We start from the raw sequence: 1,153,433 nt of genomic DNA on the forward strand, positions 1-1,153,433 counted from the left end.
ATGGAAATTACTCTAGCTGAAATAACTAGAACAGGATTAAGTATGGGAGAGTCTTCGGTGATTGATGAAGAAATAAATAGTATGGCAGTGATTGGGAGTCAGCCAAATGAAAGCACAAGAGATCTAGAAGAAACAAGGTCGTGAGAGTGAGGGAGTAAGTAAAAGAGCATTGAGAAATGAAACTGGGAGAGTCATGCTGAATAGCATAGAAAATGAGGAGGTGAGTGACTCTTGTTTGGACTTGAAGTTATGAGTGGTGATTCCATGATCAAGGGTATGGAGAGCAGTATGCCTGAGGAGTGCTTGGCTGGTGGTACAATAGAGAGAGTGGCTTTAGCAATAAAGAGAGGGCATGATGAAGAAAATATGATAGTTATGGTGGGTACAAATGACCTCTCAGGTCATTTGTACCCACCATAAATTGGGTAGCCACCATAAATGGTAGTATAAATCGGGTAGCAAAAGATTTAAGAACATTGTTAGATATCGTGAAGAAAAGTATCAATGGGAGGATAGTGTGTATGCTCCCTCGTTTTGACAATTATGAGTTAAGTAGACGAGCGATGATAACGAATGATATGACTGCAAGAATGTGCAAAAAAAAGAGGTCTGGAATTTGTTGATGTCTGGAGTATGTTTGAAGGAAAAAGACAGCTGTATGCAAGAGATGGGTTGCATCTGAACATAGAAGGTCATAAGCAATTGAAGAAGTTACTGTTTTCTGAACAAGTTGAAGTAATTGGGCAGGGAAACTAAAATTGAAAAGGTTGAGTATAAGAAGGAGAAACATAAACAGTGATTGTATAATTGTTGATCTTTATTTGCAGAATAGAGGGGATATTAGTAGAACATATATCAGTTTTAAAGCTGGTACAAGAACTAAAGGGAATCTACAATTTTTGTATACAAATGCAAGAAGCACTCGAAATAAGAGGGAAGAATTTTTGGCTTTAATCAGTGCAATCTCACCAAAAGTTGTAGGCATTAGTGAAACTTGGCTGTCAGCAGAAGATGTGGTCGCTGGAATTGAACGTGATGGATAAAGTATTTTCAGGGAGGATAGAGAAGATAAAACGGGGGGGAGGGGAGTACTGCTGCTGATGATAGCCGATGAGTTGCAGCCAAAGAAAGTAGTATATCAAGATGATAGACATGTGAATGATAGTACATTTGAGGCAGTTGTGTTGATCACTATGTGAAATAGTGATCAACACAACCCAATATACAGTTGGTTGCTGCTATAGGGCGTATGGGGCGGGGAGATACTGAATTCATGCATCAGCAAATTAGTGCAGTGAGTGCAGGGTTAGTGATTATTATAGGGGATTTTAATTATGGTGATATCAATTGGAAGGAGGAAATATCACGTGGCAAAGAATTCATACATCTTCTACGAGATAATTACTTGAAACAGCACATAACTGAAGGGACACGTGGTGTGAGAGTGTTGGACCTGGTCGTTGGTTCAGAGGATATATGCATAAGTAAGGTGTCCTCGTTACCTTCAATTGGTGAGAGCGATCATGTGGAGTCAACTTGGGAGGTTGCAAAATTTGTGGATTTCTCTCTTAAGAAGGGGAATATATGGAACTACAGGTTAGGCAATTATAACAAGCTTTCGAAGCTTACATCAGTCCCATGGCAGAACATATTGCAAGGGAAAGATGTTAGCATTGCATGGGATAAAATCAGCGGGTATTCTGAGGAAAGCAATATCAGATTGTGTCCCCATGGTTAGGAAGATAAACAAGGTAGGCGTTAGATGGATGAGTAGTAGTAGTATCAAGCTTGATCTGCAAAAAAGAAAATGTTATGCAGAATTTACAAGGAGAAAGGCGATCAGTACACCCATGAGCAGTACAAGGCTCAAGCTAGGAAGGTTACCCGCATAGTAAGAAAAGCTAAATCAGATTATGAGAAGAATTTAGCCAAGGAGATCAAGGGTAATCCCAAAGAGTTCTTCCACTATGTGGCAAGTGAAAGGAAGAATGACTTTGGAAGGATAACCTTAGTGGGTGCTGATGGTATCGAGGTGACAAATTAAATCCAATTCAGATGTAATAGTACAGTTACCGAGTGATAACTTTTCAAAAGTTTATCACCCCAGTGAGAATATCTCTGTACCTGTAGCAATAACTAATGTGAGAATTGAAGTTAAGAAATCAGAGGTACTTAGTATATTGCAAAATTTAAATGCAAACACTGCTGTAGGTTTAGATGGAATATCAGCTCGGGTGTTGCGTGAATGTGCAAAGAAATTGTCAACGCCTCCTGCTTGGTTATTTAACTTAAGTTTGAACTCTGGTATGATCCCTAGGGAGTGGAAGGAAGGCAAAGTAGTTCCTTAGCATAAAGGTGGCTCTAAAACTGCAGTAGTTAATTACAGACCAATCACCATCTCGGGAGTGGTGTTATAAGTACTGGAAAAGTTGGTTAAAGACAAAATTCAAGAATGGGTGGATCAGGATATGATACTCTATAGGGGACAATGTGGTTTTGTTAAAGGTTGATCCTGCCTTAGCAATTTATTAGCTTTTTATAATAGAATGACATCTGAGTTGGAGAAAGGAAATAGCTACACAGTGGTACTTCTGGACTTTGCTAAGGCTTTTGTCAGGATACCCCCATGTAATACTGTCGCGCAAATTGGAGCAGATTGGGATGGATAGGAGAATGGCTTGGGGAGAGATACCAGAAGGTGGTGTATGGAGGAGCAGAGTCCAGGATGAGGCAGGTGACCAGTGGTGTGCCTCAGGGCTCTGTGCTTGGGCCATTGTTGTTTAATTTGTGCATTAAACAACAATGGCCCAAGCATTTTAAACGATATAGAAAATGGCTTAAAGGGAGATATTCAGTTGTTTGCTGATGATGCAAAGTTGGGTAGCACAATAAAAAATCAAGCTGATGTTGAGAGTTTGCAGGATGATTTAAATAAGCTTGTAAAATGGGCAAAAGGAAATAGATGTCAGTTCAATGTGGAAAAGTGTAAAGTTATGCATTTTGGGATTAAAAGATTACCAACTGTGTACTACATTGATGGAACAGTACTCCAAGAGATTGATGAGGCTAGGGACTTAGGGGCGTTAGTCGAGAGGGAGATGAAGTTCAGGGGACATATTGCTAAGGTGTCCAAGATTGCGCATAGGATTACTTGGGGTTATTGAGGTTGAAATTCAGTTGTTACAGTTTTTATTATTATTATTATTTATTATTAACATCTGACCTCTGTGGAGTCAGAGACTCATCATGGGAGGTACATAATATTGCACAAATGCTCATCTGGCCATGCCTTAAAATGATTCAATGTGTCTACATTCACAACACACTCACACACTCAGGCAATGCATTCCGCTCATCAATCACCCTCCATGCAAAGAACCCGCTCCTCACTTCTCTGCTCACACCCTCTTTATACAGTTTCCAGCAATGGCCCCATGTTTTATCCCCCCCCTCTCATTCTATAAAAAAATCACTTCCATGTTAACCTGATAACAATTCCTGACTAGCTCATAATGTTTCAATCATATCACCCCCCCCCTTCCTCCTATTCACGAGGCTTTGCAATTTATACTCTCTTAATCTGTCCCGTACTCCAAATTCCAAAGACCACTGACAACCTTTTGTGAATCTTCTCTGGACCCTTTCCAACATATCCTTGTCATGAAAACCCAGTGACCAGATCTATGCACAATAAGGGGCCTGATGAAGGCCTTATACAATGGCATGATAACCTCTTTATTTCTGCATGTCACAGTCCTCCACATCATTGCCATTATCCGATGTGATGTCTTTATAACATGAGCAATGATGTGGCCCCTGAATTTCAGGTCCTTGTCCACCACCACTCCCAGATCTCTCATTTCCTCTCCTTAAAAGTTTACCCACCAAGTGTATACTCTGCATCCCATCATTGCTTACCAAATTTCAAAATCTCACACTTTGCAACATTGAATCGAAGTTCCACTTATCTGCCGATTTATGCAATCTATTTAAGTCCTCCTTCAAAGCCAAAATATCTGCTTGACTCTGCATTCTCTTCCCAATTTTGCATCATCTGCAAACAGCTGTATATCACTAGTTAAATTCATCCTGATATCATTAATATACAAATTAAACAACAATGGTCCCAAAACTAACCCCTGCAGTACACTACTAGTGCCCTTCCTCTTATAGGTTTTATTAACTTGATAACATTATGAGAACTTAAAATGGAAAAATATTAACACTTATATGCTATTTTGTGATTTCCCGTTTTTATAATTGCAATCTAGCTTATATGAAGTAAAGATGTGATTATTGCACCTAAAGGAGCTGTAACTATTAAAGAAAAAAAAAATTGAATAGGTACCGAATACCCATATAAGAGACAATAACCAAACACAGTACTCTATTCATATTATATTACAATATTTATATGGTTTGAAGATAAATATTTAAGTCTGCAGTGGTAAGGTGTTGTAAGAATTTGTATATGTGTGTGCGTGTATATTATTTCATTTTTATTTTTTAACGCCAGCAGGTGAAACCCTCAACTTCGATTATTAAAAATTTATAAAGTACTCGCATTATTAAGAATTGGAATCATGACACTTTCTACAATGTTAATTACATTACACTACTGTGTAATGTTCTGACATACGCTGAGCGACAACTACAAAATATGTTCACATTCACTAAATAAATAATACAGTGAATTTAGTGAAAATTAACTGGGTATCAAAGTCACACCTGTTTCTACTGCTGGCAATTGCGATACAGTCCCATACGAAAACCAAGTATATAAAAATACACTCAAAACTGCAATTATTGCAGACTTTACATTAACATTTATTATCATTCAAAATGCATAACTATTCACCATTTACGAGAATATGATCCTATATCTATCTAAAAGTACCGCCACTCCTGTGCCGTAGTAAAAAGGTGGCAGTATGTGTGGTTTTGTGTATACTCTTCTTTAAATCAAAAACATGTTTCCTCCGCGCTGTGCAATTTCTATAGCTGTGATTGTAAATTATTATTATTATTATATAACACTTCCAGGCAGTCCAAAGACTCATCGAGGGAGAGTGTGCCAACAGCATCGAACGAGTGAAACCCTTCCAACTACTAACCACGCTTAAGCTTGCTTAACTTTGCCGAGCCATTAGTAGCAGAGGTTCTACCAATCAACCAACCTTATTTACCTTCGGTGAGATACTTCTCTGAAGAGACGTGTGCATATTATTGTTTACAGTATTTCTGGGTGTGTTTGGTGTAGCATTGGATTGTATAAGTATGGAATCGTTATCGTTAAGCTTAATATCGCTATCTCGGACTATTGCATAATGGATTTGCATTAGGCACATGCTGTTGTTGATTAGTTTTTACGAGAAGCTATGAATATGGAATTGCAGTTGTTTTTAAAACTGAATAATCATCAGACCAATATGTTAAGTACAACATGAAATCCGCGATGAATCTCTTGACCATGGAGGTTTAATGATAATAATAATAAAAGATGTGCTTTCTAATGAAGCGCATCTGATGTTGCTTTTGCATTTGAAGGATTAAAGTTTAAAAGCTCATACAATAGTGCTAGCCACATGTAATCCACTTTTTCGCACTTTATTTCTGGAAAATACATGTAAGCATCCTATATCAGATATCAGAATAGTAATAGAATATCAAGTTCCTGGAAAAAGAGGAATGGGTAGATCATCAATGAGATGGGTGGATGGTGTGTGTGTGTGTGTGTGTGTGTGTGTGTGTGTGTGTGTGTGTGTGTGTGTGTGTGTGTGTGTGTGTGTGTGTGTGTGTGTGTGGAGTGACTGATCTTCAGAGAGTTGAAGCCTCCAGAAAAGCATACAACAGGATTAGATGGCGAGGACTGGTGGATGCCCAATGAACAGATGATGATGATGATTTTGTATCGCAGTGAAGTCAGTGTATCCCAAATGATCAGTTGCCAGAACTTCTCAAAATAATTGCTGAAACGCTTAAGGCGAACGGTCTTGCACAAGTGAATGCCGTTAATTGGAAGGACTGCAGGTGTGATGATATTTCGTCCCAAGTAAATAAATCAAATTCACCACTCACTAAAGAAGTTATTAACGATGTGATTGAAAATATCAGTTGGGTAAGACAAATGATTTCCTTCGCATCTTCAGGCTGCTGGTATTCTGCTTTTGCATGAATCGTCGGTTTTAGAGGAACTTGGTTGCCTTCATTGCCGTGTGCTCTTTTATCATATGCTATAGTTGTGAAGAGCCTACGTTTAGTAGTTTAAAATTTCAGGTGGGAATCCTCAAAGTTGAGAGATTTTATTCAAAAGTTGTTGCTCAAGGATAGTTAAAAGGCATCCCTCTATGTAAAAGTATAGGAAAAGTTATCACTATATGACCATTCACATATTCTGATATCCATTCCTTTAACAGGTCTTCAGAGAGCGAATTGCACCAGTTTGACAACCCAACCAAGAAGATGGCAAAAATTTGAAATTCTACAGATGACTGAAAACTTTACAACTCCAATCTTGAGCAAATGAGACTGTGGACGCTTGCATTCTCTGCACTAGGCCGCCCGAAGATTAACTTCAGATTAAGCCTACTCGCCAAGTAGAGGAACTTTTTCTAAGCCTATCTTCGACGGTTTCCAGGTTAGTCGATCTCTGGCATGGGCATGTGGGGTTTTCTCCCAGAAATCAGGCTTTTCGCAACGTAAACTCAACAAAATCGACCGTAGAACCTACATTATTTTTGACAATAATATATCCTGTTAAATGTAATCTCCATCCAGTTTTAATGGTGCTAATTTAGAGAGTTTACGAGCCCTTGTTAAAGATTTAGGATCCACTGCTTCCCTCTCAACACTACTGGTGATCCCTTGGTGCATTGTGCTGGACACTCATCACAACAGCTGCACTCCTACCAGGAGGAAATAAACGCAACAGGAAATAGAAAATTTAATAAAACGTAGAAGTAGACCTCTAAAACAAACGATTATCTTTTGATTAGTGGTAACAGAATCAGAGACACTGAACTCACTGTCTTAAAAAAGTGTCATAGCATCTAACAAGAAAAGCAATCAATTTGATTGGAGAAGAGTCTTAGTATCAGGATTACTGAGACAACATCAAGCAATTCGAAGGATTTTAATGAATGTGCACAAAGTTCACCTAATCAACTAAGTGACAGTATATCTCTGTTTTTTTTCCTTCCATCAGTACTCAAGGAGAGTGTATTAAAAAAATGTTAATTATTATTATTATGTGTCACCTCCAAAAAGTCTAAAACTCATAGAAGGAGGACACCTACTCTACAACTCTCTGTCTCCACCATTCAATCCACCAAGACAGCAAACTGCATCATCTACACCAACACCATCTACTGCCCACCTCCACCTCCACCACCACTAGTATTTTCAAGACAATCACAAACATCCATGCCCAAGGTGGGATTCGAACCCACAGCCTTTTGACTGGAGAGTGGATACAGTAACCCCTCAGCCAACCAGGTCAGTGAGATGTTCTGTCTGTATGATATATGCCTCTGGTTTTCAAAAATGTGGTATGAAATAAAGGAAGATATGTACATACAGAATGTTTCAAATTGAAGTACTCTTATTTAAAGCCAATGTAGGGTGAACCAGAAGACAAAATACTCCCAAACATGTGGAGGGATTTTCAGAATATTAAAAAAAAAAAATCGTCGATTTGACAAAACAAGCAGTTTGACAACCCAACCAGGAAGATGGCAAAAATTTGAAATTCTACAGATGACTGAAAACTTTGCAACTGCAATCTTGAGTAAATGAGACTGTGGACGCTTGCATTCTCTGCACTAGGCCGCCCGAAGATTAACTTCAGTTTAAGCCTAGTCGCCAAGTAGAGGAACTTTTTCTAAGCCTATCTTCGACGGTTTCCAGGTTAGTCGATCTCTGGCATGGGCATGTGGTGTTTTCTCCCAGAAAATCAGGTTTTTCGCAAACAAAATCGAACGTAAAACCTACATTATTTTTGACAATAATATATTCTGTTAAATGTAAGTACTTCTAGGTACCAAGAGATAGCAGTACTTGTTTGCCATCTCTTCATTAGTAGCTGCCTATAATTAATGGTAGTTTTGGACTAGTTCACTGTTCAATTTCCACTGGTAGCCAATCTTTGATTGGCTACCAATGGAAATTGAACTGCCCACTCACTTTCCAAAAGCTAGATAGAGTTAAAACGGCTAGCCTACTACCTGTAAGGGAATAAATCGGGTTAGCTTATTATTATTATTATTATTATTAATATTATTATTATTATTATTATATGAGAGGGCGCTGTGTAGGCATACGTGTGTGTGTGTGTGTGTGTGTGTGTGTGTGTGTGTGTGTGTGTGTGTGTGTGTGTGTGTGTGTGTGTGTGTGTGTGTGTGTGTGTGTGTGTGTGTGTGTGTGTGTGTGTGTGTGTGTGTGTGTGTGTGTGTGTGTGTGTGTGTGTGTGTGTGTGTGTGTGTGTGTGTGTGTGTGTGTGTGTGTGTGTGTGTGTGTGTGTGTGTGTGTGTGTGTGTGTGTGTGTGTGTGTGTGTGTGCGCGCGCGCGCGCGCGCGCGAGCGAGCGCGAATTTCTCAATCATAGATTTCGTAGCTTCCCAACACAGGAAAAAATAATATAATAAATAATAACCAACTGGTGTCATCCTCAGATAAGTTTACATATAAGCTTCGAGGATGAAAGCAGAGAAAAATTAGTTCTCATCCAAGATGTATCACCAAGTGCATGTAATGTAGGTATCACATGTAAACCAAAGTATTTAATGTATGTATTATATGTAAACAAATGTATATAAAGTAAGTATTATATATAATCAAATGTATATGTAACTGTAACAAAAGTATGCAATATAGAGTGATTATATCCATTGATATTGTATATATAGAGTGTAAAATTGCAAAGAAACATCAGTAATAATCATCATTATGAATATAATAATAATATATGTTGTAAACAGTTATTGTTATTATTATTTAAAAAAAAAAACTTTAAGTACGAGAAAGTATTTGTTATGCATAATTGTCTTAATATAATGTATGTAATTTATCTGAGAAATAATTAAAAAAATTATAAACTAACGCCTTTTTATTCCCTTATAGGGTGTAGGTGAGGCATTAAACTCTATCTAGCTTTTGGAGACTGAATGGGCAATTAAATCTCCACTGGAGATTTAACTGCCAATCAGAGATAGCTGGCACATATCTATCACTAATTATAGGCAGAGACCGACAACCAGGTGCTGTCATCTTTTGGTACCTGACCTTAGCAGGAAATGTTACTGTCTGAAATAATGTGGGTTCTAGGGTTGATTTTCTTGAGTTTCTGGGATGAAAAACCCAAGAGTCCGGGAAGAAAAATAACGCTTGCCCATGCCAGAGATCGACTATCTTGGGAACCAGTCGAAGAAAGGCTAAGAAAAAGTTACTCAGGTCAGCAACTAGACTCGAACTATAAATCTATCTTCGTGCGGTTTAGCGTAGAGGATGCAGGTGCCACTCCACTTCCACTGAGCTACACAAGTCGTCTTCTTCTTGTTGTTATTATTATTATTATTTAATATAATAACAAGAAGATTGATTTAATTAAACTGTCATTAAATTTAAGATAATTTAATAACAATTTATTAAATAAAAAATAAATCAGCTAACGCCTTTTATTCCCTAATAGGGAGTAGGCAAGGCCTTTATACACTATCTAGCTTTTGGAAGCTGAGTGGGCAGTTCAATCTCCATCGGAAGCCAATCAGAGATAGCTGGCCTATGTCTCTCACTAATTACAGCAGCCACCGATGAAGAGGCTGGCAAACAAGTGCTGCCATCTCTTGGTACCTAACCCTAACAAGATATGTTACTGTCTGAAATAATGTGGGTACTACGGTCGATTTTCTTGAGTTTACGGGACGAAAAACCCGAGTTTCCGAGAGGAAAAATCAGCTTGCCTGTGCCAGAGATCGACTAACTCGGGAACCGGTCGAAGATAGGCTTAGAAAAAGTTTCTCCAGTCAGCGACTAGACAAGAACTTAGGTCTAACTTCGACCGGCCAAGCACAGAGGATGCTTGATGAATTGATCAAACAAATACAATTCAGATTGTATTTGTTTGATCAATTCATAATCAATTCGACTATTTAAAGAACTTGATTTTCTTTTGCGATATGTGCACATCGCTCGTATATGATCAGTAGAATGATCGTGATGATATAAGGTTCGTGTTATATTTCCCCAGTCATCAAAACCCTTCATTATTTGACTTAGAAAACAATTTACAAACAAAGCAGTAAATTGCTTTGATGGTTTCTGAAAAAAATAGCCACTTTCGTTTCTCCTTTGTTCCATTCGCCTTTTTACAGTAAAAATGTGACATATTTACATTTCTGACATATATTCTATTGCGTTCTGTGTATTTTTCTTTTTTTTTTAATTTTCGATTTTACCAACATTCTGGGCATATTTATTAAAATATGCTCGATAAACTGTTCATTAATAGTAAGTGGCCGCACTGCTATATCGGTAGGATAAGAGATAGCTTGCTTGCTGGTAAGTACAGACTCCGATTGAAAATTTTCTTCAGAATCCTCTTGATTTGTTTCATTTACTTCTTTCTCTCCTTCTATCTTTTCCACATCATTTTAATGTTCTTCATTTTCACTTTTATCTCCTCCTGATAATGAAAGGTTGGTCGTTTGGTAGATCCTCTGCTACTAATGACTCACAAAACGTTAAGCAAGTTTGAGTTAGTAGTTGGAAGAGGTTTGAATCGTTCGATGCTGTTGGCACATTCTCCCTCGATGAGTCTTTGCCCTGGAGGTGTCACATAATAATAATAATAAAATTCCGAGAACTGTGAAGTACAACTTTAGTTCTACGAAATTCTTCATTTTCAGAACGCAAGAAAGACAAAATTGCCCCCTTTTGACTATTTAGCTGTTTTCATTTTCTCTAAGTCGTTTTCTTTTACTAGCTCTGGATTCAAATTTTCTTGGCATAATTATGTGTATTAATCTATCAAAAGCGAAATAAATATTTATTAAATCCAAAATAAACATATAAATAAAATAAACAATTCCGTTAAAAGCTTAAAAAATACAAAAATAGAAACAGTAGTATCTTGGTTTTGTTAAAATAAACGAGTAATAGTAAAAAAAAAAAATCAGCTAACGCCTTTTTATTCCCGTATACGGGGAGTAGGCGAGGCCATTTAGCCCTATCTAACTTTTGGAACCTGAGTGGCCAGTTCAATCTCCACTGGTACCAATCAGAGATAGATGGCCCAAGGCTATCCCTAATTAAGCGGTACTCAGTGAAGAGAGACGGCTCAAATGTGCCGCCATCTCGTGTTCCCTAACCCTAACACAATATATTTAATGTCTGAAATAATGTGGGTTCTACGGTCGATTTTCTTGAGTTTACGGGACGAAAAACCCGAGTTTCCGGGAGGAAAAACCTGCTTGCCCGTGCCAGAGATCGACTAACTCGGGAACCGGTCGAAAAAAGGCTTAGAAAAATTTCCTCTAGTCGCCGACTAGACTCGAAACCAAGTCTTCCTTCGTGCGGCCAAGCGCCGTGGTTGGCAGACACCACATCCACTGAGCCACACAGGCTCTCACAGGTAATAGTAAAATAAGAATAATAATTAATTGAATAATATATTCTTACCGACTGCGACAACTACTTTAACCATATACATATAATTAGGTATATACACTTGTATATAGTACTGCTTTACAAGTACTGTGCTAGCCAAATAACGGTAACAAACTACTGTATAAGTTTAATTACCGTTTTTTGGAATTTCCTTTACTGTTCTACAATATTTGACCCTTTTTGGTGCACAATTTATTTAGTGTGTCTCTTCCCAAAAATATAAACGAATTTCACATGTATACAATAAATATTAATATTAAAAAAATCTTGGTAATATTAAACTAGCAACCTTGTAAGTCATTTTACATAAATAAATGACTAACTTATATTGATGGATTATAAATAATTATGCAACTTCTACGATATTTCATATTTAATATTAAATTTTCTAAATAGTTTAAAATCTTTTAATGTAATTCTAAATATATATATTATTTACACTTTTAAATATTCCATGTAACTGAATCATAATTAATTTAAAGAAAGATGTAATTAAAATATTTCTGTGAAAGATTTCAATTGCAGTGTTGATTATTGATTTTGAGAACATTGATTTTGTTTCACAAACTTCGTTGACAAGCATCATAGTTGCTACAAAAATTCTGAATACCAAAAAAATATTAAAAGGTATGGTAATAATTCATTATAAAGATAAAAGTTTAAAAAAAAAAAAAGAATTTAAATGCCATCAAATTAAGGTAAAAATTGGAACTTCATGAACTGTAAAGTTCAGATATTCTCACTAAAAATAAAAATTTTGAATTTACGTAATAAAAATCATAGCAAAAATCATCATATTTATGGAATTACAACATTTATTACAAGATTTATTCAAGTGTCCAGCTTTTATTTTTTTAAGTTGCAGTAATAAGCATAATAATTCCAGCTTTAGTTAAAACAAAGAGGCAAAAAATAGTAATGATAACTTGCTTTTTACTTGACATTTTACCCTAAAATGACTAGAATCTTGATGCACAAAAAATGAACTGAAAAATTAATTTAATTTATAAATAATAATAAACTTGAAATTCAAATACTCTATTTATGTGATATAGAAACTGCTCTTACCCAACTAATTAATACAAATAGCAGCAGCACATAGAAAAACCTCTGTTGTCTCTGGAACGTGTTTCAAAATGATCGCAAAAACTTTCTTTTAACTCAAAAACCTATTTACTTCTTTACAATTTCCACTTATTAAACTTCTAGTATACTTACAAAGAGGATAGCTAACTCTCTATTAAGTTACTTTTACAAACTGTATATCAACATCAAATATGCCAATAGATTCTCTTAATGACACTTCTTATTACTGTTAATCTAAATATTAATTGTCCAAGTAAAACACATTATAAGAGGAATTGTACAAAGGTATATAACTTACAAAAGCTCTGTATTGCACATTAAGTCAAAGGTTTTGCACAAAAAGTTCTAAGGCAATTCTCTCATCTCAGATCTTGAGCTTTCTTCAGGAAATCTGGCTTTAGAAATATCTCATTGGGAAAATAGCGGACTGTGAAGTGTGCCCTGTAGTACTCATATACAGCTCCGGCAAAAAGTTATTCTCCCACGGCGAAGAGAAAAACTTCCAAGCCGAGGTGCTTCGGGTAATTTGTCTCGCCAAAAATGCCTGGACGACTGCCTCCTCTTTCTACCACCTCCACTAACTCGAATTGCCAGCTTTTTTCTAGCGATTGGAACATCTCCTTTCGGCAACTCGAAGCCTTCTCTTAAGACTGGAACCGGAAGCTCCTCTCTGGCAATGGGAAGCCCTCTCTCTCTCTCTAGCGACTTCTGGATCCAGGAAGCCCTATACACTTGGCTCTGTCCCCTTTTATTATGAGACCTTCTCTGAGACCTCGCACGAAGTTTGTAACCGTCGAAGAATTCGGCATGATTCTTTCATCTTAAGTTTAAAGTTCGGCCCACTCTTTGTTATCTTTTGTGCCTTCTTTTGACTGTAAGTTGCTGACCATCGGAAAGTTGTTTGAACCTTTCTGACTGACATTGGAGGTGTTTATGTGCAGAGCTTGTAAGCCTTTCTCATACACACAAAATTTAATAAACAACCTTTCAAATGCTGCCATGTAGGTCTATTACATATAGCTCCAGCGAAAAACATTGCCTTTGTTTTTAACACTCTAACATATTCTTATTAAAGAAGTATATACAGTTAATTTCCAAAGAGCTATTTACAAAAATATCTAATACAAAATATACAGAGACAAACAAGGTTATTTTTTACAACATTCTTATGGGACTTGACCTAAGTAAAAAATCGATGTAATGTGCTTTGGAATATTTAAGCTACAATCGAGTTTTTACAAAATTGATAAGAACAATAGTCTAAAAGTTGGTCGATTGGTAGAGCCTCTGCTACTAATGGCTCAGTTAAGTAAGTTTGAGCGCGGTTAGTAGTTGGAAGGTATCAATCGTTCGATGCTGTTGGCACACTCTCCCTCGATGAGTCTTTGGACTCCCTGGAGGTGTCAAATAATAATAATAATAAAAGTCCAGGTAGTCCAGCGAAAACCATCTGTGACAAAATGAAACTAGTTCATTTATTTAAAAACACAAAAATACAAATATATTAAGTATATCTTTATAGAGTTCATAATTAAAAGGACTCTAATATTATTAATAATAATAATAGATTTCTACAGATGTGTCTCATCTTCTTTTGGTATCAAAATTATCAAGTTATTCTGAAGCATTAGGAATTTTGCTATTTTATTATTATGCCACTAATATTTCTTCAAATGCGGCACTAGTTATGTTGAATATATCTGTTCGCAAATATACTCGAAATCCCTTTGACCTAATAAAAAGGCAGAATGCTGATGAAACTTCTTCAGCATATCTGTTACAATGAAATAAACTCCCCCCCCCCCGCCGTTAACGGATTATTGTAGTTATGTGCACATTTCTTGGATTGACCCTTTTTTGCTGCACAATTTACTTATTGCGTCTCTTCCCAAATAAAAACGAATTTCACATGTGCGAAAATAAATAATCAAAATGTCTGTTTGCTTTGGAAATATTATGTCAAATATGTATATTTTTTAAATAACATTTATTGAAATAAATATGACATTTTGCTTCCTTTCCTTGCAAAATAAGATTATATGGGTCGCACATTTCAATTTCAGGAACGATTTTTTTATTATTTTTGTTTTTATGAACAACAAATGGTGTTAAACTGCTTTACTTGGAGTTTTCGATTGTGAGTCTTTTTAATTTATATCCAATGGTATTTTATCAGAGATTCTATGCCTTTGTCTTTTGATTAAAACTGCAACAGTACAATTACTTTGGAAAAATAACGAATTCAAATAAAAAGAAAGTGTGTGTGGTGATAATGTTGGGAGGAGGGAGTTAGCCATTAGAGGCGAATTAATTCTGTTATAAAAATTTTGGAAATAAAATTTCATTTTGATGCATGAACCTACACATGTTTCAAATGATAAACTATAGTGAAAATATCGCTACTTCAAAACTGCCGCATAATATCGAAATTAGTCTAAAATATGTACATAACAGTTGACTTCATAACTGCCATTTATTTTGATTTGTAGTGAGTGATTAAGGGGGAAAACCAAGAAAGTTGAAATGCAAAAACCTACAGATTACCTTATAAAAATTATGCATTACATGATAATGATTCAAGATTTACGTATGATAACTAACCTTCTAACTAAGATTATGAATAAAATAGGAAACTCAATTTGGAACAGATGGAGGCTGTATTCATTTTTAGATTCGGATTTTCATGAATTTATAAAATAATTGTTTGACAAAAATAATTATCTTCAATTAAGTTCTTGGAGAATTTTAAAATGTACTGGCGATTAAAATAATTAGCAAAAAAATTGATAGTGACATTGATCTTCCATAGTGATACAATATGAAGTGAAGAAAGTATGAACGAATTTCTTATTTTGTGCTGACATTAAAAACTATAATTATACGATAAAAACAAGCAGCAAAATGAATATAACTCATTGATATTTAGTCTAATATAACTTAGATTCTGGTTACCGAGCAAACGGCAGGCAACTGAGCATAGCTACTACATATGCCAAGTAATCTACTTAAGTGTTCTTTTCAGCATGAAGGACTATGGCCCCTTCTAATGGACATGACGATTAAACTACACTTCTTATCCATGCTCTTTCAGCAGATGGACAGAATATTATCCAGGTTTGCTGGACGTGTATATATGTCCAGCAAAAAAATGGTACGCACTTAGATACATGAATTTTGTGGAATACAGAGTTCCTGTTAGTTTTATATTCTATGGAAAGAACAATGTATTTCAAATGGAAGCTAGAAGCCTCACAAATTTTTCAGCAGCCTCTATTTTTTATATTATGAATTTAATATTAAAAATAAGTAATTTATTTTGCAACTATAACTATGCTGTTTTTTATTGTTCTTTGTAAGGAGGAAGTTTTAAAATGAGGCCCCCCATCTTGTGCCTCATGGTAAATGAGGCAGGCTCTGAGTATACTGTATGGTGTGACTAGACACTGATAGCCTGCAGAACCACACCAACCGGAGGGTGCAAGAGGTGCACGGCACCCGGGCAGCATTTTATGTAGCTAATATCTAATTTGGATTATACAATGCAGTATTAGGGGTGGCCGATAAAAGCTTGCACCTGGGCAGCAAATACCCTTGGCATGCCCCTGATAGCCTGCTCTTCGACGTTAGTACTTGAAGGAAATCGCATAACCTAGTGGGAATGGCCTCTGCAATGTTGGCAGATGTGATATCAGACTGACAGTCATTAATTAGGTAGCAGTTCTCAAGGCCTTGGAGAAGTTGACTGTTGATAACCTCCATTATTTTAGACAAAACTGGTGTGAGAACAATAGGTCAGCATCTTGATTGTAAACATTTATCTGGTTTTTGGGAATTCGATGTATATCAGCATTCTTCAATGCTGTAGGATAGATGCTGAGTATATTTTAGTGAATATATGATAAATAACAGGTGTTCGTTCAGGAGCACATCTCTTGAGCACAATGGATGGGATTTCATCAGAACTGACTACCTTTGTGGTATCCAAATCATTCCAGATTCTTGTAATGTCTTCCTGGAAATGGTGGCCTTGTAAGTCTTTAGTTGTTACAATGCTACCAATAGGGTGAGAAAGAGGAGGTAGCCCAGATGGACAACAGTTGCTCCTAACAAGTTTGGCAAAGGACGAGATAGCACAACTCCCAGCAGCACAAGCATCAAGTTGTCTACATTTATCCATGTTGAATTTAAAATTTGTCCTTTTAATGGTGGTTATACAAGCGTTGTGAGCAAAAGCTGTGAAGAAAGCTAGTGTTTTGATCTCAAACCATTTGTGAAAGGCTGTTTGCTTTTCATGAACAGCACTGACACAATTCTTGGAGAACCATGGTTTAGTTATATGTTGGGAAATTTGAGCAGAATGAGGAGTGAAAGTGTCCATTCCAATATGGATTCTTTCTGTAACAAGGTCAAGACAAGTATCCAGATCTGAAGAACGTAAACAGTATAGTCTGGCCATGGAAAGATAGATAAAAATTCACATAAGTCCTCCCACTTGGCATTGTTGTGATAAAGCATGAGGTTGTGAATATCTGTAGTAAGGATGTTCTGCCAGGGATGAGACTTGGATGATATAATGGTCTGAATTACCGAGAGGAGCACTCATCTTAACAGGGTGCCTGGAAGGAGAACTAATCAAAAAGAGGTCCAGAGTGAAGTGGATGAGTGAAGAGGATTGTCGAGAATTCTTCTGGTAGGAAGTTAAATGATCTGGATTTAGTCATTGCTTACAGCAAAATATCTGCCTCTCTTCTTTCTAGCTTGGTCAGTGTAATTCGAAAAGGCAACTATTAGAATTGTGGACATTGAAATCACCAAGAAGGATGAATTCACCATTTGAAAATTTTGAATGAATGAAATTGAGCTTTTACGATAGGAAGTCAAAGAGGAAAGAATGATTTTCAAAATTGGGATAATGGTAGAGGAAGCAGTTAAATGAAATAAAAGGTGACAAAGAAATTTTAACCCACAGGTCAAAAAGGTAAGAATCTAAGTCGAACATCCTTTTGCAGAATACACAGATGCAAAAGCACTTCCTTTTTGGCAGAGGGAGTCATGTAAACTATAATTATTAAATTAAAAGTTCTCTAAGTTTTCCACTTATGCTTTGCCCAAATTAGTCTTAGTGGAGTGAAACAATACTGAGAAAGGATTAAAAATAGTGTGTAAATCTTCCAGTATTTCATTTGTCACTGAGACATTGCCAGGGAGTAAAAATGACATGTGACACACAAGATTGATCCTTTAGAATCACAAAAGCCACATAAAACTAAGTGAAACATACTGATGAAAGACTCCTAACTAGGTGGGGGTGCCTTCTGTAGGCAGGATGTTAATCATGCTACCAGCCATGTTACCATAGATGTGAAGTGCATATTAAAATTGTAATACTATTGACTTTACATTGAAATATATGATGGATACGAAGCGTATGAGGATGTGTATTTGATCCATAATGGCCGGTAAGGTGGTTAACTGGGATCTCTAAGTATTAATGTTTCCAATATTTTGCAAAGTTTAATCCAACCATATTTATTCAAATTAAGCTGTTTCATTACACACCCACCTTTTTGGGTGTGTGTAACGCTATGCATTATGGAATATTCAGGTAATGGATGTGAAATCATTAGCCTCTACATACAAAGCAGTCCAGTCGTGAAGAGTGGGCAGCTCAATCTCCACTGGTGGATATTGAACTGATCACTTATGAGATAAAGGAATAAAAAGGTGTTAGCTGATTTATTTTATTTTTTATATGGTATCTCTTCTTGGTCTGATTCCTACTGATGACATTTGATAATGTTCTTTGGGTTTACTTGCTTCCTGGGGAGTAGAGAGGCTCAGCTTGGGGCAAGTCTTTGCCTGTGATTGAGATTAGTCACTACTGAGTTTCCTGTTATGGAGTCATACAGTTCAGGAGTGATGAGTGTTTAGGATCACTCAGGGAGATTTAGAATGATCTTGTAGATCACTTCGAGTACTTGAAGAAGTATCCTTGAGCTTTAACATACCTCAATAAAGGTTGAAACCAGTCTGGGTAGTGGCCGTTCCCATAATGCCTAGCATTAGATGCATCTGAAAGGATGTGTGTATTGCATTATGAGATACTAAGGCCAAGGATGTGAAATCATTAGCCTCTATATACAAGTAGCCCAGTTGTGAAGATACTTCATGTGCAAACTTTGTATGTTTGCATTTGGATAAAGGATTATACTAAGAATATAATTCCTTGGCTTCTTTAAAGCTAGAGTAGAAGATTTTGGCATAGCTGGGGGGGGGGAGCGCCCGTCTGCACCCCCACCCCCCAGCTATGCCACTGTAATTTTTATAAGGGTCAATTAATGACATCCAGAATGGGACGTTATAACACATTTTTTTTATTTGTGGATTTTTGGTAGCCCATATACCGTATTTTTCGGAAGATAAGACGCACCCCAAATTTATGAGACGATTTTTAGAAAAAAATTTTTTATTATATAAAGATATTTACAAATTCTTACTTAAATTTTATTTATTGTTACAATAATTTGCATTAGCAATATTCAATTCATCTTCACTCTCGGTACTATCACTGGTCTCGTTAATGTCACCGTTTGTATCATCTGAACTATTGTTATCACTCTCTTCAAAGACTCCGTCATCTTCGGTACCATCCATCACATTACTTATCCCGCATTTCTTAAATGACTTTATAATCATCTCTTCTTTCACAGCTTCCCATGAATTTTTCACCCAGGTACATACTTCTGAAATTGTTGGCCGTTTCATACATCCTGTTGCTGTAACATCGTGATTTGGCTTTGCCATCCATTTCCCACTCTTCCCGCATAAAACTTTTGAATGGTTTATTAATAGATCCATCCAAGGGTTGTAATTGACTTGCAAGGCCTCCAAGAATGACAGCTAATTCTGTATTCGTTTCTTTTAGAAGCTTCTTGGTTGATTGTTTTATGCGCTCTGAATGGTCCCACACTAACATCACAGGCTTTTTAAACAACGCACATGGACGTTTTGTCCATATCTTTTGTACCCATAATTTCATTCCTGTCGTCCATCCAGCCTTTATCTTGAACGTGCCTTTTCAATCTACTGTCCGATTTGAAGGAACATCAAAAGTTAGAGGTACTTCATCCATGTTCGCATGGATGAAGTACCTCTTTGAGCTAAACTTTGAGGTTAAGCTCAAAGTTAAATTTCCTTCTCACTGATATGGCAAATCTATGGAATTCTATAATTTTAGCTTCATAGTCAGCCGGCAATTTTTGGGCTAGAGTGGTTTTTGTATGCATGCATAACCCGTGTCTTTTCATAAATCTAAAGTACCAAGACAGTGCTCTGGTAAAATCTAAAATTCCATTAGCAGTTGCCCATCGTTTCGCTTCAAAAATTATCATTTTCGTAGAAACAAATATTCCCATGTTTCGATGATTTGTTACCTAATTCTGGCCATTTTTCTAGGTGCGAATGGAATGTTTTATTGTGTTTACACAGCAGTTTTAATTGTTCCTCTTATTTTCTCCACTTGCAAACCATTTTTTCTGTTGGTGGTGGACCAAAATGTCTTTCTGCTGCTCTGTTTCCATATTGTTTTGCATAATTTGTTACATTTAATTTATAACTCATGTTATACGAAAGTCTTTTTTGTTTTACACTCATTTTTTCTAATTTTAAGATAAAAATTTTAATGACTTATAAAAAATAATTCAAATGAACTGTACAAAAGCACATATGTTTACACACTAATGACTATTGACGCTCTAAATCGGTGATTCACCCGCATGCAGCGAGATAATTTAGGTACCTACCTTCAGTGGCATATTTACTAATTTTATTAAAATATTGCACCAGTAATTGAACTTTGCTAACAGCTTCAGTTCAGTGTAAAGATTCATATTTTAATGTTACCTTCGGATCATAAGATGCACCACAATTTTAAGTAGATTTTTCTATGTAAAAAGGTGCGTCTTTTTCCAAAAAATAAGGTATCTGTTTTTTGGGGGGCGGATAGTTATACAGTTTTAGTTTATTGATGACATCTACAGGCCAAGAGGTGACCTTTTTAAGGAGCCCATGAAATGTTATCTGTGTATTGGTGGGATCATAGTCTAAAGGAAGGTAGGTCGAGCAATCTCTAAGTAACAAGGCAAACTTATCTACGTAATCTTTTTGGTTTAAAACTACAGTGGCATTCACCTTATCCAATTTGGTAATTGCTATTCCATTATAGTTTTTAATTTCTTGTAGAAATTCATATTCTTTCCTTGAGTGATTGCTTTTTGATGGTTTTGCATGAGTGAGTATACTGCCTACATCCAGTCTAATGTGTTGTTGGAAATATGGGTAAGAAGGCTGAGGATATTTCATTCTACTTGGATCATAATTTCTTCTGCAGGAATTTTCTTAGGTACTAGTATGTAGTTGTGGCCACTAGCACGTGCACTAATTGCTTCCATCCAGTTCAGGATGAAGGATGATAGGTTTACAACATTGTTTTTTTTAATGGTTGTTCAGGCTCAAAATCTGAGTTTTTTTTATTAGATAATCAAACTTTTTTGACTTGCCAACATCTTATTTTTTGAAACTGTTTGTCTGCTGAACATTCAAGATATTAGAAAGGATTGTTCAAAGGTCAATGTTCAGCATGGTGGTGAGCTCCTCTTTTAATGCACAAATAGCTTCATTTGTGTCAGCAAGGAGAACGCAAGTAGTGGCAATCTGTTCCCATTAAAGAGTGAAGTTAGGCATCTGTATATGTGGAGAGCCTTTGGTAAAGTAAATCTGTCTTTCAATTTAAATAATTCAGGATGACATTATTGTTATCTGCTATTTTCTTGATTACACAAATAATGAATCCCCAATATAACATCAGAAAATTCCAAAAATCCATTATTTGCAGTTAATTACAATTAACAATAACAGATAACTGTACAGTGTTTATTCAGTGTAGATTTTAATGCAGACTGAGCCGAATGCACTTTGTCTTAAAGCTGATATGAAATTCAAACAACAACAACAACAACAAAAAAACAGCCAGGTCAGTTGGCTGAGTGGTTAATGTATTTGTTCTCTCACCAACAAAATCCTACCACGAGTATGGATATTTGTATCATCTTTAGGTAGATGAACTTTCTCACCCAGTGTGAGACCTCTGACTTGCTTATTGGAGGCCTAAAGTAACTTGAAAAGTTCATCTGCAGATTAATCATTAGACACTGCATGTTCAAAGGAGAGAACTAAACAGTACAACTTACTCTAACCTATCAAGTTGGCTCAATTTTATTCAAAGTACTAATTTTATATATTAAAAATAAAAAATTTAAAAATTTATATCTTGTAAAGTTCAAAAAATTATTTTAAATAAATCAAAATATGAATATTTTGCACAACTACATCCTTTGCAATTTTTTACTGCTTTGTAAACAGAGATAATGTTACAAGTCTGCTATACGAACTAGTTGTTTTCCAATATTTTTCCCTTTCATCATGTTAATAAATGCTAATGGTGCATTTACCAGATTTTCCTCAAAAGTTTCATAGACCTGAAAAAAGATAAATTAAAACATCTGTTGTATAACAATGTTATAAAAATATCTAATATATAAGAATTTTTTAAACCTTAAAGTATACTAAAAACCTCAGTTATAATATGGTAATATTAATAAGGAAGAGTAATGAGTGCAGACAATGAATCTGAGCAAGTGACAAGCAATGTGAAAGTGTGGGAAAGTAAGAAAGGAGATTGAAGTGATATGAATGAACAAGTGGGTAACATGAGTGTAGAAAATGAGAGCACAAGTGTGCAAGACAAAAACAGAGAAAAATGTGGAGAGACTTAGGATGGAGAGAGGAACACAGTGTGAGAAAGACAGATGCTCCAAGAGGATGTGAATGTGCGTGTAGACAAAAACGAATGGGGGATGACCTGGGATGTAGAGAAACAATTGGATTTGAAGAAGGTTCTGGGACAAGTAAGGAGAAAAAGAAATGGCTCAAGGAAAGTATGGAGAAGTCACATCTAATAAGTGGTATCAGTGAAACTTGTTAGAGATCCAGGAATGAGCTGTTATTTGTATATGAATGTTAGAAGTATCACAAACAAGGGAAATGAAATGGTTCCACTGATTGAGTTTGTTCATCCAAAAATTGTTGGAACAAGTGAGACATGGTTGGATAAGGATGACATCCTGAAAGGAATAGAGATGGAAGGGTATGATGTATTTTGTGAAGACAGAAATGGCAAAAAGGTGAAGTGCTATTGGTGAGAGAAAAAGAGTTATGTCCATACACGGTAGAGATGCAAGAGGGAAATAGTGGTAATGGTTTTCAGGCAGTTATGGTGTAAAATAGAGATGAATAGAATGAAATACAGGAAAATCTTGCATAACACGGATTCAATATGTGCGATAATCAAAGCGAGTGAGTGAAATGATACCATTTCCCACTTTAAGCAAGTGATTAATCATTTAATGCCAATTTTTTACGTTATGGGAAATTTTTTGTTGGCAATCTGCAGCGAGCGGTGGCACTTTTCAATGTAGCAGCCAGTGGGCAGTGGTAGTGCAGCAGGCGGTGGCCGGCGACACTCAGCAGTAGACTCAAAGCTATCATCACAAGAGCACGTGCAATCTCTGTTCTCTTGCTCAATCACTTTTCCTTCATGTTTTAATTTAGATACTTATAAGGCTTTATTATATTCAATCTCTGATTGGAAAAGAGAAAGACTGATAAAGAAAGCTGCAGTAATAAAGGAATCATGTGGCAGAAGATCTTACCTCAATGTGCAAATGATTTCATTGGTTTTAATAACCCAGCTGATAACATTATTAAAGAAATCAGTACAATTGGAAAAGAACTTGGATTTAATGAACTGGATAATGATGTGAGAAACTTGCTCAATTCCCATTCAAAACAGTTAAGCAAGAATGATCTCTTTCAACCAGAAGAACAGAGCGCATATAAAGAAGAAGAAGAAGCAGAAGGAGAAAAGAATGTTATGACTAAGAAGCTAACTGCAATAGAACCTGAGCTAGTTTTCAATCACATTGACCATGCTAAGGAAATTTTGTTCGATGCTGATCCTGATATGGAATGAAGCTTCGAAGTCCACCAAAATCTTGACAAAGCGATCAACAGCTATCACAAATTGCATGACAAGATGAAAAAGTCAAGCACTATTCAAGCATCTTAATTTTTTTTTTTGTAAAAAAATCAATTGCTTAGATATTAAATAAAAATTTAAGCAATCGATTTTTATTAACTTTGATGATTTTATCCTCTAATATAGATTATACACACACGCACACACAGATATATATTTTATTTTTTTCAAATTTACGCTAACTGATGGATGGATTGTAATTATTCCTATTGTTTATTGTATTCGCTTAACGTGCATTAATTGATGGATTAATTAATCACGTTAACGAGGTTTTCCTATACTTTGTTGGATATTGCTGTAGATCTGATAATGTCGAGGGTAGTGACCAGGAAATGTATAAGCGAATGAAAAAAGAGTGATCATTATGGGTGATTTTAATTATGGCAATTATAGATTGGGATGAGAAGATAGCAACTGTAAGTAAAGAAAATGAGTTTCTCGAGTTTTTGAGGGACAAGTACTTCAGACAGTATGTAATAGAGGTCACATGAGAATTGAGGGTCTTGGATTTGATCATCTTATTAGAGGATGTTATTAGAAATGAGATGTCAAGTCTCTTTCCAGCTGGAAAGAGACTTGACATCTGGTGAGAGTGACCATGAAGTGATTACTTGGGTGGTTGTCAGCTGTTTGAGGACTTCTGTGAGGAAAGGATATGTGTAGAAATACAAGGCTGGTGATTATGAGAAGGTGGGAAGACAGCTTGGAGCTTTAGCATGGAATAAGGATTTGGGTGGAAAGAAGATCAATGCTGCTTAGATGATATTCAAGAACTATCTAGTAGAAGATGTCTAAATGTATTCTAATTGTCAGAAGATTATATAAGGTTAGGGAATACAGGCATTATGAGGCAACATAAGAGGAGTGGTAATAATCAATTCCATGAAGAATACAAAGAACAGGTGACTCAGTTGGTAAGGGTAATAAAGTTCAGTATGGGCAGCAGTTAGCTAATGAAGCCAAAAAAAAATCCTATGGAGTTCTTTTGATATGCAGCCAGCAAAAATAAGAATGATTATGGTAGGATGGTAGTGACTGGAGAAAATGGTACAAGGAGAATATAGTTGAGATATTTAATGAGCATTTCATAAAAGTCTTTCATCCTTGTGAATGTGACATCATGGAGAGATTGAGAGCAGTGGATGATGATAAGGAGAGACTGATTGTGGGTGAAGAAGAGGTATATGTGGAATTAAGCAAACTTGATGTTAATAAGCTGTGTGACTTGATGATATATCACTGCATATTTTGAAGCAATGTGCCAATGGAGTTAACATCTGCCTTGACGTATTTGTTTAATATGAGTCTGCACTGATTCAAGTTCCAAAGGAATGGGATGAAGACAAGATTGTATTGCTTCATGAAGGAGATGACAGAATTTAAACATCAAATTATAGGCCAATCTGTGTGTCAGGTGTTGTGGTTAAAGTGTTGAAAAGACTTGAGAATCAGGATCCAGAATTCAGTTGACAACAATTATAATAATAATAATAATTATTATTATTATTATTCACGCCTCCATGGAGTCAAAAGACTCATCGTGGGAGGTCCTTCCTAAGAAACACAAAGTCTATCAAGACTCATTGAGGGGAGGGCCCCCCCCCGAGAAATACAGTCTATCATACCACTCCTTAAACTCATCTTTGATAAATGGCACAGATTTGCTAAAGGGAGAGGTCATATTTTAGTAATCTACTTACTTATTACAATAAGGTGATATCAACATTGATTGTGAGAGAAGGATACGCAGTAGTATACTTAGACTTTGTAAAGGCCTTTTGATAGATTACTGCATAATAAGTTGATAGTCAAACTAGAGTGGATGAGGCTGGATATTAGACTAGTGCATTGGATTGAAGATTAGCTGTCTGAGAGATATCAACATGATGTGTATGGGAAAGCAATATTCCAGAAGAGGGAAGTCACTAGTCATGTGCCTCTGGAGTCTATTTTAGGGAAATTGCTATTTAACCTGTATTAATGATATTGGGGAAGATTTGGATGGGGATATTCAGTTGTTTGAAGATGATGCAAAGTTGGGACAAAGTATGTGGAGTATTGCAGTTATGTTGTGGTCTTACAAGAAGACTCAAATAGACTGAGTGAATGGGCATGGGAGTGGGAATACCAGTTCAATGTTGCAAAATGCAAGGTTTTAAAATTTGGGAAACAAAGATGGAGTGTAGAATTTACTCTAAGTGGAGATACAGTATATTGTTGGGCATGGAGGAAATAAGAGATTTTGGTGGATAAGGATCTGAAATTTAGAAGACATATTGCCAAAATTGTGAGGACAATACAACAAATTCTGGGAATGATACAGAGGAAACTGACTTGTAGAAGTAAGGAGATTCTGGTTCCTTTTGTATAAAAATCTGATTAGGATAGATATGGACTACTCTAAAGACATTTGGTCATCTGGTTTTCAAAAGGATGAAGAGATGTTAGAGAGTCATGAGGCAAATGACCAAAATAGTTTCTGATCTCTGGAATGTTGAATATAAAGAAAGGTTGAGACGATGCAATTTGCAGTCTAGTGGGTAGGAGGAATGGGGTGATATGATAGAGACACACAAGTTAGTAAGGGGTTGTTATAGGATTAACATTGAAGAGGTTTATCAAAAAATGGTGGGAGACTGGAGGAGAACACGAGGTCATCCTTGTAAGATGTATATGGAGAGTGTGAGCAAGGGAGTGAAAAGCAGGTTTTTTGCATGGAGAATTTAGAATGATTGGAATGCATTGCCTGAGAGAGTGGTGTCTGCAGAGAATTTGAATGTGTTTAAGTGTATGATGAACTATGTGTATGACAAAGGGGACCTCTGAAATGTCTCCATGGGGTTTTAGGATAATAATATAACATACTTTCAATTGCAGAACTTTCTGTGAATAAAAAAATCTCATTTGAAATTATTATTATTGTTTTCTTATTCCATCAGATCAGACAGGCATTGTTGAATAATTTGAAAAACAAGATGCCATGAGATGGCATGAGTGAACCGAGATTGGACAACTGTAACTGCAAATGACTCAATGCAATTAAGTCATTTGTAGTTATAGTCATATGCTGATGTGCGTGGGGTATCATAATGGTCAAAAGAACTTGCACTTGTATTTGTAGGATGGATTACACTTAATTAATTTGGCATTAAGTAATTGAAGAAAGGGTTGGGTGAATATATTTGGATACACTGAATTGATCAAAGACATCTGATATGTCAGAGGGGATCAAATGAGAGCTTTCGATGCATGCATTAAAGTGAGAGAGGGACAGTATGGAAGATAATGAGAAGAAAATTCTTTTCTGATGAGGAGAGGAGAGTGGCGAATGCAGTGAGGAGGGGATGGGGAATCAACTTGAGCTGATTAATCATTCTGGTGGGAAATTATCGTGCATGTACACCATCAGGAATAATGAAGAGTTCTTAGCACAATATTAGACAAACATCAAAGAGTAGTGAATGGTGGAATCAAAGCAAACAAGGGTGACTAGCAGAGTGCCTCAGGGCTCTGTACTTGGGCCATGCCTCTTTCGTATTTGACTCATTCAAGTTTTATATTAATGATATAGGGAAAGATTTAAGGGGAGATATTCAGTTGTTAGCTGATAATGAAAAACTGGGATGGAGCAAGATAACCTACAGGATGATTTAAATAAATTGGCAGTATGGGCAAAGGACAATAGTTATGAATTTAATGTTGCAAAATAATGTAATATACTTCCGAATGAAAAACTTATACTTTTTATCATATTGATAGTACTGGATTACATGAAATTTATAAGGCTAGAGATCTGGGGGTGATGGTGGGGAGTTATGAAGTTCAGAGGACGTATTGCAAAAGTTGGCAAAATAGTTCAATGGATTACGTGGATGCTGAAGAACACATGGACAAGTAAAAATATGAAGGTCATTATCCTCTTTATAAGGATACGATTTGGCCACATCTTTCCTACTGTGCACAAATATGGTCACTTGGGTTTCTTGGGGGATCAGATAGGTGGTGAAGAGGATTCAGAGATGAGTGACCAAGCTGGTGAAAGCTCTGCAGAAAGCTCCCTCTGAAGATAAAATGAAGGTGTATGAGTTGCAGACTTTAGTTAACAGTCAAGATAGAAAGTTACTAAAGGGATTATAATAAATTTAGTTTAATTCTTTATCCAAGTGTGAGCAAACAAAGTTTGTACCTGAAAGTATCTTCTGGACCGAGGAAAGGTAGTGCAACACCAGCATAACATTTTACATATCCGCAAGGAGATGTGTTTTGCATTATGGGAGATACTGAGATAGGAGTGATGATAGCTTGATCCATCTTTGCTCCGAGTTGCCTGGTGTTGCACTACCTTTCCACAGTCCTGAAGATATTTTCAGGTGCAAACTTTGTTTGCTCACACTTGGATAAAGGATTAAATTAAATTTATTATAGTCTAACCAAGTGCAAAATAAACTTTCAGCAATTACTAAAGGGATTCTATAAGATTGTCACAAAAGAAAATTTTCAATACGTGGCAAATAGGAAAAGAACAAGGGTCATCCCTGGAAGTTGTGTAAAAATGTGAAGATTAGGTATTTTGCTTGCTCAGAGGTAAATGAATGGAATGGATTGCTAGAGGTAGCTGGCAATCCATACCGCTCCTTAAACGCATACCCTGATGTCACATGAATTTAAGGTGAGGTATGATTGGTATTGGATGAATAATGGTTGGTATAAGTCTCCTGTGATGAGTCTTTCGATTCCATGGAGAAACCTGTATTATAATAATAATAATAATATTACTACTTGCCCTGGAAAAATTTAATGACATTTGTGAGACCTGGCTAACAGAATAATCTTATGGGAATTGAATGCAATGAGTATGGTGTATTCAGGAGAGACAGGTAAGATAATAAGGATGAAGGAGTATTGCTTTGATTTTCAGAAATCTGCAAACCTAATTTTCCCCTAAGACCTATAGTAGATGCCACCAATGCACCTTGCTACAAATTATCCAAACAGCTAGCTAACTCTTTGACCCACCTCACTGGTCTTACCACATCCTATGTAAAAAACTCTACCCACTTTAAAAACTTAATTGAAAATCGTACTTTAAATAATACAGACATATTGGTCAGCTTTGACATCATCTCACTGTTTACCAATATTCCCCTAATTGACACCTTAACACTCTTAAAGAACGTTTTTCCTTCTGATATCTTAGATCTCTTTTCCTTTGTCATCAACCCTGGTTATTTTTCTTGGAACAAAATCTACAAACAGATAGAGGGAACTGCCATGGGTTCCCCCCTCTCACCCCCTCCTGCCAATTTTTACATGGAAAATTTTGAAAAACTAGCCATAGACTCTTCCCCTCTAAAACCTTCTATCTGGCTAAGATACGTAGACGATGTAGTCTCTATTTGGCCTCATGGCCAGACACATTAGATTACTTCCTCAGTCACCTCAATAGTCTAAATCCAAGAATCCAGTTTACGATAGAAAAGGAAAATAACAATAGTTTACCCTTCCTAGATAACTTAGTAACACGCCTTCCTAATGGTAGCCTTTCTTTCTCTATATATAGAAAACCTACTCACACAGGCAGATACACTCACAAACTCTCCCACCACCACCCCTCTCAGCAATATGGCATTATTAAAACTCTAACCAGTAGAGCCCATAATCTTTGTTCCAGTGAAACTGCTCTTTCAACAGAACTCAAACACATACACAACACTTTCCTTTCCAATGGCTACAGTGACTACAGAATTAAAAAAGCAATTGAGTCCTTTCCCATTCCCCAACCATCTCTTCAGAAGGACTTCAGAAATGTCATCACCATACCTTACATCCATGGTACATCAGAAAAAATAGCCAGATCATTAAAAAAGTACAACCTCCATATAGCTTTTAAGCTCTACCGTAAACTTGCTACCTTTATCTGTTCCACCAAAGACCAGCTCCCTCCTCCTTCAGTGCCTGGAGTATATAGAGTTTCCTTGTTCCTGTAAACTGGCTTACTTTGGACAGACAGGTAGATCAGCATCCATCCGGTTAGAAGAACACAAGTCATACATCTGCAATCACGATTATGGTCAATCTGGTCTTGCAGACCATGTTTTGGATACAATTCACAGGGTTTCCTGGAAAAAAAAAAAAAATATACTCTACCATAGTAAATTCAAAAAAGAAAGACTGTTCGTTGAATCTGCTTCTGCACTCTGGAATCAACCTAATTTAAACAAATATGGTTGCATTAAACTTCCAGAAATTTGGGAAACATTAATTATCAGAGATCCCTCTTTACATCAGCCACCTGCAAATGCCCATAGAGGGCACACCACCTACATAGGACTTTAGTTTCACTCACTAGTGTATTGTATTTGTGTGGGTGTGTGTTGTTACAAAAAGTTTTTGTAATCCCTGACGATGTCTCTGTGACAGAGACGAAATATTGGAAGTATTAAAATTAGTTTTAATCCTTTCTCAGTGCTGTTAATAGTCCATTAAACCCCCAACATGAACCAATATCACCATGTTGCCACCAATTTGTGAGAGTGATCATATGGGTGGAGACAGAATTGTAGAGTAGGTGCCCTCCCTCGATGAGTCTTTGAACTTCCTGGAGGTGTCACATAATATATGATGTCTTTTAGACATTACAAGAGATCCAAGTTTGCAACTTTATTCCTTCATGAAAAGCTAACTTCAAACACAATTTGCTTAATACAGTCTTTTGCCTTTTATTCTGATGAGTACTATCACATGACCACCCCCCCCTTGCATGCAAATCGAAATTTGAATGCGCATCACTTTCCACTTGAAATCATCAGTTATACAAATTGCCAAATGCTGATTCATCTGAATTTGCGATTGTAATTTTCAGAAATAATGCTCTTCCTTAGGTTTTGGACATCGTTTTACTTATACATTAGTGTGTTTATCAGTCCGTGAAGAAAAAATTTCATGCGTTTTATACATGATACAAGACCATTTATCATTATTCTTATTTTATTAATGACTATTTTATGTTACATTTTGGTATCTAGCACTTATATGTATTGAATCACTTTTATGGAAAAAATCAATTTCTTTTCTTCATAAGCAAACATTGAAAACATTCAGTATCATAAAAAATTGCAATTTAAAAATAAAAACAAAAAGAAGTGTGGTATGCATGTATATCTACATCGGTGCATTATTTGAATTCTGATTAGCTTCAAAACGGTGCCAGATAGACAAGGGCAATGATGTCATACAACATTGCAGCAATTCAGTAAACGATAAAAAAACATTTAGGTTAGAAACAATATAAAGAAATATTTTGAGAAATGAATTCTTATTTCTCAACTTTTCTAATTTTAATATCTGCTATTAATTGTCAAATTCTGCATGTTCTATTCACTGCAGGGGTGGCTCGTGCATAGGCACTGCAGCATCCCCAATTTTTCTTGATATATAAATATATTTATTAATTTATTTATATTTGCTTGTAATATTTAATTTTATCATCAACAATCCTATACAATTCTCTTATTTTTTATAAAAAATATAAAAATCCATATTGTAGCACTTAGGAGGGCGAAGGAAGCTAGCAGCACGGTGTTTACCACAGTATCATATTGCTACACGTGCAAGCATATGCACGTCATAGTGAAATGCGAGCTATTAGCGTAATGCGACACTGTTCGTCGAGCAGTTCCACTGTTGTTTATATGCAGTTTGCGCCAATAGTAGAGTGTTCGTAGTGCTTATCATGTTCTCTGTCTCTTTAAATATTTGGACATTACAATTAAATGTCCAAATATTTAAAGATCCATTCAAAGTGAATGGATTTTATTTTTAAGTAATTTTGAATTATACTAAACTATAATTTTATCGATAATAAACAATATTTTTTCATGAAACAAAACAAGAAGAATATATTTTATTTAAAAGTAATTTTGAATTATACCAAACGGTATAATTTTATCAATAATAAACAATATTTTTTCATGTTTAATTTTTTTAAAAATTTTTACCATAATTTTGATATTTTATCCAAACACGTATACACTGTACTTACAGTGTGTATGTATATTTCGAAAGTTGCAGCACCCCCACGATTTTAAGCCAAGAGCTGCCACTGATTCACTGGTTAAGAAATAATCTAACTACTGCTGTTTGTGGTGTATCTGTTACTGCATTGCAATTAATTGGTTGCCTCAAGGTAAGACTGAGTGCTCTCTAAAGGTAAAATTATGTGCGTGTACATATCTTCTCATTGTTGATATTCCATTACAACAAAGTCAATGATAATCAACAAAACAGGAATTTGTAATCACCAGCATTCCACAATATAGGCTATAAGTAAGGTGCATAAAAGATATTTAAGTAAATTTATGACAAAAAACATGAAACTGAATTGGCATCACTTAAATAAAGTGATGCCAATTAAACTGATGTTTAAACTGAAACACCGCTTTGATTTCTTTAATTGCTAACTAAAAATTTTCCCTTGTCACTGATGGACAAACAAGCGTGTTTTGAAGGTAAGCTTGTTTACGATGCTAAGGCAAAATCCAAAATATAGCATAGACAGGATAAAGCATAGGAAGCTGTTATAAGATGGAGGATATGGGATTGGATTATAAACTACCAGCTTGAATAAGAGAATGGCTGACTGACATATATATAGAAAAGTGGTGTATGAGAGATGACTGTCTGCAAGATTCAAAGTGACCATTGGTGTACCCCCCCCCAGATATAAATCCTTAGTCCACTGTTATTCAATGTTTATATTAACGATATCGGGAAAGAATTTATAGGAACCATACAGTTTGCTGATGATGCAAAAATATGCAAGATAATTACTGGTCTGGTTGGTTGATTGGTTAGCGTATCCACTCTCCAGCCAAAAGGCTGCAGGTTCGAATTCCGCTGTGGGGATGGATGTTTGTGATTGTTGGAAATACTAGTGGTGGTGGAGGATGGTAGATGGCATTGGTGCAGTTGCAGTTAGTTGTAGATGGTGGAATGAGTAGTGGGGAAGGAGCGTTGTAGAGTAGGTGCCTTCCCTCGATGAGTCTTTGGACCCCCTGGAGGTGTCACGTAGTAGTAGTAGTAGAAGTAGTAGTAATAATAATAATAATAATAATAAACAGGAATGCAAATAACATGCAGTATTTGCAAAATGATTTGAATAAGATGGAATTGTAGGCATGTGAAAATGGATGTCAGTTCAATTTAGTAGTAAAGATATGCATTTTGGTGTGATGAGATATCCAGTGGAATATTTATGTTGGCAGGATTATACCAGAGGAAACTAATCACAGGCTAGGGATCTTGTGTTTCAGTATTCAACTGGCTCTCAAATAGGGGTCACTTACATGGAGAAGACCTCCACATAGCCTTTTAAGAAATGCAGAGAACTGACCAGAGCTGTCCAATCTTCATCTTCTTGTGGAGCATTAATAGGTATCATCTTGGATAGTGGTGGTGGAAGATGGATCAACAATTTGGTAACCAAATTTTATTCTGCAATGGTTTAAATCAAAAGACAATGACAACAAAATAAAATGAAATGGGATATTGTTTAGTTAAATAAGGCACCTACTGTTTTCACTGGAGAACAAAGATAAACAGTGAAAAGTCAGCTACCAGAATGAACTTAAACATGACATCAGCAGAATATGCCAGACATCATCAACATAAGAATTATCAATGAAAAAGTACTGTAATTCACAGAAGAATTATTAAAGAAATACTGTGTTGACATAAATGGTGTCACTGAATAATAAATAGTAAAAAATATTCAAGATGAATACAGTCAGAAGTCCATATTGGACATTTGACAAACACACACAAAAAATAAATAAAAACTTAAATAGTGGAAATGCAGCTGGAGATGATATTTGACCAGAAATGCTCAAATATTATTATTCTGATTACTACAAGAGACCTGGCAAGGAGTAACAGAGACTCAGGAAAGCTTATATCACCAACACTAGCTGTGATACCCATTCCTAAATTCATTCATACTACTTCCACTCACCACTTGTAAATGCAGTTCATTTCAATCTGGCACCTCTCTAACTATAAATCTTATTCTCATCCTTTCTAAACTGCATTCCCACAGATACCCTCAAGTCCTCTCTTTCATCTTTCATCATAATCAATTTCCTTATATTATTATTATTAAGAGAGACCTCTGGAGAGTCAGAGACTCATCGAGGAAAGCCACATACTACATGCACCAGCTATCATACTTATTCTTGAATTCTTTCACACTGCTTGCACTCACAACATCCAATGGCAATCCATTCCAATCACACATCACCCTATGAGAGAAAAATCTAGCCCTCATCTCCTTCTTAGCAGCATTCATTTTGAGCTTCCAAGGATGCTCTCTTGTCCTTTCCCCACCCTCCATAAATTGAAAAATTCCATCAATTGAAATCTTGTATGACTCTTTCAGAAATTTGTAAGTCTCAATCATATCATCAATCTTTCTCCTGGTTTGCTAGTGTCTGCAGTCTACAAATTCTCAATCTACCTTCATAATCAGTATTCCATAATCCTGATATCATTTTTAACGCTCTCCTTTCCACTTTCTCCAATACATCAGAATCACAATAGAAACCAGGAGACTAGACCTATGCACAATATTCCAAGTGAGGTCTTACAAGGCCCTGTAAAGAGGCAAAATGCCATCCTTATCTTTACATGTGAACATTCATTTCAGCATTGCAATTGATTTGCCCTTTACAACCATGTTATAAATAACTATTTTAATTTCCCGACGTTTCGACCTTCATATTAAGGTCATCATTTGGAGTATATACAAATATACAAGAACAAGCTGAGTTATATTTCATACAGTAAGCTAAAGAAACAATGATTTGATCGCCAGTTATTCTACTGGCATGACCTTTAGTGAAAAAAAAAAAAAGTACAGATAAAACTATAAATTAATTAATTATTTAGAAACTACATCAAAGCTAAATTCTATTTAAGATAATATGAGAGAAACATTCTTTCTTATAGACAGTTTTCTTACAGTAAACAATGATGTCCTAATTTTAACATTACAATTGTTATATTAGATTTAGGATTCTGGATTATATACAGTCCTGTTTATAGTTAACTCTTAGGGAGAAAGGTTCTGTGGGTAGAACATGTGCCTTCCATATGCTTCGGATTTTTAGACCATCATTATTGTTCAGATTCGGGTGGTTAATAAGAATCTCACAAGCTTTCTTAAATATGTGTTCATACCATGTTTTGGTGTGATATAAACAATTGGTGCTTTTCCAGTCAATTCTATGTAGGGTGATCAGGGCATGATCAGAAAGGCCAGCTTCACCATAGTTATTATATTTAATGTGTCGTTTATGTTCCTTTTGTCTGATAGTAATTGTCCTGTTTCCCCTATATATGGTAGATTACAGGTGCAATAAATACGGCATACTCCAGGGTGGGCTAGTGGAGGGAGTGGGTCTTTGGATGAGTTGAGTAAGCTCGTTCATCTCCAAGTTTCTCTTCCAAGATTTTTCTTAGCCTCTTTTCAAGAATGCTTGCATAAATCTTACCTGGAACATTTAGCAGAGAAAATTTTTTCTGTAATCCATGCTTTTGGTATGCATTCTTCTTTTTCAGGACTGCTTCTTTAATTTCTTGTGTCCACCATAGTGTTGTTATTTTTCTATCCTTGCAAACAACTTTATCAGATGTCTCTCTAACTGAATCAATTGACATTTTCTTCAGAGTTTGCCCTAAGTCTCCAAGGTTAGGTTTGGTTACTGTTTCATTTTTTTCCTGAATAATGTTTGTATAGTTGCATCTACAGTTTACTTGTAAATACTATTCAACTTTAATTATTTTAAAACTTTTCTTATGTACTATTGTTTACAAAGTGATCTTCATTTTTATCTTACTTGAAACTAAGCAATGATTACTTCAAACTGCAAAATATCTGTTTAGTGTTGTATAGTACAATAATGTTTGTATAGTTGCATCTACAGTTTACTTGTAAATACTATTCAACTTTAATTATTTTAAAACTTTTCTTATATACTATTGTTTACAAAGTGATCTTCATTTTTATCTTACTTGAAACTAAGCAATGATTACTTCAAACTGCAAAATATCTGTTTAGTGTTGTATAGTACAATAATGTTTGTATAGTTGCATCTACAGTTTACTTGTAAATACTATTCAACTTTAATTATTTTAAAACTTTTCTTATATACTATTGTTTACAAAGTGATCTTCATTTTTATCTTACTCAAAACTAAGCAATGATTATTTCAAACTGCAAAACATCTGTTTAGTGTTGTATCTGAACAAGCATGAAGATATCACAATCAACAATAGTGCCAATTCTCCATGTACTGGTACACTTTCAGAAGTTTGGAGGTCTCTTTATCATATCACTCCTCTTTTTTCTGTTTGCTAGAGTCTGCAGTCCACAAATTCTCAATGTCTTCATAATCTATATTCCCTAGTCCTGACATCATCTTTAAGTCTTCTTTCACTCTTTCCAGTGCATTTGTATTACCTAAAACTATAAGACCAAACTGGTGCATAATAGTCTGCATAAGGTTGTATTAAAGCCTTGTAAAGAAGCAAAATCACTTCTTTTTCCATACATTTTGATGTTCATTTCAGCATCGTAATTAACCTCTGAGTTGTATTTCAATCTTTGCTATATGGCCCTTGAACTTCCTATCTACTGAGACAGCAAGATCCCAATGCTATCTCATTACACAAAGGTGCATAGCATTAAATTTACTAACAATGAAATGATAGCCATTTTCACATGCCCACGATTTCAGCTTATTCAAATCATTCTGCAAGGGCTGCATGTCAGTCGCATTAGTGATTACCCTACATATCTTTGCACCATCAGAAAACAGCTGTATGTCACTTGTCAAAATCTTTGAGATGTTGTTAATGTAAAGAATGAATACAAAGAATGAAGGACTAATTCCTGTGGTACAGCACTGGTCACCTTAAATCTTGCAGACCCCCCCCCCCAATTCCCAAAAATATGATATATTAGTCAGCCAGCTTTTCTTGCTGTATCCTGTCACTCCACCTGTAATATTATTAAAAAATGTGACTTATTTGTCAAACACGACCTTCCCATTATAAACCAACACTGTTCTTTGCCAAATATAGATTCTTGTCCAGAGATAGAGGTCAATAGGCTACGTACATCAGACAGATGCACTGCACCACACTTGTGCAATGGACAATTATTATACATTCTTGCCACTCCTGTGGAATCTTTCCAGTACTCTAACTCAAATTGCACAACCAAGTGAGAGGAATAGCTAGCTGAACACACTTTTAGTATCTGTGCTGATATCCCATCATTCTGTTGTGGCCTAAATGATCAAAATTTGGATAAAAGATTAATTCATTCAGGATCTAACAAACCTTAATTGTAGGCAGAGAAACTTTACTTTGGCAAGGAAATAAATATGTATATTATAACTTTAAAGCAGAACTGAAGAAATGTTTAATTTAGAAATGTGAAACTTAACCTATTTTGTACAGTCAAAAAGGGGAATTTATATAAAATTATTAAATTAGAATATCCTATCCTATGTAGTGTATGAGAGTAAGTTGAATGTAGGCTAAGGTCCAAAGGTCAGGCTTTAGCTGTCCAGTTTAACTTATGGCCTGAGGAAAGGAGAATTTATATGGAAAGCGAAGCTCGAACGCATTCTCAAAAAAACGCTACGTGCGATAGATGAGTGCTGTGTGGTAAAAACGTAGCGATGAGAGGGTGCCAAAGGAGGTGGTATAAAAGGGGTTTGCCCCCATCTCTCAGGGTCTTTTGGTTCCTGTCTCCTGCTCTCTTGGACGTTGGCTCGTCCTCCGCCAACGGGGTGATTCCAGATCAGCCGAAGAAGTCATGAGTTGTCTACCGTAGCCTGCAAGTCAAGGCGCTAGCTAACTCTTCACAGCAGGGTAGCTAAGCAATATCAAGTAACCGACAATGCAGATAAATGCCAGGGGTACCAGAGAGAGACCAGAGCGGCACATCGCCTTATCGACTCGGGGAGACCAGGCCGTGCAGTCATCGTAAGTGACCCCGTGGACGATAGCCTACAAAATTGCCTTGATGTCTAGACAAGGCTGCTGATAGAACAAAAAGTCATTCCATGGGATGGTAATATAGAATGTTTAAGTCTTATTTCCAGTTAGAGATATGAATGGACTCTATATGTTAATTTATGTGTGGGCGTTTGATAGAGAACTTTTGAGATTACCACATTTGGCATTGACCTGTCCCTATTTGAAGAAAGTCTCCCAGGAAGGGATCTGTATGTGAATTAACTGTGATATATTGTGAGATATGATTAGTGACTTGAGAGTGACGGAAAATCTAATAATTTAAGCTAGTAATTTGTACATTTAATGGAACTCTGTGGAGCAAGTTATTATTCACGTCCTATTGTGTTAGTAATGATATCTGAATTTTACTAGGATAGTGATTAAGTTAACCATGTGTTTGATCTATTTCTCATGCGTAATTCTTAGACCTCAATAAATATGTTTTATTTCATTAACCTGAAAACAGCTTGTCATATGAATTTGAATTGCCACTCATAAAAAAATTACAGAACTTAGCAGGAGGGACACAGGATTATAATAAGAATTTACGGGCCATGACTGCATGCAAAAGCAAAGTGAAATAGGTGAATTGAATTAGTAAGTAGAATGAGATAAGTAAGAGTGTTAGAACATCCATTACTGTGTATTATTCTGAGAGAGCCACCTTGGATAAGAGTCTCATCTATCCTCTGTATTGGCTGGCGCAGCATAATATAAATTCGTCAATATTTAACAGGGAGACTGTCTCAGAAGGTAAAATTAAGGGCTTTGTCCCAAATATAGACAAAGCTTCTAATGAATGAAAGAAACACACGTGACTAAACTTAGGAACGGTCCGAATCATAGCTTGATTGAGGAAAAGAAAGTGATAGCTGAATTACTGGTTTTGATTGAAACATATTACAGAAACCAGAAGAGAAATAACTGTATAAGTGAGTAGTAAAATCATTAAAGTATCGAGAAAAAGTAATGACGTAACAATTCCCTATTGCCAAATTCTTAGGTTTATGCAACACTCTGGTACCTCTTCATACATCTGAGTTTCACAAGTGAAGAGGGAGCATCAAGGTTAATACTGCATATACTAGGTTTACAGCTTTTAGCAAAATGGTCACTCCATCTGTTACTCACATAGATGCTTTCAGCAGAGTAATTCTCTCACATTCATTCTTTCTTTTACTTGCAGCAGCACAACACAATTCTTTTGAGTTGTCTTTAGATTGCAGTGCCAGTTTCTTCTCTTACTCAGACTTAGCTTTCTGCACAACAGTTGTAACTTTTCTGGCCTGCTTCATAACTGATACGATCCTTGTGCACACAATATTCCTTCCACATCATCTTTGAATTAATAATCCTTTACTTAATAAGACCGGATATCCATTTCATTCTCACACTATTTATTCTTCAAACTCTAGGGACACATGATGATAATGCATCATTTAAGTATTTTTAAATGCATCCCATGCACTGTTGATATTCTTCCCATTTAGCAACTGATAAAATGAAATATAACCTAGTATACTCCTCAGTTGGTCATTTTTTCCTGCATGGGTATTCATAGTTAACCATGCAACCTCTTCAAAATGGAACATCCATATACTTAGCCACTGATGCACTTCCCAGGTCAGTACATCATAACTGTTAACAGTAAGAGACAAAAGACAGTTATTTGTATATAGAGGCTCTATATACAAGTAACCCAGTTGTGAAGTCACATGCAAACATTTGAACATATTATAAATTAAGCATTAGCATCTTTAATTTATAATATAACCAAGTGAAAAAACTTTCTACATCTAACACTAATCCAGGGTATTTTAGTAATAAGGTGTAATACCTTTTGGCTACTTGTATATGCAAATATGACTTCTGCATTACTTTACTCTTGGTTTCACTTCTAGGTCTGGCTCCCACTGATGAAACCTCAATAAAGGTCTTGGAACATTACTGGCTTTCCTGTTCATATCCAAGATAGGCTTGGCAAACCCATTACAGCATCTGAAGTTACCACAGCCTATAAAGAATGCTAGACAAGAAAACCCCCAGGACTAATGGTCTAGGGATAGAATTTTACTGCGAGGCCTGGGAATTCATTCTTCTCATTCTAATTATACTATTTAATTCTTTTCTCTCACTTGCGTTTGGGTGATAGCCCCATATAATTCAGCTACCAAATTTAAGCTGTTCTCATTTGTAACATATCCTAATTTGTTGTAAATAATATTGTACCAATTACTACTGTACCTCTTGTTTTTGGATACGAAATAAATAAATAATTCTTTTCTCTCATCAGGAACACATACCAAGTGAATTTGTAGCAAGCCATACTATCCTCATTCCAAAACCTAATAAAGATCACACCTTAATCAGAAGCTGAAGACCTATTTTTATATCTAAACTAACGACAAGATATTTTTCCCAATTATCAATAACAGGTTCAAAGTGGGAATGAGATACATAATTAAAATCACACAAGTGTATGGAGTTCCAGGCCGAGCAGTATAATTTAACCTATTTCTGCTATGTGATCTAATCTGCTTAGTTAATACGGAAAAGCAGTTGATGGCAGTGCTATCGGTAGACCTTACTCAAGCATTTGATAATGTCTGGCATCCCTTTCTATTCCACATCCTCCAGCAAACTGGTGCAGGCAAAAATCTGCTATCTGTTATCAAAGAAGCCTAGGCCAATTCAACTACCCGCCTCCTAGTTAATTTCTTCAGCTATCAAGAGAATGGAGAATTTGGACTTCCAGTCTTAAAATGCTGCTATTTAAGCAATACAGCTTCAAAAATCCATAAAATATTACAGACCAATCACGAATGCGCAGACCTTCTCCTGTACTACCTGGGTTTTCATCTTCCCCTGTTCGAAGTAAATGATTATAAAGGTCCAAAAGATGAGAATATTCCTGAATACTCTATGCTTAACTTTAACACTTTGGCATTGACATTCTTTTGATTAAAAAAAATAAAATTTGGTATAAAGAAATCTTTAATCTCTTTTGCTTCAAACTTCCACAGGTGGGTATTGACAACATTATTTTGTTTCATAACTTATTGAAGTTCCAAGGATATTCTAACAGGAGGGATCTTGCTTGGAGAATTGCATATGGCCACCTTTCAGTTAATACCATTAAATGGAGGTAATTTAACATTGGAGATCTAATCTGTGACATCTGTAACCGATTGGAAACAGTAGAACATGCATTCTACAACTGCCCTCTTCTCTGTGTATTTGGAACAGATAATGTAATGTGTTGGGGTTTCCATTACTTACAATACCCACTACCTGTCAGCAATGGGAAGAGAATTTTAATTTTTATAATTAATGAATTCAAATACCATTTATGGAAGGTTAGAAACAAACATGGATTTGAAAACCAGCAATATGACACAAAACTGCTTTATAATATTGTATTATGGAAATTATACTGTTCAGTCAGACAATTTTTGTAATTAGAAAGAAGCATTGTAGGAGATATAAAATTTTTGATTACATGGTGTAGACCACCCACATTATGCAATATTCACCAGGGGGAGATAAAATTCTGTCTGTTCTTGCTATAAGAGGTTTTTTCAATAGTTCTCTCCTTTTAATTCAATATGGTCTTATAGTCATTTGCAGGGATGACTGGAGAGCAATCCCATGCAGAAAAGACTAACTCAAGGCAGTTAACTTAGATAAGGTTAATCACAGTGGCAGCTGGTGAAATTTTAAGTGGGGGTGCTGCCTATACAAAATAAAAATAATAATAATAATTCTTTTTTTCCTAATCAGTAACCAATTTATTAATAAATAAATCTGTAGATTTATTTATTAATAAATTGGTTACTGATTAGGAAAAAAAAATTATTTTTTTAAATTTTGTATAGGCAGCACCCCCCACTAAAAATTTCACTGGCTGCCACTGGTTAATCACCAGGATATCAGTCATCTTTGCACTTTAAATTAATGATTTTCAATCTCTAGCAATTCTTATCTTAAGCAGAATGTGAATGAAGCAATTAGAGGTTTTAATGTTTTACATCTGGTGATACTTCACACGATGTAGTTGTTAATGAGGTGTTGACACTGCCACCAGTTGGTGAGAATGATCATGAGGTACTTGTTTGGGAGGTGATGAAACAAGAAAAGATGGATGTATGTGGAAGTATAAAGCGAATGATTATAAGAAGCTCTGTAGTCAGTTAGCATCAGTAAATTTGGTAGATGAGCTGAGCAGAAAAGATGTTGACAATGCATGGAAACTCACAATGTATAACCGCATACTAAGGGCTAAGCGAGTAAATAGAGTATGAGTGAAATCAAGCAAACTATGCTGGAAAAGAAAATGTTATGGAGGAAGTACAAAACAGTTGGTGGTGATCTGATCCATGAAGAGTACAAAGTGCAAGCTAGAACAGTAGCAGGCATGGTAAAGAAAGAAAAGGTGCAGTATGAGAGAAGATTGGCTGATCAGGCCAAGGCGAACTTAAGGGAATTTTTCTGCTATATGGCAAAAGAGAAAAAATAATTATGTTAGGTTGACACTGATGAATAGTCATGGCAGCAGAATAACAGTTTAAAAGGATATAGTGGAATTACTGAATGAGCACGTTATCAGTGTATATTATACAGTGAAAATGATGCGATACAATATATATAGAAGGGAGGCAAGTGTCAGGAGAATTGGAAGTGAAAGAATCAGAGGTGTATCAGGTGTCGGATGGGTTAGATGGCAATTAGGCTGTGGGAATGGATGACATATCACCACGTGTTCTTAAGCAATGTGCACCACCATAATTGGCTATACTATGCCCTTGACCTGGTTATTTAACAAAAGTCTTGCAGTGGGTAGGGTTCCTGAGGAGTGAAAAGGCAAAATAGTACCACTCTACAAGCAAGAATTATTAGGACAAAAGTTTCCAATTATAGACCAGTCTGTATATCACTGCAGTCGTGGTCAAGGTATTGGAGAGATTGGTTAGGAACAGAAAACAGGATATTGTGTTGATGGACTTAGCATTCTTTATATTGGTCAACATGGATCTGTAAAGGGTAGGTCCTGTTTTAGCAATTTCCTTACATTTTATGATAAGGTAACAAGTGTGAGAGATAAGGGAGAATCATATAAAGTGATATTCTTAGACTCTGTGAAAGCATTTGATAGATTACCACCACAGATAAGTTGGTGTAAGCAGCAGAGGATGGGAATAGATAGTCTATTTGTTAGATGGATAGGAGATTGTTCTCTTAACAATACCAGCAAGTTGTGTATGATAGAGCAGAGTCTCAAAAAAAGGAGGGAACTAGTGGGGTGCCCCAGGGTTCTGCTCCAGTGCTTAATACAGCGGCACAACCACTTGATATATTGTTTGTAAATGATATCTCCAGTCAGTCCATATGATATATTGTTTGTAAATGATATATCACGTGAACTGAGCAGTAATCTTCAGTTGTTTGCTGATGATGAAAAGTTGAGAAGAATTATAAGTAGCACTGCTGATTTTAATTCCCTTCAGAAAGATTTGAATAGACTTTTAACTTTTACAAAGGAGTAGGTAGGCTGTAGTTTTAATACAATAAGCACAAGGTGTTGCATTTTGAAGTGAAGAAATATAAGGCTGTGTACTATATCGATGGTGCCATACTGTAGGAAGTGGATGAGATTAGAGATTTTGGAGTGATGGTTGACAGTAGACTGAAGTTTAGAGGGCATATTGCTAGTGTTACAGAGGCTGTTCATAGTAGTACTATAATAAGAAGTACTCTAACATGTAGGGATAAGGAAGTGCTTTGCCACCGAATAAAGCACTGGTCAAATGAAACTTCTGCTTGTGATAAGACAATATCAGGACCTTTGGAATACTGGCTATGGAGAGAGTTGAAAAAATGTGGATTGCAGAGTTTAGTGGATATGAAGAAAAGAGGTGATACGACAGAGGATTTCATGTTAAAATTACATGGGATAAAATTACACTGCCAAAATTACACAAGGAAGAAATTACATATAAATAAAAATATACTAAGAAAAAATTACACAAATTTGAATATTCGCACCGAAGTTTTTTACTTTAGAGTTTTTAAATTCCCATTTCTTTGCCATTCAGGCTTTTTATATTGATAGTACCGATCTTTAACTCTGGTGATGTTGAGTTGGGGTGTGTTTTTTGATTTGTTCCAGTAGCTGATTTTTCACTGTTCACCCTGGTTCCCTAGCGAAAACAACGGGTGCCTTGTTTAACTGGCCCCAGCTGGCATAAAATACTGTCATATTGTACCATCATTTTATATAGTGGTTTAAGCCAATAAAAATACAATCTGGTCAGCTAAATCCAAAATTGCCAGCCCATCCTCATTCGTTTAGTATCCAGGTAGATACCTAACAGGGTGCACCATGAGAAGGTGAGGATTGGACATTAGGTCAGAAGCCCTGGTCAGTTCTGCGTATTCCTTTAAAGGCTATGTGGTGGTCTCCTCTCAGTTATGCAGATTTGATCCTTAAGCACTCCAATACCCTAATATGATCATTAAACAGCTTACTGCACTATTCACACAACCACCAGCTCTATCCAGCAAGATCATTTGTCCACAATCATTTCTTCTCTTGCTGACCACAAAATGAAAAGTCCATTTGGAATCTTTCTTAGACTGTACTCCTCTCATTGTAGTCTTTTCTTATAAACTATATTAATCAATCTCCTAGCTGGAATTTTTCACTTTCCACCAGTGTTTTTTATCAACAATGATTTCACTAGGTATTAGAAGTAGAGACAAGGATTACAATGCTGAATGAAATCATTTGACACTAGGACCAAGTAAAAAAAAATTTATCTATAGAGATCCTTCTAAGAAAAAACTATAAAAGTTATCTTAAGGTCCCTTGTTAAGGCTATTTGATGCAACTTCTGCTCTCCTGCACTTCTACCTCCCTCTCTCATCCTGATGGCATCACCGTTACTTCATCCAAAGATAAAGATGCCCTCCTGGCATCACTCTCTTCCTCAAACTCCTACATAAACGACCAAGGGAAATCACCTCCTACTATACCATAACCCCGCACTATATACCTCCTGTAGTTTTGTGACAATGACATCACAAAACTACCAAATAACTTGAACACTAAAAAGTCTTCTGTCTAGATGGAATTGAGTCATTGGCCTGCTAAACAAATTGCCATCCTCTGTAATTAGGTAGCCAGCTTTCTCTCTGGTCGCGAGTGATGGTAGGTGGTTCCATCTCTTTAACCCTCACGACCAATGCTGGAGTGCTTTAAGGCTCTGTCCTATCTTTCTCCTGTATTTCGCCTGTACATAAATGACCTATTCAAAATCACCATTAATCCTATCTGCAGCTTTGCAGATGATAGTACTCTTCACTTGTCCTACTCATTTTACAAACCATTCAATACTCTGAGATCCAAGGCTAGAAGATCATCTACAACTAGTGCCTTAAACACTGCTCTACATACTATGCTTCAATGGAGTGAGGACAACCTTGTCATGTTCAGTGCCACCAAAACACAGTCTTGCCTTTTCTCTCACAAAAGAGATCTCAGCTCATCTACCCTTACCCTCAAGTACAAAAATCACCAGATGAAATCAGATATCCCTCCGCTTGGACTAATGTTTACCTCCAGTCTCTACTGGCATAAGCACATCACATCAATAGCCTCCTGAGCATCCAAGATACTTGGAATTCTCTTTTGTTCAAGAGGCTATTTTAAATCCAACCAACTCTTAACTATATACAAATTCCAAATCTGCCCATGCCAAGAATATTGCTTACATGTTTGGGATGGCACACCTAAAACTTCCCTTAAAATTCTTAACGCTGTCCATAGGCAAACAATTAGACTCATAGAAGATCCTTCTCTGGTTGATTCACTTCAATCTCTATCTCACAGGTGCAGTGTTTCAGCACTGTAACTATTCTACAGATACTTCCATGGTCATTGCTTCAGTGAATTGGCAATTATTATCCCAGGACTTTCTGTTACACCTGTTAATCCAAGAGCAGCAGTTACCCAGCATCCTTTTAATATGCAACTGCAAACACATTGAACCTGCTTTTTCTCTTCCTCTTTTATTTCGTCCACCTTTGTCCTCTGGAACAACCTTCTTCATGAAGTATTCCCAAAAGATTACAACCTGCAGCTGTTAAAAAACATCAATAAATTTTTTCTCTCTCTCTCTCTCTCTCTCTGTCTGTCCTCATCTGCACCCCCACATGCAGCACTGATGTGTTTATAGGTCTCTTGATCTCTTGTGTATGAGATCAATATATATATATACGTATGTGTGTGTGTATATATATATATATACAGCAATCCCTCGATTAATGAGGCTAATGTGTTCTTAAAAACAGACGCATTAATCGAAAATGCACTAATCGAATATTGTAACCTATGGGAAAATGTATAATTCATTCCTCAGATTTCTTTTTTGACCTTTAAGTTTTTTTTATAAAAGAATCAGGATATGTCTCAGGGCCTAGCTGAAGCTGAAAGACAATAAAACATATTCAGAATATAAATTTATTATTCTGCTTCTTAACAGAGAATTGAGCTAACATAGTTTGGTAGGCATTCTGCTTCTTTTTTTCATACAACTGAAGGTATGGCCCTATTGCCTCTTCTGCAAATTTTACTGGTTCTCTCTTCACTAGGGTCAGTCTCTAAGCATTGCTGCTTAAAAACTTCGATTGTATGAAAGCTATTTTCAAATTGTTTCTGTGAAACCTCTTTGGGCTTGTCAGTGATTAAATTTTCTTCATATTCTTCAGGATCTTCCAGCTGTGCATCTAAATTTAGCAGGTCGGAATCACTCAACTTCTCAGAATGACATTTAATTAACTTAGATTCATTTGAAAAGTCTCTAAAATCATTTGCACAATGTGGAAGAATGTACTTCCAAATGGCTTGCATATTGCTAGCAGTAATTTCATTCAACTTTGTGACTTTATAACCAGGCTGAGATTTCTCTGATTTGGTTAGAAATGTCTTGGAAGGCATTCGCTTCCAAAAAAAGGCCAGTTTCATCAATATTAAATATTTGTTGATCGCAATAGTCCCCTTCTTACACAATTTTCTTCAAAATCTCTGGATATCTCCTTATCTGCAATTGTAGCTTCGCCTGTGATTAGATTTCAATTACAATTTTGTTGAAATCACTTAAAAAAAATAAATAAAAAATAAGCATACCTTTATTTTTTCTTGCTTCAACCAAATTTCTAATTGTCTAAGGCTTTCATTGAATTTTTCTTGATAATTCAGCACTAAGAATCGTTCTCTGGAAGAAAATTTAATAATTACAATTACAAATTAAGCATTACTACAATTATTGTTATTATTGACCTATCTGGAATCCAAAAGATTAACTACTCAAATACATTTTGTCAGACAACAAGGAATGCATTTCACTTATCTCTATGCTACTCTCAAAATAGGTTAGATATTTTAATATTACTGAGAAGGGACTATAGCCAGGATCCATGTGTATTATATCTGTAATTGGATGTACTCTCCAATTAGCTTGTCTCACTTTTTTCTCTGGAGAGGGGGAAGAGTTTTTCTTTCTTGGAGGAAAAACTTTGCTAACTCTGTATGAGACTTTGCTAATTCATCTTGTGTAGTATAGCTCATAGAAATGTTCCTCACATCCTAAAAATAATCAAAGGTCTTTTCTATCCAGAGGGCATGTACCATTCTGACTCTGCTATGGAAGTGCCATATAATATCAGAAATCAAGTCATTATATCTGTTATATTTATCTAGCGATTATATTAATAGTAAATATTATTAATTAATATTAATATAATATATTAATATTATATTAATAATTAAACAAATGGAAAACTAGAGCTGCTGGGAAGGATGGTTTAATAATAGAGATGATTAAAGAAGGTGGGGATATTCTAAAACAAGAATTGAAAATCCTCTTCAATAGATGTATCAAAAAAAGGAGAAACATCCAAATATGGAATAATGCAAACATTATTTTAATGCATGAAAAGGAAGTAAATTAAAACTAGAAAACTACAGACCTATTAGTTCATTATCCCGCATTTATAAGCTTTTCACTATAATTATAACGAATAGATTAGAAACAAGACTTGATTCAGTACAACCCTCTGAACAAGCTGGTTTCAGAAATAACTTCAGTACAAGAGATCATATTCAATCAGTAAGCCTGCTTATTGAAAAATGCAATGAATACAATATTCCTCTTCAATGGCCTTCATAGATTTTAAGAAAGCTTTTGATTGCATAAAAGCATCAGCAATAATAGAAGCTCGTAGAGATTATGGCATGGAAAAACAATTTATTAACATAATAAAATATATTTATGGAAATGCTACATCAAATATCATTCTTAATGAAATAAGTGAAAAATTTCATATAAATCAAGGAATAAGACAAGGAGACACCATTTCTCCTAAAACTTTTCACATTAATACTGGAACATATGATGTGTAATTTAGAATGGTTCAACAAAGGAGTCAATATTAATGGAATTAAATTAAATAACCTAAGAAGTGCTGATGATATTCTTATTATTACAAACAATATATGAAAGAATTAAAAGAAATGACAGAGGTCACTAATAACTAAATCACTAAAAATTGGATTAGCCATTAATTGTGGGAAAACCAAAATAATGACAAACTGAAAAGGTTACAATGTAAACAATAAAGAAACTGAAATAGCAGATGAGCATGCATACTTAGGAAAATTGTTAACAGTGAAGAAACAAAGAGTCATGGAAGAAGTGAAAAGAAGAGTAAGATTGCTGTTCTGAACGAGTCAATGTGTCCCAGTGTGGATGGTAGCAGGAGTCGCCTCTTGTGGGAATGGGTACTTGGGAGAAGGGGAACGACATCAAGTAATGCTGAGCCCAGTGGAGTCTACAGGAGATAATGCTGGGTATAGAAACAATGGCATTTTTATGCTTTATACTAATCCCGGGAGTATTCAGAATAAGGCAGAGGAATTGGTAGCACTGATAGCATCAGCCCGGCCAAAGATTATTGGGATGACCGAGACGTGGTAGACAGAAGAGGTTATAATAACAGGAATAGAAGTTGCTGTGTACAGCACTTTTTGGCAGGATAGGAAGAGAAAGTGTGGTGATGGACTACTGCTTATGATAAGTGATGACCTATGTCCTCTAAGAGTGGAGGCTTTGGAAGGCTGTGACACTAAAGATTTTGAAAGCATATGGTGTGAGGTAGAGATGGGCAAGATGGTATATTTAGTGGGGGTGTTTATATTTAGTTTAGGGTGGAGACCAGGAGATGTTGAGAGTTGAGCGTGGCAAGTGCAAGAAGAATGACTGTTATGGGAGATTTTAACTACAGCATTATAAATTGGAGAGAGGAAGATGCATGTAAATAGAATTCTTGAGGGGCAGATTTCTTAGGCAACATGTAACAGAGAGAATAAGAGGTTCAAGAGTTTTGGAGTTGGTTATAGCATCAGAAGAGTTGATAATAACAGAGATGACATTTCTCCCACGTTGGAGAGAGAGTGACCATATGGTTTTGACTTGGAAAATGAATAGAGATGCAGGAGTATCAAAGAGATGGGAACGTATGTGGAATTATAAAGCAGGTGATTATAATAGTCTTAGACGTCAACTTGGAGAAGTTTCGTGGAGGGAGGAATTGGATGGCCGGGATATCACGAGTGCTTGGGAAATTGTGAAGGAATATTTGTTAGCAGCAATAGTGTGTTGTATACCACGAGTAGACAAGAGGACACAATTTGGAGTAAAGTGGATGACAAACGATAATTGCATGCGAAAAAGAGGCAACGGAAGAGATATAAGGAGACAGGTGAAGAGAAGATGCATGAAGAATAGAAGATACAGGCCAGGAGGGTGATTAGTATGGTAAGGAAGGCGAAACTGGAATATGAGAAAAGATTGGCCCTCAGATCCAAGGAAAATCGTAGGGAATTTTTTTGCAATGTGGCCAGTAGGAGGAGAAACGACTGTGGAAGAATGATATCGTGGGATAAAAATGAGAATAGAGTGACTGATGCAGAGGACATAGTAGAATTGTTCAATGACCACTTTATTGGAGTATTTCATCCTGGAAGAGTCAATTTGAATACTAGAGAGTAAGGGCTGGTTCGAGGTTTAGAGGTGCAGGAGGAGAGTGTTCCAAATACTGAATACTCTGCATGTCAGTAAAGCTGTGGGACTGGATGGTGTTTCATCATGAGTTTTGATAGAATGTGCTAGGGAACTGACAGTGCCTTTGACATGGCTTTTCAATGAAAAGCCAGGTCTGGCTGTGGGAAAGGTGCCCATGGAATGGAAGGAAGGTAAGATAGTGCCATTGCATAAGGGCGGTAGCAGACTGAAAGTGTCTAATTATAGGCCAGTTTGTGTGTCAACAGTAGTTAGTAAGATCTTGGAGAAAGTAGTGAGGGACCATATACACCATTGGGCAGATGAGGATAATATTATCTGTGAGAGTCAACATGGATTTGTGAAGGGGGGTGCTCTTGTTTTAGCAATATGCTAGCCTTTTATAATAAAGTTACAAGAGCATTAGATGAGGAAAAGGCATATACTGCCAATTTCCTAGACTAAGCAAAGACATTTCACAGGGTACCACATGATAAGGTGAAATTCAAGTTGCAGCATGAGTCTGGATGTCAGATTAGTCGACTGGATTCAGGATTGTCCGAAAGGTATCAGAGAGTTGTGTATGATGAAGCAATATCAAAGAGACAGAAGGTTATAAGTGGGGTTCCACAGGGCTCAGTACTGGGACCTATATTGTTTAACCTTTATATCAATGACATTGTCAGTGGATTACAAGGGGATATTCAGTTGTTTGCGGTGATGCGAAGCTGGGAAGGGTTATTAGTAATAGTGCAGATGTGGTAGCCCTGCAAGAGGATTTGAATAAGCTAGATAGATGGGCAAATGAATCAGGGTATCACTTTAATGCAGAAAAATGTAAGGTTTTGAGCTTTGGGACACATCAATGGGACGCTGCATACTCTATTGGAGGAGTTAAACTGGAGGAAGTAGGGGAGACAAGACATCTGGGGTTGATGATTGATTGAAACCTGAAATTTAGGGGACATATTGCAAAGGTAGTGAAGGTAACGCAGAGGATTGCTGCAATAATGAGGACACTGACCTGCAGAGATAAAAGGGTTATCGTTCCGTTGTATAAGACTCTGATCAGACCACACTTAGACTATTGTTTTCAGATTTTGTCCCCAGGATTTGAAGGGGATAAATTAACCGTGGAAAGGGTACAGAGGCAGATAACAAAGATGGTTTCAGAACTGTACAATGTTAGTTATGAGGATCGGCTGAGGGAGTGTGGACTGCAGAGTTTGGTGGATAGAAGGAGGAGAGGTAATATGATTGAGACTTTTAAACTATGAGAGGTGGTTACAGGGGTGACACTGGGGAGTTCTTTCGCTTGGTTGAACAGCAGGAAGGAGTCTTGCATGCCATTCCTGGAAGTTATGAAAGGAAACTGTGAGAAAGAGGGTGAGGAGCGGTTTCTTTGCATGGAGAGTGGTTGAACCATGGAATGCATTGCCTGATAGAGTGGTGGGAGCAAAAACGGTCAATGTGTTTAAGGAGTGGTATGATAGACTTTGTGTTTCCTAGGAGGGACCTCCCTCAATGAGTCTTGATAGAAAGATATTTAATTAGCCAAATATTTCGGTCTGAAAATTGCAGACCATCTTCAGTGGCAATACAAGAACAGTTTTAAAATACAAGGTGGAATACTACGAATATATCATTTATAAATAGAACTCTATTGTTAGTATTCCACCTTGTATTTTAAAACAGTGGCAATACAAGAACAGTTTTAAAATACAAGGTGGAATACTACAAATATATCATTTATAAATAGAACTCTATTGTTAGTATTCCACCTTGTATTTTAAAACTGTTCTTGTATTGCCACTGAAGATGGTCTGCAATTTTCAGACCGAAATTTTTGGCTAATTAAATATCTTTCTTGTGTGTACGTGCTTATATTATACAATCTTTATGTCATAAGTATCCTTAAAATATCAAGCCTTATTAACATCTAGTTTACTCAACTCCCCATACACCTCTTGCTCACTTACATTGTCTCTCCTCCCCATCATCTACTGCTCTCAATCTCTCCAAGTTGTCACATTCACAAGACTGAAAGACCTTTATGCTCATTAAGTATATCCACCACACATTCTGCAACAGCTGTCTTTATACCATTCTCTCCTATCAATGTCATCCTTCCATAATCATTCTATCTTTTGCTGGCTACATATCGAAAGAACTCCTTAGGATTCTTTTTGGCTTCATTAGCTAACTGCTGTTCATACCTACCTTTAGCTACCTCACCCTCCTTGCCCGATCTTTGCAGACCTCATGGAATTGGGTTATTTCCACTTCTCTTATGCTGCTTCACAATGCCCTCTTTCTGTGTATTGCATGCTTAATCTCTTTATTCATCCATCTCACATCCACCTATTTTAACCTTCTCATCCTTGGAATACATTTAGACATTGCATCTACTAAATAGTTTTTGAAAATCCCCCAAGGTGCATTGATCTTTTTTCCAGCTAACTCCTCATTCCATGTTACACCCACAAACTGTCTCCTGAGCTCTTCATAATCACCCCCCCCCCTTGTAGTTCTACATATACCCTTTTCTCACAGAGGTCCTCACATTGCTGGCAACCACCCAGGTGATCACCTCATGGTCACTCTCAACAATTGGTGAATGATTTGACACCTCATTTATATTATAATTACATCCTCTGATGAGATGACCAAATCCAAGACCCTCAATCCTTGTGTACCCTCTGTTACATACTGTCTGAGGTAGTTTTCCCTCAAAAACTCAAGAAACTCATTTTCGTTACTTCCAGCTGGTATCTCATCATTCCAGTCTATATTGCCATAATTAAAACACCCATAATGATCACCCTTTTCTTATTTGCTTGGTTAATTTGATTATACATTTCATTATCACCACCATCCACATTACCTGGTCTATAGCAACATCCAACCAAGTATTTGATTCCATTCACCTCTATCTCACACCATACTGCCTCAAAACCACTGGCACTATTTCCCTCATGCATCTCTGCTTTGTATGGACATAACTCTTTCTCTATAATCAATAGCACTTCCCCTCCCTTTTTATCATACCCTTCCATCTCTATTCCTGTCAGGATGTCATCATCTTCCAACCTTGCCTCACTTATTCCGACAATCTTTGGGTGAATAGATGCAATTAATGCCTTGTTTCTTATACTTCTAGTATTTGTATACAAACACAACAGCTCATTTCTGGATCTACAGCTAGTTCCACTGATACCACTCACTTGATGTGATCTCTCCATGCTCGAATAGGGCCATTTCCGTTTCTGCTTATTCATTTTAAAACCCTTTTCAATTCCAACTGTTTCCTGTTGATCCTAGGTCATCCCATTCCTTTCCTCTCTACACATGCTCTCACCTCCTCTCGGAGCATCCACCTTTCTCAGGCTGTGTACTTCTGTCCACCTTGAGCCTCTCCATTTCTCTGCTCCTCTTGCACACCCATTCTCTCATTTTCTATACTCATACCACTCACTTCCTCATTCATAACCACCTCTTCAATCTCTCCTGTCTTACTCTCCTGCTCTTTCACATCACTTTCCGCTTGATCTGATTCATTCTCTCTCACTCTACTCACTTCTCTACCTTCCAACAGCAGTCTCTCCAAGCGACTCACACCATAACCACTCAAATGCAGTCCATCGCTCCCATATAGTTCACTTCGTCCCTCAAACTCACGCCACACATTGACAAACTGCACTCCTGTCTCCTCACACATTTCAGCCAGCATATCGTTCATAATCCTTGCTCTCCGCCTCATCTCACCAGAGTCATACCTAGGCAACATGCTGACCACCCTTCCTGTCACACTATTCTCTTTTATCCTTCTAAGCAGCCTCCTGATATCCATTGTAACGTTCTCTTTGTCCTCTGTCAAATCATTCATACTGATTAAAACCATCAGCTCCTTTGCTCGCTCCCTCCTCATATCCAATGCCTGAATCACTCTACTTATTTTACCACCTGGAAAACATACCTTATGCATCCTATCATCCAGCAGACCTTTAATAATGGAGTCGTCATAAAACACCACTCGCCTCTCTTCTCACTTTCACTCTCATTCATCCTTCTGTGCTTCTGTACTTTCGGTCCAACATGCATCCAACTTTTTGCTATCATTCATTCTTCCGATTTTTTCCACTTTTGATTCCTGCATCACGTCGTTTCCAGTTTTTTTTCAGAGTTCGTTCTCTCAATTTCGTTTCCTTCTGCCACTCTCGCCTCACTTTCATCCTTTTTAACATCCGTTACAGTTTTTATATCACTCGTTTTCTTTTTTTCTGATTTTTTAACATTCTTTCGCCTCTCTTTCACACCATCCACCATCCTTCTCTTTTGAACGTGCACTCATTTTCCCCACGACATTCTTGCTACTAACACTTTCTGTCATCAATTTTTTATTTGCATTCATCAATTAATTGTTCAGGTCGCACTTCGCACACACCCTCCTTCCATCTGCCCTAAACATCCACAAATAATTTATGTAATCAAAGAAATACATATAGCACACCTCACACTTAACGAAACGACTGAAGTCTAAATTAAAATCATGGAATGACAAAGCCACCGCCATATTTTTTCTGCCAGTTACTACTCTAAGGTCTAATAATAACGAATTCGTAATTAAGTTTAGGCAAATGAAAATCCCCCACACTAATAATACTGCTAGTGCACAACTTTTACAGAAGCTCTTACTCAAACAAATACTCATATATACTTAATTATTCCAAGAATACTTATCTCAATGCAGAGCTCTTCTTACGCGTCTGCCACACTTCACTCACGAGCACCCTCAATATAAGAAAAACAATTGGAACACTTTTTTCTTTTAACCCTTTTTGTAGCCAGAAGCGGCTATAAAAAGAGTTAAAAGAAAAAGGAAAATTATATCAATAGTACAGATTTGCTATGATCAAGGGCTATACGATGGGATAACAACTATTTGTAATATTTTGCATTATTGTAATAATTCCCATATGGTGTTTTCACTGATTCTGCAAATGTTTCCCCCACAAATTTGAACAGTACTACTAGGGTAGTCTGAAAAGTTCTCGGCCTAACAATGAAAAATGAATTTATAATTTCAAAATTATTTTTATTTTTCAACATAATCTCCCTTAAGAACTAATACATTTATTCCAGCGATGCTCCAGTGCCATTATCCTCTCCCTCTAGTGGTTCTCAGTAAGATCTGCAAAATACATCTCCTACAGCTATAATCACCTCTTGATTCGACACGCTGACCAGCGGGGAAGAGTTTTACTTGTGGGAAGAGATAGAAGTCAGAGAGAGCCAAATCTGGAGAATAGGGTGGATGTTCTAACAATTCATAGTGCAGATCACTTAATTTTCCCATTGCCAAAACACCTTTGTGGGCAGGTACATTGTCCTGATGAAAGATAATTTTTTTCCCCCTGTAAACCGGGTCTTTTCTCATAAATTTTTTCGTCGCCTGGTTAAAAGAATGGAATAATATTCCCCAGCTATTGTTTTACCCTTTTCAAGATAATTAATAAACAAAATGCCTTTAGCATCCCAAAACGCCAATGCATGACCTTTCCTGCTGATGGATCTGACTTTGTCTTCTTTGGCGCTGAATAACTGCCTTCTGTGCACTGTTTTGACTGCTGTTTGGATTCTGGTGTGTAATGGTGAATCCATGTCTCATCCATAGTAATAAATCATCATCATCATAACACTAATTACGGGTATAGACCATATTGGTTTGGTCTATACCCGTAATTATGGCAGGTGTTTGCCATTCGGTTTACATGTTCAATCCATTTTTGTTTATAATTGTTTAGTTTTTCTTTTATTGATTTTGCTTTTAGTTCTTTTAAAATGTCTTCGTTCCTTTTTTGATCTAATAATGTGTATTTTGCATTCTTCTCATAAAGCTCATTTCACTGGTTTTTATTCTTCATTTATCTTGTTTGTTTATTGCTCAAATTTAACTGCCATATAATAATGTGGGCACTGCTAAAGTATTGTATATTTTCAAGGGTGTTTCTTTTTTGTACTAAATTTGGGCTGAGTGTTCTATGTATCAGGTCTATAACCTGTAAAAATTTTTAAGACATAAATTTAAAAAGTTTTTAATTTTATGTCTTTTTCTCCCTTCATATCATATTTCACATCCAAAATAACTGAAAGTATTTACCTGTTCTATTATTTTATTATTAATAACTATTTTGCTTCTAACTGGAGTTTGTTCACAAAATGCCATTGTTTTAGTTTTATCTATGGAAATTTTCATTCCAAACTGTTCTACTATAATGTTTAAATTATATATTGCTCTTTTTAAATTGTCTTCCTTATCTGATATTATTACCTGATCATCTGCAAATAATAGTGTATTTATTTTTTTATTCTGGGAAATTTTTATACCGTGACTGTTTAAGGTGTTCCACTGTATCAATATTTCATGAATATAAATATTGAAAAGCATTGGAGACAGAGGGCATCCCTGTCTTACTCCTTGGTTTATAGATTGTTTTTCAGACAACTTTTCATTTATTTTTATTTTATTATCTTTGTATATATTCAATATTGCATGTAGTAAAATATTAGGTATATTTATTCTTTGTAATATATCAAACAGTATATATCTCTTCACTTTGTCAAATGCATTTTTGTAATCTATAAACAAAAGATGAGTTTCCAAATTAAATTCTCTTCTTTTTTCTATAAGTAGTTTTAAACAGAAAGCTGTATTCATTGTAGAGCGTCCTTTTCTAAATCCATTTTGACATTCTAATAATATTTTTTCGCTGTATATTTTAGTAATCTTTGATGAAATTTTTTTCCAGCAAATTTATACAGTTTGGAGTTGATCCCATCTTCTCCTGCTGATTTGCCATTTTTATTTTATTTAGGTTGCCCTTTAATTCTTTCATTGTAATCATATTATTATTATTATTATTATTATTATTCAGGCCTCCATGGAGTCAAAAGACTTATCGTGGGAGGTCCTTTCTAAGAAACACAAGTCTATCAAGACTTATCGAGGGAGGTCCCTCTTAGGAAACACAAAGTCTATCACACCACTCCTTAAATGCACTGACTGTTTTTGCTCCCACCACTCCATCTGGCAATGCATTCCATGGTTCAACCACCCTCCATGCAAAGAAACCACTCCTCACCCTCTTTCTCACAGTTTCCTTTCGTAACTTCCAGGAATGGCATGCAAGACTCCTTCCTGCTGTTCAACCAAGCGAAAGAACTCCCCAGTGTCACCCCTGTAACCACCTCTCAATAGTTTAAAAGTCTCAATCATATTACCTCTCCTCCTTCTATCCACCAAACTCTGCAGTCCACACTCCCTCAGCCGATCCTCATAACTAACATTGTACAGTTCTGAAACCATCTTTGTTATCTGCCTCTGTACCCTTTCCACGGTTAATTTATCCCCTTCAAATCCTGGGGACCAGATCTGAAAACAACCCTTTTATCTCTGCAGGTCAGTGTCCTCATTATTGCAGCAATCCTCTGCATTACCTTCACTACCTTTGCAATATGTCCCCTAAATTTCAGGTTTCAATCAATCATCAACCCCAGATGTCTTGTCTCCCCTTCCTCCAGTTTAACTCCTCCAATAGAGTATGCAGCGTCCCATCGATGTGTCCCAAAGCTCAAAACCTTACATTTTTCTGCATTAAAGTGATACCCCGATTCATTTGCCCATCTATCTAGCTTATTCAAATCCTCTTGCAGGGCTACCACATCTGCACTATTACTAATAACCCTTCCCAGCTTCGCATCACCGCAAACAACTGAATATCCCCTTGTAATCCACTGACAATGTCATTGATATAAAGGTTAAACAATATAGGTCCCAGTACTGAGCCCTGTGGAACCCCCCACTTGTAACCTTCTGCCTCGTTGATATTGCTCCACCATACACAACTCTCTGATACCTATCGGACAGCCAATCCTGAATCCATTTGACCAACTGACATCCAGACCCATGTGCTGCAACTTGAATTTCAGCTTATCATGTGGTACCCTGTCAAATGCCTTTGCTAAGTCTAGGAAAATGGCAGTATGTGCCTTTCCCTCATCTAATGCTCTTGTAACTTTATCATAAAAGGCTAGCATATTGCTAAAACAAGAGCGCCCCTTCACAAATCCACGTTGACTCTCACAGATAATATTATCCTCATCTGCCCAATGCTGTATATGGTCCCGCACTACTTTCTCCAAGATCTTACTAACTACTGATGACACACAAACTGGCCTATAATTAGACACTTCCAGTCTGCTACCGCCCTTATGCAATGGCACTATCTTGCCTTCCTTCCATTCCATGGGCACCTTTTCCACAGCCAGACTTTCAATGAAAAGCCAGGACAAAGGCACTGTCAGTTCCTTAGCACATTCTCTCAAAACTTGTGGTGAAATACCATCCAGTCCCACAGCTTTACTGACATCCAGAGTACTCAGTATTTGGAACACACTCCAATCCTGCACCTCTAAACCTTGAAGCTGACCTATCCCTCTAGTAATCAAATTGACTCCTCCAGGATGAAATACTCCAATAAAATTGTTCAATGAAATACTCCACTGAACAATTCCACTATATCCTCTGCATCAGTCACTCTATTCCCATTTTTATCCCACAACGTCATTCTTCCACAGTCATTTCTCCTCCTACTGGCCATATAGCTAAAAAATTCCCTACGATTTTCCTTGGATCTAAGGGCCAATCTTTTCTCATATTCCAGTTTCACCTTCCTTACCATACTAGTCACTCTCCTGACCTGTGTCGTATATTCTTCATGCATCTTCTCTTCACCTGTCTCCTTATATCTCTTCCATTTAATTCCATATCATTTAAGGTATTTTGTAAGTTTCTGGTGTAATTATTTTTGATGCCAGTATTATCCGTCCAGAGATCTGTAAAGTAATCCAAGAATTCTTTTACATCTATTTCACAGTTTATATTTGCAGTTTCTTTTATATCTGCATTCATGTGTTTTAGTATTTTGTACTCACTGGGTCTTTGTATATTTTGTATATCTCATTTTCTAGACATGATACAAATTTTTCGCAGCTTTGTCTGTGTCTCTTTCTGGTTTCTCTTTTGGCTATTGCTCATCATTTTTTATATTCAATTTCATCTTCTTGTTTTTTGCTACTTAACCATCTTTTAAAAGCCAGCTTTTTATTTTCAATTATTGTTTTTATTTCATTGTCCCATATATGTAATTTTTTATTTTTATGATATTTTTTGTGTGTTCCTAGACTTTCATATGCTGCTGATGCGATAATTTCCTTTATATTATTGCATTTTTTCTCAATGTCTTCATTTTCTTGTATTTTTTCTAAGTAGTTATTAATCCTCTGTTGGTATAAATTTCTTATACTTGAATCATTTAGTAGTTTTACTTTGTAATTAGATTTTGTTTCTCTAGTTTGTTTATTCATTTCTTTGTATTTTTTGTAGCCAGTTTGGTGGAAATCTTAGTTTTGCTTGTACTAAATAGATCTGTGTCAATTTCTAGCCCTTTTCTAACTTTAACATCTAGGAAGAGGTTTGCTGCTTTTTCATTTGCTATAAAGTAGTCATTACTGATTTTTGTCCTCTTGCACACCACATATATTCATGTATTCATTAATTTTAAATTATTATATATTGTATAATCAATGAGTTGCTTTACATTTTTATTTACTGTTGGTTCTCCAAATTTTTGTGTATTATTGTTAATTTTTTTTCATTCCTATTCTGGCATTAAGATCTCCAGTTATAATTATATGATCTGTTTTATTTAATTTTTCATATATTCCTTGTAACTCTCTGTAAAAGTAATCTTAGTAATAAATCGATGCACAAAATCAGTTTTATTCTTGTTAAAATGCTCCAAGCACTGTTCAGAGATTTTCATGCATTTTTGATCTGCTGTGAGCAAGCGCGGAACCCATCTTGCGTAAAGCTTTTTCACCTGCAATGCTTTGTGCAAAATATATCCTACACATTCTTTTGAAATGCCTGCTATAGTCTCAGCAATTTCATGCACTTTGACTCACCGGCCATCGGATACCATATCGTGCACTCGATTAATGATTTCTGGTGTTGTTACACTTTTTGGACGTCCTTCACGTGAATCCTCTTCAAAGCTGGTATGGCCACATTTAAACCCGGCAGCCCATTTCTTAATTGTCGAAAACAAAGGAGAAGAGTGCACATAAACTTTTATGAACTTCGAATGAATTTCTTTTGGCGTTAAACCTTCTTTTACAAAGAATTTTATAACCACATGATACTCAATTTTATCCATTTCAAGGGATACAGAAAACACATTTGCTACAGACAGCTGCATAAAACAAACTACTTGATAGAATGACTTGCAATTTCACATGGATGCTTATGACAGATGTACCAACTTAGAAAAAAAAACATCTTGCCAATAGTGTTGCCGAGAACTTTTCAGACCACTCTTGTAAGTCCTATAGTGTTTCACTTTAATGAAGTATAAAATTTTGTATTTTTCAATACCGGTCAGTATTCCCCCCCCCCCCCCCCATCTTAAAAAAAAGAACCTGTACATACACAAAATGAGCAGCCTCTTCAAAAATTGCAAGCACAAAATTAATCTACTTAAATCCACATAGATACAAAAATCCATCACTGTTTGCATGAGCTCAAGTTACTGTACTGTCCTGACAGGGGTCATTAGTTTGTCCACATGGGGCAGGCTAAAAGTAACTAATTAGAGCAATTTTTTTCAAACTTTTCTGATCATGACCATGAATGTAAAAATACATTTTACATTCAACCTAGCAATACACGTACAATAGTATTATTATTATTATTATTACCATCTGACCTCAATGGAGTAAGAGAGTCAATGTGAGAGGTGACAAGATGGGAAGTGATATATATATATAAGGCAAAGTAGTGATACTCTGAGGAGAATGAATTGTGCAATACCAGGCAAATCATGGCAAAGGTGAAGAACATCCCAAGCACTTTTCTATCTTCCAAAAAACCAGTTTTAATATCTTTTGGCCTGTATTAGATTTTATACTGAGAACAGATACTACACTCTTATCTTGCCAAAAGACCGAGAAGCGAAAAGCATAGTATCTGTTCTTATCAGTTTAATATCTGATACAGTCCTATCAGCTCAAAGATAATAAAGAGATTTTTGGAAGATGGTGAAGTGCACAGAACTTACTCCATCTTTGCCCCAAGTTGCATCACCTCTAAGGGAGAAATGAAAAACATGTATATACAGTGTATATATACAGTATATACACTGAAGTTTCACAAAACAATACATTTCTTACTGTAATAAAGTAAATAAATGTGTAATAAAGTAAAAAAAAAACATAAAAAGTTAATTAATAATTAATAACTTAACATATATAAAACCAACAGTAATAACTAATGAATTAAAGGTACGTATATTTCGTACTGAAAGTAACAGTACATCATCAGTGTAGAACAAACAGTTAATGGAATGGAATACAAAGTACAGAATAGTCGGTGGATTACCAATTAAAATTGTTGCTGCGTGCCAGAAAATTAATATTAATAAAATAATTATTAAAGAATTAAAAACTATTTCATTGATGGTTGCATAAGATAAGAATCCCCCAAACTTTTAGGAGAGAGAGACAGTCATTTCGATTCAAATTTGGCCGATGTAACAGGGCTTTGCAACTTTCTTTGAAAAGGTGTTCATATTTAAACTTGCATCTGTGGAGAAGACAAGCTTTATCCCACTGGATATTATGTTTAGTGTCAATGCTATATTGTGCTAAACCAGACTTATGAGGTTTCATGTATTCAATATAATACTGATGTTCCTTCATTCTTAATTAATTTTCTGGCATGTGGCAACAATTTTAATTGGTAATCCACCAACTGTTCTGTACTTTGTATTCCATTCCTTTAACTGTTTGTTTTACACTGATGATGTACTATTACTTTCAGTATGAAATATTTGTACCTTTAATTTATTAAAGTTATTACTGTTGGTTTTATACATGTTAAGTTATTAATTTTATGTCATAGGTACCTCTAAAGATCAGAATAAAAAGTTAATATCAAACATGAATTTTTTATTAATATTTAAATACAACATAGAAAAAAAAAACAACCTCAGACAACAAAAACAGAAATTAAGAAACATTTGTTGAATGCCAGTGTGTTTATCATAAAACATAGAAGGATTCATTTTTATTCTTAGGAATAAACAGAGTTATGTTCACTACACTTACTGTTTTGGAAGATGAATGAAAATGTTTTGGCATAGTGATAAATATTCCTTTCCTAACAGACATCATATTGGAAATGTTTAGAAACAAGTAGCTTTATTGTACCACTGAATACAGTATAGACCAGTGGTCCCCAAACTTTTTCGATTCTCGGCACCCTTGCTGAATCCAGATTTTCCCAAGGCGCCCATGTCAAATTCTAACAAGTACATTTTGCGAAATAGCGAATATTTTTTTTAAATTAAAGGGTTAGATCAAATAAATAAAACACATATTTAAGATCACAAAAAAAAGTAATTGAACAAATTCAACTAATTATCATTAGTGGGATGGATGAGCCTGTTGATCACCGCACAATTTCTCAAATCTTGGAATCAAACTGGACACAGCCACCCTCATTTCCTTCTCCATATTGATTTTCATGCGATACTTAGTTTTTATCACAGCGACTGCTGAAAATCCAGCTTTGCACATATAAGAAGTCGCAAATGGAATTAAAATTCTCTGAGCTATTTCACTCAGAAGGGAATATTCATTTTTACTGATATCCAAAATTCAGTTAATTCCATGCTGCTAAATTTTGCTTTCAACGTATTGTCGCAAGACAACTCAATAAGATTCTCTTCTTCTGCAGCAGTAAATTCAGATGGAGCACTGGCATTAAATGGATCTTGAATCCATGCAAATTATCGATATTATCATTTTGAAAATATTTCTCAAACCAGGTGATAAGCTGTGATAATTGTTCTTCAAAAATGGATTTCATACCTTGAGAGAAATCAACTCCATTGGAGGTCAAAAACTGTTGCAACAAAGGGAAATATTCTTTGCCTTTGTCTTCATTCATTTTTCTTTTCCATAGTTTTACTTTTTTTATAAAAGCTGAAATTTCCTCAATCGACTTTAAAAGATGCATGTTGCATCCCTGCAGGGAGAGATTCAGAGCATTCATCACACAAAAATATCACATAAGTATGCTAGTTTTACCAAAAAATCTTCATTCACAAAATTTTCGGTATACTTGTAGTCTTCCTCTTTAAGAAAAATACAAATTTCCTGTTGTAGTTCAAATGTGCAAGACAAAACATTATCAAGAGAGAGCCATTACGAAGTGCTGTAGTACAACAAAGACGTGTGCTTGAATCCCATATCCTCACATATGTTTTTGAAAAACCTTGCTTCAATGGCTGAGTTTTTATAAAGTTTACCACATTCACTACACATTCTAAGACCTGGTTCAATGTAGGACTCAGATATTTTGACATAAGTGCTTCGCTGTGAATAACGCAATGGGTCCACAGTGCATCACGGGCTTTGCTTCGAATAAGTGCCTGCAATCCTCCATAACTGCCAGACATAGAACGAGCAGCATCAGTACAGACACCAATGCACTTAGTCCACTTCAAATTATTTTCAGATATAAAAGTATCAAGGATCTCAAACAAGTCTTGAGCCTTAGCACTAGCAGTGATACTTTTACAAAAGAGAAGATCTTCTACAATGTCATTACCATCTATAAACCGTATATAGCAAATCAAGTGAGCATCATTATTATTATCTGTGGCCTCATCCAGCTGCAACCCAAATTCCTTCCCTTTTATTTTTTCAATTAATTGATCATTGAGGTTCTCTGCTACGAGCTGTATTCTGCGATTGATGGTGTTATTGGACAAAGGCACTTTTGAAAACAGCTTCCCAGCAGGCTCACCGATTATAACATTCACCATATCTACAGCAGCCGATAGAATGAGTTCTTCTGCGATGGTATGAGGCTTCTTATATTTTGCAATTCTATGTGCCACCTTGTAAGATGCTAGCAAACCATTGCTTAGTATTGACGCCTGCTTATAAAAACTACCTTTTGTTGATTTAACTCTTTTAACTTTCTGGTATAGTTCGCCCACCGATTTGAGGTCCCTCGAAACTACTGCGCATGTCAGAAAAAGGAGAATCCATTCCGATAATAGGGTAATCAGTCTATCTTCTGGAATGTAATAATAAACAAACTGAGTTTGTTTATTATTACAGGTCAGAAAATTTAGCTTTTCTTTTACGAACATTGCTGTTTTTAAAGTGTAACTATTTTGCTTGTATAACAGTTGGAAAAATGTACGTAGAGTGTTAATACGTGCAAATACTGCGTTCTACATAAACAATGTCACTTCGCTCCATGATAAGTTTCCTTTTATTTTGGGACTTTTTAAAACAAAATCCGATTTCATGAAGTATTTTCCTTAAAGTTTCTCTTTTCCAAGGAAAATTAATTTTTTCTTTAAGCACAGGAATCAATTTCGGAACAGTTGGCACTCTTTTCTCGAATACGTAAAATTCGTGAATAGCTCTTCTTATAACGTCTACATCAAAATCATTCAAAGCTACGGTTTCGATGGTTTTCTTTACTCTGGCGCTTTTTTTTTTTTTTTTTTTAGGAGATTTAAATTTTGGCTTACCTTCACCTTTTGATTCCCTACGAATTCTTTTAACAGTCGACCCCGATACGCCCGCAATTGCACTTGCACGTTTTATGACTTGAGAAAGGGGAACAAGAAGACGGCCTTCTGACGATTCTTTTTCGCAGAATGTCAGCACATTATTCAATATTCTTTTGCAAGAGCTACTGAAACGTGTAACAATAGAACTTGTTGACTGTACTGGATCCATCATACAAATTAATAATAAAAAAATAATGCAAAAAGAGAACAACAAAAATCAAGCTAGTACTAGTACAGCGACAGACAAGAAAGCACGTGATTTCACATGTTGGCGACCAATTTGTACATCCTTCATTTCTTTCTCCCCTTCAGCATGAATCGACTACTCTTGGCACAAAGCCAAGAAGGGATCTAGAAATGGTGGGCGAACTATAAAGTAGTCACGAGATGTACTAACCATGCTGGGATGATTGGTTTCTAAATGGCGTTTCAACTTACTTGGTAGCATGCACACTGGTGCCAAAACTGTCATACACAGTACACATTGTGCCCCCCCCCCCCACCATTGACATCTGTAGACGTAACACCAAAGTCCAAATAACACTCATCATATTTTTGATATTTACGCTTCTTCACACTCTTGCCACTATTTGACGGTGTGCCCTCTTTATTTTCTCTCTCACAACGCTTATTACTGTTTAGTAAAAACCGATCCATTTTTAAAAATACATATGAGAAGAAATACTTCAAAAACTTCACTTGACTAAATCACAACAATATTCAGTTGATACAATCTCCGAAAACCAATTCAACACTAAGACCACGTGAAACTGACAGCTATTTATACATGAACACAAAGTACCGAGAAAGTTCGAGAAACTACTAAAACAATCGAGATAATTAATTATTGTAGAGCACCATCTAGTAACCATTTGTAGAGACTTCTGCAAACAGTTATTACTAAGTGAGTTACTGGTTTGTACCAGGTCCGCAAGATGTCGCGTCCTATCACATTGAATTGAAAATGGAAATAAAATTATGAAAATTTTGTAATCACGACGCCCCTGTGAGGACGCCGTGGCTTCCTAGGGTGCCACAGCGCACACTTTGGGAACCACTGGTATAGACACAATCACAGCCTGTGTAGTGACAACTAGTGTACACTGGAGACATCTGGAATGCAAATGACCCAACTGTAATAATGATAAACAACTCCCTTCCCATAGACACTATACATTATCATTAAGACAATACTAATTTTACAATTAAAATTGAATTGAAAACATTCAAACATTTATGCCATATATAAAACTTTGTAAAATCTGCTCAATGCACAAAGGGCATAATATATCCAGGTAGCATCTTCCTCTTGAAGAGAAACAAGATGTGACACTGTCTGGCATAACAGGAAGGCTATTGAAATACACTCTGATATTTTCTATTATATTTCATTTTAAAAAATGTTGGTTGTAACCAGATAAACTGATTTTATGGCCCACTAATGGGCTGTGACCCACAATTTGAAAACACTCAATTAAACTGTATTGAGTGAGAATGGGTTAGTGAAATATTGGAGTGGAGACACTGCAGAAATTACTAAATAAAATAAGTGACAATTATAATTTATGATATAATTAGTTTTTATAGTATGTTCAAAAATTATTTATTATAAATTCTGATAGAAAAAATTTTGTACATGCAATTACTAGACCTGTGCACTCCTTTTTTGACCAGTGTGTGCATGGACATGCACACAGCTTAGAGGGAACATTGTTCATAAGCAAAAATGTATAGTCCTGAGAATTGGAAATATAATGCCTCAAGGCCCATCATCATAATAATCAATTTCTTGATATGTATCCCCAAGGTGTATTCAGGTTACTATGACAGCAATATACATGATTAAGTTTACAGTATTATTAATCTTCTATCAACAATTTTCCTTGAAATCAATCTATTACTTGTGAGCACTCCAATATTTCATGCTTCTAAGCACTTCTGAATGAATCAATCCACCTAGACCTTGGTCTTCCTTTGGGTCTCTTTCCTGTCATATTGGCATCAACCACCTGTTTTGCTAACCTTTCTTCACCCATTTTGTTTAAGTCGCCACACTACCTTAGATTAGCTCTGCTGACATATTCTGAATGCTAATAATGTCAAGTTACTTTCTAATATCTTCATTTTTTAATATGATTCTGCTGTTGATGTCACTGGTTCACTCCCCAAATTTTTTTTTAGAACCCTCATATCTGTGGTCTCTAGTCTTTGATCAGGTGCTTTGTTTCTAATCCAATCCTCACATCCATAACTTAAAACTGGTTTAAACAAACAAACACTGTCTTGTATACTGCTAGTTTGTTGTGTTTTGGCTAATTTATCTCTTATTTCATATAAATTTATTCAGCTGGCTACCCACTATACCAGCTTTGCTATTCTGTTGTCTCTATTTCCAGATTTAATCTTCCATCTTAAATAAAAATTGTGCCTAAATAGTTGAAATATTTTATTTGTTCTATAAAACCTCCATTCAAAATATAGCTGAAGTTTTCTATGTTCCCGCCTATTTTCATAGTTTTAGTATTTTTACTTTTGATTTTCATGACAAATTTGTTACAGCTGTTATTCAATTTAGTTAGTGAATCCTGGAGACTTTCACTTGATGTATTTAGAAGTACAACATCATCTACATAAAGCAAAGAGCTAAGTTTGACATCTCCAATTCTAATGTGACCTTTCTTTCAAAATGTGATCCATCATCATCATCATCATCATCATCAAATTCCTGCCATGTACCCTCAAGGGGTGTACAGGATATGACAGTACTACATGAAAAATTTACATCGTTACTAACTTCCTATCTACAATTTTCCTTCAAATCAGTCTGTTATTTGTCAAGACTCCAACATTATCAGATCTTATATTTCTATCGTCTAAGGCACTTTGTACCATATCAATCCACCTATATCTTGGTCTTCATCAAATTCGTTTTCCTGCCAACCTGGCAGAGAACACTTGTTTTGCTAATCTTTCCTCTCCCATTCTATTTAAGTGACCATACCACCTGAGATTAGCTCTGCTAACGCATTCCTGGATGCTGACAATGTCAAGTTCTTTCCTAATATCCTCATTTTTAATATGATATTGCCATTGATGCCATCTGTTCACGCCTCTAATCTTTCTCAGGACTCTCATATCTGCGGTCTCTAGTCTTTGGTCAAGTGTTTTACTTCTGACTGAGCTCTCAGATCCATAAGTTAAAACTGGTTTGAACACTGTCTTGTATACAGCTAATTTAGTGTTCCGACTAATTTCTCTCTTATTCCATATGAATTTATTCAATTGACTTCCCACCATACCAGCTTTGCTGATTCTGTTGTCTATTTCTATATTTAATTTACCATCTTCAGTAAAAATCGTGCCTAAGTAACTGAAATGTTTTACTTGTTCCACAGGTTCTCCATTCACAACACAGTTGACATTTTCAATGATTCTGCCTATTTTCATTGTCTTTGTCTTTTTATTGCTGACCTTCATACCATATCTACTACAACAGTTATTCAGTTTAGTCAGAGAATCTTGCAGACTTGTAGCGGATTTATTTAGAAGTATAACATCATCCGCATAAAGCAAAGAGCTGACATTAACATTTCCAATTTTGATTTCAGGTTTAATACCACTTTCCTTCATAATGTGATCCATATAGATAATGAATAACAGAGGGGATAATGTACATTCTTGTCTCACACCAGATTTAACATTAAACCATCTTCCTGTACTTCCTTCAATTCTAACTGCTGACTTACAACTCAAATAAAGACTAAGTATTGCTTGATATAATGCCCCATTGACACCATATAACTGCAGCGTATTGAATAGCTTCTCTCTTGGCACCTTGTCATATGCCTTTTCGAAATCGACAAAACTCAAATAGAGATCTTTGTTATATTCCCATGCTTTCTTGACTATTTCGTAAAGTGAAGATCTGATCCTGACAGCCTCTATTTGGCCTGAATCCAGCTTGTTCTTCAGCAAGCTTTTCTTCCACAATTCTTCTCAACCGTTTGTCAAGTATACTTGCATAGATCTTGCCAGGAACACTCAGTAGGGAATTACCTCTGTAATTCTCACCTTCAGTTTTATTTCCCTTTTTATATATGGGTACTATGAGAGCTCTACTCCAATCATCGGGAATTCGTCCTTCAGTCCAGGCTTTCTGAACTATGCAGTGCAGCCACTGTAAGACTTTTATACCACCATACTTCAGCATTTCTGGTAGAATATCATCTACTCCTGCTGCCTTTCCACATTTCAAGCCTTTGATGGCTTTTTCTACTTCAAGTATGGATATGTATTCCTGACTGCATGCCTGGTCAGTGTTTTTTATCACTGTGCTGTCATCACTGCTTGTTTCATTTAGCAGTTTTTCAAAGTAATTACTCCATACTTCAAGGATATCTTTTTCTCCTGTTTTCACGTCACCTTTATCATCTCTAACTCCTTTTACAGCACTCTTTCCTCCATTCCTAAGCTTCTTCAACAACCTCCAGAATATTTTGCCAACTTCTTGATATTTATTTTCTATATTCTTGCCAAAGTCCTCCCATGACTTTTGTTTAGCTAGTTTTACACACTGTTTAGCTTTCTTACATTTGTTTCTGTATTCTGTAAGAGTAAAAGCTGACTTATTTGCCAGGAACTTTTGATATGCTTTCTTCTTTTCCTTCGCTGCCTCTTTAACTTCCTGTGTCCACCAGGGAGTTCTGATTTTTTTATCCTTGCACACAACCTCACCGCATGCCTCTCTCGCAGAATCAATCAATGTTTTCTTCAGAGTTTGCCACTGAATCTCCAAGGTTTGATTCCTGTTCTGAAACTCTTTCATTTTCTTTTCAATAATCTTTCTGTATTTTAGTCTACAGTTCACATCTGAGAGCTGCTCAAATTTTATTCGCTTTAAAACTTTCTTACATGTTATTCTTTTCAATATGAAATTCAATTTTATACTGCTCAAGACTAAATAGTGATCGCTTCCAATTTCAAATCCTCTGTACACTCTGGTGTCCTGCACCAGGGAGAAAACATCACTATCAACAATAACATAGTCAATGAGACTTTTCTTATTCCTAGCCTCTTCTCTCCATGTGAATTTGTGCACATTTTTATGTTGGAACATGGTGTTAGTAATAACCAGTCCATGTCCTGAGCAGAAATCCAACAGATATTTGCCATTATTATTAGCTTTGCTCTTTTCTCCAAATTTTCCCAAAATATTTTTATATGTCTCACAATCATTTCCTACTCTGCTATTTAGATCCCCAACAAGGACCAACTTTTCCTTTTTCATTGTGTCAGTTGCTTTTTCTAAAGCCTCAAAAAATTCCTCCACTTCTATCTTAGTAGAACCTTCTGTGGGACCATAGGCACAAATAAGTCTCATAGTCCAGTTCCCCATTCTCATATTTGCCCACATTACTCTACTTGAGACTGACTGCCATTCAAGAAGATTAGCCTCGTAATTTGTGTTGAATACTATGGCTACTCCTTCTTTTCCTTGATTGTCATTGCCTGAATATAACATTTTGTATTTATTGCTCAGAAAGATCTCACCAGTTTTGGTCTTTTTTGTTTCAGTCACCCCTATTATGTCGATCTGGTACTTATCTAATTCCTCAGCTAGCTCCATTTCTTTGCCATTCAGGCTTCTTATGTTGATAGTACTGATCTTTAACTCTGGTGATGTTGAGTTGGGGTTTGTTTTCAGATTTGTTCCAGTAGCTGACTTTTCGCTGTTTGCCCTGGTTCCCTGGTGAAAACAACGGGGGCCTTGTTTAACCGGGCGACGCCCCAGCTGGCATGAAATTTTGTCATGTTGTACCATCATTTTTTATTTTGGTTTAACCAATAAGAATACAATTTGGTCGGCTAAATCCCAAATTGCCAGCCCATCCTCGTTCGTTCAGTATCAAAGTAGATACCCAACAGGGTGCACCACGAGAAGGTGAGGATTGGACATTAGGTCAGAAGCCCTGGTTGGTTCTCCGCATTCCTTTAAAGGCTATGTGGAGGTCTCCTCTCAGTTATACAGCTTTGACCCTTAAGCACCCCTAATGTGATCCATATAGATGATAAATAAGAGTGGGGAATATGTGCTTCCTTGTCTCACCTCTGATTTTACATCAAACCGTCTTCCTGTATTTCCTTAAATTTGAACTGCTGACTGACAATTTAAATATAGACTATGTATTGCTCTGTCAGCAGAGCAATACCATACAGCCCATATAACTGTAGTGTTTTGTAAAGTTTTTCCCTGGGCACATTGTTATATTCCTTTTACAAAACACTACTGTTATATTCTCATGATTTCTCAACTATTGCCATAAAGCGAAAACCTGATCTTGACAACCTCTGTTTGGCCTGAAGCCAGCTTGTTGTTCTCCAAATTTCTCTTCCACAATTTTTCATAGCCTTTTCTCAAGAATGCTTGGATAAATCTTCCCTGGAACACTGAGTAGAGAGATTCCTCTATAATTCTGACATTCAACTATTCCCTTTTTTTTTTATAGATGGGTACTATGAGAGCTCTACTCCAATAATTAGGAATTTGCCTTTCTGACCAGACTGAATTATGCAGTGTAGCTACTGCAAAACTTTTATACCTCCATACACAAGCATTTCTGGTCAAATATCATCTACTCCAGCTGCCTTTCCATATTTCAAGTTTTTGACAGTTTTTTTCTAGCTGAAGTACTGATATGTACTCCTCTTTGCATTCCTCTTGAAAATTTTCTAGTACGGTTCTGTCACCTTGGTTCATTAACAGTCTTTCAAAGTAATTATTCTAGACATCTAGGATATCCTTATCTTTAGTTTTCATGTCACCATTATCATCTTTGATTCCTTTTACAGTACTGTTTCCTCCATTTCTAAGCTTGTTTAATAGCTTCCAGAATATTTTTCCACCTTTCTGATATTTATTTTCTATATTCTTACCAAAGTCTTCCCATGACTTTTGATTAGCTACTTTTACACATAGCTTAGCTCTTTTACATTTTTCTTGGTATTCTTTTAGGGCATCTGCCAACTTATTTTCTAGGAGATTTTGGTATACTTTCTTCTTTTCCAGGACTACATTTTTAACTTCTTATGTCCACCATGGTATTCTTATTTTTCTATCCTTGTAGACAACTACACCACTTACCTCCCGAGCTGAATCAATCAATGTTTTCTTTAGATTTGTCACTGAGACTCCAAGGTTTGGTTCTTGTTTTCAATGTGTTTAATTTTTTCTTCAATAATGTTCAATAGTCCAGTCTACAATTTACTTGTAAAAGCTGCTCAACTTTAATTCTTTTAAAAACTTTCTTACATACTGGTTTATTTTCAATGTGATATCCATTTTTATCCTGCTTAGTACTAAGTAATGTCCCTTCCAATTTCAAATCCTCTGTATGCTCCTGTATCCTAAATCAGCATGATGATGATATCACTATCGACAATGAATGAGGCTTTTCTTATTTCTTGTATCTCTTTTTACCATGTGAACTTGTGCACATCTTTATGTTCAAACATGGTGTTAACAATGACTAGTCTGTGTCCTGAGCAAATTCCAGTAAATACTTACTATTATTATCAATAACTTTGCCCTTTTCTCCAAAGTTTCCCAAAACATTCCTATATGTTTGCAGATGATGCAAAGTTGGGATGAACTATGAAGAGTAGATGGCCTTACAAGAAGACTTGAATAAATTGAGTGAATAGAAATGGGGATGCAAGTTCAATGTTGCAAAATGTAAGGTTTTAAAATTTGGTAAACAAAGATGTAGAATTTACTTGGTGGGGATATATTGTCAGAGGTGGAGGAAATAAGAGATCTTGGGGTTATAGTGGATAAGGATCTGAAATTTAGAGGACACACTGCCTAAATTGTGAGGACAACACAAAGAGAATGATGTAGAGAACACTGACTTGTAGAAGTAGGGAGATTCCTGTTCCATTGTATAAGGCTTTCATTAGACCACACATGGACTACTGTGCCCAGATTTGGGCATTGGTTTTCAAAAGGACAAAGAAATGTTGGAAAGGGTCCAAGAGTGGCTGACTAAGGTATTTTCTGACCTCTCGAATGTCGAATATGAGGATAGATTGAAAGGATGCAATTTACAGAGTAGTGGATAGGAGAAAGAGGGGATATGTAATAGAGACCTACAAGTTAGTAAGGGGTTGTTATAGGATTAATGTTGGAGAGGTTCTACAGAAAACAACAGGAGATCTGGGGAGAGGTCATCCCTGGAAGCTGTATAAGGTGAGCAGGAGGGGGTGAGAAGCAGGTTTTCTGCATGCAAAGTGATTGAATGGGATGCCTTGCCTGAGAGTGTGGTGTCTGCAGAGAATTTGAGTGTTTAAGGTGCGGTATGATAAGCTGTATGTATGATAAAAGGACCTCCTAGACGAGTCTTTGACTCCATGGGGTCTTGGTGTAATAATAATAATAATAATGTCTGGTGGGATTTATTTCCTAATCTACTGTTCAGATCTCCAAGGACCACTTTTTCTATTTTCTTTAGGTCAGCTGCCAGTTCTAATGACTCAAAAAATTCCTCCACCTCTTTCTTGGAAGAACCTTCAGTGAGACTATGGGCACAGATAAGTTTCATTGTCCATGTCCACATTTTGAAGTTTGCCCACATAACTCTACTTGAACCTGCCTTCCAATCAAGAAGTTTATCTTCATGTTTGGTGTAGAATGCTATCGCTACTCCTTCCTTTTCTTGATCATTATTGCCAGAAAATAAAACCTATACTTATTATTTAGTAGGATCTCACTTGTTTTTGTCTTCTTTAACTCAGTAATGCCAATTATGTGCAGATGGTACTTTAACAATTCTTCTGCAAGTTTGATTTTCTTTCCATTAACACTCCTTATACTGATGGTTCCTATCTTCAGTTCTTCTGATGTTATGTTTATTCTTCTTCTAGACGTTGTGTTGGAACTTGTTCCAGTAGTTGACTTTTCACTGTTTGCCCTGGTTATTTCTTGACGAAAACAGCGGGGGCTTGTTCAACTGAGCAATGTCCCGGCCAGCATGAAATCTCATCATGTAGTACCATCATATGTGGTTTAAGCCAATAGAGAGTACAATTTAGTCGGTTAAAGTCCCAAGATAAGAAAAATAGCCAAGACTCAGAAACCTTAATACTAACATATGGTCCCTCCAAGATAACTCCTAATTTAATTCTTCTCAGCTTGGCTATCTGCAAAAAACTAAATATTTTAACCACCTTACTGGCCATTATGGATCAAATACGCATTCTCTCGTATCCATCATATATTTCAATGTAATATCAATGATATTACAATTTTAATATGCACTTCGCATCCATGATAACCTTGACGTCTATAGACGTCTTGGCCAGTAGCATGGTTAACTCATATCAGGAAAAGTGTACATTTTTTATGTTTAATATTGGCTCCACAAATAAAAGGTGCTATGTGTGGGCAAGTGATTAAGGAGAAAGAAGGATTAATGAAAAAGTGGTTTAAAGAAACACTTACAGTGGCATCCCCACTTATTATGAGGGTCTATTGAATGCTTTTATTATTGTATTAGTGAGCTTCATGTATTAGTTGCCTATATTAGATGCTTTATTAGTAGTCCTCTTACATTAGAGGCCTTCTTCTTCTAAAGAAGCATAGCAACTTTTCCAATACACAATACTTGATATCTATCAAACAGTCAGTTTAAGGTTGCAGTTCTACTATAAGTCAAACAAAGTCAATCATACCACCTAAAGTCATTGACTGTTTGCATACTACTTAACATCCTCTTCAAGAAATGCATTCCATGCAAAAAAGAGAAATTTTGCATTTCTCTATGCAAAAAAAAAAAAAAAGAAAAAAAGAAGCACTCTCTTGCTCAATTTCTAGGCATGGACCCTTGTCCTTGCTTCTCTTTATGCTATCTTTTGGATAAAGTTCATTAGAACATTTATATGCCTTATTCATATCAACCAGCTTCATATCTACCAACCTCTGTATATTATATTTTCTCAATCTGTCTAAACTGACATTCCAAAGCCCTGATTTTACCTTTGTTATCCACCTTTAGTAGTACCTATCCTAAACTTTTATCAATCTCCTATTATCCAGGAAAATGATAAAAGGACGGATACAATGGAATACAGTGGTCAATGTCCTTCTCACCACAAGTGCAGCAATCTAATGGCGTCTTCACAACTTCACACAATGTCATCTGTGAACTTGAACTTCCTTCTGACTTTCGATTTCTGAATACTAAACTTGAAAGCATTACAATCAGTCACATTAAACTGGTATCTTCAGTTATTTGCTTATCCCACCTATTCAAATCCTGAAGAGCCACTGCAAAAGCACCACTTCTAATAACTCTCAGCAGCTTTAAATTATCTGCAAAAACTGTGCCCCTTGAATACATTTATAATACCATTAACATAAAGAAAGGACAATGATATTAATACTGAGCTTCTGCACTTGTTACTTACTTCTTCTGTGCTACTGCTTCTCATACAAAACTCTGATATCTGTTAGAACAGCCAATCCAACTCAATCCACTAGCTAAATTATTTAATCCCATCACTGAAACTTAAATATCAACACCTATCATAAAGCAGCCTATCAGATACTTTTGCAAAATGCAGAAATATCATAATACATTTATTCTATCCATCAGCTGTTCTTGTAACATCAAAATTACCAGATTATTAAAAAGCACCCTGAAATCCATGTGGCCTCTAAAAAATTTTATCCTCATTCATGTACTTCAATGTGGGCCCTTACCAGTTTTTCCAACATTTTAGCTACTAATAAAAAAATGCAAAATTTATAATACAGTCATTAAACAACCAAGTCAATGGCTATCAGTTCCATAGCATATTTCCTTAACCTCTATACTGAAATCTCACCAGTCTGGTTTCCTTATTTACATTCATTAACATGTACTCCAAATACAACCATTACCTTTATCTGCAATCCCTCAACCTGTTGTTGTCCCCTCCTCACCACCACCCATGAATAAAACCTGTTCCACAAGAATGGCATATACCTGATAAAGCAATCATTAAACAGTTTTATAAACTGTTGGTGAAATCCTGATGACTGCAATTGTTAGTTATGTTAACCTTCCCCTTTCTCTCTATCCAATCTATTATGCTACCAGTCAGTTGTGGAACTATATATATATATATATATATATATATCAGGAGCAAATATTCAGGGTGTGCTAGTGCTCATCCACCAAATAGCAATATTACCGATATTATGTTTTTGCATTTATTCCCATTAAAGACTCCCCTAATTTTTTCCCGACTTCACGTGATTTCTAAAAGTAAACACAATATACCAATGCTTCATGAAGAGGACACTTTTTGATGTGTAAACATCACATCACATGCACATTAATAGCTTGGGCATGCATTCAAAATACATACACCTTTGAGCCTCCTTTGAAAAGATGTACAGATGGTTCAGCGGGTCAAATTCTTAGCGTTCCAGTAGTTTTAAACAACTCAGAAGGTGAGGCAGGGTGAGCTCTGAGACAATAGCACCCAGAGGCTGTGATTGGTTGTGTCAACCAATCCAATTGAAGGTTGTCATTTGCCATGTGTTGCTGTTTTTGTTTTCTGAGTTTCAGTGAAGTGATGTGATAGGCAAGTTTTATATATAATATAGACAAGTTTTTAATGTTTAATTTTCTATAAATTTGTAACTTTTTTTTTTGCTCATATTTATTGTACAATGGGAAACAGTATTGTAGTTGAAGGAGGTAAGCCTTGTCCTCCTCTTCCAAATTTTACACCTTTGAGTAATTTAAATATACCAACCAAATACGTGGACTGTTCAATAAGTAATAAGACTAATTTTACTGTGGCGAAACCACTCATCACAATATTAATTTCTGTGGAATAAAGAAATGTTGCTGTCTGTATTAACAAAAGAGGTTGATAGATGGCGTATACGGGCTGATGTGCCAGAGTGTCACGTGACTAAACGCAAGTGCTCATTGGCGTGCTTACGAGGCACGACCAGTCTTCGAAATGGAAGCGTCCTTGGAACGGCGTTATGTGATTAAATTTTGTGTGCGTTTGCAAAAACGGCATCAGACACTTTTAACATGATACGCAAAGCTTTCCATGATGAAGCAATGTCAAGGGCAAGTATTTTTCGCTGGCATAAAACTTTTAAGGAAGGAAGGCAAAATGTGGAAGATCTTGAATGTTAGGGAAGACCTTCAATGTCCATCACAGACAATGATCAACACAGCAGCGATTATCATCAAGCACGTCAAAAAGAAACGTCCATTGCTGAAGAATGGCTTCTTATTGCACCACGATAATGCAAGGCCACATATTGCTGGTTGTGTAGTGGATGTTTTGCAGAAGAACAACACAGATATCCTACCACACCCTCCATACAGTCCTGATCTCGCACCGTGCGATTTCTGGCTGTTTCCTCAGCTCAAGAAACCACTAAGAGGCCGCCATTTCGAAAGCAACAAAGCATGTGTAAAAACTGTGGAGGCGGTTTTGAAAGAACTCTCACATGTGTTTAAGAAGTGGACGCAACGTTGGGACAAATGCATCGCATCTCATGGTAGTTACTTCAAAAAAGACCACATAAATGATGACGATTAAAGGTAATCTGTTTTCTGTATAAATATAGTCTTATTACTTATTGAACAGCCTACGTATATCATTCTCTTTCATTATTATTTTCTAATATACATTATCTTAAAACATTACACACATTTCCCCCAACTCTGTGCAGATTTGGTTACAATTAATAGATAAATGAAAGTATTCAAAGTTATCCTACAATTAATTGCATTAGACCAATTAAAATGAGCACTGATGTGCTATACACTCTTAAACCTTCTATACATTGATAAAAATGCAATCACATGGTCAAACTGATGTGAATTTTGTAGCGCAGGTTGTGTAAGCCATGACAGCACAACCAACCAAAATGGGCACATGACACCACTGATATATATATTTGTTTTTTAATTTATTTATTGGTTGATTAGGATATTTTAGGTTTGTACCTATAATGGTAAACTAACTTCAAAAGTAAATGAAATATCAAAGAATAAAAGGTATACATATATTTGTAAACAAATATCTGTGTGTGTGTGTATATATATATCATCATTAAATTCTTACCGAGTACTAAAACACTCTGTAAGAATGAGCTACAAGAAAAATAAAAAACCTCTCACTTACATTAATGTTTTCTTACAATTAAATGTTTCTGAGGGACAATAACAATCAATACACAAAAAAAGAAACACAGCATTCAGCTAAAAGTTATGAACTTTAATTTAAATACATGAGGAACTTATTTTCCCTAGAAGTTATTATCTCAATCAATCTCATCTTTCATATTTCTTTTTTTTTTTTCCCTTCTAATTTTTACCTATTCGTTTATTCTCTGTCTTACCACAAATACCTCAGAGCACAATAAAAGAAACTATAGAACACCTGACTGTTCACTTGCATATATCCTCTTCTAGCATGGAAGTTGATGAAGAGCATCTTTCTTTAATTATATAAATTAAGTGGATATTAAATCCAACATCATTTCAAAGCCGTATACAGAAACTATAAAAGTTTTGTGCGAAAACTGACTAGAGAGCTTGTGGGAATACACCACCGCCATACTACGAGTTGCCCTAGCCGAACCTAATAAGAAAAGCACAAAAACTAAAAGCGCCCATATATTGCCTTTTATCGGTCCATTTTGATAGGTTTCACTAGTCTGACAGCTGTTTCAAACTCATTGGTTTTCGTCAGAGACACTATTTAAGTAAAGGTATCTCTAAAAATTAGGCGATCGCTGGGACCACTCCCTGTGAGTGACTGAAAGATCACCCAACTCAGCATTGGTTCTACCCAGTGATAGGCTCACTCCACCACTGAGCAGAACCCTCATATTCCAGGGAAAAGCATCCACCAACAAAGCCCCACACGGATCACACCGGTAAGCCCCCCCCCCCCCCCCGAGACTTAAAATGCTCTCTCAGGCAAAACTTTTCCGAAATCTTAAGCCCTCTCAGTGGGTCAAGACTAGGAAGAAACCTAAGAGAGCAAAAACTCTCAGTACTAGAAAACATGAAGCGTCTGAGAGATGTATTTTTCGTAAGTAAACTCTCGGTCGATGCGTAAAGTATTTACTAAAATAAAGAGCCAAAGGCTTCATTTCGGCGATGCAAAATTATATAAATTAAGTGGATATTAAATCCAATACCATTTCAAAACCGAATACAAAAACCAATAAAGTTTCATGCAAAAATTGACCAGAAAGCTTGCAGGAATATACTGCTGCCATACTATGAGTAGCGGTAGCTGAACCTAATAGGAAAAGCAAGAATGCAAAAAAAAAAAGTGCCTGTATATTGCCTTCTATTGGTCCATTTTGATAGATTTCACTAGTCTGACAGCTGTTTCAAACTCACTGGTTTTTGTCAGAGAACTGTTTAAGTAAAGGTCTCTCTAAAAATTAGGCGATTCCCTGGACCACTCCCTACGCGTGACCAAATGTGGTGGAGGAGTATTGCTTATGATAAGCGATGAGTTGTGTCGTCTCAAAGTGGAGGATTTTGAGGGAAATGGTACTAATGGTTTTGAGAGTATATGGTGTGAAGTGGGGTGGGCAGGACAGGATATTTAGTGGGATATTGCTATAGGCCAAGGAATACAGACTTTGAGAAGCAAGAAATATTTAAGCAGTTGAGTTTGGCAAGTGCAAAAAGACTGATGATTATGGGAGATTTTAACTCTAGCAGCATAAACTGAGAAGAGGAAACAGCATGTAATAGTAAGAGAACGAAATTTCTAGAATTTTTAAAGGACAAATGCTTCAGGCAACAAATAGTAAAAGAAACAAGAAACTCAAGAGTTTTGGAGTTCGTCCTGGTATCAGAGGACTTGATTGTAACTGAAATGACATCCCTGTCCCCAGCTGGAGAGAGAGACCATGTGGTCTTGGCTTGGCTTGGGGGATGAGCAGACATGCAGAAGGGTTGAGAAGAAAGGAATTTATATGGAATTATAAGACAGGTGATCATTATAATCTTAGAAATCAGCCTGGGACAGTTCCACGGTGGAAGGATTGGAAAAGCAAAAGATCACCAGTGCATGGGAACTAATAAAGAAATATTATTACAAGCAATGGCAAGTTATATACCTCGAGTGAAAAAGAGAAGAAGATTTGGTGTTAAGTGGATGACTAATGATATTATTATTATTATTACTGCACCCTCCATGGAGTCAACAGACTCATTATGGGAGTTCATTCAACTGACAACATATTTTTCATATACACCTCTGATACACCTCTATTTCTTTCACTTCCAGTTCTCTTAATACTTGCCTCTCTTCTATATATTACACAGGATCATTTATACCAGTATGATATATGCTGATAAAGTGCTCATTCAATAATTCCACTATATTCTTTGCAGCTGTTAGTCTGCTGCCACGATATATAGAATCTTAAAATTCTTAACATTATTCCTTGCATTAACAACATATTCTGGTAATGCATTCCATTCATTGACAATTCTCCATTTAAAAAATCTACTCCTCACACCCTTCTTCACCACACTTTTACATAACTTCCAGGAATGACCTCAGGTTCTTCCCCACTCACCTTCTACTCTTTTTATAATCCTCTCTGGATTAATCTGATAAAATCCTCTCACTAACTTAAATGTCTCTATCATATCACCTCTCTTCCTCCTATCCATCAAACTCTGCAATCCACATTTCTTCAATCTCTCTCCAAAGCCAGCATTCCAAACTTCTGATATTGTCTTAGTCACTCGTTTATGGACCTTCTCCAATGTCTGCACATCACACTGAAGACCAGGTGGCCAGATCTGAGCACAATCATCCAAGTATGGTCTGACCAGGGCCTTATACAATGACATAACCACTTCCTTTTCCTTGCATGTTAGAGTACTTCTTATCTAGCAGCACTATGATGTGCACCCTTTGCAACACGAGCAATATACCCTCTAAACTTCAGTCTACTGTCAACCATCACTCCCAAATCTCTAATCTCATCCACTTCCCACAGTATGGCACCATCGATATAGTACACAGCATTATATTTCTGCACTCCAAAATGTAACACCTTGCACTTATTGATATCAAAACTACAAACCCACTCTTTTGTCCAAGTAAAAAGTCTATTCAAATCTTTCTGAAGGGATTCAACATCAGCAGTACTACTTATAATTCTTCTCAACTTTGATGTGTGATGTTCAGTTATTTGCATCATTAGCAAATAACTGAAGATCCCCATTCAGTCCACATGGTATCTCGTTTATAAAAAAGTTAAACAGCAGGGGCCCAAGAACAGAACCCTGGGGCACACCATTCTCCCAAATCTCTAATCCATCATACACAACCTGCTGGTATCATTCTGATCCATCTAACCAATATACCATCTATTCCCATCTCTGCAGCTTGTACACTAATTTATCATGTGGTAATCTATCAAACGCTTTTGCAACGTCTAAGAATATCACTGTATATGATTATCCCTTATTTAGCACACTTGTCACCTTATCATAAAATTCAAGTAAATTACTAAAACAGGACCTCCCCTTTACAAATCCATGCTGATCATCATAAAGAATGCTATGTTCATCAACCCAATTCTGTATTCTATTCCTTACCAATCTCTCCAACACCTTGACCACAACCACAGTTATACATACTGGCCTATAGTTGGAGACTTCTGTCTTAGAACTATGCTTGTGGAGTGGTACTATTTTGCATTCTTTCTACTCATTAGGAACCCTACCCACTGCAAGACTCTCATTAAATAACAGGTCAAGGGCATAACCAACTGTGGTGCACATTCCTTAAGAATAAGTGGTGATATGTCATCCATTCCCACAGCCTTATTCACACCCAACCAACATCTGATACACCTCTGTTTCTTTCACTTCCAATTCTCTTAATACTTGCCTCTCTTCTATATATTACACAGGATCAAAGTGCTCGTTCAATAATTCCACTATATCCTGGTGATAACTTCATAGTGGATAGCAGACTATCCACTATATTGGTGGATAGTCTGCTGCCATGATATCCACCAATGTTAATCTGCCACAATTATTCTTCCTCTTGTTTGCAATGTAGCAGAAAAATTCCCTTGAGTTAACCTTGGGCTGACCAGCCAATCTCCTCTCTTACTGCGCCTTTTTTTTCTTTACCATGCTCATCACCTTTCCAGCCTGCACTTTATACTCTTCATGGATCTGATCACCACCAACTGTCTTGTACCTCCTCCATAACATTTTGTTTTCCAGCACAGCTTGCTTGATTGCACTGTTCAACCATTTCACTCCTCCTCCTACTCCATTTACTCACTTAACCCTCAGTATGCAATCATACATTGCTTTTGTCAGATTCTGCTTTGTGAGTTTCCATGCATTGTCAACATCCTTTCTGCTCAGCTCATCTACCCAACATCTACACTACTGATGCTAACTGACTACAGAGCTTCCTATAATAACCAGCTTTATACTTCCACATGTATCCATTTTTGGCAGTGACTTTTCATCACTTCCCAAACAAGTACCTTATGATCACTCTCACCAACTGGCAGCAGTGTCAATACTTCATTAACAACTACATCTTGTGAAGTTATCACCAAATTCAAAACATTAAAGCCTCTAGTTGCTTCAATCATGTGCTGCTTAAGATACTTATCTCTCAGAAATTCCACAAACTCGCTCTCCTTGTTCCTATACACTATCTCCTCTTTCCAGTCTATATTCCTGTAATTAAGTCTCCCATCAGGATCACCTTCTTTTTACATGCACAACTAATTTTCCTAAACATTTCACAATCAGTATTCTCTGCATTCCATGGCCTATAACAGCATCCTATAAGATATACTAACCTGTTTATTTCAACTTCACACCACACAGATTCAAAATCTGTGCATGCACTATCAACTTCCACACTTTGCCAACCCAATTCCTCTGCAATATATGACATGGAAACTTTAGATGAAAAGTAGGTGATAGAAAAAATGTGAGGAGAGGGATGGAGAGCAACTGTGAGGAATATAAGACTCACACTAGAAAAGTGACTAGCACAGTAAGCAAGGAAAAACTTCAATATGAGAACAAATTAACTCTGAAATGCACAGAAAATATGAAGGAATATTCATTATATGGACACTAGAAGGAGAAATGGTTGTGGAAGAATGACACTGTTAGAAAAATGGGAGTAAAGTGACTAATGCAGGAGGCATCAGTGGAGTTATTTAATGATCATTTTATTGGAGTATTTCATCCTGGAAAAGAGGGTTTTATTACTACAAAGATGAGGGGGGTCACACTAGAAAAGACTCACACTAGAAAAGTGACTAGCACAGTAAGCAAGGAAAAACTTCAATATGAGAACAAATTAACTCTGAAATGCACAGAAAATATGAAGGAATATTCATTATATGGACACTAGAAGGAGAAATGGTTGTGGAAGAATGACACTGTTAGAAAAATGGGAGTAAAGTGACTGATGCAGGAGGCATCAGTGGAGTTATTTAATGATCATTTTATTGGAGTATTTCATCCTGGAAAAGAGGGTTTTATTACTACAAAGATAGGGGGGGGGGTCGTTCAAGGTTTGTTAGTGCAAGAGAAGAGAGTGTTACAAATACTAAGTTCTCTGAATGACAATGGGACTGGATGAGATTTCACAAAATGTTTTTAGAGATTTGGCATGTGCTAAGAAAATGACAACTCAGTTGACTTGGAATGAGTCTGGCTATGGGAAAGGTGTCCAAGGAATGAAAGGAGAGTAGGATAATTCTATAGCATAAGGATGGTGGTAGAATGCAAGTATCAAACTATAGGCTAGTTGGTATTTCTTCTGTAATTGTTAAGATTTTGGAGAAATTAGTCAGAAATTGTATATAGAACTGGGCAAATGAGGATAGTGTATCTGTAAGAGTCAGTGGATTTGTTAAGATGCACTCTTGTTTAGTAATCTAACTCCCTTTTATAATAAAGAAACAAGAACAGTTGAAGGTAAAGCATATATAGGAAAATCCCACTTAATATGAATTCGATATGCATGATAATCAGTTAGCAAGATTGAGTGAAATGATACTATTTCCTGCTTTAAGCGAGTGATTAATCAGTTAATGTGAAATTTTTTGTCACTGATCTGCAGTGAGTGGCAGCACTTGTCAATGTAACAGCCAGTAGCATGCTGTGGGCAGTGGCTGAGACACTCAACAGTTGACTCAAAGCAATCATCACAAGCACACGTGCAAACTCTGTTCTCTTGCTAAATAACTTTTCCTTCATTTTGCTTTAATTTAGATACCTAAGGCTTTATTATATTCAATCCCTGATATGGAACCCTTGGATTAATGAAGATGTGAGAAATTTGTTTCTTCCCATTCAGAACAGTTAAGCGAAAATGATCTCCAAACAGAAGAACAGCTTGCATATGAAGAAGATAACGAGTGCAAACAAGAAGAGAATGTTACAACTAAGAAGCTAACTGCAAAAGAACTTGAGCTAGTTTTCAATCGCATTGATCATGCTAAGGAAATTTTGTTTAATGCTGATCCTGATATGGAATGAAGATAAGAAGTCCACTGGAATCTTGATAAAGCGATCGCCAGCTATTGCAAATTGCATGATAAGATGAAAACCTCGAGCACTATTCAAATATCTTTACTTAATTTTTTGTAAAAAAGTAGCTCAATCAAATGTTTAGACATTAAATAAAAATTTAAATAATTGATTTTTATTAACTTTGATGATTTTATCCTCTAATACAGCTTTTTTTTTCAAATTTACGCTATCTGATGGATGAATTATAATTATTCCTATTGTTTATTGTATTCACTTAATGCAATTCTGCTTAGCACACATTAATCATCATCATCATCAAATTCCTGACATATACCCTCAAGGGGTGTACAAGATACGATAGTACCACATGAAAAATTTACATCATTACTAACTCCCTATCTACAATTTTCCTCCAAATCAGTCTGTTACTTGTCAAGACTCCAACATTATCAGATCTTATATTTCTATCGTCTAAGGCACTTCATACCGTATCAATCCTCCTATATCTTGATCTTCCTCTGGGTCATTTTCCTGCCAACCTGGCAGAGAACACTGTTGCTAATCTTTCCTCGCCCATTCTATTTAAGTGACCATACCACCTGAGATTAGCTCTGCTAACGTATACCTGGATGCTGACAATGTCAAGTTCTTTCCTAATATCCTCGTTTTTAATATGATATTGCCATTGATGCCATTTGTTCACGCCTCTAATCTTTCTCAGGACTCTCATATCTGCAGTCTCTAGTCTTTGGTCAAGTGTTTTACTTCTGACCCAGCTCTCAGATCCATAAGTTAAAACTGGTTTGAACACTGTCTTGTATACAGCTAATTTAGTGTTCCGACTAATTTCTCTCTTATTCCATATGAATTTATTCAATTGACTTCCTACCATACCAGCTTTGTTGATTCTGTTGTCTATTTCCATATTTAATTTACCATCTTCACTAAAAATCGTGCCTAAGTAGTTGAAATGTTTTACTTGTTCCACAGGTTCCCTGTTCACAACACAGTTGACATTTTCAACAATTCTACCTATTTTCATTGTCTTTGTCTTTTTAATGCTGACCTTCATACCATAGCTATTACAACAGTTATTCAATTTAGTCAAGCAATCTTGCAAACTTGTAGTGGATTTATTTAGAAGTATAACATTGTCCGCATAAAGCATAAAGCAAAAGAGCTGACATTGACATCTCCAATTCTGATATCATGTTTAATACCACTTTCCTTCATAATGTGATCCATATAGATAATGTACATCCTTGTCTCACACCAGATTTAACATTAAACCATCTTCCTGTACTTCCTTCAATTCTAACTGCTGATTTACAACTCAAATGAAGCCTATTGGCTCTTTATTTTAAATAATTTATGGGTGCACCTTTTTTGACAACTCGTATAGCAGAGTATATGTTCTTTTAGCTATACCCTTGGTATTATTTTGGTCTAGCTACTCACTGATGAGATCTCAATAAAGATCAAAGCAGGTCTGGGTAGTGACCTCCCACCATAATGTATAACATCATACATCTCCTAGGAGATGGGTTTTATGGAAATACTAAGAATAGCCATTATGGAAATACTAAGAATAGCGATCAGAGCTTTCTCCACCTTTGCTACGAGTTGCCCTCGTTGTACTACGTACTTGGACTACGTGCTTTAGCTTACGCTAGTAGTCGCCAATACTTTTATAGTTACTATATTCGCCATGAAACTCTTTGATTCCGATCTTTGAGTTTCTTATTCGGTTTTAAAACAATTTGGGATTTAATATCTCCTTAATTTAAATAATGTTTTCATCGCCGAAATGAAGCCTATTGGCTCTTTATATTAAATAATTTATGGGTGCACCTTTTTTGACAACTTGTATAGCAGAGTATATAAGTTCTTTTCGCTATACTCTTAGTATTATTTTGGTCTAGCTACTCACTGATGAGATCTCAATAAAGATTGAAACCGGTCTGGGTAGTGACCTCCCACCATAATGTATAACATCATACATTTCCTAGGACAGTGATGGCGACCCTATGACATGCGTGTCAGCACTGACACACATGAGGGTTTCAGGTGACACACCTTGGATGTTGAAAAATATTGGTATTCTGATAAAAAAAACTGTGATAAATCGTGTAAGATTGCTCTCAGTTAAGGCAAAGGTAGGTTTGTTCAATGAAAGAACTTTCTACCAGTACTCAGCAACAGAAAAGTCATTAAATGTAATGTAAGTTTGTAATTTCAGTTTATTAAATTAATTGTATAATATGAATTCATAGATTTTATATCAATGTCCTATTAAATAAATAGCCTAATATGATATGTATAAGTCACCATCTATGATTATGAAGTTACATTTATAATGCATATATGCAAGTGGCACATCAACAAAATTCTACCCAGGTGTGTCAAAAAAAAATTTGACACACCTGGGTAAAAAGGTTCGCCATCACTGTCCTAGGAGATGGATTTTACATTATGGAAATACTAAGAATAATGATCAGAACTTTCTCCACCTTTGCTACGAGTTGCCCTAGTTTGTACTATGTACTTGGACTACGTGCTTTAGCTTATGCTAGTAGTCGCTGATACTTTTATAGTTACTATATTCGGCATGAAACTCTTTGATTCCGATCTTTGAGTTTCTTATTCAGTTTTAAAACAAAGTGGGATTTAATATCCCCCTTAATTTATATAACTGCTTATCTCTGCTCATCTGGGTGAACCTTAGTAATCAAGTAATCCAATGAGCAGATAATACTGAATAAATATGGCACGCAGCTGGTTATCTTTTTTTTCCCCTCCAAAATACATAACCATACACTTTGCTGCATTAATTCGATATCTGTTCTCCTTTGCCCATACTGCCAGTCTAAAGCATTCTGAAAATCTCCATTTTCACCAGGGAACCAGGACAAACAGTGAAAAGTCTGCTACTGGAACAAATGCAACATCAGATTTGAAGGTACCATCAACATAAGTAATATCAACCGAAAGATAATCGAACTGGCAGAACAAATAGAAGTATCATGGACATAAATGGTGTTAAAGAAAAAAAGAAGACTAAAATGTGAGATTTTGCTAAATAATATGATTCATTTTATTTATAGGGAAAACCTAAGTTAGCTGATCTGAAGATGCAGATGGCAGGGCTCTCTCTGTCTGCAACTTTGGTTTTTTTTTTCTACTACAAAAATATTTCAAATATGCTGGGATTTGAAATATTTTCCTTAAGGATCATAGACCGAAAACAGGGATGAGACCTCCACATAGTCTTACGTGGAATGCTTAAAACTGACATGGGCTTCTAACTTAACGTTCAATCCTCACCTTTACATGGCGCACCCTGTTAGTAAGTGTCCAGTGGGTATTGAATGAATGCATCTAGGCTGGTAATTTTGTTAAAGATGCAACCATCTGGAGAGAGACAGAAGGTGACAGTGATCATGTGGTACTGACTTGAGAAGTGGCTAAATTTATGATTGTTCTATTCAGAAAAGGTTACAAATAGGACTGCAAAGCAAGAAATTATGACCAACTGAGGAGTATGCTAGGTTATGTCATGGTATCAGTCGTTAGATTTGAAGGATATTGGCAGTGTATGGTAAGCATTTAAAAAATATACTTAAATTATTGTAATGTCCCTAGAGTTTGAAGAATAAATAAGGTAGAAGTAAAATGGATGTGCAATGCTCTTAAGCAAGAGACTTTTGAGAAAAAGATGATGTAGCAGACATACTATGTGCATAAAGATGATGTCAGTTATGAAAGTTATAAGGATCAGACCAGAAGAGTTACAACTGTTACACAGAAAACTAAGTCTGCATATAAAAAGAAACTGTCTCTGCAAGCTATTCTGTTGTTATGCTGAAAGTAAAAAAAACATGAGAATGAAAGAATAACTACTGAATGCAGATAGTATGTGGATGACAGATGCAAAAGTGATTGTTCAACTATAAGTGGGCCCATTTTGCTAAAAGCTATGAACTTAGTTTATGCAACAGTGAGCTCATTGCTACTTCTTCACAAGATGAAGAAACTTAGGTATATCAGGAGGAGGAGGAAGAGGTACTAGAGATGTTGCACAAATTTAATAACAATTCAGTAATAAGGACTGATCAGTGCACAGTAATCAATATCTTATCAAGACCTTATAAAAAGGTATAATAAACTGCTTATCTCTGCTCGTCTGGGTGCACCTTAGTAATCAAGTAATCCAATGAGCAGATAATACTACCCTCTATATGGTACACAGCTGGTTATCTTTTTTCTCCAAAATACATAACCATACACTTTGCTGCATTAATCTGATATCTGTTCTCCTTTGCCCATACTGCCAGTCTATTTAAAGCATTCTGAAAAATTTAAACATCATCTTTATTGATTATTGCTGTACCCAATTATTCAATGAAGTGTCTCACTTCGTTCAACAACAGTTTTTTCAAGCTCCAAACACCAAATCCATTCAAGTGAAATCCATTTGTCTTGTATAAGTCCTTTCACTGTCAAACTCACTCCACACATTCAAAACCTCCACATCATTCCTACTGAATAATCTATGCACTGACTATTCCGCTATCGTGGCCCTCCTCCTCAACTCAACTCTGTCATACTGTGGCAAGAGACTCACTATCTTAACTCTTTCACTCTTCTCTTTTGCTACTTTCAGTAACTGTTTCATGTACTCTCCTCCATCATATCATACTTGTCTCCTTTCAAATCATTTGTTCCTGCTCAAAAAGAACCAACTCTATCACTTTGTCATTCTGCATTTTATCAGCCTCGTTACTGTCCTTAATCTATGCACCTGGGAAGTATGATTTCATCACTCTCTCATCAAACACACCTCATATATGGAATCACCTTACAAGATTCTCTCTCTCTCTCCTTACTTTTCCTTTCTCACCTCTTTCTTTCTGTTCTCAGCTGAAACAATCACTAGACATTTCTGCATTTGTTCAAGCTCAAGCTTTGTCTTATGAAGGACACTGCATAAGCATGTTTTCTCTCTCTCATTACAACCAACTCTTCATTATTTACATCTTTCATATTTCTATTCTCTCTTTAACTCTCTCTCAATTCTATCACTTTTACTCTCTCTCTCTCTCTCTCTCTCAATAATACAATATTTCTCTTTTTCTTTCTCAATAATGTCACTTTTAACAGACACACACACACTCTCTCTCTCAATAATGTCACTTTTACATTCTCTCTCTCTCAATAATGCCACTTTTATATCTCTCTCTCTCCCTCTCTCTCTCTCTCTCTCTATATATATATATATATATGTATAATGTCACTTTTACTCTCTCTCTTAGTAATATCACTTTTACACACTCTCGCTCTATAATGGTACTTTTACACTCTCCCTCTATCATGCCACTTTTACTCTCTCTCTCTCAATAATGTCCACTCTCCCCTTCATGCTGAAGGGGAGAAAGGAATAAGGAGATGTACAAATTCATCACCAACACACAAAATCATGTACTTTATATAAAATTTTCCAGCTGTTGTACAAGCAAAATAGTTACCACTTTAAAAACTAGAATTTTCATAAAAGAAAAGCTAATTTTCCAACATATAATAATAAACACTCATCATTGATTGCCCTATTATCAGAATGGATTTTCCTTCTTCTGCCATGTGCAGACATGTCGAGGGATCTCACATCCGTGGTCGCACAATAACTCTCTCTATATATATGTCACTTTTACACACACACTCTCTCTCTCTCTCTGTCATTTTTATTCTCTCTCTCTCAATAATTCCCTTTTACTCTCTCTCTTTCAATAACATCACTTTTACACACTCTCTCTCAATAATGTCACTTTTACACACACTCTCTCTCTCTCTCTCTCTCTCTCTCTCTATAATATCACTTTTATTATCTCTCTCTCTCTCTCTCTCTCAATAATGCCACTTTTACACACACTCTCTCTCTCTCTCTGTCTCTTAATAATGTCACTTGTACACCCCCCCCTCTCTCTCTCTCTCTCTCTCAATAATGTCACTTGTACACACACTCTCTCTCTCTCTCTCTCTCTCAATCCTATCTTCCACTACACTGTCCCACATATTTTTACATGTATTCTCTGTTATGTTTACTGCATTAATCTCTCAACCCAGCCTGCACTTCTGACACTTACTTCTGTAATATTTTTGGCATATTCTTTTACCACTCTTGCTTTCAAACCAAAGTAAATTCACCTGCATTAACAAGAACATTTTGAAGACCATACAGTCATTTTCTAAATCAACATGAATTCACTAAGAGAAGGTTATGTTCATGCAACTTGATTACATTTTATAACAATTTTTTTTAAGTCATTAACTATGAGTAGTCTACATGAACTATGAATGATTAATCCAGTTTGAATTGTAAACATTTTATTAATTAAAACTGAATGTTACTTTAAAATGTTTCACTGTCTTTATGGCTAACTGCATCTTCAGGAAAATATTTAACACAAAAAAAACTCGCACATTTCCAACATCTGTTATTTCCATAGAAATAACAGATGTTGGAAATGTTTTATCATAAGTATTATTGGATAAATCATGTGCAGTCTATACATTATTATGTAAACCCTGCATATGATTACTTGCATAAAAAAAGTTACGTAATACAATATTACATACCCTAATTAATGACTTATGGGTGTCATGAAGTTTAAGTTCTTGGTTTCTATTTAGCAAGCTGTGCAAGCAAATGACCTCAAAAAACTTCTTGAACAATTTGATAAAAGTATTCTCTTCTAAATAAGACATGGAGGAAGCTAGCCAAGCCAACATGTGATGGGGAGCAACACATGAAGGTGAGGACTGGCCATTAGGTCAGAAGCCCCAGTCTGTTCTCCACATTCCTTAAAGATGATGGTCTCCTCTCAGTTATTTGACTTTGACCCTTAAGTCTGACCCTTTGACACAAAATAAGAAAAGCCTCATTGACAATGTCATTGGTGATGGTGATATCTTCATGCTGGTTCAGGATACAAGAGACAGAGGATATGAAACCAGAAATGACCATCACTTTGGATGTTCATTTCCAGGATAAAAAGGAATATCACATTGAAAAGAACAGCACATGTAAGAAAATTGAAAAAGAATTAAAGTTGAACAGCTTTTACAGATAAACTGAAGAATCAACTATACACACATTATCGAATAAAAAATGAAAGAGTCGGAAAACAAGAATCAAACATTGCAGTCTCAGTATCAAACTCAAAAGAAAATATTGATTATTTCAGTTAGGAAGGCATGTGGTGAAGTTGGGATAGAAAAATAAGAACCACATGATGGACACAAGATGTTAAAGAAGCAGTACTGGATAAAAAGAAAGCATACTGAAAATCATTAGCATGTAAATCGACAGATATCCTAAATAATACAGAGACAAATGTAAGAGCAGCTAAATAAAAGTCATGAGAAGATTTCAGTAGGGATCTTGAAAAAAATATCAGGAAGGTAGCAAAATGTTGTGGAGGCTATTGAACAAGCTTAGAAATGTGGGAGAGTATTGTAAATGGAATCAAAGATGATAAAGGTTGTATGAAAACTGAAGATAAGGGTATCCTAGATGTCTGGAGTAACTATTTTGAAAGACTGTTAAAAGAAACAAGCAGTGACAGAACAGTAGTAGAAAATTTTCAAGGGAATGCAAACAGGAGTACATATCAATACTTGAAGTAGAAAAAAAGCCATCAAAACTTGAAATGTGAAAAAGGCAGCTAGAGTAGATGATATTTGACCAGAAATGCTCAAATATGGAGGTATAAAAGTTTTGCAATGGCTCCTCTGCACAATTCAGAGCGATTGGTCAGAAGGTTGAATTCCAGATGATTGGAATAGTGATCTCATAGATCCCATCTGTATAAAAAATAAAAAAAAAAGAGAATAAAGCTGAAAGTCAGAATTATAGAGGAATCTCTCCACTTAGTGTTCCAGGTAAGATTTATGCAAGCATTCTTGAGAAAAGGCTATGAAAAATTGTGGAAGAGAAAAGAAACAACAAGCTAGGTTCAGGCCAAACAAAGGTTGAAGATCAGGTTTTCGCTTTATGGCAATAGTTGAGAAATCATAGGAATATGACAAGGACCTGTACTTAAGTTTTGTAGATCTGGAAATGGCATGCGACAAGGTGCCCAGAGAAAAACTTTACAAAGCACTACAGTTATATGGGATAAATAGAACATTATATAGGGCAATAAATAGTCTATATTTAAGTTGTACATCAGCAGCTGGAATTGAAGGAAATGCAGGAAGATGGTTTGGTGGATCGGTGATAAAATAAGGATGCACATTATCCTCATTCTTATTCATCATCTACCAGGCATATGGTTGTTCATGCAACCATGAGCTGAAGGATCTTCCTCAGCCATAGCCAAGTTAGCCGGTCTTGGGCGCGGGCAGTAGGTTTTTTTCCGCCAGTTTATCTGGTGTTTTTCATCCCACAAGCAGGCAAACCAGCCCCGTGAACACACAGGAATACAGCCAAAAATACCTTGAGGCATAGCAGTGACCATTCTATCCTCGTATTTCGGTTACGAAATCCAAGCATGCTTGGAAGGTTGTGGGCCTTAAAGGCTGTTAAAGCCATTGGGATACATATTAAACTTCGCTTTTTGCTTTATACAGATGACGTACTCCTAAACACATCCAATGCAAGTCTCCAGAGTTGTCTAACTAAATTACTTAACAGCTGTAACAAATTTGAAATTAAAAATAGCAATGAAAAGACCCAAACTACAAAAATAGCAAGGGATACACAAAACTTTGGCTGCATTCTCAGCAGAAAAGCTATAGAAGAAATAAATTATTTCAGCCATTTAGGCAGAGTTTTTAGTATTAGTATTATTTAGTATTAACAGAAGATTAATTATAATGTGAACTTAATCATGTAGTGCTGTCATAGCAGCCTGAACATCCCCTGAGGTAACATATAAGGAAATTGATGATAAACTGCAATTCAGAGATCCAATGAGCTTCAATTATTTCTAAATAAGATAAACTTTGAATTAATAAATATTATGTTCATTACTATTGGATAAAGAATATAGTGTAAGAAATCAACATTTACCTGGAAATTTTCCTCCTTCTAAGAATGTCATTCAATTCTTCACTTAAAGGAGGTGGATATGGCAAATCTTTATTGTATTGAGAAATCTGACCACACAGAATAATACTGCTTCTGTTATTCATCTAGAAAAAAATTAAGATAGTATAGAAATGGTTGGATGGTTGGTTTATAGTTTATTTGGCACAAAAATTACAAAGGTCATACTGTGCCATAGTAAAGGTTACAACATTAGCATTTACAGAAAATTGTAAACAATATGTCTGTAGAAGAATCTAGTTTCACAAAGCAACATCTCTAGGTAAACAGAACTGCTGAAGAGGGCACAGCAACACACAAGGTCAGAGGTTATTACAGTAGTGCAAAAATAGTTAACAATATAAGTTAATACATAATATATGAAACACTAAGCCAAGGAATGCAGTATCTACATATATGTAAAATTATAATAGATGCCTTTATAGCAGTACAAAAATAGGCAGAAAGGGATTATTATACAATATGCATAGATGAAAATTAAATTTAGCAATGCAGTAGAAACAGAATTTAGAATACATATAAACAGAATTACTAGAAAGTACACAAATAGGTAAGATGTCCTACAGCACTACATGATTATTCAAAAAATAAAGTAGTAAATAAGATGCATACACAAAGTGTATGTTAAATGATGCAGTATCTACATATAAACAAAATTACTGCAGAGGTTTCAGCAGTACATAAATAGATAACTATAGGTTAACTAAGATTTTGTATATACAAAACAAGTCAAGAAAAGCGATGTCTACATCTAGTAAGATTACAACAAACATTATTATACTAATACTTAAAGATTCAGAAAGGAATTATTAAACAGCATTGATGCATAAAATTTAAGTTTAGCATTAGGTATTTACATATTAACAAAATTACAGCAGGGTGATACAAATATACAAGATCAAGGCCCATGGTAATACATAATTGGTCAAATTTAACCTAACGAATAATATGTATGTATAAAAGTTAAGTTAAGCAAAAAAAAAGTATTTACATATAAACAAATTTATGGTCAAATGTATTTGTACAAATTAATTCTTTCTAAAAAATTAAAAACATCATGAAATTTGCCTGAGTCTGCTAGCATTTCCTGGGTGTATATGGCTTGGTTAGATAGGTGAAAATTTCATTCCTCTCTCTCGTAAATTTTTGAACAATCTACCAGAATATGACGAATAGTGAAATGTGTGGTGCATTTTTCGCATATGGGAGGGTCATCAGCTCTCAGTAAATGAGAATGCATAAGGTGACTGTGACCAATGCAGAGCCTAGCAAGGACGACCTCCTCCCTTCTCTTTGTACGCTGACTAGAATGCCAGTATTTAATTTCAGGTTTAATGTTATATAATTTGTTTGTTGATGTTTCTTGCCATGTTAACTCCCACTGAGCAATTAACTTTGATCTTATAAGTTGTCTGTAGTTTGTATATAGAACTGTCAAATAGTATGTGGAGAAGGTATGGGCTGATTTAGCAGCTGCATCTGCAGCCTCGTTTCCTCTGATTCCAATGTGGCTGGGAATCCAGCAGAACTGAATATTGAAATTAAGGATTTTCATTTTGTGAAGCAGGTGTACTTCATAAAGTACTGGATGAGGATTATACATAGGAGAGGAGATAGCCTGTACAGAGCTCAATGAGTCTGTATAAATATACACTTTTGGTAGCAGTTTTCTTTTATATGCACAAGTGCAAGCTGAATGGCATGTAACTCTGCTGTATAATTACTAGAGTCTGGTGGGATCCGATTTGAGATAATAATGTTAGGAAACACAGCAGCACAGCCAACAGAGGTGGTAGTTCTTGACCCATCAGTATAGATGGGTAAGAAATCAGTGTGTGCTGCTCTGTGTGCATTAAACAATTGCAGGTAAATGGATGATGGGGTATAAGATTTCTGTAGCTGACAAAGTGAGAGGTTGCAGGATGGTGTGCAAACCTGCCATGGAGGAATGCTGTTATGTTTAGTGTAGCTAATGTTGTCAACATTTATACTAACAGCTTGCACAGTTTCTTTAACATGCATACCAAAAGGATGTATAGCAGTTTGATGTGTGTGATATTGAGCTTCCCAATGCACAGAGAAGATACTATTCCATGTAGGGTGATCTGGGAGAGATTTTATTTTTAGAGTGTAATTAAGAGACAACTGTTTCCGTCGAAGTGATAGAGCTGGTTCATTTGCTTCTACATAGAGACTTGGAATGGGTGAGGTGTGAAAGGCACCAGTAGCTATCTGTATACCTTGATGATGGATGGAATCCAACCATCGTAGGTTACTCTGTCTTGCAGAACCATAGACTTGGGACCCCATAATCAAGCTTGGAACGTATAAGTGCACAATAAAGATGGAGCAATGAAGCTCGATCAGCACCCTACCCAGTAGAGGATAGAGCGCGAAGGAGGTTCAAAGTTCTTTTGCACTTTTCTCATAGTTGACGAATGTCAACTAAGAGAAAAGTGCATTTTAGCACTTTTTTGAAAAATTTTAGCAGAGGTAATATTTACCTAGAGGAGTTGCCAACAGGTGTACCACATTATTGAATTACTTTGGATTTAAAGAAAGATGTTGGAAGTTTATTTTTCACTTGGTTAGACTATACTCCTATTGCTTCTGCCTCATGTTTGGGTCTGCCTCCCACGGACAAGACCTCAATAAAGGTTGAAACCGTTCTGGGTAGTGGTCCTTCCCTTAATGCATAGCAGTATACATGTCTGCTAGGAGATGTGCTTTGCATTATGGGAGATACTGAGACAAGGAGTGATGAGAGCTGGGTCCACCTTTGCTTGGAGTTTCCTGGTGTTGCACTACCTTACCTCAGTCCTGAAGATATTTTCAGGCGCAAACTTTGTTTGCTTACACTTGGATAAAGGATTAAACTAAATTTATTTTAAGGATGTAAATTTTAACTAATGATTTGAAATGGATTGAATTTTTTACCAAAATAGAGGAGTTGCCAAAAGAGGTGGGGGGGACAAGAGAATTAGCTAAATGTTGGGCATGTTTATAAGTGGAACTATCTATCCTGTCGACTACAGGACATAAGGGGATATTTGATTTGTGGACATTTGGTAATCCATAAATGCGAGGTGGTTTAACATGAACAGTTTTATTTTTTGATGATTTCTTTAGGCCAAGAAGTCACTTTTTTTCAATAATTTGCAGACTTTTTCCTTTGAGATATAGTGGGAACTAGATCGATAATTTGGTAAGTAGAACTGTCACATAGGAGATCTTCCATTTTTATGTTATAATCCTCTTGATCCATGAAAACTGTTGCATTACCCTTATCGGCTTTAGTAATAGCAATATTTTTATTCCTATACAAGTTTTTCATGACAACTATTTCATTCTGGTATATTACTTTTTGGTGATTTAGCCTTGTTTAGGATGTTGCTAAGTCTACATGCACATTATTAGCGATTGCAGGTGGAAGAACATAGATGCCCTGTTCTACATTTATCAAGATTTGTAGTTTTGCAATTTGTTTGGATGTAATGGCAAAGTTATGGCCCATACTGATACCATTCTTGGCTTCGTCAGTAAGCACTTGAGATGATAAATTTATGACCACGTGGTCTCGTTAAAGTTGCAGTTAGAACATAGAATGCAGGCACTGTTGTAGGATTTCAAATTTTTTCACGTGCCTGCTTTTAACTTTTGTGAATTATTTTTTTTGCTGCAATTTCAGAGATCTGATGTAGGACAGCTCACAGTTCAGGATTTATAATATTAATTAATTATTCATGTAGAGCTGTTTAACTTACTAAGCTCTATGCAAGTAGCAGCAATTTGTTTCCATAGAAGCACTAAACTCACCTGTCAGTAAATACGATGTGCTTTTGCCGAAATTAACTTTTCCTTAAATCTGAGAAAAGTTATAATATCATCACTGTCATGGCATCATTTGACGAAGACTAACTTGTTCAATTTTCTGGACAATTTCAGTTTCAACTTACCACGCTTTGTATACAATATCTTCTTTGTGAAAAATCATCAGTCTAATAGATAAGTTCAGGTGTTGAAGGTTATTAATAACTTATTTTTATGGTATTAACAATGTCAAATGAACTATTTTATAAAAAGGATATTTATTAACTTGCTTATATTTCACTGATTCATTTTAGAAATTATGGACTTTATAACCGTGTTATAAATAACTCTTAATATCCCGACGTTTCGATCTTCATATTAACATCATCATCTGGAGCATATACAAATATACAGGACAAGCTAAGTTACATTACATACAATAAGCTAGAGAAACAATGAATTGATCACAAGTTATTCTACTGGTACGACCTCAGGTGAAAAAAAAATTATTCATAAACTACATCAAGCTAAATTCTATTTATGATAACATGAATAAACATTCTTTCTTATAGATTCTTATATAGATTCTACTGGCATGACCCCAATAGAGGTCATGCCAGTAGAATAACTTGTGATCAATTCATTGTTTCTCTAGCTTACTGTAAGTAATGTAACTTAGCTTGTCCTGTATATTTGTATATGCTTCAGATGATGATCTTAATATGAAGATTGAAATGTCGGGATATTAAAAGAGTTATTTATAGCACGGTTGTAAAGTCCATAATTTCTAAAATGAATGCTGATCACCATGTAACACTAAAAGAAAGGATATATTTCACTCAATTTCAAATCAGCATCTTCAGAGACAAAACACAGCATGTATACAAGCTCCACAAATCTAACATCCCCTATACATGACTATGGACTATATAGTCCCACTTAAAAACTTGCCCAACAATTAGCCATGTCTCTTGTCTCTCCTTACTGGCAACTCCTCTACTTTTGCAAAAAATTCAGTCCATTTCAAATCATTAGTTAAAAATCATATCCTTAAAAATTCAGACATAATAGTTATTTTTGATGTTATTATTATTATTATTATTATTATTAACATCTGACTTCATTGGAGTCAGAGACTCATCATCCCTACATCTCATTAATCATTGATGATGGGAGGTACACATTATTGCACACAATGCTCATCCAACCATGCTTTAAACTGATTCAATGTGTCTACATTCACAACACACGCAGGCAATGCAGTCCACTCACCAATCATGCAAAGAACCCACTCTTCACTCCTCTGCTCAAACCATCCTTATATAGTTTCCAGAGATGGCCTGTTGACACAAAGACTACTGACCACCTTTGTGAATCTTCTCTGGACATATATTCCAACTTCCAACACATCATCATCACCATGAAAAGGTGGTGACCAAATCTGTGCACAATAATCCATATGAGGCTTGATCAAGGCCTTACACATGGCATTATAACCTCTCTATTTCTGCACGTCAAGGTCCTCCACATCATTGCCATTATCCAATGTGATGTATTCACAACTTTGACAATGTTGTCCCTGAATTTCAAGTCTTTGTCCACCATCACTCCTGGATATCCCATCTCATCTACTTTCTTTAAAGTTTCCCTACCAAGTGCATATACTTTGCATCCCATCAATGCTTACCAAATCTCAAAACCTTATGCTTTGCAACATTGAACTGAAAGTTCGATGCAATGCTTGCTCATTCATGCAATCTATTCAAGTTCTCTTGTAAGGCCATAACATCCTCTTGACTCTGCATTGCTCTCCCAAGTTGTACATCTACAAACAGCTGCATATCACTAGTTAAACCCATCCTAATATCACTAACATACAAACTGAACAACAATGGTCCCAAAACTGAACCCTGTGGTACACCACTAGTTACCTTTCTCTTTGAGATACTGCACCCCATATACAACTTTCTGATAGCCAGTCATTGATTGAACTCAGAAGTCTGTTATCCAATCCCATGTGTTTCAATTTATTTACCAGCTTGTCGTGTGGCAGTTTATCAAAAGCTTTTGCAAAATCCAAGTACACCACTATATATGTATCTTCCCTGTCCAAGGTATTTGTCACCTTGCTATAGTACATAAGTAAGTTAGTGAAACATGATATCCCTTTAACAAACTCATGTTGATAACCACAAAGAATAGTGCTGTTATCGACTCATTTCTGTATCCTACTGCTCACTAATCTCTCCAGTATCTTCACCACAACTCCAGATATACAGATTGGCCTATAATTTCAAGCTACAGCCTTATCACCACCTTTATGCATTGGAACAATTTTACCCTTCTTCAACTCCTTTGGAACTTGCGTTGTTGCAAGACTTTTATTAACCTGGCGTTAGTAAGGTGGCGGTGTCACAGTTATTTCTTTCTATATCTTTGGGGTCTGTGACACCCCACCTTACTAATGCTGGGTTAAACAGGCATGCTAATTCTATTACCAATTCACTGGAACATTTCCTTAAGATGCATGGCGATATGTCACCAAATCCTATCGCCTTATTTCCTCAAATACCTCCTGTTCATTCAGAATTAAGCCATCATCTCCTATGTCAGCTACACTTAAGTTCCTCATGATTTCACCTGATCAGGATGCACCTTATAAATTGATTATAATCAATTTATAAGGGTGTTTATAAGGGTAATCAACCATAATCCATTAACATCATCTTACCATGATCATGGTTTCATGGTAAGATGATGTTTCATGGTCTGCCAATTTCTGTTCATACTGCACTTTTGTTTTCCTTACTTTCCATTTCCTTGTTTTCCATTTACAGAAAGCCAACATGCATACACAGGAAGATATCTACATAATCACATCATCCAGCCCAACAGCATGGTACAGGCAGTCTCCAGGTTGCGGACAAGATACGTTCCTGAGAACATCTTTAGGTTGGATTTGTATGTAACCCGGATCCCTGATGAACAGCAGATATTATTATTATTATTATTATTATGGGCAACTTAATAATAATAATAATAATAATTATTATTATTATTTAATAAGTATCTATCATACCTTGCCTTGAACTCACTCACTGTCATAGCACCCATAACAAATTCTGGCAACTTATTCCACTCATTTACCACTCTAAAAGTAAAGAACCCAGCTCTAACACCCCTGCTAACCACACTCTTGCCCAGCTTCCATAGGTGTCCCCTAGTTCTCCCACCACCAGTCCTGATCTCAAAAATATCCTCTGAATTAATCCGATAGAAACCCTTTAGCAATTTGAATGTCTCAATCATATCTCCCCTTTTCTGCCTATAAACTAATTTCTGCAACCCACAAATCTTCAACCTGTTCTCATAGGGTTCATTCCATAGACCAGCTATCATCTTAGTCACTCGCCTCTGGATCCTCTCCACCTCCTCCCCATCAAGAAGGAACCTAGGTGACCAAATCTGGGCACAGTAGTCGAGATGAGGTCTTATCAAGGCTCGGTACAGAGGTACAATAACTTGCTTGTCTCTGCTCGTCAAAGTATTTTTCAACAACCAAGTGAGTTGATGGGCTGATTTAGCCACTTTTGCAATGTGCCCCCTAAACTTCATCTCCCTATCCACCAACACTCCCAAGTCCCTGGCCTCATCAATCTCCTGGAGTACAGTTCCACCAGTGTGGTATACTGCTGCTAATCTTTTCACCCCAAAATGCATAACCTTACATTTTGTCACATTAAATTGACAACTATTGCTCTACTCAACAATAATAATAATATTATTATGGCTCATATGTGGCAATAATACTACTAACTGAGTCACTCTCCTGGCTTGTTCTTTATACTCTTTATGCAACTGATTATTACCATTATTCATTTTGCACTTTCTCCAAAGTACTTTCTTTCAGATTTCATGCTTAAGCTACACATTCATCCATTTTACACCTCTGTATTTGAGGAATGTATTTGAATTTAAATTCAAAAATATCAGGGGGAATTTAAACTTTATCAAATCAACAGTCTCTATTTAGTGGTACATTGGTAAATAAAGAGACACTGTTGATTTGATAAAGTTTAAATTCCCCCCTGATATTTTTGAATTATTTAAATTTACTATATATGCAGGTTACTTTATGTGGAGAGGAAAAATCTGCAAACAGATTAATGGTACTGCTATGGGTCCCCACCCCTTCAGTAAACATTTATATAGAACACTGTGAAAACGAAATACTTACCACAGCTACATACAAACCCCTAGTTGTGGTTATGCTTTGTTGATGATGTGTTTGCTATTTAGCATAGACAAGACACTTTAGATGCTTTTGTCACCTATCTAAACAGTCAACACTCCAAAATTCACTTCACAGTAGAAAGAAAAAGAAAAGGTAAACAATTTAATAATTGTTTACCTTTTCTTGACACATTAGTCAACCACCTTTCAGATGTATCACTATCTTTTTCCATTTACAGAAAGTCAACACGCATACACTGGAAGATATCTACATAATCACATCATCCAATCCAACAGTATGGTTCAGGCAGTCCCTGGGTTGTGGACGAGATATGTTCCTGAGAACGTCTTTAGGTTGGATTTGTATGTAACCTAGATCCCTGATGAACAGCACATATACAGCCATAATAATAATAATAATATTATGGCTCATATGTGGCAATAATACTACTACTAATAATAATACTCCTGTACTGTAATAATAAGTTACAGAAACTACTGTGCTCTTTCTTTTAATTCAAACAAAACAGAACATAAAAACAAACTCATACAAAAAGTTGAGATAGGAGAAATTTCAAAAAAGAATATTAAAGGTTAACACTCATCTAATGTTGCATTAATGTCTTTCTTACTGTAAGGGGCATTTTTAAAACAAGAAGATAGGCTAACATTAATCGGAAGAAGATGGTAAAGATGGTGCAGTGGGTGCTGGTGAATCAGGATTTGAATCAGGATTTGAATCAGATTCTGGTGCTAGAGAGGATGGAACCTGGTGCTGGAGAATCAGGATTTGATTCTGTTGCTGGAGGAGGGGAGCTTACCACTGAAGTTGGTTTCTTGAAAAAGGTAGATGGCCAATCCCTTTAATGCATAACAGTATACATATCCACATAGGAAATGTGTTTTGCATTATGGGAGATACTGGGTTAGAAGTGCCTGGTAGCTTGCTCCACCTTTGCCACGAGTTGCCTTGGTGTTGCACTACTTACTGGATAAGATAGTACAACACTATATTTAGTCCTGAAGATATTTTCAGGCGCAAACTTTGTTTGCTCTCACTGGGATAAAGGATTAAACTAAATCTATTATAGTCTAACCTAGTGATAAATAAATTTTCAACATCTTTCTCTAAATCCAGAGTAATTTTTAAAAAAAGGTGATAAACCTTTTGGCAACTCCCATAGGCACAGATGACTTGCTACTGCTTCTGCCTGGTATCTCCAGCTCTGGGCCTGGCTCCCACTGAAGAGACCTCAATAAAGGTCGAAACTAGTCTGGGTAGATGGCCAATCCCTTTAATGCATAACAGTAAGTATACATATCCACATAGGAAATGTGTTTTGCATTATGGGAGATACTGGGTTAGAAGTGCCTGGTAGCTTGCTCCACCTTTGCCACGAGTTGCCTTGGTGTTGCACTACTTACTGGATAAGATAGTACAACACTATATTTAGTCCTGAAGATATTTTCAGGCGCAAACTTTGTTTGCTCTCACTGGGATAAAGGATTAAACTAAATCTATTATAGTCTAACCTAGTGATAAATAAATTTTCAACATCTTGAAAAAGGTATTTAGGTTGTTTGCACAGCCATTTTCTTTTTTTTCCCATCATAAATAGCCTTGTAGCAGCTAATGTTCTCACTAACTGCACCATAAACCTTTGTAAAATGCTCAGGATCTTACTCCCCAAAAGGGGAGTAAGCCGAAAGGCTTCGGCTAATTCTTTTGTCGTAAACTTTCTTGGCTCTGGATATTCCGATTCTTCACGTTCATGTGTTTCTATCAGCTGTTTCTCTATCTCCATAAGGTCTTCATTGGTTAATTCTTGTGAATGGGACTCTAGTAAGTCAATGACATAATTTTCGTTGATGTCCAACTGCAGTGCATTACCACTATCCACCACCTGTTTACATGTGTGGAAGAAACTAGTTCCCGAATTATTAATTTAAATATTTATTAATTATCCTTATGGGGAGCCTTGGAACCTGTTCATAAGTATGGAACAGCGTAAGTAGGGTCATCCGTAACCCAGGGACCGCCTGTATTTTAAAAACACAGTTAGAGCCATTTGTTCTAATGATACAGTTCTGTCCACAGAACTCAAATATCTGTGTCGTACTTTCTTGGCTAATGGCTACAATTCCTACTAAATAGATAATATATAGCCCTTACTTCTCCCTCCTTTAATACACAGGAACACACCATTGCCATTTCTATTTCATATGTCAGAAGTATATCAGAAAAGACAGCCAAAGTACTAATAAAACATGGCCTTTGCACTGCACTCAAACCTCATGTCAAGTTAGCAACTCTGATCTGCTCTCCTAAGGATAAAGTTTACCCTCTAGCATACCCTGGAGTGTATGAAGTTCCATATGACTGTGACTTGGCCTATTATGGACAGAGAGGACGATCTCTTCACATCCACCTAGAAGAACATGAAAAATACATTTGCTACCATTATTATGGCAAGTCAGGACTGGCGAACCACACTTTAGACACCCTTTCAGACAGGATTAGATGAAAAAAAAACTAATGTGCTATTTAGAAGTCTTTACAGATTGGAAAGATTATTTTTTTCAGTCAGTCATGGCTGTGAAGAATTCTCCTACCTTGAACAAATATGGTTGCATTAATTTGCCAAAAATAAGTGGGATTTATCTTCAGAGCAACTCCCACATAGCTGCCTTTTTTTCTTTTTCTTTTTTTTACAACATCAAGGGCACCAAATTAGGACTTTAGATTTTTTGTCCATTACAATTTATATTGTTTCACTTGTTCTATAGGCTCTCCATTCAGAATGCCGCTGAAGTTTTCTATGTTCCTGCCTATTTAAATAGGTTTGGTCTTTTTATTGCTAATATTCATTCTAAATTTGTTACAGCTGTTATGCAATTTAGCTAGGGAATTCTGGAGACTTGCACTGGCTGTGTTAAGGAGTACAACATCAGCTGCATAAAGCAGAGAGCTAAGTTTAATATTCCCAATTCTAATAACAGGTTCAATGCAACTTTCTTTCATAATGTGATTTATATAGATGATGAATAAGAGCATGGATAATGTGCATTCTTGTTTTACACCTGATTTTACATCAAACCATCTTCTTCATTCCCTTCAATTCTAACTGCTAACTTACAACTTAAATACAGTTCATGTATTAAGTTTTAAAAGAGGTATACTGTGAGTAGACATATCGATACAAAATTAATAACGGAAAACTCACATACAAAGATTATTTAATAGCATAATTTTCGCCTGTGTGTCACAGGCATCTTCAGTACATATTAAGCTCAAATTAAACAATAACTGACAATTCCAAAAAGCGCCACCTAAGTAGCTGGTGTAAGATAACTAAAAAGTTCAATAAATTTCCTAACAAAAAAAAAAAATCTATACAATAAAAAGTTAGGAAAGATAAGCTGATTTGTAAAGTACTATCTCCCATAAAGGGGATAGACGTAAGCCATCGGATCTGTTTAAGTTAGAAGAATGAAGTATAGTTTCGCATGTTTCTTTATAAAGGCGTTCCATGAGCAACCAACTTTTGTAAAGGACTCTTGTCTTTCTCCAATGAACTCTGTGTCTAGTGAAGATGACATGTTCTGCAAGTCCAGACTTTTCAGGTTTGAAGTATTCAATATAAGATTGGTGTTCTTCTAGCCGAATAGAGGCAGATCTTCCTGTTTGTCCGAAATAAGATAATCCACAAGCGCATGGAATCTGGTAGACACCTGGATAATTAAGATGTGGAAACTTGTCCTTAGGAGAAGTGAGAAAGGTGGAGATTTTTCTAAACAGTCGAAAGGCAACAAAAATATTCAGTGGTTTTAAAACTTTTGCTATACGTTCACTAATGCCTTGTACATAAGGGATAGGAATGCACATTATTTCTTCTGTATTTGAAGAGGAAGACATTAAAACTACTCAAAGCTCATTTAATGAAGCAATTCTTATAACCATTAGATAGAAAGGAAGAAGTTATTCTTGTTGAGAGGCTTATACGCTGGTTAGACATAATAACTAATATTTAAGGAATTGACAGCGTATACTGGAAATATAGATTAAATAAACTTTAATATACACTTTCCGATATTTCGGCGAACGTTACGTTGCCATCTTCTTGGGAACTTACTAAAAAGACACGTGCACACAAGTACTAATACAACAAAATGAGACTGAGGCTAGGACGCTAGCGTTTTCCTAAAGTCCTGATGGTGCCCCCTGGCGGGCTATATTGGTAGTTCTTGGCCTTTGGGCTGAAGTTCTTTTGATAAAAGTTTCCCAAATTTGGGGCAGTTTCATGCATCCAAATTTGTTGAGGTTTGGCATGTTCCTAAGGGCTGAGGTTGATTCCATGAATAGTCTTTCATACTTGAACTTGCTGCGGTGTATTACTGTGGCTTTCTTCCATCTTATTCTGTGGCGAGTATCCAGAGCGTGGTCTGCAAGCCCAGAGTGGCTGTACTGGTGAAATCGGATGTAATCCTTGTGTTCTGAGATTCTGATATTTGCTGTCCTGCCTGTTTGGCCAAAGTAGGACAGTTTACAGCTGCAAGGGACCTGGTATACACCAGGTAGGTCTAGGGGAAGTGGTTGGTCTTTGGTGGAGCAGATAAGGGATGCCAGTTTTCTATGTGGTCTGTAACAAGTGGTCAAGTCATGTTTTTTTAAGATTTTATTGATTTTTTCTGAGGTGCCTCTGATGTAGGGAATAGTGATGGATTTAGAGTAATCTTTTTTGTGAGGGGGAGGGAGTGGTGGGTTGTGGATAACTGGGTTAAGTATTTTTTGGATTTTTTGGAGGGGGTAGCCGTTGGCTGAGAAAGTGTCACGGATGTGATTTAGTTCAGAGGTTAGGGCTTGATCATTAGAACAGATTATTTTTGCCCTGTTGAATAATGTTTTAATAACTCCATATTGTTGTGAGGGGGGGGGGTGGTAGGATTGTTGGTGAATGTATCTGCCTGTATGGGTGGGTTTTCTATAAACTGAGAAAACCAAGGTTCCATCAGGTTGGCGGGTGACTAGTGTGTCTAGGAAGGGGAGGTTATTGTTTTCCTCTTTTTCCAGGATGAATTTGATTCTAGGGTGTTGGTTGTTCAAGTGTGTTAGGAAGGAGAGGAGTGAATCCGGGCCATGTGGCCAAATAGCGAAAACATCATCAACATAGCGAGCCATATTCGTCTCCTCCCTATTCACGAATGTCCCTCTCAAAGAAACCTTAGAGCTAATCCAAGCTAAATTTCCTCCCGATATCTCAGCCTTATTTCAGTTTACAATGAACTCAGGCTATTTCGTTTGGCAGGAAAAATTCTACAAACAGATAGAGGGGACAGCCATGGGTTCACCACTTTCCCCACCCTTGGCCAACTTTTTCATGGAGATGTTTGAAGAGAAAGCCTTAAACTCAGCCCCACAAAAACCTACCATATGGCTTCGCTATGTTGATGATGTTTTCGCTATTTGGCCACATGGCCCGGATTCACTCCTCTCCTTCCTAACACACTTGAACAACCAACACCCTAGAATCAAATTCACCCTGGAAAAAGAGGAAAACAATAACCTCCCCTTCCTAGACACACTAGTCACCCACCAACCTGATGGAACCTTGGTTTTCTCAGTTTATAGAAAACCCACCCATACAGGCAGATACATTCACCAACAATCCTACCACCCCCCCTCACAACAATATGGAGTTATTAAAACATTATTCAACAGGGCAAAAATAATCTGTTCTAATGATCAAGCCCTAACCTCTGAACTAAATCACATCCGTTACACTTTCTCAGCCAATGGCTACCCCCTCCAAAAAATCCAAAAAATACTTAACCCAGTTATCCACAACCCACCACCCCCTCCCCCTCACAAAAAAGATTACTCTAAATCCTTCACTATTCCTTACATCAGAAGCACCTCAGAAAAAATCAATAAAATCTTAAAAAAACATGACTTGACCACTTGTTACAGACCACATAGAAAACTGGCATCCCTTATCCGCTCCACCAAAGACTAACCACTTCCCCTAGACCTACCTGGTGTATACCAGGTCCCTTGCAGCTGTAAACTGTCCTACTTTGGCCAAACAGGCAGGACAGCAAATATCAGAATCTCAGAACACAAGGATTACATCCGATTTCACCAGTACAGCCACTCTGGGCTTGCAGACCACGCTCTGGATACTCGCCACAGAATAAGATGGAAGAAAGCCACAGTAATACACCGCAGCAAATTCAAGTATGAAAGACTATTCATGGAATCAACCTCGGCCCTTAGGAACATGCCAAACCTCAACAAATTTGGATGCATGAAACTGCCCCAAATTTGGGAAACTTTTATCAAAAGAACTTCAGCCCAAAGGCCAAGAACTACCAATATAGCCCGCCAGGGGGCACCATCAGGACTTTAGGAAAACGCTAGCGTCCTAGCCTCAGTCTCATTTTGTTGTATTAGTACTTGTGTGCACGTGTCTTTTTAGTAAGTTCCCAAGAAGATGGCAACGTAACGTTCGCCGAAATATCGGAAAGTGTATATTAAAGTTTATTTAATCTATATTTCCAGTATACGCTGTCAATTCCTTAAATATTAGTTATAAAGGAAGAAGTTATATATTGCAGTTCTTTCTGTAAAAAGATCGTCTGAAGAACAAAAGGAGTGGGCCCGATGAACCAGTGTTTTAATAGTTCCTGCCTTTTCACTGGGATGGTGATGAGATTCAGCATGGATATAATGGCCTGTATGAGTCTTCTTTCTATAGACTGAGAAATGTAGGTTACCATCTGGTTGACGAAGAATTAGAAGATCTAAAAAGGCTAACTGCTTATTTGATTTTACTTCTAGGGTAAACTGGATCCTAGAATGAAGTGCGTTTAACTTAGTGAGAAACCGCTGAAGTTCATCAGAAGAGAACTTCATTTGTTGAGTTTCTTTTTTTTTTTTCTTCATCTTTTCTCACATATGCTTCCATGTGTGAGAAATCTTAATGGAACACTCAGTATGGAAATTCGTCAGTAATTCTCACATTCAGTTTTATTTCCCTTTTATACATATGGGTACTATGAATACTTTACTTGAAACATCCAGAATTTAAACCTTTTTAACCAGACCTTCTGAAGTATATGAAGATTGGAGGTAGCAGGGTTTTTTCTTCCAGAAACTTGGGTTTTTCATCCCGCATACAGGCAAATCGGCCCTTCAGAACACACGCAATTTACAGACATAGAATACCAGTTGTGGTGGAGATGGGTGGTAGATGGCGTTGATTCGTAGTAGAGGTTCGTTGTAGTGGTTGAGACAGTTGTGGGTGTCCTCCCGCGATGAGTCTTCGGACTCCTTGGAGGAGTCAGGAATAATAATAATAATAATAATAATAATAATAATAATAATAATAATAATAATAATAATTTCTGGTTGAATATTATCTACTTCAGCTGCCGTTCCACATTTCAGGTTTTTGATGGCTTTTTCTACTTCATTTATAGATTAGATATGTACTGCTGACTGCATTCCTCTTGAATATTTTCTGGCACTTCTTGCTATATTTTACAATCTTTTAAATAATTACTCAAGACATCTGAAATATCTTTATCTTCAGTTTTAATATTACCTTTATTATCTCAAAATAACACTTTCCTCCTCCAGAACATTACTGCCATCATTGTGATATTTATTTTCTGTGTTCTCTAATTCTTCTGCCAGTTCCTCTTCTTTTCTGTAGATAATTCTTATGATAATGATGGTGGTGCCTAACTTCAATTTTGCTGATGTTGAGTTTCTTCCCATAGTAGCTAATTTTTCGCTGTTTTTTTTTTTTTTTTTTCTCTCTCTCTCTGGTTAAACAAGTCACAAGTGAAACCTTAGTCTTTATGATATTTCATTTTGTTTCATCAATGTTGTTTAGTTTAAGCCAATACAGAATACAGTTTGTTTGGCTACATTCCAAACTACCAGCTCATTCTTGTTTTTTCATTATCCAGGTAGAGACCTAATAACAGGGTGCGCCATGAAGAACTGGACATCAGGTCATAATCCCCAATTCCTTAAAAGTCTGCATGCAGTTCTCCTCCCAGATATCTAGTTTTGATCCTTATATTACCCCTGTAAAAATCTTACTCATGATAAAATCTCCCTTATCACACTTATGTCACACATTATGATCCTGTTTATATTTTTATTTCCTCATCTGTGCTAGGGAAAATTCCAGCCATATCCATCCCATTAATCCCTTCTTGATGATTTGCCTAAAATCATATTATCCCTTTTCTTCTTATTAATAAAGATTAGAAGATTATTATTATTATTTGACACCTCCAGGGAGTCTAAAGACTCATTGAGGGAGGGCACTTGCTCTACAAATCTATCTCCACCACTCAATCCACCAGCTGACCTCAATTCCACCAATGCCATCTACTGCCGACTACCACCACTAATTTCTCCACAGACAATCACAGACATCCATGCCCACGCCAGGATTCAAACCCGCAGCCTTTTGGTTGGAGAGCAGATATGCTAACCACTCAGCCAACCAGGCCGATTACATGGGTTGTGATAGGTTACTTTTATTTCCTCTTTCAGAATTATCCCAAATTTCATTTTACGCCCAATTCTATATGGCTAAATCTGTATATGCAATGTAAGCAGTCTGACTAAAAAAAATTATGCAACAGAACTAGTGGATCTGTTTGATTCTGTTTGGCAGCATTTTTCAAATCATTGAAACAATTATTTGACTTCTTTATCACATCTGCAATGTCATGGGAACTTCAATGAATAGACTTCCTCCTCTTCCATTTATAGTAAAGGGAAGATTGTGTTTGGTGGTGCTGAGAAACTGATGGGAGGATTAAGGGGAAAGTGACTAAGACTGTGACAAGTCCCCGATGAAAATTTTTTCATTTCATGACAAAAAGAGGGATAGGAGAGAGATAAAGAGAGAGAGAGGAATCAGCCCCAGGAAACGAATTATGAACATAGTAGTAATGATGTGTTAAGTAAACTTTTTAACTAAAGGGTGGTGAATGAGTGGAATGAACTGCCAGCAGAGGTTATAAATGCACTGTCAGCAAATGGGCTAAGGAGAGATATGAGGGGCATTGTGTGGTAATGGTTAGTATATGTCAGATAATAATAATAAAGGAATCTCTCAATTATGTGACCTTCAAATAAATCAACTCTCAATATCATATTATCCCATCAGACACTGCACACAGCATTATGTAATCATACACTTAATTAACCATACCCTCAGTTAACTAAGTAGCAAACTGATTCCCTAAAGTGACTGGATAATTGAGAGATTGCTATAATAACAATAATGGAATGGAGAGAATTTTAATAAATATTTCATCAGTAAAACTGAACATGAATGCACTCCATAATTAAATAGAATATCAGACCTGTTTGATAACTGTTTCACTTAGATGACCTCCTACACTATCAAAGTATATATCAATCCCATCAGGACAAATTTCTTTCAGCCTCTGTTCTACATTTTCTGATTTATAATTGATAGCAGAATCGAAATCTAATTCTTCTTCTAATATCCTGCATTTTTCAAATGAACCACAAATACCTACTACTTTACCACAACCTTCCAGTTTTGCCATCTAAATAAAACAGATAAAAGAAAATTATGTTATACACCATCTCTAAAAATTTTACACATAACTTATAAAACAGACATGCAATTATGCAAAAAGTACTGTTTTTATTATTATTAATGCCAGTCACTAATAAGAAGATACAGAAAATAATTATAACTGACAAAATTACTGACAAATACAGGAGCCATACTTTGTAAATCTTTGCATTTTACAGTGTAATAACATGTTGCTTAAGGATCAGAGTTAGATAAGTGGGAGGAGATTCATCGCTTTTTCATGGTATTGCAAACAAAAAACAATAAATCATATATTTATTAACTAGCTTATATTTTGCTGGATTTCAAACCAACATTTTCAAGGCACAACAAGAGGGATGGGAATATTTATGTGTGCATAAAATGCAGGCAGTGGGAGGTGGTGGGAGACATAAATATTTTGTTCTCAAGATTTAGTAGAAGAGATAGTGTTTTGGAAATGGATGCAATTCAATTTGTGCATACCAATAGTGTGTTCAAAGGCAGAGAGAATGTGAAAGATGTTCACATGTATTTGACTTTGGGCAGAGTGGCAGAGGGAGACAGTTTGTCTGATGGCCATAATTGCATGTGTGAATGTCAAATGAAATCAGGATGTATGGAGAAAGAGAACTGCTGAGGAGGGAGATGGAAGGAACGAACACTATATTGCAGAGCCAGGTGAAGAACGAGAAGAGTAATAGTGGGTATAAGAACACTGGCAACGCACTGGTTTTTCTGTATACAAATGCTAGGAATGAGTTTGTGGCATTGATTGACTCAGTCTCTCAAAAAGTTGTTGGTATCAGTTAATGGAGCAGGGATAGAAATCGAAGGGCATAGCATATTTCGGCAGAACAGGGAAGGTACATGTGGCGGTGAAGTGTTAATCATGATAGGAGATGAACTGTGCCCTCTCATCTTAAGATGGGGAATCACAGTGGAGACAACACTAATGGCTAAGAGAGTATATTTGTGAGACAGATGTTTATACGACAAGATATTCAGTGAAATGTTTCTACGGACCAGGAAATGTTTAGGAAAATTAGTTTGGCAAGTACAAAGCAAGCGATCATTGTGGAGACTTCAACTATAGTGATATAAACTGAGCAAAGGAGACAGTATGCAGTAATAAGAGAATTAATTTTTGGATTTCTTGAGGTACAACTGTCTTAGGCAGCATGTTGTTGGTGGAGAGAACATGAGGATCAAGAGTTTTTGGATTTGGTCATACCATCAGAGGATCTGATTATGACTGAGATGACATATTTGTTCCCTATTGGTGAGAGTGACCATGTAGTTTTGACTTAGAGGATGAATAGGCATGTGGAGGTATCAAAACAGAAGAAAGTTATGTGGAATTATATGTCATGCAACTACCATAGACTTAGAAACCATGTTGCAGAAGTACAGTGAATGAAAGAATTTGAAGGAAGAGGGGAGATACTTAAGGAAAAATTGTTGAAAGTAGTGGCAGATTTTATATTTCAAGTAAAGAAGATCAGCAATTTGGAGTCAAACAGATGACATGAGAAATAAAAGAGAATTGCAGATGAAAAAGGGATTATGGAAGACATATAAAGAGAGGTAGAGAACAGTTGCATGAGGAATATATAAGGCTCAGGGTAGGAAGGTAACTAGTACTGTAAGGAGAGAAAAATTAGAACATGAGATGAAACTAGCACCACATTCCAAAAATTCCAAGGAGTTTTTTTCACTATCTGGGGAGTAGGTGGAAAAAATGATAGTGGACTGATTGCCTTACTGAATGGAGATGACCAATACAGATGACATAGTTAAGCTGTTTAATGAGCACTTTATTTGACCATTCCATCCTGGTACAGACTTTATAACAGGGGAATTAGTGGTGAAAAAAAGAAGTGAATGACTGACATGTTGCATACTCAATATATGAATATTGAGTATGCAACATGTCAGTAAGGCAGGAGGACCAGATGGAATTTCACCACATTTTACGGGAATGAGCTGTGGCACTGACTTGGCTGCTTAATAATTCACATCCTCATATATCACTTTCTGATACCTGTCCACCAGCCACTCAATTATCCAAGTCAATAATTTATATTCCAATCCCATATTCTCCAGTTTATGCAACAGCCTTCAAATGGCATATTCTATCAAATGCCTTAGCAAAGTCCAACAATATCATAATGTATCCATTTCCTTTATCGCCATCATCTGTAACATCATAAAATATGAGCAAACTACTAAAACATGACTTCCTTTTAGTAAACCCATGCTGTTCTTTGCAAAGTATAACTTGTCTGTGAACTCATTTCCGTATATGAGTTCTTACCAACTTCTCAAAAATCTTCACTACAACTCCAGAGATACAGATAAGTAGTTAGACACGCTGGTTTTTGCACCACCCTTGTATAACGGAACTATCATATTTTTTTCCATTCCTGTGGAATCTTTCCTGAGCTGATACTCAAGTCATACAAAACACATGAAGGACCAATTTGAACATTCCTTTATAGCATGTGCTGATATTCCATATTTTCCATTTCGTATCCAGCTTATGCAAAAGCTCTTGAATCTCATTCTCATACACCTTTATCTCTTCATTCAATGTAGTGGTAGCACTGTGCACCATATTACATACACCTGATTAATAGATCTTAGCAAAATGAGCACTCATTTTTAAACAATTTCATCAACTTCTGACACGAGAATACTGTATGCATTCACTAAATTTATATTGGGTTTTAGACTGCCTTCTGCCTGAAGAGCCAGTTTCTTTTTATACTCTGATTTAGTTGTTAATCTCCTCCTCTATCTATACACTGTTGCATACGAATTTTCCATTGTTGGAAGCAGTGCTGCAAGACATCAGGTGTTATCTGCCTCAGTAGTGCTACCGTTTACTCCTTTACCTCATCTACTGAATGAAAATGGGTGCCGTTCAATGCGGTTTCAACTTTGGAAAAAGGTAAACATCGTATGGAGCTAAGTCTGACGAGTAAGGTGGATGGTCCAACACTGGGATCTCTTATCAGCCAGATACTGCTTTACAGGCAGTGCACTGTGGGCTGGAGCAATGTCCTGATGGAGAATCCAAGCGTTGTTCTTTCACAGATCAGTTTCTTCTTCCTCACTCATTCTCTCAGCTTGGCCAGAACCTCAAGGCAATAATATTGGTTTACTGTCTGAGCCTCTGGTACCCATTCAACCATTACCACACCATTGATATATAAAAAAAAAAAAAAATGATCACCATTGCCTTCAGTTTTGACTTGCTCATTCTTGTTTTTTTCATTCTCAGTGACATGGAAGTTTTCCAGTGCATGAATTGTCTCTTTGATTCTGGACAATCCACGTCTCATCATGTGATGATCTTCTCCTCCAAGTCTGGCTCTGCTGTTTCCCATTTTCAGTCAGTGGATGAGGTAAAGGAGAAAACAGAAGAGCTACTGAAGCAGATAACACCTGATGACTTGCAGACCTGCTTCCAATGGAAATTTCGAATGCAACAGTATATAGATAGAGGAGGGGAGTATGTTGAAGGGGATAACAATTAAGTTGTACAATTGTAATAAAAAACCACATTTTTGCAACCAGTCTCGTTATTTAATAGCCACACCTCGTATATACTCCTGACTGCATTCTTCTTGAATGTTTTCTACCAGCATGCTGTTACTGCTTGTTTAATCTGGCAACCTTTCAAAGTAATCACTCTAAACATCTATAATATCTTCAAGTTTTCATATCACCTTTGTTAACTTTGATATCTTTTACAGTATACTTTCCTCCATTTCTGAGCTTTTTCAGAATATTTTAACCTCCAGAATATTTTACCACCCTCCTGATATTTATTTTCTGTGTTCTTACCAAAGTTTTCCCATGACTCTTGTTTAGCTAGTTTTACACAGTACTCAATAATTAAAAGACAACAATTATTTGTTGGAAGTTTTTCCACTTGATTATACTATAAATTAAAGATACCAAGAAATTATATACTTGGGTTAATCCTTTATCCGAATGTAAGCAAACAAGTCTGTGCCTGAACTATTTTCACGACTGGGGCTACTCGTATAAAGAAGATAAGACTTCACATCACTTGCCTTAGTATCCCATAATGCAAAGCACATCTCCTTGCGGGCATGTATAATGGGTAGTGACTCCTTCCCATAATGCATAACATTATGGGAAGGGGTCACTACCCAGAGTTGCCCCATTCCTGAAAATAGTTCAGGCGCAAACTTGTTTGCTTACATTAAGTTAAGGGGATAATAAATCCCTCATTATTTTAAAGCTGGATACGAAACTCGGAAATCAAAATCATGCCGAAGAACTATCGGCGAGCCCAAGCATAAGTCAACGCCTGGGTAGTACAACACTAGGGCAACTTGGAGCAAAGGTGGAGCAAGCTCCATCAATATCCTTAATATTTTCTCATAATGTAAAACGCAGCTCCTAGGAGATGTATTACTGTTTTACATTATGAGGAGAGGTCACTACCCAGACCAGTTTCGACCTTTATTGAGGTCTCATCAGTGAGTAGGTAGACCTGGATAATACCAAGGTTTAAGTGAACCGAACTTACATACCCTTACTATATGAATTGCCAGAATGGTGTACCCATATATTATTACTGCGATAAAGAGCCAAGAGGCTATTTTTTTCAATATTTTTTTTCATATATTATTACCAGGAGGTAATAATATATGGGTACACCATTCTGGCAATTCTTATAGTAAGGGTACATAAGTTCGGTTCACTTAAACCTTGGTCTACCTACTCACTGATGAGACCTCAATAAAGGTCGAAACCGGTCTGGGTAGTGACCTCTCCTCATAATGTAAAACAGTAATACATCTCCTAGGAGCTGCGTTTTACATTATGAGAAAATATTAAGGATAGTGATGGAGCTTGCTTCACCCTTGCTCCGAGTTGCCCTAGCATTGTAATACCCAGGTGTTGACTTACGCTTGGACTTTACGATAGTTCTTTGGCATTAAACTCTTAGATTTCGATCTCCGAGTTTCATATCTGGATTTAAAATAATGGGGGATTTATTATCCCCTTAACTTAACTTAATTTACACTGCCGGAAAAAAATGGCCTCTTGGCTCTTTACTGTTTGCTTATACTTGGATAAAGGATTAAACCAAGTACATAATTTCTTGGTATCTTTAATTTACAATAATTATTTCTTACAATTTTTTCTGTATTCTCTAAGACAGTGTTTCTCAAAGTGTGGTACGCATACCCCTGGGGGTACACGAAAGGACGTTAGGGGTACGTGGCAATTTTCAGCTATGCATAATTAAAAGAGTAATTATATTTTTCAACAAACAGTGCAATTAGAGACAATCAGGATAAAAACGGCACTAACTAATGAATCAATTCCCCCCATCCAACAGAAACTGCTGTATAGACCAAGCGAAACCATATGTTGCCGGTGGAACATGTGGTTTTGCTTGACACCATCCCCATTGTTAACATGTTAAAACTAAGAAATATATAGTGAATGTGTTTCAGATATTATGGAATTCGGTTGAAGGGAATTAGCATTTCAACTCAACTGTGGAAATGCTAATTTGTCTTTGGTTCGCGCGATCTTTTGTTAATACTGCACCAATCATATGCAGTTCTTCGCTGCTCTATGTATCTCAAGTCTTGTAAATTACTGGTAATTTTTGCTTGAAATAATGGGAAAGAAGATGATGCTATTTGGGTAGATGACTTTGACGATGCACACAAAGAAACTGTTCTCGATGCCAAAAGTAGTGATAGCGAGTAGGAGCCTCTTGGTAAGTCGCACCATTTTCAGTTTTTTTCTGAAAACTTTAGTTTCCGAAAATCCAAGCACATATTTCGCAACATGATTTTTTAGCTTTAATCTTGGAAAAGTTGGGGTTATATTCGAGTAAATACGGTATTTTTTTTTTTTAGCTTTCAAATTCTTACGTATGGATCATTGGTTAAAGATTGGATTTATAAAGCCCCCAAAAGAGAGCAATATAGGGAATACAAGTAGCTGTAAGCAACAAGAAAACGTTGATATTGCATCTGGATCAAATGAAGTCGATAAGAGTGTGTCGTCTGACATCTCTAGAGAACCAACTAGAAAGAGGAAGAAAACTCTTCGTAAGTATGATATGAATTACTTGAAATGTGGATGAGAAATGAAGAGGAACCTATTCCAAATTTTGTTCTATTAAAAATAAATCATATTTTTTGTTTACATGAACATATAAATTCAAATAAAATAGATTTTTAATTTTTAATTAATTTATTAATTTTATTTAATTCATTTATTTTTTAATTAATTAATTAGGGGTACTTGGTAATAATGAACATTTAAGAAGGGGTATGCAGATATCTGTAGTTTGAGAAACACTCTAAGAGGACAAGCTGACTTACTTTCCAGGAGCTTTCAACATGTTTATTGTTTATTACATTCCCTGTATTATTACATTCTTTATCACATTCATTTTTTTACATTCAAGATCATAAATATTCTTGCTATGCAGTGTGCCCATAAGTAATGAAGCAATAATTATTATATCAAAACAAAGAACCATATTTGGAAATGTCAATTCCACAGATTCAAAATAATCTACCTCCAACTCCACACAATGCTTACATCTGTTGTACAGGTGTTCAAAGGCATGGTGGAAGTCCTGAACAGGAAGCTCCTTCAGTCTCTGGGTCACACCATGTTGGATGTCCTCAATGTCACTGATGTGATTCCCTTTCAAGACACACTTCATCTTTGGGAAGACAGGGAAAAAAAAAAAAAAAAGTCAGCAGAAGCCAAATCTGGCAAAGATGGAGGATGTTCGATTACACAGATCAACTTCGAAGCCAGAAACTGCCTCACAGGCAGCACATAGGGCACAGGTGCATTATTGTGCATCAGAAACCAATTGTTGTGGAACAGTTGGTTTTTCTGTGATATGTCGGGCATATACAGATGTACATCTGTATATGCCTGACATATCGCAGGCATGTACAGATGTTACATTACTCCTAAATAAAACTGGCCGCTGACTGTGGTGCTTTCAGGGACAATTGCAGCAGTATTGAAAAAACTGTCCAGAGCATTCATCCTCCAGGGACTCCATCTGCTCTTTAAACATTGAAAACCAGCAGAACACCTGTGCATGGCTCAGACAGTCATCTCGGTAAACTTTTTTAAGGTATTGGTACACTTCTGTAGCAGTTTTTTTTCCTAATTTACAGTCAACTTCTATTGCAGCTCTTTGCTCCATGATGCAACTTCTGACATGCTCCACTAACACACTCTTACTTCAATGGTTGCCACACGAAAACTGCTGTGTCACCTGACTTGAAAGTTGCACCTACGATTACAACACATTCTAGTGGTCAAAACTAAAAACATGTTTGTTACTTTTATTCAAAGGACCATCCGGTAAAAAAATCAATCTCATTACTTAACAGGCATACGTGTGTATTCACTGATCCTTGCAATTTAAAAATTAACTTTTTAAGAAAATAAGCCAAGTCAATTAGTCAACATTAGAATCACTTTTCAGCAATGCCTTGCAATCACTTTTCAGTCATAATCATCACATCAAATCAGTTTAAAAATTATATAAAAAAAATTAGTGATTTTACAATTTCTGTCTATTAATACAGAATAATTATAACTCACCTGACCAGCTAAATGTCCGCATGCTCCAGCAGCTGCAGTAATCACACATGTCTGATTTTCTCCTTGACGGATGAAGCCTTTTTCTCTAATTCCTAGCAGTGCAGTCAATCCTATCATACCCAAATAACTCAATACCAAAGAAATATGCTGTCCTACAATACTTCTGTTTACCTATGAAAATTTGCATACATTACTTACAGATATTTATATATGGAGTAAAAATTCAAATATTAAATTTTACTTTAAAATAAAGAAAAAAATTTTGAATTTTGAATTCTGAATTTAATATATTCTTGTACACCCCATCATCATCAATCAATGTAAATTTACAGTTCAACTTCAGATTCTTCATACTAACTAACCATTTTCCCCATTTTGACTATTTCTGTCCTAGAGAATAAGCTCTTTCCAGCAGTAATTTCTATAAAATACAACCTTCAGATATTAATCTGCTGATGATTATCACTCATGTTTATGTTTAATGAGAAAACACACATCCAGAGATAATAATTACTAACTAAATTTATCTAGCTAATAATGCATTACACTAGTATTTTACCTTAGGTCACCAACATATCTTCATTGGTACAAAGAAATACACTAAGCATGTGCACACAGGCACATCAGCAGACTGAATGTTAGAGATGGGTTCTTAACTGGCACCCTCTATAGGTACAGTAATGGAATCTTGCTGAAGGTCTCAAGATGACATCTCCCAGATTTTGGGTAAAGTGAGGCAGCCAAGTCTGTTAAAATTTGGCAAATGTTTTAATGCAGTGGTAGATTCTAGAAATAATCTCTAAGATTTATATTTGCTTCTGTATAAAAGTGAGTTTTGTTCCACTGCATCTGGTGATCTGTATTCATGGTATCGACTACAACTCCAGAATAACTGTACTGCAGGTATTAATGGACAATGTTTCTGTGTCCTTCCAGATTGATATTAGCTGTTCTTCCCAGGGTAGCTTAGATGATGGAGAGATCTCTTGGTGAGCAGATAAAACTAGCTCACTTTTGGTATTGATTGAAGATCTGTATATCATACCTTTTACATATATATATATATATATATATGTTAAAAATACCAAGCAATTTTCTACATATATATATATTTTTTTTTTTTTTATTTTTTTTTTTTTTTTTTTTTTTTTTTTTTGTAATGCCCGAAATTGTAAGGAATGGCAATGGATTATTTGTATTCTGGATTTGAGAGGGGGGGGGGGGAGAGGTTACTGACTAAAAAAGTGTCCCAGCCAGATGTGATTGATTTCTACAAGGTGACCAGTATGATCAGAGCAAATGGTTCTAACTCAATTTGCTAACATTTTGATAAAACCATACTGCTGGGAAAGGTGGTGATATGATAGACAATAAATGTACTTTCCATTGCAGATAGATTTTCTGTAGAGAGAGAGAGAGAGAGAAAAAGGATAAAGATCCACTGGATAGTCAAGGTGATCGGAGTGCCAAGGAACGGCATACAGGTATAATTTTTCCTTTTCAATGGTGAAACAGATCCTTGGATGTTAGGCCTCTGCTGATAGCCTACATCATTGTTTATCAAATACCCAGCAGCTGTTCAATCATGAGGAACATTTTGACTACATGAGATTCCATATTCTGAATCAATATGGATTTGCAAAACATGCCGTCTCCACCAATTATTATTATTATTAACATCTGACCTCAATAGAATCAGACTCATTGTAGGAAGTACACACTATAACACATAAAGCTCATCCAACCTTGCTTTAAACTGATTCAGTGTGTTTACGTTCACAATACCCTCAGGCAATGCATTCCACTCACCAACCACTCTCTATATTATTTATTTTCACGATATAGATGACAACACAGAATGATAAGAAAATAATATTTATAAACCAGTTCGTGAAAGTGATCATGAAATAATCACCTGTGTTGTGGCTAGTCATATGCAGGCTTTTGCAAGGAAAAGATATATGTGGAATTATAAGGCTGGTGATTATGACAAGCTTAGGAGACAACTTCGAGCTATAACATGGAACGAGGAGTTGAGCGGTAAGGAAATAAATGCTGCATGGAAACTTACAAAGAAATAACAGCATCAAAGTACAAATGTATCCCAATTTTACCTACCTTAGTCAGCCAAAAGGCTAACTAAGGTAGGTGTAAAATGGATGAATGTGGAGCTTAAGAATGAAATCTAGAAAAAGAAAGTACTTTGGAGGAAGTATAAGATGAATAATGGTAATCAGTTACATGAAGAATATAAAGAACAAACCAGGAGAGTGACTCAGTTAGTAAGGAAAACAAAAGTAGAGTATGAGCAGAAATTGGCAAATCAGGCTAAGAAAACCCTAGAGAATTTTTTAGATATGTGGCAAGTAGAAGGAAGAATGATCATGGAAAGATGAAGTTAAGGGATGAAAGTGGTAGAATGGTAACTGCTGCAGAAGACATTGTTGAGGTATTCAGTGATCAATTTATAAGTGTGTTTCATGAGGAACTTAAGTGTAGAGGACATAGGAGAGGATAGCTTAATTGTGAGAGAGCAGGAGGTATTTGAGGAAATAAATAACCTTCATGTTAATAAGGCAATAGGATTTGATGACATATCACCATGCACCTTAAGGGAATGTTCCAGGGAACTGGCAGTAGTATCTGCATGCCTGTTTAATAAGAGTTTTGCAACAGCACAGGTTCCAAGGGAGTGGAAGGAGGGTAAAATTGTTTCACTGCATAAAGGTGGTGATAAGGCTGTAGCTTCAAATTATAGACCGGTCTGTATATCTGGAGTTGTGGTGAAGGTCCTGGAGAAATTGGTGAGAAGTAGGATACAGAAATGTATCCTACTTCTCAGGAGATGATGAGAAGTAGGATACAGAAATGGGTTGATAACAGCAGTATTCTCTGTGGTTATCAGCATGGGTTTGCTAAGGGGAGATCATATTTCACTAACTTACTTATGTACTATAACAAGGTGACAAATACCTTGAACAGAGGAGATGCATATACAGTGGTGTACTTGGATTTTGCAAAGGCTTTTGATAGACTGCCACATGACAAGCTCTTAAATAAATTGAAACAGATGGGATTGGATAACAGACTTCTGTGTTGGATCAGTGACTGGCTGTCAGATAGGTATCAGAAAGTTGTATATGAGGATGCAGTATCTCGAAATAGAAAGGTCACCAGCGGTGTGCTGCAGGGGTCAGTTTTGGGGCCATTGTTGTTCAATTTGTATGTTAATGATACTGGGTTGAGTTTAATTAGCTGTCCAGCTGTTTGCAGATGATGTAAAACTGGGGAGAGCAATGCACAGTCAGGCTGATGTTAATGCCTTGCAAGAGGACTTGAATAGATTGCATGAATGGGCAGGTAAGTGGAACTGTCAGTTCAATGTTGCCAAGTCTAAGGTTTTGAGATTTGGTAATCAACGATGAGATGCAAAGTATACACTTGGTGGGGAAACTTTAACACAAGTGGAGGAGATGAGAGATGTAGGCGTGGACAAGGACCTGAAATTTAGGGGCTACATTGCACAAGTTGTGAAGATATCACATTGAATAATGGCAATGATGCAGAGAATCCTGACATGCAGAAATAGAGAGGTCATGATTCCATTGTATAAGGCCTTGATCAGGCCTCATATGGATTATTGTGCACAGATTTGGTTGCCAGGTTTACATGATGACGAGGATATGTTGGAAAGGGTCCAGAGAAGATTCGCAAAGGTAGTCAGTGGTCTTTGGAATGTGGAGTACGAGGACAGATTGAGAGAATGTAAGTTGCACAGCCTCATGAATAGGAGGAAGGGGGGGGGATATGATTGAGAGATATAAGCTGGTCAGGGGGTTGTTATCAGGTAGACATGGAAGAGATTTTTTCACAGAATGGGAGAGGGGAGTAGAACAAGAGGTAATTTCTGGAAACTGTATAAGGAGGGTGTGAGCATAGGAGTGAGAAGCAGGTTCTTTGCATGGAGGGTGGTTGGTGAGTGGAAAGCATTGCCTGAGTGTGTTGTGGATGTGGGCACATTGAATCAGTTTAAGACACAGTTGGATGAGCATTGTATGCAATAGTGAGTACCTCCCATGATGAGTCTCTGACTTCATGGAGGTCAAGTGTTGATAATAATAAAAATAATAAAGATAGTAATATTTGCTGATATTTCGCTGGTATTATATCCAGCATCTTCAGAGCACAAAAACAGTTTGTCACAATACGTGAAACAACAACAACCAAATTTAAACAATTTGATTTTAAAAAATTGTAACAGACAACACAAGGAACTAAAATCCTAATTAGGTGCCATCTATGTTGGAGAGAAAACAATATTAATTAGATCTTAAAATGACTGTCTCCCAGATGTTTTGTAAATTTATACAGCAATACTTGCTGAGGTTTGGAGTATGTTTTAAAGCTTCTGTTGATTCCAAAAACAATCTCTCTCTCTTTCTCTGACCTATAATGACTTCCGTGTAGCACTTTTGTTTTCTTCCAATTGATCCTGTGTGAAGTGGTATCCAAGGCATGGTCTGTTATACCCAATTTGCCATAACGATAGTGCCAGATGTATTTTTTAAGTTCACCGAGGTAGACGTCAACAGTTCTTCCTGTTTGTCCATAGTAAGCCCAGTCACAAGTACAGGGCACTTTATAAACTCCTTGATGTGATAAAGAAGAGTGTTTGTCCTTAGGTGAATAGATGAGCGTTGCCAATTTGACATAAGGTTTAAATACAGGCAATAGCTGATATTGAGCACTCTAAGTTAACAATGGCGCAGTCAATGACAGGATTGGTTATGACTTAACTATTTTAGAATCCAGAAAGTAAATCTTGACTCAAATAAAATGGCTACAGGAGATAGTAATTCTAGTAGTGAATTTTCTTTAATTAAAGATGAGGAATTTTTTTAGGTTAATTAATCCAACTTTAGTAATACCTTCTTTCTCAGGAGATAGTAGTGAAAGTATAGAAAAATTTTTTAAATATGCAGAAAAAATTAGAGATTTGGGAAAATGGTCAGATTTTCATTTGTTGATTATACTTCGTAGTAAATTATTGGGCAGAGCCGAAACATTCTTAAACACATCTTCTTTACTAAGAGACACTGACAGTTATGCAACATTTAAAAGTCTACTAATGTCAGAATTTTCAAGTGTAAGAGGATTAGGGCCTAACGTTTGGAAAATTCATCAGTACATTCAAGATAGTAATGAGTCTGTTTCAGAATATTACCACAGCCTTTGGGGCATTGCTCATAAATTTAATGTTCATCTGAAGAGAAATCCTCTTTAGAATGGTTGCTGTTTAATCAATTTAGGCATGGCCTCAAAGATAATTTGAAAGAAACAGCATACAAGAAAAAGGTTAAAAGTCTTGAACAGTGTTTTTAACTTGTTAAGGAAAAGGAAGAGAGACTTAGAGATATATTTCATTCTGAAAATAATAAACAGGTAAACTCTTTTCAGTATAATCAAACTCATTCTCCTAGCATTGTGGCTGCAGATAAGGTGAGAGAAGGAAAGTTTCATAAATTAAAAGGTGCTAAGAAAAAGAACCAGTCTAAGGAAACTTCTGTGAATTTCACTGAAGATATTCAGAATCTGAGTCCAAGGTACAATTACATGATTTGGAAAAATTAGAGGAACTGAAAACATTTCTTAGTGAAGAAATAGAAAGACAACAGAGACCAATAATAAAAGGACAGGAACTTTTGTTTAAAATGATATCTGATTTGACAATATCCAAGAATCTTCCAGATAATCAATCTTTATCTTGTAAATCTAATGGTATTGAGGAATAAAACATCTCAAAGGAGATATATTCCAAAATGCTTTAGATGCAGTAAACCAGATCATTTTGCTAAAGACTGTTATGTTAGGGGTAAATCAACATAAGAAATCTCAGGATAAAAGTAAATCTGGAAATAATTATTATTCCAATATCATACTGGCAAGGACAGAAATGTCAAACCACTCATTAGACATGGGTAAAGCTAAAGACAGCTCCAACCCTAAAAGCGAGTTTGATGTAGCATTAGCTCTTTATGCTAATGGAGGAAATCCTTTGACAGTTCTACAAGGATTTATTGAAAATGTGCCTTGTGAAATCTTACTTGACACAGGTGCACATATTTCACTCATTTCTTATAGTTTATTTAACAAAATTAAAACTAATTCCAAATGACATTTCAGTTTTAAGTTGTCCAATTAAATTAAAGGGAATATTTGAATCAGAAATTTCAGTTGACAAGCAAATCAATATTTTTATTTCAATTCCTTGTTTTCCATTGAAAGTTTATCATCCATTAATAGTTCTTCCAGAATCATCAAATCCAAATGTACAAGTAATAGTTGGAATTGATTTTCTGAAACGTCATGGTTTTGCATGTAATTTTGTTGATAATACAGTGAGTGTCCTTGTGGACTAGAATGCTGTTTGAACAGGACATCAGATGAAAATGGAAAATTAGAGCAGCCTCCTGAAGTTTTTCAAGACACTAATGATAATGATGAAGTGTTTAATATTGAGACTCTAAAGAATAAGGAACCTAGTTCACAAATTTGGGAAAGGATGAGATTGTCCGAGCTCAGAAAGATGATCCTGTATTTAAAACTATTTATGAAGCAGTATTAAAGGGTGAAACTCAACTGGATACATTTTTAAACCTGAAAAACATATTTAGATAAAGATGATTTACTCTTATCTAGACAAATGGAAGATGGAAGGTTGAAAGTGAAAATATTGACACCAACTAAAATGATTCCTTGGATTATGTACACTTTCCATGATTCTGACTTGGCAGGACACCAAGGATTTTCTAGAACTTGGGAAAGAATAAAGGATTGTTATATCTGGAAAGGTATGAAGAGTGACATACTCACATATGTCAAATCATGCCATAAGCGGCAAATAAGATCCCCCTTTTATAGGAAAAGCTCCACTACAACCATTTCCAATTCCAACTAGACCTTTTCAGGTTGTTGCTATTGATGTAGTAGGTCCACTGCTAATTACTAAAAAAGGCAATAGGTATATTCTAGTAGCTAAAGATATGCTAACTAGATTTCCTGAAGCAGTGTCAACGAAGGATCAAACTGCAAAGACTATTGCAAGAAAGTTTTTGAATACGATTATTTGTAGATATGGAACTCCTCAGACCTTACTTTCAGATCAAGGAGCAAATTTCACATCTGAACTGTTGTCACAATTATGTAAATTACTGAATATTAGGAAGATTTTTAGAACACCTTACAACCCACAGTGTAATGGTATGTGTGAAAGGCTAAATAAAAATATAAAGCAAATACTTTCCGATCTGGCAAACACTAAAGTGAATGATTGGGACACAGATGTTTCTCAAGCATTATTTGCATGCAGATCTGCTTTTCATTCTGCTATCAAAGAAAAACCATCTTTTGCTTTATATGGTTTTGATCCAATCTTCTCCTAATGAACTTGTTTCGGTCATTCCTAATACAGGATACAATGACATAAATGAGTATCTTGAAACAGTAGTAGATAAATTTTCCACTACTCACAGATTAGTAGGTGAAATAAGTAAATTAAGTTCTCAGAAAACTAGGCAGTATATAAATCGTTTTAGAAAGTATAAATCATTTTCACCAGGAGATTTAGTATTGTTAGATGATAAATCTAGTATAAAAAGAGTTGGGAAAATAGGAAGGAAAGCTTTAGGTCCATATAGAATTTTAGATAAATTTTCTTCTGTGAATTTTAGGATCCAAGATGTCAAAAATTCTAGTAAAATTATAAATGCACATTCTGATAGGTTATAATTTAAATTATAAATGTACATACTTTATAGGAAGTAGAAATTTAGTCATATTAGGAGACAATATGAATAGAATATTGAAAGATGAGCATAGTTTTCCCAGTACTAATTGTGCATCTCATTCACAATCAAATAGTAGAAAAGGGAATAGTTTTAAAGCTCATAATTCAAATATGCAGCAAAGAAGAAAATTAAATTTTGGTAAAATAAACCCTAATGCAGGAAATTTTAGAAATCCCAAGATACATAATTCAGATAATGTACAATGTAAGAGTGACGATGATGATCAAATTGACTCTAACATGGATGAAATAGTAGCAGGATATCATAGATTAGTTAATATAGAGTTAAATAAGCCAGAGGAATGTGAAAATACCTCTAATTTAGTTAATAAGGATGAAGAATCTCAGAAACCTGTAGAATCTCAGACACCTGCAGAATTTGATTCTGATAGTGATGATTCTGTAGATTTAGGGCATAATTCAAATAGTTTAAATGAAATATCTGAAAAGTATAGAAATGAAATTTGTAAGTATAGTAAACTGGAAGAAGAAAATTCCGAATTATCTCTAGCATCAAATGATTCTGAAACTAGTGATTCCGAGAGTGCAAATAATGATAAGCAAGAATCATGTTATTTTTTAAGATCTAGGAATAAGCATTAAAAGTTTTGTTAGATATAGGTTAAATATTTAAAATCTTTTTTAAAAAAAATTTTTTCAGAAAAAGATGAAACTGATGTAAAAATAATCATAATTTAAAATTCTGAATATTTTACGTATTGTTTATGTTAGTATGTATATTAGTTTTAGTTTCATAACACGCATTGTCGGCACTTGCAATGTGCCCGTTATTGAAATTGTTTTGTCAAAAATTATACGTAACGCAGTTAAAATTTATGTACTTATCAGATTTGAATAGTTGTGTTACTTTAAACATATTTATTGTAATTTAAAATATTAAGTTTTGTGCTTTTATGAAGACATTCGCTTGCCACTTTCATGGAGTGCGCATGCTCGCCGAGAAGTTTGATGTATGATTAACAGCTGACAAGGAAAGCGTTCAGTATCTGAGTAACAGAAATAAACAAGATAGCGTTCGGAAGTAATTTAGAACACAGGCTGGCAGATATTTAGATTCAGAGGAACTTGAGTTTTTTTTATGTGACAGTCAGAGGAAAATTAATAGTATATTCCGAAAAAGGAATCGTGGAACTATTAAGTTTCAAAGTGGAATAAGTATTGATAATTAAAAGAAAATATTGCTATAGATGTTTTAAAAGGAATATTGGAGGAAACACTAATTGGAAGATTTATAGTAGATTCCGAAAAGGGAATCGTTGAACTGTAAGTTTTTTTTTTAAATGGAAGAGTTAAGACTGTTAATAAGCATTACCGAATAAAAGAAGAAATTGTTATTAATGTTCTAAAAGGATGTTTGAGAAAATTCTAATTGGGAAGTTTCATCTATATTAAGGTAGCCAGATCTAACTATATTTCTATTAAAAAGAGACAGAATTGAGTTAGGAAGAATTAAATGTGTGCTACATGAGTGAAGAAAAAGGATCTTGTGAATATGAAGAATAAAGTCATATATCTTTGGAAAATGGCCTTGACAGAGAGAGAAACTGGCTATGAACATTTTGTCATTGTGCAAACAAAGTGTTTAGTCTAGTTGTAAGTTTATTTTTAAAAAAAGGCCTTGGATCCAATTAAATTTGTAGTTAGTTATGTAATATTGTTTGAAGTGTATATATATATATATTGTTTTTGTTTTATTAAATGTGTTTATTTTGTATTTTGGTCTTGAGTCAGTGATTTATTTGGATTCCGAAAGAAATAGTAAAAAAGAGGTCATTGCAGCAATCGGAGTGAACCCTTGTGCATATATAGGTACACTCGGAATTAAAAAAAATAATTGTTAGAAACAGAGATCATCTCTATGATAGGATTAATAATATGATAATATCCTTTCTATATAAACATCCTTAAATTAACAATATCCATTTCAATTTACTTAATAGCTTGTCATGTGGAAGTCTATCAAAAGCTTTTACAAAATCTAAGTATACCACTGTATATGCATCTCCCTTGTCCAAGACTAGGGATCCCAGACGTCCCGTTTTTGGCTAATGGGTCCCGTTGTCCCGAGAAAACTCTTTGGGACAGCTTTTTGTCTTGTATTTTAGAGTTCAAGACTGAATAACAAAATCGATGAGTTACAATTTCTATTCTATTACAAACATCGCTCTCAGTTATTACAGGGAACTGTAAATGCATTGTTATTTTCTCAAGGCAAGTGATGGCAACACTGCAACAATGATAAGTTCGTTAGAACATGCGCATGTGCATTGACATTTTGGCGTGTGCCGTGATATTGGCTCAGCTTTAAATAGCATGGAACAGTCCGCATCAGCCAAGCCATTTTAGAAGCTTGCTCCGAGAGAAACAGGTTGGTGCTTGCAGAGTATTAATTACTGTACGGCTGCTTTTAAAATGTATGGTTTTTCAATTCTCCTGTGGCCCTGTTGAACGTTGAAAATGCCAAATAGGAAGTGTGATTATACAGATGCTTTAAAAACTCAATTTCTGTTTTTAGAAAAATCTACTAAATTAGGTGAGACAGATAAAGTGGAGTGTACAGTTTGTGGTGGCTTGTTTAGTGTCGAGCATGGCGGAAATCCGACATTACCCAGCACATTGCTACAAAAAGACATAAATCTGCATCTTGAGCTAGTACAAGTGCAAAAGTCAGTGCCTTCTTTATAAGAAAGAGATGGGGGAAGTGGAAAAGAATCTTGCTGCAGAAGAAGCAACTTTCACGTATCACACGTATTTTCACAACCAGAGTTTTCAATCAATGGATTGTACATCTAAAATAATAAGAAAGTTATATGATAGAAAATTTACGTGTAGGCAAACAAAAACACAAGCGTTAATAATAAATGTTTTGGCTCCATTTGCAATCAAGCAATTCAAACTGGAAATGGAGAAAACAAATTATATATCTATTCTGATTGACTCTTCAAACCATGGTGCTTCAAAATTAGTGCAATTGATAGTTAGATATTTCGTTCCAGAAAAAGGTAGGTGTTAAAACCACGATTCTAGAATTTACAGACCCTCCTAGTGAAAGCACAGAATGACTTACACTTGAAATAGAATCATTTTGTAAGACTGGCATATGTAATGGATGTGCATACTAAACTTTCAACCTCAGTGATAAGTGTCCTGTATTTTTTCCAATGTATCTGGGATCCCTATCCAAGACATTTGTCACCTTGTTACATTACATTACATAAGTAAGTTATTAAAACATGATCTCCCTTTAACAAACCCATGCTGATAACCACAGATAATATTGCTGTTATCAACCCATTTCTGTATCCTTCTCAACAATCTCTCTAGTATTTTCATCACAACTCAAGATATACAGATTGGCCTATAATTGGTAGCCACAGCCTTATTGCCACCTTCATTATTATTATTTTGTGACACCTCCAAAGACTCATCAAGGGAGAGAGCACCTACCTTACAACTCTCTCTGTGTACACCACTTAATTCACCAACTACACTGAACTGCCAGAACCATCCTCATCTACACCAATGCCATCCACTGCCCACTACCACCACTAGTATTTTTTTGTCTGTAAATTGCATGTGTTCTGAAGACTGATTTGTCTGTATGTGGGATGAAAGACCCCAGTTTCTGGTTGAAAAAATCCTACTACCTCCATATGACATTGGCTTACTCACCTTCAGTTGTAAAAAAACCATATTAAGATTCCTCCCATCACAACGAAAATGAACTTTGGCCTTTTCCAATCGAAGCATGCAATGCACCGTCATTCTTCAAATTGTGCTATGGAGGCACAATGCAGTGGAACAATTTTACCTTGTTTCCACTCCCTTGGAATCTGTGCTTTTGTAAGATCTTATTAAACAGGCATGCCAATGCTACTGCCAATTCCCTGGAACATTCTCTTAAGATGCGGTGATATGTCATAAAATCCAATCACCTTATTGACATTAAGGTTATTTATTTTTTCAAATACCTCCTGCTCACTCATAATTAAGTTAGAGACCAGAGACAGGAGTCTGTGTCCTCTAACTTAAGTTTCTCATGATTTCACCCTGATGAGGATAAAACACCTGTATAAATTAATCACTGAATACCTCAACAATATGTGAAAGAGTTGTGTCTCCAATTAATCAGTATCCCTCTTTTGGATAGTATCAAGCATTTTTTAGAGAGGTTTTTGATGCACTACCCCATTTGAGAATAATATTCTAAGGTATGACAGATGCCAGGCTAGAGATGTAAATCAATCCAAGAAGAGATATCAGATCTCATGTGGACATATCTTGGTATTTTCTCAAGCAGAGGAGATGTGAAGTGGGCTTTTTTTTTTGCATGAAACAAGACAATGTTGTGTAGTATTATTGGTGGCTTTGAGGTTCTGAGGTTGAGAATGTTGTCTTCACCTCACTAAATTACAGAAAGGAGATCAGTTTAAGGCACTGATTACAGACCTTGTAGCATGGGCTATATAGGCAATGCAAGATTTATCAAATGAAAGAGGAATGAGTGTACTATCATGAGCTAAATATGGATAGGATTTTAAGCTACTGACAGAAAGTCATTTATGAATAGGAAAAGTGCATGAGTGAGGTACAGAGCCTTGGGAAATGCCAGCATTGGTGAAAAAAAAAAAAAAGAAAAAAAAAAAAAGAAGCGATAATACACTATGACATAGTGAATGATGCCCTTTGCACTCAGACCCAACTTCTTGGCAATCTGATAGAAATGGTGGACAGTAAACTGTAAGGTCATAAATTGGCAAGTAAGTCTTAGTGCCAGACTCAATAAGTGCCTTGAATATGCCAAGAATGAATCACATGGGCCTGAAAATGTGCTCATATGCTTGTTTGTGATGAGTGAACTTTAAAAAAAAATCAATGACTGGAGACCACCAATATGAGAGTTCTGAGAAAGATTAGGGGGAATGAACAGATGGCACATATTTAAGACAACTATATCAGGAATTAACGGCATTGTTACCACTCAGGAATGCATTAGTAGAGCTAATCACAGGTGGTATGGTCACCTGTACGTAAACATAATGGTAAAGAAAAGGTTAGTAAAACATTTTTTTTTTTTTTTTTTGTCAGAATGGTAGTAAAAATCTACAGTAAGGTAAAGATCTAAGTGAACTGCTGATATTATCAGAGTCCTGACGGATAACAGATTAATTTAGAGAAAAATTTTTCTCTAAATACATGTACATTATTCTAAATGGAGAATCTATAGAATAAGAAAAATATTTCAATTCTTCTTCTTGTGCCTTATCCCATCTATTTGGGGTCAGCCTTCTTACATGATGCAACCTTACAGGCGCAATCCTAACTGACTTGTCGTGGAACCTGATGTTGGGGGGGGAGGTATTATTGTCTGTAGAAGTGTGTTCATGTGGCCAGTTTGCCTGTTCTGAGGGAGGAAAAACCCTCCATCTCTGTATGATACTGGCTAACTTACCTTTAGTCGAAAGAGACCAGATAAAAGTTCCTCACATCATGGACAGGAATTGAACCGAGGTCTTTCCGACCAAAACGCTTCATCTATACCGACTGAGCTATAGAGGCTCAAGAAAAATATTTCAGTTATTTTGATCAATTATCAGTGAATATGTCAATTAAATTTTGAACTAGATAACAAAATTAAAAAAGCTAATATAGTGAGAAGCCAGATGAAGAAATTTATATGGAATAAAACTGAAATTAGCTAAAAAATACTAAATTAGCAGTAGCTAAAAGAATGTTTAAACCAATTTTAATTTATCAATCCGAAAGGTGGGTGAAACGAAACAAGGGTGGGTGAAACGAAACAAGCCCACATACCACAGATGAATGTTCTGTAAAAAATTGTATGAAAAATGAAGATATTAATAAAACAGTTTGACACTGTCAGCATCTGGGAATAAGTGAAGAGAGCTAATTTGTGGTGTTAAGGTCACTTCAATATAATTGGAGAGTTACGTTTAGAAAATCAGGTATTTGAGGCCAACATAAGAGGGAAAAGATTCAGACGATGACCAAGATCTACATGGATTGATGTTTTTATTACTGGTTTAGTTGATTGAAATGTTATATTTATAATTGTTATTATTATTGCATGGGCACCTCCATGGAGTCCTGAGACTCATCGTTGGAGACCAAAACTATCAACATATTATCTATCATACCCCTCCTTGGAACCATTAACAAAGTACTCACTACTGACTCAGGGAACCCATTCAATTCATTCATGACTCACCAAGTGAAAAATCTAGTCCTCATGCCCTTACTAACCCTTTCCCAACTTCCAGGAATGACCTCTTGTTCTATATTTTATAGGATTGACCATTTCCCCCTGTTCAGTCCCTTAAATAACTTAAATGCTTATATCATATCACTGGTGTTAAAAAAAAAGTGTTTTTTAAGCAGTGTATAGTGTGAATTCTTTTGTGAATTGTGCTACAATTTTTTTTCTCAGTAACACAAGTGTTCTTTAATGGTTCTGTTTTTGGAGTTTCGTTGTTATATATTGTGTTATTTTTGGGTTACTGAGAAGGCGAGGTCACAGTAGGCAACATTTGCAGTGGAAGAGAAGATAAGTTTTCGTCATCTAGTATAGTTGAATATAGCATTATATTTATATATATGTTTATATTTAGCGTTTATATATATATATATATATATGATACAGTGTTTATATATATTTTTAGCGATTAGTTTAGTAATTACTTGGCAGTAAGGAATGATGGTGGAGACGCAGCTGCAATCACAAATGGTGTGTCACCAAGTCCTCCACCATTTAAGAACTCTATTATACATAACATAATAAAGGACTTTGTGGAATGCAGTGTTTGTGGCATGTATGCTTCCTGGGAGTTGGATATGTGGCAGGTGAGAGAGAGGAGAAGTGCGTATATGCACAAAATGCAGGCAGTGGGAGGAAATCAATGAATTAGATATTTCGATAACTGACCTAGTTGCTTCAGGGACGAGAAATGAATGTCGGAAGATGAGTAGTGTGATAGGAGAAAATAACGAGTGGGAGACGAGTAGTGTGATAGGAGAGAATGATGAGCGAAATATGAATGAGAAAATAAGAGTCCAGAGCGTGGAAGGCTTGAATGACTGTGAAGTTTTTGGAGATGGTTTTGATTGGGTAAATGAATGGCGAGTAAGAGTGACTAACTTGCAGAGAAAGATAGATAAGCTGAAAGAGGAGGTGGAATGTCTTGTGAACGAGATGAGAAGTATGAAAGGTGAGATTAGGAAAATGGAAGAGATGAATGCAAGGAGAATCAGAGCAGGAGTGAGAGAAAGTTTTGGGAATGATAGAAGAGGAGAGAATAGAAGCAGTAGGAGAGAAGGAATGAGAGAGAGGTTTGGGAATGATAGAAACAGTAGAAGAGAGGGAATAAGAGAGAGGAATGGGAATGATAGAAGAGGAGAGAATAGGATAAGTGGAAGAGAGGGAAAGAGAGAGAGAGAGATATGAGAATGATAGAAGAGGAGATGAGAAGAATGCAAGGGAGCATTGTAACCAGGGATAGATTGATGTCAGGAAGGCAGGTAAGTAGGGGAAACACAGAGAGAAAGTGTTAGGGGAGAGAGAGTGAGGGATGCATGGGAAGTAATCAAGGAACATGGTGGTAGGAGGTGTAATGTATGGGGACTCAATGATCCTTGGTGTGCAAGATAGGATGTGTGAGGAGTGTTTGCCTGGAGGAATGATAGAAAGTGTGGTTATGGCAATTAAGAGGGGTGAAAGGATGGATGAGATGATTGTGATGGTAGGAACAAATGACTGGAGAGGTAATGTAAATTGGGCAGCGAGAGATATGAAATTCTTGCTTAAGGTTGTACGAAAGAAGAAGACAGAGGAAAGATAGTGTGCGTGTTGCCTAGGTAAGATAGTGATGAACTGAGCAGAAGAGCAATAATATTGAATAACATAATAGCTAGAATGTGCCAGCCAGAAGAGAGGATTGGAACATGTGGATGCTTGGAGGGTATTTGAGGACAGAGAGGAATTGTATGAGAGAGACCACTTGCATTTGAATGAGGGAGGACGTAGGCATCTGGAGAGAGAGATTGCTGTTCTGTAAGAGTCAGTGTGTCAATGCAGGGAAACTAGAATGCCCAAGGTGGATGGTATTATGGATGGACTCTTGTGGGAATCGGTACTTGGGAGAAGGGGGACGACATCAGGTAACGCTGAGCCCAGTGGAGTCTAGAGGGGATAATGCTGGGTATAGAAACAGTGGCATTTTTATGCTTTATACTAATGCCAGGAGTATCTGTAATAAAGGAGAGGAATTGGTGGTGCTGATAGCATCAGCCTGTCCAAAGTTTATTGGGATCACTGAGATGTGGTTCACAGAATAGGATATAATAACAGGAATAGAAGTAGCAGGGTACAGCATTTTTCAGCAGGATAGGAAGGGAAAGTGTGATGGTGGAGCACCGCTTATGATAAGTGATGACTTATGTCCTCTAAGAGTGGAGGCTTTGGAAAGCAGTGACACTAATGATTTTGAAAGCATATGGTGTGAGGCAGAGATGGGCAAGACGGGATATTTAGTGGGGTGTTGCTACAAACCAAGGAGCACAGAGGGTGGAGACTAGGAGATGTTTAGACAGCTGAGCTTGGCAAGTGCAAGAAGAATGATTGTTATGGGAGATTTTAACTACAGTAGTATAAATTAGGAAGAGGAAGATGCATGAAGCAATAAGGGAATGGAATTTCTAGAATTCTTGAGGGACAAATGTCTCCTGGTCTCCACCCTCTGTGGTTATAGCATCAGAAGGGTTGAAAATAACTGAGATGACATCACTCCCACCAGTTGGAGAGAGTGACCATATGGTTTTGACTTGGAAAATGAATAGACATGCAGGAGTATCAAAGAGACGGGAACGTATGTGGAATTATAAGGCAGGTGATTATAATAGTCTAAGACTTCAACTTGGGAAAGTTTCATGGAGGGAGAAATTGGAAGGTCAGGATATCATTAGTGCGTGGGAAATTGCGAAAGAATATTTGTTAGCAGCAGTAGTAAGTTGTATACAACGAGTGAAGAAGAGGACACAATTTGGAGTAAAGTGGATGACAAACAATATTAAACAGGAATTACATGCGAAAAGTAGGCTATGGAAGAGATATAAGGAGACAGGTGAAGAGCAGATGTATGAAGAATATAAAACACAGGCCAGGAGAGTGACTAGAATGGTAAGGAAGGCAAAACTGGAATATGAGAAGAGATTGGCCCTAAGATCCAAAGAAAATCCTATGGAATTTTTTAGCTATGTGGCCAGTAGGAGGAGAAATAATTGTGGAAGAATGATATTGTGGGAAAAAAATGGGAATAGAGTGACTGATGCAGAGGACACAGTGGAATTGTTTAATGAGCACTTTATTGGTGTATTTCATTCCTGGAGGAGTAAATTTTAATACTAGAGGGATAGGGCAGGTTCGAGGTTTAGAGGTGCAGGAGGAGAGCGTGTTCCAAATACTAAGTACTCTGGATGTCAGTAAAGCTGTGGGACTGGATGGTATTTCACTGTGAGTTTTGAGAGAATATGCTAAAGAACTGACAGCTCCTTTGACCTGGCTTGTCAATGAAAGTCTGGCTAAGGGAAAGGTGACCAAGGAATGGAAGGAAGGTAAGATAGTGCTGTTGCATAAGGGCAGTAGCAGACTGGAAGTGTCTAATTATAGGCCAGTTTGTGTGTCAACAGTAGTTAGTAAGATCTTGGAGAAAGTAGTGAGGGACCATATACAGCATTGGGCAGATGAGGGTAATGTTATCTGTGAGAGTCAACATGGATTTGTGAAGGGGTGCTCTTGTTTAAGTAATATGCTAGTCTTTTATAATAAAGTTACAAGAGCAGTAGATGAGGGAAAGGCAAATACTGCCATTTTCTTGGATTTAGCAAAGGCATTTGACAGGGCACCACATGATAAGCTGATATTTAAGTTGCAGCACATGGGTATGAATGTCAGGTTGGTCAACTGGATTCAGGATTGGCTGTTTGATAGATATCAGAGAGTTGTGTATGGCTGGGCAGTTTCAAGGAGGCAGAGGATTACAAGTGCAGTCCCACAGGGCTCAGTACTGGGACCTATATTGTTTAACCTTTATATCAATGACATTGTCAGTGGATTGCAGGGGGATATTCAGTTGTTTGTGGACGATGTGAAGCTGGGAAAGGTTATTAGTAACAGTGCAGATGTGGTAGCCCTGCAAGAGGATTTGAATAAGCTTGACAGATGGGCAAATGAATTGGGGTATCACTTTAATGCAGAAAAATGTAAGGTCTTGAGGTTTGGGACATATCGATGGGACATTGTACACTCTATTGGAGGAGCTATACTGGAGGAGGTATGGGAGACAAAAGATCTGGGGGTTGATGATTGATAGAAAACTGAAATTCAGGGGATATATTGCAAAGGTGGTGAAGGTAACACAGAGGATTGCTTCAATAATGAGAAGGACACTGACCTGCAGAGATAAAACAGTTATCATTCCGTTGTATAAGTCTCTGACAGACCACACTTGGACTATTATTCTCAGATTTGGTCCCCAGGATTTGAAGGGGATAAATTAACTGTGGAAAGGGTACAAAGCAGATAACAAGCATGGTTTCAGGACTGTACAATGATAGTTATGAGGATCCGCTGAGGAATGTGGACTGCAGAGTTTGGTGGATAGAAGAAGGAGAGGTGATATGATTGAGACTTTTAAACTGTTGAGAGGTGGTTACAGGGTTGACACTTGGGAGTTCTTTCACTTGGTTGAACAGCGGGAAAGAGTGATGATAAGAGGCCATCCCTGGAAGTTACGAAAGGAAACTGTGAGCAAGAGGGTGAGGAGTGGTTTCTTTGCATGGAGGGTGGTTGAACCGTGGAATGCATTGCCTGATAGAGTGGTGAGAGCGAGAACGGTCAATGAGGTTAAGGAGTGGTATGATAGACTTTGTGTTTCCTAGGAGGGACCTCCCACAATGAGTCTTGATAGACTTTGTGTTTCCTAGGAAGGATCTCCCACGATGAGTCAACTCCTTGGAGGCCTAAATAATAATAATATCCCTCGCCCCTTTTTTTGCCTATCAACCAACTTTTACAATCCAGAAATATAAGCATAATCACCAGTTTTACATCAGTCCCCCATTTGTTGCAGTTTGTATAACAGAGTTCCATGTGTCATCCTGTCAAATGCAGCAAATATGGAATTCTGTCAAATGCCTTTGCAAAATATAGCAGTATCATTGTGTATCCATTGCCTTTATCCATTCCCAACTCAGCTGTCACTCTATTATAAAAACTTAGCAGATTACTAAGGCATATATTATTATTATTACGTGACACCTCCAAGGAGTCCAAAGACTCATCGAGGGAGGGCACCCACTCCATAACTGTCCGTCTTCTATTCATTGACCAACTACAATGAACCGCAACTACACCAATGCCATCTGCCGTCCACCGCTGCCACCACTAGTATTTTCACAGACAATCACAAACATCCATGCCCATGGTGGGATTCAAACCCGCAGCCTTTTGGGTGGAGAACAGATATGCTAACCACTCGGGCAACCCTTTACAAAGCCGTGCTGCCCCTGATAGAGTATTATATTCTTATTTATCCAGTTCTCATTTCTCTTTTTGACCAACTTTTTTAGTACTTTACCAATACTAAATACTCCTGAGATACTGAATGATCTACAATTTCCTGCCACTGACTTAGCTCCTCCTTTATGCAAACAAATTATTTTGCCCTCCCTCAACTCTCTTGGGACTTTGCCAGAACTGAGACTTAAATTAAACAGCCTAGTGAAAGCCATTGACAGTTTCCCTGCACATTCTCTTAAAATGCAAGGTGATATTCCATCCAATCCCACAACTGTATTTGCATTCAGATTATGCAATATCCTTGTAAGTATCTCCAATTCATCAACTTCTGTTCTCGCATCCTCAACTGGATGAGATATCCTTGCAAAATGGTCACTCAGCAATTTCATCTGTCTCTGTTACCTGTCTACAATCTGTGCTCATTAAAGTTATCCTTCCACAGTAATTCTTCCTTCTACTAGTCACATAATAAAAAAAAACTCTTTTGCATTTCTGTTTGCCTGCTTGGCTGACTTCTCATAATCATGGTAAGGAAGCACAATGCTGGTGACCTTTCTTGCTGTTTTTTGTACTGTTCATGAATCAGCTGGGCACCTTTTTCCTTATATACCCTCCACAACAATTTTTTTCAACTCTTGCTTAATGGCATTACTCATTCATTTAATTCCTATCCAATTCACCCTCCTGACCTTGAATATACAATGTGATACTGCTTCCTCCAGATATCTCTTGACTATCCTCCCATGCACTGTGAACATCCTTCCCTTGCAGATCTTTATGCCATAGTACTGCTTCAAGCTGCCTCCTAAGTGTATCATAATCACCTGCTTGTAGTTACTCATATATCCTTTCTTAACTGGAATTTCTATGTTTTGCTACCTCCCGAGTCAAGATCACATGATCACTTTACCCAATGGAGGCAATGTAGCCATTTTAGTTTTGGACAGGTCTTCTGATCTTATAACAAGATCCAACACTTTCGAATCCCGAGTCCCCCTCCATCACATTCTGCTTCAAGCAATTATCTCTCAGTAAGGGTATAAATTCCATTTTCTTCCTGCCATGTAATCTTTCCTCCTTGCAATCTATCTCCAAAGTTGCAGCCCCCATAATAATAACTTGACCTGAACTCAATGTAAATCTGCTGATGCAAGTCTTCCAAATCATCCCTGGAACCCACTGGCCTACAGCAACAACAAAGCACATATTTTGTCTTATTAGCCTTGATCTCACACCACACTGCTCAAATGAACAGCCATCCTCCTGCCTATCTTCTATTCTTTTTGGTTGCAATTCATCTGCTATCATCAGCAGTAAACTACCCCTTGTCCTGTGTACTCTACCCTCCCTGAAAATACTAAATCCATCACATTCTATACATGTAACTCATCTGCTGTTAGCTAAGTCTCGTTATTGGAGAGGCTGCGCTAACTTGAATACACAGGAAATCTGACAAATAAATAAATTTTGAAGAAAGTTTTTGATATGAAATTAGTAATAATGCACACTTAACCTATGTCATTATCATATTATCCTATCTCTCTTGAGCACATATATCAGAAATTCAATGACGACATATTAGAAGGATATATCAGCATAGTATACATCTCATGAGGTGTGGAATAGATTATCTCATTATCTAATTCCTGATATGTATCCTCAGAGAGGGGTTGTACAGAATATTAACACAGATCAACATGTAAAAATTAGTTCATTACTGACTTACTAACAACAATTTTACTTCAAATTAATCTGTTATCTGTCAAGATTCTAATATATCTCATATTTCTGTTGTCTACGGCACATAATATGGTATCAATTCAATCAAACCTTTGTCTTCCTCCGGATATTTTTCCTATCATCACAGCAAAAAAAATAATAATAAAATAAAATAAAAAATTTTATTTTTATTTTTAATTTTAATTTTTTTTAACACTTGTTTTGCTAATCTTTACTCTACCATTAAGTGACCATGCCACCTGAGAATAGCTCTACTAAAAAATTCCTAAATGCTAATGACAACAACAAGTTTTATCCCATATCCTCATATTAATATGAGGGTGGTCAGAAAAGTTCTCAGCCTTGACCATACATGGCAACTCTATCAGCAAGATTTTTTTTTTTTTAAGTTGGTACATCTGTCATAAGCATCAATGTGAAATTGCAAGTCATTCTATCAAGTAGTTTTTTTTATACAGCTGTCTGAAGCAAAAGTGTTGTCTGTATCCCTCGAAATGGATAAAATTGAGTATTATGCAGTTATAAAATTCTTTGCAAAAGAAGGCTTAATGCAAAAAGAAATTCATTTGAAGTTCATAAAAGTTTGTGGGCACTCTTCTCCTTCATTTTTGACAATTAAGAAATGGGCTGCCGAGTTTAAATGTGGCCATATCAACCTTGAAGATGATCCACGTGAAGGACTTCCAAAAAGTGTAACAACACCAGAAATCATTGATCAAGTACACAATATGGTATTGGATGACCAGCGAGTCAAAGTGCGTGAAATTGCTGAGACTATAGACATTTCAAAAGAATGTGTAGGATATATTTTGCACAAAGAATTGCAGATGAAAAAGCTTTGTGCAAGATGGGTGCCATGCTTGCTCACAGCAGATCAAAAACACACTTGCATGAAAAATCTCTGAACAGTACTTGGGGCATTTTAACAAGAATAAAACCGATTTTGTGGGTTGATTTATTACTATGGATGAGACTTGGATTCACCATTCCACACTAGAATCCAAACAGCAGTCAAAACAGTGGACAGAAGCCGGTTGTTCAGCACAAAGAAGACAAAGTCGGTTCCATCAGCAGAAAAGGTCATTGCATTGGTGATTTGGGATGCTAAAGGCATTTTGCTTATTAATTATCTTGAAAAGGGTAAAACAATAACCAGGAAATATTATTCCGATCTTTTAACCAGATTACACAAAAAAATTCCTGAAAAAAGACCTGGTTTGTAGAAGGAAAAAAATCATCTTTCATCAGGAAAATGCACCTGCCCACAAAGGTGTTTTGGCAATGGGAAAATTAAGAGATCTGCACTATGAATTGTTGGAACATCCACCCTATTCCCCAGATTGGGCTCCCTCTGACTTCTATCTCTTCCCAAAACTAAAACTCTTCCTTGCTGGTCAGTATTTTTCTTCGAATCAAGAGAAAAATAAAAATAATTTTGAAATTATAAATTCGTTATTTCACTGTTAGGCCAGGAACTTTTCAGACCACCCTCGTATGATATGTCTATTAATACTACTGTTCACTTCCCTAAAATTTGTTAGAACTCTCATGTCTGTGGCCTTGGTTTTTGATCAAGTCTTTATTTCTAAACCAGCTCTTAGATCCATAAGTTAAAAATGTTTCAGCACTGACTTACATAGCTAGTTTAGTGTTTTGATTACTTTCTCTCTTATTCCATATAAAGCACTTGATGGTAGGATGTCGACTGAATAAATTGACTTCCTACCATACTATGATATGATATTGACTTCCTACGATACTAGCTTTGTCAAGTCTGTTGTATGTTTCCATATTTAATTTGCCATCTTCATTAAAAATTAGCCTAAATAGATGGAATGTTTTGCTTGTTCTAAATATTCTTCAATCAGAATGCAGTTGATGTTTCTGCCTATTTTCACTGTCTTTTTATTGCTGATTTTTATGTCCAATTCATTACAAAATTTAGTGAGAGAATTCTGCAGACTTGTACTGGATTTCTTTAAAAGTATAACATCATTTGCATACAGTAAAACAGTTAGATTAACATCTTTAATTTTTATATCAGATTTAATACCACTTTCCTTCATAATGTGATCCATAAATAACAGTGGAGATAATATGCACCCTTGTTTTACACCTGATTTAACATCACACCATCTTCCTGTATTTCCTTCAATTCTAGCTGCTGACTTGCAGCTTAAATAGAGACTATGTATTGCTCAATATAATGTCCCATTTATACCATATAACTGTAGCATGTTGAAGAACTTTCTTCTTGGCACCTTATCATATGCCTTTTCCAGGTCTTCAAAACTTAAATACAGATCCTTGTTATGTAGTTTAACAAGAGTCTTACAACAGCACAAGTCCCAAAGGAGTGCAATGAAGGTAAAACTGTTCCACTTCACAAAGGTAGTGATAAGGCTACAAACTGTAGGCTGATCTGCATACATACCTGTAGTTGTAGTTAAGGTATTGGAGAGGTGGTGAGAGAGAGAGATAGGATACAAAAGGGGTTGATAAGAGTAGTATTCTTTATGCTTGTCAGCATGGATTTGTTAAAGGGAGGTAGTGTTTTACAAACTTGCTTATGTATTATAAAAAGGTGATGAATGTATTGGACAAGGGAGATGCATATACAATGGTACACTTAGATTTTGCAAAGGCTTTTTTTTTTGATAAGTTGCTACATCACAAGTTAATAACTAAACTGAAGAACAGGTGATTGGATGATAGATTAGTAAGTTGGTTAGGCAATTGGCACTTAGAAAGTTGTGTACAGGTGGGGAACAGTACCCTGGAAGCAGAAAATCAAAAGCGGTGTGTCACAGGGGTCAGTTATGGTGATCATTGTTATTTATGAAGGAGAAAGGTCACTAGCGGTGTGCTGCATTACCTCAATAATGGCTCCAAAACTGACTGCAATGGTCAGTCTTGGGGCCATTGCTGTTCAATTTGTATTTTAATGATATTGGGATGGATTTAACTAGTGATACGTAGCTTCTGCAGATGATGCAAAACTGAGGAGAGCAATGCAGAGTCAAGTGGAACTGTCAGTTTAATGTTGTAAAGTGTAAGGTTTTGAAATTTAGTAAGTAACAATTATATATTTGGTTTAATCCTTTATCCAAGTGTAAGCAAACAAAGTTTGTGCCTGAAGTATTTTCAGGACTGGGGGCAACTCGTAGCAAAGGTGATATGACTTCTCATCACTTGCCTTAGTATCCCATAATGCAAAACACATCTCCTTGAGGACTTGTATAATGCTATGCATTAAGGGAAGGGTCACTACCCAGACTGGTTTTGAGCTTTATTGAGGTCTCATTAGTGGGAGCCAGAGGTGGTGATACTAAGGTGGAAGTAATGGAGAAGTCATATTTCCATACTAGTTGCTAAAAGGTGTCACACCTTATTATTAAAATTCTCTGGATTAGACCTTACACTTGGATAAAGGATTAAACCAAATATATAATTGGTAGTATAGCCAAGTGAAAAAACTTCCATCAACTTATCTCTAATCCAGAGAATTTTAATAATAAGGTATGACACCTTTTGGCAACTAGTATAAGGAAATATGTCTTCTCCATTACTTCCACCTTAGCATCACCACCTCTGGGTCTGGCTCCCACTGATGAGACCTCAATAAAGGTTGAAACCGGTCTGGGTAGTGACTCTTCCCTTAATGCATAGCATTATACATGTCTGCAAGGAGATGTGCTTTGCATTATGGGATACTAAGGCAAGTGATGAGAAGTTATACTACCTTTGCCACGAGTTGCCCCAGTCCTGAAAATACTTCACGGGCAAACTTTGTTTGCTTATATATAACTGGTAGCATAGCCAAGTGAAAAAACTTCCATCAAGTAAGTAACAATGGGATGCAAAGAATATTCTTGGTGGGGAAACTTTAGAGGAAGTAGAGGAGATGAGAGATCAAAGAGTGATGGTGGATAAGGACCTGAAATTCAGTGGTCACATTGCACAAGTTGTGAGGACGTCACATCAGATAATGGCAATGATGTGGAGCATCCTGACATGCAGAAATAAAGAAGTTATGATGTTATTATATAAGGCCTTGATCAGGCCTCATATGGATTATTATGCATAGATCTGATTGCCAGGTGACAAGGATATGTTGGAAAGGGTCCAGAGATGATTCACAAAGGTGGTCAGTGGTCTTTGGAATGTGGAGTATGAGCACAGATTGAGAAAATGAAAGTTGCAAAGATTCATGAATATGAGGAAGGGGGGGGGTGATTGAGACACACAAACTAGTCAGGGGTTGTTATTAGGTTGACATGGAAGAGATTTTTCATAGAATGGGAGAGGGGGGGGTACAACAAGAGACCATCGCTGGAAACTGTATATAAGGAGAGCATGAGCAGAGGAGTGAGGAGTAGGTTCTTTGCATGAATGGTGAGTGGAATGCATTGCCTGAGTGTATTGTGAATGTAGACACATTGAATAAGTTTAAAGCATGGTTGAATGAGCATTGTGTGCAATAGTATGTACCTCCCACGATAAGTCTCCGACTCCATGGATGTCAGATGTTAATAATAATAATAATAATTTAGTTATTTAATTATTTAGTTTAATTTTACTTATTTAGTTATTTTATCAACTATTTAGTTATATAATTTGTATATTAATGATACTGGATGGGTTTAACTGATGATATATAACCATTTCCAGATGATACAAAACTGGGGAGAGATGAGGAAACAAGCAGATGCTGTGACTTTACAGGAGGACCTGAATAGACTGCATGAGTATGGAACTGTCAGTTCATTGTTGTAAAGTGTAACATCATGAAATTTGGTAAGCAACAATGCAATGCAAAGTATAGAGTTGGTGTGGAAATTTTGGAGGCAGTTGAGGAGACATGAGACCTTGGTGTTGTGGTGGAAAAGAATCTCAAATTCAGAAGTTGCACTGTACAAGTTGTGAAGTCATCACATCAGATTATAGCAATGATGCATTGGATCTTAATGGGCAAAAATAAAGAGGTTCTGGTTACATTGAATAAGGCCTTGATACAGGTCTTGTATGGATTATTACGCACAGATTTGGTCCCCTGGTTTTCATGGTGCTAAGGATATATTGGAAAGGGTCCAACAAAGATTAACTAAAGTGATAACTGATCTTTGGGATGTAGGATATGAAGCCAGATTGAGAGAATGCAATTTGTAAAGCTTTGTGAATTGGAGGAAGAAAGAGGATAAAATTGAGACATTTAACTTGTAAAAGGTTGTTACCAGTTAATGTGGAAGAAGTTTTTAATAGAAGGGAATGGAAGGGAGGGTAGAACAAGGGGCCATTGCTGGAAGCTGTATAAGAAGAGTGTGAGCAGGAGTATAAGGAGCAGGTTCTTTGCATGGAGAGAGAGAGAGAGAGAGAGTGGTTGGTGAGTGGAATGCATTGCTTGTCATTATGGTGAATGCAGATACATTCAATAAGTTTAAAAAACAATTTGATGGTCTTTGTGTGTAACAGTGTGTACCTCCTGCAATGAGTCTTTAATTCCATAGAGGTATGGTGTTAATAATAATTCCCACAAGATCACAATTATTTGTCCTAAAGTGAAGATTGGAACCTGGCTTGTTCTTCTCCACCCTTCTCTTCTGCAATTTTTCTTAACCGTTTCTCAAGTGTGCCTGCATAAATTCCTCTATAATTCTCACATTCTGTTTTATTTCCTTTTTTTTATAGCTATATACTATAAGAGTTTTTATTATTATTATTATTATTCCGGGCAACTCCAAGGAGTCTACAGACTCATCGAGGGAGGCACTAACATCATGTCAAGAACAACTATTCGACATTCACACAATATCTATCATACCTCGCCTTGAACTCATTCACGGTCGTAGCACCCACAACAGACTCTGGCAGCTTATTCCACTCATTCACCACTCTCCAAGTAAAAAACCTAGCTCTAACACCCCTGCTAACCATGCTTGCTGTTATTTAGGAACGTTCTATAGTTGGCACTATAATTCGGTTCTGGCGAGTTGACGGATCTGATAAGGGTCTTCCAGATCATGGGCAAGATTAGTCCTTGGTTCCTGTTAAGGTTTTGTGTACAGCGGGCAACTGTTGTGGCCTCCTTAAAAATTCGGGAGCGGAAGTCCTCCTCCATGTAAGGAATTGTGCTTCTATCCCACTCTATGGTATGGTTCGTTCTTGAGAAATGAAACGCTAACCCTGATTTTTCTTCTCTGTTCTACTTTAATCATCTGGAATTCTGCCTTCTGCCCAGGCCTTCTTAATGCAGTGTGGCCTATGTAAAACTTTTACATAGGCCACACTGCAGGGAGCTGGAATAGATAATATTTAACCATTTCTGGTTAAATATTATCTATTCCAGCTCCCTTTCCACATCTCTAGTTTTTGACTGCATTTTCTACTTCAAGTATTGATATATATTCCTAATTGCATTCCTCTTGAGTGTTTTCTACCACAACACTGTCACTGAGACTTAGCAGTCTCCAAAAGTAATCACTCCAGGCATCTAGAATATCTTTATCTACAGTTTTCATGTCCACTTTATTATCCATGGTTTCTTTTATTGTACTCTTTCCAATATTTTTGAGCTTTTTCAATAGCTCCAGAATATATTATCAACTTTCTGATATTTTTTCTATGTTTCTTACTAAATTCTTCCCATGATTTCTATTTAGCTAGTTGTACATAGTGGTTTACCTTCTTACATTTTGCTGTCTATTCTTTCAGAGCACAAGCTGACTGGCTTGCTTGTCAGGAACTTTTGATACATGTTCTTCTTTTTCTTAGCTGTCTCTTTAACTTCCTGATTATGGAGTTTTGATTTTTCCTGTTCTTGTAGACACTCTCACAACGTGCCTCTTTCATGAATCAATCAATGTTTTCTTCAGGATTCACCAGTGAATCTCCCAGGTTTGGTTTTTGTTTTCAAATTCTTTCATTTTTTCCTGAATAATGTTTGTATATCTGAGTCTATAGTTCACCTCTCAAAGGTGTCCCACTTTGATTCTTTTTAAAACTTTCTTACACACACACACACTCTTCTTTTCAATAAGATTTTCAATCTTATCCTACTCAATACTAAATAGTGATCACTTCCTATTTCAAGTCCTTTGTACACTTTTCTGTCCTTCAATAGCATGAAGATATCACTATCAATAACAGCATATATGGGCAAGGACTTTGCATCTTCTCATCTATGTGAATTTTTTAAATGGACATTTAATGGACTGCCAACACAGGACATGTACTGGCAGTTCATGTTGTGCTTATTAAAATGATTTTAATTTGCAACACAAGAATAATAAGAAAAAAATTAATATTTATTTAACTTATTTGCTGACATGCTGAAACAAGATGCTAGAAAGAAATAACTAGTACATGTCCTGAACAGAAATCAAGCAGGCACTTACCATTATTATTAGCTTTGCTCTTTTCTCCCAATTTTCCCAAACACTTCTATATGTTTAGTAATCATTTCCTACTCTGCTAATTAGATACCCAACAAGGTTGAACTTTGCATCAGTTGCAAAGTTATTCCTTGGTAGAACCTTGTGTGGGACTACAGGAGCAAACAAGAGACATTGTCCAGTTTCTCCCCTCTGATATTTTCCCACACATCGATTTACTTGGAGCTGCTTGCTATTACCTTCAAGATTATCTTCATATTTAGTGTTGAATACTATAACTACAACTTCTTTTTCCTTATTGTTATTGCCTGAATGTAACATCTTGTATTTGTTGCTCTGAAAAATCTCAAATGTTGTTATCTTCTCCATTTTCATAATTGCTAACATGTCAATCTGATACCCATCCAATTCTTCTGATAAGTCCATTGCTTTTCTATTGATGTTTCTTATGTTGATGGTGAGTTTGAATTTGTTCCAGTAGATGTCATTTTGTTCCCTGATAAAAACAACAGGGCCTTCTTTAAATGGGCAATTCCCCAGCTGACATAAAATTCTATCATGTTATGACAACATTTTGGATTTTGATTTAAACCAATAAGAATATAATTTGGTTGGCTAAATTCCCATTGCCAGCCCTTCCTCATTGCTTTAGTCCAGTTAGATGGGGTGCACCGTGAGAAGGTGAGGACTGGACATTAAGTCAGAAGCCCTAGTCAGTTCTTTGCATTCCTTAACATGCAATGTGGAGGTCTCTTACCAGTTATCCAGCTTTGACCCTTAGCACCCCAAATTGATTATCCAGAGGCATATTTATAGATCTCTGCTGTTATTCATAATCTTTTTGGAACACATTATGAAGAAACATGATATTAAACCAGATATCAAAATTGGAGATGTTAATCTCAGCTCTTTACTTCATGCCGATGATTTTATGCTTCTAAATAAATCCAGTACAAGTCTGAAGAATTCCCTGACTAAACTGAATAACTGCTGTAATGAATTTGGTACAAAAATGAACAATAAAAAGACAATGAAAATAGACAGGAACATCGAAAATATCAAACTGCAATATCATCTGAATGGAGAATCTGTAGAACAAGTAAAATATTTCAGCTATGTGAAGATGTAGAAATCAAACACTTGATCCAAGACTGGAGGTCACAGACATGAGAATTTTGAGAAAAATTCAGAGTGAACAGATGGCATCAGTGCCAGTACCATATTAAAAATGATATCGGGAAATATCATTTTTATATTATTTTTAAGTATGAAGTCTCCCCTACTTCCTCCAGTACACAGCTCCTCCAATTGAGTATGCAATCTCTCATCGATGTATCCCAAACTTCAAGACTTTACATTTTGCTGCATTAAACCGACACCCCATTCATTTGCCCATCTATCTAGTTTATTCAAATCCTCTTGCAGGGCTACCACATCTGCACTATTACTAATAACCCTTCCCAGCTTCACATCATCTGCAAACAACTGAATATCCCCATGTAATCCATTGACAATGTCACCAATACAGGTCCTAGTAACGAGCCCTGTGGGATCCCACTTGTAACCTTCCACCTCTTTGATACTGCCCCCACCATACACAACTCTCTGATACCTATCCGATAGCCAGAACCCAGTTGGACTAATCCTACATCTAAACCCATTTTTTAATCCTGAAGCGCCTACCAAACGGATTACTGGATACAGAATCTTGTTAGGATTAGGAATATTATCTTCCATTTAGTGTCTTGGGAATACACCAATGTTCATTCTATGTTGTTATTTTTGTTAATTTATTATTATTATTATTATTTTAGCTGTTTACCAGGCAGAGCAGTAGCAGATCTGTTACTGGACTGTATGGAAAATTTTTGCACAAACTGATGACTACATAGCATTTTAAAAGTGTAATATGCATAGAATACATACTTTTTGTAATATACATAGAAAACAAATGAATAAGTCTGTTGGCAAATGTGCTCTGTACACCCAACACAGCTTAAGAGAACATTGGAATGGATTTAACCTTGGCAATGGTGAGAAAACATCAGAGTATATTTCAAAAGGATTAGAATGATGAGATCGCAAAAAGACTCAGTAATTTTTTAATAAAGGTTTATACAGATATGATTATGGTCACTCAGTAACTCGAATATTTTATCAGCTTCTGTAACTTTGTGACCATCATCACTCATTAAGGCTAATCTTTCATAGTCATTCTTCCTCTTACTTGTCACATAATGAAAGAACACTGGGATTTCCTTTGGCCTACTCAGTTAGATACTTGTCATAATCTGATTTTGCCTTCCTTGCCATGTTGGTCACCTTTCTTGCCTGAGCCCTATACTGTTCATGAGTTGCTGGTCACCTTTCTCCTTATATACCCACCACAGCATTTTCTTCTTCTGCAGCTCATGCTTAATGATATTACTCATCCATCTAACTCCTATTTGATTAACCTCCATACCTTAGGTATACAACTGAATATTCCTTCTTCTAGATGGCCCTTAAATATCACCCATGCATTACTAACATCCTTCCCTTGCAATGTTTTATGCCATGGCACAAATTTAAACTTCCTCCTAAATTTGTCATAATCACCTGCCTTGTAGTGCTGCATATACCCTTTCTTGATAGAATATCCTTCATGTTTTTCAATCTCTCAAGTCAAGAGATCACTTCCCTATTCACGGTCATTTTTCCTAATTGGAAGCAATGTGGCCATCTTGGTTATGGATAGGCTCTCCTGATTTTATAACTAGGCCCAACACTCTTGCACATTGAGTCTCCTCCTCATGTATAAATACCATTTTCTTCCTGCCATGTGATCTCTCTTCCTTCCAATCTATATCTTCAACTATGAAGATCTAGACTGGAAAGAAAGGATATATGTGGCATAATAATCACTTGACCTGCACTCATTGTACTAATTTGCTTATGCATGTCTTCCAGATCATCCGTGGAACCCACTGGTCTATAGCAATTTACAGAGATAGAATGTGAAGGGTTTATTATTTTCAGGGAAAATTGAGAATATCATCAGCAGTATCCTTCTCCCCATCCTATTTTCTCAATTTTCCCTGAAAATAATAAACCCTTCACATTCTATCTCTGTAATTTCATCATCTGCTGTTTACGTCTCCCTAATGCCTATAATGTTTGACGAGGTTGCACTAACCAAGAAAGGATATATGTGGCATAATAATCACTTGACCTGCACTCATTGTACTAATTTGCTTATGCATGTCTTCCAGATCATCCATGGAACCCACTGGTCTATAGCAACAACTAGTGTATATTTTGTCTTACTGGTCTTGTTCCAACACTAGACCTCTTCAAATGAACAGCCACCCTCTCTCCAATCTGCTATTCTTTTTGGCTGCATTTCATTCACTATCATCAGCAGTATCCTTCTCCCCATCCTATTTTCTCAATTTTCCCTTGAAAATAATAAACCCTTCACATTCTATCTCTGTAATTTCATCATCTGCTGTTTACATCTCCCTAATGCCTATAATGTTTGACGAGGTTGCACTAACCATAGCCAAATGCCAAAACCGCCTCCCTCTTGTTCCCAATACTTCTGGTATTAGTATATATAAACTACAACATCACTTTAGGCCTCCACCCACCTTTCTACCTGAATTGACTACCCTATTCAATATTTTTGCTTGAGAGACTAGATTCTGCACTTGTTAGTCATTCTTACACTCACTTGCCTTATGGATACCTTCACACAAATTCACCTGCTTCCACCCTAATTGCTTAAGTTTTCCCCAATTTGTGCTTCAGCATGCTCAGTGAACAAAGATCTCTCTAGACACCTAACACCAAAACCATTTATATGTCCACCAGCATTATATTCTAATTCTGAATTCTAACCCAAACTAAATAACAGATATGTTATTAAGTTTGGATTAGAGCTGTGAGTTGGCCACTGCAACACCCCAATGCAATTCTTTTTCAAAGTATACATTTGCAATAAATAATTTCTGGTGCAGAGCATTACTATGCTGAAGGTTTGGTATACCACAAAACTACCACAGTAAATAACATATATAACTATACAGAGCATCAATATAGGACACAAAGATCACATCTTGTTGTATGAACCTAGTCCATACAACAAGATGAATCTCCATTTCATTATACTGCAATCTCCAAATTTCATCACTGGGACAATATCTCAGTAAAAAGCATTCTCCAGTCATCCACTACATCAAAATATATCTGTCAGACTAGAAAAGTGTGTAATGTGATGCATCACTCCAAAGAACAAAATTTCCATTATTGCACAGACTCTGTTCTATGTACCTCCTCAAGTTCATGATAATCAATGACATATTCAATGCAGTTCACATGGAAAGAAATCCCATGAGTCAATTGTCTGTGTATCCTCAGACCTTCAACCACAGATATTCTAGGATCTCACAGCAAGATAAAGTAACCAGTTTCTCAAGGACTACTGGTTACAGCCAGTCAGTATTTTAGATCTATTTGGTTGTGTCTTGGGCTCGGTGTCACCTTCAGTTCCTCAGCATATTGTCAACTGTGGACATTAGAATGCTTGTCTTCATAACGCCATAAACAGACATTTTCCCCATGTGACATCCAACTGTTGTTCCCCTCTGAAATACCGTAACATTCTGACTCATTATTTAGCATACAAAAATGAAATAACTTCTGAAAACTGCAGTCTTGTCTTCTTTAGAGGCCACAAAATTTTCATACTGCATAGACACATCTATTATTATTATTATTATGTGACACCTCCAGGGAGTCCAAAGACTAATTGAGGGAGGCCATCTACTCTAATCTCTCTGTCTCCACCCGAGAGATAACCTTGAGAACTCAATCCACCAACTACAACTAACTGCAACTACACCAATGGCATCTACTGCCCACCACCATCACTAGTATTTCCACAGACAATTACAAACATCCAAGCCCATGGCAGGATTCGAACCTGCAGCCTTTTGGCTGGAGAGCAGATATGCTAACCACTTGGCCAACCAGGCCATCATCCATTATTCATGGGTAGTGCTTGCAAGAAAATTTTGGTAGGATAGTGTATTTGAATATTTCTTCATCTGAAAGAAGTTTAAACAAATTCTCATCACTTTGTTTTCAAAATAAATAAATAAATAAAAATAAAAATGTTGTCTGTGCAGTTAGCCTAGTGGCCGTGCGCTTTGCAACCATATGCCTGGAGAAGGAGTGATCTAGGTTTGATTCCAATCAATGATTTGAAGAGCTTAAGGATCTTCCTCAGCCATAGCCAAGTTAGCTAGTCTTGGGCGTGGATAGTAAGTCTTTTTTCCCCAGTTTATCCTGGGGTTTTTCATCCCACAAAGCAGGCAAACCGACCTTGAGAACTCAACACTATGGACATACACTGACGTAGGGCTGACCACCTTATCTTGTGAACGGTTTGAGGTTCGATGATTAATAAACTCTTGACACCACAAGGTAAAAGGATGATGAGATGAGACGATAAAAATTTCAAATTAAAGAAAGTATAATAAATATCCATCATTATCTTATGCATTGAGCTCCCAACCCCTTTGCTTTCTGAAAACACAAATGCAAAATAGCTATACAGTTGACTCTCACTACAGATTGCAGCTATAACAGGCTCGTTCACTATAACCAAGTACTGGAAAGTCCTATCCATGTACAATGAGGTGTTAAAATAAATTCGCTAGAGCCAACCATCCCCTGTAAAGAACCATTTAATAAGGGTCAAATATACTTAGTTTTTCCAGCAGCTGCAGAAATCAGTTTTCAGACAGTTTAATTTATACCTATTTTTAAATAAGAAAGAGCATTTGTAAAAATAACAGAAATAAAAACAAAATATAGGTTGAGAAATATTAAAAAACAAGTCACTAGAGAAATGTGACTAGCATTTATAAAATGGAATGGAGCTATCCTTAAAATACCAACAACAGATTATATATTACCATTTTAGTGGCTAATTAAATTATCATTAATTAAAATTTTAAATGTATTATAAAGAGCAGAAAATTCATTATTCTAGATATCTTAGAAGTATGAGCAATTTCTATGTTTCTAAAACTGTACCAAAAAAGCATGATTTGAAAAAAATGCAGAAGATAAGGACCAATAATTGTGAACTGAATGGCAGGAATAAAACATAAATAAATGTAATAAATTATTATTTAAAAAAAAGGAAGAAATAAAAACTGTAAACAAATAATATAAATGAAATGAAGTTGCATGATCCCATATCTTGCCCTCATTGGCAATTAAATAAGATAAATTACTTCCACTTATTCCCAAGTCAACCAACCTCCACTTAATATATTTATCTTGTGAGCCATGCAGCTGACTCATAACAAGATGTCACTTTCTGGTCTTTTTGGCGACATCACTATATAACAGAAAGTGACATCTTGTTATGAGTCAGCTGCATGGCTCACAAGATAAATATATTAAGTGGAGGTTGGTTGACTTGGGAGTAAGTGGAAGTAATTTATCTTATTTAATTGCCAATGAGGGCAAGATGGTATGGGATCTATGCAACTTCATTGCATATTAAAATTCTGTGATTATAACATGACATTCTGAATAACATAGTTTGTTTCTGTTTTCTTGGAAATCAATAATAGTGATCTTATCAATTTCAGGGTATGTTTTAATTGTATAACATGTAATGATATTTATTCTTTTTCTTATTCTTTTAATTTATTTATTTACACATTTTCTTAAAATTGAATGCTGTATTAAAAGTTTCAAAAAGAATGAAAAGTGAAAAGCTTTCAGAAGTAAAATTTATACTCAAGTAAAAATGAAAGAATTTGTAAATAAGAGCTATACTTTGGAAACTCAGTGGGAGACTAAAGAAAACATTGAGTTATTATTCTGCCAGAGAGGTATATGATGATGTTATGAAGTATATGGTAAAGAATGTATAGAAAATATATGAAATATGTATAGAAAAAATCTAGAATTCCATGGTGGTCTCAGAAAATTAAAGAGACAGTCATAGAAAAGAAAAAAGCTTATTGAAAGTTTCTGAAAAGCAAGTCGGTATGTGCTTTAAGAGAATACAGAGGAAAGGTGTAATAATGTGAAGCAGTGTGTAAAAGTAATTAAAGAAAATGAATAGGAAGATTGGTAAGAATAGAGAAAACAGTAATCAAGGAGGTGCGGAAATGTTTCTGAAAGCTATTGAAAAATTACATGTAAGAAGGAAACAGTACTGTAGACAAAATAAGAGACAATCAATGTGACATGAAAACCGAAGATAAAGATATTCTGGATATCTGGAGTAAATTACTTTTAAAGACTGCAAAATGAAACAAGAAATTATAGAATATTGGTAGAAAACATTCAAGAGGAATGCAGTTCATAATATAAATCAGTACATGAAGGAGGAAATGGCATTAGAAACCTAAAATGAAGAAAAGCATCTGAAGTAAATATTCAACCAAGAATGCTTAAGTATGAAAGTATAAAAGTTTCACAGTGGATTCACTGATTAATTCAGAAGGCCTGGTCAGAGGGTCAAATTTCAGTGGAGATCTCAGAGCATCTATCTATAAAATTCTCTGCTGAATGTTCGACATAAGATTTTTTCAAGCATATGTGAGAAAAGGCTAAGAAAAACTGAAAGGCAAACTTTGGGAAGAAAAGATAAGTTTTATGTAGTAAAGTGGTGATTTTGATTTGCATTTTGGTGTAGTTTTGTTTATATTTCATAGCTTAGTTTAACTGAGTGATTGTAGAGATTTGTGTGTTTGAAACAAACTTTTGAATACAACATGTATATGTGGCAGAATGTGGAGAGAAGTAAGGGAAATGAGAATATTACAAGGAAGTAGGAATGTTACAAGGTGAGTTCTACAGGCTTCAGTACTGAGACCATTACTGTTCAATTTTTATATCAACAATACTGTTACCGGATTACAGGATGTGAAGTTCAGGAAGTTCAGGTTATTAGTAACAGTGCTAACATTTTGGTTCTTCAAGAGAATTTGAATAAGCTGGAAAGGCTGACAAATGAATGAGGGATGTCAGTTTAATGCAACTGAATGTAAGGTTTTGAAATATGAGATCCACAAAAAGGATGCTTCATGCTCTCTTGGTGAAGTTATACTGAAAAAGCAAGGTATCTTGGGTTATTGTAGACAGAAATGGGAAGTTCAGAAGATATATTGCAAAGAATGGAAAGAAAACTCAGAGAATTGCAGCAATATTCAGGACACTGACCACAAGAGATAAAAAGGATGGTGGTTCCACTGTATAAAGTTTTGATCAGATCACATCTGAATTTCAGTGCTCAGATGTGTTTGCCAGGATTTGAAGGGGAGAAATAATTTTGGAGAAGGTGTAGAGATGGGTAACAAAAATAATATGAATTTATAATGCTGGTTATGGGGGTAGACTGAAAGCATGCAAACTACAGAGTTCGGTGCAAAATTATTACGCTATTGAAAGGTTATCACCAGATTGATACCACAAAGATTCTTCCACTGGTAGACTGAGGGGAAAGAATAAGGACAAGAAGTCACTTATTTTTTATATATTTGCAGAATAAATTTATTCTTAATGAACTGGGCATTATATACATAATTGGTTGCAACAAATTAATATTCTGAAAATTCCAAAAACATCATCACACTATAAAGTAAAAATGGATAAATATTTATGTATATTATTTCTGGGAAAACTCCCATGTTACTCCTCATTATAAACTATTATAATTACAGCTATTTTGCCTGCTTCAGTTTAGGAGTACCCCTGTTTAAATGTCATTGGCTATTTACTCATGGGTTCTTAGGGCATTATGAGTGTAGATGTACTAAAAAGTATATGTAGCTTAAGGAATAGAAAATTGCACATACCTTTTTCTGGGTGTTGTGGCTTTTCCTCTGTCTGCGATGTCGAGAACTGCAGAGTGTGTGTGTGGGGGGGGGGGGGTAGGCAGTTTGGTAGAATAAGTTAGAAAAACCTTATTCTACCAAACTGCCTACCCCCCCCCACACACACACTCTGCAGTTCTCGACATCGCAGACAGAGGAAAAGCCACAACACCCAGAAAAAGGTATGTGCAATTTTCTATTCCTTAAGCTACATATACTTTTTAGTACATCTACACTCATAATGCCCTAAGAACCCATGAGTAAATAGCCAATGGCATTTAAACAGGGGTACTCCTAAACTGAAGCAGGCAAAATAGCTGTAATTATAATAAAAATGGATAAATATTTATCCTTTTAACACCCCAACTGGCCATGATGTCTATAGACGTCCACCTAAATCTGGATACGATTCAGTAACATCTACTGAATAACATGGATAAGAAGTGCAATTTGGTCTCACTATTTCATCCACTTGGCCAGTAGGGAGGTTAATTATCAATTTTTCCTACTAGCAAAAATGAGTACTTGCCTTATTGTTTTACAAATAAAGCACTGATTAAAACTCACTCACACACACTATAACAAACTACTAAGAAGTTTGACCAAAGATTCATAGGCACAAAATACTAAGCAATTTGACCAAAGATTCATAAGCACAATGCTGAACTAAGAAAATTCACTATAACAAACTATCCACCATAATGAAGTATTTCTCTAGTCCCTACAAATTTTTGCTATAGTGAGAGTTAACTGCATATGTTTTTCTATTTTAACTGTACATCCATATCCACAGATTCATTTGATATCATCAGATACTGTATGGTCACTCTGCTCCTCAGTGATGTGTCATACCAGTCCTCACCAGGTGGTCCTGTTGTATGCTTTTCTGGAGACTTCAACTCTCTGAAGACTAGTCACTTCAGACACACCATTCATCCATACATGCATATCAATGTGGGTCTATCACTTCCTATTTCTCCAGGGACTTTACCTTCTATTACTGTTTTGAGAAATCCTCCTTCCATTCTTTCAACATTCAAGTATTTCTGCTTTCTTCTGTCAATACCCTTATGGAGTCTTAAAAGTTCTACCAATCATTTCTAGTACTGATCCATTTATCTGACTTTCAGAACAGAAGATTCTCAACAGTCTCTAGTAATATCACATCTCAAAAGCAAATAACCTTTTTCTGTCAGACTTCTTGAGGTACCACGTTTCACATTTATAACTTAATATTGAAAAAAAAAACGCTGCATCCAAAATCCTCAGCTTTATTTCTGTGGAGATAGATCCATCTTTTCAGATTTTAGACAAGTCTCTGACAGTTGTTTTGGCATTCTTAATCTTCTGAACAGCAGTTCTTCACCTTAATGACAGATTCCAAGTACTAGAATTTGCTGACCTCCTAAATTATTTCTCCATTAAGGTAGACTTGTTTCTCAGGAGCTCCCCTGTCTATATTTCCTTTGAGAACCATAATCTTTGTCTTGCTAGGGTTGAATTTAAGTCCTCTGTTCTTGCTGATATCATTAACTCTGTAAAGGATTCATTCCAATTCTTCATGTCATTAGAAAGGAGTACCATATCATCAGGATACATCAGATTATTGATCCATCTGCCACCTATCCCAATTCCTGTCTTAAGCTCATCTTCAGCAGAGAAGATACTAAACAGGTGATGGAAAAGTAGGCATCCTTGCCTACCTGAAGCTAATTAGTTAATCCAACGGCTGTTCTTACCGTGGTTTCTTGCTCACTGTACAAGTTAGCTATCAGCCTGATAATGTGTTAAGGAAAACTCATCATTTTCATTACCTCCCATAATTTCACATGCTGAATACAATAAAAAGCATACTTTGGAGTATTCTATGAAACATATTACCAGAGAGAGTCTAAACTCTACATTTCTTAATGATCTGTCTAAGGAAAAATATCGGATCTCTGGTATCCTTACCTTTCCTGAAACCTGCTTGTTTCTTAGGGATCTCTACCTTAACTTTGGTTTCAATCCTATTTAGAATGATCTTTAATAAAATCTTGCTTGCATAAGAGATTAAACTAATAGTTCTTGCAATCCTTCATATCTTCCTTCTTGTACAGGTATGAAAACTGACTTCATCCAGTCTCTAGGCCATGATCCTAACTCCCATATCCTTTGTTAGATCTTGAATGATGGCTCTATCAAAAATAGAACTGCTCCATTCAAGATTTAACAAGAAGAACAATATAAAGCAAAAGCACACTTGTACTCTTGGCAAAACAGACATAATATGTGAAGATGCAGATATTAATTTTGCTTAAAAAGGAATTAAAATATAAAAGAAGAGGTTGAATCTTAAATTAAAATGAAATTGAAGCAGGAAATAAATATTAAATTGTACTATGTTTAAGGTTATTGTCTAAAATAGATGGAATCTTAATTTGTCAAAAACATCAATGTTAAAATATGCCATGTATAAAGTCGTGTATCATTGTGCGAATGAAAGTTCAAAGGATGCAGTTTGAACCACCAAAGATGACGTAACGAGTGATGAGTAGGCATTCGTAGAAGCCCAAGAAATTCGCGTTCCCTGAAAAAAAGCAATGCGCATACAGCAAGGAGGTGACGTCAAAAGTGACAGCAAATGGGAAAGCGTCGTAGACAAGTTGGAGTGCAGAAAGAGGGCACTATAATGGGGTTTAAAACGAATTCACATCGTTGAAAGGGGCCGCTCTTTTTTTTTTGCTTCCTTTTACGTTTTTTCTCTTGGTTCCTGTGGTGTTCCCCAGTCACATGTGCCCTCCCTGCGGGTCTCCTGTTCGAAGTTTCTGAGCAGATCAGCATGCCTAATACCCGACAAGACGTGTGAAGAAGGCAAAGCAGCAGCGTGTTTCCCGTTGCTGAGCGACACGAATCAAGAAAATATAGCACGAGATGACGGCAGTGTTCAAGTTTCAGACCATCGGTGTAGATCTAACTGATGAGAAAGCAGCAAAAGATTCTACTGAAGGTAAATCATGTTAGAAACGGCAACGCGAAAAGTTCGTAAGCCCAGAAGAAACAAGTGGCTAATTCGGGACGAGCACGTAACTCCCACGTGGCGGTAATCCATCATACAGAGGGACAATCTATAAGAAAGAACAGACGGAAGGATTGAGAAATCATCTAACAAGGTGGTAATGTACAAATCTTCCTTTTTATGTGTTATCTATTGGTGATGAAGGTGTAAAATGGACAGAGTTTAGAAAAGAAGAGAGAGAGATTTTTGAGAGCAGTTTCCTGTGTTATGTTATTCGAATTGGACTACTGGTCTACGTTCATAAGTTGTCTAGACCAAGTTTAATGGTATGGGTCATTAGTAGCAGTAATCTAGTTTAATACCGACATCCATGTTTGTGATATAGATGAACATAAGATTCTCATGAGTGTGTTTGAATAGCCTGTCTGTTTGATTATTATTACCCTGCTTTACTTATATTTTAGTATTAACCTTGATTTGCTTGATTATATGTATTGTTTAAATTGTAATGTTCTTAGATAAATAATAAATATGTTTTCCCATGTATACCTGAGTTTGTCTGAGTAAGAGATTGAATTTTACCACTCATGAAAATATCGAACCTATGTTTAGAAGAAAAAAGGGGAATTTACGATTGTCAAGGCCATGACTGTATACTGAGAACTCAATCTATTTAACTACTTAATCTATATAAGGTATTACTTGAATTCTGGGAAAGTTTCTTTGGATAAGAATTTCTATCCTAGAGTTCTGACTGGCACAGCATAAACAAATAAATTTCGTCAGAGCTCGAAGAGAGGAATGGCCCCAGAAATTCAGTTTAGAAGCTAGATCTGAGTAGGCACAAAGAGAACAATAGAGTTAAAATATTTAAGAAAACAACGACGTAATACCTTATAATCAATCTATAAAACACTCTTATCCATTCATCCCCTGTGGCCTTAATTAACTGCTAGTATTCCATCTGCACCTGGAGGACCTTATTGTTGTTGAGCTGTTTACTCGCTCTTTCAACCTCATGCCTAATTGGAAGAGGTTCCAAATAAAAATTTTTGATTTCCAGTTCTTCTGTCTGTATTGCTCCATTCCTGTTTTTGATAACATTCAAAAGTCACAAATTAAATGAATCATCCATTTTATAATTGTGCCTCCTCATTTGGAAGTATTTATTATATATTTCTTCACATTTGTTAGCATAATAGCTTTCCTTGTCCTGCCTGATGACTTTTCTGACTTCTCTATGCAATCTCTTATATTTTTCAGTCCTGACGTCACTTTGCTTCTCCAACAACCTCATTTTGATCAGATTCCACACTGAATCTTATATTCATGGTTTTCTCCATCTTCTAAAATCAGGTCTTCTTGGCTATATCCTGTATTATAACCTTAACTTCTTACCAGAAGAAGTTAAAGTTATAACACAGAAGAAACATCCAAACCTGTTGATGTTTCTTCTGTAAACCGACTAGGGATTACTCGGACATCAGGTCTAGTAGGACTGACATGAATTGGAAGATTTTAGAATCTCAGTTTTACTCTGGCTCTTACTAAGTGATGGTCAGTACCACAGTCTGCTCCAGAATGAGTATGCAGATCAAAGAGGAGGCTTGTCTTCCATCACTGAAGAGCCAGGATGTAATCAGTCTGGTTCCTTGACCTATCAATGTTAGATATCCAAATACAGGTGCATCATGGGTACTTCTGGAAATAGATATTGACAATAACTAATCTGCTAGCATGGGCAAATTTCAACAGTCTTTCACCACAGGCATTGCATTCTCTCAGACCAAACCTGCAACACTTGGGCCTAAATGTTGTATTCTTTCCTACTTTTGCATTGAAGTTTTAAGATGAAAAGTACATCTCTCCTTCGTAGGCAGTCCAAAACAGTTCATAGGTTTTCAGAGAGCTCCTCACTCTCTTCATCAGGCCCATATGCGTGGGGTGCATAAACAACCATGACTGACACATTGGTAGGGTGAACTTTAAGTCTAATAAAAAGTATCCTGTCATTAATGGCATTATAACCAAGAAGAGTTCTTGCCTGATCCTATGATGCTTTGAATCACCTCCTAAATAAATAAACAGCTCACCATCTTGTCTTCTGAACCGATCGTCCCCATTCCAACTGGTCTCTGTAATTCCCAGAATGTTGTTAACTGTATATTACATCTTTCCCATCTCTTTACAGACAATATCAAGAATACCCATCCATATTTCATGTACCTATGTAAAGTTCACCTCTAAGGTTCATCCCATGTCTTCTGTATTTCTCATTCACAGTAACACTAACTTATGTTGGAGATTGTAATATACTTCTCAAACATGGTCCTCTGCCTAAGCCTGGAACACGACTCTGATTATTCTGTGCAACAGAATAATCAGAGTCATGAATGAAGTCACTGCAAGAAAAACTGGTAGAGTTGGAGAGGACCTTTCCACAAATCTGGGGATTCTGGTCCAAATTAATTCCACACTGACCAGGAGGGTTGGGACGTTAGCCTACTAGCTGAGGCAAATACTAAGGAGAGAAGGCAGACTCCCACTGTATGAAACAGTAAAATAAGAAAGATTCACACATAACCCATGGGCACCACCAAATAGCATTGGGGAAAGAAGCAATAAGAAAAGAAAGAAAGAAGGGTAGGAACCAGTCTACAGATAATTAAAGATGTATCGTACATAAGGTAAGACATGGTCCAGCATCAGGTACCATGGGTTTGCCACTCCTGTATTCATTAAAGGGATCCCTTAAGGATTTGATTATTATTATTATCAACATTATATATTATATATATTATCAATATTAGATATGCAACTGATATCTCCCTACACCTTAACAACATTCAGACTGTAAATAGGATTACCAGGTAGAGCAAATATCAAGGCTTGCCAACCCACTCCAGTCATAGTTAGTCTTACAAGCAAGTAAACAAGAGACAATCTCATAAAAGCCAGCAGACTGAAAAAACAGTTGCCAAGGACTTGAAAGCATTGCAATACAATACACCAATCTTCCTATCTAAGTATTTAACACCATTCAACCAGAATCTGTTGTACTAAGCAAGAAAAGCAAAAACAGAAAAAATTACCAATTTTTGTGGATCAGAGATGCTAAGATATTCTTGAGGAAGTCACAAGCTTCAAATTCAATACAAATCAAAAGCTCAAAAGACATAGATAGGCTGCCACAATGAAAACAAAAGACTCCTTATTAGATCAAAAAGAAATGTAAAATTCGATGCAGAAAAAGTTTGCGTAATTTAGCATCGATTTTTACAGAGGTCGTATATTTTTAATATATGACCTTTTAATAGTCATATACTTCAAATAAAAAGGTGGCACACCTTTTGGCAACTCCTATAGGTAAAGATGACCTCTCTATTGCTTCTGCCTGGTATCTCCACCTCTGGGACTGGCTCCCACCGAAGAGACCTCAATAAAGGTCGAAACTAGTCTGGGTAGTGGCCCTTCCCTTAACGCATAACATTATACATATCCGCAAGGAGATGTGTTTTGCATTATGGGAGATACTGGGATAGGAGTGATGTGAGCTTTCTCCACCTTTGCTACGAGTTGCCCGGTGTTATACTACCTTACCCCAGTCCTGAAGATATTTTCAGGTGCAAACTTCGTTTGCTCACACTTAAATAAAGGATTAAACTAAATTTATTATAGTCTAACCAAGTGAAAAATAAACTTTCAACATCTTTCTCTAAATCCAGGGTAATTTAATAAAAAGGTGGCACACCTTTTGACAACTCCTATAGGTAAAGATGACCTCGCTATTGTTTCTGCCTGGTATCTCCACCTCTGGGTCTGGCTCCCACTGAAGAGACCTCAATAAAGGTCGAAACTAGTCTGAGTAGTGGCCTTCCCTTAATGCATAAAATTATACATATCTGCAAGGAGATGTGTTTTGCATTATGGGAGATACTGGGATAGGAGTGATGTGAGCTTGCTCCACCTTTGCTAAGAGTTTCCCAGTGTTGTACTACCTTACCCCAGTCCTGAAGATATTTTCAGGTGCAAACTTTGTTTGCTCACATTTGGATAAAGGATTAAATTAAATTTATTATATCTAACCAAGTGAAAAGTAAACTTTCAGCATTAGAGACTAATTGTGGGGAATAAGACAAGAGATATCATAAGGGATAGGATAGCCTTAAGAAAGCATAAGAGTACAATTAGGAGAATAAAAATAATACAAGTAAGAGTACAAAAAAGTAGTAACAGCAAAAATTAATAAAATGATGCAAATGTTTACAATGGTGCAGCCGATGGACACAAACGTTTGCTGCATCAAATTTTACAGAAGTTCTCAACACAACAAAATATGAATGCGATCCATCAGACAGATGTAATAACACCAGAATATATCAGCAATTGTACTTTTAACTCACTCTAATGCATGAAAACAACACACAGTTCAAACGAGATGACTCTAAATCCTATATATTAATATCAGAAGCATTCGAAAACACCGGTTAAATGTCACAGGCGTTATCTGAAAAATTACACCAGTGTTATTGATATATTGGTCCTAACAACAGAAGTATCCATTACTAATGATGAAGCAACTGCCTTCCAAATTCCAGGCTTTCAACAACATAGATCCTGTCACCAAACAAAAAGAGAGGGTGGAATATTAATATTTACCAAACATAAATTAATAGCAAAAGAAACTATTTATCGGTTTGAGCATGCTGAAATCCTTTGCATTGAAATCATTAATTAATACTAAATGCTATTTACAGGCCACCAAACTTAAACATGATAAAATTCTTGCACAAACTCAATTGTTGGCTTTCATGCCAAGAATTATGCTCATCTAAATACCTAATGATAATTGGTGATATAAACATAAATATTGCAAACAAAAACCATAACAACACTGTACAATACCTAGATATGCTATCTATGCATAACCTAATACCAACCATAACATCATGTACTAGAGAAGAAACAGTCAGAAATACTATCTCTGCTTCTTGCTTAGATCATATAAACATTCAGGCACCACCAAATAGTTACACTGCAGCAGTCATGAAGTGCAAAGTAGTGGACCATGGCTTCACAGCTCTTAACCTAAACACTAAGACAACATCTATGCAATGCTTCACATATGAAAAGCAACACAAAACAATACGGAGGAAGAAATAGTCAACCACAAAATAAGAAAATCGACATGGTGTCACCAGATTCAATAGATACCTTATACAACAACATTAAACTCACACTGGAGGAAATATATAAGAAAGCTACAAAGAAAGTCAGAATTCATTCAAAAACAAACCAAAAATCCTTGGATAATGCAAAACATAATCCTAAATATACACAGAAAGAATATGCTATGGAAACAATTAAAGCGATATCCAAATAATGCAGCTTCAAAAAACAAATATAAGATAACAAGGAATCACCTTACAATGCAAAAAGAAACTAATTACTACCGAGACAAATTAACCTCCGTGCAAAATAACATGAAACAAATCTGGCATCTGATCAATGAGATGCTAGATTGTGCTCCCAATACCACCACTACCTCTGAAACCATAAAACACAGCTTCATGAAAGATGCTAAATCTATCCAACAACTAGCAAATGACTTTAACCAATACTATGTAGATGTCATCCAAGTACTATGCAATGCTTCACATATGAAAAGCTGAGTACTACAAAGAAACATCCTTCCAATATCACAAAATGTAATCCTCCATTTGGACCACAAGCAAAACAGACATTATGGTTCCCAGCCACAGAAGAAGCAGAACTTCTCTTGGTAACACATCAAATCAAATGAAACGAAGGCTCAGGAATCAACAGTATAAGATCTAAGGACATCAAGCACATGCAACTAGCTTAGAGCCTATCCTACTAAAATTAATAAATAAAATACTTAAAATCGGGCAGATACTAAGTATGTTAAAGAAATTTTCAATTTCTTTTTTTCCTGTTTGGTATTAGGTTATGCATAGATAGCGTATTTTGGTATTGTACAGTGTTGTTATGGTTTTTGTTTGCAATATTTATGTTTATATCACCGATTATCATTAGGTATTCAGATGAGCATAATTCTTGGCATGAAAGCCAACAAATTGATTAAAATGATTAAATTTAATCAATAATTACAGGTACATAGCAACACTACCAATTATCAATAAAATTATAGAGTGGATCATACTAAGGAAACTTGCAACATATACAGAGAACTTTCATATTATCCCCAAGACACAATAAGGTTTTCAGAAAAATAAGGGAACAACATCACTCTTGGAAGATTTCACAGACACAATTAATACCGCCTTAGATTAAAAAAAAATGTTAATGGTAGTCTTTATCGATTTGACGAAAGCATTTGACACACTCACATATCAAACCTTATTAGAATAGCTAAGACATGTTGGAATAGATGGGCACGTGGTTTAGAAACTACCTTCAAAATAGAAAACATATCACATGCATTGGGTCAACCCACAGTAGAGAGCTACCAGCAACTGGTGGAGTGCCACACGGAGATGTTCTCTCCCCAACTCTATTCAACATTTATATGCACAATATTAACCAGCTACCTCTCAAAGGCAAGATCTTCCAATATGCAGATGATAGTGATAATATCCATCCATAATAATGCAACCATAGCCCAAACAAATATGCAGCATGACATAAATCTGCTCATTGACAGGTTCACCAAAAACTCCATACACCTAAACTCTGAGAAGACAAAATTAATTATATTCAGAAATCCACTGACTCAACCAATTGATAATATATATAACCATCCAACATCCACTCTCTGACATTAAAAACACACAAACACAGTAAAACCACTACCATCTCAGGTTGAAACAATACGATACCTTTGAATTTACTTCAATTCAGATATGAACTGGAATAGCCACATAAACCATCTACAAAACAAACCCGATAACTGAACAATAACTGGCAACCTCTACAGGTTAAAAGATATAGTTCTCTCATGCCTAAAAACACTAATATACAAAGCACTATGCCAAAATATACTAAGAAACGTTATAACAACATATGCATTCTGCGCACACTACAAACTAAATAGATTAATGTCATTACAGTACAAAATTATAAAACGTTTGCAAACAAAGCAACAACGCCGGCTTTATATACACTGCAATATCAGAAAACAAAATACTAACAGCAAAACACTTATGTCACCATGCAGCTATGCTAAAATATTATTTTGATGCCAACTACAGGACAGCCAGAAATACATACCATATAACAAGACTTCAGACAACTAATTATACCACATATAAATATAATAATCACTATGGAAAGGCACTCGAAGCTTCTACATCTCAGATATGCTAAATAAACTACCTTTTGAATATAGGAAACCTTACAAACTAATAGCCTGAAATAAGAAATACGCACCCTACACACCTTAAAAACTTAATGAAACACAATATATTAGTTCAGGCTTTCCAGTTCAGAGATGAATTATGACATTCCAAATTTATCGAGTGTGTGTGCCTGTGTGCATGCATGCGTGCATTAGTGCATGTGAATGAATTTCGCATCTATAGATGTACTGAATGTCAGACCTATCGAACATCAGCCTACTTCCAACACAGCAATCAAAGCAATAACAAACTGGTGTCATCCTCGGCTACACTTAATAAAAAGTTTTGAGGATGCAAGCTGAAACATTACATATCAACCAAGATCAACACAAAGAAAAAAAAATCCATTTATTATATTTAAGAGCAGTAGGTTTTTTTCCCAGCCTGTAACTTTTCCCCATTGCTAGGGTAAAAGCCTCTCCCATTGCGGAAGGCTTTGGTCTACTTCTCACATGGTGACCCACTCCATATTGGGAGAGCATTTATTCACTTCTATGAATGAATGTATGAAGGTGGAAGACAATCAAAAACATCTATGCTTAGGCATGATTCGAAACTGCGACCTCTTGGATGGAGAGCGGATACGCTAACCACTTGACCAACCAGGCCCGCAAGTGCAGTAGTTACAGTGGTTAAATACATTAAAGCAAAAATTGTAAATATATAAAATTTATTATTATTGTATAAATACTATTAAAATGTAATCTTATTCAACTGCAACTATGAATTACCAACAGTAACTATTATTAATACATTATACAAAAAAGAAAATTTGTATGAATTTCATTGTTAAAAACCAGAACAATATGTGTTTTAAACACAATATATAATCATAATTTTAATAATAAAAATTGTTATTATTTTTTTTTTGTTTTTTTATAGAAATCTAATGTAGGAAATTAATCATAAATCTGAAGCACTTAGTTGGCGTGCTTTTTAAAATAACATGTTGAAATGTCACTCACGATGATTACTGTACATATGTAAACATTTTTGAGATTGATAAAAAAAAAAAATCGGTAACCTCTATAGCATCAGAGAGTCATCAAGGGGGTTAAGCTTTCATACCTTCTCTTAAACTTATTCACACTAGATGCACTCATCATTTCAACAGGCAAACCTAAATCACTCACTCACTTCACAGTGAGAGAAAAAATCTAGCTCTCACCCCTTTCTTTACTGCAAAGAAATTCAACATGCATGGATTCTCCCAACTCCCATCCTTTTCCCCATCTTCCAGATAATGAAAAATTCCATCCACCGATATCCTATAACACCCTTTCAGAAGTTTATAGTCTACCACATCTTTCTCCTGTTTATTAGCATCTATAGACAACATACTCTCATTTTGTCTTCATAATCTACATTTCTTAATCCTGATATCAACTTTGTAACTCTTCATGCGCCCTCTCCACATAATATATAGGACCAAAAAACCTGTTGATGACACTTTGGGAGGATTCCTGATCACTGGCAAATAATCCTGCTGCTGTTTATTCCGCAAGGTTGTGCATGGAGGGAGTTCAGATTATTTCAGCTTGCCAGGAGCACTGTTCAGTTCATGCCTGGACAGGATCTGGGGACTCCTTGTATGGGAATCGTGTCCACAAATCCTTAATCCCTACTGCATGCTCTTGCTCTATCAATTTTCCCAACATCCTATCATGAAATACAGCAATAGTATTATCGGAGTTAAAAATGAACTTTTAGAGAAAACAACAAAAATAAAAAAAAAATCAAATATATATAAAAAAAGTGCAAACAAAGCAATAAAAATATCTTCTTCTTCTTATTGTGCTATCTTCTATCGAAGGTCAGCAACCATCTTGGCGAACAAACTGCGCTCTTGTGCTAATCTGAGCAGTTGTGCACTGCTCTTTCCTGTCCACGTCTTGATGTTGTGAAACCATGATATTCTTTTTCTTCCTCTAGTTCCTTTGCCACCAATTCTTCCTAACAAAATAGTTTGTAGAAGTTGGTATTTACTGTTACTCATGATGTGGCCAAGATATGATGTTTTTCGTTTCTTGATTATTTGTACAAGATGTTTAGCTTTGCCAATGGATTTTAAGACATCTTCATTGGTAATTTTTTCTGTCCATGATATCTTTAGCATTCTTCTGTATAGCCACATCTCAAAGGCTTTGATTTTCTTGATGGTTGTCGCCTTCAATGTCCATGTTTCAACTCCATAGAGCAGAATGGACCACATGTAGCATTTCAGCATTCGACTTCCATGTTTAGGTCTTTATTGCAGAATAGTGTTCTCATTTTCATGAAGGACTGCCATGCAACTTCAATCCTTGTCTTTATATCTATTTCTGGATCCCACCGTTCATTAAGCCAGCAACCAAGATATTTATATCTTGACACTTGATCAATATTTTTCCCATTGAGTGTCAGTTTCATTGATGAGGCTGGATGTTTGCTGATGTTCATGTATTTTGTCTTGTTGATGTTTATATTTATTCCCATTCTTTGGCTTTCTATGTATACTCTGTCAATGAGTTTTTGGAGATCCATAATATTATCTGCAATTAGCACGGTGTCATCTGCATATCAAAGGTTGTTAACAATCTTTCCATTTATTGTGATTCCCTCTGAACATTCTTCCTATGCTTTTTTAAAGATTACCTCTGCATATATGTTGAACAGGAGTGGCGAGAGCACACATCCTTGTCTCACTCCTCTTTTGATGTTAATATCACTGGTGGTAATGTTGTCTAATTGAACAGTAGCTGACTGATTCCAATACAGATTTGTTATTAGTCTTATGTCTTGTTCGTCTAGCCTTGTTTGTTGAAGGACTTCTATTAAGTTAGTGTGTCTGACTTTGTCGAATGCTTTTTCAAAATCTATGAAACACATAAAGACAGATTTCTGTTTTTCTATGCATTTTTGTATCAATATTTGGGTACAGAAAAGGGCCTCTCTAGTACCAAAACCATTCCGAAAGCCGAATTGTGTTTCACTTAGAGTTTCTTCACTTTTTCTATAAATGCGATTCTGAATTACTTTCAAAAATATTTTTAATGTTTGGCTCATTAGACTAATAAGTCAGAAGTCACCACAGGAATTCGCTTTGGGTTTCTTTGGGACAGTGATAAATGTAGATTTGAGCCAATCTGATGGAAATTCATCACTTTCATATATTATATTAAATAGTTTTTCAAGAAGTTTGATGTTATCTGGTTCTATTAATTTTAAAAATTCTGTTTGCACACCATCTGGTCCACTGGCTTTTCTTGTTTTACTTGTTCATATAGCATTCTCTATTTCGCATTTCAAGATTGCTGGTCCTTGAATGTTATCTTTTATATTTATAGGCTTCTGTCTAGTATCATTGAAAAGTTCTGTTACATATTTTATCCAAATCTGTGCTTTATTCTCTTCTTCTAGAACTATTTTTCCATTTTCGTCTCTTAGAGACACTATTTGCTTTTTCCTCAGTTTTCCAGAAATTTCGTTGATTTTCTTATAAAGAATGAAATTATCATGTTTCTTCTGAAGCAGTTCAATTTCAGTACATAAATTTTTCATCCAATTTTCCTTGGCTTCTTTTATTTTTTTCTTGATGATGTTATGTGTTTCTGTATACCTGGCAAGGTCTTTGTTTTTGTACATTCTTCTTGTATCAATAAGAGAAAGAATCTCATCTGTCATCCATTCCTGTTGTTTTATATTATTCACATAACCTACTTCTTCAATACTTGTTGTTATGATGGCATTCTTTAAGCTATTCCAAAGAGATTCCACACTTTTATTTTCTTCTATGTTAATCTGTTGTAATCGCAGGTTAAGCTGTGTCTTGGCACTTTTATTTATGTTCGGGTCTTTCAGTTTTTATACATCAATTGTCTTTTTCTTCTTTTGTGATTTTTTAGCTGATTTTAATCTAAGACGTACTTCTGCAACTATGGGATTGTGGTCTGATGAGATATCTGCTCCAGGATAAGTCTTTGCACTCTTTATACTACTGTGGAATCTTTTATTTATCAGTATATAATCAATTTGATTTCTGACAATGTTATGTTGGTTATCTTGAGGCGATTTCCAAGTGTACAGTCTTCTGGGTGGAAGTTTAAACCAGGTATTTGCTATTGTTAGATCTTCTTCCCGACAGAACTGGACTAGGCGATCTCCTCTGTCGTTTCTGGTGCCTAAGTCATGTTCGCCAACAATTTCTCCATCACCTACTCTTCCCACTTTTCATTGAAGTCACCCATCACTATGTTTATATCATGTTTCTTTGTTAGGTTTTTAATCTCTTTTAGGTGTTCATAAAACTCTTCAACATCTTCTTCACTTTTGTCAGCTGTGGGTGCATAAGCTTGGATGATATTTATGTTAATGGGGTTTCCCTTAAGTTGTAACAGCATTATCCTTTCAGAAAATGGAATCCAATTTATTACTGATTTATTGATTTCTTCATCTACTATTACAGCTACATTGTCGTATTATCTTGTTGACACTTTCCAGATCCTGGCCATCTTGTCTCGCAAATTCCCAAAATCCGGATGCCCAGCCTCTTCATTTCCCTTGTGGCATTTCTTAATTTGCCAGCTTCATACAGAGTTCTGACATTCCAAGTTGCAATTTTAAAAGTGGATGCCATTTTGAGCCCGGAGATTCTTCGCACCCCTGTCTCATTTAAGGGACGCCGGGAACTTGTGGCCAATTATAAGGGTTTGCTCGCCATGGTGGTTGTTCCGGAGATAAGGTAGAGCAGTAGTTTCTCCGTTTGCTTTCTGCTCTGCAGTATTACAGACGTACACAATATAATCATATTGCCATCTGCAAATCTCTGATCACAAGCTTTTCTGTCATCATTTGGCTTCAACCTTGTGTCAGTACTGACAATGCTGCTTCCCAATGTCAGGGGCAGTGACCCCAGCAGGTGCTTATTTAATGGCGGCACTACTCGCCATGTCACCGAGTTGTCATTGAGCTTTGTGAGGTTTTAAGTGAAACAGAGTTGCCACTTCTGCTCCCCCATGGCCTGATAGCTCAGTCGCTGTTGGTCCATGGCTGCTTATTCGCCAGATTGCTCTGCTTATATCGCAGCTAGCCTCCATATCTGAAGGCTGTTCCCCGATCCGCCACCTGGGGACGCACCCAGTAGTAGTCAGCTCTGCCCTGGGAATAAAAATATAGCATCTCCAAAAAAAAAAAAAAAACACTCCATGTTAAAAAATATATTTTTGCAGAGAGTACCAACATCAATAATGTGCATCATCACTTACAGACATTCAAACACAACCAGTTATCCTCTACAACTACAGCTCAACTTAAAATTTCCACAGTATGTTATGCATGATGCTTTCCATAAGAAGGGCAAAGCATGAGTTTTTGTCAGGCCTGATATTCCATGCTAATGGTTGTCAGACTTTGAATCTTCATTATATGATCTGCTTTATTTCAAGATATTGTAAAATTCTCGCACAATAAGTTAAATCAATTAACTTATCAAGCTCAATTTTTACAAAGGTTTTCAGACATTTTATAATAGAAATTATGTAATAATTGAATAAATGTTTTATTTTATTGTAAAATGCACTAATTAAATTCCATTGAAAGTTGTATGTAAATCCAAAGAGCAGGGATTAACTGAGATTAGTATGATGAATAAGCAAAACAAATGTTTGCAAAGTCTTGCGAATAACAAATAAGAACCCAAGATAGAGATACTCGAATGGAGGGGGCCCGAAGTGACATCATAACGCTGACAGGTAATCCTGGATATTGTAGCATTGGAACAAAGGATTAAAAAAGATATTTAAGAGGACTGAGATGGGAAAGGAGCTTTTTTTACTTTTGGCTCTTAGTTTTTCCCTATCTCAGGAGATCCAGTTCCAGGTGTGTGGAGGCGAGGCTGTAATCAGAGGAGTTCCTGTTTGGATGCATGGACGTGCTAGGAGAATGCGACTACCCGCGGACATAATGGAGAGTTTGCCAGATCCTTCCCAGTAACCCAATGAGGAATCGCAGTGACCATGTCAACGGAAAATCACTCTGACTCTACAGGACAGTTTCCATAGCAAGAACCACCATATCGTCCAAGACAATTGTAAGGGTGAAGACACAGAGTCGAGATATCCATATTGAGATTTTGTTCAATTGACCGGACTGACAATTCAAAGGAGTACTGTAAGTGAGCATGTTTTTTTAATGTTTAAGACAAGTATAATCAGAATTAGCATGCGTAAAGAAAGTGCTTATAGGAAAATGTTAGTGAAATGTTAGACGTGCTATGGTTTTGTATGGGCGAAATGATTGTATAATTGTATATATGATTGAAGTATTTAGTTTAAGTTGTAACTCAAGGGGACAGCTGCCCATTTATTGTTGATGATAGTTTAGTGATGTGATGAGGCAAGCGAATGTTATATGTAAAATAGTCAATTGTGTATTATACCTAATAAGTATAGATAGGCTGAGAGAAATATTTTCTCCCTTTGAGTATGTGTATTGTTGTCTCTTACTAGAAAAAATAAAATGTCATGTTTAACTAATAACCTTGCAATTGCCAATGTACTTTCTCTAAAAAAATTAGCAAACCTGTGTGCCAATTAGATACAGAACCACTACAATTTTCTAAATGAATATATGTAATTTAATTATGATCTTGCCTGTGTTCCTTCGCTAAATTCTAAGACTATATAAAATCAATTAAAATGGTGAAGTCATAAAATCAAATAAATTTTTCTGATTGAGAAGTGTGAGAAATTGGGTGACCTGTTTCTGTAGATTGACTAAAGGTCCAAGGTCGGTTTACTTGCAATAGGAACAGAGGATAAGATTAAGAGGGATTAATTGAGAGACAGTTGTTAAGTAGAATAGGGTTATATTAAGAGAAGAACTGAGCTAAGTAAGGCATAAGGAGCCAGAATAGTAGCACATATAAAGTTAATGAAGGCGCAGTCGAGTCTGAGTTAAATTTAATAACAAAATTTAATAATAAAAACAAAAATTTGCATAAGCACAGATAGTAAAAATATTACAATATCCTCGCCTAATTTTGTTGCCTTTACTACTCTCCTGAGGCTGATGAATATACTGATATCTTTGATTATCAATCACTGAAAGTTGTCCATACAGACTAATCATCCATAGAGTGAGATAATCTTCCTTGGAGATTTCAACAATACAATTCTGACTAACTCCCCTTCTCTAGCTTTGTAGAGAAAACTGGAAGAAAAGCTTAATTGTCTACTGTCAGTACTGACCTAACACAAATTGTTAGCCTACCTACCAGAATTCCAAATAATTCCCATCATTCTCCCAACATCCTGGATCTTTTGTTAATCAGCTCTCCCTCAATACATAGATGACATTAGCTCTCCTTTTGGACAACAACCACAACTTTGTCCATGTTCCTTTTTCTACAAATTGTCCATTTCCCAGACAATCTCAGTTTCACATCCCATGACATTACAATGGTGCCAAATGGAATGACTTTCAGGATTTCTATGCTTCCTTTCCACTGCCTAATTATTGCATCAACTGTCCCAATCCAAGTACTTGCTCTGATCTAATAAGTGTCCAACAAATGCAAAGCAATTCCAGCTAAAAAGACACCACATGCTCAACTGCCCAAGCCTCTCGCTTAGCATACAGTACAGTCTATAACTGAAAAAAATATCAACAGCAAATCTAAAGCTGACTTCATAAGGGCCAAATGCATTAAGCTACCTCCTGCACAAATGGCAGTTGAACATTCTGGTCCCTTACCAAGCAGTGGCGCACTCAGGATTTAATCTTGGTGGGGGGAGTTGAGTAGATGATTTGAGAATACACACTATGCATTGCATACGAGTTATGATTGAGCATCTGCAGTGATCACCAATACATGATACCTGTGATCTCCTCTGGCCTGGCTCAGTCAAACGAAGTAGCGCCTGAGCATTACTTAGTTTACCTTGCGTTCACAGCGGCCAGGATTCCCGAGAGTTACAGGGTCATCTTATGTGACTGCTAATTCATAAGTAGCATAGAAATAGAAGATATGACACAACATAAAAAAAAAAAAAAAAAAAAAAAAAAAAGAATTTTAATCAGGAAAAGATTTTTGGAAATTTTTCTAGTGTTTTTTTTTTTCCTTTTTCTTTTTTTGGGGGGACAGGGCCCCTTGGCAACATTGGCGCTGGGTAAGCCAATGTTGCCAAGGCAGATGTGTAAAACTTTCGTCTTCAATGTTTTCACCTTTCTCACTGATGGAAATGGAAACATATTCTAAAGATAATGCAGACCAGACCTCCTAGCATTGGTCTTCTACTTCAACTCTTATTTAGACTAAATAAGTCTAAATCCACAAATCACTCTATCATGTAATCTTTCAACAGAAGGATGTCAGAAAATATTCAGTAGATTTGATACTAATAAATCCTCCAGACCAAATGTATTTCTCCAATTATACTACAAGTTTGCGCTCCAGAATTAATACACATCCTATATCACCTTCACAAGCTGTTCTATTCATCTGATATCTACCCAACAGCATTGCAGTCAGCTCTTATCCAGTCTGTTTCTGAAAAGGGAGATAAAAGTGTGACGTCAAACTATTAGCTCATTGCTCTCACCTCAATTCTCTCAAAAGCAATGGAGAAGATTGTAATGATGAACTGATGATTTTTCATTTTTGGTTATTCATTTATTTTCAATGACAAAATGCTAACCAGGTTCATTCCTCCAATTATACTACAAGTTTGTGCTCCAGAATTAATACACATCCTTGTATCACCTTTACAAGCTGTTCTATTCATCTGATATCTACCCAACAGCATTGCAGTCAGCTCTTATCCAGTCTGTTTCTGAAAAGGGAGATAAAAGTGTGACGTCAAACTATTAGCTCATTGCTCTCGCCTCAATTCTCTCAAAAGCAATGGAGAAGATTGTAATGATGAACTGATGATTTTTCATTTTTGGTTATTCATTTATTTTCAATGACAAAATGCTAACCAGGTTCATTCCTCCAATTATACTACAAGTTTGTGCTCCAGAATTAATACACATCCTTGTATCACCTTTACAAGCTGTTCTATTCATCTGATATCTACCCAACAGCATTGCAGTCAGCTCTTATCCAGTCTGTTTCTGAAAAGGGAGATAAAAGTGTGACGTCAAACTATTAGCTCATTGCTCTCACCTCAATTCTCTCAAAAGCAATGGAGAAGATTGTAATGATGAACTGATGATTTTTCATTTTTGGTTATTCATTTATTTTCAATGACAAAATGCTAACCAGGTTCATTCCTCCAATTATACTACAAGTTTGTGCTCCAGAATTAATACACATCCTTGTATCACCTTTACAAGCTGTTCTATTCATCTGATATCTACCCAACAGCATTGCAGCCAGCTTTTATCCAGTCTGTTTCTGAAAAGGGAGATAAAAGTGTGACCTCAAACTATTAGCTCATTGCTCTCACCTCAATTCTCTCAAAAGCAATGGAGAAGATTGTAATGATGAACTGATGATTTTTCATTTTTGGTTATTCATTTATTTTCAATGACAAAACGCTAACCAGGTTCATTCTTAGGAAATGTATTACTGATCTCAGACTCAAGCATTCAACTCAATACAAAGAAAACTTATCTTTAATTATTCTAACTGAAGTAGTCAGAAATTACTCCACATATATATCCAAATAAATAATCAATTTAATCAATCAAATATTGACATACATATATAACATGTATTATATATGTATTAACATATATAACTTCCCTAAAATGTATCATTCACTTTCTTTCCTTGCCAATGTGTCTAATAAAGAAATTAGTTCTGTTTCAGAATTGCTCTACTGCAATGTCAAGAACATCAGTCAGTCAGTCATGTACATTCTAATTACATTTCTTGATCACTTTCACATTATCAGTATTTCATAATACAATATACACTACAATAAAATATTTACCAATAATTAAAGCAATGTGTATTTTACTTGAATAAATATTCAAGAAATACACAAGGCTATCAAAAACCGACTTCTTTATCACCTAGAGACCCATCAGTTAGTAAGTGATCACCAACATAGATTCTGCCATTTTCATTCAGTAACTAACCACATATTTAATCTTACCCACCATTGGACATGGGCACAGAATGATTTGAAGAATTTCACATAGTCACTCTTCATATTTCCAAGGCATTTGATCAAGTTTGTTATCTGAGCTGTCTCTTCAACCTACCATCTTTTGATCTCTTCCTCCAACCCCTTTGTGAGTGGATTACCAACTTCCAATCAGGTAGTTCATCACATATCATGATGGATGGTTTCCTCTCATCTGATTTTAATGCTAAAATACTCCGAGGCCTGTACTTTCACCCACCCTCTTTCTCCTATACATCAATGATCTCTCACTAATGTCCAATCTTATTCATAGTTTTGCTGATGATATTATACTCCATTCCTCTTCATCATTTAAAAACCATATAGTTGAGACCTGTCATGTGCAGATGGGCTTCGAGATCTTCTAGCCATTCTCAAGTGGGGTGAAAATAATTTTATTAAATTTTAATGCTGCCAAAACATAATCCTGCTTTATTTCTCAGAAGGAAGACTATGCATCACTTCTGGTAACACTACACTAATCAATCAGTCAGTTTTCTCATCTTGTGCTGACTACATGTGTCCTATATTATCCTGGAATAAACATATCACGTCCATAGCCTCTTCAGCATCCCAAAAGCTTGGTATTCTTTCTCATTCTAAACATTACTTCTCTTCTGCTAAACTCCTAACACTTTATTAATCTCAAATCTTCCCAACCTTACAATACTGTTTTCACATCTGGGGTGTCCCAAAATTCTCCCTCAGAATGCTAGAATTGTATCCTATTTGCTTAATAGATGACTCTACTCCCAGTGATTCCCCCTCCAATTGCTTTCCCATAGACATCGTTTCTGCATTATGTATTTTCATGGATGTTGTTCCACTGACCTCGCAGCCATTATTCTTCTACTTCTCCCTAATTATGTATGAAGATGAGCAGATACTGGTCAATATCCATTATACCATTTAGCTCCAGAATCACTGACCCAACTTCTCATCCTCTTCTCTAATTTCATATACCTCTGTCCTTTGGAATATTCTTTCTCATACCATTTCCCCCCAATGCATACATTTATAACTCTTCAAGAAACACATTAAGAGACTTCTTTCTTTTTCCTGATCATTTGCTCACACACATAGCGCTGTTATGTTATGTCTTAAGACCTGTCTTGTACAGGGCTGAAATGTGTGTGCGTGCGCATGCACACACACACGCACACACACACACGCGCATATCAGGAGATATGCCAATACATTGACCCCCCCTCCCCGACCGCAAAATGGGAGAGTGCTAGCCAAGATTGTGCTACATGTGCAAACTTAATTTTTTTTTCAGTTAAACCAAAAATAACTATTTTTCTTGACAGATCATTTTATACAAACATGGTTTGAGAAACAATTGCCAGTTATGGTATGGTTTTTAGAGTTTTCAGCATTCTTTGGACTTGAGGAGAAAATCATGATCTTGGAATGAGGGATTTCATACCATGCCCTTCACTTTTTATTAGGGCAAAGTGGTGGAGCAAGATGCTCTTTAACAAACTAAAAAATAAAACAGTCATTCTAAAAAGTGATTACACATTCAATTACCAGTTAAAAAAAGAACATGAGCAATAATTATAACTGCTGTGCTACACCAAATATTAATAATAGTAAATCATGACCAATGATCAAGAAAAGAACTACAGATAGGAAAGTTGAAAGATCTGATATGAAAATGAATACTGGAACTTAAAGTGAGAGAAAGACTTATGAAAATTTGAATAAAGTAGTATAAACTATCAAGGAGAGCTATAAAATAGAAGATCAGTAATCTAAGATTTGTGTGGAAGTCCTAAAATTAAGGTAAAAATTATAACATATCCTAGTTATAGTTTTATTAACATAAGTGGGTGACAAAAACATACCTGCTGCAATACATTCTCACATGCAATGAAATACAGTTGCCAAGGCCAACCAATACTCATTGTTACTATGTCTCCTTCATTAAACTTCTGGCTATAGCTTTTCAAAACTACTCCAACGCCTCCAAGTCCATGCACACATTCTCCAATCTTCCAAGACTGAATATAATCCACACCAGTGTTTTCATTCATTTGGCATCTCTAATAAACCAAAAAAAAATCATTTAATGATAATTTATGCCCATTTGACTTTATCGTAATATTACATCAAACCTGCCACTCACAAGAGTTCATATACCTTAACATGAAAAAAATATGTATTTAAAGTTTATTTTTGCTTAATTTCTAAAACAACTATTACTTGGCAATGATATATAATTCACAATCTTTCTCTATTCAAATAATGGGAATGCACTTGCAAAACTTACAAAATCAAGACATCTGGGATGTTGGAAAATATTTATCTAATAGGTATAACAATTCAAAAATGTTCTGCAGCTGAATTGAATAATGATGGACAATTAATAAATTATTAGCATTAGTATTATACAGGCATCTAAATGGAATCCAAACTTATAGTAGAGACCCATTCTACCAACAATGCTATCAAAATTCTACCCACAATGTGCATCCCTAAGAAACTCATGGTAAATCCGAATACAAAAGTCAAGATGTGTGGTCACACCAGAGCCTTATAAAGAGGAATACTCACTTCCTTATCCCTGTTTTCCAGTGTCCTTCAACATTTAAGCAATCCTTTGGGCTATTTTGTGAACTTTTGGAATGTCCTATGAAGTTCAATCTTCCCTACATCATCATCAGCCCCAAATCTCTAATTCATCCATTTCTTCAACACAGACTATATGCAATTATGCTTGTTCTCAATTCACTACTATCATATCTTAGTAAAAGAGTTACCAACTTTAACTCTCTTCTTCTTCTTCCAGTGACAAATTCATATTCTCTCACATTCCATACTTTTTGCCTTTTAATAAATCATTTTTTCTGGACCTATTAATATTGCTAATTCTGCATTCTAACAACACTGCTAACCATCATCTTGATCTTTACACAAGGAAAGCACAAATTTATCATACAGCTATCAAGCACATTTCTAATCATTGGATACCATACAATATTGTCTCCTTACTCTCCTTTTTTTGCTTGTTAATATTCTCTTTATTCTTCCCACTCACTTCTCCAATCATTCTAGCTCATATTGTTCTGTCAAAGGCTCCACATAAGCACAATAACTTTCACCACTTCTACATCATCATTAATTAATACACCATTAGTGACACCTGGCTGGCAGAAAAGGATAACCTAACAAGGAAAAAAAATTATGTGCATAGCATATTCAGGAAACATATCCAGAATAAGAAGCGGTCAGTTGTAACATTATCCAGGTATTTGCTTGGGCTCGCTGAACTTTATATAGTTTCTATATTCGGCATGAAACTCTTTGAGTTTCTCATTCAGCTGTGAGACAATATGAGATGTAATATCCCTTAACTTAAATAAGTTTATGTCGCCGAATTGAAGCCTTTGGCTCTTCATATAATTAATAATTTATTAGGACACTTCTTGGCAATTCTCGTAGTAGGGTATATGTAAGTTCTGTTTGCTACAAACTTGGTATTTCTGGGTCTACCTACTCACTGATGAGACCTCAATAAAGGGTGAAACCGGTCTGGGTAGTGACCTTCTCTCACTCATAATGTAAAACAGTAATACAGCTCCTAGGAGCTGGGTTTCACATTATGGGGAAATATCAAGAATAGTGATCGGAGCTTGCTCCACCCTTACCATGAGTTGCCTCAGTGTTGCACTCCCTAAAGGGTCAGTTGTAACACTATTCAGGTATTTGCTTATGCTTGGACTTGCCGAACTTTATATAGTTTCTTTATATAATTTCTATTCGGCATGAAACTCTTTGAGTTTCTCATTCAGCTGTGAAACAATATGGGATGTAATATCCCTTAACTTAAATAAGTTTATGTCACTGAATTGAAGCCTTTGGCTCTTCATATAATTAATAATTCCTTATGTATGTTTGGAAGGTAAGGTTTCAGTTTTTTGATAGTGTCTTCATCCCAACTAATCACTTTGTTGAGTAAGGATTAAGTTTGTTAATTTGGCTGTTGGTAGGATTCTGGGGAATCTCTTGGTAAGCGGACGGATCTTGCAACAGAAGAGAAATTTTTTTGTTGTACTCAACATGTCAGTGATAACTACAACTTTATCCTTGTCTTCTTTTGTTATGGTGAGATGATTATTGTGTCTCAATGATTTTAGGACCTCGATTTCAGATAGTGATAAGTTTGGGAGAGGAAGTTTAGCTCTGAGTAGCACTGTGGAGACTTCAAGTTACAGTTTATTAGCATTATCACTTGAGAGGGTGGTTAGGTTCCTCTCAATGTTATGTAGGGTATCCAGATATGGAATTTTTTTAAGCACTATAACAAAATCATGTTCTTTCATGAGAACTGAAGTTTCTGTAGAAATGAGGAAATGTCTCTGGATTTGACAACTCATCTGTTTACTGCCGAGTTTAGTTTAGTTTAGTTTAGTTTCTGGTTGAAATATTTGCAGTAATAAAATTGCAATATTCTTTTCAATACATGTGTATAATAATGATTGGAATCAGACTATGAGAAGAAATTAGCTGAACAGGACAAAGGAAATCTAAAAGAATTCTTTTGTGAGTAAAAGGAGGATGACTAAGCATGGAAGGATAGCCTTAGTAAATACAAATGATAGGAAGTGTTATATACACAGGAAACAGTTGAGCTATTAGGTAATCAGGATGGTAAGCTATATATTCCATATAGATCCATTAGTTCTCTGTAAGCTGAGGCAAAACTAGACACACACAAAAAAAAGATAGAAGTGGATAAGATTGAAGTATAAGACTGACCTGAAAGTGTAACTTGAGTCTCAAAAAGCACGATTCCTAATAAATGGAAGGAAAATACAGTAATTCTGCTATACAAGGGTTAAACAAGAACTGATGCAGTCAGTTATAGACTAATATATATCTCTGGAGTAGTTATTAATGTAGAAGAGATGGTAGTTGGGAGGACTCACATCCACAGGTAGACAGCACTCTGACCTTTAATGGAGGTTTGTTAAAGGTAGATCTTGCTTATGCAATCTGCCTCATATTTTACACTCGAGTGACAGCACAATTGAATAAGGAGAATGAATATAACGTTATTCAGCTTGACTTTGCAAAGGTATCTCTTGGGTTTTTCATCCCTCCAAATAGGCAAACCGGTCCCGTGAACACACAGCTACAGTCATAAAATATACTATGGCAAGGAAGGCAATGGGAAACCACCTTGCTCATAATCTCCCTAGTACGGTAGCATACAGCTACCACCACCAGCTGTATGCCTGAGGGAATAGGATAGGACTGGGTCAATTTCCAAAGAAGTGGAAGGAAGCCAAGACTGTACCATTTTATAAGTGAGATGACAGAATTCAAAAACTTCAAATTATAGGCCAATGGTGTGCCAGGTGTTGTGGTTGAAGTGCTGGATAGGTTAGCGATAACCAGATTCCTGAATCAAATTGACAACAGTGGTATTTGCTTTGATGGATAACACATATTTGTTGAAAGAAGGTCACATTTTAGTAATCTGCTTACTTATTACAATAAGGTGACAGGTGCATTGGACAAGGGAGATGGATGCACAGTAGTATACTCATATTTTACAAAGACTTTTGATAGGCTGCCAGATGATAAATTGATAACTAAACTAGAATGGATGGGGCTGGATAACAGATTAGTGCATTTGATTGGAGATTGGCGATCTGATAGGTATCAGCAAGTTGTGTGTGGAAGAGCAATATCTTAAAAGAGGAAGGTTACTAATGGCTCAAGGGTCTGTTTTATTGACATTGCTGTTTAATCTGTATGTTAGTGATATTGGGAAAGGTTTGAACGAGGATATTCAGCTGTTTGTAGATGATGCAAATTGGGAAGAACCATAAGGAATAGAGCAGATGTTGTGGTTTTACAAGAGAACTTGAATAAACCGAGTGAATGGGTACAGGAGTGGGGCTACCAGTTACTGTTCAAGTTACAAAATATAAGTTTTAAAATTCAGAAAACAAATATGGGATGTAGATTATATACTTCTTGGTGATATATTGTAGGAAATGGAGGAAATAAGAGATTTGGAAGTGATGGCGGATAGGGATCTATAATAAAGAGGACATATTGCTAAAATTGTGAGGACAGCAGAATGAATTCTGGCAATAATGTGATAGGCACTGATTTGTAGAAGGAGGGAGATACTGGTTTCATTGTATCAGGCCTTGATTAGGCCCTAATACAGACTTACAGATTTGGTCACCTGGTTTGCAAAAGATGAACAGCTATTGGAAAAGATCAAGTCAGTTGAGTAAGACGGTTTCTAGTCTCTGGAATGTTGACTATGAAGAAAGGTTGAGAAGATGCAATTTATAGAATCTAGCAGATAGGAAAAGGAGTGATGGTATGAGAGAGAGAGACATCTAAATTGGTAAGGGATTATATCAGATTCCTGTTGTAAAGGTTTTCACAGAATTTTGGAAAATGGGTGGAAGAAGAGGTTCATCCCTGGAAACTGAAAGATGGTGTGAGCACACAAGTAAAGAGCAAGTTATCTGCATGAAAAGTGCTGAATGATTCGAATGTATTGCTCAGGAATGTGAATATATATAAGGCATCATATGATGAGCTGTGTGTATGACAGAGAGAGCTCCCAATGAGTGTTTGACTCCATGGAGGTCTGAAGATGATGTTGATGATAATAATAATCATAACATATCATAACACATAAGCACTGATATCAGTTTTAAATTGCTCTGCTTGGTCTTCTCATAAAGAATATTGACAGTGTTGAAATTCTCCTGGAGTGCAGTTTTGTGATCCATCAATAAGATGCTATGTTTGGCTTCTAAGTTTTTCTATTAGGAGTTTGTTCATTTTTGCAATTATTATTATTCGTGACACCTCCAAGGAATTCAAAGACTCATTGTGGGAGGACACCTATTGTACAACTCTCCATCTCCACCACTACACCGAACCTCTACCACCAATCAAAAACATCAGCGCCACCACAGCTAGTATTTTTTGTCTGTAAATTGCGTGTGTTCTGAAGAAAAATATTAAAAATAAAAATTAAATGAAAAAAACAGCACAAAAATAACTTTTTAAATGTGGAAACATAGTTCAGTTTTACTTGATGAATACATTTATATCTAGCAATATGACAGTTATTGCCCATTTTCTAATATTAATGAATAAACAATATATGCTGAAAAGGAATTACCATTGCTGGATCTACAGACAAATAAAGAGTTTTTATCAAAAGTTCTCCAGTTGAAAAACTTGAAGGAAATGAACATTGCTCAACTGCAAAGTTTTCTTCTCTGGGCTCTCCATTGCATCCTTGGGAAAAATAAAAAAATAAATAATAAAAAAAAATAAAATAAAATAAATAAACAATTTCTTTTATTTAAAAGTTTTTAATTTTTCTCAAAACAATATTGTGTGTGTAGTCCTTATCAAAGAAGGTGGTTTCCCTGCCTTGCCCAGTATTTTATGACTGTAGACGTGTGTGTTCATGGGGCCAGTGTTTGCCTGTTTTGAGAAATGAAAAACCTGACTTTCTGGGTGAAAAAACCTCCAACTCCATATGAGACCAGCTAACTCACCTTAGTCGAAGACTTGATAAAGATTCCTTGCATCATGGACAGGAATCAAACCCAGGAGGTAGCAGAAAAAATCTGCTACCTCCATGTGAGATCTGCTAACTCACCTTCAACTGAAAAAGCCCATATAAGGATTCCCCTCATCATGAAGTGAATCGAATCATGTACCGACTGAGGTACAGTCGATATATTATTACATGAAAATCTTTAGAAATTGTATGTAACATACCACCTACAATACCCCTTGGTCATTTTTCCACTCTGGCCTTCCCACTCTTGTTAACCACATTCTTACTCAACTATAAGAGATTATTATTATTATTACGTGACAACATATGCGACACCTCCAGGAAGTTCAAGGACTCATCGAGGGAGGACACTCCAACTCTACTTCGCTAAATACATCTCACTCCACTACTACTTAATTCTCCTACTACAACACCACCACCATCAGCGCCATCTACTGTCCATCATCACCACCAACAACAGTATTTTTTGTCTGTAAATTGTGTGTTCTGAAGGCCGATTTGTCTGTATGTGGGATGAAAGACTCAAGTTTCTGGGGCGGGGGGGAACTGCTACCTCCATGTGAGATCAGCTAACTCACCTTCAACTGAAAAAAGCCCATATAAGGATTCCCCTCGTCATGAAGTGAATCGAACCATGCATCTTTTTCAATCAAAAAGCACACAATGTTTCGCTTCTTCCAATTGCACTACGGAGATTAATCTTGTTCTATTCTCTCCTACCATAAACTGAAAGATTTCACCCAACAATGTTCTATAAAATCTTTTTATAGGCTTCTATGTCTCTATCGTATTCCATCACCTCTGTCTATTCACCACAAATCTATGGCATATCCTCTCCCTTAATCAACCCTTGCACCCAACGACTTCACAGTTTCGATATAATTTTGGAGACTAGATATGAGCACAGTAATCCAGATAATGGTGAAGATAAAAAAAAAAAATCTTGACCAGATAAAAAATCTCATCAAGAAGTCCAGTGACCTCCTTATTCACACACATTTATCTTCAGTATTGTTACTATCATCTGTGTTATTTTTATCAATCTTAACAATATGATCCTAAATTTGTGTCCTTTCCAATTACAAATTGAGATCTATAGACTCAGTTTTTTTGGAGCAAAATCCCACCAGTATACTATACCAATCACCAACTTGGTCACTCACCTTTGAATCCTCTCCACCACTTTCATCCCCAAGAAATCCACGATACCAGACGTGAGCACCGTAATCCAGATGTGGACATATCAAAGCCTTATAAAGAGGAATAATAACTTCCTTATCTCTACTTGTTAGTGTGTTCTTCATCAGCCAAGTAATCTTATGAGCTATCTTAACAACCTTAGCAACATGTCCTCTTAACTTCAACTCTCTGTCCACCACCACCCCCTAAATCCCTAGCTTCATCTTTTTCCTGGAGCATAGTTCTATCAATGTGGCACACAGCTTGTAACTGACTTCTCCCAAAATGTATAACTTTACATTTCTCAACATTAAACTGATACCCATTGTATCAGTTTAATGTTAGTTTAATGTTTTACCATGCTGACAGGCTATATAAATCATCTTGCAAGCTCTCCACATTGTCTCAATGACTATTACTCTAAATAATTCTGCATCAACAGCAAACAGCTGATTATTTCCTATTTCATTTATGTACAAATTAAACAGCAGTAGTCCTAGCACAGAACCTTGTGTCACACCACTAGGCACTGCTTTCTCTTGGATTCTGCTCCTTCATATACCACTTTTTTGATAACTGTCCAGCAGCCATCCTTTTTATCCACATAGTGTCATATCTATCCACATTTGTTCTAATTTCTGTCAAATGTCTTTGCAAAATCCAGCAGTATCATAGTGTAGCAATTCCCTTTATCCAACTTAGCTGTCACTCTATCATAAAAAGTTAGTAAATTACTAAGGCATGACTGACCCTTCACAAAGCCTGCAGTGAAGTTCCAAGACTGTAGTGCTTTTACTATCACTCCTGAGATATCGATTTGTCTAAAATTTGCTACTGCAGTCTTGAAACCTCCCTTATGCAAAAAAATTATGTTCCCCTATTTCCAATCTCTTGGAATTCTACCAGAACTGAGGCTTAAATTAAAGAGTCGTCAGAGGCACTGCCAGTTCCCTTGCACATTCTCACAAAACGCAAACTGATATCCCATGTAATACCACAGCTGTATTTACATTGAGATTTTGCAACATTCTAAGAATCTCTAATTAATTTACCACTGTTCTCACATCAGTATCAGCATTAACGTCACTTGGATGATATGTCCTTGCAAAATAGTCCCTCAGTAACTCAACTATTTTATCTGTTTCTGTCACCTCATAACCAACAGCACTCATGAAGGTAATTCTTCCATAGTCATTTTTTCTTTAACTTGCCACATAATGAAAGAACTCCTTGGGATTTCCTTTGGCTTGCTCAGCTAGTCTCTTCTGGTAATCTGATTTTGCCTTCCTTACCATGCTGGTCACCTTTCTTGCCTGAGCCTTGTACTGTTTGTAAGCTCTAGTCACCTTTCACCTTATATACCCACTACAACAATTTCTTTTTTTGTAGCTCATGCTTAATGTCACTACTCATCCATCAAACTCTATCTGATTTACCATCCATATCTTAAGGTATAAAATTTAATACTGCTTCATCTAGATGTCTCTTAACTATCTCCCATAGATTATTAACATCCTTCTCTTGCAGGCTTTATGCCATGGCAGAGATTCAAGCTTTCTCATAAGCTTGCCATAATCATCTGCCTCGTAGTTCCACATATACTCTTTCTTGAGAGAATATTCCTCATGTTTCGCCAATCTTTTAGTTAAGACTGCATGGTTGCTTTCCTCAATCGGAAGCAATGTCCCACCTTGGTTATGGATAGCTCTTCTGATCCTATGACCAGATCGAATATTCTCATATCCCAAATACTCTCCATCACTTGTTGATTCAAGTAGTTATCTCTCAGTAGGTGTAGAAATTCCATTTCCTACCTGCCATGTGATCTTTTTTCCTTCCAATCTATTGTCTCCATAGTTGAAGTCCACCTATCATAATTACTCGACCTACAGTCATTGTACTAATTTGTTAATGCATGTCTTACAGATCAACCCTGGAATCCTCTGGCCTAGAGCAGCAACCAACCATACATTTTGTCTCATTGGTCTTGATCTCTTATCACAAATAGTAACCACCCTCCCCATCCTACCTTCTCTATCCTTCCTGAAAATACTAAACCTTTCACATTCTATCCCTGTAAATACATTTACAGTTAGCTAAAGCTCACCAATGCCTATAACATTTTGCAAGGTTGCACTAACAAATACCAAAAATTGTTTCTGATACTTCTTATAACCTCCCTCTTGTTCCTGATACTTCTGGCATTAGTCTACAGAAACTGTGGTGCCTCGCAATTCGACACTAATCTGTCACCGAACTAATGTTGAATTGTGAAACTGTCGAATTGCGGGGACAATATTTCCCATATAAGTCTATGGAAAATAGATTCATTCGTTGTCGAACCCCATCCCACTCCCGCTAATGGGAGAGTGGGAAAGAAATACATCATATTATTTACTTTAGTTTAGGTATTTTACTATTATATAACACACTAAATTACAAAATACACTATTGTATACATAATACATACAATCTATTGAGCCTTGGATGTTGGGGGTTCGAAAACAAATGAATCTATTTTCCATAGACATATGGGAAATATTGTCCTGCAATTCAACATTAGTTTGGCAATGGATTAGTATCGAATTACGAGGAACCACTGTATAACAATTGTCATGTTAAATCAGAACATCATTGTTACTATAAGAAAACTATCTATATGAAAGAATGCTTTTTTGATGTTATTTTAAATAGAATATAGCTTTGATGTAGTTTTTAATTAATTGATTAATTATTTTTTATTTGTATTTGTATTTTTCTTTTATTTATTTTTTTTTTTTTTATATTCTATTTTCACTAGAGGTCTTTATCTGGTTCTACCTCTTCTCGTCTCCTCTTTGCTTGAACAGGGATGAGGAACTGATCAAAGGTGGACTGTCTCTCCCTCTTTTTCAAGATGATTTTGAAGTGATGCATAATGGGTTGTTGAACAAGTCTGTCATTCTACTCACATCAGCAGTGTTGGGGTGCCATTCCAAACAAACAGACTGCACTTTCTCCCAATGGAATAAAACTTCTTTAATGGCAGCTGTTAGCATCGGCCCTTTTTCCCCTGCCATCCTCTTCTTCAGGTGAAATTTCTTTTTCTCTCTCCTTTGTTTGCTGTTTGCTGAGTGCTCTGAGTTCTTCCACGGTCAGTTTGTCACCGTGATCCTCCACAAGCTCTTCTATATCAGCCTCATCAACCTCTTCTAGGTCTAGATTCTCGCCATCGAAATGATCTCTCGCATGGCTGCAGCTGCTTCTGATTCTCAGTTCCTTGGTCAGCAATTGTCATACTGAGAAAAATTAGGAACAAGTTTCTTCCATGATGCACGAAGGGTTTCTCTGTGTCATTCCATCCCCAGGCAGTTTTAATAAAGGAAATGGCATGGAGAATGTTGAACTCGGTCTTCCAGAAGTCCTTCAGTGTCTTGTCAGAAGAGTGAGTCACGTCAAAAAGCCATGAGAACAAATCCTTGGTGTAAAGTTTTTTAAAACACGCAACCACTTCTTTATCCATGGGTTGGATCAGTGACGTCGTGTTTGAAGGCAAGAACTGGACTTTGAGGAAGTCAAAGTCAATTTCAAGAATGTCCTGTTAGTCTTGAGGGTGGGCACTAGCATTGTCAAGGATCAGCAGTGCTTTCAAAGGCAAATTGTTGTCAGTGAAGAACTTCTTCACACTCAGAGCAAACACCACAAAAATCAAATCTTTGAAAACTTGCTGGTTTACCCAGGCTTTTGCATTGGATTTCCACATCACTAGCAGTTTGGACTTAATGATTTTCTTCCCAAAGCACCGAGGATTTTCTGAGTGGCAGACCAGACGTGGCTTTAGTTTAAAGTCTCCGCTTGCATTTGCTGCCAATAATAAGGTAAGCCTGTCTTTCATAGGCTTATGTCCTGGTAGCTTCACTTCTTCTTGCGTGATGTAAGTTTGATTTGGCAAACGCTTCCAAAATAACCCAGTTTCATCCCAATTAAAAATTTGCTGTGGCAGATGGCCTTCTTTCCTGATTAAATCTTCAAATTTTTTCACAAACTTTTCTGCAGCCTCTTTATCTGAACTAGCATCTCCCCCCTGTCTGAGAATGCTATGAATGCCTGTTCTACCTTGGAATCTGTGAAACCAGCATCGACTTGCTTTGAATTCCTCAGTTTGATCTGAGGAATTCAAAGCAAGTCGAGGCTTGCTTGAGTTTTCTTCTGCAATTCTTCAAAAATTAACCGAGCCTTTTCACAGATCATTCGCTGAGTTACTGGATCTCCCTTCATCTGTCTTTCTCTAATCCAGCCAGGTGATAAACAGCTTTTCCATCCCTTCATTGACTGAAGATCTATTCTTGTCAGAAATCTTCATTGCACCAGCAGACACCCTAGCACCCATAACCTTCTCTCTCTCTGTTGCCAAAAAGTTGCCACAGTTGACCTAGGAACACCACACTCTTCAGCTACATCTGTAATTGTTCCACCTTTCTGCACTTTATCTATAATTTCTTTCTTCTTCTCTATGCTCAACCAAGTATGCTTCTTTCATGAATTATTCCTCTGTTCACTTCTCTTTGGACCAATTCTTAAATTTCACTCAAAAAAATAATAATAACTGCAGATGCACAAAATTTTTACTTTCTGAAAAATGCAGAATTGAAAATTAGCACAAAGAACACGAGCAAACACCAAAGCAGCCCAACAAAGAAATGACAAATAACAAATGACATCACACAATTCCATGCACGCGCATGCCCATGAAATTCAACTGTCAAATTGCGGGACGTCGAACTGCGAGGCACCACTGTATTAGATTTAAGATTCTGGATTACTTACGGTCCAATTTATAGTTAACTCTTAGGGAGAAGGTTAAGTGGGTAGAATATGTGCCTTCCATATGCTTGGGATTTTTAGACCATCATTATTGTTAAGATTAGGGTGGTTGATAAGAATCTCACAGGCTTCCTTAAATTTACGTTCATACCATGTTTTGGTGATGTAAACAACTGGTGCTTTTCCAGTCAATTCTATGTAAAGTGTTCAGGGCATGATCAGAAAGGCCAGCTTCACCATAGTTATATTTAATGTGTTGTTTATGTTCCTTTTTTCTGATAGGAATCGTGCATCCTGTTTCCCCTATATAGGGTAGATTAGTGTAGATTGTGTGGCAAAACGGTTTCTACCTACAAAAAGAAGGCACAGCCATGGGCTCGCCATTATCCCCCCCTCCCCCCCCACACTGCTAACTTTTATATGGAATATTTTGAGGAACATGCTCTAGATTCCGCTCCTTTAAAACCCAAAGTCTGGCTCAGATATGTTGACGATGTTTTTGCTACCTGGCCCATAGCTGCAGGACATTAGACACTTTCCTCAGCCACCTAAGCACACAACATAAATGCATACAGTTCACAATTGAGATTGAAAAGCAGAACACACTTCCGTTTCTAGATACACTTGTCACTCGTCTTCCTTCTGGCAGTCTTTCCTTCACTGTTTACCAGAAACCAACACATACTGGCCAATATATACCCATAAACTCCTACAACCACCCAACACAAAAACTAGGTGTCATTAATACTCTAAAAAATGGGGTTTTGAAGATTTGATCCAAAGAGCAAGCGCTTAAAGATGAATTTAAAGTTATCAGCAATACTTTCCTAAAAAATGGTTACAGCCAAAATACTATCAACAAAATTCTCTACAAGACCTCACTAAAAAAACAAAGATAAACCAGACTACAATAAAACTATAACCATTCCATACATTAAAGGGACATCAGATAAAATAAACAGAATACTACAGAAATACAACCTTAAAGCCACCTTTAAACTCTTGCAAAATTAAAGAGCTTGCTCAACTCATCTAAAGACCCACTCCCTCCACTGGCCTAACCTGGAATATACCACATTTACTGCACCTGTAATCTACCCTATATAAGGGAAACAGGACACACAATTCCTATCAGACAAAAGGAACATAAATGACACATTAAATATAATAACTATGGTGAAGCTGACCTTTCTCGCCTTGAACACTTTACATAGAATTGACTGGAAAAGCACCAGTTGTTTACATCACACCAAAACATTGTATGGACATAAATTTAAGGAAGCCTGTGAGAACCACCCTAATCTTAACAATAAAAGCACCAGTTGTTTACATCACACCAAAACATGGTATGAACGTAAATTTAAGGAAGCCTGTGAGAATCTTATCAACCACTCTAATCTTAACAATAATGATGGTCTAAAAATCCCAAGCATATGGAAGGCATATATTTTACCCACTTAACCATCTCCCTAAGAGTTAACTATAAATACGACCATAAGTAATCCAGAATCTTGAATCTAATATAACAATTGTCATGTTAAATGAGGACATCATTGTTATTGTAAGAAAACTACCTATATGAAAGAATTATTTTCTGACGTTATCTTAAATAGAATATGGCTTTGATGTAGTTTTTCATTACGTAATTAATTAACTAAATAATTTTTATTTGTATTTGTATTTTTTTTTTTTTTTCAATATTCTATTTTCACTAGAGATCATGCCAGTAGTATAACCGTTGATCAAATCATTGTCTCTTTAGCATACTGTATGAAATGTAATTCAGCTTGTCTCTATATATATATGTATACTCCAAATGATGACCTTAATATGAAGGTCGAAAAGTCGGGAAATTAAAATAGTTATTTATAAGACGGTTGTAGAGTCCATAATATTTCTAAAATGAATGCTTCTGTAATGCAGATTGTAATGCTGACTGCATTCTGTAATGCAGTCAATCAGCATTACAGAAATCTTTCTGTCAAACTGACATAGATTGTCATATCCATTCCCATTTGCTCAAACTTTTGTAATATGTTGAAAGTTTATTTTTCACTTGGTTAGAGTATAATAAATTTAGTTTAATCCTTTATCCAAGTGTGAGCAAACAAAGTTTGCACCTGAAAGTATCTTCAGGACTGGGGTAAGTTGGTACAACACCAGGGCACTCCTTGCAAAGGTGGAGCAAGCTACCAACAATCCTATCTCAATATCTCCCATAATGCAAAATACAACTCCTTGCGGATATGTCCAATGTTATGCATTAAGGGAAGGGCCACAACCCAGGCTAGTTTCAACCTTTATTAAGGTCTCTTCAGTGGGAGCCAGGCCCAAGTGGAGATACCAGGCAGAATTTTGTTTACTTTATTGTTGACATATTTTGTTTACTTTATTCATATTAGACCATCCTTTGTTAAGTCTGTATTTTACTATTTCTGTGGTGTCAAGGTTGTGAGTAATGAGACTACCAAGATGTGTACATTGCTTTACTTTTTTTTTTTTTTTTAGGAAAGTTATTGACCTTTTTAGTTATCTTACACCAGCTACTTAGGTGGCGCTTTTTGGAATTGTCAGTTAGTGTTTAATTTTGTGCTTAATTGTACTGAAGATGCCTGTGACACACAGGCGAAAATTATACTATTAAATAATATTTCTACGTGAGTTTTTCCGTTATTTATTATGTATAATTGCTTTACTTGTTCTTCTTCTTCAAGTGTCATCTCCTAGAAGGAGGTTGCCAACCATGTCACGGAACCTTTTTCTTTCTTTTGCTGCTCTGGAACATTTTTAGTAATTCAAGCCAGTTCAGTCCTTAATGTCTTCGAACCACATTCTTCTGGGTATACCTCTCCCTCTTTTTCCATCCAATTTCATTTCTAATATTAATTTCTGAATGCCTTCTTGTCTAGTTAGATGTCCAAAATATTTAAGTTTTCGCTCTTTAATTATTTTCATTAATGTTCTTTTCATTTTTGCTTTCTTTAAAACATCTTCATTTTTCATTTTCTCTGTCCATGGTATTTTCAACCTTTTTCTGATGGTCCACATTTTGAAAGCTTCTAATTTTTTTTCTCTGCCTCTTTATTTAGAGTCCAAGTTTCACTGTTGTAGAGAAGGCTTGACCAGATATAGCATTTTATTAATCTTTTTCTTGTGTCTATATTAATGTCTCTGGATGTTAGAACAGTTTTCATATCAGTAAAGGCTTTTCTTGCTATCTCTGTTCTTTTTATTTCTTTAAGGGAATTTCCTCTGTCTGTAAACATTTGTCCCAAATATATAAAAGACTGAACCTGTTCAGTTTTCTTTTTGTTAACAGTTATGTTCAGTTTCTTATTTATTGGTTCTTTTGATATGATCATGCACTTTGCTTTCTTTAGGTTAATAATTAGTCCCATGTCAAAGCTTCTGTTGTAAATTTCTGTGATTAAGTTTTGAAGATCATCTTCAGATTCAGCTATGAGAACTGTGTCATCTGCATACCTGAAGTTGTTGAAGTTCCTACCTCAGACTTTTACACCCTTCAGTTCTGAAATATTTTTAAAAACTTGCTCACTGTATCTATTGTACAGTAAGGGTGATAAGACACATCCTTGCCTTACTCCTTTTTTGATTTCAAAGTTGCCAGAATATGTATTTTTATATCTTATTGAGGCCATTTGATTCTAGTATATATTTGTAATTATATGTAGATCTTTTCCTTTTAACCCATTATTCTGTAGGATATGTATTAATTTCTTGTGATCTATTGAATCAAATGCTTTGGTGTAATCAATAAAACAAAGATATATGCTTTTCTGGTTGTCAAGGCATCTTTCACATAATGTTTTCAAATTGAAGATTCCTTCTCTTGTACCTTTGTCTTTTTGAAAACCTGATTGAGTGTCTTCTATTTCTACTGACAAAGTGCCTTTTATTCTTTCTATGATTATTCTCAGTAGTAACTTTGTAACATGGCTTGTTAAACTTATTAGTCTATATTCTGTAAATATAGACTAATATTTTAATAAGTTTAAAATATTCCAAGAACTTTTGAATGTCTACATTCAAAAGTTCTTGGAATTTTGGGAATAGTGACAAAGATGGGTTTCCTTAGATCATCAGGGATGTATCCTGAATCATAGATGTTATTAAAAATAACCTTTAGGTCATTAAGTGTGTTTTCATTTACTTTCTTTAACAATTCAATAGAGATCTGATCAGGGCCTGGTGTTTAACTGTTTTCATTTGGCTTAGAGCGTATTCTATTTCTTCATATGTAATTGGTTCACCATCTATATTTTGTATATCTGGTGCATCTGTGCGATCAGAGTCAAACAGTTCTTTTCCCATATTCTTTCCATCTTTTTATGATATCTTGTGTCTCTAGTAGCATTTTTCCATTTTGATCTTTTATACAAGGATTATGGTTGAAATTTTTCTTTTTATTTGTCAGGGCTTGGATTGATTTATGCATTTCTTTACAATTGTGTTTCTTGTCCAATTCCTCTATTTCTTTCCATTTTTCATTTAGCCACTTGTCTTTGGCTTTCCTGCATTCATTTTTTATAATTTTACTGAGTATTCTATACTGTTGTGTACTTTTCTTTTTTCATCTTTCATTCATAAGTTCTAGTATTGATTCAGTCATCCAGGGTTTTTTCTTATTGTATTTAAATTTTGGGATAACCTCGTTAGCTGTCTTATATATTGCACTTCTAAAATTTGACTACCTGTTTTCAATTTCCTCTGTGTTACAAAGTATATTGTCTTCTGTTTTATATCCTACATGATCTAATTTCTTCCTAATTTGTGAGTTAAACACCATTATGTTGTCAGGTATATTCAGAGCTGTGAAGTCAAGTCTTTCAGTATGATTGTTTTTAGAAATGTTTTTTAGTTTAATTTTTAAAGTGGACACAACAGGGTTATGGTCTGAACCTATATCAGCACCTGGGTATGTTTATATGTTGGTTATATTATTTTTGTATCTATTATTTATCATTATGAAATCTATTTGGTTTCTTATAGTTATCAGGGTTTGTCCAAGTATACAGTCTGCGCTTTGGATGTTGAAAGAAAGTATTCTTTATGCGCAAGTTGTTTTGAATGCAGAATTGTATCAATCTCTCACCTCTTTCATTTCTGTCACCTAGTCCAAATTTTCCAACAACTGGATTTTCTTCCCCTTCTCCAACCTTTGCATTCAAGTCACCCATCACTATGAGTATCTCATTTGATTTTACATATTCTATAGACTTTTGTAAGTTATTATAAAAATCTTCTATTTCTTCATCATTGTGATTCATCGTAGGGACATAAACCTGGATAATTATGATGTTAAAAGGCTTTGCGGCTAATTTAATAAGTATTATTCTTTCGTTTATGGGCCACAGCCCTATTACACATTTAAAGATGTCTTTCTTAATCATGAAACCCACTCCATATTCATGCTTCTCTCCACCAGAATATACAAATGTAAATCCATCTTTCTCGTTTTCCCATATTAGGCCATCTTGTTTCACTAGTTCCCATCACATCAACTTTAAGTCTTTTTATTTCCTGTATAAGGTTGCCAAAATTCGCTAGTTTATATAATGTTCTCACGTTCCAAGTTTCAAGACTCTGTTTCAAGACTTTACTTGTTCAGGAATATGATTTTCAAAGATTATTGAAATATTTTCCTCGTCTCTTTCTATATTAATTTCCTTTAGTTTTACTTAACTGATTTTCATTCCAAAAGTTCTGCATTCTTCATTTAAAATTGTTTATTCTGTGGTTTAGATTCTGAAAGAATAATATTGTCTGCATATTTAATGTGGTTGATATTTGCACCATGTATCTGTAGACCTGGTTCTTCAACTATGGTTTACCATATGTCAAGATAATTAGTAATAAATTTCGTGAGAGTGGGCAACCCTACACGACTCCTTTATTACTTTGAATAAGTCTGTTTTTATTTTCTTAAATGACAGTTGCTTTGTTATCTTTAAATAATTTGTAATAAAGGTTTGTATTTCTGAATCAAACATCATATATTTTAAGATGTTTATTTTTTCCTGTCAATGGAATCAAATGCTTGTTTGAAGTCAATAAAACTGCAGTATATAGGCAAGTTGTAAGCCCAGGCTATTAATGTTAAAATACAGTATAGTCTATGTTAGACCTTACTAATAAGCAACATTATAAAAGACTGAAAAAAAAAAAAAATAGAAATAATGTACAGATCTGCCAAAAATGCTTGGTTTGAAGAAAAAGCAAAAATAAATCCAGTAAAGATGCCAATAAAAGGAATAATAGTAAGGCTGTACATAAAATTATAAAAGAATTAGCAAAAACACCCCAAAACAGACCACTAAAAACGAAAGATAAAAATAATAATAAAACTGGAACAATTCAAGAGATTAAAAAAATTGGAAAGAACATTACCAGATACTTTTCTGGATGAAGGAAGACTGCAAAACACAAACGGGGAGACTTTCCGAGAAAAAACACCATTCATAATAATAATAAAAAATATAAAAAAATTCAAAATATAACCCAAACTTTAATGAATGCTACAACAGGAGATGATCATGGATGTGTGTTGTGAGGGCGAAAAAATTTTGACCCCAGTTATTCTAGGGATAGGGTGGTTCTTTAGTACTGTTGATAGCTATTTTGTTTACTTGGGCAAACATTGAATATAATAATTACATGAAACACAGGTTTCATTATAACTTTCTTGAAGTTGTTATGATAGTTTTAAAAATCTATGGGAGGTCATGTACTATCTACTTGGCGATGAGAATGATCTTTGGCGATTATTTTTCTCTTCCCGATGGCGATTGAACATCTTGACTGTCAAGTGGCGAAGGATAAAACAAAATAAATCAGGTACCTCAAGCCATTTTTGCGTATACAGTTGCACACTACATTCGATCAATACATAAGACTACACACCAATCACAGTTCTTACACCCTCCAAAAAGCAGCTATGATCTGGCACTTCAGAATAAAGATTGGCCTTAATACTGTATAGAACAGGAGTACAGCCGTTTTTTTTGTGTGTGTGTGTGTTTGTTTTTTAATAACGTGTTTCATCTTACCTGGGCGCAATCTCAACACAATTCTCGTATTTCCATCAATTGAACCAGCCATTTGAAATGAAACAAAACCATGCAATGTGATTCATCAAATTTCCCTGCTATTAACAAATATCCCTGATGATAAATACGATGAGTTTGAACAACTCATTGAGACTCTCATTTCATATTACTCAGAAATAACATTATTACTGCTATAATAAATTTAGTTTAATCCTTTATCCAAGTGTGAGCAAACAAAGTTTGCGCCTGAAAGTATCTTCAGGACTGGGTTAAGGTGGTACACACCAGGGCAACTCGTTGCAAAGGTGGAGCAAACTACCAACACTCCTATCTCAGTATCTCCTATAATGCAAAACACATCTCCTTGCGGATATGTCTAATGTTATGCATTAAGGGAAGGGCCACTACCCAGACTAGTTTCGACCTTTATTGAGGTCTCTTCAGTGGGAGCCAGGCCCAAGTGGAGATATCAGGCAGAAGCATTAGCAGGTCATCTCTACCTATAGGAATTGCCAATTGGTGTGCCACCCTTTTTTAATAATTTACTCTGGATTTAGAGAAAGATGTTGAAAGTTTATTTTTCACTTGGTTAGAGTATAATAAATTTAGTTTAATCCTTTATCCAAGTGTGAGCAAACAAAGTTTGCGCCTGAAAGTATCTTCAGGACTGGGTTAAGGTGGTACACACCAGGGCAACTCGTTGCAAAGGTGGAGCAAACTACCAACACTCCTATCTCAGTATCTCCTATAATGCAAAACACATCTCCTTGCGGATATGTCTAATGTTATGCATTAAGGGAAGGGCCACTACCCAGACTAGTTTCGACCTTTATTGAGGTCTCTTCAGTGGGAGCCAGGCCCAAGTGGAGATATCAGGCAGAAGCATTAGCAGGTCATCTCTACCTATAGGAATTGCCAATTTGCAACGAGTTGCCCTGGTGTGTACCACCTTAACCCAGTCCTGAAGATACTTTCAGGCGCAAACTTTGTTTGCTCACACTTGGATAAAGGATTAAACTAAATTTATTATACTCTAACCAAGTGAAAAATAAACTTTCAACATTAACTTTCAACCCAGACTAGTTTCGACCTTTATTGAGGTCTCTTCAGTGGGAGCCAGGCCCAAGTGGAGATATCAGGCAGAAGCATTAGCAGGTCATCTCTACCTATAGGAATTGCCAATTGGTGCTTTTTTAATAATTTACTCTGGATTTAGAGAAAGATGTTGAAAGTTTATTTTTCACTTGGTTAGAGTATAATAAATTTAGTTTAATCCTTTATCCAAGTGTGAGCAAACAAAGTTTGCGCCTGAAAGTATCTTCAGGACTGGGTTAAGGTGGTACACACCAGGGCAACTCGTTGCAAAGGTGGAGCAAACTACCAACACTCCTATCTCAGTATCTCCTATAATGCAAAACACATCTCCTTGCGGATATGTCTAATGTTATGCATTAAGGGAAGGGCCACTACCCAGACTAGTTTCGACCTTTATTGAGGTCTCTTCAGTGGGAGCCAGGCCCAAGTGGAGATATCAGGCAGAAGCATTAGCAGGTCATCTCTACCTATAGGAATTGCCAATTTGCAACGAGTTGCCCTGGTGTGTACCACCTTAACCCAGTCCTGAAGATACTTTCAGGCGCAAACTTTGTTTGCTCACACTTGGATAAAGGATTAAACTAAATTTATTATACTCTAACCAAGTGAAAAATAAACTTTCAACATTATTACTGCTAGGCTAATAACAGAAAGTAACGAGCGAGATCAAAAAGGATCAATTAAATCGTTGGATTAATAATGAATGCTTTCGCAAATAAAGAAGGTTAAAAACAGCACAAGAAGAGAAGTCCACTAGCAAGAGATAAATCAACAAACTAAACAAACATAAAAGGAGGGGAGGAGGAAGAGAATCCTCAAACATCAGCGACGAAATACTACGAACAGCGAGTGATTTCCATAAACAAAACTGCATTCTAACTCCAATCAACTTGGCGCAATTCTAGTATATGGAGGAGCACAATCCAGGAGAAGGCAGGTGACTTGGGGTTTACCGCAGGGCTCAGTGCTTCACCACTGCTGTTTAACGTGATATCGGGAATAATTTGAATGGAGAGACTGACTTGACTACTGATGACAAAAGGCTGGAGAGAATAATATTTCATCACGGTTATGTAGAGAGCTTGCAGGATAATTTAAATGGGCTAACAGTATAGGCAAGACATAATGGATGACAAATTAAGGTGGAAAGTGTAAAATTAGGCATTTTGAGAAGCAAAGATTAAAAGTTGTGTATCACCTTGAGGGGAACTGAACTCCAAGAATTTCATAAAGCAAGGGATTTGGAGGTGGTAGTAGTAGTAACAGAGTTAAAGTAAGAGGGCATATTGCTAAACTAGATAGGATAGTTCACAGGATTACTCGGTTTTTAACACCTTAACAAAGAGAGATAAGGGAGTTATCATTCTTCTTTATAAAGACTTGATATAACCATTGGATTACTGTGCTTAGGTCTAATCACCTGGGTTTCTTGGGAATGAGGAAGTGATGGAGACGATCCAGTGGCAAGCGACCAAGAATGTCGGTAGTCTGTGGAAAGTTCTCTGTGAGCCTGAGGGTTTCTGGAATGCAAAAATTGGTTGATAGGCGAAAAGATGGGAATATGATATGGGGATTTAAGTTACATAAAGGACTTTATAGCACTGAAGAAAGGGAAATGTTTCAGAACTTGATTAGAGGGAGCAGAACAAAAGATCACCACTAAGAATTGGGTAATAGTGTAGTTAGCAAGGGCGATAAGAGTGGATGTTTCGCTTGGAGACTGATTAATGAATGAAATCGGCTGCCAGAGTAAGTTGTAAGTGTTTATTTGTCAATGGTTTCAAGGAAGTGGCGCACTCAGGATTTGACTTTGGGGAGGCCTAGTTGAGTAGACGATTTAAGAATACACACCACGTATTCCATACGTGGTATGCATTCTTGACTTATGACTGAGCATCTGCAGTGATCGCCAATACCAGTGTGGTCTGAAATGTTCTCGGCCTCGACCATAGATAGTAACATTATCGGCAAGTTTTTTTTTCTAAGTTAGTACATACGAGTTGGTACTCGTATGTCATAAGCATCCATGTGAAGTTGCAAGTTATTTTGTCAAGTAGTTTGTTTTATACAGCTGTCTGAAACAAAGGTATTAACTGTATCCTTTGAAATGGATAAAATTGAGTATCTGCGGTTATAATTTTTTTTTGTAAAAGAAGGTTAAACGCCGAACGAAATTCATTCGAAGTTCATAAAAGTTTATGTGCACCCTTCTCCTTCATTTTCGAAAATTAAGATATGGGCTGCTGGGTTTAAACGTGTCCTTAACAGACTTATAGATGATCCACGGGAAGGACGTTCAAAAAAGTGTAACAACACCAGAAATCATTGATCAAGTGCACGATATGGTATTGGATAACCGGTGAATCAAAGTACATGAAATTACTGAGACTATAGGGCCTATAGTCTCAGTAGGCATTTCAAAAGAACGTGTAGGATATATTTTGCATGAAGTATTGAATACGAAAAAGCTTCGCGCAAGATGGGTGCTGCGCTTGCTAACAGCAGATCAAAAACGCAGTCACATGAAAATCTCTGAACAGTGCTTGGAACAAGAATAAAACTGTGCGTCGATTTATTACCGTGGATGAGACTTGGATTCACCATTACACACCAGAATCCAAACAGCAGTCGACAGAAGGGAGTTGTTCAGTGCCATAGAAGACAAAGTCGGTTCCATCAGCAGGCATGGCATCGGTGTTTTGGGATGCTAAAGGCATTTTGTTTATTAATTATCTTAAAAAGGGTAAAACAATAACCAGGGAATATTATTCCTATCTTTTAACCAGACTAGATGAATAAATTCGTGAGAAAAGACGCGGTTTGTAGAAGAAAAATTAATCATTCATCAGGACAATGCACCTGTACACAAAGTTGTTTTGGCAATGGAAAAATTAAGAGATCTGCACTAGGAATTGTTGAAACATCCACCCTATTCTGCAGACTTGGCTTCCTCTGACTTCTGTCTCTTCCCAAAACTAAAACTCTTCCTCTCTGGTCAGCGTTTTTCTTCGAATCAAGAGTTTATTGCAGCTGTAGAGGGTTATTTTGCAGATGTTAATGAGAACCACTACAGGGAAACGGGATAATAGCTATAGCATCCCTGGAAAAAATGTATTAATCTAAAGGGAGATTAAGTTGAAAATAAAAATAATTTTGAAATTATGAATGCATTGTTTCATCGTTAGGCTTAGAACTTTTTAGACCACCCCCGTACACGATAGCCGTAATCTCCTCAAGCCCGGCTCGGGAAAATGATGTGGTGGTCGGCCCACCCGAGCACTACTTTGTTTGCCTTGCATTCACAGCTGCAGTGATTCCCGAGAGCTAGTGAGTATTCTCACTTTATGTGACCGCTCATTCATAAGTAGTATAGAAATAGAAGACTGAATATATCATAAATAAAAAATGAATTTTAATTAGGAAAAGATTTTTAAAAAATTTTCTAGTGTTTTTTTCCCTTTTTCTTTTTTTGGCGGGGAAGGGCATCTTGCCCTACCCAGGTGCTCCACTGATGGATATTGTGTTGATAGTTTGGGTATCCCGCGACGAGTCTTACGATTCCATAGAGGTACTCTTCCAATAATAATAATTATAATGTCTCGAACATCATTTCCCATGGATATTAGGAGTAATGGTAGAAATAGAAATGAACTGTAGATTTGGCATATGCTAAACCAGGCAGATTTCAAAAAAGGAGGCAACTATAATGATGAGACTTATAAGGTTAAAGAGTTATTAGAAACACTGGGAATTTCATATACAGCGACGCTAATAGAAAAAAGCTGCGATGCGCATACAAAAGATAAAGTCCATTTACAATATTTGGCAGCAAAGTTGATTGTTAGAGCCTCTGCTACTTATGGCTCACGGAAAAAGTGAAGCAAGTTCAAGCTCGGTTAATAGTTTGTAGGGATTCAATCGTTCAATATTGCTGTTGGCACACTTTCCCTCGGTGAGTTTGAACTCCCTGGAGGTATCGCATGATAATAATTTACTGCCACATTAGATATGGATGGGGGTCGCGCTTATGTATTAGCATACAGTGACTCAGCAGGAGTTGAGCATTTGGCCTTCGAGCCTTATCCTTTTTTACTTTTCTACGAATAATTCATATTGAATGTTGTGATAAAAAAAATCTCAACATTGCGAGGTTCTTGGTATGGTTTTTGTTGATGGAAATCAAAAGTGCCGCAGAAATTCACCGATTTCATTTCTATTTCTACCATTACTCCTAATATCCATGGGAAATGATGTTCGAGACATTATAATTATTATTATTGGAAGAGTACCTCTATGGAATCGTAAGACTCGTCGCGGGATACCCAAACTATCAACACAATATCCATCAGTGGAGCACCTGGGTAGGGCAAGATGCCCTTCCCCGCCAAAAAAAGAAAAAGGGAAAAAAACACTAGAAAATTTTTTTAAAATCTTTCGTACATCAACGTAGTGAGTGACAGTAAGTTTAGGCAAAGTTGTCACTTTTTTTCCCTTTAAATAAGGACGTAACACTATTCACGATGAAAAGCGCAGTGGCTGGCGAAGTATGGGGACAGACGATTTGGTGGAGAGAGTGAACACGAAAATTATGAATCGTTTCACAATTGTAGAACTTTCTTTTGAATTACCAGAAGTTTCATGCTCAATCAATCATGAAATTGTGAGATATTAGAAGTTTTGTGCCATATGGTTCCAAAATGCTGAGGGATTCGCATAAACAGCAATGATTTGCTGTTTATGCGAATTTTTGATTTAATTTGTTTATGCGAAGTTTATGATGTTTAAGTAGAATCAGTTCAAAAGAAATTGGATCGTTACTACAATGGATATGAACTTTTTTTTTCGTATCGTGACTCTTGACAAAAGGTGGATTTCGTACATAAACGTTAAGTCAAAGCAACAAAAAATGCAGTGGTGCCATTCATCATCTCCAAAAGCAAAAAAAGTTCAAATAGGCACTGACGATAAAAAAAAAGAATAAAAAAAAAGAAAAAAGGCCACTGTCTTTAGGAATCGAAGAGCGATCTTCCTCGTGACTTTTCATTAGCGAGGAACAATAATTAATATTAATGCGTATAGTGAAATGCTGAAGAAACTCAGACGATGAATTCAATAAATTAAAAAGTTTGGATAAAACCCTTTGGACGCCCCACTCTACAGTCTCGACCTCTCGACAAGTTACTACTTCTTGTTCCTGCTGATGAATCAGTGGCTCCCATCTCAGCGCTTTGAATAAAATGTGTAACAGAAGATCAGCGTGACTCAATCGTTGAACTGACTGGAGGCGGTATGAAGCTGTATCACGATACCAAAAATGCCTACAAGACAATGGAGATTATGTAGGAAAATAAAGTATATATGTAGTCATTTTAGTGCATAATAAATCTTTTTTTTTTCTCTCCAGTTTTAATTTTGATATGCTAAAAGCCTGTGTAGCTTGTGTGCCTGTGTAGCTCAGTGGATGTGGCGTTTGCACACCACCGCGCTAGGCCGCACGAAGGAAGTCTTGGTTTCGAGTCTAGTCGGCGACTAGAGGAAATTTTTCTAAGCCTTTTTTCGACCGGTTCCCGAGTTAGTCGATCTCTGGCACGGGCTAGCAGGTTTTTCCTCCCGGAAACTCGGGTTTTTCGTCCTGTAAACTCAAGAAAATCGACCGTAGAACCCACATTATTTCAGACATTAAATATATTGTGTTAGGGTTAGAGACCACGAGATGGCGGCACATTTGAGCCGTCTCTCTTCACTGCGTACCGCTTAATTAGTGATAGCCTTGGGCCATCTGTCTCTGATTGGGTACCAGTGGAGATTGAACTGCCCACTCAGTCTCCAAAAGTTAGATAGGGCTAAATGGCCTCGCCTACTCCCGTATATACGGGAATAAAAAGGCGTTAGTTGATTTTTTTTTTTTTTATGCTAAAAGCAAATCCAAAGCTTATAGAATTATATCCCTTACTAAATGAGATATGGCAGAAAGAAGCGTGTGCTAAGAAAGGGAATACTGGTTAAATTACCCAAAAAAAAGAAACCTATCCTGAATGCAAAAATTGGAGAGGTGTAACATCGCTGAGTGTTATAAGTAAAATACTAACAAGGATAATACTAGAAAGAATCACAATAGAAATAGAAAAACAACTAAGACCAGAATAATTAAATTAAAATGATTTGAAAAGTTAAGAGCCGCGTGATGTTATACATAAGAATGCAATAGTATAAGTTTGAAAATATTTCAGTATTAATGATTCATCTCATCTTCCTTTTACATTGCGGTCTCGAGGGTTTATTGATCATTAGACCTCAATGTGTTCACAGGATAAGATGTTCAGCCCTACTACCCGGTGTATACTATGTCCTGTAATGTTGAGTTCTCAAGGCCGGTTTGCCTGCTTTGGGATGAAAAACCCCAGGATAAACTTGGGGAAAAACACCCTACTGTCCACTCCCAAGACCGGCTAACTTGGCTATGGTTGAGGAAGATCCTTCGGCTCAACGCGTCGCCGACCAGAATCGAACCTAGGACACTCCTTCCCCAGGCATGTGGTTGCAAAGCGCACTGCCACTAGGCTAACCACGCTGACTTAATTATTCATTAGCTATTTAAAATAAGAAATTCATTGATGTGTGATTAAAATATCCCATATCTTAGACAGAGAGAGGAAGTTGTTCCGATTTAAATTCAAATAATTTAAGTACGACTTGAGTGGTCACCAAATGACAGCCAATTGGTTTTGGTCCTGTGCCAGTGATGTTTGCAAATTTCTTGAAGGGAAAGATGATTTTCATCGTTCACTGAATACTATTTTTCTTGATAGACGACTTCAATTTGATAAAGCAATTATTGAAATAGACCATGTACTAGTGTATCGACGTCACTACAACTCCATCTCGGATGTGAGAAGTTTCAGAGGAGCAGATGGTGATAGCAACCACTATCTGGTAGCCTTCGATTTCATGCATAAGAAAGGAGATAAGGTTCAATGCGGCAACTATTGGGGCATCTCACTGCTGTCGACTGGCTACAAGGTGCTGTCTAACATCATGTTAATGCGCCTCACACCATATCCAGAAGAGTGCCTTGGTGACTACCAGACGAGCTTCAGGAGGAACCGTTCTACAATAGACCAACTCTTCACACTGCGCTAAGTTTTTGAAAAGTGCTGAGAATATAACCGGGAAGTACATAATATTTTCATAGACTTTTCTAAAGCCTATAACTCAGTGATACGCCCAAAAATATTGCAGGTGTTAGAAGAGCTGGGAATTCCTCGAAAACTCCGAAAAATGGCGCAGGTGTGCGTAGCTGGTTCGAGAGCAAGAGTGAAAGCAGAAGGTGACCTTTCGGACCCGTTTCAAGTACAGACCGGTGTGAAGCAGAGTGATGGGCTTTCTCTGATTCTCTTCAATCTAGTGTTGTAAAAAGTAATTAGAAACACATAGCAAGTGGCAGGTGGAGCCGACATGGGGGTGCAAGTTAGGATTCTTGGCTACGCTGACGATCTGAACGTTATGGCGCATCAACGGGACGATGCGGTGGCATTGGTTACTGCTATTGAAGAAGCTGCAAAACAAATTGGCTTGAAAATAAATGTCGAGAAGACAAAATACCTTTTTATGAGTTGCCAAGCTGCTCAAGATCCAGAGGGAGCTGCACAGTTTGAGAGGGTGAAGGTATTTAGGTACTTGGGTTCTTTTGTGACTGAAGACAACAAAGTTGAGGCTGATGTCCAGAGTCGGGTAAATGCTGCAAATGTGGCCTATTATCAGGTGCGTCCCCTTTTCGCCTCGCGCTTGCTGTCTTGGACTACAAAGGTGGGACTACAAGACTTTGATCAGGCCTGTTTTCCTCTACAGTGCTGAAGCGTCGACTCTCACGGCAAGACAAGCCGATCACCTGAGAGTATTCGAGAACAAGATGCTACGACGTATCTGTGGAGGGTTCATGGCAGACGGAGTCTGGAGGAGGCGGTCCAATGCTGCCATACACGCTTTATACAACTCGGCAGACGATTTGATGGAGCTGCGAGCCCGGCGTCTTCAGTGGCTGGGGCACCTGTACCGGATGGGCCCCGAAAGGACTGTAAGACAAGCGTGGGAGGCCCGATCCCGATCAGGGAGACCGAGAAAGAGATGGGAAGATCAGGAGAAGGAAATCTGCAGGCTGTCGGGCTAGAGACCAGAACGTGGCGTACAGTCGCAGAGGACCGTGCCCAGTGGCGCTGGAGGCCAATAGTTCCCCCCCCCCCCGGGCTGATAGCGCCTGGCTAATGTAGGCTTATGTAATGTAATTATTGATTTCCAAAACAAGGTTTTTATACCATCTTCATTAGAAATTTAATTAGGTTTAACGAAACGATTACTTTTTTGGGGAAAACAATATAAAGTTGGGGATAATTTTCATCACCTCTGTGAATTTTTTCTCTAGCACGTGGTAGGGATTTGTTATTTTTCGAAGCAATACATATCGGTGTTAGAGTGCAGTTGCTATACGTGCAGTGTGCGAAGTCTAGTTATAAGATAATGTTTTTTTCCGAAGTTCATAATTTGAAAGTAATGTATTAGATGGAGTTACTTAAATCGTATAGTAGTTCAGATACTTCCGATGACGAAACACATGTTACGAATAAACATAAATTAAAATTTGATCTTCCCTTGTCTAACAGCGATGTCGATTACTTTGATCTTAAGAGCAGTGATTCCGAGAATGAGTCAAATTGTGCTGATGGAGAAACTGAAAGCACGTTGCAAGAGGAAGCAGAGAAACTGAGTGACATTTTGTATGGTCCAGATCCACTTTTACAAAAGCGGAGCGATGGATCTTTTCACGAACTTGAACGTTACCCTCCAGCAACTCTGTCGCTCCGTTCACCAAGGAATGTGAATGATTGTTCATTAGTTGAAGGTGTCGACATTTCCAAGCGGGTGAGACAATATTCTGAACGGAGACAAATGAAGTTTCAGCAAAGCAGTAGTTCCATAGGAGATAGTATCGAATGTTCTCAAATGTTCGCTGCCAAAAGCGAAGCACATAAACCGCTGGATACCGAAAAAATACAAATATTCGCTGCCACAAACGAAGCATATAAACCGCAGGATGCTAAAGAGATAGAAATGTTCGATGTTCATCCGAAAATTGCTGCGCGCTTTAACTGTAAGAATTTATATCGGCCTTCAGATGGAATAGTTGCAGTGCTAAATGGACACATGAGTTGTGTTACTTCTGTGGGATGGTGTATTCCCCTATACAGCCATCTTCTTTTGACTGCCTCACTTGACACTACAGTAAAATTATGGGATATTTTCTCAACAAAATGTGTTAAGGAAATACAATATGAGGCAGCAATAAAAGCTGCAATGTGGACCCTTTGTGGGAAAAAGATTATTTCAGCCGATTATGGTAAACAAGTTAAAATTACTGATGTGGAATCAGGTATACACTTTAAAAGATGCAGTTTTAGTTGTAAAGCTAACTTATGTTAACTAAGTGAATTGCTTAATAAGTAGATTATTAAGCTGCTATCCACTTGGCCAACCAGTTTGGTATGTGGATCTTAATTATATTATAGATCATTGTATGTTTGGCATTCACCTTTTGTGTTTACCATTTTTGACTATGGTAAATGCATATTGCAGTTAATAAATGTCTGCATGGTGCATTGAATTGGGTTTTTTTATGCTTTGTGCTCTAATGGTAACCTTATGTTGTTTAAAATGATTGACTTAAAAATACAGGGTTAAAATAGTAAGTTAACAGTTCTCTTTACCACCTAATAGGAAATATATGTTTTTAGTCTGTATACTCATATGTAATTGATTGGATGCCTATGCCTCCAATCAGTTACATGAGTTACATAATCAATATTGGGTAAGCAGAGGAGGATTTGTGAAATGTCTTTAGTGGTGAGTTGCTAATAATAGATTAACACATTGATACCATACACTGGAATGGTAACTTAAAAATCAGTTAAATTAAGGACATTTAATCCTTCCCAAGAGTTACCCATGTTATGTATTCCTCTAATGTAATATATATATAAGAGCAAATTATGTCAAAAGTGGTCCAATTTTTATGAAATTTTAGAAAGCCTGATTGCTTGATTACAAAGTATATTACTTGACAAGAAGTTATATTGTTTTAATCCTTTACCCAAGAAAATAGGACTTGTTATAGAATCAGAAATGAGCTTGTGTATGTGTGTGAATGAATGCTAGAAGTATTCGGAACAAAGGGAATGACATTGTAGCATTGCTAGAGTTCATTCATCTAAAAATTGCGGCAATGTGTGAGATGTGGTTTGGATGAGGATGACCTAACAGGAACAGAGATGGAAGGTATGTTGTTTTTTGCGAAAACAGAGGGCAGAAAGGGAGGGGGGAAGTGTTGTTGATGAATGCAGAGGAATCTTGCCCATCTGAGGTGGAGATGCAAGGAGCAATTTTTGATGGTAGTTTTGAATGAGTAAAGTGTGGAGATGGACAGGATGAAATGTTTAGTTGGGTGTTGCTATACATCTGATAATGTGAAAGTCATTGAGAAAGAAATGTTTAGACAAATTGGTCTAGCAAATAACAACTGGGCAATCATTATTGGTGATTTCAGTTATGGTAATACAAACTGGAATGAAGAGACAGCATCTGGAACCAGAGAGAATGAATTTCTTGAGTTTGAGGGACAGTTATCTTAGGCAGCACATAGAGTGCACAAGGATCGAGGTCTTGGATTTGATTATCTCATCAGAGGATATTATTGTAAATGCAGCTTCAAATCTTCCTTCAGTTGGTGAAAGTGACCACAAAATAAACACTTGAGTGGTGGCCAGCTATATCAGGACTCTTGTGAGAAAGGGTTATATGTGGAACTATAAGGAAGGTGATTGTGATAAACTTAATTGGTGGCTTGCAGCCATTTGATAGAATGAGGAATTCGATGGAAGGGAATCAGTGCTGCTTGGTCAATACTTAGGAACTATTTGGTACAGGCAATGACTGGGTGTATTCCAAAGGTCAGGAGATTAAATAAATTAGGTGTAAAATGGATAACTGAAGAGGTGAAGCATGCAATCTAGAAGTTGAAAGCATGATGGAGGGAATACCTCATGAGTTGCAGTAATCAGTTACATGAGTACAAAAAGCCAGCTAGGAACATGATTTATTTGGTAAGGTGTAGCAAAATTGTGGCATAAGCAGCTGTTAGCAAATGATTTTAAATCTAGTGTTTTTTTTTTTTTTTTTTTTTTTTTTTTTTTTTTTTTTTATATATATATATATATATATATATATATATATATTATATATAATTATATATAAATCATTCTTCTTTCTACTGTGGCCAGTAGAAAGAAGAATGATTATGGGAGAATGATGTTATTATGTGACACCTCCACGGAATCCAAAGACTCTTCGAGGGGGAGTTTGCCAACAGCATCGAACAATTGATCCCCTTCCAACTACTAATTGCACTTAGTAGCAGAGGCTCTACCAGTCGACCAACCTTTGCTGGCCAGTAGTAGAATGATAACCATTGAGGAAGTGTTAAATGAGCACTTCATTAAGGTATTCCATCTTCGTGAATGTAACATAATGCAGATCCTTGAGAGCAGTGGGAAGAACCACTGATAGTGAATGAACAGGAGTTATTTGAGGAATGGAGTAAACTTGATGTCAATGAGAGGTAATAGGACTTAATGGTATATCACTATGTGTCTTGAGGGAATATTCCAGGGAGTTAACAACTTTAACTTGCCTTTTTTTAACATGAGTCTTAGATTGGCTGAAGTTCCAAAGCAGCGATAAAAGGACAAAATTATTCTCCCCTCCCCTTTTCAGTTTCAATGTGTCATAATTTTAAATTGTCTAATGGTATTTGTAGATATTTTTCTTTAATATAGTTGTTATAGTGTACTATCAGTTCACCATGTAAGGACATGCATTATTTTATGTATATATAGAAAAGCACTACATGAAATGTGGCATAAAATAATGTTGATTTATTTATTATTTTAATATTATTCTAGGCCTCCATAGAACTCAAGACTCTTTGCAGTAAGTCCTCACACTTACAAAATACAATATCCATTATTATTATTATTATTATTATTATTATTATCATTATTATTATGTGATCCCTCCAGGGAGTTCAAAGACTCATCGAGCAAGGTTACCTACTCTTCAGCTGTCTCCACCACTCAATCCATAAACTACAACAAACCACAACTACCATCAGCTACACCAATGCATATACCACCCACCACCACTAGTATTTTCACAGACAATTGCAACATCCATGCCCACAGCGGGATTCAAACCCGCAGCCTTTTGGCTGGAGAGTGGATATGCCAATTGCTCGGCAACCAGGCCAGGCCATTATATCACATTAAGAATTGGTCTGCTCACTATCCATTCTGCGACTACATGTTGCTTACTCTTCATGAAAAAAAAATTATTTTTCTTCTCCCCTCCTCCACCACTTAACAAAACATTTGTATAATTTCATGGATAATTTTGTGTTCTTTTATTATCTGCTGCTTTATGTATATTCCCTATGTTATGTGCCTGATATGTCCATTCTTGTTTCATTTATCATTGGTATCACCTCTCTACCTGCTGTCAGCTTCGCAAATCACATTCACTCCATCCCTCATCTTAGCCAACATTTCAGAATCCAAATGTTGCCTTTTTTGTATTATGATCCCACCACGAAAATTGTAAAGCTGTGATACCTAAGTATCATGGATGGATAAGGTTTATATAACACCTGGGAAATCTCAGAATCCAGATATCAAAGTTTTTAAACCATTTCATGCCTCCAGTAATGGGCAGTGGGATGATTTTACTGGGTGATTAAAAAAAAAAAATCAACTACCAAAAGATTCACTGCTCTATGGAGTGGTGCAATTATCTCCTTATTACTGCTTGTGTGAGTGACTTTTGGGACTTTTCAAGTCACTTTACGCCTCCAATAATAATCATCAGCATGATCTTGCTGGGTTATAAAAAAAATCATCTACCCTTATTCATGCTTAAGCAATGGCATGATCATTTTCTTATTCGCTACTTGTCACCGACTTCTCACTATATATGGTAGCAGTTCTCTGAGTGACTTTTGCAGTGAAATTTTATTCCTCCAGTCATCCTGAAGCATCCTTTTCACCATCTCTAGTATCGCCTGTTTCCACCCCTTCTGGCTGAAATGCGTAGTCTTACATGGGAGCACTGAAATGGTTACTCCATTAATCTACACACGTCAGTAACCTGTTCTTTTACAGTAACATATCAGAATTTTTCCCTGTTACTCTCACTGATTAAACACCATTCACATACAGTTGAATATCTCCCTCAAACTTTGAAATATATCTTCACCATATGATTAAATAACAATGACCCCAAAATGAATAGAATATACCACCTATCCCCTTCATCTTTGATCTCGCTTCTTATATCACACACTTTATCCAGGTTATGAATTGATTAGCTTCCCCTACTTTTCAATTTCAGCAGTAATTCCTTATGCAGTATAATATTAAATGCCTTTGCAAATTTTAGAATTACTATATATTTATTTCCGTCATCCACTACTGATCACTCTGTTGTAAAATGTAACCATATTACTTGCCATTTGGCCAACCTTTTCTGCTCTCTGGACAGATTCCAAAAATCAGTTCAGGTTTGTATTCTGTCTTGGACCAAATATCTCCTCTGCCTTCTACCACCATTCCTGAAATACAGATTAGCCTATATTTTACTGCCACTAATTTAGATCCATCCTTATGCAGTGGCCTTATTTTCCTTTTCTTTCCTTTCACTCTTCAGAGATTTTTCCTATTGCAAGGCTCTTGTTAAAACAAAGTTAAGGATGCTGTTAGCTTATTTCCACACACACTTATAATACTTGGCAAAATTCCATCCCATATCCACTTACTTGATATTTCAAACATTTCACATTCTTTAACTTTCTTTCTTCCAATAGTTTCTACTGTCAAGTTGAAAGTATTTCCTTCCATTCATCACAAATACACTAGCAAAATATTTACCCAGAAATGTTTACTGTGTTTGTGGTCTGTTGATGTTATATCCAATGTGGTACATCCAGCAACCTGAAGTTATCCTTCCATTGTCACCTATGTCTCTACTAGACTCAAACTTAGAAGACCTAGGTTTCAACTCCAATTTAATTTTAAGGAACCTTTATATGGGCTTTTCAAGTGAAGGCGGATTTGCCACTTTCATAAGAAAGTGAACATGGATTAGCCACTTTCTTATGAAGATGGCTGGATTTTTCTTTTGGGAACATGAAATTTTCATTCTGCAAAATGAACTGGTTCGAGAAAACTCAGTTTTAACTGGCCTCACATCTAGTAACTTTTGCCATGAACAAAATTAAATGCTAAGCAAGTCGAGGAACTCTCTTTGCTTCTACAAATTGTTTCTTGTGGTTGATCACTGGCTATCTAAATATTTTAGTGATCTACTTTAATATTTCTTGGTCTAGAGTAGTATTCACTGAATATACCTGAAGTCAGGAGGATTGTGTATAATTTGTTGGGCTTATAGCTAAGGCCATTTTGAGAGGGGAAAAATAATTGTATTACTTCACAAAACCATATAAGAACAAATTAATTGTGTAATTTATTAAACCGAGATATTTTTCTGGATTTAAACTAACATCTTTCGAGCTTAGAAGCACTTGTCACAAAACACACAGGACAATCCAAAGTGCTCTCTTGTGTTCTGTGACAGTGCCTATTATTATTGTTATTACGTGATACCTCCAGGAAATTCAAAGACTCATCGAGGGAGGGCGCCTACTCTACAACTCTGTCTTCACCATTCAAACCACCAACTATAGTGAACCTCCTTTTCTACACCAATGCCACCTACTGATCACTACGACCACTAGTATTTTCACAGGCAATTACAAACATCCATGCCCATGGCAGGATTTGAACTCCAGCCTTTTTACTGGAGAGTGGATATGCTAACCACTCGGCCAACCAGGTCGGAATTTAGTATGGAAACATTTCAACTTGTAATCATAAAAGAGAGAATCTAAGTCCTGCTGTATTATTTCATATAATACAGCAGGACTTAGAAATAAAACAAGTATAAAACAAGCTTTATTCTTCACTGAATGTGAAGAATCTGTAGCTATTGAAATTAAAAAAAAAAAAAAAGTGTGTACTGTGTATATCTGTGGAGTTTTCATTGCTAAAAGTTGAGAGGCAATTACATAACTAGTAAAGTTTATTCAAGAATTAATAATTTGTGAGTTATCAGTGAGTTTACAATGAGTTATCAAAAATATTATCCTTGGCTTCAGCACATGATGTAGTACATATAGCTTGTAACCTTGACAGTAACTCAAATTTGCTTACCCACTATAACCATTGTAGTTTTGTTCTCGCTGCATGCAGCTGATGTTTTATAAATGTTGAATACAATATGCCTTTTATTTTCTAAATGACAATGCAGTATAGGTTTATGGATTTTAGATGGAAATAATGCTGCTATTGTCGCTGAATATTTCAGATGTTTTCGAAATTAAAAAAATGTTTTTAGAAAAGTTTTCTAGAACAATTTGTGAACAAGTGGAATATTTCTTAGCATTTTCATATGAGTGCAGTTTCTTGTGTGATGAGAGGAAGACGAATACCAGGAAGGAATTTAGACACCAGTGGCAGGTTGCTATGCTATATACAATTACTGGTAATTTTAAGAACAAAGGTGAGGAGTTTATGATTAATTGAATCAGGTAGTTTACAGAGTTATTTATATGAGCATGACATGGTTGATGGAAGATAACATTCTGCTGGGAATAGAATGTAATAGATATAACACTGGGCGCTGAGTTGTTTTGTGATCAATTTCATGATGCTGTTATCAACAGAAGGATTTACATGTCAATTATACTTGAAAACTACTAATGGACCACATATTTATTGCCAGCCTGGTTGGCCGAGTGGTTAGTGTATCTGCTCTCCAGCCAAAAGGCTGCTGGTTCGAATCCTGCCATGGGCATGGGTGTTTGTGATTGTGAAAAATACTTGTTGTAGTTGGTGGATTGAGCGGCAGAGAGTTGTGGAGTGGGTGCCCTCCCTCGATGAGTCTTTGGACTCCCTGGAGGTGTCACATAATAATATTTCTAAACCTTTTTTTTTTTTTTTTGGAAAAATTGATCACAGACCTCACACAGTATGCACACAATGATACCATTTAGGATTATAAATGCAGTAACTGTCTGCATATTCTCCTTTTTATCTAAAACAGCAGAAAGGAACTCAACTACTGATGATGACAGACAACAGAAGCTGGTATATTACTAGTAATCTCCAAAAGTTGGGGCTTAAAGAATTCCTCCTATTACCTTTGGAGAATGACATTAGAGAGGAAGAGAATATATCATTTTTTTTGAAAAATAGAAGAGAAGAATTGAATAAAATACAGGGTGATCAGAAATAAAGTATCTCTGTTTAAGGCCTTGGAGCACCATCCAGTGATTGAAATGCTGTGAAACTTTGCAGGAATACATTGTGTATCATATGGAAGCAAAATCAGAGAAAAAAAATAGTACAGGTAACCCTCGTATAACGCAGATGTTAGGTTTCACAGAAATGCCATGTTATATAAATCGCGTTATGCAAGACTCAGATCACATAGAAAAAAGTTATGTTCCAAAATTGTTTTTTTTTTAATTATATAAACAACAATGACATATCCAAAAAAAAAATATTTTTATTTAATTGAGTTCATGTAAGTTAAGAAAACATAAACTATGAAACAAAATCCATAGTATAAACTTATAAAAATACAAATTTTACGTAAACTTCATTGCCCATAATGCATAAATGTTTTAGCAAAATAAAGTAAAGTGCATAATTTAATCATCATCACTGTCTTCAAAACAAACATTTTGTAGATGTTCTTTATTTTATGAGTGGCTGGATGTGGTGGTGCACACACAGAGGGGGAGGGGAGCAAGGGGACTTGGACCCTTCAAAGAAAAAGGAAAAAAACACTAGAAAATTTTCCAAAAATCTTTTCCTAATTAAAATTCATTTTTTTTATTTATGTTATGTTGTGTTTTCTATTTCTATACTACTTATGAATTAGCAATCATTGCAGATGCTCAGTCATAGGTTGTATGCGATGCGTAGTGTGTGTATTTTGAAATCGTCTACTCATACTCAACTTGTCCCCTCCCCCCAGATTAAATTCTGAGTGTGCTACTGGCTGGATGTTGTCATCATTTGAAATCTCTTGGACATCATTTCTATAATTCCTATTGCATACTTCAGTTGGTTTAGTTATCAAGAAGTCAGTAATAAGAACTTGCTTACCCCTATACTGCAATTTTTTATTAAGTTCATAATATGGAGGTAAACAAATATCTAATTGTGTCATGCATTTTCTGGAGTGCTCCATTGAGGGATCATTATTTGTAAAATAATGTCCTATCTTTCTTGCTAAGTCCAATCCTTCTTTAAGCTGATTTCTTTAAACTGAATTCTTTAACGGATTCATCACAGTCAGAATCTTCAGCAGAACTTTCCCCACCATTTGGTTTGACCTCATCTATTAATTGTACCATTTCCTCCTAATTTAAATCTATTTCACAATCAATTAATTCGCTAATTTCATTTTCAACCATATCACAAAAGCCATCTAAGTGGCCATTACTATAAAAATAAGATTTTTACATAAAAAAGTATTGCATATTGTATGTAACTCACTTACACACTTATGATTTTTAATGCACTTTCCTGGCAGAAAATGAAGACAACTTTCAACAATAAACACTTTATATGGTAAACAATTGATTTACATGCATGCCAAAGAGTATTTCCCCTAATCGCTACTTATAACTACATGCACGATATGGGCAGATGCAAATTTAACGAATATAAAATTTGATTTTTTTAGTCGCGCAGTGAAAAATATATGAAAAGATAGAAAAAATATATATATGAAGAGAATACATCATTTTTTTGAAAAATAGAAGAGAAGAATTGAATAAAATATGGGGTGATCAGAAATAAAGTATCTCTGTTTAAGGCCTGGTGGAGCACCAACCAGTGATTGAAATGCTGTGAAACTTTGCAGGAATACATTATGTATTCCTGCAAAGTTTGGGTTACTGCAATTTGTAGACTGTGTTTTTATCGAAACTGCATTGTATAAATACTGCGTCAAAAAACTACAATTTGTAGAACGCGTTATATCAAAATCACGTTGTATAAGTACTGCATTATATGAGGTCTACCTGTACTTCTAGAATTCACCACCAGTAGCATAGTATGATATTATTATTATCAACAGACCTCCATAGAGTTAAGAGACTCATTGTGGGATGTCCCACTCTCACATGCACTGCTCATCGTACCTCAACTTAAATGCATTCGCTATCCCAGCACTCACTGCACTCTCAGTCGATGCATTTCAATCGCCCACCACTCTCCATGCAAAAAATTATTCCTCACCCACTTGCTTACACCCACCCTATACAGCTTTCAAGGATTGCCTCTCGCTATCACCCTGTCTCCAGATATTCTATGAAAAATCTCATCTGTGCTAATATGATAATTACCCCTTATCAAGAATTACATTTCGATCATGTCTTCCTTTTTCCTTCTGTCCACTAGGCTCTGTCATTTGCATTCTCTCAATCTGTCCTCATCATACTCCACATTATAGAGAACAGAAACCAAGTCAATCGTCTTTAAGCCTGGCAACCAATATGTGCACAGTAATCCATATGTGGCTTGATCAAAGTCATGTACAATCAAAACATCTTTACTTCTACATGTCAGTAGTCTCTACATCATTCTCATAAACCACTGTGTCATCCTGACAATTTTAGCAAAATGTCCACAAAATTTCAGGTCTCTATCCACTACAACCCCCCAGATCCATGATCTCTTTCCACCTCCTCCAAAATATCCCCACCAATCCTGTACTCTGCATCCCATCTGTGCTTCTCAAATTTTAAAACCTTACACTTTGCAACACTAAACTGACATCCCTGCACACTCACCCATTCAGACAGTTTATTTAGGTCCTCTTGCAAAGAAGTAGAGGACTTCTCTACTTCTTTGCAAGTAGAGAAGTCCTCTACTTCTCAACTTTGCATCATCTGCAAACTCACTATCTTCCAATAATTGTCTGGACGCTTTAGCAATTTACAATTGATGCCAGCAGGCAAACCCTAATATCAGGTATGTCCACCTTTCACTTCAATCACCTCTTGCACCCTTTGAGGGAAGCTTTCCACCAATGTGCAGCAGACATCAGGAGGCATTTGTCTTTGTTCCTCCATCAAAGCAGCATTGAGTTCAGCGACAGATTGAGAACATGCTGCTCTGGACCTTAATCGCCTCTCCAATTCATCCCACAGGTGTTCGATGGGATTGAGGTCAGGACTATGTGCAGCCCAGGACAGTCGTTTAACACCCATCTGTTCCCATTCCATAACTACTGCAGCTTTGTGGCATGGGGCATTGCCTTGATAGTAACATGGGTCTGTTCTATAAAAACTCCACAGTATAGGCAGCACCTGATTATCCAGAATATCAAGGTACCGAGATACCTTCATGGAACTACGGACAATGACCAGTGATCTCACTCCAAACCAGCTGAATTCACCCCATACCATTACTCCTCCTCCACCAACAAACTTTACTGTGGGTACAACACACTTTGGTAACAAACATTCACCATGCTGCATACACATACTCTGCCATCAGACTGGAAACAGGTGAATCTTGATTCATCGCTGCAGAGTACTATTTTCCACTGGTCAGTTATCCAATTCATGCACTCTTTTGCACTAGGCCAGAGAGCCATCTTATTCATTATTGTAATGTTTTGCTTGTATACCACTGCTCTTCCATGGAAATCCAGTAAATGGAGTTTTTTTTGTAGAGTATTGGTGCTCATCATGGTGTTGCTGGCGCTCTGGAACCAATACGGATTTGCGTTTTTGCGTGCCACCCATTTTAACACCTTACTGTCCCTGTCAGTCATTTTCGGTGGTTGCTCTGGGTGTCTTCCTGCACTAGTGATGCCAGAACATCTCCATTTGTTGATCACATCACCACCCATTGAGTTTTGATGCTCTAGTTGAGCAACAGTGGCATCTATAGACATGCCACCAATGTGACAACTCACAATGATGCCTCTCTCGAAGTCAGTGAGTTCATATTATGTTGCCATACCACTTGCATTCTGCTGCTATGATGGAATACTGTTTCCTGCTATCTGTACACTGGTTTTTATGCTATTAACAAACCTGGAATCTTCTATAACTCCAAATAATAGGGGTATCTGGGCAATTATTGGTAGATTGTGTATATCACCATTTAAGCCATTTCCAATGTCATTTAAATACAAATCAAACAAATTACCCAAAGCAGACTACTGGGGCGCACTACTAATTAGTTTCCTGTTCTGAGATATCACTCCCTCCTACACAACCTGTTGGTACCCATCAGACAGCCAATCTCCAATCCAATATTCTAATCATCCAACTCAATCTGTTCCAATTTAACTACGGGTTTGTCATGTGGTAATTTATTGAAATCCTTTGAAATCTAAAAATAGTACTGTATATGCATCCCCCTCGTCCAATGTATTCGTCATCTTGTTATAATTAGTAAGCAGATCACTAAAACATTATCTTCCTTTAGTAAACCCATGCTGTCCATTAAAGAGAATTCTACTACTGTTCACCCAGTTCTAAATTCTTATCCTCACCAGCTTCTCCAGCATCTTGACCAGAACTTCAAGTAGATTAGCTTATAATTCAAAGCCTTAGTTTTATCACCTCCTTGATGAAGCTGAACAATTTTGCCATCTTTCCATTCCTTTGGGACCTGAGCTAATCTGACTTGTTAAAAATGTACGTTAAAGCTGTTAACTCCGTGGAATATTCTCTCAAGACACGCAGTGATATACCATCAACTCCCATGGCCTTGTTGACATCAAGTTTACTCAATTCCTCATATATTTCCTGCTCACTCACCATCAGGGGTTCCTTCCCCATTCCCACTGCTCTCAAGTTCTGCATTATGATACAATCACAAGGATGGAATACTTTAATGAACTGCTCTTTAAACAAATCTGCTATGTCCTTCTCAGTGTTTTGCATTCTCCCATTATCACTGAACATCATTATCCTCCCTTAATCACTCTTCCTTCTGTTGGTCACAAATAGAAAAAAAAAACTCCCAAAGATTTCTTTTAGCATCATTTGCTAACTGCTACTCATACTGCAGTTTTGTTACCCTTACTTTCCTTGCTTGCTCTTTGTACTCCTCATGTAACTGATTATCTCCACTCTTATCCTCATCTCAATCCACCTTCATAATGCCTTTTCTTTCAGCTTGCATATTTTATTTCACTTCTTCATTCATCCATTTTACACCTACCTATGTTATCTCCTGACCTTTGGAATACACTCAGCCATTGCCTCTGCCGGATACCTCCTGAATAGATAGAGCCCAAGCAGCATTGATTTCCTTCCCATCCAATTCCTCATTCCATGATATCACTGCAAGCTGCCTCCTGACTTTGCCATAATCACCTGCCTTATAGTTTCACATAAAACTCTCTCTCACAATCGTCCTGATATGGCTGACCACCACCCAAGTTATCACTTCATAGTCTCTTTCACCAACTGGAGGATGATGTGACACTTCATTTATAACAATCTCCCTTAAAAACTCAAGAAGTTGATTCTCTTTGTATCCTGTTGCCTTCTCTTCATTCTAGTCTACATTACCATAATCAAAATCCCGAATTTGTCTAAACATTTCCTTGTCACTGCCTTCTACATTCCCAGGTCTATAGCAACACCCATCTAAACATTTCATCCTGTCCACCTCCACTTCATACCATATTATTTCAAAACTGCTGTCAGTATTTGCTCCCTGCATCTCCACCTTAGATGGGCACAACTCTTCTATCATCATCAGTATCACTCCTTCTTTTTTGTTTTGTCTGTCTTTGTGAAAGATTACACATCCCTCCATCTCTGTTTCTGTCAGAATGTCATCCTCGTTCAACCAGTTCTCACTTATACCAAATGTCGATGTATTAATTTTTCTTTGTGTAAATATGAAGGAGAAAAGTGACACAAGTCTAAATAACACATTTTGATTACTTCTATTATGCATTCACAGGTTATACTGTTCAGTATGTCACAAACTGCATCCTTTGCACAGTGTTCAATGGCAGAACACAGCTGGTCAGGACTGATGTTGCACAGATGCTGTGTTATGCTGTCTTTCAGTGCTGGCAAGTTATCAGGATGATCCTGACAAATCTTGTATTTGAGAAATCCTCAGAGTCAGAAGTCAGTGTGTCAGATCAGGTGAATGAGACAGCTATGTAGTGGGAAATGCATGACTGATCACGCTGGCTTCTGTTAAATTTCTCGAAGAACCTCCTGTATGGATTGACTGATGTGTGGAGGGGCCCATCCTGCATGGAAATGACTGAATCCATGCACTGGTGTTGCTGTAGCTGTGGCACAACAAAATTGTTTATGATATCACAATACCTCAGCATTGGCATTGCTGGCCTGATTGGCCGAGTGGTTAACGTATCTGCTCTCCAGCTAAGAGGCTGTGGGTTCGAATCCTGCCATGGACAAATGGATGTTTGTGATTGTCTGTGGAGATAATAGTGGTGGTGGCGGGCAGTAGATGGCATTGGTGTAGTTGCAGTTAGTTGTAGTTGGTGGATAGAGGTATGGTGAAGACAGAGTTGCAGAATAGATGAGTCTTTGGACTCCATAGAGGTGTCACGTAATAATAATAATAATAATTAACTGAGCAGGTCATAGGACCTGACTGGCAAATGTCCTCAAAGAAGAATGTTCCAGTGATAAAGTTGTGAACCTGCACCAGACAGTAACTTTAGGTGAATGCAAAGGGAATTTGTTGGATTACATGCAGGTTTTTTGTAGCTCATATCCAGCAATTGTGGGCATTCACAGCTCTGTTCAAGTGAAAGTGTGCCTCATCACCCTACAAATCATCCACACAGTGTCCATCTCCACTCGAGCAAGGAGGCAAATGTTAAAGCAAATGTCAGTGAACTTTCAGAGTCCTGCAGACACAACTTCTGTGTCAGGGTTATCTTGAATGAGTTGAAATGTCAAAGAATCTTTAGAATTTTTCCATTCATTTGTAAGACACATCCATGTGTCTTGATACAGCACATGCACTGCAGGAACCAACGCTGTTATTCAAACCAAAAAAAAAATTCATTGTTTGCTTCACAATGGGCATAGCAGCTTAATTCACTTGTTGTGAACTGATTGATTTACGACCTCTGCCAGGTTCAACTCTCAACGATCCGATTTCTTCAAAGTGACTAATCATTTGTTGCAGAGCACATGGAGATAGTGGACCTCATCAAAATTTGTTCTGGCAATGAAATTCGCAGAGTTCAGTAGCAACAGCATTGCAGTTGTTTAGGCAGTACAGCTGCATGAGCAAAGTACATTGGTGCCATCACTATGGACAGTATTAACAACCAGAATGAAGGAAAAAATTGTGTGTATTTTTTTTTAAACCCTCTTGGCACCTGCTGAGTTGCGTAGTATGCATATTTCACGCATATGGTGTTTAGTGCCTCTGGTGCTGAATTTTGGAACTCCCCCCCCCCAGATATCCCTTCTGCATGATATGCAATGTGTTCCTGCAAAGTTTCGAAGCATTTCAATCATTGGGTGGTGTTCCACAAGGCATTAAACAGGATACTTTAATATTTTGACCACACAAACCACTGGAAAGGAGGAGGAAACAGTAGTGATAGTACCTTTTCAGGCTGTTTGGTAAGAAGTTGAAATGAATAGGAATTATATACAGAGTGAGTCAAACGTAATGTGCAAAACTCTCGAAGTTTATATAGAAGTCTTTTCAAGTAATAAAATCATATGAGCAAAGGTCTGGTACTGAAGTTATGAATCATCTTGGTTTGGATTTCAAAGAAAAATGACTAAAGTTTTCTGTAGCTTAATGAAACATTGATAGTTTCACTGTGACTAAAACAGATCTCCCTCAAAAACCATTACTATGGAGGGGGGGGGACCGACCAAGCTAAGGTGGTAATTTTTAACAACTAGCTTCCACACACACACACACACAAAAAAGAAGCAGACTCTCTCTTTATGAAAATTATTCCCCCCCCCCACCAAAAGTATAAGCAAATTCCATTATCAGTAAACATCAGGATAATTTTGCCTTGGTCACTTCTTAGGGTACTGACCATATGATCATTACCTCAAGAAGAAGCCCATTTCATAAATGGAGTAAATTTTACAATTCTAGAAACATGAGATCTTTGAGAGATCTTGAGGGTGGGAATAAACTTAAGAAGAAGTGGCTCTGGCAAAAATAAGTGGATGTTTGTTGAATAATAGTATTTCTGTGAAATTGCTAGTGGAGATAATCCCCTACATAGGGAAGAGAGCAGGGGAGTGGAAGCATAAAGAGTGCTTAAATAAGTGTGCCTTAGCTGGATTTTCTGTGTCCCCATATATAAAACTTATTGTCCAAATGTGACTAGCCATTGTAGATTCAAGTGTATGCTGCGCTACAGTTTTAGCCATCGTAGATTCTTAAATTGCAAATTCTTAAAAATTGAACAATCGTCTTATGTGGGAGTGGGTTCCAGCATACCACTTTTCCAAGTACAACATAGAAATCACGCCAGAATTTCTGCAAAAAAAAAAAAAAAAAACTTGCTTCCACATCCACTTTACCAATATCTGTGGCATAAACATTAACATAAATGACATTCACAGTCATCCAGACCAAACCAGACGACTTTTTCTCAGAAATCCAAATTGTAGCTACGTGACCATAGTCCGCTTGGTAGGACTATGGTCACGTACCTATACTTTTGTGAGACCTACTGTTACCTGTCAAAGAATACCTAATTTATAATTCCCTGCTTTTGACTTCTACTTGCCCAGGATTTCTTTGCACCATTAACATTCATCTACCATATTTACTGCTCTGCTCTCCAAATTCCAAAAACTACTCTGATCTCTTCACCTTCCTATCTGTGAAGCTTAGCCATCTGCAATCCAAATAGTGAGATAATCTTTCTAGGTGGTCATAATCCAGAAGACTCATAAAATCACCAGATTCAAATCAACAAAACAGCAGCTTTTCACTTCCTCCTTGATACCATCATGCACTGCAGAGAGATTGGTATTTCTGTAACCCTGTTGAAACTCCTGCCATCTGGTGTGGTTTCTAAGAACACTTTGGTCTTCCCAGATGAGGACTACATGCATACATTAGCACTAAATTATGAATGAATAATTATTGTGAGGAAATATGTGTCCTCATATGAGACCCTTATGCATGAGAAGGTTAATTTAATCAACATACACTGGTGTCCAAAAGCTAAGGATAAACTACATTTTTACCTGTATATGAAAACTTTTCATGACTACAGACATATCTGACATTAATTTATTGCTAGCATACTAATAAATTATGGTACACAAAAAATGTGTTTGCAATTTTGTACAAATTGCAGTATGTTTTTGGCAAAAGTTTCAAATTTCCTAAGGTTATTAAGGAATTAATGTACAGTGCTTACAGAAAACTATGCAGAGAGACATCTCAATATGGAATATGCCCACCTTGAACTGCGATGCAGCTCTCACAACGTACCATGATTAGCACTGATTCAGGCGTTCTTGAGTTAACTGGCCCACTCCTCCAGAGCAAGGATAAGGCCTAGTTTACTAATTTCCTATCGACAATTTCCTTCAAATTAATTAATTTATCATAACTTCAATATTGTTAGGTCTTGCATTTCAGTGTTTTAAGGCATGTCCTACTGTATCAATCCAGTCTTTGATCAACTGTTTTATTTTTAACTCAGCATTTATCGCTTACATTCAAAATGCCATCTGTTTATACCACTTATACAATGGTGTCCAAAAGCTAAGGACAAACTGTATTCTTTTATCTGTATATGAAAAATTCATGACTACAGCCAATGTGGACATAAATTTATTGTCAGCATACTAATAAATTATATTACACAAAATATGTGTTATAAATTTGATACAAATTAAATTGCAATATGTTTTTGGCAAAAGTTACAAATTTCCTAAGGACATAGTAAAGGAATTAATGTATAGTGCTTACAGAAAACTATGCAGAGAGACATTTCAGTATGGAATATGTCCACCCCAAACTACAATGCAGGTATGATGCTGTTCACAGCATCATACCATGCTTAACACCAAGTGATTCAGAAGTTCTTGAGACAAAGTAGCACGCTCCTGCTTCAGAGCAAGGAAGTTTATTTCTTTTCAGAAATATTTTAAATAATTCCCCTCCACTCGATTTGATTAATATCTTCAGTCTCCAGAAGTATCTTCACTGCTTGTGTATGATGTGGTATGACAATGTCATCCATAAAAATGCATTCTTCACCTCCAGCATCCCAGAGCAATCGAACATGATGCTGAAGAACTTTGTTGCAATACCATTCACTAGTCATTAGTCCCTTTTAACACTTGTAGCTCAGTGCATCCATTAAGCATAATACCTCTCCACACCATCACCTCAGCACTACCATATTTCTCCTTTCAAGAACCTTGCAATAGTTCTTAAATGGGGAATAATGTCAGATTTGGCTGTAGTCATGAAAAGTTTTCATATACAGGTAAAATTCTGAACAAAACATTTGAAAGATCAATTGTTGTCTAGAATTGGAGGAAAGACCAAAACAACTCATCTGTAAACAGTACATCAGCCTATTGGTTTCTTGTCCAATTTTCATGGATGCAACACCACTGAAAACATGCTCTACGATGAGTTGTGGATAAAGGGATGCAGACTACATGCCTTTTGGGATATAATAAGCCTACTTGTTGCAGATGTCTTTCCACAGTTTGTTGAGATGTACTTGAATGAAGCCAACTTGGAAGCTGACCTGCCACAGTGTGTCGATTACGTTTTGCTGTTATAACCAAAAATGTGTTTTCATGCTGTATGGTAAAGTGAGGGCTACCTCTTGACAAACATTTGGAACACATTCCATTTGGTTTGAAACACTGTCCAGAGCCTGGATATAATGCTATGTGAGATATCAAATTCTCTGGCAATATCAGTAATTCTGTGGCTTTTTCAACCTTTCCATAATTCTTCCCTGTGTGAAATCATTTAGATGATGTCTTTGAGACATTACAAGACATCCAAGTTTGCAACTTTATTCCTTCACTGTTGATTGCTACCACATGATTTGAAAATTTGAACGTGTGCATGCTTTCTGTTCAAAATTGTCAGTTATATACATTGTGACACGCTGATTCGTCTGAATTTGTGGTTGTAATCTTCAGAAATGGTATTCATCCTTGGGTTTTGGACACCATTGTGTAATTTATTTAATGACTTAACACAAGATCACAGCATATCAGGATATACTTCTGAGTAAAATATAGTACTTAACATAGTAAAACATACTCTTACGTAAACATTTGAGTAAAATATAAATGGTAGTTACATTTATTTGCAGTAATTGTTTTTAGTTCTCAAAATTCAAGAATTTTGCCTGTTCACTGCTCATCCATACTCAAATGTTCTCTCCTGCAAAACACACATTTGCCGCAGGACACCCACTTGCCTCACTCACACTTAATTTAATGCATAGGGATCGTTCAGTGAAGTGGCCTTCTTGCAGTTGGTCCTGGTTCCATGGAGGTGTCTTAAAATATAAGTGTATGCAGTGTAATTTTCTATTTCACAGGACATTGTGAATTTGAATATGCCCACCAGAATTATGTAAGCAGTTTGCAGATTCACCCGCAAACAGATTGTATTGTTCTCTCAGGCACAAAAGATGGTGTTCTTGTGTGGGATACAAGAAGTAATCCAGAAAAGCCCATAAAACAGTTTACTGCCAGGTGTGGTCAGGTAAATTACTCAGCCACTTTTAATTGTATTTTTCATTTTGGTTACTAAACCACAGAACATATGTATTTTACCTTAACCAGGTGGAATATATCTGGTTCTGTAACTGTTTGCTATTGAAAATTCCAATAATTACTTTACATCTTTCTTATGTAAATTAGCTACTAGATTATGTTTATTAAATATCATGATCAGGATTGGTAGTATCTTATTTGATACTCTGTACTTGAAATAAAGAGGGAGATTTCAATGTCAGAGAATGGAACATTTATTTTACTTGGTACAAACATAGAAACAAACGGTAAAGCCACATGCAATAGAAATAGATACAGACAGATTTCTCCACATATAATAACTTAAAAATTACTAACACCTTTTCAGTCATAAAAGTTGCCATTAATTCACTTGCAAAACAGGAAATTAAAAAAAAAAAATTCTTATATGTGAACTATCTCTGTAAAACTTAATTTTTGTGAAATAAAGAAAAGAAATAATTTTATTTTCGTAATGAAATGTATTAGGGTTCCATATCTGAAATAACAAATACAACTGATTTGGTATTTTTGTGATTGCAAATTATGTAATCTCTACTGGGAAAATTGCATCTATAGATTGCAGTTTTCCCAGTAGACTGCTTCTCATTGTTGCTGTAGTAGCATTGGTGTTCAAAGTAAGTTTGAACTTCTTTTTTAGAAACGTGACAAGGTTCTGCAAATTAGGATCAGAAAAATCAATGTTGAAATCAGCATTTGGAATCATTGGTATTGATAATTTTTCTTCAACAGCAGAGCACCATCACTAGTATAAGGCTGAAGAAGGAACCAAATGAAATATATAATATCTTCATTGGATTGATTTGGAGAAATGTATATGACTGTGTTAAGAACAGTCTGTTCATTAGGCAAAAGACATTCTTCAGCACAAATTCCTGTTTGTTGATTAATAATTTAATGATTTCAAGATGGTGGATAATAATATGTGCATTATTATTCTTGTTTTGGTGTACTTCAACTCCATCAGCTCATTGACAGTTTTGCTTCATTTGCATGATATTATTGAAGTTAGGCATGCTAATACATTCAGCATTAAGCCAGGTTTCAGACAGCATTAGTATCTGCTAATGCTGAGTAATTGCATCTGTGAGATTTTCAGAATGAGCTGAAAGACTTTGACAGTTAAGAGAAAGAACACATAAATGTTTTCTGTCTTTAACAAACTTTAGTAAAGTATTCCTTTCTTTTAGTGTTGCACGGTGATCAGCATTCATTTTAGAAATTACCTCTTTACAATCGTTATAAATAACTGTTTTCATTTTCCGATGTTTCGATCTTAATATATAGATCATCATCTGGAGCATATACGCATTTACAGTAAGCTAGAGAAACAATGATTTGATCCGGTTATTCTACTGGCATGACCTCTAGTGAAAAAAAACTAATAAATTACAAATTAATTAATTATTTAGAAACTACACCAAGCTAAATTCTATTTATGATAACATGAGCAAACATTTTTTCTTATAGTTTTCTTTCAGTAACAATGATGTCCTATTTTTAGCATTACAATTGTTATTTTTGATTTAGGATCCTGGATTATCTATGGTCCTGTTTATAGTTATTCTTAGAGAGGAAGGTTCCGTGGGTGGAATATGTGCCTTCCATATGTTTGGGATTTTTAGACCATCATTATTGTTCAGGTTGGGGTGGTTGATAATAATCTCATAGGCTTTCTTAAATTTGCATTCATACCATGTTTTGGTGTGATGTAAAAAACTGGTGCTTTTCCAGTCAATTCTATATAAGATGTTCAGAGCATGATCAGAAAGGCCAGCTTCACCATAGTTATTATATTTAATGTGTCGTTCATGTTCTTTTTGTCTGATAGGAATTGTGCATCCTGTTTCCCCTATATATGGTAAATACAGTATACTCCAGGGTGGGCCAGCGGAGGGAGTGGGTGAGTTGAGTAAACTTTTTAATTTTGCAGGAGATTTAAAGGTGGCTTTGAGGTTGTAATTTTGTAGTATTCTGTTTATTTTATCTGATGTCCCTTTAAAATAAAGGCGACCTGATGTCCCAGATAAAATAAACAGCATACTACAAAAATACAACCTCAAAGTCACCTTTAAACCTCCTGCAAAATTAAAAAGCTTACTCAACTCCTCCAAAGACCCACTCCCTCTGCTGGCCCACCCTGGAGTATACTGTATTTATTGCACCTGTAACATACCATATATAGGGGAAACAGGATGCACAATTCCTATCAGACAAAAAGAACATCAACAACACATTAAATATAATAACTATGGTGAAGCTGGCCTTTCTGATCATGGCCTTGAACACCTTACATAAAATTGACTGGAAAAGCACCAGTTGTTTACATCATACCAAAACATGGTATGAATGCAAATTTAAGGAAGCCTGTGAGATTATTATCAACCACCCCAACCTGAACAATAATGATGGTCTAAAAATCCCAAACATATGGAAGGCACATATTCCACCCACGGAACCTTCCTCTCTAAGAATAATTATAAACAGGACTGTAGATAATCCAAGATCCTAAATCAAGAATAACAACTGTAATGCTAAAAATAGGACATCATTGTTACTGAAAGAAAACTATCTATAAGCAAGAATGTTTGCTCATGTTATCATAAATAGAATTTAGCTTGATGTAGTTTCTAAATAATTAATTAATTTGTAATTTATTTATTTATTTATTTTTTTATTTTTTTTCACTAGAGGTCATGCCAGTAGAACCTGTGATCAAATCGTTGTTTCTCTAGCTTACTCTATGTAATATAACTCAGCTTGTCCTGTATATGTGTATATGCTCCAGATGATGATCTTAATATGAAGATCGAAACGTCAGGAAATTAAAAGTTATTTATAACACGGCTGTAAAGTCCATAATTTCTAAAATGAATTGAGTAAAGTATGATTCTCAATGGATTACTCACTAAATTTTCAAACTCCTTTTGGATAAGCATTATTGATTGTGCATTTATGAGTCCATGGTGAAAGGTTTTGTCACCAGTAGGAAAAACAACGTCGACTCCATTTATCAGTTACAGATAAATGGAGTCTACATTTAACCAAGCCTTGCATGCTCTTTGTGTTTCAGTGCCAGTTTGTGCCATAGCAGTCTAAAATGATGTTTTATTTTTTATTCACAATTTCAAAATGCTATGCTTTTCTTACCCAAAATGATGAAAGAAAATCATTATAACTGGAAATTTTCAAAACAGTCCATTTTTTTTTTTTGCAAAATGAGGTGACACTAGCTAGTCAAAGCAGTACCTAGCAGGGCCTAATATAGGCTGTCTCAGGCTGACTGGGTATTAGCGAGAGGTGATGTAAAAATCTCACAAATGTTTTTCTTATTATGTTCGATTTTACAGTTTCTATATATTTTAGTTAAGATAAAAAGCCAAATGGCTAGTTTTCTGGCACCTTAATATAGAAAATAAGAGGATAAACATCCTTTGTTGTTTTATAGCCAGTAATCGAAACTAAAGATCGATAACTACGATCTATAAGTTTCATGCCGAAAAACTATCGGTGAAGGCAATTCGAAGTAAAGGTGGAGCAAGCTCCCTCACTATTCTTGATATTTTCTCAAAATGTAAAACACAGCTCCTAGGAGATGTAATACTGTCATTACATTATGAGGAGAGGTCACTACCAAGACCGGTTTCAACCTTTTGTGAGGTCTCATCAGTGAGTAGGTAGACCTGGAAGATATCAAAGCTTAGTGAAAAGAAACTTACATACCTTCACTATACGAATGCCATAAAGGTGTAATTATATTTTAGTTAAGATAAAAAGCCAAATGGCTAGTTTTTTGGCACCTTAATATAGAAAATAAGGGGATAAACATCCTTTGTTGTTTTATAGCCAGTAATCGAAACTAAAGATCAATAACTACGATCTATAAGTTTCATGCCAAAAAACTATTGGTGAAGGATCGTAGATATTGATCTTTAGTTTCGATTACTGGCTATAAAACAACAAAGGATGTTTATCCCCTCAGTTTCTATATATGTTTTGTGAGAATTTTGTTTAATGAGAAATGTGTTTCTTATATATGGTTAAATAATCTAAAGGTATATATGTGATTTGTAATTTAATATTGCAGTAATATGCTTGGTATTATTGGAGCTGCCGTGTGGTTAAGCAATAGCGATGCAAAATAGTTGAATTATAGTTATAAGTTAGTATAACTTATAACTATAAGTTATACTAACTTATATCTTAAATCTTGCTTACCGTATATTATAATCCTTACGGGATAGCACAATAATGTTGTATGTATATTATTATTAAGAGAGACCTCCAGGGAGTCAGGGACTCATTGAGGGAGGTCACATAGTGCGTGCATCAATTGTCATACTTATTCTTGAATTCATTCACGCTACTTGCGCAATCCTCACTTTCTTGTGGTGCACTGTTAGATATCTACCCAGATGGGCTGGCAATTTAGGGATTTAGCTGATCAAATTTTATTCTTATCGGCTTAAACCAAAATGTAAAATAATGGTACATCATTACATAATTTCATGCTGGGCATTGCCTGGTTAAACAGGGTCTCCATTGTTTTTATCAGGGAACCAGGGCCAACTGTCAAAAGTCATCTACTGGAACACATCCCAACTCAACGTCAGTAGAGTTCGAGTTTGGTACTATCAATATAAGAAGCATCAATGGAATAGCAGAAGAATTGCATAAGTACCAGATCAACATAATAGGTGTATCTGAAACAAAAAAGACAAAAACAGGTGAAATCTTTCTAAGCAACAACTACAAATTGTTATACAAGGGTGATCTGAAAAGTTCTAGGCCTCGACCATTGATGGCAACACTATCGGCAAGATTTTTTTTTCTAAGTTGGTACATCTGTCATAAGCATCCATGTGAAATTGCAAGTCATTCTATCAAGTAGTTTTTTTATAGAGCTGTCTGAAGCATAAGCATTGTCTGTATCCCTTGAAATGGATAAAATTGAGTATCCTACAGTTATAAAATTCTTTGTAAAAGAAGGTTTAATGCAAAAAGAAATTCGTTCGAAGTTCATAAAAGTTTATGGGCACTCTTCTCTTTTATTTTCAACAATTAAGAAATGGGCTACTGAGTTTAAATGTGGCCTTGAAGATGATCCACGTGAAGGACGTCCAGAAAGTGTAACAACACCAGAAATCATTGATCAAGTGCACGATATGATACTGGATGACCAACGAGTCAAAGCGCATGAAATTGCTGAAACTATAGGCATTTCAAAAGAAAGTGTAGGATATATTTTGCATGAAGATTTGCAAATGAAAAAGCTTTGTGCAAGATGGGTACCGCACTTGCTAACAGCAGATCAAAAATGCACTCGCACGAAAATCTCTGAACAGTGCTTGGAGCATTTTAACAAGAATAAAACTGATTTTGTGCATCAATTTATTACTATGGATGAGACTTGGATTCACCATTACACACCAGAATCCAAAGAGCAGTCAAAACAGTGGATAGAAGCTGGTTGTTCAGTGCCAAAGAAGACAAAGTCAGTTCCATCAGCAGGAAAGGTCATGGCATCAGTGTTTTGGGATGCTAAAGGCATTTTGTTTATTAATTCTCTGAAAAGGGTAAAACAATAACTGGGGAATATTATTCTGATCTTTTAACCAGACTAGACGAAAAAATTCGTGAGTAAAGACCCGGTTTGCAGAAGGAAAAAAATCATCTTTTATCAGGACAATGTACCTGGCGGCCAATATCAAGTAGAGTGATATTGGAAAATATCATAATGGGGAACTGGACAGGGAGACTTATTTGCACCTATGGTCACACAGAAGGTTTTAGTAAGAAGAAATGAAGGGATTTTTCAAGTCATTACAGAAGGCAGCTGATACAATGCAAGAAAAGATGGTCCTTGTTGGAGATCTAAACAGCAAAGTAGGGAATGATCACCAGACATACAGAAATGTTTTGGGAAAATTTAAAGGAAAGAGCAAAGAGAAATGCCTCCTGCATTTTTGTTCAGGACATGGATAGTTTTACTAACACTGTGTTCCAACATAAAAATGTGCACAAATTCACATGGAGAACATGCAAGAAATAAGAACAGTCTCATTGACTACATTATAGTTGATAGCAATGTTTTCCACCAGTTCAGGACACAAGAGTATACAGAGGATTTGAAATAGGAAGTGATCAATGTGTAGTTTTGAGCAGGATAAAATTGAATTTAATAACGAAAAGACACGAGTGTAAGAAAGTTTTAAAATGAATCAAAGTTTGAGCAGCTTTCAGATGTGAACTGTAGACTCAAATATGCAAACATCGTTCAAGAAAAAAAATGAGAGTTTGAAACCATGAACCAAACCTTGGAGATTCACTGGCAAACCCTGAAGAGAAAACTTTGATTCAGTTAGAGAGGCATGTGGTGAGTAATCTACAAGGATAGAAAAACCAGAAAGTTAAAAAAGCAGTCAAGGAAAAGAAGAAAGCATATCAAAAGTTACTGGTTCATGTAGTACTATCATATCCTGTACACCCTCAAGGGGTGTACAGGATATGATAGTACTACATGAAAAAAATTACATCATTACTAACTTCCTATCTACAATTTTCCTCCAGATTAGTCTGTTACTAGTCAAGACTCCAACATTATCAGATCTTATATTTCTATCGTCTAAGGCACTTTGGACCGTATCAATTCACGTATATCTTGGTGTTCCTCTAGGTCGTTTTGCTGCCAACCTGGCAGAGAACACTTGTTTTGTTAATCTTTCTTCACCCATTCTGTTTAAGTGACCATACCACCTGAGATTAGCTCTGCCAACGCATTCCTGAATGCTGACAATGTCAAGTTCTTTCCTAATATCCTCGTTTTTAATATGATATTGCCATTGATGCCATGTGTTCACCTCTAATCTTTCTCAGGACTCTCATATCTACAGTCTCTATGTTTCATCAAGTGTTTGATCAAGTGTTTCACTTCTGACCCAGCTCTCAGATCCATAAGTTAAAACTGATTTGAACACTGTCTTGTATACAGTTAATTTAGTGTTCCGACTAATTTCTCTCTTATTCCATATGAATTTATTCAATTGACTTCCCACCATATCAGCTTTGTTGATTCTGTTGTCTATTTCTCTATTTAATTTACCATCTTCACTAAAAATTGTGCCTAAGTAGCTGAAATGTTTTACTTGTTCCACAGGTTCTCCATTCACAGCACAGTTGATATTTTCAATGATTCTGCCTATTTTCATTGTCTTTGTCTTTTTATTGCTGACCTTCATACCATATCTACTACAACAGTTATTCAGTTTAGTCAGAGAATCTTGCAGACTTGTAGTGGATTTATTTAGAACTATAACATCATCTGCATAAAGCAAAGAATTGACATTAACATCTCCAATTTTGATATCATGTTTAATACCACTTTCCTTCATAATGTGATTCATATAGATAATGAATAACAGAGGGGATAATGTACATCCTTGTCTCGCACCAGATTTAACATTAAACCATCTCCCTGTAATTCCTTCAATTCTAACTCCTGACTTACAACTCAAATAAAGACTAAGTATTGCTTGATATAATGCCCCATTGACACCATATAACTGTAGCATATTGAATAGCTTCTCTCTTGGCACCTGTTCATATGCCTTTTCTAAATCGACAAAACTTAAATACAGATCTTTGTTATATTCCCATGATTTCTCCACTATCTGTCGTAAAGTGAAGATCTGATCCTGACAGCCTCTATTTGACCTGAATCCAGCTTGTTCTTCACCAAGCTTTTCTTCCACAATTCTTCTCAACTGTTTCTCAAGTATACTTGCATAGATTTTGCCAGGAACACTCAGTAGGGAAATACCTCTGTAATTCTCACATTCAGTTTTATTTCCCTTTTTATATATGGGTACTATGACAGCTCTACTCCTATCATCGGGAATTCGTCCCTCTGTCCAGGCTTTCTGAACTATGCAGTGCAGCCACTGTAACACTTTTATACCACCATACTTCAGCATTACTGGTCAAATATCACCTACTCCTGCTGCCTTTCCACATTTCAAGCCGTTGATGGCTTTTTCTACTTCAGGTATGGATATGTATTCCTGACTGCATGCCTGGTCAGTGTTTTTTACCACTGTGCTGTCATCACTGCTTGTTTCATTTAGCAGTTTTTCAAAGTAATTACTCCGTACTTCAAGGATATGTTTTTCGACCATTTTCATGTCACCTTTATTATCTCTAACTCCTTTTACAGCACTCTTTCCTCCATTCCTAGGCTTCTTCAACAACCTCCAGAATATTTTGCCACCTTCTTGATATTTTTTTTCTATATTCTTGCCAAAGTCCTCCCATGACTTTTGTTTAGCTAGTTTTACACAGTGTTTAGCATTCTTGCATTTGTCTCTGTATTCTCTAAGAGCACAAGCTGACTTATTTGCCAGGAACTTTTGATATGCTTTCTTCTTTTCCTTCACTGCCTCTTTAACTTCCTGTGTCCATCATGGAGTTCTGATTTTTCTATCCTTGCAGACAACCTCACCATATGCCTCTCTGGCTGAACCGACCAGGGTTTTTTTCAAGGTTTGCCACTGAATCTCCAAGGTTTGGTTCTTGTTCTCAAACTCTTTCATTTTTTCTTCAATAATCTTTGTGTGTTTTAGTCTACAGTTCACATTTGAGAGCTGTTCAACTTTTATTCGCTTTAAAACTTTCTTACATTGGATTTCTAAAATTGAATTTCAATATGAAATTCAATTTTATCCTGCTCAAGACTAAATCGTGATCACTTCCAATTTCAAATCCTCTGTACACTCTGGTGTCCTGCACCAGGGAGAAAACATCACTATCAACAATAACATAATCAATGAAACTTTTCTTATTCCTTGCCTCTTCTCTCCATGTGAATTTGTGCACATTTTTATGTTGGAACATGGTGTTAGTAATAACCAGTCCATGTCCTGAGCAGAAATCCAACAGATATTTGCCATTATTATTAGCTTTGCTGTTTTCTCCGAATTTTCCCAGAATATTTTTGTATGTCTCACAATCATTTCCTACTCTGCTATTTAGATCCCCAACAAGGACCAACTTTTCCTTTTTTATTTTGTCAGTTGCTTTTTCTAAAGTCTCAAAAAATCCCTCCACCTCTATCTTAGTAGAACCTTCTGTGGGACCATAGGCACAAATAAATCTTAATGTCCAGTTCCCCATTCTCATATTTGCCCACATTACTCTACTTGAGACTGACTGCCATTCAAGAAGATTAGCCTCGTATTTTGTGCTGAATACTATGGCTACTCCTTCTTTTCCTTAATTGTCATTGCCTGAATATAACATTTTGTATTTATTTCTCAGAACGATGTCACCAGGTTTTGTCTTTTTTGTTTCAGTCACCCCTATTATGTGGATCTGGTACTTATCTAATTCCTCAGCTAGCTCCATTTCTTTGCCATTCAGGCTTCGTATGTTGATAGTACTGATCTTTAACTCTGGTGATGCTGAGTTGGGGGGGTGTTTTCAGATTTATTCCAGTAGCTGACTTTTCGCTGTTCGCCTTGGTTCCCTGGCGAAAACTATGGGACCCTTGTTTAACCGGGCGATGCCCCAACTAGCATGAAATTTTGTCATGTTGTACCAACATTTTTTTATTTTGGTTTAACCAGTAAGAATACAATTTGGTCGGCTAAATCCCAAATTGCAAGCCCATCCTCCTTCGTTCAGTATCCAAGTAGATACCCAACAGGATGCACCACGAGAAGGTGAGGATTGGACATTAGGTCAGAAGCCCTGGTCAGATCTCCGCATTAAGCACCCCTTAAAGGTGACATAGAAATTGTGTATAGAGATATTCTAAATGTCTGGCATAATTACTTTGAAAGTTGCTAAATGTGTTAGAAAATTCTCAACAGGATTGCAGTCAGGAATACATATAATTTCTTGAAGCAAAAAAAAAGTAATCAAAAACTTGAAATGTGGAAAGGCAGCTGGAGTAAATGAAATTTGACCAGAATTGCTCAAATATGGAGGTATAAAAGTTTTACAGTGGCTGATCTGCAGAATTCAGAAGGCCTGACCAGAGGGCGAAATTCCAGATGATTGGAGATAGCATTCATAGTACCAATCTATAAAAAAAATAAAAAGGGAATAAAAGTGAATGTGAGGATTACAGAGGAATTTCTCTACTGATTGTTCCTGGTAAGATTTATAGAAGTATTTTTGAGAAACAGCTAAGAAAAATTGTGGAGGAAGCTTGGAGAACAAGTTGGGTTCAGGCCAAACAGACATTGGCAGGATCAGATTTTCACTTTACGACAGATAGTTGAGGAATCATTGGAATATCACAAGGATCTGTATTTAAGTTTTGTTGATCTGGAAAAGGCATGACAATGTGCTAAGAGGAAAGTTGTTCAAAATTCTACAGTTATGTGGTGTAAATGGGACATTATCAAGCAATACATAGTCTGTACTTGAGTTGTAAATTTATCAGTGAGAATTGAAAGAGGTACAGGAAGATGGTTTGATGTTAAGTCCGGTGTGCAACAAGGGTGTGCATTATTTCCACTCTTATTCATCATGTATATGGATCACGTTATGAAGAAAAGCAGTATTAAACCTGTTATCAAGATTGGAAATGTTGCTCTCGGCTATCTACTTTATGCAGATAATGTTAAACTCCTAAATAAATCCAGGACAATCTGTAGGATTCCCTGACCAAATTGAAGAATTGCTGTTATTACAGCAATTATTCAATTTAGTCAGGGTATGAAAATCTTTGAAACTGACATTGAAAACACCAACAGCATCCTGAATAGAGAACCTAGAACATAATAAATTTAATTTAATCCTTTATCCAAGTGTAAGCAAACAAAGTTTGCACCTGAAAATATCTTCAGGACTGAGGTAAGGTGGTGCAACACCAGGCAACTCCAAGAAAAGGTGTTGCTATGCATTAAAGGAAGGGCCACTACCCAGACCGGTTTTGACCTTTATTGAGGTCTCGTCAGTGGGAGGCAGACCCAAACAAGGCAGAAGCAATAAGAGAGGTCATATTTATCTATACGAGTTGCCAACAGGTGTACCACCTTATTATTGAATTACTCTGGATTTAGAGAAAGATGTTGGAAGTTTATTTTGCACTTGGTTAGACTGTAATAAATTTAGTTTAATCCTTTATCCAAGTGTAAGCAAACAGAGTTTGCACCTGAAAATATCTTCAGGACTGAGGTAAGGTGGTGCAACACCAGGCAACTCCAAGCAAAGGTGGACCAAGCTCTCATCACTCCTTGTCTCAGTATCTCCCATAATGCAAAGCACATCTCCTTGCGGATCTGTATACTGCTATGCATTAAGGGAAGGGCCACTATCCAGACTGGTTTCGACCTTTATTGAGGTCTCGTCAAAATACAGCCATAAATTACACACCTAGGTATGCTGAATGCTAGAATGCACAGAATACAAAAACCCCATTCAACTGTGACGCCTGCTGAGGTATGTGAAATCATCAACAAACTTAAGAATAGGAAACACCAGGCCCAGATGGGATTTCTAATAAAATCATCAAACTTGCTGTTATTAATGGAGTATTCAGATATCACTACTTATATGTACAATGGAAAGTAGTAGATGTAATCTTAATCCCAAAACCAGGAGAAGCAGCACTCCTTCCCCAAAACTATCACTCAATCAGCATGCTTTCCTGCCTAGGAAATACAGCTGAGAAGGTAATACTAATAAGACTGCAGAAAGTCACCAAAGAATTAAATTTCATCCCTGATGAGCAATTTGGATTCCAGGAAATCCACTCCACAGAACAACAAGTTTCAAGAGTCATGGAAAACATCAGTGTAGGGTGGGAGAAGTACACAGGAGTGATCTTCTTAGACATTGCCAAAGCATTCGACAAAGTATGACACAATAGAGTTTCTTTTTGAACTCCTGCTGGTCAAATTCCCACTAGAACTGGTCAAACTTACCATATTGTACCTCAGCAGTCACAAATTCTGAGTAGTGAAGCTACAGGAAATTAGATCGTCTGAACTCAACACCACAGCATGTGTCCCACAGGGCTCTCAGCTGTCATCTCTGTTGCTGTCTGTGGCTGACATTCCATGCACAGTTGCGACCACAGTGGCTTTGTACACAGATGATACTGCAGTCTGCAGTAATGGTTCACTCTTCGCACCCTAGATCGGCAACTGAAAAACTGCAAAACGCAGTCTCAGAACTAGAACAATGGTTCAAAATAGCAAACTAATGCTAATGCAAACGAGCATTAGCTTGTTTGCATTAGTCATCTTGTGGATAGCTGTAATGCTATCCGCAAGATGACGAGTGTCCCTGGAAGGCAAAATTGTCACATTTGGCAACCCCCATTCCATGGCAACCAGTAGCCATATACATAGGGATACAACTGGTTAAAGTGCTTCGCTCTGCAACTCATACTGATCAGTCTGCTCAAAAGCAAATACAGCTACGGGGAATCTATACCCATTACTGAATTATCATAGTCAGCTAAGCACAGAACTTAAACTGCGGCTATGCAAGATGCTGATCAGGCCAGTCCTAATATGTGGCTCACCGACATGGAGTCACACAGTGGATTGAATTATTAGCAAACTACAGATAATCCAAAACAAATGTTTACAAATAGCATTAAATGTCCCATAGTCCCATTAAATGTCCTATAAGCCATATGTAAGAAACATACAGCTTAACCGAAAATTCAATACCCTTGAGATCAAACTTTCCTTTGCGAAAAGACTGCAAAATTCTTTGCAAATTCTGCTTTTCACCCTGACCCACAGATCTACCAAGCAGTAGGCTATAGTGAGCATGACTCTGCAAAATGCAAACAACCCCAAAACCATGCTGAACAGGTTACGTTTTTTTAAAACCTACTGCCAGAAGCTCTTAATGGGCAAGCCAAATGCTCAGTAATATTGCAATTAGTGCACAATGGACAAGCCAAGTGCTCAATAATATTCCTTAATTTCTGGAATCACTGAAAATTGAATAACTGTTGTAATAGATGTGGTATGAAGGTCAGCATTACAAAGACAATGAAAATATGTAGAACTGTTGAAAATGTCAACTGTGTTGTGAATGGGGAACCTGTGGAACAAGTAAAACATTTCAGCTACGTAGGCATGATTTTTAGTGAAGATGGTAAATTAAATATGGAAATAGACAACAGAATCAACAAAGCTGGTATGGTAGGAAGTCAATTGAACAAATTCATATGGAATAAGAGAGAAATTAGTAAATTAGCTGTATACAAGACAGTGTTCAAACTAGTTTTAACTTATGGATCTGAGAGCTGGGTCAGAAGTAAAACACTTGACCAAAGATTAGAGACCACAGATATGAGAATCCTCAGAAAGATTAGAGGGGTGAACAGATGGCATCAATGGCAATATCATATTAAAAACGAGGATATTAGGAAAGAACTTGACATTGTCAGCATTCAGGAATGCATTAGCAGAGCTAATCTCAGGTGGTATGGTCACTTAAACAGAATGGGCGAGGAAAGATTAGCAAAACAAGCGTTCTCTGCCAGGTTGGCAGGAAAACGACCCAGAGGAAGACCAAGATATAGGTGGATTGATACGGTACAAAGTGCCTTAGACGATAGAAATATAAGATCTGATAATGTTGGAGTCTTGACACGTAACGGACTGATTTGGAGGAAAATTGTAGATAGGAAGTTAGTAATGATGTAAATTTTTCATGTAGTACTATCATATCCTGTACAACCCTTGAGGGTACATGTCAGGAATTTGATGATGATGAATTTCTGGAATCATATTTCTTATGATTCCAGAAATTTCATTGCAAATCCAACAAAGGGCCACAGGTCCAATTAATCCATCTTGCTAGAACAGTTAACAATTTACCTTGTTATCTCTTCTAAGTCTGGCTCTCACTGATAAGACTTCATTGTTGTATTTACCTTCCATTCCTGTCTTTGAATTGCTTGTTTCCACACACTGTTATCTACCTGTTATTTTCCGTACGAAATACATATGCTTTTCATTAAAGTTTATTACTGTGGTTATCATGTTATTTTTGTTGTTTGATTGTTATGCCACAGGTATCTTTTAAAGATTAAATCTTTTTATTGTATATGTCTCTGTGTACATCTCTATGCAAATATCTTCATTTAATTTTACGATGACTTAAATATATGTAAGAATAAACTAAATCAAACTGAAATTAGAACTAAACTATGTACAACACAATTTATATGCATTATCGTTAAGTTTTTTTAAATGTTTTTGTCTTTCCACAGCACACTTATCAGAAACTTAACACCACTTTTTCACTTGTATCACTGCCATGACTATGATTTCAGAAGAGCTGTGTTTTGCTTGTCACCTATTTGTATTCACTGCTTAGTAGTAGTAGTGATAGTAATTTTGAGGCTATTTAGTTGCGAGACTGAGGTGGCCAGTCATTTTAGATGTGCAGTAAGGTGTTTCAACAGGTCAGGAAATGTAGTGGGAAGTGATTTCTGAATTGTTCAGGCAAATTAGATTAAACAGCAAGCAGGCAGGGGATAATAATGGGTGACTTCAGCTATAAAGCAGGAAGCAGTATAGAAAGAGTATGACTTAGGGATAGCAGCTTTGCACAGCACTTTGGATATAAGTGGTGGATTTAATGTCATTGTTAATGTTTATGTCAATGATATTGTCACCAGTTGCAGGGAGATATACAATTATTTGCAGATGATGTGAAACTTGGCAGGACTAACACTGATGGGTTGGCTCTTCAAGAGGATTTTAATAGCAGGAAAGGTGGACAAATGAATAGGGATGTTAGTGTAATGCACTAATGTAAGACTTGAAATTTGTATTCTACAGATGGAAGGCTGCATACTCAATTGGTGGATCCGTACTAGAGGAAGTAGATGAGACAAGTGATCTTGAGATTGATTAACAATAAAAATTTGAAGTTTAGGGCATATATTGCAAAGGTTGTGAAGGCAACCCAGAGAATTTTGCAATACTAAGTTGGACATTAACCAGTAGAGATAAAGGAATAGTGATTCCATTGCATTCTCAATTATTGGATCTCTATTAGAGGAAGTGAAATGGATGAGGAAAGGGATCTTAAGGTGATTGGCGATGAAAATGTGAAGTTTAGGGTATACATTGAATGCTTTATGTGGTTAATGCTTCTGGATGCAGATGGTGTGAGGGTGACAGATGTAGAAGAGGTTCAACTAATGAATGCCTATTTTGCTAAAAGCTGTCAACCTGGTGTATGCAACATTAAGTTCATTGCTACCTCTTCTGAAGAAACTCAGGCATATGAAGAGGAGTATTAGAGCTATTGCACAACCTGAATAAGAATTCAGCAGTTAGGTACTGATGGGATATCAGCATGGGTGCTAAAGGAGTGTTTCAGCCAAACTGGCTATTCCTTTGACCAGGCTATATAATTTTTCTCAGAACAGGGAAGATTCCACAGAAATGGAAAGAATGTATGGTAATCCCATTGCAGAAGAATGGTGCAAAGACCAATGTTTTCAACTATCGACCAATCAGTATCTTAGGAGTGGCAGTGAAGATTTTGAAAATACAGTGGAACCTTGGTTGTCGAATGCCTCTGTTCTCGAACAATTCGGTTACCCGAACATATTTTCCGAAAAAAAAATGTCCTGGTTTCCGAACAGAATTTCGGTTCCCAAACAGGCAAACGGAAACCACATGCTCCGTGTGCTGAGCTGTAAGGCAGGAAGGTGTCAGTTACGCAGCAGCCTTTGTTCAATGCAGACACCTGCTTGAATTTGCAGTGAGTTTTCTTGATTTTCTTTGTGTTTTTTTTTTTTTTTTCATAAATTAAAGTAGGCTCTCGACTATCTGGCTCGTGACTATCCGGCCTCCATACATCTGGAGCCTGGATTTTATCACAGAGAATTATAATAATACAGTAATTCTCCGTGATAAAATGAGGCATACGTACTGTAATTTACTTTGCCAAGGCATTGCAAGCGGGTGTCTGGTGCCGTGTGCATAACACAAGTTGAAACATGCAAAGTGCAGATTTCCCCGCTTCGTCAGTTGTGTATCGGATGTCCACAAGTGCAGAATACGTTTGCCACTGTTCCTGGTTACATTAGTAAATTGTTGTTTGGTGTGCTTCATTGTTTTTTTTATTAAAGATTACGAAATGGGTGATAAACGAAAAAAGATTGTAGTGACCATGAAGGAGAAACTGCGCACTATAAAGCGACTAGACTCTGGGGTAACGGCAAAAACTATTGCTTCGGAGGTAGGAGTCGGGCAAAACGTTGGAGACTGGAAGAAAAATCGAGCAGAAATTGAAGAGTGGTGTGCTGCCCAAGCTAGTGGAAGTGAAATGAAAGTAAGAAAAATGATGCTGAAAGGTAAGCATGAAGAAGTTGAGGAAGCTTTATTTTTGTGGCATGAACACCTAAGAGGAAAAGGCTTGCCTGTTACTGGGCCGATATTGCAGGAAAAAGCATTGCAATTTAAGCGAGAAGGAGAAGATTCAGAATTTAATGCCAGTGATGTATGGTTAGAATGGTGGAAAAAACGATTCAGTATTCACTAGATTACCATAAGTGGGGAGGCTTTATTCGCTGATAAAGAGGATGTTCAAAGACTATCTTTTTAAGCTTATTGAAAAGGAGGGAATTTCTGGGGAGCAGTTGTACAACTGCGATGAGACCGGTTTAAATTAGAAGATGCTCCCTACAAAAATGCTTGCACCAAAAAAAGAAGCTGCTGCACCAGGATACAAGAAAAGCAAGGAACGAGTCACCATCTTGGCTTGCAGTAATGCAACAGGCAACCACAAGCTTAGGCTTATGTTAATAGGAAAATCAAAGAAACCTAGAGCTTTTAAAAAACTGAAAAATCAGGAATCACTACCCCTATATTACACACATCAAAAGAAAGCATGGATGAATTCAGAAATCTTTAAAACCTGATTCCAAAATGAATTCGTACCGACTGTAGAAAAACATTTGAAAGACAACAATTTGCTGAGAAAAGCTGTGCTACTTCTTGACAAATCACCTTCGCATCCTGCCAATGACAAACTCACAGATGGAGATACCAAAGCTTTATTTTTGCCATCCAATGTGACTGCTGTTTGTCAGCCGATGGACCAGGGCATCCTTGAAATGCTAAAGAAAAAGTATCGTCGGCGTCTTCTCAGTTCATTGATATCAGTGATTGGCGTCTTCTCAGTTCATTGATATCAGTGATTGATAATAATGAAGACTGCGTAACCATTCTGAAAAAGATTGACTTGCTAGATGTCATAAGGTGGTTGGCCGAAGCATGGGAAGAGATTCAAAATATATCACTTGTAAAGTCTTGGAAAATTCTTTTGGACCATGAAGGTGGACATTTCAACCTTGAACCCATGTGTGAAACCGAAGTGAAAGATGAAAATGATAAACTTGTTTTGTTGCTCAAAAATGTACCGAGCTGTGATGATGTCAATGCAGAGGACATTACAGAATGGATGTCAAACGACAAAGTTGATGAAATAACTGACAACGATATTGTGGAAATGGTGACACAGGGGGAAGAAGAAGAAGAGGAGGAAGCATCCTTAGATGACAGGAAAAATCTCATCCCACATTCGGAAGGGTTCAAGACGATTGAGGCAGCACTGCAGTACATTAGTGAGCAGGAGGAAGTGACGCCAGTTGATATCATCTGCTTGCATAAGTGGAGGGACATTGCGTCACGGAAGAGGGCTAAAAAGGTGATGCAGTCATCTATCAAGGACTTTTTCAAAAACTAAAAACTGTAAGTTTTGACTCTTTCATCTTAGGCCTACCTTTTCACATTTGTGTGAAAAGGTAGGCCTAGAACTCCAGCCTATCCGGCTTTTGTGTTATCCAGCCACATTAGGCTGGATAGTCGAGAGTCTATTGTATTATTAATTAAGCCACCATGGGCCACAGAAGAATAGTGATAACAGCAAAGCGAAAAGAAAAGTTGTTAGAACCACGATAGAGATGAAAAAAGAAATCATATCCAAACATGAAAATGGCATTCGTGTCTCGAATCTTGCTATGCAGTTTGGTATGGTGAAATCAACGATATATACAATACTCAAAAATAAAAAGGCGATCAAGAGAGCTGATGTTGCAAGAGGAGTGAAAGTTCTTACTAAACAAAGATTGCAGATGATTGAATAAGTGGAAAAATTGTTGCTGATTTGGATAAACGAGAAACAGTTAGCTGGTGATAGTTTCTGAGGCTATAATTTGTGAAAAAGCGAGGTGATTACATGATGACCTGTTAAAGAAAAACCCTGGTGTGAGTGGTGATACTGATGTGTTCGAAGCTAGTAGAGGATGGTTCGAAAAATTTAAGAGGAGAAGTGGCTTACATAGTGTGGTTAGGCATGGGGATGCTGCGAGTTCGAACCAAGAAGCTGCTGAGAAATATGTGCAAGAATTTAGTGACTATGTAAAGGCTGAGGGTTTTCTTACCCAACAAGTGTTCAACTGTGATGAAACCGGCCTATTTTGGAAAAAATTGCCAAAGAGGACCTACATCACTCAGTGATGTAGGTCCTCATATTTCAGGAAGAAAAAGCATTGCCAGAACACAAGCCAATGAAGGATAGGCTGACTCTTTTGCTATGTGGAAACGCAAGTGGGGACTTCAAGGTGAAGCCATTGCTTGTGTACCACTCTGAGAATCCGAGGGTGTTTAAGAAAAATAATGTGATGAAAAGTAAATTGCCTGTTATGTGGAGGGCTAATAGTAGGGCTTGGGTAACCAGGCAATTGTTTATTGAGTGGATCCATGAAGTCTTTGCCCCAAGTGTGAGAAAATACCTTGAAGAAAAAAATTTGCCAATTAGATGCCTTCTTGTGATGGACAGTGCTCCTTCTCACCCTCCAGGCTTGAAGGACGATTTAGTGAAGGAGTCTGATTTTATCACAGTGAAGTTCCTGCCCCCTAACACAACTTCTCTAATTCAGCCCATGGACCAGCAGGTCATTTCGAACTGTACACCAAAGCACTGTTTCAAAGGTGTTTTGAAGTGACTGCTGACACAGAATTAACACTCAGAGAATTCTGGAAAAATCACTTCAATATCCTCCATTGCTTAAGTATCCTTGACCAACCCTGGGCACAAGTGACTTACAGGACAATGAACTCTGCCTGGAGGAAATTGTGGCCAGACTGTGTAGCAGACAGAGACATTGAGGCTGAGCATGTTGCTCTTGTCGATGATATTGTGTCTCTAGGCAAAAGCATGGGCTTGGAAGTTGACAGTGTTGATGTGGAGGAGTTAGTGGAAAATCACAGGAATGAGTTCACCATGGAAGTACTGGAACACCTTCAGAAGGAGCAGCAAGAGATGGAGGTGGGGGAGATATCTTCAGACACAGAGGAAGGGATTAAGGATGTTCCTATTTCTTTGTTCAAAGAAATGTGTGTGAAAAGGGGTGAGGTGCAAAGTTTTTTGGCAAGATATCACCTCACAAAGCTGTAGCAAACCGCATCATAAATAATTTCGATGACAGTGCCATGTCTCACTTCAGAAACATTTTAAAATGCAGGCAAAAATAAATGTCATTGGACAGGTTTTTAGTGAGACAGAGGCCCAGTGTGTCTCATGCAGAGTCGAGTGGTGCCAAAAGATAGAAAAGAGAAAGAGGAAAAAAACCAGAAGGACATTAACCTGATGTTTTAATGGAAGGGGACTCCCCTTACTTACCTCCTTCTACTTACGCCATCAACTCTCCTCCATATCTTTGGAAGTTGTAACAGAGGAATTAAGTTGAAAATTATAGTACAAGACCTAATATTCAGTTGAAATAAGAATAAATAATTATTTATTTGGGTTGGAAAAAATACCTAACATAGTAAATGAGTTTAAAAAAAAAATATATATATATATATATATATATATTTTTTTTTTTTTTTAACTGTGAAATTAATGCTGGGAATGGGAAAAAAAACAAACAAACCATAATGCCACACGTGAACAAAAAAAAAAAAAAAAAAAAAAAAAAAAAAAAAAAAAAAAAAAAACCTCATCTCACTTGTCAGAAGTCCATACTCTTTTACTACTGGGTAGCATATTATTCTTTGTATATGTGATCAACTCCTTTCTTAATTATGATATGTTCAACAGACAGCACATTTCTCTTTTCACAATGGTCTCCAAAAAAGAGAAATGTGCTTGCTCTTGCTTCATGTCTGGGCTATTTAATCTTCTTATTCTAATTTCTGAATATAACAAGCTTTAAAATATTACAGAGAATAAAGAAAAAGATATTAATTATGCTAATGTGTGCTAATATATGCTAACCACTCTCCCACCAAAGGGCTGTGGGTTCGAATCCTGCCATGGGCATGGATGTGTGTGATTTTCTGTAGAAATAGTAGTGGTGGTGGTGGTCGGCGGTGGGTGGCGTTGGTGTGCGAAGTTAAATTTTTGTTTTTATTTTATCTATTTATTGTGTTTAAGGCCTTGTAAAAGAGGCAAAATGACATCCTTATCTTTACATGTAAACATCCGTTTCAGCATTGCAATTATCTTTTGAGTTGTATTTGAAACCTTTGCCACATGGCCCTAAACTTCAACTTCCTATCTATTAACACTCCAAGATCCATAGCTTCATCAGTTTCTTCAAGCATAATCCCACCAATATAATATGGCATTAGATATCTAATCATGCCAAACGGAATGACTTTACATTTACTCACATTGAACTGACACCTATTTTCTCATGCCGACAATTCCAGCCTATTCAAATCATTCTGCAAGTACTGCATATCAGCAGCATTCCTGAATTATCCTACCTATCTTTGCATCATCAGCAAATAGCTGTAAGGCACTTGTCAAATCCTTCCCAATATCATTAATGTATATATTGAATGACAGTGGATCAAGCACTGATCCTTGTGACACCACTTGTTACCTTAAACCTTACAGACTCAGATCCCCCCCCATATACACTTTTTGATATCTGTCAGTCAGCCATCCTCTTATCCATGCTAATATTGTATAACCCAAATCCATTTTCTCCAATTTATGCAATGGTCTGCCATGCTGTAGTCTGTCAAAAGCCTTAGCAAAATCCAAACGTATCATAGTGTATCCATTCCCCTTATCTAGTTCAATGGTAACATTGTTATAGAATGTGAGCAAGCTGCTACATTCTATAACAGTGTAAATTGTTATAGAATGTAATGTTAAACAATGTAAATGACCTTCCCTTAGTAAACCCATGTTGTTCATTGCAAAGTAGAGATTCACTGTCAACCCATTTCTGAATGTGAGCCCTAAACAATTTTTCCAAAATCTTCATCACCACTCCTGAGATACTAATTGGTCGATAGTTGGATACATCAGTCTTTGCACCACCTTTGTGCAATGGAATTATCATACATTCCTTTCATTCCCACGGAATCTTTCCTGTTCTGAGACTCGTATTAAACTGCTTGGTCAAAGGAATGACCAGTTCAGCTGAACGCTATTTTAGCACACGTGGTGATATTCCATCAGTCCCTATTGCTGAATTTTTATTCAATATGTGCAACAGCTCTAAAACCTCGGCCTCACACACCTGCATTTCTTCATATAGTGAAGAGATAACAGTGAGTTCAGTGTTGCGTTCACCAGGTGGATTAACGAAATTAATGACCCATCTCTCACATATCCACTTCAGTCCCTCTTTCACGAAAGTTTCAGTTTCTGCCTTATGCCTCTTCTACAGATACTTTCATGGATAGTGCTCTGCTGATTTGGCACTATTATACCTCAACTCTCCTCCAAAATCATTAAAACGAGCTACTGCTTACCAACACTCTTTTACAGTCCATCTTGAAACTCACCAAACCAACTTCACTGCATCCTCTTTTATTCTGTCTACTTCAGTCCTTTAGAATGGTCCCCCCCCCCCCATTCTTCCTCTTGCCCACAAACAGCACTAGTGTGGTTTAGGTCTTGGTCTTTTATGTGTGAACCAGATACACATACACATGTATATATAAAAACGGAACCTGAAAGAAAAAGACATTGTGGAGGTGGCACAACATGAGTGATGATAATCAGTTACATGAGGAGTACAAAGAGCAAGCAAGGAAGGTGACTTGCTTGATAGGTAGCCAAAGTGCAATATGAGCAGCAGATAGCAAATGAGACTAAAAGAAATCCTAGGGAATTTTTTCGATTCATGGTCAGTAGAAGGAAGAATGATTAAGGGAGGATAATGTTGGTCATTGATAATGGGAGACTGATAAACACTAAGGAGGATATAGTAGAGGTGTGTAATGAGCAGTTCATTAAAGTACCATTCTTGTGGCTGTAACATAATGCAGAACTCAAGAGCAGTGGGAATGAGGGGGGGACCAATGATTATGAGTGAGCAGAATGTATATGAGGAATTGAATAAACTTGATGTCAAAAGGGACTTGATGGTATATATCAGTGTGTGTCTTGAGGGAATGTTCCAATGAGTTTTAACAATAGATTTAACTTCGATTTTTAATATGTGTCTTAGATAAGCCTAAGCTTGCTCAAGACAACCTGGCCCAAGATAGGCCATTTGGCTTATCTGGAGTTGTAGTCATGTTGGAGGAACTAATGAGGATGAGATTGATCTGGGTTAGCAGCAGAATTCTGTTTAATGAAAAGCATGGATTTGCTAAAGGAAGAACTGTTTTAGCAATCTGCTTACTTATTATAACAAGGTGACTAATACATTAGACAAGGGGGTGATTGCATATGCAGTAATATATTTATATTTTTCAGAAGCTTTCAACAAATTGCCTCATGACAGTGAAGTAGTTACATTGATACATATGGAGTTGGATAGTAGATTAGTGCATTGGATTGGAGATTGGCTGTCTGATAGGTATCAGCAGGTTGTGTATGAGGGAGTGATATCCTAGAAGAGGAAACTCACTAGTGGTGTGTCCCAGTGTTCTATTTTGGGGACATTGTTGTTGTTTCATTTGTATAAATAACATTGGAAAAGGCTTAAATGGTGATATACAGCTGTTTGCAGATGATGCAAAGTTGGGGAGAATTATGAGAAGTAGAACAGATGTTGTAGCTTTGCAAGAGGACCTAAATAGATTGTCTGAATGGGCTAATGTATGGGGATGTCAGGTTAATGTAGCAAAGTGTAAGGTTTTAAAATTTGAGAAGCAAAGATGGGATGCAGAGTATACGATTGGTGGAGATATATTAGAGTAGGTGGAGGAGATGATGGTGTATTGTGGTCATTTTGCTAAAATTGTGAAGATAGCACAGTGGATTTAGGGAATGATGTGGAGAACACTGACATGTAGAAATAAAAATGTTTTGATTCCATGGTATAAGACTTTGATCATGCTGCATATGAATTACTGTGCACAGATTTGGTCAACTGGTTTTTAAATAGGATGTTGAGATGCTGGAGAGAGTTCAGAGACGATAAACTTAAGTTGGTTTGTTGTCTATGGCATGTGAAATATGAGAACAAATTGAGAAAAAACAAATTACAAAGTTGGTAAGGAATAATTACCAGATTAATGTGGATGAGATTTTTCATGAAATATCTGAAAACGGGAGAGAGTGGGGAGAGAACCCCTTATACATTCCTGAAATATGTATTAGGTGGATGTGAGCAAGCGGGTGAGGAGTAGATTTTTTGCATGGAGAGTGGTGGGTGATTGGAATGTATTGCCTTGAGAGTGTGGTGAGTGCAAGGGCAGTGAATGCATTTAAGTCAAAGTATGATAGAGAATGGGACCTCCTGCGATGGGTCTCTTGATTTCCTTGGAGGTCTGCTGATAATAATAATAATAGACTAAGGAATTATAGACAGACATTGATTGACTAAGAAAAGTTGTAGGAAGTTTTTTTTTCTTGGTAAATTAAGTTATATGAGAAGAAATCACCTTCTTGTTTGTATCATTTACTGTTTAGTATAGTGTGAATTATCTACACAAATAGGTTACTTTAGAAATTCTTCACATCAGATAATGCATCAGCCTACCATCTTTGAAACATGCATATTGGCATTCATTATCCAGACCAAATTTTGATCTTTATAAAAGTCATCAGTAGGAGCTAGACTCTTTTATATACTGAAGGCTAAGTCATATTTTTATATACCAATATCAAAATGGTGTATTACTATATTATTGTAATATCAAAATGGTGTATTACTATATTATTGTAATACTCGGTATGAGAGAGAATTTTTTTTTTCTTTCCCTCCTTGGTCAGAAAGTAAGTTCACAAGTTCACAAATCATATTCTGCTTTTATCCTTTACTCCACATTAGCAAACAAAAGTTTGCATGTAAGATATCTTTACAACTTTTTCTCATGCTAGGGTAATGGATAAAAACAAGAATATAATTTCTTTTCAAGTTATAATTTACAAACTAAGGAAACAGACTGATGACTTACCATAGTAGCATCAATCGAAGAGGAGGAAAATCAGTAACGCCTATGGATTGTTTTGAGATCAGTTTGAGATGAGAAGTATAAGGTGATTTTAGCATAGTGAGGAATTAGTGTCATGAGAAATTGGTATGAAAGGAGAATCTTAACAAATTCTACAGTTATGTGTCATCTAGAAAGGATTAGTGTGGAAGACTGACTTATATGCAAAGATATATTTTATGAAATCATTTCGTTACTTTAAAAAATTAAATTGATTGGCCAGAATATTATTAAATGTCAATTATATTTCATGTAGGTTTTAGATATTGCTTTTATTCAAGATGGGAAAGAACTTATATTTAGCACAGAGATAGTGAGTAAGGATTCTGCTGATCGAACAATTATGGCTTGGGACTTTGCCTCCGGTGCATTACTTTCTAATCAAATATTTCAGGTAAATGCATGTGAAATGTTATTATTTCCTATATATATGCATAACTGGTTTTGTAACTTATTTGTTTAGTACTTCCCAGATTGGAATATGAGAAAGTTGAGTATGATTTAAATTTTGAATGCTTTTATATACTTCACATTAATAGTTGAACACTTGGTGAAACAATGAAGTTTAAGGGGTTAGAATACCAGATTGAATATTTATATACTTTTAATAAATCCAGTGTTTCATTGTTCATAAAATGTAAGCCACTTAGCAGCAATCTTTTATATTTACTAGCAGATCACAAGTGATAATTATCATAACACTGTCCCAGATTAACTGAGATCTAAGTATAGTTAAAATTCATTTAATAAGAATTTGTTGCCTGTATCTGAATGATAAAAAGAATTTTTCTTGCAATAATATTTCTCACATGATGGATGCAGTTACATAGGCCTTGAAGATTCATTCTTTTTTAAAAGTTGGTTTGGGTTCCAGTAAGTGAATTTCCATACCTAATTTGTGTTGATTTTGAAAGTAATAATTTTTTTTTAGGTGTGTAACTGTGGAAATTCATTTTCGTTCATAGCACTAGGCTGCATGAAGAAAGACTGTTCTAAGTTCAATTCTAGTCGCTGATTACAGGAACTTTTTCTGTGCCCTGTTTCAACTGGTTCTTGAGTTAGTCAATCTCTGGCAAAGGCGTGGGTTTTTTCTCATGGAAACTCAAAGAAATCAACCATAGAACCCATATTATTTCAGACAGTAATGTGTTTCATTAGGGACCACAAGGTGATGGCACCTGTTTGCCTCTCTTCATCAGATGCTGTTTATAATTATAGATAGTTTGCACCACCTGTCTCTGATTAGCTACTGATGGAGATTGAACCATCCCCACCCCTCAGTCTCCAAAAGTTAGAGATGGCTAAAATGGCCTCACCTAATCCATATTAATAGATAAAAGGCAATGGATTTTTTTTTTTAATTTTTTTTTTTCCAGTCATCTACAGATTTTTCACAAAATATATTATGTTTCCTTTTTCATTTTTCATTTATACCATTTTGTTGCAAAATCCTTCCCATGAAAAATTGTAAATATATTGTACAACTCAGGACATGGACTGGTTAGTAATAACCAGTCCATGTCCTGAGCAGAAATCCAACAGATATTTGCCATTATTATTAGAAATTACAACAAGGACCAACTTTTCCTTTTTCATTGTGTCGGTTGCTTTTTCTAAAGCATCAAAAAAATTCCTCCACTTCTACTTTAGTAGAACCTTCTGTGGGACCATAGGCACAAATAAGTATCATTGTCCAGTTCCCCATTCTCATATTCGCTCACATTACTCTACTTGAGACTGACTGCCATTCAAGAAGATTAGCCTCGTATTTTGTGTTGAATACTATGGCTACTCCTTCTTTTCCTTGATTGTCATTGCCTGAATATAACATCTTGTATTTATTGCTCAGAAAGATCTCACTAGTTTTTGTCTTTTTTGTTTCAGTCACCCCTATTATGTCGATCTGGTACTTATCTAATTCCTCAGCTAGCTCCATTTCTTTGCCATTCAGGCTTCTTATGTTGATAGTACCGATCTTTAACTCTGATGTTGAGTTGGGGTGTGCTTTCAGATTTGTTCCAGTAGCTGACTTTTTGCTGTTTGCCCTGGTTCCCTGGCAAAAACTATGGGGGCCGTGTTTAACCGGGCGACACCCCAGCTGGCATGAAATTTTGTCATGTTGTACCATCATTTTTTATTTTGGTTTAACCAATAAGAATACAGTTTGGTTGGCTAAATCCCAAATTGCCAGCCCATCCTCGTTCGTTCAGTATCTTCTCATGGTGTATCCAACAGGGTGCACCACGAGAAGGTGAGGATTGGACATTAGGTCAGAAGCCCTGGTCAGTTCTCCACATTCCTTTAAAGACTATGTGGAGGTCTCCTTTCAGTTATACAGATTTGACCCTTAAGCACCCCATATATATATATATTAATATATATATATATTAATAATGTTTATGTACACAGTATGTGCCATTGTTAAAGTTTCATGTACCTGGGACATTTCAAATTTATGTACATGCTTGGAAAATTTATATTTTGTGAACAACATGCATAGTTTTAATTTTCTTTATCACATTTTAAAGCTAAGAGAGAGGGAGAGAGAAAGAAATTTTTCACCATAACAAATTTAGTTTAAACATTCAAAATAATGCCCATCATCAGCATGAATACATGAGCAACATCTCTTATCAGGTGATTTACAAACTGAAAGAAGACAGACACATTTTTTTTTCTCTCCAGATCTGATCCTTTTTTTGTTTTGTGTAGGTATACTTAAAAAATCATGTTTATATTTTCAAATATTGGAGGAAATGTGGATGATAATACAACAGGAAGCAAAAATAATTTTGCCTGCCTCATGGCTTTCAATTTGTAGATTAGTGAGTAAGAGATGTTGCACATGCACTCATGCAGTGGTTATTTTGAAAATTTAAAACCAAATTTATGTTGTAAAAAAATTGACTATCTCTTAACTTTAAAATATGATAAACAAAATGAAAATTGTGTATGTTGTTCATGAAATATAAATTTTTAAGGTGTGTATACATAATTCTGAAACACCCTATAAGTGTGTTGGTGTATTATATATATGTGTGTGTTAGCATGTATATTAGGCTGTGGTAGTTGTTCTATTGGCTACAAGTGGTATTAAATTTCTATACTGAAATATGGACACAAAAGTTTAATCCTAGATATATGTAATTTACTGTGATAATTCTCTGTTCTTAAAAATCAGACTCTTCCACAATCATTAAGTAAATTGAGTCTTCACACTTTTATATACAAAAGCAGTTTAACAACACTAATATACTTAACATAAAAATAAATATACATTCTGAAATAAACTTTAACAGCAACAGAAACTCATCTTAAGATTTAAAAAAATAAATAAATCACGTTTTATCTTGGCATAAAACAGCTAGGTAAAAAGGAACACCTGTCTTTCTTAAATTTAGCTGCACTTCAAATAAAGGTTGAATGAAGCAACTTCTTTTAACTCGTTGCTAGAAACAATTCTTTTTTGTCAAAAATCTTGATAACTATAGGTTTTCTGTTTACATTAAGAGAGATAAGAGTTCAGACATGGATAATAAAATCTTCGATTTCAAATACTTTGTTCCTCCATAAAATGAAATGTCCAGAAAATTTATCTTTCTAAGTCCTGTTTTATATTCAGTTATTGCTTTTATTTTTTGTGAGAATTATTAAGGGAGGAAGGGGGGGGGAGTGAAAAATTGAAATCTTCATACATTCAAAAAATGAAATTTCCTGTTTAGGAAAGGTATACCTGTTGTTGTCTTCGAGAAGAACCTGGAGGAAGAAACTTTATAGCTCAAACTAGTGGAAACTATATTGCTATCTTTTCTGCTTGCAGACCATATAAGTTAAATAAGAAGAAGAGATATGAAAAGCATAAGGTAATGTAGCAAATCAGTGATTTTTTAGAATTGTCCAACTTATTTTGCATAACTTTTATACTTTATAATTCATTTTTCTCCCTTATACAAGATAGGTTCCAAACGTTTCTGGCCTGACATACAAAATAAGCTCCAATTTTAAAACTCCGTGCATAACAGATAGCACACCATCTGTGAGGAAGTAATGTACCAGTTTCAGCTTTCTATCCATGTCATGCAGTTAGAGGCACTTGTTTGACTAACACGTGGCGCACTAAGTGGCTGTAATATTAAAAATTGAGTACTGCACTGTGATAAAGTTTTTCACCAAAGAAGTACTTTCGCCAAGTGCTATCAAACAGCGATTGGATGGTGTTTATGGGGAAGCTTCTCCTTCATATTCCACCATGCAGGAATGGGTGAAACAGTTTCACCTAGGAAGAGAGCATCGAAGATGATTCTTGGCTTGTGGAAGTGATGACTGAGTGATATCGACCTTGTTGAGGTGAAACTGCTCAGTGATAAATGGCTGAAGCTCAAAGAAATCTCAGCAAAGTTGGGGCTTTCTATAACAACTGTCTTTTGCATCATTCACGAGAAGCTTCACATGACGGGCAGTGCAAGGTGGGTGCTCCGACTTCTCTCTACAATTAGGAGCATTGTCTGACCTGTTTCTGAAAGTTTTTAGAGCTTTGCCAAGGGAATTGGAGAGAATTGCTGGAATCCATTGTCACTGGGGATGAAACTTGGGCCCTTTATTATGCTCCTTTCCAAAAGGAGATCCACGAAGTGGCAGAAACCAGGCAAAGCACCTCTGAGAAAAACTATGGTCACACAGTCTGCCAAGAAAATCATGGCAACAATGTTTTGGGATTGCTGGGGAATTATCTTGATTGACTTCAAGGGGGGGGGGGGTGCTTAAGGGTCAAAGCTGTATAACTGAGAGGAGACCTCCACATAGCCTTTAAAGGAATGCGGAGAACCGACCAGGGCTTCTGACCTAATGTCTAATTCTCAACTCATGGTGCACCCTGTTGGGTATCTACCTGGATACTGAACGAATGAGGATGGGCTGGCAATTTGGGATTTAGCCGACCAAATTGTATTCTTATTGGTTAAACCAAAATAAATATGATGGTACAATATGACAAAATTTCAAAAGCTGGGGCGTCGCCCGGTTAAACAAGGCCCCCGTTGTTTTCGCCAGGGAACCAGGGCAAACAACGAAAAGTCAGCTACTGGAACAAATCTGAAAACACACCCCAACTCAACATCACTAGAGTTAAAGATTGGTACTATCAACATAAGAAGTCTGAATGGCAAAGAAATGGAGCTAGCTGAGGAATTAGATAAGTACCAGATCGACATAATAGGAGTGACTGAAACAAAAAAGAAAAACTAGTGAGATCTTTCTGAGCAATAAAACAAAATGTTATATTCAGGCAATGACAATCAAGGAAAAGAAGGAGTAGCCATAGTATTCAACACAAAATACGAGGCTAATCTTCTTGAATGGCAGGCAATCTCAAGTAGAGTAATGTGGGCAAATATGACAATGGGGAACTGGACAATGAGATTTATTTGTGCCTATGGTCTCACAGAAGGTTCTACTAAAGTAGAAATGGAGGAATTTTTTAAGGCTTTAGAAAAATCAACTGACACAATGAAAAAGGAAAAGTTGGTCCTTGTTGGGGATCTAAATAGCAGAGTAGGAAGTGATTGTCAGACATACAAAACTATTTTGGGAAAATTTGGAGAAAAGAGCAAAGCTAATAATAATGGCACATATCTGTTGGATTTCTGCTCAGGACATGGACTGGTTATTACTAACACCATGTTCCAACATAAAAATGTGCACAAATTCACTATCAACAATGACTATGTTATTGTTGATAGTGATGTTTTCTCCCTGGTGCAGGACACCAGAGGATTTGAAATTCGAAGTGATCACTATTTAGTCTTGAGCAGGATAAAATTGAATTTCATATTGAAAAGAATAACATGTAAGAAAGTTTTAAAGCGAATAAAAGTTGAGCAGCTCTCAGATGTGAACTGTAGACTAAAATAATCAAAGATTATTGAGGAAAAAATGAAAGAGTTTGAGAACAGGAACCAAACCTTGGAGAGTCAGTGCCAAGCTTTGAAGAAAACCCTGATTGATTCAGCTAGAGAGGCATGTGGTGAAGTTGTCTGCAAGGATAGAAAAATTAGAACTCCATGGTGGACACGGGAAGAGAGTGAAGGAAAAGAAGAAAGCATATCAAAAGTTCCTGGCAAATAAGTCAGCTTGTGCTCTTAGAGAATACAAAGACAAATGCAAGAATGCTAAACACTGTGTAAAACTAGCTAAAGTCATGGGAGGACTTTGGCAAGAATATAGAAAATAAATATCAAGAAGGTGGCAAAATATTCTGGAGGTTGTTGAAGAAGCTTAGGAATGGAAGAAAGAGTGCTGTAAAAGGAGTTAGAGATGATAAAGGTGACATGAAAACTGGAGAAAAAGATATTCTCGAAGTATGGAGTAATTACTTTGAAAAACTGCTAAATGAAACAAGCGGTGATGACAGCACAGTGGTAAAAAACATTGACCAGGCATGTAGTCAGGAATACATTTGCATACTTGAAGTGGAAAAAGCCATCAAAGGCTTGAAATGTGGAAAGGCAGCAGGAGTAGATGATATTCAACCAGAAATGCTGAAGTATGGTGGTATAAATGTCTTACAGTGGCTGCACTGCATAGTTCAGAATGCCTGGACAGAGAGACGAATTCATGATTATTGGAGTAGAGCACTCATAGTACCAATATATAAAAAGGGAAATAAAACTGAATGTTAGAATTACAGGGGTATTTTCCTACTGAGTGTGCCTGGTGAGATATATGCAAGTATACTTGAGAAACGGTTGAGAAGGATTGAGGAAGAAAACCTTGTTGAAGAACAAGCTGGATTCAGGTCAAATAGAGTCTGTCAGGATCAGATCTTCACTTTACGACAGATAGTGGAGAAATCATGGGAATATAACAAAGATCTGTATTTAAGTTTTGTTGATTTAGAAAAGGCATATGACAAGGTGCCAAGAGAGAAGCTGTTCAATACGCTACAGTTATATGGTGTCAATGAGGCATTATATCAAGCAATACTTAGTCTTTTTTTGAGTTGTAAGTCAGCTATTAGAATTGAAGGAGGTACAGGGAGATGGTTTAATGTTAAATCTGGTGTGAGACGAGGATGTACATTATCCCCTCTGTTATTCATTATCTATATGAATCACATTATGAAGGAAAGTGGTATTAAACATGATATCAAAATTGGAGATGTTAATGTCAGCTCTTTGCTTTATGCAGATGATGTTATACTTCTAAATAAATCTGCTAGAAGTCTCTGCAAAATTCCCTGACTAAATTGAATAATTATTGTAATAGATGTAGTATTGAAGGTCAGCAATAACAAGACAAAGTCAATGAAAATAGGCAGAAGAAACATTGAAAATATCAATTGCATTGTGAATGAAGAACCTATAGAACAAGTAAAACATTTCAGCTACTTAGGCACAATTTTTAGTGAAGATGGTAAATTAAATATAGAAATAGACTACAGAATCAACAAAGCTGATATGGTAGGAAGTCAATTGAATAAATTCATATAAGAGAGAAATTAGTCGGAACACTAAATTAGCTGTATACAAGACAGTGTTCAAACCAGTTTTAACTTATGGATCTGAGAGCTGGGTCAGAAGTAAAACACTTGACCAAAGACTAGAGACCGCAGATATGAGTGTCCTGAAAAAGTTTAGAGGTGTGAACAGATGGCATCAATGGCAATATCATATTAAAAACGAGGATATTAGGAAAGAACTTGACATTGTCAGCATCCAGGAATGCATTAGCAGAGCTAATCTTAGGTGGTATGGTCACTTAAACAGAATGGGTGAGGAAAGCTTAGCAAAACAAGTGTTCTCTGCCAGGTTGGCAGGAAAACGACCCTATATCTTGGTCTTCCTTGGCAGGAAGACCAAGATATAGGTGGATTGGTACGGTACAAAGTGCCTTAGATAATAGAAATATAAGATCTGATAATGTTGGAGTCTTGACAAGTAACAGACTAATTTGGAGGAAAATTGTAGATAGGAAGTTAGTAATGATGTAAATTTTTCGTTTAGTACTATCATATCCTGTACACCCCTTGAGGGTACATGGCAGGAATTTGATGATGATGACTTCAAGGAAAGGAATACCTCTGTGAATGCAGAATATTATGCTTCAGTCTTTCACAAACTGTGCAATGCCATAAAGGAGAAGAGATGAGGAATGCTAAGTCATGGTTTTTGCCTGCTTTCCAACAATGCTCCAGTCCATATGGTTATTGTTGCGAAGGCTGCAGTGAAGGACTGTGGCTTTCAAGAGATTGAACACCCACCCTACAGCCCAGATCTAGTACCCAGTGACTACTGCCTCTTCTTGAAGCTGAAGAAAGATGAAGAAGAAAATTTGCAGATGACAATGAAGTGAAAGATAGTTTTAGGCCATTATGCAAACAGATGCACAGACTATTTTTTCAAGGTCATAGAAATGTTCATTCAAAGATGTGAAAAGTGTGTTGAAGTGAAGGGAGATTATGTTGAAAAGTAATACAGTTGTTTTTTTTCTATCAGCTCTAAAAATTAGTTAGGCTAGAAACTTATGGAACCACCCTTTGAGGCAATAGTGGCTAATTTTTTGAAGGAGCACATTATATAGATATATATAAAATGTATATCTATTATATAATATATATGTATTATATATATAGAGTATAATGCTGCTTTATTTAAATAAGGAATAAATGGTCAGAAATGATATATAATGTATATCTATTATATAATATATATGTATTATATATATAGAATATAATGCTGCTTTATTGAAATAAGGAATAAATGGTCAGAAATGATAATCAAATTACATATATATTTTGTATTTAAATGAATTTTGGTAATGGACTATATAAGGAAATAAAATTTTAATATTTTTTTTAGTTCTTTAATCACCAAAATGGCTTATGGGTATTTTGCATCCCAGTAGTAATTGATGTGGAAACATGCCAAGAAGCTGGTATGGTGAAGTTCGTAATTCAGCTGTTACACACGATTAAATAATTAAATTTAATGCACATTTAAATAATATTTTTTAAAAAATTAAAGAAAAAAGAAGTTCATATTCATTAAAAAATTACAATGATCTAGACATTAGATACTATATATACAGGGTGTTCGGGATAAATTTGACAGTTTCGTAAGGAAAAAGAAAATCTTCTTTGTATCTATTAAATTTAATGAATTGACAAAAAAACATTACAGGCAGAGTTAATTACAATACTATCAACAAGATTTACTCAAAATAACCACCATTAGCATCGATCACAGCTTCAATTCTGCTTCGGAACCTCGAACAAGCTGATGCTACAGTCTCCCTGGGAAGGGCCGCAAAAACTGATTTAATTTTATCCATTAACTGGGCTTTTCTATTACTGGAAGTGCGATTGGTGTCTTTTTCAACTGCGCCCCATACAAAATAATCCATGGGGTTAAGGTCTGGGGAGTTTGGAGGCCAAACATTTGGACTGGTGAAGTCGTAGAAATTTTCAGACAACCATTTTTGACTTTTCCCAGAGGTGTGGCAAGGGGCCGAATCCTGCTGCCATACATACGGCCTACCATTGGCTACCCTTGTTATCCAGGGCTTGACTACAGTTAGCAACTCCACGAACAAAGCCCGAATTCCAATGCCAGGGTTCTTCAACACCTGTTCCTGCAGATTTGCGAGGAATTCTGCTGTACGAACGCAATCAGATCGTCTGCTAGGGATCTTTCTTCTTGCTACATCCTCGTAGTCACCATTGCAAGTCTCTAGTTCATGCCTGATTGTTTTTACTGTATTCAGGGAGCATTGGGCAGCAGTCGTAATATCCTTATTTTGATGGCGGGCACGAATCATCATGATACAAGTTATTCTCTTCCATGATTCAGGTGGGTTCCAGCTATCCATCCTTTCTGACATCTTGTATATGAATGAAGAAGGGTCCAAACTTTTAAATGAAGAGAAGTGTGTGTTAATACATGTAACTTACGGAAAAATATAATTAATTATAAATATGTCAAATTTATCCCGAACACCCTGTATAACTTTTCTGCCTTTTGATAGTACAAAGAGATATAAAGTTACTCATCTCCCAAGTAGTAATCCTCAAAATCACTCATGAAGTTTTAAGCATCCCAGTGGAATCTGAGGCCACATAATACAAGTCCTATAATATAATACAATATAAAGTCACATAATACAAGCCACATAATACAAGATTTCATAGCCCTACAAAGCTTCTACAATACCCTGACATGAATTAGCTATCTGAATTTATGGTTCCCTCATTTTTTTCTTGATTTGTCTTAATCTTATTTCTTATATGCTTAAAATGTCAAGAAATGTCGACTGTCTTAATTGTCAGTTGCTGTTATTTTTGCTATATTCTACTATATCTTATTTTTGCTCACACTCTATGGGCTAACAAATTTTGTTTTTCAACTGCACCAATTAGACTATGTATTGAGTGCATGGCTATAAGATTCTAAACTTAAGACAAAGCCGATGTTGTTATTATTCCTTGCTAAAGTTAAATTTTACTTTAATTCAGTCATAGTATGATCTTAATCACATAACCTAAGATTGGTACTCAACTTTTCATTACTTAATCTTATGCAGGTTCAAATATTTTTAAGGATATGTGCTTTGCATTATGGGATACTAAAGCAAGTGATGTGAAGTCATTAACCTCTATATATGAGTTGCCCCAATCCTGAAAATACTTCAGGCGCAAACTTTGTTTGCTTACACTTGAATGAAGGATTAAACCAAGTATATAATATCTTGGTGTCTTTAATTTATAAAATTCTTAATACACTGTTCGATCCACATTAGCACATTTGTACAATCTGATCACAGTTACAAATGTTTCTAAATTAGGTTTAGTTCTCTTAAATTCCGATTAGGCCTGGTTGGCTGAGCGGTTAGCATATCCACTCTCCAGCCAAAAGGCTGCGGGTTCGAATCCTACCATGGGCATGGGATGTTTGTGATTGTTTGTGAAAATACTTGTGGTGGCAGAGGGCAGTAGATGACATTGGTGTGGTTGTGGTTCATTGTAGTTGGTGGATTGAGTGTGGAAAAAGAGTTGTAGAGAAGGTGCCCTCCTTCAATGAGTCTTTGGACTCCCTGGAGGTGTCATGTAATAATAATAATAAAATCCTAAATACAATTTAATACATCCTACTAGGCATTATACAATTTGAATGTAAGGCACATCTTGAGTGAGCATAACAGAACATTACCTTATGCTACCTCACACAGTACCCCTCTTACTCTTATAATATTAACTTACACAATCTTATCGTAATTATTTACGTCATCACAATTGACTACAAACAGAGACACACTTAATGTGAATTTGTTTGGAATTATCACATATCTAAGTACTTACAGTGAGTTGTAATCTTTACAATACTCTCATTCAGCACTGTGCATTATGTAGCTTGTTCTTGATCTTCTGCTGAACTTCTCCTTCGTCTCTTGAACCCTTAATTTGGTGATGGAACAGCAATGGCCAGATGACAAGTGGTTCCTATACTGGTGAAGATTCTTTTTCCATGGTAACAATGGGCAGCTCTCTTCCAACGAGGCTTTTCAATGATAAACAGAAAACTTCTCATGGCGATGGACTCGGGGAATGAATTGGACTTGAAGAATCTCAGGATATATAAAATGCTCCTCTTTCGATGACCCACGTTGGACCACGTTGTAGCATACCCAGGTAAGAGAAGGCTGAGAAATCTAAAATGTAATATGCTTCTCCTCCAATGACCAACAGTGGATTTCGTGTGTCGGTGGACCCAGGTAAGAGAAGGTGAAAACCCTAAGACAAAGTCCCTCTCAACGCTAGAGCTTATAAAGGCCTGGACCTCGTGTTGTATGCATGCACACATCTCTTGAAGCTTTCATATATGGTCATGGATTGACATCTGGACATGACGATGTCACACTTTGCACTTTTGAAATTGCTACATATGGACATTAATTTACATTGTTACATAGTGACACATTTTTCATGCATCACATTAGTTTAACAAAGTTTCGCAATTACCATATTTGCTGGCGTATGAGACGCACTTTTTTCCTTCGAAAATAGGTCTGAAAAACAGGGTGTGTCTTATGCCAATATCCAGTTTTTTTATTACTTTCATTTCTGGAAATTTTCTCTGTTCCGAGTTAGGCGATTTCTTTCTTGCTTCCTTGCGGTGTGTGAGAGCATTCCAGTTACGTAGAGTTCAGTGGATGTCATAGACGATCACAGTTGTGTTCCTGTTAGTTTAAACTTTCCAATTGTTTGTCGCGGTTGTTGTGAATGGTGATAACTTTCTGCCATTAAATTTTCTCTAAATTTCTTGGCAAATTATGGCTGAAAAATGTTGGCATTGCTACAATATTGCATACAAGCTACGTGTCATTGCATATACTAAAGAACATGGAAACAGGACTGCAGAGAGGTATTTCGGGCTACCCCCAACTGAGAAAATGATAAGAACTTGATGAAATCAGGAAGAGGATCTAAAAAAAGCCACTCACAATAAACATAATCTATGAAGTGGAACTGCAAAATGGTCAGAACTTGAGACAGAACTGAATACTTGGATTTTAGACCACAGAAAAGCGGGACTTTCAGTGTCTACAAATTGAATTTCATCAATTCGTCATTAATGTAAGGAAACGAGAAAATTTTGAACTTGCACAAATAAGAAACATGGACGAGGTTCCGCTGACTTTTGATGTTCCCTCAAACAAAACTGTAGATTCCAAGGGCACAAAAAAGTGTTACTGTTAAAACTTCTAGGCACGAAAAAACTCACTACATGGTTGTTTTATCCTGCTGTGCTGATGGGATAAAATTGCTGCTACTGTTGATTTTTAAAAGGAAGTCGCTATCCAAAGAAAAAACTGCTCAAAGGAGTGTTTTTGACATGTTAATGCATTGACAGCTTCCATTGACATGGAAGCTGTCAATGCATTCACTTAAGGTCATTAATTTTCCATTATACCTAGGCAAGTTTCAAAAGTGGAAATAATGGTGAATATACCACCTGCTTCTGGTTATATGTAGTAGCATTCATTTGGATGTAGCTAACATCTTAACCTAATTATTATTATGAACAACAGTGAACTCCAGAGTCTAAGGACTCTGGAGTTCACTGTTCACAGGTAATCCAGGTACACCATTGAATACTATAGTACAGGAGCAACCAACAAGTGTAGTTATTTCCAAAATACTGGCACCTCTGCCCTCCAGGCTCCGAATATCTGCCCACAGTCAAATTGGCTTATGTCGCCATGGTTCCACAATACTGGCAAATGTTTACTGATTATGTACAGAGGATAGGTGTGTCCATTTATAGTAGCTGAATGTGATGTTGATATCGTGTGATACTTTGTTATCACTGAATATGTAAATCGTGTGTGTGTGTGTGTGTGTGTGAGAGGGGGAGGGGTGTTCCTAATGCAAAGCTAACTCGGTGTATTTGTGCAAACACACCATTATTTATCTCAACAGTATGATGGCCAGAGCCAGGGCTATCTTTTCCAATGATACTGTTCTTACCTCTGCGACACATTTTAGCCAACAAGACTGCAGCAAAACTGTCACTATCTCATACGTTCATGGCACATCTGAAAAGATATTGAGAGTGCTTAATAAATATGAGCTCTGCACCATATTTAAACCATGTTCACCTGGCTTACTATACACAGACAGGAAGATCTGTTGACATCAGCCTCAGAGAACATAAGAAATACATTTGGTATCAATCAGGATGGCATCAATTAGGACTTTAATTCTTTGGTTGTCCATTACATTTTTAAACTGTTCCCAGCAGTTTTAAACTGTGAAAAACTGTTTGTGCTCTGAAGATGCAGGGTAAACCAGTGAAAAATCACTAACTAAGTGAATAAACATATTATTTCATATTATTATCTAAGTAGCAGAACAACTTCCTCCAGCTGTAAATAATATTAAATCTCTATGTAGATAACTTTACCATATTTTGGTATTCTTGTTAAATGAGGGTCATAGAGAGGCATTTTACAGTAAGCCACAAACACTGTTTCAACTGGGTACTCGCTCGTAAATGGGGTCAGATTTTCATCACAGCAAACTGTTTGCATGCATTTTTGTTGCTAACTTGGTGTCCATCCTGAGCCAAATCTGAGGCAAGGACAAAAAAAAAATAATCCTAGTTGCAACAGAAGCTGGATTCTTGCTTGACCAAAAAGCTGATATTATTATTATTATTATTATATGACACCTCCAAGGAGTCCAAAGACTCATCAAGGGAGGGTGCTTTATTTCTCGTATGTCATTTATGAGTTAGATAAACATCCTGGCTTCTGTCTCTTAGGATGTGTACAGACTTTCAGAACCATCATGAAGACAAGAGAAGTACATGTTGATAGCTGATCTAAATACAATTATGTTAGCAAGCATCTTGAACGTTGCCATTTCACAGTCTTGATGTTGAAGTAAGTGAACTACCTTTGCCACTTCACCATAGCAGTTGTCTGGATAAAAGTCGATTTTTACAATTCCATTGTAAAAATCCACAAAATGACAACTGACTTATGTCATTTAGGTTATGTAAAAAGAAAACAAAATTAAATGACTGCATAATCTATTTATTATTAAAAGAAAAGCTTTACAAATTATAATTTATCAGCAGTTAAAACTTTACAAAAAAAGTTTATCAGAGCATAAAGATTGATATTCATATACTGGTGATGTCCATTCATCACACAAATATTGAAGTTTTCTTGTAAAACGTATGATTTGATGTTTTGCTTACAACTTCTTTATGAATTTTCTGACCATACTGCAGAACAATATGGTGATTATCATTATAAACAAATGTAACAGCTTTCTTACATCATCAGATGTGCAAAATTTATCAAAAGAAAATCCATCCAATACAACTAAACAAGTTATTACTGCTGGAAGAGAATCATCATAGTTTTTTTTTTTTTAAAAAAGGCAGTAATTGATTCACATTTCCCTTTTTTGGGGGGATTTCGCTTTAATAAATTAATTTTATGTTGTCATTGCAGATGACTATGTACTCCTAACTGCTTTAATTGTTTTAAAGCATTACTGCATACACCTGCATCACTTTCTTTTAACTATACATAATAAATAACGGAAAAACTCACGTAGAAATATTATTTAATAGTATAATTTTCGCCTGTGTGTCACAGGCATCTTCAGTACAATTAGGCACAAAAATTAAACACTAACTGACAATTCCAAAAAGCGCCACCTAAGTAGCTGGTGTAAGATAACTAAAAAGGTCAATAACTTTCCTTAAAAAAAGAAGCATGTGAATTTTTTTTTTTTTTTTTTATTTTTTTTTAATTTTTTTTTTTAAGGAAAGTTATTGACCTTTTTAGTTATCTTACACCAGCTACTTAGGTGGCGCTTTTTGGAATTGTCAGTTAGTGTTTAATTTTTGTGCCTAATTGTACTGAAGATGCCTGTGACACACAGGCGAAAATTATACTATTAAATAATATTTCTACGTGAGTTTTTCCGTTATTTATTATGTATAGTTATGTCTACTCACGGTTTACCTCTTTTAAAACTTATCACTTTCTTTTGTACCAGTAAAATAATGCCAAGGTGAATTTTTATTCATGACTAAAATAATATAAACTAAAAATAATAATTAATAATAATATATGAATATTTAAATAATAGTATAATACTAATAATTAATTTAGCTATTCTGCAAAATATTGAAAAGAGATCCACAATTTTCATTTTTTGGAAAAAACAGTCTAAATATTTCTAATTTTTAACTCGCATTCACATACAATGAAATGTATCGACTACAGTATAGTCACTATGCTGAGTCAGTAGTATACTCTTTAATCTCTAGTTAGTATTACTAACCAGAGATTAAAGAGAGATGGTAAGCTCCACCTTCAAATTGAATCTTACAACCTGATTGGTTTAATTAGAAACTTTCCGCATGTGCACTGAAAGCCACAGAAAAGAGACAGAATCTCTCTCTCACACAGCACAGAAAAAGACCTGTGACTCGCTCACAACAGTATCATTGTAAAAATCTGCAAAATGACAACTGATATATGTCATTTAAGTTATGTTAAAAGAAAACAAAATTAAATTATCACATATTTATTAAATTTACAGTTTTTTTCATAAAATCACAATACATTATTAAAACTATATTTGAATGTCATAACTAATTAATAATTAATTTGTCTTGTATTTGAATTATTACTTGAAAAGGAAAAATTAAAATATTTTTCTATATGTGAATTCAGTGTACAGATGTTTTCGACTTACAATGGATTTGTTGGAACGTAACCAAATTGTAAGTCATAAAGATAATGTCAAATGGTGCATTGTGTTATGGGAAAAAAAAACAAATTGCCTCTCTGTTCAGCATACTGCTGTAATACTGTACTTGTAAAAAATTGTAAAGTAATAATTTAAAAGAATAATGATGTAAACTACTTTAACAGTTTAAGTTAAAACATTTGACGCTTTGATGTCTTTAATATATAAAAAATAAATATACATGAAAGTGTATACAAATAAATATTTGGCTTCAAGGAAATTATTTTATGTCTGCGTATTTTTATTGAATTTACCTGTAAAAAATATCAAATCACTGGTATGTTTACTGATAAGCTGATTTACCGGTAATGCAATCCCTACGTACAACCACTATTTCATAATTGCGTTCCATCATGAGCTTCTCCTTGTACAAATTAGTGAAATATTCCACCCCTCTTTATGTCTACTGGCAGCTCTTTCACTCACATGGAGCAGAATACTCTGATTTTGTACTATCTGTACAGATGGTTCAAAATTAGTTTCTAATGGGTTCTTCAGCATAATAGCTAATATATCTACTATATTGCTGAGCTGTATGCATTAAGAGCTTGCATTAAATTATATAAAATTAATATGTCGCTAACGGTGCATTCTATATGGATTACATGCAGATTCAGGAATCTCTTAGGTGCTTAGAAGTCTGTTATTACCAACAACTTGCTCTCCTAGAGCAAGTTGTTGGTAATAACATTTGTTAGATAAGGAGGCTCCATCTGGACATTAGCCTGTGTTGGGTATGTTTCAGCTAGGTCACATCATTCCCTAAGATATCATCATCTGCCTTCCCCTATATGGATTACATGCAGATTGTAAGACAAAAATTAATATTTCATAGCAGGCATAATTGGACAGAAAGAATAACAACAGTAAGTTATAACAGATTAAGCTTGAAATTAAACTGTGATGGTCTAGTCTGTGCAGGGTTCACAGGGAGGAAGTTGCTCTTGCTCAACTCCACATAGGTTAGAGTCATACACTCCTTCTATTGAGGGGTGAGTAACATGCCTGTGTATGTGAATACTCTGGCTTTAATCACTTGCTTGCATTCATTCACAAGTACAGTCTATTATTATTATTATTATTATTAACATCTGACCTCCATGGAGTCAGAGACTCATCGTGGGCAGTACACAATGCTCATCACCATGCTTTAAACTGATTCAGTGTGTTTACATTCACAACATACTCAGGCAATGCATTCCACTCACCACTCTCCATTCAAAGAACCGGTGCTTCACTCCTCTGCTCGCATCCTCTTTATACAGATTCCAGTGATGGTCACTTTCCCCCCCCCCCTTCTATTCTATGAAAAATCTCTTCCATGTCAGCCTGATAACAATCCCCTGACTAACTTATGTCTCAGTCATGTCGCTCCTATTCACAACGCTTTCCAACTTACATTCTCTCAATCTGTCCTTGTACTCCACATTCCAAAGACCACTGACCTTTGTGAATCTTCTCTGGACCCTTTCCAACATATCCTCATCACCTTGAAAACCCTGTGACCAAATCTTTGCACAATAATCCATATGAGATCTGATGAAGGCCTTATACAATGGCATCATAACCTCTCTACTTCTATATGTCAGGGTCCTCCACATCATTGCCATTATCTGATGTTACATCTTCACAACTTGTGCAATGTGGCCCCCGAATTTCAGCTCCTTGTCCACTATTACTCCTCGATCTCTCGTCTCCTCTACTTCCTTTAAAGTTTCCACCACTAATTGTATACTTTGCATCCCATCATTGTTTGCCAAATCTCAAAACCTTGCACTTTGCAACATTGAACTGATAGTTCCACTTACCTCCCATTTATACAATCTATTCAAGTCCTCTTGTAAGGCCACAACATCTGCTTGACTCTGCATTGCGCTCTCCAGTTTTGTATCATCTGCAAACAGCTGCATATCACTAGTTAAACCCATTCCAATATCATTCACATAATGATATTGGAATGAACTACAACAATAGTCCCAAAACTGACCCCTGTGGTACACCACCAGTAACCTTACTCTTTTGGTATACTGTACCCCCTTATACAACTTTCTGAAACCTATCTGACAGCCAGTCACTGATCCCACTTCTAAGTCTGTTATCCAATCCCATCTATTTCAATTTATTTACCAACTTGTCATTTGGCAGTCTGTCAAAATCTTTTGCAAAATCCAAGTACACCACTGTATATGCATCTCTTCTGTCCAAGGTATTTGTCACCTTGTTATATAGTACATAAGTAAGTTAATGAAACATGATCTCCCTTTAACAAGCCCATGCTGATAACCACAGAGAATGCTGCTGTCATCAACCCATTTCTGTATGCTACTTCTTGGAAATCTCTTCAGTATACCTTCAGCACAACTCCAGATATACAGATTTGCCTATAATTTGCAACTACAGCCTTATTGCCACCTTTATGTAGTGGAACAATTTTACCCAAAAACGAACTGCAGAAATCCACGAACCTTTAGATCTTCAGTCTAATGCTCTCCCAACCGAGCTATTTCGGCTGATATTATTATTATTATTCAGGCCTCCATGGAGTCAAAAGACTCATCATGGGAGGTCCTCCCTAAGAACATAAAGTCTGTCAAGACTCATCGAGGGGAGGTTCCACCTAAGAAACACAAAGTCTATCATACCACTCCTTAAACTCATTGACCGTTCTTGCCCTCACCACTCTATCAGGCAATGCATTCCACGGCTCAACCACCCTCCATGTAAAGAAACCACTCCTCACCCTCCTGCTCACAGCTTCCTTTCACAACTTCCCTGGAAGTTGCGAAAGGGAGAAAGTTTCATCACTCCTTCCCGCTGTTCAACCAAGTGAAAGAACTCCCCATGTCAACCTTGTAACCACCTCTCAACAGTTTAAAAGTCTCAATCATATCACCTCTCCTTCTTCTATCCGCCAAACTCTGCAGTCCACATTCCCTCAGCCGATTCTCATAACTATCCTCGTAGAGTCCTGAGACCATCTTTGTTATCCGTCTTTGTATCTTTTCCACAGTTAATTTATCCCCTTCAAATCCTGGGGACCAAATCTGAGAACAATAATCCAAGTGTGGTCTGTCAGAGACTTATACAACGGAATGATAACCCTCTTATCTCTGCAGGTCAGTGTCCTTCTCATAATTGCAGCAATCCTCTGTGTTACCTTCACCACCTTTGCAATATGTCCCCTAAAATTCAGGTTTCTATCAATCATCAGCTCCAGATCTCTTGTCTCCCCAACTTCCTCCAGTATAACTCCTCCCATAGAGTATGCAGCATTCCCATTGATGTTTCCCAAACCTCAAGACCTTACATTTTTCTGCATTAAAGTGATACCCCAATTCATTTGCCCATCTATCTAGCTTATTCAAATCCTCTTGCAGGGCTACCACATCTGCACTATTACTAATAATCTTTCCCAGCTTCGCATCATCTGCAAACAACTGAATATCCCGTTGCAATCCACTGGCAATGTCATTGATATAAAGAGGTTAAACAATATAGGTCCTAGTACTGAGCCCTGTGGGACCCCACTTTTAACCTTCTGTCTCCTTGAAACTGCTCCACCATACACGACTCTCTGATACCTATCAGACAGCCAATCCTGAATCCAGTTGACCAACCTGACATCCAGACCCATGTGTTGCAACTTAAATATCAGCTTATCATGTGGCACCCTGTCAAATGCCTTTGCTAAATCTAAGAAAATTGCAGTATATGCCTTTCCCTTATCTAATGTTCTTGTAACTTTATTATAAAAGGCTAGCATATTGCTAAAACAAGAGCGCCCTTTCACAAATCCATGTTGACTCTCACAGATAACATTACCCTCATCTGCCCAGTGCTGTATACGGTCCCTCACTACTTTCTCCAAGATCTTAACAACTACTGATGACATGCAGACTGGTCTATAATTAGACACTTCCAGTCTGTTACCACCCTTATGCAATGGCACTATCTTACCTTCCTTCCATTCCCTGGGCACCTTTGCCGAAGCCAGACTTCCATTGAAAAGCCAGGTTAAAGGCACTGTCAGTTCCCTAGCACATTCTCTCAAAACTCGTGGTGAAATACCATCCAGTCCAAAAGCTTTATTGACATCCAGAGTTCTCAGTATCTGAAACACACTCTCCTCCTGTACCTCTAAACCTTGAACCTGCCCTTTCCCTCTAGCATTAAAACTGACTCCTCCAGGATGAAATACTCCAATAAAGTGGTCATTGAACAATTCCACTATGTCCTCTGCATCAGTCACTCTATTCCCATTTTTATCCCACAATATCATTCTTCGAATATTCTCAATAAGTCTTATATGCTCAGGCAGATTTTATCTGATTCCGACAACATGCAGCATGTTTTAAATTTCTTCCATCATCTAACTTTATGTGTAAATTTAAAATAATGTAAAATATATAATAAATAACAAGCAATTTTATTTCTTAATTTTATGTTATTCATGAAACAATATTTTAACCATTGTCATGCCGCATTATAGCTAAAGTTGCAATGTGCAAAAAGCAGAATTTTTACTATTGAAAACATCACTATGTAAAAATAAACCTACAGAGTACTGTGCTTATATGTTACACACACATAATGTAATATGACAATACTTCTGTGTTAATTATATGAGGGTGGTCTGAAAAGTTCTCGGCCTCGACCATAGATGGCAACACCATTGGCAAGATTTTTTTTTTTTTTCTAAGTTGGTACATCTGTCATAAGCATCCATGTGCAATTGCAAGTCATTCTATTAAGTATTTTTTTTTTTTTATACAGCTGTCTGAAGCAAAAGTGTTGTCTGTATCCCTTGAAATGGATAAAATTGAGTATTGTGCGGTTATAAAATTCTTTGTAAAAGAAGGTTTAACACCAAAAGAAATTCATTCTAAGTCATAAAAGTTTATGGGCGATCTTTTCCTTCGTTTTCAACAATTAAGAAATGGGCTACTGAGTTTAAACGTGGTCATACCAGCCTTGAAGATGATGCACTTGCAGGATGTCCAAAAAAGTGTAACGACATCAGAAATCATTGATCAAGTGCACGATATGGTATTGGATGACCAGTGAGTCAAAGTGCATAAAATTGCTGAGACTATAGGCATTTCAAAAGAATATGTAAGATTTTTTTTGCATGAAGAATTGCAAATGAAAAGCTTTGCACAAGATGGGTGCCATGCTTGCTCACAGCAGATCAAAAATGCGCTCGCATGAAAATCTCTGAACAGTGCATGGAGCGTTTTAACAAGAATAAAACTAATTTTGTGCATCAATTTATTACTATGGATGAGACTTGGATTCACCATTACACACCAGAATCCAAACAGCAGTCAAAACAGTTGATAGAAGGCGGTTGTTCAGCACCAAAGAAGACAAAGTCGGTTCCATCAGCAGGAAAGGTCATGGCATCGCTGTTTTGGGATGCTAAAATCATCTTGAAAAGGGTAAAACAATAACCGGGGAATATTATTCCGATCTTTTAACTAAACTAGACGAAAGAATTCATGAGAAAAGACTCGGTTTGCAGAAGAGAAAAAAATCATCTTTCATCAGGACAATGCACCTGCCTACAAAGGTGTTTTGGCATTGGGAAAATTAAGGGATCTGCACTATGAATTGTTGGAACATCTACCCTATTCCCTAGATTTGGCTCCCTCTGACTTCTGTCTCTTTCCCAAACTAAAACTCTTCCTTGCTGGTCATTGTTTTTCTTCGAATCAAGAGGTGATTGCAGCTGTAGAGGGGTATTTTGAAAATCTTACTGAGAACCACTACAGGGAAGGGATAATGGTGTATCGCTGGAATAAATATATTAGTCTTAAGGGAGATTATGTTGAAAAATAAAAATAATTTTGAAATTATGAATTTGTTATTTCATTGTTAGGCCGAGAACTTTTCAGACCACCCTCATAAATGAAGGCAGTATTTTAAATAACTTAAAATTTCACAGTACATATCTAAATCTTTAATGAATGTTTAAAAAAAAAAAGCAAGATCCATTTTCTTCTGAAAGATTAGATGTTTTGGCATTTTTTAATATTAATTTGCTTACGCACACACACGCACATACATATTATGCAAAAGATCCAAATTATTTTACTGTATTTAACCTTTGCTGACATCGATAGTTCTTCCAAATATATATATATATATATATATATTTTTTTTTTAATTTTTTTGTAATCTTGATATCTTGCTAATTAAATCTTTACTCTGTTGTCTCAATCATTGATTCACAGCCATTTTTTCATACACTTATTCAGCATCGCCAAAACAAACTATGTTAGTATATTACCTGATTGGTAATTATGCAACATAGACATTGCACTTTGGGGAAAATTTCTTTGCCTTTACTATCTGATGAAGTTCTGAATTCACTTCTTGTTAGCTTTTAATTTGTGTATAGGATTCAAAGAATGTATAGGATGGCAAAAGATTCTTTACAACAAACTATGTTAAGTTATTTAATCCCAACCTTTATCGACACCAAGATCAGAAAATAAACAACATCAAAGAAGGAACAAATACATTCCAACATGAAAGATTAAAAGCAGAACTAATGGCGAAGCCCAGAGTCAAATGCAGAAAAAGGACTAGTTAGAAAGTTGGATGTTATGTAATTTACTGTTTATTTTAATTACTTAGATGGAAACTAAAATAGACGATAAATATCTAATTTAAAAATTACTTTAACTAAATGCAGACAGGTATAAGTATTGCATGGTTACCATGTTATTGTCAATCATTGCTTTATGTTGGCTGAACAACTACTTATGTTTGAGACTGTTATATTAAAAGGGGAGGGGAATAATATATATATATATATATTGAAAAGCTTTAATGACTGTTACCGAGAGATAAAAAGATGACAAGATATATTTAAAAAGACACTACTAGTTTACTAGTTTCGTTGAATAGATCAACATCTTCAGGTATCACAATCAAAGAAATATATAAAAAATTACAGAGATTTAAAATTGTAATAACAGAACAAGTATAAAAAGACAGTAGCATGTTTGAAAAACAAATGCGAGTATGAGTTCCAAACAAATGTATACCAGGTGCTATCACGAGTGCGCTTGTCGGCCATCATCTGCGTTGATGGAGAAGAGAACGTGGGTAGAGAGAGTGCTGGCTCTGGTTCTGTTGTAAGAAATGTCTCTTTGATGTTCTTCCATGCGTAAAAGGATGGATTTAGCAGTTTGGCTGTAATATGGTTTGCCACAATCACACAAAATCTTATAGTCTCCTGGATACTGAGTAGGAAGATGTTTCATTTTTAGGTCTACTTAGTATGGAGCAAAGGGAACGTAGTGAAGCAAGTTCTAATGTTGAATTTCTGAAGCATTTTTGGGAGGAGAGAGCTGAAGTATGGTAACGAAATAAAACCTCTTGGTGGAGAAGGATCTTCAAGAGCAGTTGAGTGGTGGGCAGAGAAAAATTTATTAATCTTTTTAAGAGGGAATCCATTGTTAACAAAAGACGTGTGCTATGATGAACTGGAAAGAAGAATAATTGAATCTAAAGAAATATCGCTTGATTTGTCTCATATTAATAACAGCCTTAACTATAATATTTGTGATGCACACATTGCCACTGTCCAATACTGGCGCACTAATACCAGCTCATGCATGTAGTCAACTTCAGTTGGAATTCTAGCATGCATTCTTTTTTAAATGTACTTGTTTTATACTAGATCTGTTAATGTATTTTTTCATGTGTCTGTTATTTTTTATTTTATTCTTTGCCCATGATACCTGAAGAAGTTGTATATCAACGAAACTAGTTGTATCTCAACATTATATTTGTCATTCTCGGTATAAAGTCATTTAATTTCCTTTTTTATATACAGTTCTACCGAGTAAATAATGAATATTAATGTCAATTTTCCTGATGACGAGGAAGTACGTATGCTTATCAAAGATTATCAGAAAAATCTCAGGTCCATTGGATCATTCATTAACAGGCTAGTATTTCTCAAAAGATGTAAGTTCCATTCTATTATTCCCCGATTTCTTAATTTTAAAGAATCCATTACAACTGCCAGAGCTCAAAGAATTTTCCACAGAGCTAAACTAGAGCTTTTATCGGAACGGATTCTTGATACAAAACGTAGTCTAGCTGCTTATTTTATTAAGAAGAACGCTCTTGAAGTCCATTTATCTACTTCTTTAGACTCTTCATCTTGGAACAATTTAAAAGATTTCTGTGCTCTAAAAGCTTCTAATATCCAGAACTCTAACAAAATTATTCTCATAAGAAAATTCAATTCTCTAAAATGTATGCAGGATTGTCACACTTCCAATCTTAATTCTGCCTATTTAAAAAAAGTTGTAATTAATAATTCTTCCCATCCACTTTCAATGGCAGAAGAAAGTGTACTTGCTAAAGGTCTCAATTTTGTTATAGCTCCTACTTCAATACCTAAAGAACTATTCTTAACAAAGATAGAAAAAGCAGCATCCCTATTACCAATCCAAGAAGCAAACCTTCTTCGTATGGAAGCTATTTTCACCATAAATCATGCAAGACCACCTTCTGATGACATTTCTCATTCTGAGAGATCAGCTATTAAAAGTTTGAGATACAATAATGACATCATTATTCTCCCTGCAGACAAAGGGAATGCTACTGTCATCTTAAATAGATCAGATTATCATAACAAAATTTTAGAACTAATAAACACTGACACTTACTCTGAACTAAATAGTGATCCTACTAAAGACCTGCACAATAGGACCAACAATTTACTGAAAACCACCTCAGAGTTACCAAGAAACATCGGTCTTTCCCTTAGGTCGTTTCATCCTCTAATTCCTAGGTTATATGGACTCCCTAAGATCCATAAATTAAACTCTCCTCTTAGACCTATCGTTGAAGGCATAAACTCCCCTACTTACAACCTCTCAAATACCTCACATCCTTTTTAAAAAAACCTTTGTGGTACTTTCTTTTCTCATGTAAAAAATTCAGCTGATTTTGTCTCAAAAATTAAAGACATCAAACTCAACACATCAGATTTAATGGCAAGTTTTGATATTGTTTCCTTCTTCATGAATGTCCCTACTCAAGAAGTTCTATACCTTCTCCAGAGGAAACTATCCAAGAAATTTTTCTCCTTACTTTCTCACTGTGTGAACTCAGGATACTTCAAATACGATAACAAGATTTATAAACAAAACTCAGATTTAGCTATGGGCAGCCTGCTCTCTCTGATTCTTGCTGATATATTTCTTAAAGATTTTGAAGAAAAAGCTATTAATTCCTCACCTCTTAAACCTAAAGTTTGGTATCGTTACATTGACTATGTATTTCTCATCTGGGAACACGGCATCAACAACCTCAACCTTTTTTTGGACCACCTCAACAAGTTTCATCAGAAAATCAACCTCACCTGTGAACTAGAATCCGACAAATGTCTTCCTTTTCTGGACTTAAAACTTACGAGATGCGCTGAGAACATCAAAATCTCCATTTTTAGAAAATCCACTCACACAGATAGATACCTTCATGCTTCTTCCCATCACTACCCTCCACAAAAGTTTGGTATTATTTCAACCCTGGCACATTGTGCCAGATCTTTATTAACAGATGAAACAGAAATTGAATATGAACCCAATTTTCTTAAAAAAGTCTTTCGTTAACAATGGATGCTCTCTTAAAAAGATTAATAAATTTCTCTCTGTCCACCACTCAACTGCTCTTGAAGATTCTTCTCCACCAAGAGGTTTTATTTCGTTACCATACATCAGCTCTCTCTTCCCGAAACTTGCAAAAATGCTTCAGAAATTCAACATTAGAACTTGTTTCACTATGTTCCCTAAACTTCGCTCCATACTAAGTAGACCTAAAATGAGACATCTTCCTACTCAGTATCCTGGAGACTATAAATTTTGTGTGATTGTGGCAAACCATATTACGGCCAAACTGCTAAATCCATCCTTTTACGCATGGAAGAACATCAAAGAGACATTTCTTACAACAGAACCAGAGCCAGCAATCTCTCTACCCAAGTTCTCTTCTCCATCAACGCAGATGATGGCCGCCAACACATCGTTGACTGGCAAAAAACCTCTAATATCCATGTGTGTGCTATGATGAACTGGAAAGAAGAATAATTGAATCTAAAGAAATATTGCTTGATTCGTCTCATATTAATAACAGCCTTAGCTATAATATTTCTGATGTGCACATTGCTACTGTCCAATACTGGTGCACTAATACCAGCTCACGCACGTAGTCAACTTCAGTTGGAACTCTAGCACACATTCTTTTTTAAATATACTTGTTTTATACTAGATCTGTTAATGTATTTTTTCATGTGTCTGTTATTTTTTATTTTATTCTTTGCCCATGATACCTAATTCAACGAAACTAGTTGTATCTTAACAATAAATTTGTCATCTCGGTATAAAGTCATTTAATTTCCTTTTTTTATATACAGTTCTACCGAGTAAATAATAAACAGTTATACACACACACACACAGTTGTTTATGTAATTTTTTAAAAAGAAATAAAAACTATTTATGAGTGGTTATGGATATACAACTCTATACACACACACACACACACAGTTGTTTATGTAATTTTTTAAAAAGAAATAAAATTATTTCTGAGTGGTTATGGATATACAACTCTCTCTCTCTCTATATATATATATATATGCATTTTTAGGTTGCTGGCTATGACATTGGTTGTGATTTCAGTCCTGATGGAGATTACATTGTTAGTGGTGATACAGGAGGAGGACTCTACTTCTATAAAACATTAAATGCTGAATTAAGAAAGTTAGTTATAACTGGAGATTCACCAGTCATGAAGGTCTCTTGGCATCCTTTGTTATTCAGCACTGTGGCTGCAGCAACATGGGATGGAAAAGTATATATATGCCAATAAAAACCTGTATATGAAATATGATTTGATAACAAAACATGTACAGAATGCAAGGAAAAGTAGTGGCAATGATGTCCCCCCCCCCCATAAATCTGTATAGATTTTCATTCAATATAACCACAGGCCAACTTACCTTGTCAGCTGGCCTGTGCATTGTGTTCCTTTCTTTCCCAGAGCTCTGTAGTCCACTTTCATTTTTAATGCAATGCAGTTACTTTTCTTAGAAGTTGTGAAGAATGTTCTTCACATGCTTTATTAAAGAATATATTTTTACTTTTTATTGGACCAGCTCATATGATTACTTGTAACGTTTGATAAACTCTCTGCAATTAATAAAAACAATAATTGCCAATCTTGATAAATGCCCAAAGTGATATTGAAAGACAACAAAGGCAACATATAAACATTGTAACACAGACAGAGAGGGGGGGGGGGATATAGTGGAAAAGAATGTTATTTTCCCCATGCATTCTCCTACTTGCCTGTGTGAAATTGCTCTCTTCTGTGGCCATCAATTATGTATTAATCTCAGATATTGACAGCGCTAGGAATTTGTGTTGCCACTACTTTTTTTTTCTCTTTTTCACCATTGATTTAAATAGGATATATATTTAAAATATCACTGGATATATCTAAAGAATGTATAAAAAAAATTGGTTGTCTGTATAGTAGTATTGCATAAAACAGTTAATGAAACATGCATACTGTGATTGAATTATGTATACTTTAAGACTGATGAATAATTATTACAACACACACACACACAGATTTAGACATCCTGGAAGGTGCATCCTAAATACTATAATACCTGATATATTAAATTCCTTCAGTTCTTGCACTTGAGACCAAGGCAGTGCATGCAAACATCCACTAGTGTGTGTGTGTGTGTGTGTATACTGGGGGGGGGGGCTACGGCACAACCTCTGTATTCCAGACTGGTAGGCAGGTTCTCCTTGAATTCTGACGACTCGAAAGGGGGGAGAGTTCTGTCGCCCCCCCCCCCCCGAGTTCTGGACTGGTAGGCCGGTTCTTGAATTCTGATGACTCGAAAGGGTTCTGACCCCCTGGCACCTAGGGTAGCCCGTGAGTGTCAAGTCTTCAAAAGGGGAGGGGTCTCTTTAATATACACACACACACATACCAAAGGTATATAAGGCAGACTGATGATAAATGTGATATTCGGTTTCCCAATGTAGAACAAAAATACTAGTCTATATAGAATGTTCTGGAACTTTATTTTCAGGATATAGTTAAGAGACAACTGGTTCTGTCAAAATGACAGAGCAGATTTGTTTGCTTCAGCATAAAGACTTTGAATGGGCAATCTGCAAAAAGCACCAACAGGTATCAGTGTTCTCTGATGGTAGATAGATCCACCCATGGCAGGCTATTCTCCTTAGAACTGTAGACTGTGATCAGTAAACCAGTTTGAACAAACAAGTGTACAGTAAGGTTGAAACAGTGAAGTTTGATCTGCACTCATTCGGAAAAGGATAGCGTGTTAAGGCTATTCAGTGCTCTCTTGCACTTTTTCCTTATCTGAGAAATGTGTGCTAGGAATGTAATCTTTCTGTGAAAGATGAGTCTTAAGAACTTGGTGTCTGTTCTGTTGGAACGATACTTGGTCTAATTCTTAACCCTGGATCTGAGTGAGGTGTGTGTTTTTGGCAGAAGTGTACACAGACACTTTTTGTGTGTGTGGAAAATCTAAATCCATTCACTGAGAATGGGTTTAGATTTTTCACAAGAAGAGACACGATCAATTGCGTGTTGAAGTTGTCTTTCATTAACTTCATATTGCAAGAGTGACAGTAAATTGTGAAATCATCAACATGTAGAGCATCATTCACTGTGGGAGGAAGCTGATCAGTGATTGAATTAACTTTGACAGCAATGAGTGTAACAGTGGCCTTAGGGAACACCCTCTTCCTGATGATATGGCTGAGATAATGTGCTTGCCATTTAGACCTTGATGCCAAAGTTTTTAATAAAAACAGGAAAGTGCTCTCTGAGACCTAGATTATAGATGTCTTTTAATATGCCAAATCTCCAGGCTGTGTTATAAGCTTTTTTCATGTCAAACAAAACTGAAATTAGATGTTCACATTTTAGGAATGCATCACTTATGCAGGTTTCTAGATGGACCAAATGGTCTAAGGTCAATCAATGTCTGTGAAAGCCATATTATGCATTGGACAGATCTTTTCTTTTGAAATACTAGGGGAAGTCTGGGATTTACTATTTTCTCCAATATTTTACAAAACAGCTAGTCAGAATGATAGGTCTGTAATCCTTGTGTTGGACCCTTTCCTAGTTTCGGGATGGCAGTGACAATTGGCTTATGCCAAGAGTTTGGAAACTCTCCCTCTGTAGGTATTCTGTTGTATAGTAATAGAAGCCGATCCAGAAAACATGATGGAAAATCTTTATCATCTCATAATGGATGTTGTATGGACTTACCTGCACTGGCATGTGATCCATAGATCTCATGCCAATACAGAGCCCATTTGTAGAAATTTAGCTGCTGTTTCTCTTTTGCTCTTTCAATATGAAAAATTCATGAGGACATGAGGCTCCTGCTAAGATTCTGGCAAAATTTTTTTCCAAAGTGTCTTCAGTGACTGGTTCAGCAACAACCACCACCAGAAATGGTATCTACCTTTCATTTTCCAGATTTTATCCAATATAGTTTTTGCACTGGTTGTTTAATTATAAACCATCCATTGTTTTCTATTCTTGGTGATCTTGTGAACAAAGACTGTCCATTCCACTTGGCCTCTTGTCATTTCTTTCAGCAATTTTAAGTTCATGTTGGTAAGTTCCTTTATGTTGTCCATCCAAATCTTTTGTGGTCTTTCTCTCCTTTTGATTTATTTCCTCTCCATTTGATTAATAGATGGCATATAAATTAGATCCAAAATTACTTTTGAATCAGATGTCTAACGTAACTTGCTTTGGCCCATGCACATTAGAAAGCAATGCGATTTGATATGGTAGGGTATCTATGAAATATACCCATGGTCTGTATTGATCTTTTTTGGTTGCATGGCACTCAGTGCAGTGAACAGAGTGGAAATTGAGATGATGTTTTTGAAATTGCTGTTGCCTGGAGAATACAAATACAATGTGTGGCATATCACTGATTCAGTATTAACCACATTACCAGCCTGGACATATATGTCCAATGTACCATGGATGCGAAGTGCATAGTAAAATTGTAATACCATTGATGTTACATTGAAATATATGATGGATATGAAGGGTATGAGGATGAGTATTTGATCCATAATGGCTGGTAAGGTGTTAAAGTATTCAAATTTTCCCTTGGGGAATTCCTAGGAGAAAGTATTCAAATTTTCCCTTGGGGAATTCCTAGGAGAACATGGTTTCTCTGGGGACAAAGTGCACGTTAATAGGAAAATGATCAGTTCCTATGTTTTCTTCAACATCCCACAGGAGAGTGGAATAATGGCAGGGGCACAAGTCATAAGATCTTGCAGAATATGAGCAGGTAAGCATATGAAAAAAATGTATTGAGCCTTTTATTAAGAAGAAAGGGGAGGTCATTATTGTCAAGAATACATTCAGCGTACTGACTTCTTCCATTCAATTTTATCTGCCGAAGTCGACTACCCATAAGGACAGTGCTAGTTGCAATATAAGGTTCTCAAGGTAAAGGTTCTCTTGCCAGCCTGGCTGGCCAAGTGGTTAGCATATCTGCTCTCCAGCCAAAAGGCTATGGGTTCAAATCCTGCTGTGGACATGATGTTTGTGATTGTGAAAATACTAGTGGTGGTGGGTGGTAAACAGTGTTGGTGTAGTTGTGGTTCGTTGTAGTTGGTGGAGACAGACAGTTGTAGAGTAGGCTCCTTCCCTCAATAAGTCTGGATTCCCTGGAGGTGTCATGTAATAATAATAAATCTCATATAATTTCGAACCCAATAGTAAAAAAAATAGAACATATTGTAATAAGAAATCCCATGGACAATGAGTGGCTACTGTTTCCAGAAAATTAAGCTGAACATGTTTGAAATTAGTAGGATTGCTGAGGATGGTGACTCCAGCATGAGCAGGACCAGCTCAAGTTCTTTCCTTATGAATAACAGTGAAATGCCTTAAGGTGAGATCCCCACTTGGTTTTATATATGTTTACTGTAGACAGAAACAGAATGGTTTGTTTCTATAGCAGAACCTTGATATTATCAATAATTTGGTGGAATCCATAACACTTAATCTAAGAATCTAGGTGATTATTTGCTTATCCAAGTGTAAGCAAACAAAGTTTGTGCATGAAGTATCTTCACACACAAAGTTTGTTTGCTTATACTCGGATAAAGGATAAACCAGGAATATAATTTCTTGACATCACACTTCGATAAAGGATAAACCAAGAATATAATTTCTTGGCATCATTAATTTGATACATCTTCAAGGCCCACTCTTCCTAATTGGGTTGTGGGGGCAATAGCTGCAAGAGGAACTTCCAATGGTCACGATCCTCTGCCACCAAGCTCAGGTGTTCTGGTGGGATTCCCAAACGTGTCCACCCAAGGTTTTGGATATAATCTATCCAGCGAGTCCTTGGCCTTCCATGTGGCCTCCCACCCTCTGGCTTGGCAAAGAGGGCATGCTGAGGGAGCCTCTCTTGTGGCATTCTGACCAGGTGCCCGTACCAGCATAACTGTGATCTCTCAACACGGAGAAGCAGTGGTTGAGTATTGAGGGTTTCCAGAATTGCAGAGCTTCTGACTCTTTCGAGTTTTGTCAGCCCTGCAACCCCTCTAAGGAACCTCATTTCAGCTGCTTGGATTCGTGTCCGCATTCTTTCGGTCATTACCCAACTCTCATGACCATAGGTGAGGATGGGGACATAGACTGTATTGAAGACAGTCAGCTTTGCCTTCTGGCTTAACTCCTGCTTCAATACTACCGAATGGCCAAGCTCCCGCAATATTGAGGTGCTAAGCCAATTTGAGTATCTAGCTCTACGTCCCATTTTCCATCATTCGTGAATATGGACCCAAGGTATTTAAACTTCTCCACCTGTCTCATTGGGACTCCACTTACATTTAGAGTGCACTGAGATGGTTGTCTTGAGACCACGAATGTTTCAGTTTTGGCCACACTGATCTTCATTCCGGCATCTGCACAAACAGCTACAAACCTATCCAGGGTCTGCTGGGGGTCATCTGTGGAAGAGCTAAGCAGAACTAGATCATCTGCAAAAAGCAGACGTCCAATGCTACATTTTCCAATTCTGACACACTCACTGCCTCGACTGTGCCTATCAATCCAGTCCATAAATATTATGAAAAGGAGGGGTGACAGAACACACCCTTGGCAGAGGCCAACAGAGACTGTGAAAGGTTCAGACTTTGTGCTGTTTACCCTGACACAAAGCTCTGGGCATTCATACAGGGACTTGATGGCAGCTAATAGTTGACCATCCACTCCATACTCCTGTACTACTTGCCAAAGCTTATCCTGAGGAACCTGGTCATATGCCTTCTCCAAGTCCACAAAACGTGTAGACATTCTTGGCATATTCCCAAGATTTCTCAAAGACTTGCCTTAAAGTGAAGATTTGGTCAGTTGCGCTTCTACCAGGACGAAAGCCACATTGTTCTTCCTGGAACTTTGACTCAACTATGCTCCTGCACCGTCTTTCCAAGCACTTAGCATACACTTTCCCAGGCAGGCTGAGCAGAGAGATGCCACGATAGTTACTGCAATCCTTCTGGTCTCCCTTCTTAAAGACTGGTATTATTATGCCTGTCTGCCATTGCTTTGGTGCTCGCCCAGATATCCAAGCAGCCTAACACACTCGAGTCAGCCAGAGAACACCGTCTCGATTTAAGGCTTTTAGCATTTCAGGCTGAATTTCATGAAATTCGGCCTGAAATTCGATTTTATTGCTAAATGGACCTCTTCTGCTGTGAGACTAGTCATTGCCCCAATCTGCATCTCTTGGATGTCCACAGCTGCTGGGCCACCTGGGTTAAGAAGGCTCTCAAAGTATTCCCTCCATCTGTGGAGGATATCCTTCTCGGTTGTTAAAAGTGCACCATCAGAGGCCTTAATTACCCTTGCTGTGCACGATTTCCTCCCTCGAAGGCGGTGGATGGTCTGCCAGAATACTTTGTTTGCATTTGCATAAGATGAGTCTAATCTTTCTCCAAAGGATTCCCAAGCCTTCTGCTTTGCTGTCTTTACTGCTTTAGCAGCAGCTTTTCGTGCCTCAGCATAGCGCAAATGCATCTCAGGTGACCTGACTCTAAGCCATGTTAGGTAGGACTCCTTTTTTGCCCAGACAGTTTTTCGGACTTCTTGGTTCCACCAAGGTGTCCTTTTCTCACTGCCTGTTGCCACGCCGAGCCACTTTCTGCCACACCATGAGAGTGCAGAGGCAGTGACAGCTGTTCTGAACAGCTTCCATTCCTCCTCAACATCTGCAGTATGCTTGGGAATCTCTTTGAACCTGGAGGAAATGTCATCTGCAAAATTCTTCCTCACAGCCTCATTTTCCAATGTCTCCCATTTCATGCGGTATAGCTGCTTAGGACTACCAGCGTTGATGGTAGCATCTGGTTTCTGAAGCCGTAGAGTGCACACAACAAGGTGGTGGTCAGTTGACAATTCTGCCCCTCTTCTCACACGAACGTCCGACACTGAGGAAAATAGGTCTGCTGAGACTATAAAGAAGTCAATCAGAGACCTTTGTTCTAGTGTATCCCTGTACCAAGTATACTTACGGACTTCTCGGTGCTGGAAGAAGGTATTCATTATGGACAAGCTGTTAGTACAGCAGAAGTCCAATAATTTCAACCCATTCATGTTAAGATCAGGGGCACCGTTCCTCCCAACCACACCCCTCCATGTCTGGTCATCTGTTCCAACATGTGCATTGAAGTCACCCATTAGCAGGACTGATTCCATGTCTGCCACCCTGTCAAAAGCAGCATCCACTTCCTTTAGGAAGGCAGAGTATTCTGACTCCAGATTAGGTGCATAGGCTTACACCATAGCCAAATCATGGTTTTTCATCTGAAGCCTTAACACACATACCCGTCCCCCCAATGGGATCCACTCAGCAACACAGTCTGACAGATGGGGGCTTGTGAGTATCCCCACACCCACCTGAGCAGACATTGTTGGGCTCACACCAGAGTAGTAGAGCTTCCACCCCTTATCCCGGTCGACAGTTCCAGAGCCTCTCCTCTTGGTTGAAGAAAGCCTGACTAAGTCTAGCCGGTAGCGCTTGGCTTCCTCAACCAGTTCCAACTCCTTCCCTGTCAGAGAGATGTTCCAATTGCCTAAAGCCATAGTCTGGTGCCGTTGTCATTGCCATTTCCGTCCTTTTGCAGAACCATTTCTTTGTGCTGCCCCTAAATACCTCCCCAAACGGGCTCATTGATGAAGTTTCCTCTAGCAGAGTGCTGAGGAGTGGTGTCTAAGGGAGACTGTAACATATTTTTCGAACGGATCCCTCTGCCTAAAACCCGAACGTGTCCCTTGGTAACCCGCGTGACGGACGATGCGGTATGAACATTTTTTGATGGCCTGATCATGTTACAGTGTTTGATAATATCCTGTTAGCACAAGACGAAATGACATAGAAAAATAGGAAAGATTTCCCTCGAATACTCTAATAGCATTCGGGGGAAGGAGCAAGAAAGAATCAAGGGAGGAAGAGGAGGGACCAGTCTACAGATAATATAACAGATGTATATTACATGAAGTAAGTCATGGTCCAGCATCAGGTACCTCGGGTTTGCCACACCCGTACTCACTAAAGTGAGCCCCTGAGGAGCTCACTTTAGTGATAACCAAGTGAAAAAAATTTCAGCAACTAGCTCTGCTTCAGAGTGTTTTGATAATATAAGGTGTGACACCTTTTCACTACTTGTAAATTTTAAATACATGACTTCTGCATTATTTCAACCTTGGTATCACTTCTGGGTCTGGTTCCCAGAACCTGTCAACAAGTGCAGCTGCCACTGTGTTTTCTTTGCTAGTCATTCAACGCAGGAGTGATGAGTTTAGTAGTTATCCTTCAGGGTCACTCAGTGAGAATTAATAATCTTGTAGATCACTCAATTTTTGGGGAGGTATCCCTGCACTTTAACATACCTCAGTAAAGGTCGAAACCACTCTGGGTAGTGGTCCTCCTCCCATAATGCATGGCATTATACATACCCAAAAGGATGTGTGCTTTGCATTATGGGATACTAAGGCAATTAATGTTGTCAGCCTCAATATACAAGTGGCTTAGTCATGAAGATACTTCTTGCACAAACTTTTCATGCCCGAATAAAGGATAAACCAAGAATCCAATTTTTTGGCATGTTTGATTTAATTTAAGAACCTACCTCTTCTTTTAACTTTTGTCTGATTTCTGTGAGGTCAAAAGCTTTTACATGTCAGATGATTTTGGGAGGTATGGATGGCCAGTGTCCGTCTCTTCCTCTGGAAAAATGTTCAATACTTGCCAAAAAATTGGATTCTTTTTTGGCAAGTATTGAACAAACTAAATTCAACAAAATCGTTTGTTGAATTTAGTTTATTTCTCATTGACTATAAAAGTATCCACTTTTTACCCTTGCATAATTTTCTTCACATATATATTCGGATATAATTCCAGTGTCTGCATCTCTTTAGGATGGTTAGCCAATTAAGTTCCCTGAATAAAAGCTATGTCAGCTCCATTCAGAATTAGTAAACATTTATTAAGGCTTAGCTGCTGGTTTACACTCTCAATTAAATTAATGGAATTAATAAAGCACAGAAAAATAATTAAACAGGTTTAATCATTCTGATATTTTATCTCTGTCACAGAGATGTTTTCAGGAATACAATGTTAAAATTGTAATAACACACACAAGAATAAGTTGAAGAAATTAGACTATTCTAAGCCTAAAATCTTATGAGGGGTATCCTTCATGCTGTTGGGCATGAGACCCAAGAATTAAAGTTTCCCAACCACATGTATTTAGATTAGACTGGTTTTGTTAAATCTGCTGCTGATTCTATGCTAGTGTTCAAAAGCTAAAGATGAACTACATTTTTACCTGTATTTGAAAAAATTTCATGACTATGTGGACATAAATTTATTGCCAGCATACTAATAAATTATATTACACAAAAATGTGTTATAAAGTTAATACAAATGAAATTGCAATACATTTTTGGCAAAAGTTAGAAATTTCCTAAGGACATAGAGAATTAATGTATAGTGCGTACAGAAAACTGAGATGCAGCTCTCACAATGGCATACCATGCTTAGCACCAAGTGATTCCTGGCCCACTCCTTTGGAGCAAGGATAAGGCCTTGTTTGTTTTCTGAAGGGGGAATTTCAAGCAGCATTGCATCTCCTTATTGCATCCTAAATGTTTTATGAGGTTGATATCTGGGGAGAATGCTGGCCACTCAATTCAATTAATATCCTTGGTCTCCAGAAGTATCTCAACTGCTTGCATACAATGTGGTGTGGCATTGTCATCCATAAAAATGAATTCTTCACCTAGAGCACCACGGAACAATCGAACATGACATTGAAGAACTTCATCACAATATCGTGCACCAGTCATAGTCCCTTTTTCCAGCACTTGTAGCTCAGTGCATTCTTTAAACATAATGCCTCCCCACACCATAAACCCAGCACCACAATATCTATTCCTTTCCAGAACATTCTTGTAATGGTAAACAGAGGAAAGACTATGACGACTCATCTGTAGAGTACACTAGCCCAATTGTGTCTTGTCCAATTTCTATGGATACACCACCACTGAAAATGTGCTCTACAATGAGCTGTGGGTAAAACGATGCAGACTATAGGCCTTCGGATATATATAGCTCCTCTCACAGACATCTTGCCACAGTTTGTCGAAATGTCCACATACCTGTGCTTGAATGGAGCTGACTTGCTGTGGTGTGTCAATTACATTTTGCTGTTATATATATAGCCAAAAAATTCTTAATGCCCTGTGATAGAGTGAGTGAGACTTCATAAGCAAACATCTGGATCATGTTCCATTGATTTGAAATGTTGCCCAGAACCTGGATACAATGCTATGTGAGATTCCAAACTCTCTGGCAATATCAGTAAATCTGTGGCCGCCTTCAAGCTTTCTAATAATTCTTCCACACGTGAAATCATCTCAATTGTGCCTTTGAGACATTATAAGACATCTAAGTTTGCAACTTTATTCCTTCATGAAAAGAAATTCCTTCAAACACAATTCGCTTTGCACAGCCTTTTATCCTGTTAAGTGCTACCTGACCCCTTTGCACGCGATTCAAAAATTTGAACGTGTTTCTGCCTTCTATTCAAAATTGTCAGTTATATAAATTGCCAGAAGCCGATTCGATTCGTCTGAATTTGCAGTTGTAATCTTCAGAAATAATGTTCGTCTTTAGGTGTTGGACACTATCATAGAAAGTATCCCTTTTATTCTTCAAGATTTCTCTGTGCAGTATTTATTGCATTAAATTTATGAGGATAATTTTAGTTGTTTCAAGAATAAGGATATTACAGGTTGGGTTACTGATGTCATCCATAAAGAAATACAATCATAAAGTATTGAAATTATCAGATGGAAATAGGCATACATTTCTGAGTTAGTTTTGATATGCAACATCACTGACTCTTGTCTAAGTTGACAAGAGTCAGTGATGTTGTTGTTGATAATCAGGCCGTACAAGACTACCTGTCTTGCTGAAAGATAGGCCAAAGAAATGCAAGAATACCAGATCCCCCTTTTCGGTCCATGGGTCACACTGCATAGCAAATATGGCATTGGATCCCAGTGATAGTGGTTGGAAGACAGGATAGTAAAAAAAGACTCAGGAAAAGTAAAGCAAAGAAAAAGAGGAAAAATGAAAACACCAGAATGAACAGTTGCCCTGATTTGCAGGGATCCAGGTGTGATCTGAAACAGAAGGAATAATCATCTCATTGTTCATTGTCTCTGCTTATAAACATTCTCACCATAGTAGTATTGCTGCTATGGTGAGGAAAATGTTTATACAGTAATGCTATCCGCTGTACATAAATGTAGAGAAAGAATTTTACATTTAGCTACAGTGAACTGAATCCCACTTAATGTCCATCCCATCTCATCAAACCAAATTCTCTTGTCTGACTTTGAATTGATCAGAACACCAGCCCCCACCCCCATTTTATAACTCTTAGCTGCTTATCACAATGGGAATATATGGAGATTTGATGATAACAGGTGTGAGTGAAAAGGTGCACAAGGTCTGTTTTCTGGGAGGTAGAATAAGCAAGATGGTTGAAGCATTGGATATGAGTATGCGAGCAAAAGAGTTGGTGGTGGTAGTTGGCATGAATGATTTCACTGGTAACAAGAAGAATGTAAGGAGGGATGTCATGAGGGCTGTCGAGGAGAGTAAAATAGTGTGGTAAGTATATAAAATACAACACAACTAATGTATACAACACTCTGCAGTGTTGCTAATCACCATCCTGAGTATTGGCTCTACTCAGGATGGTGAAACAGGTGAGCGAAGATTATGAATGATATGCTGACAGTTGTATAAGGAGAAAGGAGTTCATTTTGTGAATGTGTGGAATGAGTTTGATGGGCAGATAGAGTTCGATAAAACAGATGGGCTACATTTGAATTGATTTTGTGCAAGTCAGTTGGAGAAACTGTTCCTGCAAGAGAGAATGACTGAAGTGAATGTAAGACCTGATGAAGCAAGAGGTGTTGTGGAACAAAGAGTATGGTAGGCAAGTTTGTGAATGAAGAGGGTTGGCGAGCACTCAAAATTTAATCTTGGGGAGGGTCGAGTTAAGTAGACGATTTGAGAATACACACTACGCATTGCATGCGACCTATGACTTAGCATCTGCAGTGATCGCCAATGCATGATACCTGTGATCTCCTTTGGTCCAGCTCGAGTGATCAGTCTGACCAAGCAATACTTCATTCGCCTTACGTTCACAGCGGCCGTGATTCCCGAGAGCTATAGGGTATTCCCACTTTATGTGACCGCTAATTCATAAGTAGTATAGAAATAGAAGACACGACACAACTTAAATAAAAAAAATTAATTTTAATTAGGAAAAGATTTTTTGAAAGTTTTCTAGTGTTTTTTCCTTTTTCTTTCCAAAATTGTTGATATAAGTGACATAGTTCAACGAGGATAATATTCTTTCAGGGATAGAGAGATATGTAGCCTTTTGCAAAGAGAGACAAAGCAAAAAAAAAAAAAGGGGGGGGAAGTTGTGTCCATCTAGAGTGGAGATAGAGGAAATACTGACAGTGGTTTTGAAGCAGTATGGTGTGAAGTAGATAGGATGAAATGTTTAGTAGTGTTGCTATTGACCTGGTAAAATGGGGAAGGTAGTGAGAAGATGTTTAGGCAAAGTGGTCTCACTAATAAGAAAAGGGTGATTTCAATTATAGTAATATACCCTGGAATGGAGACACAGTATCAGTAACCAAAGAGAATGAATTTGAGTTTTTAGAGGATAACTACTTTAAACAGTACATAACAGACGTTACACGTGGATTGAGGGTCTTGGAATATGATTATTGGGTCATGGCCAGCCACATCACAATTTTTGTAAGAAAGGATTATATGTGAAATTATAAGACAGGTGATTATGACAAACTCATGAAGTGGCTTGCAGCAATATCATGGGATGAGGAATTGGATGAGAAGGACATCAATGCTCCTTGGCTCTACTTAGAGTGCATCTGGCAGAGGTGATGGCTGAGTATATTACAAAGGTCAGGAGATAAAATAAGGTAGGTGTAAAATATTGATGACTGAAGAGGTGAAGCATGTAACCTGAAAGAATAAAGCATTGTGAAGATGTCACAAGATGAGTGGTGATAATCAGTTACATAAGGAGTACAAAGAACAAGTAAGCAAGGTGACTCAATAAGGGTAGCAAAAGCAGCAGTTAGCAAATGACACTAAACAGGGAGTTTTTTATGTGGCCAGTAGAAGGAAGAATGATTATGGGAGGATGATAAACACTGAGGAGGATATAGTGGACATGTTTGAAGAGAAGTTCTTTAAAGTATTCCATCCTTGTGATTGTAACATAATGCAGAACTTGAGAGCAATGGAAATGGGAGAGGAACTACTGATGGTGAGTGAGCAGGAGGTATATGAGGAATTGAGTAAACTTGATGGTATATCACTGCATGTCTTGAGGTAATGTTTCTAGGGAGTTAACATTTTTAACAAGTCTTAAATTAGCCCAAGACTTCAAAGGAGTGGAAAGATGGCAAAATTGTTCCACTTCATAAAGGGGATGATAAAGAAGGCTTCGAATTATAGGCTAATCTGCTTGTCTGGAGTTGTGGTCAAGGTGTTGGCAAAGCTAGTGAGGACAAGGATTCAGAACTGGGTGACAGCAGTAGAATTCTGTTCATTGGACAACATGGGTTTGCTAAAGGAAGACTGTGTTTTAGCAAATCTGCTTGCTTACTTATAACAAGGTGATGAATACACTGGAGAAAGGGAGTGCATGTCGAGTAGTACATTTATATTTTGCAAAGGGGTATCAACATTGGAAAGGGCTTAAATGGTGATATACAGTTGTGTTTTTCATTTATAACTTTTACAGGATTCATTCAATTGTTTTCATATAGGCATACTTGTAAATGAATATAATGATTTAATAACTTTTTTTATTCTAAAATTTTTTTGAATAGTTTATAGGAAATAAAGATTATTCCAAATAGCTTGGATTAAGGGAACATGGCAACCAGTTTGGTCATCAGTCTACATCATTAAAAGCTTTTCCATTTTGGTAGTAAGATTATTACGCTTATGGATAACTGCGATATTAATTTGTCTACCACTTTACCTTTGTTTTTAACAACTGTAATAGCAGTAGTGCGAGGTAAGTTTAGCCTGTGGCATACCTCAGTGTTTGATATATCATCACTAATCTAATTTTAATCATAGTATGTTATATAATATAACAGATGAGAGAAGAAAGTATGAGTGTAAATTAAAACAAAATGAAAAACATGCAAACAGAAGAGAATGAAAATATTGAAAACATCTCGAATCATTTCAGGGATAGGATAAAAGTAGCAGCAGAAAACTCAGTTGGAACTGAAAGTAAAATACAGTGTAAAAAATGATTCAATGAAGAATGTGAATTGGAGTAAAGGAAAAGAAAAGATAGAAGCACTTGGCTTAATAACCTAACTGATATTCATGCTGCTCTGAGATATGAAGAGAGTAGAAAGGAAGTCACTAAACCAATAAGACAACAGAAAAATTTTTTTCATGAAGAGATCGGAAAAGAAATATTTTACAATAAATAATCCCAGAAAATTTTTTCCATGAAACTGAAAACCAAAAAATTGGTCCACATATGAAAACAACATTAATCAACAATAGCAATGGACAAATACTAGCCACTAGAGATGAAAAGTGAACAGAAGAAGTACTTTAACAAACTCCAAAATTGTGATGAACTTACTGTGTCTTTCAAACAAAATACTTATCATCCAAAAATAATTAAACCTTCAGTAATTGAAGTAGAGAAAGTATAAAGCAGCTCAAAGACGACAAGGCACCAGGTACTGATGGAATAGTAGCAGACTCATTAAAATGGGGTGGGGGTAGTGAATTAACTACTCGTATACATTTCCCTTTATGGGAAAAAGGAGAGATATCTGCAGAATGGAAAGAGTCACTAATCATTCCAATATATCAAAAGGGAAACAAAAATGAATGTGAAAATTACAGGAGAATATCATTACTGTCAGCAGGCTACAAAATTTTATCTAATATACTGAAAAGAATCTTACTTTATGCTGAAGAAAATATTGGTGAATATCAAACAGGATTCTGAAGATATAGATCAACAGTTGACCAAATGTTTACACTTAGATACTAAAATAAAAAAAAATGGGAATATAATCAGCATGTCTGGATTTTATTTGTGGACTTTAGAAAAGCATATGATATCATTCATAGAAAAAGGCCTTTGGGGAATATTAGATGAACCAGGAATACCAAAGATAATATGTTTAATCAAAATTTGCACCACTAATAACTGAAGTATCAGCTAATGGAATGAGATCTAAACCTTTTGATATTAAGACAGGATTGATCAACAGTCTTTTCACCCATCCTTTTTAATTTAGCACTGGATAAATGTATTCAAGAAATTGTAAAAGATAACAGACAGAAAACTCAAAAACTGCTGCTGAAAAACTAGGATAAAACTGAATATTTATATGTATGCAGAAATCACAATCAAGTGAAAATTACCATTTTACCATTGATAACTTGACATTTAAAAGTGCCACCTCCTTCACATATCTTGGAACATTGATTACTCGACATAATAAATTATTATGAAAATAAATCCTAGACTACATACCTCCAGTAGATCTTATCATTCATTACATCATTTATTATCTTCCAAAATTCTACAAGCAACATTAAAACAAAAATATACAATCATTAGACCTATTGTTTTATTTTGAGGTAGAAATCTGGAGTATAACAGACCAAGATGCAAAAGCATTGCAGATCTTTGAAAATAAACTCCTCAAAAAAGTATGGACCTGTCAGAGATAACACAAGTGAATGGAGAAGACATGATCAAGAACTATAAACTCTATAGATCCCCACTTCTAGTTCATGAGATTTGAGCAAGCAGCATGAGATGGTTTCGACATGTGGAAAGAATGAGTGAGGAGAGAATAGCTAAACAATCATTTGAGATGAAGTCTGATGGAAAGTGATCTAGACATAGACTGCATATGCATTGGAAGAATAATAACCACACAGACTTAGCTGAGATGGGACTTCAGAACTGGAATGAAAGAGTTTAAGACAGAAAGGAGTGAAAGAAGTTGGTACGTGCAGCAAAGAACCTTATGGGTTCAACTAGCTGAAGAAGAAGAAGAATCTAATGTAATAGGTTTATGTGTTTTCTTCTTTTCACTGGAAGCTTTATACAATAAATAACAATAAAATAACAGTTATAAACATTTATAATTCACAACAAAACACAAAAGCACATAGAGATGCAATGATGATATTTTAAAGAGTTCATGAAAACTGTATCTTATTGTCCAGTTTCCCATTCTGATATTTGCCCACGTCATTCTACTTTAGACTGCCTGCCATTCAAGATTAGCCTTTGTATTTAGTGTTGAGTACTATGGCTACTCCTTTTCCTTGATTGTCTTTGCCTGAACATAACATTTTGTATTTATTTCTCAGAACGATGTCACAAGGTTTTGTCTTTTTTGTTTCAGTCATCCCTATTATGTGGATCTGGTACTTATCTAATTCCTCAGCTAACTCCATTTCTTTGCCATTCCAGCTTCTTATGTCAATAGTACCGATCTTTAACTCTGGTGATGTTGAGTTGGGGTGTGTTTTCAAATTTGTTCCAGTAGCTGACTTTTCGCTGTTTGCTCTGGCAAAAACAATGGGGGCCTTGTTTAGCCGGGCGTCGTCCCCATCCGCTGAAATTCGGTTATGTTGTACCATCATTTTGTATTAAGCCAATAAGAATACAATTTGGTCAGCTAAATCCAAAATTGCCAGCCCATTCTCATTTGTTCATTATCCATGTAGATACCTAACGGGGCGCACCACGAAAAGGTGAGGATTGGACATTAGATCAGAAGCCCTGGTAGGTTCTGTGCATTCCTTTAAAGGCTATGTGCAGGTCTTCTCTCAGTTATACAGCTTTGACCCTTATGCACCCCTTATAATAACCTGTGTTTACTAAATTTATTCCTCTGTGGTTATTGTGGCTATCTGCACAAAGTAAGCAGACTGTTGTGGGGAATCCACTTAACTAGCAACATGCATGTTGCTAGTTAAGTGGATCGCAACATGTTCAACATGTTGTAATCAACTGTTGATTATGTTGATTACAACATGTTGAACCTTAATGCCCCTTGTATTTGCAATGCATTCTGGTAATGTGTTTCACTCATCCATGACTCTCCATGTAAAAATTCGCATATCCCTTTTCACCATGCCTTTACCCAACTTTCAGTGGTTCATATCTTTTTTCCTCCTCTCCACCAAGCTCTGCAATTTACATTCCTTTAACCTCTCTATATAACTAACATTCCTGATGCTGTCTTGGTCACTTGTCTCTGGACCATCTCCAATGTCTCTGTAACATGATAAAAACTAAGTGACCAATGAGCACAGTAGTCAAAGCATGATTTGACCAGTGTTTTGTACAGTGGCAGATCTGTCTCCTTTCCCTATTTATTATCTGTTAACATATTCCTTATAGGTGCAATGCAATCTATAGCACTTTAAATGTGTCCTCTAATGTTCATTCCACAATCGACCCCCCCCCCCCCCCCAGTTCTTATCCACTTCTCGAAGCAAGTTCTGTCAATGCAATACAGTCTTCTATAAGAAGACTGTATTGGCATTGATAGTTAATAATGGTTAACACATCTAGAGAATTTACTAACTGCTATATATTTCCTTCTTGTTACATGTGCATCATCAGGGAGAGAAGAGAAGATAGGCTGACAATATTCCAAAGAGACACGGAGCATGTATTTACTTACTGATATCTTGATCATGACTAAGTAAGCAAGAGAAATACTACTGGAGTTTAAGGGAAAAATAATTAGGTTTCATAGTTCGAAGCGAGGGTTGCATAACTCATTCATTATTTCAAACACAAATGTGTGTGTGAACAGTAAACTATAATTACATGTGAATGCTAAAGGCATTAGGGTTCAGCAGGATGCACGTTGCTAGTTAAGTGGATTTCCCACGATAGTCTGCTTACTTCATGGAGAAGAAGGTAAGAAAGCATTTTAATACATGACACAGATGCGTACAAGGAAAATGGCAGCCAAGGCTTCCTTCTTTACCAAGTTTAGCATGAGGGATTTTGTGTCATATAGTGTATGTTCCATGTATTCATTGCAAAGAGTGAACAGTTTGCAGTACAAAAGCAAGAATGAGAGAGAATTTGTCATAGATGTTTTGTGTGACAGTTCAAGAAATGAGAGTTGTGTGGAAGCGACAATTGACGAATGTTACCGATGTAAGGAAAGACAGCAAAGATGTTCTGATGAATGCAGAAGTACTGAGTGAAATGAAAATGTGAAGGAAGTGGCTGAAAGTAATGTGGATGATAAAGTGATGGTAAGGAGAAAAATAGCGCATTTATGTTTTATCCTTTACGTGACAAAACAAGAGCTAGAGCAACTGGAGAAATTATTGTCATGTAGTATATTTGATGAGAGAATGAAAGAAAAGGTGAATTTAGAAGGTATGAAAGTACAATAAACTGGTAATAAGAATAAGGTATTGTATGGAGATTCGATGATAAAAGGTATACTTAATTAGCAAGTGATGAAAGCATGTCTCCCAGGTGCAAAAATCAATGATGTTAGTGACTGTTAGTTTGCAAAAAGGAGACATGATTGTTACTGCAGGAACAAATGATTTGAAAGGGGAGAAATATGCAATGAGAGAAAATAAAGTTGTTTTCAGAAGTCAGACATATACTACTCCAAAAAATGCTGAAAAATTCATTTTCTTGCATCATAATTTATTGCAAATTCATTTTGATTATTAAGTCGATAATTATTTTGATATTTCACAATTTAAAATAAGTTCCGTTAATTTTTTTTTGTTATTTGAAGAAATGAGTGCAACATATTTTCTAATTATTATGCTGCACTGTTTTTTTTAAATATGTTTTCTATGAAATTAAATATTGTTTTATGATATTGAAATGGAAGATATTATGGATCCATCTATATTTTATAGCCAAATGTATAAAGAATGTGAAGTTTCAAACATTTACCAGAGAGCTTATGAGAACAAGACTGGAATCAGAGTTTTCTTGGCTTGCTATAAACAACACAAATTCTGCCCATAACCTGTGTATTCACATTTCATCAATGCATTGAGTAAGTTTCACTAGCCTGAAACACCAGACTTCAAATTGATCAAGTTCAAAAAATTTGAGGTAAAGTCTGGAGGTTAGCTCTCCAAAATAAACTCATTCAATGCTGTACCTAACTTATGTCAGAAAGTTATATTCATCAGAAGTATTCTCTCAGTGGGTGCATAATAAAATATTATCCACCCACAAATACTATAGAGCTATGAAGCTTATATTCTTATTAAGATATTACAATAGACAATATTACAGATACATCTGTATTCTATAACAAAATATGGAAAGAAACAAAAGCAAGAAATGTAGAAAATTTTCTTACTTTTGATAATTTACTAGAAAGAAAGCTTATGTTCTCACAAACTCTTTAATAAATTTTTTTCTCTATTTTGCTATAAAGTATAGATGGATCCATAATATCCTCTATTTTAATATTTTATTTATTTCAAATTGAAGTCATCTTGGCTCTTAAAAATTAAAATTTGATAGTTATAATTATATTTAGGGAAAGCTAAATTTTCTGGCAATGTAAAATAAACATAAATAGGAGATATTAAAGATTATAAAGATATCTCCTATAAATAGGAGATATTATATGCTTATTTCGTAGCAGAATATATATAAAGAACCTTGGATAGCTTCAAATAAAAAGGAGAGAGTTTACAAGATTACTTGGACAATCTTTAGCACTGGAGTTGTCTTAGCTTGTATTACTGAAGAAACCTTTCCATGTTTCTTCAGTAGTGCATGAAATATGGACTGACTGCTGGCCACATGAAAAATACAATTCTCTGAAACAGAACTGCTTTGGTATTGGATGAAGATTCTTGTCATTTTACGGCTTCTCCCCGATCTTTGATGAGAAGAACCAGCAGTTCGAAACAGCTGTTAGGCCAGTGAAATCTTAATCAAAAGAACTAATAAAAGGCAAATATACGGCCACCTTGACTGCATGCATCTTTTTTAGGAGTGCAACTCCGATGCCGAAGATTGTATTCTTATAAGCTCTCCTGTCAGTTTTCTATATACATATATATTTATTCATTCATTTTCATGTGGTTACATGATTAGGTGAAATATTACCCTTTTTTTTTTAATCTTTGTTCATTCTTCAATTTTGCTGAAGTGCTGAATATTCAGTAGAATCATGATTAAATTTCATAAACAAATGTTTTAAACAACAAAAAAAAATACACATTAAAATTTTTTTAATGAGTTTTTTTTTTTTCTTTCATTCAAAACTTGCATTTTTAAATTTAATTTAGTATGCTTCAGCTAAATATTCAGTGCTTTGGCACATCCCTCTTAAAGTATTTGTATAAAATGCATGAAACTAAATGTTTGTTCTGCTCTGTTACATCAGTGAACAGTAATGTGTATTCTCATGGTGAGTTTAGTATGCTAGTAGTTAGGCATGAAGTTTCATTGAAAAGCAAGGTTGGAATTTCAACATCTATTATGAAAGAGAATTCACAAATATTAAAGGAGTTGGGGGCAGAGCCAAAAATTGGGTTTCCCCATCTAAATTTCTGGCTTGGTTAGCCAAGTGACTACCATACCTACTTTCCAATTAATAGAATATGGATTAAAATCCTGCTAGGATATGGATATTTATAAAAGTTTGTAGGTGGCAGATGGTTTCTGTTGCCTACTGAGAGATCACCACTCTAATTATTGGAGACCTGAGGTGTAGTCTCACAATTACAATAAAGACGAATGCAACTTCTTTAATAGCGCTGGTAGAATTCATATAAAAATAGAAATAAAACTGGCTGGTATGCAAATATAATTTTACTACCAGAAGATAATTTTCATCTATCTTTTATAAACTGAAAAGCATATTTTCTACAATTGCAATTGTTTATTTACAATGCTATGTATATTACAATATAAATTACTATTAATCATATTTCTTTATATTCTGATACTTTTTTATACTTTTTGAAGTATATTTATTGCTAGATTAGTCCAAATTAGCACTCTTTTCTTTTTCCCCAAAAATCAGAAAGTTAGTTAAAAAAAAAAAACCTGTTTGGTTTGTGGCAATTTGATTACTGCAATTTTCAGGGGTTGACACAATTGTTTTTCTCTCATTTAAATTCCCATTTAAGCAAGGTTTCAAATGGTACTAAAGATATTCATGTATAAAAATTTCTAAGCAAATGGATTGTGACAGGCACTTCAGCTTATATTATTTTTAATCATACACTTCAAGTTTTCTTAGCTGTTATTATGGAAGTAACTCATGCTAGATTTTCCAGAACTATTACTTATAAGGCATTCTGTGCCAATATACTCTTGGGTTGCAGTGTACCATATGTATTTTTTATTTTCTTCTGATTAAGGTAGTCTGTCCTATCTGTCAAAAATACTGGATACCACATTTAAAATATTAAATACTAATAAAAAAAAAATTAAGCAGAAATTTTTATCTTTTGGCAAAGAAAAAGCCAAAGCAATTTCCAACAGACAAAGTGATCTATAATTTGTTAAATTATGTGCTCTTGGACTATGAAACAAAAATTTTATATATACAGTTCAATTTTGTGATAGCTCCTAAGAAACCCTGTCATAAAAAGATTATTACTACAGGAAGAAGCACACAGTGCTAGACTAGAAGCTGCAACTTTACTTGATCAAACCAAAACATAGTAACAATGGTCAAAGCAGATAAACGAAATACCATAATCAAACTGAGTAGATAAAAACAGCAAAATTTAAGAATTACTAGATACATCAACATGTAGACTAGTAACTAGGAATCCTACTAGTGCAATAAAAAAAAAACAAAAAAACTATTAGATAACACTACTAGTTGGTCAGCTAAAACTGTCTGAACTAAAGATTTTTTTTTCTTGCACATACCAAGATTTAGGTGTACCTGAGATCCATAAAACAGGATCCTAGCCTTACTGCATCCAATTGTGGATGCCATAAACTTGCTAAGCACTTGACATCCAACCTCAAACATAAGTCATCATTATACATACAATCATGGTTTTAAACTACCACACAGAACTTTCAACTGCACGATGACCACCACCAAATCAGTTTCGATGTGTGTCCTCTAAAGTAAAAAGTACATTCAGTACAAAAGATACATTCGTAAAAAAGGAATCTCCAAACTCCAAATATCCTGATTTAAGAATTCTCTTAAATTAGGATATTTTAGCTGGGCAAGTTTTATAAACAAACTGAAGGTATAGTAATAGGTTCCTTACTTTGACCCCCCTCTCCCAACTGACCTATATACGAAACCTAATGAATTCAGCTCATCTCAAATCCAAAGCTTGTTTGAGGGCGTATAGCTGTCCTTGCCATTTGACCTCATAGTCCACAGGCTATCTATTTTTGCTTAACATTCTCCATCTTTGAGTCAGTTTTGCCTTTGAAATGGTAAATGAAGAGACTTTAATCTTCTTTGATACTATAATTACAAGGCAGTCAGATGGGAAGTTTCCTCTTGTGATTCACAGAGGAGATATCTTCATAGGGCTTCACATTGTTACCTGCCCAAAACTAAGAAATTTCAAAAACTTTAACCTTCAAAGGCAGAACAAATTTCATCTTCAGGACCAACATTGGATCTTAGCTAAAATCTTTGAATTAAAAAAAAAAACCCTTTGCCCCAACTCCTTAAAAAGAACTACAAACTTCAATCTCCTAAACCAAATTAAATGTGTGTGTGTGTGTGTGTGTGTGTGTATGTATGTATGTATGTATGTGTATATATATATATATATATATATATATATATAGCACATCTCTATCTTACATCAAAGGCACAACTGAGACTGGGCTGCCTCCTAAAATGACACAGGATTAAAACAATCTACAAACCACTAAACAAAGTTTCTACCTTCCTGAGGTAGATCAAAGATAACTAAGATCTTTCCTTTCTTGGTATGTGCAGTGTCCACTGCCAATATGGTATCCAATAGTTTTGACAGACAGGATGAACTACTTTAGTAAAAAAAAAAAAAATTCATATGGCACAGAAAACCAAAAAAGTGATGCCTTAGAAACTGGAAGTTAAAACTAAGATAAAAAAATCCCCTTAATTTAATTTAAACTGGAAGTTACTTAATCAGATGGAAGAAAGTGAAGCTATTACACAAACTGCACTTCAAATTAAAGAGGATATTTTTGGAAGCAGTTGTATTATAGAATCCTAGTAACTGGAATAGAACTGAAGATATTATTTTACAAAAATTTTGGAGTACTACCATATATTCTCATCAATGCTAATTACAAAAGATCACTGTAAAGTTTGTAACTTTCTAATGACTTTGTAACTTGCCTCCAGTCTTCTGCCACATGGCTATCCTTTCTCTAAGTCTTTGTTAAGAGTGGACCTCTTAAGAGCCTAGATAATGTTAGTTTGAACTGACAAAATGTTTGAATTAAAATATTTAATTTAGTTAATAAAATCTGTTTCATTCTTAACTATAAGTAATAGTTTATCCAGAAACTTCAGTGTGAGTGAATATTAATTGTAGTTCAGCAAATATGAAAACAGCTTATCAGAAAAATATGATCAGCAGTAATATTCTCTGCAAGAAAGGATACAACTAAGTAAACACAATGTTAGGACACATGTCATCATGAATGGAAGTATATAAATATACAGAAAGGGACACTTTTCTTTACATAAACAGTAACGTTTGCTAAAATCATGTTTTATTCACACTGATATCACTACTAGTAATGAAGTGATATGATATGGCTCATGCATCATAGTGACTAAAGTTTTTCCACAAAACTTGCAAGTATTTACATATACACAAAATAATAATAATAAACCTGTATATATCATTTCAGTGTCTTGTATTTTTTCCTCTAGTATAGAGGGGATTAAGCAAATAAGCACTAAAATAGCCAATGCTATCAGTATGGTTTTTGACATACCATTCACACTAGCAATAATTAAATATTTATATGAAAATTGGATAACTAGCACTAAATTGTAGTTTCAGTGCTAGTGGATGATCCATTTCTGGTTCTGTAACAATGCGAATCAGAACTTGAGGAAGACTCGCTCCTTCTACGTGAATGGACACAAACTAATTGACTTCCTGCACAAAGACAAGGACTAGAGGTCCACCTGGTCTGAGTACTTTTATCTTCATAATCTGTAGCATGTTTTATGCATCTACATATATAACACCAGTTCTGTTTTCTAGCAGTTCTTTCTTTTGTCCTTTCTTCTAAAACTTTAGCCATAATAGCAGCTGACACATAATCTGGAGAAGTTGGACCAGAATTTGAAGTATTAGTTTCTGTAGGACTAGTAGGCACATTGCTTACAGAATATACCATGGCAGTTGGTGGAAATGTAGGGATAGGTACCTTAATTGTGCGTACCTCAGGGGTTCCATTAGTCTGATTATCCCGTTGGGATCGATGACTGAAATGTAGTTTCACCTTATCTTGCAGGTCGGATGGAAACTAAACAGAAAAAATGAAAAGACGTTTTATTTAACATCTCACTGATTTTTTTTAATTCTATAGTTAATGACAATGGCAAAATTAAAGCAAAGAATTAGGGGATAACTGATTTTTGTTCAGAAAGTCCTCATCAGATAAATACAAAGGAAATTCTGAAGAATATTTTGAGTACTCAAGGTGTTCCCCCTCACACGAGTATCTTGAATGCTGTTATATATTTAAAATTATAATTAGTTAGGTACCTCTTTGGAGTTTAAGGACTCATCACAGGAGATCTCCACAGTAGTACTGGATAAATTTTAAAACATGAAATTTTAAAAAATTTCATGTTTTAAAATTTCTTCATAAAATTATTTCGGCAAACAACTGAACATTTCTTAAGATTAAGAAATGTAAATGAATAATAAAGACATTAAGATTCATTTACCAAGGAATCTAAAGTGATAATCAACGTTTTTTTTTTAATTATACCTCCAATTAGAAAATGAAAAGAATCAAGAAGGCAGTCATTTTTTATAATTATGACATTGCATTTCCTTCTTTATGAATGAACAACATATCAGTAATATCAGAAAAGATTGTTAATTTCACTTCTGAAACCGAAATGACTACCATTTTTTTTTTTATTTTATCTACAGAATCAAATAAAAAATTCAGTCCAAAACTCAAAATTGTTTATATGAACAATCATGTATCTTTCTCAATTGCAGAAAAAATAACTTGTAACTGTATTTCATATAAAAAACTTCCACATATTCGCTCTCTTCATGCATCCTTTCTCTACTGATCTCTTAGTGTTATTCTCCTTTGCACATAATTTACCACACATTTCCAGTTTAAGTTATGAAGCACTTGTGATAAGTCACCATTTCTTGAAAATAGGAACTTGCACACTTTAAGCAAAACAAGATTTTCCTCTATTAGTTATAAATACATTCAAAATTTAACTTGTACATTTTCTTTAAGATTTAAATTCTCACTCTTCTTGCTACTGATATATAACTTATGTGTAATTTTATTTTGAATGTGCCCAAATCATCATATCATTAGTAAACACAGGTGTTTTGCCTTTCTGATCATTAATCTTATTTATGACACTATTCATCACTAACAGTGAACAGTAATGGAGATAAAACATTTAGTGCAAACAAATGAAAGAGTGAAAAACAAAATGAAGGAAAAAGAAAGAGGTGACAAATGATCTGAGAATAGCAGTATATGGAGATTCCAATGTTAGAGGATTGGTTAAAAAGTCTGTTATCCAGAAGGGAGAATGAGCAAGATAATTCATACTTTGCATATGAGGAGGAAATGAACAAGAGAATTAGTGATAGTTGTGGGAACAAATGATTTAAGTGGACAAAAGGAGAATGTAAGGGCAGATATCGGAAGGCTACTAAGAATAGTGAAAGATACAGTATAGTGGGGAAAAAATTGTCAGTGTGTTCCTTGAGATATGACAATGAAGAGTTGAAATGGAGAGCCAGAATCAGAAATGGTATGTTGGCAGAGTTGTGTGAGGAGAACGGAGTGCAGTTTGTGGATGTATGACACATATTTGAGGGATGAAAGGAATTATACAGATGTGATGGACTGCATTTGAATGGCATTGATGTAAATGAAATGGAGAGACTGTTGCTAGATGGAAGTACAGTTCATGATGTAAGCAAGAGATGAAGTGAAAGATCAGGAGATACTTGTCAATGGAAACAGTAGTAGTATCAGAGATGAAGAGAGAAAGGGAATCCAAGAGGAACAGAGAAATGGGGAGAGCCCAGGTGGACAGGGCAGAGGGAGAGTGAATGTTGTAAGTAGTAGACAATGTATGTATGTACGTACGTACGGGGGGGGGGGGGTGATCAGCACAGGAATAGAATGGCCTGGGATGTGAGAATGTAGTGTATGCTTAAAAGATATATGGGGTAAGTGGTGATAAAGGTGATTGGGCAAGGGAAGGTGTGGTGAGGTGAGACAATCATAACCAACAAGTGTCTTGGATAGGACTGATTACAGACCTAAAAGTGAACTGCTGTGATTATTTACAAATGCCAGAAGTATCAGAAATAAGAGAGAGAGATGAAATTGTTTCATTGATTGAGCTTATTTGCCCAAAATTGTTGGAATAAATGAAATCTGGTTGAATGATTACGATATTCCAATGAGAATAGAAATGGAAAGGTACAGTGTTTTTTGCAGGGACAGAAAGGACAAGAAGGGAAGGGGGGGAGTTCTGCTGATGATAACAGGGAAATGATGTCCACATAAGGTACATATGAAAGAGGGAAATAGTAGTAATGCATTCATTTCAGACAAATTATGGAGACTACAACTGTGTTAGAAGTAATTACTTTAATTTCCGAACATTTCGACCTTCATATTAAGGTCATCTGGAGTATACACACACACAGAGAGAGAAGCCATATTATATTTCAAACAGTATGCCAAAGAGACTATGATTTGATCAGTAGTTATTCTATGGCATGACCTCTAGTGGTAAAAAAAAAATTAAAATAACTACATCAGAGCTATATTATTTAGCTCTGACACAAAGGACAATTTCATATAGATAGTTTTATTACAGCAAAAGTGGTGTCTGAACTTAACATGAGAGTTGTTATATTATTAGAGCTAAGATCCTGGATTATGTACAGTCCTATTTATAATTAACTCCTAGACGGAAAGAGTATGTGGGTAGAATGTGCTTTGACATTCTTGGGATTTTTAGATCATCATTATTGTCATCATCATCATCATCATCAAATTCCTGCCATGTACCCTCAAGGGGTGTACAGGATATGACAGTACTACATGAAAAAATTACATCATTACTAACTTCCTATCTACAATTTTCCTCCAAATCAGTCTGTTACTTGTCAAGACTCCAACATTATCAGATCTTATATTTCTATCGTCTAAGGCACTTTGTACCGTATCAATCCACCTATATCTTGGTCTTCCTCTGGGTCGTTTTCCTGTCAACCTGGCAGAGAACACTTGTTTTGCTAATCTTTCCTCTCCCATTCTATTTAAGTGACCATACCATCTGAGATTAGCTCTGCTAACGCATTCCTGGATGCTGACAATGTCAAGTTCTTTCCTAATATCCTCATTTTTAATATGATATTGCCATTGATGCCATCTGTTCACGCCTCTAATCTTTCTCAGGACTCTCATATCTGCAGTCTCTAGTCTTTGGTCAAGTGTTTTACTTCTGACCCAGCTCTCAGATCCATAAGTTAAAATTGGTTTGAACACAGTCTTGTATACAGCTAATTTAGTGTTCCGACTAATTTCTTTCTTATTCCATATGAATTTATTCAATTGACTTCTCACGATACCAGCTTTGCTGATTCTGTTGTCTATTTCTATATTTAGTTTACCATCTTCAGTAAAAATTGTGCCTAAGTAGCTGAAATGTTTTACTTGTTCTACAGGTTCTCCATTCACAACACAGTTGACATTTTCAATGATTCTGCCTATTTTCATTGTCTTTGTCTTTTTATTGCTGACCTTCATACCATATCTATTACAACAGCTATTCAATTTAGTCAGAGAATCTTGCAGACTTGTAGCGGATTTATTTAGAAGTATAACATCATCCGCATAAAGCAAAGAGCTGACATTAACATCTCCAATTTTGATATCAGGTTTAATACCACATTCCTTCATAATGTGATCCATATAGATAATGAATAACAGAGGGGATAATGTACATCCTTGTCTCACACCAGATTTAACATTAAACCATCTTCCTGTACTTCCTTCAATTCTAACTGCTGACTCACAACTCAAATAAAGACTAAGTATTGCTTGATATAATGCCCCATTGACACCATATAACTGCAGCGTATTGAACAGCTTCTCTCTTGGCACCTTGTCATATGCCTTTTCCAAATCGACAAAACTTAAATACAGATCTTTGTTATATTCCCATGCTTTCTCGACTATTTGTCGTAAAGTGAAGATCTGATCCTGACAGCCTCTATTTGGCCTGAATCCAGCTTGTTCTTCACCAAGCTTTTCTTCCACAATTCTTCTCAACCGTTTCTCAAGTATACTTGCATAGATCTTGCCAGGAACACTCAGTAGGGAAATACCTCTGTAATTCTCACATTCAGTTTTATTTCCGTTTTTATATATGGGTACTATGAGAGCTCTACTCCAATCATCGGGAATTCGTCCCTCTGTCCAGGCTTTCTGAACTATGCAGTGCAGCCACTGTAAGACTCTTATACCACCATACTTCAGCATTTATGGTCGAATATCATCTACTCCTGCTGACTTTCCACATTTCAAGCCTTTGATGCCTTTTTCTACTTCAAGTATGGATATGTATTCCTGACTGCATGCCTGGTCAGTGTTTTTTATCACTGTGCTGTCATCACTGCTTGTTTCATTTAGCAGTTTTTCAAAGTAATTACTATATACTTCAAGGATATCTTTTTCTCCTGTTTTCATTTCACCTTTATCATCTCTAATTCCTTTTACAGCACTCTTTCCTCCATTCCTAAGCTTCTTCAACAACCTCCAGAATATTTTGCCACCTTCTTGATATTTATTTTCTATATTCTTGCCAAAGTCCTCCCATGACTTTTGTTTAGCTAGTTTTACACACTGTTTAGCTTTCTTACATTTGTCTCTGTATTCTGTAAGAGTAAAAGCTGACTTATTTGCCAGGAACTTTTGATATGCTTTCTTCTTTTCCTTCACTGCCTCTTTAACTTCCTGTGTCCACCAGGGAGTTCTGATTTTTTTATCCTTGCACACAACCTCACCACATGCCTCTCTGGCAGAATCAATCAATGTTTCCTTCAGAGTTTGCCACTGAATCTCCAAGGTTTGATTCCTGTTCTCAAACTCTTTCATTTTCTTTTCAATAATAATTCTGTATTTTAGTCTACAGTTCACATCTGAGAGCTGCTCAACTTTTATTCGCTTTAAAACTTTCTTACATGTTATTCTTTTCAATATGAAATTCAATTTTATCCTGCTCAAGACTAAATAGTGATCACTTCCAATTTCAAATCCTCTGTACACTCTGGTGTCCTGCACCAGGGAGAAAACATCACTATCAACAATAACATAGTCAATGAGACTTTTCTTATTCCTAGCCTCTTCTCTCCATGTGAATTTGTGCACATTTTTATGTTGGAACATGGTGTTAGTAATAACCAGTCCATGTCCTGAGCAGAAATCCAACAGATATTTGCCATTATTATTAGCTTTGCTCTTTTCTCCAAATTTTCCCAAAATATTTTTGTATGTCTCACAATCATTTCCTACTCTACTATTTAGATCCCCAACAACTTTTCCTTTTTCATTGTGTCAGTTGCTTTTTCTAAAGCCTCAAAAAATTCCTCCACTTCTACCTTAGTATAACCTTCTGTGGGACCATAGGCACAAATAAGTCTCATTGTCCAGTTCCCCATTCTCATATTTGCCCACATCTCTCTACTTGAGACTGACTGCCATTCAAGAAGATTAGCCTCGTAATTTGTGTTGAATACTATGGCTACTCCTTCTTTTCCTTGATTGTCATTGCCTGAATATAACATTTTGTATTTATTGCTCAGAAAGATCTCACCAGTTTTGGTCTTTTTTGTTTCAGTCACCCCTATTATGTCGATCTGGTACTTATCTAATTCCTCAGCTAGCTCCATTTCTTTGCCATTCAGGCTTCTTACGTTGATAGTACCGATCTTTAACTCTGGTGATGTTGAGTTTGGGTTTGTTTTCAGATTTGTTCCAATAGCTGACTTTTCGCTGTTCGCCCTGGTTCCTTGGCAAAAACAACGGGGGCCTTGTTTAACCGGGCGACGCCCCAGCCTGCATGAAATTTTGTCATGTTGTACCATCATTTTTTATTTTGGTTTAACCAATAAGAATACAATTTGGTCGGCTAAATCCCAAATTGCCAGCCCATCCTCGTTCATTCAGTATCAAAGTAGATACCCAACAGGGTGCACCACGAGAAGGTGAGGATTGGACATTAGGTCAGAAGCCCTGGTCGGTTCTCCGCATTCCTTTAAAGGCTATGTGGAGGTCTCCTCTCAGTTATACAGCTTTGACCCTTAAGCACCCCCCTTAAGCATCATTATTGTTAGGGTGGTTATTAAGAATTTCACATGCCTCCTTAAATTTACGTTCATACCACGTTTTGATGTGATGTAAACAACAGGTGCCTTTCAAATCAATTCTATGTAGAGTATTCAGGGCATGATTAGAAAGACCTGATGAATATAGATGATGAATAAGAGCAGAGATAATGAGCATCCTTGTCTTATCCCTGATTTTGCATCAAACTCTCTTCCTGTATTTCCTTCAATTCTAACTGCTGACTATGTATTGCTCTCTATAATGTTCCATTTATCGCATATAATTGTAGCATTTTTAAAATGCTTTTCTCTGGTAGCTTGTCACATGCCTTTTCCAGATCTACAAAACTTAAGTATAGATCCTTGTCATGTTCTCATGATTTCAACTATTTGCTGTAAAGTGCAAATCTGATCCTGACAACCTTAATTTGGCCTGAACCAGCTTGTTCTTCTCCAAGTCTCTCTTCCATTATTTTTTTTTCCAATCTCTTCTCAAGTATGCTTGTATAAATCTTACCTTGAACACTTAATAGAGAAATGCCTATATAATTCTCACATTCAAATTTATTCCTTGTTTTATTGCCAGAAACTATTAGAGCTCTGCTCTAATCATCTGGAATTCAACCTTCTGATTAGGCCCTCTGAATTATGCAGTGTAGCCACTCAAAACCTTTATACCACCATACTTAAGTATTTCTGGTTGAATATCTATTCCAGTTGCCTTTCCACATTTCAAGTTTTCATTGGCTTTTTCTACCTCAAGTATTGATATGTACTTCTCTTTGCATTCCTCTTGAAAATATTCTAGTATAGTTCTTTAAAATTAATAACTTAACACATATAAAACCAAACAGTAATAACTTTAATGAATTAAAGGTACAAATATTTCATGTCTAAACAATCTTTAGCCCATTCCTATGAAAAACATTCCTGCAAACTTATGCAAAAATATGAATCTTTATACCATAAGCAAAAGAAAAAAATTACCTCTGACAACACTCCTATGAATAAATGGATTGTTAATATTTCTGGACGCCCTTTATCTGAAGCTGAAACGAGTGCATTAGCTAAAGGCCTTGATTTTGCCGTAGTACCTAAATACATCCCTTATCTCGATTTTTTGCATAACATTGAATGTAATCTGTCGGGACTTTCTAGCGAGTGTAGAGGCTTAAGTGCTGTGAGGACATCAGGTTGGAGGCTTAATGGATTGTATACAGCACTCAGAAAGGATTAAAACAGAATTTAATTCTTCTTATATTTCATCTCAATCAATGAAACATCTTCAGGGATTACAAAAAAAACTAATGTAACATAAATACAAATAACAAACAATACCAAGCCCAATCACGTGGGTGACACTAAAGTCCTATCTAGGTGGAGCGCTCTCTAAGGGCAATTGTAGGTGACCTGGAATGTAAAGTGGGACATTTGGTGATAAGCATTTCCCAAATCTTAAGAAGCTTAATGCAACCATATTTGTTAAGATTTGGTTGATTCCTGAGCATTGCTGCTGATTCTAAGAATAGTCTCTCTCTTTTGAATTTGCTGTAGTGAAGCATGGTGGTTTTTTTCCATGAGATCCTGTGGGTTGTATCCGAGACATGGTCAGCCAGGCCTGACTGACCATAGTCGTGGTTGCAGATGTATGGCTTATGTTCCTCCAGGCGGACAGTGGCTGATCTGGCTGTCTGTCCAAAGTATGCCAGTTTATAGGATTCCAGGCACTGAGAGAGGAGGGAGCTGATCTTTTGTAGAGTGAATAAGGGTAGCAGGTTTGCGGTGGGGCTTAAATGCTGTGCGTAGGTTGTACTTTTTTAAAATGTTGGCTATTTTTTCGGATGTGCCACGGATGTAGGGTATGGTGACGGCATTTCTAAACTCTTTCTGGAGAAAAGACTGGGGAATGGGGGAGGACCTGATTATTTTTTGAATGCTGTGATCACTGTAGCCATTGGAGATTGACCACATTGTGTATGTGGTTAAGTTCAGTAGTAAGGGCGGTTCCACTGGAACAAAGATTGTGGGCTCTCTTGGTAAGAGTTTTAATAATGCCATATTGATAAAGGAAGAGCTATAGTGGTCATGGATAAGGCTGACTATGAGAGAAAAGTCACCTGCCTTTTACAAGATACCTCCACTTATCAAGAAATCAATCATAATCCTACAAATTTGCAAATTAAACAATTAAATAAGTTGCTTGATGAAGTATCAGTTGGGATCAAAACACCGTGGATAAACTGCACACTCATTTTGGAAGAGCTCCTCGTTTATATGGTCTCCCAAAAATCCATAAAGAAGGTTATCCAGTAAGATCCATTGTGAATTGTATTGACTCTCCCACTTATTGAATTGCTAAATTTTTGGCACATTCATTAACTGCCCATACTGGACATTCTAGATCAGGGGTGGGCAAACTGTAGCTCCCAAAGCTATGCTGTGCAGCCCAGAGACAATATTGGTTTGGTTTACATTGCCATTTTGTCTAAACTTTTATATTAATAATCTATAATAGTATAGTATACCAATATAATTTTGTATTTTAATAGTATACCAATATTAGAATATTTTATTTCATAAATGCTTTAAAGATAAGTAAAAGACAGATATTTTGAAACTTTGCATTTTTCGCTTTGAAATGGTACTGGCCAAAAGGGTTGTTAACGTGGTTTTTGTTATCATATTTGGTTGGTAAAAAGTGTTTCAACATTTTATGGCCTGTGTCGCTCCCGCCAAAATTAGTTTCAAAAGTGACTACTATGATCGCTGCATTAGCCACCGCTTCTGTTGCCTGGGCTCTGCGTCATCACTCTTCATGCAGTCACACAAGTTATGTGCCTGTGGTAGTAGCAGAACATAACTAGTGAATTTTAGTGTAGATAAATACTTTTCTGATTAATAAATAATTAAGACTGGTTTTAGTGAAAGTTATAAAACCCTTGTTTAAAATGACTGAGCAACAGAAGAATATAAAATGGAAATACGAACAAGAAATGAGAGTGTTTAACCAACAATGGGAGGACGATTTTAACTGAAACAATGAGCAGGAAACTTAGAAACCGTTTATAAATGATTTTGAGAATACATTTAAGAAACTAAAAAAGTTAAATCCATGTTTTGAATTTCTTGTGATTGATGTCATCAACAATGGATGTCCTGTTGATGCACCTTTTACCGCGGATGTTGCTTCAATAGAGACAGAGCTTATTGAGCTGCAGGAAGATGTGGGTTTGAAGCTAGTATATAAAAGCTCATCTGTAACTGACTTTTGGAAACAAATCTCAGAAGCAAAGTATCCCAATCTTCAGAAAACTGGCTTTCGACTACTCTCTGTTTTTGGAACAACTTACTGCTGTGAATCTCTCTTCTCTGCAATGAAATTTGTCAAGTCAAAACATCGTGCTATCTTCACTAGCAGCCACCACACTGAGCTTCTTAGAACATCTTTGACATCCTACCAGCCAGATTTTAAACTATTAACTGCACAAATGAAGAATCAATCAAAGCCTTAAACCAGTAGAGATTAAACATATTCTTCTTTGGTGAGTAGGACTACTGTATAGTTGTATTTTTTATTATTTATAAATACAGTTTTAAAATAATATTTTATGCTGCTCTTGAACATTCAAAAATGTATTATATGCGACTTTTTACCAAAGAACTTGCCCACCTCTGTTCTAGATCATTCATCAAAAATTCGACACAATTTCTTGAACAAATCAAGGATGTTCAAATCAAAGAGTCTGACTTGTTAGTCAGTTTTGATATTGTTTCCCTTTTTACCAATATTCCATTAGCTGACACTGTCAACTTACTATATGATATTTACCCTCCGGATAGTGCAAAGATTTTTGAATTTGTTACACATTCAGGATTTTTCAGCTGGAAAAACAAGCTCTACAAACCAGTTGAAGGTACTGCCATGGGTAGCCCTCTGTCTCCACCTTTGGCAAACTATTTTTTGAACCATCTGGAGGACACCTTGTTTTCATCTATTCATCCCCAGCCCTCTCTTTGGTTTCGTTATGTTGATGATATCTTTGCTATTTGGTCACATGCTGAAGAAGAACTTACCACATTCCTACAACAACAGATAAATAGTCTTCACCCATGCATTCAGTTCACCATGGAAAAAGAAAAGGCTGGTGGTTTACTATTCTTGGACATCCTCCTTACTCATACATCCTCTGGTACTTTGTCAACAAGTGTCTATCGAAAACCTACTTTTACTGGCAGATACATTAATCAAAAGTCTGCTCATCACACCTCTCAAAAAAATCGGTGTTATCAAATCTTTAATTAATAGAGCACATAAAGTGTGCTTCTCTCCCTTAAGCTTACAACACTATGAAAAAGTTAATAGAATCTAATGGTTACAACCAGTGGTGAGCTATAATTTTTCTCAAATTTGCGAGTCCCTTGTTCTTCTTGTTACTTTTTTATTTTTTCAAAAAAAAAAAAAAATAAAATAAATTTTTTGAAATATATTAAACAACAAACTCATACGGTAACCTAACAAAGTGTTCTTATTAAATAAAATATTATAGTTACCATTACTACCATTTTACAAATAAGAATTCACTTTGGTAATCACATATAAATAAATAGGACTATAAAATAATGCCGCTTGATTGGTACCGTTGATTATCACAAATATAACGTACTTCAATCGTATTGAAGAAATATAACGTACTTCAATATTATTGTGTTTAGATAATATTTATTATTTATAGATTGTTTGTCATAAAAACCTAGCGCAAACAAAACAAACTTATTTTGTTTATAAGAAATGCGGACTATTGCATATGTGTGATTATCTTATTCTTATAAAAGAATAAAATCTTTTATAAGAATAAAAGAACTTATTTTTATTTCATTCTTATTATATTTTGATGGTTAAAAAATGTTTTTCTTATGTAAAATAAATTAACGCAGATGATGTGCAAATATTTCATGTTTAGAAATTTCCCTCATACTTATTGATTAAGGAGTACACAAGCTATATTAATAAAAGTTTTTGTGTGAAATATGACTTTTTTTTTTTTTTTTTTTTGCTCGACGATGCAAGCCCTTTGTTAAAATTTTCACGGCTCACCACTGGTTACAACCCTAATCAAATCCAGCAGATAATTGACTCCTATGTTCCAACACCTCAGTATTCTTTAAGAGACTGCAGAGTTCCAATCCCTTATATTTCAGGCATCTCAGAACCTATTAGCAGAATTTTGAAGTATCATCTTCTTCCCACATATTTTCCTATCAACAAAATTTCTCACTTGTTGCCATCTACAAAAGACAAACTGGTACTCCTATCATTAGCTGGTGTTTACCAGATACCGTGTGAATGTAATTTATCATACTTTGGAGCCGTTCTGTGGAAAAAAGAATGAAGGAACATCAGTATTATATCGAATACATAAAACCTCATAAGTCTGGTTTAGCACAACATAGTATTGACACTAAACATAATATCCAGTGGGATAAAGCTTGTCTTCTCCACTTTAAATATGAATGCCTTTTTAAAGAAAGTTGCGAAGCCCTTTTACATTGGCCGAATTTGAATCGAAATGACTGTCTCTTTCTCCCAAAAGTTTGGGAGATTCTTATCTTATGCAGCCATCAATGAAATAGCTTTTAAGAATTATTTAATAATATTTTATTAATAATAATTTTCTGGCATGCAGCAACAATTTTAATTGGTAATCTACTGACTGTTCTGTACTTTGTATTCCATTCCTTTAACTGTTTGTTCTACACTCATGATGTACTGTTACTTTCAGTACGAAATATTTGAACCTTTAATTCATTAAAGTTATTATTGTTGATTTTATACCTGTTAAGTTATTAATTTTAATTATGCCACAGGTACCTCTAAAGACTAGTATAGTACTGTTACTGCTTGTTGTTGTTTAACAGTCTTTCAAAGTCATTACTCCAGACACTAGGATAACCTTATCTTCAGTTTTCATGTCGCCTTTATCATCTTTGATTTATTTTACAGTACTCTGCCTCCATTTCTAAGCTTTTTCAATATCCTCCAGAACTGCAACATTCGTGATATTTATTTTGTAGAAACATTCTTATTCTTCTATTCTAACCAAAGTTTTCATGTGACTTTTGTTCCACTACTTTTACACATATCTTAGCTCTCTTACAGTTTTCTCCATATTCTATTAGAACATCTGCTGACTTTTTTGCTAGTAACTTTTTGGTATGCTTTTTTTTTTTTTTTTTTTGGTATGCTTATTTTTGTACCCTTACGGACAACTTCCAATAGATCTTACAATTTCAAATTCTCTGTACACTCTTGTATCTTGAACCAGCATGAAGATATCACATTATTAACATTATTTCTTCTCTTCATGTGAACTTATGCAAATCTTTATGCTAGAACATAGTGTGAGTAATGCCTAGTCCATGTCCTGATCAGAAATCTAGCCAATACTTACCATTATTATTCTCTTTGTCCTTTTCTCCAAATTTTTCCAAAACATTCCTATATGCTTAGTGGGATTATTTCCTACTCTGCTATTTATATCTCCAAAAAGGATCAGTTTTTACATTTGTCAGCTGCCTGTTCAACAAATTCCTGACATGTACCCTCAAGGGATGGTACAGGATATAATAGTACTACATGAAAAACTTACATCACCACTAACTTCCTATCTACAGTTTACTTCCAAATCAATCTGTTACCTGTCAAGACTCTAACAAGCTGCCTGTTCTAATTATGCAAAAAATTCTTCCTTTGAAGAACCTTTTGTAAGCCCATAGGCACAAATAAGTTTCATTGTCCATTTCCCCAATTTGAAGTGTGCCCACATCACTCTACTTGAAACTGCACTCCAATCAAGAATCTTATCTTTGTTTGGTATTGAATGCTATCACTACTCATCCTTTCCTTAATCATTATTTCCTGATTATAACATCCTATACTTATTATTTAGTAAGATCTCACCTATTTTTGTCTTCTTTGTCAGCAGGGTACTTTTCCAGTTCTTCTGCAAGTTCAATTTCCTTTCCATTAATACTCCTTATATTGATGGTTTTCCTATCTGTAGTTTTTCTGACTTTGGATTTATTCATCTCCATCTAGATGTTGAGTTGGAGCTTGTTCCAATAGATGACTTTTCACTGGTTGCTCTGGTTCCCTGAAAAAACAGCAGGGAACTTGTTTAATCAAGCAAGATCTCATCACGTTGTACCATCATACACATTTATAGTTAAGCCAATAGAGAGTACAGTTTTGTCAACTGAGTCCCACTTTGCCAGCTCATCCTCATTTGTTCAGTACCTAGTAGATACCTACTAATGGGGTATACTACATGAAGGTAAGGATTGGATATTGGGTCAGAAGCCATAGTCCATTCTCCACATTCCTGAAAGTGATGTGGGGGTTCTCCTCCCAGTTAATTGGCTTTGGCCCTTAAGCAACCCCAGTTTGTTATTAAAGATGAAAATGTTCAGTTGTTTACTGCAGTTTCTTTTCTAGAAGAGAAACAGTAGGAAACTTCATTTTCTGATAGCCATTTCAAATTAGTTTAATTAGTTTGAAAATTGTGACAAAAAATAATTTTGGAAGAGCAGACAGATCAGATATGAAAATGTATGATTTTTATTAGCCAGACATTTTTACTTCTTAAGATAAATGTTTCCTTAGTATTTTATTAGAAGTTCTGATGTGGTCAAATGAGCTAGATGTGCACTTAGAGTACACCTTAAAATTTTATTTATTTTTTGGGTAAAAAGCAGCTAGCTTTATTTTGGCCTAGTTTTGGTTCTATTTATTTATTTATTTATTTTTCTTTTAAACTCTTAGCAAGAAATATATTGTTGAAGCCAATTTTTGTTTTAATTTAATTTCTTTTAATTAATGCATTTTAGATTTATTAAACTGTTTTTTTTTTTTTTTGGTATTTAGAAGTGTGAAGACTCCATTTTGTTAATTACTAAGAATGTAACATTGATTTGAAATGACAGAAAGGAGAAAATTATCATTAGCAATATATATACATTGAAACTTGTGTGCACTGTTTTCAGTCAAGAAACGAAAATGATTACCACTTACAGTGTAGGCATTTCTGTGAGTATAATGTCTATACATTAAATGATTCTAAAAAAGTTGATCATAGTACTACAAAAATTAACCAAATTAAAATCGAAAAGTATATTGTTCTATATGAAATACAGAATGATGCATCCCCTGCCTCCAGCAGTACAGTTATCAAAAATTAATTATACAGTTCAGCCCATACCTGATTCAATAATGAAATTAACCACATCTGTGGCACTTTTTAAACCAATAATCCTCCACCTCCCCAAACATGACTCACAAAAGAAATAGCAAAAAATTGTTACCAGCCTTTATATTCACTGTCCTTTTAAAAGCAGCATAAGTTCTTAAAAGATCTAGCTTTCAAAATGTCTTTTGCTTTACTGAAAATTAATCCTTATCTGCTTTCATAAAGTCCACTTGCCTATTCATCATTGTATCACCTGCAGGGACTGCTTCTGCAATGCTTACTTCAGCCAGACTTGAACTACCAACACTTACCTGGATGAACATAAAAAATATGTTCAGTTCAATACCTGTTCTATAGCAGCTCAGGCCTGGCAGAGTATGCCACTGACTTGGTCATCATATTCAATGGGAAAAAAATTAATTATATTTGAATGGGTTTTGGAGTTAAACATTTGGAGAAAGTTGTTAAGTGAGTTTGAAAAAGCAAAAGTAGGCAAACTATAGCTTTTAGGGGGAGGGATTTAATCCAGCATGTGTCTGGCTACCACTGTGTATTTGTCCCAGAAGTAATTATACAATGCTGAATGCGATTTCACAGGTTTAAGATTCAAATAGGTTGGTAATAACATTACACAAGAGTAATAACTGTAGATCGAAGGGGATCTTGAAATGCATGCAACTGAATGCCAGAAGTATCAGAAATAAGGGAGAGGAGTATTTTGCATTGGTCAGCTTGACTTGACCAAACATTACAGGCATCAATGAGACCTGGTTGACAGAAAATTATCTAGCTGCAGGGAATAGGACAGGAGATGGGGTATTGCTGAAGAATTACAACTATCAAAATTAGAAATTAAAGAGGTTAGTTGCTACTACAGATGGCCTGGTCAGCCATGGTTAGCATATCTGGTCTCCAACAAAAAGGCTGTGAGTTCGAATCCCACCATGGGCATAGTTGTTTGTGATTGTCTTTAGGTTGTACATGAACTTCGCTAGGTGGGAGACTACCTCCCTGCTTATTAGAGGCTTGAAGTGGTTTGAAAAGTTCTATATTTGTCTCTAGAGAAGAGTTTCCAGTCCAAGTAAATATGAATTTTAATAACAGTACAAAAAACTTACAAAAATTAATAAAAGTATATAAAAAAATCCTTACACCTCTCATGGTACTATTGGTTTACAACCTTTTGTGGGAGGCAGTCACATAAAAAAGACCAGAGGGTTCACAGGAAGATATAGATGACTCATCTTCAGATTAGTACAATAAGAGCAGGCCAAGCAATTATTATAGGGAGACTTAGACTATGGGGACATACATGGAGAGAGGAAAGGGGCATGCATGATGGAAGTGGAATTTATACAGTTGATAAGAAATAAAACAGCCCATGATGGAAAGCACTACAGGTTTGAGAGTACTAGATCTGGTAATAGCATCAGAAGATATATCCATAACCAAGATGGACATCCTGCCTTGAGGTTGGGAAGAGTAATCATGCAGTCTTGTTCTAGGAAGTTGCTAAACATGTGGAATTCTCTCTCAAGAAAGGATTTATGTTGAACTATAAAGATGGTAATTATGACTGACTTAGGAAGTATCTTGGAGAAATGCCATGGCTTGAGAAGCTACAAGGAAAGAAATGTCAGTAGTGCATGGGAACTGGTTAGAAATTGTTTAAGAGAAGCAGTATCAGACTGCATAACCACAGTCAGGAGGATAAACCAATTGGGAGTTATGTGGATGAGCAGAGATATAAAGCAAGAGCTGCAAAAAGAGAAAACATTGTAGAAGAAATACAAAAAAAAAAAGGTAATCAGCATACTCATGAGCAGTATAAAGTGCAAGCAAGAAGGATGACTAGTATGATGATAAGAAAGGCCGAATCAGATTATGAGAGAATATTAGCTAAGTAAGACAAAGTATATGCAAAAGAGTTTTTTCATTATATAACACATAAGAGGAAATGACTTTAATCAATGTTGATGGTAGGAAGGTGACAGAGACAAAAGAAATAGTTGCATTGATAAGTGGCACTTTACCAAGGTAAAGTAATTTTAAAGGTAAAGTAATTTTACCTTGGTAATTTTACCAGGCAGAAATTTTTTAGTTGCTGATGTGATAGCAACTCATATCAAAATTGAGGTAGATGAACAGGACATACTCAGCATATTGAAAAATATCAGTGTGAATACAGCAGTGGAACTGGATGGCATTTCAGCCTGTGTACTCTGTGAATGTGCAAAGAATTAGCATTGGATCTGATGAAGTTGCTCAATCTAAGTCTCAGCTCTGGCAAGGTTCCACCAGAGTTACATTTAAGGTGGCTTGGTAGTTTCAAGACAGAAGTAGCAAATTAGAAACTAATTAGCAACTCAGGAATGGTGTTTAAAGTATTCGAAAACTTGGTTAAAGGTAAAATCCAACAGTAGGTGGATAGGGGTACGATTCTCTATGGTGGGCAGCACGGCTTTGTAAAAGCTGTATAAGAGGAGACCTACCTTGTAAAAGGTAGATCTCCTGCCTTAGTAATTTACTCAAGTTTTATAATAATGAAAAACTATTAAAAACTTTGGAGCAATGAGAATGGATATGAAGCTGGTAGCATGGCTGGGGGGGGGGGGGATGGCTGATAGACACCAGAGAGTAGTATGTGATGGAGTGGACTCCAAGAGAATGAGGGTGACTAATGACGTGCTTCAGGGCTCTACTAAAGCCACTACTCTTTAAATTTGTATAATCAATTATATAGGAAAAGATTTAAAGGGGGGGGTATTCAGTTGTTTGCTCATAATGCAGAACTAGGGAGGGCAATAGTTGGTAAAGGTGATTAATCTACACGATGATTTAAATAAACTGACATTGTGGAAGAAGGATAACGATTGTCAATTCAATGTTGCAAAACATAAGGTTATGCACTTTGGATTAAAAAGGTTACATATTGTTTATCACATTGATGATACTGGACTGCAGGAAACTGATGAGGCTAGGGACCTGGGAATAAAGATGGACAGAGTTGAAGTTCAGAGGGCATATTGCAAAAGTTGGTAAAATAGCTTAAAGGACTTGTATGTTGAAAAACACACTAACGAATAAAGATGGCGATGTTATTATGCCTGTTTATAAGGCTATGATTTGACTGCATCTTGACAACTGTGTGCAGATTTGGTCATCTGAGTTTCTTGGGGATCAGGAGGTGCTGAAGAGGATTCAGAGAAGAGTGACCAAGCTGGTGACAGGCACAAAAAAATGGGGATGTGATAGAAAGGAAATTTATGTGTGACAAATAGAGAGCAAACTAGGGATTATCCATGGAAGGTGTGCATGAGTGTAGTTAGTAAGGTTGTTCAGACTAGAGTTTTTGAGTGGAGAATGAGTAGAATGGATTGCCAGATTAGTTGCAAGTACCAAGACAGTAATAATAATGAAAATTTAAATATAAGAATTTAATTATTATTATTTTTTTTTTTTGATATCTGCTGCAACTCTATAGCATTTTCCTACATTAATAAATATGTCTGCCTTTAATTATCACAAATCTGAGAAACTTATCTTAGTGTCAGTCCAACAATTAAGGTCACCTTAGAAGTTGTTAATCAGGACTATATGATTACAGAGTTTATTACTCTGTGTACTATTTGTCTTTTCTCTGTGTATTACAGATAACTGGGTGGCCAAGCAAACTACTGGTTCAACAATTATTTAATTATAATCCCCAGACATTCATTTCTTTCCATTTAACACAAGCATATGCTATTCTTTAGTACCTATAGAACCTCAAAGTGGCAATAGAGAGTAGCAGATATTTCTGTACTCTGATCATCTTGTTGATGAAACAAAATTTATCTCTGTGTATATATGTATATATATATATATATATATATATATATATATATATATATAGATAGATAGATAGATAGATACTAGGAGGGTTCTTTCCCCTTTCAGACTAGAGTTTTTGAGTGGAGAATGAGTAGAATGGATTGCCAGATTAGTTGCAAGTACCAAGACAGTAATAATAATGAAAATTTAAATATAAGAATTTAATTGTTACACAGTTTATTACTCAGTGTACTGTTTGTCTTTTCTCTGTGTATTATAGATAACTGGGTGGCCAAGCAAACTACTGGTTTAACAATTATTTAATTACAATCCCCAGACATTCATTTCTTTCCATTTAACACAAGCATATGCTATTCTTTAGTACCTATAGAACTTCAAAGTGGCAATAGAGAGTAGCAGAGATTTCTGTACTCTAATCATCTTGTTGATGAAACAAAATTTATCTCTGTATATATATAGATACTAAGAGGATTCTTCCCCCCCCTCCCCCGAGTTCTGGGCTGGTAAGCCGGAGACAAAAAAATGTTTCAAATTTCTGCTTATCTTTTTTTATATGTATATAAACTTCATGTTATTTGTGATATACTTACTGATTAACTGCAGTAGAACTGTAGATAATATGCAAATTAGTAGCAGAAATCTCAATGCAGTCACTATGCTATACTTAGCAATTACAGCAATTCCATAACATGAAGTATCTAAAAACTTCCAGTTCACAGACTCAGCAAGTGTGGTACAATAACAAAAATAAATAAAAATCTCCACACACACACACATGTACAGCATACTTACTGAACTCAATTTATGTGCCACAAAATTTGATGGTTTGCACTGTAAGAGCTGGACAGCAATATTGCAATCATTTCGATACTGATCCTATAAAGAACATGAATTATTTGAAGTGGTTATAAAATCAATGTGAGAATATAATTAGAACAAAAAAAGCTTTTTATAAAGTAATACAATAAAAGGTGAAGTATATGCTACCAGTCTGTCTCATGAAGAGAAAGCTTTTGCATATAAGGAGTCATATGTGATTATCCCTGAAAATACTAGTGGGAGTGGTGGGTGGTATATGGCATTGGTGTAGTTGTGGTTCATTGTAGTTTGTGGATTGTGGGTGGTGGAGATGGAGAGTTGTAGAGTAGGTGCCCTCCCTCGATGAGTCTTTGGACTCCCTGAAGGTGCCAAGTAATAATAATAATAATATTTTCTTCTATTGAAAAAGGTGGATAATTTTAGAAAACAAAGCAGGGAAATAAACTTATGGCAAACGACTAGTTTTTAATTCACTTTCTTGTATGCTTGTTATTGTCCACTGTATCTGACTATTAGAGTTGAAGCTTGTTTTTCTATCCCACACAAAAGAGTTACAAAACCTACAACACAACAGTGCTATAAAGCGAAGAACATCTGTAAGGTTTTTCTTCTGAAGGTGAGTTAGATTGTCTTATAAGTTGGTGGTAGGGTTTCACCTCCTGGAAGCTTGGATTTTCTCTCCTACAAAACAGGTAAACTGGACAGAAGAATACACACTACTTACATACATAATGCACTGACCTCATAGCTTTGGTTGCATCAGTTATACCAAACAGCCAACCACAACAGTGTTATGTATGGGGCAAATGATTGGGAGTGAGTATTTTTTATTTTTTTATTTTTTGTGGCATAAAGACATCAAAGGTCATACTGCACCATGACACAGGTCATAGCAGTACATATGGTAACTGGTTAGTAGGACGATCACAAACATCCATGCCCTGTGGGATTTGAACCAGCAGCCTCTTGGGTGGAGAGCAGATATGTATTTCCTCACTCCCTGACAGAGTGGTTAGCATATCCACTCTCCAGCCAAGAGAGGGTTCACCAGAGAGGGGAGGGTTATCTATTAGGCAGAATTAGCCACTTCTAAATGTTCCAGAGCAGCAAAAGAAAGAAAAAGGTTCCATGACATGGTTGCCAACCTCCTCCTAGGGGATGATACTTGAAGAAGAAGCCAATTTTAAACAGATTATGGATTCTTAGGAAGAATATTTTTGGTGCATCACTCCCAAATGTGAGAATATTATTCTAAGGTTGGGCAGATTTGGAATTAAGATTTGTACAGGTGAATATTAGTGTTCTGAATGAAAGTGAAACCAAGTTTTTTGAGGCTGAGAAGCTCTGCATGTGATGTGCTTGTGTGTCAGGATAGACTAGATATACAAGTCAACAAGAAAAGAATATTGAGGTTGACTAAGGACTGGAATGTCATCAAAAGTAAAGATCTTTCATCTTATAAAGACAGGATTGTGTTTTGATAGTAATGAAATTCACTAATTACCCCCCCCCCCCATCCACTGAAGCATGGCAAGGAAATCAGTGTTTAAGGCATTAGTTATGGAAGATCTTGAAACACGAATCACATTTGAGCATGAGACAGTCTGTCATCAGCAAAACTGTGAACTGGATTTGAAACCAGTGAAAGAAGTTCATGAACATAGAGGTGGAAGAGTGAAGGCAAAAGCACACAGCCCAGGCACCCTGACACTGCTAGAGAAATCTGATCAGAGGTCAGGTCCATCTGCCAGGACATAAAATAAATGTTGTATGAGAGGATGGACATATCACAGCCAGAGAGGAAATGGGTGATGAATTCATAAAAAGAAGAGGGGGAGACCATAAAACAGTACCTAGATAAGTGATCTAGGTACTGTTTTACTAATAAATTATACTTATATAAGGTGAATCTGCTGGATCCAACTGATACCTTAGACATGTCAAAAGAAACTATATGAATTTCTTCAGAAACTGTATGCTTTTCTAGGACTCATGTCCAAAGCTGGGTAAGACTAACGAGGATATTTGCTAAGGAATAGAATGGCAAAATCCATGTTGGTTTTAAGGAGCATTCACAATGTTCATTTATTGATAAGGAAATAAAATATAATGAATCAGAATGAAGCAGCATTCCTATGCGCCAAAAATCTGGCTGATATTACATATCTAATTCTAACATTAAATCGTCTTCTGGTGGCGATGTATTCAATTAGTGTTCAAGCAGTGGTTTTCACTGTGGGGAAAAAAACAAAAAATGCAGTGCCAAGCTTCATAAAATAATGATAACATTATTTACTTTCACCACAGCTAACTCAGAGGGGACCACAGAAATGTGTTGTGAACTCTTTTCTATTTTCTATAGTTTAAAAAAAAAAAAGTTGAACAATGTTTAACACATTCACTGCTAACTACGAGCATACTTGTAGTTGGTATATGAGCCTCACAAGTCAACTACGAATATACTCATATGTCAATTACCAACCTATGCCAAGCACGAGTTAGCCCGTAGTATAAGCACCTTAATTTGGACCCTTGGCGTGTGAGTAAAGCAGAGAGCATGTCTGGGGGCTTGGTAGAAGGAAAATAATTTCAGCAGAAGTATAGTATATTATATATGAGCCTCACAAGCCAACTATCAATATACTCGTATGTCGATTACCGACCTCCTATGCCAAGCACGAGTTAACCTGTAATTTGTAAATCAAATTATGAATGGTACACTTTAAAACAATTTTCCATGCACAATGGTGGTTTTTCCTGGCACACAGGACAATAACAACGTGTTTCCCATCGTTTATTTTTATTTTAATTTATGCGCTACAAGATTACTCGTAGTTGGCATATGAAACAAAATTCTGTCTGATAAGCCGGCTACAAGATTACTCGTACTGACCTTGAAGTGAAAGTGCTTGGCATGGAGTAACAAACTATGCCCGAGGAGCATGGCAGCGAATGTGTTAATAACCCTTGGCATGTATTTCATGGCAGGTCTATATTATCCACAATTTGCATTCCTTGTGATTCTGTTGGTTCTTGAACTCACAATTGTTCTCTATAATTTAGCTACATAAATAGATCTCCCCACCTTACCCACTTTATTAAAATTGGATATAAACATCAATTACAACCAACCACAACCAAATTTAATCCATTTTTCTTTTTCTACTATAATCAGTTTTAATTAATGAACCAGTACATGCTGCCATCTTCAAGTGGAATCTATGGAAGAGAGCACCAATTTGCATTCCTTGTGATTCTGTTGGTTCTTGAACTCACAATTGTTCTCTATAATTTAACTACATAAATAGATCTCCCCACCTTACCCACTTTATTAAAATTGGATATAAACATCAATTACAACCAAATTTAATCCTATAATCAATTTTAATTAATGAACCAGTACATGCTGCCATCTTCAAGTGGAATCTATGGAAGAGAGCACCAATCCGCAATTCTATAAAGATCATATACTAATACTCAAGCACTCATAGAAATCCTAAAATCTCAATTCAATTTAAAACTCCATGTGGTGAACGTACAATGCTGAATGTGCAGTTAGTTAAACAATACATTATTAATATGCATACATACATTTGGTAAATCAACTTTAAAAAAATAAATAAATAAATAAAAAAAGCCAGCACTTTGTTTCCAGAAAGATACAAAATCTTATAATTATAAAAACTGAACATACTGTAATTATCTATGAATGCAGAATTCAATTTTAAACTTTTTATTATTATGTGAAATCCATCTCCAAATAGGCTGCAAGTCTATAGTACATTTCCATTAATACTGTGAGTCAGCTAAGAGTTAATTAATCTAGTAACACAATACTAGAGGCCAAATATGGAACTTTTTCAATTCCACTTCAGACATTTCACTACTAAACTCTAATAAAGAGGATGGTTGTCTCACACTGGATAATGCAATTCATCTACCCAACAGTTTGATAAAATCTTTTAATCTAATATGACTGACTCGTATCACAACTGTTTGCTTATTTTAACATCCTTTGGCATAACATTGTGTGTACAGGATTTTTCTGGGGATTTTTTTTTATTGGAGTGCGAATTGACTATCAAAAAATAAATAAATATAAATAATAATAATATAATCAACCCCTCGCCACAGCAATCTATGAAAAGTCCTAGCCAAAGTCCCACAGCACCGATGCAGCAAATTTTACCATAACAAATCTTTCATTACAACTACATTTAACTTTTACTATAGGAAACACTGCTATAAAAAAATCTACTAAGAATATCTCAACCAGAGACCCACAAAATTACAATGCTATTCTCAAGTAAATTCAGTACACAAAGCTAGTCAACAAAAACCATTCCTGTGGTATCTTTTAGTCTGCCATGGCAAGAGGCTGCTCTTCTACTCTGATCACTATATAATATGAGAGTTAATCTTATGAGTATAATAATCTAATATATTTATCTAAATATATAATCTGAAAGACAGGACAGAGCATAAGGGAGCAATACTACCAATTCCTATCTGGTATCTTTATCCCAGTTAATATACTTAGATGAAGAGACTTGTAAGCTCATATCACATAGAAGCTGTTTATAAGTATGATAAATTTTGGAGTCAGCATTAGCAATGAAGTGCTCTTGAACTTCAAACATTAATTCTGTGCAAAGGGATGTTGAATATGTGGTCATATGTGTCTTGATTAGATTTGTATGAATAATAAATAACCAAGTTTTAACTCAGATGGTTTTTTTTAAAATATTTTTTATTAACACATGTATTTCTTCAATATGCTTCAATGTCTATATAGATGATAGCATCTTCATGAATTCGTTTAACATAAGTAAAAAACTGAAAAACATTTCCCATCAGCAGCTATTTCTACATTTCTCATCAGTAGCTATTTCTATAAATTGAAAAGACTGGAATGATAGTTTAATCCCTGTATTATCAGGCATGCTATGCACAGCTCTACATTGCTGTGTAAACTCTGTATGTGATTGCTGGCATAGGAGAGGTCTTGAAACATGTCAGGGAAATACATCCAGTGTTAATGAAAAATATCTACAAGTTAAAACCTAGATATTTATTATTCAATACATTTTTATGTTTTTCAAGGCAGATCTTAACAGTTCTTCTGTTTATTCATAGTAGGCCTAGTTATTTATTATTCAATACGTAACTATGTTTTTCAAGGCAGATCTTAACAGTTCTTCTGTTTATTCATAGTAGACCTGGTTATTTATTATTCAATACATATTTATGTTTTTCAAGGCAGATCTTAACAGTTTTTCTGTTTATTCATAGTAGGTAGTTTGTAGGCACAAGGCATTTCTACATGTCAAAGGATTGGCCAATTTGGCATGCAATTTCAAACTGATGAGAAGAGAATATTTATTTAGCACTTTTCAAACATGCCCCAGATATAAGGGTTGTGATGGAAGAAACATGTAGTGTTTTGTTTATTTTACAGGCAATTTTAAGGACATTGCAATGTTTGGCTGGATAAGTGTTTATGCAAATAGCTCTCTCTGTGTGTGTGCATAAACACGCAGAATAAGGAATATGTATCACTACTTAAAGTAGAAAAGGTCATCAAAAACCTGAAATGTGGAAGCGCAGCTCGAGTAGGTGAAATGCAACCAGAAATGATCAAATATGGAGGTATAAAAGTTTTACAGTGGTTGCATTGAATATTCAGAAGGCTTAGTCAAAGGGTTGAATTCCATATGATTGGAGCAGAGCTCTCATAGTGCCCATCTAAAAAGAAGGAAATGAAAATGAATGTGAAAATTACAGCGGTATTTTCCTACTGAGTGTTCCTGCAAGTATACTTGAGTAATGGGCTAAGAAATATTCTGGAAGGGAAGTTTGGTGAAGAACATGCTGGATTCAGGCTAAATAGAGATTGTCAAGATCAGATTTTCACTTTAAGACAGTTAAAACAGTTGAGAATATAACAAGGATTTGTATTTTAGTTTTGTTAATCAGGAAAAGGCATATAACAAGGGAAAAGCTCTTCAAAATGCTTCAGTTATATGGAGTAAATGGGACATTATATTGAGCTAAGCAGTAAGTCAGCAGTTAGAATTGAAGTACAGGAAGACGATTTGATGTTCAATCAGGTGTGAAACAAGGGTGCACATTATCTTCTCCACTGTTATTCATTATCTAAACAGATCACATTATGAAGGAAAGTGGTATTAAATCTGATATCAAAATTGATTATGTTAATCTTAGCTCCTTACTTTATGCAGGCAATGTTATATTTCTGAAGAAAACCCAGCACAATTCTGCAAGATTCCCTGACTAAACTGATTTAATTTAATATGAAAATCAGCAATAAAAAGGCAAAAACAGTGAAAATAGGTAGAAACACTGAAAACTCAACTGAATCCTGAATGGTGAAAGTACAGAAATAAAACATTTTACTATCTAGAAACAATTCTTAGTAAAGATGGCAAATTAAATATGGAGTAAGAAAGATATTAGTCAAAACACAAAATATAGATGTACAGAAGGCAGCATTCAAAGCAATTTTAACTTATGGATCTGAGAGCTGGGTTAGAAAGAGTTCTAAAAAAGATTAGTGTCAACATATGGCACTATCACTTTAAAATGAGTATGGTCACTTAAATAGAATGGTAGAGGAAAGATTAGCAAAACAAGTGTTCTTTGCTAGGTTGGCAGGAAAAAGACCCAGAAGAAAATCAAGATGATGGATTGATACAGTAAAAAAGTGCCTTAAAACAGAAATATACAATTCAAGTAGCTGGAGTTGTGACAGATAACAGATTAATTTGGAGGAAAATTGTTGATTGGAAATCAATAATGGTGTAACTTTTTCATGTAGTACTATCATAATTATCTTGCAACATGCCATTGAGGGTACATATCAGGAATTTGATGATGATAAAACTATGAAAATAGGCAGGAACCTAGAAAACTTCAGATGCATTCTGAATAGAACAAGAAAATATTTCAACTATTGAGGCACAATTTTTAGTAAAAGATGGCAAATTAAATTCGGAAATAGACAACAGAATAAGCAAAGCTGGTATAGTGGGGAGCCAGTTGAATAAATTTATATGGAATAAAAGAGAAATTAGCCAAAACACTTAAAGTAGCAGTAATACACAGCACTGTTAAAGCCAGTTTTAAGTTATGGAGGTGAGAGTTGGGTTAGAAATGTTGATTACAGATATGAGAGTTATTAAAATTAAGAGAGTGAACAGATGACATCAATGGCAGAATCATATTAAAAATGAAGATATTAGGAAGGAACTTTACATTGTTAGCATTCAAGAAACCGTGAGCATGGTCTAAGGGTGGTATTGGTCACTTAAAGATAATGGGAAAGATAAAATTAGCAAATCAGTCTTCGAAATGTTAGATAAGACAATATTAGAGTAATGACAAGTAATAGACTAATTTGGAGAAAAGCTGCTGAAAGGAGATTACTGATAATTATTCATATAGTGCTGTCATAGCAGCCAGAATATCCCTTGAGGGTGCATATCAGGAAATTGATGATGAAGATAAATTAGCATGTGATAGAAGCAACACGATTTTTTACAATATAGTGAATGAAATGAACCATCAACACTAACTATTTGGTGAGTGAATATGGAAGTATAAAGCAATTATAGAAGCTCCTCAGTTAATTAACATCAATATTAAGGTCTGATGAGGCATGGAGTAAAAAAATGCTGATAGAATATGGAGTTGGTTAGGCTACCTAGCATGTACATGTAAGTGATGTAAAAAATTCAAGCTAAAAAAGTGAGAATGTACAACTGTATACCAAGAATCAAGTGGATAAATGAATTTGAAAGTTTATTTTTCACTTGGTTAGAGTATAAATGGATAAATGAATTTCAGAGAAATAGATGAACACTGAAATTAGGCAGGTAGTATAACAAAAGAAGTTGCTATAGAGAGATAATAGTATAATGAGTTGTCAAGAGAGAGAGAGAGAGAGAGTGATTAGATGCATGTAGAGTACAAAATTCAAGCTGAAAAAGTGAGTAATTAAAGAAAAATATGCAACAGGAGAGAGGCTAGCCAAACAGAGATAGGGAAGAATATGATGTGTTAAGTAGGCTAAATGTTAATAAAGCTGTGAGGAATGGATGATATATCGTCTTGTCTTTTCAGGAAACCTAACAGAGTTGACTATCCCCAATCATGCAATAGGGAGGATCCCCCCTAATGAGTGTAAAGAAGGCAAAATAGTGCTGATACACAAAAGTTGTGCAAGATCAGATGTTTGCAATTATACAGGGTGTCCCGAAATTCATGCAAGAAGTAATTCTGATAGAAAACAGGTTTTTAATTAAAAATTGTAATTTCTTATTGATTCATCAAGTATATAGTATAGGGTTATGCATGGAATAGCATATCGGGTAAATGGCCTCCACGGCTTTGCTGGCACATACGCACTCTTTTGTCGAAATTTTCCATGACCGTTTTGCATAAATGTGGCTGAATTTCATTGATACAGCACTCAATTTCCTCCTTCAAGGTGTGGGTGGTCGTAGGCTTGTTGGCATAAACCTTAGACTTCAAAAAAAATCCCAAAGAAAAAAGTCCAATGGTCTGGTCACATGATCTGGGAGGCCAATTCTGATCACCAAAACGGGAAATTACACTACCAGGAAATGACTCATGTAGTAATTGAATTGTTTCTCGGGCTGTATGGCATGTGGCACCGTCTTGTTGAAACCATATGTCGTCCACATCCATATCTTGCAATTTAGGCACAAAAAACTGGATTATCATGTCGCGATAGCGAGCACCATTAACTGTTATTGCCTTACCAGCTGCATTTTCGAAGAAGAATGGACCGATGCCTCCAGCCCAAAATCTGCACCAAACAGTGACACGTTGTGGATGCATTTGTTTCTCAACAATCACTTGTGGATTTTCTGAACTCCAAATGCAACAATTTTGTCGATTGACGATGCCATCAAGATGAAAATGAGCCTCGTCGCTGAAGATGATTTTGTTCGAAAAATAAGCATCCACTTGTTGTTGTTCCATAATCCATTCAACGAACTCTCTTCGCTGTGTGTGGTCAGCAAGCTTCAGTTCTTGAGTCAATTGAACTTTGTAAGCATAAAGATGCAAATCTTTCATGAGAATACACTGTAGAGAGCTTCTCAAAATGCCCAATTCAAGACCACGGTGCCGAATTGATGTTCCTGGACTCTCAGCAACACTCTCACGAACTGCTTCGATGTTTTCTGTTGAACGATGGCCAGAATGTATAAGATCACTAATTGATCCAGTTTCCTTGAATTTTTAAATTAATCTTTTCACATTGATGAAGTTAAATCACTATTCCGACCATATTTTGTATGAAAATTGCGAACTGTAGCTGCCAAACCTTCATTATTTTTAAAATATTGCTCAACAATGAAAATGCTTTGTTCTTTCGTGTAACGCTCCATTTTTAATAACCCTGAACTGTCAGCTGTCACGCTGTCTTTTTTTTCTCGTTGGCAACACTTTACCGCACAAATGGCGCTAAATTTAAATCTTGCGTGAATTTTGGAACACCCTGTAGATATACAGGGGGTCTGATATTTGCTATAGAGAATCAACGGCTTTTTCAAAATCTCAGAACAGTAAATATGCAGAAAGATTATATTCATTTGCTTTTTCTACTAATTGGTTAATATTGTGTGGATATGATGTATTGTAGAGAATCTTGCACTGAATCCTGTATGTTCATATGGCTGTGCATCATCCAAAGGTATAAAAAAAAAGAAGGGTTAGGAATAGAATACAGGATTCAGTTCATATGCACACAATTTACTATATAATAGTCAGCATAAGTTTAAAAAAAAAAAAAGGTACATCTTGCTTTTTGTAGTCTATTTGCATTTTGCTATAAAGGTTACATTATAAAATGTACTACAAAAGGTGAACGTTGGATAAGGGAGACTCATGTCTGGGTATATTTTTGGACTTTAACTTTACAAAGGCATTTGAGTCTGATGTAATCTGGGCGACTTGTTAACAGATTGATGACATGGATAAAATATTAAGATATTGGCTGTTAAAATGATATCAAGTTGTGTATTGGGGGGGGGGGGGGCACTGTCCCAGATAACAAAGGCAAAATGCAACCAGTAGTGCACCTTAAGGTTCTTATGGTTCATTGACTTATTTGTTAATGATATTTTATGTTGACTAATAATGGATATTTCAATTGTTTACTGGCAATGCAAAGTTGGGGAGAATTATATGTTGATGTCACATCCCGTCAGCAAAATTTGGACTTTTGGTTTAGATGAATGAATAGGGTTGCAGTTATAAAGTACAAGGTATTGCGCTTGGAAGTGCCAGTTATAGTGCTGTGTACTGTATTTCTAAGCCTCCATAGCTCAGTCAGTATAGACGAAGCTCTTTGGTCGGAAAGACCTGGATTCGATCTCCATCATTGATGTGAGGAATCTTTATCTGGTCTTTTTCGATGGAAGATGAGTTAGCCGGTATCATACAGAGGTAGAGTTTTTTTTTCACCTGGAAACTCTAGTTTTTCATTCCCCAGAACAGGCAAACCAGCCCTGTGAACACACATGAATACGTCCCAGTCATATGCCAGTCCCAAGCTCAGATAAAATGGGGGGGGGGGGGAAGCAATGGTGAACTACCCTATAAAAATTTCACCAAGAACACTTTGTGGGCAAGCCTACAAAGTCACCTAGGGTTAGAAACAACTGACAGGATAAACCACCACCACTGTATTTGCAGAACTGCACTTCAGAAAGTGGATCAGATTTGGAATTTGGGAGCAATAATTAAGAGAAGTCTGAAGTTTACAGGATATACATTGTGCGTGGTGAAGAAACAAACTATACAATGCATTGCTGATATGATAAAGAGCATACAAATTAGGAGGGATAAGGATATTGTTATAATGCTGCACAAAGTCACTGTTCAGGCCATATGGTACTGTAAGCAAATTTGATCACCTGATTTTTATTGTGATGAGGAAAATCTAGATAGTCTAGAATGAGTAACTGAGGCAATATTAGAATGGAATATTATTTATTGGAAGAGGTTCAGGAACTGTAAACTAAAGAGGTTAAGTAGACAGGTAGAAAATAGGTGATATACTGGAGACATTTAAACTAGTGAGGAGATTTTAAGGATAAATGCAGAAGGAATTATAAGCAGATTGGAGGATAAGAGTGAAAGAACATGGAAGTTAATAAAGTTGTGGAGAGCAACGGTTTGATGAAGATGGGAATATGAAGTAACTTTTTTTTCCTAGAGAATAGTGAGTGAATGGAATGTGTTGCAGGAATATGTTATGAATGCTAGAAGTATGAATGAATATATATTCTTCTTTAGCCTCTTTCCATCCACTGCTGGATACAGGCCTCCTCAACTATCCAGTTCTGTCTGTTTTTTAGTCGATGTCCACTACCCCAGGTCAAATCTTTGTAGATCATACCTACATCTTGTTAGCTGATGACCTTTTCTTCTCTTGGTATGCACTCAGTGCTTAATGTTGTCCACTTTTCATTTGGCAGCCAGCCTATCTCTACTTAAATGCTTTACAAATCTTCACAGTATCATCTACTCCAGTTATCTCTCTAATTCTAGTATTTTTTAATCTATCCTTTTGCTATGTGGTGCATTCTTCTCTCCAAAGCTCTCTGGGCCACATACAACCTGTCTTCCTGTTTTCTAATTGTCACCCATGTCTCACTTCAATAGGTAAACACTGGAATAATGCAAATATTAAGCTTTCTTTTTGAGCATATACATAAATTTCTTAAAAAGTAATATTTATATAACCAAAATGTTTTTTTTCTCATGTGATTCTTCTACTTATTTCTTTATTTGTTTTCCCTTAAAACTAACCAGTTGACCAAGGTAAATATGCAATGTTATGTGCCATCCAGTCGTTTTCAACTCTTCATGATCTTGTGAACCAAGGCTTTTCATCTCACTCGGCCTCTTGTCCTTTCTTTCAGCAACTGTATGTTCAAGTTGGTTAATTCTTTTATGTTGTCCAGCCAACTCTTTTGTTATCTTTTCATTCTCTCAATCTTCCTCAACATAACTGCCTTTTCCAATGATTCATCAGTTCACATAATATGTCGAAAGTGCATCAACTTCTGTTTAGCAATAATTCAAATGAATCAATTTGCTTTGTGTCTTCTTAATAATCCAGCTTTCACATCCATACATCACTAGTGAAAATAAATTGCTTTGACAATTCTATCTTTTGTGGCCTTACTCCCACCTCTATCTTTCATAAATTTTATTAGGTTTAACATAGCTTTTTTTTCCCATGACTATCCTTTTAATTTCATCTTCATATTTACCATCATTTCTGATTCCGGACACAAGTAAATCATGACTTTCAATGATTTCTATTTTATCTCCCTCTATTCTAAATTCATTTAAATTGCCAGAAGCTACCACTTTTGTTTTGCTGATGTTTAGATTAAGCCCAGCTTTGTTATTTTCCCTCTTAACTAATAGAATCAACTGCTCCAGATCTTCCTTAGAGATCTTGCTATGAAGGTGTTGAATCTGCATATCTCAAATTATTTTTCTGTCACCAATTTTAATTCACTACTGAAAATAAATTGTTTTGACAATTCTATCTTTTGTGGCCTTACTCACACCTCTATCTTTCATAAATTTTATTAGGTTTAACATAGCTTTTTTTCCCATGACTATCCTTTTAATTTCATCTTCATATTTACCATCATTTCTGATTCTGGACACAAGTAAATCATGACTTTCAATGATTTCTATTTTATCTCTCTCTATTCTAAATTCATTTAAATTGACAGAAGCTACCACTTTTGTTTTGCTGATGTTTAGATTAAGCCCAGCTTTGTTATTTTCCCTCTTAACTAATAGAATCAACTGCTCCAGATCTTCCTTAGAGATCTTGCTATGAGGGTGTTGAATCTGCATATCTCAAATTATTTTTCTGTCACCAATTTTAATTCCAGCTGGATCAAGTCAGCCATTCTCATAATATATTCACTATAAATATTAAAAGATAGGGCAACAGTATATAACCCTGCTGCAGCCCTTTTTCCACTAGAACACTGTTTTTAGTGAAGCTTCTTGGTTTTCATACAGCTCTCTTATCAAGAGAATTAGATGCTCAGTTATTTCCATTGATCTCATTACAATCCTCAGTGTTGTGATCCACACAATCAAAAGCTTTCTTATAATCAATAAAACAGATGAATATTTCCTTCTGAAATTCTCTTGTTCTTTCCATAATCCATCTCATGTTTGCTATTTGGTCTTTAGTTCCTCTACTTCTCCTAAAACCTGCCTCTGTTCTTGTGGCATTTCTCTATTCACATATGACTCCAGCCTTTGTTGGATCACTTTCAGCAGGACTTTACTTGAAGTGAAATTATGGTTATATAATTCTCACAATCTCTGGGATTTCATTTTTTTGGAATTGGGATCAATACTGATGTTTTCCAATCTCTAGACCAGTATATTTTCTTCCAAACCTGTTGACAAATTTTAGTCAATATATTCACTAACTCATCTCAGTGACAATCCAAGAGTTCCAGGAGCTTTTCCTTTTGGCAGCTGTTCCATTGCTGATATTACTTTGCTTTTCATTATCATAAGTTCCTCAACAAATTTTCTCCTTCAATATTATTATCTTTCTTGTATTTTTGTACAAATCCTCTACATACTTTTTTCATCTTTTTTTTTTCACTGCTTCTTCTTTCATCCGATATTTTCCTGAATTACTTTTTACAAGTTCTAATCTAGGGATAAACTTCCCTGTAACATCATTTATTTTTCTAAACAGATCTCTTGTTCTACCCGTAATATTGTTTTCTTCAATTTCCTTGCACCTTTTGTTTAGATGTTTTTCCTTTATCTTTCCTAGCCTGTCTCTGGAAATCAGTTGCCTAACCCTTTCTCAGTTTTTCTGAAGTTTCATTTTTCTTCTTTCCTCTGCTATCTGAATAGCTTCTTCTGACAGCAATTTACAATCTTTCTTTCTTTCTTGTTTACTTAGTCTTCTTTGCTGCTTCTATGACTACATTTTGTTTCATCCCACAGGTAAATATAGTCCTCCACTAATCTAATTCAATTATCTGTTAATTTTAATTCAGTATGATCTGAATTTATCATCAGTATAGTTTTAGTTAGATTAATCTTTAAACTTTTTTTTTTACAGCTTTCTTCTATTAAGGTCTTTTAGCATTTCCTGAGGTTCTTTATTTTTTGCCAAAAAAACAATGTCATCTGCAGAACATAAGTGATTGAGATTTTCCCATTGATACTAATTGCATAGTTTTCTCATAAAACATTCTTAAAGAATTCTAATGTAACAGAAAACAATTTGGGTGATACAGGATCTCCTTGCCCAACTCCTCTTCCAAAACCAAATTCCTTTCCCTGATATTCTAGATTTATACTGGCTCTTGAGTTTTGATGTACAGTTTTTAATAATCAGATATATACTTTGTTGAGATGGGCTTGTTGTTTTAAGCTGTTTATTATTTCTGAATGATATAGAGAATCAACGGCTTTTTCAAAATCTCTGAACAGTAAATATGCAGAAAGATTATATTCATTTGCTTTTTCTACTACTTGGTTAATATTGTGTGGATATGATGTATAGTAGAGAATCTTGCACTGAATCCTGTATGTTCATATGGCTGGGCATCATCCAAAGACCTTGAGATCCTATTTAATATAATCAATATACACATTTTGTACAGATGTAATAGCAAACTGATTGGCCTATAGTTATTGATATCATCTCTGTTGCCCTTTTTATTCAATAAGGTAATCAAGGTAATTATAAATGCCAGTAAAATGCCATTTTACTGGAATTTTTTCTACAGTTAAAATATCACTGAACATTAACATATATAATAATTCTAAATATCAACTACTAAAATAAAGAGCCAAAAGGCTTCAGTTCATTTGAAATAATGCTGGATTTAATATCAAATAGATTACAGATGCAATAAATATATTTTGCACCTGTAAAGATTTATTGAACCTGTAATCTACCATATATAGGGGAAAAAGGATGCACAATTCCTATCAGACAAAAGGAACATAAATGACACATTAAATATAATAACTATGGTGAAGCTGGCCTTTCTGATCATGCCCTGAACACTTTACATAGAATTGACTCGAAAAGCACCAGTTGTTTACATCACACTAAAACATGGTATGAATGCAAATTTAAGGAAGCCTGTGAGATTCTTATCAACCACCCCAATCTGAACAATAATGATGGTCTAAAAATCCCAAGCATATGGAAGGCACATATTCTAACCCACAGAACCTTTCTCCCTAAGAGCTAACTATAAAAAGGACTGTAGATAATCCAGAATCATAAATCTAATATAACAATTGTCATGTTAAAAATAGGACATCATTGTTACTGTAAGAAAACTATCTATATCAAAGAATGTTTCTCCTATGTTATCTTAAATAGAATTTAGCTTTGATGTGGTTTCTAAATATTTAATTAATTTTTAATTTTATCTGTATTTTTTTTTTTTTTTCACTAGAGGTCATGCCAGTAGAATAACCGGTGATCAAATCATTGTTTCTTTAGCTTACTGTGTGAAATGTAACTCAGCTTGTCCTTGTATATCTGTATATACTCCAGATGATGACCTTAATACGAAGGTTGAAATGCTGGGAAATTAAAAAAAAAGTTATTTATAACATGGTTGTAAAGTCCATAATTTCTAAAATGAAAAATATGAGTATTAATGACCTTCTTCACACACAAAACAGAATTCCTTCTGCAGGAAGATACTGCATGTAGGTACGGTATGTATATGCAAATTTTAAAGCATCTCGATCACAAGAGACACAAAAATAGGTTTAATATGTGTGGTACATAAAATAGGTACATAATATGTGTGGCTTTTTCAATTAACTTTTATTTGATTATCCACCGCATTCTTCCAATGACTTATGTTACTAAGTTAATAGCTCCAATTTTTATTGGTGATGAAGAAAATCAAAGCAAAATCACAACAGTAAAGACCATTTAAGTAATGTCAACTGAAGTTTCTACAAGACTAGAAACACCACTATAACAGAAAATAAAATACTTTTGCAATAAAGTGCATTTATTGCTGAAGAAATTGTTGCTTTTCACTATATTTCTGTGAAAATTAAAAATCAAAAGTTACTCCTTTAATGAACTGAATAAATGTTTAGCTAAATATGAATTGCATTTAATATTTTATATGAAAAAATTTAACATGGTTAGCTATTATGAATTGTACAATGTTGAAAATCACCTTCAAAATGGGGAAACTAAAAAGCCTAATGATATATCCAACCTCAAATAACAAAGATTCAGTATTATACATTTTCTTGAGAAAAAAGTACATACATTTTCTTCCTCTAGTTCTGTTATGGCCAAACGTGCTTCTACTAGCCTTGTAGTAAGATCAGCTATGTCTCTTGTAAGGGATGATTTCTCTGTTTCAAATTTATCTACCTGAAAAAAGAAAGGTGCAAAACTCAATAACTGTTACTACCATTACTTCCTATTAATAAAAATATGAATGCAACAAAATTATAACTTATAAGTCTATCAATTAGCTTTTATTATTTATGTAGTAATTAAAAGTTATGAGAAATACGTCCATTATTAGTAAACAAGTATTTAATTTAATGACTCAATTTATTTTTAGACATCTCTAGTATCTTCCACAGTACAGTTGCAAGAATGACAAAACACGTTTATAATATTTTTGGGAGCAGAGTGACAGAACCATACCAAAAAATTTTGAAGAGGAATACAAAGAGGAGTACATATGTTTTATTGCATGTGTTTCCACTTTCTTTTTTATTATAAGAGAAATGGTTACTACCACAGATTCGTACCTGGGATGTTGTTATGATACATTAAGAGATTGAGTGAAAGACAAAGGAAATTCAAAATAATATATTTATTATCAAATAATATTAGTGTAGATTTTTCTGTATTATCTTAAATAGTGTATGTGTAAAATGTTTATGTTTTGCAAGCACTATACACAATTTTGCATTTCAAATAAATTTATCTCCTAAAGAGAATATAAAGGCCCACACATTTAACACAGCTAAAGAACAAACATTACATAAGATTTCTTCTGCTTCAAAAATCACAGGATTTTGTGAGAATACACTTTAAGCTCATAACTCACCGTCTTTTCAGCTGTCAATAATGGCCATAAAATATAAATTTCTCCACTCATCTGTTTTTCCTCTAAAACCAAAAAAGAAAAAAAAAATTTTTTTTTGTAATGTAATCTTTCTATAAAAAAAAAAAAAATGCATTTCTTTTGTATCTTCTTTGGAGTATCAGTTCTTTTTCTACTTCTTTAGAACATGAAGATAATTTTAAAATTCCCAGTTTCCCTGTGAAAGCTTCATTATTATCCTTATATACACAAAGTTCAGCTCTTATGGGTTTATAGCGCTTATCTGGAATAAGCTTTCTGCATATGGTATGAAAAAGGAACTGTCTGATGCTTCGGGAGAAACTATATAATCACTTTTATCTGTCACAACTTTACTTCATATAAAGGAAATTCATTTGTTAATTTTGGGATAACTATTTGTTTCCTTAACACTCTTATCAATCTTTTTGGCTTAAGAAATTCCTTAAAACTATTTACTCCTCTACAACTTCCAACATCCTTCTAGAACATCATTGCTTTCTGTGTTCTTAAAGAGCACACCAGCTTTTCTATTTTAATCTTTTGTACTCATTCAACTTCCTCTTCAGAAGTACAATGCACAAGTGCATTACTGTCTTATGAGGTAATCAACATGGCAGTGAGGTGAAGGGCACTTGTAAACAGGTTTGCAGTTCTACAATGCCGTGAAAATGTCGATGAAAAGTTTAATAATTTCTTCTCTCAAGTATATGTTACAGAAATAAAAAAAACTACATTTACAAGCAGGTCCTTTTTAAAAGATGAAATATTACAATCAAATAGTTTTTGATGGGGTGTAAGTAACAGCTTTTTTATAAAAACATTTCTAATTATTACAAAAAATAATGCATTTTTCCGATATACATTTTTGGATATGTTTAACTACATAATAAATAATAATAAAAATTATCCTTTCCATTTTTTATTTTATTATTTTATCAAATTTGGCTGCAGCTAAAAAAAAAATAATGTAAGATTATCGCTAGATAGCAGATATTCTACATATATCAATACTCCTTAAAAATTAACTTTCTCCAGTCCCACTTTCCCAACAGTGAAGTCATCCTCCTAGGAGATTTTAATATCCACAACACCAATTTAATATCCAGCTGTACAGATCTTGCAGGCAGAGATGCTGAAGCATTTGCCATCACTAATGACCTTACACAACTTGTTCAGATGCCAACCAGAATACCTTATAACCTGAACCACTCTCCAAATACCTTGGATCTCTTCCTAACCAATGACCCTTCCAAATACATAGTGAATATAGAAGGCCTCCTAGGCAATTCTGAACACAACCTAGTGCTCATCCCCCCCCCCTCATGCAACAATGCTTACATGGATACTCCCATACGAGTAGTTTGGCATTTAAATGGTGCCAAGTGGGGCAGCCTCCGCAACGTCTGTGCCTCATTCCCATGGTTGTACTATTGCCTCTGACCTTCCAACCCAAACATGCACTGAACTTATAACCAAAGAATCCTCACTGGCATGGAAACATACATTCCCCACAGTCCTCTGACCTGCCATTCCCTAACTAAATCCTGGTTTTCCAAAAGATGTGCCAAGGCTGTTCAAATGAAAAACCAAACATACCATAACTGGCTCAAATCAAGAACTCAAAAAGCCCAAAAAACAATCGATGCTTCCAAAACAGAAAGAGCAAAAAAGCAGGAAATTAGCAGCCTGTCCAAACAGCAGCCGAGCCTTTTGGTCTCGAGCCAGAGCAATCAGTCATAACTTCTGCCCAACATTATTCCCACCCATATCATACCCAGATGGCTCTATTGCATCATCACCTACAGAAAAGGCCAATCTTCTTGCCAATCTACATGACCATAGAACACCAACTTTGCTTCCAATGCATACATAACTGACGATGGTAAATTCCCTGCCCCCAACCATTCCAGACACCCAACATACAATGCCCCCTATATCCTTTTGTCAGAATGAGATCAGAAAAATATTGTCCAATTAGACACAAAAAAGTTGCCGGGCCTTGATGGCATTCCTCCAGTTGTCCTGAAGGTTTGTGCACCAGAACTGACTCTTGTCCTATGTCGCCTATATATACTGTCTTACTCCACTGGTATCTATCCCACACTTGGAAACTGGCCTATATTCAACCCATTCCCAAGAAGGGCGAAGTCACTGCCATCCAACTACAGCCCCATCTCACTCACCTAAGTCCTGTCTAAAATAATGGAAAAAAAATCATCAATTCATAACTCCTACACTACTTTGAAAGTAACCATCTAATAAACAACTGCCAGTAAGGATTCCATTGCTGCTGATCAACAGGAAATCTACTCACATGTCACCAATCTCTGGACAAATGCCATGGAGAAGTTTGGCGAATCTCAAGCGATTGCACTTGATATCTCCAAGGCATTTGACCAGGTCTGGCACAAGGGCACAAGTACCCATCTAATAAACAACTGTCAGTAAGGATTCCGTTGCTGCCGATCAACAGGAAATCTGCTCACATATGTCACCAATCTCTGGACAAATGCCATGGAGAAGTTTGGCGAATCTCAAGTGATTGCACTTGATATCTCCAAGGCATTTGACCAGGTCTGGCACAAGGGCTTGGTCTATCTCAATACCTCTGTAGTTGAATTGCCAGCTTTCCATCTGGACACACACTATGTGTGGTGGTGGATGGTTCCTTATCCTCTCACCATTCAACTAATGCTGGGGTTCTACAAAGTTCTGTTCTCTCATCAATGCTCTTCCTACCATATATGCCAACCTGGTTAGCGTATCCACTTGCCAGCCAAAGGGCTGCGGGTTCAAATCCCGCCGTGGGCATGGATGTTTGTAATTGTCTGTGGAAATAGTGGTGGTGGTCGGCAGTAGGTGGCTGTATAGTTGCAGTCAGTTGGTGGATTGATTGGTAGAGACAGAGTTGTAGAGCAGGTGCCCTCCCTCGATGAATCTTTGGACTCCCTGGAGGTGTCAAATAATAATAATATATATCAATAACCTACTTCAGCTGACCTCCAACCCAATATCAGTTTTTCAGACACCAGCACATTGCACTCCTCCCTTTCTTTTGATAAACCTTACTCCACACAACTCACTGCAACCTACAGAACATCAACCACCAGTGCCATCAATTCTGATCTCCAAGCCATCCTCCAATGGAGTTCAGATAACCTAGTCAATTTCAATACTAATAAAACCCAGTACTGTCTTATTTATCATAAAAAAAGAACCATTTTCTCCCAGTATTATTTTTGACAACAACAAATTTCAAGACAATTTGAGATTTCTCCTCTTGGAATTATCAAGAGAGGCTTGATCGCACGGAGATCAAGCCTCTCCTGGCATAAACACATCACAACCATTGCATTCTCAGCTTCTAAAAAACTAGGATTTCTCTTTTGCTCAAGACGTTACTTCACCCCTGAACAGCTGTTAACCTTATACAAATCACAAATCTGCCCAACTATCAAATACTGCTCTGACATGGGGTGGGACCCCTAAAAGCTCTGTCAAAATGCTTGACTCATTACAGAGGAGAGCAATCAGACTTATTAATGACTCATCTCTTACCAACTTATTTCCCCCACTTTTGCACAGACGATTGGTCTCTGCACTATGTGCATTCTACATATATTTCCATGTTCATCTGAAATAGCATCAATAATTCTCCCAATTAGTACTAAGGTTGTTGGAACACATGCAGCTGCTGCTCAACATCCCTTCACAGTGCACCTTGAAACCCACTGAACAAGTTTCTTCTCCTCCTCCTCCATCCCTGTAACTGCTGTGTACTATGGAACAGTCTTACCCACTGTTGTGCTCCCCAAGGAATACAATATATAGTCATTCAAATCAAACATGAGCAAGTACCTTCTTTCCCAACCCACCACCCAATACTCGGTACTAATGTACTACAGGTTGATTAACCAACCTCTGGTGTATGGACTCAACATAAAAGCCATCAAAGACTTGAAATGTGGAAAGGCAGATGGAGAAGATGATATTCGACCAGAAATGCTTAGTATAGAGGTATAAAAGTTTTGCAGTGGCTACACTGCATAATTCAGGAGGCCTGGTCAGAAGGTCGAATTCCCAATGACTGGAGTACAGATCTCATAGTATCAGTCTATAGCAAAAAAGGGAATGAAACTGAATGTGAGAATTACAGAGGAATTTGTCTACTAAGTGTTCCAGGTAAGATTTATACAAGCATAATTGAAAAGAGGTTGAGAAAGATTGTGGAAGAGAAACTTGGAGAACAACAAGCTGGAATCAGGCCAAACAGAGGTGTCAAGATCAGATTTTCACCTTAAGACAAATAGTTGAGAAATCATGGAAATATGACTCAAGTTTTGTAGATCTTGAAAAGGCATATAACGTGTCCAGAGAAAAGCTTTTCAAAACATTTCAATTGTATGGAGGGAAAGAAGCATTATACAGAGCAATACGTAATCCACATTTAAGTTGTCAATCAGCACTTAGGGGTGCTTAAGGGTCAAAGCTGTATAACTGAGAGGAGACCTCCACATAGCCTTTAAAGGAATGCGGAGAACCGACCAGGGCTTCTGACCTAATGTCCAATCCTCACCTTCTCGTTGTGCACCCTGTTGGGTATCTACTTTGATACTGAACGAACGAGGATGGGCTGGCAATTTGGGATTTAGCCGACCAAATTGTATTCTTATTGGTTAAACCAAAATAAAAAATGATGGTACAACATGACACAATTTCATGCCGGCTGGGGCGTCGCCCGGTTAAACAAGGCCCCCGTTGTTTTCGCCAGGGAACCAGGGCGAACAGCGAAGTCAGCTACTGGAACAAATCTGAAAACAAGCCCCAACTCAACATCACCAGAGTTAAAGATCGGTACTATCAACGTAAGAAGCCTGAATGGCAAAGAAATGGAGCTAGCTGAGGAATTAGATAAGTACCAGATCGACATAATAGGGGTGACTGAAACAAAAAAGACCAAAACTGGTGAGATCTTTCTGAGCAATAAATACAAAATGTTATATTCAGGCAATGACAATCAAGGAAAAGAAGGAGTAGCCATAGTATTCAACACAAAATACGAGGCTAATCTTCTTGAATGGCAGTCAGTCTCAAGTAGAGTAATGTGGGCAAATATGAGAATGGGAAACTGGACAATGAGACTTATTTATGCCTATGGTCCCACAGAAGGTTCTACTAAGCTAGAAGTGGAGGAATTTTTTGAGGCTTTAGAAAAAGCAACTGACACAATGAAAAAGGAAAAGTTGGTCCTTGTTGGAGATCTAAATAGTAGAGTAGGAAATGATTGTGAGACATACAAAAATATTTTGGGAAAATTTGGAGAAAAGAGCAAAGCTAATAATAATGGCAAATATCTGTTGGATTTCTGCTCAGGACATGGACTGGTTATTACTAACACCATGTTCCAACATAAAAATGTGCACAAATTCACATGGAGAGAAGAGGCTAGGAATAAGAAAAGTCTCATTGACTATGTTATTGTTGATAGTGATGTTTTCTCCCTGGTGCAGGACACCAGAGTGTACAGAGGATTTGAAATTGGAAGTGATCACTATTTAGTCTTGAGCAGGATAAAATTGAATTTCATATTCAAAAGAATAACATGTAAGAAAGTTTTAAAGCGAATAAAAGTTGAGCAGCTCTCAGATGTGAACTGTAGACTAAAATACAGAATTATTATTGAAAAGAAAATGAAAGAGTTTGAGAACAGGAATCAAACCTTGGAGATTCAGTGGCAAACTCTGAAGGAAACATTGATTGATTCTGCCAGAGAGGCATGTGGTGAGGTTGTGTGCAAGGATAAAAAAATCAGAACTCCCCTGGTGGACACAGGAAGTTAAAGAGGCAGTGAAGGAAAAGAAGAAAGCATATCAAAAGTTCCTGGCAAATAAGTCAGCTTTTACTCTTACAGAATACAGAGACAAATGTAAGAAAGCTAAACAGTGTGTAAAACTAGCTAAACAAAAGTCATGGGAGGACTTTGGCAAGAATATAGAAAATAAATATCAAGAAGGTGGCAAAATATTCTGGAGGTTGTTGAAGAAGCTTAGGAACGGAGGAAAGAGTGCTGTAAAAGGAATTAGAGATGATAAAGGTGAAATGAAAACAGGAGAAAAAGATATCCTTGAATTATGGAGTAATTACTTTGAAAAACTGCTAAATGAAACAAGCAGTGATGACAGCACAGTGATAAAAAACACTGACCAGGCATGCAGTCAGGAATACATATCCATACTTGAAGTAGAAAAAGCCATCAAAGGCTTGAAATGTGGAAAGGCAGCAGGAGTAGATGATATTCGACCAGAAATGCTGAAGTATGGTGGTATAAGAGTCTTACAGTGGCTGCACTGCATAGTTCAGAAAGCCTGGACAGAGGGACGAATTCCTGATGATTGGAGTAGAGCTCTCATAGTACCCATATATAAAAAGGGAAATAAAACTGAATGTGAGAATTACAGAGGTATTTCCCTACTGAGTGTTCCTGGCGAGATCTATGCAAGTATACTTGAGAAACGGTTGAGAAGAATTGTGGAAGAAAAGCTTGGTGAACAACAAGCTGGATTCAGGCCAAATAGAGGCTGTCAGGATCAGATCTTCACTTTACGACAAATGTGAAGAATTTGTCACATTTTCTTCACTTTACGAAAAAGCATGGGAATATAACAAAGATCTGTATTTAAGTTTTGTCGATTTGGAAAAGGCATATGACAAGGTGCCAAGAGAGAAGCTATTCAATACGCTGCAGTTATATGGTGTCAATGGGGCATTATATCAAGCAATACTTAGTCTTTATTTGAGTTGTGAGTCAGCAGTTAGAATTGAAGGAAGTACAGGAAGATGGTTTAATGTTAAATCTGGTGTGAGACAAGGATGTACATTATCCCCTCTGTTATTCATTATCTATATGGATCACATTATGAAGGAATGTGGTATTAAACCTGATATCAAAATTGGAGATGTTAATGTCAGTTCTTTGCTTTATGCGGATGATGTTATACTTCTAAATAAATCCACTACAAGTCTGCAAGATTCTCTGACTAAACTGAATAACTGTTGTAGTAGATATGGTATGAAGGTCAGCAATAAAAAGACAAAGACAATGAAAATAGGCAGAATCATTGAAAATGTCAACTGTGTTGTGAATGGAGAACCTGTGGAACAAGTAAAACATTTCAGCTACTTAGGCACAATGTTTACTGAAGATGGTAAACTAAATATAGAAATAGACAACAGAATCAGCAAAGCTGGTATCGTGGGAAGTCAATTGAATAAATTCATATGGAATAAGAAAGAAATTAGTCGGAACACTAAATTAGCTGTATACAAGACTGTGTTCAAACCAATTTTAACTTATGGATCTGAGAGCTGGGTCAGAAGTAAAACACTTGACCAAAGACTAGAGACCGCAGATATGAGAGTCCTGAGAAAGATCAGAGGCGTGAACAGATGGCATCAATGGCAATATCATATTAAAAATGAGGATATTAGGAAAGAACTTGACATTGTCAGCATCCAGGAATGCGTTAGCAGAGCTAATATCAGATGGTATGGTCACTTAAATAGAATGGGAGAGGAAAGATTAGCAAAACAAGTGTTCTCTGCCAGGTTGGCATGAAAACGACCCAGAGGAAGACCAAGATATAGGTGGATTGATACGGTACAAAGTGCCTTAGACGATAGAAATATAAGATCTGATAATGTTGGAGTCTTGACAAGTAACAGACTGATTTGGAGGAAAATTGTAGATAGGAAGTTAGTAATGATGTAATTTTTTCATGTAGTACTATCATATCCTGTACACCCCTTGAGGGTACATGGCAGGAATTTGATGATGATGATGATGATGATCAGCAGTTAGAATTGAAAGAAATACGGGAAAATGGTTTGATGCAAAATCTGGGATAAGACAAGGGTGAACATTATCTCCACTCTTAATCATCATCTATATAGATCATATCATGAAAGAAAGTGGCATTAAGCATGATATTAGAATTGGAGATGTCAAACTTAGCTCTTTGCTTTATGCAGATAATGTTGTACTCCTGAACACATCTAGTGCAAGTCTCCAGGATTCTCTAACTAAACTGAATAGCAGCTGTAACAAATTTGGCATGAAAATCAGCAATAAAAAAGACCAAAATTATGAAAACAGGCAGGAGCATAGAAAACTTCAGTTAGATTCTGAATGGAGATCCTATAAAACTAGTAAAATATTTCAGCTATTTCGGCACAGTTTTTAGCGAAGATGGCAGGTTAGATCTGGAAATAGACAACAGAATAAGCAAATCTGGTGTGGTTAGGTAGCCAGCTGAATAAATTTATATGGAATTAAGGGCAAAATTAATTAAAACACCAAATTAGCAGTATACAAGATAGTGGTCAAGGCAGGTTTAAGTTATGGATCTGAGAGTTAGGTTAGAATTAAGGCACTGGACCATAGACTAGCGATCACAGATATTAGGGTTCTGAGAAAAAAATAGAGACATGAACCAATGGCATCAATGGTAAAATCATATTAAAAATCAAGATATTAGAAAGAACCTTGACATTATTAGCATTCAAGAATGTGTCAAGCAGTGCTTATTTATGATGGTATGGCCACTGAAATAGAATGTGTGAAGGAAGGTTAGTAAAACAGGCAGGGCCGCTGCCAGATCAGATCGTGCCCTGAGGCAAATAATTAAATATCGCCCCTGATGGATCATAAGACAAAAATATAAGAAAATCTCCAATTGCTATTTTGTTTTTATTACAAGAAAAACATTAATGCAAAACGATTACATAATAATATTAATTAAATGTTTGCTCTACGGGGATATCACACAATAAAACTGTTTAAATTTAGAAGATCTAAATTTAAATTATAAACTATGTCCGCCTCTACCGATATAGTTGCTAGATTAACCAATCTTTCTTGGGTCATTGTTGTTTGCAAATAATTTTTAATCAGTTTAAGCTTGGAAAAATTTCTTTCCGCACTTGCTACGCTAACAGGAATTGTTAACAATATCCTTAGGGCGGTGGTTATGTTGGGATAAATTTCTACAAGATTTTGGTTATTTATATGATAAAATTTGGTGAAGACCATTTTTCTCTTGTATTATTTTTGAGAGAAATTTTAATTCTTCAAATAAATCTATTGCATCTACATCAGATGTAAAATATCTTGTTGCCTAATATGGCACCTACTGCAATATGACTGAACGAATGCCCTTATTAAGCAGCGCCGTGAGGCAGGCTGCCTCTATGCTACACCCTGTTGACGGTACTGAAAACAGGTATTTGTTGCCAAGATGGCAGGAAAGAGATCCAGAGGAAGACCAAGGTCTAGGTGGACTGATTTAGTCAGAAATGCCTTAGAAGCACGAAATGTTAGATATGACATCATGTTAGTTTGAGTGCTCACAAGTAACAGATTGATTTGGAGGAAAATTGTTGATAGGAGACTAATAATAATATAAACTTAATCATGTAGTGCTGTCATAGTAATCTCAATGCCCTTTGGGGGTACATATCAAGAAACTGATGATGATGACCGACTGGTTAGGTTTAAAAGCAGAAAATAACAAATATAATAATGAGCAATCTCTTTGAGGGAAGAAAGTGCTGCATGACCATAGGATGTAACTAACACTATTGAGTTCTTCAGAAATATTAATCTTAAAGGATTACATATATAAAAACAATAAACTTTTTACACAGTTTTATAATTTACATACTTCTGGAATACTTCAGCCATCAGTACAATTCCAATTACAATGATGCAAGACTTTTGCTTCTGATTTACTTTAAGTAAATTGCTCATGTTTAAAACAAATTATGTGTAACAACTAAGTTTTATAGGTACACAGCTAGTGTTCAATCCTTTTATGCTAGTCAATTAATTAATTTGGTATAACTCTGATGTTCTCCATTCCTCTTCTGCACAGCATGGCATGCTTGACTAAAAGATTAAAGATTACTATAGGAGGAGTCTTTTATGTTGTAGTTTTGGGAATATATATATATATTAATGGTATATTCTCAGTGGAGATAAGAAAGCTAGTATTAATTTCTATAGCTCTGAACACCCTGAATCAATGCACAACATGAGAGATTCATTGTTTTTAGCATTCTGTCAATCTGTGGTCTGCCTAGTGAACTCTTGGATTTCACTGAAAGTTTGTTTACTCTAAGCTATTCACAAATAGTTATTTAATTATGTTCTCTTGCTGTGCAATGTAATCTTAAATGGTACACAGTATATAAGAAAAATGGGAACGTTGCTATAATTTTTGAAACTTTATGGGGGCACGCACGCACACGCACACACACACACACTCTCTCTCTCTCAGGTAATTGAGAGATCCTCTCAATTACTTGACACCCAAATAATGAAATCCTCTATTAAATGACTTGTGAATGGATTAAGATATCAAATGATTGCTGGATTATGCATTAAGTCAGCCATTCTTTCAGTTAAAAAACCAGCAAACTGACTTTTCAACATGACTGAGTAATTGAGAGTTTACTGTACATAAATCTTATCTTCCATCCTGGGAATCTTACTTTGTGTTTTAGACAAATGCCTATCATGACCAAGTAAACTGATTTCTTATAATTACAGGGTTGTAAATCATATTTCCACAGTCTAATATGCCTGTCAATGAATTCTCAGGCAAGTTTTCCTTGCAAAAAAAGATGGGGGGGATAGAGAATGAGTTTCTGGGGAGCATAAATCTCTGCTGCTTCTGTATCTTCACTTGAGAATTCTAATAAAACCTTTTTGTATGTCCAATTACACTGCTCCTGCTATTTTCATTCTCCAATATGCCTGAGGGTGAGATGACACACAATGAAATACTTGGCGTCTAGAAAATATGACTGCTGATTAAGTAGAACAGTGAGAAACTTCCTCTGTGTTCAGAATCACTTGGAAACAGTGTCAACAGTACATGCAAGCTATTAGTCATCACTGACAATGCAGGCAAATATCCTAGCAGCTCATGTGCTATTGTCAACATTTGATCTGTTTCGAAGTAAATCTGAACACAATGGGAGTTTGTTAATCTACTTGCTGAACAACCATTTTCTAAATGTTGTTAACATTTAGACACAGTAGTTACATTATCAAAATATCTGTTTTTCACAACAGCTTGTCCCTTCATTCATTGTACCTTCTACAATATTCACTTCATTCTCAAAAGCTTCATTTAATTTTTTTTTCTTCTTCGTCCACCCTCCTGTAATATCATATACACAGGACAGTATCAGGTATTAAAAAACAAAATAAATGACCCTTATTTCTATTTTCCAAATTAAAGTTCAGGTTTAGCAGTCCATGAAACATACCAAGAACCTTAATATTTCTGGGAAATGATCTGCCTTCCTCTACTACAACCTAATAAGACTACCAGTGAGAAAGATAAATGTGTATTCACTTAATACTAGAGAACAACATGTATTCTAGGATACCACACATTCCATATTTTTCCATGTTTTATTAGCCCACAGATGTTCATAATGAATTGAGGAATTGCTCAATTAGTTTGTTGACTTACCAATTTTAAAAGTTTGTCTTCTAATCCCTGATTAACTTTTTGTAATTTTTTGTGACTTTCATATAGCCTACAATAAAGAAAAAAAAATATACCTCTTACATTTTGCACTATATATAGACAAGCTATTTTAAAGAAATCTGGAGGATTAAACATTAAGCATTTCATCTATAAAAATAAATAGAATAAAACAGTTCACTAAAGTCTGAATATATGAAAAATAAAACATTACATGTAAAAGCAAGAAGTGTGAAACAGCTATCCTCTCCCTTTTACTTTTCTTATTTAGCACATGCCAAATTCTGACTGCTTAAGCTTATTGCAATAAGGACAGTCATGAATTCAAGAAGATATTGTCATTATATAAATGCCAGAAGCATAAGTAATTATAAACTTAAGTTTATGATGCTGGTTAGTTTGACTTGACTAAAGATTGTGTGAGATGTTGACATCCTTCTCTTATAATTTCTTATGTCATTGCACTGCAAGGATGTCAGCAGTGCACAGTAAATAATCAAGAGGTTTTCTGAAGGAAGGTAAGAACACAATGCATACCCATATTCAGGAGGATCACGCAGGGAATTACAGGAATAATTAGTATCGTTAAGTAGGAACTGCAAAAGAGTTGTGAATGGTATATTAGGAGAAATGTTAGCTCATCAGCAGTACAAGCTAAAAGCAAGAAGGGTGACTGACATAGTAAGGAAGGGGGGAAAAAATCAGATTACGAGAAGAAATTAGCCAAGAAAGCCATAAGAAATCCCATGACTTTCTGTGTCCTAGCAGTAAGAAAGAGATAGAAACAGTTGAATCACTCAGTGATCACTTTGCAAGAGTGTGGGTGTAGTTAACACAGAGACAGATGCATAGGACTTGTTTAAGTTAAGGGATATTACATCCCATATCGTTTCTTAGCCGAATATAGTAGAAACTATATAAAGTTCGGCGATTCCAAGCGTAAGCAAATACCTGGATACTGCAGCAACTGACCCATTAAACCTCATCATGCTGAACTCATGATGAGGTTTAATGGAATAAATACAGCACATTTAATCACTCCTATATTTCATCTCGGTCACTGAGACATTGTCAGGGAAACAATATTAAAATTGCAAAATACAAACAAATTTGCATAAACACTAATTGGAAAAGATTAGACTGAAAGCCTAAGGTCTTATGAGGAGTGCTGTTGGCTAGCTTTAGTTGTCTGTACAGGAGGCCCAAGAATTAGAGTTTCCCAAATCTTGGGATGTTTAATACAATCATGTTTATTAAGATTAGGTTGGTTGTTTAATTCTGCTGCCGATTCAAAAAAAAAAAAAGTCTCAAATTGTATTTTTTTGTGGTGAAGCATAGTGCAATTCTGTGCATTCAGCAAGTCCTGATTGAGCATACTTATGGCGACAGATGCATTTTTTACATTCTTCTAAGCAGATGTTCTTCCAAGGATCCTCTATCAATACGAAGTTCTTAACAAAGAACTTCGTATTGATAGAGGATCCTTGGAAGAGCAGATGAGGGTAGCCAGGTTGAGATAGGCTTTGAATGCCATGCAAAGATTGCACTTTTTTTTTTTTAGAGTTAAGACTATTTTTTTCTGAGGCCTGGATATAAGGAACAATGATAACATTACTGCAGTTAACATGTTCAGAGAGATGGGAGGAACACTTAATTTGTTGACCTACCTTTTTTTTGGCATTGTAGGCATTTGACAGTAAAGACTGGTGAATAAATAAGTTCAGCAGTAACATCACCATTGGTAGAATAGACATTAGAGCTCTTTTGACAAGAATTTTGATAACCATATTGTTGAGAGGGGGGGGGGAGATGAGAAAGTTGGTATATGTATCTGTGTGGGTTGGTTTTCTATAAACTGAGAAAGAAAGGATGTCATTGGGAAGACATGTAATTGAAGTAGGCATAGCTAAGCAATATGGTAAATGGAAACTTCATTTATCAAAGGAACTCAACCAGCTAACCTTGGAAAAGTTAGCTGAAAATTAAATTTCACTCTTCTAAAGCTCTTTGTATCTACAGGTATGCCAGCTTTGCTTTACTGACCTACTCTCTTATCAATGCAACCATAAATTCTCTCCAAGCATAACTGTCATCAATTATTAATCCTTAACTTTGGTCTGTTCTCTCTAATATATCAGCCCATAAAGAATTTCTAAAAATTAAAGAGAAATACATTAAGAAATATAACAATCTGTGAAGATCTTTTTCTCAGATGTAGTCAAGTTTCAAGTTGTAATTAACCTTTCATCTAAAATGCTTGCTGAAACAGTAGTTTGCATCCTTAGATTTGAGCACAATAGTCCAAGTGTGGTCTGACCAGTGCTTTATACAGTGGCACAACCACTTACTTATTCCTACATGTTAGAGTACTTCTTATCATAGAAGTACTACAATGTACAGCCTCTGTAACACTAGCAATATGCCCTCTAAACTTCAGTCTGCTGTCAACCATCACTCCAAAATCTCTAATCTCATCCACTTCCTACAGTATGGCATCATCAATATAGTACATAGCCTTATATTTCTGCACTCCAAAATGCAACACCTACTTACTGATATTAAAATTACAACCCCACTCCTTTGTCCAAGTAAAAAGTCTATTCAAATCTTCCTGAAGGGAATTAATATCAGTAGTGCTACTTATAATTCTTCCCAACCTTGTATCATCAGCAAACAAATGAAGATCCCCAGATCTTCATTTGAATTACAGGAATAAGTAGTATCATTAAGTAAGAACTGCAAAAGAGTTGTGAAAGGTATATTAGGAGAAATGTTAGCTCATTCAAAAGCAAGAAGGGTGACTGACATCACATGATATATTGTTTACAAACAAATTAAACAGTAGGAGCCCCAAGAACAGAACCCTGTGGCATGCCACTCTTTACCCTTCTTTTTTGAGACACTGCTCCATCATACACAATCTGCTGGTATCGTTCAGAGAGCCAATCTTCAATCCATCTAAGCAATATACAATCTATTCCCATCATCTGCAGCTTGTACACCAACTTATCATGTGGCAATCTATCAAATGCCTCTGCAAAGTCCAAGAATATCAGTGTATATGATACTTGACTCTTTTCTATATATTGCACAGCATTGTTTACACTAGTATGTTTACTGATGTAAATGATGCTGTGCAATACATACCAGTGTAACATACCCTGGTCAAGTGCTTGTTTAATAATTCCACTATATAATTTGCTGTTATTCTGCTGCCATGACTATCACCAGTGTTAACCTGCCATAATTATTCTTTCTCTTGATTGCCATATAGGGAAAAAATTCCCTTGAGTAAACCTTGGCCTGACCAGCCAATCTCCTCTTATACTGCACCTTTTCTTTTTTTACCATGCTCATCACCTTCCTAGCCTGCACTTTATACTCTTCATGGATCTGATCACCACCAATTGTCTGTACCTCCTCCATAACATTTTCTTTCCCAGCACAGCTTGCTTGATTTCACTGTTCATCCATTTCACTACCACTCTATTTACTCACTTAACCCTTGGTATGCAATTACACACTGCTTTTGTTAGATACTACCTTGTGAGTTTCCATGCATTATCAAGATATTTTCTGCTGAGCCCATCTACCCAATGTACTGATGCTAACTGACCACAGCACTTCCTAAAATTACCTGCTTTATACTTCCACAGATATCCATTTTTGGCAGTAACCTTTTTTTGTTTCATTACTTCCCAAACAAATACATCATGATCACTCTCACCAACTGGCAGCAGTGTCAACACCTCATTAACAAATGTATCTTGTAAAGTTATTACCAAATCCAAAACATTAAAGCCTGTAGTTGTTTCAATCACATGCTGCTCAAGATATTTATCTCTCAGAAATTCCACAAACTCACTCTTCTTGTTTCCATATACTATTTCCTCCTTCCATTCTATATTCCTGTAATTAAAGTTTCCAATTAGGATCGCCTTCTTTTTACATGCCCAACTAATCTTCCTAAACATTTCACAATTGGGATTCTCTGCATTCTCTGGCCTATAACAGCATCCTATCAGATATACTAACCTGTTTATTTCAACTTCACACGACACAGATTCATAATTTGTGCATGCGCTATCAACTTCCACACTTTACAGATACAATTCCTCTGCAATCATTAACATCACTCTCTCTCCCCCCTCCTCTTTTCACATTTCTATGCTTCTGGAAAATTATATATCCTTCTAATTCTATTCTCAACATCACATCCTCCTTTTCAGACAACCAAGTTTCACTTATTCCAATTATCTCTGGGCATACTGACTCAATCAATGCAACAAATTCAGCTCTCTTATTTCGAATACTGCTTACATTTGGGTACAAATATAAGAATCCCTGTGTGAGACCATTCTACCAGCACCAGAATTCTCTGTTCTAGCTGCTATACCACAATTCCTACCTGTCTCATCCACACCTTTATGCATTCCATCATCTTGTGCTGCTGCTGCAACCACATCATCAACCCTCATATCCATTTTTATCTTGTTGTACAATCCATTTAGTTGTGCTATCCTGCTTCACAAGTAGATTCTGATCATTTACTACATTAACTTCTTGACTCTGTGTCTTCTCAGAAAACAACAGCCTTTCTAAATGCCCAACACCAAACCCATTCAAATGGAATCCATCAACTTTAAACCATTCCAACTTCCCTTCAAATTCACTCCACAGGTTTACAAATTGAACCCCCTTTACCTCGCACAACTCAGCCATGTTACTATTCACTATCTCTGTTTTTCTTAATTCACTCTTGTCATATCTGGGCAACATACCTACAACTTTCCCAACTGTTCTTCTTTACGTGTTACAAAAACTTCAAGTCTCTATCAACATCCTTTTTCTTCCCAACTGTCATTTGTGCCAACGACTACCACTAATTTTGATTCCCGGTCTTTCCTTTTTTGCAATGCATCAGTTAATTGCTTTATTGTTCCACGAGGAAAGCATGTCTTGTGCACTTTATTAGCCATCACACCTCTAATAATCGAGTCCCCATACAATGATATACGACTATCCTTTGGCTCTTTCTTCATAATACTAACTTCCCCCTCCTTTATCATCAGCCAATCTCATTTTTAGATGTTTAATATTCTGTTTCATTTTGCTTTTTATTTTCACTAACTCCTGCCTAAGCTCTTCTACTATGGTCTCAACGCTTGCTCCCATTTCTAATTGCTCTAATCTATCAAGACACTTTTCACATACATTAATGTTTTCCTTCTTCTCATTTACCTAAAGAATGATAAGATTGCAGTCCACAAATCTTTCACATTTTTCGGTGCATATGCATAGCAATTTTCGCAACACATCCACGAAAAATCCAAAGCAGAACTAAACTTTCATATAGAAGCCTTCCATGCCGTTGACTTATGTTTCTTTATGGATGCCATTTTAAGAAGCAGAATGAACAAATAGCAAAACACAATATAAACAACAAAAAATTTCGATACTATCATTGAAGGACACTTGTATCCAAACTGAAAAAATGCTGCACAAGTTGCACTAAAGACACAGTATACACTAATTAAAAACACTTTTTTTTTTTAGCACAGCTGAAATCTACTGCTACATTCACTCACAACACCATAAATCAGTTATGTGGATAACTGATAAAATAGTAGGATAAGAAGGGGACAGTTGAATAGGGAAAGCAAAAGAGTAGTATCAGTAGCAAACAGCCAGTTAGAATACAAAAAATCCAACAGCACAGAAAATGCATTTGGAATATGACAAGCAGAAGAATGAATGAATGAATGATTATGAGCAAATGATATTCGTGAAAGTAGTAGAATGGCAACTGTTGTGGAGGATATAATTTATTTGATGAATAATTCACAAATTGCTATTTCAATCCTTGTGATATCAAGCAGAGCTTAAGTGAGCAGTGTTATATCCTGATAAGCTTAGAATGTCATGATTCTACTTATCATTGTATAACAGAGTATAAACTATACACAATGCTTACTGAAAGTACTTGTTATCTGGGTAATAGTAATGTGTACTTTAAATACCAAGTGTATTAACAAAAAAAAGAAAGGAAGAAATTGTAAAATATCTAAAGGAAAGGTTATGTACTAGTGTAAAAAGAAAAAACGTGTTTACTTTAAGAAATGGAAAGAATATTTAAGAATATATGCTAACATTGTATTGATAGTAATGCTTAAATTTTGGTCAAATTGTTTTTCATTTTATAAAACAAAAAAAAAAAGGGAAAACAATCAAGAAAATTCTATGCTTACGTATACTCCAAGAGAAGAAAGGGGGAAAGCAAACCGTTACCACAAACTGTCCCATGCTAATGAGTAGCAGGAGAATTGAACACTGTGATGTCACGAATGATGTTCGCACCTCGGGTGAACGGCCAAGTTTACCATAGCGGCCGATAGGAGAGTGGTAGAAAAGGGTTGGAATCCCCCCCCTCAAGGTCTTTTGGTCTTCTGGTCTTAGTTCTGTGTTCCTGAGATCCTCGTGGATGTCCCGGATTTTTACCTCGTGGTCGGCTGTGTATTTAGGTGCCGATTCCCTTGCTAGCATGCGGAAGGAAAGGTTGTCGGCGAAGATCTCGATTCCAAACTTCCACCAAATAGTAGCAGGCTATACAGCATGAAGTGCCCGAGAATATTCGTACCTGGAGTGCTAAGAAATTAGAGGTCCATAAAAAGGATCGTTTGGCATATTGTTGATCGGAGGGAAAGAAAACAAAGTATATAGATAAGTAAAATTTTGTTCTCTGATTTGCGTGTGAAAGCAGAATCTAAGAATTGTATGAACCTTTTATCAGTCAAAATTAATCAGCGAAGAACTCTACGAATAGTTAAAAATAAGGACTGTAGGAAAGTGATTAATTTGATTTAAAGAAAGTATTAAATGAATAGGCACTGTGTGGTTGAAAATTGTTAAACTTGTCCAAGAATATTATAATAGAAATTTGATCTTTGGAGTGAATGCTTAAAGAAAAAAATTGTTAATTCTAAAATTAGTAGTGTATACAGGATATTTTGTTATGGAATAACTAAGGTTAATTGAATGGTGCCTGTATGATCCTTTGTGACTAAGAGTGTACGATTTTCCCATAGCACGTGTATGAATTAAGAGCTTAATCTCACATAGAATTATTGTAACAAAGAACCCAGAGGCAATTATTATGAGTACTTTAGGACAAAGGGAAACAAGTGTGTGGAATATTATGAGTAATCTGATGAAATGTGTATTAATGTCTGCTTATAAAAGGAATTATAAGATTGTGTCTAGAGTGAGGATAAGATTAGGGATTGTTTAATTAAGGTTCATAGTGTTAAATAGTTGTATCAGGAGAGATATAAGGCTTATTGAAACTTAGTATAAATTTCATTTGAGTGACTTAATACTGTTAGACTTGATTTAATTCTTAACCCTTATTGGATGAAAAACTTTCTTTGTGTAAATAGTATTGTATGTCTTATGTTAAATAAATGTTTGCTATTCTTTAACTAAATCTTGTGTCTGTATGGAATTTAATGCACCACCTGTAAAATAATACGGATCTAAGCGGAGAACTCATTCAGTGTAAATTTTCGGTCACGATTGCAATTATTTGTGATACTTTGGCGAAGCTCTCTACCAACCTCTCGATTAATATTTCAATTAATCTAAGGGTCCTAAGTGGCGCAGTAAAAAAATAAATATTCTTAGGCTTAACAAGAGGGTGGTTAGGAAGAATCATCCACATAGGTTTTGGCTCACCCTCGGACTATTCCTTTGTGAACCAGAAATATCATGTGTCAGATGTAAGAGATCCTTTTGAGATATACAAACTAACATATATGAAAATAAGGGCCATAACAGCAGAATATGGTTGAGTGCCTGGTAGTGAGCAGAAAATATGAGAAATTCAATAAACTTGGAGTAAAGATTTAATGACCTAGTGCTGTGAGAATTCAGTTGTTTTAAGGTAATCTTCCAGAAAGTTAATGATGGTAATGACATCTTTTGCTGATCCAGTGAGACAACTTCAGGTTGATAAGATTGCATCTTCAAATTACATGATAATCAACATATCTGGAATTATAGAGGATTGATGGCTAAGATTCAGAATTGGATTCACATCAGAAGTTTCTTTGGTTAGGATGGATGCATAAATGGAAGGCTGTGTTTCAGAAATCTACTTACATGCTGCAAAAGGTTGAACAAATGAACTGGATATGGAAGATTCAGATAAAGTTATTAAAGTTGCAATGGCTTTAAGTAGCTTGCCAAATAGCAAGTCATAATTAAACTGAATAATATATTAACTGAATATAATATATTAACAAGTTAGAGAAGGAGACTATCTGTCCAATGGGTGTTAGCAAGTGGTTTATGGTAGAGAGATATCTCTAGAAAAGAAAGGCTCAAGTGGTGTGCTGTAGCAATCTGTGTCAGGTCCATAATAGTTTAACTGATGTTATGATATTCAGAAATGATTAAATGGGAATATGCAGTTGTTTGTAGATGATGCTTATTTAGGAGACAGTTATGAGAGCTGGATCAGGATGCTGCAGCTTTATGGGAGGATCTAAAATGAATGAGTGGGCAAGTGAGTAGAGGAAGGCTAATAATGTTGCCTTAAATATGCAAAGCAGAAGCTGGGAAGGGGGTTAACAAACAGAAATGCTCAAATAAGGGATACAGTGTATAATTCAGAAGTGTGATTCAAAGGTCAAACTATAGATCATTTCAGTAAAGATCCCACATAATCCATTTATAAAAACTGCATTAAAAAGGGACTAAAATTTCATGTAAGAATTACAGAATAATTTTCATACTGAGTATACCAAATAGGATACAGGCATATACTTGAAAACTGGCTAACAAAAATTGCGGGTAAAAGGTGGAGAAAAATAAGACATATACAATGAAAAAGAGCCAAGAGGCTATTTTTCCGGCGGCGTAAATTAAGTTAAGCAGATAATAAATCCCTCATTATTTTAAAGCCGGATACGAAACTCAGAGATCGAAATCTATTGAAATCTAAGAGTTTCATGCCGAAGAACTATCAGAGAGTCCAAGTGTAGGTCATCATCTGGGTAGTACAACACTAGGGCAACTCGTTGAAAAGGTGGAGGAAGTTCCATCATTATCCTTAATATTTTCTCATAATGTAAAACGCAGCTCCTAGGAGATGTATTACTGTTTTTGACTCGCCGATAGTTCTTCAGCATGAAACTCTTAGATTTCCATCTCTGAGTTTCGTACCCGGCTTTAAAATAATGAGGGATTTATTATCCCCTTAACTTAATTTACGCCACCGGAAAAATAGCCTCTTGGCCCTTCATCGTAGTAATAATAATAGATGGGTACATCGGTCTGGCAATTCGTTAGTAGGGGTATATGTAAGTTTGGTTCACTTAAACCTTGGTATTCCAGGTCTACCTACTCACTGATGAGACCTCAATAAAGGTTGAAACCGGTTTGGTGACCTCTCCTCATAATGTAAAACAGTAATACATCTCCTAGGAGCTGCGTTTTACATTATGAGAAAATATTAAGGATAGTAATGGAGCGTGCTCCACCTTTGCAACGAGTTGCCCTAGTGTTGTACTACCCAGGTGATGATGTATGCTTGGACTCACCGATAGTTTTTCTGCATGAAACTCTTAGATTTTGATCTAAGAGTTTCGTATCCAGCTTTAAAATAATGAGGGATTTATTATCCCCTTAACTTAAAGACATATACAAGTTGACAGGATCAAATTTTTATGGCAATAGTTGAGAAATCATGGTAATATAATGAGAATCTGTATTTAAGTTTCAAAGATTTGTGAAAGGCATAGACAAAGTGTTAACAGAAAAGTTCTTCAAAATGATGTAATTATATGGCATAAATGTGACATTATACAGAGTATGATGAGAATATGTAGCAGAATAAGAGAAATTTAGCCAAAAAACTAATAATACACAAGATCATTTTTCAAACCAAATTTAGCCAATATACCTGAGGTTGGTTTAGAAATGAAACAGCTGATTACAGACTAGCAGATATGAGATTTGTAAGAAAATTGGGGGGGGGGTGAACAGACATCAATTGTAGAATCACATCAATAATGAAGACCTAAGGAAGGAACTTGACATGGTTAGCATCAAAGTATATGTGTGTTTCTCTCCCACAGAATGGGAGAGAAAAAGTTATAAAATTCAGTTGTTTGATGCCAAGATGGGAAAAAAGACCTTGAATAAGACCAAGAGCTATATGGGATGAAAATAAGACTGACCTAATAGTACTGGAGTCCTAACAAAAAGTAAATTAATTTGGAGGAAAACTGTTCATAGTAGGTAATAATAATGTAAACTTAATCACATTGTGCTATCACAGAATCCTGTATATTCCTTGAGAGTAAACATCAGGAATATGAAGCTAATAAAAAGAAAGGCTTAAGTCTGTAGTTTATTTTTCATAATATGGTATTTTGAGTTAGTATAATCAAAATTTGTCAAGCCAAAGATGTTATGTGAAGAGATGGATGGACAGGAAAGCAACTGTAAGTACTTATACAGTATTCCACCTGACAAACACTTCATTTTATGATGATCTGCTCATGTGATGCTTTTCAATTATGGCTAATACCCATTTATGAAATGCTGCATTTGCTAATACTATCGATTTAGCAACATGATGCTCCTGTGAATCAACTGATGCGCAATTTTTGTGAACAGTTTGTTTATGACATCATTACATATTACATCCCTGTGTTTTGGTTTGCTATGAATTATAAACTGTTTATAACTATTATTTTATTTTATTGCTGCTAATAATGGCAAATAAAATTCAAAGTAAGTGCAGTGTTGCTCCAATGAAAAGGAGGCACATAAACCTATTAAATTAGATACTAAAAATGATTAAATTTAGTGACAATGGGGTATTGAACACAGAGAGACTGAAGACTAGGCTTACCTTCCACTGCTGTTGTTAAAAATAAAGATATAAAAGTGCTAACCAGATAATAGTAGTTATCCATAAACATGACAATCTTACTGCTGAAATGGAAAAACTTATAATGGTGTAGACTGATAACTAAACTGGTTGTTGTGTTCTCTTAAGCCAAGCTGTTCAAAATAATTTTCATTTTTGCAAAAATTATTCTAAAATTTTTGTTTCCATATCTGATGTAAACAAATGCTTTATTATGCCATTTATGCACATACATAATTTTATAAAAAGAATTAAAGAATTAAAAAATGTTATTAAACCATTACATACATCTATAAGTGAAAAAAAGCAGTGATTAGCTACATGACAGTGGTCTGGAACCTAACATGTAATATGACTGTTTGACAATATTTATAAATTAAAGATGCCAAGAAATTATACTCTTGGTTTCATCCTTTATCCAAGTGCAAACAAACAAAGTTTGCACGTGAAATAACTTCACGACTGGGCTACTTGTATAGAAAGGCTAATGACTTCACATCAATTGTCTTAGTATCCCATAATGGGAAGTACATATCCTTACAGACAAGTATAATGTTATGCATAATGGGAAGGGCCAATACCCAGACCAGTTTAAACCTTTATTGAGGTCTCGTTAGTGGGTGCCAGACCCACAAGGGATATCACGGTTGAAGCAATGCAAAAGTCATATTTCCATACACAAATAGTCAAAAGGCATCACACCTTATCACTAAAATACTAAGGCAATTGATATGAAGTCATTAACCTCTATATACAAGTAGCCCAGTCATGAAGTTAATTCATGTGCAACTTTGTTTGCTTACACTTGGATAAAGGATGAAACCAAGAATATAATTTCTTGGCATCTTTAATTTAATAGTATACCAAGCAAAAAAAACTTTCGATAATATTCATATACTGTTTTTAATATTAACAGGACTTTATCTCATCATTTTCAAATTCCTGATATGCATCGAAAAGTAGTATCATGTACACCATGATAGTACTATGTGATTAAGTTAACATTATTTACAAGCTCCTATCACATTTCTCCAAATTAGTCTTATTTGTAAGGACTGCAAAGCTATCAGATTTTATATTTCAGTCTTGTGAGGTACTTCTAACTGCATCAATCCAAATAGATCTTGTACTTCTCTGGTCTTTTCCTTGCCATTCCTGACATTACACACACCTGTTCTTGCTAACCTTTCCTCTCCCATTCTGTTTAAGTGACCATACCACCTTAGATTATGGTGCCCATTACTAAATGATAACGATGTAAGATACCTTCCAAATAACTTCAGTTTTCATCTGATTCTGGCAATGATGCTGATATTTGTTCACTCCTAATTTTTCTCAGAAGTCTCATGTATGTGGTTTCTAGTCACTGATCAGCTTTTTCTAAGCCAACTCTCAGACCCATATATTAAAATCATCATCATCGAACCATGGGCTCACTGCCCATTGGTGTCCAATGCCTCCCTCACTATCTTCTTCCACCTTTCTTTGTTCAGTATCGCAGTTTTTGTACACCCATTCCACACCAGTCCTTTATATCGTCTATCCATTCTCTGTATGGTCTACCTCTTCTGTTTAAACCATCCAAAATACCAAACATAAATGTCTTTATCTTCCAGTCCTCACTCATTCTACAGATGTGTCCAAATAATTGCAGCTTCCGTTTTATAATCTTCTGCATTAGATTCTCTTTTGGTTGTATCTTCTGATAGAGCTGTTCATTTGTGATTTTCTGTACCCATCCTATTCTTAGAATCTTCCTGTAACAAGTTCTTTCAAATGCCAAAATTCTTTTTCTTGATTCCTTATATATTACTCATGTTTCCGATCTATACATTACACTGCTAAAGATGCATGTTTTCAGTACTTTCAGTTTTGTTTGCAGGCTGATCACTTTACTTTTCCAGATGTTATCCATGGCCTTCAGATTTGTTCTTCCCTTTGCAATCCTGATCTTTATTTCTTTTTTACAGTCCAAATCATACGTCATTTTACTTCCCAAATATGTGAATTGTTCTACATTTGCTATATCAATTCCATCCACTTGTATCTTTTGTTTCATGTTCTTCTCACCAAATACCATTGTCTTTGTTTTTTCCAAGTTCATAACAAATCTCTTCAAAAAAGTCCAACTCTCTTCCCTTCCTCATTTAACAGTTTCAGAGTTTTTTGTAGTTCTCTTTCGTCTTCTTCAATAATGACAATGTCATCTGCAAATCTCAGATTGTTAATTCTCATTCCGCATATAGATATTCCTTTTGCATATTCCTTCACTTTGTCCATTGCTCTTTCTAAATGTGCGATGAAAATGCTTGGTGATATTGGCCCCCCCCCCCCCCCCATCTAGTACCTCTGCTTGCTCTAAACCATTTCCCCAAATCATCACCTATTCTAACTGCTGCAACTGCATTCTGATAAACATCTTTTAATATACCTATTAGTTTTTTTATCAATTCCATAGGATTCCAGAACTGCTAATGTCACTTTCTGGTCAATATTATCAAATGCTTTCTGAAAATCAACAAAGTAAATAAATATGTTTTTGTTTTTTCTCCTAGCTTTCTCTGCTATTGACCTCATTTTCAAAATCTGTTGAATTGTAGTTCTATTCTTCCTAAATCCTGCTCGCTTGTCTGCAAGGCATGCTTCCAATTATGTTCTCAATCTTTCTGTCAATATCATCATCATCATCACTTTATCAAGGTGACTTGTCAAGGCAACTGTTCTATAATTTTACATTCTAGCTTATTTCCTTTCTTGTATAATGTCACTAATATTGATTTCAGCCACTCCTCTGGCATTTTCCCTTCTTTCCATACCATATTACATAGTTGGTGCATTTCTGTAACCATATTTTCACCACCATATTTAATTTCTTGTATAACGTCACTAATATTGATTTCAGCCACTCCTCTGGCATTTTCCCTTCTTTCCATACCATATTACATAGTTGGTGCATTTCTGTAACCATATTTTCACCACCATATTTAATCATTTCTCCAGTGATGTTATCGTTACTAGGACTCTTGTTGTGTTTTAGCCTTCCTATTGCTTTTTCTACCTCTCCACTTAAAATGTCCACATCATTCTCATTACCTGGGGATGATATCTGCTTCAATTCTTCATCAGTTTCCCAATGCTATCTAAATCTAGTTTTTCTTTATATAACTCACTACAGTATCTTGTCCACTGCTGTACGATTTTTTCTTTATTCATCAACATGGTTAAAATCATGTTGAACATTATTTTGTATTGTGCTCATGTTTTAGTTAATTATACTTTTATTCCATTTAAATTTATTCAGATGGCCTCACACCAAATCATCTTTACTAATTATATATACCGCATTTGCCGGCATATAAAATGCCGTTTTTTTTTCTTTGAAAATAGGTCTGAAAAACAGGGTGCGTCTTATATGCCATTACTCAGTTTTTTATTACTTTCATTTCTGGAAATTTTCTCTGTTCCGAATTACGCAATTTCTTTCTTGCTTCTTTGCAGTGTGTGAGAGTATTCCAGTTATGTAGAGTTAGTGGATGCGAATGCACTGTCATCGACGATCACAGCTGTGTTCCTGTTCATTTAAACTTTCCAATTGTTGTCATGGCTGTTGTGAACGGTGATAAATTTCTGCCATTAAATTTTCTCTAAATTTCTTGGCAAATTATGGCTGAGAAACGTTGGCATCGCTACAATACTGCATACAAGCTACGTGTGTTTCCATGTTCTTTAGCATATGCAATCACAAGCCATATGATTGCATAGGGCTGCAGAGAGGTATTTCGTGCCACCCCCAACTGAGAAAATGATAAGAACTTGGCGGAATCAGGAAGAGGATCTAAAAAATCTTTTTTTTCCTAAAAATTGTGTACAAAAAAGGGGGGGTGTCTTATATGCCGGCAAATATGGTATATATATTTCTAAATTTAATTTGCAATTCTCAACAAAAATTAAAATATATACACTATTTAGTTATGTTTAATTTCTACAGGTTCTCCAACAAGAATGCAACTATGTTCCTGCTTTTTTTTTTTTTTTTTTTTGAATTGCAGATCATACCAATTTTGTTACAAAATTTAGTTAGAGAGTCCTTAAGACCTATACTGGATTAGTTTAGGAGTATAACACCATCTGCAGAAAGTGAACATATCTTCAAATCTCAGCATTTTGACACCATTTCATTCTTGCATTTTCAAGATTAAAAAAAAAAAAAAAAACTAGAGAAAATAAAAGATAAGAATAGAGAAGAATGGGGAGGAAAGAAAATCTTTTTTCAACAAACGCATCATCTCTATTTTTAAAAAACTGCCAAAGAATAAGCACAAATTTCTTATTTTCCCATCACAATTAATTGTTGCATAACATATTGCTATTATATAACTTACCTTTCATATTTATCCTGCCATACATATAAGTCCTGTCGTAATGCTTCCCATTCACCATTGGGGAACTGCTGAGCATGATTCAGAACATTTGTTTCCATCTGAACAATGTGATACTCCCTTTCTACCAACTGCTGCTTTAGCATTTCTATTTCACGATGAAGGTGTACACTAGACAAGTAAAACAAAAAAAAGGAAAATTATGAAAGATATACATTTTTCATTAACATCTAAAATTTATTATTTGCCTGGAAACTCTGTAATCGCTGGGAGAAGGATCCCTATCCAACATGGTACAACAGTAGACCTTTCATGCCTCTCCTTGAATTCCTTCACTAAATAAGCATACAGCATTCCCAAATGCAAACTTACTCTGCTTACCATAAGAAACATCTAGACTTCATTACCTGGCTGCACATACTCTTAAGATAATACTTATATTATCTCCCTAACTGACATGAATTGCAAACTTTTTTTTGTGCGTCTACACAGCAAAATCTGCTGACTCATTTGTATTTTGTAACGTATAACATTATTATTATCTTACGAAACCTCATCCCTGAGAGAAGTAAGATATGGTAAAAATAAGGTTCTGTTAAGATTATGTGCAATTTTTATTAAAACCTTAGAGGAAGAATAACTTCCTCCACACAGAAGTTATTTACTGTGATTTCATCACCTCAGCAATATGGCTGTTTTTCGATTTCAGTACATTATCCACTGTCACTCCTAGATTTCTATCCATCATAATGCAATGGATTTTCATTAATGTATTCAGTCTGCATTCTCTTCGGTTGACCACGCATAATCTTGTACCAAGTGGTAGCAAAAATTAAGTGGCATCTACAATCAAAAGCAACTTAGGTACAATGGTATGATAAAAAAAAAAATTCCCATGGTGCCTACAAGTTTCCTATAGTGAGAATCGACTGTAAATGAATTTCACTGTCTGATGTGAAACATCACTGTGCCTATTGACCCTAAGTTGCTTGAAATGACCCTCATCGTTTGTCTATAGTACCAGTCTATTCAGATCATCTTGCAGGGATCTTGTTCAGAAATATTCCATATCACCTACCTCAACTTAGAATTGTTATCAAACAACTGGATACCCACTCTCCACAACTTTAACCAATTAACATGCTGAATAACAGTGACGAAGATATAAAAAATTGTGATATGTTACCAATTTCATTTTCATTCTCCTTGCCTCTCTGTACATTACTTGTGATATCAGTTAGACACACTCCTATCCATGCAAGCAGTCTATTTTTCCTCAACATCTATTTCAATATACAGTAGGCCCCCGTATCCATGGATGAAACATGCATATGCGCAGGCTGAAAACTTGTCAAAACACGCTTGTTTTGCTAGGCGCATGGACTTAAACATGCATGTTTGTTCATGTTTAGTTTTATTCGAATTATTGAAGAAAGCAGTCAATTGGCTGTCATTGAAATTAAAAATTGCATTTAAATTCAAGTAAATAAATTGTGAAAAATTTAAAAATGGCTTCAAAACCGAAGAGAAGACATGAAGTGCTCAGTATTAGTGAAAAATCAAAGATTATCAATATGATTGAAGTAGATAAAAAGTTAACTGCAACCATTGCCAAGATCTATAATAAAAACGAATCTTTGATATGTGAAGTGTTGAAGAACAAAGAAAAAATTCGTGCATCTTTCCATTGCACCCAAATCTGCAAAAGTTATGGATACAGTGTGTGATAAGGCATTACTAAGTAGAGAAAGCTTTGAATTTGTGGGTGGAATACATGACAAGAAAAAGGATTCCTATTTACGGTATCACGTTACAACAAAAAGCACTGATCCTATATGAAGACATCCAGCCACAAGATGAAACAGAAGAAAAGTCATTTACACCAAGCAAGGGCTGGTTGCATAGATTCAAAACTAGGTTTATCTAAAAAACATAAAAATTACAGGAGAATCTGCATCGGCTAATGAGAAAGCTGCTGCATTGTTCCCAGCAGAAATTTAAAAAAATTATTGCAGAGAAAGGTTATCATTCTAAGCAAGTTTTTAATTGCAATGAAACCAGCCTCGTTTGGAAGAAAATGGACCTACATCCATAAAACTGTGAAGCAAGCACCAAGCTTTAAAGCATTTAAGGACAGATTGACGCTGGTACTTTGTGACAATGCAGCTGGTCATATAATTAAACCTGATCTTGTTTACCGAGCACAGAATCCACGTGTCCTTAAAAACAAAAACAAAAGTTGTCTGCCTGTTTTTAGGCAATCAAATCCAAAAGCATGGGTCACAGCCATGTTATTTATGGAATGGTTCCATCGATGTTTTATTCTGGAGGTGAAAAAATACTTGGAGAGGGAAGGATTACCGTTTAAAGTTTTATTGATAATAGACAATGCTCCAGGGCACCCTGAGTCACTAGTCACTGAAGATGAAATGTTTAAGTGGTTTTCTTCCCACCTAATACGACCTCACTGCTTTAGTCACTCAATCAAGCTGTCATTAGATGCTTCAAAGCCTCATATGCTCGGCAGGTTTTCGATATGATTCGTGCAATGTGTGAGGATTCTGCTGATGTTGGAGTCATGGAATGCTGGAAATCATTCACAATTGCAGATGCAATTGTATTCATCAAAGGAGCAATGGATGAATTGAAACCAGAAATGGTAACTGCATGCTGGAAGAATATGTGGAGTGATGCTGTTCATAATTCCCAAGACACTCCCGATATTAACTCACAGATAATAATAATTAACACAGCACAGAAAATAGGTGGAGAGGGATTTGACGATATGACAGAAGATGAATTGAATGATTATATAGATGGACATCGTTAGGTGCTCACTAATGAGGAGTTGAAAGATCTTGCCAAATCTTCTACAGAAGATGACGATGAAAGTGAACAAGAACCACCAGCGTGGACACTCGAAAGATTTGCCACGATATTTTGAATGGCTCCAACATTAAAGGAACATATAATGGATTATGATTCAATGATGGAGCGCAGAATAAAAATTACTCACACAATAACAGAAGCTTTGAAAACTTTGCACAACCTGTTTACTGAATTGAAGAGACAAAAACGGCAGCTTCCAATAGCAATGTTTTTTTAAAAAAGTCAACAAAGCTTCTACTATCAATGATCCTCAGCTGTCCACATCATTTGCTCAGTAAGCAAGCAAGCAGCCAACTGCCAAAGATTCGGAAGATGAATAAAAATGTAGCTGAACACAACGAGGTGTTCTGATCTCCGTTGATCCCTCCTAATAAGAATAAAAATGTTAAGATTTTATTAACAATTACATTTTCATTAGCATATTTTCTCATTTCATTCTACATAATTATTATGTGGGTTAAATTTTATTTGTCTAAAGACGAAGTTTTATTCAATGAGGCAATTTTTTTGGTTTGCCACTTCGCCCGTACTACTCATGGGCGCTTTCTACTTCATTTGGGCATACATTCCATTGCTCTTCATGGATTCTAAAGACGTAAAAATTGTTTCATGATAATTTTAAATAAATATGTAATATTATTATCGATGAGCAATGGAATGTGTGCCCAAATGTGGTAGATAGCATTCCCGGATAGTACAGGTGAAGTGGTAGTCTAGAAATTACTTCATTTAATACAAAATAACTCATTTTATTATTATTCATTTAGCCATACAATTTAGTGGATGCATTATATATTAACTACATAACGTATTCACTAAAGAACCCTATCCTAGCATGTGAGACTAAGTCAAATGACTAATAATTTCCTGCTTCAATTTTGTTATATATGTGCAAAAGTATGGGTCTCACTAGTCATTCGCTACTATCTGCGGTTTCAAGTATCAGCAGAAGATGATGGAACCAAACCTGGCAGATACAAGGGGGGGGGCTACTATTGTAATTATACAGTTTAATTATATTCATTATAAATACAATTATGTATATACTTTATTTGGTATTCTGTCAAGTACTTGACAAAATTCAGTAATATTTTCATACCATTTCCCTTGAAACTTAGCTGTCACCTTTTCATGAAATATAAGGTGATTACCGAAGCAAGACTTATCCTTAACAAAACTATGTAGGATGAAGAGCCAAGAGGCTATTTTTCCGGAGGTGTAAATTAAATTAAGGGAGTAATAAATCCCTCATTATTTTAAAGCCGGATGCAAAACTCGGAGACCGAAATCTTAGAGTTTCATGCCGAAGAACTATCGGCGAGTCTAAGGGTATGTCAACACCTGGATAGTACAACACCAGGGCAACTCGGAGCAAAGGTAGAGCAAGCTCCATCACTATCCTTAATATTTTTTCTCATAATGTAAAACGCAACTCCTAAGAGATGTATTACTGTTTTACATTATGAGGAGAGGTCACTACCCAGACTGGTTTCGACCTTTATTGAGGTCTCATCAGTGAGTAGGTAGACCTGGAATACCAAGATTTAAGTGAATCGAACTTACATATACTCCTACTATGGAATTGCCAGACCGGTGTACCCATAATATTATTATTACTATGATAAAGAGCCAAGAGGCTAATTTTCTGGCTGCGTAATTATAAGTTAAGGGGATAATAAATCCCTCATTATTTTAAAGCTGGTTGCAAAACTCGGAGATCGAAACCGTAGAGTTTCATGACGAAGAAATATCGACGAGTCCAAGCATAAGTCAACACCGGTCAACCTCTCCTCATAATGTAACGCAGTAATACGTCTCCTAGGAGCTGCGTTTTACATTATGAGAAAAAATATTAAGGATAGTGATGGAACTTGCTCCACCTTTGCTCCGAGTTGCCCTAGTGTTGTACTACCCAGGTGTTGACTTACACTTGGACGCGCCGATAGTTCTTCGGCATGAAACACTAAGATTTCGATATCCGAGTTTCACATCTGGCTTTAAAATAATGAGGGATTTATTATCCCCTTAACTTAATTTACGCCACCGGAAAAATAGCCTCTTGGCTCTTTATCGTAGTAATAATAATATTATGGGTACACCGGTCTGGCAATTCGTTAGTAGGGGTATATGTAAGTTCGGTTCACTTAAACCTTGGTATTCCAGGTCTACCTACTCACTGATGAGATCTCAATAAAGGTTGAAACCGGTCTGGGTAGTGATAGTGAACTCTCCTCATAATGTAAAACAGTAATACATCTCCTAGGAGCTGCGTTTTACATTATGAGAAAAAATATTAAGGATGGTGATGGAGCTTGCTCCACCTTTGCTCCGAGTTGCCCTAGTGTTGTACTACCCAGGTGTTGACTTACGCTTGGACTCGCCGGTAGTTCTTCAGCTTGAAACTTTAAGATTTCGATCTCCGAGTTTCGCATCTGGCTTTAAAATAATGAGGGATTTATTATCCTCTTAACTTAAAAAACTGTGTAGGATCAATATGCTATCAACCCATTTCTGGATTCAGACTGAAACCAGATTCTCTACTACTATCTTTACCATCTGAAATAATTTATGTAGCTTCAGCTTCCACCTGTGAAAGGCTTTTCTGTAAACCTACGGTACATTTGTACCATGGGTGGGTAAGGATTTTTCCATTTTTTTCTTTATTTATTAATTTTATATATTTTTTGATAATTTTTATTTATTTATTTTTACATAATCCAGAACACCTGCTCTAGAGACCAAACAATGAACTTTTCAAGCCAATACTGGATGGAGCATTGCCTCCTTCCCCAAGTGAGATGTACAGTATCTTCTTCTGGAGAGATGTCTTCTCCACTCGTTTACCATTCCCACCTGATTCAAGTAGGGTTTTTTCTGCCAGTTTCTATGGGTTTTTCCATCCCACAAGCAGGCAAACCGGCCCATAGAACACACAGGGATACAGCCAGGAATACTCTTAGAGGCAAAGGGGTGACCATCCTATCCTCGTACTTTGTTTATGAAATCCAAGAATGCTTGGAAGGTTGTGGGTCTGTTAAAGCCATTGGGATAGATAGATAGATAGATCTGATTTAAGCCTTCCTTCTATTTCAAGTTCCATTCCAGAAGCAGAATGTTTACATCCATCTTCCTTTGATGAAACAGTCTTCACTTCCAACTAATTCATCAGTTGCAGGACCAGCTTACTGCAGTGGGGCTTTGATAGGTTCTTCTCCCTATCTTGCAAAATTTAATTGATCTACTTCTGTTTACCAAATGCCTACCATTGTATCTTTGCCAGTCAAGAACAGTGTTCATTCCAAAGGAGCAGTTGGGCACCCAGGATTTAATCTTGGGGGAGGTGAGGGAGAGTTGAACGGATAAAAATATTTTTAATACAATGAATTTGCATTAAAAATATTTTTATCTGTTCAACTAAAATTCGTTAAATTTCATTAATTCAATAAAATTCATTAGGTAATTATAAAAATTTATTTAAAGAATAAAATCCAGTTTTCGTTTATTTTTCCAAAGCTCATGAATTATTTCAGTCGTGGTTACATTAATCTCTCTCTGTGTGTATATATATATATATATATAGCAAGCCAGTCGATTCAATCGTGATTGTGTCATGGTAGATCTTAAAAAGGTTTTTAAAAGGCGTAAATTAGAAAATGACCTTTCACTGACGCGTTATTACTGGAAGCAATGCAAATATTTTTAATAAGTAATAGATGTTAGGATGTATCATTTTGTCACACTTTGAAACTGCATCAACGGCATTTTTGCATGGAGCTATTGCAAATGGTTTTTCAAATTTCTTATACCACAACTTAAATTCGGCATTCAAAATTGCTGGATTTGTATAAGGCAAACCATCAGCATAAAATTCACACAATTGACAAAAATCTTCCATTGCACTTGCTGTTGGAGCATCTTTTCCATTTGGTAGAAGAGAAAAAAATATATTTCAAAATGTTGCGGTGCCAAGTGAAGCGTTCATGAAGTTGAGTCAATATTTGGTCAATAAATGGAATGAAATAATTCTCCTGAAATACTCTTCTACAGAATCGGCTGGAACATTGGACCTTAATGTTTGTTTTGATGAAGTCCTTGGCTTTTTAATGTCAATATTCAAATTATTGGCTTTTATACATACTTCAATATAAATATCTTTAAATGAAGAATCTGGTGTTTCACGAACGGTATTTAATTGAGCCCACATCATCATCAACAAAATTTAGGGCAATTAAGAGGTCACTGTCAGATTTTTGCATTATTTTAGACAATGGTAAGGTGCACGCAAATATTTTTTGCAAGCTAAATAAAGATATTATAAATTTTAAAAGATATTAATATTATAATATTATAAACAACAAGGATGCCCTGTCTTTTAGGGGTATTGAAGAAACTGTGTACCTTTTCAATTATGCCAATGCAATTTCTTATTTGTCACAGATATAGCATTTCCAAGTGCCAAATTCAAACTATGTGATGCACAATGAACATATAAAGCTTGTCGATATTATTATTACATAACATCTCTAGGTAGTCCAAAGACATATCGAGGAAGGGCACCTACTCTACAACTCTCCTTCACCAACCACAACTACAATCATCATCATCTACACCAATGCTGTCTACCGCCGACCACTACCACTAGTATTTTCACAGACAATCACAAACATCCATGCCCATGGCAGGATGTTTGTGATTGTCTGTGAAAATGTGATTGTCGAACTCTCAGCCTTTTGGATGGAGAGTCGGCCAACCAGGCCAGATATATAGATAAAAAAATTAAATTTTGTGGATAAAAATTAAAACAAAGTTTTAATTTTTATTAAACAAATAAATAAAATGATATAATTATGTTACTATTTACTTTTAATGAGATTGCAGAGTTGCTGGATATCTGGCTCAATATTAGTCAACTTCAGTTGAAGATCGACACACAAACTAAGACAAATTCTATTTTGTTTTTATTTGAAGGAGCAATGAAAATTGTTTCTCGCAAAGATAGGTTGTAGAAAACTGCATGACGATTTTCGACTTCTTCAAATAATTTGGGAAATTCACTTCTCACCAGAATCGAGCCAAACCACGATCACAGAATTGCATTTTAAGCCCACTATCACTTGAAATCTCAATTAGCTGCTCTTTCGATAATGAAAGGTCATTCTAGTGACTGCAAGCCTGAAATGGATCGTGAAATAACAGAATTTTCTTATAAAAAGTTGTTTGGAAAATGTTTCCAAATTCTGTTTCAGAGTTTTGAGGTGGACACAAACCCTTTCCCAGTGGTTAAATTCTAAACTAATAAGTTTCGGGGCCCTATACAAAATAACCAATTGTATTTACCTTTTGAATACTATCCGGGGAAGCTCCAAACCTCCCTGTCCTCATTACGAGTTCGTAATCAGGTTACTGTTGATATTGACTTTATATACACATTTACTTTTCGAAAAAAAAAAGAAATTAAAAAGCTTCGCATATACTTCGCAAATAAAAAAAGCTAAAACACGTTCAGAGCAGGGCGATAATAACTTGCTCCCATGGTAAACAACACTCCCTCCCCCAATTATTATTATTATTATTCCGGGCAACTCCAAGGAGTCAGACTCATCGAGGGAGGCCCTAACATCATGTCAAGAACAACTATTCAACATTCACACAGTATCTATCATACCTTGCCTTGAACTCATTCACAGTTGTAGCACCCACAACAGACTCTGGCAGCTTATTCCACTCATTCACCACTCTCCAAGTAAAAAACCTAGCTCTAACACCCTTGTCAACCACATTCTTGCCCAGCTTCCATGCATGGCCCCTAGTCCTCCCACCACCAGTCCTATTTTCAAAAATATATTCTGGATTAATCTTATAGAAACCCTTCAGTAATTTGAATGTCTCAATCATATCACCCCTTTTCCGCCTATCGACCAATTTCTGCAACCCACAAATCTTCAACCTATTCTCATAAGGTTCATTACACAGACCTGCTATCATCTTGGTCACTCGTCTCTGGATCCTCTCCACTTCCTCCCCATCACGAAGAAATCCTGGTGACCATAACTGGGCACAGTAGTCTGGATGGGATCTTATCAAGGCTCGATACAGAGGAACAACAACTTGTTGGTCTCTGCTTGTTAAAGTATTTTTCAGCAACCAAGTGATTTGATGAGCTGATTTAGCCACTTTTGCAATGTGCCCCCCTAAACTTCAATTCCCTATCCACCAACACTCCCAAATCCCTGGCCTCATCAATCTCCTGGAGTACGGTTCCACCAATGTGATATACTGCTGCTATTCTTTTCACCCCAAAGTGCATAACCTTACACTTTGCCACATTAAATTGACATCCATTTTCCTTAGCCCAGTCCTCCAAACTATCCAAATCATCCTGTGTACTCACAATTGCTCTACCCAACTTTGCATCATCAGCAAATAAGTGAACACTTCCTCTCAGATCCTTTCCTACATCACTGATGAACAAATTGAAAAGCAGTGGTCCAAGAACAGAGCCCTGTGGCACACCACTAGTCACAAGCCGTCTTTTAGACTCAACTCCTGAATAAACCACTCTCTGGTATCTCTCCATCAACCACCCTCCTATCCATCTCACCAACCTTATATCCATCCCCACCTGCTCCCGTTTACTGATTAGGGTTCCATGTGGTATCCTGTCAAAGGCCTTGGCAAGGTCCAGTAGAATCACTGTAAACCCATTACACTTATCCAGTTCAGCCGTAACTGTGTTATAAAACGTGAGCAAGTTACTGAGGCATGATCTACTCTTCACAAAACCATGTTGTCCCCCATACAATATCCCATTTTCATCTATCCAATCCTGTATTCTTTTCTTGACTAATTTCTCTAAGATCTTGACAACGATTCCTGATATGCTAATTGGTTGGTAATTTACAACAGCAGTCTTGGAACCACCTTTATGCAGTGGAACTATTTTCCCCTCTTTCCACCCCCTCGGGACTAACCCAGACCCGAGACTCAAATTAAACAATGGTCAAGGGTACTGACAATTCTTTAGCTGCTTCTCGTACGACACGAGCTGGTATACCATCCAATCCCACAGATGTATTGACATTGAGGTTATGCAATGGACTACTCACCTCCACTTCATTCACCACAATTCCCATATAATCTACTGGTTCATTTGTTTCTGCGTCACCACCTGGATGATATATTCTTGCAAAGTGCTCACTCAGTAACTCAACTGTATCCACTGCTTCAGTTACCTCCCTACCATTGGCATTCTTTAAAATTATTCTGCCATATACATTTTTCCTTTTACTTGCAACATATTGAAAAAACTGTTTAGGATTCTCTTTAGCCTGCATGGGCAATGTTCTTTCGTAATCCTTTTTTTGCTTTTCTTACCACACTCGTTACCCTTCTAATAGCCACTATATTGAAGAAGCAAGAAAATCAAGTACTTTTATTATGTCAGTGAATAAAGTATAAGCAGTCTGTGCAATATATTTCTCAACAAATAGTGCAATTAGAGACAACTGGGATAAAAATGAGACTAATTAATAAATCACATGCCCTTCATACAGAAACTATGCTGTATATATAGACTCAAGCAAAACCATATGTTGCACCGTATCTAACTAAACAACGGCAAACACAGTATCTAACTAAAAACTATTGTTATTAATTAGATTGCGTGATTTGCTCTGCAGCAATAAAATTCAACTGAAAGTGTTAAATTCGTAAACATGTTAAAACTAAGATATATATATATATATATATATATATATATATATATATATATATATATATAGTGAATGCTGTTATGGCAGTTTCATATATTATTGGAATTCGGTTGAAGAGAGTTAGCATTTCAACTCAATTGTCAGCTTGCTTTTTGCGCGATTTCCGAAAAATATATAAATATTGGAGTTAACTCGCAACACATTTTGTCTAAATATTACTTAGCAATTCTGAAGATATTGAGCCCTGGTTGAAGGAGGGAAACCTTCAACAATAAAAATCAATAAACAACAAGCAACTGGTTGAAATGTGGTCATGTGGACAACACATGTTCACTTCAAATCTGACAAAACAGCAAGGGAAGGCGGAAGCAATAAAACCATATTGTTTTTCACATCACCCCTCTTATTATTCGTCATTCTGCCGCTACAAATTAAAATAGTGGCAGAATGTTCATGGAATGAACATTCTGCTGCTATTTTTTTTTTTTTTTTTTTGTATTCAGTTTATTTTAATAATTTTTACTTACTTATTCAATTTTAATTTGTTTTGTTTGGATAATTAAAATATATAGATTTATTTGGTTAATTTAAGCCTGTAAACCATCTGTCCCATCGTCGCGGACCATAGGTTGAGAAACACTGCTATAGGGTTCTCTCACCTTTTAATTTTTTAATTTTCCTAATTACAAAATGAATTTTAATTAGGAAAAGTATTTTGGAAAATTTTCTAGTGTTTTTTTTTTTAGGGGAGGGGAGGGCCCCTTGACCCCCTCCTGGGTGCATCACTGAAAAGGAGGATGCATCTATACCTCCTGACTACTGTCCAATTACAGTTCCTCCTGTTCTCTTTCATAAAGTGCCAGCTAAACGTCTGTAGTCATACATCCAATGATTTAAGCAGAGAGGCATCATTCCTGCAGATGGTTGTGCTGAGAATATCTTCATTCTTTCCTCTCTCCTCTCTGAATCCCAATGCCAACCTTGGCATCTCTTTATGATGTCTCCTGAGCTCCAAAACGCCTTTGACAGTATCTCCCTTCAAGCTATACTTTGCGCTCTGTCTACTGCAGGATGTCCAGAAGCTTTCCTATCAGAAATTTACTCTGCAAATTTCCTTCACCATCACCCTGGGCTCCAAATCAACGTCCATCACAGCATTTAGGGATATACACAAAGAGACCCCCCCCCCCTTCCTGTGAGTTTCTTCACTCTCAAGCCATATTGGCTACTCTCTTGACACCACCACTGTTAATGCTATAGATTTGCTGATGACCTTATACTCATTGCCTCTATTAGAGAAGGCTTATAGGAACTCCTCAACCAAGCAGTTGACTTCTATCAACTTCGTGGCTTAAACATCAGCGTGACAAAGTTGAGTGTGCTTTCTCATTCCGAGTTTTCCCTGCATGGCATGTCCTCGCATTCTACCTCTGTTCTGGAGGAGTGGAGATACCTTGGTGTTCTCTTCTATCTGACAGGCTACTCCTCTTTCCCATCTACTGTAGGATCTGTTCTCTCTTCTCTCTATTGAGCTCCACTTAAATCTCAACAGAGGCTCTTCATTCTGAATTATTTCCTTCTTCCTAGATTCTATCACAGGTTAGTCCTAGGTGAAGTCTCTCTCTCTCTCTCTCTGTCTTATCCTGGATGGATATAGCAGTTGGTCAGCCGTCCTTTCATGGTTATGTCTTCCTTACAATGTGCCACTATCATTTTTCCATGCCACTGTAAACCATGGAGGTCTTGGCATTTCCTTGTTGTGATGGTTAGCACCTAGATTATGTCTATCCAGATTACAGAAATTATATATCTCCTTTCAGAAGCACGTCTTACTGCCTCTAAGACTTCAGGTATTAAGGATGATTACAGAGACCTCTGGATGAGTGCCTGATGGAAGGACACTGATTACAACTGCCTTGCTGAACAAAGGAGATGGACTTTAATGTTGCACCATTCAACAGATGGAGTTGTATTACAAGAATACAATCATGTTCCCTCTCAGCATCAATAGATCAAGAATGGACTCATCTCCTGCCTGGTTTTGAATATATAGATTTAATTAGGATGTGAATCAATGCTCTACTGACTCCAGCTTGTACAACTCTTGATACAAGATAAGACTTGATACAGCTACTTCAGGAAGAACCAAATATACCAAAATTTATCCCTGCAACTGTATCTTTTAAAGTGTATGGTGCCAGTAGAGTTATATGGACTTAATAAGCTTTTGACTCTCTCAAGCTGATTTCAAGAAACTCTCTTGGAGTGCCTTGCAGGGCACACTGGCAGCATGGAGAACTTACCAAAGAATGACTTCTCAAATTCCCAGGTCTGGAGTTGGATAGCAAAGGATTATTGGAGCCTAGACCTCTTCTGGTCCTACATGTGGGACCACAGTATGTAGCACTGTTTCAGCATGAAGTTAGAAAATAAATAAAATTTCTAATAAGCAGTGTGGTGTTCTCACACCAGGCAATGCCATTCACCTCCCACCTAAAGACAATCAAAACACCCATTTCCACAGCGGAATTCAAACCCACAGCCTGTTGGTTGGAGAGTGAATACACTAATCACTTGGCCAACCTGACCAGAAATAGCAGTCACTATAATTTGTCCTATGGGCATTTATCTCCCTTCAAGCTATACTTTGAGATAGCCTCAAATGAACCCTCCCCCCCCCAGATTTAAAATTCTCTTTAATTTCTAATTTGATGGTTGTAGTTCTTCAGCTATCATCATCTATACTCCATCTCCTGTTCTGTTCCCTCTATCCTCCCTGAAAATACAATATTGTTTACATTCCATCCCTGAAACTATATAATTTTTTTTGTTAACCAGGTCTCACTGATGCTTATAATTTTTTGGCCAAGTCAAGCTGACTAATGCCAAAAACTCCTCTCCCTTAATTCTGATACTTCTGGCATTTGAGTACAGGCATTTCAAATCAAAAAACCTATGAAATAATATTTAGCATTTCATAATCATTTATGTACACACACACTCGTTTGTCCCAGGGATGGCCAGACACATGCTTGATTGCCCCCCCCCCCAATATCTCAGGTTTCCCTAGTTTTCATCAAAACAACATAGTCACTCTTGTGCAATGAAACTATCTGATTTAGAACCTTGTCTGTGCTGTTAAATAACCAGGTTACAGATACTGCTAATTATCTTGCATAATCCATTATCACTCCCATCTAATCTTCTTCTTGTATTTACAGCAATTTGATAAGATGAACACATTACAATGTCTTCATCTCATCTCTAGCTTGTCTACCTGTTTATAGATCTACCTCTTTCACAGTATCTATTTCAAACTTTAATGTTTCATCATGGAATGTTATCCAAGCAAAATGATCTAGTAATTTGAATCTCTGGGCATCCACTTTCATATCAGCTGTCTTCATAAGGTTATTTTTTTTTATAATAGTTTTTCTCGCCATATAGCAATCTAACTTTAGGCTTTCCTTTGGCAAGCTCTACTATTTTTTTTCCACATTCTTGGCTTTCTTCATCACGGTTAATATTATTCTATCTTTTGCTTTATATTGATTGTAAATCTGCTCATTTCACTTAACACAATCTTGTCTCCCCTTCCAGTGATACTTTCTTTTTTATACAGCTCTTGTTTTATGATTTTGCTTATTCACCACCCGTGAATTTATGTCTTGACCGCTGGCTAGCAAAAAAAAAAAAAAAGAAAAAAAAAGTGACATGTTATATAGAACAAACAGGATGATTCAGAGAGATCCGTATGCCAGAATAAGTTAAAGATGGAGAAAGTAAGTGAAAAAACAAGTCTAGATTAGCTTATCATAAAACCAATGAATGTAATCCTGTAGTTTGGTAGAAAATGTTATACAGACCACAAATGCTTTGTCAGACCCCCCCCCCCCCCATATACACACACTTTGAAAGACAAACCTTATAAATTCAAAATGTTATGCATGCTTGTCTGGGGCAGGCTTTTACAACATCCATGCCCAAGATGAGATTCAAGGACATAACAAATGATACATTATTATTATTAATATCTGTCCTCCATGAGTCAGACTCATCGTGGGAGGTACATGCAATGCTCATCCAACCATGCCTTAAACTGATTCGATGTATCTACATTTACAACACCTACTCGATGCAGTAAAAACCAAGATGTGAATATACACTAAATCTAGTCATTGTTCAAAATCTCACAGACAGGATCCTTGAATACACATTGAAACACGATGGTTACAAGCATTTGTAAACTGTTTGATTAAATTCTTGTCAACTGTAATACTATAAATAAACTTCACTTGTCATTTAGCTTGTATCTAAAAAATACAAGTATTTTGTATTTTTTAGAAGCATAGAAAAGAGGTCAACGAAACTAGTAGAGAAGTGTTGTATTAATAAAGTCCCAACCTTCTCAAAATTAAGTAATCTTCATAACTGTATTTTTAAGGAAATCACAATACAGAATAATATTAACTAAAACATATTTAATTAATATTTTCAATATTTCAGGCAAAGACAAACTGTCATCATCAGGAAACAAAATATAATAAGATAACTAATGAAGACGAATCAATATCAACTGAGAATAGACCTAAAGCCCTAAATACTGATCCCTAGTGGGCTAAACTGGACGTCCTTGGCTGTTAGGCTTAAGTACGGAGGATAAGAGCATTCTAAATTTGAACAGATTCATGCAACTAAATTTGTTGACATTAGGATAGTTTCTTAAGGCAGAAGCAGATTGAAGGAAAAGTCTTTCATATTTGTATTTGCTGTGATAGAGTAAAGTGGTTTTCTTACAGTGTATATTATGGCAGGCGTCCAAAGTATGGTCAGCAGGTTGTGAGTGGTTGTAATGATGGAAACAGATATAGTCCTCATGTTCATCAATTCTGATGTTGGCTGTTCTGCCTGTTTGGCCATAGTAGGATAGTTTACAACTTCAAGGGACTTGATAAACATTTGACAGGTGTAGGGACTGTAGCTGGTCTTTGTCGGACTGATAAGTTGACCAAAGACCAGCCACATATGTTCTGTAAGTGGTTGAGAGGTTGTATTTTTTTTAAAGATTTTTGTTAGTTTTTTTTGGATGTGCTTGGATATATGGAATAGTGATAGCTTTGGTATAGTCTCAACAAATGAATCTCAACACAGTGAATGAATCTTTGGGCCTCCTAGGTATTTCTGACCACAGTCTAGTGCTCATCTCCTCCCTCATGCAACAATGTTTACTCAGCCAGTCACATACAAGAGTAGTTTGACATAACGGTGCCAAGTGGGACAGCCTCCACAACTTCTATGCCTCATTCCCATGGTTGGACTATTGCTCCCAGACTTCCAAACCAAACATATGCAACAAACTTATCACTAAAGTAATCCTCACCAGCATGGAAACATATATCCCCCACACTACTCTGGAACTGCCATTCCCTAACTAAACCCTAGTTCTCCAAAAGATGTGCCAAGGAGGTACAAACAAAAAACCAAACATACCACAACTGTCTCAAATCAAGAACTCCATCCTCCCTTAGAGCTTATACTCAAACACGAAATAGATGCAAAAAAGCAATCAGTGCTTCCAAAACAGGGTTTTGAAAGAGCAAATTGGCAGCCTGTTCAGACGACAGCCGAACTTTCTGGTCTCTCGCCGTAACTTCTACCCAACACTATTTCCACCCTATCAAACCCAGCTGGCACCATTGCATCATCATCACCCATAGAAAAAAAAACAATTTCCTGGCTTCACACTTTGCTTCCAATGCATCATAACTGACTTGTTTGAATACCAGATCTGTTTTACTAATTACATAATTAGTGCCTTCTTGTTAGTGGTACTGGATTTTTATCCACCAAAAACAGAGAAGGTTGTATTCATTATAAAGTCATAGGTAGAATGGTTTCAGCAACTTTCCACCACTATCTATCACTAGTACCTTAGTTGCTTGCCATCTTGTTTCCTTGAGTACTGACATTGTCTGCATTTTTCCAGGTTGTAATCAATTCTTACAGGATCAGGTCTTTTGCTCCTGTGGCAGGGTTGACAATCTCGTATGAAGCTATGGCCTTAAGAGAGAAGAAGACAGGAAAGATGAAGTGAGTTGTCTGTCCTGAAGGAGATGGGGGAGTGGAATATTTATAGATCGTATAGGATTTTCCTATTTACTTTTACTTTAAGTTGTGGGGACTATCTCCAGTTTTGGGGGACAGCTTCCCAAAAGTGGATTCTGGAAACACTCTGGGCTAGGTGTTTTGATAGGTGTTTTTCCTTACTGTTAATGTTTTTTTTTTCCTATATAGAGTTTTATTTTATATTATTTTTATTTTTTAATTTAATTAGATTTTATTTTTTAGTTTGTTTATTTAATTGTTATTTTTTGGATAAGGGATAATGATAGCTAGCTTGTCTTCTCTGCATCCAGAGAGTTGCTCAGGTGCTAGTTATTTGGGAAATTTGCCTAATTGTTTTTATTTCCATACCCCTGCATTTAAATTTGTTATTAGGTGTATGTCAGAGGCTTGGAGAGAACACTTCTCTAAATGTGATAGAGATGTTGGTATGGTTGTTAGCCTGGTTAACTTATGCTCTGATAGCATTGTTTATGTATTATTTAAGAGTATAGTACCATAAGCTTTAAGTAAATAAAGAACCTAAAAGTCTGCTTAAACTTGAGTGTGGGAGACAGGCTAACATAAAGATCTGTTTAGGATTAAGTTATTATCAATCGTAAAAGTGGGAGTTTGGAAAAGGAATTTTAGAGAATCTAGGCATATATATATATATATATATATATATATTGTGTATAGATAGATCTATCCTCATATTTCAGTTACGAAATCCAAGCATGCTTGGAAGGTTGTATGCCTTAAAGGCCTGTTAAAACTATTGGGATAAATAGATAGTATAGATTGAGCAGAAAGAGGATCTGTCTGAAAAAAAAAAAAATCCCCCAGTTTTAGTGAGGTGGGTGTCATGGCCATTTTGCTCACTTTTCTTGGAATCGGTCATGGGAGTTTCAAAATGATGTTGCCTTCAGATAGGTAGCATAATGCAGGTGGGGAACTCCATCTTTTTCTGAAAACATTTGGTCCCAGTTCTAACTGTAGTCTCAGGTAGTTTTTGATGGAGGTCCTTGAACTTCTTTTAATATCCTCTATTGTTTTCTTTTGTTTTCATATGTTACAATGTTCCTGATTTTCCAAATATGATACTTAATTTCAATTAGTAGGTAGAGTAGTTGATTTTTCAAGCTTCCTTCTCCTGGTAGGTCTTGCAGATATAGTGCTTGTTCCTTCCTGAGTGTGGGATGTTGAAGGTGCTGCTTACATTAGCCCATATTTGTGTTGCCACTGTGCATTCGTAGAACAGGTGTTCTTGGGTTTCTTGTAGGGTGAAGAAGGCACAATTTGCAGCTTGAAGTATTCTCCATTTCAGCAGTTTTGTATTTACTGGTAGGATGTTATGTAATAACCTCCAGTTAAAATTGTCTGGATGGGTAGGTGTACTTGAAGTAGCAGTGTTTCCATTTTTCCTTTTCTTGGGGGGAGTATGTCTGTTGGAATGTTACTAATTGCCTGTGATATGTCTTCTTTTTTTAGTTCTTGAAGGTGTTTGTGGTGATAATTCTTGCTTGTCTGGATATGGTTCTGTAGTATTCTGATGAAATGTTTGCCTTTTCACCACTTGTACTTTACTCCTAGCCAGTACTGGCACATTTTATGGGAGGGGTGTGCTGTTTGCATAAGCTTAGTTACCTGCATAATTTTCTCCACTGATAGCATATCTGTTATTCTTGGGATGTTCAGACCCCCTTGTTCCTTTCTTTGGGCCAATTTCTCTTTGCTAACTTTTGCCTTTTTATTGTTCCAGAAAAAGCTGTGGATAATATGTTCCAGTCTTTTAGTTTGTACTTTTCTGAGTGGAAATAGAGTTATGTAGTATTTTATCAAGGGGATCATTAACTGTTTAATAATTTGTGCTTTTCCAGTGGCAGTTAGGTGTACAGATTGCCAGGTTTCTTTTATACAGATGATTTTCTTAATTATTTCTTCTTCATTTTCAAGTTGGCCTAGGTGGTTGAAAGGAATTCCTAGTATGGTGATTGGTGCTGTTGTACCAGCTCCTAATACTTTTGTTTTTGATTTGATGATCTCAGATCCTGTTATTCTGTTGTACTTTTCTATTGTCTGGACAAGAGTCTTAAGGGCCGTGTTGTTGGTTATGATGCAAGTTACATCATCAGCATGTAAAACACATTTTATTTCATGTTTCTTTGTTGGGGTTATAAATCCTTTAATTTCTGAGGTCTGTCTGATCATTTTTGCAAGCAACTCAATTTATGTTATGTATAGAGCTGGTGACACATGGCAGCCTTGCCTTACACCTTGCATTATGTTGATGTCTTCAGAGAAGTTACCGTTGATGCATATTTTGCTTTTTATGTTCTTGTAAAGGCAGTTTATCATACGTAGGAAATGTGGGCCATAGTTATGTGCTGTTAGGGTTGCTGTTAAGAGTTCATGGTTAACTCTGTCAAAAGCTTTGCTTTGCTGGGTGTACTGGATGATATCTCTGATTAAATTAGTTGTCTGGAAGGTGTATCTGCCTGGTATAGCACAGGTTTGATTTGTGTGGATTATTGTTTTTAGTGTTGGGCTCAATCTGTTAGTTATTATTTTGGCTAATATTTTGTAGTGAGTGTTCAGCAAGGTGATAGGCCTCCAATTACTGACCTGCAATATGTTTGCATTAGGCTTTGGGATTAGGGTTATAAGTCCTAGTTTCTGTGAGGGTGTTAATTCACCATCTTTGATGAGTGTGTTGTAGATTTGTGTCAGGATGGGAGCTAGATTGTTTTTAAATGTTTTATAAAAGGTGCTTCCCAGTCCATCTGAGCCTGGTGATTTATTTACTCTTAGTTTGGTGATTGCCTGCTTTACTTCTATTTCTGTAATTTCTCTTTCCAAATCCTCTCTGTCTTCTTGTGCTTAGGTAGGTTGCTGATTATTTCCTCCCATTCCTTCTTGTTTGATTGTTTTGTGGCATGTAGTTCTCTGTAGTAAGTTGTGAAAATTCTACTTATTTCTACAGGATCTATAACTATTAGGCCTAGGTGGTAATTTCATCTATTACCTATTCCTGTCATTGTTTTTTAATTTGGTTGTAGAAGGGCTTGGTAAATTTTATCTCTGCTGATATGTTGGTCAACCTGCTTTTTTTAACTGTAGGGTGTTTAGTTGTGTTGCTTTGATTCTTTCTATTTCTAATTCATACTTTTTTGATAAGGTTCTTCATTCTGGGCATGTTGTGGTTATTTGAGCCAGCTTTTAATATGTTGATTTTCTTGTAGAGTATGGAAGTCATCTGCCTTTGTTCTTTCTTTTTGTTTTTTTCCCATTCCATTATGATTTTATGACATTCTTTCTTTAGGTTTTCCCACAGTTCCATTAGTGGTCTTTGAGTTCTGTTTTTCCTGTTTCCCAGTTTGCAGTTATGGTCTCTTCCAGTGTTGCTAGTAGATCTGGCTCTTTCATTAGATTTGGGTTCATACGCCAGAATCCAGGCCCATGATTTGGGAGTTTGTACTTTATGTTGACGATTACCATCATATGGTCTGATAGATTTTTATTGTTATTTATTGAGACTGTATCTGTTGAGTCTAGGAGGTGTTGTAGATTTTTACTGAGGTAAAGCCTGTCTATTCTTGTGGATACTCTTCCATTGGTCCAAGTGGGAGGGGGCTGTGTTGTGTTCAGGATTTTGTGTGGTTTTTCCAGGTTGTATTTCACACACAGTGTGTTTAAGTTGATTCTGCCTTGTATTTCTCTATGGGTGTAGCCTCCTATTTTATCTGATACATCTGTTAAGCAGTTGAAGTCACCTCCAAATATATGATCATGTGGCCCTTCCATATAAGTGTCAAGATTCTTAAAGAAAAGTGATCTTTGGTGTCCGTTGTTGGGTGCATATATATTTGTGAAATTTACTCTTTGGTTTCCCAGTTTGGTTATTACAGATATTATTCTTCCTTCTTGGTCTCGTGTGCTGGAAATGGTTTTTCCTGGAAAGTTCTGCCAGGATTATGGCTGTTCCCCTGGCAATATTGCTTCCTCCACTCCAGTACATTGTGATGTTGTGTATTTTCTCCATTTTCTTGATTTCTGTGAGCTTGGTGATATGGGTTTCCTGAAGGAAAAGCACATGGATGCCTTTTATTTTCATTTGGTTGATTATTTCTTCTTGTTTTTGTGGAAGCACTCTAAACACAGCCCCTTGTGTTTAGAGTGCCTATTCTAAAAAGTGATCTAGCCATTGTTGAATTTTATTATTTTTATTATTTTATTTTATTATTATTTTTTTCCTTCCCTATTTTAATCTGGTTCCTTTTCCTTTCACTTTCCTGCTGTTTTCTTTGGTCTTTTCATTACTGGTAGTGTAGTTGCTGTGACATTCAGCATATCTAGAATGTCAATTTCTGCTAAATTTTTTTTGTTTGGTGGGCAGTTTTCTTGGCTGTGATCTTTTGTTTCTTAATAAGTTTCTGTTCTGCTATTAGTTTTAGTGTGATCCTTTATTTCTTGGTTTGAAGGTTGCTCAACATTCTGTGTTGCTCTATTCTGCTTCTTTGTATGGTGAACAAGGGGTTGCTTTCAGGTTTGGGCATGCCTCTGTTCTGCTTTGAGTTATACTGTTTTGAGGATTCTCTTGGCTTGCTCTTGAATGAAGTAATCTGTACCTTGGGAGTAGTTGATGAGTTCAACTGTGGGGCAGGCAGTGATTGTGTTCCACTGCTTTTCTTGGTTTTGATTTTTTCCTCAAATGGATCAGTTCCCATTTTTTATCATCAGTGTTTTCCATTGATTCTGGAGTTATTAGCTGTATAGGGCTATTTATAACATTTCCTACTGTATGATCCACCTTATCTTCAATTTCTCCTGTATTTTTTATTGGCATTCCTTCTTCTGAATTTGGTTCTTGTTCTGATTTTTTTTTATACTGGGTGATAGTGTTTGTAGGTTTAGAAGGTGCTAGTTAGAAGGATGCATCATAACTGACAATGGTAATTGCCCCCTACTTCAACCATTCCAGATGCCCAACATACAATGCCCTGCATATCCTTTTGCCAGGAAGTGTCCAAATTAGACACAAAAAAGTTTCCTGGCCCTGATTTCTCCAGTTGTCCTGATAATTTGTGCACCAGAACTGAGTCCTATCCTATGTTGCCTGTATATACTCTATTATTCCACTGGTATCTATCCCACACCCTAGAAATTGACTTATATTCAACCCATTCCCAAGAAGGGCAATAAGTCACTGCCATCCAACTACTGCCCTATCTCACTCACCTCAGTCCTGTCTAAAGTAATAGAAAAAAATCATCAATTCTCAACTCCTACACTACCTTGAAGGCACCCACTTAATAAACGACTGCCAGTATGATTAGAAATATATACACGTTAGCACAAGAATAATGTTTAATTTGCCAAATATTTCGGTCTGAATATTACAGACCATCTTCAGTGGCTACATAGGAATAATTTAAAAAAAAAAAAAACAAAGTGGAATATGAACAATTGATCATTCATACATAGAACGTGCCACGTGATGTCATATCGCTAAGTATTAGAAGAGTAAACATTAAAAAAAAAAAAAAAATTAATGTGTTATCCTGATTAAACTTTCCCAAATTTTTGATATAGATATACAGTCATTACGATTCAAGTTAGGATGCTGAAGTAAGGCCTCTACACTATCTTTAAATAAATGTTCAAATTTGTAGCGACATCTGTGTAGGAGGAGAGTCTTGGACCAAAGGATGTTGTGGTTTGTTTCTAATCCATGCTGAGCTAATCCAGATTTCTCAGGTTTGTTGTGTTGAATTGATGACTGATGCTCTTGAATTCTTTCTTATATGGAACGTCCAGTTTGTCCAAAGTAAGAAAGATTACAATTACAAGGAACTTGATACACATCAGGTAGAGACAAGGTTGAGCTTTATCTTTAGATGAAGGAAACTGGGTGGATAATTTGTTAATAGGTGTATAAGTGACTGTTAGATGATATTTCTTTAGAATTCTCAAAATTGGTTCTGAAATCCTGGAAATGTAAGGAATTGGAACTTGACGTATTGAATCTTGGTTGTTATGTGTTGGTTTGTAAGAATCAAAAAGATGTTGTGTACTCTTTTTGGAGAAGCCATTTAGTTTCATGTGATGTTTGATAGTTGAAAGTTCCTTCTGTAATAAATGAGAAGTTGAACAGTTAGTTTTGGCTCATTGGATTAAACATTTTGTGACTTCTGTTTTTTGACAAGGGTGATGAGCAGATTCTTTGAGAATATAACGACCTATGACTATGAATATAACTGTTGTTGTAAGAATACAAGAAGGTGAACGGATGAGAAGGACGTCTAAAAAGGATAACTTGGTCTTTTTCAATTTCCATGGTAAACTTTATACGAGTATTAATATCTTTAATTATGTTTTTTTTTTTTTTTTAATGTTTATTCTTCTAATACTTAGCGATATGACATCACGCGTTCTATGTATGAATGATCAATTGTTCATATTCCACTTTGTTTTTTTTTTTTAAACTATTCCCATGTAACCACTGAAGATGGCCTGTAATATTCAGACTGAAATATTTGGCAAATTAAACATTATTCTTATGCTAACATGTATATATTTCTAATCATTATGTCACAAGTATCATTAAAAAATCAGACTGCCAGTGATGGATTCCATCACTGCATCACTCCTGATCAACAGGAGTTCACATATGTCACCCATCTCTGGACAAATGCCATGGAGAAGTTTGGCAAATCTCAAATGGTTGCACTTGATATCTCCAAAGCTTTTGACCAGGTCTGGCACAAAGGCTTACTAGGCAAACTACGATCGTTTGGTCTGTCCCAGGACTTCTGTAGTTGGATTGCCAGGTTTCTGTCTGAATGCCCACTATGTATGGTGGTGGATGGTTTCTTATCTTCCCACTATTCAACTAATGCTGGGGTTCCACAAAGTTCTGTCCTCTCACCAATCCTCTTCCTGCTATATATCAATGACCCTTCAGCTGACCTCCAACCTAATACGTAGTTTTGCAGATGATAGCACTGATAAACCTCACTCTATACAACTCAACCTACAGAACATCAACCATCACCTCCAATTCTGATCTCCAAGCCATCTGGCAATGGGGATTCAGATAATCTCACTAACTTTAATGCTAATAAAACTCAGTTCTGTCTTATATCTCATAAAAAAGAACCATTTTCTCCCAGTATTATTTTTGACAACACCCAAATTTTCAGACAATTTGAGATTTGTCTTCTTGGAATTACCCTGACTTCAAGTCTCACCTGGGATAAACACATCACAACCACTGCAACCTCAGCTTCTGAAAAACTAGCATTTCTCTTTTGCTCAAGATTTACTTCACCTTTGAACAACTGTTGACTTCATACAAATCACAGATCAGTGTTTTAGTTTTTAGAGTTTTCTATTCAAATATTTCCATGAAGAAATTAGCTGGGGGGGGGGTAGAGCAGAGAGCCCATGGATATGCCCTCTATTTGTTTGTAGAATTTTCCTTATCAAATGAAATAGTGAACTTAAAAACTGAAATATTGGGAGGAAATTCAGTTTGAATAGGGTCTTTAAAAGTGTCTTTAAGTGGGATATGGGTGAATAGAGAGAAGACTTCAAACTGACCATAACATCCTTGTGTTTGGAATGAGAGGTTTTTTTTTTATACTAGCTTTAAAGTGGGCTGAGTTTTTTTTATGTGTGAACGAGTGTTGCCAGTATATTTGGAGAGCAAGCTAGCTAAATGATTGGCTGATTTGTATTATATGGGTGAATCAATGGCATCAACAACTACACTTTTGATGATGTGTTCTCCATTTGGCCACATGGCATGGATGCTCTTAACATACTTTTAACACAACTAAAAATCAATATCCCAGGATCCAGTTCACATTAGAAAAAGAAAATGACAACAGTCTCCCTTTCCTGGACACTTTAATTACGTGCCAGACTGATGAATTCTTGGCATTCTCTGTTTACAGAAAGTCCACATACAGTGGTAGATATATTCACAGTCATCCTACCGTCCCCCACACAACAGTACAGAATTGTCAAAACTTCATATAACATGGCTAAAGTAATTAGTTCAGATAACAGTGCCTTCTCAACTAAACTCGATCACTTTCATAAAACCATCTTATCCAGCTACAATTCCTACCATATCCAAAAAATATTAAAACCCCAAACCCACACACCTTCTTATCCCCTCCAGAACAGAGACTACACCAAAGCTATCACTATTCCATATATATCCAAAAAAACTATTCCATATATCCAAAAAACTAACAAAAATCTTTAAAAAATACAACCTTTCAACCAATTACAGACCATATAAAAAAAAATTGTATACCTTACACATTCTGCCAAAGACCAGCCACAGTCCCTAGACCTGCCAGGAGTTTTTATCAGGTCACTGAAGTTTAAACTATCCTATGATGGCCAAACAGGCAGAATAGCCAACATTAGAATTGCTGAACATAAGGACTATATCTGTTTCCATCGTTACAGCCACACAGGACTTTCTGACCATGTTTTGGACACCAGCTATAGAACATGCTAGAAGAAAGCCACTTTATTCCATCATAGTAAATATAAATATAAAGGACTTCTTCAATCTGCTTCTACCTTAAGAAACTACCCTAACCTCCACAAATTTGGTTGAAACTGCTCCAAATTTGGAAAGTTTTCATCCTCTGTACTTCAGCCCAACTAAGGGACACTATTTCAGACTTTAGGCCTACTCTCAGTTGATATGCTTCATCTTCATTACTTAGTGTAATGTTTGCATGCACGTGTCTTATTATATTTTATTCCCTGACAATGGCAATTTGACTTTGCTGAAATATTAAATTTATTTTAGTTAATATTAGTCTACATTGTAATTTCCTTAAAAAAATACAGTTATGAATAGCCAACGTATAAGCCTTATCAGACATGAGTAGTCTTCATATGGGAACTCTCAAGAAAGAATTAGTTTATTAATAATTAAATAAAACCCCATTTCCGAATGAATGAATAAATGTATACAGCAGTTAGCCAGTTAATAGTGTATCACATCAGAAATAATATGATACACTATTAAGTTCCACAGATTTAGTATAAATATTTTAAAACTAATGAAGCCCACCAATTTTTGGGATGGTTAACTTATTCCAATATAGATAAGGGCAATGCAAAAGAGCTTTTGAATTCTTGTTGAATAAGCATAATTTTTGAACTGCTTCTGTGAATTAGGCTACATGCACGCTTGCAGTTTTCTGTAGTTTGGTTATATGGCCACTAAAACAGAACTCAGTTTTTAATATGAAAGGACACATATTCGACTAAATAACTGCAGCAATTATAAAGTTGCAGCCAGCCCTATTTTTCTAGAGATACAATTGCCACACATTAAAATGTCACATGAATATGTGCCCGAGTCTGCATGCACCTGTGATTATTCAATCGCAGTTCTTGGCATAGTGCCAAACTGTTCATTTGTTTAAGCACATCTGACAACAAATGTAGAGATGACACATTAGTGTTTTTGATGCAGAAAAATTAATATTAGAATTAGAAAAATAGCCTACTCTTCATAATAAACTGAAAGAATATGGTGATCAGAATCTTAAAGAAAAATTATGGGGAGAAATCTGTATGGATGTCATAAGCAATGGATAGAATTATCAATAAAAGAAAAACAAATTGAAGGTTATGTATGTGTATTTTTTAATTTTATTTTTAGTAGTAAATACATTACAGTGTGTAAAATCATATAATGTAATCTAAGTCTTTTTAAATATAATTTATATTTTATTATGTTTCTATGATAGTAAACCTTGAGGCATTACAAAGTAATTTGGAAAAAAAAAAAAACAACTCTCATATGAAGTCTGCATTTGTTAGCCCACATTCTGGCTGAATGAGTGTTTTGCAGAGGATATTCATGTGATTTGTTGCCAAACTGTATTCCATCCCATCCCACCCTTTTCACAGAAAATTATGTAAAAACACAACATGCATTGAGTATACGGTCACAAAATCAAGATTTACACCTACTAGTAGGTGAAAAATCCTCCATTTGTTTGCTAAGATGCCAAAGGTGAATTCGATTATTCAATGAACACATGTAAATCTATAATTATAAACTCTTTGTTTAATTGATAGAGTTCTTCTCAGGTAAGGTCTCAGTATATTTTATGATAGTCCAAATACTTCATTGCCTATAAATACAAAAAGGCATACGTTTACCCATTTTGTCACAAGCTAGTTTCGGTGGATTAGGAATATTTAGTTGATTATTGCTTAATCCTTGGTAATAATCCGATTTTTTTTTTTATATATTCTACAGTCACTGTTTCTGCCAAATGCTCCTGCATCTATCACAGTGAAACAATAGTCTGCATCCACTACACCAAAAGAATGACTGAAAAAAAATTCTTATAATTGTAAAATCTGATCTGGTCTTAATAGATTTCTTTAATTTCATATGTTTGTAATCCACAGCACCAATACAGTTGGAAATTTGTTTGTCATAAAACTGAGCAGCAATACCCATCCAGTCCTTTTCAGACTTTTCTGGTATATACAGACATTCCCAAATAACTTGACCTGTCTCCTTAACAATTTCTCTAACAGTAGTAGCAGCACCTAGAAGATTGAAAATGTAGAGGTCATGCTATCTCCAGTGGCAAGGCATTTGAAATAATATAAATTATCATTTTTTTTATTATATTTTATCTCTACATACTGTAAATGAAGCATATAATCTAGCCTATTTTATTGACAAAATCACATTCTTATTGCAGGGAAAAAAAGTTCAAAAGAAATGGAAAAATTTGAAAGAATGTTTTGCAAGGGAACTTGCAAAACAATGAACAACTGGTCATGACTCCAAAAAAATGAAAAAGTATGTGCACTTCAATTTAATGTTATTTTTAATTACTTCTATTGAAGACCGACTCACCAATGGCAACATAGCAACACCTTTGGAAACCAGTAATGAAACCATGGAAAAAATCATTACCAAAGTCAACTTCACATGAAATTCACAAAGACAAAAGTTTTGCTCTAATGCTTATTCCTATGTTTAAAAAGCTGAATGAGCAAAAACAGTGCAAAAATAGAAAATTTAAATGTAATGAAAAATGTCAGAAATTTCCATCTTACACTAGTTTTTTCATACATACATCACACAACTTGTAGTGTAACTATAAACATGCAGTCCTTCTATGCCTTCCAGCAATCACAGAATATCCTGAGACCTGCCTCAACACTGGCAAACCCAATACTATGAAGCTTCCAAGTCTATAAGAAATTTTTATTTAAACTTTGTGAATAAGCTTTTATTCCTGCAATTATGACATCTAAATATCCTAATATTACATCTCTGCCTGCATTTGACTTCATTGATCAAATCAACAAGTTTGAATAATCTTTAAGTTTCAAATGATTTGATTTTCATGTAGTGTTTACACACACACACATGAAGGGAGGGGGAGGTCTGGAAAGTTCTGATAAAAACCTAGAATAAAAATTAATTTTATGTCTTATATATTCTACAAGAACAAATTATTAGAATCTTATGAAACATGGGGATTAAAGGGTTTTAAGACATGTTTTTTTCTCGTGGTTATATTAGTTGCTTTAATATCATTTTTGTTCTAGGTGTTTATCAGAACATTCCAGACCCCCCCCCCCTCCCATACACTAGATGAAAATTTATATATATATACACACTCATCCTTAACCTATGCTTCTTATTTAAGTTTAAAGAAAAATTCATAATAATAAAAATTGTTAAGTAAACAAGTAATATTGACTTACCTCAATTCTACAAATAAAATTTGGGATAGACTTCTTTCATTTTGTGTCTTGGTATATTATTCTTGGTCCTACTATTTGAAGTAGGACCAAGTAGATCGAAGCTTTTACTAATCATTCTATAGTAGTGAAAAAAATTTCTTAGGGCGACTTCTTAAATTGTGATGAATTTTATAAAACTGCCCTTTTTGCACCTTCTCACTAATCATGGATGGATCCAATATTGTTTTTTATGCATTTTTTCCCCTTTAAAACATCCTGGGACTTTTAAGCACAACAATAGAGCCACAATACATTTCTGTAAAATCTATTTTGAACCTGACAAAGTTGCATATTATTAGTCACAAGTGGGTGGATCATAATATTTTGTTGCAATTATGATTTTTTAATTACAGCAACAGAAAATCACAAGTGCACACAGCTTAAACTGATGTCATTCCCAACTATTCTATGACTAGTTTCAACAACATACTCTGAGCCAGCCAGATTTATTAGGTTTAAAATAAAGATGCAGTACTGAGGTTCACCCTATAGTATATCAGTTACAGTATGGTGTTCTTCACTTCAATAAATCAGCTGAATTCTTGATGAAGAAGTCAGAAGAGCTGATAGAATGAAGAAAATATAGAATGGATGAACAGTTCTCAAGAGCCAACTTTCCTTATGCTATTCGGTAGGTCATGCTACCATGATATTCTTCTGTGACTGATTCTTATTCTTTTGTATAATATTACAATCCAAGCTTTAAGATATTTCCTTCCTTCCATCCTTCTCATCTGGCTCCTAGGATGGGTTTATAACGAATTAATGCAGGTGGCTTATCACTCCCCTGATGCATCCCCTAAGGGGAAGTTTTTGTGACTATAATCCGTGGGTGTGTTCATGGGGGCCAGTTTGCCAGTTCTGAGGGATGAAAAACCTGAGTTGCCAAGTGAAAAAAACCTCTACCACCGTATAAGACTAGCTAACTCAGTTGGAAGATACCAGATGAAGGGTTCCCCTCACGTCATGGATGGGAAGTGAACCCAAGTCTTTCCGACCAAAGTGCTTCTATACCAACTGAGCTCGGAGGTTCTAAGATATTTTACATTACTTCAATGTTGTAAACATTACAGTAATTGCAGAAACATGGTTTAGTTGAAACTTTAAATTTATTAAAAATTTTGTAGTAAATATTCAAATCAAATTTACTTAATATGATTTGAATGGTTGTTAATTAACAGTGTTAGTTATCATAATCAATTATCCTGTAGGCTGTGCCATTGTTATTTATATATGTATTTTTATATATACTTCCCTCTTTATGTATATTATTATTCTCTCTATATACTTATGAGGTGATTTATTATATAAATCTCTTTTACTAACAATTATTTTTATTTCGACTCCGAGTGTCCCTATATGTTATTATATTTGCACAAAGAGTTCACTCCAATTGGTGCAATGACTTTAACTCACTCTTTCAGAATCCAACTAATCATTGACTCAATACCAAGTACAAAATAAACACATTTAATAAAACTAAAACAATATATATACATTTCTAGTAATAATACATAACTATAACTACAGATTATATGGATCCAAGGCCTTATTTAAAAATATAAACTTACTCTTAAGACTAAACACTTTTTCTTTCACAATCACAAAAAAATGTTCATAGTCTTTTTCTCTTTCTGTTAAGGCTCTTTTCCAGAAGTTACAAGGCTCTGTACTTCATTATCAGGATCCTTTTCATCAATCAATATAACACACATAAAGTCTTCTTGACTATATCCTGTTTTCCTTTTAGTAGTAATACTCATCAGATCAGGTGCCTTTAATACCTAAAAATCTTCTTTAGGTATTAAAGAAGATTTTTTTATATTTTCTAATATATTTTCCAATATATTTTCTAAACTTTCACTTTCAGGCATTCTTAATACTTATAAAACTTCCTTATCAATATTTTCTCTAAGAAAAACATTCACTTTAGAATGTAAGCAACAAGTTCTCCTTTCATTCACAATACTAAATTGACAGTCTTAACTTATTTCACCATAAAAACTTACAGTTTCAGGATTTCCTTTTATTCATTACTTATTTCTCCTTGAAACCTAATATTTCCACTATTCCCTTTTCGGAATACACTATAAAATATCTTCCGACTGCCACACACAAAAAAATATCGAGTTCCTTCTAACTTGAATATTTACCAGCCAAAACTTACAGTTTCAAGATTTCCTTTTTATTCTTTACTTATTCCTGCTTGAAACCTATTATTTTCACTATTCCCTTTTCGGAATACATTATGAAATTTCCTTCTGACTGCCGCACAAAAAAATCAAGTTCCTCCCAACTTGAATATATCTCGGCCAGTGTTCTAAAAAACTTCCGAACGCACTCTTGTTTACAACTGTAACTTGGATACGCAACGCTTTCCTTAGCTGTCAATCACACATCAAGTTCTCTCCGGGAGCATGCGCACTCTACAAAAGTCAGAAACTACGCATTGCAATAAAATGGCTGACTCGCTGTATCCATCAGCGCTAAGAGAAAGTCTTTCACAAAACACAAAATTCAACATTTTAAAATATAACAAACTTTCTTATAAGTAACACAAATAATCAGTTTAGTAAGTACTTCAATATTTTTACTTCTTTACATGTTACTTCTAATATAACATTTTCATAACGAGCACATCACAAGTGCAGACACTGCGTGTATGAAAACAAAAACTAACAAGCATAATTAATACGTAAAAATATTCAGAATTTTTAATATGATTATTTTTACAACAGCTTCAAGGCCATTTGTTAACTCTGAAAAGACTAATATCCCAGCTTGTGTTCTAATTTTATATTAGAATGGAAGGATGTCTGTTAAAACATTCTAAATTAGTTCTTATTTTCATTTTGTTTACTGATATGCTGCTACCTGGTGTAGGAAATTTCAAATTTGTTTTATCACTGGGAGTGGCTAAAACAAAACTTTTTTTTTTCAAGTTATTAATGATCCTTATATATTGTTAATGTTACACTATGAATATATATTTATATGCCTTTATTCTCCTCTACATAAACATGAAACCATCTTCTGTTAAAATAAATTATTGTATTAGCCAAAACCAAGCATATATGGAAATATCATTACTTTAACCATGAGCAACATATTGACTAAGGAGATGCAATAAAAACAGGTCTGAAGACAGCTAAGACGTCTAATTTGACCAGAAAGGGAAATCATGCAGTCCAGCACATCAATTTGCAATAAAATTCAAGGAAAAAAAAAAAAAAAAACTTGTGCATGCACAGAAACACACCAATCTTTTCCTTTATTATTTGAAGTTACAGCCATCTCCAACAATCCATCTTTAAAAGCTTACATTATGAAAGTTATGGGAACTTATGAAAATGCAGCATGAGATTTTCCTTGGCATTAACACTATCTAAAATTATTAGCTTTGGGAGAAATCACGACCAATGGATGGGTTGCTGAGTTGGGCATGGGAAGAACTGGTTATAGACCTAAAGGTGAATAGCTGTGTTTACAAATGCCAGGAACATTAGAAATAAGGGAGATGAAATGGCTTTGCTGATTGAGTTTATCATTCAAAAATTGTTGGAATAAGTGAAATATTGGATGATATCCTGATGGAAATAGAAATGGAAGGTTGTGATGTTTGGGACTGGCTTATCTGGAGATGTGCAGTGTGCGATGATGCAAAGTTGGGAAGAACTATAAGTAGTATTGTATAACATATGTCGTGGCCTTGCAAAATGATCTCAACAGACTATGTAAGTGCAGCTGTCAGTTTAATTTTGCAAGGTGCAAGATCATGAAATTGGTAAGAAAGGTTGAGATGCAGAGTATATAATTAATGGGGAAATTCTGAAGGAAATGGAAGAGATGAGTGGTATGGGTGTGATGGTGGACAGAGACTTGAAGTTTAGGGATCACAGTGCTTAAATAGTAACATAACAATGGATTATGGCAATAATGAGGAGGATACTGATATGCAGAAGAAAAGAGGTTACTGTTCCTTTGTATATGGTTTTTTCAGGCCACATATGGACTACTGTGTGCAGATTTGGTGGCCTGGTTTTCACAGGGATGAGCATGTACTGGAAAGGGATTCAGAAAAAGTTTACTAAGTCAGTATCAGATCTATGTAATGCCAAATATGAAGAGATATTTAAACAATGTAATTCTTTCTTTTAAGGTTTCTTTGGAAGAGCGAAAGCTCTTCAAAAACCATATCAATGGTTTTAAGTCAGTATTGTGTAGGGTGAAGTTTAATAAGAGGAGATATTTAGTTGAATGCTGCTATAGGCCAGCAATGTGAAGACTGATGACAAAGAAATGGATAAGCAACTTGGGTTAGCAAGGAAAGGAATGGTAATCACCATTGATGATTTTAATTATGATAATATAGACTGCAATGAAGAGAGCATTCAGATTTAAAGAAAAAAATTTCTTCAGTTACATATCTCCACTATATACTGTCTTAGACAGCATGTAGTGGAGGGCATACAAGGTTTGAGAGTCATAGATCTTATCATTTCCTCAGAGGATAAGACTGAGTGGTGTTGCAGTCCTTCCCATTCGGTGAGAATGACCATGAGATGATTATATGGGTGGGGACAGCCACATGGACTTCTATGAGGAAAGGATATATGTAGAACTACAACGCTGTTGATTAGGAGAAGCTTAGGAGATGGGAAGAGTTATAGCATGGAAAAAAGAATTAAGCAGGAAGTAGGAGGGGAAGATATGCATGGGAATGGACCAAAAGATATTTAACTACATTGACGTGCGGATTCCAAAATGTCATCGATGTATTCCAAAGGTCAAATGGCTGAATATGGTAAGTGTCAAATGGATGAATGAAGGGATTAAGCATGAAATCTGGAAGAAGATACTGTGGAGGCAGCACAAGATGAATAATAGTAACAATCAATTGCATGAGGAGTATAAAAGGGCAGGCTAGGAAGGTGACTCAATTGGTAAGGACAGCAAAAGTGCAGCATCAGCAGAAATTAAAATATTAGGCAAAGAAAAACCCTACAGTTTTTTTTAGATATGTGGCAAGTAGGAGGAAGGATGATTATGGTAAGATGATGTTAATGGATGACGATGGTGGAATGTTAACTGCTGCAGAGGATATGAGTAAGGTATTCAGTAAACAATTTATAAGGATGTTTCATCCTCAGCAGGGTGATATTATGAGAAGCTCAGGTGTAGAAGAAATAGGAGAGGATGGCTTAATTGTTAGTGAGAAGGAGGTATATGAAGAAATAAATAAGCTTGATGTCAATAAGGCAATAAGATTTGATGATATATCACCAAATGTTTGGAAGGAATGTGCCAAGAAGTTGACATCTACTTTGGAATACTTGTTTAACATAAGTCTCACACTGGGTCACTTGCCTTTCTTCTAAAGGAGTAAAAGAAAGGAACGAATGTACTGCTTGATAAGGGAAGTGACAGAATTTAAGCTTCAAATTATAGCCCAATCTGTGTTTCGGGTGTAGTGGCTGAAATGGTGGAGAGGTTAGTGAGAACCTGGATCTAGAATTGCGTTGACAAGAGTAGTATTCTCTTTGATGGACAGCACGGATTTGATAAAGAAAGATCATCATCATCAAATTCCTGCCATATACCCTCAAGGGGTGTACAGGTAAAGAAAGATCATGTTTTAGTAATCTGCTTACTTATTACGATAAGGTAATGGGTGATGGATACACAGTAGTATACTTAATAGATAGCATTAATGGAACATATGCACTAGACATATTTAAATAACTTTCATGTTATACATGAACAAAAATTATACAGAATTTATTCAAAAACTTCAATATATTTCATCAATGTTATGTGGATATCATCAGGGAAATAGACCGTTAAGTACATTCAAAAGATGAATCAAAATAATGAGTCATAAATCATGCATGTATTAGCTCGTGTCTCAGCCACAGCTGAAGTATGTGTTACACTATTAAAGTTCAAAGGAACAATTGTAGCAAACTGCATAAATAACAAATATTTTAAATAATTATCAATTAAAAAAAAAACTTATGAATAATTAAAGTGATTACTTCCCAAAACTTGGATATTGGCATACAGTCTGATTGGTTCAGGTTAAGACGATTTCATAGCGTTTCATGTTTCAAGGAAGAGATTATCAAATTTGAACTTGCTGTAATGAAGAAGTTCTGTCTGGTTCTAAAGAAGTCTGTCCTTGTATTAATAACATGAGAGGCAAGGCCAGACTTGTCAGATTCGAAAAATGGAATATGGTCTTGATATTGTTCAATTCTAATCAAGGCAGAACAGTCAGTCTGTTCGATATGTTCAGGATACTTGCTAGATACCTGGTAAGGAAAGAGGCGGCAATGTATCCTTTGCTGATGTGTATCCTTTGTAGGAAGGAGGACAGTTTCCGAGTTGGTTCAAAGGAAGCATATAGATCAAATTTATGAAGAATCCTTATTTGTTTCGAGGTTCTTTTAAAGTAGCATATTAACATTCCTTTCAAACTGGATTGTAGTCTGGTAGAAGGATGATAATTATCAATAATTTTTTGAATAGTAGTTTCATTGTATCCATTCTCTATCAAATTTCTTTTAATTTTATTCAGTTCATCTAACAATGGGAGATTAGAAAAACAGATCATATGAGCTCCATGTACAAGACTTGATAATACCCATTCTTCATGATGAATGATGGTGAAAGGATAAGTGAATGTATCTGCTAGTAAAGGTTGGTCTTCAATAAACTGAAAATGCAACGTGATCTGTGGGATTACGAATTATTAAGATATCCAAAAAGGGTAGCTGGTATCCTTGGATTCACGTTCAATAGTGAACTTGATATGGGAGTATAAGGAGTTTATTTTTTCTAGGAACTGAAGTAATTCTGACTCAATGTGGGACAAGACTGCAAATATATTATCAACAAAACATAACCATATATGAGACTGAGGGAATATAGTGTCAAAGAGTGCTTTTTCTAGATGCATCATAAAATAATCAGCTAAGGCAGGACTGCCCATTGCTGTTCCATCTATTTATTTGAACAAGCATTGATAGTAAATTTAAATAAGTTGACATTGTCGTCTGAGAAATCAGATTATTAAAACTGAGGAGTCTCTTGTAATTTATCCAAAGAAACTATAATCTCGTTATTAGACAGATGGAGATCTTTTATTTTCTCTTTGAAGAAAGATAGTTTTTTGGTATAAGAACTGATATAGTCATTGAGATTCCAAAGATGATGAGAGAGATGTTTTGCAAGGTAGTAAGTTGGAGAGCCAATACAGTCCGCTATTGGTCATAGTGGCTTGCCATCTTTATGTATTATACACCCTCTGTCCAAAAAGAAACAGAACTTTTTGAAAATAGAAGAAACTAGTGGCGCCACCTGTTTTATCATTCTGTTGTCGAAAGTGGCAACCTTCATTAGTGTTGTGTCAACTGTTTATGACATTTGTTTCATTAGAAGCCGAGTTATGGTGCCAAGAGTGACAGTGTTTTGATGAACGGTCGAAAAATGAGATTTTTCGACTGTTCGTCGAAAAATCTCATTTGAGAAAATTTGAGAAAAATTTCAAACAGAGAGCTGCAATTGACTTTTGTGTTAAACTTGGTAAAAGTTTTACCGAAATGCATCGAATGCTTCAAAAAGCATATAGTAATGAATGCTTATACCATACTCAAGTTTATGAGTGGTTTAAGCAATTTCAAAGTGGTCATGAGACAATTGAGGATGACAAAAAAGCTGGGCTGTCCAAAAACTGTACTGAGCGAAGTTAATTTGGGGATTCCAAAATCAACTGTGCACAAAATTTTGACCGAGAGTTTGGGCCTTCATAAACTGAATTCGCGATTTGTTCTTCACAAATTGACCGACAACCAAAAAATGTATCGAATTGAACACTGCAAGGACCTCATTAAAACTGCTCATAAGGACTCAAACTTCCTTGAAACAACTGTTACTGGTGACGAAAAGTGGTGTTTTGAGTATGAGCCCGAAACGAAGCACCAGAGTGCTGAGTGGAGACTACCAGAAGAGGGGCATCCGAAAAAAAGTCGCTTGGAGAAGTCAAAAGTAAAGACAATGCTGATTTGTTTCTACGATTCCAATGGCATTATCCACAAAGAATTCATTCCGCCTGGCCAAACTGTCAATGTGAGTTTTATCTCGAAGTTTTGAAGCAATTGATAGTGAAAATTCGTTGCGTACGGCATGAATATCGTGATGCAGGCAGCTGGTCACTTTTGCACGATAATGCACCATCCCATCGTTCGAACATTGTGAGACAATTTTTGAGCAAAAACCAAGTTTGTGTGTTGGATCACTTGCCGTATTCACTTGATTTAGCACTCCGTGACTTCTTTCTCTTCCCGTGACTTCATTTGCAGATGAAAGGAAAGCGATAGGACACCACTGAAGACACTCAAGCGGCAGTAACCACGACCCTCAACGGTATCCCAAAACCCGATATAAAAAACTCATTTAACGAATTAATTGACCGTGCCGAACGCTGTATCGAAGCTGAGGGAGAGTATATTGATTGAAATAAATGATTTGAATAATTATAATTGGTCTGTGTTTTATTTTCTATCAAAAGTTGGTTTCTTTTTGGACAGAGGGTGTAGGAAGACCATAGAGATGAGGCAGACGAGCATGATGAATTCATAATTTCTCAACAGTAGTGGCATCCCAAGGTCATATATAATTCAATAATTTAATTTATTGATTTGACTTTTTGTTGGATAACTGCAGATAACCCTGCAGGTTGATCTATATCTTAATAAGATATTAATTTTATGATTATACCTTTGTCAGCCTTCATAATGACAATATTGGTGTTCTGGTGTAGGGAGCAAAAAGAAGTTATACTTCCGAGATTATATTTAAAGGAGGTGGTTTTGTAATGTATAAAATTTTGGAAATCTTAAAACTTAATTCATTAGTTTCATCTGTATGCAATTCTCTGATACCTTTTTCCACATTTACCATGATTTGTAACTAAGATATATGTCAAGGAGACAAAGCAAAATCAGGACCTTTAGATATAGTGGGTTGCCATCCTTAGTGTTAAGTTCATCATTTGTTAGTAATCTACCAGTTAAATTTATAACCCAGCTGTTGCTGTTAGACTCAGTTACTGGTCGAATATTGTGGTAGTTTCTTCCTTCTAATATTTCAAACTTATGAATTAATCCACGTTAATGGATGATATGTTTTCATGACAGTGACATTATCTTTATTTTAAATATTTTTTTATCCATACAGCTTATGCAACTACAATTGTTCCTTTCAAATCTAATTCTGTAATATAATATACTTCAGCCGTGACTGAGACATGAGCTAATATACGCATGACGACTAATTCATGCCTCATATTTTGATTGATCTTTTGAATGTTGTTAACTCTCTCTCTCTGATGATGTCTATGTAATGTCGATGAAATGTAGTGGATTTTTTTTTAATAAATTTTATATAATTTTTACTACACGTGTAAGCTTTGAAAGTTATTTAAGCTCTTGATAAATTGCCACATAAGTTGATAGCTAAACTAGAATGAATGGAGTTGAATATTAGATTAGTGCATTGGATTTGAGACTGGCTCTTGACAGGTATCAGAGTTGTGTATGAGGCACAGTATCCTGAAAGAGGAAAGTCACCAGTGATATGCTGCAGGGGGTCCGTATTGGGGCCATTCTTGTTCCATTTGTATATTAATAACATTGGGACAGGTTTAACTGGTGATGCTAGTGTTTGCAGATGATAGGAAATTGGAGAAAACAATACAGAGTAAAGCAGATGTTCTAATATTACAGGATGACTTGAATAGACTATGAATGACCAGGTAAGTGGAACTATCAGTTCATTGTTACAAAGTGTAATGTTTAGAAAATTTGTAAGCAACAATGGGATGCAACATATACACTTAGTGAGGAAACTTTGAAGGAGGTAGAAGATATGAGCGATGTGGGAGTGGTAGTGGTGGAAAAGGACCTTACACTAAACTGTGCACAGATTTAGTCATCTGGCATGTTTTCATGGTAATCAGGTGTTAGAAGAGGTCCAGAAAAAATTCACAAAGGTAGTAACTAGTCTTTGGAATGAGAGTATGAAGACAGATTGAGAGAATGTAATTTGCAGAGCCTCACGAACAGGAAAAGGAGGGGGATGGAGGATATTATTATTATTATTATTATTACCACGGGCTACTCCAGGAGTCCTTAGACTCATCGAGGGAGGCCCTAAACATCATGTTCACACAGCTGTTCAACATTCTCACAGTATCTATCATACCTTGCCTTGAACTCGCTCACTGTCATAGCACCCACAACAGACTCTGGCAGCTTATTCCACTCATTTACCACTCTAAAAGTAAAGAACCCAGCTCTAACACCCCTGCTAACCACGCTCTTGCCCAGCTTCCATGGGTGTCCCCTAGTTCTCCCACCACCAGTCCTGATCTCAAAAATATCATCTGAATTAATCCTATAGAATCCTTTTAGCAATTTGAATGTCTCAATCATATCTCCCCTTTTTCGCCTATCGACTAGTTTCTGCAACCCACAAATCTTCAACCTGTTCTCATATGGTGCATTCCATAGACCTGCTATCATCTTAGTCACTCGCCTCTGGATCCTCTCAACCTCCTCCCCATCAAGAAGGAACCGAGGTGACCAAATCTGGGCACAGTAGTCGAGATGAGGTCTTATCAGGGCTCGGTACAGAGGTACAATAACTTGTTTTTCTCTGCTCGTCAAGGTATTTTTCAACAACCAAGTGAGTTGATGAGCTGATTTAGCTACTTTCGCAATGTGCCCCCTAAACTTCATCTCCCTATCCACCAACACTCCCAAGTCCCTGGCCTCATCAATCTCTTGGAGTACAGTTCCACCAATGTGGTATACTGCTGCTAATCTTTTCACTCCGAAATGCATAACCTTACATTTTGTCACATTAAATTGACATCCATTCTCCTTAGTCCAGAACTCCAATCTATCTAAGTCATCTTGCAAGACTTTGACATCTTCTGCATTCACTATCGCCCTACCCAACTTTGCATCATCTGCGAGCAAATGAACTGTCCCACTTAGACCATTCCCTATATCGTTAATGAACAGATTAAACAGCAGTGGTCCAAGAACAGAACCCTGTGGCACACCACTAGTCACAGGCCGTTTTTTGGACTCTACTCCTGAATAAACTACTCTTTGATATCTCTCCATCAACCACCCAGCTATCCATCACACCAACCCTATATCCATTCCCATATGTTGTAGTTTACGGATTAGAATTCCATGTGGTATCCTGTCAAACGCCTTTGCCAGGTCCAGCAGTATCACTGTAAACCCATTTCCCTTATCCAGTTCAGCCGTCACCTTGTTATAAAACTTGAGCAAGTTACTGAGGCATGATCTACCCTTCACAAAGCCATGCTGTCCTCTGTACAGTATCTCATTTTCATCAATCCATTCCTGTATTTTTCCCTTGACTACTTTCTCCAAGACCTTGACAACGACTCCAGATATGCTGATCGGTCGGTAATTTGCAACCATAGTCTTGGATCCTCCTTTATGCAGTGGAACTATTTTCCCCTCTTTCCACGCCTTCGGGACTAAGCCAGACCTGAGACTCAGATTAAACAACATGGTCAAGGGCACTGATAATTCATTAGCCGCTTCATGCAAGACCCGTGCCGGTATACCATCCAATCCCACAGATATATTCACATTAAGGTTCTGTAATAGACTATTCACCTCCACTTCATTCATCACAATTCCCATATAAACTAATGGTTCCTTCATTTTTTCAACGTCACCACCTGGATGATATACTTTTGCAAAGTGCGCACTCAGTAACTCCACTATATCGACTGGTTCAGTGAACTCTTTACCATCGTCATTCCTTAAAATCATTTTGCCATGTACAGTTTTTTCTTGCTTGCAGCATATTGAAAGAACTGTTTGGGATTCTCTTTTGCTTGCATAGCTAGTTTCCTTTCATAATCGGCTTTTGCTGTTTTTACCACACTCGTTACCCTTCTAGCCTGTACTTTATACCGTTCGTGTGCCTGCAGGTCACCCCTTTCTTTAAATTCCCTCCATAGTCGTTTCTTTTTTTGCAGCTCAAGCTTAATGGTGTTATTCATCCATTTAACCCCTCCTTGTTTCACTATTCGGACCTTAGGTATACAATCAGCCATAACCCCCTGTAAATGCTCTTTGATCGCTTCCCATGCTCTATCGACGTCCAGCCCTTGCAGTTGTACATGCCATGGCACTGATCCAAGCAATCTCCTAAGCTTGTCATACTTGCCAGCATGGTAATTCCACATATACCCTGTCTTAATCACAAATTTCACACCTTTAGCCACCTCCCAGGTCAAGACCTTATGATCACTCTCACCAATAGGTGGCAACATGGTCATATTCATTACAGTCAAATTCTCAGATACTATTACCAGGTCAAGCACTCTCACACCCCTAGTATTTTCAATTACATGCTGTTTCAGATAGTTATCCCTTAATAATTGAATAAAATCCATTTCCTTCCTCACATGTGTCCTCTCCTCCTTCCAATCAATGTTACCATAGTTGAAATCCCCCATAATAATTACCCTCCTTCCACTCATTTCATCAATTTGTTTATGCATACCATCTCCACCATCTATTCCATCACCTGGTCTATAGCAGCACCCAACTGCATATTTTATTCTGCCAGTATCAATCTCACACCAAATAGCCTCAAATGAGCTCCTTTCACTATCCTGCAATACTTCAATTCTCCTTGGCTGCAGTTCATCAGCTATCATCAATAACACCCCTCCCCCAATTTTATTCTCTCTGTCCCTCCTAAACATACTATAACCTACACATTCTATCCCACTAACTATATCATCTTCCGTCAGCCATGTTTCACTAATGCCAATAACCTGTGGCCAGGAAGAGCCAATCAAGGCCAAAAATTCTTCCCTCTTGTTCCTAATACTCCTGGCATTAGTATACATGAATTGCAGTGTTCCCTTTGTCCCACCCCTATCTTGATGCGTTATTCTAAATATCCCATTCCCATTTTTTGTCCTTATTGCTGGCTCAGGTACATTATATACATTTTTACACTCAACTGTCTCACTGATGTCTGGATATCCACTTCCCCCCCTCCTTGGTAGTTCTAGTTTCCCTGGTTCTGCACATCCATTTTCACTTCATTCAGCAACACTTTTTCCAGTCTCCGCACACCAAGTCCATTCAAATGCAGTCCATCCATCTTGTATAAGTCCTTTCGCCCATCAAACTCATTCCACACGTCCACAAATTCCACACCACACCGTCCGCATAACCTGCGCATAATATCATTTGCGATTATGGCCCTCCTTCTAAACTCCTCTCTGTCATACCGCGGTAACAGACTCACCATTCTAACTCTGTCACTCTTTTCTTTCGCTACCTTTAACAATACTTTCAAGTCCTCTCTCATAAAAAATTTATCACCTTTCAATTCATTCGTACCAGCCACAATTGTTATTTCTTTCACCCTCTGTTTTTGCACTCTAATGCTCTCACTTACATCCTTAAATTTCGCACCCGGCAAGTACGATTTAGTTACACTCCCATCTATTACTCCTCTTAATAGCGAGTCACCATACAATACTCTCTCCTTCATTTCGGAAACTCGCTCACGCTGTTTATTTCCGTTAGCCGAATCACTCTGGAAAGAGTTTTGCAGGTGCTCTAATTGCCGCTGCGCATCTTGTATCACTGCGCGCAGCCTAGCGATCTCACTTCCTACAAATAATTCCTCATTTTTTTTATCATTCAAACCATTTTCTCATTTTCTCTATATAACTGAGACATATAAGTTGGTCAGAGGTTGTTAACAGGTTAACATGGAAGAAATTTTTCATAGAATGGGAGAGGAAAGTAGAACAAGAGGCTATCCCCTGGAAACTGAATAAGGATGGTGTGAGCAAAGGACTGAGGAGCAGGTTCTCAGTGTAATAGTGACAGTGTCATAAGGAGTGGGGGGTCTACACTGCTATAACTGAGGCTTTAGAACAGATTTTGGTAATGATGTGGACTGACATGTAGAGGTGTTAGATAGTTATGGTTCTATTAATATAAGGCCTTGATCAGGTCACATATGGAAATTTGTGCACATCAGGATTCATGCAGATGAAGACTGCAATGAAAAGGTCCAGAGATGAGCGACTATAATGGTGAATGGAAACCATTTAAGGCATGGTTTGATGAGCTTTGTGTGCAACAGTGTGTATGTGATGAGGCTCTGGCTCCATGGAGGTCTCATGTAATAAGGACAAATTTATCTGCTCAGGAGCCTATGGAAAAATCTCATCATCATCAAATTCCTGATGTGTACCCTCAAGAGGTGTACAGGATATGATAGTACTACATGAAAAACTTACATAATTACTAACTTCCTATCTACAATTCTCCTCCAAATTAATCTGTTATCTGTCACAACTCCAGCATTATTGGATTGTATATTTCTGTTTTTAAGGCACTTGTTTACTGTATCAATCCATCATCTTGATTTTCTTTATCACTTTCCTGCCAATCTGGCAGAGAACACTTGTTTTGCTAATCTTTCCTCTCCCATTCTGTTTAAGTGACCATAATCCAGGAATTCCTGGATTATGGTCATCCTTGTTTATTATTAATAAACAAGGATGACCATATCCTTGTTTATTGATGATTAATATCCTTGTTTTTAATATGATTTTGCTACTGATGGCATCTGTTCATGCCCCTAATCTTTCTCAGGACTCTCATATCTGCAGTCTCGAGTCTTTGGTCAAGTGTTTTACTTCTGATCCAGATCCATAAGTTAAAATTGGACTGATTACTGTCTTGTATAAAGCTAATTTAGTGTTTTGACTAATTTCTCTCTTATTCCATAGAAATTTATTCAGTTGACTTCCTACCATATCAGCTTTGTTGATTCTGTTGTCTATTTCCATATTTAATTTACCATCTTCACTAAAAATTGTGCCTAAGTAGATGAAATGGTTTACTTGTTCTATAGGTTCTCTATTCACAATGCAGTTGATATCTCTTCCATTTTAAATCTGGTAACAATTAATTACCAACCTGTCTCAATCATATTAATCCCCCCCCCCACCTCCTATACCAGACTCTGCAAATCACATTTTCCAATTATTTTTGCAAACGACACTGAGATCGTTTCCTTGGAAATGTCCAGAGATGAGTTACTATTATAGTTACTCATCTCTGGACATCTTCATCTCCATGAGTACTACGTTATTCTGATGTGCACAAAGTTTCATATGTGACCTGATCAAGGGCCTTACATTAACAGAACCATAACCATTTAACACTTCAACATGTCAATCTACATCATTACCAAAATCTGTTTTAAAAGCCTCGATTATAGCAGTTTAGCCCCCTCATGACACTGCTCACCATTATTCCGAGATCCCTTCCTCCACCCTTCCTTCAAAATAACCTCCCATCAAGTGCTTGTTTACTATGAATCCCATTCTTGCCTTCCAAATTTCAAAACCTTGCACTATGCAACACTGAACTGATAACTCCACTCACACATTATTCAAATTCTCCTGTAAAAATACATCTCCTCTTGCCTCAGTTCTTCCCAACTTTGCATCATTGGCAAACAACTGCATAGTTTGATTTAAACTGACTTATCAGCATCTTCTTTTCAACTCACTAATCTTATCTAACCCTGGATGTTCCATTTAATTACCAACTTGTCATGTGGTGATTATCAAAAGACTTTACAGAATCTAAATATACTACTACATTATTATTATTATATGGGCAACTCCATGGAGTCCATAGACTCATCAAAGGAGATTCTGAACATTATGCCAAGCACTAGCCAATATTCACATAGCTTTTGAACTTATTCACAGTATTCCCATTCTTATCCAACGCATTTGTCATCCTGTTGTGATGCAGACTGCGTAAACATGATATTTCCTTTAACAAACCTCCTATGGTGACCATCAAAGTGAATGCTACCATTATTAAAAATTCTGGATCGTAGCCTTCACTCATTCACCTCTCCAACATCTTAAACATTACTTCAGATATAACAGACTGACTGATAATTCAAAACCACTCTTATCACCTACTTTGCATTGTAAAGTACAATAATTCTGCTCTCTTTCCACTCCGTTGGGACTTGAAGAACTGATTTTATGTTAGGGGTGATCTGGAACAATTCCTCAAATTGGGTTTATATATGTCCTCAACTCCTATAGCCTTATTAACATTGTTTACATAAGTCGATACTTTTCAATTCAACTTTCCTAACACTGAAGTCATTTCCTTGGAGACTTTAATATTCATATGCCTATCAGAATACCAGACAACCAGAATCACACTATAAATATCTTGGATCTCTTCCTCACTAGTGATCCATCCAAGTAATACTTGGATGGATCACTAGTGAATGAATACTAATGGATCATTTGAATAATACTTCCTCACTAGTGATCCATCCAAGACAAACTACGTTTACTCTGTAAACGTAGCTTGTATTCTAGGTAGATGAAACCACAATCTTGTGCTGATCTCTTCCCCATGAAACAACACAATCACTCACATCCATGCATCATATGACATTACAAGAAAAAGTAGGATGACTTATGCAACTACTATGCTATATTTCCTATGATGGACCATTGCTTCCAGCCATCCAGACCTGAACTAGTCTGCTGAATGTATCATTAAAATAATTCTTAATGGCATGGAAACATTTATTTCACATTCCACCTTAAGTTCCTATCCCCTAAAATTGGTTCTCCCATAGGTGTATCAAAGCTGTATAAGAAAAGAATCGAGCATATCACTACTGTCCTGCATCCCAAACTTCATCTTTACTGCTTGTACTAAAGCCTGGAATAGCAGCAAAAATCGAAACATCAAAAACTGACTACAAGAGAGAGAGAGAGCTAAAAGTAGGAAACTTGCATCCTGTCCAGATGGCAGCCATTCTGGTCTTCAGCCAAAGCCACCGGTGTCAACTTCTGTCTGACCCTGCACCACTATTGCATCCCAATGGGTTTGCTGCATCATCATCATCACCCACAGAAAAAGCCAAACCTCCCTGCATCTCACTACTTCTCTAATTCTTGCAGTGCTGATTTTGGTAGTCCCTCAACTGTCCCAACACTCCACACTTGACGTCCAGTGTGTACTTGTGCCAGTAAGAGATCGGGAAAATACTGCTCAAATTGGACACCAGCCTCCTTGTCCTGATGACATTACTCCAAATGTGTTGATGCTCTAGAGCTGACTACCATTTTGTGTCATCTTTTTACACTTTCTTATTCCACTGGTATCTAACCTGCAGCCTGAAAATTAGCCTACCTACCATAAAACCTATCATATTATTCAACCTACCATAAAAGAGGCAAAAAATCTATACCTTCAAGCTACGATCAAATTTCTCTTACTCCAGTTCTTTCCAAAGTAATGGAATGAGCTATAACACTCATCTGCTACACTATCTTGGACTCAACTAATATATGACTGCCAGCATGGATGATCAACATTTTTTTCACTTTTGCCATCCATATATGGACAAATACCATAGAGAAGTTTGGCAGTCCCAAATGGTTGTTCTTGATATCACCAAGGCTTGACTGGGTCTGGCACAAAGACCTGTTAAGTATACGCCTATCATTTGATCTGCACCCTGATTTCTGCAGTTCGACTATGGAATTTTTGATTGGATGACTGAGTTTAGTTCATGGTTCTGCATTTTCTTAGTATACAACCAATGTAGAGGTTCCACAAGGCTCTCTTCTCTCACTCACCCTAATCCTTCTATATATAACTGATCTCTTCCAGCAGACTACTTTTCATTTGACAAACCTGGCAATGCACAAATTGCTGCAATCTCAGAGTCTTAGATAGATCTTCATTCATCAGTGGGGTTTGGATAATCTTTTTGGTTTCAATACTATGAAAACATGGCTCTTGCTTTATTTCCCACAAAAAAGAACCTTTCTCTTCCAGTCTTACTTTTGACAACAAAATTCTTATGAATGATGAAATCTATCTTTTTGGGATAACATTAACCTCAAATCTCTTTTGGTACAAACATATTACAAATATTGTCTCTCCAAAAAATTAGCTTTTCTTTTTTTCTTGAAGCATTACTTTAACTTCAAACAACTCCTAACTTTACACAAATCATAAATCTGTCAAACCATTGAATATTGCTCCTATATCTGGAGTGGTACCCCAAAGAGCCTCCCTAAAGATACTGGACTCTATACAGAAAATGGCAGTCAGACTGATCAATGATCCCTCACTCAATATATGCTTCACTCACTTTCAAATAGGCACTCAGTTTCTGCTGCTTGCATCTTCTACAAATATTTCTATGGCTCCTGTTCATCAGAATTAGCATCAACAATATTCCCACCCCTCAATCAAATTCATTCAGACACATGTAGCAACTAATCAACACTTCCTCACAGTGCATTGCCAAACTCACAGAAATTTATCTCTCTTTGTTCATCCCTTCCACTGCTACCCTCTAGAATAGTTCATCATCTTATATGATTCCCATGAATACAATCCAGAGCTTCAAGGTAAATGAGAACAAGTTCCTTCTTGTCCATCCATGGTACCATTGTACTATACATTGACCAATCTCTTGTGAATGGGTTTCCCCATAAAAAGAAAACTAACCTACATTTTCCTGCTAGCTCACAATCTGTTCCTCCTCCTGTGCTTCCACAACTCTGCATAATGTCACTTACAAGGAGGAAATATCTTAATGAAATATTTATTTACCATTTTGTTATTACTATTACCATTGTTATTTTCAAATCACATTTGTTAACTGTCATTACAAAGAAGCTTTTGTTTATAAAGATCATTTTATCTAATTTTAGAATTAGATTATTTTTTCTCATAAAGCATTTGGAAAAAAAAAAAAACTACTCACCTATTATTATTAACACAACTTTCACATAAGCAACCACATTCCTGTGGGATAAGAAAAAAAAATGTTACATTAAGATTATGAATATTGATTATGAATAACTTTGATATGACTTTTTTTTTCTCAAATATCTCTATTATCTTGATATCAGAAATATGTGTATTTGTTCCCCAACAGTGATCTTAAAACATGAGGGATTGTTTTAAGATCACTCCCTCAGTACTGTTAAATACTTTAGTACTGTTAAAGTGTGTGATGCTCAGAAGAAATTTATGAAAATTAGAACATACCCATAGATTTTAGTTATGTACAATATGACAGTTCCAAAGAGTAGAAAGAGGAATGACCAAAGGTGAAGAAAAATTTATTCTGTAAATTTAAAATTTAGTAGTAGCTGCATATATCTTGAACTATTTAGAGGAAAGTTGAGAAGTGGAAGAACCAATGCCAATTTTGCTGAAAATCTTGAAATATCTGTCAAAAATGCATATAATAGAAAAATTGTTTCATTTCTGCTGGAAAAGGAAGAAGAGGAAGACTGAGTCAATATCAACTATCCTAACCTATGAAAGGATTTCAGCAGAATAGTTGTATAGAGATACAGTAATGTAGACCACAGCAGTGATAATAATAAGTTTAGTTTAATCCTTTATCCAAGTGTGAGCAAACAAAGTTTGCGCCTGAAAGTATCTTCAGGACTGGGGTAAGGTAGTGCAACACCAGGCAACTCGTTGCAAAGGTGGAGAAAGCTCTCATTACTCCTATCTCAGGATCTCCCATAATGCAAAGCACATCTCCTTGCGGATATGTGTAATCCTATGCATTAAGGCAAGGGCCACTATCCATACCGGTTTCGACCTTTATTGAGGTCTCGTCAGTGGGAGCCAGGCCCAGTAGTGCAGATACAAAGGCAGAAGCAATGAGAGGTCATCCTAACCTATAAGAGTTGCCAAAGGGTGTGCAACCTTATTATTAAATTACTCTGGATTCAGAGAAAGATGTTGAGAGTTTATTTTTCACTTGGTTAGACTATAATAAGTTTAGTTTAATCCTTTATCCAAGTGTGAGCAAACAAAGTTTGCACCTGAAAGTATCTTCAGGACTGGGGTAAGGTAGTGCAACACCAGGCAACTCACAGCAGTGATATTTGCATCAAGAAAGAAATGAAGATATTATCCTGAATGGCATGCCAACTTTGTTGTAAGTTCTGAATATTAAAGGTAACTGAGGAGGGAAGAATAACTCTCTTGCTAAGAGAAAGACATTGGTTTAAATTCTGCTTAGGAAACAAGACCATTAGACATTTTAAAAGGTAGAACCAAGTGAATAACAGTCTTAAGGATGGCAGAGTTTCCTTTCTAGCTCCTGTAAAAAAGACAAGCCAATATTCAACAATGTTAAAGACACACAATATGAGACTAGAGAACTCTGCTAAAGTAATGAATTTCCATTATGAAAACCAATTTACTTGTCCCATAATATGCTATTGAATGAAATAAATAAATGTATGATGATAATATTCTAAGCATTTTGTTCACTTGGATAATGCAAAGGCTTTTGAATACGAAGGACACAGTATAATGCAATGTGTCACCAGTAGTAGTGTACTGAATTTGTAGTCGGTTGAGACAGTTATTGATAAATAGCAGGAAGAGAGTAGGTGAAACAACAGAGCTGTGCAACACTCTAGCATTAATAATAATCCACCATCACAAGATAATGTGTGTAGACAGAGAAAGAAAACTGATAATCCAAACTGCAAATGATGGATCATTAAGATATTTCACATAAGAGGCCTTCACAAAGGAATTAAATGCCTGAGCAACATAGCAAGACTTAAGTTTTGCCAAACTTTTCCACAGCATTTTCTAAAAGAAGAGTAACACATTCGAGAAAATCCAATACAATGACAAAAAGAAAAAGAGAAGAAATCCATCTTCTCAGGTATATCAATCTAAACATTAGTTAATGGTAGAAGTATCTCATAACACCCTATCCTGTGCCTTTCCTTTTATTTCTTCATAGCTCTTAGCTCCAGTTATTATTGTTTGTATATGAAATTATTGGTTTGCCTCTTAGTTTCTTTCCTTCTACAGTCCCCTCCATTATTCTGTAAGCAGTCCTCCATGCCTCAAGGTGGTGTCCAATTAGGCTTTTTCTTCTCTTATTTATGTGGTTCATTAGTGACTACTCTTCTTAAACCTTTTTTAGAACTTCTCCATTAGACTGTTTCTTTCACACTAATTCTCATCAACCTTTTCCAGCACAAAAGTTCAATGCCTCCAATCTTTTGGTATCTTGTTTTGTTCAAGTCCAAGTCTCATAACTATGTAGTGCTATGCTCCAGATGTATGTTTTCACCAATCTTTTTGATTCAATAAATTATAATTTTTAGGTGCAGAGTGACAATTTTTTATTTATTTATTTTAATTTTCAAGATTTGCAACAAAAGCTTCTTCAGTTACATTTATTTGTCTGTTACTAAATTTCATATTTTCCATTGGCTACGTTGAAGAAAGATTGAAAGTGAGCAGACAAGTTTAGTAACAAAGAGACATTATTAGTTTGGGAATCATTATCATACTTGACATGTTAGACCCAGTGACCTTTTACACCAAGTAATTTGGCTAGACATAAACCTACTTAATACCATGATAAGCTAATGAATTGCATTTATAGTCTGCATACTATGTCAAATGCCTATTCAGTTTGTCTGTTTTGCAGGAATTCTTCAAGAAAATTTTAAGGATTGTGTGTCAGCAGTGTGGGAAGTAAGGAGGGAGTGAATTCAAAGCACTCATGCTGCAAATTTAATACTTTGTATAGTAATTTCTATACAAAAAATCATATCCAACCCAATACAGGCATATAAACAAATCAGCCTTCAGAACACACATGCAATTTACAAACAAAAAATACTAGTTGTGGTGGACAGTACATGGCGTGGATGATAATGGTAGTGCTGGTTAGGTGTAGTTTGTGGATTATGTGGTTGACATGAAAAGTTGTAGAGTAGATGTCCTCCCTCAATGAGTCTTAGGACTCCTTGGAGGTGCCATGAAATAATAATAATAAAAAATGTTTCTTCTATTGTAGAAACCTTTTTGACTAAGTCCATTTTTGCTTTTATATCTAGTTAGCTTCCTCCATCTTCCGTGATGAGACTAAATGGTATTTAAACAAAGTTACCTGTTGTATTGGGTTATTTATTTCCAAGTTTACTTTCATAGGATATGCTTTACTTGTGATTAGTAGTTTAGTTCTCTTGTAATTAATTTTTAGGCTATACTGCATGAAAATTTCTTCCATCTTTGTCAGGTTGGATTTCACTTTGTGCTCATTATCAGCAATAACTGTTATATCATCAGCAAATTTTAACCAGTGAATTTCAATTCCATTTATCTCAATTCCTGTTTTTATTAGTTCTGTAAATTTATGTAGGTGGGAAAAATTGTTCCACTTCACAAAGGGGGGGGGGGAGATAAGACCAAGGCTACAAATTAAAGGCAAATCTGTGTGTTTGGAGTTTTTAAAGTGTTAAAGAAGTTGGTGAGCACCAGGATTCAGAAATGTGCTGATAATAGCAGTGTTCTTTAATGATCAACATGTGTTTGTTAGAGGGTTGGTCACTTTAGTAATCCTCTTATGTATTACAAGGTGACAAATTCAATGGATAAAGGAGATGCATATAGAGTAATAATACCCTGCTTATTGAATGATGAATAATGACCATTTGTCATATGAGCAAATTTTGCTCATATGACAGTTTGAGTTTTCCCATTCTATGAAAATCTTCATCCATGTTAATCTGGTAATAACATCTTACCCTCCTCATATCCACCTCTGCAAATTGCATTTCTTCAATCTGTCACATCATGCTCAACATTCAGAGACCAGAACCAATCTTAGTCAACAGTCTCTGGAGCCTATCTAATATCTCTTCTTCATTTTAAAACCAGATGACCAAATCTGTGCATAGTAATCAATATGTGGCCTGATGAAGGTCTTATAGCATAGAACATAATCTTCTAACTTCCACATGAAAATGTTCATATCACTCACAAAATGTATACTCTGCATCCTATCTTTACATTCCAAATTTTTCCTCTTGTGTGGCCCCTTATTTTTGCTGCCTAATTAGCGTATCTGCTCTCCAGCCAAAAGGCTAGGGGTTTGAATCCTGCCATGGGCATGGATGTTTGTGATTGTCTGTGAAAATACTAATGGTGGTGGTTGGCAGTAGATGGTGTTGTTGCGGTTCATTGTAGTTGGTGGATCGAGTGGTGGACAGTTGTAGAGTAGGTGCCTTCCCTCGATGAGTCTTTGGACTCCATGGAGGTGTCACATAATAATAGTAATAATAATACTTTACAACATTGAAATGACAACCTCATTCACTTACACATTTATCCAGTCTATTCAAGTCATCTTGCAGAGCCACATCTGCTCTATTCCTCATAGTTCTTCCTAACTTTGCATTATCTGCAAACAACTACATATCACCATTCAAACCTTTCTTAATATCATTCACATACAAGTTAAACAGCAATGGCTTCAAAAAAGCTCCCTCATAAACAACTCGATGATACATATATATCAGACAACCAATCTCCGATCCAATACACACAAATTTATCAAACCTCATCTAGTTTAATTTAATTACAAGCTTGTTGTCATGTGTCAATCTATCAAAGACCTTTTCAAAATCTAAATATACCACTTGGTATATATCTCCCTTGTCCATTGCATCTGTCACTATGTTATAAGCAAGTATATTGCTAAAACACAATTTTACATTTGCAAACCAATGCTGTCCATCAAAGAGAATGCTGCTATTATCAAGCCAACCCAATTCTGAATTATGGCAATTACTAACCTCTCCAGCATGTTGACCACAGCTTCAGATAAACAGACTTTGTCCATAATTCAAAGTCTTAGTCTTATGTACCCCCCCCCTCCCTTATGTTGAACAATTTTGTCCTCTGTCCACTTTTTTTGAAACTTGCTTCGGTGCAGAGTTCAGGTTATAAAAGATACATAAAGCTGTTAACTCTCTGAAACATTCCCTTTAAACATGGTGATACATCATCAAGTCCAACAGGCTTATTAACTTCAAGTTTACTCAATTAGTCATATACTTCCTGCTTACTCACCATCATTCTCCTCCTCCATTCTTCCCACTGTATTCAAGTTCTGCATATCATCACATTCATGAGGATGAAATGCCTCTATGCTCATTTAATATCTCAACTATATCCTCTGCAGTGGTTATCATTCTATAATCATGCGTTCTTCTGCAGATCAAGTATCAAAAGAATAGGATTAATAACTGCAGCTCATATTGCACTTTAGGAAGTGAGTCACCTTCCACACTCACTCCTTATTCCACATTCAACTACTTATTACCAAGCATTTTGTACAGCTCCATTTATGTCTCCATAAATGTTCTTCTTCCAGACTGCACATCACACCTCAGGAACTATCTGACAGAAGCAATGTCTGACTCCTTTCGATCCAATTCTTCATTACTTGTGAGCGATCTCCCAAGTTTTTCATAACCACCAGCCTTATAGTATCACATATATACCAAGTCTTCACATGGCTGGCTACTATGCAAGGACTTGGTGATCACTTCATGGTCACTTGAATCAACTGGTGGGAATGAGAGTGCCTATTATTATTATAATATAATAATAGTGATAATAACAAAATATATTATATAATAAATAATAACAATAAATAAATATTTTATAATGTAGCATCTGTGGAGAAACAGTCAGTGTGATATGAATCAAATATTTGAGAATAATATTGCACAATTCATAAAATCATAATTAATATTAAACATAATGACAGACTTAGGTGTTGGTGGTTATTCATAAGAGTACTTAATGTGGTCATAATATGACCACATTAAGCTTTTTAATATTTATCTCATACACAGGAGTAGAAGACCCTATAGCATATAGTGCCATCAGTAGGGTATAGGTAAAGGTTGAGAAAGAAATCTACTGACATTTTTCTTGAAGGAAGTATGTGGTTATCAGAAAACACTTCACAAAAGCTGTTCCAGAGGACAGAAACATATAGAATAAAAGAGTAGCAGATTCTACGTGTTTGCAGTTGCACAAAAAGATATTTGGCAGCAGTTGCTATTAGTGGCCATTGAATTACAGGAATTCCTTACTTTATGCGGTTAATTGGTTAATGTATCTCATGAAAACTCGATTCTAAGTGAAAACATGTTAACTGAATATAATAAACAATGGAAAAATGTAACTCATCCATGGGTTTTTGAAATATTCTAATTTTTTTTGAAAGAGATTTGATTTTGCTGTTTTTACTGCCAATATAACTATAAATAATAAAATGTTTTAAAAGATTTAAAAATAAATGTATTTAAAAGAAAATTATAAGAAATATTTGAACAAGGTATACTTTGAACTGACTAGTTTCTTATTCAGTGTGTATATCTCAGGATAACAGCTCATAACTGTCTACATTCTGGCAAACTTTCATTTTGCAATCAAGATGAGGGTCAATATCTATAAGTTGTTGTTTTGAAGTTTCAACAGCTTGAAACAATGATTGAAAGACTTTCATTTTTTACATTTTGTTATGAATTGCAATCATCTTGTCCTTATATGCATGTTGTTCATTAGGAGGTCATTATCAGTTGATAATTCTAAATTACGAGTGTAACAATTCTCAAACATTTACTGAATGAGACAACAGTTCATGCTGTTGCTTCATTCAGTCCAAAATCAAATTCAATTTTCCCTTTCTTATCACCACACTCATATCTCTTAATTCAAGTTTCTGCTCTAAGTGATCACTTTTTCAGTCTTTATTACTGGCATGTTCTGTTTTACTCTTCCTTTTACCAAGAGTCACTGTCGAAGGACAACTTTTTAATATTAAAATGCTCATTTTTATTGGTCAGTAGTCATTATTTAGCAGTGGGTTGAACCACAAAGGCTACTATAATCACAGTATGTACATACATTCACACTGTTATGAATTCACATGTATCCTTTGAAATTATAAATGAACTTTTAGCAAAACACTGTAAAGTAGTTTACAATGATCAGTAATTTATGAAGGGACAGTGCCTCCACTTCAAGATGAAATTCTGCTTATGTCCCTTTCATGCAGGGCGGGTGCATTTTTACATTATCAATATACAGTTACACTAGTTCAAATATTTTCAGTTAAATTTTATTTGTATGTTATTATTTTTGAACTGCCTTAATAATGTAGAAAATCTGAAAAAATGCAATTCTGGTTTCAAGTCATACACACACACACACACATCTTTATTGGCTTTTGAAAATTTTTTTACACAAATCTTACGGTTTCTGCACCCAATGACTACATTATGAATAGGTATTACCACTGCAACAAAAACTTTGCAAGAGGATGTAGGACAATGTATGTAGTGCTACAAAACTGTTCTGCTTATGTGTAATAGCATCTGTGGGAGGGGATGGAATTTTTCAGTTTGCAAGGAGATTGTTTTCATTCCATTTGTCTCTAATTACACCAATTATTGTATGCAGACCAATTATCTCTATACTCTATTTAGTAATATGACAAATTTGTCTCATCTCAAGGAAAGTTCAAAAAATTTAATCTGAACAAGCATGAATGGAATGTGTCAAGCAAAATTTTAACCTGTGCTAATAAAATTGTGATAGTAATGTATTAACCATGCTAATTCAAAAAGTGTATTATTCAAAATTGTGTAAAGTGAAGGATGCCGTATCTGTAGAAAAGACACAGAGCTGAAACAGTGAATCTGTGAGATAGAGGGTGAAGTGAGTCTGTCAGGGGAGGATTATTAATTTTTAGGAAGGCTTTAGGTGCACCACCCCAACATGTGAACAGTATTCAAAGGATGGGTGGATTTGTATAAAACTAATAGCTGGATGGGTGAAAAGTAGCATCTTTAGCAGAAAAGAATGTCTAGTTTTTTTTTAGAGTTGAGGAAACTATGTGATGTTCATGCTGGGAGAGGCTGAGGTTAAATGCAAGTGCAAGGGGGGAGGGGGGAGACAGAGATCTGATCCTGTGTGGTCATTTCTGTATTCTGTGAAGGTGAACTGATGTCGTTTGCAAGAGAAAAGACATGATTGCATTCTGATGACAGTGTAGGTGACTAGGGTTACTTTATCCCATTGAAAAATGAATGGATATCAGTGCAAATTACTGGTTGCAGCTGATCTTGAAGCTTGGGATGTTTGAGTACTGCATAAGTCATTGAATGAATAAGATGAATAGAGTGTACTATCATCAGAAAAGCTGTAGATAGGATTAGTGATAAAATGAGATTAGGTTGTTTACATATAAGAGAGTAGGTGATAAAACAAAGTTCCTGCATTGGTGACAAAGCTTGAAAAGAGGGAACTGTCTACCTTAACATCAAAGAGAAAATTGTTATCCAACTGCAGAGGCTGGCAAGCAGACAGATGTGTGGCAATTCCCCAAGAAGGCCTTAATGCTGGACATTAAATACTTAGGAAATATCAAAGTTAAAGCATGTGCTTCTCCAAACACCTTTCCACAGCACATGTCCAGTGATAGGTAATGTAGGCTTAAGTCAGTCGTGCATCTGAGGCAGCAGATTCCGTAGTAGTATTCACTGATTAACTAGTTGGTTTCTATTATGTTTCAGAGGACTGAGGAAATGGCAATTTATCAGTGTTTAGTAGAGATTAATGTTCTCTTTTTGAAACCAATTGATAGATGCTTTTTTCCATGTGATAAGTACCAGATGAGTATAAAAGGTTATAGAGGCAACATAAGTGTTAGCTCTGGTAAAGTGTGATTACAAGTGAAAAGCGGCCACTGGGATCAGATGTTAATATCCAAGTTGTTAAGTATTTTTCTGATGATGTATTTTTGCTGAAAATCCACAAGCATATAATGCTGTGTCATTGGTATGGTAGGAAGCAATTTACCTTGGTCACAAAGCTGAAGTTGGAGAAAAACAATGGTGGCAGAATGTTAGTTTTATCTTAAGGTGCTATAAAAGTAATGCTATCTAGATGAGAGAGATGGAAATACAGGTGAGTCTATGCTGTCTGATGGCCTTTGCAAGTGATTAGAAAGCACAGCTTCCATTTGATAGGAGGTAAGATTTCTGCTTTTTTAACCTTTATGAAATCAGATTTGGATTTGGTAATGGCTGTTTTGCATCTATTTGAATGGTTCTGCATGGGAAGAGTATGAAGCTGGGTATGAAGAATAAAGTAAGCAGACTGAGTGTGAAGAAAAAAAAAAGCTTAAACTTACCAGTGTAGTATGCTTAAGACATATGTGATAAAGCTGAGTTTTTTTTGTTTTTTTTTTCCATCTGCTTTGGCACCTTATGTTAAACCAAGGCTTGGAAAGTAGATAGGAATTTTGGGGTAGAATGAGAAATGAAGGGCCTTCATGCTGGTGAATTCTTGTGATTCAGAGCAAGTGTTTGGATCAAATGAATAGAAGCAGTAATCTGACCATGGAAAGGAGCAAAAGAAATTACAAAGGTAATCCTGCTTTGTACCTTTGTGTAGCACCAAAGGACACAAAGGTTAGGAGTGGTTGGAGGGAGAGCATTCTATGTGAGAGGAATCTTGTATAAGACTGTGATCTGAGTTACTGAGGAGATGTGATCCCTAAGGTCTATTTGAAAGGCAAAGTACTGGGAAGGTGGAGAAGATTATGAGGAACTCAGGTAATTAAATATAGTTTTTGCATTAGGTCATCACTGCTTGTAGCAAAAAGGATCTGTCTAGCTTGATCCGTTGAATATATGCATGCAGGCACTAACACAGGGTAAATGAGGTTGGCACCCAAAGTGGCAAATACAGCAGATGAAATGTTACTGAATGAGGCAAGGAAATCAAAGAAAGTCAAAAGCAGAGGATTTTAAATCAGGCATCGCATCCTCTGGAAAGCAGTGATGGATTTCACAATTAGACACTGAAGTAGTGGACTAAGGTTATTGTAACTGCAATATGGGTTTCTCTCTCTTTGAATGTACTTCATTTTTGTATGTGTTTAGAGGAAGCTGTACTGTTGAGGTAGTGTGATTGACTATGTAAGTACATAGTCAATGTACTTACATAGTACATTGACTATGTACTATGAAAATAGGCAGAATCATTGAAAATGTCAACTGTGTTGTGAATGGAGAACCTGTGGAACAAGTAAAACATATCAGCTACTTAGGCACGATTTTTACTGAAGATGGTAAATTAAATATAGAAATAGACAACAGAATCAGCAAAGCTGGTATGGTGGGAAGTCAATTGAATAAATTCATATGGAATAAGAAAGAAATTAGTCGGAACACTAAATTAGCTGTATACAAGACAGTGTTCAAACCAGTTTTAACTGATGGATCTGAGAGCTGGGTCAGAAGTAAAACACTTGACCAAAGACTAGAGACCACAGATATGAGAGTCCTGAGAAAGATTAGCGGCATGAACAGATGGCATCAATGGCAATATCATATTAAAAATGAGGATATTAGGAAAGAACTTGACATTGTCAGCATCCAGGAATGCGTTAGCAGAGCTAATCTCAGGTGGTATGGTCACTTAAATAGAATGGGAGAGGAAAGATTAGCAAAACAAGTGTTCTCTGCCAGGTTGGCAGCAAAACGACCCAGAGGAAGACCAAGATATAGGTGGACTGATACGGTACAAAGTGCCTTAGACGATAGAAATATAAGATCTGATAATGTTGGAGTCTTGACAAGTAACAGACTGATTTGGAGGAAAATTGTAGATAGGAAGTTAGTAATGATATAATATTTTCATGTAGTACTGTCATATCCTGTACACGACTTGAGGGTACACGGCAGGAATTTGATGATGATGATGAACATATACTGAATATTAATCTCAGTAACTTTGATACTTCCGATATTTCAACAAAGTCAAAATGCTATCATCAAAGAACATAGAACAATATTATTTGTGCATGCAGGAATTAACACAGAATAAATGATGCCATATAAAGGCAACCAAAGTTGGGACTACCATTCCAAATATTGCTCCCTAGTAGGCTAAATTGATATGGATGGTCTTCGCTGTTGGGCTGAAGATCTGAGGATGAATGCTTCCCAAATTTAGGGTAGTTTCATGCACCCAAATTTGTTGAGGTTTGGAAAGTTTCTTAAGGATGAGGCAGATTCCAGGAATAGCCTGTCACATGTGTATTTGTTGCATTGAAGTAGAGTGGCGTTCTTCCAGCATATCCAGTCGTGGATGATATAATGATGGTACTGGAGGTAGTCCACATGTGTGGAAATTCTAATGTTGGCTGTCTCCAGCTGTTTAGCATTGGACAGTTTGCAACTGCAAGGAACCTGGTAAACACCTGGCAGTTTTAGGGTTGATTGGTTGATTTGAAGTTAATTGGTGCAAGGACAGCAAATGTCATAGCAGTATGCAAGATATTAATAAATAGTAAGAAAGAGATAAACTAGTGAATAATGCATATGTACAAAAATTAAGTTAAGTAATATTTACATACAAATAAAATTTATAATCGAATGTGTTTGTGTAAATTAATTCTTGATAAAAAGTTAAAAATGCTGGCATTCTAGCATATGGCAAATACTAAGACATGTATTGCATATTTTGCACATATGTGGGGCATCAGCTTTCCATAAATAAGAATGTGTAAGATGATTGTGAGATACTAGCAAGAACAACTTCCTCTCTTCTGTCTCTACATTGCCTAGACTGCCAATGCTTAATATAATAAAATTCAGGCTTAACCACCTTACCGGCCATTATGGATCAAATATACATCATATTTCAATGTAATAAGAATGGTATTACAATTTTAATATGCACTTCGCATCCATAGTAACTTGGACGTATATATCCGTCCTGGCCGGTAGCGTGGTTAACATGAAATCTCTCAGTGCTTCTTGCCATTGGGCAAGAAGCTTTGATCTTATAAGCTGTCTATAATCTGTATATGGTACTATTCAACAGTACTTTGAAAAGGGGATGGGCTGATCTAGCAGATGCAGTCTCATTTTCCTTAATTCCAATGTGGCTGGGAATCCAGCACTACCAAACATCAACATTAAGGGTCTTCATTTTGTAAAACAGAGTAACACTACACACAGCACTGGATATGAATTGTACACAGGAAAGGGGATAACCTGTAAAGAAGTGAATAAGTCTGTATAAAGTACACACTTTTGGTAGTGGTTTTATATTATATGTACAAGTGCAAGATGAATGGCACACAACTCTGCTGTATATTTACTGCAATCAAGTGGGATCAGGTTGAAGACAGTAATGTCAGGGAAACAAGCAGCACATTCAAGATAATGTTTTCAACATCAATGCTAATAGCTTGCATAATCTCTTTAATACATACCAAAAGGATGTATGGCAGTCTGACATGTATGATATTGAGCTTCCCAATGCAGAGAAAAGATACTAGTCCACATAGGATGCTCTGGAAAAGATTTTTTTTTTTTTTAGGGCATAATTAAGAGACAACTTTTTTGTCCAAGTAATTGAGCTGGTTCACTTGTCTCAATATAAAGATTAAGCGGGTGATGTGTGAAAGGTACCAGTAGCTATCCGTATGCCCTGATGATGAATGGGTTCCAACCCACTGCAGGAATTCCAGTCAGTCTGGTCCATTTTCCATATGGGCATCTGAGTAGGAAATCGTTTTTTGTGTGAAGACATGCAAATAACAGGATACTGATCACATGTGTATATGTTGTCTTTGATATTACACATGAGCAGTGGAAAAATGGCAGGGGAGCAGACTGTAAGACTGATTACAGAATATGAGCAGGTAGGAATATGGAAATATTGAATCTATTGTGCCTAAGGAAGAGATCATTATTGTGAAGGATCGATTCAATGATATGAGCCTGTCCATTTTAATGGCCACAGAGTGCTTTTCCACATTAAAATCACCCATAAGAAATATAGGCCCAGGCAGTTGGTTATCAATATTGATTTCATTTAACTCAACACACAGTGGTAAATAACTTGAACGTACTGTAATAAAAAATTCCACAGACAAACGAATTGCTACTGCTTCCAGAACAGTATTAAGTTGTGAGAGGAGTGTGATTACTCGATACGATGGCTACTTCACTATAAGCAAGATTACTCCCAGTTCTGCCCTTGGCAACAACAGTCAAATTCCTTAGGGTAGGGTCCTCACTAGATTTTAAATGTTTCCTGCAGAAAGAAACAGTTGTGTTTCTTCTATAAAAATCTTGATATCATTGATATACTGGGAAAAACCCACGACAGTTACATTGTAAAAATTTCGCTATCATTCTGGTTTTGTGGACTTACCTGATTTTTAGGAAGTTGAGGGCTTACCTTTGTCGGGTTTATATTGGTGGGGGGGGATTTGATTTGTGACAGTGTGCACTTATAGTAGGGATGTACTGAAGCATGATTTGGCTAAATAAACGAATACTGAATATTTGGTTTTGGTTTGTAATTCAGCTGAAGCACTAAATATTCTACCAAAGCATAGTGATAAAAAAACAGTTTTGAACAAAAATATATACTCTTAAAAATTGATTTATAAAAGAATGAAGGAAGATTAAAAAATATGTGTGATAACATTTCAGCTAGCAATGGAACCGCATGAAAGTGAAAAAAAATTATGTTTCTTAAATATAAAAAAAAAAAAAAATACAGCATAAAAATAAGAAAAATAAAACATTGCACTTATTTCTTTAAGTTACAAAAAATACTAATGGAACTTTGATTTCAAATTGTTCAATACAGAGAATAATTATGGATTTAATGATCACAATGAAGTCCCCATAAATTGCCATGTAGGAAAGTGTTTTTTTTTTTAATGAAGAATTCTACTTCTAGTGAAATAGCAAAGTTTCTTGCTATTTCACTAAATGGACAACATGATTTTCCATTCTTCTCACCAGACTAATAGATCATCCGTTCTTTTTAACAATGTATTAAAACACAATCACCTCATTATTAATTTTTTAATGTAGATTATTCTGCTTTCGATGTGATGGAAATACAGCAGTAGAAGAGATGACATAATGAAGAAACTTGCCACGATTTACTCCAGTTTTCCCTTTTATCATGATTTTCTCACAATCTAACAGGTTTTTTTTTTTTTATTATTTTTTTTATAATTGATTTCTTTGTCACTTTCACAATCAGATTCAGATTTCTCTTTAATTAGAATGCTTTTAAAATAAATCACTTTTGTCTAACTCAAAAAATTGCAAGCTTAAATCTTGGAATCAATACATAGGATTTGTGGATCTGTGGTCATTGTTTGATGAAAAGAAGGATTTCTATGCTGATGTATGGCATCTAAATGGGTTTGGTGTTTAGTATCAAGAGAGAGCTTTGTTCACTGGGCATGCTGAAGGGCAACTTCAGGAACACTTAATTAGGTGGAAGCAGGTGAGATTATGTGAAGGCATCCATAAGACGAGTAAGTGTGAGAATAACCAGTGGAGAATCTAGTCTCTCAAGCAAAAAGATTGAATAGGGTAGTCGATTCAGGAAGTAAAGGTAGGTAGGGGGGGGGGGCTAAAGGTATGCTGCAGTTTCTATATACTAATGCCAGAAGCATAAGGAACAAGGGTGAGGGAGGAGTTTTTGCCATTGGTTAGCGCACCTTGCCAAAAGTTATATGCATTAGTGAAATGTGTAACAGCAAATGATGTAGTTACAGGGATAAAATGTTTAGTATTTTCAGGAAAGATAGGATAAGGGAAGGGTTCTGCTAATAACAGTAGATGAATTGCACCCAAAAAGAATAGGAGATAGGCAGGAGGGTGGCTGTTCATTTCAAGCAGTTTGGCATGAGATCAAGACCAGTAAGACAAAATATACAGTTGGTTGTTGCTATAGGCCAGTGGGAGGAGGAGGGGGGGGGGGACAAAGGGTCCATGGATGATGTGGAAGACATGCATCAGCAAATTAGTACAATGAGTACAAGAGTGATTATTATGGGGGACTTCAACTATGGAGACACACAGTGGAAGGAAGAAAGATCACATGGCAGGAAGAAAATGGAATTTATACACCTATTGAGAAATAATTACTTGAGGCAGCATGTGATGGAAGGGACTAGGAGTGTGAAATAGTATCGGAACTGGTCACAGGATCAGAAGAGCTATCGATAACCAAGGTGGCCACATTGCTTCCTATTGGCGAAAGTTATCATTCAGTCTTGACTTGTGAGATTGAAAAATATGAGAAATATTCTGTCAAGTGAGAAGAAAGTCAAGGCCAGTATAAGAATATGTGGAATTACAAGTCAAGTGATCAAGATAAGCTTAGAAGGAAGCTTAAATTTCACCATGGCATAAAACTATCTAGAAGAGGCAACATTAAATTATATAAGTAAGGTAAGGAGATAAATAGATGAGTAATACCAATGAGCAGGAGCTGCAAAAGAAGAAAATGTGGTAAAGGGTATATAAGGAGAAAGGTGGCCATCAAACTCATGAACAGAATGAGGCCTAGACAAGAAAGGTGACCAACATGAAATTCAGCAAGGAATTCAAAATCAGATTATGAGAAGAAGCTAGCCTGGCAGGCCAAAGAAAATCCCAAAGAGTTCTTTCATTATGTGGCTAGTAAGAGAAAAAATGATATGGAAGATTACCCTTAATGAGTGGTGATGGACAAAAGCAGATAAAATAGTTGAGTTACTGAGTGGCCCCTTTGGAAGGGTATATCGTCCAAATGAGGTTACTGCTGTAACATATGTGACAAACACTATTGTCGGAAAAGATGTGGATGAATTGGTGGTTCTTAGGATATTGTAGAATCTCAATGTAAATACAGCTGTAAGATTAAATGGGATATCTGCTTGGGTTTTGCAAGAATGGCAAGGAAACTGGCAATGCCTCTGACTAAGCTATTTAAGTCACATCTCTGGTAGAGGTCCAAGGGAGTGGAAAGAGAGAAAAATAATTCCCTTGCATAAAGGAGGTTCTAAGATTGCAGTAGCAAATTATAGACAAATCGGTATCAAAGGCATGGTGGTAAAAGTAGTGGAATATTTGGTCAAAGAAAAGAAAATTCATGAATGGGTGGATAATATGATACTGTATGAGGGGCAACATGGCTTTGTGAAGGCTCAGTCATGCCTTAGTAATTTACTAACTTTTTATAATAGAGTAACAGCTGAGTTGGAAAGGAAGTGGCTACATGAAGATTCTGCTGGATTTTGTAACGGCATTTGGCATCATACCACATAGAGCTCTGTTATGCAAATCAGAACAAATGGCGATGGATATAACACTGGTTATGTGGCTGCTGGACATATATCAAAAAGTAGTATATGGAGGGGCAGAATCAAGGTGAAAACTGGTGAGTAGTGGTGTGTGCCAAGAGGTTCAGTGTTAGACCACTATGGTTTAATTTGAACATAAATGATATAAGAAATATTCATTCATTAAATAATTATTTATATTAAATAAATATTAAATAATTCATTTATTCCTGAAAGGAAATATTCAGCTGTTTGCTGATGATGCGAAGTTAGGAAGAGTAATAGTTAATCAAGGCGTTGTGGAGAGCTTTCAGAACGATTTAATAGGCTGTCAGTATGGGCAAAAGATAATGGGTATCAGTTTAATGTGGAGAAATGTAAAGTTATGCATTTTGGGATAAATAGATTACAAGCTGTGTACCACATTCAGGGAACATATGAAGCTAGAGATTTAGGAATAGTGGTAGACAGAAGTTAAAGTTTAGATGACAGGTTGCTAAGGTAGCCCCTAAGATTACTTGGCTACTGAAGAACAAGTAGGGATAAGAATTTGTTATTCCTTTTTACAAGGCTTTGATCCACATCTAGGTTACTGTGCTCAAGTGTGGTCTCCTGAGTTTCTTGGGAATGAGGACGCAGTGGAGAAGATTCAGAGGCGAGTGCCCAAGATGATGAGTGGTCTGTGGAATGTTTCCTATGAGGATAAATTGAAGGAAGTGTGGATTGCAGAAGTTGATTGATAGAAGAAAAAGAGGAGATATGAGAGAAACATTTATGTTGCTTAAAGAGTTTTATAGGATTGATGCAAGGGAAATGTTTCAGAACAGGGCTAGAAGAGTCAGAACAAGAGGTCATCCGTGGAAGTTGAATAAATGTGTGGTTAGTAGGGGTGTGAGGACTAGATTTTTAGCTTGGAGAGTTGTGAATGAGTGGAATCAGTTGCCAGAGTCAGTTGTGAGTGTTTTATCTGTGAATGGATTCAAGGAGAGGTATGATATATTTTATGGATAATTTTCATCTCCCATGATGAGGCTTTTGACTCCATGGAGGTGCCCATATCACAACAGTAATAATAATATCTAACATTGTAGAAACAATATATTTATTTTTGAATAAAGTATCGAATGCTCTGTTAATTTCTTCACAGAGAAATTTTTTCATTGTTACTTCTCTGAAAAATTATATTCATCTTCAAATAAACACATTTCCAGAGCTGTAACAGTTGGAAAATTTACAAATAATGCAACCTTATTTGAATTCATGTTTTATTTTATTTTAAATTTCCTTGAAAAGCTTCTATAAAATAGCAGTGGTTCCAAAGACCACCGATTTGAGCTTAATATATTTAAATTGTTATTCATTAATGGATATTTAATGCTCTTTTTTTGTCTGCATGTTTGCAAACATGTAGCAAAAAATCCAGAAAACTTACATTTTGCAAATTTTGAATTCGAATAAATGGTAAAAGTAAAAGTTGCTTGTTTTATTATTCATGGCCAAAAGATTACTCTTTTTCAGTATTTTAAGTCTTCATAATATAAATGAATTTTTACGACTGCATAACATAAACTGAAATATAAACACAAACAACAAATTAAGTGCCTATAGAAAATACAAAAAACTTTAGTATGAGACTATGCAAGAAGGGAAGGCTTTCCCCAGATTTATTTTGTTTGTTACAAGGCATATAATTTTTTTTTTTTTCGACCAAATCTGTAGAAAGATTTGGTCAAAGCTGAGTATTTGTATAACATGCCGACTCACCTCTATACCAAAGCAAAACTGAATATTCAACATCCATAATTGATAATAATCAAAATTACATTATACATATGAAAATCTGTATGAATTATAGATTCATAAGTGTTGACATACTTGAAAATTAAGAAATTTAAAAATCTCAAAGATCCTACTGCAAAACTTTTGAGGCAAGCAATGTGTGTGTGTGTGTGTGTGTTTTGCTTAGGGCACATTCCCATCAAATGTAAATTAAAGATACCAAGAAATTATATTCTTGGTTTAATTCTTTATCCACATGCAAGCAAACAAGTTTGCACCTGAACTATTTTCAGGACTGGGGCAACTCTACTAAGGTAAGTGATGTGAAGACATTAGCTTCTTTATACTAGTTGCTCCAGTCCTGAAAATAGTTCAGGCACAAACTTGTTTGCTTACACTTGGATAAAGGATTAAACCAAGAATATAATTTCTTGGTAGCTTTAATTTATAGTATAACCAGAGAGAAAAATTATCCCATGAAATGAGTTTAACTGGTTGGCCGAGTGGTGAGTGTATGTGCTCTCCAGCCAAAAGGCTGCGGGTTCGAATCCCACTGTGGGCATGAATGTTTGTGAAAATACTAGTGGTAGTGGGCAGTAGATGCCGTTGGTGTAAGTAATGTGTTGGAGATGCAGAGTTGTAGAGCAGATGCCCTCCCTCAACGAGTTTCTGGACTCCCTGAAAGCGTTATCTAATAATAATATATGCAAAAGTATTTTTTACAACTGTAATTATATTATAATAAATTTAGTTTAATCCTTTATCCAAGTGTAAGCAAACAAAGTTTGCACCTGAAAATATCTTCAGGACTAAGGTAAGGTAGTGCAACTCCGAGCAAAGGTGGACCAAGCTCTCATCATTCCTTGTCTCAGTATCTCCCATATATTAAATTCAACTTATGCAAGAAAGAATATTAATAATAATTCACATTAAAAAAATTAGCTCTTTAAGTATATTACTTTACCTGGCACATGAATTTTTTATCTCCCATATCAATACTGGCATCAATCTATTGGAGAAAGCTCCAGCTGTATGAAATGACTAAATTAAAAAAAATAATAATAAATAAATCATTTCCATTTCTAATACACCACACAAATATGTACAAAATTAAGCTTTGAAAGGCGAAAAATTGATGATTAAGAAGTTCGTATTATGACGAATTAAACTAGAAAGATGTCCTTGAATAAATCAACACTATCAAGTAGTTATAATTTAAAACAGGTATGAAAAATTACTTAAAGCCATATTAACTGAAACGGTGACATGTTCATAAATTTCATAGCCCACACATTAATAATCAACAAATTAAATGAAATTTGTGAGAAAGATCACCAAATTATATTGACAAAATATTTCTATTAAATCAACATTAACAGACAGAAAACCTTCACCCATATGAAACTGATACTGGCCTGCTACAGAAGTTTCCACCTGGAATAAAACTTCGGAGAATTGCCCACGTATAAAACAATATTTCATTCAGTGTCTGCCTTCATGCCTTATTTACTGTCATGGGAGATTGCTATCAAAAGAAGAGTGGTGTCAGTTTATTCTGCCCTTGACAGAGTACTCATTTTCTTTCTACATTTGTCCTCATTACCAACATACATAGGAAATTAATCAGGAGGATTTTTAACAATGCTTTGTTTGATGAATAAATCAACTGGTTGCATTTACATTCCTCAGCCTTTTTTAAGTGTCCATTTGTGAGGAGGCATAGCAAAACAGTTTCTTACTACAGCAATATCCTTATGTATATTATTAAGATTGGACTTAAATGGAGTCAAAAAACTCATTGTGGGAGGTTCCTATCCTAATTTACACTGAAGTGCAGACCAACGCATTTTACCATGTAGGCATTTGGAACCGAGATCATATGGAATAGGATAGGTACTCCTTATTCCTGGAGGTGTCATATGTCTGTAGAAGTGTGTGTTCGTGGGGCCAGTTTGCATGTTCTGTGGGATGAAAAACTCTAGTTTCCGGATGGAAAAAACCCTCTACCTAATATGAGACCAGCTAACTCACCTTTAGTCGAAAGAGACCAGATAAAGGTTCCTCACATCACTGATGAGAATCGAACCCAAGTCATTCTGTAAGATTTATGCTTGGTGAAGAACAAGCTGGTTATTCACCAAGTTCCTAGATTCAGGCCAAACAAAGGTTGATAGGATCAGATTTCCACTTTAAGGTAAATAGTTGAGAAATCTCGGGAATACAACAAAGAATCGGTATTTAAGTTTTGTTGATCTTTCAAAGGCATATAACAAAGTGCAAAGAGGGAAAGTTCTTCAATGCTATAGTTATATGGTATAAATGGGGCATTATTGAACAATACATAGTTTCTAGTTAAACTGCAGGTGTCAGCAGTTAGAATTGAAGGAGGTACAGGAAGATGGTTTGATGTTAAATCAGGTCTAAAACAAGAGTGCACACTATCTCCATTGTTATTATCTATATAGATCACATTATGAAGGAAAGTGGTATTAAATCTGATATCAAAATTGGTGATGTTAATCTCAGCTCTTTACTTTATGCAGGTGATGTTATAGTTTTGAATAAATCCAACACAAGCCTGCAAGATTCCCCAATTAAACTGAATAACTGTTATAATAAATTTGGTATAAAATCAGCAATAAAAAAGACAAAGATAATGAAAATAAACACAAACACTGAAAACATTAACTGTATCTGAATGGTGAAACTACAGAACAAGTAAAATTTCAGCTATTGAGGCACAATTTTTATTATAGATGGCAAATTAAACATGGAAACAGACAATAGATTTAGTAAAGTTGGTATGGTAGGAAGTTCAACTGAATTAATTTATATGGAAAACGAGAGGGAGATTAGTCAAAACACTAAATTAGCTGTATACAAGATGGTCTTCACACCAATTTAACTTATGGATATGAGAGCTGGGTTAGAAATAAAATACTCGATCAAAGACTAGAGACCTCTGATATGAGAATTCTGAGAAAGATTAGTAGTGTCAACAGATGGCATCAATGGTACTATCACATTAAAAATGAAGATGTTATTATTATTATTACGGCCAACTCCAGGGAGTCATTAGACTTATCGAGGGAGGCCCCAAATCATATTCATCACAACTATTCGACATTCATGCAGTATCTATCATACCTCACCTTAAACTCATTCACTGTCACAGCATCCACCACAGAATCTGACAGCCCATTCCACTCATTCACCACTCTAAAAGTAAAGAACCCAGCTCTAACACCCTTACTAACCACATTTTTGCCCAGTTTCCATGGATGTCCCCTAGTCCTTCCACAACCAGCCCTGTTCTCAAAAATATCTTCTGAATTAATTTTATAGAAACCCTTCAGTAATCTGAATGTCTCAATCATATCTCCCCTCCTCCGCCTATCAACCAATTTTTGCAATCCACAAATCCTCAACCTGTTCTCATAAGGTTCATTCCACAGACCTGCTATCATCTTGGTCACTCGCCACTGGATCCTCTCAACCTCCTCCCCATCAAGAAGAACCCTAGGTGACCAAATCTAGGCACAGTAGTCAAGATGGGGTCTTAATCAAGGAACAATAACCTGCTTGTCTCTGCTTGTCAACATATTCTTCAGCAACCAAGTGATTTGATGAGCTGATTTGGCCACTTTTGCAATGTGCCCCCTAAACTTCAACTCCTTATCCACCAACACTCCTAAATCTCGTGCATCATCAATTTCCTGGGGTACAGTTCCACCAATGTAGTAAACTGCTGCTAATCTTTTCACCCCAAAATGTATAACCTTACATTTTGCTACATTAAATTGACATCCATTCTCCTTAGCCCAGACCACCAATCAATCCAAATCATCTTGCAAAATTTTGACATCATCTGCATTCACTATTGCTCTACCCAACTTTGCATCATCCGCAAACAAATGAACTGTTCCTCTCAGATCCTTTCCTATATCATTAATGAACAAATTAAACAGCAGTGGTCCAAGAACAGATCCTTGTGGCACACTGCTAGTCACAGGCCGTCTTGTGGACTCTACTCCTGAATAAACCACTCTCTGATATCTCTCCATCAACCACCCTCCTATCCATCTCACCAACCTTATATCCATCCCCATATGCTGCAATTTACTGATTGGAATTCCATGTGGTATCCTGTCAAAGGCCTTAGCAAGGTCCAGTAGAATCACTGTAAACCTATTACCCTTATCCAGTTCAGCCGTCACTATGTTATAATATGTGAGCAATTTACAGGCATGACTTATCCTTCACAAAACCATGCTGTCCCCGATACAGTATCCCATTTTCATCTATCCAATCTTGTATTTTCCTCTTGACTATTTTCTCCAAGACCTTGATAATGATTCCTGTTATGCTGATTTGCCAGTAATTTTCAACAGCAGCCTTGGAACCACCTTTATGCAGCGGAACTATTTTCCTCTCTTTCCACTCCCTTGGGACTGACCCAGACCCGAGGCTCAAATTAAACAAAATGGTCAAGGGCACTGATAATTCTTTAGCCACTTCACGTACGATATGAGCTGGTATACTTTCCATCACATGGAATTCCAATCAGTAAATTGCTTTCCTTCCTTCAATGTCACCACCTGGATGATATACTCTTGCAAAGTGCTCGCTCAGTAATTCCACTATATCGACTGATTCGGATACCTCCCTACTCTCAGCATTTTTTAAAATCATTCTGCCATGAACATTTTTCCTTTTACTTGCAACATATTGAAAAAAACTGTTTGGGATTCTCCTTAGCCTGCATGGCCAATTTTCTTTCGTAATCCGCTTTTGCTTTTCTTACCACCCTTGTTACCATCCTGGCCTGAGCTTTATACTGTTCCTGCACCTGCTGGTCACCTTTCTCCTTAAATTCCCTCCACAATTGTTTCTTTTTTTGCAGCTCAAGCTTAATAGTGTTATTCATCCATTTAACCCCTAGTTGATTTATTATTCGGACACTTGGTATACAATCAACCATTGCTTCCTGCAAACACTTCTTTACCACTTCCCATGCACTATCAACATCCAGCCCTTACAGTTTTACATGCCATGGCACTGAGCCAAGCACACTCCTAAGCTTGTCATACTTACCAGCCCGGCAATTCCACATATACCCTGTCTTAATTGTAAATTCCACTCCTTTAGCCACCTCCCAAGTCATGACCTTATGGTCACTCTCACCAATTGGTGGCAACATTGTCATGTTCATTACAGTCACATTCTCAGGTCAAGCACTCTCTGCCCACTTGTATTTTCCACTACATGCTGTCGCAGATAGTTGTCCCTTAATAACGGCATAAAATCCAATTCCTTCCTCCCATGTGCCCTCTCCTCTTTCCAGTCAATGTTACCATAATTGAAATCACCCATAATAATTGCCATCCTTCCAGTCATTCCTTCTATTTGCCTATGCATACTATCCCCACCATTTATTCCATCACCTGGTCTATAGCAGCACCCAATTGTATATTTTGTTCTGCTAGATTCTATCTCACACCAAACAGCCTCAAATGTGCTCTTTTCTCTATCCTGCAGTTCAACTTCTATACTCCTTAGCTGCAACTCATCAGCTATCATCAATAACACTCCTCCCCCCTTTTTATTCTCCCTGTCACTCCTGAACACGCTATACCCATCGCATTCAATCCCACTAGCTTTATCATCTTCTGTCAGCCATGTTTCACTAATACCAACAACCTGTGGCCTGGAAGTGCCAACCAAGGCCAAAAACTTTTCCTTCTTGTTCCTAATACTCCTGGCATTTGCAGAAGCCCATTAGTCCCATCCCTACTTTGATGCCTTATACTAACTATCCCATTCTGATTTGTTGTCCTTCGTACTCACTCGGGCATATTATACTCATTCATACACTCAACTGCCTCCCTAAAGTCTGCATATCTACTCACCTCCCCCCCTTAATAAATCTAGTTTCCCTGAGTCTGTACATTCACTTCCACATCATTCATCAACACTTTTTCAAGCCTCCATACACCAACTCCATTCAAATGTAACCCATCCTTCTTATATAAATCCTTTCGCCCATCGAACTCACTCCACAAATTCCACACCACTCTCCATACATAACTCACGCATAAAGTCATTGGCAATTATGGCCCTCCTTCTAAACACTTCACTGTCATACCGTGGTAAAATACTCGCCATCCTAACTCTCTCACTCTTCTCTTTTGCTACCTCAAGTAATTCATCCTCTATCATTTCCATTTTGTCTTTCAAATCATTTGTTCCTGTCACGATTATCATCTCTTTCACCCTCTGTTTTTGCACTCTAATAGATTCGCTGATGTCCTTTATGTTCGCACCTGACTGGTACGATTTCAAAATGTTAGGAAAGAACTTGCTATTTATAGCATTCAGGAATGTGTTAGCAGAGCTAATCTCAGGTGGTATGGTCACTTAAATAGAATGGGAGAGGAAAGATTAACAAAACAAGTGTTCTTTGCTAGGTTGGCAGGAAAAAGATCCAGAAAGATGAAGATGGAGATGGATTGATACAGTGAAAAAGTGCCTTAAAAAACAGAAATATGCAATCTGATACTGTTGGAGTTGTGACAGATAACAGTTTAATTTGGAAGAAAATTGTTGACTGGAAGTCAGTAATGGTGTAACTTTTTTGTGTAGTATTATCATAATTAAACTATATATCCCCTGAGGGTACATATGAGGAATATGATGATGACCCGTGTGGAAAGGGTCATGTGTTCACTGCACATGTTGATTAGATTTTAACAGTATAGATGCAAACAGATTGATAAGAAAATAACTATTTATAGACTTAACTGCTAATATTTCACTGGTATTCTATCCAGCATCTTCAGAGCACACAAGCAAAGTTTGTTACAGTAGCGAGACAACCGCAATCTGGTGTAGCAGTGGGACCAGTATGAGCAATTGTAGATTGCAACATAAAGACTACAGTCTTAATTAGGTGCCATCTAAGTTGGAAAAAAAAAAAAAAGAGGGAGAAAGTAGGTATTAATTTGGTCTTAGGATGACTGTTTCCCAAATCTTTGGGAGATTTATACAGCCATATCAAACCTCAACGAGTATGGCTGTATAAATCTGCCAAAGATTTGGGAGACAGTCATCCTAAGACCAAATTAATACCCACCTTTCTCTATGTTTTTTTTTCCCAACTTAGATGGCACCTCAGACTTGTAGCGGATTTATTTAGAAGTATAACATCATCCGCATAAAGCAAAGGGCTGACATTAACATCTCCAATTTTGATATCATGTTTAATACCACTTTTCTTCATAATGTGATCCATATAGATAATGAATAACAGAGGGGATAATGTACATCCTTGTCTCACACCAGATTTAACATTAAACCATCTTCTACTTCCTTCAATTCTAACTGCTGACTTACAACTCAAATAAAGACTAAGTATTGCTTGATATAATGCCCCATTGACACTATATAACTGTAGCATATTGAATAGCTTCTCTCTTGGCACCTTGTCATATGCTTTTTCCAAATCGACAAAACTTAAATACAGATCTTTGTTATATTCCCATGCTTTCTCGACTATTTGTCATAAAGTGAAGATCTGATCGTGACAGCCTCTGTTTGGCCTGAATCCAGATTGTTCTTCACCAAGCTTTTCTTCCACAATTCTTCTCAACCGTTTCTAAGTGTTTTCTTCTATAGATCTTCCCAGGTAGATATGAGAGGTTAGATATACAGGATATGACAGTACTACTTTTTCATGTAGTACTGTCATATCCTGTACATCCCTTGAGGGTATATGGCAGGAATTTGATGATGATAGATGGCACCTAATTAGGACTTTAGTCTTTGTGTTGCTTTGCATTATGTATAAAACTATGCATTGCAGGAAAGGTTACTACCCAGACCTGTTTTGACCTTCGTTGAGGTCTCATCAGTGCAAGCCAGAACCAGAAGTGATACCAAGTGACATTTATGACTTAAGGGGTGAAGCGAAAAGCTTTTAATATTCCCCGTTGTCTGTTACAGTCACAGTGAGGGAAAATATTATGAGCAGTATGCTCACCCAGAATGGGCATGGAGATTATGCATCACTGAAGGAAGTTAAAATGGCTTTCGGTCTTTTGTGTTTGAATGTATCCGTAGGCTCATAGGCTACAGCTTGCTGAACTAGATCATTGGGATGAGTGGAAGTCTTTAGGAAGAACTTTGCAGCTAAAGTTTGTAGGAAGGAGAAGATAAGGAATATTTGTATCTCAGTGAAGTTGATGATTTCTGATGAACCATGGGGCGTTTAGGATCATTCACAAGCATTTGTTCTGAACCCATTGCAATTTGATAATATTTGTAGTGGAGGTATAGAGCAAATCATCAGCTGGTATAAAAGCAGTTTGATTCTGATGTTTAGCTTGCTGCTTCTGTTTATTAGGGGGTGGATCTGAGCAATGGCTTTAGATGCCTTTGTACATGCAACCTTGATGTGTTGGTTAAAAGTTAATTTTTTGTCGAGGACGACACCTAAGTAATTTGTTTCCGTCTGCCAAGGAATTTTGGTGTTGAATAATAAGATGTCTCCTACAGGAGATAGACCTTTTTGTGAAGAGAATAGCTGAACTTTTTAGGGGATTTACTTGCAGTCTCCATTTGGAGAACCATCTTTCTAATTTTAGAAAGTTTTCTTGAAGTTTTCTAGTAATGAAATGTGGTCGAAGAGATCTGACTAATAATGCTGTGTCACCTGCATACAAGGCCATGATGGATGTCATTGGGTTGTGCGGGTTATCAGACATGTATACAGAGAATAGTAATGGAGCCAGTAGTGATCCCTGTGGCACTCCAGCCAAGATGGGTCGCTGAGATGAGGTAGTGCCGTTAATCTTGACTTGCATGGTCCTGTTATGCAGATATGAACTAACTAAATGTGTCAATTTCATTGAGATACCAGCTGAGATAAATTTATGTAGCAATCCAAAGTGCCATATTTTGTTAAATGCTTTGGATAGGTCAAGAAAAACAGCTCCCGTGTATTGACGCTAGTTGTAGCTGGTAGTAATGTATTCCACAATTCTGTAGATTTGGTGAGTAGTACTGTGGTATTGCCGAAAGCCGAACTGCTCTTTAGGAAGGATGTCTAGTTCATTTATTGAGGCTTGAAGACATGCGAGGATGACCTTCTCCGCAATCTTGCCTAGGTTGGAGATGAGACTGATTGGACGATAATTTTGAGGCAGGTGAGGATCCTTGCCTGGTTTATGTATAGGAATTACATCAGCCAGTTTCCAGGTGGAAGGAAAATAGTGAAGACTTAGGATCGCATTTATAATTGTGGTCAGGTGCACTACTGCTTTTCGGGGCAGAAGTTTGATCACCCGATTAGTAATGCAGTCTGGCCCAGGAGCTTTTTTGTTCTTTAATTTTTTAATAATGCCATATATCTCAGCAGGTGATGTTGGTGCAATATGGTCAGTGCTGGTGTCAGGAAGTTTGAGTGAGTGTCTGACCTTGCTGTGAATCTTATATATGTGGTCAAAGTCAAGGTTTTCATATGAAGGCCTGCATTGCTCCTCCAAATTGTTTGCTATAATTTCTGCTTTGTCTACATCTGTGTGAGCAAGGCCCTGGTCAGAGAATATTGGGGGAAGGGATCTGTCTTTGTTTCTGATATTTTTCAGTAGTCCCCCAGATGGAGTGATCAGTAGGTGAAATGGAGGCTAACTTTTCTTATCATACTTGGTCTCTATGAGCTTTGAGTGCATCTCTTACTGCCCCATTTAATCTGTTTAGAGCTGTTTTATATTGTGGTGCACACGTGTTACGGAATCTTTTCCTAGCTCTCTTTTTGTCTCTGATCAAGTTCATGATGTCTTCAGGCAAACGATCTGGCTTGCGGACAGATTTGTAGGAGGTAGCTACCATTATAGCAGAATTAATTTGTTGTGTGAGATTTGTAACTGCAGTTTCTACTTCTTCTTTAGTGCATATGTGAGGAACAGGTCTAATATAATCCTTGAGTGCTGCTAACAGTCTTTCCCATGCTATGTAGGAGTGAGAAGGAGGACACAGGTATTCTTGTTTTCCCAGCTGTAGTAGAATTGGGTTGTGATCGGATGATAGTTCATCCATAGATATAATGCTGTATTGAAGTTTGATATCCTGCAGGATACCTATATCCAGGATGTCAGCAGTGTCAAACGTACTGAGATGTCAAACGTACTTTGGTGGGGCCTACCACAACAGCATTGCTTGATCCTAAGTAATTGGAAAGGATGCAACCATTCTTGTTGGTGGTTATGCAATTCCACACAGGGTGCTTGGAGTTCAGATCCTAGGCTATAATGGTGGGCTCTCTGACGCATAGGATGGCATTTAGGTCAGAGTGTAGTAGAGATTTTTGGGGAGGGTTGTAAGCTGAGTAGATTTTCAATATGCCAGCGGAGCTGGTGACTACTTCCACGCCTGTGATCTCAAGGTTAGTGTAATGTAATTTTTAATGAAGATGGCAGTGCCACCGCCTATGTAGAATAATCTATCATTTCTGTATAGGTGATAACCCCTTATTTTAGGATTGTCTGAGGGTCTTCAATGAGTTTCACTGATTAATATAACATCTGGTTGATACCTATATGTGAAATCTCGGATGTTCCAGAATTTTGTTTTTGAGGCCATTTGCATTCCAAGCAACGACCTGAAGAGATGCTGGAATGAGTTTGTTACCATTCATTTATGAGAGCTGTGAGGATGACCTGCGTTTCATGAAGAAATCTTTTAGTGGAGGTTGCAGTAGGGTTTGACAGGCTGAAATCTTGTAGCATGTTTGCTAGTGAGGCAGTAATAACAGCTGTTAGGTTTTTAGGTGCTATTGGTTGATTTTGTTCTGGTATCGGTCTATTTGTATGGGTTATATCGGCATAACTTCTTGTTTGCTTTTGGGTGTCTCTATTATTGGAGGTCTCCAATTGTGGCCGCTGAGTCTCCGATGATGCTTCAGCCTCTGGTGTTCTTATACTGTAGAAGGAGGGCTGATTGACTGCCTCCATCCATCTGTTCTTTGGGTGCTGAGTACATCCTTTTGTAGTTCGCAGGATGAGGGCTGATTGACTGCCTCCATCTGTCTGTTCTTTGGGTGCTGAGTACATCCTTTGTAGTTCACAGGATGAGGGCCACCACAGTTGGCACATTTGGCCGAGGTGGTCCTCGGCTTTGTGCAGGTATTGGTTTGGTGGCTGTCCCCACATTTCGAACATCTATATTCTGCTCTACATAGATTCTGGGCATGGCCAAACTTCTGGCACCTGTGGCACTGCCTAGAAGATGATCTTTTCCGGAGTGGTTCTGGTGTGATGATGAGACCACAGACTGTTTTTAAGTTGTAGATATTTTTGTAAATTTTATGAATCTCTACTAGGACTAATGGCATGAGAGTCTTGTCTGCTTTGTACATTCTGCTGATCTTGACTGGAGGCAGATCCTGAGAATTAAGGTCAGCAGCTATTTCTGCAGTGTCAATGTCTTCACAGACACCACAAAGGACCACTTTTAAGTTTTTTCCCGAGCTCAGCGCAAAGGTATAATACTGGATGCCTCTATCATCCAGTTCTTTGGTCAACCTTCTATAGTCTGTCACTGTTGCTGGCTGTATCTTTATTGCCTTCATCCATGTTTTTTAGCCTTAATGAAGCCAATGTACAGATTGGACATTGTGGATCTTAAAGCTGCCCATTTCTGCTTTTCTCTAAGGATGATCGGAGGCACCTTTTCTTTGGGAGAAATCGTGGCGTCTGAATCCTGAGCATCCTGTTCCATTTCGTTGTCTTTGTGCGGTTCTTCTGTTGTTCTTCACTTTTTGCATGCTCGCACTTCTACAAAGTCTGAAGGAGTAGAAGGCACCGATTCTAACTGATCTTCTGCGACAACGTCTGTGACACTTTCCGAGGGAAACGTGTCAAAGTTTCACTTTTCCAGGCCAATTGATGCTAAGTCATTCACCTAGTCTTATAAATTCTCTATATACCTCCTTGAATATTGTCTCATTTAGCTGTTTTTCCATGACTATCAATGTGAAGTATCTAAAGTTGGGAAAAAAAAACAAAACATGCTTACCGTGCAGTTAAAGCCTTGCTGGCACTTATGCAGGACTCTGAATTTTTTGGGTAGGAGCACTGATATATAATGGCGTGGCGTTCAGGGCATATTTACAACAAATATCACTTGCCGGTCATTCCACACAATCAACACAATTCATCACACTACCGTGCAAGTATCAAATTTCACAAAACGAAGAACTCTTACCTCTATATATCATTCGAAAATCCAAAAATATCACACTAATCAAAACGCGAGCTGCATCTTGTGTTCTCCCTGACTCATTCACTAACATTCAGTGATGCCAATGTTGAAGTAATACAATAGCCATATTTCTATATACAAGTAGCCAAAAGGTGTCACATCTTATTACTAATACTTTGGATTAGAGATAAATGTTAAATTTTTCCAAAGGATTAAACCAAGAATATAATTGCTTGGCATCTTTAATTTATAGCATAACCAAGTGGATAAACTTGCAACATCAATCTCTAATCCAGAGTAATAATGTGTGTCCTTTTGGCTATGGTATATGGAAATATGACTTCTGCATTACTTCAACTTTGGTATCAGTTTTGGGTCTGGCTCCCACTGATGTGCTTTTGTGCTGAAGTGGTTGCTTTCTCTGAGATATGAGCAGCTCTGCTCAGTGGTGGGGTGAGCCTGGCAATGAGTGGAACTACTGCAGTTAAATGATCTTTCAGGTCACTCACTGTTGGGTAATCTGAAGGATCACACGAGTTTTTGGAGAAGTATTCCTGCACTTAAACATACCTCAATAAAGGTTGAAATCAGTCTGGGTAGTAACCCCTGCCATAATGCATAGCCTTATACGTGTCCATAAGTATATGTGCTTATACTTGGATAAAGGATTAAACCAAGAATATAATTTCTTGGCATCTTTAATTTACGATATGATCTATTGGATTAAATGTGTGTCCATTAGATTTTCATATTTATTTATGTATATTCTTCCTCAAAAACATAATGCTACTTACTCGTAAATTTCTGGATGAAGCCAAATTAATCTTTTTCCATTAATATTAGTGTCTTTATGAAGGTTTTGGTTTCCAATAATTTTTTTTAAATATAACTTTTTTTTTCAAGAGCCTCCATAGCACAATTGGAAGAATGACAGTATGTTATGGCCTTTGATCAGAAAAGGCTGAAGTTCGATTCTTGTCGTGATGGGAGGAATCTTTATATGTTTTTTTTTTTCAAATGAAGGCAAGTTAGCCAATCTCATATAGCACTACAAGGTCTTTTCATCCTGCATACAGACAAATCAATCTTCAGACACATGCAATTTACAGACAAAAAAATAATAGTAGTGGTGAGCAGTAGATGATGGAGACAGAGACTTGTAGAGTAGGTGCCCTCCCTTGATTAGTCATTTGACTTCTTGGAAGTGTCATGAAATAATAATTACTTTTCCAATGTTTGAAATGAAACCTCCTAATGAAATGATTATATCATCCTGTTTTGGGATTTTTTTTTAGGATTAATTCCATTTTTTTATAGAGTTCATCTTTTCTTTCCTCTTCTACAGATTCTGTGGGCACCTATACATTAAAATGAAGATATCTAGCAGAAGCTTTCATGATAATAATGACAACATAATTACACATGCATACCTTCAAGTAAAACATTAATACTTAACTGCAAAAAAGAACAATAAAGACTATCAACTTTGTATATTCAGTTATATGAACAAGCGAAGCTCATTAGTTGTCATTTATTTTCCTAGCTGGAACTGGAAAAGGGATTTGGACTTTTATGAACACAACATAACAGATTGTTTCAGTCATCCCAGGAAAACACTGTGATAATTATGCAAGCTCTATGGTATATCACTGCGTTTTAAGAGAATGAAAAATTTATGTTGCAAAACAGTAGTCTCACAATAAATAATTCCTCGGTTCTGTGATATGCCAAAAACAATTATGGAAATACTGCTGACTGTAGCTACTCATAAATTGTCGAGTAGTTATGCGAGAATAAACACACAATTAACTTAGAAATGAATTAAGTTAATTAATTTCAGTTTCAAGTTGACTTGAATTAAAAAAAAAAAAAAACTTGTCTTATGATGTTGGTTAAATCACATTAAAAAGTTACTTTAACAAAATGATTACTAAAAATGCGCGCCCAACACACACGTGTATATTAATTGATATTATACATTTTATATATAAATGGAATGGGCACGCCAAAAATAATGCATTTCATTTCATTTACAGTTGTTTATTAAATTTTTATTCCTTACTTGCTCATACCATTAAGTAAGGATGCATGCTGATTTAGGGCTTAGAAATTTTGTCACGGATGAAACCCTTTACTGAAGTTTAAATAAGAATTAGAAAGTACTACACTTACTCTCTTCTGATATAACTTATTAAACAGTATAAAATTTCATACTGAATGAAAAGAATCTTTAAATCCACGTCAGCTGAACTTGAATGAAACCATGTTACAGTCAACAACTGATGTCATTTATTGTTTCGCAGCGACATCTAGTAATACCAAAATTAACTTACAGTTTATGATGTTTGCAGTGCCAGACGGCATTGTAGCTAGTAGAGAACGTGCTTCATAAAAAGTATTGTTTAAGTAATGATTGCGTACATGAATGATACTCGTTTATGAGTATCATGCTAATCTATAATTTGTGTTTTAGTGGCATAGCTCTTAATTATTCTTTAGCGAAAGTATGGATCTTGACCAAACATTAAATGAATACGCAAGGTAAAATGAAATACAACATGCTATCGTTGCTTTTACGGTTTTGAAACCATTTTCCACAACTATATGCCGCTATGTACACTTATAAATTTGCACGTGGATTTTCACTACTTGCTTATTTAAAGGCTAAATATTTCTCGATGCTGTCATGTGTATTTTATAATTCTTTATTACTATTACAAATTTCTACATTAATGACGGCGGTGTTATTAATTGATACTATTAGCAGACGAAACATGTAGAGGCCTGCGATAGGCTTGCTACTCAGCGTTGCAGAGCGTAAGCTTATGCACTGTAGTCTGAAAAAAAAATACATTCACTGTTTTCATCACCTTTAGTAAGGCTAGGGATCCAGCTCATAGGCAAGTAAATCCTTCAATGTTGACACAAGCTGCCCGTTTCTTTGTTCCTTGGGTTTGCAATTCATCTTCAGGGTATTATTATTATGTGACACCTCCATGTTAGTGTGTTCTTCAATGGCCAAGTAATCCTATGAGCTATCTTGGACACTTTAGCAGTATATCTTCTGAACTTCAATTCTCTATCCACCATCTCAGTAGTCTCATTAATTTCCTGAGTATATTTCCATCAATGCAGTACACAGCTTGTAATCTTTAATTCCAAAATGCATAACTTTAACTTTTTCTTATCAACTGTTATTCGTTATCTTTCTTTTACTACCAGCCTATTTAAATCATCGTACAAGCTCTCTACATCAGTTTGATTAATTGTTATGCTACCCGCTACCCACCTTTGTACATCAGCAAACAACTGAATACCTCCCTTCAAATCATTTCCTATATAATTTATGTACAAATTAAACAATAATGGTCCAAGCACAGATCCTTGTGGCACACCATTAGCTACCTGTTTCATCCTAGACTGTACCCCTTCATACTTCAGTATTCCTTGGGGTACTCCCTGACTTATGCATTTGGACTGCCAACTTTCTGGCTGGATGCTCACTTCAGGTGATTGTGGACAATTACTTATCTTTTAAGTATGCAACCAATGCAGGAGTCCCACAAGGCTCTGTTCTCTCACCCACTTTATTCTCTCTCTCTCTCTCTCTCTATATATATATATATATGTATATATATGTATTGGACTGGTAGTCTACTCTGGTAGACTACCAGTCCAATACATAGTTTTGCTGATGACAGCATATTGCATTCCTTCCATTCATTTAATAAACCCAACAATGCACAAATCACTACAGTATCTATATTCCTAACCACTACTACCTTAAATACAGATCTCCATAATATTTGTCAGTGAAGTTTGGATAATTTGGTCAATTTCAAGCAAAACACAACTCTGTCTTATATCACCCAAAAAAGAACCCTTCTATCCCAGCCTTAATTTTGACAATACCCAAATCCTTATGCATAATGAGATTTATCTTCTTGGGATAACACTAACATCAAATCTCTCTTGGCACAAATATATTACAAATATTGCCCCGTCTGCCTCCAAAAAATTAGCTTTTCTTTTTTTGCTTGAAGCATTACTTTAACTCCAAACTACTAACTTTATACAAATCATAAATCTGTCCAATCATTGAAAATTTCTCCCACATCTGGGGAGGTGCCCCCAAGAGCTAGTAAAGATACAGAACAATATACAGAAAAGCACAGTCAGACATCAATCATTCCCCACTCACTGATACTCATCATTCACTTTCATACAGGCACTCAGTTTTTGCTGCTTGCATCTTCTATAAATACTTCTATGGCCACTGCATATCAGAATTAGCATCAATAATATTCCTATCTTCTATCAAATTTGTTCAGATGCATGCAGTAACTAACCAACATTACCTCACAGTGAAACTCCAAACTCACTTAACAAATTTCTCCTCCTCTTCATTCATCTCTTCCACTGCTGCCCTCTGGAATAATCTGCCATCTCGTGTTTCCCAAGGAATACAATCCACATCTTTTCCAGATAAATGTGAACAAGTTTCTTCTTGCCCATCCACAGTACTAGCATACTATAGTTGACCAATCTCTCATGAACGTTTGCACCTTACTTCTGAAAGGAAGATGATCTTGTGTTCTTCTACAATGTAGATCATCAATGCTACAATTTGAAGCACTCGATCCATTCATCAGGTGCTTCAAATCAAACTGAACAGCATGAATACAATGATAGTTATGAGGATCAGCTGAGGGAATGTGGACTGAAGAGTTTGGTGGATAGAAGAAGGAGAGGTGATATGATTGAGACTTTTAAACTGTTGAGAGGTGGTTATTACAGGGTTGACACTGGGGAGTTCTTTTGCTTGGCTGAACAGCAGGAAGGAGTGGTGACAAGAGGCCATCTCTGGAAGTTATGAAAGGAAACTGTGATCAAGAGGGTGAGGAGTGGTTTCTTTGCATGGAGGATGGTTGAACCATGGAATGCATTGCCTGATGGAGTGGTGAGAGCAAGAACAGTCAATGAGTTCAAGGAGTGGTATGATAGACTTTGTGTTTCTTAGGAAGGACCTCCCACGATGAGTCTTTTGACTCCATGGAAGCCTGAATAATAATAATAATAATAAAACATAATAATAATTGCCATAATTTAACATTAGAAGGCTCTACGACAGAAGTTTCAAATTATAGAACAATTAGTATAATAGGAGTTGTGGTTAAGGCATTGTGAGATTTAAGGACAGAATTTTGGAACTGGTGAATAGGAATGAATGTGACACTCTGTGTGAGAATAGCACAGCTTTGTGCAAGTAGGTCTTGCTTTGTCATTTACTCATATCATATAATATAGTATCAGTTAAGTTGGATAAAGATAAAGACTACATGATGATACTGCTGGAAAAGCAAAGGCATCCAATAGGATACTATGCAGAAGCCTTTGCTGAATGCTTGAAGTTAAATGTCATTCAAATCTGATTCAATAAATTGAAGCATAGGATAATGTCCAATTCAGTGTGTTTCAATAAATTGAAGCAGATTGGAATGAACATTATGCTGGTCACTTGGATATGTAGATGGCTGTTATGCTGAGAACCATCAGAGAGATGGCAGATGATGACTAGTATCCATAGGGTTATATAAGACATTGCTTTTTATTATATATGGGAATATTATTGATATGGGATTTTTGAGACATAATAAAAGAACTAAACCAAACACTAATAATGGAAACCATAGAAAAATAACAAACCAAATAAAAAGAGTGAATTTTAGATATGCCATTCATCCAGAATGAATGGCATATGATAAAATACCCGTTACAAACCAAATTGTCAAAGAAACAGAGGCAGACTGATGGAACAGTGTGCTGAGAACTGAAATATTCCACCTGACCTAGAGTTATGAAAGGAGGAAGAAAGTATTATTGTAAGCATGTTTAGTTTATTGATGTTGCAAAACTGGGGAGAGAGCAGTTGTTAATAAAGGTGATATAGAAATTCTGTAGATTTCTATGTCACCTTTATCAAGTCTATGCCATGATACTGCTGGAAAAGCAAAGGCATATGACAGTATACCGTGTAGAAGTTTGCTGCATAAATTGAAGCAGATTGAAATGGACATGCTAGTTGCATTATCTCACCAGCATAATGTCCATTCTAAACTAAGGATAATATCTCACTAGCATAATGTTCATTCTAAACTAAGGATAATAATTATTATTATTAAGAGACCTCCAGAGAGTCAGGAATTCATCGAGGGAGGCCATATTATTCACACCAGCTGTCATACCTGTTTTTGAATTCATTCACGGTACTTGTACACACACACAACATCCAACAGCAAACCATTCCAGTCACACACTACTCTATGAGAGAAAAATCAAGTCCTAACCCTCTTCTTGACAGCATTCATTCTCAACTTGGGAGGCAGTTAAGAAGTGTTTGCAGGAGGCAATGGCTGACTGTATAACTGTATACCTAGAGTCCAAATAATAAATCAAGTAGGGATTAAATGGATGAATAACACCGTTAAGCTTGAGCTGCAAAAAAAAAGAAACAACTTTAACTGTGGAGGGAATTTAAGGAGAAAGGTAACCTGCAGGCACATGCACGGTGTAAAGCCCAGGCCAGAAGGGTAACAAGTGTGGTAAGAAAAGCAAAAGTGGATAATGAAAGAACATTAGCCATGCAGGCTAAAGAGAATCCCAAACATTTTTTTCGATATATTGCAAGTAAAAGAAAAAAATGTATACGGCAGATTGATTTTAAAGAATGCCAATGGTAAGCTATCAACTAGGTTGATAGCTTTTAGCAAAATGGCTACTCATTAGTTGAACAATCACTTCTGCATCTTTCATATTCATTCTTTCTTTCACTTGCAGCATAACGATAGAATTCTTTTGGGTTGTCTTTAACTTGCATAGCCAGTTTCTTTTTATACTCAGACTTGGCTTTCTGTACAACACTTGTGACTTTTGGCCTGCTGCTTATAACTATCATATATTGACATCATCCTTATGCATGTGATATTCCTTCCACCATCATCTTTTTCTTACAAATCTCTTACTTAATTAGATTACACATCCATTTCCTACTCTGTTTTGAACTACTCTTTGAAATCTATGGACACATTCTGATATTGCATCATTTAAGTATTTTTTAAACACTTCCCACACTGTCGATATCCTTCCCATCCAATAACTGATAATATGGCACAGAACCAAGCATACCCCTCAGCTGGTCATAATTTCCTGCTTTGTACTTCACCATGTAACCTTTTCTGAATGTAACATTCATAAATTTTCCAGATCCGAAGTGAGTACCACATCCACCAGCTGGAGGCAGAATAGTTACAGCTTTAACTGAAATCCCCTCTGACACTATAATCAGATCTAACACTTTCACCTATAGTTCCTTCTGTCACATGCTGCTTGAGGAAGTTGTCTTGCAACAGCTCAATAAATTCAGCTTCATTCTTCTCATGCAATTTCATATTTACCCAATCAATGTTTGGATAATTAAATTCCTCCATTATGATTATTCTTTTCACACCCATTGTATTTATTTGTTGATGCATTTCTTCATCAATAGCAATCGATCCACCAGGTCTGTAACAACACTCCACTGTGTATTTAATCTTGTTAGACTCTACCCACACCAGATGACTTCAAACTCACTGCCACATGAAAAACTATTACTAGTATTGCATTCATAGCTCTCAACTCTAACTGGATTCAAGACATTTGATATCATTAGCAGCATGCCCCCTCCTCTCTGTCCTTCCTAAAATACTGTACTCTTTGCATTTGATACGCATTAGGGTATCCTTTTGATAGCTAAGTCTCACTAATGCCTACAACATGAGGTCTCAATATATTAACCAAGGCAACAAAGTCTGCTCCTTTGTTTCTGATACCCCCTAGCTTTGTTTCTGATACCCCTACAGATATAATAAATTACTTGCACGCTCTTTTGCATACACTTGTCTATGGTCTGCATGACACAGTTAAACAATTTGCAGATCTTTGTTCTTATCTAGTTCCTTACTTATGCAGACATTGTTACACATTTGATAGGTCCAAAACAGACGAACACAGAATTGTTCTCTCTTTATAAACATTTCCATAATAATGACCATGCCCATCATCATCAACACAGTTAACTCACATTGTCACTCTTACACACAGATTCTCATGATTCCTCCTATCAGAATTCAGTTTCCTTCCTCTGTGTAGATCTTATATCAATTGATAATTTTTCAAGATTCCTGATGCCAAATGCATTCAAATGTAGGCCACTCTTATACAAATCCAATCTTCCCTGAAACTCACTCCACACATTTATTTCTTATCTAGTTCCTTACTTATGGGAACATCTTTACAAATGCTTGATAGGTCCAAACTGCATGAACACAGAATCATTCTCTCTTCATAAGCATTTCCATTCCCATCATTAACACAGTTAACTAACATTGTTGCTCTTATACACAGACTCTCACGATTCCTCCCATCAGAATTCAGTTCACCTACTCTCTGTGTTATGTCTCATATCAATCAATAATTTTTCAAGACTACTGATTCCAGACTCATTTAAGTGTAGGCTCTTCCTCTTATACATATCCAATCTTCCCTGAAACTCACTCCACACATGCAAAAACTTGTATCCATTCTTTCTACACAGCCTATACATCGACTCATTTGACATCATAGCCCTTCTTCTTAATTCATTTTTATCATATCAAGGTAATACTTTCTCACTCTTCACTCTCACCTCTTTCAACAACTCATGTTGAAAGAGGTGAGAGTCCTTTTTCAACATGAGTTGAAAGAGGACTCTCATTCAACTTTCAACAGTCCCCTTTCATGTCCTCTCTCATACTGAACTTATCTCTAGTTAAGTCATTAGTACCTACTACAATTACGATCTTGTTTACTTTTATTTTCTGTTTTTGAATTGCTTGCGTTATCTTTTTAATTTTTGCACTGGGAAAACTTGATGTTATAACCTTTTCATCAGTGGCATGTTCTATGTTAGAGTCACCATACTAAATAACATTGTTATTATTGTTATTATGTGACACCTCCAGGGAATCCAAGAACTCATCATGAGAGGGTAATCTACTCTGCTTTGCTAAATACATCTCACCCTCTCCAACAATGCCATCTTTCCTTTTATAATTAATTTTACTTGCCAGATTTTTGTTATTACACACTAACTTACCTAATGTTACTTAAATTATTTGCAAGTTTACTTGCAAACATTATCCATAGTTCTTATCATCTTTTTAATCATCCTCCAGTCTATGTACTGCATTAATAGAATCGGACTTCCGAAAATTGATGAGAAATTGGAGTAGAGGATGGACAAAGATTTGAAGTTCAGAGAACATATATAAATGTCGGATAAAATAGTTGAAAAATATCACTTGGATTACTTTATGCTGGCAGATTAGGAATAAGCAAGTTATTGATCCTTTTTATAAGGCTCTGATAGGGCTAGAGCTGGACTGTGTGCAGATTTGACCTGTATTTCTTGTACATGTTAATCATTCTTGCACCCTTGTTCTCTTATGTCCTAATGTACTGGAAAATTTCTTCAGCATCTACTTTACAAAATCCCTTCAGTAACTTATGTTGGAGAAAATCCAGAGTTATAACCAGAATAGTGACTGGTTTGTAGTGTGTTCTTTGTGACGAAGATTTAAGGGTTACAAAGTTTAGTTGATAGGCAGAGAAGAGGAGATATTATGGAAACATAAGTTACTGAAGGGATTTTGTAAAGTAAATGCTGAAGAAATTTTCCAGTACATGATAGGACATAAATAAGAGAACAAGGGTGCAAGACCCCCCCCGTAGAGAGCATTGAATGAATGAAATGCATTTCCAGAGGCAGTTGTGCTTTGTTAGCAAATGAGTATAAGGGAAGATGTCAGTTACCCTGTGAGTAATGGCTATTGCGGACCTCCGAATCAAGCTTTACACCTCTATGGAGGTTCCCGTATAACAATAATTTAAACCTGTTTTGTGTCTGTGTATGCACATGTGCACTAGTTTCTTTACATGCACGCTGTGCATGTATACACACACACATACACACATATGTTGGTCTGGTTGGCTAAGTGGTTAGTGCATCTGCTCTCCAGCCAAAAGGCAGCGGGTTCAAATCCCACCGTGAGCATGGATGTTTGTGATTGTCTGTGAAAGTGGTGGTGATGGGCAGTAGATGGTGTTAGTGTAGTTGCTGTTCATTGATTGAGTGATTGGTGGAGACAGAGAGTTGCAGAGTAGATGTCCTCCCTCAGTGAGTCTTTGGACTCCCTGGAGGGGTTACATAATAATAATAATAATAATAATAATAATAATATATAACTTTTTTTTTTTCTCTCCCACAGCAAATCAGGCTCATCTTTAAAGTGGCTTAATGCACATTATGATCCTCTTGCAACTTTGTACACTTTCTCTTCTTGTATGTGTTTAGCAGATCTCAATGGTGATGGTGATTATAAATTAATTATTGCTGATCTTGGTACGGGAAGTTACAACATGAAAATGAAAGTTTATAAAGGTAGGTATATATTGATTTACTCGGTTGATATACATTTTTAAAAAATTGAATGACTAGAAACCAAGAAAAGTGAAAACAAAGTTTAATAGAACAATTAGTTTCAGCTTGTATCAGCCTTCTTCAGGTGCACATTAAAAAAGAAATAACCAGTAAAAACATAGAGGAAATAACTATAAACACCACGAAAAGTTAGTGTATATATTTCAACATTGAAGTCTGTGCATTCAAAACTGTTCTCTCGTTGGCTTCATTGTTGGGTGTATTCATGTGTATAGCATCTTGCGAACACCAGTATTGGATCGTAGCACATTGACAGTCTGAAAGGTTGTAACTCAGGTTGTTGTTGAGAATGATTTCTTTAGATTCTATTATCTTCCTTTCTAATTCATCATAGCAATGGAAAATGTTATTAGACTTGTCCCATAGAACTGTATGGCTAAGGTTTTCTTCATTAGAATTGACTGAGAACAGAACATGACTTAACAGAGCACTGACTCGCATTCTCTCGTAACTGACGTCTCTCTTATTGTCTTCAGTGTGTAACTCAATCAATTTCTCTGTTTAGCCAAAGTATGGTATATCACAGTTGCACCAAATCTGGTAAACACCGGGATATTTAAGGTTATGATTTCTATATTTCGGGCTACTCACTAAGGCGCTGATTTTTGGAAGGGGTGTAAATAAAGTTCTAATGTTGTATTTCCTAAGAACCTTGGCCATTTTGGGTGAGACAGAGCTTATGTATGGTATAGAAATGTTACCTTTCACACTATTGGGCTCTTCATTGTGGCGATGGGTGGATTTAATAGAAATTTGTCAGTTGTTTTTGTGAATAACCATTCAGTCGAAAAGTAGTCCTAAAAAAATTGAGTTCTTTATTAAGTTCTATCTCATCAATAAGAAAAGAGCGAGCATGATGTCCTAGTGTAGAAATGATTCCAAACTTTTGAGGAGGATAATGATGGGATTGACCGTGAGATATCTGTTGGTGTGGGTAGGTTTTCTGTAATTCAAGATTTTTAATTTCTCCGAGAAATGGTTCAGTTTAATGTCCAAAAAAGGAAGAGAACCATTAGCTTTTTACTCAGCTGTAAATTTTATGTTCAGATGTTGCTTAAATAAGATGTTCTAGGAAGTTCAGGAGAGATTCACGGCTAGGGCTCCAAATCAGGAAAATGTCATCAATATATCTTTTCCAAATTCTTGATTTTAAAGGATAAGAGGAGACGACTTTAACTTCCAGATCTTCTAAATAGATGTTCGCAAGTACAGGTGACAACGGATTACCCATTGTAAGACCAAAATTTTGTTTATAGATGGTATCCTGAAACTTGAAGTATCCTGAGTGGATGCAATGAGTAAGTAAGGCCATGATCTTTTTAGATAATTTATCTTTGAGTAGTAAAAGAACTTCGTCTGTAGAAAACATTGGTAAATAAGTAGACTATGTCAAAACTTGCCATGATTTCATCTTCCTTAATAATAATAACTTTTATACATGATATAAAATCTGCAGAGTTTTTAATAAAAGACGATGACTTACCAGAAAAATATTGAGAGATTTAGCCAGATATATGAAAAGGTTATATGTTGGAGAGTCAATTCCTTCTACGTTAGGTCCAAGTGGTGTGATATTATTATATCACACCTCCAGGGAGTCCAAAGACTCATCGAGGGAGGGCATCTACTCTGCTGCAATTCTTCGTCTCACTACTCCACCAACCTTCATCATCTACCACAAACGCCATTTATTGCGAATACCACCACTAGTACTTTCACAGACAATCACAAACATCCATGCCCAAGGCAGGATTCGAACCCACAGCCTTTTGGCTGGAGAGTGGATACGCTAACCGCTCAACCAACCAGGCCGGCATATAATCATGGAATTAGCAGATGGAGAGAACGAAGAGAAAGGTGTATGTTTCTAGGTAGTTCAAAGGTTGTTCTCAGTAGATTGGTAGTCCTGTTGTGGAGTTCACAGGTGAGATAAAACTTTTGAGGAAGATAATGATGGCATTGACTGTGGATAGGACCGGCACATAGTATTTTTCTTGTGTGTGCAATTAATGTTCGCCACCTTTCCAAAAAAGTTTTTTTGAATAAAGTGTGAATAAAATAAACACGAAATGAAAACCAAATGAAAACTGCTTTACAGTATAACTGGTAATTAGTTTACGGAATTAACAATGCATAAAAAGTATATTAATTAAAGGTAACTTTAATGAATAACTTCTATATTTCGGCGTCACGTTGCCATCTTCAGGAACATAAAGATATGGTATGTGCACGCAGGCACTAACAAAAGCAAATGAGGAAGAAAGCAAGAAACTAATATTGTTCCTAAAATCCTAATGGTGCCCTCTGGTCGGCTAATTTAGTTGTCTTGGCAGTTGGGCTGAAGTTCTCATAATGTAAGTCTCCCAAATTTGGGGTAGTTTCATGCACCCAAATTTGTTGGTTAGGAACGTTTTTTAGAGCTGCTGAAGATTCCTTGAATAATCTTTCGTATTTAAACTTGCTGCGGTGTATTATTTTTGTTTTCTTCCAACGAATTCTATGGTGGGTACCTAAGGCATGGTCTGCCAGCCCAGAGCGGCTGTACTGGTGAAACCGGATGTAGTCTTTGTGTTCTGAAATCCTGATATTTGTTGTTCTGCCTGTTTGGCCAAAGTAGGACAATTTGTAGCTGCAAGGGACCTGGTATACACCAGGTAGGTCTAGGGGACCTGGTATACACCTACCTGGTGTATACCAGGTCCCTTGCAGCTGCAAATTGTCCTACTTTGGCCAAACAGGCAGAACAACAACTATCAGGATTTCAGAACACAAAGACTACATCCGGTTTCACCAGTACAGCTGCTCTGTGCTGGCAGATCATGCCTTAGATACCCACCATAGAATTCGTTGGAAGAAAATAAAAATAATACACTGCAGCAAGTTTAAATACGAAAGATTATTCAAGGAATCTTCAGCAGCTCTAAAAAATGTTCCTAACCTCAACAAATTTGGGTGCATGAAACTACCCCAAATTTGGGAGACTTACATTATGAGAACTTCAGCCCAACTGCCAAGACAACCAAATTAGCCTCCCAGAGGGCACCATTAGGACTTTAGGAACAATATTAGTTTCTTGCTTTCTTCCTCATTTGCTTTTGTTAGTGCCTGCGTGCACATACCATATCTTTATGTTCCTGAAGATGGCAACGTGACGTTGCCAAAATATAGAAGTTATTCATTAAAGTTACCTTTAATTAATATACTTTTTATGCGTTGTTAATTCCGTGAACTAATTTCCAGTTATGTATGACCAACGTATAAGCCTTGCTGCTTTACAGTATAATGTTACCTGCAGATTAGTCCTGCTTATACAAATATTTTCAAGTTATATACATTTTCAAAATAATATAAAATAGTAATATAAAATTAAGAGATTTCTTCAAATATTCTTTACATTAATTTTGCATTAATAAATAAATTAATTTTGAAGATTCAATGAAAATAGATAAGAGAATTTTACAAGAATGTTTCGCATTGGACTCAAGTGTTCGCCGATTATTTTGTGTCGCTGATGCCACCTAACAGCCCACTAATATAACAGGCTCGAATGTCGAGAAGAATGAGTTATCAGTAGTAAGCTGACTTTTAGTGCTGGACCACATGCATCCAAACCGATTAAAATTAGGATACAGCCCTTACACGGAACTGAACAATTAATCATAAGTTGATTTATGATGCATCAAAAAATAAAGAAGAACTATTTTAGGTATATTTTCGTAAATTTTAATCAAAACTTACAGTGATATAATCTGGTCCAGGATACGATTTCAGAATTTATTTGTTCGTTTCCGGGAAGATCTGAAGGTGCCCCAAACGGAAGACAACGTACATTCATAATTATATGTACCATTCATTCTTCGTTTAAACTCTTATCTTATATTTTTTTGACATCTTTTAGGCACCTTTTCTTCTGTGGCACCTGTGTATATTGCACACTTCGTACATGCCACCATCCGGACCTGACTGTGGAGATATCTGTTGGAGTATTTTAAGTAGTCCATATAATCGTGGAATTAGCGGAGGGAGAGAACGAAGAGAAAAGCATGTGTCTAGGTAGTTCAGAGGTTATTCTCAGTAGATTGTTGGTCCGGTTGTGGAGTTCATGGGTGGGATAAAACTTTTGAGGAGGATAATGATGGGATTGTCCATGGAGATATCTGTTGGTGTGGGTAGGTTTTTCTGTAAATAGAGATTTTTAATTTCTCTGAGAAACGGGTCAGTTTAATGTTCAAAAAAGGGAGAGAACCATTAGCTTCAAACTCAGCCGTCCCACCCGTGAACTCCACAACTGGACCAACAATCTATTGAGAACACCCTCTGAACTACCTAGAAACATATGCCTTTCTTTTTGTTCTCTCCATCTGCTAATTCCATGATTAAAAACGAAATTAAAACGGAACGCTATTTCCACGTTTACAGAAAACCTACCCACATCAACAGATATCTCCACGGTCAATCCCATCATTATCCTCCTCAAAAGTTTGTAATCATTTCTACACTAGGGCATCGTGCTCGCTCTCTTCTTGATGATCAGATAGAACTTAATAAAGAACTCAATTTTCTCAAGACCACTTTTCAACTGAATGGTTATTCACAAAAAACAATTGACAAATTCCTATTAAATCCAGCCGCTCACCACAATGAAGAGACCAGTAGTGTGAAAGCTAACATTTCTATACCATACATAAAGCTCTGTCTCACTCAAATTGACCAAGGTTCTTAGGAAATAAAACATTAGAACTTTATTTACACTCTTTCTGAAAATTCGCTCCTTAGTGAGCCGCCTGAAACATAGACATCACAATCTTAAATATCTCAGTGTTTAACAAAATTTGGTGCAACTGTGATATACCATACTTTGGCCAAACAGAGAAATCGATCGAGTTAAGCATTGAAAAACATAAGAGAGATGTCAGTTACGGGAGAACGTGAGCCAGTGCTCTGTCTAGTCATGTTCTGTTCTCGGCCAATTCCGATGAAGAAAACCTTAGCCATACAGTTCTATGGGATAAGTCTAATAACATTTTTCATTGCTACGATGAATTAGAAAGGAAGATAATAGAATCTAAAGAAATCATTCTCAACCCCCTTACATCTCAACAACAACCTGAGTTACAACCTTTCAGACAATCATTGTGCTATGATCCAATACTGGCATTCACGAGATGCTATACACATGCGTACGCCCAACAGTGAAGCCAACGAGAGAACAGTTTTGAATGCACAGACTTTAACTCTTCAACATTGAATATATACACTAACTTTTCATGGTGTTTATAGTTATTTTATTGTTATTATTACAGGGGACTCCAAGGAATCCTTAGACTCATCGAGGGAGGCCCTAAACATCATGTCCATCACAACTATTTGACATTCACACAGTATCTGTTATACTTTGCCTTGAACTCATTCACTGTCATAGCACCCACAACAGACTCTGGCAGCTTATTCCACTCATTCACCGCTCTAAAAGTAAAAAACCTGGCTCTAACACCATAACTAACCACACTCTTGCCCAGCTTCCATGGATGTCCCCTAGTCCTCCCACCACCAGTCCTGTTATCAAAAACATCCTCTGAATTAATCCTATAGAAACCCTTCAGCAATTTGAATGTCTCAATCATATCTCCCCTTTTCCGCCTATCAACCAATTTCTGCAACCCACAAATGTTCAACCTGTTCTCATAAGGTTCATTCCATAGACCTGCTATCATCTTGGTCACTCGCCTCTGGATCCTATCAACCTCCTTCCCATCAAGAAGAAATGTAGGTGACCAAATCTGGGCACAGTTGTCGAGATGGGGTCTTATCAAGGCTCAATACAGAGGAACAATAACTTATTTCTCTTTGCTTATTAAAGTATTCTTCAGCATCCAAGTGATTTGATGAGCTGATTTGGCCACTTTTGCAATGTGCCCCCTAAACTTTAACTCCCTATGCACCAACACTCCGAAGTCCCTGGCCTCACCAATCTCCTGGCCAATGTGATGTACTGCTGCTAATCTTTTCACCCCCAAAATGCATAACCTTACATTTTTCCACATTAAATTGACATCCATTCTCCTTATCCCAGACCTCCAATCTATCCAAATCATCCTGCAAAATTTTGACATCTTCTGCATTCATTATTGCCCTACCCAACTTTGCATCATCAGTGAACAATTGAACCATTCCTCTCAGATCCTCCCTATATCGTTAATGAACAAATTAAACAGCAGTAGTCCAAGAACAGAACCCTGCGACACACCACTTGTCACAGGCCGTCTTTTGTACTCTACTCCTGAGTAAACTACTCTCTGATATCTCTCCGTCAACCACCCTCCTATCCATTTCACCAACCCTATATCCATTCCCATATGTTGCAGTTTATGGATTAGAATTCTATGTAGTATCCTGTCAAAGGCCTTTGCCAGGTCCAGCAGTATCACTGTAAACCCATTATCCTTATCCAGTTCACTGTGTTATAAAACCATGCTGTCCCCCATACAGTATCTCATTTTCATTAATCCATTTCTGTATTTTTCCCTTGTCTACTTTCTCTAAGACCTGGACGACGACTTCTGATATGCTGATCGGTTGGTAATTTGCAACAGTTATTTTGGATCCTCCTTTATGCAGTGGAACTATTTTCCCCTCTTTCCACCCCTTCAGGACTAAACCAGACCCGAGACTCAGATTAAACAATATGGTCAAGAGCACTGACAATTCTTTAGCCATTTCACATAAGACCTGTGCTGGTATACCATCCAATCCCAGATGTCTTCACTTTAAGGTTCTGTAATAGACTATTCACCTCCACTTCATTCACCACAATTCCCATATAAACTAATGATTGCTTCATTCCTTCAATGTCACCACCTGGATGATATACTCTTGCAAAGTGCTCACTCATTAATTCAACTATATCGACTGATTCAGTGACCTCCCTACCAACGGCATTCCTTAAAATCATTCTGCCGTGTACAGTTTTTCTTTTACTTGCAGCATATTGAAAGAACTGTTTGGGATTCTCTTTATCTTGCATGGCTAATTTCCTTTCATAACCCGCTTTTGCTTTTCTTACCATATTGGTTTCCCTTCTGGCCTGGGCTTTATACTGTGCATGTGCCTGCAGGTCACCTTTCTCCTTAAATTCCTTCCACAGTTGTTTCTTTTTTTGCAACTCAAGCTTAACCTCCCTACCGGCTAGGACGTCTATAGACGTCCAACTAAATCTGGATATGATTCAGCCCACCTGTTTAAAGAACCTGGATAAGAAGTGCAATTTGACTGTCATGTCCATTAGAAGGTGTGATAAACCCTCATGCTGAAGAGAACGGTTAATTGGATTATCTCCCGTTCGTAGGTGCCTCTCAGTTGCCTATAACAAGAAACGGACTTTCTTGTTCCATGCTGGTGAACTGGATTTTAGTTATATATGATAGACTAAAAATAGAGAAATTATTTATATTTTTGTTTTCTCTTTTTATTGTACGATACAATTTTAATTTCTGGACAAAATAAAGGTCTTGCATAATTTCTTCACTTAAATATTGCCTTACCTTGGAGAACCAATTTAATTTTTTATTTTTTTGCGCTAATTTTTTTCTAATCGCTTACTAGACAAAATATTTTTCTTTGTTCTCGAAGAAATTAATTCACAATAATTATTTGAAATATTCTTTTAAAAAAAGAAAAGAAAACCGGCTGCCGACATTCCAGTTTATATTATTTTTATTTTTGTACAAAACCTTCGAAATCGAATAATACTTAACAGATTTTCTTTAGAGAATAACATGAAATTCTTTAATCATATTACTAATTTTATAATATTATTAATATTACTAAATTAATAATATTACTAAATTTTTTCTTCATGTTGTATAGTAATCTGTACTTTCACTTTCTTGGTTTCCTTGTGTAATTGGTCATTACAAAATGAAATTAACAGTTATGATTTAAATTTATATTTTCAGCATTATTTTATTCTCCAATTTTTAAAGTAAGCAATACATTTGCTTATTTTTATCATTCAGAATATGTATATCAAATGTGAAATTTCATTTCCATATTTTTACAATAGAATTGAACTTTATTTCGCCTCTGATAGTTTAACCCCCCCCCCCCATTGCATTACTATCACACACCCAAAAACTGTTATGAAACATAGGTACAGTTTTTATTTAATTCGTTATTTTTCTCTAGTAATTGTTCCACATAACTTTAATTTTTCGATACTGAAACTATGTGGTGATTATTATAAATTATCATCATCATCATCATCATCAAATTCCTGCCATGTACCCTCAAGGGGTGTACAGGATATGACAGTACTACATGAAAAAATTACATCATTACTAACTTCCTATCTACAATTTTCCTCCAAATCAGTCTGTTACTTGTCAAGACTCCAACATTATCAGATCTTATATTTCTATCGTCTAAGGCACTTTGTACCGTATCAATCCACCTATATCTTGGTCTTCCTCTGGGTCGTTTTCCTGCCAACCTGGCAGAGAACACTTGTTTTGCTAATCTTTCCTCTCCCATTCTATTTAAGTGACCATACCATCTGAGATTAGCTCTGCTAACGCATTCCTGGATGCTGACAATGTCAAGTTCTTTCCTAATATCCTCATTTTTAATATGATATTGCCATTGATGCCATCTGTTCACGCCTTTAATCTTTCTCAGGACTCTCATATCTGCGGTCTCTAGTCTTTGGTCAAGTGTTTTACTTCTGACCCAGCTCTCAGATCCATAAGTTAAAATTGGTTTAAACACAGTCTTGTATACAGCTAATTTAGTGTTCCGACTAATTTCTTTCTTATTCCATATGAATTTATTTAATTGACTTCCCACGATACCAGCTTTGCTGATTCTGTTATCTATTTCTATATTTAGTTTACCATCTTCAGTAAAAATTGTGCCTAAGTAGCTGAAATGTTTTACTTGTTCCACAGGTTCTCCATTCACAACACAGTTGACATTTTCAGTGATTCTGCCTATTTTCATTGTCTTTGTCTTTTTATTGCTGACCTTCATACCATATCTATTACAACAGCTATTCAATTTAGTCAGAGAATCTTGCAGACTTGTAGCGGATTTATTTAGAAGTATAACATCATCCGCATAAAGCAAAGAGCTGACATTAACATCTCCAATTTTGATATCAGGTTTAATACCACATTCCTTCATAATGTGATCCATATAGATAATGAATAACAGAGGGGATAATGTACATCCTTGTCTCACACCAGATTTAACATTAAACCATCTTCCTGTACTTCCTTCAATTCCAACTGCTGACTCACAACTCAAATAAAGACTAAGTATTGCTTGATATAATGCCCCATTGACACCATATAACTGCAGCGTATTGAATAGCTTCTCTCTTGGCACCTTGTCATATGCCTTTTCCAAATCGACAAAACTTAAATACAGATCTTTGTTATATTCCCATGCTTTCTCGACTATTTGTCGTAAAGTGAAGATCTGATCCTGACAGCCTCTATTTGGCCTGAATCCAGCTTGTTCTTCACCAAGCTTTTCTTCCACAATTCTTCTCAACCGTTTCTCAAGTATACTTGCATAGATCTTGCCAGGAACACTCAGTAGGGAAATACCTCTGTAATTCTCACATTCAGTTTTATTTCCCTTTTTATATATGGGTACTATGAGAGCTCTACTCCAATCATCGGGAATTCGTCCCTCTGCCCAGGCTTTCTGAACTATGCAGTGCAGCCACTGTAAGACTCTTATACCACCATACTTCAGCATTTCTGGTCGAATATCATCTACTCCTGCTGCCTTTCCACATTTCAAGCCTTTGATGGCTTTTTCTACTTCAAGTATGGATATGTATTCCTGACTGCATGCCTGGTCAGTGTTTTTTATCACTGTGCTGTCATCACTGCTTGTTTCATTTAGCAGTTTTTCAAAGTAATTACTCCATACTTCAAGGATATCTTTTTCTCCTGTTTTCATTTCACCTTTATCATCTCTAATTCCTTTTACAGCACTCTTTCCTCCATTCCTAAGCTTCTTCAACAACCTCCAGAATATTTTGCCACCTTCTTGATATTTATTTTCTATATTCTTGCCAAAGTCCTCCCATGACTTTTTTTTAGCTAGTTTTACACACTGTTTAGCTTTCTTACATTTGTCTCTGTATTCTGTAAGAGTAAAAGCTGACTTATTTGCCAGGAACTTTTGATATGCTTTCTTCTTTTCCTTCACTGCCTCTTTAACTTCCTGTGTCCACCAGGGAGTTCTGATTTTTTTATCTTTGCACACAACCTCACCACATGCCTCTCTGGCAGAATCAATCAATGTTTCCTTCAGAGTTTGCCACTGAATCTCCAAGGTTTGATTCCTGTTCTCAAACTCTTTCATTTTCTTTTCAATAATCTTTCTGTATTTTAGTCTACAGTTTACATCTGAGAGCTGCTCAACTTTTATTCGCTTTAAAACTTTCTTACATGTTATTCTTTTCAATATGAAATTCAATTTTATCCTGCTCAAGACTAAATAGTGATCACTTCCAATTTCAAATCCTCTGTACACTCTGATGTCCTGCACCAGGGAGAAAACATCACTATCAACAATAACATGTCAATGAGACTTTTCTTATTCCTTGCCTCTTTTCTCCATGTGAATTTGTGCACATTTTTATGTTGGAACATGGTGTTAGTAATAACCAGTCCGTGTCCTGAGCAGAAATCCAACAGATATTTGCCATTATTATTAGCTTTGCTCTTTTCTCCAAATTTTCCCAAAATATTTTTGTATGTCTCACAATCATTTCCTACTCTACTATTTAGATCCCCAACAAGGACCAACTTTTCCTTTTTCATTGTGTCAGTTGCTTTTTCTAAAGCCTCAAAAAATTCCTCCACTTCTACCTTAGTAGAACCTTCTGTGGGACCATAGGCACAAATAAGTCTCATTGTCCAGTTCCCCATTCTCATATTTGCCCACATTACTCTACTTGAGACTGACTGCCATTCAAGAAGATTAGCCTCGTATTTTGTGTTGAATACTATGGCTACTCCTTCTTTTCCTTGATTGTTATTGCCTGAATATAACATTTTGTATTTATTGCTCAGAAAGATCTCACCAGTTTTGGTCTTTTTTGTTTCAATCACCCCTATTATGTCGATCTGGTACTTATCTAATTCCTCAGCTAGCTCCATTTCTTTGCCATTCAGGCTTCTTACGTTGATAGTACCGATCTTTAACTCTGGTGATGTTGAGTTGGGGTTTGTTTTCAGATTTGTTCCAGTAGCTGACTTTTCGCTGTTCGCCCTGGTTCCCTGGCGAAAACAACGGGGGCCTTGTTTAACCGGGCGACGCCCCAGCCGGCATGAAACTTTGTCATGTTGTACCATCATTTTTTATTTTGGTTTAACCAATAAGAATACAATTTGGTCGGCTAAATCCCAAATTGCCAGCCCATCCTCGTTCGTTCAGTATCAAAGTAGATACCCAACAGGGTGCACCACGAGAAGGTGAGGATTGGACATTAGGTCAGAAGCCCTGGTCGGTTCTCCGCATTCCTTTAAAGGCTATGTGGAGGTCTCCTCTCAGTTATACAGCTTTGACCCTTAGCAAATTATAAATCAGACAATATACATATTTCCTGATTATTATAAATCAGGAAATTATATGATATTCGGATATAGATGAAATTAATATTTAAAATCACTGTCATCCTTCAAATGCAATATCAGAATAAAGAAAGTGGAAAAACCCGAAGTTTCGAAATACATTTCGAAAGCCCGCTCTCGAAATGTAATCGTCTACGGTCTGGATTCTGAACACGCCAATGTTTCGTGATGTTATGACTGAAAAACAATTCAGTCTCATCATGAAGTATTTGCATTTTCAGAATAATGAGGAATACGATCAGGCAACACATCCTTGCCCAGTCCTCAACAAAATTTATGATTTTCTGATGAAAATCCGTCAAAAATGTAGATCACTCTACATTCCTGAGAGAGACTTGATTATCGATGAAAGCCTTATGCCATTCAAAGGTGGCATACATATACTGAAATGTAAGCAGTATATTCCCAAAAAGAAAGTGAAGTATGGAGTAAAATTTTTTATGCTTTGCGAATCGGAAAGTGGATATCTTTGGGATTTCAAACCTTATACGGGATAGCAAACTGTAATCGAGCACGATAAATATTCGGATCTCCCCTTGTCGATGCGTGCAGTAATGCAGTTACTAGACCCTTTACTGGGGAAAGGTTACTGCATTATAATGGATAATTACTATATATGTGTCCTGAACTCGCTGATTTGCTTTTACAGCATCGCACAGATAGTTATGGTACTGTAAATGCAAAAAGGCAAGATATGCCTCCAGATCTGGCTTCAGGAAAGCTATCGAAGGGGGAAATCCGAACTTATCAGCGAGGGAAAGTCTTTGCAATACGTTGGAAAGCCAAAAAAGATGTTTTTCTGCTATGCTATCTTCCCTGCACAATCCATCAACGGAATCCATGGAGAAGCATGGTTTGAAGAAAGAAAAACCCATTGCTGTGTGTGCATACAACGACACTATGGGTTGAGTCGACAGGTGCGATCAGCAGCTATCATTCTACTCTGTAATGAGGAAACAGCATAAAAAATATTATAAAAAAGTGTTTGGACATGTTATTTGAATTTTGAAGTGTTTGGATTTTATTATTTGGAACAGTTTCCTCCTGTACAAGAAAAAATGTTTGTCTACCATAACATATCTAGAATACAGAATAGAAATTGTGAAAGCATTGCTGCATGCACATGCACCTTCTTCAACAAGCAGAAAAACAGGAAATCCTGCCAGACATCTGAGGTTGAACGCTGCTAACTCCAACCATTATCCCGAAAATCTACCACCAACCGCTAATAAAAAAAAAAAAAACCTGCACGCAAATATTATGTATGTAATAAAAAAAATATCAGAAAGGAAACAAAAATCTGGTGCCCTGAGTGTAAAACTGCTTTGTGTGTTTACCCTTGCTTCAAGGTGTTCCACGCTGTTCAAGAATTTTAAATTCTGAACAGTATGAAATAAAAAATGTTTCTTTTCAGGGCCATCAAAACAGTCCTTTTCAGGACTACAAATATTGATAGAGGGATACCCGAATGCACTGTTTCTTTTTCATCTTGAAGGCTAATTTTTAAGTTCTTTTTATGACACAGAGAAACTGGAAAGAGTATTCCAGGTAAAGTATTTCATCAAAACAATAAAAAATAATGAAATAAAATCTACCCTATATATATATATATATAAAATGATAAGCCTTTTTATGTCATGTTTATCGAAACATTTTGAAACTCAGGGGCTACCCTGAGTGTCGAGTCTTCAGAATTCAGGGGCGGAACCCCCTTTCGAGTTATCACAATTGAAGGAGAACTGGTCTACCATACCGGAACACGGGGGGTTGGGCATAGCCCCCTAGTTAATAAATGAAATATATAAATAATAACGGGAACATTTTCACTTTGCCAACACTCAACATTGATGTGATATGGGTTCCAAATTTCTTGTTTTGGAGATATATATATATATATATATATATATATATTACAAAGTTTTGTAATAAAAATTTCTGCTACAATGAAGTTTGGTAGAATCAGCAATATTATTACTACCTTATTTCTGTTTCTCGTGTGGGAGAAAAACGGTAAAATGTCACTCTTATAATTATATGAGATGTTATAATGGCAAAAATAGTAAGAAAAAAGTCATTTGCACTTTCTCTTCAAATCACAAAGAAAGAACATTGTAAATTCAGTCAGTGGAAAAGAAAATACTACATATTTTCTCCTGTTATCTGATTTTTTTTCTTGTAGTACAAAGAAGAAATCACTGCATATAACATGAAGTCTGCAGGAGGGAAAAAAATCTGGAAATTGGTTACATTATAACGAATAGAGAAATCATGTCAGAAAAATTATTCACGTAAGATTCTAATCTATCTCAGCAGACAACATTTTCTTCTAGATTAGATATCTAAAGTAACTGAACCTTTGCTACTATTTTACACTAAAATGAATGGGTATATTCCATAAGTGATTTACGTTTGTAACAGCTGTCTTGCGAATGATTTATGAAATAAATTATCTGAAATACTGAAATATCCGCAGATTGATTAGGTCTATACCCCCCCCCCCCCAAAAAAAAAAGAAGATTATGAAATGCATATGCACCTTTTCTTTGAAAATAATTCAAATCCTCTTTTTCAAGATAATTGTATGATTTAATTTCTAATTTTTGATAATAAAAGTGAAACTGATCATTATAAATTAAGCAATTATTTTGGCATAAATAATGTATAAGCATGTAAACGAAATATCAGTATTTCTGTTAGGATATAGGTAATCAATAATCGAAAAGGAAACAAGACATTCTTGACATATTCTGCACTACAGCCTGAGGCACTTTAGTGTTCTCCCCTTTCTTCTCAATAGCACTGAGAGTAATAAGCCTTCAACTTTTCCTCCAGCTAAGAGGATATTACCAAGTATTTAGAAGACGTAGATTATTTCAGAAATAGCTTCCAGCAGCAGAAGTAATATTTAGATTTTTTTAAAGAAAAACAAACACAAATAATACTACTGAACTTTCGTTTGTGTGGTATGCATATAAACAATTTTGCATGGTGAAAATATAGCATATTATTTCTAAAATTTCACATAATTTCAGCAGACAGTAGAACAGCTGGTTTTAGATTGCAAATAAATAGAACAGAATTAGAAGCTTCAGGATACAATCTGATTGCCGTATATCTTTTTGTCAAAATGGTAAAATTAAGTAATTGATTTTGAATGCTGTCTAGAAAAGCTTTGAAACCTGTGAGTTCTAGGAGAAGATATGGAGGGGGGGAAGCATTAGAAAATCTTCAAAATGAAAAAGAATTTTGAATCATTCCGTATATGATATTTTTCACATTATATTTTCAACATATCTACGAGGATGTGCACTAGATATTATCGTAATATGCATAATACAAATAAATAAATAAATAAATGACGAAGGCGAAGACTCATTGCTAAAATATCATTGGATATAAATTTTTGATACCAAAAAGACACACAATCGGAAACCGAGTAATTCAATGTAGCATATTAACATTTTTTTTATTTTGTCTTTATGAATAACAAAAAATCGTTTCTAAAAATGTGATGATCCATATAATGCTATTTGGCTAGAAACGAAAGAAAAAGGACATATTTATTTCAATAAATATTATTTAAAAATATAAATATTTGACATAATATTTTCAAAGCAAACATTCGAAAATTCGAAAAAAAAATATTCAATTATTATACGTAAAGTGAAAGAACACCAATGCAACTCTTCCGGTGCACTGATTTGTAGAATAAAATACACCAAATGTACTATCACTAAATAGATTCATTGCAAAAGCTGATCAGTGGTCATTTCAGGATTGATTTTTTTCGCATATGTGAAATTTGTTTCAAGTTTTGGGAAGAGACACAATAAATCATTTTAGAGGCAAGAAAGGTCAAATAACTTAGGACAGTAAATGAAATTCTAAGCAACACAATAGACGTAAAGACAGGGGAAAGGGACACAAAGGTCACTCAGCAACAGTTAATCCACTAATGGCTATAGAATAGCCGTAACGAGATTAACGGCCGAGGTAGCTAATGGCATGATAAAAGGTAGAATGCCGACGAAGTTTTGATCCATGAAAAAAGCTAGGGAGTGTTGAATATTTCATCCACACCGGCCGGTTGGGAGGTTAATGGTTATTCATCCATTTAACCCCTACTTGATTAACTATTCGGACTCTTGGTATACAGTCAGCCATAATTTGCAAATGCTCCTTGACCACTTCCCATGCACTATCAATATCCAGCGCTTGCAGTTTTACATGCCAGGACACTGAACCAAGCAATCTACTAAGCTTGTCATACTTGCCAGCACGGTAATTCCACACGTACCCTGTCTTAATAAAAAATTTCACACAATTAGTCACCTCCCAGGTCTCACCTAAAATAGGTGAGAATGATCATAAGTTTAATAGCACAACTAGCTGACACTAGTTGTGCTATTAAACTTTGTTTTCACTTTTCTCAGTTTCTAGTCATTCAATTTAAAAAAAAATATATATATATATATATATATTTTTTTTTTTTTTCTTCTTCCCCCAATTCATTTCTTCTAATTAATCAGGTCTAAATTGTTTAATTTAACTCTTACTCATTTGGTGTTTTTTGTTATTTTTTTTATTATTATATGTATATTTATAATATATTGTATATATTTATAGTAAATCTATTATAAGAAGAAAGTATTAGAATGCTATATCAGTCACAGTTAACACATTACATAAAAGAAGGCAAAATCAATTGAGATATAGAAGAATGGAAAATAATACTGAAGGTGACAGCTATTAGTATGTATATTATTATATGCAGTGGTTGTTTTGTTTAAAGGAGAAATATCACCTTAATTTTAATACCAGTCAACCTCCATCTGCCAAGTCAGATTACCTGAAGTTCCTTGTCATATCGAAAAAAGTTGATCATTTTGACAGGTACCACTGATTTCAGAAGAGAAAAATACAGTAAACCAGAGGATAAAAGTCTACTGGAAGCAGCAAAAAAGAAAAGAGTGAGAAATTAAAAGTTTGCTACTACAATATGACAAAAATGAATTAAGATGGGCTGTGATAGCAAATAAATCATTGAGAGTAGGAGGAATGTGTACAATTCAAGGATATATGGAGTATAATTGATGGATGAAAAGACATATGAATTGCAACCAGTGTTTAAATAGAATTGAAATTGGATGATGGAGAGAGAGAGAGAGAGAGAGAACTGTGCAGAAACGGGGGGGGGGGGGACCAGAACAGCTATTAGGAAATGGAAATTGTGTGCAGGCCTCCTTGATGCACATGAGAATTGGAATGATAAAAGAATGCCAGTCATTAAAAAATGTTAGAATACTTGTAGTCCTAAAGGGGGGGGGGATATCTTTAATTCATATATACTAATACCAGAGGTGTAAAGAAAGAGAGTGAGGAATTTTCAGCACTGGTTAGTTTAACTTATGCCTAGGCATACATGGAACTACACTTGCTAACAGTAGCAGAATTGCAGCCTGCAAGCATAGATCTTAGTGGATAAGTGAGAATAAGATTATGGGAGAATAAGTGCATTTGAAGCTATTTGGTGAGAGAATAGGCCAACAGTACCAAATGTATAATTGGCTTGCTGTTATAGGCTTGAAGCTGCGAAAGATTATACATGACATGCATTGATAAATTAGATCAATAGCACAGGGTGAGTAATTATTATAGAAAAGACTAGCTATGATCAAGACTTAAATGTGCTCATCGGTGTCAAGTAAAGAAATCTTCTTTACTACTTCAACTGTCCAAAAAATATAGCAACAAACATTTCTTCCCTCTTCTTAACTTCTTTCCTACATGGCATAAATGTACAGTCTTTTGTCTTGTCTTTTTAATACTATATGATTAATCAAACACAAAATTGCCAGTCACCTTGACACCTAAAAATCTTCATGATGCCTGATTTTTCAATTTCTTTTCTGAAAATTTTATTTTTCAGAACTTGGATTTCTACTACGAAGCCTCTGCTTCTTTAATAAGGCAAAGAGTACTGTATATGGATTTTTTTCTGTTTGCATTGAAATTTTTGTATCATGAAATCAGACTAATAAAGATGCTAGTGTAAGTTTTTGCATTATTGCAAACAAAGTTACATATTCCGGAGTGATATGGCAGTAATAATTCACAATTAATCTTAATAGTAGAGGGATAGTCATGTACTTCAAAAAGCTTGGTTTTTGGGTTGAGGCTGTTTTGAATGCATGAATCTTTTCACAATTACATTTCAATGTAATTGTGAACCTTGTTAGGCTTTTTATTGGTTTTGTGCACTAAACAAGTTAATTAACCTTGGTGAAGTCCCTTATAAAATCAAATGAGCAAAATAGCAGAGTTGACTACCACTAAAACAACCAACTGCCTGGTTGGCCAGGTGGTTAACATAACTGCTCTCCAACCAACAGGCTGCAGGTTCGAATCCTGCCATGGACATGAATGAATGTGATTTGTCTGGTACGAGTCATTGCCCTGATTATTGGAGTAATTCAGCGATCTGGAAAACCCATCACTAGAGTATCTTTTCTGGTTTAGGTAAAAAATGAATAAACAAATATAAACAAACAAAAAATGGTACCTCCATTTCATTTACATCATAGGTTTGCAGCCTATAATGTCACCAAAAAAATCTAAAACTCATATTGACAGCATTTAGGTGGTTAGAACCAACACACTAGCACTGTTTGAGGAATTTTTCTTGGATAGTGCTGATGATACTGTTTAGATAATAGTGAGTAGTTTGCTTCGCAACCATATGCCTGGGGACGGAGTGTCCTAGGTTCGATTCCCGTTGGCGATGTGAGGAGCTGAAGGATCTTCCTTAGCCATCGCCAAGTTAGCCAGGCTTGGGCATGGACAGTAGGGTTTTCCCCCAGTTTATTCTGGGGCTTTTTCATCTCGCAAAGCAGGCGAACCGGCCTTGAGAACTCAACGCTATGGACATAGGATACACCAGGGTGTACGGCTGACCACCTTATCCTGTGAACGGTTTGAGGTCCGATGATTAATAAACCCTCGACACCACAACGTGAAAGAGGGTAAAAGGAAGATGAGATGAGATAGTTAACTTTAAATAAAACAAAAGATGCAAGTGTTGTGATACGAAGTGACACCTGTACTCTTTTAGAAAATGGTGACCAGTTAACTTGAAGTAAAAAAAAATGATGCTAACATTTTGAAGTTTGGTCCTAATTCGCTCCATCTGCAACAGTAAATAAACAAACATTTCACCATTCATGACTGTAATTATTATTACTATTTTTATTATTACAGGCAACTCCAAGGAGTCCTTAGACTCATCAAGGGAGGCCCTAAACATCATATTAAGAACTATCCAACATTTGTGCAGTATCCATCATGCTTTGCTTTGAACTCATTCACAGTCATGGCACCCACAACAGACTCTGGCAACCTATTCCACTCATTCACTACTCTTCAAGCAAAAAACCTAGTTCCAACACTCTTGCTAACTACACTCTTACTCAGTTTCCATGGATGGCTCCTAGTTCTCACCTCAACACACCTGTTCCAAAAAATTTCCTATGAATAAATCTTGTAAAAACCCCTCAGTAATTTGTATGTCTCAATCATATCATCCATTTTCTGCCTGTCACCAATTTCTGTAAACCACAAATCTTCAACCTGTTGTCAACTTGTCAGTTTCCTGGAGTACAGTTACACCAGTGTAGTATACAGCTGGTAATCTTTTCATCACAAAATGCATAACCATACACTTTGCCACAAACTGATATCCATTCTCCTTTGCCCAGTTTTCCCACCTGTCCAAATCATCCTGCAAAATTTTGATGTCATCTGTATTAACTATTGCTCTGCCCATCTTTGCATCATTGGCAAACAACTGAACAGTTCCTCTCAGATCCTTTTCTATATCGTTAATTTACAAATTAAACAGTAGCAGTCCAAGAACAGAACCCTGCATCCTGTCACTAGTCACAGGCCTTCTTTTGGACTCTACTCCTGAATAAACTACTCTCTGATATCTGTCTACATCAACTACTATCCATCTCACCAACCCTATATCCATTTCCATGTGCTGCAGTTTACTGATTAGAATTCCATGTGGTATCCTGTCAAAGGCCTTTGCAAAGTCCAGCAGTATCACTGTAAACCCATTACCTTTATCCATCTCAGCTGTCACTATATTATAAAACGTGAGCAAGTTAGTAAGACATGACCTTCACAGCTACCCCCCACTCCCAATACAGTATCCCATTGCCATCTATTCATTTCTGTATTTTGCTCTTGACCAATTTCTCCAATACTTTGACAACTCCTGATATATTGATCACTCGGTAATTTGCTACATCAATCTTGGAGCCTCATTTATGCAATGGAACTATTTTCCCCTCTTTCCATCCCCTGAGGACTAACCCAGAGCTGAAACTTAGATTAAACAATATGGTCAAGGGCACTGACAATTTCCTCGCAGCTCACGTGAAACTCGAGCTTGTATACCATCCAATCCCACAGCAGTATTCACATTAAGGCTCTGTGATATGCTATATGTACCTCCATTTCATTTACCTCAGTTCCCATATAAGCCTTTGGCTCTCTCATTCCTGCAGTATCATCACCTGGATGATATACTCTTGCAAAATGTTCACTTAGTAATTCTACTATTTCATCTGATTCAGTTATCTCCCTATCATCACCAGTCATTAAAATTATTCTTCAATAAACATTCTTTTTTATTCTTTTTTTTTACTTGCAGCATATTGAAAGAACTGTTTGTTATTCTCTTCAGCTTGAATTGCTAATTTCCTTTCATAATCTGCTTTTGCCTTTCCTACCCCACTAGTTACCCTGCTGGCCTATGCCTGCAGGTCACCTTTCTCCTTAAATTCCCTCCACAATTGTTTCTTTTTTTTTTTTGCAGCTCCAGTTTGATGATGATATTCATCCATTTAACTCCCACTTGATCGGCTCTCCTGACTCTAGGTATGCAGTCCGCAATTGCCTCCCAACATCCATTCCTTGCAGTTTTACATGCTATGGCATCTATCCAAGCAATCTCCTAAGCTTGTCATACTTATCAACCTTATAATTCCACATATACCCTGTCTTAACTGAAAATTCCACACATTTGGCCACCTCCCAGGTCAAGACCATATGATCACTCTCACCATTTGGTGGCAATGTGATATTCATTATAGACAAATAACTCAGATGCAATTACTAGATCAAGCACTCTTGAACCTCTAGTATATTCCATTACATGCTGTCTCAGGAAATTATCCCTTAGTAACTGCTTAAAATCCATTTCCTTCCTCCATGTGTCCTCTCCTCCTTCCAATCTATGTTCCCAGAGATGAAATCCTCCACAATAATTACCGGTTCTTCACTCATTGAATCTATTTGCCAATTCATACTATCTCCATCTTTTCCATCCCCTGGTTTATAGCAGCATCCAGCTGTATATTTTGTTCTGCTGGCCTCAATTTCATATCAGAGAGCCTCAAATGTGCTATTTTCATCAGCCTGCAGTTGAACTTCTACTCTCTTTGGTTGCAGTTCATCAGCTATCATCAATAAATCGATAACATTCCTCCCACATTCTTTTCTCTCTATCCTCCCCGAACACACTATACCTTTCACATTCTCTCCCACTAACTATATCATCTTCTGTTAACACATTCGCTGCTAACTACAAGTATACTCATAGTTGGTAAACCAGCTACACAAGCCAGCTACGAGTATACTCGTATGACGCTTACCGCCGGCAACGAGATTACCGTACTGACCTCGAAGAAGTGAAATTGCGCGCGTACGGGAACAGACTATGCCGAAGTAGCGTGGCAGCGAACGTGTTAACCATGTCTCACTAACGCCAATAGCCTTTTGGCCAGGATGAGCCAACTAATGCCAATAATTCCTGTTGCTTGTTCTGAATGCTCCTGGCATTAGTGTACATAAAGTACAAAAGCCCCTTAGGCGCACTGCTATCCTGACACTTTATACTAACTGTTCCATTCTGGTTTCTTACCAGTGGTACTAACTTTGACATTTTATACACATTCTTACACTCAGCTGCCTCACTGATGCCTGCACATTCACTCAACAGCTTGCTCCTCTCCCCCTGAAAGCTCTAGTTTTCCTTATTCTTCACATCCACTTTCATTTCATTCAACAACACTTTTTCCAGTCTCCAGACATCAAATCGATTCAGATGCAAACCATCCTTCTTGCATAAATCCTTTCGCCCATCAAACTCATTCCACACATCCACAATCTCCACACCACTCCTCCTGCTTAACCTATGCATCGAGTCATTTGCTATTTTAGCCCTCCTTTTCAGCTCTACTCTGTCATACCGTGGCAACAGACTCACTATCTTTACTCTCTCTCTCACCCTTTTCTTTTGCTACTTCCAGTAATTCTTTCATGTCTTCTTTCTCTCTCATGCCATATTTTTCTCTTTTTAAATCATTCTTTCCAGCCACTACGACCATTTCTTTCACCCTACCGTTTTGTGCTCTCATAGCCTCACTAACATCATTAATTTTTACACCAGGAAAGCATGATTTTTCCAAACTCTCATTGGTCGTACCTTTTATGAGCGAATTGCTGTACAGCACTTGCTCCTTGATTTTTCTTTCACTCTTGGTTAAGTCCTCATTTTTCTTATCACACATTTATTTATTTCTTTTTTTGGATGAACCACTCACCAGACATTTTTGCATTTGCTCCAGCTCATGCTTTGCCCTTCGTATCAATCCGCACAACCAAGTTGTCTCCCTCATTGCAGTCAACTCTTCATTCTTTACTGATGTAAAGAATGATATCATACTATTCTTTTGTTCAACACTTTTACTCTCTCTCTCTCTCCCTCCCTGTGCATTCTTGCTTTTGCTAGAATGTAGAAGTGAAAATGACACACTTTCACTTCTACATTCTTGCTTTCATTAACTTTTGCTTCTATATTTTTGCATTCTTTCACTCCATCAGTAGTTAGTGCTAAAGTCATTGTATAAAAATATTAAGATTGAATTTCAAAGTCTGTGTACAGCAGTGTACAGCATGTTTCCCAAATTTGTAGACAAAATTTCTAAAGTTGGAACCATGTTACAATTCTCCATGGGCAATTTTTCTTAAATCAATCAATAGTTTCATTCTGTCCCTAGAATAACTATGCAGGCTCTTGGAAATTCGAATTCAGTTAATATCTCTGATTAAAAAAAGAAACATCTCCCAAAATTAATTTGGAGAGTGTGTTTTTTAAAATCTACAGATCTAGTTAGTATAATTTTATTTGCTTAATCCCATTCATAAATGTCATAAGTAGGATTAACTCTGTCTTCACTGTCATAGTGCTAGCTATCATAATCTGAACTCAAAGATGAGTTCAAATACTTCCCAGTTAAAAAAAAAAATAAACAAAAAACTACTACATGTTAACCCAGCCTAAAAAACAGCAGAAGTTTAAATATAAATCATCTAAACTTTAAGAAACACATAATCTTAATGCAATATAAGGAGAAAATTCAATCAGTTTTCTAAGTTATGCCTGCAATTTCCACCAGTTATTTCTAGGTCATCTGCACGTGCTCTTAACTAGTGTCGAATCCTATTCATTTCGAAAGTATTGATGAGACTGCATGAAGAATTTGTAATATTATATCGAATCCTTTAGAGGGTTTGATATAATGTAACATTGTTTATAATGTTATCTTATTAAAACATAATCAGATTAAACGCATGCACGCACACACACACATACACAGGTTGTGTAAAAAGCTAAAAGAAATTTGCGTTTTCCTTTTGACATCTTTAAAATGTTCTGACATGGATTTCTCTAGATTTGCAGCTTTAATATAAAAAATATTTTTATAAGCTAAAATAAAGAGCCAAAAGGCTTCAGTTCAGCGATGCTGGCGAATATATTCCTGTAAGCTCTCTGGTCAAATTTTGTACGAAACTTTCATAGTTTCTACATTTGGCTTTGAAATAATTCTGGATTTAATATCCACTTGATTTATATAATTTTGCATTGCCGATCTGAAGCCTTTTGGCTTTTAATTTTAGTAAATACTTTACACACTGACCAACAGTTCGCATTTGAAAAATACACCTCTCTGACACTTCGAGTTCCTCAGTACTGAACGAGAGTTTTTGCTCTCTTAAGGTTTTTGCCTGGTCTCTGGGGAGAATCAAGTCGAAACTGTCAGGTTAGTGAAGAAACCTCATCAAAATGGACACTTGGGCAAGCAATCATGTTTTCTATAACGTCCATGCTAGGGCAACTCATAAATGCCAGTGAGTATATTCCTGTAAGCTGTCTGGTCAAATTTGGCCTTGAAATAATGCTGGATTTAATATCCACTTAATTTATATGTTTTGCATTGCCAAACTAAAGAAGCTCTGAAGGTCCTTTTGGCTCTTTAATTTATAAATACTTTACTCGCCAACCGGGAGTTCGCTTACGAAAAATACACCTCTCTGACACTTCGAGTTCTTTAGTACTGAATGAGTGCTTTTGCTCTCTTAAGGTTTCTGCCTGGTCTCTGAGGAGAACCAACCAGTCAAAACAACTTTCAGGCCAGTAAAACTTTATCAAAATGGACCAATAGAAGTCAAATATATGACGCTTGGGCAAGCAATCATGCTTTTTATAAGGTCCATGCTAGGGCAACTCGTAAATGCTGGTGAGTATATTCCTGTAAACTCTCTGGTCAAATTTCGTACGAAACTTTCATAGTTTCTATATTTGTCTTTGAAATAATGCTGGATTTAATATCCACTTGATTTATGTAATTTTTATAAGCTTTCATGGTATGGTCATTAAATTGGAATTTTAAAGAATGAATCAAATTTATTTTGGATCAAGCTCTCTGCCATTCAAGTCTGAATCAAATGCACATTGTTATCAGATATGGATTGACATGGAAAATTTTAGAGATTGCTATGAAACATTTATATAATGAAAATAAATTTATTTACTGCATGCATTTTTTTTATTTAAATAGGCACTCACCTCTTATCGGAGCATACAATTATCGATTTGCCTACAGGTGTGGTGGCATTTCATATGGATACTTGTGATCCAAGATCACCTGGTTAGTATTCTTCTTTAACATTTATGATATTTGGATATAAAAAAAAATAAAGTTGAACATCAAATTCCTGTATGCAGGAATTTGATGAACTCCCTCAAGGCATATACAGGATACTGCAATAGTACTACCTGATTGAGTTTACATTATTATTAACCTCCTATCAACAATTTTCCTCCAAATGAATTTGTCAGAAATCCAGTATTGTTAGATCTTAAATTTTGGTATTCTGGGTCACTTCTGACTTCATCAATACACCTTAGATTCTAGGTCTTCCTTGGGGTCTTTTTCCAGCCATCCTGGAAAAAGCAGTTTTGTTAACCTTTCCTCTCCCATATTTAAGTGTTGATACCAACTTAGATTAGCTCTATTCAATGTTCCTGAATATTAGCAGGTCGACATCCTTCCTCATATCTTCACTTTTAATACAATGCTGCTATTGATGCCATTTATTCATTACTTTAATTTTTCTCAACCCATGTCTCAGATCCATTAGTCAAACTTGGTTTGAACACTTTCTTGTATGCTGCTAGTTTAGTGTTTTGGCTAATTTTGTTCTTATTCCATATAAAGCGATTCAGCTGACTCCTCACTATATCAGCTTTCTAATTCTGTTCTCTATTTCCATACTTAATTTGCCATGTTCAGTAAACTTTGTTATATGCACTGTGTTCAGGTTCTCCATTCAGTTGATATATTCCTTGTCCTTGCCTATTTTCCTTTTTTTTTTTTTTTATCATTTTTATTGCCAATATTAATACCAGTTACTTCTTTTTCTAACTGTTGATTTACAACTTTAGTGTCAGATATCAGTGAAACCTTATTGCTCAGTATAATGCCCATTTACGCTGTATAATTGTGAAGTTTTGAACGGCTTTTTTCTTGGCACCTTGTCATATGCTTTTCCAAATCTGCATAACTTAAATCACTCAATTATTTATCTTTGTTCTTCTCTAAGCTTCCCTTTCACAATTTTTCTTAGTCTTCTCTCTCAAGTATGTTTGCATATATTTTACCAAACACTCTGCATGTAAATTCCTCTGTAATTCTCACATTCATTCCATTTTATTTCCCTTTCTTTACAGATAGGTACTATGGGACCTCTGTTCTTCCAGTCATCAATTCTACCTTCAGACTATGCATTCTGAATTATGCAGTGCAGCCAATGTAAATTTTTTAGAAATCCATATTTATGCACATCTCGTCATATATGATATTTGGTGATTATGACAAATTTAGATAACTTGGAGCAGTGCTATAGCATAAGAAGTTACAACAACAAAAAAAAAAAGTGCATGACAAGTAGTAAGGGATTGTTTGAGAGAAGTAGTGCAGTATCAGACTGTCATTTCCAGGGTCAGAATAATAAACCCGTTGTGTGTTAAACGAATGAGTAGCAATATAAAGCAGGAGCTGCAAAAAAGAAAATATTGTGGAAGGAATATAAAGGAAAAGGTGGTGAGATAAGGTATACTGCTTATGAGCAATACAAAGCATAGGCAAGAAGGGTGGCCAGTATGGTAAGGAAGACTAAATCAGATTCAGAGGAAATTAGCTAAGCAGGCCATAGGACATCCTGAAGAGTTTTTCGTTATGTGATGAGTAAAAGGAAGTATGATTATGGAAGGATAACTAATCAGTGTCAATGGTAGAAAAGTGACAGAAGCAGAAGAATTACTGAAGTTACTGACTTTGCAAGGGCATAAATTCAGGTGGAAAGAGGATAAGAATGTTCCATTATATAAAGGAGGCTTCAAGACAAAAGAAGCAGATTACAGAGCGGTTATTATCTCAGGAGTGGTGGTTAAGGTATTGGTAGAGTTGGTTAAAGGTAGACTTCAGTAATGGGTTGGATAGGAATATGATACTCTGTTGTGGCAGCATGACTTTGTGAAAAGCTTGTCTTGCCTTAGTAATTTATTCATATTTTATAATAGTCACAATTGAATTGAATTAGGCTAATAGCTATACTGTGATACTGCTGGACTTTGCCTTTGCAAAAATGACTGAATACTGCATTGCAAACTGTTAGAGTCAGAGCAGATGGAAATGATTCAGAGCTAGTGACATAGATATGGTATGGGGTAGCTGACAGACAGCAGTATATGGTGGAAAGGAGCCTAGGAGAATAAGGGTGACTGCTGGAGTATGTCAAGGCTATATACTATGGCCACTGATGTTTAATTTATATATTAATGATGCAGGGAATGATTTGAGTGGGGGGTATTCCATTGTTTACTGATGATACAAAATTGGGGAGGGCAGTAGTTAATAAAAGTGATATAGCAATCCTGCACAATGATTTAAATCTATTGGCAGTGTGGGCAAAGGGTAATGTTAGTACTATTATGCACTTTGAAATGCAAAAACTCTATACTGTGTATTATATTGATGATACTGGATTGCAGGAAATTTATGAAGAGCTACAGATTTAATGTTAGATAGAGAGTGGAATTTCAGGGGACACGTTTAAAAGTTGGCATAATAGCTCAAAGCATTACTTGGATGTTTAAGAACACATTGACAAGAAGAGATAAGAGATAAAACTCTATACTGTGTATTATATTGATGATACTGGATTGCAGGAAATTTATGAAGAGCTACAGATTTAATGTTAGATAGAGAGTTGAATTTCAGGGGACACGTTTAAAAGTTGGCATAATAGCTCAAAGCATTACTTGGATGTTTAAGAACACATTGACAAGAAGAGATAAGGAGGTTATTATCCCTCTTTATAAGGCTGTGGCACAACTGCAACTTGGCTGTGCATAGATTTGCTTATCTGGAGTTTCTTGAGGAACAGGAGAGTATCCAGAGACAAGTGAAGCAGATAGTGGCAGATCTGGGCAATCGTGTTGAGGATAGATTGAAGATGTATGCATTATAAAGTTTAGTTGATAGGTAGAAAAGAGGGGACATGAAGGAAACATATTTTAAGTACATGCAATACAAGTAGAGAGAGAACTACAGATCAACCCTAAAAATTGTACAAGATTGTGGTTAGTAAGAGTGTGTGTGGACTAGATTTTTTGCTTGAAGAACAGTGTTAGAGTTGTTATGAGTGCACTTGGTGAATGAGTTTAAGGATAGGTATAATGTTAGTGGGGTCTCCCATGAGTCTTCTGCTTCCATGGAGGTACCTGTGTAATATTGTCTCCAGCTTCTTTTCCACATTTCAGGTGTCTAATGAAATAAAAATAATTGCATATGTATAAATATATTTTATAAATGTTTAAATAAATAAATATAAATGTCAAAATAAATTTTATTCATACAGAAATTTAATCAAATATACAATTCTTCTTGCTATATTTCATATTAGCACTAATCCTTTATCTCAACTCCCCCCCCCCCCTTTTCCCACAGTTATTTTATATAGTAATATTTTCTGTTACTTTTGACCTGAAAATGTTAATATAATAAATTGTGATTCAGAATTATTGCAAAATATTTCATCTTGTATTTTGAGATGATTTAATGATTGTTTATTTGCTCACTTAAATATAGTAATCTATATTTTCTTTCAGTGTTGCACAGTGATCAGCATTCATTTTAGAAATTATGGACTTTACAACCATGTTATAAATAATTATTTTAATTTTCCGAGTTTTCGACCTTCACATATTTAGAAAAAATGAATCTGCTAGTCTCGGACAATAGTACATACCAATTTGTTAACTACCACCCAACCAATAGAATAAAAAAGAAAACACAGAAACTATTTAAATCAATTACTACATGGCCCAAAAATACAGTCAAAAAATTACTTCTACACTACGCTTGTTCCCCGAGAATTTACGGTCTACCAAAGATACACAAACAAAATAACCACTCTGGCTCATAGTCGAAGGTATAGACAGCCAGAATTATCACCTAGGATTAAGGAGTTGGTAGATCATTCCCCCTCCTATATCAGAAACACACAATGCTTCATAAACATAATCAAAGACATTACATTACAAAAAGATGATTTATTAGTCAATTTTGACTTCTCTGCCCTCTTTACGAATGTCCCAATCAATGACACAATCTTTCTTTTACAGAACAAATTCCCTCCAGATATCATGGTGCTCTTTGCACATGTATTAAGTTCTGGTTATTTGGTATGGCAAAATGCTTTCTACTACAAAAAAGAAGGCACAGACATGGGCTTGCCAATATCCCCCCCCCCCCCATTATCTCCGAGTTTATTATATTATAACTTTTATATGGAATATTTTGAGCAACATGCTCTAGATTCCTCTCCTTTAAAACCCAAAGTCTGGCTTAGATAAGTTGACGATGTTTTCACGATCTGGCCTCATGGTCCCCAGACACTAGACACTTTTCTTAGCCACCTAAACAAACAACGCAAACGCACAATTGAGATTGAAAAACAGAACACACTTCCATTTCTAGATACATTTGTCACACATCTTCCTTCTGGCTGGAAACAGACATATACTGGCCAATATATACACATAAACCACCACCACCCAACACAAAAACTAGGTGTCATTAATACTCTAAAAACAGGGCTTTGAAGATCTGCTCCAATGAACAAGTGCTGAAAGGCGAATTTAAAGTTATCAGCAATACTTTTTTAAAAAATGGTTACAGCCAAAACATTATTAACAAAATTTTCTACAAGACCTCAATAAAACACAATAATAAACCAGGCTACAATTAAACTATAACCATTCCTTACATTAAAGGGACATCAGATAAAATAAACAGAATACTACAGAAATACAACCTCAAAGCCACCTTTAAACCTCCTGCAAAATTAAAAAGCTTATTCAACTCATTCAAAGACCCACTCCCTCCCCTGGCCCACCCTGAATATACCGTATTTATTGCACCTGTAATCTACCGTATATAGGGGGAAACAGGACGAACAATTCCTATCAAACAAAAGGAACATAAACGACACATTAAATATAACTATGGTGAAGCTGGCCTTTCTGATCATGCCCTGAAAACTTTACATAGAATTGACTGGAAAAGCACCCGTTGTTTACATCACACCAAAACATGGTATGAACGCAAATTTAAGGAAGCTTGTGAGATTCTTATCAACTACCCCAATCTGAATAATAATGATGGTCTAAAAATCCCAAGCATATGGAAGGCACATATTCTACCCACTTAACCTTCTCCCTAAGAGTTAACTATAAACAGGACTAGATAATCCAGAATCCTAAATCTAATATATTGTCATGTTAGAAATAGGACATCATTGTTACTGTAAGAAAACTATCTATATAAAAGAATGTTTCTCCTATGTTATTTTAAATAGAATTTAGCTTTGATGTAGTTTCTAAATAATTAATTTTTAACTTTATCTGTATTTTTTTTTTTCTCACTAGAGGTCATGCCAGTAGAATAACCAGTGATCAAATGATTGTTTGCTTACTGTGTGAAATGTAACTCAACTTGTCCTTGTATATTTCTACATACTCCAGATGATGACCTTAATATGAAGGTCAAAACGTCAGGAAATTAAAATAGTTATTTATAACACGGTTGTAAAGTCCATAATTTCTAAAATGAATAATAATCTATTTATTCCCACTGTCATCATAGAATGATCTTTGTTGTTGCTTCTGATAGCATTTTGCTTGGCTGGAATTTTTTAGACATGAAGAAATTTTGGGGATGAATAATGACAGCAGTTAGAGAAACCACATATAAATCTAATTAATTTTTTTAAAAATTCATTTTCTAATATGTTAGATACATTAAAACTCAACATTACTATTATTTTTACGGCTATTTTTTATGCTTTCGTTTAGGAGTGCCCCTTATTTAATGTCATTGGCTTTTTACTCAGAATTCTTAGGGCATTATAGATGTATTTTAGAGACAAATATATGCAGAGTAGAGCCTGTGTAGCTCACTGGATGTGGTGTTTGCCAACCACGGCGCTTGGCCGCACGAAGGAAGACTTGGTTTTGAGTCTAGTCGGCTACTAGAGGAAATTTTTCTAAGCCTTTTTTCGACCGGTTCCCGAGTTAGTCGATCTCTGGCACGGGCAAGCAGGTTTTTCGTCCTGTAAACTCAAGAAAATCGACCGTAGAACCCACATTATTTCAGACATTAAATATATTGTGTTAGGGACCACGAGATGGCGGCACATTTGAGCCATCTCTCTTCACTGAGTACCGCTTAATTAGTGATAGCCTTGGGCCATCTATCTCTGATTGGTACCAGTGGAGATTGAACTGCCCACTCAGTCTCCCAAAGTTAGATAGGGCTAAATGGCCTCGCCTACTCCCCGTATACGGGAATAAAAAGGCGTTAGCTGTTTTTTTTTTTTTTTATATGCAGAGTAATAGAGGAAGAAAATTCGCACATACAGTAAACCCTCTATTTAATGGACTTCAGATTTATTTAATGGACAAAATTTCCGGTCCATATGTCGTGAAAATTAACACCCTGTTAATTTTAAAATGCTTTTAATCAAGATTTGCTTATAATTAAATTAATAGGTTATTTTTTGTTATTAATTTCTTGTTATTTTTAACAAATTTTGGCAAATAGGCCATCATGTGTTGGAAAAACACTGTAGTAATTTAGCTGACATAAATGAGTCGCCGCTCATAAAAGCCAGCCAGGTTGGCCGAGTGGTTAGCATATCCGCTCTCCAGCTAAAAGGCTGTGGGCTCGAATCCCGTCGTGGCCATGGATGTTTGTGATTGTGTGAAAATAAAAGTGGTGGTGGTGGGTGTAGATGATGGTAGTTGCAGTTTGTAGTAGTTGGTAGATTGGGTGGTGGAAATGGAGTTGTAGAGTAGGTGCCCTCCCTCGATGAGTACCTTGGACTTCCGGAGGTGTAACATAAGAATAATAATAATAAAACATATTCGGTGAATGATTAGGGCGTGATCATACCAATCGTACTGTAATTGGTTATTTCTGTGGCAGTTTTATTACACACATTTTCTTAATTTTAGGCAGTTAATTATAAAAAAAAACAGCAGAATTCAAAAGTTCAAAAAAACTTCATAATTTTTTCAAAGCAGGATTACCTAAACCAAGCGCCTCAACTTTGAACGTTAACTTCACATTAACTTATCTAAAAGTGTGTGTAAAACAATTTTTTTATTATCACAGTGCTAATATTGATAAAATTGCAGTATAATGTTACAGATATTTTTATTTTAAAAAATTCGCGATTTAACAGACTTTCAATTTGACAGACACTCCTTAGCCCCTATTAGTCCGTTTATTTGAGGGTTTACTGTACCTTTTTGAATGTTGTTGGCTGTCTTCTTTCTGTGATATGCATACTTCTGCTGTTATGGTGTTAAAAGGGAAGGGGGTTTTGGAAAAAGTGGGGGGGGGGGGGGTGTTGAGACAATGTAGGAGAATTAATTTGGAAAAAAAAAAACGTGTTTTTATATAATATATACCACTACTTCTTGGCATTACGGTCCATTTAGGACCTGGGCCTATCTCAGGAAGCCTTCCATTCTTCACGATTCTGTGCCTTGCTCCTCCAGTTCTTTTACTCTCATTTTCTTTAAATCATCCTCCACATTGTCAAGCCATCTCCTTTTTGATCGTCCTCTAGGCCTAGATCCATCTGGTCCAGACATGAAGACCTTTTTTTAAGGCTCTGTTGTCCCCCCCATTTGCTGAACATGTCCTAGTCATCTCAGTCGTCTCACCTTTATTTCAGTAATAATATCCACTTCATTGAATTTCTCAATTATTTCTTTATTATTCCTCAGTCTCCAAAGTCCATTCTCATTAATTGGGCCAAAGATCTTTCTTACTACTATAATAAATTTAGTTTAATCCTTTATCCAAGTGTGAGCAAACAAAGTTTGCGCCTGAAAATATATTAAGGACTGAGGTAAGGTAGTACAACACCGGGAAACTCATAGTAAAGGTGGACCAAGCTAACATCATTCCTATCTCAGTATCTCCTATAATGCAAAACACATCTCCTTGCAGATATGTATAATGTCATGCATTAAGGGAAGGGCCACTACCCAGACTAGTTTCGACCTTTATTGAGGTCTCTTCAGTGGGAGCCAGGCCGAGAAGTGGAGATACCAGGCAGAAACAATGGTGAGGTTATCTTTACCTATAGGAGCTGCCAAAATGTGTGCTACCTTTTTATTAAATTACTCTGGATTTAGAGAAAGATGTTGAAAGTTTATTTTTCACTGACCTTGCCATTGTTTCTGCCTGGTATCTCCACTTCTGGGCCTGGCTCCCACTGAAGAGACCTCAGTAAGGGTCAAAACTAGTCTGGGTAGTGGCCCTTCCCTTCATACATGACATTATACATATTTGCAAGGAGATGTGTTTTGCATTATGGGAGATAGTGAGATAGGAGTGATGTTAGCTTGGTCCACCTTTGCTTCGAGTTGCCCGGTGTTGTATTACCTTATCCCAGTCCTGAAGATATTTTCAGGTGCAAACTTTGTTTGCTCACACTTGGATAAAGGATTAAACTAAATTTATTATAGTCTAACCAAGTGAAAAATAAACTTTCAACATCTTTCTTAATACCTTTCGTTCATATATTTGTAATCGATTTTGATCTCTCTGGATCATTGTCCATGTTTTACAGCCATACAAAAGTACAGGTTTGAGGATTACTTTATATAGCTGGATTTTACTTTTTATCGAAATCAAATTAGATTTTAATAGTGGCTGAATACTATAATAAGTTCTACTTGCAGCAGCTATTCTATAGGTAATTTCAACTGACACATTATTACTTTCTGTTATTACTGAACCCAAATGTTTGAACTGCTTATATGTATATTATAAGCAGTCCAGCAGCATATATTATTTTTAAGGGTGCTTTTTTTTGGAAGGGGGGTTAGAGAGATGAATGAGGCTGCTCAAAATAGAAATTTTTTTTTTTTTTTTTTTTGAGGAAGGGTTTATGGGGAAAAAGGAGAGGGTTAACGGGGTGCGGGTTGTTTCGACTGTGCGTCATCGTCGGAAACTCATGGGGAAGTGGATGCTATGTCATGTCGGGCTTGGTGTTTCTGCCTTTAAAGTGCTTGTGTTATCACCTATTGGTCGGAGTTGTGACCTAATTTTTATGTTATGGAGCTTCCAACACTCGAAGATTATGTAGGGTCGGTGGACGTTGATTGAGTTGTCATCATATTTTATGGCTATCATTTCTGATATTCTAAGCATTGTTTCATTGTCTCGTCTGTCTATATGGCCTTGTCAATTTGTGGGGTATGTTTCTGTTCAAGGGCTGAACTGCTATTTCTGTTTTCACTGGAATTTGTATTCTAGTATTTCTTTTTGATGTTGCATTTTTTAGTGTTTAAATGTTCTGGAATAGGGATGTTACAGTCACGGAAGTGTTCTTGTAGTCTTGCCCATAAAGACCTGATAGTAGTTTAGGTGATATCACAGTCTTTTTGGCAAGGAAATTTGTAGACTACATTGTAGTGTTCTAATATTTCTTTGTGTGTGTGAGATTTAGTGGGTTTTGGAAATGTTGCCAATTTTTGGTTTGTGGTGAATACCAGCATTACTCTTTTCTATCAGGGGTAATATAGAAGCATATTGCAGCAGGGAATGGCAAATATGTGAAATGAATAGAATCTGAATGCGGGGCCCCCCCTAGGACATGCATAGAGCTGATCATTATAATAAGATTTTGGTATCATACTTCTGATGTTAGTCTTTAGAAATGTTTCCCAAATCTTTGAAATATATTGACAGTCAGTGAGGTTCTCAGATGGGTAGTTTCTGATTTACTTGTTTATAATTTTGGTTAATGTAGCAGTCATTGGAAATACCATGATTGGTATTTGGAAATGCCAGATTTTCCTTCTGATATTAAAATGCAGGCCAGATGTTCCTGTACTTTGGCCTGAGTTCAGTTCTTTATAGAGATTGTAACAAAGAGTATGGAATTTTATGCTTTTAGATGAGGAGTTTGCCATTCCCTCATAACACACTTTTTTCTCTTTTCAGGTTTTTGTTTGGAGGGTGGGTTTGTGGCTTGGATGAACTGGATGAATGCAATTGATGGTGTACGTCATTTCAGTTTATGATCATACTGTGTTTGTTTAGCAAATACGATAAAGGTGGGGAGCATTGGATTTTTTTTTAAATTTATTATTTTGTTTAAGAAGGGTTTTACATACTGCAGGATTACTGTAATCATTTGTTTTTCATAGTGTTGAAGAGTAGAAGTATACAGCATGATGCAGCAAACTGAAGGGCATGTCTCTCATATAGAGAGCATATGGTTCTGCTAATATGTCCTGTCCTTGGCATGGCTTTGACATTATTCACTGCATGCCACTATTTGGACTTCTCCAGGAATAAAACTTAGAGTAGATTACAACAAAATGGTGACGAAAAGTCAGGAAGTCTCCCTATTATTATCAGGTTTAGTTGTGTATGTATCATTCAGCAGAATCGTATTTCTGCTGTATTCTTGAATTGAGATGGGTTTCTTTTGTTCTTTTTTTTTTTTGTGTGTGTGTGTGTGTGTGTGTGTGTGTGTGTGTGTGTGTGTGTGTGTGTGTGTGTGTGTGATAAGTTACCTCTGGCTCAATGAGACACCTGCTTGGAGGCCTGAAGTGTCTAATATCAAGTTCAGTCACCAAAACAAGGATTGTGGCTTGTATTTCTCTTGCCCCCCCCCATCCCCACTCTTAGTTTTTTCTCCTATGTATGAATGATATCCTACCAGGACATTGTAAACATACTTGATGACTTTTGTAAAATGTTATTGCTTTTAAGAGAATGCCAAATCTAGGATCCACTATTTTTGACCTGCCCAGTTAAGGTTTCCTTTTCCTATTTAGTGAAATATTTGCTGCTTTCCAAAATCTGAATATCACTATGACCGCTTCAATTTGTTATCCCTGAAGCTTGATTTTTTGTAGTCCAGCTAGCCAAATGGTGATCTCAGTGTCCGTACCTTGAGCTAATTTTCCTTTTTCCATTTTCAGTAATTAAACTCGAGGATATGAGGGGATTGCCAACCTGGTTAGCCAAGTGGTTAGCGTATCTGCTCTCCAGCCAAAAGGCTGTGGGTTTGAATCCTGCCTTGGGCATGGATATTTGTGATTGTCTGTGGAAATGCATTGGTGGTGGGCAGCAGATGGCACTGGTGTAGATGATGGTAGTTGTGGTTCACTGCGGTTGGTGAATTGAGTGATGGAGATAGAGAGCTGTAGAGTAGGTGCCCTCCTTGATGATGATAATAATAATATATGAAATTATCTAATGAAAATATACCAATCAGAATTCTGGGTAACCCTCTCTATCCTTCCCAGTATCCTGAATCTTCTCTTAACCAGGTATACTGTAGAAATCATTTTTCCTCTCTATAACTCAGACCATTGCTCATGCAAGTTTATCTCCCCACCCCTCAGTTTAGCTGCTTTCCATCCACATGCCCTTTGGTAGCTATAATGGGATCAAAGTAGGATAATCTGTGGGACGGCTGATGCTTCTGCTCTCCTAATATGAGGTTCTTTATTCTCCATTCCATACAAATTTTTTTTATTCTCTACTCCATGCTGTGAATGTTGAAATCTGACTTGGAAAGAGCTAACAATAGAAAATGTAAAACTTGATGTAGCTTAGAAATGCCAAAGCTCTTTACATTGATTTTTACAGAGGTCAAGTCTCATGAGATGTTACAAAAATAATCTTGTTTGTTGTCTCTATGTATTTTATGTTAAATATTAATGTAAATAGCCCTATGGAAATTTATTGTATTTACTGTTTTAACTAAAGTTTCTAGAATGTCAAAAACAAAGGCAGCTTTGCCATCGGAACTTTGTATAATAGCACAAGAAAGTTCTTTACGATTAAGTGTGTGAGAAAGGTGTTTGCAAGCTCTGCGCATGAACACCTTCAAAACTAGTATCAAAGAGATCCGCTAGTTTCAGAGAAATTTCTGCTGCCTGACAAGACAAGGAAAAAAAGAGTACACGGAGGAGAAGAAAGAACGGGCTGGCCTTAACAAAAAGATCAAGGAGAACTGCTGATTTGAGATTTCATCTCAAATCAGCAGAAGAGATGAAATGGATGTAGAATGAAATTAAGAAAATTCAAGTAAAAACTATTAAAACTAAGCATGATGGCACTGGCGTTATATGGCGACTACATCATTAAAGGTGTGCTAGATGATAGGATGCACAAGGTTTGTTTTCCAGGCAGTAAAATGAGTACAGTGATTGAGGCGTTGGATATGAGGAGGGAGCGAGCAAAGGAATTGATGGTTTTAATCGGCACGAATGATTTGACAGGGGACAAAGAGCAAGTCAGAATGGATATCAGGAAGCTGCTTAGAAGGATAAGAGAGAATAGTGTGACAGGAAGTGTAGTTAGCGTGTTGCCTAGGTATTACTGTGGTGAGATGAGAGTAAGGATTATGAATGATATGCTGGCTGAAATGTGTGAGGAGACGGGAGTACGGTTTGTTAATGTGTTCATGGAGAGATTGACAGGGGACAAAGAGCAAGTCAGAATGGATATCAGGAAGCTGCTTAGAAGGATAAGAGAGAAATAGTGTGACAGGAAGTGTAGTCAGTGTGTTGCCTAGGTATTACTGTGGTGAGATGAGGCAGAGAGTAAGGATTATGAATGATATGCTGGCTGAAATGTGTGAGGAGACGGGAGTACGGTTTGTTAATGTGTGGAATGAGTTTGAAGGAAGAAGTGAGCTGTATGGGAGCGATGGACTGCATTCGAGTGGTTATGGTGTGAGTCGCTTCATTAGCAGTTAGCTAATGAAGCCAAAAAAGAATCCTAAGGAGTTCTTTCGATATGTAGCCAGCAAAAGAAAGAATGATTATGGAAGGATGACATTGATAGGAGAAAAAGGTATAAAGACAGCTGTTGCAGAATGTGTGGTGGAGATACTTAATGAGCAATTCATAAAGGTCTTTCAATCTTGTGAATGTGACTTCATGGAAAGATTGAGAGCAGTAGATGATAGTGAGGAGAGACTGACTGTAAGTGAGCAAGAGGTGTATGGGGAGTTGAGTAAACTAGATGTTAATAAGGCTGTGGGACTTGATAATATATCACCACGTATTCTGAAGGAATGTGCCAGGGAGTCGACACCTGTCTTGACATATTTTTTTAATATGAGTCTTGCACTCATTCAAGTCCCTAAGGAGTGGAAGGAGGGCAAGATTGTGCCACTTCGTAAAGGAGGTGATCGAACTCAAGCATCAAGCTATAGTCATATCTGTGTGTCAGGTGTTGTGGTTAAGTTGTTGGAGAAGCTTGTGAGAACTAGGATCCAGAGTTGGGTTGACAACAATGGTATTATCTTTGATGGACAGCATGGATTTGCTAAAGGGAGGTCATGTTTTAGTGATCTACTTACTTATTACAATAAAGTGACTGCTTCCTTGGACAGAAGAGAAGGATACACAGTAATATACTTAGATTTTGCAAAGGCTTTTGATAGAGTACCTCGTGATAAATTGATAGTCAAACTAGAGCAGATGGGGTTGGATATTAGATTAGTGCATTGGATTGGAGACTGGCTGTCTGATAGGCATCAACAAGTTGTGTATGGGGGAGCAATATCCAGGAAAAGGAAAGTCACTAGTGGAGTGTCTCAAGGGTCTGTTTTGGGGCCATTACTATTTAACTTGTATATTAATGATATTGGCGAAGATTTGGATGGAGGTATTCAGTTGTTTGCAGATAATGCAAAGTTGGGATGAACCATGAAGAGTAATGAAGATGTTGTGGCCTTACAAGAAGACTTGAATAAATTGAGTGATTGGACATGGAAATAGGGATGTGAGTTCAATGTTGCAAAATGTAAGGTTTTAAAATTTGTAAAACAAAAATGGGATGTAGAATTTATGCCTGATGAGAATATATTGTTGGGGTGGAAGAAATAAGAGATCTGGGGGATGATAGTGGATAAGGATCTGAAATTTAGGGGACAGATAGCCAGAATTGTGAAGACAACACAAAGGCTTCTGGGAATGATGCGGAGGACACTGATGTGTAGAAATAGGGAGATTCTTGTTCCATTGCATAAGGCATTGATTAGGCCACACATGGATTATTGTGCCCAGATTTGTTCACTTGGTTTTCAGAAGGATGAAGAGATGTTGGAAAGGGTCCAAAGGGGACTGACTAAGGTAGTTTCTGACCTCTGGAATGTCGAGTATGAGGAAAGATTGAGGAGATTTAATTTGCAGAGTCTGGTGGACAGGAGGTAGAGGAGAGATATGATAGAGTTGATAAGGGGTTGTTACAGGATCAATGCTGGAGAAGTTCTACAGAAAATAGTGGATATTGGGGGACAACCAGAGGTCATCCCTGGAAACTGTATAAAGAGGGTGTGAGTAGGGGGAGTGAGAGGCAGATTTTTTTCGTGCAAAGTTTAAATGATTGGAATGCCTTCCCTGAGAGTGTGGTGTCTGCAAGGAGTTTGAATGTGTTCAAAGCACAGTATGATGAGCTGTGTGTGTGATAAAAGGACCTCCCAGATGAGTCTTTGACTCCATGAGGACTTGGGGTAGGAATAATAATAATAATAATAATTTCTTTGGGGTTTACAACCCTTGGTGCAAGGTTCTGAGAAGGCGAAAATAAAAGGGGACTGAGCTGCACATCGAGGGGAGAGTCCAGGTCCAGTTGCCGACAGGAGAGGTGAAGTCCAGTTGCCGACAGAAGAGAGGCGAGATTCAGTTGCTGTGAGAGCAGAGGCATGGTCCAGTTATCGAAGCGCTCTTACCGAAGAGAGGCAGTCTGTGGAGAACCAGAAGCAGTCGGACCCAGAGGACCAGACTTTACGGCGAACCCACGCCAGAGGAAAAATTAGAGAACAGCCAGTGTAAATAAGCCAAGTGTCGGTCAGATGTCCTAGTGCTGCGGGAAGTAAACCAAAGCCAAAAGCCGCAGAGCGATCTTCAACCTGTGTACTGAAACCTCTTGCCTGAACTTTTGAGTACCGGGAAGATTGCAGTCCAAGACCCGCTGATATTGCGACGAAAATGCCCCCTTAAACAAGACTCTCCAGATAGAAACCTAAGGCCTGAGATGAAAGAAAAACCATAGTGATTTTGATGCAGGACTTTTGGAAGGTGTCGTGACAAAGAGCCTCTGTAAGTGTGTTATCATTTTATGTACATTCTTTTTGTAATCTAGAGGAGATATGTCATAAATGGACTGATAAGAAATAGTAATAAGAAACATCTATAAGAGAGTCCTCTGATTTGTTGTTAACTGGAATATAAATTGTAAGATAACTTGCCATAGCTAGCTATTCTCTTTATGAGTAAATTTGTCTCAGCAATTTGATTTTTTTAAGTATAGAAGTTACAGAGTAATTACATTGTATAGTCATTTAATATTGAAAAGGGAAAGTTTGTTTCTTTACACCAAAAGTATATAAGGATAGGTAGAGAGAGAGAGTAACCTCCCTATAGCTTATTTAATGTACTTTGTTTTTATTGTAAATAAATGTGTTTTAATTATATGTCAATAGAGTGCCGCCTGATTGTTTATTTTACAATGCACTGTTCCTAAATAAATGCAAACTTAAGAGCGGGAAACCAAGTATGATAGTCGTAGCATATAGTTAAGTGCAAATAGACCATGACTGTTTGGGTAAAGTTTTACTGAAGGAATTTGTGTTAGAGAAAGAAGAAAGAGACAAATCAACTGGCCGTATTACTGAGTTTTATGCCAATTAAAAGATACTGGTTGCGCAGTCTTATCAAATAAATTTTCTAGTATTCATAAGCATAAAACTCATGGTGCTAAAGGTAGATAAACTAAGTATGCAATAGTTAGATGAAATAGTGAGAATAAGAACGAATATATAAAAAATAATAACGGCGGCATATAAATAGCAAGTAATAGCATATGTATTACAATTGCGCAGTAGCGACTGGATAAAATTCACAGTAGTTAAAATAAAAAATAATGGATTGGAACAGTTTTGTAAATAAAAAACAGGCCAATAAATAGAAAGTGTATATATATAGTGTAAGAAAATTTTTTAAGAACCATGAATGTGAACAGTGGTAACTCGGAAGCCACTAGTACTAACACGATGGGGGATGTAGAATTCTTTAGAACAGTAAATCCTCACCTCATAATCCCTCAGTTCTCTGGAGAGGACCATGATGATGTATTGTCCTTCTTCAAGTTTGTAGAGGAGCTAAGGAACGTCGGAAACTGGTTGGACTTCCAGCTTCTAATGATACCAAGAAATGAACTGATTGGCAGGGCCAAGAATTTTTTGTATTCCTCTCCCATACTGAGAGACACTTTGGAATACAATAAATTTAAGGATACCCTGATATCTCAGTTTTCCAAAGTTAGAAGCGTGGGTCCGAACCTGTAGAGGCTGCAAAAATGTAGACAAGAAAAAAAAGAATCTATCACTGATTATTACAACAGATTGCTCACCTTAGCTAATAGCCTGAGCGTGTCCAGTGATGAAAAGAGTCACTTTGATTGGGCTGTCTTCAACCAATTCAGGTTAGGAGTAAGAGAAGAATATAAAGCGACAACATACAAAAGATAAATAAACACCTTAGAAGAATGCTATCAGGCCATAAAAGAAAAAGAAGAAAGAAAGGCTAGGTGATCTTCATCCCGAATCTGGTGCCAGCCAGATACACAACATTACAGAGGCGTCAGATCCAAAAACTGAGGTTAAGAAAGAGAAAAATCCAGGTAATCCTAAAGAAAAAAGTAAACAGAAAAGAGGAAAATGAGGTCACAGAAAATAATAACATAGACCACAACAGATTGAGTGTTGCAGAGTCTATTAACATGGAAGAAATACACTCTTATATGAAAAAAGAGGTAGAAAGACTACAGCAGCCCTTGATGGAGAAACTTGACTCCATTCTAAACCAACTAGGGGAATTCAAGGCAAAAACCTCCAAGGAAAAGCTGAGCCCTGAACGAGAGTGTATTGAAAGGGAAAACAGGAGGAAAGTACCTCAGTGCTATAGATGCAATAAGTTTGGGCACATTGCCAGAAATTGCTATAGTGGTGGAAGAGACTCAGATAGAAGGATGTATTGGGAATCTATGACTCACCATCATCCCACACAGAGGACTAAGAAGTGGCCAAGAAACATTAGAAACCAACATGGAGATTCTATGACTATGATAAGGGAAAAATAAGAGGGCTAAAATGTAGAGTTTTACTGGACACTGGTTCCCATGTTTCAGTGATAACTGTATCTCTGTTCAGAAAGTTGCAATCCTGAGTATCCAACGGTATCACTAAACTAAGAACACCTGTCATGTTGAAGGGAATAACAAACAAGACTCTCCAGATAGAAACCTAAGGCCTGAGATGAAAGAAAAACCATAGTGACTTTAATGCAGGACTTTTGGAAGGTGCCATGACAAAGAGCCTCTGTAAGTGTGTTACATCCTTTTATGTACATTCTTTTTGTAATCTAGGAGGTATGTCATAGATGGACTGAAAAGAAATAGTAATAAGAAACACCTATAAGAGAGTCCTCTGATTTGTTGTTAACTGGAATATAAATTGTAAGATAACTCGCCATAGCTAACTATTCTCTTTATGAGTAAATTAGTCTCGGCAGTTTGATTTTTTTAAGCATAGGAGTAATTACATTGTATAGTCATTTAATATTGAAAAGGGAAAGTTTGTTTTTTATACCAAAAGTATATAAGGATAGGTAGAGAGAGAGTAACCTCCCTTTCGCTTATTTAATGTACTTTTTTATTGTAAATGAATGTTTTAATTATATGTCAATAGAGTGCTGCCTGATTGTTTATTTGACAATGCACTGTTCTTAAATAAAAGTGAACTTAAGAGTGGGAAATCAAGTATGATAGCTGAAGCGTATTGTTAAGTGCAAATAGATCACAACTGTTTGTGTAAAGTTTTATTGAAGAAATTTGTGTTAGAGAAAGAGAGAGAGAAATCAACTATCTATATTACTGAGTTTTATGCCAATTAAAAGATACTGGTGGCAGTCTTATCAAATAAATTTTCTAGTATCCATAGGCATAAAACTTGTAGTGTGAAAGGTAGATAAACTAAGTACACAATAGTAAGATGGAATAATGAGAATTAGAAAGGAATATATAAAAAATCATAATAATGGTGGCATATAAATAGCAAATAGCCAGTAATAGCATACGTATTACAAATACTTGCCTCCTGTCAAAATGGCAGTTGTGTCATTAGATGCATCTTCTGCTCACCACTGGTACAGCATCTAAATATAAAACTGACCTGGCATCATTTTTCTCTTCCAAATATATTGCCTCCCACTATACTTGAAAGTGCATTGCATTGTTTTTTGGTCTTTTGGCAAAAAAAAAAAAAAAAAGATATCAGAAGAATCTTAAATAACCTGGATACCATAAGAATCAGAAGACTTTTTCATATCTCCCCAGTTCTAATCAAAAGTTGCATTCCAGAACTAATAGGTCTTAAATTATCTCTGTACTGTTATACTCAGCTGGCATCTATCTCAGTATATGGAGACAATGTACCGTATATGTCAGCATATAAGATGACTCTCAAATACTACATTAAACCCCTCAAAATCATAGGTCATCTTATATGACGAGTATAAAAAGATAAGCTTAATTTCTTGGATGAACATTTAGGTAGTTACAACACATCGTTATATAAGAAAATAGGCAGTGTTTATAAACAAATCAGATTAATTTTTTATTACATAAATTTATTTAAAATATTAAATAGATATGTCTTAAAAAATAAATAATAATTATTAACCTCAATTTTCATGTTAATTTTCTTCATCATCTGTTGAAAATATTCTTCAGATTCATTATTTAAATGATCGTCATATGGATCCCAGTTCAAATCCCCTGAATTGATTTCATTTTCATTGTCATCAGTATCCCACAACAGATCATCTTCCGTAGCATCCATAAGATTAGAGGTACCACACTTTCTTAAATGATTTTATTACAGTCTCTACTTTATTCCATGCTTTGATCACAAAATTGCACGACATATCAAGTGATGATGCGCGCATAGATCCACTGTTTGTAAATGATTTTTCACCAGTCAACATCCAGTTATTCCACTCTTCTCGCATGTGATCTTTAAATGGTTTGTTCAAGCAGATGTCTAGTGGTTGCAATACAGAAGTTAAACCACCTGGTATAACAGCAATTTTTGTGTTTTTTTTTCTCGAAGACTTTTAGTATTCTCAGTTAAATTACTACTAAACATATCAAATACTAATAAACTGTGTTTCTTCATTATACCGTCTGGTAACATGTTCCACACATTATTTATCCATAATTTCACACCATTTCCATCCATCCTTTTTCATGAAAATGTACAAAAACATCTGAAGGAAATTTTATCTTAGGTTTAGTTTTACATTTAAAGATGATCATTGGTTCCATCAGCCAAACATGACAACACAACCGTAAACCTTGTTTTTTTATGACCTGTACTTCGAAATTGCAAAATTAATAATTAATTAAAATTTGGGCCAATCACTTTTAATTAGGGTAATTCACATAAATACTAAATCTATGGTATGCAAAAAATAATGGATATGCATAGATATAAAAATAACGGATATAACAACAATACCTAACGTTGCATTAATACAAGAAAGAAGAAATTGTGGGGTCGGCTTATACAACCGACATAAGCTTAAAGCCTAAAATTTAGGCCTCGTCTTATACACCGGTTGTCCTATATGCCGACATATACGGTATATTAAATGTATTTCAGTATATTAAGCCCATCCCCCCCAAACAATAAGAAACCTACCACAAACTATTTATTCTTTATTTATTTATCTCTTATTTATTCTTTTACTATATTCCATCCAAAATTCTTTATTCTCTACTCCATCTCATTGGTGTCTATGAGTGTCCTTCAGCTTCATATTCATCCCATTCCAAAACATGCAACAAATGCGAAATGGCCATCAGCAAGTCCAAACCTGATTTGGAATGTGCCAGTAGTAGAAAATATTCATCACCCTTACCTGAGTATTTTTCAGAAGAATCAAGGTCATTAATGGTTATCTTTTTCTATTGCCTAGAGGCCAATTAGTTAATTAATAGTCATCAATATGGATTTTTCCATCCAGGCAGATCACTTAGCCTACATCATCCATCACTGGTCATGTGCCGTGGAAAGGAAAGTTTTTGGAGAAACCTGTGCTGTTGCTTTTGAAATTTTTTCCCGAGCATATGATGTCTGAAAATGAGTATCTGGCATTGAGGCATGCTTTTGTAAATTGCCTGAGATACAGCAGTGCCAGAATTCCACAGCTCTGTTCTGTTGCCTATCCCATTTCTTTCTTCTACATGTAAATGACTTCTCACTGACCAATAATCATATTGGTCAGTGAGAAGTATAATATTTAATATTATGAGAATGTATAATATTGCTGATGTATGGTACATTCCATTCCTCCTCCTCCTCACACCTGTGGCATACAAATCTACCAATCAAGATCATCTACAACCAGTGCCTTAACACAAATCACCAAATGGATCAGATTTTTCTTCTTGGACTTACATTATGTTCTAGCTTTTCCTGGCATAAACACATCACATCACATCAATAGCTTTCTCAGCCTCTAAAAAAACTAGATATAATTTTTCACTCAAGACACTGCACTTTAAATTATCCATCTACTAGCTCTTACAGATCCTGGATCTGCACACCTTCAGAATAACACTGTTTGTATGTTTGGAGCACTGCATTAGAAATCACTCTTTTTTTTATGTGAGATCAATATATGAAATAAAGTCCTTCATCACACAAACTGCATATACACTGCACATGAAAAAGAAAGGGGAAAAAATATTAGGGCTCTTGCTCTGAAGACAACATGGAACATAGCCATTCAGGCCTGTAGTCTGCAATACCATTTGTGATGGTATTTTACAGGGCAGTAAAGGTCATCCAACACCTAGGAGTCAGTTGAATACTTGCTAGGAATATCCAAGTCCCATCTGTGAAAACACACACATAAGCAGAAAAATGGATTGGCAACTAATCATTACTGTTATAAATCACCACTCAATTAGTAGTCCATATGAATTACAAAAGATTGATTTTATCAGATGGATTCAATAAAAGAAGGTACTTTTATAATCTATTTCTATAATTTTTTTACAAACTTTTAATGTACTTTTATGAGGTTTTATTATTTAAGTTTTGTTAATTGGGAAATTGCAGAAAAATGCTACAGTTGTATGTTGTAAATGGGATATTATTTCAAGTAATGCATAATCTAAGTTTTAAGTCTGCAGTTAGAATAGTTTGATGTAAAAGTAACTGTAAGACAATGGTGTTGCTAATTATCTCCTCTGTTATTTATTATCTCTGTGGATCATATTTATAAAGGAAAGTGACATTAAGTGTGATATAAAAAAATTCAAGTCTGCAGGATTCCTTACTAAATTGGATAACCGATGTATCATAGATATCAGTTTTGAGAGAAGATAATGAAAAGATGGCATCAGTGGGCAGAATCATATTAAAAATAAAGATATTTGGAAGAAACTTGATATTGTTAACATTCAGTAATTTGTGAGTAGAGCTAATCTGAGATGGTATTATCAAAAACAGTACAGAGAGAAAATGTTAGCAAAACAGATGTTTGATGTTGGGTTGGCTGGAACAGACCCTGAGGAGAGACCAAAATCTAGGTGAATTGATGCATTTTAAGTGCCTTATAACATAGAAAAAAATTTTTTCGTGATATTGGACTCCTGAAAGCTGCTCTAAATGTCAGAAATATGGTCACTACCAATGACTGTCATTTATCATTGCTCTGCCAAGGACTAAATGCAAAGCACCCAGATCCACTAATTGCAAGGACAAACACCTATCCTACTCCTCAGCATGCCAAAGGCAGAAAGATAAAAAAGGAGATTCAGAACAATACTAAGCAGGACATACTATATCAGGAGACAAAGAGGAGGTATAATACAAAGTGGAAAAACACTATTATGCTAAGAAATTAACAGTAAAAAACTATCTGAGGAGATATTTAACACATATGCATGACTGTTTCACTTTCTCACAATTACATTATCCCTAACTGGTATGATTTACTCATTATCTGAATATAGTGGATCAGGAAAAAACAAAATGAATATGGCCTCACTATAGTTTTAAACATACCAAAAAATGATTTCACGCCATCAAACCTCGCTAGTTAGAAAAATAATGGATTGTGTAAAAAATACATCTGCTAATAGAGGAGATTGATGCTTCCCTCTCCCTCCCATAAGACCAGATGACACAGTTAAATATTTGTTACCATCCTCCATGGATCATGTTCTGTATTTATTAACCATCTTACCGCCCATTATGGATTAAATACGTATCCCCATATGCTTTGTATCCATCATATATTTCAATGTAATATCAATGGTATTACAATTTTAATATGCACTTCGCATCCATGGTAACCTGGATGTATATATACGTCTTGGCTGGTAGCGTGGTTAAGCAGAGTTTTCTCTGAGAATGATTTTCTGGAGTCCTGAAAAAAAGACAAAAGGCAATTATTATTGCCTTTTCAAAGTCAGATAAGGATCCAAAAAATACCAACAAATTATTGTTCAGTTGCAATGATCAACTGTCTTCAGCAGGATCTTCGAAAAAAAATGATTAACTCATCTCTTGTGGTCACTGAAGAACATCTGTTTGCATCAAGACAGTCTTGGCTTCCAAAAACATCACTCTACACTAGATCATTTAATTATTTTGAATGTGTTTCAGAGAATCTTTGCTAAGACATGAGTAGTTATGCATTTTTCATGTCAAAGAAAACTGGTGCAACTCTTTGACATGAAAAAAAAAAACATATGATACAGTTTAGAGGTTTGACATACTTAAAGACCTGTGCAACTTTGGCCTTGGGGGGGGGGGAGATCCTCCCTCTCTTTTAACCCAAACTTTATATCTTACTAAATATTATGAGTCCAAGTGGGATCAACTTTCTCTCAACTGTTTCTCCAAAAATGAGGGAGTCTCACAAGGTTCTGTATTAAATGTCATGTTATTTGCTATCAGAGTTAACTCAGTAACAGAAAAACTTCTGCCAACTGTAATTCCCTCTGTGTGGATTACTTTACCATCTTTTTTTTTTTATCCTTGCTATAGAGACATTTGAGCAAGCCACTGAGAATCTTTCATATTAAGTGCTTGCCAATTGGTGCAGATTATCACTACAGAAAAATACATTCATTTTTCTGTGGTGAAAATCTACACCTGTTTTTCTTCAAATTAAGGGGATATTAAATCCCACATTATTTTAAAACCGAATAAGAAACTCAAAGATTGGAATCAGAGTTTCATGCCAAATATAGTAAACTATAAAAGTATCGGCGGTTACATTTAAGTAACTTATTTTTCTGTTTGCATCAATTTTTGCTGCAAACATGGTGTTTATCCTGACTCAGAGTTAAGAATAGGACGAATTTTACTATTTGCAACAGAAGCATAGTTCTTCATGTACATATTCTACAAAAAAATTGATAGCTCTACCCTCATATGCTAAGTGGTTAACATATTTGCTCTGTGAAGAATGGGATGTGAGTTTGAATCCTTGTGAGCATGGGTGTTTATGATTTAGGCAAAAATCATTGCCTAGTATGAGACCACTGCCCTGCTCATTGGAGTCCTGATGTGGCTTGAAAAAGTCATTGGAGTCCATGTTTGGCTTGTAGAGCAGGATTTTTGGACTATGCAAAAAATGTAAACAATGTAAAAAATGTATGCAAAAAATTTAAACAAAAACATTTTTTCTTAATGATAAAAAAAAAGCCGCCTTATTCTGCTCACAGTACTAACATACTAACAGTTTACACCTTTACTTAGTGGCAGAAACATAATATATATATATATGTTAAAAGTATTAAATGACTAAAGACCAGGATTAACATAAAAGGTTTTAATTGCACAGCTGGTTTCGTCTAACATAGACTTCTTCAGGTGCTAAAAACATATAAGAATCCTAGTAAAAAACTGTAGAGGAACTGGATCTGAACAGTATTAAAAAACGCAGCAAAAACAGTGGACAGACGGAAAAATCGATCGAACTCCATATCGAAGAACACCAAAGAGACATCAACTACAATAGAACTTGAGCCAGCACCTTATTTAGCCATGTCCTGTTTTCAGTAAATTCGAACGAGGAGGGCCTCCCACATCCAGTACTCTGAGAAAAGTCTAACAACCTTCACCATTGTTATGACAAGATAGAAAACTTTTGGAGTCAAAAGAAATAATCCTAAACTTTGTTCATATCAATAGTAATTTAAGCTACAACTTATCAGACTGCCGCAGCTATGCTATTCAATATTGGCGTGCACGAAATCGTGGATAGAGGCATGTGCCTAATAATACAGTTGGAGATTGTTCTTTTTAAACTCATCTAGGCTTTAGCCTCTACAGTGTTCAGATCCTATACAGTTTTTTACTGGGATTCTTATGCGTTTTTTGGCACCTGAAGAAGTCTTTATTAGACGAAACTAGTTGTGTGATTAAAACCTTTTATGTTAATCTCGGTCTTTAGTCATTTAATACTTTTAACATGTTCCCAAACCGAGTAAATCTTCCTATAAACATATATATATGCAGCGTGGTCCAAAATATACCTACCAAATTTAATGCTTATTATTCCTGAATGAAGAATTCCTGAAACACAAATGGCTTGATGGCTATAATGTGTCAGTAAAGTTTTTTCTAATTATATTAGCTAATTGCAGAGAAAATTGGATTTAAACTTGGTAAGTACATTTTGGGCCAACCTGTATATATATATATATATGTATGTATGTATATTATTATTTTTATTTATTTTATTTTATTTTATTTTTTCACATCAGTTGTGAGGTATGTACCAGAGAATGATGAATGGCCTTTGCATTCTAACCTCCTTTTTGGATGCAGACAAATGTTCATTGCTCCATTTAAGTTGAGCACTTACTAGATCAAGACTTGATTATGGGGTTTCAAGTCAGTGCTTCTGATAGAGACATTGGTTGGATATAATCCACCATCAGGCAATCAAAACTGCAACTGGAGCAATTTGAATATTATTCACTCTACTCTTAGTCTTTCTTGAAAAATGAACCATCTTTGTCACTTTGACTTTAGCTCACCTCTTTACTGTATGTGACCAAAATGAAGTTCCTGCCAAATGATCCCACCTGGATGCATTTTTTTTTTTTTGTGTGTGTACAGGGTGGGGGGGGGGGATTTGTACAATACCTGTTAGACTGCTATACAACCTTACACATAGAAGCCAGTAAATAAGTTACTGCCATGGCATGCTTTCCTCATCCAGCCTCTCCTTTTGCCAATTAGTTAAATGTTCCACCTTTCCTTCTGACACAGGAAAAGCAGAATACTCTGATATTGTACCTGTTTATACACTTGATAGAAAACTCACCATCTCTAGTGTGATTTGCAGCTGTCTTTTCAGACTGAATAATATTTAATCAAATTCAGCTATAGTGTAGTAACTACAGTGTCGAACTGCATTCTATAAAGCTTGCATTAATTTACATAAAAATGAAACACTACCAAAGTGCATTATTTGTATTGATCCATGTATGAAGATCCCCACAGGCACTAATAAGACTGGTGTACCAACAACATCCATTGCTCTTTCTCAGATCTGCCATTTGTTCTATCATATAAGCTTGCTCCAAATATTTGAATGTTCACTTATGTTGGATCCCAGACCATTTTGGGTTTTAAGAGAAATTAGGCTTTAGATATTGCAGCTAGATCAGCTCATCTCTTAAGATACGATTTTCTATCTGTCCTCTATACTGGTAACGGGCATATCATAAACATGTATGCCACAATTCTTTAGTCTTAGTCTATTATTATGGATACTCCACAGGTTTCACTACCTAAGAAAGACATATCATAAGAAAAAAGGTAATATAACTTGGTGGTGAACATCATGGAATAGAGACAAACTGTACCAGATCAAACATGTAATCAAGATGTGGCAGACTGGGCATGTAGAGATGTTCTGGCTTGCCCTGCATAGGGCATTCTCATCTTACCCATTTCTGTCAAGCAGTGATTATGTGCTTGTTGTGAGTATTGTTCAACAGTTTCAACTATTCATCATATTTTAATACACTGATCTCATTATTTTAATGAGCACAACTGTTTGTTATTTTACCACTCGACTTAGAGCTGTTTTATATACTCAGGCAGATTATATATGATATATCAAAGTTTTTAAATTTTTACAAGAAATTAATCTTCATACAAGTATATAACATTTTAGAACTATATGTTCTAATATATTAATTTTACTGTATTTACTTGTATGTAGTTATTAGTTAGTTTTTTTTTTACATTTTGACATGGCACATTATATCATCTGGCTAATGTGCCATAAAATATTAATATTTTTAAAATTAAACCCAGAATTAGAATAAACCAGAAGGTAAGAATAATTAATTATAAATTATTTTGAAAGTTTATTTTTCACTTGGTTAGAATATAATAAATTTAGTTTAATCCTTTATCCAAGTGTGAGCAAACAAAGTTTGCTTTCAGGTTCAAACTTTCACCTGATACTTTCAGGTGCAAACTTTATTTGCTCACACTTGGATAAAGGATTAAACTAAATTTATTATAATTATAAATTAATTCTGGTTACCTTCTTGTCTGTGTACTGCTGATGAGTTTTTTGGTTAAATTTTTCCTTATATATCCTCCACAATATGTTCTTTCTTTGCATCAATTTCACGATACTATTCATCCATTTATCAGCCATCTGATTTATTCTCTCGACCTCAGGTATACCAGCAGCCTGATGCTGCTTTCTTTAAATATGACTTAAGCATTTATCATGTATTACTTTTTCTGCCATTGTAGTTTCTTATGTCAGGAGACACTGCTTAAAGCTATCTCCTGAATTTGTTATAATCACCAGCTATACAGTTCCACATATACTACTTTATTGAAAACTCCATATTCTGAATCACCTCTCAGATCAAGACTGCATAATCACTTGTTGAAGACAAAGTTGGTTAGACAAATTCTGGTTCCATTGCAGATCCAATGCTCTCAAATTCTAGATGCCTCCCATCACATGCTGTTGTAAATAATTATTGTTCTCTTTCTCCCTCTTGCTCTCGTATAGCTGCATAAATTCCATTTCCTTCTCCTTTCCAATCTCTTTCCTTCATAGGAAGTCCTCCCCCCCACCTCGATAATGATTATATCATTATATATATATATATGAATCTTCTGCATATCCTTATTCTTTATTAAAAATTACCAAAATAATCACTTTACATTTCGACCTTCATATTATCTGGAGTATATACACAAATATATTTTTGTGTATATACTCCATCATCTGGAGTATATACACAAAGAAACAAGCTACATTATAATCTACACTGTATATGATATGCTGAAGTCACAGTAATTTGGTCAACCATTAAAACTACTGGCCTGACTTCTGATGGAAAAAAAAACTTACTACATCAAAGCTAGAGTTGTGTTATTATTATCTATTGGTTACAAATCATTAAGAGATATATTAAGCTAGAGAGCAACATGCTCTCACATAATTACAAACATAAATTAGAACAAAACAGTATAGACGGTTGCTAATGAGCTGAAATTATTGCTTAGAGTCCTAAAGTAAGAGGTTGCTGTAAAACTTGAAGAACTTGGCTGAATATGTACCATCCAAATTCTTGGGATTTTTATGCCACCATTATTGTTAAGATTAGGATGGTTGATCAAAATTTCACAGTCTTCTTTAAATTTGCATTCATACCAGGTTTTTATGTGATGTAAGGAACAGGTACTTTTACAGTAAGTTTGGTTTTGTTGTAAGGTGTTAAGAGTGTGATCAGAGAAGCCTGGTTCACCAAAATTGTTAAATTTAATGTGTAATTTGTGTTCCTTTTTACAGATAGGAATTGTGCATCCAGTTTCACCAGTATAATGTAAGTTACAGGTGCAATGGATATGGTATTGCTCTAATGAACAAGCTCTTAAACAAAAATTACAAATTATTCGCACTACATTTATAAATAATGGCTATAGCAAAAATACCATCAATAAAGTTCATCAAAAAATGCATATAATATAGATAACAGTAAAACCATAGCTATCCCATAAAAGGGTTTTCAGATAAAATTAATAGAATTCTACACCATTACATGCTTAATGCTACTTTTAAACCACCTATAAAATTAAAACATATTCAACTCCTCTAAGGATTCCCCCCCCCCCTTCCCCCAATGGCTCACCCTAGAGTATAACTGTATCCATTGTGCCTGTAACTTACCTTATATTGGTGAAACTGGATGCACAATTCCAATCCATAAAAAAGAACACAAATGACTGTTCTCCCTCAATTCTACATTCCTGTCAGATTTTCACTTTTGCTAGTGCAGTACTCCTCTCCCAGTCTTGTTTTGTCTATTTTATCTGAAAATGTATTATCCTTATCTTCCTGTACAAATATCTTCCTCTTTCAGCCAAGCATTATGGATGCCTATAATTTTTGGTCAGTTCAAGTTAATCATGGCCAGAAACCCTCACCCTTGTTTCTGATACTTTTTCAATATTGTATGATCATTGTTGCATTATTCCCTTGGGCTTCTGTCTTTTACTGAGTGGCTGATTCAGTTTTGAGATCTGAAGAAATGTATTCAGCATTATCTGGTCTTTGTTATTCTCAGACTCGCTCATCTTGTAAGGGAGTCTGCACACATACTTACTTGTATGTACACACACACACATCCTCACTAATAGTTTCACTTATCTTGATTCTACAAACCTGTTTTCTCATTGAACAAAACTTTCTCCAGACAAAACATTCCAGACATTATTACAAAAAGTAATACAAGTACTTTTTATAATAATTTTAGTTTAATCCTTTATCCAAGTGTGAGCAAACAAAGTTTGCACCTGAAAGTATCTTCAGGACTGGGGTAAGGTGGTACAACACCAGGTGTTGTACCACCTTAGGACATTTCATTAGGAATGAAATGTCTGGAGAAACCAGGTGTTGTACCACCTTACCCCAGTCCTGAAGATGCTTTCAGGCACAAACTTTGTTTGCTCACACTTGGATAAAGGATTAAACTAAATTTATTATACTCTAACCAAGTGAAAAATAAACTTTCAACATCTTTCTCTAAGTCCAGAGTAATTTATTAAAAAAAGGGTGGCACACCATTTGGCAACTCCTATAGGTAGAGATGACCTGCTAATGCTTCTGCCTGGTATCTCCACTTGGGCCTGGCTCCCACTGAAGAGACCTCAATAAAGGTCAAAACTAGTCTGGGTTGTGGCCCTTCCCTTGATGCATTAGACATATCCACAAGGAGATGTGTTTTGCATTATGGGAGATACTGATAGGAGTGTTGGTAGCTTGCTCCACCTTTGCAAGGAGTGTTCTGGTGTTGTACCACCTTACCCCAGTCCTGAAGATACTTTCGGGTGCAAACTTTGTTTGCTCACACTTGGATAAAGGATTAAACTAAATTTATTATACTCTAACCAAGTGAAAAATAAACTTTCAACAAGTACTTTTGTTCATCAAATTCCCTCCAAACATCTGAAACTGTACACAATTCCTCCTACACAACAATATACCAGTATTTTATTATGGTAGAATTATCATAGAAATATTCAACTACTTTGACCTCAGTAATTAAATTCTAAAGTGGAAATCTTAGCTTTGTTGTGTGATAATCTGTGTTTGTCACACAACAAAAAACAATGTTATTTCCTTCATTAAATGCATTTTTAAAAAAAAAATATTTCAAAAATCTATTGTATAGTAATGAGCAAAAAAAATTGTAAATTTGAAGCTGTATGTTTTTTGACTTAGAATTTATTATTATCTTTAGTATTGAATACTGGCTGTTCTTTTAATTGCTTTAGCTATAGCAGTTGCTTCTGGTGCCCATATCTATGTATATAAGAACATGAGGCCATTTTATAAGTTTACCTTACCTGCTTTAGAAGTTTGTCAAGCTGAAATGGAAGTTTGGAATCAGGCAAAAGATGTAAATATTTAATAATGGATAGTTTGTAGAATATATTTAAGGAGGAGGAAAAAATTAAATTCTTTTAGAGCAGTTATATTCACATGAACAATTGAGAATCAAGACTGCTTTTTTTGTTATTGGAAAGAAATGTTTTGTGTTAATTTATCATTTTCTCTTTATTTATTTATTTATTTATTTATTTTTTTACTCTAGTTTCAGATCCCCACTGTGACATAACTTCTTATGTCACAGGTTATTCAACCATTACTTGTTTTCAAAATTTTATCAGATATTTATTAAACATATGACACACATTACCACATGTCTAACATGCTTTATGTATTGTTTCTTATAATCCATGTCGTCTAGCTTAAAAAAAAAACTGTTCCCTTAGATTAGATAAAATGCAGTTAAGTATGCTGTGATTTGCATCATGCATTATTTATTCAAGGACTGAAAAATTATTTGATCTCTTACAAATTAACTGCTTTTTAGTTTTAATCATTGTTTTGATAGTTTTACATGTCATTAAAAACATGGATGCAGAGTGTTCACTCAAGTTGAAATAATTTGAGTGAACAAATTTTTTATGAAGAATATGAAGCATAAATTATTTGATATATGTGTATTTTACCAATATAATGATTGGATGGTTAATGTGTCATTAATTTGTAACATATTAATATAGTATACCTCTGTGCCTTCGATCCTAATGCCAGCACAAAGCTGGAGACTGGTCGATCTTCATTGGGAGGGAGAGAGAATAATTTATTGTGGAACCACCCATGATATAATTTTTTCACCAAGTGTTTATCATTTGTTCTTTATGTTCTGTATACACTAAAAGAATGTTCAAATATTGTTATTGCATTATTATAGCATTGTGCTATAGTTTGTTGGACAGATATCATATTTTACATACATCAAATCTTATATTTTTAGGGTACTTAAGGATCAAGGCTAGATAACTGGGTGGAGACCACCATATAGCATTTTGCAGAAGGCAGAAAACCAACCAAGGCTTCTGACCTCATATCCATTCCTCATCTTCTCATGGTGCACGCTGTTGGGTATCTACCTGGATACTGAATGAACAAGGATGGACTGACAATTTGGGATTTACCTGACCAAATTGTATAAAACCATAACTCAAAATGATGGTACAACATGATGGAATTTCATTCTGGCTTGGGTGTAGCCTGGTTAAACAAGCCCCCCCTCCCATTTTTTTCATCAGGGAACCAGAATGAACAGCGAAGAGTTAGCTATTGGAACAGACCCCAACTTAGCATCAGCAGTACTCAAGATTGGCACCATCAACATAAGAAGCATCAATGGAAAAGAAATGGAACTATGAGGAGAATTGGATAAGTACCAGATCGACATAATAGGTGTTACTGAAACAAATACAAGATGTTATATTCAGGAACTAATGATCAGGGAAAAGAAGGAGTATCTATAATATTAAACACTAAATATGAGGATAGTCTACTTGAATGGTAGGCAATAATCTGTAATGTGGGCTAATATCTGAATGAGTAACTGAACAACGAGACTTATTTGTACTTATGGTCCTACAGAAAGTTCTACCAAGGAAGAAGTAGAGGAATTTTTTGAGGTACAGAAGACAACTGACATAATGAAAAAGGAAAAGTTGGTCCTTGTTGAAGATCTAAACAGCAGAGTAGGAAATGATTACTAGATACATAAGAATAAAAGAGCAAAGCTAATAATAATGGAAAGTACCTGCTAAATTTCTGCTTGGGACATGGACTAGTTATTACTAAACTATGTTCCAACATAAAAATGCACAAATTCACATGGAGAAAATATGCAAGGAACAAAAAAAGTCTCATTGACTATGTTTTTGTTGACAGTGATGTTTTCCCACTGTTCAGAACACAAGAGTACACAGAGAATTTGAAATAGGAAGTGATCAAGCATTTAGTTTTAGCAGGATAAAATTTAACTTCATATTGAAAAGAAGGGTGTGTAAGAAAGTTTTGAAATGAATTAAAGTTGATCAGCTATCAGATGTGAACTGTAGACTCAAATACACAAACATTATTCAAGAAAAATGGAAAGAGTTTGAAAATAAGAACCAAACTTTGGGGATTCAGTGGCAAACCCCTAATTTAACTTTGACTGCATCTTCAAAAATTATAGAAACAACTACGATGTTAGAGTAAAACTTCAATTTAATATAAACCAAAATAATCACTCGATGTTTTGACCTCCACATTAAGGTCATCATCTGGAGTATTTTATTTTTTTTATTTTTATTTTTATGTTGGGCCCATATACAAGAGGTTGGCTGGTCAACCTATAGTACGTTAGTACCATATATGGGTGATGGGTTGTGAAAGAAGAAACTTGTTTACATTTGATTTAAATGCCTGCATATTATATTCCTTAGGAAATATGTCAGGGGGAAGACTGTTCCATAGTACTGCAGTAGCAGGGATGAATGAAGAGGAAAAGAAACTTGTTCTGTGGGTTTCGAGGTGTACTGTAAAAGGATGTTGGGTGGCATCTGTATGTTTTCCAATTTAGTACAGGGTGAGGGAATTATTGATGCTGTTTCAGATGAAAATTTCGCGTGAAAGTATTTATAGAATATAGAGATTGCAGAGACCAAGCGTCTATGTGAAAGTGAGGGGAGCGAGTTGGTGAGGGATGAGTCATTTATTAGTCTAATTGCTCTCCTGTGTATTGAGTCAAGCATTTTGAGGGTGCTTTTTGGAGCCCCACTCCAGATGTGAGAGCAGTATTCGAGAGCTGGGCGGATTTGTAACTTGTATAGTGTTAACAGCTGTTTAGGGGTGTAGTGATGTCTTGAGTGAAAGAGAAAACCTAGTTTTTTGGAAGCTGAGGATGCAACGGTTGTGATGTGTTTATGCCAGGAGAGGCTTGATGTCAAGGTAATTCCGAGAAGAGAAATTTCATCTTGTCTGTGAATTTGAGTGTCATCGAAAACAATGCTGGGGGAAAATGGTTCTTTTTTGTGAGAAATAAGACAGAACTGGGTTTTACTATCGTTGAAGTTGACAAGGTTGTCTGAGCCCCATTGGCGGATGGATGGCTTGGAGGTCGGAATTAAGGGCAGCGGTGGTTGATGTTCTGTGGTTTGAAGTGAGTTGTGTAGAGTAGGGTTTGTCAAATGAAAGGGAGGAATGTAATGTGCTGTAATACAAAATGTAATGCAAAACTGTGTATTGGGTTAGAGGTCAACTGAAGTAGGTCATTGATATATAGAAGGAAGAGGGTTGGTGAGAGAACCTTGAGGCACCCCGGCATTAGTTGGATGGTGAGAAGATAGGGAGCCATCTACCATCCCACATAGTGCGCGTCCAGACAGGAAGCTGGCAATCCATCTGCAGAAGTCCTGAGGCAGTCCAAATGATGGGAGTTTGCTTAGTAAGCCTTTGTGCCAGACTCGGTCAAAGGCTTTGGAGATATCCAGTGCAACTACTTGAGATTCACCAAATTTTTCCATAGCATTTGTCCAGTGATGGGTGATGTATGAGAGTAGATCTCCTGTTGAATGGCTTTGACGGAATCCATACTGGATTATGCTTAATAGCGGGTACTTTCAAGGTAGACACATATATCAAGGTATACACATATATACAACAAAACAAGGTGCACTAAAATCTCCATGACATGCTGAAGTTACATGGATTTAGTCAACTGTTAAAACTACTGGCCTGACCTCTGGTGAAAAAAAACAATAACAACCTTACTACATCAAAGCTAGAGTCTTATTATGTTGTTATCTATTATATTACAAAATTAAATTAAATTAAATTAAGCTAGAGAGTAACATGTTCATACAAAAAAATTTTTACTTATATAACTGTACATATAAATTAGAACAAAGCAGTATGGATGGTGGCCAGTAAAAGCTGAAAAATTGCTTAGAGTCAGGGTTTGCTGGAAAACTTGAATTAAATGGGCTGAATGTTAGCCGCCCCAAATTCTTCTGATTTTTAAGTCACCATTATTATTAAGATTAGATCAGTTAATCAAAATTTCACAGGCTTCTTTAAATTTCTGTTCATACCAGGTTCTTGTATGATGTAAATAACAAATACTTTTCCAATCAATTTGGTGCAGGGTGTTAAGAGCATGATATGAGAGGCCTGCTAATAATTTTGGTGTAGATGTGTACACCAAAATTATTAAATTTAATGTGTCATTTGTGTTCTTTTTTACGGATAGGGATTGTACGTTCCATTTCTCCAATATAAGGTAAGTAGAAAGAAAGGATTAACTTTGACTGATTCAGCCAGACAGGCATTTTGTGAAGTAATCTGCAAGGATAGAAAAATCAGAAGTCCACAGGATTCAGTAGGTTAAAGGGCGGTCAAGGAAAAGAAGAAAGCATGTTGAAAGTTCCTGGCAAGTAAATCAGCTTCGGCTTTTAGGGAATACAGAGAAACATGTAAGAAAGCAATGCATTGTGTAAAATTAGCTAAACAAAAGTCATGGAAAGACTTGGGTGAGGAACATAGAAAATAAATATCAGGAAGGTGGCAAGATTCTGGAGGCTGTTGAAAAAGCTCAGAAATGGAGGAATGAGTGATATAAAAGGAATTAGAGATGATAAAGGTGACATGAAAACTGGTGAAAAAGATAACCTTGAAGTATAGAGTAATTACTTAGAACAGTTGCTAAATGAAACAATCAGTGATAGTGTAAAATGACGTCTCGTTCCTTTTGTATACTTTACGCTATTAATTTTACTTATTCTTCTTTTTCTCTATTTTACGTTAAGCTCTACCTTTATGCCTCTATTTACCTTATCTCTCTATTATATCTTTGCCTTCTCTTTATACTTGGTTTTAACTCTCTCTTTATATTCCATCCTTTATTTACTCTTATCTCTATCTACTTTATTCTATTTCTTACGCATTACACTTTTGCTTAAGTTACTGCAGGTTATCTAATTTTCTATACCTTGGGAACTTTGGAAAATTTATTTAATGTTTCAACTGCACTACCAAGATTCCCCTTTTTAGGCATTAAAATACAATTAAGATCACCTGCAGTATCTCTCTAAATCTATCTCAGTCTTTACTGACAGTCGTGGCTACTCTTATTTAACTTTGCACACAGGTTTGCATTTTTTTTTTTTTTTTTAGAAACAGTGCATTGGAATAAGGATCAGTGAATACACATTCTTCAGCATAACAAACATATTTATTAAACTAAGATACATTAATACAGTTTCTTAAATGAATTGGCTCTTCAGAAAATTAAAAGCTAAGAATTATAGTCTCATGCAATATACACACATTAAAATACACAGCAACACTATCATATACCAATCTATAATCTTGTTCATTCTGCTGCTAAGAATTATAATCTCATACATTGTACATATGTAATAAACATGCAGCAATAGTATCATATAAGAATCTGTGTTCTCATCCTAAAACTAATCCATTCAAGCTATATACACATATTTCACTTAACAAGTTTCTCATATCAAAATTATATCAACTATTCCTTGGCCTCTTAGTCCGGGACAAATTATCACAATTTAACTTTTATATATGTCTCACTGAATATATATACTTCAAACAACAAATTAACCATATCTAACTAATTCCAATATTTCTTTAACCTCATAGTCTGGGACAAATTATCACAATTTAACTTTATATATGTCCTGCCGAATATATAAATACTTCAAGGTTGTACTCACAATTCTTCTCATGACACATATCTGAACTGGTTCTTTCATCTCTTATCTGGTTCCACTGACTTCTTTTCAGTCCTGGTCCTCAGCATTCATGCAGACTTCCTTTTCTTTATCTCCGCCGTGTTGTGGAAGATTTTTGGGGATTGGATTATGTCTTATCGATACTGCTTTTCCGTCCTGTGCTTTAACATTCATGTGGGTTTCTTTCCTTTAGCGCCGTCACACCGTGAAGAATTCCCGGGACTTAATGCATATTATTATGGTTCGACTTCTTAGACATTTCCCTACTTCTCTCCTGACATCTCCAATGGCCCCGCGATGCTGGATTCTGAGACACTACAAGAGGAGACTGCATTTTCTTCTACGTTTCTGCATACCTGCTTCCTTCCTAATTTCTGCCTCTGCATACTGGCATACAGCCATAGCATTGCTGCCTCCCCCTGCTACATACTGGATCTGCTGCCTCGGGATACCTCAATGAAAAGAGAGCTCTGCATGCCCCTGACTCCTTTCCTATACTTCCTCTTGCAGTTCCTGGATTAAGGGTTGAGAACCCCTAACATTCTGGTGGAAAAGGGGATGTTACCTTCAGAATTGTTGATTATTTCTGTTTCCTGTAGGGATGTGACCTTCAGAATTGTTGATTATTTCTGTTTCCCCTAGAACACACAAAAACAATCTTATTCATTACATGCGGGGAATCCTTAGTTGTTCGCCGCCTGTTGTTGCACTGTCCTTGAGAAATGCATTAGGTTAAGCTTTGAACAATTGAAGGCACTTTACGTTTTACAAACAAAGCTTCTAAGCTCTTTCTTTGAAATTGGAACCACTTAAAATGATGGGCCACTTTCTAAGGCATTGCCCTTGAAATACACAGCTTAACAATCCTACTGCTTCAATACATACTTGTATGATTTTTCAAATCACAAAAATTATTATAATTACAGTTAATATAAACCTTATATACAAAATTCCTAATAACAAAATTCCACAACCATCATTAAATTACAGTTTCCCTCATGTTTTTCCTACAGTTTCCCTCACAAATAGTGTACATGTACACTATTTGTGACCTCTGTAAAAGTCGATGCAAAGTTAAGAAAACAAATTCCTGCATCGATTTTACAATAGCACAGTGGTAAAAAACATTCAATAGACATGCAGTCAAGAATACATATCCACGCTTGAAGTAGAAAAAAAAACCCATCAAATGCCTGAAATGTGGAAGAGCAGGAATGCCATACCAGAAATGCTTAAGTATGGAGGTATAAAAGTCTTACAGTGGCTGCACTGCACACTTCAGAAGGCCATATATAAAAAGGGGAAATAAAAATGAATGTGAGAATTGCAGAAATATTTCCCTACTGAGTGTTCCTGGTAAGATTTATGCAGGTATACTTGAGAAATGACTAAGAACAATTGTGGAAGAGAGGCTTGTTGAAGAACAAGCTGGATTCAGGCCAAATAGAAGCTGTCAGAATGAGATTTTCACTTTACAACAAATGGTTGAGAAATTGTTGGTATATATCAAAGTCTGTATTTAAGTTTTGTAGACCTGCAAAAGGCATATGAAAAGCTGCCAAGAGAAAAGCTGCTGAAAACAATCCAGTTACATGGTGTAAATGGGACATTATATCAAGCAATACAGAGTCTCTATTTGAGTTGTAAATCAGCAGTTAGAATTGAAAGAAGTATGGGAATATGGTTTTATTTTATGTCAGGTGTGCGACAAGGGTGTACATTATCTCTACTGTTAGTCATCATCTATATGCATCACATTATGAAGGAAAGTGGTATTAAGCCTGATATCAAAATTAGGGATGTTAATCTTAGCTCTTTACTTTATGCAGATTATATTATACTTTTTTAAATAAATCCAGGACAAATTTCTAGCATTCTCTAACTAAATGGAACAACTGTTGTAATAGATTTGGTATGAAGGACAGGTATCCAGGTAGATACCCAACAGGGTGCACCATGAGAAGGTGAGGATTTTACATCAGCTCAGAAGCCCTGGTTGGTTCTCTACATTCCTTTAAAGATTATGTGGAGGTCTCTTCTCTCAGTTATGCTATAGCAGCCAAAATAATAATTTTGTCAACCTTATTACAATACTCTTGAAATTATTACAGTAGATGCACACTATAAGGTTCTTTTTTTGGGCCCCTGCTGTCTAACTTGTTCGTAAATAATATATCATGTGGACTAACTTGATCTCTTCAGTTGTTTGCTGATGATGCAAAGTTGGGGAAAATTATTAAGTAGCTCTGCTGATGTTAATTCCCTTCAGGAAGATTTGAATAGAGTTTGACTTGGACAAAGAAGTTGGGTTGTAGTTTTAACATTAATAAATGCAAAGTGGGGGTGCTTAAGGGTCAAAGCTGTATAACTGAGAGGAGACCTCAACATAGCCTTTAAAGGAATGCAGAGAACCGACCTGGGCTTCTGACTTAATGTCCAATCCTCACCTTCCTGTGGTGTACCCTGTTGGGTATTTACTTGGATACTGAACGAACGAACAAGGATGGGCTGGCAATTTGGGGTTTAGCTGACCAAATTGTATTCTTATTGGCTTAAACCAATATACAAAATGATGGTACAACATGACAAAATTTCATGCCGGCTAGGGCGCCGCCCAATTAAACAAGGTCCCTGTTGTTTTCGCCAGGGAACCAGGGCGAACAGCGAAAAGTCAGCTACAATGGAACAAATCTGAAAGCACACCCAAACTCAATATCACCAGAGTTAAAGATCGGTACTATCAACATAAGAAGCCTGAATGGCAAAGAAATGGAGCTAGCTGAGGAATTAGATAAGTATCAGATCGACATAATAGGGGTGACTGAAACAAAAAAAAGACAAACTGGTGAGATCTTTACTACTAAGGTAGAAGTGGAGGAATTTTTTGATGCTTGAGAGAAAGAAACTGACACAATGAAAAAGGAAAAGTTGGTCCTTGTTGGAGATCTAAACAGCAGAGTAGGAAATGACTGTCAGACATACAAAAATATTTTGGGAAAATTTGGAGAAAAGAGCAAAGCTAATAATAATGGAAAATATTTGTTGGATTTCTGCTCAGGACATGGATTAGTTATTACTAACACGATGTTCCAACATAAAAATGTGCACAAATTCACATGGAGAAAAGAGGCAAGGAATAAGAAAAGTCTCATTGACATGTTATTGTTGATAGTGATGTTTTCTCCCTGGTGCAGGACATCAGAGTGTACAGAGGATTTGAACTTGGAAGTGATCACTATTTAGTCTTGAGCAGGATAAAATTGAATTTCATATTGAAAAGAATAACATGTAAGAAAGTTTTAAAGTGAATAAAAGTTGAGTAGCTCTTAGATGTGAACTTTAGACTAAAATACACAAAGATTATTGAAAAAAAAATGAAAGAGTTTGAGAACAGGAACCAAACCTTGGAGATTCAGTGGCAAGCCTTGAAGAAAACCCTGATTGATTCTGCCAGAGAGGCATGTGGTGAGGTTGTCTGCAAGGATAGAAAAATCAGAACTCCCTGGTGGACACAGGAAGTTAAAGAGGCAGTGAAGGAAAAGAAGAAAGCATATCAAAAGTTCCTGTCAAATAAGTCAGCTTGTGCTCTTAGAGAATACAGAGACAAATGTAAGAAAGCGAAACACTGTGTAAAACTAGCTAAACAAAAGTCATGGGAGGACTTTGGCAAGAACATAGAAAATAAATATCAAGAAGGTGGTAAGATATTCTGGAGGTTGTTGAAGAAGCTTAGAAATGGAGGAAAGAGTACTGTAAAAGGAGTTAGAGATGATAAAGGTGATATGAAAACAGGTGAAAAAGATATCCTTGAAGTATGGAGTAATTACTTCGAAAAATTGCTAAATGAAACAAGCAGTGATAGCGCAGTGGTAAAAAACACTCAACAGGCGTACAATCAGGAATACATATCCATACTTGAAGTAGATAAAGCCATCAAAGGCTTGAAATGTGGAAAGGCAGCAGGAGTAGATGATATTCGACCAGAAATGCTGAAGTATGGTGGTATAAAAGTCTTCCAGTGGCTGCGCTGCATAGTTCAGAAGGCGTGGACAGAGATACGAATTCCCGATGATTGGAGTACAGCACTCATAGTATCCTTATATAAAAAGGGAAATAAAACTGAATGTGAGAATTACAGAGGTATGTCATTACTGAGTGTTCCTGGCAAGATTTATGCCAGTATACTTGAGAAACAGTTGAGAGGAATTGTGGAAGAAAAGCTTGGTGAAGAACAAGCTGGATTCAGGCCAAATAGAGGCTGTCAGGATCAGATCTTCACTTTACGACAAATAGTCGAGAAAGCATGGGAATATAACAAAGATCTGTATTTAAGTTTTGTCAATTTGGAAAAGGCATATGACAGGGTGCCAAGAGAGAAGCTATTCAATATGCTACAGTTATATGGTGTCAATGGGGGCATTATATCAAGCAATACTTAGTCTTTATTTGAGTTGTACATCAGCAGTACAACAGTACAGAATTGAAGGAAGTACAGGTTGACGGTTTAATGTTAAATCTGGTGTGAGACAAGGATGTACATTATCCCCTCTGTTATTCATTATCTATATGGATCGTATTATGAAGGAAAGTGATATTAAACATGATATCAGAATTGGAGATGTTAATGTATGCTCTTTGCTTTATGCCGACGATGTTATACTTCTAAATAAATCCACTACAAGTTTGCAAGATTCCCTGACTAAATTGAATAACTGTTGTAATAGATATGGTATGAAGGTCAGCAATAAAAAGACAAAGACAATGAAAATAGGTAGAATCGTTGAAAATATCAACTATGTTGTGAATGGAGAACCTGTGGAACAAGTAAAACATTTCAGCTACTTAGGCACGATTTTTAGTGAAGATGGTAAATTAAATATGGAAATTGACAACAGAATCAACAACGCTGGTATGGTAGGAAGTCAATTGAATAAATTCATATGGAATAAGAGAGAAATTAGTCTCAACACTAAATTAGCTGTATAGAAGACAGTGTTCAAACCAGTTTTAACTTATGGATCTGGAGCTGTGTCAGAAGTAAAACACTTGACCAAAGACTAGAGACTGCAGATATGAGAGTCCTGAGAAAGATTAGAGGCGTGAACAGATGGTATGAAATCCAATATCATATTAAAAACGAGGATATTAGGAAAGAACTAGACATTGTCAGCATCCAGGAATGCATTAGCAGAGCTAATCTCAGGTTGTATGGTCACTTAAACCAAATGGGCGAGGAAAGATTAGCAAAGCAAGTGTTCTTTGCCAGGTTGGCAGGAAAACGACCCAGAGGAAGACCAAGATGTAGCTGGATTGATGCAGTACAAATTGCCTTAGATATAAGATAGATAGAAATAGAAATATAAGATTTGATAATGTTGGAATCTTGACAACTAACAGACTGATTTGGAGGAGAATTGTAGATAGGAAGTTAGTAATGATGTAAATTTTTCATGTAGTACTATCATATCCTGTACATCCCTGAGGGTACATGTCAGGAATTTGATGATGATGATGAAATGCAAAGTGTTGCATTTTGGAGTACAGAAATATAAGGCCTTGTACTATATTGACAATGCTGTATTGCAGGAAGTGGATGAGATTTGAGATTCAGAAGTGCAGATTGACAGTAGACTGAAGTTTAAAGGGCATATTGCACGTGTTGTGAAGGCTGCACATCGTTGTACCGCTATGATAAGAAGTGCTATAACATGTAGGGATGAGGAAGTTGTTGTGCACTGGTCAGACCACACTTGGACTATTTGTGCTCAGATTTGGTCACCTGGTTTTTCAATTTGATGCGGAAATATTAGAGAGGGTTCAGAGATGAGCAACTAAGACAATATCGAGACTTTGAAATGCTGTCTATAGAGAGAGAGAGAGAGAGGTTGAAGAAATGTGGATTGCAGAGTTTGGTGGATAAGAGGAAAATGGAGGATTTTTTCAGATTTTATTATAAAAAAGAGTAGAAGGTGAAAGGGGAAGAACCAGAGTCCATCCCTGGATATTATGTAAGAGTGTAGTGAAGAGGGGGTGGGAGGAGTAGATTTTTGACATGATGGTGAATTGTCAATGAATGGAATGCATTATTAGATATGTTGTTAATGCAAAGAATGTTAATTATTTTAAGATTCAGTGATTAAGATTAAGAATATTAAGATTTCTTATATGTTGTCAGTTGAATGAACCTTCCATGATGAGTCTGCTGACTCCATCGAGGGTGCAATAATAATAATAGTGAATGCCACTGTACAAAATGATGCCCTAAAATGATCTATGGAAAAATTTGGCCTAAATCCAATAGAACTGGTGTATTTTATGCTTGCTAATACAAACAGTAAACGCTCGAACCTTCATAATAGTAAAACTAAATTTCCTAGCAAAGGATGTCATAATCAGTAGCCAAAGGAAACGGGGAGAAATTGTGCATTGATGACAGAACAAGGACAAATATGAAGAATGCAAAACAACAGGAAAGGTACAAATGCAAACATTAATGGAAGATTTGTAAGAAACTTATATCATTTTGGAGGTCTCAGGTAAGTGACATTAAGTTATTTAAGCCACTGTAGCATTTCCAAATTTTTAATTTTATGATTTCATACTCTTCTAGTTTTTTCTTATATGTCCTCCATTATTGTTTGCATTTATACTTTTTATGTTGCTATTTTGTGTTCTTTATGTTTGATTCATGCCTACCCTTTGTGTACTGTTGTTGTTGAAAGATTTCTTGTCATTTCCTTTATTTCTCACCATTACTTTTGTTCTGTTTCTTGTGATTCCCCCCCTCCCTGCCAAGTTATTTCCTTTGTTCTATTTCCATCATTTTTTCTATTCTGTTTCTTTGTTTATAACTAGTACAAAGGAAAAAAATAAATAAATAAAAAAAAATTTAGTGTCTAAGATTCTCAAGTCTTTAATATTAAACTAATACAAAAATTAGCTTGATCTCACTGACTAAATGGCCTTAAATTTGTCAATCAAATATAAGTTTGTACCTTGAGTATTATTTTTATTTCTAGTAACTGATTTTTGAAAATCTTTTAATTACTGAGGGTAAATTCAGTAATTAAAAGATTACCACCTTCATTTAACAGATAAAATATTTATAGTTTTGTTAGTATTCATGTTGCTTTTCAAATGGAAAGAGTGGGGTCGAAATTCTGTCCTAGGACGTGAAAAACCTTTATTAGGACTTATTGAATGCTAGTTAGCTTGTCTTATGCAAAGGTTTCAGGGCTTTTCATCCTGTAAAATAAGCAAATCAGCCAGAACATACAGTTTATATATATGAGCATGTTCTCAGATGGCAGATAGGGAAAAACCCTGACTATATCCAATGAATATCAAGGTAGATCTGAATATAATAAAGAGCCTTGGACCATTGTTTTAGGATGGCTACCTTGTTGAAACTATTGCCATTCACCAATTTGCAGTGAGTCTGTATAGTGATGACCAAAACTTCCAAGATGAATCTGAGAAGCATAAAATCGCTCTGATTCCTCTGGAGGCTAGATTTTTACTACCTGCGGCAGTTTGTGGGTTGTAGAAGTTGATTGATAGCCAGAAAAGAGGGGATGTGATACAAACATTTAAGTACTAAGAGTTTTATAGGATTAATGCAGAGGAAATTTTAGAGCACCGGGGTGGGCTGATAATGCAAAGAGTCAACCCTGGAAATTGTGTAAGAGTGCAGTTAACAAGGGTTGGAGAGTGGTGAATGAGTGGAATGCAAGTGCTTTGTGAGTCACTGCATTTGAGGAAAGGCACAATTAACATTTGATTCTTTAAAGATACTTGTGACATTAGGATTATAAAATATATACCCATTTACACAAGAATATTATTTAATTTGCCAAATATTTCAGTTATCTGAATATTACAGACCATCTTCAGTGGCTACATAGGAATTGTTTTAAAAAAACAAGGTGGAATACGAACAATTGATCATTCACAAATAGAACGAGCCGCGTGATGTCATATCGCTAAGTATTAAAAGAGTAAACATTTTTTATTAGAGTCATGATTAAATTAAAGATATTAATTCAGAAATTCATGTAATAATCTTAAATAACATTAGACTAATATAGGATAAAAAAAATAATAATTAATGTGTTATCCTGATTAAACTTTCCCAAATTTTTGATACAGATATACAGTCATTACATTTCGAGTTAGGACAATGAAGTAAGGCCTCCACACTTTCTTTAAATAAACGTTCAAATTTATAGCAACATCTGTGTAGGAGGCGAGTCTTGGACCAAAGGATGTTGTGGCTTGTTTCTATTCCATGCTGAGCTAATCCAGATTTCTTAGGTTTGTTGTGTTGAATGGATGATTGATGCTCTTGAATTCTTTTTTCTGTAGAGCGTCCAGTTTGTCCAAAGTAGGAAAGATTACAGTTACACGGAACTTGATACACACCAGGTAGAGACTTAGTTGAGCATTTATCTTTAGAAGAAGGAAAATGGGTGGATAATTTGTTAATAGGTGTATAAGTGGCTGTTAAATCATATTTCTTCAGAATTTTTGAAATTGGTTCTGAAATGCCGGAAATGTAAGAAATTGGAACTCGATGTATTGAATCTTTGCTGTTTTGTGTTGAATTGTAAGAATCGAAAAGATGTTGTGTACTCTTTTCGGAGAAGCCATTTATTTGTGAATGATGAATTGTTCGTATTCCACCTTGTTTTTTTAAAACTATTCCTATGTAGCCACTGAAGATTGTCTGTAATATTCAGACTGAAATATTTGGCAAATTAAATAATATTGTTGTGTAAACGTGTATATATTTTATAAAAATTAACATTGTATCTCATACAATGAGTCTCTGAACTCGATGAAGGCTCCTGTGCAAAAATAATAACTAAAATAATTTAACTACTACTACTTATATTTTGAAGAGTCATATTGCAACATCAGGGTTACAGTACACAGGTGAAGATGTATGAACAGACTCAGCACATGTGAGTGAGACTGAAGTGAAGAAAATGAGGACTACATTGTGTACTATATTGTGCTTATTTGAGTACTTTTACTGCTGAACTGAGGAATCAAGGATGAACCTTTTCCATGTGAGATAGTTTTATGCAAACAGATTTGAGACTATGCAGGTAGATTCAAGGAAGAGGCATTAGATTATAGCTGCATGGTTCTTGATCAACACTAGATAAATCTAGGTATTGTAGCTGGTCTTTAGGTGAGCAGATAAGGATATTTTTTTTTGTGTTGTTTGAAAGTAGTCAGACATGAGATTTGTATTTTTTCCATTTTTTTCACAACTTTGTGTGAAGAAACTTGAAGTGCAGTGCATATGTTTGATTGGAGAGATATAGATTCTTTTTTATCAATTGAAATGGTGGTGACCATTGGCTAAGAAGATATTCTAGATGTGGTTTAGGTTCACTGCTGAGAACATTATCACCAGAGCAAATAAAAGTTTGCCATGTTAACCAAAGTTTTATAATGCCTTGCTTTTGGAAAGGATGTTGGTGTGACTGCTGGAGGTTATACCTGCATGTGTTCATTACGGTAAAATTCTGAAGACTACTACTACCTGTTAAGTGTAATAAAACGAATTTCCCAACATTTTGATTTTCATACTGAGGTCATCATATGGAGTATAGACGTGTGTGTATGTGCACGTGTGCCAAAGTATCACTAATTTGGTCAACAATTAACTCTGCTCTCCTTGACCTCTGGTGAAGGAGGGGAAAAACTACATGGCCAGTGTACAAATTCTGATTAACTTTTCATGATACAGCATTAGTGGTGGCCTAATCAGTATAAAGGGCTGAAGTTTATTATTAACAAATTAAGGTATTGGAGTACTACAGTCATAATTATTATTATAATCTATTAAAGCAAAAGGATATTCACAATACTCTAGCATGCAGTAGGTTAGCCAGCCTTTCACGGATGAGTTTTCCATTAAGAAAAAATTTTAAAAATAATAATACATGGACCAAATATGTGCCATCCATTTGCTTGAGATTTATAGGCCATCATTTGAGATTAAGGTGGTTGAATTTCACAGGCTTTTTTAAATTTGCACTTGTACCAAATCTTGTGTGATATAAGGAACAGGTGCCTTTTAAGTCATTTCTGTGTGAAGTATCCAGTGTATGATCAGAAAAGCCAGATTTAGTATAGTTATTAAGAATAAATTACAAATTATCAGTAATGCGCTTCTAAAAAAATGGCTATAGCAAAAATACTATCGACATCATTTTTCACAAGTCCACACATAAAAATAAATAAATCACAAAAAAATTTAACCATTCTGTACATTAAATGGTTATCAGGAAAAAAAATAATAACAATACACACATGTATAACTTTAATGCCACCTTTTAATGCCTGCAAAATTAAAGAACTTATTTAACTCCTCAAAGAATCCCATTCCTCCACTGGCTCACCATGAAGTTTACCATATTCATTCCGCCTGTAATTGCCTTATATAGGGAAAACTGGGCAGACGATTCCTATATGGAAAAGGAAAAAAAAACACATTAAATATAATGACTGTGATAAATCTGGCCTTTCTAATCATCCCTCTAACTCTGGATACCCCTCTAATGCTCTGGATACCCCTGCACACAGGATCAACTGGAAAAACACAAAAGTACTACACAGAAACCCGTATAAATCAGAGAGATTGTTCTTAGAGGCGACAGAAGCCCTAAAACACACTCCAAATCTCAACAAATATGGCTGTATTAACTTGCCGAAGATCTGGGAGACAGTCATATTAAGAAAAAACTAGCACTTTTCTAGGACTCTAGTAATATATGATAGTTTTTTTTTTTTTTTTTTCCAGATAGATTGCGCCAAAATCAGGACTTTAGTCTTTGTGTTGCTGCTACAATTTTGTTTAAGTACACCATGTTGTTTTAGTCTCACGTATTGTGACAAACAGTGTTTTTGTGCTCTGAAGATGCTGGTTATAATACCAGCGAAATATCAGCATCAAGTTAATAAATTAATTATTTACTTAGTTTCTGTGTTCTATTATACCGTTAAAATAATAAACAACATAATCATCCCTCTGTTTACTGTATACAGAATTGACTAGAAAGGTACCTGTTTCTTACATTCAAAATACGGTGCCTTATTTTATGATAATCCTATACACTTGAGGTTGAGTAACCTATAGTATGTTAGTACCATGGATGGGTGAGAGCAAACTTGTTTATATTTAGTTTGAAGAGCTGTGGATTGTATTCTGTGGGAAAGACATAAGATGGGAGACTCTTCTAGAAGGCAGTAGTGGAGAAGTTATTGCATGTGTTTCAGTTGATTTCTCAGAATGTAGATAAATTATTGATATCTGTTCAGATGAACATCAGCTGTAATAGTATTTATAGAAAATGCACTAACAGAAATTGAATGCCTATGTGAGAGTGGATGGAGTGAATTGGTGAGAGATGATTTATTAATCAACCTAATTGCTTCTTTTCTGTATCAAATCAAGCATTTTTAAGGAGCTCCTAGGAGTACTGCCCCAAATGTGAGAACCATATGCAATGGTTGGGTGGATTTGAAATTAGTATTGGGTTTATGGTTATTTAGGGATAAAGTAGCACCTTGAATGAAAGAGAAATCCTAATTTTTGATGTCAAGGAAGCAATAGTTGTAATGCATCTATGCAAAGATTGGTTTGATGATAGAGTAATCCCAAGAAAGGAAATCTCATGTTGTATAGAGATTTGGATGTTGTCAGGAGTAATTGAGAAGGAGGTTTGAGAATGATTGAGGAGGAGGAGTTTAGTTTGCTATGATGAGCAAAGCTGTGTATTGGGTTTGTAGTGAACTGGAGTAGGTCATTAATATATAGAATGAAGAGTGGGTGAGAAGACAGAGCCCTGTGGAATCCCAGTGTTAGTTGCATAGTTAGAGTATAAGGAACCCTCAACCATCACATGTATTGCGCATCCAGTCAGTAACCTGCCAATCCAGTTGTAGAAGTCATGGAACAAACCAAATGATGGGAGTTTACTTAATAGACCTTTGTGTCACACCCTGTCAAAAGCCTTGACGATTTCAAGAGCAACCACCTGAGACTCACAAAATTTTCCCATGGTGTTTGTCCAGAGATGAGTGATGTAGGTAAGTAGGTTCCCTCTTAATCAAGAGTGGCAGAATCCATACTGGCAACCATTAGTTGAGAACTTTCAAGGTAGCATGGGAGTTAAACGTGGATGGTTCCTTCTATTACTTTAGAGAGAACTGAGTTAAGAGAAACTGGGGTAGTTTGATGGTAGGAATTTGTCACCCTTCTTGGATATGTGAGATAGATATCAGTCGATTATGTTTGCATAGAAATGCAAACAGAATGGAATTAACTCTGGAGCATGTCTTTAGGACAATCGGAGAAATCGGAGCCTGGAGACTTCTTTGTATCTAATTTAGATAAAATTCTTATTTCTTTCTGCCAAAAGGTTAAGTAATAGGCATGGTATGGTGAGTGTTTGGAATGATTGGGTAGCATTTGCTAGTGTCAACTATGCAGGAATTAGAGAAGTAAGCAAGCCAGAAGGTTGGCTTTTTCCTGTGGGTGATGATGCAACAGAATCATCTGCATGTAATAATGGAGCAAGTAGTGATGGACAAAAGTTATGGCTGATGACTTTGGCAAGACACCAGAAAGCTTAACTGCCATTTATGGACAGGATGAAAACATCCTGCTTTTAGCTCTTTAAAAATCCGTGTTGCATGAGGTTTTTATATAAATACATAATAAATACATTTTACATAATAAAACTTCATTGTGCTGTATATTTTTTAAAAATCATAATCATTTAAAATAGTATAATATTATGTTGCATTTAATATCGCACTGTCAGTGTTAATATCAGACGACATGACAATAGCAGAATATCTTCTATCTTGCATTTATTTCTGATTCCATTGTTGGCCATGAGTTGACCTTGACCTGAGATTAAATCTCATTTAACCAATGAGACCAAACCATCATTATTAGATAATTGGTTAAGAGTAACCTACCCCTGAGTTTACTTTTTGAAAAAAGAAATGAATATGTTTTGAATGTACCTTGCACGAAAAAAGTTTAAATGTGTTCACATCAGGGGGGGATAGTAACTTACTCCCTGCATAAACAACATGCCTTCCCCAACAGCCACTATAATATTGCAGATGCAAGAAAAACAAGTAGTTTTATTGTATCACTGAATAAGGTACATTTGCAGTCTGTGTAATATATTCCTCAACAAATAGTGCAATTAGAGACAACTGTGATAAAAACAGTACTAACTAATAAAGTGTATGTCCCATTCCACAGAAACTATGCTGTATAGACTCAAGTTTGTTTGCTGTCTGTCTCACGTTCTGTTTTCACTTCTCATTAGTCATTCGTGAAGGATTGTTCATTAGGTATCTCAAGTCTTGTAAATTACTAGTGATTTTTGCTTGAAATAATGGGAAAGAAGATGACGCTGTTTGGGTAGATCACTTTGATGGTGCACACAAGGAAACTGCTTTCGAGACCTGAAGTAGTGATAGTGAATAGGAGATTCTTGGTAAGTCATACCCATTTTTAGTTTTTTCCTGAAAACATTAGTTTCCGAAAATCCTCACATATATCTCGCACCATGATTTTTTAGCTTTAATTTTGGGGAAAAAAGTGTGCGTTATATTTAAATAAATATGATATGTCAGATAAACTAAAAAAATTATCAGGTGCAGAATATCACAAACGAAAATTGGAAAAAGAATGTGATGTTCAGAAACAAAGTGAGGCCTAGCATAAATATCTAAAAACTGAAACAGCTAATGTTGTACAAGAGAAAATAAGCAAAAGGACTGAAACCAAAAATTCTGAGCTCATGGCAAGTACTTCTAATTGCAATCCCAGTATTGTCGACATTAGTAACAATGAGGGGGGGAAATGAAACTGATTTAATATCTTTCTCTTCAAAAAAAATTAAGTGATGAACTTGAAACGAACATAGATCCAGCAAGATGGGATCCCTCTTTAAGTGATGCCGAAAGAATGGAAGTCATAATGAAAGGTCTGCTGGTGAGACCAAAAAGTGATTTCGTTTTTCCACATAGCTCTAATGTACAGAAATTAAATCATTACACTAGGGAAGCAATGGAGAACATATTAATCAGTCATGGTTAGTGTATTCTAAAGAAAAATATTCTGTATTTTGTTTCTGTTGTAAGTTGTTTACCATTAATAAAATTTCACTAACTGCTAATGGATATAATGATTGGAGCATTTATATCTGTATCTTATTGAACATGAAAAATATAAAAACCACTTTGTGTCCCATAAGAAGTGGATTGAGTTGTCGTCTAGGCTTAAATTAGAACAGATTACTAATTCAATGCAACAAAAAGTTGTTAAATGCAGAGGCTAGGCATTGGAGGAGCATAATAGAACATAATTGCCATTGTTCAATTTTTAGCTTAACAATATTTGCCCTTTCGGGGAATATCTGATAAATTGTATGTTCATAATAACGGCAATTTTTTGAAGCTTGTTGAATTATTATTGTTATTATTATTATTATCATGACACCTCCAGGGACTCATCCAAAGACTCATCAAGGGAGGGCACCTACTCTACAACTCTCCATCTCCACCACTCACTCCACCAATTACTGCTTTCATCATCTACACTAACACCATCTATGGCCGATCACCACCACCACCACTAGTATTTTCACAGACAATCACAAAGATCCATGCCCACAGCGGGATTTGAACCCGCAGCCTTTTGGATGGAGAACAGATTATGCTAACCACTCAGCAACCAGGCCGGCAACAATTGGGGGCATTTATATCTGTATCTCATTGAACATAATAAATATAAAAACCACTTGGAGTCCCATAAGAGGTGGATTGAGTTGTCATCTAGGCTTAAATTAGAACAGACGATTGATTCAGTGCAACAAAAAATTATTAAATGCAGAGGCTCAGCATTGGAGGAGCATAATAGAATGCATAATTGCTGTTGTTCAATTTTTAGCTCAACAATGTTTGCCCTTTCGGAGAACATCTGATAAATTGTATGTTCATAGTAACGGCAATTTTTTGAAGCTTGTTGAATTATTATTATTATCATGACACCTCCAGGCAGTTCTCCAAAGACTCATTGAGGGAGGGCACCTACTCTACAGCTTCCATCTCCACCATTCGATCCACCAATTACAACTACTTTCATCATCTACCATTAATTGCCAGATTTGATAATGCTATGTCTGAACATTTACTGAGAGTATCTCATGGATTGGCCCAACATTATCTTGGGAAACACATTCAAAATGAATCGATCTCTCTCCTTTCCATAATATTTAGTACTCTGCACCATACAAAATAATTTCTATGGTGCAGAGTGCTAAATATTACCACATAGTTGCAGACTGTACTCCCAACATAAGTCATATTGAACAATTAACACTAATTGTAAGATTTATTAATATGGATTCAGGTGATATCAATATCCATGAGCTCATTTGTTGGTTTCATTCCTATAGAAGCCACTACAGGCTCAGTTTTAACTGAACATATTCTTAAAAAAATTATCAGATATGAATATTCCTATCGCAAGCATGCATGGCCAGAGTTACGACAGTGGATTAAAAATGAAAGGAAAACATTCAGGAGTTCAACAACGCATTATAAATTTGAACTCGAGAGCTTTTTTTATACCTTGCTCTTCTTATTCTTTAACCTTAGTTGTCAATGATGCTGCTATGTCATCTAGTGAAGGGATTTCATTCTTTGAAACAGTTCAGAAATTGTATGTTCTCATCATCAACATTGCATCGGGGAATCCCTAAAAAACATATTACAACTCTAACTCCCACCCCACTAAGTACCACATGCTGGGAATCATCTAGAATTGAAGCCATTCATCCTCTAAGATATTATATTAATGAATTTTATGATGCTTTAATAGAAATTGCTGATGACGAGTCAGTGGACAAAATGGCAAGACACAAAGCTGAAACTCTTGTCCTTAAGCTCAGAGATTTTAAATTTTTATGTTGTTTGGTTATTTGGCACTATGTTTTAAATGAAATTAATGTTGCTAGTAAATTATTGCAACGCATAAAAATGGAATTGTCTACTGCCATATCTACTTTAAGAAATGTTCTTCAAAGCCTTGAGAATATCAGAAATGATGAATAATTTCAAAATTTTTCTTGTAGATGCTACAATGTAAGTACTAGAGTGCATTGGCAGAAAAAAAAAAAATGATTATGAAGCAAAAGATGAACCTATTTCTGATCCCAAAACTAAATTTAAAAGTGAGTTTTTCTTTCTTATTATTGATGTATCAACAAGTTCTATCCACAAAAGATTTGGGCAGTTGGAATACCACAGTTCACATTTTTTGTTTTATATAACATCCCTAAATTGAAACCTGAGGCAACAAATGAGCTTTTAAACAAATGCAAACATCTAGAAAGTATTCTAACCCATCAAGAAAATAGAGACATTGATGCCATTAAGCTATTTGATGAATTGAGAGTAGTTTCCCACTTAGTACCAGAAAATATGACGGCAGTTGAAGTGCTATGTTATATCGTTGAAAATAACTCTGCTCCTTGTGTTGCAGTAGCCTTAAGAATATTGCTGTCATTAACGGTAACAGTTGCAAGCGGTGAGCATAGTCTTTCAAAACTAAAGCTTATTAAAACTTATTTACGTTCTACAATGAACGAAACTCAATTGGAAGGTTGTGCCATGATTTCAGTTGAACATGAAATCGGTCAGAAATTAGATTACACTGGCCTTATTTGTGATTTTGCGAATAAGAAAGCAAGAAAAGTTTCGTTTCAAACAGTAGGTTTACATTTTAACAGTGAAAATGTAAATTAACTTATCATAACACATGACGCTAAAATCTAAAAAAATTATATTTACCATAGTTACGTGTTTGTGATTTAGCAGTTCTTCATTCTCCATGACATGATGAACATTACTTACATGTAAAGGATTGAATGTGTGTAGAAAATGTAGGGAGAATGCGGAATTGAAGTGTATTTCGGATCGTGAGTGTGATATTTTTGTCAACCTTCAAAATGAAGGAAATAGGGATATGACAAGAAACGGCAAGGTTGTACATGAAAATTGTGAGAGTGTGAATGTAGAAAGTGTGAATGATAGTATAAATGGTTTCTCAGAGAACAAAAAAGATGAGATAGATGCATTGAGTGAGATCGCGTTGTTGAATAGTGCGATAGAAAGAGCAAAACAGCAGCTAGAGTGCATGAACAAAAGTAGACTGAATGAACCAACCAATAATAAAAGGTATGACAGGAAAAATAGACGTATGAATGTGAACATGAACAAAATGAAGGATAGTGTGCTGTATGGAGACTCATTAGTACGAGGTGTGTTAGTAGAGGATTTGACAAAATCGTACCAACCTGGTGCGACCATAAAGGACGTAACTGCGTCTATTAGAGAGCAAAAGGAAAGGGTGAAAGAAATGATTTTTGTGGCAGGTACGAATGATTTGAAAGGAGATAAAATGGAAATGATAGAAGACCTGAATGAATTGTTTGAGGTAGCAAAAGAAAAGAGTGAGAGAGTTAGAATGATTAGTCTTTTGCCACGGTATGACAGTGAAATGTTTAAAAGGAGGGTTATAATTGCAAACGACTTTATGCGTGGGTTATGTATGATGAGTGGTGTGGAATTTGTGGATGTGTGGAGTGAGTTTGATGGGCGAAAGGATCTATATAAGATGGATGGCTTGCATTTGAATGGTTACGGTGTAAGAAGACTTGAGAAAGTGTTGCTGAATGTAGTGGATGTGCAAATTCAGGGAAACTAGATTTGTTAGGGAGGGGGGGGTAGAGATACAGTCCTTATGGAGGCAGTTGAATGTAAGAATGAATATAATATGCCAGAACAAATAAGGACAACAAATCAGAGTGGGATAGTTAATATAAGGCATCAAGGTAGGGTTGGGGCTAATGGGGGTCTTAAATTCATGTACACTAATACTAGGAGTATTAGGAACAAGAAGGAAGAGTTTTTGGCCATGGTTGGCACTTCCAGACCACAGGTTATAGGTATTAGTGAAACATGGCTGACTGTAGATGATATAACTAGTGGGATTGAATGTGATGGGTATAGTGTGTTCAGGAATGACAGAGAGAATAAAATGGGGGGAGGAGTATTGTTGATGATAGCTGATGAGCTCCAGCCAAGGAGAATAGAAGTTGAATTGCAGGATAGAGAAAAGAGCACATTTGAGGCCATTTGGTGTGAGATTGTGGCTAGCAGAACTAAATATACAATTGGGTGCTGCTATAGACCAGGTGATGGAAAAGATGGTGGTGACAGTATGCACAAGCAAATAGAAGAAATGGGTGGAAGGAGGGTGATTATTATGGGAGATTTCAACTATGGTCGCATTGATTGGAGTGAGGAGAGGACACACGGGAGGAAGGAACTGGATTTTATGCGGTTATTAAGGGATAACTATCTGCGACAGCATGTAATGGAAAATACTAGGGGTCAGAGAGTGCTTGACCTAGTAATTACATCTGAGGATTTGGCTGTAACAAATATGACCACATTGCCACCAATCGGTGAGAGTGATCATAGGGTCTTAACTTGGGAGGTGGCTAAAGGTGTAGAATTTTCAATTAAGACAGGGTACATGTGGAATTATCGGGCGGGAAAGTATGACAAGCTTAGGAGTTTGATTGGTTCAGTGCCATGGCATGTACAACTGCAAGGACTAGAAGTTGATAGTGCATGGGAGGTAGTTAAGAAGTGCTTGCATGAAGCAATGGCTGACTGTATACCTAGAGTCCGAATAATAAATCAAGTAGGGGTTAAATGGATGAATAACACCATTAAGCTTGAGTTGCAAAAAAAGAAACAACTATGGAGGGAATTTAAGGAGAAGGGTGACCGGCAGGCACATGAACGGTATAAAGCGCAGGCCAGAAGGGTGACGAGTGTGGTAAGAAAAGCAAAAAAGGATTACGAAAGAACATTGGCCATGCAGGCTAAAGAGAATCCTAAACAGTTTTTTAGATATGTAGCAAGTAAAAGGAAAAATGTACATGGCAGATTGATTTTAAAGAATGCCGATGGTAGGGAGGTAACTGAATCAGTTGATATAGTTGAGTTACTGAGTGAGCACTTTGCAAAAGCATATCATCCAGGTGGTGACATTGCAGAAACGAATAAACCAGTAGATTATACGGGAATTGTGGTTAATGAAGTGGAGGTGAGTAGTCTATTGCATAACCTCAATGTCAATACATCTGTGGGATTGGATGGTATACCAGCTCGTGTTGTACGAGAAGCAGCTAAAGAATTGTCAGTACTCTTGACCATTTTGTTTAATTTGAGTCTTGGGTCTGGGTTAGTCTCGAGCGGGTGGAAAGAGGGGAAAATAGTTCCACTGCATAAAGGTGGTTCCAAGACTGCTGTTGTAAATTACCGACCGATTAGCATATCAGGAATCATTGTCAAGGTCTTAGAGAAAATAGTCGAGAGGAAAATACAAGATTGGATAGAAGAAAATGGGATACTGTATCGGGGACAGCATGATTTTGTGACGGGTAGGTCATGCCTCAGTAACTTGCTCACGTATTATAACACAGTGACGGCTGAACTGGATAAGGGTAATGGGTTTGCGGTGATTCTACTGGACCTTGCCAAGGCCTTTGACAGGATTCCACATGGAATTCTAATCAGTAAATTGCAGCATATGGGAATGGACATAGGGTTGGTGAGATGGATAGGAGGGTGGTTGATGGAGAGATATCAGAGAGTGGTTTACTCGGGAGTAGAGTCCACAAGACGGCCTGTGACTAGTGGTGTGCCACAAGGATCTGTTCTTGGACCACTGCTGTTTAATTTGTTCATAAATGATATAGGAAATGATCTGAGAGGAACCGTTCATTTGTTTGCGGATGATGCGAAGTTGGGTAGGGCAATAGTGAATGCAGATGACGTCAAAATTTTGCAGGATGATTTGGATAGATTGGAGGTCTGGGCTAAGGAGAATGGATGTCAGTTTAATGTGGCAAAATGTAAGGTTATGCATTTTGGGGTGAAAAGATTGGCGGCAGTTTACTGCATTGGTGGAACCCTGCTCCAGGAAATTGATGAGGCACGAGATTTAGGAGTGTTGGTGGATAAGGAATTGAAATTTAGGGGACACATTGCAAAAGTGACCAAAACAGCTCATCAAATCACTTGGTTGCTGAAGAATACGTTGACAAGCAGAGACAAACAGGTTATTGTTCCTCTGTATCGAGCCTTGATAAGACCCCATCTAGACTACTGTGCTCAGATTTGGTCACCTAGGTTTCTTGTTGATGGGGAGGAGGTGGAGAGGATCCAGAGGCGAGTGACCAAGATGATAGCAGGTCTGTGGAATGAACCGTATGAGAACAGGTTGAGGATTTGTGGGTTGCAAAAATTGGTTGATAGGCGGAGGAGGGGAGATATGATTGAGACATTCAAATTACTGAAGGGTTTCTATAAAATTAATTCAGAAGATATTTTTGAGAACAGGGCTGGTTGTGGGAGGACTAGGGGACATCCATGGAAACTGGGCAAAAGTGTGGTTAGTAAAGGTGTTAGAGCTGGGTTCTTTACTTTTAGAGTAGTGAATGAGTGGAATGCGCTCCCTGAGTCTGTAGTGGATGCTGTGACAGTGAATGAGTTTAAGGCGAGGTATGATAGATACTGTATGAATGTCAAATAGTTGTGATGAATATGATTTGGGGCCTCCCTCGATGAGTCTAATGACTCCCTGGAGTTGCCCGTAATAATAATAATAATAATAATAATAATGTAAGTTAATAGTAATAAATTATGAAAACAATTTTTTAGGTTGTGTTAATAATATTTGTGATATTAATGAATTTTGGAGCAATAAAATTATCGATTTTTCAAATAAATTAACTTTTAATAATTGCCACTTTGTTATAATTTAATTAAAATTTACAGGAGGTGCATCTACTTTGCGTTTGACGAGTACACTTGTCTTTGCTTGATTTTAATTGCCCATGCATATGCACATTTTCAGAACAAAATTTTACACTAAAGAGTTGATTGTCTCTCTCTTTCTGTAAAAAATATAGTTTATGATCATTTTTCATTAACTTATGAATTTTCATTAGCCAATTGTACTATTTAGAATTTATGATCAGACATGTTGAATCCTAGCTTAACATAATGGCTTTTAAAATGTCATGAAAAGAATTTTTTTAGGGGGAAGGGATGGCAAAATATGCTATTGCACAGGGCAACAAAATTCCTACGGCTGGCCCTGGTTGTAAGTCATGTTAACCTGGTGTGAGAAGTTCATTCCATCTTTACATGTGCGCGTGGGTCCAAGCAGCAGAATTTTCCTCTAGCACCAGTTTGCAGGAAGTTGAAGATGATGGCATTATATATTTTTTATTTTCTTCTTCTTCTGTTGAATCATGCATTGCTAGCATGATAAGATTACAGAGCTTAGTGTCTTCATTGTCACTTATGTTATTGTCTTGCACTGGTCTTGAATCACTTATGAATTTTCTTTCTGTTGTATCTGTTTTCTTAGAGAAACTCTCCTTAAGAGTGATAAGGCACCATAATGTGCTAAGTGAGATTTAAAAATTATGTAATGGAGGGGAGGCACATGGGACAGAAAAATGATTGGTTGAGGTCAGCCAGAAGTTAGTCGATTCTTTCATCAATTTTTGTACAGCTAGTATGCATCCACTGACAGCAGAGATTGCACATCAAACTCTTGTTTTCAGTTTATAGCTGTGACATTTCATGTGGTGATCTGTTTGCTTAGTGGTTGATGATCTATCTTTGGTAGTAGTAGTAATCCAAAAACTCAGACATCACCACTGGCTTCGTTGCCACCATCTTTGCCATGTGTAGTAGCATGGTTGGATCCTGGTGCATTGCAGGCACTTGCACATGGCTGATAATAGATCAGAACTTTTTATGGATCATTCAAGAGTGCTAAAGAATGCATAGTTTTTTAGAGGAAAAGGCTCAGAGGAGATCATGTGGTGATCTCTTTGCATAGTGGTTGATAGTCTTTCCACTGTACTAGTAACCTGAAGCACTCAGATGTTGCTGTTTTCTTTGTTGCCACCATCTTTGCCATGTGCAGTAGACCTGGTTGACTACAGATACATGCAGGCACTTGCACATGACAGATTTTAACAGAAGATAACTTTTATAGACCGCTTAAGAGTACTTACGATTTTGCTAGATGAGTGAAAAATATCATCTAGAGTGCTATAGAATACCTAGTTTTTCAGAAGCCAGGGAAGCTGTTGATGTGATGTGAAGGTAAATGTCAGTCCAAGGAGAGAGAGAGAGAGAGAGACAAGGCAAAAAATATAAAACCTCACAAAAAACATAATTGTCATAATTTGATTCTAAATTTAAATTTTGTTCATATAATTAATCCAGTTGTAGACCAGTCTGCATAACATCATAGTTAAGGTGTTGCAGAGATTGGTCAGGAATAAAATAGAAGATTGGATTGATGCACATAGTATTCTTTATAATGGGCAGCATGGATTTGTCAAGGATCTTGTTTTAGTAATTTACTTGCATTTTATGACAAGGTTTGTTAAATAAGGAGAAATCATATACAATGATATGATGGGAATAGATTGCATATTGCTTAGATGGATTGAAGATTGGCTCTCTGAATGATGCCCAGCAAGTTGTGTATGATGGAGCAGTGTCTCAAAAAAGGAGGGTAACCAGTGGCATACCTCAGGATTTTGTTCTTGGGTCCCTGCTGTTTAACTTGTTTGTAAATGATATATCATGTGGACTCACTGGGGACCTTCAGTAATTTGCTGATGATGATGCAAAGTTGGGGAAAATTATAAGTAGCATTGCTGATGTTAATTTCCTTCAGGGAGATTTGGTGAGACTTTTGACTTGAATGAAGGAGTGGGGGTTATAGTTTTAATATTAAAAAGTTCAAGGTTTTGCATTTTGGAAAGCAGAAATGTAAGGCTCTGTACTATATTAATGCTATAATGCAGGAAGTGGATGCGATTCAAGATTTGGGTGTGATGGTTGACTGAAGTTTAGAGGGTATATTGCAAGTGTTAAAAAAGATTGCACATCATAGTGCCACTATTATAAGAAGTACTCTATCATGTAGGGATGAGGAGGTGGTTGTACCACTGTATAACACTGGTCACACCACACTAGGGACAATAGTCCAAGTGTGGTCTGACTAGTCAGACTCAAATTTCATCACCTGGTTTTCAATGTGATGTAGAAACATTGGAGAGGGTCCAGAGAAGAGTGACTAAGACACTTTCAGGACTCTAGAATGCTGGCTATGGAGTGAGGTTGAAGAAATGTGGATTGGAGAGTTTGGTGGATAGGAGGAAAAGAGGTGATATGATAGAACATTTAAATTAGTGAGGGGATTTTATCAGATTAATCCATAGGGGATTATAAAAAGAGTTGAAACTGAGAGGAAAAGAACCAGAGGCCATCCCTGAAGTTATGTAAGAATATGGTGAAGAGAGGTGTGAGGAGTAGATTTTTTACATGGAGAACTGTCAGTAAATGGAATGCATTACCAGAATATGTTGTTAATGCAGGGAGTGTTAAAGATATTAAGATTCGATATGATAGATTTGTTGTTGTTTGAATGTACCTCCCATGATGAGTCTGTCAACTCCATGGAGGTGGCAATAATAATGATGATAATAATTTAGTGTATATGAAATTTTAAATTATACTCTGCAAAAAATTATATTCTTGTTTAATCCTTTATCTCAAAGTTTAAGCAAACATTATGGGATTGCCTCAGTATCCCATAATGCTCAGCACACTCCCTTTTGGATATTTTTCTGAGCATTATGGGACAGTCACTACCCATAGCTGTTCCATATTTTCCCAGAACAGAATAAATTTCCTTTTTTTTTTCATAATGTATAGCATATACATGCCCCAAAGGGAGTGTGTTGTGCATTATGAATGAAGCAGCTGATGTCAAATCAACAGCCTCTAGGTAGAAGTATCCTAGTCATTAAGATACTTCATGTTCATTACATTCTGTTTCACCTAGACCTTAAACCCATAGTGTGGTGGAGGTATGTGGATGACATCTTTATCATATGGAAAAACACAGAAAAAGATCTTTTTGATTTTCTAACCAAGATTAACTCCTTCCATCACAAAATGAAGTTCGCCTTGGAACTTGAGAAGGACAAACAATTGTCATTCCTGGATACCTTAATTAAAAAAGAAATGGATGGACAGCCTTGCAGTCTATCGCAAATCAACCAGCTCAGGTCGATATTTGCACTTCACATCTTCGCACCACATTTCTCAAAAACCGAGCATCGTACACATTCTCAAAAATAGGGCCACTCGCATCAGAAGAAAAGAGATCTCAAAGATGAATTATCCCATATATCAAAAACCCTGATAGACAATGGTTATCTAAAAAAACTGATCCATAAGATACTTTTCTGTGACCCCCCCCCCCCCCCACAACAACAATCTGAGGAAACACGTCATAAATCCACCATTGCCATTCCTTATGCTGGGATAGTTTCTAAAAAGATTGCTACACTCCTCAAGCCACACGAAATACGAGTAACTTTTAAATCTTTAAAGACTATCCACTACTTTTTAAGATCTCCGAAAGACAGTTATACCTTCTTCAAATACGCTGGTGTCTATAACATCCCCTGTTCATGTGGATTAAATTATATTGGTCAGACCTCAAGAAGTTTGGAAATAAGAAAAAGAGAACATGTTGGAGATGTAAACAACAACAGAGAAGGCAACTCTGGGTTAGCCCTTTATTTCTCGAGGACAAACCATACCATCGAATGGGACAAAAGCTCCATGCCCTATTTAGAAGAAGATTTCCACTCCCGAAACATAAAAGAAGCTATAGCAGGCATCCGTTCTAAACACAACCTCAATAGAAATCAAGGTTTAATTCTAGCTGATATTTGGAAGACCCTCATAAGATCATTAAGCATGCCAGAGTTAAATTTTGCTACTAATTACAGAACGTTCCTGCATAACAACAATTAATATCATACATACTTCATGCATTTGATGCACACGTTCTTCTGTATTTGTAAAAAAATACAATTGTATTCGGTTCATTCCTTCACGAACAGTTTAAGTTGTTTTGTATCTCTTTTATACACCCTGACGAAGCCAGACAGCTAAGTTGGCAAAACTTGTTGGTTTTGCTAACCAATATACAACCCAGTTTATGTTAATTTCTTGCAAGAATATAATATCTTGTCAAGTGAAAAACCTGTCTTATATATATATATATATATACAGGGTGTTCGGGATAAATTTGACATATTTATAATTAATTATATTTTTCCGTAAGTTACATGTATTAACACACACTTCTCTTCATTTAAAAGTTTGGACCCTTCTTCATTCATATACAAGATGTCAGAAAGGATGGATAGCTGGAACCCACCTGAATCATGGAAGAGAATAACTTGTATCATGATGATTCGTGCCCGCCATCAAAATAAGGATATTACGACTGCTGCCCAATGCTCCCTGAATACAGTAAAAACAATCAGGCATGAACTAGAGACTTGCAATGGTGACTACGAGGATGTAGCAAGAAGAAAGATCCCTAGCAGACGATCTGATTGCGTTCGTACAGCAGAATTCCTCGCAAATCTGCAGGAACAGGTGTTGAAGAACCCTGGCATTGGAATTCGGGCTTTGTTCGTGGAGTTGCTAACTGTAGTCAAGCCCTGGATAACAAGGGTAGCCAATGGTAGGCCGTATGTATGGCAGCAGGATTCGGCCCCTTGCCACACCTCTGGGAAAAGTCAAAAATGGTTGTCTGAAAATTTCTACGACTTCACCAGTCCAAATGTTTGGCCTCCAAACTCCCCAGACCTTAACCCCATGGATTATTTTGTATGGGGCGCAGTTGAAAAAGACACCGATCGCACTTCCAGTAATACAAAAGCCCAGTTAATGGATAAAATTAAAACAGTTTTTGCGGCCCTTCCCAGGGAGACTGTAGCATCAGCTTGTTCGAGGTTCCGAAGCAGAATTGAAGCTGTGATCGATGCTAATGGTGGTTATTTTGAGTAAATCTTGTTGATAGTATTGTAATTAACTCTGCCTGTAATGTTTTTTTGTCAATTCATTAAATTTAATAGATACAAAGAAGATTTTCTTTTTCCTTACGAAACTGTCAAATTTATCCCGAACACCCTGTATATATATATATATATATATATATATATATTTTTTTTTTTTTTTTTTTTTTTCATAGTTCTCAGTGCATACATGTTATTATTAAACTGAATATCTTCTGCAGCTTTTCCCACTTAAGTAGGGTTGCTGTTTGTGGTGAGTCTCCTCCACAACCTCCTGTCTTGGACTGTACCACATCCAAGTTCTTCATCCTCAAGTCCTCCTCCACTATCTCCCTCCATTTCTTCTTTGGCCGTCCATGCTTCCTCTTCCTCTGCACATCCATCTGCATGATCTTTCTTCCCACATACTCTTCCTCTCTCCTCATCACATGACCAAACTATCTCAACCTTGCCTCCTGTATCTTTGCTCCTAAGTTCGTAACTTTCATCATTCCCCTTACATAATCATTTCTCAGACGATCCTTTCTGGTCACACCGCACATCCACCTAAGCATTCTCATCTCCGTTACCTCCATCCTGCTGATGTTATTTTTCCTCAGGACCACAGTTTCTATAGCATACATCATAGCTGGTCTCACTACTGTCCTGTAGATTTTGCCTTTAAGATTGATCGGTACCCCTCTTATCGCATAGCACTCCAGCCATCTCTCTCCAGTTCCTCCATCCTGCGTGTATCCTGCATCCCACTTCCTTCTCAGCCTCACCATCCTCTTTCATTGTTTAACCTAAGTATCTAAAGTCACTGACCTTCCTGATGACATTTCTTTCCAGCTCTAGATCTGTCTCCTGGCTGCCATCCACTTTGCAACACATATACTCTGTCTTACCTCTGCTCAGTCTCTTACCTCTCTTCCAGTACTTTCCTCCAACTTTCCAGTTTAGCTGCCACTTCTTTTCTTGATTCTGCACACAGCACGATGTCATCTGCATACAACATAGTCCAAGGCACGTTTTCTCTCACCACCTCTGTTACCACCTCCATCACAATAATAAACAGGAACGGACTTAATGCTGACCCTTGATGCAAGCCAACTGCCACTGAAAAACTTTCTGTCTCTCCCAGGCAGGTTTGAACTCTTGTCTTCACATTTCTGTGCATCTCCTGCACCAACCTGACATATTTCTCAGGTACCTTCTTCTCCCTCAAACACCTCCAGACTTCTTGCCTTATTATTATTATTAAACTGAATAGGAACATGAATAATGATTTGAAGTAAAATAGATCTATAATATAGTTTTACTTTCCTAGTTAAATTACTCACCTTTTTATCATGATCCTTAAGAACTTTGTAGATATACTGAAATGATATATATAATCTTACCCTGCTGTGGTAATTTTTCATCATAGTCCCCATAGATCAGTATTGACTAATGTCCTTTGTTTGGAAGGACCTGGGTTTGAATTCCATCTAGGAAGCAAAGATTCTTTATAAAGTTTTTTCAATTAAAGATTTACATGGAGATAGTAGAGTTTTTTCTATCAGAAACTTAGGTTTTTCATTTTGCAAAAAAAGGACAAACTAGTTATAACACATTCAATTAACAGACATAATACATCGGTCTCATATCCATAGTATTTGCTGTGTACTGGTGGGTAACCATGTTATGAATTTCGTTTTCATATTTTGAAATACTAGAGAATTAAGAATTGAGAACATGAAAGCACTTAAACGATTTAGGTGAATTCCAAAACTTCTGTAAATTTTTTTTTCCTGTGATCCAAGATGACATTTAACTGATAACATTAACAGGAACATATGTCTCTTATCAGTGAGATTAACTATATGCTGAAATTAGCAAATTAGCTATAATTGAAATAATAATTGTTCATTATGGTGGCAGCAAATTTTTTATTTATCATTACAAAAGCAGTTGTGAGCATATTTTAAGGAGGCATAATTACTATTTTTGGAATAACAAGAAAATTGAGCTTAAAGCTGTTTTGTAAAATATATGCTCATCAGTTGAGAATAAACCATCTTCATGTCATAAATGAAAAAGAATGATCCTAAATTATATTTTCTGTAAGGAAATTTATATGTATATTTTTGCAAAATATTTCTTCATTTGCTTGCTGGACATACAAGAAGACTAAGCTGTTTGTAAAAGTAACTAAAAAATAATGGGAAGACTGATAAGAATATAGAATTAAATATCACTGAAGTGGGAAAATGTTCTGTTAAAAAGCTTAGAAATGAAGGGGAAAATATTGTGAAAGGAATCAAATGTTAAAGGTGATATAAAAATTGACGATATGATATCCTAGATATTTGGAGTAATTACTCTCTGAAAAACTGTGAAAATAATGGTAGAAATTCAAGAATAATAATGCAATCAGGAATACATATCCATACCTGAGGTAGGGAAAAAATTCCATCAGAAATCTGAAATGCGGTAAGCAGCTGTAGTAGATGATAGTTAACCAAAAATGTTCAAATATGAAGGTATAAAAGTTACGGTGACTATTACACCATAGTTCAGAATAAATTCTCATTAAAACTTGAGTGTTCCAAGTAAAATTTATGCAAACAAACTTGTGAAGGTAAGATATACGGAAGAGAAACTTGGATAAGAATTAGCAGGGTTCAGGTCAAAATAGGGATTGTCAGGATCAGATTTTTACTTTAAGATAGATAGATGAGAAATCATGGAAATATAACAAGGATCTATATTCAAAGTCATATGCTGGTTCAAATAATGAGATATAGATGTAGTTCTAGGTTCTAGTGGCTAGAACCTAGAACTGCATCTATATCCGTAACTTGTAGTTTCAAGTACAGACCTTAAAACTATATAAACAAGGGCTTATAATAATGTACTTAATCTAACAGTGTGGAAGAGTGTCACTGAAAGTCTCGAGGTTGCTGCAGCAGGTAGGAATTAATGCTTTTAGATCCCTATCCCTAGGAGCAATGCCAATTTTTCCTCATACATTGAAAAGCAGTAGCTGAAGCTGATTTTGTACTGTTATGGTGATTGCTCTTGTAATGAGGTTACTAGAATGAGAACACTGAAGCAATCATTAAGACATTTAGATACCTTTTCCTATATTGCACCATTCAGTTTTGACATGCATGCAAGCACCACATTGGTTGCTGATGACCTAGGTGTTATGCTAAGAAAGCAGCTACCGTACTGTGATCTTCTCGGACTCTTCCTCTGATGAGTCTCATTAGCCATATGATGAGGTGCAAGAGAAAAGTGTTTGAAATGTTACAGTTTTGGAGTAAATGAAGCAGGTACAGGAAAATAGTTTCATCAAAATTGGGTGTAAGGCAAGAAAGCAAATTCTATCTTCACTCTTATTCATTATCCATATGGATAACAATATAGAGGAAAGTGGCATCAGACCTGAAATCAAAATTGGAGATATTCATCTTGGCTCGTTACTTCATGCAGAGTGTAACAGTATAATCATATTTCAATTTTAATGGATAACATATTTTATCGTAACATTTATTTAGCCATTTTCTCCTTTTGTACAGTTATGTTTACTTGTCTTATTGAAAATGTGGCTTTTTTTTTTCCCCATATTGAAGAAGTCTGGTAGGCAATGCACGCATTGTTTTGGAAAGAATAGTGCTATTATTCCCATGAAAAAGAATAATAGCTTTAATATTTTTCTTATAACAATTTTTGATTCAAAATGGTTCTTCTTGTTCAGACTGCACAGTGAATTATTATTGTTCACCATATATTTTACTGAAGTTACTTGCAAAATTATCAGATGCAGTGTGTAGAGCAGGGTTTCTGTATTGCTTAATATACATAAATGCCATGGAATTAGCCAACCTTAGTACTACAAAGTGTAAGCATGATATGTTTACACTTTGTCATCATAATCATAGCTCTTACTGCAACTAAAGTCAATAGCCTCTATATACCTAGTTGTGAAGATACTTCATGTGCAAATGTTTGTTTTATAATTTTAGAAAGTTAATTATAATAAACTTTCTAACCAAGCAAAAAAACTTATACAACTTTGATTCAAATGATTTCCATAATATGGCATGCTCTATTTTGCTCTTGTATATGGAAAATATGTTTTGCATTGATTTAGTTTTCAGTATTTCCCTGAATCTAGTTCCTGCTGATGAGACTTCAGTAAAGGTTGAAGAAGAAAGAATTTTTAAATAAGAACACCACCACAGTTAGCAGATATCCCTTTAGCTGTACTCTTTATCAGAAGTTCTTCAAATGCTGTGAAGAAAACTCTCACCCAATATATTCTGTTATTATGCTTGACAAGAAATTTTAATCCTATACCCAAGTTTAAGCATAAGCCTGAAGTAATGTCAAAACTAATCTGTACATATATAATAACTGTCATATCTTGCCATGAAGACATTCAACTTTGGAACACTATACCTGTCATGCAAAAAATTCCATTTTCATTTTCTTATTCATATGACCTTTGTACAGTTTTCATAGATGACATCATGTTCACCCATTATCCCATGCAATAATTCCCCCTGTCTCTATCAGATAGGATCCTCTCATTACCTTATCACTGAAAATCCTCCTACTCTCTATCAAGCTTTGCAGACCAAATTCCCTTAATCTGTCCCCCTACTCAACATTTCAAAGACTTAAGACAGATATTTGCTTGTACTTTCCAGTGTTTCCCTATTGCCAGCATAGCTAGGTGACTGGATCTGTGCTCAGAAATCCATAGAAGGCTTGCCTTATCATATTATCCATATAATATAATCCATATTTGTGCAGGTTCTTTGCATTATCATGTTAGAGGCTAAATGGAGTGAAACAGGACTGAAAAAAGATTAAAAATGATCTTTAATTCTTCCACTATTTTAAGACTTGTAACACATACACACACAAAGGCGGCACAGAACTAAGTGAAAAAACACTTCGACGAAATACTAGAGTCCTAACTAGGTGGGGTGCAATCTGTGGGCACCTGTTGGCACCCTAGGATATAAACTGGGATCTTGAACTATTAGTGTTTCCCATATTTCGGGAAGTTTAATGCAATCATATTTTTTAAAATTAGGCTGTTTTCTGAGAGCAACTGCAGATTTAAAAAAATAGTCTTTCTCTTCTAAATTTAATGTGATGAAGCACAGTAGTCTTTTTCCAATTGTTTCAATGAGCTGTATCTAAAGCCTGGTCTGCAAAGCCTAATTGACCATAGTCATGACTGCAGATGTAAATTTTGTGTTTTTATTTTAATTATTTTTAATTCTTTGGATTCCATGGTTGGTCTCCATTGTGGGAGAGTCAAACTATCAACATAGTATCTATCTTACCTCTCCTTGAAACCAATAACAGACAAAGCACTCACACTGATTTAGACTGGGATCTCATTCCATTCTTTCACCACTCTCCAAGCAAACAATCTAGTTCTCATTCTCTTGCTAACTGCACTCTTACCCAACTTCCAGTTTATGACCTTGTTCTACCCTCACTAGCCAAGTGTGGAAGCATTTCTCCTGCATCAGTCCTATAAAATACTTTAAGTAACTAAAATTTCGATCATAACTTCCTTGTTTCGCCTATTAACCAACTTTTGCAATCCACAAAACTTCAATCTATCCTCATAGGGAGCATTTCATAGACCACTCACCATCTTGGTCATTCTCCTCTGGATTCTCTCCACCACCTCCTCATCTCCAAGAAACCCAGGTGACCAGACCTGAGCTAATCCAGATGTAGTCATATCAAGGCTTTATAAAAAAGAAATGACAACTCATTTATCTCTACTTGTTAGTGTATTCTTCAATAACCAACTAATCCTGTGAGCTACCCTGGTGAATTTAGCAATGTGCCCTCTAAACTTCAGCTCTATCTATCTATCTAGTACTGTCCCCAGATCCCTGACTTCAATTTCTGGGAGTATAGTTCCATCAGTGTGGTACACAGCTTTTGCGATCTTGTAATCTTTGTATTCTAAAATGCATAACTTTACTCTTTTTTACATAAATTGACATCCATTATGTTTTGCCTATACTGTCAGCCTATTTTAATCACCCTGATTAACTATTACTCTCACATATGATAGTACTATGTGAAAAAAGTTACATAATTACTAACTTCCTATCAACAATTTTCCTCTAAATCTCTTACCTGTCAAGATTACAGTATTATCAAATCTTAAATTTCTGTGCCCTACAGCACTTAATTTTTTACTGTATCAATCCACTTAGATCTTGGTCTTCCTCAGGGTTTTTTGCCCTGTCATTCATGAAAAAGTTTTGTTAACCTTTCCCCTCTTGTTCTATTTAAGTGACCATACCACTCGAGATCAACCCTGCTAACACATCAGGATATTGCAAAAGAACCTAAACGACAATGTCAGGTTCTTTTGTAAAATCCTCATTTTTGTATGCTACTACCATAGACATCTGTTCACTCACATAATCCTTCTCAGAACTCTTATAACTGTGGTCCCTAGTCTTTTGATCAAATGTATTTCTAACTCAGCTCTTAGATCCATAAGATGAAATTGGTTCAAACACTGTTTTGACTAATTTCTCTCTTATTCCATATAAATTTATTCTGCTGACTTCCTAGCGTACCATTGCTAATTCTATTTCCATATTTAATTTACAATCTTCACTAAAAATTGTACCAAAATACCTGAAATGTTTTTTTTTTTTTTATTTTTTATTTTTTATATAGGTTCTCCATTCAGGATGAAATTGAGTTATTCAATTTAATCACAGAATCCTGCTTACTTGTACTGGATCTATTTAGAGACCTCATATGCATAAAGTAAAGAGATGAGATTAACATCTCGAATTTTGATAATAGGTTTAATGTCACATTCCTTAATAATGTGATCCATATAGATAATGAATAACCATGGAGATAATGTACACCCAAAGATTACCAAAACAAGCCTTAAAGTACAAGCCATTAGGAAAAAGAAAACCAGGACGTCCTCTTAAACGATTTAACGATGACTTCTAAGGCGGAACAGGCCATACTAGGCCTAAATCCTTGATACATATGATGATGATAATGTACACCTGTGTTTTACATCTCATATAACACCCAACTACCTTCCTGTACATTCTTCAATTCAAACTGCTAACTTACAACTCAAATATAGGCTAATTATTACTTGACGTAATGTTCTATTTGCACCGTATCACTGTATTGTATTCCAGCTATTCTCTTCGCACCCTGTCATATGCCTTTTTCAGTTCTACACAACTTAAATACCCATCCTTTTTATATTCCTATGATTTCTCAATGCTTTATCTTAAATGGAAAATCTGATCCTGAGAATCTCTGTTTGGTCTGAATCCAGCTTGTTCTTCTCCAAGCTTCCTTTCCACAGTTTTCTTAGCTGTTCATCAAAAATACTTTTGAATACAAGAATACCAGAATTTGATCCTGTGACCAGGCCTTCTGAAGTATGCAGTGCAGATAGTAAAACGTATACCTCCCTATTTGAGCATTTCTGGTCGAATATCATCTATTCCACTTGCCTTTTCAGGGTTTTGATGGCTTTTTCTACTTCAAGTATTGATATGTATTCCCGATTGCATTCCTGCTGAGTGTTTTCGACCACGATGCTATCAGTGTTTGTTTCATTTATCAGTCTTTCAAAGTAATCATTCTAGACATCTAGAATATCTTTACCTTCTCATGTCATTTTTAGCATCATTCCTAATTCTTTTTATGTTATTGCTTCTTCCATTACTAAGCTATTTTAATAGCCTCCAGAATATTTTGCTATCTTCCTGATATTTATTTTGTATATTCCTACCGAAATCTTCCCGTGACTTCTGTTTAGATAGTTTTATACACTTCTTTGCTTTCTTACACTTTTCTCTGTATTCAGTAAGAGTCCAAGCTGACTTTCTGTCAGGAACTTTCGATATGCTTTCTTCTTTTTGTTTCTGCCTCTTTACCTTTCTGAGTCTACCATTTCTTCTTTATTAGAACCCTCTGTGGGATCATAGGCACAAATAAGTTGCATTGTCCTGTTTTCCATTCTGATATTTGCCCACATCACTCTACTTGATATTGGTTACCATTCAAGAAGATTATCCTCATATTTAGTGTCGAATGATATTGCTACTCCTTTTCCCCTGAGTGTTGTTGCCTGAATGTAAGATCTTGTGCTTGTTTCTCAGAAAAATCTCACTTTGTTTCAATAACATCTATTATATCAATGTGGTTCTTTTTTCAGTTAGTGCTGTTTCTTTTCCATTGATGCTTCTTATGTTAATGTTGTTAATCTTTAACTCTGCTCATGTTGAGTTGGGATTTTTTCCAGTAATTGACTTTTCACTGTTTGTCCCAGTTCCCTGATGAAACATTTGGTGGTCTTGTTTAACTGTGCCCCAGGCACCATGAAATTCAGTTATGTTACACCATCATTTTGCATTACAGTTTAAGCCAGTAAGAATACAATTTGCACGACTAAATCTCAAATTGCTAGCATATCCTGATATTATAAATGTAAGTATAAATAATCATTAAAAAAAGCACGCAATTCATAAAGAACTTATCAGTTGTGTCCAAATTGGGCAAAATTACAGAGACAAAAATTTAATTAGTAATTTATTAATAAAATGTCAAATCAAGTAAAATTTATTAAATCAATTGTATCAAAAAATGAAAAAAAAAATTAAATGCAATTCTTTAAATATTGCAAATATAAATATTTACTACACCCAAATAAAAAAAAAATTATTATTATATACAGGCATCAACACTCCCAAATCACTTGGCTTCATCAAGTACCTGAAGTACAGTCCCATCAATATGGTACACAGCTGGTAATCTTTTCACTCCAAAATTCATAACTTTACATTTTGCCATATCATTTTGCCACCCATTCTTCTTTACCCGTACTGCCAGTCTATTTAAATCATCCTGTAAAATATCAACATCATCTTCATTGACTATTGCTGTACCTAATTTTACATCATCTGCAAACAACTGGATATATTTACCCTCAGATAATTTCCTATATCATTAATAAACAAATTAAATAATAGTAGCCTAAGTACAGAGCCCTGTGGCATGCCATTAGTTATAGACCTTCCACAGGACTGTGCACTTGTATAAACTACAGTCTGGTATCTCTGCATCACCCGCCCTCTTACCCACATCACCATATTTATATCCATAACCATCTGATGTAATTTATGTATTAGGATCCATGAGATATCCTATCAGATGCTTTTCTGAAGTCCAATAGTATGATCGTGTAGCCATTACCTTTATCCAAATTGGCTGTCACTTTGTTAAAGAAAGTAAATTACTGAAGTATGACCTACCCTACATAAAAGCATGCTGCCCCCTATACAGTATCCCATTCCTATCCATCCATTCCTGAATTTTCTCTTTAACCAACTTCTCCAGTACTTTGGCTACCATTTCTGTAATGCTAATTGGCCTATAATTATTTACTTTGGTCTTGGAAACCACTGTTATGCAATAAAACTATTTTTATATACAAAGCTTATTTTCATAATACATGAGCTGATATCCCATCCAAATTCATAGCTATATTGACATCCAGATTCTGTAATATCCTACATTCCTCAACTTTCTCTATCTTTACTTTGCTTTGGCATTAATCCTTGTGATATCTATTATGGTAATATCATCACTATTGCTAAATTATTACCCAATAATTCAACTAGTTCATCTGCTTCAGTCATTTCCCTATCATCTGCATTCTTCATAATCATTCTGTTGTAGTAATTCTTTCTTTTCTTGCCGCATACTAAAATAATTCTTTTGGATTACTCTTGGCTTGTTTGACTAATCTCTTCTCATATTTTGTTTTGCCTTCATTACCATAACAGTCACTCTTCTGGTCTGTGTTTTATATTGGTCGTGGACTTGCTAGTCACCTCTATCTATGAATCTCTTCTACATACTTCTCTTTCTAACTCCATCTTAATGCTGTAACTCATCCATTTAATTCCCAATTTATTAGTTCTCTTAACTCTTGGTATGCAGTTAGCTACTTGTTCCTTCAAACATCCCTTTACCACTTCTCATGGATTACTAGCATCTTTTCCCTGGAGTATATCCTCCCACGATACTGCTCCAAGCAATTTTCTAAGTTTCTCCAAGGTCCCAGCATTGTATTTCCATATCAAACCCTCTTTACTGAAAATTCCATATTCTCAGCCACCTTCCAGGTCTTAGTCACCTTCCACCTATTGTTCACTGACACAATAAAAAAGCTGTTGGAAGTTTTTTCCCACTTGGTTAGACTATAAATTATATATTTAGTTTAATCCTTGATCCATGTGTAAGCAAACAAAGTTTGCACCTGAAGTATCTTCAGGACTGGGACAGCTCGTGGCAAAGGTGGACTGAGTTCACATCACTTTCCTTAGCATCCCATAATGCAAAGCACATCTCCTTACAAACATGTATAATGCTATGCATTATAGGAAGGGTCACTGCCCAGTCTGTTTTCGACCTTTATTGAGGTCTCTTCAGTGGGAGCCAGACCCAGAGGTGATAAGGTTGAAGCAATGCAGAAGTCATATGCCAGTTGCCAAAAGATGTCACACCTCATTATTAAATTACTCTGGATTAGAGAAAGATGTTGGAAGTTTTTTACCACTTGGTTAGACTATAAATTATATATTTAGTTTAATCCTTTATCCAAGTGTAAGCAAACAAACTTTGCACCTGAAGTATCTTCAGGACTGGGGCAACTTGTGACAAAGGTGGAAAAAACTTCCAACGTCTTTCTCTAATCCAGAGAAATTTAATAAGATGTGACACCTTTTGGCAACTGGCATATGGAAATATGACTTCTGCATTGCTTCAACCTTGGTATCTCCTCTGGGTCTGGCTCCCACTGAAGAGACCTCAATTAAGGTTGAAACTGGTCTGGGTAGTGACCTTTCCCATAATGCATAGCATTATACATGTTTGCACGGAGATGTGCTTTGCATTATGGTTAAACTTATTGTTTTTTGAGGAACCTATTCACGCTTTATAAATTCTTCATTAGAAATAGTAAACTGATTTCTTTCGTAATAACTGACATAATTTTTCATTTACTTCAGCCAAAAGATTCCTTGAATCACTTATAGCTCTATCAGTGTCTTGTATTTGTAGTCTTACAGTGTCTCCTTCCTTTGCACAATCGGTTTCTCTTTTATTGGCTTGCAATCCTAAATTGTCCTTTGCCATTTTTTATTTTTTATTGTCTTCCTTTCTTTCTTCAGTCTCTGCTGTTTTTTGTTTTATCTTCTTGTTTGTGATTTTCCTTAAGTACTTCAACCTTACTTTGTCCTTGCTTCAACCTTGCACTACCTTCAAGGATCAGGTGCTGCACTCTCTACGTATTTGCTTACGCTTGGAATCGCCAAACTTTATGTAGTTTCTATATTCGGCATGAAACTCTTTGAGTTTCTTATTAAGAAACATTATGGGATATAATATCCCTTAACTTAAATAAGTTCATGTTGCCGAATTGAAGCCTTTGGCTCCTCATATAATTAGTAATTTATTAGGACACCTTCTTTGCAATTCTCATAAAAGGGATGCAAGTTCTGTTTGCCAAACTTGGTATTAACTAGGTCTACCTACTCACTGATGAGACCTCAAAAAAGGTCGAAACTGGTCTGGGTAGTGACCTTCTCTCATAATGTCGAACAATAATACAGCTCCTAGGAGTTAAGTTCACATTATGGGTAAATATCAAGAATAGTGATCGGAGCTTGCTCCACCCTTTCTATGAGTTGCCTCAGCTTGTACTATCTTCAAGGATGCAGCACTATCCAGGTATTTGCTTATGCTTGGAATCGCCAAACTTTATATAGTTTCTATAAAGAAACTCTGAGTTTCTTATTCGGCTAAGAAACATCCCTTAACTTAAATAAGTTCATATCGCCGAATTGAAGCCTTTGGCTCTTCATATAATTAGTAATTACTTTGTCCTTTTGCTCCTTCTTTATCTCTTTCATAAACATGTTCATCACCAAAGTATTCTGCATGAAAATTTTTCACCATCAGAAAGATGTTCATTGGCATCAACACAGTCTCCTTCATTAGATTCTACACCATGTTCTTTATCAGATCCATTTATTATCTGCTCCAATTCTTCTTCTTCTGTTCTTAAAAATTGTAAAGTTTCTTGAGGTAAATTTGAAGTTTTTAAATTTTTATAGGATGGCTGAGCATAACTTAATAGGGACTGCATTTTATTCCTTCATGGTACGCTCGATTTTTCCTTGAATGGTACAAAATGTAAACCATTGCTCCATTTTGTTGTTTGATTGGTTTCAAGCCAAATACTCAGTATGTCTTGATTTTCTACCTACTGGTAAATGGATGATGTGACATAATTGGGACAATATGTGACTAACCTCTACCTACCAGTCAAAAACATTCATTAATCAAAGTAAGAATATACATAACGACTGCTGATGTTGATAAATTCATAAATGTTAACTATAATGTTCAATAAGTTTAGCGATTATTCATAATTTTTGGTGATTATGCATGATCTCCTGTTTATGAAATTCTTTCTAACATATATCTAAAATAAAAATAGGAAGGAAAATATATATATATCTCCTCAACTTGGCCATGGTATGAATGCACTACAGGTTTACATAAACCTTTCGTGGGTTGGGACCACATAAACAGTGAAAAAGAAAAACCTCTCCCATTCCAATTAGCAGTAGAAAGAGAATTTAAATATTTATAATTAATGAGTCAAAATCTCATTTATGGAAAATTAAAAAAAAAAAAACATGGTTTTGACAAATCAGTAATATGACATAAAAATGCTTTACATCATTATATTATGGAAATTCATTCAGTCTTTTGATTTTTATATTTTGAAAGATGCATTCCAGGTGATGCATTTTTTTTGGTAAAGTGGTGCAGACCACAGAATAACATTCATTGTGAGAAGATAAAATTTTGTCTATTCTTATTATGAGAGTTATTTCACACTCTTCCATCCTCTGGGCTTGTTGTGGTCTTAGGATCATCCACAAGGATGCTAAAGAGCAATCCCTGGTACTGAAGGTCAGATCAAGGTTGTTAATTTAAATATGGCTAACTACCTTAGCATCAGGTGGTTAGCCTGATGCTTAGGTAGTAAGTCTGTATGCATGTCTGTATGTGTACATATATACACATCAATCATTTCTGAATTTTGGTTCCAATTGGTCTTTTGGTTCTTCAGCTGTGTGTGACTGGTGAAAAATAGAAAAAGATAACCTTTGGCTATATTATGATATTAATCAGTTGAGGCATTTTTTCTATCTCTTATTTTCTATTCTCCATCATGGTTGTTAATTTAAACATGACTAACTACCTTAGCATCAGGTGGTTAGCCTGATGCTTAGGTAGTAAGTCTGTATGTGTCTGTATGCATGTCTGTATGTGTACATATATACACATCAATCATTTCTGAATTTTGGTTCCAATTGGTCTTTTGGTTCTTCAGCTGTGTGTGACTGGTGAAAAATAGAAAAAGATAACCTTTGGCTACATTATGATATTAATCAGTTGAGGCATTTTTTCTATCTCTTATTTTCTATTCTCCATCTGTCTTTCATTGTTTTCTTTCATCCCTATACTTCTCTTGGCATCTGATGAATATCCCTTTACTTTTACACAATAAAGTTTAACTAAGCCTAGGTAGTAATCCATCTTATAATGTCTACCACTATTATACTCATCCAAATGGGTATGTGATATGGGATATTTAGACAATCTGTGAACCCAACAGTCTCCATATACAAGTAGCTTAGTTGCAAAGACTCATTACATGCCATCTTTTGTTTGCTCATACCTGGGTAAAAGATTCAAACAAAAATATAATTTCTTGTCTAGTAGAATTTATTATTGTACTATAATATGTACTATAATAGACTTTTAAAAAAAATGGTTACTTACTGCATGCACATGTTAAAAACTGAAGAAGCCATTAATTTTGAAAAGGTTGCCTTAGAAAAATACAGTGCAGGAGATGTTTAATGTGAGTTCATTAAAGTGTAGGCATTGTCACTTTCAGATTAACATGATTTACATATTTACTATGACTACGTTCATTAGACAATGAACGTAGTCATAGTAAATAAGTAATTTTTCTTGTATTCTTGTGAGGTGATTTATAATTATATAGGTTTATTTTAGATATCTCCTACCTTTTTTTTTTAGTAGGCGCTGTAGTAAATGTATCTGTAGGTGGTTTATGTTTAAATAAGTATAACATCATTTATATGTAGACATACATAGTTTTTTTTGGGTGGAGGGGGATGGGAACTGGGGTATAATTGTGCATTCTTACATAGTAGAAAATATTCTGAAGTTTCAAAATTATATATTTGGCATTTCAGTAAGGATATAAGGATATGGTGCATTATCAAGCTGTCTTATTAACATTTAATCTTCTAAGTAGTGATATATTATATATATCATTTCTGTTTTCTGCCATAGGAAAAAATGGATGCTGCAACATTACGAGAAGTTCTAGAAAATATAAGGTAATTTCAAAAGAGATTAAATATCTTTTCATTTTGGTTAATCATATTCTTTGTTTATATATATATGTGTGTGTGTGTGTGTCTTCCAATCTTTCAAGATGAATCAACCAGAAATAAAATGCTCCTCCATTCCTGGAGGCCAGATTGTTACTACCTATAGCAGCAGGCAGTTAAACATGAAAGCAGAGGGTGCTAAGAATCCGTGGATAATCAGATTACGTTGCCATTGGAAACTAGACCTTGGAACTTTAAACTGTAGGACTCTGAGCAGTGAAACATGGCTAACTGAACTAACTGAAGAGCTAAAGGTACTAAAATGGGACATTCTTGGACTGTTAGATGTAACGGTGAAGAAATTCTTCAATTAAAAAGCAGAGACATACTGTATTATAGAGGCCAAGATAAGGAAAGAATCAGTAGTGTTGGATTTGTGATTAAGAAAAAATTGAACAACATAATAGAATTTGACAGTATATCCAATTGAATAGCAAGCATTGTTGTCCAAATCTGAAAAAGATATGCTCTAAGATCATCCAAGTCTATGCACTAACAATAAGCCATACTGATGAAGAAATTGAAGACTTCTGTCATGATGCTTTACAATAAAGGAAAACATTTCAGAATTGTAATGGGAGACTTTAATGCTACAATTGGTATACAACAATCAGATGAAAGATAAATGCAAAATTTTGGATATGGGCAGGAGAGATGTCAGAGGAGCAAAGCTAATACAATTTTCAGTAAAAGAAAGCCTGTACATCACGAATTCTTTTTTCAAGAAAAAAACACACAGGACGTGGACATGGATAGTTCAGATGATATACTGGTTATATATAAAACCAGTGAAATTGACTTTATTCTCAGCAATAAGATAAACATCTGTCAGGACTGTTCTGTTATCCACACCTTCAACGATTGAAGTGATCATCATATGGTATTCAGTAAGATTCAAATAAACTGTCAAAAGAAAGAAGAAAAATGTTTTGAAGATCAAAGCAAAACACAGATGTACACAAACTCAATATTAGAAAAGATATATTTCAACATAAACTAAAAATAGATTTATATATCTTATTATAGTTGACAGTTCTGATCATCAGAAAGTAATGGCAATATTACCCAAAACAATGCTCACTTAAAATAGCTGGTACCACATAACAGAAACAAGACAAAATTTCTGAAGAAACAAAACAGCTTATGAAGAAAGGAAGAGAAATGAAATGATCAAATAATCTACAGAATAAAATTGAATAATACACTGAATTGTGCAAAACAATCAGAAAACATATCACAGAAGAAATAAGAAAATTTAACTGTAAATTCATACAAACAAACAATTGAAAACACCTATAGTCTCAAAATGACCTGAAAAACAACTATGAACAATAATAAATAGATGTTGCAGTCAAACTACAAGATGAAACTATAACCAGCGATAGATATGTTATAGCAAAAAGAATTGAAGAATTTTATTCAGTATTATATCAGGATGATGAGTTAAATGAAGAAGACAACTACAAAATAACTGAAGTGCCACAGATTCTACCAGAGGAAGTTATGGAGGTTATGGAGGCATTCTGCAAGCTTTGGAGCATCCAAAGCTTGCAGAATGGAAAAGCATGCACCAATGCCACAGCAACAATTCATTTCAATGGAAACATCTCTACTGTGGAAATACAGAGAGGTATAAGAAAGGGTTGACATAATATCTCCAAAATTATTCACAGCATGCCTAGAAGAAATATTCAGACTTCTTGATTGGAAGATATTTAAGCCATTTACGCTTTCCAGGTGACACAGTTATCTTTACTTCTACTGCTCATGAATTACAGACTCATATCCATTAACTCCAAATTGCTAGCAAAACAGTTATGTTCAATAGCTATGGCCAACTAGAAATAATAAAAATCAATAATGATGAAATTAAACAAGTAGATCATTACATATACTTAGGACAACAGATATCAATGGAACAAAAATATCATGGATGAAATTAAAAGAATGCACAATGCTTGAGTAGAAAGCATTTTGAAAATTACAGTCAATATTCAAACGCCAACTATCATTATGCTTGAAGAGAAAAGTTTTTAACCATAAACATAGGAAGAACAAAAAGTTTTTTTGTTCTTCCTATGTTGACATATGACTGTGAAATATGGATACTAAATGTAAAGGAAATTTAAAAAAAAATTAAGAACAACACAATTTAGTATGAAAAGAAGTATGTTCAGTATCACAAGACTGGATCACAAAAGGAATATATGGATAAGAAATCAAACCAAAGTCTCTGACATCATAGGAAGAGTGAAACATCTGAAGTAGGCTGGTCATATTGCTTGAAGACAAGATCAATGACGGACAAAAGAAGTACTGGATTGGATTCCATGAGAGGAAAAATGACCACAACACTGACCTAAATCATGGTGAATTGACAATGTCATCAGATTTGAAGGAGTGACGTGGGAAAGGAGAGCCATGGGCAGACAGTTTTGGAGTAATCTAAGAAAGTCCTTCATCCATCAGTGGATTGATAATGACTGATGAATATGATGATATATCAGGGACATATATTCTGAGTGTGTTAGGTGTGCATTTGCACACCCATGAAATAGCAATATATTGCATCACATTTCCGTTAATAGCCCGATTGTACTGTCACAAATATGGACACCTTCAAGCAGATGTATAGATGGTGAAACAGGTCAAATTCTTAGTGTTCCTGTGATTTTAAACCATCCAGAAGGTGAGGCAGAGTGTGTGCAATGAGACAATAGCATCCAGAAATCAGTGGCTCTGATTGGTTATTTTGTCAACCAATCCAATTGAATGTTGTCATTTGTCATGAGTTGCTGTTTTTGTTTTCTGAGTTTCATCTGTTTTTGTGTATGCAAAGTGTTAATTGATGTGTTTAGGACACCAATATAGACAGGTTTTTAATATTCAATTTTCTATAAATAAACAAACTTTTTTTCCATATCTACAATAGGAAACAGTGTTGACAATTTACCGAAAGTCTCATTTTCTGCCAAAGCTTTTGCAGATTGTATGATTATAGTTGAAGGAGGTTGGAACTTGTGTATAAATAAGTAAAACAAGCGATTTCAGCCTTTCTTTGGTTCAGTCTGGAAAAATAATAAGTTTCAAAATGATTACTTTTTCCGTTTTCTGTACATTATATGGCTGTATTTAAAAAATCAAGTCAAAATTCAAATTATCTATGTTTCATTCTAGTATTTACCAATGATAATCTAATCGCACCATGAAACATAAACCCTTTCTGCTCCTTCATGTGCACAAACAGTGCACATGAAGCATTGCTATTGTTCATTTGATCTTTGTGCTTTCGATATTTCAAATTATATTAATTAATAAATTAATAAAGTATTCAGAGTTATTGTACAGTTAATTGCATTGGACCAATTAAGATGAGTGCTGATGTGCTATGCACTTATAAAACTTTTATACATCAGTAAAAATGCAATATATGGTCAAGTTGACATGAATTTTTTAGCGCAGGCTGCATGAGCCACATGACAGCACACCCTACCTAAACAGGCATGTGATGCCACTTATACATATATATATATTATTAAAAAGTTTTAATGACTGATACCAAGAGATAAAGAGATGACATGATATATTTGAAAAGATACTACTATTTTACTAGTTTTGTTGAATTGATCAACATCTTCAGGTATCACAATCAAAGAAATATATAAAAAATTACAGAGACTTAAAATTGCATTAACAGAACAAGTATAAAAGAGAGTAGCATGTTTGAAAACAAAATGCGAGCTAGAGTTCCAAATAAACATAGACTACACACTGTCATGAGTGCACCAATACTCCTTTTTCTTAAAAAAACTTTTATTAATAATGGTTTCTCTCCTAATAAAATTGACAAATTTCTTTCCCCCAGTCACTCAACTACTTCTAAGATCCCTCTTCCCCCAGAGACTTCATCTCTTTGCCTTACATCAGCTCTCTTTCACCAAAACTGGAAAAAATTCTCAAGAAGTTTAACTTCAGAACTTGCTTTACTACGCTCCCAAAACTTCATTCAATACTTAGTAAACCTAAAGAGAAACATCTTCCAACTTAGTTTCCAGGAATGTACAAGATTTTATGTGATTGTGGAAAGCCAGACTGCTAAATCCATCCTTCTACGTTTGGAAGAACACCGTAGAGATATCTCCTACAACAGGATTAGAGCCAGTGCTCTCTCTAGCCACGTTCTCTTTTCAGTTAATTCAGACGAAGGCCGCCAGCACATTGTGAACTGGACTCAAACTTCTAACATCCATGTGTGCTATGATGAGCTTGAGAGAAAGATTGTTGAATCTAGAGAAATTTCTCTAGATTCTTTACATATCAACAACAGCCAAAGTTTCAATCTCTCTGACGTACACCTTGCCTCTGTTCAGTATCGGCACACTATAGAGTTCCAAATAAACGTCTACATTTATTTGGAACTCTAGGTCGCATTATGTTTTCAAACACGCTACTGTCTTTTGTACTTGTTCTGTTAATGCAATTTTAAGTCTCTGTAATTTTTTATATATTTCTTTGATTGTGATACCTAAAGATGTTGATCAATTCAACGAGACTAGTAGTATCTTTTCAAATATACCATGTCATCTCTTTATCTCTCGGTATCAGTCATTAAAACTTTTTAATAATATTTCCCACCGAGTAAAATGAATTATAATAATATATATATATATATATATATAATTATGCCAGGTGGCATGAAAGCTGAGTTGTTTGGTTATAAAAAAAGAGTGTTATCAGCTAAAAAAAAATTGTGTTAGAATTAGACTATATTGTGGAGTTAATTAGTTTTGTTAAAAGTTTAAATATTATTTTCTGCATGGTAAATTATGTAGCATAGGACATGGCACCAATGTGAAGAAGAACAGTGGCCTCCAAAGCGTCACTGTTTAAAGAATTTAACCAAAGGGACTTTGTCCACTGCAATGTCTGCAAAATGTATCCATTACCAAAGGCAAATGGAATTTGGTTTGAAAGCAATAGAGATGAGAAAATGTGGTGAAAATGCAATGAGGGGCAATGGTCAAAAGCGTGTTTCAGGTCACAAGATTTGAAGTAGTGGATGGAACTTAGAATGCACTAGAAAATATGTGTGATGTAATGGCAGATTGAAAGAGAGATTAAATGTGACACGATTCAGAGAGAGAGAGAGAGAGAGTAAAAGTGTTCATCGAAAGAATATATGACTGATGTAAAGAATAAAGAGTTGACTGTAATGAAGGAGATAGCTTTGTTATGTGGAGTGATACGCAGGGGCAAAGCAGGAGCTGGAATGAATGTAGAAAGGTCTGGTGAGTGGGTCAGCTGATTACAGTAAGAAGCGCGAGATAAATAAGAGAAATGAGGGCTTCACAAAAAGAGAGAGAAGGAAAAATCAAGGAGTGAGTGTTGTATGGTGATTCAATCATAATTCAAATCTGTTATGATTTAATCATAACAGGTGTGATTGACAAGAGATTGACAGAATCATGCTTTCCGAGTGCAAAAATTAATGTTGGTGAGAGTACTAGAGCACAAAAGGGCAAGTTGAAACAGATGATCATATTGGCTGGAACAAATTATTTGAAAGGAGAAAAGTATGGCATGAGAGAGGACATGAAAGAATTACTGGAAGTAGCAAAAGAAAAGAGTGAGAGCTAAGATAGTGAGTCTGTTGTCTTGGTATGACAGAGTAGAACTGAGAAAGAGGGCCGTAGCAAATGACTTGATTTGTAGGTTATGCAGGAGGAGTGGTGTGGAGTGAAGTTGACAGATGAAAAGATTTATACAAGAAGGGTGGTTTGCCTCTGAATGGATTTGGTGTTTGACAACTGGAAAAAGTGTTGTTGAATGAAGAGAAAGTGGATGTACAAAATCATGTACAGAAACTGGATCTTTTAGGGGGAGGGGGGTGAGCTGTTGAGTGCATGCAGAATCAATGAGGCAGTTGAGTGTATAATATGTAAAAGAATGTGTGTAATATGCCTAAGTTAGTACCACTGGTAACAAACCAGAATGGGATAGTTAGTATAAAGCATCGAGATTGTGCCTAAGGGACTTTTGCACTTTATGTACACTAATGCCAGTAGCATTCGGAACAAGCAGGAGGAATTTTTGGCATTGGTTAGTTCATCCTGGCCAAAGGTTATTGGCATTAGTGAGATATGACTGACAGAAGATGATATAGTTAGTGGAATAGAATGTGAAGGGTATAGTGTGTTCAGGGAGGATAAAGAGAAAAGAATGAGGAAGGAATGTTATTGATGATAACCGATGAACTGCAAACAAAGAGAGTAGATGTTCAACTGCAGGCCAGTGAAAATAGCACATTTGAGGCTGTCTGATGATGTGACATTGAGGCCACCAGAACAAAATATACAGTAGGATGCTGCCATAGACCAAGGGATGGAAAAGATGATGGAGATAGTATGCATCGGCATACTATCTCCATTGGCAAACAATGAGTCTGTTTGCCAATGCATACAGGTAATTATTAGGGAGGATTTCATCTCTGGGAACATAGATTGGAAGGAGGAGAGGACAAATGGAGGGAGGAAATGGATTTTATGCAGTTACTAAGGAATAATTACTGAGACAGCATGTAATGGAATATACTAGAGCAGTGATGGCAAACCTATGACATGCATGTCAGCACTGACACGCACTTGAGGGTTTCAGGTGACACACCTTGGATGTTGAAAGATTTTGGTATTCTGATGAAGAAACTGCGATAAATCGTGTAAGATCGCTCTCAGTTAAGGCAAAGGTAGGTTTCCGTTCACTGAAAGAATTATATTTTATAGTTAGCCTATTTCTATTTAATTTTGTAACTAGCCTATAAACAATGAGCATTTTAAATTTATGTTTCCTTTCCTAATCATTATAATTGCTGCATAGTCATATGATATTATAAACACTTATAAAAATTATTATCAATATTATACAATACAAACTTTCAAATACGTGCTTTATATATTATAAACTTAACGTTTTCATTTGATTTCTGTGTGAAATTCGTTCATGCATGCATTCCAAGTCTCTCGACTGAGTAATACAAGTTCTAAACATTTAAAACCATATTAACAGAAAATATAATTCACAGCATTAAATATTGAATTTATCTGAGTAAATAATGAAAACATTTTTATAGTTGCAATAAATTCAGTAAAGTTTTTTAAATAATGCAAATAGTAACAACTTATGATGACGTCGCAACAAAGCCTACTAAATAGCTGCTATTTAGTAGCATGATAGAGAGTAAAATATAACAAGGTTGCTACGAACGTACCGGTAATAAATCTGGCAACCCTGCTTAAACAAGTAGTGGTAGTCTTGCATGGTCTGCCACTTAAGTAATTTGAGTTGCTGGTGTATAATTCATTTCCAGTAATTGTTAGTTCTTATTAATTATTACTGCTTAATTACGGCTGTATATAATTGTGCTCTTTTTAAATTTGTGAACCCTTTTTACAATGGCAGCTAGCACTAATAAAAAACTAAAATTATCACAGAAAGAGAGCGGAAGAAATTTCTAAGATACCTGGACTGAACAATATGGTGTTATTGATAGAGGCGATAAAGTTCTCTGTAAATTGTGTGGTGAGCTATCTGTGAGTAGAACATAAAATGTAAGAAGACATTTTGAAACTAAGCACAAATGGCTCCTAGAAAACACTTTTGAACAACTCAAAGAATACATATCGCAACATCTAAAACTGGCAGAATCACAATCAGGAACTTTAGTTAAATTTGTTTCAGGACCTTCAAATTTAGTAGCTGCAAGTTACAGTATTTCATATACTATTGTTGAACATGGGAAACCACTTAGTGATGGTGATTATATTAAAGAAACTTTTGTAAAGTGTGCACCATTTTTATTTAAGGACTTTCATAATAAGAAGCTATTGTAAAGCGCATGAAAGAGTTACTATTAAGTAGGAATACTATTAAAGACAGAGTTATATCAATGAATGATAGTATAGAAAATCAAATACAACAAGACTGATATTTATTTTCCATGTTCTTGCCAAAGTCCTCCCATGACTTTTGTTTAGCAAGTTTTACACAGTGTTTTGCTTTCTTACATTTGTCTCTGTATTCTCTAAGAGCAAAAGCCACCTTATTTGCCAGGAACTTTTGATATGCTTTCTTCTTTTCCTTTACTGTCTCTTTAACTTCCTGTGTCCACCATGGAGTTCTGATTTTTCTATCCTTGCAGACAAAGTCACCACATGCCTCTCTGGCTGAATCGATCAGGGTTTTCTTCAAGGCTTGCCACTGAATCTCCAAGGTTTGGTTCCTGTTCTCAAACTCTTTCATTTTTTCTTCAATAATCTTTGTGTATTTTAGTCTACAGTTCACATCTGAGAGCTGCTCAACTTTTACTCGCTTTAAAACTTTCTTACATGTTATTCTTTTCAATATGAAATTCAATTTTACCCTGCACAAGACTAAATAGTGATCACTTCCAATTTCAAATCCTCTGTACACTCTGATGTCCTGCACTAGGGAGAAAACATCACTATCAACAATAACATAGTCAATGAGACTTTTCTTATTCCTTGCCTCTTCTCTCCATGTGAATTTGTGCACATTTTTATGTTGGAACACGGTGTTAGTAATAACCAGTCCATGTCTTCAGTAGAAATCCAACAGATATTTGCCATTATTATTAGCTTTGCTCTTTTCTCCAAATTTTCTTAAAATATTTTTGTATGTCTGACAATCATTTCCTACTCTGCTATTTAGATCCCAACAAGGGCCGACTTTTCCTTTTTCATTGTGTCAGTTGCTTTTTCTAAAGCATCAAAAAATTCCTCCATTTCTACCTTAGTAGAACCCGCTGTGGGACAATACTCACAAATAGTTCTCATTGTCCAATTCCCCATTCTGATATTGCGCATGTCATTCTACTTGAGACTGCCTGCCATTCAAGAAGATTAGCCTTGCATTTTGTGTTGAATACTATGGCTACTCCTTATTTTCCTTGATTGTCATTTCCTGAGTATAACATTTTGTATTTATTGCTCAGAAAGATCTCACCAGTTTTTGTCTTTTTTGTTTCAGTCACCCTTATTATGTCAATCTGGTACGTATCTAATTCTTCAGCTAGCTCCATTTCTTTGCCATTCAGGCTTCTTATGTTGATAGTACCGATCTTTAACTCTGGTGATGTTGAGTTGGGGTGTGCTTTCAGATTTTTTCCAGTAGCTGAGTTTTCGATGTTTGCCCTGGTTCCCAGGCGAAAACAACGGGAGCCTTGTTTAACTGAGTGACGCCCCAGCCGGCATGAAATTTTGTCATGTTGTACCATCATTTTGTATATTGGTTTAAGCCAATAAGAATACAATTTGGTCGGCTAAATCCCAAATTGCCAGCCCATCCTCGTTCGTTCAGTATCCAAATAGATACCCAACAGGGTGCACCACGAGAAGGTGAGGATTGGACATTAGGTCAGAAGCCCTGGCCAGTTCTCCACATTCCTTTAAAGGCTATGTGGAGGTCTCCTCTCAGTTATACAGCTTTGACAGTTAAGCACCCCTGTGTTTATTTAGTAGCCGCAAGTTTCAGTATTTCACGTACTATTGTTGAACATCGGAAACCACTTAGTGAAGGTGATTATATTAAAAAAGCTTTCGTAAAGTGTGCACCATTTTTATTTGAGGACTTTCATAATAAGGAAGCTATTGTAAAGTGCATGAAAGAGTTATCATTAAGTAGGAATACTATTAAAGACAGAGTTATATCAATTAATGCTAGTATAGAAAATCAAATACAACAAGACTTGAACTCATGCCATTGTTTTTCCATTTGTCTCGACGAAACTACAGATATTAAGTCATCAGCTCGATTGGCTATTATTGCAAAGTATGTTCACGGTGATTCTATGCACAAGGAATTGATAAAGCTAGAAAATTTACCTCAAAACACGACAGGTAAAGACATATGCGACTGTGTTGTTAAAGCGTTCCGTGAGAAACAGATAGATTTATTGAAATATAATATTCATAGATAATATTCGATTACAACTGATGGCACGCCTAATATGGTTGGCCGTAATGTTAGTTTTATCAAACAATTTACAGAATATGTTGATCATCCCCTGGTTTGTTTCCATTGTATTATACATCAGGAGACACTGTGTGCGAAATCAGGCTTAAAGGATTTGTATGATGTGATGAGAATTGTGACAAAGGTAACTAATTTTATTGCTGCCAGGGCTTTAAACAAACGAGAATTTAATTCACCTTTAAGCGAAGTTGAATCTGTGTACAATGGTCTATTAATGTACAATAATATTCGATGGTTGAGTTGTGGCCAGGTACTTGAACAGTTTGTTGAATGTTTAAATTAAATTAAATTATATTTAAATGCAAAGGGCATGGAGCACGAATTTTCTCAGTTGAACGATTCTGTTTGGCTCAGTAAGGTGATGTTTTTCACAGATTTTTCATTGCACCTGAATGAACTTACTATACAATTGCAAAGTTTCGGAAAATCTGTCGATTTTATGTTTGGCACGATCGAGAGCTTTGAAAATAAACTCAAAATATTTCAAAGTGATTTAGAAAGTAACAATTTTAAGTATTTCCGAAGAGTGAAAATTTTTTTTAACGAAACCATCCCCAAAAATCATGAATAACATGAACCAATCTATCGAGTTCTAAAGTCAGTAACTGAGCAGTTTTCTTCTAGATTTGAGCAATTTCGAATGTTGGAACAAACAATCCAATTCATAAAGCATCCTGATGAAACAGAATTCATGAATCTTAAATTAGATAGCTTTCAGTGGTTGGATTTAAAAGATCTAGAAATGCAACTAGCCGACTTCCAGTGTAATCCTATCTGGAAAACAAAGTTTATTGCTCTTAGAAATGAATTAGAAGAACTTGAGCGGGAACGTCTGCATGATACCGCGTGTACAAATTCAGACTGTGAAATTCTAAGCGTGTGGAATAATCTTCCTGAAAACTTTTATGCTTTTAAAATCTTTGCTAAAGCTCTTCTGCATACTCTTGTGAAACTCTATTTGCCTTAAGTAATATCATATCGAAAGGGAGAAATAGATTGAGCAATGATTTGAGTGCTGCCTGTGTAGCATTAAAATGTACACACTCTAGCCCTTCTATAAAACAACTTTCTACCAGTACTACTCAACAACAGAAAAGTCATTAAATGTAACGTAAGTTTGTAATTTCATTTTATTAAATTAATTGTATAATATGAATTCATAGATTTTATATCAATGTCCTATTAAATAAATAGCCTAATATGATATGTATAAGTCACCATCTATGATTATGTAGTTAAATTTATAATGCAGATATGCAAGTGACACATTGACAATGTCAATATTTAAAAAAAAAAGATGTTTGACACACCTGGGTAAAAAGGTTCACCATCACTGTACTAGAGGTTTGAGAATGCTTGATCTAGTAATTGAATCCGAGAGTTTGGCTATAATGAATATGAACACGTTGCCATCCGTTGGTGAGAGTGATCATATGGTCTTGACCTGGAGGTGGCGAAATGTGTGGAATTTTCAGGTAAGATGGGATGTATGTGGAATTACAAGGCTGGTAAGTATCACAAGCTTAGGAGATTGCTGGGATAGATGCCATGACATGTAAAACTACAAGGAATAGATGTTGATATGCATGGGAAGCGGTAAAGAAGTGTTTGAGGGAGGCAATGGCAGACTGCATACCTAGAGTCAGGAGAGTAAATCAAGTGGGAGTTAAATGGATGAATAAGCTGGGGCTGCAAAAAAAAAAAAAGAAACAGTTGTGGAGGGAATTTAAGAAATTTAATTTAAAAATAACAAACAGTTCTTTCAATATGCTGCAAGTAAAAAAAATAATGTTTATGAAAGAATGATTTTAATGAATGCCAGTGGTAGGGAGGTAACTGAATCAGTCAAAAGGGTAGAATTACTAAATGAACACTTAGCAGCAAGAGTATATTATTATTATTATTATTATTATTATTATTATTATTATTATTATTCCGGCTTCCATGGAGTCAAAAGACTCAATGCGGGAGATCCCTTCTAGGAAACACAAAGCCTATCATAACACTCTTTAAACTCATTGACCGTTCTCGCTCTCACAACTCCATCAGGCAATGCATTCCATGGTTCAGCCACCCTCCATGTAAAGAAATCATCACTCCTTCCCGCTGTTCAACCAAGCAAAAGAACTCCCCAGTGTCAATCCTGTAACCACCTCTCAACAGTTTAAAAGTCTCAATCATATCACCTCTCCTTCTTCTATCCACCAAACTCTGCAGTCCACATTCTCTCAGCCTATCCTCATAACTATCATTGTACAGTCCTGAAACCATCTTTGTTATCCACCTTTGTACCCTTTCTACAGTTAATTTATCCCCTTCAAATCCAGGGGATCAAATCTGAGAACAATAGTCCGAGTGTGGTCTGATCAGAGTCTGAATGCAGCTCAGATGGCCGAATTCTTGTCTATATTAAGATGTTGTTCACTGCTGAACAACAACGCTGGTGATAGTGAAGTGATGCTCTGAGATTAGGCTTGCAAATTCCCCTTTCACAAATTCCCCTTTCACCCTAGATACATTTTTCAAATGTATCTAGGATGGTTTTCTTTATCATCATCAAATTTCTGACAATGTACCCTCAAGGGGTGTAATAATAATACCCTCAAGGATATTATCATTATTATTATTACATAACACCTCCAGGGAGTCCAAGACTCATCGAGGGAGGGTACCTACTCTACAACTCTCCAGCTCAACCACTCCACCAACCACAACTACTGTCATCATCTTCACCAATGCCATCTCCCGCCGACCACCACCACTATTTTCACAGACAATCACAAACATTCATGCCTAGGCAGGATTCGAACCCGCAGCCTTTTGGCTGGAGAGCAGATACGTTAACCACTCGGCCAACCAGGCCAGCTAATGTGATAGTACTACATGAAAAACTTACATCATTACTAACTTCCTATCTACAATTTTCCTCCAAATCAATCTGTTACCTGTCCAGACTGCAACATTATCGGATCTTATATTTCTATCTTCTGAGGCACTTTTATATCTCCATACTTGAGCATTTCTGCTGGAATATCATCTGCTCCCACTGCCTTTCCGCATTTCAGGGTTTTTTATTGCTTTTCTACTTCAAATATGGATATGTATTCCAGATTACATGCCTTGAGTGTTTTTTACTACTGTGCTGTCACTGATTGTTTCGTTTAGAAATTTTTTGAAGTAATTACTCCATACACCAGTTTTCATGTCACCTTTATCATCTCTGATTCCTTTTACAGCATTCTTTCCTCCATTTCTGAACTTTTTCAATAGCCTCCAGTATATTTTACTGTTTTGTTGATAGTACCAATCTTGAATTCTGGAGATGCTGAGTTGGGGTGTGTTTCAGGATTTGTTCCAGTAGCTGACTTTTCGCTGTTTGCCCTTGTTCCTTGATGAAAACGATGGGGCCTTGTTTAACCGGGCAACACCCTCAACCAGCATGAAATTCTGTCCTGTTGTACCATCGTTTTATATTTTAGTTTAAGCTAGTAAGAATACAATTTGATCAGCTAATTGCCAGCCCATCCTTGTTCGTTCAGTTTCCAGGTAGATAACTAATAGGGTGTACCATGAGAAGTGAGGATTGGACATTAGGTCAGAAAGCCCTGGTCAGTTCTCTGCATTCCTTTAAAGGCTATGTGGAGGTCTCCTCTTAGTTATGCAGCTTTGACCTTTAAGCACCCTGGTTTTCTTTATGATGTACTTAAAGTTACTGCATTGATTTGACTCGGATATTCCATTTAAATTTTTGTTGCCAATGATGATACTTAGTATGTTCCAGACTGGATCAACTTTCTTCTTCATCACATCTCCATTCAATAATCTGGGATAAAATAGCATCATTTCCTGTTGTCACGTCAATAAATCTGCTTCCTCTGATATTTTGAAACTATGGAGTATTTGTCATTTAGCATGTATAATGCAGAAACAAGACCAGACACTAGGAAAACAAGACAAATTTTAAACACAGGTGAAATGAATATATTAAGAAAAATAGTAAATAAAACTAGATTAGATAAAATAAAAAATACAGATATAAGAAAACAGCGTGAAATACAAGCAGTAAACAATTGGGTAGTAACTCGAAGAATAAAATGGATTGAACATGTGGAAAGAAGTGAAGATAGAATAATAAAACAATTCTATAGTTGGAAACCAAAGAATAAGAGAAGAATAGGAAGACCTAGGAAAAGATTAAATGATACTATTAAAGAAGATGAAGTCTTGGTTGCAACAGATACTACATCTAATGCATGAAGAAGTATGTGTAGGAAATTTGATCTTAAAACTCCTCTAGGTTTGTATCTCTATTCTTCGTAGTCATGACAGAATGGGCATTGCTGTCCATTGCTAGGATTAAGCCATGATTGATAGTAAAATTTTGGATGTTGCCTAATTTTACTAAGTTGCATTTTATGTCACTGTGATAGTCTAGATATATACTCACAGTAAAAGTTTTGATTTCACAATACGCAGTACCTTATTCAGGTATTTCCTGCCCTAGGCCTGCAGAAAGTGCTGCCCCTCATGACCTGCCCATAGGCAGGTCACGATCCCAACCTCCAGTGACTGAAGTTGCCATAGAATCCCACCTGATTCACATCACATAACTTTCTTCTGGGTGGTATTATTTTCAATTTCAGACAAAGTGGAAATTATTTCCGTCCATCCCTCACAAAGACTCTGGCAGGCATCTTCACAAGCTGACCAACTAGTAGGCAAAGGATGTTTCATTACTTTTGCAGAAGTTTCCAGGTGTTTTCTTAGAACACTCCACCAATGTGTTGAAGATGTGAAAAATACATACAGTTTCTGAAAGACATCAAAATATGCAGAAGAGTACGGACAGGATTCGGCAGCGCAAGTACCAATTTGAAACAGAGAATGTCCAGTGCATGGTGTGAATTCTGCTAATTGATTTATTTCAAGAATTCTTGCTTTCAGTTCTGTGTACTTGCCTGACATGTTACTAGCATTATCATGTGCCTGTCCTCTGCAATTTGCTACATCAATCCCAAGCTCGTTTAGTGAAGTCAAAACCACCTCTTGTAACTCTTCAGATTTGTGACTTATGTTAGGAATGAAATGCAAGAAACGCTCCACAGGAGTTCCATGTTCTTTCACATATCGTACAATGAAGGATAGCTGATCAACATGAGACAAGTCTAGTGTTGAGTCAACACTTATGGAATAGTACTTAGCTATTTTAAGTTCTTCCACAATAAATCTGATTACTTTCTCGCCCGTTATTTTAATAACTTCCTCATGCGTGGCAAAGGAAAGGTAGGAAACGAAACCTTTTCTTTTTTTTCCCCGCTTTTGGCAATGTGCTCAGCAAGAAAGGAATCAAATTCAGTAATCCCTTGCCTTTGTGTCAAGTTACCGACAACAATACAGTAGCTTTCCGTGCATGTGTCTCGGTCTGTATGGTTATGCATATGCTTGCAGACTAAACTTACAATGAGGAAAAGAAAAATATTTCTCTACTTGTGAGTTGATGCGGCATATAAGGAACATGTTATAATTAAAAAATGAGAGCCTGGAAATTTCCGCTGCCCCTCAAAATTTGCCGCTCTAGGCCCAGGCCTATACTTAAATACGCCACTTACAGTATGTAATTTCAATAAGTATCAAGCCCTCATTGATGTACTGAGAAATTAATATTACCTCAGGATTAACGATGATTGTTGTAGCTTTCTTTCTTTCAGATCTTTTGGAAAATATTTTATAATTAGTTGGAAAGCCACATATTTTGTTGTTGATGTCATGAGAGTCTTCTATCCTATTGTATGTATGCTAATCCTATATTTTTTTCTGTTTATGAAGAAATTTTTCTGTTAAGTTATTTACAGTCTTGATGGACTCGATAGAGAAGGATTTATTTGAAGGCCTGCCAGGAAAGTAGTGCTGTTTCTGCTAATTTTATTATTGCTGTTGATGTTTTGAATTTTGTGCTGTCTTTAGTGATTGAATGTTGGATAGCTTTGCTTGCCATATGTTTGCAGTTAATTTTGGTTTTGGCATGCTTATTATCATTTTGGCAGTTTCTCCATTTCATCTCAGACTTGTGAACACTCACTGAGCATGTGTTCCTTAGAGTAGAACAGATAAGTGGTTTTTTCCCCTATAGTGTCTTGTATATGATGGTGGAACTTATTTCAGCTGAAGTAGCTCAAAATGTTTATGTAGTCTGCACAGTGACAAATTCTCCACTGCATTTTAACACCAATTTTCATCATTTTTATTCTCAACATTGAATCAACTTCATTAATTAGGTTTCTCTTTTTGTTCATTTTTTTATTTGTCACAATAAATTTTTGTTCAATCTTTGTATCCCCAGTGAAGAGCTCTTCATTCTGTAAGCATATCATTGAGTCATTCATATTGTTCATATCGATTTCTCTGGGAATATCATATATAATTATCCATAAAAGAGATTTCTTACTGGGATTGCTACTAATGTGTCTTTGCATTCTTTAGAGGTTTCATTATACATAAGTCAATGTCTGTCTTTTCTTTAGTTTTGATTAATATTTATTATTTCCATTTATTAACTTAATTATTAATATTTATTAATTCCATTTATTAACTCCATTATTAATATTTATTAATTCCATTTATTAACTCCATTATTAATATTTATCATATTTGCGATTCCAATTTTGATTTTTCTTGGATCTTTTTTATATTTTATTATGCTTTTAGTTTCTTTACTGTTGAATTGAGGTACCAGTTTGACAATTAATTTAAGGCAAATTAATTTATCTGCTTCACATTTATTTTTATTGTTGTTTTTAACATTTGAATAACTAAGTTGGTTGATTTTAATTAGCCTATATTGTTTTGTTGTGGTCAATTGTTCCTTGAATACTTTCATGAGTTCACTCACTGCATTTAGTATGCCACTAACTTTGTGTGTGTGTGTGTGTATATGTGATATACCGTTGTCTGTATTTGTGTGTGTATATATATGTGCATGTATATATATATACACTGCTTGGAAAGAAGTTACCAGATACCATAGTATGAGGAACAAATCCATGGCTCCCACCTAAGATGTAGGTGGGACCTCCTTTTACTGTGATGACTGCTGTAATTCTGTGGCATATACTTTCCACAATATGTGTGTGTGGAAAGTTAAGAGAAGATTTGCAAATGAAATGTGTGTGTCCACTAAATTTGTCTCATTTGCTCACAGAGGATCAAAATCATCCAATCTCTCTCTCCATGTGACTTTTTTTTTATTACCATGGATAAAGAAAATCATGAAAGGGCAGTTATTTATTTCGTATCTAAACATATGGTACAGCAGTAAGTAATTAGTACAACATTATTTATAGCTAATTAGGATACATTATGAATGAGAACAGCTTAAATTTAATAGGTAAATTATGCAGGGAATAATAGGTAAAATATGAAGGAAAAAGAAACTATATATAAGTTATATACAATAAATATGGTCAGATGTTCCTCCAGTATCTTGCAAAATCAACTGCTCTTTCTGTGCAGGATGCAGGGTCCTCTTTTGTGCAAGTCTCTTGCAGAACGAGGCAAGAAAGAAGCTGTTCCTTGGAGTGGATTGCCCCCACTCTTACAATTATCTGGTCCAGTGAGGTAGCCCCATCTGATGAGGTTTTGTTTGCAGCATCCTATCATTCATAGTCTGTTCAGGATTTTCCATTATTCCAGTCTAAGTTGGAACCACATGGGAGATGTTCAGCTGTTGGAATACCAGTATTACCCTCAGGGTATAGTGCAAACCATTGTTGAAGTCTTGTTTCTCGAGGATTTTTAGGTGGTTCAATGGTTGCTAGAGAGCTATGTTGGGATCTTATTCTTTGGTGCATTGTAGGCTGACCAAACAGCGGGTGCCGCTCATCATTCATTTGTCTGCTTCCTTTGACAACTGAGAATGCATATCTTCGGGTTGAAGGGAGAGCAATACCAGCCAAATATACAGGTCTCTTAATGGCGTTGGTTTCAGGCATCCTGTTATTACATGGCAACTCTAATTCAATGCTGGATCCAGTTTTTGAGCATGGCACAGGCATATTCATAGGTGAATAGCAGAGGGTCAAGGAAGATCTCAATGTACTAGGATCTGCACTCCATTTGGAGGAGGTAAGCTTTCTTAGTATATTGTCACATGCAGTAACTTTTGCCTTTGTTTTTTTCTATGGATGTTTTATATGAAAGAGTGCATCGAGAATCACACCAAGGTATGGGTTCCAGGAATATTCTATATAAGAGCCTTCCCAAGAAGTCTGTAGGCTTCTTGTTGGCTTCCTTATTTTGGCCAATCTGGGTTTCAAGGGGTTTGGTTTTAATTGATTATTGCTATGATATGTGGTTAAATTATTTAAGGCAAGTGATAGAGTAGCTTCAATAGACATGAAATTATTTGATTGAGTAGCTATGGCAATGTCATTAGCATAGAAAAAATATCTAGTTCCTGGAAACATGGGGAGATCATTGACATAGATATTGAAAAATAATGGTGATAACACACTTCCCTGGTGAAGGCCATTTTTTGGGGGATGCCAGCAGCCCCAAAGCAGCTGTTTTCCAAGAGTGATTGGATCAGGAGGATAAGGCAGTAGTCTAATTATTCCATCTATTTTATTTCTAAGTGTGAGATGGTTTATGGTATCATATGCTGCAGTTAGGTCTGTAAAGACTGCTCCTGTGACTAGTTTTTGCTCATAACCATTTTCTATGCATTGAGTGAGGTTGAGAATTTGTGATGTACAAGATTTGCCTGGTCTAAAACCAGCCTGCTCAGCAATAAGATGGAGTTCGATTAGGGGTAGCCTATTCAAAATTAATTGTTCATAGAGTTTGAAGAGGTTGCTGAGTAGTGATACAGGTCTGTAATTTTTTGCTTTGGTTGGCGTTTTCCCTGGTTTCAGAAAGGCCACCACTTTAGCACGCCTCCAGATAGTTGGTATCATTAAGGGTTCTGAGTCAAGTGTTGTATAGGTTTAATAACTACTGTTTAGTCCTGGATCCAAAATGTTTAATTTGTTCATTATAGATATCATTAAGGGCTGCAGATTTTTTAGATTTTCATAGTTTTTTTTGCAGCATTGAGTTCAGTGATTTTGAAATCTGAGTTAATCATATTTTGTTCCTCACTTGAGGTTCTAAATATCTTACTTTTGGGTGCTTTTTAGGGAATTTTCCATTCAGCAGCAACTGGTGAGCAATTTTATTAGCTGTTACCTGTGGAAGCTCATTTGGCATAGTGAAATCCTTCCTAATTCTGTTGATAAAGTTCCATGCCTTTCTGTTGCTATGAGTCATGTCAAGTGCTTCTATTTCTTTTTTTCTATGAGGAATGCGTTTCCTTTGCCATCTCAGAACATAATTTTTCTTCTGCATGGTTAGTCTCCTCTGAGAAGGGGTTAATGTTGTAAAGTTGAAAGTAATTAGCATACTGGGCTTGTATATCATTGGAAAGACCTGGAATGTAGTTTGTGTGACATCCTCGGAGAATGCATTTGGTGGAGATTTTCCTCATTATTTTTATGAATTGTGGATACTCTTGAGGGTTTAGAGGAACTGGTCCTATGGAGCGGTCAAGATTCTTCCATGAAACTCTTCCAATTAGCCTTTTTGAAATTAAATTGTCGTCTGTAAAGGACTGTGTTAGGCATAATTTCTGGATTGAATTGAAGCATTATAGGTCTATGATGAGTATGTGGAATGGGATTTAAAACCTTTTTAACACAATTGTTGGGTATATTTGAACTAACAAATATGAGGTAAAGGTTATAGTTCTACTTCCATCTGCCACTGTTAAAAGATGCATGGAGTTTTCATGTTTTCAACAAATTCTCCACATTCATTGGACTTTGTGTAACCTCCCTGTTAATTGTAGTTGCAATAAGTGACTGTTAAAGTCACTTATTGCAACTACAATTAACAGGGAGGTTACACAAAGATTTTTTAAAAATACATGACTGTAGTTGCAATAAGTGACTGTTAAAGTCACTTATTGCAACTACAGTCATGTATGTATAATTATTGAGGAGGATGTTGGGGAAGAAGAAAGCTTCTTCTGGTGGTTCATAAGTTGAAGTTATTGAGATATTTTTAAATGTGATTGCAATAATCTCAATGTTTCTGTTGTTTGTTGAGTCAATAGACATTGGAATTAAGTTTTCTTTAGTAAATATTGCTCAACCATATTTATCATAGGGTAACTCTCTTTGATGAGTTTCATGCCAAGGATGTAATGTCTGGCAGTGCTTTCCCCTCTGTGAGTTTCTTGTAGAACGAGCACATCACAGTCATTATCTCTGCAAATATTTGCAATGAGATCTTTCTTGACACTGGAACAACTTTCAGCATTAAATTATATTATTTTTAGGCCTGGCCCCAGACAGGATCTTTTAGGGTAGGAATTTGGGAACATTTTAGTTTTTGATCACTTGCATTTGGTTGGTAGCAGCTTTAGTTTCCCTTAATGAGTATTCTCTAGGTGCAGGAATGAGAACCTAGCTAAAGTGAAAGAAAAGTCGCTGGAGGACATGAGTATTCCAGTCGAACAGTTCCAGAACTGTTTTTAGTAGTGGAAAAAAATGGTGGGACATGTGCATTCACTCACATGGAGAGTACTTTTAAGGAGACTAGAATATGGTATTATAAACTTTAATAAAAATCTTTTTAAAAAATACTTCCTGTTATTTTTGGGTCCCCCCCCTTGTGGGTGGGTGGGTGGGTGCATAACAAACAAACAAACAAACAAACGCTTGTTTGTTTGTTTGTTTGTTTACATATGTACAGATACTGATCACTGAAATAGAAACCTTTATGCAGATGCACATGAACAGCACTTACAGCACATATGCAAAATACTTGGTCACATGCATACCATGTGTTCTAGGCAACTATTTGGGAATTCTGCTGAATTGTGCTAGTGTTGATATGGGATAAACAAAGAATCTTTTCGATAAACGGCTTATTATGGACTTATTATGCTTGGCTGGAGTCATGATTTTGAAAACAGCAAAGCTGACTGGTTTCTCAAAAGGGTGAAATATTCTGGGTGTTTAATCAGTGGAAAAATAACCTACATTGCTTGTTTAACCCGTTGACTTGACTACCAAGTATGAGATAACTGGTAGTTGCCGGTCTGCCACTGGACGGCCACTACGAGTTATCTCGTAGTGGCCAGGGTGGTCTATGACGTCAACTATGATCATTCTCGTAGCAAATACATGCTAACTATATGTATTGGGCATCTATGACAAGTCCAATCAAAGCCTTGATGGTGGCAGGAAATGAAACAAGTTGCAAATAAAATGGATTTATTTAGAAAATAAAAAATATTCATATTTTCAACTAAAAGTTTTCTAGTAGCAAAAAACAAGGTATATAAAATATTTTTATTAATGATATTTCTTGAATATTTTTCCACACATAAGGCAGGTTTTTCTTCACAATCTGGGCAAAAATATCTCGTTCCTTGCCTGCATTTTTCAGTCATACAAACCTGGCAAGGTTTGCATGACTGAAAAACGTTTTAGTTGGTCATAATTTTTTTTCCAGTCGGTGGTATGGCCTCCAGGCAGTGGAAATTTTCAGGATTTGTAAATTTATTGTTGTTTGTCTTAGGCATTTTATTTAATCCCTTGAATTTCAATGTCCATATATCTAAGTTGGTAGCTTTTCGATATAACAAATGGGCATTATGAATGTACATTTCTATAATATGTAGAAATATTTTCTTAGACCACCTAATTGTTTTTCACATAACGGAATAATATGATAGCATTTAATCCGATCTGACAATACCAGGCATGCCATTATTATAGTCCTTGATGATGTTCTGCTTTATTGATATCTTGCCATTCCTATTTTGAACTTTAACAGATTGCAATTTGTACGTGTTTGATATTGCCAGAACATCTCTTTTCTCTTTCCACTTGCATACAACTGTTTCATGTCTGTTCCATGAAAGTTTTTCACCTTTTTTCAGTTTCTTTGTTACCAAATTTTTCAGATTCCCTTTCCTGTTGGATCTTAGAATCCCACAGATGTAGGTTTTCCTAGCAGTGAGTCTCTTTGTTAGCAAGACAGAGTTATAAAAAAAATTATCTGTGCATAGCACATAACCTTTGTCCAAGTAGTCTTCCATCAATTCAAAGACTACATCTGAGGCATAGCCCATTTCAATTGATATTTAGGCCTTGTCGCAATATATTTTGATTCTCAGCATCATCCTGTTTGACTCACATGACTTGTAAAATTTGACACCGTACTTGTGTTTTTAGTTTTTGATATACTGCCAGAAAAACAGTCTTCCATACCAAAGTACCATGGACTTGTCTCTGCACAAACTTCTGTCTGGAACATATTTCTCACGTATTGTTTTATTGAAATGGTTCAACACTGGTCATATTTTACAGTCTGTCATTGCTGTCTAGAGAATTATCAGTGAAATGTAAAATCAATTGAAATCGGTTACGGCTCATATTGAACTCCAAAATGACATTTTGTATAGAACATTTTGTATAGAACATTTGAAATATCAGTATTTCAAATGTTCAATATTTGGAAGTGTGCAAGGCTTCTCAGCATCATCCTGTCAAAAATCTGAATTATATAGTAACAATCTAAGAAAAACCTTCATTTCTGCAGTGTTGACATCTTTCCAATGTATTAATTGTGAGGACCTTGTCAGTGGCCCCTGCTTTCCTATTTCTTGATTAGCATACAACTTAGTCTGCACTCCAAGGAGATTCAAAAATTCCTCTGTGAAGAAAAGATCCACAAGATTTTGAATGGTCAAATTTTGTGAGTCAAGTTGCAAGCCACAATCCTCTAGAAAATCTAATTGAGGTGGTTCTTGCTCGGTTTGACACTAAGTAATGATTTCATTAGTAGATGTAAGTTGCTACTGAATGTCTTCATTTTCTTCAGATTCACTTTTGGAAGTATATTCGTCATTACCATGTGCACTTGTATCTGATGGCTGATATTTTCATCGTCATCTGAATTGCTCCGAGGAGGAGGAATTACAGAATGTAATTCCTCCTTTTCAGAGCAATTCAGATTTTTGACCATGTGAACAAAACTTGATTTTACTTTTGCCCCCCCCCCCTTTTTTTTTTCTTTTTTTTTTCTTTTCTTTTTTTTTTTTAGTAAAAACAAGACTATTTTTCATACATTAACTATAACACTGTTTATTAATCTTTTTAGAAGGTTAGGTAAAAGTAGTTGGTTTGCTAGCTTTTGTGGTGGTTTGGTAGTATTTCTAATGTCTACTAGGTTCCAGAGGTCCATTTTAGAGAGAGAGAGAGAGAGAAAGATGGAGTTTGCATGGATATAAAGTGCAATTTTAAGGAAACATTTAAGGATGAATTGATTTTCTTCCTTATGGAGTCCATATTTCATAAGGCAATTTATATATATATATATATTTTTTTTAATTAATAATTTTAAGTGACTATTGTTAACCAATATGTTAAAGCTTCTCCATATTGCTACCAAAGAGAACATCTTAATTCTTCCATTGATTAGGATAATTTTATGCAATCAGATCAGATCATGCATCATTGATCAGTCATGTAAGAAACCTCAGTCCAGATCTTTTCATGTGAGAATTAGTTAGTCTCAAGGAGGAGGAGGTATAGTTTTACTCTACAGAATATCGAAACATACAATTTGCCATAGCAGACAAGTAAGGATTAAGTTGTGTCACCATGTTGCTTCCTCTGATTGACATTAGATTCATTCATTTCTTTACTATGAGGATTCATGGTGATTTGTTTCAAGAGAACCAGGAAAACTAGAAGAAAACCATTTTGCTATGCACTTAGAAAATAACAAAAATAATCCAATTAAATGAAATTTTTCAAATGACAATGATTAGTCTTCATTTTGGTTTGGATAAATTACCAGTTAAAAGAATATGGTAGAAAAATCTACAACTTTCATTAAAGGAAATTATACCCCTAGGAGGGAGAAGCAGGGGAATATGTTATTACACATAATTCTAATGAAGTCTATGCAGTTTGGTAATATTTCTATATCCTGTCATCTTTTGAGAAAGGCCAATGAGCAGAGGTTTCTAGAATATCAAAGAGAATGGTAAATGGAGCTCTCTTTGCCCTTTCTCAAAAGATATAAAAGTCCACAAAAAATTTTGACATCCAGTAAAATAATTTTTGTAAAACTCATATACTAGCCTGTGAATAAAAGAAGTGCAGAAGTAAGTTATATATAACAAACTCAACAGGGATCTTGTAATCTTGCATGATTTTTGTATGATCATCTTTGGAAGCTCGTGAAATATATAATTACTAAATTTTCACAACTTGTAAATTAACGTTAATTATTTAAATTTTTGATTGTCGGCTGTTGGCTTTGTAAAATATTAACTTAATCTATTTTATCTTAACTTAACTTTGTCTTTATTTTACTTTGTTCAAACTCACTACGTTAAGAGTACCAACTGCCTTAACAAACTTCTCAAGGTTAATCCCACCGTGACCAATTTCTGTTCCCCCTTTGCTATTAAACAAATTTTATATTTTAAGTTTACTTGATGTAAGCATTCCTCACTCTCATACAAAAATCAAATTAGGAAATTTTTTTTTTTTGACTGCACCATCTAATTTTAATAAATATTGCTTGAGAGTTAGGGTGAGGAAAAACAGGAATCAATCACTAAATATATACTAAATTTTCTATATGCAAGTTGTGACTATTCATATCTTATTATGCCCGCAGGTTTGCATTTTTTTTGGAGATAGTGCATTAGCTAAAGAACAGGCCAGGTAGTTACAAAACAAAAACATTTATTTTAAAACTAAACAAGAAGTATATTACACTCAAGATATTTTGCAGTTATCACACTTAATCCTTTTACACGAATGTATTGCAGTCTGTATCACAATTATTGGGCAGACTTGTTAGACATAAACTGAGTACATGCTTGCACACTGCATAGACAGATTAAATAAAATCCTTCCCTCAAATACTGACATATATATAGTCTGACTATATATCAATTCTTAATAGTACAGCTCCCTATATTAAACTAAGTGCACATTCGCAGTCTTAACAGACAAGTTCTCTAATAATATTCCCACAAAACTTTGTGACTAGTTACCGCCTTATATATACACGTTTTCTTGTAGACACATTCATGAACTCGAGATACACTTTCCAAAATCCAAAATACAGCATACTTCTTCAGGATTTTAGCATCTTCTTTCGGTAAACTTCCTGGCTGCTTGGACATCATAGGCTGTTGCTAGTAGATCTTTCCTCCATCGGACATTCAATATGAAATCAGCCGTAGTTATCGCTGGTTTTGTATGTAACTGCTGAGGATATTGGTCTACTACAATCTGGAGATGAAGATCCTATAGCGCTCTATGGGAGAAGAGCCTTGGTGGCAGGAAGGAGAAAGCACCTGATGATGACCGGAAGGAAAAAGCCCTGAGCCAAGCGCCACAATCTCCTTTTATGCAAAATGTTGCCCTTTGTTCTAATAAACGGGCCGAAATGATGATGACATCATTTCTGCCCGTTCGGTCAACATCTGTTCACTTGCAACCTTTGGTTGGTGTTTCGCCATTGCTTATCTGGCATAATCCATATTTACAGCTTTACATATAGTGAATTTATATGTGATAAATACAATGTCACTTCTAGTGACATTGTATTTAGTACATTATATTTTAAATATTACTAAATATTTAGAAAGAAAATATGTAAAATCGATTGCGAAAAATTAGCAAAGCAAAAATTTTTCTGCAAGAGATTTTATAAACTAATGAAATGTGATTTAAAAGGCAAGTAGACCATTAAGGGAATATTAAGACTATCATTGAAATTATAATAACCATACAAAAAAAAAAAAAAAAAAAATCTGACTTTTTTTTTCACTACTTTGGATGAATAGATTGGAAATAAGGATTAGAAATTAAGTGCAAATTGTAAAAATCCTGAGATCAAACTGTTTTGAGTATTAACTATCTAAGTATGAGGAGCCTGTAATGTGTAGCACACATATTTCTGTCTTCTAGGATTGTGAAGAGTTAATTGTTTGTAAATTTGAACTCAGCTATGTTGAGACTTTTTTTTCCTGTATCTTCATTTTTAAAATGGAAACTGCTTTTTTTAAGGTGCAAATTATGATTATATTTTTGAGATCAGGATATTCATTGTTAGTGATTTTCCAATCACACTTAAGATTAGTCCTTGGTTTTTGCTGAGAGCCACATGAGTGAATGATGGTTGTAGTGGAATTCTTGATATATGAAAGGAAGTTTTATAGGCAGTGGAAGCTTTATTCTTATCAGTGATGTAATTGTATTGGATGAATAATAAACAAGTCCAAATTTTTCAAATTCTTATTTGAAATTCTTATTTTTCAAATTCAAATTTCCAAATTCTTATTTGAAATTCTTATTTTTCAAATTCAAATTTCCAAATTCTTATTTTATAATCCTTTCTTTTAGTGTTACACGGTGATCAGCATTCATTTTTGAAATTATGGATTCTACAATCTTTTATTTTAACAACATATGTTAAAATAAAAGAGTTCTTTTAACATATGTTAAAATAAAAGAGTTCTTTTAACATATGTTAAAATAACTCTTTTTATTATCCCAATGTTTCGATCTTCATATCAAGATCATCATCTGGAGCATACATAAATATACAAGACAAGCTGCGTTACATTTCAAACCGTAAGCTAGAGAAACAATGATTTGATCACATGCTACTCACTGGCATGACCTCTAGTGAAAAAAAAAAAAAAAAAATTACATCAAGCTAATTTATTTTTGATTACATGAATCAACATTCTTGCTTACAGATGGTTTTCCTTCCAGTAACAGTAATGTCCTATTTCTATTATTACAATTGTTATTTTTGATTTAAAAAAAAAAAAAAATTATAAATTACAACATGAATAAACTTTCTTATAGATTTTTTTTTTCCTTAACAGTGATGTCCTATTTTTCAGTATTAAAGTTGTTATTCTAGATTTAAGATCCTGGATTTTCTAGAGTCCTGTTTATAGTTGTTCTTAGAGAGGAAGGATTCGTGGGACAAATATATGCCTTCCATATGTATGGGATTTTTAGACTATCGTTATTGTTTAGATTGGGGTGGTTGATAATGATCTTACAAGCTTCCTTACATTTGTGTTCATACCATGTTTTGGTGTGATATAGACAATTAGTGCTTTTCCAGTCAATTCTATGTAAAGTATTCAGAGCATGATCAGAAAGGCCAGCTTCACCATAATTATTATATTTAATGTGTCGTTTATGTTCTTTTTGTCTGATCAGAATTGTGTGTCCTGTTTCTCCTATGTATGATATGCTGCAGGTGCAGTAAATACAGTATACTCCAGGGCAGGCCAGCGGAGGGAGTGGGTCTTTGGATGAGTTGAGTAAGCTTTTTAATTTTGCAGGAGGTTTAAAGGTGGCTTTGAGGTTGTATTTTTGTAGTACTCTGTTTATTTTGTCTAATGTCCCTTTAATGTAGGGAATGGTTATAGTTTTACTGTAGTCTGGTTTGTCTTTGTTTTTTATTGAGGTCTTGTAGAGAATTTTGTTAATAGTCTTTTGGCTGTATCCATTTTTTTGAACAGTATTACTGATCACTTTAAATTCGTTTTTCAATGCCTGTTCATCTTATTTTATAACTTCTTGCAGAAGTTATAAAATAAGAGAGAAGGAACATCTCAGCAGCAACATGGCATGAGAGAGAAGGAACATCTCTTTTTATAAATATGAAAAGAGACTACAAGGACTAGAAACTATTTGAGCATTCAGATATTTATAGAAAAGGATTACTGTCTTTTGGAGATATAAGGATGTTGTGTATGATTTGGATGGGCACAGAGAACTCTGATATTAGGATTTAAGCAGGGCATCAATTTTGGTGGAAATATTTTTGATGTATGAAATGGAAACTTATTCTCTCTATAATGAATATCAGGATTTTGCTGTATAGGACAGTCATTTTCAACCTTTTTTCATAATATGGCACACCTAGACTAATGATTAAAATTCTGCAGCACACTAAAAATATATTCTTTTAATTTTTTTGATGATCTGGCAAAAAATAGGCATAATTTTGATTGATTTACACACACAAGAAGTGGGAAGACCAGACACTAATAAATAAATGTGCAAATTACGACATTATTTCTTTCAATTAATTTGTTTTCAAAAATCTTGCGGCACACCGGTTGAAAATCGCTGGTATAGGAGGATTAGAAAATTGTATTTTTTGGGGCAGCACTGTTTGAATATCTTAAAGAAGAACTGATTGACAGAAGTTAGGATTCTTTTTTTTCTGTATCTTCATTTTTAAAATGGAAACTACTTTTTTAAGGTGCGAATTATGATTGTATTTTTGAGATCAGGATATTCAAGAAATGATGGTTTGCCTTCATCTCTAATTCTGATGTGGTTGACTTTTTGGATGAAAAGATTTGAGAGAATTTAGAAACTGATTTAATTATGAAATAACATATCTCTAGATAATAAAAATGTAAATTTATGTTCAGCAAATTGCAGGTTTTGGGTTGGCTAAAGAAAGAAACATCTCTCACAAAGTTCTCCATGAATACATCTGCTGAAGGGGAGAGATAAAGGACTTCTACTGGCCAGGCAAAAAAAAAGTTATTTGTAAAGACAGTTGTCCTATTTAGAGAAATTGGACTGAAGACAATACGTGAAAATTTATGTAGTGGTTATGTAAATTTTAAAAAGATTATAAAGCCAAAAAAAAAAAAAATCCCTTTGTTACACTACAGCAGGTACAAGTACGAAAGATTATTCCTTGAATCAGCCTCAGCCCTGAAAAACCTGATGAATATTTCAAAAGCTTCCAAACAAACTGTTCTATTTATACATCAGTTCAATATTTTATTTCCAAGATGTAAGCATTTCTATCACATTGACATAAATGGATTCTTTTTTGGCTTAATTATGTCAGTAATTTCTTTTCACCTGAAATCAAATGCAGGCCAATGCAACTGATTTTTTTTTGTGTGTGTTCACATGGGGAAGGGGTTGTGAGTTCACCATAAACCCTACTTTATGGTGAACTGAAACAGGACTGAGATATTGGGAGGAAATTTGGCTTGGATGGAGTCTAAGGTATCTTTGAGTGGGACATTGGTGAATAAGGAGGAGACATCAAAACTGACCATTATGTCTGTTGGAGTTAGAAGTTTTCTATACTGGCTTTAAAGTGGGCCGAGCACTTTGGCTAAATGTTTGGCTAATTTTTATGTTGGGGAATCAACAATATGGGATTATAAAAACCCTATATAGTAGGACAAAATTAATCTGTTCAGATAACAATGTCCTAACTACTGAACTTAACCATATCCTTAACACTTTCTTAGCCCCTTAAAAAATATTAAAACTAGTTAATCACAACCCCCCCCCTCCCTTCATGACAGAGATTACTCTAAATCTATCGCCATTCCATATATCTGGGGTACATCTGAAAAACTAACAAAAATCCTAAGAAAATATGACCTCACAACTAGTTACAAATCATATAAAAAATTGGCATCTCATCCGCTCCACCAAAGACCAGCCAATTCTCCTAGACCTACCTGGAGTATAAAAGGTCCCTTGCAGTTGCAAACTGTCCTACGGCCAAACAGGCAGGACAGCCAATATCAGGATATCCGAACACAAAGACTACATCCCGTTCCACCAATACAGCCACTCAGAACTTGCTGACCATGCATTGGACACTCACCACAGAATATGCTGGAAGAAGGCGACTTTATTACACTACAGCAAGTACAAGTACGAAAGATTATTAATTGAATCAGCCTCAGCCCCGAAAAACTTCCCAAATGTCAACAAATTTAGGTTCATAAGACTGTCCCAAATTTGGGAAGCTTACATTCTAAGGTCATCAGCCCAACGACCAAGACAACCTAATTTAGCTTGTTGGGGGCACCTTTAGGACTCTAGGACTGACTTCAGTTGCCTTTCTTCAGCCTCATTTGCTTAGTGTTAGTGCCTGCATGCACATATCATTGTTTTGTGATCCCTGAAGATGGCCATGTAACATAGTGAAATATAGGTAGTTATTATTTAAAGTTTTTGTAATTAATAATTTAGTTTACATTGTCATTTCCTAAGACATTAGAAGTATATCTAACCAATGTATAAGCTTATCTACAAGAATGCATTCAGAATTGAATAAAATCTGTTAATTACAATTTAGTTTCAAACATTATTATATCTAATAATTTGCTGTTAACTGATTTAAAAAGCAATAATTCTTAATAATTGAGAAGTATGTATTCTCAATTATTAAGATATATAGTATGTATTCAGTAATTTAACTTTTTATGGATGCAACCAAAAATTTCCTTTCACTTCATGATATGAAGCTTTGTAGACAATTGAAGCTCTTACATAAATCTAGTATGTTACAGACACATGAACACCTTTTGGTGTACGACCAAATAGTCTGAACGACAGGAGACTACCAAATAATCTATCAATGTTTCTACATTTTTCAAAAACATTGTACTACTCAGTATTAAAAAAAAAGTTAACAAGAATGTACACAGTCTGGTGCTCATGTACATGAAGATGCTTAGTTTCATCAAGCATCTTGAAGATGCTTGGTGAAGAAATAGGATACACAATACATATGTACTGTTTGTACAGACAAGTAGCTAAAGTTTGAACTGAAAAGGTTTTCAAATGTGGACAGGATTAGATTCATGTAACGGCTTTTTTTAGTATCATTATGAGATGAAGTGTGTTAAATGACACACTTATATTTAATGAAGTAAATACATAATTTAATATGAATTATTTGCAAAGTTTTCAAAAACCTTGTACTGTTTTTTGTAATTAATGTGAGATGTACAATTCAAGATTTTTATTGAAATATTTCAGGACAGAAGTAGGAGAAGCAAATCTGACAATAAGATCTCAGAGGTAATAGTATTTATTTATATTATTTCTGTAAATAAAGTACAGTAAACTTTCACTATAGTGAACTTGTAAGGATCACAAAAAATAGTTTCAGTGGATAGTTTGTTCTAGTAAATTTCATTTAGCATGGCACTATACCTATGAGGGTTTTGATCTAGAGAAATTTTCAGTAGTTTGTTATGATAGTATTTGTTGTACTGACAGTCATCTGAACAGCATATGCTATTTCATTACATAAGTATTATAATTCTGACATTCATAAATAAGTGAAGGAATTTGTTTTGCTCGAAAAATAAGTTACTTCAATTTGTGTAAATATTTTGTTTGAACAATATTTGACATGTTATAAAAAGCCAGTGAGACACTCAAAAACTTGTCTGATACTTATTAAAAGATACAGAAAAGTACCTATAGATCCAAGGAGTTATTTATAGTGTATATATGCTAATTTAAGAAGTATCAGGAACAAGGATAAAGTTTTTGACATTGGTTTGCTTGACTTGGTTGAAAATGATAGACATTAGTGAGAATTAGTTGATGGGAGAAGATATTGTTACAGGAAGCGAATGTAACAATTAGTGTATTTCCAGAGAGAAACAAGGAGGAGAAGGGAGGTTATTGTTAATGATAGCAGAAGAATTGCAACCAGCAAGAGTAGTATGAGCAAAACGTGTGTGCACTGGAAACCCAGATGTGAGGTAAGAGCCAACATGACAAAACATATAAAGAGCCAAGAGGCTATTTTTCCGGTGACATAAATTAAGAGGGGGGGGGGGATAGTAAATCCTGTATTATTTTACAGCCGGGTACAAAACTAGATCCATCGAAAAACTAGATCGAAATCCATCGAAATTGAAGAGTTTCATGCCGAAGAACTATCGGCGAGTCCAAGCGTAAATCATCACTTGGGGTATAACACTCGGGCAACTCGGAGCAAAGGTGGAGCAAGATCAGTCACTAACCTTAATATTTTCTCATAATGTAAAATGCAGCTCCTAGTATTACTGTTTTACATTATGGGGAGTGGTCACTACCCAGACCGGTTTCGACCCTTATTGAGGTCTCATCAGTGAGTAGGTACTACCCAAGTGATGACTTATGCTTGGACTCACCGATAGTTCTTCGGCATGAAATTCTTTGATTTCGATGGATTTCAATCTCCGAGTTTTGTACCCAGTTGTAAAATAATATGGGATTTACTATCCCCCTTAACTTAATTTATGTCGCCGGAAAAATAGCCTCTTGGCTCTTTATCGTAGTAATAATAATATATGAGTACACCGGCTGGCAATTTGTTAGTAAGGGTATATGTAATTTTGTTTCACTTAAACCTTGATATTCCAGGTCCCCCTACTCACTGATGAGACCTCAATAAGGGTCAAAACCGGTCTGGGTAGTGACCTTTCCCCATAATGTAAAACAGTAATACATCTCCTAGGAGCTGTGTTTTACATTATGAGAAAATATTAAGGATAGTGACGAATCTTGCTCCACCTTTGCTCCAAGTTGCCTGAGTGTTGTACTACCTAAGTGATGACTTATGCTTGGACTCGCCAATAGTTCTTCAGCATGAAACTCTTTGATTTCGATCTCTGAGTTTCGTACCTGGCTGTAAAATAATATGGGATTTATTATCCCCCTTAACTTAATGACAAAACATAATTAGATGTTGCTATCAGCCTGGGCATGCAAAAGGTGATATGGATTACATGCTTCATCTAGTTAGCTCAATGAGCATAGAGCAAGTAATCATTATTGGAATTCCTGTTGTGAATTTCCTTTAGAATTGCATTGTGTAGATTTGATTGAGACTATATTCCTTCATGTTTATGAGAGCAGACATACTATTTAATCAGCCAGCTAATTTGATGATATGTTATTGTAAATATGTTTGACTACTGTTGAATTAATATATATCCCATGTAGGACAGTTTTCTATGTCCTACACCTGATGACGATTTAAATGAAATAGCCAGCCTACTGTCATGTTGCAAGCTTGCCATGTATATAACTGTTTTTGTTATTTTTCCTTTTTTGTCTTTTATTTTTCAGTTGTATTTTTGTTGTATTTTTAAAAATTTTAAATTCATAATTTGCTTAATTAAATTTTTGTTATCGGTTTTATTAATTAATTAATTAATTTTTATTTTATTTTATTTTTTGTTATTTGATGAATATTTTTACACTCAGTTATTGGTTCTTTATCTTCAGTAGTTCTACAAGTTATATACCATCTCAGGTACTATGTTATGCTTATCTTCAAAAAATACATACGCAGGTATGTCGAATTAATAATAATCATCCTCAAATTCCTAATATATACCCTGAGGGTATATATTAGGAATTTGAGAATATATAAATATATGCTGTGAACTGTCCTATTTTAACGTTAAATTTGCATTAACTAGCGTAAAATTTGGATACGGAGAACTAAATGACAGAGGAGAACAATTACTCCACTTCTGTAAAGCAAACAATCTAATGATTGCAAACACATTGTTCTATCAATGCCCTAATAATAAATATACATGGACATACCCAGATGGTAATATAAAGAACTGCATAGACTATATCATCATAAACAAACAATGGAAAAGATCATTAAATAATGTACGATGTAAGAAGCTTTGATTTTGACACTGACCATGAAATATTAACTGCCAAAGTGAAGATAAAATTCAACAGGAAAAACAATATCAGAAAAGAAGAAAACATTAACCTATCAAAACTAAAAGATAGCTCAAGCAGAAGTTGATTTTTAGAACAGATGTGCTTGAAATTAAAACCCTCCATCATCAAGAACAGCGGAAAATACTGGGAAGAAGGAAAAGAAACAGTGTTATCAATTGCAAAAGACACTCTAGATACCAAACCCAAAATAAACAAACAGTGAATAACCCAAGAAATCGTAGCTACAATAGAAGAGAAAAGAGAGGCCAAGATATTTGTAAACCAACAAAACAATGAAGAGAATAGAGAAAAATACAGAGCACTGAAAAATAAAGTTAATAACCTATGCAAAAAAGCCAAAAAAAAATGGTTAGAAGAAAAAGCTAAGAAATGCCAAGAAGCATACCAACAAAACAACCTAAAAGTCTTTCATGACACTATAAGAGAAATTACAAAGGAATTCTCAGCAAAAGCAGTAACAATGATAAACAACAAGATGATGAAACCAGGAATATTGACGATGTAAGAAAAATCTGGTCAAATCATTTTAAGACTATCTTTCACAAAGGAAACAAAATTACAATGCCAACAATAGAAGAAAATAATGAACACCCAAAAATTTTACAAGAAGAAGTTAGATACGCAATAAAACAGATGAAAAACAATAAAGCACCAGGCTTTGATACTATCTCTACTGAATTGTTGTCATATGGAGGCAGCACATCAATAGAATATTTAACAACTCTATTCAATAAAATACTACAAACAGGAGAGATCCCAGATGACTGGAGAACTGGAAAGATCATCCCAATCAGCTCATGGGACAAATGGGCTTCTGCAATTCATGTATACTAATGCCAGAAGTATTAGGAACAAGAAGGAAGAATTTTTGGCCTTGATTGGCACTTCCAGGCCACAGGTTATTGACATTAGTGAAACATGCTGACAGAAGATGATATAGCTAGTGGGATTGAATGTGAGGGGTATAGTATGTTCAGGAGTGACAGAGAGAATAAAATGGGGGGAGGAGTGTTATTGATGATAGCTGATGAGCTGCAGCCAAGGAGAATAGAAGTTGAACTGCAGGATAGAGAAAGAGCACATCTGAGGCTATATGATGTGAGATTGAGGCTAGCAGAACAAAATATACAATTGGATGCTGCTATAGACCAGGTGATGGAATAGATGGTAGAGATAGTATGCATAAGCAAATAGAAGAAATGAGTGGAAGGAGGGTAATTATTATCGGAGATTTCAAATATGGTAACATTGATTGGAAGGAGGAGAGGACACACGGGAGCAAGGAATTGAATTTTATGCGGTCATTAAGGGATAACTATCTGCGACTGCATGTAAGGGAAAATACTAGTGGTCAGAGAGTGCTTGACTAGTAATTGCATCTGAGAATTTGGCTATAATGAATATGACCACGTTGCCACCAATTGGTGAGAGTGATCATGGGATATCTTGACTTGGGAGGTGGTTGATGGAGAGATATCAGAGATTGGTTTATTCAGGAGTAGAGTCCAAAAGATGGCCTGCGACTAGTGGTGTGCCACAGGGTTCTGTTCTTGGACCATTACTGTTCAATTTGTTCATTAACGATATAGGAAAAGATCTGAGAGGAACTGTTCATTTGTTTGCTGATGATGCAAAGTTGGGCAGAGCAATAGTGAGTGCACAGGATGTCAAAATTTTGCAGATAGTTTGGTGGACTGGGCCAAAAAGAATGGATGTCAATTTAATGTGGCGAAATGTAAGGTTATGCATTTTGGGGTGAAAAGATTAGCATCAGTATATCACATTGGTGGAACTGTACTCCAGTTCCAGTTCCAGGAGGTGGTTGATGGAGAGATATCAGAGAGTGGTTTATTCAGGAGTAGAGTCCAAAAGATGCCTGTGACTAGTGGTGTGCCACAGGATTCTGTTCTTGGACCATTACTGTTCAATTTGTTCATTAACGATATACGGAAGGATCTAAGAGGAACAGTTCATTTGTTCGCTGATGATGTAAAGTTGGGTAGGGCAATAGTGAATGCAGAAGATGTCAAAATCTTGCAGGAAGACTTGGATAGATTGGAGTTCTGGGCTAAGGAGAATGGATGTCAATTTAATGTGACAAAATGTAAGGTTAGGTTAGGGTGAAAAGATTAGGAGCAGTATACCACATTGGTGGAACTGTACTGCAGGAGATTGACGAGGCCAGGGATTTCGGAGTGTTGGTGGATAGGGAGTTGAAGTTTAGGGGGCACATCGCAAAAGTGGCTAAATCAGCTCATCAAATCACTTGGTTACTGAAAAATACTTTAACAAGCAGAGACAAACAGGTTATTGTTCCTCTGTATCGAGCCTTGATAAGGCCCCATGTGTGGACTACTGTGCCCAGAAATGGGTGCCAGGGTTTCTTATGAATGGGGGGGAGGTGGAGAAGATCCAGAGATGAGTGACCAATATGATAGCAGGGCTATGGAATGAACCTTATGAGAAAACAGGTTGGAGATTTGTGGGTTGCAGAAATTGGTTGATAGGCGGAAAAGGGGTGATATGATTGAGACATTCAAATTACTGAAGGGTTTCTATAAGATTAATTCAGAAGATATTTTTGAGAATAGGATTGGTGCTGGGAGGACTAGGGTCCATACATGGAAGCTGGCAAGAGCGTGGTTAGTAGGGGTGTTAGAGCTAGTTTTTTACTTGGAGAGTGGTGAATGAGTCGAATAAGCTGCCACAGTCTGTTGTGGGTGCCATGACTGTAAATGAGTTCAAGACGAGGTATGATAGATACTGTGTGAATGTCGAATAGTTGTTCTTGACATGATGTTAGTGCCTCCCTCGATGAGTCTATGGACTCCTTAGAGTTGCCCGTAATAATAATACAAGAAAGGAGAATGCAGAACAAAAGAGTGTGTTGAAATTTCACACCAATCAATTTTCTTTCCCACACCTATAAAATATTCGTAAGAATTATACAAAATAGATTAAAAAACACCTATGAAGAACTGATAGGCATAGAACAAGCTGGTTTCTTAGGAAACTGTTCAACAATAGATCAGATTTTTGCATTGCACCAACTAGCAGAGCTCAGCTGGGAAGACCATAAAGAAATATATTGTTGTTTTGTGGACTTTAAACAAGCTTTCGATAGCATCAACAGAGAAATCCTTCTTAAAGTTCTACTAGAAAAAGCAATAGACAAATATATAATAAAGTTTCTGAAATGCAATAATTAAAAAGGACACACTTGCAATAGAATCCATAGAGATCCAAATGGAGTAATGCAAGGATGCCCATTATCCCCATGCCTATTCAACATATCTAGACGAAGTTGTAAAGAAGGCAATAGACAATGAGGCTGGAATCAATGTCAACTACAAAGGTTGATAAACAAGCTAAACGAAACCTGTAGAACATATGGCATGACTAAATATACAAAAGACAAAAGTGATGAAAATAGGAAGGAACAGAACTACCATCTCAGCCACCCTAAATGGAGAACAAATAGAACAAGTAGACAACTTCATATATCTTGGATCAAAACTAATAGAAACAATAGATGAACTCAAAACATTCAAACACAGAATAGCAATAGGATCGACTACCATGGAAAAATTACAGAAAATCTGGAAAACAAACAAGATATCTAAGCAAGCCAAAATCAAATTATATGAATCAATAATCATACCAACAGTCATCTATGGAGGAGGAATGTGGACAGTTAAGAAAAGAGAGGAGAAAAAACTGCTGGCATTTGAAATGAAATGCTTGAGAAAAATAAATAGAACAAGTTGGATGGAAAAGAAAATGAACAGCACAGTCAGAAAAGAATTATTGTATAAAAATACAATAATAGAAAAAAATTAGAAAACAACAACTGAGATTGTTTGGCCACACTGTATACGTGGATGCAGACAGACTTCCTAATGTCCTAATCAATATCCTTTTTTTAGGCTTACACGGTGATCAGAATACACTTTGGAAAATTATGGAGACAACTACCGTGTTTGAGTAAAACTTTAGTTTAATATAAACCAAAATCTACACTCGATGTTTTGACCTTCATATCAAGGTCATCTTCTGGAGCATATACACTATACACAGAGAAACAAGCTGCACTACAATTTACATGGTTTGCAAAAGTTAATGATGTAGTAAACTAAATGATGTAGTAAAGGTTTTTTTTTTTTTTTTTTCCACCAGAGGTCAGGCCAATAAGTGTTGTAACGGTTGGTCAGTAACTTTAGCAAACCATGTAGATTGTAGTGCAGCTTGTTTCTCTGTATAGATGACCTTGATATGAAGGTCTAAATGTCGAGTGTAGATTTTGGTTTATATTATACTAAATTTTATAATTATACTCAAAAATTTTTCAAAATGTATTCTGATCACTGTATAAGCCTAAAAGAAAGGATTCTCATCATCCATGGAGATGACTCGCAAGCATTGCAGTCGGTATGGTAAGCTAAAGATACTTATTTTCCTTTTAATCAATCAGCTGGCCTTTTTAAAGAGATGCAGAGACAGTAATCTTATTCCTAACTGCATCATGCTGAAAAGAAATATACGTCCGCTAAAGCACTTCATATCTATGCACGCACAGAGAAAGTGACACTTAGAAAGCAAATCCAAACAGCCTGCAAAAATCTAGCAATAACTCAAAATCAGGTTTCAAAATTGCATTCCCAACTATTGAGTTTAAATCCAGATATTCTACAAGTGCTTGAACGAATCACTGACAATTCGGCTAAATATATCCTAGAAAATAAAGAAAAACTGAAGGCCAAATTTCACATTTTGAAACAATGGCGAAATGTGACTGCCAATCATACGAATCCAACCTCAGGAGATCTCCTCTTCAGTAAACAGCTCCAACAGTGAACAACACAAACAAGTGAGATGGAGTGACCAACCACCTATGAGCAAGAGTCATGTTATCAACTTATCAAGCCACACCTTAAATAATGGCAAATTGTACTACTGGATAAAGTCCTTAACTTCGCAATAGCACCTAAAACTGTTAATAAATTGGATTTTGTATACCACATAGAAAGAGGCATTAGGTCTCTTCCTATTAATATAGCCAATAAAATTCGATTAGAAACCATCAATGTTCTGAATAATAAGAAAACCTTGCATAGCAATCTTACATAAACAGAACTAGCAGCAATCAAGTCATTGAAAGCTAATCAAGATTTAATTATAACAAAATCGGATAAAGGTAATGTCACTGTCGTCCTTGACAGGTCAACATCCATCCATCAGATGGATGTTGGTGATAACAGCATGTTGATGTTGTTATCTCCGATAACAGCACCTATCAGCTTGTAAACTATAACCCAACTAACAGAATAAAGAAGAAAACTGAGAAATTACTTAAGTCTATCACTTCTTGGCCGTCAGACACGGTTAAAAAACTTATACCCCATTACGCCCGTTCTCTCAGAATATATGGCATTCCTAAAGTGTGCACAAACAAAATGTGCCGCTTCGGCCGATGGTTGAAGGAATAGATAGCCCTAATTATCACCTAGCCAAGAAATTAGCGTCAACACTCAAGGAGTTGATAGGTTATTCCCCCTCCTACATAAAGAACGCAAAACACTTTATAAATAAAATTAAAACCATAACACTCGGCAAAGGTGATTTATTTGTCAGTTTCGATGTTTCTGCCTTTTTCACAAATGTCCCAATCAATGACACAATTCTTCTCCTACGGGACAAATTTGTGCCTGACATTATGGCCCTCTTTGCCCACATAGTATGTTTTGGTTACTTCATGTGGCAAAATAAATTTTACCAACAAAAAAAGAAGTACGGTCATGGACTCACCACTACCCCCCCCCCCCCCCCCCCCCCCAATTGCTAACTTTTATATGGAAGCTTTTGAGCAAAGTACTCTTGATTCCTTCACTCTAAAACCTACAGTGTGGCTTAGATATGTTGACAATGTTTTCATTATCTGACCACATGGGAAACAAACATTAAACACGTTCCTTAGCCACCTGAACAAACAACAATAAACGCATACAATTTAAGATCAAATTAAAAATCAGAACTTGTTCCCGTTCCTGGATACACTGGTCACACGTCTTCCTTCAGGCAGTCTATCCTTCGCTGTGTACCGCAAACTGACACATACTGGCCAATACATACATGCTAAATCATACCACCACCCATTGCAAAAATATGGAGTCATTAACACCCTTAAAAAACAGAGCTACAATAATTTGCTCTAATCAGCAAGCTCTTAAACAGGAATTAAAAATTATTAGCAACACATTTATAAATAATGGCTATGACAAAAATACTATTAATAAAGTTATTCATAAAACTTCATCAAAAAAGAATTTAGATTACAGTAAAACCATAGCCATCCCATATATTAAAGGGTTATTAGAAAAAATCAGCAGAATCCTACATCATTATAATCTCAATGCCACCTTTAAACCACCTACAAAATTAAAAAAAATTCAACTCCACTAAGAGATGAGTTAAAAACATGTTTAACTCATCTCTCCTTCCATTGGCACATCCTTTAGTTTATTGCATCTACTGCACATGTAACTTACCTTATATTGGTGAAACTGGACGTACAATCACTATACGTAAAAAAGAACACAAAAGATACATTAAATATAACAATTTTGGTGAAGCATGCCTTTCAGATCACGCTCTCAATATCTTACACAAAATTGATTGGAAAAGTACCTGCTCTTTGCACCATACAAAAACCTGGTATGAAAGAAAATTTAAAGAAGCCTGCGAAATTCTGATTAACCACCCCTAATACCAACAATAATGGTGGCATGAAAATTCCAAGAATCTGGATAGCAAGAAATTAACATGTTGATGCTAATTTCTTGCCATATATTCAGCCTACTTAATATCCAGCATATTTTAGGACTTTAAGCAACCTTCAGCTAGTATTGGAAACTATTTCATACCAATGGTTGAAATTTATATGTATAATCATGTTTTTAACATGTATATGTATAAACATTTGCTCTCCAGCCCAATGTAATTTTGTAACCAATAGATAATAACAATAATAGGACTCTAGCATTGATATAGTAAAGGGTGCTTTTTTTTTTTTCACCAGAGGTCAGGCCAATAAGTGTTGTAACAGCTAGTCAGTAACTTTAGCAAACTATGTAGATTGTAGTGCAGCTTGTTTCTCTGTATACAGTGTATATGCTCCAGAAGATGACCTTGATATGAAGGTCGAAACGTCGAGTGTAGATTTTGGTTTATATTAAACTAAAGTTTTACTCAAACATGGTAGTTGTCTCCATAATTTTCCAAAATGTGTCCTAATCAATACTTTTCCAACTGAAAAAAAGAAGACCCGGAAGACCAAGAATTACCTGGCTGAAATTAATAAAGAACATCTCGGGATGCAGAACATAAAAGGATACATCAATCTTTGCACCATCCTTAAGCAATGTAATTCAAACAGCAAGGAATAGAGAAGACTAGAAGATCCTGCTCAAGAGAAGACCTCAACCCATCTTAGATGGAAGAGAAGAAGATAAATAGATGAAACATAAGAATATATACTAGAAATGTTAATTTTGTAAACTGCCATCATGATTTTCTGGTATATGTTCTCGTATTTACCCTTCCAAATTGGTCAATTATTTCAGTGTCTGAGTTGATAGATTCTTGTATTTAACTCTTAATAAAGGACCCCATCAATCACCTATATCTTGTTCTTTTCCAGTCTTTTTCTTACAATTTTAGTCTTACCATTTTTTCTTATCTTTACCATCCAAACATCTTTCACCTCTTTTTCTATTTAAAGGATCGTATCTTAGATTAGCTCTTCTTGCACATTTATGAATATTAACAATGCAAAGTTGTTTTCTTGAGATATATCTTCAGAAAAGAACTTGATGTGTTTTTTTTTATTTATTTATTTGTTTTTTTATATGATTCTGCTATTTATGACACTTGTTCCTTCCACTAAGTTTCCTCAGATTTATCTTTTAATTTTGCTTGTACTGTCCAACCACAGATTAGAGTCCCTCGACACTTCTGTGCATGGCAGAAGAAGGCGAATCCATTTGGATAATAGGATAATCAATGCATTTCATGAGATGAGTGATGGTATTATTATTAAGAGAAATCTCCAGGGAGTCAGGGACTCATCGAAGGAGGCCACATACTACATGCACCAGCTATCATGCTTATTCTTGAATTCATTCACACTACTTGCACTCACAACATTCACAACATTGGCAGTCCATTCCAATCATGCACCACCTTATGAGAGAAAAATCTAGCCCTCACGCCTTCTTAGTGGCATTTATTCTAAGCTTCCAAGGATGCTGTCTTGTCCTTTCCGCACTCTCCATAAATTGAAAAATTCCATCAACTGAAATCCTGTATGACCCTTTCAAAAGTTTGTAAGTCTCAGTCATATCACCCCACTTTCTCCTGTTTGCTAGTGTCTTCAGTCTACAAATTCTCAATCTGTCTTCATAATCAGTATTCCATAATCCCGATATCATATTTAACACTCCCCTTTGCACTCTCTCCAGTATATCAGAATCACAACGGAAACCAGGAGTCCCACACCTGTGCATAATAGTCCAAGTGATGTCTTATAATGACCTTGTAAAGAGGCAAAATGTCATCCTTATCTTTAAATGTGAACGTTCGTTTCAGCATTGCAATTATCTTTTGAATTGTATTTGCAATCTTTGCTACATGTCCTCTGAACTTCAACTTCCTATCTACTAATACTCTAAAATCCCTGGCCTCATCAATTTCTTCAAGCATAATCCCAGCAATATAATACGACATTGGATATCTAATCACACTACAGTGAATGATTTTATATTTACTGACATTGAACTAACATCCATTTTCCCATGCCCACAATTCTAGCCTATTCAAATCATTCCGCAAGTACTGCATATCAGCAGAATTTATGATTACCCTACCTATCTTTGCATCATCAGCAAATAGTTGTATGTCGCTTGTCAAATCCTTCCCAATAGCATTAATGTACAGATTGAATAACAGTGGACCAAGCACTGATCCTGGTACACCACTGGTTACTTTAAATCTTGCAGACTCACATCCCTCATGTACAACTTTTTTATATCTGTCTCAGTCAGCATCCTCTTATCCATGCTAATATTCTATAATCCAAACCCATATTCTCCAATTTATGCAACAGTCTACCATGCTGTATTCTGTCAAAAGCCTTAGGAAAATCCAAAAGTATCATGGTGTATCCATTTCCCCTGTCTAGTTCATTGGTAACATTGTTATAGAATGTGAGTAAGTTATTAAAACATGACCTTCCCATAGTAAATCCATGTTGCTCATTGCAAAGTAGAGATTCACTGTCAATCCATTTTTGAATGCGAGCCCTAACCAATTTTTCCAAAATCTTCACCACCACTCTTGAGATACTGATTGGTTGATAGTTGGATACATCAATCTTTGCACTACCCTTAAGCAATGTAATTACCACACACACTTTCCATTCCTGCAGAATCTTCCCTGTTCTGAGACTTATATTAAATAGCCTGGTCAACAGTATAGCCAATTCAGCTGCAGACTCATTTAACACACATTCCGATATCCCATCAGTCCCTATTGCTGAAATCTTACTCTTTGTGCAACGTCCCTAATACCTTGTCCTTATAGACCTGAATGTCTTCATCCACTGAAGAAGTAGCAGTGAGCTCAATGTCACATACATCAGGTTGATAGCTTTGAACAAAATGGGGACTCATTAATTGAACAACCTCTTCGGCATCTGTAACCCTCATGCTGTCTGCATTTAGAAGAGTTATTCTTTTATTTGCTTGCAGCATATTGATAGAACTCATGTATTGTCTTTAGCATGCATATCCAGTTTCTACTCAGACTTTGCTTTCTGTACAACAGTTGTGACTATTCTAACCTGCTGCTAATAATTTTCATAATGCACATGATCCTTATGCACACGGTATTTCTTCCATATCATCCTTTTCTTATGAATCACTTGCTTGATAAGATTACACATCCATTTGACTCCTACCCTATTTATTCTTCAAACTCTCAGGACACACTCTGATATCGCATCATTTAAGTATTGTTTAAATGCTTCCCATACACTGTCGATATTCTTCCTATCCATCAGCCAATCCCATTCAGCTGAACCCAGTATACTGCTCAGTTGGTCATAATTTCCTGCCTTGCAGTTCAGCATGTAACCTTTACTGAATGGAACATTCATAAATTTACTCATTTCCCAAGTGAGTACTGCATGATCACTGTCACCAACCGGAGGCAGAATAATTACATCTTTAACTGAAACGCCCTCTGATGCTATAATCAAATCTAACACTAAAAAAATTCAAATCTAACACTCTTTGACTTCAAGTTCCTTTTGTCACATGCTGCTTGAAGAAGTTGTCCTGCAACAGCTCGATAAATGCATTTTCATTCTTCTCTTGAGATTCTATTGTTATCCAATCAATATTTGGATAATTAGCCTCCCATGATTACTTTTTTCGTGCGCATCTTGTCTATTTGGTGATGTATTTCTTCATCACCAGCAGATTCACCAGGTCTGTAACAACACCCCACTATGTAATTGATCTTGTTAGATTCCACTTCACACCAAATGGCTTCAAACTCACTGCTACATGAAATACTGATAGTAGTACTACGATCATAGGGCTCAACTGTAACTGGATTCAAATCATCCGATATCATTAGCAGCATGTCCCCCCCCCCCCTCCTCTCCTATAGTCTGTATCCTTCCTAGAAATAGTGTACCCTTTACACTCGATACAAGTTAGTATGTCTGATTCTGATAGCCAGGTCTCACTAATGCCTACAATCTGAGATCCCAACATATTGACTAAGACAACAAATTCTACCCCTTTTTTTCGTATACTCCTAACATTCATGTACAGACATAATAATCTACCTGCATGTTCTTTTGTATACTCTTGTCTTCAGTCTGCATGACACAGTTGGACAACTTGCAGATCTTTATTCTTCTCTAGTGCCTCATACATGTAGACATCTTTACACATGTTTGATGGGTCCAAACCAGATGAACATAAAGTCAAAATTTGTTCTCTCCTCGTCAACATTTACTTAAAAAAGCCCATTCATATCATTAACACAGTTATATAATATTGCTACTCTTATACTCACATTCTCACCATTCTTCCCTTTATAATTTAGTTTCCCTGACTCTGTGTTAGATCTCATACCAGTTATTAGTTCTTCTAGACTCTGATATCAAACCCATTCAAGTGTAGGCCATTCCTCATGTATAAATCTAACCTTCCCTCAAACTCACTACTCACATCCAAAAAGTCGCATCCATTCCTTCTACACAGCCTACACATCAAATTGTTTGACATCATAGCCCTTCTTCTTAATTCATTTTTATCATATCGAGGTAAAATACTGATGATTTTCACTTTCTCACTCTTCACTCTCGTCTCTTCCAACAATCCTTTCATATCCTCTCTCATACTGAAACTTATCGCTAGTTAAGTCGTTAGTACCTACTACAGTTACGATCTCGTTTACTTTTCGTTTTCATTTTTGAATTGCTTCCTTTATATTCTTAATTTTTGCTCCGGAAAAACTCAAAGTCATAACTCGCTCTCATCAATAGCACGTTTTATTTATAGTCACCATAACAAATAACTTATTTCTTTTTACTAACAATATCGCTTACCTGATTTCCATTACTTTCTGACTTACCTTTTTCCTTGCTTCATTGTTTCTTATTTTGCTGCTTAATTTTCATTTTCTCCCTATGCTCATTTAAATGCCTCTCGACCTTTTGTAATTCCCTCGTTGTTTCTCTGATGATCTGCTCTAAGGTTGCTATTTTGGAGGTTAATTCATTTTCATTAACCTTCTCCACAACTCCAATAACCTCTTTAGCAGGGTTAGCCTTATTCTCACCTGTGATGCTCTTTTTAGCATTACTTTTCTTGTGTGTTTTTGCCACCATTTTTAATTATACTTATTGTTGAAATATCTTAATAAAAATATGTTATAAAATACTAAATGCACTAAAATCTACATTTATATACTATAAAACATTAATTTTCTAAGGAAAAAACACAATAAAACAGACAAAGATCACCAATTTTACAGGAGTACTAAATTCACCGACCAACCACTATGTATCTTCGATATGTTTATTATTATATGTTGGAAAATTAGCTTTTCTTTTATGAAAATTCTAGTTTTTAAAGTGGTAACTATTTTACTTGTCCAACAGTTGGAAAATTTTAGGTATAAATCATGTGATTTCGCATGTTGGTGACGAATTCATACATTACCTTATTCCTTTCTCCCCTTCAACACGAACTGACTTCTTGTCAATCTCCCAGCTGAGTTTCTCTCATCTGTGGTCAGACAGTAAATCTCTAACCATGTTTAATTGAATATTTCTAATAAATAATGAATGCATTATCATCATCATCATCATCAAATTCCTGACATGTACCCTCAAGGGATGTACAGGATATGACAGTACTACATGAAAAAATTACATCATTACTAACTTCCTATCTACAACTTTCCTCCAAATCAGTCTGTTACTTGTCAAGACTCCAACATTATCAGATCTTATATTTCTATCGTCTAAGGCACTTTGTACCGTATCAATCCACCTATATCTTGGTCTTCCTCTGGGTCGTTTTCCTGCCAACCTGGCAGAGAACACTTGTTTTGCTAATCTTTCCTCTCCCATTCTATTTAAGTGACCATACCATCTGAGATTAGCTCTGCTAACGCATTCCTGGATGCTGACAATGTCAAGTTCTTTCCTAATATCCTCATTTTTAATATGATATTGCCATTGATGCCATCTGTTCACGCCTCTAATCTTTCTCAGGACTCTCATATCTGCGGTCTCTAGTCTTTGGTCAAGTGTTTTACTTCTGACCCAGCTCTCAGATCCATAAGTTAAAATTGGTTTGAACACAGTCTTGTATACAGCTAATTTAGTGTTCCGACTAAATTCTTGCTTATTCCATATGAATTTATTCAATTGACTTCCCACGATACCAGCTTTGCTGCTTCTGTTGTCTATTTCTATATTTAGTTTACCATCTTCAGTAAAAATTGTGCCTAAGTAGCTGAAATGTTTTACTTGTTTCACAGGTTCTCCATTCACAACACAGTTGACATTTTCAATGATTCTGCCTATTTTCATTGTCTTTGTCTTTTTATTGCTGACCTTCATACCATATCTATTACAACAGCTATTCAATTTAGTCAGAGAATCTTGCAGACTTGTAGCGGATTTATTTAGAAGTATAACATCGTCTGCATAAAGCAAAGAGCTGACATTAACATCTCCAATTTTGATATCAGGTTTAATACCACATTCCTTCATAATGTGATCCATATAGATAATGAATAACAGAGGGGATAATGGACATCCTTGTCTCACACCAGATTTAACATTAAACCATCTTCCTGTACTTCCTTCAATTCTAACTGCTGACTCACAACTCAAATAAAGACTAAGTATTGCTTGATATAATGCCCCATTGACACCATATAACTGCAGCGTATAGAATAGCTTCTCTCTTGGCACCTTGTCATATGCCTTTTCCAAATCGACGAAACTTAAATACAGATCTTTGTTATATTCCCATGCTTTCTCGACTATTTGTCGTAAAGTGAAGATCTGATCCTGACAGCCTCTATTTGGCCTGAATCCAGCTTGTTCTTCACCAAGCTTTTCTTCCACAATTCTTCTCAACCGTTTCTCAAGTATACTTGCATAGATCTTGCCAGGAACACTCAGTAGGGAAATACCTCTGTAATTCTCACATTCAGTTTTATTTCCCTTTTTATATATGGGTACTATGAGAGCTCTACTCCAATCATCGGGAATTCGTCCCTCTGTCCAGGCTTTCTGAACTATGCAGTGCAGCCACTGTAAGACTCTTATACCACCATACTTCAGCATTTCTGGTCGAATATCATCTACTCCTGCTGCCTTTCCACATTTCAAGCCTTTGATGGCTTTTTCTACTTCAAGTATGGATATGTATTCCTGACTGCATGCCTGGTCAGTGTTTTTTATCACTGTGCTGTCATCACTGCTTGTTTCATTTAGCAGTTTTTCAAAGTAATTACTCCATACTTCAAGGATATCTTTTTCTCCTGTTTTCATTTCACCTTTATCATCTCTAATTCCTTTTACAGCACTCTTTCCTCCATTCCTAAGCTTCTTCAACAACCTCCAGAATATTTTGCCACCTTCTTGATATTTATTTTCTATATTCTTGCCAAAGTCCTCCCATGACTTTTGTTTAGCTAGTTTTACACACTGTTTAGCTTTCTTACATTTGTCTCTGTATTCTGTAAGAGTAAAAGCTGACTTATTTGCCAGGAACTTTTGATATGCTTTCTTCTTTTCCTTCACTGCCTCTTTAACTTCCTGTGTCCACCAGGGAGTTCTGATTTTTTTATCTTTGCACACAACCTCACCACATGCCTCTCTGGCAGAATCAATCAATGTTTCCTTCAGAGTTTGCTACTGAATCTCCAAGGTTTGATTCCTGTTCTCAAACTCTTTCATTTTCTTTTCAATAATATTTCTGTATTTTAGTCTACAGTTTACATCTGAGAGCTGCTCAACTTTTATTCGCTTTAAAACTTTCTTATATGTTATTCTTTTCAATATGAAATTCAATTTTATCCTGCTCAAGACTAAATAGTGATCACTTCCAATTTCAAATCCTCTGTACACTCTGGTGTCCTGCACTAGGGAGAAAACATCACTATCAACAATAACATAGTCAATGAGACTTTTCTTATTCCTAGCCTCTTCTCTCCATGTGAATTTGTGCACATTTTTATGTTGGAACATGGTGTTAGTAATAACCAGTCCATGTCCTGAGCAGAAATCCAACAGATATTTGCCATTATTATTAGCTTTGCTCTTTTCTCCAAATTTTCCCAAAATATTTTTGTATGTCTCACAATCATTTCCTACTCTACTATTTAGATCCCCAACAAGGACCAACTTTTCCTTTTTCATTGTGTCAGTTGCTTTTTCTAAAGCCTCAAAAAATTCATCCACTTCTACCTTAGTAGAACCTTCTGTGGGACCATAGGCACAAATAAGTCTCATTGTCCAGTTCCCCATTCTCATATTTGCCCACATTACTCTACTTGAGACTGACTGCCATTCAAGAAGATTAGCCTCGTATTTTGTGTTGAATACTATGGCTACTCCTTCTTTTCCTTGATTGTTATTGCCTGAATATAACATTTTGTATTTATTGCTCAGAAAGATCTCACCAGTTTTGGTCTTTTTTGTTTCAGTCACCCCTATTATGTCGATCTGGTACTTATCTAATTCCTCAGCTAGCTCCATTTCTTTGCCATTCAGGCTTCTTACGTTGATAGTACCGATCTTTAACTCTGGTGATGTTGAGTTGGGGTTTGTTTTCAGATTTGTGAATGAATGCATTATGAATGAATAAATGAATCATTGTCAAATGGATAACTTTTCTAATTTCCAACCTACAAAATGTGAGGCAATCTCAGTTTGGCATAGATGTTTGCAATGGGCTTTGGATGGTTGCTGATAATCATCATCATTTTTATTTTGGGCACTCCAGGGAGGGAGGCCATACATCATCCATACCAGCTGCCATACTTTCCCTTAAATTCATTCACACCATGTTCATGCACTACTTCAACAGGCAAACTGTTCCACTTACTCACAGTTCTATATAAGAAAAATCTAGCTCTTGTCCGTTTCTTAACTGCACACAAACTTAACTTCGATGGATCCCCCCCCCCTCCCCAATGTTCTCCCATCCCTAATTTCCATATAATGATATCCTATAATGGCCTCTCAGAAGTTTATAACTCTTTCTCTCACTCCTCTTTCTGTTATTTACCAGTTTCTGCAGTCTGCATGACCCCAGTCTGTCCTCGCAAACTACATTCCATAATTTCAATATCATCTTTGTAACTCTTCTTTCCAGCCTTTCCATAGCTTCTTTATTCCTTTCGAACCCAGAGACAAAATCTGAATGCACTAGTCTAGAAGTGGTCATATCAAGGCCTTAAAGAGGCAAATTAAATTTCCAATTTTTGTTATGTCTCTATTGTACTTCAACTTTCTATCTGCCATAACTCCAAGATCTCTATGTTGGTTACACCAAGTATAATCCCACCAATATGAAATGCTGTTGGATATTGCGTCACGCCAAATTGCATAACTTTACTAATGTTAAATTGGCAACCATAATCATTCATAGACATTTCCAGCCTATTCGTATCACCCTGTAAATGCTGTATATCAGTAGCATCCTTGATTGCCCTGCGTCATCAGCAAACAACCGAAGATCTCCTGCCAGCCCCTTAGCGGATGGCTGATGGACATGCATTAGAAAGTCATGTGCCCCAGGGATCATTCCTTGGAACAGTGTTGTTTAATCTATACATTAACAATATTGGAAAGGAGCTAGCAGGAGATCTTCATACATTCGTGTTTGCTGATGCATTAACTAGAGAATATGAGATTGGAATATAAACTCTTAGTTTATGCAACAGCCGTTTGCATGATATCCTATCAAATGTCTTAGCAAAGTCCTCTAGTATCATATGTATCCATTCCCTTTATCCAACTGAGTCATAACATTATCAGACATGACACCCTTCCCCCTCCTTTAGTGAACTTATGCTGTTCCTTGCAAAGTATATCTTGTTTGTCCACTTATTTCTGTATATGAGTTCTTACTAATCTCTCTCTCTCTCTAAAATCTTTACAGTTACTCCAGGGAATAGTTGACACAACATAAGTCTTTGCACCACCCTTGTGGCAAAGACTTATGTGGTGCAAAGGGATTATCATAAATTCTTTCCATTCCTGTAGGATCTTTCCTGAAACAAGACTCAAATTATACAAGCATGTTTAGGATCTAGCCAGTTTGGTTGAACATTCCTTTACCACACATGCTGATATCCCATTTGTCTCATTTGATGAATTCTTATTCAGATTATGATATATTATAATATGATGTTATCATATTAAATCTCTTGAGAAAACTTCTTGGATTATCTATCCTCTAACTCAATGGTCCATCTTGCTATGCAAATAAATAAGAATTGACACATAATACTGCTTATCATCCTGAAATTTTTTTTTTGTCCACCATATCTCCCTTCAGCAAAACAAGTCCTAAACTTGGAAAATTACATTGACAGCCTAGTGCAGTGCAGTGCCTCATCAATATTAACGAGATTTTTTCCTCCTTTCTCACCGGAAACTAAATTTGAACTTTTCGATTATCATAATAAATTTTAAGTTTAATCCTTTATCCAAGTGTAAGCAAAGAGAGTTTGCCCCTGAAGTATATTCAGGACCGAGGCAACTCGTGGTAAAGGTGGACCAAGTTCTCATCACTCCTTGTCTTAGTATCTCCCATAATGCAAAGCACATCTCCTTGCGGACATGTATAATGCTATATAGCATTATATATAGCAACATGCATATAGCATTAAACATGTCTGCAAGGAGATGTGCTTTGCATTATGGGAGATACTAAGACATGGAGTGATGAGAACTTGGTCCACCTTTTACCACGAGTTGCCTCGGTCCTGAAGAAGATACTTCAGGTGCAAACTTTGTTTTCTTACACATGGATAAAGGATTAAACTTAAAATTTATTATTGTATAACCAAGTGGAAAAAAAAACCTGATGATCAGTCAATTTAATGTATCCTTTGCCAATGAACACCTATGCAGACTCCATGATTTCATTACATCAATACTTCATGACTCATTAAAGGCTGAGAATGAGAATTTCAATGCTCATTCTCAACTGATGAAGAAACTGATGCACCAAGGGATTCATGTTGTTACATTAGCTAGTGAATGTAACTTTGATCCCAGAAAATTCATTGGTGTCACTGAATCAAGCTCACAAACAACAAAAGATGGAACAAATCTGCCTTGCTTCGTAAAAGTGACCGGTAACACACATACACACACTAATGAGAACATCATGTTTAATAGTGAGGATGAACAACTACTTCAAAGCACTTCCTCCCGAGTTGCTTATACAGGGTGTCCCAAAATTCACGCAAGAAGTAATTTTGATAGAAAACACAGGTTTTTAATTAAAAATTGTAATTTCTTATTGATTCATAAAGTATACAGTATAGGGTTATGCTTGGAATAGCATATCGGGTAAATGGTTTTCACGGCTTTGCTGGCACATATGCACTCTTTTGTCGAAATTTTCCATGACTGTTTTCCATAAATGTGGCTGAATTTCGTTGATACAGTGCTCAATTTCCTACTTCAAGTTGTGGGCGGTCGTGGGCTTGTTGACATAAACCTTAGACTTCAAAAAACCCCCCCAAAAAAGTCCAATGGCATTAAGTCACATGATCTGGGTGGCCAATTCTGATCAAACGGGAAATTACACGACCAGGAAATGACTCATGCAGTAATTGAATTGTTTCTCGGGCTGTGTGGCATGTGGCACCGTCTTGTTGAAACCACATGTCGTCCACATCCACATCTTGCAATTTAGGCACAAAAAACTGGATTATCCTGTTGCAATAGCGAGCACCATTAATTGTTATTAATGTAATCTTTGTTATAAATATAATCTTTTCACAGTTGATGAAGTTAAATCACTATTCCGACCATATTTTGTACGAAAATTGTGAACTGTAGCTGCCAAACCTTCATTATTTTTAAAATATTGCTCAACAATGAAAATGCGTTGTTCTTTCATGTATCACTCCATTTTTAATAACCCTGAACTGTCAGCTGTCACGCTGTCTTTTTTTTCTCGTTGGCAACACTGTACCGCACAAATGGTGCTAAATATAAATCTTGTGTGAATTTTATGACACCCTTTACTAGCCTGGTTTAGTCTAACCTTCACCCAGTGCTAATATGGTCAGCAACTTCTTCAAAAACTATAGAAGAAAAATGCAAAAGTGGTGACAATGGTTGGATAATCATTGATTACAAAAAAGGAATATTAGTGAGTAAATCAAGTGGTACTATTAACCACTGTCAGTCAAATTTATCTGCTGATCTCTGTCACTTTCTTAATGTCCCCAACCATTCTGAACTCTTTGACTTCTTCTCCTTGAATGTTGATTTTCTCCAGTCCCACTGTCCCAACAGCAAAGTTATCATCCTCACAGATTTTAATGTTCACAACACAAACTGGTGTTTCTCTTCCAATAGTACAGACCAAGCATGCAGAAATGCTGAAGCATTTGCTTCAACAAATGACCATACACAAATATACCTGCCAGAATACCAGATAATCCCAACCACTTCCCTAACACGCTGGATCTCTTTCTCACTAGTGACCCTTCCAAGTACACTGTGAATAATGATACAGTTGTAAAGTATTGGGATAACACTTTTGGCTAGGTTTCCTACCTATTGTCAATACATATAACTTGCTTTATATAATCTTTCGGAAAGAAAATTACTTTTGTGTAAGACTTTAATTTTATTCCAGTGAATTCTATGCCTATTGGACAAGGCATGGTTAGAGAAACAAACCAGACTTACCTGACTTGAAGTAAAATATAATGTTGATGCTCTACTTGACGAATCTGAGCTGAATGATCCATATATCCATAATAACAAAGGGCGTATGAACACGGGATCCTATCAATTCCAGGAATATTTGTCTTTCAGAGAGGCTAGGAAGGAATTTAGTTTACAAACTGGACAGAAGGAAACTTGTAGGTCAATATGGCAAAGTCTTGCTGGTTTCTCTGACATATGGAATTGAAACTGAAATTGAGGAGGATTAGGATGAAAGCATAATTAGTAATTATTTTATTGTTTATTTTTTAGTTGTAACCATTAGAGATGAAAGTAGATCTGATAAAGGACAGTTCTTTATTTAAAAGAAAATCAGTAGAACTTAGTTTATGTGCACAGTCACACCATATTTCTGACAAGGGTAATGATGTGAAGTAGCATTAATGTATTTAATGCTGCTTCACATCATTAATGTGAAGCAGCATTATAACGAGCTCACACAAATATGATGTTGAAAACTGTACCAAATTTTCAGTGCCCTTGTGGAGAGAGCTGGATATTCGGATTGGACAAAAATCCAAAATTGCTCAAGAGTTATTTTAGAGAATTTCATTTTTAGAGTATGATCCATTGACAAGGTAACGAATTGTTCTTCTTCTTGTAAGGAAAATTCACAACTCGATGTATTAATTACGCTCAGAACTGTGTCGTGACTTCTTTCACCGGCGGAACACTTGTAATCAGTTCGTGGAGCACCGGTTAAGAACCACTGCTCTACACCCTCATATCAAATTCACTATGGAAATTGAAAAAGACAACAAATTATCCTTTTTAGACATCAGCTCACCATCAGATAATTTAGTAACATCATTCTACAGAAAACCCACTTTTACTGGACGTTACATTCTCAAACAATCTGCTCATCATCCTTCTCAAAAGACAGGAATCATCAATATTTAATTCGATGAGCTAGAACTAAATGTTCAACTCCCCCATCATTTACAGAAAGAACTTTCTACTATCAAACATATGAAATTAAATGGCTTCTCCAAAAGGACTACACAACATCTGTCCGACTCCTACAAGTGAAATCAAAACAACACAGAATCAGTACGTTGAGTTCTAATCCCATATATCTCTGGAATTTCAGAACCAATTTCAAGAATTTTAAAGAAATATGATCTAACAGCTACTTATATTCCTATTAATAAAATATCCATCTATTTTCCCTCATCTAAAGATAAACTCTCAACTGTGTCTTTTCCTGGTGTCTACCATGTTCCATGTGACTGCCATCTTTCTTACCTTGGACAAACTGGACAAACAAGAACATTAATCTTATATTCTTCACAACAAATCCAATAAGTCTGAATTGGTGCAACATGGAATAGAGACAAACCACAAAGTTCTCTGGTCCCAAAACTCGCCTTCTACATAGAAGTCAGCATAAATTCGAATGCCTATTCAAAGAGAGTGCTGAGGCCTTACTTCACCACTCTAACCTGAATCATAATGACTGCCTATCTATGTCAAAAATATGGGAAAGTTTAATCCAAATAACATATTAATTTTTTTTTTATTATTATTATTTTTTCTTTCTTTATTTATTATTTTTTAATGAAGACCTTCTAGATAATACATCTGTCTAATGATATCTTTAGTACAATTTTATAAATTAAGTTTTTTGTATGACATTGTAAATATATACATGTAAATATTCTGCCCTCTTATGTTTATCTTTCTTCAGTGAAATGATATTATGATTAACGATATAACATCATGCGGCTTGTTCTAATTTTAAATGATCAATTGTTTGTATTCTTCCTTGTGAAAAATTGTTTTCTGTCTTGCCACTGATAATAGTTTATTTTCAAACTGAAATATATATATAATTTCACTGAAATATAAATATATACATGTAAATATTCTGCCCTTATGTTTATCTTTCTTCAGTGAAATGATATTATGATTAACGATATAACATCATGCGGCTTGTTCTAATTTTGAATGATCAATTGTTTGTATTCTTCCTTGTGAAAAATTGTTTTCTGTCTTGCCACTGATAATAGTTTATTTTCAAACTAAAATATCTGTCAGCATATTAAATATACTTTCTTGTGCTAACATGTAGATATTTCTTGAGATGTGAGTGCCTCACACCTCAAGTGAAAGAGGATTCCAACTTTTCTGGAAAAACTGAATATGCTATAGAAGTGTAATCAGCCAAAAAAGACTAGTAGTAAGTCATTCTGAGAAGAGAGACCTGTCATGAGAGGTCATGGTGAACTCTTTACTTTTTGATGGTTTCTTCACCCAAGATTAAACTTCATTCAGGATTTATTATTAAGTTTGTTGATTTTTGATTGAGTAGGATAGAGAAGAGAGTCTGTTATGTTGAGCATTATCAAAGGCAAGTCGAGAAAACTAAGTTTTTTTTTCAGCAAAAGTATGCTTGGAAAAATAGATGGTGACTAGGTTGTTGTTGTTGCTGTATAGATTCTAATGACTTCACATCACTTGCCTTAGTATCCCACAAAATCGAAGCACATATCCTTACAGATATATATATAATGCAAGTTATGTGAAGAAATTAGCTTCTATATACGAGTTGCCCAGCCCTGAAATTACTTCAGGTGTAAACTTTGTTTGCTACCATTTGGATAAAGGATTAAACCAAGAATATAATTTCTTATCATCTTTAACTTATAGTATAACCAAGTGGAAAAAGTTCTAACATTGAAACCTGAGATGTTTGGGCATTGCAAGGTTGGTTTGTAGGATGTGTGGAGAGTGCTGTCATCAGCAAAACTAGGATTTGAGGTCAGTAAGAAGAGATCCTTTATAAAAGAAGAGGGTGAGTGAAATAATGCAATCCTGAGGAACGCTTGCATTAAAAGGAAAATATGAAAAGAGAGCACCTTTCACTATTACACACAATTGATAACCTTGTCCATTACTTCAGACAACACTGAGGTAAAAAGGTCCATAGTTTTATAGTAGCCACTTATCACTCCCTTTTTTAATTTTTTTTAATTGACTATATGTGGACTTGCTTCTGTGTGTCATGTGGATGACAACTGAGTATAAATATGATAAAGAAGGTAATAGTTCTGGAGCACATCTCTTGCACACAATTGGCAATATTCCATCATCACCAGAAGCCTTTATAGCATGCAGGTTGTTCAAGTTCTTCGTTCATCAAAAGATTTTTCTGATATCTTTCTGCCAACAGTAGAAAAATATCAGAAGAATCTTCTGACGTATGTAGGAATTTGATGGAAGAATGATACAGGAGGCCAGCTTTATCTTTAGATGAGGCAGCAACACTACATTTGGGTGAAATGGAGGTGGAAACAGAGATGGACCCAAGTTACACTCACTAGCTATTGTAAGAGATCAGAAAGCATGACTACCAATTTGCAGGTTGTGAATTTTCTACATTTTTTAGCATATTTAATGATGGTTTTGCAAGTATTATGAAACTTCAGTGTTGGCCATGTATGAACCTGGAGCTTTTGTCTCAAGCCACTTATGATAAGCTGTTTTCTTTTTCTTGGACTATCCTAGTACACTTTTTGGAAAACCATGGCTTGGATATAAGGTAGGAATTTTGAACAGAGTGAGGAATGAAACCTCCATTTCAAGAACAGAACTGGTATCTGGATCTGAAGAATGGAAACAGTGGTCTGACCATGGAAAGGAGGAGTAAAAGTTCTAATCTTCCCACATAGTGCCAAACTGCATGAGGTTTTGAATGGCTGAGAGAAGGACATTCCACAAGAGATGAATCTTGCATGAAATTGTGATCTGAATTGCCAACAGGAACTGCACCCCATCAGGTATACCTGAAAGGAGAAGTGGTTAAGAATAGCCCCAGAGTTGTTTGTGTGTGTGTGTGTGTGTGTGTGTGTGTGTGTGGAGAAGATAGTCAGCAATTCTGGTCAGGAGATGAATGGTTTGTTTTAAATCATTACTTACAGAAAATACCTCTGTTTTTCTTTCAACTTGGTGAATGGAATTTTAAAAATGGGGACATTTTATAAGAGATACTTGTGTTGTGAGGTTTTTGTTATTGTGTGCAGAGATCTGGAGTTCAATCAAAAAAAGATCAGTTTAATGTCTGTAGATAATGATGCACATCATTTAGGTTGGTGTTTATGCCATGAATGGTGGCGAAGTCAGTGTGGAAGAAATTCTTTTTTGTAAGATTTTTTGAGTTTTTAAATTTCTTGGGAGGAATTTTTTGAGGGAGATTTGCTATTTAATTTAGCTGGAGTAACCCTACATTTATTTAGGTTTATTCTCATGCGATTATTACAAAGGCGAAGAGAAAAAGAGCAAGGGAACATACAATAAGAGGAGATATTCTTAGACATGTCACCCATACAGAAAGCATCCAGTCTCTGTGCTGTTATTTGCTCTCAAGCCCCTCTTATGTCATTACACAGCCTTCATCCAGGCATGACATGGCAGCAAGATTATGCGTTAGCTGATCACAAAGCATCCAAAATGCATTACCATTAGGTAATGGTAATGCATTTGGTCCTGTCTGCTATCTGGTGGCCAGCCTGCAGAACTGCTTTACTCCTCTGCTTTCAAAGATAAGGAAGGGACTGGATCTCTACAATATGTTTGGCATGGCCTTATGGGATATCACTGGCACTGCATGTTTAAAGACTGAGGTTACATTAACTGTAACGCTGTTCTGCGAACCAAACCTGGCAACATCTACTTCAAGCTCCTGGTAAAGAAGGTGGTGGTATTTCACCAGATGATCAAGGTTATCCACTACCTAGTTGGTGTTGATGTCTCTTCTCACCAGGAAGATGTCTTTTTATAGGGAAATATTTGCTGTTGCAACAACTTGTTTGATGGAAACAGGTCACACTTCAAGAAGATGGGGGTTGATGTGACTAGGAGAGGCTGTATATTGCACATCGCCAGTCCATTGTCTGATTATGGTTGAAATAAAAGAGAAATACAAAGGTGGTCTGAAAAGTTCTCGACTATAGATGGCAACACTATCGGCAAGATTTTTTTTTTTTTTCTAAGTTGGTACATCTGTCATAAGCACCTGTGTGAAATTGCAAGTCATTCTATTAAGTAGTTTGTTTTATACAGCTGTCTGAAGCAAAAGTGTTGTCTGTATCCCTTGAAATGGATAAAATTGAGTATCTCAGTTATAAAATTCTTTGTAAAAGAAAGTTTAATGCCAAAAGAAATTTATTCAAAGTTCATAAAAGTTTATGGGCACACTTCTCCTTCGATTTTGACAAAATTTGCTCAAAAGCAGATATCCGTTTTTTATCTGACTTCTTTAGGTTCCAAGTCTCGCATCCATAAGTCACTGTTGGAAAAACAACTGCATCCAAAATCCTCAACTTTGTTCCCATGGAGATAGATCCATCCTTCCAGATTTTAGATAGGTCTCTGACTGTTGTTTTAGCCCTTCCTAACCTCCTGACATCTTCTGCACAGCAATTCTTCATATTAATAATGGATCCCAGGTACTCAAACTTGCTGACTTCCTCGAGTCTTTCTCCATTATGGTACACTTGTTTCTCAAGAGCGTCTCTGTTTGTATTTCCTTTGAAAACCATAATCTTTGTCTTGCTAGGATTGAGTTGAAGTCCTCTGTTATTACTGATCTTGTTAAATTTGTCAAGAATTAGTTCTTCCATGTCATTACAAAGGAGTACTGTATCATCAGCATATCTCAGATTATGATCAATCTACCTCCTTTCCTAATTCCTGTCCTGAGCTCATCCAGTGCTTCACGCATGATGTCCTCAGCATATATACTAAACAAGTGAGGAGAAAGTAAACATCCTTGCCTAACTGTGGCTCAAATGGCATTAAATGGCTGACAAATATTTACAATGACATCTTAGAAAAAGGAATATTGTTTGCCAACTTGAAGCCAGTCAGTCAATCCAATACCTGTTCTTACCGTGGCTTCTTGCTCCCTGTACAAGTTGGCTGTCAACCTGATAGTGTGTTGAGGAAAACTCATTCTTTTCATTACTTCCTGCAGTTTCACATGCTCAACACATCAAAAGCTTTAGAGTAGTCTAAGAAACACATTACCAGAGGGAGTCTGAATTCTTTATATTTTTCTATAATCTGTCTAAGGCAAAGGATATGATCTCTGGTGCCCTTACCTTTCCTAATACTTGCTTGTTCCTTGGGTATTATTATTATTATTAGACACCTCCAGGGAGTCCAAAGACTCATCGAGGGAGAGTGTGCCAACAGCATCAAACGATTGAACCCCTTCCAACTACTAACCGCACTCAAACTTGCTTAACTTTTTTTGTGAGCCATTAGTAACAGAGGCTCTACCAATTGACCAACCTTTGTATCTTGGCCTCAATCCTATTTAGCATGATCGTCAATAAGATTTTGCTTGCATGTTATATTAAACTAACAGTTCTATAGTTCTTGCATGCCTTCATATCATCTTTCTTATGTAGTGGTATGAAAACCGACTTCTTCCAGTCTCTAGGCCAGATCTCCCATATCCTTGTAATCAATCTATGATACACTCTTATTCCTCTATCCCCTGTGGCTTTAATTAACTCTGCTGGGATTTCATCTGCACCTGGGACCTTATTGCTGTTAAGCTGATTAACTGCTCTTTCCACTTCATGCCTAAGTGGAGGAGGTTCGAGATCAAAATTTTCTTGGTGAGAGGGCTCAATTTTTCTTTATCCACTCTGCTGTACAGTTCCACACAGTCTTCTTTCCAACTGTTTTTGATTTCCAACTCTTCTGTTAGTAATGCCCCGTTCCTGTCTTTGATGACATTCAATTTAGGCTTAAACTTGTGCTGTAAGTCACGAACTAAATAAAACATCCTTTTATAATTGTGCCTCCTCATTTGGAACTCCATCTCTTTATATTTATTAGTATAGAACTTTTCCTTGTCCTGCTTGATGGCTCATCTGAATTCTCTATGTAATCTCTTGTATTCTTCAGTCCCTGTGTCTCTTTGTTTTTCCAACCAACTTCTTTTGATTAGTTTCCATGTCGAATCTGATATCCATGGGTCTCTTGGTCTTCTTATTGGGCCAAGACACTTCCGCTGTATTGTGTATTATCACCTTGACTCCTTCCCAAAGCATTTCTGGTGAGTTCTCCTCATTGGTCTCCAAAAAATCATCCAGCCGAGTTGATGTTTCTTCTGTGAATCCACTAGGAATTACTCTAACATCCAATGTAGTGGGATTTGCCTGACCTGGAAGTTTTCGGAGTCTTAGTCTTACTTTGGCTCTTACTGGGTGGCTCTTCTGACTTCTCTACATAATCTCTTGTATTCTTCAGTCCCTGTGTCTCTTTGTTTTCCAACCACCTTCTTTTGATTAGTTTCCATGTTGAATCTGATATCCATGATATCAGATATCTTACTGGCTAATGGTCTGTACCACAATCCGTTCCAGGACAAGTATACACATCAGAGATGCTCGTCTTCCACCATTGGAGAGCCATGATGTAATCAATCTGGTACCTTGACTTATCAATGTTAGATGTCCAAGTATAGGTCCGTCGTGGATGTTTCTGGAAGCAGGTATTGGTAATAACTAATCAGTTAGCACGGGAAAATTCCAACAATATGTTCACCCAGACCAAACATGCCACACTCTGGCCTGACTCTCATACTCTTTCCCACTTTTGCATTTAAGTCCCCTAAGATGTAATGTATATCTCTACTTGGTAGGCAGTCCAAATTAGTTTGAAAGTTTTCATAGAATTCCTCACTCTCTTCTTCAGGCCTATTCATGTGGGGTGCATAAACTACCACAGTTGATACATTGGTAGGCTGCGCCTTAAGTCTAATAGAAAGTATCCTATCATTAATGGGGTTATAACCAAGAAGGCTTCTTTCCTGAGCTGTCTTCGGTATCACAGCTACCCCCATCATGTTTTGAATCACCACCTGAGTAAATAACTAGCTTACCATTTTGTTGTTTGAAGTGACCAACATCCATTCCATCTGGTCTCTGTAATTCCCAGTATGTCAATTTTATACCTATCCATCTTTTTACAGACAATCTCAAGAGTACCCATCTGTAGACCCCGAACGTTCCATGTGCCCATGTAAAATTCCCTTCTAAGATTAATCTTATACCTGCTGTGTTGCTCATTCACAATATCACAGACTTTTAATGGAGACTGTAATATACTTTTTGAACAGGGCCCTCCGCCTAAGCCCTGAATGCAGCTCTAATTATTCTACGCAACACCGATGCAGCATGAGATCTGTTATAAGGCACAACCATATTAGCATTCTGGAGTGAAGTCAGTGCAAGAAGAAAGTGGTAGGATTGCAAAGGCCCTTTCCACATTAAGATGAGATGAAATAGCAAAATAGGAAAGATTCACCCCTAGCCCTTGAATACTCTAATAGCATTGGGGAGAAGGAGCAAGAAGGAAAGAAAAAAGGGGAGGGACCAGTCTACAGATAATATAACATATATATATTATGTGAAGTAACGCATGGTCCAGCATCAGGTACCTCGGGTTTGCCATGCCCATACTCATTAAAGTGAGCCCTTTGAGGCCTTATGTTGAAAAATAAAAAAATTTTGAAATTATAAATTTGTTTTTTCATTGTTAGACCACCCTTGTACATTCCGTAATTGATCCCCTCTTTCACAAGTCACATCTCTAGAATTTTGGATTTTTCTGACTAAATTATTTTCATAACTCAAAATGATTGTACACAGTGATGACATTTCATACCAGCTGGGGTGTTGCATAGTTGCCTTCCCCCCCAACCATTGTTTTTGTATTTGTCAGGGAACCAGGACAAAAAGCGAAAAGTCAGTTACTGGAACAAACCCCAACTCAACATCAGCTGAGATCAAGATTGACACTATCAACATAAGAAGCATCAATGGAAAAGAAATGAAACTTGCAGGAGAATTGGATAAGTACCAGATTGATATAATAGTCGTTACCGAAATAAAGAAGAAAAAAACAAGTGAGATCTTTCTGAACAGCAAATACGAGATGTTGTATTCAGGAAATAAGAATCGGGAAAAAGAAGTAGTAGTTATATTATTAAACATTAAATATGTGGATAATCTTCATTAATGGCAGGCAATATTCTGCGATGTGGGCTAATATCAGAATGAAGAACTGGATAATGAGGCTTATTTGTGTTTATTGTCCCACAGAAGATTCTACTAAGGAAGAAGTGCAGGAATTTTTTGAGACATTAGAGAAGACACCTGAAAAAAGAAAAAACTTTATTGAAGATCTAAACAGCGGAGTAGGAAATGATTACCAGACACATAAGAATGTTTTGGAAAAATTTTGGAGAAAAGAGCAAAGCTAATAATAATGGAAAGTACCTGCTGAATTTCTGTTCAGGACATGGACTAGTTATTATTAATATAGTTCACCCACCGTTTGTAGGTCTTTGCTTGGCGTCTTGCCAAGAATAGTCGATTCATGCTGAAGGGGAAAAAGAAATGAAGGACGTACGAATTGGTTGCCAACAAGCGAAATCACATGCTTTATAGGTAAAATTTTCCAATTGATATACAAGCAACATAGTTAACTATAATAATCATGAAAGAGAAGTTAATTTTCCGACCTGTAATAATAAACAACTCATCCCACAATACGGACTGATTACCCTATTATCGGAATGGATTCTCCTTTTTCAGACATGCGCAGATGTGTCGAAGGATCTCTAATTGGTGGGCTAACTATACTATGTTCCAACATAAAAAGGTGCACAAATACATATAGAGAGACGATTCAAGGAATAAGAAAAGTCTCATTGACTATGTTATTGTTAACAGTGAAGTTTTTCCACTGTTCAGGACACAAGAGTATACAGAGGATTTGAAATAGCAAGTGACCACCATTTAGTGTTGATTAGAATAAAATTGAACTTCATGTTAAAAGAAGGGTTTGTTTACAAAAGTTTTGAAATGAATCAAAGCTGAACAGCAATTTGAACAATCAGCCTGTTGTTTAGATAGCAGATACACTAACCAGACTGTGTGGTGACATCACTTATAATGCTTCTCTTTATACATATCCAGAGGAAAGTGTGTTGTGAATTATAAAATACTGGAACAATTTGATGTAAAGTTAAATTAAAATTCTTTATAGTAAGAATTTTTTCTCTAGAGCAAAGTTTCTGGATAATGTAATTCTTATCCTGCACACCGCAGTAAAGTACTCATGGTTTATAGCCTTTTATAGGTAGTTCACATAAAACATAGAAAAATATATATCTGCATCTGGAATATACTGTGCATTATAATAATTAAATTCAAAGGAAATCTGTCAGCTGCACCTTGGTAGATTACTTCTCGAACAGAGAAGTTTGTAAATTTTGGTAAAATTTTGGTTTACATGAATGTTAATAACATATCAATGAATATGTAGTCACATGCAGTTTTACTTCATGTGCTTACATATTTGTTTTAAGGTTTTATAATCACTTAAATTCTTATGAAATTCTAATGATTACCAACAGTAACTTGGATTCTGCAAAGTGAAACCAGGATGAGTTAGCCAAATGAGACTGCCAGACTTATGCTGTTTGGGCAAATGACGTATTATCTCACAACTATGCTCAAGTCGTTTCTACTTTCATAGGGAAAGTGGTATAATTAGACTGTCACAGACAGCCAGTGCTGTTAGTGACAGCTCTTTATGATGTCTTGATTTCTGTGTTTATAGGTTCATGTTTTATGACTAGAAAATCCCAAGCTACTTGAAGAAATAAAAAATCCCTTTCTTGGAAGAATGGCACATTAATCTTTGATTGGAAAGAGTTTTTTTTTCACTGCTTAATGAACATTTACAAAAGCTTATCAACTTAAGGAGAGTTTTCTGATCTGCTGAGATGGCGTAGTTTTCACTCCACAAAACAGGAAACTCACTGTGAACATTCCCGGAATTAACAGATGTAGATACACATGCCTCGTGATGTTAAATTATATAGGCTAATATATTTAAAAATATGAGAAAATCATGATGCATGGAAATATCAGAAATTTCAAGTATTGTTATTATTAATTTACATTTATTGATTATTCTGATCAATTTATATATTTATTTTGTTGCATTTCTAGTAAAATATTGTTCAGAATTTTTATTTTATTTTATTATTTATCTATTTTATTTGATTTTTTTAAATTAAGGTATTTAATGCTTGATCAAGAGGAGATGGAAGAATTTGCTCAACTTCATAAGCAATTTCCCCTAAAGCGACAGGTATGTTTCTGGATAGTAAACTTAATAATGGTCTAAATTAGCAGAGGGAAAATTCAGAATTATTCCGTTTCTGTCAAAGGAACCAGTGAAAAATAAAAGTTAACAGCTAAATTGTTTATTTCATGTCTGAAACTCTGTGTTGATTTCTAATTGATATTTATAAGGTGCAGTACAGTAGAATGTTTTAGAGGTGGGTTGAGAAAAGCATGTAGATAAAGTGATATATTTTGAAATAACAGATTACTTATTCTGTTTTACAAATATTTAGCAAGTATTTCAATGACTGTTGGGCATTTTTATGTTTATTACCATAATACATAAAAATCCACAGATTTCTATATGTATACACCTGTGCACGTGTAATATTATACGTACAACAGAATGCAGCAGAAGTAATTTGTCAAACTAGAGTGGTGGAGCCACTCTAGTTGTATAATCTAATTCTGACAAGCTTACTTGGGGATTGTAAACAGTGTTCTGTCATGTTGTTTTATATTAAATGTGTGCTTTTATGGAAAAGAGCATACTGACATTCACTTCATTTAGAATTTTTATAACTACAGCATTCCTCAACTATTATTGAGGAATGCTGATCACAGTTTTCTGACCATATTGTCTCTAATTGACATATTTTTTGTTGATGTACATCCATGATTTTGTGTGAATGTTCAGAATAACGCTGAGTACTATAAAATAAGCATGGAACACATAGTGAATCTTCACACACACATACATCTTGCAATTCCTAAAACAATTGTTTGCAGGGTGTTGGGCAAAGGACATTTACATTTTACCATTTGGAAGCAGCAGGACCTAAACATGTTCATGTCAGGACAAGAACAATCCTCTTGAATAGATTACAATCTTCTGGTGGGACAAGATGTTTCCTGTTGGCCATCCTCTTCCATATTGGCGCTACATATTGTGATGTGTTCACAGTTATAACCAAATCTGCATAGAGAGTGAGGTAAAGGAACTGACAGATACCTTCATTTCATGCAAATTAATTACTCAGAATTTAGTTGTGATATATATGTGCATGTCCAGTAAGTTGCTGGGGTGGATCAAGTTGCAGGTGACTATAATTTATAGACATGTATGTTTACATTTATGATGGGTATAATTTAAATAAAAAAAAAAAAACTTATGAGCATAAGGAAAGATATTGTTTGTGAAATATAAATAACTAACCAATAATAAACAGCAACTGTTTAGTAGCTTAATAAAGAACTATAGATAGAGGATTATCTGATGAACTAATTGATCAGGTGATTCATCTAGGTATGTCAAGAATATGTCAGTTGATAGAGCAGCGAATCATCTTGTACAGTTTGTTGTGCTTGTTATATATATGTATATATATATATATTTATTTATTCATATGTTTTTATTTATATTTTGCTTTGTTTCTAAGGATTTCCTTTAATTCATTAATGATCAGTATACACTTTTTACATTGTAATATATACATAATTTTTACTCATCAGAATTATCTATCTTTTCACAAATTCTGTTTTCATCACATGAGTTTTTCTTTTTTGTCAGTAGCTCTTATTAGTAATAGATATCTTATATGTTGGAAGTTTTTTCCCATTTGGTTAGACTATAATGAATTTAATTTAATCCTTTATCTAAGTGTAAGCAAACAAAGATTGCACCTGAAGTATCTTCAGGACTGAGGCAACTCATTGTAAAGGTGGACCAAGCTCTCATCACTGCTTGTCTTAGCATCTCCTATAGTGCAAAGCTCATCTCCTTGCAGACATGTATAATGCTATGCATTAAGGGAAGGGCCACTACCCAGACTGGTTTCAACCTTTATTGAGGTCTCGTCTGTGGGAGCCAGACCCAGAAGTGGCGATACTAAGGCAGAAGCAATGGAGAAGTCATATTTACCTATACGAGTTGCCAAAAGGTGTACTACCTTATTATTAAATTACTCTGGATTTAGAGAAAGATGTTGGAAGTTTTTTTTTCCACTTGGTTAGACTATAATAAATTTAGTTTAATCCTTTATCCAAGTGTAAGCAAACAAAGTTTGTGCCTGAAGTATCTTAAGGACCGAGGCAACTTGTGGTAAGGGTGGACCAAGCTCTCACCACTCCTTGTTTTAGTATCTCCCATAATGCAAAGCATCTCCTTGAGACATGTATAATGCTATGCATTAAGGGAAGGGCCACTACCCAGACCGGTTTCGACTTTTATTGAGGTCTTGTCAGTGGGAGCCAGATCCAGAGGTTGTGATACCAAGGTGGGAGTAATGGAGAAGTCATCTTTACCTATACAAGATGCCAAAAGGTGTCTCACCTTATTATTAAATTACTCTGAATTTAGAGAAAGATGTTGAAGTTTTTTTCTACTTGGTTAGACTATAATAAATTTAGTTTAATCCTTTATCAAAGTGTAAGCAAACAAAGTTTGCACCTGAAGTATCTTCAGAACTAAGGCAACTCATGGTAAAGGTGGACCAAGTTCTCAACCTTTACTACGAGTTGCCTCAGTCCTGAAGATACTTCAGGTGCAAACTTTGTTTGCTTACACTTTGATAAAGGATTAAACTAAATTTATTTGATATCTTATATATGCTAGTATTTTGGTGGAGATCAGCAGATTTATTCCTCTTCATATAATACATAGAAGGATTCATTTTTATTCAGGAATATATGAATTTTTGCTCACTACATATACTTTCTCTGTATTATATAAAAATACACTGTGTGTTCTTTGTCACTACTTCTTTACTTCAGACACAAGGAAAACAAGTAGTTTTATTGTTTCACTACAATACAGAGACCTTTGCAGTCAATGTACTATATTTAGAGGCAACCTGAATGAACATGACCCTACATAATAAAAAAAAAAAAAAAAAAAATACCTCCTCCCACATTCATTTACTACATCCATACAAACAAAACACAATTTTATTGTAGTACCAAGCAATGTGGATAACTGAATGTGTTATCATAACATCCTGTTTCAAATGTCAGTTTTATAGGAAATCCATGGTAACAATAGTGTCATCATTGGCTACAAAAAAAACAGCAATTTATGTAAAGTAAATAAAGATGGATATGCCGGCCTGGTTGGACGAGTGGATAGCATATCTGCTCTCCAGTCAAAAGGCTGCTGGTTCGAATCCAGCCATGGGCATGAGTGTTTGTGATTGTCTGTGGAAATACTAGTAGTGGTTGGCGGTAGATGGCGTTGATGTAGTTGCAGCCAGTTGGTGATTGAACAGTGGAGACAGAGTTGTGGAGTGGGTACCCTCCCTCGATGAGTCCTTCAACTGCCTGGAGGTCTCAAATAATAATAATAATTGAAATGAGTTTGATTGCATTTCAGATTTTTCATTATCATTAAGACAGTTCACAAATACTATTTTAAAAAATAAAGTTCTATAAAAAAAATTGCAACTGCTATGGCAACTGCTAATCATTACATAAGTTAAAGTGAATTCCTGGCAGCAAAACATGGTCCAGCATTAATGTGTTAAAGAGGCAGGATCCATGAATGAACTTTTTGTCATTTGATGCTCTCAAATTGTGATATGCAGAGAAGTATACCTTTTCACCAAATGACATGATGCTTATGTAAGATGAAGTAATTAATACTCAGAAGTGTTTATGGGTTGTTTAAATTGTTTGTTACATATACTGGTTCAGTTATATTAAAATAAGTGAAGAATGCTTTGTTGTCTGATATATTTTGTAACTAAGCAGGAAACTTTTTACGGCTATCACTGAACTAAAGTATTTTAATAATATGGTGAAACACTATTTTACTTCTTGTATATGGAAGTGTATGACTTCAACAGTAATTTAACCTCAGTATCTTCTTTCTGGATTGATCATCTTTCTGAGACCTGAAATTGTGATTTCAGGTAAATGGATTATTCATCATCATCATCGAATTCCTGCCATGTACCCTCAAGGGGTGTACAGGATATGATAGTACTACATGAAAAAAAAAATTACATCATTACTAACTTCCTATCCACAATTTTCATTTTCCTCCAAATCAGTCTGGTACTTGTCAAGACTCCAACATTATCAGATCTTATATTTCTATCATCTAAGGCACTTTGTACGATATTAATCCACCTATATCTTGGTCTTCCTCTGGGTTGTTTTGCTGCCAACCTAGCAGAGAACACTTGTTTTGCTAATCTTTCTTCACCCATTCTGTTTAAGTGACCATACCACCTGAGATTAGCTCTGCAAACGCATTCCTGGATGCTGACAATGTCAAGTTCTTTCCCAATATCCTCATTTTTTAATATGATATTGCCATTGATGCCATCTGTTCATGACTATAATCTTTCTCAGGACTCTCATATTTGTGGTCTCTAGTCTTTGGTCAAGGTTTTACTTCTGACCCAGCTCTCAGATCCATAAGTTAAAACTGGTTTGAACACTATCTTGTATACAGCTAATTTAGTGTTTGACTAATTTCTCTCTTATTCCATATGAATTTATTCAATTGACTTCCCACCATACCAGCTTTGCTGATTCTGTTGTCTGTTTCTATATTTAATTTAGCATCTTCACTAAAAATCGTGCCTAAGTAGCTGAAATGTTTTACTTGTTCCACAAGTTCTCCATTCACAACATAGTTGATATTTTCAACGATTCTACCTATTTTCATTGTCTTTGTCTTTTTATTGCTGACCTTCATACCATATCTATTACAACAGCTATTCAATTTACTCAGGGAATCTTGCAGACTTTTGTAGCGGATTTATTTAGAAGTATAACATCGTCCGCATAAAGCAAAGAGCTGACATTAACATATCCAATTTTGATATCATGTTTAATACCACTTTCCTTCATAATGTAATCCATATAGATAATGAATAACAGAGGGGATAATGTACATCCTTGTCTCACACCATATTTAACATTAAACCATCTTCCTGTACTTCCTTCAATTCTAACTGCTGACTTACAACTCAAATAAAGACTAAGTATTGCTTGATATAATACCCCATTGGCACCATATAACTGCAGCGTATTGAATAGCTTCTCTCTTGGCACCTTGTCATATGCTTTTTCCAAATCTACAAAACTTAAATACAGATCTTTATTCTATTCCCATGCTTTCTCGACTATTTGTCGCAACGTGAAGATCTGATCCTGACAGCCTCTATTTGGCCTGAATCCAGCTTTTTCTTCACCCAGCTTATCTTCCACAATTCTTCTCAACCGTTTCTCAAGTATACTTGCATAGATCTTGCCAGGAACACTCAGTAGGGAAATACCTCTGTAATTCTCACATTCAGTTTTATTTCCCTTTTTATATATGGGTACTATGAGAGCTCTACTCCAATCATCGGGAATTCGTCCCTCTGTCCAGGCTTTCTGAACTATGCAGTGCAGCCACTGTAAGACTTTTATACCACCATACTTCAGCATTTCTGGTCAAATATCATCTACTCCTGCTGCCTTTCCACATTTCAAGCCTCTGATGGCTTTTTCTACTTCAAGTATATGATAGGTATTCCTGACTGCATGCCTGGCCAGTGTTTTTTACCACTGTGCTGTCATCACTGCTTCTTGCATTTAGTAGTTTTTCAAAGTAAATACTCCATACTTCAAGGATATCTTTTTCTTCCTTTTTCATGTCACCTTTATCATCTCTAACTCCTTTTACAGCACTCTTTCCTCCATTCCTAAGCTTCTTCAACAACCTCCAGAATATTTTGCTACCTTCTTGATATTTATTTTCTATATTCTTGCCAAAGTCCTCCCATGACTTTTGTTTAGCTAGTTTTACACAGTGTTTAGCATTCTTGCATTTGTCTCTGTATTCTCTAAGAGCACAAGCTGACTTATTTGTCAGGAACTTTTGATAGGCTTTCTTCTTTTCCTTCACTGCCTCCTTAACTTCCTGTGTCCACCATGGAGTTCTGATTTTTCTATCCTTGCAGACAACCTCACCACATGCCTCTCTAGCTGAATCGATCAAGGTTTTCTTCAAGGCTTGCCACTGAATCTCCAAGGTTTGATTCCTGTTCTCGAACTCTTTCATTTTTTCTTCAATAATCTTTGTGTATTTTAGTCTACAGTTCACATCTGAGAGCTGCTCAACTTTTATTCGCTTTAAAACTTTCTTACATATTATTCTTTTCAATATGAAATTCAATTTTATCCTGCTCAAGACTAAATAGTGATCACTTCCAGTTTCAAATCCTCTGTATGCTCTGGTGTCCTGCACCAGGGAGAAAACATCACTGTCAACAATAACATAGTCAATGAGACTTTTCCTATTCCTAGCCTCTTCTCTCCATATGAATTTGTGCACATTTTTATGTTGGAACATGGTGTTAGTAATAACTATTCCATGTCCTGAGCAGAAATCCAACAAATATTTGCCGTTATTATTAGCTTTGCTCTTTTCTCCAAATTTTCCCAATATATTTTTGTATGTCTCATAATCATTTCCTGCTCTGCTATTTAGATCCCCAACAATGACCAACTTTTCCTTTTTCATTGTGTCAGTTGCTTTTTCTAAAGCCTAAAAAAATTCCTCTACTTCTACCTTAGTAGAACCTTCTGTGGGACCATAGGCACAAATAAGTCCCATTGTCCAGTTCCCCATTCTCATTTGCCCACATTACTCTACTTGAGACTGACTGCCATTCAAGAAGATTAGCCTTGTATTTTGTGTTGAATACTATGGCTACTCCTTATTCTCCTTGATTGTCATTTCCTGAATATAACATTTTGTATTTATTGCTCAGAAAGATCTCACCAGTTTTTGTGTCGTTTTTGTTTCAGTCACCCTTATTATTTCGATCTGGTACTTATCTAATTCCTCAGCTAGCTTCATTTCTTTGCCATTCAGGCTTCTTGTGTCGATAGTACTGATCTTTAACTCTGGTGATGTTGAGTTGGGGTGCGTTTTCAGATTTGTTCCAGTAACTGAGTTTTCGCTGTTCGCCCTGGTTCCCTGGCGAAAACAACGGGGGCCTTGTTTAACTGGGCGACACCCCAGCCAGCATGAAATTTTGTCATGTTTCAGTGAAGGAGTGAGGTAAGTACCCATAAGTTATCAGTTGCCTATTCCATTACATCCATTTATTTTGATTTTTATTTATTTTTTTATCCTTCTTTGATCAGGCTACACTTGGTAATTTTAGAATTTATGACTGTATTACTGACTCCAAATTAGCAATCTCCAATGAGAAAGCCAAGATTTTGAACAGACAATTGCAGACTCAGGAGTTTATGAACTGGTGTAGAAGAAATGGCCCAACTGACTGTTGGATGAATTTGAGAGGACAATGTCCATCCTGGAAATTGACAGCCAACAAAAGTTCCAGACTTCATACATACAAACTGGCTTAGATTTTACTCATGAAATGGTTAAGGGATATTAGAGGTTTCAAGAAGCCAGCAGGAAAATGCAACAGAAGGAACATGCAGTAAGACTGCCCTCTCCCTCCCACATGTGGAAGTAGAAATGATCTACTATAAGGGAAAAATCCCCCCCCCTCTCCCATTATCTTTGATCTAAGGAGCAATGGATGGTAATAGTTGCAGCTCCCAAAATCCATAAGATCACTACAACTGTAAACATGAACACTGAGGTCCAAATACAGCCAGAGATAGTAGTAGACTACCATGCACTTACCAAAATCTTTGTTCATAGAAACATTCTGTACATTCACTTTAACAAGTGAGAAAAACATCAAGATGGTACCATGTGTCATAACAGAATCTGTAACCACTGAGGAAGTCATATGACAGATCTCCAAGACCACTGACTGAATCCTATTAAAATTAACTATATGCTGTGAGCAGATAAACTGCCATTGCCTCTCATCCTTGGGTGGATATCAGCAAACAATACTGAGAGATCTATAACCTGAAACCATCTGTAATTTTTATAAAACCAGAACCCATTACGGTGGAAGGAATCTGCTGGACAGTGGCACAATTATCAAAATTTCAGCCATGTGTAATGCTGCCGTAATGCTGATTTCCACTGTTTTAAATGTGGAGAAAGATATGGAGTAGCTTTCTGCAGAAAAATCAACACATAGTGAGCTAAACATGCCAGATGTGTTGGAACACATCCTGCCTATCATAGAGAATAGAAGCACTAGTTGGAAATCTAAGAAACTAGCAAAAGTAAACCAAAGACCCCCACCAACAACTGCATGGGCACCCACAGCAAACACTGTTATCTCCCCAACAAAACTCCAAACAACCTAAGCATGTACCATATATTCATAGGTGGCATTGAAATCATTAGAAAGAAAAATGTAATTACAGCATACAGCTAAATCCAGCAAAGCAGCAATCATAGCACCCAGTTCGAGTGAGATACTATCAGAGTTCAAAATAAATTCTAGTCACAATTTCACGGACAACGATGTGAGACATACACAAACAATCCGTACTACATTAATTAATGATTAACACACAGAGAAAACCGAACTCCCTACAGATTGTGCTCTGGAATGCCAACAGTGTAGGAAATGCATGAACTACAAGAGTTTGATTCTCTACAGTGCTGAGTTAAGCCTTGTAAATGAAGCACATCTCAGACTAGCTAACAACCCAAGGTTCAGGAATTATGTTTTATACTACAAAGATAGTCAACATTTGGGTGGAGGGACAATGTCTTCTTTGTCCAACGCAACAATATAGAACACAGTGAAACTGTAAATTCCACCACTTCCAACTTAGAAATCATTGGATGGGGATCCAAACCACAAAATTTACCCATGAAAATGTAATAATGTGTTTGTAATTCTCCTAACAGTACAGAAACAAACTTAACTGAAATGCTGGACACAAACCAAGCAGTGCCTGTAGCAGGAGACCTGAATGCCAGGCATGCAGGTAGAACTGCAAATTTAAAATAACAGAATTCTGATGACTTGGATGCCACCAGGAATATCATGATCTTATGACCTCCAGAACCATGTACTGCAATGTGGAAGGATTTCCGGTTGTTCTTGACATAGCAGTACTCCTAAACATCGCGTACCACTACCATATATATGCAATGAGTAATCTTGGCTGTGACCCCCCCCCAATTTTACTAAAGCTGTGACAAAAATATCCTTAATTAGTTCTCAACCATCAACTTGACAAAATTAATAACTGCTTTCTACAAATCCATTGGTGCAATTCCAACCAATGACCAAAGGAAAAGGTTGATAACTTAATTTTAAATTTGGAAAAGCAGTTAGCAACTGCATTAACAGCTGATACCACTAACATACTACATGAAAACGTCAACTGACTTGCAGACAAGATTAAAAACCTTATACAAAAAGAACAGAGTTAGGCACCAATACTACAGAACACTGGCCTTGTAACATTGACAAGCGTGTAGCAGGGCTATGAATGAAGTTCGATATGTGCTTAGAAGCTGTCAAAATCAACAGCAAAGATAGAATTTCAGTCCTTAAACACAGAAGACTATATACTCTGGAAAATGACAGCTTTACACACAGACTGCAAACCCTCCCACCAATTCACAGTAAACATGTTCTTGTTTAGTGTAAATTTAGCATAGCCCCTGTCCTTGGTAGCATATTAGGAAGGTTTTGATACACTGCGGACATGTGGCAATGATCCAAGGATGGAGGTGTTTCTTGAACAGAAAAAACTCAGTTTTTTGAGACTAAATAGGTTCAGATTATAACATAATTGTGCCCGAGAGAAAGGGCAGAATTATGTTATAGATAGAAAGATTAATGGGAATTGTAGGTTCCAAGAATCAACAACTTCAATCCAAGGAACAAAATATGATCTTGACTACAGAACCTATTATCAAAGATGAAGGGAGGCAGCATGATATGTTCTTCAATGCCAAAACATTAAATTTATTCCCTTCTGCAAGAAATAAGACAAGACTGTGTTTTAGTAATATCGAATCAACACATTGGTATGGAAGATAATGCAGGCTGGGAAGGTTGAGCGCATCCATTCTCTTGTCAAATGAATAAGAGGAATGGATGGTATACTGTTAACGGAATGCAAGCCTACCTGCAGATAGGATTTGAAGCTAGTAAGAGAAGACAATTTGTGTATAGAAAGAAAAGCATGGGTAAAATTTCAAAGTGCTAAGTTGCTCTGTCATCGGTGCAAAAATCTGAGGAGAAAAATTAATAAATTGCTTTCAGGATTCATAAGGCATAAAAATGGACGGATTTAAAGGTTGGAAACAAGGCTATGAATAAATTTACAAATCAAGACACAAAATAGAGATATAAGAATATAATCATTGTTGGTACCTGGAATATCCAAGGCATAGGCCACAAAGATGAACAATTAGGTGAATTTAAACAAAAAGAACATAAAAAAATGTAGTAATATCTGAAACCAAGAAAAAGTTGAGAGGCTCAAAAATAATTAATAATTATATATAATTTTACAGTGGTGTGAGCAGTAATGAAACAAAAAAAAAAAGAAGTAAAATTGATAGACACAGAACCCCTATTAAAGAAGGTAGTTAATTATATTTATTGGAGTGAACGAATATTACAAATTGGGATTAAATTATAACGAAGATATCTGACTGTCATTAGATCGGAAAAGTCCCGTGTCCGATTCTCATTACGACGAGAGAAATCTTTATATGGACTTTTCAATCGAAGATGAGTTAGCTGGTCTCATGCAGAGGTAACAGGGTTATATTTTCTTCCAGAAAGCTTGGTTTTTTATCCTGCATACAGCAAATCGGCGATGAGAACAGATGCAATTTACAGACAAAAAAAATACTATTCTTGGTGGCAATGGGTTGTAGATTGTTGATGATGATATTAATGTTGGTGTTTGTAGTTGGAGAATTTGTAGTAGGGAGATGGTGAGATTGTATTATTATTAACATTTGACTTCCATGGAGTCAGAGACTCATCGTGGGAGGTACTCACTATTGCATACAATGCTCATCCAACTGCGTCTTAAACTGATTCAATGTGTACACATAACACTCAGGCAATGCATTCCACTTGCCAACCATCCTCCATGCAAAGAACCTGCTTCTTACTCCTTTGCTCACACCTTTCTTATACAGATTCCAGCAATGGCCTCTTGTTCTTCTCCTCTCTCCCATTCTATGAAAAATCTTTTTCATGTCTACCTGATAACAACCCCTGACCAGCTTATATGTCTCAATCATATCTCCCTTCTTCCTTCTATTCACAAGGCTCTGCAACTTACATTCTCTCAATCTGTCCTCGTACTCTACATTCCAAAGACTGCTTACTACCTATGTGAATCTTCTCTGTACCATTTCCAACCTATCCTCGTCACCATGAAACCCTGCAATCAAATCTGTGCACAATAATTCATATGAAACCTCAAGGCCTTATACAGTGGAATCATAACCTCTCTGTTTCTGCATGTCAGGGTTCTCTGCATCATTGCCATTATTTGATTTGATTTCTTCACAAATTGTACAGTGTGACCCTGAATTTCATGTCCTTGTCCACCATCACTCCCAGATCTCTCATCTCCTCTACTTCTGTTAAAGTTTCCCCACCAAGTGTGTACTTTGCATCCCATCGTTGCTTACCAAATCTCAAAACCTTACACTTGGCAACATTGAACTGACAGGTCCACTTACCTGTCCATTCATGCAGTCTATTCAAGACCTCCTATAAGGCATTAACATCAGCCTGACTATGCATTGCTCTCCCCAGTTTTACATCATCTGCAAACAGCAGGATATCACTTGTTAAACCCAACCCAATATCATTACCATATAAATTGAACAACAACTGAACAACAGTGGCCCCAAAACTGACCTCTGTGGCACACCACTGGTGACCTTTCTCTTTCGAGATACTGTACCCCCATATACAACTTTCTGATACCTGTCCAACAGCCGGGCTCTGATCCAACATAGAAGTCTGTTATCCAATCCCATCTGTTTCAATTTATTTAAGAGCTTATCATGTGGTAGTCTATCAAAAGCCTTTGCAAAATCCAAGTACACCACTGTGTATGCATCTCCCTTGTCCAAAGTATTTGTCACCTTGTTATAGTACATAAGTAAGTTAGTGAAACATGATCTCCTCTTAACAAATCCATGCTGATAACCACAGAGAATACTGCTGACTGCTGTTATCAACCCATTTCTGTATCCTACTTTTCACCAATCTCTCAATTCCACAGTATGTAGTGGAATAGAGCAGAATGCCCTCTTGAAATGAGTTCCTAGACTCTTTGGAGGTCTCACGTAATAATAATTATAATTAAAGTACTTGCATGCTGGCGGAGGGCAATGAAGAAAGTAACAAAAACTTTTTATTACTTTCTCCCATCCTCAGCAGAAAAGTCTATCTGTTGAAGAAGGGAGACTTAAATGCCAGAATTGGCAAAAGTGAATTCAGTTATTGGTACATGGTTGAGCAAACAGTTAATAGAAATGGGATGAAGCTGGCTAGTTGTGTAGTTTATAATAATTTTAATGTTAACATTTTCCCCACACAGAGATTGTCATAAATATACTTGAATAGCAACAGGCTATAAAATAGTAAATAATAAATGAGCAAACCTTGTTCTTGACACAAAGATTTTTAGAAGTTTTCAATTGTTGAAAGTTTTTTCTTGATTATGAATCAAATTAAAGATGCCAAGAACACATCAAATATCTTCATAATAACATCTTTCATTTATATATACAATTGAGTGAAAAAAAACTTTCACCAACTAGGTCTAATCCAGAGTATTTTAATAATGTGCGACACTTTTTCACTACTTGTATATGGGAAATATATGGCTTCTGCATTACTCCAATTTCGGTGTTTTTTCTGTATCTGCTTCCTACTGATGAGAACTCAATAAAAGTCGAAACTACTCTGGATAGTGGTTATTCTCATAATGCATAGCATTATACATAATCAAAAGGATGTGTGCATTATTGGATACTAAGACAATTAATGTAAAGTCAGTAGCCTCTATATACAAGTAGCCTCGTCATGAAGATACTTCACTCACAAACTTCATTATTTGCTTATACTTGGATAAAGGTTAAACAAAAATATAATTTCATGGCATCTTTTATATAAGCTTTGAATTGGAAACTGGCCACTTCCTTTTATTATCAATTTGATTTTCACTCGGATGGTTCAATTCACAAATCAGTGAATTGAACACAGAAGAATGGTTCAATTATTAAAACACTTAAGGAATAGAATAACGTAGTTAAGAATATAAATTAAATTAAGCTTTAATAAATATTTTCCGATATTTCGGCAATGTCACATTGCCATTTTCTAAAGGAACTTACAAAAAAGTTATGTGCACGTTGGCACAACACAGAAACTGGGAATGAAAAGATGAAGCTATTGTTTTCCTAACAGTCCTGATGGTGCCCTCTAGCGGACTAAGTAGGAGTTCTTGGTCGTTGGGCTGAAGGTCTGCAGATGTTGGCCTCCCAAATTTGGGGCAGTTGCATACACCCAAATTTGTTGGGGTTTGCAGAATTTCTCAGGGCTGAGGCTGATTCCATAAAGAGTCTTTCAAATTCCACTGTATTCTGTGGCGTGTATCCAGAGCATGGTCCGCAAGCCCAGAATGACTGTATTTGTGAAAACGGATGTAGTCCTTGTGTTCCGAAATTCTGATATTCGCTGTCCTGCCTGTTTGGCCAAAGTAAGACAGTTTACAACTGCAAGGGACCTGGTAAACACCAGGTAGGTCTAGGGGAAGTGGTTTGTCTTTAGTGGAGTGGATAAGGGATGCCAATTTTCTGTAAGGTTTGTAACAGGAGGTCAGGTCATGTTTTTTTAAGATTTTGGTAATCTTTTCAGAGGTGCCTCTGATGTAGGGAATGGTGATGGATTTAGAGTAATCCTTGTTGTGGGGGGGAGGGAGGGGATCTGTGGTTTGTAGGTTCTAATATTTTTTGGGGTTTTTTTTTGGGGGGGGGGGGTAGCCATTGGCTGAGAAAGTGTTGAGGATGTGATTTAGTTCAGTGTTTAGGGCCAAGTCGTTTGAACAGATTAGTTCAGCCCTGTTGTATAGTGTTTTCACTACTCCATATTGTTGTGAGGGGGGGGGGATTGTTGGTGAATGTATCTGCCTGTATGGTGGGTTTTCTGTAAACTGAGAAAACCAAGGATCCATTAGGCTGGCGAGTGACTGGTGTGTCTAGGAAAGGGAGGCTGTTGTTTTCCTCTTTTTCCAGAGTGAATTTGATTCTGGGGTGTTGGTTGTTTAAGTGTGTTAAGAAGGAGAGAAGTGTTTCAGAGCCATGTGGCCAAATAGCGAACACATCATCAACGTAGCGAAGCCATATGGTTGGTTTTTGTGGGGCAGAGGCTAAGGCTTTTTCTTCAAAGGTCTCCATAAAGAAATTGGCCAAGGATGGGGAGAGTGGTGAACCCATGCTGTCCCCTCTATTTGTTTGTCACTTTCTCAGCCAATGGCTACCCCCCCCCCAAAAAAAATCCAAAAAATATTAGAACCTACAAACCACAGATCCCCTCCCTCCCCCCCACAACAAGGATTATTCTAAATCCATCACCATTTCCTACATCCAAGGCACCTCTGAAAAGATTACCAAAATCTTAAAAAAACATGACCTGACCTCCTGTTACAAACCTTACAGAAAATTGACATCCCTTATCCGCTCCACTAAAGACCAACCACTTCCCCTAGACCTACCTGGTGTTTACCAGGTCCCTTGCAGTTGTAAACTGTCTTACTTTGGCCAAACAGGCAGGACAGCGAATATCAGAATTTCGGAACACAAGGACTACATCCGTTTTCACAAATACAGTCATTCTGGGCTTGCGGACCATGCTCTGGATACACGCCACAGAATATGGTGGAAGAAAGCTACAGTGATACATCGTAGCAAATACAAATTTGAAAGACTCTTTATGGAATCAGCCTCAGCCCTGAGAAATTCTGCAGACCTCAACAAATTTGGGTGTATGCGACTGCCCCAAATTTGGGAGACCAACATCTGCAGACCTTCAGCCCAACGGTCAAGAACACCTACTTAGCCTGCTAGAGGGCACCATCAGGACTGTTAGGAGAACAATAGCTTCATCTTTTCATTCCCAGTTTCTGTGTTGTGCCTACGTGCACGTAACTTTTTTGTAAGTTCCTTTAGAAAATGGCAATGTTGACATTGCCGAAATATCGGAAAATATTTATTAAAGCTTAATTTAATTTATATTCTTAACTACATTGCTCTATTCCTTAAGTGTTTTAATAATGCATAACCAATGTATAAGCCTGTCTACGAGAAAGAATGGTTCAAGTTTTTTTGCATATTGTTTTAATATGCCATTTGAAAGAAATATCTTCATTAGGTAGTCTAATGAGGATATTTCTAAGATTATAGAAGATAAATGCTTTCAAGACAGATCAGTTGAAGAGTTGATTGAATATAATGGAAAGGAAGCCAAAATTGAAGTATGGAAATTAACAGTGAAAGCTGTAATAATTTCATATTTATTTTTAGAGAGAGAGAGAACTTTCACAAAATTCAATCTAATAATATAACATTTCTCCCAGAAATTTCAGTTTTTCTTGCATACAAGCACACCAACCAAGAAAACATACACAATATACAAATAAAAAATACTGTTAGTGGTAGTGTAATTTGAAGATTAAATAGGGTAGATGGTTAGTTGTGTGTTAGTGGAGTAGTTTTCCCTCCCATGATGAGTCCTTGAGTTTCTTGGAGGTCCACATAATAATAATTCTAATTTTAAATAATTTGAATCGAGAAGTAAGAAAGAATGTAAAAATCAATGTGACTGATAAAATTACATGGCTATAGTATTTTCAGAATTTATGGTCACATTCTACAAAACTGATGATGATATAACTGTGTTAGCTGAGAATGAACAGGATTTAAAACCGATATTATCTAAGATGGATGGAGAATGATTTCTGCTCATATTGCACTTTTTTGTTCTTACTGAGTCAATCTCCTGGCTTGTTCTCTATCATTTTCATGTAACTGATTATTACCATTCTTATTCATGTACTACTTCCAAAGTGCTTTCTTCCAGATTTCATGCTAAGCCCTTCATTCATCCATTTTTGCACCTACCTTATTCAGATTTTGTATGAAAATCATCAATAAATAGACAAAGACAATGAAAATAGGCAAGAAAATTGAAAACATCAACTGCAACCTGAATGGTAAACTTATAGAACAAGTAAAACAAACATTTCAGCTATTTAGGCATATTTTTTAGTGAAGATGGCAAGTTAAATATGTAAATTGACAATAGAATTGGTGAAGCTGGTATGATCGGAAGTCAACCGAATAAATTTATATGGAATAAGAGGGAAATTCTCAATAAGACCAGCATTAAGACAGTGCGATAAGATAAAAAAGATGTTATAGATATTTATGGTGGAGAGATGAACAAGATTTTCAAAATGGAAGAAGCATGGAGAGGTATTTAAATTAAATATTTAGTTTAATCCTTTACCCAGGTGTAAGCAAACAAAGTTTGCACTAGAAGTATCTTCAGGACAGGGGCAACTCGTGGCAAAGGTGGACAAACTTCACATCACTTGCCTTAGTATCCCATAATGCAAAGCACATCTCCTTGCGGACATGTATAATGCTATGCAATATGGGAAGGGTCACTAGGTCACTACCCAGACAGGTTTCAACCTTTATTGAGGTCTCTTCAGTGGGAGCCATGCCCAGAGGTGATACCAAGGTTAAAGCAAAGCAGTAGTCATATTTCCATATACCAGAATACATAGCATTATACATGTCCGCAAGGAGGTGTGTTTTGCATTATGGGATTTGCTAAGGCAAGTGATGTGAACTCAGTCCACCTTTGCCATGAGTTGCCCCAATCCTGAAGATACTTCAGGCACAAACTTTGTTTGCTTACACTTGGATAAAGGATTAAACTAAATATATAATTTATAGTCTAACCAAGTGGAAATAAACTTCCAACATCTTTCTCTAATCCAGAGTAATTTGATAATAAGGTTTTTTGGGCAACTCGTATAGGTAAATATGACTTCTGCATTGCTTCAACCTTGATATCACCTCTGGGTCTGTCTCCCATTGAAGAGACCTCAATAAAGGCCGAAACCAGTCTGGGTAGTGACCCTTCCCATAATGCATAGCATTATACATGTCTGCAAGGAGATGTGCTTTGCATTATGGGATGCTAAGGCAAGTGATGTGAAGTTTGTCCACCTTTGCCACAAGGTGTCCCAGTCCTGAAGATACTTCAGGTGCAAATTTTTTTTTTTACACTTGGATAAAGGATTAAATTAAATATATAATTGGTTATTTCTAACTAAGTGAAAAAAAACTTCCAACATTGTTCTCTAAACCTGGAGAGATATTTGTCTAGAAGTGGACTGAAAAAAAGCTGTTGATGATGATGATGAACAAGGGATTAGTCAAAATACTTAACTACTAACTGTACACAAGGCTTAAGATAAATGTAACATACTAAAAGGATGGAGACAGTTTCAGAGGAACAAAATAATACAGATAAAATAGTGATTAAAGTTAAACATATTAAACAAGTCATTTGTTCGTATATCTTAATGTAATTTTTAAATGATGATTTTGCACATGTAAGAGAAAACTAAATATAATTTATTACTCCTATATATTTTGCTCAATATGTCATGCGTTTCTTTCAGGAAGAAGGCAGAAGAAGTGGTGACTGTTTAAATTTTGAATAGAAGAATGAGTCATACAGCACATCTATAATATCTTACTTGCAGCTTTACTGTAGGAGGAAACACTATTATAGTTCAGAGATGTGGGAATAGATGTGTAATTAATATATTTGTCAATGTATAAAGCACACTGGCATATAAGATGCATCCATTTTTCAGGGGAATTTTTTGGAGAAAAAAAAATTTTATTGAAAACAAAATATACATTTTTGAAAATAATTATGACATCTTAGCATACATTGATTCAAAATAGTTCCAGAGAATTTTGAAGTAATACAATTATGTATCAAGAAAAAAATGTAGGATTGCAATAACAGTTTTAATCTTCATATTCAGAGTTAGACAATCTTCTGAAATCTCTTCCATAGATCTGATAATGTTGGAGTCTTTGCAGGTAACAGATTGATTTGGAGGAAAATTGTAGATAGGAAGTTAGTGGTGATGTAAGTTTTTCATGTAGTACTATCATATCCTGTACACCCCCCCCCCTTGAAGGTACATGTCAGGAATTTGATGATAATGATGATGATCTCTTTCACAGTTGAAAGTCATTGCTTTCTTAAAACAATAAATTGTCTTTGATTTTTTTGTGGCCACAAGTTTCAACAATAATGCTTTTTGTACCTTTGACATCTGCTGTTTTGTTTAAACACATCAAATGTCATAGGTAACTCATCCATCCCTTGAAGGTACATGTCAGGAATTTGATGATAATGATGATAATCTCTTTCACAGTTGAAAGTCATTGCTTTCTTAAAACAATAAATTGTCTTTGATTTTTTTGTGGCCACAAGTTTCAACAATAATGCTTTTTGTACCTTTGACATCTGCTGTTTTGTTTAAACGCATCAAATGTCATAGGTAACTCATCCATATTTGTGATAGTTCAACATTCTCTCGTTTCCTAGCATTAATGACATTCATATGAAAGTCAATAACTCTATTTTCATATTCATCTGGCATCTTTTGTGATATTTTTGTTCACAAACAAGGTTATTTCTTTACATGATATCACTGATACAGGATCTTTACAGGATATCACTAATTCTATTGCACTTGAAACACTGTTTAACTCGTGACTTGTTAATTGTTGTTATGAAACTGCAAAAGTGCAAGCTGTCAATCACTGGATCGACAACTGTCGAGTGCTATGCATTGTATTTTAAGTGAAACTGGACTCATTGTTCCATTTCACTATATGGAACATATCCATTATCTTCTTTAATGAATTATAAGTTTTAATAAGTTAGTTATCTATATTTTAAATTTGTCACATATTTAACTCAATATCACATATGACAAACAGGCAATAGTAGAAGCATTAAATAACAAATTTTGACAGATTGAAATTCCAACTGAAATTTCAACATTCAGTGTATAAGACTCACCCCATTTTTGAGACAAAATTTTAGGGAAAAAAAACAGTGTATCATATACACCAGCAAATACAGTAATTTAAAAAATTATAAACAATTAACAGCAAACAGTCTGTCCGATTAATATTAGGATTGTGACTTAGGGTTTCACACAATTCAAAAAATCGACATCAAATTTGAACCTACTATAGTGTAGCATCAGTATGGTACCAGCAAACTCACTCTATGTCTGGTGTCAATGGCATGAGAAGTAAGGCACAAACCTTCAGATTCCAAAAATCTTATATCATTTCGAATGAACAGACTGGCCATTCTAATAGTAGAATGGCCAGTCTGTCCAAAGTAGCAAAGATGACAAGAACAGGATATTTGATAATCACTAGGCAAAGATAGAAATGATAATTTATCTTGGATAGGTGGTAAGAAAGATGACAAATTCCAGGCTGGTTTTGAAGGTTGGCATACAAATTATATCTGTGAAGGGTCTTTGCTGTTTGTTCAGATGATGTTCCTTTAAGGTTCAACATTTTTAGATAAAGGATGCTGATTCTTTTAACATTAATTCTCGTAGACAGGCTTATACGTTTGTTATGCATTATTAAATCACTTAAGTCTAAAGACCAACCATTTCCCCTAGACCTACCTGGTGTATTCCAGGTCCCTTGCAGCTGTAAACTGTCTAACTTTGGCCAAACAGGCAGGACAGCGAATATCAGAATTTCTGAACACAAGGACTACATCCATTTTCACAAGTACAGCCATTCTGGTCTTGCAGACTATGTTTTGGATACACTCCACAGAATACGGTGGAAGAAAGCTACAGTAATACACCGTAGCAAATACAAATTTGAAAGACTATTTATGGAATCAGCCTCAGTCCTGAGAAACTCTCCAAACCTCAACAAATTTGGTTGTATGCGACTGTCCCAAATTTGGGAGGCTTACATCAGCAGACCTTCAGCCCAACTGCCAAGAACACCTACTTAGCCTGCTAGAGGGCACCATCAGGACTTTTAGGAGAACAATAGCTTCATCTCTTCATTCTCAGTTACTGTGTTGTAATGCCTACGTGCACGTGCCTTTTTTTGTAAGTTCTGTTTTTGAAGATGGCAACGTGACATTGCCGAAATATTGGAAATATTTATTAAAGTGTAATTTAATTTATATTTGTATCTACATTGTTCAATTCCTTAAGTGATTTAATAACTTTTTAACATTAGATTGCAATCTGGAGGAGAGATGATAATTATCAAATATTTTCTGTATGAAATCTTGCAGTATCCATTAAGTAATAAATAAGTTTTATGTTAATTAATTATCCTAATAGAAGAGGCTCAAAAGAACAAATTGTGCTGATGATGTGAAGATTCATGGATATATCTGCTTGTTGAGGATGACTTCCTGTAAACAAAAAATTTAGTATTACCAGCTGAGTTATGATGTATTAAAGTATCCAAAAAGGGAGAAGACTGTTGTTAGATTCACATTCAATAGTCAACTTGATGCGAGTATATAAGGAGTTAATTTTATCCAGAAATTAAAGTAGTTCTGTTTCAGAGTGATGCCAAATTGCAAAGACATCATCCACAAAAGGTAGCCAAATGCGATGCCAAGGAGAAATGGTGTTAGAAATTCAATCCAATTATTGCACCATAAAATAATGAGCCAAATCAGGTGTTATATAGGACTATCCATTGCAGTACCATCGATCTGCTGAAATAATTTATTACACCAAATAAAATAACTTGAATAAATTGATGATATCATCAGGGAAATCTATTTGTAAAAGCTGTAGAGTTTCTTGAAGTGGTATATTTTTAACAGTGAAATCGATCAAAGGAAATCAAAATTTCAAACTCTTAAAGATCTTTAATTTTTTCTTTGAATTTAAAACTATTTTCGATATAAGATGTGGTTTTTCCAGTAGAGTTTCATAGAACTCTTGCAAGTATTTTGTCAAATAGTCAGTAGGATATCCTATGCAATCAACTATTGGGCATAATGGATTACCGTATTTCTGTATCTTAGGAAGGCCACAAATATGTGGGGGGACAAGCATGATGAATCTGCAAATTCAATTTTCAATATTGTTAGCATCTATTATTATTATTGTTATTCAGGCCTCCATGGAGTCAAATGACTCGTTGTGGGAGGTCCTTCCTAAGAACATAAAGTTTGTCAAGACTCGTCGAGGGGAGGTCTCCCTGAGAAACACAAAGTCTATCATACCACTCCTTAAACTCAGTGACCATTCTCGCTCTCACCACTCCATCAGGCAATGCATTCCACGGTTCAACCACCCTCCATGCAAAGAAACCATTCCTCACCCTCTTGCTCACAGTTTCTTTTCGTAACTTCCAGGGATGGTCTCTTGTCATCACTCCTTCCCAAGTGAAAGAACTCCCCAGTGTCAACCCTGTAACCACCTCTCGACAGTTTAAAAGTCTCAATCATATCTAAGGAGTATGTTTGATTTATTCAGATATTTTATTCAATAGTTGGGCTGGCTTTATATAGAATCTCTGTCAATTTTACTATATGTCGATCTATCCTGCAGTAAAACATTAAGTTTACGATTGTAGTCAGTGGTATCCATGAGTATCATTGCATTTCCTTTGTCAGACTTTGTATTACAAAGTTATTTTTTTCGGCATAAAGATTGAAGAGCTTGTAATTCAGGTAAAGAAATATTCAAAATAGGAAGTTTAGCTTTATTGAAAATATGCGCAGTCTGAAACTTTAGCTTGTTAATGTCATCTGTACATAATTCCTTAATGTCTTTTTCTAAACATAAAGTCTAAATGAGGCCGAGACGTTAACGCAAAATCTGGACCTTTCAGCAATATAATTAATTCATCATTGGTAAAAAGACAGTTAAATTTATTACCCATTTTTCATGGACAGAGCTGGAAGGTTGCTGAATGAACTGATGGCTTCTTAGTTCTAATAATTTAAACATATATATCACATTCTGTGTATAGTTTAAGTGAGCATATCTGGCTGAAGAAAGAGAAATCCTACTGATTAAATCAAAATGTTCAGAACTAAGATTATTCTGTAATAAAGTTTCAAGTTCTTAAATTTTATTGTTATTAGAAAAAAACAGTTTCTTAACACATCCTTTCTTACAACAGGACCTTGCAATGTCTTTGGTAGATATTATGAGCAGAATAAGATTTATTAGCCTTCTTCATTTTGATAAAATTGGGAGTTAAACCAGCACTACTACATCATTTTAGAAACACCAGTTGGTTATGCAAGTGTGATTTCTTTAAGCATAGCTTACCAAAATTTCTGACAAACCTCAAATAATCTTCTCAAAATAATAAGTAACTAAAAGTTTAACAGAGACATGCATTAGACAAAATATAATTTTTAAATAACCACTTTGCACATGTAAGAGAAAACTAAATATAATTTATTACTCCTGTTGTATTTTAAATAAAATAAAACTTACTCTATTACTTCGTGGATACAGCAAGACCATGATACCAAAAATATTCGATAATTATCATCCCTCTTCGGCTTGCAATCTGATGTGAAAAGGATCAACATGCCCTACCTTAAAGGAACATCATCCGAACAAATAGCAAGAACTCTTCACAGATCTAATTTGTATATCACCATCAAACCAGCCTAGAAGTTGTCATCTTTCTTACCACTTATCAGAGATACATTATCACTTCTATCTTTGCCTGGTGTTTATCAAATAACTTGTTCGTGTTATCTTTGCTACTTTGGATAGACTGGCCATTCTGCTACTATTAGAATCAAAGAGCATCAAGATTATATAAGATTTTTGGAATCTGAAGGTTCAAGCCTTGCTTCTCATACCATAGAATTTGCTGATACCATACCAAGATGGTACACTACAATAGGTTCAAATTTTATGTATTTTTTTGAATCATGCGAAACTCAAAGCCACTGTCCTAATTTGGGATAGACTGTATGCCTATCTCTAAGTTTTGGAAAATGATTGCCATTAATTATTTATAATTTTTTAAAATTAATTAATTATATATTTACTCCTACATCTCTGAACTCTAATAGTGTTTCCTCCTACTGTACATCTGCAACCAAGACAAGCGATATTATACGTATTATATGACTCGTTTTTTTGTATTCATAATTTAAATGTTGTTACCAGTTCTTCTCCCTGAAAGAACCTCATGACATATTGACAAAATATATAGGAGTAATAAATTATATTTAGTTTTCTCTTACATATGCAAAGCCAGTATTTAAAAATTATATTATGTCTGATGTACATCTCCCTATTAAACTTCTGGTTTATCTATCTTGGAGGAATTATTCAAGAAGATGAAAGATTTAAGTTTGGAATCCAAAAAAGAATTGCTATGGCAAAAAAAGTATTAAAGACAAAGAGATAATTTATTATAAGTAAGAGAAGTAGAGCCTCCATAGCTCAGTTGGAAAGACCCAGGTTCGAATCCTGTCTATGAAAAGAGGAACCTTTATCAGTTGTTTTCAATCAAATGGTGAGTTAGCCGATCTCATATGGAGATGGAGGGTTTTTCCCTTAGAAGTTTGGGTTTATTGTCCCTAAAAACAGCAAATCACCACAAGAACACATGCAATATACATGCATAGAACACTTCAGGAATAAGGATTTTACCAGTTCCATCAGATTTGGTTTCAAATACCTGCAGTGAAGCATGGGTCTACATGTAAGCATAAATCAGGAAAGAAAATTAGTAAAGACATACAGAAAAGATTTATAAAAATATTTGTTTTGAGTAGTTTCTTATGATTATGACGTGTATAGTAACAGAAGATTGGAAAAGAATTGAAGTATTTGAAATGTACTGTTGGAGAATACTGATAGGGGAAAATTGGAGCAAAAGAAAAACCAGTGAAGAAGACCTTATAAATGTATTAGAAAAAAATATACCAGGGAAAAGAAGAGGATAGCCAAAATAAACATTCTTACAGGAAGTGTTTAGATTAATTGGAAGAGGTTATGAATTACTAAACAGGAATGTCGGAAACAGGATTACCTGGAAGAGGGAACTCTCCATAGTGACTGTTCCTTAGAATTACGATATGACAACAAAATAATTATGCATACCACAAATCAAAAATAATCTGGTAGAATACATTTCTATACAGGAATTGAATGATATAATAAATAACTACAGAAATAATAAATCACACGGAGAAGATGGAATCAACATGGAACTCTTCAAATATGCTGATGAAACTTAAATTAAGATTTACAGATTTTATGAATAGAATATGGGAAATGAGAACAACCACTAGAATCCTACTAGAAGACCATATACAGTTTATATAAAAAAAAAAAAGTCAGCCATAAAGCTGTGACAATATTGTGGAATAAGTTTTGTCAGTAGTGGTTACAAAATATATGCAAAAGTTATAAACAAGAAAGATAGAGCCATTACAGTGATAAACAGGTGAGAAACAACAATGGATGGTGCTAGGGCAGATTTTACACAGATAATTTACTTTTCTTTGAAAATACTAATTGAAAAACAAAGAATTCAAGAAATCAACACACATATGGCATTTGTAGACTATAGGAAAGTCTTTCACTGCATGAGCAGAAATTAAAGAAACACTCACTGACAAAACCCCAAACCAAAATGATAATAGGGCACTCTACAGTCTTTATAGATATACCTTATGGGTCAAATTGAGAACTGAAATATAAAATTAGGAACCGATAAATCATGGCATCTGATAAGGCTGCCCTTTATCACCATAACTTTCTCTGTCTGTGGCCCCTTGCCTTTAATACAAAACATCATGCATCCCCTTCTTGGAGATGTGTTTTGGCATTAAGGGTAAATATTAAGATTAGTGATCAGAGCTTATGCCACCTTTACCACGAGTTGCCTTGGTCTTGCACTACCTGTAGGATCAGCTAGACTTGCATCACTTGCAGGCGCAAACTTGACTTATTTGTCTGTTTGCTTACTTGGGAAATGGAGTAAAACCAGGTTTAAAATTGCTTGGTATTTCTAACATTTATTATACCCAAGGTAAAATACTTTCTACACATACACACACACACACACATATATATATATATATAAATGCCATTTTCAAACACTGGAGACTGACAGTTCATGGAAATATGTTGGTCGATTGGTAGAGCCTCTGCTACTAATGGCTCACGCAAAAGTTAAGCAGGTTTGAGCGCAGTTAGTAGTCAGAAGCAGATCAGTCGTTCGATGCTATTGGAAAACTCTCCCTCGATGAGTCTTTTGACTCCCTGGAGATGTCAAATAATAATAATAATAATAATCCCATTATAAAATGATAGCCATATTGACACATTGTATGCAGATGATCAAGTACTCTTGGCCATTAATAAAGATGCATTGCAATATTCTATGTGCAGTTTAAATGTTATTGCTGAAAAAATTAATTTTAAAATATCCACTGTAAAACCAAAATTATGGCCCTTCACAGAAAGAAACATAGTAAAATATGTATTGAAAATACAACACTTGATCAAGTAAGCTGCTTTGTCTATCTCAGTTATATTCCAACTTACGAAGAAGAAATGTACATTAATAATAAAATTCAAAAGTACAGAAGGACACAGTTTTTAATCCAACAAAAGTACAGAGGTATGCCAGAATTAAAGCATGCAAAACATTAGCAAGACCCGTACTTATCTATGGGCATGTAACTTCTGGACCATCAGAAAATAAGATAAGGTTTTACATCAGTTGAAATGAAATTTATGAGAACTGTAGGATATGTATTACTAGACCAGATTAGAAACAAATTTAATGAAAAAACTAATATAATACAGTATATCTAGCAATTTAAAAAAAAAAAATGATATATAAACAAAATAAACAGGACCAGAATAACTTGACAGGTTCTTTGATACAATCTTAATAGAATCTACAGGGAAGACCAGTCAAATGGCCTGAGACCACTATGAAATTTAACCACTAAGAGAAATCATACTAAAATACTAACTAGTATTTAGCCAATGTATGTGTATTGTATGTATTTTCTGTAATTTTTCTGTATGTGTGTTTGTGTATTTATAAATGCTCTGCTTGATGCTGTTATCTATACTGCATTTAAGTGCATCCTGTAACGTTGCATAAAATCAACCTCATATCCTTTTAGGATATGAAGTAAATAAAGAACAAAGAGACCACATTGTCCTTTTTTTATTGCAGTGCTTCTTACCTTATTATTATTATCCAGGCCTCCATGGAGTCAAGAGACTCATTGCGAGCGGTCCTTCTTAGGAAAGACAAAGTCTCTCATACACTCCTTGAACTCATTGACCGTTCTTGCTCTAACCACTCTCTCAGGCAATGCATTCCATGGTTCAACCACCATCCAAGCAAAGAAACCACTTTTATCTCTTGCTTACAGCTTCCTTTTGTGACTTCCAGGGATGGCCCCTTGTCATCACTCCTTCCTGCTGCTCCACCAAGTGAAAGAACTCCCCAATGTCTACCCTGTAACTGCCTCTCAACAGTTTAAAAGTCTTGATCATATTACCTCTCCTTCTTCAATCCACCAAGCTCTGCAGTCCACATTCCCTCAGTCGATCCTTGTAACTGACATTGTACAGTCCTGAAACCATCTTTGTTATCTGCCTCTGTACCCTTTCCACAATTAATTTATCCCCTTCAAATCCAGGGGACCAGATCTGAGAACAAGAGTCTAAGTGTGGTCTGATCAGGGTCTTCTACAATAAAAGGAATGATAACTCTTTTATCTCTGCAGGTCAGCGTCCTTCATAGTATTGCAGCAGTCCTCTGGTTTACCTTCACCTTTGCAATATGCTCCCTGAATTTCAGTTTTCTATCAATTATCACCCCCATATCTCTTGTCTCCCCCTACTTCCACTAGTATAGCTCCTCCAATCGAGTATACATCCTCCCATGATGTATCCCAAACTTGAAGACGTTACATTTTGCTGCATTAAACATTTCCCCCCATTCATTTGCTCACCTGTCTAGTTTATTCAAATCCTCCTGCAAGGCTCCGACATCTACACTATTACTGATAACCCTTTGCAGCTTCACATCATCTGCAAACAACTGAATATCTCCTTGCAATCCATTGACAATGTCATTGATATAAAGGTTGAACAATACAGGTCTCAGTACTGAGCCCTGTGGAATCCCACTTGTAACCTTCTGCTTCCTTGATATTGCCTCACCATACACAACTTTCTGATATCTATCAGACAGCCAATTCTGAATTCAGTTGACTAACCCAACATCTAAACCCATGTGCTGCAACTTAAATATCAGCTTATCATGTGGCACCCTGTTAAATGCCTGTGGAAAATTTAAAACAATGGCAGTATGTGCCTTTTCCTCATCAACTGCTCTTGTCACTTTATTATTAAAGGCAATTATATTACTAAAGCAATAACAAATCCGTGTTGACACAGATAACATTACCCTCATCTGTATATATACAGCCTAAAGAAACTAGACAGGCTAAAGAGACTATATACAGCAGCCCAATGCTATATATAGTCTCTCACTAATTTCTCCAAGACCTTAACAACTACTGATGGCACACAAACTGCCTATAATTAGACAATTCCAGTCTACTAGTGCCCTTGTGCAGCAGCACTATCTTACCTTCCTTCCATTCCTTGGATACCACCTTTCCCTCCACCAGACTTTTATTGAAGAACTTCTTTAGCGCATTCTCTCAAAACCTGTGGTGAATTACCATTCAGTCCCACATCTTTAGTGATATCCAGAGTACTCAGTATTTGAAACAGACTCTCCTCTTGCACCTCTAAACCCTGAACTTGCCCTATCCCTCTAATATTAAAACCTTCTTCTCCAGGATGAAATACTCCAATAAAGTGCTCATTGAACAACTCCACTATGTCCTCTTCATCAGTCACTCTATTCCCATTTTTATCCCACAATGTCATTCTTCTACAATCATTTCTCCTCATACTGGCCACATAGCTAAAAAATTCCCTAGGATTTTCTTTGGATGATCTTAGCACCAATCTCTTCTCCTATTCCAGTTTTGCCTTTCTCGTCATACTAGTCACTCTCCTGGCCTGTATCAGCCCTCTACCCCTCTCCTTATATCTCTTCCATAATCTCTTTTTCAACTGCAGTTCCTGTTTGATATTGTTTGTCATCCACTTTACACAAAATTGTGTCCACTTCTTCACTCGTAGAATACAGCTTATTATTGCTGCTAACAAATATTCCTCCACAATTTCTCAAGGCACTAATGATATCCTGGCCTTCCAATTCTGCCCTCCACGGAACTGCCCCTAGTTGATACCTAAGACTATTATAATCACCTGCCTTATAATTCCACATACGTTCCCTTTTCTTTGATACTCCTGCATGTCTATTCATCTTCCAAGTCAAAACCACATGGTCACTCTCTCCAACTGGTGGGAGAGATGTCATCTCACTTATTATTAGCTCTTCTGATGCTATGACCAAATCCAAAACTCTTGAACCTCTTGTTCCCTCTGTTACATGTTGCCTAAGATATTTGTCCCTCAAGAATTCTAGAAATTCCATTCCCTTATTACCACATGCATTTTCTTCTTTCCAGCTTATACTGCTGTAGTTAAAATCTCCCATAACAGTCATTCTTCTTGCACTTGCCAAGCTCAACTGCCTAAACATTTCCTGCTCCCCACCCTCTGTGCTCCTTAGTTTGTGGCAACACCTCACTAAATATTCTGTCCTGCCCACTTCTACCTCACACCATATGCTTTCAAAACCATTAGTGTCACTGCCTTCCAAAGCCTCCACTCTCAGAGGACATAAGTCATCACTTATCATAAGCAGTACTTCACCATTACGTTTTCCTTTCCTATCCTGCCAAAAAATTCTGTATCCTGTTATTATATCATCCTCTGTCAACCATGTCTCAGAGATCCCAGTAATCTTTGGCAAGGCTGATGCTATCAGCGCCACAAATTCATCTCCTTTATTTCGGATTATTCTGGCATTAGTATAAAGCATAAAAATGTCACTGCTTCTATACCTATCATTATCCCCTCTCAACCCCACTGGACTCAGTGTTACCTGATGTCATTCCCCTTCCCCCCCAAGCACCCATTCCCACAAGAAGCCACCCCTGCTACCATGCACCCTAGGAATTCTAGTTTCCCTGCATTGACACACTGACTCGTTCAGAAAACAGCAGTCTCTCCACATGCCTTCGTCCTTCCTCATTCAAATGCAAGCAGTCTCTCGCATACAGTTCTCTTCCGTCCTCAAATGCCCTCCAAGCATCCACATATTCCAATCCTCTCTTCTGACACATTCTGACTATTATGCTATTCAGTATTACTGCTCTTCTGCTCAGCTTGTCACTATCGTACCTGGGCAACACACACACAATCTTTTCTCTCTGTGGTTTTTTTTTTGTACACCCTCAAGCAAGAATCTCAGATCTCTCACCGCCTGATTTACATTGCCTCTCAAGTCATTCGTGCCCACCATCACAATCATTTCACCCCCCCCTCTTAATTGCCATAGCCACACTTTCTATCATCCCTCCAGGAAAACACTCTTCTGGCATCCTATCTTGCACACCACAGGTCATCGAATCGCCATACATCACACCTCTTACCACTTTATCCCTGGTTCCAGCATTCCCTTGCATTCCTCTCATTTCCTCTCTCTGACTGTTTCCATTCTCTCTCTTCTGTCATTCCCATAACTCTCTCTCACTCCCTGTCTTCTACTGTTTCTATTCTCTCCTCTTCTATCATTCCCATAGCTCTCTTTCATTCCCTCTCTTCTACTGCTCCTACCCTCTCCTCTTGTAGCATTCCCATACCTCTCTCTCATTCTCTCTCTCCTATTGTTTCTATTCTCTCCTCTTCTATCATTCCTAAAACTCTCTCTCACTCCTACTCTGATTCGCCTTGTATTCATCTCTTCCATTCTCCTAATCTCATCTTTCATACTTCTCATCTCGTTCAGAAGACATTCCACCTCCTCTTTCAGCTCATCTATCCCTCTTTGCAAGTTAGTCACTCTTATTCACCATTCATTCTCCCATTCAAGGCCATCTTCGAAAACATCACGGTCATTCAAGCCTTCCACACTCCCGACTCTTATTTTCTCATTCATATTTTGCTCATCACTCTTTCCTATCACACTACTAGTCTCCCAACATTCATTTCCCCTGGCGAGAAGAACAAACATCCATTCAAAGGAAGATGCATATGATCCTTTGAAGTCAGGCCTTGTTGTTCATGTAATAACTAAGGAGGGTCATTGCATCAAGTTGATACAATTCTAAAATTAAATGCCTAATGTTATCCAGAAGAAGGCAATCTAGTTAATTAATGATCTCTCTTTGACTCACTCCAACAACTTTCTCAGATGTTTTGTTTCTGCCTTATGCCTGTGATATTTTTGTGGTTATTGTTCCACCGAATTGGCTAACATTGTTCTTCCAGTTTCCTTTAAGTCTTTAACTCTTGACTGCTCACCCTGTTTTAGACATTACTGCTCATCTGGGGTATGCTGTCACCCCACAACATTTCTTCTCCCCCTTCCTCCCCTCCACTATAGGGAATTGAAATTGTTATTGTGGTTAGATAGCCCAAGCTATTAACAGATTTTACCTACTACGATATTTTGAAAGGAGAAAAAGGAAGGGAATATAAAATACAATATTATGTAATTTTAAATTTTTACTGATATTTATCAAGTGTCATACTTTCTAACAAAAACAAAAAAAAGAATATATCCTAATTTTTCTTGTGCAAATGTGTTGTTAGGTTTCAGTTAAAATGTACATAAAGAAAAAATACCTTACAATACAAATGACAAACTTATTTACACGAAACAAACAATGAGTGTCAAAAATTGATGCTGCTTTAGTAATATATTACACAAAAATAAAACATTTTTCTACCATGTGAATGATTTGTAGTTGGTAAATCTAATAAAAGTTTAAAAATGCATCAAAATCAGTTTATAAACCATGTATAATGTTAATTCTTTCTAGTACATTCATCACAAATGTCTTTCCTGTGATCTACATGCACACACAAAAATGTCACATACCGAACAACGGACTTTGGTTTTCCGATCCGTGGCTCATGGACAGATCTGACATCTAGCTTGCTTCTTCACTTTTGGTTCTGGAGGTCACTCAGCCTGAGCAGGACTAGCATTGGTGTCTTCATTGCTTTGGATGTTCAGAACTTTATTTGATATTCATAAGTTCTCTAGACAGTGGCTGAGCCAGTCTCTTTTTCATGTGTAGTGTCACAAGTTTAAAACCCAAATTCTTCAAATATTGGCACCTAATCATCTTTTTCTTAGTTGCTGACTGGAGATTTATCTGCAAACTGATTCCTGCTTTATCCAGCATCCCATAAAAATAGCGCAGAGGCCATCTTCTGGTTTTGTGGCTTTTTGTGTAATTGTGAGCCATCTGGTCGAAACTGTCAACACCACCACCTTTTGTGTTGTTATAAAAAATTATAACTTCTGGTTGCTTAGAGACCTCATCAACCTTCTTGTCACTGTGCATTGAGAGATATAGCTGTGGTGCCTAACACAAATTTAACACACACTAATGCTCACTGGGGTATGCTATCACCCCAACGGTCTTACAGAACGACACATACTTCATGAACTACACTCAATCATTGACTGATGTGGAGAATGATTGTTGGTTAGAGTATAGTAGCTGGGTGGGGGTGGGGGGGAGTTGTGCATATCTGCGACTAATGTGTAGAAGAAAATGGAGTCACCTGGGGTAACGCATCATCCCGGGGAGCATTGCAGGGTTAAGAACATGAGTAGCTACAGGACAACATATGCTTTGTCCAGTTTCAAACCTACCAAACTGACTACTTCTGCTTTCATTCAGTAAAGGGAAATTCCAGAGATAGCTTTCATTTTAAATCTTACTGATATGACAGATGCGCATAGGATTGCAACACCTTTCTTGTAGATGGAGTTTATATAAAAATAGTAATAAAACATAAATTTCCTTAGAAATCTTTTCTATAGATGTATAGATGCTTTAAAATATTGGTTGATTTTTCACTTTTATATAGGATTGCATAGCATTAAGAATTACTGTTAAGAATTTTTCTGAATGTTGCAAATGCAGTTGTTGTTCCTCATCTTGAACATGATTAATTCATTATTTCATCTTTTACAAGGTCTTCACATTCTTCTGACAATTGTCTCCTTTCACCAAAGAGTCTGGTGAATGACATAACATGATTATGAGGCCACACATGAAGGCTATCACTTCAACTGCTAATGAAGAGATTAGATATGAAGAAGTGGAACATCTTCCCTGCATCCTAGACTTGGTTCCATTGAATTTCTGTTTTTTTTTTTTTTAATTTAAAGATACATCTCAAGATTATCCATTTTGAAATGATGAGCAGGTGAAATCAGATGTGAGAAAAAATTCTGAAAACAACCTGAAGAATCACACTATGATATCTTTGAAAAATTTGTTATTTACTGGAGAAAGTGTATTGAAATGGAGGGAAATCCTGTTGAGAAATAGTAAGTGAAAATAAAGTAGAGACCACAAGCTATTTTATGTCTATTTTTTATTTCTTTTCGGTGAGGCGATATCACAATTGGAGGCATTACTTTTTGGAACTTCTATCATATGATAATATTTTATCATATTGGAGACCTGAAGTGGCTTGAAAAGTGTTATGTTTTGTCTCTAGAACAGAGTTTATGGACTATGTAAAAAAAACAAATGACAAAATATATGAAATTGATAAAAATAGGGAAAAAAAATTCTTAGCCCATTTTGCACTACAAAATGTATAGGTTTGCAAATAGTGGAAGCAAAAATAATAAAAAAAAGAACATCATTGTGAAACCGATTATTAAAAAAATATATTTTTTATTATATTATGTTTAAGTGATTTTTTATTATGTTAAATGGAGACATTTTACCTGTGACAGCAGCAGTTAAAATGTCTCTATTTGACACTTTCATGCTGGGCACTACAGAAATTGTAGCATTGTTGCATACTTACCCATGAGGTGGGATGGGATAGAAAAAAAACCATTTTACAGTTTGCCAACTGGTGAGCATGTGACAAATAATGTGCTTTGTGGAGAAACCATAGCCATTTAAAAAGGTTAAGATTTGTTGCTTTCACAATGTATAGTAACTGATAAGAGAATTTCTATAGTTGATTGATATGTTTAAATTTCCAAGATGTATAGATATAGATAAATACTATTCATGCCAACACCACCCACAAAACTTTGAACATTTTTTGAGGAGTAGTATCAGTGTGACACTTCCTTAATGTTCCCGAAGATGAGATTTGCTCCAGACTGAAGGACCAAGGAGTGAGAGTCCTCCTATGTAGGGATAGTCAAGTGGTTGCAATCAGGAATTATCTTTGCATTCAACACACCGAAATCCCCAACATTTGTGAAAGGTTATCTGAATGCCCCATTAGGCTCTAAATCCCGAAACCTTTATGCTGATTTAAGTATCAGAAGTACAATCATTCTTAGACTGAATGTGGCAGCAAAGAGCACAAGAATTAGTCAATAGGTGCAAAGCACCAAAATATTCTAATTTTGATATGGGATCGCTCAGCATACTTCTCAGCATGCTAAAGTTGGAAGAATGAAAAGGAGATTAAAAAAAAATGAGCAGAGCCTCTCCTATCAGGAGGCAAAGAGGCAGTATACTGCAGAATTATTACTGCTAAAATAACACATAATGACAAGCTCTCTTACTGTGAGAAGGCAACTGTAAAGAAAGTGTCAACAGGGACCTTAACCCCTATGAACATCCCACCTTCTCACAGTTAGAACATTCCTGAATGTTCTAACTGTGTTTGATAGGTGGACTTTTTTTTCTAGAGTAAATTGAAGAGAAAAATCAATATGGACTCACTCCTAATGACATGCTAAAAATTTTTAGTGAAAAAAAAATTCACTAGCGAAAAAAAAAAAAATGGAATATGCACAAATATGCACATCAAAGAAACAAGGACATGTCTCCAGATCCACCAATAGATGGGATGGACATCTCTGTCTTCCCATAAGAAAATAAAACTGTAAATTTACTTAGTACTCTGGATAGAGTTCAGTTTGATGTGATGGATATTTTTCTTAAAGAGGAAGAAACAATGGACACTGGCCACAAATATCCTTCCATTAAATCTTTCCCTATATCATTAATATACATATTATTATTACGTGAGACCTCCAGAGAGTCCAAGGACTCATCGCTGGAGGGTACTCTATTTTGCTAAATACATCTCACCCTCTCTGCTACTACTTAATTCTCCTACTATGACACTACAACTGTCATCACCAACAACAGTATTTTTTGTCTATAAATATGTGTTATGAAGGCCGATTTGTCTGCATGTGGGATGAAAAACTGAGTTTCCGTGAGAAAAAAGCCTGCTACATCCATAGGAGATTGGCTAACTCATCTTAAATTGAAAAAGCCCAAATAAGGATCCTCATCATGACGAGAATGAAACCCAGGTCTTTTCCAATCACAATGTTCTGCTGTTCTTCCAATTGTGCTACAGAGGCATATAAAAAAATTAGTATTATATCACACCTCCAGGGAGTCCAAAGACTCATCGAGGGAGGGCATCACCTCTATAACTCTTCATCTCACTACTCCACCAACCTTCATCATCTAACACCAATGCCATCTACTGCTGACTACCAGCACTAGTGCATTCACAGACAATCGCAAACATCCATGCCCATGGCGGGATTTGAACCCGCAGCCTTTTGATTGGAGAGCGGATATGCTAACTACTCGGCCAACCAGGCCAGTATTGTCATCAGTTTCCCACTTAAACAGTGAGAAGAAGGAGGGTGAGCAGATAGTTAAGTTGATAGCGGTGAATGTTTGGGTAGGCATATGGAAGAAGGTTTCCTGCATTTAAGAGGGAGAGAGAGAGATTATTGCTGTTGAGCATATGCTCTACAACTTCCCCTCTCCCTGATGTTTGTGCAGGCACTACCCACAAAGTATATTGTCAGATGACTTTGCAAACTCCAGCAGTATTTATAGTGTTGCCATTTCCCTTATCTAATTCTGCAGTCACATTTATTATAAAATGTGAACACAGATAGAGTTGCCATCTGACTCTTGGTTGGATGTTTTAATACAGTATGCTGCATGTACTTACCCTCCAGTTCTGATATCACACAGAATGATCTTAATTACCATCCTCCTATACTTTTAATGGGGAATTTGAATGGACACAACACTTTGTGGGTAGTGCCTGTACAAACATCAGGGAGAGGGGAAGAGCATGTTGCAGAGCACATACTCAACAGCAGTAATCTCTCCCTCTTAAATGCAGGAAACCTTCTTCCATATGCCTACCCAAACATTCACTGCTATCAGCTTAACTATCTGCTCACCCTCCTTCTTCCCACTGTTTAAGTGGGAGACTGATGACAAGATACCAATTTTATGCATGGACAACCATCTACTACATCATATCAGTCACAATGGAAAATAAAGTAAGGTAAATAGCTTACCATCTCTAGCTTAGCAGAATTTGATTCTGTGGCAGTCATTTCATCTCCTATGCGTGTGTGTGATGCAATGAATCATGTGACACAGTATTACACAAGCTGCCAAATTGCAATGCCTAACATGTAGTTAGGCATTTCAGAAGTTAGGCATTTCAGAAGTAGTTCATTTCAGAAGACATGTAGTTAGTTTCTACTTTTTTTTGTCTACACCACAGTGGAATTCTGCTTGCACATCATCAAGGGAAGCTCAGAACAAAGCCTGGAGCATCTTCTGCAGATATCCCACAACAACAAACCACATTACCTTCAAATGTGTTTGTTCCCAAGCAAGATATACATGTCATCAAAGCCAAAAGCATTAACCAATGCAAAAGAAGGGATAAAATATGGAAAATACAGGACCAGTATACTACCTACTCACTTTCGATCCTTAAACATAATGGATGTTTCATTTGCTGACCCATTAGCAACTGCCAAAATACTTGGGAGAATTTTTGCCAAATCTTCAATCATGTCTTCTAACCTCATCCTCCTTCCCCCAAGAGTTTTGGCCAAAAAAAGCAAAACAGAAAAACTTCAAATGCCATTCTCTTCAAAATGGTACATAAGATTTCAACGAACCATTCAAAAACAAGAACCAAAACCTGCCTTGCTTAAATGTCACCCTACTGCTGTTGGACTGGATAATATCCATTATGAGGCTGTTAATCATCTTTTATCATCCACCATGGATCAACTGCTCTACCTATTCAACAGTTTTCTTTAGAGCCTGTTTCTGTAATTCTACAAAAGGGTATTATTAATCCATTTCCTTAGCTAGGGTAGTATCCAGAAATTCCAATAAACTATCAACCAATTGCCTGTGCAAGATTCTAGAAATTTTTTTTCTCCTTTTTTTTTTTTTTAAGTTTCTTAAAAGAAACAACTTTTTTTTTTTTTCTGAAACACAATCTGTCTTCCAAATAACAATCAAGAACTGATCATGAAGTCTGACTGGAAGCATCTGTTAGAGATGTCTTCCTAAAACAAGAGCACTTAGTGTACTGATTTTCTTTGATATAAAAAACATGATTGCTTAGAGAATTCTCATATTGAAAGACCTGCACAACTACAGTCTAAGAGGGAATCTTTCCCCTTTTTATCAAGAGCTTTCTATCCAACTGTATATTCTAAGTCTGAGTGGGAACCACTCTTTCCTAACTGTACTCCCAAGAGGAGAGAGTCCCACAATATTTTGTATTAAGTGTCTCACTTTTTGCAATGAAAGTTAATGCAATTACTGAACAACTTCCCCCAATCCTAAGTAATGCCCTGTATGTATTATCTATTATCTCTATTATCTTTATATTATCTCTATGTATTATCTATAATGCATCTACCCACCATTTTCTATCATTCACATAACATGATGGTGATTGAAAGATAGCTGCAGCAAGTCAGTGACCATATTTCAAAATAAGTGCTTTCAAATGGGTTCAGTTCATTTCAGAAGACTATTTGTGTTTGCATTTTTGCTACAAATGGGGATCATCATCATCATCATGAACTCAGACTCGGACAAACTTTAATCCCTATGGCAACAGAAGCCAAGTTCGTGGATCTCATATGGGACAAAAAACTTACTTTTCTTCCTCACATACACCTCGTGTAATAATTACTGGTAAGCAAAAAACATCCTTTGCACCTTGGCTTCCACCACTTGTGGTGCCAACAGATGTTTTTGCTTTGCCTGTCTCATGCACTTATCAGATTGAAACTTGATTCCAGATCCAAAGTCAGTCTACCCCCTCAGCCAGAAAAGATATACTATGGTTGGATTCTTTCCACCATCAAACAACCAGAATTGTAACTGGAGCATTCTAAACTTTACTGATTCCTATCTTTATGTTGAAGCAATTGAACCTCCTTTGCCACTTTGATGTCAGCATCTCTCTCTCTCTCTTATAATAAAACTGAAGTAACCAAACCAAAATAAAATCTCTGCTGGACCATTTTACATGGTCAACTATTTGCTGTCCATGGCAGGAGAATGTGTACAATATTAATGAGAATAAATACCTACCTTTGGTTAGCGAACAGAAACATCCCTAGATGCTCTAGGTATCAGGGTTGCCAACATTGCACAGATACCACCATGGCATTCTTGAATATCCCAAATATTCCACCTGCAACAGAATACTCTTATTTTGTCTGTCTACAGACTGTCAGAGGTTTTAGTGAGGTCTTCAACTGTCCTTTCCTACCAGCATAATATTTGCTCAGATCCTATTGTGGTGTAGCAACTTTACTTCTGAACTGCATGCCATAGAGCTTGTCTTAAATTATATAAAATTGCAATGCTTCCAAAAGTGCATAATTTACTCAGATTCACGAAGCTTTATAGAGACAATAAGAAGTCTGGAACTCCAAAAAAACATCTAGTGCTTCTTCATATCCAGCATCTCATCTCTCATTTATGGAGGCTCCATGTGCACTTCTTTTGAATCCCAAGCCATGTCAGAATTAAGAGAAACAAGGCTGCAGATCTGTACTTGCATCAGCTCATTTTCCCAAGATACCTTCCCTTTACACAGTGGATAATAAGACAGACTTTTATCTGAGGGGTAATTGTTAAAGAATACAGAGACCAACAACCAGCTCTATTAAATCAATCCTGAAATCAAGTTGTGGCAATCTAGTCTGTGAAGGAAACATAAGGGAAGTTGTTCTAGCTCAACTCTGCACAGGTCACATTCACACATTACTTCTTATTGAGGAGTGATGACATACCAATGTGTGAACTCTTTGGTTTCAGTTTATCCATCTTGCACATTTCAGTTGAATGCCATCATTATGTCCATGAATGCAGTTATTATTTTAGCTATTTTAATAACCTGTCTAAGCATTATACATTCAGATTTTACCCAGTTCATCGAGCGTTCCTTTTGTGTTTACATTTTTACATGCATTAACATTTATAATCATATATAATATGTAGATATATTGTGTATGTAAATTTTATTTATAAAAATTTATGAAGATGGCAAAGTGTAAAGGCATGTAGCAGTGATAATATGGTAATATATATGTTAAGATAGCTAAAGAAACTACTGCTGACAAATTGTAACTGATCTTTAACAGTGTGCTAGAGACTGAAAATATAACCAAACATCATTTTAATGGCTAATATAGCCTACTTTTGTTTAGGAGTGTCCTTTTTTTTCCCCAATGTCATTGGCTCTTTACCCAAAATTCTAGGGCATTACTGAAGTGTTATAAAAACTAATATATGAAGAATAAAAGCAGGAGAAATTTTGGACATATACCTTTTTGGATGTTGTTTTCTGTCTCCTTATTCCGGCAGTGTGTCTTCATATGCTGTTAAGCTGTTAAAGGAAGGGGGATTTTATTTGGGAAGTGGGGGGTAAAGTAATGTTGGGGGAGGGAAAAATACCCCTTCCTTTAACAGCTTAACAGCATATGAAGGCACATCACCAGAATAAGGAGACAGAAAACAACATCCAAAAAAAAGGTATGTCCCCAAAATTTCTTCTGTTTTTATTCTTCATATATTAGTTTTTTATAACACTTCAGTAATGCCCTAGAATTTTGGGTAAAGAGCCACTGACATTGGAAAAAAAGGGGCACTCCTAAATGAAAGTAGGCTATATTAGCTATTAAAATAATAGTTTATTTTTAGAGGAGTAACATGGGAATTTTCCCAGAAATGATACCTATAACCAGACATAGAAAACAGCCATGTCTGGTTATCACAAACAAGCAGGTTTTAGAATAGATGTAAGTACTCTGCATCGTATTTTTACCTTAAGCAACATCACTAAACAAAGGATGAAAAGTAGAAATTCAGTTTTACAGAATTTGGCAAAATATTTACCAGCATTAATGGAGAAATATTATGGATAATTATTAGAAGCTATGGAATTCCTGTCTATGGTTAGTGGAGTGTTGTTGTTGTTACAGACCTAGTGAATCCATTGCTAGTGATGAAGAAATGCATCACCAAATAAAGACAATGGGGGCGAAAAGGATAATCATAAAGGGGGGACTTGAATTATCCAAACATTGGGTAGCAGTAAAATCTCATGAAAAGAATGAAACAGAATTTATTGAGCTGTTGCAAGACAAATTCCTCAGGCAGCATGTGACAGAAGGAACTTGAAGTCAAAGAGTATTAGATTTGATTATGGTGTCAGAGGGGATTTCATTTAAGTACATAAGTATTTTGCCTCTGGTTAGTGACCGTGATCATGCTGTACTCACTTTGGAAGTGGCTATGTTTATGAATGTTCCATTCCTGCTGAACTCCAAAGCAGGAAATTATGACGAACTGAGAAGTATGCTGAATTCAGCAGCATGGTATCTCTTCCTGGATGATTAGAATATCAAGAGTGCATGGGAAACATTTAAAAATACTTAAATCATACAATATCAGAATGTTTTCTGAGAATTCGAAGAATAAATAGTGTAGAATATAATAAAATTAGTTTAATCCTTTATCCAAGTGTGAGCAAACAAAGTTTGCACCTGAAGTATCTTCAGGACTAGGGTAAAGTGATACAACACCAGGGCAACTCGTTGCAAAGGTGGAGAAAGCTACCAACACTCCTAACTCAGTATCTCCTATAATGCAAAACACATCTCCTTGCGGATATGTCTAATGTTATGCATTAAAGGAAGGACCACTACCCAGACTAGTTTCGACCTTTATTGAGGTCTCTTCAGTGGGAGCCAGGCCCTAGTGGAAATACCAGGCAGAAGCATTAGCAGGTCATGCAGAACATGCTTCTGCCTGGTATTTCCACTAGGGCCTGGCTCCCACTGAAGAGACCTCAATAAAGGTCGAAACTAGTCTGGGTAGTGGTCCTTCCTTTAATGCATAACATTAGACATATCCGCAAGGAGATGTGTTTTGCATTATAGGAGATACTGAGTTAGGAGTGTTGGTAGCTTTCTCCACCTTTGCAATGAGTTGCCCTGGTGTTGTATCACTTTACCCTAGTCCTGAAGATACTTCAGGCGCAAACTTTGTTTGCTCACACTTGGATAAAGGATTAAACTAATTTTATTATACTCTAACCAAGTGAAAAAATAAACTTTCAACATCTTTCTCTAAATCCAGAGTAATTTATTAAAAAAGGGTGGCACACCATTTGGCAACTCCTATAGGTAGAGATGACCTGCTAATGCTTCTGCCTGGTATTTCCACTAGAGCCTGGCTCCCACTGAAGAGACCTCAATAAAGGTCGAAACTAGTCTGGGTAGTGGTCCTTCCTTTAATGCATAACATTAGACATATCCGCAAGGAGATGTGTTTTGCATTATAGGAGATACTGAGTTAGGAGTGTTGGTAGCTTTCTCCACCTTTGCAACGAGTTGCCCTGGTGTTGTATCACTTTACCCTAGTCCTGAAGATACTTCAGGCGCAAACTTTGTTTGCTCACACTTGGATAAAGGATTAAACTAATTTTATTATACTCTAACCAAGTGAAAAAATAAACTTTCAAATAGTGTAGAAGTGAAATGGATGTGTAATCTTAAATAATAATAATGATATCAGTAATTATTATTAGTAGTATTACTATTACGTGCGACTCCAGGGAGTCCTTAGACTCATCGAGGGAGTCCCCATCATGTCCACACAACTATTCGACATTCTCACATCTGTCATATCTATCATACCTTGCCTTGAGCTCATTCACTGTCATAGCACCCACAACAGACTGGCAGCTTATTCCACTCATTTACCACTCAAAGTAAAGAACCCAGCTCTAACACCCTTGTTAACCACACTCTTGCCCAGCTTCCATAGATGTTCCCTAGTTCTCCCACCATCAGACGTGATCTCAAAAATATCCTCTGAATCAATCCTATAGAAACCCTTCAGCAATTTGAATGTCTCAATCGTATCTCCCCTTTTCCGCCTATCAAACAATTTCTGCAATCCACAAATCTTCAACCTGTTCTCACAAGGTTCATTCCATAGACCTGCTATCATCTTGGTCACTCGCCTCAGGATCCTCTCCTCCTCCTCCTCCCCATCAAGAAGAAACCTAGGTGACCAAATTTGGGCACAGTAGTCGAGATGAGGGCTTATCAACGCTCGGTACAGAGGTACAATAACTTGCTTGTCAAAGTATTTTTCAACAACCAAGTGAGTTGATGAGCTAATTTAGCCACTTTTGCAATGTGCCCCCTAAACTTCAACTCCCTATCCACCAACACTCCCAAGTCCCTGGCCTCATCTATCTCATGGAGTACAGTTCCACCAATGTGGTATACTGCTGCTAATCTTTTCACCCCAAAATGCATAACTTTACATTTTGTCACATTAAATTGACATCCATTCTCCTTAGCCCAGACCTCCAATCTATCCAAGTCTTCCTGCAAGATTTTGACATCTTCTGCACTCACTATTGCCCTATCCAACTTTACGTCATCAGCGAACAAATGAACTGTTCCTTTTAGATCCTTCCCTATATCGTTAATGAACAAATTAAACAGCAGTGGTCCAAGAACAGAACGCTATGGCACAACACTAGTCACAGGCCGTCTTTTGGACTCTACTCCTGAATAAACTACTCTCTGATATCTCTTCATCAACTACCCACCTATCCATCTCACCAGCCCTATATCCATTCCCTTATGTTGTAGTTTACGGATTAGAATTACATGTGGTATCTTGTCAAATGCCTTAACCAGGTCCAGCAGTATCACTGTAAATCCATTACTCTTATCCAGTTCAGCCATCACTGTGTTATAAAACTTGAGCAAGTTACTGAAGCATGATCTACCCTTCACAAAGCCATGCTGTCCCCCATACAGTATCTCATTTTCATCAATCCATTCCTGTATTTTTTCCCTTACTACTTTCTCCAAGACCTTGACAACGACTCCTGATATGCTGATCGGTCGGTAATTTGCAACAGTAGTCTTGGATCCTCCTTTATGCAGTGGAACTATTTTCCACACCTTCAGGACTAAACCAGATCCAAGACTCAGATTAAACAACATGGTGAAGGGCACTGATAATTCTTTAGCTGCTTCATGTAAGACCCGTGCCGGTATACCATCCAATCCTACAGATGTATTCATATTAAGGTTCTGTAATAGACTATTCACCTCCAATTCATTCATCACAATTTCTGTATAAACTAATGGTTCCTTCATTTTTTCAATGTCACCACCTGGATGATATACTCTTGCAAAGTGCTTGCTCAGTAATTCCACTATATCGATTGATTCAGTGACCTCCTTACCATCGTCATTCCTTAAAATCATTCTGCCGTGTACAGTTTTTTTTTGCTTGCAGCATATTGAAAGAACTGTTTGGGATTCTCTTTAGCTTGCATAGCTAGTTTCCTTTCATAATCCGCTTTTGCTGTTCTTACCACACTCGTTACCCTTCTGGCCTGTGCTTTATACCGTTCGTGTGCCTGCACCTTTCTCTTTAAATTCCCTCCACAGTTGTTTCTTTTTTGCAGCTCAAGCTTAATGGTGTTATTCATCCATTTAACCTCTACTTGTTTTACAATTCGGATCCTAGGTATACAGTCAGCCATAACCTCCTGTAAATTCTCCTTGACCACTTCCCATGCTCTATCGACATCCAGCCCTTGCAGTTGTACATGCCATGGCACTGATCCAAGCAATCTCCTAAGCTTGTCATACTTGCCAGCACAGTAATTCCACATATACCCTGTCTTAATCAAAAATTCCACACCTTTAGCCACTTCCCAGGTCAAGACCTTATGCTCACTCTCACCAATAGGTGGCAACATGGTCATATTCATTACAGTCAAATTGTGAGATGCTATTACCAGGTCAAGCACTCTCAAACCCCTAGTATTTTCACTTACATGCTGTCTCAGATAGCTTTCCATTAATAATTGAATAAAATCCATTTCCTTCCTCACATGTGTCCTCTCCTCCTTCCAATCAATGTTACCATAGTTGAAATCCCCCATAATAATTAATCTCCTTCCACTCATTTCATCAATTTGTTTATGCATACTATCTCTACCATCTATTCCATCACCTGGTGTATAGCAGCACCCAACTATATATTTTGTTCTGCCAGTCTCAATCTCACACCAAATAGCCTCAAATTAGCTCCTTTCGCTATCCTGCAATACAACTTCAATTCTCCTTGGCTGCAGTTCATCAGCTATCATCAATAACACCCCTCCCCCCCATTTTATTCTCTCTGTCCCTCCTAAACACACTATAACCTACACATTCTATCCCACTAACTATATCATCTTCCGTCAGCCATGTTTCACTAATACCAATAACCTGTGGCCAGGAAGAGCCAATCAAGGCCAAAAATTCTTCCTTCTTGTTCCTAAATACTCCTGACATTAGAAAAAATAAATGCAGAGGTCCTTTTATCCCACCCCTATCTTGATGCGTTATTTTAACTATCCCATTCCGATTTCTTGTGCTTAGTACTGGCTCGGGTACATTATATACATTCTTACACTCAACTGTCTCACCGATGTCCGCATATCCACTCCTCCCCCCCCTCCTTGGTAGTTCTAGTTTCCATGGTTCTGCACATCCACTTTCACTTCATTCAGCAACACGTTTTCCAGTTCCGCACACCAAATCCATTCAGATGCAGGCCATCCATATTGTATAAATCCTTTCGCCCATCAAACTCATTCCACATGTTCACGAATTCCACACCGTCTGCATAGCCTGCGCATAAAGTCATTTGCGATTATGGCCCTCCTTCTAAACTCCTCTCTGTCATACTGCGACAACAGACTCACCATCCTAACTCTATCATTCTTTTCTTTCGCTACCTTTAACAATACTTGAAAGTCCTCTCTCATAAAAAATTTATCTCCTTTGAATTCATTCGTACCCGCCACAACTATCAATTCTTTCACCCTCTGTTTTTCGCTCTAATACTCTCACTTACATTCTTAAATTTTACACCCAGTAAGTACGATTTAGTTAAGCTCCCATCTATCACTCCTCTCAATAATGAGTCACCATACAACACTCTTTCCTTCCTTTCAGAAACTCTCCCACTCTTACACTTATTTTTCCTTTCAAATACTTGTTTATTTCTGTTAGCCAAGGCACTCTGGAAAGAGTTTTGCAGGTGCTTTAACTCTCGCTGCGCACTGTGTATCACTGCACGCAACCTGCGATCTCACTCCTTACAAATAATTCGTCATTTTTTTTCATCATTTAAACCATTTTCTCTCTCTTTCTCTCTCTCTCTCTCTCTCTCTGTATAGTTGCCTTCACTCTCTCTTTGATCACCACTGTCATTGCCATCTTGTAGAACATCACAATTCCCTATCAAGCCACTATTTTCACTCACATTCTGGCTTTCTTCAATCATAACTATTTCTCGACTTGACACATACTTCAATTCCTCACTTTGCTTACACTTTCTGCACATTGTCCCACTACTCTCACTTTCCATCCAAACTCCAGCATCCTTCAGTAATGCATACATCCCACACACATCACATTGGACAAACTCTCTCACATTATATTTTTTGAACAAAGGCGTCGTATTTTTAGATGCCTTTATCTTATATCGCATTGCCACCATGGGCTATTCTACGAAATGTATCGTTAAAATACTAAGTTAAATAAAATGTAATTCACACCAAAATCACACAGACACAACAAGCTACCAAAAATAAACAATACTACGTTAAAATTTAAACCAGTATTCCAATTTTCACTCAAAATTATACTTAACTTTTGGGAACTCACTGAAAACACTACACACCATGTAGCCCTCTAGAGGCAGTCTCTAGTCTTTGCAACAGTAGTCTTGGATCCTCCTTTATGCAGTGGAACTATTTTCCCCTCTTTCTACACCTACGGGACTAAACCAGACCCAAGACTCAGATTAAACAACATGGTCAAGGGCACTGATAATTCTTCTTTAGCCGCTTCATGTAACGAAAATTATAACAGCAGAACAGAAGAGTCACAACTGTTATCCATAAACTAAGTCTGAGTACAAAAAGAAACTGGTTCTGCAAGCTAAAGACAACCCCAAAGTATTCTGTTGTTATGCTGCAAGTAAAAGAAAGAATAACTCTAGTGAATGCAGATGGTGTTAAGGTGACCGATGCAGAAGAGGTTGTTCAACTAATGAGTGCATATTTTGCCAAAAGCTATCAATCTGGTGTATGCAACATTGCACTCACTGCTACCTCTTTACTGGATGAAGAAACTCAGGTGTATGGGGGAGGAGGTATTAGAATCTTTCAAGTCTGTTACAATTTACCATTTAGCAGTAGACTTAAACAAATATTCCAAAAAACCATACTGAACATGTAGCTAAATAATACTCACTAGTAGTGAATAGCCCACAATGAAATAGCCAAGTTCTCAATAATATTCCTTAATTCAGAAATTTCATTGCAAATCTGTCAAAGGGATAAAGGACCACAGGTCCAATCAGTCCATCTTGCCATAACAATTAACTGTTAACCTTGATATATATCTTCTTTGTTTGGCTCCCACTGATGAGACCTCATAAACAGAGCAACTGATGAGAATTTAATGATTTATTTAATTAAGGGGATAATAAATCCCTCATTATTTCAAAGCCGAATAAGAAACTAGAAGATCGAAATCTAAGAGTTTCATGCCGAAGAACGTTCGGCAGGTCCAAGCGTAAGTCAATGCCTGGTGGTACAACACTAGGGCAACTTGGAGCAAAGGGGTGGCAAGCTATGATCACTGTCCTTAATATTTTCTCATAATGTAAAATGCAGATCCTAGGAGATACATTACTGTTTTACATTATGAGGGAAGGCCATTACCCAGACTGGTTTCGACCTTTATTGAGGTCTCATCAGTGAGTAGGTAGACCTGGATAATACCAAGGTTTTAGTGAACAGAGCTTACATACTTTACTATACGAATTGCCAGAAAGGTGTACCCATATATTATTACTACAATAAAGAGCCAAAAGGCTTTTTTTTTGGCACGTAAATTATTTAATTAAGGGGATAATAAATCCTTCATTATTTCAAAGCCGAAATAGAAACTCGAAGATCGAAATCTAACAGTTTCATGCCGAAGAACGTTAGTGTTGGACCACCAGGCGTTGACTTATGCTTGGACTTGCTGAATGTTCTTCGGCATGAAACTTTAATTTCGATCTTCGAGTTTCTTATTCGGCTTTATTTTTGCCGAATAAGTGATCTTTTGGCTCCATCAGTGAGATTTAGAGTGATCTTGCTGATCACTGACTGAGCAAAAATGCATTGCCAGTGAAATAAAAAAAAAAAAAGCACAGATGAAAATGGATTGGACATATACTGACAATCAACAGCAGAGAGAGAGATTCCAAATGTTGCTTTCACATGGATTCTGATAGGAAAAAAGGAAAGGCCTAAATTGACTTTGCAGTGAATGATGGAAAAGGAAAGAAGAATGGTTGGTTCGGAGAGCTGGAGAGAAGCAGAATTAGTGGCACAAGACAGAGGTATATCTGGAAAAAATGGATCTTAGCCTTATGCATCATGAGGCCTGAAGAGAATAAGTAAGTTCTATTTATAGAAAGTACACGGTTGTGCTTAAACTCAGTTTTTATAGATTTTATCTATATCTACACTGTATCAAATACCGTTTCTTTAACTAAGATACTGATTATTTGTCTATTGCCTTAAAGTTTGTATTGGTGTAGTGTAGCCTTTGCTTTCCTTGCATCAGTAAATCCCAAACAAACCAAATTACACTGATATATAGTATCAAAATGAAATTGTGGCTAAATTGTTTTAGTTATTTTATTTAAAATAGTCTTTCTAGTTGGTTTGGAATAGTTATCTAAATAGTTTTCGTTTGAAATTTAAAATTTTAGTTGTTTCCTTTGGGCATGATGATACTTATTATTGCATCATAGCCATTGTGAAGTACTCCAAAGATGTGTGCTATTTACAGGACTCACTACTTATAAGGCTATGTTTGTTTATCATGATTAAGAAGAAAGAATTTGAGCAAGCGAGAAAGAGAGAGAAAGGGAGTAAAGAAAAAGATAAAGTTTTTTTTGGTTTGTTAAACCATAGTGTATGGAGACTACTTAAAGAAATGAACTTATTCTGTCTTAAAGGAAAGATTGGAATGAAAAGTTCTTAGCATATTTTTCACTTCCTGGTGGTATTCTAGCCTTATATAAATTATGCCTTATTTTTTTGATATACTAATGAGAAAGATCTTCATGATTGGATCCAATCCTAGCATTGAACTTGCATTAATATATATGTACATGATATAATATTTTATGTTCATTATATTTACATTTTGTATTTTCTTGATGTTTAGATTTATATTTATGTGCTGCTTTGTTGTTTGTTGAAATCTGTTTGGAGACATGGATTCCATGCCATTGGCCTGAAGGTTTTGAAATTCTTCTGGTGGTAGACTTCTTTTTTTTCTTTATCACCTGAAGAATTGAAAAGACTGCCACTTATCTCTTGATCAGTCATTGGAAGATTGAAGTGACTTCAGCAGTGTCTTCATTTAATCATACATTAAGTCCATCAACTAAATGTTTGAGATTTAAACCCAGGTCTTTTCAACCATAGAACATTGCCACTATCACCAGAACTGTAAAGGTGATGCAAATTATTTGCTATTAAATTTATCTCCTAGATTTGTTGGTATGTATTCATATTTTCTGATATGTATCCTAATAGTGCACTAGGTGCTATGATAGTACTGCATGAAAAGTTTACAGTATAATTGACTTCCTAAGAACAATTTTACTCTGGATGTACAGGGTGCTATGAAAGTACTACATGAGAAGTTTATGTTGATAACTTCTTATCAACAGAAATATCAAGATTCCACCTGAATCTTGATATTTCTCCTGACATCTGTGGTTTGTGAGTCAGGTGAAATTCATGACACTTTATGCATTCATTTTTGACTGAAGTACATACTACTAACAACCTTTTTGCTATCTGTAAAGTCAAACACCATTTTCATTACTGATTTCATGGGCACTATTATTCCCGGTTGTGGATTTAAAGACATCCTCACCATTAATGTCATCCAGCATGATCTTCACATCATTTTTGGTTTCCATAATTCCAATTTACAATAGAACATATTCTTTACTTCATCAGGTTCCTTAGTGGATGCATATGTGCATATAAATATTGTTATGCATTCTTGGCCTTCATTCTAAGTAGAGCAGATTCTCTCATTGACAGGTGTATATAAATCCTAAAACCTGTTTTTTAAGTTGCCTATTTACACTAAAACCTGTTCAAAATATGTAATTGATATTACTGCTATACAATTCACAATGTACTGGTGTCATTATCAGAATCCACTCCCTTGCATCTTACTTCTTGAAGAGCTGCAGTTGCCATGTTGCACATGTTTAACTGATCCTTCACTCTTCTCAGAGTTCCTGATTCATGCAGATTGAATGTTCCTCATTATTCTTATATTGTTTCCTTTTAACCCACCTAGGCATATTAATTTTTCATCCTCTTGTTTTTGATTTCATTACAGTGAGCTTTTTATGAGATAGCACTGTAAATCCCAAGCCTGACCTCTTTCCACTAGGAGGCCCATTCTTTTTTTCATTTTGAATGTGATTCTGAAGCCATTAGTGAGCCTTCTTCAACTCAAAAGGCAGCAGGATGATCTTACCACTTATTTCATGTCTATTGTCATTGGGTTTATATGACATTTTACAGAACAGCCAGTGTACCACCACTTCTGTCTGGGACTGTTTACTGGATATTCCCACCAACATGCATTTGCAGGCTATTCCCCCCCCCCCATCTGCAACCAGTAACTAGGACTTAATCTGAAACTGCTGGTAATACATAAAGGGTTGCACAATTACTAACTTCCTATCGACAGTTTCTTCTAAAGTAACTGACTTGACTCTGTGCGCCCTAGGAAGACATGAAAAACAGTGATCTGCCACTGCTTTCCATGTTGCTAGATGATAATTGGGGCTGTCAATATCTTCAACTATCAGCCAAAGCAGTACATTCTCTTTGTGTATCTTAGGAACACTGTAAATTCTTGGGAAGTGAGTTGCATGAAAGTAGTTTTTTAACCATGGCTGAGGGCTAGGAAGTGACCAATTTAAGTAATTCTGCATTTTTCTTTTTACTCTGATTAGTTGGATTATATTTGGATAGTTGACAGGTTTGTTTAAAGCCAAACCCTGAACAATGATGAACTTTTAGTTCATCATTGTTCAGGGCAATGATGAACTAAAACAAACCACAGCAAAGTTTTAGCTTTTACTACTTAGTAAAAGCTTAAACTTTGCTGTGGTTCCTAGGACAGTTAACAAATTTGATTTTATATATCATATTGAGAAAGATATACGGTTTCACTCATAGCTGATAAAATAAGTTTAGAAACTTCTAACATTTTATATAATACTAAAGCAACAACAAGCAATCTCAACCAAACTGAATTAGTGTGAACTCATTAAAAGCAAATCATGATGTCGTGATTACTAAAGCTGATAATGGGAATGCTCCTGTTAATCAGTTACATAACTGAACAACTTATCTTCAAAAAATGAATCAGTTAGTCTCTGACAACACATGGTATATATATATATATATATATATATATATATATATATATGACACTTGACCTTTTGTTTCAATAGATCATTATAAAGCTAAGATCATGGGGGACTCTGGTACCCCATGATCTTAGCTTTAACAATCCACAACACTTATTTTAAATATTGACTTAGGCCACCACTATTAGTATATTAAAGATTAATATGAATTTGTCTCTGGACATGTAATAATATTATTATTAAAGTAATCTCCATAAATTTGTCAAAATGAATGTTGATCGCCATGTAACATTAAAACAAAGGAAAAAGATTGCATCATAGTCTTACAGATTTATTGTGTCTCATTAACTTACTGTGAAGTAGTCCATTATGAACAGTTTGAATGATACCAATGTAATATTCTTGTCTTAATGTCATTGGAACTATATATTGATGTGTATGCTTTTCTTTAAGTTTTCTGACAAAGAGTATTGAACTCAGAAAGTATTCTCATGTATTCAAGAGGTTTGTTTAATCCTGGCATTGCGTAATGAATTGGTTTCAGAAGGAAAAATCCTACTGGAAGGTTTGTCTTATCTCGTCTTCCAAATCATCTTTTTCATACATTACCAATTCACTGGTCCATTTTTTACTAATTATATAACTTTTAGTGTTTGTTTAAAAAAGATGTATTTTGTGTATTTTTGACTTTGTTCCCCCTCATCCTCCAGGTTCAGTGATAATTGTTTTAATGTCATTTATGACATTGATGAAATAAATATTATTTAAAATTTTTTTTAAAAAATCATTTTCATTTATAAATTAAAAAAAACCTGTCAATAAAAAACTCCTATATAACTTATTGTTTGCAGACAGTAGTCACTACTCTTAGTACCATGAAAAAATCTATGGCTGAAGAAGATGCTGTTAGCTGCTTGGTTTTAGGAACAGAGAATAAAAATGTTTATATCCTAGAGCCTGATGCCTTTACCATTTTAGCTGCTGTAAGTACTCAAGTGTTTATCCCTTGTTCTTCTAACAAATTTTCTTTTTGTGTTGTTTTATTAGTTTTATTTTAAAGTTTAATTCTGAAGTAAACCTTATGTAAATTCCTTTATATGCTCCATCTTGTCTATAGTTAAGTGATTTTTACTTTGCAAAATTTTCCTACTATTAATGCATTTTCTTTTTCTGTATTATGTTTTTACTTTAGTATCTATTATGTTGCTTTTTATATCCTTTTTTCATTAAATATCAGCCAGATTTTGTAATTCATAACCCTTCAAATTTATGCTAATAGAGACCATTCCACAGCCACATTTGGTTACCTGTCTCTGAATTCTCTTCCACTTTCTCATCCTCAAGAAAGAAAGATCATATCTGTGGCCTTATAAAGATGGCTTGTAATTTGTAACCTTATTATCTATAATCCTCGATTCTGTGCTTCATAATATTATAAGTGATCTTTTGATGTTTACCCACTTTTGTAATATGTCCTCTGAACTTCAACCCTAGGCCCAACATCACTCCCCCTCACTTCTGAAATTCCTAGCCTCATAAATATACTTCAGGTAAGTTCTGTTGTTAAACTGTCAGCCATTATCCTTTGCCTTTACTGTTAATTTATTTAAATCACTACAGGATCTCTTCATCACCTTTATTAACATTTATCCTTCCAAGTTTTGTATCATCTGAAAACCTGAGTTTCATCCTTAAATCATTCCCTACATGGCTAATGGCAAATATAAAGATTTGCAGACCACCATTAATGGCTTGGGGGATTATACTTCAACAAATAGCACCATCAACCACCTAATTATTCATACATCATTCACTTCATATTCAGTTTCATTTGCTCCAATTTATATAATTGGGTTCTCATGTAATTTCCTGTCACACATCTACAAAATCAAACCAGGATTTTGGTAGCCATTTCTTTTATCCATCTTAACTGTCACTTTATTATAGAAAGCAAGTAAATTACTCAGACCTTTACAAAGCTGTTATTTATCACCCTTGCTCCCCCTCCCCCCAAATAAAGAGAATCATATTCATATTTATCCAGTCCATTCCTGAATTCCTCCTGAGCCATCTGGATCTGAAGTGTTTCATGATCTAAAAGGACTTTTCTACATATTGCGTAGATTGTTCTTTAGAGTTCTGTTTGGGTAGTATCACATGTATCTTTGAAACAACCCACTAAGCAAACTTTGTTTGCTTACACTTGGATAAAGAATTAAACTAAATTTATTAAACCCACTAAGCAGTTTGCATTTAAACATGTTTCTGTGGTCCAGAAACACCTGTCAGCATTCCATTTCATGAGTCCCTCATGATAGAAGTGAGCATTTTGTTAATAAAACTACATCTTCATTGCTGTGTTTGCCTCCTGAGGGGATAGATATTTCATCATCTTGGGCTGCACACTATATTACACCCAGGTTACTGTTATATAATATGCAGTCCAAGATGATGAAATCAGGTGATGATCTGTGCAGAGGTGGTTGTTGTGCTTATGCATAATTACACTTTTGGAGTAAAAGAGGTTGTTGCATGTCAGTACAAGTTGCTCAGTTCAGTGGCTTCAATTTTTGTAGTATTTTGATGTATTGCTTTTGTTAATAGGGGTACCAGTAGGCATGAATTACATTTCACTATTCACATCTCATAAAGCAGTGATCATCTGTTGTTTTCAGTTTTGGCAAAAATTTCTATAATCTAAAGCTGAATGACTGCACACTATTTTATCTACACTGGCATCATCTCCTCATACTGAACTATTTGCACTTTCTGTTTCAGATACTAATTGCAGAACTGTGAAGTGTTGCACTAAACTATGAGAGAGAGAAAGAGAGAGAGTAAAATGAATATATGCATTTTATTTATGCTAGTATTTGGATTTCATAAAAAGTAAATAAATAAATGGAGACATTGTGTATCTCTCTCTCTCTCTGTTTCTGTCTCTCTCTCATGCACACATATATATAACACATATACACAGTAAACCATATTTAATTCAATATCATGCAAATGTGAGTTCCAACAAAATATAGTTATACATGCTTGTTGATTCATTTCATAATATGCATTATTTTCATTCTGAATACATCCCCTACCCAGTTAAGTTAATCATTTAGTTCTGATTTAAAATTAAAAGTATGCACTACCATAGTTACTCTGAAAAAATAATTTTCTTCTCTGAGGTGCCTTTTCGTCCTCCTGAAATCAACATTTTCAAAGATTGATGACAAACTTATAACTCTCAACAGCAGATTGCCATTTTCTATACACTGTATGAACTTAATGCTTTCTAAGTTTCTGGCATATATGTGACATGACTAGGAGAGGTGCAGGATGCTTACACGTGTATGAAAATACAGATTATGTACTTTTTACTTTATTTTAATTACTAATTTGAAACAAAATCCATTCATATTAGCCATTTAATTTTGATTCACCATTCATTTAGTAGTAGTACTATTTAGTAATCAGTACATAGACTAGTTATTATTAATACCATGTTCCAACATGATGACATGCACAAATTCATGGAGAGATGATGCAAAATATGACAAAAGTCTCATTGACTATGCTATTGTTAATTGTGATATCTTCACTATGGTTCAGGACACAACTATATACAGAGGATTTGAAATAGGAAGTGATCTCTATTTAGGGTTGAGCAGGATAAAATTGAATATCATATTGAAAGGAAAAGTGTGCAAGAAAGTTTTAAACTGAATCCAAGTTGAGCAACTATCAGAGGTGAACTATAGGCACAATTGCACAAACATTATTTAAGAAAAAATTGAGAGAGTTTGAAAATAAGAACCAAACCTTGGAAACTCATGGCAAACCCTGAAGAAAACATTGATTGATTCAGCTAGAGAGGCATATTGTGAGATTGTCTACAAGGATAGAAAAATCAGAAAGCCATATTGGACTTCGGAAGTTAAAGAGAGAATCAAGGAAAAGAAGAAAGCTTACCAAAAGTCCCTAGCAAGTAAGTCTGATTGTGCTCTGAGAAAATGCAGAAAAAAGTGTAAGAAAGTGAACAAGGTGGCAAAATATTCTAGAGGTTGAAAAGCTTAGAGTGTACTGTAGAAGGAATAAAAGATAATAAAGTGACAGGAAAACTAAAGATAAAGATATTCTAAATGTCTGAAGTAATAACTGTGAAAGAATGCTAACTGAAACAAGCAGTGATAGCACAGGGTTAGGAAATACTCAAAAAGAATCCAAGAGAAGTACATATCATTAGTTGAAGTTGAAAAAGCCATCAAAAATCTGCAAGGTGGAAAGGTAGCTGGAGTATATGATATTGGACCAGAAAGCCTTAAATATTATTATTATCACACCTCCAGGAAGTCAAGGTTTCATCGCGAAAGGCCAAACATCACAACTAGTTTAGCTGTTATATGTTATATATATATTATATGTTCTCGAAATAGATAAAAATTATTCCACTCACTCGCTCACTGCTCTATGAGAGAAAAATCTAGCTATCATCTCTTTCTTCACTACATGCAAACTTAATTTTCAAAGATGTCTCTTTGTCCTCTACCCTCTATATAATAATAATAAATTGGTTATTGGTTATTTCATTACCAATATCCTATAACTTTTCACTTTATGAGAATTACTTTTCACTTTACAAATCATTCCTATGATTTCTCAAATAGTTGAGAAATCATGGGAATATAACAAAGATCTGTATTTAAGTTTTGTAGATCTGGAAAAAGCATATGACGAGGTGCCAAGGGAAAAGATATTCAAAACACTACAGTTGTATGGTGTCAATGAGGCATTATATCAAGCAATACTTTGTCTTTATTTGAGTTGTAAGTCAGCAGTTAGAATTAAAGGAAGTACAGGAAGATGGTTTAATGTTAAATCTGGTGTGAGACAAGGATGTACATTACCCTCTGTTATTCATTATCTATATGAATCACATTATGAAGGAAAGTGGTATCAACCCTGATATCAAAATTAGAGATGTTAATCTCATCTCTTTATGCAGATGACATTATACTTCTAAATAAATCCAATACAAGTCTGCAAGATTCCCTGACTAAATTGAACAATTGTTGTAATAGATTTGGTATGAAAATCAGCAATAGCAAGACAAAGACAGTGAAAATAGGCATTGAAAATATCAACTGCATTGTGAATGGAGAACCTATAGAATGAGTAAAACATTTCAGCTACTTAGGCACAATTTTTAGTGAAGATAGTAAATTAAATATGGAAATAGACAACAGAATCAACAAAGCTGGTATGGCAGGAAGTCAACTGAATAAATTTATATGGAATAAGAGAGAAATTAGTCAAAACACTAAATTTGCTGTATACAAGACAGTGTTCAAGCCAATTTTAACTTATGGATCTGAGAGCTGGGTTAGAATCCAGATGCCTTAGTAAGTCCATCAGTATTATAGTGTATTCATTCCCTTTATTCAGTTCAGCTGTAACATTGTTATGGAGATATTATGTGGAGTATACTACATAATTCAGAAGGCCTGGTCAGAGAGTCGAATTCCAGATGGAGTAGAGTTCTTATAGTACTCAAAAACTGAATGTGGAAATAGCAGAGGAATTTCTCTACTCAGTGGTCCTTGTAAGATTTATTTAAGTATAATTGGGAAAAAGCTAAGAAAAATTGTCGAAGGGAACCTTGAAGAAAAACAAACTGGGTGTAGGCCAAATAGAGGTAGTCAGTGTAGGTTTTTCACTTTAAGTCAAATTTATCAAATATATAAATTTTGAGTAATTTTGTATTTAAATTTTTTCCAGATCTGGAACAGGCATATGACAAGGTGCCAAGAGAAAAGTTTTTCAAAATGCTACAGTTAATGGGACATTATATTGAGCAATATATCATTTATATTTCAGTTAATTTAGCAGTTAGAATTGAAATAGGTACAAGAAAATGATGTGATGTTAAATCAAGTGTGAGACAAGGTTGCACATCGTCTGTATGGATCATGTTATGAAAGAAAATGGCATTAAATATGATATCAAAATTGGATTTGTGAATCTCAGCCCTACATTATTCAGATTATGTTATACTCCTAAGTAAATCCAGTACAAGTGTGCAAGATTCCCTGACTAAATGAAATAACTACTATAATAAATTTGATATGAAAATCTGCTTTAAATGGACAAATACAATGAAAATAAGCAGGAACATTGGAAACATCAACTCCATCCAGAATGGAGAATTTATAGACCAAGTAAAACATTTCTTTCTTTTTGGGATAATTTTTAGTATAGATGACAAATTATATATGGAAATAGACAAAGGAATCTGCAAAGCTGGTATCATGGGCAGTCAGCTGAATAAATTTATATATAATAAAAGAGAAATTAATCAAAACATTAAACTGGCTGTATACAAAACAGTGTTGAAACCAAATTTAACATAGGGATCTAAGAGTTGAGTTAGAAATAAAATTCTATATTTAGTTTACCATATTCAGTAAAAATTGTGCCTAAGTAGCTGAAATGTTTTACTTGTTCCACAGGTTCTCCATTCACAACACAGTTGACATTTTCAATGATTCTGCCTATTTTCATTGTCTTTGTCTTTTTATTGCTGTACTTCATACCATATCTATTACAACAGCTATTCAATTTAGTCAGAGAATCTTGCAGACTTGTAGCAGATTTATTTAGAAGTATAACATCATCCGCATAAAGCAAAGAGCTGACATTAACATCTCCAATTTTGATATCAGGTTTAATACCACATTCCTTCATAATGTGATCCATATAGATAATGAATATCAGAGGGGATAATGTACATCCTTGTCTCACACCAGATTTAACATTAAACCATCTTCCTGTACTTCCTTCAATTCTAACTGCTGACTCACAACTCAAATAAAGACTAAGTATTGCTTGATATAATGCCCCATTGACACCATATAACTGCAGCGTATTGAATAGCTTCTCTCTTGGCACCTTGTCATATGCCTTTTCCAAATCGACAAAACTTAAATACAGATCTTTGTTATATTCCAATGCTTTCTCGACTATTTGTCGTAAAGTGAAGATCTGATCCTGACAGCCTCTATTTGGCCTGAATCCAGCTTGTTCTTCACCAAGCTTTTCTTCCACAATTCTTCTCAACCGTTTCTCAAGTATACTTGCATAGATCTTGCCAGGAACACTCAGTAGGGAAATACCTCTGTAATTCTCACATTCAGTTTTATTTCCCTTTTTATATATGGGTACTATGAGAGCTCTACTCCAATCATCGGGAATTCGTCCCTCTGTCCAGGCTTTCTGAACTATGCAGTGCAGCCACTGTAAGACTCTTATACCACCATACTTCAGCATTTATGGTCGAATATCATCTACTCCTGCTGCCTTTCCACATTTCAAGCCTTTGATGGCTTTTTCTACTTCAAGTATGGATATGTATTCCTGACTGCATGCCTGGTCAGTGTTTTTTATCACTGTGCTGTCATCACTGCTTGTTTCATTTAGCAGTTTTTCAAAGTAATTACTCCATACTTCAAGGATATCTTTTTCTGCTGTTTTCATTTCACCTTTATCCTCTCTAATTCCTTTTACAGCACTCTTTCCTCCATTCCTAAGCTTCTTCAACAACCTCCAGAATATTTTGCCACCTTCTTGATATTTATTTTAGCGCAATTGGAAGAACGACGGTACATTGCGCCCTTCGATTGGAATAGGCCTAAGTTCGATTCTCGTCGCGACGGGAGAAATCTTTATCTGGTCGATTTCAATCGATGGTGAGTTCGCCGATCTCATACGGAGGTAGCAGGGTTTTTTTCTCCCGGAAACTCGGGTTTTTCATCCCGCATACATACAAATCGGCCCTTCAGAACACACGCAATTCACAGACAAAAATTACTAGTTGTGGTGGTGTTGGAGGTGGGCGGTAGATGGTGTTGATTCGTAGTAGAGGTAAGGTGTAGAGACAGTTGAGGATGTCCTCCCATGATGAGTCTTCGGACTCCTTGGAGGTATCAGGAATAATAAAAAATAAAATAATAAAATAAAATATTCTTGCCAAAGTCCTCCCATGACTTTTGTTTAGCTAGTTTTACACACTGTTTAGCTTTCTTACATTTGTCTCTGTATTCTGTAAGAGTAAAAGTTGACTTATTTGCCAGGAACTTTTGATATGCTTTCTTCTTTTCCTTCACTGCCTCTTTAACTTCCTATGTCCACCAGGGAGTTCTGATTTCTTTATCCTTGCACACAACCTCACCACATGCCTCTCTGGCAGAATCAATCAATGTTTCCTTCAGAGTTTGCCACTGAATCTCCAAGGTTTGATTCCTGTTCTCAAACTCTTTCATTTTCTTTTCAATAATATTTCTGTATTTTAGTCTACAGTTCACATCTGAGAGCTGCTCAACTTTTATTCGCTTTAAAACTTTCTTACATGTTATTCTTTTCAATATGAAATTCAATTTTATCCTGCTCAAGACTAAATAGTGATCACTTCCAATTTCAAATCCTCTGTACACTCTGGTGTCCTGCACCAGGGAGAAAACATCACTATCAACAATAACATAGTCAATGAGACTTTTCTTATTCCTAGCCTCTTCTCTCCATGTGAATTTGTGCACATTTTTATGTTGGAACATGGTGTTAGTAATAACCAGTCCATGTCCTGAGCAGAAATCCAACAGATATTTGCCATTATTATTAGCTTTGCTCTTTTCTCCAAATTTTCCCAAAATATTTTTGTATGTCTCACAATCATTTCCTACTCTACTATTTAGATCCCCAACAAGGACCAACTTTTCCTTTTTCATTGTGTCAGTTGCTTTTTCTAAAGCCTCAAAAAATTCATCCACTTCTACCTTAGTAGAACCTTCTGTGGGACCATAGGCACAAATAAGTCTCATTGTCCAGTTTCCCATTCTCATATTTGCCCACATTACTCTACTTGAGACTGACTGCCATTCAAGAAGATTAGCCTCGTATTTTGTGTTGAATACTATGGCTACTCCTTCTTTTCCTTGATTGTCATTGCCTGAATATAATATTTTGTATTTATTGCTCAGAAAGATCTCACCAGTTTTGGTCTTTTTTGTTTCAGTCACCACTATTATGTCGATCTGGTACTTATCTAATTCCTCAGCTAGCTCCATTTCTTTGCCATTCAGGCTTCTTACATTGATAGTACCGATCTTTAACTCTGGTGATGTTTAGTTGTGGTTTGTTTTCAGATTTGTTCCAGTAGCTGACTTTTTGCAGTTCGCCCTGGTTCCCTGGCGAAAACAACGGGGGGCCTTGTTTAACCGCGCGACACCCCAGCCGGCATGAAATTTTGTCATGTTGTACCATCATTTTTTATTTTGGTTTAACCAATAAGAATACAATTTGGTCGGCTAAATCCCAAATTGCCAGCCGATCCTCGTTCGTTCAGTATCAAAGTAGATACCCAACAGGGTGCACCACGAGAAGGTGAGGATTGGACATTAGGTCAGAAGCCCTGGTCTGTTCTCCGCATTCCTTTAAAGGCTATGTGGAGGTCTCCTCTTAGTTATACAGCTTTGACCCTTAAGCACCACCCTTGTTGTCCGTTGAGATGCAAATAGCTCTTTTCTTTAACATGTGTATAATGCTGAGTTTATGTGATATGTGGTGAGAGGAGTTAAAATGTAGGTAGCGCCCTGTATTGGTCGGTTTTCTGTAGACCGATAGATTTAAACTGCAATCAGTTTGTTTTTTGATTAAGATGTCTAAAAACGGAAGTTGTTTTTCTCTTTCAAGTATTATACACATGTTAAAGAAAAGAGCTATTTGCATCTCAACGGACAACAAGACCCTTCAAGATGAGTTAAAATTTATTTCCAACAATCTGTACTTGAACGGCTATCCAAGAAGACTAGTGAATAAAATCCTTTTCTCTGAACAACCACAAAGAGAACAAGAAGAGATTCAATATATAAAAACGATTGCAATTCCATATGTAAGTGTCATCTCCAACAAGCTCGCCAATCTCCTCAAACAACACAAAGCATTTCAACCTATAGATACTATTTGTAAACTACTAAGATCTCCAAAAGACAACCATCCTTTCTACAAATATGCTGGAGTCTATAATATTCCATGCTCATGTGGCTCTAATTACATCGGACAGACTTCGAGAAGCCTCGAAATCAGGCAAAAGGAGCACATTGGCTATGTCAAAAACAACAGACAGGACATTTTTGGGCTATCGTCTCATTTCTCCACAACTAACCATGTCATTGAGTGGGACAAAAGCTGTTATCCCTACTTAGAGGAAGATTACCATTCAAGAATGTTCAAAGAAGCAGCCACAGTCGCCCGTTCTACTGTGAACCTTAACAGAAATCAAGGCCTAATACTGCCAGAGATATGGAAAACCCTAATCAGAGCCTTAAAAACGGAAGAAATGAACTTTAATACAAACTACAGAAGGTTCCTCAGCAACAGCTAGCTGATCTTGTACACGTGATACGTGTTTCACTCACGTTCGATACTATTTCATTTGTAATAATTCTAGTCAGTTTTTATTCTTGTCAGTTTTGCAGTTATGCATAATTGTGAGAGTGTTTAAACCTATATGTAAGTGCCCTGAAGAAGCCAACAGATAAGTGTGGCGAAACTAGTTGGTCCAGTTAATTAATAAAATATTGATCAACACTTGATCGGTTAACCAAATATTATTATTTACTAATTTATGATCAAGAAAACAACCTTCATGATGAATAATATTTGTCCTTATTATTATGTGCAACGTAAATCATAAAAAAGTGATTTTGGATAAAGTTAAAAGGTTTAAGTTATGATAAATATTGATGCTACTATTGTACAAATATTGCAACCGTGCTCCCTCTAATTTTTGCTGGCACATGTATGCATGCAAAACATTTTGTGCACAAGTTTCCAGTTCCAGACTCAATGTGTTTGCAGTAGCCTGTGCTCACAGTTGCAGATGTCACAAGCCACAAACTGTTAATTTTTATTAAAAGATCTTGTATACTGCATGCTAAATATTTCTATAAAAGCACCCTGAATGCTAACTCCTCCTCCAGCATGAACGTGAAATTTATAAATGAATTATATAATATTTGTCCATCCACTCAAATTTAAATTATATTATTATTATTATTATTCAGGCCTCCATGGAGTCAAGAGACTCATCGTGGGAGGTCCTTAGGAAACACAAAGTCTATCATACCACTCCTTGAACTCACTGACCGTTCTTGCTCTCACTACTCTATCAGGCAATGCATTCCACATGTGGTGTGGGGTCTTGCTAGACATGCTCTGCAGATTGTACTATTAAAGTCAGCAGCCAATTTCTATTCCATTTATGGGTACAGCAGCTTTCTGCAGGCTGACTGCCAGATAGTTCCTGAGATTGAACCAAATAGTAAAACATCTGTTGGAGGCTTTCCAATCAGCTGGAAACAATCCCTCTGTCACTTGCTCTGCTAAATCTGCTTGGAAGGAGACTGAGTTATGCATGCTCAGCCCAGCTGCATGTCCCTGCTCTCTTTTTTAAGCTTCCTGAACCAACTCATACATGAAAGATAGTCTTACTGATACTAGCATTTTAACTGCGGGTATTAAAAAAACTCCCATTAAAAAGTAAAATATATATATATATGAAAATACAACAAAAATTGCAAAAAAATTATAAAAATAAAAATATACTAAAAATCCCCCAAAATAACATTAACATTTCTTCCAACAACAACAACAACAACAAAAAATTCTGATTCATCAACTTACAGTGCAACAATACAGAAATTAACGATATACACCACCATTACAGACACTAAAACTTGATCTGCTTTGCCTAACCAAACTCTAACTGGTACCTACACAACTATAGCCCACCTCAGCTATACCAACTTCATGTTGCATGGTGCATTCTGCAAAAAAAAAAAAAAAAAAAAAGGAACATGTGCTTTCATCAGATTTGATATCCCTTAACAAAGGCTGTTCAGCCAGGAATCCACTACTGTTCAGTCTACTTTGGCACAAGATCTTACCTCACTTTATAGCCTTCATTTGTTGTCTTCACCACTCCCCTAACTTTGACAACAATGTTGCCTTTTATTTACTACTTATCTCTTAAAATTGATTTCATACAAAACCAGTTACCAAGATTGTGAAATTATCTTCCTAGGAGACTTCAGCATCCATAACAGGCTGGCACCCCTTCTCCAACTTCACAGATCAAGATAGAAGGGAAGCTGAATCGTTTGCTATCAGTCACTATCTGCCACATCACAAATAGTTAACCTACCAACCAGATAATTCTTATCTTTCTTCCAATACTCTGGATTTTTTCTTAACTAGCTGTCCTTCCAAATATGCTATGGATGTCTGCTGTCCTCTTGGCAACTCTTACCACAATCTTATCCAAGTCTCTTTTCCTTCATGCTTCCACGATGATCAGAATACATTATGCAAATTATGGAGCCAGCTACCGTGTTAGAGTAAAACTTTAATTTGATATTAACCAAAATAAACACTCTACATTTCAACCTTCACATTAAGGTCATCATCTGGAGTATACACATATATATAAAGAAGCAAGTTGCACTACAATCTACATGGCGTGCTAAAGTTCCTGACCAACCATTACAACTATTAGCCTGACCTCTGGTGAAAAAAAAAAACCCATACTTCATCAAAGCTAGAGTCCTATTATTATTATTATCCATTAGGTTACAAAATTAAATTAAGCTGAAGAGCAACATGTTTACAAGAAGGAAAAAATTAATAAATAAAAATAAAACTATTACTTATATAAGTATACATATAAATTATAGCCAGCTGGTATGGAAAGGCCAATAAAAGCTGAAAAACTGCTTAAAGTCCTAAAGTCAGGGTTTACTGGAAACTAAGTGGGCTGAATGTGTGTGTCATCCAAATTCTTGGGATTTTTATACCACCATTATCGTTAAGATTAGGGTGGTTAATCAAATATAGAGGTATAAGTATACTAAATTCCTGTTACAAAATATATAGTAGAATTTTAAATAACAAACTAATAAAATATTCTGAAAACTTTATTTTATAAGTACAGAGTGGATTTAGAAAAGGATGATCATGTATAGCCCCAGCCTTCTGCCTAAAATTAATAATAGAGAAAAGAAGAGAATACAATTTAGAAACATATATTGCATTTATTGACTTTGAAAAAGCATTTGACAAAGTTAAAAGAAGCATTTTATAGACCATATTAAAAGAAAGAGAAATACTAAATAATATTCTAAAAGCTATAAGTATATATGAAAATAATCAAATACAAATAAGATTAAATCATGAGCTATCATATACGAGAGAGATAAACCAAGGAGTCTGACATGGATGTCCCCTTTCAGCAACTCTTTTTAATATTTATCTAAATGAAATAAAAATTTCCATCAAGGTATTAAACTTTCTCCTACTGTGAACTTAAACACTCTCCTTTTTGTTGATGACCAAATGATAATTACAAATTCTGAAGATAACTTACAGAAAGGTATTTTAAATTTAAATGAGATAGCCAAAGATTATGGAATGATAATATCAGCAGAAAAATCAAAAACAATGGCCTTTGAAGGACAAGATCTAGTGAGAACTAAAATAGTAATAGATAATAAGATTTTAGAACAGGTGAATCCATTTAACTACCTAGGATGTATGAATACATATGAAAATTAAAAAGATATAAACCTAAAAATTGCAAAATATTTAAAAATAACAGGTGTAATCAACTCTATATTTAAACCTAACCTAGTTTAAAAACAAACCAGACTAAAAGTATACAATACGTTAGCCCTACCAGTCCTATTGTATTGAAGTGAAATCTGGACAATAAAACAAAAAAGACAAAGATTAATAACAGCTGAAATGAAGTTTATGAGAAAAATTGCAAAGTATATTCTATTTGATCACATAAGAAACAAAGAAATTATGAAAGAATTACACCAGGAATCAGTAATAGAAAAATTTTAAAAATATAAAAACACAAATGGATGGAACATGTTGAAAGAATAAAAACAGAAAGATTACCAAAACAAGCCTTAAATTACAAACCATTAGGAAAAAGAAAACCAGGATGTCCTCTTAAGAGATTCAACAATGACTTTAAGGCTGGAATAGGTCATTCTAGGCCAAAATTCTTGATAGGCATGATGATGATTTTTTAATTTTTTTTTTCTTCTTGTAAACATGTTGCTCTCCAGCTTAATTTAATTTTGCAACCTAATGGATAATAATAATAGGGCTTTGATGTAGTAATTTTTTTTTTTTTTTTTCCACCAGAAGTCAGGCTAATAGTTGTAACGGTTGGTCAGTAACTTTAGCATGCCATGTAGATTGTTTCTTTGTATATATGAGTATACTCCAGATGATGACCTTAATGTGAAGGTCTAAATGTCAAGTGTTTATTTTGGTTTATATTAAACTAAAGTTTTACTCTAACAAGGTAGTTTCGCTCCATAATTTGCATAATGTTATCCAAGTCTCCTCTACAGTTCATTCTCCTCGCAGCCAATCTTATCCTTGTACCCCATGGCAATATAATTGTGACAACTGGGTTGACCTCCTGAATTTTTGTGCCTCTTTTCTCTCTTCTGATCCAAACATCTGCATTGAATTAATAACTGAAACAGTCCTCACTCTAATGAGCCTTCATTTCCAAACTCCATTGCAGATCTCTGACCCTTATCCAAGCCCTGGTTCTCTATAAAATGTGCCACTGCAAGACATGATAAAAATGTCTTGCAGTGGCACCATTGAGCACATGGATTCTGCCATGTGCTCAATGGCTCAAATTGAGAACTCCAGTTTATCATTCAGCTTACACTTCAGCCCAAAACGAGTATAAAAAAATTATTGATTCCAAAGCAGACTTTATCAGAATGACATGTAATAAACTTGTCTCCTTCTCAAGCTGCAGTTCAGCCTTTTATTCCCTTGTTTAGGCTGTTGGGCATAATGTCTACCCTTCCTTGTTCCTACCCCTCTCTCTCTCTGTATCTCACATCCTGATGGTACTATGGTAACCTCACCCAAGGAAAAGGCAGCCCTCTTGGCAGTTTTAGCTCCTACTTTTGCCTGGATGACCAAAGCAAGCATCTCCTGGAGTAAGTACCACAAATTGCCCATTGACATCTCCTCCAAATTTTCGTCAGAAAGACATCAGGAAAACCTTGATTAATCTTGATACTCATAAGGCTCCTGGTCCATATGGTATTCCTCTGGTTGTGCTAATAACTTATGCTGAAGAATTAACTCCCATCTTTATCACTTATATAAGCTGTCATATCCATCTGGCATGGAACCAAGCCATTATCCAGTCTGTACCTAAGAAGGAAGACAAAGTTAGCTGCCAAGCTGTTTTGCCATTGCTGAGTATTGATGGAGTTCAACAATAACCAGCTTCTTCACTACCTGGAGATCTACCAGTTGATTAGCAATCACCAATATGGATTCTGTCATTTTTGTCCTACAGCAGACCTTCTCACCAACCCCAACCCCCCCTTTGGACACAGGCTATGGAAAGATTTGGAGAAACTTTATATTTCAGGGGTATGTGATTGTGAGGCATCCTGAACATAGTACTATCTTATGGTTTCCCTCCTGTACTCTGATTGGATTGCCAGCTTCCTCCCCAATTGTTCTTTGTGTATCAGCTTCCTCTCATCAGATTTCTCTATCAGTGCTGGAGTACCGCAAGGTTCTGTACCCTCCCATACTCTTTCTTCTTTACATCTGTTATCTTCTCTCTTACTTCAAATTCTATTCATATTATAGTTGATGACAGTACTCTTCATTCCTCTTCCTTATTTGAGAAACTATGTAATACTGAAATGACTGAAGCCTCAATATCTTTTATTCTGGATGGCTCCTTATCATCCTCAAATCAGGTGAAGACAAATGAGTGAATTTCCATGCTATAAAAACCCAAGCCTGTCTTATCACATGCAAGAAAGATACATTACTTCCACTTACTTTTGATAATATTTGAATATTCTTTTAGGACAAGCCTTTTCTTCTTTCTCTTCTGACTTTCACATCCAGCTTATCCTAGCACAAACATATTACATCCATAGCCTTCCCAGCTTCTAAAATCTTAGTTTTATTTTTTGTTTTAAACATCGCTTCTCTTCTGCTCAACTCTTGACACTTTATAAGTCTCAGATCCAGTGAACCCAGTAATGTTATTTGCACATTGGTGTTGTTGTTGTGCCCAAAACCTCCCTAAGAATTCTTGATGATATACAGAAGAGGATGATCCACTTAACAGGTGACTCCCTCTTTCACAGACTCCCTTCCATCACTTTTTCTATAGGCATTCTGTTTCTACACTGTGCCATTTCTATAAGTGTTATTGCCATTCCTCCACCTTCTTCCAACCATGTAAGAACTGCAGCAGACACTAGCCAACACTTACAGAACTCCAAACATACTGAACAAGCTTCTCATCCTCTTTCATCATTCTGTCCACCTCACTTCAGTATTTCCTCCAGACTGTTTTTTCCACTGAGGACAACCTCCAATTTTTTGCAACACATCAATAGATGACTTCTTTTTCTTTAATCGCTTATCCACACAGAGCACTCGTGTTATAGTGAGGAAGAGATCCAGAGTGTTAGGGGGAGAGGTTGGGATAATCTGTCTTTTTCTCCAGTTTTCATGTCACCTTTATCATCTCCTATTCCTTTTACAGCACTCTGTCCTCCATTTGTGAGTTTTTTCAACAACCTCCAGAATATCTTGCCACCTTCTTAATATTTATTTTCTATGTTCTTACCAAAGTCTTTCCATGACTTTTGTTTAGTTAGTTTTACTCAGTGTTTAGCTTTCTTACATTTGTCTCTGTATTCTCTAAGAGCACAAGCTGACTTTTTTTGCAAGGAACTTTTGATATACTTTCTTCTTTTCCTTCACTGCCTCTTCAACTTCCTATGTCCACCATGGAGTTCTCATTTTTCTATCCTTGCAGACAACCTCACCACATGCCTTTCTGGTTGAATCAATCAATTTGTTTTCAGGATTTGCCACTGAATCTCCAAAAACTTTATTACATGTTCTTCTTTTCACTATGAAATTCAGTTTTATCCTGCTCAAGACTAAATGGTGATGACTTCCAATTTCAAATCCTCTGTACACTCTAATATCCTGCACCAGTGAGAAAACATCACTATCAACAATAACATAGGCAGTGAGACTTTTCTTAATCATTACCTCTCTCCATGTGAATTTGTGGCAGTGGCGTAGCTAGGGGGGGGGGTTGCGGAGGGGGGGGCAGTCTGCCCTGGGCAGCACTTTGAACCTTTTTGAACTTTTGCAGTTAATTCTAAAATACTGATCTCGAGAACTCAGTTCCAGATATTGTAATACTACTGGGACTTTTCCTCACAATTGCTGTAAGTGTTGCTAGTTGTGAGAGGAGTTTTTCTAAATAAAATTTGATTAAAAATTACCTACATCACTATGAAATAGACTTTGCCAATGTCATCGACGATTTTGCTAACAGAAAAGCAAGAAAAATAGTATTTTAGAATGTTGAAATTAAAGTTTTACTTCAAAAATAAACATAGTGTGTTAATTTATTTCCCTATACATCGTTTTGACTTTTTTAGTATTTTTGATGCGTATTGAGAAGGGCGGCAAACTCAGGGACTGCCCCGGGTGACAACAGCTCTAGCTATGCCACTGATTTCTGGACATTTTTATGTTGGAATATTGTGTTAGTAATAACCAGTCCATGTCTTGAGCAGAAATCCAACAGGTATTTGCCATCATTATTAGCTTTGCTTTTTTCTCCAAATTTTCCCAAAATATTTTTGTATGTCTCACAATCATTTCCTACTCTGCTATTTAGATCCCCAAGAAGGACCAACTTTTCCTTTTTCATTGTGTGAGTTGCTTTCTCTAAAGCCTCAAAAAATTCCTTCACTTCTACCTTCTGTGGGACCATAGATACAAATAAGTCTCATTGTTCAGTTCCCCTCGAAGATCTTTCTGAACAATAAATATAAATCTTATATTCAAGGAATATTTAGGAAAATTGAAGATTTGTGGTTTGCAAAAATTATTAATAAAATTATTGATAGGCAGAAAGAGAGGATTTGATAAAAACCTAAGTTAGGAAAGTTTTTATAGAATTGATACAGAAGCAATTTTTCAGTATACATGACAAGATGGAAGAGAACAAGGGATCACACCTGGAAATTGTGTGTAGTGTAGTTAAGATTGTGAGGTTTAAATTTTTTGCTTGGAGTTTGGTAGATCAGTGGAATGGGTTGCCATGATGAGTGTTATGTCAGTGAATGAGTTCATGAACAAGTATAGTATTATATGAATAAAAGTATGTTAATATTCATATCTTGTAATGAGTGTTTGTTCTCCACAGATTTGGTCACCTGTGTTTTTTTTTTGGGGGGGGGGGGGGATGAAGAAGTGAATGGAGAGGGTCATGTAGTCTTTCCACAGACTAGCATCATCTTGTGCTGTGTGAACTCAAATGTATAACTTATACTGAACATATCTGAAAATTTTTTCTCATAGTGTTATTTTTGCTATTCATCCAGTTAGTCTACAGCAGTGATTTTCAACCTGTGTGCCACACAGGTTGAAAATCGCGCCACACCTGAGAGGTCTTCAGGTGTGCCGCGAGATTTGTGAAAAATTAATTGAAAGAAATAATGTTGTAATTTGCACATTTATTTATTAGTGTCTGTTCCTCTATCCGCATCGGAAGCTCCCTTATTTATATTTTATGAAACTTATGGTTGGTGAATCGGTTTAAAATTGTGTTAATTAGCTTTAATCTTTTGATAAGTTTGTTCACAAATAACTTCATTTAATTCTCTTATTTTTAAGGTAACTGGTAAGAGTTCTTTTATTGTTTTTATTTTTTTTTCATTCAGTTAATTTTATTCAATAGTATTCCTTTAACATAGATATTATATATTCATTTGGAAAAATCAATAAAAATTTTTTAAAATAATTTTGAGTATTGTTTTTCTTACTCAAAATGTCAAAAATATAGTTTACATTTTTTTGGAGCAAAAAGGATAAGTAATTACCATAATTATTAATATCTTGTATGTGTAAATCTATCAAAATGATGCCTGTTTTTTGCCAGATCGTCAAAAAAATTAAAAGAATATATTTTTAGTGTGCCGCAGAATTTTAATAATTAGTCTAGGTGTGCCATATTATGAAAAAGGTTGAAAATCACTGGTCTATAGTATGACAAATTGCAATTGCTATATGTTCCTGAGCATATCATGGGTATACAGCACCGAGATAATCTCTTACAGTGTCAACAGTGGGATAGTTTTGAAGGTGTTCTGAAGGACGCTTTTATTATTATTATTATTAACTGACTTTCCCTGGAGTCAAGAGACTCATCGTAGGAGGTTCCACTTTCACATGCACAGCTCATCATATTTCAACTTAAATGCTTTCACTGTCCTTGTGCTCAAAATACTCGCATGCAATGCATTTCAGTCACCCCACTCTCCATGCAAAAAACTTACTCCTTGCTCACAGTTATACAACTTCCAGGGATTGCCTCTCATTCTTCCCTCATTCTTGTTTCCAGACATTCTATGAAAAATCTCATTCATTTTGACCTGGTAATTACCCCTTACCAACTTATACGTCTCGATCATATCTTTTCTCTTCCTTCTATCCACTAGGCCCTGTAATTTGCATCCTCTCAATCTGTCCTTATATTCCACATTACACAGGCTAGAAACCAACTTAGTCAATTGTCTAAGAACCAACTCCAACACCTCATCATCTGTTTGAAAACCAGGAGACCAGATCCACATACAGTAATCCATATATGCTCAGATCAAAGTCTTGTATAATGGAATTAAAACATCTTTACTAATGCACATCAGTGTTCTCCGCATTATCCTCATATTCTTCTGTGTTGGCCTCACAATTTTAGCAAAATATCCACGAAATTTCAAGTCCCTATCCATATCATCTCCAGATCTTTCACCTCCTCCACCTCCTCTAAAATATCCCCACCAATCCTATACTCTGCATTCCATCTTTGCTTCCCAAATTTTAAAACCTTACACTTTGCAATATTAAACTGACATCCCCACACACTCACCCATTCAGACAGTCTATTTAGGTCCTTGTGTAAAGCTACATCTGCTCTATAATTCTCCCCAACTTTGCATCATCGGCAAACAGCTGTATATCACCACTTAAGCCCTTTCCAATGTCATTTACCTACAAATTAAACAGCAATGGCCCAAAAACAGACCTTTGGGACAGCACACCACTAGTTAGTTTCCTTAGTTTCCTCTTCTGGGATATCACTCCCTCATCACTTGCTGATACCTATCAGACAGCCAATCCAATGTCTGATAGATATTAGCAGTCTGATAGGTATCAGCAGTCTGATACCTATCCAATTCAATGCACTAATCTACTATCCAACCCCACCTGTTCCAAATTAATTACTAGTTTGTCGTGCGGCAAGCTATCGAAAGCCTTTGCAAAATCTAAATAAACTATTTTATATACACTTTCCTTGTCCAGTGTATTCATCACCTTGTTATAATACGAGGATGGTCTGAAAAGTTCTCGGCCTAATAATGAACAAACGAATTTATAATTTCAAAATTATTTTTATTTTTCAACATAATCTCCTTTATGACTAATACATTTATTCCAGCGATGCTCCAGTGCCATTATCCTGTCCCTGTAGTGGTTCTCAGTAAGATCTGCAAAATACCCCTCTACAGCTGCAATCACCTCTTTATTCAAAGAAAAATGCTGACCAGCGAGGAAGAGTTTTAGTTTTGGGAAGAGATAGAGGTCAGAGGGAGCCAAATATGGAGAATAGGGTGGATGTTCCAACAATTCATAGTGCAGATCCCTTAATTTTCCCATTGCCAAAACACCTTTGAGGGCAGGTGCATTGTCCTGATGAAAGATGATATTTTTCTTCTGCAAACCAGGTCTTTACTCATGATTTTTTTTGTCTAGTCTGGTTAAAAGATTGGAATAATATTCCTTGGTTATTGTTTTACCCTTTTCAAGATAATTAATAAACACAATGCCTTTAGCATCCCAAAACACCGATACCGTGACCTTTTCTCCTCATGGAACTGACTTTGTTTTCTTTGGCACTAAACAACCGGCTTTTGTCCACTGTTTTGACTGCTGTTTGGATTCTGATGTGTAATGGTGAATCCAAGTCTCATCCATAGTAATAAATCAACATACAAAATCAGTTTTATTCTGATTTGAAACGCTCCAAGCGCTGTTCATAGATTTTGATTTGAGTGCGTTTTTGATCTGCTGTGAGCAAGCAATGCACAATGCACATCTTGCGCAAAGCTTTTTCATTTGCAATTCTTCATGCAAAATATATCCTACACGTTCCTTTGAAATGCCTATAGTCTCAGCAATTTCATGCCGGTCATCCAATACCATATAGTGCACTTGATCAATGATTTCTGGTGTGGTTCTTTGGACGTCCTTCATGTGGATCATCTTCAAGGCTGGTACGGCCACTTTTAAACTCAGCAGCCCATTTCTTAATTGTCGAAATGAAGGAGAAGAGTGCCCAAAAACTTTTGTGAACTTCGAATGAATTTCTTTTGCCGTTAAACCTTCTTTTACAAAGAATTTTATAACCCCACGATACTCAATTTTATCGATTTCAAGGGATACAGACAACAATTTTACTTCAGACAGCTGTATAAAACAAACTACTTGATAGAATGACTTGCAATTTTACATGGATGCTTATAACAGATGTACCAACTTAGAAAAAAAAAATTGCAGATAGTGTTGCCATCTATGGTCGAGGCCAAGAATTTTTCAGGCCACCCTCGTAAGTAAGCAGATTGCTAAAACATGATCTTCCTTTAGCAATCCCATGTGTCCATTAAAGAGAAGTTTACTGCTGTCTACCCATTTCTTAATATTTGTCCTCACTAGCTTCTCCAGTGCCTTGGCCAAAACCCCAGACAAGCAGATTGTCCAATAATTTGAAGGCTTGACTGATCACCTTTTTTATGAAGCATAACAATTTTGCCATCTTTTCATTCCTTTGGGACTTGGGTTAAGCTAAGACTCATTTTAAAAATGTACATTAAAATTGTTAACTTCCAGTAATTGGAAGACGTGGTGATATAACATTAAATCCCATGTCTTTGTTGATATCAAGTTTACTTAATTCCTCATATGCATCCTGCTTACTCACTAGAGTGGTTCCTCCCCCATTCCCACTGCTCTCAAGTTCTACATTATGTTACAATCACAAGGATGGAATACTGTAATGAACTGCTCATTTGACACCTCTACTATATCCTCCTCGATGTTTGTCATTCTCTAGGATTTCTTTTAGTGTCATTTGTTGCTGCTCATACTGCACTTTTGTTACCCTTACTGAGTCACCTTCCTTACTTGCCCTTCATACTCCTCATATAACTGATTATCTCCATTAATCTTGTGCTGCCTCCACAATGCCTTTTTCTTCCAGATTGCATGCTTCATTTCTTTAGTCATCCATTTTACACTGACCTTATTTAATCTCCCGATGTTTGGAATACACTCAGTCATTGCCTTTTTTGGATACTTTCTGAGTGGAGACCAAGCAGCAATGATTTCCTTCACTGCAAGCCTCCTCCTGAGCTTGCCTTAATCACCTACCCTATAGTTCAACATGTAACCCACCCAAGTGATCACTTTGTGGTCACTTTAACCAACTGGTGGCTGATAAAGAATAGAAAGTAGTCAAGTCATTTTTCTCTATTTCATTTGTGAATTTTGTTCTGTGATTATGAAAGTAGCTGAGGAATTTGGTCAGTCCATGGGACCATGCTGCAAATGCTAAATATCATCCATACAATATATATATATATATGTTAAAGATATTTGTACCACACCTTTGGACTGAAGATTATTGCTTGTGAAATGTCTTTTCTGTAGTTCCAGATATACGACTGAATTGGAAGAGCATATTAATGTGATCCTGTGTTGTAACCGCACAATACTGCAGTTACAACACAGGATGACAAAAATATTAGGATTATAACACGGTTACAAAAATGTGTGTCTGTAAGATGCTAATTAAACCAAAAAATGTTTAATTATGTATTCATATACAACCGGCAGTTAACCTCCCCCCCCCCCTTTCATAACAAAGATTGCACTAAATCAGTGGTTCTCAAACTGGGTGCTGCGGCACCCTAGGGTGCCACAAGGGTGCCACGAAATTTTGAATCGTTTATTTGAAAAAAGCAAAATATTCATTTGCCACAAGTAACTAAATCAAAAACAAAAAAAAAAATTATATATTTTGATTTTAATGGATGAAGCGTATATAAAAATTATCATTTTTTGTATCACTCTTATATTATATCCTGGGATTTCGTTAGATCACCGCGTGTCATAGTAACTAGATATGTGACGGCACATAAATACTGAGGAAAATGAACTAATGAATGGTTAGTTGTCCTGCTGTCTGTTTTAGTATTTCTCTGTTTAGTGTGACAAGTATTATACATGATCATTTCCCCTAAACAAAAATCATGAGTATTTTGTCATCGGTGAGAAATTTCTTTTGTCATTGGTGAACTTAAAGAAGAAATATTAATGTTTTTCCCAAAATGAAGACAAACCAGAATTCTATAAATTATTACAAGATGATTTTTGGTGTTCCAAACTAGCCTATTTAACAGACATATTCGATCATCTGAACTCCAACATGCAGGGAAGAAATTAGAATATTTTGACATCTACAGATAAAATTAAAGCTTTTAAAGATAAAATAAAAATGTGGAAGATAAAATTAAGCACCAACAATATAGAAATGTTCCTTAAAGTTGCCTCCAGAAAATGTAAGAACACTGATCTGCAAAAGCTTCTTTACTTTTATTTTTTCTTCTAACATCGTTAGAAGAAAAAATTGACCATTATTTTCCAGACATTTCAGTCAATTTATACGATTGGATTCGAAATCCATTTGTAGAGTCAACATCAGCAATGAGTGAGTTAAGTCTTATAGAAGCTGAAGAATTAATTGATATAAGTAACGATGGTACGTTGAGATTGAAGCATTCAGAAATGTGTCTGAATTCATTTTGGATAACTCTGAAGGAGTACCCCAATATAGGATTCAAAGCACTTAACATCTTATTGCAATTTATTACATCTTATTTGTGTGACCTGGGTTTTTCTGCACTCGTAAATATTAAAACAAAGAAGAGAGAAAGACTAAAGGCCCTTGAAAATGAGATGAGAATATGTCTCTCAAAAACAAGGCCTAATATCAAAGAAATATGCAAACAACACCAGGCACATATTTCATATTAAGTTCATATTTTATTATCTGAACCTTTTGTTTTGTATGTTTTTTGGGTTGTTTGAAAATAAATCAATTTAGTTTAAATAAAATCTGTTTTCTTTTAAACACGCTTTCCTTCATATCTTTAGTATCTATAATATCAATTTATTTATGGGTTATGTATGCAAGTCTTTCAGAATCAATTAATTGGCACTTTACTCTCTATAAAAAGCAAATAATACTAGGGGTGCCATAAAATTTATTTATTGATTTTAGCGTGCCGCCAGACAAAAAAGTTCGAGAACCACTGCACTAAATCCCTCACCATTCCCTATATCCGGGGCACCTCTGAAAAGTTAATTATGAAAGCTACATTAACCAAAATCTTAAAAAAATATGACCTGACTTCTTGTTACAAACCATATAAGAAATTGGCATCCCTTATCTGCTCCACCAAAGACCAGCCACTTTCCCTAGACCTACCTGGGGTATACCAGGTCCTTTGTAGCTGTAAACTGCCCTAATTTGGCCAAACAGGCAGGACAGCAAATGTCAGGATTTCGGAACACAAAGACTACATCTACAGCCACTCTGTGCTTGCAGACCATGCTCTGGATACCTGCCACAGAATATGTTGGAAGAAAGCCACATTAATACACTGCAGCAAATTTAAATATGAAAGATTGTTCATGGAATCAGCCTCAGCTCTAATAAACTTTCCCAACTTCACCAAATTTGGGTGCATGAGACTGCCCCAAATTTGAGAAGCTTGCATCTTGAGAACTTCAGCCCAACAGCCAAGACAACTCATTATAGTCCACTAGGGGCACCGTTAGGACTCTAGAAACCACAGTAGTTTTCTCTCTTCTGCCTCATTCCTCATTTGCTTTTTGTAGTGCCTGCTTGCATGTGTCATAGTTGTATGTTCCCATGAAGATGGCAATGTGACATTGCCGAAATATAGGCGGTATTTATTAAAGTTTCTTTTAATTAATATTCCAGTTTACTTTGTAAATTCCTTAAATAATTTAACAGTCATGTGTTACCAACGTATAAGCTTATCTACAAGAATTACAACCCTGGGCAGTGGCTTTGGCTTAAAGTACACTGAAAGATGGCATCCTAATGAAAGTGATTGACCAATAACTGAAAGGAATTTTTTGTTCTGTTTCACTTAAGGACTTCATTATCCTGCTATATTGATTCCTGTCATGGTAGAGGATGAGACATTGCAGTCAAATGTTAAATATATGTGTATCATATCCTAAGTGTGAGGAGTGAATAGGATTGAGCTTAATAAGTTTAGTTTAATCCTTTATCCAAGTGTGAGCACACAAAGTTTGCACCTGAAAGTATCTTCAGGACTGGAGTAAGGTAGTGCAACACCAGGCAACTCATTGCAAAGGTGGAGAAAGCTCTCATCACTCCTATCTCAGTATCTCCCATAATGCAAAACTCATCTCCTCGGATATGTGTAATGCTATGCATTAAGGCAAGGGCCACTACCCATACCAGTTTCGACCTTTATTGAGGTCTCGTCAGTGGGAGCCAGGCCCAGTAGTGGAGATACAAAGGCAGAAGCAATGAGAGGTCATCCTAACCTATAGGAGTTGCCAAAGGGTGTGCAACCTTATTATTAAATTACTCCGGATTCAGAGAAAGATTTTGAGAGTTTATTTTTCACTTGGTTAGACATTAATAAGTTAGTTTAATCCTTTATCCAAGTGTGAGCAAACAAAGTTTGCGCCTGAAAGTATCTTCAGGACTGGGGTAAGGTAGTGCAACACCAGGCAACTCATTGCAAAGGTGGAGAAAGCTCTCATCACTCCTATCTCAGTATCTCCCATAATGCAAAACTCATCTCCTTGCGGATATGTGTAATGCTATGCATTAAGGCAAGGGCCACTACCCATACCAGTTTCGACCTTTATTGAGGTCTCGTCAGTGGGAGCCAGGCCCAGTAGTGGAGATACAAAGGCAGAAGCAATGAGAGGTCATCCTAACCTATAGGAGTTGCCAAAGGGTGTGCAACCTTATTATTAAATTACTCCGGATTCAGAGAAAGATTTTGAGAGTTTATTTTTCACTTGGTTAGACATTAATAAGTTTAGTTTAATCCTTTATCCAAGTGTGAGCAAACAAAGTTTGTGCCTGAAAGTATCTTCAGGACTGGGGTAAGGTAGTGCAACACCAGGAAACTCATTGCAAAGGTGGAGAAACTATGGGAGATACTGAGATAGGAGTGATGAGAGCTTTCTTTTTTGGAAGTACAGTGCAACTTTGTGGTGCATTTCATACACAGAAATAACCAAAGATATAAGACTATTACACTTTTTTATATAATGTTTGTCAAGTAGCTTTATTTTGTTATCCTACATGTTTCGCCAATATTTTTCTATCGGCATCTTCAGGGAATACAAACTAGTAAGCTATATATGAGGGTAACAGACTAGGTTATAACTGATGGTTCTAATTCATACAAAAAATTAGTATTGAACGAGGTCTAACCTTGTCTGTTACCTTCATATATAGCTTACTAGTTTGTATTCCCTGAAGATGCCGATAGAAAAATATTGGTGAAACATGTAGGATAATAAAATAAAGCTACTTGACGAACATTATATAAAAAAGTGTAATAGTCTTATAAATAATAGTCAAGAAAAAATTCAACATAACCAAAGATATTTTGTGAGGATGCTTTCAATAAACAAAAATGCTAAAAGATCTGTGGAGTGGAACATTAAATTTTTTGTATGAATGTAAATCTTGTAATTTCTTAATTTAAGAGGATGTGTTGGCCATAACAGACTTCAATCTAGGAATTAGTACTTTAGTTAAGAGCATTTTAAGTCTGTTAAATCATTTGACATTTGTTTTCAATGGAACACTCTCAGCAGGTTGTACATGTGCAGAATTAAGATAAAAGTATTACATTTGTATTCTTGGTTAATTGTAAACTAGGTTGTTTGGTTTTAACAGGCATTTATTAGGGACATGCAGTAGAAATAATATTTTAAGTAATAATGGTTTCACATATATAAAGGAAACTAAAATTTATTAAATACTTTTATATATTTTGCTCAATATATCGTGAGCATCATTCAGAGAGAAAGGAGAATAATTGGCTACAATTAAATTATGAACACAAGAATGAGTCATACAGCATTGTGCATACTTCCACATGTCTCAGTAGCAGCTGTAGTAGGAGGAAATGCTATTAGAGTTCCAGAGAAATAGGTATAGTAATGTGATTAAAATTATATGAATTATTATTATTATTATGTGATACCTCCAGGGAGTCCAAAGACTCATTGAGGGAGGACACCTACTCTATCTGTCTCCACCACTCAAATCTACCAACTACAACTAACCGCAATTACACCAATGACATCTATTGCCCACCACCACCACCACTAGTATTTCCACAGACAATCACAAACATCCATGCCCACAACAGGATTTGAACCCACAGCCTTTCAGCTGGAGAGTGGATACACTATCTGCTCAACCAACCAGGATGGCCGGTTAGTGTTTAATTCCTAAATTAATTCCAAAAATTAGTAGACATGCAGTCTGTTTGATTCAGATTAGGATGATGGCTTACAGAGTGACAAGAAAATGATGATCAAATTTAAACCTGTTATATTGCAACAATCTTAGTTTGATTCCATTTAATTCTATGTCTAATGTTGATGGCATGAGAAGTAAGGCCTGAACCTTCTGATTCTAGAAATCTTATATAATCTTGATGTTCTTGGATTCTGATCTCAGAATTAAGTTCATTATTGATTATGAATCTAACAACAGTATCCTTTCTAGATACTCTAATACAGTAGTCGACTCTTATCCATGGGCTCACTTTCCGTGGTTTCAGTTACCCATGGTCAACCCCTGTCCCAAAATATTAAATGGAAAATTCCAGAAATAAACAATTCATAAGTTTAAAATTGCATACTATTCTGATTAACGTGATGAAATCTCATACCATCCCGTCCGGATTTGCTTTTTTTTGATTATTTTTCTCTCTTTCCACTCCCTTGGAACTCTACCAGAGCTATGACTTAAATAGCTTAGTCAGAGGCATTGCCAGTTCCCTTGCACATTCTTGCAAAACCCAAGCTAATATCCCATGTAATCTTACAATTATATTTACCCTGAGATTCTGCAATATCGTAAGGACCTCCAATTCATCATCCATCGTAGTTCCCACGTTAGTGTCTGCCACATATATTACAGGAGTAACCTCACTTGGATGATATATACTTGTAAAGTGGTCACTCAGAAACTCAACTATTTTATCTGTTTCTGTCACCTCGTGACCATCATCACTCATTAAGGTTAATCTTCCATATAATTTTTCATCTTACTTGCCACATGATGAAAGAACTCTTTGGGATTTCCTTTGGCCTGCTCCACTAGTTTCTTCTCGTAATCTGATTTTGAATTCCTTATCATGCTAGTCACTTTCTTGAGTAGGCCTCGTTCTGTTCATGAGTTTGCTGGTTAACTTTTCTCCTTATATATCCCTCTACAGCATTTTCTTCTGCAGCTCATGTTCATTGGTATTACTCATCCATTCAGCTCTTACCTGATTAACCCTCCTTACCTTAGATATACAATTTTATATTGCTTCTTCTAGATATCCCTTAACTATCTCCCATGCACTTCTAACATACTTCCCTTGAAGTGTTTTATGGCATGGTAGAAATTTAACCTTTCTCCTAAGCTTGTCATAATCACCTCCCTTCCACATATACCCCTTCTTGACAGAATATTGTTCGTGTTATACAATCTCCCAAGTCAAGACTGCCTGGTCATTTTTGCCAATTTGAACAGTGTGGCCACCTTGGTTATAGATAGCTCTTCTGATCCTATGACCAGGTCCAATACTCTTACACCCCTAGTTCCCCTCCATCACATACTGCCTCAAGTGATTATCTCTTAGTAGGTGTATAAATTCCATTTCTTTCTTACCATGTGATCTTTCTTTCTTTCGGTCTATCATAGTTGAAATCCCCCTTAATAATCACTCAACCTATATTCATTGTACTAATTTAGCAGTGCATTTTTTCGAGATCAGCTGTGGAACTTCATAGCCTATAGCAACAACCAACTGCATATTTTGTCTTTTTGGCCTTAATCCCACATCAGATTGCTTCAAATGAACAGCCACCCTCCTGCCTATCTTCTATTCTTTTTGGCTGGACTTCATCTGTTATAATCAGCTGTAGTAACCCCCCACCCCCTTTCCAATTCCTTCCTATCTATATTCCCTGAAAATACAGACCCATTCACATTCTATCCCTGTAACAACATCATCTGCTGTTATCCAAGTCTCACTAATGCCTATAACTTTTGGCTAGGTTGCACTAGCCAATTCCAAAAACTTCCTCTCTCTTGTTCCTGGTACTTCTGGCATTGATATATAGAAACTGCATCCTTTAGGCTCCTACCCACCTTTATTTCATCAGTTAATTATCCTGTTCAGTATTTTGAGAGACTAGATTTTTCACTTGGTTATTCTCACACTCATTCCTCATGGATGCCTTCAAGAAACTCACCTACATCATTCCTTCTGCACAATCTATGTATAGATTGATTAGAGGGCATTGATAGCTAATCAATCTACACATAGATTGATTAGCTATCAATCTACGTATAGATTCAGGATCACCTTTATCATAGCGTGGGAGGAGACTTACAATCTTCAACTTCTCACTCTTCAGTTTTTTGCCTCTTCTAACAACACTCTTTTACATCTTTCCTCATAGAATACTTCTTGCCCCTCAAATCATTTATGCCAATCAAGACAATCAGTTCTTTCACCTTTTCCTTTTGCATCTGGTTGGCATGACCAATATAATTTTTTGAGAACACACCAAACTGCAGTTGAAGATACTTTGGGAAAAATACTTTGCCAGGATCTGTTTAATATTAGAGATGGTACATTCCTGTTGTTATTAAAAACTTGCCATCCAGCTACGTCTTCCAGGTCTGAGTGGGAAGCATGTTATCTCGGCCATATGATTATGAAGAAGGAGTCCCTCAAGTCTCTGTCTTAAGTGTGACCCTCTTTGCTATTAAGGTAAACTCAATTACTGAACAGCTTCCTCTCACAATAGGCTATTGCCTTTGTTGCTGTTATTATTATTATGTGGTTTCATGACTTTATGTCGATAACTTCACAATTTACTGTCACTCCTGTAACATGAGAGTCATTGAAAGACAACTGCAACAAGCTATCAATCGTGTCTTTTCATGGGTTCAGATTATTTGCAGAAAAAACTGTCTGTGTACACTTCTGCCAGAAACTCGCCTTCCACCCTGATCCTGATTTAAGAATGAAACAAACTATTATCTTCGTAGTTTTTAGGACTCATCTTTGACAGAAAGCTAACTTTCTTTATACACATTCATCGTCTTCAGAATAAGTGCAAAAAAGGAATCGAATGTCCTCTGCACTCTATCCTCTACATATTGGGGTTCTGATTGATGTTCCTTGCTCTTCATTTATTATGCACTTGTCTGTTCAAAGCTTGATTATGGGTCTCAGGTTTACAGTTCTGCAAGTAAGAGTAACTCAATCCAGCATCAGTTTATCCGATAGCTACCAGTGCTTTTCACACATCACTAATTCAAAGCCTTTATGTTGAATCACATGAATTCCCTCTACCACTTACATGAAAACATTTGTCTCTTAATTATGCCCTTAAAATAAAGTCAATTCCAGATCATCCTGCATAGACTAGTCTCTTTTCTCTGCATTGGGAGGTTCTGCATCACACATGTCAAACTGCCATCTGTCCTTTTGGCATGTGTGTTAAAGTGGGATTGGAAATTATTGGCAAGAGCATTAACAACACTACCTGCACCAAACAAAACAGTATTCCTCCATGGCAGACTTCCACCCCATCCTGCAAACTCACTTTGTCAACCACATATGCATCATACACCTTCATCTGTCTAACTGCAATTGTTCAATACACAGAGCAACGCACTCTGATTTCTTGCCCATTTATACTGATGGTTCAAGATCAGAGATCACTGTTGGCTGTGCTACTGCTTCCTAACATTACAATCACCAACAATATCCCACTTAATTGCAATAACTATACAGCAAAATTGCATGCCATTCAGCTTGCACTTGTGCATATCGAAATCAAAGAAAGCTCCTACTAAAAGTGTATAATTTGTACAGACTCTTTGAGTTCTTTACAGGCTATCTCCTCTCCAGTGTATAATCCACATTCAGTGCTTGATATGGTGCTTCAAGTCTTGTACAAAATAAAGACTTAATTTTGATGTTCAGTTGTGTTGGATTCCCAGTAATATCAGAATTAAGGGAAATGACATCGCAGATGTAGCTGCTAGGTCAGCTCATACTTTTTAGGCATACTGTTTGATGGTCCCTTATACTGACTACACCCAGTTTATAAAATCCAATTTAATTTCCCAATGGCAACACTCCTGGCAGGAAGAACTGACAAACAAATTGCATGAGATTGTCTTATATTAAACACTGGCATTCTAGTCAATGTAGGAACAGATGAGCAGAAATTGGTCTTGCTAGGGTCTGCATAGGTCAGTCATTTCACACATTCTTATTTGCTGAGGGCTTATGAGCTACCTATATGTAGGAAATGCAATGCCTCTCTTACTATTGGTCATATTCTAGTGGAGTGCAAGGACTTTAACAAGAAAGAAATGACATTTTTATTTATTGGCTGAGTCCTATACACTCAGCTAGATGTTATCAGACTTGGACAGATTACTTGACATTTTTAAATTTTTAGAAAACATTAATTTTTGTGGGTAGTTTTTGGTATTGAGATGACATTGTTTAATAAAAATGAGCAATTAAAACCCAACAAGTTTCGTAAGTTGTAAGACTTACATCATCAGGGATACCGGTACATAAAAGTTTTACCCAACAATAGCCTACTAGCAATTAACTGCACATAATGCTTTGATTGATGACTTCACAACTGTTACGTATAATTAATAAACCAGAATACAAATGGTAAAGTTATTATTGTATGCGTGCTGGAACATTTCTAGTTGTTGCTATCGCATTCTATGGTATCACGTGTGTTATATCGTAGGTCTATGGAAGTTAAATGTTTGATGAAAGCAGATCATATTTGATGTAAAATTAAGCCTTGATTTTTATTGCATTGTGTAGGAATCCTAATCATTTATGAGGCTTCTTTAAACTTTTTTGTAAAACAGTTATGATCAATATATATAATATATGTGACGTTTTGTTTGTAAGTATTTGATGGCCTGTAGTAGTCATGTGGAATGCTAGACCTGATTTATATTCTCTTGTTTTGTCAATGTCTTTTATGTGTTCAGACATGCGGATCTCTCCTGACCTTCCTGTCTGGCCTACATAACAAATGCCACAAAAAGTAATGAATCTCATAAATGCCTAGTTTTTTTAATGGGGTGATGTGGAGGTTTCAGTGGTGTAGGAATCTTGAGATTTTCTGTAAAGGTAAAAAAGCCCCTTTTATGTTTTACTCGCAGAGCAATGGCCACTTGGTCTGTGACATTCTTGATATAAGGCAGCATGATTGCATTCTTGAAGTCTTGTTTAAGTAAGGGAGTTGCAGGAGATGTATTAAGAATTTTTCTGATTGTCTTGTGTTTCATAACTTTTGAGTGTAAGGTTCTGTTTCAGGTAGTGCAGTTCTTTATTCCTTTTAGTTGACATGCTTGATATATCGTATACCCTATCTCTGTCTTGTAAAGTTTTAATTATGCCTATCTTTTGTAATGGATGGTCATGTGAAGCAGCATTTAAAAATTATTCCTTTGTGGTAGGTTTTCTGTACATGGAAAAGGGTAACCTTTTTTAACTCTTCATTTACTTTGACAAGGATATGAAGGAACGGTAATTTTTTGTGCTGTTCTAGTTCAAGAGTGAATTTTATATTGGGATGTTCCAACACACACACACAGTAACAAATAAACCATTTATATTTGGTTTATCTATTATAAGTAACAGTTGCAAAGTAACCAAAACATCTCATATGTGTAATTAACTGTTAATAGGCTTTTGTTGTGTAAAACTTTTCTGTACCAGTACCCCTGGTACAGAAAAGTTTTACATTTTACCATCATTATTACAGTTTTACATTACATCATCATTGTAAGTCTTAATGACTTATGAAACTTGTTGGGTTTTAATTGCTTATTTTTATTAAACTCTTTATTTACATCATAATGTGGTCTCAATACTGAAAATTTCCCTCAGATACATCATCGTCGTCAGTTTGACAGTGCTGCCAAAAAAAAAATCTCACTACTTTTCTGCTAAAACTCATATATTAGCACTCCAATGTAAGATCTTATATGCAATGGTTATCATAGTCAGGAATACATCAACTGCTTCGAATATATAAGATGTTAAAGATTTTATATATTTAAGTCTGCTAGTCCTCTTAACTATAATAACCATTGTTTATTTTGTAATGTATTTGTTTGTAGCTTGTAATCATGAATGGTTTTGATTTGTTTCTATAGTTAGCATTAAAATGAGTGTTTCAGTAGTTGCAAATTTTTCTAGATGACAGTTCCCAGTGTTCCAGTATTTTTAGATGTCAGCGGCCTATTTGATGTTGAATATCGTATTGTTGCAGCATGTAGAGATGGATGTGTGTATACATTAAAAAGGTTAGTATCAGTTTATGTACTAAAATAGAAGATTTTTTATTATAATACAAGAAGATGATACACAGAAATTTAAGTTGTAAATTATACTATATCCTATCACAAATTGTATGACACCATCTCAAATTGCAGGAAAAAATTTATACAGTTACGTAATGTGTGGATTTTGTGGCCTACAAAGAACATGAGTAGTTTGCCCAGAAATAATTTCAATTTTGCATGCTGAATGATGAGCACATGGAAAGATAGCAAGTATCCCATAATGGACTAGATGTTTGTGATTGTCTTTAAGATGGGATATGAACTGCATCGTCCTGTGTAGACCACTCCACTGCATATTGGAGTAATGAAATGGCTTGAAATAGTTCCATGTTTTGTCTCTAGTGCAAGATTGCTGGACTCTGTAAAAAAAAAAAAAAAAATCTTTAGTTCACCTATGGTATGAATTTACTATAGGTTTACAAAAAACCTTTGTGGGTGGGAGCCACATTAAAAAAAAAAAAACATTTTAAAAGGGAATAATGGGAAAATGTCTGTATAAACTATGGTACAGCTATTGAGCCCACTAAAGTTTATAATTGGTGTGTTGAAGTACATAGCTGACATTGCCCACAATATAACCATATAACCAGGTGGCTAGGCCTAAAAAATACTAGGCAAACCTAATACATTCAGCTGCAAGGAGCTGGTGAAGCTGCATATCTCATTTTACCATAGAGAATCTATGTGTTGGGAGATGCATGCAACCACAATCAGTCCTATTTGTTAAAGTAATTATACTAGATAAGAAAATCAAATCTTGTTTTAATGCTTTACTCAAGCATGTACAAAAAGGTTGTGTGTGAAATATCTTCATGACTAGTCTCCTTGTATATGGCTTCACATTAAAAAAAAAAAAAATTCATTGTAGCAAAGTGTTTACTATTCCACTATAACAAACTATTCCTGTAGTATATACAACTTTTTCTCACATATAATTTCTTATCTTGTATAATTTATATAGTAACCAAATGAAAAAACTTCTACAACAATCCTCTTTATGTTTCCAGAACATGTATGCCCAGCATCAGACCAAGATAATTTTGTGCTCCAGGCAGACTCAATGTAGGCCATGAAGTAGGATCATTATACTGAAAGGTACTTTCAGAAATGAGAATATTCTCTTTTCTGAAAGTACTTTTATATAAACGTGAGTTATTATACATAATAAAAAGCTTGTGTTCAGCTGATGTTCTGATTTAACCACAATACTTTGGAGCAGAAGAAAGTATAGCAATGCTTCCATTGCCAGGGGATGTAATTATTTTCTCCATTCTCCATTCTAATTATTTTTGAAAGGAGCTCAGGCCCTAGTTTTGACACCCCCCCTACGTTTGGCATCCCAGGTGGGTGCATGGTCAGCCCTCCCCTTAATTTGACACTGTATATGCCATGTGCTATGAATTTTGTTGATATTTGATTTGTCATGGAAGAACTGCATCTCAGCCTTTGATTAACAAAAACAAATAACAGTTGATTCATATGGACAAAGACATGTACACAGTGTCTGGATTGTGGAGCAATGAAAATTGGACCTGTGAAGCATTAAAGAATGGTACATGCACTTTCAGCCTGATGGACATATTTGGGTGTATACATTTTTTTCCAAGTGTTGTTCCAGTGATGAATGAAAATCAGATGCTGCAATTTATTATGTGGTATTGTTTTTCATGGTGCATAGAACTTTGAATCATGATTGCTAGTTTTTACAGTTTTGTCCTGAACAATTATGTTTGTCCAATGTTATCAATTTTATGGCACTGATCCTTACATTTTCTAATACAATATTGGTCAATATCACAAAATATCGATAAAAAACATATTGTTCAAAGAGAATAACAACCACACATTTACTGTTCTTTTTACAAATTATTATTATTATTGTTCCAAGAGACCTCTAGGAAGTCAGGAGATCACTTATAACTCACACAAAATCATATACCTTCTCTTGAATTCATTCACACTATTTGCGCTTACAACCTCCAAAAGGAAGCCATTTCAGACACACACACACACACACACACACACACACACACACACACACACACACACACACACACACACACCACTCTGAGAGTAAAATCTAGCTCTCACTCACTTCTTGACTGCATTCATTCTCAACTTCCATGGATATCCTCTCCTCACCTTCCACAAACTTAAAGAGTCCATTTAATGATATCCTGTATGACCCATTCAAAAGTTTGCAGGTCTCTATCATTTCATCCGGCTTTCTTAAGAAAGAGGGAATGACATGTCTGCAGTCCACAAATTCTCAATCTCTCCTCATAATCTACATTCTACAGGCATGATATCATTTTTAACACCCTCCTTTGCATCCACTGTATTTACATCATGTCAGAGATTAGATTTGTTCAGAATAGTTCAAGTGAAGTCATATCAAAACCTTGTAAAGATGCAAAATGACTTCTTTTTCTTCTTATATATCATTTTTGTTTCAGCATTGCAATTATCCTCTGAGTTGTATTTGCAGTCTTTGCTATATGTCCCCCTTGAAATATGTGTTTTTCATTAAAATATGAAAAACACACCTCCTGATTTCACCAATGAACATAGAACTGATGGCTTCATCATGGTTTAATATACATCAAAAATTTATAAATTGGTCAGAGTTGGATTAAATGCTGATAAACCATTACAAGAAAAAATAAATAAATTCATGCTAGCTAATAAACGTAAAATCACATGGAATGCATTAGCTTTCTGTAGTTAATGACAGAAGGTGATCGTTTGAAATTCAAGTCTCTGATATTAAAAGATTAAATAAGTGATTTTCATATGTCACCTAATATCAGTCCCGTCATGTGGAATCTTTACCAAACTGCATATGTGCTGGGGTTAAAGGAGGCTTAACTTAAGTTTCTAAATCATTTGCCAGTATGTGTACTACTTGCCTGATTAGTGCAGTTGGAAAATGCAAACTATTTAGAGTTAGAAAATTGAAATTGAATCATGAAAGAAGATATTGTTAGCAAAGCTAGACTGTAGAAAATATATCAAATTCGGAATGTTTGGTGGTATCTGTTGTGTGTTAAGGGTAGCAAATGAATTTCATAGTATGGAACAAAAGATTTTTAGCCAATGAAGATGAAAATCAGATTCCAAGTTGGAAACACAGTATTAAGAATAACATGGTAATCATGGTAAATGTTCACATATACCATCTTTGGATCAAAAAAAAGTTAAAGACTTTGTAATTGGGAAAATAGATGAGTAAATGCTTGAAGAAGCCAAAATCAGAAGCGGTCATGTGCCATCATTTACATTTATGCTACTAGTGGTTTTTTTTTTTTTTTTTTGCGAATGTGAAAACGTTAGAAATGTTATACACACACTGCTTGGAAAGAAGTCAGTGGACACCATAATGTGAGGAACAAATAGCCATGTGCCCACCTTAATAAGATGTAGGATTTCCATTTACTGTTATGACTGCAGCAATCCTATAGGGCATACTTTCCACAAGCATACATAGCAACCAATGGGAATTATAGGCCATTCTTCCTGTAGGCATGTAATGAAGTCTCCAACAGTCCAGGACCTCATTACATGCCTTCCTGTAGACATGTAGTGAGGTCTTGGACTCTTGTGGGGTGGATGTCCCTTAACCTCACTCGACACTACAGTTCATCCCACAGATGTTCAATAGGATTAAGATCAGAGCTCTGTGGAGGTCAATCCATGTTCCAATTGATGCCTGGAACTATGCGTTCAACGTGCCAGGTAATAACATGTTGAATGCACGTTGTCAGGTCAATTTTATTATCCAATGTAACATTCTATAGTGACATTCGGTATGGTGGGTAGTTGACTGCAGGTAGCACTTGCAGTTAACTCTCTGTGCTTCCATGTCAGTAGGGTATCACTGATTGTTGACCTGGCAGGGCCCAATTTGTCAACAATTTACTAAATGGATAGGCCTAAAACATGGCATCCTATCACAATGCCGCTTTCAAATTTTGTCAGTTCCCTTGCAGCCATTTCACCTAGACACAGTTGCACTGACTTAGGAGCATCATGTTCCTCCAATTTATACCAACTACAAACACGTGACATTTTACTTGTTACAATGCACCTTGCTCATGGGGGTATCTGTTGACTTCTTTCCAAGCAGTGTATAAATCTGTTCATGGCTGATATTTACTGACTAGTTGAAAGAAAGTGGGAACATGCAGTAGTGAGAATAAACAGTTTGCTGGATCTCTGAATCTGTTAAAATATATGTAGTAGATATTCAGCACTCTGCAGTTCAACTTCAAATGCTTTTGTATATTTTGTAGAGTTACCATTAACAGGTTTCAAATATAATGTTAATAATTTTCTCCATTTTATACTATGAAACCCCATATTGTTATATTCAGATGGAGATGGCAAGGTAGAAGATTAATCGATGTAGATTAATTTAATTAATTTTTCCTGTATTTTTCTTAAAGTAAGTTGACTTCATGAGGGAATATTACACAAGGTAAGATATGTGCTTGTTGGTATCACATAGGTGAGTGAGACTGAAGTAGAGAAACAATGGTAGGCTCAAAGTCTTTTATTGTACCACCTGGTAGAAATGGTTGAGTGCTCCTGGTCATTTGACTGATGGTCTGTTAATGATGATTGCTTTCCAGACACCTAACAGTTTTATGCATCCATGCTTTTTTTGAGATTTGCAAAATCGAATTACATAAGTAACTATGTCATTGTCTAGAAGTAACTATGGCTGCGATATCCCATAGTAATCTACTGGCTTGTTCAGTGTGGAGGGACTAGCCAGTATCGCCTCATTTTGTGAGCACCAAGATGCTGGATCAGTCTGAAAAATTCATAGTGTAGCAATTTTCTTTTATCATCCTGGGCAACAAAAATAAAAAATTTGGAGTTATAAGTTTCATTGACAGGTCTGTCTCAGAGAAGTGAGAATTCCAGAAAACCATGTGACCTGCATAGCAGTTGTGTGACTGATGCTACTTCTGTTGATTAAAGTCATATAACACTGTGCTAAGCAGATGACAAAACACTATATATATATATATATATATATATATATATATATATATATATATATATATATATATATATATATATAAACTATATAGTGTTTATATATATATATAAACTATATATATATATATAGTGTTTTGTCATCTTTGTCAGCATTAAAAAAAAAAATATATATATATATATATAATATAACTTAAATCACATAAAAGAACACGCATACCTTCATCTATGTTAATAACCTAATTTTCAGAGGAAAGCTACTGTACTTTCATACCAATACTAGGAGTATTAAGAATAAGAGTAAGGTTTTCTTACAGTTAGTCATTCCACAAATTATCGGTGTGAGTGAAATGTGGTTAACAGAGGATGGCATATTGACAGAAATAGAATGTGATTATTATAGCATTTTTGGAAAAAATAAAAGAGGAAGTAGAGTATTACTAATGATTTCAGAAGAGTTGCATCCTCTCAGTGTGGAACACGAAAGTAATGGTTTTGAAGCCATTTGGTGTGAGGTTGAGACTAGTGCAAATTTTAGATATTTAGTAGGATTTTGCTACAATATCTGTAGATATGTTGATTCTGAAATGTTCAGAGAAATGAGACAGGTGAGTGACAGGAGGGTGGTAATAATCAGTGACTTATGGAAGCAGGAAATATCACGTATGAATTAACAGATCAAGTTCCTAGGGCTACTTAGGGACAACTGTCTTATGCACCATGTAGTTGAAGCAACACAGATTTAACAATATTGTCTCGTATAGTGATAATAGAAGATTTCACCATGATCCCGCCAGTTGGGGAGAGTGATGACGTGGTTTTGATGTGGGAAGTGGCTATGCAGGTTCAAGCTTAGCTTCATAGAACAAGAGCGATATGTAGAATTACAGAGCAGAGAATTATGATAAATTAAGAAAACAGATTGGCAATGTGCAGTGGCTCAATCAGCTGAAGGAGAGAAAAATTGGCAGTTCCTGGGACTTGTTCTGGCTATCAGTTACTTATGGCAATACAGCATTCTCCTAACCTAAACAAATTCAATTGCATTGTATTGCCAAAAATCTTAAAGACCATCATTTTGAGACTTTCAGCAAGATTCTACCACATCCATAAAAAGCACCCGTCAGAAATGTAGGAGTCAGCCTTTTGAAATCAGTCTGTATCTGCATTCCTGCTAGTGTGCATATCTTCACATGCTTAGTTTTTTTGTGCCCATGAAGAAGCCTTGGTGACCAAGGCGATATGTTGGCTTATAATCTAATTAACTAAATCAGTTTGGTTAATTAATTATTATTTTTAGATGTGTTTTTCCCCATTAAACATCAACATGAGTGAATTATAATATACAATCAAGAATTCATGGGAATATAACAAAAATTTCTAAGCTTTGATCTGAAAAAGCTACACATTACAATACCAAAATAAAAGTTAATCAAAATGCTACAGTACAGGTGTGACTGAACACTACAAAGTATTAAGTGTTAACTACTTAAATTTTAAAGCAGAAGTTAGAATTGAAAGACATGCACTGGGAATTGGTGTGATATGAAATCAGGTGTAAGACAAGGATGCATACAATTTCTTCTACTGTTATTCATTCCAGGAGTATGTAATCTGAAATGGGATTCCAAATTCTATGTTCCTTAGTGCATCCATCCATGATAATAGATAGGTTTACTTTTTGTGGGCAAGATTCACATAAAATCATATTCATTCACAAACATTTCTGTCCCTCTTCTTCTTCTTCTTATTGTGCTATCTTCTATCGAAGGTCAGCGACCATCTTGGCGAACAAACTGCGGTTTTGTGCTAATCTGAGCAGTTGTGCACTGCTCTTTCCTATCCACGTCTTGATGTTGTCAAACCATGGTATTCTTTTTCTTCCTCTAGTTCCTTTGCCATCAATTCTTCCTACCAAAATAGTTTGTAGAAGTTGGTATTTGCTGTTTCTCATGATGTGGCCAAGATATGATGTTTTTCATTTCTTGATTATTTGTACAAGATGTTTAGCTTTGCCAATGGATTTTAAGACCTCTTCATTGGTAATTTTTTCTGTCCATGATATCTTTAGCATTCTTCTGTATAGCCACATCTCAAAGGCTTCGATTTTCTTGATGGTTGTCGCCTTCAATGTCCATGTTTAGGTCTTTATTGCAGAATAGTGTTCTCATTTTCATGAAGGACTGCCGTGCAACTTCAATCCTTGTCTTTATATCTATTTCTGGATCCCACCGTTCATTAAGCCAACAACCAAGATATTTATATCTTGACACTTGATCAATATTTTTCCCATTGAGTGTCAGTTTCATTGATGAGGCTGGATGTTTGCTGATGATCATGTATTTTGTCTTGTTGATGTTTATATTTATTCCCATTCTTTGGCTTTCTATGTATACTCTGTCAATGAGTTTTTGGAGATCCATAATGTTATCTGCAATTAGCACGGTGTCATCTGCATATCGTAGGTTGTTAACAATCATTCCATTTATTGTGATTCCCTCTGGACATTCTTCCAATGCTTTTTTAAAGATTACCTCTGCGTATATGTTGAACAGGAGTGGCGAGAGCACACATCCTTGTCTCACTCCTCTTTTGATGTTAATATCACTGGTGGTAATGTTGTCTAATTGAATGGTAGCTGACTGATTCCAATACAGATTTGTTATTAGTCTTATGTCTTGTTCGTCTAGCCTTGTTTGTTGAAGGACTTCTATTAAGTTAGTGTGTCTGACTTTGTCGAATGCTTTTTCAAAATCTATGAAACACATAAAGACAGATTTCTGTTTTTCTATGCATTTTTGTATCAATATTTGGGTACAGAAAAGGGCCTCTCTAGTACCAAAACCATTCCGAAAGCCGAATTAGAGTTTCTTCACTTTTTCTATAAATGCGATTCTGAATTACTTTCAAAAATATTTTTAATGTTTGGCTCATTAGACTAATAAGTCGGAAGTCACCACAGGAATTTGCTTTGGGTTTCTTTGGGATAGTGATAAATGTAGATTTGAGCTAATCTGATGGAAATTCATCACTTTCATATATTTCATTAAATAGTTTTTCAAGAAGTTTGATGTTATCTGGTTCTATTAATTTTAAAAATTCTGTTTGCACACCATCTGGTCCACTGGCTTTTCCTGTTTTACTTGTTCGTATAGCATTCTCTATTTCGCATTTCATGATTGCTGGTCCTTGAATGTTATCTTTTATATTTATAGGCTTCTGTCTAGTATCATTGAAAAGTTCTGTTACATATTTTATCCAAATCTGTGCTTTATTCTCTTCTTCTAGAACTATTTTTCCATTTTCGTCTCTTAGAGACACTATTTGCTTTTTCCTCAGTTTTCTGGAAATATCGTTGATTTTCTTATACAGATTGAAATTATCATGTTTCTTCTGAAGCAGTTCAATTTCAGTACATAAATTTTTCATCCAATTTACCTTGGCTTCTTTTATTTTTTTCTTGATGATGTTATGTGTTTCTGTATACCTGGCTAGGTCTTTGTTTTTGTACATTCTTCTTGTATCAATAAGAGAAAGAATCTCATCTGTCATCCATTCCTGTTGTTTTATATTATTCACATAACCTACTTCTTCAATGCTTGTTGTTACGATGGCATTCTTTAAGCTATTCCAAAGAGATTCCACACTTTTATTTTCTTCTATGTTAATCTGTTGTAATCGCAGGTTAAGCTGTGTCTTGGCACTTTTATTTATGTTCGGGTCTTTCAGTTTTTCTACATCAATTTTCTTTTTCTTCTTTTGTGATTTTTTAGCTGATTTTAATCTAAGACGTACTTCTGCAACTATGGGATTGTGGTCTGATGAGATATCTGCTCCAGGATAAGTCTTTGCACTCTTTATACTACTGTGGAATCTTTTATTTATCAGTATATAATCAATTTGATTTCGGACAATGTTATGTTGGTTATCTTGAGGCGATTTCCAAGTGTACAGTCTTCTGGGTGGAAGTTTAGACAGAACTGGACTAGGCGATCTCCTCTGTCATTTCTGGTGCCTAAGCCATGTTCGCCAACAATTTCTCCATCACCCCCTCTTCCTACTTTTGCATTGAAGTCAGCCATCACTATGTATCATGTTTCTTTGTTAGGTTTTTAATCTCTTTTAGGTGTTCATAAAACTCTTCAACATCTTCTTCACTTTTGTCAGCTGTGGGTGCATAAGCTTGGATGATATTTATGTTAACGGGGTTTCCCTTAAATTGTAACAGCATTATCCTTTTAGAAAATGGAATCCAATTTAGTACTGATTTATTGATTTCTTCATCTACTATTACAGCTACATCATGTCGATGTTTGTTCTCATCATTCCCAGAGTAATACATTGTTGTATTATCTTGTTGACACTTTCCAGATCCTAGCCATCTTGTCTCGCAAATTCCCAAAATCCGGATGCCCAGCCTCTTCATTTCTCTTGTGGCATTTCTTAATTTGCCAGCTTCATACAGAGTTCTGACATTCCAAGTTGCAATTTTAAAAGTGGACACCATTTTGAGCCCGGAGATTCTTCGCACCCCTGTGCCATTTAAGGGACGGCGGGAACTTGGGGCCAATTGTAAGGGTTTGCTCGCCATGGTGGTTGTTCTGGAGATAAGGTAGAGCAGTAGTTTCTCCGTTTGCTTTCTGCTCTGCAGTATTACAGACGTACACAATATAATCATATTGCCATCTGCAAATCTCTGATCACAATCTTTTCCGTCATCATTTGGCTTCAACCTTGTGTCAGTACTGACAATGCTGCTTCCCAATGTCAGGGGCAGTGACCCCAGCAGGTACTTATTTAATGGCGGCACTACTCACCATGTCACCGAGTTGTCATTGGGCTTTGTGAGGTTTTAAGTGAGACAGAGTTGCCACTTCTGCTCCCCCACGTGGACTAACAGTGACTGATAGCTCAGTCGCTGTTGGTCCACGGCTGCTTATTCTCCAGATTGCTCTGCTTATATCGCAGCTAGCCTCCATATTAGGTTAGGTCCCTCTTAACTATTGTATTATAAAAACACTATTTTACAGAATGATTGATTTTTATTCTAACCAGACATTCCTTGCAGTTGAACTTATGTATCTGTCATGCTTTCTTATCTTATTCCAGTGGAATTAACAAAACTTCTTTCCCTACTAATCCACAACCCTCTCAGCTGATTTCAGTATGAACACTACTATTCTGTATCTAAAGAAGGGTTAGCCAAAACTTCAAAGAAATAAGATGTCTATGAAGCTTGGAAAACCACGTATCAAACTTGCTAATTTTCCCCTCTCCTCATATTTCCATTTTATACAATGTACTTGCAAGTTTGCATGTTATGCATTATGCATATTCTTTAAGATATCCCAGCACATTGGTGTGGAAGAACATAAAAAATATCTACCATTGCAACTGTGAATATTCAATTGCAGCGAAACCATCTTATGGATATTGCCTGTAGAATTGAAAAATTACTGTGCCCTATCTCAGTAAGTAGAGATGCTTTTTTTTTTTTTTTTTTTTTTTTTTTTGTGGAAATCCTGCAACTGCTATTAAAAACCATCCTAGTCTTGTCTCTACATGCTAGGCACGGGATGGTTTCTAACAGCAGCAGCTGATGTTTGAAACTCTACAAGATACAGAAACAATAATTGTAAGGTGTTATGCAAATTAAGCTTTAAGTCTAATTATGAACTGATGATCAATGTAACATAGATGAAATACAGAAATCATTAAACCTTTATTTAAATTTGCTGAAGTGAAGCCTATTGGCTCTTTATTTAAGTAATACATTAAATCTTTGTTCAGTTCATATGTGTGTACTGTATTGTACTTTGTTTTCATAAGGTGGGAACCTATCCTGACCAGTATTTAAGAATTAGTATATAAGTAATGATTTGGCTCATTCAGTGGGAGAAGTCATTCTGCTAGCACAGAGTGGCTTCGAACTGTACCATATCCAGTCTCCCATACTGCTCTAGGAAACTGGATATGGTACAGTCTCCTAGATCAGTACTCCCAGATTATGTAATCCTTTATCCAATCCTTCATCCTTTGGTAGATGCAGTGTCATAAGAAGTTTTGATATTCCTGTTATGCAGTATTGAGCTTTAAAAAATGCAATAAAATAAAAATAAAAAATAGATTGCTGCTATAGATAGTGATTATGGCTTCTTTTTTTTATGCAGCTTGTAATAACACACCAGTTTGTTTGCATGCTAGGACAAACAAGACATTGACTATATAAATTGTTTCAGTTATTGATTTCTTAACAGTAATGTGAAATTAATGGATTCCTATTTGTTAATTATACTTCTTTGTGTCCTTATCTCTGATAAGGAAAAGAAACAAGATTAACAAATGAAGATCCATTAATCCCTCCACCCACACAATTCTGGATCCTGACAATTGACATTCTGCTTTAGTTCTGGGGAGAGGGGATCAGCATGCAATTTACTGCACAGTTTAATTTATAAATCTAAATTAATAATAAATATGAAATTATTAATGTCTCTAATAATAATTACCTGAATATTATACTTCAAATGGATTTTAGAGGTTACAAAGTTGCCAGACTCTCGGTGGAACTTAAATCCCAGCCAGTTGGTCTTCAAAGAGTGAATAACAATATTGTAATTGGATGTATGGATGGCACTTTGAGCTGTTATTCAACAAAAGTAAGAATTAGTTTTCACTCATTTATTATACTGCTAAAAAAAAGTATCCAGTGTTGTCTGCAAAAATTTAATATTTAAATTATTTACCATTTAAAAGTGTATGCTTGACAGAGGGAATAGTTTACATATGTTTCCTGTAAGCAATCAAGCCTTCAATAATTCGAAATCAACTTGCATCCACTGTCTTGTTTTCATTATTATCATGACTGCATTTTTTAAATTAGTGTCTTGTTTTCGTTTTTGTCATGACTGTATTTTTTTTTTTAGGGGTGCTTATGGGTCAAAGCTGTATAACTGAGAGGAGACCTCCACATAGTCTTTAAAGGAATGTGGAGAACAGAACCGACCAGGGCTTCTTACGTAATGTCCAATCCTCACCTTCTCATGGTGCACCCTGTTGGATATCTACCTGGATACTGAATGAACGAGGATGGGCTGGCAATTTGGGATTTAGCCGACCAAATTGTATTCTTATTGGCTTAAACCAAAATAGAAAAGGATGGTACAACATGACAAAATTTTATGCTGCCTGGGGCATCACCCGGTTAAACAAGGCCCCTGTGGTTTTTGCAACAGAATCACGGTGAACAGCGAAAAGTCAGCTACTGAGACAAATCTTAAAACACACCCTAACTCAACATCACCAGAGTTCAAGATCGGTACTATCAACATAAGAAGCCTGAATTGCAAAGAAATGGAGTTAGCTGAGGAATTGGATAAGTACCCATTCTTCTGATTTCTTCTGTTGCATCAACACCTGACCAGTAGCAAACAAAAGCTTGTAAGGGGAAGTATCTTCACATCTATGCTACTTATGTATATAGAGGCTGTTGACATGTTCAAAAGAGGGGGGGGGGAGTGCATTATGAGATGCTGAGGCAATCTGAGTGAAGCTTCAAACTTTTGTTTGCTCACATATAAAAACTATGTAATTTATTTTCTTTTGTCATAATTGATTTTATCAAAAGGGATGCTGATCACCATGTGATCAACATCCTTTTTGATAAAATTATGGAGACTATTACTGTGTTAAGAATAATAATTTACTGACACTTCAACTTTCTTATTATGGTCATCATCTGGAGTATACACATATACAAGCTATATTACAATGCAAACAGTATGCCAGAATAACACTAATTTAGTCAATTGTTATTCTTCTGGCCTGATCTTTAGTGTGGGAAAAAAAAAACATTAAAGCTATATACTATTTTACATAGCCAGAGAACAGTTTCGTATTAACCTTTAATGCAGCAATAGTGGTGGCCTAATCAATATTTAAAATGTGTGTTTTAGATTGTTAGAGCCAAGATCCTGGAGTAGTAAAAGCCTAATTTAAATGACCTGTTTGAACAAAAGGTTAAGTGGGTCAAATATGTGTCATCCATATTCTTGAGATTTCTAGACTATCATATTTGTTAATTAGGTTGGTTGATTAGAATTTCATAGACTTCTTTAAATTTATACTAATTTCAGGCGTTAGCATGATGTAATGAACAGGTGCCTTTCTAGTCAGTTTTGTGTAGAGTATCCAAGGCATGATCAAAAAAGGCCAGATTTACCATAGTTATTAAATTTAATGTGCCATTTATGTTCCTTTAAGTTAGGTGCATTGAATGCCATACAGTGTAGGAATGGGAAGTGAAGGACAGGGATCCTCAAAGAAGTTGATGAGCTCTTTAATTTTGCAAGAGGTTTAAAGGTAACATTAAGCTTGTATTTGTGTAATATTCTGGTTATTTTATCTGATGATGACCTTAATATGATGTTTGAATTGTCTGGAAATTAAAGTTATTCTTATCTTGGTAGTAGTCTCCATCATGTTATCAAAATGAATATAATTTCTGGTTATGTATCACCAAGGAGAAACCTTACTGCAGTTATCTCTTATGTGTTTAGTAGTGCTTTGCTGCTTGAATATGAAACTGAATGTGGACTGAATATGACTTCCACGTTGATTTAGCTAGTCACTCTTTCCATAATGCATAGGAATATATAATCTGAAATGGGAGTGTGATGCATTATGGAACACTGATGCAACTTAATGTAGTCATTGCCTCTGTATACAGATTACCTAGTTGTCAACATACTTCACATGTAGACCTTTGTATGCTCATGCTAAGTATCTGACCAAGTGAAAATGCTTTCTACAGTTTTTCTGTGCCTTTTCCGTTATTCTTTTAATTGCATTATGTTTGTAAGAGATGCTCACTATTTTTGTTGTGGTCTTGGAAAAAGTCACTGGTTATTGTCTAGGATGAGAGGCATGTAAACTGAATTTGAGCATCTGGCACATTATGTATGAGAAGATTTTGGACAAGATTTTAATGGGACATTTATCATAATGAAGTTTATTAGTCACACATATTCACAAGAATATAATAATTTTATTACTGAAATAATTTGACCAGAACTAACTGGTAATCATCAGTGTATCAGTATAATCCCAAGATGAAGCTAGAACAAAGAATGTTAATCCCATTTACAGAGCTCAGCCACATGCCAGAATGCCACCTAGTGGTTAGTTACAATAAAATAAGATTGCAGTTAAGGCCCAAATTTATAATTTAATGAGTTGAAATAAAATAAAATTTAATTTAGATAATGAAATGAATAACATAGTATTATATTAAATTATTATTATTTTTTAATTTAATTAAAATACAAAGGATGTACTTTTGCTTGCCATTATTGGGATGAGACTCTCAAGGCTTGGCAATAGAGAGCCAGTCATTCCAGTTTGAATTCAGGCAATGTGGAAGTGCATCAGCACTCCCTAACACTGAACCTGGTAAACACCAGGAAGGTGGGAGCTGTTTCTCTTTTGTAGATGGTAACCAAGCAGAGATTTTGTTGATATTCATTCATCATTCAACAAAATCTCTGCTTATTTAAGTGGACAGAAAAATATTAAATTTACGTTATTTAATTCAAGGACTCTTTAACATTAAAATCTTTTTCAAGATGAATTCTTACATTCTACTTTTGTTTTCTTTCAGTTATTTCATATAGTTTATTTTCTCTCATGTGTGTGATTCTTACATATATATGGATTTCAGTAACTCTTTGTATGTGATTATGATTATTTAAAATTACTACTGCAACTTAACTATAAGCATTAACAGAAATCATAGAAATGTTTGTCAAATGCATATTTGGTTGTTGATGTTCATAGGGTAAAACATTGTGGACAGTAAAGATGAATTCTAATTTAGTGGCTATGGAAGCTATTGACATAGACCAACTAGGATTGCGGCTAGTGGCAGTAGGCTTAACTAATGGCCAGATACAGTTCTACCAGGATAAATATCTTGTGGATGTACTTGCCGTTGAAGATGTAATAACAGGAATTAAATTTGGTAGATATGGAAGAGAAGATAACACTCTTATTTTAATTACAAGAGGTAAGATTTAATGTCACAAAATTGCTATATTATAGTTGTAATTGCTTTTTTAGGCATAATTTCAAATTAATAATCTGAGATTGATCATTCTGCCATAATAAATATCTCAAACTGTGACTAAAATGATTAAACATTCTACTTTCTATGCTTTTTAGTCATTTTATTGCTCTTTATTTTTTAATCCTATCAGCAGTTCTTTCTGTGATTATTTTTCACCCTCACTTTGTATTTATCATATATTTTTGCTTATGTCTTCTTAAAAGAAGCTGGATGGTCCCAGTGTGAGAAAGGAATGGAAGGGATGTAGATACTTTTTTTTTGTTCAAATATTATTCTTGTTACTATGGGCTCAAATGAGGTTTGACTCATTCTGGTAGGCCTATTCTAACTCAGACAAATAGCCAGTTACATTTCTCCTTATATTTACATGCACTAATTACTACTACTTTTGGTAGTATATTCCATTCACTCACCACAAGAAACATCTACTTCTAATTCTTTTGATGTTGAGGATCCCAAACATTGCAAGTAGTTCATCTTGTAGTTCGTTAATGGGTAGGGCAAGAAGAGAAATTTATTTTACATTAAATTTTATAGCCCTGGAGTTTTTAATCTTAAGAAATGTATATTAAGCAAGCTTGCTCCAAAAAGCAGAAGAAAAAGTTGTGCTTTTAATTTAGAGTTTAACTGTTAATTGTTGTAACTAGTTACTGCATATTTAGTAGCCTATTTGTGTAACCTGAACATGTATGAAAAGAATGAAAGAGGAGAATAAGAAATTCATTCTTAAGTTTGAAGCTGAACAGTAGCTGGATTTTTTTAGCAGAAGATGCTCATGTTTTAATAGGTTTAGGGAAATTATGCTGGTACTTTCAGTAAAATACTTGTAGAAACAGAATAAATATTAGAACAATATTTTTAGAGTTGGTGAATTAGAGAATTGTATAGGTTTAACAATACAGGCAAGCAGCAGCATCTTGAGTGGAAAAGAACATCAGGATTTTTTGGAACTGAGGAGGATACAGATGAGATGTGTTTGTGCATGAAATGTTAGAAGCATTCATTAATCTAATAAACAAATTATGATCTTGCACGGAGATGTGAATATTATTGATCATAACAAGAATTGAATTGAAATTTTTCTCACGATGACTAAAACCATATTTTAGAAGCATTCGAGTTTAGAAGGTATTAGTACTTTCCCACTTGAGAATGGCAAGAAGGTCAAGGTTTAAAGCATACTGAAATCAGGAAAATAATGGATAGAATTTGGGGTTAGTGAGAGGAGGAGAAAATGCTGTTCCTCCTGTATAGAAGGAACAACATTTACAAAAATATAGAACCCAAGCATTGAAGAAGAAATCTGACAAGAGGAAATCGAAGAAGAGACTAGAGCAGACAACTGGAGAAACAACTCATTTTCAAAGGGTGGGATACAGATCATAAGAGGTGGTAAGCAGACTTGTATGCTAGATCGAATTAAATATTCTGGAAACGTCAAAAGTTACTGTGTGAGTTTCTTCATGCCTTTCTTATTTTGTGTCCAACAAAAGATTAAGCTAGGAGTGCTTTGGATTGAGAGAAGCAGAATTGGTGGTCTAATTAAGTACTGTAGTAAGAGTAGTAGAGATTCAGGTAGTGAAAAAGTTCTCAGATGCTGATGACCTTCTTCATTATTTTTAAGAAAACTGAAGCAAGGACAGCAGGGCCATATTCCCCTTGATATAGGATATTATTAACTGTGATATAATTATTTGCAAAAATCGCTATAATTCCAAAGGGGAAAAAAATGATGAATTTTTTAAGTGGCTGACATTGTTAATAAATGCTTTTTGACCAGCAGTTACATGATACTTGTAATGTTGCTCATTTCATGTTTTTTTGTTTTTGCAGTTTAGCATGCGATTTGCATGCATGAGAGTGATAATAGAAAAAAGTAACAAAATTCATAAATGAAACATGGGGCATTTGTATACACAAAAGTGTGAGAAAGCATCATTACCAGCATTCATCTGACTTTGATAGAAAGTTTTAAACCAGAACACAGCTCTACCTAATATTTAACCTTTCTCACTTATTCTTTTAGGTTTCCATGTTATTTGGTAGAATTTTTGACATTTAGGGTTCACCTGTCTCTGCCAGGTGAACCCTAAAATGTACAACAAATGGTAAATTATAGAAAATAACTTACCATTTGTTGCTTTTAGGGATAAAGCTGAGATATGAAACAGTGCAATTAAAAATTTCAAATTAACTGGAAATCCAAGTTAGATTGTAGGGGGTATGTGTTATTCCTAAACCCAATAGTTGGTGGAGTTGAGTTTCCAGGAAAAAAAAAATCCCTGTACCTCCATATTAGTCTAACTAACTCACCTTTTCTGACTTCACCCACCTAACTTATGTTTAACCCAGGTCTTTTGAACCAAAGGGCTCAGAAATTATAAGGTATCAACAGTGAAACAACTTACTTACATAATAAAAATTCATATAGTAAAAATATTGATTAAATGTTACCCGTATTTCTGCTAATTTAAAATTAATGAAATTGATAATTAATGCTTTATTGATGCAGTCTTTATTTTATCTGAAATTACATAGGTGGAGGTCTGAGCATCAAAATTCTGAAACGCACTGCTCAGTTTCAGCCAAAGGATGTTACTCCTGGCCCTCCTTCTGCACAGAGTATGAAGTTAAATGTACCAAAGAAGACAAAACTCTTTGTAGACCAGACTATGAGAGAACGAGAACATTCCGTCAGTATGTAATTTTTCATAGTTTATGTGCAGGATTTTTTTAGCATACATGATTAGTTTTTGAGTCTGAGAAACTCATTTCCTGATCTGTAACTGTTAAGCACTATCAGCTGTAGATCAGGAAGTTGACTTTAGTTCACTGTCAGCAGATAACAGTGAACTAAAGTCAACCCTCACTGTCACATTTCATATGGACCACATCAATAATGTTTTGTAGTCGATAGATTGAGTGAATTTTCTTTAGAATTACATTGAGCTTCTGGAGATTTGGTCGGAAGATTTTGATTAGTTACAGTGAGTGAGTTTTTTTATAAAATGGTGCTTTATAAAATTTATAAAAATTTATAAAATGTTGTTAATATAAGAATGGACTGCATGATTTCTGAAATCTCACATGCCAGATAAAACAGGCATATGTCAGTACAATGCCTTCTACCATCATAACAGCACTTTTCAATGTGTGTTTTGATGAAAATTTCTGGGCATGCTTTTTCAAATAATCCACATTGTTTGGAAATCCATTATCAGATTATTTAATATACCTGAGCTAAATTTCTCAGTCTACTGTCTATGGTAACATGGAATCCACTAACTGAAATAGCAGATTTTGTTTCATTTAGTAGATTTTTATAAAACATAAAGTGAGAAAGTATAGTAAAATTTCTATAGTAAACTAGATTTCTATAATAAACTGAATGCTAGGTGCTTAAGTGGAAGAGAAATTAGTCTAACATGTCTTAGTTGTTTGGCCAAATTTGGCCACATTATCAATGTATCTTAGCCAGATAGAAGGTTTAAAAACTGTAGTATCAAGAGCTTTGGCTAGAGGGTATATAGACCATTGCCAAATATCCCCTATCTGTTTATATGGCTAGTGTGTGAATAATTGTTTTCCCTATGATGAGTCTTTCTGACTATGGAGATACTCATATAACAGTAGCATATTCCACTCCAAGTGAAGTAACCAGCATGAATAGCAAAATTGAAGAGTCCAATAATGTGTGAATATTAGTAAATAAAGAAGTTATGTCAATTTCTCCATGATATCAGAGTGCTTAAAACTAAATTTTGGATTAAAGGATTCTGGATCCTGCTTCAAATCTTTAATCCAGAATTTAGTTTAAAGCAGTACTGTGATATCATGGTTAGTTTTGACATCACTTCTTTATTCACTAATATTTCCCCTTTCTGAAATCTTAAGAATATTTTTCCCAGCAAATTATGGAGCTCTTCAGTTTTGCTATCCATTTACTTCACCTGGAAGGACATCCTATATAAACAGAGGGAGAGAGAATGCACCAGCGGACCCCCCCCCCTCTCTCCTCTCCTTATCAATTTCTATGTGGAGCATTTTGAAAAACTTGTTCTATATACTGCAGTTCTCAAATCTATGTGGCTAAGCTATATTGTCGATGATGATGTGGTCTCTATTTGGGCACACAACTCAAACACATTTCTCCCCTACTTCAGCAGCCAGCTTTCCAGAATTCGGTTCACTATAGAAAAAGAAAACAATAACAATCTGTCTTTTCTAATTACATTAATCATTCCCTTATGATACTGTCTTTATCAGTTCACAGAAAACCTACCCCCACAGATAGATACATTCACGGTTTTCCCATCACCCACTTATCCCAACCAATGTGGTATCATAAAATCCTTTGTTCCAACCAGACTTCTCTCAACAGTGAAATTCTTTTGTTCATCACATCTTCCTTTTTCCAATGGATACACTGCTGAAAAAAAATTATTAGTACACACTGGATTCAAGTCATCTGATATCATTAGCAGCATGCCTGCCCCCCCTCTCATTTCCTTCCTTCCTAAAAATACTATACCCTTTGCACTTGATACCAGTTAGTATGTCTGCTTCTGATTGCCAGATCTCATTAATACCTACAATATGAGGTCCCAATAACTAAGGCAACAAACTCTATTCCTTTGTTTCTGATGCTCCTAGCATTTGAGTACAGACATAATATGTTACTGCATGCACTTTTGTATACACTTGTCTGTGGTCTGCATGACACAGAATGACAACTTGCAGATCTCTGTTCTTATCTAGTTCCTTACTTATGCAAACATCTTTACAAATGCTTGAGAGGTCCAAACTGAATGAACACAGAATTTCTCTCTTCATAAGCATTTCCATTCCCATCATTAACAGTTAACTAACATTGTTGCTCTTACATACAGACTCTCATGATTCCTCCCATCAGAATTCAGTTTTCCTGGCTCTCTGTTTATATCTCATATCAATCAATAATTTTCCAAGCATACTGATGCCAAACACATTGTAGGCTCTCCCTCTTAAACAAATCCAATCTTCCCTAAAACTAACTCACACATCCAAAAAACTTGCATCCATTCCTTCTACACTGCCTAAACATCAAATTGTTTGCCATCACAACCCTTTTTCGTAATTCATTTCAATCATATCTAGGCAATATACTAACAGGTTTTACTTTCTCACTCTTCCCTCTTGCTTCTTCCAACAACCTTTTCATATCCTCTCTCATACTGAATTTATTGCTAGTTAAGTCATTGGTACCTATTAGTATTATACTCTTTTGCATTTGTTTTCTCTTTTTCAACTGTTTGCATTCTATTTTTAATTTCTGTTCTGGCAAGACTTGATGCTATAACCTATTCATTAATGGCATGTTTTATGATAGAGTCACCATACAAAATTACATCCTTCTTTGTACAATCAAACTTTACTTACCAGATTTTCATTATTATGCACTAACTTAACTAATTCCATGATTTGTTGTTTTCCATTTTGCTACTGAACTGTATTATTCTTCCTGTGTTCCTCTAATAGTTCAGTTCAGAACCAATAGCATAGTTCAAAAAGCCTGGACAGAGGGACGAATTCTCGATGATTGGAGTAGAGCTCTCATAGTATCCATATATAAAAAGGGAAATAAAACTGAATGTGAGAATTACAGAGGTATTTCCCTACTGAGTGTTCCTGGCAAGATCTATGCAAGTATACTTGAGAAATAGTTGAGAAGAATTGTGGAAGAAAAGCTTGGTGAAGAACAAGCTGGATTCAGGCCAAATAGAGGCTGTCAGGATCAGATCTTCACTTTACGACAAAGAGTCGAGAAAGCATTGGAATATAACAAAGATCTGTATTTAAGTTTTGTCGATTTGGAAAAGGCATATGACAAGGTGCCAAGAGAGAAGCTATTCAATACGCTGCAGTTATATGGTGTCAATGGGGCATTATATCAAGCAATACTTAGTCTTTATTTGAGTTGTGAGTCAGCAGTTAGAATTGAAGGAAGTACAGGAAGATGGTTTAATGTTAAATCTGGTGTGAGACAAGGATGTACATTATCCTCTCTGTTATTCATTATCTATATGGATCACATTATGAAGGAAAGTGTTAAACCTGACATAAAAATTGGAGATGTTAATGTCAGCTCTTTGCTTTATGCGGATGATGTTATACTTCTAAATAAATCTGCTACAAGTCTGCAAGATTCTCTGACTAAATTGAATAGCTGTTGTAATAGATATGGTATGAAGGTCAGCAATAAAAAGACAAAGACAATGAAAATAGGCAGAATCATTGAAAATGTCAACTGTGTTGTGAATGGAGAACCTGTGGAACAAGTAAAACATTTCAGCTACTCAGGCACGATTTTTAGTGAAGATGGTAAATTAAATATAGAAATAGACAATAGAATCAGCAAAGCTGGTATGGTGGGAAGTCAATTGAATAAATTCATATGGAATAAGAGAGAAATTAGTCGGAACACTAAATTAGCTGTATACAAGACAGTGTTCAAACCAGTTTTAACTTATGGATTTAGAGCTGGGTCAGAAGTAAAACACTTGACCAAAGACTAGCGACCACAGATATGAGAGTCCTGAGAAAGATTAGAGGCAAGAACAGATGGCATCAATGGCAATATCATATTAAAAATGAGGATATTAGAAAAGAACTTGACATTGTCAGCATCCAGGAATGCATTAGCGGAGCTAATCTCAGGTGGTATGGTCACTTAAATAGAATGGGAGAGGAAAGATTAGCAAAACAAGTGTTCTCTGCCCAGGTTGGCAGGAAAACGACCCAGAGGAAGACCAAGATATAGGTGGATTGATATGGTACAAAGTGCCTTAGACGATAGAAATATAAGATATGATAATGTTGGAGTCTTGACAAGTAACAGACTGATTTGGAGGAAAATTGTAGATAGGAAGTTAGTAATGATGTAATTTTTTCATGTAGTACTATCATATCCTGTACACCCCTTGAGGGTACTTGGCAGGAATTTGATGATGATGATGATGGTGTTCCTCTAAATGCCACTCGACTTTCTGTAATTATCTCATCGTCTTTCTAATAATCTGCTTTAACCTAGTGATTTTGGACGATAAATTGTTTTCAATATCCTCTTCAATATCATATTTAGTGGAGAAAACCTGCTTGTTCACTGCATCGCTGTTCTTACTAGCTTTCAGTTTCCCCTGTGTTTTTGGCTCCATTTTACAGCTGTATTTAATATTACAATATCACAATAAAAATATGTTATAAAGACAGTGATGTAGTGAACAAGCAGATTTTCTCCACTAAATATGATATTGAAGAGGATATTGAAAATAATTTATCCTCCAAAATCACTAGGTTAAAGCAGATTATTAGAAAGACGATGAGAGAATTACAGAAAGTCGAGTGGCATTTAGAGGAACACAGGAAGAATAAAACAGTTCAGTTTTAATCTTCAAATAAGTCAAATAAGTCAATAAATGTAAAAATCTAATCTAATATACTATTAAACACTAATTTTCTAAGGAAAAACACAATAAAAATCACAAATTTTGCACAAGTGCTAAATTACACCTACCAAACCACTGACAACATAACCTCAAACTCAGAATTGTAGTTGTTATGAATTTACAATGATTATAAAAGAAAATTAGTTGAGCAGTGCGAAATTAATACTAAAGAGTTCTTCAGCCATGTGACATGGGCAGCTCAGCTGCTTTCCATGTGAGTTGAGGCTATGTGAAAAGACGTACTGTTAGTAAGCTCCTTAAAAATCAGTGATTTTTGTTGATTTATTGAGTTTTTCTTAGATTTATTGGTGTATTTTTAGTATATTATTGTAGTTTTTTTAATGTATATTGTACTACAGCATTTAATAACCTTATTGTAGAAATATTATTAGTTTTTACTACTATTAAGATTGGCAGTAAAAACTCATCACAGCAGGGCAGCGTCTAAAGCTCAAGTTCAAGTTGTGTGTCCCAATGTACATTGCTACAGTGATTGTGATAATTTATCCAAAGATAATCTGACATTGGAAATATCCTGCTTAAAATAGATTATTAGAAAATCGACCAGAAAATTAGAAGAAGTGGGAAAACGTTTAACGAAACTTAGACAGAATAAGAAAAAGGATCTGAACAAGAAGAAGCAGGAAAGCACTGAACTTGTTAATCATAATATTAATAACAACAATGTAAGTCAATTATAATCTAAAAAAACAAAGATAATATGGTATGAGGATTCACTCTTATAATTCGTGCTTGCCGAGAGAGTCACTACTTCTAGTTTCCCAGGAGAAAAAATTAAAGATATGACAAACGTATTTGAAAAACAGAAAAGAAAAGTAAAAGAGATCATAGTTCTGGTAGAAACTATTAATTTAAGTAATGACAAATATAGTATGAAAGAAGATATGAAAAGTCTGTTGGAAGAAGTGAGAAAGAAATGTGAGTGAGAGAGAGAGAGTAAAAAGTGTAGGTTTACTACCTAGATACTACTTCATGCATATTGGGATTCCATTGTAATCATGCACCCTAACTGTATGTTATTCCTAGTATTGTTTAAATTAACTGTACTAATGATGTCCTATGATACTTAAGATGAATTATTTACTTATTAAAACTTATTACTGTGGTTATGTGTGTTTGTTTAGTCATGAATACTCCACAGGTTTCATTGTACAATAAATGAGAAGCAAATGATTCCATGTATAGAGTATGTAGAAGAAATCGATGCAAGTTTTTAGATGTGTGAGGTTGTTTGATGGCAGAAAAGACTTATATAAGAGGGACAGCCTGCACTGGAATTCATTTGACATCAGGAGCTTGGACAAATTACTTATTAGTATGAGACCTAATACAGAGAGTCAGGGAAACTAGATCATCAAGGGAAGAATGGGAGAATGTGTGTGGAAATTCAGATATGGTGCAGACATGATAAAGATATGAATGGCTTCAAACATGATTGTGTATCTGGCAAAGTGGTGGAAAAATATGCTTTGGGTTCGGACCTTTTGAGTATGTCTGGGGAAGGGGAAAAGAGAAAGTTCTGCAAGACCAAATAAATTGCATATCTAATTATAAGAATAGGCTAATTTGTTATGTCTGTTATGCAAATACCAGGAGCAAAAGGGGTTGAGTTCATTGCTTTATTGAATACGGTGTGGCCTAAGATTGTTGGCATTAGTGAAACCTGGCTATCAAAATATGGTAACTCAGATTGGTATACTGATGGGTATACTATTTTTAGGAATGACAGAACAGATAGGAGAGGAGGGGGGAGGGAGTACTACTAATGATTTCAAACAACTTAAGTCCATTTAGGATAGAAATGCAAGAAAATAATAGTAACAATGTCCCATGTAGCAGTTAGTTTGAGGCTATCTGGTATGAAGTGAAGGCTAACAGAATGAAATGCATAGTGGGATGTTGCTACAGACTTGGTAGTTCAGTTGCAAGGGACGAAGAAATGCATCATCAATTTAGCTTTATGGGTACTAAATGAGTGATCATTATGGGTGACTTTAATTATCCAAACATTGATTGAGTAGAAGAGAAACCTCATGATAAGAATGAAGAGGAATTTGTGGTTGTGAGACAACTTTCTCAAGAAGGTTAAAGAGTTTTTGGATTTGTTCATAGCATCAGAAGGGAGGGGGGGTCTCTGTTAAGAGTATGACGATTTTACCACCAGTTGGTGACAGTAGTCATGCTTTACTTTCTTGGGAAGTACCTAATTGATGTTCTCATTAGAAGGTTACATGCTGAAATTCAAAGCTGGGAATTATGATCAGCTTAAGAGAATACTATCTTTGGTCCCATGGTATCAGTAACCAAATGGGAAAAATGTCAACAGTGCATGGGAATCTTTGAAAAAATGCTTAAATGATGTGGTATCTGAATGTATCCTAGTGCTCAAAGAATAAATACATTTTACACAAATTATGGACTCTACAACTGCATTATCAATAATTATTTTAATTTTTAACCTTCATATTAAGGTCATCATCTGGAGTATACACAGAGACAAGCTAAATATATATATATATATATATATATATATAGAGAGAGAGAGAGAGAGAGACAAGCTAAATTACATTTCATAGTATGCTGTAGAGCCAATGGTTTGATCAATGGTTATTCTACTGGGCCTGACTTCTAGTAAAAATAAAATAAAATTACAATAAATAAATGAAATAAAATAAATTAACTATATCAAAGCTATATTCTGTTATATTCTATCATTTATTTTATTTCATTTCATATTTATTATAATTTTATTTTATTTTCACTAGAGGTCAGGCCAGTAGAATAACTGTTGATCAAATCATTCTCTTCAGCATACTATTGTGAATTGTAATTTAGTTTGTCCCAGTACTAGATGTATATGTATATACTTAAGATGATGACCTTAATATGAAGGTCAAAACGTTGGGAAATTAAAATAATTATTTATAACACAATTGTAGAGTCCATAATTTGTGTAAAATGAATGCTGATCACCATGTAACACTAAAGGAAAGGATAAAGAATAAATAGGTTTGGAGTGAAATGGATGTGCAACCTTATTAAGTAAGAAAAGTAAAAGAGATCATAGTTCTGGTAGAAACTATTAATCGGCAAGAAGAAGATTATGTGGAAAGAATATTTTGAGAACAAGAGTGAGAGGAGTTATGAAATATATAAAGCTCACTCTAGATAAGTAACGACTGTTGTGCAAAAAGCTAAATTGGAGTATGAAAAGAAAGTGGCTGTGAAAGCTAAAGGCAATCCAAAAGAATATTATCATTATGTCATAAGCAAAAGAAAGAATGAACGTGGAAGAATAACTTTCTTGAATGCAGGTGTTACTCTAATGTCAGAAACTAATGAGATTATTCAATTAATGAGTGCTCACTTTGCTAAGATATATCAACCAGGTGTATGTAACATAGTTCTACTGCTTCACTGGATGAAGAGTAGAGATGCATGAATATGAGGTTGAAGAACTATTGCATAATATGGATAAGATTTTGTCAATAGGGACAGATGGAATATCAGCACATTGGCTAAAGGAATTTTCAGCCGAATTGGGTAGGCCTTTCACTTGTTTGTATAACTTGAGTCTCAACTCAGGAATGATACCACAGGAATGGAAGGAATGTATGATAGTTCCATTGTACAAGGGTGGTTCAAAAACCGATGTGTCTAACTACCAACCTATCTGTATGTCTGGTGTGGTAGTGAAGAATTTAGATAAGTTAGTAAGAACTGGCATACAGAAATGGGTAGACAAACAAGCTATATTCTAAAAGGAGCAGCACGGGTTTACTAAAGGAAGGTCATGTTTTAGCAATTTGCTTATATTTTATAACAATGTCACGGGTGAATATAGGGAATGTGTACACTATGGTAATGTTGGATTTTGCTAAGGCATTTAATAGGATACTATATGAAAGGCTGTTGCATAAACTGGAGAATATGGGATTGGAATAGAAACTCTTGATTTGGATCAGTGGATGGTGATAGACAGATATCAAAAAGTGATATACAGTGGGCCATTATTGTTCAATCTGTACATTAATGATATTAGGAAGATTATATTAGGAAGGGTCTAATAGGAGATGTGCAGTTGTTTGCCATTGATGCAAAGATAGGCAGGGCAATCAGGGATGTTGCTGATATCCAGCTTACAAAATGATTTGAATAAATTGGAAATCTGAGTAAAAGAAAATGACTGTCAATTTAATGTTAGTAAGTGTAAAGTTACTTTAGCATGATGAGATTTCCAGTGGCATATTATATTATCAGGGTTATGTTACAAGAAACTGATGAGCCTAAGGATCTTAACATAATGGTGGATAGGAATTTAAAGTTCAAAGGTCTCATAGCGAAAGTTTCAAATACAACTCAGAGGATATTGAGAGTTTATTTTTCACTTGGTTAGACTATAATAAGTTTAGTTTAATCCTTTATCCAAGTGTGAGCAAACAAAGTTTGCACCTGAAAGTATCTTCAGGACTGGGGAAAGGTAATGCAACACCATGTTTTTATTTCTCCATTTGTATCTCCACTACTGGGCCTGGCTCCCACCGACAAGACCTCATTAAAGGTCGAAACCGGTATGGGTAGTGGCCCTTGCCTTAATGCATAGCATTACACATATCCACAAGGAGATGTGCTTTGCATTATGGGAGATACTGAGATAGGAGTAATGAGAGCTTTCTCCACCTTTGCAACAAGTTGCCTGGTGTTGCACTACCTTTCCCCAGCCCTGAAGATACTTTCAGGTGCAAACTTTGTTTGCTCACACTTGGATAAAGGATTAAACTAAACTTATTAAACTCAGAGGATAATTGCGATGTTGAAGCAGACCTTGACATGTAAGGATGCAGAAGTCATTTTGCTTCTTTATAAATCCTTGATATGACCACACCTGGATTATTGTGCACAAATTTAGTCTCCTGGATTTCAAGAGGATAAAGAATCTGTGGAAAGGATGCAAAGAAGAGTTACAAAGATTATATCTGGTTTATGGAATTTAGATTATGAGAACATATTGAGAGTATGTGGATTACAGACTCTGGTTAACAGGAGAAAGAGGGGAGATATGATTAGAAGTTTATAAATTTTTGAATGGATGTTATAGAATATCATCTAATTAAAATATTTGATATATGGACGGTGGAGAAAGAACACAGGGGCATCCATGGAAGTTAAGTTTGTTCACAGTCAAGAAAGGGTAAGAGCTTGGTTTTCCTTTCACAGAGCAGTGAGTGGGATAGTTTGCCTTTAGGGGTAGTCAGTGCATCTAGTGTGAATGAATTCAAGAGAAGGTATGACAGTTGGTGTGGGTGATTTATAGCCTCCCTTGATGAGTCCTTGACTTCCTGGAGATCACAGATAATAATAATAATAAATCCGTTTAAGTGTAAGCCATCATTTTTATATATGTACTGATACATTTATACATGTGTCCTTTCATATATACTGTTCCCTAACATCATTTACATTCCAAGCCCTTTAGCAGTGGTAACATACTGTGTGTGTGTGTGTGTGTGTATTTGTTTTGTCATCCTCTGCCCCCTTTCTCTCTCAGCATTGCCTATAATTTTTTGGCCAAGTCAGAATAATCAATGTATAGTATTTATTTGAATCTGTTATTATCTCAATCTTCTGATTAACCGACTATTCATGTTTAGGACTTGAGAAATTACATGGAATAATGTTTGAATAATGATTAATATTTTTTTTCTCAGACTCATTTAGTATTCCTCTGGCTGGAAAGAATGGGTTCAAGTCCTGTCTAGGACACCAGAAGAATCTTTATAAGGGTGCTTTAGTTACTTCACTCATAATTTCAGTTAACTGCTATAACATTTGCACATGGTTTCACTTATTTTCACTCTTATATCTCCATTTTCCTGATTCTGTACGTCATTTTTTTTTCTTTCAACCCTTTCTCTAAACTCCAAGTCCTTATAATTGCAAGCCATCATTCATATATCATTTTTATGCATTGACTTAGTCTCCATTTCACTTTTATCATATTATTATTATTATTATTATGTGACACCTCTAGGGAGTCCAAAGACTCATTGAGGGAGGGCACCTACTCTACAACTCTCTGTCTCCACCACTCAATCCACTAACTACAACTAACCGCATCTACACCAACACCATCTACCGTTCACCACCACTAGTATTTCCACAGACAATAAAAAACGTTCATGCCCACAGCAGGATTCGAATCCACAGCCTTATGGCTGGAGAGCAGATATGCTAACCACTCAGCCAACCAGGCTGGCAACAAAAAGCATTATAGCAACAAAAAATTTTACACTTTCTCTTTCCTCCTTTTGCTTCTTTACAGTGACTGCCATATCCTCTATCATTCTACTTCTTTCTTTAATCATTCGTACAACCATAACTGATATCTTTTCACTTTCCTTCTTGGAATTCTAATGGTATCATTTACATCTTTAATACTCATCCTAATAGAACAAGATTTCATCACACTCTCATTAAGTGTGCTCATGATTATATAATTACAGACACACTCCATATAATGGGGCTTGCCCATATTTCCATATAATGGTGTACTTTTCTTGCTTTCACTCTCTTTCATATTTTCCTGTTTCTTTCGTTGAACCCCCACCTTCATCTTTTCTGCAGCACTACTTAAGAGATATTATCCAGTCTCTTGAGCTCAGCTTTTATATATTTATAAATATATATAAATATGTGATTATATTATTTTTTTATATCAAACTAGTTTTAATAAAAAAAATAATTTCAGAGAATTTTGTCATTATTTTAAGTATAACATCAAGAAATAAATTTTGCTCTGCTGCAGTATTTTGGAGTAAAATATCATGTAAAGCTCTCAGCATATAACAGTTCAACACAATTACAATTTAAACTGCAATCCACCTGTGAACGTGCTCATAGTCAAACTGGGTAGTAATCTCAGGTGTGTTCTCTATTCTTAATAATGGACGAAAGCAAGGATGAACACCTTATTAGCTTACTGTTAACTTTGTTTTGTAGCTGCATCTCTGACACAGTGCTAATGAAAGCAAGAAATGCACGTTTATAGCTCTAATTTAATATGACCACATCTGGATTACTGTGCTCAGGTCTGGTCACCTGGATTTCTTGGGGATGGAGAGGACCCAGAGGCAAGTGACTATGATGATGATGATGATGGTCTGTGGAATGCTCCCTGTGTGAATGCTTTTTCTATTAATGGTGTTAAGGAGAGATACAATAGATATCGTGTTAATAGTTTGGGTCTCCCACAATGAGTCTTAGAACTCCATGGAGGTGCATGTGCAGCAACAACAATAATAATTTTAAATACAGATAATTAGACAGACTAAACTGTATACAGCATATTTGTATATTTCTAGTCCTTTTATCTTTATAACTTGCTGCTGATCGTAAGACAAAATAAGAGAAGCTTTCATACTTAATCATCAAAAAAAAAAGGGGGGGGGAATAGCAATGGACATGCAATATTATAACAAAATAAGAATACAAGCAGATATAATATTTCTCACAAATATGTTGTGATATCACATAAATATTGTATCTGCCAGTACAAAGTAATCTAAGAATTATTGTTTTATCTGTTAATTTTGCCTAATTGCATTTAGCTGAAGGTGCATTTCTTGTTCCAAAAGAATTTTATTCAAGATAACTATGAAACAATTATTGTTTGACCAAAACTAATGACATATGTTCAAGTTTTTAAAAGTTTGCTGTTTGTTTAAAATTAATTTTGTTACTATTTATTCATAATCATCATTAAAAATTACTTCACAGAATGAATACGTAGTTTCTGAATTTATATAGTTCTTCTCTTAGAAAACAAAAATTCTTTACTAATATCATGACATATTTGTAATAATTTAGAATTTTAGAACTTTACAGTCTTCTGATCTTTTCATTTTAATTTCATTCTTCGAAGTCAGATAAGTGATAATGCATGTTTAACCAGCTGCCTCCCCCATGGTATAACTAGATATTCTGTAAACATTGTTATATCTTTCCACATTTGTAGTTTCCATACATATATGACAGCAAAGGAGGTTTCATTACGTGCCAGTTATGACCTTAAGGTAGCATCAGTTATTAACTTATATTTACTTTTAAAAGTTTTCTAGCAGTTAATTGCAACAAATTGAAATGCATTTTACTGTTTTTCTAATGTTGATTAGGAAAATAGTAATAATTCATCAAAGCAGTATGAAAATGGCATTAAAAAAAAATATAATAAGTATTGTTATTTTGAAATGAATATTATTCAATAGAAAGTAGCACCATGATGTTGATAATTATCTCTTCTGAATGATAAATGCACGTAAACACAAGAAAGATATTTAATTAACCAGATATTTCAGTCTGGAAATAGCAGACCATCCTCAGTGGTATTACAAGAATAGTTATAAAAAATACAAGCTAGAATATTAACAACAGATCGTTTAAAATAGAACAAGCCATGTGATGTTATATCACTAAGTATGAAACGGAATATTTTGAAGTAGAGAGACATGATTAAAAAAAAAATTAATGAGTAATCTTGATTAGACTTTCCCAGATTTTTGATATAGATATACAGTCATTACGATTCAGGTTGGGACGATGGAGCAAGGCCTCCACGCTTTCCTTGAACAAACGTTCAAACCTATAACAGGATCTATGTAAGAGGTGAGTCCTGGACCAAAGGATGTTGTGGTCAGTTTCAATCCAGTGCTGAGCCAATCCAGACTTTTCAGGTTTGTTGTGAAGAATGGAGGATTGAAGTTCGTGGATTCTTTTTTCAAGAGAACGTCCAGTCTGTCCAAAATAGGATAGATCACAGTTGCACAGAATTGTGTTTGTCTTTAGGAGAAGGAAAATGAGAAGACAATTTGTTAATAGGTGAATAAGTAGCTGTTAAATCATATTTCTTTAAAATTCTTGTGATAGGCTGGATGATGATGATGGATGATGGGCTAATTCTTTAAGAATCAGCCCATCATCCATGTCAAAAAACAGGAATTATAAAATGGCTCATCAGAAGAGCAAAAACTAATTGTTCTACCTTTGATTATCTACAGAAAGAACTTTTTACTATCCAACAACACATGAAACTCAATGGCTTTTCTGAAAAAAATACTCAACATCTTCTCAATTCTTATAATCCTCCACAAAATAACAAAGTTTCAATACGTCGAGTGCCAATTCCTTATATCTCCGGTATTTCAGAACCTATCACAAGAATTTTAAAGAAATATGATTTAGCAGCTACTTATTCACCTATTAACAAATTGTCTTCTCATTTTCCTTCTCCTAAAGACAAACACTCAACTTTATCTCTTCCTGGAGTTTATCAAATTCCGTGCAACTGTGATCTATCCTATTTTGGACAGACGGGACGTTCTCTTGAAAAAAGAATCCAAGAACATCAATCCTCCATTCTTCACAACAAACCTGAAAAGTCTGGATTGGCTCAGCACGGGATTGAAACTGACCACAACATCCTTTGGTCCAGGACTCGCCTCTTACATAGATCCCATTATAGGTTTGAACATTTGTTCAAGGAAAGCGTTGGAGGCCTTGCTCCATCATCCCAACCTGAATCGTAATGACTGTATATCTATATCAAAAATCTGGGAAAGTCTAATCAAGATTACTCATTAATTTTTTTTTTTAATAATGTCTCGCTACTTCAAAATATTCCGTTTCATACTTAGTGATATAACATCACGCGGCTTGTTCTATTTTAAACGATCTGTTGTTAATATTCTAGCTTGTATTTTTTATAACTGTTCTTGTAATACCACTGAGGATGGTCTGCTATTTCCAGACTGAAATATCTGGTTAATTAAATATCTTTCTTGTGTTTACATGCATTTATCATTCAGTCTTATGTCACAAGTATCCTTAAAACAGCAAAATTATCTCTTCTCTTTTCTGCACTTTTAAAAGAAAAATGAACACTACTGTACTCATTTCTGTTTTTGGATGAGTAGCATGCTGCTGCATTTTTTTATTTTTTATTTTTTTTGTTATTTTTAATGTCCGTCTCAAATGGTTCAATTAATAAGAATATATAATACATACAGAAAAACAAAATGATTAAAAAAAAAAAAGATGCCTGAGTGTATCCCCCCCAAAAAGTGTACTTTTGTTTGGAATATGAAATATTAGCTTCTTAAAATTCTTATCTTACAACATTAAAACAATATACTCACACACCACATACAAAGGTAATTAATGGACAAAAAACACTTCCTGCTTCCATCTTCATGCATTTGGTGTCATAAAAGCAAACCAAATTTGCACTATGAAATTAGAATTTTTTTTTTTGCCAGAGTGCAAAAATAAGTCATTGGTGGCCCCTTTTTTTATTTTTTATTTTTATTTTTTTATTTTTTATGTAACTTTCATTTCATCTACAAAAATGTACTATAGGTTGTGAACCTATAGTACCTTAGTAGGCTGTGGATTTTTTTTTATTAATTTTATATTTTATTTGCATTTTTTACATAGTCTAGAAATTCTGCTCTAGAGACTAAACATGGAACTTATATTTATAAATAATTATATTTTTATGAACACAAAAAGTACAATCCAGGAAAATGATTAGAAATAAATACCTGCAACAAGCACATATATAGGTAACAGCTACTGTGCTATCTATGAACATATACTAAAAATGTCTTCACAAGCAAACTGCAGAATACTTAACACCTCACCCATAACCTGATAAATTAATTTCTGTTGCTTATCAGTCAGTAAAAAAAAAGTTTCATAGTTTTTGTTTGTTATATGTGTAATCTGACCACTCAGCAAAATTTACCTAGCTGTCTAATTATTAAATGCTCACTGAAATGGACAAGATTTTTTTCACTCTCACTTTTTTAATAAAAGTGTGGTGAAAGTGGTGTTAAAAAAAAAGGTAGAAAAACAGAGATGTATGATATTACCAAAGCATTGCTTTGATATTACCAAAGCATTGCTTTGGTAATATAATACAATGCAGTGTCTGAAAAAAAGTGTGAAGATTCAACAAATAATGGTATGAGCAAATGAATTTATATTTTCATGTATTCATGAATATAATCATTCCATCTAAATAATTGTTGCAAATGCTCCTAGTAAATAAGTGAAAGGAAACATATAGCTTTGAGAGTTGAAAGGATACATCTAAAAAGTAAATGGAGAAAAATGCAGTTGAAAAGTCCCAAAAAAATTGTGAAATTATATTTCTTTGGTACAAAAAAATGATTTCAAAAATTATATTGACATTAATGATACCATGGATGTTTGTTACATAGATATATGTGTTTCCTTTTGTATACTTTCTATAGGTATACATATGTGCTTACATTGTCTAATATTTTTAATGTCGAGAGAGTTAAATTTGTATCAAAGTCTCAAAAAAGAACACAGACTCGCACAGAAAAAAAAACGCTTGGCTGAAACGTATTCTTTGGAATTCTAAATAAGTGTATCATCTTTTATTGGTATGATAAGAAGCATAAGCACATTTTCTCTCATTACCTTGTGATAACATTATGTCCACCCTTCAAAGGCTATCTAGGATAGCATGATTTATATAGAAAGTAAAATCTTTCAAAAACAAAATTTGATCAAATTTTATTTTTAAACCAAAACTTTACCATACTAAAAACAGAATTTTATTACCTTTTACATAAACTGCCGGCCTGGTTGTCCTAGCAGTTAGCATATCTGCTCTCCAGCCAAAAGACTATGTTTGAATTCCATCTTGGGCATGGATGTTTGTGATTGTCTGTGAAAATACTAGTGGTGGTTGGCGATAGATGGCATTGGTGTTGATGATGACAGTAGTTGTGGTTTGTTGTAGTTGGTGCAGACAGCTGTGGAGTAGATGCCCTCCCTCGATGAGTCTTTTGACTCCCTGGAGGTGTCACGCAATAATAATAATAATAATAATAATAATAATAAATGGAATAGAACATATTTCACATTGGTCTTCATGCCTTTAAAACCTATTGCAGTATAGTTTAATTGGAACAGTTATAATAAGAGGATGGAAATTAAAAATAAGTAATTTTTTATAGAGAAAAAATATGTGAAGAATGCAATTAGCAATTTGCCCTTAAACAGCCTACATAACCAAACAAAATGCCTGATATTGGTGGCATCATGCCTCTGGAGGTGAAACATAGAATTAGGGAGTTCTGAAATTTTTAATTCAGTTATGCAACATCCTCAATTAATCAAAGTTCAGATAATACAGGGTTCACTGTATTATGAAGCTATATATAGCTTGAGCTATATAGCTCAAGCTATCCTAATAACTGCCTTATATGCTATTGCTTTCTTAACTTAAAAGTTAATTCAACTTAGTAAAAGACTTTGCAGGATGGATTTAATGTTATAGATCTAACCAAAATGAAGTAATACAGATTCAGAAACTGATATATATTTTCATATTAATGAAATAGTATTTTAGTCTTACTGAAGGCTCATATCAGAGAGCCCAACAGTCCACACAAGAGCTGTCATATCCCTCAGTATTTTAAGCTTACATGTTGATAGCATTATGTAATTATATCTAAACTTCATTATGATGTCTGTTTGTTATGTCACCGTGTTAGTCTTGATGATGCTACATTAGGAAAATACTGTATTAGTTGTAAATTTTAATTAATACCTGAATAAACATTCAGGTGTTAATTATTTTTTTAAATTCAATTTTTATCATTAAAAGAGTAGCATACCTCTCCTTAATTCATTCATTGATTATGCATTCACAGTACTACTAGTAATCAACTATGTTCACAGTTCCTCGATAGCACAGCCGGTAACAGTGACACTCTTGATTAAGAAAATCTGAGTAATTCTTGTAGTCACATGATAGGAACATTTGCAATGGCTTTACAACTAAGGGCTTCCCTCCTACAAGGAGGGAAGGTGGCAGGCTTTTTTTTTTACTTCAGGAGTCTCAGTTTTCATCCTACATAAATGCAAACTAGCCTTAGAACATAATTAGTTGACAAATAACACATTCATCTCAGTCTTAGTTGCTTTGGTGAACTCACCCGACTACTCACCAATTTCATTCCATTTTAGTAATCTCAAACTAGCTCCATCCTGCCCTTGCTAATTAATTTTTCATTTTTTCGTTTTCTCCCTGCTTCTTGCAACAAATATAAAAACTAATCTCTTTATTTCTATCCTAGAAATTTCTTTTAACAGTTCTGTATCTGTCGTGTCTTCTCTTTCCCACCTGTTTAGATCTTCTATAGGCGTAATTGCAAATTAATGGTGATGCTCTTAAGTTAAATAAAGAGAATCCTTGGTTTAAAAAAAAATATATATATTTAGACTCTCTTTGTTCTAGATGAAGCCTGTTCAAGCTCAGTTAGCCATTTTCATACTTAAGTGCCAGAGCTTTTCTCTCCCAGAAACTCAGGCTTTCATTCCACAAAACATGCAAACCACCAAAAGAATACAAGATAGAATGCACTGGATTGAGTTGTTTCAGCAGTGATTCCAAAACAACCCAACCTAGTTGACCTATTTGTAATCCCAATTCCTTGAAAACTGTCTTCATAGTTAATTCCCCCCCCCCCACAATGACCCAAATGATCAAGGTATGATTTTTTTTTTAATTAATGTTGGCCTTGGGTAAACCAGATTTTTTTTTTTCTTCAGTAGATTTGAAACTTTCCTAAAGTGATGACTCAATAACTGTGTAACATATTGATTTCTTTATAGCAATGCATAGAGCTTTTCAGCATGATCTCTATCGTTTGCGCTTGTCTGTTGCAAGAGCTTATGTCAGAGCTCTGACATCTAGTCTCAATCCCATATCATACAATGCTGCTGATCCCTTGAAACTTTCAGCACAGGTAAGCACAGTAACTATATTTGAAAACTATTTATCATAGTAGCATAATTACTAGATTTTCATCTTCATAAGTGGGGAGTTTTTATTTTGTTTTTTTTTCTAAATGTGAAATCTAAAAATTTTCATTACCTTAAATAGCTATACAAATTTTTTGTTTTATTTTTTATTGACATACCATTTTATTTTAGTTATATGAATACACCATATTCATTTTAGTACACAAATGCAAATGCATAATACTTTTTTTTTTAATTGTTTGCAATATTGATCCATTCACAAGAGAATGATATAAGACCAGTAACAGAAATTTCTGAAAGATTTTTAACAATCCTGAGCAGTTTACAGATTGTGTCCGTGCTGAGTTATACTTGAGCTTGCTTTTACATTTAATAAATCTCATTTGAAAAACTTTTAGACATGTTTGAATTTTATGGCCATGTAGATACATTTATTTATTATGAAACAGAAGAAATCTCCCAGTTGATATGTCACATTGTCTTCCCATAGATATTGAAAATAGTGCAAAGTATGCATGCTGACCATAAGTCATAAAAATTATATGAAAATCACCAAGAAAGAGAGACATTAGACCAGTCAGTGAGTAATAAAGCCTCAATGTTTAATAGAATACAATAAGAATAACACAAACAGTTGACTTGATGAGTAATTCTGATGAATGTTTTTTGTTAGGACTTGAAGTGGTACATAAAATTTTGTTTTTACCTCTTGCACATAAGTTCTAAATTATTGAACACTGTATAAAGTAAATATAGATAAAAACATATTTTTTTATTAACTGAGTCTTTTACAAATCTTCTATATGCTAAGTAATGAGTAAAATTTGAAATCATCTGGTGGTCCCACACACACACCTCAAAAAAAAAAAAAAAAAAAAAAAAAAAAAAAAAAAAAAAAAGATTGAAAGGAAGTCACTTTCCAACACTCATCCTTCCTTCCTAAGAAAAATTTCACAAGGTATTCTCTTCTCATTTGAAGAGAAGAAAAGTAGAGAGAGAGCACAGTACTTTTTTTTGTAAAACACTTAGTGTGCATCCTTTGCTAACAGGAAAAGTTGAATAAAACAATATCTCATCTGAATATCTTGTCTCTGTTAATAAAGGTGCCAGTAGGCCATATCATTGCATGCCATCCCAAAAGTTGGAAACCCTATTTATCTATCCTCCTGTTTTGAAAATATTATATAGTTGCTAAATTATGGAAGAATTATGTTGGTAATACAGAATGTTCAGCACTGCATTGAAGTACTGAGCAAGATTTTCAATAAAACAATTTTTGTCACAACTATGGTTAACCTATAGTTGGATGTGATTTTTTTACTTTAATTATAAAAAAAATAAGTTAGCAAAGAGCATTTCATTATTCCCAGTGTAGAAAGGGTTAACTTTTATAAAACAGTGTACAGCAGTACCTTGCATTAACACAATTTTGAGCAGTGCAGGTTTTGCTATAGTAGGTTTATAATTTTTAACAATTTAAACTTTTTTAGCAGTAGTATGGTACTGTACTGCATTACTGGCATTCCGTTCCTACTAAAATAGTAGCAATTTAGCATACTGCAATAGCAGCTATATTGATACACGTTTTAGTATTATTTCAGCTTTGGTATGCCACAAACTGTATCTTTGCACATTCAATAGCAGAATGCAGCTCGTCAGGACTGATTTTGCCACATGCGAAACCCTGGGTGATCAGCCATGCATTTTCCATTCTGTGGCCACCTGCGACTCTGGGGGATTTCTCAAAGATGGGGTATATCAGGATCATCCTGATAACTTGCCAGTGCTGAAAGACAGCATAATACAGCATGTACACAACATCATTGCTGCCGAGCTGCATTCTGCTATTGAAGACACTGTGCAACAAATGTATTTTTTGGCATACCAGAGGTCACATTGCAGAAATTGTGAAGACATCATATTGGATTATGGCAATGATGTAGATTATCTTAACTTATAAAAATGAAGAGGTTCTGGTTCCATTGTATAAGGCATTGATCAGGTCTTATGGATTATTGTGCACAGATTTAGTCACCTGGTTTTCATGGTGATGAGGCTATGTTGGAAAGGGTCCAGAGACTAAGGTTGTAACTGGCTTTGGGATGTGGGATATGAGGACAAATTGAGAAAATGCAGTTTGTAAAACCTTGTCAATAGGAGGAAGAGAGAGAATATGATTAAGATATTTAAATTGGTAATGGGTTGCTACCAGGTTAATATGGAAACAATTTTTTGTAGAATATGAAAAGGAGGTAGAACAAGGGGACATACATGTGTAAGAAGAGTGTAGGCTGGGACATAAAGAGTAGCCTATTTGCATGGAGAGTGGTTAGTCAGTGGAGTGCTTTTCCTGACATTGTGATGAATGCTAGATATATTGAATGAGTTTAAAGCATAGTTTGATGAGCTTTGTGTGTAACAATGTTTGTCTCCCATGATGATTCTTTAGACCCCATGGAGGTCTGATGTTAATAATCATCATCCTTTAAGTGATTTAAGCCCAATGGCTTGTCCCAGTCTCTTTCCACCTTTTCCTTGGTTGTCCCTGACTTCTATATCCTCCACCTGGGTGCTATCAGATTATTATTTTTTATTTATTTATTTTTTTCTGTTATCTTTAGAAAATTTGAAATTTTGATGTCAATGTCAGCTTCTTTTGTATATGATACAGCACATTCAAAGTATTTGAAGCAGTTCATATGTTCTAAAATTTTATTTATGATCATAATTTTACTTCTGAATGGAAATGGTCCTTTAAAAGCCATGATTTTTGTTTTGTCTGTTGATATTTGCATTCCAAATTTTCTTTCACTTATGTTTAAGGCATATATTGATTTTTTTGGAGTTCATCTTCACTTCTTGCTATGATTAATTGGTTATCTGCAAACAAAAGGGTATTAAGTATAGTTCCATGATCCAGTTTAAATGCCAGTTTTATATTTTCCTTCTATTTCTTTACCAGTTCATCTATATAGATATTAAATAACAGTGGTGATGCTGCATCCTTAACAGACCCCTCTGTTTGTTGATTTCCATTCTGTAACTTTTCTTCATTGATTCTTACAGCTGTTTGGTTGTTCTGATATATGTTAATTTTTGCAGCAAGCAGCTGATTTGGAATGTTTAGATTTTGAGTATGGTCCAGTTTGTTCCTTAAGACTCTGTCAAAGGCTTTCTAGTAGTCTACAAATGCTATGTGAGTTTCTGTGTTGTATTGATAATATTTTTCCATTAAGAATTTTAATGTAAAAGCTGGGTCAATACACGATCGTCCTTTTCAAAAGCCATTTTGCTTTTTCCATTCCTTTTCCATTTCCTTTTCAAAAGCCATTATCTTCTATATATGATTTAAATTTTGAAGTTATATTTGTGCATATAACTTATAACCAATATTTAGACTTTCTCTGTAGTTTTCACAGTTGTACTTTTTGCCTTTTTTTTTATTATTTTGGGATGATAATTGCCTTATCCCACCTTTCTGGGATTTTTCCTTGCTGCCAGATATTGTTAAATAATTTTAAAAGTCATTTGATAAATAGGATGCCTGCATATTTTATAAGTTCTGTAATTATTCCATATTCTCCAGGGTATTTTCCTGATTTGCTTTGATGTATTGTTTGTTGGATTTCTTATAGTGTTATTTCTTCCACTATATAGTTAATAGTAAGCATTTTGTCAGTTTTAAATTCATTTCTATCTTGCCATAAGTTTTGGAAGAAGTCCAGCCATTTTTTTCTTTGAGTATCTCAAGTTTCACTTTTTCTTTTGCCTCCTTATTCATATTCCTAAGAATTTTGTATGTATTTGGTCTTTTCACTGTAAGATCTCCTTCCAATTTTTTATGAAGTTATCCTGATTTTTTCCATTCTTTTTTTTTAAATTTTTTTGCTATTGCTCTTTTGTATTTATTATTAATTTTTGCTTCTAGTCATTTTGTGTTTATCCATTGTTTATGTGCTTCTTTCTTATCTTTGATTATATTATTGCTTCAATGTTTTCATACCAGTTTCTTATTCTCTTTCTCCTCTTCCATTTACTTTTATTGTTCAGAGGCATTCTCTTACTTTTTAAATTATTCCGTTCTATCTCTATATCATAATTTCCTTTTATTTCCTGTAGTTTTCTACTTATTTTTTGCGAATAAAGGTAGCTGATACTTTTATCATCCAAGAATTGAACTCTAAAAGATTGCTGGAGATTTATTTTGACACTTTTGACACTGATTTAGCTAATTTTAAACCATTTTTGGGGTATTCTTAATTTTCCTTTTAAGAGATAATGATCAGATTCTATTTCTGCTTCTAAATACTCTGATGTCTAGTATCATATTAGCTGTTATATAGTCTATTATACTTTTTAGGTTTCTTGATTCCCAAGTGAATTTATTGCAATCTTTATGCTTGAAAAAAGTACTAGTAATTTTTAAGTAAATGCAGAATAATCCCAAGTCTGTATCCATTTTATTGCATGTTGTTTTACCATTTGTTCCTATATTTGTACCTAGTGGAATGTTCCCTATTCTAGCATTAAAATCTCCCATTATTAATAGATGCTCATTTGTGTTTATTTTGTCTTTTATTTTTTGTAAATCTGAATAAAAGGCATTACTATCTTCTTTCCTCTGGGGAATAGACACTGTTAATAATTAGGAAGTCATGGCTTATTTGTAATGTGTAATATTTTTTTTAATTCATTTGTGAATAAAAATCATTGCTCCTGCTTTTTCTGTTTCTTCCTTTTTGATTCCACATTAGATATACATGTAATTATCCATTTCATCTGAGCCTTTTTTTGTTTGTTTGTTTCTGTTATTACTGCTAATTTGATATTTCTTTCTATTAAGGTTTTGTCTAGATCTTGATATTTGTGATTTATACTCCTGACATTCCAAGTAGCAACATTCCAGATATTCTTTTTTTTTTTCCCCTTTCCTTTCCTTGTCCTGCTCATATCCATTAAACTGTCAGAGTCATTTCCAGAGTGTCAGTCCAGTTACTTCTTTCTTGAGACATTGGAGTAAAAAAAAAAGATTCAGCTGGGTTGGTTACTGGCCATCCGCTACCGTAGGACCTCCAAACTTACCCTAAGTCTTCCTTCTCCACAGGGTTCACCAGATGGAGGTGAGGTTAGGTGATCCTACTTGAGAGGATCATATATTGCACATCCATCTCCTTTGAACCCCTTGTGTTAATAATAATAATGATAATGAAATTCCATCATAACTGTCATATGACCCAGTGTTCTCCTTTTATCACACTTCAAGTAATCAGTCAATAAAAATTTCTCCCTGACCTCTTTTGTTGTAATAATTTCATGTTCATCATTCTCCTGTACATTTTTAAAATATAACAATTTCTGATCTTATTCACTAACATGCAATATTAATTTTTTATTTTGTGTGCAACAAAATGTCTAGTAAACTAGCTCTGAGTTTCATGATGTTTTTAGTTTCCATTACAATTGTATCATGTATAACAATCCCTCGAGGGAGTCCAAACACTCATCGAGGGAGAGTGTGCCAACCGCATCGAACGATTGAACCCCTTCCAACTACTAACCACGCTCAAACTTGCTTACTGTTTTGCGTGAGCCATTAGTAGCAGAGGCTCTACCAATCGACCAGTGATATTAATCTTCAATAATATTAATGATTTGTCCATTTTACAACCTCTGTGTATGTGAATAAATCATAAGCAATTACTTCTTAAATGAGTAGTGTAAAAAAAAATGGCCAGGATCCTAGTATTTGGGATCTCAGTATTGTTAGCCCTAGCTTTTGTGGAGGGTATAAACAGGAAAGGATGGCCAAGACAAGAGTGGATAGATGATGTGAAGGAGTGGTGGGGAAAGAGTTCGGATGTTTTGAGTAACCTGGCAATGGAGAGAGAGAGAAATGGCAAAGAATGGTGAAAAGTGCGTTAGACCCATGAGCACTAACTGATATATATATATATATATATATATATATATATATATATATGTTTCTGTTCTCAAACTCTTTCATTTTTTCTTGAATAATGTTTATGTATTTTAGTCTACAGTTCACATCTTAGAGCTGCTCAGTATTTATTTGCTTTAAAACTTTCTTACATGTTCTTCTTTTCAATATGAAATTCAATTTTATCCTACTCAAGACTAAATGGTGATCACTTCGAATTTCAAATCCTCTGTCCACTCTAGTGTCCTGCACCAGTGAGAGAACATCACTATCAATAATAACGTATTCAATGAGACTTTTCTTATTCCTTGCATTAGTAATGTGTTAGTAATAACCAATCCATGTCTTGAGTAGAAATCCAACAGGTATTTGCCATTATTATTAGTTTTGCTCTTTTCTCCAAATTTTCACAAAATATTTTTGTATGTCTCACAATCATTTCCTACTCTGCTATTTAGATCTCCAACAAGGACCAACTTTTCCTTTTTCACTATGTCAGTTCCTTTCTCTACCGCTTCAAAAAGTTACTCCACTTCTACCTTAGCAGAACCTTCTGTGCGACCATAGGCACAAATAGGTCTCATTGTTTAATTCTCTATTCTGATATTTGGCCACATCACTCTACTTGATATTGCTTGCCATTCAAGATTTGCCTCATATTTAGTGTTGAATATTATGACTACTCCTTCTTTTCCTTGATTGTCATCATTGCCTGAATATAACATTTTGTATTTATTGCTCAGAAAGATCTCACCAGTTTTTGTCTTTTTTGTTTCAGTCACTCCTATTATGTCGATTTGGTACTTATCTAGTTCCTCAGCTAGCTCCATTTCTTTGCTATTCAGACTTCTTATGTTGATAGGACCAATCTTTAACTCTGGTGATATTGAGTTTGGGTGTGCTTCAGGATTTGTTCCAGTAGTTGACTTTTCGCTCCCCGTTGTTTTTCCTTTGCAAAAACAATGGGGGGGGGGGGGGCCTTGTTTAACTGGGTGATGTCCCAGCTGGCAAGAAATTTCATGTTGTACCATAATTTTATATTGTAGTTTAAGCCAGTAAGAATACAGTTTGGTTGGCTAAATCTTAATTTGCCAGCCGATCGTAGTTTGTTCAGTATCCGGGTAGATACCTAACAGGGTGCACCATGAGAGGGTTAGGATTTGGACATTAGATCAGAAGCCCTGGTTGGTTCTCTGCAATCCTTTAAAGGCTCTGTGGAGGTCTCCTCTCAGTTATACAGCTTTGACCTTTAAGTTCTCCAACTTCATCAATGCATACTATTATACAGATGGCTCACAGAGGGAAGTTTTAGAGGCCACCTTCCCAGACCACTAGCTTGCTTCATACACAGTGTGCCTGTGAAGTAATGAGACAGCAATTATTATATAAAAACAAAGAACTATATTTGGAATTGTCAATTACACAGATTAAAAAAATCGTCCTCCATCACCACACAACATTTACATCTGTCGTATGTTTGTTTAAAGGCACGATGTAAGTCCTGAATGACAACCTCCTTCTGTGTCTGGGTCACACCAAGTTGGATGTTCTCAATGTCACTGACGTGCTCCCCTTTCAAGGCACACTTCATCTTTGGGAAGAGGAAAAAGTTTGAGGGAGCCAAATAATTTTTTGAATGGGGAGGGGGTCAATCAGATCAATTATCTTTTGAGTTGGATTTGCAATCTTTGCCACATGGACTTCCTATCTACTAACACTCAAGGTCCCTACCCTCATCAGTTTCTTCTAGCATAATCTCACCAATATAATTCAACATTGGATATCTAATCACGCCGAAGTGAATAGCTTTAGATTTACTGACATTAATCTGACGCCATTTACCCATGCCCACAATTCCAGCCTATTCAAATCATTCTGCAAGTACTGCATATCAGCATCATTCCTGATTACCCTATCCATCTTTGCATCATCAGTAAATAGCTGTATGTCACTAGTCAAATCCTTCCCAACATCATTAATGTACAGATTAAATAACAGTGAATCAAGCACTGATCCTCGTGGTACAAAATACCTTAGTCGTGTAGATGCACATCCACCATATACCACTTTTTGATATCTGTCAGTCAGCCATCCTCTTATCCATGCTAATATTCTATAACCCAAACTCATATTCTCCAATTTATGCAACAGTCTATCATACTGTATTCTGTCAAAAGCCTTAGCAAAATCCAAAAGTATCATGGTGTATCCATTCCCCTTGTCCTAGTTCAGTGGTCACATTGTTATAGAATGTGAACACGTTGCTAAAACATGACCGTCCCTTAAGAAATCCATGTTGTCCATTGCAAAGTAGAGATTTACTGTCAACCTGTGCAGTGAATCTGTTAGCTAACCACTCGGCCAACAAGCACTGCTGACCGAGTGGTTAGTATATTTGCTCTGCAGCCAAAAGGCTGCGGATTCAAATCCTGCCATGTGCATGGATGTTTGTGATTGTCTCTGGCAATATTAGTGGTGGTGGGTGGTAGATGACGTTGGTGTAATTGTGGTTAATTGGTGGGGACAGAACTGTAGAGTAGGTGCCCTTCCTCGATCAGTCTTTGGACTACCTGGATGCGTCACATAATAATAATTCCACTCATGGTAGGTTAGCAGATCTTTAATGACCTCTTAATACTGGGGATTTGGTTATTATTTTGCCAGCCTGGTTGGCCAGGTGGTTAGTGTATCTGCTCTCCAGCCAAAAGACTGTGGGTTTGAATCCCACCATGGGCATGGATATTTGTGATTGTTGGTGGAAATGCTAGTGGTGGGCGGCTGATGGCGTTGGTGTAGTTGTATTTGGTGGAGACAGAGTTGTAGAGTAGGTGTCCTCCCTCGATGAGTCTTTGGACTCCCTGTAGGTGTCATGCAATAATAATAATAACCCATTTCTGAATGTGAGCTCTAACCAGTTTTTCCAAAATCTTCACCACCATTCCTAAGATCCTAGTTGGTCGGTAGTTGGATGTATTGGTCTCTACTCCACCCTTGTGCAATGGAATTACTATACATTATTTCCATTCCTGTGTAATCTTCCCTGTTTTGAGACATATTAAGCAGACTGGAGATGTCAATATCAAAGGAATAGTCAGTTTAGCTGAATACTCTTTTAGCACATGTACTGATATCCCATCATTTCTTTTTGCTGAATTCTATTCAGTTTGTGCAACAGCTCTAATACCTCGTCTTCATCCAGTGAAGAGGTAGCAGTGAGCTCAGTGTCGCATACACCAGGTTGATAGCTTTTAACAAAATGGACACTCATTATTGAACAACCTCTTCTGCATCTGTAACCCTAACACCATCTGCAATTCTGTGACAAACACTCTGTTGTCAGTCATTTTCTTCAGATTTAGGAAATGATTAAGAGATTTCCACTCCAAATGATATATCAACAAAGTCAGCTTCTCTTTGAATGATCTGATTGGAATTTATCATCGTTGCAATGTGTTTATCTTTTCCATGGAGTTCCAATTTTAGGCAATTTAATTTTTTTATGATATCTGTAAGGAAACCATCCATTAATCAAAAAGATCACTTATCTGCTCATAATTCTGTCCTTTGAAACTGCGAAATTCTTTTATCTCTTCAATCAAACTCACAAATCTTGAAGGTACTTCTCCTTTGTTTAGCCAGCGAACTTCAGAATAAAGAATAAGATTTTTTTAGTTACATCATTGATACTCTCAACGAAAGTCTGAAAGAAGCGGTGCTGTGGAGGAGAGGCTCTAATGGAGTGTATTATTTTTAGAACTGTTTTAAGCCGGCCTGGTTGGCCGAGTGGTTAGTGTATCTGCTCTCCAGCCTAAAGGCTGTGGGTTCGAATCCCACCGTGGGCATGGGTGTTTGTAATCGTCTGTTAAAATAATAGTGGTGGTGCTGAGCAGTAGATGCCATTGGTGTAGTTTCGGTTCATTGTAGGTGGTGGGTTGAGTGGTGAAGACAGAGAGTTGTAGAGTAGGTGCCCTTCCTGGATGAATCTTTGGACTTCCTGGAGGTGTCATGTAATAATAATAATGTGACCGAAGGAGAGAACTTTACCGTACAATGCTTCTTGATGAATAATGCAATGGTGTGACGTAAAGATCGGAAATGATTTGTCCTCCCTGCAAAGAGCAATAAATCCTTTGAAAGTACCCACCATTGCTGGGGCTTCATCAGTAGTTATCGATGCCAACTTGCTTAGAGGGAAATCTGTTGTTTCGATAAATTGTTTAAATGTATGGTAAATTTCCATTCCTATTGTTTGACCATTGATGGGCAATAATTTTAACAGCTCCTCCCTAACAGAAAAGTCCTCAAATACCATTCTTACTAAAACAGCCAATTCCACTGTATCTGATACATTCGTTGACTCATCAAATTGCAGGGATAAGTATTCACTTTTTGCTAAATAATTTTTCAGTTGGGCTTACATGTCAAGGGAAATTGAGGTCGTTGCCTTGCGATTGTTTTATTTCAAAGCTGCAGGTCTGATATTGCTGTCATAATTTCTTGTTTGCTTTTAAAGCCCTCAAATAAAGAATCTGCTCCTGCAAAAAATGCCTATTTTATCAATTCACCATCCTGATATGGTTTTTTCCTTTTTGCTATTGAGTAATTTTATAAGAAGCAGTGGTGGCATTTTATGCATTACTATTGGTCTAATAAAAACTAACTGTTGAGATGTTTTGACTTTAGTTCACATACTTTTTTCTTTCTCAGTTCAGAATTAACAGGATAGTTGTGGTCAAACGAGGAGTGATTAGTCTTGAAATGCTGCTCCACATTATGTTCTTCATAACTGCAACATAATTGCCACATACCAAACACACACATTTGTCTTTTATTTTAACAATGCAGTAGGCTTCTTCCCATTCAGATTGAGAATTATATATATATATATATATATATATATATATATTTTACTGTCCACATTCATTTTAGGGGGAGGACAACAACTGTTTAAAACCCAAGAACTGCTCACAAAGATGCACTCAAACTCACTGATACTGACTTTTAGCTGAAGGGTAAAATTTGAAGAGAAAGACTTACCTACTCTACAACTTAACACTGGAATTGGCAACTTTTTATGCAGGATCTTCCCACACTGATTTCCTGCAATAAAATCAATAGAATAATAGAAGATTATGTTCTGTTTCCAGATACAAGTGGCTGAGTGGGCACCTCTGAATATGTTGGCAGGTGTCAAGGTGCCCGCAGGCATAGGGTTGGTAACTCCTGAATTAGAGACTGTTGACTTTGCATCATTTGCCTCAGTGTACCATAATGTAGAAAGCACACTTCCTTTTTAAAGTGTATATTGCTATGCATTATGGGAAAGGGATTACTATGTAGAACACTTTTGACCTTTATTGAAGTCTCATTAGTGGGAAGTAATTTACCTAGGAAGATTCTAGGTTAAATCAAGGCTCAGAGCATAAATTTTCCAGATACAAGTAGTAAAATAGTATATTTCCTATGTTATTAAAATCAGAGAAAAGTTTTTTCCCTTGGTTATAAACTATTGATATTTCACAAGAAATTATGTTCTTGTGTAATTCTTTGCCTAACATTAAGCAAATAAAGTTTGCACTTGAAGAATCTTCATGACTAACCTCTATATGGAATCTTCATTCCGACCTCAAATCAGTTGCCTCGGTATCCCATAATGCAAAGTTCATTCCATTTGGACACGTATTTCTATGCATTAAAGAAAGGGTCACTGTCCACACTGAATATAAGTGTCCAAAAGGAAGTTTGCATCATGGGATATCCAGGCAATTGATGTGAAGTGAACAGCCTGTATATACAAGTGGACCAGCCATGAAGCTACTTCATGTGCAGACTTTGTTTGTTTACACTTGAGAAAAGGATTAAACAAGAATATAATTATAAAGTATATTATACAGTTCAACCAATCTCTGATCCAATAATATGGTGATGCACCAGTATACTACTTGTTTATGGAAACTATATGACTTGCATTGATTTAACTTTAGTATTTTCCCGGTTTAGCTCTCAACTGATGAGCGGTCAAAATTAGTCTGGGTAGCAACATTTCCCATAATGCATAGTAATATACATGTCTGAAAGGAAGTGTGCTTTGCATTATGGGATATTGAGCAATTGATGCTCAATATCTCATAATGAGATACAGACTATTGACCAATAAATAGTCTGCATTTGCAAGTAAACTGGTCATGAAAATCTTTCACACAAACTTTGTTTGCTTACCCTTGGGTAAAGGATGAAACAAAAATATAAATTTTTGTCAGATTAATTAGATATCTCACCCTCCATTTTCATACATCAGTGATTATAAATAATTACATTCTTAATCTAACACAGAAAATCAGGAGATCCATATGTTCACTTTGTCCTGAAGTATGAAGAGTTCCATTCACCTATCGTATAATGGGTATAAGTTTTTTTACATATATACAATTTTATTTATTTATTCATATGGAGTTTCCTCCCTTTTTCTCCCCCGTCCTTACTGGGGTGAGTTGAGCCACTCATGGGGAGTTAAGTATTTATGACTGTAGATCCGTGTGTGTTCACAGGGCCGGTTTGCCTGATTGCGGGATGAAAAACCCCAGATAAACTGGGGAGAAAAATCCTACTGTCCATGCCCAAGACCTGCTAACTTGGCTACTCCTCACATCGGCGATGGGAATCGAACCTAGGACAATCCTTCCCCAGGCATATGGTTGCGAAGCACATAGCCACTAGACTAACCGGGCAGATGCATATATACAATCACCAAAAAGGATAAAATTTAATACTGTGAGTAGAATTAAGTATTAGATAATCTGAAAAACCTTCTCTAGAGGCCACACACAGTAGTTTTTCAAGCTGCTTTGGCCATGCAGCAAGCAGGATGATAGTCTCACACTAAACGGGCGATAAAACTTATCTGACATCTAAAGATGTTCACCAGTATCCATTGTTTCACTGAAATTTAATTTTGCAAAATATAACTGAAATTTTTCAGTAATTTTTAATTATTTTCTGATCAGTTATATTGTATCAGTGAAATATGTGTATTTTAGATGAAAAAATTATGTCTCAGAATGATTCTTTCGATTTGAATGTTAATATTTCAGGTTCAAGGATTGGGACCAATGTTTCATCTTCGCCTTGATTTACAAAATACTTCAACTGAGAGAGCATCTCTGAATTTGTTTCTCACATTCTACTGTGATACCCGTATCTATAAAATTGAAAAGACATATATTCCTGTAGGTAGCTTCTTTTATTATTTATGAAGAAATGCCATTTCATTAGTTAAAATTTTATTTTATTTCAATACATTAATCATTCTAGAAAGAAAGAAAAAAACATAATACCTCTTGATTGCGATAATTAGTGACATGAAAACAGTACAATCAATATTTTTGTTCCAGTTTAAATGGTCTTATGAAAATAATATACAAAGAGATCAATTTTCATTGACTACCATCCAACATTACAGTGCTTAACTTAAACAAAAATTAAAAAATATGTGCACAACGAACAACACATACCCAGTAGATGCTTTCTGTAAGTAAGAAAGAAATGCTTATGTTTCCATAAATTGCAAAATTCAGCATAAGAATTTTTAATGGAAAATATTCCTTCCACTGCTTTCAGTAATGAATAATCTCAAAACTGTTTGCATTCATTGGGAGTAAAATGCTACAGCTTTATGAAACACTTTCAGAACAAGTTTTCAGTAAGCATCTAAAGAACTTATGAGGTGTGATCAAAAAGTACAGTGAATGTTACAATTCCAGAAAGTTTATTAACAAATATATATTAAGCTCATTCAAGGTAGTCTCCTTGGCTTGCCACACACTCATCCCAACTTTACAGCCACATTTTGAAACAGTTCTGGAAATCATCTTTCTTTACTTCTCTTAGGTATGGTGTCATGGCCACTTCACTTTCTCGTATTGATACAAAACTCATTCCCTTCATCATTGATTTCAACTTTGGAAAGAGCAAAGACGTGGTACTAAATTAGACATGTGTAGGCACACAGTAATTTTTTGTCCAACAAGAACTGTCCAAGAAGAGATAGGTATGGAGCATTGTGATGATGCAATATGAAACAATTTGTCCACTTTTGTGGTCTTGTTCGACACACATTATTCTGCAAATGTTCCTGTACTCTTTTATAATATTCATGTTATAAATCTGAAATAAAATGCATGAAATGCTGGCTTTATACATTTCATGTCAAAAACATAAAATGTGGAAAGGCGGCTGAAATAGATGATATTCAACCAGAAATGTTCAAATATGGAGATATAAAGTTTTGCAGTGGCTACACTGCATAATTCACAGGACCTGGTCAGAAAGTCAAATACCAGATGATGATTGGAGTAGAACTCTCATAGTTCCCATCTATAAAAATAAGGAAATAAAGCTGAATGTGAGAAAATTATAGAAGAATTTCTCTACTAGGTATTCTAGGTAAGATTGCAAGCATCCTTGAAAAGAGGCTAAGAAAAACTGTGGAAAATAGAAACTTGGAGAACAAGCTAGATTCAGGCCAAAGAGGCTGTCAGGATCAAATTTTCACTTAATGACAAATAGTTGAGAAATCATTAGAATATAACAGGGATCTGTATTTAAGTTTTGTAGCTCTGGAAAAGGCATAGAAACAGTTCCCAAGGAAAAGCTTTTCAAAACACTACAGTTATATAAGGTAAATGGAACATTACCTAATACATAGTCTATATTGAAGGGAATGCAAGAAAATGATTTGATATAAAATCAGAGATAAAACAAGGCATGCACATTGTATCCACTCTTATTCATTAAAGTGGCATTAATTCTGATAATAAAATTAGAGATATCAAACTTTACTCTTTGCTTAAAACAGATGATGTACTCCTAAATACATTTAGTGCAAGTCTCCAGGATTTTCTAAATTGAATAAAAGCTTTCACAAATCTGGCATGAAAACGGACAGGAATATAGAAAATTTCAGCTATTTTCTGAATGTAGAGCCTATAGTGCAAGTAAAACATTTCATTTAATTAGGCATAGTTTTTATTGCAAAAATATGAAGTTAAATCTGGAAATAGACAACAGAATAAGAAGAGCCGGCATGATTGGGAGCCAGCTGAAAAAAAATTATTTGAAATAAGAGAGAAATTATCCAGAACGCAAAATTAGCAGTATATAAGACAGTGTTCAAACCAATTTTAAGTTATGGATCTGAGAGTTGGGTTAGAAATAAAGAACTTAATCAAATATTAGCGTCCATAGATATTATTAGTACCCCCAAGACCTCATGGAGTCAAAGACTCATCTGGGAAGTATATGAGAGTTGTTAGAAAAATTAGGGGCCTGAACAGATAGCATCAGTGGCAGAATCATTTAAAAATGATGACATTAAGTAGGAACTTGACACTGTTTGCATTCAAGAATGCATGATGAGTCTCAGTAGATTGCAGTGTGGTGTCTGCTCTTCAAAGCACGACACCCAGACCAGTGCCTGGGTTCCATCATTATGGCAAGTAAGGACTAGCAGACCATGCTTTAGATACCTGTTCACAAAGTATTAAGCGAAAGAAAACTAAAGTGCTGCATGTAATATGTAAAAGATTGGAGAGATGTGTTTCACTGTTGCTGACTCTTAAAATGATCTGTTACAGTTTTAAATTGTTCCTACTACTAATAATAACAGATTGTTAGTGATTTTGTACCCTGACAAACTGTTTGTTCTCTGAATATGCTGGTTAGAAAACCAGAAAAATAAGTATCTTAATTCTTCTGGTGTTTTGAATGATATATATCAAGCTTTAAATTAATGACTGTCTTAATATGCTAACTTGATTTGGCTTACAGAACTCCCTGTTGTGTTCTATTCAGAGATATTCAGCTGAGTTCCCACTTTGCCAGTCTTAACTTATCAGGTATCCAAAAACATAATGTTAATTAATATTAATGTTTTGGCAAAATTAATATTTCAAGAAAGATTGTAGATGGTGCTTATGTCTTGATGCAGTTTGAAAGTACACTTGCCACTAAATCTACTGATAACCTAACAAGCCAAAAAAGGGTGGTTATCATCAGTGGCTCTAACAATCACTTAAGAGACTTCCAAGTATCCTAGGATTTCATAATCATAACTCCAGGATAAGGTGGTTAGCCCCATGCATATAAGTATTCTTTGTCTGTAAATTTTGTGTGTGTGTGTTTTACTGGCTAGTTTGTCTGGTTGCAGAATGAAAAATTCATTGGTTTTCCCAGGAGGAAAAACACCGCCACCTTTGTATGAAACCACCTAACTCACCTTCAGTTGAAAAACCCTGATAAAGGTTCTTCACATCCTAGATGAGATTCGAACCCAGGTCTTTCCAACCAAAGAGACTAATCTGTACTGACAATAATTCTGAAATAATTCAGCCAAATTGTGACTTCAACTATCTTGAAAATTTCAGTGCTTCAAATGTTAGGTTGAGGCATATAGCTTTAAATGGTTTTCAATGAATTGTAACTTCTAACTAGTAAATTATAGTAACTTCAGTTTGTTTAAGAAATTGACTGTTATTATATAGATATTTCATTCTGAGACTCACTGTTGTATTTTCAGATACCATTCTTAACTCCAGGCCTTCTCTACTCATTTAATACTCAAGTGGAATGTATTAGTGAACTTAACATATCAGATGTCATAAAGGTAAACTTTATTGTTATAATATCATATACAGATAATAGAGACCTAATAAAAGTGTGTATCAGCATGGAAGACAAAACTTTATTTGTTTAGTGAATTTAATTGATTTAATATACACTCTTAAATCAGAAAAGCATGGTGAATGGGGAGATAAAGCAACATTTAAAAAAAAAAGAATAACTAATTCAGTTTAAATTATCAAGGTATCCTTTACTATACCATAGTAAAGGATACCTTGTGTATCATATAACATAAAAGGAACAGCCATCATGATGAAAACAACCATAATAACAAAAAAAAAAAAAAAAAAAGGGCCCACTAACGGAGATGGAAAAATTGCTTATGAAATTGATGGAAGACCAGATCCAGAAACATGTTCCTTTGAGCCTTATGACAATACAGGCTAAAGCAAGAAGTTTATTTCAGGAGCATAAGGGGAAATATGCTCTAGGAACATAATTGTTTGCTGCAAGCAATGGTTGGTTTGCAAGTTTTAAAAATTGTGCTGGCTTTCAAATGATAAACTGTAAAATATATTTGGTGTGTTCAGTGTTTAAAAATTGTCCAACTGTGTATGGTGTAAAATGTACATATAATTTACGCAATGTTTATAATTTTTTTTTTTACTATTTAATATTTCTGCGTTGCATTAAATGTTTATTTCTTGCGTGTGTGTTTTGCATGAATGTCAATTATGAAAAGTTGGGGAAAAGGGTGGGGGGGGCGATTCAACTTATGTAAGGAGTTGCTGAACAGTCTACTTATATACTACAAGGCGTGTCTGTATATTATTTTTAATGAATTAGGGTGATCTCTTAATTATCCATCATCATCATCAAATTCCTGCCATGTACCCTCAATGGGTGTACAGGATATGACAGTACTATATGAAAAAATTATATCATTACTAACTTCCTATCTACAATTTTCCTCCAAATCAGTCTGTTACTTGTCAAGACTCCAACATTATCAGATCTTATATTTCTATCATCTAAGGCACTTTGTACCGTATCAATCCACCTATATCTTGGTCTTCCTCTGGGTCGTTTTCCTGCTAACCCGGCAGAGAACACTTGTATTGCTAATCTTTCCTCTCCCATTCTATTTAAGTGACCATACCACCTGAGATTAGCTCTGCTAACACATTCCTGGATGCTGACAATGTCAAGTTCTTTCCTAATATCCTCATTTTTAATATGATATTGCCATTGATGCCATCTGTTCACGCCTCTAATCTTTCTCAGGACTCTCATATCTGCAGTCTCTAGTCTTTGGTCAAGTGTTTTACTTCTGACCCAGCTCTCAGATCCATAAGTTAAAATTGGTTTGAACACAGTCTTGTATACAGCTAATTTAGTGTTCCGACTAATTTCTTTCTTATTCCATATGAATTTATTCAATTGACTTCCCACGATACCAGCTTTGCTGCTTCTGTTGTCTATTTCTATATTTAGTTTACCATCTTCAGTAAAAATTATGCCTAAGTAGCTGAAATGTTTTACTTGTTCTACAGGTTCTCCATTCACAACACAGTTGACATTTTCAATGATTCTGCCTATTTTCATTGTCTTTGTCTTTTTATTGCTGACCTTCATACCATATCTATTACAACAGCTATTCAATTTAGTCAGAGAATCTTGCAGACTTGTAGCGGATTTATTTAGAAGTATAACATCATCCGCATAAAGCAAAGAGCTAACATTAACATCTCCAATTTTGATATCATTTTTAATACCACTTTCCTTCATAATGTGATCCATATAGATAATGAATAACAGAGGGGATAATGTACATCCTTGTCTCACACCAGATTTAACATTAAACCATCTTACTGTACTTCGTTCAATTCTAACTGCTGACTTACAACTCAAATAAAGACTAAGTATTGCTTGATATAATGCCCCATTGACACCATATAACTGCAGCGTATTGAATAGCTTCTCTCTTGGCACCTTGTCATATGCCTTTTCCAAATCGACAAAACTTAAATACAGATCTTTGTTATATTCCCATGCTTTCTCGACTATTTGTCGTAAAGTGAAGATCTGATCCTGACAGCCTCTATTTGGCCTGAATCCAGCTTGTTCTTCACCAAGCTTTTCTTCCACAATTCTTCTCAACCTTTTCTCAAGTATACTTGCATAGATCTTGCCAAGAACACTCAGTAGGGAAATACCTCTGTAATTCTCACATTCAGTTTTATTTCCCTTTTTATATATGGGTACTATGAGAGCTCTACTCCAATCATCGGGAATTCGTCCCTCTGTCCAGGCTTTCTGAACTATGCAGTGCAGCCACTGTAAGACTCTTATACCACCATACTTCAGCATTTCTGGTCGAATATCATCTACTCCAGCTGCCTTTCCACATTTCAAGCCTTTGATGGCTTTTTTCTACTTCAAGTATGGATATGTATTCCTGACTGCATGCCTGTCAGTGTTTTTTACCACTGTGCTGTCATCACTGCTTGTTTCATTTAGCAGTTTTTCAAAGTAATTACTCCATACTTCAAGGATATCTTTTTCTCCTGTTTTCATATCACCTTTATCATCTATAACTCCTTTTACAGCACTCTTTCCTCCATTCCTAAGCTTCTTCAACAACCTCCAGAATGTTTTGCCACCTTCTTGATATTTATTTTCTATATTCTTACCAAAGTCCTCCCATGACTTTTGTTTAGCTAGTTTTACACACTGTTTAGCTTTCTTACATTTGTCTCTGTATTCTGTAAGAGTAAAAGCTGACTTATTTGCCAGGAACTTTTGATATGCTTTCTTCTTTTCCTTCACTGCCTCTTTAACTTCCTGTGTCCACCAGGTTGTTCTGATTTTTTTATCCTTGCACACAACCTCACCACATGCCTCTCTGGCAGAATCAATCAACGATTTCTTCAGAGTTTGCCACTGAATCTCCAAGGTTTGATTCCTGTTCTAAAACTCTTTCATTTTCTTTTCAATAATCTTTCTGTATTTTAGTCTACAGTTCACATCTGAGAGCTGCTCAACTTTTATTCGCTTTAAAACTTTCTTACATGTTATTCTTTTCAATATGAAATTCAATTTTATCCTGCTCAAGACTAAATAGTGATCACTTCCAATTTCAAATCCTCTGTACACTCTGGTGTCCTGCACCAGGGAGAAAACATCACTATCAACAATAACATAGTCAATGAGACTTTTCTTATTCCTTGCCTCTTCTCTCCATGTGAATTTGTGCACATTTTTATGTTGGAACATGGTGTTAGTAATAACCAGTCCATGTCCTGAGCAGAAATCCAACATATATTTGCCATTATTATTAGCTTTGCTCTTTTCTCCAAATTTTCCCAAAATATTTTTGTATGTCTCATAATCATTTCCTACTCTGCTATTTAGATCCCCAACAAGGACCAACTTTGCTTTTTCATTGTGTCAGTTGCTTTTTCTAAAGCGTCAAATAATTCCTCCGCTTCTACCTTAGTAGAACCTTCTGTGGGACCATAGGCACAAATAAGTCTCATTGTCCAGTTCCCCATTCTCATATTTGCCCACATTACTCTACTTGAGACTGACTGCCATTCAAGAAGATTAGCCTCATATTTTGTGTTGAATACTATGGCTACTCCTTCTTTTCCTTGATTGTCATTGCCTGAATATAACATTTTGTATTTATTGCTCAGAAAGATCTCACCAGTTTTGGTCTTTTTTGTTTCAGTCACCCCTATTATGTTGATCTGGTACTTATCTAATTCCTCAGCTAGCTCCATTTCTTTGCCATTCAAACTTCTTACGTTGATAGTACCGATCTTTAACTCTGGTGATGTTGAGTTGGGGTTGGTTTTCAGATTTGTTCCAGTAGCTGACTTTTCGCTGTTCGCCCTGGTTCCCTGGCGAAAACAACTGGGGCCTTGTTTAACCGGGCGATGCCCCACCCGGCATGAAATGTTGTCATGTTGTACCATCATTTTTTTATTTTGGTTTAACCAATAAGAATACAATTTGGTTGGCTAAATCCCAAATTGCCAGCCCATCCTCGTTCGTTCAGTATCAAAGTGATACCCAACAGGATGCACCACGAGAAGGTGAGGATTTGACATTAGGTCAGAAGTCCTGGTCGGTTCTCCGCATTCCTTTAAAGGCTATGTGGAGGTCTCCTCTCAGTTATACAGCTTTGACCCTTAAGCACCCCTTAATTATCCATGAATGTTGGAAAATTAATTTGCTGGTCAGATTTAACTAAGGTTATGATTAACTGAATGTAGGTTACATATGGCTGCTTTAAGAATATCAGCTGAACACTAATTTACTCATATACTGGTTATTTGAAAATCAAATACTGAGACAGACTGGAGTTAGTTCAGCGTCCTTCTCAATAATAAGAAGGACGCTGACCTGCAGAGATAAAAGGGGTATCATTCCATTGTATAAGACCCTGATCAGATCTCATTTAGACTATTGTTCTCAGATTTGGTCCCCAGGATTAGAAGGGGATAAATTAACTGTGAAAAGGGTTACAGAGGCGGATAACAAAGATGGTTTCGGGATTGTACAATGTTAATTATGAGGATCGGCTGAGGTAATGTGTACTGCAGAGTTTGGTAGATAGAAGAAGGAGAGGTGATATGATTGAGACTTTTAAACTATTGAGGAAGTGGTTACAGGGTTGACACTGGGGAGTTCTTTCGCTTGGTTGAACAACGGGAAGGGATGATGAGAAGGGGCCATCCCCGGAAGTTACGAAAGGAAGCTGTAAGGAGTGGTTTCTTTGCATGGAAGGTGGTTGAACCGTGGAATGCATTGCCTTATACAGTGGTGAGAGCAAGAATGGTCAATGAGTTTAAGGAGTGGTATGATAGACTTTGTGTTTCCTAGGAAGGACCTCCTGCACGATGAGTCTTTTGACTCCATGGAGACCTCATCATCATCATCAAATTCCTGCCATTTACCCACAAGGGATGTACAGGATATGATAGTACTACATGAAAAAATTATATCATTACTAGCTTCCTATCTAAAATTTTCCTCCAAATCAGTCTGTTACTTGTCAAGACTTTAACATTACCATATCTTATATTTCTATCGTCCAAGGCACTTTGTACCGTATCAATCCAACTATATCTTGGTCTTCCTCTGGGTTATTTTGCTGCCAACCTGACAGAGAACACTTGTTTTGCTAATCTTTCCTTGCCCATTCTGTTTAGGTGACCATACCACCTGAGATTAGCTCTGCTAACACATTCCTGGATGCTGACAATGTCTAGTTCTTTCCTAATATCCTCGTTTTTAATATGATATTGCCATTGATGCCATCTGTTCATGTTTATAATCTTTCTCAGGACTCTCATATCTGCGGTCTCTAGTCTTTGGTCAAGAGTTTTACTTCTGAACCAGCTCTCAGATCCATAAGTTAAAACTGGTTTGAACACTGTCTTGTATACAGCTAATTTAGTGTTCCAACAAATTTCTCTCTTATTCCATATGAATTTCTTCAATTGACTTCCCAAGATACCAGCTTTGCTGATTCTGTTGTCTATTTCTATATTTAATTTACCATCTTCAGTAAAAATCGTGCCTAAGTAGCTGAAATGTTTTACTTGTTCCACAGGTTCTCCATTCACAACACAGTTGACATTTTCAATGATTCTACCTATTTTCATTGTCTTTGTCTTTTTATTGCTGATATTCATACCATATCTATTACAACAGCTATTCAATTTATTCAGAGAATCTTGCAGAGACTTGTAGCAGATTTATTTAGAAGTATAACATCATCCGCATAAAGCAAAGAGCTGACATTAACGTCTCCAATTTTGATATAATGTTTAATACCACTTTCCTTCATAATGTGATCTATATAGATAATGAATAACAGAGGGGATAATGTACATCCTTGTCTCACACCAGATTTAACATTAAGCCATCTTCCTGTACTTCCTTCAATTCTAACTGCTGACTTACAACTCAAATAAAGACTAAGTATTGCTTGATATAATGCCCCACTGACACCATATAACTGCAGCGTATTCAATAGTTTCTCTCTTGGCACCTCATCATATGCCTTTTCCAAATCGACAAAACTTAAATACATATCTTTGTCATATTCCCATGCTTTCTCGACTATTTGTTGTAAAGTGAAGATCTGATCCTGACAGTCTCTATTTGGCCTGAATCCAGCTTGTTCTTCACCAAGCTTTTCTTCCACAATTCTTCTCAACTGTTTCTCAAGTATACTTGCATAGATCTTGCCAGGAACACTCAGTAGGAAAATACCTCTGTAATTCTCACATTCAGTTTTATTTCCCTTTTTATATATGGGTACTATGAGAACTCTACTCTAATCATCGGGAATTTCTCCCTCTGTCCAGGAATTCTGAACTATGTTGTGCAGCCACCAATACTTCAGCATTTCTGGTTGAATATCATCTACTCCTGCTGCCTTTCCACATTTCAAACCTTTGATGGCTTTTTTCTACTTCAAGTATGGATATGTATTCCTGACTGCATGCCTGGTCAGTGTTTTTTACCACTGTGCTGTCATCACTGCTTGTTTCATTTAGCAGTTTTTCAAAGTAATTACTCCATACTTCAAGGATATCTTTTTCTCCAGTTTTCATGTCACCTTTATCATCTGTAACTCCTTTTACAGCACTCTTTCCTCCATTCCTAAGCTTCTTCAACAACCTCCAGAATGTTTTGCCACCTTCTTGATATTTATTTTCTATATTCTTGCCAAAGTCCTCCCATGACTTTTGTTTGGCTAGTTTTACACAGTGTTTAGCATTCTTATATTTGTCTCTATATTCTCTAAGAGCACAAGCTGACTAATTTGACAGGAACTTTTGATATGCTTTCTTCTTTTCCTTCACTGCCTCTTTAACTTCCTCTGTCCACCAGGGAGTTCTGATTTTTTTATCCTTGCAGACAACCTCACCATATGCCTCTCTGGCAGAATCAAATCAATGTTTTCTTCAGAGTTTGCCACTGAATCTCCAAGGTTTGATTCCTGTTCTCAAACGCTTTCATTTTTTCTTCAATAATCTTTGCATATTTTAGTCTACAGTTCACATCTGAGAGCTGCTCAACTTTTATTCGCTTTAAAACTTTCTTACATGTTATTCTTTGCAATATGAAATTTAATTTTATCCTGCTCAAGACTAAATAGTGATCACTTCCAATTTCAAATCCTCTGTACACTCTGGTGTCCTGTACCCGGAAGAAAACATCACTATCAACAATAACATAGTCAATGAGACTTTTCTTATTCCTAGCCTCTTCTCTCCATGTGAATTTGTGCACATTTTTATGTTGGAACATGGTGTTAGTAATAACCAGTCCATGTCCTAAGCACAAATCCAACAGATATTTGCCATTATTATTAGCTTTGCTCTTTTCTCCAAATTTTCCCAAAATATTTTTCTATGTCTCACAATCATTTCCTACTCTGCTATTTAGATCCCCAACAAGGACCAACTTTTCCTTTTTCATTGTGTTAGTTGCTTTTTCTAAAGCGTCAAAAAATTCCTCCACTTCTAGCTTAGTAGAACCTTCTGTGGGACCATAGGCACAAATAAGTCTCATTGTCCAGTTCCCCATTCTCATATTTGCCCACATTACTCTACTTGAGACGGACTGCCATTCAAGAAGATTAGCCTCGTATTTTGTGTTGAATACTATGGCTACTCCTTCTTTTCCTTGATTGTCATTGCCTGAGACCTGAATAATAATAATTAAAAAAAATGATAATAGAATGATAATACAGATCACTGTTATCTTTTCATATTTTGACTTTATTTCAGGTTAGTCTCATTATATGTGAAACTCAGAATTCTTTTATTCTTTCCCCTGTCTTTCCTTCTGTGTCCCTTCCTTTGTATCATGGTATATTGGACCATAATATAATTCATGAGTAGGTCCTTCACTAAGAGGGGGGGGGATAACACTTTGCTGCTATTATTCTTCTCATCACAATGAAAGGAATCTTTATATGGGCTTTATCAATTGAAGTGAGTTAGCTGATCTCATGGAAGTAGCAGAGGTTTTCCTCCCACAAATCCTAGTTTTTCATCTTATATATGGTCCAGTCAGCCATGAGAACACATGCAATTTACACTTTTGGTTCTGGTAGTAGTAGTAGGGGTGATTGTAAGTTATGTATGGTGGAGTAGGGTGCTTTCCTGCAATGTGCCTTTGGACTCCTTGGAGGTGTCATGTAATAAAACAATTCAAGGACATCACATATCATATAAGTTATATACAGTATTGCACAATGATCAGTAAATTTTTGTGCATGTATGCATCTTGAGAAATCACATGTATGTGCACACATATCTTAATAAATCAAGTTTTGTTATATATCTGAAATCACACTTTTCATATTTTTCAAAGGCATCTAGTAAAGAACTTTAATATGCATATTTCTATGAATCTAACTTGAACAATAGTTTTCATACATTGCTATTATTTTTCATTCCATACCTCTACATATAACATCAACAAACTACAAAGACAAACAACTTTGTAGTTTGTCTTTGTTCTAGATCTACAAACCACAATTTAACCTTTTCCCTATATAGAGTTAAAAGTAAAGTTTAATTATCAGAGTGATAAGATTATACATGCTGTTTGTTATTATTTCATGGCAGTTGTACTGAAATTAAAGGATATCAGAGTGTATAATTTAGTGGTTCAACAGACCACAATTAAAGATGAAAAAGGCAAAGTATTGATGAATAAAGAAAAAATTGTACAGTGGTGGACAAGATACTGTAGTGAGTTATATGAAGAAAAACTAGATTTAGATAGCGTTGGGAAATTGACTGAAGAATTGAAGCAGATATCACCACCAGTAATGAGCATGATATGGACATTTTAAGAGGAGAGGAAGAAAAAGCAATAGGACGGCTGAAACACAAGATTCCTGGTAACGATAACATCACTGGAGAAATGATTAAATATGGTGGTGAAAGTATGGTTACAGAATGCACCAACTATGTAATATGGTATGGAAAGAAGGGAAAATGCCAGAGCAGTGGGTGAAATCAATATTAGTGACATTATACAAGAAAGGAAATAAGCTAGAATGTAAAAATTATAGAACCAATTGCCTTGACAAGTCACCTTGGTAAAGTGATGATATTGACAGAAAGATTGAGAACACAATTGGAAGCATACCTTGCAGATGAGCAAGCAGGATTTAGGAAGGATAGAACTACAATTCAGCAGATTTTGACAATGAGGTTAATAGCAGAGAAAGCTAGGAGAAAAAACAAAAACATATATACTTGCTTTGTTGATTTTCAGAAAGCATTTGACAGTATTGACCAGAAAGTGTCATTAGCAGTTCTGGAATCTAATGGAATTGATAAAAAAAAAAAACTAATAGCTATATTAAAAGATGTTTATCAGAATGCAGTTGCAGCACTTAGAATAGATGATGATTTGGGAGAAATGATTTAGAACAAGCAGAGGTACTAGACGGGGGGGGGGGGGGGGGAACCCAATATCACCAAGCATTTTCATCGCACATTTAGAAAGAGCAATGGACAAACTGAAGGAAGATGCAAAAGGAATATCTGTACACGGAATGAGAATTAACAATCTGAGATATGCAGATGACATTTATTATTGAAGATGACAGAAGAGAACTACAAAAAACACTGAAACTATTAAATGAGGAAGGGAAGAGATTTGGTGTTTGCATTTGATTTGAAACTGCTTCCAGAGAGCAGCATTGGAAGGGATGAATGAAGAGGGGAGAAATTTCTTCCATGTGTTTGGAGTTTAATTGTGAGAGGATGCTGATGGGCTGCTGCATGCATTTGGGTGGATTTGATAGAGGGTAGGGGAATTATTGATGCCAATTTTGATGAACAGTGGCCATAGAATTAGTTATAAAAGATGCAGTCTGTGGAAACTTGAGCACCTGTGTGAAAGTGAGTGGAGTGATTGATGATCTCTCACTAATGCAATCTGCCCTTTTTTTAAGTACAGAATCCAGTGTAGTATTTTTAAAGAATTCTTAGTGGCATCACCCCAGATGTAAGAGTAGTATTCAATGGTCAGGTGAATTTGTGATATGTTTTTGTCAAGAGGATTTGCAGTTAGAATTATTCTAAGAAGGTAAATCTGATCTTGAATAGAAATTTGAGTATTGTCAAGGGTAAGATTGGAAGAAAAAAAAAATTGGGGGGGAGGGGGAGAAATAATGCAGAGCTGTATTTTGCTAGCATTGAAGTTGACAAGGTTATCCAAACCCCACCTGTGAATGTTTTGAATATCAGAATTTAAGGTAGTAGAGGTTAAGTTCTGCAGGTTGTGGTAATTTGCAAATTGCAAGGTTTGTCAAAAGAAAAGGAGTCTAGTGTGCTGTCATCAGCAAAACTGTGTACTGGATTGGCAATCAGCTCAAGTAAATTGTATTATGCATATTATCTATATATAGAAGGGAGAGGATGGGTAAAAGAACAAAGCCTTGTGGAATCCCAGCATTAGTTGTATAGTTAGAAGTAGAAGATAGCAGGTGCCATTCACAATCCCTCAAAGTGAGCATCCGGTCATAAAGCTAGTTACTCAATTACAGAAGTCATGGGTAGACTGAATGATTGGTGTTTACTTAATAGACCTTTATACAAAACACACATAAACTGGGTTTAACTGGTTGGAGGTTTTTTATTGTAAAGTAATAGCCTACTAGTTTCGCCGATCTTGACTGTTGGCTTCATCTGGGCATACAAGTTGACAAAAACAGCTTAAAAAAGATCAAAAAACAAGCTAAGGATATCGGGTTAAAACATAAATGAATGTTAAATATTATCTAAATTAAAATAAAACACCATATCAAACGCATGGAGCGTGTATGTTATCAGTCATTGTTATACATCTACGATCTATAATTGGCAGCAAAATTGAACTCCGATTGTTAAGTGATCTTATGACACTTTTTCATATGTCACCAAGGATCATCCCTATGGTTTCTGTTCAGGCTGCCTCTTGAACGGATAACTACTGCAGCTTCTTTGATGTTGCAGGAACGAAAATCTTCTTCCAAGTATGGCATAGTACTTTTATCCCATTTGATGTTATGCTTGGTATTAGAAAAATAGAGCGCCTAGCCAGAATTGTCTTCTCTGTTATTAACGTCCCCGATATGCACTTTTTTTTCTTATCTCTAGACTTCTAGAAGTTTGTCCTATTATAATTTAAACCACAAGAGCAGGGAATGTTGTAAACTCCAGGATGTTTATAGAAAGCATTTTTGTCCTTCGGTGATCTTAACAAGTTGCAGATTGTCTTTATTGGTTTGAAGGCCACTCGAATCTCATAAGGTTTGAGCATTTTATAAATTTGCTGTGAAACAGTCCCAGCAAAAGGAATGGAAATTGAAGATCCATAGTGGGTTTCTTAAGTTTGTTGTTGGGAGGGGTTGGAGAAAAGAATCTTATTTATGAAATATTTTGAATTGCCATTGTTTGTTAGTTTCCAAGATGAGGTCTAATTCATCTTTTAAAGTTTTGTCATCTCTTGTGATGCAAGCTGCTGTCTTTTTCAACATATGTATAATACTCAACTTTTGTGAAATGTGATGTGATGAAGAAAAATGCAGATAACGGCCATTTTGGGTTGGTTTGCGGTAAACCTTTAAGTCAATATTGCCATCTGTTTGTTTTCTTTTCTGTTCTATAGACAACATTCACAGCACACTTAGATGGATCACTAGTAAGGAATACATCCAGGGTGTTTGGGATTGTCTGTTATTCTCATGGGCATGCAAACACTTTGCATGAGATCATTTAGGACTATGAATGTCTCTGCCTTGTCTTCTCTACCTGCTTATTCTGTGTTGAAGAATTCAGAGTGGATGTTGGCTTTAGGAGAGTGGTAGAGACAAAATATGAATTTGGCAGCATGATTTTTAGCCAAAGGAGGTCAAAATTGGGATATTCCAAGTTGGATACTCTTTGACATGTTATACCAAAGTGAAAATATACACAAAACTTCATTTCTGAGGCAAAAAGGAATCAAAGAGTGTGTAATTGAGAAAGCAGAGGTAAGTAGTGTTTCAAGATGTATGTGTCTGCAGTGGCAAGACTTGAAGCACTCTGATGTTGCTGAGCTTTTTTACCACCATCTTTGCTTCTTGCTGCAGGCATGGCTACACATGGTTGGCTAGCTTTTGCTAAGGTCAATATTAGAATACAGAAAAACTCTTTTTTTTTTTTTTTAAATGCTCAGGGTACTTTGGGTTGGTTTAGTTTTCTTCATCCCCATGAAAACTATTGCTGTACTTTTCTTTTGGGGCAGAAGGCTCAGTAAAATCACTTCTAAAATGATACAATATCAGAACACAATTTCCAAGTAATAAAATCCAAAATGAAACCACCAGGTGAAAGAAGTAAGGGGAGACTTAAACAACAATGGCTCGGACAGCTTGAAAGGAGAACTCCAAAACCTCACACTACAGGAAAACAGAACTGAATAGAAGAGATCCACAGTTACAACCTCACTTGAGTAGGAATGAAGCTGAAGAAGAAGAAAGTAAATTCTGGAAAAATCTTTGGCAAACCCCATATCACTATTATTTTGAATTTTGTTCTAACAAGCTGTCTCACTTAATGCAATCCTTAGATGCTGTGCGTAGGTATAAGTGGTATTATTTAGAAACAGTATCTTTGACTCTTTTTGTAATTAATGGAATAGAAGTACAGTACAGAGAAGTAATTAAATATAACTTTAATTGTCCCTATATTCCGTTTCTATCAGGGATACAATAAAATTGTAATAACACATAAAACAATAAGTGGAATACTAGAAGCCTAGGTCCTCTGAGGGGGCACCTTCGAAGGGTGCTGTTGGCTTACAAATTAATATTTCCCAAATCTTAGGAAGTGTAACACGGTGATTCGCATTCATTCCAGTAAAATTATGGACACTACAACCATGTTAGGAATAATTATTTTAATTTCTCGACATTTTGACCTTCCTATTAAGATCATCGTCTGGAGTATACACATGCATATATACAAAGACAAGCTATATTACATTTTAAACAGTATGCTACAGTGGCAATGATTTGATCAACTGTTATTCTACTGGCCTGACCTATAGTTAAAAAAAAAAAAAAAAAACTAGATCAAAGCTATATTATGTATTTCATCATCAGAGAACCAATTCATATAGATAGTTTTAATACAGCAAAAGTTGTAGCCTAATCCATAATTTAAAGGAGTGTTGTTATATTAAATTAAGATCCTAGATTACTTACAGTTCTAATTATAATTAACTCTTAGACCAAAAGGTTATGTGGGTGAAATATATGCCATCCATATTTTCTTGGGATTTTTAGACCACCATTATTGTTAAGATTAAGGTGGTTGATAAAAAATTTCACAGGCCTCCTTAATTTTATGCTCATTCCACATTTTGGTGTGATTTAAACAAAAGTGCCTTTAAGGGCATGATCAGAAAGGCCAGATTTACCATAGTTGTTAAATTTAATGTGTCATTTATGTTCTTTTTTTCTGATAGGAATTGTGCATCCTGTTTCACCTATATAGGACAAATTACAGGTGCAATAAATATGGGATAGGATATGGAAACTGTGTAACAAAGGGGTTTTATTTATTTGAAAATTTATTTTACACATTGCTTATATTGCTCATCCAAGAAAGGGACTGTTAAATATAAGTAGTAGTGTGAAGTGAATTTAGCCATGCCTAGACATCTAGGAAGCAATGTGGCAATGGCTGTGAAATTTTTTGTGTTGTGAAGACCAGAATAGAATATTAGTTGCTTTTAGAGAGGAGAGTGAGAAGATTAAAGAATGGAATCAGTGGTCAATTGATTTACCTGAAAGAATGTCTTTTAATGGCAAATGACCACCACAAGATATAAAGCTAAAGAAGGTCCATGAAATATTTATTTTAAGGTAAACTATAATATTGTTTGGAGAAAGTTATTTTCCTTTAGTGATATGGACTTCTATTGATGTCCATTTTTCTCCCTTAGAATTTCATTCTAAGGAAGAAATTTATACAGTCTTCTATAAATACTTTTTTTTTTTTTTCTTGTGGCATTTTGCACAATTTAAGGTTCACTGTAGTAAAATATAAGGAAGAAATAGTATTCTGGATACAGACCTTTGGAACAGTTCATGAAGTGGAAGAATTGTCATAATCAGTTTCCTGATATGTACCCTCAAGGGATGTTCAGGCTACTATGACAGCACTACATGATTTAAGTTTACATTATTATTAAATTCCTATCAACATTTTCCTCCACATTAGTCTATTACTTGTGAGCACTCCAATATTGTCATCTAATATTTTGTTCTGTCAAGGCACTTCTGACTGAATCAATCAATTGGCCCTTCAGAACACACTCAATTTACAGACAAAAAATACTAATTGTTGCGGTGGAGGTGGGCGGTAGATGGCGTTGATGGGGATGATTCGTAGTAGAGGTTCGATGTAGTGGTTGAGACACTTGTAGGTGTCCTCCGCGATGAATCTTCGGACTCCTTGGAGGTATCAGGAATAATAATGATCCACTTAGCTTAGTCTTCCCCTGGGTTTTTTGATGCCATCTTGGCATCAAACACCTGTTTTGCTAACTTTCTGCTACCATTCTATTGAAGCGACCATACCAACTTAGCATCTTAGTAGACATAACTGTGTGACCGAGATGAATATGACATCCCTGCTCACAATGCAAACAATGTCAAGTTCCTTCTAATGTCTTCATTTGTAATATGATTCCCACTGATGGGCCCTATTTTTTCTCATACCTCTCATATCTTTGATGAAGTGCCTTGTTTATTTCTCTCAGAACCATAACTTAAAACTGATTTGAACAGTTTTGTATGCTGCTATTATAGTGTTTTGGCTAATTTCTTATTCCATATAAATTTATTCAGATGGCTCCCTACTATACCAGCTTAGCTTATTCTCTTGTTTCCCAATTTAATTTGCTGTCTTTGCTAAAAACTGTGCCTAAATGGCTGAAATATTATACTAGTTCTATAAGTTTTTCCATTGCCAGTACAGCTGAGGTATTCTACATTCTTGCCTATTTCATAGTTTTGGTAGTTTTATTGCTGATTTTCATGCCAAATTTCTTTCAGCTGTTATTCAGTTTAGTTAGAGAATTTTGGAGACTTGCACTAGATGTGTGTAAGAGTATAACATCATCTGCATAAAGCAAAGCACTAAGTTAGATATCTCCAATTCTAATATCAGGTTTATTTCCACTTTCTTTCATAATGCAGTCCACACAGATGATAAATAAGAGTGAAGATGATGTGCATCACTCTCTTACATCTGATTTTACATCAAATCATCTTCCTGTATTTCCTTCAATTTTAACTGCCGACTTACAACTTTAATATATCTAGCCTAGCCATAAATACTGTTACAACTTGAATGGCAGTAAACCTTTAATCTATCAGTAAATCATTTACAGCTTTCAGCACATACAAACCTTATGTATGACATGCATATAACAGCACGCAATGTTCGAAATGTCTGCCTTCACACACACACGCACACACACACACACCTCCAAAGTCTGTGAGGCCACATATCAATGCCAATCCTCAGGTTGGCGATCCTGGGGCATGTTTCCTGTAGGCTGCTCTCACAAGCTCCAGCTACAATTAGAAGTCCAAACAGATTCAGATTGGAACTTTCAGACAGCCAATGAGATGGTGATATGTGGTCAGGCACATTCGCCTCCAACCACTGTTTGTGGTTCTCCCCTTGCTTGCAGGGGCTCAGTCCTGTTGGAAGGTCAATGCCTCCCGTGAAACAAGCTGTTGTTAAGGGGTCATACGGTGTCTTGATACACTTTGGTGGTTTTGATCCCTTTCTCACAGAAATGCAACTTGAATACCCCCCTGATACATAACCCTGCATCAGTGATGGTTTGGTTAGGAATAGTTTCACAGGAGGCATCGACCTTTGGTGATCAGATACATCTTCTGTATTGTAATAACAATTAACAGTCTGATAAACAAACATCCAAATGTTTTTAAGTATGTTCAAAAAAACACGTAGTTGCATTCCAACCTTGTGAAGTGCTATTACAGTTACATGGTTCTCATAATCTCTCCACTACATGTTAGCCCGTACAGCTTGACAACTCTCTACTGATAAACATGCAAATGATGGCTGTGCACAGCACCACTGATGGAACCTGGCTCTTCAGTTCTCTGGGTAGCATGGGGGTGTGTGAAAAAGTTGTAACAGTATTTTATGGCAAGACTGTGAAGGCTCTGTATTGTTATATATAAAGTTCCATTTACTCTATATAACTGTAGTGTTTTGAGAAGGTTTTCTTTTTCTCTGGGTATCTTGTCATATTCTTTTTCCAGATCTAACAAACCTTAAGTATAGATCCTTGTCATATTATCATGATTTTTGAACTATTTGTCATAAAGTGAAAATCTATTCTTCAATGCCGGTATTTGGCCTGAACCCAGCTTGTTGTTCTCCAAAATTTCTTCAGGTTTTTTCAACCTCTTTTCAGATATGATTGCATAAATCTTACTTTGAGCACTTAGTTGAGAAATTTCTCTGTAATTCTTAAATTCAGCTTCATTCCCTTTTTTGCAGAAGGGAAACATGAGAACTGGAATTCAATCTTCTTTGTCAGGCCCACTGCAAAACATTTATACCTTCATATTTGAGCATTTCTGATTGAATATCATCAGGACTCTCGCTCTTCCCCCCCCCCCCCCAAAGAAAAAGAGAAAAAAAAAAAACTAGAAAAATTTCCAAAAATCTTTTCCTAATTAAAATTCTTTTTTTTATATATATATATGTTGTGTCACGTCACATAGGTCGTATGCGATGCATAGTATGTATTCTCAAATCGTCTACTCAACTCGTCCCCCCCCCACACACACCCAAGATTAAATCCTGAGTGCACTACTAGCTATGACCTTTCCTGCCATTTTTGTCAAAACACTCCAAGCACTGTTCAGAGATTTTCATGCGAGTGCATTTTTGACATGCTGTGAGCAAGCGTGGCACTTATCTTGTGCAAAGCTTTTATATTTGTGATTCTTCATGCAAAATACATCCTACACGTTCTTTTTGAAATGCCTATAGTCTCGGCAATTTCACACACTTTGACTCGTCAGTCATCAAATACCATATTGGGCACTTGGCCAATGATTTCTGGTGTTGTTACACTTTTTTGGACATCCTTCACGTGGATTATCTTCAAGACTGGTATAGCCACGTTTAAACTCTGCAACCCATTTCTTAATTTTCGAAAATGAAGAAGAGTGCCCATAAACTTTTATGAACTTCGTATGAATTTCTTTTGGTGTTAAACCTTTTTTTAGAAAGAATTTTATAACCACACAATACTCAGTTTTATCCATTTCAAGGGATACAGACAGCTGTATAAAACGAATGACTTGCAATTTCACATGGATGCTTATGACAGATGTGCCAACTTAGAAAAAAAAAATCTTGCCGATAGTGTTGCTATCTATGGTCGATAACATTTCAGACCAACCTCGTAGTTATGGTTTAGTACTAGAATGAAAGTGACTCTATATAGTAGAACATCTCCCTCTACAAGCACCATATTGCACAGATGCAAGCAAAACAAAGTAAATCGTAGCACTAAACTAAAAATAGCACAAAGATGCTATTTCAATGTATACTGGATCTAGTGAAAAAGTGTAATAAGAGTATTTAGTTTAATTAGAAACAATGGGAATGAACAACATATATTACACAGTCATAAACCAAAGTAAATTTTATTATAGCACAAAAATCAGACAATACTGGAGGTGCAACTTGCACGAGCCACAGCCTTCCATGAACTATAAACATGAAAGTAATTTAAAATTCTAAAAATATTTATAGCAAATATCTTAAATTTTTACTGTGCTTATTTATAAGCACAGTAAAAATGCAAATTTCATTTAATGTTTAGCTGAGTGATTAGTCTCTCTGGTTGGTTGGAAAAATTTACAATAAAAACAAAATCCTTTCCCCACTCACAATCCACTGTAGGTTTACAAATAAACTTTTATGGATGGGAGCAACATAAAAACTTTATTTGAAAACTAGATAAATGTGTAAAAATCTTACTGAATATTTCAAATTTCTAAATGTTCGGCATCCAGATTGTTCACGTCACTGTTTAAGAGAGGTGACAGTATGCTGTACTGTTGCAATCCCCAAAAAAGCACTATTTACCATTATTATTAGCCTTCCCTTTTCTCCAAATTTTCCAAAAATATTTCTATATGTCTGGTGGGATTCATTTCCTACTCTGCTGTTTAGATCTTCAACAAGGACCACTTTTTCCATTTTCTGTCACCTGCCTGCTGTAATGACTCAAAATAATTCATCCTTTTCTTCCTCAGAAGAACCTGTGTGTGGGATCACAGGCACAAATACGTTTCATTGTCCATTTCCCCATTTTAAAGTTTGCCCACATAACTCTACTTGAAACCACCTTCTAATCAACATGTTTATTGTTGAATGTTGTTGCTGTGCTGCAACTCCTTTTCCCTGATCATCATCATCATCAAATTCCTGCCATGTACTCTCAAGGGGGGGTGTACAGGATATGATAGTACTACATGAAAAAATTACATCATTACTAACTTCCTATCTACAATTTTCCTCCAAATCAGTCTGTTACTTGTCAAGACTCCAACATTATCATTATCAGATCTTAATATTTCTATCTTCCAAGGCACTTTGTACCGTATCAATCCACCTATATCTTGGTCTTCCTCTGGGTCATTTTGCTACCAACCTGGCAGAGAACACTTGTTTTGCTAATCTTTTTTCGCCCATTCTGTTTAAGTGACCATACCACATGAGATTAGCTCTGCTAACGCATTCCTGGATGCTGACAATGTCAAGTTCTTTCCTAATATCCTCGTTTTTAATATGATATTGTCATTGATGCCATCTGTTCATGCCTATAATCTTTCTCAGGACTCTCATATCTGCGGTCTCTAGTCTTTGTTCAAGTGTTTTACTTCTGACCCAGCTCTCAGATCCATGAGTTAAAACTGGTTTGAACAGTCCTGTATACAGCTAATTTAGTGTTCCAACTAATTTCTCTCTTATTCCATATGAATTTATTCAATTGACTTCCCACCATACCAGCTTTTCTGATTCTGTTATCTATTTCTATATTTAATTTACCATCTTCAGTAAAAATCGTGCCTGAGTAGCTGAAATGTTTTACTTGTTCCACAGGTTCTCCATTCACAATACAGTTGACATTTTCAATGATTCTGCTTATTTTCATTGTCTTTGTCTTTTTATTGCTGACCTTCATACCATATCTATTACAACAGCTATTCAATTTAGTCAGAGAATCTTGCAGACTTGTAGCAGATTTATTTAGAAGTATAACATCATCTGCATAAAGCAAAGAGCCAACATTAATATCTCCAATTTTGATATCAGGTTTAATATCACTTTCCTTCATAATGTGATCCATATAAATAATGGATAACAAGGGGATAATGTACATCCTTGTCTCACACCAGATTTAACATTATACCATCTTCCTGTACTTCCTTCAATTCTAAACTGCTGACTTACAACTGAAATAAAGACTAAGTATTGCTTGATATAATGTCCCATTCACACCATATAACTGCAGCGTTTTGAATAGCTTCTCTCTTGGCACCTTATCATATGCTTCATAAGTTTCCTGATGTCCGGACTGATAAAATTGCCTTCTTTCAATTTTTCTGTAGATAATCCCGGAAATTTTGCACAGATGCATTTAAAATACTTTCCTTCTTTCGACAAAGCCTTGACATATTGCTTCATCAATCCCAGCTTTATGTGAAGGGGTAAAAGGATTTTTTCCTGAGCAACCAAAGCCTCGTTTAACACATTTTTACTTCCAGGTTCTAATGTGACTCTTTCTGGCCATTCCTTCTTGATCCAATGCTGCTCTCGATCTCGGCTGTCCCACTCGCACAAAAAAGCATGTGTATTTGGTGTATCCTCTTTGTTGTCCCAAAATCATAGATATGACTTTAAGATCACTGCAAACTGTCCATCCATGATCCAACGAATTTTAATGAATGACATCAACACTATTACACAACACTACATAAAAACATTAATAAAACCGCAAACAGATTAAATTAAATCTTCATACTAACTTAGAAAGTATGCCACCTTTCAGAAATATGATAACCTTAGTAGTCAACGACTAAAGTTCAACTTAAAATCACACAAGAAAATGTGTCTGTGACAACAGAAAAGTCATCTGTTATCTCGACGAATCAGATTCAAAGTAGCCACCTGCACTTTTATCTGCATTCCTCCCTCCCTCTCCTATCTTAAGAATGAGAAGTTTCTTGGAAATTTCTTTATTTACCATTAAAAGGCACGTCAAAAAAGCACTTATACAACTATGTTAAAAAATGTTAATTTTCTTGACCATAACAGTTATATAAAGACTTCTAAAGGGACTATATTGATCAAGTAGTACATATAATAAACAGCTATGCTTTACCAACTAGTTTCACCAACTAAGGCTGTTGGCATCTTCAGAGTACATAACTGATGTGAGGCACTAAAAAGTAAAAAACTGTTACAAACTATAATCAACCAATTCAAATTATATTAGACAAAAGAACATATTAGACAAAACATGCATTGAGCATGCATGATCTCACTTGTTATTTAGGAACGTTCTATGGTTGGCACTGTAATTCAGTTCTGGTGAGTTAAGAGATCTAATAAGGGTCATATAGATCATGGGCAAGATTAGTCCTTGGTTCCTGTTAAGGTTTTGTGTACAATGGACAACCTCTGTGGCTTCTTTAATAAATTGGGAGCGGAAGTCCTCCTCTATATAAGGAATTGTGCTTCTATCCCACTCTATGACATGATTCATTCTGGAGAAGCGAAAAGCTAACCCCGATTTTTCTTCTCTGTTATTATTGACGTCACCAATGTTCTTTTTGCCTAATTTCAAGGCTCCTTGAAGTCTGGCCAGTATAATTCAAGCCGCACAAGCAGGTTATGTTGTAAACTCCAGCATATTTGAAGAAAGGATGGTTATCTTTTGGAGATCTTAAGAATTGTTTAATCGTTTCCGTAGGTTTAAGACCACTCTTATTTTATGTGGTCTAAGGAGTCTTGCAATCTTATTCAAAACTGTCCCTAAGTATGGAATGACGATGGTAGAAATATAACATATGTCATCTCGTTGTCTTTGTGGGAGGGGGTCAGAGAATAGTATCTTGTGACGAGTCTTCGAGGAAATCCATTCATGGTAAGGTTGTTAGATATCAGGGATAGTTCTTCCTGGAGGTTCTGTTGTAAGGAGAGAAGCACGGTTCTTCAGCATGTGCACAATGCTAAGTTTCTGAGAAATGTGGTGGGAGGAAGTGAAATGTAAATAATGTCCTATATTGGTAGGTTTGCGGTAAACTGAGAGGTTGATACCACCATTTGTTAGCTTCTTAATTAAAGTGTCAAGAAATGGTAATTGGTTATCTTTTTCAAGTTCCAGAGTAAATTTGATTGTGTTGTGTAAAGAGTTGACATTGTTTAGGTAGTCTAACAGATCCTTTTTGGTGTGGTTCCAAACAATAAAAATATCGTCCACATATCTCCACCATACTGTGGGTTTAGGGTCTATTTATGATAGGATTTTACTTTCAAAATCCTCCGTAAAGAGATCAGCACAGGATCAGCACATTGCAAAGCCAGTCAATTGCTGATATATGGTTTTATTCCATGTGAAAAAGTTTGATGTTAAACAATGACGGACCAGAGAAGTAATATCTTGTGGGAGCAAACTTTCTAAAATGTTGATGACTTCCTCCACAGGGATGATAGTGAATAGAGATGTAACATCTAAGCTGGCGAGTAGATCCATATTGGAGATTGACATATTGTTCAATTGCTTCTCTCCTTACAACAGAGCAACAGGAAAGGTAGCGAAAGAAAAGGGTTACGATGGTAAGTCTGTTGCCGCGGTATGACAGAGAGAAGTTTAGAAGGAGGGCCATAATCGCAAATGACTTTATGCTCAGGTTATGCAGACGGTGTGGTGTGGAATGAGTTTGATGGGAGAAAGGATTTATACAAGATGGATGGCTTGTATTTGAATGGATTCGGTATGCGGAGACTAGAAAAAGTGTTGTTGAATGAAGTGAAAATGCATGTGCAGTACCAGGGAAACTAGAACTACCAAGGGGCGGGGGAGTGGATATGCGGACATCAGTGAGACAGTTGAGTGTAAGAATGTATATAATGTACCCAAGCCAGTACTAAGAGCAAGAAATTGGAATGGGATAGTTAGAATAATGCCTCAAGATAGGGGTGGGACAAAGGGACCCCTGCATTTCATGTATACTAATGCCAGGAGTATTAGGAACAAGGAAGAATTTTTGGCATTGATTGGCTCTTCCTGGCCACAATTTATTGGCATTAGTGAAACATGGCTGACAGAAGATGATATAGTTAGTGGGATAGAATGTGTAGGTTATAGTGTGTTTAGGAGGGACAGAGAGAATAAAATGGGGGGAGGAGTGTTATCGATGATAGCTGATGAACTGCAGCCAAGGAGAATTAAAGTTGTATCGCAGGATACAACTGTGAAAAGAGCTCATTTGAGGGCATTTGGTGTGAGATCTAGACTGGCAGAACAAAATATACAGTTGGGTGTTGCTATAGACCAGGTGATGGAATAGATGGTGGAGATAGTATGCATAAACAAATTGATGAAATGAGTGGAAGGAGGGTAATTATTATGGGGGATTTCAACTATGGTAACATTGATTGGAAGGAGGAGAGGACACATGTGAGGAAGGAAATGGATTTTATTCAATTATTAAGGGATAACTATCTGAGACAGCATTTAATTGAAAATACTAGTGTTGTGAGAGTGCTTGACCTGGTAATAGCTTCTGAGAATTTGACTGTAATGAATATGACCATGTTGCCACCTATTGGTGAGAGTGATCATAAGGTTTTGACCTGGGAGGCGGCTAAAGGTGTGGAATTTTCGATTAAGACAAGGTATATGTGGAATTACCGTGCTGGCAAGTATGACAAGCATAGGAGATTGCTTGGAGCAGTGCCATGGCATGTACAGTTGCAAGGGCTGGATGCTGATAGACCACTGGAAGTGGTCAAGGAGCATTTACAGGATGTTATGGCTGATTGTATACCTAGGGTCCGAATTGTAAAACAAGTAGGGGTTAAATAGATGAATAACACCATTAAGCTTGAGCTGCAAGAAAAGAAACAACTGTGGAGGGAATTTAAAGAAAGAGGTGACATGCAGGCAGAATGGTATAAAGTGCAGGCCAGAAGGGTAACGAGTGTGATAAAAAAAGCAAAAGCAGATTATGAAAGGAAACTAGTTATGCAAGCTAAAGAGAATCCCAAACAGTTCTTTCAATATGCTGCAAGCAAAAAAAAAAAAAACTGTACACGGCAGAATGATTTTAAGGAATGACGATGGTGAGGAGGTCACTGAATCAGTCGATATAGTGGAATTACTGACAGCACTTTGCAAGAGTATAGTTTATACGGGAATTGTGATGAATGAATTGGAGGTGAATAGTCTATTACAGAACCTTAATGTTAATACATCTGTGGGACTGGATGGTATACCAACTCGTGTTGTACATGAAGCGGCTAAAGAATTGTCAGTACTCTTGGCCATTTTGTTTAATTTGAGTCTTGGGTCTGGATAAGTCCCGATCGGGTGGAAAGAGGGGAAAATCCACTGCATAAAGGAGGTTCCAAGACTGCTGTTGTAAATTACCAGCCGATTAGCATATCAGGAATCGTTGTCAAGGTCTTGGAGAAATTAGTCAAGAGAAGAATACATGACTGGATAGATGAAAATGGGATACTGTATGGGAGACAACATGGTTTTGTGAAGGGTAGATCATGCCTCAGTAACTTGCTGAAGTTTTATAACACAGTGACGGCTGAACTGGATAAGGGTAATGGATTTACAGTGATACTGCTGGACCTGCCTGAGGCATTTGACAGGATACCACATGGAATTCTAATCCATGAACTACAACATATGGGAATGGATATAGGGATGGAGAGATATCAAAGAGTTGTTTATTCAGGAGTAGAGTCCAAAAGACAGCCTGTGACTAGTGGTGTGCTGCAGGGTTCTGTTCTTGGACCACTGCTGTTTAATTTGTTCATTAACGATATAGGGAAGGATCTAAGAGGAACAGTTCATTTGTTCGCTGATGATGCAAAGTTGGGTAGGCAATGGTGAATGCAGAAGATGTCAAAATCTTGCAGGACGGCTTGGATAGATTGGAGGTCTGGGCTAAGGAGAATGGATGTCAATTTAATGTGACAAAATGTAAGGTTATGCATTTTGGGGTGAACAGATTAGCAGCAGTATACCACATTGGTGGAACTGTACTCCAGGAGATTGATGAGGCCAGGGACTTGGGAGTGTTGGTGGATAGGGAGATGAAGTTTAGGGGGCACATTGCAAAAGTGGCTAAATCAGCTCATCGACTCACTTGGTTATTGAAAAATACTTTGATGAGCAGAGACATGCAAGTTATTGTACCTCTGTACCGAGCCTTGATAAGACCTCATCTCGACTACTGTGTCCAGATTTGGTCCTCTCCACCTCCTCCCCATCAAGAAGAAACCTAGGCTTCTTCTTGATGGGGAGGAGAGGATCTAGAGGCGAGTGACCAAGATGATAGCAGGTCTATGGAATGAACCTTATGAGAACAGGTTGAAGATTTGTGGGTTGCAGAAATTAGTTGATAGGTGGAAAAGCAAAGATATGATTGAGACATACAAATTGCTAAAGGGTTTCTATAGGATTAATTCAGAGGATATTTTTGAGATCAGGACTGGTGGTGGAGAACTAGGCGACACCTATGGAAGCTGGGAACCCAGTTTCCATAGGTGTCGCCTATGAGCTAGGTTCTTTACTTTTAGAGTGGAATAAGTTGCCAGAATCTGTTGTGGGTGCTATGATGGTGAGCGAGTTCAAGGCAAGGTATGATAGATACTGTGAGAATGTCGTATAGTTGTGTGGACATGTTTAGGGACTCCCTGGAGTCGCCTGTAATAATAATAATAATTGGTTAATACCACCATTACCTCTCGTGTTGATTTATTAATGTTTCCCCCCCCCACTTTCCTTCATTCTATCCTTTTACACTCTTTTTACCTCATGTCTAACATGAGGAATATCATATTCCTCATGTTAAAATACATAATCCTTATTTCATTTCTCATTCTGAATGCGTTCTTCAGAATGTAAATGCATCCCGACAATTTAACTTTCTGTTAGAGCTGCCATTTTGTTCACTTTTACTCTGTTATTCATAAAATCTTTTACCCCCACGTATTTCCATTTTCTATAAATATGGTGGTGACAGATTGGATAGGAAACATGATGTATCTGCTTTAAGCTACTTTCTTCATCTCTCTGTTCATTCCATCCAAACTGGAATTAGAGAGCACAGGTAATGTGCTCTCTCATTCTAATCTTTTCTTAATGATCTGATTTCGAAAGAAAATGAGTTTTTCTTCTGGAAACTCAGGTTATTCATCCCACTTACAGGGAAATCGGCCTTCAGAATATGCATAATTTAAAGATAAAAAATACAGTAGATGATATTGATGGCATTTTTGTGTATTAGGAAAATTAAGTAGTAGTGGGGAAACTGTTAGATGTGTTGAGTTGAGTAGAATGCCCTCCTTGAGGAGTCCTTGGACTTGAACCATAATTTTCCAAAAGCCTATTCCTACTGGACACTTAATGTTTTGTCTCTTCACTATCCCTGCTAAAATTTAGGCACAATTTACATGCTTAAAAAAAAGCAATCTTTATTTTTAAAAGATGAAAATAGGCTAAAAGAATAACTTCAGTCTCTGCCAATTCCTTTAAAGACAAACTGGCAAGCTTTAAGGCAAGGAGAATACTGTCCAGAGGATACTACTTTCTGATATTCCTTGCCACCAAAATGCTATCATTCAGAAAGTAGTATTCTCCTTGCCTTAAAGCTTGCCAGTTTGTCTTGCAAGATTTGGGACATGGGATGGAAATAGTCTGTATCTCAAATCTTTTCATCAAGATCACTGCCCTACTCAGGAGTCATCAGTGGCTTGTAAACCTATTCTGATCTGTCTCCTCAGATCACCAAAAGACAGCAACTTCTTTAATATAAGGATACATGATGGGGAGGACATCTAGATGTTCATAGAATTCTATATTCTTGTAGTCTATCTTACATAGGTCAGACAAGTAGAAGTTTCCTAATAAGGGGAAAAGAAAGAAACATCTGGGCTTGCATGTGTCAGCTATTTGGATAGAGTGGATTGGAGATGATTGAAAAAGATAAATCCAGTTACGTTAAGAAATCCTGATTAATGATTTCCAGATATCATTTAAGATTGAGACCTTGGTTTATGTTGAGAGAGCCATACAAGCGTGGATTCCCTAATTTGACATGAAAGTAACTTTTCCTCTAAGCAGGGCATGATGGTTGTGTGACTTGTGGTAAACGAATAATGTGCAAGCCCAGATGTTTCTTTCTTCTCTTTTGTATTTCATATCACTGAGATCCTCCTACTTGTCTGGTACCCGATTTTGATTGTTAGTGTTTTAGCTATTGATCCTTAGTGTGTAAAATGAGTCAGCGCATATAATCCCTTAAACATGGATATTTTATTACTTATGTACAGATGTTAAGCAGAATATTTCAAAAGCAAGTATTAAAAACTTTTTTTTTTTTTTGCAAAATGAGTTACTCAAGAATATAAGTCAGTAAGTAATTTTTGTTGAAAACTATTACTTTACTAACAAAATATTCATTTGATTTTAAATGAACTTGTCCAAGTTATTTTTTTTTCAGGTGTATGTCCTCAGGCAAGGAGAAAGTGTTCCTATTATTACAGCCATTATCAACATGCCTGTTAGTGAAGCTAGTATTCCTACATAAACAAGAGCAGTAATTAAAAAAAAAAAAAAAAAACTTAAAATAACTTCACGTGGCACTTCACACATAATGTACTGTGGTTAATTTTCTTGCAAAAAGAAATCTCAAAATGCAAAACAGATTAAGCATTATTTTCAAATATGTAATATAATGTATTATAATAAATATATAAGTTATTAATAACTTTATATTTCACAAAAGTATATTTTTTTTTTATATTAAATCTTCAATTCAGTGTATACATGTATGCAACAATGTGTCTGTACACACACGTTATTGTTGCTTATAATCGTTGAGAAGAGAACACTATGAACTGCCTATGCACTCCATTTATTTAAGATTTTGATCGGAGCATCTAACCGTAACACTATATAAGATGAAATACTGAACACATCAACTTTCTTTGCTGGAGAATTCCTATAACATAAAGCATATAAAGGAAAAATCTGTATTTAAGAAATGATGCTGCAACTTATGTACTTTAACTTTTCTAGATCTTTTTCAATAACCTCAAGCAAAAAATGGCAATTTGCTTAATTTCCTTCCAGGCAAAGGAAATAAGAATCACATAATTTAATGGAATTTGTCAAGTCAGAGAAATGTGTTTCATACATGAATTACCACATTTTAGTTATATGCTTTAAATCAGGGGTCTTCAACCTTTCAGACCACGGGCCACTAAGCTATACTGTGGTATTTAGAATTGTAAGATGATTTCCAGATTCACAAGTAACGCTGTCCATTTGATACTTTACATAAAATCCTATAAAAATAAACAAACCCAGCTTTAAGAGCATAGGTAGAAGTCGGGTTCATGATAAGTAAATATAATCAATACTTCAAAAAAGAAAACATTGCTTTTTTACAATGTCAATGGGCAATTTGCCAATGTTTTTCCTTGACCAGCTTGTCGATATTGGCATCAGTGTTAGAAGTCGCTATGCACAGAGTATTCTCGAGATGTTGGTCCGTAATCTTAGTTCTTGTCTTGGACTTCCCATGCTTCATTCTGGAGAAGAACTGCTCACATAAGCATGTGCTTCCTAACAAAGCACACATCTTAAAAGCATGCTGGCGAAGATTAGGGAATGCGTCCTCAGAAATGTAGTCTTTGTAAAATGTAAACAAGGGCACATTGAATAATTTTTCTTTCAAAGAAGAGTTGTTTTGAAGTACAAGCAACTCCATTTGTACTGAGCCTGGCATTTCGGCAGCATTGACACTGAATGGCATTGAAAATAAATCTAAAGGAGACTGTTGGTTACGAAAATCACTAAATCTCTCTTCAAACTCACTTTGCAACACGGCTAATTTTGTAGCTTATTCATCAAGAGACGAACAGTTGGACTCAGCGAGAAGCTGAAAATGAGTTAAGTTTTTTTTTTTTTCGAGTTGTGGCTACAAAAGCTTTGATGTGATCAAACAGTGTGCACCAGTTGATCTTTGGATTGTAGCCTCGTATTTAGGTCATTCATATGCAATGAGATGTTGGTCACAAAGACAAAGTCTATCAACCACTTTGGATTGTTAAATTCCATAATCAGATTCGGCTTGGTTTGCTGAACTGCTGTATTTTGCTCCTTAAGTCAAAGACTCTTTTAAGAACCTTCCTTCTGCTCAACCAATGCACTTCACCATAATAAACAACATCGCCATGATCTGCTTTGCACTGTGGAGTCAAAAACTCTTGGAACTGATGATGATTCAATCTTCTTGCCCTGATAATGTTGACGACAGTCACAACTTTCATAACATTCTCATATCCAATAGTTTTTACACGCAAATTCTCCTGGTGGATTAAACAGCAGTAATGGACGAAATCTTTTCCTTCTAGTTCCGGTTCTTTCCGTAGCAGCACAACAAACTTTTCGTTCTTTCCTTCCATCAGTTACCACACCCTCGAAGTTGGTTAAGCTGAGGTCGAAATGCTGGAGCATTTTCTTTCTGTCACATTGAATTGTTGATCAAATAAAGCAAGTGAACATGACATAAATTTGGACAACCGTTTTTTTTTTTTAAAGCTCCTTCAATGTCATTGGCAAGATCTTTGACATGTCGTGCTACAGTTACCCCAGATAAACTTGGTTTTTTAAACACTTCCTTATTATTTGGGCACCGAACATCCCCAGCAACGATGAGACTCTTTCACAAACTTACCGTCCAAGAAGGCATTTGATTTTTTGGCAATTTTTTTTTCAGCTATTACATAACTTACTTTGATGCACGCTTCACTCTCTTCCCTCTGCCTTTTAAACGTGCCCTGCTGGCATTTTAAATCAATTTGAAAACGGTCCACTTTGTCCATACAAAGCCGCCCTTGAAGGTGATCGAAATTGGATGCATGCTTTGTCTCGTAGTGTCGTTTTATGTTGTATTCTTTTAATACTGACACTGACTCACAATAAATTGAACATACTGGCTTGTCGATCGGCACAAAAAAGTACAAATTGGTCCACTTTTCATTAAAAACCTGACAAGAATCACTTGATTTACGCTTTTTACTCGTAGACACCATAGTGATGGAAGGTGAACCCAAAAAATGATCCCAAATGGCTGTGTAACGGTTATTATCCACTGAATATGTCTCACACTAATGAAAAAAGTCTGGCAATATAAAACCACAATAGGCTATGGCTGACACAATGAACCTGCATGCACTTATACACAAGTATCACACTGTTAACGACTGACTGACTGTGGATGAGATCCTCTTGTATTTATATGAAAATAACAAAGTATCGAGAACCTTCCAGATGTATCTGGAAGGCACTAGACAGCGCACTCGAATGAACTACTGCTTCAGCCATCTACCTGCGATGTCAGTACTAGTACTTAAGTACCGCTTGATGTTGTTAGATAGCTGAAGAAGCATGTGTATTTAATATTTATTTTTATAGGATTTCATGTATAAAGTATCAAATGCACAGCATTCCTTGTGAATCTGGAAAGCATCTTACAATTCTAAATACCGCAGTATAGCTTAGTGGTCTACAGGCTTCATTGAAATTATTTTTTATTTAATCACATTTTAATGTTAAGTAGTTATTTTTTCAAATGGCCGGCAGGCCATGCATTGAAGACCCCTGCTCTAAATGAATGAAAGCGATTAATCAAAAATTGATTGGGTATGTTTTTATATATATACTAACAATTCAAATTTGTTTAAATATTCATCATATGAGCTTTCTTGGAAATTATACAAGATTATGTTTCAGTAGCACTGAAGTTTAAAAGATTATCCTCATCCAATTGAAGATATCATTGTAATATCTGTGAATTGAGAATTCTAATAATTGGGAACTACGAAGTTTATCAAATGAAAGGGCAGAGTGGAGTGTACTGTCATCAGCATGGCTATGGTTAGGACCTGAAGCAGTGAGAGCAAGTCATTTATGTACAGGTGAAAGAGTGAGTGAACATACAGCCTGGTGAGGAAATCTGATTTGAGGAAACCATATACCATGAGAACTACTGACACCATTGTAAAAGATTAAAGGCAGACCATTGTGCTAGACCTGATCCTATGTCTTAAAAATTTCAAGAGTGACCAGGTGAATTTTACCAAACCTTTATGGCTTGAATCCATATTGCTGGTCACTCAGCTGATGATGACCTTCTCCACAGTTTTTGAGAGAATGAAAGCGAGAGAAACTGTATAGTTGCTTGTCAGGTTTCTGTCTTTTTGGAATGGTCTGAATGTAGGCTGTTTCTATGCTGTAGGATAGATGCCAGTCAAGTAGAAAAGACCGAAGAGATAACATATAGGTTGTTCATGTCTAAGTTATTCAAGATTCTATTCTGATTTCTTTCTGGCAGAAAACTAAACATGGCATGGAGTGAGCAGTCTTGTTATTAGAGAGTAACTTTTCCCATAGTCGTTGGTGGAGGAAATGGGAGAGAAAAATGATGCCAGTAGATCAGTCTTGTCCTTGAGGGATCGGTAGACTTGTTGCTTCTGATGGATTGACTGGGTTGCTGAAAGCTTGACTTCTACTTAAATAAGAGACAAGTTTCTTTTGCATTTGTTGCTATCAGCAATATATCCTGAGTGTCTGCCTTGGAACACTTGGGTGGAGTGATGAATGAATGCCTTCATTCTAGTTATAATTATTTCTGTTATTTGGTCTGAGAAGGTGTTTGGATCAGGAGAATTGAAGCAGTAGTCACACCATGGGAAGGAGTAGACATGGAGTTGTCCCACTTAGCACTGCTGTAGTACCACATACCACAGGACATGAGACTGACTCAGTTAAGGTTGTTCTAAAGTGCAGGAAACTTGGATCAGGTTGTGGTCTAGGTTACCAAGACAAAAATTAACATCCAAGGTATGTTTGGAAAGGGAGCTGATGAAGAAGAGGTCAGAGGTAAGGAAAGAGAATGTCCAGTATGCACAGTGCTTAGTCAATCAGGCCAAGAAGTATCAAACCTGAAGAAGAATGATTGAGAGAATGTAAGTGAGGTAGTCACTGTAGAGAATATAGCTTCAAGTATTTAAGTTCCTTATAGTATTTCATGTCGATTAGTCTCAGTTCATAAAGTAAAGTTGGATGAGTAGGAGGCCTTCATGGTATATCACTATTACTAGTAATGCAATTTCCTATAAAGTAAGTGTCCCAAACTTGTATATTTATTCTGATCCTTGCAACAGAAGCCGTTGTTCAGCGCCAGAGTTGGTTCCATCAGCAGGAAAGGTCATGACATCGATGTTTTTGAGACGCTAAAGGCATTTTGTTTATTAATTATCTTGAAAAGGGTAAAACAATAACCGGGGAATATTATTCCGATCTTTTAACCAGACTAGACGAAAAAATTTGTGAGAAAAGATCCAGTTTGCAGAACAAAAAAATCTTTTATCAGGACAATGCACCTGCCCACAAAGGTGTTTTAGCAATGGGAAAATTAAGGGATCTGCACTATGAATTGTTGAAACATCCACCCTATTCCCCAGATTTGGCTCCCTCTGACTTCTATTTCTTCCCAAAACTAAAACTCTTCCTCGCTGGTCAGCATTTTTCTTCGAATTAAGAGGTGATGGCAGCTGTTACTGAGAACCACTACAGGGACGGGATAATGGTGTTGGAGCATCACTGGAATAAATGTATTAGTCTTAAGGAAGATTATGTTGAAAAATAAAAATAATTTTTAAATTATAAATTCGTTTCTTCATTGTTAGGCCAAGAACTTTTCAGGCCACACTCATAAGTGTTTCACTGAACAAAAATGGAATCCCAGGCTATGTTTTAAACTGTACACTAGCTATGTAGCTGGAGTGTTAGAAAGGTTTGCACAAGGTAGAAAGCCAGGACCAGTTGATAACAGAATTCTCTTACAAGGATCAGAATAAAGTTCTTAACAGTAGATCATGTTATGGCCATTTGATTTTATACAAGGAACAGTGATGCACCAAAGATACATCTGTATTTTGCAAAAAGCCTTTGGCAGGTTGCCTCACAACAGATTGGTATTTAAACTAGGGAAGATATAGTTTAATAACAGATTAGTAAGGTGCATAAGAGATACTGTCTGGTAAGTATAAATAAGTTGTGTATGGGTAGTCAGCATCCCAGAAGAGGAAGTTTAGTTTAGTTTAGTGATGTATTACAGGACATAGTTTTTATCTTTTAAATCTTCGTGATTATCCTTCATTTCTAATTAATGACTTAAAACGTAAATTATGTATGCTTGATGTAACATCCAATTTACACCATATAACTGTAGTGTCTTGGTACATTGTCATATGCCTTTTCCAGATTTACAAAACACAGATCCTTGTTATATTTCCATGATTTCTCTGCAAGGTATCTTAAAATTAAAATCAAATTTTGACAGTCCTTTGGGCCTGAAACCAGCATGCTTTTTCAAAGTTTCTCTTCAACGATTTTTCTTAGCCTTTTGTATAGACTTTAAATAGAATTCTGTAATTCTTACGTTCAGTATTATTTCTCTTTGTTATAGATAGATATTTCTTCTGATCAGTTGTTATTACACCTTCTTACCAGGTCTTCTCAATTATGTCATGCAGCTGCTGTAAAACTTTTATGTGTACTGATTACATACTTACATAATATATATATATATCACTGTTATGATATCTGATTATTTTTTTACTAGCCCCCCCCCAGAACATCATACATTCCTAATATTTGTGTTCTATATTATTACTAAAATCTTCCTATGACTTGTGCTTAGCAGCTCTCTTATGTTTTTCTCTATATTCTCTCAGAGCACTGACTTTTTTTTTTTTTTTAAATGTATGAATTCAATCCATTAAGGGTTGTAAATGTACAATACATAGTAATACTATGGATAGGCTATGGATTTTTTTTTCCATTTTTATTTTTTCATAATCTATAAATCCTGCTGTAAAGACTAAATATGAAAGTTCTTCAAGGCACTCCAGGGCTCCAATATTGAGACAGTGGTGTCGCACCCATTTTCTAATCCATAGCCTGAGGGTTGGAGAGTGGCTACACTATTCTGCCAACTAGGCTTGACTTTTTAGAACTTTGTTATATATTCTCTTTAATGTGATATTCATTTTTATCCTGCTTAAAACTAAATAATGATCACTTTATATTTCAAAGTCTGTTGTATCTCCTCACCTACTGTGAATATATCACTAATTTTTCTTTTTCTGCATATGAATAAGTCCGCATTAGGTTTGTTGGTTTTAAAAACCGGTTTTAGATAATAGAATTAATATGTAAAACTTAATTAAAATCATTAACATTTTGACTTGAAACTGCCTTGGACCCAAGCATTTTGTAGTAAAACTAATCTTCATGGGTCATGCAAATCCACAAACGCATTCTATTATGCTATTCTATGTGGCAGCCGTGGAATCGGAAGCGAGGAATCAGAGGATGACGTAGAGTCTGAAGATGGTGAGGATTTTTTAAATTCTCTTGATCTAGATAACAACTGTGGATTCCGTATGTTATCTGACAATTACAATTTCCCAAATTAGAGAAATTTGCAAATTTTTTAGAAAATCTCCTGAAGAGATAGCATCCTTCAGAATTATGTAGAAAAAGAAAAGGAATTACGTCTGATTCTTGACTGCCAAACGAGATGGAATAGTTTAGAGGCCATGACTGAAAGACTTATAACATTAAAAGAATGTGTTAATTTTCAATGATGATTCTCATATGTGGAATGAAGCTCAATATCCTAAAATCATGGAGTTCTTCAAAGTGTTGGGATCGGTATGTATGGTGGCTAGATGCCAATTTATTAAGAAGTGAAGGCATATTTGAATTTCTGTTAAATTAACTAAAAAATTTAGACTGAAATTAGTTCCAAATTATTAAATGCTTTAGAAGTATGAATTCAAGTAGACAAGTTGGATTAGTAACCATTTTACTATTTGCAAAATCCACAAAACATTCTAGTGTATTTCCACTGGTCTAAACTCGATATTATATCCAATGATGAATATAGTGGAGGTGGAGAAACTATTCATCAGGGCAATGTTCTAAAAGAAGCCATGGAAAAATCAATTCATAGGTTCCTTGAGGAACCTGGAGACACTGAAGGCCAAATTTTCAGTATTTGAGGCAACCAATAAAAGAACAAGGAATTTAAATATATTATTTGATGCCCTGAAAACAATAAAATCAAGTTCAGTAGCCAGTGAGAAAGTATTTTCTATTTCAGGCAATTTTTATCTAGAATAAGAACAAGATTAAGTAATCGTTCAGTGGACATTTTATGTTTTTTGAAATCATATTTCCAGAAAATAAAATACTGAATGAAATAAAAATTTATGTTTTGTACGGATTTTAGTTCCATAAATATTAAAATAAGTACAAATATTTTTTTACTGGTTTAATTATATTTTTTTTGTAAAAATTCGAAAACTGGTTTTTTTTCAAAAGTAGGTTTTTGTATAAACCCTAGTCCACATCTCTATGCTGAAATGTGATGATGATGACTAGGCCTTGAACTGAAATCCAGCAATCTACTTGGCACTTAAATATGGAAATAGGTAACAGAGTAAGAATTCAACTGGACTTCCATCATACTATCAAAGCTGGTATGGTGGGAAGCCAGTTGAAATTTATGTGGAATAAAAGAGATCAGCCAAAAACTGTCTTACAAAGAAAGATTACTTAACATCGTGTTTTGCACTTTTCTCTATACTTTCCCAAAAGACTCTAATCCTCGCCATAGTCATTTTAATTTCTTGCTCTGCTGTTTAAATCTTTAACAAGGACCAGCTTTTCCCCTCAGCTGTCTTATCTAATGACATGAAAAATTCCTCCACCTCTGCATGACCTTAGGTAAGAATAAGTCTTATCATCCAGTTTTCCATTTTGAAATTTGCCATCGTCATCATCAATGCTTTTCACGCTTACATAAGACTGCAAAATTTGCTATCATAACTACTAAAAACTTTCTGCTAATCAAGAACTTTATCTTTTTGTTTAGTGTTGAATGCTGTTGCTACTCCTTCCTTTCTCTGAATACATCTTATATTTATTATTCAGCAGGATCTTGTCAGTTACGTGTATATGGTTCTTTTATAGTTGTTCTGCCAGCTTCTTTACCTGTAGCACCATTCTTATGTTGTAGCACTATTCTTCAGTTCTGCTAACAGTGAGCTTGACCAGTTGCTGAATTTTTCACTGATCTCGTTGCCTGAAAAAAAAAAACAGCTACAAGTTAACTGGGTGATACTCTCAGGTGGTGTTACATTTCACTGCATTGTATATATGCAGTTTGCTTGGCTAAGTCCTAAATTGTTAGCTTATCCTCATTTATTTTGGTTTCCATTGGATATTTACTAATTGAGTATGCCATGTGAATTTGAAAACTAAACATTGCATCATAAACCCAGTCACAGTTCTCCACATTCCATAAAAGATATATGGAAGTTTCTCCCATTTGTCTAGTTCGAGCCCTGCAAGTGATGTTATACTCCTCAATAAATCTAGTACAAGTCTTTGGGTTTCTTTAATTAAACTGAATAAGCGTTGTAACAAATTTAGTATGATATCAGAATTTTTTTTTTTTTTTTTTTTTTTTTTTTTTTAAAGGGAGGGTTATGAAAAACAAATGAATTCTCATTGGATAACTTTTTGAACAACTAAAATATCTCAGCACTGGAGAATGATGAAATACATGCACTTTTTTGAGATGGAAATAGGTAACAGAGTAAGAATTCAACTGGACTTCCATCATTATTATTTGTGACACCTCAAAGGAGTCAGAAGACTTATCGCAGGAGGACACCCACTGCACAACTCTCCACCTGTACCACCAATCATCAACACCATCCACTGCCTACCATTTTTTGTCTATATGTGGGATGAAAAACCCAAGTTTCTGGGAGAAAACCCTGCTACCTCCATATGAGATTAGCTAACTCACCTTCAATTGAAAAAAGTCCATATAAAGATTCCTCCGGTCACGACAAGAATCGAACTTAGGCTTATTCCAATTGAAGGGCGCAACGTATTGTCATTCTTCCAATTGTGATACGAAGCTGGTATGGTGGGAAGCCGGTTTAAATTTATACGGAATAAAAAAGGCATCAGCCAAAAACTGCTCACCCTATTTTAATCTGGGAGCTGTCTTAGAAAGAAAATATTTAACAAAGACAAGAGATCCTAAGTTTTGAGAAAAAAATAAGAACTGGGTGTTGTCACACTAAATGAAAATAGTTTACCATCTAAAGTTATCACAGAATTCCTACCTACACAAACCAAAGGAATCAAAAGTTTTGTAGAAAATTATGCTTGAAAGTTTTAACTATTATTTTGATAAAAAAAGAATGATATGTAGTTTAAATATACTTCAGCAAACTTTATGCATATATAAATGAGAGCTGTGCTTGGATGTATGTTTCCAATTTTGTTTTTTCTGAAAATGGCATATGAGCTACTACTGCTAAAGTACCCCCATCAGCAAAATTTGTGTTATCTAGTTTAATAGAGGAGCTATTTTTTGCTTACAAATCTATACTCCACATGACAGAGAGGAAAAAATCTACTAAAGATCTAGATCAAAGATTCTCAAACTTTTTTGTCTGGCGGCACACTAAAATCAATAAATAAATTTCATGGCACCCCTAGTATTATTTGCTTTTTATAGAGAGTAAAGTGCCAATTAATTGATTCTGAAAGACTCACAAATATAACCCATAAATAAATTGATATTACAAATACTAAAGATATGAAGGAAAGCATGTTTAAAAGAAAACAGATTTTATTTAAACTAAATTGGTTTATTTTCAAACAAAACAAAAGCTATTATAAAAGTTCAGATAATAAAATATGAACTTAATGTGAAATATGTGCCTGGTGTTGTTTGCATATTTCTTTGATATTAGGCCTTGTTTTTGAGAGACATATTCTCATCTCATTTTCAAGGGCCTTTAGTCTTTCTCTCTTCTTTGTTTTAATATTTACGAGTGTAGATGTAAGGGTGCAACACCAGGCAACTCCGAGCAAAGGTGGATCAAGCTCACATCACTCATCTCAGTATTCTGGGTGGTGGCCCTTCCCTTAATGCATAGCAGTGTACATGTCTGCAAGGAGATGTACTTTGCATTATGGGAGATATTGAGACAAGGAGTGATGAGAGCTTAGTCCACCTTTGCTCGGAGGGGCCTAGTGTTGCACTACCTTACCCCAGTCCTGAAGATATTTTCAGGCACAAACTTTGTTTGCTTACACTTGGATAAAGGATTAAACTAAATTTATTATAGTCTAACCAAGTGAAAAATAAACTTCCAATAACCAGCAGAGTATTTCACATCTTTACTTATTTCTTTGTGTGTCATTGTGATTGTGAATGTCTTTTGTACAATAGATCTCAATTTAAATGTACTGATAACTACATAACATGAATAAGTTACAAATGAAAAATAAAGGCTTAGCTAATATCAGATTTTAATTTACAAGTAGTACAAAGTAAATTAAAAAATCACACTGTCCAGTAATGACAATTCTTAACATAGAAATTTGGGCAAATAAAAAAAAAAATAATAATAATAATAAAATAAACACTACAGTATTAAAACCTAGTTTATTATTCACATGTATACAGGTGCAAACTGTCTGATGATGTGATGATGATCCCTCCACAGCTATTTTAAAAATTCCAAATGCTCATGACTCGTATGCGTGTATGTATTTTCTAATGATATTATGTTGAAGATCACAAACATACTGAAGATATACCTATCACTTTTCTTGCAAGTAGTAAAAATTAATTCATTACAAAATCCTTGCAATTATAATTTAGCTATAAAGATTTATTTTTATATATATATATATATATAAAATGTACTTTAAATTCATATGAAGATACAAACTGATATAAAACTAGAATGAAAAATTATCACTACCTACTGATAAACTGTGTAGAAACATTATGTAGAAATTTTTGTCACTTATTTCCTAAAATACAACTGAGCTGCTCTTGTAATCTTAAAAAAAAAAAAAAAAAAAAAAGGGGGGGGGGTTTATTTATTCTATTTTTTATCATATATACAAACACATTTGTCCAATTACAATATAAATGAAACTATACTTAAGTTCCTAGTTGAACCAACATTTTATTTTTTTTATTATTCATATATACAATCACAGTTGTCCATTTACAATATACTTAATGAATACAAAATAAAGCTATATTTATATTCCTAGTTTAACCATGAAAGATAATGCTGTGTGATGCAAAGGGCAAAATATGATTTACAATGTCGTATTCCAGATACATGTTCTTCCTGGTTAAAAAGAAATACAAGAGCAAAGTTATAAGACTAACACAATAGGATCCTACAAAAACTTTAGCATGTGTGTATATAGATGGATATAAATATACCACATTGTCTAATAACTGTTTTGTTCTTTATATAAAAGAAATCTATACATTTCATAATTTGAGTATATTATACAATGCAACTGTTTATGCACTAAATAATCATTATCTCTGCATGATAAATATTTTAATTACTCATTCTGATTTGCAAAACTGTAAAGCTTCTTTGCACAACATTAGATATGGTGATGAAGCTGTGTGCATTTAGTTATCAAGTCTAAAATAATATGTAACTAGTTTGTATACAGTGGTATAGGAAAACACGTAATTACATAGATTATATGCAGTGTGCATATAAAGTGCCAATATCAACTGCTGGAACTTTCTCATCCTATTAACATAGATAATTGGGTTTACTCTGTAAAATTTTGAATCTGTCATATACTGAATCTAGTATGAATTCACATAGAGAGAGAGAGAAGATATTCACTTTTTTGAACTACATGATGCAGATTTATAAACTACACAGCCAAATCTACTAATTATAATATAAAATAACTTATAAAATTAAGAGATTCGTATTTGATTAAAATGCATATTTTGGATGTATTGCTAATTTTCTATTATATTTATTTAATACTGTTCTTAAAAGGGGAGGAATTCTTAACAGCACCGTTTGAAATTACTTACTATACAGATACCTAAGCTATTTTATTATTTACCCAAGTCCAACAATCTGTAAAATGATATACTTTGCAGCATGAATTTTAAAGTGGTTTCAGTTATACCAACAAGAACACTACAGAATAATCAACAAGTATTAACAAATTATTCAATAAGAGATACCTTGAAATGTTTTTCTGTATTGGAATGTAATCCAATCAATTTTAAGCTGGTACTCCTAATGGACTGACAAATATATCTTCATTTTTGAAGAAATGTCATTTCATTTAAGTTCATTACAGACCTGAACTACTGATCTGGATGTGAGATGCAGAATGGATGTTCAATTCTTATAGCAAACAGACATCTAAAGTAGCATATAAATTATGGAGTAAGTTTTATTACTGTAACCTTCATTTGGCTATCGAAGTTCCACAAACATGACACTAATGGGGAAGTAATCTTCTAGTTCCCATTCCGCACAAAATACAGAATAGAATGACACTGTCTCTTCCACCTTTAGTAGGAATGTAAAAAAGCATACATTTGAGCACCTTAGTATATTTTGATCTGCATCAGTCAAAGCATCTTTAAGGCTAATAGAGTTGTTTTAATAAAGGACAAAATTTTCTAAAACTAAGTTCCCTATTTTTAACTCATTTCTGTTGGAGCTGGACTTAAATATTCTTCTGGCCGTTTATAATCACTAAGAGCTCTTAAAGTTAAGGTATCATGGGGAAGTTCTGATTTCCTACGTAGAAGGATTTTGTCCTTTGGTGCTATAATGGTAGCCTACATTAAAAAAATATAAAAATGCATTTATAAATATTTTCTTTAATAAAAGCAAGTGAGCAATCCAAAATTATACAAAGATTTATAACTAAAAACATAAGAAATATGCAGGTAACTAGTGCAGGGGGGGGGCATAATAAAATAATACTGGCTGTGCAGGTAATAATAACCACCAATGACTCATTAGGGATAAGTCATTGGTGGTTATGAATATTTGTTTTTGGATTCAGCTGAGTGAGTGTTTTAGAGATGGCAGAATCAGTAGAAGCATTCGATATTCTGCTGGCTGAAGAAGGGGGGGGGGGGAATTCTCTTGTATGAATCATAACAAATGCAGCAAACTTCCCATTCTTATTCAGTGTTTTCATTTTAGTTTATTATATTATGATCACTTTAATCATATGAAATGCAAGCAGGAATAGTGATGGATTTGTAAACAATCAAATTGAAATATCAAACCAGAATGCAAGAGCAAGCAAGGCAGTCAGAATCTAAAGTAAATCCATCAAAACTGTAACAAACCCCCATAGCTAAAATGACTACTGAATAACGTGCCATATTCAATTGTTCAAAATGAAGGATTTGTAAGACTAATAATTTATTAGTCTTACAAATAAATAAATAACAATAACTGGTTAGTTGTTACTATTAAAACAAGATTGCAGATGCTATATATATTTCTCTTACATCAGATATTCATGTGGACCTTCCATAAAAATGAAAGTTTTATTAGCTTCACAGAGATAAACTTACAATATAATCATTTTCAATGCATTTTTCTCATTCATAACAAGTGAGATATTAAAGAAAAGTTTTTTGCTATGTCACAAATGTAAGATATTCAAATAATGGTTTGATAATAGTTGACATCATCAATATCATTAAGAGGTATAATGATGCTGACTATTAATACACAGATATAAAAAAAAAAAAAAAAAATTTTTTTTTTTTTTACTTACCCTAACTTCTAGGTTTCCACCATCTCCTTGATCATGTATATAGTAATTCCAGCAGTTTTTCCATACATCCCTGTACGTCCTCAAGTGACTATGTTATGCACTTCCTGCAATTTTGCCTGCATCTCCTCAAATCACAAAAACAATGCTCTTTCAACTGAAATTTCATCTTGGGAAACAGGATAAAGATGAAGGGGTGAGGTAGGTCAAGTGGTGGGAAGTGATTGCCATATTTTTAGAAGCCAGTAACTGTTAATGGTGAGTGATGTGTGAATGATATAATCACGTAATCACAAGAAAGATATTTATTTAACCAAATATTTCGGTCTGGAAATAGCAGACCATCGTCGGTTGCTTTTTCTCAGGGCCATAGTCATAAACCCATGATTCATCATCAATTATGACCTTGGAGATGAAAATGGGTCATCTCTATTATTTTATTTGAGCTCTTTGCACACAGCAACTCTCTCTCTCTCTCTCTCTAGTTGTCACTCAGCAGTTCAACACAAATTTTGCTGCAGTGCATCTCATGGTGAAGATGTCCAACAAAACAGTTCTGGATGACAGTCCTACAATTTCACAAGCAACATGGATAGTTTACCAACAATCTGCAAGGATAGTCTCGTGCACTTTTGCAATGTTTTCCAGTGTTGTGCTTGTCATTGGTTGTTCAGAATGCTCCATCATCGAAAAATGTTCGTCCATTCCTGAAAATGTTTGTACTACAAAAAAAAAAGTTTTACTTTGGCTCATAGAATTAGCACTAATCAATGCCTTAAGCAGTTGGAGAATTTCTGCAGGGTTTTCTTTTTTTTAGATTGAAGCAAAATTTGATGCTGATTTTATGTTCCTTAAAATCTGCCATTTCAGTTGAGGAAAAAAAAATCGCTTAACCACTAAACACATTACAAAAATGCAGATAGCACAGCCTCTCAGCTAGCCAGCTGTTGGCATACTGATTAACAAAGGATACTGCTCATCCCTTACAGTGGCTAAAGACCATACTCATCCACCAGTTTGTGGTACACTATTCAAATTCCAGGAATTTCTGGAAAGTACCTCATATCAATATCAAATTTAACAGCAGTGTGTAGAAAAGTAGTAGGTCATTTTTTAACCATTCATCCACTTCATCCTTGAAATTAAGATACTGAAACTGATTAAATGTCAGATGTATCTACTAGGATGGAACTCTACTTTTTATATGCCACTCTGAAGTAGTCTTCTATGGATCCACTGCTAAATTTTTTTGGTGCCGTTTTCAGGAAATTACCAAACATGAGTTCAAAATGTTACTTTCATTTCTGAAGTCTAACGTTTATGACTATGAAAATTTATTTATCTAAAGATGAATCCTTTCTTTTAATGATGCGGTAATCAGCATTCATTTTGGAAATTATGGACTTTACAACAGTGTTATAACTATTTTTAATTTCCCGACATTTCGACCTTCATATCAAGGTCATCATCTGGAGAATATACAAGGACAAGTTGAGCTGCATTTCACACAGTAAGCTAAAGAAACAATGATTTGATCACCGGTTATTCTACTGCCATGACTTCTAGTGAAAAAAAAAAAAAAAAAAGATACAGATAAAATTTAAAATTAATTAAATATTTAGAAACTACATCAAAGCTAAATTCCATTTAAGATAACATGGGAGAACATTCTTTTATATTGATAGTTTTCTTACAGTAACAATGATGTCCTATTTTTAACATGACAGTTGTTATATTAGATTTAAGATTCTGGATTATCTATAGTCCTGTTTATAGTTAGCTCTTAGGAAGAAAGGTTTTGTGGGTAGAATATGTGCCTTCCATATGCTTGGGATTTTTAGACGTTAGATTTTTATGTAATTACAGCAATTCCTCGATGAGTGCGCCTAATGTGTTCTTTAAAACAGGCGCATTAATCGAAAATGCACTAATTGAACATAATAACCTATGGGAAAAAGTATAATTCATTCCTCAAATTTCTTTTTTGAACCTTAATTTTTTTATAAAAGTATTAAGGTATGTCTCACTCAGGGCCTATTTAAAGGAAAACCATGAAGCTGAAAGACAATAAAACATATTCAGAATATACATTTTATTATTCTACTTCTTAACAAAGAATTGAGCTAACGTGGTTTGGCATGCATTTTGTTTCTTCTTTTTTTTTCATACAGCCGACTGTATGGCTCTATTGCCTCTTCTGCAAATTTTGCTGCTTCTCTCTTCATGAGGGTCAGCCTCCAAGCATTGCTGATTAAAAACTTCGATTGTACAAAAAATATTTTGAAATTGTTCCTGTGAAATCTCTTTTGGCTGACTATCAGTAGTTAAATTTTCTTCATATTCTTCGGGAACTTCCTGCTGTGCATCTAAATTTAGCAGGTCGGAATCACTCAATTCTTTAGAATAAGATTTAATTAACTCTTGGACGTTATCATTGAAGGGGAGACGTACGAATTGGTCGCCAACAGCGAAATCACATGCTTTATAGATAAAATTTCCCGACTGTTACACAAGCAAAATAGTTACCACTTTAAAAACTACAATAATCATAAAAGAGAAGTTAATTTTCTGACATGTAATAATAAACAACTCATCCCAGAAGACGGACTGATATTACCCTATTATCGGAATGGATTCTCCTTTTTGTGACATGGGCAGAAGTATCGAAGGGTCTCGAATCTGTGGGCATACTATAGCAGACAACATAAATTTTGGCAGGAAAAATTTGGAACACAGTGTACATGGAAGTAGTGTACTATGCCATTAAAAATAACTTTGTAAGATGTTTTAAATCGGTAACTAAATTATTTCATTCTGGTGAGTGATTTTGTAATTTTAAAATATTTAGCCATAAAAATGTTTAGATAGAAAATTTTTAAAATCTGTAACATTTATTTTTAAGATGTATATAGGTGCACTAATCGAATTTTAGAGGCACACTAATCGAGAGATTACTGTACATAGAATTGAACTGGAAAAGCACCGGTTGTTTACATCACACCAAAACATGATATGAACGCAAATTTAAGGAAGCCTGTGAGATTCTTATCAACCACTCCAATCTGAACAATAATGATGGTCTAAAAATCCCAAGCATGTGGAAGGCACATATTCTATCCACAGAACCTTTCTTCCTAAGAGCTAACTATAAACAGGACTGTAGCTAATCCAGAATCTTAAATCTAATATAACAACTGTCGTGTTAAAAATAGGATATCATTGTTACTAAGAAAACTATCGATATGAAAGAATGTTCTCCTATATTATCTTAAATAGAATTTAGCTTTGAATGTAGTTTCTAAATACACTGGTGGCTTGGTTAACAACGAGTGGCTGTAAGAAAAAAATCTCTTGGTTAACGACTCTCGATTATGTGAACCGCTATCTGATCTAAAAAACCGGAATTTTCCGATCGCACTCAACCACGCATGGGAAGACATTATCGAATAGAGAACAGCCACGCGGCAGCTGTGAAGCTCAGATATGTTTGACCCATCATAGCCAGCTGTTTACATTTTCCGTTTATTGTTTCTTTTCTTGTAGTGTACCGTGCTTTATTTTAAAATTTGTGGTTATAAATCCGTTTTATGATAAAAATGAGTATTTAAGCATTTATTTTTTATGTGTTGGCTCATATAGACAATAAATCGGCGGATGCATGTCACTGTTCATTCGCCATCAAAAGGCAAAATCAAATCTCATCTGTATAATAATTGTTGTATCTATAAGCTGCTAATCAGTGTATGTTATGGTAAGTGCTGTATCTAATGTCGTCACCTTACAAGCAAAATGCACTCAGTCAAAAATTGCAGGTTTCGAATTTAACTGTTAACTTTTATTTCAAAAAGTTTTTTTTTTTTGAACTTTTATTTTCAGGTGACGATATGTTCTTTGTATCCCTTGTCTTAGTGTTGTACAATCTGTAATAATATTGTATTTTGCATATCTTTTTTTTACCGTGTGACAAAATGGGTCCCAAAAAGAAAGCTAGTGAGGGAAAAAAAAAAAGAAAAATTTTCTCTATTGAACAGAAGAAAGAAATAATAGCAAAACATCATAAAGGTGTGAAAGTTATGCAGCTAGCTCGAATATGTGAAACCAGTCATTCTACAATATTCAACCATTTTGGCTAAGAAAGAAGAATTTATGGTAGCTAAGGTTGCTAAAGGAACTTCAAGGTTGAATGTCAGAGGGCTTCTTTTTGAGCAAATGGAAAATCTATTACTAATTTGGATCAAAGAAAGAGAAATGGCAGGTGATACTGCATCTCAAAATGCAATTTGTCAGAAAGCTAAACAGATGTATCAAGATTTGAAAAAGAAGACTTTGGGATCAAGTTCTGAGGTAGATGATGATGATTTCAAAGGTAGCAGAGGTTGGTTTGACAACTTTTAAAAAAGAACAAAAATTCATAGTGTGGTCAGACACGGAGAGGCAGCTAATGCTGACAAAGCAGCAGCAGATAAACTTGTCAATAGCTTTACAAGAATTATAGAAGAAGGAGAATACCTACCTCAACAAGTCTTCAATTGTGATGAGCTGGGTTATTTTGGAAGAAAATGCCCAACAGGATATTTATCACAAAAGAAGAAAAAACACTTCCTGGGCATAAACCAATGAATGATAGGTTAACATCGCTTTTAGCAGCAAATGCAAGTAGAGACTGCAAGGTAAAACCAATGTTAATCTACCACTCAGAGAATCCCCGAGCATTCAAAAAGTTCATTGTCTCTAAATCCAATCTCAGTGTTTTGTGGGTCACAAGAATAGAATTTAGAGACTGGATTCGCGAAGTGTTTGGACTAACTGTCAAAGCCCATCTTGAGCAAAACAATCTGCCTCTAAAACACATTTTAACCTTGGATAATGTACCTGGCCATCCAACGGGCATACAAGAAGAGCTACCAGAGGAATTAAGTTTTATGAAGGTGATTTTTCTTCCTCCCAAGACTACATCCCTAATTCAACCTATGGATCAGCTGATAATTGCAAATTTTAAAAAACTTTACACAAGGGCACTTTTTACGAGGTGCTCTGAAATGCGTGCGGCTACCAACATAACCCTAAGAAAATTTGGAAGGAAGAATTCAACAGCAATTAGGCTAATTGTAAAGGCTTGGCAAGAAGTAACAATGAAATGTCTCAAAGCAGCATGGAGGAAACTGTGTCCTTCCTTTGGTAATGAAGAGACTTCAGATGAAAGACACAAATTGGTAAAGGATATTGTGGCAACTGCTTATGATCTTAACTTGGAAGTAGAGGAAGATGTTGAAGAATTATTGGAGATGCATGACCGAGAACTGACTACTGACGAGCTAAAAGAACTTTTCAATGCGAAGAAAAGGAAATGGAAATTTCATCTGAAGATGAGGATGGAGAGAAAGAAACAAATTACGACTGCTGTAATCAAAAATGTTTTTGCAAAGTGGGAGGAAGTTCAAAATGTTGCTATGAAATGGAATCCAAACAAATCTGAGGTTATCAGAACTGCAGATCCATTTAATGAAAAGTCCATGCAGTTTTTCAGAAACATTTTAAAAAAGAGGCAGAAGCAAACAACCCTAGACATGTTTTTTGCAGGTCCATTTGTCAAAAAACTCCGAAGTGAGCCCAATTGCCCTTCTGATGAAGATTGATAACACTGGCCAACAAAAAAAAAGTTTTCTGCTGATTATGATCTGACACTTGTTTTTTACTAATTTGGGTGTGCTGATTTCAAATATCAAACCCATGTTTCTCTATCACGTCAGGTTTTTCCTCTATGGAATTTTCTTTTTGCTAATTTGTAAGTTTTTGCTGATTTTAAGGAGGCAGTACTATTTAGAGGATCAAAAAAATCGATTTTTTAATATTATTTTCTGGAAGTATGTACTTTTAAAAATCTGTTCCTAACTTTTTATCAAGAAATTTGAAAAATTCCCAAAGATATAGCCTATTATTCAAAGCGGTGCGCAGATCAGAATCGGATCGCTCTCGCTTGTTAGTAAATGAATAAATGCGTAAGAACCTGCAACAGCGTGTACCGGCACTTTGAATGTGAGAGAGAGGCTAATAACCGACCTAATACTTTTAGGTGATGAAAAGTAAGCGATGACAACTGCCTAAAACAAACGAATGCTATATGCGTCATAGCGGACAAAGAACTATCGAAATCAGTCAATTGTTAATTGATCGTGAAAGTATGATGAGCGCTTATAACATTTCAATAAAGTCTCTGGTTTTTTTTTTGTCTTGTTAATTGCATGTTAGTCGGCAGTGAAGAAAATACATCATGTCTACTACTCGAAAATGTGTCAATAGTGTAGATTCCTTCTGCTACATTTGTGGCAGCTTTACTGTTCCCAGTCAAAGGACAAATATCACTGATTTCATTAAGAAAGTGTACTTTGTATACTTTGACGTAAAACTTGCAGATCAGGACAATTCATGGGCTCCAAATAAAGTGTGTAAGTCATGTGTAGAAAATTTATGACAGTGGAGCAAGGGAAAACGCCAAAAATTAGCTTTTGGCATTCCAATGATTTGGCGTGAACCGAAAAATCACGTAGATGATTGCTATTTTTGTTTAATTCAGACTTCTGGTTATAAGAAGAAGAATAAGAAAAAAATTGTGTATCCAAATCTTGACTCAGCAATTCGGCCAGTTGCTCATTCCAATGAAATAGCCATGCCAATTTATAAAGGACTTCCTTTACTTGAGAATCAGCATTTCCCCCTTTATCACAAGTACCCTGCTCATGTAATCAAGTCTACTATGGTCAAACAGGAAGAACTGTAAACATCCGGCATTATCACCATGCTCTGGATACTTCTGCACACAGGATCAACTGGAAGAACACAAAAGTACTGCACAGAAGCTCTTACAAGTCGGAGAGATTGTTCTTAGAGGCAACAGAGGCCCTGAAACACACTCCAAATCTCAACAAATATGGCTGTATAAATTTGCCTAAAATCTGGGAGACAGCCATCTTAAGAAAAAAACTAGTACCATTTTTTTTTTTCAGATAGAGGGTGCCAAAATCAGGACTCTAGTCATTGTGTTGCTGCTACAATTTTGTTTAACTAGTCTGTTGATTACACCATGTTGTTATAGTCTCACGTATTGTGACAAACTGTGTTTTTGTGCTCTGAAGATGCTGATTATAACACCGGCAAAATATCAGCAATAAGTTAATAAATTAATTATTTACTTATTTTTCTGTGTTCTAATATTAAAAAAATAAACAAAATTATCCCCCTATTCCTATCAGATGTTGAAATGGTCAAAAGTGAAAAACATGCCTCATGCCAACTGAGTTTGTAGTAAAGTCATTCACTGTAAATTATGAATAAAATAACTCGTAATGCACAAAATACTTTGCCACCTTAAACATATGATCAACAACTACTTTCTTAAAAGAGAGAAATGAAATGAGAAAAAAAAACACTTCTCTTCAAATGCATATCAGCTTAAGAAACATAAGCTTAAAAACCAATTTCTGACAACGTAGACAAATTACTTTCCACTACATCAAAATACATTAATCGCAATGTCTGCTTTTATTTGTTATCATAAAGAAGTCAAGTGAATACTGAATAGCCAATATAACAAAATCAGTTTTCTAGTTTCTCTCCAGATGTTAAAACCTAAGCTCAAGAGCAAATTCCTCTTTTATGCTGTTACTAGCAAGCCCTGAGTTCTGAAGGTATTCAAAGACTATTCAAATAATAAAAAGTATACCAAATCTTTACATATTATCACTACAGTAATAAGGATGACCATTAAAAGTGAACTTCTAACCACCACAAAAGTCTTATACCATACTGATGATAAGAGATAAGTATGGATAAGAGATTTGTCTTCCCTGGAAATCTTCATGCCTATAAGAGGACAAACACATTACTGTCTTTCTTTGGATATTTTCTCTGCTTTTATTACTCACTTTTTACTGAATGTTATAAAAAAAAAAGACTCAAACAACACAAAACATAATGGAACACGTCTACTTTTCTACGTTTCCAAAGAGATTTTGTTAATAGAAATTTCATCTGCAGATGGAAAATTAACATAAGAATGTATTACACACTTCGAAGGATGGTATTGCTGAGTTTTATAAAATATCACTCGAGCCATCGGCTGGCTTGAGTGATTCTGGTATTAGACAATCTAAGAACTGGAAGAAAGCGAGGCCATAACAAGGGTGAACATTCAATAATTTTTCTACTGAAGGATGGAAAAAGTTCTACTAAAAGTAACATATACAAAATAAACTTATGGCGTTGATCAGGGTTGTATATTTTGGATCATCATCATCACTTTTAAAGACATACCTCCTGCCTCTATTTTTCTTTTGATGTGCATTTTTCTATCCAAATAAACAGATCAGCAGTACATCAGTTTTGCAGCAATGCTTCCAGGATTAACTGGTTATGTAATAATTACTTTGAATATGCTAAAATCATGACAAAATATTCAGTAAACTTGCTAGCTTACATCATAAATGAAGAAAATAAATTTGCTATCATGTATATTCTAAAGAATAAATATCAGATACAAGAAAGAAGATCAGCATATAAGCAAATTCTAAGAAAGCTAATGAAAACTTAACAGATACATTTTTGTGTCAATCCAACTAACGAAAGGCTGATAACCATAGCACATTTACTATCATACCGAGTTGAGAGTTAAATTATCATTACCCAGTCTGAAGACCAAAGATGGAATCCATATCAAATAGGCCTCCTATAAGCAGTATGTGGAAAACACTGTACAACAAAAATCACCTCCCACCCAAACCACAGCAGGATTCAAATTCACAACTGTTGGCTGCAGAACAGACATGGTAACCAGGCCAACATGTGACGAAGTAAAGAAGTGACAAATTTTCCAGAGGTGCCAGTAACTAATCTATTATTAACCATCTAAATGCCACAAAACAAACTATAATAAGATATACATCATCTGAGCAATTTGTACCTGCTTTACTTCTACTTCAAGCTTTTCATATGTCATTTCATCATCATCTACAGGAGTTGGAAGTTCATCTGATACTTGTAAATCCATGGCACAAGTGATACCATCCATCTCCGGAATAATTTCCTGAAACTACAGATATAACATTATGCTAATATAATATACAATTTATATTTAAATACAAGATCATAAGTTAATTTTTTATATCTATAATAAATTTAGTTTAATCCTTTATCCAAGTGTAAGCAAACAAAGTTTGCACCTGAAGTATCTTCAGGACTGAGGCAACTCGTGGTAAAGGTGGACCAAGCTCTCATCACTACTTGTCTTGGTATCTCAAATAATGCAAAGCACATCTCCTTGCAGACATGTATAATGCTATGCATTAAAGGAAGGGCCACTACCCAGACCAATTTCGACCTTTATTGAATGCTCAAGTACAGGTCTAACTCCAAAAACTTAGCATTGTTCCCCTCAGTAACAGGCTTACCCTGCCACTGAGAAGAACTATTAGAACCAGATGGCTCTACACTGTGGCAGGCTCACCCCACGACTGAGCAGAGCCGCTCATATCTCATCTGAGGAGTAACAGCTACAGCCATGCCTCAGTTAACTTCATGGACTACAGCATTGCCATTCATTACCCCCCACCCAGGACCTGGGTGACAGCAACAGCCGAGCCTCAGATAAAACTTCATGGGCTACAGCATTGCCATTCATCACCTAAGCTTCCAAACGGTTTTGACCTTCTTTGAGGTCTCGTCACTGGGAGCTAGACCCAGAGGTGGTGATACTAAGGTGGAAGCAATGGAGAAGTCATATTTACTTATACGAGTTGCCAAAAGGTGTCTCACCTTATTATTAAATTACTCTGGATTTAGAGAAAGATGGTACTTGTTTTTTTTTTTTTTTTTTTTTTCTTTTTTCACTTGGTTAGACTATAATAAATTTAGTTTAATCTCCTTTATCCAAGTGTAAGCAAGCAAAGCTTGCACCTGTTGTATCTTCAGGACTGAGGCAACTCGTGGTAAAGGTGTACCAAGCTCTCCATTGCTTCCACCTTAGTACCACCATCTCTGGGTCTAGCTCCCACTGACGAGACCTCAACTAAGGTCGAAACCGGTCTGGGTAGTGGCCCTTCCCTTAATGCATAGCATTATACATGTCCACAAGAAGATGTGTTTTGCATTTTAGTTGATACTAAGACAAGTAATGGAGAAGTCATATTTACCTATACGAGTGGTCCACCTTTACCACGAGCTGCCTCAGTCCTGAAGATACTTCATGCACAAACTTTGTTTGCTTACACTTGGATAAAGGATTAAACTAAATCTATTATAGTCTAACCAAGTGAGAAAAAATAAACTTCCAACATCTTTCTCTAAATCCAGAGTAATTCAATAATAAGGTGGTACACCTGTTGGCAACTCGTATAGGTAAATATGACCTCTCCTATTGCTTCTGCCTTAATATCTCCACGTTTGGGTCTGCCTCCCACTGACGAGACCTCAATAAAGGTTGAAATCTGTCTGGGTAGTGGCCCTTCCCGTAATGCATAGCATTATACATGTCCACAAGAAGATGTGCTTTGCATTTTAGTTGATACTAAGACAAGTAATGGAGAAGTCATATTTACCTATACGAGTGGTCCACCTTTACCATGAGTTGCCTCAATCCTGAAGATACTTCAGGCACAAACTTTGTTTGCTTACACTCGGATAAAGGATTAAACTAAATTTATTATAGTCTAACCAAGTGAGAAAAAAAAAAAAAAACTACCAACATCCTTCTCTAAATCCAGAGTAATTTAATAATAAGGTGAGACACCTTTTGGCAACTCGTATAGGTAAATATGACTTCTTCATATTTACCTATATGAGCCAGAGGTGGTATCACCACCACCTCTGGGTCTGGCTCCCACTGACGCGACCTTAATAAAGGTCGAAATCGATCTGGGTAGTGGCCCTTCCCTTAATGCATAGCATTATACATGTCCGCAAGGAGATGTGCTTTGCATTATGGGAGACTAAGACAAGTAGTGACGAGAGCTTGGTCCACCTTTACCATGAGCTGCCTCTTTCCTGAAGATACTTCAGGCGCAAACTTTGCTTATACTTGGATAAAAGATTAAACTTAATTTATTATAGTCTAACCAAGTGGGGGAGAAAAAAAAAATACCAACATTTTTATCTGTTTTTCATTTCATACATTCATGCCAAACTTTTACTAAAATAAATGGCAATCCTTAAAGTTGCAAAACAGTTTACTCAAATTTATTTGTAATTCTTAACTTGGATGATAGTAACAAGTTCAATGTTATTGCAGTTTTTGCTAGCAGTGACAGATGAACGAAACATCGTATTTGTGAAGAAAATAACTCCAAAACCTATGAGTTCAATTTTGGAAATATTGCTTTACTAAATTCCTAGGACACTCACATAAGAAAATAAATATTCAATCAATAAAAGGATTCAGGTAGCTAGAATAAAAGTAGATACTCAAATAGTTCTCCAGTGATGCTGCTATTACTTTGAGAATTGTCTGGAATGGCAGTGTCTCATAGTTTAATTTAAAAAAAAAAAAAGATTCGTGTAGCTTAATTGATGCGGCCCTTCATTTACCATTTCCATTCATAATTTCTGATTTCTAAAATAATCAAACGAATAGTATTAAAAAAAACAAACTATGACACTGAAATATATAGGACATCTAAAGAATACATATAAACCTTTTCTTCTTTCTTTCTCTTTCCACAACAGTCATATAGAAACTCAAACCATCTAACCATGACTGACATGTTAAAGGGCATGCTTTTATTTTCCACTCACTACTGTTGGCTTTTTTAAACCTATTTCTACTATTTTTTTTTCACCAGAAAATGCTTACAGCTGTGATTATTACTTATGGAATTTTAGAAAATGAATGCATATGATCTTGTGATTATTATACAGTGATACTTTGCCTTACGATAATTTGCTCATACAATGCTTTTCAATCGTGATCAATGACCACTTATGCGACACTTTTCAATTATAACCAACAACCATTTATACAACAATAGATTTATTCATACGACAGAGACATGACACTGCTGTGAATCAACTGATGTGCAGTTTTCGTGAACTGCTTATAAATATTAATTTATTGTTATTAATAATGGCATATAACTCTGAAAATAAGAATACTGTTGCTTACAGTGAAGAAGAAGATGGGTAAACCTATTAATGAAATACTAAGATTAAAATCATTAAATTTAGTGACAATAGTGTATTGAACACTGAGATAGCACACAGGATAAACTTACCTCACACTAATTGTTGTAAAAAATAAAGTGAAAAACTTATTTTCAAAATGGAAAAACTTGGAATGGTCTAGATTGATGACCAAACAGGTTGGCATGCTCCTTTAAGCCAAAGTATTGATAAATGACTTACTTGCAAGAACACTTTATTTACATCATCTATGAACATGCATCTACAAGTGAAAGAAAAAAAGCAGCGATTTGCTATATGATGGTGGTACAGAACAAGATAAGTTGTCCAGGTCCGGTGCAAACATATTAAGCATTAATTATTTTTGAATCTTTTGTGGGTGGGATTATAATTTAAAAAATGGAAAAAATTCAGCAAATGTTTAGGTAATCATATCAGAATAGTTTCAATTAAAGGTCATATCTTGAGCTGAAAGTTTCAGTTGCTGAATTTTATTTTATTCAACAGTAATGTGAAGTTAATAGATCCATGACATTCATTATGTGAGAGTAGCAAGCAATGGCCATCAATTATGACTGCTACCCTCCATAAACATAGGATATTATAGACTGTTAATATCTACCAAGAATGCTCAGTTATCTGGCCATCCCAGATAACTGGAGTCAGATGGAATAAATAGCAAATTTTTTTAAACCTTTCGAAAACTAACCTAAAAAATGTATTCTATGATTTCTAAGCAATTAAAAAATGGAAAAATTTGCAACCATTTTAGGCTGATTATATCTGTCTATAATCTACAATTTACATGCTTATGGATATCTCCCAACTATACACATGAACCGAGAGATTTCTAATGGAATAAACTTATTTTAACAGTATTCTTTAAACATCAGAATTTACATTCTACCAATACGAAAAAATTGAGTTACAATACACACCTGTGGGTTTTTCACAGCTAAATTAGCAACCTTTGTCCATGCTTCATCCCTATCCTTCACCCTTTGCTTTTCACTAGAAAAAAAAAATATTCAGTTGATTCCAACACTATTACCTATAATTCTTTGATTATCATCCTGTGTATAATTCTAAGTTAAAACTTTGTGCTAATTTAATTTTTGTTATTAAACAGCATATAACATTAACTTCTATTTTATGTTGTTGTTTTTTTCCCTATTATTTACAACAAACAGTTATAAATATTAGTAAATAGTTGGTATAATGTATTAACAGTGGTATAAATAGTTATACCACTGTTAATACATTTCATAATGGTTAAAATGCACAGCATTTTGGATTGCCTCAATTAATGCATATATCCAACAATACGATAATGGGAAAATCATGCAATTATTTATTTATTTTTTTTTTTTTAATATCATGTCTGTAGAAGTATGAAAATGATCCCAGAAGACAATCAAGAAAGAAAACTACTTCACAATAGCATTCTGGTATTTTTTTTTTTTTTTTAAATGTAACTCCCCACATGAAAGGCTGTAAGGCTACCATACATTAGCTATGAGTGAACTAAGGATTTTTTTTTTCCTAGTGATAGTCTTGGACCAGTTATCTCTGAATGGCATGGCAATGGTGGAGAATGATTATGTATATTAATTTATTTATTTTGACCTAGTCTAGAAACACTGCTCTGGAGACCAAATGAACTTTTTTCAAGCCACTTCAGGCCTCCAGTAAGCAGGGGAGTAATCTTACACTGGGCAATGAAATTGATCCCCCCCCCCTCCTAAAGACAATCACTAACATACATGTCCACAGTAAGATTCAAACTCACAGCCTGTTGGTTGCAGAGCAGATATGCTAACTTAGCCAATCAGGCTGGCAAGTATGTGACAAAATTTCAAAATGAATGCAAATGGAGGCCTGGAGTGACTCAAAAATGTTCCATTTTTGTTTTTAAAAGAATAGTATTTCTGGGAACACACACAGCAAGTTACTAAATATGCTACAGATTTGCAATTTTTTGCTAAAAGGCAGACATTAAAATTAAAACCATTCTTGTCTTATTTCTTCTTCTTCTAGTTCCCATCTGCCATACGGCCGGGGGAGGGTAGCTATATGCTACCATATAGCTACCCTACCGTTGTCTTATTTATTGTAGATAAATCAAAAATGACAAGATTTAAATCAAAATTCTAATGACGTGACAAATCATAGAAAATATTCTAATTACAAAAGTTCATTTACTCCCATCCAACCAAGACAGTAATTATGTGTATCTAGAATAGAAATATTACCTCATATCACTTCAAAATGTTTAGCATTCTAGCTCAATCATTGAGGATTTTTTAACCTTTGAACATTTTGTAAAAAAGTAAAGGTGATTTAAATCTTTTAAATTGGACTATCAACTGATATCCTAAATACAAGATTTTATTAAATTATGTGTATCTAGAATAGAAATATTACCTCATATCACTTCAAAATGTTTAGCATTCTAGCTCAATCATTGAGGATTAAGTCTATTAAGCGAAAAGGTATGGGATTCCAACTCAATGACTATAAATATATTCAAAAGTTCTTATCAGTCTCGCACAATGATAGTGGGTCCTGCTGGAATTTTATTTTTTACCTGATAACAGTTATATTTGTTATGCTACTTCTTAACAAATAAAGACATATTAATTCACACCAGATAAACCAACATTTACAATGCAATATTTATGCTGCAGGACATTATAATGTCCTCAAATAAAAATACACAATCCCTTTATCCACTAAACTGGATTGAGGGAGAAAAAAAAACTATTAAGGGTAAAGCTAAATGATTTGAACAATTACATATTTTTACTGGAAAGAAATCAATAAGCACATAAAAATGAAAATTATACTATCATATAATATAGCAAATCAAATAAAAATGCATACTTCGTGATATTTCAAAATGTGTTTTTTTTTTTTCATTGCTGGTATACATTAAATTGATATTTTCAGCTTTCTATAAAATATTTTATATTTCCAGTTAAGATTCTATTCTTAAAGTTGTCCAATGGTGAAAGGTAAACCTCATTTTTCATGAGGTTTACCTTGCTAGCCCTCCATTGGAACATAAGGAGTTTCGGAGCTAGGGATCATAGAGGCCAAAAAACAGAAGAACCCAAGACATATTCAAAAATGTCATTTCATTATGAATGTGACACAGCACTCTGTCATGATGAAAAATGACATCTTTTTTGTGTTCACATCGCTGGGACATCATCTGGCATTACAAGGGATTACTGCTGTTTTTCTCTGCTGAAAATGAAAGGTTCCTACACAGTATTATAACATTTACCTTCAAGTTATGTATCTATGTTCTATCACAGAGTAAGAATTTTCACTTCCTTATACACATCAGTTATTAATGTCAGAAAGCATTAACAGATGTTAATGCTTTCTGACCTGCCCAGACACATGAAATGTTCCATCATTATTAAATACAATTTTTACATGAATGTATCATCTTCCTTAACATGAGTCCATCATATTCTAGAAAATTCTTGGCATACTAATTAGTAATTTGTTGTCATTTTGCAAGAACTGCAATTGTCCTTGCAATTCTGGCTCTCTGGTCATGCAACTGTAAGGCCAGAGAGCAAAATGTTCTCAAAGAATTTTCTGGGATTACAGTATGCTGATGTCACTCCTCAATGCACTAACCTCTTTTAACTTTGCATGTAAGACTAGCAAATAAACGTACTCATTCTGAAAGTCTTACTGATGCAACAAACCAATATACATCTAGCATCATATATTATTTAAAGAAATTAACAACATATATGTTAATAAATAAAATTATTTACTTATTATCCTATATTTCAGCAAAGTTAAATCAGCATCATCGGGGATTAATACACTTGTATTAGACATGTGCATGCAAGCACACTTCAGTAACAAATATGAAAAATCTGGAGAGATACAGGAAGACCTCAAGTTTTACAATTACACCATTTACTGCTTTAATTTCCTTAAACAATATATGATGCTAGAGAATCAATATATAAGATGAAACTCTAAGATTACAATCATCCACAGAAATAGTCGAAAGCAAGGGCCACAAGTTTGGCAAGTTAAAACTAAAACTAGTGAGGGAACCCAACAGGCTAGCCTTCCTTAAACAAGGGATAATAAAGTAATTCCCATTTGTGTTAAATTAAAATACTGGTTCCATTCCAACAAGGTGCTCTGCATTTATAAGTGCACTAGCTTTGCCCTACTACCAGAGCAAATTAGCATGATGCACTCGATGCTTGCCGCCACCAATGAAGCTATTTGTATTCTGCAAGAGGAGCTCTCTGCAAATCTTTGGATGATCCTCTCAGACATCTCGAATGCATCCGTTGCCAAGGAATTCTCAAAATAAAAAGTCAGCAAATCAAAAAGTTGAAAAATGTAACAAAAAAAAAAAAAAAAAAAAAACTCGCTGTCTCCAAGACTGCCTGAAAACTGGGATTAATTTATCCACTGCCATCATCAAAAGAGGCAACATTAACGCACTCAGCCAAGTTCAAAACTTTGCCATTATGTTTAGATACATAACAGCCAAAGATTTCATGATCCAGATCGAGCATGGAATCTACAAACTTCCTGCAAGTAAGGCCAACAATATTAAACTTGATGTAGCTAACGTGCTATCACAAGTGAACTATCCTGCAAGCAATCTGCCCAACAGAGAATACAAAGCTCTTCTGCATCTAAGAAATAACAAAAAAATAATAACCCTGAAAGCAGACAAGGGCAATGCTACTGTCATTTTAAACCCGTACAGATTACATTACAAAAAAATGACCACCCTTCTTAAAGAATGATCCACCTACTTCCTACTAAATTATGACCCCACCCACATGCAGATTACAACCATCCATAGACTACTAAAATATGTTACTTCCTGGCTGGCAGATAACCAACAAACTAGCTATACATTTAGCTAACGTGCTTTCCTGTACTACTGGCAATACCTTGTCACATATAAAAAACAGCTCATTATTTTAAGTCCAGTATACAAGACCTCACTAACTTAATGGTCAGTTTCGATGTCTCCTCCTTATTCACAGATGTCCCACTTAAAGACACATTGGCACTTATCCAAGCAAAATTTCCTCCCGATATCTCAGGGCTTTTTCAGTTCACTAAAATTTGAGCTAATTTGTTTGGCAAGGAACATTCTACAAACAAATCTAGAGTATATCGATGGGCTCCCCCCCACACACACACACACCACGACTTTTTCATGGAGCCATTTCAAAAAAGAATTCCTTCTCCCTTACACTATATGGATATGCGTGGATATATGTGGACAATGTGTTTGCAATTTGGTCACATGGCTGGGACAACTTACACACTTTCCTTTCCCATTTGAACAGTCAACATCCAAAGATCCAATTCACGACAGAAACAGAAAGTAACAACAGTCTGTCCTTCCGAGACACCCTAGTTACAGGACAACTAAATGGATCCCTGACCTTCACAGTTTACAGAAACACACACACACACACACACACACACACACACACACACACACACACAGGTAGTTACATCCATTAACAGTCCCCTCCCAACAATTTGGGTCTATAAACACCTAGTCCACTGGGCAAAATTAATTTGCTCATATAACAGTGCACTCGTCCATTGAACTCACCACATTAAAAAAAAACACTTTTTTGGCCAATGGATACACCTCCCACCAAGTACAAAGAATTTTAACACCACATGCCCAAACCATCCCTTCCCCCCATCCAAACATAGATACCAGAAAATCTATTACCATCCACTATATGCTTGGCATCTAAGAAAAAGGTAGCCAAGATATTAAAAAAGCACAATCTTTTGACCACCTATAAACCATACAAAATGCTACCAGCCCTTATCCACTCCCCAAAAACCAGCTACAACCTCTGGATTTACCTGGAGTTTACCCAGCACCCTGTAACTACGACCATTCTTATTATGAACAAATATCATTATCATTATGTTTGTTCATAATAACAGATCCCATGCCGTGGATACCTGGCATGGGATCTGTTGGAAAAAAGCCATGGCTATGCTATAGCTTATTCCACCAAAGCAAATTCAAGTCATTCGAGAGACTTTTCCTTGAATCAGCTGCAACTCTCACCAACTATCCCAACCTAAACAAATATGGTTGTATCAGACCCCCCCCCCCCCCCCAAATTGGAAAACCTTCATAAGCAGACAGTCAGCTTAATGATCAAGAACACCTAACCAAAGCCAATAGGTGGCATAATTATAGGACTTTAGGTCTTCCTGTATCTCTCCAGTTTTTTCATCTTTGTTACTGACGTGTGCATGTGTCTGATACAAGTGTATTAATCCTTGATTATGCTGATTTGACTTTGGTAAAATATAGGATAATAAGTAAATAATTTTAGCTGTTAACAAATAGGTTGTTAATTTTCTTAAACAATATACGATATTGGAGAATCAATGTACAAGCCTAAATACTAGGATGACAATATAACATCAAATTTTGAAATACTTTCTAAATAAATTTGTAAGTGAAGCATTCCACTCTATGGAAAGTTTTTAAATTTTTGCAACAAGTTTTTTGTTTCTCGAATGAAATTCCAATGCACATGCATTCATACACACCCACATACACATTCGCATGAACCCACAAGACACTTTCAGCGAATGAGTTGCAACTCGCATCTGTATCATGTTTTAGTGGCAAAAGATTACTTCTTTTGCCACTAAAACACTGCAATTACTTTTTATACATTTATAAAACTATGAGACTGCATATTAAACACATGTACAAGAAAATTTAAATCTCTCTTTAAAATTATATGTTTCATTTTTGGTTGTCTGTTACTTTCTTGGCAATAAATATAACTGCTCAGATAATTTGTACGCACACTGTGCTGATGTAACAATTTATACATATTTTACCTATATATCTGGATATTCATAATCCATGAAAAGTCCACAGTCATTCTTTAAAATTCACACACCTGCAGCTCACTCACAATTGTACTACATGCTCCTAAAGTTGTGCAGATTCCTACTAACTTATTCTGTATATACTTTACCCATAATAAATTAAATAGAAATTTTAAGAGATATTTCAAAAACAAATCTCTTCACTGTGTACTGCTTAATTAGTGATAGCCTTGGGCCATCTATCTCTGATTGGTACCAGTGGGGATTGAACTGCCCACTCAGTCTCCAAAAAGTTAGATAGGGCTAAATGGCCTCGCCTACTCCCGTATACGGGAATAAAAAGGCGTTAGCAGATTTTTTTTTATTTTTTTTATAAAAATATTAAGCACTATTAAGCATGTCAATCGTGAAAATAAAAGTAATATTTAACTACAAAACAAAAATGCAAAATTTACTACAAACAAATTTAAAAATGTTACATGAAAATTAATGACCTCTCAATATTATTATTATTAAGAGAGACCTCCAGTGAGTCAGGGACTCATCGAGGGAGGCCGCATACTACACACACACACACACACACTAGCTATCTATCATACATATTCTTGAATTCAAACACACTGCTTGCACTTACAAGCTCCTTCTTAGCGGCCGTCATCCTCAGCTTCCAAGGATGCCCTCATGTCCTTTCCCCACCCTCCAATAAATTGAAAAAATTCTATCAATGAAATCCTGTATCACCCTTTCAAAAGTTTGTAAGTCTCAATCATATCATCCCTCTTTCTCCTGTTTGCTAGTGTCTGCAGCCTACAAATTCTCAATCTGTCTTCATAATCAGTATTCCACAATCCTGATATCATTTGTAACACTATCTTATATACTCTACCCAATATATCAGAATCACAATGGAAACCAGACCTGCACACAATAGTCCTAGTGAGGTCTTATCAAGGCCTTGTAAAGAGGGAAAATGTCATCCTTACCTTCACATGAATGTTCGTTTCAGCATTGCAATCATCTTTTGAGTTGTATTTGCAATCTTTGCTACATGGTCCCTGAACTTCAACTTCCTATCTACTAACACTCCAAGGTCCCTAGCCTCATCAGTTTCTTCTAGTATAATCCCATCAATATAATACGACATTGGATATCTAATCATGCTGAAGTGAATGACTTTACACTTACTGATATTGAACTGACACCCATTTTCCAATGCCCACAATTCCAGCCTATTCAAATTATTCTGCAAGTACTGCATATCAGCAGCATTCCTGATTACCCTACCTATCTTTGCATCATCAGCAAATAGCTGTATATCGCTTGTCAAATCATTCCAATAGCATTAATGTACAGACTAAATAACAGTGGACCAAGCACTGATCCTTGTGGTACACCACTGGTTACCTTAAATCTTGCAGACTCACATTCCCCGTATACCACTTTTTGATATCTGTCAGTCAGTCCTCCTCTTATCCACGATAATATTCTATAACCCAAACCCATATTCTCCAATTTATGCAACAGTCTACCATGCTGTATTCTGTCAAAAGCCTTACCAAAATTCAAAAGTATTATGGTATCCATTCCCCTTGTCTAGTAGTTCAATGGTAATTTCGTTACAGAATGTGAGCAAATTGTTAAAACATGACCTTCCCTTAATAAATCCATGTTGTTCATTGCAAAGTAGAGATTCACTGTCAACCCATTTCTGAAGGCAAGCCCTAACCAATTTTTCCAAAATCTTCACCACCACTCCTGAGATACTAATTGGTCAATAGTTGGATACATCAGTCTGTGCACCACTTTGTGCAATGGAATTACCATAATTTCCTTCCATTCCTGCAGAATCTTCCCTGTTCTGAGACATATTAAACAGCCTGGTCAAAGGAATGGCCAGTTCAGATGAACACTCTTTTAGCACACATGCTGATATCCCATCAGTCCCTACTGCTGAATTCTTTTTCAATTTGTGCAACAGCTCTAATACTTCGTCCTTATACACCTGCATTTCTTCATCTAGTGAAGAGGTAACAGTGTGCTCAATGTTGCATACCCAGGTTGATAGCTTTTAACAAAATAGGCACTCATTTAGCGAACAACCTCTTCTGCATCTGTAACCCTCACACCATCAGGATTTTAGAAGAGTTATTCTTTCATATTCATTCTTTCTTTTACTTGCAGCATATCGATTGAATTCTTGTGGGTTGTCTTTAGCATGCAGAGCCAGTTTCTTTTCACACTCAGACTTTGCTTTCTGTACAACAATTGTGACTTTTCTATCCTGCTGCTTATAACATTGATAACGGATGTCATCCTTATGCACACGGTATTCCTTCCACATCATCCTTTACTTATGAATTTCTTGCTTAATAAGATTACACATCCATTTGACTCCTATTCTATTTATTTTTTGAACTCTCGGGACACATTCTGATATTGCATCATTTAAGTATTACTTAAATGCTTCCCATGAACTGTCGATATTCTTTCCATCCAGCAACCAATCCCCACTGAACTCAATATACTTCTCAGTTGGTCATAATTTCCTGCTTTGTAGTTAGCATGTAACCTTTTCTGAATGGAACATTCATAAACTTAGTCACTTCCCAAGTGAGTACTGCATGATCACTGTCACCAATGGAAGGCAGAATAGTTACATCTTTAACTGAAACGCCCTCTGATACTATAATCAAATCAAACACTGTTTGACTTCGAGTTCCATCTGTCACAGGCTGCTTGAGGAAGTTGTCCCACAACAACAACTCAAATGCATTTTCATTTTTCTCTTGAGATTCTACTCCTACTAAATCAATATTTGGATAATTAAAGTCTCTCATTATAATTACTCTTTTCGTGCTCATCTTTTCTATTTGGTGATGCATTTCTTCATCACTAGCAACCGATCAACCAGGTCTATAACAACACCCCACTATGTAATTGATCTTGTTAGATCCCACCTCACACAAGATGGCTTCAAACTCATTGCCACATGAAATATTGTTAGTGGTACTACGATCATAGGTCTCAACTCTAACTGGATTCAAGTCATCTGATATCATTAGCAACATGCCCCCTCTTCACCTATCCTCTCTATCCTTCCTAAAATTACTGCACTCTTGACACTCAATACCAATTAGTAAGTCTGATTCTGATAGCCAGGTCTCACTAATACCTGCAATCTGAGGTCGCAACATTTGACTAAGGCAACAAACTCTATCCCTATGTTTCTGATACTCCTAGCATTCGTGTACAGACTTAATAATCTACCTTTTTTAAATCACTTAGGGAATTGAAACAACGTAGATCCGAATATAAATTAAATAATACTTTAATAGATATTTCCGATATTTCGGCAATGTCTCATTGCCATTTTCTAAAGGAACTTACAAAAAGGCAGGAGCACACAGGCCCTAACAATACAGTAACTGGAAATGAAGATATGAAGCTATCTTTCTCCTAGAAGTCCTGATGGTGCCCTCTGGCGGGCTAAGTAGGCGTTCTTGGCCGTTGGGCTGAAGGTCTGCTGATGTATGCCTCCCAAATTTGGGGCAGTCGCATACAACCAAATTTGTTGAGGTTTGGAGAGTTTCTTAGGGCAGAGGCTGATTCCATAAATAATCTTTCGAATTTATATTTGCTCCGGTGTATTATTTTTGCTTTCTTCCACCGTATTCTGTGGCGAGTATCCAGAGCATGGTCTGCAAGACCAGAATAGGCTATATTTGTAAAACCGGATGTAGTCCTTGTGTTCAGAAATTCTGATATTCGCTGTCCTGCCTGTTTGGCCAAAGTACGACAGTTTACAACTGCAAGGGACCTGGTATACACCAGGTAGGTCTAGGGGAAGTGGATGGTCTTTGGTAGAGCGGATAAGGGATGCCAATTTTCTGTAAGGCCTGTAACAGGAGGTGAGGTCATGTTTTTTTAGAATTTTGGTAATTTTTTCTGAGGTGCCTCGGATGTAGGGAATGGTGATGGATTTAGAGTAATCTTTTTTGTGGCGGGGGAGGAGGAGGGGGGCTGTGGTTTGTAGGTTTTAATATTTTTTGGATTTTTTTGGGGGGGTAGCCATTGGCTGAGAAAGTGTTGAGGATGTGATTTAGTTCAGTGTTAAGGGCTATGTCGTTAGAACAGATTAGTTTAGCCCTGTTGTATAGTGTTTTTACCACTCCATATTGTTGTGAGGGGGGGGGTGAGATTGTTGGTGGATGTATCTGCCTGTATGGGTGGGTTTTCTGTAAACTGAGAAAACCAAAGTTCCATCAGGCTGGCGGGTGACTAGTGTGTCTAGGAAGGGGAGGCAGTTGTTTACCTCTTTTTCCAGGGTGAACTTGATTCTGGCGTATTGGTTGTTTAAGTGTGTAAGGAAGGAGAGGAGTGTTTCAGAGCCATGTGGCCAAATAGCGAACACATCATCAACGTAGCGAAGCCATATGGTTGGTTTTTGTGGGGCAGAGGCTAAGGCTTTTTCCTCAAAGGTCTCCATAAAGAAATTGGCTAAGGGTGGGGAGAGTGGTGAGCCCATGGCTGTCCCCTCTATTTGTTTGTAGAATTTTCCCTGCCAAACGAAATAGCCTGAGTTCATTGTGAACTGAAATAGGGCTGAGATATCGGGAGAAAATTTAGCTTGGATTAGCTCTAAAGTTTCCTTGAGTGGGACATTGGTGAATAAGGAGGAGACGTCGAAGCTGACCATTATGTCATTATGTTGGAGTGTAAGGTTTTCTATGCTGGCTTTGAAGTGGGCTGAGTTTTTTATGTGTGATGGTGTGTTGCCAGTATAGTGTGTGAGCTCTTTGGCCAAATGTTTAGCTAATTTGTATGTGGGGGGAATCTATGCCATCCACTATGGGACGTAATGGCACATTTTCTTTATGTATTTTTGGGAGTCCGTAAATACGGGGGGGGGTATAGAGTTAAACGGTTTTAATCTGTTGGTAACTTCTACAGGCCAAGAAGTGACTTTCTTAAGGATGCTGTGAAGTTTTCTAATTTGTGAGTTGGTGGGATTGTAATTGATAGGGAGGTAAGTAGCCTGATCTAATAGAAGAGCATTCAACTTACCTTTGTAGTCCTTTTGGTTAAGTACTACAGTTGCATTTCCTTTATCCGCTTTGGTGATAACTAATTCTTTATTATTTCTCAATTCCTGTAGGGCTTCAAATTCCTTGTTGGATATATTGGTTTTGGGTGGTTTTGCTATGGAAAGGACACAAGCTACATCCAGTCTTACACTGTTGGCGATTTGATGTGGAAGGTGGCGGATTCCTCTTTCAATCTGGATCATAATATCCTCACTTGGTATTTTTTTGGGAGCAATGGCGAAGTTGTGGCCACTTGAAAGCATGTTGAGAGCTTCAGGCTTCAGGGTGACTGAAGAAAGGTTGATTACGGTGTTGGTAGCAAGTTCTGGATTGACGGTGGAATTCTTTTTTAATTTATCGAAATTCTTCATCTGTCGGCTTCGTATCTTTTCAAACTCTTTGTCTGCGGAGGTACACGAGACATCATGTAAAATTGTCCACAGTTCTTGATTCAAAGTGCACGAAAGTTCCTCTTCGAGGGTACGAATAGCTTCGTTAATTTTGGCTAAGCCTAACCGCGTGGCGGTGATTTGTTCTCGAAGTAACGCGTAGCTAGCGCAGTTGTATATACGGAGCGCTTTTTGCGAAACAAAACGGTGCTTCAATTTCACACAGTTCGGGATTACCTTGTTATCCCGGCAGCGTTTCAGGAAAGTCAGACGATTTAATTGTCTAGACAGCTTCATCTTCATTTTACCATATTGGCGAGTGGAAACTTTAGAATTAATCCAAGCTAAATTTTCTCCCGATATCTCAGCCTTATTTCAGTTCACAATGAACTCCGGCTGTTTCGTTTGGAAGGGAAAATTCTACAAACAAATAGAGGGGACAGCCATGGGTTCACCACTCTCCCCACCCTTGGTCAATTTCTTTATGGAGACCTTGGAAGAAAAAGCTTTAGCCTCTGCCCCACAAAAACGAACCATATGGCTTTGCTACGTTGATGATGTGTTCGCTATTTGACCACATGGCTCTGAAACACTTCTCTCCTTCTTAAGACACTTAAACAACCAACACCCAATGATCAAATTCACTCTGGAAAAAGAGGAAAACAACAGCCTCCCCTTCCTAGACACACTAGTCACCCGCCAGCCTGATGGAACTTTGGTTTTCTCAGTTTACAGAAAACCCACCCATACAGGCAGATACATCCACCAACAATCTCACCCCCCCCCCTCACAACAATATGGAGTGGTAAAAACACTATACAACAGGGCTAAACTAATCTGTTCTAACGACATAGCCCTTAACACTGAACTAAATCACATCCTCAACACTTTCTCAGCCAATGGCTACCCCTCCCCCAAAAAATATTAAAACCTACAAACCACAGCCCCCCTCCTCCTCCCCCGCCACAAAAAAGATTACTCTAAATCCATCACCATTCCCTACATCCGAGGCACCTCAGAAAAAATTACCAAAATTCTAAAAAAACATGACCTCACCTCCTGTTACAGGCCTTACAGAAAATTGGCATCCCTTATCCGCTCTACCAAAGACCAACCACTTCCCCTAGACCTACCTGGTGTATACCAGGTCCCTTGCAGTTGTAAACTGTCGTACTTTGGCTAAACAGGCAGGACAGCGAATATCAGAATTTCTGAACACAAGGACTACATCCGGTTTTACAAATATAGCCTATTCTGGTCTTGCAGAACATGCTCTGGATACTCGCCACAGAATACGGTGGAAGAAAGCAAAAATAATACACCGGAGCAAATATAAATTCGAAAGATTATTTATGGAATCAGCCTCTGCCCTAAGAAACTCTCCAAACCTCAACAAATTTGGTTGTATGCGACTGCCCCAAATTTGGGAGGCATACATCAGCAGACCTTCAGCCCAACGGCCAAGAACGCCTACTTAGCCCGCCAGAGGGCACCATCAGGACTTCTAGGAGAAAGATAGCTTCATATCTTCATTTCCAGTTACTGTATTGTTAGGGCCTGTGTGCTCCTGCCTTTTTGTAAGTTCCTTTAGTAAATGGCAATGAGACATTGCCGAAATATCGGAAATATCTATTAAAGTATTATTTAATTTATATTCGGATCTACGTTGTTTCAATTCCCTAAGTAATTTAGAAATGCATAACCAACGTATAAGCCTATCTACGAGAATTAATAATCTACCTATTTGGTCTTTTGTATTGTGTTGTCTGCAGTCTGTCTGACAGAGTTGGACAACTTGCAGATCTCTATTCTTCTCTAATGCCTTACATGTGTAGACATCTTTGCACACATTTGATGTGTCCAAACCAGATGAACACAAGCCTGAAATCATTCTCTCCTCGTCAAAATTTCCATGACAAAGCCCATTCCCATCATTAACACAGTTATATAACATTGTTGCTCTTACACTCACATTCAAACCATTCCTCCCTTTATAATTTAGTTTCCCTGACTCTCTGTGTTACATCTCATACCAGTTATTAGTTTTTTCTACTCTTAATACCAAACGCATTCAGGCATAGGCCGTCCCTCTTATACAAATCCAATCTTCCCCCAAACTCACTTCACACATCCATTCTTTCTACAGTCTATACATTAAATCGTTTGCCATCATAGCCCTACTTCTTAATACATTTTTATCATGGCGAGGTAAAATACTGACGATTTTCACTTTCTCACTCTTCACTTGCACCTCTTCCAACAACCCCCTTTCATGTCTTCTCTCATACTCAACTTATCACCAGTTAAGTCGTTAGTACCTACTACAACTACAATTTTGTTCACTTTTCTTTTCTGAATTGCTTCCTTTATATTCTTAATTTTTGCCAGGAAAACTCGATGTTATAACTCGCTCATCTATAGCATGTTTTATTATAGAGTCACCATACCAAATAACTTCCTTCTATTTACTAACGTCAGTTACTTCCTGACTTACCTGTTTCCTTGTTTGTTGTTTCTTATTTTCCTGTTTATTTTTCATTTTCTCCCTCTGTTCATTTAAACTATTTAAACACCTCTCACCTTTTTGCAATTCCCACATGATCTCTCTCTGATGATTTGCTTCAACTTCTCTATTTTGGAGGTTAATTCATTTTCATTAACCTGTTCCATGTATCTAATAATCTCGTTAGATGGAATAACCTTCTTGTTCTTGCCTGCGGTGCTTTTTTAGCATTACATTTCTTGCTCTTTTTTGGCACCATTTTAAAAGTATACTAAATATTGAAATATCTTAATAAAATATGTGATAAAATACTAATTACACTAAAATCTACTAGTATACTACAAAACACAATTAAAACAGAAACACTAAATTCGTTGACCAACTACAATGTATCCTCAAACCAGTTGTCTGATAGCTGTTGCTAAATGTAGTACAGTTGAATAATTGTTTTTTTTTTTTTACAAGTACATATAACGGTACTTGATGACTTTGGAGATGGGCTAGACCAACATTAGAGACCACCAATGATAAATAACATTCCAGCGCCTATATTTGGTAGTATGTATTAATATTGCTAATTGAAGTGTGATGGATACTCCATTATAAAAATACCAATAGTGCAGTCAAAAAATAATCTGACATAGAATAAACAATGCTTAAATTTTAGCAGTGTCCACCTGGAATTTTACTTAAAATGAAGAATATAAACAAAGCCTAAAATAATAATAATAATAAATTGGGATGCTGTGTCAATATTTAAAAATTGTGCCAAAAAAGAGACCTCAGAATGAGCAACGGATAATATTTTGTAAACAAAAAAATACCTCATATATGCAGCACCAAATGGTTGAAATACTCCTAGTTGTATAATGAGATTTTCATTATCACCATAGGTGGACAACCTTCTATATGGAAAAAACTAAGTCTGCTTGCACTGAGAAGAGTCCAACTTTTTATCAATAGTTATCATAATAGGAGAAGATATTCATACACATCCACATATACAGGCAGATACCCTTCATGCTTATTTCCACCAGTGACCTCATCCTAAAAATGAGAATTACAAAGATGCTCACTAAACAGAATACTTATCAGTGATGTAGAAAAAAGAAAGAGCTTGGTTGTGTAATTTGAACAAATAGCCATGGCTTTGTAAGTGTTTTGAGAAGGATATATATTTCTGCACGCATGGATTTACTGTAAGTGAGCCATTAGGAATTCATGTCACAAGAGTGCCTAGAAAACAGAGACAACTGTTACTTTCTATTTCTATCACAAAGTTTATTTTAGGATGTTGGCTGTTGAGATGCACTAAAGACCATGAGGCCAAAACAGCAAACACATCAACAATGTGGTGCAGCCAGACCAATGATTTGAGTTAGCTGTGTTGAGTGCTTGGCAACATTCCCTCTTTAATTAAGAATTCCCTGCATTTTAAAACATTAATAAAAATTTAACCTTGACAGATTCTGACATCATGGTCGGCCTTGACATTAATTAACAGTTCATGTCCCTTTGGCAGAGACCCTTTACTTTGTTAAGACTCATTTCCCCTCTGACATAACTTACTTATTCAAATTCATTATTTATTCTGGTTACTTCTTATGGAAAAGAAAAATATATCAACAACTGGAATGGAACTATTATGCTCCTCCACTACCTCCCTAGGCAACTTCTACGTGGAAAATTTTTGTAAATCAACCACCCAAACCAATGGTCTGGCTACACTATGTTGTTGATGTATTTGTTATTTGGCCTTGCAGTCCAGACAAACTGGATATCTATGTAGTGCATCTCAATAACCAACATCGTAAGATAAATTTCACGATAGAAAAAGAAAGCAACAATTATCTCCTCTTTCTAGATACACTGGTGAAGTGACTTCTCAATGGCTGATTATCCTTTTCCACTTACAGAAAACCCACACATGCAGTAAGTTATCTACAAAAGTCATCACATTTCCCAACAGTACAGTACAGTATCTGCAAAACACTTATTTGAACAAATAGCCAGGGCTATTTGTTCAAATGACAGTGTCCTTGAAACTGGGCTCAGGCCTCTGCAACACATTTATAGCCAATGGATACAACCTTTATAAAATAGACAAAATATTGTATACATCCCCATCCCTTCTGCAACAGCACATAGAAGAAGAGGGAAACTATTCCCATCTCTCATATATTAAGGGTACATCAGAAAAGATAGCTAAACTGCTCTATAAATATGATCTCCATTTGTTCTCGTGAAAATCAACTTCATTCTCTTTCACATCTTGGAGTGTATAAAGTTCCTTGTACCTGAGGTTTAGCCTACTTTGGACAGACTGGTACACTAAAGAACACAAAAATGTATTACATAGAATTTGCTATAGATCCGAGAGATTATTTTCCGAATTAGCATCTGCTATGAAGCACTCCTCCATCCTCAACAAGTATGGTGCATTAATTTGCAAAAGATCTAGTAGACATTCTGAGATCAGATAGCTTGACTTCTCCAAATTAACTTGATGGTTAATCAGCCAATTGAGGGTGCCATGTAAGGACATTATTTCTGTTACAATTTGAATTGTTTTCCAATGATTCAGTTCATTGCCTATGTGCTTGTCACAGTTATAATTTATGCTCTGAAGAAGCTGCAGATAAAACCAGTGAAATATTAGTAATTTCAATAAATTAACCCACCCCCCTTTCTTGGTGTTGTTTATACCAGGAATCCTACAGACTTCTGCAGCATCATCATCATCTGCATAAAGTGAACAACAGAGCTGAATATCTGTATTGATATCAAGCCTAATGCCTCTTTCCTTCATAATATGATCCATATATTTGATGAATAACAACAGTGGTGATAATGTGCACCCTTGTGTCATATGTTTCTTCAAAAGAAGAATAAAAATTCGATCAAGTTTTTTCTTATTAATATTTATTTGTCCTATATTCCTATGAATATAAATTTTTGATACTAATGGCATCCAAGTTATGAAGCTCATCATCTAAAATACAACAGTGCATCGATGCCTATTACGTCCATAGGGTGTGTTTGATTGGATCTGTCACAAAGGCCTACATGCCGTGTAGGCCTTTGTGACAGATCCAATCAAATGTTCCAAAAATGTGATTTTTGCGGTACCTATGTAACATCTCCATTTGATGGAAGAAGAAATTGTTATGAAATATGTACATGAGATTCTTATTAAAATTTGGTTAAAATCAAGTAAATTTTGGTTATTGAAATATGCCAAAATATTCAACTATAGTAAGCATAATTAAAAGAGTCTCTGTTTCACTATATAAGAATGCTATTGCATTGCTTGTCGATGGAACAGATAACTAAATTGAGCAATCACATAACAGTGCAACAGATATTGTAAACAAAGAAAATTAAACCAGCTTTTGGCTTTTCTTTCTCCCCAAGACAATAATGCTAAGATAGAAAATGCTATCTTAGCATTATTGCCTTACAGAGAAAGACATTCCAGTATTAATGCCATGATTTAATTACTCCTCATGGTCATACAATGTTTTTGCTCACTTCTTTTCATCATAATCTGATTTTGCCTTTCTCACAAGGCTGTCACTCAATTTGTTTATTCTTCATACTAATTCTTAGCCTAGTCAGTACTTTCCTCTTAATATGATATCCACATTTTATTTTTATGTAGCTCCAGCTTTAATTTTATTCATCCATTTCATTCCCAGGCAATTTATTCTCTTTACCTTATGGGGGGGGGTATGGCCATAGCTTCTTTAAGACACCTGCTGACAAGAGCTTAGCACAGCTGATTCCTCTACCATACAGTGTCTTATGCCAAGGAGTATGCTACTGCTTCAGTTGTCCTCAATTTATTACATCACCAGGATTATAGTTTCACATATGCCTCTTCTTAATCAAAACCCTAACATGAGCTGTCACCTCTACTTTTCAAGAAAGCTCCACGATAATCCTTACCAAATGAAAATATGTCACCTCGTTATCAAACAGGTTCTCATGTGATGCTATTACTATTAATGAATCCATTATACAAATGGCAGGAATTTGATGATGATGATGATGATTATACAAATCCTTTCATCCTGTACTGTTTAAGGCAGTTATCTCTCAATAACTTTTTAAACTCGTCTTCTGCCACTTGAATGTTTTCTCCTCCTTCCAGTCTACATCCCTTAGCTGAAGTCACCCATAATCACAGTTCTAATATCCATATTGTTTATCTGTCTGTGCGGTGCAGTTGATAGTCTTTTTCAGTTGACTCTGATCTGTAGCAGCAGACTATTATATATTTTGTCCTGTTATTTTCTATTTCACATCAAACAGACTCAAATGCATCTCTCATATCACCAGCACTCCAGATCTCTACCTAAGTTGGATTCTTCTGATATCATTGGTAATACACTCCCACCACTAAAAAATCTTCCTGTTTTGTTTGACTTCCTTGAATACACTATATTGCATTGTCTAATTTTTGTAATAAAAATATTTTATATACAAAACAACAGTAGGAGTCTTACATTAAATGGAATAACATATATATATTTTAATGAATGCAAAGATAATCTGATCAGTGTACTCTGTATAGCATGTGATTGCTAAGGTAATCAAGACAGCTACACCTAAGGTTTAAAAACATTGAGAATCTATGAATACAAAACTTTGACATACTCACATCGTTTAGTATGCTAGAAATCGCCACAAGTATACATATATGGTATACTTGTCACTCCAAATCAAGCTATCTTGATCTGGAGTGACAAGAATCAAGAAACAAGAATATTTTTTTCTAATATTTTTCTGTTTTATTTATCTTCTCATCAAATGTGAAAGTTCTGTATAAGACTATAGACAGCACCAGTTAATTAACAATACATAATTTACACTAGTTGGTTTATCAAAGGTTAAGATAACCTGGTAATTTTTCTTTAATATTAAAAATTAACTGAAGATTAGTTTACAACTGGCATATGTTTAAAAAAAAAGAATGGAAATTTGCTATGTGCTGCCACATTGGGTGGAAGTGGAAGCATTGCATTAAACGCCATGCCCTGTGGAACTTACTTTTTTCTTGCTTGTTTATAGTGATCGGTGCATTCATCAAACAGACTCAGGTTCATCTTCATCAATAACTTGAGAGCATTGTATATCAGGCCATGGATAGTTCTAATATGAAATGAAAGATGCATTTAGTAAGCTACAACAATAAACTTACATTTGCTTCTCCTGTTTATAGTTCTGTGCACATTCGTCAAACAGCTTCTGATTAATCTCCATGAACAACTTCAGTGCATTGTAGATAAGACCATGGATTGTTCTGGCATATAAAAGCAGAAACCAATAATACTAATTTATTGTACCAATAATATTAATTTATTATCAAAAGCAGTTTGATTTCATATGTTAAGAAAGTAAAAGTAGTACTAAAAATGTTAGAAATAAAAATAAGATTTAGGAATACCACATTGCTCAAAAGAAGTAGCAAGGAAGCAAGAAGAATGGCTGCAAAAAAAAGGTAATTTCTAAGGCATATTAATGCTTATAAACATTATACTGTATGTATAAAGAAGATTTACAGAGCTAAATAGCATTAATGATCTGATTACAGTCAAGAAATTAAACTACATGCAAAATTAAGCACGTAAGAAAAGCACTTGAATTCTCAAATCAACAAAGATATTATGCATCTTGTGTGGCCAGCCAGGCAGCAGGCTAAGTGGTTAGTATCCGCTCTCCAACCAAAAGGCTGTAGGTTTGAATCCTGCCGTGGGCATGGATGTTTGTGATTGTCTGTTAAAATACCAGTAGTGGTGGTTGGCGGTAGATGGCATTGGTGTAGATGATGAAGGTAGTCGCAGTTGGCGGAGACAGAGAGTTGTAGAGTAGGTGCCCTCCCTTGATGAGTCTTTGAACTCCCTGGAGGTGTTAAGTAATAATAATAATAATATTTCTACTACACCTACATAATTTCATACAACACATAGTAATAATCACAGTAAAACACATTTAACAAGAAATATGAATATATTTTTTATAATCTTCAAATTTACCATTTTACTCAAAATATATCTCATTATTCAAGTAGACGCATAATGGGGGACGAGAAATTTTTCAGTTGCATTTACTTTAAAGATATGCTTATTTGACAGACATATCTTTAAATTAATGGGTTCTAAGTGCATCTTTCTGACACTATTCTTTCTGAATAAAAATATTTTTTAAATATATTATTTAAAGAGATTCTTTCTGCTGAAACATACTCATTTTAACTCGACTGCAATATCATTTCTACAATAAAAGGGATAAATAAGTTGTTCATATAGCAATTCTATAATTGCCTAATTCAAAGAAACTTGTTTATGAAATGATGCTGGCTTATATAAAAATAGTCAACAATACAATTATATTTTTACTTATTATGAAAATTTCTGAGCAGTACTTTATTTCTGAACTCCTTAGCCAGCAGTTCAGAAATAACTGAGGGTAAGATTATTTAGTCCATGATTGGAAACTCCATCTATTCTTGCTGATTTGTACTAAACAGTTTGTAATAATCAGCTAAATGTTAACAAAAAGTTATGTTAGTGGGAGTTAATTCCTGGTTTTAGAAATACTTACAAAATGCCATCTATACTTTTAATCCAAAGGAAATTTGAAGAACTTTAATTCAAAAATTAAGCTTTATTTAAATATTTTCTTTTATTATTATGAATGCTATTCATTCAAGATTGTAAACCTAGTGCACTTACATTATAGTCAGGTTTGAGGATTAGATAATCTACAAATTTTACTCTTGGTATAGATCCTATGACCTTCTCTCATTGACCAATACTCTTATTCATAGTTTTGCTGGTGAAGGCACACTTCATTACTCCCACTCATTCAACTAACCCTGTAGTCCACAAACATCTAGTTCTTCTTCAAGATCTTTTACAACCAGTGCTTTAAACACTGGTTGTAAAATAACTCCACACCATTCTTCAATGGGACAAGGATAACCATCTTAACTCAAATGCTATCAATGACAGAGCCTTGCCTTTTCTCTTGCAAGAAAAGGGGATCCATATTCCCTTGCCATCAATAATACACAAATTAACAGATGGGACCTGATCTCTCTCTAAGTGTGTGTGTGTTTCTCACTGTGGCATTTTGTGTAGTATTCTATTTATTTTATCTGATATGCCAACCTTTAAACCTCCTGCAAAATTAAAGAACTTATTCAACTCCTCCATAGATCCCCTTCCTCCCCTGGCCCACCCTGAAGTATGAACATGGGGTACTAGTATACCATATTCAATGCACCTGTATCTTCCCTTATATAAGTGAAACTGGATGCCTAGTTTTATCAGAAAAAAAGGAACATAAATTAGTTAATTTATGTTCCTTTAAATATTTAATTTAATAACTAAGGTAAATCTGGCCTTTCCGATCATGCCAAACCCTGAAGAAAACATTGACTGATTAAAGAAAGCATATCAAAAGTTCCTGGCAAGTAAGTCAGCTTGTGCTCTGAGAAAATCCAGAAAAAAATGTAAGAAATTGAAGCACTTTGTAAGACTAAGTAAACAAAAGTAATGAGAAAACTTTGTTGAAAATACAGAAAATAAATATCAGGAAGGTAGAAAAATATTCTGGGGGTTATTGAAAAAGCTTAGAAATGGAGGAAAAATGTTTAAAAGAAATAAGAAATGATCATGATCACATGAAAAACTGAAAATTACCTAGATGTCTGGAATAATTACTTTGAAAGATTGCTAAATGAAAAAAGGAATGAGAACATGGCAGTAAAAAGCAGGAAGGTAATCATGAATATATATCAATGATTGAAGTAGAAAAAGTAATCAAAAACCTGAAATGTAAAAAAGCAGCTAGAGTATAAGATATATGACCAGAAATGCTCAAATATGGAGCTGTAAAAGTTTTACAGTGACTACACCACATAATTTAAAAGGCCTGGTTAGTGGGTCAAATTCCAGAGGACTGGAGTAGTTCTCATAGTGCCCATATATAAAAATGTGAATATGAGAATTACAGAGAAATTTCCCTCTGTAAGATTTATGCAAGTATACTTGGAAAAATTGTGGAAGGGAAGCTTGGAGTAAAACAAGCTGAACTGAGGCCAAATAGAGGCTGTAAGACCAGATTATCTGTAAGACCAGATAGCTGAAAACCAGGTGAATATAATAAGGATCTGTATTTCAAGTTTTATAAATCTGGAAAAGACATATGACAAAGTGTCAGGAGAAAAGCTGTTCAAAATGGTGCAGTTATATAGTGTAATATAGGCTGGCCTGGCTGGCTGAGTGGTTAGCATATCTGCTTCCCAGCCAACAGGCTGTGGGTTCGAATCCCACGTAGGCATGGATGTTTGTTATGTCCTCTCCCAATATGGACTGGGTCACCATGGGAGCAGTAGACACAAAACCTCCCACAATGGGAGAGGCCTTCATCCGGTAGTGAGTAGAAAAAATAGGCTAAAATTTATTATTTTTTTTTTTAATTTATATAGTGTAATGGGACATTATATTAAGCAATATTGAGTCTATATTTGAATTATAAGTCAGCAGACAAAACTGAAGGAGATATATGAAGTTATGATGTTAAATCAGGTATAAGAAAAGGGTGCACATTATCTCCACTGTTATTCATCATCTATATGGATCACATTATGAAGGAAAGTGATATGTTAATGGTATCTTATTAAATCTGATATGTTAATGGTATCTTTTTTTATTATCTCATCTTGATGTTAATTTCATCTCTTTTCTTTATGCACATGATATTATACTCCTAAATAAATCCAGTACAAGTAGGCAGGATCATTCCCTGATAAATTGAGTAACTGGTGTAATAAATTTATCATGAAAATCAGAAAAGAAAAAAAAAAGACAATGAAAATAAGCAGAAACATTGAAAAGAACTGCTTGATTGGAGAAACAATAAAACAAGTAAAACATTTCAGCCATTCAGGCAGAATTTTAGTGAAGACAGCAAAATAAATATGGAAATAGACAGTAGGATGAGCAAAGCTGATATGGTAGGAAGTCGGTTGAATAAATTTATATGAAATGAGAACGAAATTAGTCAAAATACTAAACTAGCTGTATACAAGACAATGTTCAAATCAATTTTCCCTTAGGGATCTGAGAGCTGGGTTAAAACTAGAATGTTTGATTAAAGATGGGAGACTACAGACATGAGAGTGATGAACAAGATTAGGGAAATGAGCAGATGGCATCAATGGCAGATCATATTAAAAATGAGGATATTAGGAGAGAACTTGACATTGTTAGCATTCATAAATCTGTCAGAAGAGCTAATTTCATGTATTATGCTTAAACAGAGTGGAATAGAAAAGGACAGCAAAACAAGTGTTCTTTGCCAGGATGGCAGGAAAAAGACCCAGAGGAAGATAGAGATCCAGGTGGATTGATATAGTAAAAAGTGCCTTAAGATCTGGAATCTACCAGAATCTTGACAGATAACAGATTAATTTAGAGGAAATCTCTTGATAATTATGCAATAATTTCATGCAGTACTATCACAATATGCTTACATTCCTAAAGGTACATGTCATGCATTTGATGATGATGAGAAATTAATAAATAAATAATAAATAAATTAGTAAATATTAATAATAAATAAAATATAAATAATAAAAAAGTAATAACAACATCTCTTCATCCTTCTGAAAACCAGGTGACCAAATCTGGGCACAATAGTCCATGTGTGGCCTAATCAAAGCCTTATACAATGGAACAAGAATCTCCCTACTTCTACACGTCAGTGTCCTCCTCATCATTCCCAGAAGTCTTTGTGTTGTCTTCACAATTTTGGCGATGTGTCCCCTAAATTTTAGATCCTTATCCACTATCACTCCCAGATCTCTTATTTCCTCTACTTCCAACAATATATTCTTACCAAGCATAAATTCTGCATCCCATCTTTGTTTTCCAAATTTTAAAACCTTACATTTTGCAACATTGAACTCACATCCCCATTTGCTTGCCCAATCACTCAATTTATTCGTCTTCTTGCAAGACCACAACATCTTCACTACTCTTTATGGTTCGTCCCAACTTTGCATCATCTGCAAACAACTGAATATCTCCATCCAAATCTTTGCCAATATCATTAATATACAAGTTAAATAGTAATGGCCCTAAAACAGATCCCTGAGGCACTCCACTAGTGACTTTCCTTTTCCTGGATATTGCACCCCCATACACAACTTGTTGATACCTATCAGATAGCCAGTCTCCAATCCAATGCACTAATCTAATATCCAACCCCATCTGCTCTAGTTTGACTGTCAACTTATCATGAGGTACTCTATCAAAAGCTTTTGCAAAATCCAAATATATTACTGTGTATCCTTCTCCTCTGTCCAAGGAAGCAGTCACTTTATTGTAATAAGTAAGTAGATTACTAAAACACGACCTCCCTTTAGCAAATCCATGCTGTCCATCAAAGATTATACCATTGTTGTCAACCCAACTCTGGATCCTAGTTCTCACAAGCTTCTCCAACAACTTAACCACAACACCTGACACACAGATAGGCCTATAGTTTGATGCTTGAGTTCGATCACCTCCTTTATGAAGTGGCACAATCTTGCCCTCCTTCCACTCTTTAGGGATTTGACCAAGTGCAAGACTCGTATTAAAAAAATATGTCAAGGCAGGTGTCAACTCTCTGGCACATTCCTTCAGAATACGCGGTGATATATTATCAAGTCCCACAGCCTTATTTACATCTAGTTTACTCAACTCCCCAAACACCTCTTGCTCACTTACAGTCAGTCTCTCCTCCCCATCATCAACTGCTCTTAATCTCTCCATGAAGTCACATTCACAAGATTGAAAGATCTTTATGAACTGTTCATTAAGTATCTCCACCACACATTCTGCAACAGCTGTCTTTATACCATTTCCTCCAATCAATGTCATCCTTCCATAATCATTCTTTCTTTTGCTGGCTACATATCGAAAGAACTCCCTAGGATTCTTTTTAGCTTCATTAGCTAACTGCTGTTCATACCTCTCTTTAGCTACTCTCACCAACCAAGTCACTCTCCTTGCCTGGTCTTTGTAGAACTCATGAAATTGGTTACTTCCACTTCTCTTATGCTGCCTCCACAATGCCCTTTTTCTCTGTATTGCATGCTTAATCTCTTTATTCATCCATCTCACACCTAACTTATTTAACCTTCTCACCCGTGGTATACATTTAGACATTGCATCCACTAAATAATTTTTGAAAATCCTCCAAGCTGCATTGATCTCTTTTCCAGCTAACTCCTCATTCCATGCTACACCTGCAAGCTGTCTCCTGAGCTCTTCATAATCACCCCCCTTGTAGTTCCACATATACCCTTTTTTCACTGGGGTCCTTGCACTGCTGGCAACCACCCAAGTAATCACCTCATGGTCACTTTCACCAATTGGTGGATGATTTGATACCTCATTGATAATTACATCCTCCGATGAGATGACCAAATCCAAGACCCTTAATCCTCTTGTGCCCTCTGTTACATACTGTCTGAGGTAGTTATCCCTCAAAAACTCAAGAAACTCATTTTCTTTACTTCCAGTTGCTATCTCTTCATTCCAGTCTATATAGCCATAATTAAAATCACCCATAATGATCACCCTTTTCTTATTTGCTTGGCTTATTTGACTGTACATTTCACTATCACCACCATCCACATTACCAGGTCTATAACAACATCCCACCAAGTATTTGATTCTATTCACCTCTATCTCACACCATACTGCCTCAAAACCACTGGCCCCATTTCCCTCTTGCATCTCTACCTTGTATGGACATAACTCTTTCTCTATCATCAATAGCACTCCCCCTCCCTTTTTACCCGTTCTATCCTCACGAAACACATCATACCTTTCCATCTCTATTCCTGTCAGGATGTCATCCTCATCTAACCATGTCTCACTTATTCCGACAATCTCTGGGTGCACAGACGCAATTAGTGCAACCATTTCATCCGCCTTGTTTCTTATACTTCTAGCATTGGTATACAAACACAACAACTCATTTCTGGATCTACAGCTAGTTCCACTGATACCACTCACTCGATGTGATCTCTCCATGCTGGACTGGGGCCATTTCCCTTTCTGCTTCTTCATTTTAGAACCCTTTGCAATTCCATCTGTTTCCTTTTGATCCCTGATCATCCCATTACTTTCCTGCCTACACATTCTCTCACCTCCTCTTGGAGCATCCACCTTTCTCACGCTGTGTATCCCTGTCCACCCTGAGCCTTGCCGTTTCCCTGCTCCTCTTGCACACCCATTCTCTCATTTTCTATACTCATACCACTCACTTCCACATTCATTTCCACTCCTTCAATCTCTCCTGTCTTACTCTCCTGCTCTTCCACATCACTCCCCTCTCGATCTGATTCATTCTCTCTATTCACTTCTCTACCTTCCAGCAGCAGTCTCTCCAAGCGACTCACACCATAACCACTCAAATGCAGTCCATCGCTCCCATACAGCTCACTTCGTCCCTCAAACTCATTCCACACATTAACAAACTCTACTCCCATCTCCTCACACATTTCAGCCAGAATATCATTCATAATCCTTGCTCTCCGCCTCATTTCACCACAATCATACCTAGGCAACACACTGACCACCCTTCCTGTCACACTATTCTCCTTTATCTTTCCAAGCAGTCTCCTGACATTCATTTTGACATGCTCTTTGTTCTCTCTCAAATCATTCGTACCAATTAATACAATTAACTCTTTTGCTCGTTCCCGCCTCATATTCAATGCCTCAATCACTCTACTCATTTTACCGCCTGGAAAACATACCTTGTGCATTTTATCCTCTAGCACACCTTTAATAATGGAGTCGCCATACAACGCCACTCGCTCATCTTTTGTTATCTCTTTCATGCCATCATGATTTATTTTAATAGTTTTGACCTGAATTCTCTCAATTTCATTCCGCATCCATTTCATTTCTTGCTTCATCCAATCCAATTCACCTTCTGAACCTCGCGACACATTCACTCTATCATTAAATCTTTCTAACTTTCTAACTCTCGACCCCCTCTTCTCACTTTCCCTCTCATTCATCCTTCTTTGTTTCCGTACTTTCGGTCCAACATACGTCCAACTTTCACTATCATTCTTCTCACTCTCACATATCTTTCTTTGTTTCCGTACTTTCGGACTAACATGCGTCCAACTTTCGCTATCATTCTTCTCACTTTTACTGTCATTCATCTTTCTTTGGTTCCGTACTTTCGTTCCAACATGCGTCCAACTTTCGCCATCAGTCATTCTTTTTTCGCTATCATTCATTCTTTCGATTTTTTTTACTTGCGATTTCTGCACCACGCCATTTCTACTTTCATTCGTTCTCTCAATTTCGTTTCTTTCCGCCTTACTTTCGTCCCTTTTAACATCCGTTACGGTTGTCAAATCGCTCTTTTTCTTTTTTCCTGATTTTTTAACATTTTTTCGCCTGTCTTTCCCGCCATCCATCTCTTTCAAACGTGCACTCGCGACACTATCGGTACTAGCACTTTCTGTCATCAACTTCATATTCGCATTCATCAATTCCTCGTTCAGGTCACATTTCGCACACACCCTTCTTCCATCCGCACTAAACATCCACAAATCATTTAAGTAGTCGAAGGAATACATATAACAGACCTCACACTTAACGAACCGACTGAAATCCAAATTAAAATCATGGAATGACAATGCCGCCGCCATTTTTTTATTTTTTATTTTCTCTGCAGGTTACTAGGTCTAATATTAACGTTTTCGTATTTAGTTTAAGCAAGAAAAAAAAACCCACACTAATAATATCGGTAGCGTACAACGTTTACAGCCGCTCTTACTTAAACAATTACGCATATATACTTAATTATTCCTAGTAAAACTTATCTGAATCAGGAGCTCTTCAAAAGACGTTCATAGCGCTTGACCCACTCAAAAATTTTTTTAGATTAGAAAGATTTTTTTAATTATTTTTATTAACTGGATATTGTCATAGGCTTTAAGACTCATTGTAGGAGGCCCAAATAAAATAGCCCACACAGTGTCTATCATACTCTTCATGAACTCAATTACTGACAAGGCACTCAACTATTTCTGGAAACCCATTCTACTCATTCTCCAAGCAAAAATATCCAGTACTCATGTTCTTTGCTATTCAAGTTCATACACAGCTTCCAGGAGTGACCTTCTGTTCTTTATCTCCCTATATGTACTGAATAACTTCCAACTGTATGTATTCTATCAAACCTGTTTAACTTATCTCCTACTATTATATCTATAGCTATCATATCTATAGTACAAGACCTTCCCTCCCCTTCACAAAGCTATGCTATTCCCCACAAGTATCATATTCCTATCTGGATACCTATTCCTGAATTCTGCCCTTAGCCAACTTTTCCAATACCTTAATTACTACATCCGACAAACTAGCATCTATAATTTACAACCCTCCCTTATGTAACAAATTATTATTAATTATTAAACAAATTATTAAGTCTCACAACTGTATTTACTATGAGATTTCATGACATCTGAAGCACTAACAACACTATTAGATGATCCCAAAAACATTAGAATTTATGGGAAGCAATTAGGAAAGTGGCAGAAAAAAAAGAAAGCCAGTTCTCAGCCTTATGTTCCAGAATTGCTAAAAAATGTGTAGGAAATTTATCAAATCCCCTAGGCATATGATCTGATTGTGTAACAGCTCCTAAACACCTCTTTCAATGATTTTGTGATGAACACCAAGAGGTGTTTGAGACAGCTTTCTAAAAATGCAAAGAGATTTTTAGAAGCTACATACATTCTACATAATACACAAAAAAACACTTGTCATTACTAAACCTGACAAGAGACACGGAGTACTAATCATGAATAACTTGGCAACAGGTCATCTATTCTGCTTACTGTTCCACAATCAATTTTTTATTGGGAATAAAGTAAATTAAATAAAGTAAATTAAAATATATATAATCAAATCAAATAAAAGTAAATAAAATTATTATTATCTGAGACCTCAAGGAAGTCAAGAACTCATTGAGAGAGGCAAGATCCCTTGCCTCCACAGTTTCCTGTAGCATAACCACGCTAATATAATATGCCGCTGGAACTGTAATCACACTAAAGTGCATAACTTCACACTTACTAACATTAAACTGACAGCCATTTTCCTTTGCCCAAATTTCCAACCTATTCAGCATCCCTGACTGTCCTGCCTATCTTCGCATCAGAAAACAATTGCACATCTGATGTTCTGCCTGATGTCATTAATGTACAGATTGAATAATAATGGCCCAAGGGCTGAACCCAGAGGTACACCACTAGTCACCTCAAATCTGGCAGATTCAGACCCACTGTATACCACTTTTTGATATGTCTGTCAAGAGTTCATATTCCGATCCAATATTCACCAGTTTATGTAACAGCAAATTTCATAATTTTATAACTGCTTCCTCCATGACATGACCACACTATTTCTTGACTTAGATAACGTCAAAGCAATACAAGGTGAATGTGGCATACAATCTTCTGTTAACCTTTACTTGTACAAAAATGAGTAAAACTAATACATGACTTCTGAATCTTTGAGACTGAACCTAAGCCAGGAATGAAAGTAACTGGATTTTGAAAAAGAGTGAAACATTAAAACAGATTAAATCCAATTAAAGGTGCGATTTAAAAAATATTATTAATCCATTAATTTAAGATTACTGTTATTAGAATATAATCATAGAAACTTTCGTTATAAAAAAATAAAAAAATTGAAAGTGCCTCTGTGTAGCAGAGCAGACACTGGTGCTGCACTCAAGTTTACTTTCCACATAGAATGTAAATAATGTTAATAAAATATGACTTTTCAACTGGAGTTAGCAGGTTTCACATTGAAGTGGCCATATTTGCCCTGAATAACAGCTTTCACCCAGCAAAACAGACAGAAGATAGCCAGAAAATGTGTGCATTAACACATTAAGAGTACTGACTTAAAGGTTTCATTGTGCTCTTTTAATTTCTACATCTGACAAACTGGCATCTATAATTTGCAACCCTCCCTTATGTAACAAATTATTATACTATCTTTCCACTCCCCTGGGTCTTCACCAGTTGAGACTTGAATGATCTAGTCAGAGGCACCACCCGTTTAATACAGAATACATCAACGTTCTCTTGCACTTTCTCATAATATACAGCTGGTGTTCTATCAAGTCTCACAACTGTATTTACAGTGAGATTTCATGATATGTAAAGCACTAACAACACTATTAGATGATCCCAAAAAGTTGCCACCTTTACTACAGTTGACTCTCACTAAAACAAACTCCTCTGGACGAGAGTAATTAGTTTGTTATAGTGGATAGGTTGCTGGAGTGAATTTATTTTAGCATAGCTTTGTATCTTAAGGACTATGGTTAGAGTTTTTCAGTAGCTTTTTTTTACAGAGATTAAATTTGTTAGAGTAGTGTGTTTGCTAAAGTGAAAATGGGCCATATATACCTACACGTAAATAGTGATTTAATCTTTATATTAACCCAAATTAATATAAAACAGTGTCAATCTAAGTTTTAGCAAATAAAGTTTATGAAAATGATAACTTAATAATGGAAAAGGGAAATTTTTTTACCTTACTTCCTGATATTTCTAATGAAGTTCTTTAAAGTAACTTTAAACATTTTAGGTTTTTTTAGGTGTTGGTGTGTAAATGACCTAATAACAATGTCCCTTTGCATGTAAATCTCTCAAATATAATCTTTTAGTCTTCTTTAAAAAAAAAAAAAAAAAAAAAAAAAAAAAAAAAAAAAAAAAAACTTTCAGTAATCAAATTTGTGAATGAACCTTACCCATAAAATGATGGATAACATTCATATAAATGATTGGTGTATGATAGGTGCTGTTTCCCTCTCTTTCCCCCCTCCATAAATTGTATCTTTATTTTTTGCTTTAAATTAACTTATTACATTGCTCACTATATTTTCCTGTATCAATTAAAGGATAAAATTGGAAAATTATTTGTATGGTATTAAGTGAGAGATTAAGAAAACTTCTGGAATAAATTTAATAGCCATTACAGCAAACTTATGCATATGCTTTTCATTATCAGGCATACCTGACCAGCAGATCAAGCATATTTTAATGAGTTAACAATGGTGATTTCAGTTCTTATCAAACTTTTTCATAAAAGTGGAGGCTAGAAGTAGCTTAAAATGTCAGTTGTTTGAAGTTTTTTCCCACTTGGTTAGACTATAATAAATTTAGTTTAATCCTTTATCCAAGTGTAAGCAAACAAAGTTTGCACCTGAAGTATCTTCAGGACTGAGGCAACTCGTGGTAAAGGTGGACCAAACTCTCATATCACTCCTTGTCTTAGTATCTCCTATAACGCAAAGCACATCTTCTTGCAGACATGTATAAGGCTATGCATTAAGGGAAGGGCCACTACCCAGACCGATTTCGACCTTAATTGAGGTCTCATCAGTGGGAGCCAGATCCAGAGGCAGTGATACTAAAGTGGAAGCAATGGAGAAGTCATATTTACCTATATGAGTTGCCAAAAGGTGTCTCACTTTCTCTAAATCCAGAGTAATTTAATAATAAGGTGAGATACCTTATTATTAAATAAGGTATCTCACCTTATACCTCAATACCGAGGTATTGAGGTATAAGGTGATATCTCACCTTATACCTCAATACCTTATACCGAGATCTCAATAAAGGTCAAAACAGGTCTGGATAGTGGCCCTTCCCTTAATGCATAGCATTATATATGTCTGCAAGGAGATGTGTTTTGCATTATGGAAGATACTAAGACAAGGAGGGATGAGAACTAGGTCCACCTTTACCACGAGTTGCCTCAGTCCTGAAGATACTTCACGCACAAACTTTGTTTGCTTACACTTGTATAAAGGATTAAATTAAATTTATTATAGCAGTTACCAGATTATTTAACCCTTCTACCCATAGTATTAATACTGATGTACAATAAGTTAACTACCCTACATCAGTATTCACATGAATGTATATAGGGAGTTCCCGACATGTAAATTCAACCTAAGCAAATTATCATGAAAAGGTTAGCAATCAATGAATTACAAAAAAATTACTTTATTTGCCTACATTATTCATATGCCATCTGAAGGTCATCTTGCACAATGCCTATGCACAACATGTGCGCACTTTCCTCAGTCTCGTTTCCAACAGAGGCATGCTCACTCACTCTGTGTGTGTGTGTGTGTGTGTGTGTGTCATATAAAATCTTCTTATCATTTTCTTAAAAAGAACAAAAAAAAATATTCAGTTCTGTTACATCCTGAATGAAGATCCTTTAAAAGGGAACAATTCATTCAGGATTTAACAAGTCAGAAAAATCAGATGAAAAGAAAAAAAAAACACTTGTATTCGAGCAGAAGAAATAAAGTACTTACTGTAAATAGAATTAGAATTACCTCTTTTTAGTAGAATTGTAATACTATGTAAAGAACTTTGTGTACAAATTAATGATTCTATGTAAAAGAAATATTAGGTTAAATATGTGTCCTATTAAGCTATCTCAAATAACGTAAGTCGCCAGACAGGTAATGAGTAAGAGTGCAAAGGCCGCGTCTGAAATGTACATATTGGTCCTAACGCCGGAGGCTACAGCGTACGTGGAAAATAACGTAAGTGCGCTTTCCTCGAAGAGAGCACCTAACAGCAATAGGGAGAGTAGGGATCATCTTAAGGGCATTAAAACTAAGGGTTGTGCGAAAAAAAGGATACAACAAAAAGAGGGCGCTAGAACATGGGATATAAGGCAATGCATGCCATATTGCGTGGCTTTTTGTTCCGGATTTCATCTCGAGGCTTCTTGACCGGCGGTAGGAGAAAGGATGAGCCAGGATTCGATGATGTTGGACAGCGGGCCGTTTTCCTGATTATGCTGAACAAGTTCCGCGCAGAGTCGTACGCGAATCATCAGCCTATGCAGAAATCGTGCCAGCCGCTGGATGTCCCATTGGAAAGGAGCAGAGATAGCCCTCAGTCGCAGAAGAAAATAGTTTGAGTCTGGCAGCAGTAGAAAGGATGACGTAGCCAAAAGCCAGGCGCTCAGATTGCCAATCGAAGGTTGATCAGAACAACACGTGGTAGTTAATAGACCTTTGGAAAGAACTGGGTAATGTAGAGATCTTTGTTATATGTTACGGAAGTGATAGAAGATTGAAAGTTATGTTTGATTAAGTAATGTGGACAATCTTTTAGAGAACTTGGATAGGATTTCGTATTTGAGACAGCAAAATTCTGTTGGACAAGGAATTGTCAGGAATGAATCTAATTGTATGTGACTGAAGTAATAAGTGTATTTTGTTTAGTAGATAACCTTAACTGAGAAAGCAACAAGTTGTATAGTATGTACTCTATGAATAGCATACATAAGAGAATTTTAATTTAGTGCAATATTGTTATTGCTTTCCATTGTTCTGTGTGATTAACAATTTGATCTGTCTAGGTGAACTTGATTAATTTAGAATTGTGAGAATTATCTTAGCATGAGATTTAACTTAGCAAGAGATTTAGAAGTTTTAGTAATTTGATTCAATTTAGTTGTAATTGTCATTTAGTTCCAATAAACATGTTTTATTGCATATGCCTGAGTCATGCCTGAATTCGAGATATCAAATTACCACTTATAAAATTAGAACCATGGCGGGAGAAATTTTAGATATATATGTTTAAGTAATAGATCACTGGTCATGACTGCAGGTACCGATATCTATTTAAGTGTGTGTTAGAGTATACCAGTGAATCTAGGAATATTTCTCTGAACTTGAATAAAATTCCTGTTATAGGATACTGGCTGGCACAGTATAAATATAAATTTGCCAGTATCTGAAAAGGAAATATCCCTAGGTGGAATCTAGTTAGCCTACATACAAGAAAAGATAATAGAGGTTAATGAAGTATAAAAAATAAGAATAGAGAGAGAGAAACAACAATATAACATATAACTATAAATATAACAGTTCATAATACTTCAGTTTTATATTGCATTATCAAAAATACTGGAAATCATTATGAGAGCAAATTCAAGCCAACCTCGTGATTAAAAAAGAAAAAATAAAAAACAGAAAATGCAAGCACAAATTTTAGTATGCATTCACCGCTTTTCATCATTGATTCATCCTTATATTTTATTAATGGACATTCTTTAATACTTACTTATTCCAATGAGATTTGGAATTTCTGTACAGAGATGGAAACATTATAGGCAGGATTTGGCTGGCATTGTCACTAATTAAGCTCATGATATACTCATTATTCCAATAATAAAGTGCTCTCTCAGCTACCTAAAAGAAGAATAATGCATAAAAATGTTCATTTGTTTTGTCTAATTATCATTTGTTTCATTTGTTTTGTCTAATTTTTAAGGGAATGTATATTTCTAACAGGTGAAAAAAGCACTCTCTTACTTATTATTATTATTACGTGACACCGCCAGGGAGAGTCCATAGACTCATCCAGGGAGGGCATTTGCTCTACAACTCTCCATCTCCACCACTCAAACCCACGAACTACAATGAACTGTAACTACACCAATGCCATCTACTGCCCATCACGACTAGTATTTTCATAGACAATCACAAACATCCATGCCCATGGCAGGATTCGAACCCACAGCCTCTTGGCTGGAGAGCGGATATGCTAACCACTCGGCCAACCAGGTCAGCTTAATTCTAAGAAATTGAGAATCTCATGATTATTCTTTTCCATTGTAATATTCTCTCCTCAAGAGCTCACTTTGGTGAGTATGGGAGTGGCAAACTCGAGGTATCTGATGCTAAACCATGCCTTACTTCATGTTATATTATCTATAGACTGTTTTTCTCCTCCTTTCTTTCTTTTCTTCTGCTTCCCCCCCCCCCAACCAATGCTATTAGAGTATCTTTCCTATTTAACTATTTCGGCCTTTTCTTCATATGGAGTGGGAATCTGCCTTCTCTCTCAAGTATTTGCCTCACTTAGTAGGCTGAAGTTTCAACCATCTTGCCAATGTGGGATGAATTGGGACCAAAACTCCTCTGATATGTGGAAAGGACTTCTGCAACCCTGCCACTTGTTTCTTGCAGTGACTTCACTTCAAAATCATAATAAGTTTGTGCCTTATACATCTCATGCTGCATTCAGGGATTAGACAGAGGATTCTGTTTGAGAAGTATATTACATTCTCCAACATAAGTCAGTGTTACTGTGACTGAAGAATACAGAAGATATGGGATTACCCTTAGACTTAAACTTTACATAGGCATATGGAATGCACAGGGTCTGTAGATATATAATATCAAGGTATTCTTGATATTATCTGGAACTAGTTGGAAAGGTATAAAATTAACATCCTGGGAATTACAGTGACCAGATGGAATGGAGTATGTAATTTCCAAAGGCGGGCTAGTAAGGTAGTTGTTAATTTAGGATGTGACTCAATGCATCAGGAGGTAGCTGTGGTAGTACAGTGAAGAAAGTTCAAGCAAGAACTCTCCTTGGTTAATCCTGTTAATGACAGGATACTCTGCATTAGACTTGAGGCTCACCCCACCAATGTGACAATCATGGTAGTTGCACCCCACACAGATATGCCTAACAAAGAGAGTGAATAATTCTATGAAAACCTACAGATTGTATTGGACTGCCTATGAAGGAAGGATGTACTTTTCATCTTAGGAGACTTTTAATGCAAAAGCGGGAAAGAATATGAGAGTTAGGCCTGAGTGTGGCATGTTTGGTCTAAGTGAATGTAACACCACTAGTATTTTCGCTGACCAACTAGGTCAGCATATCATACTGAAAGGCAGTCAAATGGATGGGTGCTAGAAAGGATTGGTAGAATTTTAAGACTCCTTAAAGATACTGATAGAAGAAAACTGAAATGCTTTGGGCACAATGAAAAAATGGAAGGAGGACTTCTCAAAGCAGTAACAGAAGAAAAAGTTCCTGTAAAAAGAGGAAGGGATAGACCCCTGAATGAAATGGATGGATGGTGTGCCTAGAGTGACTGATCTTCAGAGAGGTGAAAACTAAAGAAAAATGTACAACAGGAACACCTCATGAAGACTAGAGTGGCACATTCCCAAGGAACAGAATGACCATACAGCATCTGATGATTCCAATGAATAGATTGATGGATCATAATATTCTTTCTGAGTCCAACTCTAAACCTGATTTTTTTTACCATAGGAATTTTTTTACCAAAATATACTGGCTCGTACTGCAATTTAACGAGAAGAAATATTTTGTTTTTACTTCTCTTTTGATGTATTTATAGATTTATTTTCCCTTTAATAAATAAAAATATATGCTTTTTGCTTTAAAAATCTGATTCTAAAATTAACTGGATAAATCTTAATTTTAGCACCACTTCTGTAGAGCATGATCATAATAACACTATCAACAGGCATAAAAGAACAATCTGATGTTCGCTGATCAATGTGCTGATATTCAACATATTGCAAATACTGCAGAATATTGCAAAAATTATTTACACAGACTAAAATCGCTAATACCAGAGGAATGTATTACATCATAATAATTCCAAATTTCAATACTGAAATGTGTGGCAAATGTAGAAAATATGAACAAATAATCTCTATAAGAATAATAATTATAAAGTTTGATACTATCACATCAAGATTACTGTGTACAGGTCTAATGACCTGAGTTTGGGCTTCTTGGAGATGTGGAAGTGGTGAAGAAGATTCAGAGGCAAGCGATCAAGATGGTGAGTGGCCTGTGAAATGCTTCCTATGATGACAAACTAAAGGCCTATGAGTTGCAGAAGCTGGTTGATAGATGGAAAAAAAGAGATACAACAGAAATGTTTAGGTTACTAAAACAGTTTTAGATGACTGATAGCAGAGGCAGAACAAAGGATAATACCTTGAAATTCAGTGAGTGATTAGCAAGGATGTGAAGACAAGATTTTTCAGTGGAAGAGAGGCAAAAGAGTGGAAAAGATTGCCAGAATCTGCTGAATGCTTTGTCTGTGTGTGCATTCAAGGAAAACTATTGTGGAATAGTGTGGATATCCCACAATGAAACTTCAGACTCTATGCAATAGTAATAATAAATCATATTTTCAAGTGGTCGTTCATGCAACAGCTAGCCTATCATAACACCATTAAATTGTAATGAATATAAAAACCCTATTCTTGAGCATATTCTTTATATTATTTATAGTTCAATATGGAACTATTCAATTTTTTTTGTCCATAATAATGCTTAATGGTATAAATACCACCAAAAAAGCATTCATTAAATTCACTAATATTTTACTGGTTTTCTACCCATCAGAGCACAATGATAACTGTGACAGGCACACAGCATTAAGCAACTGTAGAAACAATCTAAAATTGTAACTGACACCTGTCCATGCGGTTAGCTGAGTGGCTATGCACTTCGCAACCATATGCTTGGGAAAGGAATGTCCTGAGTTCGATTCCTGTCGCCGACATGAAGAGCTTAGGATCTTTCTCAGCCACGGCCAAGTTAGCCGGTCTTGGGTGTGGACCGCAAGGTTTCTCTCCCCAGTTTATCTGGGATTTTTCCTCCCGCAAGCAGGCAAACCGGCCCCGTGAACACATGGTTCTACAGACATAGGATACCTACAGGAATAAGGATTAACCAACTTATTCAGTAGAATTTCAGTTCCGAATGCCTACATGGTAAAAAAAGTGTAGGTGGTCTATGCATGAGCATAAATCAGGAACTGACACCTAATGTCCTTATATTATTATTACATCACACCTCCAGGGAGTCCAAAGACTCATCGAGGGAGGGCATATACTCTACAACTCTTCATCTCACTACTCCACCAACCTTCATAATCTACTGTTACACCCTGATACCTTTACTATGTGGAATTTTCAGTTATCATGGTGTAACATGAGGAGAAAATAAAATAAAACCCCTGTATAAAAGCTAATACACAAATTATTTAAAGAAAGAAAAATATTCTTGCATTCAAGTAAAATATATAACAGAAAAAGTGTTTGTTGATCTAAATAATAAAAGAAGGAATATATTACAGTTGTGATATGAAAAAATTAGCTAAGTAAGACAGAAAGTATTAGTCATAAGAAATTGTATGTGAGAGGCTAGAGATTAAAATATTAAGTAAATTCATAGAAAAATTTTGGAAGGGGGATTAATTTTGAGGCTAGCAAAAGAAAACAATAGACTATCGCTCAGGGTCAATTCCTGGATTGAGACATCGTCACGTGTCAGTCGCGTGTTCGCTGACCTCAGGATGTTTGCCAGAAAAACGCCACCCTAATTGGTCGGTGAAGTCGAAATTAAAGAAGGTGCCAGTAGGGGTCAAGGTATAAAAGGGTTAGGAACCCCCCCATAAGGCTTTTTCCCAGATAGTTTCTTCACAAGCTCCTTCATATAGGTTTTCACGCGGTTTTCCTGAGTGGCGGGATTGGAGTTAATCTCCGTCGTCACAACAAGGAAACAAAAGTGAGCAGGACTTCGATTCCATATTTCCTATGGTAAGAAACGAGGAATGCCATTTAACCAAAGGAAAGAAGGTATTGTCTAAGTGTTTCATCATCCAGTGACAACAACTACGAGAAAGGAAAATCTGTAAAGAAGTCAGTGTCCACGTAAAGAGTTTCACAGCCATTGTATGGATGATTCTAAAAGTGTCCGTAATTCAAGTACGAAAGTAAAAATCGCATAAGCACAGTTTAATGCCAAAAGAACTTAGGAGTGACCAATTATAGAAGAGATCATACCAGGATAGTTCAATCGGAAAAAGGTAGAGGCCAACATGGAAAATTCAAGAGAAAAAGGTACTGTAAAAAAATCTTGTGTTAACTGAAAATCGTTCTGTAATTGTAATCATTATTCTATTACTGAATGTTGAAGAGACTAAGGAAATTTATACTAGGACTTCAGTACATGACTGATTATAATGAAAGTATGCTTGTTAATATTAATATTATATAAGTAATTAAGTGTCCTCAGATTTATGCATGTGTATTGTAACTTATAGGAAAGTTTTAAATGTCAAAGTTATGTGTTAACACAGTGAAAGGATAATTTAATCTACAAAGTTTAGATAGTTAAATAGAGTGAGTTGATTACATATGTCCAGGTGCTACAGCATATAGCATATTCAGACTAATATAGGGTTAACTAATGTGTTAATTAGATCTGGGATTATACATATGATTGTATGAATTGCATTTGCTATGGTGGCATGATCGCAATACCCATATAGGATCATAGCCAAATTACTTGTGATAAGCTAATGTTATTTTGTAAATATTTTCTTAGTATTGAATTGAATTATATTAGAAATTGAATTGTACCATGCTAATGAGTTTAATAAACCTTTGTTCATTGATAAAACAGTTGTCTGAAATTGCTGCCCAATGCACCACTTGAAAACGTACGAACCTAATCATGCGGGAAATTAATGTGTTAAGTTACAAGATAGAGGGTCACGACTATTTAATAGTTTCATGCTCAGACATATTTTAGTAATTGCTCCTTGTTTTTGTATTTAATATCTCAAACTAAATGTCCCAAAAGGTGCAGTATAATATTAGGGACACTAAGGGGAGAAAACGCTTAAATATTTGTATTTTGGGGTGATATCTCGTACATAGATAAAAGTTGTAGATAAGCAGAATTTCTCTAGATAGAATAATCATCACATAAATTGGGACACAACACTACCACCAACGCCATCTATCGCCGACTACCACCACTAGTACTTTCACAGACAATCACAGATAGCTATTACAAAGTTAATTTAGAGAATTCTGACTATTAGGTCTTAAAATGATAGTCTCCCAAATCTTTAGTAAATTAATGCAACCATACTTGTTAAGGTTGAGAGAATGATTCATAGCTGATGGAGATTCTAAGAATAGCCTCTTGCAACTGTAATAACTTCTATGTAACAAAAATGTTTTTCTCCATCTGATCCTATGTGAAGGAATATCCAGAGCATGGTGTGCCAATCCTGAGTTGCCATACAGATGATCTCAGATGTAATTTTTATGTTCTTCAAGGTATATGTTAACTGATCTACCAGTTAACATCCATGTAAGGTAACTAATGCATGCCGAAAAGGTCATTAAAATAATTGTTCCTTCCATCTCCTCACATCTCTCTCAAGATATTGACTATAGTAATACTATCATTGTTATTATAACCAGGGTTATAATAACAGCCAGAACTCTAAAATAGTACAACCTCTGCATGGTATTCAAGCCTTATCTAAAGATGGCTACCTTAATCTGTTCTCTAAGGAAAACAGATTAAGGTCTGGGATTTTACATTACACGAGCCGCCACTGGAGGATCCTAAGGGATTCTCCAGTGGCGGATCGTGGCTTGATATCGTGGGGATACTGCAACTTTCGAAATATACACACACACACACTGTAAGTACAGTGTACACGTGTTCGGATAAAATATCAAAATTATGGTAAAAATTTTTTAAAATGAAAAAATATTAATTAATACAACCGATATTTGGATTATAAGACCATAGGTTTAATACAAATATGCACAAATTCGTCGACTAGTTTCGCTAGCAAAACTGACTAGCTTTGTCAAGACTAAATGGTGAAAAAAAACTAATATATGAAAACAATGAAGGAATGCAGTAACAGTTTACAACGGTTAGACAACAAAATTGGAAGGCACCGCGTGACATGGTATGCGTGAAGCGATATACTTCAGTCATTATTATAAATACGCGTTATATAGTTTTTGGCATACTGCAGTTCCGTTAAACTTAACGAGTTAATAAGATTTTTCCATATATCGTTTAATATTACTCCTTGATTTCTATTAAGGTTGTTTCCTGTTCATAGGACCACTGTAGCTTCTTTAAATATTCGACATCTGTAATCTTCCTCTATGTATGGCATTGAGCTGTTATCCCAATCTATAGTGTGGTTTGAAGTTGAGAAGTGATGCACCAAACTTCAAACCACACTAAATTTCATCATCATTAATTTCCTTATATGTACCCCAAAGGGATGTTCAGGCTATTATGACAGCACTACATAATTAACTTTATATTATTATTAATCTCCTATCAACAATTTTTCTCCAAATTAGTCTATTACCGTCTATTACTGTCAGCACTCCAATATTGTCATATCTAACATTTCATTCTCTTGAGGCACTTCTGACCGAATCAATCCACCTAGACCTTGGTCTTCCTTTGAACTTCTTTCCTGCCATCTCAGCATCAAACATGCATTTTGTTAATCTTTCACCTCCCATTCCTTTTAAATGACCATACCAACTTAGATTAGCCCTACTCACACATTCTTGAATGCAAACAATGTGAAGTTTCTCCTTAATGTCTTCATTTTTAATATGATTCTGAAATCGATGCCATCTGTTTGGGTCACTAATTTTTCTAATAATTCTCATATCCGTGGTCTCTAATCTTTGATTGAATGCTTTATTTCTAACCCAACTCTCCATTCCATAACTTAAAACCAGTTTTAACACTGTCTTGTATAAAGCTAGTTTAGTATTCTGGCTAATTTCTCTCTTATTCCGTATAAATGTATTCAACTGGCTCCCTCAACATACTACCTGCTTTGCTCATTCTGTTGTCTATTTCCAGATTTAACTTGCCATCTTCACTAAAGTAAATTTAACAATTTTAATCTTGGTATCTTATATAACAGGATGGCATGTCTTCTTTTCACTGGAAGCAACAGCTTACTTTGAATTTCATTTGCCATTATCAATACCAATAAAATAAAATAATAGCCATAAACATTTATAATTCACAGCAAAACACAAAGAAAAGTAGTGAGCAATGATGTTGTAAACAAACAGCACACCAAAAACTGCCCAGTGGTTGATTAATGGTTAAATCATGTTGCTAACTTGTCACATATGTGAATAGAGCATCGTATAAAAGGGCACTGGTCATACTTGAAAGGCATCATATGAGTGGATCACTGTAAAATGGGGTATTACTGTATTCCCAAATCAAAAAAGTACAAAGAATGATAGTAGTGTCATCACTGTAATTAAGACTGATTAAGATCTCTTCCTTAAAAACGATATCCAACAAAAATTATAAAGCAAATAAACAAAAAAATAAATAAATAAATAAATACTTTCACATTCTCATGTCTGACATCTGCATATAAACACGACTTATGTATATGACATACATTATCACTTAGAGCCAACTAACACCAGACAACCAATTTTTGAATAGAACCACTAACTGCAGCTACAACCATAACTGTTCCAGTTAAGGTGCACGATTACATCCTGAATGATTCTTTAAGCCAAAATGGCACCTACTACTCAGACAACTGATATTCAGATAATAAATAAGTCACACTATTTGCAGAAAGGCATACACAGTAAATTCTCACTACAACAAACACTTATCTACAGGAACTAGCTTTCATGGTGGCTAATGTGATACAGTGAATGTCTGTTAGTATAACAATGGACTTTGTAGGATTGGTTGGGACTTTTCACACAGCTTGTTATATTGAGCATGTTTGTTATAATAGCGTTTACTATAGTGTGGGCTGACTATAGTATATATTTGCAAAGCTAATTGAAATAATCTCAATAAAATAATTCTTTATAAAATAATAAAATGTATCTACAACTAAAAATAGCAACAGGCGATCTTTAACGTTAAGAAAATTCTATGCAGCAAAATATTTTAGAATTTTCTGACACTACATGGATGCCATTTTAATTGTCCTTTCTGCCACCAACTGCATGAAGATAACATACTTAAAATGAAGAGACCATGATATTTCGTGACATTAATATTTGTTTATCATACTATAATTACAATGAAAACATAGAAAGTATTTATGAGTTCATCCTTATTGCATACCTGGAAATGGGGAGATGAAACACATTTAGATAGCTGTCGAAACAGAGGGACCATAATTTTAGTAAATTCTGCTGGTTCAATCACATCTAAAATTTCTTCCAGTTCATTAAGAAACATCACCTAGAAATATAAACATCTTATTTCTAACAAGTAAAAAAAAAAGTATTTAATTTTATTACTATTAAGACACCTGATCTTCAATTTTCAAAATTTAACAGTAAATAACAATTCTTTATATAATACTTGTTGCAATAGAATTTCAAACCCTAATGAAGAATATGATTCATTTCCAAAGTTCTGAACAATATGCATATGTTATTACTGGGATAATGTAATAATATACCTCCAAATTAAAAAATTAGAATAATCAAAGAAAACATGTCGAATGATTTGCAATTCTAATTTATTGCAAAGAAAATAATTATTGCCAAAACATGAATTAGTATTATCTAAATTGTAGATTTAGATAATGATCTATATAACCATGTAATCACATAAAAATGTAAAATGCATTATAAGAAAACTAATATTTGAAAACATTCACAAAATTAGAATATTTTTAACATGGTTCAAAATATTGGAATATTCCAAATGAGGAGAGCACAGCAACATGTTATATTTCAGCAGCTGTGAGACTGACTTATGTGTGAGGAATCGTTTGCAGATGGATTTCAGTTAATCAATTGCTAAACATGGATCAAACGAGTGACATACTGGAAGCTAAGACTTTTGTACAGTACCTCTACACAAAGCAGGCCAAACTCAACAATTAATAGCTAAGGAATTGACATGTTCTCACCAAAACGTGAGTATAGTATTAAGACAGTATTCTAATAACTGGAGTTTTCAAAATAATCGCTGCAATAGCAATCAAAAGGTAATAACCATATTAAGAGATAAGAGGAGATTGAAGAATATCATGAAGAAAAACCACTTCCAAAGTGTAAGGTATTTTCACTGGAGATAGCAAGAACTAGGTGTGAATGTATCTAAATCTATGATGTTGAGATGACTTCACACATTGGGTTTTAAATAACATGTGCCTAAGAAAAGGCCACTCATGACTTCCAAACAAAAGGCAGTTAGAGTGCAATGGTGTAAAGACTTTTGTGGGGATCAAGAGGATTAAAAAAGGTACTTTTTAGAGATGAAATTAAGTTTTGTGTATGTCCCACAGTCATCAAAGGATACGTGTTTGGCATCTTAAGCAAGAAGTATTTGATACAAAATACTTAAATGATACTAAAATTTAAACAATACTTAAATGAAGTGATATCGGAATGTGTCCCAAGAGTTTGAAGAATAAATAAGGTAGGAGTCAAATGGATGTATAATCTTATTAAGCAAGAGATTTGTAAGAAAAAGGATGATGTGGAAGGAATACCATGTGCATAAGGATGATGTCCATTATGAAAATTATAAGCAGCAGGTTAGAACAGTCATAACTTGTATGGAAAGCAAAGTCTGAGTATGAAAAGAAACTAGCTCTGCATGCTAAAGACAATCCACAAGAATTCTATCAATATGCAGCAAGTAAAAGAAAGAAAGAATAACTCTTCTAAAGGTGTGAGAGTTAAAGTTGCAGAAGAGTTGTTCAACTAATGAGTGCCCATTTTGTTAAAAGCTATCAACCTGGTGTACGTAACATTGAGCTCACTGCTACCTCTTCAGTGGATGAAGAAACTCGTGTATGAGGATGAGGTATTAGAGCTGTTGCACTAACTGAATAAGAATTCAACAGTAGGGACTGATGGGTTATTAGCATGTGTGCTAAAATAGTGTTCAGCTGAACTGGCTATTCCTTTGACCAGACTGTTTAATATGAGTCCCATAACAGAGAAGATTCAGCAAGAATGGAAGTACAGGCATCCCTTGATATATGCCTTAATCCTCAATGGACACCTCATATATCAAAACCACATTATTCAATGTTAAGAATTAAAGGGAATAATTATAATGAATCCTGAAAAATATAAAAATTTAAACATCATTTATTTTTTAAGGTGACATGTATTTATATATTTTATTTATACATATTTGTTACATAAAAACTTATCTAATTTTTATTTTTTATAAAAACACTTATCTAACATAAATTAAACAGTGGTAGATTTTTTGTCTCCTCCATGATTTTGCAATAACAATCAATCTGTTTATCTAAACCGTGACTAACATTCATGCTTCTCTCTACATTTGGATCTATCTCTAGTGCAAGTTCTTTTGCCTTCTCAATTGTCCTAAACATTTCCTCAAATTCTTTGATAGTGATTTCTTTAGATACATCTTCACTTTCCTTTTCTTCTTCCTCTTCGTATGCCTGTTGATGTTCGACTCCAAGAAGATCTTCATTACTTAGATCTTTTGAATGCAATTCCAATAATTCCCGAACATTTTCTGAATCGATATTCTCAAAGCTAAGAGCACTTCCAATCAAAACAATATCATCGATAACTTAGTTGACGGGATTAATAGAACTACCAAAAGTATTTGCAGATTCAGGCAAAAGATTCTTCCAGACTGCTCTCATACAGTTGGATGTCACTTCTTCCCAAGACTCGTGAATGTTTACAACTGCTTGTTTAATATCGTATTTTTTCCAAAATTCCTCTAGAGTGATTGGATCGTCTCCAATTGTAGCTTGATTTGCCTGGGCAAAAGTTCTTCTAATATAGTAAGCCTTGAATGCAGTCAATTTTAGTATCCAATATGTTTTCGTTTATTACTCTTTTTCGAGGCCATGGTTACGAAGGTTAATGCTTTACATAATTTGAAAATTACGTGATATGCGGTAGATTTATCTGCTGATAAATTGAAGCACTGAGGCCAAGAGTTAGATACTAACGTTGGAGCACGACTCGTACCACGTGACCTAATGGGTTTCATTGACCAAGTTTAACTCTTTGCTTATTTTCAAACTTTTTGGGCTGCACTAATCAAATTTGATACCGCATATATCAAGTTTATGGTCACAATAATTTTTTGTCCACTAATCAAAACCGCATTAATCATAGCCGCATATATAAAGGGATACCTGTAATGTATGGTAATTCCATAGCACAAACATCTCAGGAGTGATGGTGAAGATTTTGGAAAAATTGGTTACGGCCCACATTCAGAAATGGATTGACAGTGAATCTCTACTTTGCAATGAGCAACATGGATTTACTAAGGGAAGGTCATGTTTTAGCAACTTACTCACATTCTATAACAAAATTACCAGTGAACTAGATAAGGGGAATGGATACCATGATACTTTTGAATTTTGCTAAGGCTTTTGACAGAATACAGCATGGCAGACTGTTGCATAAATTGGATATGGGTTTGGATTATAGAATATTAGCATGGATAAGAGGATGCCGACTGAGACAGATATCAAAAAGTTGTATATGGGGGATGAGAGTCTGCAAGATTTAAGGTAACCAGTGGTGAACCACAAGTATCAGTACTTGGTCCACTATTATTCAATCTGTACATTAATGCTATTTGGAAGGATTTGACAAGAGACATACAACTATTTATTGATGATGCAAAGATAGGTATATCAGCAGAATCATAAATTCTGCTGATATGCAGTACTTGCAGATTGATTTGAATAGGCTAGAAAATGTGAACATTGGTAAATGTAAAGTCATTCACTTCGGTGTGATTAGATATCCAATGTCACATTGTATTGGGATTATGCTAGCCGAAGCTGATGAGGCTATAGATCCTAGAGTGTTAGTAGATAAGAAGTTGAAATTCAGGTGCCATGTAACAAAGATGTAACATCTACAACTCAAAAGATAATTGCAACGTGGAAATGAATGTGTATGTAAAGATAAGGATGGCATTTTGCCTCTTTACAAATTCTTGATAAGACATCACTTGGACTATTGTGCACAGGTCTGGTCTCCTGTTTTCCGTTGTGATTCTGATATACTGGAGAGAGAGAGAGTACAAAGGAGAGTGTTACAATTGATATCAGGATTGTGGAATACTGATTATGAAGACAGATTGAGAATTTGTAGACTGCAGACACTAGCAAATGAGAAAGAGGTGATATGATTGAGAGTTACAAATTTCTGAAAGGGCCACATAGGATTTTAACTGATGGAATTTTTCAATTTATGGACGGTGGGAAAAGGACAAGATGGCATCCTTGGAAGCTGAGAATGAAGGCCACTAAGAAGAGAGTGAGGGCTAGATTTTTCTCTCATATGGTGGTACATGACTGGAATGGATTGCCATTGGATGTTGTGAGTGCAAGCAGTGTGAATTAATTCAAGAATAATTATGATAGCTGGTGTGTGTAGTATGTGACCTCCCTCAATGAGTCCCTGACTCCCTGGAGGTCTCTTTAATAATAATAATAAAGAATGCATGAAACGTTCGGTAAAATTTTTAACCTTTGTCATGGTGTGGGCTTGTATGACCGCAAAGGGTCCAGGTAGGCTGTGTATTATGTACAAAAGAGTCAATTCCAAAGTGTACCAAGAAATTCTTGAGCACTTTATGTTACTAGCATTGAAAGATTTATGTGATGGTGATTTCCTTTTAGAGAAAGATTCAGCTTCTTGTCACACTTGCAAAAAACCACTGCTAGATGGCTCCAAGAAAGCAAAATGAATGTAATTCTTTGAGCAGCAAATGCACCAGATTTAAACCCTGTTGAGAATTTGTGTGGAATTATAAATAAACATCTTAAAAAAGTTGCCCCAAGAGAGCTAATTAAACTTGTTTCTAGTCTGCAGACCACATGGGCATGTATTGATTGAGAATTAAAAAAAAAACCTGTTAACTGCTAGTAAATAATATGCCCAACCATTTACAAATGGTCATAAAAGCTAGGGGAAAGGGGATGAAACAAAATACTAATTATCATGTTTCCTTTGGACCAGGGGTTCCCAACCCTATGCCTGCAGGCACCATGGTGCCCGTCGACCAATTTGTGTGTGCCCGCCGCTGTTCAACCGTGTGCCATATAGTTTGAAATAATCACGCAACAATTCATGGCATGCTATATGGTGCATGCGTTAATGACACATGACAAGTATTAAACGCATACAGTGTAAAGTAGACGCGCATTTGAAGTTGTTCATTCCAGTTTAAGAACTGGAATATCATCATATTCTCCTAATTATGAAGCACTGGCCAATGAAATGCAATGCCAAAGATCACACTAACTTACATATATATATATATATATATATATATATATATAAATTTTTATATAATGTAAACTTTTAAGTAATAAAACATTTGATTATAATGTAAACTTTGTATGCATTCATTTAACAAACAAATTCAAAAAATTTGCTTGAAAAAATAGATGGTGCCCGTCGCCCTATCAGTATTTTAGAATGTGCTCTAGGAAACAAAAAAGTTGGGTACCGGTACCCCTGCTTTGGACTGTAATTTTTGTGCATTTATTTTCGAATTAGTCTAATATTTTGAGCCACAAATTATAATTTATATTACATTTTTACGTGCTTAGATGGTTGTATAATCTACAAAGTAAGTAGATTTAGACGATGCCAGTTCATATTTGCTAATAATAATTTTCTATGCAATAAATTAGAATTTCAAATCATTCACTACATTTCCTTTGATTATTCTAATTTTTGAATTTGAAGGTGTATCACCTTCATGCCAGATGCAAGCCAGAATGAGTAAAAGTGTAGCATGTTTCTTTTGTTTCTGATGTTCCTGTTCTGCTTTTAAATAAGACTAAAATGGTGCACGATTTGACTCTGGCTATATATGAGGATGGTCTGAAAAGTTCTCGGCCTCAACCATAGATTGTAACATTATCGACATGATTTTTTTTTTTTTCTAAGTTGGTACATCTGTCATAAGCATCCATGTGAAATTGTAAGTCATTCTATCAAGTAATTTGTTTTATACAGCTGTCTGAAGCAAAAGTGTTGTCTGTATCCCTTGAAATGGATAAAATTGACAATCGTGCAGTTATGAAATTCTTTGTAAAATAATGTTTAATGCCAAAAGAAATTCATTCAAAGTTCATAAAAGTTTATATATCTACCTTTTTTTTTTTTTTTTTTTGAATGTTTGACCAGACCTTACTTTATCGATGTGTATCATCAAAGTCATCTTCGGAAATATATATTTTATTATAATTATGGCTATTATAGCCTGGTTTTGTTTATATTATATTATGTGTATAATATATTGTTTATATATTTTATATTATTATTACACCCTCCATCGATTTGGGAGACTGATTGTGGGAAGATCTATCATACTGAATCTTAAAATCCTTAAAACTATGCATTAAATAACATATTCTGGTAATGTATTCCATTCAATGACAATATTCTATGTAAAAAATTTCCTCACACTCCTCTTCACTACACATTTTATCAGATTAATCTGATAAAATCCCCTCACTAACTTAAATGTCTCTATCATATCATCTCTTTTCCTCATATTCATCATACTCTGCTATCTGCATTTCTTCAAACTCTCTCATTAGCCAGCATTTAAGAATCCTGATATTGTCTTAGTCACTCTTTCTCTGGATCCTCTCCAATGTTTCCACATTACATTGAAAACCCAGGTGACCAAACCAGAGCACAATAGTCCAAGTGTGGTCTGACCCAGTGTCTTCATCTACTTGTGAGTTTTTGCCTGTCACATAAAATAACCAGAGTTAAGGGTAAAACTGAATAGGGCTGCAATATCAGAGGAGAAAGAGAGTGAGTTCTGAGGTTTCTTTTAGAGGTATATTAGTGAATAGGAAGGATATATCAAAACTGACCGTAATGTCATTATGTGTGAAGTGAAACTTGGATTTTTAATCCCACAAAACAGGCAAACTGGCCAGAAGAACCTCCACAATTCACAGACCTAATACACTGGCCAACATCAGAGCTTGAGTTGCTCTAGCCATAAATCCAAAACAAACATCTTTGAGGGTCATGTGTGACAAGCAAGATGTCAAGTGCACAGTTTTTAATGTGGAAGTGTCGTAGAGCTCAAGAGAGAGCACTTGGGCTGTGTTTGGCCACTTCATGAGTAGAGCAACCAAAACTGTCCTCTAAGCCTCAAGGATGTGTTCTATTTGTGCGTTTTTGGTAATCCATAAATATCTGCAGTGCCCAGATTATAAAGCTCAAGTTTTTGGATAAATATATATTTTGGGGCAGTTTTGGAATGCTTTTTTGTGTATTGGTAGGGTATTGTTAATTAAGCAGAAAGATCTGTGAGTAAGACTGACATTTTCCATCATATTCAGAGAAACCACGTGCTACTGCAGCATTACCCTTATCCACTTTAGTGATGATGCCATTCCAAAATAGGGTGCAATTTTAAGGCTTTGCTGATTTTAGCTATATCTAACCAGATATTACTAATTACAGCATTATCTGAAGAATAAAGTTCTGGTTGATGGCAACAACAACAACTTGAGCTACAGGTTGATAAGTTAATCATAGAACTTGTTCTGAAGGCAAGTGTGTTTTTAATTTTCATGGCCAGATAACTGAGTTTTTGGATATGGCGAGCCTTAAATTTTTAAAATTATTTTTGCACTGAATATATTTAAAAGGAATGGCCAAAGCTTGGTGTTCAGAATGCTGAAGCTCATCCTGTAGCACTTGAACAGCAGGGCCATTTGTATTGACCAACGTGAAGTGTTTGTGCGGTTTTAGTTTGCTACCATAAAGGAGCAAAGCTTATATGACAGTAGATACAAAGAGGTTTTGGAGACTTAAACTTGGACTTGATTTTAAGACAAGTAGGAATAATGCCCAAGTCATGACAGCATTTGAGGAATTTAAGTCTGTTCAATAGTCTCAATAATCTAAATTTACATTTACAAAGCGAAATATTTTATGCTATGTCACATCCATGTAAGATCACTAACCTCGTAGGTTGGTTGGTTTATAGTTTATTTGGCACAAAAACTACAAAGGTCATACTGTGCCATACTAAGATTACAACTATACATAAGCAGTTAAAGATAATCGTAAACAATATGCCTGTACAAAAATTAGGTTCCACAAAGTAGCATCTACATAGAAACAGAATTGCTGCAGAGGGTACAGCAACACACAAGGTTAAAGGTTATAGTAGTACAAAAATTGTCAACAATACAGTTGACAATTTTTCAAAATGCAAGTACAAGCCAGGGAATGCAGTATCTACATATAGTTAAAATTATAACAGATGTTGGAAGTTTTTTTTTCCACTTGGTTAGACTATAATAAATTTAGTTTAATCCTTTATCCAAGTGTAAGCAAAGTTTGCGCCTTAAGTATCTTCAGGACTGAGGCAACTCATGGTAAAGGTGGACTAAGCTCTCATCACTTGTCTCAGTATCTCCCATAATGCAAAGCACATCTCCTTGCAGACATGTATTATGCTATGCATTAAGGAAAGAGCCATTACCCAGACCGGTTTCGACCATCACATAAATCTGGCTCTTCAGTGGGAGCCAGACCCAGAGGTGGTGATACTACGAAGTAACGGAGAAGTCATATTTACCTATACGAGTTGCCTATACGATATAGGTAAATATGATTTCTCCATTACTTCCACCTTAGTATCATCACCTCGGTCTGGCTCCCACTGAAGAGGTCTCAATAAAGGTTGAAACCGATCTGGTTAGTGGCCCTTCCCTTAATGCATAGCGTTATACATGTCTGCAAGGAGATGTGATTTGCATTATGGGGGATACTAAGAGATGACAACTTAGTCCACCTTTACCACGAGTTGCCTCAGTCTTGAAGATACTTCAGGCGCAAACTTTGTTTGCTTACACTTTAATAAAGGATTAAACTGAATTTATTATAATTATAACAGATGTTTTTACAGTCATACATAAATAGGCAAAAAGGAATTATACAACATGCATGCATAAAAATAAAATTTGACAATGTGTTATCTACATATAAACAAAATTACAAGAAGGTTACACAAATATATAAGGTGTCCTACAGCAATACATAATTAGTGAAAAAAATTAGTAAATAATATGCATGCACAAAAGTTATGCTGGGCAATGCAGTATCTACATATAAACAAAATTACTGCAGCATTTAAGGCAGTGCATAATTAGACAACAATATAAGTTAATAAACAAAATGCATGTACAACACCAAGCCAAGGAATTCAGTATCTACATATAAGATTACTACAATAAGATTACAACAAATGTTATTACAGTAATACATAGAATTAAAGAGGAATTATTATACATTATGTATGCATAAAAAGTAAGTTTAGCAGTGTGGTATTTACATATTAACAAAATTACAACAAGGTAACACAAGGTTACAGAAATACATGATTAGTCAGAAATTAACCTAATGAATAATATATACATTAGTACTCAACTATTGCACATATACATCACAAAACATTACATATTTTGTAATATATACGTACAAAAGTCAAGTGAAGAAATACAGTATTTACATATAAACAAAATTACAGTTAAATGTGTTTGTATAAATTAATTCTTTGTAAAAAATCAAAAACATTGTGCAATCTGCCCAAGTCTGTCAGCATCTGCCTGAGTGTACATGGTCTGGCCAGGTAGGCAAAAATTTCATTCCTCTCTCGTGCAAAGTGCTGGCACTCTACCAGTATATATGATAAATAGTGAGATGTGCAATGCATTTTTCACACATGGGAAGGTCATTAGCTCTCAGTAAATAAGAATGTGTAAGATGACTGTGACCTATGCGGAGCCTAGTGAGAACAATTTCCTCTCTTCTCTTTATTCGTTGACTAGAATACCAATGCTTGATTTCAGGTTTAATGTCATATAATTTGTCTGTTAATGCTTCCTGCCATGATGACTGCTATCGAGCAATTAGCTTTGATCGTATAAACTGTCTGTATATGGTACTGTCAAACAGTACGTGGAGAAAGTTTGAGCTGATTTAGCAGTTGCATCTGCTAAATCAGCTCAAATTCCCTTCATTCCAATGTGGCTGGAATCCAGCACAACTGAACATCAAAATTAAGGATTTTCATTTTGTGAAACCTGTGTAATACCTCGTCAAGTACTGGATGTGGATTATGCATAGGAGAGGAGATAGCCTGTAAAGAGCTCAATGAGTCTGTATAAATTATACACTTTTGGTAGCAGTTTTCTTTTATATGCACAAGTGCAAGCTGAATGACATGTAACACTGCTGTATAATTACTGCAGTCTGGTGGGATCTGATTTGAGATAATAACACAGCAGCACAGCCAACAGAGGTGTTAGTTCTTGAACCATCAGTATAGATGGGTAAGAAATCAGCATATGCTGCTCTGTGTGCATTAAACAATTGCAGGTAAATGGATGATGGGGTATAAGATTTCTGTAGCTGACAAAGTGAGAGTTTGCAGGATGCTGTTGCAACCTGCCATGGAGGGTCATGATTCTAGTAGTAAGACTTATACGTTGGTTAGACATAACTGGTAATTAATTTACGGAATTAACAACTCATATAAAGTATATTAATTAAAGATAACTTTAATGAATCACTTCTATATTTCGGCAATGTCACATTGCCATCTTCAGGAACATAAAGATATGGTATGTGCACTAAGGAACTAACAAAGCAAATGAGGAAGAAAGTAAGAAACTAATTTTGTTCCTAAAGTCCTAATGGTGCCCTCTTGCGGGCTAATTTGGTAGTCTTGGCAGTTGGGCTGAAGTTCTCATAATGAAAGTCTCCCAAATTTGGGGCAGTTTCATGCACCCAAATTTGTTGAGGTTAGGAATGTTTTTTAGAGCTGCTGAAGATTCTTTGAATAATCTTTCGTATTTAAACTTGCTGCGATGGATTATTTTTGTTTTCTTCCAACGAATTTTATGGTGGGTATCTAAGGCATGGTCTGCCAGCCCAGAGCGGCTGTACTGGTGAAACCGGATGTAGTCTTGGTGTTCTGAAATCCTGATATTTGTTGTTCTGCCTGTTTGGCCAAAGTAGGACAATTTGCAGCTGCAAGGGACCTGGTATACACCAGCTAGGTCTAGGGGAAGTGGTTGGTCTTTGGTAGAGTGGATAAGGGATGCCAACTTTTTATATGGTCTGTAACAGGAAGTAAGGTCATATTTTTTGAGGATATTAGTTATTTTCTCAGAGGTGCCCTGGATGTAGGGGATAGTGATAGACTTGGTGTAGTCTTTATTGTGGAGGGGAGGGAGGGGGGTTGTGGTTTACAGGTTTTAGTATTTTTTGGATTTTTTTGGGGTTATAGCCATTGGCTAAGAAAGTGTTGAGGATGTGGTTTAGTTCCATAGTCAGGACCTTGTCATCTGAGCAGATTAATTTTGCCCTGTTATATAGTGTTTTTATCACCCCATATTGTTGTGAGGTGGGGTGGTGGGATTGCTGGTGAATGTATCTGCCAGTGTGGGTGGGTTTTCTGTAAACTTTCCTTAGTGCACATACCATATCTTTATGTTCCTGAAGATGGCAATGTGACATTGCCGAAATATAGAAGTGATTCATTAAAGTTATCTTTAATTAATATACTTTATATGCGTTGTTAATTCCGTAAATTAATTACCAGTTATGCCATGGAGGGATGCTATTATGTTTAGTGTAGGCAATGTTGTCAACATTTATACCAAGAACTTGCATAGTCTCTTTAATGCGCATACCAAAAGGATGCATGGCAGTTTGAAGTGTATGGTATTGAGCTTCCCAGTGCAGAAAAAAGAGACTAGCCCATGTAGGATGATCTGGGAAAGACTTTATCTTCAGGGCATAATTAAGAGACAACTGCTTCCGAAGTGATAGAGCTGGTTCATTTGCTTCAACATAAAATCTCTGAATGGGTGATGTGCAAAAGGCACAGAAGCTATCAGTATACCCTGATGATAGACGGAATCCAACCATCGCAAGTTACTCTGTGTTGCAGAACCATAGACTTGAGACCCATGATCCAGTTTTGAGCGTATAAGTGCACAATAAAGATGGTGCAATGAAGCTCGATCAGCACCCCACTCACTAGAGGATAGAGTGAGAAGAAGATTGCTCTCTTGCACTTTATTTTCTCTTAGTTGACGAATGTGTGCTAGAAATGTAAGTTTATTGTCAAAGACCAGTCCCAAGAATGTGGCTTCTGTAGCTACTGGAATAATAGTGCATCCCATTCTTAATTCAGGATCTGGGTGAAGGATGCATTTTCGACAGAAGTGTACACAAACACTTTTCTTCTGTTGAAAACCTAAACCAATTACTAAGAGCATACAGAGAAACATGATCAATTGCTTGCTGAAGTTTTCTTTCAATTACCCTCGTTTTACGGGAGTGGCAGTAAATTGTTAAGTCATCAATATATAGAGCATTGTCTACAGTGGGAGGAAGCTGTTCGGTGATTGAGTTAATTTTAACAGCGAACAGTGACACTTCAGACAGAGCGTTGGAGAACACCCTGTTCTTGATGATATATCAAGATAATGTATTTCCCACTCTGACTTGGAAAATTAGCCTGGAAAGAAAGTTTTTAATAAATACAGAAAGGTGTCCTTTAACACCCAGGTTATAGTGGTCTTTTAATATGCCATATCTCCAGGCTGTGTCATAAACTTTTTCCATGTAAAAAAAATCAGAAACAAGGTGTTCTTGCTTCAGAAATGCATCTTTTATACAAGTTTCTAAATGAACCAAATGGTCTAAAGTTGAGCGATGTCTATGGAATCCACATTGTGTATTGGAGAGAAGATTGTTGCTTTCTAAATACCAGAGGAGTGACATTAACCATTTTCTCTAGTTATCTTACAAAGACAGCTGGTCAAAGCAATGGGTCGATAATTATTTACTTGTTTTGGATCTTTTCCTGGTTTTAGGATAGCAATGACAATTGACTTATGCCAAGAATTTGGAAACTCTTCTTTTGCAAGTATTCTACTGTATAGTAATAGAAGGAGATCCATAGAAGATGATGGTAGATGTTTTATCATTTCATAATGGATGTCATCAGCCCCTACTGCACTAGGGTCAGATAGTAGGAGAGCTCTTTTTAGTTCCTCCTTAACAAATGGCTGATTGTATGGCTCAAGAACATTGGTAGAAAAATTTAGCCTTTGTTTTCTTGCTGTTCTTTCAGAATTAAAAATTCGGGAGGATATGAAACTGTTCCCTAGATTCTGGAAAAATTTTCTCCCAGAGTGTCTGCAATGGCTTTGGCATCAGCAATAGCACTTCCATTATGGTCTAACATAGACAAACAATGTGTTCTATCACTAAAAACACACGTACTAACCACAGTAATGACTATTAATTCATAAATATTTCATCCCAAGTATCTTGGGACACCATCAGTACAGTAGTTCAAACAATACTAGGAATAACACAACAGTTAGGGCACATGATTACAATGGAATCTCAATATGCTTGCAGTAGCATGTTATAGAAGTAAATTAAATATAACTGGAAAAAAAAAAAAAAAGAAAAAAAAATATATATATATAAAGATTATTTTACACAATTCTGTATGATAATTTCCTATACTTTAGGAATAGTAAGAACATCGTTGCAGTGTAAAAATCGCAACGCTGTTCTTACTATTCCTAATGTATGGGAAATTGTCAAACAAAAGTGTGTATGTATACGTATATATGTATATATATATATATATATATATATATATATATATATATATTTTTCGCCCCTTGTTATATTTAATTTACTTCTATAACACGTTACTGCATGCATATTGAGATTCCATTGTAATCATGCGCCCTAACTGTATGTTATTCGTAGTATTGTTTGAACTACTGTACTGATGATGTCCCAAGATACTTGGGATGAAATATTTACGAATTAAATAGTCATTACTGTGGTTAGTACATGTGTTTTTAGTGATGAATTCACCACAGGTTTCGTTATATAAAAATGTGTTCTATATCTGCCTTTCATTTTCCGGATTTTATCCCATACAATTTTTGGACTGGTCATTTGATTAATTGATGTAGTAAATTGGATCCATGATTGTTTTTGACTCTGACGCCTCACATAGTGTGCTTTGGTTCGAGCACGCTTGAAAGCTATAAGGTTTGATGTGGTGGGATATCTACAAAATACATCCATGCTCTGTGTTGATCTTTTTTGGCTGTCTGACATTCTGGGTTCCACCAAGGCTTTGGATAGAGTGGACACCAAGATGATGTTTTTGGGATGGAGGCTGTTGCTGCCTGGACAATGTACTCTGTTATATATTTTATTGCCTCAATGATAGGTGCTTGACTGATGGCATCAGCATTAAACTTTGCAAGATGAGAGAAAGTGTTCCAGTCAGTCTGGTCCATTTTCCATATAGGTATCCACGTGGGTGAACATGGTTGCTGTGAAGACATTGTGGAAGAATGGAAGGGGAGCAGATTGTAAGATCATATGCAGAATATGAACGGGTAGGCATATGGAAGAAAGTATTGAGTTTATTATTTAAAAGGGAGAGGTTATCATTATCAAGAATTCTTTCAATGATTCGACCTCGTCTATTAGTGTTGGCACTACCCCATAGAGTATTGTGATCATTAAAGTCACCCATCAAAAGTATGGGTTCAGGCAGTTGCAGGATAAGGTTATCAAGATCAATTTCATTTAACTCAGCACTTGGTGATAAATAAATTGAACATACTGTAATAAGAAATCCCACAGAGAAGCAAATCGCTACTGCTTCCAGAAAAGTATTAAGTTGGACCTGATGAAAAGGAATATGACTGCCCACTAGGATAGCCACTACTTCATGAGCAGGACCACCTCCAATTCTATCCTTGCATACAACAGTGAAATTCCTATAATTTCACTGTTGTATAATTGGGTGTTAAGTATATTTCCTGTAGACAGAAACAGAAAGGTTTGTGTTTCTGCAACAAAATCTTGATATCAGATATTCTGGCAAAATCCAAGACAAGTCCATTGTACAAATTTTCCTGTTGTTTTGCATTTACAGACTTGTCTGGTTTTCAGGGGGGGGGGCTTACCTTTGTCATATTTATCAATAGTTTTGGGGAAGTATGGATGGCCAGTGTCCATCTCTTCCTCTGGTAGAGTATTCGATATGTCTGATGTGTTAGAAGCAGTTGGTAAGTTTAGTTTACTTTCACTGGGTACTGAAGTATCCATTTTTTCCGTGGGAGTATCCGGTGGTTTATCTTTAAGTGATATCTTTGCCATAATTTTTTTGACAAGTGGGTTTTCATAGAGTAGGATCATTTTTGGAGTTGTCTCTGGAGTAAGTCCATAGGTCATATGATTGATATTCTGAACAGAGAAGTACTTCTAATCATTAAGTGCAGGTATGGTGAAATTATCAGATGGTGGAACAGACATACAAGATTGAGTTGCTACTATTATTATTATTACGGGCAACTCCAGGGAGTCCTTAGACTCATCGAGGGAGGCCGTAAACATCATGTCCACACAACTATACGACATTCTCACAGTATCTATCATACCTTGCCTTGAACTCGCTCACCGTCATGGCACCCACAACAGACTCTGGCAGCTTATTCCACTCATTTACCACTCTAAAAGTAAAGAACTCAGCTCTAACACCCTTGCTAACCACACTCTTTCCCAGCTTCCATAGGTGTCCCCTATTTCTCCCACCACCAGTCCTGATCTCAAAAATATCCTCTGAATTAATTTCCTATAGAAATAATATCCTATAGAAATCCTTTAGCAATTTGTATGTCTCAATCATATCTCCCCTTTTCTGCCTATCAACTAATTTCTGCAACCCACAAATCATCAACCTGTTCTCATATGGTTCATTCCATAGACCCACTATCATCTTAGTCACTCGCCTCTGGATCCTCTCCACCTCCTCCCCATCAAGAAGTAACCTAGGTGACCAAATCTGGGCACAGTAGTCAAGATGAGGTCTTATCAAGGCTCGGTACAGAGGTACAATAACTTGCATGTCTCTGCTCAAAGTATTTTTCAACAACCAAGTGAGTTGATGAGCTGATTTTGCTACTTTTGCAATGTGCCCCCTAAACTTCATCTCCCTATCCACCAACACTCCCAAGTCCCTGGCCTCATCAATCTCCAGGAGTACAGTTCCACCAATGTGGTATACTGCTGCTAATCTTTTCACCCCAAAATGCATTTTGTCCTATTAAATTGACATCCATTCTCCTTAGTCCAGAACTCCAATCTATCCAAGTTGTCCTGCAAGATTTTGACATCTTCTGCATTCACTATCGCCCTCCCCAACTTTGCATCATCAGCAAACAAATGAACTGTTCCTCTTAGATCCTTCCTTATATCGTTAATGAACAAATTAAACAGCAGTGGTCCAAGAACAGAACCCTGCAGCACACCACTAGTCACAGGCCGTCTTTTGGACTCTACTCCTGAATAAACAACTCTTTGATATCTCTCCATCAATCACCTACTTATCCATCTCACCAACCCTATATCCATTCTCATATTTTGTAGTTTACGGATTAGAATTCCATGTGGTATCCTATCAAACGCCTTTGCCAGGTCCAGCAGTATCACTGTAAATCCATTACCCTTATCCAGTTCGGCCGTCATGTGTTATAAAACTTGAGCAAGTTACTGAGGTATGATCTGCCCATCACAAAGCCATGCTGTCCCCATACAGCATCTCATTTTCATCAATCCATTCCTGTATTTTTCCAATGACTACTTTCACCAAGACCTTGACAACGACTCCTGATATGCTGATCAGTCGGTAATTTGCAACCGTAGTCTTGGATCCTCCTTTATGCAGTGGAACTATTTTCCCCTCTTTCCACACCGGGATTAAACGAGACCCGAGACTCAGATTAAACAACATGGTCAAGGGCACTGATAATTCTTTAGCCGCTTCACGCAAGACCCGTGCCGGTATACCATCCAATCCTACAGATGTACTCACATTAAGGTTCTGTAATAGACTATTCACCTCCACTTCATTCATCACAATTCCCGTATAAACTAATGGGTCCTTCATTTTTTCAATGTCACCGCCTGGATGATATACTTTTACAAAGTGCTCGCTCAGAAACTCCACTATATCGACTGATTCAGTGACCTCTTTACCATCGTCATTCCTTAAAATCATTCTGCCTTGTACAGTTTTTTTTTTGCTTGCAGCATATTGATAGAACTGCTTGGGATTCTCTTTAGCTTGCATAGCTAGTTTCATTTCATAATCTGCTTTTGCTTTTTTTACCACACTCGTTACTCTTCTGGCCTGCACTTTATACCATTCGTGTGCCTGCGGGTCACCTCTTTCTTTAAATTCCCTCCACAGATGTTTCTTTTTTTTGCAGCTCAAGCTTAATGGTGTTATTCATCCATTTAACCCTTACTTGTTTCACAATTCGGACCCTAGGTATACAATCAGCCATAACCTCCTGTAAATGCTCCTTGACCACTTCCCCATGCTCTATCGACATCCAGCCCTTGCAGTTGTACATGCCATGGCACTGATCCAAGCAATCTCCTAAGCTTGTCATACTTGCCAGCACGGTAATTCCACACATACCCTGCCTTAATTGAAAATTCCATCACCTCCCAGGTGCTGGAATTTTCAATTCAAGACCTTATGATCACTCTCACCAATAGGTGGCAACATGGTCATATTCATTACAGTCAAATTCTCAGATGCTATTAACAGGTCAAACATTCTCACACACCTATTATTTTCAATTACAAGCTGTCTCAGATAGTTATCCCTTAATAATTGAATAAAATCCATTTCCTTCCTCGCATGTGTCCTCTCCTCCTTCCAATCAATGTTATTATAGTTGAAATCCCCCATAATAATTACCCTCCTTCTACTCATTTCATCAATTTGTTTATGCATACTATCTCCACCATCTATTCCATCACCTGGTTTATAGCAGCACCCAACTGAATATTTTATTCTGCCAGTCTCAATCTCACACCAAATAGCCTCAAATGAGCTCTTTTCACTATCCTGTGATACAACTTCAATTCTCCTTGGCTGCAGTTCATCAGCTATCATCAATACCTCCCCCCCCATTTTATTCTCTCTGTCCCTCCTAAACACACTATAACCTACACATTGTTATATACTCCTCTTCTATATTTTGTCCCTTTTAGCCTTTAAGGTTAGTCTATACTTAACTCGTTGTTCTCTTAAATGTTTCCCCTTTTTAACAAGCAATATCTTTGGCTCTTAAGTTTAATCACATGTAGGATACTTAATGATTAGGGCTTTGTCCTAGAGTGAGACGCGGCCATTAACCATATCTTCTGAGACAGTCCACCAGATAAGCATTGACAAATTTATTTTTTACTGCACCAGCCAATACTGAGGATAGATGAGACTCTTATCCAGGATGGCTCTCTCAGAGTGATACACAGTACTTCAACCACAGTAAATATCTAACTTCTGTTCACTATATTCTTGCATGCAGTCGTGGTCCGCTTTGTTAAATTATACACTTGGGTTCTTCCCGCTATGTTCGATAATATTTTTATGAGTGGCTGTTTGAATTCATATACTAAACCAGATCAGGCAGGTACTAAGAAACATATTTTTTAATTAAAAAATTATACATGAAAGTCTTATTTCCAGATAATCTGAATCAAATTTTAGTAAGATCTCTGGTTCATTACTACTAATGAAATACGTGAACAAATTTGCTGGAACCATCTCTATATGTAACCTAACATTATCTCATCACAAGTTATCACACATTCTACACTCACGTGGTCACAAGTTATATCACTCAACACAACACAATTAATTCATACAATTTAAATAGAGCCCTTCTAGGCAGACAGTTCTCAAACAAAGATGGGTCTATGCCAAGTTGGAGACAGTTCCTAAAGTTCCATATAATAAGTCCACTACACATATGTCCTTTGGAAAACACACAATTCCTTAAACGTGAATATATAATACAAGAGCCTACATTACCGTCTCTGAAATGATACTCGTTCCTTTCTTCTGCCTTGTCTGGGCATCAAGGCTTCTTCTCAGTCTGCTGCTTGTCTGGTCACCTTCGATAATCGTATGGCCAGATTCTCAGCAGGAAGGGTGATATGGCTCAGGAGCTTAGCCAGAACGGACGGCATCTACTTGGTTTTTCCGTCGCACGATATTGCATAGCTATCCTAGTCCAAGGAAATAGCTAGCCCTATTCCATACGCTGCGGCAGACGACTCATACCTTCCACGGCCAGCCTGGAACTTCTCCGTAGGTGCGGACTGGACCAACATCCGAGAGGTCAGGAAACAGGAACCAAAAAAGCCTCGAGTGGGGGGGGGGGGGGTTGCTTGACCTCTTCCTGGCGTTTCTTGTATATCACGATGCTCGCCAACGCGGTCACGTGGGTTTTCGTCACGGCGTCCAGCTCCTTCCACTACATTGCACGTGCTTTTGGCGTGTTTTCTTAGAAAGCGCTCTAGTTTCTCTTTCTCATAATTTCTTCCCCCCCCCCCTGGCCCACGTAACACTGGATGATCAAAAGGTGATCCTTGGACTCTGGCTTACAGATTTTGCTATCTTATGACACATAAAATGGGGTTCTTAAATTGATTCAATACATTAAATAATTTCTCTATCAGACCCCTATACATAACAGGTTAGGTCTTACAATTTTCTTTCATTTGTTATATAATTTCTTACTCCTATCTTAGCGTTATATACATATATATACATTTCCAGTTTATAGCCAACACACCACATTCTCTGCCTATTTTCAAAGAGAGTTGTTCCTGAATAAAAATTGGTAATTCTTTTTCTTGGTTTTTTCAGGACACAACAACATTCTATTCCACTAACTATATCATCTTCCATCAGCCATATTTCACTAATGCCAATAACCTGTGGCCAGGAAGAGCCAATCAATGCCAAAAATTCTTCCTTCTTGTTCCTAATACTGCTGGCATTAGTATACATGAAATGCAGTGATCCCTTTGTCCCACCCCTATCTTGATGCATTATTCTAAATATCCCATTCCCATTTTTTGTCCTTAGCTGGCTTGGGTATATTCTTACACTCAACTGTCTCACTGATGTCTGCATATTCACTCCCCCCCCCCCCCCTCCTCCTTGGTAGTTCTGGTTTCCCTGGTTCTGCACATCCATTTTCACTTCATTCAGCAACACTTTTTCCAGTCTTCCCATACTAAATCCATTCAAATGCTGGCCATCCATCTTGTATAAATCCTTTCGCCCATCAAACTCATTCCACACGTCCACAAATTCCACACCACACCGTCCGCGTAACCTGCGCATAATGTCATTTACGATTATGGTCCTCCTCCTAAACTCCTCTTTGTCATACCGCGGCAACAGACTCACCATTCTAACTCTGACACTCTTTTTTTTCGCTACCTTTAACAATACTTTCAAGTCTTCTCTCATAAAAAATTTATCTCCTTTCAATTCATTCGTACCTGCCACAACTATGAATTCTTTCAGCCTCTGTTTTTGCACTCTAATACCCTCACTTACATCCTTAAATTTCGCACCCAGTAAGTACGATTTAGTTAAACTCCCATCTATCACTCCTCTTAATAACGAGTCACCATACAAGACTCTTTCCTTCATTTCAGAACTCTCCCACTCTTACACTTATTTTTCCTTTCAAACACTTGTTTATTTACGTTAGCTGAATCACTCTATAAAGAGTTTTGCAGGTGCTCTAATTGCCGCTGCACCTTCTGTATCACTGCATGCAACCTAGCGATCTCACTTCCTACAAATAATTCCTCATTTTTTTTTATCATTTAAACCATTTTCTCTCTCTCTGTATAGCTGCTTTCACTCTTTCTTTGATCACTGCTCTCACTGCCATCTTGTACATCACAATTCCCTATCAAGCCACTATTTTCACTCACATTCTGGCTTTCTTCAACCATAACTGTCTCACAACCTGACACATACTTCAACTCCTCACTTTGCTTACACTTTCTGCACATTCTCCCACCACCACTATCACTTTCAATCCAAACTCCAGCCTCATTCAGGAATACATACATCCCACACACACACATCGCATTGGACAAACTCTCTCACATTACACTGTTTGTACAATGGCATCATATTTTTGGACACCATTATCTTACGTCGCATTGGTGCCATGTGCAAATCTATAAAACGTATCGTTGAAATACTAAATTAAATAACGGAATTCACACCAAAATCACACAGACACAACAAGCTACCAAAATTAGACAATATTACATTATGATTTAAACCTATATTCTAATTTTCACTCAAAATTATACTTAGCTTTCGGGAGCTCTCTGAAAACAATACAGACCGTGTAGCCCTCTAGCGGGCTCTAATTATTATCTTCTTTTATCTTAATTGTTATCTTCTCAGCATAAGAGGATCTCAGAGCAGGTGTGATAGTGGTTAGCTTTCTTTTTGCATCCTGATATGTTATGTTTTGTTCTCTTTTCATTCTTTGTATTTCTTTTTCATCTTTACATTTCTGACATGCATGAGAGTAAGCTGGATGATCTTCCTGACAGTTGACACATTTAGCTTTTTTTGCACAGCAAGATTTGTTATGATGCTCTTTACTACAACACATTGAGTGCAGGGTAGAACCACGACGGGCAGTTTGGGCACATTCATATCTCTGACATTTAAAGCATTTCAGTGGGTTAGGAATGTATATTCTAACAGGACAGCTGAGATATCCTGCTTTTACAGATGTTGGAGGCTCAGGTGTATCAAAAGTAAGGATGATGTTCTTGGTTGAAACTAGGCGAGAATCCCTAGGTATCAGGATGGACCTTACACCTGTCCTGCCTTGATCTTTAAGTTCTGAACATATCTCCTCATCAGGAACATCAAGGAGATCCCATTCTGATATCACTCCTCTATAGGAGTTAAGTGTTTTATGAGTTGTTACTGTAATTTCTATTCCACCCATTGTTGTTGCTTTCAGTAGTTTCTCAGAATGTTGATAACACAATGTTTCCTCAAGGACATCACCAGAATGCAATTTCTTAAGAGTTTTGGGAGGTCCTGCCAGTCCTAAACCTTTTTGAATAAAGAAGGGTGACATTTTCCCTATTAGTTTCACCTGTAGCATGAATGATTAAAAATGTTGGCACATTTATGTTAGTATAATATGTCTTTTGTTTCTTACTTCTGTATCCATATGCTGTATCTACAGTATCAGTACTTGGTTGGGACTTTGTTAGGGCCCCTGAAACATTTGAGGATGAAGGATTCATGCTCAAGAAGTTTTTGGTTCGGTGCCAGAGCTCCCCACCCACCATGGACCCACACATAGACACCCACTGCCTGGCAAGCAATGACTGCACTCAGGAGTGGAATGCCAGGGCTACCTAAAAATGCTATACCAGCACTACAGTAAGCCTAGGATCCCGACCCCGGACCATGGGGTGAGCGACTTACTGCAACATTGTTGACCACCCTTGCAGGCAAGCCCACTAGGCGATTGATCCTGGGTGGGCCATCCAGGACTGCCTGAAGCAGGGGCCAAAGTAGTGCAAGACTACCAGGATCCCAGTGATGGTGGGCTGGAAAAAAGGATAGTGAAAAAGACTCAGGAGAAGTAGAGTGAAGAATGCGGGAAGAAAAGCAAAGAAAAAGAGGATGAATGAAAAGGGCCAGTACCATCACTGGGAGGTCCCCTCCACCACAAACAGGTGCCCCACATGGAGGCGATCACTAACCTCATATGGATGCTTAGACATTAATTATCACTCATGTTGATCTTTAGTAGAGAAAACAGTAATTAAACAGAAAAGACTAGTTATCACTTGAGAAATAATTACTAATTCTGGTAGAGAGATTTAAACATTGTTATTTCCTGATAAATAATAGTTATAATAATTAGTAATTTGTTCAATGAACACATTTTTATGCCAATATTCCTCCTTGGCTGCCAATTATTTTGGTGATCATCTAGCTCCTGGATAGTCTAGATGATCACCAAAAGATACTTCCACCATCTAGACCTGATTGTTACAGCATCCCTTACTTCTGGAAACTATCTTACTTTGTACAACAGGAAGTATAAAATAGCTAATAACTGTATAGAGGAATATAGAAAGTATATCCATTATCTACACTACAGCTGTTCTGGAGTAACAGACCATGCTATGGATATAGACCACTCAACCCAATGCCTCACCTCCACTTTTTCTACAAAAGCACATAAATCTGATGGACTATTTCTAGAATCTGACATAACATTAGTGAAATATTAGCAAATTTGACTTCCTCACTTTAACAAAAATCTGAGAGATCTTCCTGAGACATTCAGGAAGATTCCATCACTGCAATCATATAGGCCACAAGTAAGGACTGCAAGATCTCACATCTCACAAGCAGTCTGGGTTTGGCTTCCTGCTAGTGTCTCTGCATACATGTGCTCAGTGTATTTCTTTATGCCCAAAAACATGACCTGGTAACCAAGGCAAAATACTAGTTAAATAATTTATGAACTAAATAAAAAATAGTGATAATCAACACCTAAGCATCCCCACCACTCAGGAACTTGATCCTTTTGTCTGCTTCTCTCACATCACTACCATCAGCATTTCTAAGTTATCCTTCTGTTATTTGCCATGTACAGAAAGAACTCTTTGGGATTTTCTTTAGACTGCTTAGCTAATTTCTTCTCATAATCTGGTTTTGCCTTCTTTACCACGTTGGTCATCTTTTTAGCTTAAGCCATGAGCTTGCTAATCACCTTTCACCTTATATACTCTTCGCAACAGTTTCTTTTTGTGGAGCTCCTACTTAATGATACTACTCATCCATATAGCACCCACCTCTAGACCAGTGGTTCTTAACCGGTGATCCCAGGAACACTTATATTCCGCGAACTGGTTACAAGTTTTCTGCCGGTGAAAGATGTCACATGACATCTTTCACTGGTGGAATGAGTTGGCTGAGTGTAATTGGCTACTCTGATCCTAACAACTGAAGACTGCTATGTGCATTGTGTGTTGTCTAACATCATAGTAGCAAACAATAGATAAATTTATTATTAAACAAAAATGTGATTCTGAGGCAAAAATTAATGATTGGGCAAGTACAACTGGAAGTAGTAATGACGTTGTTGCAAATATGTCTCATACAGAAGACGGCATTATACGTAGTAAAATAAGAAAAATTAATAGACAATACTTGGACGAATATTTAAGTTGGGTTTTACATGGACCAGTGAGGAAGAATTCCCAAGTGTCTTGTATGCAGGGAAAAACTATCCAATAGCGAAATGATTCCTGCTAAGTTGAAACACCCTTTTACTATGAAACACTCCAATCTTGCTTCAAAAACAAAAGATTATTTCAAGAGATTGTTGGACATGCAACTTAAACAAGTAAAATATTTTGAAAAGACTTAAAATTTCTGCTAAGGCATGACTTGCATCATGTAAGGTAGCTGAATTAATTGATGTAAAATTTGAATCCCTAGTTTCAAAAACATTACCGGCAACATTACCTGTACAAAATCAAGTTGTCAATATGGCAAATTACATCAAGTAAAGACCTTTAAAAGCATGCCTTTTTAAAACACTTTGCATATCTATGGAAGCCAAGTACAAATCTTTGCTTTTGCACACTGAAATAAGATGGTTATGGGTAAAGTCCTATTCCGAATTTTTGGACTATTTTCAAAATGAAGGTACAGATGCTTTTTTTAAAATGTCTTCAAAATGATATTTGGTGTGCTAAAATGGCATATTTGGCCGAAATTTTTAATTACTTAAATAGCATTAATACACGTATCCAAGGGAAAAATGAAAATATTTTGACATTCACTGACAAATTGTCAGCTTTTCAGAAAATAGTATCTCTTTGGAAAAACCATATCAGAAAAAAATACGGTAGATACATTTCCTTTGCTCTATAATGAAAATGTCGAGGGAATTATTTCGGTTATAACGGAACAGGAATTTTGGATTTTGGTCCAAACCGAATACCCAGCTCTCTCCACAAGGGCACTGAAAATTTTGTTACAGTTCTCAACATCATATTTGTGAGAGCTCGGTTTTTCAATATTAACCAATATAAAAATTAAAAGCGTGAAAGACTTACTAATATAGACAAAGAGATGAGGATAGCTACATCACATATTAGACCTGATATTGGTGAAATCTGCAAAAGCTGACAAGCTCAAGTATCGCATATCCATTAAGTTCCATTTTTAAAAAAGGCAAGTCCATGCATATTTTTATTGTTAGTTTTATGCTCTAATGCTTTTGGTGTTCCCCAAATTTTTCTTATAATCAAAAGTGTTCCTTGTTTTCGAAAAGATTAAGAACCACTGCTCTAGACCTGGATATGCATTCTGATACTGCTTCCTTCAGATACCTCTCGATCACCTCCCATACCTTGCTATCATCTTTACCTTGCAGATTCTTATGGAGTGGAACTGCTTTAAGATGTCTCCTAAGCTTGTCATAATTACTTATCCTGTAGTCCCATATACACCCCCTTCTTAACCAAAATTTCAACCTCCTAATTCAAGAACACGTGATCCCACACACCAATCAAAGGCAATGTGGCCACTTTGGTTATGGACACATTCTGCTCCTATTAGAACTGGCCATAACATGGCAGTTATGACTAGTACTAACACTCAAACTCTGTCCCCTCCATCACATGCTGTTTCACTAAGGTAAATAAATTATATTTCCTGCCATGTGATCTTTCTTCATTCTAATCTATGTCTTTGTAATTGAAGTGCCCTTTAATAATGATCTACTTGCACTAATTATAATTTGTGATGCATGTATCCACATCATCACTTTCACACACACCACCCTATGGCCTTCAGCAGCAACCAACTGTATATTCTGACCTATCCTGATCTCTTACATTTTTTTGGCTGCAATTTGTCTGCTATCATCAGCATTACCTATCCTCAATCCTATTTACTGCAAACTCCCTGAAAATAATATACAGGATGATTCTAGATCATTGTCAGGGTTTCCATGGACTATAATTTTCAAACCAAAAAAATAAAATAAAATAAAACTGCTTACAGAATATGAAAGTGTAACTCAATTGTCTTTTATTACCAATTCTATAGGTAATAAAAGTTTTATTACCTACAGAACCAATACTGCAGAAGGCTAAACAACTTCAACATGTGTGCCTTTCGGGGCACATAAGATGTCCAAGCAATAATCAGTTTCCCTCCAAGTGTTCTCCATTTGCAGTGTAATTGTTTCCATCACAGCAACAATTCTGGTCTTCAGTTCATCAAGAGAGGTAAAAGGGATCTAGTAAACAACGTCCTTCATGTATCCCCACAGGAAAAAATCATCATCATCATCATCATCATCAAATTCCTGCCATGTACTCTAAAGGGGTGTACAGGATATAATAGTACCACACGAAAAAAATTACATCATTATTAACTTCCTATCTACACTTTTTCTACAAATCAGTCTGTTACTTGTTCAAGACTCCAACATTATAGGATCTTATATTTCTATCATCTAAGGCACTTTGTACCTTATCAATCGACCTATATCTTGGTCTTCCTCTAGGTCGTTTTGGTCGTTCTCTGCCAACCTGGCAGAGAACACTTGTTTTGCTAATCTTTCCTCTGTTTAAGTGACCATACCACCTGAGATTAGCTCTGCTAATGCATTCCTAGATGCTGACAATGTCAAGTTCTTAACTAATATCCTTGTTTTTAATATGATATTGCCATTCATACCATCTATTCACACCTCTAATCTTTCTCAGGATTCTCATATCAGCAGTCTCTAGTCTTTGGTCAAGTGTTTTACTTCCGACCCAGCTCTCAGATCCATAAGTTAAAATACTGGTTTGAACACTGTCTTGTATACAGCTAATTTAGTGTTCCGACTAATTTCTCTCTTATTCCATATGAATTTATTCAATTGACTTCCCACGATACCAGCTTTGCTGATTCTGTTGTCTATTTCTATACTGAATTTGCCATCTTCAGTAAAAATCGTGCCTAAGTAGCTGAAATGTTTTACTTGTTCCACAGTTTCTCCATTCACAACACAGTTGACATTTTCAATGATTCTGACTATTTTCATTGTCTTTGTCTTTTTATTGCTGACCTTCATACCATATCTATTACAACAGCTATTCAATTTAGTCAGAGAATCTTGCAGGCTTGTAGCGGATTTATTTAGAAGTATAACGTCATCCGCATAGAGCAAAGAGCCGACATTAATATCTCCAATTTTGATATAATGTTTAATACCACTTTCCTTCATAATGTGATCCATATAGATAATGATTAACAGAGGGGATAATGCACATCCTTTATCACACCAGATTTAACATTAAACGATCTTCCTGTACTTCCTTCAATTCTAACTGCTGACTTACAACTCAAATAAAGACTAAGTATTGCTTGATATAATGTCGCATTGAAACCATATAACTGTAGCATATTGAATAGCTTCTCTCTTGGCACCTTGTCATATGCCTTTTCCAGATCGACAAAACTTAAATACAGATCTTTGTTATATTACCGTGCTTTGTCAACTATTTGTCGTAAAGTGAAGATCTGATCCTGACAGCCTCTATTTGGCCTGAATCCAGCTTGTTCTTCACCAAGCTTTTCTTCCACAATTCTTCTCAACCATTTCTCAAGTATACTTGCAAAGATGTTACCAGGAACACTCAGTAGGGAAATATCTCTGTAATTCTCACATTCAGTTTTATTTCGCTTTTTTATATATGGGCACTATTAGAGCTCTACTCCAATCATCGGGAATTCGTCCTTCTGCCTAGGCATTCTAAACTATGCAGTGCAGCCACTGTAAGACTTTTATACCACCATACTTCAGCACTTCTGGTCGAATATCATCTACCCCTGCTGCCTTTCCACATTTCAAGCCTTTGATGGCTTTTTCTACTTCAAGTATGGATATGTATTCCTGACTGCATGCCTTGGCAGTGTTTTTTATCACTGTGCTGCCATCACTGCTTGTTTCATTTAGCAGTTTTTCAAAGTAATTACTCTATACTTGAAGGATATCTTTTTCTCCCATTGTCATGTCACCTTTATCATTTCTAACTCCTTTTACAGCACTCTTTCCTCCATTCCTAAGCTTCTTCAACAACTCCAAATATTGTGCCACCTTCTTGATATTTATTATCTATATTCTTGCCAAAGTCCTCCCATGACTTTTGTTTAGCTAGTTTTCATTGTGTTTAGTATTCTTGCATTTGTCTCATTAAATAGAACATTTCTACTAGAAGAGCCAAGTGCACAAATTCAATAACTTCTTCAAAATATAAGAGGGGCAAAATAATTCCTACTTGATATCAGATGAAATATGTATTTCAATTTATTTAATCTCACTATCCATCAATGGTCATTTCATTAGTTCTGTATATGCAAGTCCAAGAAAAATGATGTAATAGTTTCTGCTTTTATCTCAACCTAAAGCTATATTGTCAGTAAAAATGTTGTTTGTTAATTTTTTGCTAATGGTATTCTTGTTTCACAAAATAAGATTTCAAAACGGAAAAGAATCCAACTAATGTCAGGTGCAAGATGCATATATCATGTAGTATCTGACCTTATGGAATGGCATGGATAGCAAGTTTCCTCATCTCCAGTGCAGACCAACACGACTCCTTCAGACTTTGTTTTGGAACTAAGTTAAAAGAATCACTCCATGTGAAACACTTCATCATGATTGCTGAGATTTCTGCTAATGTGATCCAACTTACCAAACACATCGACAAAACATGTTTGCTAACAGATGTCACTCAATAGTGAGCAATGAAATAGCATATGAAAGATTATATCCAAAAGCTAATAACACATGATATTTATTTAGCAAAACAAATTTATAATGTATTTTGTTAAATAAATGTCTGGTGTAACAGATGTCTGTGTGTGTGTGTTTATATACACGAGGATGGTCTGAAAATTTCTCGGCTTCGGCCATAGATATAGACATAGATAGACACTATTGGCACGATTTTTCTTTTTTCTAAGTTGGTACATCTGTAATAAACATCCATGTGAAATTACAAGTCATTCTATCAAGCAGTTTGTTTTATACAGCTGTCTGTATCCCTCGAAATGGATGAAATTGACTATTGTGTGGTTATAAAATTCTTTGTAAAAGAAGGTTTAATACCAAAAGAAATTCATTTGAAGTTCATAAAAGTTTATGGGCACTCTTCCTTCATTTTCGACAATTAAGAAATGGGCGACTTTAAACGTGGCCATACTAGCCTTGAAGATGATCAACGTGAAGGATGTCTAGAAAGTGTAACAACACCAGAAATCATTCATCAAGTGCACGATATGGTATTGGATGACCGGCGAATCAAAGTGCATGAAATTGCTGAGACTACAGGCATTTCAAAATAGCATGTAGGATATAATTTGCATGAAGAATTGCAAATGAAAAAGCTTTGCATAAGATGGGTGTCTCGCTTGCTCACAGTAGATCAAAAACGCACTCACATGAAAATCTCTTAACAGTGCTGAGCATTTTAACAAGAATAAAACTGATTTTGTGCATTGATTTATCACTATGGATGAGACGTGGATTCACCAGTACACAGCAGAATCCAAACAGTAGACAAAACATTGGACAGAAGCTGGTTGTTCAGCGGCAAAGAACACAAAGTCGGTTCCATCAGCAGGAAAGGTCATGGCATCAGTGTTTTGGGATGCTTAAAGGTATTTTTTTTATTAATTATCTTCAAAAGGGTAAAACAATAACCAAGGAATATTATTCCGATTTTTTAACCAGACTAGACAAAAAAAATTCATAAGAAAATATACGATTTGCAGAAGAAAAAAATCATCTTTCATCAGGACAATGCACCTGCCCACAAAGGTGTTTTGGCAATTGGAAAATTAAAGGATCTGCACTATGAATTGTTGGAACATCCACCCTATTCCCCAGATATGGCTCCCTCTGACTTATCTCTCTTCCAAAACTAAAACTCTTCCTCGCTGGTCAGCGTTTTTCTTTGAATCAAGACGTGATTGCAGCTGTAGAGGGGGTATTTTGCAGATCTTACTGAGAACCACTACAGGGATGGGATAATGGTGCTGGAGCATCACTGGAATAAATGTATTAGTCTTAAGGGAGATTATGTTGAAAAATAAAAATAATTTGGAAATTATTAATTAGTTTTTCTCATTGTTAGGCTGAGAACTTTTCAGACCACCCTCATCACACACACACATATGTATGCATGTATTTACATACATACATGTGTGTGTGTGTGTGTACACAAAACTGAGGAGTGCATTAATACTATTTCCTCTAGCTCAGCTACCTTCTCAACAAATGCTTTAATACTATTTACTGAATATTTTAGAAGTCAGCATGAAGAAATTTTATAACTATAAAGACCTCTCACATCTGTAAATTTATCTTTTTTGCTAAATAAAATTGATATTGTTCTTCTTTTGATTAACATCTCTGACTTGCCTTTAGCAAACAGTAGAATTTCTGTGTTATCCAAAGGTCACAAATTATGATGCTATCCCTATAGGAGTTCCCAGTTATAGATTTTCTTTTTTCATATCAATAAAGCCTTTCATAATTTTCCTTATAACACCACCTGTAAAAATAATTTTGAAGCAGCACTATTTTTAACATGTTTTATACTAGACATAAACATGCTGAATGTTCGTCCAGAATATATTCTCCTACAAACTTTTTTACTAAACAACTATTTTTAACTTGTAATCCTTACTACATATGGGTGGATGCATTATGATTCACTTCTTCAGCAGAGTGAAATAAAAACTAAATTGACATTACAGTGGCTTAGTAAAGCAACAATCAAATTAATGGTAACTGCAATACTCAATATTTAAAACAGATTAAATGTTATCCATTTCTTGTGTCAGAGTTCTGCATGCACAAGATTATTGATGAGAGACAACTGATGTGGGATCATACCTTGTTTCTTGTTACATTCATTAGGTTTATTTATTTATTTTTTTAACATTTCCAATATATTTCTGAAAACTCTAATAAAGAAACTATAATCAGCTGTGAGATGTTTCTGTATGCTGCCATTGACTTGTTTTTGTTGCATGTAAATAATCCTAATTATTTTGATTTATTTTATCATCATCGTCGTCATCATCATCAAATTCCTGCCATGTACCCTCAAGGGGTATACAGGATATGACAGTACTACATGAAAATATTACATCATTACTAATTTCCTATCTACAATTTTCCTCCAAATCAGTCTGTTACTTGTCAAGACTCCAACATTATCAGATCTTATATTTCTATCGTCTAAGGCACTTTGTACCGTATCAATCCACCTATATTTTGGTCTTCCTCTGGGTCGTTTTCCTGCCAACCTGGCAGAGAACACTTGTTTTGCTAATCTTTCCTCTCCCATTCTATTTAAGTGACCATACAACCTGAGATTAGCTCTGCTAATGCATTCCTGGATGCTGACAATGTCAAGTTCTTTCCTAATATCCTCGTTTTTAATATGATATTGCCATTGATGCCATCTGTTCACGCCTAATCTTTCTCAGGACTCTCATATCTGCGGTCTCTAGTCTTTGGTCAAGTGTTTTACTTCTGACCCAGCTCTCAGATCCATAAGTTAAAACTGGTTTGAACACTGTCTTGTATACAGCGAATTTAGTGTTCCGACTAATTTCTTTCTTATTCCATATGAATTTATTCAATTGACTTCCCACCATACCAGATTTGCTGATTCTGTTGTCTATTATTATATTTAATTTACCATCTTCAGTAAAAATCGTGCCTAAGTAGCTGAAATGTTTTACTTGTTCCACAGGTTCTCTATTCACAACACAGTTGACATTTGCAATGATTCTGCCTATTTTCATTGTCTTTGTCTTTTTATTGCTGACCTTCATACCATATCTATTACAACAGCTATTCAATTTAGTCAGAGAATCTTGCAGACTTGTAGTGGATTTATTTAGAAGTATAACATCATCCGCATAAAGCAAAGAGCTGACATTAACATCTCCAATTTTGATATCAGGTTTAATACCACATTCCTTCATAATGTGATCCATATAGATAATGAATAACAGAAGGGATAATGTACATCCTTGTCTCACACCAGATTTAACATTAAACCATCTACCTGTACTTCCTTCAATTCTAAATGCTGACTAACAACTCAAATAAAGACTAAGTATTGCTTGATATAATGCCCCATTGACACCATATAACTGCAGCGTATTGAATAGCTTCTCTCTTGGCACCTTGTCATATGCCTTTTCAAATCGACAAAACTTAAATACAGATCTTTGTTATATTCCCATGCTTTCTCGACTATTTGTCGTAAAGTGAAGATCTGATCCTGACAGCCTCTATTTGGCCTGAATCCAGCTTGTTCTTCACCAAGCTTTTCTTCCACAATTCTTCTCAACCGTTTCTCAAGTATACTTGCATAGATCTTACCAGGAACACTCAGTAGGGAAATACCTCTGTAATTCTCACATTCAGTTTTATTTCCCTTTTTATATATGGGTAGTATGAGAGCTCTACTCCAATCATCGGGAATTCGTCCCTCTGTCCAGGCTTTCTGAACTATGTAAGTATGGATATGTATTCCTGACTGCATGACTGGTCAGTATTTTTTACCACTGTGCTGTCATCACTGCTTGTTTCATTTAGCAGTTTTTGAAAGTAATTACTCCATACTTCAAGGATATCTTTTTCTCCTGTTTTCATGTCACCTTTATCATCTCTAACTCCTTTTACAGCACTCTTTCCTCCATTCCTAAGCTTCTTCAACAACCTCCAGAATATTTTGCCACCTTCTTGATATTTATTTTCTATATTCTTGCCAAAGTCCTCCCATGACTTTTGTTTAGCTAGTTTTACACACTGTTTAGCTTTCTTACATTTGTCTCTGTATTCTGTAAGAGTAAAAGCTGACTTATTTGCCAGGAACTTTTGATATGCTTTCTTCTTTTCCTTCACTGCCTCTTTAACTTCCTGTGTCCACCAGGGAGTTCTGATTTTTTTATCCTTGCACACAACCTCACCACATGCCTCTCTGGCAGAATCAATCAATGTTTTCTGCAGAGTTTGCCACTGAATCTCCAAGGTTTGATTCCTGTTCTTAAACTCTTTCATTTTCTTTTCAATAATCTTTCTATACTTTAGTCTACAGTTCACATCTGAGAGCTGCTCAACTTTTATTCGCTTTAAAACTTTCTTACATGTTATTCTTTTCAATATGAAATTCAATTTTATCCTGCTCAAGACTAAATAGTGATCACTTCCAATTTCAAATCCTCTGTACACTCTGGTGTCCTGCACCAGGGAGAAAACATCACTATCAACAATAACATAGTCAATGAGACTTTTCTTATTCCTAGCCTCTTCTCTCCATGTGAATTTGTGCACATTTTAATGTTGGAACATGGTGTTAGTAATAACCAGTCCATGTCTGAGCAGAAATCCAACAGATATTTGCCATTATTATTAGCTTTGCTCATTTCTCCAAATTTTCCCAAATTATTTTTGTATATCTCACAATCATTTCCTACTCTGCTATTTAGATCCCCAACAAGGACCAACTTTTCCTTTTTCATTGTGTCAGTTGCTTTTTCTAAAGCCTCAAAAAATTCCTCCACTTCTACGTTAGTAGAACCTTCTGTGGGACCATAGGCACAAATAAGTCTCATTGTCCAGTTCCCCATTCTCATATTTGCCCACATTACTCTACTTGAGACTGACTGCCATTCAAGAAGATTAGCCTCGTATTTTGTGTTGAATACTATGGCTACTCCTTCTCTTCCTTGATTGTCACTGCCTGAATATAACATTTTGTATTTATTGCTCAGAAAGATCTCACCAGTTTTGGTCTTTTTTGTTTCAGTCACCCCTATTATGTCGATCTGGTACTTATCTAATTCCTCAGCTAGCTCCATTTCTTTGCCATTCAGCTTCTTACGTTGATAGTACCGATCTTTAACTCTAGTGATGTTTGAGTTGGGGTTTGTTTTCAGATTTGTTCCAGTAGCTGACTTTTCGCTGTTCGCCCTGGTTCCCTGGTGATAACAACGGGGGCCTTGTTTAACCGGGCGACGCCCCAGCCGGCATGAAATTTTGTCATGTTGTACCATCGTTTTTTATTTTGGTTTAACCAATAAGAATACAATTTGGTCGGCTAAATCCCAAATTGCCAGCCCATCCTCGTTCGTTCAGTATCAAAGTAGATACCCAACAGGGTGCACCACGAGAAGGTGAGGATTGGACATTAGGTCAGAAGCCCTGGTCGGTTCTCCGCATTCCTTTAAAGGCTATGTGGAGGTCTCCTCTCAGTTATACAGCTTTGACCCTTAAGCACCCCAATTTATTTTATATATATATATATATATATATTTTGCTTTTACATCCTTCATCTTTTCTGACGTGTATCTTTCTCTCTTGCATGGACTATGTGTCCAATAGGAATAACCGATCATGTATGAGGGTGGTCCGAAAAGTTCTCAGATTAACAATGAAAAACGAATTTATAATTTCTAAATTATTTTTATTTCTCAACATAATCTCCCTTAAGACTATTACATTTATTCCCGCAATGCTCCAGCATCATTATCCCATCCCTGTAGTGTTTCTGAGTAAGATCTACAAAATACCCCTCCACAGCTGCAATCAACTCTTGATTTGAAGAAAAATGCAACCAGCAAGGAAGAGTTTTAGTTTGGGGAAGAAATAGAAGTCAAAGGGAGCCAAATCTGGGGAATAGGGTGGATGTTCCAACAATTCATAGTGCAGATCCCTTAATTTTCCCATTGCCAAAACACCTTTGTGGGCAGGTACATTGTCCTGATGAAAGATGATTTTTTTTTTTTTCCTTCTGCAAACCAGGTATTTTCTCACAAATTTTTTCATCTATTCTGGTTAAAAGATCGGAATAATATTCCCTGGTTATTGTTTTACCCTTTTCAAGATAATTAACAAACAAAATGCCGTCAGCATCCCAAAACACCGATGCCATGACCTTTCCTGCTGATGGAACCGTACTGCAAGGAGATGTGCTTTGCATTATGGGAGATACTGAGACAAGGAGTGATGAGAGCTTGGTCCACCTTTGCTCAGAGTTGCCTGGTGTTGCACCACTTTACTTCAGTCCTGAAGATATTTTCAGGTGCAAACTCTGTTTGCTTACACTTGGATAAAGGATTAAACTAAATTTATTATAATCTAACCAAGTGCAAAATAAACTTCCAGCATTTTTCTCTAAAGCAAGAGTAATTCAATAATAAGGTGGTACACCCATTGGCAACTCGTATAGGTAAATATGACCTCTCCTATTGCTCCTGCCTTAGTATCTCCACGTTTGGGTCTGCCTCCCACTGACAAGACCTCAATAAAGGTTGAAATCGGTCTGGGTAGTGGTCCTTCCCTTAATGCATAGCAGTAAACATTTCTGCAAGGAGATGTGCTTTGCATTATGAGAGATACTGAGACAAGGAGTGATGAGAGCTCGGATGCAACACCACCTTACTTCAGTACTGAAGATATTTCAGGCGCAATCTTTGTTTGCTTACACTTGGATAAAGGATTAAACTAAATTTATTATAACAGAGCAAAGTTTACATCATAATTCTCCAAGGTCTGTGTTTCAAATGATTCTATAAACAGATTGACTAAACCAGAGATGATGCAAACTAACTCTTGTTTGCATCATCTAAACCAGAGGAGATAGTTCTTGTAGTAATCCTACAAGATGAGCAAGTTACATTGATGAGCAAGATGATGATTTCCAGGTTTGATAACAGAGAGTTCTATTAAAAAATCCTTTGTCTTTTCAATAAAGTGTGCAGTGTTCCTAATGTAGGTCTTGTCTATAAGTGGGACTACCAACTGATATTCAGAGAGAAACGGGTGAATATATGGCATCTACTATGAACATTAATGGTATGTTATTGTGTATCTTTAGAGCTGCTTAAATTCTAGGAACTAGCAGATTTTCAGATTCAAGACATTTCCAGATATCCTCACACCAGCTGACAAGGTCTTCAATCAAGCTGTTGGCATGTTGTGTGGGCAAGCCAATTGAGTTCATAGTCGAGTACATTGTAGGTGTGTAATTGAGTAAGTTCTGCATTTTTAAAGCCTGGATTTCTCCTTCAGATTTAAATAAGAGTGCAGCTTTAGCTCTCTCAATCTCAACCATCAAAAAAAGGCTGACAAAGCAAGTGTTTTGGTAATGAAATATAATGAGGTTTATTTTAGAAAAAAAAATTCACTTCCATTATGAGACCATTCTGCTTTGCTTGCCACTGTGTTTCCAGATACCTTACACGATCTGAAATTAATGAATTTATCAAGCATCTAGATGGGACAAAGAAACATCTGTTTTCAACAAAAACATCAAACTATACTGTATGAAAGTAATTTTTAACACAATTACATATATATTATTTGCAGGTACTTAGAATTCAAGAACTGCCAGAAGACATGATGTGAAATCGGCAAAATCATTAATGTTAATATGCATAACTATGGCAGAAGTGCCAACCCTTCCTTGTACTGCTGTACAAGACAATTATCAAAACAATGATACGTGCACACACAATGGCAAGCAAACAAAGATTTAGTCACTTGGTTTTTATTTAAAGTGACAAAAGAATATGGATAGGATGACCAACATAAGTGACTCAGGTAATGTTGGGAAGAGGCTCAAAATATGAATTGTAAATGTCTTTTTAATATAACCTCTTTATAATATCCCCTCTTATCCAACTATATGTTAACAGATAGTTAGATTAGGATGATATGATAGAGATATTTAAGCTGGTGAGGATTTTATGGAAGGAATGGAGCTAAAACAAAAGTATCCACTCACAGTCCTAGAGGGAGGATTTTTTTCTAATCCAATATGCCTTTACAGCCTCAAAATTTAGGATCAATGTTCAATTTTAATTCTTCTCAGGATTAAAAATGAACAATGTATCATTAAAAATAGAACTTCCTTCTTAGGATTAAAAACTGAACAATGTATCATAATATGTATAAGAACTTGTGGCAGGTAGAGCTCGAACCAAGGACCTTATATTTGCTAACTGCAATATTACTAATAATTGTGTGAGGACGATCTTAGGATGAGTACTATACAGCAGGCTTAGAGGAAAAATTAACACTGCTGCACCAATCACTCAAAATTTATTCTATCTGAATTAAGATGTTATCTTTCTGTCATAGAGAGTACATAAGAGTGTTAAAAAAAACTTCTGAGGTTAGTGCTGTTCATACAGTCTATCTTTTACTATGAAAAAGACAAATATTCTAAAAAGACTGTAGCAAGAAACAAAAAAGGAAAATAAAATGGTTATTTTTAATAAATTCATTTCAAAATGAAATCTGAGGTTCTCAGTCTGACAATCATAGCTTATCTTTCAATAATAACAGAACTTAAAAATCCACCTTAAAAAAAAAAGAGGGAGGGAGGTGGTGTTAGATCCTGAATGCAGAGCTTTACAAGTAAATTCTTTATTCAGGATTTAACATGAAAAACTAATACTTATTAAGGAGATATCTGCACATTGGCTAATAATTATAAAGTGTTATTTTATGTCTTGTAATAATGTATAGTCCATGTGTGCGATATAGTGAGAGTTATTGCTAGGTTATTTGTAATTCCCAAGTAAGCTGTCTAGTACTTTGCGAAATTCTGAGAAAAGTTTATAATAGTAATCTGGAATAATCGCGTATAATCGGTACGAGTCGTGTGGAGCGATGGAGGCTATACCTATGCAGAAATATGATGTCAGAGCGCCTACCTAGAATAATGTAACCGAACAGGTTAGTGAGAGTGTAGGATCACCCAAGGGGCATGAATGATGGGGTTCGTGGGTGAAAACTGCATTGAATAGAGGGCACCCGAATAGGGCAAATAAAAGATGAAGCACGCCGTTTTAGGGGGCCTTTTGACCTTTTGATCTTCAAGTGCCGGATTTGAGTTTTAGGGGGAGTTGGTCGGAGGATTCGTGAGAGAGCGGTGGGTCGGCTACGGTAATGACGGATGGCAGGTTCTTTTCTTGAGAATGCTTGAAGATTTTCAAGCAGAGCTGATTGTGATATGACGGCCCATGTGGAATCGAGCCTTAGCAGAATGTCCCATTGGAGAAAGTTTCCTGCGGAGCGGTAGACAACACGCAACAGTCGGAAACGATTAGAAGAAAAAGTGTAGTACATCGCCAGGCGCAAAGACAGCCGAAGAATATGAAGTACGGTAATCCAGACCTATATGAGATGGCGGCATGAAATCTGAAAGGATCCGGTAATGTAAGAGTTTTCGTTCTATGTTAAAAATTTGTTTAGAAGAACAAGAAATTTGTGTGTGTTGTAACTAAAGGACACTAGTAGAGAACTTTTAGTGAGAATTTGACTGAATTAATTAAGCCCTTGTGGAACAAAGAAGAGTTGTTAAATAGGCAGTAATTTGTGAATGACTAGACTTGCTTAAAATGAAATTTAGAATTAAGATAATCATTGATAGAGTATTAATGAAAGTGTTCAATAAGTATTCTGTGAGTAACTTGTGAAAGGAGTTATACAGTAGTAGTATTTTGCTTAAACCTAATCCTTTCATAATTGAAAGATTTAACTTGCTCTGATTCATTGATTTAGTATAACCCTTAACTTAGAGTGAAATTTGATTCATTGAGTATTTAAACTTACATAACTGTAGATGTTTTATGTTTTTCCAATAAACATGTTTTGTACCTTATACCTGAGTCATGCCTGATTACAAATTCAAACCACCACTTATGAAATTGAACCTTTTGGCGGGAAGGAATTTAGATATAATTGTTTAAGTGAGATTCGGTCCACGACTGCTAACTGAATCTGCACAGCGCTGGAGCTTTAGGAGCATGACAATAGATTAGAAGGAGAGTTATTATAGAGGTAGAATAAGATATAATATAGAGAGATAGTGACATAACAATAGAGTAGCCGGAAGGACTTTGATTGTACAAAGTTTTGAGTAAGCAAAAGGATAGATTCTAGAGACAGTAAGTTAATGTTTAATACGATTGAACTTACGATCGATATAACATTATATGAAAGTAAGGATATAACAATAACACAGCCGACGAATTACAGATATAACAGTGGGAAACGATTCAAGCCTACATGTCTAGTGTAATGAACAAATACTAAATACTGGGTTTTACACCTGTACTACCTTGAAACACTTTCATTATCAGCAATCTGAAGCCAGAATTGTGGCCTTTCTAAAACCAGGCAAATAATCGACAGATCTAAATAAAATTCCAGATCTCTTTATTTACTATCTAATATCTGATCTTCAAGAGCCTCAGAACTTACTTTGAAAAATATCTTATTACAAAACAACCTGCCTTCAGAACTGGAAAACCTTGCACATTGTAAATCCCAAATCTCACACAGTACAAAAATGGATTTGGAAGATAGCTTAAGACAGAACTTGTCCTGGTTGATCTCACTGTCTATGACATTCTCAACCAGAAATCTCAGCAGGGTTTACAGCCTCTCCAAGGGCTACATACTCGTGCCTTTTGCCGTTAAAGTCACAATGAGTGACTATATGGCAAAAAGAGTCAAAGAGTCAAAATGGCATTACCACAAAAGAGAATGCATACCTTCTCTTCTTTTTATCATTTATCTGAAATACTAAGCAATTTATCCTGGTACAATAATTCTTGTATATATGCAGATGATCTGGCTAGTGCAAGACAAGTCTCTGACTTCAACATCATTGAATAAACTCTTCTGAGTCCTAAAAAACTGGCAACCTATTTCTTGCATGCCAATCAATTGAAAACCCAGGTAAGCATGTTTTTCACCTCAGCAATCATGAGGTTGACAGAGAACTAGATTTTTGTTGGAAAAACACTGACTACAGCCAGTACAAACAACATTCTACAAAAACTTATCTCATAGAGGACTCCAGTCCTCTGAGAACTCCAGTCCACATTTTACACCTGCAGGATTTGCATGGCAAGTATGAATAAATTCATGCCACAGTTGCAGACAAACTAAGAGCTAATTGAAGCTAATAAAGGTGACTGATCTTTACTAGCTCTCCACCAGTATTAGCAGAAGTCCTCATTATGACTCACAGCAGCAGAATAATTAGACATCTAGCATATGGACAAAATCTAGCCAGGCATTATCTCAATTAAAACCTTAGCTTTCTGTCTTATGCAAAACTATCTCCAAAATCTATATGTACCTTACAATTGCTATCAAAAGAGCTCTGACTTTGTTGTTATTCTTGGTGGCATGACTAGTCAATGGCAATTCATCAAAGTGTCCATCAACAAACCATTTAAGAATCATTTGAAGAAGAAATATGACTTTTGGTTGATTTTGAAAACCTTCCTTTGACACCTTCTGGTAAGATTAAAAGAGAATCTGCATCAAACTTTAGAAAAATGTATCAGCTGCTTGGAATCAAATACTAGACACAAGCACTCATTTAAGAAATATTGCATAAGCAATGCATTAGATAGTACTAAGGAAAACAGACATTAAGGACTGAGTAAACAGGTAACTAAGAAGAATCAGTGAATATAAACAAGTTCTGAATTCTAACAGTGATTTTACAGAAAAACATCCAATGTAATATATATATGAGGTATTACCCAAAAGTTTGGGGAATTTGAATCGCACACACAAACCAGTTGTAGTACGGCCTACAAACACTATAAGGGGCGAGCAATACACCTTGTGAATCATTATGCCAAAGCTAGCAAGCTGAGAGGCTGCATTCTTGGGTTATGTGCTTTTCTGTGATGGCAGATTTTAGTGTTCAGCAATTTTCTTCTCCAACAGAAATGATGGATTTTAAGGAGTGAAGAATTGGCATCAAATTTTGCTTTAACCTCATAAAAGCTGCTGAAGAAACCCATTGAATGTTTAAGGAAATATTTGATGATAATGTAAGGAGCCAGGGCCAGATGAATGATTCAGGGACAGATGAATATCTGTCAATGACAATGAGCAATCTGGATGACTATCGACAAGCACAATGCTGGAAAATATAGCAAAAGTAAGCAAAGCAGTCCTTGCAGATTGCAGGCGAACTCTCCATGAAGTTTGTGAGATCGTAGGACTGTAATACAGGACAGTTCAACACATTTTGTCAGATGTTTTTGAATATGAGATGCAGTGATGAAAAATTTGTGTCAAGACTTCTGAGCAATGACCAGAAAGAACACTGCATTGATGTTTGTAAGGAGCTCAAAGATCAAACCCAATGATCCCAGTTGCATCTCCAAGGTCATATTGGAGATATTGGACCTGTGATGAATCATGGGTTTATGGATATGACTGAGACAAAGCAGCAGTCACCTCAGTGGAATTCCTCAAATTCATGGTGGCTGAAAAAAATTCAAATTCGCAGCAATATCAAGTCAATGTTGATACTTTTTTTTTTATATCCACGGCATTGTTCACAAGGAATTTCTCTCCACCAGTGAAACTATCAATGGCAAGTTCTACTGAAGTTTTGAACAGCTAAGGGAGAGCTAATGGCCAGAAAAGTGGAAGAACAACAACAAATAGGTTCTCGACCATGATAAAGCACCTGCCCATACATCACTCATTGTTCAACAGTTTCTAGCTTCCAAAAACATGGCAGGCTGAATTATAGGAGGTGCTCAACACAGTCAGACTTAAGGACTTCCAAGGATGCATGGAATCGTAGAAAAACCACTGGGATGCACAAGGGGACTACTTTGAAGGAAAAAGCAAAAGCTAAAAGCTAGGGTAAATAATTTTTTCATGGTAAAATTCCCTGAACTTGTGGATAGCACCTCATATATGGTTAAATGTCTTCTATTGTCTACATACTGTCAATGAATTGTATTCTATTGTAATTTTTTTTCTCTATTACTGATATTGAAAATAGCTGATGCCACTGAAAATCAATGGCATCTTAAAACGAAAGGGCTATCATCATATCTAACTAAAAGCTGGGGTAGAAATAAAGCAGCAAAGATTAAATGCTATAGTTTGCCCACCGATTAGAGATCCCTCGACACTTCTGCGCATGTCAGAATAAGGAGAATACATTCCGATAATAGGGTAATCAATCTGTCTTCTGGGATGTGTTTGTTTATTATTAAAGGTCGGAAAATTTAGCTTTTCTTTTATACACATTGTAGTTTTTAACATATAACTATTTTCAAAGCTGTATAACTGAGAGGAGACCGCCACATAGCCTTTAAAGGAATGCGGAGAACCGACCAGGGCTTCTGACCTAATGTCCAATCCTCACCTTCTCGTGGTGCACCCTGTTGGGTATCTACTTTGATACTGAACGAACGAGGATGGGCTGGCAATTTGGGATTTAGCTGACCAAATTGTATTCTTATTGGTTAAACCAAAATAAAAAATGATGGTACAACATGACAAAATTTCATGCCGGCTGGGGCGTCGTCCGGTTAAACAAGGCCCCCGTTGTTTTCGCCAGGGAACCAGGGTGAACAGCGAAAAGTCAGCTACTGGAACAAATCTGAAAACAAACCCCAACTCAACATCACCAGAGTTAAAGATCGGTACTATCAACGTAAGAAGCCTGAATGGCAAAGAAATGGAGCTAGCTGAGGAATTAGATAAGTACCAGATCGACATAATAGGGGTGACTGAAACAAAAAAGACCAAAACTGGTGAGATCTTTCTGAGCAATAAATACAAAATGTTATATTCAGGCAATAATAATCAAGGAAAAGAAGGAGTAGCCATAGTATTCAACACAAAATACGAGGCTAATCTTCTTGAATGGCAGTCAGTCTCAAGTAGAGTAATGTGGGCAAATATGAGAATGGGGAACTGGACAATGAGACTTATTTGTGCCTATGGTCCCACAGAAGGTTCTACTAAGTTAGAAGTGGAGGAATTTTTTGAGGCTTTAGAAAAAGCAACTGACACAATGGAAAAGGAAAAGTTGGTCCTTGTTGGGGATCTAAATAGTAGAGTAGGAAATGATTGTGAGACATACAAAAATATTTTGGGAAAATTTGGAGAAAAGAGCAAAGCTAATAATAATGGCAAATATCTGTTGGATTTCTGCTCAGGACATGGACTGGTTATTACTAACACCATGTTCCAACATAAAAATGTGCACAAATTCACATGGAGAGAAGAGGCTAGGAATAAGAAAAGTCTCATTGACTATGTTATTGTTGATAGTGATGTTTTCTCCCTGGTGCAGGACACCAGAGTGTACAGAGGATTTGAAATTGGAAGTGATCACTATTTAGTCTTGAGCAGGATAAAATTGAATTTCATATTGAAAAGAATAACATGTAAGAAAGTTTTAAAGCGAATAAAAGTTGAGCAGCTCTCAGATGTAAACTATAGACTAAAATACAGAAATATTATTGAAAAGAAAATGAAAGAGTTTGAGAACAGGAATCAAACCTTGGAGATTCAGTGGCAAACTCTGAAGGAAACATTGATTGATTCTGCCAGAGAGGCATGTGGTGAGGTTGTGTGCAAAGATAAAAAAATCAGAACTCCCTGGTGGACACAGGAAGTTAAAGAGGCAGTGAAGGAAAAGAAGAAAGCATATCAAAAGTTCCTGGCAAATAAGTCAGCTTTTACTCTTACAGAATACAGAGACAAATGTAAGAAAGCTAAACAGTGTGTAAAACTAGCTAAACAAAAGTCATGGGAGGACTTTGGCAAGAATATAGAAAATAAATATCAAGAAGGTGGCAAAATATTCTGGAGGTTGTTGAAGAAGCTTAGGAATGGAGGAAAGAGTGCTGTAAAAGGAATTAGAGATGATAAAGGTGAAATGAAAACAGGAGAAAAAGATATCCTTGAAGTATGGAGTAATTACTTTGAAAAACTGCTAAATGAAATAAGCAGTGATGACAGCACAGCTATATAAAAAACACTGACCAGGCATGCAGTCAGGAATACATATCCATACATGAAGTAGAAAAAGCCATCAAAGGCTTGAAATGTGGAAAGGCAGCAGGAGTAGATGATATTCGACCAGAAATGCTGAAGTATGGTGGGATAAGAGTCTTACAGTGGCTGCACTGCATAATTCAGAAAGCCTGGACAGAGGGACGAATTCCCGATGATTGGAGTAGAGCTCTCATAGTACCCATATATAAAAAGGGAAATAAAACTGAATGTGAGAATTACAGAGGTATTTCCCTACTGAGTGTTCCTGGCAAGATCTATGCAAGTATACTTGAGAAACGGTTGAGAAGAATTGTGGAAGAAAAGCTTAGTGAAGAACAAGCTGGATTCAGGCCAAATAGAGGCTGTCAGGATCACATCTTCACTTTACGACAAATAGTCGAGAAAGCATGGGAATATAACAAAGATCTGTATTTAAGTTTTGTCGATTTGGAAAAGGCATATGACAAGGTGCCAAGAGAGAAGCTATTCAATACGCTGCAGTTATATGGTGTCAATGGGGCATTATATCAAGCAATACTTAGTCTTTATTTGAGTTGTGAGTCAGCAGTTAGAATTGAAGGAAGTACAGGAAGATGGTTTAATGTTAAATCTGGTGTGAGACAAGGATGTACATTATCCCCTCTGTTATTCATTATCTATATGGATCACATTATGAAGGAATGTGGTATTAAACCTGATATCAAAATTGGAGATGTTAATGTCAGCTCTTTGCTTTATGCGGATGATGTTATACTTCTAAATAAATCCGCTACAAGTCTGCAAGATTCTCTGACTAAATTGAATAGCTGTTGTAATAGATATGGTATGAAGGTCAGCAATAAAAAGACAAAGACAATGAAAATAGGCAGAATCATTGAAAATGTCAACTGTGTTGTGAATGGAGAACCTGTGGAACAAGTAAAACATTTCAGCTACTTAGGCACAATTTTTACTGAAGATGGTAAACTAAATATAGAAATAGACAACAGAATCAGCAAAGCTGGTATCGAGGGAAGTCAATTGAATAAATTCATATGGAATAAGAAAGAAATTAGTCGGAACACTAAATTAGCTGTATACAAGACTGTGTTCAAACCAATTTTAACTTATGGATCTGAGAGCTGGGTCAGAAGTAAAACACTTGACCAAAGACTAGAGACCGCAGATATGAGAGTCCTGAGAAAGATTAGAGGCGTGAACAGATGGCATCAATGGCAATATCATATTAAAAATGAGGATATTAGGAAAGAACTTGACATTGTCAGCATCCAGGAATGCGTTAGCAGAGCTAATCTCAGATGGTATGGTCACTTAAATAGAATGGGAGAGGAAAGATTAGCAAAACAAGTGTTCTCTGCCAGGTTGGCAGGAAAACGACCCAGAGGAAGACCAAGATATAGGTGGATTGATACGGTACAAAGTGCCTTAGACGATAGAAATATAAGATCTGATAATGTTGGAGTCTTGACAAGTAACAGACTGATTTGGAGGAAAATTGTAGATAGGAAGTTAGTAATGATGTAATTTTTTCATGTAGTACTGTCATATCCTGTACACCCCTTGAGGGTACATGGCAGGAATTTGATGATGATGATGATGACTATTTTGCTTGTATAACAGTTGGAAAAATGTATGTAGAGTATTAACAAAATTAAAAAAGGTATAGCATAAAACAAAAATTTAACTAAGTTTATTTTTAAGAAAGTTTTCTATAAAATAAAAATAATTATACAGAAAAACAGAAATGTTTTCAAATGAGCTTAGATATTCTAAACTTACAGTTGAGAGAACTGACACTTTAATGTCCTAAAACGATTAATTATTTATGACTTGTTGCGACTCTTTTAACAAACCCATGTAAAAAAATGTTGGAAAAAAATACCATTATCAAATCCTTTTAATCTTCATAGTCATCTGAATCAGTGTCCGAATCGCCATCACTTTCACTTAAACTGATCACTAAAGGTTCGCATAATTCTTTGATAATTCCGTCTCTGTAGTAATACATATTTTCTAATGAGGTGACATGAAAACAATATTTTCCCCAGTTTTGAACTGTAATACTTTCAATCGCCTGTTCTGAAAGCTTAAAAAGTTTCGACATGTCAATATCTCCAGTTACGTTGCAATGCCGAATGAAACTTTTCACTTCTGCCCAAACATACTCAATAGTATTAATATCGCAATGATATGGTGGTAGCCTCAAAGCTAGAAATCCATGCTCTTTGAGCATCGTGTCGAATTTAAATAGTTTAGTTGTGGGCGAGTTTCTTTTGACCAAATTAAGCAATTCAATTTTTCGCATATCTCTGGAATGAGAAATGTTATTTGCAGAGAGCCAATCCATAAGAACTTGCTTTTTATTAGACCAATTTGGAACTTTGTTTGATCGAATAGTGATATGAAGCGTTATCAATTATAACAACAGCATTTTTAGGAAGGTATGAAATCAGTTTTTCTTCTGCCCACTTTTCGAAGATCATAGAATTCATTTGCCTATGGTAATTGGCTTTATATAGTAAGTTTGAATTCGGTAAAAAACCCATTTCTCCACCTGCACACAAAATTATTATGCGCCGCAAGGCATTTCCGGTTTGTAGCACTCCACATTCTTCTTTAGACTGCCAACATTTTCCATAATTTAAATTACTATCAATCCAAGTTTCATCTAGATACACAATTGGTTTTTTTTCCCTCCCTGAAACGTCTTATTACTCTCAAATACTGCGTTCTAGATATCGCTTCGCTCCATGATAAGTTTCCTTTTATTCTGGAACTTTTTAAAACAAAATCCGATTTCATGAAGTATTTTCCTTAAAGTTACTCCTTTCCAGGGAAAATTAATTTTTTCTTTAAGCACAGGAATCAATTTCGGAACAGTTGGCACTCTTTTCTCAACCACGTAAAATTCGTGAATAGTTCTTATAACGTCTACATCAAAATAATTCAAAGCTACGGTTTCGATAGTTTTCTTTACTCTGGCGCTTTTTTTTTAGGAGATTTAAACTTACCTTCACCTTTTGATTCCCTATGAATTCTTTTAATAGTCGACCCCGATACGCCAGCAATTGCACTTGCACGTTTTATGACTTGAGAAAGGGGAACAAGGAGATGATTCTTTTTCGCAGAATGTCAGCACATTATTCAATATTCTTTTGCAAGAGCCTACTGAAACGTTTAACAACAGAACTCTTGTTGACTGTACTGGATCCATCATACAAATTAATAATAAAAAAATAATGCAAAAAAGCGACAACAAAAATCAAGCTTGTACTAGTACTAGCTTGATTTTTGTTGTCGCTTTTTGTTGTCGAATTTGGATGTACGAATTGGTCGCATATTGGCGACCAATTCGTACATCCTTCATTTCTTTCTCCCCTTCAGCATGAATCGACTATTCTTGGCAAAATGCCAAGGAGAGATCTACAAACAGTGGGCAAACTATACTAACATGAGTTCTGATTAAAAGATTGAATGATTGAGATTGAGAAGAAACATACTAAAAATGAAGTGAAGAAGTAATTTAACATTATTAATATCCAACAATGTTAAAAATAGCTAATCTGAACTGGTACAATGATAAAAATAAAATGGAATGATTTGCAAAAAGTGTGTATCCTAAGCAACAATAGAAGGGGAAAAGATCCAGATGTGTGTGTGTGTGTGTGTGTGCGCGTGCGTGCACGCACACACGCACGCACACGAAGCAAAATGGGAAGAAGATTCAGAAAAGACCAAGACTTAGATTTAGTAGACAGAATGTAAGAGCAAATCAATCTGGAGACCTAATAAATAACAGACTTATCTGGAAGAAATCTGTTGATAGGCAACTGGTAATAAATTGCTGTGCTGGACTATCAACATTATCTGGAATACATTATAGGATATAATTATGCTAATTCTCTTGTTCAATGTGACATAACAAACCAACAAAGTTAATAAGTAGTGGCGCATTGCCTCTAATTTGGCACAGACCAAAACTGTTAGAAAATTATGCTATACCTGATGCAATATAGACTCAAAAATGCTAGCAAACAGCAAGAAAAGAGAGTTTCCGAAACTTAGCAATTATAATGTAAGAACAATGCATCTTTTTTGGATAAAAGATTGTCCATTTCCTCCCCGTATATACACTTTCTTCTCTAAAGATGCATAAAAATGCAAAAAGAAAAATGCAATACACCTCACATTTTATATATACATGCATATAGCGTTAATCAGTCATTTGGGATGAATAAACAATATATTAACCAGATTCTTGAATAACTATTTTATACTTTTAATATGAATTGTACATCTTAATTTTATGAAAAATTTCACACTTACCTCTTTTGGACTATGAACTTTAGGCCAAAATTTCATTAGACACATTATCACCTAAAAAAAGAATGCAATAATATTTATGTATAATTGAATTTTTTTTTTTAAAACATAAATGTTGATTTATGAAGGTTAAATCCTTCATAGAGAAAAGAAAAGTACTCAAAACAAAAAAAAAAAATTTCGTCGTCAGTTTCCTGTTGTGTATGCTCAAGTGTGTACAGAATAATATGACACTACAGTACAGTACTGCCATTATTAAGTTATTACTACGTTATTAAGTTTATATTATTACTGATAACAATTTTCCTCCAAATTAATCTAACATATGTTGGCGTTATCAAATCTTATACTGCTATCTTCTAGGATGCTTCTGATTGTATCTATCCATGCTGACCTTGGTCTTCCTCCAGGTCTTATTCCTGCCATTTTGACATTAAATGTCAATTTTGCTAATATCTTTCCTCTCCCATTCTGTTTAAGTGGCCATACATAAATTTTTAGTGTTCAAGAATAAATGAAAAGAACTAGTGTCAAATTTCTTCCTTCCTTTTAGGACTTACTTCCACAGTCAGACTACTATTGTCACTCATGAAATTCAAATACTTGTTCTGATTATTACAGAATTCCATGTCAATGAATGCATGTCTTCCTCAATCAATTCAAAATTCTTGCCAGTAACTAAACCTTGCTTTTTCCAACAAGTACACTACAATAAGGCAGTCAAAAATCAGAATATCACTATCAGCTTGAAACAAAAATGCTAGTTTCATTCTCCATCTACACTGAAGCCTACAACAACTGCAAAACAATCAATACCAAATTGAAATCTGATTTCAAGAGAGGTAAGGGCAGAAAATTAGCTGGCCTCTTGCACAAATAGCAGTTGGCCTTCGATCCTATGCAAAGCCAATTGCAAATTTCTGCCGCTGTCTATCTGTTGTCTATCTTAGTGGGACGGGGAGATTGAAATGTAGAGTGGAATGAAGAATAAATGTTTCGATACCTATGAAGAATATTTCAGTGGCAAATTCAGTATATATGCTTGAAAAAAAGATACCCAAATAAGGAAATGAGGCATAGCAATTACGAAGATCATCCCAATTTGCATTTGAATGCCTTCAGCGCTCCTGTTATTGTGGCAACAATAGGAGTGGTGCGTGACCTATGGTCTTAACTACCTAAAGGATAAGCAATGTTTACAGTGCATTTAGAAGGATCATTAGTAAAGATGATATCTAGAGTGTTTGGAGAGTGATTAGAGTCATGTGATATTTGAGTAGGCATGTGAATGACTTGCATGAGATCAATGGTAATAGCACATATCTCAGCATCTCTACTTGCCTGATCTGTGCAGTTGAAAGAGAAAAGTCAGTTGGATTTGTGAACATTAAAATCCCCAAAGTTGATGACTCTGTTGTTATGAAAGTTAGACCAAAGAAAATCAACATTCCAAGAGAGGAAATCAAAATATTTGCAATGGTTGGTGCATTAGGGAAGTGACAGGAACAAATGAATTTGGTATAATGTGGTAAAGAGATTTTCACAAAAGGAGGTCAAAATTAGAATATTTTAAGATAGATACTCTATGGCATCATATGCATCAGAGCAAACATACGTATTCTACTTTTGAGTCAAAAAGTGTGTAATTATGAAAGCTGAGATGAAGAATTTTTGAGGAAGGTGCAATCTGTTTCTGTCAGAAAAGCAGGTGGAGTTTTCCAGACTAGAAATAGGGAACTTCTAGTATGGAAAACTTCTAAATTGAGGTAGGAACTGAGACCATATATGTTTCTGAAGTGAATCTAGTAGGTTTGCTGTTAACCACTTGAGCCATGCACATTTCCTAAGCAACGTTTGAGGTTTGGTTTTTTAGGTAGGTATTAATAACACTTGTTTTTGCAACAACATTTATTGTTTATTTATTGCTTATAGTCCACCATTCCAGCATTTTTCTTCCAAATAACAATGAGGTTGGCAAGCTTATTCCTGCTGAGCGAAGGTAGGATCTGAATGGGGTTATACATGATGAGGATGGAGAGCCTACAAATTTACTGTTTGCATCTGTTTATGAATTCAGATCTGCTCATCAGTGTTAAATCTTGAATAAAAAGGATTTTAGTAATATAATACCTTTTATTCAGATTTTACAAGTATACTGTATATCAATGAATAAATTTGGTGTAATTCTAATAGAAATAATGTTTTTTTTTAATTATGAATAACGTATTATCAATAGTTTTGTGTAAGAACAAAGGAGATTGTATTGTGTCTAAGTATGCCATAGTGAACAAAAAAAATTCCAGACAGGATTAAGAAGATTAAGTCATGACCTGAGGCTACTGTACACGTGCAGCACGATATACACAGGGGTCTCCCATCTAATTGCACAGATAGACGTGAGTGTTGGGTGCAGAAAATTACTGTACCTAGTGGATGATGATGTCATAAAAACGAAGGTCATCGGAACCGTATAAAAAAGAGTTGCTGAGTCGAGTTCAAGGCATTTTGGTGAGGAACTTGTAGTTTTTTTTTGTTTTACGTAGTCGGTTCCTAGGAGATCAAGTTGGAGTATGGAGTGTTGTTCTATTCGCAGGGCAGCGAGTCACGTGGAGTTCCGATGAGAGAATTCTGACTCATGTTGGTTTTAAGGTTAAGGTAAGCCGCGAATTCGGCATGATCGTTAACGACGGCAAGTTTTGTTGGAGTCATAAGCGATGAATAGTTACCTTACTCGGAAATCTATACTCACGATACAAATCCCAGAAGAACGATACATCGAAGGTGAGTCGAATTAGGAGGAACCAAATGCCGATGTTCAAAGCCGTAGCAGTCAAGTTGCCAGCAAATACCGAGGAAGAAGTTGCGTTAATCTACAAAACGGATGTCTACGTGCAGTAACGGAGACTAACGGAAATTAGAAGGAACAATCAGCTATAGAGAGTCTGACTTAATGAAAAGTAAGAACTTTCCATTAATTTGTTTGAGAGAAATATAGATTGTGAAGGTGATTTCAGTTAATGGAATTGTTTTAATGTTAAAGATACAGGACTTTAGACCGTTAGCCAATATTTGATTTAATTTACTAAATGTATAAAAAGCTTAGATGAATTGTAATGGGAATCTAATTGCACTTGAAATTTGTAGTAAATTGTTAAGGTAGAAGTCAGGACTTTGATACATATTTCTCTAACAAAGATCTTTAGTATCAGAAGTGTAAAGTTTCAAGCATTATTGTTAAATTTTGGTCGATGTATTGTATTGAAGTTAATTAAGGAGGAAGTGAGACTAAATCCACTTATTTGTGTTAAGTAATTGGGATATGGGCAGGTTGAAATTTTGTTATATATCATGAGAAATACCTATTGTGAACCTTATCTTGTGTGTTAGTTTAGCTTATTTAATTTAGAGGACCTTTCGACTAGTTTAAATTTTGTTTAACATGTATCGTATTTAGTATGAATAAATTTCTTTGTCTTTTAACCCAAAATACATGTCTGATCATTTAAGTCAATGCACCACCTGCTATAATTATTGAACCTGCATATATAAGAAGCGCGGGAGTTTAAGATAGGAAGCGGTTATGATTATCACTAATTTGCTGCGGTTAAAAGCAAATTAGTAAGGGCTTGAGTAATTCTGATAGTTTTGGAAATTGTGATAATCTGTGAATCATATCTCTGACAAGAAATTCTTTCTTGTATAGGAATTAAGATGGTGCAGCTAAACAAATAAATTATCTTAGTTCCGAAAAGGATTTGATACCAGATTTTCAATCAGGGAGAAATTGGCTCTAACTTGAGGCATTCTCTTTGTTTGAGTTTTGCCCACAATTCTAAATTTAAAGATAGGCTACAGAAATTTATAGAAAGATCGCAGCGGATAAGAACTTAATTGGAGTTTTAAAGAAAGACAAGAATTTTTAAATAGCAAGTACGAGAGATTTAAATTAAAGATAATATACAAATATTACAAAGGACACAACATATATAGATGTTACATCAGCATGTTGCACATCATTTTTACCAGGCATAGGAAGTTCATTCCATCTATCATGTGCAGGTAACTTTCAATAAAATGAAACACCAAGCTATTGGGTTGCATTATTGGTAGTTGCAATGCAGTGTCTATGATGCACCAAACAAGATGCAGTTGTACTCTCGACATTCCTAGGGACGTATGTATAAAGACAAATGGAGGCCTGCTGCTGTTTATTGAATATTAGAATGGAATCCAGAGAGGACCTCAGTAGGTTTGAAAGTGGCATGATTATTGCAGCCAAGCTGGCAGGGGCACCTGTGACCAGAACAGCTGAAATTGCACATGTTAGTTGAAGAACATTATCTAAGGTTATGTCAGCATGACAGTCAACAAGACAAAAATCACCAGCGAAATGCAATAGTGGACTAAAGCGCTTACTGCAAGAGATGGCCATCCGAGCATTAGTGCACTGTACCACAAAAAATAGGAGGGCTACTGCTAAGCAATTGTGAGAAAACCATTACAAAAACTCTGTGCCAGGAACTACAAAAAGTTGGATATCACAGTCAGGTTGCCTTGCATAAGCACTTTATCACTTCCATCAACACATATAATCAGGTCCAGTGGTGCAAAAATCACATGCAGTGGACTACACAATAGTGGAAGGATGTAATTTGGTCTGATGAATCCATGTTCACACATTTTGCTGCAAACAGACAAATGCGTGTCTGGCATCAGCCGAAGGAAGTTTACCAGGCAGAGTGCTTGTTTCCAACTGTGAAAGGTTTTGGTGATTCTGTAATGGTATAGCGCATGGTTCGGGTCCACTCGTACTGGAAAGCAAAGTGGATGCAGCGTGTTATCTTTCAATCATAAGTGTTCATCTTTATCCCATGTTGACACACTTTTCTCCTATGTGTCGTCGTCGTCTGGTAGCATCTTCTAGCAAGAGGGTTGCAGCAGATGAGCAGCTCTTCTCCATTTCTCTCTGTCTGTCGTTCCATCATTCTTAAACCAGTCCATTCCACGAAGTCATTAAACCACTCTCTAGTTGGTCTTCCGCGTCTTCTCTTCCCCTCAACTTTCCTTTGTAATATAGTAATACATTTTTTTGTAATTTCGCTATATAAGTTCTACTTTGCATTTGTCTACATTCTGTAGCATAGAATAATCCCTGATATTTAAAACATCAAGGGGATTCCCCAAAATTCAACTTTAAAGACATATGCACCATACTAGAAAATGATAATTATAATGGAAATGCCCCTTTTAACAGAACTGAATTCAAATAGAAATTTTAAAAATAAGCACCATTTGAACTGTGTTAAATCAAAATATACAGCATAAAAATAGAATTGCTTGCTTTTGTTTTCTAAACCATGTTATTTTGAAATAGTGTAAAAAAAAAGCTGTGTAAAAAGAGAATTAGCTGTATGTGTGTGTGTGTAATTTATTTATCCCCCCCCTGCTTATTTTGAACCATATACAGGAGGAGGACAGATATGAGGTTGAAGATGTGGTTGTGGAAGGAGATGGTATGGAATACATAAAGGTGAGGATGAGACAGCTATGAATGGCAATCAGCCAGGTCAAAGAAATGGGAGTGACTCTGATCCTGACCAAAGAGAGACAGATATGGTATAGCAGCTACCACATGTTTGTATATAAATGTAATGAGTATTCAAAATAAGAGGGCTGATTTTGTTGCATTAATTGAGTCAGTGTGCCCAAAGGCAATAGGTATAAGTGAAACATCACTGTCTGAGAATGATATGATGTCAGGAATAGAAATGGAAGGATATACAATTTTCTGGAAGGATAGGAAGGTGCAAAGAGGAACTGTGTCCACAAAGTGTAGGAGTTACTAGTACATGTGCAAATTTTGAATCTGTGTGGTGTGAAGTTAAAATTAACAGCCTAGTATATCTGATAGGATGCTGTTTATAGGCCAGGGAATGTAGAGAATACTAATTGTGAAATGTTTAGGCAAATTAGTTGGGCATGTTAAAAGAAGTTGATCCTGATAGGAGACTTTAATTACAGGAATATTGAATGGAAAGAGAAGATTAGTGTATGGGAACAGAAGAGTAAGTTTAATGAATTCCTGAGGGATAAATATCTAAAGCAGCATGTGACCAGAACAACTAGAGCCTTTGATGTTTTGGATTTCACAAAATGTAGTTGTTAATGAGATATTAACACTGCTACCAGTTGGTGAGAGTGATAATGAGATACATGTTTGGGAAGTGGTAAAACGAGAAAGGTTACAGCCAAAAAAAAAAAAAAAAAGATATGTGTGAAGGTGGATGACCATGGGAAGCTCTGTAGTCAACAAGCCGCAATATGTTTGGTAGATGTGTGTGTGCAGTAAAAGATACTGACAGTGAATGGAAATGCATAAGGCAGTATCTGACACATGCAATGAATAACTGCATACTAAGGTTTATGCAAGTAAAGAGAATAGGAGAGAAATGGATGAACAGTGAAATCAAGAAAGTTGTGTTGCAAAAGAAAATGTTATGGTGGAGGTACAAAACATTGGTGGTGATCAGAGCCACAAAGAGCATATAAAGTGCAGGCTACGAAGATGACAAGCACAGTAAAGAATGAAAAGGTGTAGTATAAGATGAGATTGGCTGGTCAGGCCAAGTTTAATTCAAGGGAATTCTACTATGGCAAAGAAGAGGAACAGTAATTATTGCAGACTGACACTGACATATAGTCATGACAGCATAGTGGCTGTTGCAGAGGATATTGTGGAATTACTCATGAACACTTTATTAGCATATACCATACTGGTGCAAATATGATGTGCAATATGTAGAAGGGAGGCAACTATTAGGAGAACTGTAAGTGACAAAATAAGATCAATGCCAGGTATTAATTGGGTTAAATATTAATAAGGCCATGGGGAATGGATGACATTGCCGATTTTTATGTGCCAACAAGACGTTTTCAATTCTTGGTGATCTTGTGCACAAAGGCTCTCCACATTCCACTTGGCCTCTTGTTCTTTCTTTCAGCAATTCTAAGCTCAAGTTGGTAAGTTCTTTTATGTTGTCCATCCAACTGTTTTATGGTCTTCCTCTTCTTATTTCCTCAATCTTCCCTAACCTAACTGACTTTTCCAATGATTCATCAGCTCACATAATATGTCCAAAGTACATCTCAACATCTATTTAGCAATCTTCTTATTGGTCATTCTTGAAGTCCATGGGATTCTTAATAGTCTGCCCTACACCCATAATTCAAATGAATCAATTTACTTTCTGTTTTTCTTAATAATCCAGCTTTCACATGCATACATCACTACTGGAAATACAATTGCTTTAACAATTCTAACTTCTGTAGCCTAACTCATACCTCTATCTTTCATAATTTTTGTTAGGTTTAACATAGCTTTTTTTTCCCCCATGACTATCCTTCTTTTAATTTCATTCTTCCCGTTTATTATCACTTCTGATTGCGGATCCCAGTAAATCATAATTCAGCAATTTCTGTTTTATTTCCTTCTATTATAAATTCATTTAAATTGCCAGAAGCCATCACTTTTGTTTTGCTGATGTTTAAATTAAGCCCAGCTTTGTTACTTTCCGTCTTAATAACAGAATCAACTGCTCCAGATCTTCCTTAGTTCCTGCTTTAAGGGTTGTATCATCTGCATATCATAAATTATTTTTCTGCCACCAATCTTAATTCCAGCTGTATCTTTGTCTAATTCAGCCATTCTCATAATATATTCACTATTCATTATACAACCCTGTAGTATCTCTTTTTCTACTCGAATACTGTCTGTTTATCTAAAGACTGTTCTTACTGAAGCTCCTTGGTTGTCATACAGCTCTCTCTCTTATCAAGAGAATTAGATGTTCAGGTATTCCCATTGATCTCATTACAATCCACAGTCTGTTGCAATCCATGCAATCAAAAGCTTCCTTATAATCAATAAAACAGAAGATACTTCCTTCTCTGAAATTCTCTTGTTCTTTCCATAATCCATTTCATATTTGGTATTTGGTCTCTAGTCCTACATCTCTTGAAGCCTGCCTGTTCTTGTGACATTTCTCTATTCACATATGGCCACAACCTTTGTTGGATCACTTTCAGCATAACTTTACTTGTATGTGAAATTAAAGCGATGGTGCTATAATTCTCATTATCTCTAGGATTTGATTTTTTTGGAATTGGGATGAATAATGATGTTTTCTAATCTCTAAGCCAGTATATTTTCTTTCAAACCTGTTGACAAATTTCAGTCAATACACTCCACCACTGACACTCCATCAGCTTGAGGAGCTTTTTCTTTTGGCAGCCGTTCCATTTGCTGATATTTCACTTTTTATTATCATGGGTTCCTCAACAAATTCTCTCCTTTCAAATTCTCCTTCAATATTACCATCTTTCTTGCACAAATCCTCTGCATACTCTTTGCATCTTTTTTTTCACTGCTGCTTCTTCCATCAGACATTTTCCCAAATTACTTTTTTTACAACTGGTAATCTAGGGATAAACATGGATGGCATATCACCATGTATTTTTAAGGAATGTACACAACGGTTAGCAATGTCCTTGGCCTGGTTATTTAATTAAAGTCTTGCAAGTGGGTAAGGTTCATAAAGGGTGGAAAGAAGGTAAAATGATACCACTCCATAAGCATTGTTCTAGAACAGAAGTTTCTAGTTATAGGCCAGTCCATATAACTGCAGTTATAGTCCAGGGGTTGGAAAGATTGGTTAGGCTATATACTATATATACTATATACTGATGGATATAGTATTCTTTATGGTGGTCAGCATGAACTTGTAAAGTGTAGGTCTTGTTTTAGCAAATTTACTTGCATTTTATGATAAGGTAATGATTGTGTTAGATAAGGTATAATCATGTACAGGGATATTCTTGGACTATGCAAAAGCATTTGATAGATTATAACCACATAATAAGTTGATATATAAACTGCGAAGGGTGAAAATAAATAGTATAGTGGTTAGATGGATTGGCGACTGACTTTCTGAACGATACCAGCAAGTTGTGTATAACGAAGCAGTTCTCAAAAAAGGAGGATAACCAGTGGTGTGCCCCAAAGTTCTGTTCTTGGGCTCCCTACTGTTTAACTTGTTTGTAAACAATTATGTATAATTATCCTCAACTTTGCATCATCAGCAAACAACTGCAGATATAAAGTTGGGGATAATTATAAGTAGCACTGTTGATGTTAATTCCACAAGCATTGTTCTAGAACAGAAGTTTCCAATTATAGCCCAGTGTGTAACTGCAGCAGTTTTGAATAGACTTGAACAAAGGAGTGGGGGGGGGGGGTATTTTTAACATTAAAGAAAGGAGGTGTCGTATTTTAGAGTGGAGAAATGTAAGGTTGTATTGTATTGATGGAAGTGGATGGGATTCGAGATTTGGTAGTGATGGTTAAATGAACTTTATAAGCATATTACAAGCAAGCATTGCATAGACTGCACATCGTAGTGCTGCTATGACCTGAAGTACATTAACATGCAAGGATAAGGAGGTGGTTGTAACACTGTATAAAGCACTGATCAGACCACACTTGGAATATTCTGCTCAGATTTGGCCACCTGGTTTCCATTTTGATGTGGAAACATTGGAAAAGGTCCAGAGAAGGGTGACTAAAACAATGGTGGCAATGGAGAGAGGTTGAAGAAATGTGGATAGTAGTTTAACAGATTAGAGGAAAAGAGATGATATGAAAGACATTTAAGTTACTGAAGGGATTTTATTGGATTAATCCAGAGAGCATTATACAAAGAATAGAAGGCAAGAGGAGAAGAACAAGAGGCCATTCCAGGAAGTTATGTAAAAGTGTGGTAAAGAGATGTTAAGGATTTTAAGAATCTAGATGATAAATATACTATCTATCAATAATTGTCTGGACACTTTAGCAATTTACAATTGATACAGCAGACGAACCCTAATATCAGGTATGTCCTGGCTTTGATCATCTCCTGCACCCTTTGAGGAAGGCTTTCCACCAATGTGCAGCAGACATCAGTTGGAATTTTTCTTCATTCCTCCATCAAAGCAGCACTGACTTCAGTGACAGATTGAGAGCATGCTGCTCTAACCTCAATCACAGCTCCAATTCATCCCATAGGCATTCGATGGGATTGAGGTCAGGACTCTACACAGGTCAAGGCACTTGCTTAACACTCATCTCTTCATACCATTCATAACAGCTGCAGCTTTGAGCATAGGGCATTGTGGTATTGATAGTAACACAGGTCCATTGCATAAAATCTTCACTGTGTAGACAGCACCTGATTATCCAGAATATCAAGGTACTGAGCTGTCTTCATGAGCAATGGACAACGACCAATGGTCCCACTCCAAACCAGTTGAATGCACCCTATGCCATTACTCCTCCACCACCAAACTTTACTGTAAGTACAACACACTGTGATAACAAGCGTTCGCTACGTTGCCTCCACATACACAACATGCTATGAAAATGGAAACAGGTGAACCTTGATTCATTGCTCCAGAGTACCATTTTCCACTGGCCAATTGTCCAGCTCACACGCTCTTTACACCAGGCCAGGATAAACCGTCTTGATTGTTGTTTGTGATGTTAGGCTTATGTGCAGTTGCCCTTCTGTGGAAACCCAGTAAATGGAGTTCTTTTTGAACAGTATTAGTGCTCACCATGGTGTAACTGGTGCCCTGGAACTCATCACAGGTGGTCTGTGCTGACTGTAGCCAGTTTTGCATGCCACCGGTTTTAACACCCCTGTCCCTCTGTTATTTTTTGCAGCTACCCTGGGTGTTTTCCTGCACTAGCGATACCAGAACATCTCCATTTGTTGATCACATCACTAACCACTGATTTTGGATGATCCAGTTGAGTGGCAGTGACACGTATGGACATGCCACCAATATGACAGCCCACAACGAGTTTACATCGTGTTGCCATACCACCTGTATTCAACTGCTAAGATGAAATACAGCCTCTTATTATCTGTACACTGGTTTTTAGGCTATTAACAAACCTGGAATGTTCCATAACTTCATATAACTGGGGTATCTGGACAATTATTGATAGATAGTGTCTGTTGTCAGTTGAATGAACCTCCCAACAACAACATTGCTAACTCCATGGAGGGTTAATAATAATATACTGCTGTTATATGGTTAGAGAGCTTATTGGCATTTTCATTAGCACTCATATCATCGCATAGACATTGGTTCTTGAATCACTTTGAGCTTTTGTTCTATTTTATCAATATTTTTTGTTAGAGAAAGTTTTCTCAAGAGAGGCATAAGGGTGCTTTTTACAACTGTTAACATGTATGATGGGGTTTAAAAATTCTTTAAAGGAGGGGAGGCACAGGGGACAAAAAAATGGTTCACTGGTGCCTATTCTCCAATCTTTGTACAACTATTGACTTAAAGTTTGTTGTTATGGCACTTCACATGATTAACTGTTTTATTATTATTACTGTTAAGAGAGACCTGCAGGGAGTCAGGGACTCATCGAGAGAGGCCACATACTACACTCACCAACTATCATACTTATTCTTGAATTCATTCACACTGTATACATTCACAACATCCATTGGCAATCTATTCCAATCATGCATCACCCTTTGAGAGTAAAATCTAGCCCCATCCCCTTCTTAGAGGCATTCATCTCAGCTTCCAAGGATACCCTCTTTTCCTTTCCTCACTCTCCATAAACTGAAAAATTCAATCAATTGGAATCCTGTATGACCCTTTCTGAATTTTTTAAGTTTCAATCATATCACCTCTCTTTCTCCTGTTTGCTAGTCTCAAGTCTACAAATTCTCAATCTGTCTTCATAATCAGTATTCAACAATCTGATATCATTTTTAACACTCGCCTTTGCACTGTCTCCAATATATCAGAATCACATTGAAAACCAGGAGACCAGACCTACGCACAATAGTCTAAGTGAGGTCTTATCAAGGATTTGTAAAGAGGTAAAATGACATCCTTATCTTTACATGTGAACATTCATTTCAGCATTGCAATTACCTTTTGAGTTGTATTTGCAATCTTTGTTACATGGCCATGGACTTCAACTTCCTGTCTACTAACACTCCGAGATCTCTAGACTCATCAGTTTTTTCTAGCATAATCCCACCAATAAAATATAACATTGGATTCCCATGCCCACAATTCCAGCCTATTCAAATCATTCTGCAAATACTGCATATCAGCAGCATTCCTGGTTATTCTACTTATCTTTGCATCATCAGCAAATAGCTGTACATCGCTTGTCAAATCTTTCCCAATTTCAGATTGAATAACAGTGGACCAAACACGGATCCTTGTGGCACCACTGGTTACCTTAAATCTTGCAGACTCACATACCCCATATACCACTTTTGGATATCTGTCAGTCAGTCATCCTCTTATCCACACTAATATTCTATAATCCAAACCCATATTCTCCAATTTATGCAACAGTCTACCATGCTGTATTCTGTCAAAATCCTTAGCAAAATCCAAAAGTATCCATTCCCCTTGTCTAGTTCAGTGGTAACATTGTTATAGAATGTGAACAAGCTGCTAAAACATGATCTTCCCTTAGTAAGCCCATGTTGCTCACTGCAAAGTAGAGATTCACTGTCAACCCATTTCTGAATGCGAGACCTAACCAATTTTTCAAAAATTTTCACCACCATTCCTGAGATTCTACTAGTCGATAGTTGGATACATCAGTCTTTGCACCGCCCTTGTGTAATGGAATTACCATACATCTTTCTATTCCTGCAGAATCTTCCTTATTCTGAGACATATTAAACAGCCTGATCAAAGGAATAACCAGTTCGGTTGAACACTCTTTTAGTTACTTTTTGATAATCAACCACTAACTAAACACTCATTTGGTTAGTGATTGATTGTCTGTCTGTCGTAGTGATACCCAAAGTGTTCCAATGTCACTGGGCTTTGTTGCCACCATCTTTGCAAAGTGCACTAGGCAAGGTTTGATTGAGGAGCATTGCGTGCAGGTACTTATTCATAGCGCTGATATAAAAATAATTTTTTTTTATTGAATGCTCAGGAGTAATTACAAATTTGTTGGAAATCTTCACATCTCAAAAGAACTATTGCTGTACTTCTATTTGGTGTTAAATACCACCTACTGGTTTAAACAAGGCTAAATATTTTTACATCTCCAATTTCCACCTAACATGTTAAAACATATTGTATTGGCAAATGGAGAAGAGTTCTGCTCTCTAATCAACAGTTTGTAAATGCTTTGGGTTAATAGCTCAATTTCATCACCCAATGTGAGACCAATCACCTTGCTTAATGAGGACCATCCGGCTTGAAAAAGTTCCATTTGGGTCTCTAGAGCAGGCTTACCATATTACCTAACTCATAAATAACAACAGAGAAGAACTGCATCCTTGTTTTAATTATCAAGCATAGGCAAAGGAAAGTTTGCATATGCAATATATTCATGATTATATGAATATATCCATCACTAACTTATATATGGAGGCACATGACCACATCAAATTGCTCTTGTATCCAATAATGCACAACATACTTCCTTTCAAATGTATATATTATAACACATGTTGGGAAGAGTCAGGTCCTACCAATGAGACTTCAGTAAAGTTCAGTAGTGACTCTTCTGATAATATATAACAATATGTATATTCAACAAGAAGTGTACTGTGCATTATGGAATACTGAGGCAATCTGATGTGAAGCCTACCTCCATATAAAAGTAGCCTGGTCATGAAGACACTTCATGTGTGATCTATTGTTTGCTCATGCTTGGTTAAAGGATTAAAATAAGAATGTAATTTCTTATCAATTATAATTTGCTGTGTAGCAAATTGGAAAAACTTTCTATAACTAACCCATAAGAGGCCGACACAATATGGGTCAGATTTCCAAAAATCTGCATCTATTCAATTATTCGAACTACCACAAAATGCTTTGAGACTTAAAAATCTAGAAAAGAGCAATACCTAGATGGTATCAGGTGAAAATAATTAAAAATTATTTCTAGATTTGTCATAAATTATGACAACATGATTATTAAAAAGAAGCATGTCATTATCTATCATTATAAATTATAACAAATTTATCTCTAACTGAATTCTCTTATGCAGATGTTAAAAATGGCTTCAACACCATTTTGTATATTGTTGCATGCTTGGTCATTTGGATGATCCTTGATAAATCCATAAACATTTATTCAGCTGGATCCCCGATATATTAACCTTGCTAAGTCTATTATCTCTTTCAATATTTAATTTTTCATCTGCACTAAAAACTCTGGCTTAACAGTGTAGGGAGAACATGAAATCTTCTACAGGTTCAACTACTCAGAATTCTTTTCTTATTTCCTGTTAAACTGATTTAAGATCAAATTATATTCCTGTGCATTCTTCAATTATAACTACTAAATGTTTGTTTTTGTTAACTCATGCATAACCTATGTACTGCTCTTAAGATGCCATTTACACTAAATAAATAAATAAACAAACATATCAAAAGATATCATGTTCATCAATCATAAATATTGACTTCACTATCTTCCCATAATTTATCAATTATTTGCTGTAAGGTAATGTGTCTTGGCAATTACTATTTGGCTTCAATTCAGCTTGTTCTTCACCGGTTTTACTTATAATTCTCACATTCAGTTGTATTTCCCTTTTTTTTTTTATAAAATTGGCATGATGAGAGCTCTTTGATCTGGGATTGGATGATGGAGGAGTTATCCGCAGCAAAACTTCTATATTCACCTTCAACATTTCATTCTCATAGGATCTAATTCAACTGTCTTCCACTTCTCTGATATCTGATTATTTATTTTCTATCGCAAGTATTGAAAGCTACTCATGAATTCATTCATGAGTAACTACTCCATACATACTGAATATATGCTGCTTAGAAAGAAGTCAACAAACATCCCCATGGGAAAGGTGCATCATGCCACGTAACAAGTCACATGTTTGTAGCCAGTAAAAATTGGAAGAATACGATTTATTTTATTCATTCGTATGACGTTTCCTCCCTTTTCTCCTCTGTCCCTATTGGGGTGAGTATTTATGGCTGTAGAACCGGGTGTGTTCATGGGGCCGGTTTGCCTGCTTGCGGGATGAAAAACCCCAGATAAACTGGGAGGGGAAACCCTGCTGTCCATGCCCAAGATCGGCTAACTTCGCTATGGCTGAGAAAGATCCTTAAGCTCCTCACATCATTGAAGGGAATCGAACCTAGGACACTCCTTCCCCAGGTATATGGTTGCGAAGTGCATAGCCACTAGGCTAACCATGCGGACAAGAAGAATACGATGCGCCCAAGTCAATACAACTGTGTCTGGGTGAAATGGCTGTGAGAAGGGAACTAACAGAGCTCAAAAGAGGCCTTATGATAAGATGCCATGTTACAGGCTTATCTGTTCTGCAAACTGTTGACAAATTGAGCCATCCAAGGTAAACAATCAGTGACACCATAATGGGATGGAAGTGCAGGGAGTCAAATGCAAATGTTACCTAGTGGACAACCCACCACACTCACTGAATATGACAGTAGGTTGCTATGAAGGATAATAATTAAAAATGCCATTCGTTGACTGATACACAATGCGGAGTTCTGGGCATTGACTGGAACATGAATCATCACTCCATAACACAGTGCGTTTCCAAGGTGGGATTGCTATATGCAAGCACCACATTACCTGAAACAACATGCAGCGTTGTCTTCAGTGGTGCAGAGAGCATTAACAGTGGGACATGGAAGCTTGGAAAGCTGTGCTGTGTTATGGAGTGATGAATCACATAACACCCTCTACGTAGCAGATGGATGGGTGTGGCAGATGCCTGGTGAATGTCTCTTACCAAAGTGTATAACCTCCAACTATGAAATTCAGAGGTGGCAGTGTAATGGTATGGTTGTGTTTTTCCTGGTATGGCCTTGGACTTGTGTTTGTACTCTGACTGTACTGACTGGCCTTAGAGAGTCCTGATCTCAACTCTACTGAACATCTCTGAGATGAACTGGAGCATCTACCCCGCAACAATCCAAGACCTCACATGCCTACAGGAAGAATGGTCCAAATTTCCTTGATTGCTGTCATCAGTGTTGCCAATTTAGCTTTTTTGGAGTTAGATCTAGCTCCTTTTTTTCTTCCCTAGCTCTAAAAATTTTAATCTACCACCTAACTCCATCGAGCTCCTTCAGACCTAGTTTCAGCTCTTTTTAGTTGTTTTTATAACTTACTGTTAAAGAAATGTCTTAAAAGTTTTCCAGATGTTTGCATTTGATAAAGAATTTTATTGTACATTTGGTGCGAGCATCATACACGTTTACCCCGCAACAATCCAAGACCTCACATGCCTACAGGAAGAATGGTCCAAATTTCCTTGATTGCTGTCATCAGTGTTGCCAATTTAGCTTTTTTGGAGTTAGATCTAGCTCCTTTTTTTCTTCCCTAGCTCTAAAAATTTTAATCTACCACCTAACTCCATCGAGCTCCTTCAGACCTAGTTTCAGCTCTTTTTAGTTGTTTTTATAACTTACTGTTAAAGAAATGTCTTAAAAGTTTTCCAGATGTTTGCATTTGATAAAGAATTTTATTGTACATTTGGTGCGAGCATCATACACGTTTCAAATGCATAATGACTTCAGTCAGTCAGTCAGTCACGTGGCCCAACAGTCTGCCATTTTGTTGCCTTAAAGTTGATAGCACCACTACAAGTTAGTCTTTGCACAGTGTTCTGCTTAATAGTTATGATAGCAAGTGGGAAGTTTTCAAAGACTGATCGTAATATGTTGCAAAGAGTTGTATATCCTTCTTCAAAAATAAGCAAAGAGAAAAATAAAGCTTACAAGCAAAAATTTAGGAGGGAGTGGTTGCAAATGGGAATGTTTAGTAAATGGTTGTGTGAAGTTCCTGGTGAAGCTACAAAAAAGCCACTGTAAGTTTTACAGATGTGATATAGCTGCTAAATATTGTCAGCTTGTAAAGCATAGCAAAACTAAGAAACATCTTTCTGCAGTTCCATATAAGGTTTTCTGCAGTTCCTATTACAAATATGCTTCTGAAAAGGTCTGATGAGACTGCGAACTTTGAAGGTAGGTTAGCATTATTTCTTTGTTGTCATTTATTATTCAACAGTTGCGATGATTATCTATTAGATCTATGCAAAAATATCATCCCAGACAGTCAAATTATGCCAAAGGTAAAAATGCACCGAACCAAGTGCTCTGTAATTGTAATTAGATGTGCTCTGTAATTGTAAAGAACATTCTAACAATAAAAATCTCATTGCAATTGGTACAGACAATGCCAGTGTTATGGTTGGTGTTAATAATGGCATTTATGAACAACTGAAGGCATATATTCCCTCCTTAATTTTAATCAGATGTGTATGCCATTCATTACAACTGGCAATGTCTCGCAATTGTGCAGAATCTCTCCCACAATAAACTAGAATTTTTAGTTGCCGAAACGTATAAGTAGTTTTCACATTCTTCTTCAAGACAAGCAGCATACAAAGAGCTGTATCGAACTATCAACAAAAATGATGCTCCTCTGAAAACTGTAAGCAACTGTGGAACAAGGTGGCTCTCCATTGAACCTGCAGTAGACAGAATTTTCAGCAAGTGGTTGGAATTAAATACTCACTTCGAAGTCATGAGTATGACTGAGAAATGTTACAAAGCTCAAATTTTTGTGGGAGATGTACAAAGATGAAAGGAATCTGTTGTACCTTTTATTTTTGCATCCTGTTCTAGTTTAAGTTTAGCAAGTTAACAAAATTTTCAAATCCAACAGTGCAGATAAGATGAGATTATTTTAAGACCTTTCTTGTTTGATTCACTCTATTGCTAGTGCTATGTTAGTGCTACCATCATCCACAGTTGACCCTCTAGAGTCAGAGATTGATGACGATTTGGATCCCAATCCAAATCTTGGTTACAGATTTGAAAGAAAAATTTCAGAGTTGATGATACAAAAGAAAATAACACAAAATGATGAGCAAAATCTTAGAAGTAGAGCAAGACAGTTTTTACTTCGTCTCTTCAAACAGCTTAAGAAAAGGTGGCCTGAAAACTTGAATATTTTAAGAATGATGTCTTCTTTTTCTGTTGACAATACCCTAAAACATATAAAAGAACCTGTTATCTCATCTTAGAAATAACGCTGAAAAGAGAAAAACATGTTGCTGCTGTGAATACCAGTACGATACTATCCACTTAAATAAATGGACAAATATAGAAAACAGTGAGCTATTCTAGACTGAAGTACGAGAATACAAAGATGCATCTGGAATGAATCCATTTAAAGAAATTGCTCAGTGTGCAATAAATTTATTAATACTGCCAAATTCTAATGTGGAAATTGAATGAATTTTTAGTTCCATGAATATAGTTAAAACTAAATTAAGAAACAAGATGGAATTGCCAATGCTGACAGCTATTTTGTCAGTCAACTATGACCTCAGGATTAACAACAAGTGTTGGACAGACTATCATTTACCAGCATCTACACAAAATAATATTGGAATGATGGCCACATATAATAAAGCTGAAAATCTAAGTTAAAACGTGGGTGAATTTAAGTGCAGAAGACCACATGATGGAAGATGTATTCAGCCACTTATATGCAAGTATCACTTCAACTTGAATAAAGTAAGTAATTTAAAAGTATCAGCTACTACTTTTAAAATTTTATCTTCAAATTTTTATTTTTAACTCCTTTTTAGCTCTTATTTTTTAAGATTTAGCTGTTTTTAGTAATTTTCATTTAGCAACACTGGCTGTCATATGTTGGTGGAAAGTATGCCCCATAGGATTGCTGCTGTCATCACAGTGAAAGAAGGTCCAACGTCTTATTAACGTGAGTGGCATGGCTATTTGTTCCTCATACTATGGTGTCTGTTGACTTCTTTCCAGGTAATGTAAATACATCATCAAAATAATCAAAATAAAAAATACATAATCAAATCCCATACATCAGATAACTGCTTTATATATCTAGATTATCCATAGTTTCTGTTTTTGTATCATCTTTACAACCTCTAATACTTTTTATTGACTCTTCTCTGTTCCAAGCTTTTTAAGAAGTGTCCTTCACTTGCCTCCTTAATCTTAATAATTTACAATCCTTTCAAAATCGTGTACAAATTTCATTTAGACACTGTAACAAAAACTTAATTTTCAAGCATTTTTTTGTAAATTTTCAAACAGATGACAAGCTTGCTATATGATTTATTGTTTCATAGACTGCTTTAACTTTTTCTGTCCACCATGGAGTTAAAAAAAAAAAAAAAAGTTTGCCAATGGGTTTCTAAGACGTGGTTCTTGTTTTAAATTCTTTAAACATCTATTTCATTTGGTGTGAAATAATAGTTGTATATTTGAGTCTACAGTTCAGATATAGAAGTTGTTCAACACTAATTCTTTTTAAAACTCTAGCATATATTTTTCTTTTCAATGGGATACTTATTGTTTCTTGCTGATTACTATCAGCAAGAAAGTGATAGTAGTTTTCCATTTCAAATCTGTACATTCTAATTTCTTGGATCAATCATAATACATCACTATCAACAGTAACATAATAAAATGTTTTGATTATCTCCATGAGTTTAAGCATATTTTTATGATGGAAAATGTGATCATAGCATTGTTTAAAGGTAAATCCATGTCCTGATCAAAAATATAACAGGCAATTGCCTTTATTGTTAGTTCTCCCTTTTTTTTTTCAAATTTTCTAAAGCATATCTAAGTGTATGAGATTAATTTTCTGCTCAGCTGTTTAAGTTGCAATAGCAGTTCCTCTAATGATATAAAAATTCTTCTCCTCTAATAGAGCCTTCTGTTGCACCCTGAGTACAATTATTACTGTTCATTTTTCCATTTTAAAACCTGTCTTTATATCCACTTGACATCAGTTCCTATTCAAGAAAATTTTGATGTTTAATTTTAAATACTACAGCTAGGAGCTAACCTATCTTAGTATTCTAATATCAATAACACCAATTACATCAACATGTTACATCTCTGTTAACTCCTTGAAACAATTTGGTTGTAACTTCATTTGTTCAGCACTGAATGGGGTACATAATGGTTCTCTACATTCTTTGTATTTGGAGGTCTCCTCCCAATTATCTATCTTTTTCCTTAAGAATGTAATATTTAATAATTTCACCTCTTCCTGAATGCTTCTTATATATGCCTTCCATCAATTCTACTAAGGTTGTTCCATTAGATGACTTCACTGTTCAACTCTAGTTTTCTGAACATTGTTGTATAATTATATAAACAGACATATATACCATAGTAAAAAAAAATTATTTATCAGACAATTCTAGTTCTGATGAAAACAGTGAAGGCTGTTTTGTCCACGAGTTGTATAACTGGATAATCAGATAACATGCATCAGTCAGCATTACATCTGATTGTGTTTATTATTACATTATTATTTGACACCTCCAGAGAGTCCAAGAACTCATCGAAGGAGGGCACCTTCTCTACAGCTCTGTCTCCACCACTCAATCAACCAACACCATCTACCGCTGACCACCACCACTATTTTTTCCATAGACAATCACAAACGTCCATGCCCATGGAGGGATTCGAGCCTACAGCCTTTTGGTTGGAGAGCAGATACACTAACCACATGGAAAGCCAGACCGGCAAACATTTCCTCTAGTCGTCGACCAGATTCGAAAGCAAGTCTTCCTTCGTGTGGACAAGCACCACATCCATTGAGCTATACAGGCTAACCAACTCAACTATACAGGTTATACCAACTCAATTTTTATGGAACGGTTCAGTTGGTAAAGTCTTGGTTTCAACATCAAATTCCTGACATTTACCCTCAAGGGGTGAACAGGATATGATCTTACATCAATAACATCATCACTAACTTCCTATCCACAATCTTCCTCCAAATCAATCTCTTACCTAGCAAGACTCCAATTATCATATAATATCATATCTTATATTTCTATCTTCTAAGGCACATTTTACCATATCAATCCACCTATATCTTGGTCTTCCTCTGGGTCTTTTTCCTGCCAACCTGGCAGAGAACACTTGTTTTGCTAATCTTTCCTCTCCTACTCTTTAAGTGACCATACCACTTGATATTAGCTCTGTTAACACATTTCTTGCTAACAATGTTAAGTTCTTTCCTAATGTCTTCGTTTTTAATGATATTGCCATTGATGCCATCTGTTCATGGACCTAATATTTCTCAGGACTCTTGTATCTGCAGTCTCTAGTTTTTGGTCAAGTGTTTTACTTGTGACCCAGTTCTCAGATCCATAAGTTAAAACTTGTTTGAACACTGTCTTGTATACAGCTAATTTAGTGCTTTGACTAATTCTGCTCTTATTCCATATAAATTTATTCAGTTGACTTCCTACCATACCAACTTTGTTGATTCTGTTGTCTATTTCCATATTTAATTTACCATCTTCACTAAAAATCGTGCCTAAGTAGCTGAAATGTTTTACTTGTTCTATAGGTTCAACATTCACAATGCAGTTGATATTTTCAATGCTTCTGCCTATTTTTATTGTCTTTGGCTACTTATTGCTGACCGTCATACCATATCTATTACAACAGTTATTCAATTTAGTCAGGGAATCTTGCAGACTAGTATCGGATTTATTTAGAAGTATAACATCATCTGTATAAAGCAAGAAGCTGACATTAACATCTACAATTTTGATATCAGGTTTAATGCCACTCTCCTTCATAATGTGATCCATATAGATAATGAATAACAGAGGGAATAATGCACATCCTTGTCTGACACCAGATTTAACATTAAACCATCTCCCTGTACTTCTTTCAATTTAAACTGCTGACTTACAACTCAAATAAAGACTAAGTATTGCTTAATATAATGCCCCATTAACACCATATAACTGTAGCATTTTGAATAGCTTCTCTCTTGGCAACTTGTCATATGCCTTTTCCAGATCTACACAACTCAAATACAGATCTTTGTTATATTACCATGATTTCTCAACTATATGTCGTAAAGTGAAGATCTGATCCTGACAGCCTCTATTTGGCCTGAATCCAGCTTGTTCTTCACCAAGCTTTTTGTCCCCAATCCTTCTCAACACCGTTTCTCAAGTATACTTGCATAAATCTTACCAGGTACACTCAGTAGGGAAATACCTCTGTAATTCTCACATTCAGTTTTATTTCCCTTTGTATGTGGGTAGGTACTATGAGAGCTCTACTCCAATCATCGGGAATTCGTCACTCTGTCCAGGCTTTCTGAACCATGCTGTGCAGCCCCTGTAAGACTTTTATACCTCCATACTTCAGCATTTCTGGTCCAATATTATCTATTCCTGCTGCCTTTCCACATTTCAAGCCTTTGATGGCTTTTTCTACTTAAAGTATGGATATGTATTTCTGGATGTATGCCTGTTGAGTGTTTTTTACCACAGTGCTATCACTGCTTGTTTCATTTAGCAATTTTTCAAAGTAATTACTCCATACTTCAAGGATATCTTTTTTCTCCAATTTTCATATCAACTTTATCATCTCTAATTCCTTTTACAGCTTTCAACAACTTCCAGAATATCTTGCCACCTTCTTGATATTTATTATCTATGTTCTTAGCAAAGTCTTCCCATGACGCATGTTTAGCTAGTTTTATACAGTGTTTACCTTTCTTACATTTGTCTCTATCTTCTCTAAGAGCACAAGCTAACTTATTTGCCACGAACTTTTGATATTCTATTTTCTTTGTAGGCATAGGTTTCTGTGGTTTAGCAGTTGAAAAGAAAAATTCCAGTATTGCGACCACATGTTTATTAAGATAGATAAAAATAAACAAACCTGACAAGTTTTGTATGTCATTTGACTTACATCTTCAGGGGTTAAAGGTAACTAAAAGTTTAAACACAAGAAATGAGAAATTAATCAAAATAGTCCATTCTATGATGTTATAGCCGTCTAATTGGTCATTAAATTAAAAAAATCGAATGCAGAATCTGTGCATGCTAAGTTTGAACAATGCTGGATGTTATCACGTTCTGTTGTTCATGTTCCTTGTGAAACAGTTTTTTTCAATATAAGACATGTTCGTTTTATGCCAGAGTACATTATGGCCAGTGGAAGTTGTGTGGGATGCTAGGCCTGATTTGTGTTCTCTCCTGTTTTTGCACATCTCTTTGGTGTTCGTTCATACAAATCTCTCCTGATCTTACCATCTGGCATATGTAGCAGATGCCACAGGAACAATGAATTTTATATACACCTGGTTTTTTTAAAGGGTGATGTGGAGGTTTTGAGGGATGTAGAAATCTTGATATTTTTTCTACCAGAAGAAAAGCAACTGTATTGTTATGTTTGATTAGTAATTTGGCCAATTTGTCTGTAACATTCTTGATGTATGGTAGCGTGATTGCATTCTTGAAATCTTGCTTTTGTGAGATGCTTGTAAGAGGTGTGTTGAGGATTTTCTTGATTATCTTAGGTTCAAAACCATTTTTTTCTGAGGATCTGTGTTAAATAATGTAATTCTTCATTTCTCTTTTTTTCTGTGCTGGAAATATTGCAAGCTCTATCCCTCAAGGTTTTTATTAAACTTATTTTTTGCCTGGGGTGGTGGTGTGAGGCTGCATTAAGAAATCTTGCTGTGCTGGTGGGTTTTTATAAATGGAGAAGGGTAATCTACCGGGTGATTATAAAATAACGTCAAGTGTTCAGAGCCCTCTAGCGAGTAATGTATTGGACAAAATACACCAATATTCGGTAGACGTACACAGTGGAACATGGGGATTCGATTTAACAAAAAAAAAAAAAAAAAAAGTACCAAAAGTCACCAACAGGGGAAATTTTGGCGCTGCCAAATTAATTTTAGTAGGTGTGACTAATGAATAACTAAATGGCAAATGAGAGGCAGCACACATCAATTTCATGATGTTTATTGTTAATTACAAATGAGGTTCAATATGACCACCATTCTGATGTTCCAGGAACTGCATACGGTGCACAACATTTTCCACAGTGGCTCGCAACATATCGGAATTGATTTGTCTCATGTGTAACGTTATTCGATCTTTCAAAGTTGGAATATCGGGTACATGTCCTTGATACAGTGCTTGTAAGAAATCCCCACAGCCAAAAGTCACAAGGATTGAGATCAGGCGATCTCGGTGGCCATGGCATGAGAAATGCACGACTAATGATTCTTCTGTCAGAGAAATGTTGTTGCAAAACACGCTGTACCTGAAGTCCAATGTGGGGTGGTGCACTATCTTGCATGAAGATGGTCAAATTGCGACATCCTCTTTGCTGCAATTGTGGAACCACAAAATTTTGTAGCATACTGGCATACCTGTTAGAATTGACGAAACAGGTCACTGGTCCATTTTGGCAATTTTCCTTGTAAAAGTATGGACCAATGATAAAAGATGTCGTAAATCCGCACCACACTGTGACTTTGGACGAGTGGATAGGCATCTGCAGACACACGTGCGGATTAGTTGCAGCCCAAATTCGGCAGTTGCATGTGTTAATGTCGCCATTCAAATAAAAGTGCGCTTCGTCACTCAATAAAATCTGCCACAGCCATGCATCATCCACTTCCATGCGTGCTAAGAATCTCAAAGATGAGTCGGATTTGTGTGGTCGCATCAACAGGGTACAATTCTTGAACATGACTGATTTTATAGGGGTAAAACTTCAACATCTGATGTAGGATTTTCCATACCGTTGTGTATGCAATATCCGTTTGCCGGGATATTGCTTGTGCACTGCTGGTACCCTGCACATTCGTCATCTCCTGTTCCACAATAGCAGTTGCAACTTGTTGGTGATTGATTGGTTTGCGTCCCCTGCCTACCTGCACTGCTAGAGTTCCAGTAGTTTCAAATCGCCGAATCAGTTTTCGTAAGTTTGTTACGCTAATCGGTCCTTTTTGTAAATTTTTCATACGCCGAAAATCACAAAGGCAAGCACTGGCATTATTGTTCTGCTGATAATAGAGTTTGACTAACAAAGCACGCTCACATAAGGTAAGACGCATCGAAAAGCAGTTCATCTACAAATGATAAGAAATCTCACAGGCTTTCCTTTTATTGCATGATCGCTCACAAGAAACGCAATAATGCAAATTAATGAATGTTACTCAGTAAACACACCAAAATTTCCCCTGTTAGCGACTTTTGGTACTTTTTTTTTGTTGAATCGAATTCCCATGTTCCACTGTGTATGTCTACCGAATATTGGTGTGTTTTGTCCAATACATTACTCGCTAGAGGCCTCTGAACACTTGACGTCATTTTATAATCACCCAGTATTATCTTTTTCACTGAATTCTATTAGGATATCAAGAAAAGGAAGTTTTTTATGTTCTTCTTGTTCCAAAGTGAATTTTATGTTGTTGTGTAGATTATTAAGATAATCTTTAAAAGCAGCGAGTTCCTCTGTTGTTCCTGGCCATATGATGAAAATATCGTCTACATAACGAAGCCAAATTTTCGGTTTTTTATGATAGTTGTTTAATGCATTATTTTCAAAATTTCCCACATATAGGTTAGCTAAAGCTGGAGAAAGAGAGAGGAGGAGGAGGAGGGCATTGCCAGTCCTCCTTTTTGTTCCCAAAATTAGTCTTGATACATGAAAAATGTATTTTTTATGCAATGTTTACATAGTTCTACAATGTCTGGTGGAAAAAGGTCTTCAAGGAGATTTACTGTTTCATTTCTGGGAACATTTGTAAAGAGGCTGACTACATCCAAACTTGTCAAGATGTGTGAAGGTTCGATGTATAAATCCTTTAACTTCTCAATAAAATGTGCACTGTTCTTAATGAATGATGTTGTTTTTCCTATGTGTGGTAAAATCATGCCAGTGAGGTGTTTTGCAAGATTTGAGGTTGGAGAGTCTCTTCCATCCACTATCGGTCTTAAAGGAGTATCTTTCTTATGAAATTTAGGAACTCCATATATCCTAGGAACTAATGGGTGTTTTGATGGTAGAGTTCTTTTTAGTTCTTCAGTCCAATTGGGTATATTTTTAAATCTAACTCAAACGACATACGAAACTTGTCAGGTTTCTTTATTTTTATTTATCTTAATAAACATGTGGTCGCAATACGGGAATCATTCTATTTTCTGTCTACATGGTTAGCCTAGTGGCTTTGCGCTTCGCAACCTTATGCCTGGAGAAGGAGTGTCCTAGGTTCGATTCCCGTCACTGATGTGAGGAGCTTAAGGATCTTTCTCAGCCATAGCAAAGTTAGCCGATCTTGGGCATGGACAGCAGGGTTTTCCTCCCAGTTTATCTGGGGTTTTTCATCCCACAAGCAGGCAAAACCGGCCCCATGAACACACACACCCCCAACTCGTCCCAATAGGGACGGGGGAGAAAAGGGAGGAAACTCCATATGAATAAATAAATAAATAAAATTCTATTTTGTTTTCCTTCACTGCCTCTTTAACTTCCCGTGTCCACCATGGAGTTCTCATTTTTCTATCCTTGCAGAAAACCTCACCACATGCCTCTCTGGCAGAATCAAAGTTTTTCTCCAGAGCTTGCCACTGAATCTCCAAGGTTTGATTTCTGTTCTCAAACTCTTTCATTTTTTGTTGAATAATGCTTGTGTATTTTAGTCTACAGTTCACATCTGAGAGCTGCTCAACTTTTATTCACTTTAAAACTTTCTTTACATGTTATTCTTTTCAATATGAAATTCAATTTTATCCTGCTCAAGAATAAATGATGATTACTTCCAATTTCAAATCCCCTGTACACTCTAGTGTCCTGCACCAGAGAGAAAACATCACTGTCAACAATAACATAGCCAATGAGACTTTTCTTATTCCTTGCCTCTTCTCTTCATGTGAATTTGTGCACATTTTTATGTTGGAACATGATGTTGGTAATAATCAGTGCATGCCCTGCATAGAAATCCAACAAGTATTTGCCATTATTATTAGCTTTGCTCTTTTCTCCAAATTTTTCCAAAACATTTTTGTATGTCTGACAATCATTTCCCACTATGATATTTAGATCCCCCAACAAGGACCAACTTTTCATTTTTCACTGTGTTAGTTGCTTTCTCTAAAGCCTGAAAAAATTCCTCCACTTCTATATACCTTAGGAGAGTGCTCTGTGGGACCATAGGGACAAACAAATCTCATTGTCCAGTTCCCCATTCTGATATTTGTCCACATCACTCTACTTGAGACTGCCTGCCATTCAAGAAGATTAACCTCTATTTAGTTGAATACTATGGCTACTCCTTTTCCTTGATTGTCATTGTCTGAATATAACATTTTGTATTTATTGCTCAGAAAGATCTCACCAGTTTTGGACTTTTTTTGTTTCAGTCATCCCTATTGTTGGATTCTGATTATGTAGATATTAGAGTAATTATTATTTGCTTCAGAATCCAACATGATCTTCCATCACAAAGGCTACATTTGTAAATATTATTTAATGTAAATAACTTAAATTATAATTTGATATCATGTAATTACCTTAATTATATCTAATATTTAATTGTTTAATCAAAGATATGTGTTAATAGTAATAAGATTCTGTATTAAATATTATTAAGCTATTTTATTTATTGTTATGTCAATATTATAAGAACTTGTATTTGTAATTTAACTACGCATTTATTGAAATGCAAATATTCTATTTATTCTTGTTTGTGAAAGTTTAACGTTAAGTAATAACTGAATATAGTCGTATAACCTTATGTAACGTTAGCGAAAATGTTTATGTTTATTTGTTGTCATGGAAACGCGTGAAATAAACGAGCGCGAGTGGAACAGAGCGAGGGCTGGAAAAAGAATAATAAAAAAATATAAGAGGTAACAAGAGAGAGTTGGGACGAAAACTTGGAAGTGAAAGGAAGCAAGGACATAAACTAGAGAAGTAGAAGTAAATGAAAGGTTCTTACGGGCAGGAGTTAAGAGGATAATTTTTATAAGTGAGCAAGGATGAAGTGAATTTTATAGTTAGCTGAAAGTGAAGCCAGCAGTAATAATAAAAGGGAAATTGATGCTGTAATCGGATAATATAAAAAGCTGGACGTTCAAGGAAGAATTCTGAATAAACCCAGTTGGTCTAGAATTGCGGCTTATTTCCGATTTGCCCTAAGGAGAACCGCACAGTGTTTTAATTAGTTTATGAGTGGTAACAAGGATAGTTGAAGTACCCTGCAGTCGATGTCTGGATTTCTGAAGCGCGATTGATGGTGTTTTAATTATAACTGTGGATAAGTCTTGTAGATGTGTTCTTAAGTGAAATAAAAATAATTTAAAAGTTTGCTCACAATGTATTTGATGTACTAGGAACTATTTCCGGTAAGGACTATCTTAGTGTATTATTTCAATGCTTGAAGAATTGAGTGTTAATTACGCTACGCTTAACCTAACCTCAACTGTGGAAACTCTTCGTGATTGAGAGTTGAAGTTAAGAATTGTTAGAGAGATATTTTCAACTATTAGTGCCTGCGATATTTTGAACTCATAGCATGACTGAGAAGTGTGTGAAAACTGATTAGATAGGAAGTTCTATTATATTTATATATGTGTAGGAACTTTGTAACCCAGAAGCTGAGAAAGTGTATGTGAAGGCTTGGAAGGTTGAACTAATGTGATTGACTTGGCTTAATGTTTGACTTGTTTTTATTGTTTAAATTAGAAGTAGAATTTATGTATGTGTTATATAGCTTATATTAAATGTTTGTTTTTGTTAATCAAAAGTTGTATTTTGCCTGAATCTCTTTTACTGCACCATTCATAAAATATTCGAACCAAAGCGGGTAAATTAAATAAGTCAAATTTACTTGGCCAGTATATATATTAAGGAGAAATAGTTGAGGGTTGATTTTTCTTCAATTCTTGAACTAATTCAGATATAGAGTGGTGCAGTCTTTAAATATAAATTTTCTCTATATTTGAATTAGAAACCAACTAGCAACTATTTTTAGGTTAAGAACATCGTAGTAAATAACATGTCGGATCCAAGGTACAGATTAAGACGAAGTAGGATCCAACACTATTATGTCGATCTGGTACTTGCTCCATTTCTTTGCCATTCAGGCTTCTTATGTTGATAGTACTGATCTTCAACTCTGGTGATGTTGAGTTGAGGTGTGTTTTAAGATTTGTTTCAGTAGCTGACTTTTCGCTGTTCACTGTGATTCCGTTGCAAAAACCATGGGGGCCTTGTTTAACCAGGTGATGCCCCAGCCGGCATAAAGTTATGTCGTGTTGTACCACCATTTAATACTGTGGTTTAAGCCAATAAGAATACAATTTGGTCAGCTAAGTCCCAAATTGCCAGCCCATCCTTGTTCATTCAGTATCCAAGTAGATACCTAACAGGGTGCACCACGAGAAGGTGAGGATTGGACATTAGGTCAGAAGACCTGGTTGGTTCTGCACATTCCTTTAAAGGCTATGTGAAAGTTTTCTCTCAGTTATACAGCTTTGACCCTTAAGTATCCCAGTCTTGGTTTATGTTCATTTATTCAGCATCCAAATGCTGAATGGGGTTCATGCTGGCTCTTTGCATTCTTTGTATGTGGTGGTGGTGTCCTTCCACTTATCTAGCTATACCCTTAAGAATGAAATATTTAATAATTTGCTCAATTACTAAATCAATTTATTTAGTCTGGTTAATTATATAGTCTATGCATGCACTCTCTCTCACACACACCGATTCCATTCATATATACAAGCACTATTCATATCTGCCTTTCTATAAGTATTTCTATGGATTCTGTTCTGATAAACTGATTTTTATAGTTCTACCTCTTTCCACCTTGTAAAAACAAAAGCAGTTGGCCAACATTAATTCCCAGTACAGTTTCAAACTTATCAATTAGTGTCTGTTATTCTGTATCATTCCATCTGCCTCTGTCTTCTGAAGCCATTCCATTCTTTCACAGTTTTATTCAACGATATCTCCAATTCTCAATCTCTATCTGTTCATGCAACATGAATAAATTCTTTCTTCTTCTTCTTACTAATGTCCACATCATGCACTGACATGTTGTAGATTTTTTAATGTCTAAATTGTAGGGTTAATGTTAAAAAAAAAACTGCCTATTTTATATATTTTTATTCAGTGCACATAAAAAGGTATTATAATTTTTTTTTTAATAAGTGATGGACACAAAAAATGTCATGTTTCTTTTCTTTGCACAATTCACTGTAAGAGATATTCATCCACTAAACGCTTAGTGAATAATCCTTTTACAACTAAGGTAAATTGCAGTTAAGTTGGGTGCAACTAATTTTTAACAATACATATGATATTTTTATACTTAACTAGCAAATATAACATTATATCAAAAATTGAATATCTCTAAAAACAGATGCTTACCGGTTCTGTCAAGCTAGGGTCTTTTTCCAAAAATTGGACAACGCAGTATGCTAGTTGAGGATGATAAACACTAAGGGACTTAACTTTATGAAGTGGCATTAACACTTTAAGTAAAAACATTTTATGTTCTTCTTTTAAAGGCAATGCAAATCCATTGATGATGCTAAAATATGAAATACTGTTATAAAATTTTTATTATAAAAAAATTGTTATAAAGTTTTATCTACAACGTATTCAGTTACACGTTTTTTATTATAAGATATAGGAGAAAAAATTTGATATTTATGAAAAATGCACTATATTAAAAGAGAATAATTCTGACAATCTTCTTGTCATTCAATTAAAGGTTTAAAACAGCTTAGAAATATATGAAGTTATTAATATGAAGGATATGATTAATCTCATTGTTATAGCCAGATGGAACTGAAATTAAAGTATGTCAAAATTCACATGAGCTTATGAGGATATAACCTTCAGCATCAGAGTTGCCTTGGTTTGCACTACTTAGAAAATAGGATATTATATCCTTTCTTTATAATATATCATATAATTATATCCCTTCTACATAATATATCCTATCCTTCATATTAATAACTTGCAGAATGAAGCCTGTCTGGTTTCTGTATTCTAATACTTTATGTACACACATATTGAGAGTTCCCTTATGAAATATATAACTTTCTGGCATGAGATTGCTATGGTATAGAACAGTTTTTTGTGTTCATAAGGTTGTAGTGAGGTGACCTGGTCTCTGATAAAAACAACCAATTTGAAAAATCGCTGTATTTGAAAGATAAAACAAGAATATAATTTCTTGGCAAGTTTAATTTAATTTAAAACCAAGTGAAAAACTTCCTACAGCAATTAATACCCTGGTTCACAGTTTACAGTAGTGAGGTGGTATTCCGCTAACTTGTTAATGGGATGGACACAAAAGTCCATCCCATAAGAGACACATTGTAAGTGATCACACTTTCGGACATGTATAATGCTATGAATTTGGAGAAGGCCACTACCAGAACAATCATACATGTCCGAAAGGGTGTGTGTGTGTGCTTTGCATTATGGATATAAATGTAAATAAGGTGAAGTAATTTAGCCTCTATAAACAAGTAGCCTAGTTGTGAATGCACTTGACATGCAAACTTTGTTTGCTTACACTTGGATAAAGGATAAACCAAGAATATAATTGTTAGCATGCTTAATTTAATTAAGATATTAGTGCTGCCAAGGTGTATTAATTAAGAAACACTTGAGCTCAGGCTATTGCTGCTACTGATGATGGAAAAAAAACTCTCCGAAACTTTTGGAAGGAATAGAATACCTTGTACTGTACAAAGAATGTCGTGTAACATGTAATGAGGTGACAGTGCAGTGTATGAATGTTGTTTAGAAGATGATGCTGCTATTTAGAGTTGGAAATGGAGGTCGATAATGAAGATGTAGAGCAGTTCATAGAAACTAAGAAGACGAGCACTCAAATGATGAACTTATATAGCTAGATGGCTACAGGAAGAGGAGAGGGAATAAAAAGCATAAAAAACATAATGCTTTTTTATGCATTATGTTTTTACTCAAAACACACTGAGTCCCCTACCTCTTCCCCAAAAAACGTTTATAGTGAAAAAAAATTGGCAGAGGCATGTGTCTTTGTTAATAAGGCAGTTTGGTTGTTTGAGGAAATGGGTTGATTTCACAAAATAGACAGAATGATAAAAGTTGAAATTATACTTGCACTTGCTATATAGAAACATATGCAAAAAATGAAAGCAAATTCAACAAATTGTGATAGGCATAATATAAACATTTTTAAAGAAGCCAAATCTAGCTGTCCCCCCCACTCAAAAAAAAGATAAGCCTAAACATTCTTCAAGTTATGTATCCAGTGAACAATCCTCAGAGCACTTCTTCATGATTTCATGAATTTTAAGAATTTAATGTTGATTATCTAGCCACTTGCCTTTTCTGAGGACCTGTTTAATTAATATTCCAGCAGCTGTAAAGAATTACTATTGCTCCATATGGTTCCAGCTAATATTTTCTTGTGAGCACACAGAAACACTATACACATTTTAGCATTCAGGCATGTTCATTGTTTGCATATCCTCATGGTTCACAGTGATTTCTGACTTATGAGCTCATCAGAACAGAATTCTGTCGCAAGTAAAGGGACGACTGTATCAAAGCAATATAACTGGGAGGAGACCTCCACATAGCCTTTTAAGGAAAGCAGAGAGCTGACCAGGGCTTCTGGCCTAATGTCCAACCCTCACCTTTTCACGGTGTACCCTGTTAGGTAACTGGATACTGAATACAGTGTAATTCAAAATAATACCATAATACAAAATGGTGCAACATGACAGAATCTAATGCCAGCTGGGATATCACTCAGTTAAACAAGGCCCATGATGCTGTCTTCAGGGAAATAGGGCAAACTGCAAAAAAGTCAACTACTGGAATAAATCCCAACTCAACATCACATTTCAACATATGTACTATCAACATTAAGAAGAATCAACGGAAAAGAAATGGAACTAGCAAAAGAATTACATAAGTGTCAGATCAGTATAACAGATGTGACTGAAGAAACAAAGAAGGCAAAAATAGGTGAGATCCTTCTATACAACTAATACAAAATGTTATATTCAGGAAATAATGATCAGAAAATGAAGGGATAGCTACAGTATTTGAAACCAAATGCAAGGAAAACCTCAAAATGGCAAACAATATCAAGCAGAGCAATGTGGGAAAATTATCAGAAAGGAAAACTGGACAATGAGATTTACTTGTGCCCGTGGTCATAATTAGGAGCTCAACTAAGGATGAAGCGTGACAATTTTTCAAGGTATTAGAGAAGACAGGTGACACTGTAAAATCTCGCATAAGTTATTCCATAACTTAAAAGCTTGATTTTTTACAATGATCTCAAATCAGAATATTGCATAAATTATAATGTAAAGTTGATGTAAAATATGAATGAAAAATTAGTTGTGATGTATAATGTATGTATGATTTAATATTACCTGTAAATCTATTGTGTTCAACACAAAGGAGAAGGATTATTCTCTGTTAATGTAATGAGTCAGCAGACAAGTTGCCAGATTAGTAAAGAACAAAAAGAAACACCCAGAAGGAAAAAATTGCAGAGACTTGTGAAAGTGAAAAAAACATCAAGAACAAAGACCTCAGAGAATGTGTGCAAAAATAACACCAGCACGCCTAAGGATAGGCACAAAATTTGCAGAGGAAAAAACAAAGAATGGAAAGGATATTTAAGTGACCTGGTGAGCAGGAAACAGAGTTCACTGGAACACCCCCCCCCCTGAGTTTCCAAGTGTTCCGAGAAGTTCCAAAGTATAGTAGTTGCAGTTGTTCTCTGCGACTGCCAGCACCTGTGGCCGGGAATCAATGGAAAGGTCTCGAAAATAAAGTCCAGGTCTCCCCAGGAATTTTCCAGATAGAACTTCCAGTCATCGACTACAGAGGAAAAGAAAAGGAAGGATATAACTCTTAATTTGAAAGCCACCGTTAAGGTTGAACTGAATTTCCGTAACGTCCATGTGAGAACAAGACAAAAGCATGAGATGTCCTAACAGAACTTTTGCTTAATACAATGGACTGTTTGTAAAGGAAAATCTGTGAGTAACTGTATATAAGGATACTCTTGTGCTAGGATATGTGCAACTGTGTGAAGGTATGAAATAAGTATTTATCTTAATTATGTTTATTATTGTGTGGTAGAACAGAGTAGTGTATAGTATTGTAATGTATAGTAGTGTATGATATATAATGGTGTGTGTGTGTGATAATCAGGATTTAGGTAGGCTAGGAATGATAGCCATAGCCATAACTAATCATTTGTCCCATATGAACTTTTCTTGGTTAAAATAAACTTAACAACCCCACTGATCTGATTCTTGCCAATGCACTATCTTGAAAAAAATTACAAACCTGTGTGCTGATGGGAAATTGCCACGACTAGCTTAAGTGTTGAGTAAGATAATTAGTATTAGTTATGAGCCTCTGCATTGGCATTTCAATCCCTCATCCTCAGAAATTCGGTTTGGCTGGTGCAGTCGGAAAACAAATAAATTTGCCAAACTGAAGAGCACAAGGGACTTACGCTCTTCGGTCATACATTACAGTCATACTTGCAATAAGGATTAAGGTAAGGCAGTAAAAAAGGGAACATAAACTCGGCATGAGTGAAGTAAAAAAATGTCATCAAGGAAGAACTTTAGCTCTATGTAGTACATACATGCAATATAATAAATATAGAGAAAAATAAAAACGATTGCAAATTTTACAACACAACAAAAAATGAAAAGTTCGTTCTCATTGAAGATCTAAAAAGCAGAGTAGGAAATAATTACCAGATATATAGAAATATTCTGGGAAAATTTGGAGAAAAGAGCAAAACTAATAGTGGTAAGTGTCTACTAGATTTCTGTATAGGACATGGACTAGAAAATATTCCAACATATTCCAACACTATGTTCCAACATAAAGTAAGTTTAGTTGTGGGTGATTTGTTGGTTTTTTTTTTTTTTTTGTAACTTTTATCAGTTAATTCTGAAGTGTATTCAGTGATAGTGATTCTAGACTGTGGTAATCAGAATTCAATATTTTAAGACTCAGACCTGAAGTATTATTCTGCATGCAAATGATATAGTTCACTAAATGATATATGTCTATGATATCAGGCTGTATGAAATTCTCTGTAAGTATACTCTGTGATACTGAGACATCGAAAAAACTACCATAGTAGAGCAATAATCTTAATAAAGTTATGTCAAATTATATAAAATTTTTTTGCAATAGATTCTACAACAGCAGCAGAAGCTCAGTTTTTTAGAAATAGAAATATTAAAAAAATTAATAACAATACCCTTTAGAAATAAGGCATTTGTTAAATACAAATGCCTTATTTCTAAAGGGTATTGTTATTAATTTTATGATCATGTGTGTGTTACTGGAGAAAAGGTTTTCAATGTATGCGAGTCAAATAATAATAAAAAAGTCAGGGTGGATTCAATGTGCAGTATGTTAATCACTTTTTTACATTATTATATTACATAATTAGTCAATAGACTTTTTTTCTTTTCAGATCAATTTAAAAGCTTATAATCTAAAATAAAGCACCCTTTAGGAAGATGACATGAAATTGGAATAAAAAAAGAAGTGAAAAATAATAGATGAAGGCCATCATTTCAATGATCACTGGACAAATGATTTTGTTGCTGTTGTTTTGAACACTAAGAAATCACTGATTAACACTGATTAGTTTGCATATCTATTGACCACTGTAATCTTTCAATGGATGCGATATATCTATTTTCCCTGAATTTTACTAATTACTAGTGCATTTTCAAGTATTTTATCCTACCCCATCTCTGAGGTTGAGGACATAATTTGACTAACTCACTCTAAAAAAAGGTCAACAGATTTGGTCTGCAGCCTGAAGTCTTTCCAGTAGCAAATGCAGATCCCAGGAGGTGAAAGGTTGAAGATCACTGATCTAAACAGACACTTGCAGTTTGGGCAAAGGACAATGGCTGCCGATTTAATATGTCAATGTCAAGTTATGCACTTTAAGATAAAGAACTATATGCTGTGTATTAAATGTGTTGTCAAAAATAAATAAATGTGTAAAAAATACAAAACTATATAAAATTAATAAAAATAGGAATTTTTTAAACATTTTTTTATTTCTATTTCTATTTTTTTTTTTATATACAAGGTGTGGCTAATTAAATAATGAGACTGGTTGCAAAAATGTGGTTTATTATCACAATTGTACAACTTATTGTTATCCCCTTCAACATACTTTCCTCCTCTATCTATACATACACTGTAATTATCAGTCAGATACTGCTTTACAGACAGTGCACTGTGGGCTGGAGCATTGTTCTGATGAAGAATCCAATCGTTCTTCTACAGATCGGGTGTCTTCTTCCTCACTCGTTCTCTCAGCTTGGCCAGAACCTCAAGGTAATAATGTTGGTTAACTGTCTAACCCTCTGGTACCCATTCAACCATTACCATGCCACTGATATATATATATATATATATATATATAAAAAGATCAGCATTGCCTTCAGTTTTGACTTGCTAAGAAGATCCCAAAATTTGATAAGATTTTAACTTGGATAAGAAGATCCCAGTGTTGGAAAATCCACCTTACTTGCCAGACTTAGCTGCATGCAACTTTTACCTTTTTCCAAAGTTGAAATCCACATTGTAGGGCATCCATTTTCAGTGAGTGGATTAGGTAAAGGAGAAAACAGCAACGCTACTGAAGCAGATAACACCTGATGACTGGCAATAATGCTTCCAACAATGGAAAATTCGTATGCAGTGGTGTATAGATATAGTAGGGGAATATGTTGAAGGTGATAACAATTAAGTTGTACAATTGTAATAATAAATAACATTTTTGCAACCAGTCTCGTTATTTAATAGCCACACCTCGTATATTTTGAAGTTTAATTTTTTTTTCCTCTCGAATGGGAGTCGCATATAAATAGCTGGAAGAACCAAACTGCAAAAAACTGACGAGGCTAGGGATTTAGTGATAATGTTGAATAGAGAGTCAAAGTTCAAGGGACATATCGCAAAAGTATGTAAAACAGCTCAAAGGATCACCTGTTTGTTTCTCAACAATTGAGTGAATCTTTGAACCAAGTAACAACTTGGTTCAAGAAACTTCAACTAGAGAGAAAGAAGTTACACCTCTTTACCAGGCACTTGATAAAACCACATCTAGACAAATGTGCACACATTTGATAATCTGGCTTTCTTGGTGACATGGAAGTGGCAGAGAAGATTCAAAGATAATTGGCTTATAGAGTATTTCCTATGCAGAAAACATGGAACTTTTTTTTCATGATGATTTTGCAGGTGGGGATATCATTTTTAAATAACACTTTTTTTTTCATAAACATTTTATTTGTACATATCTTTACAAAAGATGGATTTCTAAACCACTTAACTAGGTACTTTAATGAACAGATGGAATCTTTTTTTTGAATCTTTTTTTCAAATCTTTTAAGTCTTCTTCAATATCCAGAATATGCTGCTTGTTTTTCACTGAATGCCCTACCTATATAAGCAAATATTTACTTGAACTGCTATATTAGCTTTTAATGTCCCATCGTTTGTTGAGATTTTTCTTCAGTCCAGATTTAATAAATATCAGAAAATATTCTTTCAATAAATGCATTATTGTCATGTAATCATATTGCAAGACCAATAAACCTTCTTCATATTAGCAAGGTGCATTCATTTCAAACAAACACTTAATTTGATGAATAAACATTCACTACCTCTGAATAAGTATGCTCATAAAAGTAAATTGATTAAAAAAACTATGTTTTATTTCAATGTTCTTATTCTGAATAAAAGGGATACCTTTAGTATCCCTTTAAAATAAAGCTGTATCATTAAATATTCTTGATTTTTAAAACAGTCAACAGAGTTTTCCCAATTAATGCTGATTCTGTTGTGTACTTATAATTGCATTCAAGCATCTTAATTTTTTTGTGAAAAGAAAAAGTTTGTAAGTAAAGCTAATATTCAATATAATGGTAACCCATGAGCTACTCCTTGGAGTTGGTGCATAATAATCATAATAAACCTAATATTTGATCACACTCTTTTCTGATGAAATCACAAAAATATTCCACAAAAACTATATATATATATATATATATATATATATATATACACACACACACACACAAACTTTGCAATTTTGCAGCAAAGGGATTTTTAAAAAATTATATGGAAATATCCAATTTTTTTTAACAAATACATTCAGATCTATCGATATGGAATCAAAAGCACCTTTAACACAACTATGTACAATGTACTGCAACCATAAACAATTATGTTTCTGTTTAGAGGAGACATTTTTGGTAATAACTTTTCCTTTTTTTTTAAATCCCTTTGCTGCAAAATTCTAAAGTGTCATCTTCTGACAATCTGACTAACTCTGTATATAACTAGCAACTGCCTTCGTTTGTGTACATAGGTCAGTAATCTCTTCTGAAAATTCAATGAAAGTAAGCATCTTGCTATTTATTGTTTCCAAGTTGTATCCCTGAAAACAATACAACAATAGGTAACAGCTTTGTGTGTTTATCATTAAAAGAAATATAAGGCAAAGCAACAAAGTCAACAGATTTGAGATCATTTTTCAGCTCTTCAAGGGACTAAGGATGGTAAAAAAACATTTGTTACAACTGACTTGCATTTTTTGCTGCACAGGGGAAAAATTCTGAACATGAATTTCTTCTGCAAACATGCAAACCACACTGGAGAAAAAAAAATTATATATATGGTAGGCTTAAATGTGTCAAATGATATATATGGTAGGCTTAAATAGGTTCACAAACATCCAAATCATATTCAGACTTCAAAGGCTCAAGTTCACAATAATAGTTTGTAATACATCCCAAATGATATTTAGCAGCCAATGTATTCTTATACATATATATGCTTGAAGATGATGTATGAGGAGTATCAGGCGGAAGTACTAGAGTAGTTGCATAAAGTGAATAAGAATATTCAGTTTATATAGGGACTGATGAGGGTATCAGTACAGATGATACCCCATCACCTGTGCTGATAAAGAGTGTTCAGCCTTTATAACCTTTAACCAGGCTATATAATTTGAGTCTCAGAACAGGAAAGATTCCACAGGAGTGGTAAGAATGTATGGTAATCCCATTGCACAAGAGTAGTGCAAAGATTGATATATTGAGCTATCAGTATCTTTGGAATGGTGCTGAAGATTTTGGAAATTGGAAGATTTAGGGCTTGCATACAGAAACAGGTCGACAGAGAAACTATACTTTGCAATGAACAGCAAATTTTACTAAGAGAAGGTCACGTGTGAGAAAACTCGATCACATTTTACAATAATGTTACCATTGAGTTAGACCATGATTGGATACCCGATGATAGTTTAGACTTTACTATGGCTTTTAACATTATAAATTTATAAAATAATTATAAAAAGATTATAAATTATTGGCATGGGTAAGAAGATGGCTGGCTGACATATCAAAAAGTGGTATATGAGGGATGCGAGTCTGAAAAATTTAAGATAATCAGTGACATGCTACAAAGATCACAAGATCAGTCCTTGGACCACTGTTACTAAATTTATACATTAATGACACTGGGAAGCATTTGACATGTGACATACAGCTATTTGCTGATAATGCAAAGATAGGTAGAATAACCAGGAGTGCTGCTGATATGCAGTACTTGCAAATGATTTGAATTCGCTGGATGAGCATGTGAAAATGGCTATCAGTTCAAGGTTATTAAACATGAAGTTATGCACTTTGGTGTGATTAGATATCCAATGTCATATTATATTGGTGGGATTATGCTAGAAGAAACTAATGAGACTAGGGATCTTAGAGTTTTAGCAGACAAGAAGATGAAGATCAAGGGCCATAATGCAGAGATTGCATATACAACTCAAGGAATAATTGCAATGCTGAAATGAATCTTGGAATGTAAAGATAAGGAAGTCATTTTGCCTCGTTACAAGACCTAGAAAAGACCTCACTTTTACTGTTGTGTGCAAGTCTAGTGTCCTGGTTTCTGTGATGATTCTGATACAGTGAAAGTAGAGTTAAAAATGATAACAGGATTGTGGAATACAGATTATGAAGACAGACTGAGAATCTGTCTTCATAATCTATAGGGTCAGGAAAAGAGGGGTGATATGACACACTTTTGAAAGGGGCATAAAGGATTTCAGTAGATAGAATTTTTCATATTATGGAGGATGGGGAAAAGGACATGCGAGTGTGCTTGAAAATTGAGAATGAATGCCGTTAGGAAGGGGGTAAAGACTAGATTTTTTTTCTCTCATAGAATGATGTGTGATTGGAATGGATTGCCATTGGATGTGATGTGTGCATGTAATGTGAATAAATTCAAGAACAGGCATGACAGCTCATGCAAACAGTACGAGGGTATGCTGAGAAGTTCTTGTAATTCCTGAATTTCTTCAAAACCTCTGATGTCTTCTTGTATATTCTAAAAGAAAAGGAACAAATTATTATAATTTGATGAAACATGGAGGTTAAAGGGTTCTGAGATATGTTCTTTCTTGTGGTTATATCAGTTGATTTAATATCATTTTTGTTCTAGGTGTTTATCAGAACTTTTCAGCCCCTTCCCCCCATCCCATATGCCTCCTTCAATGAGTCTCTGACTCCCTGGAGCTCTCTCTTAATAATAAGACTAATCTTATTATTGATATTCTTCCACTACTGGCTAATGAAATATTGAATCACACATGGTACACTATACTATAATCCTGTCATTAATATGTTGATTGCCAATGGCATAACGTGTAAATTTGTTGTTGGTGTGAACAGGTTGTTAGTACTTTCTCATCAAAAATATATAATTGTTAATACATTTTTTACTTTGTCACTGTAATTACAAACTTTTTGTTGGTAAAAAAAGTTTTCAGAGCTAATGTGATTATATTATTGGTTAAAATTTCTAGTCCCACACAATAACTGGTGTAGGATAGCTGCATGGGAATATTAGTGTAATATTGCTTCTACAAGTTGGTCCCCACTGCCAAAATGCTCTTAATATTTTTCTTCGATAACATATAATTCCTGTTAGTTTTTTCAGTGTCACTGTAGCCTCAAATTTTTTATTAAAGAAACAAGAATCGAATTATTTCATAGTTGGCATATGAATAATGGATGTATGAGATATCTTGCCAAAAGTTGTATATTGGCTCATGGAAAAAATTAGTTTACATTTATAAAAAAATAAGCAACTCATGTTATGTTAGCTGTCTGATGATGTATGATCTTGGAGCAGCTTGCTTCTAATAATCTGGATGCCCCTTCCCTAGAAACTTTGAACAAGTAACGTAAATTAATGTAATGTAAATCCAATGTTGTAATTTTTATATTTATTTTACAAATATACTGTGTTACTTCTCTCACTCACTTGTGAAAAGTAGTTTGATTTCACTATAATTGCTCCATATGTCAATCATGTTTCCACCACACACACAAATAGGAAATTATTGCAGACAGCATAATTCGTTGCTGCTGCAGCCATGTTCAGTATGAAAATGACAATAAGAGTTAACTCAGCTGTCTTCCTAACATGGACAGCCAACTAATTATCTTGTAGTTTGCAGCAATGTGTTCAGTGCAGATATAAAAATTTCAGGTTCAATGATTTGCTGAAGTAATATGCTTTATTGTATAGTGACGCTGGAAAATAATAAGTTTGATACTTGTAGCAAGGCTACAAGTATCAAACTTAATTACCAGTTATGTACGACGTTGGCTAATTACCAGTAATTAGCCAACGTCATAAGCTAATTACCAGTTATGTATGACGTTGGTCATACATAACTGGTAATTAGCTTAAGGAATTAACAACGCATATAACGGATATTAATTAAAGCAAACTTTAATGAATACCTTCAATATTTCAGCAACGTCATGTTGCCATCTTCAGGAACATACAAGTATGGTATGTGCATGCAGGCACTAACAAAAGCAAATGAGCAAATGAGGAAGAAGGCAAGAAACTAATGTTATTCCTAAAGTCCTAATGGTGCCCCTTACCTGGCTAATTGGGTTGTCTTGGCCGTTGGGGCTGAAGTTTTCATAATGTAGGTTCCCAAATTTGGGGTAGTTTCATGCACCCAAATTTGTTGAGGTTTGGAACGTTTTTTAGAGCTGCTGATAATTCCATGAATAATCTTTCGTACTTGAACTTGCTGCAGTGTATTATTTTAGTTTTCTTCCAACGAATTCTATGGCAGGTATCTAAGGCATGGTCTGCCAACCCAGAGTGGCTGTACTGGTGAAACCGGATGTAGTGTTCTGAAATCCTGATATTCACTGTCCTGCCTGTTTGGCCAAAGTAGGACAGTTTACAGCTGCAAGGGACCTGGTATACACCAGGTAGGTCTAGGGGGGAGTGGTTGGTCTTTGGTAGAGGGGATAAGGGATGCCAACTTTTTATATGGTCTATAACACGAAGTCAGGTGATATATTTTGAAGAGACTGGTTATTTTCTCAGAGAAGCCCCGGATGTAGGGGATGGTGATAGATTTAGTAATGATGATAGATTGTGAAAGATTTAGTAACACATCATCCACGTACCGAAGCCAAATAGTGGGTTTTTGTGGGGCAGAGTTTAAGGCTTTCTCTTCAAAGGTCTCCATAAAGAAGTTGGCCAAGGGTGGGGAAAGTGGTGAACCAGAGTGTGAGTGCTTTGGCTAAATGTTTGCCTAATTTGTATGTGGGGGAATCAATGCCATCCACTATGGGACGTAAAGGCACATTTTGTTTATGTATTTCTGGAAGTCCATATAATCGGGGGGCGTCTGGGTTATAAGATTTTAGTTTGTTAGTAACTTCCACAGGCCAAGAAGTGACCTTCTTAAGGAGTCTGCAGAGAGTTCTAATCTGAGAGCAGGTAGGATTATATTCAATACGGAGGTAGCTGGCACGGTCTAATACTAAAGCATTAAGCTTGCCTGTGTAGTCCTTTTGGTTGAGAACCACAGTGGCATTTCCCATATCCACTTTGGTGATTACTATTTTTTTGTTTTTCTTCATTTTTAGTAGAGATATTCGTCTTTGGATAAATTGGTTTTTGGAGGTTTTGCTTTGGTGAGAACACCGGCTACATCCAGTCTGACGTTGTTGGCAATATGGTTAGGAAGGTAGCGAATCACTCGTTCATGGCAAGTGATTGTACAACTTAATCTCTTGCCAGTTTGATGGATCTTTGGTTTTATCTGTTTATAGAAACCCACCCATACAGGCAGATACATTCACCAACAATCCCCTCATTCACAACAATATGGGGTTATAAAAACACTATTCAACAGGGTAAAATTAATCTGCTCAGATCACGATGCCCCTAACCACTGAACTAAACCACATCCTTGACACTTTCTTAGCCAATGGTTACAACCCCCCAAAAGATCAAAACAACACTAAAACCAGTAAACCACAATCCCCCTTCCCACTCCACAATAAAGATTACACTAAATCTATCACCATCCCCTACATCCAGGGCTTCTCTGAGAAAATAACCAGTCTCTTCAAAAAATATCACCTGACTCCAATTTCTAGTCCCACACTTTTTATATGGTCTATAACACTAGTTCGTGTTATAGATAGACCATATAAAAAGTTGGCATCCCTTATCCCCTCTACCAAAGACCAACCCCCCCCCCAGACCTACCTGGTGTATACCAGGCCCTTGAAGCTGTAAACTGTCCTACTTTGGCCAAACAGGCAGGACAGTGAATATCAGGATTTCAGAACACTACATCCAGTTTCACCAGTACAGCCACTCTGGGGTTGGCAGACCATGCCTTAGATACCTGCCATAGAATTCGTTGGAAGAAAACTAAAATAATACACTGCAGCAAGTTCAAGTATGAAAGATTATTCATGGAATCATCAGCAGCTCTAAAAAACATTCCAAACCTCAACTAATTTGGGTGCATGAAACTACCCCAAATTTGGGAAGCCTAGATTTGATAACTTCAGCCCAACGGCCAAGACAACCCAATTAGCCCGCTATGGGGAACCATTAGGACTTTAGGAACAATATTAGTTTCTTGCCTTCTTCCTCATTTGCTTTTGTTAGTGCCTGCGTGCGCATACCACATTTATATGTTCCTGAAGATGGCAACGCGACGTTGCTGAAATATTGAAGGTATTCATTAAGTTTGCTTTAATTAATATCCATTGTATGCATTGTTAATTCCTTAAGCTAATTACCAGTTAAATAAGTTTGATAATAATTTTTTAAAAAAAAAAGAGTCTGATGAATAACCTTCAACTGTAGACAATGTTTATAACACCAGCTGGCTCTCCTCTTCTAGCTGCAGATATCAAGCAGGCAAAGATGCTGAGACATTTGCAATCACCAACAGTCATATACAAATTCACCAGAATATACTCACCAGAATACCATACTACCCCAACCACCCTGAACCTCTTCCTTATTAGTGATCCATCTAATTATGCAGTGAATGTTAGTCTGGGGGATGCCAGGGGCTACTCAGAGCACCATATATTGCAGATTTCTTCTCCTATGGAGGAACACAAGAAAACCCACTCACATCCAAGTACTGTATGGAATTTACAAGAAAGACTAGTGAGATGATCTTTGTAACTTCTATGTCTCATTTCCTTTCAGATTACTGTTTCCAGCCATCCAAAGTTGAATGAATCACTGAAATAATTCTTATTGGCATGGAAACATTTATTATTCACTCCATCCTAAATTCCCATCCACTACCTAAGCCCTCCTACAGGTATGCCAAGGAGGTACAAGAAAAGAGTAAAGCATACTATAAATGACTTGCACCCAAAACTCCATCTTCCTATACTGCTTACACCAAAGCCTGGAATAGCTGTAAGAAAACTAACAACACATCAAAAAACTGAGTGTGACACAGTTAAAAGCGGAAAATTTGCATCCTGTCCAAACAGCAGCCATACCTTCTGGTCTCTAGCCAAAGCTGCTGGCAGCTGCCAAACACTACTCTCACCACTACTACACCCAGAAGGCACTAGTGCATTCTGGGTGTAGTAGTGGTGAGAGTAGTGAGAGTAGAAAATGCCAACCTCCTTGCTCCCTACTTCTCCAATTTCTGCATACTGATCATGGTGAATGTCCCCCAACCATTCCAAACACTCAACACCACATTTGACCTTTTGCCAGAAAGCGGTCAGAAAAATTATGCTCAAACTGGATACCAAAAAGTCTCTCAGCCCTGATTGGCATTACTCTGATTGTTCTATGTTCTGTGCTCCAGAGTTGACACCCGCTCTATGTCACATTTTTTTACACTCTCTCATTCACTGATATCTATCATGCAGTCTGGAAATTAGCCCATGTACATCTTAATCTTACAATGGGCAACAAATCCTTACTTTGAAACTACTGTCAATTTCCCTCACCTCAGTTCTTTGTAAAGTAATGGAAAAGGTCATCAATACCCAACTTCTGTACTATCTTGAAGGCTCTCAACTAATACATGACTGCCAGGATGGATTTCCATCACTGCTGATCAACAGGAGATCAACATACCTATATCACCCATCTCTGGACAAATACCATGGAAAAATCTGGCAAATCTTGTTAATCTTTCAAATGTTAGTTTTATCGAACACGAGTTCCAAGAACTGGGATCATTGTCCTAGGTCTTAGTTCTGCATTGGCATGAAGAAGCAACAATGCACAACTTGTCTTCTGATCTGAGAACTTAATCCAGTTGGCAAGCACCAAGGAGGAAAGATGGTCAGCTGGCTGCTATAACTGTCTTTCTGTGCCTCTCACATACTGAAGAATGGTGAAAGATGGTGTCACACATACACACAGTGCATTATTTAGAGTTCAACGAAGTCATTTTGTTATTAAGTTAACTTTAACTGCAAACTGTATTACAATTAAAACTGATCCTTGTGAAACACACTCATCTTGAAAAAAGGATCAGGAGAGGGTAATATCTACTCTGACTTGGAAGATTCAGTTAAAATTTTTAATTAAAAAAAAGAAAGAAAGATTCCTACTAAGACTGAAGTTGTATAAGTTTTTAAAGCATTCTAAACCTCTGAGTCGTTACATGCTCTTTCCAAGTTTGGAAAAAAACTAATACCAGGCTCATTTTTAAGGACAGCATATCCAGTGGATGCTTTCAAGTCAAACTACACATATCATCCACTGAATTAGAAACCTTTATGCAGGTGTTGGTGAACATCGCTTACACAGCGTATATGCAAAATACTTGGTCACGTGCATCACGTGTTCTAGGCTACAACTGAAGAACACTGCTGGTAGGTAATTGTCAATGGCACTGAAAGGATCTTTTCAGAGTTTGATAAAGGACTTATTGTAGTACCCATCTGGCTGGAGGCATGATTTTGAAAATAATGCCTCCAAAATTCTCAAAAAGGCGAGATATTCCAAGGATTTAATCAGTGGAAAAAGAGGCATATCTGTGGTCCTAAGATAGTCTTGTCAGGAACAAGATTACTGTTCTGAAAAGGCTTGTATGGACAAACAGAACTTCCTGTGTACAGCAAATGACCAAAGATTATCCCAACTTATATCTCACCAAACTATGCACTGAGAATAGAAGAGGATTGGTATTGGCAGTCACATGCCTATAGAAAAACATGGTATTAAATAACAGTTTCTAATTCAGTGGCCAGTATGTGTGTAGATGTTCTAATGCTGTGATGTTCCTGGAAGCCAAATCATGTCTTGGAAAAATAGTGGTTACTCTCCAAAATTCCATAAAAGATGTGAGTTAATCCATTCCCTCCCCCCAAGATCTTACAAAGACATCTTGTTGGAGAAACAAGATAGTAATTTGGTGAAGTTTCCAGATTCTTGCCTAGCTTTGGAAAGATAATAACAGGTACCTTTCTCTGGGAATTCAGAAACCAAAGCTCCCAGAAAATTCTATTAAAAATATAGAACACAAGTGATCCATGGTAGATGGTGGTTCACTATATGGCAGCTCCATCACCATATATGTCTGACCATTACATAATTCATCATCTGGTCCTGAACAATGTGTGAACAATGAAATAAAGCAGATCTGTTCTTCTTTCTTACATGGCTTATTGTAAACTTCAAAACCATTCAGTGTGAACAGAATTTGATGAAAGCTACTTTGGCAGATGGATACAACATACTGCAATAAGTCGTACCAAGAGGCAATAGCAAATGTCATTAAGTTAGTAAAGAATAGGCCTTGTTGGAATGAAGTGTGGTTGTCCACAAGAATGGCAACTCTTACACATATACATCCCACCCCCATCCTTGTGGACAATAAAATAATACACATAGGATCCCCACACAGATTTCAGAGAGGTCACCTACAGGTAAAGCACACTGGTTTATGTTTCTGCAAGAAAACCTTGATATCATCGATCAATGTTTTGGCAGAATGATTTGCAATTCCACTGTAGGAAGATAATTATTTATGTTTGGTAGATTCAGATGGCTTCCAGTTTTTGTTAGGTTTTACTTTTTTCAGTCGTTTTTTTTTTTTTCCCTTTAGAAAAGAAAAAAAAAAGAGTGGAGGGTTGACATCCATCTCCTCCTTCTTAGGAAAAAATTCAAGATGTCATCAAATTTAACTCTGTCCAGGATGTTGTATTTTAATGGTTCTATTTATACTTATACCTATCTGTAAACACAGATATAACTATTAGTGGGTCTAGAGATATTTTCTCCCTACAATCTGAAGTGCTTATTCTTATTTTTCTTGCTAAGAGATTCTCATACAGTAGAATCATTTTTGGTGTGATTGAGAGAGGCCACAATAATTTTTTTCTTTCGACTGCTCTAGTGAAAAAGTAGTAAATCCGAACATACAGAGATTATGGATGCAAAAAAGGTGGGGCACTTACGCATGTTAATATCCTCTTAGATAGTATAGTATTTTTTTATTTTTTTTTGGTTTGTTCATTTGATTTACCTTCTCAGCACAAGAGGGTTTTACCACTAGATGTGGTCGTGGCATACTTTCACTGCCTCCAGATACGATACTAAGTTCTGCTCTGTCTCGATCTTTTGAGTTTCTTTCTCATCATCCTAATTTTGACATGTTTGGGAGTATGCTGGATGATTGCCCTAGCAATTTTGAGCATGCTCTACACTGGCACATCAGGCACTGATAGCAGAGACACAACATTCTGTACAACCATATTTTTGACAACTGATTAGCACAAAAGATTTTAGAAAGTAGATGTTGAAAGAGCAGTTGAGATATCCTGCTTTCAATAATGTAGGTGGTTTGGGGTATTAAATGTAAGGATTAAATTCTGGTTGATACCAGGCCATGGTCCCCATATAAGAATTCTTAAAATTCTGTTGCAAGTATGTTTTTAGGTGCTTCAGGTTTTTTTTTTTTTTTTTTTTTTATTATTATTATTATTATTCTTTGTTTCAGTTGATATGCTAAGTATTTCTGTAGATGGCTGGAGCATGTTGAGGATTAAACTAAATATATAATTTATAGTCTAACCAAGAGAAAAAACTTCCAACATAATTGATTAGTAAATGTTATATATAATTTAGGTAGTAAAAATTGAAACTGCTGCATGTGAGACTGCACACGTAAATGATTCACAACAATGTTCTATGGTATAAACAACAGCAGTGTTTCTGCAGATGGCTGGAGCATGTTCAGGATTAAACTAAATACACTTGAATCTCTTTTCATGCGTATCTTTTTTATACAGATTTGAAGTTATGCAGTTCATAACTTCAAAACTTATGTACTGTTGTACATAATGAACAGCGTGTTGCAGCACATTCTGGCGTAACGTGAGTAACATGTAAGCAGTGAGTGTCCGTGAAATTTAATTTTGTATATGAGTGTTTGTCTTTTCATTATTGAAAGTCTAAATTTTGCTAATTTTTATTTTAAAGATTTAATTTAGCCCAATGAAGAAAAACAATCACCAAAAAAAAGCAATTTCTTTTGAAATAAAAATTGCAATTTTAGATCGCTTAGCAAAATGAGAGGGATCTATGGCGATTGGTAAACATTTTAATTTAGGCAAATCTACTATAAGAGCAATTAAAAAGAATGAAGTTGCAATAATAAAATCTGTCATTTCTGGCACAAAACTAAGTGCCAAATTATCATTGTACTCGAGAGATAATTTATTAGAAAAAAATGGAACGAGGGCTCATAATTTGGATTGAAGAATTAACTCAAAGAAGAATTCCTATAAGTGGTTATTTAATTAAACAAAAAGCTCTTCAGTTTTATGAACAGATGAAGCAACTGAAGCAGTCTACTTCAGCTTCCCAGGCGATAAAAAATTTTTGGCTAGTAAAGGTTGGTTAACTGGATTTTTAAAAAGGAATGCACTTCATAATGTGAAGATTACAGGGTGAGGTTGCAGCAGCAGATGAAGAAGCAGTCAAAATTTTTCAAGAGATGTTAGCCAAAATTATTGAAGATGGTGAGTATTGTCCCGATCAAGTGTTTAACGCTGACAAAACAGGATTGTTTTGGAAGAAAATGCTTAGTCGAACTTACATCACAAAGTCTGAGAAAAAAGCAAGCAAAGATCGAGATTAATATATTTAGTTTAATCCTCAACATGTTCCAGCCATCTACAGAAACACTGGGCATATCAACTAAAACAAAGAATAAGAAAATGAAAGGAAGCAAAGATCGAGTAACGCTGTTACTTTGTAGCAATGCATAAGAAAATCGAATGTTGAAACCACTCCTAATAAATCGATCTCTAAGACCATGTGCTCTAAAAGGCAAAGATCTAAAACAGCTATCGGTACACTGGATGGCTAATAGAAAGGCCTGGGTAACAACTGCTGTATTTATTAAATGGTTCAATAATTGCTTTGTACCAGAAGTGGAAACATATATGAAGCAAAAAGTTATCGGTTTTAAAGTTTTATTAACTGTTGACAATGCACCAAGTCATTCGCATTTAGAACATCCAAATGTACAGGTAGTGTTTTTTTCACCCAATACAACAAGCATTATTCAGCCATTAGATCAAGGCATTTGCTACTTTTTAAAAATATTACATTAAGCACACTTTTCAATTTATATTAGATAAACGAGAAAATAAATAATTAACAGTAAATGATGTTTGGAAAAAAAATTTATATTTTGGACTGTTTAATCAAGTTGCATCTGCTATCGCTGAAATAAGACCACAAACTTTAAATGCCTGCTGGAAAGCAGCTTGGCCTGAATGTGTTGCAAACAGTGCAACCGTGCAAACATCTACATTATCAGCTGAAATGATTACTTTGGCAAAGGAAATTGGTGGAGAAGGTTTTGATACATTTAGCCGGAATGATATAGACGAAATGCTTGCGGATAATGCCTTAAGTGATGATATTATTGGATATGGATTAACTTTAGATATTGTCAAAGATCCAGAAAACAATAGTGAAAACCCCCCTCACTACAAATATAATTCGAGGTCTTGAACTGTACAATAAATTGAAAAATCATTTTCTTGTTAATGACACAAATTCTGAACGAGCCTTTAAATTCCAACGTGAGCTGAAGAACTGTATGTCTGGATATCGCAAGCTGTATAAAAAATTAGTAAAATCATCATCGCAAAGTTTAATCACTGATTACATTGTCAGAAGAAAAAAAAATCAGCAAAGAACGAGGGTGAAGCAAATTCTGTTTGTAAAGAACCATTGCCTTTACCATACAGATCTGATGCGCTGACTATTTCTTCTGGTGATGAAAGTGATTTCGCACCAGTTTCCAAGCATTGTCGAATATGGTCTAATAGCGACGGTAATTCTGATGACAAAATGTAAAAAAAATTATTTTAAATAAAATTCAATGGATAAAGCTTTAAAACAAACTTAGGCATTCTTATTTTCCTGAATTTTTATAAACTTTTTTAATGCGATTTTAGGTTTACTTTAAATCATTGCTCGATTTCATGCGGTTTTAGAAAAATATGGAACGTATTCCTAATTTTTCAATGTATGTTAGGTCTTTTTTGTGCGTTTTTTATATGCAGTTTTCTGTGGAACGTATCTACCACATAAAATGAGACCCGACTGTATATAATTTATAGTCAAACCAAGTGAAAAAAACTCCCAACATAATTGATTAGTAAATGTTATATATAATTTAGGTAGTAAATAATGAAACTGCTGCATGTGAGAATGCATACGTAAATGATTCACAACGTTTTACGGTATAAACAACAGCAAGAGAGGAAAAAATATTATTTAAATTTACTAATATTTTGCTGATTTTCCAACCAGCATCATCAGAGCATAATTATAGCTGTGATAGGCACACAGCACGAAACTACATGATCAAGGAAAAACAATTTAAATTTTAGCTGACAACAGAACTCACGTCCTTACATGGTGCCCTCTATGGCTCAGCTAACAACAAAGTTAAATATAAAGTGTTTTGGAAGGATAGGAGATGCATGCAATATTTTTTCTATTTTATATAGGCTGAAGCTATTGGTTAAAAAGGTGTTGCAAAGGTCTCTGAGCTCAGTTTCAAGGACTGTGTCATTTGAATAAATAGCGTTGGTTCGGTGAGGATGCCATACAGATTGCGAAATCTTCCCATCCTATATGGTAAGGGTACATCAGAAAAAAATAGCCAAAGTTCTCTGCAAATATAATCTCCATGCCACTGTCAAACCTCTCATTCAGCCATCTATCTTCATACATTCTCCTAAAGATCAACTGCATCCTGTAGTGTATGAAGTTCTTTGGCTCAGCAGTTTGGCATACTTTGGACAGACTGCACTGATAATCAGTTAACCTCCATAAAGAACATAAAAATTACATCTGCAATAATCTATATGGCAAGTTGGGATTCGAAAACCATGCTCTGGATACTCCACACAGAATCAGATGGAGGAAAATATCTTTAATAATTTTAGTTTAATCTTTTATCCAAGTGTGAGCAAACAAAGTTCGCACCTGAAAATATCTTCAGGACTGGGGTAAGGTAGTACAACACCGGGCAACTTGTAGCAAAGGTGGACCAAGCTAACATCACTCCTATCTCAGTATCTCCCATAATGCAAAATACATCTCCTTGATATGTATCATGTTATGCATTAAGGGAAGGGCCACTACCCAGAATAGTTTCGACCTTTATTGAGTTCTCTTCAGTGGGAGCCAGGCCCAGAAGTGGAGATACCAGTCCTTATAAGGACTGGCTTAAAGGGGCAAAGCAAGAATGCTTTTCATCTTCCCCGTTATCTGTAGAGGACAGTGTAGGGATAAGGTGTTATTGAGCTATTGAAGCTCTGATCATGGCAGGAGGGTAACAGCAATAGCCGAGCCTCAGTTAGAACTTCATTGGCTACAGAATTGCCATGCATTATCCTGCAAGGGTATTAATCATCCGTGGAGATACCAGGCAGAAGCAATGGCGAGGTCATCTTTACCTATAGGAGTTGCCAAAAGGTGCGCCACCTTTTTATTAAATTACTCTGGATTTAGAGAAAGATGTTGAAAGTTTATTTTTCACTTGGTTAGACTATAATAATTTTAGTTTAATCCTTTATCCAAGTGTGAGCAAACAAAGTTCTCACCTGAAAATATCTTCAGGACTGGAGTAAGGTAGTACAACACTGGGAAACTCGTTAGCTTGGTCCGGCTTTGCAACAAGTTGCCTGGTGTTGTACTGCCTTACCCCAGTCCTGAAGATATTTTCAGGCACGAACTTTGTTTGCTCACACTTGGATAAAGGATTAAACTAAAATTATTATAGTCTAACCAAGTGGGAAATATCTTTATTACAAAAATGCTATACAGGTCTGAGTGATTATTGTTAGAATCAGCATTAGCTATGAAGCACTCTCCTAACCTCAACAGGTATGGCTGCATTCATTTACCAAAGATCTGGGAGACATCATTTTAAGACCTAATAGCCTGACTTTACTAAATTAATTTTATGGTTATCTGACCCACAGAGGACACCATGTAAGGACATTAGTTCTGTTGTCAGTTACAATTTAAACTGTTTTCCTCAATTATGTAGCTTAGTGATGTGTGCCTCTTGCAGTTATAATTGTGCCCTGGTGATGCTGGTTAAAAAAGCAGCAAAATATTAATGAGTTCAAGAATTGTTTTTCTCCCTCTCATGGTGTTATCATTATCATTGCCATCGAATTCCTACCAGGTCCCCTCAGGGGGGTGTACAGGATATTATGATAGTACCACTTGAAAAGTAACATCCTCACTAACTTAGAATCAATAAATTTCCTCCAAATTAATCTGCTATCTCTCAAGACACCAATATTATCAGACCTCATATTTCTGCCTTCTAAGGCTTTTCACTGTATCAATCCACCTAATTCTTGGCAATTCTCTAGGTCTTTTTTCTGACAGCCTGGCAAAGAATACTTGCTTTGCTAATTTTTTCTCTCCCAATCTGTTTAATTGACCTTTAATTAAACAGATTAAAGGTCAATTAAACACCTAAGATTAGCTCCGCAAACACATTCCTGAATGTTAACAATGTCAAATTCCTTCCTAATGTCATCATTCTTAATATGATATTGACAATGATGCTCTGATCACTCCCCTAATCTTTCTCAGAAACTCTCAAATCTGTGGTCTCCAGTCGTTGATCAAGATATTTTGTTTCTAACAGTACTCTCAGCTCCATAAGTTAAAAGTGGTTTGTACACTATTTTGTATACAGCTTGTATACAGCTAATAAATACAGCTAAGAGTTTCGACTATGACATGATTTCCATATTTAATTTGTCATTTTCATCAAAATTTGTATCTAAATAGCTGAAATGTTTTACTTGTTCTGTATGTTCTTCAATCAGAATGCAATTGATGTTTCTGCCTATTTTCATTTTCTTTGATATTTTATTGCTGATTTTCATATTAGATTTATTACAACAGTTGTCCAAGTTTTACTCAAGAATTTTGCAGACTTGTACTGGATTTATTCAGAAGTATAGCATCATCTGCATAAAGTAAAGAGCTACATTAACCTTGCCAATTTTCATATCAGGTTTAATACCACTTTCCTTCATAATGTGATCCATATAGTTAATAACAGTCAAGCAGCCTTGTTGCAAACCTCATTTAATTCTAACTGCGGACTTACAGATTAAATAGAGAACTATTTATTGCTTCATATCATGCAGCATTTTGAAGAGCTCTCCTCCTGCCACCTTGTCATATGCCTTTTCCAGATATATAAAACATAAATACAGACCCACATTATATTCCCATGACTTCAACTATGAAGTGGAGGAATTTTTTGCGGCTTCAGAAAAAGCAACTGACACAATGAAAAAGGAAAAGTTGGTCCTTGTTGGGGATCTAAATAGCAGAGTAGGAAATGATTGTGAGACATACAAAAATATTTTGGGAAAATTTGGAGAAAAGAGCAAAGCTAATAATAATGGCAAATATCTGTTGGATTTCTGCTCAGGACATGGACTGGTTATTACTAACACCATGTTCCAACATAAAAATGTGCACAAATTCACATGGAGAGAAGAGGCTAGGAATAAGAAAAGTCTCATTGACTATGTTATTGTTGATAGTGCTGTTTTCTCCCTGGTGCAGGACACCAGAGTGTACAGAGGATTTGAAATTGGAAGTGATCACTATTTAGTCTTGAGCAGGATAAAATTGAATTTTATATTGAAAAGAATAACATGTAAGAAAGTTTTAAAGTGAATAAAAGTTGAGCAGCTCTCAGATGTGAACTGTAGACTAAAATACAGAAATATTATTGAAAAGAAAATGAAAGAGTTTGAGAACAGGAATCAAACCTTGGAGATTCAGTGGCAAACTCTGAAGGAAACATTGATTGATTCTGCCAGAGAGGCTTGTGGTGAGGTTGTGTGCAAGGATAAAAAAATCAGAACTCCCTGGTGGACACTGGAAGTTAAAGAGGCAGTGAAGGAAAAGAAGAAAGCATATCAAAAGTTCCTGGCAAATAAGTCAGCTTTTACTCTTACAGAATACAGAGACAAATGTAAGAAAGCTAAACAGTGTGTAAAACTAGCTAATCAAAAGGCATGGGAGGACTTTGGCAAGAATATAGAAAATAAATATCAAGAAGGTGGCAAAATATTCTGGAGGTTGTTGAAGAAGCTTAGGAATGGAGGAAAGAGTGCTGTAAAAGGAATTAGAGATGATAAAGGTGAAATGAAAACAGGAGAAAAAGATATCCTTGAAGTATGGAGTAATTACTTTGAAAAACTGCTAAATGAAACAAGCAGTGATGACAGCACAGTGATAAAAAACACTGACCAGGCATGCAGTCAGGAATACATATCCATACTTGAAGTAGAAAAAGCCATCAAAGGCTTGAAATGTGGAAAGGCAGCAGGAGTAGATGATATTCGACCAGAAATGCTGAAGTATGATGGTATAAGAGTCTTACAGTGGCTGCACTGCATAGTTCAGAAAGCCTGGACAGAGGGACGAATTCCCGACGATTGGAGTAGAGCTCTCATAGTACCCATATATAAAAATGGAAATAAAACTGAATGTGAGAATTACACAGGTATTTCCCTACTGAGTCTTCCTGGCAAGATCTATGCAAGTATACTTGAGAAACGGTTGAGAAGAATTGTGGAAGAAAAGCTTGGTGAAGAACAAGCTGGATTCAGGCGAAATAGAGGCTGTCGGGATCAGATCTACACTTTACGACAAATAGTCGAGAAAGCATGGGAATATAACAAAGATCTGTATTTAAGTTTTGTCGATTTGGAAAAGGTATATGACAAAGTGCCAAGAGAGAAGCTATTCAATATGCTGCAGTTATATGGTGTCAATGGGGCATTATATCAAGCAATACTTAGTTTTTATTTGAGTTGTGAGTCAGCAGTTAGAATTGAAGGAAGTACAGGAAGATGGTTTAATGTTAAATCTGGTGTGAGACAAGGATGTACATTATCCCTTCTGTTATTCATTATCTATATGGATCACATTATGAAGGAATGTGGTATTAAACCTGATATCAAAATTGGAGATATTAATGTCAGCTCTTTGCTTTATGCGGACGATGTTATACTTCTAAATAAATCCGCTACAAGTCTGCAAGATTCTCTGACTAAATTGAATAGCTGTTGTAACAGATATGGTATGAAGGTCAGCAATAAAAAGACAAAGACAATGAAAATAGTCAGAATCATTGAAAATGTCAACTGTGTTGTGAATGGAGAACCTGTGGAACAAGTAAAACATTTCAGCTACTTAGGCACAATTTTTACTGAAGATGGTAAACTAAATATAGAAATAGACAACAGAATCAGCAAAGCTGGTATCGTGGGAAGTCAATTGAATAAATTCATATGGAATAAGAAAGAAATTAGTCGGAACACTAAATTAGCTGTATACAAGACTGTGTTCAAACCAATTTTAACTTATGGATCTGAGAGCTGGGTCAGAAGTAAAACACTTGACCAAAGACTAGAGACCGCAGATATGAGAGTCCTGAGAAAGATTAGAGGTCACAGATGGCATCAATGGCAATATCATATTAAAAATGAGGATATTAGGAAAGAACTTGACATTGTCAGCATCCAGGAATGCGTTAGCAGAGCTAATCTCAGATGGTATGGTCACTTAAATAGAATGGGAGAGGAAAGATTAGCAAAAAAAGTGTTCTCTGCCAGGTTGGCAGGAAAACAACCCAGAGGAAGACCAAGATATAGGTGGATTGATACGGTACAAAGAGCCTTAGACGATAGAAATATAAGATCTGATAATGTTGGAGTCTTGACAAGTAACAGACTGATTTGGAGGAAAATTGTATATAGGAAGTTAGTAATGATGTAATTTTTTCATGTAGTACTGTCATATCCTGTACACCCCTTGAGGGTACATGGCAGGAATTTGATGATGATGACTTCAACTATTTGTCTTAAAGTGAAAATCTGATCCTGACAATATCAAATTCTTTCCAAATATCCTCATTTTTAATATGCTATTGAGTCCAAATAGTGGTATTTGAACTGAAGCTTGTTCTTCACCAAGCTTCCCTTCCAAAATTCTTTTTAACTGTTTCTCAAGTATACTTGCATAGATCTTGCCAGAGACACTCAGTAGGGAGATACCTCTATAATTCTCAATTGTTTTATTTTCCTTTTTTATTGATGAGTACTATGAGAACTCTACTCCAATCATCCAGAATTTGACGATTTGTCCTTCTGAATTATATAGTGCAGCCATTGTAAAATTTTTATTCTCTCCATACCTTAGCACTTCTTGGAATTGTTTATATCATAAAACATTTGATGTTTATATCACAAACATCAACGACACCTAAGCCTTTCTAAATGGAATTAGCTAAACATATAAATGTAAAGAATAATATAAAGTCAAGAATAATATAAATGTAAAGTCGAGAATAATATAATAAGATTGATATGTTTGCCGCTAGAAGAGACAAATTGTCTCATGCCGTACTTAAACTTGGGTGGGGATGCCACAAATCATGACATATGCTTCTACCAAAACCCAAATTATAAAGACAAGGGGAAAAATCAGTTTCAGAACAAATCAGAAATCAATAATTAAGGGAAATTCTATATTTGGTTAGTATATTTAAATTAACTAATAATAAACAGCTTCTGTATATAATGGTAGCTATATGCTGGAGCAAATGTAACTCCACAGTGTCAAACATTTCCCTCCACCAATAAATATCACACTGCAACATTCTTCTTCTTCCACACATATACCACACATCTGTAAGCCATACAAAGTACAGTCGAAATTAAGGGGATAAAAATCCCTTATTATTTTATAGCCAGTATGCGAAACTCTAAGATCGAAAACTACGATCTACAAGTTTCATGCCGAAGAACTATCGGCGAATCCAAGCGTAAGTGACCACTTGGTAGTACAACCCCAAGGCAACTCGAAGCAAAGGTGGAGCAAGCTCCCTCACTATCCTTGATATTTTCACATTATGAAATATCCACTACCCAGACCGGTTTCAACCTTTTTTGAGGTCTCATCAGTGAGTAGGTAGACCCGGATGATATCAAAGTTTAAGTGAAAAGAACTTACATACCTTTACTATACGAACGCCAGAGTGGTGTGCCCATATATATTATATATTATATTATAATTAAGATGAAAAGCCAAACAGCTATATTTTCTGGCGAAGTTAATTAAATTAAGGGGATAAAAATCCCTTATTATTTTACAGCTCCACCTTTGCTTCGAGTTGCACTACCAAGTGGTCACTTATGCTTGGATTTGCCGATAGTTCTTCGACATGAAACTCGTAGATCGTAGTTTTCGACCAGAATTTCGCATACTGGCTGTAAAATAATAAGGGATTTTTATCCCCTTAATTTAATTAACTTTGCCAGAAAATATAGCTGTTTGGCTTTTCATCTTAATTATAATATAATATATATGGGCACACCACTCTGGCATTCGTATTTGAAAGGTATGCAAGTTCTTTTCACTTAAACTTTGATATCATCCAGGTCTACCTACTCACTGATGAGACCTCAAAAAAGGTTGAAACCGGTCTGGGTAGTGGATATTTCATAATGTGAAATTTCATAATGTGAAAACACATCTCCTAGGAGCTGTGTTTTCACATTATGAGAAAATAGCAAGGATACTGAGGGATCTTGCTCCACCTTTGCTTCGAGTTGCCTTGGGGTTGTACTACCAAGTGGTCACTTACGCTTGGATTCGCCGATAGTTCTTCAGCATGAAACTTGTAGATCATAGTTTTTGATCTTAGAGTTTCGCATACTGGCTGTAAAATAATAAGGGATTTTTATCCCCTTAATTTAATTAACTTTGCCAGAAAATATAGCCGTTTGGCTTTTCATCTTAAAGTACAGTCGAAGTTTTATTGTAGCACTAAACATGCCACGAACATTTTAATTTTTTATTTATTTATAACTGAATTGCCATGAGAACTCATAAGTCGCATATGTGTAAGTTAAGGAACTGATTGCATACAGCCATAGCTTTATTTACTCATATTTAGTAGTAGCATTACTACTAAATATGAGTAAACATATAGTGTATACAGTGAAAATTTGGGTAATTCATGGAATGAGTTTCCAGATAGATTTGTCTGCCAGAGGAAGGCCAACAATAATAATATTTTGAAGAAACAGTTTCCAATTTTGACATTCTTCATTTGAGCCTAGTTCATGCTGGGACCAAAGGACGTAGCTATTACAAGAATAAGATTTGCTTATGATGCAACAAACAGTTTATATTGCACGTGCAATTTTCCAGGCTCTAACTCCATTGGAAATTATTTGAATTCAATCTAGTGCTGCATTTCTATTCAAATAGGAACAGATCTAATTTTTATGATGAGAAATTATAAAAGATTCAAAACAGAACATATACAGATATAGATGACTCATTACAGCTAACTCAAAGATATAGTCTATTAGATAGTTTGCTAAAGCAAATTTTTCTTATTACTACTTCAAAACCCACAATACTTTGGATGGGAGATTTTGTTAGTTTGTCAGTGTGAATGAGTTCATAATAGCAGTGTTTGCTATAGTGAAAACCAACTGCAATAAAATATTTTTTTTTTTATGGTAAGCAATCAATCTAAAAAGATTCTCAGATTCTCTTATTTATTTCCTTAAAAACTAGATGTTCACAGATTAACATTGTAAACTTAAAGTATACTGCTCTGTCTTAACTGCAATTGTTTAGATTTTTTAGATTTTGTTCTCATGAAAAATTCACAATTTTTACATTTTCTGCTCTTAAGGCTAGTAAAGCTAAGCAAGTAGAATTTCAATTTCTTTTTTTTTTTCTTTTTTTTTTTAAAGATTCATTTCAATTTCATCTATACCATTTGCCAGGAGTTTAACAGATATAAAGTTTTGAAGCAAAAGTGAATTTTGATATTCTGTTGTTTTCAGATTACAATAGCTTGATAATATTTTCTCTGTTCAGAGACAAACACTGAAATTACAACACTGTTCGATTAATGATGAAACTGCATAATTAACAACATATTTCTCTGTGATATTTACATAACCTAATAAAACTGTTTCCTGAACTTGATAAGTATACTTTAAGTAGAAATTTTGTTCAAAAACCAAAGATTCATAATTGCCAATTTTAAAATACATCAAATACAATAACCCATATTCAATCGAGTTCAATTAGGTAGAATTCAATAAGTTCACTTTGGTAAAATGTTTATTTACTACCAATGTTTACTTAGCTAACACATTTCCATCAGCTATTAAGTACTAACAAAAACAGGAAGAAAATACACTTTCAAATTTTGACTTTATGCTCATTTAAACAAAATGTTTCCAAATGTAAAGTCTTTAAAGCGAAATGTGTCACTTAAACTGTTTCCAAATTAATGCTGAGCAGCTATGGCAACAAAGGTGAAAACATTCATGGCCACAGCTTTACAACAAAATTTATTACAGCTGTTGAAAATTATCTACCTATCCCGATATGAATGCCAATAAAAATAAGAGAAGTTTCTTTTTTACCATCAAGTGAAGAAGTTTCTCTCTCTCTCTCTCTCTTTTTTTTAATTTTTATTTTATATATGAGAAATAAGACCACACTAAATTCTGGGAGAAATGACAATGGTTGTAATTTAATAACTTACTCACAGATACTACTGAGCTCTTGTTTGCACATTTTTGAAATAAGAAAGAATGAAGAGTGAAAGATATTAATGGAATCCAGTAAAACAAGCTTAGTGATATAAAAAAAAATAGGAAAAGAATGACTAAAAGAATAGGCCTTTAGACCAGCCTTTCTCAATCTTTTTATTGTGGAGGAATCCCTGCATAAAAATTATTATATCTTTATTTATAGATACACACACACACACACACACACACACACAGTCATCCCTCGACTCACACCAGGGTTCTGTTCCATCCAGCAGGACGTAAGTATGGGTTAGTGACTTAACCGTAATAAATATACTGTCATTTTAATTTTTAAACTTTATTATAAAACTGTACTGTGCATTACTGCCACTATAAAACAGGAGAATAATGACCCAAATTTTCCTCCACAATCACATCTTCATTACCTTCCCTATGTGTAGGACCAGACTGCAGCTCATCTGGTAAGCTATTTTTTTTGATGAAAATGTCCAATGTGCTTTGCTTATTCCTCTTCTTTTCATCATAAATTTGTTCATAGCAAACAAACGCATCATGTACTTTCCTTTCTACTAATAAGTAGCGTTCAACATTCAAATCCATGTCTTCAGCCATTTTGAGAACATCGCTAACTGCAAAGAACGTTTCTACAAGACCCTTCACTGTAAATTGTTTAGCTACCTCTTCCTGTTTCTCTTTTCCCCTCTTCCTTTTCTTGTTCTCCCTCTTCTGCAACACATTATTCCTCCAGTTCAGCCAATTCTTCATTGGTCAACTCTTCATGGGTGTTTTCTATCAGTTGAACTATGTTGTCATCATTCACTTTGAGATTCAAGGTGAATGATGAGTGGGATTCAAAGTGAGATTCAAAACTGAGATTCAAAGTGTTTGCTAGGCCCACTATTTCTTCACTCAATTTCCAGAGGTCTTCATTTTTTTCAAAACTTCCAAAATTATACACCTTTTTAACGTCTTTTTCCATATGCCACTCATACATTGAGATGTCACTTTGTCCCAAGCCACAGCAATATTTTTAATGGCATGATAAATATTGAATGCTTTCCAGAATTGCATGAGAGTCTGATGATTTCCTTCATTGGCAGAAATAACTTGTGAAAAAGTTCTCCATAGATAACAAGCCTCAAACACAGCAAGAACTCCCTGATTCACTGGTTGGATTAATGAAGTAGTGTTTGGAGGGAGAAACGTGATCTTGAACTTGGTGAAATGACCTGGAGCATTATCTAGAACTAATAAAATTTTAAATTTGATATTTTCTTTCATGCAATAGTTTTCCATTTCACTTGTATAACAGTCAATTAAGGCATCTGCAAACACTTTTTGAGTGCAAGTGTTATTTATGTGCTGTAATTGTCGATATTATTAACCAAGGAAATCAACAACAATTCTATTTGTTCATTAAAAAATAATCATTACTATAATTTTTTAAATTACTCAAAATGAGTGGGTGTAAAGATGATAAAACAAAATTGATATGAAAAAGCATTTCGCTCGACATTAAAATGCAGGTGCTGAGGCGATTAGAAAAAGGTGAACGTCAAGTTAACATTGGAGCCACTTTAAATTTGTCTACTTCTACTATACGAATTATTTTAAAAAACAAGGACAAAATTAAGTGTTCAGCAACTATGACAATATCTTCTGCAACAAAGGTAACCCAATCCAGAAGCAATGTTTTAGAGGAAATGGAGAAACATCTTTCCATTTGGATTGATGATGATACCAAACGCAACATGCCATTAAGTCAGGTAATAATCATGAAAAAGGCCAGAAGTATTTTGAATCATATTCAAAAATAAAGAGATGATATAAGCGAAAACTTTGCACTTAGCAGAGGTTGGTTCAATAGATTTAAAAAAAGATGCAACCTCTACAACATCCAAATCACCGGAGAAGTGGCAAGTGCAGATACTGAAGCTGCTTCAGCCTTTCCATCAACTTTAAGAGCCATAATTGAAGGAGGAAATTATCCTCCTAAACTAGTTTTTAATGTTGATGAAACAGAACTTTTCTGGAAGAGAATGCCAAAGCGCACATTTATATCGCGGGAACAAAAGTGAGCACCAGGATTCAAAACTTTGTATTTCCGTGTACGTATGTATATGTGTAATGTATATTTTACAAGTTAATATAAAAATAACTTCAAATTAAAGTAAAACTTATTTATGCTTGGTCACGTGTTCCCCTATCCCTAATTACTATGTATTAAAATGATCCTGTTTAACGCTGTTTTGTTTAGTCCCTTGTCTTCTAGGAACACATCCTGAGCATTAATCACAGTAGTACTGTATAATTAAAAGTCATACTCTAATATAACTGTTTAGTCAGTTACATAACTGAGAAGACTTTAATGAAATTAGTCTTCAAAAATTTAAAGAAATGGACTTATTATAATTACAGATAACTAATGCCAAAAGTATAGGTACATATTTTCCAGATGAACTGTGTTTTGAAGAAGTAAAAAGATTTCTTGGAGAAAAACAGTATTGGCAACATACTTTTGCATCATGGACTGAATAAGTCACTTTCATAGGCTTTTATAATAGTTACTAGTATCTGAGACAGGAATCAAACCCAGCTCTTTCAAATTAAAGGATATATCATCCTTCTGACTATACTATGTAGATGCTCATAATTTTTTTTTTTTTTTTTTTAATGGTAATTCCATAAGAGAGATTGTTCAACCTTGAGTACTTCAGTGCCATGGATGGGCAGAAAGTTGAGAATAAGAAACACTGTAATAATGGATCTGAAGACCGTCAGATTGCAATCAAAAGGAATAAATTAAAAGAAAAAATGTTTTCTATTAGTAATGAATAATTATCAATCTAATTTCTAGATATCAAAGAGTTCTGTGGCTTTCATTCAGATGCAATATACTTTATGCGTTAATAAAGTAGATGTTTTTTCTTGAAGCAAGGCTTATATGTTAGTCATACATAACTGGTAATTAACTTAAGGAATGTACAAATACATAAAACAGATATTAATTAAAGGAAACTTTAATGAATACCTTCAATATTTCGGCAACGTCACGTTGCCATCTTCAGGAACATACAAATATGGTATGTGCATGCAGGCACTAACAAAAGCAAATGAGGAAGAAGGCAAGAAACTAATATTGTTTCTAAAGTCCGAATGGTATCCCCTAGCAGGCTAATTGGGTTATCTTGGCCGTCGGGCTGAAGTTCTAATGATGTAAGTCTCCCAAATTTAGGGCAGTCTCATGCACCCAAATTTGTTGAGGTTTTAAAGCTGCTGATGATTCCATGAATAATCTTTCATACTTGAACTTGCTGCGGTGTATTATTTTAGTTTTCTTCCAACGAATTCTATGGTGGGTATCTATGGAATAGTTTGCAAGCCCAGAGTGGCTGTACTGGTGAAACTGGATGTAGTCTTTGTGTTCTGAAATCCTGATATTTGCTGTCCTGCCTGTTTGGGCAGAGTAGGACAATTTACAGCTGCAAGGGACCTGGTATACAACAGGTAGGTCTAGGGGAAGTGGTTGGTCTTTGATGGAGCAGATAAGGGATGCCAACTTTTTATATGGTCTATAACAAGAAGTTAGGTCATATTTTTTGAGGATTTTGGTTATTTTTTCAGAGGTACCCCGGATGTAGGGGATTGGTGATAGTAACTTTTTTGTGAAGGGTGGGGGAGGAGGGAGTACTGGATTTTTTTTTGTATTTTTTGTATTTTTTCGGGATTGTAGCCATTGGCTAAGAAAGTGTTGACAATGTGCTTTAATTCAGTAGTTAGAGCATCGTCATCTGAGCAGATTAATTTTGCCCTGTTATAGTGTTTAAATAACCCCATATTGTTGTGAGGGGGGGTAGTGGGATTGCTGGTGAATGTATCTGCCTGTATGGGTGGGTTTTTTATAAACACAGAAAACCAAAGATCCATCAGGCTGGGGAGTGATTAGAGTGTCTATGAAGGGGGTGGGTGTTGTTTTCCACTTTTTCTAAGGTGAACTGGACTCTGCGGTGTTGGTTGTTTAAGTGTGTTAGGAAGGAGTGGAGTGTATCTGAGCCATATGGCCAAATAGCAAACACATCATCCACGTACCAAAGCCAAATAGTGGGTTTTGGTGGGGCAGAGTATAAGGCTTTCTCTTCAAAGGTCTCCATAAAGAAGTTGGCCAAGTGGGGGAAAAGTGGTGAACCCATGGATGTCCCTCTTTCTGTTTGAAGAATTTTCCTTGCCAAACAAAATAGCCTGAGTTTATTGTGAACTGAAATAGGGCTGAGATATCGGACAGAAATTTGGCTTAGATGAGCTCTAGGGTTTCCTTGAGTGGGACATTTGTGAATAGGGAGGAGACGTCAAAACTGACCATTATGTCAGTGTGTTGGAGTGAGAGGTTTTCTATACTGGCTTTGAAGTCGGCTGAGTTTTTCATGTGTGATGGTGTGTTGCCATATAGTGTGTGAGCACTTTGGCTAAATGTTTGGCTAATTTATATGTGGAGGAATCAATGCCATCCACTATGGGACATAATGGCACATTTTGTTTATGTATGTTTGGAAGTCCATATAATTGGGGGGGGGGGGTCTAGAGTTAAAAGGTTTTAGTCTGTTAGTAACTTCCACAGGCCAAGAAGTGACCTTCTTAAGGAGTCAGTGGAGAGTTCTAATCTGAGAGCTGGCAGGATTATATTCAATAGGGAGGAAGGTAGTACGGTCTAATAATAAAGCATTAAGCTTACCTGTGTAGTCCTTTTGGTTAACAACCACTGTGTTGTTTCCCTTATCCACTTTGGTTATTACTATTTTTTTGTTTTTCTTCATTTCTAGTAGAGCTGCATATTCGTCTTTGGATAAATTGGTTTTTGGAGGTCTTGCTTTGCTGAGAACACCGGCTACATCCCGTCTGAAGTTTTTGGCAATATGGTTAGGAAGGTTGCGAATCCCACGTTCTATTTGGATCATTATTTCCTCAGCAGGTATTCTTTTACGAGCTAGGGTGAAATTGTGGCCACGTGAAAGTGCAGTGAGTGCTTCAGGCTTCAAAACTACGGAAGAGAGGTTGACTACCTACAATGTTGAGTGGTGGTTGTGGTACGTAAGAAAAATTCTTTATCAAGTTATCATATTTTTTCATGTGCTGACTACGTATTTTTTCGAATTTTTTTGTTGCTTAAGTGCATGAGTTGTCATAAAGAATCGTACAAAGGTCATGGCCGAGCGCATCTGAAAGCTCTTCCTCTAGCGCCAATAAGGTTTTGTTTTCGTCAGCAAGGAGAACACGCGTCGGGGTAATTTGTTCTCTTAGTAGGGCGAAGCTAGTGTGGTTATAAATACGGAGAGCTTTTTGTGAAGTAAAACGGTGCTTAAATTTAACACAATTTGGGATTACCTTGTTATCCCGGCAGCGTTTTAGGAAGGTCAGACGATTTAGTTATCTCGACATCCTCAACCTCATTTTGCCATATTCGCAGGCCTTCCGTGCGATGGAATCTCCGTGGATGATAGTAATTCTTGTAGAAAGGCTTATACATTGGTCATACATAACTGGTAATTAACTTAAGGAATTTACAATGCATAAAACAGATATTAATTAAAGGAAACTTTAATGAATACCTTCAATATTTCGATGTTGCCAAAACATTGAAGGTATTCATTAAAGTTTCCTTTAATTAATATCCGTTTTATGTGTTGTAAATTCCTTAAGTTAATTACCAGTTAAAGTAGATGATTTATGTATTAAGTAATCTTATAATAAAAGAAGTTTAAAAATTGAAGGAGATTATTAAATATATTAATTTCCTCCCCTCCATTTACAGTAACGTAGTGCAGTTTTCTTTTAAGGTTCTATTGTGAATTTTATTTATTGTTATAATTAAATTCACTTGTCTTCATCTCCATAATGGAATAAAAATTACATTAATAAATCTTTTCATAAAATTTCGAAGTTATTAAAACAGTTTGTAACTTTATATTATATTGCTAACTTCTGTTAACTATTGTTAAACTTTGGCATTGTTTTGTAATGATGACTGAGACCATGCATGAAGTTGATGGTTTCAAGTTCTAGAAATGCACTTAATTTCAGCCAACATATATTAAGAAATTATCATAATTTTACTTAAATAGACTGAAACCATAAAATATAACTTTTTTTCCTTATCTAAAAATTTATTTTATACATTGTTTTATCCTAGTCATACAAGAAGAGCCCCATTCAATTTAACTGGCAACCTGAAACAATTGCATGCACGATTCAGGATGCAGTGTAACTTGTAGCAAAGGGTGTGAAGTTGTTTTGGTTTTTGTAGAGAATTCGAATAAGAACATGGATTCCTTTTGGATAGGAGAGAGGGAGGAGCAAAAAAAAAGTGGAATAAGAGACCTAAAGATCTATCTGAAAGAGTATATTCTTTTAAATGGTCAATGACCATCAGAAGACAGAAATCTAGAAGCAGCCTCAAACATTATTTTAAAGGAATAAAAACAGTCATACATTTGGAAAAAGTGAATTCCTTCAGTAATTTTATCTACTGTTTGCTTCCTTCATTCTGAGTTTGAACAGAACATTTTATTTCAAGTTACGTTTTCTTCTAAACAGAAAAAAAATAACCGATTTCATCAGTATGAAAGGCTCGTTTTGAAAACTGTCAAGGGAAGAGGGTTTATTATATGTGATTTCTGAAACAAGGTAAACTTTTTTTTTTTTTGATGCTTATGCTAAAGTCTACTGAGGCAAGACATGAATATTTCTTTCTTTCAGTTTAAGGAAGGAGAATTATTTGAGAAGAATATTAATTGTGAATTAGAGTGAGATAACTCTCATTTTGGAACTACCGTATATGTCGACATATAAGATGACCCTCAAATACTACCGAAAACCCCTCGAAATCATGGGTCGTCTTATACGGCTAGTATAAAAAGGGAAGCTTAATTTCTTGGATGAACATTTAGGTAATTACAATACATCGTTATATAAGAAAATAGGCAGTGTTTATAAACAAATCAATTAATTTTGTTACATAAATTTATTTAAAATATTACAATAGATGTAAGTCTTAAAAAAACGAATAATAATTATTATTTGTTTTAATTAATTTTCTTCATCATCTGTTGAAAATAGTTCTTCAGATTCATTGTTTAAATGATCATCATATGGATCCCAGTTCGAATCCAGTGAATTTTGTTTCACCGGATTAAATCTATACTATGCAAAAAAATAACAGATATAACAACAATACCTAACGTTGCATTAATACAAGAAAGAAGAAACTGCGGGGTCATCTTATACAACTGACATAAGCTTAAAACCTAAAAATAGCCTAAAATTTAGCCCTCATCTTATATGCTGGCATCCTATATGCTGACATATACGGTAATTATATCGAATATGTCCGTAGAGTTAGCCTAGTGGCTATGCTCTTCGCAACTATATGTCCGGGGAAGGAGTGTCCTACGTTCAATTCTCATCAATGACGTGAGGAGCTCAAGGATCTTCCTCAGCCATAGCCAACTTATCCAGTGTTGGGCGTAGATAGCAGGATCCCCCCCCGTTTATCTGGAGTTTTTCTCCCGCAAGTAGGCAAACCAGCCCCATGAACACACAGGATACAGTACGGCAAGGAAGGCAACGGGAAACCACCTTGCTCATAATCATTTCCCTAGATGATGGCGTGTATACATAGCTGCCCCTAAACAGCCAAAAGGCTATAACACAGCAACAACATTTTGAATATATTGGAAAGCAAAAGTTGTTAAAGGATTAGCATGAAGAATTTATTTAGTTAAAATTCTAACCACAACACACACACACATATACACTTTTTTTTCCCTGAAAATAAACTGAAATTTGTGTAAGCATGTGAAAGAATCGCTTATGAAATCTTTTTCAACAAATTTATTATTATTAGACACCTCCAGGGAGTCCAAGGACTCATCGAGGGAGGACACCTGCTCTACAGCTATGTCTCCACCATCCAATCACCAACTGACCACAACTACACCAATGCCATCTACCGCTGACCACCACTTGGTATTTCCACGAACAATCATAAACATCCATGCCCACAGCGGAATTCAAACCTGCAACCTTTTGGCTGGAGAGCAGATACGCTAACCACTCGACCAAAATGATTTGTATATTTCTTAATATTAATTGAACATTTTTCCTCAAGTATTACATTACTCTTGTCTTATTTATGAGAATAAGATAAGTGAATGTAATAAGTAAGTTGAACATTTTTAAGATTGGGGGTTAGAATAATATTTCTTTTAAAGTAAATAAATACTTAGCTACTGGAAAGAAACCACAAGTACTTATACTACAAACTTTTTTAAGTGCAGAAAAAAACACACCAAAGACAAAATATACATAAAAATATATACACATATTTTTTTTAAGAGTTCCTTGTATTTGGAAAGTTCTTAGAGACCACGTCCAAACGTGGGAACAATATTCAATGGCTGAATGGATTTGTGAATTATACAGAATTAAGAGGTAAAGAAACATTTCAAGCAAAACAGAAAACCTAATTCCTTGGATGGCGAGAAAGTAATATTTACAATGTTTATGCCAAAAAAAAGATAGGAGGTTAAAGTTATTGAAATAAATTGGATCAGACAAAAATCAACATTTGATGAAAGGAAATCAAAAAATTCAAACTGGTTGACAGCAACAGGAGAGCATCAAACACAATAAATAAACTCGACAGAAGCTGAAATAAGAGTTTGTTAGGAAAAGTTAGGCAGACTGGAAATAGAAGCTCCTAAAGAAGTGCTAGGAAACTATCATTAGGTTTGGTTCAGGAAACTATCTAGTAGCCAATCTAAAGAATAATTGTTTAAAGCTGTATCCCCAAAAAGGAAATTGCACCCTTTGAATAGTGTCAAGAGCACTTTTGCACTTAAAAATCTCCATTAAAAGAATTTTTAAACACATTTGAGTTTCATGATCAAGCAGACACATTATCTACATCTAAAGGAAAATATTTGTACTTTTGCATATTATTACTATTATTATTATTAAAAAATATCTCTAAGGCATCAGGGACTTAACAAAGGAGGTCACATATCACCCACAGCAGTCATACCTTTTCTTGAATTCACGAGCAATCATTTATTCACATTATCTGTACTCACAATCACCAAATGTAAGCCATTCGAAATGTAAGCCACCACTCTATCTGATAAAAATCCCCTCTTCTTCAGTGTGTTCATTCTCAATTTCCATGGATGCCCTCTAATATTCTTCCCACCAGTCATAACCTTGATGGACCTGTGATTTCAGTCAGAATTTCTCCATGACTGCAGGTCTTAAAGAGTCCAGCTATTCCTGTCTTGGGCCTTTCTCCATTTTCTTCCGACGTTCTTAATCATTGGGTCTTCCCGCCTAAAGGCTGGTATTCCAGATTTTCCTTTTGGTATCTCTTGGATACCAGTTTGTTATTCTGACTGTCCATCTGTTGTCTCTCATTCTGGCAAGATGTCCTGCCCATCTTCTTTTGCTGTTGTAGATTGTTTTTATTACATCTTTGAGTCCAGACTTCTTCCCGACTTTTGTGAGTCTTAAGTGGTCTATTTTATTTACATTGCACATTCTTCTTTCTATTGCAAATTGAGTTGTTATTAAGCTTTGTTCTTCTTTTAAAGTTGTGTTCCATGTTTCAGTGCCATAAGTTAATGCCAATATCATTTTTAATTACCAACCCATCAGTCATAAAATGAAATATTCCATTTACTCATATCCTGTATACCCCTTTCAGGAGTTTATAGGTCTATCATATAACTCTTCTTTACTCTGTTTGCTAGGATCTGCAGACCACAAATTCTCAATCTGTATTCTACAACACCAACATCATCTTTAACACTTTCCTTTGCACTCTCTCCACTGATTCAGCATTACTATGGAAACCAGGGGATCCAGACCGGCCCTGACACAATATACCAAGTGAGGTCTTATCAAGGCCTTGCAAACAGGCAAAATGATTTTCTCATATTTATATGTTAAGGTTTGTTTCAGCATTCCAATTATCCCCTGAGTTGTATTTGCAATCTATGCTATATGACCCTTGAATTTAAACTTCCAATCTCCAAAATCCCCTAGCTTAATCAATTTCTTCTAGCATAATCCTACCAATATAATATGATACTGGATATCTCATTATATCAAAATGCATGACTTTACATTTACTAACATTGAACTGATAGCTATTTTCACATGCCCACAATTCTAACCCATCCTTCAAATACAATCAGCTGCATTCCTGATTAAACTGTCTATTTTCTCATCAGCAAACAGCTGTATATATCAACATTCAAATCCTTCCCAATGTCAAATTTTGAAGACTGAATAACAATGGTCCAAGGATTGCTCTCTGTAATACACCAATGGTCACCATAAATCTTGCAAACTCACATCCCTTATATACAGCTTTTGATATCTGTCTGTCAGCCATCCTCTTATCCACTCTAGTATTTTATAATCCAATCCAATATTCTCCATTTTATGCAACAGTCTATATAATTTGAGCCACAAAACATGGAATATTCTACAGTAGCAGAAAGAATGTACGCTAATCCCATTACACAAGGGTGGTGCAAAAGCTGATGTGTCTAACTGTCAACTATTAGTATCTCTGGAGAGGTGGTGAAGATTTTTCCTGCAACCTGTCAAACTTAGCTAAGTCTAAAAGATCATGGTGTATCCATTCCCCTTGTCCAATTCATTGGTAACATTATTATAAAATGTGAGCTTCCCTTAGTAAACATGACCTTCCCTTAAAAAAAATCCATGCTGTTCATTGCAAGTGTAGATTCTCTGTCTACCCATTTCTGTATATGAGCTCCTACTAACTCTTCCATAATCTTTGCCACCACTCCAGAGATACTGATAAGTTGATAGTTGGACGCATCAATTTTTGCACCATCTATGTGCAAATGAGATTATCATACATTATTTTTGCTCCTGTAGAATTCTTCCTGTCCTGATGCTCAAATTATATGAGCCTGGTCAAAGGAACAGCCAGTTCAGCTGAACATTCTTTAACCATTCATGCTGATATCCCATCAGCTCCCACTGCCGAATTCTTAGACAGTGTGCAACATCTCTAGTGCCTCCTACTCATGCACTGAGTTACTTGATCTGGTGAAGAGGTAACAGTGAGCTCCATGCTCCATTGCATACACCATGTTGGTAGATTTTTTGCAAAATGGGCAATCATTAGTTGAACACAGTCTTCTGCATCTGTCACATGCATGCAGAAGATTGTTTTTCTTTTACATGCAGCATAATGATAGAATTTTTTGATAGCATGCAGAGCCAGTTTCTTTTGCACTCAGACTTAGATTTCCATACAACAGTTGTAACTCTTCTGACTTCCTCATTATCATTTTCATAACTGGCATCATCCTTATAAATAAAGTATTCCTTCCTACCATCTTTTTCTTACAAATCTCTTATTTAATAAGATTACACACCCATTTCACATCTAGCCTAGTTATTCTCTAAACTCTAGGACACATACCAATATTGCATCACATAAGTATTATTTAAATGCTTACCATGCACTGCCAATAATCCTTCCCATCAACATGCACAGATCACTGAATTAGAAACCTTTATGCAGATGTATGTAAACATCATTTACACAGTGTATATGCAAAATACTTGATCATATGCATCACTGTGTATGATGTACATAAGCAACTATTTAAGAATGCTGAGGTGACTAAATCATCAATGGTGTTGATCACAATGGAAAAAACAACAGATCACTCGGAGTTCAATAGAGAGGCTTATTATCTGTGTCTGTCTGGCTAGAGCCATCATTTTGAAAACAGCAGAGCTGACTGGTTTTTCAAAAGGTGATATCCCAGGTGTTTAATCAGTGGCAAAATAACTCACATTGCTTGTCTAAGAAGCTTAACTATGGTCCTAAGACAGTCTGTCAGAAACGAGATTACCATTGTTTGGTGAGATATGGGTTGGGAACAGCCTTCATAAAATACTTTGGTCATTTGCTGCACACAGGAAGTTCTGTTTGTCTGTGCAAGCCTTCTCCCAACCCATATCTCACCAAACTATGCACAGGAAATTGAAGAGGATTGGTATTGGCTGTTAGATGCCTATATGGAAACCTGATTTCTAGAATAAAAACAGAAAGTTCATCTGCAGCAGTGTCCCCCGTGACTGGACACTGAAAGGCTGGAAAAAAGTCACATGGTCCAATAAGTCATGATGCACCTTATTCTGCATTAATGGTAGACAGAGAGTTTGGTGGAGCCTATGAAGCAATGAATGCAGCTTGCCTTGTAAACACAACTGAAGGTTCTGGAATGGTGTCATGGTGTGGGGCATGTTCTGTTGGTATGAAACAGGTCCCTAGATATTGCTGGAAGGTGGGTATCCTACAAATCAAGTTCATCCTACAATGTTGACTTTTTATCCAGCAGGTGGCTATTGTAAATCACACAAGAATTGTTCAGTGGTGGTTCAGCAAGGATGAAAGCGACTTCTACCGTCTTCCTTGACAAGCCCAAACCCAGATCTGACCCTACTGAGAATGTATGGGATATGTTAGTAAAACAGATCCAGGAACAAAGTCCTCTTCAGTCAAATTTTAGCTGATTAAAGGACTGTATTGTGAATACAGTCCTTTATTGTGAATGCCTGGTATGTTGTAGATGCAATCCAACACCTTACGGAATCTATGCAGAACCACATTTGTACTATAATTCAGGCTAAAGGAGGTTCAACAAGGTATTAAATAAAAAGTTTCTATATGAGGGGGCAAGTATGTGTAGCAAACAATACAATGAGTCAGAAGCTAGTATGTTCTTCATTTAGTCACAATTTCCTGATTTGTAGTTCAGCATGTAACCTTTTATGAATGAAACATTCATAAACTTAACCACTTTCCACGTCAGTACAGTACAATTATTCTCACCAACTAGAGGCAGAACAGTCACATCTTTAATGAAAACCTTCTCAACACTATAATCAGATCTAACACTCTTTGAGCTTGAGTTCCTTCTGCCATGTGCTACTTGATGAAGTTATCATGCAACAGCTCAATAAATTTGGTTTCATTCTTCTCATGAAATTTCACTGCTACCCAATCAATGTTTACATAATTAAACTCACTGACGGTTAAACGAGGTCCCCGTTGTTTTCGTCAGGAAATCAGGGCGAACAGCGAAAAGTCAGCTACTGGAACAAATCTGAAAACACACCCCAACTCAACATCACCAGAGATAAAGATCGGTACTATCAACGTAAGAAGCATGAATGGCAAAAAAATGGAGCTAGCTGAGGAATTAGATAAGTACCACATCGACATAATAGGGGTGACTGAAACAAAAAAGACCAAAACTGGTGAGATCTTTCTGAGCAATAAATATAAAATGTTATATTCAGGCAATGACAATCAAGGAAAAGAAGGAGTAGCCATAGTATTCAACACAAAATACAAGGCTAATCTTCTTGAATGGCAGTCAGTCTCCAGTAGAGTAATGTGGGCAAATATGAGAATGGGGAACTGGACAATGAGACTTATTTGTGCCTATGGTCCCACAGAAGGTTCTACTAAGCTAGAAGTGGAGGAATGTTTTGACGCTTTAGAAAAAGTAACTGACACAATGAAAAAGGAAAAGTTGGTCCTTGTTGGGGATCTAAATAGCAGAGTACGAAATGATTGTGATACATACAAAAATATTTTGGGAAAATTTGGAGAAAAGAGCAAAGCTAATAATAATGGCAAATATCTGTTGGATTTCTGCTCAAGACATGGACTGGTTATTACTAACACCATGTTCAAACATAAAAATGTGCACAAATTCACACGGAGAGAAGAGGCTAGGAATAAGAAAAGTCTCATTGACTATGTTATTGTTGATAGTGCTGTTTTCTCCCTGGTGCAGGACACCAGAGTGTACAGAGGATTTGAAATTGGAAGTGATCACTATTTAGTCTTGAGCAGGATAAAATTGAATTTCATATTGAAAAGAATAATATGTAAGAAAGTTTTAAAGCGAATAAAAGTTGAGCAGCTCTCAGATCTGAACTGTAGACTAAAATATAGAAAGATTATTGAAAAGAAAATGAAAGAGTTTTAGAACAGGAATCAAACCTTGGAGATTCAGTGGCAAACTCTGAAGAAATCGTTGATTGATTCTGCCAGAGAGGCATGTGGTGAGGTTGTGTGCAAGGATAAAAAAAAATCAGAACTCCCTGGTGGACACAGGAAGTTAAAGAGGCAGTGAAGGAAAAGAAGAAAGCATATCAAAAGTTCCTGGCAAATAAGTCAGCTTTTACTCTTACAGAATACAGAGACAAATGTAAGAAAGCTAAACAGTGTGTAAAACTAGCTAAACAAAAATCATGGGAGGACTTTGGCAAGAATATAGAAAATAAATATCAAGAAGGTGGCAAAATATTCTGGAGGTTGTTGAAGAAGCTTAGGAATGGAGGAAAGAGTGCTGTAAAAGGAGTTAGAGATGATAAAGGTGAAATGAAAACAGGAGAAAAAGATATCCTTGAAGGATGGAGTAATTACTTTCAAAAACTGCTAAATGAAACAAGCAGTGATGACAGCACAGTGGTAAAAAATACTGACCAGGCATGCAGTCAGGAATACATATCCATACTTGAAGTAGAAAAAGCCATCAAAGGCTTGAAATGTGGAAAGGCAGCAGGAGTAGATGATATTCGACCAGAAATGCTGAAGTATGGTGGTATAAGAGTCTTACAGTGGCTGCACTGCATAGTTCAGAAAGCCTGGACAGAGGGACGAATTCCCGATGATTGGAGTAGAGCTCTCATAGTACCCATATATAAAAAGGGAAATAAAACTGAATGTGAGAATTACAGAGGTATTTCCCTACTGAGTGTTCCTGGCAAGATCTATGCAAGTATACTTGAGAAACGGTTGAGAAGAATTGTGGAAGAAAAGCTTGGTGAAGAACAAGCTGGATTCAGGCCAAATAGAGGCTGTCAGGATCAGATCTTCACTTTACGACAAATAGTCGAGAAAGCATGGGAATATAACAAAGATCTGTATTTAAGTTTGTCGATTTGGAAAAGGCATATGACAAGGTGCCGAGAGAGAAGCTATTCAATACGCTGCAGTTATATGGTGTCAATGGGGCATTATATCAAGCAATACTTAGTCTTTATTTGAGTTGTAAGTCAGCAGTTAGAATTGAAGGAAGTACAGGAAGATGGTTTAATGTTAAATCTGGTGTGAGACAAGGATGTACATTATCCCTTCTGTTATTCATTATCTATATGGATCACATTATGAAGGAAAGTGGTATTAAACCTGATATCAAAATTGGAGATGTTAATGTCAGCTCTTTGCTTTATGCTGATATGTTATACTTCTAAATAAATCCGCTACAAGTCTGCAATATTCTCTGACTAAATTGAATAGTTGTTGTAATAGATATGGTATGAAGGTCAGCAATAAAAAGACAAAGACAATGAAAATAGGCAGAATCGATGAAAATGTCAACTGCATTGTGAACGGAGAACCTGTGGAACAAGTAAAACATTTCAGCTACTTAGGCACGATTTTTACTGAAGATGGTAAATTAAATATAGAAATAGACAACAGAATCAGCAAAGCTGGTATGGTGGGAAGTCAATTGAATAAATTCATATGGAATAAGAGAGAAATTAGTCGGAACACTAAATTAGCTGTATACAAGACAGTGTTCAAACCAGTATTTTAACTTATGGATCTGAGAGCTGGGTCAGAAGTAAAACACTTGACCAAAGACTACAGACCGCTGATATGAGAGTCCTGAGAAAGTTAGAGGCGTGAACAGATGGCATCAATGGCAATATCATATTAAAAATGAGGATATTAGGAAAGAACTTGACATTGTCTGCATCCAGGAATGCGTTAGCAGAGCTAATCCTAGGTGGTATGGTCACTTAAATAGAATGGGAGAGGAAAGATTAGCAAAACAAGTGTTCTCTGCCAGGTTGGCAGGAAAACAACCCAGAGGAAGACCAAGATATAGGTGGATTAATAAGGTACAAAGTGCCTTAGACGATAGAAATATAAGATCTGATAATGTTGGAGTCTTGACAAGTAACAGACTGATTTGGAGGAAAATTGTAGATAGGAAGGTAGTAATGATGTAATTTTTTCATGTAGTACTGTCATATCTTGTACACCCCTTGAGGGTACATGGCAGAAATTTGATGATGATAACTCACTCATGCTAATTATTCATTTTGTACCCATCATGCTATTTGGCAATGCATTTTGTCATCCGTAACAACACTACAGTATGTATTTGATCTTGTAAGATGCTACCTCACAACAGATCACTTCAAACTCACCCACATGGAAAATTATTAGCAGTATTATAGGCACAGCTTTCTACCCTGAGTACACTCAAATCATCCAATATCATTAGTAATATCACTCCTCTCCTGTCAATGCTTCCTAAAAGTATTGTACCCTTTACCCTCGATACCAGTTAGTATATCTGCCTCTAATAGCCAGGTCTCACTAATGTCCACAATATATTTTTACAGAAGAAATCTCCTGGCCAACACGTCACATGAACATTATCTTCACAGGGGTAGTAAAAATACTGGAAAGTGCACATGTAGACAAAAATAAATGAAAACTGCATGAAATCATCATAAAAGAGAGAGAGAGAGAGAGAGAGACAGACCAATCAGCCAATAATGAATCACCATTGTGCCATAGAATACAATAAGAATAAAATGAGCAGTTTACAGGTCAGACATGATGAGTAGTTTCCTGATGAATGCTTGTGTAAGGCCCTTGAAAACAGAACTTTCTGTATTACTTCACCTCCTATACATAAGTTCTAAATTTTCAGAGGATGTACAAAAGTAAATACAGGAAAAGCATGTCTGCAGTTTTTCCAATGACCAAGAGCAATCTATAAAATGCAATTGTGTCACCAAGTGAGCTGAAAGGACGCACTTCCTAACCATGTCTCTTACCATGCTAAAAAATAAATATTCACAGGTATTTGTGATATGTGCCCAAACACCACCTCAAATGGAGAGGAAGAGAGAGAGAGAGATATTGGATCCCCTATGTATCTGCCTCCTGTTTTGAAAAATAGCATACAGTGGCCTAGATTTTTGAAAGTATGATGGAGGTGGCAGTGAATGTTTGGTACCATATAAATATATTGAAACATGATTTTCAAAAAAACAAAATTAATGTGTTACAGTTTTGGTTGAACTTGAAAAAAAAAAAGTTTTATTTGATAGTTTTTAATTTAAAAGAAAACAAGTCAGCAAGGAGAGTTTGGCTGGGTGCATATTTTCAGTAGTGAAACGATTAAGTAGTCAGTTGGTTTTAAGAAGTGCCACATTATAATAAAGAAATGGGGTGGAAAATAAACCAGGTCTTTGTTATGGGTTCCAAACATGATTTTTAGCTGCTTCAAGCTTGCAATAAAGAAAAAGATATCATTATACTGGTGAGGAAATTCATCTAGTGCCACAAAGGCTTGGCCTTTCCTCTGAGTGATGTACATGCCACAGCTTGATCCCTACCTAAACCACTTCACTCATTCTGATGATTTTATGATTGTAGACTGATGGATACATCTAGGACCAACTGAACAAATCTACTGACGTGAAGATGCAGGCAAAGAATTTGGTTGACCAGAATTCAACAAAGTATACCAAATCCAATGTTATGGTGGCCAGAACATCATTTCCATCAGCATTTTAAGATATTTCTGATGTTTTGCCACAGATGCTGCAATCATGTAATTATCTTTATTTCAAGAAGAATGTCTTCAGCCTGCTTTTTAGAGCTCAGATGGGCATTTATTATTTTCATAGATTTATTCCTAGATTCCAGAGACTTTGTACAACTTTTTCTGTTTACTTGTGAAATAGCTATTGTAGAAACAATCAACTTTGAGAATGGAGTTCATGGGCTGAAGTTATTACTCCTATATGCGTGTGTGCATGCGTGTGTGTGCGCGCACGCGCTAGGGTATATATCTGATGGGGTATTTATGAACAGATATGCTGAGTGGTTAGCATATCTGCTCACTAACCAAAGGTGGCAGGTTCAAATCCCACCACGGATATGTTGTGATTGTCTTTAGGTGGAAGATGCACTGTAGTGCTATATTGCATGATCAAGTAAATTTGAAGTGTCTCATGCAGACAAAGCACAATTAGTAATGTTTCAGCAAGAGGACTTTGATATCAAAGATTCTGGCTGAGGATGCTTTTAATTCCAATTTTGATTTTGTGAGAATTTTTTGGTTTTTAGCCATCTTGGATTTTTCCCTTTTTTTTTGGGAGGGGGGGGATGTGGATTTAATAATAGAAAGGTATGGATAGCTAAGTCCATACCTTTCTATTATTAACAATATAATAATCAGCACTACTTACTATAAGGCCCAAACTCTGTGAAGATTAGTTTTCATGACCGTCATTTTAGGATAAGGTGTCTTGTACCTAAATATATATCTTTTTGTCTATGTGAATTGTATGTATTCTCCTGGCAAGTGTGCTTGGCTGTGCAATGAAGAAAAAAAAAAAATTGAATTTCCAGAAGAAGAAACCCTGCAACCTCCATAATTAGACTGGGTATCACCTTCAAGTGAAGAGTCCTGATAAAGGTTATTTGTCCTAGATGGGATTTAAACCCAGGTCTTTTTAACCAGTGGTCTTTGTAAAAACTCACTGAGCTGTGGAGTTTCTCCCCTAACTTCAATAAAAATATTGTTAATATTGATGAAATCAACTCCATCCAAGATGCTTGATATTATAATAATTATGGATTCCTCTTTGGTTACAGAGTTATCCAAAATTATCTGCATGGAGATCCTCTGCCTAGTTGAATCTTCATACAGAGGATTTTGATTAGTCATAATCAGCACAATAAGCTGATGAAAATCTGCATTAATTTCTGGTTCACCATCCTGCTTGCTGAAGACTTGATATGGCTTGAAAATTCCTATGTCTGGTCTCTACAGGAGGATTTCCAGATCCTTTAGCCTATCCATGGTACTAAAATAAGTTTAAAACTTTCAAAAGTCCTTTACGAATTACCACACTGACTACAGGAACAATTGCAGCAACTATTGGAAAATGTTTTACTGGAAACATAGCAAACCATGTGTATAATGCATGTTAAAGTTTCTGCCTATTCTTCTCATAATATCATTCAGTATTTAAAAATCACCACTCAAAGTCAATGGGCAGGAAGGAATAAACTAGTTCTGCTTTTTCCATGATCTCTTGATATCATTCCTGCCAACTCTACTTGTGGAGCCATCTGAAAAGTAGCATTCATGCTCAATGATATAACAAACCACAGGCTGTGAAATGTCCTGAACAACAGCTTGGACAACAACATGCAACAAATCTTTCCATGAATCGGGAATTCTTAGCATAAAAGAGCTTGGTTATACACTATAACAGTTAATAATTAAAAAAACTTTTCGTAAGCCACTTCTAAATGATCAGATACCAATGCATTCAAAACTAATAAATTTTTAATCCAAAGTTTATTATTTCTTTCATGTTTCTCATTGCCATATGTTACTTAAAAATTAATAAGACCATTTTGTCATATGAACATTTCTGATCATCCAGTGCTTATATTTAGGTACATAAATAAGAAATACTCTGTATATTGACAAAATGTAGTAGCTTCACTTAGTTCTCACTAAGTGAGTAAAAAAGAAAAATATCTTACCTTCCCAATATTTCCAACAATTCTGCAACACCATTATGATGCTCTGTTTCATATATAAAGCTGTAGATATATATGGGGAGGAAAAAAATTAATGAAATGAAAAACCATTGTTTAAGCTTGAAAAGATAATTTTAAAAAATTGTTTTACGTGTTGCTAATCTGAGGAATCCTTCACTTATTTCTCCAACAACAACAACAAAAAAAAAAAGATTAAGTTATGGTACATTTTTTTTTGCCAATATGTGACATAATATCAAAATAATTACTAAAATTTTTACAATAATACTTATAAAATGTTTGCTTAAAGATCAAAACAAGATATATGAGAGGGTGCATCTATATAGCCTGTAAGGAATGTGAAAAATCAACCAGCTGCACATTCTAATCAAATGTGCAATCCTCATCTTCTCAAAATGAACCTGTGTATCTAGCTACACAATGAACAAGTAAGGAATGGGCTGACCAAACCAGATTCTATATTGACTCAAACCATAATACATACATGATGGTACAACATTATGAAATGTCATGATAACAGGTTATCACTTAGTTAAACAAAGTTTTCATCAGGGAAACCAGAAAAACAAATGCCAAAAAGACTTCTACTAGAACCACAAACTCAATGGAAATGAAACTATGTCTCATCAGCATAGGTAACATAGCTTTAAAGAGATGGGACTAGCAGAAGAATTATAAAAATACCAAGTTAACATAATTGTTGTTGTTGGGGCAATGATGAAGGCAAAACTATATTTAAAAAAATATAAGATCTCTAAAAATTTACTACAGATTGTTTGGACAATAGTGATTAGAAAGAAAGTGAACAGCAATAGCATTTAGAATAAATATGAAAATAAACTCTATGAGTGCAGGCAATTTCAAGCAGAGTAATATGGGCAAGTTTTAAAGTGGAAAACTGAATCAAAGTTCCACAGGTGGTTTCTGGTAGATAATTAATGGAGGAATTTTTGCTGGTCATCAGAGTACAGCTGATGATGAGGTAGTCTCATTGGAGACCTGCACAGAAGAGCAAGAAATAAATTCCAAAAAAACTAATGTTTTTTCTTTCTTTCTTTTGTATCAAAGATATAGTTAGCCTTGAGCAGAATAAAAACGAGTATCATATTAAAATAAATATGTATGAGAGTTTAAACAGAAACAAAAAAGCAGCTTTTAGATATGAATTACACTCTAAAACATACACAATATCTTTGAAGGAAAAATGAAGAATTTAAAAATAAGAACCAAACCTTGGAGACCCATTAGCTAAATCTGAAGAAAAGATTGAATGATTCATTTACGAACTGAAGTTTGCAATGATAGAAAAAAGGAACTCCATGGTGGCAGAGTCAGAAAATAAAGATGTAATCATGGCAATAAAGAAATCATTTCAAAAATTCCTGCTATGATGATCACTGTGCTCTTTTACTGAACAGAGAAAAATATAAAGCTATGTGTAGAAGTAATTAATGAAAAGTCATGAAAAGTGCTGGGAATAATGTACTGAAGTGACAACATGAATGTCAACTTACAGATGAGTCACTGTTTGACATATAATTCACAATAATTTGATAATTACTGGTTATAGAATCCTTATATATAACTGTGTCATTGAAAGTTTTTTTAATATATATATATTATTCCGTATATGTATGATACATAAATAGTGTTACTCGTGGTGCCAATGAGAATGAGAACAACAGCAGCCAAGACGTTGTTATCTGACATGAGGGATTCTGTCTGACCACTGACAGAGGTCTGAGGCAAAATGAAGAAAAACAGGACCCAATCATGCCATGTAGCATGTGTGTTCTATTTATTTGTTGCCAAGAGCAAATGCATTGTGGTATAAGAGATGAGAGAGCATGTGTCATAGATGTTTTATGAGCCAGAAATGCAACACTTATTGGAAGTGGGAAAATGAAATAACAAAAGATAATGCTGAAAGCTGTGAAACTGAAAGTGTTGAATGGAGTCACGTGAGTAAATGACAGGCATGGAAAAAGAGTATAGTTGAAAGTAGCAGGTAGTCTATGGTGAAAGTTAGGCCAGCAGACCAGAAGATAGCAAGGATAAAAATTAAACCGACCTGGTTGAAATAGTGAAGAGCAGTAATTCAGGATATGAAAGTGGTACTGGTGAAGATGATGCAAGATGAAGCAAATATAGAGTGAAATGAGGAGAATAAGAGGTACATACAGAAGAGAGAGGAAGGCTGGAATAAAAGATGGCAATGTGAAAGAGGTGTCTAATGATTCAGGGAGCAGATTGGGCAGTGATTGAAGCACTAGATATGAGGAGGAAGTGAGCAAAAGAGTTGGTAGGGGTAATAGGCACAAATGATCTGGATGGCAACAAGAATATAAGGAGAGTAAAAGATGATAGTGTGGTATAAAAGGTAGTCAGTATGTTGTCCATGTATGGTAGTGATGATTATGAATGGGAGGCTAGCAAACTTGTATGAAGAGAAAGAAATTCATTTTGTGAATGTATGGAATGAAATTGAGGGATGGGCTGTATAAAAGAGATGGGTTACATTTAAATGGATTTGGTGTGAATCAGCTGAAGAATGTAATAAACAACTTTAATGAAACGTGCACTAGGCATATTAAAGTAAGTCTCTCAGCTTATGCATGCAACAAAAATTATATAGAATTTATTCAAAAACTCCAATATATTTCATCAAACATTATATGGACATTGTCAGGGAGATGCTGTTAACTACATTCAAAAGATGAATCAAATAATGAGTCATAAATGAAGAACCATGATGGCTACCTTAATAAGATGTAGATTGTTCTTTCGATGTGATGACTGCAGCAATCCTGCAAGGCATATTTGTCTCAAGTATAAAATAGTGATCAATGGGAATTTTAGACCATTCTTCCTGTAGGCATGTAACGAGGTCGGGATAGATGTCCCTAGACCTGATGCTTCATTTCATCCCACAGATGTCAATAGGGTTGAAGTTTTCTTTCATATGCACAAGTACAAGCTGAATGGCATGCAATTCAGCTTGCACTTATGCAATGAACAATTGAAGGTAGAAGGTGTATGAGACTTCTGTAGTTGACAAAGTGAGAGGTTGCAGGATGAGGTGCAAGCCTGCCATGGAGGAATGCTGTTTTGTTTAATGCAGGTAATATTGTCAGCACTCATGCCAACAGTTTTCACAGACTCTTTAACACACATATACCAAAAGGATGGATAGCAGTCTGGTGTGTGTGTGATACAGGCCTTCCCAATTTAGAGAAGAGAGACTGGTCCATGTGGGGTGATCTTGAAGAGACTTTATTTTTTTTTATCTAAGTGATAGAAGGGGTTCATTTGATTCAACATGAAGACTTTGAACAAGTGATGTGCAAAAAGCACCGGTAGCTAATTCTATAACTTCACGATGGATCCTGGAACCCATAATCAAGTTCTGAACGTACAAATGCATGATAACATTGTGAAGCAAGGAACATCAATCAGCACCCCCATTTGGTAGAGAATAGAGTGTAGAGAGAATAGAGTTCAATGCTTATTTTTTTTTTATGCACTTATCCAAAAAATGATGAATATGTGTACTCATTCTCATCAGGATGAAGGTGGAGAGTGCATTTCCTACAGAAGTGTGCACAGATGGTTTTTCAGCAGATAACCTGAACCCACAACATAGAGCCCATGAAGAGAGAATTGATTGCTTGTTGAAGTTGTCTTTCAATGACCTGCATATTGCAGGAGTGACAGTAAATTGTGAAGTTGACATAAAGATAATTGTCCACTGTGGAAGAAAGCTATTCAGTAATTGAGTTCACTTTTTTGCGAAGAGGATCACGCTTAAGACCGAGTTAGCAAAAGGGCTCTTTTGAGTTCCTCTTTAACAAATAGCTGATATCATGGCTCTATGTCCTTAGTCCAGAAGCTTAATCACTTTCTTTTATTGCTCTTTCAATATTAAAAATTCAGGAGGATATGAGGCTATTGCTGAAATTCTGGCAAACTTTCACCAAAGTATCTGAAATAGCTTTGGGATCAGCAATAATACATTCATTATGTTCCAAGTTAGACAATGTTTATCCCAGACAGTTTCTGCACTGATTGTTTAATTAATCAATGATGTAAATGGCATCCAGGATTGTTTTTGACTCTGACATCTCAAGGCAATGTGCTTTGGCCCAAGCATGTTCAAATGCTATCAAGTTTGTTGTGGTAGGGTATCTACAAAATATATCCCATGCTCTATCTTGATCTTTTTTTGGCTGGTTGGCACTCTGGCATCCACCAAGACTTTGGGCAGAGTGAAAATTGGGATGATGTTTTTGGAATTGGTGCAGTTTGTGTGGACAATACAATCTGTTATGTTTCATTGCTTAATTAATAGGTGTTTGGATGACTGCTTCAGTATTAAATTTTGCAAGTTGGCAAAAATGTATTCCAGTAAGCAGGATCGATTTTCCATATGGGCTGGGAATGAGGACATGGTTCCTGTGAAGGCATAATACTGATAAGAGGAAAATGATTGCTTCCATATATGTTTTCATCAACATCCCATGTGAGCAGTGGAAAAACAGCAGAGGAGCATATCATAAAGTTGATTGCTGAATAAGAGCCAGCAGACACATGGAAGAAGGTATTTTGCTCCATTACTAATAAGAGAGAGAGAGAGAGAGAGATCATGGTTATCAAGTAGTCACTCAATGATATGACTTCGTCTATTCATGGTGGTGCTACCACACAGTGTTATGTCCATTAGTCATCCATTAGGAGTATGGGCTGAGGCAGTTGCATTATGAGATTATCAAGTTTAGTTTCATTTAGTTCAGAACCTTGTGGTAAATATATTGAGCATGCTGTGATTAGATATGCACAGATAGGCGAATTGCTCCTGCTTCCAGAATAGCGTTAAACTGAGCATGACAGAATGGAGTATGACTGCCCATGAGAATCGCTACACCACTACATGCAGGACCATCTCCAGTTCTATCCTTGCATACAGGAGTGATATTCCTGATGGCAGGTTCCTCACTGGATTTTGAATAAGTTTCCTGCAGACAGAAACACAAAGGTTTGTGTTTCTTCAGCATATACTTGATATAATCGATATTCTGGTGAAACACATGACATTCCATTTTTAAAATTTTCCTTTTGTTTAGGCTTCACAGATTTGTCTGATTTCTGGGAGGATGAGGACTTGTCCTTATCAGGTTTATATTTCTCGTCAGATTTTGGGAAGTATGGATAACATTATCCATCTCTTCCTCTGGAAAAATATCCAGTACATCATCAGATGTTGGGAGTTTTTTCCCACTTGGTTAGACTACAATAAATTTAGTTTAATCCAAGTGTAAGCAAACAAAGTTTGCGCCTGAAGTGCCTTCAGGACTGAGGCAACTCGTGGTGAAGGTGGACCAAGCTCTCATCACTTGTCTTAGTATCTCCCATAATGCAAAGCACAACTCCTTGCAGACATGCATAATGCTATGCATTAAGGGAAGGGATGCCACCCCGACTGGTTTCGACATTTATTGAGATCTCATAACTGGGAGTCAGACCCAGAAGTGGTGATACTAAGGTGAAAGTAATGGAGAAGTCATATTTACCTATATGAGTTGCCAAACAGTGTCTCATCTTATTATTAAATTACTCTGGATTTAGAGAAAGATGTTGGGAGTTTTTTCCCACTTGGTTAGACTATAATAAATTTAGTTTAATCCTTTATCCAAGTGTAAGCAAACAAAGTTTGTACCTGAAGTATCTTCATGACTGAGGCAACTCGTCATAAAGGTGGACTATGCTCTCATAATCTCCCACATCTCCTTGCAGACATGTATAATGCTATGCATTAAGGGAAGGGACGCCATCCAGACTGGTTTCGACATTTATTGAGGTCTCATAACTAGGAGTCAGATCCAGAAGTGGTGATACTAAGGTGAAAGTAATGGAGAAGTCATATTTACCTATACAAGTTGCAAAAGGTGTCTCACCTTATTATTGCTTACACTTGGATAAAGGAACTATTTGGTGTGGTGGAGCCACCTGATAAAACTACAGACATTTCAGAATATAGTTTATTTTCAAAACATTTACAAGAGAATTAAAAATGCATTTCACTTATTGAAGCATGTATCTATACTTTTTTTTTTTCATAACACACTATTAAAATCAAAACATGCTCAAATACGTCATAAATATCCAAAGCATTAAAAGTATTTGTTTTCAAATATACAGCATTTTCCTCATACTGAAAGAAAATGTTGCATAAAATAGGCATACAATCAGGAATACATATCCATACTTGAAGTAGAAAAAGCCATCAAAGGCTTGAAATGTGGAAAGGCAGCAGTAGTGATATTTGACCAGAAATGCTGAAGTATGGTGGTATAAGTCTTATAGTGGCTGCACTGCATAGTTCAGAAGGCCTTGACAGAGGGACGAATTCCCAATGATTGGAATAGAGCTCTCATATTATCCATATATAAAAAGGGAAATAAAACTGAATGCAAGATTTACAGAGGTATTTCCCTACTGAGTGTTCCTGGTAAGATTTATACAAGTATACTTGATAAACGGTTGAGACGGATTGTAGAAGGAAAGCTTGATGAAGAACAAGCTGGATTCAGGCCAGATAGAGGCTATCAGGATCAGATCTTCACTTTATGACAAATAGTTGAGAAATCATGGGAATATAACAAAGATCTGTATTTAAGTTTTGTCGATCTGGAAAAGGCATATGACAAGGTCCCAAGAGAGAAGCTATTCAATAAGTTTCAGTATATCAAGCAATACTTAGTCTTTATTTGAGTTGTGAGCAGTTAGAATTGAAGGAAGTACAGGAAAATGGTTTAATGTTAATTCTGGTGTGAGATAAGGATGTACTGTACATGGGCTGTCTGCTGCATTATTGTAATATCTTATTTTATTCTTTATTACTAATTAGCTGTGTGCACTTTCTCTCGCTTAACCGTTCTCACTTACTCTCATATTATGTTTATACACCTTCCGTATTTATTAGTTGTATGCCTATGAACACTGAAAAATTTATTTGTCAGAGTGTGCCATCAGTAAATCAAATATTTGGCATAAGACTCAAAAAACTTCCAGTATATCTCTCTCGCTCTTACTAGCGTAAATTTTGTCAACAGTTTATATAAACAGTCGTGATTCTTAAGTAATTGAACTGCACTTTTAATGCCTCAGTTGTTTCCAAATCACAAGTCCGATTTATTTAGGAACAGTGCAGTTGAAAAATAAAGGATCAGGCAGCACTCTTTTAACAAATAATTAAAACACATTTATTTACATTAATATGAAATATACATGAATCAAATGACAGGGAGATTGCTTTCTCTACCCATCTATAAAATCTTTAACATAAAACCGGCAAAGGTTGGTCAATTGGTAGAGCCTCTGCTACTAATGGCTCAGTTAAGTAAGTTTGAGCACAGCTAGTAGTTGGAAGGCAACCAATCATTCGATGCTGTTGGCACACTCCACCTCGATGAGTCTTTGGACTCCCTGGAGGTGTCAAATAATAATAATAATAATAAAATTAGAACCCTTTCACTTCAACACTAAATGATCTCTTTAACTCAAAAACTTATTTACTCTCTGCTTACAAATTCAACTTATTAAACTTCTAGTTTACTTGCAAAGAGATTAGATTAACTCTCTGTTAAGTTATTTTTACAAATTTGATATTAACTTCTAACATGCCAATTGACTCTCTTATGGACACTTCTTATTACTATTAAACTAATTCTTAATTCCATATACATCATATCTCCTAGATCAGTGGGTCTCAACCTTTTTAGTGATCCCCCCCCCCCTCCTCTTGAATCTAAAAATAAGTTCTCGCACCTCCTTGAAAAATGTGTTTCTATATCTGTATTTAGGAAATTACATCTATTGCAAGATAATTTATTTATTGAAAAATAAACACATACATTTACATATACATACAAAACAATATCTCAATTTTTAATGGCTATGTTGTTGTTGTTTATTCATAATAATACTTTTGAAGCGAGGCTCCTTTTTTGAAAGAGCCATGCGTAAGTCATCACTTGCATTTAAGCGATTTCTGGCTTTTGTTTTTATGTTCAAAAGTGATGAAAATCCCATTACACACAAGTAGGTGGTGGCAAATGGTAGAAGTGTCTGCAATGCTGCTTTTGCCAGCTGTGGATAAGGTTCTAACTGTGTACACCAGATTTGTTCTAAGTCCTGTTTTTCAAATTCCATTTGAATATGTGCATTGGCTCATATTTCAATAAGATCGTCTTTTATTAAATAGTTGTCGTCCATCGAATCTGAGTCAAAATTTAGAAACTTCTCTCGCACCCATGGAAATGCTTTCTCGCACCCCCAGGGGTGCACGCACACACATCCCAGGTTAAGAACCACTGTCCTAGATTATAAGAAAAATATATACAAAAGGATGTAACTTACAGAGACTCTGTATCACACATTCAGTCAAGAGTCTTTTACTAAAGTCTTAATGGCTTTTCTTTCATCTCAAGTTTTAGGCTTCCTTCAGGAGTATCTTGCTACAGCAGTATCACATTGGGATATTAGTGGGCTTTTGGACCGCAATCTGCGGTATTCGAATAGCACATACAAGAGGTTTCAGCATATGGGCAAATTCTCCTCTGGATCCTTACTTTGGGAACTTCTGCTACTAATTGCTGATGACTGTGCCTCTAACTGCCGCCGACTAGCTCTGGATCTTCTTGGTAACAGCGCTTCGATTTTGCTCTCTTGGCACTTGGATCGCAGCTCTCCTCTTTTTTTTTTTATTTATGTTGGGCCCATACACAGGAGGTTGGTTGATCAACCTATAGTACATTAGTACCGTGTATGGGTAGAGGGTTGGGAAAGGATGAATTTGTTTACATTTGATTTGAATGACTTTAAGTTGAATTCCTTGGGAAACACAGCAGGTGGAAGATTGTTCTACAGTTGCAGGGATGAAGGAAGAGGAAAAGAAACTTGTTCTGTTTCTAGGTGTACTGTGAAGAGATATGGTGCAGCAGTTGCACGTGTTCCAATGAGCTTAGTACTGAGCAGGGAAATTATTGATGTTATTTCAGATGAGCATTTCCCATGGAAATATTTGTAGAATAAACATACTGCAGAGACCATACGTCTGTGTAAAAGTGGGGGGAGAGTTGGTAAGGGATGGATCATTGATAAGTCTAATTGCTTTCCTCTGTATTGAGTCGAGCATTTTGAGAGAGCTTTTAGGGGCCCCACAACATATGTGGGAGCAGTATTCAATAGTTGGGCGGATTTGTGACTTCCATAATGTTAATAGTTGTTTGAGGGTATGGTAACGTCTTGAACAAAAGAGAAATCCTAGTTTTTTTTGAGGCTGAGGATCCAATGTTTGAGATATGTTTATATCAGGAGAGGTTTGATGTGCGGGTGATTCCAAGGAGTGTGATCTCAAATTCTCTGGAAATTTTGGTATCATCAAAAAGGATACTGGAGAAAAATTGTTCTTTATTATGGGAAATAGTACAGAACTGGGTTTTATTGGCATTGAAATTTATGAGGTTATCCAAACCCCATTGTGGGATGGCTTCGATATCGGAGTTGAGGGTGGTGGTGGTTGATGTTCTGCAGGTTGAGGTGAGTAGTGTAGGGTAAGGCTTATCAAATGCAAGCGAGGAGTGTAGTGTGCTGTCGTCTGCAAAACTGTGTATTGGGTTGGAGGTCAATTGCAGTAGGTCGTTAATATAAAGCAGGAAGAGGGTTGGTGAGAGGACAGAACCTTGTGGGACCCCAGCATAAATTGAGTGGAGAGAGGATAGGGAGCCGTCCACCATCACACAGAATGTACGACCAGACAGAAAACTGGCAATCCACCTACAGAAGCCCTGGGTCAGACCGAATTATGGTAGTTTGCCTAGTAGGCCTTAGTGCCAGACCCAGTCAAAGGCTTTGGAGATATCTAGTACAACCACTTGAGATTCGCCAAACCTCTCCATAGCCTTCGTCTAGAGATGAGTGACGTATGTGAGTAGATCTCCTGTTGATCGGCAGTGGTTGAATCCATACTGGCGGTCATTTATTTGGTGAGTATCTTCAAGATAGCATAGGAGTTGGGAATTGATGATTTTTTCCATTACCTTCAACAGGACTGAGGTAAGAGAGATAGGATGGTAATTGGATGGCAGTGACTTGTCGCCCTTCTTGTGGATGGGCTGAATATAGCCCAATTTCCAGTTTGTGGGATAGATTCCAGTGGAGTAGGAGAGTATATATAGGTGACATAGGATATGGGTCAGTTCTGGAGCACAAACTTTCAGAACAACTGGGGGAATGCCATCGGGGCCAGGAGACTTTTTTGTGTCTAATTTGGACAGTATTTTTTGATCTCATCCTGACAAAAGGATATGGGGGGGGGGGGGCATTGTATGTCGAGTGTCTGGAATGATTGGGAGACATTTACCATTGTCAGTAATGCATGCATTTGAAGCAAAGTATGAGGCCAGAAGATTGGCTTTTTCTGTGGGTGGTGATGCAGTAGAGCCGTTGAGTGTGATAGGGGTGGGAATAGTGTTGGGCAGAAATTATGGCCAATTGCTTTGACGAGAGACTAAAAGGCTCGGCTGCCATTTGGACAGGCAGTTTCTTGCTTTTTCTTCTTTCAAACTCTGTTTTGGAAGTGTTGATTGTTTTTTTTTGCATTTATTACGGGCTTCGATATAAGCTTTGAAGGAGGATGGGGTTCTTGATTTCAGCCAGTTGTGGTATGTCTGGTGTTTCATCTCTACAGCCTTGGCACATGTTTTGGAGAACCAGGGTTTCGTTAGGGAATGGCAGTTCAGGGTGCTGTGTGGAATGTATGTATTCATGCCAGTGAGGATTACTTTGGTAATAAGCTCGCAAACGTTTGGGTTGAAAGGCTGGAAGCAATAGTCCAACCATGGGAATGAGGCATAAAAGTTGCAGAGGCTGTCCCACTTGGCACTGTTATAGTGCCAAACTACTCTTGTGTGGGAGTGTCTGTGTAAATGTTGCTGCATTCAGGAGGAGATGAGCACTAAGTTGTGGTCAGAATTGCCCCAGGGGGGGCCTCACCACTTTCACTGTGTATTTGGAGGGGTCATTGTTGAGTGGTTTGGATTATCTGGAATTCTGGTTAGCATCTGCACAAGTTGTGTAAGGTCATTAGTGATGGCAAATGTTTCGGCATCTCTGCCTGCAAGATCTGTACAGCTGGAGGAGAAAAGCCAGCTAGTGTTTGTTGTGGACATTAAAATCTCCAAGGAGGATGATTTCACTGTTGGGAAAGTAGGATTGGAGAAAGTCGATTTTTAGGGAGAGAAAATTAAAGAGCTCAGGGTGGTTGTTGCGTTGGGAGAGCAATAGAGACAGCAGATGAATTGAACTGAGTGAGGAAGGAATATTTTCAACCAAAGAAGGTCAAAGTTGGGTGCTCTCTGGCAAGGTATGTCAGAGCAGATGTATGCACAGACACCACCCTTGGGGCAAAAGTTGTTGAAGAGTGAGCAGTTTGGAAGGTTGAGATAAGTGATGCTGGGGGGGAGGTGAGATTTGAGTTTCTGCCAGGAAGAGTAGGTGGGGTCTGGTAGACTGTAGGTGGTAGTGGACACTATTCAGGTTTGAGTTTAGGCCACAGATGTTGGTGAAGTGAATGTGTAGGGTTTTGTGAGTCGTATGTTGGACCGCATGGGTCTTGCATATTTCCTATGCAGTACCTGCATGCTGGCTGCTAATGGCATAACTTGGTTTTTTCACCAGTTTATCTTGTCTGTAGTCAATGGTCCAACTGTTGTCACCATTTTGACATTTTTCTTAGAGTTGTCTTCAAAGCTGGCATCTTTGTTCTCTTTGTGCAAATGATAGGTCTGGCTGTGCACGTATGCGCAATTGGGGACAGGTGTCCTTGAACTTGTTGTTGATTGCTGTTATTATTTTTGATGTGCTTGTCGGCGTGTTGCAAGTCATTTTTACTAGGCGCGGAAAGTTTGTACTGGCCTTCCTTTTATTTATAGGGCTGAAAAGATGGCAACTAACGATATTCTTAGGATTGATGTTGCATTCTTCGGCTAGTTTGGTCGAATTGATGTCCTCTTGTAATGATTTTCCGTCGGGAAGTTCAAAATAATGTTTTGAGTTTTTTGTGTTTGGAATCATCATCGTTTACCGTTGATGCAATTAGATCACGAAGTTCTTTCGCTGGGAAAGTAGAGCTTGCATTGCGCTGGTTTTCGATTTGTTCAAGCTTAGCTTCAACTGCATGTATTTTATCGGTAAAAGTTTCATTTAAAGCTTTGATGTGTTCGAGGTTTCGACATGTTTACCTGTGTTCAGAAGTTGTTTTACCAAAGGAAGGCACAGCGAATAGAAAAACGGCTGGTAAAGTTCGATAAGTAGCTTAAGCACAGCTTCGTCTATTTCTGCGCATGAAGCGTGCGGCCAGTGGCAACAGAACTCACAGTATGCCCTTCTTTCTGTCTGTGACACCAGTTTTGCAGCTGTGGCACGTAATAGGTTTGTCTGTGGAGGTTGATGGCACTGTGCTGTCGAGACATGTGATGTTCATTCGTTGTTGCCTTTTACTGTGGCTGTCTTTGCTGCGTACGGTAGGCATCGTGATGGCTTACACATGGCCGTTTTTGAATTGGAAGGACAGCTGTTTTAATACACTATAAGTACTTACAGGTTGTACTGAAGTATTCTGATGCTTGACACCTGCTGTTGGGTTTCCGTTTGATGGTTAATTTCGATGGAAAAACACTCCTGTTGACAACTGGACCTGGACTCTCCTCCTTGTAACTGGGGCCTTGCCTCTCCTCTGCTGCCACTGCTCTGGTTCGGACTCCACTTATGGTCTGCAGCAGGCCTCTGCTCTAGTTCCAACTTCTTATGACTCTCTGCTGACGACTGGAAGCCCCCTTAGGCTTGTCTCAGTCCCCTTTTATTTTCCCGTTCTCCGGACCTTGCACTAAGGGTCGTAAACCCCGAAGAAAATCTGCATGACTCTTTCATCTTCTTTTAAGTTCGATTTGCTCTTTGTTCTCCTCCATGCATTCTTTGATCGTATTTTGCCAGGCAGCGAAAACTTGTCTAAAACTAGCGGACCTCTTTGATACATTCCATGTCTTTTTTGGGCAGCAGAAGCTTCTAAAAACCTAGTGGCACTCTTAGATGCTAATTTTAAAGTTGTTGTGCGCAGAGCTTGTAAGCAATTTTCTCATACACAAAACTAGTAAACAACTTTCCCATGCTCTTACACATAGCTATATACAAAGTTCCGATGGCAAAGCATTGCCTTTGTTTTTGACGTTAAAACAGTAAATACATTCACTTCCCATAGGGTTAATTACATTAATATTTAGCAAAATATACATAGAAACAAATAAGGTTATTTACACGTGTGGACAGACTTATGTGTTCGTCGTATATGTTGTTTATTTTTTAACGGTATATATTAGAACACAGAATAATAAGTAAATAATTATTTATTAACTTATCGCTGACATTTCGCTGGTGTTATAACCAGCATCTTCAGAACACAAAAACACAGTTTGTCACAATACATGAGACTATAACAATCATCTTTATCATTTTCAGTTTTTAGAAAACCCACACATACAGGGAGATATTTACACAAACAATCACACCATCACCCTTCTCAACAATATGGCATTTTAAAAACACTAACCCACAGAGCGAGAACAATCTGTTCCAATGACAATGCTCTTGCTGCTGAATTGGCTCACTAACACCACACCTTCTTGGCCAATGGCTATAATCCTCATAAGATAAACAAAATACTAAATGCCTCCTAAGAAATCCCTCCCATATCCACCACAGAGAACTACAACAAAACAGCCACCATCCCATACACTAAAGGCACATCTGAAAAAACTTCTAGAATTCTTAATAAACTTGAACAAAGCACCATATTCAGACCGTGCGGCAAATTAGTAACCCTTATCTGCTCACCCAAGGAGAGCATTCCCCCTTTATCACATCCAGGAATCTATGACGTCTCCTCTATGACGTCTGTCACAATACGCGAGACTATAACACCATGGTGTTGCTGCTACAATTTTGTTTAACTAGTCCGTTGTTTACACCATGTTGTTATAGTCTCGCGTATTGTGACAAACTGTGTTTTTGTGCTCTGAAGATGCTGGTTATAACACCAGCGAAATATCAGCAATAAGTTAATAAATTAATTATTTACTTATTTTTCTGTGTTCTAATATATACCGTTAAAAAAATAAACAACATGTATGACGAATTTATTTATGTTTTTTTTTTTTTTTTTTTTTTTTTTTACAGTTTTACAGTTCTCGTGGGACTTGACCTATGTAAAAATCGATGTAAAGCGCTTTGATATTTTTAAGCTACAATCGAGTTTTACAGTACATTATCCCCTCTGTTATTCATTATCTATATGGATCACATTATAAAGGAAAGTGGTATCAAAAATGATAGCAAAATTGGAGATGTTAATGTCAGCTCTTTGCTTTATGCGGATGATGGTATACTTCTAAATAAATCCATTACAAGTCTGCAAGATTCCCTGACTAAATTGAATAGCTGTTCTAATAGATATGGTATGAAAGTCAGCAAAAAAAAGACAAAGACAATGAAAATAGGCAGAATCGTTGAAAATGTCAACTGCATCATGAACGGAGAACCTGTGGAACAAGTAAAACATTCAGCTACTTACGCACGATTTTTAGTGAAGATAGTAAATTAAATATGGAAATAGACAATAGAATCGACAAAGCTGGTATTGCAGGAAATCGATTGAATAAATTCATATGGAATAAGAGAAATTAGACAACATACTAAATTAGCTGTATACAAGACAGTGTTCAAACCAGTTTTAACTTATGGATCTGAGAGCTGGGTCAGAAGTAAAACAGTTGACCAAAGACTAGAGAGTCCCGAGAAAGATGGCAATATCATATTTAAAACAAGGATATCAGGAAAGAACTTGTCATTATCAGCATCCAGGAATGTGTTAGCAGAGCTAATCTCAGGTGGTAGGGTCACTTAAACAGAATGAGCAAGGAAAGATCAGCAAAACAAGTGTTCTCTGCCAAGTTGGCAGGAAAAAGACCCAGAGGAAGACCAAGATATAGGTGAATTGATATGGTAAAAAGTGCCTTAGAAGATAGAAATATAAAATCTGATAATGTTGGAGCCTTGACAGGTAAGAGACGGATTTGGAGGCATATTGTAGATAGGAAGTTAGTAATGATGTAAATTTTTCATGTAGTAACTATCATATCCTGTACAACCCTTGAGAATACATGGCAGGAATTTGATGATGATAATGATCTTCTTTTCTGGTGATGATTATCTTTTCAGAACCAATTCTATTCATAAAAGTGCCAAGAGAAAACTGGTCAAAATGCTATAGTTTTATGGAATAAATGGGACAGTATACAAAAATAAAGAAAAGGAGAAAGAATACAGAGTTTATACAGTCAAATCTCACTACTACAAGCATCACTAAACACACTCTCTCATTATAAATAACTATTAAAATTTCTGGACAAAGCACTACATACACAATGCTATATTTAAAAAAAAATAATGATAAAATAAAAATGTCTGTCATGTTGTACCATCATTTTTTATTTTGGTTTAACCAATAAGAATACAATTTGGTCAGCTAAATGCCAAATGTAAACTAGCTAAACAAAAGTCATGGGAAGACTTTGGCAAGAATATAGAAAATAAATATCAAGAAGGGAGCCTGTGTAGCTCAGTGGATGTGGCGTTTGCACACCGTGGCGCTTGGCTGCACGAAGGAAGACTTGGTTTCGAGTCTAGTCGCCGACTAGAGGAAATATTTCTAAGCCTTTTTTCGACCGGTTCTCGAGTTAGTCGATCTCTGGCACGGGCAAGCGGGTTTTTCCTCCCGGAAACTCGGGTTTTTCGTCCCATAAACTCAAGAAAATCGACCGTAGAACCCACATTATTTCAGACATTAAATATATTGTGTTAGGGTTAGGGACCATGAGATGGCGGCACATTTGAGCCGTCTCTCTTCACTGTGTACCGCTTAATTAGTGATAGCCTTGGGCCATCTATCTCTGATTGGTACCAGTGGATATTGAACGGCCCACTCAGTCTCCAAAAGTTAGATAGGGCTAAATGGCCTCGCCTACTCCCCGTATACGGGACTAAAAAGTCGTTAGCTGATTTTTTTGAAATATCAAGAAGGTGCCAAAATATTCTGGAGGTTGTTGAAGAAGCTTAGGAATGGAGGAAAGAGTGCTGTAAAAGGAGTTGGAGATGATAAAGGTGACATGAAAACGGGAGAAAAAGATATCCTTGAAGTATGGAGTAATTACTTGAAAAACTGCTAAATGAAACAAGCAGTGATGAGAGCACAGTGGTAAAAAACACTGACCAGGCATGCAGTCAGGAATACATATCCATACTTGAAGTAGAAAAAGCCATCAAAGGTTTGAAATGTAGAAAGGCAGCAGGAGTAGATGATATTCGACCAGAAATTCTGATGTATGGTGGTATAAGAGTCTTACAGTGGCTGCACTGCATAGTTCAGAAAGCCGGGACAGAGAGACAAATTCCCGATGATTGGAGTAGAGCATAGTACCCATATATAAAAAGGTAAATAAAACTGCATGTGAGAATTACAGAGGTATTTCCCTACTGAGAGTTCCTGGCAAGATCTATGCAAGTATACTTGAGAAACGGTCGAGAAGAATTGTGGAAGAAAAGCTTGGTGAAGAACAAGCTGGATTCAGGCCAAATAGAGGCTGTCAGGATCAGATCTTCACTTTACGACAAATAGTCGAGAAAGCGTGGGAATATAACAAAGATATGTATTTAAGTTTTGTCGATTTGGAAAAGGCATGTGACAAGGTGCCAAGAGAGAAGCTTCAATACGCCGCAGTTATATGGTGTAAATGGGGCATTATATCAAGCAATACTTAGTCTTTATTTGAGTTGTAAGTCAGCAGTTAGAATTGAAGGAAGTACAGGAAGATGGTTTAATGTTAAATCTCATGTGAGACAAGAATGTCCATTATCCCCTTTGTTATTCATTATCTATATGGATCACATTATGAAGGAAAGTGATATTAAACATGATATCAAAATTGGAGATGTTAATGTCAGCTCTTTGCTTTATGCAGACGATGTTATATTTCTAAATAAATCCGCTGCAAGTCTGCAAGATTCCCAGACTAAATTGAATAACTGATGTAATAGATATGGTATGAAGGTCAGCAATAAAAAGACAAAGATAATGAAAATAGGCAAAATTGTTGAAAATTTCAACTGCGTTTTGAACAAAGAACTTGTGGAACAAGTGAAACATTTCAGCTACCTAGCTATGATTTTTAGTGAAGATGGTAAATTAAATATGACAATAGACAACAGAATCAACAAAGCTGGTATGGTAGGAAGTCAACTGAATAAATTCAAATGGAATAAGAGAGAAATTAGTTGGAACACTAAATTAGCTGTATACAAGACAGTGTTCAAACCAGTTTTAACTTAAGGCTCTGAGAGCTGGGTCAGAAGTAAAACACTTGACCAAAGACTAGAGATTGCTGATATGAGAGTCCTGAGAAAGATTAGATGCATGAACAGATGGCATCAATGGCAATATCATATTAAAAACGAGGATATTTGGAAAGAACTTGATATTGTCAGCATCCAGGAATGCGTTAGCAGAGCTAATCTCAAGTGGTACGGTCACTTAAACAGAATGGACGAGGAAAGATTAGCAAAACAAGTGTTCTCTGCCAGGTTGGCAGCAAAACAACCCAGAGGAAGACCAAGATATAGGTTGATTGATGAGGTACAAAGTGCCTTAGACAATAGAAATATAGCAGACTGATTTGGAGGAAAATTGGAGATAGGAAGTAGTAATGATATAAATTTTTCATGTAGTACTATCATACCCTGTACACCCCCTTTGAGGGTACATGGCAGGAACTTGATGATGATGATTACAGATAAATTTAAAGATGCTAGGAAGGGACTAGAAAACAATGAAAACTACCATTCTACACCTCTACACATCTTGCCAAATAAATGTTGTGATAAACACTCATGCCCGTTCATGTGCAAGACAGGTGATAGCTGTTGATTAGAACAGAATTTTTGATTATCAACATTTCAGCTCTTTTTGCAAGTATTATCATGACATAAAACATGGTGACCAGGTTGGCTGAGTGGATAATGTATCTGCACACTCCGTCCAACACTGGCATGAAAATTTATGAACGTCTTTAGGTGGTAAGCAATTTTCATCACTCAATGCAAAACCGATATCCTAATAATTAGAGTTTCAACTGATTTGAAAAAGTTCCATTTTGGTCTCATAATAGTACACCTGGATTATCTAATACTTAACCATCTGTGGTACTAAATGACTGAAAATAATTTAAACAAAGAAGTAAATGTGTTTTCTTGATATGTTTCTTTTTACTTCTCTATTCAACCAAACAAAGAGATAGAAAATTTTATTTCCTTCTGTGAATGACAGGTTAATTAAACACACCACATTATGAAAAACACGAGGGAAAGTATTAAATAAATATGCCATTCCTGTTATAAAGTACAGTGGTGACTCATACTTCGAACGTTCCAGAGTTCAGACGCTTGAGAACGCAAGAAATTTGATTTGCAGTTCGAACGGTGTTTCTAAGTTCGAACTATAGTCCAGGAACTCAGAATCACATAGCATTAGACAGTTTCGGCACACCATTGGGCATGCTTCTCCCCCACTAATTTCCCGGTGCCTGCGCAGTGTGTGTGTGTGTGTGTCTGTCACAGTCAGTTGTGCGTTGTCCCTTACTTTACACAGTCAAGCCAAGTCATTGTGTGATACATTTGTGTAGAGAATTTTTAACTATTTTTGGCATTTTTTTATTGCCCATGGCATTCAAGAATGTAGAAAGAACAAAACCTAATAGGAAAGTTGTAGTATCGGCAATTGAGATGAAAAAATAAATTATCATGAAACACGAGAGCGGTACAAGTTTGATGGATCTGGCGACGATGTTTAAAATGTCAAAGTCAATGATAAGTAGCATTCTTAAGAATAAGGAAGCAATAAAAGCAGTAAATGTGGCTAAAGGTGTGACAACATTGACTTCCAGGAGATCACATGTTATTGAAGAGATGGAAAAACTCCTTTTAGTGTGGATAAACGAGAAGCGATTACATGGTGACATCATTACTGAGAGAATTATTTGTGAGAAAGCCAAACATCTGCATAGTAAACTTAAGAAACACACACCTGAAACCAGTACTGAAAATGGGGAGTTTAAAGGAAGTAGAGGCTGGTTCGATAAATTCAAAAAACGAACTGGGATCCATAGTGTTGTCATGCACGGAGAGGCTGCGAGTGTCGATGCAGAAGAAGCGGACAAATTTGTAAAAACCTTTAAGGAGTACGTGGATAGTGAGGGATTTGTATCTCAACAGGTATTCAATTGCGATGAAACAGGTCTTTTTTGGAAAAATGCCCAAAAGGACCTATTTCACAAAAGAAGAAAAGACGGCACCGAAATATAAATCTATGAAAGATAGAATTACTTTGCTGCTTTGTGGTTATGCTAGTGGAGACTGTAAGATAAAGCCTTTGCTCGTTTACCATTCTGAAAATACACGCGTTTTTAAAAAGAACAATGTCATAAAGAGCAAATTCGGTGTTATGTGGAGAGCCAATACGAAAGCGTGGGTTACCAGAGAGTTTTTCATTGAGTGGATTTATCAATAATTTGCTCCCACTGTAAAAGCTTATCTTACTGAAAAAAATCTACCATTAAAAGCTCTTCTAGTGATGGACAATGCTCCTGCTCATTCCCAAATTTAGAGGAGGATTTAGTTGGTGAATTCAATAATAAGTTTAGTTTAATCCTTTATCCAAGTGTATGCAAACAAAGTATTTGCCTGAAAATATCTTCAGGACTAAGGTAAGAAGGTGGTTAAGCAACTTGGAGCAAAGGTGGACCAAGTTCTCATCACTCCTTGTCTCAGTATCTCCCATACTGCAAAGCACATCTCCTTGCAGACATGTATAATGCTATACATTAAGGTAAGGGCCACTACCCAAACGGTTTCGACGTTTATTGAGCTCTCATCAGTGGGAAGCAGACCCAGAAGAGGTGATACCAAGGCAGAAGCAATAGGAGAGGTCAGTCATATTTACCTATATGAGTTGCCAACAGGTGTACCACCTTATTATTCTATTACTCTGGATTAAGAGAAAGATTTTGGAAGTTTATTTTACACTTGGTTAGACTATAATAAGTTTAGTTTAATCCTTTATCCAAGTGTATGCAAACAAAGTTTGCGCCTGAAAATATCTTCAGGACTGAGGTAAGGTGGTACAACACTTAGACAACTCAGAGCAAAGGTGGACCAAGCTCTCATCACTCCTTGTCTCAGTATCTCCCATAATGCAAAGCACATCTCCTTGCCTTGCAGACATGTATAATGCTATACATTAAAGTAAGGGCCACTACCCAGACCGTTTTCGATCTTTATTGAGGTCTTATCAGTGGAAGGCAAAACCAGAAGTGGTGATACCAAGGCAGAAGAAATAGGAGAGGTCATATATTGGACTGCCTCAGGACTTCTGCAGATGGATTACCAGCTTCCTGTCTGGACACACACTATGTGTGATGGTAAATGGCTCCCTATCCTCTCACCATCCAAATAATGCTGGGGTCCCACAAGGTTAAGTTCTCTCTCACCGACCCTCTTCATTCTATATATCAATGACCTATTTCAGTTGACCTCTAAACCAATAAACAGTTTTGCAGATGACAGCACATTACATTCCTCCCTTTCGTTTGACAAACATTACTCCACACAACTCACCTCAACCACCACTGCCCTTAATTCTGACCTCCAAGCCATCTGCCAATGGGACTCAGATAACCTTGTCAACTTCAACGATTGTAAAACCTAATTCTGTCTTATTTCTAAAGAACCATTTTCCCCCAGCATTGTTTTTGATAACACTCAAATTCTCAGACAAGATGAAATTTCTCTTCTCGGAATTACTTTGACATCAAGCCTCTCCTGGCATAAACACATCACAACCATTGCATCCTCAGCTTCCAAAAAACTAGGTTTTCTCTTTCGCTCAAGACACTACTTCACCTGTAAACAGCTGTTAACACTATACAAGTCACAAATTCTCCCAGATCTCGAATATTGCTCTCACATCTGGAGTGGGGCTCCAAAAAGCACCCTCAAAATGCTTGGCTCAATACAGAGGAGAGCAATCCGACTAATAAATGACCCATCCCTCACCAACTCACTCTTCCCACTTTCACATAGACGCTTGGTCTCTGCAATCTGTATATTCTATAAATATTTCCATGGAAAATGTTCATCTGAAACAGCATCAATAATCCCCCCATTGGAACATGTACAGCCGCCGACAATATTCTTTCACAGTACACCTCGAAACTCACAGAACAAGTTTCTTTTCCTCCTCATTCATCCCTGCTACTGCAGTACTGTGGAACAGTCTTCCTCCAAATGTTTTTCCCAAGGAATACAACATACAGGCATTCAAATCAATACGGTTAGTACTGTATACCCATATACAGTACTAATGTACTATAGGTCGACCAACCAACCTCCTGTATATGGGCACAACATTTAAAAATAAAAATAAAATAAAATAAAAAATTATATATGTCTGCAAGGAGATGCGCTTTGCATTAGAGATACTGAGACAAGGAGTGATAACAGCTTGGTCCACCGCTGCTCAGTATTGTACCACCTTACCTCAGTCCTGAAGATATTTTCAGGAGCAAACTTTGTTTGCATACAATTGGATAAAGGATTAAACCAAACTTATTATAGTCTAACCAAGTGCAAAATAAACTTCCAACATCTTTCTCTTAATCCAGAGTAATAGAATAATAAGGTGGTACACCTGTTGGCAACTCGTATAGGTAAATATGACCTCTCCTATTACTTCTGTCTTGGTATCACCACTTCTGGGTCTGCCTCCCACTGATGAGAGCTCAATAAAGGCCGAAACTGGTCTGGGTAGTGGCCCTTACCTTAATGTATAGCATTATACATGTCTGCAAGGAGATGTGTTTTGCATTATGGGAGATACTGAGACAAGGAGTGTTGAGAGCTTGATCTACTTTTGCTCCGAGTTGCGCCACGTTACCTCAGTCCTGAAGATATTTTCAGGCACAAACTTTGTTTGCATACTTGGATAAAGGATTAAACTAAACTTGTTATAGTCTAACCAAGTGTAAAATAAACTTCCATCATTGGTGAATTCAGTTTCATCAAGAAAAAGTTTTTGCCACCCAATATCACTTCTAGCATACAACCCATGGACCACCAAGTGATTTCAAACTTCAAAAAACTGTACATTAAGGCTATGTTTCAAAAGTGCTTTGAAATAACCAATGCCACAGAACTGACTCTTAAAGAATTTTGGAAAGAGCATTACAACATTCTTCATTGCTTAAGGATTGTCGATAAGACATGGAAAGAAGTTTGGTAAAAACTCTGGCCAGATTATATTTCAGTCAGTGAAGTAGTAAGCTATGAAGAAGGGGCTGTTGTAAATGAAATTGTGTCTTTGGGTAAAACTATCTGATTAGAGGTGAGTGATGAGAATGTAGAGGAGTTAACAGATGATCATAAAACTAAACTCAGCACAGAAGAACTTCAACATTTTCACAATCACCAACAAAAAGAAGTTGGAAAAGAAATTTTTATGGAAGAGAAGGATGCCAAAGGATGCATTTCCAATGCCGACCTTCAAGAATCATTCTCTGTTTGGGTTAGAACACTAGCTATTGTGGAAAAATGGCACTCTAATAAGACAGTAGTAACCAGGAATATCAACTTATTCGATGACAACGTGATGGGTTATTTTAAAAATATCAAAGAAAATCGTCAGCACCAAACAACATTAGATAAATTCATCTCTGCAGAAGAAAGAGAGCATGAATCAGCATTCTCAACTCCAGCTAAGAAGCAGAAAGAAGACGTTTAACAACAGGAGCATTATTTTCGTCTTTGTGATTTTTGTATTAAAAAAAATATTCTTCACTGTTATTTTTATGTTGTAATAATTAAAATCAATAAAATATATATAAGATTATTTTGTTAAATTATTTCTAAGTTATTAACATTAAAAAACCGAAAATAGATAAAATAAAAAAAATTATTGAAATTTTTTGGATATGGGAACGGATTATTTCGCTTTCCATTATTTCTTATGTAAAATCTTGATTCGGACTTCGAACGATTCATAGTTCGAACAGTTTTCTGGAACGAATTAAACACGAACCACGAGGCACAATTTGTATATTACAGTAAGCGAATTATTTGCAAATCTATTTTGATATCAAATGCTATTAATGAATTTTTCAAAAAAAAATTAAATTATTTATATCAAATGATAAAATTACTAAAGGAAATAAACTTAAAACTTACCTATAGAAAATATTATTAATATGTTTACGAATATAAGCTCTTAAACCCAAAAATTTTCCATATATCCTATGTAAAGTCGTCTTTAGGAAGTCTCTTTCTCTTGGATCTTCGCTGTCAAACAGTTCTAATAACTGCAAATAAAACTTCATTAAGCAAGTATAATAAATAAGACAAATAGATAGCACTAATTATAAAATTATATATTTAAAATGAAGTGAATCGCAGTATATAAAACAAGCTGAATTTTATGAATATTTTCTTGCTGATGAATATTACAATATTATTTTTAACTAAGTAATTTAAGGAAATTACAACGTCACTAGGATATACATTAAAATAAATTTTAATATACTTCAATATTTCGGCAACGTCACGTTGCCATTTTCAAGAAACTTAAGAACAAGACACGTGCACACAGGCATAACAAATGGTAAATGAGGAAGAAGCAGGAAGCTATTATTTCTCCTAAAATCCTGATGCTACCCCTAGTGGGCAATATTTGTATTCTTGGGCGATTGCGGCTGAAGGTCTTCTGATGTAGGTTTCCCAAATTTGAGGCAGTCTCATGCAGCCAAATTTGTTGAGGTTTGGATTGTTTCTTAGGGCTGAGGCTGATTCCATGAAAAGCCTGTCATACTTGTATTTACTAAGGTGAATGATCGTGGCTTTCTTCCAGCGTATTCTATGGCGGGTATCCAGAGCATGGTCTGCAAGACCAGAGTGGCTGTATTGGTGGAACCGGATGTAGTGTTCGTGTTCTGTAATTCTGATATTGGCTGTCCTGCCTGTTTGGCTAAAGTAGGACAGCTTACAGCTGCAAGGACCTGGTATACACCAGGTAGGTCTGGGGGTGGGGCTTTAGTGGAGTGGATAAGGGATGCCAATTTCTTATATGGTCTGTAACAAGAAGTTAAGCCGTGTTTTTTTAGGATTTTTGTAATTTTTTCCGAGGTGCCTCGAATATAGGGTATGGTGATGGACTTAGAGTAATCCTTGTTAAGAGGGTGGGGAGGATTGTGGTTTATTGGTTTCAATATTTTTTGGATTGTTTTGGGAGGGTAGCCATTGGCTGAAAAAGTGTTGAGAATGTGGAATTTAGTTGTGTGTTTAGGGCATTGTCATTTGAACAGATAAGTTTAGCCCTGTTGTGTAGTGTCTTAATGACTCCATATTGTTGCAAGGAGGCATGGTGGGATTGTTGGTGAATGTATCTGCCTGTATGGGTGGGTTTTCTATAGACTGAGAAAACCAGTCTATAACAAGCTGGTGGTTGACTAGTGTGTGTGTGTGTGTGTAAGAAAGGAAGGCAGTTGGGTGAATTTGATTATGGGATGTTGGTTGTCTATATGTGTTAGGAAGGAGAGAAGTGCATCGGAGCCATGTGGCCAAATAGCAAACACATCTTCATCAACATAGCGAAACCAAATGGTTGGTTTTTGAGGGGCAGAGTTTAAGGCTTTCTCTTCAAGAGTCTCCATATAAAAGTTGGCCAAGGGTGGGGAGAGTGGCGAACCCATGGCTGTCCCCTCTATTTGTTTATAGAATTTTCCTTGCCAAACAAAATAGCCTGAATTCATCGTGAACTGAAAAAGGGCTGTGATATCGGGAGGAAATTTAGCTTGGATTAGCTCTAAGGATTCTTTGAGTGGGACATTTGTGAATAAGGAGGAGACATCAAAACTGACCATTACATCAGTGTGTTTGAGTGTAAAGGTTTTCTATGCTGGCTTTGAAGTGGGCTGAGTTTTTTTTTATGTGTGAAGGTGTGTTGCCAGTATAGTGTGAGAGAGCTTTGGCCAAATGTTTAGCTAGTTTGTATGTGGGGGAATCATTGCCATCCACTATGGGATGTAATGGCACATTTTCCTTATGTATTTTTGGGAGTTCATAAATACAGGAGGGTATGGAGTTAAATGAGTGATTTCCACAGGCCAAGAAGTGACTTTCTTAAGTAGGCTGTGGAGTTTTCTAATTTGTAAGTTGGTGGGATTGTACTCGATAGGGAGGTAAGTAGCCCGATCTAACAATAAAGGGAACGCCACAGTATTGCTTAACCAAAAGGATTAAGCAATACTGTGGCGTTCCCTTTATCAGCTTTGGTGATTATTATTTCTTGTTTTTCTTTAATTCCAGTAGAGATTTAACTTCCTTACTGGGCATGTTGGCTTTTGGTGGTTTAGCTTTGGTCAGAACACGAGTTACATCCAGTCTAATATCGTTGGTGACGTGGTTTGGAACGTGTCGTATCCCACGTTCAATTCTTATCATATCTTCCATAGGTATTCTTCTGGGCACAATGGCGAAGTTGTGGCCACATGCAAGGGCGTCGAGTGCTTCAGATTTTACATTAATTGACGAAAGGTTGACTACCGTTTCGGTAGGAAGTTGTGGTTTCGAGATAGAGTTGTTTTTTAAATTTTCAAATTTTTTGATGTGTCGATCACGTGCTTCTTTAAATTCTTTCTCCGCTGCAATGCACGAGATGTCGTATAAAATAGACCAAATTTCGTGGTCATCTTCGAGTGCCTGTATACTTGAAAGGTCATCTTCGAGTGCCTGTATAGCTGAGTTAGCTTCACTCAGGAAACGGCGAGATGCGGCAATTTGTTCTCTGAGTAAGACTTGGCTGGCACAGTTATAAATACGAAGTGCCTTTTGCGAAGAGAAACGGTGCTTGAATTTCACACAGGAATTACCTGGTTATCCGGGCAGCATTTTAGGAAGGCAAGACGATTCAGTTGTCTTGATAGCTTTAACTTCATTTTACCGTAATGGCGTGCTTTACATGCGATATCATTTCCGTGGATTATCGTAATTCTCGTGGAAAGGCTTTGACGTTGGTTATGCATTTTTAACTAAGTAATTTAAGGAAATTACAATGCCACTAGGATATACATTAAAATAAATTTTAATGTACTTCAATATTTTGGCAACGTCACGTTTGCTATTTTCAAGAAACTTAAGAACAAGACATGTGCACGCAGGCACAACAAACAGTAAATGAGGAAGAAGCAGGAAGCTATTATTTCCCTTAAAGTCCTGATGGTGCCCCCTAGCGGGCACTGTTGGTATTCTTGGGCGAATAGACTGAAGGTCTTCTTATGTGAATTTCCCAAATTTGAGGCAGTCTCATGCAGCCAAATTTGTTGAGGTTCGGATTGTTTCTTAGGGCTGAAGCTGATTCCATGAAAAGCCTTTCATATTTGTATTTACTACAAATACAAATATGAAATTACAAATAACTCTACTAGTAAGCTGACAGAAAAAGATAATCGGATTGAATCTATAGGAAACGACACAGGAATGGAAAAGGTAAAACAAAAATGGAAATGACAAAATATAATACACATAGCAAACTGGAATGTAAGAGGAATACCATATAAAGAAATAGAATTAGACCAATTATTAATAATGAAAGAAATTTTAAAATAGCAGTAATCACTGAAACAAAAAAAGAAATTAAAAGGAACCATGAGAACTGAAAATTTTAATGTGATATACAGTGGAGTTGACAGAGACCAAAGAGCATAAGTAGGAGTCATGATTTGGATTCATAACTCCCTTTCAAAACAGTTAAAACATCATGGAATGAAAGAATAATAGAAGCTAGAATAAAAATAGATAGAGACTATTTAACAATAATTGGTTTATATGCCCCAGAAGAAGGAAGAGAACAGGATAATATTGATTTTTATAATCAGTTACAAAACATGTACAATAAAATAAATAAAAATGATTACGTAATTTTAGCAGGAGACTCAAATGCAAGAACTGGAAACACGAAAATTAATAATAATATAGGAATACATGGAGAATATACTCTAAACAGGAATGGTAAAAAATTGATTGACATTGTAGTTTATAATAACCTAAAAATAATGAATTCCTTCTATAAACATAAAGACATACATAAATATACTTGGGGCAGCAAGAGGATGGAAATCAATATTAGGTTACTTTATACTAAATGAAAAGACATCAAAATTTTCACTAGATGTTAGAGTTCACAGAGGATATGAAATAAGCAGTGACCACTTCCTTGTTAAAATAAAATTAAGATTACCACCTAAGTGGCTACAAGTAACAAGAACAGAAAGAAAAATTGAAACATTTGTTTATAAAACTAAACTATTAAATGACACAAATGTGCAATGGCTATATAAACAAAGAATTGACCAATATCTAGATAAAATAAAACAAAATGAAGAAATAGAAATAGAATGGCTTAATATAAAAACGACACTAAATGCAGCAGCAAATGAAAGCTTAGGAAAGACCAAAAAATTCAATAAAAGGAAAAAACTGAAGATCTGAGATGATACAATCAAAGAAATAATCAAAAAGAAAAAAGAAGCCTATCATAAATGGTTAAGCAGCAAAAGATTAGAAGATGAAATAGAATATAAAAGAATAAGAGCCATAGCTAAAAGAGAAGTCAGAAAAAAGACAGAGAATCATGGAACAAATATGTTTCTCATTTAGAACATGATTTATATAAAATAAGACCCAATGTATATAAGATTTTGAAACACTTAAATGCAGATACCAAAGAAAACATAAAATTAAACACTGAATTGAAATTAGAAGAATTTCTAAATTACTACACAGAATTGTGGATAGATAAATATTTTACAAAAGACAACTGACAAACAATTAACGAAAACGAAAAGGAAATAACTGAAGAAGAATTAGAAATCAGCCTGAAAGAAACAAGAAACAGAAAATCACCTGGAGAAGATAAGCTAGGTTCAGAACTATATAAATACGCAGGAACAAGATTCAAAGAAAGACTCTTATTATTTTTAAATAAAATTTACTCAACTGGTATCCCCCCCCAATAGAATGGAAAAAAGCAATTGTGATTCCTATCTTTAAGAAAGGTAAAGAGATGACCCTAAAAACTATAGAGGTATCAGTATAAATTCCTGTTACAAAATATATAGCAGAATCTTAAATAACAAACTAATGAAATATTCCGAAAACTTTATTCTAGAGGTACAGAGTGGATTTAGAAAAGGACAATCATGTATAGACCCGGCCTTTTGCCTAAAATTAATAATAGAGAAAAGAAGAGAATACAATTTAGAAACACATATTGCATTTATTGACTTTGAAAAAGCATTTGACAAAGTTAAAAGAAACATATTATTTAACATATTAAAAGAAAGACAAATACCAAATAATATGCTGAAAGCTATCACAAGTATATATGAAAATAATCAAATACAAATAAGATTAAATCACGAGCTATCATACACAAGAGAGATAAACCAAGGGGTTCGACAGGGATGTCCCCTCTCAGCAACTCTTTTTAATATCTACTTAAATGAAATAATAATAAAATGGAATAAAAATTTACATCAAGGAATTAAACTTTCTCCTATAGTGAACTTAAACACTCTCCTTTTTGTCGACGACCAAATAATAATTACAAATTATGAAGAAAGCTATTTTAGATCTAAATGAGATAGCCAAAGATTATGGTATGATAATATCAACAGAAAAATCAAAAACTATGGCCTTTAAAGGACAAGATCCAGCAAGAACTAAAATAGTAATAGATAGCAAGATCTTAGAACACGTGAATTCATTTAACTATCTGGGATTGTATGATTACATATGAAAATAAAAAAAAAGATATAAATGTAAAAATTGCAAAATATTTAAAAATAACAGGTGTAATTAACTCTATATTTAAACCAAACCTAGTTCAAAAACAAACCAGACTAAAAGTATACAATACATTAGCCTTAATGTGTGGAAGCGAAATCTGGATAATAAAACAAAAAGACAAACAAAGATTAACAACAACAGAAATGAAGTTTATGAGAAAAACTGCAAAGTATACCCTATTTGATCACAAAAGAAACGAAGAAATTATGAAAAAATTAAACCAAGAACCAGTAATAGAAAAAAATTAAAAAATATAAACATAATTGGATGGAACACGTTCAAAGAATGAAAAAAGAAAGATTACCAAAACAAGCCTTAAAGTGCAAGCCATTAGGAAAAAGAAAATCAGGACGTCCTCTTAAACGATTCAACGATGACTTCTAAGGCCGGGACAGGCCATGCTAGGCCTAAATCCTTGATATGCATGATGATGATTTGTATTTACTACGGTGTACTATCGTGGCTTTCTTCCACCATATTCTATGGCAGGTATCCAGCGCATGGTCAGCAAAAACAGAGTGGCTGTATACTGGTGAAATCGAACTTATCTTCTTGTTACAGACCATATAAAAAATTGGCATCCCTTATCCGCTCTACTAAAGACCAATCTCCCCCCCCCCCCAGACCTACCTGGTGTATACCAGGTCCCTTGCAGCTGTAAGCTGTCCTACTTTGGCCAAACAGGCAGGACAGCCAATATCAGAATTTCAGAACACAAGGACTACATCCGGTCTCATCAGTACAGCCACTCTAGTCCCGCTGACCATGTGCTGGATACCTGCCATAGAATACGGTGGAAGAAAGCCAGCCACAATAGTACACCGTACTAAATACAAATATGAAAGGCTTTTCATGGAAATAGCTTCAGCCCTAAGAAACAATCCGAACCTCAACAAATTTGGCTGCATGTGACTACCACAAATTTGTGAAACCTACATCAGAAGACCTTCAAGCCCAATCGCCCAAGAATACAAACATTGCCAGCTAGGGGGCACCATCAGGACTTGAGGAGAAATAATAGCTTCCTGCTTCTTCCTTGTTTACTGTTTGTTGTGCCTGCGTGCACGTGTCTTGTTCTTAAGTTTCTTGAAAATGGCAACGTGACATTGCCGAAATATTGAAGTATATTAAAATTTATTTTAATGTATATCCTAGTGACGTTGTAATTTCCTTAAATTACTTAGTTAAAAATGTATAACCAACGTCTAAGCCTTTCCACGAGAATTACAATCTTAACTTTAAAAACTGCAGAAATACTCGAAACTAAATCATCCTAAATCACATGTTAGTCTCCTTGGTCTAGTGGTTAGTATATCTGCTCTACACTCAACAGGTTGTAGACTGCATCCATTTTGGTGACTATCTTTAGGTTGGAGATGAATTTCAGCATCCAATGTGATGTGACACCACTACCCGACTTACTGGAAGCCTAAAGTGACTTAAAAAAAGTTCGTTTTTTTGCCTCTAAAGCAGGATTTATGGAATAGGTGAAAAATATATAAATACAAAAATATAAAATGAATAAAAAAAAGCAAAAAAAAAAAGTCCTTAGTCTACCCACATAACCAAATGTACTACAGGTTTGCTGTCAAAGTAACTTTTTGTGGATATGAGTAAAAAAAAAAATTTGTTACATTAACTATAATAGTAATCATCTGATTAGATGTGGCATCCACATTCCTCGGAAGAATGACTGAACTTGGTAGAACTAAACACCACTAATTGGTGGATGTATATCATTACTGTTTTAATAAATGTTTGTTTTCAGTTAAGTTAGAAATTGTGTAAAAACCAAATTTTTCTTTTCAAAGGTACTGCACAATTCAGTTATGAGATAATATAATGGAAAAGTTATTGTTGGAAAAGATGGTTAATGGTAAATTCCAGCAGTGGGTGGATATGAATGCAATACTCATGGTGGGTAGCATGGCTTTGAAAAGGCAGGTCCTAGTAATTTTTCTTCAATTAACATGAAAAAATACAAGGGATAAGTAATACTATTTATTTAAGGCCATATATTTCAGCTTGAATACTACAGGCCATCATCAGTAGTGACAATAGTTAATTACAAAGTAGAATGGAAACAATGGATTGATTTGAAAAAATAAGAGCATGATATTATATATAAACAAATGCGATGGTATAACTGAGGAAATATTGCAATATGATAATTCATTATCTATTTTTAAAAAAATATGGATGTGTGATTAAATAAGACTTTCCTATATCTTAGATAGTGAGGCAGTCATTCTGATTTAAGTCTAGATGGTGAAGTAAAGCCTCAGCTCTTTCTTTGAATAAGCGTTCAAATTTATATCAACACCAATGAAACAAGCATGTTTCAGACAGGATGTTGTGGTCTATCTATTCCGTGATGTGCCAAGCCAGAATTTTCAGATTTACTGTTGCTAATGTAAGATTAATGTTCTTGTATTCTCTTTTCTACAGAGAATCCACTTTGTCTGAAGTAAGAACAATAAGCCACAAGGAACTTGGCAGATACCAGGGAGAGCAAGAGAAAACCATTCATCTTTTGAAGATGAAAACTATGCTGGTCAGTTGTTGATAGGAAGAAAGTAGCTACTAAATTGTATTTCTTTAAGAATCCTGGAAATGGGTTTGGAGATGCCAGAAATGTAAAGAAATGAAACTTGTACTGTTTCTTCGTTATTTGAGCGAGGATTATAGGAATTAAAGAGTTGTAGCATGGTTTTTTTCTGAGAAGCCATTGAGTTTCATATATCATTTGATGTTTAAAGAGTTCATGCTGTAATAGCTCAGATGAAGAATAAATAGTATGAGCACGTCTCAATAAAGTTTTTAAAATTCCAATATTCTATATGATGGATGGTGAGCTGATTGCTGTTGAATGTAGCATCCAGTGAAAGTACGTTTCCAATAAATGGAAGTAATTAATTCAATTAATGGTGAACGAAGAAGTAGAATATCCAAAATGACATTTTTTTTTTCATAGTAAATTTAATTTGTGAATGCATGTTGTTTATATTCGATAAAAAAAAAAGTAGGCAGTGTGCCTTCATTATGGAGCCAGATAGCAAAAACAACATCTATATAGCGAACCCAAAATGAAGGCTGAGGGTACATATGGATGATAAAAAGATGTCTTCTAAATATCCTAAATAAAAGTCAGCAGGTGCAGAGGAGAGTGGACTTCCTATTGCAGTTTCTTCAACTTGAACCGTAACCCTTATTCTGACAAAAAAAATATCCAGAGTGCATAACAAAGTCAAACAGCTTCACTATATCCTCTGGAAATGCTGCTGAAAGTAGATGTAGTGCATCCTCAAGAAGAATGTTTGTGAAGACAGATTCTATATCAAAGCTAACATTATATCAGTGGATTGTAGGGAAACATTTTATTTACTTTATCTAGAAAATCAGAAGAATTATTTTATAAATGAGCAAGAATCGTCAATCTGAGCTTGCAATGAATGTGTTAAAAAATCAGGATATCTTGTAAATTTGGATATCTGATAAATAGGTGAATCTATGCAGTCAACAACTGGATGAAGGGGAATGTCTTTCTTGTGTATCTTGGGAAAACCACAGAACCAAGGACTTCCAGCAAAATAACTTATAAGTTTTTCTATGGTGTCTCCACTGAGGCTTACAACTTCATCTAGTAAAGAGATTCTTCTCCATTATTCACCCGTCAGGTAAATTAATTACTTCTGTTTATTGAAAGTCCACTTTCAGTGGATGCTACATTCAACAGCAATCAGATGACCATCCATCACAGAGGACCGGAATTATAAAATCTTCACTGCGACATGATCGTACTATTTATTCTACCTCTTACAGCAGGAACTCTTTAAACATCAAAAAATATATGAAACTCGACTGATTCTCAGAAAGGACCATGCAACAGCTTTTTAATTCCTATAATCCTAGCTCAAATAACAAAGAAACAGTACGCTGAATTCCAATTCCTTATATTTCTGGCTTCTCAGAACCCATTTCAAGAATTTTTAATAAATACAATTTAGTGGCTACTTTTCTTCCTATCAACAAGTTACCGGCAAGGTCTCTATCTTCAAAAGATAAATGGTCCCCTCTAGGGCTCCTCAGTGTCTACCAAGTTTCTTGTGACTGTCATTGTTCTTATTTTAGACAAACTGGATGCTTTGTAGAAATGAGAATATCAGAACACAAATCTTGGCTTGGCACAGCATGAAATAGATACAGACCACAACACCCTATAGTCTGAAATATGCCTACTTCATCAGTGTCGGTGTAAATTTGATTGCTTGTTTAAAGAAAGCAATGAGGATTTACTTTACCATCCAAACTTAAATAAGAATACCAGCCTCTACACATCCAAATTTTTTTTTAAATAGTTAATGAATTATCAATATTGAAATATTTCCTCAGTTATACCATTACATTATTTTATATATAACATCATGCAGCTCTGACCTTTTCAACTCATTGTATTGTTTATGTTCTACTTTGTAATGAACTATTGTCACCACTGATCACAGCTTGTAATATTCACACTGAAATATGGCTTTAGATAAATAGTATTACTTATCCCTTGTGTTTTTTGTGTTAACTGAATAAACCTCTCATGGTACAAGTATCTCTTAAACAACACGTATTAGTAATTTACTCACATTTTATAATATTGACAGCACAATTAGATAAGGGAAATGTCTACAGCATGCTGCTGGACTTTGCAAGAGCATTTTGACAGAATGCCACATTACTATTACACTACTAGAGCAAATGGGAATGGGTATGAAGCTACTAACATTCATGGGGGTGGGGACTAACAGACAGACACCAGATAGTAGTAAATGAAAGGAGTGGAATCTAGGGAATGAGGGCAGTAGTTGATATAGATATCTTGCAGGATAATTTAAATAAATTGGCATTGTGGGAGAATGTTGTCAATTTGAAGAATAAATAAAGGAATGTACACAGCAGCTGTTTTTCTAGATATATCTACGGCATACAACTGTTTATCATGACCTACTACTACTGAAAATGTCTAGAAATGGCAGAGGAGTTACTAAAGACAGGTTCAAATCCTATCTGAATAATGGAAAACAATATACCAGCTACGGCACATTCAGTGCAACAAAAAATAATAACTATGGAGTTCCGCAAGGTTCAGTGCTACGACCCATCCCATTTTTAACATGTTAATGATGTGTAAATACATACTTTTTGGCAAAAGATATGATTCACTGATGATACGGTATTAGCATACACCAAAACTATCTTTGAGGATCTAGAAAATCGGATTAACCATGATATATTGAAACTAAATAAGTGGTTTGGCAATAATGGTCTTAAAATTAATAATGATAAAATGAGATATATGTACTTCATGTTAACAGATAAGCTAGATCACAATATAACCATAAAATTACATGAAACAAAATGTAGTAATATCCAAAACTTTAACTTAGTCAAAAAACCAATTTAATCAGTCAAGTATTTGGGCCTCCATATTAATAGCAATCTGAAATGGAACTCCATCACATCACACTTTTAACAAATAAGTCGAGGTTTGTAATTGACAGAATATATTATGTTAAAAAATTTGTAAATGCAGCATTCTTAAGATGCTTAAACTATTCTGGGTAAATTCCTCACTGCAATATGGTATCACCTGTTGCAGTAGAAATTACAACAACAATCTACTTCCTTTGATACAAATACAATATAGAATACTTAGAGCTATAGACATTACTGACTTCGCACATTCAACCAATGATCTGTATGGCATTCATAACATTTTGCCATTACAGAAACTATCTTTATTATTGTATATTATATGTAAGAAAGAACGCTCTAAGTTTTTTGGTATATAATGTAGACTGTATAATGTTTACGCTGTGGCTGGAACTTGCTGGCAGTACCCAAGGCAAACAAAGAGATTGTTCATAAATACTTTGAATACCTAGCAACAAGCAGCTACAATAAACTCCCAAATGAAATAAAATCATTAACCTCAGAATATGCTTCAGAAAAAGATTGAGAGAATGCCTCATGGGAGTAAATAATGCTTACCTTTATTTTAAATATATATCATAAGAGAGCACTATAACTTATATATGTCCAATTATGATTCCAATATATCAGAAGTATATACCTTGTGAGCCCTCACAGATACAGTCACTGGATTTTACGGTGACCGTATTGATTACACATTAAAAAAAAAAAAAAATTGTAATTCTCACTAACTTATTTTAAACATTTGTATAGACTATGAAAACTATCTGATAATGCGTGGAATTTTTTTTTGACTATTATGTATAAGACTATTACACTTTTTTTTATATAATGTTCGTCAAGTAGCTTTATTTTATCGTCCTACGTTTCGCCAATGTTTCTATCGGTAGATAGAAACATTGGCAAAACATGTAGGACGATAAAATAAAGCTACTTGACGAACATTATATTAAAAAAATGTAATAGTCTTATCTGATAATGTATTTTACCCTATATGTACATATAAGGAAAATATTTTTATTTTAATAAATATAAAAATAAATGTAAAAACCAACAGAAAATCTTGATAGCATAGTTGAATTGTATATTTAAATATTATATATATACGTGATGAGAATAACAAACACTGTCAAAAAAAAAAAAAATTAATGTTGCAAAATGTAAGGTAATGCACTCTGGGTTGAAAAGGTAACATACTGTGTATTACTGAATTGCAGGAAATTGATGACACTAGGGACTTGGGAGTAACTCTGGACAGAGAGTTGAAGTTCAGAAGGCATATTACAAAAGTTGGTAAAACAGCTCAAAGGATTACTTGAATGTTGAAAAATACACTGACAAGTAATGATAAGGAGGTTATTATCCCTCTTTATAAGGGATAATATGTATATACATACGTACGCACGCACATACGCATACGCACGTACGTACGCATACGTACGTACGTACGTACATAAGCATACGTACATACGCATACATACATATGTACATACATATATATGTGTACATACGTACACACGTACATACTTACATACATACGTATGTATGTATATATATACATATATATATATATATATATAGATAGATTATATTCTCATTATATAGAGAAAAACTGGATATATGATAAAGAACAAAAATATTTCAGAACACAAGAAACAACTACAGGTGATGATTAAGGGATGATACTACATGTGGTTCTAATGGAGACTACTGCCTCTTTAAGTGAATTGATTCATTTGAATTATGGATGTGGAGGAGACTATTAAGAATCCCATAGACTGCAAGAATGACCAATAAGGTTTCAGAGAATATAAACAAAAGGTGCAAGGAAATTGAAGAAAGCCATATTATGGGTAGAACAAGAGATCTGTTTAGAAAAATAAATGACGTTATAGCGAAGTTTATCCCTAGATCAGCAGTTGTAAAAAATAATTCGGGACAATGTCGGATGGAAGAAGAAGCAGTGAAGAAAAGATGAAAAGAGTATTTAGCGGATATGTGCAAGAAAGATAATATTAAAGGAGATCTTGAAAGGAGAGAATTTGTTGAGGAACCTATGATAACAAAAAGTGAAGTGACATCAGCATTGGAACAGCTGCCAAAAGGAAAAGCTCAAGGAGCTGATGGTGTATCAGTGGAATTATTGAGAGCAGCAGGGGATGAAGTAGTGAATATATTTATTGAAATTTGTTAACAGGTTTGGAAGAAAATATACTCGCCTAAAAATTGAAAATATCAGTATTCATCCCTATTCAGAAAAAAAAATTAAAAAATCCCTGAGATTGTGAGAATTATAGAATCATCGCTTTAATTTCACATGCAAGTAAAGTTATGCTGAAAATGATCCAACAAAGGTTGGAGTCATATGTGAATAGAGACATGCCACAAGAACAGGCAGGCTTCTAGGAGAGATAGAGACCAACAAGCAAACATGAGATGGATTATGGAAAGAACAAGAGAATTTCAGTAGGAAGTAGTCATATTTTTACTGATTATAAGAAAGCTTTTGATTGCATGGATTATAATGAGATCAATGGGCATCTGAACATCTAAATTCTCTTGATAAGAGAGCTGTATGACAACCAAGAAGCTTCAATAAAAACAGACTTTGAAGAAACAAGCAGTATTCGAGTGGAAAAAGGGAGTGTGGCAGGGTTGTATACTGTCTCCCTACCTTTTTAACATTGATAGTGAATATATTATGAGAATGACTGATTTAGACAAAGATCCAGCTGGAATTAAGATTAGTGGCAGAAAAATAAATACTTTATGATATGCAGATGATACAACCCTCTTAACAGAAACTAAGGAAGATCTGGAGCAGCTGATTCTATTGATTAAGATGGAAAGTAACAAAGCTGAGCTTAAACATCAATAAAACAAAAGTGATAGTTTCTGGCAATTTAAGTGAATTTATAATAGAGGAAAATAAGACAGAAATTGTTGAAAGGTATGATTTACGTGGGGAGGGGGGGTCCAGAATCAGAAATTTTGGTAAATGTGAAGATGAAATTAAAAGAAGAATAGTCGTGGGAAAAAAAAGCCATATTAAACCTGACAAAAATTATGAAAGATAGAGGTGTGAGCAAGGCGACGAAAGTTAGAACTGTCAAACAATGGTATTGTAAACATTGGTTGTTGGCTGCACCATTGTAAACGTATGGTCTTTCATGATGTTATGATGTTCCAATCTTAAACTTTTATGCACTATTTCTTTTTGCTGCTGTCTCTATCAATTATTTTAATACTTCTCTAATTTATCTTTGTTTTAACTTTCTCTATCCTTTATTTTTCTTTTATCTCTATTTACTTTTACTCTATTTTACATTATGCTCTACCTTTATGCTCTATTTACTTTACTTGCTTTATTACTCTATACTCTATTCTTACTTTACTCTTTACCTAGATTACTACTGGTTACCTAATTTCCAATACCTTGGGAATCATGGAAAATTTATTTAATGTTATGACGGCACCACCAAGATTGGGTATTAAATATAATTAGGATTACCTGCTGTATCTCTTTAGATCTATCTCAAGCATTATTGACAGTCGTGGCTACTCTTATTTAAATTTGCACACAGGTCTGCATTTTATTTAGAAACAGTACATTGGATCAAGGATAAGTGAATACACATTCTTTAACATAACAAACATATTTATTAAACTAGGATCCAATAAGGGGTGCTTAAGGATCAAAGCTGTATAACTGAGAGGAGACCTCCACATGGCCTTTAAAGGAATGCGGAGAACCGACCAGGGCTTCTGACCTAATGTCCAATCCTCACCTTCTCGTGGTGCACCCTGTTGGGTATCTACTTTGATACTGAACGAACGAGGATGGGCTGGCAATTTGGGATTTAGCCGACCAAATTGTATTCTTATTGGTTAAACCAAAATAAAAAATGATGGTACAACATGACAAAATTTCATGCCGGCTGGGGCGTCGCCCGGTTAAACAAGGCCCCCGTTGTTTTCACCAGGGAACAGGGCGAACAGCGAAAAGTCAGCTACTGGAACAAATCTGAAAACAAACCCCAACTCAACATCACCAGAGTTAAAGATCGGTACTATCAACGTAAGAAGCCTGAATGGCAAAGAAATGGAGCTAGCTGAGGAATTAGATAAGTACCAGATCGACATAATAGGGGTGACTGAAACAAAAAAGACCAAAACTGGTGAGATCTTTCTGAGCAATAAATATAAAATGTTATATTCAGGCAATAACAATCAAGGAAAAGAAGGAGTAGCCATAGTATTCAACACAAAATACGAGGCTAATCTTCTTGAATGGCAGTCAGTCTCAAGTAGAGTAATGTGGGCAAATATGAGAATGGGGAACTGGACAATGAGACTTATTTGTGCCTATGGTCCCACAGAAGGTTCTACTAAGGTAGAAGTGGAGGAATTTTTTGAGGCTTTAGAAAAAGCAACTGACACAATGAAAAAGGAAAAGTTGGTCCTTGTTGGGGATCTAAATAGTAGAGTAGGAAATGATTGTGAGACATACAAAAATATTTTGGGAAAATTTGGAGAAAAGAGCAAAGCTAATAATAATGGCAAATATCTGTTGGATTTCTGCTCAGGACATGGACTGGTTATTACTAACACCATGTTCCAACATAAAAATGTGCACAAATTCACATGGAGAGAAGACGCTAGGAATAAGAAAAGTCTCATTGACTATGTTATTGTTGATAGTGATGTTTTCTCCCTGGTGCAGGACACCAGAGTGTACAGAGGATTTGAAATTGGAAGTGATCACTATTTAGTCTTGAGCAGGATAAAATTGAATTTCATATTGAAAAGAATAACATGTAAGAAAGTTTTAAAGCGAATAAAAGTTGAGCAGCTCTCAGATGTAAACTGTAGACTAAAATACAGAAATATTATTGAAAAGAAAATGAAAGAGTTTGAGAAAAGGAATCAAACCTTGGAGATTCAGTGGCAAACTCTGAAGGAAACATTGATTGATTCTGCCAGAGAGGCATGTGGTGAGGTTGTGTGCAAAGATACAAAAATCAGAACTCCCTGGTGGACACAGGAAGTTAAAGAGGCAGTGAAGGAAAAGAAGAAAGCATATCAAAAGTTCCTGGCAAATAAGTCAGCTTTTACTCTTACAGAATACAGAGACAAATGTAAGAAAGCTAAACAGTGTGTAAAACTAGCTAATCAAAAGGCATGGGAGGAGTTTGGCAAGAATATAGAAAATAAATATCAAGAAGGTGGCAAAATATTCTGGAGGTTGTTGAAGAAGCTTAGGAATGGAGGAAAGAGTGCTGTAAAAGGAATAGAGATGATAAAGGTGAAATGAAAACAGGAGAAAAAGATATCCTTGAAGTATGGAGTAATTACTTTGAAAAACTGCTAAATGAAACAAGCAGTGATGACAGCACAGTGATAAAATACACTGACCAGGCATGCAGTCAGGAATACATATCCATACTTGAAGTAGAAAAAGCCATCAAAGGCTTGAAATGTGGAAAGGCAGCAGGAGTAGATGATATTCGACCAGAAATGCTGAAGTATGGTGGTATAAGAGTCTTACAGTGGCTGCACTGCATAGTTCAGAAAGCCTGGACAGAGGGACGAATTCCCGATGATTGGAGTAGAGCTCTCATAGTACCCATATATAAAAAGGGAAATAAAACTGAATGTGAGAATTACAGAGGTATTTCCCTACTGAGTGTTCCTGGCAAGATCTATGCAAGTATACTTGAGAAACGGTTGAGAAGAATTGTGGAAGAAAAGCTTGGTGAAGAACAAGCTGGATTCAGGCCAAATAGAGGCTGTCAGGATCAGATCTTCACTTTACGACAAATAGTCGAGAAAGCATGGGAATATAACAAAGATCTGTATTTAAGTTTTGTCGATTTGGAAAAGGCATATGACAAGGTGCCAAGAGAGAAGCTATTCAATACGCTGCAGTTATATGGTGTCAATGGGGCATTATATCAAGCAATACTTAGTCTTTATTTGAGTTGTAAATCAGCAGTTAGAATTGAAGGAAGTACAGGAAGATGGTTTTAATGTTAAATCTGGTGTGAGACAAGGATGTACATTATCCCCTCTGTTATTCATTATCTATATGGATCACATTATGAAGGAATGTGGTATTAAACCTGATATCAAAATTGGAGATGTTAATGTCAGCTCTTTGCTTTATGCGGATGATGTTATACTTCTAAATAAATCTGCTACAAGTCTGCAAGATTCTCTGACTAAATTGAATAGCTGTTGTAATAGATATGGTATGAAGGTCAGCAATAAAAAGACAAAGACAATGAAAATAGGCAGAATCATTGAAAATGTCAACTGTGTTGTGAATGGAGAACCTGTGGAACAAGTAAAACATTTCAGCTACTTAGGCACAATTTTTACTGAAGATGGTAAACTAAATATAGAAATAGACAACAGAATCAGCAAAGCTGGTATCGTGGGAAGTCAACTGAATAAATTCATATGGAATAAGAAAGAAATTAGTCGGAACACTAAATTAGCTGTATACAAGACTGTGTTCAAACCAATTTTAACTTATGGATCTGAGAGCTGGGTCAGAAGTAAAACACTTGACCAAAGGCTAAAGACCGCAGATATGAGAGTCCTGAGAAAGATTAGAGGCGTGAACAGATGGCATCAATGGCAATATCATATTAAAAATGAGGATATTAGGAAAGAACTTGACATTGTCAGCATCCAGGAATGCGTTAGCAGAGCTAATCTCAGATGGTATGGTCACTTAAATAGACTGGGAGAGGAAAGATTAGCAAAACAAGTGTTCTCTGCCAGGTTGGCAGGAAAACGACCCAGAGGAAGACCAAGATATAGTGGATTGATACGGTACAAAGTGCCTTAGACGATAGAAATATAAGATCTGATAATGTTGGAGTCTTGACAAGTAACAGACTGATTTGGAGGAAAATTGTAGATAGGAAGTTAGTAATGATGTAATTTTTTCATGTAGTACTGTCATATCCTGTACACCCCTTGAGGGTACATGGCAGGAATTTGATGATGATGATGATGAGGATCCAATAATACAGTTTAATGAATGAATTGGCTCTTCAAAATTTTAGCTAAGAATTAAAATATCTCATACATTGTACATACATAAAAAAAAACAAATGCAACAATATTATATACTTCAAACAACAAGTTTCTCATATCTAATTACACCAATTTTCATTAGCCTCTTAGTCTGGAATGAACAATCATAATTTAACTTTATAACTGTCCCGCCAAATATATATATGCTTCAAGCAACAAGCTAACCATATCTAAATTAATACCAATACTTCTTTAACCTCTTAGTCCGTAACATATAACCACACATTAACTTTGAAATTGTCCCGCCAAATATCAGTCAATCTTCCGAAATGTTAAACATACACATAAAGGTTGTACTCACAGTTCTTCTCTTGACACATATATCTGAACTGGCTCTTTCATCTCTTATCTGGTTCCACTGACTTCTTTTCCATCTTGGGCCCCAACATTCATTCATACGGGGCTTCTTTGTTCTTTAGTGCTGTCGAATCTTGAAGGATTTTCAGGGCCTGGGGCCCACTACACTGGAATTGATTGCTTCTCCGTCTTGGGCCTCAACAATCATGCGGGCTTCCTTTTCTTTAGCTCTGTGTCATCGTGGAAGATTCTTGGGTATTGGAGCATATCTCACCATTACTGCCATTTCGTCCTGGGCCCTAACATTCGTGCAGGCTTTTTTTTCCCTTTAGTGCCATCACATCGTGAAGAATTCCCAGGACTTGATGCATATTACGGTTCGACTTCTCCTTAGACATTTCCCTACTTCTCTTCGGACGTCCAATGGAACTGTGATGCTGAATTCGAGAGACACTACGAGAGGAGATTGCGTTTCCTTCTGTGTTTCTGCATACCTGCTTCCTTCCTCACTTCTGCCTCTGGAGACCGGCATACTGCCGTTGCATCGCTGAATACTGCCTCTGACTACCACATACTGGATCTGCTGCTTCTGGATACCTTGATAAAAAGCCCCTGGATCTTTTATTGATCCTTTCTTATACTTCCTCTTGCAGTCCCTGGATTAAGGTTTGAAAACCTTCTAACATTCCTGTGCAAAAGTGGGTTGTGTCCTTCAGAGTTGGTGATTACTTGTTTCCCCCGGAAAACACAAAAACAATCTTATTCACTACACGAGGAAGATCCTTAGTTGTTCACCACCTGTTGTTGCAATGACCTTGAAACATGCATCAGGTTAAGCTCGAACAATTGAAGGCACTTTACATTTTACAAACAAAATTCAAAGTTTCTAAGCCATTTCTCTAAAATCGGAACCACTTCAAAATGAAGGGCCGCTTTCTAAGGCATTGCCCTTGAAATATATAGTTTAACATTCCTACCGTTTCAATATCTACTTGCATGGTTTTTCAAATCACAAAATTATTATAACTATTATAACTACAGTTAATATAAACATTATGTACAAAATTCATAACAACAAAATCCACTATCAGTGTTAAATTACAATATCCTTCTATATACGTTTGTGGCCTCTGTAAAAGTCAATACAAAGTTAAGAAAAAAAAAAATTCCTACTGCATCGAATTTTTACAAACGCCAACCCTTTAAACGAAAAAAAATTTAGCTAAGAATGTGGATTTTTTTTTTACCCCTCTTATGTTTGTCTGGCGCTTGTTCTCTGGGATGGACGTTAATTAGTTTTGTTTCGGAATTCGTGTTATCCACATTCATGCTTTGCAACTAAATTTTCTGAATATTATATATCTTTCTCACCTTGATCCTTATCCAAAACTGTTCCAATCGACTCTTATTTATCTCAATTATTGTGGTTTATATATCCTGTCAACTACAGCGCAATTGTAAACATCGGTTGTTGGCTGTGCCATTGTAAACGTATGGTCTTTTTGTTCCCATTGCTTATGCTTTTACTTTTACAATGGCTCAGCTGATTTATCCTGTCAGCTGAGCCATTGTAATATTTTCGTGTGCGTCTCTCTATCTCTATCTCAACTGTGGGGTTTTATACATATACATATCGTGGTGTTCTTACATGTTCTATGTTGCTCTCCTTTTCTATCTTTATCCCCTTTTAACCCTATTCTTTCTATCTCTTTCTTAGCTCTAATTATCTCCTATTACTGAATACCTATTCCTTCTATGTGGTTATAGACATGAGGAATTTGAGGATCTTCCTCAGCCATAGCCAAGTTAGCCGGTCTTGGGCGCGGGTAGGAGGGATTTTTCCACCAGTTTATCTGGCGTTTTTCATCCCGCAAGCAGGCAAACCGGCCCCGTGAACACACACGAATCTACAGCCATAAATACTTAACCCCCCCATGAGGAGGGGGCTCAACTCGTTCCAATAGGGACAGGGGAGAAAAAGGGAAGAAACTACATACGAATAAATAAATATGTGCTTATGTTTAATTTGTTCATATTCTATATCTATATACTCCCTTATGATCTCATTTTACTCTACCTTCCATATTTATTGTTCTTATACCTGAGAACACTAGAAATTTATTTTCGTTAACGACTGCACCAGTGGTCTCTTCGAGGTATAAGAGATAGTAATACTTCCAGTAGGTCTCTCTATCTAACATAAACCTTCTCTCTCTCTCTCTCTCAATGATTAATATACAGTTGTGGTTTCATGTGCTTTTTATCATAGGTATCATTTTTTTGATTCCTGCTTACAGGATCGAGTTTATTTGGAAACAGTGCATTGAATATTAAAGATCAGACAGCGCTCCTTGAATATATAACAAACATGTCTATTTATACTAAATAAATGTTTGTTAATCGTACAACTTATACAATAGGGAATTGCTACTTCTACTTCATTCTAAACTATGCTCTATATGACAAACCTTCTATAGCAAATTCCCACAATTATGCAATAGATTTATAAGAATCAACGTAACAAAATTTCCCTGACAAATTTCATACTGCAAATATTGCAGTATGAAAGTTTAAAATTCACAACGAATTTTAAACTAATCAAAATGAATACTTCCAGCCTAATTAAGCTCTAGTCTATACATCTATAAAATCCACAGTTTCATTCTAGAGTCCTTAGTTTCTTCTCCATCTCAGGTTTTGGATTTTCCTTACAGAATATCAGAATACCAGCGTCTCATCTGGAATGGTTGGCAGGGTCTGGAACGTGATTTCCCACTGTCTTGAAACTCGGGCGAAGGGGTTCAACAATCGGAGCCTATTGCAGATTCGTCTAAGCTGCAAAGCATTCTAGTCCGGCACAGCTATTCTCTCCGTCATTACTCGCTTCTGGCAACCGCCTGTCACAAAGTCATTTTTTCTGGACGACTTGCGGAGGATCAACATTTTTCCAGCTGGGACACTCCGAGATCAGAAGGAGGTATAGAGGAGAAGGAAGTCGATCCGCCATAAGCAGTCCAGAAAAAATAACGTTGCGACAGATGGTCGCCAGAAGCGATTAACCACAGGGAGAATAGCTGCTCCAGACCAGAATGCTTTGCCGCTTAGAGGAATCTGCAATACCCTCTGATCGTTGGACCCCTTCACCCAAGTATCAAGACGCCTGGAAATCATGTTCTAGACCCTGCCAACCATTCTAGATGAGATGCTGGCACCCCGAGATTCTCTAAGGAAAATCCAAAACCTGAGACGGAGAAGAAACTAAGGACTCAGGAACAAAACTGTGAAGAAGTGCACTAAAGGGATAAAGAACTTATGTGAGTTATTTAATTACATATAATATTGTTTGTGATGTAAGAGAACTACGTTAGATGGCCTGCTAAGTTTATAACACTCAGATATATATAGTCCGAGATTAATTAATGAATGCTAATAGTTGGATTTTATAGATGTATAGACTAGAGCATAATTAGGCTGGAAGTATTCTACAAAATGTTATATTCAGTCAATGACAATCAAGGAAAAGGAGTAGCCATAGTATTCAACACTAAATATGAGACTAATCTTCTTGAATGGCAGGCAATTTCAAGTAGAGCAATGTGGGCAAATATCAGAATGGGGTACTGGACAATGAGACTTATTTGCACCAGTGGTCCCACAGAAGGTTCTACTAACGTAGAAGAGGAGGAATTTTTTGAGGCTTTAGAGAAAGAACTGACACAATGAAAAAGGAAAAGTTGGTCATAGCAGAGTAGGAAATGATTGTCAGACATACAAAAATATTTTGGGAAAATAGCAAAGCTAATAATAATGGCAAATACCTATTGGATTTCTGCCTGGCAAATGGACTGGTTATTATTAACAACATGTTCCAACATAAAAATGTGCACACATTCACATAGAGAGAGAAGAGGCAAGGAATAAGAAAACTCTCGTTCACTATGTTATTGTTGATAGTGATGTTTTCTCCCTGGTGCAGGACACCAGAGTGTACAGAGGATTTGAAATTGAAAGTTATCACTATTTAGTCTTGAGCAGGATAAAATTGAATTTCATACTGAAAAGAATAACATGTAAGAAAGTTTTAAAGCGAATAAAAGTTGAGCAGCTGTCAAATGTGAACTGTAGACTAAAATATGCAAAGATCATTGAAGAAAAAATGAAAGAGCTTGATTCAGGCAGAGAAGCATGTGGTAAAGTTGTCAGTAAGGAAAGAAAAATCAGAACTCCATGGTGGACCCAGGAAGTTATAGAGGCAGTGAAGGAAAAGAAGAAAGCCTATCAAAAGTTCCTGGAAAATAAGACAGCTTGTGCTCTTAGAGAATACAGAAAGAAACGTAAGAAAGCTAAAAATGTGTAAAACAAGCTAAACAAAAGTCATGGGAGGACTTTGGCAAAAACATAGAAAATAAATTTGAAGAACGTGGCAAGATATAATAGAGGTTGTTGAAGAAGCTTAGAAATGGCTGTAAAAGGAGTTAGAGATGATAAAGGTGACATGAAAACTGGAGAAAAAAAAATATCCTTGAAGTATGGAGTAATTACTTAGAAAAAAGGCTAAATGAAAAAGAAGCATACAGTCAGGAATACATATCATACTTGAAATAGCCATCAAAGGCTTGAAATGTTGAAAGGCAGTAGGAGTAGATGATATTCGACCAGAAATGCTGAAGTATGGTGGTATAAAAGTCTTATAGTAGCAGCACTGCATAGTTAACAAGACCTGGACAGAGGAACGAATTCCAGAAGATTGGAGAAGAGCTCTCATAGAACACATATATAAAAAAGGGAAATAAAATTGAATGTGAGAATTACAGAGGTATTTCCCTACTGAGTGTTCCTGATAAGGTTTATGCAAGTATACTTGAGAAACAGTTGAGAAGAAATGTGGAAGAAAAGCTTGGTGAAGAACAAGCTGGACTCAAGAAAAATAGAAGCAGTCAGGATCAGATCTTCACTTTACGACAGATAGTTGAAAAATCATGGGAATATAACAAAGATCTGTATTTAAGTTTTGTAAATCTGGAAAAGCATATGACAAGGTGACAGAGTCTATTCAATACCCTACAGTTATATTATGTCAATGGGGCATTATATCAAGATATGCTTAGTCTCTATTTGAGTTGTAAGTCAGCAGTTAGAATTGAAGGAAGTACAGGAAGATGGTTTAATGTTAAATCTGGTGTGAGACAAGGATGTACATTATCCCCTCTGTTATTCATTATCTACATGGATCACATTATGAAGAAAAGTGGTATTAAACATGATATCAAAATTGGAGATGTTAATGTCAGCTGTTTGCTTTATGCAAACGATGCTATACTTCTAAATAAATCTGCTACATGTCTGCAAGATTCCCTGACTAAATTGAATAACTGTTGTAATAGATATGGTATGAAGGTCAGCAATAAAAAAATAAAGACAACGAAAATAGGCAGAATCGTTGAAAATGTCAACTGTGTTGTGAACAGAGAACCTGTGGAACAAGTAAAACATTTCAGTTACTTAGGCACGATTTTTAGTGAAGATGGTAAATTAAATATGGAAATAGACAACAGAATCAACAAAGCTGGTATGGCAGGAAGTCAACTGAATAAATTCATACGGAATAAGAAAGAATTTAGACAGTGTTCAAACCAGTTTTAACTTATGGATCTGAGAGCTGGGTCAGAAGTAAAACACCTGACCAAAAACTAGACACCGCAGATATGAGAGTCCTGAGAAGGATTAGAGGCATGAACAGATATCATGAATGGCAATACCATATTAATAATGAGGATATTACTTCTCATATTACTAATCTCAGGTGGTATGGTCACTTAAACAGAATGGGCGAGGAAAGATCAGCAAAACAATTCTCTGCGAAGTTGGCAGGAAAAAGACCCAGAGGAAGACTAAGATATAAGTGGATTGATATGGTAAAACGTGCCTTAGAAGATAGAAATATAAAATCTGATAATGTTGGAGTCTTGACAGGTACCAGACTGATCTGGCGGAAAATTGTAGATAGGAAGTTAGTAATGATGTAAATTTTCATGTAGTACTATCATATCCTGTACACACCTTAAGGGTACATGGCAGGAATTTTATGATGTATTTATTTTGATTACAGTGAATTTTAAACTTTCATTACAATATTTGCAGAAATTTGTCAAGGAAGTTTTGTTCTATAATAGTTAACTTAAAATAAATTTTGTTACATTGATTTTTGTAAATCTATTGCATAATTGTTGGAATTTACTCTAGAAGGTTTGTTATATAGAGCATAGTTTAAACTGAAGTTAGAAGAAGCAATTCCCTATTGTATAAGTTTTAAAATTAAACTTAGTATAAATAAACATGTTTGTTATATATATATTCAAGGAGCGCCGTCTGATTTTTAATATGCAATGCACTGTTTCCAAAGTAAAAAGGATCCTGTAAGCGGGAAGGAAAAAAAAAATGATAGCTATGATAAAAAGTGCATGAAACCACGACTGTATAATAATCATTGAGAGAAGGTTTATTTTAGATAGAGACCTTCTGGAAGTATTACTATCTCTTATACCTCGAAGAGACCACTAATTGTGCAGTCGTTAACAAAAATAAATATCTAGTGTTCTCAGGTATAAGAACAATATATATGGAAGGTAGAGTAAAATGAGATCATAAGGAAGTATGTAGATATAGAATATGAACGAATTAAACATAAGTACATAGAAGGAATAGGTAATAGGAGATAATTAGAGCTAATAAAGAGATAAAAAGAATAGGGTTAAAAGAGGATAAAGATAGAAAAGGAGAGCAACATAGAACACCACGATAAGTATATATAAAAACCGCACAATTGAAATAGAGAGAGACACACACAAAAATATTACAGTATTTCCAGTAGCGACGTATGGATGTGGAAGCTGGATTATTAAGAAGAAAGACAGAAAGCAAACTGATTCATTTAAATTATGGATATGGAGGAAACCATTAAGAATCCCATGGATGGCAAAAATGACCAATAAAGTCATTCATAAGAAAGACCAATAAGGTTATAAGAGAATATAAAGACAGAATGCTCCTTGGAGACAATGACTGCTCAACAGAAGTTGATGTACTTCGGTCATAATATGCGAACTCATGAATCATTGGAAATGGCAGTTGTGTTGGAGAACATTGAGGAAATGAGACGAAGAAGACCACAAAAGAGTTGGATGGACAATATTAAAGAACGTAGCAACTTGAACTTATTTATTTCATATGGGATTTTCCCCCTTTCCTCTCCCATCGCATTCGACGGTTTAGCCCTCCTAATGAGGGATTACGAATGTATTATATGATTGTAGATCTGTGTGTTTTCACAGCGCTGGTTTGTCTGTTCTGAGGGAAGAAAAACCCACGTTTCCAGGTGAAAAAACCCTCTACCTCCATATGAGATCGGCTAACTTACCTTTAGTCAAAAGAGACCAGATAAGGGTTCTTCACGTCATGGACAGGAATCGAAAACCGAAGTCTTTCTAACCAAAGGGCTTCATTTATACCAACTGAGCTATGAAGGCTCTAACCAACTTGAACTTACAGTTACTGAAAGAAAGGACAAGAGGCCAAGTGGGATGGAGAATTTGTTCACAGGATCACCAAGAGTCGAAAATGACTGGGTGGCACACAACAACAACAATGGCAATAAAATTCATATATCATCTAAAAACATACACAAACATCCACGTTCACAGCGAGACTCAAACCCACAGCCTGTTAGAGTGGAGATGCTATCTGCTCAAGCTAATGGCTGAATGGACAAAGGCATCAAAATCCTACTTATCATCAGTCGAAATATCTACTTATTTTCTTCTTTGCTCTGTTCAAATTTTGTTTGTCAAAATTCTTCTCGTGATTCTCAATAAAAAAAAAAAAAAAAAAAAAAAAACATTTTTCGTCTAAAGATAAAATACCATCTGATTATGAATGGAAGAAACTATTTACTGAACCAAGGTTTGGAAAAACCACTAAAAGCACTCTTTTTTGTATAACCTTGCTTATGTCTGAATGTAAAGACTGCCTGACTTGTTTCCAAGATTGAACTGTGGAAAAATAAATCCATTATATATAATTATATATAAAATGAAACATGTTCTATAAATTCTGACTGCACCAAGAAATCCCTAAACATGCAAATATATTAGAATGAGTTGTAGGTTTGATGAAAACCTCATGTTCAACATACATTGGTTGGCTCACAATAGCAAAATTGTAGGAATTAGGGAAACTGTTTGTTATAGAATATAGTGAATTCCTTGAGAACAGCACTGTGAAGTAATTTCATGGAAACTTTTAACACATGCTAAAATACAAGTTTGTGACACATGAACTTAATTTTTTTCTCAAGAATAATTCATTGTAAACAGTTTGTTAGTGAGTGGGTGAGCAAACATGCTATAATAGTTATTTGCTCTAGTGAGAGTCAACTGTACCTTCAAATAACAACATAATTGATATAAAACTCTAGAATTAAAGATAAAAAAATTAGCAATAAAAGGATAGAAATTTCAGATTTTTAATTATAAAAATAGGGAATTTTACCTGTAATACAAATTTTTGATCAATAAATCGTTTTGCAGCATTAGGAAGAAAATCTGGAGACTCCAAGAATCGAAGAAAAAATTCATAAACAATCTGAAAATGAATATAACGTAAACTGCTATAATCAATAATTAAATCATTTTTATAAGTTAAAAACACTGAACAAATCAATGGCACGTAATTTTAAAATACAATGCATAAATGTAATTATATAAAATTGGAAATTCAAATAACTATTCATTTATTATATTTATAATTATATACAGTTAACCCTTGTATAACGCGGTACTTATACAGCACGGTTTCGATATAACACAGTCTACTAGTATCCTATGTTGAATGCGGTACTTATACAACACGGTTTTGATATAAGATGGTCTACAAACTGTAGTAACCATTTATCTTTTGCTTATCGTATAAAGTCTTTATTGTTGAAAATTGTCTTCGTTTTCTGCCAGGAAAGCGCATTAAAAATCATAAGTGTGTTAAACTCAAGCTGAGCACTTTATTTTTTGGTGAGTTACATACAATATGTAATGCTTTATTTTATGTAAAAATTTTATTTTTATAGTAATGGCCCCTTTGAGTGATTTTGCGATATAGTTGAAAACGAAATTATTGAATTAATTGATGGGGAAATAGATTTAAATGAGGAGGAACTGGTACAATTAATAGATGACGTCGAACCAAATGGAGGGGAAAGTTCTCCTGAAGATTCTGATTGCGATGAATCCATTAAAGAATTCAGTTTAAAGAAATTAGCAGAAGGATTGAACTTGGCAAGTAAGTTATTTTATGGATAATGATCACTCAATGGAGGGCTCTGGAAAATTCACGAAACAATTAGATATTTGTTTAGCTACATATTATGAACTTAATAAAAAACTGCAGCATAGTGGTAAGCAAGGTCTTATTACTGACTTCTTCATAACTAAATCAGCTTAAGTATGCAATGAGAATTATACAAATGATGTCCAAGAGATTTCAAGTGATGACGACGTCCGACCACTCATAAATAAACATCTACGAAATGTTAGTTTTGAACAAGTGATGACAATTAAAATATGCACTTTATTTTATTTTGCCTAAAACATTTATGCATTACATGCAATGAAGTTTACATACAATTTATAATTTTTTATAATTTTATACTATGTATTTGTTTCATAGTTTATATATTTTCTTAACTTACATGAATTACCTGAATTAAATAAAAATATTTTTTTATTGGACATGTCATTATTTATATAATCTTTAAAAAAAAACGATTTCAAAAAGTAACGCTACTTTTTCTGTCATCTGAGTCTTGCATAATGCGATTTATATAATGCGGCATTTCTATGGAACCTAACATCCGCGTTATATGAGGGTTACCTGTGTTAAGGACTGCAAATTGGTTGGTAATGCACAACATATAGCCTCTCTCGAGCAAATGTCACCTCCCCCACACCTCCATGTGGTGCAACTTGAAGTAAACAAATGGGGCTCTGAAGACTGATTATTGGCATTATCACCATAACATCTGGATTGGAGGAAATGCCTTTCCTAGTGCCAGAATGCGGACCAAGGTGTCAATACCCCCCACCATCATCAGACGTACCTCATTTTGGCAGGTAACCAACTTGAGGGAAATCATATTATTAAAAGTCTCAATAGAAATTTCATCAGGTAGCCCTTTAAAAACCAAGGACTGGCTAATGGTTTTTAAAAAGATAAATGGAAAAATCAGGGTTGCAACCTGAAACATTCAGAGTATAACAAACAAAGAAGAGCAAGATGCAGAACAGAAAGCAAAAGTTGATTTAGCAATAATCAATGAAACAAAAAAGAAATTAAGAGGAATAAAAAAAAATCAGAACATTATATACAGATATATTGCAGTGTTGGAAGAGAAGAGAAGAGAGCTAGATCAGGATTAATGATATGGATAAAGAAACACTAGAAAGAAAAATACACAGAGTTACAACTATTGGAACAAAAGAAACAAGAATTTGCATCTTACATAAGAATACATAAGAAATATTTCATACATAAGAATAATGAATAGTTTTTTTAGACAAAGATGCTCATAAATTTACGTAGTTAATGATTTTTGATCATCGCTAACTACTTGATAGCCTATATAAATTAGCAAAATTAATAAATGGTACAAGTTTACAGAGGTTCAAATATTAACTCAAGTCATCATCAGAAATATAATGATACCACCAAGTTGGGTAAAGAAAAGGAACTCAAATGACAATGAACATATAAAATAAATCTATTATTAGAAACAGAAAAATATAATGCATATCAAGAAAACAAATACTTAAAAGAAATAGAATGGAAAGAAGAGATAGAAGAAAAATGGAAAAATCTGATACTGATTTAGCAGCAGCTGTAAAAAATCTGGAAGAGGGGAATGGAAAAGAAAACAAGGACTCTGAATACGCAATGGTGAAATCAATATAACTGAAGATAAAAAACTGCATATATTATATATGCTTACCTCAAGAAAACTGGAAGATGAAATAGAATATATGAAGAAAAGAGCAATAGCAAAAAGAGATAATTAGGACAGTTGGGATAATTCTATTAGTAAATTATATAAAGAAATACAAAAACTGCAACCCAAAACCTATAAAGCAATAAAGTTCTTACAGAAAAACAATGGAAACCAAACAGAGAAAAACAATAGATATTGGAGAGAAAATTATTATAAACAGGAAATAAAGTCTCCAGCCTCCGAATAGTGAGTGTAGCCACTAAGGTTGCAGGTTCAAATCCCACTATGGGTATGGATGTTTGTGATTGTCCTACTAACTCTGCATGAAAATGGCATGTGCAGCAATACCACTTTTTCAAGCAGAAGGCTTCACTCTCAAAATCCTAGGAGGTATGGGAGTGACCATCTGGCATCCTGTGATGTCATATACGAATAACTAAATGAAAAATGAACAATCAGAATTACTATTTAAAAGATTTTTTAGAAAATGTAACTGATAACAGTCTCCCAGATAACATTACATCACAAGAATTAAATGAAGAATTAAAAGAAATGGAAATCATCAGAAGATAAAATATGCAGGAAATAGATTTTGCCAACAATTTCTTACTTTAATAAACAAAATATATAACAGTGGAAGAATATTCAGTGGCTGGAACCAGCAAATGTCATTCCCATCTTTGAAAGAGGAAGTAAAAATAACCGTGACAACTACAGAGGAATAAGTTAATTAAATGCAGGTTATAAAATATGTGCCACATTACTGAAGATTCAACCCTAAAATAAATGAAATAAATGAAGAACAGAATGATTTTAGAAAAATAAGATCCTGCATAGCTACTATATTCAGCCTCAAACTACTAATTGAAAAAAGAAACTTACAATCATATCTAAGCAATCATCATCATCATCAAATTCATGCCATGTACCCACACGGGGTGTACAGGATATGATAGTACTACATGAAAAAAATTATATCATTACTCACTTCCTATCTACAATTTTCTTCCAAATCAGTCTGTTACTTGTCAAGACTCCAACATTATCAGATCTTATATTTCTATCGTCTAAGGCACTTTGTACCGTATCAATCCACCTATATCTTGGTCTTCCTCTGGGTCGTTTTCCTGCCAACCTGGCAGAGAACACTTGTTTTGCTAATCTTTCCTCGCCCATTCTGTTTAGGTGACCATACCAACTGAGATTAGCTCTGCTAACACATTCCTGGATGCAGACAATGTCAAGTTCTTTCCTAATATCCTCGTTTTTGATATGATATTGCCAGTGATGCCATCAGTTCACGCCTATAATCTTTCTCAGGACTCTCATATCTGCGGTCTCTGGTCTTTGGTCAAGTGTTTTACTTCTGACCCAGCTCTCAGATCCATAAGTTAAAACTGGTTTGAACACTCTCTTGTATACAGTTAATTTAGTGTTTCGACTAATTTCTCTCTTATTCCATATGAATTTATTCAAATGACTTCCCACCATACCAGCCTTGCTGATTCTGATGTCTATTTCTATATTTAATTTACCATCTTCAGTAAAAACCGTGCCTAAGTAGCTGAAATGTTTTACTTGTTCCATAGGTTCTCCATTCACAACACAGTTGACATTTTCAATGATTCTGCCTATTTTCATTGTCTTTGTGATTTTAATGCTGACCTTCATACCATATCTATTACAACAGCTATTCAATTCAGTCAGAGAATCTTGCAGACTTGTTGTGGATTTATTTAGAAGTATAACATCATCCGCATAAAGCAAAGAGCTGATATTAACATCTCCAATTTTGATATCATGTTTAATATCACTTTCCTTCATAATGTGATCCATATAGATAATGAATAACAGAGGGGATAATGTAAATCCTTGTCTCACACCACATTTAACATTAAACCATCTTCCTGTACTTCCTTCAATTCTAACTGCTGACTTACAACTCAAATAAAGACTAAGTATTGCTTGATATAATGCCCCACTGACACCATATAACTGCAGCGTATTGAATAGCTTCTCTCTTGGCACCTTACCATATGCCTTTTCCAAATCAACAAAACTTAAATACATATCTTTGTTATATTCCCATGCTTTCTTGACTATTTGTCGTAACATGAAGATCTGATCCTGACAGCCTCCGTTTAGCCTGAATCCAGCTTGTTCTTCAAGCTTTTCTTCCACAATTCTTCTCAACCGTTTCTCAAGTATACTTGCATAGATCTTGCCAGGAACACTCAGTAGGGAAATACCTCTGTAATTCTCACATTCAGTTTTATTTCCCTTTTTATATATGGGTACTATGAGAGCTCTACTCCAATCATCGGGAATTCGTCCCTCTGTCCAGGCTTTCTGAACTATGCAGTGCAGCCACTGTAAGACTCTTATACCACCATACTTCAGCATTTCTGCTCGAATATCATCTACTCCTGCTGACTTTCCACATTTCAAGCCTTTGATGCCTTTTTCTACTTCAAGTATGGATATGTATTCCTGCCTGCATGCCTGGTCAGCGTTTTTTTACCACTGTGCTGTCATCACTGCTTGTTTCATTTAGCAGTTTTTCAAAGTAATTACTCCATACTTCAAGGATATCTTTCTCTCCAGTTTTCATGTCACCTTTATCATCTCTAATTCCTTTTACAGCACTCTTTCCTCCATTCCTAAGCTTCTTCAACAACCTCCAGAATATTTTGCCACCTTCTTGATATTTATTTTCTATATTCTTGCCCAAGTCCTCCCATGACTTTTGTTCAGCTAGTTTTACACAGTGTTTAGCATTCTTGCATTTGTCTCTATATTCTCTAAGAGCACAAGCTGACTTATTTGACAGGAACTATTGATATGCTTTCTTCTTTTCCTTCACTGCCTCTTTAACTTCCTGTCCACCAGGGAGTTAAACCAGGGAATTTTTTTATCCTTGCAGACAACCTCACCACATGCCTCTCTGGCAGAATCAATCAATGTTTTCTTCAGAGTTTGCCACTGATTCTCCAAAGTTTGATTCCTGTTCTCAAACTCTTTCATTTTTTCTTCAATAATCTTTGTGTATTTTAGTCAACAGTTCACATCTAAGAGCTGCTCAACTTTTATTCACTTTAAAACTTTCTTACAAGTCATTCTTTTCAATATGAAATTTAATTTTATCCTGCTCAAGACTAAATAGTGATCACTTCCAATTTCAAATCCTCTGTACACTCTGGTGTCCTGCACCAGGGAGAAAACATCACTATCAACAATAACAACAATAACATAGTCAATGAGACTTTTCTTATTCCTAGCGTCTTCTCTCCATGTGAATTTGTGCACATTTTTATGTTGGAACATGGTGTTAGTAATAACCAGTCCATGTCCTGAGCAGAAATCCAACAGATATTTGCCATTATTATTAGCTTTGCTCTTTTCTCCAAATTTTCCCAAAATATTTTTGTATGTCTCACAATCATTTCCTACTCTGCTATTTAGATCCCCAACAAGGACCAACTTTTCCTTTTTCATTGTGTCAGTTGCTTTTTCTAAAGCCTCAAAAAATTCCTCCACTTCTACCTTAGTAGAACCTTCTGTGGGACCATAGGCACAAATAAGTCTCATTGTCCAGTTCCCCATTCTGATATTTGCCCACATTATTCTACTTGAGACTGACTGCCATTCAAGAAGATTAGCCTCGTATTTTGTGTTGAATACTATGGCTACTCCTTCTTTTCCTTGATTGTCACTGCCTGAATATAACATTTTGTATTTATTGCTCAGAAAGATCTCACCAGTTTTGGTCTTTTTTGTTTCAGTCCCCCTATTATGTCGATCTGGTGCTTATCTAATTCCTCAGCTAGCTCCATTTCTTTGCCATTTAGGCTTCTTACGTTGATAGTACCAATCTTTAACTCTGGTGATGTTGAGTTGGGGGTTTGTTTTCAGATTTGTTCCAGTAGCTGACTTTTCGCTGTTCGCCCTGGTTCCCTGGCGAAAACAACGGGGGCCTTGTTTAACCGGGCAACACCCCAGCCGGCATGAAATTTTGTCATGTTGTACCATCATTTTTTATTTTGGTTTAACCAATAAGAATACAATTTGGTCGGCTAAATCCCAAATTGCCAGCCCATCCTCGTTCGTTCAGTATCCAAGTAGATACCCAACAGGGTGCACCACGAGAAGGTGAGGATTAGACATTAGGTCAGAAGCCCTGGTCGGTTCTCTGCATTCCTTTAAAGGCTATGTGGAGGTCTCCTCTCAGTTATACTAAGCAATCATAGATCATTAAAATTATATATACATGTAATTCTCTTTTTATATAGCTTTTTTTACATGATTTTGAAATAACACAGTTTAGAAAACAAAAGCATATTCTATTTTTGCACGATATATTTTGATTTAACAAGTTCAGAATGGCGCTTATTTTTAAAATTTCTGTTTGAATTCAGTTCTGTTAAAAAGGGTATTCATTATAATTATCATTTCCTAGAACGGTAAACATGTACTTAAACTTGAATTTTGGGGAGCCCCCTTGATGTTTTAAATATCAGAGATTACTCTACGCAACAGAATGCAGACAACTGAGGCGATTTCTTGAAGTAAAGTTAATCCATTACGGGAGGTCCGCCTATATAAAGCTGCTGGGAAGGAGTTAAGTTGTTTGATAAACAATCATTTCTTGTTTACAATTCGAAATGTTTACAAGTCTTGTGTTTTGTTCATGAAAATTTTGTTCATGCAATAGTTATACTGGTATATATTAAATTTTCAAGAAGAAAAAGGTGCTAGTGATGTGGACAGAAGATTGCTCACAAAAAGGAATACCTTTAGATGGAAATGTCATCAAAAAGAAAGCATTACGGATGTACAAACAGATTCAGGAAAAGGAGCTAACAACATCAAACAACAATTGTGATTTTTGTGCAAGCACAGGTTGGCTTACAAAATTTCTCAAAAGATATTTACTTCATAATGTAAAAAAAAAAGAGAAGTTGCATCTGTAGATGAGCCAACAGATAGGGAATTTCTTTCAAAATTGTCCAAAATTATTGAAAATGGTGGCTACACTCCTCATCAAGTTAGGAACGCAGATGAGATTGGCCTTTATTGGGAAAAATGCCAGGCAGAACTTATATAGCAAATCACAAAAGTGCTGGTGGCTTTAAAGCAACTAATGATTGTGTGAATCTATTATTTTGTAGCAATGCTTCCAGAGATCGTATATTAAAACCATTATTCATTAATCGATCCCTAAGACAGCGGGCAATGAAAGGTGTGGATTTTAACACGTTACCAGTACTGGAAGGCAAATAAGAAAGATTGAGTTAGAAAAGGTGGTTACAATAAATTTTCAATGAATGGTTCCATCAATGTTTTGTTCCAGACATTAACGCTATTTGATGGGAAAAAAATCTGGACTTTAAAGTTTTATTGATTATAGACAATGTGCCTGTCCATCCTGTTTTAGAACAACTGAATGAGGAATTTTGTTTTCTGCAACCCAATATAACCACTAGACCAGGGTATGATCACTACCTTCAAAATTCAAAAAAACATTCCAATACATTTTGGATAAACTAAATAAGGATAATTTACTGACAGTTATTGATGTGAGAAAGATATTTTCTATTTTGGATTGCATCAAACTTGCTAAGTTGGCATTATCAGAATAGAAACCATCAACTTTAAATGCATGCTGGAAAGCTACTTGGCCAGAATGTGTGAAAAAGAAAAACCCTACACCTTTGCGTACAACTGAACACGCCAATATCATCCGATTAGTACATGCAGTTGGCAAAGAGAAGGATTTGGTGATTTTTCGTCTGCAGATATTGAAGAATTGATGGTTGACAAGGCTGTTAGTGATGACAAAATAATAGAAGCTGTTTTTGAGAATTGCAATGAAAAAGAAAAAAGTGATGAGGATGAAGAGATACCACTCACTGGTGGATTAATTAACAAAGGGCTTCAAACGGCATGTAAATTGCAAAGTCATTTACTTATACATGATCCAAAATACTGAACGAGGTGAACAGTTTAAAGGTGGACTGAAGTCATGTATGGTGCGATACGAAGAATTGTACAAAGCTCTAGTCAAAACAGGATTTCAATGATTAATTGCAGGGTTTGTGGTTAAAAAAAAAAAAAAAAAAAAAAAAAAAAAAAAAAAAAAAAAAAAAAACCCTCAGAATTATTGGAAATTAGTGCTAATTTAGTTCCTTTTACTGAAGAAAACATTTTGCCACTGCAGCATGAACAGGACAGCCAAAGCGTTTCAAGTGATTTAATTCATCTCACACCAAAAGAAAGCAGTTACTGTCAGAAAGTGACGGTGAATAAAATTTAAGTAATAACCACATGAGCAGGTGTATTTGGACTTTTTCTAATTTCTTTTTTATTAGTGACACACTATTTTCTTTAAGAGATGCACACATACATATATATATATATATATATATTATTGTTCATCTTTACTCGGTAGAAAATATTATAAAAATTAGTTTGAATGACTATATACCGAGAATATTAATATTAAACCTTGTTGTTTTTTCATTCTCGGTATATAGTCATTCAAACTAATTTTTATTATATATATATATAAATATACACAAGGGTGATCTCAAAAGTTCTCGGCCTCAACCGTAGATGGCAACACTACCGGCAAGATTTTTTTTTCTAAGTTGGTACATCTATAATAAGCATCCATATGAAACTGCAATGAGTTTTATACAGCTGTCTGAAGCAAAAGTGTTCTCTGTATCCCTTGAAATGGATAAAATTGAGTATTGTGCGGTTATAAACTTCTTTGTAAAAGAAGGTTTAATGCCAAAAGAAATTTATTCGAAGTTCATAAAAGTTTATGGGCACCTTTCTCCTTCGTTTTCAACAATTAAGAAATGGGCTACCGAGTTTAAACATGGCTGTACTAGCCTTGAAGATGATCCACATGAAGGTCGTCCAAAAAGTGTAACACCACCAGAAATCACTGATCAAGTGCCGATATGGTATTGGATGACCAGCGAGTCAAAGTGCATGAAATTGCTGAGACTATAGGCATTTCAAAAGAACAAGTAAGATATATTTTGCATGAAGAATTGCAAATGAAAAAGCTTTGCGGAAGACAGGTGCCGTGCTTGCTCACAGCAGATCAGAAACTGCGCTCGCATGAAAATTTCTGAACAGTGCTTAGAGTGTTTTAGAAGAATAAACCTGATTTTGTGCATCGATTTATTACTATGGATGAGACTTGGATTCACCATTACACACCAGAATCCAAACAGCAGTCAAAACAGTGGACAGGAGCCGGCTGTTTAGCATCAAGGAAGATAAAGTCGGTTCCATCAGAAGGAAAGGTCATGCCATTGGTGTTTTGGAATGCTAAAGGCATTTGGTTTATTAATTATTGCAAAAAGGTAAAATAATAACAGGGGAATGTTATTCCGTTATTTCAATCTTTTAACCAGACTAGACGGAAAAATTCGTGAGAAAAGACCCGGTTCACAGAAGAAAAAAAATCATCTTTCATCAGGATAATGCACCTACCCAAGTGTTTTGGCATTAAGGGATCTGCACTAGGAATTGTTGGAACATCCACCCTATTGCCAGATTTGGCTCCCTCTGACTTCTATCTTTTCCCAGAACTAAAACTCTTGCTCGTTGTTAGCGTTTTTCTTTGAATAAAGAGGTGATTGCAGCTGTAGAGGGGTATTTTGCAAATCTTACTGGGACAGGATAATGGTGCTGGAGCATCACTGGAATAAATTTAGTAGTCTTAAGGGAGAAAAATAAAAATAATTTTGAAATTATAAATTCATTTTTTCATTATTAAGCTGAGAACTTTTCAGACCACCCTTGTATATTTTGTACTGTTGGCCTCTATTTCCTGCAAGATTGCTTCAAATGAACTGCCATCCATGTGTCCTCCTGATCTCCAACTCCTTTTGGCTGTAATTCATCTGTTATTAAACACAGAACTCCCCCTCCATTCTATTCTCTCTATACTACCTAAAAATACTATATTCCTCATATTCTATCCTGGTAACTGCATTTTCTGCTGTCAGTCTAGTCTCATTAATACATAAACCCATTAGCAAGATTGCACCAATAAATGCCTAAAACTGCTACCTCTTATTCCTGATACTTTTAACATTAGTATAATAGAACTGTAGTGGCCCACTAGTCAGTACACCTTGTACTGACTACCCAATTTGATTCTGTTACTTGAGAGATTAGATTTTACATTTTTTGGTAATTCTTACACTCCCTTGTCCCATGGGTGTCTGCACACCTTCACCTACATCCACTAAAATAGTTTTAATTTTCCTGATTTTGCACAACTCTAAGTGAACAAGCTTTATCTAGACACCTAATTCCAAATTCATTTAATTACAGCTCATAAGCATTATCCAAGTCCTTTCATCTGTCAAATTCAGTCCACAGGTGTACAAACTCCCCAATCTGCACACTGGTTCATTTGTAATCATTATCCCACTCCTCAACCCACCTCTATCCTAAAACGGCAGCAGATTTACAATTTTCACTCTCTTGTTATTATTTTTCACTTCTTCTAATAACTTTTACATATGTTCTCTATACAATTTCATTTGTGCCAGCAAAAACAATCAATTCTTTCACTTCACCTTTCTACATCCTAATATCTCACTAAATATTAATTTTTGCACCAGGAGAAACAAGATTTAGTCATAATCTCAAATAATCTCTCTCATGAAATTACCATAAAAAATTTTGTCCTTATCCTCCTTCTCCCACTTAATCACACATTCTTGTTCCTTACCATGTACTCGTTTTTTTTTTCTCACCAGATCTAATAGTTACTTGACATTTCTACAATCTTTCAAATCTTGCCCTTTGTCCTGGGACTCCACTTAAGTGTGCTATTTCTTTCATGAGCCCCCCTCTCATTCTCCTGACCTCCTTTCAATGCACTTTCAGCAATAGCAAACATTAACATTTTCCAGACTTCTGTCAATACCCTCTTACTCCACAATCACGTTTTACTTTCTTCACACAACTGGCACTCACTTAAAACACTTCCTACATATTGAATCACTAATCTCGATTCCTTTCCACAAATATTTCAACTTTCTTGATGAATATATCTTGCTCATATCACAATGAACAAAATCTCGCATATTCAACTCACTTCAAGAAAGACATCTTGGCAACTATTGTTGTACTATATACACTGGTGCCATACCAGCAATATGTACTTTAATAAAAAATATACAAGCTTTGCTTAAACTCTAAATGCTCCAATAACTCAAAAAAAAAACTACATAAATTAACTCAATATTAATTAAAATTTGAAAAAATTACTTAACTTTCAGCAACACTTGAAACATGTCTTCTCATGATTTAGCCTTTAACCCACCTGTAATATATCATACTCTCCCTTTCTTTACCTTACTTATTTCTTGAAAGTGCCCATTAACAATTCTGAGAGTGATACTTCAGTAGCTAATATTTCACTGTTTGCTCTGGTTCACTGACAGAAAAAAAAAAAAAAAAGTAAGCAGAAAACACTTTAATTAGCATGATATATGATAATGTTCTGTCATCCATGTAGTTTCAGGCAACATAGAATTTGCTCAGTCAAATTCCAACTTACTAACCATAAATATCTCAAGTCTCAAATAGTTGTTCTCATTACTTAAAGTCCACATGGAGTTCTCCAAATTACCCAGCTTCAATTATAAGATACTGCTTTTTAACATCTTGGTTCTGTAATATAAAGTTATTGTTCATTTGGTTTTATAGAATCCTGCCCATGAAGGAATGTAAACTTATGACATACTTGTGCCCTCCACATGCTGGATATTTGGTATCTATGCTCCGCTACACCAAGCATATTTTTTCAGGCCGCTTCCCGCTTCCAATGGGTAAGATGGTGATGGTTGTCACATGCCAGGCAAACACACCACTCTACCAAATTGGCTTACTATAACAAATTACTGAGAAGTCCTGACCAAACCTCATAGGTTTGGTCAGGACTTATCGGGTATAAGGAATTCACTATCACAAACTACTCCAGCAGTCCCTATGAGCTTGATATAGTGAGAATCAACTGTATATTACAAACACTATTATAAATTTCTAATGTACAGTTTATAAAGGAAAAAAAAAAACATTTGGTAGTTAACAGCACATACAAAATAAAATGTGCCCACATTTCCAGCGGTGGCATTTTGGGATACAGCTGAGTGACTATTCTATATTCACTCAGCTGGGTTTGACAATGCCCTTAGGTTGGAAAGGCCTGGATTCGAATTCCATCTAAAACATGAAGAATCTCTATCAGGGCTTTTCAAATGAAGATGAGTCTCATATGAAGATAGCAGAGTTTTCCTCCCAGAAACCTAGGTTTTTTTTTTTTTTTTTTTTTTTTTTACTCTCATGAAAAGAGAAAACTGGCCAAGAAGAAAACATGCAAACTACGCAGTTAGGACTAACCATCCTATCAGCATATTAATGAGGTTTTAAAGACACCAAGTTACTTAGCCGTGAGAGACCATCTAAATCAATATGGATGGGAAAATGGGAATGGGATCATTCCAGAATGTGTATGCAGGTACTTGGATGCCATAATAGCAAGAAAATGATCCAGAGGAGGATCTAGGCAAATCAATGCAATTAAAAGTGCCTTAGAAGACCAAAATATAAAATCTGACTCCAAAAAGGCTGCCAGCATTTTAACAAGGCATGAGGAATAGAGAAAACGGAAGTGGTATCAACTAAGTAAAAAAACGAAGGAAGCAGATGAACGTTATGATAGAAAAGTATGAAATTTCAAGCATACATACATACATACATACTCTGTTTTCTGAATACTAAAATAGAAAGCTGAGAAAGGATTTTAGTTTGGTTCTTACACATTTAGAACTTGAAACAACACATATGCATAATGTCTATATGCTTCATAAAATAAAATAAAAATAAATGAATAAAATATATTCCATGCCTTTAGTCCTATTACTTCAAAAGAAGTTCATGAAAAAATACTCTACTTAAGTTTGTCTTGCAAACACAATAAGTGCATTTCTCGGTCGCAATGAGTGTGTTCCAGGGAGAATTAATATATTTGACATACATACATGAATATAATGTAATACAAAGTTGATGCTTGCCTAGGAAGAGACTATCGATTGTAGTATAGTTTGTGCCGAAAAAAGTGAATACCTGGAGATGAGGCCAAGCTGCTTCAAGAGTTGGTTCATCTTCTTCTGGATCAAACTCAGCTCCATTAGGATTGGACGATGGTGGCAATGCCCGAAATACATTTGCAGCAAACTGTAAATAAAGTTTTAAAATATAATAATAATGTAAGCATAAATGTACATGATTTCTATAATTTTTCTCCTAGCAGCCATGACTAAATTTTTATCACCAGTAAATGTGCACTGCACACTCTCTTCGGTAATTTATAATATGCCTTCATTACAAATATTATCAAATGGTTTACTAAGATTGTTTTATTGCATTTCACATATGTATATGGGAAAATCCTGAAAATTATGGTTTTAAAAATGTCAATCAGTCACTTTAAAAAACTTCTGCTGTTTTTTTTTACTTCAATTTAGGAATTACATTCATATTCTTGGAATACAACATATACAAATGGAATTTTGTGCTTCTTACATAGCTTTGTGTATAACATACAATATTTAACTACTTCAGTGAAACATTATTACAACTAACTGTAGTAATGTTTCTCCCTGATTGCTTTTAGCACCACCTGGAATAAATTAATTTCCCAGAAACTAATAAAGTTTCTGGGAACTTACACAAGGACCCAAAATATGGATGTGTCTCACAATATTTGCATCAGTCAGAAAAATAAGAAGTGAAATGACAAATACATAGATTTCTGTTCTAGAATCACTGTTTTATATCTAAATTGAAGATAGTACCAATGGTGTGAAAGAGAGTATTTGCTGTTCGTTGAAGGATGGAGGTTTTTAAGTATGGTAGTCGGATACAGAAGAGCTATTCAACCTGTAGCACACCAAGTACTGTGAATGATGGACAGAAAGTAAAGAAAAAGGAACTTGTTCACTGGTTTGTTTAGGGAAATACAACAGAATGGAAGTTGTGCAAAAGGATAATAAAAAGAATGAATAAATATGAATAATTTGGTCTATGCATAACTGAATTGTAAAGGGTGTGACTATCTACTATGGTTCTTAACAGATTTACAGGAGAGTATGGAAATAGTTGATGCCAATTTTGATAAACAGTAACAATAAAATTATCTGTAGAAAACATAATGACTTGATATAATTTTATTCTGCAGGGTTATTAATTTAACATGACATATACAGAGCACCCAACTAATGGAATTAGGTTATTACTACAGCTTCTCCATCTGTCTCTCCCTTGAAATGGAGCCTGCAACCTGTTAGGAGCAAATAATAGGTAAGTCACCTGTTTCCTTTTATGTTTGTATCTTTTGTTAATGACCAATTAAAACCCAATTTCTTGTAATAATCAGTGCTTTTCTTGGGTATAAAAAAATTTAAAGGGGACATATAATTAGCATTTAGCAATAGATACAAAAATACATAGTTACAGCTGCAGCTCTCATCTGATCGAAGTGTAGAATCCAAAAAATATGGCTTCTTAAGAATGATTTTTACTGAAATGTGTATCTTATTATTCAATAATTAATAATTTTAGTGTTAAGAAATTCCTGAAGAGTTTCCTAAATAGGATGAAAATTTTAAAAATATAGAAAATTTTGCCCTCCTCACACATTCCTGATATGTTAACTTTGTTCGTGTGTCTTTTCCAGATCTAACAAACTTAAGTACAGATCATGGTTATATTCCCATAGCTCAACTATTTGTTGTAAAGTGAAAATCTGATCTTGACAACTTCTATTTGACTAGAATCAAGCTTGTTCTTCTCCAAGTTTCTCTTCCACAATTTTCCTTAGCCTCTTCTCAACTAGGCTTGTATAAATCTTGCCTTGAACTGAGTATAGAAAACACTCTATAATTCTCATTCAGTTTTATTTCCCTTTTAATACATGGGAACTATGAGGACTCTACTCCAATAATCTGGAATTTGACCTTCTGAATTATGCTGAAAGCATAATTCAGAAGGCCAAATTCCAGAAAACTATTATGAAAATTGTTGTTAATAAAGTTGTAATGAAATAGTATTGGATTAAACTAGTAGCTGATTGTACAGCAAACAACACCATAACAAAATGATGTATTATAATAAGCGTACAAAACAGTAATTCCCTCAGAATCAATGTGTTAGGTTCTCTTTCACTCTTGTAAAAATAAAACCATAAAAACTACTAAAAACTTTACATATTTGTTCTCCACTAAAAACTTTACTGGAGAACAAATATCATCATAAATTATGTTGCTAACCACAATTTCAAATATAGCTGTTGGGAGTATACATAAAATTATTCATGTTTTATATTAAAATAAGAAAATAACAAAGAACAAAACTAGTTTTGTCTTATCCAGCAATTTCATATTTGATATTGTATTATTTCACAATAAAATAAAATTAAATTAAATTTTAGTTTTTTCAATGTTTCCAGTAACAGAAGTGAAATCAAATTCATACAGTGACTCAACATCACTTTGTTGAAAACAACAGAATTCTGTTAGCAATAGCAAAATAAGGAGGCAAAAATGTGCATCTAGGTCAATAAACAAGAAAAAAGTGGAAACAGAACAAAAAGGAAATCGTGGGAACTCTTACACTAATGACAAAATGCAAAGGATTGGGAGACATAAGAATGAACTAGAAAAATATGAAATTTAAAATAAAAATCCAGAGTTATGTAGCGAATTAATTCTTAAATGCTAAAGTCTAAAATTTAAAGTCTCAATTAACTTTCTTAACTGTATAGAGAGCTAATATCCATCATCTGTTCTATGTTCACTCAGAAAGCTGACTTGTTCACATCAACTATACCAATCCCTTACCCTTTGGGCAGAGTAATTCAGGTTATATCTCTTGTGCTTCCTCTCTCTCTTTGTAATTTCACTAAAGGCGACAGTTAAAATTCCCAGACTACTAAATTTTTCAAGTTAGTTTTGATTTTTATATTTGATTTTAATGGTATAGACTGCACATATGTAATGTAGTTCCCTATGAAATTTTTGATAAGTGATATTAGTTTAAGCTATTGTAACATTTCAAAATTTAAACATTAATTCTGGATTTTCATTATTAAAATTTCACACTCTTCTAGTTTCTTCTTTCTTGTGTATATATATACCATTATCGTTTGCATCTGTTTTTTCATCATCATTTTGTATGCTGTATGTATATTTGTGGTTTGATTTCTGCCAATTCTTATTGTGTTTTGTCATCAATGTATGATTTCCAACCATTTCCTTACTTTCTCAGCTACTTTTTTCCCCAAATTTATCATTCTTCAAGCATCACATTCAGTAATATTATTCAAAGTTCGAAACTCTTCAAGCTACCAATACTGGAAACTCTTCAATGCATGGAGGAGAGGGGGAGGTAAATTAAAAACCAATTAATCTGCTCTGTAGGATGTGATGCTCTCAACAGACATGCTAAAGCTTGATATGAGGTTAGCTCAAGAAGTTATAGTTACCCAACTGAATGTCAAATATCTTCTTGGGTTTTTATTTTCTGAGAATGAATGAAGTAGACAGCAGTTTTCATTTCTTCCTAAATTTACTACAGCAAACTTTGCGCTATAACTGATAGTTCCTAGGAGTTGGATATGGCAAACATTTACCATACACCACAGCTGTGCAGAAAATGGTGTAGATAAAAACTTTCAGAAGTACATTATTTTTCTTTGAAATGCAGTATGAAATGGTCGAATATTTAGGCATCCTTTCTTTTAGTGTTATATGGTAATCCACATTCATTTTGATAAATTATGAAGACCACTACTGCTTTTAAGTAAAGTAGTTATTCTTAACACAGTAACAGTCTCCATAATTTTTCAAAATGAATGATAATTAAGGTAGTTTAGAAGTAGGCTGAGGTGGCTAAGAACAGATACAATCATGTATTATACTTATTAACTGAACATCTCCAGATGATTTGTATTCTGGGAGGAAAAATGTAACACCTCTGTACAAATCTGACCCATCCTTGCTTTGAAAAGCTCTGGTTCTTCAACTATAATTCTGACTAAAAGGTTCTTTTAGTCAGAATTATAGTTGAAGCAACTATCATACATAACGTTCTCTATGATTTTTCAAAATGAATGATGAATAAGGTAGGCCGGGGTAGCTCAGAACACATACAATCATGTATTATACTTACTAACTGCATGTCTCCAGATGGTTTGTATTCTAGGAAAATGTAACACCCTGTACAAATCTGACCATCCTTGCTTTGAAAGGCTCTGGTTTGGTTTAGTTGGAATTATGGCTGAAGCAACTATCATGCATGATGTTCTCTGACCAGTCAGCTTGTTCTGCAGAATGAAAAACCTGAACTTCTGGGAGGAAAATACTATCATCTCCATATGACTGACCATCCAACCTTCAGATGGAATGTCCTCATAAAGGTTTCTTGCATCCTAGACAAAATTCAAACCCATGTCTTTCCAAACAAAAAAAGAACATCATTTGAAAATGCCTTGTAAATATTCTCCATGTTTCAGAACACATGGAAAGACCTAGGTCTGTCTAACTAATGAACACATTATTAAGGTAGCATTTTCATATACAAAATGTCATATGGAAATCCCATAATAAGGAAAATACTACCCGTTTATTGATTGATTGATTTTTATGGTAAAAAGAATACAATGCAGCTATAAGTCAATGTCTAGTCCAGACAGCCAATCCAGGCCAATTCTCATCTATCACCTTGTGGATGTCTTGGAGGTTACCATGAAATTGGCATCTTGGGCAGTCATTCACAATATGAGTGATCATCTGGGCTATGAGGGAACGGTTACAATAAGGGTGGTCTGACAGTTTCCAATTGTGTAGTAGGTAGCCACATTTGCCCTGGTTAGTTCTGATCCTGTTGACAGATGACCAAATCTTCCTAGGAAGAGCAAAATCAGGCTGTAGAGCACAGGGATCTTCAACCAGGAAGCCATTTGTTAGGAGATTGACTAACAGATAATACTGCTAACAATTATCAGCAATAACGTACATAAAGTAAAAGATATATATATATATATATATTACTTAGCAGTGTCATTTAGATAAATCAATCACTTCAAGAATGTGAGTAAAATTCAACGAGAAATAAAAACACTTACCATATGTACCACCTCTGGATACACTGCTTCTGTGATTATTCCTCTTTGTGTTGTGACATATTCAACTAATTCATGCAAGGCTGCCCGTTTAACCTCTTTCCACTTAAGATCACTGAGAGGATCTGACACAAAGTCAAATAAAACACAACACTGTCTGATCTTCCGAATGAATAATTCCTCACGATCAGGCAATGGGGCATCTACAATTTTTTTTAATATATTGTATTCAATTTAGTCTATAAATAATATACAGGAGAAAGAAAAGTTAATTTAACAAACAAAAAAAAATAAATAAATAAAAATAATTAAATAAATGAATTTAGTAGCATGAACTGTTGTCAACATGAAGAAATCATCTACCCCCCCCCCCAGAAGATTTCTATCATTTAGCACAGTCTTTCATAGTTTTTTCCATGCATTCTTGTTTTCAAACCTTTCATTTTTTTTTTGTCCAGTAATATATGTATATTAAGTCTTCAGTTCACCTTTGAAAGCTGATTAACTGATTCTTTTTAAAACTTCTTTACATATTTTTCTTGTTAATGATATTAAAAATTTTGAATCTGATTTTAATTCTGATATTGTGAATTCTGGATATGATATTAACTATGATATTACGGATATGATATGAAAATAAGAATTCATTATGCTTCAAGTAAAAGAATGAGTATGAAAGAATACCTTTGCTGAATGTAGATGATGCATATGTGACAGATGCAGAAGAGATTGTTCAAATGAGTGCCCATTTTGCTGAAAGGTATCGACAGCAGGCCTCATGTGTAACTCACACATGGCATTGATATACTATAGGTTCTTGTATCTCTTGTGTGTGGGATAAATATAAAATAAAAAATGCAACATTGAACTTGCTATTAACTCTTTGCTGGATGAAGAAACTATGGTGTATTGCACCTCAGGCGTTGCACAAACTGAATAAGAATTCAGCAATAGTTCATGGGATATCAGCACAGATGTTAAAAGTATTCAGCTGAAGTGGCTCTTCCTTTTGAAGAGGCTATATAATTTGAGCCTCAAAACATGGAAAATTCCAAAGGAGTGGAAAGAATGTAATCCAATGCACAAGGGTGGTGCAATAAATTAAAAATGCCAAGAAATTATATTCTTGGTTTAATCCTTTATCCAAATGTAAGCAAACGTAGTTTGCACCTGAAGAATTTTCAGGACTGAGCAACTCGTATATAAGAAGCTAATGACTTCATTTCACTAGCCTTGGTATCCCATAATCCAAAACACATCTTCCTCAGCCATAGCCATAGTCTTGAGCGTGGACAGCAGGGTCCCCCCCGAGTTTATCGGGCGGGTTTCATCCCGCAAGCAAGCAAACCAGTTCCCTGAACACACACACACACACACAAATTACAGTCAGGAATACTTAAGTCCCAACCATAGGCCTGATTCGTCAGCTATGCCGGTCCTGAGCCCAGATAAAATTTGGGGGAAACTGAGATAGTGCGGTTCTTCCTTGTAAAAAGGACCTCACAGCCGTTGTATCATCATATGCTAACTAACTAACAGACATGTATAATGCTGAATAAGAATCCAGCAATAGTTCATGGGATATTAGCACAGATGCTAACAGTGTGTTCAGCTGAACTGGCTCTTCCTTTTGAAGAGGCTATATTGAGCCTAAAAACAGGGAAAATTCCAGTAGCAGAAAGAATGTAATCCAATGCACAAGGGTGGTGCAATAAATTAAAAATGCCCAGAAATTATATTCTTGGTTAATCCTTTATTCAAATGTTAGCAAACATAGTTTGCACCTGAAGTATTTTCAGGACAGGGCAACTCATATATAGAGGCTAATAACTTCACATCACTTGCCTTAATATCCAATAATGCAAAGCACATATCCTTATGGACATGTATAATTATTATTATTATTCAGGCCTCCATGGAGTCAAAAGACTTATCGAGGGAGGTCCCTCCTAGGACACACAAAGTCTATCATACCTTAAATGCATTGACCGTTCTCGCTCTCACCACTCCATCAGGCAATGCATTCCATGGTTCAACCACCCTCCATGTAAAGAAACCACTCCTCATTCTCTTTCTCACAGTTCCCTTTCGTAACTTCTAGGGATGGCCCCTTTTCATGACTACTTCCTGCTGTTCAGCCAAGCGAAAGAACTCCCCAGTGTCAATCCTGTAACCACCTCTCAATAGTTTAAAAGTCTCAATCATATCACCCCTCCTTCTGCTACCCAACAAACTCTGCAGTCCACGCTTCCTCAGCTGATCCTCATAACTAACATTGTACAGTCCTGACACCATCTTTGTTATCTGCCTTTGTACCCTTTCCACAGTTAATTTATCCCCTTCAAATCCTGGGGACTAGATCTGAGAACAAAAGTGTGGGATTTTATCCAACGGAATGATAACCATTTTTTCCTCTACAGGTGAGTGTCCTTCTCATTATTACAGCAATCCTCTGCGTTACCTTCACTACCTTTGCAATATGTCCCCTAAATTTCAGGTTTCTGTCAATCATCAAACCCTGATCTCTTGTCTCTCCTACTTCCTCCAGTTTAACTCCTCCCACAGAGTATGCAGCATCCCATCGATGTGTCCCAAACCTCAAGACCTTACATTTTGCTGCATTAAACTGACAAACCATTCATGTGCCCATCTATCTAGTTTATTCAAATCCTCTTGCAGGGCTACCCCATCTGCACTATTACTAATAACCCTTCCCAGCTTCGCATAATCCGCAAACAACCGATTATCCCCTTGCAATCCACGGACAATGCCATTGATATAAAGGTTAAACAATATAGGTCCCAGTACTGAGCCCTGTGGAAACCCCCCCCCCCACTTGTAACCTTCTGCCTGTTTGATATTGCCCCACCATACACAACGCTCTGATACCTATCGGTTGACCAATCTGACATCTAGTCCCATGTGCTGCAACTTGAATATCAGCTTATCATGTGGCACTCTGTCAAATGCCTTTGCTAAGTCTAGGAAAATGATGAGGGAAAGGCAGTATATGCCTTTCCCTCATCTAATGCTCTTGTAACTTTATAATAAAAGGCTAGCATATTGCTAAAACAAGAGTACCCTTCACAAATCCATGCTGACTCTCACTGATAATATTACTCTCATCTGCCCAATGCTGTATATGGTCCCTCACTACTTTCTCCAAGATCTTACTTGTGACACACAACTGATGACACACAAACTGGCCTATAATTAGACACTTCCACTCTGGTACCACCCTTATGCAATGGCACTATCTTACCTTCCTTCCATTCCCTGGGCACCTTTCCTGCAGCCAGACTTTCATTGAAAAGCCAGGTCAAGGGCACTGTCAGTTCCTCAGCACATTCTCTCAAAACTCATGGTGAAATACCATCCAGTCCCACAGTTTTACTAACGCCCAGGGTACTCAGTATGTGGAACACACTCTCCTCCTGTACCTCTAAACCTCAAACCTGTTCTATCCCTCTAGTATTCAAATTGACTCCTCCAGGATGAAATACTCCAATAAAGTGTTCAGTGAACAATTCCACTATGTCCTCTGCATCAGTCACTCTATCCCATTTTTATCCAACAATGTCTTTCTTCCACAGTCATTTCTCCTCCTACTGGCCACATAGCTAAAATTCCCTAGGATTTTCCTTGGATCTAAGGGCCAATCTTTTCTCATATTCCAGTTTCACCTTCCTTACCATACTAGTCACTCTTTTAGCCTGTGTCTTATATTCTTCATGCATCTCTTCACTTGTCTCCTTATATCTCTTCCATGGCCTCTTTTTTGCATGTAGCTCCTGTTTAATATTGTTTGTCATCCACCTGACTGCAAATCGTGTCCTCTTCTTCACTCATGGAATACAGCTTACCATTACTGCTAACAAATATTGCTTCACAATTTCCCAAGCACTAATGATATCCCGGCCTTTCAATTCCTCCCTCCACGAAACTTCCCCAAGTTGACATCTAAGACTATTATAATCACCTGCTTTATAATTCCACATACGTTCCCGTCTCTTTGATACTCCTGCATGTCTATTCATTTTCCAAGTCAAAACCATATGGTCACTCTCTCCAACTGGTGGAAGAGATGTCATCTCAGTTATTATCAGCTCTTCTGATGCTATAACCAAATCCAAAATTCTTGAACCTCTTGTTCCCTCTGTAACATGTTGCCTAAGATATTTTTCCCTCAAGAATTCTAGAAATTCCATTTCCTTATTGTTATATGCATCTTCCTTTCCTCAATCTATACTGCTGTAGTTAAAATCTCCCATAACAATCATTCTTCTTGCACTTGCCATGCTCAACTGTCTCAACATCTCCTGGTCTCCACCCTTTGTGCTCCTTGGTCTGTAGCAACATCGCACTAAATATCCTGTCTTGCCCACCTCCACCTCACACCATATGCTTTCAAAATCAATAGTGTCACAGCCTTCCAAACCCTCCACTCTTAGAGGACATAGGTCGTCACTTATCATAAGCAGTACTCCACCACCATGCTTTCCCTTTCTATCCTGCCGAAAAATGCTGTACCCAGCAACTTCTATTCCTGTTATTATATCCTCTTCTGCCACCAATTCCTCTCCCTTATTCAGAATACTCCTGGCATTTGGTATAAAGCATAAAAATGCCATTGTTTCTATACCCAGCATTATCCCCTCTAGACTCCAGTGGGCTCAGCATTACCTGATGTGGCCCCACCTTCCCCCATGTACCCATTCCTACAAGAGGCCACCCCTGCTACCATCCACACTGGGACACATTGACTCATTCAGAACAGCAATCTCTCCAGATGCCTACGTCCTTCCTCGTTCAAATGCAGGCGATCTCTCGTATACAATTCCTCTCTGCTCTCAAACACACTCCAAGCATCCACATATTCAAATCCTCTCTTCTGACACATTCTCGCTATTATGCCATTCACCGCTCTTCTGCTCAGCTTGACATATCATACCTAGGAAACACACACACACTATCTTTCCTCTCTGTCTTCTTTCGTACAGCCTCAAGCAAGAATCTCATATCTCTCACTGCCCTATTTACACCACCACTCAAGTCATTTGTTCCAACCATTACAATCATCTCATCCACCCTTTTACCTCTCTTAATTGCCATAGCCACACTTTCTATTGTTCCTCCTGGCAAACACTCCTCATGCATCCTATCTTGAACACCACGGATCATTGAGTCTCCATACATTACACCTCTTACCACTCTGTTCCTCGATTGCTCACATGCATCCCCCTCACTCTCTCTCTCGTAACAGTTTCTCTCTGTGCTCCCCTACTTACCTGCCTTCCTGACATCACTATCTCTAGTCCCTGTGCTCCCCTGCACTCCTCTCATTCCTTCTCTCCTGCTGTTTCCATTCTTTGCTCTTCTATCATTCCTATATCTGACACTCATTCCCTCTCTTTCACTAATCCCATTCTCACCTCTTCTATCATTCATACAACTCTCTCTCTCATTCCTCTCTTCTACTGTTCCCATTCTCTCCTCTTCTATCACTCCCCTAACTCTCTCTCATTCCCTCTCTTATACCGTTCCTATTCTCTCTTCTTCTGCCATTCCCATAACTCTCTCAAACACTCTCCTCTAATATTGTTCCTATTCTCTCATTCCCATAACTCTCTCTCACTCCTCCTCTGATTCGTGTTGCATTCGTCTCTTCCATTCACTTAATTTCATCTTTCACACTTAGCATCTCATTCCCCAGACATTCCACCTGCTTTTTCAGCTCATCTATCTCTCTCTGTAAGTCAGCCATTCTTGTTTGCCATTCATCCTACCAACTGAGACTATCTCCTAAAACTTCAGAATCATTCACCCCGTCCATACTCCCCACTCTTATTATTTTATTCATACTTCTCTCACCCTCTATCATACCCGTCATCTCTCTACGTGGAGAATCTCCCATTTCTGACTCAATGAGGTCAGTTATAGTCTATGGTCATTTCTAAATCACCAAGTTCCTCCCATTGCCTGCATTTTGCGCATATACATTTTTCTCCCCGTCTTTCTCCTGCCACATATACAATCGCCAGGACGCATACATTCTGCAAGTCCCGCATGCTACAAAATCCCATATGATATCGCGCGAAATGGAGTCCTTAAATGGGGGGGACTTGGCGATATGCCATTTGTAATTTTAACTGCTGCTGCCGCCATTATTTAAAATGTGTCGCAAATTAGTGTCAAAAAATAAACGCTAAATAAGTACAAACAATTTCAAACAGAACATTTAAGTACACTAGATATAAATAAATAAAATGAAATAACTAAATAATGAAAACTTATCCTTTGCCTTGTCTTCCACCGTTATGCATTTGATTCTAACCCAGTCTTCTTGGTAACCAAAATACACAATATCGCGACAACTAACTTCAAAAAACAACCACTGATGGACGCTCTTATTCCAGAAAACAACTTAGCACTACAAAACGTAGAAAAAACGGACTATTCACCGATTAATAAGCACTTCAACACAGCTCAAATACCACGCCATGTGCTATGGCGACTCTAGCACCACCATAATGCTATGCATTATGGGAAGGATCACTACCCAGACCATTTTCGACTTTCACTGGGATTTCATCAGCGGTAGCCAGACCCAACAGTTGAAGTAATGCAGAAGTAATATTTCCATATATGAGTAACCAAAAGGTGTCACACCTCATTATTAGAATACTCTGGATTAGAAACAGTTGTTGGAAGTTTTTCCACTTGGTTATACTATAAATTAAAGATGCCAAGAAATTATATTCTTGGTTAAATCCTTTATCCAAGTGTAAGCAAACATAGTTGTCTGAAGTATTTTCCTTTTGGCTACTCATATATGGAAATATGACTTCTGCATTACATCAACCTTGGTATCATCTCTGAGTCTGGCTCCCACTGATGAAATCTCAATAAAAGTCTAAACTGGTCTGGGTAGTGATCCTTCCCATAATGCATAGCATTATACATGTCTGTAAGGATATGTGTTTTGCATTATGGAATACTAAGGCAAGTGATGTGAAGTCATTATCCTCTATATATACGATTTGCCCTGTCCTGAAAATACTTCAGGGACAAACTACATTTAGATAAAGGATTAAACCAAGAATATAATTTCTTGGCATCTTTTATAGTATAACCAAATGGAAAAACTTTCAACAAGGGTGGTGCAAACACTGGTGTGTCCACTTATCAGTATCTCTGGAGTGGTAGTGAAGATTTTGGAAAAGTCTGTCAAAGTTAAGAGAGAAACGAGTTGACTGACAGAGAATCAATACTTTACAGCATGGGGTTTACTAAGTGAAGATCATATTTGACCTTCCCTTAGTAAACTTGATCAGATTTTATAATAATGTTACCAATCGGTTAGACAAAGGGAATTGGATACACCATGATAGTTTAAACTTTGCTAAGGCTTTTAGCAGGATACAGCGAGGAAGACTATTGCATAAATTGAAAAATATGGGATTGGATTATAAAACATTAGCATGGATAAAAGGATGGCTGATTGACATATCAAAAAGTGGTATATGCAGGGTGCAGCATTTAAGGTCACTAGTGGTATACACAGGGATCAGTCCTTGGTCCACTGTTAATCAATCTTTATTAACGACATTGGAATGGATTTGACAGGTGACACAGCTATTTGCTAATGATGCAAAGATAGGTAAGGTAATCAAGAATGGCATCATTCTGGAATTATGGCATATGAATATGGCTGTCATTTCAATGTTAGTAAATATGTCATGCACTTGGGTATAATGAGGCCCAAAGTTATATTATATTGGTGGGATTCTGTTAGAAGAAACTAATTAGGCCAGAGATCTTGGAATTTTCAGATATAGGAAGTTGAAGTGCAAAGGCCATATAGCAAAGACTGCAAATACAACTCAGAGGATCACTGTAGTGCTGAAACAAACCTTAATGAGTAAGGATAAGGAAGTCATTTTGTTTCTTTATAAGGCCATATGACCCCTGTACAGCTCAGGTCTCCTGGTGTCTATGGTGATGCTGATATAATTAAGGAGTGCAAAAGGGTGCTAAAATTGGTAGTAAGATTATGGAATACGGATTATGAAGCCAACTGAGAATTGCAGATACTAGCAAACAGGAGAAGCTGGGGTGATATGATTGAGACAATCTTCTAAAAGGATCATACTGGTAGATGGAATTTTTCATTTTATGAAGAATGGAAAGAAGATGAAAGGGCATCTGTAGAAGTTGACAGTGAATGAAATGAAGAAGGGGATGAGACTTAGATTAGATTTTTCCCTCAGGATTCATGCTGAAGAACATCAGCTGCCTTTGCAATGCAATAATGCAAGGCTGTACATGAGCCAACTGACTTCTATCAAAGAGATCATATACACAGCAGTGGAACATCATCACTACAGCCAAGCCATGACTTAGCTCAATCATTCTGGTTATTTCTTAAGCTGTAGACGCATCTTAAAGATATTACAGAATCTGAAACACAGTCAAAGCAGAGGTGAAAAATGGTTTTGAAAGCAGTCTTTTACTATAATCACCTTGAAAAACTTGTTACACTTGAGAAAAGGTCTGGAATCAGATAATGAGAAATATTATATGAAAGTAATATAGAGACTTTAAACCTTTTTTATTTTTAAAATAAAAAATCCTCTCCTTTGGTGTTGGGGAGCTATCACAACGGAGGCATTACTTTTGGATCATCCTTTCTGGCAGGGATCTGTATTTAAGTTTTGTACAAGTAGAAAAGGAATGTGATAAGGTTCCAAATGAAAAGTTGTTCAACAGCTACAATAATATGGTGTAAATAGATTATACAAACAATATAGAGCCTACTTTAAGTTATAAGTCAGCAGCTAGAAAGCAGAGACAAAGGCATGTCATGTGAAATGGTTGTGCACTGCCTCCATTATGAAGACATACAGATCATTATGGAAAAGGGACATTAAACAATACATCAAATTCAGAGACATTGAACTCAAACCACAAATATTCAGGACTCTTGCAATAAATTTAATTCTGCTGTAACAAATTTGGCATGAAAATCAACAAGAAAATCTATGAAAACAGGTACACAGAAAACATCAGCATTCTCAATGGAGAACCTAGAGAATAAATAAAATATTTTAGCTAATTAGACACAATTTTTTAATGAAGATGGCGAATGAAATTTTAAAGTATATAACAGAACAAGTAAAAATTGGTGTGCAGCAAACTAAATAAATGTATATGGAATAAGAAAGAAACTAGCCAAAAGACTCAGCTAGCAGTATATACAACCAACTGTCCAAACCAATTTTAACTTATGGATATGAGAGTTGGGTTAGAAATTTATAACACAATCCAAGACAAGAGAACTTCTCAGAAAAATTAAGGAAATGAACCTATGACATCAATGGAGTGAACATATGGTTTAAATGAAGACATTAGAATGGAAACTCCAAAAGGCACTATCATCATGAATGTTGTTATCATGCACATATCTTACGTAGCATATTAACTGTGCATCATTTGTAACATCAGTAGTATCATCTATTTGTAACGCATAATAAGGGCTCTTCTTAACTCTTTCGATTAACTGAGATTCTATGTCACCTGCCATATCATTAATGCTGCGACCAACAGTGTCATTTGAAAGAGGAATCAAATCAACATCTTTTAGTAACTTGTTGCCAAACATAGTTTTTACCATATATTTGATAGCTGGAAGTAGTATATTTCCCCCGATAGAATGAGGTTTCCCTGTTTTCGCTATGCGCAAACTTAAGAGATAGGATGCTTCCAGTGCTTTGCTATTAATTGAACCCAAGACTGAAATTATATCTTGCCCATGATTTAATGTCCCTAAGCATCACTGAAAAAATTCAATTGGCTTATTTTTCACATCACAATGTTTAGTTTCTAAATGTTGTCAGAGTTTTGCAGATTTCATGCACTCGTTCGACAACACTTCATAACACAAAACACATTGAGGTTTCTGTTCACTTTCATCTCCGCACCAAGTAAACCCGAATTCCAAATATGAACTGTTATATTTCCTACTGTATTTTTTCTTTGACCTGCTTGTTTCTTCTACTTTAATGGTATCAGATTTACTGGCCGTTACAACACGTGTATTACAATTAGGGTTAGCATCACTTGTTTCATTTGCTCTTCTGTTCAAAGTCCTAGTTCTAAGCCACTTTTCCATTATTAAAAAAACATTTCCGAAAAATATATAAATATATAAATACTGGGGTTAACTCACGACACACTTTGTTCAAGTATCACTTAGCACTTCTGAAGATATACTGAGCCTTGGTCGAAGGAAACCCTCAATAACAAAAATCAATACACAACAAGCAATTGGTTGAAATGTGAATAACACATGTTCACTTCAAATCTGACAAAACAGCAAGGGAAGGTGGAAGCAATAGAACTATATTGTTGTTCACTTCACCCCTCTTTTATTATTCGTCATTCTGTCGCTAGCGACCCTGTCCCATCGTCACGGACCACAGGTTGAGAAACACTGCTCCTGATGATGACCTTAATGTGAAGGCCAAAATGCCGAGGGATTATTTTGGTTTATATTAAACTGAAGTTTTACTCTAACACGGTAGTTGTTTCTATAATTTTTGAAGATGTAAAAGAATGTTACTGCAACACACAAGCTTAAAACTCACTTTATATAAGTACAACTCATGATTAGCTATGAAATTACAATCATAGGTGGATGCTGGAGGTATTAAACCATTTAGCAATAAATTAAGCACTGAAACGTATTATATTCTTAAATATATGGTTTTACCTTTTACTGGTGGAAGTTTCTGCAGTTCTCGATCCTTTGTAATATTAAACCTTGACGAACTTTGCCTTTTATCCTTTTTAATATGAGGTGGTCCTGCATATTTAATTTTTGTTAGCTGGGTTGGTGGAGGGACATTTAGGGATTTATTATCCTGATTAACAACTTTAGTTACCTACACACAAAAAAAAAAAAAAAAAAAAAACTGGATGTGAAATGAATTACAACAAAATACAATTCCATTAAAATAACGAAAACTTGAACAAGGTTTAACTAACTTTCACTACCACCCACCAATTTAGTTCATATGCTATTATTAGTAAAACTGGTGTGACAACATAATTCTGCTCTTTATCAATTTCAGAAATAGCTGTTTTGCATCAATATTATCACTGGTTCACTGAAAAATGTTTATGAAACAAACTTGATAATTTTAACATAACAAAATGTGATTATTAAAGCAGTTCCTGAATACAGATTAAAAAAAAGTTACTTCTTACTTAATTGGTTCCTTGTGCCAAGTACAAGCAACCAATAATCAATCTTCCACTATTCTCTAAGCTGTGCTCTTTTTTTATTTCACTTCTTTCATGATTATCGTCAGTGTGAGATAGTTGTTATCCGCAATACATTTCTTAAGCATCATTTTGCTCTCAATTTTTGGGTTTCCACATATTTATCAATTAGGATAATTCTTTTTCATCACTTCTCACATTATGTCGTACTTTAAGTAAATATTCAATTGGTGTGATATGTAAAATAACTGTTCAGCCTTCACCACAGCAATGCATTTCAGATATTTTCTAGTTTACTAATATTCCAAAACTCACTAAAGCAGTTATTTTCAAATATCTTTTAATTTATTTCTATATATTTATTTATTTCAATATACTCCTTGTTTCTATATGTCGAGTATGCTTCGGTAATTTTACTTTTTCTGTGATATTTTGCTTTTCAAGAATGTTTTAGTCATTTGAAAGCTGTTTATTCAAATGCTAATCCAATATCCATGGATTGAATATGGAAAATAAACAACATAAAAAAAATACAATAAATTAAGCATACAATTTTTATTTAATTCAAAGATTCAGGCATATTTATACCACCTATTAGCTTTTACAAGTTTTTTGAGGATAAAATATTTTAAATATATAATAAGTATAATATATTTCAACCTTCCAACAGTTGCAACTGTATTTAGCAGACACTGCTGTGCTTTTTATGTACCACAAATTTATATATTTAGGTAGCTTATATTCAGTTCAATTTAATATTCATTTTCTATCATGATATTCACAGTTTTCTAGGTTTAGTCTAATAATATCATGAAAGTGAATACTGAGAATTCTGCATATAGGAGAGAAGTTGCCGAAACTATGGAAGTATTTAAAAATACATACATAAAAAGTCAATATTTTTCTTTTATTATTAGTCAAGAGTAACTTCAACATCATATCTTAATACTAGTAAGTATGACTTCATTTCTTCTATGTGAAATGTACCACTCATGAGCTAGTGTAGAAAATACAGTGCATATGCAATTCATTTCAATATGTATTTAATTGTAATTTATATACAATTCTAACACTTTTTAATAATGAATTTTTTGCAACCGAAAACAGAACATGGACATGTCAAAACAGTGCCCTAAAATTTGAAAAAAATAAGTTTACTCTGAAATACCCATAAATGACAGGCAGTAGTGGCAGCAAATTTGGAATGAATGACTTACAGGCACTGCATTAACCGACATAGCAGGTTTCCATCAGACAGCAAACTGTTCCTAAAACATTTGGTTTTGGCAATGTAACACTTCTCTATTATAAAAGTATTGTCAAAAGAAATATTTGGACAATGATTCAATAATAACATTAGCCATCAGACTATTTATGACAAAATATCAGGAAATGGGACATAAGCATGAGTAAAATTTATGGTTTTCATTCTTCAGACTGGTCTTCCTAGTTGTTATTGACTAGGAAAGAAACTGCTTGAACAGTGCATTCAGATATAAAGCATATGGGTGAGAGAGAGAGAGATTAAACTAATTATAACCTAAAGTACATAAACTACCACTTAAAAGGATTTGTACATGATATATGTACAAATCCTTAAGGGGGAGTTGATTAACTAGATACTAAATAATAATGAAATTTACTATTATTTCAAACAAGATTATAAAGAAAACCAGATAATTTTATTAATAATGATTATTAATAATATATGTTTTGGCACAACCAATGAGAATGTTCCACATGTTCAAATAAAATAGAAATAGTTTGTCCATTTAATGACAGAAGTTATAAATAATGACATTTTGAATAAGTGTAGTGGGAAAAAAACTTCAGTAATTACAACCTCCAGATGATTGCAACAGTATTTGTTAGATTCCATGATAAAACTGAAATCTGATACCACAAACTATGCCTCCTCACATGTCATTTGAAAAAAAAAAAAAAAAAAACAAGGTGCTATAGTTGTAGCTCAAAGCCTAGATTATCTTTAATAATAGAATGACTGCAAAGGGCACACATCTCAAATTAGAAATAATTAATGGTCAGATTACAATCTTCAACTCTTTAAAAAAACATATCAACAGTCCACTTTAATAAATTTAGTTTAATCCTTTATCCAAGTGTGAGCAAACAAAGTTTGCACCTGGAAATATCTTCAGGACTGAGGTAAGGTAGTACAACACCAGGCAACTCGCAGCAAAGGTGGATGAAGCTCTCAACTCCTTGTCTCAATATCTCCCATAATGCACAGCACATCTCCTTGCAGACATGTATACTATTATGCATTAAGGGAAGAGCCACTATCCATACCGGTTTCGACCTTTATTGAGGTCTCGTCAGTGGGAGTCAGGTCCTGAAGTGGAGATGCTAAGGCAGAAGCAATAGGAGAGGTCATCCTTACCTATAGGAGTTGCCAAAAGGTGTGTCACCTTATTATTAAATTACTCCAGATTTAGAGAAAGATGTTTGAAAGTTTATTTTTCACTTGATTATGTGAAAACCAAGTGAAAGATAAACTTTTAAACAACAGATAAGGGTAGCAAGTTTATGCCCTACCTCAAACTTGCTACCCTTATCCATTCTACGAAAGATCAGCTCCCTCCTCTCTCACTGCCTGGAGTTTACAAAGTACCCTGTTCCTGTAAGGTGGCGTACTTTGGACAGACGGGCAGATCAGCATCCATCCGCCTTAAGGAACACAAGTCTTACATCTGTAAACACAACTATGGCCATTCAGGCTTGGCTGACCATGTTTTGGACACCACCCACAGAGTATCATGGAAGAAAACCACCATGCTCCACCACAGCAAATTCAAGAAAGAGAGACTTTTCTTAGAAGCAGCAGCAGCTCTCAGAAACCAACCAAATCTTAATAAATACGGTTGCATTAAGCTACCAAAGATTTGGGAAACACTCATCACCAGAGGTCCCACCTTACATTCCAGGCCACCTACTACAGCCCTTAGAGGGCGCTCCACCTAGATAGGACTTTAGTGTCACCCACGTGGTTGGGCTTAGTATTGTAAGATTTGTGTGTGCATGTTACATTAATTGTTTTTGTAATCCCCGTAGATGTCCTAGTGACTAGGACGAAATATAGGAAGTATTAAATTCTATTTTAATTCTTTTTGAGTGTTGTAAAAAATCCATTAAGCCTCCAACATGATGTCCTCACATCACTTAAGCCTCTACACAATACAAAAAATATTTTGGGAAAATTTTTAGAAAAGAGCAAAGCTAAGAATAATGGTAAATACCTCTTGGATTTCTGCTCAGGACATGGACTGGTTATTACTAACACGATGTTCCAACATAAAATGTGCACAAATTCACATGGAGAGAAGATGCAAGGAATAAGAAAAGTCTCATTGACTATGTTATTGTTGATAGTGATGTTTTCTCCTTGGTGCAGGACACCATAGTGTACAGAGGATTTGAAATTGGAAGTGATCACTATTTGGTCTTGAGCAGGATAAAATTGAATTGCATATGGTAAAGAAGAACATGTAAGAAAGTTTTAAAGTGAATAAAAGTTGAGCAGCTCTCAGATTGAACTGTAGACTAAAATACACAAACATTATTCAAGAAAAAATTAAAGAGTTTGGGAAAAGGAACCAAACCTTGGAGATCAGTGGCAAGCCCTGAAGAAAACATTAATTGATTCAGGCAGAGAGGGAGGTGGTGAGCTTATCTGCAAGGAGAGAAAAATCAGAACTCCATGGTGGACGTAAGAAGTTAAAGAGGCAGAGAAAGAAAAGAAGAAAGCATATCAAAAGTTCCTAGCAAATGAGTCAACTTGTGCTCTTAGAGAATACAGAGACAAATTAAAGTTTGTGTAAAACTAGCTACACAAAAGTCATGGAAAGACTTTGGTAAGAATACAAAAAATAAATATGAAGAAGGTGGCAAGTTATTCTGGAGACTGTTGAAGCAGCTCAGAAATAGAGGAAAGAGTGCTGTAAAAGGAATTAGGATGATAAAGGTGACATGAAAACTGGAGAAAAAGATAACCTTGAAGTATGGAGTAATTACTTTGAAAAATTGCTAAATGAAATTAGCAGTGATAGCGCAGTAGGAAAAAACACTCGGTAGGCATTCAGTCAGGAATACATATCCACACTTGAAGTAGAAAACATCATCGAAAGCCTGAAATGTGGAAAGACAGCAGGATAGATGATATTCGACCAGAAATACTCAAGTATGAAGGTATAAAAGTATTCCAACGGCTGCACTGCATATTTCAGAAGGCCTGGACAGAGGGACGAATTCCAGTTGATTGGAATAGAGCTCTGATAGTGTCCATATATAAAAAGGGAATTACAACTGTATGTGAGAATTGCAGAGGTATTTCCCTACTGTGTTCTTAGTAAGATTTATGCAAATATACTTGAGAAACGGTTTGAGAAGGATTGTGGAAAGGAAGCTTGGTGAAGAACAAGCTGGTTTCAGGTCAAATAGAGGCTGTCAGGATCAGATTTTCACTTTACGACAAATAGTTGAGAATTCATGGAAATATAACAAAGATCTGTATTTAGGTTTTTATGATCTGGAAAAGGCATATGACATTGCGCCATGAGAGAAGCTATTCAAAACGCTACAGTTGTATAGTGTCAATGGGATATCATATGTCCCAATGATACCATACTTATGAAACAATACTTTAGTCTTCAAGTTGTAAGTCAGCAGTTAGAATTGAAGTACAGGAAGATGGTTTCATGTTAAATCTGGATTCAGACAAGAATGTACCTTATCTCCTCTCTTATTATCTATATGGATCGCTTTATGAAGGAAAACGGTATTAAACCTGATTTCAAAATTGGAGATGTTAATCTCAGTTCTTTGATTTTTATGCAGATGATGTTATACTTCTAAATAAATTCCCTCAAGTCTGCAAGATTCCCACCCTAAATTGAATAACTGTTGTAATAGATATGTATGAAGGTCAGCAATAACAAGACATAGACAATGAAAATAGGCAGAAGCATTGAAAATATCAACTGCAGTGTGAATGGAGAACAAGTAAAACATTTCAGTTACTTAGGCATGATTTTTAGTGAAAATGGTAAATTAAATATGGAAATAGATAACAGAATCAATAAAGCTGGAATGGTAGGAAGTCAAATGAATAAATTTATATGGAGTAAGAGAGAAATTAGTCATCATCATCATCATCATCAAATTCCTGCCATGTACCCTCAAGGGGTGTACAGGATATGACAGTACTACATGAAAAAACTACATCATTACTAACTTCCTATCTACAATTTTCCTCCAAATCAGTCTGTTACTTGTCAAGACTCCAACATTATCAGATCTTATATTTCTATCGTCTAAGGCACTTTGTACTGTTTCAATCCACCTATATCTTGGTCTTCCTCTGGGTCGTTTTCCTGCCAACCTTGCAGAGAACACTTGTTTTGCTAATCTTTCCTCTCCCATTCTATTTAAGTGACCATACCATCTGAGATTAGCTCTGCTAACGCATTCCTGGATGCTGACAATGTCAAGTTCTTTCCTAATATCCTCATTTTTAATATGATATTGCCATTGATGCCATCTGTTCACGCCTCTAATCTTTCTCAGGACTCTCATATCTGCGGTCTCTAGTCTTTGGTCAAGTGTTTTACTTCTGACCCAGCTCTCAGATCCATAAGTTAAAATTGGTTTGAACACAGTCTTGTATACAGCTAATTTAGTGTTCCGACTAATTTCTTTCTTATTCCATATGAATTTATTCAATTGACTTCCCTCGATACCAGCTTTGCTGATTCTGTTGTCTATTTCTATATTTAGTTTACCATCTTCAGTAAAAATTGTGCCTAAGTAGCTGAAATGTTTTACTTGTTCCACAGGTTCTCCATTCACAACACAGTTGACATTTTCAATGATTCTGCCTATTTTCATTGTCTTTGTCTTTTTATTGCTGACCTTCATACCATATCTATTACAACAGCTATTCAATTTAGTCAGAGAATCTTGCAGACTTGTAGCGGATTTATTTAGAAGTATAACATCATCCGCATAAAGCAAAGAGCTGACATTAACATCTCCAATTTTGATATCAGGTTTAATACCACATTCCTTCATAATGTGATCCATATAGATAATGAATAACAGAGGGGATAATGTACATCCTTGTCTCACACCAGATTTAACATTAAACCAGCTTCCTGTACTTCCTTCAATTCTAACTGCTGACTCACAACTCAAATAAAGACTAAGTATTGCTTGATATAATGCCCCATTGACACCATATAACTGCAGCGTATTGAATAGCTTCTCTCTTGGCACCTTGTCATATGCCTTTTCCAAATCGACAAAACTTAAATACAGATCTTTGTTATATTCCCATGCTTTCTCGACTATTTGTCGTAAAGTGAAGATCTGATCCTGACAGCCTCTATTTGGCCTGAATCCAGCTTGTTCTTCACCAAGCTTTTCTTCCACAATTCTTCTCAACCGTTTCTCAAGTATACTTGCATAGATCTTGCCAGGAACACTCAGTAGGGAAATACCTCTGTAATTCTCACATTCAGTTTTATTTCCCTTTTTATATATGGGTACTATGAGAGCTCTACTCCAATCATCGGGAATTCGTCCCTCTGTCCAGGCTTTCTGAACTATGCAGTGCAGCCACTGTAAGACTCTTATAATACCATACTTCAGCATTTATGGTCGAATATCATCTACTCCTGCTGCCTTTCCACATTTCAAGAATTTGATGGCTTTTTCTACTTCAAGTATGGATATGTATTCCTGACTGCATGCTGGTCAGTGTTTTTTATCACTGTGCTGTCATCACTGCTTGTTTCATTTAGCAGTTTTTCAAAGTAATTACTCCATACTTCAAGGATATCTTTTTCTCCTGTTTTCATGTCACCTTTATCATCTCTAATTCCTTTTACAACACTCTTTCCTCCATTCCTAAGCTTCAACAACCTCCAGAATATTTTGCCACCTTCTTGATATTTATTTTCTATATTCTTGCCAAAGTCCTCCCATGACTTTTGTTTAGCTAGTTTTACACACTGTTTAGCTTTCTTACATTTGTCTCTGTATTCTGTAAGAGTAAAAGCTGACTTATTTGCCAGGAACTTTTGATATGCTTTCTTCTTTTCCTTCACTGCCTCTTTAACTTCCTGTGTCCACCAGGGAGTTCTGATTTTTTTATCTTTGCACACAACCTCACCACATGCCTCTCTGGCAGAATCAATCAATGTTTCCTTCAGAGTTTGCCACTGAATCTCCAAGGTTTGATTCCTGTTCTCAAACTCTTTCATTTTCTTTTCAATAATATTTCTGTATTTTAGTCTACAGTTCACATCTGAGAGCTGCTCAACTTTTATTTGCTTTAAAACTTTCTTACATGTTATTCTTTTCAATATGAAATTCAATTTTATCCTGCTCAAGACTAAATAGTGATCACTTCCAATTTCAAATCCTCTGTACACTCTGGTGTCCTGCACCAGGGAGAAAACATCACTATCAACAATAACATAGTCAATGAGACTTTTCTTATTCCTAGCGTCTTCTCTCCATGTGAATTTGTGCACATTTTTATGTTGGAACATGGTGTTAGTAATAACCAGTCCATGTCCTGAGCAGAAATCCAACAGATATTTGCCATTATTATTAGCTTTGCTCTTTTCTCCAAATTTTCCCAAAATATTTTTGTATGTCTCACAATCATTTCCTACTCTGCTATTTAGATCCCCAACAAGGACCAACTTTTCCTTTTTCATTGTGTCAGTTGCTTTTTCTAAAGCCTCAAAAAATTCCTCCACTTCTACCTTAGTAGAACCTTCTGTGGGACCATAGGCACAAATAAGTCTCATTGTCCAGTTCCCCATTCTGATATTTGCCCACATTATTCTACTTGAGACTGACTGCCATTCAAGAAGATTAGCCTCGTATTTTGTGTTGAATACTATGGCTACTCCTTCTTTTCCTTGATTGTCACTGCCTGAGTATAACATTTTGTATTTATTGCTCAGAAAGATCTCACCAGTTTTGGTCTTTTTTGTTTCAGTCCCCCTATTATGTCGATCTGGTACTTATCTAATTCCTCAGCTAGCTCCATTTCTTTGCCATTCAGGCTTCTTACGTTGATAGTACCGATCTTTAACTCTGGTGATGTTGAGTTGGGGTTTGTTTTCAGATTTGTTCCAGTAGCTGACTTTTCGCTGTTCGCCCTGGTTCCCTGGCGAAAACAACGGGGGCCTTGTTTAACCGGGCGACGCCCCAGCCGGCATGAAATTTTGTCATGTTGTACCATCATTTTTTATTTTGGTTTAACCAATAAGAATACAATTTGGTCGGCTAAATCCCAAATTGCCAGCCCATCCTCGTTCATTCAGTATCAAAGTAGATACCCAACAGGGTGCACCACGAGAAGGTGAGGATTGGACATTAGGTCAGAAGCCCTGGTCGGTTCTCCGCATTCCTTTAAAGGCTATGTGGAGGTCTCCTCTCAGTTATACAGCTTTGACCCTTAAACACCCTACTAATGAAAGAAAAATATTGTCGCAAGTTTTTTTTTTTTTTTTGCTTGATCAGAAAGCAAAATTATACTTGCCACAGTGTTGTATTATTATTTTAATTCTTTATCCAAATGTGATGAACAAAAATTTCCATGTGAAGCCTCTTCATGACCGGTCTGCTGATATATATGAAGTAAACCACCTAGATTGGCATTTCCCAAACTTTCAGTACCTGCATGCTCATATTTAAAAATTTTAGTAACACTGCCGTACCCATGCTCAGGCAAGGCAATTTGGAAGACGTTATAATGATATTTAATTCAAACATGGATAATTATAAAGTTATTTATTAACATATGTACTATGATAAATTATGAACATATGAAACTTTTTAATTATTAAATACATTTTCAGTCATGAATATATAGACAATATATAGACAGAGAAACAAAAATTATGAAATTAAGATTTTCAATAATAAAAGTATAATGAAAAAAATTAAACTCTTTATTTTGAGAAGTTAGTTTGGTGAAATTTGGTTCAATATTTGTTATTTTTAGCTGTAGAAGAGCCTTCACATCAAGAAGACAGTTTGAATGACCTGCCCTTATTTGTGACAATATGACCATAAAAATATAAAACTAAAAACTAAAGGTAATCTATATTTAAAGAAATATGCCTGATACTCCTCAAAAAAAAAAAAAAAAATTATATGTACCAAACTTTGGAAAACACTGGCTCAGATATACAAATAGCTTGTATCTTTATTATAAAATAGCAAAGATTCAAGTAAACTTTTGTTTACTCATGACTGGGTAAAGGATAAAAATAAAAAACATAATTTCTTGTTTTGATATATATATATTACATTAGGAGATAATATAAATTTTTTCAACCATAAAAAGGTTTGGTTCTCTATGCAAAGGAACCAGACCAAACTAAGATAGGAAAAGAGTCTATTAGAGATTTGGTGTGTAGCCCCTTATATTTTAAAGAAACATACAGGTTTGGTTAGGACCTGCTGCTGCAAAGAGGTGACAAACCCTTGCATATTTTATTTAAATGATAAGAACTTAACTCTGATGTATATCTTTCTCTTATTGTAAAGCAGTGAAAAGTTAGGCTGGACTATTCCGAATGCAGGAGAACCCAGCACTTATTTAATCCATCTCTAGTGGATTTCATCTAACTTCATTAAAATCCTAGAACATTTCTACTTTCCATTAATGGTAAGAATCATGTACTTAGCAATGATGTCAGAGCGACTTCTTTGGGTATACAACATAATAACTGTGATGAACATGCAAGCAAACACAAGAGCAAGTGGAAGTGATCAAGCCTAGACTGCTCACATCCAGCACCCTCTACTGATGCCGAAAGGCAGCCTAGGTTGGTAGGCAGAGGTTTAAATGCAGGTTCCCACATCTCAGGGAGTATCACAATCACAATAATTTTTAAGATCTGCCACTGATGCACAAAATAAAACAAAACTCTCTAATGGTAAATGTTAATACTGCAGTCAAGTGTAGTACTATTTTTTTCCATTTCATTTGGTGCAGGGTATCCAAGATGGACTGGTAATTTGGGATTTAGCCGACCAAATTGAATTCTTATTGGTTAAACCAAAATAAATATGATGGTACAACATGACAAAATTTCATGCCGGCTGGGGCGTCGCCCGGTTAAACAAGGCCCCCGTTGTTTTCGCCAGGGAACCAGGGAGAACAGCGAAAAGTCAGCTACTGGAACAAATCTGAAAACCAACCCCAACTCAACATCACCAGAGTTAAAGATCGGTACTATCAACGTAAGAAGTTTGAATGGCAAAGAAATGGAGCTAGCTGAGGAATTAGATAAGTACCAGATCGACATAATAGGGGTGACTGAAACAAAAAAGACCAAAACTGGTGAGATCTTTCTGAGCAATAAATACAAAATGTTATATTCAGGCAATGACAATCAAGGAAAAGAAGTAGTATTCAACACAAAATATGAGGCTAATCTTCTTGAATGGCAGGCAATCTCAAGTAGAGTAATGTGGACAAATATCAGAATGGGGAACTGGACAATGAGACTTATTTGTGCCTGTGGTCCCACAGAAGATTCTACTAAGGTAGAAGTGGAGGAAATTTTTTAAGCCTTAGAAAAAGCAACTGACACAATGAAAAAGGAAAAGTTGGTCCTTGTTGGGAATCTAAATAGCAGAGTAGGAAGTGATTGTCAGTCATACAAAAATATTTTGGGAAAATTTGGAGAAAAGAGCAAAGCTAATAATAATGGCAAATATCTGTTGGATTTCTGCTCAGGACATGGACTGGTTATTACTAACACCATGTTCCAACATAAAAATGTGCACAAATTCACATGGAAAGAAGAAGCAAGGAATAAGAAAAGTCTCACTGACTATGTTATTGTTGATAGTGATGTTTTCTCCCTAGTGCAGGACACCAGAGTGTACAGAGGATTTGAAATTGGAAGTGATCACTATTTAGTCTTGAGCAGGATAAAATTGAATTTCATATTGAAAAGAATAACATGTAAGAAGATTTAAAGCGAATAAAAGTTGAGCAGCTCTCAGATATGAACTGTAGATGAAAATACACAAAGACTATTGAAGAAAAAATGAAAGAGTTTGAGAACAGGAACCAAACCTTGGAGATTCAGTGGCAACCCTTGAAGAAAACCCTGATTGATTCAGCTAGTGAGGCATGTGGTGAAGTTGTCTGCAAGGATAGAAAAATTAGAACTCCATGGTGGACACAGGAAGTTAAAGAGGCAGTGAAGGAAAAGAAGAAAGTATATCAAAAGTTCCTGGCAAATAAGTCAGCTTTTACTCTTACAGAATACAGAGACAAATGTAAGAAAGCTAAACACTGTGTAAAACTAGCTAAACAAATCATGGGAGAACTTTGGCAGGAACATAGAAATAAATATGATGAAGGAGGCAAAATATTCTGGAAGTTGTTATATATTCTGGAAAGAGTGCTGTAAAAGGAGTTAGAGATGATAAAGGTGACATGAAAATGGGAGGGAAAAAAAGATATATGTAAATGAAACAAGCAGTGATGACAGCACAGTGGTAAAAAAACATTGACCAGGCATGCAGTCAGGAATACATATCCATACTTGAAGTAGAAAAAGGCATCAAAGGCTTGAAATGTGGAAAGTCAGCAGGAGTAGATGATATTCGACCAGAAATGCTGAAGTATGGTGGTATAAAAGTCTTACAGTGGCTGCACTGCATAGTTCAGATTGCCTGGACAGAGGGACAAATTTCTGATGACTGGAGTAGAGCTCTCATACTACCCATATATAAAAAGGGAAATAAAACTGAATGTGAGAAATGCAGAAGTATTTCCATACTGTGTGTTCCTGGTAAGATATATGCAAGTATACTTGAGAAATGGTTGAGAAGAATTGTGGAAGAAAAGTTTGGTGAAGAACCGAACTTTTCATCCAGATCAAATAGAGGGTGTCAGGATCAGATCTTCACTTTACAACAAATAGTGGAGAAATCATGGAAATATAACAAAGATCTGTATTTAAGTTTTGTCGATTTGGAAAAGTCATATCACAAGGTGCCAAGAGAGAAGCTATTCGATACACTACAGTTATATGGTGTCAATGGGGCATTATATCAAGCAATACTTAGTCTTTATTTGAGTTGTAAGTCAGCAGTTAGAATTGAAGAAAGTACAGGAAGATGGGTTAATGTTAAATCTCATGTGAGACAAGAATGTCCATTATCCCCTCTGTTATTCGTTATCTATATGAATCACATTATGAAGGAAAGTGGTATTAAACACGATATCAAAATTGGAGATGTTAATGTCAGCTCTTTGCTTTATGCGGATGACGTCATACTTCCAATATATACAAGTCTGCAAGATTCACTGACTAAATTGAATAACTGTTGTAATAGATATGGTATGAAGGTCAGCAATAAAAAGACAAAGACAAGGAAAATAGCAGAATCATTGAAAATGTCAACTGCATTGTGAACAGAGAACCTGTGGAACAAGTAAAACTTTCAGCTACTTAGGCACGATTTTTAGTGAAGATGGTAAATTAAATATGGAAATAGACAACAGAATCAATAAAGCTGGTATGGTAGAATCAATTGAATAAATTCATATGGAATAAGAGAGAAATTAGTCGGAGCACTAAATTAGCTGTATACAAGACAGTTTTCAAACCAGTTTTAACTTATGAATCTGAGAGCTGGATCAGAAGTAAAACACTTGACCAAAGACTAGAGACCACAGATATGAGAGTCCTGAGAAAGATCACAGGTGTGAACAGATGGCATCAATGGCAATATCATATTAAAAACGAGGATAATAGGAAAGAACTTGACATTGTCAGCATCTAGGAATGCATTAGCAGAGCTAATCTTAGGTGGTATGGTCACTTAAACAGAATGGGCGAGGAAAGATCAGCAAAACAAGTGTTCTCTGCCAAGCTTGCAGGAAAAAGACTCAGAGGAAGACCAAGATATAGGTGGATTGATATGGCAAAAATTGCTTTAAAAATCGAAATATAAAATCTGATAATGTTGGAGTCTTGACAAGTAACAGACTGATTTGGAGAAAAATTGTATATAGGAAGTTAGTAATGATGTAAATTTTTCATGTAGTACTATCATATCCTGTACACCTCTGGAGGGTACATGGCAGGAATTTGATGATGATGTTCTTCAAATACAAGGAACTCTACATATACCTGGAACTATGTGTGGTAGGTATTTAGGGGGCATATCAGGATGGAATAGTAATAACATCGATGTAATTTGTATTTTGAGAAGGAAGTAGTGGAGAAGGAGGAACAAGAATTATGTTAATTATGTTAGAATTGTATCCATTAGATATAAAGGTGTGATTAATACAGTGCACAGTTCAGATGTGAGGGAAGCCTCGTTAGAACAGAGGTTGATGAATTTGTTAAGAAGAGTTGTCATAATGAGGAATTTTTTGAATTTATCGATCTGAGTGAGCAGGTTTGCTATAAAATGTGAGGAAAAAAAAAAGAGTATCTTTAGGAAGATGTGATCAAAGTGTCCACAAAGACCAAACTGTGTTCTTTAACCAGAAAGATATATATCTTAAATAAATATATCTTAATCAGAAAGAGTTTAAGAAGACAGAGTCAAGAGCATGGTTTTCAAAATGTTCCATATAGAAATTGCCTAGGTGAGAGATGAGAACCTATAGAAGTATCCTCTATGTGTTTTGCATACTGCCTTTCCTAGCAGCCAGCATAGGTGGGAAAATTACAGATGCTAATGTTCAGAGGAAAAAGCATTTTTAATTAATGATATGGAGTCAGATATGAGTATACTGATGAGTGGAAAGTGATATGAAAACTAAGAATGCTATCTCGTAGACAAGCTTGTGATCCTTAGCCTCTGCCCACAAAAACCAACCATATGGCTTCACTACATTGATGATGTGTTCGCTATTTGGCCACATGGCTCTGATACACTCCTCTCCTTCTTAACACGCTTAAACAACCAACACCCCCAGAATCAAGCTCACTCTGGAAAAAGAGGAAAACAATAGCCTCCTTTTCCTAGACACATTAGTCACCTGCCAGCCTGATGGAACCTTGGTTTTCTCAGTTTATAGAAAACCCACCTATACAGGCAGGTACAATCACCAATAATCCCACCACCTGCCCTCACAACAATATGGAGTGGTGAAAACCCTATACAACAGGGCTAAAGTAATCTGTTCAAACGACAAGGCCCTAAACACTGAACTAAATCACATCCTAAACACTTTCTCAGCCAATGGCTACTCCCCCAAAAAAATCCAAAAAATATTGAAACCAATAAACCACAACCCCCCCTTCACAACAAGGATTACTCTAAATCCATCACCATTCCCTACATCCAAGGCACCTTGGAAAAAATTACCAAAATGTTAAATTTTGGTAATTTTGTTACTGACCATACAGAAAATTGGCATCCCTTATCCACTACACTAAAGACCAACCACTTCCCCTAGACTTACCTGGTGTATACCAGGTCCCTTGCAGCTGTAAACTGTCTTACTTTGGCCAAACAGACAGGACAGCGAATATCAGAATTTCAGAACACAAGGACTACATCAGGTTTCACAAGTACAGCCACTCGGGTCTTGCAGACCATGCTCTGGATACATGCCACAGAATACGGTGGAAGAAAGCTACAATAATACACAGTAGCAAGTTCAAATTCGAAAGACTATTCATGGGATCAGCCTCAGACCAAAGAAACTCTCTGAACCTCAACAAATTTGGTTGCATGTAAGCCTCCCCAAATTTGGGAGGCTTACATCAGCAGACCTTCAGCCCAACGGCCAAGAAACACCTACATAGCCCACTAGGGAGCACCATTAGGACTTTTAGGAGAACAATAGCTTCCTCACTTCATTCTCAGTTACTGTGTTGTAGTGCCTACATGCACGTGCCTTTTTCGTAAGTTCCTTTTGAAGATGGCAGCGTGACATTGCCGAAATATCGGAAATATTTATTAAAGTGTAATTTAATTTATATTCTTATATACGTTGTCAATACCTTAAAGTGATTTAGTTAAGAATGCTATCAGTATTGCTTAATACTAAATTTTAAATTAAAGATTTGGAAAGGATAAACTTTCTTTATATAAGAAGAGGTAAGACCAATGGGGGGGGGGCATAAAGATTTTGCTAACTAGACACATGAGATGCCTACAATTCACAAGTATAATAATCCTCTCCAACACACAATAGATGCTACTGACTCACTCCCCCACACATCCCATCCTTCAGACAGCTAAGCAGCTCGTGAAATCTTTAATGCATATTAGAGATATCAAAGAGAGAGACCTTTAATCCATATCAGAGCTATATTATACTACTGTCTTGGGAATATATATCTCTCTGATATGGCTGTTATGCTGGGTAAACCAAGCCGAATGAATATTTCAGGCAATTCATTCTGAAGCCTTCTGCCAATAAAATTTTATCAAATGATGGTACAAGTTCCTCAACACTTCTTGGCCCCCTCCCAACAATATCACTGAACTGATTACCCTTTAGCATCCCACCACCCAATACTGTATCCCAATAATCTGAACTCATCATAACTTAACCAGTGCATGCTGAAATCTCATAACCCACTACGATAAACATAGCAACAGTCGCTGCTTGATAAAAAAAAATTTTCAGTGAGCACCTAAGTTAATAGTGCACATGGGAATTCAGAGAAATTTCAAAATTTATGTGCAAAGTTGATGCAGTAAAAGTATAATAATCAAACTGCTCAAATAGCAACTGAATGTACTTGAATTATATTGAATAGTGCAATTTATACAAATCCCAAACACAAAAAAAAGGACATTTATGCCATTAATGAGCTAACAATGGAAGATGATTCAGTGAGTCTGCTGCTGAATGCTATGTAGATGTTAATCAGGAGCTGTCTGTGTTCATACATGATTTAGAGGATAATGGAGGAATAGTGGCAGCCAGCTGAGTGGAGCAGTGTTCCAAAAAAAAACATATAGAAAAGCCAACAAAGGGAGAGATGCATCTATAGAAAAGAAACTGGAGGGGAGGGAGGTGAGTGAAATAAGAGTCACCTATTAAGCAAACAGCTCTCTTCTGGATGAAATCTTGCATTCTGAGGTGGTTTTTGGGAAACCCAAAAACCACCATATGAAAAAAATATACTACAGTTGGGTGGATTTGGGATTTAACAAATGTTAAGAGTTGAAATGAAGAGAAGTAATGTTTGGAATGTAAGAGATTACCAAGTTTCGGAGGGTGAAGAGGCAATGGAGAGGCTAAATGTGAAACTTATGTTAAGAAATGTGAAAATGTGAAGAAAAGAAAACAATTCTCGGTTGGTGAGAAGAGTATTATCAAAAGTGAGAGGTGATCATTCTTCCAGGATATAAGGTAGGATTGTGTTTTGGTAACATTTGAATTTACTAAATTATATTCAATCCACTTGAGCATGGCTAGAAGATAAGTATTTAAAGACATCAGCCAAAGAAGATCTTGAAGCTTGAGTTACCAATACAACAAGGGTTTTGTGAATGATCATGGAAAGGAGCACACTGTCATCAGCAAAGCTTTGAATAAGACTGGATTTTACTAAGAGAAAATCATTAATATATAGGAGAAAGAGTGTAAGTCAAAGCAGAGAGCCCTGAGAGACACCAGCATTGATGGAAAAATCAGATCAGAAGTAATCATTCACACCATGACATGCAATACATGACCAGAAAGGAAGCTGGCAATCCATTCACAAAGCCATATGCTCTTTCCTATGCTCTCTGAATGGATTGCCAGCTTCCATTCTGGTCATGTATTGCATGTCATGGTGTGAATGATTACTTCTTTTGATTAAAGACCACAATGACAATCTTAACTCAAAAACCAGCAAATATCAAGAGCAACCATGAGATTCTCCAAATCTTTCCACATCATGCATCCAAAGGTGGGTAAGATTAGGTGAGGAAATCTATGTAATGAAAATGGAAGAATCTATATTGCTGATAAGCATTATGCCGACAGGTCTCAAAGTAAGGAAGAAATTAGTTCCTGATGACTTTGTCCATCACTTTTGAGAATAAATCAGAAGAGCAGAAGCAAGTTGTAGAAAGGAGACAAAAATATCCTAAAGATCATCCAAATTGGTGCAGTTATAGTGCTATGGGATACAATGATAAGACTGCCTGGGAGAAGGAAAGACTAAAAAAAAAAAAGCATTGTCAAGGTTGCAGTCAGTGTTGCAAAGAGGAGACTAACAGCGTTTTTGGAGGAAGAGATGGTTAACAAAAGGTCCCAGGTGTTGGGGAACACAGCACCCTGGAATGATGGAGATCAGCTGAATTCTTGCAGGACAGTTAACAATTTGCATTAGATCATTATTGATTGCAAAAATCTAGCTTCTCTTTCAGTTAGGTGTGTTCATCAAAGAAGTGTGAATTAGTTAGAACTGTGAATGTTGAAATTTCCAAGGAAAATTATGTCTTCATTTGGATGATTAGACTGGCAGATCAACTTTCAGAGACAATCAAAAAGGTCAACATAATCATTAGAAGTAGGAGAGCAATAAATGCAGCAAATGAAGGAACAAGATTTGGCAAGGAAATCTTGAGCGAGAGCAGATCATATAAAGATTCCAGGTATCTGATAACATTTGATTGGGACATCAGACAAAAATACATATTCTACTCTTCTGAAAGAAGTCATGTGTAATGTACTGTAGAAAGTTCAGGTGAGCTGTAATTGTAGAGGATGCCAGTTGAGGTTTAATAATAAATAAAAGATTATGTTTGGATGTCTGTAAATGTGGTGTGGTATGAAATCATTAGTTGGCGTTTCATCAAGTGATCGGTCATCTGCAAATCTACAGGTCACAATGGTATTTCTTCCAACTAGAGGGTATGCTTTCAAGGCAGCAGTACTATAAAGAGACAAATTTGGATACAGGAGAAGCCTAATTATCTCTCTCTATCCTATCAGTCAACATCAGTTAAAACAATGATGTTACCCAAATGAGAGAGAGAAAAAAAAAAATCAGTAATACATGCTCAGCATCTGCATTTTAGTATCACAGCTGTAACAAAAATGTTTTATCTACCCTTCGTTACTTGTCACCCAGCGATAATGACAGTGTATATTTTATGTGAATCCCCACTTCTAACCAACCAACCCCCAAAAAAACATGAACCAGTTATAAATATAGTACTACTGACACGCGTGGATAGACTTATGTGTTCGTCAGACATGTTGTAATAGGTTTCACGGTATAATAAGAACACAGATGGTTAAGAAAATAACTATTTATTAACTTAAAAGCTAATATTTAGCTGGTATTATATCCAGCATCTTCAGAGCACACAACACAAAGTTTGTTACAAAGGCAAGACAACCACAGTGGGGCTAGTAAAAGTGATTGCAGCGTGCAACACAAGACTAAAGTCCTAATATAGCGCCATCTAGGTAAAAAAAAAAAAAAAAAAAAAATTCAAAGTTTTGAAATAGTAGTCCAAATGATAGTCTTAAAAAGTTTGAAAAGTATAAATTAAAAAATAAAAGTAATAAATATTTATTTGGTCTTAGGATGACTGTCTCCCAAATCTTTGGTAGATTTATACAGCCATACTTGTTAAGGTTTGGAGTATGTTTTAAGGCTTCTGTTGATTCCAGGAATAACCTCTCTGACTTATAGAAGCTTTTGTGCATTACTTTTGTTTCTTTCCAATTGATCCTGTGCAGGGGTATCAAAAGCATGGTCTGCCAGACCCGACTTACCACAGCGAAAGTGTCGGATATATTTTTTGTGTTCACTGAGACGGATATCCACATTTCTTCCTGTCTGTCCGTAGTAGGCTTGATGGCAAGAACAGGGCACTTCATAGACACCTGGATGTGATAAAGAAGTGCATTTGTCCTTAGGTGAACGGATGAGAGTTGCTAATTTTATATAAGGTTAAATACTGTGCGTAGTTGGTGTTTGTTAAGCATCCTAGATATCTTTTCAGATGTGCCTTTAATGTATGGGATGGTAATGGTTTTGTTGTATTCTTCTGTGGTAGATGGAGGGGATTTATGGGTAGCATTTAGTATGTTATCTATTTTATGGGGATTATAACCATTGATTAAGAAGGTTTCACGTAGGTGAAAAAGTTCCAATGACAATGAAGTGACAATGACATTGCTCTCACTGCTGAACTTTCTCACCTAAGTCAAACCTTCTTAATCAATGGTTATAATCCCCATAAAATAGATAACATACTAAATGCTACCCATAAATCCCCTCCATCTACCACAGAATTTTCCTTGCCAAACAAAATAGCCCGAGTTCATTGTGAACTGAAATAGGGCTGAATATCGGGCAGAAATTAGGCTTGGATGAGCTCTAGAGTTTCCTTGAGTGGGACATTTGTGAATAGGGAGGAGACGTCAAAACTGACCATTATGTCAGTGTGTTGGCGTGAGAGGTTTTCTATACTGGCTTTGAAGTCAGCTGAGTTTTTCATGTGTGATGGTGTGTTGCCAGTATAGTGTGTGAGCACTTTGGCTAAATGTTTGGCTAATTTATATGTGGAGGAATCAATGCCATCCACTATGGGACGTAATGGCACATTTTCTTTATGTATTTTTGGGGGTCCATAAATACGGGCGGGTATGGAGTTAAATGGTTTTAATTTGTTAGTGACTTCCACAGGTCAAGAAGTGACCTTCTTAAGGAGCCTGTGGAGTTTTCTAATTTGTGAGTTGGTGGGATTGTACTCGATAGGGAAGAAAGTAGCCCGATCTAACAATAGAGCTTTCAGCTTACATGTATAATTCTTTTGGTTTATACAGGTAAGCTGAAAGGATTATACAGGTAAGCTGAAAGCTCTATTGTTAGATCGGGCTATTTACCTCCCTATCGAGTACAATCCCACCAACTCACAAATTAGAAAACTCCACAGGCTCCTTAAGAACGTCACTTCTTAGCCTGTGGAAGTCACTAACAAATTAAAACCATTTAACACCCCCCCCCCGTATATATGGACTCCCAAAAATACATAAAGAAAATGTGCCATTACGTCCCATAGTGGATGGCATTGATTCTCCCACATACAAACTAGCTAAACATTTGGCCAAAGCTCTCACACACTATACTGGCAACACACTTTCACACATAACTCAGCCCACTTCAAAGCCAGCATAGAAAACCTTACATTCAAACATTAGGTCAGTTTTAATGTCTCCTCCTTATTCACAAATGTCCCACTCAAAGAATCCTTAGAGCTAATCCAAGCTAAATTTCCTCCTGATATCACAGCCCTATTTCAGTTCACAATGAACTCAGGCTATTTTGTTTGGTAAGGAAAATTCTACAAATAAATAGAGGGGGCTGCCATGGGTTCTCCACCCTTGGCCAACTTTTATATCGAGACTTTTGAAGAGAAAGCCTTAAACTCTGCCTCACAAAAACCAACCGTTTGGCTTCGCTATGTTGATGATGTGTTCGCTATTTGGCCACATGGCTCCGATGCACTTCTCTCCTTCCTAACACACTTAAACAACCAACATCCCAGAATCAAATTTATCTTGGAAGAAGAAAAAAACAACTGCCTTCCTTTCTTAGATACACTAGTCACCCACCAGCCTGATGGACCCTTGGTTTTCTCAGTCTATAGAAAACTCACCCATACAGGCAGATACGTTCACCAACAATCCCACCACCACCACCCTTCCTCACAACAATATGGTGTCATTAAGACACTACACAACAGGGCTAAACTTACCTGTTCAAATGACAATGCCCTAACCACAGAATTAAACCACATTCTCAACACTTTCTCAGCCAATGGCTACCCTCCCAAAACAATCCAAAAAATATTGAAACCAATAAACCACAACCCCTCCCCCCCCCCCCCACACACACACACACAACAAGGATTGCTCTAAATCCATCACCATACCCTATATCAGAGGCGCCTCGGAAAAAATTACAAAAATCCTGAAAAAACACGGCTTAACTTCTTGTTACAGACCATATAAGAAATTGGCATCCCTTATCTGCTCCACTAAAGCCCCCCCCCCCCCCCACTTAGACTTACCTGGTGTATACCAGGTCCCATGCAGCTGTAAGCTGCCCTACTTTGGCCAAACAGGCAGAACAGCCAATATCAGAATTACAGAACACAAAGATTACATCCGGTTTCACCAATACAGCCATTCTGGTCTTGCAGACCATGCTCTGGATACCCGCCATAGAATACGCTGGAAGAAAGCCACGATCACTCACCGTAGTATATACAAGTACGTCAGGCTTTTCATGGAATCAGCATCAGCCCTAAGAAACAATCCAAACCTCAACAAATTTGGCTGCATGAGACTGCCTCAAATTTTGGAAACCTACATCAGAAGACCTCAGCCCAATCGCCCAAGAATACCAACATTGTTTGCTAGGGGGCACCAGTAGGACTTTAGGAGAAAGTATAGCTTCCTGCTTCATCCTCATTTACTGTTTGCTGTGCCTACGTGCACGTGTTTTGCTCACAAGTTCCTGTTGAAAATGGCAACGTGACATTGCTGAAATATTGTATTTGTATTAAAAAGTTATTTTAATGTATATCCTAGTCTACGTTGTTATTTCCCTAAACTATTTAGTAAGAACTAGATGTAAGGATAAAAGTGGGTGAGATGGCAGTATTAAAAGGTATAGGAAATAGAGTTAAACACAGCAGTGGGCCTGGAGGGAATAACCATAAGAGTGCTAAAGAAGCATGAAAGAGAATTATTAACAGTGTCTCTATCTGAGTCTCAACACAAGTACAATTCATAATGAGCAGTAGGAAGAAACTAATTTCATCATACGATGTCCATACACAGCACTGATTTAAGCTCTGTGGACTCTCATGAATGATATATATATACATATGTTAAAGATACCAAGAAATTTTATACTTGGTTTTAATCCTTTTCCCAAGTATGCAAAACAAAGTTTTGCATGTGAATACATATATATATAACAAAAGGTTGAGCTAAGTCAGAAACAACCAATTATAGAGTAATTAGTGACTTTGAAGTTGTCATTAAGGTGATGGAGAGAAATATAAATCAGGATCCGAATGTAGGTAGCACTAGATCCTCTACAAAACGAGCAAGCCAAACATGAATTCAACTATAGAGAACAATATCAGTAGAATAACAGAGGGGATAATGTACAAGGATGTACATTATCTCCTCTGTTATTCATTATCTATATGGATCACATTATGAAGGAAAGTGGTATTAAACATGATATCAAAATTGGAGATGTTAATGTCAGCTCTTTGCTTTATGCAGATGATGTTATACTTCTAAATAAATCCTCTACAAGATTCTCTGACTAAATTGAATAGCTGTTGTAATAGATATGGTATGAAGGTCAGCATTAAAAAGACAAAGACAATGACAACTGGCAGAATCATAAAATATCAACTGTGTTGTGAATGGAGAACCTGTGGAACAAGTAAAACATTTCAGCTACTTGGGCACGATTTTTACTGAAGATGGTAAATTAAATACAGAAATAGACAACAGAATCAGCAAAGCTGGTATGGTGGGAAGTCAGTTGAATAAATTCATATGGAATAAGAGAGAAATTAGTCGGAACACTAAATTAGCTGTATACAAGAACAGTGTTCAAACCAGTTTTAACTTATGGATCTGAGAGCTGGGTCAGAAGTAAAACACTTGACCAAAAACTAGAGACCACAGATATGAGAGTCCTGAGAAAGATTACAGGCGTGAACAGATGGCATCAATGGCAATATCATATTAAAAACAAGGATATTAGGAAAGAACTTGACATTGTCAGCATCCAGGAATTTGTTAGCAGAGCTAATCTCAGGTGGTATGGTCACCTAAACAGAATGGACGAGGAAAGATTAGCAAAACAAGCGTTCTCTGCCAGGCAGGTTGGCAGCAAAACGACCCAGAGGAAGACCAAGATATAGGTGGATTGATACGGTACAAAGTGCCTTAGATGATAGAAATATAAGATCTGATAATGTTGGAGTCTTGACAAGTAACAGACTGATTTGGAGGAAAATTGTATATAGGAAGTTAGTAATGATATAATTTTTTCATGTAGTACTATCATATCCTGTACACCCCTTGTGGGTACATGGCAGGTATTTGATGATGACGATGAAGAATGTCAGTTATAATTATTAAACAGCAATTAAGATGGTTTGTACACCTCCAGAGACTGTCCTTTCAAAGATTACCAAATACAAGGGTGGTCTGAAAAGTTCTCGGCCTTGACCATAGATCGCAACACTATCGGCAAGATTTTTTTTTTTTCTAAGTTGGTACATCTGTCATAAGCATCCATGTGAAATTGCAAATCTTTCTATCAAGTAGTTTGTTTTATACAACTGTCTGAAGCAAAAGTGTTATCTGTATCTCTTGAAATGGATAAAATTTTAGTATCGTGCAGTTATAGAATTCTTTGTAAAAGGTTTAACACCAACAGAAATTCATTCGAAGTTCATAAAAGTTTATGGGCACCTTTCTCCTTCGTTTTCAACAATTAAGAAATGGGCTACCGAGTTTAAACATGGTTGTACTAGCCTTGAAGATGATCCACATGAAGGTCGTCCAAAAAGTGTAACACCACCAGAAATCACTGATCAATTGCCGATATGGTATTGGATGACCAGCGAGTCAAAGTGCATGAAATTGCTGAGACTATAGGCATTTCAAAAGAATGTGTAGGATATATTTTGCATGAAGAATTGCAAATGAAAAAGCTTTGCTGAAGATTGGTGCCATGCTTGCTCACAGCAGATCAGAAACTGCACTAGCATGAAAATCTCTGAACAGTGCTTAGAGCGTTTTAGCAAGAATAAACCTGATTTTGTAAGTCGATTTATTACTATGGATGACACTTGGATTCACCATTACACACCAGAATCCAAACAACAGTCAAAACAGTGGACAGAAGTCGGCTGTTCAGTGCCAAAGAAGACAAAGTCGGTTCTATCAGCAGGAAAGGTCATGGCATCACTGTTTTTGGGATGCTAAAGGCATTTTGTTAATTAATTATCTTGAAAAGGGTAAAATAATAACCGACGAACATTATTTCGATCTTTTAACCAGACCAGATGAAAAAATTCGTGAGAAAAAACCCAGTTTGTAGAAGAAAAAAGTCATTTTTCATCAGGACAATGCACCTGCCCGAAAGTATTTTGGCAATGGGAAAATTAAGGGATCTGCACTATGAATTGTTGGAACATTGACCCTATTCCTTAGATTTGGCTCCCTCTGACTTCTATCTCTTCCCAAAACTAAAACTCCTCCTCACTGGTCCACCTTTTTCTTTCTTCGAATCAAGAGGTGATTGCAGCTGTAGAGGGGTATTTTGCAGATCTTACTGAGAACTCCTACAGGGACGGGATAATGGCGCTGGAGCATCAGTGGAATAAATGTATTAGTCTTAAGAAAGATTATGTTGAAAAATAAAAATAATTTTGAAATTATAAATGTTTTTTCATTGTTAGGCCGAGAACTTTTCAGACCACCCTCGCATAGTCTTGAATAGAATTACTGATGATAGACGATCAAGAGGTAGACCAAAAAGAACTTGGCTACAGTGTTTGAAAGAAACGTCACAATTATCGAGCCTCAGAGAGAGATGCCAGAAATAGAACCAGATGGCAAAGATTTGTACTTAGGGGACTCAACCCATCATCTGAGGAATGAAAAAGAAGAATATAGCTTTCGTTGGATCCTTTCAATAGTTTGTTATAGTCATGTTTGCAATAATGAGAGTCAACTTTATCCTCTGCATTTCCAATACAGAAACACTGTTATCTGACTTGAAATGGTTCTATGGACAAAGGGCAACGAATGCCATTGCAAGGTTATGCATTTAGGATTGAGGACTTTGTAAGCAGAGTATTTTATTAGTGACAATTTGCTATAACTAGTAAATGATGATGGTAAATGGAGAGTTAAATTTACAGGCCATAGTGCCGAAGTAGTAAAATCATGTCTGATAACTGCAATGTTGAAGAGAACTTATAAGAATAAGGAAGTTATTTTCCTCCTGTACAAGGCTTCAACAAGAATGTATACCAAGTACTGTTCTCAGAGTTAACTACAGATAAGTCCATATTTTAATGACCTATAGACATTAACTACAGGTAATTAAAATGCAGAAGTTCCTTTAGTTGGAAATAAAATCTTTAATCAGAGTACAATTTTCAGTCTATTTTTATGACCATTTCCAGTATGCACATTAAAGCAAAAAAATAAAGAAAAATAACGAATATCATAAAAGTTAAATGAGGAGAGCTCAATCTACAACTTTTAAAAGGAGATTATGCCAAAATTATCAAATAAAATAAATTATTTAGCATGGTCATGAGGATTAATGAAATAACTTCCCAAAACTGGAAAAGTTTCAGGCAATGATTTCTATTTAAGTTTTGTTGATGAATATGAAATTCATAGCTTTCATTATATAATCTTTCTAATAGAAAATGGACTTTGGTATGACATTTTAGTCTTATTCCAATGAATCCTGTGTCCGGTAGATGTGATAGGCAGGTCCCATGCCAGAGCCATGGAAATTGATGTATTATTGGTATTCTAATGTATTTGGGCAGACCAAATCTGTCTGCCTACGTGAGAGACCACATAAGCAAGGAATTCTATAGACTCCTGGATAGGAAAAAAGAGGATATTTATCCTCTGGTTAGTGTAAGAATGAATTTAATATACAAACAGGATAGAAGGAGACACTGATGATTAATTTGGCATAGAAGTCTGTGGGCTTCTCAGGAAAACCTTTAACATATGGAATAGAGACCACAGAAATATCCTCGGAAGAGCTAGGATGATGGCCATTGCTATCCGTTTATTTTGGTAGTGATGATGCTGCAGAAAGAGAAAGGTGTTAAAATTTTATTCTATTTTATTTCTTTTATGTTGGGCCCATATACGAGAGGTTGGCTGGTCAACCTATAGTACGTTAGTACTGTATATGGGTGGTGGTTTGGGAAAGGAGAAACTTGTTTACATTTGATTTAAAAGCCTGTATGTTGTATTCCTTGGGAAATACATCAAGGGTAAAGACTGTTTCACAGTACCACAGTAGCAGGGATGGAGGAGGAAAAGAAACTTGTTCTGTGGGTTTCAAAGTGTACCGTGAAAGGATGTCAGCTGTACATGTTCCAATGGGCTTAGTACAGAGTGGGAGAATTATTGATGCTGTTTCTGACAAACATTTCCCATGGAAATATTTATAGAATATACAAATTGCAGAGACCAAGCATCTATGTGAAAGTGAGGGGAGCGAGTTGGTGAGAGATGAGTCATTTATCAGTCTAATTGCTCTCCTCTGTATTGAGTCAAGCATTTTGAGGGAGCTTTTAGGAATCCCATTCCAAATGTGACAGCAGTATTCGATAGCTGGGCAAATTTGTGATTTGTACAATGTTAACAGCTGCTCAGAGGTGAAGTAGCATCTTGAGCAAAAGAGACCATTTCCAGTATTCTGGAAATTTTTGTTTTGAAATCTGAATTTTGAATGTATGTTGAATAATTCCAAGCAAAGAAGAGAGAACTTCTGACAAATGTTTTAAGTTTCTAAATTGGGCAGCCAAGAGGATCCCCATTCCTTTAACTACTTACAGTTAAGGAGAATGAATGATATACTGCAATATTTTTGCATTTCACTAAAGCAGGATTCCCCATGGGAAGTTACATAACCTCAAAGGGATAGGTATGAAAATAGCTATATGAACAGTGTGTGGCTGACTGAGGTATCAGAGAGTAATATATGGAAGTATCAAGTCTAAGAGAAGGAATGTGAACAGTAGGATTCTGTACTTGAGCTGCCAATACCTAACTTTGTATTTATGATACTGAGGTTGGTCTGGATAGTATAAAGTTATCTGCCCATGATGCAAAGAAGGGTGATCAAAGACATTTTCAATACAGAATCCTTGCAGAATGATCTGAACAAACTGGTTCTATGAGCAAAAGAAAAACGAATGTCAGTTCAATGTTGATGAGTGTAAGGTTATACATTTTCATTGATGACACCGCAAGGAGAATATTTTATTAATGGTAATTTGCTACAGTTCGTCCATGATGATAGTGTTCAAGTTTAAGGCCACAGTGGTAGGGTGGTAAGTCATCTTATTTGAGAACTACACCATTGAAGAGAAGAAGTAAGTTATTTTCCTTCTATACAAGGCTTTGACAAGATGACATACTGACTACTGCAATCAAATATGGTGGTCAAAAGATGCAGTGATGGGTAAACAAGATGATATCAAGCCTATGGAAATGCATATAAGAACAGACTAAAGGAATGTGGTCCTATTGAAAATTTCTGAGCAAAGTCTCATAGGTTAAAGATTTGTTGATAGAAATTCCCTAACAAACTATTCCTGTGGTCTCTATCAGTTTGCTATAGTGAGAGTTGACTTACATTTTTCTAAATGTTGGTAAGAGGATCATACAGTACAAATAAAGATAACAGTTTACAGCTTATAGAAAGGAGAATTGGAGAAAGCTTAGGTTCATCCCCAGAAATTGCATAAGGGTGTGTTAGAAAGTATGTGAGATTCAGGTTCTTCTCATGTGGTGGGGGTGAATGTGTGAAATGGTGGTACAAATTGAAGTTGTGAGTGCACTTTAATGAATGTTTTCAAAAAGATATATGATAGATTTTGAAGCACTATGTGATCTGGAAGAGGTCCTCCTTCACTGAGTCCTTGAAGCCTTGGAGGAATAAAGATTTTTATTTGGATATTCATTTGGATATCTTAGAGCAGACTGAAAATGAAGGATTTCTCTCTGACCTGCAGTTTTAATGACAATACATTTCATGTGAAGTTAATGTTAGTAAGAACTGTGTCAGGATCTAACAAAGCAGCATTCTTTTGCTCATTAAGAACATTTGTGAGAGCACAAAATAAATTGTATTACTTTAATGAGAAAGTCATGTTTCCTCTTTGAAAGAAACAAATATTACTGACATTCTATACTTTTATAATCCATAAATTAATAAACATCAATAAGAAGAACGCATTTTTCCATCACTGCACACCAATGTGCAGTGTGCCTTGGTGTCCATTTCTCAGGTCAGTGGACAAGCTGAAGTAATCCAATTTTGTTGCAATCTCACTTCCCAGATAATTTTATTAGTAGGTATTTGCAAAAGATAAATTATACATTCCACCTTTACCTGCAACTGTTGACAACCTTCAGGGAAGAATTACAAGCAGACTAGTAAGTCATGATGGAAATGCTAAGATGCATCAGAAAGAAATGGACTACTGGTGGAACATTTTCCACCACAGCCCAGTGGAAAATGTTCCATCGGGCTTGTAATGCAGATATCTCTCATATGTATATCTGTTCAAAGTTATAAAGCTCATTTATAAATGTTAATTGTACTAAGTGGAGATGGCAATTCTTGTAGTATTCTGGCAGAATGGATTTCACTGAAATTTAATATTTGTAAAGGGAGTCAGTCACCCATGGAAAGCTACATAAACCTAAAATAATTTTTTTTTTTCAGTAACTTGGGTGAGTTAGGAGTCAGTCCAAATTCTCCCAATCCAGAGACCAAAAATGAAATAAATAACAAAATTACACAATAATCAGATAGCAGGAACAGGTACGGGAAATCCCATTTCCCCTATTACAATGGAATTATGGAATGTTTTTGAACAACATATTCTCAACATTTTTCACCCAAAACATTTGGTGCAGATATGTTTATGATGTTTTTGCTATATGGAACTCTTCTTTGTTTGATCTCCATGACTTGAGAAAATTAATTCACTAAACCCAAGAATCAAATTTATACTTGAAGTAGAAGATAACTGCCTTTCTTTTCTGGACATTGTGCAACCTAATACCAGTCTACAGTTCTCTGTAAACAGAAAATCAACTCACAGTGGCAAATAATGGTTACAAAAATATCTGTAAAAATAGTTTAAGGCAGAAACCAATCATTTGTATGGAAGTAGTCAAGTATGTCTGTTCAGATTGTAATTCGTCAACTGATGATTCCTAAGTTATGGACATTAAGAATTTTCAGGAAGGTTTAGGTATACTCAAATGTGAGAATAGTATTCTCAGATAAAGTAAATCTTGGTTTTGTACTCGATGAGCAGTTGTACAAGAGAGAGAGAGTTAACATTTTTAACAAAAGAAGCTACAGAATTTCTTTATCAAGAAGAAAAAAAAAAGAGATAAATGTTAGCTGTGAGTAAAAATATGATCTTAGAGGACAGGTAATCAGTATTATCAATAGATAAGAGAAAATGAAATAAGATTTATTTTCATAAAGGCTGTATTTTGATTACATTAAGTAAATTGTCTTGAAATTTAGATAAAAAAGGAAATTCGGTATTAAACAGGACCCTTCATAATATGCAAGAAATTAAGTCAATAAATCACAATCAACTTTGTTTCTCCTTACTTTTACTTTCATCTTTTTTGTTTGATGTTCTGAAGCATAACAGGCAAGTTTGAGATCATATTTAATAAAATATGTGCAATTTCTTTTCATAATGAATATTTAAAATAGTGATGTAGAATTCTGCATTTGTCACAATTTCTTTTAAGTGTATTTATACAGGTAATTTTTGTTCACATTAAAACCACAATTTCTTAACTGTATATATTTAAATGCTTTCAGCTACATTTGTTATGGTTCCACTCATAATTAAGTTATACAACACATCTTCAATTGGTTTCTTGGAAATTACAACTTCTTGTATTCTTTTCTTTTTTCTAACTTTATGCTTGCTTAATTTTTAGTTTGACAGCAACAAGAGCACAACCATGTGCATTCTCTTTATTACAATACAGGACACATCCTCGAGACAAAACCTATAACATAAAATTGCCTTTATTAGGTAATTACTTATTGTAACAGCATGGATACTACGTGCAAAAGTTTGTTTTAATTACATATGTTGTATAAATTTATTATGTGAAAGAAAAATATTTTATCTACACAAAAATATTACAAATATTTTAACTTTAAATAATTATTTAATATGCTTAAATGAATAACTGTTTAATCAAAGTAATACTATAAATAAATGCAGTTAAAATCTCAAGTTGACATAAGGATTTTTCAGATTCAGCTATTAGATCAGTGAAAGGATGAAGCCAGGTTATTAACACATTCATGCCAGGGTGTGTCTCAAGGATGTTGTATATCAGGTAGGATCTTGCTCTTTCATCACATCCCTTCTGCATCAGACAGGCACATTTGTTGTGAAGGAGGGGATGATTTCATTACAGTCTTTCGAAAACAACAGACAGTAAGTAAAAATCTGTTTATTCCAAATAAAAATTAATCCTACACAAAATGGTGATCGCTAACAAAATACTAGCATATTCAAGATTTATTACTAAGTAAAAAAAAAAAAAGTAGACACAGATTACAATCATTACTGAATTAAAAGAAAATTCTTTTCAGACAAAAAAATAAAAAAAAAATAGTGAAAAATAAATAATAGAAATAAACACACATTACAAGCACAACAAATTGTACAAGATGCTTTGCTTGCTTTGCTTCATGCTCCATCACTGAACAGGTAATTCATGTCATGCCCAAATGAATCATTGAATCAGTATTATTAGTTCGATGGACATGCTCTCTTCCCTTTAGTTATTTACTAAGCTACCAATATACACAAATGCTGGAGTTTTTTTTTTGTTTTTTTTTTTAATTACTCATTTATATTTCATAAATCTCATTCTCTCTCCTTTTTTTATCCCATTATATTTGTGAACATGCATGTCTATAGATTATAAGGTGATGTGTAATTTGTTCTGCTCCACAACAACTTACTGAACAGACAGACACACACACACACAAACAACTGTTAATTATTAGTAATTCATTCGCCTCTAATGAAATCTCTTTTTTTTTTCCTATTTATTTATTTTTTCTGTCCCTTATATATGCCATTCTTTTTCAAAAGGTTCATGTTTCAATAATTTTGGTTCACATATCTTTTCAGTCATTTAAATATAACCAAACAGAGGATTCCCTCAATTATTAGTTTCAATAAATTCCGAAACAAACACATTTTTATCACCTCTACACAGATTTAGTTTCAATCAATGCAAATGCCGTGATTTATGGCAGAGATACCGATATACAAACAGGAGGTATAAAACAATTTTCACATCATGCCCTTAAGTAGAGGTGCTTAAGGGTCAAAGCTGTATAACTGAGAGGAGACCTCCACATAGCCTTTAAAGGAATGCGGAGAACCGACCAGGGCTTCTGACCTAATGTCCAATCCTCACCTTCTCGTGGTGCACCCTGTTGGGTATCTACTTGGATAATGAACTAATGAGGATGGGCTGGCAATTTGGGATTTAGCCCACCAAATTGTATTCTTATTGCCTTAAACCAAAATACAAAATGATGGCACAACATGACAAAATTTCATGCCAGCTGGGCCATCTCCCAGTAAAACAAGGCCTCCCGTTGTTTTCACCAGGGAACCAGGACGAACAGCGAAAAGTTACTGCGAAAGTAAAAGCGAACAGCTACTGGAACAAATCTGAAAACACACCCCAACTCAACATCACCAGAGTTAAAGATCGGTACTATCAACATAAGAAGCCTGAATGGCAAAAAAATGGAGCTAGCTGAGGAATTAGATAAGTACCAAATTGACATAATAGGGATGACTGAAACAAAAAAGACAAAATTGGTGAGATCTTACTGAGCAAATAAATACAAAATGTTATATTCAGGCAATGACAATCAAGGAAAAGAAGGAGTAGCCATAGTATTCAACACTAAATACGAGGCTAATCTTCTTGAATGGCAGGTAATCTAAAGTAGAGTGATGTGGGCAAATATCAGAATGGTGAACTGGACAATGAGACTTATTTGTGCCAATGGTCCAACAGAAGGTTCTACTAAGAAGTGGAGGAATATTTTGAGGCTTTAGAGAAAGCAACTGACACCATGAAAAAGGAAAAGTTGGTCCTTGTTGAGGATCTAAATAACAGAGTATGAAATGATTGTCAGACATACAAAAATGTTTTGGGAAAATTTGGAGAAAAGAGCAAAGCTAATAATAATGGCAAATACCTGTTGGATTTCTGCTCAGGACATGGACTGGTTATTACTAACACCATGTTCGAACATAAAAATGTGCACAAATTCACATGGAAAGAAGAGGCAAGGAATAAGAAAAGTCTCACTGACTATGTTATTGTTGATAGTGATGTTTTCTCCCTAGTGCAGGACACCAGAGTGTACAGAGGATTTGAAATTGGAAGTGATCACTATTTAGTCTTGAGCAGGATAAAATTGAATTTCATATTGAAAAGAATAACATGTAAGAAGATTTAAAGCGAATAAAAGTTGAGCAGCTCTCAGATATGAACTGTAGATTAAAATACACAAAGATTATTGAAGAAAAAATGAAAGAGTTTGAGAACAGGAACCAAACCTTGATTGATTCAGCCAGAGAGGTATGTGGTGAGGTTGTCTGTAAGGATAGAAAAATCAGAACTCCATGGTGGATGCAGGAAGTCAAAGAAGAAGTGAAGGAAAAGAAGAAAGCATATCAAAAGTTCCTGGCAAATAAGTCAGCTTGTGCTCTTAGAGAATACAGAGACAAATTTAAGAAAGCTAAACACTGTGTAAAACTAGCTAAACAAAAGTCATGGGAGGACTTAGGCCAGAACATAGAAAATAAATATCAAGAAGGTGGCAGCAAGATATTCTGGAGGTTGTTGAAGAAGCTTAGAAATGGCAGAAAGAGTGCTGTAAAAGGAGTTAGAGATGATAAAGGTGACATGAAAACTGGAGAAAAAGATATCCTTGAAGCATGGAGTAATTACTTCGAAAAATTGCTAATGAAACAAACAGTGGTTAAAAACACTCAACAAGTATACAGTCAGGAATACATATCCATACTTGAAATAGCCATCAAAGGCTTAAAATGTGGAAAAGCAGCAGGAGTAGATGATATTCGACCAGAAATGCTAAAGTATGGTGGAATAAGTCTTATATGGGCTGCACTGCATAGTTCAGAAGGCCTGGACAAAGGGACGAATTCCCGATGACTGGAACAGAGTTCTCATAGTACCCATATATGAAAAGGGAAATAAAACTGAATGTGAGAATTACAGAGGTATTTCCCTAGTGAGTGTTCCCGGTAAGATTTATGCAAGTATACTTGAGAAACAGTTGAGAAGAATTACAGAAGAAAAGCTTGGTGAAGAACAACCTAGATTCAGGCCAAATAGAGGCTGTCAGGATCAGATCTTCACTTTACGACAAATAGTTGAGAAATCATGGGAATATAACAAAGATCTGTATTTAAGTTTTGTCAATCTGGAAAATGCATGTGACAGGGTGCCAAGAGAGAAGCTATTCAATACACTACTGTTATATGGTGTCAATTATATCAAGCAATATTTAGTCTTTATTTGAGTTGTAAGTCAGCAGTTAGAATTAAAGGAAGTACAGGAAGATGGTTTAATGTTAAATCTGCTGTGAGACAAGGATGTACATTATCCCTTCTGTTATTCATTATCTATATGGATCATATTATGAAGTAAAGTGATATTAAACCTGATATCAAAATTGGAGATGTTAATGTCAGCTCTTTGCTTTATGCAGACAATGTTATACTTCTAAATAAATCTGCTATACATCTGCAAGATTCCCTGACTAAATTGAATAACTGTTGTAAAGGATATGGTATGAAGGTCAGCAATAAAAAGACAAAGACAATGAAATTAGGCAGAATCGTTGAAAATGTCAACTGCATTGTGAACGGAGAACCTATGGAACAAGTAAAACTTTCAGCTACTTAGGCACGATTTTTAGTGAAAATGGTAAATTAAATATGGAAATAGACAACAGAATCAACAAAGCTGGTATGGTAGAATCAATTGAATAAATTCATATGGAATAAGAGAGAAATTAGTTGGAACACTAAATTAGCTGTATACAAGACAGTGTTCAAACCAGTTTTAACTTATGGATCTGAGAGCTGGGTCAAAAGTAAAACACTTGACCAAAGACTAGAGACTGCTGATATGAGAGTCCTGAGAAAGATTAGATGCATGAATAGATGGCATCAATGGCAATATCATATTAAAAACGAGGATATTAGGAAAGAACTTGACATTGTCAGCATCCAGGAATGCGTTAGCAGAGCTAATTTCAGGTGGTATGATCACTTAAACAGAATTGGCGAGTTAAGATTGGCAAACCAAGTTTTCTCTGCCAGGTTGGCAGGAAAACAACCCAGAGGAAGACCAAGATATAGGTGGATTAATAAGGTACAAAGTGCCTTAGACGATAGAAATATAAGATCTGATAATGTTGGAGTCTTGACAAGTAGCAGACTGATGTGGAGGAAAATTGTAGATAAGAAGTTAGTAATGATGTAAATTTTTCATGTAGTATTATCATATCCTGTACACCCCTTGAGGGTACATGGCAGGAATTTGATGATGCCCTAAAGTAAGTATGTAGCTGATGAATAATAATCCTAGCCCAGCATGAATATGTTAATTTTTTTACTAAAAAGTTTCTAAAACTAATTTTCAATATAATTTTATTGGCTAACTACTAAAATTAAAACAGTCAGCATACATAAACACATCATATGTAAAATACACACACACACACAGACAGCTGGCTCTCACTACAGCAAACTTTACAGACAATACTTTATTATAGTGGATAGTTGGTTATAGAAAATTTCTATTAGCACAGCATTTTACATGTGAAGCCTTGGTCAGGACTTTTCAGTAGTTAGTTATAGCAGTGTTTGCAATAAGAAAGTCGAACTTTTTTTTTGTGCTATCTTCACCCATGAAAGATTATCAACATATGTAGTAACATTAGTACTGCAGTGAGATAAGGAATTTTTTTTTCATTTTTGTTTAATTTTATATATTGTGTGTTTATTTATTTTACCGAAATCCAGAAATCCTGCTCTAAAGAAGCAAACAAGGAATTTCAAGCCTCCTATAAGCTGTGCATAAAATTGTTACTTATTGCTCCAATAAGCAATGAATTTCATCACCTGTTCATCTCACATAGGTGATAAAATTCATGTCCCACCCAGAAACAATCACACACATCCATGGGATTGAGACCAGTAGCCCATCTCCATATACAAATAGCCTAGTCGTAAAGATAATACTTCACACAGAAACTGCTTGCTTACACTTATGTAATGATTAAAACAAGAATATAATTTCTTGTCAAGTATAACATACTTTATAATTATGTAAAGAAACTTCCTATACCTTTCTCTAATCCAGAGCATCTTAATAATATGGTGATGCATCATTTTACTATTTGAACATGGGAAATATATCATCTCTATTGATTCAACCTAGTATTTTCCAGATCTTGCTCCCAGTGATGAGACCTCAAAGGTCGAACCTGGTCTGGTTTTGATAATATTTATATTGATAAACCTTCTCATAATCCACAGCAATATATATGTCTGAAAAGAAGTGTGCTTTGCATTATGGGATACTAAGGCAACTAATGTGAAGTCAACAGCCTCTATGTATATGGCAAATAAGCAATGGGGACCAGTTTTTCTTTTTTGAATAAAACTATCTACAAGTTAACATAAGTTACCGTTTTTGTGATATAATACATGGCAGGTGTTCTAATAAAAATATGTAAATATAAAAAAAATTTTCAGGCATGTCCTTTTTCCAGAAAATATGTACATTAAAATACAAAATTGTAAATTACACTTTATTAAAAACAACTTGAAAAATTCAGCAATCGAATGAAAACAAAAATGCTAACAGAGCTCTCCTTTGCATTAAAACAAAACTTGGAAAATTATAAACAAAAATTAAATTGTTTTCCTCAAGCATGTTCAAAAAAAAAAAAAAAAAAAAAAAAAAAAAAAAAAAAAGAACCGCATGTATAGAACATTCACAGTTCATTACTTAACTGATTTGCATCTTTAATGAGAGACATTCCTTCTAAGTTTAATTTTAGCTGATGGTCAATTTCAAAGCTGCCTACGGATCAGAGACGCTCTCTTTATTTTTAGAAGGTGAAAGCCAGAGAACTTTCCTACTCCCTTGATGTTTGCACCAGTATACAATAAATAGTAAAAAAAAAATTTGGTTAACTGATGTGTGACAGATTTTTTTGGTTTTTTTTGACATTCTTCTGAATATGGAAAGGAGCAACTTACACTCTTAAAAAAATTTTCTCCTGTTTTAGTTTCAACAATGAGATAAACATGACTAAGTTCTTAAACAAGTCCTGACTGCTCTGTCAGGACAGGATCCTTTGAAAACAATGATTTCAGTTTGCTTATCTCATCAACAATGTCTTTTCTTTTGTAGTTTCTGTATATACAGTCTGTGTTACAACTTCATTAATTTTGAGGATTTCTTCTTCCAAAAGGTCTTCAAGAACTTGAGTAGACAACTCTTTTGCATTGTCTTTACATTACTACAAGTTAAGTGTGAAGATCAAAACTTAATCCTCCTTTCCAATGTAAAGATTACTGTTTCTGCTCTGGAAATCTACATGCCTATAGCAATCGTGTTAAAGAAATTATCCATATTTCCAAAACACAGTTTTCTCACAAAAAAAAGACCTTAGTTCCTCTCCCCATACACTTGATAATGTTCAGCTATGATAAGACAAAATCTCTCTCGTCATGCAGAAACTTACCCTAGCTAGCCTTTTCTGGCATAAATGCATCACTTCTACAACATCCTCAACTCAAAAAAAAAATGGTATTTTTTTCACTCAAGATGTTACTTTACTTCTCAATGTCTCCAGCTTCAAGATCTTCTCTATAACCACTGGCTAAATACTGATCGCTGGATATACTCTGTCAATAGATTGATGAAAACCTAGTCATCCTCAATATTTCCAAAACACAAAGTTTTCTCGTTTCTCACAAAAAGACTAGTTCCTCTCCTTTTACACTTGATAATGCTCAAAATCTCTCTTCCTACATAATCATATACCTTTGCTAGCCTTTTCTGGCACAAACTAATAATTTCTATAACATCCTCAGCTGTTCCAAGAAATTTAACATCCTTTTTTCACTGAAGACATCACTTTTCATCTGTCCAGCTATAATTCTGTAACAGTTGGAAAACAGCCCAACCTTGGAATACAGCTCTCACATCTGAGGTGATACACCAAACCAAAAATTAGCTAAAAATTCTTAATCATGTCCAAAAGAAGGCAGTTCTGCTAACTGATGAGTTCTCTCTCTCTCTATGACTATCTCACAGATGGTCAATTTTCCACATTGTCTTTTCTACAGATATCTTCATGGATGATATTCAGCAGGAATAGCATTCTTCATTTCTACTAAACCTACAATAATATGAGCAACAGCCGGAAACCTCTATTATAAATGAATGGAAATATTAGATTCAGTGCATTAGCAGTTCATCTTTTATCCTATTCACTAGGAAAGAGCCTTCCACGAAGTATTCCCCAAAGAACATAAGTTTCAATTCTTCAAAAAAAAAAAATATCGATTACTTTTCCTCTTGACCCCTGCCCACAAACAGCATTGATTTGTAACTGGTTTATTGAATTCTTATGCATTTGTAATGTAAAAAAAATATATAATGATAAATAATAAAAATTTGGAAACAAAAAAAATTTTGAATATATAAATAAGTTTTATATTCATACTCAATAAAATAAATTTCATACTCAATAAATTTTGACCCAAAAATTGGGTCAAAATTTGGTGAGTATGAAAAAATACAGTGCAAACATATGTTAAATATTTATCTTATAGTGAAATATGTGGGTTAGGGGCTTTCACTTCTTCCAAGTATATACGTGCTGCTAACAGGTGTTATCAAATTTCCCTCATTTGAAGTGGAAGGGAAAAAAAAACATGCAATTCAAAAAAATCATGGACAAACAAATCTGACCTTTAATGCATTCCAAAAACAAAAGCACAGTTATGCAGATGTCATAGTAAGCAGAAACACTGTATTCTGCCCATTAATTGCATGTATTCTCTGCTCATCTGTTTCACAAGGTTAACAACCTGGGTTTCTGAGAAGGGGTAAAACCCTGCCACCTACACGAGATCAGCTAGTTTGCTCACATTTAACTAAAAATGTTTTAAAAGTTCTTTGTGTTCCACAGGTGATCCAAATCCGGGTTGTTTCGTTTTGATTATTTTTTTTTTATGACACATCAGCATATCAGGGTATAATGCACCGTTATCAAAAAAGGTATGAAAAAACTAATATATAAGGAAATAACGTAAAATTAGTATACCTAATGTATAAAAATAAAATGAAAATTAGTATATCAGAATATACAGTTCTAAAATGTTATATATTTATATGTTATACAATTTCTCATAAAAAAAAAAAAAAAAAAAAAAAAAAAAAAAAAAAAAAAAAACAGGGTAATATATAGTAACAGATAAAATATATCTGAGTTATACACTCGTGTAAGTATAAGGCTTAAGTAAATTACTTAAAGCAGTAAAAATAATGACTGTGCTCATTAACATAAGGAGGGCAGTTAACTAAAATATGGTGAACAATTAGGCAAACTTCCTCTCTCAGAACAGAAGAACAATACCAGCAAATCATCACACCTCAAAAGGTGTGTGTGTGTGTGTGTGGGAGAGAGAGAGATAAGAAGGACCTATGCAGAGATGAGTAAAAACAACTTCCTCTCTATGAATCCTGCACTAACTAGACTGCCACAGTTAAATTTCAGGCTTAATCTGGTACAGTTTTTTTTTTTTTTCCCCATGATGTTTGCCACTAGGATATTAATTTCTGTCTTATAATCTGCCTGTCCATGTAGAGGAAAGGCAAATGATATCTAAGGGAAAGAGCTGACCTAGTTATAACTTTGTTTCCAATAATCCTAATGCAGCATGGGATCCAACAAAAGCAAATATCCAGATATAGCTTCCTTATCTTATTACTAGATCTAAGAATGCATGGATGTAGTTGGTAAACTAAATAATGCATCTTTGGTAGCATTTCATGTAATTTAATGCAAGTTCTATTGCATACAGCTCAGCAGTATAACTGGTTCATTCTAGTAGGATCTGATTAGATACTGTGCTATTTAGAAAAACAGCAACAGATCCCACTAGGGACTCTGATTTTGAACTCTCTGTATAGAAGACAGTAGAAAATCGGAAAATTGGAGTATTCTGCTCTATGTCTGAAAGAACTGCTGGTAGAGAGAGAGGGTTGGAACGTTTAAATAATCTACACAAGGAAAAGCTGCATGACGAAATTTAGCTGTACCATAGTGATTGCATGTGTGGTATTAACTTCCTTAGAATTTGTCTGATGAGAAGATGTGAACTGATTTATAAGGTCCTGATTCTGAAGACAAATTTTTCATGCTTGGATGCAAATATTTTTAAGAGTAATTCTGTGCCATTCTAAAACAAATGCTGAGGATAAGAACTGCCAGTTTGGTTGCCGTAAAATTTGTAACATGTTAGTAACTTGAGCGGGCAGTAGGGTTTTTTCCGCCAGTTTATCTGTTGTTTTTCATCCCGCAAGCAGGCAAACCGGCTCCGTGAACACACATGGATACAGCCAAGAATACCTTGAGGCATAGGAGTGACCATTCTATCCTCGTATTTCGGTTACGAAATCCAAGCATGCTTGGAAGGTTGTGGGCCTTAAAGGCCTGTTAAAGCCATTGGGATAGATAGTAATTTGAGAGGATGGATAGCATGCCCACTCTCCAACTAACAGGTTGTAGGGTTCGTATCCACGAGTGCTCTCTAAAGATGAAAATGATGTGCATGCTATCTTCTCACTGGTCACATTTAATTATGACAAAATCATAATGAAAATCGATAAAATGTATTTGTAATAATCGGCATGTCCTTACAGGAATGATGAGATAAAAATGCAAAAAACTATTTATGACATAAAACAACTGCATATAGGACCAAATAATTTTTATTATTATTGTATTACACCTCCAGGGAGTCCAAGGACTCATCGATGGAGGGAACCTACTCTACAACTCTGTCTCCACCACTCAAATCGACCAACTACAACGAACTGCAACTAAGCCAACACCATCTACCGCTCACTATTACCACTAGTATTTTCACAGACAATCACAAACATCCATGCCCATGGTAAGATTCGAACCCGCATCCTTTTGGCTGGAGAGTGAATAGACTAGCCACTCAGCCAACCAAGCTTGCAAGAAATTCTCACTCATCACAAAGAGAAGAGTAAGTTTTTATAGCCATGCAATTAAGTTTTGTGTGGTGAGGTTCTGATTTCCAACACAGTCTGGAAAATGCATAAACGAAACTGATATTCTGGATACAGCAGTTGAAATGGCATGTATTATGCATTCTGGGATACAATTCACTCTTCATACATATGAGAGCTGACTGTTGCAGAATCCAATTCTGCTAAGAACGAAGATATTCCAGTCAGCTTGATTTATTTTCCATCCTGTCAGCAGCCATTTTCCCATGATGGAATACATGACTGCCTAAGTAAAAGAGTGGATATCACAGGAAAATGTCATATTCATCCTCCCATTTAAGCAGTGAGGAAAGAGATGGTTAGCAAACCGTTAGTTATTACCTTTTCACATGAAACTTCAAAATCTTCAGTCTTCAACTAAAGGATATGCACAACTATCACAATGCTTGTGGATTGCCATTCCGCAGTTATAACAGAAAATGTATAAGTCACAAAAGCTGGCAGTAAGCAATCAAGCAATCACAAAGCAAATTTACTGTATTTTCTATTTTATACATCAGCTGCTTCTGGAAGTTTGAGTCCAGGAAATATTGTCAAAAAAAAAAATTTTAACAATACTCTTTAGTTGGAAAGACAGAGTCTGAAATCCATCTAGAACATGAAAAACCATCATCAGGGCTCTCAACTGAAGGGGAGTTTGGCCAGTCTCAAATGGAGTGGCTAGGTTTCTTCTCCAGGGAACTGGTTTTTTCATCCTGCAACAAGCTTGAACACACATGCAACTGACAGTCAATGTACTATACAAATAAAAATTAACTGTCCCATCAGAGCATTATTTAGGTTTCAAAATAGCCAAGTTACCTGCCTGTAAGCTACTAATGGAGTTCTTCAGCATATCTTTTCAACATTACCCTTGATTATGTACTGACTTACAAGAAATGAGCACGGAATAATGCTCGAAGATTCAGCAGGACAAACCCACATAAGCAGTCTGTTTTGCAGATGAATCAATTGACTAACATTCAGACTGCCCAAAACCACTTAGATAATTTATATAAAAATGCAGCACGATCAGGATGACAGTCAATAGCAGTAAAACTTAAGTCCTAAAGAACAGAAGAGAAGGAAATGTTAGGTCCTTGGTTCCTACATCGATACTCTAACTGACATAGCGAAAAGAAAACAAAAGCTCTTTAATTCCACAATCTGGAAATCCAATCTCATCACCACAAATACTAAAATTTGCCTGTATAAAATCACCAGTCGAGCCATATTTATATATAGTGCCCAGACATGGAACATCACTACTCAATAAGCAGTTAATATCATCAGTAGCTCTGGGACAACATGCCTTCAAACATTACTAGAATATATATATGGCAAGATCACATTCCATGCACTGTCATTCTTAAAGAAAGCCAGCAAAGACCCCTAAAAGACAATTTAACAACAGAAACAATTTTTAAAAAATCAAGTAAGATGGTTAGGACACCAACTTAGACATCTACTTTCACGTACATTCAGTGTTCTTACTCTCTACAGGGGCCAACTAATAAAACACAGAGGGAGAGGAAGACCAAGGAAAGTTTTGGCAATATATGAACAAACTTCTTTTTGAAAAATCGAACATTTACCATTTGGCACAAAACAGAGCAACCTGGCTCACTTTCAGCTAATAGACCAACTTCTGTATATAATTCCCAATTCATACATGAAATAAATGATGACCTGGTTGTAACAGGCCACTTAGCACAACACAAAAAATGGAAAGAATGGCAAGTTCAAAAAGGCACTAATAATGATTTGTTCACCCACTCAGCACAACTAGTTCTAATACTCAATTAAAAATGGTATGCTCTGATAAAGCAATTACCTTAGCCTCTATATACTGAACATTTTTAAATATATTTTTAATAAACTTAATGATAAAAAAAGTCTGCTAAACTAGCGAATTTAAAGCATACTGTTTAACATGGTTATAATGAGTTTCAACAGGTTCATGTACTATACTGAATCATGAAGATTTTGAATCTTCATGCAAAAAAGTAACAAATGGTCAAGATTGCAAATTGGTTCGGTCTAGAATGGTACTCATGCTCCTATTTTGGAACAAAATATTTTAAAACCAATTAGTTTTTCCACACTACAGATTATGTATAAAATATTTCATGACTCAAACATAGGTTTCTCTTCAAACATGTTAGTAACTTAAGAGGAATGTTACCATCTGACATCAAGAACACAAGAAGTTTCTGAAAGTTAAAAGCCCTCTGTAGGAGTAGCTTTGATGTTAGTTAGCATCAATATCACATCACTCCTTGTCAATAGTTCTTTAGCAGAAACTTGATGGCTTCATTTTCAAGACAACTGCAGAAACTGATAATTAAATAACTTTTATCTTACTTCACTTGGAAAACAGTTTTCAAGGCCAGATCAAATAGGCACTCATCTGGTTTATTATAGTTATTTAATTACTTCATGGAATATTTCGAGAAGCAGATTTTCAAATACATAAATTTACACTGAAGAGCTTGGCTTCACTGCATTAATGACATGTTCTCCATTTAGCCTTGTTCCGATTCATAATTGCATTTATTCTTAGATAATGTTCCCAACAAAAATTTCACTACAGAAAAGAAAATAATGGTATTATTTTCTGTGTTAATAGAAAACTTTTACTGGTGAATACAGCCACATGAGATCTATGCCACATCTTTCACATAAATTTGAAGTGGAATATTGCCAACCTGGTTGGCTGAGTGGTTAGCATATCTGCTCTCCAGCCAAAAGGCTGTGGGTTCGAATCCTACCGTGGGCTTGGATGTTTGTGATTGTCTGTGAAAATACTAGTGGTAGTGGTGGGCAGTAGATGCCATTGGTGTAGTTGTGGTTCATTGTAGTTGGTGGATTGTGGGTGTTGGAGATTGTAGAAGAGATGCCCTCCCTCCTTCGATGAGTCTTTGGTCTCCCTGGAGGTGTCAAGTAATAATAATAACAATTATCAAGATTTTTGTAAAATAATGTAAGTTTTTATAAATCTCTCTTAAAGGACTTAAATTCATAAACACTATGGTCCTCAATGGCTTCCATCTGTCCAAAATACAATACATCCCTCATAGCTACTCTTCTAATGATAACACTCATCACGTCAAGAGGACTGGATTAGATTGTTTTAATTATGGCCAACACAACTGAGGATAAGAGGCCGGTTAATGTGTTAACTGCATGTGTTTTATTCTGGCTAATCTATTTTGAGGGATGATAATACTGAGTTTCCAGAAAGGAAACCTTCTCACTTTCATATGAGACCAGCTAACTCATGTTCAACTGAAAAGTGCTTAAAGGTTCTTTTGCATTGTAGACAAGATTAACTTAGGTCATTCTAACCAAATGACATCAATAATGATTGAGTTAGAAAAGCTACATATCAATCAAGATGATGTTCTCAAGAAGTGCAGATACCAGTTCATCTTTAAGTTGGTTAATAATATTTCTTCCATTCATTATAGATAAGATTCTCCTCTTGTCACACTTCTGATTATCTTATTTTGACAGCCTTTTCCATCTTGGATTGACCAGACTGCCCAATCCAAGGATCAGAACATTAAACAAAGTACATTTAGTTTGTTCGATGCTGTAGAACAGTTGGAAATGGCTAGGTGGACAGCAAATAATCTTATCAGCTAATCACCGGTCATTGCATTTTTTGCACCAATATTAAAAGTTCTTCACAAAAGGTATTTCAAATCAGACATTTTAAAGTCTACAAAGTCAGCCTAACTAATCCAAAATCATTTCTATAAACTTTCTAAACTCTTAAAAATTATAACCTCTTGAAGTGTTAATCCAATACACACAATTCTCATCCATATCTATATGTTCGTTAGCATTACTAATCATTCATACTGCTTAAACAACAACTGAACCCTTATGCTCACTTCAAATTCCATTTTTTGCTTTAAAGATGTTTAAATGTTCTACTATATAGTCTGAAGATGTATCCAGAATTTAATATTGAACATAAACATCACTGAACAAAGCCTGATTTAAGTTTTATATGTATATATTAATATAAAAGTAATGATGTATGAATGACATAATACATAAATTATATATATAGCATATACATTTAGAGAATAATAACTAGTAACTTGAACAAAAACAAGCCTACAAGTCAGCAAGAGTGATTGACTTAACAAAATCAATGGTAGTACTCCTTTATATAACATTACCAATTGCAAAATTCTGCAAAACACTATTTTTTAGAAACTAATAAGCAATTATCTTAAAATGCATTCATATATTAAATATTATTCTAAAATAAAGTACTTACCTATTAAAAGTCCACTGGTGTTGTTTATTGCATCCAGTTGAAGTGAGCACCAACCACTTGCTTAATTTCAAAGAATGACTGGAAATGTAAGTTGAAGTTACTAGATGCTCAATAACTTCAAAGCTGGTGACTATTGGGAAGTTTACAGATGGTATTACAATTAACGTCATTATTTAGTTATGATCTCTGCAGCAAAAAGGCTCGCTACTGGGAAAGGGAGGTTATGGGAAAAGTAATACATCTGAATATAGATGAATTGCTAAATGAACGTTCATCACCTGATTTCAATATAATTTATTTATTTGACATGCAAGTTAATAAAAGTTGAGGCAAATAGCAAGAACTGCTGAATTAGATATATAAAATTAACCATCCAATTAAATCATTCAAAATTTAGCAGTTGTTTTAAAGTTGTCTTATCAGTAAAATTCATAACAACATATGAGTAAAAAATCAAACATAACATAACAACGTTTATGAATTCTGATACTAAAAATGATGGTATGATATGGTACAATTCTAAGAACCTCATATAGAAACAGAGGTACATTCCTTGAAGTATACTGTGTGTTACTTCCAAGTAAAACAGACATCTTTAAAATACTGAAAATAACTATGATCAACAAGACTGTAAACTGTAGGATTGCTATCCAAACATAATCTTTATATAAACTATGGGAATTCTAATATTCCTCAAGAACCATAAGAACTTTATTTGCTCTCAGCAAGATTGCCATTAGAAAACCAATCCAAACACTTCAACACTATTTTTTTTACCATATTCAAATTCTATAATTCCATTTCAGCAATCATGAAAGTCACATATAATAACAGATACATTTCAGCTGGAAGCTCTCTAACAGTATGAAAGAAGTTAGTTACATCAATAATCCAAGTAGCAGAGGCAATATTATCAACCTCTACAATGTACATATATAATAAAAATCATATACAGCATCTTAACTGGTTATATTTCACATATAATTGTAAGTTTCATATGAAGTAATAAAATCTAAATCACTCAATGGAAACTGTAATTATCCCCTTTTCTTTATAAGATGTAAGAACAGAACAGACATTATATTACTTGAAAATTGTCTTTTTTTTTTTCATAATGGCCAAGGACATTTCTTCTTCATGTAGTTTCCTCACTGAGAGGGTGCAGCACCATGTCCTTCCAGTTCTCTCTGTTGGTGGCTTTCCTTTTTGTTTCTGCATAGCCATGTGATCCTGTTTATGATCTTATATCTTCAAGCCATGTCCTTCGTTTTTTGCCTCTTGATCCTTTTCCCATAATTTTTTCTTCTAAAACTGTTGGTATCCTCTGTCCTGCTGAACCTCTCAGTACATGTCCTGCCAATCTCATCTTTCTCTGGATCATTTCCTGTAATAAAGATCTCTGTGTTCTCATTCTTTGTAGGACATCTGTATTTGTCACATGTTCTGTTCATGGGATTTTCAGAGCTCTCCTATAGCACCACATTTCAAAGGCCATTATATGTTCCCTTACTCTCTTCTTGAATATCCAGGTCTCACTTCCATATGTGAAAATTGGCCACACAAATGTTCTTATCATTCTTTTCTTTGTCTCGATACTCACAGAACTTCTGAGCAGATCTTTATTTTTCCAGAATGCATCTTTAGCTATAGCTGTTCTTTATTTCTTTATCTTGCTTTCCATTTGCAGTAAAGTAGGTGCCTAAATATTTGTATTCTGTTGTATGTTCAATTTTCATATTGTTTATGAATATTTCTGGCTTGGATCTACTTTCTTTTGAGATTTTCATAAATTTGGTCTTTTTTGCATTTATATCTAATCCAAATTCTTTACATTCTTCAATTAGTAGCCGCAGTAATTTGATTAATTTGTTTATGTTTTCTGCTATTAGAATGATATCATCAGCATATCTAAGATTGTTGTATTTTATACCATTGATACTAATTCCTATTTTGTGTTTTTCAATCTTTTTTTATCACTATAGATATTAAATAGATTTGGTGAAAGGATACAACCTTGTCTAACTCCTCTATTTTCACTGCAGAAGTCTCATTGTTAAACAGCTGCATTTTCTGTTTGGTGTAAATCATTTTTATAATCTTAAGTACATGATCTTCTATGTCTAATTTATCTAATATTGAACATTTTATTATGTTTTACCTGGTCCAAAGCCTTCTGAAAGCCTATGTAACATATGAAAATGCTCCTATTTCTTTCAAGTGATCTTTCTATTGGGGCATTTAAGATTAAAAAAAAAAAAATTAAGATGTATTTATCCTAATATACTCAACATACATACTGAAAACTTCACTAAACACATTTTCTATAAACACTGTGCTTTTATAAAACTTAACAAACAGATGACTAAGACATATTTAGTAGAATTCTGAATGTTTTACTCTGAACACACCAAAATCACAAAATGCAAAATATTTGAAAGTAATTCAATAAGTTTGTTTCTCATCAGTTCACTCAATATTCATTAAGTACTATAACTACTACAGGGTTTCTAAATGTCCTGACTATAACTTATCCAAAGACATCAAAAACTGACATTATAGTGAAGTTAATAATGCAAATCAAAATTTGGAATCTTAAAAGCAGAAAGAGAACTGCCAATGCAAATTTTAGTTTTATTTTGAATCGGTGCAGCTAATGTCAAATGGTTAGTGTTATATCTACAAACTATAGGTTCAGAAGGCAGTTAGCATGTATGTAGGAAGAAAAATCTGCAAATCCTACCAAAACGAAAGGTAATTTATGAAACAATTAAAATACCAACTGTTGCTAAAATAATTTCGGTTATTATTAGAAAATGTTTTTATCTGTATCAAAATTATTAAATTTTTATTTATAATTCTTCAGGGATGTTAACAACTACCATTCACTTCGTATATTTTTCTAACTTATTTTTCATAAACTGGAAAATTAATTTGGCACGTCTTAAATGCGATGTCTTCCGAAACCTTTGTTAAACAAGCCGTTACTTAAATTCAAAAATTTCATTATATTCTGATATTCAATACCGTATCCTTTTACAATTACCGGCAGGATTAAATACAGAAAGTATTCTGAAACCACAATAAACAAGTGATTTAAAATACACCTGCTCTTACCTCTTCTGAATTTTCCGCATTTTCTTTCCCATTGCCATTTTTTCCTACCAAACTTTTTCCTGAGACCTAGTGTAAAATCACATATTCAAATTAGTTGAAAAATCTTTTTTTTAATGCTCCATATATAAAAGAAATATTTTTAATTATACCCATAAAATCTTAAACGAACAAATATTTATTAACTAAATTTTATTTTACTTAAAGACTAAAATAAGAACTGTTCGAACAAAACTGCCTACTGCATCTCTCATAACATAAAATTCTGTCAGATAATAGAAATATTTCCTTATTAACAAAAAAAAAGTATTCTACAGATTTACGACTTGCATATTTATTCTACTTATTAATATGTACAATTTCTATTACCTTCTCCTTTTTGGTCTTATTTGGCATTTTTTAACATGCTACACGCCATGGGTCACAACGACTTCACTTTCGTATAGCACACACGCACACCACAGTCAAATATAATCCACAGGATTGGATAACAGTAATCACGTGAATCACAAAGTACAGTCACATAAGAAATTAACTTGTTATATACTAAATAATTAGGTAGATGAACACCTCAAAGATAATTAAACCATTGTAATCAGCTGAATGAAACTGTTTCGAAAACGGTCGAAGTTATGCCTGTTTCTTTGTTTCTTTTTTTTTTTTTTTCATTTTTAGGGGAAGGGGAATTCTGGTCACCAAGTAGCTAGTATACAAACTGTATAAGAAACTGGTGTTACGTATTCTAATTTTAAGATTAAGATATTAACGGACAGCACAAACTCAAGCCTTTTCGGGAAATAAATATAAGTAACAACACACACGCTTCATTTTTACTGAAACTTATTCAACTCGCATTAGCTTCAGGAAGAGCAGAAGAGACCATTTTATAATACAGAAGGAGTCAGCAACTCTAAGAAAGACTGTTTCAGGCAGTTATGTTTTGTTTGTTTTTATAACTGTGCAAAGTGATTTTTCTCTCTTTTTCATACCTTGGGATGAGAAAAGCCGAGTAGAATAAATAATAAATCGTCTCAAACTTTTATTCCCCAAATGAAATAGTCAGAATTCCTCTAGTTTCAAGTAACATTTTTAAGACGGGTTGGCAGCCAAACTCGATCCTTCGAGCTTTTACAGATAGTGAACTCAGTCTACCAATGATTCAAAGCTTTTCAAGAGAGAGTACAGCAAAAATAAAATAAAAAAACTGCCATCTCGTAGTCCTAAGTCCTGGAACTTGAATAACTGACTCTAACAAAGTGGAAGCTGTGGCGATGAGATGAGCAGGTGAAAGTCCTATTTTCGGGAGGAATCGCACGTGTCAGTGCCAGAGATTGACTCGAAGAAAGGCTTCAAAAAAGTTCCTTTACTCAGCGACTAGAATCGAAAACATAATTATTTTTCTTCGGTTGACTTAGCTCTATGAATGAAAACACCATTTCGGCAGGATAGCCAGACAGAAGGCCGCTGAAATATGGACAGTATATTTAGACTTTCAAAACTTCAAATAACATGCTGCCTTTCACAAAATATCCAGATTTAATAATATTGATATCTTCTTTGCGCATATACCGGCCACTGAATTAGAAACCATTATGCAGATATACATAAAAGTCACTGACGCAGCTTATATGCTAAATATTTGATCACGTGCATCTATCTGCTGAAAAGCAGAACTTCCCCTGTGCAGCACTTGACTGAAGCATTTAATGAAGGCTGTTCTCGAACCATATCTCACCTAACTATGAATAGACAATTGAAGAGGATCAGTATTGACAGTCACATTCCAAAAGGGAAGCCAGTGATTTCTTCAAACTTTTTAATTCAGTGGCCAGTATGTGTAGGTGATTCTAGGAAAATAGTCAGACATCCTTTTGTTTTAATTATTTCAGAAATCAGACAGTGGTAAGTCTCCACTTAGCTGCTAGCAATAGCAATAACAGTAGCCTAACTCATGACTAGTAATTTTTTTTTAAGTATCGGAGAGAGAGAGAGAGAGAGAACACAAAAAACTGTAGCCATCTCAGGGTTTTAACCCCGAAGGAGCAAGGTCGGCTTAACATGGCAAGCAAGAGATGAATCGCATCGGGGTGCATACTTCAAGGGGTACTGAAGTGAGTAGAAAAAATAAAATAAAAACACATTTTAATATTAGTGTTTGGATATGCAGTAAATACATTGTAATAATTACTGCAACTTTTAATAACAATTGGCAAAAACTGCAAGTTGTTTTTCGCTATGTGTAGTATAGAGCTTGCAGAAGCACTAAACATGCCGGCTGTCGCGTACAGGAGACGCCCTTACACTACCGACTTTCATTTTTTTTTTTTTTTACATGCACTTATGTGAGACATAAACCCATTAGAAGAAAGTTTAAACGCAATCAAATCAAAGCCCGACACTTTTACACACTTTTCAATGTGATTTGGCTGATATGTCATCCCATGCAAAAGAGAATGGGGGGGGGGGGGGTGTTTCCTCCTTATATGAATTGATTGTTTTTCCCGATTTGCTTGGGTTCGAACACTGAAGAAGAAATCTGCAGACGCTGTTGTTAATGCTTTCGAGTCTATTTTTAAAGAAGTGTGATGTTACATAAACACTGGTCAAGGAAAAGAGTTTTGCAACAAGAAAGTTCGTGCATTGTTTAAGAAACATAATATTCATTTCTACACGACCAGGAGCGAAATGAAAGCACCCATTGCAGAAAGATTTATCAGAACATTGAAAACAAAGATCAACAAATGGATGACGTATACTAAAAGTAAAAGTTATACGAATGTTTTGCTGACCCTTGTACATACTTATAACCTCACACCACACCGCACTATCGGTATGGCTCCTTCGGAATTAACCTTCACAACGAGGATCGTGTTTAGAAATATTTCTACGGAACCCAAGAGGAGACTACCAAACCAAAATTTCAAGTAGGTGATAGTGTGGTTTTAAGTGATGATAACCACAAATTTAGAAAAGGGGTTTTGGGGTAACTGGACACGAGAATTCTTCACTATTGCTAAGGTTATTAATAGAAACATAGTGGAGGGAACTTTCTATGAACCTCAACTGCAAAAAGGCTGATATATACCCAGTGAACTTCCGGAAGACGTGTATCTAATCGAACAAGTACTTAAACAATGCAAATAGAAAGGAAAGCTTCAGTATTTTGTTAAGTAGCTCGGTTATCCCTCATCGTATAATTCTTGGGTTCATAGCGACGATGTATTACTTAAGTCCCCAGTAACGCCAGTATGAAAATATTTCCTACTAAAACGCAAAAAATTTCAAGTGGAATTACCACATCAGATCAAACTTACAGGTAAATGGGAAGTTGCTCTTGCCGAAATTCATCTTCAGGGAGAATTTAATAACATCGATTCCGGTTACGATGAGTTTCATATGATACGTGGAGTTGGAGGAGGAGTCAACGCTATTGACAACAACAACATCACAGGAAATAAAGTTTTCGAAAAGTCTAAAGAAGGATTTTATAAAGTGTACAAGATTCCCCATGGCAGTTACAATTCACCCTCTGAACTTCTTCAAGCAGTGTTTGATGTGAGTTCTGTTATTACTGGAAAAAAGAACCCAAACAACACAATTTTTCTGACAGTCCCAAAAGATTACAACCTTTATTTTCCCAAGGAGGCCTCGGGTTTTTGGGCCTTCTACTGAGTTTTAATCAGATTGGTGTTAAACTGAAAGGTATAAACACTGGAAAATATCCAATTGATATAAAGAGGGGATGTAGCCACATATTCTGTTTATTCTGATTTAATCCAAGAACAGATAGTTGGTGATACATGTGCACCATTGTTACGAGTTGATCAGTGCAGCACCAAGTGCTCCTACGTTTTTGCTCACCCTGATTATTATCCGTTACGCAAACAAACATTTTAGTCAATTAGCAATGAAATTCGTTCTGACAGCAGAGAGGTGTTCCACTTTCGTGGCGGCAAGACAATAGTTAAATTACAGTTCCAACAAGTGAAGGATGACTGATTATCGCAGATATTACACAACGCAGGCAAGTGGAGGTCAAATGTTTACGGGGCCCCCAATACAGCGTGGGTACGGATTAGGTAGTATTTTCAGAAGTGCCCTCTCCTTTCTAAGTCCACTGTTAAAACTTGCAGCTCAATTTGTCGGTATTCAAGCCTTAAAAGCAGGTCAGCATATGATAGGAGATGTATTGGAAGGGGTACCTATACATCGAACCTTTATAAACAGAGCATCAGAAGCTGGGAAAAACATTGCTGAAAAGGCTCAGAGCCGATTACTTCAGAGAGGTCAAGGAAGCAAGAAGAAAAAAACGAATACTAAAAAAGCGCAAGCGAGATGACATCTTTTGCTGAGGATATGATGTCAGAATTAGAACTTTTTTCCCACCCTCGTGTCAACATGTGTGTGGAAAGAAGTTCTTATGTCACCTACCGACCAATATCCAGTACTGACAGTGGAGGTCGTGCGGAGTTTTTCATACCAGGCACATCTGAAGAATACTTGGATTTGGGAAAATCATACTTACGCTTTTGTGCGCATCACTGACAATGATGGTAAACCTATCGAAGATTCTTCAGTTGGTGTTGTGAATAATTTTTTCCATTCCCTGTTCAGTCAAATTGACTTTTTTCTCCAAGATAAACTAGTGAATGTAGCATCAGACACGTATCCTTATAGGGCTAATATTGTAAACCTACTAAATTATGACAGAGATGCTAAAAACAGCCAACTGACAAATGAACTATTTGTTAAAGATGATGTGGATAATGTTAGTGATATGTTTACCAAAGGTGAATGTGGGATGTGTAGACGACAAGATAGAATTAATCAATCGAAAAGTGTCGAGATACTTTGGCGAATACACGCTGACATCATGCATCAAGACCGGTACTTGATCAACAATGTTTCTGTTCGTGTTCGTATGGTTCGCAGTTCTCCCGAATTCTGTTTACTGACTGCAAATGCTGATGCTAAGGCTAAAGTGCAAATTGAAGAGGCTACACTTTTTGTCCGCAAAGTCAAAATAAACCCAAAGATTCAACTGGCTCACCTGTCTGTGTTAGACAAGTTACACATGGTATATCCCATCAATCGCGTGCAAGTGTGTTATTTTTCGATTCCAAAGGTATGTCAGATGCCTCACGAGACAATCTGTATCTAGGTGAAACCATCTAGATTAATTATTGGATTTGTCGCCAGTGATGGATGTAATGGCACTTTCAACAGAAATTCATTTAATTTTCATTATTTCAATTTGAATTTTCTTGTGGTGACAGCTGACGGTATTCAGTATCCTTCACAACCTTTGACTCCGAACTTCAACGAAAGGCATTAGAGCAGATGTTATATGTCACTGTTCACATCGCTAGGCAAATAAAACAGACTGTGGTAATGATATTTCTTATAAGGAATACGTAAAGGGAACATTCTCTATGGATTTAACTTATCACCAGATCAAAATGCCATTGCCCCCCATGTCAGCCTGTAAAGAAGAGGAAGTGTGCGACTCCAAGTTAAATTTGCGCAACCTCTTCCTGAAAACATTAGTGGTTCTTTATGCAGAATTTGAGTGTACGTTATCTGTAACAAAGGATCGTTCTGTGTTATTACTGGACTATGAACACTGAACAATTAGTAAGCATACTAGAGTTAGGACCCACCACAAGAAAAGTGGGTTTAGGAGTTTGTGCTCGTGATGAATTGCCACAACATCCGATCAGACAACAACAGTCGATGTTTGTCGTGAACACAGATCCAACCTGGTTGCCAGGACAACATTGGCAATCTATCTATATTAAAGACAAACATGGCGATTTTTTCGATAGCTTCGGTTGTCCACCCGAAAGCGATATTGTTAACTTTCTGAATATTAACACTAATAGATGGCATTTTAATACTGTAGTTGTACAAGATAAAGAATCTGCCGCATGTGATTTGCACTGTGTATATTTTTTAATATTGAGATGTCATGGTCTTTCTATGCAAAATATTATTAGCAAATGTTATTCTAAGGATTTGTGGTTAAATGATATTGTAGTAACTTATGCTGTTACAGATCATTTACTGAAAATAAAAAATAATTTAAAAAAATTGTTTTTTTCACTTACCATTTTTTCCACACCAGTTTCTTATTCCCACATAGATTTCGGGGAGATAAAAAGACGAAATTGGTATTGGTTCTTCGAGCTCTCCTGCAGGCAGGAAGTAGACTGGAAGCATTTTCCTCACTGGTACGGGCTGACGTTGATGGTTGACGGGAATGTTTCTGGGTATTCGGTTTGTTCAGTGTAGGTTCTGGATGTGGCGGTCTATGTTCCTGTTGCTCTCCTTCTGTGTGAGCCAGTTGGTTTTTCAAACCTAAATACTTTTGCAAAACATTTAAATATGCTTTTACTTTTTCATCTGCATGTTTATTTCTTATTTCTAAAATGGCACTCATTTCATCATCTAGTGTGAACAGTTCACGCTCCTCTGGTGATTAGAGTAGCATAAATTTTTTAAACATATTCATTTTCTAATAAGTGAACTCAATAAAGGAACAATGATACTGCCTAATAATGGGAACAGTGCTCCCCATGCTGTAAAACTAGTTTTCTTCTAGTAATGAAGGGAAGCGATTTGTTACTTAGTGATCTTATAATTTTTTTTGTCCTTCGTAAGCGTGACTTCTGGTTATCTTTTAGTGGAATATTTCCAGATAAAACATTTTTGCAGATTTCACAGAGTGTGGTGATTTGGCTGGAAGTGCAGTGTTTTAAAGCGTCATTTGCTTGTTTGGGAGAGGAATGAGATAACTACTTGATGAGATATTCATAGCGTTTGAATCTATCAACCATTCAGGGATAAACACTGTATTTGGTTCATCTCCTGGCGAAATCCATGATCTTAAGCGTAAAATATCAGGTGTTTCCTGTTTAAAGTCCAAAACTAAATATGAGTTGCGTTCCCTTGTTGCACTTTTATAAATCTGAACTAATACGTTTGTCCTGGAAATACTTGGGAAGCTAAATGAGAAAACTGTAAAGGGTCTCAGGGATTTTTAATAGCAATAACATAATGGCTATTAAGAGAAATTGTCCGAAAATGTGTACCTTTACAGAATAAATTTTGTGTCAGTAGAATAACACTGAGGTTACGGTGATGTGAACCTTTTATGAAAACATCAGCTATTTCCGTGCTGTCCTTAGCCTGGTGAACCAAATCATCGATTATGAGTAAATTTTTCACATTAGAACCAAATTGGTAACTTCAAACCATTCACGAATTCTATGTTGGTAATTTTTTTAAATTTATTCTGATTTTCACTGTAACAGTAAACGATCGCTCTGGTGGTGGTTTGATTAGTTGATTACAATGTTCTATGAGAGACAACACGAATGTTGTTTTTCCTGACTGAGTAACTCCCGAAATAATGCATGTAAATGGATGTATGAACATATCGACAATGATAACATAATTAGACTGCGATTATTTTTATATAATCAGAGATCATGTAAAACAAATAGATACTTGTTTTTAATATCAAAAAAATCTCCCATCAAGATCGATTTTTTTTTATCACAGTCACCATGTAATCATGCCAAGACGAATTTTTTCTTTTTAAATTCTAAGAAAAAAAAAGCTATTGTGGAATAATAGTAACAATAACAATGATGTGAAAACTGCACAAGAGAAGTGCGACACTGCAAATTATCGTGTTGGGAAACAATCGTGGATTTTTACCTACCAGGTAGAATGTTGTTTAGTTTTCTGTCCCATAGATGGCATATTTTGCTTATGGGGTATGTGAGTGTAAGGAATTATCCTTTAAAATACCCATAGGGAAAAGAGCATGTTTCTGTTAACACTATGCGCTTCGTAAAAGTGTATCCAAATCTTTTTGTTACAGAGGTCATTTTGAGTTGACAGCTCCATTTTTCTCTATGGACAGAAAATGGTACAGGAATTTGGATGTTTTGTGGCTCACCCCTTACTGCTGCTCTCATAGATTCCAGGTTAATCTCAATGGCCGCTCGAGAATTTAAAGTAATGCCTTTGCATTTGGTGACAATCTTATCCCCCCCCCGTGTTCTGTAGGAATAAGATTTGAGGCCTGTGGTAACAAAACTCAACTATAAAGTCACCGTCGAGTTCGTTGCCTAGCTCCCCAAGGTAGTGACAAGTGGATGATGAGTATTCGCCTGGTTTTTCGCTGAAAATAACAGAATCGGTATCTGTATACAAAAGCCGTCTTTGCAAAGGTTCCATGACCTCATATAACTTTATCCTACAGTAGGCAGCTACAAATGAAGAGATGACAGCATTCCCTTTCCTATTTTCAGGATCAGTGCCTTCAATAGGAGAGTAGGCAACCATCATCTGCTCTTCTGAAACTAACCTGGTATCTTGGATAACTTTACTATTATCTGAAAAACGTTCTATGAGGTCTTTATAAGAGGAAATCACCTGGGTCTCAGTTCTTGACATTCTCATACCAAGCCTTCCCCATAGTGAATGTTTACCAGGATTTTTACTGTGTTCACTATTTAACATAACACCTTCCCTTAGCAAAAAGGGAAGGTGTTATGTTAAATAGTGAGCCAGATAAGACTGTCGGTTTTGACCTTCAGGCCATCCAGATGCTTCCTGTTTCAGCTTCAGAAAGGTATCAATGTAATGAGCAAAGAAGTTTTCTTCACCTTCAAATTTTTGAGAAAAATGCCATACCTCGTAAAATCCTATAACTTTATAATCGCGACACATGCTAAATCTAATTCTGGAGTGCACCAAAAACCTATAAATGATCAGTCTGTATGGGAGCATAATGGGGCCATTTTGGAAGCACACTTTCCACACAGGGGGAAGATTAATTTTTTGTTGACTGTGATGGGCAAAACCAGTAAAAAGAGATCGGTAAGTGCTTCCACTTTTGCATGGCAAATACCAAAGTATACCCCAGAAAAATAGTTGAAATTATCGAGAATAACTTCGGGATGCCCCATAGAAGATACCTGGTATTTCATTACCCATGGATAAAGGCTATTGAAGTCCAAATACCGAATAACCTCCCCTTCTGACTGGATTTTGTGATACATTTTGTAGCAGTCGGTTCTGCAACCATGCAGAGCACTATGAGGTAAAATGGGATCTGGAATATTAAGAGCAGCAATAAAGTTTTTCAAGGCTGTGTTTTCAGAAATTTCTGTATTAAATTGGCATTCCCAAATTGAGATCACATCGAATCCTTTGCTACGAAAATAGTTTTTGCGATCCTTTGTTTGCTCAAAAAGAGTGATGATTTTTGTATTTCTCTTTGGTTGGTAAGTATTTGGTCTATTGCAAATTTGACATCCATGGAAGAAGAAACCGTAGTATTCATATAAAAAGCTTCCACATTTCCCATCGACACCACACACACAGAACATGCATTGTATGGTTATGTTGGTCTTGCTATTTGAGCCAAGCCAAAGCGTTTCGACTTTGCACGTTTGCTGCTATGTAACCCCGAGCAGGAAGTATGGCCAAAGCGTTAGGTTTTAAAAAGTTCTGGAGAAATACTCTCAAACATACTCTTGCAGTTGTAATGACATTAAGAAACGGATCGATCTGGGTGAGCTCTATGAAGAGAGTGCAAAAAGTGTTGCAGCTGTCAAGCAAAACATGCACGTCATCCTTCGTATAAGCCAAAAGTTCCGTTTTCAAACAGTATTCACTGTCTAGCCGATTTTCGTACCAAGTCTCGAACTCTGTATGAGTTTCATTGTTCATAAATTCCGGCTGGAAATATGATTTTTTTGGGATGACTCCGCAATAATCCAGAGAATCGGATGTGTGAAAGTTATGAGGAAAGAAACCCTTACGAACTTCTGAGAGATCGAACATGGCTGAGTTTCTTCAGACCCACACTAATGTAGGAAAAACTATCAAGAAATATGATGTTTAATGGATCATAATAGATAGCAAGTATCTTTAATCCGTCAAACACTACATGGGGTTGGAAATTTTTTGCAAAAAGGTATTCCAAAATAGAATACCCGTCAAAACCACGAAAATTATGTGCAATTACATGGACATTTTTGTATTTTGGTTTGACAGGCTGAAGGATCCTAACATTTTGTCCCCTTTTCATGATATTCTTGACAGAAAACAACTCATCTAGGAACTTACCCACACATTTTTACCCCAGAACTAGCATTCGTGACTACTAAAATCAACTATACATAATATTGGAACATGACGATGATTTTTAGCAATAGTTTCTGTGTCAAAATAAATCATAGAAACCTGCTTATTTTAGACCTATTTTTCCACAAAACAGATCTGTTTTGGGTGTACTTATTTGCAATGGCTGCAGAAATTTTCAGGTGGACAGATGTGGCTTTTATCTGTAGAGAAAGTAGCCAAACACTGTCCACAAGGATGGAATTTTGATCAAATATTATTTTGTATGTGCAAATACAGACATTCGTTGCTGTAGAAAAATCTATTGCATGACTCACACAAAAGAAGGTTCTGCATACTATGATTGGCGTTTGTGCAGCAGCGAATGCACACATTTTTACATCTATGCATTTGCAATTTGATAGATTGTTTGAATGTTTTCAAACAACTGGGGCAATAATAGTTATCCCCAAACAGAGCTGGTACACTATGCACAAAATCATAATGATCTTTGTTAAATAAAAGACATCTGTTTATTTGAATTTGGTCCCCCAAAATACCACAGAAAAATCAGCATCTGCAAAAAAAATTACGATTTGGTATTCTGGAGTCAAATGCTTTTGAATGAGACCTGCTTCTGGAATACTGCAAGAAGTAAGAAGAACCCCTGCAATTTTATGATCAAACCACACTTGTTTGTATGTTGCAACATCATCAGTGATGAAACACCCAAAACAAGTGCTCAGGTCATGCAAAGATTGTCTTTGTTGTTAATTTCCACAACAGCTCTTTTGTTTTTCAGAAATTCGTCAGGCTAAGCAGTGTTCTTCTTTTTACATTGGTTCTTCCACCACCATTGTTACAGATGTTTATCAGTACAATATTGATAATGAGATCATTTGCCAAAAGAAACTGACATTACGATTGGGCAACAGCATAAAATGCATCAATTATCCTTTGGATAGTTAGTTCAGAAAGCAACATGAATGGTAAGTTAATATTGCTTTCTAAACTGGATGCACTAAATCCCAACCGAAAGTGAGAAAAAGATCCTGAACTCGATAAACACTGAATGATCTCATTAAGCATATCTCGAAATATTTTAAAAAAAAAAAACACTCTGTTGGGAGGAGTTCAAGATCATGAAATTGAATTTGATACTCCAACTGATGAGTTTGATATATGATAGCATTACATGATTGTAATTCTATCATATATCTGTAGAGTGAGGGGTAAGTAGTGGTAGAAGAGCTTTTAGTTTCACATTCAGAATGTAATACTTGGGCATTACATTCTGATCATGTGATCAGAATGTAATGGGATCATGGCTGCTTCCAGCCACACCAGCAAGAGAAACACCTGAATTAACACCATGACCTGTGCGTTGTTTAAATTTCACTTACAGGTGAATCTGTTAAATCAACTTCGACAATAACTGGTGCATGACTATGCACAATGCCACCACTAACAAACTGAATGACTGATGATCACTATAAAAAAAATTACTTTCTAGATTCAGAAATCTCTTTTATAAATAAATGTTAATCATCATAAAGTGATTTTGCAATTGTGACACTAAGCGATCCTTTCACTAACACAATTTTACTAAACACCTCAAAATCTTTCCAAAAAAACCCTAACAAACAAACAAAAAAAATAGTAATAATGACTTATGGACATTTCATTTAACACAAAACCAGTTTGAATTATTTTCATGAACATATTTTTAATTCCATTGCAAAACCACCTTATAAACTTATATATTAAATACTTAGCCCTTAAAAAAATTACTTTCTAGATTTCAGATAAATGTTACTCATCATAAAGTGTTTTTGCAATTGCGACACTAGGTGATCCTTTCACTAACACAATTTACTAAACATCAACCCTCAAAAACACAAATTTAAAAAAAAATACTTTCTAGATTTCAGATAAATGTTACTCATCATAATGCGTTTTTGCAATTTCAACACTATGCAATGCTTTCACTAGCACAGTTTTACTAAATAACCACCCTCAATATCTTTTCCCAATCAATAATAAACAAATATACCTTTTTAAATAAACCTTATTAAATAAGGTTTATTAATAAGGTTTATTTAATAAGGTTAAAACACCTTATGGTAACTTGTTTTGGTAAAATACTTACAAGCTCTGTATTACTAAATCTTGGTATTTCCAGCCAAGCTCCCACTGATGAGACCTCAAAAAAGGTCGAAACCGGTCTGGGTAGTGGCCCCTTGCCTTTAATACAAAACATCATACATCCCCTTCTTGGAGATGTGTTTTGGCATTAAGGGTAAATATTAAGATTAGTGATCGGAGCTTGTTCCACCTCTACCACGAGTTGCCTTGGTCTTGCACTACCTGTAGGATCAGCTAGTCTTGCATCACTTGCAGGCGCAAACTTGACATTTTTGTCTGTTTGCTTACTTGGGAAAAATGGAGTAAAACCAGGTTTAAAATTGCTTGGTATCTTTAACATATATATATATATATAATGACTTATGGGATTTCACTTAACACAAAACAGATGGAAAATCATGAACATGGTTTTTAATTTTCCATTGCAAAAACCACCTTATAACCTTATAAACAAAGTTCACTAATGATGTCACTAAAAAAAATTCAAATAATGTTAATATTTTCTAATGACATTGCCATAAAAATGACATAAAATTAACTTACATTTTCTCCAGAAAAACTCATTTTGGACTACGAACTTCTGGAGGCATACAGATATTCAAAATACTAGAAACACAACAGGAAGTAGTGAGCCCATTAGTCTATTTATAAAAAATAGAACCAATCAGAACCAATGGAACGCTAATAACGATGACAACATGTGACATCGAATAACTTAGTTCTCATCGATCACATGATGTCAAATTGCAAACCTTTGCTACCCAACAGTAGTAATCAATTCCTGTATCACCTCAAATACATTAGTCACATCAAAATTCATGAGTAATGTATAACCCTGGAAAAAATTTTACCTTTGAAGAAACTGCGATACGTCTATGAAAGGAAGTGATTCGAATAACTTAGTTCTCATTGATTACATGAGGTCAAATTGCAAACCTTTGCTACCCAACACTAGTGTAAACATTTAGAAACATCAGAAATCATGAATAATAAACAACCCTGGGAAAATTGTACCTTTGAAGAAACTGCAATACATCCATGAAAGGAAATCATTATTTATTTTACCAAAGTCTAACAAATGTTCCCAATCTCTGAATGAGGACTGACCAGATATGAGTCACTCAATTATCTACAAACAAGTCTAATGAAAATTAACCGTGTGGAAAATAATTCACACACAGTTTATTTATTTTATTTTACTCAGTTATTCTGGTTATAATATGTAGTTAAGTGAATTTTAAAAGTAAAAAATAGAAAATAACCAATCATTTGAAAAAAAAAATAAAAATTAAAAAAAAATAAAAATCCACATTGAGAGATGGGAAATTACCGATCACTGGCAGATAATTATTCAGAAAAACACAGTTTGAGGTTATGCTCTCAAACCTTTTTTCCCCTTGGGGAAAAAACATAGTATAACCCAATGCGAAGGAATGAATGGTATACCAAATGGACAGAAAATCTAAGGGAGCAAAAGTCAAATAGTTTTTCAGGTTATTATGGAAGTGTCACTCTTTCAAGCTTGTGTTTTTGTGTGTTCTGCTGCGGATAAAAATTCAGCTATTTTGGAATATCTATTCGCATTAAGAAGAGTCATTCTGGAAAGACTGTAAGTAAATTTAAATTATCATTAGAATTTCTAGACTACATACAAAAAAGTTATTGTAAGCCTTTAAGTCTCGTTTATTTTTAATTTATTTTTTTAAAATGCCGTTTGGTTTTACTCTTCATGGTAAACTAAAAAAAACACCAATGCCCAAACATTTGTAAACAAGATAATGTAAATTCGAAAAAGAGGCTGACATATGCCAATAATCTTTTAGTGATGTCACCTCCAACTGATAGTGATAACTTCTGAGCAAAAAAAAAAGTGTGTGTTTCAGGGACACCAGCATATAATTAAATTATTTAGAAAAGCCTAATCACTGCCACCATCATGACTCTACTCTAAGAATTCCCACTCTTTAACAGGAAAGAAATACCCCAAACTGTATTGGAAAATTAGTACAGCCATCTATAGACAACCAAAGACAAAACATGATGACAATGACAGATGTGTGTGTCACCCTGGGAAAATTCCAAGATATCTTATCTCAAAAACATCACCTACAATTCCACAGGCAAACCAAAACACCATGTGATATCACAGAGAGACATATGTTCCCCAAAAATTTCCAAACACATAACGTCACAATTCTTATCTCTAAATATCACCCACAATACAATACACGAACCCAACACACGATGTGATGTCCCTGACAGAAGTGGGGCCCCAGCAAAATTCCAAACATTCCAAACTGTATAATAACGCACATCCACATCACGATTCCTTATCTCTACCATCACCCATAATTCCATATGCAAACCAAAACACACGAACTGAAGCCATTGACACATATATCCCCAGGGAAATTCCAAACATTCCAAACCCATGATGTCACACACACAATGATGTCATCAGATGAACAACCAATCACATTACTATTCCTTATCTTATCTTGATCTTGTTATTAGTGGTTACCATACTACTAACCTCTACTACCAATCATCTCCATCAACGCCATCTACCGCCCATCACCCCCACACCCCAACTAGTATTTTTTGTCTGTAAATTGCATGTGTTCTGAAGGTGCCGATTTGTCTGTATGTGGAATGAACAACCCAAGTTTCCTGGATAAAATCCCTGCTACCTCCATATGAGATCGGCTAACTCACCTTCAATTGAAAAAGTTCCCATGAAGATTCCTCCCATCACAACGAGAATCCAACTTAGGCCTTTTCCAATTGAAGGGCACAACATACCATCATTCTTCCAATTGCCCTATGAAGGCATTACGTTTCTTGGTATTTTTGTCAACTGAACATAGGAAATAATAAGAATGACTAACTGTAGCGGATTTGTAATGTTAATGACCTCTTGACTTAGAAGAGTGAACCTGTATTACCTGGGGTTTCCTCTATTAGGAAATTCCAAGTCAATATTTTGGTGGTTTCCAAGATATATATACGTGTGCACGCGCACGCGTTAATAGCCCGGGTGCGCTTTCGAAATGCATACATCTTTGAGCCATTCGAAATAATGTAAAGAGGGCGCAACGGGTGAAATTCTTAGCTTCTTAATATTTTAAGCTGCTGAGAAGGCGGGACCGGGTGTGCTAAAATTTTGAGCTCACTCAGCACCTAGCGTCTGTGATTGGTCATTGTGTCAACCAATCCAATTGAACGTTGTTATAATTGAGCGCTTTTCGTATCAGATGTATATTGCAAACAGTTGTTACGCATGTTTTTTCGGAACTGAAAAGTTGAAAGTGGATGTTAGGAGAAAAATGCTAATTGGTTTTTCTTTTGCTTGTGCATTATAGCATCTGTTGAGGTTGCAAAGTTTTTTAACGGTATATAGAGACATTTTTACTCTAGTCTTTGGAAACCACAGATAGTAAAAAATATCTATTCCTGAATAAAAATGAATATTCTGTGTATTATAAGACGTTGTTGATCTACAACAAAATACCAGCATATGTGAGATTGATAAGACAGAAGAACGGCTGATACCAAAAAAAAAAAAAAACTAATGAATTTAGGATTCCCGAAAGTGTGGATAATTCCGATAATGATCGGATGTATGTATACTGAGTCTCAGTAAACAAAATAAAATTCTTGGAAAACGGAGCGAAATATACACAAACCAGAGAAATACACATACATGTGCAACAAATTTTACGAGATGATTTGCTGCTCCATCAAACCATATTTATTTCTGCAATACTCTCTCTTCATAAGTTTTTTTTTAATTATGGCGTCATAAATTCACTTATTCATGTTTAGAATTTATAGAATCGTGCTATTCACTCTACCCAGCAACTTATAGGACACACATATCACAAATGATAATTATTAATTATTCTTTACCATTAATGAAAGTGTTTCTATTCACACTTATTCTTTCCTATTCTCACATGTCTTATAAATGATGGTTCACGTATTTTCATCTTTGAGTATTTCAAATATACCAAACAAATATAGCATTCTCCTTCATTGTCGTTTTCTAATAAATCCAAAATCCCACTCTACTGTGTAGTATTCTTTGAATACTACGCAGAAGTATTTAAAGTTATCTTGCAATTAATTGCATTGGACCAATTAAGATGAGTGCTGATGATCTATGCACTCTCAAACTTTCATACATAGATAAAATGCAATCACGCGGTCATGGGCGTCCGAGGGGGGGGGGGGGGGCACTTCCCCAGGGATCGATTAAAAAATTCCACAAATTATAATCGTAAAATTGATTGAGATATGTAATCTTACACCCTCGACCCTGGGAACGCTTTGTCTGTCTTAAAATTTTATGATGGGTTGGCCTGTTTCGCAGGGCGTGTAGTCATAGAACATGTGTTTTATTGCAGCAATAAAACACGTGTTCCTGTTTTTGGTTCATCTTTTTCTGATTTGTGAACAGTGACCGGTTAGTTTGCCCTCTGTATCTAGTGAGTTACTGAGTGTGAATTGTAAATTTATAGTGAAACAAATTGAAACAGAAAAATACATTTTTAAAAAGTAAGTGTATGTAATTTAATATTATTTTGCTTGTTAGTTTTATGATTTTTTTTTTTTTTTGCTTTTAAACTGAAATAATTTATTACAATGATAATAAGTCGAAAAGGCTATTTTACCGGCAAATTTGTTAATTAGGAGGGAGATGTTAAATCCCGTTTTATTTTATAGCTGGGTACGAAACTAGGGTCGAAATCCATCGACATCCATAGAGTTTCAATGCCGAAAAAAAAAAAAAAACTATCGGCGGAAAGTGTAAATGATCACTTGGATAGTACAACACCAGGACAACTCCATGCAAAGGTGGAGCAAGCTCCCTCACTAACTTTAATATTCTTTCATAATGCAAAACCCAGCTCCTAAGAGATGTATATATATTGTTTTACATTATGAGAAGAGGTCACTACCCAGACCGGTTTTAACCTTTTTTGAGGTCTCATCAGTGAGTAGGTAGACCTGGAATATCAAGGTTTTAAGTGAACAGAAACTTACATACCTCTACTATCTATCGAATTGCCCGAAGTGGTGTACTATATATTGTTAAATATATTGTTAAATATTGTTAACTACAAAGATAATAAGCCGAAAGGCTATTTTACCGGCGAAATTGTTAATTAAGAGGGAGATATTAAATCCCGTGTAAAAAAAAAAACAAAAAAAAAACGGGATTTAACATCTCCCTCTTAATGAAATAATTTACTTTAGGATTAATTAATTAGTTGATTTTTAATAAAATATGCCGGTCAATTTTTTTTATATATGAAATTGTACTAAAAACTATTAATTCTGAATACCGCCCCCCCCCCCCAGAATTAAAGATCATTAAAATCGATGCAAAATGAAACTAATGTATTTATAAGACTAGTGAACCCAAAAGCAGTAAGGCACAGAAACTAAAGTGGAAGCATCTACTGGGGAATGAAATTCTTAAACTTAGAGCAGACATGAGCAATTTGAAAAACCTTAAGGAAAAGAAGCTGAAAAACCCGAAATATCCTCTTAAAGAGATATAATATAAGACTGCCTATTGATGAAGTATTAGAGGAACTGAAACAAAAAATAGTGCAGCGAAAATTAGAAGATACAGTACAAGCAAAATTCAATGTTTCGCGTGAATCAGCACCAATTTTATAAGAAAATTGATAGCTTCGGGAATGATAATCTTAGAGAAAATATAAATACTACAGACAAAGAAAATACACTTAAATTTCGGTAAAACCTATGGGACAGCCCTAAGAGGCACAATAATTGGCAAAGTGGATTGAACAAATTTCGAACGATAAATAGACCAACTGAAATGGTTCAAAAGCAAGCTAAAAGGATAAAAACTTTGTCAACACCCTGGAGGGATGAATTACATGGCTACTGGTTTAAATATCTGACAGGCTTACACGAAAGACTTGGTACCCAATTTAATGATGTTTTAGAAGGACAAAGCAAAGGCAAAAGAAAGGTTACAGCAGGAAAAACGTTTCTGATCATAAAGGATAAGGAAAAGGTCCAAAGCCAGAAAACTTCCGACCAATAACCTGCGTGCCAACAACTTTTAAGCTACTCAGGCATACTAGCTGACAAAATATACGGCTATCTTAAAGTAAATTCTTTTTTTTTTCTTTTTTTTCAATTGAACAAACAGGGTAGCAGCAAAAATTCGAGAGGCACAAAAGACCAATTACTGATTGACAGAATGTTTTTTTGAAAAATTGCAAACTTAAAAAAACCAGCCTTCTGTGGCTTGGATAGATTATATAAAACGCGTTTGATTTAGTGCCTCATAGTTGAATTTTAAAATGCACAGAACTATTCGGTATTAGTGAAAACGTACAAAAATTCTTGCAAACCAGCATGAAAAATTAGAAAACAATGTTGGTTCTGAAAAAAGGAGTATTTTTCAAGGAGACTCATAATCTCCCTTATTGTTTGTGTTGTCATTGACCCCCTTATTAACAATTTTGAATAAAACTGGGCAAAAAAGTGCAAAGATATCTCATCTTTTATACATGGACAATCTGAAGTTGTACGCATAATAAGAGAATGAACTTCGATCATTGCATAATACCGTGCACATATTTAGTCGAGATATATCAATGGATTTTGGCTTAGACAAATACGCAATTTTTGGAATAACAAGAGGAAAATTTGAAGACATGAATGAAGTCGAATAGTTACAAATATTTGGGAATTTTACAGGCTTCAGAATTTCTACACAATAAGATCAAAGATAAAACTAGAGCAGAATACATAAGACAGCTGAGAAAAGAAAACTCCATAAGCCAATGCTTAATGCTGGAAATTGCTAAAAGCAATTAACATCTGGGTTATACCTGTTCTGAGATATTCAGTAGGCATTATTGAATTGACCCAGCTAGAGGTGGAGAATTCAGAAAGCGAAAAACTCGAAAATTAATGACAATGCACTATGCCACAATCCTCGCAGTCACATGATAGGCTCTACCTATCACGAAATAAAGGAGCAGAGATTGTTACAAGTAAAGCAAGTTGTTGAAGAAGAAAAACTAAATCTGAATGATTACAGCAGTAAACAAATGAATTATTTCTAATTGAGATAAGGAAAGAGGATTTATTTAAAACCATGGAGACAAAATTGGAGTAAAAGACCAACCAAGCAGAAGTGAGAACTGAAAGATGGAAAATAAGCCATTGCATGGAAAGTACCTTCACAGCATAGAGGACAGCGCTAAAAGCAACTTGACCTGACAATGGTTGAGAAATGGAGCACTAAAGAAAGAAAGAAACAGAATCGGTAATTTTCGCAGCACAAGAATAGGCATTAAAACCAACGTTATGAAGGCAAAAATACAAAAAATTCAAGAAGACAGTAAATGCAGGTTATGCAAAGAGAAGGAAGAAACGATAGACCACATTATAAGTGGGTGCAGCAAAATCGCACAAACTAAAAGTCACGATAATTTAGCTAATTTAATTCACTAGCATTTATGTAAAAAGTACGGATTTAAAGTACCTAAAGACTATTGGAAGCATAAAGTTGACTAAAAGATGATTGAGAACGAAAAAGCTAAAATACTCTAGAATTTCAAAATACAGACTGACAGAAGTTTGGAGTGCAATACACTGATATAACAGTGGTTGAAAAAAAGTGAAAACAAGGGTATTCAGTTTATCGAAATATCAGTACGAGGAGATAGCTGAATTGACGAAAAAGAAACTGAAAAAATTACAAAGTATCGCGAATTTGGCAAACGAAAATGAAACTTTTTCCCATAATAATAGTCGCCAACCCTCCCAAAAAAAAACATCTAGAAGTACTTAGATGGATTAAAAACCGAGCAGTTGCAAAAGGACATTTTATGGCACAACATTCATGTTCAGAGGGTATTTCCACAACTTGTACGGCTCTTGGGTAGTGCTCGAATTAGTGGATTATCTTTATATATATATATATATGAAATACTGTGAATTCTACAATCGATTCAATAAACATAGCAGAAATTATACGTTAAGATAGCAGAAAGATAAGCAGAAGATAGCAGAAATTATTACGTTAGCTTCCAACTTACGGAAATAAAAAAAAAATGGCTACTTACTGGGAAACTACCAGCTGTAGAAAAAGAAAAATAGGAGCAAAATCCATCTTCATTTTCTTGTAGATAGATTTATAAAATACCAAGTTGTCTCAGCCAAACAACGTGGCATCTTATAAATCTGCTTACTGCTATAGAGGAGTGAATCTAATCTATGTCTGTAAACTGAGCATGTTCTCTGGCTGGTTTATCAGTTTTTTTTTTTTTTTTTGTAAAAAACCCGAATATTCAAGAGGAAAACTCTGCCACTATCTCATGGGACTGGCTAACTCACTTTTATTTGAAAAGTCATGATAAAGTTTCTTCGCGTTTAGACAGGATTCGAACACCGATCTTTCAAGTCAAAGGAAAGGAACTCTTGTCTATGTTAAATCATCTCGAAATGAAACAGAAAGAACTCTTCCATTTACAGTAACAGAATATAATCTTTTGAAAATTAAGCAAGGAAATCAGATAGAGCTCACTTCACTAGCATTAAAAGCCTCCAAGCCCAAATCTTCCATTTACAGTAGCAGAATATAATCTTTTGAAAATTGAGCAAGGATATCAGATAGAGCTCACTTCACTAGCATTAAAAGCCCTCAAGCCCAAGTCGGTAAATTTCCTGTACGAAACAGAAAAGTGGATAAGCAATCTCACTTTAAACCACAAACATCAAGTTTTTATGATTAATGATGTGAACATCAACACAGCTGACCAATACGTCCTGTGTACATCAAAATGCTAGAATTTTCTGGCCATTTACAATTTTTCAAATTCCGTAACGTATGTCACTTGAGAGGAAATTAAAGAAAATCGTCTGGTTATTTCATGAATTGATCACATCACATATATTCGTACGTATGCACCTCAGACATTAAGTGTACTCCTATTAAAAGGAAATTGACTGATTATTGCTTTATAATATGAAATATGAAGCGACTAAAGAAACAAATTCTGAACAAGAATTGAAAACCAGGCCACAAACTATATCATGAATATTATCAATAAATACAGTAGATCAACTAAGAGAATTTAATCTGCAAAACATTCCATGATATAAACCAGATATCAAACAGCTTATCACAAAAATAAAAAAATAAATAACAAAAAAAGCAGCTAACGCCTTTTATTCCCCATACAGGGAGTAGACGAGGCCGTTTTATCCCTCTCTAACTTTTGGAGACTGATGAGGCAGATCAATCTCCATTGGTAACCTTCAGAGATAGATAGCCCAAGACTAACCCTAATTATACATGGCACCGGTGAATATATGCGGCTGACAAATGCCGCCATCCTGTATTCCCTAATCCTAGCTATGTTTTACTGTCTGAAAATAGTGTGGGTTCTACGGTCGATTTTCTTTATGGGATTATTTTCATTATGGGAAGAAAATCCCGAGTTTCTGGGAGAAAAAGTCCCCTTGCCTAAGCAAGAGATCGACTAAATCGGAAATCGGTCAAAAAAAGGCTTAGTTAAAGTTCCTCTAGTTGGCAACTAGAATTGAACTTACAACGCTTTTTCTTTGAGTGGTCTAGCGCCATGGATGGCACACATCACTTCCACTGATCTACACAGGCAGCTATAAATAATAATAATAATAATAATAATAATAATAATAATAATAATAATAATAATAATAATAATACATTCACTCTGCATTAAAGGTGGAATTCTCTTGATCCTGCAGAAAGGGGCATTTTGAAAATGTTGCAGACTGTCCCTAAAACAAAAACTTTAGATGTCGCTATGAAAGAATATGGAATTTAGTAACAAAGTGTGATAAGCCAAAAGTTGAGTTAGCCAGTCTCATACGACGATATCACGTTTTTTTTTATTTATTTATATAAACAGGTTTTTCATATCTCACTTTGGCAAAAATAGGTAGGAGAGAGCACATAATTTATAAAGTAAACGTATAGGGTTCTTTACCTCATCCCAATATTATGGTTACGAAATCCAAGGAGACTTAGGAAGTCCCAGGGAACTCAAAGGATTGTTGTTAGAACCATTGATGATGAAGAAGAGGGTGATTCAAGTCAAAGGATTCTTCTACAGCACTTATATCAAATCAGCGAAGAGTATTATTAATGCAACATGACAAGGTTTTGTTTGGTTTTAAAGATCGATGGCAGAAACAACTCACGCTATGAGGCTAGTGTATTATGTCTATTAACTGCGTGTATTTAATGACCTATTTGCTTATTTGGTGGAGTTAAAAACCCAGGTTTTCTGTAGGAAAAGCCCTGCCACTTCTGTATGAAACCCATGGCAGGGAATAAACGAGCAGCCAATAAATAGAAGATGCAATGAGAACCCAGAAGAGTTATTACTGATAATATTTCATCCAGAATATTCAAACCTACATGTCGCCAATAATTTCAAATGAAAAACATTGCATTAATAATATTGCAAAAACAATCACAAGAGAAACCTGATAGGTCTCAACTGAGTAAGTTGGCTTCTCACAGCGAGTGAAAATTGCATGGCATTTCCTTCAGTCAATAGAAGAAATAACGTTGGCAACACAATTGCAAAAAAAAAAAAAAAAGGAAAAAAATCAGTTTAGGATTTCATGAAATCATATAGGCAGATATGAAGAACAATTTTGGCTTCATAGAAAACATTCTACACAAACTATTCAACAGGGTATTTGAAACATGAATTCCTCTTCAATTACAATCAACTATTGTTATACCAAATTTTATCAGTAGAATGAAGGATACCTAGTGCAACCATCCCTTCTCCTTGTATTGGAAAAAAAATGATGAAACATTTATCAACAACGTGCTTGAACCATACTTTTAAAATTATCAAATACAAAACAGTAGATCATAGCATTCCAGTTAGAAATTTCACTTCAATAGGAAGAGAAGAAATGGCAAATTAACTAATTGGCTTAATAACTAGCTCCCAGGAAAAAAAAAATCAATGCACAAAAGCGAGAAAGGAATCCGGTGCACCAAAGAAACCTGCTGATACTTGCACTATTTATCCTATGTAATATACTATGATGACATTCATGACGTACCACTGAGTCATATCGAATTTCCGGAAGAGAAATTACACTAGAATGAATATAATTAATTTACTGACAAAAATTAATTATTTAAAATCCGACGTTTCTCTTGCTCAGGCTACTATTATCAGAGGCACTTTAACAATACATACTCAGTGAAGTGAGTATTCTCCTAAAATGAGTGCAAGTTCATACCGTAGGTTCTGTTACAGTTACCAGGACTCTGTAGAACTGCAATAAGAGCCTTCGTAGCTCAGTCGGTAAAGACAAAGCCCCTTAGTTGAAAGAATCTGGGTTCGAGTCCGTGAAGAACACGAAGAACCTTTATCAGGGCCTGTCAACTGGAGGTTACTGAGACAGTCTCAAGTGGTGATGGTGGTGGTGAAAGAGTTTTCCTCATGGAAACTGAGATTTTTGGCTCGCAGCCAGGCAAATCGTCCAGTAGAACACATGCAATTTACAGACAAAGTAATTCCTATAGGCATAGGGCTCACCACCTTCTCTTCGAATTACGGTTACGAAATCGAAGGACGCTCAGAAGGTCATTGTTGCTTAAGTGACTGTTAGAGCCACTGGCAAGGATGATGTAGAACTGGGATTTGTGATGGGATGTAAATCGAAGAAACTGTTCATTGGAGTGACATGTTCTACAAAACCCAGATAACTATAACAGAACTGACAGTATAACCTTGCATAGATTTTGGTGCACTGCCCTATCTAACGATATCATTAATAATAGAAATCACCACAAAGAGCCCCTGTACACTCCGTGCAAGAGGATACAATCCTTGTTATCGAGGTAATTTTATTTTGCATTTCACCAAGTGTGTATTGTTAAAGTGCCACTAATAATGCTACGATGAGCTAGCAAAACGTCGGCATGTAAATAACTTTTAGTCAGTAAATTATTTATTTGGATTCTTTTTTTTTTCAAATCCAAATTATGTATTTGGATTCTTTTTTTTTTTCCAAATCGAAAAAAATATTTATTTGGATAATTTTCTGTTCCAGAAATATCTACACGAATCAGGGCAACAACTGTGGAAATTCAGCTTAGCTATCAGATGATGCCTTTTAATCCCTTATAGAAGCAGGTGAGGCTGCTTTAGTCCTAAGTTTTGAAGACTGAGTGGGCAACTTCCACTGGCCAATCTGAGATAGCTGGTCCAAAAAAACTATGACTAATTAGCTGCATCCGATGAAGAAACGACCAAGTGTCATCATCTCGCATTCCATAACCCTAACACAATATGTTATTGTCTGAAATAATGTGGGTTATATGGTCGATTTTCTTGAATTCACGGAATGAAAAACCATAGTCTCCTGCTTACCTGTGCAAGAGATCTATTAACTTGGAAATCAGTCAAAGAATGGTTTAGAAAAGGTTCTCTAGTCGAAGACTAAACTGGAACTTAAGTCTGTCTTCAGGCAGCATGGAGCACAGGATGCAAACGCCACTTCCACTGAGCTACATATGCCCAGTTAAATGTGCATGGAGTGAAATGGAAATGGAAATATGGAAATACAATACTGATAACCCAACACTTAAAAAGCTGAACAGCTACTAGAAAATATAAATAAATTTTCCAACTGGTTCCAAAACAGCTGCATTCACTTAAACAGAGGAAATACAGATATGATGCAGATTAAAATTCCCAGACTTCAATGGAATGCTCATATACTGCCATAATAGAGGTCACAACAGCAAAATATCTCAGTCTTCATTGTAGATAATGATATTAAATGAGCTGTCCATATTAACTACTTTAAATAAATATAGATATATAATAAAAAATTAAGAACTATCACATCTTATCTTACAAATCAGAGACATTGTTCCACTCATTATCAATATGGGAGTGTGAAGCAATAATTAAATTATGGCCTGACTGAATAGCAGAAATAGCAGAAACACTCAGCAATCCAGTAATATAAAAATAATTTCTTCAAACGCTTCTAAATATTCCTCGAAATCTACTGCTATGCCACTACTATCAAGAAGAATAGACACTGCTTGGTAAGAAGTCAATTGATATCCCTATGAACAAGGTATATCGTACTATGTAACGAGTCAAATGTTTGTAGCTGCTATAAACTGGAAGACTGTGATGCTCCTAAGTCAGTGCAACTGGGTTTGAGTGAAATGGCTGCAAGAAAATGACAGAGTTTGAAAGAAGACCTGTCATAGGATGGCATGTTGCAGGCCTATCTGTTTGGAAAATTGTTGACAAATTGGGCCATACCAGGTCAAACAATCAGTGATCCCATACTGAGATGGAAGCGGAGGAAGTCCTCTGCAAGTGCTACCTGTAGTGGATGACCCACCACACTCAACGAACGTGACCGCAGGGATAAAATGGTAATATGTAAAAACCGCCATTCAAACTCTAGGCCAACCATTGGCTTACAGGTTGAATGCACAGTTCAAATTTGTTACAGAAATGTCTTCATTTGATGATAGTCCCTTGCAAAGTGGTCACTCAATGACTCAACTACACTATCTGATCAAAAGTATCTGGACACCTACTCGAAACTGTAATTAGACTCTCTCTGTGACATACTTTCCAGTAGCGGACATTAATAAGGGGTGGGTCTACCCTTTGCTTTTATGATAGCTCTAACTCTGTCGGGGAGACTTTCTACCAGGTGTCAGAACGTCTCTGAAGGAATGGTAGCCAATTCTTCCTGAATAGCTGTCGCCAGAGAAGTTCATGATGTGGATCGTTGAATTAGAACGTCGAGCGAAGTCGGCGTTCTAATTCATCCATTCCATGAACCCCCCCCCCCCACTAAACTGTAACGCCACCTCCTCTAAATTTCACTGTTGGCAATACACACGCTTGCAGGAATCGTTCTCCAGGCATTCGCCACACCCAGACCCTCCCATCGGACTGCCACATAGTAAAGTGATTCACAACTCCAAATCATACGTTTCCAGTTGTCCAGTGGCGTCGCTCTTTACACCACTGCGGGTGGCGCTTAGCGTTCACAGAACAAATATATCGGAAGTTTTTTCCCACTTGGTTAGACTATAATAAATTTAGTTTAATCCTTTATCCAAGTGTAAGCGAACAAAGTTTGCACCTAAAGTATCTTCGGGACTGAGGCAACTCGTGGTAAAGGTGGCCCAAGCTTCCATCACTCCTGTCTTAGTATCTCCCATAATGCAAAGCAAATATCCTTGCAGACATGTATACTGCTATGCGCTAAGGGAAGGGCCACTACCCAGACCGGTTTCGACTTTTATTGAAGTCTCGTCAGTGGGTGCCAGACCCAGAGGTGGTGATACCAAGGTGGAAGCAATGGAGAAGTCATCTTTACCTATATGAGTTGCCAAAAGGTGTTTCACTACTCTAAAGCCAGAGTAATTTAATAATAAGGTGAGACACCTTTTGGCAACTCTATAGGTAAAGATGACTTTTCCATTGCTTCCACCTTGGTATCACCACTTCTGGGTCTGGCTCCCACTATTGATACCAAGAAATTTTATATACTTGGTTTTAATCATTTTTTCCAAGTAAGCAAAACAAAGTTTTGCGCGTGAAATATATTCACGTCTCAGCTATTTCTATATAGAGGTTAATGACTTCATATCACTGCCTTAGTATGTATCCCATAAAGTATATAATGCAATGCATAACGGGAAGGACCACTACTCAGACCTGTTTCAACCTTTATTGAGGTCTCTTCAGTGGGAGCCAGACCCGGGAGAGATACTAAGGTTGAAGTAATGCAGAAGTCATATATATCTCATATATAAGTATATGAGATATATATGACTTCTGCATTACTCTATATCTCATATACAAGTATAGAGTACAAGTATAGATATACAAGTATATCTCATATACAAGATAAAAGAAATTTTTATATACTTGGTTTTAATCCTTTTCCCAAGGATTTTATATATAATTAAAAAATGTAAATTAAAAGATTTAGCATTTTACATACATACTCGTACATATATAAAATAGTAATAAACAGAGCATTGTAAAAATATATCAATATATATACTGTAACAACATTATGTATATACTATAAGTTAAATACATTAATATCTCAAAGTAAAAAAAAAAACAGAAAAAAAAACGATAAAATAAGCCGATTTTATGGGTGCAAAGAAAATAGCACATTTCTATTTGCACTACAATGATATAACATAAAACATTATGTTATATCATTGTAACTACCTATGTCCCATATTAATATAATAATCACTACTGAAAATTCCAGATATGTTAAACAATTAATCATATGTTAAAACACTAGCATAAGGCATTTATTAGAAAAACTTTGCGTTTACAGATAGAAATGAGTTGCTGTATTGAAAATATTTCCTTCCTTCCCTTCTCATCCGTCCCTTCGGGCTAGTAGATGCCCCTCATGAGGGGTTTACTATGAATTAATGCAGCCGGCTCGTCACTTCTCTGCTGCATACCCTAAGGACAAGTGTTTATGACTGTAGTGTGTGTGTGTTCAGTGGACCGGTTTGCCTGTTCTGAGGGACGAAAAACCCCGGAAGAAAAAACCCTCTACCTCCGAATGGGACCGCCGAACTCACCTTTAGTTGAAAGAGAGCAGATAAATGTTCCTCACGTCATGGACGAGATTCGAACCCAGGTCTTTCTGACCAAAGGGCTTCGTCTATACCGATGAGCTACGGAGGCTTTTGGAAATATTTACATCTCTTGAAATGTTTATCATATTAAAAGACTGTAACGGCTCTCAAAATGTTGTTATATTTGAGCTTAGACAGTACATGATATACAGTGTGTGTGTGTGTGTGTGTGTGTGTGTGTGTGTGTGTGTGTGTGTTTCACTTCTTTTTGTCTAGTATTGTTTTACAAAAACAGAACCTTTATGATCTTGCAATTTGGAAAGAACTGAATTGTGAACATCGTTCAGTTGATTACATGCTGTTGAATCTTTTCTTACACGAAGAAGATAAATTTTTCGTCTACGTAAAATTCTTTATGATTCTTGTAGAAAGACTCAGATATATCTGTTCGTGATATCTATATATCGGTTCATGATTTATATATTTCTCTGCTCGGTACAGAATAGCACTATTTAACTATCGCTAGACAGACCACAGATAGATACTGCAATTTATCTGTTTATATAAATGAAGACAATAGATAAATCGTGTAGTATTTATATATTCACGTAATAAAAATCGTAAAAGGAAAAAATATATATATAATTAAAAATCAATATCTAATGTATGTGTGCAGTACAGCGCAAGAATTATTAAATAAATAGTGCTTGGGATTTTTTTTTTTTTTAATTAAGATTTGGAAATCAAGATTTATTTATTTATTTAGCGTATGATGATACAACGGTTGCATAAACTAATATATTACCATTGTTTATAATGCATTTTTGTCTGTACATTGGGAGTGTTCTATTAGCCAATTTGCCTGTTTGCGAGAGGAAACCACGAGTTTCCAGGAGGGGAAACTCCTCCACCACTGTATGAGACTACCGTAGTTAACTCACCTTCAGTCGAAAATCGCTGGAAAGATTTTTCGCGTCATAGACGGGATTCGAACCCAGGTCTTTACAACCAAAGTGCTTCGTCTATATCGACTAAGCTCTCAAATCAAAGTTTAATTCTGTAACGTGCGCAAAGTTCTAATCAGATGGTGAATTCTTCGTATCACTTGGAGACTTAGTTCAGTCGGTATTTACGATGATTTTTGGTTGTGAAATAACTGGGTTTGAACTCCGACTAGGACGCAAGAACATTTATAAGGACTTTTCCTATGAAGTGAGCAACCCAGCTTTATACGAAGGCCTGCCAGAAACTCGCCATTACATCCCGCAAACGAGGCGCAACAGCATGAACAGCACATGCAGTTGACAGATGTAGTACAGTACGGACTTATAGCTGCTTTGACCATTATTCCAAATAACAGTGAGCTGTTTCTTCAGTTATCCGCAAGAATCTAGCGCCAGATGATATTTAATAATACGAAAACAGAAGTCATTTCCATTTTTTGTTATCAACTACTCGATTTCTATACTCTCTCTCTCTCTCTCTCTCTCTCTCTCTCTCTCTCTCTCTCTCTCTCTCTCTCTTCCTTCTCTATCATATTATTAATTTCGTGATATCCTTTAATATGTATTTACTGTTCTTAATAGTGTTTGAAAAAAATCGGCAGGAAGAATGTGATTTGGTATTTTGGAATCTACCTACAGCCACATAGTCCTCTTCCTCAATTTATTTTATTTGATAATTTACTTTTACAATAACACCTATAAATGTCACGTGGAACTATACATAAGTATTCTTTTCTACATATTGCAAGTCATGAAGTAGAGGTATGTTATAACGTCGTCAATAACAAAGTATTACAGTTTTTGTGTTATATCAAGACTGCATCGCTGTAGTATTACCACTATGTAGTTACTGCTGATACTAATTCACATATTTCAATTCACTATGAACATTTCACTTCAAATACATTAATTTTGCTTCAAAACCTGTAAACAGAAAATAGTGTTAAGAGTCTTGACTTTTGTTTTTGCGACTACTTTGTTATTCAGAAGGAAAGAACGAAAGCATGACTGTGAAAAACTACAGTATACCCTTTAATTGACAAGTACGCTAGCCCATTCGACCGTGAAGAGTAGAATTTTTGCAGAATTTGTCAAGCTCCCCCCTCCCCTCTCTCTCTACATACAAACGAAAGAAGGGTGGCTGAAAAGTTCTGAATGATTCTAAAGGATTGCGACTGATGCAGCAGCGTTGTAACAAGTGTATAACACTTCTGGGGAAATATGTAGAAAATGTGTAAGTTACATGGTTCTACCTCAATTCCTTCATGGTGATTATCAAAACTTTTCAGCATTACATATGTAGACTTTGGCGGTTCAGGAGTGTGTGACTAAGTGTTTATAAGCCAAATCGCCGTAATACGATGATAACATTTAATTTAATTGCAACACGACATTTCATCCTAATTACACAGGATTTCTTCAGGTGTAAACATACAAAGTAGTAGACAAAACAGTAAGGACTAACAAAGGTGACTATTATGCAGTTACAGAAGAGACTGGTGTTGTTTTAAAATATTTCTAATCGTATGTTGCATTGTTTAGAATGTTGTGCGTGTTTATGCATTCACGTGAGCATATATTTGGCTAATAAAGGCTAGGTTGCATTCAGACAGGTTGATTGTCATGCCATTTCCAGAGACTCCTATATTTTTCTCTTTCCTTGTATCACATCAACGGTGTAACAGTTCCGATTTATCCCGGTCGGTATGGATGAAGTTCTTTGGTCAGAAATATCTAGGTTCGATTTCCATCCAAGACGTGAGGATCTTCTAGTGTCTTGGATGGAAATTTAGTCTTTTTCGACTCAAGGTGAGTTAGCCGGTCTCATAGGGGGGGTTCACCCGGAAATTCGGGTTTACATCCCCCAGAACAGGCAAACCGGCCCCGTGAACACACATCTAAATACATAAAATACAATACCCCTCCCGCGCTTCAACATCAGGCCGGTTGGGGTTGCTTCAAGTCGCAGTATATAACAGCTGACACCCTGCACCTACGGGATAAAAACGCTAAAAAGAAGAACAAGAGACGATGTCATATTTACGAAGCGTGTTGTTTTTTTTTTTTGTGGGGGGGGGGTCAGCTGAAGAGAGCAGATGTGATGACAAAGCTGCGGCTTCACTTTATGTTATTCAATATCGCGAATGATATTGAATGTACGATGACCGACAATCGCCAAATAATCAATAAACACCAGGATATTGAGGTGGACTATGACTAGGTTGTGGATCGGAATAATGATCTCATCTTGATAAAGGGGATAAATACTAATTTGATTTTATATTCCTTAAGTAGTATTAGATATATGAAGAGCCAAAGTCTTCAATTCGGCGACATATGACTTGTTTAAGTTAAGGGATATTACATCCCATATCGTTTCTTAGCCGAATAAGAAACTCAAAGAGTTTCATGCCGAATATAGTAGGAACTATATAAAGTTCGGCGATTCCAAGCGTAAGCAAATACCTGGATACTGCAGCAACTGACCCTTAAGGTAGTGCAAGCTGAGGCAACTCATGTCATGAGTTACCTCAGCTTGCACTACCTTAAGAGTCCTTTCAAGGAGAACCGGCTCACCAGTCCGGAACTCGGGGGATTGGGCGCCAGGGATCCCCCCTTTCGAGTCTTCAAAATTCCAGTTATAAGAATTCAAGGAGAACCTGCCTACAATGATTCTGCCTGGTATCTCCACTTGGGCCTGGCTCCCAATAATTTATATATATATATAAAATATATATATTTTATATATATTTTATTTATATATATATAGATTTTATTCAAGTGTGAGCAAACAAAGTTTGCGTTTGCGCCTGAAAGTATCTTCAGGACTGAAGTAAGGTGGTACAACACCGGGCAACTTGTTGCAAAGGTGGAGCAAGCTAACAGCATTCCTATCTCAGTATCTCGCATAATGCAAAACACATCTCCTTGCGGATATGTATAATGTTATGCATTAAGGGAAGGGCCACTACCCAGACTAGTTTCGATCTTTATTGAGGTCTCCTCAATGGGAGCCAGGCCCAAGTGGAGATACCAGGCAGAAGCATTAGTACCACCTAAGGTGTTGTACCACCCTACCCTTATATATATATAAGGATATTTACGGAGTAATTGACTCGATTAAATGACATGTTTATAATTATTAACTGACTTAAACACCAAGAAAAAAGTAGAAGAGATTTAATAAGGTTCATCAGAAATGCCAACTTCGTCAGGTGAATAGAGTACCATGGAGAAAATAACATCTTAAAAATATATTGTACTTTAGACGAAACAGAGTTTAGAACAAGTAGTAGTTGAAATTGAAAACAAAGCACTCTAGCACAAAATAGCTCTCGACCCTGGCCATCTAACAGCAATCTCAGTTACAGCCTGCCCGCCGATTCACATAGTGCTGTAATCCAGTTTTGGCGCACTCATGATATCATTCACATGCACAGTGCTTCACGCCAGAACTAACGCTCGGACTCAATTTCAAACACAACTACTACTTGTTCTAAACTCTGTTTCGTCTAAAGTACAATATATTTTTAAGATGTTGTTTTCTCCATGGCAGTGTATTCACCTGACGAAGTCGGCATTTCCGATGAAACTAGTAGTGAAACCTTATTAAATCTCTTCTATTTTTTCTCGGTGTTTAAGTCAGTTAATAATCACACACACACACACACACACACACACACACACACACACACACACACACACACACACACACACACACACACACACACACACACACACACACACACACACACACATCCTTAAGATACCATGAAATTTTATACTTGGTTTAAATCCTTATCCCAAGTAAGCAAAACAAAGTTTTATGCGCGAAATATATTCACGTCTGATCTACTTGTATATAGTCTAATGACTTCATATCACTAGCCTTCGTATCTGTCCCATAATGCAAAGCACCCCCCCCCCCTTTCAAGCGTGTATAATGCAATGCATAATGGGAAGGGCCACTAAAAGGTCGAAACCGGTCTGGGTAGTGGCCCTTCCCATTATGCATTGGATTATACAAGCCTGAAAGATGGTCTGTGTGCTGTGCTTTGCATCTCTGGCTGAATCAATCAATATTTTCTTCAGGATTTGCCACTGAACCTCCAAGGTCTGGTTCCCGTTCTCACTCTTGCATTTTTTCTTGAATAATGTTTGTGTGTTTTTGTCTACAGTTGACATCTGAAAGCTGCTCAACTTTTATTTGCTTTAAAACTTTCTTATATGTTCTTGTTTTAATATGAAATTCAATTTTATCCTGCTCAAGACTAAATGGTGATCACTTCCAATTTCAAATTCTCTGTACACTCTAGTGTCCTGCACCAATGAGAAAACATCACTATCCACAGTAACATAGTCGATATGACTTTTCTTATTCCTTGTCTCTTCTCTCCATGTAAATTTGTGCACATTTTTATGTTAGAATTGCTCACTTGAGATAAGGATTAAAACCAAGTATAACATTTCTTGGTATCTTTAACGTATTTGACACCCAAGGTAATATTTTTCTATATATATATATATATATATATATATATAGAAAAAAAATATATATATATATATATATATATATACACACACAGGCGCCTCTGAGCCTCTGATAGACTGATCGTGGATGAAGTCAAACGGACGTCTCTCCAACCCAAGACACCGTCATTTTAATAAATTTCTAGCATTTAGTGGATTAAAATGAATAGGTGTAATCTTTGTTCGGTGTACAAATTTATTAAATGGTTTTATGCTCTGTGTCAAAGAACAACAATAAAAATAATAATGAAGCATTTGGTATGCAGGACTTGCGCGCTTAACAGAAATAACATGAACTATGACAAAGTGAACACTTTTGTAGCTTCTTCAGAACACCAGACTGATCATAATTACGTGGATGATCAGAAAAGTTCTCGGCCTAACAATGAAAAAACGAATTTATAATTTCAAAATTATTTTTATTTTTCAACATAATCTTCCTTAAGACTAATACATTTATTCCAGCGATGCTCCAGCGCCATTATCCCGTCTCCCTGTAGTGGTTCTCAGTAAGATCTGCAAAATACCCTTTACAGCTGCAATCACCTCTTGATTCGAACTAAAAACGCTCACCTGCAAGGAATATTTTTAGTTTTGGGAAGAGATAGAGTCAGAAGGAGAGCCAAATATAAATAGAGCCAAATCTGGGGAATAGGGTGGATGTTCCAACAATTCATAGTGGAGATTCCTTAATTTTCAAATTGCCAAAATACCTTTGTGGGCAGGTGCATTGTACAGATGAAAGATGATTTTTTTCTTCTGCAAACCGGGTCTTTTCTCACGAATTGTTTCGTCTAGTCTGGTTAAAAGATCGGAATAATATTCCCCGGTTATTGTTTTACTCGTTTCAAGATAATTAATAAACAAAATGCCGTTTTGTTGTTGTTATGTTTCATTGAGTCGTTTTCGACTCCTGTTGATTCTATGAATATACATTCTCCATTCAGATCTGTCCCTGGCCATATCTTTCAGAATTTCCAAGCGCATTCCAGTTGCTTCTAAAATGTCTTTAGCATCCCAAAACACCGATGCCATCAGAAGCGGCGCTAGGAGCTTTGGCGCCCGCATGCTCTGAATGCCCGCTTCCGCCGGCTCTGGATGCCATGACCTTGTCTTCTTAGGGGCTGAACAACCGGCTTCTGTCCACTGCTGTTTGGATTCTGGTGTGTACTGGTGAATTCAAGTCTCATCCATACAATAAATCGACACACAAAATCAGTTTTATTCTTGTTAAAATGCTCCAAGCACTGTTCAGAGATTTTCATTTTTGATCAGAGCGGTACCCATCTTGCGCAAAGCTTTTTCATTTGCAATTCTTCATGCAAAATATATCCTACACGTTCTTTTGAAATGCCTATAGTCTCGGCAATTTCACGCACTTTGATTCGCCGGTCATCCAATACCATATCGTGCACTGATCAATGATTTCTGGCGATGTTACACTTTTTGGACTTCCTTCACGTGGATCATCTTCAAGGCTGGTACGGCCACGTTTAAACTCGGCAGTCCATTTCTTAATTTTCGAAAACGAAGAAAAAGAGTATCCATAAACTTTTATAAACTTCGAATAAATTTCTTTTGGTGTTAAACCTTCTTTTACAAAGAATTTTATAAACGCACGATACTCAATTTTATCAATTTCAAGGGATACAGACAATACTTTTGTTTCAGAAATTGTATAAAACAAATTACTTGATAAAATGACTTGCAATTTCACATGGATGCTTATGACAGATATACCAACTTAGAAGGAAAAAATCTTGCCGATAGTGTTGCCATTTATGGTCGAGGCCGGGAACTTTTCAGACCACCCACGTATAAAGCAGTATTTTAGTTTTGACCAATAAAAAAGATAAATATAAACTTAACTTCAAAGTTCCTAACCATACTTCATAGTCACCAAACAATAAACAGATGACTAAAGAGATTTCTTCAACCTATTGCTCTGTGAAAAGTAATCTCACATAAATATGTATTAGTAAAGTGTAAATCAGAGATGACAAAATTGCCGGCATTGGTCAGATCCAATGTACGAGGCATCATATCCAATTGCAGATCAATGATTTTTTTTGTAGCTACTGTTTTCATACGGAGTTTCCATGTTTCTTATTTTCTTTAATTATTATTATTTATTTATTTTATTATTATTATTATTATTATTTAGCGACTGCTCTCTCAAGAGTGACGACAAATTTTAAGCAAATTCTGTCGAAATTCGCCGACTACTACTCTTATTACACGAATCGTTATATTCAAAACATGACCTAGATCATGGCTGTCCAAAGCACTGCCCGCAAGCCGCATGCGGCCCATGGTGCGATTCTGTGCAGCCTGCCTGTGGGTTTTGATTTTCACGAGCGAAAAAATAAAATAACAACTAGAATCGAATGCGTATTGGATATTTCAATTCTATCACTAATCGATAATCTCGATGTTGGGAATTTTATTTGGTGTTCTTACATCACTATATACCCATGTGTTTTTCAAATATTAGATGTGTCAAAGAAGAGTTCTTACACTGTTTTGTTCCAACGCGCATGCTCCGGGCGCTCATGGGAAACGTGAGCGCGCGATTAGTGTTCAGCTATCGAGGTTATGTCACTGCTGTTCACCAAATTACTAGATACGTATTGCGATGCGGCCCTCGGATTTTCTAAGGATGGACAGCCCTGACCTAGATAATGGAACTTAGTAATAGAACTGGAGTTCGGCTTTATATGAACGCATCAGTAATAGAAAGGCACTCATTTCTATTATCTCTTCGCCACTTTCGTTTGACAGAAGCATCCGACAAAACTTAACCTGCCAAATTTAAATAATTCAGTTTAAAAAACAAACAAACAAAAAAAAAACTGAGGCACTCGAACATAGTGAAGAAGGAAGAACAAACGAAGAAACAAAAACATGGTTCTGTTTTACAACTTCACCTCCTCCTATCTCCCTCGAAACATTTGGAATATACTGATATAATGATCACTCTTATCTACCAGGCTAATTTGCCTATACATTTCCTTCTCACTTACCTCCATATTATCTGGTCTGTAGCAACACTCAACTAAATATTTCGTTCTCTCCACTTTACCTCACATCATACCGCCTCTGTAGAAGTGCATAACTCCTCTCATAACTGCCCTGTCTGTCTTCACGAAAAATATCATATACGTCCATCTCTATTTATGTCATCCTCATGATGACATAAATGTCTCGCTTATTTTGACAATTCGGTACACTAATTTGTACCAGGTTCCCTTTCTTGTTTAGCTCTGTGAATAAGCATGCCCACTGGATCTTCTGAAAATTAGTTAGGAGACACAATAATCATTTCTGGTTATATAACAAGTCCAGCAGAAAACACTTCTTGAATGTCACTCCTAGATACTCTTCTCAGTCCTTTCCTGAGTTAATGAGCCAGCAACCCTCACCAGACCTGAAGGATGGATACTAAGGGTAAATGAGCAGTTCAGGTCATGCTGTAAGAAAAAAATGTCCTCCAGCAAGTGCGGATTGGCTAATAATGGTACTAAAGAAAGAAAAACATATTGAACATAGCTGAGCAGCAGATCCCTATTGAATTGCAGGACACTAATTTGTACCAGGTTCCCTTTCTTGTTTAGCTCTTGAATAAAGATGCCCACTGATCTTCTGAAAGTTAGTTAGAGCTAAAGGAAAGGGATGATGTTACTCCATTTGGGAATAATAGGCGTTGCACGATTTATTTATTTTATTCAGATTCATTAATTAAACATACTAACAATATGTTAAATACCTTTAGGTTCTCTCCAAATAATCAGAATTCCAAAACAACATTGACCGTTCTTTTCTCTAAATCCATCGAGTCCAATTACTGTATGTTCACAAGATATGCAACAATACGGCGATGTTATATTTGTTCTGTATTGCAACGGTGAAAAGTACGAATTATAACCATTCATGATGTTGTTGCTGCTTAACATTTGTAAACAAATCACACAACATAACCGAAAAAATCTTTAATATTTAAATGAATGTAAATAAAAATAAACCCTCTATCATCTTTTATTCGCAAAGAAAATAAAACTCCTTTAGCCCTATCTTTTTGAAGGTAGATCTGGAGCACTTAAGTGATAGTCAGTTGAAACTATCAATGAACCAAGACTTTGAGAGATAGAAAGTACTGTCATCTCATGGCGCTAAAAACTGTAACACGCTTATTATTGTCTGTAATAATGTGAGTTCTAGGGTCGATGTTTGAGATATGAGATTAAAAACTTGTGTGAGGGAAAACAATGCATCAACTGCTCATCCAGTAAAAAATCTCCAATTACCGAAATCACTGAAATGAAAAACCTATGTGCACATAATACTTATCTATCAACATTTAATGATAAATTTACCCTTCACCTTCAGTTCACTCTACGTACACTAGCGAAAATTGCTTATTATTAGATTAATGAAAAATGAATCTCTAACAGAAAATTAATAACAGATAGTACGTTATTAATAATCTAAACTCTTCATGTAGCACTATCATAATAACCTGCATATACATATCAGGAGTTATGATGATGATAAAATCCCAAATGACTGTTATTCTTGCAAAGGATAGAGCACTATTAGCACTAACTATTTTGAAGATAGCTTGGTGGCTAGCTCCGCTCTTCGGCAACCATTAACAGTGACTTTACTATCAAGGAAACAATATTTTGAGAGAGAGAGAGAATGAAACCTTAACATTCGTGTTATTGTCTGAGTTCTACAGTTGATTCTTTTTTGAAATGAAGGGTTAAAAAGTGTGTCAGGAAGGAAGGAAGGAAAATATCCTATTTTCTCGAGGCAATAATCAAGTAGCTCGGGAACTGATTGAAGAAAGGCCTAGAAAAGGTTCCTCTAGTTCAGGGGTCTCCAAACTACGGCCCGCGGGTCAGATGTGGCCCGCGATATGATTTTATCCGGCCCGCAATTGGACTAATTTTTCAATAAGAATCCACACACAAAAAAAAAAAAAAAAAAAAAAAAACACGGGGTGTTGATAGATTTCAAATACATTAATTAAAATTGTGTTCAAAATATATTCCCGAATAGCAAAAAGTAACCGTAATCCAAGTTACGGTCTTTCTGACTATAAAAGGTCGGTTAAAATGGACTAACGAAGAAAATATTTTTGAATTTTACAAGCAAATTTGAAGAAATTTGTTTGTAAATTTATCTCTATTTTTGGGACAACGTATCTTTGCGAACAAACTTTTTCCCGAATGAAATATATCAAGTCAAAATACAGGACAAATTTATCTGATGAACATTTGAAATCGCTACTTGTAATTAGCACTTCAAAATTTGAACCTGAGTTGAATAGGATTTTAAAAACACAAACACAGTTACATCATTAATGGTTTTATTATAATTTGTGATAAAAATATGAGAATTTGCTGATAGTGTTCGTTGTCATTAATATACGATAATTTAATCTCACATACGCTGTAATCAGTTTTTATCTGCTTTCAATAAAACTCATATATCTAGTTCTAGAGTTTTTTATTACTACGGCCCGCTGAACAGTGCTGAAGAACCCAATGTGGCCCTCATGGAGAAAAGTTTGGAGGCCACTGCTCTAGTTAGTGGCTACAATAATGCATGTTTTCTTCCGGCGATTTTCCTGTTTTGAGCGACGAAAAACCAGTTTCCGGGAGGGAAAAAACCTCGACTTCGTATGAGACCCACTAACTCACCATTTGATTGAAAGTACCTGATAAGGGTTCCTCCTTTCACAGATGAGATTGGAAGTGTCATGATAACACTAATAAGCATACACATATATTGGTAAAAAACAAATAAAATAAAATCAATAAATAAAAAATCCTTATTTGATTAACCATTCTAGATTAGATTTATATGCCGAATTTAGAAATGTATTAGATTAACTCCGGTTAATTAATTCCGCTTATAAAAGAAAATTAACAAATGAACAAAGAAATACCCCCCCCCCCCAAAAAAATAGTTTTAAACTTTGAACTATTATCTAGAAACTACACATACTGGCCACTGAATTAGAAACCATTATGCAGATGCACGTAAAATTCACTTACGCAGCGTATATGCAGAATACTTGATCAGGTGCGTCTCCACGTGTTCTAGACAACTGTTTAAAAATGCTGCTGGTCAGTAGCGTCGATATCCATGGGAAACACAAAGGATCTTTTGGACTTCGATAAAAGGCTTTCTGCGGGTGTCCGTCTGGCTGGAGGCACGATTTTGAAAACAGCAGAGCTAAATGGTTTTTCGAAAGGTGAGATATCCCGGGTATTTATTCAGCATAAAAATAACAATTGTTATTTTTAATATAATTGCTTGTCTAAGAGGCATAACTGTGGTCCTAAGACAGTCTGTCAGGAATGAGATCGTCTGAGAAGGCTTCTACGGACAAGCAGAACTGCTTGTGACCGAAACATTTAATGAAGGCTGTTCCCGACCCATATCCAGTCGCATGGCTGCACAAGAGAAACAACGGATTTCTGCATCTGCAAAGAACCGAAAAGTTCTAGGGGTGTCAGAAACACCGTGACTGGACAGTGGAAAAAATTCATGTGGTCTGCCGACGAGTCACGGTTCATCTAGTTCTGTGCTGGCAGAACAATTAGGCAGAGAGTTTGGCAGGAGCCTAATGAAGCAAATGAACCTAGCTTGCCTTGTAAACACAACTCAAGGTTTTGGAGGTAGTGTCATGGTGTGGGGTATATTCTGTTGGTACGGAACGAGTTCTCTAATATTGCTGGAAGGTTCGGTGTCCTCCAAGGAATATCTGAACATTGTTGGCGATCAAGTCCATCCTGCAATTCTGACTTTTTATCCAGCAATGACGGTTGTTTCATGTGCGGCAATACTACTGATACATTTGTACCTAGTATGCCTTAGTTAGATGGTTTCGCAAAACATATAAGCATCCAGTAGAGTTGTGCTATCCATTCATCAGCACTGAAGCTACTCTGGAACTTAGGCTGGACGAAATTAATTGAAATTTAACATATGGAAGTTTTAAAAAAATCCTTTGAGCCTTGTAATGCACTAACAGTTGTTAGATGATTCGATTCTAGCTTCTGACTAGAACTTTATCTAGACTTTTTTTTTCATCCATAAATTTAGATTTCAACATCAAAACTCACGAAAATCCTAGAATTCATTCCATTTTAAATAAGATTTATCGTAATAATACTAAGGATTAAGAACATGAGATAGCAGTGGATTTTTGCCGTACTTACCTCACCTGTAAGAACTCTCTCAAGGTAAAGAGAAACTTAACTGTCTTGTTAATAACAAGTGTGGAAACTGGGAGATTCTCGATTGCCAAAAAGATGAAGTTTCAAGAGTCTGTTAACTCCCTTTGGAGAATGAAAAAGGATAAGATTATTTATTTATTCGTTTTCGTTTCTCTCCCTCTTCAGTTGGACAAGTTCAGGTGAAATACGTGCTATGCTGGATGGAATTTAATCAAATTTGGACTTTAGAATGAACGCAGTAATAATATGCCTATTTGGTTCAAATTGATTTTAGTGCAGTGATTTTAGTGGCTAAAAGGTTCAGATTACGTTCGCAGAATCATGCGCAGCCTCATGATAATAAAATGATGGATATTTGAAATAGAGACTAGGACTTTTTTTAAGTCCTCTCCTATTTTTCAAGCCGATACCAGAATTAGTCGACTATTCGTGCATGGAAAGAGAATTCTGGGATTTGTAGACCTGCAACTTCTTCATCAGAATCGATTATAGAATACATAAGAATGCATACAAAGAAAAAATACTTGGGATTAGGAAAAGTCGCCTCTTATTTCAAGCAAGTGCGAATGCACTCAACATCTACAACCCCGGAAGGTGGAACGATGCTACTGAGTTAAAAACGATTTCCAAAAGTTAAAAAGTTCTGACTACTTTCATTAGAAAGTAGGCAGAACTCTTTTAGAATATTTCAAATATTTGTATAAATAGAATATTTCTATTTTATTTACAGGAATATTTATTAGTGCTTCTAGAATATCTGGTCAATATCCAAAAGAATATTATACAATGAAAATATATTCTATAACCCAACACTCGAGCGTGGCGGATTATAGAATACTGAATAGCCGAATATTTGTCTGTTAATATCAGCCTTATTAAACTCAGGAACATTCTGAACACGTACGTATATATATCTCTGCTTAGCAAAAATGAAGAAAGTAATCACATGCTGTTCTGCAGATACCTATTACAACATCAAAGCTCCAATGTGCGTAGTTGTGTATGTGCGAACTTTCGAAATGAGTTTAATAACACAACTTTCTGGATATAAAGTGTAATCATAACGTATGATTATATTATTACCTGACAGGAGATTGCCAAATGAAAGTGCTTTCTTTTCGCGTTTTTTTTTAAATATTTTATTTATTTATTTTTTTTTTAACGTGACGTTTGATGCTATTGAAAAACGACATCAAACTGGTAGTACTGTATTTTAAAGAGGTCGGTTTATTAATTTTTATTGTTTTATATTTAAATATCTCAAAAAATATGACAAATGAAAAAAAAAAGTGAGCTACTTGGTGAGGACACGGGAAGTTAGCTGCAATTTAGAAACTTTTTCAATATATATATATATATATATATATATATATGAACTGGACATATGAACCCAATATGGACTGGGTCACCATGGGAGCAGTAGATCCAAAACCTCCCTCAATGGCAGAGGCCCTCTCCCTGCAGTGGGTAGAAAAATAGACTCATCATCATCATCATCATCATATATATATATATATATATATATATATATATATACAGTAGATAGACACTACTAGATCGACAGAAGAAAGCCTGTTGCAGGTTAAATTTTAAACATCAACTGAGGAACCTTTTCTAGTTTTTTTTTTATTAATTAGATTATATTTGTTGAGGCAAGTAGTTTTTTTTTCTTTATCCCCAGGCCAGTTCGATTTTTAACTCTTCAAGTCAATGACAGCCTTCCATTTCATGATGCTAAAACATAATTCATAACTTTCTGAACTTGAGTGAGTTCCAACAATATGAGTTAGGGTGTAAGATCACGAGATGGAAGCAGTTGAGCTGCGCTATCAGTGACAAGTAAGCAATAGTCTAGCTAGATTACTTGCGTCGTTCGCAAATTCATAGCTATGCAACTTTTATCAGTGTGCTTGATAACAGTAAAAATATCATGCCACTGTGCCCTTCCGATAGCGGCTGGCTTGGCAGCTGCTCCAATGACACAATGTTCCCACGCCACGATACTGAGGCTAGAACTGTCGTGATTCACGAAGCAACTGATGCAATGTCCAGGAGCAGAAAATTTGGGGGGAGGGCGATAAAAGCAGGCAAAATTATATCTCGGCCATAAAAACCCCGTGTTTTAATTTTAGATATTTTCTTAAATTTGGGAATTGCAAAATAGTGCTTGTGTATTTTGAGACATTTATTTTAACAACGAAGCAACTGATGCAATGTCCAGGAGCAGAAAATTTGGGGGGAGGGCGATAAAAGCAGGCAAAATTATATCTCGGCCATAAAAACCCCGTGTTTTAATTTTAGATATTTTCTTAAATTTGGGAATTGCAAAATAGTCCTTGTGTATTTTGAGACATTTATTTCAACAACATATACGTCCATCTCTATTTATGTTATCCTCATGATGACATAAATGTCTCGCTTATTCTGATGCGGTCGATTCCTTGGTCTTTGTTGTTTCCTGGCTGCAGCTAAGGGGGGGGGGGCTGCCCAAAAGAATTCGAAAAGTT

At 35.8% G+C, this 1,153,433-nt stretch overlaps 6 protein-coding genes and 3 pseudogenes across 20 annotated transcripts in view; 3 read left to right on the plus strand and 6 right to left on the minus strand.

Annotated features, from left to right (window-relative positions):
• LOC150102651 (UDP-GalNAc:beta-1,3-N-acetylgalactosaminyltransferase 2-like) overlaps positions 1-4,985 on the minus strand; it is a 322,880-nt gene extending 317,895 nt beyond the window's left edge. For 4 of the 5 annotated variants that reach the window (XM_090399029.1, XM_090399027.1, XM_090399026.1 and 1 more), the window contains exon 1: positions 4,729-4,893. In XM_090399029.1, coding sequence (XP_090255155.1) covers positions 4,729-4,837 — 109 coding nt within the window. In that variant the 5' untranslated portion in view covers positions 4,838-4,893. Of the gene's footprint in view, positions 1-4,728 lie in introns of all 5 variants that reach the window. The other variant, XM_090399028.1, reaches the window with a different exon arrangement.
• Positions 4,986-21,994: 17,009 nt separating this feature from the next.
• LOC150102652 (prostaglandin reductase 2-like) lies at positions 21,995-197,530 on the minus strand. Of its 3 annotated transcripts, none has more exons than XM_090398959.1 (8): positions 197,400-197,530; positions 183,940-184,058; positions 178,622-178,819; positions 118,807-118,977; positions 110,942-111,151; positions 93,470-93,591; positions 47,168-47,255; positions 21,995-22,282 (listed from the first exon to the last, which is right to left on the minus strand). In XM_090398959.1, the coding sequence occupies exons 1-8, from the start codon at positions 197,449-197,451 to the stop codon at positions 22,175-22,177; spliced, it is 1,068 nt and encodes a 355-aa protein (XP_090255085.1). In that variant the 5' UTR covers positions 197,452-197,530; the 3' UTR covers positions 21,995-22,174. The 3 variants fall into 3 exon arrangements, with proteins under 3 accessions (XP_090255085.1, XP_090255086.1, XP_090255087.1); XM_090398960.1 differs by lacking the exon at positions 197,400-197,530 and adding an exon at positions 197,192-197,326; XM_090398961.1 differs by lacking the exon at positions 110,942-111,151.
• Positions 60,995-61,174, minus strand: LOC150102653 (U2 spliceosomal RNA; annotated as a pseudogene).
• On the plus strand, positions 61,147-61,321 carry LOC150102654 (U2 spliceosomal RNA; annotated as a pseudogene).
• Positions 197,531-206,993: 9,463 nt separating the features above from the next.
• Positions 206,994-278,807, plus strand: LOC150102655 (WD repeat-containing protein 25-like). The gene is made up of 5 exons (XM_090399303.1): positions 206,994-207,918; positions 226,266-226,432; positions 251,149-251,286; positions 254,615-254,755; positions 277,889-278,807. The coding sequence occupies exons 1-5, from the start codon at positions 207,051-207,053 to the stop codon at positions 278,108-278,110; spliced, it is 1,536 nt and encodes a 511-aa protein (XP_090255429.1). The 5' UTR covers positions 206,994-207,050; the 3' UTR covers positions 278,111-278,807.
• Positions 278,808-301,547: 22,740 nt separating this feature from the next.
• On the minus strand, positions 301,548-445,552 carry LOC150102656 (uncharacterized). 3 transcript variants are annotated; one of them, XM_090398926.1, is made up of 8 exons: positions 445,448-445,552; positions 431,982-432,058; positions 412,982-413,022; positions 365,532-365,699; positions 350,199-350,265; positions 337,842-337,949; positions 321,434-321,517; positions 301,548-302,469 (listed from the first exon to the last, which is right to left on the minus strand). In XM_090398926.1, the coding sequence occupies exons 2-8, from the start codon at positions 432,006-432,008 to the stop codon at positions 301,981-301,983; spliced, it is 984 nt and encodes a 327-aa protein (XP_090255052.1). In that variant the 5' UTR covers positions 432,009-432,058; positions 445,448-445,552; the 3' UTR covers positions 301,548-301,980. The 3 variants fall into 3 exon arrangements, with proteins under 3 accessions (XP_090255052.1, XP_090255053.1, XP_090255054.1); XM_090398927.1 differs by having other exon boundaries at positions 445,490-445,547; XM_090398928.1 differs by lacking the exons at positions 412,982-413,022; positions 431,982-432,058; positions 445,448-445,552 and adding an exon at positions 393,376-393,497.
• Positions 368,689-392,812, minus strand: LOC150102657 (uncharacterized; annotated as a pseudogene).
• Positions 445,553-445,636: 84 nt separating the features above from the next.
• On the plus strand, positions 445,637-783,691 carry BBS1 (Bardet-Biedl syndrome 1). The gene is made up of 16 exons (XM_090399338.1): positions 445,637-445,816; positions 453,622-453,794; positions 478,471-478,560; positions 508,442-508,566; positions 554,851-554,897; positions 585,917-585,958; positions 619,331-619,403; positions 670,350-670,481; positions 703,344-703,450; positions 715,032-715,152; positions 718,328-718,556; positions 721,155-721,313; positions 739,829-739,962; positions 753,008-753,142; positions 756,490-756,576; positions 783,430-783,691. Exons 1-16 carry the CDS (start codon positions 445,782-445,784, stop codon positions 783,514-783,516), a joined length of 1,776 nt encoding a protein of 591 aa, XP_090255464.1. The 5' UTR covers positions 445,637-445,781; the 3' UTR covers positions 783,517-783,691.
• Positions 783,692-795,056: 11,365 nt separating this feature from the next.
• LOC150102659 (serine/threonine-protein phosphatase 2A 56 kDa regulatory subunit gamma isoform-like) lies at positions 795,057-1,110,628 on the minus strand. Of its 7 annotated transcripts, none has more exons than XM_090399673.1 (18): positions 1,110,554-1,110,591; positions 1,110,188-1,110,253; positions 1,107,074-1,107,280; positions 1,091,969-1,092,381; positions 1,062,010-1,062,181; positions 1,051,242-1,051,441; positions 1,046,183-1,046,293; positions 1,032,535-1,032,627; positions 1,005,430-1,005,560; positions 981,973-982,032; positions 932,086-932,248; positions 901,762-901,812; positions 853,632-853,751; positions 844,941-845,068; positions 829,932-830,033; positions 810,797-810,869; positions 806,650-806,778; positions 795,057-796,737 (listed from the first exon to the last, which is right to left on the minus strand). In XM_090399673.1, the coding sequence occupies exons 4-18, from the start codon at positions 1,092,056-1,092,058 to the stop codon at positions 796,597-796,599; spliced, it is 1,764 nt and encodes a 587-aa protein (XP_090255799.1). In that variant the 5' UTR covers positions 1,092,059-1,092,381; positions 1,107,074-1,107,280; positions 1,110,188-1,110,253; positions 1,110,554-1,110,591; the 3' UTR covers positions 795,057-796,596. The 7 variants fall into 7 exon arrangements, with proteins under 7 accessions (XP_090255799.1, XP_090255801.1, XP_090255800.1 ...); XM_090399675.1 differs by having other exon boundaries at positions 1,107,074-1,107,151; positions 1,110,554-1,110,568; XM_090399674.1 differs by lacking the exon at positions 1,110,554-1,110,591 and having other exon boundaries at positions 1,107,074-1,107,277; positions 1,110,188-1,110,230.
• Between the last annotated feature and the right edge of the window lie 42,805 nt (positions 1,110,629-1,153,433).

This window comes from Typopeltis vanoorti, chromosome 10 (genome assembly GCF_054136105.1).
Source record: "Typopeltis vanoorti isolate ZY-2024b chromosome 10, IOZ_Tvanoo_1.0, whole genome shotgun sequence".
In the NCBI taxonomy this organism is placed as follows: domain Eukaryota; kingdom Metazoa; phylum Arthropoda; class Arachnida; order Uropygi; family Thelyphonidae; genus Typopeltis; species Typopeltis vanoorti.

Excerpts from the sequence above, each read along its gene's own strand:
- LOC150102652 (XM_090398959.1), bottom strand. The coding sequence starts at position 197,451 with ATGGCTGGTTCAATTGATGGAAATACGAGAATTGTGTTGAGATTGCGC. Across the intron at positions 178,820-183,939 it reads TGTCTGTAGATCCAGCAATG|AGATGCCAAATGAATGAAAA; the intron begins GTAATTCCTTTT and ends TTGGTTTATTAG. Across the intron at positions 93,592-110,941 it reads GTGAAACAGTTATCAAACAG|ATGAATAACAGAAGCAGTAT; the intron begins GTCTGATATTCT and ends ATTTTTTTCTAG.
- LOC150102655 (XM_090399303.1), top strand. The coding sequence starts at position 207,051 with ATGGAGTTACTTAAATCGTATAGTAGTTCAGATACTTCCGATGACGAA. Across the intron at positions 226,433-251,148 it reads TTACTGCCAGGTGTGGTCAG|GTTTTAGATATTGCTTTTAT; the intron begins GTAAATTACTCA and ends TATTTCATGTAG. Across the intron at positions 254,756-277,888 it reads AGAGATATGAAAAGCATAAG|GTTGCTGGCTATGACATTGG; the intron begins GTAATGTAGCAA and ends ATGCATTTTTAG.
- LOC150102656 (XM_090398926.1), bottom strand. The coding sequence starts at position 432,008 with ATGGGAGATAAAAAATTCATGTGCCAG. Across the intron at positions 337,950-350,198 it reads AAGACAAACTTTTAAAATTG|GTAGATAAATTTGAAACAGA; the intron begins GTAAGTCAACAA and ends TTCTTTTTTCAG. Across the intron at positions 321,518-337,841 it reads CAGAACTAGAGGAAGAAAAT|GATCAGTATCGAAATGATTG; the intron begins GTATGTACTTTT and ends TGTTCTTTATAG.
- BBS1 (XM_090399338.1), top strand. The coding sequence starts at position 445,782 with ATGGATCTTGACCAAACATTAAATGAATACGCAAG. Across the intron at positions 554,898-585,916 it reads GAAGTTCTAGAAAATATAAG|GACAGAAGTAGGAGAAGCAA; the intron begins GTAATTTCAAAA and ends GAAATATTTCAG. Across the intron at positions 703,451-715,031 it reads TGTGTGTATACATTAAAAAG|AGGTTACAAAGTTGCCAGAC; the intron begins GTTAGTATCAGT and ends AATGGATTTTAG.
- LOC150102659 (XM_090399671.1), bottom strand. The coding sequence starts at position 1,110,580 with ATGCCAAATAAGACCAAAAAGGAGAAG. Across the intron at positions 932,249-981,972 it reads TTGTTGGAAATATTGGGAAG|CATCATCAATGGATTTGCAT; the intron begins GTAAGATATTTT and ends TTCATATTTTAG. Across the intron at positions 796,738-806,649 it reads TTGAAGTAGAAGTAAAGCAG|GCTACCATTATAGCACCAAA; the intron begins GTACAAATTGCT and ends TTTTTAATGTAG.